At 42.4% G+C, this 1,153,433-nt stretch overlaps 2 protein-coding genes, 1 long non-coding RNA gene and 1 other non-coding gene across 8 annotated transcripts; 3 read left to right on the forward strand and 1 right to left on the reverse strand.

Moving 5' to 3' along the window:
* Nucleotides 1–157,270: 157,270 nt before the first annotated feature.
* LOC124616690 (UBX domain-containing protein 6) lies at nt 157,271–220,866 on the forward strand. Its single transcript, XM_047145028.1, has 9 exons — nt 157,271–157,407; nt 160,907–160,974; nt 176,809–177,136; nt 184,307–184,488; nt 188,748–188,875; nt 189,041–189,286; nt 205,522–205,679; nt 212,604–212,733; nt 220,438–220,866. Exons 3-9 carry the CDS (start codon nt 176,904–176,906, stop codon nt 220,705–220,707), a joined length of 1,347 nt encoding a protein of 448 aa, XP_047000984.1. The 5' UTR covers nt 157,271–157,407; nt 160,907–160,974; nt 176,809–176,903; the 3' UTR covers nt 220,708–220,866.
* On the reverse strand, nt 208,342–233,653 carry LOC124616691. Of its 2 annotated transcripts, XR_006979864.1 has the most exons (3): nt 233,331–233,653; nt 226,377–226,584; nt 208,342–208,555 (listed from the first exon to the last, which is right to left on the reverse strand). It is a non-coding gene; the product is annotated as an uncharacterized LOC124616691 (long non-coding RNA). The 2 variants fall into 2 exon arrangements; XR_006979865.1 differs by lacking the exon at nt 226,377–226,584.
* On the forward strand, nt 233,630–729,029 carry LOC124616689 (membralin). Of its 4 annotated transcripts, none has more exons than XM_047145027.1 (14): nt 233,630–233,911; nt 235,190–235,467; nt 298,797–299,035; nt 303,251–303,435; nt 315,411–315,469; nt 323,243–323,360; nt 345,388–345,631; nt 385,785–385,829; nt 396,435–396,525; nt 420,571–420,628; nt 464,343–464,426; nt 554,163–554,295; nt 668,821–668,920; nt 727,262–729,029. In XM_047145027.1, exons 2-14 carry the CDS (start codon nt 235,222–235,224, stop codon nt 727,940–727,942), a joined length of 2,283 nt encoding a protein of 760 aa, XP_047000983.1. In that variant the 5' UTR covers nt 233,630–233,911; nt 235,190–235,221; the 3' UTR covers nt 727,943–729,029. The 4 variants fall into 4 exon arrangements, with proteins under 4 accessions (XP_047000983.1, XP_047000981.1, XP_047000980.1 ...); XM_047145025.1 differs by having other exon boundaries at nt 233,631–233,915; XM_047145024.1 differs by lacking the exon at nt 233,630–233,911 and adding an exon at nt 234,164–234,219 and having other exon boundaries at nt 235,158–235,467.
* Trnas-uga lies at nt 634,690–634,764 on the forward strand. Its single transcript has one exon. It is a non-coding gene; the product is annotated as a tRNA-Ser (tRNA).
* Nucleotides 729,030–1,153,433: the final 424,404 nt, after the last annotated feature.

Consider the following 1,153,433-nt stretch of genomic DNA (forward strand, 5'->3'; position numbering starts at 1 on the left):
TATCACAGTAATTCACGAGCCACTAGGGACTCTCACAGCGATATCCCTGTCAGCTCGAGGGCTTTGTCCAGATTACTTTACAGCCATTAACAACTACAAATCAGTTTAGTAAAGATGTAATGCACTGTTATGTCGCGAGTGGCCAATTATCTGACAATTGAGGTAAATTTAACGGTTGAAATGTTGGAGCGATATGCTGTGGTGCCGTAAGGGGCAAGCAGCTCACAGTTTTTGCCACAAATTTAAATCCTGCTGTTAAATTATGGTGGCAAAGATCAGTTCGCTACATTCGAAAGACTGACACTCGAGAGCAAGACGTCTAAATAAGCAATTTGTTGTAAAGGAAACAGAAACTTTTCCTTGAAAGAGAGTGTTGTGTTAGATAAATATATGATATTCCCCATAAACCTTCCAAAAGACTCATTACTTTTGAGGAAATAAAGAAAGAAGTAAAAATTACTCTCCTGCTACAGAATTTTCCTCACTGCCATTACTGCAGAGCTCAAAGTCAAAGTTAAAATATTAAAAATCATAGGAGAAACTGTACGTTATAAGAAGCGACGTCCGCAATGTAAGCAGTAATGGTCACGCATGCTCTGTGAGTTGTGCATAGATCTTACAGCTGAGCTTACATTCGTAGCATCAAATGGTTCAAATGGCTCCAAGCACTATCGGACTTGAAACATCTGAGGTCATCAGTCCCCTAGACTCAGAACTACTTAAACTTAACTAACCCAAGGAAGTCACACACAGCCATGTCCGAGGCAGGATTCGAACCTGCAACCCAAGCAGCAGCGCGGTTCCGGACTGAAGCGCCTAGAACCGCTCGGTCACATCGGCCGGCTCGTAGCATGATTTGCTTTGTTTACTTATGGTTGCATCGATATGCTAACCAATTATTATTCTCACAACGGAGTACAATGAAGTGTAGCAACAGTTTAATTACACTAAAAGTGCTGTAGCTTATGTTTCCTACTATCAAAGACACTCGTCATGCTTCTGTTATGACCAGTTGCTAAGTGTGTCAACGCACCTTGTATTTCGCACCAATATAGTTTTGCAGGTACGAGTAAAGGTAGTCATTAATGAATAAAAACTAACCGAGTGCCATAAATACTGTATACTGACGAGTCAGATGTTCATTACCATTTAGTTGATGCAGAGATCTTTTAGCCACGCTACTCGTTTAAGTATTATCATTAGTGTCAATGATTTTGCGGTTGAACTTACTTAGTAAATTTTGAAAGGCTAGTTCTATGGGCTCTAAATGCTTGCATTGGTGTACCAATAGCACAATAGTTTTTTAAATATAGCTCAAATGCCGGCCGCGGTGGTCTAGCGGTTCTAGGCGCGCAGTCCGGAACCGCGCGGCTGCTACGGTCGCAGGTTCGAATCCTGCCTCGGGCATGGATGTGTGTGATGTCCTTAGGTTAGTTAGGTTTAAGTAGTTCTAAGTTCTAGGGGACTGATGACCACAGATGTTAAGTCCCATAGTGCTCAGAGCCATAGCTCAAATGAATTTCTTACTCAAATAAAAAAGATGTAAGAATTATTCGGGCATAACGTCCATCGAAGGAGAGGTAGTGACCGACGGAGCTGACATTGGGGAGAAAACAGTACGAGTCTTATTACGAAGGAACCCTACTTGCTGTTACCTTAATCTATTTAGAGAGACCACCGAAACCCTAGATGTTTATGAACTGTAATATCTCTTTATATTCGATGAATTATTCAGATACAATTCTAGCCTTGAATGACGTTTACTAATTTTCTATCTTCATACTCGCAGAATCCATGCGAAAAGTAGTTCATACAATAGCTATGCCATGAGCGCATAAGTAATCTTTGTAGTACTCTCTCTGGTGATTGTTAGAAAAAAAAAAAAAAAAAAAAGAGAGGGAGCTTCCGAGATTGTCTTCCTGCCGATTAGCCTGAGCTTGGTTTGGAAGAACTGTAATCCGATTATTGAGATTTATCACAGAAGATAACTGATACGAACTGTACGATTAAAAGGAAATATAGATTGCTCCTTCAAATAAAACGTGTGTATTTGAAATTTGAGAATTAATGATATTTATCGATATACTGCGTAGTTGTTAATCAGAAGGGAACTTCCGAAAGACTGGATACGAACCTGCATTTAATAATCCAAGAGCTCCATTACTTCTTCGGAAGGTTAAACTTCATCAAAGCCAAATATCCGCTTGATATGAGGTTTCCCGACTGATTATACAACGCTCCCAAAATTACGAGGCATTTTATTTGTACAGATTAGCAGACTGCCGCAAAGCACGAGCCTGCAGAGAAGAAGAACCATCGCCTGATTTCATTCTAACAAGTAAAATTTCAGAATCATTTTGAGTGACTGAGCTATGACTGTGTTTCCTATCATGAATGATTGATTGCTCCAACGAATTGAGAGCTACAGAATTAGGTAGATAGGAGGAAAAATTACAGGACGAATAGGGACTTCTACCACTGTCAGACTAAATGCGAGGTCCGTGTGTTACCGCAATGCCACCTCAGTAGAACTAAAATAAATAACGAGACCATGTTATCCCATTAAGCCGAAGCTTTATTGAATCGGCAGCTGTGGTTTGAGGTGTTAGTAGTCGCGGTGTCCCCGTCGAACAGTTTAGCAGCCAGACGGCCTTCTGCAGACGCCGAGTTGATGGCGACGCCCGCAACATGCAGCGTAGGATTTGGTGACTAAGAAGAGCTGCATGGTGTGGAGTATGGAGCCTCATGGTTGGCGGAGAGGCCGCTGCAGTGACCTGCCGACAAATTTAAATTTCATAATTAAAAACGTGATCACATTATGGTGGGTTGATACGACTTAATATGTAAAGAAAACTGCTAAATTATCGTAGGACCGAAGCATATACATACCGTCGATTTCTGAATCTATATTGTTCAGACTGCAAAATAGACACGAAGCACAGTTACTAGTTTATAGCTATTGGGACAAGTGTAACGCGCTTCGTAGGTAAGGGCCAATAAAATAGTGCAATGACAGTATTTTTATAAATTATTCTGCACCTTAGATGCAGGTTCAGTGAAGGATGTTCCTGTCGCCCCTACTCATCAACCCTAGGATACAAAGTATCGGTAATATAAATTTGAATCTGAAAACCACTAGCAACGTCTAATTGCCCCTATCCTCCTCCCTGAGTATAATTCCTTCTGATGAAATGGACTACGAAATCTTTATATCATGATGGAAGTAGTAGTTATAAGTATCAGGATATTTCTGCCATTGTACTGTCTATTATACTGACCGTTATGTTAAGTTCTACGCATAAAGCAACCGAAAGAACTGACTATTGGTATATGCAATTATGCCAGAATCGTAGGGCTTCTTACAAGAAGTTCTGCAAATGTTGAATTGAATTTCAGAGGGTGTCATGGATAAGTGTATGACAGAAAAATAAACGTTGATGTAGTATAAAATAACGGAACCAAAGACCAAGTAAAGGCAGCGTGGGATGCTCAAGGTGAAGGTGCACTGAGAACTTGATAACTGTTTCATATGCGGGAGGAGACACAGGAGCATGTTTTCTGAAAAGCTCTCCTTGCTGTGAAAGGGTAGGCAACCGTACTGTACCGTTGATTCTTGAGTTTAAGTAGAACTTAAGGAAGGAGCGAAAAAATATACTGTCGCAAAAGGACTAGGTAGCTGCTCACAGTTCAAAACTGTTATTGAAGAACAATATTGTAAGCATCGTGATAATCACCCACAGTTCAATGTAACAAAATTTACAATCAACTATAGAACTTTGTGTTTTGTGGGCTTGTCGATTTACCTAAGCTGACAGCATTTCAGTGACACTGAAAACGTACAATTGTAGAGTCGGAAAAATAACGCAAACGCAGGTTATCGTTTTGAAGGGAGTTAACGATGTGGCCATGAAACGAGAAATACACTTAGCAACCAAAATATACTGTTCTCTATAAAGATCGGAGTTTCACTCACCGTAGCAGTGTGGCTTTCTTCTTCTCACTGCAGTCGTCTCTGCAGTAGCTCCTCAAAAAAACGCGTCAAGCGTAAACTGACGCACCTGTTGGAAAAGAGCTTACTAGTTTTCTGATGTCCAACATGTGGAGTAATATATGAAATGTGCTAGTTCCTAAAATGTCAGACTGTTACGAAGTGTTACATTTATCACGACTTTTGCGAGCTACATTTATTGACATTATATATGCAGTGACTGATATTAATATTCAAGTAACATCACTACTCTGTCCATGTCTGACCAACTAGTAATACTAACAAAGTACTAATATCTCTTCATCTCCAAGTTCTCCTCTGCGCGACTGGTTATTGAACTTCCTCTGGGAATTATGCCGAATTGTCGTTTATGTTGTATGCACAATATCTCAACGACTGACCATGCCATCTTCTTCACGTCGTGTGACGTTTCCCGACTGTTTGGTGTGCAGGCAGTGAGTACACGTAACAGCAAAACTCTCTGCACCCGAGGAAGGCGGCTGGGACGATCATCAAAGAATTGTGCACAAAATGCAAACAACAACTCGGCAAAATACCTGGAACTAAAGCATTATCTTCTATCGCGTTCGTGAGTGAGTGATCATGTGAACATGAAACAAAAAATTCACGTTGAAACTAAATGCTATTACAATGCCGTATACAGATCTAATTTACACTCACCGGAGCAGCACGGATTTCTTCTTCTTCGTGCACCCGCTTCTGCAGCAGCTCCACAAAAAAAGCGTCAAGTGTAAATTGACGCTCCTGTTGGAAAAGAAATTATTAGTTTTATGATATAGAGCATGTTTATAAATCGAAGATAGAACTAGTTGTTAATATCTACAGGTCTTACGAAGTGTTACATTTGTTAAGAATTTGTGGGCCTGTAGATAGCGATAGAAAGTATATATTGATTGCCTGTAATAGCCAAGTTACACCTCTGTTCTTCTCACGTTCCCTACCACTATTCTACGAACGAAGTGTTAAGCTGGAACGACAGAGGGCTACAGAGGAACTACTCGAGGTACAGCGTCGCCATGATCTTTGTATTCTGTGTTCCAGCGGGTTCTTTCTCTGGAAAGGAATGTGAGACTGTGACAATTATTACTAACAGTTCCAGTTTCTCTATGCTCTGAGTCCTCCGAACACAACATTAGGCTTGGAAGTCTGAAGTTCAAGAATACAATTCCTTTGGTCATTAGATATTAACCCCGATTAACAGGGAACTCGTAGAGCAGCCATATGGTTTACAATGTCGTCTTCAACCAGTCACTTGTTTTGGACGTTTATTAAGTGAGGCTCCGCTCTTACAAGACAATTCAGCATAATTCTCTACAGCTTGACAGGGTCTTTTCCATCGTCAAGCCTCATCAGCATCGTAGTCCAGGCACTCTTTAACTAATGCCGTACACAACTTCTTGGTATATTAATTATCTTGGTACTATAAACACACTATGTTTTAGGTAAGTGCTAAATTTAATGGCCCTCAATAGAGTTGCTGCAACCATTTAATCAGCTTTCGGCTAGACTATCAATTTTATCTTATCTAATGCCAGAAGTGTGGATATAATGTGCTAATAACATGGAGGGGGAGAAGCTGGGGCCTGTGGGATCTGGGGAAAAGAGCAAGCGTATCATGCAGCCAAGGGACACAACGTACCATTATCCTGCAGGTGAGAAAGACATGCGACTGTCGGAAAAGGTGTGACTGGCCAATCATCGGACCAAGTCCGACCTCATACATATCAATCACTTTCTCACACTGAAATTACCCTGACTCCTATCCGAATAGGATACACTTCGGATGTCTTCATAATCTGGCGAGAAGACAACTAAATCTGTAATGGCTGTGGCGTAAATATTCTTATACGCCATATTTTCTGTGCACGTTATCTTTTCATGAGAATGCAGAAGTGAATTTAAGTGGAGACCAGCCATTTATTTTACTTGAAGTAAATTTTGTGTGTCTCTGGAGACTAGGTTGAAGGCTTTAGTGTGTCGTTGATTGACCAGCAAATGCCACTTCGCTCCAGTGATGAACAAATCCATCCATTCGCCAGTGACATTCATCTGTGGCGGTATTTTAGATCCAGTCACGAAAACTGAAACGATCCCTCCCCAATGAGGCCTATCTGTTGAGTATGAAGCGTCGGTCGGTCGGTACCGTTGGGCCTTCCGAGGCTTGTTCTCACGTAATAAGTTGGTTGGTATTTTAGATCATTCTACTAAACTAGTGAAACGCAGTCATATCACCAGGTATCGAAAGTTTTTAAATATAATTTTAGTAATTATGTGTCTGTGTGTCTGTGCGCGGGTGTGTGTGCAGTAAGGTTTTTAGAGATTGTTTCCATTTTGATTTTTTATTGAATTTTTACTGTTTTAGCACAATGAACCTCACTTTTCTCATAAACGTACTGCTTTCTTACACGGAAACTAACACACAATCGTCTTAGTCAATACTATAGTAGAGATTCCTGTCTAAGATTTGTTATTTTTAATGACTTGTCACATGGGATGTTTATAGTGAAACGCAGATTCATTTACAGTAAATCGTGAGAGTCTATAATACGTGTTGACCATCCTATGTGCAATGTAGTAGCTCTAAAACTTCACTGCTTTGAGTACTATATCAGTAATGCAACATGACTGGGCTCAGCTCAAAAGTAAATCGATCAGCGACCAAGTTCTTGTCCAATCGCAGACCTTCCTCTTTCTCCCCTCCCACACACCGGGAGAAAAAGTCTTGATTTTTCGTGTTATGGTTTTAGGGCGCAAAACTGCTACGGTCATTAGCGAAACGTCTTGATGCGTTGGAACATTGCTGCAACTATAACGGGCAGCACGTTAGATATCGCCAGACCGTCTTCACGAGTAGATCTTATTGCGATGTCTCACAACTGCATATCGCATGGAAAAACTTGGGAGGTGATGTCATGTCTTTAAATGTAATTATTGTAATAATAAGAACTGTCAGTGTTACAAACGATCTATAATATCCAGATCGATTAAATATCAATGATTTACTTGAAGTTTATCCATTTACGGATGGTCAGGAATTCATTATTTTAATTCCTTCTTACTAATACCTAATAGATGAATTAAAATAACACTAGTTCTTCGATGACAGCCAAAGGTGTGTTCATTACGTGGTACATTTATTCTGCAATGAATAATTCTGTTTTAATGGCAGTTATTTAAAGCTATCATTATTAGACAGACAGACAGTACTATTAGTAAGACAGTACAACGCTACACTAGTTTCAGAGATACACCAAGTTCAGTTATTTAAACTTCGTATTTGGCCAGACACTACGCCGCAGTTTGGTTACTACCCTATGGACCTTCAATATGGTACCGTGATACAGGATCGGTAATTTGTCTACACGTAAGGGAACGCCTTGTTGGTGATATGAAGTTACTGGTTTTTCTATGCAACAGTGTGTTGGTTTAATTCCCAAATCTCTCCGCAGTGTCTGACGAGATTACGATTTTTACAGCTACCCGCTGTCTGAGTCAGTGTATTCTCACCGGGCTGCACCTTTCCTCCTTTGTGGCAGAGTCAACAACAACCTAGGTTCAACACTAAACCTAGAAGCACTCTTCAGCGTCATATGAACTAAACAACAACACGCACGAGGTAACAGCCATATTTGCGATTGAAAATTACTCAGCGATATCTGAATGAAGAAAACACAAGTACAGCTTATAAACTCCCAAAGGAATTAACATTTAAAGATGCTCCACGATATTAATTTAATTTCCTTGACTAACAGATAGAGAAGATACATGTCAATTCATTATGACCTTACGCAGCTGGAACTTGTTTACGTCTTGTATTCTTCTTCACACACGGTTGGATATAACAGATTTTGTCACACTGAGAGGTAGGTGACGCCGTTCTGTTGTGAAACTCAATAATAAATTTGAGAATAGACGATTCCAGCAATTGAACATTGCCAAAACCTCAGCAAAGATATATGAAAACTGCACCTGATTCTTTATGGTAGCCGGCCGAAGTGGCCGTGCGGTTAAAGGCGCTGCAGTCTGGAACCGCAAGACTGCTACGGTCGCAGGTTCGAATCCTGCCTCGGGCATGGATGTTTGTGATGTCCTTAGGTTGGTTAGGTTTAACTAGTTCTAAGTTCTAGGGGACTAATGACCTCAGCAGTTGAGTCCCATAGGGCTCAGAGCCATTTTCTTTATGGTAAATAAACAGGAGACAGGAGTGGCTCATACCTCTTGCCGATACAATCAACTTCCAATGGATTTAACAGCTAACGACATTCAAAGGTATTAATTCAATTTCTTTAAGCAACAGGAGAAGAAGACTCTTTTGTTACAGAGCCAGCTCTACTCATCGTTACTCTATGCAGTTGTCACCCGTTTCCAGAGTGTCTTCTTCTTCACAGAGGAAAGTAAGTTCCATCACCACAACTGTGCAATGATCGCAGGTAGGATGTACGTACAACTGATTGGTAACACATTTATCATTGTGAAACTAAGTAATAAATTTGTGAAGGTGACGTGAAGGTGTGTGACGTGAACTACGTCAAAAACTCAGTAAAGTGGTTTGTGTCTAAAAGTCAGGCAATCGATCTTTGAATCTGTACGAAAAATTAAGACAAAGCAATTTTCACATGTTGCACTGTACTAGTTACACGTTACGAAGTCACAACACGGTCCCTCCTAAAAGTTCAACTTGCCAGTACTTCCCCACTAAACTCGTAGTCATTTAAATGTTTGAACCATATCTGCAGATCATTCTGCATGGTAAATTAATAAGTGACACGTAAGTCAATGCCTCATACCTCTTGCGGGCACAATGCACCTTGCTTCTGAAGGTGGTCGTTGGCTTCGCTCGAAGCTTCTAAAGCTATCCAAGAACGTGAAAATGTTTCGCTAATTGTGGTTGAACCAAACAATTCAACGCTACAACACTTGAATCAAAGTTGAAGCCTTTTTTACGCTATAACTCACACAAATAATTCGTATAGACACCTCTAGTACTCGAGGGAATACGGAAGTAATTGCTAGGCAACGATCCTCGGTTTAGATGACACAGCATTGTTGTTATCATACCCTCTGATCGACATTAAACAGTAACCATAGAAACAACAGAGCACACCATTGCAAAGGAACGTCGATATCAATAGGTAAACATACACCGCAAGAAAATTTTAAGTAATTTAAATCTATGGAAGACGAAATAATCGTGCCCTCCAATTGAAACATATGCAGCAGTGACTAAGTGATGAAAACACCCGAATAGCTAATAAACTCCCAGTGAATTTATCAGTCAAAAATACTCCAAGCTCTTAATTCGATTTCCTTAACCAACAAGAGAGGGATACTCATTTGTTACGGTGAAACACAACTCGGTATGACACCACACAGTTAACACAAATTTCCAAAATGTGTTCGTCTTCACAGACGGAAGAAAATTCTAGCAGCATGACCCTGTTACAATCACAGATAGTTTGTATTTGTTATTGAAAATCGAGACCGCTATAATTGTGAAACTATGCATTTAAAGGGAATAGAGCAAGCTCCAAATCTACGCGTCTGCTTTGACTCAGGACGTCATATTTACAGTAAAGTGGATAGTTTACGCGACGATCACAGATAACATTTAATAAGAGTCCGACGTCGTTCTTCAAGACGGCGAGCGCAATACAGACTATTACGATCGAAAACAAACGTAAAACATTTTTTGGAGGTGGTGTTTTTTACACAGCTTTAATGAATGTTGAGAACTGCCTTGTGCAGTACACAGCGGTAACGGAATATTTTATTAGAGACGATCGATTTCGGTCTAGAGTCAGATAATCAGCGGGAACAAAAGACGTCTCAGCTATGCGTTTGCGTAACTGAAATAGCAGTTAGCGAGTGTACGTAGCTCCAGCTTTCATATTATCTGTATACATCTAATATTGGGAAAAAAACGTCTACAAGGTTAAATGGACGGCTGTTGGGTATGTACAGCTAATATCATTGATGGAACCATGTACATTCGATAACTGCGGTTCCAGTTTCTCAGATGGAAGGCTGAGGTGGTTTTTGGACCCTAGACCGAAATCGATCGTTTTTAATAAAATATACCGTTACAGCTGTGTATTGCATAATGCAGTTCTTAACAAACAAAAAAGCATGCGAAGTATTTGAATCAGCAAATGAAATGAAAGTACCGGGACAATAGCGCGAATGGGAGAGTTTTGGGTGGGGACAAACTGAAAATGCTTAATAAACCTATGATCATTCCAGACTTTCTCTAGAATAAACCGAACTAAATATACAGTAGACACAAAATTAGATTCGAATGACTCGCTTGACCTATACAGATGTAACAAAGACAAGAGTACTATACACACCTCCACAAACAACAACATAATCGGAAAATAAAACACACACATTCTTCCGGAATGAATCAAACGAAGCCGCGCGGAGTGGCCGCGCGGCTTGAGGCGTCATGTCACGGATTGCGCAGCCCCTCTCGCCGGGGACTCGAGTCCTCCCTCGGGCTTGGGTGAGTGTATTGTTCTTAGCATACGTTAGTTTAAGTAATGTGTAAGTCTAGGGACCGATGACCTCAGCAGTTTAGTCCATTAGGAATTCACACATATTTGAACATTTGAAGCAAACGATAATACATATAAAAAAAGTAATCGCAGCATGCGCTGTACCTATATAGCTCTAACAAAGACAGCGATACAAAACCCCTAAAATGAGTCTAACATAAACAGAAAAAATGCAAAAACGGCAGAACTGGAAGCGAATTCTTCGCTTGACCTGTATACCTCAAAGGAAGACAGCGATATCAGACAGTCCCACAAAATGACCTAATAAGTAAATAACATACAGAAACTGTCCCGTAATAAACCTAAAAAATATTAAAAATAACACAAAAATGGTGTCGCAATGTATACTGGCCCTATACACCTCAGCCGAAAACAATAATACCAAACTGATTCCCCTCCAAACACACACACACACACACACACACACACACACACACACACCAATAACATAACGTAAAAATGACGCAAACGAGTTTCTGCAAAATAAATCGAACAAAAGAAACAAAAAGACACACCCACCCACAACTGAAAACATAGATTTCGAGTGAGCTCTATTGCTAAAACGAGGAAATAGATACGAAACAATACCCTACAACACATCGACTTAATCGAAAAGTAACACAAATTTCTTTACAATAAACCAAAAGAAAATACACACAAAAAACTGGAATCACCCTACAAACGAAAATTAACAGCTCATAAACCGGAAACAAAAAGTGACCATTAAATAACAAATACATGTTCCATTCAACTAAACCAGTAGTACGAACCACAGCACAAAAACAATTATGTACCGCGTGAGTGAAGCATGGTAAAAACAAATTGAGCCTCTTAGGAACAATCGATTTCATATGCGTGGCGCCTCAGAGAGAAACATTCGAAAAGCGGCCAGATTTGTAAATTAAAAAATTGTAAATAAAATTACCACTCGTTTCACTCACAACGATTTGAGCATGTACTTTGGTTACTGAAGAACTCCCACTCGACAAACTTCTCACATTTCAAAGACAGCTAAATAACAGTAAGAATCAACATGATTATCATGATCACTAAACGTTTCACTCACAAAAAATTAACTTGTGCTCTGAAGTTTCTGTCTGCCTTTACCCTGAGAAATCGTGCGAAATACAGAAAGAAATTGACAAATATTTGTCAGAAAACACAATAAAAATATAATCGCTACTAGTTTACACACAACAGTTTAAGCTTTGGTCTCAGGTTCCACCCAGACCAAACCCTCGTATGTCACAGCGTAGTTGGAATAACGGCATAGTTTACAGACGTCAGAGATTACACTGGTAATTAACACAACCACAGGTTAACGTTTAATAACAACCCGCTTACATCCTTCGCAGTATAAAGTCGTGGGTCAAACCAGACAGGTGGAAACGGACTGTGCACTTGACCACGTTTGCCACTGTGGAACTAAGAAATTAGTTTGAAAATACAAGATGAAAGCACATGAACATCGCCAAAAAGTAAGAACAGAGGTCTTCCTGAATAAGGAAGCACTTAATATTTGAATCTCCACGAAAAATTAAAACGAAGTGCTATTTCAAGTTATATCCTGTTAATAGCTTCAGGTTCTGTAATCACATCACACTCCACCACACTCTTGAATTTGGTGGCATTTCTCCAGTAAATACATTTAAAAGCTTGCACGATAATCTAAACGCAGATGATTCTGCATGGTAAATAAATAGGTGACAGTTAAGTGAATGGTACGTACCTCTTGCGGGTACAATGCTCCTCACTTCTGAAGCTGGGCGTTCGCTTCGCTCAAAGCTTCTAAAGCTCCCCAGGAACTATAAAATGTTTCGATAGTTGTTTTCGGAACACAAAATTCAACACTATAACTCTTGAATCAAAGCTGAAGCTTCCTTTACTCAATAATTCGCACAACGAATTCGTATAGGCACTTCTAGTACTCGAGAGAATACCTAAGTAATTGCTAGGCAACGGTCCTCAACGGTTTAGGTGACACAGCATTGTTGTTAGCATAGCATGTGACCAACATCAAACCGTGACCGTAGAGACAACAGAGCACATCACTGTATTGGAACGTCGACAGCAATGATTGAACGACCACGGAAATTTTTTTAAAAATAAGTTAAACGTGTGTTGCAGCTTTTCAGAGTATGGCATCGCTTCGAAGCGACGTCGCACGCTCGTGTCCTCGATCCCGCATTCACGTAATATGTTTGTTTTCACAAAACTGATTCCCTCAGCGCAGCGAACTGCCACCTTCGTTCTATGTCCGTTTGTGTAATACCACTAACACTTTTTCTGGTGTATTAACTTGCTATATATTTCAGTGAATCTCTTCGTCATGAAAACGGAAGATTTGGCAGCAAGAGGCGCCACTATCAGAATGCAAATCATGTTTGCTTCAAGTAAACACTGCAAACGTCGTGAGGCTACCTTTGAGATTGAACGAGGTAAGAATCCCAAAGAAAGCAGGTGCTGACAGACGTGAAAATTACCGAACGATCAGTTTAATAAGCCACGGCTGCAAAATACTAACACGAATTCTTTACAGACGAATGGAAAAACTGGTAGAAGCCGATATCGGAGATCAGTTTGGATTCCGTAGAAATACTGGAACACGTGAGGCAATACTGACCCTACGACTTATCTTAGGAAATAGATTAAGGAAAGGCAAACCTACGTTTCTAGCATTTGTAGACTTAGAGGAAGCTTTTGACAATGTTGACTGGCACACTCTCTTTTAAAATATGAATGTGGCAGGGGTAAAATACAGGGACCGAAAGGCTATTTACAATTTGTACAGAAACCAGATGGCAGTTATAAGAGTCGAGGGGCATGAAAGGGAAGCAGTGGTTGGGAAGGGAGTGAGACAGGGTTGTAGCCTATCCCCGATGTTATTCAATCTGTATATTGAGCAAGCAGTAAAGGAAACAAAAGAAAAATTCGGAGTAGGAATTAAAATCCATGGAGAAGAAATAAAAACTTTGAGGTTCGACGATGACATTGAAATTCTGTCAGACACAGCAAAGGACCTGGAAGAGCTGCTGAACTGAATGGACAGTGTCTTGAAAGGAAGATATAAGATGGACATTAACAAAAGCAGCCGGCCGTTGTGGCCGTGCGGTTCTATGCGCTTCAGTCAGGAACCGCGCAACTGCTACGGTCGCAGGTTCGAATCCTGATTCGGGCATGGATGTGTGTGATGTCCTTAGGTTAGTTAGGTTTAAGTAGTTCTAAGTTCTAGGGGACTGATGACCTCAGATGTTAAGTCCCATAGTGCTCAGAGCCATTAGAACCATTTTTTGAACAAAAGCAAAACGAGGATAATAGAATGTAGTCGAATTAAATCGGTTGATGCTGAGGGAATTAGATTAGGAAATGAGACGCTAAAAGTAGTAAACGAGTTTTGCTAATTGAGGAGCAAAATAACTGATGATAGTCGAAGTAGAGAGGGTATAAAATGTAGACTGGCAATGGCAAGGGAAGCGTTTCTGAAGAAGAGAAATTTGTTAACATCGAGTATAGATTTAAGTGTCAGGAAGTTGTTTCTGAAAGTATTTGCATGGAGTGTGGCCATGTATGGAAGTGAAACGTGGAAGATAAATAGTTTGGACGAGAAGAGAATAGAAGCTTTCGAAACGTGGTGCTACAGAAGAGTGCTGAAGATTGGATGGGTAGATCACGTAACTAATGAGGAGGTATTAAATAGAACTGGGGAGAAGAGGAATTTGTGGCACATCTTGACTAGAAGAAGAGATCGGTTGGTAGGACGTGTTCTGAAGCATCAAGGGATCACCAATTTAGTATTGGAGGGCAGCGTGGAGGGTAAAAATCGTAAAGGGAGACCAAGAAATGAATACACTAAACAGATTCAGAAGGATGTAGGTTGCAGTAGGTACTGGGAGATGAAGAAGCTTGCACAGGATAGAGTAGCATGGAGAGCTGCATCAAACCAGTCTCTGGACTGAAGACCACAACAAAAACAAGAAGTTGATATTAGTCACGAGACATTAACAGCTCCACACTGAATTTGAATGAGATAGTGTAGTAGGGTTACGAGAAGCTGGATGTTCGTTCTGCGATATTGCGGTCTGGGGTGCTACTCCGTATGACAGCACGAGCACTCTCGTGGTTATCCCACGCACCTTGACTGCAAATCTGTACGTCAGTCTGGTAATTCGACCTGTTGTGCTGCCAGTCATGAACAGCATTCCAAGGTATGTTATTCAACAGGATAGCGCTGTTGTAACCCAAAATTGTGCACAGGATGTAGGCACGTTGCTTTGACCAGCTCGATCACCAGATCTGTCTCCAGTCGAGCCCACATGGGACATCATAAAGACGACAATTTCAGCGTCATCCATAACCAGCATAGAGCGACTCTTTATTGACCGATCAAGTGCAACTCCGTCCCAGAAACTGACATCCGCCACTTGTGCAGCGCAATGCATGCACGATTGCACGCTTGCAATCAACATTCTGGCGGTTACACATGTTATTGATGTACCAGTATTTTACATTTGCAATCGCTTATCTAGCGCTTACATTAACCGGTGCTCTTGCATTGTTAATCACTTAAATTGTTAACTAGACAAATGTATTCGTTAATCTACACTACTGGCCATTAAAACTGCTACACCAAGAAGAAATGCAAATGATAAACTGGTATTCGTTGGACAAATATATTATACCAGAACTGACATGTGATTACATTTTCACACAATTTGTGTGCATAGATCCTGAGAAATCAGTACCCAGAACAACCACCTCTGGCCTTAGTAACAACCTTGATACGCCTGGGCATTGAGTCAAACAGAGCTTGGAGGGCGTGTACAGCTACAGCTGCCCATGCAGCTTCAACACGATACCACAGTTCATCAACAATGGTGATTGGCGTATTGTGACGAGCCAGTTGCTCGGCCACCATTAACACAGACGTTTTCAATTGGTGTGAGATCTGGAGAATGTGCTGGCCAGGGTAGCAGTCGTACATTTTCTGTATCCAGAAAGGCCCGTACAGGACCTGCAACATGCGGTCGTACATTATCCTGCTGGAATGTAGGGTTTCGCAGGGATCGAATGAAGGGTAGAGCCACGGGTCGTAACACATCTGAAATGTAACGTCCACTGTTCAATGTGCCGACAATGCGAACAAGAGGTGACCGAGACGTGTAACCAATGGCACCCCATACCATCACGCCGTATGGCGATGACGAATACACGCTCCCAATGTGCGTTCACCGCGATGTCGCCAAACGCGGATGCGACCATCAAGATGTTGTAAACAGAACCTTGATTCATCCCAAAAAAATGACATTTTGCCATTAGTGCACCCAGGTTCGTCGTTGAGTAAACCGTTGCAGGCGCTCCTGTCTGTGATGCAGCGTCAAGGGTAACCACAGCCATGTTCTTCGAGCTGATAGTCCATGCTGCTGCAAACGTCGTCGAACTGTTCCTGCAGGTGGTTATTGTCTTGCAAACGTCCCCATCTGTTGACTCAGGGATCGAGATGTGGCTGCACGATCTGTTACAGCCATGTGGATAAGATGCCTGTCATCTCGACTGCTTGTGATACGAGGCCGTTGGGATCCAGCATGGCGTTCCGTATTACCCTCCTGAACCCTTCGATTCCATATTCTGCGAACAGTCATTGGATCTCGACCAACGCGAGCAGCAATGTCGCGATGCAATAAACCGCAATCGCGATAGGCTACAATCCGACTTGTATCAAAGTCGGAAACGTGATGGTACGCATTTCTCCTCCTCACACGAGGCATCACCACAACGTTTCACCAGGCAATGCCGGTCAACTGCTGTTTGTGTATGAGAAATCGGTTCGAAACTTTCCTCATGTCAGCACGTTGTAGGTGTCGCCACCGGCGCCAACCTTGTGTGAATGCTCTGAAAAGCTAATCGTTTGCATATCACAGCATCTTCTTCCTGTCGGTTAAATTTCGCGTCTGTAGCACGTCATGTTCGAGGTGTAGCAATTTTAATGGCCAGTAGTGTACACTAATTATGTTTTGGTGTTGCCATGTTCATTTCGTCAGTGTATTTTAAAACTTTATTAATACATGTAACGTATAAAATTAAAAGATGATTCCTTTTATAGATTTCAATTGGTAATCTCCTGAAAAGATTTTAGAGAACAAACTTTCAATTTCTGACTAAGCTGGGCTGGCTTAGAGAACAAAGTCCCAATATTTCGTTTTCAAAGAGAGTCTTGCATCATGGAACTTTTCCCTGAGTTCCCATGCGGAGGAATATTGGCAAGAAAGATGCTGCGTAAATTCTCTGTCAGGCCATTCCCTGCGATGTCGAGGTCTCGCTGTATATTGTATTGGCACGTGAGGGATTCCATGAAGGTAGTACTATCGATACGTCATTAACTTAAGATAAATACGGTGCAGAAAGCAACGTAAACTGCAAAAAGTTTCAAGTACACAATATGAGCCATCACCCACACACCAGGAGCAGAGAACGAACTAGTCGGTCGAGGCAGGAAGTCCCGATGTCACGGTGCCCTGTCTTCTCTCTCGCCGTCCCACGTCACAAGTTTCAGGTGAGGCTTTGGTCTGATCACAGCTGGAGCCAGTTGCAACAGCCGAAGTCATACTAAACACGGAAAACTGCTTTTTGAGCATGTTTTCCTTACGTAATAATTTTTCGTAGTAGCAAGACAGCTGAGTAGCTAGGGTCAAGTGTGCCGAAACGTGTGTTTGCCAAATCTGGGACATTTTTCTTGAAGTGAGTTTCATCTTAATCAACGCGACAGCCATTGAGTGAGAGTATACGATGATGAAAGTGAGAAAACGGTCACCTCTAAAATCATGGTGCCTTGAGCGCCCTTTTCACTAAACTTTATGCCTGTAATTGAAAGTCAAGACTGACGGTTTTGAACCGAATAGTGTACTTAAATCGCCACAAACTGAGAAATGTAACACTTACACTTTTAAGAAATATTAGTAATTTGATACAATGTGTCGTTCTGTGACAGTTTTTCCCCCGGCCGGGGTGGTCGATCGGTTCTTTTTTGGCGCTACAGTCTGTTAGGTTTAAGTAGTTCTAAGTTCTAGGGGACTGATGACCTCAGAAGTTAAGTCCCATAGTGCTCAGAGCCATTTGAACCATTTGTGACAGTTTTCCGCTCTTTGTAATAACTCATTTGACTAGCAACTACGAACAAAGAGACCCAACCGCCAAAACGTTCTTCCGTCGGTGCCTGCTGAGTGGAGAAGAATATGACGAGAGCAGTGTCGACACGCAGTTAAGATAATGTTGCATCTCTTCCAGCTTATGTAACGCAGCATCACTGCCACAGAATTCCTGAACGCTTAACAGGGATATGTTACCTAGTGAGAGCATCACACAAATATTTACGACTGCTGCAGCAAACAGTACGCAACTGCTAAATGAAGACAGTATGTACATGGACGTATACAGCTTTCCAACTGCAATGAAATGCTTGGCAAATATAACGAAATAATCGGGAAAAGCGAATTAAAAAAAATAAGAATGTGTTTTCATCTTAAACATTCTGTGCAGAGAATATTAACTCTAAAGCAAATTCAGTTAAGAAAGGAAATGTGGAAATAACTTAATGTAAGATCCCATTCTAGAGAAGTCTAAAATGTGAAAAATAGATCATTAGTAACTTTCATCATGTAACGACGAATTTTGAACCTTTCAGACTAAGAAATTTTTGAAAACTGAAATTCGCCACGCAGCCGATGCAAACCGTAACTGTAGTTGGAGAAGAATAGAAAATCCTACGTCCCAGCCAGAGCGGTATACTGAAAAATGCTACGGGTTGTCAAGCCCTAATTCTCCCGCTCCCTCTCCATTGGCACCCTACAACTACCATCCCATCTCCAACTTATTCTTTCAAATGAAATATTCTACAATCAAATTCCTGCAGTGAAATGCCTCACTCTCGTCTTAATAGTACCGTTAATATTTCATTTTAAAAAACCATCAAGAGTTTTATCTTTATTAATGTACGACGGTCTGTTTCAATAACTAATAAAAGTGTAAATATTACCATTTCAAATTTGCTCTGCGGTTCAGTGGGTAAGCGTCAGATTACAAATCACAATGGTCCAAGGCCCAGCCCGAGATTGGCCCAAATACTTTTATTTCACTTATCGGTTCTTTAACGTTCGACAATGATTTGTTAATGTGAGTAATGCGAGGCCGAACCATGGCTCGTGTTCCGTGTTAGACTGCAGAGCCGCCTACAACAGACTGGTTAAGTGAGTTACGAGGCAGGAGGAAGCAACGAGACCTTGGTTAGAAAATGACTGTGGTGTTCGAACCACCGTTGGGGTTGATGACAACTTTATCGTTACGTGTATACATTGCACAGATTTCCCTTTTACTTTGGAGTGATCAACGAAATATATACTCCTACCAACCAACCATTTCTCCTCAGAACAAAGGAATAAAATTACACTAAATAAAATTAATTTATTTTTATGAAAATAACGATAAAATGACAGAAAGGGATTGTGCATTGGACAATACGCTAGAAAACATATGAAAAGTCAACTCCGTATCCTCTTTTTCCCAAACTAGTAAATCTGCCATATAAGATATGTTGTTGTTGTGGTCTTCATTCCGAAGACTGGTTTGATGCAGCTCTGCCCGCTAATCTGACCTGACTGTCGCTACGTAAGGATTTCAGTCGATGATGAGAAGACACTGCTCTATGTAGTCATGTCTTTGCCCTCGTCTACAGCTGTTTCCCGCCCTAACACCTGTTCCCATTACGATTCCTTCATGTCTCAGGATGGGTCCTACTAGCCAGCACAAGATACTATTGTATCCCGACACAAGATATAAAGTTAATGTTTTGGTTGCTACGAGAGGTCAGAGTTCGTCAACGCAATAGGTACATCAGTTCCTTCACATTAAAAATTCAAGATATTAAGTATATTATACGCTAATAACGAAAGAGGTGGAAAATTCTTCGGTGTAATCCATTCAATTAGGTTCGTTTCCACTAGCGTCGCAATATGAGCATGTGTAAATGAAACACACACTATCTGAGGATCTATTAGAGGACAGTAGTATGGAGCGGGCCCACCCTTCGCCGTTATTACTACTTGAACTCTGCTGAGATCACTTTCAGTGATGTACCTGAATGTCTGTGTAGGAACGGATGTCCACTCTTCGTCAAGAGCCTAAACCAGATAAGGTGAGATCTGAAGCGAAGTCGACGTTCCAGCTCATACAAAAAAGTGTTCTGTTGGGTTCACGTCGGGGCTGGGGGCAGTCAGTCCATTTGAATAGTCTTACTGTCCCTAAGCCATTGCCCCACAAACGCTGATTTATGACACATTGCACCGTCAAGCTGAAACAAACGGTCGTGGACTCCGAGGTGTTCCTGTGTTGTAAGCAATATACAGTGCTGTAGAATGTGTTCAGATCCTCCCAAAATTAGCGTTTTATTGAGGGGAGGTTTACTATCTTTTGGTTCAAAAAATCCATTTTTGGATCAATAAAAGTGTTTAGGATGCACCCCTGAAACGGTTTTTCCGAATACGGAACGGAAATGTTTGTTATTCGCGGTTGAACAAAAAAATGCACCTGCCTGAAACAGGCCTTTTTGACGAACCAGTTTTTTTTCTTTCGGAGGACGAGTTATTGTACCGGTGCTTGGGAGAAAACACACAAATTTCAAATGAAAGTTTGAACGCGTGTGTTTGGAAGTTAGCCCCCAAGCATTTGCATTATGGTGCGAAGACTGTGGAGATTGCGACTTTCCTGGCAGTGAGCAGCTTCAACGAAGGTTATTCAGCAATTCTGAGGACCATGACACCGATGGACGTCACCCTGGGACTCTATTCGACGCAGTTCGCCGAGCATTCGGACGACCACCGGATTCAAGCGGCCGAAAACGCTTGTCACCGGCCTTACGAGCGGCTCTGGAGCAGCGCAGGATGGCCCAGATCGAGCAGAACGCCGTCTATGAGGAAGAAGAAGGACTAGTTTATGGACCCGGAATAGCACATTGAACATACGTTGCATAATATTGCATTTATATGTAGTCAAAACTTAGAATGCGTTTTCCTCGAAATGACGTTTTTTTTATCGCGCGGTATGGTAACTTCAGATCTACTGAACTGATTGGCATAACTCTTTGTTTCCGACGAAGCTAACTAAATTGTCTAGAATTTGTACCACTTTTATTCCGATCCATCAACTGTAAATATGTCGAAAAATCGATGAAAAAACCCTATTTATTTTTCAAATGGCCGCCATTTTGTTTCCTAATTTCAGACGAGACGGCTGACCTATGATATCACGCGCGTGAAGGTCTACATCGAAATTTTGTTTCGTTCCGACGGCACTTCCGCCTTTGCTCTTCAACATTTCCAGTCGAAAAAAATTCCAGTTTGTACAGGAAATATTAATAAACACTTTGACCAAATTTGACATTGATATCTATAACACATCCCGAGAAAACAATTCTCAAAGAAAGTGCTTTTTTCGGGCCAAAGATAGTAAACCTTCCCTGGAGTACAACCGCTAACCAGAGAAAATACTCCCATATCGTGACACAATCTCATATGTAATTCAGTGTTGGCAAGTAACGTTCTCCTGACAATAGCACTCCCCAAACACATCCGTCGTACTGCCACAGGGTATAGCGTGATTCATCAATTACTCGTTTCTAGTCCACCACTGCGCAGCGGTGTACTCAGGCATCGCTATAGAGACGTGCAGCTTGCGAGTAGCAGTTGGACGGCTGCACACCACCCTTGTAACTGCCTACACAGTCGTAGTGTCATCTGGGCTGCCAGTAGCATTTTGGAACTCAAGAGCGATTCCTTTAGCTTATTTCATGCTATTTTTTGTAACCATTCTACGCAGTGCGCGATGGTCCCTGCCCGTCAGTACGTAAGGTCTGTCTGGCTTTGTTTTGCTGTGGTTGTTTCTTCGTGTTTCCATATCGAAATCACATCACCAACAGTCGATTTTTGCGGCTTTAGTCGGATTGGTAATTTCTACAATCATCTGTTACTCAGCTGACTCACAATGACGAGCACACTTTCCAGTCACTGTGTTCTCGTGACCGTCCAATTTTACTGTAATTGCTTCTCTTCTGGCAACAGAAGAAGCCATCTTTTGTTCTGGAGGTCCGTTTCCCGTGACATCTAGGGGTCAGTTCCACATTAAGTATTGTGCCCTGATACTTCATAACGTAAAGAGCTAGCGTTATAGAGTTCATTCATTTCTCAGCACCCATCACTGCACACACTGTCAGCTAATATCAACAGCGCTGAAAGGTGTCATTCAATATCTCTTTCATATAATTTCGTGGTGTTATCCAGTTCTGTGGAACGTCTTTTCTCTGCCTGTGTCTTCTCATATTTCTCCACGCCAGGGGAGAAGATCGCCGGCCGCAGTGGTCGAGCGGTTCTAGGTGCTACAGTTTGGAACCGCGCGACCGCTACGGTCGCAGGTTCGAAGCCTGCCTCGGGTATGGATGTGTGTGGTGTCCTTAGGTTAGTTAGGTTTAAGTAGTTCTAAGTTCTAGGGGACTGATGACCTCAGATGTTAAGTCCCATAGTGCTCAGAGCCATTTGAACCATTTGGGAGAAGATCACGCTGAGAACCGTGTGTTTTAGATCTGATATTCAACACACTTGTAACCACATTTCCTAAACACAGATGATCGGTAGATTGAATGAATGAGGGTGTAATTGCAAAAACATCCAACTTGTGGATTTATGGCGGATTTTCTTGCTTCAGCTTCGCAACAGAGGTCTGGGAATGGCAGTTGAGTTCAACTTGGGGAGCCACGTAGGCTGAGCGTCGGAGCGTTATCTGCGCAGGTTTTCGTTAACGAGCGCCCTCGTGGTCAGCTACTTCAGATCCATGCATGAGGATCACCTTTGTTCAAATTGTACACTTTGGACCGGCGGAACATTTTGTGGACGTGTAAACGGGCATCGTCTCTACTGCCTTCTGATTGGAGGAGGTGTCTGAAACCACTGAAAACTTTGTCATGCTGATTGGTCACTTGGCCCCTTAAAGTTTTTTGATGATTGTGCAAGGATATAGGCTATGCAATCGTGAAAGAGACGCTGAACTGGTCTGTGATGAGTATCATGTGCCACACCTGAGCGCATTTGAGACAGCCGATTTGGATGTGAGTTAGCTCAGATTTTTTAGAGTAATGAACTTTCTGTCATTTGTCAGGCGTTATGGTGTTCTCAAGAATGTTAATTTTGCAATCAGTGAACGAAATTCGGATGGGATCACGATTCGTTTCATGCACTGCGTTTGCGATGAGTCTTGTATCTTTTTCCACTGCGAGGGACAAGCCAGTTGTATACACTCAACTTCTACTAAAAATGCTGAACCTTACGTTCGGTTATTCTTTGAATTTTTCAGTCTCTCTGTGTGAGCATGTGTGTGCATCCATATTGCGTTCATGACCCAGCCTGATCCTCGCTGATTAATGAAAATCAACACAGTTTGCTGATAAGTAACTGTGGTGTTAAGATTTTATAGAAGTTACATGTTTAATGAAGTTCCGGAGTAGGTTCCACTCTGTGAATAAATGTTTTCCATCAGTTTATTTAGTTAAAATCGCCTCCAATATGCATATGAGCACGTTATCTGCACTCCTCTGGGAAGCATTTAGTAAAGTTCAATCCCCCATCCACCAATGAAAGCCTGTGCAGAGACATCTTTAAACTGAGGGACCATTCGTTAGAAACATGCATTCCCAATACCAAGCTTAAGAAGAGTCTCTCAGATCCTTTCCACTCCAGGACCAATGGGTCTCCCTCAGCCCCGGTCACGCCCTCCAACCCAGACGGATTCATACAAAGCATGCTAAGACCATCAGCCAAACACTGCGTTCAACAATTCCCTTCTTGCAGTCAGTGACTGATTCATCACTGGAGCCATCAGTGCCACTACCAGCGTGCTAAGTGCACCTCCTGTGGGTAGTCTAGATATAGGGTTGAAACGTGCCAAGGAATACTCAAAATGAATGTCAACTGTGCATACATGGACAACTCGGATGCAGGGGTAGACGACAGGCTGACTTGTTATCAGATGTATCTTACATCAAATAAGTGCTTCCCCACACAAAGGAACCTCTGTCGTTTACGGTAGCCAGCAACAAAAGGCCTATCGAGCTGCAAGTAAGCAGGGCGTCCTTTGCGACACTTATCTTCGCAGCTGATATATCGGTCAATGGGCTGGAGACCTTCCCTTCACATCTGATTGACGGTGTGGAGGGTCCAACCGTCACACAGTGTAACTACAGTCAGACAAAAAAGAAGCCCTAGCAATCTTATTTGGCCTAAAAAAGCTTCATGACTGTGTCTATGGCCTCTGTTTACGAAAGTTTTTCAAAGTACAGACTTCCGGCCAAAACGTCGTGCCGCCTTCAGCCAGTGGGCACTGTTTCTTTCAAATTACACTCCTGGAAATTGAAATAAGAACACCGTGAATTCATTGTCCCAGGAAGGGGAAACTTTATTGACACATTCCTGGGGTCAGATACATCACATGATCACACTGACAGAACCACAGGCACATAGACACAGGCAACAGAGCATGCACAATGTCGGCACTAGTACAGTGTATATCCACCTTTCGCAGCAATGCAGGCTGCTATTCTCCCATGGAGACGATCGTAGAGATGCTGGATGTAGTCCTGTGGAACGGCTTGCCATGCCATTTCCACCTGGCGCCTCAGTTGGACCAGCGTTCGTGCTGGACGTGCAGACCGCGTGAGACGACGCTTCATCCAGTCCCAAACATGCTCAATGGGGGACAGATCCGGAGATCTTGCTGGCCAGGGTAGTTGACTTACACCTTCTAGAGCACGTTGGGTGGCACGGGATACATGCGGACGTGCATTGTCCCGTTGGAACAGCAAGTTCCCTTGCCGGTCTAGGAATGGTAGAACGATGGGTTCGATGACGGTTTGGATGTACCGTGCACTATTCGGTGTCCCCTCGACGATCACCAGTGGTGTACGGCCAGTGTAGGAGATCGCTCCCCACACCATGATGCCGGGTGTTGACCCTGTGTGCCTCGGTCGTATGCAGTCCTGATTGTGGCGCTCACCTGCACGGCGCCAAACACGCATACGACCATCATTGGCACCAAGGCAGAAGCGACTCTCATCGCTGAAGACGACACGTCTCCATTCGTCCCTCCATTCACGCCTGTCGCGACACCACTGGGGGCGGGCTGCACGATGTTGGGGCGTGAGCGGAAGACGGCCTAACGGTGTGCGGGACCGTAGCCCAGCTTCATGGAGACGGTTGCGAATGGTCCTCGCCGAAAGCCCAGGAGCAACAGTGTCCCTACTTTGCTGGGAAGTGGCGGTGCGGTCCCCTACGGCACTGCGTAGGATCCTACGGTCTTGGCGTGCATCCGTGCGTCGCTGCGGTCCGGTCCCAGGTCGACGGGCACGTGCACCTTCCGCCGACCACTTCGATGTACTGTGGAGACCTCACGCCCCACGTGTTGAGCAATTCGGCGGTACGTCCACCCGGCCTCCCGCATGCCCATTATACGCCCTCGCTCAAAGTCCGTCAACTGCACATACGGTTCACGTCCACGCTGTCGCGGCATGCTACCAGTGTTAAAGACTGCGATGGAGCTCCGTATGCCATGGCAAACTGGCTGACACTGACGGCGGCGGTGCACAAATGCTGCGCAGCTAGCGCCATTCGACGGCCAACACCGCGGTTCCTGGTGTGTCCGCTGTGCCGTGCGTGTGATCATTGCTTGTACAGCCCTCTCGCAGTGTCCGGAGCAAGTATGGTGGGTCTGACACACCGGTGTCAATGTGTTCTTTTTTCCATTTCCAGGAGTGTATAATTGTGACATTTAGTACCATTCACCAACCTGAAATGCTAATGCTAATCTCCTCCTGCTGACTTCCTCTTGCCTCTGCCCCTGGGCTACGAGCCAGCCTTGAACATGGGTCCTAAAGTCCGTTTCCACCTGCACGTTGTTGTCCAGGTAGCAATGGCCAACATTCCGTTGCCAGCCAAACTCGTCGCACGCCACACCACCAATGGCCCAATGCTCCATAAGGTACTCTGTCTGGTACAACCAGCTATGATACTTGAAGTCCAGACCTACTGGTATCTATGGGACCAGGTGTCCTCCCTCAATGAGTGCTACTGCTCCAGGTGGACAGTGAGATTCCGTCGGCACTCCAGCATCGTGTCTTCTCTCTCGGGGCATTGAGCTCACCTAGCATTTGGCCTGTCAACATGTCTGCTGGCATGGCATAGTAGCGGTAATACCCCACGTGGTTACTTATTGACTCACTGCCAGAGCAAACAGAACACCCCTCTATGTGGTTTTTTCCCTTGTCGACACGCTTCTGCCTTTGGTCCTGGATACAGCTGCATTTTGTGGGTCCTTTCCCTGGGTACTCCTTGTTAATCATCATAGACTCCAGCAGTGACTTACTTCCCTTTTGTCTCATACATGTCTACCATGCCCACACAGCAGACCATTCACAATCAATCACACATTTTTTCAATTGAAAGGCTCCCTGGACCTACTATCATGTACATGCTCAACCCTCCTCTCAACAGTCCAACTGTTACCATGTCTCTCTCCAAGATCCCTCCCAGCAATGGTTACCTGCCGTCGTTTCCAACATTCTGGGCTGATTCATGACAGGTGGCACATCAAGACTGACAGTGTTCCCCAAGCACCTAACCAAAATTGGCTTTACCATGATTTTCTTCCTGGGTCCAGTAGATAACTGTTATCTTTTTTCCAGAGGTGGAGTCCTCCACAATGCCCACTCTGGATATCACTTGTCCATCTCAGCTCCAGCCTGCAGACAGCTCTCTGGAGAGGTCCTCAGCTGCTCCACACGCCACACCCGCAATAATGCCGATGGACATCAGCCTCAGCTCCCCAGCTGCGCCAGCCGCCAGTGGGGACCCCGCCCCTTCTTAGGATGGCTAGATGTGCTGCCACTTCTCCTCCACTTGGGGGATGCGGAGCAATCGTAAGTCGAGGCCTTATGTCTACTCAACCAGCAACCAAAAGCACACATGGATTAGGAAGGTACAGACTGTGCAGTGAATAGCTCTTTAGATGACAGACAAGGCATTGTGCACTCCATCCAGCTACCAGACGTCAACCGAAGCACTGCCAGAGGCCTCTGGCCCTGCGAACCCTTTCTCCCCAGTGGCCCATGTAGTTGAAAGTGATGCCTGCAGTACCCTAGCGCCCGGGCAGTATTTAGGCCAACGCCGTGGGTACAGTTGAGCAATTTGCTCTGAGTGAGTTTCCTGGGCTGGGCACCGATTGCGAAACATTCCGACAATTAGGACAACAGCTACGACAACACCACCGTCTACATCAAAATTCACATCCTGGAACTGCTGGCTGTAGATCTACTCCATTTGTGGCCTCTATATGAAATAGACATGACCTCCGACGCTATGACCAGCAACTGGACATGCTTTTGTTTTTCATTGGCAATACATAGACTTACAATTTTATGCATTCCTATGGGAATTTAACTTTCGCTCGTCCCCTTGGGACTTTAATTTTTGCATGTCCCTTCCAGCATATGATTCTGCCATGCTCAGTATTTGGAATTTGGAACATTCGATTTATTGCGACATTTTCATGGCATTAACCTTCAGATATTTTCAAGAAGTGATTGATTTTAAATTATTGTCTTTCACGTTATCTCCCGTCAGAGAAGATTGTTTATATGTATCCCAATAGACTTGATATTCAATATACACACGGGTATTTTTCCTGCGCCACCTTCGGCTGACACATCACGCACCTTTTACCATGACAATGACTGTTAGTTTCCATTTCGTTCACCGCAACTCCCTATTCTCTGATGATGAAATTCTTCTACACACACGAAAGGAATCATATCCCTTTAGCCTAGTGGTTTCGCTGCGGGATGCCGAGACTACAGACCGCTGGAATTCTGTCCATGCTCGCAGCTAGCGGCTCTCTTCCTCTACATTGTGGGAATCCACCAACAAAAATTCGTAATTCTTATTTCAAAGAAGGCTCCAGAGCTATCGTACAGCCACCTTAATAGCTCGTGCATTCAAGATGCTGACAAGTGCAATATACAGAAGAATGGGAAAGAAAATCGAGTGTCTCTTGGATGATAATCAGTTTTGCTTTAGGTAAGGTAAAGGCACCAGAGAGGTATTTCTGATGTTGCGCCTGATGACGGAAGGAAGATCTAAGAAAAAATCAAGACGCCTAGGAAAAGCACTGGACATTGCAAAATGATGCAATATGTTCGAATTACTTAACAAAATAGAAGTAAGGTACAGGGAAATACGGGTAATACATAATATGAACAAGAAACAAAAGCCAACAATAAGAGCGGTAGACCAAGAACGAAGCGATCCGTTTAAAAAGTGTGTAAGGCAGGGTATAATCTTTCGCCTAAACTGTTTAATCTCTGCGTCAAATGAGCAATGTCGGAAATTAACAAAAATTCAGTTTGGTATTAAAATATAGGGCGAAAGGAATTCAGTGACAAGATTCGTTCGTGGTCGTGCGGTAGCGTTCTCGCTTCCCACGCCCGGGTTCCCGGGTTCGATTCCCGGCGGGGTCAGGGATTTTCTCTGCCTCGTGATGGCTGGGTGTTGTGTGATGTCCTTAGGTTAGTTAGGTTTAAGTAGTTCTAAGTTCTAGGGGACTGATGACCATAGATGTTAAGTCCCATAGTGCTCAGAGCCATTTGAACCATTTGAACAAGATTCGTTGATGATATTGCTATCCTTAGTGATAGCGAAAAAGATTTACAGGTCCTGTTGAATGGAATAGACAGATACATGAGAACAGAATCTGGGTTGGTAACGTTCACAAATCGAAAAAAGAAGAAAGTGATGAGCAGCAGAAATGAGATTTTATAGAGACTTAACATAAAAACTGATGACCACGAATAGACGAAGTTAAGCATTTCTTTTATTTTAGAAGCAAATTAACAGATGGCGTTCGAAGCAAGGAGCATCTAAAAATCAAACTAGCAAAGGCCAAGAGAGCGCTCCTAGCCAAAAGATATCTACTAGTATCTAACATTGGCCTTAACTTGAGAAAAAAATTTCTGAGAAGATACGTTTGGAGCACAGTATTCTACGGTAGTGACTCACGGACCTTGGGGAAACTGGACTAGTAGACAACCGAAGCGTTTGATATGTGGTGCTACACAACAGCGTTGAATATTGTGTCGGCTGATACCATAAGGAATGAGAAGACTCTCCGCAGACCTGACAAAGAAGGGAACGTATGGAAAACACTGACAAAAGAAGGGACAGGATGATAGGACGTGCGCTGCGACATAGGGGAATAATTTCCATGATACTAGAGAGAGCTGTAGAGGGCACAAATTGTAATGGAAGACAGAGACTTGAACATACCAAATAAATAATTGATTACGTACGGTACAAAACAGAAATTCGTAGCGGGCCTCATCAAACCAGTTAGGTCACAGATGACAATAAATAAATACACTACTGGCCATTAAAATTGCTACACCACGAAGATGACGTGCTACAGACGCGAAATGTAACCGACAGGAAGAAGATGCTGTGATATGCAAATGATTAGCTTTTCAGAGCATTCACACAAGGTTGGCGCCGGTGGCGACACCTACAACGTGCTGTCATGAAGAAAGTTTCCAACTGATATCTCATACACTGTAACCTCCCCACAGAAATGTTAAATGAAAAACAAGAAAATGGAGCCAAGTGTAACCTCTCCACACGTAAATTTAATTAAATGAAAATTTGAAATGGAAATGGAGCCAAGCGTAAACTCCCAGCAAAAATATGTTAAATAAAAAATGTGAAATGGAACCATGCGTGAATTCCCCACAAAATTGATAAATGGAAATGATAATTGACCACAAACCTCACAATAATATTGATTAAATAATGAACCATGAACGAAATGTAACCTCCTAACAGAAATAATAATATCTGGTAAATTTTATAAGGACAGCAGCGCTGACCTTCGGCCCTGTATTCTGAATAACAAAAGCAAAATTCTTACCTCAATAAAAACTGCAACTATATATCTGCTCTTATTTATCGACACAGCTTCGTGCAATGCTGGCGTATATATATGTATTTTTTTTTGACTCTTGGAAGGAATGCATAGGAAATATTCTTTAAATTGAAATGAATGCTTTTTCTTCAAAAGAGTGGAAAAATTCTTTAAATTGAAGTGAATACTTTTCTTTAAAAGAGTTACTTTATAAAAAAATTATTATTGGGGCATTTTTTTCTGAACAAATTAAATTACAATTAACATACATTATTAAATATGCGCAAGGCTGCTTCTTTACCTTCTACAACAATACTCATCCTCCAGAGTCCTGACCAGAGTCGCGACCAGAGCACACAGCCGACGCATGCCGACTCCCTACTACCGTATCCGACTGACTACTACTGCAGACTCGCGCAGACAAGCGCAGACTAACTTCTACTGTCGATTCGCGCAGACTAGCCAAGCAACAACTAACGATAAACTACTCTCTGGTCAGAGATTCTGTCATGCCTCGCCCATCGCCGGCGAAGCATACACCTTGCATAACCCTCCACTGGAGGGGCAAAAATTTGGCAGCGATGGTGTGTCAATTGGACTTGCCATGAGCAACAAATTTTTCTTAATTAATTAACTTTACAATCACAGAATATATACATGTATATATGTGTAGAATATGAAATAAAATATAGTGCACATGCACTGAGTACATAACATATCAGGCAATGACAAAATGTATACACAATGAGTACAAAACATATTAACAAATGGCAAAAGTGCACACGCACTGTAATAGTGAACATATCAGGAAAACACAAATGTATAGGCAACGAGTACAAATCATATTGAGAAATGACAAAAGTGCACACGCACTCTAGTTCAGAACATATCAAGTAAAGACAAAATGTATACACAATGAGTACAAAACATATTAACAAATGGCAAAAGTGCACACATACTGTAGTACAGAAGTTATCCGGAAATCACAAAATGAGTACAAATCATATTAATAAATGACAAAAGTGCACACGCACTGTAAAACTCTCTAGTATTTTTTTACAACAAATAAACGTATCAAGGAGTGAAATAAAGTGCACATGCACTATAGAAGTCTTTAGTATTTTCAGGACAACTGATCTTATTAACAAATGAAAGGAAGTGCACACGCACAGTATATGTCTTTATCATAAGGAATGGGAAGGATTGCGCCATGGTTGTAGCACTTTAGGTTACACGCAGCTGCACTGAAAGTCCATATCTTTCTACAGAAGCACAACACCAAGTGAGACAATCTGAAGCTCTTTTCCTTGAAGTATTAATCAGTGTAGCCAAGACACTGAAATGTCGTAATAATATTCCATGCTATCATTTTGGTAGTACACTAGGTACACCAAACAGTGGGACCATAATAACATCTCCATCGCTCAAGGTGGTGGACAGCGTGTCGTGTCAACGCCATGTTCTTGTAAAGTAGACCAACGTAGAATTAGTGCAAAAACCAAATATAGTGCTCCATGATCATGAGGATAGACAGGACAAATGGATATTGCAGTAATTTCTGGTAATTAGGTCAGAAGGTGAAGGACATTAAGTCACATAGTAGTCTTCATTGAGAATTACACTAGTCTAACAACTGATTTGAGTAACTGGTGGCACTCATCGCCCAGTTACTGAACATTTCTGTACCATGTATGTAGTATTACAGAATAATGTTCATAAAATTAACTGAATATAGTAATTATTGGCACTCATTGCCCAGTTACAAACCATCAGAAGTCATCATTCAAAACAGAAGCTAATGAATGGCATAGTATTAACATAATTCACTTAATTATAGTAATCATTGGCATCATAGGTAATCTTATTACAATAAACAGTGGCATTCATTGGCCAGCTACAAAGCATTTTTTTGTATTATTCATAAGTCATTACTCAAAATTAGTTAATTATTGGCATAGCATTTATACATAATTAGTCTAATTATAGTAATCATTGGCATCATAGGTAATCTTATTACAATAAACAGTGGCATTCATTGGCCAGTTACAAAGCATTTTCTTTTTTGTGTATTATTCAGAAGTCATTATTGAAGTGACATACTATTCAGAGCTGATCAGTATTATTCAGAACTCTCTTAAACTAGTAGCATTATTTGGGACTGGTAATTACTTTGTTTGCTTTTGAGTTATTGCTGCAAATGAAGATGTGTAACGTCATTCGTCATGAGTCAGCTGTAGCAAGGTTATGAAACAAGTAGAGTATATGTGATCACATTCATAAATGATAGACACAACTGGGTAAAAAAATGCAAGTACTAGCACAGGTTTAATAAGTAACAGGTTTAGTAAGTATCATGAAAAGCTTCTACTGGAAAAAATACAAAATGGATTATTGAGCTGAAAGAAGAAACGCATATTATGCTGAAAAGTAATGAACTTCGAATTAACAGGTAGTGAAATGTGTATAAAAATACGTGTTCTCTAGCTGTCCTTTCCAAAACCTTCAGTCATCATACCATACGATATAAAACATACTGTCAAAACGAACTGCAACAAATACTTAAATAACTACATAGCATCTCTTAACTAACAGCAAATATATAAACTTCATAATTATTTTCATCTGCAAAGAAAAACTTCATTATCCATATCACCATAGCTGCATTATTATCATCACCTGTAAAGAAAAACTTCATTATCCATAGTAGCATATTCTTCATCATTATTCATCACCATTCATTATCATCTGCAAAAGAGCCACTTCATTATTCATTATACAACTATTCCTTATTTCTAGCATATTTCATCACTAAAACTAAGATGTGTAGTTCTGTCTGACAGCCTGTATCAATCGCCTCGTATTCTGAAAGAAAAAATTAGTTAAGACTGCTATTCTACGATGTGTATAGTATATTCTTGTTAATGCTTGTTAATTCTGATCCATTTACTCTTCATCACGAGGTATTGCATCCTCTTTCGTTCATTCCGAAGGTGAAATTCCCATTTCTGTTTAATTTATTTCGTTTACACGTTATTTCTTTCTGAAAATGATGAACAAAGATTAATGTCTTGCATTTAATTCATATACCCATTAGATAAAAACTGGTTTATAGTAACATAATTGTGCATACAGCATAGCATGACAGAAAACATAATATGTCAAAAACATCGACAGTGTTCAGAAGCAAAAATGTACACAGTGTATCACAATGTAGCAGCAAAAAAAAAAAAAAAAAGTAAAGTACTCACGATGTTTAGCTATCATAAGGCAAAATGTTAAAGTCAACTGGTGTTTGTTATATCTTAAATAGTTCATAGTACATACAAACAAAACAGTAAAACAATCATACATACATAAAAAATGGAAAATATGCACGGTCTGATGTGTAACGACAAGAAGAGCGACCTGGTAACCTTACCTTGCCGGGCACTTGCCAAGAAAAAATACGACAATCATCAGTAAGTAGTCACATAAATATAATTGCATAAGTGGTCATAAAATGTGTAAGTTCATCTGGAAAAATATGCACGGTCTGGTGTGTAACGACAAGAAAAGCGATCTGCTAACCTTACCTTGCCGGGCACTTGCCAAGAAAAAATACGACAATCATCAATAAGTAGTCACATAAATATAATTGCATAAGTGGTCAAAAAATGTTAGGGAATGGCATTACTGTGCGATAAATCATAAAGTATCTTCATTCAATAAAAGGTTTGACGTTCGACATGTGGTGGTTCCCTTTGGTTTTTCTGGTTCTCAAAGTTTCGACGTGTACTACATTGAGGTGAGGAATGCTGCGAATCCGATATGGACCTTCTAGCGTTAAAAGGTTTCTTTGCTTTTCGTATTTAACGAAATATAACATTGATGATGATAATTTACGGCAATGTTTGCCGACAAGATAAAGAATGCAACCTTTAACACTAGATTGCGTACTCACGGCAGTTCTCCTTGGCCGTTTTTTGGTACGACTTGGAAAGAGAGAAAAATTAATGAATGATCGACGATGCGTCGGTTCTCGATTGTGTTCGGGAGACGTACAGATTGATTGCGTGAAAATAGTTTATCAAATGACTTTTTAACCCGGATTGCTTTCACGCAATCAGACTCTTCAATGAAATTACCTAAGGGACCTATTTGAATAATAAAAAAAATGCAAAACAGTGAAATTTTGTAAAAAAAAGTTGTCAGATCGGAAACTGAACACATTAATGGTCCCCCAAATACAATCAAGACACCGCGATAAAGAGCGAACCTGTAACAAAGTTCATTTAAACATAAACATTATTTGTGATTAATTTAAAGAAAAGAATAAGCATAGATTTTCTGTACAGTGAAGCATCAATATATTCTCAAAGAACAAAGGCGTTAAACTACAAACATTAACAAATTTACAATGAATACAAAACTTACATTTTTATGTTTTTCTCATACATGGAGCAGTCCAACAATCGCTGCTTTTGTATGTGTGATATTTTGTAAAAATTAAATGTCCTGGCGTGCGCGTAAGTATTTTTTATCGTCACAAAGTTTACAAAAGCGTTTTTGTTTTCTTGGTGATAACGTGGTTTTTCACACCAAAAGAAATATAACTTGTAGCGGTGCTACACAACACGTCTTAACAAGTCGGCAACCCAACATCAAAGGTAATGAAGTACATGTTAACATATCGGCGACCAGAAGTACAACTAACTATAAAGACTCTAGAATTTTCCTAACAAATGATAAATTGTTCTTTCTTCTGTTTCGCAGCTTCTTGCTATCAAGCGCTGCGGCAATGATTTTAAATATCTGCGCCCAGCGAGTCATAGTGTACCTTTTAAACGCTGGCCGCGCGTCTTGGTATAGGCGCACGTTATAAACAGATTTCATTTCTTTACTCTCGCGTTGTCATGCTTAGTATCATTACAAACTACAGCTCGGTGGCTATCCTTTTCTCATATGCAAAATGTCTGAAATCCAATAATATCACATTGCTTCCCGCGTGAGGAGCGATGACTCCGTCAGGATCATCGCGACTCACGCGTAGTCGTGATATTATTGCTTTCGTGAAACAAGTTAGTAATACTTGCAAAAATTCTTTACAATAGATTTTACACATTACATCAGGCAAAGTGGTTAACATACAGAGTATCAGGTAAGTATATTCGTACGACTGAAATTGATAGTAAATTGTCCATAGGGTAACTACATGACAATTGAACTGTGCTCTTTCTAATTTATTGTACAAGGATAACAAATGTTCATTTCTCGGTAAAAGATAATGAAATTAAGATAAAGATACACATACATAGATACATTATACATGGTATAATAAATATTAAAAAATGACAAAGAGATAAATTACTTGACTTCGCAGGAAGTCTGGGTGCTCTGTGCACTCGTGGAAAAAATATGTTACAAAAAATTGACATTCTTGTTTTACAACGACATATTACAGGAATATTTTTGTCGTTGTTTCGTCGAAGATTTCTTGCAGTAAATACGTAGCACTTTACTTATTTGTGGCTTTCATGACCTGCAAAAAAAAATATTTCACTAACTTGGGTAGGTATGAGTTGCACTGGGTGTGGTAGAACTTCGGGTATAAATGATAGCACTACACTTGAGTAGGGAAATTGATTACACTTTCACAGTGGATGAAAAGTAGGGCATCACTTTCACTGTGGAAGGTGGAGTAGTTGTCGGGGTGTGATGTTGCGTTGTAAATACGTCGTGGGTCAGGAACTGGAAGATTGGTTGTGCAACATGTTGAGCCGTATGGTGGCGGTCTCTATTTCACTTGACACATGTCCGTGCTTCCATTTATGTTTTCGTACATGAAAAATACAGAAAAAAAATCTGTATTAGAATCTGCTTACTTACTAATAACTTAGTCTATAAGAAAATTGGATTAGGTAAGGATAACAATTGTTTATGAACATAAGGTCTCATTTTCTTAGGAATGCTTAATTCTCACATTTATCTATTTTTCTGGTTTTATTTGGTTCGACACGTTTTCGTCATTACTCGGCCTGGTCAGTAAATTCGGTAGCAGTTATCAAATTTGAGCTTAAGACTTCCGATTAGTGTCTTTATAATTTCACAAGGTACATGAGTGCTTAATTCATTGCTATATCATACTTTATTTTGAATGCACTTCAAACACATTTGGCATCCGCGCTCGTTGTGCAAAGAAAAATTGATTGTTGAGCGCTCAGCGTACACAGTGTTACGTCCGTTGGTCACAATCACGTGATAATAACTTGACAGTTCCACAACGCTAGCAGCAGTATTCTGCGAGAAGCAGAGCGTTTGGTGTCTACTAGCCGTGGTGTCAGTTTTTACACAGTTTTTCATCGACTCTGGATTACGGAAGCAGCCAGATGCGGCGACTCCCGCAGCTGTTTCAAAGAATGTGTCCGTGGAAAGGCGTATAGTACCGTTTGTGGTAAGTACAACACTTATTCACTTTCACTCTTCGGCTTTCTACATCGTGGTTTCGTGGTACAAGTACTTATAACATTACTTCACACGCAGTATTTCACACGTGTCCTTGGAGTTATCACCTTTTCAGTTCACACGTTATTATTAATTCGTGTTCACATTTATTTGGTCGTCATGTTACGGTTCACACGCACCACTTTTATACGTGTCCATTAATTACTTGTCTATAGTCGGTTCACACGCAGCAGCATATACGTGTCCATTATTACTACAAAGTACAGTTAACATTTAGTATACATATCATGTCTAAAAATTATTTACAAAGAAATATTTAGTCTGTGACTACGAGGCCTGACGAAAAGCGTGTCTCTTGCTCGTAGTTTGTGTTCCAAGGCACTTTAGATTTACACTTTGTTCGAAATCTTGTTATTCTTTTCTTTTTACAGTAGTTATTCTTTTCTCAAGTTCAGCTCTTTTATTTTCTCTCTATTACGTCGTTAGTTTGAAGACATAGTCAATGTGGCTTCGTTTACGTGATGAACAGTTCGTGTTCAAACTACCATTAGGGAAATTGGGAAGCTTGGTGTTCCCTGTCGTGCAATTGCACATAACAAATCTTAATTGAAGTCGCAATTTGCGGAGAATAAGCATAGCCCGTCGACAATCAATGTGTCACGACTATCCATTCGTGTAGCCTGTATGTACCAATCATGCAACCAGCCTGTAAAATTCACTTCTCTACTGGATAAGGTAGGATGGTAAGGATACTGGTTAGAGGAAAACACAAAAGACTTTTATGGAGTGAAGAGATTTGAAGACACAGTGTTAATGAAGTATGATATGATGAGCTTAACATAAATTATTATCACCTTAGTTTTTCATGACAAATAGTATAATTAAATCGATACAGTAGTTTCCTTGTCGTCTGATCCGGCTCTCTAAACAATTTTCTATGCATATCTAAAATTACTTAAACCATGCATTAGCAGTGAACTGTGTCTGTTAACTATCTTCTGTTCCATGTATCGTAAAATTGGTTATCTAAAAAAAAATCGTCATACCTCGAGGACCTGAAATAGATATTTCTAGTACTAAATTAGTTTATTTATAAATGATCTTTGTAAGTATTTCAGCTGCACTGTGTCGTAAAATTCTTATGTGCGTATACGGTTTTCTCCGTATTATAATAAAATAATTGAGTTGCGCACTTCTTTCCTGCTACCTGGATCGTTATTGACTTACTTGATTCTTATATGCTAAGCTGCTGCTTTTTGCCTGCTGCGTTTCATAGGTGGTCTCATAAAATTTGTTGTCACACACTCCTTATGCATAAGATGACATTTACCTCATTAGAGTAAGCGACCTTAATCATTTTTTTTTAATCTACGAGCAATCATTCTGGTCTGAATGATCATTTTAATTTATTTCATTCAAGAGGAGAGAGCTTTGCTATACTTAAAACTAGTGATAGCAGGTGGCACTTAGCACGTCCCTACTATAATATTTATTTGTCAGCTCGTTCGGCTGTGGCCGTTCATGGCTCAATTAACTTAAAACTAACTTACATCTAAGGCAAATCTTTCTCTCCTACAATAAATGAGTTTTACTTAAGGTGCTCATATAAATTACTTATCTTATTGTGGCAGGTCGACAGGGTGTTAGTCCTGTGCATTAGTCTTACATACGTTGGTACTTCACACATAGTATGACAACTTATAGTGTGTGTATATTTTATTTTAGCAGCTTAACAGATATTTTCAATGGTTGACTCGGTATTTCTTCAAGTCTGCGTGATGAAACAACCCTTTTATTCGTCCAGATACAGGGTCAGCTAGTAGATAGCAACCAATGTGCGGCTTTCTTAATATAATATATGGTCCTTCATACAAGTGCTGCCACTTGCGATTCTTATGATGAATCAAAGATGGTTTGAAGTGGGTCTTTAATAGCACTCGTTCATTTATACGATACGATAAGACTTTGCTAATGTGTTTGTCATGTCCCTTTTTTCTTAGGTTGGCATGAGTGGTTAAAGATATGAGAGCTTGTCTTAACTTTTCGTCTAATGTTACTTCAGGCTGTTGTAATTTTGGGATAGGGTCTACCCATTCATTTCTTTCTAGTTGTTTAGAGACTAGTTCTGATGGTGTGAAACCAGTTGATGTGTGAGGTACATTATTAACAATCTCTTCGAAGGGTGTGACGAAATCAATCCACCGTGTCTGCTGGTTTGGAATATACGTTCGTATGAAACGATTGAACTCTTTGAATACTCTTGCTGTGGGATTACTCTGCGGTCGATACCGGGATATCAAAATTTGTCTGATGTTGTTGGTTACAAGGAAATTCCTCCATCGTTTCCCCACGAAAGTTGATGCGTTATCAGATAACATAGCTTCAGGCTTGCCAAAGCGAGGAAAATAGTCTTTCTCAATACGTCTAATTAGTGGAAGTATATTAGATGACTTCATTGCATAGAGTCTCACGTGTTTGGTAAAAAGATCTAACAATACGACCAGATACTTCACACCTCCTCTTCCCTGAGGAAGTGGACCTGCATAATCCAAATTGACGATTTTGTTTGGTCTTTTTGTGCGTATCGGGTTTAAAGGTAAGGCATTTGACAAGTTGAAAGGTTTCGCCTTTTGGCAAATGGAACAATTTCTTAATAATTGGTGCACCTTCTTGTGAAGATTAGGTACATAACAGTATGTTGAAATCTTGCGTTTGCATTTTTCTGGACCATAGTGACCCCAGGAGAGGTGAGTGTACCAAATGAGATGTTCAACATAATCTTTAGGAATACAGACACACCACCTTCCTGTCAACAGAGAAGTTCGGTGAAACAAAACTCCATTGTGTACTTTATAAAATATTGACAACGAGTGATCAGGGTTGTTTTGAAGAAGCTGTTTAATTTCTAGCCAATTGCGATCTGTGTCTTGAAGAGTATTCATTTGACGGCAAAGACGCAGAAAGTAACTCCGATGTAGAGGATCTTTCATAAGAAGAATTTTGTGATTAGAAATCTGTTCTATTAATTCAGTAGGCTCCGGTAATCCTTCCGGCATACGTGACAATGCATCAGCAATGATGTTATTCTTGCCCTTTGCGTAAATAATTTCAGAATCATACTCTTGTAGAAATAAACACCATCGAGTAAGCCGAGGATGATACAGTTTGCAAGAGAGTAAGAAGCTCAGTGCTTGATGATCTGAGTATACTCTGATTTTATGACCATAAATATAGTAATTAAAGCGGCGAAAAGCCCACACAACGGCTAATCCCTCTAATTCGGTTACCGAATATGATCTCTCACATTCGGTTAAGACCCGACTGGCAAAACTGATTATTTTAACTTCCTCCTGCCCATCAGTTTTGTCTATTTGAAATAAACATGCACCTAATCCTTGAAACGATGCATCGCAAGAAATGGAGAAATCTAAACTCATATTTGGATGACTTAAAATGTTACTCTTTAGAAGAGCTTCTTTGATCTTGTCAAAGGCTTTTTGGCATTCAGAAGTCCACATCCAGTGGACGTTTTTCTTGAGCAAATTTAACAATGCGGGATTGTTCATTGATTGATTCGGAATGAAGCGACGGAAGAATGAAGCTAATCCAATGAAACCTTTTAGTTGCCTTTTAGTGCAAGGCACAGGGAAATTTTCTATTGCTGCTAACTTGCTGGATATCTGGTGAGATTCCTTCCGAAGAAATTATATGTCCTAAAAACTTGACTTCTTTCTTGGCAAATTTGGATTTTTGTAAATTTGCAGTAACACCAAAATCAGAGAATCTTTGAAAGATCTTTTGTAGGAGAGTTAAATGTTCTTCCCAGGAAGTCGTTGCTATCAGTAAATCATCAACATAGACGGTGACTTGGTCAAGTAACTCTGGTCCTAGCACATGATCAAGTGCTGCAATGAAAACACCAGAACTAATGTTGAGACCGAAAGGTACTACACGAAAATGATAGGATCTGCCGGCAAAGATAAAGGCTGTGTACTTCCTCGATGATGATGATAGTTTCACCTGCCAATAGCTACTTCGGAGGCCTATTGAGGATAAGAACCTCACACTATGGAATTTTTGTAGTTGTTCCTCCAGTGGTTCTGGTCTTGTGCATACTGGAATGATGATTTTATTAATATTCCTTGCGTCCAAGACAAGTCTGACGCTTCCATCGTTTTTGAAAACGGGTAACAACGGGCTACTGTAGGGAGAGTCGGACGGTTCTATGATTTTCCACTTAAGCATTTTACGTATTTCTTGTTTAACGGCTTCTTTACGGGACTGCGGAACTGAATAGGTTGTTTTGCAAAAAGTATCATGGGGTTTCACTCTCATGTTAAATTCATAGTCTGCTATGATACCTGGTTTTCTGGAAAAAATGTTCACAAATGTTGCTAATAGGTCGTGTAGTTCATACTTCTGTCTGTCGTCGAGTCCGTCTGTTTCCACAATTTTTATGCGTAACTCGTCTGCAGTTGGTAATAAGTCAGGGTCATTGTTGACGTCACTGAACTCGTAAACCGCTCGGTGGTAGTGTTGCCTGTCAGAAAGTCTACGTATTTTCACTTTACGTTCCAGGTTGGTTATCCTGACTTTGGTTCTCATTAGATGAATGACCAGTGTCCTATCATCTAGTCTTAACGTGCACTTACCTTCAGCTAAATCAATGATGGCACGATTTCTTCGTAGAAAGTCCATTCCTAACAAGCATGGCACTGACAGGTTCTTTACTACTAAAAATGTGCAAGGTATACAGTCGGATTTAAATTGTATTGTTGCTTGTACTTGCAAGCTAACCTTCTGTACTAGGGAGCCTACTGCTCCGGATACGGTACATCCTTGTACAGGAAGTGAAGGAATTTTTGTTACAGAGCATACCTTTTTATATACACACATAGACATAGCATTAATATTTGCACCTTTGTCGATGATGGCAATGATTGGTATATCATAAATGTGAATCAGAGTTGACGCTTGTACTTGGTTTTCCCAAAGGTCGTTGTTTTCGTAGGTGTTCTTTTCGTCTAATAGTTCGTCCCGTAAGTCTCTGTCGTCTTCGTATCTAATTACGTTGATATGTCTTTTAATGAAGTTGCCCCCCATTGGTTCCGCAGCTTCCCCGTGGAGGCCTAAAGAAGCTGCTAATGGTTTTCCGACTGGGGTGGAGCTGAAATGTCAGTTATTTTTACTTGACTAGTATTTTGCGACATACCAGGTCGAAAATTTGCGTTCGTATCCCATACGACTTGTGCATCTACTGATTGCCTGTTATTTGACATCGCGTTTGGTGCTTGGTTCGCCTGTGTGTAGAAAATGGTCGGATTTCCTTGGCTATTATGACCGGCGGTGTCAGGAAAAGCATGCGACGAATTGTCCTGACTATTGTTCCTGAATTGTTGGTTGGGTTGGTGAGAAAATGTCGCATTTTTCGGCTGTGAAAAATTCATTTGGTGAGAGGGAGTGAAGTGACTCGGCTGACTGTACTGTTGTGGTCCGTTATAATTGTTCCATTTCTTTCCCTTGTGACGATTTCCATTATTCGTCTTGTTGTTCTGGTACTGGTAATTACCGTTGTGATTTATCGGTGAATTACCGTATTGCTGCTGTGTGTTTTGTCAAATCGGATTGTATCTATTCTGCTGTGGATATTTGTTATATTGTTTTCCATTACGGCCGTTGAAACTGTTATGATTAGCGTAAGGCTGAGCGTTTGGTTGTCCCGTGTTATGTTGGTACGACATTCCATTGACGCAATTTGTTATGTGCTGCTGCGGAGCGGGCGGTCCATTATTATAATTATTCCGCGCGCTAGCACGCACATCCTCATAGATCATATCCAAATTGTCAAGAACAGAAAGAAAGGCTTCTAAGTCTTCTTCACTCACATTAACTAGTTTTTCTCTTATTGACACAGGAAGTTTTGCCTTTAAGATCATGATTACATCTTTGGTTGAAATGGGCGTGTCCCAATACTGAATTTTACGTAGATATTTTTCAAAATAACGTCTCAAACCTCCTCGTTTGGTGTTGAAAGGTTCGGCGTTGTAAACCTCCTTTCGGAGTCTTTGTTGTATACCTGAACTCCAGAATTTATTCAAAAAATGCTTTTCAAAATCTGCATAGGTGTGACATTTGTTTATTATTTCTGTACCCCAAATTGATCCTTCACCGTGTACATAGCCTAAGATGAACTGTATCCGCTGCCTGTCGTTCCATGATTCTGGAAAAGCGCCTGTGAATGATTTTAGAAATACCATCGGATGTATGTTTCGTTTTTCAGGTATAAAAGGCTGAAAAACTCTGTGTTTTAGCACACACTCGTCTCGCATTAGTTCAACGAGTGTTAGTTGATCGGCATGACTATGTGACGTAGAAGTTTCGCCACGCGTGTTATTTACTGTTGGTGAGAATTGTACCTGACACTCGGGATATTGACGATTATCGTGTTCTGGCGGTAGCGAATACTCACTTTGATTGTCACCTTGCAATTCCGTAACTTGTCGTTTCAGTTGATCTGTATCATTGCTTAGCTGACGTTTCCATTCCGGAAGATCGTGGCTAAATGCTCGTCTGATTTCACCTAATTCACTGGTTAAAGTGTCACCAGAAGTACCGGGAGCGGTTAAGATTTCTGCTGTAGCAGACTTAACCGTACCCTTTAGTTCAGCGTGTACCTTGCTGACCATGTACTGTTCTTTGGATTGCATCCACTCTTCAAATTCCCTATTAAGTGTATTGCTTATACCGGTGTTGACATCTGCGATCTTTTTGTCAATATTGACATCGGATATTTGCTGAGCAAGGCCTTCGACTCGTTCGCCAACGTGGTTGACACTTTCTGTCAATTGGCTTACTCTCTTTGAAACATCACTGTAATGTTTCAAAGAGTCACTCGCAGTTGATTTACACACATCTATTTGGGCCTGCATATCTATGAACTTGCTACCAATATTGGTCTCGGCGGATTCCACCATCGAAAGAACACTATCAATTTTTGCGTGTACGCTTGCGTTTAGCTCGCTTGCGTAAGCAGTGGTAATGGCTTTAATTTTTTCCTCCATGGTGTCATTCGAATTTTTGATTTGTGCTTGGATGTCCTCTGTCCTTGATTCTAAACTGCTGAACTTGCTGTCACTTTGATTTGCTAACTGACTGATTTGCGCTCCAAGATTGTCACTTTGGTTTGTTAACTGACTGATTTGCGTTCCAAGAGTACCCATGTTTGCTTCAAAACTGGTTTTCATATCAGCAAACAATTTTAGTATATCTGACAGCGAGCATTCACGTGACTGCGACGCGGTCTGTGGCGCCGACAGCTCACGTGTCGCTTCGTCCTCTGTTGTTCCCTCACTACCAGATTCAGGTTTGTTTACACTCGCGCGCGGTCTAAGTTGCCTTGGTTGCTCGTCAGCCATCGTAAATTTAAAGTAGTTACACTGCACGAGCTAGAAAAGATAATTTTTTTTAGATTATGATTTTCACTTGTCAGGTGCGCCAAGGATTTCGCGTCCTGATTTCTCAGATATTGCTTGCGCGTTATAAACAATTGAAACTCTGACACACGAAAATGCCAATATGGCAACGGGAGTGATAAAATAAATGAAAAACACTTATAGAGCACTGAAACTGGCACAGATAGCGGCCATTGTGATTCACTAAAATACACAACAATGGAAATTCTTGCTAACTATTTCTAAATATTATAAGCGAAATGATGTGATAGAGGCGGATCTAATAGCAAAAGGAAACAGAAATTTGGAAATTAAATTGCTTGAGGAAAAGGGAAAAAAACGTAGAGAGTGAATGTCACGAGCCGACTGAATGCTCGGTACGCAAAGCTTCAAACGTAATGAAAAATCGTACTCACATTAGTTGTCTTGCACGCTGCTATTTATTGCTGTTGTGGATTCTTACTGCGATTTTCTGCATATGCGTCCTTTTTTTTTAATCACTGGTTTTGGCTTCCAATTTTCTCCAGATGGTAGCATGAAAATACACTCCTGGAAATGGAAAAAAGAACACATTGACACCGGTGTGTCAGACCCACCATACTTGCTCCGGACACTGCGAGAGGGCTGTACAAGCAATGATCATACGCATGGCACAGCGGACACACCAGGAACCGCGGTGTTGGCCGTCGAATGGCGCTAGCTGCGCAGCATTTGTGCACCGCCGCCGTCAGTGTCAGCCAGTTTGCCGTGGCATACGGAGCTCCATCGCAGTCTTTAACACTGGTAGCATGCCGCGACAGCGTGGACGTGAACCGTATGTGCAGTTGACGGACTTTGAGCGAGGGCGTATAGTGGGCATGCGGGAGGCCGGGTGGACGTGGGGCGTGGGGCGTGAGGTCTCCACAGTACATCGATGTTGTCGCCAGTGGTCGGTGGAAGGTGCACGTGCCCGTCGACCTGGGACCGGACCGCAGCGACGCACGGATGCACGCCAAGACCGTAGGATCCTACGCAGTGCCGTAGGGGACCGCACCGCCACTTCCCAGCAAATTAGGGACACTGTTGCTCCTGGGGTATGGGCGAGGACCATTCGCAACCGTCTCCATGAAGCTGGGCTACGGTCCCGCACACCGTTAGGCCGTCTTCCGCTCACGCCCCAACATCGTGCAGCCCGCCTCCAGTGGTGTCGCGACAGGCGTGAATGGAGGGACGAATGGAGACGTGTCGTCTTCAGCGATGAGAGTCGCTTCTGCCTTGGTGCCAATGATGGTCGTGTGCGTGTTTGGCGCCGTGCAGGTGAGCGCCACAATCAGGACTGCATACGACCGAGGCACACAGGGCCAACACCCGGCATCATGGTGTGGGGAGCTATCTCCTACACTGGCCGTACACCACTGGTGATCGTCGAGGGGACACTGAATAGTGCACGGTACATCCAAACCGTCATCGACCCCATCGTTCTACCATTCCTAGACCGGCAAGGGAACTTGCTGTTCCAACAGGACAGTGCACGTCCGCATGTATCCCGTGCCACCCAACGTGCTCTAGAAGGTGTAAGTCAACTACCCTGGCCAGCAAGATCTCCGGATCTGTCCCCCATTGAGCATGTTTGGGACTGGATGAAGCGTCGTCTCACGCGGTCTGCACGTCCAGCACGAACGCTGGTCCAACTGAGGCGCCAGGTGGAAATGGCATGGCAAGCCGTTCCACAGGACTACATCCAGCATCTCTACGATCGTCTCCATGGGAGAATAGCAGCCTGCATTGCTGCGAAAGGTGGATATACACTGTACTAGTGCCGACATTGTGCATGCTGTGTTGCCTGTGTCTATGTGCCTGTGGTTCTGTCAGTGTGATCATGTGATGTATCTGACCCCAGGAATGTGTCAATAAAGTTTCCCCTTCCTGGGACAATGAATTCACGATGTTCTTATTTCAATTTCCAGGAGTGTAGAAAGAACAAATTAGTTTTTTTAGTCAAGTCCCTGTTCGGGCGCCACATCTAGCGTTAAAAGGTTTTTTTGCTTTTCGTATTTAACCAAATATAACATTGATGATGATAATTTACGGCAATGTTTGCCGACAAGATACAGAATGCAACCTTTAACACTAGATTGCGTACTCATGGCAGTTCTCCTTGGCCGTTTTTTGGTACGACTTGGAAAGAGAGAAAAATTAATGAATGATCGACGATGCGTCGGTTCTCGATTGTGTTCAGGAGACGTACAGAATGATTGCGTAAAAATAGTTTCTCAAATGACCTTTTAACCCGGATTGCTTTCACGCAATCAGACTCTTCAATGAAATTACCTAAGGGACCTATTTGAATAATAAAAAAAATGCAAAACAGTGAAATTTTGTAAAAAAAAGTTGTCAGATCGGAAACTGAACACATTAATGGTCCCCCAAATACAATCGGGACACCGCGATAAAGAGCGAACCTGTAACAAAGTTCATTTAAACATAAACATTATTTGTGATTAATTTAAAGAAAAGAATAAGCATAGATTTTCTGTACAGTGAAGCATCAATATATTCTCAAAGAACAAAGGCGTTAAACTACAAACATTAACAAATTTACAATGAATACAAAACTTACATTTTTATGTTTTTCTCATATATGGAGCAGTCCAACAATCGCTGCTTTTGTATGTGTGATATTATGTAAAAATTAAATGTCCTGGCGTGCGCGTAAGTATTTTTTATCGTCACAAAGTTTACAAAAGCGTTTTTGTTTTCTTGGTGATAACGTGGTTTTTCACACCAAAAGAAATATAACTTGTAGCGGTGCTACACAACACGTCTTAACAAGTCGGCAACCCAACATCAAAGGTAATGAAGTACATGTTAACATATCGGCGACCAGAAGTACAACTAACTATAAAGACTCTAGAATTTTCCTAACAAATGATAAATTGTTCTTTCTTCTGTTTCGCAGCTTCTTGCTACCAAGCGCTGCGGCAATGATTTTAAATATCTGCGCCCAGCGAGTCATAGTGTACCTTTTAAACGCTGGCCGCGCGTCTTGGTATAGGCGCACGTTATAAACAGATTTCATTTCTTTACTCTCGCGTTGTCATGCTTAGTATCATTACAAACTACAGCTCGGTGGCTATCCTTTTCTCATATGCAAAATGTCTGAAATCCAATAATATCACAACCTGCGTATAGAGGTTCAAATTTACTGCACCTACTCTTTCCTTTGTTGGATAAATAGTGTGTACGTACTAATATCTTCTGTCCGATGTGAAAGTCACGGCGTGTACAAACCTGTTTTTGCTGTCTACTCCGGCGCTCTGCGGCACGTTTGATGTTGTTCAGCGCAATGTCAATTATTTCATGGTGTCGTAGTCGACGAGATGTAGGAAATGTTACTAATTCTTTAATTTTGTTAGGTGGTTCAACGTTTTTCAGTATAACAGACGGAGAGAGCATGGTAGATTCATTCGGTATGGAATTAATTACATCTTGGAATGAGAGTATGTGTGTGTCCCAATCAATATGTTTTTTATGGCAGTAAATTCTACATAGTTTACCAATTTCTTTCATTAATCGTTCACAAGGGTTCGAAGAAGCATGGTACCTGGATATATATATATCGGAGAAATGTTTCTAGCTCGTAACACACGCGTCCATATAGCAGATCGAAACTGTGGTCCATTGTCGGAAATTACTTTCAACACATGCTCTACATGAAATAGAAATTGTTTTACAAATGCTTTCGATACAGTTTTAGCAGTAGCTTTGAGTAACGGAGTGAAGGTAACAAATTTTGAAGTGAGTTCAACAGTGACAAAGATGTAGCAAAAACCTCTATTAGTTCTAGGAATCGGACCAAAAATATCTACAGCGGCCATGTGTCTTAATTTAACAGGAACAATGGAATGTAATGGACCAATATCTGAAGTCGTATCTGATTTAGCTTTCTGGCAGATTTTACATGACGCTAAAACTCGTCGAATACGTTTCTCCATGTTGGTAAAATAACGGTTCTGTCTCAGTACAAGAAAACATTTTCTGGCTCCGTAATGTGCATAACTTAAATGAGTATACCAGATTAATTCGTTAACAAGTTCGTCAGGAATGCATAATAACCAATTGTTGCTGTCAGGATGAGAGCGGCGAAACAGAATGTCATTGCGTACAGTGTAATGGTTTCCAATGGTAACATTGTTCCTATCTTGCCAAAGGTGTTTAATCTCTTTCCATACGTTGTCTTTATTCTGCTCTTGTGCTATGTCTTGTAATGACGACGAAATGAAATTTTCAAATGCAACTTGTCGAATGTACGTGACACTGAAATTTGCTTTGCAGAAGTTGGTTGCGATGTCTTGCTGATTGTTGCTGAGAGAACGAGATAGTGCGTCTGTTACAATATTTTGTGTGCCGGGAATGTGAACAATTGTAAAATTAAATTCCTGTAAATAAAGTTTCCATCTACTTAATCTGTCGTGTGTAAATTTAGCCGAAAGTAAAAATTGTATCGCTCTATGGTCTGTATAAACGGTAGTGTGTCTTCCATAAAGAAAATGCCTAAATCTGGTAAAAGCCCATACAACACGTAATGTTTCAAGTTCAGTAACAGAATAATTGCGCTCAGCAGCTGACAGAATGCGACTCGCAAAGGCTATGTTTTTAATTACTGTACAACCTTCTTCTTCAATTTCCTGAAAAATATGTACGCCTAAAGCGGTGTTAGAACTGTCGGTGGCAATGGAAAAATTTCTGGTAAGATCTGGGTGCGATAAAAGTGGTGCATTCAACAAAGCATGTTTCAAATAACATTCTCGTGAACAAGATTCTGCGTGTCAAAAGTATTGCTTGCGTTACTGGAAGATGCAACCTGTACTGTATCTAGTCAAATTCTATCTGACGTGTTATTATTTTCGGGAGGATGTTGTGGCAGTTCCACTATTTGTACTGTTCTGTCATTTCTTCCTGACGTCTTATATTCTGGATGATATCTACTGTCTGGTTCATTCATGATTATTTGTTGTTGCTGATGTTCTTGCTGCTGATAAGATAGACTGTTATTAAATGTACGCTGAAAATTGTGCTCATTATTTTTACGTCTGTCATGATAGTCATTTCTATACGGTGCATTGCGATTCGAATTGAAATAGTGAGTTTTCTGTACATACTGATTTCCTTGTTACTGTGTGTTACTATTTGTTGGAGCTGAGACTATACGTGCACGCGGCGAAACATTAAAGCTCGGTGGACCTTGTACATTACATTGTTGGTTAGGTATGCTAACCGGCTGGCTTTGTTGCTATTGCGGAGAAAAACCTCTATTGCTACCAAAATGTGTTCGCTATTGCTGATAATTTTTTTACATATACCTACTGATGATTAAAATTTTCTCTGATATTAAAGTTCTCGTGGTTGTCATTTCTTGAGCGTCTAATAAAAAATTGTCACTTTCGGTAAAAACTTGTCGTATCGGGTTTTCTTTACACTTTTCTTAATCCTAGGTAGAGCAATAGTTGAAGAGCTGTTTTGATAGATATAAAGGATAGTAGAAGAGAAGGCAGAAGTGTAGAAAACTAAAGATGAAACAGCACTACTACGGTTCGGGGCCCTGTGCACGCTACGGCACATACTCATTAAAGCGTAATGAATCCCCTGAGGTCAATTACGCGCTGCAAATACATTTTAGCTTTTGCGTTACAGGCAATGCCGGTGGAAATTCAAAAGCAAATTGCTGTATCCATGCTAATTGTAGTTTCTGCATTACAGGTAATGGCGGTGAAAGTACAAAAATAAATCGACGTATCCAGTTCAATCCGTGTACCTGTGCTCTGTCATTATTAAATTCCTTAGATTTTCTTACGGATAAAAATTGATTATAATCAACGTTATCGTCTCTGAATGTGTGAACAGGTTCAGGATTGTATGAGAATCTATTTGTCTGTGACTGTTCGGAATCTCAGTCACGTACTCTCTGTAAATTACCCAAATTATACTGGCTGTGTGATAGTGAGAAGTGTTCGGAATGTGTCGTATGCTGTGACGTGTTATTAACTGAAACATTTTTCATCTCTGTCACTTCTTGCTGTAAAGTTGACAATTTTCTACGTAATGTATTATTAGACGAATCTATCTCACTGATCGTTTGCTGTAAATTTTGGAATTCAGGTGTTTGATTAAACGAAATCAGTGAAGTATCGTCTGATTTGCTGTCATTATTACTTTCAATAACGTCTATACGACTGGCCAGTTCATCATATTTTTCAGTCAGTATTTTTACCTGATCATCGTTTTTAGTGTCAGAAGCATTAATTTGTTTTTGTATTTTACGTGTGGTTTCGTTCAATTTTTTAACGTCAGCTTTGATGACATCGGGATCCTGTGTTAGTTCTAATTGTTCGAGTCTGTCGGTCACTGTTTGAAAGTCTACTGTGTGTGTATCTGTTTTTGATTTAAGATCGGAAATTTCATAACGCAATTCGGTGTTCAACTGTTTGATGGTATTAATTTCCTCCGATATTGTAGCAATATTGTTGTCTACGTATGTTTTTGCTTTCGTAAGCAATTTACGTTTATCTTCCTGTCTCAGTGCGGTAATTGTTTCCATGACTTGTCGTTTTACTTTATTTTGTTCCTGTATAAATTTACGGAAACGCGTTTCACTGTTTTGTAGGTGATGATTAAAACGTTCGTCAATTTGACTGTTCTGTTGGTCGAATTTCGCGTCTACTTTTGCATCCAGTGTGCGCGAAAGTTCTGCTGTCATTAATTTAAACTCGTCGCGTAATTGTGTTGCTTTTTCAGAGCATTGTTTACCGACTGCACTAATTTCGTCCCTAAGTGATTCTGTTGTAGCTGTTTGCATATCCCTTAATTCTTGAGCAACAGATCTAATTTCTTCACTACTTTTCCTAGCACAAATCTCAATTTCCTCACGTAATTGTTCTTTAGTATCATGACATTGCGCGGCAACGGCTGTAATCTGTTCACTAAGCTGTCTGGAATTGTTGTCTAGTTTTTCATTCAACTGTTTGGAATTGTTGTCTAATTTTTCATTAAGGTTGTCATATTTTTCATTAAGTTGTCTGGAATTGTTGTCTAATTTTTCATTAAAGTGTTGTTTGAAATTTTCATTATTTTCATTAAGTTGTTTGAAATTTTCATTCTTACACTGTAGCAATACTGCCATAATTTGATCCAAGCCAATATTACCGGCTCTATTCTCTGTGCTGTTTGATGACGTATCTGCAATTGTCACGTTTTGTGTATCCATTTGGATATTCTGTGATTCTTGAAAATGTTTGCTAATCGGATGTGTACTGTTAGTCACTACCTCGGAATTAAATAAATCTGTCGTACTCTGATTACACTGTTCATTTTCATTAGAAAAATTTGTCTGTTCATTAAATAAATTTTGCAAACCGGGTGTTTCAAGCTGGGCAGCGTTCATTGTAACAGAACGTCCCGCGTCATCAATTGTCGTCAAATTAACAGAGGACACAATTGAATTCATTTGTTCATCATTAGGATCAAAATCAACGTTAGTGGTCGGTACACACTGATTGTCTGTAATTGAAGGATTGCCATCATTACACTGCGTGTCGCAAGTACTGTCGGTCACATTATTTAAGTCGGCTATTTCACTCATTATACATCGCGATGTACTGTTAACAGTTTTTCGCGACATTTTTTACAAATCAAAAAATCAAAATTACTCACAAATGAAACAAACACAATGCAAAAAATGCAACAAACACAATTATAACAAAGAGAAACAAATTGCCGATGATCTGTGGAAGAAAGAGTGACAAATTAGTAAATGCGTTGCGCCAAATGCTAATTACATTTAAGTAATTAAGAGCAGATATATGACTACTTCTCAGAAGATTCACAAAGAAATACGATCCTGGCCGGATGTCGCCAAGTGTAACTTCCCCACAGAAATGTTAAATGAAAAACAAGAAAATGGAGCCAAGTGTAACCTCTCCACACGTAAATTTAATTAAATGAAAATTTGAAATGGAAATGGAGCCAAGCGTAAACTCCCAGCAAAAATATGTTAAATAAAAAATGTGAAATGGAACCATGCGTGAACTCCCCACAAAATTGATAAATGGAAATGATAATTGACCATAAACCTCACAATAATATTGATTAAATAATGAACCATGAACGAAATGTAACCTCCTAACAGAAATAATAATATCTGGTAAATTTTATAAGGACAGCAGCGCTGACCTTCGGCCCTGTATTCTGAATAACAAAAGCAAAATTCTTACCTCAATAAAGACTGCAACTATATATCTGCTCTTATTTATCGACACAGCTTCGTGCAATGCTGGCGTATATATATATATATATATATATATATATATATATATATATATATATATATATTTACTCTTGGAAGGAATGCATAGGAAATATTCTTTAAATTGAAATGAATGCTTTTTCTTCAAAAGAGTGGAAAAATTCTTTAAATTGAAATGAATACTTTTCTTTAAAAGAGTTACTTTGTAAAAAAAATATTATTGGGGCATTTTTTTCTGAACAAATTAAATTACAATTAACATACATTATTAAATATGCGCAAGGCTGCTTCTTTACCTTCTACAACAATACTCATCCTCCAGAGTCCTGACCAGAGTCGCGACCAGAGCACACAGCCGACGCATGCCGACTCCCTACTACCGTATCCGACTGACTACTACTGCAGACTCGCGCAGATAAGCGCAGACTAACTTCTACTGTCGATTCGCGCAGACTAGCCAAGCAACAACTAACGATAAACTACTCTCTGGTCAGAGATTCTGTCATGCCTCGCCCATCGCCGGCGAAGCATACACCTTACAACACAAACAGCGGTTGACCGGCGTTGCCCGGTGAAACGTTGTTGTGATGCATCGTGTAAGGAGGACAAATGGCTACCATCACGTTTCCGACTTTGATAAAGGTCGGATTGTAGCCTATCGCGATTGCGGTTTGTCGTATCGCGACATTGCTGCTCGCGTTGGTCGAGATCCAATGACTGTTAGCAGAATATGGAATCGGTGGGTTCAGGAGGGTAATACGGAACGTCACGTCTCGATCCCTGAGTCAACAGATGGGGACGTTTGCAAAACAACAACCATCTGCACGAACAGTTCGACGACATTTGCAGCAGCATGGACTATCAGCTCGGAGACCATGGCTTAGGTTACCCCTGACGCTGCATCACAGACAGGAGCGCCTGCGACGAACCTGGGTGCACGAATGGCAAAACGTCATTTTTTCGGATGAATCCAGGTTCTGTTTACAGCATCATGATGGTCGCATCCGTGTTTGGCGACATCGCGGTGAATGCACATTGGAAGCGTGTATTCGTCATCGCCATACTGGCGTATCACCTGGCGTGATGGTATGGGGTGCTATTGGTTACACGTCTCGGTCACCTCTTGTTCGCATTGACGGCACTTTGAACAGTGGACGTTACATCTCGGATGTGTTACGACCCGTGGCTCTACCCTTCATTCGATCCCTGCGAAACCCTACATTTCAGCAGGATAATGCACGACCGCGTGTTGCAGGTCCTGTACGGGCCTTTCTGGATACAGAAAATGTTCGACTGCTGCCCTGGCCAGCACATTCTCCAGATCTCTCACCAACTGAAATCGTCTGGTCAGTGGTGGCCGAGCAACTGGCTCGTCACAATACACCAGTCAGTACTGTTGATGAACTGTGGTATCGTGTTGAAGCTGCATGGGCAGCTGTACCTGTACACGGCATCCAAGCTCTGTTTGACTCAATGCCCAGGCGTATCAAGGCCGTTATTGCGGCCAGAGGTGGTTGTTCTGGGTACTGATTTCTCAGGATCTATGAACCCAAATTGCGTGAAAATGTAATCACATGTCAGTTCTAGTATATTATATTTGTCCAATGAATACCCGTTTATCATCTGCATTTCTTCTTGGTGTAGTAATTTTAATGGCCAGTAGTATAAATTTAAAAATGTCAGAAGTGTAAGCTTAAGATTCCACGAGTATTTTCAGTTCTAGTAAAAACAGATGCGCGAATTAAATTATAGATAACAAGATGGTGTACGAAGTTTAACCCTTGAAGTGGATTTGGCGGTTTTCTCAGTCCATCCGTTGCTCGTTCAGAAGGTTCCACGAATACATCTGCCCTCATCTTTCTGCAGCGTGTGACCAGTGGGAATGGCGAATTTTAAGCTGGCAGGCGTCGTGTTGCTATTAGGAAATTCTTCATCGATTAGACAGTACCTACCGTCGGTCGATATAATCTGTTCTCGGCTAGTGTTAACGTCTTACATCGTTTATTCTGGTGAGGATGCAAATTGCGACATTCAGCATCCTGAAGAGATAAAAAGTAGAATTATTTTGAAGATTGCTCTTGAGCTGGTCGGAAGGGGCTACTGCGCTTACATCGACGACGGGTAGGATAGCCCAGATTTGGTTGACAACTAACGAGGAGGAACACCGGCGTTGTCGGTGCTATGGAGCAAAAAGGCGATAAGTGTTATTCTGATTACAGAGCTTCTTTCATTGCCGTCACTTTTGGCCATATGAATAGGTATCGCTTTAGGTTTTTTGTATTGTTTTCTAGCTTTTAAGTTGTATTTTTGAGTCTTCAGTGCAAACCATCGAATCGTGTTCTTCTGGTTGTTTTGGTTTGTATATTTTAGTACTTTCGTGATTTTTATTTGAGAATTTTATTTCTCTTTGCCCAAAACTCCCATTTTGCCTCGGTTCCCCCGTTAGGTCAATATTTATTATTCTGATTTTGTAGGATTTTATAATCGTTTTTTATATTTTGGGCCAGGAGAAAGGGTGAACATCGCGTCCTGGTCGCCGTTTTTAAATCAAATTTGTGTTACATTTTGGAGCTTGTAATGACGTCATTAGCCAAAGTGGACGGGTAATTTAGAAGGCTCTGACTTATCCCAATAATTCAGAAGCCTCTATGAGTGCTTGCTCAGTCGAGGTCCCTTCAGTCTCAGCAATTTCATGAAGTTTTGTCTGCGGTCTTGCATTATCGTGTCATGGAATTTGTCAATCGTTTTCTTTGTGGTGACCTTAATTGGACGGCCGGTGCGCGATTAGACTTCGATGCGAGTCTAGCCTTGTTTAAATTTATTAATCCAAAAGTAAATGGTCTGATGTAGTGTGCAGGGTCCGCGTAAACACCATACGCATCTGTTTTACTTTGTGCGGCAGTCGAACCCTACAAATGTAAATGTTTAATAACAGCACGAAACTCGGTTTCCTCTATTTTCAATCGCAGTCGGCACACTGACCATTTCAGACGGCTGTCACAAAAGACTGTACACTGCACATTGTTGAAATTCTTGGTACGATACATGGAATAATCAAGCTTACCAACCATAAAGGTACAACAGAAATTTTGCATTCTTTCATGGATATTTACCAGTCTTATCAAATCACCATTTTGCCTGGCAGACGAAAATCACAGGAACAAAGATCAGGCGTTCGAGGTAGCCACGAGATTGTTCTGCCTCTGCTGATTGTACTCTCCTCACCAAACACCCCATGCATAAATGACACGCCACGGCAACACAAGGCTGTGAAGGCTATGCATGTCGCCGGCCGGGGTGGCCGAGCGGTTCTAGGCGCTTCAGTCTGGAACCGTGCGACCGCTACTGTCGCAGGTTCGAATCCTGCCTCGGGCATGGATGTGTGTGATGTCCTTAGGTTAGTTAGGTTCAAGTAGTTCTAAGTTCTAGGGGACTGATGACCTCAGATGTTAAGTCCCATAGTGCTCAGAGCCATTTGCACCATTTTTTTGCTATGCATGTCGTTGTTCCGTCTTGTTGAATGTGACCATATAGCCTTGTACCCTCTATGAACTGATCTACAAATGGGATGAACACTTTCAGGACATATCGGTGAGCATTAATAGTTTTATGAAAGAATCGTATTATTACACAGACACGACAATGCACACCTACCAACAATCTTGAGATTATGCAACGATTTTGGAGGGCACTCGGGTAGTTTCTGATGCTTGATGGGGTGTGTTCTGTAAGTTCACGTACACTGACATGTTGAACTAGGCATCATCTGAAGAAACGAAAAATGAGATCCAAAAAACCTTATTCCTATTCTCTCAGAAACCACCTGCAATTCTCAACACGTGAAAGACTTCTGGACGCTTAAACTAATGCAGAGCAGTAAATTTTTAAGAATACAGGCGCAGGTCACTTTAGACGATGTTTCGACTCAACCATCTCTTACTGTCCACTTGCTTTCCATCACTCCACTAATCTCTTGTATTGTTCCAACTCTTTTCGGATATATACTCCTGTTAATCGCTATGGAGGTAATTTCACGTCGTTTTGCTACTAGGTTTTTCAGTGTAGACTTTGTTGGAGGTTTTGCCGAAGTATTTTCAGCCTTAAGGTCTTCAGAAAGCAGCTCCGCACGGGTTTTCCACGAATTGTGCTTTGTGTAACACTCGCAAATGAACACTGTCTGTTTTATCGTGATCATTATTTGATGATACATTCAAATACTGGTATGTTTCTTATTTGGATTTCCCAACTGGTCACACTGGTAAAAGCTAGAACGTTTTATTTCACTTTTAACTTGAGCATAGCTGCTCTAAATTACGACTACTGCTTTTTAGAAATGTAATTTTACGATTTATCATAAGACACCCCAAGTAGGTGTCGAAACCTAGGTCAATGTACTTACCAGTTATGTGCAACCAGTTGGCTGTGTAATAGTATGTTGATACCGAGAAATGCTAACCGCCAGCCTGACGTATTGAACATACCAGTATTAAAAAATTTACGGTTCGATCTTCGACTGAGAACTATTAACAATCTTTCTTTTGGACCATAGACCGGTAATTGGCAAAATAACCGCCTAGATCCAAAATGAGGAGAATTTCCAATTGGGATCAGTTTGATACTAAACTGCAGAATAGCATTAGACCCACACTGACAAAAGAGGAGATAGATTCTGCGATCGATATATTGACTGGCGCCACCAAAACGGCGTACTGCCTACCAACTGTGACAACTGAATTCAATACGCCTTACGTTCAGGAATGTTCACTGATGCTAGAGGACTTAAAAACAGTCAAGAACAGAGTTCGAAAACGGTGGCGACGATACAGGAACCCGGTTAACAGAAGAGGGCTCCATCAGATATCCAGGATCTTCACCGAAGCGCTCTGGAGTGGCGTGCAGAGTTGTGGGAACGCAGGATGCAACGACTTCTCTTCCATGACAAAGGGGACTGGCAACTAGTTCGAAACTTAAGGGAACCGAAACTGCCAAAACCGGTACTTCAGGGACCTCAGGGACTCGTAAGAGACCCCTTACACAAGCCAGAGCTGTTCGCAGTTACTTATGAATTACACAACACACTTGGCAAACAATACTTTGATGGAATAGTGAACGAGAACCAGTAAGACATGTGGTAGTCCAAATACGTGAAGCAGCTACACAAACTCAATCTAGACTGACCTCGGCCTCGGAAATGAGAGAAATAATACGAAACACGGGGTGTAACTTATCAGCTGGCCCAGCTAAGACCAGCTGCAAAAACTTCCGCGAAAGCCGATCGTATTATTAACGCTAATATTTAACAGCTGCTTGCTCCATGAATATTTTTCTAACAAACGGAAAATCTGACGAGTAGTCCCGATTCCTAGACCTGATAAGGATCCAAAACAGGCTGCCAATCACCGACCTGTAAGGTTACTTCCTACATTGTCCAAGATCCTAGAAAGATTATTCCTAACTAGAATTCGACAACTGCCAATACAGAATGACATTATGAGACCAGACCAGTTTGCGTTCCAGGCCACATTATCAGCAGAACTACAACTTTTGCGAATATCTGAATGTATTGTATATAATATAAATACATCAAATTACACTGCAGCGGTATTCCTAGACATTGAAAAAGCATACGGAAGGTTTGGAAAAATGAATTGATCACTAAACTGCAATCTATCGGGGTAATTCCTTATTGGCTTGTGAAAACCTTGGATAATTTCCTTACGAACTGGAAATTTTTTGTGAGGATTCACAACAAACGGTAATCAAAGCACTGAGCGAAGGCATTCCTCGGCCCTCTTCATACTATATGTCAACGGCTTACCAACACTCCCGCAAGTCGTGATAGCACAGTTCACTGATGACACTGCCCTATTAACCAGTTGTAGAAGGATAAACGCAACAATCCAAAGACTACAGGCAGATGATCTAAGGACAATATCATTAAGATAGACGAGACAAAGACGCAAGCAACATTAATCACATGAAAAAGAGCGGATTTGCGAGATAATTTACAGCTTCACGGAAGATACATCCCATGAATGAATCAAGTCCGTTACCCTGGAGTCTTACTCGCCAGTAAATTGTCATTCAAGACACATATATTTTCCAAGTGTGAAAAGTGATAAAGTTCATACACAAACTGTAGCCCCTCCTCACCAGTTCGAACACGAACGTACAAATTAAACTTCACTCTACAAATCAACACTTCTATCTGTTGTGGTGTATGGATGTTTCACTTACAACTCAAACGTCACACTATTGCAAACAGTTCAGAATGGGTGCTTTCGAATAATCTTGAAAGTAGCCAGCTGCGCCCGTACTGGATACCTTCACAAGAAACTTAATATGCCTATGCTGAAAGAGATCTTAACAAATAGCACTCGGAAACTTCTGTAAAATGTTGACACCTTAAGGCCACATACAAGACACTTGGAATATACCGGCTCATTGCAACCTGAGGGATGGCATATGGGGCAAGTACCTAAATCTATAATGGGAGAACCCATATAGATGGCCGGCCAGAGTGGCCGAGCGGTTCTAGGCGTTTCAGTCTGGCACCGTGCGACCGCTACGATCGCAGGTTCGAATCCTGTCTCGAGCGCGGATGTGTGTGATGTCCTTAGGTTAGTTAGGTTTAAGTAGTTCTAAGTTCTAGGGGACTGATGGCCTCAGATGTTGAGTCCCATAGTGCTCAGAGCCATTTGAACCAACCCATATAGACGAATACACCCATCAAAAAAATTCTTGAAATGAGATAGATGACTTGAACTGTACAGAATAATACGTGAAAGAGAACTACACTATATATTCTCTTTGAACCGATTATGAAATGAAAAAGGAACATTATTTGAAAAAACAAAGAAGTTGCAATTCCCCAAAACATCAAAAAACATTAAATGGTGTGTTCAGTGCACTGTTCAAAAACGTGCAGATCCTCCACGAACCCTCAGGCACTCTTGAATGCGACGGGGCACGCTCAGTACCAACTAGTTGCGGGCCTCTTGAGACATTTGTCCCACTCCTCAATGAGAGCTCCAAACGTTAATGAATGCTGTTGACGACTAGAAATCGCTGTTTTGAGCAAGCTCCATGAGTGCTCTATGCAATTCATATCCGGTGAGCACGCTGGCCAACCCTTTCTTCGGAACCCACGTCCTATCAGATACCGACACACACTGCGATGAGATCGGGCGTTATCATCCTGGAGAGTGAACCCTTCCCCTACAGTCTCTGCGAAACCACTGAATATGGGACGGAGAATATAGTTTTCATGTACTGCAGCTGTCATGTTGCCTTCAATTGGAACGAGTGTTGTGTGGCGGCCGTACATGATACCTGTCCGGAATACGACTGAGCTACCACATCGTTGGTGACGGTCCACAGACATTGAGGGATGATTGCGTTCCCCTGTTCGCCTCCATACGCGAACAGATTTGTCGTCAGGGTGCAAGCCTATTCCTAGTTCGTCTGTGAACAGCGGTTTGGTCCATTGGTCTCGTATCCAATGTTCATGTGCTCTGGCCCATCTTGCATGAGCACCTCTGTGATGTAGACGGAGTGGTGGAGTCTTTAGAGGTCTTCGGCTGTACATGAAGTCTTTTGCACGCAGCTTGGGTACTTACGGTAGCCCTTGTGGCTTCTCGACGCTCATGGAGCAGAGTAGTCGCTGTCTTTGTAGGGTGTCTCCGTGGAGATATCTTTGCGTATCGGTCCTGAGCTGCCGTCGTTTTGCGTGGACGGCCTTCGCATTGTCGATCCGCTATTGAAAGGCGTTCCCTGGAACTTTTCCTACAGTCTGGAGACAACACTTTGATTAACGTGAACAATATTAGCAACTTCAACTTGTCTCATGTTTTGTCCCATCAATGTGACGATTCTGATACGTCTGTTCCGAGGCATTGTGCTGCACTACGAGGCACATAGACAACTGTATATTTACAACTACTCAGCTCCGGTGTACAGCGTTTGTTTACAAGCCGTGGGTGCACGGCCCCTGATGGGGCAGAGTGGCGGCGATGAACGAGTTCGCGTTATTTACACAAGCACCTTCCTACGTAATAGTAAAAGGAACGTCCTTAGGAGTACTGGTGGGAGGTTTGGAAATATGCTTAATGTTTTTTGATGAGTGTAATTACTTCTTAAATAACAGAACCCAGTATGTCGTCCTCGACGGCGAGTGTTCATCGGGATAGGGGTAACATCAGGAGTGCCCCAGAGAAGTGTGATAGTTCTATGTATATAAATGATCTGGCAGACAGGGTGAGTAGCCATCTACTGTTGTTCCCTGATGCTGTGGTGTACAGAAAGGTGTCGAAGAAAGTGACTGTAGGTTGATACAAGATGACCTAGACAAAATTTCTATTCGGTGTGATGAGTGGCATCTGGCTCTTAATGTAGAAAAAATGTAAGTTAATGAGGATGAGTTGGAAAACAAACCCGTAATGATGTGAAACGGCATTAGTAGTATCCTGCTTGACACAGTCCCGTCGTTTAAATATCTCTGCCTAACGCTGCGAGGCGATATGAAATGGAACGAGCATGTGAGGGTTGTGGTACGGAAGGCCAATGGTCGACTTCGGTTTATTGGGAGAATTCTGGGAAAGTGAAGTTCATCTGTAAAGGACACCGCCTACAGGACGCTGCCGCGGCCTGTTCTTGAGTATTGCTGGAGTTCTTGGGATCCGCACCAGGTCGGATCGAAAGAAGACATCGTAGCAATTCAGAGGCGAGCTGGGAGATTTCTTTCCAGTAGGTTTAATCAACATACAGGTGTTACGGATATGCTTCGGGAGCTCAAGGGAGAATCCCTGGAGGGAAGAAGACATTTATTTGGAAGACGGCTATTGAAAAATCTTAAGAATAGGCATTTTAAGCTGACTGCAGAACGATCCTACTGTCACCAACATACACTTCGTTTAGGGACCACGAAGAAATTAGGGCTCTACGGAGACATATAGATAGTCGTCTTTCCCTCGCTCTATCTGCGAGTGGAACACGGAAGGAAACGACTAGTTGTGGTACTGGGTACCCTCCGCCACGCACCGTACTGTGGCTCGCGGAATATTGATGTAGATGTAGATAGATAAACAGTGACCATAGTAGCGTATAAGGACCATAGTCTAGTGCTATTAAAGTGTAAATGAAAAGCCAAGTAATCACACCACCTGAAAGAAGAAAGTCCAGCCGTCGAAGATGGTAGCACTTCTAGAAAACATTACATGTTTTTTAAAAAAGAGAGAAAAGCAGACACAACTGAGATCTGTCGCTGCTTTGTCAATGTAGTTCCGAGGAATGCTTAAGAGCAATGACTGTAAGATGCATAGTTCAAACGAGCATCAGTGTGGAACACCACATGTTGTTCGCCTTGAAGTACAAAAGACTGTGAATCAGGCTAAGAAGCGATCACAAGAGGAAGAGACTTAGGTTTCTAAAATATAAGCCACAGAGTTAGGTGACTTGCACAATGACGGTATGACTGTGTTACTGAAATACTAGAACAGCTTGCACCGAAGAGGACATTATAAACAACCGGACCAAGTTACACTGTGATCATAAAGAACCAGATACGTGACAAGAAGTTGAAACACGTATGTTGTGTGGCGGCGATGGCGAGGCATTGTAGAGTCTCTGACCAGAGAGCCATTTATCGTGGCTAGTCTGCGCTTGACCGCGCGAGAGTTGCGAGCGGTACTCTGTCAGTAGTAGTCGTGCAGTACAGTTGCGAGCAGTAGTCAGTGGGCAGTCTGTCAGTAGTGTGTGAGGAGTCGGCGGGCGTCGACATGGCACTCTGGTCAAGATTCAGGATGAGGTATATTATTTTTAAATGCGCTCAGCTAATAATGTAAATTAACTGTAACTAATTTGTGCAACAATCGCCCCAATAATAATTTTGGTTTTCAAAGCAATTTTTAACAAAGAATCCTTTAATAAAAAAAAAAGGATTCCCTTGATATTCCTTAAAGAAAAGTTTCCCTTAAATTCAAAATTTTTGCAATCAATTTCCTCCAAGCTATGGAAAAATTAAATAAGAGCAGATGCGGCTTTACTAAGGTAAGAATTTCAGTTTAATTAATGAACAGGGCCTAAGATCGACATTTCGATCTGTTTGTGTTTTCATTGTCACTGAGATTTTATTATCACTGAATTGTTTTTCATTATTTTCGTGAGAGCTTACACCTTGAGTCAGATTGCGATTCTCATTTTTATTGTCATTAAATTTATTTGCTGGGAGCTTACGTTAGGTTGTATCCTTGTTAACATTCAAAACACATAGCTCAATGAGCATTAACATTTAAAATAATATCAATAAATTTTTTGTGGGGAGGTTACACTTGGCGACACCCAGTACAGGATCGTATTTCGTTGAGAATCTTTTGAAAAACAGTCAGATATCTGCTCTTATTTGCTTAGATATAATTAGGATTTGGTGCAACGCTTTTACTAATCTTGTGACTTTCTTTCTACAGATCAACGGCAATTCGTTGCTCTGTTGTATTTGTGTGTTGCTTTTGCATTGTGCTTATTTATTTTGTGAATAATTGTGACTATTGCAAAAATGCCGCGAAAGACTGTGAATAGTGTTTCGCGAGGTATTATGAACGAAATTACCGACTTAAACAACGTGACCGATAGTAATTGTGACAATCCTGCGCTCACTGACAATCAGTGCATTCCATCCACTAATGATGATTTTTGTCTTAATGATGAACAAACGAACTCGGTTATGTCCTCTGTTGATTTGACGACAATTGATGGCGCGGGGCGCTCCATTGTAATGAGCGCTGCCCAGCATAACACACCCGATTTGGAAAATTCAAGCAACGTACAGACAAATTTGTGTAATGAAAATGAACGGGATACACAAAGTACGACGGATTTATTTAATTGCGAAATAGTGAGTGACAGTGTACGTCCGACTGATAATCCTTTTTGTAAATTACAGAATGACCAAATGGTCACACAAAACGAAACAATTCCAGTTCCACCATTAATTAGCACAGAGAATAGAAGTGCTAATTTTGGCTCAGATCAAATTATGGCACTATTGCTGCAACGAGTTAACCAAATTAATGAAAAACTAGACAATAATGATGTAAATTCCAAACAACAGAGTGAAGATCTCAAACAACTTAGTGAACAGGTGAAACAAGATAACGAAAAACTCAAACAACACTTAAATGAAAAATTAGACGACAATTCCAGACACTTAAATGAAAAATTAGAAGACAATTCCAGACAGTTAAATGAAAAATTAGACGACAATTCCAGACAGTTAAATGAAAAATTAGACGACAATTCCAGACAGCTCAGTGAACAAATTAGAGCCGTTGCCGCGCAGTGCCATGACACTAAGGAACAGTTGCGCGTGGAAATCGTGGCTTGTTCAAGAAAAAGTAGCGAAGAAATTAAGTCTGTTGCTCAGGAATTAAGGGAATTGCAAACAGCTGCAACAGAAACACTCAGAGACGAAATTATCGGAGTCGCTAAACAATGCTCTGAAAAAGCTACACAATTACGGGACGAGTTTAAAGCAATGACGGTAGAACTTTCGCGCACAATGGACGCAAAGATAGACGCGAAATTCGAACAGCAGAACACTCAGATTGACGAACGCTTTAATCTTCACATACAAAACAGTGATACGCGTTTCCGCAAATTTATTCAGGATCAAAATAAAGTCAGACGTCAAGTAATGGAAACAATCACTGCTCAGAGACAAGAAGACAAACGTAAATTGTTCGCGAAAGCGAAGACATATGTAGACAACAATATTGCTACAGTGTCCGACGAAATTAATTCCATCAAACAGTCGAACACAGAATTACGTGACGAAATTTCTGACCTTAAATCGAAAACAGACACATACACAACCGATATTCAAACAGTGACAGACAGATTCGAACAATTAGAACTAACACAGGATTGCAATGTCATCAAAGCTGATGTTAAAAAACTGAGCGAAACTACTCGTAAGTTGCAAAAACAGATTAATGCGTCCGATTCTAAAACCGATGATCAGGCAAAAATACTGACTGAAAAATATGATGAATTAGCCAGTCGTATTGATGCTATTGAAAGTAGTAATGATAATAAATCAGACGATACTTCACTGATTTCGTTTAATCAAATACCTGAATTCCAAAATTTACAGCAAACGATCAGTGAGATAGATTCGTCTAATAATACATTACGTAGAAAATTGTCAACTTTACAGCAAGAAGTAACAGAGATGAAAAATATTTCAGTTAATAACACATCACAGCAGACGCCACTTTTCGAACATTTGCCAGACTCACGGAGCGCGTATAATTTGGGTAATCTACAGAGAGTACGGGACTTTGATTCCGAACAACCACAGTTCAACAGATTCTCTTACAATCATGAACCTGTTCCATCACACAGAGACGATAGTTTTGATTACAAACATTTTCTATCGGTGAGGAAATTTAGAGTGTTTAGGAATGACAGAACACAGATTCATCCGCTTGATTGGATACAACAGTTTAGTTTTGCTTTTCCACCGACTTGGCCTGTAACGCATAAACTTGAATTTATTTGCAGTTTTTTGGAAGGCGAACCGGCAACTCGTATGAGACCGATCGCGTGACAGTGCTATTCGGTAGAAGAATTTCAGAATGCCTTTCTGTCAGCGTATTGGTCGAAAACGACACAGCGCGGAATTAAAAATCAGTTAATTAGTTTGCCGAATTACGAGAACTCAAATTTTCCCAGTGTGACGCAATTTTTTGAGCACATGGTGCAACAAAACCAATACCTGAGTGAACCGTACAGTGAATCTGCACTTATACAATTATGCATTTGCAAATTACCACGGTCATTACGAGTGTCACTTCTAACGGGTCAACAAAAAGAAAACATTTCAGCATTCAGAGATCTGTTACAGCTCTTGGAAGTACAACAATCTGATTATTCTTTTATAAACAAAAATTTTTCATATAATAACCATGGCCAACAAACTTACAGTAATTACGATCAGTCACGTAATTTCAATAGGAAAAGTAACAGTCGCTTTAGGAACGACAACTACCAAAACTCTAATAACAGCCAAAATTCTAATTATCAATGTCGTCAAAATTTTCAGTAACAGGAACCACACTTTAGTAACAATAGAGGTGTTTCACAACAACAACATCAAAACCAGCCGGTTAGCATACCTAACCAACAATGGAATGCACAAGGTCAACCAGGCTTTAATATTCCGCCGCGTGCACGTATAGTCCCAGATCCAACAAATAGTAACGCACGGCAGCAAGGAAACAACTACGTACAGAGAAGACAGTATTTCAATTCCTATCGCAATACACCGTATAGGAATGACTATTACGACAGACGTAAAAATAATGAGAACAATTTTCAGCGTACATCTAACAACAGTCGGACATACCAACAGCAAAATTATACACAAGAACCTATTCTCATGAATGAACCCGACAGTAGGTATCATCCAGAGCGTAATACGTCTGGAAGAAGTAATAGAACTGTTCAAATAGTAGAAATGCCACAGCATCCTCCTGATAATAATAACACGTCAGATAGAATTTGACTAGATACTGTACAGGACGCATCTTCCAATAATACAAGCACTACTTTAGACACGCAAAATGTTGTTCACGAAAATGTAATTACTTTTGACGATATCAGAGACACTCTTTTACAGGAAAGACCTGTTGTTCAGAAAACCATTTCACATCCTGTTATCGAAATTAAAATTGGTTCATCGAAATTCTCAGCAGTAATTGATTCCGGCTCACCTATATCAGTAATAAATGAAGAAACTTTTAACGAGTGTAACAAAGAGAATACCTATCCGACATTACCTTTAGGCAAAACAAAAGTGGAAGGAGCAGTATCGAGTAAAGGAGTAGACGTTAAATTACAGACGCATTTATCATTTTGTATTGGAGGTCATACTTTCCACTCAAATTTTTGGATTGTTCCTTTATTGACAACAGGCATTATTTTAGGTACGAATTTTCTGGTACAACACGACGCAGTCATTGCTTTTCAGAATTCTTATTTAATGTTAAAGGATGAAAATGTACAATTGGCTTTAGAATTTCAGCACTCTTTATCTGCAGAAGAGCAAACAATTAACCGCACAGAGGTCATTTCCGTATCTCGTAACATAGACTGTAATCCCACACTGTTCACGAATACGTACGTACACAACTATAATACTCCAGACGAAACTGACTACGACGTAATACAGATGATTTCTGATAAGGTTAAAGAGAGCAGTGCAAATACAGACGACGAACGCACGCAACTACGCAAAATTCTTTTACAGCAAGCTCCAGTTTTCGACAACATTCCTGGTACGATGTCCGGCTTTATGTATGAATTTCAAGTGAAACAGCACGACACATTTAAAGCAAAGCATTATCCCATTCCATATATCCACAGAGAACAGGTTAAAAAAGAGTTGCAGGATATGCTTGACCAAGGAATTATAGAACCGGCAGTTAGTCCGTACATAAACCCGTTACATGTTGTTAAGAAAAAAGATGGCTCACTTCACCTTGTACTTGATTCACGTCACATTAATGACATTATTATTAATGAAACAGATCGACCACAGACTTTAGAGGAACTTCTACAGAAATTTCACGGTACAGCTATTTATTCCACATTTGAAATCGGGATTTTGGCAAATTCAACTTCATCCGAACTGCAGAAAATACACAGCTTTTCTCTGTTTTGGCGACTGTTATCAATTTTGCAAATTACCATTCGGATTAACTATTTCTTCTGCAGCTTTTATTCGCGGTTTGAACACAATACTTCCGACAGAACTTAAGAACAGAATTACGACGTATGTAGACGACATTCTTATCGCAGAAGCTAACTGGTCTGAACACAATATGATTCTTGAACAACTGTTGCAAACTTTTCATGCTCAAGGACTCACAGTTAATCTCAGTAAATCGCACTTTGGCAAAACTTCCATAAAATTTCTTGGACACGTAATTTCAGCAGAAGGCATTGCGCCTGATCCGGAAAAACTTCAAGCTCTACGTGACATTCCTATTCCTACAACGAAAAAGCAACTACGCAGTTTTTTGGGCTTAATTAACTTTTTTCGTAAATTTATTCATCACTCCGCCTTAGATACGCCTAGATTATGCCAGTTAACAGGTAAAAACAGTATTTGGTCTTGGGATAAGCAAGCACATTCTGAATTTGTGAACCTGTAACATGCTTTGTTGAATGCTCCACTTTTGTCGCACCCAGATCTTACTAGAAATTTTTCCATTGCCACTGACAGTTCCAACACCGCTTTAGGCGTACATATTTTCCAGGAAATTGAAGAAGATGGTTCAATAGTAATTAAAAACATCGCATTTGCAAGTCGCATTTTGTCACCTGCTGAACGAAATTATTCCGTTACAGAACTGGAAACATTATGTGTTGTATGGGCTTTCACGAGATTTAGGCACTTTCTTTATGGCAGACATACCACCATCTACACAGACCACAGAGCGATACAATTTTTACTTTCGGCTAAATTCACACACGATAGATTAAGTAGATGGAAACTTTATTTACAGGAATTTAATTTTACAATAGTTCACATTCCCGGCACACAAAATGTTATAGCAGACGCACTATCGCGTTCTCTAAGCAACAATCAGCAAGACGTAGCAACCAACTTCTGCAAAGCAAATTACAGTGTCATGTACATTCAACAAGTTGCATTTGAAAATTTTATTTCGTCGTCATTACAGGACATAGCACTAGAACAAAATAAAGACAACGTGTGGAAAGAAATTGAACACCTTTCGCAAGATAGGAATAATGTTACGATTAGAAACCATTACACTGTACGCAATGACATTCTGTTTCGCCGCTCTCATCCTGACAGCAACAACTGGTTATTATGCATTCCTGACGAACTGGTTAACAAATTAATCTGGTACACTCATTTAAGTTACGCACATTACGGAGCACGAAAATGTTTTCTTATACTGAGACAGAACTGTTATTTTACCAACATGGAGAAACGTATACGACGAGTTTTAGCGTCTTGTAAAATTTGCCAGAAAGCTAAGTCAGACACCACTTCACATATTCCTCCTTTATATCCCATTGTACCTGTTAAATTAAGACATATGGCCGCAGTAGACATTTTTGGTCCGATTCCGAGAACTAACAGAGGTTTTTGCTACATATTTGTCGCTGTTGAGCTCACTACAAAATTTGTTACTTTCACTCCGTTACGCAAAGCTACTGCTAAAACTGTTTCGAAAGCATTTGTAAAACATTTTCTATTTCATGTAGGGCATGTGATGAAAGTAATTTCTGACAATGGATCACAATTTCGTTCTGCTACATGGACACGTATGTTACGAGCTAGAAACATTTCTCCGATCTATATATCCAAGTACCATGCTTCTTCGAACCGCTGTGGACGATTAATGAAAGAAATTGGTAAACTGTGTAGAATATACTGCCACAAAAGACACATTGATTGGGACACACACATATTCTCATTCCAAGATGTAATTAATTCCATTCCAAATGAATCCACTATGCTATCTCCGTCTGTTATACTGAAAAACGTTGAACCACCAAACAAAATTAAAGAGTTAGTAAACTTCCCTACCTGTCGTCGACTAAGACACCACGAAATAATTGACATTGCGCTGAACAACATCAAACGTGCCGCAGAGCGCCGGAGAAGACAGCAAAAACAGGTTTGTAGACGCCGAGACTTTCACATTGGACAGAAGATATTAGTACGTACACACTATTTATCCAGCAAATTAAAAGGTAAGTGCAGTAAATTTTAACTTCTATACGCAGGACCATATCGGATTCGCAGCATTCCTCATCCCAATGTGGTACACGTCGAAACTTTGAGAACCAGAAAATCGAAAGGCAACCACCATTGGTCAAATATTAAACCCTTTATTGAATGAAGACACTTTATGATTCAACACACTATGATGCCATTTATTAATTTTTATGAACATTTCTGGAATTATATTCACATGACTAATTACTGATGATTATCGTATTTTTTCTTGGCAAGTGCCCGGCAAGGTAAGGTTAGCAGGTCGCTCTTCTTGTCGTTACACATCAGACCGTGCACATTTTCCATTTTTTTTTGTGTGTATGATTGTATTCCAGTTTTGTTTGTATGCACTGTGAAATAGTTAAGATGTAACACACACCAGTTGACTTTGACATTTTTGTTGCCCTATGACATCTCAAGATCGTGACTGTTTTACATTTTTTGCTGCTGCATTGTGATATTCTCTGTACATTTTTGGCTTTGAACACTGTCAATGTCTTTGACATATTACGTTTTCTGTCATGTTATGCTGTATGGTTAATTGTGTCACTATTAACCAGTCATTATTTAATGATGCAAGGCATTAATCTTTGTTCATCAATTTCAGAAAGAAATGATGCGTGTAAGAAATAAATTCAACAGAAATGGGAATTTCACCTACGGAATAAACGAAAGAAGATGCAATAACTTTATGAGGAAGAGTAAATGGATCAGGATTAACAAGCATTAACAAGAATATACTATACTCATCGTAGAATAGCAGTCTTAACTATTTTTTTTCTTTCAGAATACAAGGTGATTGATGCAGGCTGTCAGACAGAACTACACATCTTAGTTTTAGTGATGAAATATGCTAGAGATAAGGAATAGTTGTGTAATGAGTAATGAAGTGATTTTTTGCAGATGATAATGAATGCTGATGAATAATGATGAAGAATATGCTGCTATGAATAATGAAGTTTTTTCTTTACAGGTGATGATGATAATGGAGTTTTTGATGATATGGATAATGAAGTTTTCTTTGCAGATGAGGATAATGTTGAAGTTATATTTAGGCTATGTAGTTATTTAAGTATTTGTTGCAGTTCGTTTTGACAGCAGGTGTTATATTGCATAGTATAATGACTGAAGGTTTTGGAAAGGACAGCTATGGAACACATTTTTTACACACATTTCACTACCTGTTAATTCGAAGTTCACTACTTTTCAGCATAAAATGCATTTCTCTTTTCAGCTTAATAATCCATTTTTATATATTTTTTGCAGGAGAAATTATTTATGAGATTAATGTGCTATAAGCATTTGTTCATTAAATCTATGAATGTGGTTACATATACTCTACTTGTTTCATAATCTTGCCACAGCTGACTTATAACGGATGATGTTACACATTTTCATTAATACCAACAACCCAGAAGCAATTCTTCTCTCTTGCTTTGCCCTATAATTACCCTAAGCAATGCATTGCTAACAAAAAAATGTATTACCAGTCCCAAATAATGTTACTAATTTAAGAGAATTCTGAATAATACTGATCGGCTCTGAATAGTATGTCACTTCAGTAATGACTTCTTAATGATACAAAAAAAAATATATATAAAATAATGCTTTGTAACGGGCAAATAACTGCCACTGTTTATTGTAATGAGATTACTTATAATGCCCATGATTATTAATGCTATGACTGTAATTAACTGATTTTTAATCATGACTTCTTAATGGTGTGTGTCACCAGTTTCAAATAATGCTACTCATTTAAGAAAGTTCTGAATAATACTGAATGATGAACAATGTTTTATACTATTCAATACTTACTGGCCACTGAGTGCCAATAATTAATGTCACTAAATGAATTTTGTTATTAATTATGCTATTAATTAGCTCTTGTTTTCAATGTTGACTTTTCATGTTTTGGTAAATGGCCAATGAGTGCCAATAATTTGTATCACTCAATGTATTACGTTAATGCTAGGCCAATAATTGACTCTCCTTTTCAATTAAGACTTCTGATGAACATTATTCTGTCATACTAAATATGCTTTGTAACTGGCCAAGGACTGCCACTGTTTATTGTAATACGATTACCCATGATGCCAATAATTTAATTTTATGAACATTATTCTGTAATACTACATACTTGGTACAGAAATGTTCAATAACTGGGCTATGAATGCCGCAAACTACTACTGTAATTCTCAATGAAGCCTATTATGTGACTTAATGTCCTTCCACTACTGACCTAACTACCCTGGATTACTGCAATATCCATTTTGTCCTGTCTATCCTAGTGATCATGGAGCACTATATTTGGTTTTTGCACTAATTCTACGTTGGTGTGCCTTGTAAGAGCGTGGTGTTGACACGACATGCTGTCCACCACCGTGAGCGATGAAGACGTTATTATGGTCCCACTGTTTGGTGTACCTGATGTACTTCTAAAATGATAACAGGAAATATTACTACGACAGTTCAGTGTCTTGCCTACGCTGATAAATTCTGATGGGAAAAGAACTTCAAATTGTGTCACTTGGTGTTGTACTTCTGTGGAAAGATATGGACTTTCAGAGCAGCTGTGTGCAGCCTAAAGTGCTACAACCATGATGCAATCCTTCCCTTTCCTATCCCAATTCTTGTCACATAGTGAAGATCATTTTTTGCTAACATCATTTATGTTCATGGGATATACATTTTTTTCGATTTGCTGAACTCCAGTGCGAGTACACTTATGTCACTTATCGACATGATTTTTTTGCCATTATGTTTATTTGTTGTGAAAATGCTAAAGAAATTTTTTCGATTTGTTCTGAAGTACAGTATATGTGCACTCTTGTCTTTTATATTGTATATACATTTTTATTTTGATGATATGCTCTGAACTACAGTGCATGTGCACTTATGTTATGTGTTAATGTTTTCTACTGAACTTCAGTGCCTGTGCACTTTTCTCATTTTTCAATATGATTTGTACTCATTCTGTATGTTCAATACTTCAGTGTGTATGCACTTATGTCATTTGTTACTCATTGTATATACATTTCGTCATTTGCTGATGTGTTCTCAACTGCAGTGCATATGCACTTATGTCACTTGTCAACATGATTTTTTGCCATTCTGTTTATTTGTTCTGAAAATGCTAAAGAATTTTTTCAGTGCGTGTGCACTTTGTTATCTGTCAAATAATTTGTATATACAGTTTTCTGATTTGCTACTATGTTTTGTACTCATATCTTGTCTTTGTCTGAAATGTTTTGTACTCGGTGCATGTGCACAACATTTAATTCATGTACTACATCTAAATATTCTGTAAATTGTAAAAGTTCATTAATTAAAGAAAAAATTTTGCCGCGCTTGGCAAGTCCAAATGACTCACCATCGCTGCCAAATTTTTGCCCCCCCAGTGGAGGGTTATGAAACACGTATGTTGCGTGGCGGCGATGGCGAGGCATTGTAGAGTCTCTGACCAGAGAGCCATTTATCGTGGCTAGTCTGCGCTTGACCGCGCGAGAGTTGCGAGCGGTACTCTGTCAGTAGTAGTCGTGCAGTACAGTTGCGAGCAGTAGTCAGTGGGCAGTCTGTCAGTAGTGTGTGAGGAGTCGGCGGGCGTCGACATGGCACTCTGGTCAAGATTCAGGATGAGGTATATTATTTTTAAATGCGCTCAGCTAATAATGTAAATTAACTGTAACGAATTTGTGCAACAATCGCCCCAATAATAATTTTGGTTTTCAAAGCAATTTTTAACAAAGAATCCTTTAATAAAAAAAAAGACTCCCTTGATATTCCTTAAAGAAAAGTTTCCCTTAAATTCAAAATTTTTGCAATCAATTTCCTCCAAGCTATGGAAAAATTAAATAAGAGCAGATGCAGCTTTACTAAGGTAAGAATTTCAGTTTAATTAATGAACAGGGCCTAAGATCGACATTTCGATCCGTTTGTGTTTTCATTGTCACTGAGATTTTATTATCACTGAATTGTTTTTCATTATTTTCGTGAGAGCTTACACCTTGACTCAGATTGCGATTCTCATTTTTATTGTCATTAAATTTATTTGCTGGGAGCTTACGTTAGGTTGTATTCTTGTTAACATTCAAAACACATAGCTCAATGAGCATTAACATTTAAAATAATATCAATAAATTTTTTGTGGGGAGGTTACAAAGTTGATCTTCAAGCAGAGGTACTGTGAATGACAGCATAACAATTTTGGAGACAGAACGATATTTTTTAGTGGAATAGCAGGAAGAGAGAGGTTCTAAAGAATAAACAAAACTTTTACGTGTATGAGACCTTCAAAATGCTGTAGCAAGCAGTTTTCTCATATGTACCCTGTTCTCGAAGAGTTCAAATGGTTCAAATGGCTCTGAGCACTATGGGACTTAACTTCTGAGGTCATCAGTACCTTAGAACTACTTAAACCTAAGTAACCTAAGGACATCACACACATACATGCCCGAGGCAGGATTCCTGCCCGAGGCAGGACCGTAGCGGTCGCGCGGTTCCAGACTGTAGCGCCTAGAACCGCTCGGCCACTCCGGCCGGCCTCTCGAAGAGTCTGAACGTTCGACGTATGCAACAAACATCCGTCCGGCGGGCTTTTCATTCTTGGCAAACAAAAGAAAAGAGAAATATATTCGTCTTTTACGCATGGTTAACGACAATGTACTAGAATAGGATTGAAAAAAGTCACCCTTTATTGCGATTCAGCTGGGATTTCTGCTCTAAAGTTGTGCTCTCATGGCTACCATTTTCACACGAAGAATTCTCCCTGGAGGAAAGTGCAAGATTTGGGATGTGCTTGTGAATACAGAGAAAATGAAGAAGCAATGCTGTAAATTCCCCAGTGCGCTGCTCGGTCGTTGCCTCGACGTGAATATGTCTGCGATTTTTGATTCGAGATACATTCACAAGAACCGGGCATCGCCAAGGTTTCTCAGTCTTTCGATTGTTTTATAGACAGATAGTTGGAAAATGACGAATCTTCGAGCAGTCTTTTGGAGCTGCTACAGACGGCGCCATCGTATCACTAACGCCGTAGAACGCTGGCTCAACAAAATTAATAATTTGCTCGGAAAATAGAATCCTAAAATTAAAGACGTAATCGAGTGTAAGGAGACAGATGCAGAGAATTCTGTGTACGCATTAGAGGTCAGTGTTAGGCATGGAAGGCAAACGAAAAGAAATAGCCAACATGAAATTTGATGAAAGGTTGGAAAAAATAGTAAAAAAGGTACAAATAGGGTGGTGGCAGCAGGACCTATTTGAAAACAATCTCCTACTTTCAAAAATTGGATAAATTTATTGGGCTAGTGTTAGATGATGTATGTAAAACGTGCAAAGTATAAATAGACACTTACAAATTTAAAAAAATTAATATAGTGATATGTTTTCAATCTGATTTTAAGTATGCCTAAATGGTAATTTACTTTTGGTATTTAGTTGGTCCAAAGCCTGACTAAAGTGTGAATCAGTGAACGACATTTGATGTATGTCAGAGCAGTACTTGCACGCAACGGCCTCAAGTATTTCTTGGATATACTCGTATTCCAGTTTGTCTCCTTTTCCTACAAGTTTTTGCAGTCTGCAAGTATCCTGGAAGCTATCCCCCGACACCCGTCCTACTATCCTGTCCCGTCTTCCTGTCAGTGTTTTCCACATGCTCCTCTCACCGACGATTTTGCGGAGAACCTCCTCATTCTTTATCTCATCAGCGCATCTTATTTTCAACATCCATCTGTAGCACCAAGTCTGAAACCCTTCGATTCTCTGCTCTTCCGCTTTTCTCACAGACCACAGTCCCTAACTGCACTCGTGAGCTGCATCCACACCTTTCGATAAACATTCGCTGGCTGTTTATCAGTTTCGTACACAAACATTCAAACTCATATTACTGTAAAAATCAAAAGAGAAGGAGCCAACTGTGATCTTCTCTGGCGTTTTCTCTCATCGATACATGAGGCAAAAATTCGTTACGAAACTTTAGATCAAAATGACACAAGTGAGAAACAAATACGGAGCGTCTTAAATGCTATTCCCAGCGAAGCAATTTCAAAACTTCACGCTACTGACCTTAATATTTTTTTACGAGTTTGGGATCGTTGCCATATTTCAGCTGAACTATACATGTGTAAGCTACCAAGATTTCATGAGCTCATATCGCAATAATAGGTGTGAATATTACCGAAGTACCAGTTTAATAAGTCACGGTTGCAAAATACTAACACTAATTCTTTACTCAAGACTGGAAAAACTATTAGAAAGGCGACCTCGGGGAAAATGTGTTTGGATTCCAGAGAAATGTAGGAAAACATGACCTATCTTAGAAGGTAGGTAAGGAAATGCAAATCAATGTTTATAGCATTTGTAGACTTCTAGAAAACTTTTGACAATGTGGACTGTAATCCCCTCTTAGAAATTATGAAAATAGCAGGGGTGAAACACAGGGAACGAAAAACTATTTAGAACTTGTACAGAAACCAGATAGCCCGCCGGTGTGGACGAGCGGTTCTAGGCACTTCAGTCTGGAACCGCGCGACCGCTACGGTCGCAGGTTCGAATCCTGCCTCGGGCATGGATGTGTGTGATGTCCTTAGGTTACTTCGGTTTAAGTAGTTCTAAGTTCTAGGGGACTGATGACCTCAGAAGTTAAGTCCCACAGTGCTCAGAACCATTTGAACCTCAGATGTTAAGTCCCATAGTGCTCAGAACTATTTGAACCATTTGAAGAAACCAGACGGCATTTATAAGAGTCTAGGGGCTTAGAGAATCAGTGGTTGAGAACGTAGTAAGACAGGCTTGAAGCCTGTCGTCGACGTTATACAATCTTTACATTGAGCAAGCAGTAAAGGGAACCATAGAAAAATTTGCAGTATGAATTAAATTCCAGCGAGAAGAAATGAAAACCTTGAGGTTTACCTCTGACTATGTAGTTCTGTCAGAGACTGCAAAGGACTTGGAAGAGCGGTTGATCGGAATGGACAGTGTTTTGAAAGAAGGTTATAAGATGAACATCAACATAATCAAACCAAGGGTAATGGAATGTAGCCAAATCAAATCAGGTGATGCTGAGGGAATTAGATTAGGAAATGAGACACTTTAAGTAGTAGATGTGTTTTGCTATTTGGCCAGCAAAATAACTGATGATGGACGAAGCAGTAGACTGCCAATGGCAAGAAAAGCGTTTCTGAAGAAGAGAAATTTGTTAAAATTGAGTACATATTTAAGGGTCAGGAAGTTTTTTTTCTAAAAGTGTTTGTATGTAGTGTAGCCATGTATGGAAGTGAAATATTTAAGATAAACAGTTTAGACAAGAAGAGAATAGAAGCTTGTAAAATATGGTGCTACGGAAGAATGTTGAAGATTAGATGGGAAGATCACGTAACTTGTGACGAGGTATTGGTTAGAATAGGGGAGAAAAGAAATATGTGGCATAACCTGACTAGATGAAGGTTGACAACACATTCCCAGACGTCAAGTGTTCACTAATTTATCATAGGAGGGAAGCGTGGGAGGTAGAAATCGTAGAGGGTGACCAAGAGGTAAATGGAAATGAGCGTTTGGCGTCATTGGCCTTGAGGCCCCTTATGGGGCGGGTCCGGCCGCCTTGGTGCAGGTCTTATTATATACGACACCTCATTGGGCGACCTGCGCGCCGGATGGGGATGAAATGACGATGAAGACAACACAACACCCAGTCCTTGAGCGGAGAAAATCCCCGACCCAGCCGGGAATCGAACCCGGGCCCCTTAGGATGGCAGTCCATCACGCTGACCATTCAGCTATCTTTTTATTTTTTTAATTTCATTTTGTTCGTTTTCGTTCCTTGCATATGATCGGGGCGGACGGTGTAAGACACCCTTTTAAGTTCGTTGTTGATCTATTAACTCAGTTCTTTTTATTACAGAGGGCAGCTAACCCTCTGACCGAACACGCTGAGCTACCAAGCCGGCAGACGTTGAGTGTGGATATTGTATCACAGACACAGTCCCTTTGGCTGTTCAGAGACGTCATTAAAACCGCCTAAAGATGTAAACAACAATGCATGAGCAGGGCCTATTAGACGGAGGGGGTCCGACAGTCGATCAGTTCCAGTCATTCCACCAGGAAGGAGGTACACGGCTAGTGTTGTCTGTAATTCAACCATGCTTAGACGGTCAATACCGAGGTTCGATCGCGTCCACATTGTTACTTTGTGCCAGGAAGAGCTCTCAACAAGGTAAGTGTCCGATGTCAACAAGGACCAGGCGTCTCAGAATGAACCAAAACGATGGTGTTCGGATATGGAGAAGATACAGAGAGACAGGAACTGTCGATGATATGTCTCGCTCCGGCCGCCCAGGGGCGACTACTGCAGTGGATGACCGCTACCTACGGATTATAGCTCGGAGGAACCCTGACAGCAAACGCCACCATGTTGAACAATGCTTTTTGTGTAGCCATGGGACTTCGTGTTACGACTAAAACTGTGCGCAATGGGCTGCATGATGCGCAACTTCACTCCCGACGTCCATGGCGAGGTCCATCTTTGCAACCACGGCATCATGTAGCGTGAGCCCAACAATATGCCGAATGGACCGCTCAGGATTGGCATCACGTTGTCTTCACCGATGTGTGTCGCATATGTCTTCAACTAGACAATCGTCGGAGGCGTGCTTGGAGGCAGTCCGGTCAAGCTGAACGCCTTAGTCCCACCGTCCAGCGAGAGCAGCAGGGTGGAGGTTCCCTGATGTTTTGGGGTGGCATTATGTGGGGCCGATGTACGCCGCTGGTGGTTATGGAAGGCGGCGTACCGGCTGTACGATACGTGAGTGCCATCCTCCGATCGATAGTGCAACCATGTCTGCAGCATATTGGCGAGGCATTCGTCTTCATGGACGACAATTCGGCGTCCATCGTGCACATCTTGTGAATGACTTCCTTTAGGAAAACGATTGCTCTACTAGAGTGCCCACCATGTTCTCCAGACATGAACCCTATCGAACATGCCTGGGATAGACTGAAAAGGGCTGTTTATGGACGACGTGACCCACCAAACACTCTGAGGAATCTACGCCGAATCACCGTTGGAGAGTGGGACAATCTGGATCAATAGTGCTTTTATGAACTTGTGAACAGTATGCCACGACGAATACAGGCATGCATCAATGCAAGAGGACGTGCTATTGGGTATTAGGGGTACCGGTGTGTACAGAAATCTGGATGACCACCTCTGAAGGTCTCGCTGTATGGTGATGCAACATGCAGTGTGTGGTTTTCATGAGCAATAAAAAGGGCGGAAATGATGTTTATGTTAATGTCTATTCAGATTTTCTGTATAAGTTCCGGAACTCTCGGAACCGAGGTAACGCAAAACCTTTTTGGTGTGTGTAGGTTCAGAAGGAAGTAGGTCGCAGTAGTTGTTCGGAGACGAAGAGGCCTCCACAAGATAGAGTAGCATGGGGAGATGCATGAAACCAGTCTTCGGACTGACCACAACAAATATCTTTTGTTTTGCGGTTTCTAGTTGCTATAATAGCGAATCATATATTTTTCATTGCTTATGGAATAAAATGAAACGATGAATGATAAAAGGTTTGACCATGTTGGTTATATTTATTGACGTGCCAGTAATAGAAACAGATTTACTGATGGCAAGGTCGATTTCTGTTGTTGTTAACGACACTGTATCATCGGAATCATCACGATAGAGATCAAAGCTATGTTTCCTGTATTTCAGAACTTCAGGGAATGAAGCATAGGTAATCGTCACTAACTAATAAAAAAAATGGTTCAAATGGCTCTGACCACTATGGGACTTAACTTCTGAGGTCATCAGTCCCCTAGAACTTAGAACTACTTAAACCGAAGTAACCTAAGGACATCACACACATCCATGCCCGAGGCAGGATTCAAACCTGCAGCCGTAGCGGTCGCGTGGTTCCAGACTGAAGTGCCTAGAACCGCTCGGCCACACCGGCCGGCTGTCTGGTTCCTGTACAAGTTCTAAATAGTTTTTCGTTCCCTGTGTTTCACCCCTGCTATTTTCATAATTTCTAAGAGGGGATTACAGTCCACATTGTCAAAAGTTTTCTAGAAGTCTACAAATGCTATAAACATTGATTTGCCTTTCCTTACCTACCTTCTAAGATAGGTCATGTTTTCCTACATTTCTCTGGAATCCAAACAGATTTTCCCCGAGGTCGCCTTTCTAATAGTTTTTCCAGTGTTTTGTAAAGAATTAGTGTTAGTATTTTGCAACCGTGACTAGTTAAACCTAACTAACCTAAGGAAATAACACACATCCATGCCCGAGGCAGGATTCGAACCTGCGACCGTAGCAGTCCCGCGGTTCCTGACTCATCGCCTAGAACCGCACGGCCACCGCGGCCGGCTCTAATAAAAAATAAAACACGAATTAGTTAGTAGAAAATCCGCCTGAATGGCTCCAAAGTGGTTTCTCTCTCTGGGGTTATCAACGCAGACTTTTAAGATCTTGGCTGTAATTACATCGTCTCACGCATACGCTATATGCTGCTGTAGCTTACGACAAAATCTCTTTCTCGTCATTTCTGTGCACCCATGACCCCACAGTGCGTGCTGCCTTCTGGATAAAGTCGTGGAGGATATTTAAAATGTTCCGCCCGACGAGAGATAAGCATGTACACACAGATAACAAAACAAGCCGTTTGACATTCGTCCGATGGAAGCTTTCTTCGCAGGATGCATTCTCCCTTCAGGAGTACGTCATCACTGGAGCCCCGATTTCCACGGAAATTCATGTTGCATGCATGTTTGCATGTTTTGGATGCTTGAGGATTAAATTCATACTTTCAAGACTTTTTCGTTATAATAGCATGATTTTAAACATTTATAATACTGATAGCATTTTTCAGTACGTATAATTTGCATTATATTTATGAATTGCACCAAAAGTGTAGAACATGAGTAAACTCCCGAATTTTGTGACAGTAAATTTCACAGTAAGCACAAGTGGCCGAGTGCAGCTCGGTAGATACCGGTAGAAGTCAAAATACTTCAAGCTATTGCTCACCGCTGTCAGTCCTTGCTATCTACAACGAGTGGTGCGAATTACGACACTTGAGCTAAGCGAAACAAAAAGTCTATTGCCAGTATTTCATGAGATAATTCCCTCCTATAACGTTAAACGGTCTTCCTCACTAAGAAAATCTTGTCGAAATTACGCTTTACTTGTTGCCTCTCTAGTGGATGACATTATCGCTCAGTTCCTTGCCAGTATTAGCGCCATATTAAGATTCGTTCAATGTATGCAGCTAGTTGGTCCAGATAAAAAATCAGAGTTTAAACACATACGTCGCTTTATTCCATTTCGAGTCCACATCTACACTCCAGCAGCACCCAACGGAAAACACCCTGAACAACATGTGTCTGGCCGTCTCACCACTTGCTCTGCTACCGCCAAAATCCCGACGTACAAAAACCTCTCCTCCAACTTCACAATAATTTTCTCAAGTTTCGCACATTCTGACATTTTAAGATATTGTTAAATGCTAAATTTCATAGCCCTTAATGAAAAATAATTATTTTGTTTTATCGCTACGGAAAATTCTCCATGACTCGTGGCGCATTGATACAATTACGCCTATGTTTCCGTGTGGCGCATGAATGCCTTACCTAAGAGTAGAGATTACGGTGAAACTAACTGACACGTGCAAATAAAATACGAGTTATTTTCGAAGAGTCTTTAGGACGCCATCTACCACTAGCCAACGACGTTGTAACGTTACACTACGCACTGCTATTCTCCTCACTTCCTACCTTCACACCGAAGTCGCCCTGAGAAGGTCTCAAGATAGTATTTCCAGACTGTTTAACAATTATTATTTCAGAAGTAAGAAATTTAAGCACTTGTGAACAGGGTGTTCCTTCGTAGAACTGCGAATAAAATACGGCGACAGCACGGCCCTAAACCATTTCCGTCCTACGTTCGTATTACGAACTGATCGACAGTGAAACTCTTTTCACTGTCGTTGGCAAAGGAAAGCGGCCCACGATCTAATGAACACAGGTACCTGACATATTTGTATCGAATTATAAAGTTTAGTTATGGCTACTGCTAGAATTGCTAGAAGAGGCCTTATGTCACAACTGATCGAGGGAAGGGGCAAAGAAATCTTTCTGTTGCGAAATGCAAAAAGTCTTTCAACTTGATGTGGTTTCTTCTTTTAAGTATGCACTTGCCACTCTTTGTGACGTAAAAAGGTAATTTTCTGTGTACAAAAATGTTCAGTCAGATAAATGAATGAGACTAAGTGAAGAAAATTAGGAGAAGTTAGTTGTTGTGTTCTATTTCTGAAAATAACAGAAATAAATATAAAACTGAGTTTTTATATAGCATGTTTTTAACGTTTTGCTGCCTCTCTGTGTATGTTTAGTGATACGATACTGTACGACTGCATGCATATCTAATGATTTGACAGTGCATGAAAATGCGGGCTGTTGGGACACCATCTTTGTACGGGTGCACCCAGATGAGAGGGTTGCCATGTTATAACGAGTTATATTGTGTTAATTTGTACAACTATAATAAAACTAGTCACGATTACAACTGCATATACTCCACAATCTCCCGTACAGTGTGTCGAAGGAACTACTTTCTGTACCACCATTTTTTGTCTCTATCTTCCCATTCCACGGGTAAGAGAAGAACTGCAGTCTATATCTGCATCTACTTCTGTGTCTATGTCTGCATCTATACTCCGCAAGCCACCTACGAAGCTTGGCGGTGAGCACTTCTAGTACTTATCATTTCCCTCTTAACCGTATTGCTCTTTCCCTGTGGGATTACATTTTGAATGTTGATCGTAAAGGATAAAGTAAGCAAATTGAGAAAGTGGTGGGAGCTGCAATGCTATTGGCGTAACTAGTAATTGTTGGTTTCTCATTAATAAGAGGATGCGCGACCGCGAGAAAAAGTTAAAAAAAAAATTACCGTCTATCTTGGTTTTCTAATAAAAGGAGTCTACAAAAATGACATCGGACTTCGTAACGTAAATTTAAAGTGAAGCCAGCTTCTTGCATTGATCATGCGATATGTATTTAAGGCGACGTGATTCAAGCTCTCCGACAAATGCATCTCACTAAGACTTTAATTACACTAAGACTTTAATTACCGTAAGACATACAATAAAAAAATGAGACTACCTTCTGCCTAATGTGCAGTCAGTAAGAGCGTCAGGGGAAGAAACACGACAGCGCTTGCTGCGGCGTCAGCATTTGTTTCTTAAAGAAAATATAGCTGAAAAGCGAACATAGAGTACTTTTTCACGACATACGTATATGTATTTAATCATTTTATCTCCGGTTTGGGAAGCTGTCTTTGTGGGCAGAGCACTGCAGGTAAACTTCTGTATGACTTCTTATTCCTCTGATTTTTTCGCGAGACCTATCCAGGAGGAAGTAATACGCTGCCCTTCTCTTCTTGGAACTTGCGCTCTCTGCATTTGACGAGTGTTGCGCAATTCCTCTTTCGTGGTGTCAACCACAGAAGTTGACTGTGTATCTCCGCAACACTTTCGTGCTTACTAAACTATCCTGTGATGAAATGCGCTACTCGTCTTCTCTCTATCTACAGCCTGGTGAAGGTCAAGAATCGATCGGACGGGTGTTTTGTAAGCCACTTCTTTCGTAGATGGATTACTTTTCCTTAAGATTCTTTCAATGAATCTCAGATTGGCATGTTTTTCCTATAATTTTTTATGTGACTGTTACACTTTGGCTGCTCCGGACGGTTAGTCCGAGATACATTAGAGTGATTCGCCGCCAGTAGCGTAATTGAACGGCAATGGATCTTTCGCCATATTTATGCGAAATACTTTACGTTTGCGTGGATTCAGTGGCAACTGCCGGACCCTGTACCGATCATCAACCCTCTGCAGGTCTTCCTGCTTTTCGCTGCAGTCATCTGTCGTTACAACGATCCTAAAATGCGAAAGGTGTTCAATAAGTATAAGGGGCGTTCAAAAAGAAACGAGCCGGAGGCATAATTACAGAAACCAGTACCTGTTTGCTAGAAGTATTGACCCTGGCTGTTGAGACACTTGTGTCACTGTGACACAAGGTGGTGACTGGCTGTCTCATAAAATTCCCGGGGCTGTGATGTTAACCAGTTCCACACGCGTGATGAGTGGGTGTTGTGTTATGTTCTTAAGTTAGTTAGGTTTAAGTAGTTATAAGTTCTAGGGGACTGATGACCATAGCTGTTAAGTCCCATAGTGCTCAGAGCCATTTGAACCAGTTCCGCACGTACAGCTGGACGTCGTCGTGCGAGGTGAATCGTTTGCCCCTCAGAGCCTTTTTAAGGGGACGAAAAATGGCGTAATTACAGGGAGAGAGGTCCGGACCGTATGGAGGGTGGCCGAGAACCTCCCATTTGAATTTCTGCAGGAGTACCCCGACTGTGTTGACCATATGAGGGCTTGCATTGTCATGGAACAGAATGACCCCACGGATGAGTTTGCCTGGTCGTTTTGATTTGATCGCTTGGCGAAGGGTGGTCAAGGTTTTGCGAGTAACGCTGGGCATTCACTGTTGTCCCGTGCTGCAGGAAGTGAATCAGAAGGGAGCCATCTTGGTCAAAGAAGAACGTCAGCATAACCTCTCCTGCACTCGTGTGGACGACGTCCAGCTGCAGGTGCGGAACTGGTTAACATCGCAGCCTCGGGAATTTTATGAGACAGCCATTCACGGCCTTGTGTCACAGTGGGACAAGTGTCTCAACAGCCAGGGTCAATACTTCTAACGTACAGGTACTGGTTTCTGTAATTATGCCTCTGGCTCCTTTCTTTTTGAACGCCACTTATAATGCAACACATTTTTTCCTCACTTAATTTTGAATCGAAATTATTGTCCTTTTGTCTACGGCATCGTTAAACAGTCCCGCGTTGTCTCATATTTCCAGCGACTCCCCGCAGATGATGGCACTACAGCCAGTCTTCAAAGCGGAGTCTGCAGTTGAGGTGTGTTTCAAGCAAAGTACCGATAAATATGTTGTTCTTAATGTTTTTAATAAAATCGGCTTTGAAGATTTACGAGTGATTGTATTTTACACAGGTCAGATAGAAATGCGAACTGGAATCATATTGGAATCGGTAGCGTTGTAGATTGATGTTCTGGTGCAGTTGATGGATGGCTGGTTCAAGTCTCGCCTAAGTCACCATTTTTTCTCGTTCAATTTGGAATACCTGCATCTCGCAACTGTGAAATTCATAATCATTTTTATGGATAATGAATGTCTTCTTGTTTCTAATTACACACTGCACGCGAAATTCCTGTTTTCATTTCAAATATAAGTTCTTAATTATCGATTTTTTATGAAAAACTGTTAATAAAGCTTACTTAAATTAAGAAAACAAAACAACTTAATTTTTAGGACAGAAATGAAAAACCAAATACTCTTTGTTTGGACTATGTCCATTGTTTTGCACCATAGATGTAGTCTCACACGAACCAGAGTGATAAGTGTCGTAGAAACACGAAAAACAATCATTTTCACAGCATCAAGCACACCATGCAAATGCTGCATTTTAACATTTCCCACTGTACAATTACAATATGAGCCCAACAGATCTGATCTGGACGTACTGGAACTAAGCTCGCAGCTTTTGCACATGTCACTGGCGAACGATGGCGGGATATAGAACGGCGCGTCATAAAAGAAGGGAGAGAATGAGGCTCCTGGATGGCTTCGTGGATTCTGTTGTTGATCGACTCGATATCAACGTAGTAAATGACAGTTCCAGAACTGAAATGTTGGGTTGGGTTGACTCGGGGGAGGAGACCAAAGAGTGAGGTCATCGGTCTCATCGGATTAGGGAAGGATGCGGAAGGAAGTCGGCGGTGCCCTCTCGAAGGAACCATCCCGGCATTTGCCTGAAGCGATTTAGGGAAATCACGGAAAACCTAAATCAGGATGGCCGGACGCGGGATTGAATCGCCGTCCTCTCGAATGCGAGTCCAGAGTGCTAACCACTGCGCCACCTCGCTCGGTACTGAAATGTATTTCCCCGATTCGGATAAGGAAGGAGCTAAGAGATTACTAGACGACTGACTATAATTAATACCTTCAGTGGCTTCAGTATTCAACAATATGGTGAAATCCCAGCAGTATGCTTTTGCATGACACATAGCTCGCTCGGAAAAATTACTCTGTGTTTAAAGGAATTTTCACCACTCTTTTTTGTAATTAGAATACTATGTTAAGTGAAAACTAGAGCATGTTATGCTTTCCGTCACGTCACCTAAGGAGCGTGCAGTGGTGCTGGAGTTTTGCCAAATGTTATTTCATTCTCTCTAAAAATTAAATGACATTCGAAGCTCTATTGTTTCTCTGCTTGTCTCGTTTTACGTCTGAACTGTAACTGCCCACATTATTGCAGATTAGTTGGACCAGCTGACTGACCACTGCTATCCAAGTTCAATGCGTCGGGAAACCTGTTGTCCGGCATTACTGCTCAGTCTATGTGCGTGTAACACAACATAAAACGTATCCTTATGATCGTGCTTGACAGTACTGGACACAATTTGGCTTCCGCTCCACGTGAAAAGAAATCAAATGAGATTCAAGCAAACGAGGAAGAATATATGGTGTGATGTTTACAACTTGACTAGAAGAAGGGGTCGGTTGGTAGGACACATTCTGAGGCATCAAGGGATGACCAATTTAGTACTGCAGTGAAGCATGAAGGGTAAAAATCATAGAGGGAGACCAAGGCATGATTACAGTAAGCAGATTCAGGAGGATGTAGGGTGCAGTAGTTATTCGGATATGAAGAGGTTTGCACAGGATAGAGTAGCATGGAGAGCTGCATCAATCCAGTCTCTCAACTGAAAACCACAACAGTAACAACATTGCTTACATCAGGTTTATTCTTGTGATGAACACAGTATTTGCTCAGACGTGCCTCACGCAGCTGTGACTCCTGCAAGTTTGTTACGTGCTGACACTGTTACCCGAGGTGATTCACGAATAGCAGTCAAGCAAGTCAGTACTAAGCTTGAGACCTCTATTGGTAGTGCTGACACATTCTTCCACAGTTAGCATAGGCCTACAGTATTCAAAGGTTTGTGCCCACTGGGTCCCTCGAAACCCAACTGAAGAGCATAAAGAGGAAAGAAGGAGCATCTGAGTCGAACTGTTTTTTCGTTTTGAGGTTGATGGTGAACTCTGTTGTCAAACACTGCCACAGGTGATGAAATATGCATTCACCACTCTGAGCATGAAACAAATTGACAATCCGTGGAGTGGTACCACACAAAGTCTCCTTCGAAAAAGAAGTTCGAAACAGTACCATCAACTCGTAAAGTTATGGCTGGTCTTCTGACACTCTGAAGTGGTTATTCCGTTCGATCTCCTCCTTCGTGGTCAAGCTATCATCTGCGAGATCTGTTGTGAATCTTTAGGAAATGAAGAAACAGTTACAACCTGTTCCTGGCCACAAAAGTATTTTTTTTTCAGCTGTCGGATTTGACCAGGTAGATCAAATGGGAATCCATGGAAGGAAGACGATGTTCTTTTCAAGTAACACTATTGAGAAACAACATTTGAAGCTGACCACAAAGGGATTCTACAGCCCACAACATACATTTCGCGTAAAGACAGCGCTATAAAAACACGAACATAACGCTTATGTTACCGTCACCCTGCATACAGTCACACATGGGTCGCTGATAGCATTACGATTTCTGGTAGAAATTCTGTCTGCAATTTGGAATCAACTCTATCCATTCAGTCACATACTTGCATTGGATCCTGTAGAGACGTCTTTTAATGATAACAGCACGGGCGAAACATATTCGTGCCACACTCATATCTGGAAACGAGTCACCCTTTTCGAACCTATCTGCTAAGGATCCCATGCAGCAAAAACTCCAGCGCTGTTCTTTTGATTGTCCCTCTGCTTCTTGTAACTGCTCCTCAGTCTCTACCCCACCCTCGCTGCAGCTTCGTCCATGTGATCGTCCCAATTTAAGTCGGGCCTGAACAGAAGTCGAAGAGCGCTATATCTAAGACCTTCTGGATCCTCTGTAGAAACAGGACGAGCTAAGTTAATGCGACAGGATCGCGTTTTGAACACTCGGTAGAAATGGGAACTTGTCGTTGTAGCTCCGTCGACCGTGTAGACTGTGTAAGTCCAGCGCCGAACGAAGCTTTCCCCTGCAACATGAGGTAGTAGAAAAGTTAGTATGAGCAGTTGCGATGGTGTTTCTTGCTGTGAAAATTAGGAAGACTCCACATCATACAAGGCATGGAGGAACGGCAAGGAATTTGCTACTGCATTGCGACACATCTCCAAACGACGTACAGGTACTGCAGTTCAAAGGAGATCTGCGTCTCTCAGGTTGCATTCGTGGGTATCACCCAAACATTCTCTCCCACTTCGGTATTTTGTACTATCCAACAGAGGAAACCTACAAACTATAAAAACTCCACTAGCGTCATCCGTTAGAGAACTCGGTAAGACAAATGGCTAAATGACTCTGAGCACTATGCGACTTAACTTCTGAGGTCATCAGTCGCCTAGAACTAATAACTAATTAAACCTAACTAACCTAAGGACAAAACACACATCCATGCCCGAGGCAGGATTCGAACCTGCGACCGTAGCGGTCGCTCGGTTCCAGACTGTAGCGCCTAGAATCCGCACGACCACTCCGACCGGCTCGCTAAGACATTACCACGTCTCTGTCTTCTGATATATCTGAAACAAATACAGTCTGCTTTCCAGCATTGATTATATGTGGCAATCCTGTTATACATGCAGATATTGGTTCATTGGAGCAGGTGGCTCGTGATCGAAGTCGCTTCGACAGACTAGTGTTAAGTTCCATCACCTATACTGTAGGAGGATCATATCCAACGAGATCATATCACACGAGAGGGTTTCTGTATTGTTCCTTCATAAGCAATTTAATACACTACTGGTCATTAATTTTGCTACACCACGAAGATGACGTGCTATAGACGCGAAATTTAAGCGACAGGAAGAATATGCTGTGATATGCAAATGATTAGCTTTTCAGAGCATTGTCACCTACAATGTTCTGTCATGAGGAAAGTTTCCAACCGATTTCTCATACATAAACAGCAGCTGACCGGCGTTGCCTAGTGAAACGTTACTGTGATGCCTCGTGTAAGGAGGAGAAATGCGTACCACCACGTTTCCGACTTCGATAAAGATCGGAATGTAGCCTATCGCGATTGCGGTTTATCGCATTGTGACATTGCTGTACGAGTTGATCGAGATCCAATGACTGTTAGCAGAATATGGATCGGTGGGTTCAGAAGGGTAATACGGAACGCCGTGCTGGATCCCAACGGCCTCGTATCACTAGCAGTCGAGATAACAGGCATCTCATCCGCATGGCTGTAACGGATCGTGCAGCCACGTCTCGATCCCTGAGTCAACAGATGGGGACGTTTGCAAGACAACAACCATCTCCACGAACAGTGCGACGACGTTTGCAGCAGCATCGACTATCAGCTCGGAGACCATGGCTGCGGTTACCCTTGACGCTGTATCACAGACAAGAGCGCCTGCGATGGTGTAATCAACGACGAACCTGGGTGCACGAATGGCAAAACTTCATTTTTCCGGATGAATCCAGATTCTGTTTACAGCGTCATGATGGTCGCATCCGTGTTTGGCGACATCGCAGTAAACGCACATTAGAAGTGTGTATTCGTCATCGCCATACTGGCGTATCACCCGGCTTGATGGTATGGGTTGCCATTGGTTACACCTCTCGGTCACCTCATGTTCGCACTGACGGCACTTTGAACAGTGGACGTTACATTTCAGATGTGTTACGACCCGTGGCTCTACACTTCATTCGATCCCTACGAAACCCTACATTTCATCAGCATAATGCACTACCGCATGTTGCTGGTACTTAGGGGTCTTTCTGGATACTGAAAATGTTCGACTGCTGCCCTGGCCAGCACATTCTCCAAATCTCTCACCAATTGAAAACGTCTGGTCAGTGGTGGCCGAGCAACTGGCTCGTCACAATACGCCAGTCACTACTCTTGATGAACTGTGGTATCGTATTGAAGCTGCATGGACATCTGTACCTCTACACACCATCCAAGCTCTGTTTGACTCAATGCCCAGGCGTATCAAGGTCGTTATTACGGCCAGAGGTGGTTGTTCTGGGTACTGATTTCTCAGGATCTATGCACCGAAATTGGGTGAAAATGTAATCACATGTCAGTTCTAGTATAATATATTTGTCCAACGAATACCCGTTTATCATCTGCATTTCTTCTTGGTGTAGCCATTTTAATGGCCAGTAGTGTATACTGTTTTTTTCGGTTGAAACACATCCTATAAGTGTACACCATCAAACAATTTGTTTTTTCTACCATGACTTAGAGGTCTGTGTAGGCTGTTACTAAACCGCTCTCACAGAAAGGTGAACATCGCACAGCTACAACAAACAGGCTGGTAGAAATAAAACACAGAATCGATGTTTCTTATTGACAAAAATGTGGAAGACATCACAACATATGGAAACTGGAAGAGTCTGTGGGCTTGTAGAGCACTTCCAACAGCTATTCGAAGGTGATGGCCTGTAGGGTTAATCTCCTCTTCCCCATCGACAAGGTAGCGGATGTATCGATGCTTCACTTCGAAAAGCGTTGTTCCTTCATTTTGCAGTCATGTAAGAGATTACTGTTCCAATGCTGACCATTACCGGAAGGTGCTGTTCACAACACACGCGAGATAGTACAAATAAAAAGAGGTATTGTTATCTTATTAGTGAAAAAAATAAAAAAGTAAAAATAAAAACTTGTGGAGGGCATCTCAGCATATGGAAATAGGATGAGTTTTCAACATTGAGGAACGCTTTCAAACCACTGTATGAAGGTGATGACCTCTACAGTTAATCAGATTCTCCACAGCGACAAGTAGCAGATATCCAGTGTTCCGCCAATACTCGCTCCATCTCAACCGAGCGATGTAATTCAATCATTATGCGGTAATTAGCAGCGTTCCCAATGGACGGTGGTGATAGTAGAGCCACCGTTGATATGGGACGATGTACTGTAATAAATACCACAGTTGATAGCGAGATCAGTTTTATCAATTTTACTTGTTGTTCCGTTATTTCAATGCCAGTCAGTGACGCGGTAGAGCGCTTCCCATTTTCTACATCATAGCTAAATCACCACTCCACTACTTTGCAAGTACCAATACTAGATTGCGTCTGCAGCTAGATGACTGTGCAGTACATCCAGCCGACCATATACACCAAAGTATACCTATACAGATGCAAAGAGGTCATCTACATATTTGCAGCACATCGAACATAGTGCAGAACTTACGATTACTACTGACCACTTTCCCTGTGTGGATGGACACCACAGAGTATTGTCGCATTCGTAGGATAAAGTCGGAGATTGACAGATCCCTCCCACACTGGCCGTGACCAATCCTTCCTGCAATACTAGTCTTACCCACGGCACCCGTCCAGAAGCTCAAGACCTCCCTGGATGCATACATGTCAAGGAGGATCACACCTGTTATCGGTGTATAGCAGACATGAAAGCGTTGCGTTGCTATAACAGACGGTTTATACATGATCGAGGCCCACACGTATGGAGTTTGAAACATTTCACATAAATCAACTGTGTAATCAATTCTGAAGCATTAGTCCACTATCTGCAGTCAGTACCAGGAAGATACTGACATGAGAGAAGTGATCATAGAGTATAAACGCACATTCCTATGATTACACGGTTCCGCACCTAAAAGTGCTATACTGTTAAAGTCATATGGTTACTGATGCATTAGTCATGCGGAATGCAATGCTCTTAATAATCCAATGGAGGATATATTTGTCCAACAGCAGACACACAGCCACCCCACAAGTATGTTACCCCATCCACTACGGTGACAAATTTTAAAATGATAAAACTACTTCCTTCTACGCTATTCCGGTATCCTAGGAAGGTATCATCAGTGTGTATCAACAGCTCAAGCTGCATATAAACCAACTATAATGAATTCTGGAGACTTGTTCTGTGTCTTAGGAAATTAGTGGATTTTATCATCTTTTTAAGTCGGAAACATATGTACCCTCAATTACACTTCCCATGTCAGTCGTGCATATCACTAGTAATAGTAGTAGTATTGGTTTTCGTAGATGCTCCTATGTTTCACTAGGAAACAGAGTGAAGAAAAAGCGACTTGAATATTTTTGACAGCTGATACATTGAGGTACCACACGTAGTGCTGCAGGAAAATGCACAAGAAGAAGCAGCAACTTTTTACGCGGGAGTAAGCACCACTATGAGTATACAAAGGAGATGTAACAGTCTTATTGCTGTTTACAGTAGCATCATATACGTAAGAAAAGGGGGTCACCATGCTTTCAAACCGGCCGGAGTGGGCTGGCGGTTCTAGGCGCTACAGTCTTGAACCGAGCGACCGCTACGGTCGCAGGTTCGAATCCTGCCTCGGGCATGGATATGTGTGATGTCCTTAGATTAGTTAGGTTTAAGTAGTTCTAAGTTCTAGGGGACTGATGACCACAGCAGTTAAGTCCCATAGTGCTCAGAGCCATTTGAACCATGCTTTCAACTACCTAGTTTCAACTATTTTTCAAGGTCATCCAATCACCCTCTTTCTCCATCCGAAATACGGATGACCTTGAAAAGTAGTTGCACTAAGTAGCTGAAAGCGTAGCCACCCCCTTTTCTTACCTCTATGAAAAAGCGTTCTGGAGCGTTCTCCGGAATTTCGTTGTTGTCCCAGAGGATCCAGTCTTTCCGAGAAATACGTTTAACAGATTGCAAGGAGTTATGTTGACGGTAAATAAGTGTGTTCTCCATCGCAGAATTACTGGCCTATTGGAGGCGTTGGTAGCGTGCCTAGTCTGTGGGTGGTCGCCCCCTGGATACACATCTGTCACCAATGTATCGTTTAGTCTTAATGCTGTTTGTTCCTCTTCATGTCTGGTTCTACCAGTCTCCTCCTTCACTATATCCCATATTGTCTTTATTTTGTTATGTGATATGACTATCTTTTCCCTGTAATATATTTGCTTTGACATCCGTATTACAGTCTTTAATATTTTGCAGTATTTCTTATAATGTGCTATAGCATCAACATTGGAAATGTTTCGGATTGACTGATACAGTTTTCTTTTTGTTTTACAAGATACCCCTATTCCTCGGGTAATCCATGACTTCTGGAGAATACTGTTTATTAATTTTTTTGGTGTAATGCAGAATTTGTTATCTGTAAACTCTTAATACATCCAGAACTGAAATCAAATAAAAATATGTAAAAACAAATTCATGGTCAATGTTGTTAGTGAAAGAGAAAACCCTTACAGAAGTCGTTCACACTTCATTTGCAGAAAATAAAAATTTAGTTATGACCTGGCGTGATAGCCTTATAACTGATTCTGTAGGTAAAGCAGCTTGTATTTGTCATAGAAGAAAATACAGATCAAAAATTAGATTAGCCAAATGTAGGGCAAATGATGACTACATTGCAAACTCTAAAAAGAAATAAAAAAGACTGCTGGCAATTTCATTAACGCAGAATTAGGTAAAAGCAAAACTATAAAAAAGCAACAAATGAAGTTAATGTTACTACAGATGAACTGAACGTTTTCTTCTTAATGCTTCAAAGATCAGTTTCAAAACTTCTGGTAATCCGAAGCCCAAACCTGATTCTAATTCTGCTCAAGTTATCCAGTTTTTTGAGGTACAGAATTCAAATGATGTAAATTCGGGGTTTTTCCAGTAGACATCAAAGATGCGAAATTTTGTACTTCTATCATCTGTAGATAAGCGAAAGTGTCTACAACTAATTTCATTATAATTTATATGTTATTTAACTTACAGAAAGATGTAATTTCTATGTATATGCTATTCTGTATTAGTTAAAATATTTGTTTTGTTTTTATTATTTGTTTGAGTTAATCCTAGGGTGGCATACAGTGGTTGAAGTTCATCAGCAGACATCCTTGCATCATGCCAGGAGCTATCAACACCAGACATAGTGCCTGGGGACACACCTCGCAACACGGCACCTGTAGGGATTTCTTTGTCTTTCATACCATGGAACTTTTTCACGTAGTGGCCATGTTCAGAAACGAATCTGTAGTGAAGAAAAGGAGAAGATACTTATTGAGATGAAACAAAAATTCAAAAAGAAGAAAATATTTATTAAAGAATGGTGTAATTACGACTCCGCTTCCCACCATTTAAGAATATTTCACCACTTTCAAATGAAGTGTGTGGCAGCTGATTCAATCAGCTGGAGTTGAATGGATTCAGATGACAGTGTTAGGCATGTAACCACTGCAACACAGTGATGAAGGCTGGTCAACTGTAAAACATAAAAGGAAGAGAAGACTTAATAATTACAATGAATGAAACATAAAAGTGAGGACTGGATTTAATATTTCATGTATAAAGTGAATTATCAGATTGTTTTGAAGTTATGCCGATGTACTGCGATTAAGTGGCGTAAATTTATGATGGAGAATTGGCATTGACTGGACGTCAGATAAATGCATATTTAATGTGTCAAGATATTGTCAAATTGTGCATAATTTGAATTTCAAACACTTTTAAAGTAGTTAGTATACACTGAAAGGATGTATAAGATTTAATTTTTCTTGGCAACAGTAATAGGCCTACTCAAGACGTTATCAAGAAATTCAGCAACCAGAGCAAACATTAATAACTATTATTCCATGTCATTTAGCAGCGAATATCACACGCAAAGAAGATTTCCTAGAAACTGAATTTAATTTTAAGTGATCGTGAAGAACGAAGAGTGAAAACCTGAACTTGAAAGATAAACGATGGAATAAGCATGTGAGTTGTGTGAAGATCAAACTAAATGCGCTAAAAATATGGTATGCAAAGTGTTTTCTGCAATTAAGACAACATTTAGCCGGTCATACACTGGTGCATAATTAGGTTCTGTCGAGGCTGGTCTAGTCAGAGGATTTGTGAGCACAGAAAGTATCTACACCCCTGTGAGCGGATGTACGATTATGGGAGCACTTAGCCCTAAATCTATGCCCATAAAAAAGTCCCAGTTGCAAATCAGATTGGGGAAAATGATGTTTTATCACGCATTCCTCGACGCAGGAGATGTGACAAATGATTGCACTATTTTCTAAGCTAGAGGAGTGCAGTTGTTGATCTCACTGATAGCAATTTATATGTTGTGATTGGTTATCGTGGCGTTACTGTTGATTTCATTAGCGTGATACAGGGCCACGGCAAATTTTGTCAGTGATTTCAAATGAGGTTTGTGAGAGAGTTCAACGATACTACCCAGTCAGATAACAACAACAACAGAATGAATATATTGTCTGCCATAAGCAAGATAATTAATAAATCAGATTGTCTCCACACTATTCAGATTGTTGTACTACAGCGAGTACTAATATATTATGATACAGTCTTTGAAAAGTGTCCTAAAATTACCCATAAGTGGAAATGTAAATTAGATGTGTATCCTAAGGACAACTGCTCCTACAGTGTTCATTGGGCCAAACGACCAGCGGTAACTAAAGAGCTAGACTGGGTGATAACTGAAATTTCAAAAAGTCCGTATCACAGACCATTAGTTGCTGTCTCCGAGCAAGGTGGTAGTGTACGTCCAGTGCTTGAGTGAGGAAGACAAACAGAACCAGGCCAGAAAATATTTAAAAAATTCCAGGTTCCATGGGGTAAACTATCTGTCCAATATTGACTTACAAGCTTCGTCTGGCAGATCCCAGTTGCCAAAGAGTCACACAAATACACTACTTTCATTCTTGCTGGTAAAAGCTACCAGTTTACAGTATTGCCGTTTGTCTTTAATGTAAACTCTGGCATATTTACACTGAGGTGACAAATTAAGGCGATAGGATACGAACAGATACAGATGGCGGTAGTATCGCATACAGAAGATATAAAAGGGCAGTGCGTTGGCAGAGCTGTCATTTGTACTCCATTGATTCACATGAAAAGGTTTCTGGCATGATTATGCCAGCACGACATGTATGGTAGTTGGAGCTAGACTCATGATAAATTCCATTTCGGAAATCGCCTGGGAATTCAACATTCCGAGATCTCTCACCACAGATAGCGCAGTGGCCGGCACCCTTCACCTAATGGCTGACAGCAGCTGCGTTATCACAGAGTTGCCAGTGCTAACAGACAAGCAACACTGTGAAATAACTGCAGAAATTAATGTGGGACGTACGACGAATGTATTCGTTAACACAGTGCTGTGAAATCTGGCGTTAATGAGCCATGGTAGCAGACGACCAATGTGAGTGCCTTTGCTAAAAGCCCTTCAGTGCCCTCTCCTGAGCTCGTGACCATATCGGTTAGATCCTAGACGTCCACATAACTGTGGCATGTTCAAATGAGTCCCAATTTCAGTTCGTTAGAGCTGAGTGTCGGGTTGGCGTGTGGTGCAGATTCCACGAAGCAATGATATGGACCAAGGTTGGCAACACTGCACTGCCCAAGACGGTGGTGGCTCCTTGATGGTGTGGGCTGTGTTTACATGGAATGTACTGAGTCCTCTGGCCCAATTGAACCGATCTACAACTGGAAATAGTTACTTTCGGCTAGTTGGAGACCATTTGCAGCCATTCAAGGACTTCATGAGAGTGTGCCACGTCACTGGGCCACAGTTGTTCGCGACTGGTTTGAAGAAAATTCTTGACAATTCGAGCGAATGGTTTGGCCGCTCAGATCGTCCGATATGAATCACATCGGACATTTATGGGATATAATCGAGAGATAAGTTCCTGCACAAAATCCTAACACTTTCGCAGTTATTCACAGCTATAGACGCAGTATTGTACAATATTTCTGCAGGGGACTTCTAACAACTTGTTGAGTCCATGCCACGCCGAGCTGCAGCATTACGCCCATTAAAAGGAGGTAGGACACGATGTTAGGAGGTATCCCATGACTTTCGTTACCCCAGTGTATATCTGATCTTGACGCAGCAGTAGGAAGGTGGGAGGTATAGGGGGCTCTACTTGTCGATTTCTTGCCAAGACGCGAAGGAGTCAACTCTGAATAATACTAAAAAAAATGGCTCTGAGCACTATGGGACTTAACATCGGTGGTCATCAGTCCCCTAGAACTTAGAACTACTTAAACCTAACTAACCTAGGGACACCACACACATCCATGCCCGAGGCAAGATTCGAACCTGCGACTGTAGCGATCACGCGGTTCCGGACTGAAGCGCCTAGAACCGCATGGACACACCGGCCGGCTGAATAATACTGAGTCCCTCAAGGAACTCCATAGAGCCATACAGAACACTGTGGAATGCTAAGGAAGGGAGTCTGCCTCGTTTATGACAAAGCAGGCCGTGTTCCTCTCAAACAATACAATTTTCTTTTTTACTAACCCTCTCACAGTTCCAATCTTGCAGTTAGCGACTGTCATTAATTTCCTAAATTCAAGGAACACGTCAATGGAAAACACTTTTCTGATGATGAGGAGGTGAAAAATGAAAGTGGAAGAAATGGTTTAAGGAGTTGGCAGGAGATACCTATGATGAAGGTTTTAAAAAATTCACCCCTTGGCCGATGATATGCACTGAAGTAAATGGTAGTTATGGGGCAAAATGACGTAATAGTTATGCTACAGGTCCTGAACACTTCATTGAAATATATGCATTTCTGTTTGTGTAAAGAATCTTGTAACCTTATTTTCTGGATGTTCCTTGTACTAGAGAGAGCAATGTTGTTTGTTAATGACTTACTGACAACTACACACACTTCATCTAAACATTTTGAATTACTGGGCAAAGTCCTATAAAAATCTAAAGAGGCTGAAGTCAAAGCGAATCTACAAAAATTAAAGTTTGAACAAGATAACATAGAATTCTTGGACATATTATTGCTCTTTGAGAATCTGGACCTGACGACATCAAATTAAGTGCTGTCAAGAATTTTCCAATCTTCAGATCTAGGAAACAACTGAAATCTTTCTTTGAACTTGTATACTTTAATGGCAGGTTCTTTCCAAACCAGTTATTAAACAGTGAAGCTTTGTCTAAACTTCTCAAAGGGCATGCTCAGTGATACTTATCCTGGGAATGGCAACAAGCTTTTGAAAAGGTCAGACAAGCTCTTTGCAGTTCATAATAACTGTACGATCAAGACATGAATGAACACTTCTACCTCTCAATGGATGCATCAGAATTGGTCTGGGGGCGTGTTTGTTCCAGATGCGACGAATAAATTGCAAATTAATCGCTTATACTATAAGTTATGTAAGCAGGATTTTCACAAATTGTGGAAGATCTTACACTGCTGTAGAGCTGGAAGCATTAACTGTGATGTGGACCTTCAAAATATCGCACTGTTGACTGTCAGGTCACAATAAAAATGTTTATTGTGACCACCAGATTTCTGTTAAATGTAAATTACAGCTTGAAAGACTTGCAAGTTGGTCAATAGACTTGCAGGAATAGCGTTTAAAGGGTGCACATGTCAGGGACCAAGATAATGTGTGGCAGATACCTTACTGATGGTATGTGAAGGACTGTAAAATATACCATATTATTTTAATGACCAGGAATGTGATATAAAGGTGTATTTAATTAAGGGTTATATCAACAGGAAGAATATCTTGGGGTCTGTTCAGAAATATGGCTCAGATGCAAGAGACAGATCTCAATTGGCTAAAAGTTGATATCAACTTCAAAATAATCCCTCTGAAAAGTTAAGTTCTCTCGTTATAAAATCTATAATGAAGTGTTACTTCATGGGAGACATCTTGAATATAGCGCTTGGTGTGTCTCTACACCTGCTGAGGCAGAAGGTAAACTCATATGGTACAGACACTATGTGTGGGAACACTTTGGAGTAGTTAAGTGTGCCAAAAAGATTGGGGAATACTGCTGTTTCAATAATTTGAGACAGGAGGTTCAAAAAATGGTTCAAATGGCTCTGAGCACTATGGGACGTAACATCTGTGGTCATCAGTCCCCTAGAACTTAGAACTACTTAAACCTAACTAACCTAAGGACATCACACACATCCATGCCCAAGGCAGGATTCGAACCTGCGACCATAGCAGTCGCACGGTTCCGGACTGAGCGCCTAGAACCGCTAGACCACCGCGGCCAGCTGAGACAGGAGGTATAGCAGTTATTAAAAACTTGTCTTCTCTGCCATAAGGCAAAACCTTCAAATGTATGCAGGAAGAGTGAGCTAATCTTCAAATGTATGCAGGAAGAGTGAGCTATTTTGCATGCTACCTACCAAACCATTACATGTAGTAGCTGTTAACATCTGTGACCCACTCTCCAGTTGCATGACAAGAGTGAAGATCGTAGAATTTTTGTATATTTTTTTCTGAACATGTACAGTTGTGTGTGGCATGTACTGTTACCAGTGAACTAATCACAGAAAAGATTAAAAACGGTTATATACCTAGATTCGGTCATTCTAAAGCAATTCTTTCAGACAATGGCAGTGTTTTCACTAGTAATTAGTGAAAGGACATTCTGCTACCAAAACAGATTAAGAAAATATTAATATCTAAATATTATCCTGAAGCAAACCTCACAGTAAGGACATTTATGGAATTAAATCGGTTTATCATAGCTTACATTCACCATAAACAGAATACATGATTTTAGCATTTAGGTCAGTTTGAACAATTAACGAGTGATTTACCTCATACTTCCACAAACTGCTCACCAAGAGAACTTATGCTCGACAAACCAGAAAGAAATGAACGGTATTTGCTGATTGTCAGACTTCTTCAAAACTTAATGAAAAAGCAAGGCAGTGTAAGCAGTATTTTTGATAGTTAACACAGGCATACATATGTCTGCCTTGTGATAAAGGGCTCATGCTGCTTAACCCTAAATCATCTTGGCTAAATAAACACAATAAAAATGGCAGCTGATGTATTGGCCTCTATTTATTGTCACCAGAATTCCGAATTCTGTACACTGTTTACTAGTATATCCAAATTTTGGTAAGATTACCAAAATATCAAGGACTTCCTGAGATAGTTTGTGAACTAATACAACTGCACATACACTTCAAAATAAAGTACAAAAATATAATTTACAAGTTTTTTTATTATATGTAACATTTTTGTTAGTATGTATGGATCTAGTATGTGTGTTCATAGGATATATATGCATATACATTCGAGTATGTGTTAGTTGTATGGACATTCTGTTCAGTGTGATTTGTTGACTTAAAAGATGAAGATTATTGCACAGTTTGTTGAAACAAGTGCTGAGGATTAAGACATATTCATAGATGATATTTCACATATCCTTTAGGGTGGACAGATAGATCAGTAATTTTGTTTTTGGGAGATTTATTTACTTTTTGTGGAAAGTAGATGCTTTGAAATAAGTGTATGCGAGTCACTCTCCTGTTACAAATGTCATGAAAGTTTTTGTACTTCAGTACATATGTGTTCTGATAAATATATACTCACTTCTGCAGAAATTACAACGACTGATGAGAGGAAAAATATGAATGCTGACTAAGTGATCCAACAAACGTGTTGATATCTGTGTGTAAGTTCATTTAGCCATGGTGGGGCCACTAATAGTTCCATTTAATAGCCTTTTATTTAGACAGAAATATGGATTTCTTTGTGGGTCACTTAATTAGTCTCAGGATTGATTCTTCTTTTATTTATTTTATCTCAACTAAGGTTAGTTATTAATGGGGAGAAGCAATTTCTTCACACATAATATTTGGTGGAAAATTGTATGCAAAACTAATGTATAGTAATGCGAGGTTGGAGACAGTTTTACTCTAGACAGTGTACTGCATCTAGTGATGTGTAGACAGTGGAAAAAGTGCTTGGACTGCAACTAGTGATGTGTAGACAGTGAACAAAAGTGCTTAGACTAATGCACACTAGAGAATGTTACTGTGTCATATAAAAGAGAATAGACAGCGCTCAAATGTTACACATTGGGAAGAAATTTGTGTGACACCAATGTTCACATTTTTATGCAAGATAAACACTCTTATACCTGAGATGTCACACAGTTTCAATTGAAGAAACAACTCTGTGCATCATATTAAATGATGAGAAATACCAACAGTTACACTGTAGCAAAATCATTGAGGTTTGAAATTTACACACACTGCCAGCATCATCTTAACAAGTTGACAGTATGGGAACTATTAATATTTATTGCAGTCCAGAAAAATGCTGTCATGGTAGTCTCAACCAGGAACGAAAAATATAAATAGTACAAATTGTAAAAAGAAAATACCAAACCCCAGGTGATGAGTGAATACTGATAATTACTTAAGCAGACACACTTTCAGTTAACGCCATATTCCTTTCTCTGAATGTTGAGAAAATTAAAATGAACTGATTAGGATAGATCTGTGTACATGAATTACGTGTTTTCTTTTTTATGTGCCTCTGCCCCCACATGCAGTGTTGAGATGGTCAGATAGTTTTCCTATGCTAATGGTAGTTTCCTTTCCAGATATGATAGTACGTTTGATGAATCTGATTCTTGTTGCACAGTTTCATTTCTTCTATGAACTACATTTTCCTGAAACAGTGCCCTAAAGTTATGCCACAATCCAGCCACCCACTACACGGGTGATAAACTTCGATGCTTTTGTTCTAGACGCACTCCCTTGCTTTTGTTCCTAGTTCTTCAATGAAATGAATACCAAATTGCGAGGCATAGATGATGAAATACCCGACTGGAACGTCCTACCAAACAGTTTTCTGTGAGCCATGGAGAAATGTCAGAATGAGAGCCAACATAGCAGGGTTAGGAGAGTGCAAAGACAACAGTCATTTGAGAGAGAATGTTATTTAAATTTCAAGGAAATCTTCTTTCAAATTTGTAATCAAAGTCTTGAATGATGTAACGATAATTCAAATACATATTATAAAAATTAGAAATATTTTAGCTCTTTGGGTGAATTTTACTGTACAAATAACTCTTGTCCACGTAGGATGTTTCACAGAAACCAAAGCAGCTGACATTTAAAGATTTCGATAGGCTGAACATGAATACCGCAATTAAAATCATCTCCTAGCTTAGGGTACAAGTAATTTGCGACTTTACGTTTCGCTTATATTGCTGCCATAATCAATAGGATATAATACTGAACTTACCTAATTTATTCGCGCCATTTCTTTGCCTTCCTCTTGTGGGTAATGTCTGTAGAATCTCTGTGTAGCATCCTGCAGAAATCAGCCAACATAACAGTAGTGCACCATCCTATGTACTGCTGTTCTATGAGAGAAATGTCCTTGTGGAACTGCTCGCCATGCTCATCACCAAATGCATTACAGTGCTCTGGGAACACATCGAGGTGGCAGTAAAGGAGGTGCACCTTCAGGCTCATGTTGCAGCCAACGACTTTATAAGCATGAGTGAGTTCGTCCCAGATGTCCTGCAATTTTCGGTTCTCTCGTTTCCCAAGAACAATGTCGCCACATTAAAAAAAAATGCCATGGCTGCGGGTAATGAGGGGTCAGAGTAGACTCTGAGCGTGTGTCCTCTGGCAGCTGGCGTATCAGTGGACAAACGAAAATCTTCTTGGTGATCTTCTCTGTGCTGGGTTGTGGAAACTTCTTAAACAGATGCTGCAATGTTGCCTCATTCCTGTGCACAGTCTTAACAAATGCTGCCATGAGACACAACGTAATGTGCGATGGTGTGAGAACAATTTTGTTAGATTACTTTAGAGGTTCTGCGCTGTGGTGGCTAGCAAGTACACATTCGGGATGTTCAAAGATTTTTAAATTCAGATAAATACGAGAGTGTGAAATTAATGGTATCTGCTGTGTAGCAGTTATGCTTATCAACTTATTTGTACAACTTCAGCCGCTATCAATAATAATAATAATAATAAGGATAACATTGTCTGAAGAAGAAAGAATTATTTTTGTTGCATTTCGTTGTTTTGTACATAATTACATCCAGTGTATGGAAAGAAAGAAATAAGGTTATCAATACTCTCCGTTTCGCGTTTTTGTGTAAGTAGGAGTTTTCGCGCTTTTTAATTTTTTTGGACAAATGTACAATATCCCTAATATATCTATTAGTTAACGAATTAATTTCCAGGTTGAAAATCAGATATTCTTACGTTGCACCCACACAAAGACTTGCGCTCAGTATACACTTCTTTGTTAAACTTTCGGTTCTATCACCCTAATTTGATTTCGTCACTTTCTCAGAAAATGGATCTGGTCGGGGAGGCCCTAGTTCCTTTGCGGGTACTTTTTCCTGTTAACTTTCTTTTCTGTATGCTTATAAAAGAGATTTAACAGGAAAGCTGATAACTGCACACGAAACAACCAACTCCCAACACAAACCACCATTTGCAGAAAAGATTAAGTAATACTATCTACCTACAAGGTCACTTAACCGGAATACAAATGAGGTGCTGAGAACCGTAAGGGGCAAAAGTACACCGTCTTCGATCTCACATTTAAGGGAATATCAGAGAAGCCAGCGAGACAGCGTTTCATGAATGTTCATATATATATATATATATATATATATATATATATATATATATATACACAATGTGAGCATACAATACAGATAAACCTGACCCACTGTAAGATCAACAGATGTCAAAAACATGAATAAATGCTACAGTCTCACATTCAATGATGATGTGCTTCATGGTTCCCAGCACCTCAAATCCAAAACTTAATATATACTGTATCTCATTCAGAATTCCACAAAATTGTTTTTTTATCGGTATAACTATAATATATACTGTCGTTCAGTCTAATTTTAATATATAGTGAGTGACTCGGCATATCTGAGCAATGTACTACCGTCTAGCGGGATTTATGCCAAGCGAAGACTGCTGCAGTGTGCTACCACATGGTGGCAGTGACGTAAGCTTGTATTTCCGTAGTAAGGGTTAGCTGTGCACGCCGCGAATCGTGCACATTGTTTATCAAATCCGTATGTATATGGCCCATAAGGCAATTACGTCACACAAGTCGCGCATGCGCGAAGTCTCCTTAAAATATCGCCGGCCTGAGTGGCCGAGCGGTTCTAGGTGCTACAGTCTGGATCCGCGCGACCGCTATGGTCGCAGGTTCGAATCGTGCCTCGGGCATGGATGTGTGTGATGTCCCTAGGTTAGTTAGGTTTAAGTAGTTCTAAGTTCTAGGCGACTGATGACCTCTATAGTTAAGTCCCATAGCGCTCAGAGCCATTTGAACCATTTTTGAGCCTTAAAATATCAAGAAGTGAAGGTGTGCTCGCAACACTGATTCCATGTTTCACTGAGTCTAGAGGAGCAATGTAGCATAGTGCGGTAGATTTAGTGCCATGCATTTCAGATTACAGCATCGACTTTACGTTTAACAGCAATAAATTCGTAAGGTGTCAAAGGTTAGGGTGCTCGTGCCCTTCTCTGCTCTTACACCACAACTGCCACTGGTTCTGCAGCAATATGTTTTTACCCAGCCTCCAGACTGTTCATATAGAGCATTCCCTATGTGTGTAGTATTTTTCTCTTGCACAGCTGTCCCACTTACACTGGGAGCAGCAAAACTCAATGTGACCTACTTGCAAACCTAATAGTATCGCAATGACCTTAAAATCTCCACATACCAGCCACTCATGCTTATTGTAAGTAATACGGTTTACAACGGATTTCAACGTGGAATAGCTTTCCTTGGTTAAGGCAGCATATGCGACAGAGATGGATAGCTTTGCATTACAGTTATGTAACAGTACTTACCTCAGTCTTGTTTTCGAGCCATTTACAAAGAGTCTTCGGACGTCTGGTTGCTATGTAATATTCAGGTCTTCCAACAAACTGCCAATGTCACTGCAGAATGTAATGTCGCCTTCAGTACTGAAATGACACTGATGTTTTCTTCTGACACTCCTGAAACACAGACACAAATACTGTGTCAGCATGGAGATTCCAGCGTGCATTCATGAGGCCAAAAGTTCAACTTTACATTTTGCAAGATCAAAGACACTAAACAAGTCACTGAGTTCACACTGTGTGACTTTGTGCAGTTCTCTAGAAGTTGATGTAAATGTAGCGTCAGTGTCACTGGCAGATCACTGCATGTTTTCGGCTAAAACTGCTTGATGGTGGTACATGTGGGGGAAACATGAACTGGCAGTCATTCGCCGTGAGTCACAGGGTGAATGATAGTTGGTATATGAGGGTATTGAATATTCCTCTTCCTCTTGGTATTGACTCTTTTCCTCAAGGGAAGTAGAATACAAAACCTGTAATCTGATGCATGACTTGCAGTTTCATATCAAACAGCAAATACGCCAAACTTCATGGAGATGCTTTTACCATGCACCCAAGTATTCAATGTTGACAAACAAGAAGTGAACCACTTGTGGAGCCCACAATTTATTTTGGTCTCCAACTCGACACCCAAAATAAAAGGGGTGTTCTCGTTTCACTGCTTTAGTTACTGATCGCATTCTTGAACCACAAATAACATCTACACACAAGTAATAAAAGTTATCAGGTTTGTTATTGTAGGTGCAGGGAATTCTGGTGAAATCATACACATGAACAATAACACACGTCTTCAAATTCAAAACATCACTTCACATTCATTCATTGCAAAATACCACGACGCTCACTACAGTAACAAGTGAACAAATGTAACACAAGAGCACGCAGCTGTGACAAACGACAATTAAAATCGCATCTGGTTTCTACATTCGAAAATGTCCACGTGACTGGATAATGCGCACGAGAATTATGATGTAAATCAGTGTTGCCAAATTATACTGGAAGCGTCGATCCATTGATCTCAATAAAAACAGGATACACAACTGCTGTGCTTTGGACCCTTGGAAATAGTGACGATCAATTTTTTTTAGGTTGGCAACACCGTACGTATAGGTTGTGCTGTTTTGTGCTTTCTGTTATTTGATAATCATTCATTTGTGAGCTATTTATTAAGTTTGTGGAGCTATAATGGTGAAATATTGTGTAGCTTATGGTGGTAAAGAACTCCAGAGGAATGGCAGTGGAGTTCAGTTTCATAGGTAGGTTATATTGTTGTTCAGAACTAGTGTTTCTACCGCACTGTATTTCATGTATAAATTGCACTACTGCAGACGATATTTCTTGGATTCAATTCTGTATTTGCCTCTCGTTTATGCAGGTTTCCATTGTCTCGTCCGCAAATTCTGAAATTATGGGTGCAAGCAATTCATAGAGACAAGTGGTCACCTTCTGCGTACAGCACGATATGCAGCAGACACTTTACCGAAAATTGGTAGCAAGTGAGGCCAGGAGCATCATTAAGACTGTTAAAAGAAGATTCCATCACATCCATCTTTGATTTTCCGGAACATACGCAGTAAAAGATGACTGCAAGGCGACAGTTGGTTCGTAAAGAACCTGCTAGTACTCAAGTAAGTGGAATATATTACAAGCTTTGAATATAACTGTATAAGCCTAAACAAAATAAACCTCAGTAGGCCTGTATTTATAATTATTGTTTTAAGCTTGCTTATGAAGGTTTTATAATTTTGAACTGTTGTGATGTGTGCAAAACTACAATGACCTGCTTTCTTGCAGGATGTACATCATGCAGGTGTATAACTGGAAAAGTCTGCTGAAGCAGTTGCTGAAAATAAAGGAATGCAGGCAATCCTCCATTTACCAACAAAAACAAATTTAAGAAAGAAGATAAGAAGATTGCAAATGGCTGTAGGCCAACGAAACAAAAAGATTTCGACAATGGCACAGATTATCAATGAACCTCAAAAAAAGGGCACCTGAACAGTGATGTAGAGAATCATTTAAAATTTAATTTTAGTGGTTTTTTCCTTTGCACTTCATCGTTAACGAACTGAAAAACTCTATGTGTGACAAACAAGCTAGAAGATACTCAGATATTATAAAACAGTTCTCTCTGACACATTTTTATTCACCTAAAGCATATAGATATGTTAGATCATTTTTTAGTTTGCCCCATCCAAACTGCATCAGATCGTGGATCCCATCTGTCAACTGTGTTTCATCAGTGAGGCGTTCAGTTTCTTAAAAGAAAATGTAGAGAAAAAACCCTGCTTAAGAGAATGTGCTTTAATTTTTGACAGTATGATGATTCACAAACAATTGTAGAAACGTTAACAGTGGTTTCGTAAATATTGATGGCTTTAAGCCAGTAGATTCAAATGAACTAGCTAGAGAAGATTAGTATTCCAAATTGTTTCCTATAGGAAAAAATTTAAATGTCCAGTTGCATAGTTTTTGTAAATAGTAGTTAAGCTGAACTTTTAGCTGAATTAATCCATACATGCCTCCTAAAATTACATGAAGTTGGTGTAGTTGTACGGTCCATTACTTGTGATGGACGAGTTGTAAACATACAAGATTTGAAAAACATGGGTTGCAGCTATGAACCTGATAATATTATTTCTTATTTTAAGCACCCTTCAGCTGAATGCAATGTTTATGTAGTTTTGGACCCTTGCCAGATGCTTAAATTAACAAGAAATACTTTGGCTGACAAACAGATTTTGCAGACAGTTGATGACGAAGTACAGTGGAGCTACATAGTTAATTTAAATGAACTACAGGAGAGTGAAGGCTTGCAGTTTGCTAATTCAGCCACCAACCGTCATATTAAGTTCCACAATAAGAAGATGAATGTCTCTCTTGCTGCTCAAACCCTGAGTTCAAGTGTAGCAGATGCCATTGAATTTCTTGAGTCACAACAACATACAGATGATAGTAACAACCAAATTACAGAATTGCTGTGTCTTCAAGGAAGTTTTGCAATACAGTTTTTCAGCTGATAATGTGAAGAAGATATTTTTAAACAGTAGGATATGGTTCTTTATTTTCTGTAGGTATTGAATGCTTCCTGTTCAAATAATTGCCAGACTGAGCAATCAGGAATTTCAAAAATACAAAATTCAGATAAAATGCGATGTTTTGTGTCCATAATAATGGCAAAATAAAAGTTTACTCGTCTTTTTGCGGAACAGCTGTATACTGACAGTTGGATAGAGAGAGATAGATATACATTTAGCAACATGGTGGCCAAAGATGTCGAGCGTCAGTGCTGCCTCCAGATTATCTACTGTGGGCGCACTGCGTTCACCTCACTCTCTTATGGCAGAGGATCCCTTCTCAGAAGGCCTTTGCGTGTAGTTTTGATAATTTCCCATAAGTTTCACTGCGAAACTTAAACACCTTATTCACTTGTAATCCTGAGACAGAAGATAATTTTAACCTTGATATTCGTCTTTAGCGCATCTAAATTATAAAGCACAGTTACTTTCGTTTCTGCAAAACTTAAAAATTTAAATTTGTGGACCAGTGTAATTTTTTTGTTAAGAAATGACGTTTGTTAATTTAGTTTTCATATATACCTACGCTATTGGTATGTTGACAACGTATGAATGAAACAGGATAGCTTTTGAGCAATCTATTCAGCTAACAGGCATTTGCACACATATCGTTTATTTCTGGTGTAAAGCCACAAACGGAGAGAGTCATTCAGTGCATTTGCAGAATGAGATTTTCACTCTGCAGTGGTGTGTGCGCTGATATGAAACTTCCTGGCAGATTAATACTGTGTACTGGACCGAGACTCGAACTCGGGACCTTTGCCTTTAGCAGGCAAGTGCTTTACAATCTGAGCTACCCAAACACAACTCACGCCCCGTCCCCGCAACTTTACTTTCGCCAGTACCTCGTCAACTACTTTACAAACTTCACAGAAGCTCTCGTGCGAACCTTGCAGTATTAGCACTCCTGGGAGAAAGGATATTACGGAGACATGGCTTAGCCATGCCAGGAAGTTTCAATGTTCATGTTACTTCACTTCTTTCTCTCGTGGATGTTAGTTAACTGCAAGCGTACAAACATCCGACTATGATTCCTGCCCTTACTGCTGTGTTCATTCTAGACTGGCTTCCGTCAGTGATGGGCCAACAGTGCAGCAAGTTACGTATTTAGGTTTTTGTATGTTTTTTCGTAGTTTGGTTCTTAAATTCTGTGTATATTTTTTATTTAATAAGAGTGCAGTCTGCATCACTGTTGTCATTTCTTTTGACCTGCCTACTATACATCTCAATAAGGCACCTACCTCCATTGATGACAGGTCAGGAAGGTAGCACATTACATATTTAGCTTTCTGTGTGTGGTTTTATAGTTAATGTTTAAGTTAATAGTACTGGGATGCATAGAATGTGTGTTTGCTCAGTGCCGACACAACAGGGGCTGGCCACTGTTCGTGAACAGCTGAAGACGCTTTTGGCAACAGTCAGTCAGCCATTTTCAGACTGCTGCCTCATGGTGTAGTGGTGTCGGAGAATCTGGCGCATCACATGGGACGCCACAGGTGTCGCTTATTTCGCCCATGGGCCCTGCTGCCAAGGCACACTGGAGTGTACCTGACGCAGTGGATCTGCCCTCTCCTCAGGGTGAGTGGCTGGCGGTAATGCATTCACAGCGCATGAGGTGAAGAGTCGATGTGGAGGATGACCGTCTGGCCTTGTCTATTCACCATGTGAGTGGACAGGTGGTCATTCCTTCAGCAGGATCCGAGCAGGCACACACAGTAAGGAGTTTGGTAGTTGTTGTTATCTCCAATGAGGGACACATTATGGAGCTCCTTAGGGAAATAGCATCCAATGCCAGAAAGAAATCCAATGTCCATTCAGTACGTCTGGACAGGGCCTCGTCCGAGATGTGCAGAGGGCCATACCTGCAGCTGTCGAGAGTGCACGGTGCACTTGTCTGCAAGTTGTAATGACATTTGTCGTTTGAGTTCTGAAACCATCCTCACCTCATCCAGACGACTGGCAAAAGTGGTGAGGACTGCTAGCCTCACACACGGTGTAAGCTGAACTCACAATTTGTGGCCTTGTTTCAGAATTCATCAGGATCCTTTGGTTTGGAGCTTAGTGGGAGGTCTCAACCAAAGGCTCTGTCGATTCTGTAATCGTAGTGGCTGCAGATTTCTAGACCTGCGTTGGGAGTGGAGAGTTGTAGGACACCCATGATAGGTCCGGCGTGCACTACGCACAGGAAGCAACTGCTTTGATAGCAGAGTACTTGGGGAGCGCACAAGGTGATTTTTTATACTAGACGGTAGTTTGAGGACATCTGACGTGCAGTCACCTGTCAATATGCAGAGACTGAAATAAAGTGGTGTACAAAGTAAAGACACTGCGACTGTAAAAATTTTAACAATAAATTGTGGAAGTGTTCATAATAAAGTTTCTGTACTTACCACCTTCCAGAAAAGTTGTCATTCTCAAATTATTCTCGAAACCGAGAATGGGCTGAAACGCGAAATCAAGATGTCTGAAATATTTAGCAAGGTATGAAAGATATACCGAGAAAACAGGTCAGACACTGTAGTTAGGGAGATGTTCATTGCAGGTGACAAAAATATGTTTCTATCGAGGTCGAAATTGAGTCTGACATGTGGAGTTGTGTGAAAGCCTATAAGAGGTCTAGGTGAACTTAAATTAATTACTAGATTTTTTACTGGCCACTCGATGCCACCACTGCAGTTTTAGAAGCATTAAAAGAAAGTCTACACACAGCAGTGCGAAAATATCCCAATCATGCAATATAAAAAATGGTTCAAATGGCTCTAAGCAGTATGGGACTTAACATCAGTCCCTGAGACTTAGAACTACTTAAACCTAACTAACCTAAGGACATCACACAAATCCATGCCTGAGGCAGGATTCGAACCTGCGACCGTAGCAGCAGCATGGTTCCGGACGGAAGTGCCTAGAACAGCTCGGTCACAGTGGCCGGCCATGCAATGTTAGTTGGAGGTAACTTTAACCTATGGATTCAATCCATGTGGTATGTACAGGCAATCTTGTGAAGTACTTTTGAACACGTTTGCCGAAAACTGTCTTGAGCAACTAGTTCGACAGGCCAAACGCAATGGGAGTATTTTAGACCCTGTAGTTTTAACCAGGCCTGACCTTATCGATGGTGTCGATACAGAGACAGGGATTAGTGATCGTGATGTCATCATAGCGGCAAGGGTTTCTAAAGATAATAAATCCATCAGAAAGGCTAGGAGAGTATTTTTGCTAGAAACAGCAGATAAGCATCTAACTTAGAAAATAAATGGATGTCACTTAGTTCCCATATGATGGACATAGAGAATTATGGGCAAAGTTTAAACGGATTGCAAGTCACATCCTGTAGAAGTATGTGCCAAATAAGTAGATTAAGGGTGGAAAAGCTCAACATGGATTACTAACAAAATTCACAAATTCCTGAGGAATCATGAAATATTGCATTCTCATTTCAAAAAAGAACAGGCAAATAAGGACAAGTAAAAGGTAGTAGAAATTAGTGAGTCCGTAAAAGGATCTATGCTAGAAATATAGAACAACTACCACCGTCACAGCATAGCAAAAGATCTTGCAAAAGCCAGAGAAGATTCTGATCCCACCTAAATTATATAAGTGGCCTCTATCCAGCCACTTGTTGACCGGTTTGGTGTGGTAACAGAATACAGCAGTAGAAAAACCGAAGTTTTAAATCTTGCATTTAAGAAATCATTCATGGAGGAGGAGCATACAAGCATACTATCGTTTGACCATAATATTTGACTCCCATGTGGAGGACATAGTAGTAATAGTCATCCCTGGCGTATTACAAAGCAACTGAAAGAGTTCAAAACAATGCGTCAATGCGTCACAATGAAATTTCAGTTCAGTTTTACAGACAGTACTCTACATCACTAGTTCCTTACTTAGTTTGCATTTACCGCTAATATCTCGCCCAGCGCGAAGTTCCAAGCGACTGGAAAGAAGTGAGGATGTCTCTTCTATATAAGAAGGATAAAAGAATGGACCAATAAAATCACAGATCAATATACTTAACAATGGTCTGATGCAGAGTTCTTGAACGTATTCTCAGTTTGAATACACTGAATTTTGGGTTCAGATAGAAGAGCTACTGACCACAAATCAGCATGTATTTACAAAACATCGCTCATGCAAAATTCAGCTTGCCCATTTTTCACATGATATCTTATGACCCGTGGTTGAAAGGCGACAGGCAGGTTCCAATTTCTAGATTTCCTAGATTTCTAGAAAGCAGTGCACCACAGCAGAAGGTACTAACGTATGCAATAGATTCCCAGGTAGGTGAGTGGATCGAAGACTCGATGGTGAGTGTTTGTCAGGAGTGCCTCAGGGAAGTGTGATAAGACCACTCTTACTATCTGTATGTAAGCATTCTGATGGACAAGGTGAGCAGCAATCTATGGCTGTTTGCTGATAATGCTGTGGTGTATGGGAAGGTGTCATCTTTGAGTGACTGTAGGAGGATACAAGATAACTTACAGGAAACTTCTAATTGGTGTGATGAATGGCAGCTTGGCAGATGAGTTGGAAAAACAATCCCATAATATTCAAATACAGTATTAGTAGCGTACTTATCGACAGAGTCACTTTGATTAAACATCTAGGTTTAACATTGGAAAACGATATGAAATGGGACAAGCACTTAAGGACAGTAGTAGGTAGGGAAGGCCATTGGCTGACTTAGTTTGTTGGGAGAATTTTAGGTAATTGTAGTCTATCTGTAAAGGAGACTTTGATTAAACATCTAGGTTTAACATTGGAAAACGATATGAAATGGGACAAGCACTTAAGGACAGTAGTAGGTAGGGAAGGCCATTGGCTGACTTAGTTTGTTGGGAGAATTTTAGGTAATTGTAGTCTATCTGTAAAGGAGACTTTTTATAGAACACTAGTGGGACCCACATTCTTGAATGTTTGGCATCCCAGCAGATTGGATTAAACGAAGACAGAAGCAGTTCAGAGGGGGGTTGCTAGGTTTGTTGCAGTAAGTTTGATCGACACCTGAGTATTCATAAACTCATGTGGAATCTCTGGAAGCAAGAATACATTTTTCTTGGCTGTCGCCAATGTACATTTTGCATAACTACCATGAAGATAATAGAAATTAGGGCTTATATGGAAGCACATTAATAGTCGTTTTCCCTCATTCTGTTTGCGAGTGGAACAGGAAAGGAAATGATTAGTAGTGGTAAAAGTTACCCTCCGACATGTACTACACACTGGTTTGCAGAGTATGTGTGTAGATGTTGATTTTTGTGATTCAAATTATGGTTGTGCATTGAGTGTAAAGTGACTGCATTAATTTTCCTTGGAACGATTCCTGTCGCCACTGGGGTGGTGGTGTAATAACCGTTTTGACATAAATTTATGTAACTTTCCCTTATTCTCTCCTTTCTGTTCTCATGAGTGTAATACTTATCGATGAAGATATTAAATCTCTGTTGCAAATATGTCTCCTAGCACTTGTTTTATCATTGGATTTTGTTAAGTAACACTGTTTTCTCTGGACATCCAGTAGATAATGTTGGCTGCCCTCGTGATTGACATATTTTACTATAATATTGGTTGGACTATAGACTCGGGGCTTGTTATTTGTAACCACTAATCTACAGAAAATTATTATTAATTTTTGAGGTATGTTAATGAATCTTCACTCACAACTATTGCTGCTGATCCATTTTCTGTTTAAGTGTTTGAAACAGAGTTTTTGTCGTGTCCAACATCTTGGACAACCTTTGCTGCCATAAGAAAGGTGCTGTATCACTACGCTGCCACAATAGAGGTGTATACCACTATCTTCTCATGTCAGCAGTGATAAAATAAAAAGAGACCTGCCACTTATTCATTGCAACAACAATTTACTGGTTGTCCTACAGTCAGTGGGCACAAATAAAAATACGATTCTTGTTATTTAAGAACAATAAGATAAAAGGTAAATAATATTAGGGTAACACACTCAAATCAAAGACACACGTACACTGAGGTGACAAAAGTCATGGAATACCTCCTAATACCACGTCGGAACTGCTTTTGCCTGGCATTTTGCAGCACCTCGACATGGCACATACTCAACAAGATGTTGGAAGTCCACTGCAGAAATACTGGACTGTGCTGCCTTTATAGCCATCCATAATTGAAAAAGTGTTGCCGGTGCAGGATGTATTACACGAGCTGACCTCTCGACTATATCCCATAAATATCCTATGGGATTCGTCTTGGAAGGTCTGGGTGGGCAAATCATTTACTGGAATTGTCCAGAATGTTCTTCAAACCAGTCATGAACAACTGTGGCTCATTGACATGGTGCTGCATTAGGAAGTTCATGAATGGCTCGAGATGGCTTCCAAGTACCTGAACATAACCATTTCCAATCGATAATCGATTCAGTTGGACCAGAGAACCCAATCAGTTCCATGTAAACTCAGCCTACACCATAGGAGGCCTTGCACAGTGTCTTGTTGACAACCTGGGTCCATAGGTATGAGGGGTCTACGCCACTCTCGAATCCTACTTTCAGCTCTTACCAATTGAAATTGGGGCTCATTTGACCAAGCCACAGTTTTTCAATCGTCTAGGGTCCAACCATCCCTGGGAGAGGCTCTGCAGGTGATGTTGTGCTGTTAGAGAAGGCACTCACGTCGATCGTCTGCTGCCATAACCCATTAACGCCAAATTTTGCCGCACTGTACTATTGGATACATTCGTCGTATGTCCTGCATAGACTTCTGCGGTTGTTTCACACAATGCTCCTTGTCTGTTAGCACTGACAACTATGCACAAACGCCACTGCTCACAGTTGTTAAGAGAAGGCTGTCGCCACTAGATTGTCCATTGTGAGTGGCAATGCCTGAAATTTGGTATTCTCAGCACCTTTTGACACTTTGGTCTCGGAATATTGAACTCTCTAACGATTTCCGAAATGGAATGTCCTGTGTGTCTAGCTCCAACTACCATTCCACGTTTAAAGTCTGTTAATTCCCATTGTGTGGGCATAACCACGTCAGAAATTTTTCAAATGGATCACATGAGTAGAAATGACAGCACCGCCAATGCACTGCCTTCTATATCTTGTGTACGCAATACTACAGCCTTTATATATGCATATTTCGCTGTCTTATAACTTGTGTCACCTCAATGTGTATTGCTTACTATTAGGAAATGCTTCATTACTGTCAGTACCACTTCTGTGACTTTGAATTATTATTTATGAGAAGATTAACGAACATGATTTTCATTGTAAAAAGGGAGACCTTCGAAAAAAATGTGCAGGAGATCTCCAAAATAAATGACAGGCTGCTTAAAATAGATGAAAAATTTTCGCAAATATTTGAAAGAGTCTGACAAATATATGACAGGTATTTACAATGGAAGGAGGAGTAATTAGCATAGATGATAAAGATATACCTGATTTAGATGATCATTTATACTAAAAAGGAGAAAACTTAGTTATATTGTTATTATGAATAACAGCTAGCTACACTGGTCTTTAAATGGTTTTTATTTTATAAATCACCCACAATGAGCCCATTTCGGCATATTGCTATCATCAAGTGGCTGTAAATTCATAAGTAAATGATGATCTTAATGTAATTCTCTGTAACTAAGATCATAAAAGTTATAATACGGTCATGTGGCGTTTTTACCTTACATGTAATATCGTTGCTTTTCTTTTCTCTTTTTTTTCGAATTGTAAGTTTCTCCTTTGACATATTGGAGACATATCTCAATACATGGCACTACAGAAATTTTACAACTAACAAAGCTTGTCTTTCACCTGAATTACTTCGAGTTTGGTAATAAAATATATACACAAAATGATAGAGTCGTGATGAGATGTAGCATTGCTCGAACCACAACTGAAATATTCCGTAACAGCTTGAAAGAAAAATTCTTCAGAACAGAAAACGTAACTAATCAAAAAATCATATACTACTACAGATACATGAACAATACGTTAATGGTTATAGAAGGTAACCTTGCTGACATATATGAAACACATAAAACACAGAATCAATTACATTCCAAAGTGAAATTTACCTCAGAACAGGAAACCAACAAAGCGGTTAACTTTATCAACTTAACTATTAAGAACACTAACAACAAACATTGCTTCGAAATTTACAGAAAGCCTACCACAACAAACTGTATTACCAATGGATAATCACATCAACCCACAGCCTACAAACTCGCATTATTCTGCACAATGCTTAAAGATTAATAAATTTGCCACTAGAAGACAAAGCAATTCTGAAGGAAATAAAAATCTTAGAATACATAACACAGCAAAAAGATTACGAGCCAAAAGCTGGAGCACAATTATACTCCAGTGGGACACAACCTCAAAGGCCCAATATACATAAAGAGATAACACTAAACATACACATAACATAAAAGAAGAAAACAATATGTGTAACCACAATTTATCTAGGAAACATATTAACAAAATTAACAGATTATTCAACAAAATCGACATCGCATTTGCATATGAAAACACACACAGTCTCAAACACAAAATCCACAAAGGGAGTTCGAAAATTTCTACACACAACAACACTAAAATTTACAAAATTTCGTGAAACACATGCCACAAATTCTATATGGGAAAAAGCGGTAGAAACTTCAACATTAAATACAAAGAGAACACCAAGGAAACAGAAAACAACTCATCGACATTTTTTCAACAGGGACAAAGTGGTAGAAACTTCATTAGATATAAAGAGAACACCAGGGAAAGTGAAAACAACTCATCCACGTTTTTCCAACACCTACAAACAGAAAAACACTATGTAAGACCCTTAAACGAAGCACTAGACATCCCCCTGATGACGCAAAAGGGAGCAATCATGAACATACTTTGAGAAACAGAGATATATTCACGTGCATACAGCAACACCACGAATTTACTGAATGAACAAACCGACCTAAAGCACAAAAAGTACGTAGAAAATTTTATTCACATAACAAACCAAGAAAACGGGTAAAGTAACAAAACAGAGACAATAAACAGCACATATCCATAGTAACAGAGATAACAACATGAGGGGTACACAACAAAGACATAACACCAAGAAATCATCACAAATCATGGACAGAATTTATTATGAAAAAATGAAAATATAACACAAAAATCTAGACTAAAATAAAATCCCAGGCAAAAACATAACTAGTATCAAACCTATAAAAATATTTAAAAAACGAATTTCCACATATCATTTATGATAGTAAACATATAGTAACCATGTACAAACGCTGATCCACTGTCATCTACACTGACAAGGGAAAAATAGCATATATAAAAACCGACTAAAGGCATACACATGTGTCCAATGTACATCTAATGTGAAACTAATAGTTCTAAAAAAAGAAAACAAAAAAAAGATTGGACTTGCAGCAACAATATTACATTTAAAGTAAAAACATCAAATGAATGTTTATAACTTTTATGATCATAGTTACAGACCATTCTGTGAATGCCACCATCACTTATGTGTTTTTTAGAGTGCCTGAATATGGCAACATGTCTAAATGGGCTTATTGTGAGTGATTTACAAAATAAAATTCATTTGAAGAGCAGTGTAACTGAGTGATATTCATGATAATTATGTCATTAGAGGACATTTTTGCACTGCTGTTTGCAAAAAGTTAGGAATGTTGAGTTTTTTGTATAATTAGTTCACTATAAAATAATCTTGTGAAGAAAGTACATATGTTGCAGAAGAGTTAATAGAAGTAAAGAATAATTTAAAATAAGTTACAGCTAAGAAAGAAAAATCACCCATTAAATGGAATCACAATTAGGAAACTTAGAAACTAACATGTAAAATTCACCTCATGGATGAAGTGACCATAATAGGGATATAAGCTGCTGCATTCTATTGCTACTGATAAATTACTATTGTGTGTTATTACTGATAAGCACCTATCTTTTGTTAGTGCTGTAAAACCTGCAGTAGGAACTACATTGAAAAACGTTGAGGTTAGAGATCTACTACACAGTGAAGACATAGCAGTAATTACTTATTTTTCATTGTGTTAATATATGTGAATCATACGATTAGATGATATGTACTTTGGACACAGAAAGTGTATACTGGACATGAAGAAACATTATTACTTTAACAAAATATTTATCTTTTCAAAAATTATTATGAACCAACAGTACAGTTTACAAAGTAAAATTAGCAGGTGCATATAATATTTTATATTTAATAATACCAGAAATCCTGTGGCATTTTGTGGCATAGTGGTCCACAACTTCAAGGCTGGGGAGGAATTGCGTATGTTCCCACTAGAATCATATATTTTCTAGCCGACACACAGATACTGACAACAAATATCACTAAATATGGCATACAACTACAGACAACAAATAGTACAGAGTGTGATGCAAAAATTAACGAATGTTTAAGAGGGATCCCTGTGCTTAATTTTAATTGTTTTGATATTGTAACAATGTGACGATATATTTTTGATGAAGTCTTAGAGGAAATCACATTTATTTTCTCTATTAACTACAGGGGTTTGCTAGAAAAAAAACTGATAGTTTAAACATATCATGGAGAGCAGGAAGGCTGACTAGCTGAGAGTGATGTGGAAATTTAGTTAAATACATATTGTACTTGTAAAGTAATGCATAAATTACAATTTCATATTTTATTATATATGTACTGTAATGATATCAGTGTTGCTTCGTTATTTCTTGGGTGAGATGCTGTTGTTATTCTTATGTTGCCATGTGTATCATGTCAATATATAACAGAAATAAATTTCTTTTAACAGCATGTTAGGTATTTTATTTCTGAGATGGTAGCAGATGTGTGTGGTTCTGCTAAGCTATTGAGATTCATAATGTAATAAAGTTATCTAAAAACGATGAATTCAGTCAGGCAGCTTGTGATGTTATACCACATTATTCTGGAAAGCTTACAAAGTCATTCGATGTGTTTGAAAAAATTTAAAACAATACAGAAAAGAGCAAGAGTACTCAGTTGACACCTGTGGAGAAGAAGAAATATCATGACTGAAGAGAAACAACAGACTGAAAAATTAACTGATGAAGAGAACTGGGCAATATGATGTTATACTGTCAGAAACATTGTTTTAGGATGTGATGAACTTTATGATGTGATAAGTGGTATTTTCACCAAACCAGAAGTAAATGTTGAAGACTGCATTGAAACATTAGCTACTTGGACAAACCGAACTCTAAGCCAAAGGAACATCTCATTTGACACTACACATAAAACTACTACTTCGCGTTGCCACATGTGAATCTGCAAAAGATGCATGGGAACAGTTACACCAGAGTTACTATAGTGAGTCTACAGAAAATATTGACATGTTGCAGCATAAGTTTCATAGTACTAAATGGAAATGGTCAGGTGTTATGGAAGGTCATTTAGCAAAATTTGATGAAGTTCAAACAAAGATGTCTATGCTAAATAATCCTTGAAATGAAGCTGCTTTGTGTTCACGTTTACTTCAGACATTGCCAAAAGAATTTGATCACATTCATGTGACTTAGCACACCACAAGAACAGAAAACGTGGCATAAATTACAGAAAAGAATCTCAGTTGCGAGTTGCAAATACAAAGAGATGAAAAAAATGTAGCATTGCAATCCAAGGGAAGGGTATTAACAGGGCAATGGGGTAAAAGTCAAATGCTTAGTATACAAAAATGGCAAAATTAGATCAAACACGATGTGAAGACGTATTTTTCCTGTTGCAAAAACTGACATGTGTCAGGAGAATGAAAAAACAAGTTTAGTGTACTTTAAATGTAGAGGTAAAAGTAATTTATCCAGCAGCTGCTCTATCTGTGGTGATTCTGCAACGCAATGCAATCATTCTGATTCTGTAAGTCGTCAAGATTTTGTACGAGGAATCTAATTTACCTAAAAATGTAGGTGTATCGGTTTGTTATGAACGGTCACTGAGAGTGGTGACAGCAGTGAGCTTGTTGTATCGAGTTTTTTTAGTGGCTTCATTTTTGGTTTTCATAGTGCGAGTGTGCCAGATATTTATGTTCATTCTGTGTGCAGCCAGGTTCCATGTCACTATAAAATTATAGCTTTTTTTCTTATGGTTACGGTATAAGTTTTGGTTGTAATAAAGAAAGGAGCGATAAGTTATTTTTACTCCAAAATACCGTATTTCGCTCTGTTATTTTCTGCCAAACATAGTTAAAGACATCAGGTTATCGGACCAGGCAAACGCATACATACGGTATCTGTTTCTGCTTTGTAAATTCATTGCTAATAATCGGAGTTTTATTCGCGTGAACCGTGACAATCAAGTTCTGGAACCGTCGTATTTCGCTGGTCTATCGTGGAAAATCTTTGTTTTCGTTTTGAACTGACTATTGTAAGTTTGACTTACATTCAAGCTACACGAAGATGTATAAATTGAAAACGTACAGTATCCAGAAATTTGAAGGTAAAAATATCGATTGTGAAAATATCAGTTGCAAAACTATTTTTCGTGCTGAAAACCTGCTCGATGTTGTCGAGAGGAAACCGAGGCCAAATGAAGCTGGTGAGAGTCAAACCGCTTGGAACGACTTAAATGCAAAGTCAATGCTGATTCTATCAATAGCAATGGAATTTCACCGATTGCAGAATGTCGCCAACAGACACAATGGCACAACACATCAATCAAGTTAGGTACATGAAGCATTAGCTGATATTGGGGAACCTGTCACAGAAGTTGACAAAATGGCTAAAATTTTGGGAAGCAAAGTTTGCAATTTTTTCAACTGCCTGGCACTCGTGTGCTGAAGATCAACAAACGTTCGATAATTTGATTTTAAGGTTACTGAAAGAAGAACAAAAACTTTTACAATGTGACGAAAACCCAACAGCCTTCGCAGCAGTTAATGTGAACAAAACACGCAAGTTCAGTTCAAATATCGGTAACAACAGTGCGTCTAACACGGTCAGTAGAAAAGACAGTGAATGTTATTACTGTTACGAAAAGGGACATTATAAATCTGAGTGCAGAAAACTTCTAGCAAAACATAATATGAAACTGATATGTCTGAGAACCAAGCTTTGAGTGCAGAAAATGCTTATGTTTCTGCTCCAGATTGTGAAAACATTTGGTTAGCTGACATTGCTGCATAAAACATATGAGATCACACATTTAAGCCAATTCAGTTTTATGACTCGTTTGTTCAAATTGGAGACAACTCGATAGTCAAAGCAGAAGGCATTGGATCAACTGAAGTATTAGTTGAGGGCAACTGGCAACCTCGCACTTTGGAAAACACATTATATATTCCTAAGCTATATAAAAATTTATTGTCAGTGGGAGCAGTCACAAAAAGAGGAATGAAAGTTATTTTTGATGACAAGAGAATGGAAGGTCTAATTGGAGCAGGAATTAAGATGGACAATCAGTGTTATCAAATGTTGTTTAAATGTCCAGATGTACTACAGGCAAATCCTGCTTCCCTGAATTCCACCATGATCTGGCATGAGAGACTTGGGCACATTCATTTCAGAGGTCTCAAGAATATGAATGATCTCAACCTAATACCTAGTTTCAATATGAACAATGTTGAAAATCATCATTGTGAAACTTGTCAGTATGGCAAGATGAAAAGAAAATCTTTTAATTCAAATTTGGAATCAAGATCGAAAGTTCATGGCGTATTTATTCATGTAGGTTTGAGTGGATGAATGAGAAAAGGTCTCTTGGAGGTGCACAATTGTATGTAATTTTCAATAATGATTGCACTTCTTATAGGTTCGTGTATTTTTTTAAAAGTAAGTATTATACTTTCCCTACGTTTTTGGAATTTCAGAGACTGATTGAAAAACAAACTGGAAACAAAATAAAAGTTCTGAGAAGTGAAAATGGAATCGAATTCATAAATAAGCAATTTGAAGATTATTTCAAGCAAAATGGTATCATTACTGAGTGTGCACCCACTATGTTATTAAGTACTGACTTGTCTCACGAATTGTGGACAGAGGCAGTAAATTGTGCTGCATATATCTTAAATCCCCGATCATGTAAAGCAAACGATAATGTTATGCCATATGAAAAATGGTTTGGAAAATCTCATGAGGAAGTTTGTGTCAGCAGCATATGTACACGTTCCTGATAAATTTAGATCAAAATGGGATAGTAAATCGAAGAAATTGATCATGATTGGATATGATGAGTATAAAATCAATTATCGCATCTAAAATCCTGAGACAAAGAAAATTACAATCTCCTGCAATGTCTCTTTTTCAATGAAGAACAAATCCATGGCCTAAACATAGAACAAAAATATACTGAATTTTACCTTGGAGACCATGCGACAGAAAATGTCCAAGAGGAACCTGAAGAGGATGATACCAGTGAACAAATGACAGAAAATCAAAAAGATGTTCGAGAGAAATCTGAAGAGGATGATACTGGTGAACAAATGAAAGAAAATCAAAGGATTAATCTGAGAGATTGGTCTAATCTGCGAGTACCTGCTCGTTTTTGGGACCAAGATATAGCTTGTTCTGCCATTATCTTTGAACCTCAGACTTTTGAAGATGCTATGGCACCGAAAGGATCATCAAAGTGGAAACAAGCAATGGAAGAGAAAATGACATCCTTGAAGAAGAACAAAACTTGGGATCTAGTACCATTACCACACAACCGCAAGGCAGTTGGATGTAAGTGGGTCTATCATGTGAAGCAGAATTCTGAAGGAAAATTGACTGCTTTAAAAATAGATTATGTGCAAAAGGATATTCACAACAAGACGGCGCTGATTAAGAAGAGAAATTCACTCCTGTGGCCCCATAAGATTCAGTCAGAGTTTTATTAGCCATAACAGCTTCATGAGATATGAAAATTAGGCAGTTTGATGATAAGACTGCATTCTTGAATGGGGATTTGAAAGAATAAATGTGCATGCGTAACCAAAGGGGATATGGATAATGGCTTGCTTACTTCTAAGCCCCCAAAAATACTGGAAAATGTCTTGACAGCTCTGGCGTCAATGTCTGAAATTACTCTTGGCAGTGAAAAATACTTCTGTGGATTGGAAACTGAACAAAGCCCTTCTACAAAGGAAATCTATATAGGCCAGGAAAGATGCATCAGTTGTTTACTTCAGAAGTTCATCATAGATGAATCAAAACTGAACTCTACTCCTTTTGATGTTGGAATCATGTTGCACAGTGGGCAGTCTCCTGCAAACCAACATGAGGTAAAGGAGATGGAAAGCAAACTTTATCGACGGACAGTTGGCAGATTAATGGTTGCAGCATCTGTCTCATGGCCAGACATCATGTTTGCTGTGAGCATGGTGAGTAGGTTTTTACATAATCTGGGTCTTGATCATTGGTATGCTGTTAAAATGATTGTGAAGTATCTACAGGGGACTAGGGACCTAGCCACAAGATACAAAGCTGACTCTACTGGACTGGTGGTCTACTCAGATCACTACTTTGCTGATGACTGTGACACGCATCATTCAACAGTCTATGTGAGCTTGTTTGCAGGTGGTCCTCTGACCTGGTGTTCACATCGGCAGCAATGTGTAAGCAGATCAACAATGGAGGCCAAATACATAGCAGCTTCAGATGATGCTAGTCAAGTTTTTTGTTTGTGTGGTTTTCTCTGTGAACTTGGTTTTCTGTTAGACAAACCAACAACACTCCATGTTAACAATTTAAGTGCTATTTGCCTGATTAAAAACACAGAATATCATAGACATACCAAGCACATTGACATTAAATACCATTATTATATACATGAACTTTTTGAAAATAATGAGATTCGACTCTATTATGTTTATTCTGATAAAAAGTTGGCAGACCTATTTACAAAACCTTTAACCAGAGATAAATTCTTATATTGCAGAAAGGCTTTGTCAATGATCTCAAAACAATCTCAATAAAACAAGAATGGGAGTGTTGACACCAGTGAGCTTGTTATACTGATTTTTTTTTAGTGGCTTCATTTTCAGTTTTCGTGATGTGAGTGCACCAGATATTTATGTTCATTCTGTGTGCGGCCATGTTCCGTGACATTATAAAATTATATCAATGTTTTTTTTGTGTTGCTGTTACAGTTATGGTACAAATTTTGGTCGCAATAAAGAAAGGAGCAATAAGTTATTTTTACTCCAATATACCGTATTTTGCTCTGTGATTTTCTGCCATACATAATTAAAGACTCTTTATACATGTCTTGTAACAAATTGTTGCGGTTGGTATCTTTCATATAATCCTTTGGTATACCAAAGCAAATGACTAGCGCTAAGAATAATGTACACATTAAAGCATTTTTATTTATTTGCTTATCCTTTTGTCACTGTTTAGAACGATATTGTATATGTCATTCTACATTAACAATTTCAGCTAATGTGCAAGTTACAATTTGAGCACATATATTATTACCTTACAGTAGAGTTACACATATGTGTCAAATAATTAACGAAAACATAGGCAAAATAAATTTTTAATATTAATTTAGTTTAAAACATATAGGCAACCAGTTTCAGTTTCTGGTCCAATGGATGAGACACAAAAACTATTTTCAAGTTTGCTTTTCATTAACACTGTGTCTTCTTTTAGACTGGTCTAAAAATATTCTTTGATACTGTACAAACATGCTGTTTTTAAGTACTCTCTTAGTTTTACTTTGAACAATGACAGTTTTTTTGGTAATCTACTGTACAATACGCACCCAGCTTTAGGAGTGTCTTTATAGGGCAGTTGTAGTTGGGCACTGTTGATGTGACAGTCGTATTTCAAGTTATACATGATGGGTACAGTCATAATTTTATATTATTTGAACTTGATTTTACAGGGCTCCCTTTGTCTCTTTGTGATAGTTTTCCAATACATCTCATTGTTTTTGTTTTATTTTATTATATTTTTTGCATTTTCATCACTCTGTTTGTTTGTACACACATTTGCTGCCATATCTCATTTTATTACACAGTATGGATGAATTAGTCCATAGTACATCTTTAGCAGTGCATTTACACCAAATATGTGGCACATTCTCTTCATTAAAAATTCACTGATGTTTATTTTTGAGCTCATAATTTCTTTGCGTTTTTCCCAAGTAATAAGGCTGTCTATTGTCAATCCCAGGAACTTTCAACTGGCAACTTCTGTTAGCAGTCTACCCCTAGGTCTTATATTTAGTTTCTCTTCAATTATTGTTTCCTTTGCAAGTACTTTCATGTAGGTTGTTCTCTTTACATTTACAAATAGATTGTTTTCAGTTAAATAGTCATTTACTTCTATTATGACTATGACAGTTCTTGTTGCTAAATAATTTATTAAGCTACTACTTACATTGAGGGATGTATCATCTGCGGACACGATTACATTTTCTTTTACTGATGCTGTCGTGTCATTTACATGTAATATAAACATTAATGGATCAAGTATTGAGCCTTGTGCCACCCCATACTTCACCACTTGAATATCAGAGTAAAAGGTCTCCATCTTATTGCTTATAGCATATCTTAATTCTACGCTTTGTCCCCTGTGTTCTAGAGAGATCAAGAAATACGCTAAAAATTTCCTTTTGTTCTTCCAAAGCTCTTCAAACTTGCCGCCGCTGTTTCGTAGACTTCCCTTTCCTAAATCCATCCTGTGCTTGATGCAGGATATTTCACTTTTCTGTGAATTTTATAAACCTGTTTATAATTTCTATTTCTACAATTTTTATAAGATGCATAAAACTGCTATAGGTCTGTATTTCCCAGGGTCCTCCTTTTCGCCACCTTTGTATGGTGGCACTACTTTACTCTTTTTCAGGTGTGTAGGGAACAGTCCCTTCTCCCTTACCAAGCTTAGGCTTAACTAGATACTATGAGCAGCAATAGATTACTTTTGCAGATATTCCATCTCTGCCTTCTGTGTCTTTGTTTTTCAGTGATCTGATTATATCTGTAACTTCTATTGGAAACAGAATATACAGTTTGTTATTTCTGTTGGAAATATACTCTTCTTAGTTAGTGTTTAATTTAATTTTGTTTCATTAGGTTCTGAACTACATGTACATAACACTGATTTAAGGCAGGACACTGTTCATATGGGTCAGTCAGTTCTTTCCCTTGTGATGTAAGTACCATATTCATACTTTCTGTCTTATTTGATTCATTCTTGGTTGTATTTATTTGTGACCAGACTGTCTTAGAAATATTTGATGAAGTTCCTATTTGATGTTTATAATAGATCGATTTTGCTTGCTGTATCATATTGTTATATCCTCTCTCTTCTTATGTCTGTACATTTCAGTCTGCTTGACTATTACATTTCCTGTATCTTTCATATGAAACCTTTAAATATTTTCTCGCAGTTTTGATATCTCTGGTGATCCATTTCTTATTGTGTATAACATTTCCTTCTGCTGGCATTTGGACAAGCCATGTTTATTTGGTGACTAAAGAGTGAAACTAAAGTTTTCCAGTTTTCTTCCACATCACTGCCTGTGGTGTGTGTACTGTAAGGCCTTCGGTACACACACCATCAGATTATTTGACTTGTCGCTTTAACGAAGTAGGCGAGTGTCAGCAATATGTCTCATGATCTTATCATGGCGTGTTTATCTTCCGCCGTTAGGTCAGATGATAGAAATGCCACTTGCGCACTTACAGTAGCCGATTGACGGTGACCAACTTTAAACAGAACTTGATTAATTTTCACACACATTTATTAAAATAATAAGCATAAAAATTACTTAACTTGCTTTTGGATGCTATTTACAATTGACAGTCTGAAGTTCCTTTGGTATTGGTATGTTAATCTTATTCTCACATATATCTCTGATACTTGACAAAAGTGTCTATACATTTATCTTCATGGCTATGTACAGGAATATGGTAATCTTATTAGGTGCAGACTGAAACTTGACTATAGACTGGTACAGACAAATGTAGACTGGTACAGACTGGTGCAGACAAATGCAGACTGACTAATCGGAGGTCTGTACACTCGTTATAGTACCGCGCATGTTCATGTATTACTGCGTGATTGTGATCCGCGAGGAGAAAAGGTTCTACGTTAGCAGCAATTTCATTGGCTGCATTACATATTAATACGTGGATCGGCAGAAGCGAGATTGTGATCCGCGAGGAGAAAAGGTTCTACGTTAGCAGCAATTTCATTGGCTGCATTACATATTAATACGTGGATCGGCAGAAGCAGAATTTGGTCCGTCTCTATGGCAGCGCCATATAGTTCGGAGACGGACGAGCGCTGTGCCTGCGCTGTTGTGCTTAGTGGGGCGCGCTCTAGTGGTAAAGTCGTGTACGCGCTGACTACGCGAAACTACGTACACAACACTGCCATACACAGCCTTCTAGTCTTCTGATCTGACAATGAGTAACATTTCTACTTCGTTGTGATTTCCTGCTTTTGTCAACCTATGGTCTAACACTACATTTCCAGTTTCAGTTTTCTTATCCTGTAGTGCAAGTAACTGACCATGGTGGTCTGTAATTACTGTTAATTATGTGTACTTTTAGATTATTTAAAGCTGCATTCGCGAAAAAACGTAATCTAATATTGTGTCTGATGACTCAGTGTCACTTGTTGGCCTATTTACATGCAGCTTCATATCATATGATTTACTACATCATGAAAACACTTTGTACAGCTACTCTCTTTCAGTGTATTTATATTTAGCTTACCAGGTACTATTAAGTATGGGAATTCTTTAACAGGTTTATCAAGTAGTACTCCAAGCTCTGTTAGCTTGGAGATCGATATGTACCTAACACTAGACATTTATCCTTTTGAAAATTTTTCGAATTGCTGCTGCTTCAAAACACATTTCTATACAGTTTCTAAGTCGCTGTTGAACACACTTACACTGCTAACTACATACAATGCTACCTCAATACTTTCATTTTCGATTCTGCAAAATTGTGAGACTGTAATGTAACCCTATAAATTGTCAATTTTTATTTCATTTTCAGTCAGTCCAAGCTCAGTAATTATGAAGATATTTGGTACCTCTGCAGCAAATAAAGTTTCTATCTCCTCTGCTTTTTTTAAGCATACTGGACGTTTTGGTGAAATATTCTTTCATTGTTTAGGAAGTATGGTACTCAGGATAGTAGTTACATATAATAACAACTAAGAGATTGTTCTATGAGGTATAAAGCATGTTGTCATAAACATCGATCAGAGCTGACTAACTGTAGGTCCAGAGAGGTTAGTTGAGCTACCTCAGGGCAGTGATTTTTTTTTTGGGCGCCTCCACAGAGTTACATCCCCACAGAAACCTCCCCTCCCCCTCCCCAATAGTATGGAGCACATTGGAGAAAGCTGTGTGCTCTGGTAGGGTGTCAGTGCAATGGAATCCACAGAGGCCGTTAATCGCTGAAATGTCGCAATCAGCGATGTGCGCCGGAGGGCTCAGAGTGCGGCCAAAGCACGAATTGGGAGTAGCCACTGGAGGGGGAGGAAAGGGGGTTGGCGAAACAGTGTGGGTGGTATGATGGTTCGCGCCTTGCGAGACAGCAGAAGATGTGACGTCATCATTGGCTAGTGAGGAAGGAGGCAGCGTGCCCGGCCTGATGATCAGGGGCTGGTAAAGTCGTGGTAGAAGCGGCATCATCCCTGGCGTTGGTGGCAGGAGCAATGTATACAAGGGAAGTGCCGATGATGGCACCATCGGACATGAAGGGTGATGCAAACCCTGCTCTGTCGACAAAGCACAGCAGGCTCATGGCATCTTTGATTGACCTGGAGACTACACTGGGACCTGCCTGCCTATTTGTGAAACTGGCAGTGATGACTAACAATGAGTCACGTATGGTGACATCAATATCTTCTGGCACAAAGTCATTTGTACTTTGAAGTGACTGTTGCCTGTGAAGGCGCAATGCCACAAGGGAGTCAGCTAAAGTCCATGCAGGCTTCAGTCTGCTTAAGGACACCACAGTGGTCTGTCCTGAGATGATAATGTCAAATGTCTTGGTGTCCCACTTGACTACGTGGTATGAACCACTGTGGGGATTGTGCAAAGCCAGCTTGACAGCATCTGTGTGCAGCATAATGAGGGAACAGCGATTTAAGTCCTTGTGAACAAATATCGTAGGCTTTGCATGATGGGTAGATTGTGGCACACAGCTATTCAGTATACGCTCATGCAGTAGTTCCAACAGGTCATGGTCCGGTGTATCTACACCTTGAGTGACAAATTCTGCAAGGAGATGAAGTGGCTCACAATATAGGGCCCCAACAAGCGAGGCATTCAAATCTTCTTTATGAGCAGTCCTAATTCCGAGAAGCACCCAGGACAGTACATTGGTCCACGACTGCAAGTGGCAGATTAACTGCAAGTGGCAGTGACATTTGATGGGGGTAATAAGCAGACATGTGGAAATGATGGTACCTGCAAAGTCGGCACAGTTCATTGAAAAAGGCATAATCAAATTACCGGCCTTGACCTCTCATCAGTGATTTAGGACAGTCGAACATGGCAATACAGTTGCAAGCAAAGGTGTTGGCAAAGGTGTTGGGTGATATATCCGAAAATGGGGTGGCCACAGCCCAGTGCATCGTATGGTCAATCATGGATAAGATGTACTTTGAACCCTAAGGCTCAGGGAGTGGCCCGACAAAATCAATATGAACATGTAGAAATCGCCCCATTAGGATAGGGAATTTCCCTAAGGGGAGCTGAGCATTGCATCCTACCTTTGCCTGTCGACAAGGGACGCAGCCCTTTGTCCATGCAGCACAATCCGACTTGACATTGTGCCAGACGAAGCATTCTGTGACTAACTTAGGTGTGACACGTACACTGGGATGTGCAAGACTGTGCAGCAAGTCGAGCACAATTTTACGATACGATTGTGGGATGACTGGTCGTATTCTCTCACAAGACACATCACATCAAACAGGTTTGGTGGTTTCTGCCAGTGTGCACTCTTGTAATTATAGTCCAAGGTCTTGTCCAGTGAGTAGCTGTTGTAGGTAAGGGTCTGTGGCCTGTGCATCAGTGAGTAGATCGAAGTCCAGCTGAGTAGACATGCCTACCAAGCGAGACAGGTAGTCCACGACTCTATTCTCTGCACCTTGGATGTGACTGACATCGGTGCTAAATTGCGAGACCAGGTCGCGATGGCGAAAGCGCCTTGGCGTGTTGTTAACAGAACGGTTTTTGATCGCGTCTGCAAGAGGTTTGTGGTTTGTGTAAATGGTTACAGGGCACCCTTCAATGTGATAGTGGAAACAGCGGTCTGCCTCATATATAGTCAAGAGCTCTCTGTCGAAAGTCGACGACTTCTTCTGAGTATTGGTCAAATTTCGAGAGAAGAAATGCAGCAGCTATGTTATGCCAGCGATCTCTTGTCGCATTACTGTGCCAATCGCATGGTCGCTGGCGTCTTTGGTGATTACGACGCGTGTGTCTGGTGACAGACGGGCGAGGGTAACAGCCTGTGTGATGTCGGATTTAATCTGGTTGAAAGCTGTTAGGATTTCAGGCGTCCACGTCAGGAGTTCTATGCCTGGGGCGTTCTTGCCGCACAGTGCCTCAGTCACAAGCAGGGGATTTTCAGCAGCATGTTGCAGACGACACCTGTAAAATCTGATGACTCCAAGGCAACGTCTTAGTTCTTAATAGTCCAAGGGGGTTATAGGAGGCGGATTTGTTCCCTTTTCTCTGGCGTGGAGTATATTCCTCAAGCATCAATCAAATTTCCAACAAGAATGACACAGGATTGCCATAGTTGGCATTTATTGATATTAATTACTACGCCATGTGCCACTATCTTGTCTAAAACATTGATTAATTGAATCTCATGTACATTGGGAGACTGTAAGAAAATTATTGTATCATCTTCATCAGAATAACAGGCCATGTTAAAAAGGAAGAGATCAATAAACCTCTGCCAGGTCTGGGATGCGTTTTACAATCCATATGGCATAAATAAAAGCTCGAACAGACGGAATGGAGTGATTATCGCCTTTTTGGCATGTCCTCGTCAATCATAAGTATCTGTAAATAGACCCTTTTACAATGAACAGCATTCAATATATTGGTGAAGTCTTTTAAGATTAATACATGGTAGCTGTCTATTAAAGTTTGGACGTTGAGGTACCAATAATCACCACACAGTCACCAAGTATTACCTTTTTTGAGGAGAGCTTGGTAGGAGAAGCCCAGGCCCTGTCAGGTGGCAGTAGTATATTTATGAGAATTCTGGACCAAAGAGTATATTATTTCAAAATTTCTCTACTAAAAAATAAGATTTTAGTTTTGTCATATCACACAATCCTAAATCTATCTATTCCAACAAACAAATTTTTTATTTTAAAAATAAAAATTTTGATAAATTTTTCCCTATATAAATTCTGCAAGATCGAGTTTATCCATATGACCAACTGAAATTTTCAAAAGGTACATTTCGACCATAAATGCTTTAATTTTTAAAAATCAAATTTTTTTATAGATATAAAAGCAAATCAGAATGTACTCCAGAACTGAGCTATTCCAAAACTTAGAAAACTATTCCAAAGCCATCCTGATTTAGGTTTTCCGTGATTTCCCTAAATCGCTTCAGGCAAATGCCGGGATGGTTCCTTTGAAAGGGCACGGCCGATTTCCTTCCCAATCCTTCCCTAACCCGAGCATGAGCTCCGTCTCTAATGACCTCGTTGTCGACGGGACGTTAAACACTAACCACCACCACCACCACCACTATTCCAAAGAAACATGTGGTTAAGTTATGCTGATTTAGAAAATTATGGATATTCAATTGTAACTAGATTAGATCCCTTGGAATTTATTGATTATTTTAATATGAAAGAAACAAAGAAGAGAGAACTAAGATATGAAAACACTAAAGAACTTCGATTAAACAAAAAATTTAAAATTACTATTTCAAACTTAATATAGAAAATTAATCGATCTTATCCTAAATCCTGTTGACAGTATCAATAATAATGTCAGCTAATTGAATAAAAGATCTTCAAAAGGACTACATGAAATCTTTAAGATGAAAAAATTAGAAAATTGTCATAAGCCTAATAATAAACAACAATTTATGACCTTTATCGAAATATCTGAGAATAATAATAGTAATGAAAATAAGAAATTGAATTAAAAAATCTTTAGAAGATCTTTGTAAAACCTGTAAAACGAAAAATTTTCAAAATTATTCTAAACTTAATAAACAAGTATTAATGGATCTTATCAATACAACTGAATGTAATATTAATAATCTCAATAATGAGAATCATTCTCAGAAATTCTAGTAGAAAAGAATCAAGAAATTAATCAAAAATCTAACTGAAAAATTGCTCAGGTTACAATTTTCTAGATGATTTTTAAATCATCTAAATGAATGAATAGAAAAGCTGCTGCTTTTAAATCTAGAATAATAACTAACGAAATTAATAATCTCGATAATATTGTATAACCATAAGATTTTTTTAATTGAATTGAAGAGTAAGTAATCACTAAATTTAAGAATATTTTAATTCAAAGTAGAGCACATAAATCTAATATGAAATTTTACTGTATGTTTCGAAGACATGACGAAATACAAGAGATCCATTTTTAAAAAAGTAAATAATTTTCATTAAGAACAACTAATTTAGAAGACTATTATCAAAAATCAATGAATAAACTATTAACTGAGATAGAGAAAGTGCAAAGGAATAAAAGATTTTCTTCATTTTATATAAATATTCTAGGATTAAGTATTAATAGACACAAAACAATTTCCAGTTTTTCTTACACCAATTTACCTGAAGAAATTAAAGATAAAAAGCTGTAATTAAATTAAATAACACAGATCAAAATGTTTTCTCCTTTCAATAAAATCAGCTTTGTATACTGTAGATTAAAGAATTAATACACTTAAAAAATACTGGATTAAAATTAGATGAAATTCTTGAAAAAGAAAAAATAATTTCCTGTTCAATTAACAGATACTTCTATATTTGAACAAAAATCTAATATTTTCATTAATGCTTAAGCAAATGAATACAAATATAAAGGAGAAAAATTTGTTATGTATTCTCTTTACCATAGAAAAATAAATAAGACAACATGTTAACCTTCTTTTGATTCAAGACAAAAATAATTCACATTATTGTTCGCTAAATATATACCTAAATTAATTAGTTCGCAAACAAGTGAATACAATGGAAAAATTTATCCTTATGATAGGTGTTTAAGACATTTTCTTTCACAAGAAAAATTAAATACTCACAAAAACGATTGGTAAGTAACATAAAGAAGTACAAATAGATGCACCTGTAGACGATGAAAAAATTGAATTTCAATGTTATAAACATTCATTAAGCATAGCTTTTGTAATTTATGCAGATTTTAAACTTTTTTAAAAGATGTTAACACTGCCAACTGGTTCTGGAAGAAGTGTATATTAATGAATATCAAATACATATTCCATTTTCACTTAGATATTATGTTAAATATTATATTGGTGATTATAAAATCCAGTAACATATACTGGTAAAAATGAAGCAAAAAATTTGTTGAAATTGAATCTAGAGAAATTGTTGACATCTTTGAATGAAGTATTCCAATGATAATGACAAATGAAGATAAAATAAACTTTAAGAATTTAAAAAAGTTGTAAGAGATCTCTGTCATTTAACATATCGAAAAAGTGCTCCATGGAGACTGTAATCTTAATTATAAAAATCCTACTTTTATTCCAGTTTTTATTCATAATTTAACAAATTACAATGTTCATTTGTTTATCAAAAAATTAGCAATCGGTAATTCAGATATTAATACGATTCCAAATAATGAACAAAAGCATATTTATTTCAGTAAATTGGTCTGAGATGGATTAACACAGAGATTTTTAAATACATTTAAATTTATGGCTTTAAGTACTGATAAATTATCTTCTTTTCTTATGAAAGAACAATTCAGAGAAAGGCCAGAATATTTTCAAGGTGAATGATTAGATTTAACGATTAAAAATGGAGTGTAGCCTTATGACTACATGAATTCTGAAGAAAAATTTAAAAAACGAAATTACCTAAAAAGGAATACTTTTCGTCTTGATTTGAAAAAAAAACATTCCTGAAGAAGATTATAATCATCAAAAATTTGTATGGAAAAATTCAATATTAAAAATTTAGATGAATATACAAAACTATGTAATAAATCAGATGTAATACTAGCAGATGTTTTGAAATTTTTAGAGACACATATATTTAATCTTATAAACTCGATCCATCTTGGTATTTTACAGCACCTGGTTTATCTTGGCATTCTATGTTAAAAATGACAATAGTGGAATTACATTTATTTAACGATTATGGTATAATTTCATTCCTTGAAAAGGGAATTTGAGGTGGAAATTGAAATAATAAATACATGCAAAATTTTGAGGCAGAAAAAGAATCAAATTATGTAGCATATTCAGATGTAAATAATTTATATGGTTGGGCATTATCTCAATTTTTACCACTTAAAAATTTGGAATGGTTAGATACAAAATATTTTTATTCTGAAAAAATACTTAAAATATCAGATGATAATAAGTATGCTAAAATTTTATATGTCGATTTAGAGTGTCCCAAAAAATTACATTTACACAAAGATTTACCATCAGCACCAGAAAGAGAAAGTTAGTAAAATATATTTACATGGTAGGATTTTAAACAATGTTTTAATCTTGGTTTAAAGTTAACAAAAAATCATAGAATCTTATCATTTGAACAGTCAGACTGGTTGAAAAAATATGTTGGTTTTAATACAGAAATGAGAATAAAATCAAAATTTTTAAAATTGTTTTGTAAACTTTACATTTGACTTTTTCCTCTCTTGGTTTATTAAACATATTTGCATCAAATTTAAATTCATCTCACAAATTAGTCACTATTTGTTCTAGTTTATGAGAAAACTTTTAATACTTTTTATATTTTCAAAGTAATGAATTCGTTTGTTTGAAATAGATAAATTTTTGATTGTGGACTATAACAAAACGAAAATCTTATTTTTAAGTCGAGAAATTTTTAAAAAATACGGTCTTTGGTACAGAATACTCATAAATATACTACTGATGGTCACCGAGTGGGATAGGTGTGGAAGCAGAATTGCCTCGATAGACTTGTACTTGTTTGTTTGTGTGTGTACATGAAGCAGAAAGTCACTAATGAGGTCAGTGTAAACAACGAGGTGGCTGAGAAGTACTACAAATTTGTCACTATCCTCACTGATGCCCATGGACTGCATTATGCACTCTCTATGTGCGAACCACAGCACAGGTGAATCCACGTTCAATGGAAAGGAGTTCTGGCCAAGGAGTTTCGGAATGGTAAAAGCCATGGTTATGTGAGGCTGCACCATCATGAGGTGGGCGTTACCCAGTGCGGTAGATGCGGCGGGAGTAATCCATTGCTAACTGGCATATCGTGAAGTGGCAAAGAGATACAAAGCACGGTAGTAGTGATAGGTGCAGAAGCATCGAGGAGCAGCGCATCATAAAGTGGTGTAGAGAAACGCAGCACAGCAAGTGCAGCAGGCACAGAAGCTTTGTGGCAGAGAACGTTGTGGTGACACGGAGGTATGTGCAATGTGTTACATGCAACCTGAGCATGAAGGTAAGCGTGACCGGTGGTATGTGATACTTAGTGCAGCTCCACAGGAACTACCTGATGCTGTGAATACGTGGTACGCTCATGAGGTAATGAATCTACTGAGGCAGTTGTGCTGAATCTGAGCATTACGCATGTGTGGAGGAGCTGAAGTGTGTGTGCCTCGTGCATAGCAGTGGCAGCTGCAACTGAACGCACGGTGGGTGGCGGAGATGAGACATCGCACAGATGATGCAGTGATGGCTACGATGCAGATAACGTCAACGAACGCTGCATGACGACATAGTCGCCGATTCAATACTCGCTATCGAATCGGACACTTCAGGTTTTCGCGATTGTGCCAAACTGAGGCATGAAGAATTCTTGGAATTCACAAGCGTTAACGAAAAAGGGGAGATTGACGTTCCTTGGAGCTGCAGCATTGTAGGAAAAGGGACCGGCAAGGGAGATTTTACATTTTAAATGCAACGCAGATGAAATTTCGGTGTCACCACTGTAGGAGGTATTGCACTCGGGATAATAGTTATGTATAATAACATCAAACAGGTTGTATGATTCCATACAAATATATTTTATTGTCCTACAAGGTACACAGCATATTATCACAAACATTGATCAGGGTGAAGTAACTTCAGCTCGACAGAGGTTAGTTGAGCTACCTCAGGGCTGCCACATTGTTCTGGCCGACTCCACAGAGTTACATCCCCACACTGCTTACACTTTAATTGTGTGGATTTGTGTCATTGTCTTGCTCACGAACTTCTGTTTTCTGTTTTGTAGAATCACTTTCCACACTTTACACACTGTTTTCACGGATTTCTTCATTTCGTTTTTGAAGTGCTTAGATGGCTGGACAAATATTTCTCTAATATTGAATCTGAATGGAGAACTATGTCTAGCTCTGTATTTATTGCTGAGTTGTAGTTTGGTAGTTCACTTGTTATCTGTAAGCTACTTTGTACTAAACCCAATAAGCTGACGCATTTGTTAACACAGTTTTGTATTTTTTAGGTTCTAAAAAGTTCGCAAGCTTTACAATGAAACTTCATGCTCACTTTTGAACATATCACAGTATGAGCTTCACTGTTACTGCGGCCTACATGGTTATAACCATGCTTTACCTTTTTTTGCACTTTACACGTGAATTACATCACTCACTGCCATCTTGGCATGAACAGAAATGGCCATACTGGTGTTGAAGCTTTTGATGGAAAACACAATGGACTACACAATATTTTGAAGATGTGTGTTACCCTCTAGATGGTCATTGTCATTTATTTTCTGTTGGAAAGTCTGGAGAAAAATGTATAGATCAAAGCGACAAAAAAGTATTTGTTGTACAGAAACAACATACCAATTACTGTTGCCTTATATAAAAGAAAGAATGAACTCTATTGTTTGGCACTGCAAAAAAAGTCTTTTGATGTAAAGGAAACTCATCAAAAGGTGGCGTGAAAGATTTGGACATCAGAGTAAACAGCATATACAATCATTCTAGACAACACATGGCATCGATAATGATGATTAATTTTGTGAGGGTAGTATGCTAGGTAAAGATCACTGGCTGGTTTTTGGTGGCTGAGTCGATAAATCAACTGTCCCAGGAGAATTAGTCTCTGCTGATGTCTGTGGTCCAATAGAAGAAAAGGATTTAGCTGGCTATCGATATCTTGTTGTTTTTAAGGACGATTTTTCTGGTTACAGAGTGACAAATCTTTTACAGCAAAAAGATGAAGTTAAACAGAAGTTGCCACTATTTATTGAGATGATGAAAAAACAAGCTGAACTTAATGTTAAAGAACTCCCAACTCTTTTAGACAAGGAGTTTGATAACTGTGATATAAAAAGATATGTTGGGTCAATTAAGCTGAAACATCTCTCAATGTGCTATATACACCACAGCAAAATGGAGTTGTTGAACGTGAGAACAGGATTATCTATCAGATGGTATGTGTGTGGTTTCAGTCAGCAAAGCATAGTCGAAAAACATTGTGGAGTGAAGTTGTATTTGCTGCAACTCACCCTCTGAATAGAACTGGGCCAACAAGAATTAAAGGAAAAATACCAATTTAATTACTTTTTAAGAAAGAGGGGTCATTTTGATCAACTGAAAGTATTTGGGACAAAATATTTTGTCTGCTTTCCAACACAGAAAGGGAAGAAATTCGGTGCTAAATGTTTCAAAGGTTATATAATTGTCAATGGCAAAAGTGGCTATTGTGTGTTCTGTATGCATTGTAAAGGTACTTTGGTGGGCTGCAGCTGTTATTGTGAGAATACGCTTTCGTGCAATGAATGCTTTTTCTCTTAATGATGAATTACCCCAAAATATTTTGCCATATGAAAGCTGTGAATGGAAATAGGCATTGTGGGCTAATTTACTGGCATGTTTATCACAAAAATTCGCAAAAACTCTAATAGCGTAAGTAGCTGAACCTAATCATTTCAGAAGATCATCAATGTATTCCTTCAATTTCTCATCAATACACACACCCAGAAATTTTGTGTATTTTGCCTTATCAGCAGACTTCTGTTCAAGGTCCATATTTACCAATGGTGTTATGCTATTTACTGTACAGAATTGTAAGTACTGTGTTTTCTCTAAATTTAGTGAGAGCCCAATTGCAGATAACTACTTAATAATTTTCTGAAAGACATTATTTACAATTTCCTTAGCTGATTCTTGTTTGTTGAGTGTGCATTACTATACTTGTATCACCAGCAAAAGGAAGTTGTTTTGCGTATTCATGTATATAGAGTGGCAAGTCTTTAATATGTAATAAGAACAATAAAAAGCCCAAGATTGAACCCTGTGGGACACCATTCTCGATATCTGCCCAGTTAGAAGACTCTGCTGATTTTTGCAGACTATCTGTATTTCTAATTTCAACCTTCTGAATTCGTCCAGTTGGATATGAATTAAACTATTTGTGCACTGTCCCACTCATACCACAATTCTTAAGCTTATCTAGAAGAATTTCATGAGTCACACTGTAAAAAGCCTTTGAGGGATCACAAAATATCCCAGTGAGTGTCATTTGGTTACTCAGAGCATTTAATATTTGATCAGTGAAAGCCTTTCTGAAAACCAAACTGATATTTTGTTAGTACTTCATTTTTACAAATATGTGATGCTACCCTTGAATACAAGAATTTTTCACGATTTTTGGATAAAGCTGTAAGAAGTGAGACTGGGCAGTAGTTGTTAACATCAGACCTATCCACTTTTGTATGCAATGGTTTAACAATATCGCATTTACGTCTATCTGCAAAGATGGCCTGCTTTAGTGAGCTACTACATATGTGGCTGATAATCCTATTTATCTGTAGGAAACAAGCTTTTAGTACTCTGTTAGAAATGCCATCAATTCAATGTGAGCTTTTATTTTGAGTGAATTTATTATTTTCCTAATTTAAGTAGGAGATGTGGGTTGAACTTCACTTTTATCAAACTGCATAAGTATTACCTCTTCCAAGTACTGCATTGCATTTTATAATAAGTAGCTGGATCCTATCTTCTCTACACCACTTAAAAATGTTTAGTAAAAACTTTTTCTACTTCTGACATGTTGTTAACAAAAATTTTCATTGAGGTTGATTCTTGCTGTGCTCTCGGTTGCCCTGTTCCCCTTTTAGCAATATTCCAAACTTTTAATTTTATTATCAGAGGCGCTAATCTCAGACATAATGCACATATTTCTGGACTTTTTGAAATATCAGTGCATGCCTCAGGTTAAAAGAATAACTAAAACATTGTGGGAAGCTGAAATGCAGTCATCACAAGTCATTTCTTACTTCACAAAAGTTCAACAACATTTTATTGCACAGAAAAATCTTATAATTCAGCTGCCTAACAAAACACATTCCTACTGAATCTTACCACCATAAATATAGAGCATTTTCATACATATGTTAAAAACAGAACTCTTCAATTCAGATTTATGGGTAAACAGAACAATAGATTCAATATAACTAAATTATTTGTAACACTGGCCAGTACTAACTCACTGTTCTGAAAACATTTGATCAGTCACAGAATACTACCTAAGAAACACATTTCTTATGAATTCTTTTAGTCTAGCTTACCACCATAAATATAGAGCATTTCTCTGAAATTCAATTCAGATTTCCACATTAGCAACACACAATAAATAAAAAATATAAATTTCTTGTAACCCTGGCCAAAGTGAATCACTTTATTTGAGAACATTCACTAAATCAGAGAAAGCTCCTTGGCACATTCAAAATACTGGGGTGGAATAATAATAAAATACCATTTAACAGCTGAGTAGTAAATCAACATTAAAACTATTATGTTAAAAAATCAAACTTCAAACAGGGAAACCATGGCAGGGGCAGCTGCAGCAGGCCAGGTCTGAATAAAGTGAAAAACATAATGGGTACAACCGGGTAAATTAACGCCCGGGAGCTATGAGATAGAAATTCAACTGATAAAGGATGTCATAGCATACCAGGAGGCCATAACGTCTCAGAGGTAATGGTGAGACAGGAACTGGAATGCCACCCATGTGCATGTACACAGCCGACACAGACAGGCTACACCTGGTGGACCAGTGGATAACAGATAAGACCCTGTATAGCACTTCCAAATTCTATGAACAGCTTGGAAGGCCGACACAGATCAAACATATAAATCATACATAATAATCATGGAATATATGAAAATGCGCAGACCAAGACCAAAACTCAATGTGAGCATGGCTCTAAACCCTGACCAAACCTTATGTTAACAATCGGAATTTTACCAAGAATTATTACTGACTAACCAGTTAATCTTACAATAAGATATAATAACAATTTGATGTAATAATCACACACAACTCTCGGTCAAATTAACTTAACTGACTTAGAAGGAAACAGACAAATCTTGAGTGCTAGCACTCAAACATCTATGATCGTAATCATAGTGTTTACTTACCACAGCTGTAGGCAATTTTCTAGACACTAAATCAGTCAGGGAAGCAACAACTTCCATTACAAATCAGACTCAATTTCGACCTCTGTGTTCACTAACACACGTGGCGTAAGACAATTAATTTCAGATGCAGCTGACAGATAAGCAAACATTGAACAAATTGTAATTAAAGGAAATTTTAAAACATACAAATGTAGCGCTCAAATAATGTCAATGTCAAATAGAGGCACCAAAAGGTTAATTCCGTTCTTCAAATAGATTGATGGAGAAATACAGGCAATCCTGTGTAGTTGGAGCAACTTCAACATGGGAGTACACGTGGCAGTCAAGTAATGAGTACCTTATCTGCAAGGACAGACAAGATGGCGTTAGAAATCGACAGCACTCCAACCCTTATAAGCAAACTATGCCTCCTTCTCCTTAATGCAGGTAAATCGGCTGTGTCTGACTCCAATATCGTCAACAAGCTGCCCAAGGAAACACAACCTAGGACTCTATTACGGGGCCACCAAGGCACCACCTTGTAACTAGGGAGAGGTGCACTGCATCAGTAGGCAAGGATGTAAACACAGAATGAGTCAACGTGACTCACTTTTTAATATGTTTTCTTAATACAATTCAGTAGTTTTTATAAAGTGCCCCTGTTTCTGGCTCATTACCTCTCCTAGCTATAAGATAAATTTTCCTTTTCTGTTTACAACATATTTTTATCCTGTAGTAAGCCATCGTTTTTAGACGGTTTCTCACAATTATAGTTCATTGTTTTTTAGAGAAACTGTTTTCAAATATACTCACAAAGGCATCATGAAATAGATTAAATTTTAAATTAGCATCTGGTTCCTTTATACCTCATTCCAGTTTAACTGTCGCAAGTTTTCCCTAAAACTGAATGCACTAATTTGGAGGACTGTTTTTCATTACTGAGTGGAGCTATGTTATATACTGTAACTAGCTATGCATCATGATCAGACAGATCATTCTTAACTGGAAAAGTTTTTATTTGATTAAATTTATCTTGGTTTATAAAAAAATTATCTCCCAGTGTGCAGCTTTCCTCTACCACCTGATTAGGAACATCAATAACTGACATCAAATTGAAAGAACCAAGTAATCCTTTAAGGTTAAGCTTTCTATCGAACTCTTTCAGAAAATCCTCACTGACATCCCCACAAACAATAATTTGCTTCGCTCTCTCACACAGGAAGAACAATAAAGAATCTAAGTTTTTCAAAAATAGCTGAAAATTTCCCAATGTGACCCATACATAGCTATAATTATAAAAGTTCCATTATTTAGTTTAAGGTCACATGCATATGCTTCTATATGTTGCTGTACACAACGTATTTTAGTTTCTAAATTTTTCACACTATGATACATTTTAGCATATATGGCAACTCCTCTCTCCATAGTGTCTCTTCTTACATGTGCTGAAAGCTTATGTCCACCTACATTTACCTTTTCCACATCTGTGACCATTATGTTCAGACAGGCATAGTACATATATTCCACCCTCAGTTTCCAAATTTTCTAAACAAACAAAAAGCTCATCTACTTTGTTTCTAAATCCCCTGATATTCTGATGAAATATACTAACATTATTTTTCACCATGCTTTTATGACAATCTTGTGACATATGAATATTGTTTTCCACTGTACTTTTATGAGAATCTTGTGATTTTTTTAACATCTCTAGACCTGCCTGTCTGAGCTTCTCATTAAGCTTAATTTCATTCGACTTTGAATCATTGGACACTGATCTTAGCATAAAAAATAGGCACACCCATTTAGACCTGCCTTTAGATTTCGAACAATGAGAGCCCCTTTGCATGCTGCTGATCTTCAAAACTCGAAGACTAAACAACTTGATCTCAAAATGCCATTCCTGAATGGTATGTTGGATGAAGAAATTTACATGCAACAGCCACAAGTTTATGGTGATGGTACACATCATGTGTCAACTCCTTTGAAGCTTGTGTGGATTGAAGCTATCAGGAAACTTTTTGTTGTTATTGTCACATGCGTAAAAATGCAATGTATCTATCTTGCATTATTTTCTTGTACTTAATGATATTTGCCCAAGTTTCTATTATTATCATCGTTATTATTATTGCATTAATTTTGATGGCACCAAATACATAGAAGATTCTCAAAGGAGAAATAAAACATTTGTATTTGACAGAGTTTCCTTACTGAATTCCTCTTCTTGCTCAAAAATGTTGATATGGTCGCTTGAAAGAGTGAGTACTGCTGATTCATGGGTGTATTTTAACGAGAATTTAATTCTTTTGTTTTGTGTGGATGATGTATTGATAATGGGATTAGATGAAATGATTCATACCTGCCAGAACAATTACAAGAGGAGCTTGATTTTATGTTAAGTGGATAGCTATCTGGGTCTTCAAAGATTTGAAAATTATATAAAGATTAAGCAGAGTGCATAAGCAAAAAGAGTGTTGACAAAATATTGTATGACTGGGGCAAAACCAGTATCATCAGCGACTGAACCTGGATGGGTACCTAGGGATTCACCACGAATTAGTGATACTGAGACACATTTAAAATGGGAAACACATCCAGCTACAACATATGCTACTTATATAAATACTGATTCAAGATCACAAGCTTCACCTACTGAAGCCCACTGTAAATAGGTTAAACGAATTCACCAATATCTAAGAACTGCAATTGAATATGGAATCAGGTTTACAAAATTAATGAGTTCTGTTGTAGAAGCTTATAGTAATGCCAGTTGTACAGATGAAAAATTGACTAGACATTCAACAAGTGGAGTTTTACTGAAGTACTGTGGTGGACCAGTGATGTGCAAAAGTAAACTTTAAAAATGTGTTGCACAGCCCTCAATTGAAACTGAATTTGTTACTGCAAGTGAGACAAGTAAGTCATTAGTGTGGGTGGATCATTTATTGACAGCTCAAAGAGTCTGGGAACATAACCCCTTTTTAAATGTTGCCATGCAACAATGAAGAGTGCTCCCAAAAATACTTATGGACTGTTCTGAGGTATCAATCCAAACAATCAAACTATGTCATTGGGCTATTCTAACTCCCACAATCACCTGTTTCTAGTTATCCAGCACTCATTAACTCTTTTGTGTTATAGGTGGCTAGAATGGCTATTGGAAACAACAGCAGTGTAGGAGGAAAATTAGTGAAGTGTGCATTAAATGTAGTGACTGTAGCAGTATCTGCACCAATAGTGATAGTTCCACTACTATTTGAAAGATGTGAATGTCTATGTGGGACCATTTAGAATATTAGGTGGTGGACAGTAATTTAAAATATAGAAATAAGTCAAATGTCTGTACAATTTTTGCATATCTTTTTAAACAGAATTTTTATATATGGTATCACACTCTCATGCACTTTAGTAGAACAAACTGAGAAAAAAGGACATCTCTTGGATAGATTTTAATGCGCTGTAGTGCTGAAACTGTTTATTCGTGAAATAAGCAAGTACAAATACGACGTCCATCAGCTATAGCTTCAGAAACTGTGGAATCGAGATTGCACTCGTACTATCTGATAAGCTTTTGTTACACGACCTGGATACAGGACACTTGATCTGCTCAGCCAATGAGGACACAGAATGTGAGCACATTACACATTATGTAATCACTAATCATATAGTCAGTGTTGTGTACATAGTTCCGCGTAGTCAGCGCGTACACAACTTTCCCAATAGAGCGCGCCCCGCTAAGCACAAAAGCGCAGGCGCAGCGCTCGTCCATCTCCACACTATGAGATGGCGCTGTCTTAGAGATGGACCAAATTCTGCTTCCGCCGATCCGCGTATTAATATGTAACGCAGCCAATGAGATTGCTGCTAACATAACCTTTTCTCCTCACGGATCACACTCGCGCAGTAATACCTGAACTCGCGAGGTATTGTAACGAGTGTACAGACCTCCGATTAGTCAGTCTGCATCAGCCTGCATCAGTCTGCATTAGTCTGCATTAGTCTATAGTCAAGTTTCAGTCTGCGCCTAATAAGATTATCATATTCCTGAACATAGCCATGAAGAGAAATGTATAAACACTTTGTCAAGTATCAGAGATATGTGAGAATAAGATTAACGTACCAAGACCAAAGGAATTTCAGATTGTCAATTGTAAATAGCATCCAGAACCAAGTTAAGTAATTTTTATGCTGGTTATTATTTTAATAAATGTGTGTGAAAATTAATCAAGTTCTGTTTAAAGTGGGTCACCGTCAATCTGCTACTCTAAGCGTGTAAGTGGCATTTCTATCATCTGATGTAACGGAAGAAGATAAACACATCATGATAAGACCACGAGACATATTGCTGACACTCGCCTACTTCATTAGAGCGACAAGTCAAATAATCTGATGGTGTGTGTACCGAAGGTCTTACAGTACGCACACCACAGTCACATTTTCAATATGTGAACAAACAAACAATGAATAACCCTTGGAAACTAAAATTATTAAAGTTCAGTTCCTACATTACACATTAAAAATGAAGGTAGATTAATTAAGTATAAGGTACAGTATTCTATGAACTTTCTAAACTTATTGAAACACTTATCAGCAGTCAGTCAGTGAGAAAATCAGTTTAGAACATGTTTCAGTAAGAGATCAAACAGCAGACATTTCTACTAATGGTCTATCAATGAAGATGTTATCAAGAATGAAAACTTTGACTGGAATGACTGAGTTAAATCTTTGATTCAATAAAAAATATGAACATTTTGGGAGATGTAATGGAATACATAAATTACAGCTTCATATTTTATTATATATGTAATGATATCTGTGTTACTGTGTAAGTTCGTAGGTGAGCTGCTGTTGTTCTTGTTATGTTGCCATGAGTGACATGTTGATAAACAACACTCACTAAATCTTTGTTTATGCAGTGTATTAGGTTTTTATTCCTAACAGTGTGTATATGTATGAATATAAATATGTTGTGGTCAGAGGATCATTTGTGCCCTTAGTATGGGCCACACCTGCAGTGGTGTATATTGAAGTAGCATTTACCTATAACTACTGTAGACCTAGTACCCTTTGTCCTCTGTGCAAGGAAGAGCCTTTTCTTATCCAACCACAAGAAAGTATCGATTGATTGGTAATAAATACTGTGGTCTTTGTACGTTTTGTGCTCTGTACAGGGAGGCAATTTCTATTTTTCTTCCTACAGGGATGTAGCGACTTTTCTGGTCGGATGTTTTCTCATATAGGAGAGTCTGCCAGTAATGGTAAAGCTAGTATTTACAGTGCTGGAGGAAAGAGAACGCCAATCTTACACTATGAAAGACACACTCTAGTTTACTGCTTGTGTCAGTCACCTGACTAGTTTCTAGATTAAGGTTACTACTCCAGATTAATAAATGTGTCAGTCCAATGATGAGTTTCTAGATTAAGGTCACTGGTATATAATTTTATTTTATCTGTATAGTGCGATTTTGTAGCTTTAATTTATTACAGTGTGACAACTGGTATGTGTTTTTACTATTTCCTACAGGGTGATGGCTTTAGTATGATTTCAGTTTTGATCAAAGGGAATTTCTACTATTTGGAGTTTACTAAATTAAAACATGGTTTGGTTTTTTTATAATTTACTAAGGGTAGTTAACTTAATTATTGTATCTGTAGTCAAGTTTAATGTTATTTTGCCGTGCCTAAAGAATTCTTGAATGGTATAATTTTGTGGGTAATTTGAAACAGTGTCCAAACAGCTCGTAGTAAGAATATTTCATGGTTTTGCACAAAAAAGTGCACAAAGTTTTCTGAATACTAAATATAAACTAAATATCTTAGGTGAATCTGTAAAACAAATACATAAGTACATTATGGTACGTTCGCTGAAATGCCAATACAACCCTTTGTTGTAATATTTGGAAAACTGTGATATGTCACGTGTGACAGGTCCCATAAAACAGAACCTATTTCCATATAGTACCACTTAAACTTCATTTATGATAGAAAGATGAAGCTAAATGATAATACAGAAGTATTATGAAATTAGCAGAACCAGTCTCATTAAAGTTCATGTGATCCTTTGACTCGGAAAGAAAATAAGAATAATAATAACGAAAATATTTACCCACTAGGTTAGCAGAGAGTGCTAATGCACTGCCTCTGGACTTGGGTAGACGTGATGGCCCCGGGTCGCATCCGCCCGGCGGCTTAACGACGTGGGCTGGTGTGCTGACTGTCCTGGATGTGGTTTTTAGGCGGTTTTCCTAGGTGAATACTGTGCTAATTCCAACATCCCGCCTCAGTTACATGACTCGCAGACATTTGAAACACGGTTTACACTAGACACAGATAGCTGGGGTACTCTGATTCCTTGCTGGGGGGGTGTGGAGTGGCAGTAGGAAGGGTATCTAGCCACCCCTTTAAATTAACCATGACAAATCCGATTGTCACAATGCCGACCCAGCGGCAACTGCGCGACGAGACACAAGTCAAAGAAAGAATACGAAAAATATTTATACAAAAATATTTTTCTACTTAGCTGATATAATTCATAAATAGTAGCTTTCGAAAGCAAACTGGAAATGGTGTGAATGTTCTGAGTTGGTTAATGAATAATTTACATAAAAGAATAGCAAACATGATTATGTCCCAGTATTTGTTGCATACTGGAAAAAATATAGTTCTTCTTGTAAAACTTAACATTTTAATTAGATTATTTGAGAAATGAAACACATTTACTGATTTATATCAGGCAACATATGTGAGGTTACAGAAGTCAGCCAAATTAAATTAAGGGTTTTTCCCATAAGCAATAGACGTTGAAAAGTTTCTACTCTCTGTAAATGAGCTAAGATGTCTACAATGAATTTTGTTATAATGTCTCTGATTACAAGAAGACATCATATCTATGTATATGACATTCTGTATTAGTTGATATGTTTTTATTATTTGATGAGGTATTCCTTGGAGTTGGAGTTCATCAGCAGACAGATCTACATCACAGCAGGTGCAGAAATGGAGCTACGAACACTGTATGGAATGCCAAGGAGCACCTCAGAGCACACTACCTCTTGAACTGCTGTAGGATTATTGTACTAGAGGACCAATGCTTTCCATAATGTAACGTAGGATGAAAAAGGAATGAAAATAAATTGTAAAAAACAGTTGGTTGAACGCCACTAGGTGATGAAGAACATGTTTATTTCGAATATGTAAAAAGCTTCATCGTTAAGTGAAACTTATGAAAGTCGTTTCAAAGAATAATGTAAGAGGAATACTTATTACTCACTAACAGTGAGGGACCCATACCAGAAATTTATGTTCAATTGACAGGAATGGGGGAAAGAAATACAGTAGAAGAAGAATGGGTAGCTTTGAGGGATGAAGTAGCGAAGGCAGCAGAGGATATAGTAGGTAAAAAGACGAGGGCTAGTAGAAATCCATGGGTAACAGAAGAAATATTGAATTTAATTGATGAAAGGAGAAAATATAAAAATGCAGTAAGTGAAACAGGCAAAAAGGAATACAAACGTCTCAAAAATGAGATCGACAGGAAGTGCAAAATGGCTAAGCAGGGATGGCTAGAGGACAAATGTAAGGATGTAGAGGCCTATCTCACTAGGGGTAAGATAGATACCGCCTACAGGAAAATTAAAGAGACCTTTGGAGAAAAGAGAACCACTTGTATGAATATCAAGAGCTCAGATGGAAACCCAGTTCTAAGCAAAGAAGGGAAAGTAGAAAGGTGGAAGGAGTATATAGAGGGTCTATACAAGGGCGATGTACTTGAGGACAATATTATGGAAATGGAAGAGGATGTAGATGAAGATGAAATGGGAGATATGATACTGCGTGAAGAGTTTGACAGAGCACTGAAAGACCTGAGTCGAAACAAGGCCCCCGGAGTAGACAATATTCCATTGGAACTACTGACGACCGTGGGAGAGCCAGTCCTGACAAAACTCTACCATCTGGTGAGCAAGATGTATGAAACAGGCGAAATACCCTCAGACTTCAAGAAGTATATAATAATTCCAATCCCAAAGAAAGCAGGTGTTGACAGATGTGAAAATTACCGAACTATCAGCTTAATAAGTCACAGCAGCAAAATACTAACACGAATTCTTTACAGACGAATGGAAAAACTAGTAGAAGCCAACCTCGGGGAAGATCAGTTTGGATTCCGTAGAAACACTGGAACACGTGAGGCAATACTGACCTTACGACTTATCTTAGAAGAAAGATTAAGGAAAGGCAAACCTACGTTTCTAGCATTTGTAGACTTAGAGAAAGCTTTTGACAATGTTGACTGGAATACTCTCTTTCAAATTCTAAAGGTGGCAGGGGTAAAATATAGGGAGCGAAAGGCTATTTACAATTTGTACAGAAACCAGATGGCAGTTATAAGAGTCGAGGGACATGAAAGGGAAGCAGTGGTTGGGAAGGGAGTAAGACAGGGTTGTAACCTCTCCCCGATGTTGTTCAATCTGTATATTGAGCAAGCAGTAAAGGAAACAAAAGAAAAATTAGGAGTAGGTATTAAAATTCATGGAGAAGAAATAAAAACTTTGAGGTTCGCCGATGACATTGTAATTCTGTCAGAGACAGCAAAGGACTTGCAAGAGCAGTTGAATGGAATGGACAGTGTCTTGAAAGGAGGATATAAGATGAACATCAACAAAAGCAAAACAAGGATAATGGAATGTAGTCTAATTAAGTCGGGTGATGCTGAGGGAATTAGATTAGGAAATGAGGCACTTAAAGTAGTAAAGGAGTTTTGCTATTTGGGGAGCAAAATAACTGATGATGGTCGAAGTAGAGAGGATATAAAATGTAGGCTGGCAATGGCAAGGAAAGCGTTTCTGAAGAAGAGAAATTTGTTAACATCCAGTATTGATTTAAGTGTCAGGAAGTCATTTCTGAAAGTATTCGTATGGAGTGTAGCCATGTATGGAAGTGAAACATGGACGATAAATAGTTTGGACAAGAAGAGAATAGAAGCTTTCGAAATGTGGTGCTACAGAAGAATGCTGAAGATTAGATGGGTAGATCACATAACTAATGAGGAAGCATTGAATAGGATTGGGGAGAAGAGAAGTTTGTGGCACAACTTGACCAGAAGAAGGGATCGGTTGGTAGGACATGTTCTGAGGCATCAAAGGATCACCAATTTAGTATTGGAGGGCAGCGTGGAGGGTAAAAATCGTAGAGGGAGACCAAGAGATGAATACACTAAGCAGATTCAGAAGGATGTAGGTTGCAGTGGGTACTGGGAGATGAAAAAGCTTGCACAGGATAGAGTAGCATGGAGAGCTGCATCAAACCAGTCTCAGGACTGAAGACCACAACAACAACAACCTAACTCCTTTCAGTTTCTACTAAACTTCGCAAATACAGCGACAACTTTTGTCTGGAAACAATTAGTTATATTAATTATAATATTAATTATATCATTAAATAAATGACAAAATTGATCTGTTCTATATGTGAACACTTTTTTGGTCATGAGTCTTCTGATTGGTTTGATGTGGTCTGCCATGAATTCCTTTCCTTAAAGGAAAACATTTTGTCCAATCAAACTTTGTGATTAAAAACATAATTGAGTTGATATGTTCTCAGCGTGTTTTAATAAACTGTACCTTTGTTAGTGGTCTTTTCCAGAATGTCTAAAAAAGACAGAAATTTTTCCCCTATACGAAAGGATGACAGATCCTTTAGTAATAATTATCATCTATCATTATCATCTATCATTATCATTATCATCTATCATTATCATCTCTCATCTAATCTCTATGATTCCTATATTTTCTATAACAATTGAATGTGTATATCCATGACACTATGTTCTAGACACAATATGTTAAAATGAAGTAAGTGTACAAACTTCAACAAATATGGTCGATACTACATGTAGAAGTGACTGTATCGTGTAAAAATGACGATAATTATTTCATTATTTCTGTAATAATTTAATTTCTGTGTGAATTAAAGCTATAATCAGAGAACTACATTCATAGACAATGACAATTATTATCTTTTCTGTTATCTGTATTAAGTGTGGTTTACTTGTTCTTCCTGCGCTAACCGATGAACTGTTCGGACATGAGACATGTGAGGTCTGTAAAGAGAAAGCCCGTAACTATATTGTTAATTATTATTTGAAAAATAGAGCTGCTATTGTCTAGACGTGGATTTGTATTTATTTCAATTGTAATCCAATATAATTAATGTTTTTAAGTGTTAATTTTCAGCTCTGCAATTAGGAGCGCAGCCATTAGCGCTAGTAACTTACAGCGGAGTTTACTACTAGCTGGTATAAAAAACATGAAGTATATTTCATTGAGAATAATTTTAAATGTTAAAGAATAGAGAGCAAAAGGCTTAAAGACTTTTACCTAAGTATATTAACTTGATATAAAAGGAATCAGGAATAACAATAGACAAATTGACTATCGTCTGTCTGCCGCCATCTTAGCAAAAATATCTCTGTGGCAGTTTTGAACCGAGAATTTTAACAAACATAAATGTTGTTCGATATAAATGAATGGAAGTAAATGTGCACTGGTGGTCCCGAATCTAGTTTAAAAGACAGAATTCAACTCAGATTGAATCTTTAAAAATAGTCCTCACAGCACATTACGTAATATCAATTTCTTATTTGCTGATGTATGAAGCCTAATTATTTCTGACGATTTACATGAAATATTTTAATAGGAGACATACGTCAGTGTTGTGCATGGGTAGTATTTTGTGACTAAATGTTCCTTTTGCTGAGAAAAGTGCTTCCATCTTAAGTATAAGTTGTGTAAAATCTGATAAATGATATGCAATTTAGTGCCACTCACACTACTTTACAGACAACAAGGGCAGATTTCTTTAGCAGAGTGAAAAATATTAGCCAGGATAATCAGTTTCGAGATCAAACGAATTGTTATGCTGACAATAGGTAATTGGTTATATTTTTTTATCTACCTGAAATATCATTTATAAGTAATTAAAGTCACGAAATACTATAAACTGGTACCGCCACAAATGTTGCACACAACTGCAAATGAGTATGCATTAATTTACTAATAATAACTGGATTGCATCTCAGTAGGATTTCAGTCCCCTCTTGTTGATATCTAAAAGTGATGAAGAGGTCATTTCTTTTGTGCAAATATGTTTTGACTCAAAATTATCTGCTGAAGCCACACTAGTTGATCTGGCAAATACATTTAATTCTGTAAACCGTTAAATATTACTGGAGATTCTGTAGTGTTACTGCTTTAGATGTTTTGAACTCTCTCTAGCTGAATCCTATTTCAGTAATGGAAAACAAATTGGGAACTATGAGAATGAAAAATCATACCTCGTGAATATTACTCAAGGGATTCCCCAAGGATCGTTGTTTGGGTAACAACAATTTCTAATATATGGAAATGAGCTGCCAGTAACATGAAACTAAATCTGTGCTTTATGCAGATGACATAACATTCATAAATCCCAGGAAAGTTGTGAACAAATTAATACTACACAATGAAAAGTATCTTAAGTTAACAAATATCTAGTTAAAAGTTAATGAATTATCTATTAATTATGAAAAGAATATGAACATTTTTGCAGTTTATCCCATGTTGCCATCGAATGTTCATTTGCTATAATCCTTAGTACATATCTGAATTAAGTATTAACTTGGAACAACCACACATACTGTTTTAGATTAGATTAGATTTACTTTCATTCCAATTGATCCGTAGTGATGAGGTCCTCCAGGATGTGGAACATGTCAGAAAAACAACAATACATGACAAATATTTACAATTAAAACAAATAAGCTAATGTACCATTCCACACGTCCCAAGTGGAACGATCGTCATTTTTTAATGAACAACTAGGAGTCATTTTACAAGTACTAATGCACTGAAATTAAAATAAAAAAGATTTTTATTTATTTATAAGGTAATAAACATGTAATACAACTACTGTAATACTTATTTACAATGAACACATTACTGCACTGAAATGGTGCAGAAGTTAGATTATACTTACACACGCACACACACACATACACACACACACACACACACACACACACACACACACACACACACACACACACACACACACACACAAATTTTCAATGAACACATTACTGCACTGAAATTGTGCAGAAGTTATGTTGTACTTATATGCAAATCAGTTGGTTTTACTAAGAAATTCATCAATGGAGTAGAAGGAGTTGGCCACCAATAAATCCTTTAGGCTTCTCTTAAACTGAATTTCATTGGTTGTTAAGCTTTTTATGGCTGCTGGCAAGTTATTGAAAATGTGTGTTCCTGAATAATGCACACCTTTTTGTACAAGACTAAGTGACTTTAAATCCTTGTGAAGATTATTCTTATTTCTAGTATTGATTCCATGAATTGAGCTGTTGGTTTGAAAAAGTGATATATTTTTAATGACAAATTTCATTAAGGAATAAATATATTGGGAAGCAGTAGTTAGTATCCCTAGTTCCCTAAACAGGCTTCTGCAGGATGTTCTTGAGTTCACACCACATATAACTCTTACTGCACGTTTTTGTGCCCGGAAAACTTTAGCTTGGCTTGATGAATTACCCCAAAAAATAATCCCATATGACATTATGGAATGAAAGAAAGAATAGTATGCCAGCTTTTTCATTTTTATATCCCCTATGTCTAACAAAATTCGCATTGCAAACAGAGATTTGTTAAGACGCTTCAGCAGTTCTGTGGTGTGCTCCTCCCAGTTGAATTTATTATCAAGCTGTAATCCCAAGAATTTAACACTGCCCACTTCTTCTATATTCTTGTCATCGTATGTTAGACATATACTCTTGGGACACCCCTTACAAGTTCTGAACTGCATGTAGTGTGTTTTTTCAAAGTTTAGTGACAAAGAATTGGCTAGGAACCAGTGATTAATGTCCACAAATATTTTATTGGCTGATCTTTCTAAGACTACACTTGATTTGCTATTTATTGCAATGTTTGTATCATTGGCAAACAAAACAAACTTGGCAGCAGGTAATGTTACTGATGAAAGGTCATTGATATATACAAGAAAAAGTAAGGGCCCCAAAATGGAACCTTGTGGGACCCCACATGTAATTAGTTCCCAGTTGGACGATGCCTGATAGCTTGATACATGTCTCTTTCCTAATAACACCCTTTGTTTTCTGCCAGAGATATAAGATTTGAACCATTTTGCAGCATTTCCTGTTACACTATAATATTCTAGTTTACTTAAAAGGATATTGTGATTTACACAGTCAAATGCCTTTGACAGATCACAAAATATACCAGTTGCCTGCAATTTTTTGTCTAATGAATTAAGCACATTTTCACTGTAAGTGTAGATAGCCTTCTCAATATCAGAACCTTTTAGAAATCCAAACTGTGACTTTGACAGTATGTTATTTGAGATAAGATGGTTATAAAGACGACTGTACATTACTTTTTCGAAAATTTTTGAGAATACTGGCAACAGTGAAATTGGACGGAAAATTGATGCTATTTCCTTATCTCCCTTCTTAAACAGTGGCTTAACTTCAGCATATTTCAGCCATTTAGGAAATATTACACTGATAAACGACTGGTTACACAGATAGCTTAATATGTTACTTAGCTCAGAATCACATTCTTTAATTAACTTTGTTGATATTTCATCATACCCACTAGATGTTTTTGATTTTTAAGATTTTATGATGGACATTATTTCTGTTGGGGTAGTGAGGGTCAAATTCATATTATAGAAGTTACTTGAAATGTCTGGTCTAAGGTAATCCATAGCAGCATCTGCCGAACCTGACAACCCCATCTTTTCAGTAACAGTTATAAAATATTTGTTAAAAAGTTCTGCAACACTATACACATCTGTCACCAATGTATCATTTACTCTTAATGCTATTTGCTCCTCTTCATGTCTGGTTCTACCAGTCTCCTCGTTCACTATATCCCATATTGTCTTTATTTCGTTATCTGATATGACTATCTTTTCCTTGTAATATATTTGCTTTGACATCCGTATTACAGTCTTTAATATTTTGCAGTATTTCTTATAATGTGCTATAGCATCAACATTGGAAATGTTTCGTATTGACTGATACAGTTTTCTTTTTGTTTTACGAGATACCTCTATTCCTCGAGTGATCCATGGCTTCTTTGTAGACTTTGCTCTAACCTTGGTAAGTTTTGGGGGAAAGCAGTGTTCGAATAAGGTAAGCACTTTATTAGCAAAAATGTTATATTTTTCATTCATGCCATGAGCACTGTAGACATCAGTCCAGTGAATGTCTCTGAGGAGTGTCCTAAAATAATCAATTTTTGGCTTACTGATTACCCTCTTGAGCTCAGATTTAGCAGATTTTATATTCTGTTCAGTATTAACATTTAACAGAAGGAACTGCATGTCATGGTCTGAGAGGCCATTGACTATTGGTTTTGTAATATAATTTTGTTTGTTGGACTTTTCTATAAAGATATTATCAATGGCTGTTTGTGAGCAAGTGGCTATCCTAGTGGGGAACTTTACAGCAGGAATTAAGTTGAATGATAGTGTTACTAACTCAAATAAGTTCTTATTGGGAGAGTCTTTAAGGAAATCTACATTGAAATCACCAGCAACCACTATTTCTTTGGTTTTGGTTGTTAAATAGGCCAGTTCAGCTTCAAGGTGGTTTACAAACAGATTAAAGTTGCCTGCAGGTGCTCGATATATACTTAATATTATGAAGGATTTTTTGTGAAATTCTAATTCTGTTGCACATGCTTCCATATGCTGTTCTAGGCAAAATTTATGAATGTCTATGTTCTTAAATTTATGACAGTTCCTGATGAATGTGGCAACTGTATTTGTAAACAGCTGTCATTCATTATTTATCTGCTGTGTGAAGTAACTAACATGTTTCTCAGGAGCTTTTGCATAGTTCCTATTATGCTCTCTTTCACTGCCAACAGATTTGCTACATTCTTTTGCGAGATAATTCTACTGATTATAGAATTTTTTATCTGGCATGTGGAGGTCAACATGTGCATGTCTGGAAAATCCAAAACTAGAATATATTGTTATTTTTGCTTTCAACAGTTAGGTGCTATCAGCTCCAGTCTCTCTTTAAGGTCAAATCACACTAAACATTAAAGGTCAATTCACATTGGCTCTCACATCATGTAACATCACATCACAGCACCAACAAGTTTTCTTGGAAAGAAGGTTCTGACAACTGATGACATCGATCCTTTTTGATCACATGACCCCAAGCTCACTTCCTCCCAATTCACAGCCATGTGCACAGCTCTGTATTTCGTTTTGTCGCAGTTTTTGTGATTAATCTCAGTTGTCTGTTATTTTTACTATTTGTTATTAATTTTTTGTTTTATTATTTCCTTTGTTAAATTTTCTAATTTTGTAATAAATGATGAAAGATTAATTAAAACAGTGAGGCAGCAGTCTGAACACTATATCCTGAGTGTGCTAAATTACTTGTCATCTACTACATTTATTAACCGGATTTTTATATATACTGGTACAATATGTACAATGATACAGACTGCAAAAATGCTGCAGGTAGAAGTGAAAAAATTACTATGTATAGAATCAGATTGATTAGTGAGTGGAATTTATTTGTATGTTGTCAGGCAACTATAATGTTTCATAAAGAAATGGACTGAAACCTCCAGACACTGAAAGAGTGGTAAAATGGTTTTTTTAGTATACAGCAGGCAAAGCATGTTGGTGGCAGGCTTGCTTTTTGTTAAGTAGCGTTCTAGACTGTGTGTGAAAAAGTTTTGCAAGCATCAGTGGTAAGTGTTTATGAGGATTTACTAGCTAACCCCAGTACAAAAAAGGCACTTGAACTATTAAAAGCCAAATTCAAGATACAAAGAAAACTTATAAATCTGGAAGGGAAAGATACTGAGTGAGGTATGACTTGCCAAAAATCTGCACTAGACTGGCAACTAACCTCAATCTTAAACAAACCAATTTTTCATGGGACATGACGGCAGCTCATAACACTGTGTTCCTTTTAGTTATTCTGGGTGCAATTTGACGTAACAAATGAAAAACTTGTTCTTTGATCTTCTAAAATACTTATAAAATGCAGATTATCCTTCCTCGAGTTCCTTTTATAGTGGGTGAAGTTCCCTTCTGTTCCACATAATAACGTTTTCGGATACACACTCTTTTTTGCGGTGTTTTTTCACTTCTGTCTTCTCTAAATACAACATATCCCTGCAACCTGCATACAATTTGAGTCCAATAAATGTCATTTTCGTACAAATGTGGACTTCAGCATCGCTGTATATAAGCTACTGCATTGTTTATGTGCACTTCACGAGTAAAACAGTTGACAGTCATCTGTGTCATGATAGCAATATCAGTGAAAACAAACACTTGAGGGTAGCCATAGGTTTTGAGATCAAGTGACTTGAACTGACTTCGCGTTCCAAGATGTGATTGCCATCCAATAGTTTTCGCCTGGATCATTGCAAAAACTTGCCTGCAACATTTGTGGCAAATGCAATGTCTAGTCTGGAAGTCTGTGCTATTTACAGAAGATTTCCTACAACGTCCAAATAGGGTACACTTTCCTTACATTCCCTGTCCTTAACAGCTAATAACAGTTTTGCATTATTTTCCACTGGGGTAGAAATAGGCTTATAGTTTTCCATACTGAACTTTTATAAGATTTTCTTTCCATACAGAGATCGATCAACCATAATTCTTCTCTGTTGGCACTTCTTAGAATCTTGATAACTAAGTGTTGATTAATTTCCCCTAAGTCATGCATATTAAATTTTTATCGTAACTGATTATTAAATAGGTCCATTTTTTGTCACTATAGATCAAAAAATCTTCTACCTATATGGCCATGATTGTGATTTCTTTCTTTCTTCTTTTATAACAATAATTTGGATCTCCTTTTGACTGCGACTTGCCCAGTTTTATCAAAGTTTTATGTAAACATTTATTTCAGCGATAATCACTCTGCTTTAATCCATACATGCCTTTCTTCGAATATCAAATTTCCCTTTCCCTTGAAAATGTCTTTTAACTTCATCACACATATATTTCCTCTCCAGCTTTCAATTCAGAGCTATTTTCACATCCATTTGATGAATTAATAGGTCTTCCCTTACTGCAAAAGATAAAAGCTATCTTAATGGTGAATATTTCACCACTGGTGAGAAAGTCTCGTTATAATCTGTTACTTCTTTCTGGCAATATCCTGTTCTACCAATCTGCCCTTAAATTTTGGTGTTTCAGTCTCAGGATTTTTAATATTGAATACTCATCTTGTTCTTAGCAGCAGGTATAGCCTGAGGAAGTTTGTACATCGAGATAATAATCATCAAGCATTAAAGATAGATAATCCTACAATTAGACTTAAGGAAAAACAGTCTAGTTATGTATTTTCACGTATAAAGCTATTTAATGCGTTATTTTCACAGGTACATAACTTTGGCCTAGAGGTGTATAAAAGTAAAGAACACTAACTGCTGAAAGAAAAATATTCTTATGTGCTCAAAGATTTTGAAAACTAATCTAAAAGTAATCTGAATTACTGAATACTTCATACGGCTAATTGCACCTTTATTCAATAAATTTGGCTTTTGCTTTTGTATATCGATCTTTTATATTTATGCTTGCATCTGTTCATTAAGTTTGTATCATTGAAACGTATTTCCTTTGAAGTTAACTGCTCTCGGGTTTTTGTACAACGTCCTCTTCTCCAGAATTAACTTTCGATATAGGGACAGCAAAAGTAAAATTTGTATCACAGAACTTTAAATGCTCTACCGTGCCTTGTCAACTGGTCGCAGCTCAGATAGTACTGCCTGTTCAGTTTCTGAGTAACGAAAATCGTGTGTTACATAGGTTCATAAAGGTACAAAACTAATGTCAAAATAAATTAGTAATCGTTTCAAGCGCAACTTAACGGGTTATTGGAAATCTGATTTCGGCACAATTTCACAGTCGCAAAGTACGGACGCAAGTGAAGTCTTTGATAAGTAGAACCATTGGGCCGCACTTATACTTTGACAGTTTGCCTGAGGTAATTGTCATTTGTCTTTCCAGCTTCAAATCTTTGGTAATGTTATTGCGAATGTGGTGTAAGCTAATAGGGTTGGAAGGGCGTGTGTTTTGTATTCTGTTATGGGAGTCACTAACGTTTATTGTGAATATTAAATACAGACAATTACATATGTGATGACATTCGTAGATGACTATTTTAGCTACTTCTCTTTTTTGAACGTTATACAGCATCATGTTGGCCAATTGTTTAATGAAATTTTTAGTGCATTTAACATAACCTCCACTACACCTTTGACGGCTAATTTGTCGTCGAGGTATGCAACGGATATTCTTGACAGTTTGATTAACTGGCTAGCATTTGATGAATTTCAGATAAAGTTATTAAATGGTTTCTTGTTCATACTTGTGGCAAATTTGGTACTCATTTTCTTGTCTTGGAGGGTGTACGGAGAACAAATATCAGAGCGATTTTTGAAACCAGGTTAGTAGGGTTGACGGCAGTTGTAAGATTTTTATGACTGTGTCACTAGTGTTGTCATGGTATCAATGTTCTGATCTGCACAAGAAGGGCCAGCGGTGTCGTCCTCTAGAATATTTTTAAAACAATGAAATTGAATTTTTTAGTATATAACACTAACTTACGGAAATTACAGCATGAGCATATTAGCCCCTTTTCAGTAATGTTTTTCCGTGTGTATTGTGATTATCGTGATGTTTGCTATAATACTTAGTACTATATAGTCCTATCTTGCTTAACCAGGCACCAGAAGTTGCTGTTGCCTAATGCGATTTTTAGACATAGAACTAATGATAGGATTCTAAAATGTTATTTCACAGAACTACAAATGGGTATATACATTTTTTCTTTTTATTTATTTTTAACATACAATTGCAGTTAGCCTAATTAAAATTTTTAAGAAAATTCAGAATTTAAAAAAATGAAATTCACCTAGGTAGAGACTTGGCCTCCTTACTTACCATGAACGACATAACCAGTGCCATTCAAAAACAAACAATTTTTGTGCCATTCAGAAACAAATAACATTTTATTTTTTCTGATTTTCTTCCGTAACCTAAGTGTTATTGATACGGTCTTTCTCTCTGTCATCCTCACTGAAAACAAACAATTTGGCTCCTTTGATATGCACTGTATCTTGAAAAGTTAGTCTTTCTTTCCTGTTTTTGATGCTGTCCAATCACTGATTACTCATCATAGGCTGATTGCATTTTTTTTACACTCACATTTACTCCTTGAGCTTTGAAGCCATACAGCCATATATATGATTTTGAACCCAGAAGCTTGCCTTTTGTGGACTTTGTTCTTACCAACTTAGCTATCCAGGCAAAACTCATAACCTGTCCTCAGTTTCACTTCTACTATTTCTCTCCTATGCTTAGAAACAACTGTGTTGCAGAGAAATGGTTTTGCCACATACTATTGGTTTGTTTTGAGAATTAATGCTGTGTTATTGAAGTCTGGAAAGTAGCATAGAGGTCCTAGAAGAAGTGAAGTTGTGAGGACAGTTGTAAGGGATGCATAGATGGCTTAGTCAATAAAAACATTGCACGTAAAAGACAAGGTGTGAGTCCCATTCAGTTTGGCACAGTCTTAATTTGTCAAGAAGTTTCACAACAGCACACGTGCTGCAGACTGGTGAAAAACCCACTCGGAAAAGTTGATGGCTGATTGGACATAGTACAAAGTGATTATAACAAAATTGATCATTTTCTTCTATCATCATTATTTAATTTTTATTTCAGCACCGACATGATGTATGGATTATGAGAAAGCATTGTGGCATGCCCGTGTAATCCTTTTTTTTTTATTGAATTGGCTTTTGCCTGTCAAGTACATCGTAACTGCCTTCTTCAGATGTAAATGGTGGAGATTTATTTTTAAAATGGGTTGTAGTGTAATTATAAGGCCATTGCAGACAGGCACTATGAAAAGAATGGTTCACACACACACACACACACACACACACACACACACACACACACACACACACACAAAAGAGATATTGCACAAAGTTACATATTGGACCTCCTTGAAATCTTGGTTGTGGTGACAGACTGATCTGCAGGACAGCCTGAGGTCTAGTTTAGCTTGGAAGGTGACAATTTGGTTGTGAGTTGGTGCAGCCAACAAATTTGAAAGTAGAAAATCTGATCCTGGTAACAAATTGACTGGTAGTGAAGCCTAATGTTTATGTCCATGCTGTATTGAAAATTGTTCGAAAATTGAGATAATTCTAGTTCTTGTTTCATGTGCCTGTCTGTGATTCAACACCTCCTTTATGTGTTGAGCAGCAATCTTTCCTTTCCACATTGCTTTTATTCCATCCTGGACTTTACATTGTTTTCAGTTGTTTACTTTTTGTAGGAAGTATATCTCACAGTTTCTTGCAAGATCTGTTCTTTTGTTTAGGTCCTGATTTTACAACTTTTCATTCATCATTAAGATTTAATTCCATTGTAGCCTCGAGAATAGCAGCTGAACTATTTAGCTTGATCAAATTAGGCCTATATAAATTTTTGCATGCATCAACCATTTTGAACATCTTTTACCCTAGGCAAGAAATGTGATAGTCATGAACAGATTGCATGAAGTGTACATCTACATACATTGTCTGCAAGCCACTGTATGTTGTGTGATGGAGGGTACCCTGTACCACTACTAGTCTATATACCTGTTGAGCTTATCTTCATGGTCCTTACGCAAAATTTATGTTAGCGTCCATAGAAACGCTCTGCAGTCAGCATCAAATGCCGATTCTGTAAATTTTCTCAGTAGTGATCCTCAAAAAGAGCGACATCTTCCTTCTAGTGATTCTCGTTTGAGTTCCTGAAACATGTCCGTAATACTTGCATGTTGTTCGAACCTTCCTGTAGCAAATCTAGCAGCCTGCCTCTGAATTGCTTCAATGTCTTCCTCTAATCCAACCTGATGCAGATCCCAAAACTTGAACAGTACTGAGCAGTGCGTCCCATTTGTCTCCTGTATTTGGTCTTCTTTGAAGACGAGCCACCCTTTCGCAGGATTCTCCCTGTGAACCTAAGTCGACCATTTGCCTCCCCCTGTACAGTTCTTACGTGCTCATTCCATTTCATACTGCTTTGCAGTATTATGCCTAGATTTTTAACCGGCGTGACTGTGTCAAGCAGCAGACTATTAATACTGTATTTGAACATTATGGGTTTGGTTTTCATACTCGCCTGCTTTAACTTAAATTTTTCTTCATGTAGAATTAGCTGTCATTTATTGCATCAATTAGAAATATTGTCTGTCATCTTATACCCTCCTACAATCACCCAACAACGACATTTTCCCATACACCACTGCGTCATCAGCAAACAGCCACAGACTGCTGTGTGTATTGTCCTTCATATTATTTGTGTATATAAAATCTATAAGATGAATGTTTCCTAACAGATTTTTCATTGCTGGTGATTAAATAACTTCCTTATCAAATTAAAAAAAGGGGAAGGTAACTAACAATTAAAATTACAGCTTTATTCTGCAAAAAGTTGTTTGATGTCTCCTCTAGCCCAGTGATCATTGTAAGACTACTATTTGGATCCAGCTGTCTGAAACAATAATTTCTAGCAGAGAGTTGACTTAATGAGTGTTACTTGGAACAGTCTGGACACAACAGCAATCAATATGTTCGAAAGTGAAAACATAGAAAAAATAGTTTACTAGTAGATTATGGCACTGAGGTTACAGGCAACATCAATGAAAGGTAGGCCTACATGAGGCATTTCTGTATATAGTGGCCTTTTTACACATCACTGTGGTCTGTGATGATACTAACTTTTATGTAATTTTATATTCATACATAATTACCACAATTTTGTTTCTCAGGGAATAGCTCATACATGACTTTACAGCTTCTGTAAAAGGAATAAACCCACTGTAGATAGCTTGGTTCTTTGCTGTTTATTTCTAGATACTATTATAATTTTTGCTCCTATTCCAGGATTTCAACCACCTGCCTTCAAATAAAACTGGTTCTGGAGAAAATAGAGGACAGAGCAATAAATGCAGGTGTTTTGCTGTTCTATTAAATAATAAAAGTTCTCAAGTATACTATCAGTAGTTTATCTACCTACTTATGATTCCCAAAATGTTGTGATTATAAAAACCACTTCTATATGCCTAGTATTGCTTTTCACCTTACATACCTTTTGATCTTCAGTATATGTTGGGTTTATGGCTTATCATGTAGTACTGAACATCATGATGAGCTGAGATTTCTAAAGTAAATGCATTACATCATATTTGTTATTGGTTAGTTGCACCTCTTTTAACATTTTGAAATTACTGACATATTGTGTTTTTCTAAGATGTTATTTCCATTAGATTGTAATTTTGTTCCATATTGTCCTTCTGAAAGCATAAACATTTTGTGTCAAAGTAATTTTCTGTTTTAAATTTAGTAAAATTGTCCCTGGTTTATCCAATAATCTGATTATGAATGTTATTTGAAGAGTCTGACCTCATGTTTGAAGGGAAAGTTACTGCATCCTTGAATGTATCAGTTTAAAAATTAGTGGTAAACGTAGATGGTTAAAGATTCATGTATTTTTTATTTGGTTCATCTCACACATAAAATTTGCTTAGTTGCTCTCAAAATATTACCATTTGTGAATTACTAACTTGTATAGTGGCTTAAATTTAATAAAAGTTGTCTTAGCATTCTTTGGCAGTACCCATGCTACGAGTAAATCATACAGTACTTAAAATTAACAACAAAAGTCATATATACTGCATATGCAAATAGTTTTAATGAAAAATTAGACTATAAAACAGAAGGAACTGCCTAGGTGCAACCTCATGACTAGCTCTCTCTCATAATAACTGCATTACGGACAAAATAAGTGGTAACTGTGATGTACACTTTGTTGGGAGGGTATGACTGCCTCTGGTGGTTACGATATTGTTAGCAGCTGAGGAAAGTGAATTGCACTCAAGCACTGTACAACTGGCTGAAGAACTATAGCCAGGACTGAGACTGAGGATCCTCTAGGAAGTTACATTTAGCCAAAGGACTAACAAAAGCTGTTCACAACGATACATCTCTGGTCATGTGTTCTGGGATATGGTGTTAGATCACTCCAAATGAATGTGGCTGATGAGAGTGATAGCAAAGGCATTCCCATTTACAGTTGCTCCCATTGGTCACCATGCCAAGTGTCAACTTGGCTTGTGTGGATGGTCATGAAGCAGTCAAAGGTCTCATGGTGTGCAATTTATTTGCTCTTGGTGAAGATAAGCTCAAACAGTCTGGGAACATAACGTATTTTTAAGTGTTGCCGGATGTAATAATGAAGAGTGCCTATAAAAACACTTATGGCCTTTGCATATACAGATATGAGTTATCAATGCGAACAGTGAAACTATGTCATGGGGCTATTATAACTCCCACAATTACCTGTGTCTAGTTAGCCAGTACTTAGTAACTCTTTTGTGTTAGAAATGGACAGTACTGGCTAGTGGAAACAACAGCAGGGGGGATGGGGAAGTAGTAAAGTGTGCATTAAATGTAGTAACTGTAGCAGTATTTTCACCAATGGTGATAGTTTCACTATTATTTAAAAGATGTGAATGTTGATATAGGACCATGTAGAATACTAGATAGTGGGCTGTAATTTAAAATATAAGTCAATTTTCTGTATAATTTTTGCATAGTTTTTGAGGTAGAATTTTTATATATCGCTATTGCACTTTCAGGCACTGTAGCAGAACAAACTGAGAAAAAGAAAGGGCATCTCGTGGATAGATCTTTAATGCATTGTAGCATTGAAACTGTATATTTCTGGAATAAGCGAATATAAATACAGAATCCACTAAATACACCTCGCAATAACCCTGGGTTCGGTATGAGGTGGCGGTGAGGTGGGTGGACTGCTGTGGCCTGTTATGGGGTTGTGAACTACTGAGGGCTACGGCGGGACCTCTCCATCGTTTCTAGGTCCCTGGTTCAATATGCAATACACACAAATACACCTCAATAGCTTCAGAAATTATGGAATTGAGATTGCACTGTATGTTGTGATTTTGTTACACATCCTGGGCACAGGACGCATGATCTCCTCAGCCTGTCAGAATACAGAATGAGTGCACATTACACGTCATGTAATCAGCCAATCGCATCATCACAATTTCAATGTGTAAACACACAAACAATGAAAACATTTTAAGAATGAAACGCAAATAAAGTATATACTCCAATGTAATGTACAAAATATTCAGTACCAAGCATAGCAATGCTGCTGTTGTGGTTTTCAGGCCAGAGACTGATTTGATGCAGCTCTCCACGCTACTCTATCCTGTGCAAGGTTCATCATCTCCCAGTACCTACTGCAATCTACATCCTCTGAATCTGTTTAATGTATTCATCTGTTGGTCTCCCCCTACTATTTTTACCCTCCACGCTGCCCTCCAATACTAAATTGGTGATCCCTTGATGCCTCAGAATATGCCCTACCAACTGGTCGCTGTAACATACCTGTAATGTTGAAGAAATTGAAGGCGCCACTTTCTCCAGAAGGCAAAGAATTGTAGTCACTAGTCGTGCTTGCATCATTCTTCGAAAGAGTTATTGATTTACATTCCTGCTGGGCAGGTGAAATTAACCTGCCTAAAAAAAAGTTATTTAATATTTCTTTATGATGATGTGTTTCACATTCAGCTAATTAACTTGTGAAATTTTTTTTTCCCCGTATTGTGTAATGGTACCTCTTATGTACTGCCATATTCTGTCCACATTCTGTGTGTGAACAGAAAGATCATTTGCATCTACGAAGTTCAGACTGGTTCACTTTAAGGTGCTGAAAACCTTTGGTATCTTGAGTGTTGTATGAACTGAAGGAGTCTCTGATAATCATTGTCACAGGGAGGATCTTTTATTTTATTTTTGTGAACAACACTTCCTTGGTTCGAAATTCAGTGGGAAGCATTTTTCGACCCTCTTGAATTTCACCAATCACCCAATTTTGTAGAATTTCCCTGAATTTCTTTGTTTTATTTTCCTAAATTTCACTTTGCCAACTCACTGCCAAACTCTGAAAATACAGCCAAAAGCAACTTAACCACATTCCTGGAAATCATGACCTATTCATAGAATAATTCTCTGTAATAACAAAGAATATAAAAGTCACTTCATTCTGAGCAATTTTACCCTAGATCACTAAACTCTCCTCGAATTTACAATTGCAGTTGATACCAATTCATGATTATTGTCAGTATAGGGTGCAAGATAGGACTTTTGTACATGACATACCACTGGAGATCTTGTAATTAAATAGTACATAAACTATAAATTATGGCATCCTTGATATAAAATATGGAGTAGTAAAATTTACAGTGGTGTAATAACGACGTCGCAATGCCCCCCCCCCCCCCCCCCCCAAACCCTCTTTAATGTTCTCAGATTAAGTTCTGTTACACCCAAGCAGTACCATACCTTGGAAATAATGATATGGAAACCACAACATATTCAGAATAAAATAGCCTACGTTTGCTCAAAAAGAGTAGTAGTGTCATTGCTTCATTCCCATGAATTTAAGATGTCACGTCACATCCCAGCCTAACCATACCTCTGATGAAAAAAGGAAAAGAAAAAGCAAAACCAAAATTATATATGATGCCATAGCTCTACTTATTTCTATACTATATATATTTTAATTTGGGTGTGTGCGTAACGAAATAGTCACGTTGTCATTGGCTGAATAGATCATGTCCGCTGTGCTCACTGTAATTGCCTAACTAGATAACATGTCCTGTGCTCATCCCCCTGCGGGTCCAGGGCTTAGAATAGGCCCCAGGTATTCCTGCCTGTTGTAAGAGGCGGCTAAAAGGAGTCTCAAATTTTGGCCTTTGTGATGGTCCCCTGTAGGGTTTGACCTCCATTTTTCAAAATTTTCTCCGAAGAGTGAGCCAATTGGGGAAGGGCGCCTTACATGGTGCATCGTGTCCATCATGCTCTGAGACCTATCGCATCCTTCGTTGATGTGGATCTGCACTTCTGCTCATTCTCCAAGTGTTGGGTGAGGTCACACTCCTGGGTGTGTATTTTTCCATCAACTGTGCACTATCGTTTTCTACGCTGACGATGATAATTGACTTGTTTGTTTGGTTGCACCTGATATCCAACACGGTAGCCAGTCCGTTGTGGTGGGGCCGCCATGTACCGTGTTGGTTGTAGCCCCCTGACCACACAGGGACCACTCTGCTGATGCTTGCGCCATTAACTCCCCACGTATGCCAAGGGGTAGATGCCCATCCCCCTGGGGCATCGGGACCTCTGCAATGGCCATCCTGCCAGGTGGCCTTTGCCGCGGCTGGGTGGCGCTCGTGGGGCCCTGTTTGGAGTGGGTGGCCTCTGGGTGGATGACACGCGATGAAGTGTAATACATCATCTCTTGCTGGTGGTCAAACATCAGCAGTCTCTAAGCGTTCATGGGCTCAATTCAGTGCACAGAAGTATGACTCCAAATTGTTCCCCCTCTCTGGCCACTCCGTGGGAGGAATGTCAGACTAAGGATGGCAGCGGCTCTTATTCGCCCCGGTACCTTGTATGTTCAAGAGCTGATGATGAAGCCTCAGTTCTTGGTTGAGCATTTATAGGACAAGTTTGGGGAGGTGGAAGGCTTGTCCAAAATGATATCTGGATCAGTCTTGATCGAAACAGCATTCTCTGCCCAGTCATGGGTGTTACGTGCTTGCAGCACTTTAAATGTTGGAAGTTTGGTCATATGTCTTCCCACTGTACTTCCAGTGTCACGTCGAGATTGCGGATGCCCATTACATCCCAATACTCCGTATGCCCCACCTCCCATCTGTGTCAACTGTAAAGAGTACCATCTGCCTTGCTCGCCAGACTGCAGGATTCTACAGAAAGAAAGGAAAATCATGGAGTACAAGACCCTGAACCAACTGACCTACACTGAGCCTAAGAGGAAATTTTAATGCTTACATCCTCTACGCATGACATCATCTTACGCTGCCGCTACAACAGTTCTAGCCCCATCAGCTCTGCCAACCCCATTCACCTCTCATAGCCAAAACACTACACCTGTCCCCTTGATGGTGGGAGGCACTTCCCTCCCTGTTGCTCCTGCACCACCTACTTCAGGAGCAACACCCTCCCAACCATCAGGGACGCCCATCCCTACTTCTAAGCCGGAGAAGTGCACAACTTCTTAGGCTGCCTTTGCTAGGAAGTGGTCCCTTGGGTCACTCCCTTCCCAGATTTGTGCTAGTGGGAAAGATGACACCTGCCAGTGGCTGAAGAGCCCAAAAGCAGCTGATCGCAGAACTTCATGTTCATCCTCAGTCCTGGAGACTGAATCAGTGAAGTCCTCCCAGCCAGGGAAACCAAAGGAACAGCGAGAGAAATCCAAAAAGAAGGTCCCCAAGACCAAGGGATTGTGGTGGCATCCATACCACTGCTACATCCAAGCTCTGTGTCTGCAGATGAAGTGGAGATCCTGGCGTCCACTGAGGACCTAGATCTTGCTGGACCCTCAGGCACAATGGATATAGACTGCTCGGGCAAAAAGTCAGTGGCAACAGGTGACCCTGAGGCATAAAGTGCCTCATTGAGTGTTCCATGCCTTCCCAGTGTCACGATGACGTCATCCTCCAGTGAAATTGGGGTGGCTTTTTCCACCTCCTGGCTGAGCTATGGCAACTGTCAAGCTTTACAACTGCTTTCTGCACTGCCCTTCAGGAACCTGGTTCCTGGCAATGCGGAATCCTGCACTCTGGGGCTATAAGGGATTCTACAGGAACCGTAGCGATTGTAATAGAGTTCAGGAGTAGTTTGTGTTTATGTCCTAAACTCAGTCTGTAGTGAACCTGTCCCCCTTCAAACCGCTCTTTAAGCTGTGGCTGTCAGAATAAGGACAATGCAGGAATTAACGGTCTGCAGTGTATATCTTCCTCCAGATGGTGTAATATCCCTGAATGCATTAACTGCACTGATTGATCAACTCCCTAAACCTTTCCTACTTTTGGGAGATTTTAACGCCCATAACCCCTTGTGGGGTGGCACCGTGCTTACTGGCTGCAGCAGAGATGTCGAAACTTTACTGTCTCAGTTCAACCTCTGCCTCTTAAATACTGAGGCCACCACACATTTCAGTGTGGCTCAAGGTAATTACTTGGCCATTGATTTATCAATTTGCAGCCCAGGACTTACCCCACCTGTCCACTGGAGAGCAGATGACGACCTGTGTGGTAGTGACCACTTCCCCATCTTCCTGTCACTGCCCCGGCGTCAAGCCCACGGACGCCTGCCCAGATGGGCTCTAAACAAGGCAAACTGGAAAACTTTCACCTGTGCGGTCACCGTTGAATCTCCCACACACGGGAACATCGATGTGATGGTTGAGCAGATGACTACAACAATCGTTTCTGTGGCAGAAAACACGATCCCTCACTCTTTAGGAAGCCCCCGGCCAAAGACAGTCCCTTGGTGGCCGTCGGAAGTCGCTGAAGCAATGAAGGAGCATCTGCGAGCTCTACAGCGGCATAAGCAGCACTCTTCCCTGGAGCACCTCATACCCTTTAAACAGCTCCTTGCTTGCTTTTGCCAGCTTATCAAACGACAGAAGCAGGAGTGTTGGGAGAGAGATGTCTCGACCATTGGGTGCCATACGTCAGCTTCCCAAGCCTGGGCAAAGATCAAACATGTTTACGGGTACCAGACCCCAAGAGGTGTTACCGGTGTTAACATAAATGGTGTGTTATCTACCGACGCAAACGCAACTGCCGAGCACTTTACCAAGCACTATGCTCGAGCCTGTGCATCGGAGAATTACCCCCAAGCCTTTTGCATTCTCAAACAGTGGCTGGAAGGGAAGTCCTCTCATTCACTACACACCACAGTGAATCCTATAACACCCTATTTACAGAGTGGGAGCTCCTCAGTGCCCTACCAGATTGCTCCGACACAGCTCCTGGACCAGATCGGATCCACAGTGAGATGATTAAACATGTCTCATCTGACTGCAAGCGAAATCACCTCCTCACCTTCAACCAGATTGGGTGCGATGGCGTCATTCCATCGCAGTGGCGGGAGAGCACTGTCATTCCGGTACTCAAACCCGATAAAAACCCACTTGATGTGGATAGCTATCGGCCCATCAGCCTCACCAACTTTCTTTGTAAGCTGCTGGAACGTATGGTGTGTCGGCTGTTGGATTGGGTACTGGAGTCATGTGGCCTTCTGGCTCCATGTGCGGGCGGCTTCCACCATGGTCACTCTACAACTGATAATTTTGTGTCCCTAGAGTCTGCCATCTGAACAGCCTTTCCAGATGCCAACACCTGGTTGCCGTCTTTTTTGATTTGTGAAAAGTGTATGACATGACCTGGTGACATCTTATCCTTGCCACATGATATGAGTGGGGTCTCGGAGGCCCACTCCCGATTTTTATCCAGAATTCCCTGTTGCTTCATACTTTCTGTGTCCAAGTTTGTGCCTCCCATAGTTCCCCCATATCCAGGAGAATGGGGTCCCGCGCGTCTCTGTATTGTCTCTTTATTTTTAGGGGCCATTAATGGTCTAGCAGCAGCTGTAGGGCCATCCGTGTCACCTCTGCATGCAGACAACTTCTGCATTTCATACTACACCACCGTACTGGTGTTGCTGAGCGGCACCTATAGGGAGCCATCCACAAGGTGCAGTCATGGGCTCCAGCCCACGGTTTCCAGTTTTCGGCCACAAAGTCATGTGTCATCTTCTGTCAGCGTCTCACCATTCATACAGAACCGGAACTTTACCTTAATGACGATCCACTCACTGTAGTGGAGACATACCGCTTCTTAGGACTGGTTTTCAATGCCTGATTGACTTGGCTTCCTCACCTCTGTCAGCTTAAGCGGAAGTGCTGGAAGCACCTCAATACCCTCTGCTGCGACGGATTCTTCAGTTACCATTAATTTTAGCTGACAACGCCTCATCGGATAATTTAGTTTTACGTTTTATATGCGATGGTTCGTTCTATCATTCTGTATAAGTTTTATTGCATGTCGTTTGTCCCTAATGCTTTTAGGATGGATGTTTTAATGTGTCGCGTAGTGGCTGGCTTTTCCTTTTTATTCTCGTGGTTGGCCAGCTACAGTCATCTGCTCTCTTGTTTTTACCCCTTCTACCTGTTTCGTGCTTCTCTCTATGGTTTTCTTTTTATGTTTTTGTCCATAGTAGTGTTGGTTGTCTTTCTGCCATTCTACTGGTTCTTCCTTTCTCTTGTTATTGTGCTGTACGTCTCCTTTCTTTTCTTCTTTCCACTGTGTAATTATTTTACTGCTGACAAGGGACCGGAGATGTCGCAGTTGGGTCCCCCCCCCCCCCCCTCCCCTTTTAAACCAACCAACCAATCCTGTGCTCAGATTGCGTGATGAAAGCATTTTGTACAATGCAATCTCGATTTCACAGTTTCCAAAGCTTTTGTGCCATATTTGGTGGATTTTGTATTTACCCTTGCTCATTCCACAAGTATGCAGGTTCAGTGCTACAGCACATTAGAGATCTATCCAAGAGAATTCCTTATCTTCTTGATTTGTTGTGCTACTGTGCCTGAAAGTGCGATACAGATGTATAAAAATGTAACCCTTGACTTTCAATATGTAGGCCCACTGATTGAGGTTCAGTGTATGATTTTATCTAAATTGCTTTATAACTAATGCAGTCAAACTATGTTTCAGTTTCACTTTGTTTTTATGCAAGGCCACACATTCCAGTTATTGAGGAAAGGGAGGGATTGTGGGAGATGATTTCTGCATTTGTACTCTTTTTTTTGTGTTATACATGCCCTCTTGGAGGTACATATGGTAAGTATGGTCTCTGTCTGAATGTTGGATAATGCTTGTGGTGGGAATGTAGATTCTCCCAGAAGGACCCTATAACTGCCATACATGTTGTCAAAGAATCAATTTCCTGTTCAACAGTGCTGTGTAGCATGAGGTGATTTATGTAGATTATGCTACTGTGCATTCTTGCATTTATTATAGTAGTTATTCATTTCTGTATTCTGTATAGTGCTAACACATTTAGTGGAAAACAGGTATTACACCTGTGACACACTGTGTCATCGCTGATTTGAAAAGTGTGCTGCAGAAGGATTGGTATAGCTTTGAAAACAGACAGTAGATGCTTTTTGTGATATAGCAGGGTAGACTTGGGGTTCGCCAGCTTGCTCGTCAGTTTGCAGGTAGGCTACACATCTGGAGATGCGTTTCAAGAGATGGTGTCTTGGTAGTGTTACCAATTGTCTTGTTATCACAAGCTGTGGGGGTGTTTCAGAGGCTCACTGGTCTCAATACAGGAACATTGTGTATTTCATATAACAAGGTTCCAGATTTAGTTGCGAATTTGAAGGTGGTGCAAACCACTGATATAAATAATAAGAATAATAATTATAATCTGTAATCACAAATTGAACAGTTGGCGGTGGTTATTGAGAAGAGTTCTTATGCTATTTTGTACAGTAGTAATATCCAGCCTAACAGGAATTTTCCTTTGTGTATTGTAAAGATTTGTTGCTACTCTTGTCACCAACATGATGTCTAACAACAAAAAACCCAGTAGTTGGATGAGGCAGTCATAGAACTCAGCACCTTTTGGCCCAGAGCAGTATTTCTGTGTATACTATTTAGATGACAGTTTATTGCATTGTATAATAAGTTGTACTTCCATTGTTGCTTTATTCCCTCAGGACTGAAATACACCAGAAACAATATGGTTATGTAATAGATAATATATTATTAGACTTATTGAGCTTGTGGTTTATTAAATGAATTAGTTTCTCTCTCTTCTCTGTCACAAGTCAGAGTCAACTGTGCGAAATATATCAGTAAGTCTCTTGCATGTGGCAGATGGTGTATTTATGACTTGGTTTTCAGAGTTCGTAAACGTAATGTGGATGATATATTACAATTTTTGTAGCTTGGGTGTCCGTTCATATTATGTCTATAACATCTTTTAATGTTTTTTACTATTGTGTGGGTTAACTGTAGTCCGATACTGCACTACCAACTCACAACCAGTCAGTCACCATCCAACATAACTTATACCCTGGGCTACAGTACAGATCATTCTGTCACCACAACCTACATTCCAAAAAATAATATAGACCCAAAAAAATATTGTCAGTGTTCTGTTCTTTTCCATAAGACATTACGTGCCACAAATTCATTATGTTACAGTATGAAGCTGACATCCAAAATCAGTAGTTTGAGTCGACCATGCAGTTATTGTGTGTCACTGATTCAGTTCCACTTACATTTGGGTCTTGGGAGTTATGAAGGTACCAAATTTCCTTTAGTATTGTTTAGGTAGGAAACCCAAATGTGTAGCATTTCATTTCCTTCTGCAATAGTGTTAGTATATGACCTTAAGTATCTACTTCGAAATATAAATTACATAATATTGAAAGCTGTTTGTTAAGTTTAATTCTGTGTAGACCTATGAAATGGTATGAGTTATCAACAGTACTGGAGGTTTTCCACCTCAGTCTTATAACCAACATCTCTGTCACTTTTTGAATGAAGGAAGTCACATTTGCCACAGTCTTGATGACAGCAATAAAATGGAATGGTTGTTCAAGAAATTGTCAGGAAATAACAGGTAACACACCCTCGAAGCACTGGATGAATTTGAAATCAATATCTGCTGATAGTATTACTCTGTATCTTGAGACATGTTACCGGTAGAGACTGAAGGAATGAAATGCTCTGTTTAACAGCGCAAAGAAAAACTGGTGTTATTGATTTTCAAGATCATCTATAGATGGAAAAGTCATCTTTAACAAAAAAGAAAAACCTAAGTACAAATAAGAGGCAGTTCTCACTGTTAGAAGTATGAATAAATGCTAACTGGGCCAGTGAAAAACTGAGGTGCTATCAATACTGACCACTTTTTGACGTTCTAGCATCTGAGATTGATGCCATTATTTTATTGTTAAGCAGTTGATTTGGAAGTTACTAGAACGCGGCAAAAGCAAAAATGCCTACTAGAAAGTTTGTTTGTGCATGAGAACTGACAGCTAGTTGACAATTTCTTGTCAAACTAAGGGAAATAATTTATCATTTGACACCAAGCATTACATAACTGTGGGGCGAAAAACTGACCTGGAAGTCTATTCTATGTTAATATAAATTTTCTGCTGACCAATTACATGATTTTTTTTTTACTTTGCATTTTGCTAGGTACTGTGTGGGTACATAACTGCTGAAGGACAGGAGAGATGCAACAAATGAACCAAAGAGCTCTAAAGCTCAAACAGTGGTTGTTATTTTATCATGTAGTAAAGTCCATAAACAATATTGAAAATTGTTAATGACTTCCAGAGACTGTAGAAAACATTTTAATCCAGCATTCTGAGACATATCTAACTTAAAGAGATAGACCATTTTAGATAAACACAGTGTCTCTGTTCTGGACAAAATGTTGTTACAGTTCAGCACGTTGGCTATTTTGTAGACTTCATTTCTAACTTGTGTTATGGGGTGATAGTGTAAGCCATTACTTCATAATTTTAGCAAACAGCATTGAAGAACCAGTGTTGACAGTAGTGTATTTTTAAATAACCGACGGCAGTGCTCACCACATCAGCTGCATTTAGCAGGTGCCCCCTCAGGAAACTCAGTTGTTGAGGGCTGAGTTTGGAGTTAATTAGCTTGAGTGTGGAGACTGGTGCAGGCTGCCAGTCCTCTATAACAGAAGAGTGTGAACATGCTTATGTGACCACTTTGTAATGTGATTGTGGAACGTTATAGATTCACTACAAGGAGTGAGCATCTTGACTTAACCAACTACAGTGTATGGATAGTAAAAACATATTAATAAAAACTAAAATCTTAAAGTTGTCAAGTGCTAGTAAGATGAATGGTTGTTGAGATATCCACTAAAAGTGTTAAGAGAACCATGAACTATAACATTGTGTTAATTGTATCTGCAAATTTTTTTTTTTTTGTGGAAAGAGAAGATAGACGATTACTTGAAAAGATCTGTGTATACTGTATCATATTTCGTTTTAATATATTATTGGATCATTTAAAACCATAAAAAGTTTGGAATGTTCCAGTACTGATACAAGCATATACCATTTTTGCTAGTTAAGCGGATACTAAATGGAATCAATGGGCAGTGCTCTTCTCATAGAGCAAATAGGAGCCTTTAGCATAGGTAGTAAATAGTTATATACAACACCGGTGGGTTCGTCTCATCCTTGAGTCTGAGTGATCCGCCCTTCCTTTTTACCTTTCCTGAATCTGTCCCTCTTTCCTCCCTGAGAAAGGAACTAATAGTTTCAAAAGCTGGGATAGTTCCCTGTATATTGACATTACTCTTGCTAATACTAAGTTTTTAACCCCATGAAATTAAGTACTGGGCACCAATTCTGTCACATAATTTTATACTATTCTCAAGCGAATTTTTCTTTTGACATAGTTAGGGAAGGGGGTGGTTGTCATTTCAGCCCTGTAATAAGTTAAGAAAGAAATGCCTGGTGCTTCATTCTTCATCTTTGTAATAATTACTACCGCCGGCCGAAGTGGCCGTGCGGTTAAAGGCGCTGCAGTCTGGAACCGCAAGACCGCTACGGTCGCAGGTTCGAATCCTGCCTCGGGCATGGATGTTTGTGATGTCCTTAGGTTAGTTAGGTTAACTAGTTCTAAGTTCTAGGGGACTAATGACCTCAGCAGTTGAGTCCCATAGTGCTCAGAGCCATTGTGCAAAAAGTATAGAAACAAAAAAGTTTTGTGTAGAGAAACATATAGAAGCATGTGCCTGTGAGCTTAAATTAAATAAAGGCACATTTATAATTGTAACTGTATATAGGTCCCCATCAGGAAATTTTCATCTATTTCTGAAAAATTTGGACTCCTTGTTGTGCTATCTGTCAGACAGGGGGAAGCAAATTATTATTTGTGGGGACTTCAATGTAGATTCTCTGAAAGAGGGTAATAGGAAAAATGACCTTGAAGTATTACTCGGTTCTTTCAATTTGACACCCGTTATTGATTTTCCTACTCGGGTGGTAAAGGATAGCAGCTCACTGATAGACAACTTCTTTATAGACCAAGATAAGTTTAACCAGATAAATGCTCAGCCTGTTGAGAATGGTCTTTCTGATCATGGTGCACAGCTAGTTACAATATATGACATAGCTCCATTCAGCAATACTAAACAGTCCTCCAAAGTAGTACGTTCAGTCAACGATTTAACAATTGCAAATTTCAGGGAAAGCCTACAGCAGTTAGACTGGGATGAGGTGTACCGTGAACCTGATGCCAATTTAAAATATAATTTATTTCATGACATTTTTGTAAATGCATTTGAAAACTGCTTCCCCAAGAAAATAGTTAAATATACTCGTAAGAAACCTTGTAACAAACCATGGCTTACTAAGGGTAAAAAATATCTTGTAACCGGAAAAGGGAAATGTATCTGACAGCAAGAAAGAGTAGTGACCCAGAAACTATCAAAAATTATAAAAACTACTGTGTTATATTAAGAAAAGTTATTAAAAAATCCAGGAGTATGTGTATCATGTCTGAAATCAACAACTCTGATAATAAAATTAAAACAATTTGGAATATTATTAAAAGAGAAACAGGTCAACCAAGAGCAGAGGAAGACAGTATTACCATCAAATTGAATGAAAACTTTACGAACAAAAAGTCAGAAGTTGAAAATATTTTTAATAATCATTTTCTAAATGTTGTGGATATAGTAGGATCCAGGTGTTCATTAGAAGATGCTAGGCTGTTAATGGAAGAGGCCATACCTATGCAATTTGATACAATTGAAATCTCACCCACTTCTCCCTCTGAAATTAGGAAAATAATAAACTTGCTTAAAAGCAAAAACTCACATGGAATTGATGGCATTTCCAGCAAAATACTAAAAGCTTGTTCTCAACAGATAAGTAAGATTCTCAGCCACCTGTGTAATAGCTCTCTGGAACAGGGCATTTTCCCTGATAGACTGAAATATGCTATTGTTATACCTTTGCATAAAAAGGGGGATAGATCTGATGTCAACAATTACCGTCCGATCTCCCTTCTAACAGCTTTATCCAAAATTTTTGAGAAAGTAATGTATTCAAGAGTAGCTTCACATATCTGTAAAAATGAAGTACTAACAAAATGTCAGTTTGGTTTCCAGAAAGGTTTTTCCACAGAAAATGCCATATATGCTTTCACCAGTCAAATTTTGAATGATCTGAATAACCGAACACCTCCCATTGGGATTTTTTGTGATCTCTCAAAGGCTTTTGATTGTGTAAATCATGAAATTCTGCTAGACAAGCTCAAGTATTGTGGCATGAGTGGGACAGTGCACAAATGGTTTAATTCATACCTAACTGGAAGAGTGCAGAAAGTTGAAATAAGTAGTTCTCGTAACATGCAAAGCTCAGCACATTCCTCAAACTGGGGAACTATCAAGAATGGGGTTCCACAAGGGTCAGTTTTGGGTCCTTTGTTGTTCTTATTATATATTAATGACTTGCCATTCTATATTCATGAAAAGGCAAAGTTAGTTCTCTTTGCTGATGATACAAGTATAGTAATCACACCTGAGAAACAAGAATTAACTGATGAAATTGTCAATACTGTCTTTCAGAAAATTACTAAGTGGTTCCTTGTAAACGGACTCTCACTGAATTTTGATAAGACACAGTACATACAGTTCCGTACAGTGAATGGTATGACGCCATTAATAAATATAGACCTTAATCAGAAGCATATAGCTAAGGTAGAATATTCCAAATTTTTAGGTATGTCCATTGATGAGAGATTAAATTGGAAGAAACACATTGATGATCTGCTGAAACGTTTGAGTTCAGCTACTTATGCAATAAGGGTCATTGCAAATTTTGGTGATAAAAATCTTAGTAAATTAGCTTACTACGCCTATTTTCACTCATTGCTTTCATATGGCATCATATTTTGGGGTAATTCATCACTGAGGAATAAAGTATTTATTGCACAGAAGCGTGTAATCAGAATAATAGCTGGAGTCCACCCAAGATCATCCTGCAGACATTTATTTAAGGATCTAGGGATATTCACAGTAGCTTCTCAGTATATATACTCTCTTATGAAATTTGTTATTAACAACCAAACCCAATTCAAAAGTAATAGCACTGTGCATAACTACAATACTAGGAGAAAGGACGATCTTCACTATTCAAGATTAAATCTAGCTTTGGCACAGGAAGGGGTGAATTATACTGGCACTAAAGTCTTTGGTCACTTACCAAATAGTATCAAAAGTCTGACAGATAACCAACAAGTATTTAAGAAGAAATTTAAAGAATTTCTGACTGACAACTCCTTCTACTCCATAGAGGAATTTTTAGATATAAATTAAGAAAAAAAACATTTAAAAAAATAAAAAAAAAAATAAAAAAATAAAAATAAAAAAACACAAAAAAATATAGTAGTTATATTAACTTAAGTATGTTGTTAAATTAACCTAATTATGTCATGTATTGGAAAATTCGACTCGTTCCACATCATTACGAAATATCGTATTCATGATCCATGGAACTAGTATTAATCTAATCTAATCTAATAATTACTACCACCACTTGGCCATCTCAATTAGATTGTTCACTTATGAACATTTTGTGGGAAGCCTAGCTTTTTTTCATCTGTTTTGTGTCAACTGTTTATTAGTTAACAAGTACTGCCTCATTGTTTTTGTTGTTCTCCTCCTCGTGTATTTGTGCTTTGATTTCTTGCACTCCAAAGCCTGGTTTATGTGTGTTTTTCTGTATTCTAATGCCTTATTGTTTTCTTTTTGGCCTTGAATGTATGAACTTTCAACAACTTTGAATATCATAATTTTAATTTTTGCAGCTACCTCCAAGACAATAGAAGAGCTGAAGAAGAGTGTGTCACTGTTGAAATTGCCCAAGGAGCATTCGCCAAGAGTTTGAGTTGGCAAAATCAAGATGGCTGATAAGATTAAGCAATTTTTCCAAAAGAAAAAAGTAGATGCAAAGTTCAAGAGAGCAGGGAAGGGATACAAACTAACCGATGAGCAACCAAGGTCAAATACAGTGACACCGAAGAGCAGTGTGCCGACGACATCACGATCTGCCCTTTCAGCGGAAGCAAGCCAAGCAGCTGCTGCTGCAATGGCTAGACTTGGTGGGCAGAAGCTAGACAGTGCAACAGCCTTCACGTAAGAGAGATATTTGTTTGAACCTTTGATTGTTATCCTCAGGTATTGCGGCCTTAGCCATTGTAGTGTCAGTGAGTGCAGTCATTGAGTTCTGTAACCTCATTTAATAAATAATGTTGGAATTGACTACGGCTCCAAAATGATGACATATAGAATGGGACATGCAAATGAACGAATTGCTTATTTAAGTGGCAGACATGAATGAGCAATCTTTCAACTTATCCGTTCATGAAAGATCTCACACGAGTGTTTCAGAAAATGAAACGTAGCTGAAAATAATAGACATATTTAATATTTTAGTAGTATTAATAAGATGATTTTTTATCCTTTTGAATAGAAATGAGTATTAGAATTATCAACAAATATTTTGATGGGACTCATCTTCCAACAGGGTTGATAATCGTTCATACCTCCATGCTTGCTCGGTTTCCTCTCATATCTGGTTTAACATAAATTGCCATTGTAGAAGACACAGACACAGACACACACACACACACACACACACACACACACACACACGCACATGCAAACGCGCGCGACTGCAGTCTCTGGGTGTTGAGGCCAGACTGTGAGCAGCAGTGCATGATGGGGGAAGCAGTCTGGGTGGTTGGGGTAAGGAGGAGGGTGGAATGGGGAGGCGGTGGGATACCACAGTAGAGGTTGGGGTGGTAGAGTGCTGCTTGTGGGAGCATAGGGATGAGTTGGAGAGAAGGTAGGGCAGCTAGATGCAGCTGGGAGGTTAGACGGAGGTGGCAGGGGTGGGGAAGCAGAAAAGGAGAGAAATGAAAAGACTGTAGGTGCATTGGTGGAACAGAGTGCTGTTTAGTGTTGGAGTGGGAACAGGGAAGGGGAGATAGGTGGGTGTAGGCAATGGATAACAAAGGTTGAGGCCAGGAGGGTTATGGAAATGTAAGAGATATTGCATGGAGAGTTCCCACCTGCACAGTTCAGAAAAGCTATTGTTGGTAGGAAGGATCCAGATGGCACAGGCTTTGAAGCAATCATTAAAATGAAGAACACTGTGTTGGGCAGTGTGCTCAGCAGCTGTGTGGTCCAACTGTTTCTTGGCCCCAGTTTGTTGGTGGCCATTCATGCAGCCAGACAGCTTGTTGTTTGTCAAGCCCTCGTAGAATGCAGCTTTGTTTGTAGATCACATGATTGGTTTCACAGGTAGCTATGCCTTTGGTGGGATAGGGGATGCCTGTGACTGGACTGGAGTAGGTGGTGATGGGAGTCCCAGACCTGTCTCATACATCTTCAAACCACCACCACTTACTCCGGTCCAGTCTCAACCGTCACCTGTCCCATCAAAGGGAAATCAGTCATGTGATCTACAAGCTAAGTTGTAACCACTGTGCCCATTCTACATGGGCATTACAACCAGTAATCTGATATGAAACTTCCTGGCAGATTAAAACTGTGCCGGATTGAGACTCGAACTCGGGACCTTTGTCTTTCGTTGGCAAGTGCTCTACCATCTGAGCTATGCAAGCATGATTCACGACCCCTCTTCACAGATTTAATTTCGCCAGTACCTCATCTCCTACTTTCCAAACTTCACAGAAGCTCTCCTGCAAACCTTGCAGAACTGGCACTCTTGGAATAAAGGATATTGTGGAGACGTGGCTTAGCCACAGCCTGAGGGATGTTTCCAGAATGAAATTTTCATGCTGCAGTGGAGTGTGCTCGGATATGAAACTTCTGGCACTCCGCTGCAGACTGAAAATTTCATTCTGGAAACATCCCTTAGACTGTGGCCAAGTCATGTCTCTGCAATATTCTTTCATCCAGAAGTGCTAGTTCTGCAACATCTGCAGGAGAGCTTCTGTGAAGCTTGGAAAGTAGGCGACAAGGTACTGGCAGAATTAAAGCTGTGAGGTTGGATAATTAAAGCTGTGGCGGTTGGATAGCTCAAATGGTAGAGTACTTGCCCACGAAAGATAAAGGCCCAGAGTTCAAATCTCGGTGCGACAGACATTATTAATCTGCCAGGAAGTTTCATATCAGCACACACTTCTTTGCAGAGTAAAAATTTCATTCAGGAACCAATCTGTCTGTCTGCGTGATGGCTGCCAACAGACTGAGGCCGAGAAACAGCTGGGCCACCCATTTGCTGAGTGCACTGTGCAGCACAATGATCTTCATTTTAATGACTGCTTCACAGCCTTTGCCATCTGTTTCCTTCCAACCAACAACAGCTCTTTTGATTTGTACAGGTTGCAACTCTCCCTGCAGTATATTCTATGTACCTGTAATCCTCCTGGCATCAACCTTCATTAGTAATTGTCCTGCACCCACCTATCTCCTTTGCCTGCTCCCACTCCAGCACTACACAGCCCTCTATTCCACCAACACACCCAAAGTCTTATTACTTCTAACCTATTTCACTGCCCTGACTGCCTCCCGACTGCACTTAGCTGCACTACCTCCTCTCCACCTCATTCTTGCATGCTCCCACAAGCAACACTTTACTGTCCCCAACCCCTACACCACCCAGATTGCTTCTCCCTTCATGCACTGCTGCTCGCAGTCTGTCTTGGCAACCAGAGACTTTGGTCATGTACACATGGCACTCACATACTTGTTATCTTCTGATGAAGATCTTTTTTGCTGAAAGGTTATTTGTTCAGCAATCTTTTTGTTGTGCCTATCTGCGACTCAATATTTCCACTATGTGGTGAGTAGCAATCTTTCCTTTTCATAATGTTCTCATTATTTCATCCTGGATTTTCCACTATTTTATTCAATATTATTTTTGCTATTTTTTGAATGTAGTTAATGGTAGAGCCCAATTTGTTGTACATCCCGAGTTCTAGGTTGTGTTGAAAGGTAATAAGTTGATTGTGAGGTGGTGAAACCAATGAACTTGATTCCATCAGATGTTATCAATAGTACTGTTGTGTAGCATTATTTAAATTCTTCCTTTTGTTGTATGTGATGTTCAAGTTTGCATGTTCATGATTGGTTGACAGAAGTTATCCAAGCAGACACCATGTTGATTTATGTATTTCAAAACTGAAGTGCTATATTTGGCAATTTTCTTATTTATACTTGTGTACTATGAATGTATGCAATTTACTTGATGCATCACATTAAAGGTATTTACAGGGTGTGTCTTTTTTATATGATTTGCTACGCAAAAGTTGAGAAATGTGACATTGACAAAGCTGTTACTGGATGGAGTCGTCGTAAGCATAGTATTTTTGTTCGACATCACATCATAGTTTGCTACGGGGGAAATTAACTGTCATTTTAAGATCATACATGAACCTCAGCCATGAAGAAAAAAGAAATTAAAAGACAATTTCAGATTCAATAACTATCAGTTACAACTAGTAGAAGACTACCATACTGAGACCTTCATTATTTTTGTATGGGAAAATTACAAATTACAAGATTTGCATAAAAAGCCACTAATAATACATTATTTTTTTGCATTATGGTTTTCGTGAAATTTTTCTGCAATTACGCATAACTGCTTCATTATTTAGTTCCACTCCTGCATTTACAGCAAATTATTTGTAAATTTATCAGCACAAGTCGACTAAACAGGTGATACATCATTCAGATGTTAAAAACATTGCTATGTATGGAGCAATGTTGAAAACATTGCTGCGTATGCAGCAGAAATGTGGGTAATAAACAAGCATCAGAGAAACAAGGTTTGCATTGGAGATGGACTTTTGGAGGTGAAGTTGTGACATCCAAGCTGCACAATGTACCAAATACCAACATTAGAGAGGCTAAGGTTGTCGATGAATCAGTAATAGACACCATAGAGATAAAATGTCAAAAATTGTATAGACATGTAGACAGAATGGACAGTAAGCAATGGCCAAAGAAAGAGTGGCATTATACCACAGTGGAAAGAAGAAAGCGTCGAGGATTTAGCAGCAGCTGAAGTCGAGAGGTCTGGAACATGACGGATACCAGCGGACTAAAGAGAGAGACTCGTACGATCAGAGGAAATGGAATGTGGGAAACGAGATGATGATGATGCTACATTGTTAATTCACTATCTTATGGATTTAAATACTAGAATAATCATTTCAGTACCATGTGCTGTCAAAAAGAGTTGCAAGAAAATTTTTCTTATGCTCTCACATACCGCTCATCATCAAGGTTTTGTAGGCACTCATTTTAAACACACACACACACACACACACACACACACACACACACACAAAGCGAACAACAAGATATTTGTCTTCATATTCTGTGGAGAGCGTAGTATTCGGTGGTGTTGACTATTTCTTTGTTAGATGCAGTAGCATCAGTGGTTGTGGATCTGTCTGGCAGGTTCCTGCAGACAAGCAAATGCTGATAGTCCTGACAAATTTCATCATCACTGCTGAAACACAATTTCCCTGGTAGACTTTGCATTGTGATGCCCCAGTTCTCAGTCTGTTCAGCATCATCCAGGTCACATAAGGCAGGTTTGAGCCTGTGGCTGGTTCGTCTTTGACATTTGTTCAGTGCGACTTAGGGAAATAATCTCAACAAAGTTCCAGGAGATGAAGGAATTGCTGTAGTATAAGTTTAAGGTGGAGGAGGGAGAAAGGAAAGGGAAGGAACCAATGTTGTCAGCTGCATCGTGGCTTTATTCGAAATCGGCAGTGACGGGTGAAAATATCTATCGGACCAGGACCCAAACCTGCGATCTGCTTACTAGGCAGTTACATTCATCACTGTGCCATCCGGACACAGCGTTTATAGTAAATGCTGGGACTATTTCAGCATGCTCCCTGGCTGACCGACACACCCACCTGGCGCCACCTATCCGCAGTAATTGGCAAGATCTCGTTGAGTTGTGTAAAATGTGTTTGCAGAGGTAATTGATGTGAAAGACACGATACTTAATCCAGCACTGTTCCTTTTCACCTTTTTCTTTCCTTTTTAACTCTAATGTACAGAATGTTAGCAGATAACTTACATATTCCATTTATTCTTCCTGCATTCCATTTCTCTCATTAAGAATTTTTTGTGATCTGATTCTGATATTACACACTGTAATTCAACATATTTTGGAAGAAGTTTTTTGAGCACAAAATCATTCAGTTGCACAGTTTGTACAGCTGACTAGTATTAATTGGTCCAGCAGATTAATTGAAGGTTCAGAATCACTTTAGTTTTTCTCTAAGTTAAGTTTCAACTTTCCAGTTTACATGAATGATAATTGTTGTCCTTGGAAAGATAACCGTTCTTGTGAGAGAAATCTTCTAACTGGGAAGCATTCTTTGGGAATTCTTGACTTTTTGAGATACTACAGTCATGTCTATGAACTGTATTACTGTAATTTCATTATTCGTATGTGTTTGCAAGCATTTGAACACGCAAAAGATGCATACAGCAGAGTATGCCAACTGAAGCAGACTGAACAGAGTGTTAAAAATATTTGGAAAACTGAAATTTGCTTCAGATGAGCTGTATCTGAGGAATTACTTTGTCCGATAGTTGAGTCTAAATTTAAATGTGCCTGTGTGCCTCTCAGTCCCTCCTGTTGTGATGTGTAGCAATCTATCCTATTTTGTTGTTATTCCACCCCAAATTTCCTATTGTTTGAAAAACATTGAATAATGAAACTTCCTGGCAGATTAAAACTGTGTGCCCGACCGAGACTCGAACTCGGGACCTTTGCCTTTCGCGGGCAAGTGCTCTACCATCTGAGCTACCGAAGCACGACTCACGCCCGGTACTCACAGCTTTACTTCTGCCAGTATCTCGTCTCCTACCTACCTAAAGCTGTGAGTACCGGCCATGAGTCGTGCTTCGGTAGCTCAGATAGTGGAGCACTTGCCTGCGAAAGGCAAAGGTCCTGAGTTCGAGTCTCGATCGGGCACACAGTTTTAATCTGCCAGGAAGTTTCATATCAGCGCACACTCTGCTGCAGAGTGAAAATCTCATTCTGGATTGAATAATGAACTTCTGCAACACTCCCCTTGCCAAATGGTGAAAAGGGTCACAGTGATGACCAGTCGACCAAAAGAGTTATTTTTATGGTTTCCTAACCAGATTGATATGGAATGTTTCCAAGTACCCTATCAGCACAGAAAAAAATTATCAGACTTGTTGGACACAGCAATATGTATTAAAGGAAAATTGTACTCTTGCAAGTTATAAATGTACAACATGTGTATCTAACTAAAAAGAGTGGAAATGAAAATTGTGGCACACGCTTTTAAGATTTAATGCGAAAATGTAGTGAATATTATTAGCTTGGCCTTTGACCAAGAAATATAAAAAAAAATTCACTGGAATATACATTTGGTGAAGCAATATTTTTACATTTGTGCTGCTTCCTCCACATTCTGTAATTTGTGTTAGTGAATTCTCTCTTCCTGTTGGTGAAGTTTCTCCTGCCTTATTTGGGTTTATTTGAAAGTAGCAAGACTAAGAAGAATACTTGTGAGGGGACTCAACTTAAACCATTGGTTATGCAGGTAACAATATACAAATAATTAGTTTCAGAATTTTATATGATATCCCTCTGCAGCATATGAGAGCTGTGCCATACTAGTATGAGGAAATTTTTCAGTCTCTGATTTTAGAGCATGATGAAAAAGATTCGTAAAAATGACAGAGGACCCAGCAATTGATTCTTGCCTAGAGTATTGTTGACGTAGAAGGAAATGATTTTTTTGGGGGGGGGGGGGAGGGAGGGGGGGGGGGTAGGAAGGATAAGCATCAGTGTTCAGCACCTGTTGGTTATATGTAGGTGTGTGGTTGCTGCTCTTATTTTTTGTCTGTTGATAATTTTTTATTGAAATACACAAGTGTCAATAAAATTCTTCTGTATGAGTGACCACATCATGAGAGATGAACTACCAATATTTTGGCTGACTGTATCTCGTGTGACACAGTCATACACCTGGAGGGATATCATTGAAACAGACTCAGTAAAAGATGTTTTGTCATAGGTAAGATTTTAAATTCAGCACTATTAGTACTTTACCCTCTGAGTGCCGACACCATTTTCCTCATCACTCTCACTAGTCATCACAAATGTTCTTACTCTTAACTATATATTTCACTATCTTGTGTTCTGATGAATACTTGTGAAGGACAGTTCATATCATACTGCACATACATTTATGCAGTTTTAAACAGACTATATAGATTCAGAAGAAATGCTATTTATAAGGTATGTGATAATTACTATTCTCTGTTTAGTTCATTAGCTGCAATCCAGGCACAAGTACGCAAAGAACTAGAGGCAGAAAAGAAAGCAGCGTCTGCAGCAGCAAAAGAAGAAGAAGAAGAAGTAGTTATAGCTCAGCAGAAGCTATCATCAGAAGTTGAAGCTTCACCGCACTTGGCGGTGAATGGAGTGTATTTCAAATGTCCTCTTATAAGTGAGTATTTAAAATTTATTTAAATAGGTTGTAGTAGCATAAATCTGCTGCATTCACTCACCTATAAGAGATAGTTTGAAATTGCTTTATTTTCTGCTTATAAATACTAAAGATGTGTCAGATTTTTGGTTACTGGTGTTACACATCATCTGGCAAAGCCCAGTTGAAAAGGTAATGTGCATAAGGATGTACTTGCAAAATAAAAAAGTGCATGAACGCAACAACATATCAGTGTGTTCCATGCTCTTGTGCCATTCCAGTACTGTGGTTTCTATAAGATACACACCACATAATGCAATGTAATAATCAACTGTGGGACATGGCATCTTACAACAAAAAAATGCGTACATTTGTCTGCTAGCTGAAGTTCAGAAGTTGGTATAATGTGGACGCTTTCAACAAAGCAGTTGTAGGGGATAGGTATTTAGAAATGTGGTTTCATCAAGTACCTGCAGATGTTGGCCTTAATTACCTCATTTTTGACACTGTGAACCCCAGCAACCCATTGTGCAAGTAGCCTTTGCTCAGTGCTTTGTATTGTGCATGCTCGCTATTTCTTTTTGTGTTTTGAAGTGCTGCTTTGTGAAAGGGAATCAGGGCTTGCTCCCTCACTGCTCCTCCCCTTTTGCTAGTAAAAACTCTAGATTGTTCTGTGATTATCAAATTAGGAGTGAAAAGAAAAAAATGCCAAGAAACATCTTAAATCAGAACAGCACGCAGCTCACCTGCAGGAAAATGCTGCTGCTTCTCTACAGAAACGATCATTTGTTGAAAGCTAAAATAGAGCCAAAAAAAGAAAACAGGCAAAGACAGTTTTAGAAAAAGGAAACTGTTGAAGTTCTTACAAAGGTAAACTTTCCGGATAAAAATCAACCCAACCACCACTTTTTTTTTTTTTTTTTAACAGTCAGTTTCAAAGCACATGCCTTTAGGCATGTAGCATGACAACCTTTTAAATTTGTACATCTAATCACTAACAAACAGAAAATGTGATTGCAACAAAAATAGACGTAAATTTTACCCAAAAATGTTTTCAGGTCCCTATGGTCTTCACTTAAAAGACAAACTGTCCTGAGAAGGTTCTGGTATACTTAGTTCTTCCTGAAACTTATCCCTTGGCAGTATCAAACAATGGAAAATTTGGAGATGCTGAGTCGCACACAGACACAACAAAAAGACTGTCACAAAATGAGATTTCAGCGAACGAGGCCATTGTCGAAAAAAGACCACACACGCATGCGTGCACGCCCGCACACAAACACACACACACACACACACACACACACGACCACTTCAACAGAGGCCTTGTTGACTGAAAGCTCATTTTGTTAACAGTCTTTTTGTTGTACCTGTGTGTGACTAGCATCTGTGCCAAGTATAACTTTTAAAGAACAATGTTCCTTTCTTCAGAGTAAGTATAAATGACAGAAAGGTGCAAAATAGGAAAATGTTTAGCATAAACTGAGACTGAGGAAAGAGACTTGCCACATACTAGAACGAGATGGGAAATTGACAACAGAAATGAAAAGAAAACAAAAAATTAAAGAAGTGCTGGATGACAAAAGTATGTCACATGGGTGTTGCAATGATTGACTTGATTAAAGAAACCTGAGATGAAATTGTGGCCAAAAGGGCAAAATAAAATGCCGCAAACAACTTATCCTTTTCTCTAAGGGAAGGGAATGAAAAGTCTAATAACAAATGGGGAAGGTGTAGAATGAATAGTGGAGATACCGAGTTGCAGACAGGCACAACAAAAAGAATGCTAATAAGTTTAAGCTTTCAGCCAAAGGTCTTCTTCTACACACACACACACACACACACACACACACACACACACACACACACTCATGCAAACGCAACTCACACTCGTGTGTGTGTGTGTGTGTGTGTGTGTGTGTGTGTGTGTGTGTGCGTGTGTGTGTGTAAGTAATGCAGAAGAAGGCCTTTTGGGCAAAAGCTAAACTTGTTAGCAGTCTTTTTGTTGTACCTGTCAGCGACTCGGCATCTCTGCTATATGATGAGTAGCAGTCTATCCTTTTCATAATATTGTCATTATACCGTCTTGGATTTTCCATTGTTTGAATAGCAAATCATGTTTACTGGTTAGTAGCTGGATATTCAAATGTATTTATTCCAGTAGCTTAGTTTCCTCAGAGTTTTTTCTAGTTCTTGCTGTTTCGATGGCGTGTCACATTTCTTAACATGAACTACCCTTTATGGGAGATTATTATTAGCGCACATATAGTGAGGTGTTAGGATTGTTGTTGATTGTGATGAGAGATGGGTTTAGGTAAAACCCAGCACCAATATACAGGGTGATTCAAAAAGAATACCACTTTAAAAATGTGTATTTAATGAAAGAAACATAATATAACCTTCTGTTATACATCATTACAAAGAGTATTTAAAAAGGTTTTTTTTTTTCACTCAAAAACAAGTTCAGAGATGTTCAATATGGCCCCCTCCAGACACGAGCAATATCAACCCGATACTCCAACTCGTTCCACACTCTCTGTAGCATATCAGGCGTAACAGTTTGGATAGCTGCTGTTATTTCTCATTTCAAATCATCAATGGTGGCTGGGAGAGGTGGCCGAAACACCATATCCTTAACATACCCCCATAAGAAAAAATCGCAGGGGGTAAGATCAGGGCTTCTTGGAGGCCAGTGATGAAGTGCTCTGTCACGGGCTGCCTGGCGGCCGATCCATCGCCTCGGGTCGTTGACGTTCAGGTAGTTACGGACGGATAAGTGCCAATGTGGTGGCGCTCCATCCTGCTGAAATATGAATTGTTGTGCTTCTTGTTCGAGCTGAGGGAACAGCCAATTCTCTAACATCTCCAGATACTGTAGTCCAGTTACAGTAGCACCTTCGAAGAAAAAGGGACCAAAAACTTTCTTGGCTGAAATGGCACAGAAAACGTTCACCTTAGGCGAGTCATGTTCATACTGAGTTGTTTCCCGTGGATTCTCAGTGCCCCATATACAGACATTGTGACGGTTGACTTTCCCGTTAGTGTGGAAAGTTGCTTCATCACTAAACACAAGCTTTGAAACGAAAGATTCATCTGTTTCCACTTGAGCAAGGATAAAATCACAGAAATTGATTCTTTTAATCTTATCAGCTGCAGACAGTGCTTGAACCAATTTCAGACGATAAGGTTTCATAACTAATCTTTTTCGTAGGACTCTCCATACAGTTAATTGTGGAATTTGCACCTCTCTGCTAGCTCTGCGAGTCGATTTTCCTGGGCTGCGAACAAATGCTTGCTGGATGCGTGCTACATTTTCATAACTCGTTCTCGGCCGTCCAGAACTTCCCTTTGCACAAACACCCATTCTCTGTAAACTGTTTATACCAACGTTTAATACACCACCTATCAGGAGGTTTAACACCATACTTCGTTCGAAATGCACGCTGAACAACTGTCGTCGATTCACTTCTGCCGTACTCAATAACACAAAAAGCTTTCTGTTGAGCGGTCGCCATCTTAGCATCAACTGACGCTGACACCTAGTCAACAGCGCCTCAAGCGAACAAATGTACAACTAAATGAAACTTTATAGCTCCCTTAATTCGCCGACAGATAGTGCTTAGCTCTGCCTTTTGTCGTTGCAGTGTTTTAAATTCCTAAAGTTGTGGTATTCTTTTTGAATCACCCTGTATAGTCTATTCCTCACAAATGGCATGAAGGGGGATCACTGAGTGTATGTCACCAACTGAAAGAAGAATCATTGACTCCCTCTTTCCATGAGAGACTGCAGAAATATGCAAAATTTAATTCTAGACATACACACAAAGTGTCATATGATTTGGAATTTTGTGCCAGTACCTCTCATATGGCTAAATGCTCAAGAGGAAAAATCTAAATAAATTTGATATGATAAAGGTCAAAAAGCTGCTCGAGGAAGTTTCAGAAACCATAAGTAAAAAAGTTCACTGTAGAGTTTGCACTCGATGAGAACTTTTAACTAACAGATGCTGCTGTGTGTCTATGAGGAGATTAACATCAGTTGTAGCATTTGTCACCGTTGCTAATTGTTTAAATGCCTGCATTTAAGTTAATTTCTGTTTAAATGTTTGCATTTAATATAATTTTAAGCATAACTGCACTACGAGGAAAGTTTTGACTGTCCCACTTGCAGCACAATGTACATTGGTATAGTTATAGAGGAAATATAATCTGCTGTAAATTGCTATTGACTTCATTTTTCAAGTATCTGGTTGTGATTTATCTTGTTTCTACCACAACAGGTGATGAAATACTTTCAAAAGAAGAGTGGACCGTAAAAATTAAAGAATTCTTATACTCTCAGTTAGAAGAAGAACGTGGATTAACATCTTGTCTTATCATTCACTCCTGCAACAAGAACAGGGAAAAAGTAAGTATGGTATTCTTTCACTGCTTTTTGTTTGCCCAAAACCTATTCCACCAACCCCCCCACCTTGCCCCTGCCAAATTAAATGTGACATGTAATATCTGCAATTGCAGCAACAGTTATTACAACCTTTTGAATAATTACATCTCTGTGTTATATTTGTTACAGATAGCTCAGTGTGTGGAGACACTTTGTAAGTATTTAGAGAACATAGTGCAAAATCCAACGGAAGATAAGTACAAAAAGATTCGAATGTCAAACAGAATATTTCAGGAACGTGTTGCACCCATTGAAGGAATTCAAGATTTCCTAATGGCAGCTGGATTTGAAATTAAAAAGGAAGAATTTCAAGGTAGTGAAGAGGACTACCTTGTATTTTCTGAACAGAATGTTGAAAGCTTAGAATATTTATCAGTAAGTAAAACTTAGTTATAATAAACATTTATTTTAGTAACTGTGTTGCTAAAAGTTTCTTCGACTCCTGTAACAATTCTCATGTCATATAGTTTACATGTGACACTGTAAATTAAGGGAATAGAGTGAGGTTTCATGTAAGCAGTTTCTTTCTTTTTCTTTTTTTAAATGAAACTAATGTAAACCTAAATACAAAATTGTTTAAAAGACCTGCTGCGGAGCATTTGCAACAATACTATCTACATGTACATTAATAAACTGCAAACCACTGTGAAGTGCATGGCAGAAGGTACTTCCCATTGTGCCAGTTATCGGAGCTTTTTAACGTTCATTTTACATACAGAGCACAGGAAGAATGACTGTTTAAATGCCTCTGTATGCATTGTAATTGATTTAATCTTGTCTTCGCAATCCCTGTGGGAATGGTATGGAAGAGGTTTTAATATATCCCTGGATTATTCATTTAAAGCTGTTTCCTGAAACTTTGTAAGGAGGCTTTCTGGAGATAGTTCGCATCTCTCTTCAAGTGTCTATCAGTTCAGTTTCTTCAGAATGTCCATTACTCTCTCCCTTAAATCAAACAAAATTGTGACCTTCTCTGTCTATATTACAGAAGCGTCCGATTCCACTCGTCTGCTTTGACCTATGGCGGCGCCTATGATGTCATTACATAAACATGACAACAAACACAAAAATACGTACAGGAAACCAACAAACATATCTCACTCCAAAAATATAATGAAACTAATGGGACCAGCGCGGGAAATTGGAGGTTTTGGGGTGGGGACACACACACACACACACACACACACACACACACACACACACACACACACACACAATGATCCCAAACCACACAAAATGACAACATAAAAACAACACAAAATTCCCAAATTCCACTACACATACAATATCCACACTTCCCTTCACCTACATAGCTCATCCGCAATTGTCGATACCACAAAATAAAAACCAACACTCCAAAAATTATAATCACACTGCAACTATCAACACCACAAAACCAACACCTGAAACAACAAAAATTGGAATTGGACACTTCCCTTTACCTATATATGTCAACTACAACCGATGATACCAAAACACATTTAACTACGACACATTGCTATTGGACAACAGACGATACCAAAACACACACAGCTATGACAATGCATTGGAAACTGACACTTCCCTTGACCTATAGAGGTTAACTACAACTGATGATACCAAAACACACACAGCTACGATGACATTGGAATCGGTCACTCCCTTGGACCTATATAGGTTTAACTACAACTGACGATACAGAAACACACGTAGCTACAACAAATCGGACACTTCCCTTGACCTATATAGGTAAAATACAACTGACAATACCAAAAAAATTGGAATCAGGTACTTCCCCTAAGTTACAAAAATCAATCACAAGAGATGATACCAAAACATAAAACACCTACACCTACAGTAAACAACACCAATCCAACAACACCTGAAAAACCCCACCAAACATCACAACACATGAACAATAGACCCAAAAAAATGACTACTTACCACAAAAAAGTTCCGGCGCTACACACTAGGCCAGCCACCCCAATCACACTCAGCCCCCCCCCCCCCCACACACACACAAACAAAAAACACAACCAAAACAAACTCCCAAACCACCCACAACCTACCAACCCCCCCCCCCCCCCCCCCCCCCCCCGAAAAAAAGAAAACCTTTCACCTTCGCCCTCCCCCCTCCCAAAAAAAAAAAAATAAAAAAATAAATAAATAAAAAAAATATATATATAATTTGCCAACAAGTAAAAATCAGAAAAAAAACTCGATCGCACACACAACTCAAAAACAACTGCAGCAAAGCAGATCCTCCACAACATAATCATAAAACAAATCCCACCCACCGAACCCACAAAAATCCACAAACCTTACCAACAACCCTCTTCCCCCTGAGCCACAATCACCCCCCCCCCCCCCCTGTACAGAACAACCTTAACTAACCACCCTTGGCCTATATATTTTACTAATAGCCCTAAAAAAACCCGAAAAATGCAATGCTCCCCAGGGACGCTTTTCCGCCAGCAATACTCATCTAAATGGGATTACAGGTTAGAAGAGCACATCGTCCCCCTCCCAATGACTGACTTAACTGCTCCCCAAAACCCCTCTATTGTATTAGTACATGCCCCTCTCTCGTAATTCTTGAACTCTAAATTATGATTGACAACTAAATGATCATAACCCCTCTTGCCCAAACTCCTATAAGATGAAAAAGCATCAGAAACTACCGTAATCCCCTCCTTTATATACTCCTCAGTTAACCCCACTAATTCCCTCTTCTTCCCCCCTGCGGGTTCGGGGGTTAGAATAGGCCCGCGGTATTCCTGCCTGTCGTAAGAGGCGACTAAAAGGAGTCTCAAACGTTTCGGCCTTATGTGATGGTCCCCTGTCGGGTTTGACCTCCATATCTCAAAATTTTTCCGAAGAGCGAGCCGATTGGGGAAGGGCGCCTTACTTGGTGCATTGTGTCCGTGTTGTGTTGAGAACTTTCGCCATCTTATTCGTCGTTGCATTGCAGTCTTGCCCGCTCTCCATCTCTTGGGCATCGATGCGCCCCTGCGTGCACTTTCTGCCAAGCACTGTGCAGGGCCATTTTCTGCACTGACGACGCCCATGGACCACATGTCACCTAACATCCAGCACGGTAGCCAGTCCGTTGTGGTGGGGCCGCCATGTACCCTCTTGGTTGTAGCCCCCTGACAACACAGGGATCGCTCTACTGATGCCTGCGCCGTTCACTCCCCACGTATGCCAAGGAGTAGATGCCCATCTCCCTGGGGCATCAGGACTCCCGGCAATGGCCATCCTGCCAGGTGGCTATTGCTGTGGCTGGGTGGCGCCCGTGGGGAGGGCCCTTGGTCGGAGTAGGTGGCATCAGGGCGGATGACCTGCAATGAAGCGTGGTACATCATCTCTCGCTGGCGGCCAGCCGCCAGCAGTCTCTAAGCGTTCTCGGGCTCAATTTAATGCTCAGAAGTACGATCCGAAAACGTTCCCCTCCCTGGCCACGCCGTGGGAAGAGTGTAAGTCTCAGGATGGAGGTAACAGTTATTCGCCCCGATTCTTAGTTTGCACGAGAGCTGATGGGGAGTCTTTTCTCTCCACAAAGCCTCAGTTCTTCGTCGAGCATTTAGAGGACAAGTTTGGGGAGGTGGAGGGCTTGTCTAAAATGCGCTCTGGGTCAGTACTGATACAAACGGCATCCTCCGCCCAGTCCCGCAGGTTACTTGCTTGTGACAAGTTGGGGGATGTTAACGTTTCTATTACACCACATAAGAGTTTAAATATGGTCCAGGGTGTTATTTTCCATAGGGATCTCCTTTTGCAGTCGGATGACGAGCTGCGCGCCAACTTAGAACGTAGAGGTGTTCATTTCGTCCGGCGCGTTCATCGGGGTCCGAGGGACAATCAGGTTGCTACCGGTGCCTTCATCTTGGCCTTCGAGGGTGATACGTTACCGGAAAAGGTCAAGGTGATGGTCTACCGATGTGACGTCAAGCCCTATATCCCTCCCCCGATGCGGTGCTTCAAGTGCTGGAAGTTCGGCCATATGTCTTCCCGCGCGATTGCGGACGCCCATCTCATCCCGATACTCCATGTGCCCCGCCTCCCATCTGCGTCAACTGCGGGGAGCACCATTCACCTTGCTCGCCTGACTGCAAAGTCTTTCAGAAAGAGCGCAAAATCATGGAATATAAGACCCTGGACCGGCTGACCTATACTGAGGCCAAACGGAAATATGACAGACTCCATCCTGTGAGAATGACATCTACTTATGCAGCTGCTACAACAACTGTGCTAGCTCCATCAGTTTCGAGACTTCCAGCCAGCTCGATAAGCAGTAAGACTCCTCCTGCCCCCTTGCCCGTGGGGGGCTCTACCCAACCGGTTGCTCCTGCACCACCTACCTCAGGAGCAACCTCCTCCCACCCGTCGGGGACGTCCGTCCCCGCTTCTCAGCCGGAGAAGCGTCTAACTTCTTCGGCTACTCTTGCCCGTAAGAGTTCCCTTGGGACCCTCCCTTCCCAGGGTTCCACCAGCGGGAAGGATGACTGCCACCAGTATCATAAGTCCTCACCAGCGGCCGGGCGTAGGGCTTCATGATCCTCCTCTGTCCCGGAGACTGAATCGGTGAAGCCTTCCCAGCCAGTGAAACCCAAGGTTCAGCGAGAGAAGTCCAAGAGAAAGACCTCTAAGGCCAAAGAACTTGCGGTGGCACCAACCCCACCGCACCTTTCACGCTCTGCGTCTGAGGATGAAGTCGAGATTCTAGCGTCCGCTGAGGACCTTGATCTCGCTGGTCCCTCAGACGCCCTGGATGCCTCTCGTACGGGTACTGAATCGGTGGCAGTGAGTGAACAAGCGGCGTAAATTGCCTTCCCAGTCCTTTCACGCCTTTCTCAGCCATGGACAATACCATCCTCCAGTGGAACTGCGGCGGTTTTTTCCACCATTTAGCTGAGCTCCGCCAACTTCTCAGCCTTCGCCCTTTCTTCTGCATTGCTCTCCAGGAAACTTGGTTTCCAGCGATGCGAACCCCCGCCCTCCGTGGCTATCGGGGTTATTACAAGAACCGAGCAGCTTATGAAAGGGTGTCTGGTGGCGTCTGCATATATGTCCTTCACACTCTGCACAGCGAGTCTGTCCCTCTCCAGACGCCTTTAGAGGCTGTCGCTGTACGCGTATGGACGCCACAGGCTGTTACCGTCTGCAGTCTTTACATTCCACCGGATGGTGATGTCTCGCAGCATGTCCTGGCTGCCCTGGTCGCCCAATTGCCGCCACCTTTCTTGCTATTGGGCAACTTCAACGCCCATAACCCTCTGTGGGGTGGGTCAGTGGCCACAGGTCGAGGCGCCATCGTTGAACATTTGTTGTCGCAGCTCGATCTCTCGTTGTTAAATGATGGCGCCTTCACACACTTCAGTGTGGCGCATGGCACCTACTCCGCCATTGACCTTTCCATCTGTAGCCATAGCCTCTTACCGTCTGTCCAATGGAGTGTGCATGACGAACTGTGTGGTAGTGACCACTTTCCGCTCTTTTTGTCACTACCACAGCGTCACTCTTCTGGGCGCCCTAGCAGATGGGCTATGAATAAGGCTGACTGGGATTTGTTCTCCTCCACTGCCGCTTTTGAGCCTCTCTCTACTGATGACATTGATGCGGTGGTTCAATCTGTCACCACCGGCATCGTTACTGCCGCCGAATCTGCCATTCCCCGTTCTTCTGGGTCCGCTCGGCGGAAGGCTGTGCCTTGGTGGTCGCCTGAGATCGCTGAAGCGATTAAAGATCGCCAGCGGGCGCTCCAGCGTCACAAGCGACATCCCTCCTTAGCCCACCTTATCGCCTTCAAACGGCTGCATGCGCGGGCCCGCCTCCTTATCCGCCAAGGCAAGAAGGAGTGCTGGGAGCGGTATGTGTCCACCATTGGCCTCCATGTCACTCCCTCGCAGGTCTGGGCCAAGATTCGACGCGTCTACGGCTATCGGACCCCTGCCAGCGTCCCTGCGCTCTCACTGAATGGAGCCGTTTGTACCGACTCCGACGTCGTTGCAAATCGCTTAGCAGAGCATTTTGCTACGAGTTCCGCTTCTGCGAATTACCCCCAGGCCTTCCGCTCCATTAAAGAGCGGCTGGAACGTCGGAGCCTTTCGTTTCGCACCACTCACCCGGAATCTTACAATGCTCCATTCAGTGAGTGGGAATTTCGCAGTGCCCTAGCTGCTTGCCCTGATACCGCTCCTGGGCCAGATGGCATCCACTGTCAGATGCTGAAACACCTTTCAGCGGACTGCCAGCGGCGCCTTCTCGATCTTTACAACCGTCTTTGGGTCGAGGGGGAGTTTCCGTCGCAATGGCGGGAAGGCGTTGTCATCCCCGTTTTGAAACCTGGGAAGACCCCTCTGGAGGTGGACAGCTACCGTCCCATTAGCCTCACCAACGTTCTTTGTAAGTTGCTTGAACGGATGGTGAGCCGGCGCTTGCATTGGGTACTGGAGTCTCGGGGCCTTCTGGCTCCGTCTCAGGGTGGGTTCCGTAAAGGCCGCTCCGCCACCGACAATCTGGTGAGTCTGGAGTCGGCCATCCGTACTGCTTTTGCCCGCCGTCAGCACCTGGTCGCTGTCTTTTTCGACATGCGGAAGGCGTACGATACGACATGGCGTCATCACATTCTTTCTACGCTTCATGGATGGGGTCTTCGGGGTCCTCTGCCGATTTTTATCCGCAATTTTCTGTCGTGTCGTACCTTCTGCGTGCAAGTCGCGGCCTCGTATAGTTCCTCCCACGTCCAGGAGAACAGTGTGCCACAGGGCTCTGTTTTAAGTGTCTGTCTGTTTTTAATAGCCATTAACGGGCTTGCTGCGGCCGTGGGAAATTCTGTCTCCGCTTCCCTGTATGCTGACGACTTCTGCCTTTATTACAGCTCTACTGGCATTGCAGCTGTTGAACGTCAGCTACAGGGCGCTATCCGTAAGGCGCAGTCTTGGGCTGTAGCGCATGGGTTTCAGTTTTCGGCAGCCAAGACCTGCGTTATGCATTTCTGCCGGCGCCGAACAGTCCATCCTGAGCCGCGGCTTTATCTTGCCGACGAACTCCTTGCTGTGGTGGACACCCACAGGTTTTTGGGGGTGGTTTTCGATGCCCGGTTGACTTGGCTGCCTCATATCCGGCAGCTGAAACAGACGTGTTGGCGGCATCTAAACGCTCTGAGATGCTTGAGCAGCACCCGCTGGGGCGCCGACCGCTCTACACTGTTGCGGCTCTACCAGGCGTTAATCCAGTCCCGTCTGGATTATGGGAGCCTGGCTTATGGCTCAGCATCCCCATCTGCGTTACGGGTGCTGGACCCGATTCTCCACAGCGGGATACGCCTTGCCACTGGTGCTTTCCGCACCAGCCCTGTGGACAGCGTACTGGTGGAGGCAGGTGTACCTCCACTGCGGTTCCGACGCCAACGTTTGCTGGCCGCTTATGCTGCCCATGTTCTAAGCTCGCCCGGGCATCCGAACTATCGCCTCCTGTTCCCGCGGTCGGTCGTCCGTATGCCAGAACGTCGGCCTCGGTCTGGTTGTACAATAGCGGTCCGCGTCAAAGAGCTTCTCTCTGGGCTCCAGGGTTTCACTGTTCCACCTCCTTTCCGGGCTACTTTGCATACACCCCCATGGTGTGTTCGTCGCCCTAGCCTTCGGCTCGACTTGGCACAGGGCCCTAAGGACTCAGTCCCTCCAGAGGCCTTCCGCCGCCGCTTTTATTCCATCCTGGCCACGTATCAGGGCTCTGGTGTTGTTTACACTGACGGTTCGATGGTTGCTGGTCGTGTCGGATATGCGCTCACTCTAGGGGACCTTTCCGAACAACGTTCCTTGCCGGATGGCTGCAGCGTTTACACTGCTGAACTTGTCGCCATCTTTCGTGCCCTAGAGTATATCCGCTCCTGCTCAGGTGAGTCCTTCGTTATCTGTAGCGATTCCCTGAGCGGTTTACGAGCTCTCGACCAGTGTTTCCCTCGTTCTCATCTGGTGATGGCTATCCACGAGTCTCTGCATACTCTCGCCTGTTGCGGCCGCTCTGTGGTCTTTGTGTGGACCCCCGGTCATGTCGGTATCCCGGGTAACGAACATGTTGACCGCCTGGCGAAAGAGGCCACCAGTCAGCCATCTCTGGACGTTGGCCTCCCAGAGACTGATTTGCGGGCAGTCCTCCGCCGCAAAATCTTGGCGCTATGGGACGATGAATGGCGCGAACTGACAATGCGCAATAAACTCCGTGCTGTCAAGGATACGACGGCTGTGTGGCGGTCATCCCTGCGAGCCACTCGCAGGGACTCAGTAGTTCTTAGCCGGCTCCGCATTGGCCACTCCCGGCTGACACACAGTTATTTACTGCGCCGGGAGGACCCTCCTCTATGTCGCTGTGGGGCAGCTTTGACAGTGGCCCACATTTTGCTGGCCTGCCCCCTTTTAGCTGTGGTCCGGCAGACATTTGCGCTGCCTGCTACGCTCCCTGCCCTTTTAACAGACGACTCCACTATGGCTGACTTAGTTTTACGTTTTATTCGGGCAGGGGGATTTTATCATTTACTCTGAGTGTTTCTGTTTTATTTTATTGTTTTGTGTTGATTCTGGCCTTTGGCCTATGCTTTTACACTGATTTTTAATGTGTTTCTAAGTGGTTGGCCTTTCCTTTTTTATGTCTATGGTCGGCCAACCACCGTCACACTCTGTGTGGTTTTAGTTTGTTTTGTCTTGTCTTTGTCTCAGTATCTCTTGTTCTGTATCGTCTGTGATCTCTTCTGTTCCTTGTTTTTATTCTCTGTGGGTGTTCTTTGTTTTTGGAAAAAGGGACCGATGACCATAGTAGTCTGGTCCCTTTAATCCCCCCAACCAACCATCCAACCAATTCCCTCTTCTTATGCCCCTCCAAAATCCTGAAAACACATTCTGAATACTTCCCCCCCCCCCTCTCCCCGCCCCCCCCCCCCACCCGAAACAACGGTTCCCCACACCCATAAACCAACTGGAGACTTACCCGTCCCATATTTCGTCTTCCCAAACTGCGACTCGTCTACCTCAACCACCACCCCAGGCCCGCACAACTTACCTCTGTACTTAATACATTCAGTACAAACTTCACTACAAAACGAAAACCAGTCTAACACCATCCTCTGTCTCACACATCTCATGCGCACAAAAACTGATGGACGATCTATAACAAAAATAAGACGTCATCAAAACTCACTCTCTCTCATGGCCAACATAGACCTCTCGAACCAGGTACCGTGCCCTATGGAGCGCCAAAGGTTATCCCTTTGGCACCGCCACATGTAACAGTCCCTGGTCCGAGACACTGGAACTCTGGCCAATCGTATGTTCTCTTTGCAGAAGCTGCATTTCACTATTTCCACCAAAAGTCCAAACAGTTACAAAAACTTAATGACGGCAACATGTCGTCCCCCTTCTCAGCCCGCAGACGCGCACTTTTAAATTTAGAAGTCATATCCATACCTAACAAAAGTAGCCACAAATTAAATTAAATGCCTTACTACATGACAAACAGCAAACCAGTAACAACAATCGACACTGAAACACAAAAGAAAATTAATTCTTAACTCACTGAAACCAATTTCTGTTCTTTAATAACAGTCAAGACCGATAAATTCACACTTGAACCACCGACACACAAATGAACGCAATACACCACATAACACGCGGACCATACACACACCACCAGAGGACACCACCAACTGCAGCAAAATGACATCTGCAAACACAACAAACTCATAAACTAAACTCCGGGCCATTATGACGTCACACTCCACAACATTCACCTTCACCCCATTCTGTCATAGTACATTGATGAAGTTGTCTCTAACGTGATCACCCATGCCTCTGGAACTGCTATTCCCCTTTCTAGAGGTCCTCTCTACAGCTTGCCAATGCCCTGGTGGACCCAAGACATTGGAATAGCAGTTTGGAATCGCCAAAGAGCCCTGCAACATTTTAGGTGACATCCTTTGCAGATGGACCTTACCACTTTTAATCAACTTCATGCAAAGGCTCACTATCTAATTAAACACAGTAAGAAGGAATGCTGGGAGTGTTAAGTCTCCTCTGTGGGAATATATGCCTCATCATCACAGGTGAGGACCAAGCTCCATGGTCTTCTGGGCTTCCAACAATAAACAACTGTTCTGGGTCCTATCCTTGCCTCGGATGCAATGGTATTGGATGCTAGCACTCAACTGGTGGCAGCAGGTGATGCTGAGGCCTGATTTGCCTTCTTGGTCACTTCATACGTTCCCAGATGACAGAAAATGTCTTTCTCCAGTGGAATCTTGGTTTACTTCAATGCGGATCCCTGCTCTCTGTGGCTATCGGGGGTACTACAAAAACCGCATTGCCTGTGGCTGACCGTCAGGTGGAGATTGTGTCTTTGTCCTTACTTCTGTCTGTAGTGAACCTGTGCCTCTTCGAACACCTTTAGATGCCGTGGCTGTCAGGGTGAGGACAATGCAAGAAATTACCATCTGTGACATCTACACTATGTGATCAAAAGTATCCGGACACCCCCCCAAAACATACATTTTTCATATTACGTGCATTGTGCTGCCACCTACTGTCAGGTATTCTATATCAGCGACCTCAGTAGTCATTAGACATTGTGAGAGAGCAGAATGGGGTGCTCCGCGAAACTCGCGGACATGGTCAGGTGATTGGGTGTCACTTTTGTCATATGTCTGTGCGTGAGATTTCCACACTCCTAAACATCACTAGGTCCAGTGTTTCCAATGTTATGGTGAAGTGGAAACGTACAGCACAAAAGTGTACAGGCCGACCTCGTCTGTTGACTGACAGAGACTACCGATAGTTGAAGAGGGTCGTAATGTGTAATAGGCAGATATCTATCCAGACCATCACACAAGAATTCCAAACTGCATCAGGGTCCACTGTAAGTACTACGACAGTTAGGCAGGAGGTGAGAAAATTTGGATATCATGGTTGAGCAGCAGCTCATATGCCACACATCACGCCGGTAAATGCCAAATGACACCTCACTTGGTGTAAGGAGCATAAACATTCGACAATTAAACACTGGAAAAATGTGATGCGGAGTGACGAACCATGGTACACAATGTGGTGATCCGATGGCAGGGTGTGGGTATGGCGAATGCCCAGTGAACATCACCTGCCAGCGTATGTAGTGCCAACAGTGGTGGTGTTATGATGTGGTTGTGTTTATCATGGAGGGGGCTTGCACACCTTGTTATTTTGTGTGGCACTATCACAGCACAGACCTACATTGATGTTTTAAGCACCTTCTTGCTTCCCACTGTTGAAGAGCAATTCGGGGATGGCAATTGCATCCTTTAACATGATCAAGCACCTGTTCATAGTGCACGGCCTGTGGCGGAGTGGTTACAAGACAATAACATCCATGTAATGGACTGGCCTGCACAGAGTCCTGACCTGAATCCTATAGAACACCTTTGGGATGTTTTGGAATGCCGACTTCGTGCCACGGGCTGCCATTCCCCAAGAAACCTTCCAGCACCTGATTGAACGTATGCCTGCGAGAGTGGAAGCTGTCATCAAGGCTAAGGATGGGCCAACACCATACTGAATTCCACCATTACCGATGGAGGGTACCAGGAACTTGTAAATCATTTTCAGCCATGTATCCAGATACTTTTTGATTACATAGTATACCTCCTTCCAGATGGTGATGCTCCTCACGTATTAGCTGCACTGATTTCCAAATTCCTCCACCTTTTTTACTTCTGGGTGGTCTTAACACCTATAACTCTTTGTAGGATGGAACCAAGGTTACTGGCCGCGATAAAAGATGTCAAGAACGTACCAACTCAACTCGACCTTTGCCTCCTAAACACAGATGCCCCCACACATTTCAGTGTGGCGCATGGCACATCCTGGGCCATTGATCTCTTGGTGTGCAGTCCTGGCCTTCTCCTGTCTGTCCACCAGAGAGCTCATGATGACTTGGTGGTAGTGACCACTTTCCACTCTTCCTGTCTCTACCCTAGTGTCCCTCTTCTCAATGCTTGCCCATATGGCCTCTTCCCAAGACTGACTGGGGCTCTTTGACCTCCGCTACCACCATTGAAACTCCGTTGCATGCCATCATCAATGAGGTGATCCACACCATCACTTCTACCATTATTACTGCAGCTGAATCGGCAATCCCTAGTTCTTCCAGCTACCCCCAGCGGACGTCAGTGCCTTGGTGGTTGCCACAAATCGCTGCGGCCATTAGAAACGATAGGCTGGCCCTGTAATGTCATAAGCACCACCCAGGCCTGGAGAACCTCATTGCCTTCGAACAGCTCCGAGCCCAGGTCCACACACTCTTCAGACGATGGAAACCGGAGTGTTGGGAGTGATATGGCTTCACCATTGGTACACAAACCTCTCCTTTCTGGGTTGGTTTGATGATTTTACTGCTATCAGACCCTTGCAGGTGTATGTGGAATTACCACACATGGAGGTGTATCTGCCGATCAGACATAATTGCAGACCATCTTGCCGAGTATTATGCTTTCACCTCTGCGTCTGAAAATTACCACCCCATTTTTTGTTTCCTCAAACAGTGGGTGGAATGACATCAGCTCTCTTTTGGTCCATGCCACCCTGAGTTATATAATGCTCTCTTGAGTGAATGGGAATTTCTCAGGGCCCTTGCCGATTGTCCAAACACATCCCCTGGCCCAGATCGCATCCATTCCCAAATGCTTAAACATCTGTCAGTGGATTCCCAGCACCACCACCTTGCATTCATCAACCACATCTGTAGTGATGACGAATTCCCGTTGCAATGGTGGGAAAGTATCATCGTCCCACTGCTAAAGCCTGGTAAAAACCCACTAGATGTTGATAGCTATCATCCTATCAGCCTCACCAACGTTCTGTGCAAGTTGCTCAAATGTATGGTGAGCCGGCAGTTGTGTTGACTCCTCGGGGCCTTCTGGTTCCATCCCAGGGCAGGCTTCGCCAAGGGCACTCCACCATCGACAACTTGGTGCACCTGAAGTCCTTCATTTGATCGGACTTTTCCCGGCGACGACACCTTATTGCCATCTTTTTCAACCTGATGAAGTCCTATGATACCACTTGGCAACACCACATCCTCGCTACTCTGCATGAGTGGGGTTTCTGGGGCCCACAACCCATTTTTTGTACAGACTTTTTGTCGATTTATTTCTGCCGCTCTTCTGTTGTGGCTGAACACCGGCTGCAGGGATCTATATGGAAGGTGCAATTGTGGGCCCTCACTCATGGCTTTCAGTTTTTGATATCTTGCACTTCTGTCATCGTACTGTCCATCCCCATCCAGAACTTTACCTCGATGACCGGCTACTTGATGTAGTGGAGACTTGCCGCTTTTTGGGACTGGTCTTCGATGCCTGCTTAACTTTGCTTCCCCATCTTCATCAGATTAAGGACAAGTGTTGGGGGAATCTTAATATTATTCAATGCCTGAGGTCTGCTGGACCCTAACCACCACAGTGGAGTTCGGCTCACGACGGGAGCCTTCCAAACAAGCCCAATGAACAGCCTCCTTGTGGAAGCTGGTGTTCCTCCATTGCGGCTCCGGCAGCAACTACTGCTTGCAAATTATACCATCCACATTCATAGTTCGCCTTTGTCATCCAAATTACCATCTCCTTTTCCCTAACACGGAAATCCATCTCCCACAACAGCAATGAAGAACTGGGAATCCCCTTAATAACCATGTCCGATCACTTCTTAATGAACTCGATGCTTCCCTGCTACCACCTTTCCTGTGGGTCCACTTACGTACACCTCTGGCTGAACCTATTGCGAGGCCCAAAAGGCTCTGTTCCACCTGAGGCCCTCCGCTGGCAATTTCTCTCTCTTCTCAGCGAGTTTAAGGGCTCAGAAATAGTCTACACTGATGGATCAATGGTCAGCGGCCTTGTTGGCTTCGCTTACACTCATGTTGCCCATACTGAACAGTGCTCTTTGCCGGATGGCTGCAGTGTTTTCACTGCAGAGTTGGTAGCCATCTATCGTGCTCGTGAGCATATCCGCTCCTGTGCCGGTGAGTCCATCGTCATCTGTAGTGACTTCTTAAGCAGCCTACAAGCTCTTGACCAGTGCTTCCTTCAACATCCTTTGGTAATGACTATCCAGGAGTCGCTTTATGCCCTTGGGAACTGTGGACATTCAGTGGCCTTTATTTGGACCCCAGGACATGTTGGGATTTTGGACAGTGAACTTGCTGACAGTCTGGCCAAACAGGATAGCGGTACACCAACTCTGTAGATCGGCCTGCTGGAGACTGATCTCTGATTGGTCTTCTGTCACAAAGTTTTCATGATCTGGGATACTGAACGGTGAACCCTCAGTACCGCAAACAAACTCCTGTTATCAAGGAGATAACGAATGTGTGGCAGTAGTCCATGCGAGCCACTTGCAGGGTCACTGGTGTCCTTTATCAGCTCTGCGTCGACCCACCTTGATGTTGCTGTGGCTCCTATATAACTGTCGTTCACCTCTTGTTGGACTCCTCAATTTTAGCTGCTCAACAGTGGACTTTCAGCCTTCGCTGCACCGTACCTAGGCAATGCCTCAATGGCCCATTTGGTTTTACATTTTATTTGGTGGGGGGGGGGGGGGTTATTGCACATCTAAGGTTGGGCGTGTGGGCTCCTCTCCCAGACCTCCATCCGCCCTCCCTTTTACTTCTTCGTCACTCTTTCTTTGCATCTTGTTTTCCTTGGTGTTTGTCTTTTCCGTATGTGTGTTCATCTCCCTTTGTCTTTTACGCTAGACATTTTAGTGTGTTGCAGAGTGGCTGGCTCATCTTTTTTAACCTTGTGATCAGTCAGCCCTTAAATGTACATTCCCCCCTTTGGTTTGCTTCTTCTGTTTTCTCCTATGGTGTGATTCTGCGTTACTTTTACATGCTTTTATGTACTGCAACTCCTTTGTTTCTAATTGTTTTATCTTGAGACTTGGTTGCTTGAGGAAAAAGGGACTGATGACCCTGTAATGTGGTCCTTTTGTATCCCAAACCCTCCACCTCCTCCCAGAAGGAATTGACCACCCTATGCTGCCTCCACGTTGCTCATACCAGGCTAACCCATAGTTTTATTTTACTTACCAAGCCATGTCCACATTGTAGTTGTGGAGCCTTACAGTAGTAGTTAATATCCTGGTGGAATTCTCTCTCCTCCTGGCCCTCCATGCTAAGCACGTCCTTCCAAATACCTTGCCTCAAATACAAACAGACAATTCACAGATAGTTGAGCTGGTTCTCCTTTTTCTCCGTGAAGGTGGTTTTTATTTTCAGATATAAGGTCTTAAGCGGTCTCCAGGGTGTGAGTGGGATGGCTGGGGTTGTGGAGCATGTTCCTCTGGATGTTGAGTCTGGGGGTCTCGTGATCCTAGCTGACTGATCAGCTCACTATCTCACTCTGATTTCATTGCTTTTTGATGTGGTTTGTATCCTTTTATACTGCATTCTATTGTCTGTTGTAGAGTTAGCAATGTATTAAGTAGTGGGTGCTTTTTCAAATCTTGCCTATACTGGAGCAGGGATGGGGATGGCTGCAGGTGGGGCTACTCCTGTCATATGCAGAACCTCAGGGGGGGGGGGGGGTGCCCACGTGCTGCTTTACCTATTTCTCTCTTGTTGTTTTTATTATTACATTTTTAGCCTTCTCACTTTTACTGTTCTGAATGTACCAACTTGGAGGTATTCTTTGCTCTGTGACTGGCTTTGCCCATCATTGGGCTTGCAGGGGTCAGATGCAGGGTGGGGATTTTCTTGCCATTGGATGAGCTGTGGGAGATCCCTTGTATGCTCTGACTTACGTACCATCCCAATCCATACACTTCTCCATAAATTCTTTCTGGGCTCTGGCATCAGTATTGCCTTCAATGCATCAGTCTTACTGCTCCTACATACTTTCATCAGCAGACCACATATTTTGCAGACATCACTAATACTGGATGAACCACCTCTGGATCGGGAACTGATGACCTTCCTTGACTGATGGCCCCCAACCAGCCATCCATCCAGTTGTGACTTGTTGATATTGTAGTCATAGAGAATATGACATACTAATGTCCTTGTAATTTTGCAATTGATTTTTTGCTTATTAAGCTTTGGAAAAAATTATGAGAAGTTTATAATATAGCAAATGACTGTGAAATGGTATCCCTCTTGGTTCAAAGTGCTACTTCTTGTCAGGGGACCACTTTCTTGCTCATCTTTAATCTGGTCCAGTATCCCATAGTAGTGGAAAAATGTAACACCCTTAATTTCAGTTATCTTTCTGTAAGCTGCAGTAATATAATGGGTATAGGCAAAGCAGAATTACAAAAGGAATGGGAAGTAGGGGGAGTAACAGAATAATACATGTAGTGAAAAAGTCAACAGCGGAACGCAAAAAGTGCAGTTTTCATTTTAATGCATATTTCACCACTCTTGGATAATGTAGATTGTGGGGGCTAGAGAGAGAGAGAGAGAGAGAGAGAGAGAGAGAGAGAGAGTTAGATCCCATTGGCTCAAAGTCTTCTTGTTGGCCTAATGCTCTTTTTTTTAAAAAAAAATTAAAAATTAATAAAATTTGTGTATTTGGAACATAAAAAGAAAGTGTCCAAAACCATTTAATTTTGTTTGTGTTTCAGACATTATGTGATGCCCTGAGATCTGCAGAACCAATTTCACTGGAATTAGATCGTAATTTGCAAGTGCTGCTTCCTTCACAAGCAACCCATCGGACAGATTTGCCACCAGTTTTTTATACAATGACACCAGAGGAACTGAAGAAAGAGCAACAGTTAAGGTATTTTTTTTTAAGGAATTTTGGTGAATACAAGTATCTTGCATCAAAATCCATTTTTAGTGGTACATTAATAAATAAAATAGTTGACAAAGTCATATGTATCAGCGATAACATATGCTAAGCATAAAAAGAATTGATGATAAATTAATAAAAAATATGTACTGGGAACAGATATGGAAGGAAGAAAGTAGCTGGGAATAGATGCCACAGAAAAAGGAAACTGAGATTGGATAGTGATTAAGAGAAGAGATTGGTTGTTGAATAGGCGGTTTAGGAGGAGTGTGGATACTACTAATGTAAAGGGGGCTCAAAAAACTAAATAGACCAGTGAAACTATAACCTTGTTTTGTTGTACATTATACAAAATAATGTTTTTGTATTATTTACTTGATATTATACCTCAGTTTAAGATAATGATTTCACAAGCTGCAACATAGTTGTGAGTAGAACAGTGATCCCGAAAGTATAGAATAAATTTCTTTATTTTAGACTACCGGTTTTGATCAGCAATGACCATCTTCATATCTGCAGCAAAACATGGGATAAACACAAATACAAATGTTGGATTGTTTACGTGTGGAAAGCATGCACTTTAAATACATGGCATACCTATTTTAAAACATGTCCTAATTTAATGAAGCCATAGTGGCATCATCAAAAGATAAACTCAAAATCACAAGACAGACTTAAACAATTATCGTACAGTTTCCTTTTTCCAAAACGTGTAAAAAAGTAATGTACTTGAGAGTAGTAGCACACTTACATGGAAACAATTTACTTATCACAGTTTGGATTCCTGAAAGGTTGCTTGAATGAGAATGCTATTTGTATATTCACTCATCAAATAATACATGCCTTAAATAATAACATAATACCAGTTGGTATTTTTTGTGGGGTCTCCAATGCCTTTGATTGTGTAGATCATGATGATCTCTTATAAAAACTCAGGTTTTGTGGAGTTGATGGTATTACACACAGCTGGTTTGAATCATACTTAACAAACAGGGTGCAAAGGGTCATGCTGAATAGTTTAGACAATGTTGGAAAGGTAGAAAAGTTTAATGCCTGGGGCAAAATTAGAAAGGGAGCCCCACAGGGTTCAAGTTTGGAAAACACCCCATGGAATGTTGTTAATGAATACCAGCACAACAGGTTGAATCACTGGATTGACGTACAAATTTGCAGTCAGGGTGCACGAGATGATCATGGGAGTGCTCCTGCAGTCCTATGAAATTGCACTCAAGACCATAACTCCAGTTGTAGGTCCAGTGTGTCTAGCAGGCAGATAGGTAGGTTGCAGGCTCTCAGCTGGCCTCCTCCTAACCAACACACAGCCGTTAGGGGCACCAAGGTAGAACCAGCTTTTATCAGAAAACACAACAGACGTTCACCCTGCCCTCCAATTATACCACTGAAGTCAAGGAGGTCGTTTGGGGTCAGTGGAATGCACGCTACAAGGGCATCTGGCTCGGAGCTGCCCGTGAAGTAACCAATTTGTAACAGTTTGTTGTGTCACTGTGGTGCCAGCTACTGCTCAAATTCCTGTTGCAGAGACAGGCTGATGTGCCAGAGCCATGCGCCAAACATGATGGCCTTCCCTCTCGGTAGTGCCAAATGGCCGTCTGGCGTCCAGTCTTCTTGTGACCATATATTGATGTGACCAGTGCTACCAGCTGTCATGTACAGTGGCTACATTCCTGCCAAGTCACTCTGCAATATTGCAGAAGGAACATTCAGTTTCTCGTAGCTCTATTACACAACCTCGCTCAAACCCAGTGATGCATTGATAATGGCATCGGCATCTTTGTCGTCTTTAAAGCATTCTTGACTAACATCAGCTCACCACATCCAGTCTCAAAGGTAACTAACGCTCATGACCGTTACACCCCATTTTTAAAGCAGATTTGTTTACATCCGCATAGTGGTGTTATTAGTGCCACTCGTATGCCACTGGCTTGAAATTTAAATAGACACCCTCTTTCAGATGAAGAAACGCACCTGCCAACTTTAGTTTGGGATGCACAACTCCTTAGTATGTGTATGTGAATGACCTTCCACTCAATATTCAACAAGCAGAATTGGTACTTGTTGCAGACGATACTAGTGTTATAATAAATCCCATTAGATAGAAAGCAACAGAAGAGTTAGTAAATGATATTTTCAAAGAATTATTAAGTGGTTCTCTGAAAATGGACTGGCCCTAAATTTTGAAAGAAAAAAAGAAAAAAAAAAAAAAAACCTCTACATTCAGTTCTGCAGAACAAAGTCATACTAGCAATTGACGTAGCACATGAGCAGGTGTCAGTAAGTAGGGTAGAATGCTACAAATTTTTGGGCATACATATTGATTAAAACTAGAGCTAGAAGAAGCATTTACTGTGCCTCTCAAACAATTAAGTTCAGCTACTAATGCTCTTCATGCAATTGCTTATCTTGGAAACAAATGTATCAATCTCCTGGCATATTTACATATTTCCACTCAATAATGCCATACGGGATGATGTTCAGGGGTAACTCATCACATAGAAAGAAAATATTGGTCACACAAAAGTGAGCGGTAAGGATAATGTGTCGTGTAGATACTTCTTCAAGTAGGCATTTTAACTGTGCCGTCACTGTTCATATTTTCGCTAATGAAATTCATAGTAAATAATCCATCAAAATTTGAGAACACTAGCGGAGAAAAGATCTTTATTACCCATTGTTAAAGCTGTCAATGGGAGAGAGAGGGATTGAGTATGCAGGAAAAAAATGTTTTGATCATTTGCTCAGTAACATAAAATGTCAGACAGGTAGCAAAGCAAGTTGTCACTCTGATTTAAAATCATTTCTCCCGTACAGCTCTTTTATTCCATTGAGGAATTTCAACTGGTAGCCTGAAAAAAGAAAAACATTTCTTTTTAAGTTTAGTTGCATAAGTAGGAATAAAATAATAATGTGTTCATTAATGTTAGCATTGATCATGGTATGCATATTCTATAAACTGACTGTTATCACATCATTTCTTTAAAAAAAATCATTCAAATGATCTATGGAACATGTAACCAACTGACTAACTTAGCATCATCACACACACTTGAGATACGGCATATACTAGGCTACAGTGTCAGGTGAGTTACCTTTTTAACAGCACTGTTGTTCATAACAGTAGCCACAAAATGTTAATGTCATAAGCTCTTTAGCTGTTGCTACTGTAGGTGTACGTGTATTCATCAATTATATAATTGTACAATATTGACTAAAAAGAATACAGTAGATAATGTCTATAGTGGGCTTACCAGATGTATAAGTTATGACAGTAATAAAATGCAATAAATTAAAAACATGGCTAAAGTTAGATTGTGAAGAAGGAAATAGGTATGTGACAATAATTGTAATATCCTCTTGTGCCAAATTTTAGATTAAAATATAATGACATTCTTAAGAACAAGTTTACAGAGCTAACAGAATAATATAAAAATGATAAAATTAAGCAGGGAAAGGAGTCAAATGGATCAAACAACAGACTGTAGTAAGTAATGAGCGCCATCGCTTGGTGCGACCATCAAAATGCTGCGTAAGTGAGAAATTGTCTAAGGAACTGTACCAGTCAGTTAATATGATCAACTAGTTAATGATATATATTGTATAAATCGAGAAGGGACAAGTAAATACATGAGTGATGTGTTCAGCATAAGAAAACAAAGCAAATATGTAAAGCACTTTACACTATGTAAAGACAAAGGCAATAAATATCCAATAGAGGTGTTCAATGATTAAAGTAGAACACTGTCAAACAAAGCAAAGCATTGGGCACAAAATCATGCTGTCAACTAACAGTGTTGCTGGCCCTTGTTTCTTTTTTCTTTATAAATTTGAAGTTCATCTAAAAAGTTGCGACCACAGCCTTTTTGCACCCTGTGGAGAAAACACACTTTATTCTCAACGCTCCCTACAGTATTGTCACTTTCTGATGAGTGCAATCCTAAAGCAGTTTTGTTACGCAGTTGTGAATGCTCCGTAAACCTCAAGTTAAAAGACTGGCCAATTTGGCCGATATAATGTTTATCACAGTTACTACAATCAATCCTGTATACTCCAGAGGCATCAAATGTGTCATGTTTTACTCACAATTTATGGTGGTAACTTGAAAGCCACATCGAACATAAGATTTTCTGAAACATTTCTCTACTTGCTGGAACATTTTGTTGTGAAATTTCATTGAAACAGTTTTGATTCATTCTTTATTGGCTCTATTTTCTGGGTGAGTGTGCATCTGCTGCTGTGCAAATGCATGCTCACCAAGAAAATAGAACCCAGTAAAGAATGAACAAAAACCATTCCAGTGAAATCTTATGGAAAAAGGTCATAGCAAATAGAGAAATGATTCAGAAAATCTAATTAAACAAAGGAAGGCCGTCACAGTCAGGCACTATCCCCTGGATGTAGCAAACAGATTTCCTTTGCTGTCATCCCCCCCCCCTCCCCCCATAGCTTCCATCACCCCCAAGAGCCAGCTAAAATACACAATACCAGCCTGGACTGGAACAGCTGGACCATATCCTTCGTCAGGGCTTTGGTTATCCATCATCATGCACTGGAATGAGGGATGTCCTATCCAAGGTCCTTTCCATTCCTCCTAAAATGGTGTTCTATTGCTCACCTAACGTTCACAACATCCTAGTCCATCCCTATGCCAATCCAAGTCCATGCCGTAGGAATCATATCCTTGTGGAAGACCCAGTTGCAAGTCCTGCCCAATCTACCCATCCTGCAGTTCCTATTGCAGTCCTGTCACAGGTTTATCTTATCCCATTAAAGCACGGGCCATCTACATCTACAGGGTTACTCTGCTATTCACAATAAAGTGCCTGGCAGAGGGTTCAATGAGCCACCTTCAAGCTGTCTCTCTACCGTTCCACTCTCGAACGGCACACGGGAAAAACGAGCACTTAAATTTTTCTGTGCGAACCCTGATTTCTCTTGTTTCATTGTGATAATCATTTCTCCCTATGTAGGTGGGTGGCAACAGAATGTTTTCGCTGTCGGAGGAGAAAACTGGTAATCAAAATTTCATGAGAAGAATTGAAATTTCATGAGAAGAACCCATCACAATGAAAAACGCCTTTGTTTTAATGATTGCCACTCCAGTTCACGTATCAGGTCTGTGACACTATCTTCCCTATTTCACGATAATACAAAACGAGCTGCCCTTCTTTGTACTTTTTCGATGTCATCCGTCAGTCCCACCTGATGCGGATCCCACACCACGCAGCAATACTCCAGAATAGGGCAGACAAGCATGGTGTAAGCAGTATCTTTAGTAGACCTGTTGCACACTTTTAAGTGTTCAGCCATTGAATTGCAGTCTTTGGGTTGCTCTATCAACAATATTATCTATGTGATCATTCCAATTTAGGTTATTTGTAATTGTAATCCCTAAGTATTTAGTGGAATTTACAGCCTTCAGAGTTGTGTGACTTATCGCGTAATCAAAATTTGGCTGATTTCTTTTAGTTCTCATGTGAATAACTTCACACTTTTCCTTATTCAGGGTCAATTGCCACTTTTCGCACCATACAGATATCTAATCTAAATCATTTTACAAGTTGTTTTGATCATCTGATGATTTTACAAGACGGTAAATGACAGCACCATCTGCAAAAAATCTAAGACGGCTACTCAGATTGCCTCCTATGTTGTTAATATAGATTAGAAATAATAGAGGGCCTATAACACTTGCTTGGGGAACACCGGATATTACTTCTGTTTTACTCGATGACTTTCCACCTACTACTACCTTTCTGACAGGAAACCACAAATCCAGTCGCACAACTGAGGCGATACTCCGTAGGCACGCAGTTTGGTTAGAAGACGCTTGTGAGGAACGGTGTCGAAAGCCTTCTGGAAATCTAAAAATATGGAATCAATTTGACATCCCCTGTCGATGGCACTTATTACTTCACTAGTATAAAGAGCTAGTTGTGTTTCACAAGAATGATATTTTCTGAAACAATGCAGACTGTGTGTCAATAAATCGTTTTCTTCGAGGTATTTCGTAATGTTCGAATACAGTATATGTTTCCAAAACCCTACTGCAAATCAACGTTAGTGATAAAGGCCTGTAATTCAGCGGATTACTACTACTTCCCTTTTTGGGTATTGGTGTGACTTGAGCAATTTTCCAGTCTTTAGGTACGGATATTTCTGTGAGCGAGTGGTTGTATATAATTGCTAAATATGGAGCTATTTTATCAGCATACTCTGAGAGGACCCTGACAGGTATACAATCTGGCCCGGTGGCCTTGCCTTTATTAAGTGATTTAAGCTGCCCTTCATTACTTCTCAAAAGATACAACTGTTTGGTTATTTTACTGGTAGAAATGTGGAAATACTCTGCACTCAGTTGTTGGAAGCTTTAGAACTATTAGAAAATCCTATTATGCCATACCACCTTTCATTCAGAGTAGTGCCTATATTCTTGAAAACTGGTTAAAAAAGTAATTGGTTTCTTTCAATAATGAGCATGGGTATTTATGTGAGTGATTCTTCCTTCACTGGTAGCTGCTTTGCCTACCACAGCAGCTTAGGATATTTGTTTCTAGTGAGTGCCCAGGTTATGGATATTGAGCTCTCTTGGAGAAACATGGTGGATTCCAACCTTGCTTAAAAGCAATTATGGAAGAGTACACTTGTGGCTCACTAGAGATATCTAGGTTAAGTTTAATGATTTTAAGCTAGAAATTATGGTATGAGATGGGGGACAAAAATGACACAGTGAAAGAAATATGTTTGTGAGAAGATTAGTTTTTCATTCTCTCTTTTTTCTTTCTTCCCCATTTCTTCAAAAATTCCCTTTCTTTTCTGTGTCATTGATTAATGTGTCTGGATTTCATTAGTATGACTACACAATTAATAGATGCTACATTTTGCTTTTATTTTCAGAGCTGAAACAATCGAAAAGAGCATGATGCTCAGAACAAAAGCTATGAGAGAGAAAGACGAACTCAGAGAAATGAAGAAATACAGATATGCCTTAATCAGGGTTCGCTTTCCAGATGGAATACTCTTGCAGGTATGTCATATGAAACAATGGTAATTGTATGAGGATGTATACAAAAGAAAGATAGATTAACCGAAAATTTACCTAGTCCAGGCAACATAGTTGCTCTTGTGCATGAAGGGGTTCTGGAGAGAGGGAGCGGGATAAAAGTAGACTGTCAAGAAAATCATGTGGAGGAAAGGACATTGGGATTGTGTGAAAGTATGCAGTTAGTTTGAGGAAAGAGGGAATAATGATAGGAGGGAACTGGGGCAAGGACAATTATTGGCATGGAAACAGTGGAAATCAAGGTCAGAATGATTGCAAGACCAACTGATGCTTTGAAGGAATAGTATTCATCTCAGCAGTTTCAAGAAGTTGCTGTTGGAGGATATGCGAAGAATCCATAAGCCACAGATTTTAAAGGAGTAATTGAAGTTGACCATATTGTGCTGACAAGTGTCCCTTGCAACTGTTTTTTCAGATTGCCTTTGGTCGTAGATTGGACTTTGGCATTTGTGTGGGTAGAAAGCTGTTATAAGCATGGGATATGCTGTTCATTGTGGATGGAAATGGAAGATACAATAGGTGTTAGTTGCACTTAATTCTCACCAGGTATAGTATATTAACAATGTGTACGTATGAAAGTTGGGTTGAACGTGTTCTGTAAGCATTTTTTTAAAAGATTTATTTCATACTAAAACAACTAATCTCACTCACTTTACTTTCCACATTATGATGCTCCATTCAGTCTTCAGTTTTATTGCAGTACCTTATTTATATGCAATATCTATTATCTTTTGTGTTGTGTGAATTTACTTATGTAATCTTCATAGAACACTGAGTTCATTTTTTATTCAGACAAAACTGAATATAAATTTGTGAATTTGTCAGGTTCTAAGTGTAGGGGCAGAAAAGATTTATCTCCATATATTCATTCTACAAAACTGCCTTCAGAATTGTGGAACGGCTTTGTTGTTGTCCAGGTTCAATTTCATTGTTCTGTCAGGGACTTTCAGCATACAGAGCATCTGAATATTACACATGTGCAGTGAAAATTTTCATTTGCTGATTACATCCCTGAATTCGTAACATATCTGTTACAATCAAGTGTTATGAAAAGCTGTACTTATTCAATCTTAGGCTAAACAGTGAGTGTTAAATGTCTTCTTTCTGTAGCGAAGTTATAATGTTCAAGTACTTTGTTCATCACCATCTATTGTGGTGGTAGCAGTTCTCTTCACTCACACCATTGTCTTCTATTTAGATGTTTCTCATACTTGTCAGTGTCAGAATTTCATACCAAATAATGTCTAAAATGAAACTACATTCAACTTTTTCATTAAAATTGCATCAAATAATAATTATGTTGTATATGTATTACAATTGTAAAAGAGATTTAAATATTAGAAACACTGTGAAGTAGTCCTAAAAACATAACCACCAGGAACTAGTGACAATAACACTCCTTTTTACCAAGTTAATGATCAATTTTGATTCCTTATGAGGAGAACACTCTGTGTTGCTTATATGTTCAATCATTGTTGAGGACATCAAACTTGAATTCCGATTCATGCAGCAACCTCTTGAGCTAGAAAGCCAGTATGTACTCGAGCACTGCACATGTGTGCATTGGTGGGAACCTGGCCACGTACTGACAATTGCGGTTCCACATTAAAAATGTATTACTCTGCCATCTCTTGATGATACGCAATACTACCCAAGATCCTTGTCTGGAAGTGAGATAGTTGAAGAGATCAAACTACAAATTGCCTTGTGGAAAGAAACAAATTATAAAATGGTATGTGAAAATATTCAGAAGGCTGCTATAATTTTTAGTGCACAGTGCATTCACTGTTTATTAAGCCGTTTGTGAGTGGCTAACATTTTATAAATAGTGTGATATGTTCCAATGAATCTAGCTTCACTCATGAAGGTTTTTCAATCTCCATTATTGGTCAGAACACAACTGACATGTCATTGTGAACACGGCTTTCAGGCACACAGTGGCATAAACCTGTGGGCTGCAAATGAGGGAAGAGTGCTTTTGGGACTTACCTATTGCTGGACGTGTTGAATGTGCCCCAGTATTGTTAATTTCTTTTCAATACTTTGCCTAATTCATTAGAAAATATTCCGCTTGTTCTTCGGCGACAGCTAGGGTTTCAACATGATAGTGCACTGCACACTTTGGAATGAATGTGCATAACTATTTAAATGAAGCATTTCCAGAGAAATGGGTTGGTTGTGGAGGTCCAGTTTTCTGACCTCCATATTCCCCAGACCTTAATCAGCTATAGTTTTATGTCTGGGGACACTTAAAGGAAGAGGGTTATAGTACTCTACCCATGGATGTACATTCACATTCATGCCATTTCGGCAACGGTGGATGCAGGTGTGTTGTGAAGGGTCCAGCAGAGTATGATCCAGTGAGTGGCAAAGTGTTTGCAAATGCAGGATGGTCACTTTGAACATCATCTCGAAAGTGAACATTGCTAGTACGTGTATGTACCGGCTCTATGAAACTAAGGCTGGATGTCAGACGTACAGAATGGAATTATTGTGTGTAACATGATTTGCAGTCTAGTGTAGTGTACCTAATGTTGTTTGTACCTTATTGGATACAGACAGTGTTATCCACTATTATTTGGTAGTGGCATTATTTGTACCGTGGACAAAACAGAGTGGTTGTTTACACCTGTAAGATGTTTATGTTATGTCTTAATACTTACATGAAGGTAACAATAGCAGGAAGAAATACACAAGATACTGCGTTGTGGAGGTGTAAATTGGATGCAGTTTGATGCTTCAAGGGTCATTCCAAATGGAATCAACCAATAAAAAAATAAATTTCAACCCTGGTGGTTTAGAATTTTGTAATTTTTATCAGTTTATTCTATTTATCAGAATAAGATAAAATCCAAAACTAAATTTTTTTTGAACTTCTAGTTTTGGAATTATTAATTTTTAAAGCTCCCGAAACTGTGATTTTTGCCATGTTTGGAAACTTTAAAATGGCAATATCTCAAAAGGTATTTGATACACAGACATAAAATTTATACCATTTTATTCAGTTTATTGTAGTCTTTAAAACTGTGGGCTGCTTGACCAATTAATTAAAATCCTTTTTTCATTCCCAAACAAAAATGTTTAAAAATGTTAGTTTTACACTGATAATGTGTGTACCGAATTTCATAGTGGTATTCTAAAGTTAACATATGGGAATAAATTTTATTTTACTGCTGTTTGTATTCCGACTTATAACACTATTGGCAGTGCGTGCTACTTGTTTCCTAATAACTGAACTCTTATTCCTGTCGCAGGAAAGCCAAGTGTAACGCTACCGCGGAATGTTAAATGCCAAATATGACATAAACCTACAGTATAGCGTTACCCTCCGGGAGGAATTTTGAAATTGACCATGTGTTAACCTAATGGATAGAGGGTATCGAACATGAATTTCATACTATGGCAATTAGTAGAAAGCAGAAAGACTTTAATTTTGTAAGAAATGAAGGAAATAAAGTTCCCTCAAATGAAATAATGAACGGTCACCAACCTAATTAGACATAATAATGTGAAAACATTATTTTCAGTGGATTTAAATATACCCTTGCAAAAGGGACTTTCATAAATTCTTACTTAGTAAAGTGCAAAGAACACACACAACTACCAGGTGAAATGCACAGTGGATAGCAGTAGCTATTAATAGCATAGGTTAGCAATCACAGAAATGTAAAAGAGACTTTACTCTTGTTAACTATAATTACTACTTCAACCATTAATTAATTCAGCACAATATGTTCTCAATGAGATTAAGTGGCACCTAACAAGAGTTCAAGTTTGACTAACACATACACATCAGAAATGCAATATTTTAACTCTGTACTAAGATATTTCATTTTCACTCTACTGTGGAAATGTTCCAGATTTCAATAGCAAATACCGAATTGAAATTAACCTTTTCCTACTAGCAAAGATTAAAGTGGGGGCCCTTAAACTGTCCCTCCCTTTATAAGCAACTATGCACACACTTCAGAAACAACTTGCATCACATAAATGCAGAACTACAACCCCACTTAAGATTATTTAGCCCTTGGTGCTTTATAATAATTTACACTAGCAATATTTTTATTTAGCTTCGGAAATAAATTCAAGTTAAAGTAAAGTTTCAAATAGGTTTAGCATTATGTGCCTTTTTCATTACTTGAGAAGCAAGTGATTTTAATTATCAACATTTATTCGCTTTAGCACTAAACTTTGGCACAATCATAGTAGTAGCAGTTCAAAGCAAAATAAAGCTTTTTAACAAGTTTAAAATAATGTGCCTCTCTCTTTACCTATGAAACAAATGATTTAACTAGCAACTTTTGTATGCTTTAAAACTGAAACTTAGGCACATTTAAATAGAAACAAATTTGCATTTCTTCATGAACAGGATACTCTGTCTTTAGCACTTGAGTTCAAACTCAAATTTTGCAACACTTGAATTATTATTGCAAAAGCACACGCAAGCACACTGGTTCATACTGGCTACATATTTGTTTTCCAAAGTAGGTTGAGCAGTGGCGCAATAGAGACGGCAAGCACGTGGTGGCTATCAGGTCTCCTTCTGGCAGTTTTAAGCTATCTTTAATTCTTCCTGGTGACGTATTAATCATCTTTAGAGCCTTTCCACATGTGAGAGCACCATTTTTCAGCTGGAACCACATCCGAGGCCATACCATCATAGATTTGGTTTCAGAATGCCCCACTTGGCACCTGCGGTGTTGACTATGCCACTGACTGCCTAACGTTCTCTCTCTCTTGCCGCCCAGATTGACCGCCACTTGCACCTTTTCTCATACGCCAAGCCCCTTCCATAATGGAGGGGGTTCTCTATGTCTTATCTATTTGACATATAACAATTAACATAAATAATGTATGGGATAGTATGCATTTTCTATTTTATATAACTTTTAATTTACAGTAGTTGTTGTACATATTGGTAGAACAACAGTGTGTGTGTGTGTGTGTGTGTGTGTGTGTGTGTGTGTGTGTGTGTGTGTGTGTGTGTGCACGTACACACAGTCACTTCTGTTGACAGTAATTCACTTCAGTAGAGATGAATTGTTGAGATGAAATCAGCAAAGTAGTGGTGAAGGAATGAGGACCAGAGTGCTTTATGCATGTATAACGTTTTAAACACATGAGCTCAGGGGATATTAAGTGACTGAAAACTGCTGCATCATGATTTAAAATGCTTAATCATCCAATAAAATGTTGAAAGGCGCGTTGGAAAACAAACATGAAGTGGAATATTGTACTTGTCGTATTCAGGCATGAGTGGTTCAACATTTTATTGGGAAATGAAGCAGTTTAAATCATGACAAAGGCACATTTGTCAATTGAGGATGTTCAGTCAAAATGGTTCTCTTAATACTTCTATTAATCGGTTGTCGAAGCAGAGTGTGATCAAATATTAGCTTCATTCCAGTTGTTTGAATGGGGTAAAGTGTGCATAGTGTTCCAAAACAACTATTTCAAATTAATACAGGAGGTAAGGAACATCAAAACACACATATTTAGTTATGGTACATATGGGCCCTGATGGTAATTTCTGATGTTGGGGATGATTGAGATAGACCATTTGTTCAGCATTCTAATTACAGCAGTTCCATTCACAGGTAATGCTCAAATGTGTGACTGTTGGCCTTCATGCACGCAGTATATCGTCAGATCATTGTCGTGTCCATTCCAAATTTCCTGTCATGTCGACAGTGGTACCAGCAGCGACGGCAATTATAGTGATGAGGTCTCCTTCTGTTTCCACAATTGTTTCATACACCAACTGCTTCATATGCCTTCGGAGGAAGCAATCCAAACACTTGGTCAGGTGACCTGAGTGGCCAGGCCATAGGGCCACCTCAGCTGGTCCTTCAGTTCGCAAAAGTGGCTCACGGATGATTTCTCATAGCAATGTTGAAATAAGATGGTGCCCCATTGTGTTGAAAGAACATCCTTTGTCTAACATTCAGAGGTATGTCCTCCAGTAGTCCTGGCAACAAGTTCCATGAAGACATGGTATCACTATCTGTTGAGGCCGAATGGAAGAAGTGTGGTCCAACCAACCGATCACCATAGTTGACACAATGCAGTGATGCTTGCAAATGAGTTGGTGTGTTTCCAAACAGACCTCAGAGCCAGCCATCCGTGGAAAGAGCAGTTTTGAATGTCAGTACATGTTCCCAATCAGCAACACCGACACGACAGCTTCCATAGCACCCCTAACAAAATGTTCCCTAACATTACAAGTTGACTTCAGAGACCATATGTTCCTTATCTGAATATATTTGTTCTCTGTCTCTTATATTAAAGCGAAGAAATAGTTTCAGAGCACCTGTATGAGCCACCAGTCACTAATATGTGACAAATGATGAGCATGCAGTCTAAAAAAGGAGCTTGGCAAAAAGTTTTTATAGCCATAGCTGTCACTGGGAGACAGAAACATCATGCATTTATTCCTATGACCAAAGCTAAACGTAAAGCAAAGTAGATGACTTTTGTGCTATCCAGAGATGAAAAAGTAGAAGTAAACCTTTTATTTACACACCATTGTGGATCAACTCTTTATTTTTCATAACCAAGAAGACCAAATAAATTGACTCCAATAAAAGAAATTTCATACTTTGTACAGTAAATCTCTCAGCTGCCATTGGAAAAATTTACAGATTATCAGATGAGGAGCTGCAGAAAGCCTCAGATTGTATTGCAGAAGAATGTGTTGTTACGTCAGTTGTGTCATTATTGGATGAGAGAATTATGTTATATCATTTAAAAGAATACATAATTTTATACACTAAGAAGATTGTTAGTGGATCACTAACTTCTTCTTATCTTCTTATTGAAGAGGAGTAACAAATTTCACTTTGTAAGGCACTCAAATAATGCATTACTAAATAACAGCTACATCATTGTTTAATTAATATGATTGAAGGAGCTTGGCAGCAACTTGACTTGGAACAATGGTAGGTCTGCATATTATCCGTTCCCCATGTCATTGCCTTGTCTCACCCAGCTAATGACACAGCTCCGGCACATACAGAGTTCATGCTGCATGTTGTTGGCCATGCTGCGCGTAGTTACCGCAGCGTCAGAGCCTCGTTTTTAAATCTCATTTCTGTTAAACCTGTTGGTGAGACTAGGTTTTTCTAGATACACTTGACTTGGGATGAGGAATCTCATGCTAACCACCATATATTTTATAAACAATGTTACTCTCTGTATTACATCATCTCCTCAAACCTTGAGCATCTCTCACTATGTGTAATGCTTGCCTACAGCTTTTGTTTTCCTGAGATCTGCTGTGACTCTTTTAACTACTCCTTTTGTGATATTTGGGCCAATTCCATCCCTGTAACATTTCTCTAGTTGTAATTCACTCAACTAAACCACTTAATTTTGAATCTTGTAATTCTACATGAGGAGAACAATTTTTTTCCTAGTTTCAGCTCTTGATATTAGTTATAACTTGTTATTTATAATCAGTAATTATTATTGAATTTGCCTGCTTTTGTCCATCTGATTGGTACCTTTAACAGTAGTTAAATGTTACTTCATCTGTACTGTATGTTAAGTCACCTATGATACAGTGCTTGGAAGAAAGTCTTGTCTCCTCTTAAGCTCTGTGACAATCTTTTAATTCATTGTGAAACTGTTAAATTATGTATATGAAGTGAATGATTTTTATATTTTCAGGGGACATTCCATGTCTACGAAAAATTTGACGCTGTTCTTAACTTTGTTACTGAGAATTTGGTTCAAGATGACCAACCATTTATTCTCATAATGGCAAATGGTTGTCGTTTGAGCCATGAGGAAGCAAATCAGACATTAGTTGATCTGCGCCTTGTACCAGCTTCAGTTCTTATATTTTCTTGGGACACACAGGAAACAGAAGAAAAATCAGTTGACCAACAAGCAATGTATCTCAAACCTGAAGTCATGCTACTTGTACAAGCTGTATAATGATAGTTATGCTTCACAAATTTTTGTGAATCTGTTAAGTTTCATCCTTTGGTTGTGCATTGCTGCATTATTGCTGTCTCTTGTATAAATATTTATTATTTATTGCACTGATGGACTGTATATCTGAATATAACTGTGTATATAAATTTATAAACAAAATACGATAATTCTGTTAACAGCCTTCACCGATTACAAGAAATGGTATTTGCACTAGTGGTAACTTTTGCTTTCTTCTTGGAAAGGGAAACTTCAAGCTGTTCAGCTGCAGAGGGACGGCTGATATTAAAGGTTGAGAATGATCTGCAGTTAAGGCCTTCCTGAAGCAGGAAATGTTGAGTGTCTCGAACCTTGCGACCAAGTAAACGCTGTTGAAGCTCTTGGGCACTTAATTGTATGATGTTACTAATATGGTTGGGTAGTAAAACAAAACAAACAGCGAGGAGGTAACTAAAGTGACATTTTTATGGTGAATTGGGGCTGTTAATCAACACCACACAAGACTCTTGTTGCATTCCATACTGTTTTGTAAAGGAATCTTAGAGCACATGCCATATTAAAGCCAGTGTTTTGATTTCATATACTATGTACACAGAGTGTAACGTTGAATTATACATAAATTTTGTAAGCTGTCTGGCAAGCTATTTGAATGTGTACTCGCAATGGAATGGAAATAAAAGAGTAATGCTTGTTCTGCTGGAGGGAGACGACAATTTAAAATATTCAAACGATAAATCGAATGAATAATTACTTCAAAATTTGTTGGATCATATATTAGAGTATAAAACTGCAGTCACTGTTGCTTTATTGCAAATGCTCTAGTAGTGTAAGTTATAAAGTGAGAGGTGGATCTGGAGACAAAATAAAATATGGCTACTAGGAAATAAATTTTATGGGAGTGTGAGATGAGCTATATTTAAATGGACCTGGCAGCAGAGACCTGCCTTTTGTTTTGGGTCCTCAAAACATGAGTAGTTGTTCTACTATTACAGACAAATGATACAGTTGCTTTTGTAGGAGAGAATATTTCATTGTTTCATGAGGCAGGTATTAGGTGATTCTACTGTGGAATAAAATTCCAACTCGATACACAATTATAAGAATTTTCATTAAATGCAGGAACTTTCCGAACAACAGTGTCAATATCCACATTGTTAAACTGATATTTAAAAGTATTTTCTGAAATTAATACACAGCTAAGTTTGCACTGTTGGAAAATATAACCGGGTAGATTGAAAAAATCTGCTCACCACATGGCAAGAGAAACCCGATATAAAAGATATGGAAATGTGCAAGCTTTGGGGGGCCAGTGGGCTCCTCCTCCTGGCATAAGGGTTGAAAGGAAAGAAAGAGAGATTAAGGAAAAGGATTGCTCAGTGATAGATGGAAGATTTAGAACAGAGGTAGGATGAGTTACTTTTGAATATACCAGTAAAGTTCAAAGCAACAAAAATCAGTATCCACACAGCAGATTTAATTTAGCAGCATTAGGTATGCTGTCGAGAGCAGGCAATTAAAATTAAAAAGCCCCTACAGCCCAATCACATGAGCAATGTGTTTGTCGTTATGATAGGGTCATCAGTAAATACTAGTTTGTGGGGCATGTGCTATCTCAGTGTAACTTGTGAGCTGCACTGAAAATTTGATGCTCTAGAAATACTTAGTGCATGGCTAGTATTTCCATCCCAAGTACAATGTAGCCATATTGGCACTAAAGATCCTCCACTACATATGTAGTAGTATGGTGAAGAGTGAGATGATAAAACTGCTTTATAAAGCTCATGCTCATACTAGTGATTATTTATCACAGAACGCTGAGGGGTGCTGTATTTGTACAGCAGCCCAGAGGTACACTCAAACCTTCAACTGTGATAAGAGTTCATTCTGTTTTCTTGTTCCAAAGACCATCTACTAAGCGGCTAACAATCTATGAAATAGTCCAGGACTGCCATTAAAAATATTTTCTTAAAAAAACTGTCATGGTTACAAATTAGCCATTGAAATAGCCTGCTAACTTAGTCCTGGAGTAATGCACCAAAAGTATTCAATTCTGCCTCATTGCTGCATACAGAAAACTATGGCAAAAGGTGGGCACACACAACTGTACCTCCCATAAGGACACCTATACATGCCAATATCTCCTTGACCATAAATCCCATGGATTAAAATTACATAAGGTCTACTGACTGTAATGTCCAGTAGGACACAAATAAAATTTCTCATTTAGGGAGACAGACGTTAGTTGACAGTCTTTTTTTTTTCCTATTTGAGTTAATCATCTGTACAAGTGTTTGTCAAACTGCAGCCAGTGGGCGTCTTGTGGCCTGAGTCAAATATCTGAGTGGCCCGCAGTTCTGAGCCACATTTTGTAATATGCATCTAGCAAGTAACGCCAAATTCAAAACTGACAACTAATGTTTAGAACGTACAAGCATAGTTTTCTTCCTCATTCTCTGTAATAAAAATACTTAGAGATAGTAATATTTTAAGAAGTGCTTAATTTTAATTTGCGTTGTTGAGTTCAAGCCAGAGCTAAGTAAAGTTGGCAGCTTACCTCATGCGAGAGGGATAAGTAGCACAGCACTGTGGAGTTAAACGATTTGATGGGAATATTTGTGTGTGTGTGTGTGTGTGTGTGTGTGTGTGTGTGTGTGTTTTGTCTTCCAGTTCTGACTACTGATGGTCGTGTGCGACTTGACCTATCAGCTGCTACGGTATAAATTTTGATGTGGAGGAAACACGGATTTGTGAATGTTTGCATTAGAGAAACGGTTATTTTCAAATGTGGTATATATTTGTAGCAAGGAATATGAAATTAAATTAAGGCTGTTCTAGAACAACACAATGAGTAGAAGAAAAACAACATTTGAAACTTTTAGCAAACATACATGATTGTGTCTCATAATTGCATAATGCATTTAAATGTATAAGGGTGATCAAAACGTTTCCATTCAAGAGCCATACAGTCCAGAATCGGTACACCGAATCATCCCAACACTCCAGGTTGAAGAGACCCCATTTGGTAAAATGCTGTTTTCTGTTGCAAGAGGAAGTTTGTAATTGCCTGCTGCACATCTTCATCTGACAGGAATTGTTGACTCTTCTAGGCACATACTATCAACTCAGATGCAGACCGGGAATACACATTTTGTGCTGAGGGTGTGAATAAGAGACTGATGGCCTTAAAAAGTTTTGAAGAGACTAAACATATCAGCAGCAGCATCTAGTGGAGATTCTCTCATAAAATGTTCTGGAACTGGCTTCTTCCACTCTGTAAATATCCAAATGTTCACGGACACAGACATTTTTGCTTAAGACAGGTACATAGAATATAAAAACATTTTGTTTTCAATATACAGTTTCAAATTCTAGCAGTGGTAAGACAGACTCAAGAACATTTTATAGACATGTGATTGCTAAAATCTATGAACAGTGGTGGTAGCAATGCTTGCTGTTCTACAGGTAGGAAACGGCACAAATGGCATATTCTCGTCATCTTCACTTCCTCTCAACGCATATGCAGGTAACCATTGTGGGATAAAGAGGATCATTTAATATAAGTTGTTAGTTTTTGGCTAAGACATAGGAGACATGACAAATGGCGTAAACAACTGTGCATCCCCAATGAGTTGGGCACACTTCTGATTCAGGTGAACAATTGTAATGCAGGATGATTACAAATGATTAATGGGGTTTTGAGTGAATGTAACCTATTTCACAAACTATAACAAAAATCAATGACACACAATGAAACAGCAATTTTTGAAGTGTTCTGTGTCCACCTCTTTCAGCTACATGACAAACGTCTCTGATATTGGACTTTGACCCATACACTTTTGAGCATGTCCCCGTCACTGTTCATCAGCGCATCAATGATGCAACCCAGTGTTGTCGGTTAAGGTGGTACATAAACATTGTCTTCACTCATTCCCAAAGAAAAAAAAATCAAAAACTCAGGAGACTTGATGGGGTCACATGATGAGTTCCCAACCCACTAGTTAAGAAGTTCCTTATTCAGATGGTGATGCACTACTATACGCCAATGAACTGGAGCTTGGTCTTGTTGATATATGAAGTTTGGAATATCAATTTAGGAAGCAATCAAGTGTGCAACATGTGTAAACCCATTGCACTCATCACAAGTACCTCTGAGAAAAAAAGTTGAACTTACACATTTGGGTACTTGAAACAGCACAGAAGAATCTATCTCAATCTTACTGTAACATTAACTAATTCCGACCTGGTGTTTCCACTGTAACAATGTGAATATCACTTGATGTTTTATGTGGAAAGTTGCCTTATCACTGAACGTAAATTGGTGGGTAAATTTGTACTATTACATTGCTTCTTGGAACAGTTCATGAAATTCATATCTGACGGTGTGGTCACTTGGCTGTAACTGTGGTAGCAGCTCTATACTATATGGTTTCTGAAATTGGTTGCACAGATTCTTCCACAGGGTTGTGTACTGTCCACTTCATGACTTGTACACTGTGCAGATTTCTTTGGGCTAAGAAAGAATGCCTCTCAGACACACTCCATTGTTTCAACTGCAACATGTGATCCCCCGAAGGTGTATCCTTTACAGAGGCAACTTTGGTCCTAGAACCATTGATTCCACAGCAGGATGGGTTAGTGGCTGTATTGTATAAGGAACATAAGCTGCATGGCAGTCATGGATTTAGTGTTTCCATAATGCAATACACAAAATGCTTTTTGTTGATTAGTTGCCATTTTGCAAACTGGCCACCTGTAGAACCATAATGAAACCTGCAGTGACACAAACAAAGCTTTAAAATATTTTTTTTGTTCATTAGTCCAACGGGTGGGAATTATATATATGAAGCTTAGAGGTGTAAAATGCCTGGGCAGAAGTTGGGGAAAATGCCTAGGATAATTTCCTTTATGCATTTTAAAGAATAACTGATAAGCGACACTTATAAAAAAATTCAAGCTGATATTTTGTTTTGGAAAAAGTCTCTTGCAACACCGCTTCTTTAGTGATTGGGCAATCAAACTGAAAAAGTTGCTTGACAGTTAGGGGAGAGTTATTAGGGGAAATAAATTGGACAGTAAACATAATTTTTACATCTTCAATGTGGCCAATTCTTGTAGTAGTGCATAATAAAAAAGAAAACAATACTTATACTTAAAAGTAATTTTTGAAGGTAAATATAGTTTATATTAAGTAGCTAGCCTGTAGGTAGTATTTTTACTTATACTACACTAAAAAAAAAAAAAAAAAAAAAAAAAAAAAAAAAAAAAAACTCTGTTCTCCATCAGTTTCTTTATCTTCACAAGTTGAACAAGAATCATGAAGTTCCGACTATGCCTCAGATTCCCCTGAATCTGATTCCTGGGTTTCTTCCCAATTTGTGTTTGCTTGGACTGTTCAGTATTGGTTTTTCCTTGGGATCAACATGCTTACGTTTTGTTCCTGCTCCACTCATCAACCTCCAGTTGTAAGTAGCTTAGTTTTGCAGCTCTCTTTAATCTGAATTAGTTGGTTTTTTTTTTTTTTTTTTTTTTCTGTGGATCCACCCAAAAGTGCTGAAAGGACACACTATAGCAGCAGATGTAACTGATGTGCCCAGAATTTTTACAGCAACATCTGCCAGTTCACAAGTTCCTCTTAAACATCACCACCACAAAGAATTTACACAATGACTTACCTTCCCGAGGGTGAGGAGGTAAGGACTCACTCCTTCCCACACAAATTGTAGGGGCCAAATTCCTTGTTTTTCCCTATAATCAGCCAAGTTTTCTCTAACCTGAATAAAATTTAGTCCAGTGTTCTCTGCTGTGTCACAAAGCTTATTGCAACAAGCATCTCGATAGACTTCTATTTACTACCTCGTACTGCTGAATCAAAAAGATTACCTGCAAGGTGGGCATCGACACTTTATTATTAAATCCTTTTTATATTACTATTCTCATTTTAGATAAATAAAGGAACAGAATAAAAAACTGTAGTCTGTGTAAAATGTCGCTTCATTTGACAATCAAGAATTTTTCTTCCCCTCCTCCCCTCCCTCCTGCTCCCCCGAAAAAAGTAGTCTAACATTTAAGAATAACTTCATCAAGAAAAACATGCCAGCTGTTTAATACGTTCAGCAATAATGTTGCTACCAATAATCATTCTTCAATAAAATATTCAGAGATTTGACAGAAATCATAAAGTGTGTTAGAATTTTTTTTAAATACTGGCTTATCACTAAACAGCTGTCCAAGTGTGTGTGTGTGTGTGTGTGTGTGTGTGTGTGTGTGTGTGTAGAAATGGCAACATTATAAATGATTAGCTGCTGTCAGCAACAACATGTGTCGTTCCTTGGTACAAGTTGGAATGCCAGGTGAGAAAAAAAGGCTTCTCTCCTCTTTCCTTTTGTTCTTAGTAATAAAGCCAATGGATGACATATATGTAGATTTAAGTGTAAACATTCACTAATTTTATTCCATCCGTTATTTTAATTGATAAATTACACATTCTAGCAGTAAAAACTATAAAAAGTACTTTTTTATAAATACTCAGATTTTGGTCATTTAAAACTGTTTTGGGCAAATTCCTGAAAAATACCCATTTATAAATGTCCTGCCCACTGGGCATTTGCCCGACCCACGTCACTACGGAATTTATAAGATGTCAAAAAGTAATGAATCATTTTTAATAACCCTGAATTCTTTACCACTGTAGAGAAATCTAGCAGACTTTCACAGCAATACCACTTCTCACTCTACCTTGCAATAATACTAAAGCCATACAATGCCTACATGAACTTGTAATCATTTGATTTTTCACAATATGAGAGAAGGAAAGTTGCTACTCACCATATAGCGGAGATGCTGAGTCGCAATAGGCACAATAAAAGATTCACACAATCATAGCTTTCGGCCATTGAGGCCTTTGCAGCAGTACACACACACACACACGTGCAACTTGCACACACATCTGCAGTCTCAGAGAGCTGAAACTACACTGCGAGCAGCAGCACCAGTGCATGATGGGAGTGGCGACTGGGTGTGAGTAAGGAGGTGGCTGGCGCAGGGAGGGATAGTATGGTGGGAGTGGCAGACAGTGAAGTGTTGCAGTTTAGACGGAGGGTAGGAGAAAAGGTGCGGAGGGGGGAGAGGATAAGTCGCGGAAAGGAGATAAACGTAAAAGAAATTAACAGACTGGGTGTGGCGGTGGAATTACAGCTGTCTAGTGCTGGAATGGGAACCGGGAGGGGGCTGGATGGGTGAGGCCAGTGACTAACGAAGGTTGAGGCAAGGAGGGTTACGGGAATGTAGGATGTATTGCAGGGAAAGTTCCCACCTGCATAATTCAGAAAAGCTGATGTTGGTGGGAAGGATCCATATGGCACAGGCTGTGAAGCAGTCATTGAGATGAGGGGTACCATGTTTGGCAGCATGTTCAGCTACAGGATGGTCCACTTGTTTTTTGGTCACAATTTGTCAATGGCCATTCATGTGGATAGACAGCTTGTTGGTTGTCATGTCTACATAGAATGCAGCGCAGTGGTTGCAACTTACGTTGTAGATCACATGACTGGTTTCACATGTTGCCCTGCCTTTGATGTGATAGGTAATGTTAGTGACCGGACTGGAGTAGGTGGTGGTAGGAGGATGTATGGGACAGGTCTTGCATCTAGGCCTATTACAGGGGTATGAGCTATGAGGTAAGGGATTGGGAGCAGGGGTTGTGCAAGGATGGACAACTATATTGTGTAGGTTTGATGGATGGCAGAATACCACGGTAGGAGGGGTGGGAAGGACAGTGGGTAGGACATTTCTCATTTCAGGGCACGACGAGAGGTAATAATTATCCTCCCATCCTTGTACAAAAACAAATCTCCCGTGGCTTATCTTTCCACTCTCCCACCACCTCCCAAAGTCTCTCAGTTCGGCCACAGAGGAGCATTCCCCTCATAACTCAGTACCATCTGGGACTGGAGCAACTGAATTACATTCTCCACCAGGGTTTCGATTACCTCTCGTCGTGCCCTGAAATGAGAAATGTCCTACCCACTATCCTTCCCACCCCTCCAACCGCGGTATTCTGCCGTCCACCGAACCTACACAATATAGTTGTCCATCCTTACACAACCTCTGCTCCCAATCCCTTACCTCATGGCTCATACCCCTGTAATAGGCCTAGATGCAAGACCTGTCCCTTACATCCTCCTACCACCACCTACTCCAGTCCGGTCACTTAACATTACCTATCACATCAAAGGCAGGGCTACATGTCATGTGATCTACAAGGTAAGCTGCAACCACTGTGCTGCATTCTATGTAGGCATGACAAGCAACAAGCTGTCTGTCCGCATGAATGGCCACCGACAAACTGTGGCCAAAAAACAAGTGGACCATCCTGCAGCTGAACATGCTGCCAAACATGATACCCCTCATCCCAATGACTGCTTCACAGCCTGTGCCATATGGATCCTTCCCACCAACACCAGCTTTTGTGAATTGCGCAGGTGGGAACTCTCCCTGCAATACATCCTACATTCTTGTAACCCTCCTGGCCTCACCCATCCAGTCCCCTCCCTGTTCCCATTCCAGCACTACACAGCCGTCATTTCACCGTCACACCCAGTCTGTTAATTTCTTTTATATCTATTTTTATTTCTCTCCTTTCCGCTACTTACCCCCTGCCCCCTCCACACTTTCTCTCCTACCCTCCGTCTAAACTATAACACTTCACTGTCTGCCACTCCCACCATGCTATCCCTCCCCCTCCCCGTCCCAGCCTCCTCCTTACCCACACCCAGTCGCCACTCCCATCATGCACTGGTGCTGCTGCTTGCAGTGTAGTTTCAGCTCTCTGAGACTGCAGATGTGTGTGCAAGTTGTGCTTTGTGTGTGTGTGTGTGTGTGTGTGAATGAATCTTTTTATTGTGCCTATCACGACTCAGCACCTCCGCTATATGGTGAGTAGCAATTTTCCTTCTCTCGTATTGTTACATTCCATCCTGGATTTTCCATTGTTTGATTTTTCACAAATAGTTTTAAGTATAGCATGAAGTTGATGCCACAAGGAATAGAAACCACAAGATAAGACATGAAATCTATCTTGAGCACATGCCACAAGGTAACCTATGAGTAAAGCCACTGTTTGTCTGCATGAACTTGATCTACACAAAATAAACCTGCTATTTCTCTCAAACCTATGAACAAAATAAAAAGTTAAAAAATACTAAGTGGCAACAAAGTTGGGAAAATGAATATTCAGATTGAGTACGCAAACTTTTTTTTTTTTTTTAACCGTAAGTTGAAAAGAAGCTTTGATACTTTTGTGGCAATAATTTACTTAATACACCTTGTACTACATATACTTATTTTCCTCTCTTTTCTCCCTTCAGTATTTGTCCTGCATGTCTGCAGGGTCCGCTAAATGGGTCCGTTGTCTCCATTTTGCTCTATCGTGGGCTGCATCTGGGTGGATGTTGAAGCATTTAAGATCTTTCTGAGTCGTATCAGCCCAGTGTTGCTTAGGTAGTCCTTGGGGTCTACTGCCGACAACCTCAAGTGTGTAACCCGCCTTGGCAATATAGAGTCATCACATGCCCCAATCATTGAAACTGACTCTCCCGCATCTTGTCTTGGATCGGAGCAACACCAAGCTGTTTCCTAATGCTGTCATTAGAAACATGATCTAACTTAGTGAGGCCCGCTGTCCACCTTAGCATCTTCGTTTCCATTACACTTAGGTGGCATTCTGTCTCAACTGTAGTCTGTCAGCACACACAACCATACAAGGCAATTGGTCGGATGACTGTGTGATAGATTTTTGATTTCATCCTGTGGTCGCAAGTGACTCCGGTTGTTGTTCACCACTTCAACCAGGCCGCCTGAGTGCTGGTGTTGACCTCTTCGGTGAGTCTGCCAACGGTGATCGTGGAAGCAAGGTTCTTAAACTTACTCACACGAGTCAGATCTTCACCATTAATTATGATGGGTCCCATTTCATGTCTGTCTGATGTCATGTACTCGGTTTTCTTCAAATTAAGACGCAAACCGTGTTGAACCAACCGGTCGCTCCATTCTTGAGTTAGGCTCTGCAGATCAAGCTAGTTTTCTGCTGTCAGCATCATCTCGTCAGCAAAAAGTAGGATCCATGGTAATGGCCGGTGCAGGTCAGCTGTCACAGTGTCCATTGCGAGAATGCGCAATAGTGGTGATAATGCAGAACCTTGAGATTAGATTCAGTTTTTGTTCCATAGACCCAAAACATGAGATGATTCTCAAGGGTGTGGAACATGTCGAAAGTATGGCATAAAAACATAAAACATTTGAATAGAATACTTACTACCATGATCATTTGTCAGGAGATAGTCGAAAATAAGCTAATACAATGTATTAAACTGAGACAGCTAATATTTACAGAATTAACACACTGTTAGAATGAAACACTGTTATCCACTATTAATGAATTTAGGTAAATACCTAATCTTGACTGTTGTGATGATGTGTTGTCAAAACTGAAATCAAACAGATATTTTTACTTAAGCTGACTTAACAGTCCCTGTTAAGATATTCATCTATGGAGTAGAAGGAGTTGCCTATCAAAAAGTCTTTCAAACTCTGTTTAAACCGTGCTTTATCTGAAACCAAGTTTGATGGACGCTGACTGTGATGGGGAAGTCCTTGGATAGTTCTGAGGTTGTACAGACATAACTTCATGGCTGTGCATTAAGTAACTGCGCGCAGTTAATAAGCTGCTCTGGTACATTCTGCTGTCAAACTGCTAGCCAGATGAGACTGTGTGGCACCCGGTCAAAGGCCTTTTCAAGATCCAGGAATGTACTACACATACTCATAGTACATAATCAATTATTCATAATATAATAGAGATAGATAAAAAATCTATTCACCAAGTGGTGGCAGGTGCGTGCGTGCGCAAAGGATTGAACTATTACAAGCTTTCGGAGCCTTTGGTAGTTCTGAGGTTGTACAGACATAACTTCATGGCTGTGCATTAAGTAACTGCACGCAGTTAATAAGCTGCTCTGGTACATTCTGCTGTCAAAGTGCTAGCCAGATGAGACTGTGTGGCACCCGGTCAAAGGCCTTTTCAAGATCCAGGAATGTACTACACATACTCATATTACATAATCAATTATTCATAATATAATAGAGATAGATAAAAAATCTATTCACCAAGTGGTGGCAGGCGCGTGCGTGCGCACTCACACACACACACACACACACACACACACACACACACACACACACACACACACACACACAAACAAACAAAAACAAAGGATTGAACTATTACAAGCTTTCGGAGCCTTTGGTTGCTCCTCCACCTGGCAGAAAAGTTGAAGGGAAAGGAAGAGGGGTGAAGGAAAGGACTAGAGAGGTTAAGAGTAAGGAATACAGTTTAGAAAAGTCACCCAGAACCCCAGGCCAGGATAGACTTACCGGATGAGTAAGTCTCCCCTGACCTGGGGTTCTGGGTGACTTGTCCTTTTCCTTCAACCCTCTTCCTTCCCCATCAACTCTCCTGCCTTGAGAAGGAGCCACTGGCTCCAAAAGCTCGTAATCGTCAAATCCTGTTGTGTTCGTGTTCCCTGCTGCCACTTGGTGACTAGACTTTCTTTTCTCTGTTTATATTATATACTCATAGTAAGGTAGGCAAGTAGGTGCTATTTGGTGTGTACGTACTACATAACTACAGTCACATTACTTTCTTGCAATATAAAGTCTCTGTGCTTCATATGATGATTTACAGTCTCACATCAGATGTTTAAGATCTTTTTTGGTAATCTGGTTCACTCCCTGACCGCTTTACCTACAAATGAATAGCAACCACTGAATTTCAAAGTGTAGTACTTATGTGAATGATTTAGCTTAGTGTTGCCTGGATATTATGTCAACCTTCAAAGACATTTTGTTGTACTGCACCAGACAACTGACCTCACAAATTACTAAAACTAGCTACATTCTGAACACATCTTTATGTGTGAAAGTTCCATGTTGGGGTATGGTCAGTTGAGAGTGTACCCAGTAGCTTCCCTCAAACATTATTTTGCTTTGCCATATGAAATGCGGAATTGCCAGAAGATGATGGCTTTGGGCTAATATCTGTTACATGATCAATATCTTGAAGACTTTGCTCTGGCAATATGTTTATTTATACTCTCGTGGATTACAAACATTATTTAATGGTTATAACAACGAACGTAAAAAGAATTTCATGAAAATGTTTAAAAAAATGCTACAAGTCTGTAGCATGGGAAGCTTAGTCCCTGCAAATTGCAAACAACTTCGTATATACGCTGCAATGTTTGCTTATGGGAAAATTAATGCCAAAGAGAAAACAGATGATACTCATATTTTTATAGCAAACTGTCAATTTCTACTGAACGTTTGCCTACTGCCTTGAACTGCGATAATCTGACAGTGGTGGCTCGTGTTTTCTAGCCCTAAAAAAGGATAACCCCTTATGCGTGTTTGTTTTTCAACGTGGGTGATAATCAATTCTTGAAAAAGATAAAATGCAGCTTTCGATATGAATTAATATAGCGTTTCTCCCATCCAAATCTGATATGTACCGACTCATAAGTTGACATAACGAGAACCACATGTGCCCTACTGAACTCTACCGACAGTCTTACCAGGGATGTAAACGGGGTATCACAAGGCCGAAAATCATAGTGTGACACGACATCCAGTTTTACAGCACAGAAATGACATAACGTCGAATATTGTGAAAGTTAGCTACCATCGCAGATGTTTAGAAATGTGTAATGCAGGACTTCGAGCCAAAGATAATTTATGAAAATCGTTCATACGAAATGCGGTCGTCGAAGTTTCTAAATCTTAAAGACTCGTTAAATTGTGTATGTGAAACTACAAAATGAAACCCTCTGAAAAGCTCCCTGCAACTGAAATGTCATAATGAAACCGCAACTATCACAATACACAATGACGACACATAATGCCGTTCTGCTAATAACATAACAATAGCGCTATACCGAATAACGCGCAGGTTTGCCAATGTTGTAATAGTGTTGTGTGTGAACCATGTAACCAGCATCATATCTGTCCAAAAACATTGTAGGAATCGTCATGTAATTTGAAATTGACCCGGTAACCAAGAGCAAAGTCTGCGGAGGATTTCAGAGTGCATTCTAAAGCAGCTATGCAAAATAATGGATTTGTTTATCAGTGGACAGCAGACACCGTACGGAGTGTAGTGGGTATAGTAACATTTGTTGCCAATTTCCCAAACACTTAAAAATTAAATGATGTCAACTGTTGCAATGACTAATAAAGCAGTGCACGAACGATACTTGTCGCAGTATTTTCGGCTGGAGTCATTCGCACTGTTTTTATTATAAACGTAGTACCCTGCCGTTAATATCGTTTATTATTGTTGAAGGTTAACTGTAAACTTATTTTTCCGTACGAGACTGGAGGAAATAAACTGGTAGTGTTGTGCTGATCCAGATATGTCTGTCGCATGTTTCCAGATATATTACTAACACTCACTCACGTTGACAGGTCATACTTCGCTCTCACCTTTGTGCTACATCTGACACTGGAACTTTTCGCATTCATCCGTTAAATTTCGTATTCTTCCTTAATGATCATAAATTTCAGTTCCTTATGTGTTGCCAGTAACATACTTAAATGCCTCGTTCATGCTTCTCCTATTCAGTTTTGGTAATGTTGGAAGTGTATTGCAACAGTGGAGGATTTAGAGTGATTAATTTGATATGAGTAAATAAAATTTATTTTTGTCATTAAATATTACATGGATGAGGTTAATATCATGATAGGTATCATCTAACTCTTTGTGTTTGATGTTACATTTCTAAAGCATAAAGTACTACCATTTGATTACCTTGCAGAACTATTAGATAATTTATGGTGAACTCTACTATAGGACTTTAGAAGATTTGCATGTAAAGCCAGCTTAGTATTCTTTTTAGTACTTGCTACAAGCCATCTCTTCTCTTGTTGTTTTACCCTCAAAGGAATGCATATAAACTTGGTAATTGTCTTGATGCTTTGTGCCTTTTATCATCCGAAAAATCTGTACATGGATTCACTATAGTTTTTTCTTCCGTGATATTGATCATTTCTTGCCAGTTTTTTTATTTAATTTAGTTTACCGACTGTCCTACATACGTGAACCGTCAGCAGCTGTAGTTAGGATTTGGAAACCTTTACTTTTTCATGGAAGGTCATGTTTAGGATGTTTGGAGGTTAATGGAGATTTCTTTTAAATGCTGGGATTATGTATAATTAATATATTGTTGCACATGGATCTGAACAGTATTTGAAGTACTCCACTTTTAAATTTGAAATTAGTGGTGCTTCTGTGGATTAGAAGTTAATGTGAATCTTATTGGGAAGTTCCTAAATACCTTCAACGAGAGTTTATTCATTAACAATTTATAGATACAGTAAGCATTGAAATGACATTTCTCTTGCAGAGCTGAGTTCATAAGGCAATGGGTTCTTTCAGAATTATTTGCAAATTTCATACCAATTGAAGCAATGCCACGAGAGGAGCTGGTGGGAGCAGAAGGAGTGCGGCCAGATCCAGGACCAGCTCCAGATGCGAATATAAATCCTGAAAATGGGAACAACAACAACAGAGCTCGAAACAACAACAATCAGAATCCCTTAATCAATGTGAGAGACAGACTGTTCCATGCACTTTTCTTTAAAGCTGCTTTGGCATATGCACGGACATTTCCAAGACCTGTTAGGAGGGTGTTGGAATTTGTTGTACTACTCAAGGTAAATTGGGAAATAACACATGTTAATAATATTAAAAAAATGTATTTAAGCAATGCAGGACTATGACAAGATGTTGTGTGGGTAAAAGTTATGTATTGGACCCCTGTTGTATTTTCCTTTATGGTGCGGATGTAAACATGCTTTGCTGCCAGTCAGTTTAAAACCACAACCAGATTTTCAGCATTCACATTCATTGACTTCGCCAATAAGCAACCAAATTGACACCTTCCAGCCCAACCTAGACTTCGGGCTGTGTTACAGATGAGTCTGTTGCTACAGTGAAGGTTGCATGGGGTGGGGGTCCAATATGTGACATTAGCCACTCATGTTGATAAATCTGCCTGTCAAAGTTTTCATGGTGTAATAATTTAATTATTTATTTATTTATTGTTCTGTGTCTAGCTGCTAATTCTATCAATATGTCTTTATTTTAACTATATTTAGAATCCATAGTAATTACATTTCTCAACAACTGTAGAGTTTTGTGACTACTTCAAACTTTGCACGTGCCTCAATACATGCCCAGTAACAATCTTCAACTCACCCACCCCCTCCTTCATATCTATTAAAAAAATATTTTTTTTGCTGTGTTAAACTTATATTCATGTGTTCAGAAACATATGCTACATTCAGATAAGTAGGCCTGCACTGAAGGATGTAACTAGAATATAAAATGATTGTATATTATTGCTAGCTCTTAATTTTTGTGAACTTATTGCCAGTGTGAATATTAATGCTGACATATATTTCTTCAGTTTAGTGGTCGTAACAGGTATGTTTGTGATTCACCATTCTTGTGCCATATTGTGTCTGAAAGATTTAATATTATTTATTTTTCTTTTATCATAGCTTAAGTGTGGCAATGGTCTTTGGCATGCTGTATTTTAGGTGATGTTTGTTGCTGCTGGTTAAGTAGCTTTATTCATCTCTCTCTTTCTCCAGAGGCCACACCATTAGCAAATCGTTAAACTCTACCATCATTCCATTTTTCCTTGGTCCAAGTTTTTTTGTTTTCTTTTTTTGAATCAGAACACTCCTCGAAGACCTTTCAGAATTTGTTTTCACTATTTCCTTGTTTTTCAAGCAAAATGACTTAATACACTGATGGGGTTGGGAGGGGGGGGGGGGGGGGGGTGGCAGAATGCAGCACCAAGGAGGAGTTGGGTGACAAAAATGAAACTTAGTAGGCATGTTTCTACACCTGGAAGATGATATCTGTTAGAATTTTGAGCCCATCACATAAGAGTGGTGGTAGTAGCACCACTATGACGATGCAAATCAGGTTTGCTGTTGTGAGTGATAGTTGACTTTGAGATTGGATTTGGAGAGTAGATGTTAGACAAGAATGCTTTTAAGGTGACAGAGACACCATTATCAGAACCTCACTGAATGTGAATGAGGCCGTGTAATAGGGCTACAAAAGATGGGTGTTCCTTATGCTATACTGCAGAAAGATTTGGCAGGAATGTAGCCTCTGTATATGATTGCTGGCAGCAGTGGTCACGAGAATGTACGGTCAGAAGAAGAATGCCATTCACACAGCCATTTGGCACTACCGAGAGGGAAGACCATTGTGTGTGCCATATGGCTCTGGCACATCGTACAGCATCTGAAACAGCAATTTGAGCAGCAGTTGGCACAACAGTGACACAATGAACTGTTACAAATCAGTTACTTCAAGGCAGCTCCGAGCCAGACACACTGTAGCGTGCATCCCACTGACCCCAATCCACTGCCATTTGCAACTTCAGCGGTGACAAGCGAGGGCTCATTGGAGGATGCCTGTTATGTTTTCTGATGAAAGCTGGTTCTGCCACGGTGCTGGTGAAGGCTGTTATTGGTTAGGACTAGCCCAGTTGGGTCCCTGCAGCCATCCTGTCTGCATGCTGGACGGACTGGACTTATACCTGGAGTTATGCTCTGGGTTGTGATTTTTGTATGACAGCAGGAGCACTCTTATGAGTGTCCCATGCTCTCTGACTGCAAATTTGTATGTCAGTCTGGTGATTCGATCAGTTGCGCTTCCATTCACAAAAAGCATTCCAAGGAGTGTTTTCCAACTGGCTAATGCTTGTTTACATAGTGATGCTGTAATCCAATGTTGCATTGGCCTGCTCCGTCACTAGATCTGTCTGCAGTCAAGCAAGTATGGGACATCATCGTCCGACCACTCCAGCATCATCCACAGCCAGCATTAACTGTCCCTGTATTGAAAGACAAGTGCAACAAGCATAGAACTCCATCCCACAAACTGACGTCTGGCATCTGTGCAACACGAAGCAAGCAAGTTTGCATGCTTGCATTCAACATTCTGGAAGTTACCCCAGTTATTAAAGTGTCAGCATTTCACATTTGCAATGGATTATCTTGTACTTACATTAACCTGGGATCTTTATAATGTTAATCACTTAAATATGTTACTTAGACAAATGTATTCCTGAAATTTAATTACTTTGCATTAATTACTTTTTGGTGTTGGGATTTTTTCCCTGTGGCATATTTGTAGAATTTCTTGGCTACCCTTTTTTCCTGCTCAGACGTCTCCCAATAAGAAAAGTGAAAAGTCCTTGCCAGGTTTGAATGGGTATCTGTTATTTGTTTCCTATACAAAGTAACCCACTTAAAGTTAGAAATATTACTTTTCTGGGTAATTTCTAAGAATGTTTGCCTATCGAAGTCGCTGGGTCCAAATGAAACATATCGAATGTGCGATTGTAAATCGATCGTGTGACTCTGGCGGGCGTTGTGAGTATGTTTATGTTGGTCACTACAGCAACGACAAAAGAAGAGTGTTACAAAAATACCTTTAATTGCAAAGGAGACGACTTACCGTACTCGATGTCGGTGTTGTCGTCATGTGAAAGTCCATTACCGTGATCTGGATGGATAATTTGGAAAAGTCGAACCATGTATTCTTTCTGATACTTGTTCGTTTTCCGCACTGTCTGCAATGAAATTGTAATGGTATTTCAGCATTGAAACTGTTCTTATGGAGTTTTACACACTTCGCACCACCACAGTCTACACAGTCCCTTCTTTCCTTGTCTGGTAGTACTCCAAATTTGCTACAAAAAGTTGAACAATTTTCTACGCTGCATAAAAATGCAATTAGATTCTTCCATGTGAGATAATCTTGACGAAGAAACGTCAAGAACACCAGACATCCCACTCAGTAACGACATAAATCATCTGGGTTTCCCTAGCAACCCACAAATAATTCGTGGAGGTATGCAATTTAGAGCAAGTAAGGGAATGACGGAAAACAGATAAAAATGATGATCACAAATAATTGATCCTAACGCCCGCCACTGGGGTTGCATGATCGATTTACGATCGCACATTCAATATGTTTCATTTGTACCCTGTGACTTTGATAGACAATCATTCCTGGAAATTACCCTTTTCTGATATTGCGTCCATTTATATACACAATTTGCCTCTATGGAAACTACAATATTTTTCTCTTTCGTAATGTACAAACCATTTTAATCATGATTCTCATTAGTTTTGGGTATCATCTCCCACACCCCTCTGCCCATCACCCCTCCACACTCTCCAAATCTCAGTGAGCTCTGGGTCTGAAGGAGAAGATTTTGTTTTGGAATTGAGAAAGGACAGAGTTGAAAGAAAGTTCTCATCCACTTAGTGTATCTGCATGTAGGATGTATCCAATTAATCAGTTAAGTGGATTATTATCTAATATTTTTCCATCATTATTTATAACTGTAGAGGTACAGAGTTTCACTTGCTAGCACTCTATGAGAACTGCTAAAATACAATGATTAATTGGTAACCTTCTGCCCTCTTTGGCTGCTCTTACATTGAAATGAGTTGAAGACATTGACACTGAATATTTTCATTTGTAAATTTTGTAGTGAATAAATTTGGAAAAAAAATTATGCAATATGTACAACTTCGCTTCTGCTGTTTACCGATAGGTGGTGACAACGGTAAGTAGCAGTCAAAAGAAACAGATCGCAGACGTCAGGTGGTTAGCTTGGACCTCGGTCAACATAACCTCATTCAAACATTAGTCGATTTGTGTCTGCATCATAAAGTTGTTCTTGATTGAAAATGTCAGTTTACGAGCCTAATTCTTGTCATTTGTGGGAGGTGTTACTGTTTTGTTTCAGTATGATGAAAACAGTGGCTGAGTCTCATCGAATACTCTCAAGTACCTATGGTAAGGATGCTAATTAGTGAAAGAACGTGTTGTGAGTGGTTTCAACACTTCAAGAATGGTGATTTTTAACGTCTTAGACCAGCATAGTGGTGGAAGAGAGAATGTTTTCGAAGATGCAGAATCGAGACATTGCTGAGTGAAGATTCGTATCAAACTCAAGAAGAATTGGCACGATTAGTGGGAATGACACAGCAAGCCATTTCAAAATCTCAAGGCTATGGGCATGATTCAGAAAGAAGGAACTTGGGTCTCGTGTGAGCTGAAAGTAAGAGAAATTGAATGGCATTTGTGAGTTTGTGAACAGTTGCTTCAGAGGCAAAAACAGGAGGGATTTCTACATCGCATTGTGACTGGGGACGAAAAATAGGTTCATTATGATAACCAATAAACGTAAAAAATCATGGGGATATCCCGGCCATGCTTCCATGTCAACGGCCAAATTGAATATTCATGGCTCCAAGATCATGTTTGCAATTGGTGGGACCAGCTCAGCGTCGTGTACTATGAGGCGTTAAAACCAAGTGAAACAATCACAGGTGTTCGTTATCGAATGCAGTTAATGTGTTTGAGGAGAGTATTAAAAGACAAACGGCTGCAATACAGCGAGAGGCACTATAAAGTGATTTTGTTGCACGAAAGCGCTCGAGCCCACATTGCAAAAGAGGTCAAAACGTACATGGAAACATTAAAATGGGAAGTCCTACTCCACCTGCCGTATTCTCTAGACATTGCTGCCTCTGACTATCACTTGTTTAGGTCAATGGCCTGGCTGACCAACACTTCTGATCTCATGAAAAAGTCACAAATTGGATCGATTCGCGGATCACTTCAAAAGATGAACAATTTTATCAATGGGGGATTCGTACACTGCCTGAAAGAGGGAAGAAAGTAGTGGCCAGCGATGGAAAATACTTTGAATGATACATGTGTAACTAATTTGTTTCATTAAAGCCTCAAATGATGGAGAAAAAAAAAAAAAAAAAAAAGAAAAAAAAAAAAAAAAAAAACGGCAGGAGCAAAGTTGTACACCGTGTAGTAGCCAAGAAATCATAAAGGACAATTCTGTGTACCTAGTAAAGGCAGTGGACTTTGATGGTAAAACATGATGAATGACTGCATTTTGCTTGCCCATGTTTTATCACTAATACTGTTGACTGCACTCACTGGAGATTCTGCACAGACACATGTATATACTTTGTTTTTAGCAATAACATTCTTTAAGTGACCACTTTTACACATTATATGGGTGAATTATTGGTAGCAGATTTATCTTTTGAAATGTGTCTACACACATCTTTACCAATGTGCATGATCTGCAAACCACTGTAAAATGCATGGCATAGGGTACTTAATGGGGCACCACATGTTATAGTTTCTTCCTGTTCCAATCACATGTTCAGCTCAATAATAATGACTGCTTAAATACCTCAGTGTATGCTGAAATTAGACCCTATGGGAGAATTATATATAGGGGAATGCAGACTATCTCTATATTCTTCATAAATTCTGCTTCTTGAAACTTTGTAAGCAGGATGTCATAGGAAAATTATTGTCTGTATTCAAACATCTCTCACTTTAGGTTTTTCAGTATTTCTCTAATGCAATCATGTGATGTCATTTGTGCTGCTGTTCATGTAAATGTTCAGTATTGTTCAATGCTTGCAGCAGAGCTGGTATATGACATGGCTGCTTTCACAGGTAGTCCAGCCTCTGATGGGGTAAGATAAGCATGAGACAGGACTGGAGCAGGAAGTGCTGAATGGATGAATCCTGCAGGCCTTTTACCTGGGTCTTCCACAGGGATATGACTCGTGTGACAAGGGGGTGGTGTGGTCTTGAGTGTGATTGAGGGATGGACTAAGATGTTATGCATGTTGGGTAAGTGATGGAATACCACTTTAGGGGGCTGGGAAAGATCTTGGGTAGGATGTGTTTCAGGGTATGATGATAGCTAATCAAAGCCCTGATGAAAGATGTGGTACAATTGTTCCAAAACTGGGGTGGTATTGGGTGACGAAGAGGGCACTCCTTTGTAGCTGGTTCTTTTGCGGTGGTGGGAGGATTGAGAATGTGTGGGGATATGGCATTGGAAATCTGTTTGTGGATTAGGTCTGAGAGACAGTGCCTGCCTGTGAAGGTCTTTCTTAGACTTTCAGCATACTGGGTGTGGGTGTTCTCGTCACTGCAGATATGCCATTTTGGGTGTCCAGGCTGTATGGAAGGGATTTTTGTTGGGAAAGGCATGGGAGCCATCAAAATGCAGGTACTGTTGATGGGTTTAATGTGAACAGGGGTGTGGATGGGACTATCAGAGGTAAGGTGGTCAATGTCCAAGAAGTGGCATGCTGTGTTGTGCAGAACCGGGTGAAACTGATGAGAGAGAAGGTGTTGAGATTGTGAAGGAACGAGGGTAGGGTGTCTTGGCCCCGAGTTCAGATCATAAAGATATCATCAGTGTACCTGAACCAGACATGAGGAATGGTGTTTTAGAAGACTAGGAAGGCTTCATCTAGATGGCTCATAAACAAATTGGAGGATGGAATGTGGGTGACCATGACTGTGCTGCAGATTTGTATGTATACAAACAAACACCTTCCCTTCAATGCAGAAATAAATTGATGAATTAGGATAAAGTTAGTAAGGTTTATAAGGAATGAGGTAGTGGGTTTGGAGTGTGTAGGATGTTGGGAGAGGTAGTATTCAATAGCAGCAATACTATGGGCATGAGGGATGTTGGTGTATAGGGAAGTGGTATCAACATTGACGAAAAGGGATTCAGAAATTAAAGGGGTTGGGATCGTGGAGAGTCAGTGAAGGAAGTGGTTGGTATCTTTGATGCAATTGGTTAGAGGTGTTGGTTAGTGGGATTTTAAATTATTGTCAGTGGGAGCACAGTAACCAGATCCTGATTTGTTGTGTTTGTGGGTTTTAGGGAGCATGTAGAAGATTGGTGTTTGATGTGTTATAGGGGGTGAGGAGGGTAATGGATTCAGATAAGTGGTTCTGGGATGAGCCTAAGACTTCAAGCAGGGATCGGAGATTATATTGAACTTCCGGGATGGGATCAGTGTGACAGAGTTTATAGGTGGAGGAGTCAGATCATTGTCAGAGGCTTTCCACTAGGTAGTCACTGCGATTCATAACAACAGTGGTGGAACCTTTGCCTGCAAGTAGAATTGCTGAGGCAGTATATGACTGTCCTTTCTTCTACTGTTGTTGTTGTTGTGGTCTTCAGTCCTGAGACTGGTTTGATGCAGCTCTCCATGCTACTCTATCCTGTGCAAGCTTCTTCATCTCCCATGCAACCTACATCCTTCTGAATCTATACTAAATTGGTGATCCCTTGATGCCTCAGAACATGTCCTCTACTGATGGGTTGGTATTCTGAGAAAGCAACCTGGGGAAGGATGTGAGGCCAAGTTTGAGGTAAGGAATTCTTGGACGGTGATCAGGAAGTGGTTAGGTGGGAGAGGGGGTGGGTCGAGGTTGAATGGTGGTATGAACTGGGAGAGGCAGGGTTCAAAGTTCGAATTAGGTTGGCTTTGGTTGGAGGGGTTAGTGGCAAACAAGTGTTTAATTGCAGGGATTGGGAGGAGAGTAGCTATTTGATGAGGCAACATGGTTAAATTTTGTGTAGGACTGAAGCTGAATCGTTTGGCTAAGACTGGAACTTCTGTGGGGGTTGAGGATTTAGATGGAAATGTTAACAACAGTGTTCAGGGATTGTTCCAGCTCTGGATTTTGCGGAGTATTGGTTGAGAGTTTAGGGGAAAGTGGCATGTTGAAAAGCCATCCCTTGTCACATGGATCACATCCATGTGAAAGACACGGTTGCGAAATTTTCCTGCTCACGGCACTTCCTATCCCAGTCCTGTCACAGGCTTATGCTACCCCATCGGAGGCCAGACCGCCTATAAAGCAGCCATGTCACATACCTGCTCTGCTGCAAGCATTGCACAGCTTTTGATGTTGGTATGACTAGGTAGATGCTACTTCTAGGGTAGTAACATAAACTTTTTGGAAAAAGAGAAGCACCTGTATTAATACCAAGAGCTCAGATGGCAAGCAATTAATGAGTAAAGAAGGGAAGGCTGAAAGATGAAAGAAATATGTTGAAGGACTTCAGAGAGGCAACACTCTTGAAGACAACATTATGAAAAGGAAAGAGGATGTAAATGAAGGTGAGGTGGGAGATATGGTACTATGAGAAGAATGTGACAGAACACTGTAGAATCTAACCCTGGAGAAGTTCACAACCCCCAGAATTATTGATGATACTTAGGAAAGCCAGCCATGACAAAATTGTTCCAACTGGCGTGCAAGATGTATAAGACAGGAAAAATACCCTCAAACTTAAAGAAGAATGTAATACCATATTTAAGTGAATAGATGTCACACCACAACAGTTGATGTGAGATTATATGAGGCTCATTTCAAAATTTCTGCACACTGTAAGACAGAATTGAAGAATGTAATTTATCTTACAAAATATCTTTACAGGCCTTCAGTATCATTTCCCTTCTTGCTTCTTGCTTATGACAGCTTCACAACATGAAGACAACTTCTGTATTCTGGATAGGGCACCTTCATTATTGAGCTGTCTGATTACTTGAGACACCTCACTGGAAGCTTCATGAATTGTATTAAAACATTTTCCACTGAGTTGTTTCTTCAATTTGGTAAACAAATCAAAGTCTTGTGTGCTCATAAGAGGCCTGTATAGCGTGTGGGGGAAAGTATACACCATCGATATTTGTCAAGTGTTTCTCTCACTACCAACGCAATATTCGATCTTGCATTGTTGTGCAAAATGAGGACTCCAGCTGCAATCATGTCAGGCCTTCTTTGATGAATTTTCGGATGCAAAAATTTTTGCAGAAACAGCTTGTAGTGTATGCAACTGTTACAGATGACCCTTGGTACTTTGTTTGTAGGTATGACATTGTTCATGTCATACGCAAAGATCATCATAAGTTTCATCTTTTGAGTGTTGGTAGCATAATTTTTTTGGGCATGGTGAATCTGAACCTTTCCATTGTGATGACTGAAATTTCAATTCTGCCTCAAAATCTTGGATCTAAATTTCATGAAGTGCAACAATCTTTTTCAGAAACTGTCCTCCTGTCTGATAACATGGAAGCAATTCTTCTCCGATTCTTTTGTGACCTGCTTTCTGCTCTTCACTCAGATCATGCCAGAACCCATCTGTCGCCAACTTTTCTCATGTTTAATGTTTGTTATTCTGTAAAATGAAGTGACAGACATTCGGGCCTCATATGCAATTTCCTCACATTTTTCTTCAATCCTAACTCAAATTGTCATAACAATAACGTAAGAGGTGTAGTGTGTTGCAGTTGATGACCTCCATTTCTTGTTTGTCGTCAGTGCTTACCCAACTCTCACAGAAACAAACAGATCACCTCGATACTGTGTTATGATCCACTACACTATCCCCACACATTTCACCCATGTGCCTGACATGTAACAAGTAAATGGGTAATGCCAGGCCCAGGTTGACAGGTAGGGTTTGCACATACCGCCTGGTGCAGGCGAGGGCCAGGGAGGTGTGATTGCCTGAGCTTCCCAAATTGCTTGTTGGTCCTTTTGTCAGGCATTCGGGAGGTCTGACCTGAGGTTTGGACAGTCACCTAAGGTGGGTGTGCCCTCTTCTGAGGGGGGCCCCCAGTTGGAAGGAGCATGCCATCAGAGATGCTGGCAATCATGGGGCATTTTATCGCAATGAGCCGATCATCATCTTCACAGTCAACATCTACTAAACATAAACAGAATGAGGCTAGCAATTGAAAGACCCTTCCAGTTGCACCACAATTCATCATGGTTTCACTTACTGAAGATGGTCAGTCCTTTTCTATGGTAAATACGTTGATTATTCAGAAAGGTGTTGACACATTTGCTGCTCCTGTGAAATCCTGCTCTCGTTTATGCAATGGTGCTTTGCTTATGGAGACTACTTCTGATTCTAAAGCACAACAACTGCTTGCAGTGTCAATCCTCCATGGCTATGATATTGGTGTCAAGGCCCATCGAACGCTAAATTCTATCTGTGTTGTTATTTACATTAGGCTGCTCAATGGTCTGACTGAGGCAGAAATCCAAACATATCTCTCTGATCAGGTTGTCATTGCAGGCCATCGGGTGATGAAAAAGGTAGATTCACTCTTAGTGGCCACACACACTCTTTTTATCACTTTTGATAGTGTGTTGCTTCCGTCAAAGATCAAAGCGGGTAATGAAGTTATCACAGTCTGACCATACGTTCCGAACCCAATGTGCTGCTACCAATGTCGTCATTACAACCACATTTGAATGTCCTGTCAACACCTGACCAAATGTGTAACCTGTGTTAGGGATGTTTACGAAGACGACTGTCCGCCTCCTCCTCCCTGCAGGGAGGCGACTATGCTGCCTCCTCCTGAAATTATCCCATGTATCTTGATGAGTGGGCTGTTCAGGAGATCCAGGTGAAGGAAGAAGTGCCTTACCCGGACGCTCGCAAGTTGTTGGCTAGTCGGAAACCCTGCATTCTACCATCCTCCACTTACAGTACTGTTCTTGCTACATCTTGCTCCACGAAGGACGTGGCCAAGCAGACATGCGGTCTCAAATTCAGCACTGTGGTTGTGAAATCACCCAGTGTCATGATAGCATCCCTGTCCTCTCCTCCAGCTGTGCAACAAGCCACTAAACTTTCACCTCAAAGGCAAAGCCTCCTGCTACACAATTGGCAGGCCGGAAAGGAAAGAAGGAATACTCCCGCGAAGACTTCCTGTGTCCCTCCAGCCAACAAACATCTGAGTCTTCCTCTGCCAACTGGAAAGGCTCCAAGAAGTCAAACAAAAGCAAACGGTCTTCTGCTTTGCCGACTTGGAGAGTCTCCTCAACAGTGTCACGAAATGATACCCTCGCCTGACCGACGTCTGTGTCACTGGTGCGCACTGCCAACCATTTTTCCATCCTGGACTCTGCAGACCGACAGAAGGAGAATGCTGACACCTCTGTAGATCTCGTGGAGCAGGATCCTGCAGCCTCTGTGCCCTGTAGCAGTGAGTTTTTGAAGGCTGGCACTTGGCAGCCACCGAGATGACACACCCCTTCATTTTTTCTCTCCTCCCCTTTCCTTGTCATGACTCTCCTCCAATGGAATGTTCGCGACCCTCAGTTGAACAAAACAGACTTAGTGCTGCTCTTAGAATCACAGCGTCTGGTTGTTCTCTGCTTCCAGGAAACAAAATTGCGTCTTCATTACCGCTTTGAACTCTCTCATTTCTTCCCAGCCCGCTTTGACCTTCCCCCCATGGATGGAATTCCAACTCGCGGGGAGTCGTGCTGCTCATCCAGGATGATGATCATAGCAAGTCCATCTGCCTGACTACCTGGCTTCAAGCTGTTGCAGTCCACATTTTTCTTCCTCACTTGACAGTTTCCCTTTATATCGTTCACATCCCTCCTTCATTCTGTGTCACCAGGACAGACTTTCTCCAGCTTATTGGGCAACTCCCTTACCCCACTCTGCTCTTGGTCACTTTAATGTGCACCAACCCCTTTGCAGTTTTCCCAGAACCTGTCAGAGAGGTGCCCTATTAGCTGTACCTTCTCAATCAACTTAACCTCGTCTGCCTTAACACAGGAGCACCCAGTTCCTTTCAGACTCCATTCACACATTTTCTCATTTGGATCTCTCCTTCTGCAATGCCCAGCTTACCCATTCTGTCGAGTGGTTTGTTGTCTCTGACATGTACTCAAGTGACCATTTCCTGTGTGCTATCCGATTGCTGACTCCTACTCAACCTATGTGCATGCCCAAATGGCAGCTTTCTAAGGCCGACTGGGGGCTTTACTCCTCCCTGGTGGCCATTGATGAACAACATTTTCCCAGTTGCGATGACCAGATAGAATATCTTACAAATGTTATCCTTACTGCAGCAGAATGTTCCATTCCTCGCACTTCCTATTTACTGCACCGTGTCCTGGTCCCTTGGTGGACTGAGGTGTGCCGCAACGCAATTTGTACACGGAGATGTGCTCTCCACGTTTTTAACCATCATCCTACAATGGCAAACTGCATTCGTTACAGTCAGTTGGATGCACATTGTCGTTGCATTCTTCAGGATAGCAGAAAAGCTAGCTGGATTTCCTTTACTATTTCTTTTAACAGTTCCACTCCCTCTTCCATCGTGTGGGCCAACCTTCGATGGCTCTCTGGGACTAAGGCCCATTCCCCAATTTCCGGTCTGACCATAGCAGATGATGTCATAGTGGACCCTTCTGCTACCTCCAGTACCTTGGGCCACTATTTTGTGAAGATTTCTAGCTCCTCCCATATCGTCCTGCCTTCCTCCATTGGAAACGAGTGGAGGAGGCACAGGCAATACCTCTCTCTTCTCAGAATTGTGTGTGCTATGATGCTGCCTTTACTATGAGGGAGGTAGAGCATGCTCTCACTTCAGCCTGATCCTGTGCCCAAAGCTGGATGATGTTCACATTAAGATGTTGCAGAACCTTTCTTTTGCGGGCAAGCACTTTCTCCTTCATACATAAAGTCGCATCTGGACAGAGGACACGTTTCCCAGATGCTGGCGTGAAGCCATTGTCATACCTGTACCAAAGTCTGGCAAGAACAAGCTTCTTCCTTCTAGTTATCACTCCATTTCCCTCACCAGCTGTATTTGCAAAGTGAAGGAATGTATGACTCATGCCCCCCTGGTATGGTGGCTTGATTTTTGCAATTTAATAACCACAGCCCATTGTGAATTTCGAGCACACTGCTCTGCGGTTGACCATCTCATCATGTTGTCAATCCATGTCATGAATGGTTTTCTGTGGAAATACCAGACTGTGGCCATGTTTTTCGATATGGAGGAAGTCTCCGACACCTGCTGGAGGACTGGTATCCTCTGTATTCTATACAAGTGGGGCTTCTGTGGCCTTGTGCCCGTTTCCTTCAGGGATTTTTAAAAGACGAAGTTTTCAAGGCTCATGTGGGTTCTGGCTTGTCGGACACCTTTATCCAGGAAAACGGTGTGCCTCAGGGTTCCATCCTGAGCATTGTCCTCTTTGCTGTCCCCATTAACCCTACAATGACCTGTCTTCCACCGGGCATCTCCGGCTCACTTTTCATTGATGATTTTGCGATCTATTGAAGTTCTCCACGAACTTGTCTCCTTGAGCCGTGTGTTCAGTGATGTCTCGATCGTCTTTACTCATGGAGCATCTGCAGTGGCTTTCGCATTCCCACAGAAAATTCATTTGTATGAATTTCTGGCAGCACAATTGGTATCTTCCACCATCTTTACATCGTGGGCCTGTTGCTCTTCCGTTCATTGAAAGTGTGAAATTCCTGGAGCTCATACTCGATAGAAAACTTTCTTAGTCCTCCCACATGTCTTACTTGGCTGCTTGCTATATGTGGTTTCTCAATGTCCTGTGTGTTTCTCAATGTCCTGTGTGTCCCCAATGGTACTTCCTAGGGAGCGGATCGGGCCACTCTCCTCCATTTGTATCAGTCCATTTTCTGTTCGAAACTAGATTATGGGTGTTTCGTTTATGCATCTGCGCGTCCATCCCTCTTTCACTGTCGCAATACTATCCACCATCGTGGCATCCGTCTGGCCACTGGTGCCTTGTACCCTAGCCCCATTGAGAGTCTGTATGCCGAAGCTGTCGAACTACCGCTGTCATACCACCGTGACTTTCTCCTCAGCAGATACGCGTGCCATTTGTCTGCCATGCCTGTCCACTCATCATACGCCTCCTTCTTCAATGACTCCTTTGATTGTCAGTAAGGGGGGGGGGGGGGGCATCCCTCTTCTCCGTTAAATCGTGGAATTCGCTTTCAGCTCTTGATCCAGCAGCTTAATTTCACACTACCTGCCACTTTCCCGATGGGAGTGAACTCTTTATCACCTTGACTTTGTGCAGTGGCCTGTGTTCACCTCGGCCTTCATTCACTTCGTAAAGACACTACTCGAGCCTTGCTCTATCGCTGTAAGTTTCATGACCTGCGCACAGAACTTCAAAATAGTACCTTTGTGTACACTGATAGCCGTCGGACTGACCGTGGTGTCAGGTGTGCCGTCATCATTGGCACTGATGATGCGCGGTATTGGCTTCTGAAACACTGCTCAGTATTTACAGAAGAACTCTTCGCCCTGTATCAGGCCACGCAGTACATCCGGTGACACAGGCTTTTCCATTGCGTCATCTGCTCTGACTCTCTCAGTGCCCTTCAGAGCCTGTGTGTGTTGTACACAGTCCATCCCTTAGTGCAACGAGTCCAGGAAAGCTGTCATTTGCACACTCTTGATGGAGCCACTGTGATGTTTATGTGGGTTCCTGGTCAGGTCAGTCTGATGGGAAACAAGGCCGCTGACACTGCTGCTGAGGCTGCAGCCCTCATACATCGGCCCAATAGTTCTTCCATTCCCTCTGATGATGTCTGTGTTGCCTTCTGTCAGCAGGTGGTGTCACTTTGGTGTTAGCACTGGTCCTCCCTTCATGGGAACAAGCTCTGTGGAATTAAGCCTCTCCCAGCAGCTTGGACAACCTCCTCTCGGCCCTCTCACCACTAGGAGATCATTTTAGATAGGTTGTGTATTGGACACTGTCTTTTTAGCTATCGCCATTTGTTAAGTGGTTCTCCCCCACCTCTTTCTGCTCATTGCCCTCAGCCTCTGACAGTTCACCATTTCCTGATGGAATGCCCTTTTTTTTTAAACAACTTACGTTCTCATTTTTGTTTGCCATTTGAGCTATTGGCAATTTTAGCGAATGATGCGTGGGCTGCCGACCACATTTTGCTTTTTGGCTGTCATAGCAATATGGCGAAGGACATTTAATCTTTAGTTCAGGACCTCTGTTTCTCTAGGGCACATTTTGTGGACCATTCTCCAAGTACCTGTTTTTAGCTGTCTGTCCTTCCATCGATTAAGCTTAACATGTAGTCTTTTCTAACTCATTTTTTTTTCTTCGTGTTCTACATTTCTGACGTGCGCATATGACCCTAGTTGTTTTTGCACCCTAAAACAAAACAAAGCAAAACCCACACACGTATCTCGAAGCATTGTAAAGTTCCATTGATGTCTTTCCACATAGAGATTCAATTTCGACGTAGGGATGCTGTAATCCAACCTAACTAGGTTTCAGCTTCCATTTTGAAACTGAATTACCCATGATGTAGTCATGTGAACTAGACTATCACAACTAAAGGCTCACTGACAACTGACATGAATTTCAACTTGATCACACCACTGTAATGGTCACGCATTTGCAGTGTGCAGAACTTTTGAAATTACCCTCATAGTAAAAAGTAAATCTTCAACATAGGTTGCACGACTAAATTTATGAGCAAGTTCAGTTAGGAATACTTTGAGTTGCATCTCTCTCCCTCCCCATCTTCAACTCCTGCATAACTGAGGGTGACTCATCACCAGTAGGACAAGTTTCAGTATGAAGTTCAAGTAGAAAAAGAATCAAGGCACTGAGGACCTTAAGGACCCAAAGCACAGACGTGAAGCTGTTACTACAGGTTATCTGTCTTCAGCTGACTGAACATTTGCTGCTGCAGAAGATGGCCACGCAAACAAACGTATCACAGACACAAAGTTCTGAGAAAAACAGATGTCTGTGAAAATCATATTTATTGACATAATAACGGTCTCATAGGTCTGACTTTTTTTTTAACTTAGCGTCAACTTTCTATATTTACTATGAAAAAATAATCAATAGTAAGAATTATATTTATTATTAATGTTAATTCACAATATTTCCATATATAGTCTGGTGACAATAGTGTGTTTTGACAATAGTAATGTTCGTAATTAATGAGAAACTGGAGTCAGAAATTGAAGAACAGACACGAAATGTACCACACACACAATTCTGTCTTGTTCTAACACTTCGTGGTCCTCATGATAATCATTTTCATGAAGAACATTCTGTTGCTCGAGGTTCAGGTAACGCTGCCAGTAAGCCTCTGATTAATAAGTACTACAACTATGTAGATGATGGAGACACTAAACTATGTTGGCAATCCTACATAATAATTGAGCAGTGCAGAGCAACAATATTATACTTTGTGCTTTTGACCCATATGGAAGTGAATACCAGTGAAATTGGTGAGACAGATTTTGTTATGGGCCAACAGTATAGACAAAGCTAGTTCTTTGTAAGATTCATAGATATTGGAAGCACGCACACATGATACATTCAAAAAGTTGATAATGGTGTGCTTTAGGCCCTTAAGGTCCTCAGGATCTCAGTCTTTCTCCTTCCCCTCCACTTCTTCAATTACTTGATAACGAAGGACTACTCCTGGCAGTATGACAAGTGTTTTTGAGTCTTTGGATGTGTGTATCAATTACACATTTACAGCTGGTGCAAGACAACATTTAGGAAAAAAATGTGCAGTCTATATTCAAACAAATACGGTAGTGCAGTCTATATTCAAACAAATAGGGTAATTCTAATTCCAAAGGAGGCAGGATGACAGATGTGAATATTACAGAATAATCAGATTAAGCTGTGGTCACAAAATACTGGCTAAAATTATTTACATAGGAATGGGTAAACTGGCCGAAGATGACCCCAGGTCAGGTCATTTTGGGTTCCAGAGATACGCAGAAATATTTAAGACAATGCTGTCCCTATAACTTACCTTAGAAGGTAGCTTGTAGATAAGAAAACCTACAGTTATAGCATTTGTAGATTTTGAGAAAGTGTTTGGCAATGTATACTGGTATACACTCTTTGAAATTATGAAGGTAGTGGGTACAAAACCTAGAAAGTGAAAAGCTATTTATATCTTGTATAGCAATCAGACTGTGTGTATAAAAGTCAAAGAACATGAAAAGGAAGTGGTAGTTGAGAAGGCAGTGAAATACGATCATAGCCTGTACCTGATGTTGTTCAGTCTATAAATGGAATTAAAATTCATGAGGAAGAAATAAAAGATTCGATGATTTTGTAATTCGAACAATGGAAAGTCAAGGTTGGAATATCAACAATATCAGAAAAGGATAGATTGCTGCTTACTGTAAAGATGACACACTGAGTTGTAGACATGCACAATGAGAAGATTGTTGCATATAAACTCTTGGCCAAAGCCTTCTTCAGAAAAGAGAAACACACGCACATTTATGCAAGCAAGCACTCCTCACACAAATGTGACCGTTACCTCCGGCCAGACTGCAACAGAAATGTGCTGAATGGGAGCAACAATCCGGTGCATGGTGTGGAAGGGGAAGGGAAACAGGGTATGGATGGGGGAAGAGAAATCAGTGCTGCCTGGCAGAGCACACATGGACTGGAGGTGGCAGGACGGGGCTGAAAGGCGCAGCATTGGGAGACTGTGGGGGAGGGGGAGGAGGGGGGAAAAAGGGGAGCAGAAAGGAAGAGAGCAGAGAAGGAGGAAAGGCCGGTGGATACGCTGGCGGAGAGCAGTGCACAATGAGGGTGAGGATAGATGAATTGTGAGGAGGTGAGAGGACAGAGACGGCGGAAAACTGTTGGGTGGAGGATGTGGGGAGAGTAGGTTACCATAGGTTGAGGCTAGAATGATTTCATGAGCAGAGAATGTGTTGTAAGGATACTGCCTGTCTGTACAATCCAGAAAAACTGGTGGTGGAGGGACGATCCAGATGGTCCGGGTTGTGAAGAAGTCATTGAAATCAAGTATGTTATAGGCAGCTGCTTGTATTGCCGCAATGTGGTCCACTTTGCTCTCAGCCACATTCGGCTGTAGCCATTCATATTGGTGGACGGCTAGGTGGTAGTTATACCATTATAAAAAACCTGAACGATGATGGCAGCAGAGCTGATATACAATGTGACTGCTTTCACAAATGGCCTGCCCATTATGGGGTAGGATAGTCCTGTGACAGGACTGGAATATGAAGTACTGGGGTAGGGGTGGGGATGGATTGGCAAGTCTTACACTTTGATCTGTCGCAGGAATATGATCCCTGTGACAAGGGGTTAGGATTGGTAGTGGCGTAGGGATGGACTAGGACGTTAGGAGGTTGGATGGACACCATATCTTCATTTCTTCGCAACCTCAACACCTTCTCTCCCATCCCCTTCACTTGGTCCTCCTCAACCCCTTGTGCCACCTTCCTCAAAACTGACGTCCTCCTCTGTGACAACTCCATCCATACCACGGTTCATATTAAACCAACCAACAGTACCTGCATTCCTTCCACACCAAATATCCCTTCCATACAGTCCATCCACCTGGGCCAGTGTGTCTGCAGTGACAAGAACCCCCTTGTCCAGTACGCTGAAGTTCTAAAACAGGCCTTCACTTACAGACACTAATCCCCAGACCTAGTCCGCAAACAGATTTTCTGTACCGTATCCCCACATAGCCTCTGTCCTCCTACCATCCCCAAGAATCAGCTACAAAGTAGTTCCCCCTTCATCATCAAATACCAGCCCAGACTGGAACAGCTGAAGCACATCCTTCCTCAGGGCTTTGATTATCTATCATCATGCCCTGAAATTAGGGGCATCCTACCAAAGATCCTTCCCACCCCTCTTTTAAAATGGCATTCCGTCGCCCACTCGACCTTGACAACATCCTAGTCCATCTCTATGCCACTTGCAATCCCAACTCCCGGTCATAGGGTTCATATACCTGCGCAAGACCGAGGTGCGAAACCTGCTCAATCCACCCATCCAGTATTTCCTATTCCATTCCTGTTACAGGCTTCTTCTACCCCATCAGAGGCTGGGCCACCTGTGAAAGGAACCATTTTATATATCATAGTTCAGCTTTTTATATTGTTTAATTGGACAGATAAAAAAAATCTACTCACCAGGCAGCAGCAGAACACATACATAAAAGCCTGTTGTGATTGTCAAGCTTTCAGAGCCAGTGGCTCCTTCTTCAGGAAGAAGGGTTGAAGGGGAAGGAAGAAGATACAGTAAGTCTCCCCTGACCCACTGTTTTGGGTGGCTTTCGCAAAGTCTACCCCGTTTCCTAGACTCTCCAGTTCTTTTTCTTCACCCTTCTTCCTACCCCTTCAACTCTCTGCCTGAAGAAGGAGCCACTGGCTCCGAAAGTTTGCCAGTCACAACAGTCTTTTATGTGTGTGTTCTGCCGCTGCTTGGCGAGTAGATTTTTTATCTATCTGATTAAATAATTTCATAAATAATTGATTTTTTTGTTATAGCTTTTTATATTGGTGTGACCAACATCCAGCTGTCCGCCAGGATGACTGGCCACTGTCAAACTGTGGCCAAGAGCAGAGTGGATCACCTGTTGGCACGACATGCAGCTGAACATAATGCACTTGATTTCAATGGCTGCTTCACAACTCGGGCTATCTGGATCGTCCCCGCCACCACCAGCTTTTCTGAACTGCACAAATGGGAGCTATCTTTACAACACATTCTCTGCTCCTGAAATCATCCTGGTGTCAACCTATGGTAACCTACTGTCCCCACACCTGCCACTCAGCTGTTTCCAACCCTCTGTTCTATCATCATGTCACAATTCGCCTCTCTCACACTCCTTATGCACTAATCTCTGTTGGCCCATCCACCACTCTTTTCTCCATCTCTGCTCTTCTCCTTTTCATTCCCCCTCCCCGCCCCTCTCTGCTCCCTCCCCCCTGCCTCCTCCCCCCCCCCCCTCCCCCAGCTTCTCAGTGTTGCGCCTGTCAGCCCTGTCCTGCCATTTGTAGTCTCTGTATGCTCCAACAGGCAGTGCTGATGCTGAGTCCTCTTTCCCCACCCATACCCTGCTATTCCTACCACTTCCCTGTCACACTCAGGAAAGTTGCTCCAGTTCAACGCCGGTGTGCTTGCTTGCATGAATGTTTGTTCATTTCTCTTTTCTGAAAAGGCTTTGGCTGAGAGCTTATATGTAACAGTCTTCTCATCATGCCCGTCTGTAACTCGTGTCATCTTTGCGTTGGGTATCAATTTATCCTTTTCTAATATTCTCGATTTTGTAATTCTATCAGAGATGAAAACGGTCGTAGCAAAGCAGCTGAAAAGAATGGGTAAAGTCTTGAAATGAGTTTATAAGATGAATATAAAAAAAGTAAAACTATGTTAATGGAATGTAATCACATTAATTCAAGTGTTGCAGTGGGAATTTGATTCTGAAATGAGACGCTAAAAGTTATAGATAAGTTTCGATATTATGGCAACAAAGTAATTGGTAATGGCAAAAGTAGAGAGGATATAAAATGCAAACTGATAAAATCAAGGAAGTCCATTCTGAAAAAAGAGATGATTTTTAACATGGAATATTAACTTAAGTGTTAGAAATTAATTTTTTTGACATGTATGAAAAAGTGAAATGTGGGTGATAACAGGACAGACAAAAAGAAAATAACCATTTTGGAAAGGTCATTTTACAGAAGAATGCTGAAACTTAGGTTGGTAGATGGGATAACTAATGAGGATTGTCAGTATAGAGACAGGGATTAGTGATCATGTCATCATAGTGACGACAGTTACTGAAATCAATAAATCCATTGAGAAGGCTAGGAAAGTATTTTTTCTAGATAGAACAGATAAGTAGTTGTTAGCATTGTGCTTAGAAAATGAATTGATGTTATATAGTTCCAGTATGATGGAATTAGGAGCAAAGCTTAAATGGACTGCAGATCGTGCTCTGGAGAAGTATTTGCTGAGTAAGTGTGTTAAAGACAGGAAAGACCTGCCATTAAAGACAGGAAAGACCTGCCATGGCCTAACAAAATTTGGAAATTACTGAGATAGCTGAGATGTTGCACTCTTGGTTTGAAACAGGATGTGCAAATGACAGGCAAAAGTTAGTAAAAGTGCGTGCATCTGTAAAAAGATCTATGCGCAAAGCATGCAACGACTACCACCATTGACTCTTAGCAAATTACTTTTCCGAGAATTCGAGAAAATCAGATTGCATTCTTCACACACGATATACTACACACTATGGATGGAAGGCAACAGGCAAATTCCATATTATTAGAGTTCTGAAAAGTGTTTGACATGGTGGCCCACCTCAGACAGTTAATGAAGGTATGAGCATGCAGAACAGATTGCCCAATACTGGAGTGGCTCAAAGACTTCTTAAGTAATAGAACCGAGTATATTGTCCTCAACAGTGGGTGTTTGTCAGAGAGAGGGAGTATCATGTTGATTGCCCCAAAAAAGTGTGATAGGATCAAAATTATTTTCTGTATATATATAAATGAGCTTCTAGATGGGGTGAGCAGCAGTCTGCAGCTATTGGGAGAATTTTAGAAAAGTGTGGTTCATCTGTAAAGAAGACCGCATGCTGAACACTAGTGCGACCTATTCTTGCATCTCAAGTGCTGGGGTAGAACCAAAAGTAATTCAGAGGCAGGCTGCTAGATTTGTTATAGGTAGGTTCAGACAACACACAATTGCTAAGGAGAAGCTTCAGGAACTCAAATGGGAATCCCTTGATGGAAGGTGATGTTCTTTTTTAAGCACACTATTGAGAAAATTTAGAGAACTGGTATTTGAAGCTGACTGCAGAATGATTCTACTACTGCCAGTATACATTTTGCATAAGTACCAAGAAGATAAGACAAATGGGGCTCATATGGAGGCACACAGTCATTTTTCCCTCACCCTGTGAACAAGTGGAACAGGAAAGTAAACGACTAGTCGTGGTGGAAGGTATGCCCCACCACACATCATATGGTGGTTTGTGGAGTGTGTATGTAGATGGAAATATACAGAAAGTGATTTGGGAGAAAATAAATTTGTAGCACAACTTAACTAAAGGAAGGAATCATATGGTAGGAAACATCCTATAGGTTCAAGGAGTAGACAGTTGGTAATGGAGGGAAGTGAAGGGGTAAAAATTGTAGAGGGAGACAAAGGCGTGACTGCTGTGGATAGGTTCAAATGGATGTTGTTGTAAGCACAGATTTTATTAAACACAAATTATGTACAAATAAAACACAGAAATGAATAGTTACTGACTCTTCTGGAAATACACACAACCAATGCTTCAGGAAGTGGGTACCTCTTAGCTGGTACAGTAGTTGGGAAGTTTGTTTACTAACTCACAGAATAGTGCAGTGGAACACTATTGCTAGATTTGATTGGGAAATACCCGAGCACTAGTAATGCCATCAGTGCACCCATATGTTGTTGATGCATTACTGAAAACTCAACTATCATTTTAGTAGTGAATAAAGACAGTACTGCATTAGGTAGACAGGCAAGTCAGTGTGCTAGCTAAACGTAGATGGCAGATAACAACAAATCGTCAGTAGATTCACCACAGAGCTCACTGTAAATATTGTCTTTTTGACAAAGAGAGGCTGTCGCAGTCCACAGCAGCTCTTAAATTGCGACAGGTGTCTTGCCTCATGACCTGGCAGGATGAGATGTCCTTCTGTGCCACACCTAGTGAACTCTCCAGGTGTATGCATAATTGTATTGTTTGAGCCAGTGATGGGCCTGATGAAATTGGAAGAGAGGTTTTTTCCAGTTTCATATAAATTTGAATAAAAATGCTACTATACTTTTTTCCAGGCACGTACTAGGTATTATTTTTGTATCTATGACTTTTAATCTAGTGAAATACACCAACTGTCACAGAGTTTTTAATCAAGTCAAATGTTGATAGATATCCCATGTGAATGTACATTCTTCAGTATGAGCAATGCAAACAATAGAGGTGGACACTCACTTGATACGAGAGATGTTGAGCAGCCCAGCAGGGCAGTCCATTCAGTCTCCAGCATCAGGATGACATTACCGGGTCCTCACTTTTGTCCATTGCTTGTGTTCCACCCAGGATTTCCTATACTAGAAGCTGGTGTAACATCATGTCAGTAGCTCTTTGAGACTATCACACTTAATCCATGTGACTTCCTACCACTCAACCTCCAGAATGTCCTGCTCCATTCTAATGAAACTCTTGCTCATGAAACCTTGAGACCTGAGTTACATCTGTAGAAAGACACAAGTGCAAGACCTGTCCCATGCCTCCAACTAGCACATTCACCCGAGTTGTGAAAGCAGCTTTATCACTTAATCATTATTGATGCAAGCAATGAACTTCTATTTATATTGAGACTAGTGACCTGTCCTGGCTTCAAATATGTAGCATCACGTTTGTTTAACTTAAATGATTTAGGCTGTGGATGCAAGGAAAATTGTTAGGAAGCACAAATGTTATCTATTCCAAATTTAACTGACATTTGGCATGACATCCTGTGGCAATGATGAAATTTACCGTGTCGCCAAATCTGCCTACACGCAACACAGCTTTGGTGTCAGCCCAGCACAGTCCACACAATCACAGTGGAGCTTGGGACGAGCTACAGCTAGTTGCCGGCTGCCGTACTGCAGCACCAGTCCAGCATGAGCTACTTTATTGGTGTGCCAGCCGGGGTGGCCGAGCGGTTCTAGGCGCTACAGTCTGGAACCGCATGACAGCTACGGTCGCAGGTTCGAATCCTGCCTCGGGCATGGATGTGTGTGACGTCCTTAGGTTAGTTAGGTTTAAGTAGTTCTAAGTTCTAGGGGACTGATGACCTCAGCAGTTAAGTCCCATTGTGCTCAGAGCCATTTGAACCATTTTATCAGTGTGACCTTTTCCCGTAATTACTTCACACCCCTTTGAACATTAACTCTGTACAAGAAATCTTTTCTTATCAGCTTAATATCTGATGCTCCTGCATTGCAAATTGTTTAAGAAGTCAGCAGTAGCTTGTGTTGGCCTTGCAGTAAGGACAGCTTGCGCTGCCCTGGGGCTGATTCACCCCCAGACAACTTTAATTATTAGTTCAGCCAGTTTGCATGAAATGTTTGTAAATTATATGAAAAACATGTTTCTCATTAGTCAGTCTGACTATTAGAGAAAACTGCATCAAAATCCCCACAGTAGTCCCTAAAATTATCCTGAACGTACAGACAGAAGACGTGGCAGGGGACTTCAGATAGAAGATGATTACCACTAATGAACATCCACCCTCCAACTGTTCTTAATCTCCAGATCAGTGGCTCCTTCAAGTTTGCAACATCTGGAGTCCTTGCCTTAATATGTCTTTAAGTATGGATATGTACAGCAGTAAAGAGCCATTAAAGATGCTAAAAGAAATTAAAAGGATTTTAAAAGAAATTAAAACAGTTTTATTTTAGGCTGCACATTGTGTTATTTTATATTAAGAATGTATTTAGCATAAAATATCTTGTTAAGAACAAACAGTTATTTACAGTTGGAAGAAACTACAGTAATGTATTTAAATCAGTGATAAATTATTTACAGTGTTCTGAAAGAACGGCTCTTCAGTTGAAGTGAATCATTGCTAGGTTTTTTCAGGTAGTAAGTTTCGTATAACTGTAGGAAATTAAAATTTGGTTCTATTTTTCAAAAAAAACAAAATCGATGTATCAGTTGGAGAATTGACAGCACTTAACATGTAACCTCTGTACAAAAAGAAGTTAAAAAAAAGGCAGCTGTTTGCTGGTGTATCCAAGAAATGTCTCTCTCTGCAGGCTAATGGTTAGTGTTCCTCTCTGACTAAGGTTTCTATACACATGCTTCGTAGCAATTCATTAACTCTTTTTGGTGACATCTGCAGTATTTACAAAACTTTATGGAACTGTAGAATAAAGACTGGATCTCGGTACTACTGAGACAACTTATCTGAATTTTTGACATTTCACAAAAAGACATGCCACTTCTCATGGGAGATTATGTTAGTGATATTTTGCATAGTGGCATGCAGCAACAGCAAGTGGTCAGAATATGTTATTTACTTCATGTGAAATCACCTTTGTCCACCTACTTTGTTATGGGCAGATCTGAGTATTCACACAGAGTAGACTGCAGGTCATCTGGATAATAAAAGGTTCTGATAATTCAGAAAGTCAGAAAAAATAGAATAATACAGATTTAATAATATAAACATACATATTATTTCTACATGAAGGCACAAATTTCACACTGTTTTCACATAAATGTTGACCCCAGTAGTTTCACCAAGTTGTTTCTGCTTAATGCTCCAAGTAAGCCATCATTTTGCCTAGCAGGATTGTTGCCTCTGTATGTGTCCTAAAATCTTCAGATTGAGTGCCAGTGTCATCAGCTAATCCATCATCACTATCTCCATTTTCAGAAAGCAAACAAACTGATAATTTATCATCAGAAATTTTGCTACAGCTAGTGTCTTTTGTCATTTTGAAACCAGTCGTTTATGTCCTATAACAACTATGTGTGAGCACCCTGGGATTTTTGCAAATGTTTCAACAATAAATTCAATACCAGTTTTTTTCCCAACAGTTCTCCTTTATCCATCATGCACAGTGTCTTATCTGTAGATACTACAACCTTCTTTCTCTTTGATTTTATTTTACACTTGTGTAATGGGGTGTCTAGTATTGCGTGGTGTGGGTTCTGATTCTGTACAGGAGATAGATATGGATGTAGCAGAAGATGCATGGATGCAAGATGCAAGAAACCGTTCAGTGCTGTTTATTTATGTTCATTCAGTCTTTGATGCTCCTAATGTTGATCTCTGGTGAGAGCAGCAAATACACTGACATGGTGTCACGCAGTGTGTTAATCTCCCAGAGCGTGCCTAGTCAGTGGTAGCGAGTGCCTACTGTGCCCCCTCCCCCCTCATAGCTGCGTTGGTGGAAGCTGGCTGCAGGGTTGGTTGCTGTCATAGAGAATACAGCAAGTAACAAAGTAACATATTGCCCCAGTGGCACAGGGTACAAGAGTTGCAGTTTGAGCCCTGAACACATGAAGACAGCAGAAACCTGATGGCAAAGACTCGCAGAAGCAGCAGATTGCAGAGTTGCAAGTGCCCGGTGGTCAGGCAATTGTCAAAGATTCAAGGTGCAGTGGCAGTAGTGGTGGTTGTGTCATTGGTATAGAGTTGACTGGCACGTACTGGACATCACGGCATCGTCCAGCTGTTCGATGACAACAGGCTGGGCACCAGGGGTATAAATACTGCGGTAGAGGGCTGACCATTCAGAAGAAGCCATGTTTCTATGTCATGTGGAAGCATCTCGAATGAGGGTCAGTGTTCTAGGCCTGGTGGTTGTTACACAGCGGTGCATTGAAGCAGCCTGCTTTTGCTGAGGATGCTGCATCAGCAGGTCATTGACTGAAGCTGCTGCAGCAGGTGATGCCCTAGATATGACAATGGGCTCTGGCTGAGGCCTGTGTTGTTACACTCGTGCCAGACAGACAGACAGACAGATATATATGTTTATATATATATATAGAGAGAGAGATCTGAATGAACCAGAGATCTTGATTAATGAGGGTTGGATAAACAAGATTCCACTATATCTTGTGGATATGCAAGCCTTGATAACAGAAATAACCAATTTTCGAAAATATAATGTTATTGCATAGATAAAAAATCTGGTCACCAAGAGGTGAGAGGAAAAAACAGACATAAAGGTACTAAAATTTGCAAGCTTTTGGGCCCAGTAACTCCTCCTCATCCCATCCAGTAAGCCCCTCATGACCTGGAGTTCTGGGCAACTTTTCTGACTGCTCCCTCCCCATTTGCTAAACTTCACCATACACCTATATATATGTTTTCTCCTGCAACCACTTTGTGAGCAGATTTTAGAAATGTCATATATAATGTCCGTCAGTTGTTGAAATGTTTTTTAATAGCCAACTGGGATTTACTAGAACTCTTCATGTTCTTTCACAGAATACTCACAAGGGAACCTCCCCATTGCACCCCCCTCAGATTTAGTTATAAGTTGGTACAGTGGATAGGCCTTGAAAAACTAAACACATATCAATCGAGAAAACAGGAAGAAGTTGTGTGGAACTATGAAAAAAATAAGCAAAATATACAAACCGAGTAGTCCATGTGCAAGATAGGCAACATCAGGGACTGTATAGGCTCAGGAGTGCCGTGGTCCCGTGGTTAGCGTGAGCAGTTCCGGAACGAGAGGACCTTGGTTCAAGTCTTCCCTCGAGTAAAAATTTTAAATTTTTTACTTTCAGACTATTATCTGTTCGTGATCGTGTGTCAATTATCGAAGTTCAGGCACTCACACATAATCAACTTCGCTCTCCTAAATTCCAGGACATGTTCAGATTTGCTTGGACATATGCAGGATTTGACGATCTACACACGGAAAAATTTGAATACGTTAAAACATATGTTTTGACAGAGCACAGGGAAAACCGTGCGACTGTGAAACTGTTGCATTCATTTGTTGCAGTTTATGTGACAAACTCTTATGTTTTCATCACTTATTTGGGAGTGATTATCACATCCACAAGAGAACCTAAATCGGGCAAGGTAGAAGAATCTTCCTACCCATTCGCCAAGGTGGGTCGACAACATATTCCTGTCATGTGACACACATGCCGTCACCAGTGTCGTATAGAATATATCAGACGTGTTTTCCCCTGGAGGAATCAGTTGACCTATGACCTTGCGATCAAATGTTTTCGGTTCCCATTGGAGAGGCACATCCTTTCATCTACTAATCGCACGGTTTTGCGGTGCGGTCGCAAAACAGACACTAAACGTATTGCAGTGAACAGAGACGTCAATGAATGAACGGACAGATCATAACTTCGTGAAAATAAAGAAAGTAAAATTTTCACTTGAGGGAAAACTTGAACCGAGGACCTCCTGATCCGCAGCTGCTCACGCTAACCACGGGACCACGGCGCTCCTGAGCTTACTATGTCCTCAGATGTTGCCTATCTTGCCATTGGACTACTCAGTTTGTACATTTTGCTTATTTTTTTCATAGTTCCACACAACTTCTTCCTGTTTTCTCGATTGATCTGTGTTCAGTTTTTCAAGGCCTATCCACTGTGCCAACTTATAACTAAATCTGAGGGGGCTGCGATGGGGAGGTTCCCTTGTCAGTATAAGCTGAGCAGTTAAAGTAGCTGTTCTGTTTATGTTGAAGTAGGCTGTTTTGTAGCTGTGTGTTGAACCTGCTCTCATTAAGTGCTTTGTATAATACAACAATACTAACTTCTGTGGCAGAAGAGTGTGTTTGTGGAATGTTTTCAGCATGGAAAAATGTTCTGTTTATAGTTATAATAATGTCATAATGAAACTTCTAACTTAGGATTTAAAGGTTATAATAATGTCATATTGAAACTTCTAACTTAGGATTTAAAGATAAACTGTTGTCATGATCAGTGGTGAATATAAGTCTTATTTAGAAATAGATTTCTTTACATAAATTTGTCCTTGTGTGAGTATCAAAGAATCGTTAATAGTAGTTTCTGCAGCAATAAAAAAATCTGGGGAAGAAACTTAAAAAATTCCGGTTAGTCATTATTTCATTTGTCAGTGGTGATAACCACAATCCTAATAGATAAATCATAGTGGCAGTGTATGCTTCAAAACATATTTTTCTGTAGTAGTGTGACAAATAGCAAATCACTGGTGGCATTAACAATGATTATCTTATTAATTATCGTTGATGAGACTGCACATTCCTTGCCGTAATTGTTAGTAGTATCCTTATGTACTGTACTTTTGTTTCTTTGTTGTAAATAACCAGTTAAGACTTACCATGAAGTACTACAAAGTCAAACAGAGCACAAGTAAAAACATAGTAAGTGTGAATGTATATGTTTCCAGTGTATACTATTGATGAAAAGCTCTCAGGTTTCCAGGTGGTCGGCAGTTTTAAAATGCTGTGACATTTTGAAGTGTGTCATACTTATCAATTTGTAGTGAGGTGTAAAGATCTAGTGGATGCCGCACTATTTACTGTAGTGTGTCCCCCCCTCCACCTAACTGTGGGCGGCAGGGTGCTGCCTGACTTGTGGGTGAGAGGCGATGAGACTTGAGTGGTGGGGGTAATGGATGTGCCAGAGACTGCATTCACATCTCTTTCTGAGCATTTTGGATGCCCCTTGTGTGTTGCTCAGTGCTGGGTGTGCACTCATCATTTTGCTGCTCAGGAGTCCTCGCCGCACTAAGTTGGTATCATTAATCCCTATTAACCAAATTCTCATTAATTTTTATTTCTATGGATTTCTTTGTAATATTGTCCCAATAGCTGGCTGCTCGGCGTAGCATCTTGGGGGTCTAAAAGACGAAGGTGCGGTCTTCCTTGAGGTTATACTCAGCTGTTGCTGATTTCTTCTATGTCCCAGTGGTATGCGCCTGATGTGCTTCTTGCAGCATTTCAAAATACAGCGCTGCATTTGCCCAATGTGTTGTTGACCAAATTCACCAGCAGTGCTATGTATCATAGGTGCATTCAGCTTTAGTGGGTATCTCGGAGAGCCAAGATACTCTTTCCTCTTAGGAGGAGGTTGGGTAAAAGACGGGTTTTACGTTGGATTTTTCAAGTAGGCTTGCAGTTTTGGCTGAGAGTGGACCCTGGTACAGCACGAGAGCAGTTCTCCTGTCTTCCTCTTCATGGTCTGCTCCATCTTTTCTCATCTTCGTATTCCCTACCAATCTGTGCTTCATGGTACCCAGTTTTGCGGAACACTTCTTTCAGATGGGAGCCTTTTTTTTTTTTTTATCACAGATGACACACACTCTATATACAATGGTGATTAGTGCTAACTGCCCTTGCGCTGGATGGTGGCAGCTATTTCCATAATGAAAGTGGTGTTTTGATGGAGCTCTCAGGGGCTCAGCGTTCATTTGCTGAGTACGGGCTTGGCGACCCTGGGATTCTTGAGCTGGAGCTTGGTAAGCACCACCAGTCTCCTGTTCCCATAAGCTCTGGGCATGTGTCAGTGACCACTTTATGGTGCAGTAGTGGAATTTTGTGGGTTGCAGGGAATGGGGATCTTGGCTTGACCACTCAGATTGTGAGGATGGTAAAAACCTCTATAAAAAAATCTCAATCTCAAGGTGTGCTGTGCATTGATGAGGTGCATTGCTGTTGAGGTGGAACAGTCATTCGCAGGCAACCAACGGGGAACCTGCTGCACCTCAGTTGTATAAGGCTTACTCAGGCACACAGGGCTATGTCTGAATGAACCCTTGTTTCCCTAGCTGCTCGTGGGACTGAGATGGAACTCTCAAATTCTTCTCCTCCTCCTCCTCCTCCCAGTGGGAAGGGTGTACCGCCCTGGGAGTGTTCATACCCAATCCTCCAAACGAATGGGGGAGGCTAGCCCTCCTGGTAATCTGCATCAGTTGAATTACAGTAACAGGGCTCGAGTCATAAATCAAAATGTGTTTTTGGTCCTTAAGAGCAAGGAGGTGACATTTGATAAAGTGTCCCCCTTCTACATCCATAAAGGCTTGGAAGGATTTGCTGGAAGCCTGAAGTCTATTAAGCAACTGTGGAATGGTTCTCTGCTGGTCGAGGCAACAGGGCAAAGCAGGTGGAACTACTTACGAAGACTGAAAAATTGGGTGAACATGATGTAACTGTTGAACTGCATAACTCCCTTAACTCTACCAAGGGTATGGTCACATGCCGTGACATGGATATCAACATAACCGAACTTAAACAAGAATGGGCATGACTGGAGATAGTGGATGTAGAGCAAAGGATGCGTAGGAATAATGGAGAAATTGAGAAAACCGCCAAATTTATTGTTACCTTTAATTCTACTACACTGCCTGACCACAACATGGCAGGTTTCCTCCGACTTGGGGGTTTGGCCTTATGTACCTAACCCTGTGCGGTGCTACAAATACCAGCATTTTGGTCACACAACGCTGAGTTGTGAGGGTGAAGTGACCTGTGGGAAGTGTGGAAAGTCAGCCCATGAAGCTGGGATTGACTGTCCATCTCCAGCAGTCTGCGTTAACTGCTCTTGGAGCCACCCAGTCTGGAGCTGAGACTGCCCTGTTTTTGCAGAGAAATGAAAAATTCAAGAACTAAGTCACCATTCAGATCCCCTATGCTGAAGCCAAAAAGGAATATAAGGTGACAAATCGTCCTATCTTTACCACTTCTTATGCTTCCATGTTGCAGAAACCTGCCCCGAAGGTTGGTGCCTTGATGTAGACTTGTCCAGTGTACAACTCTTCACAACTAAGCAACTGTACTTGCATGTGTACATGCCGAGGCAAAACAAGTAAGGATAAAGCAATCCCAGCAGCTGCCAAAGAAATGACCAGCAACAGTCCTGTAGTGAGTGTCGAGAAGGCACATGATAAGTTGAGTGTCTCTCAAGGCCTCTTTTCCCCTCATCCTCGAAGGGATGGTTGCAGGGAAGCTTCACGATGCTTGGGTCAAAAGCTGTCCCAAGTGCCATCAGACGTCATTCTTTCATATCTGTCTGATGAGGAGGACATCATGGAGTTAGATCCCTTGGATCCACGCAGCTCCTCTACTCCTCCTTGCCCTACAAGTGCCTCACCTCCATGGTGCAAAGATAGGGGTAAATTAAACCACACCGATGAAATGGCTCCCATCCTATATGTACTCTACAAAAAGGACCTGAGTGGAGAGATAGTGACAGGAGGCATAGGTATTTTCCTCAGTACTGACTACCGCTCCTCGCCTCTCTCACTTACAATGACTTTCCAAGCAGTTGGCTGTATCTGTGCACGTGCATCATCCGTTGACAATATGTTCCCTGTACTTGCACCCACGTGATGCACTCGATGAAGAGGCCCTAACCAACCTTATTACACAACTCCCCCACCCCTTAATCCTATGTGGTGATTTTAATGCACACAGTGTGCTTTGGGCCTCTGCAACTACGTGCCCCAGGGGCAGAGCAATTGAGAGGTTTCTCATGTCATCATGTGCATACGTGCTAAGTGCAGGACAGAGCACTCACATGTGCACAGCAACTGGGTCGTTCTCTGCCATTGATCTCTCACTTTGCTCTCCAGCTCTTGCTCACTGGGGCATTCACAGGGGGTATTGCTCCACCTTTGATAACCTTGCCCACCTGGCGGTGGCTATACAACAGGCTTTCCTATGCTGGCATCACCTTCTAGGTATATTTTTTGACACCAAGAAGGCCTACGACACTACTTGGAGGCATCTTATCCTGGAGCAGCTTCATGAGTGGGGCTTTTGTGGTTGCCTTCCCATTTTTTTTATTCAGTTCTTCATCTCACCATGATAGTTTAGATACAGAGTTGGTGACATCCTGCCTGACCACTTTGAGCAGGAGAACGGTGTCCATAAGGTAGCGTTTTAAGTGTGACTATCATCGCCAAAGCTATTAATAGCATTATATCCATTAAGAAAAGTCCTGTCCAGTGTTCCTTGTTTGTGGATGACTTCTCTGTGTTTTGCTCTTTTTCAAGCTGCGCAATGACAACACGTCAGGTGCAACTAACTCCCGATGTTTGGATGAAGGAGTGCAGAAGAGTGGCTTTAAGTTTTCCACCGAGAAGTCTGTGTGTGTCCTTTTTAACTGTTCTCGTTCCATTTTAAACTTTCCTGAGTTGAGGATGAGAGACACTGTCATTACTTTTAAAGAGACAGTGATGTTTCTGGGTCTGATATTTGACTCTAAGCTTATGTAGTTACCACATCTTAAGGACCTGAAAGAATGGTCACTTAAGGCTTTAAGTATTTTAAAATGTCTTAGCCGCAGTACGTGGGGAGCAGACAGGACTTTTCTGCTCCAGTTTTACAGGGCATTTGTGCAATCTCGGCTCGATTATGGGTGCACAGTGTATGGGTCTTTGAGACCCTCTTATTTAAAGATGTTGGACATGGTTCACCATGAAGGGATTCGGTCGGCCACTGGGGCATTCAGAACAAGTCCCATACCAAGCATCTGTGCAGAGGTTGGTGAACCGCCACTTCATATCAGGCCACAGTTACTTACGGTGCGCCAGGCGTATAAAACACTGTCCACACCTTACACACCCACCTACCATACCATTGCTCAGCCTCCACTGGAAAGGCTCTTTTATAACCGGCAACAAGCAATGAGGCCCTATGGGATTCGTGCACAGGATTGCCTTGTAGAGATCGGTGTGAATGGTCTTAATGTTCTACATAGTGGTGGGAGCAGATTTCCAACTTGGCTTCCCTCGAGGCACAGACTTATTTTAGACTTGACAAATTTTAAGAAAGATTGTACATCATATTTTACATTTCAATATCTGTTTTTTTAACATTTTAGATGTGCATGATGGGTTCACAGTAGTGTACACTGATAGCTCCAAACAAAGGAATTCCCTTGCTGCTGTGTAATGTTCCCCGACCATGTCACCAGGATTAGCCTTCCTGACGAGTATACTGTTTTCTCAGTGATCCAGAAGGCACTGGAGCAGATGTGTTGTATTCGGGGCAAACAGTTTCTCATTTGCTCCGATTCCCTGGCTGATATATAACCAACTGTACTTGCTCCAACGGCAGGTAAGCACATGTCATTCTGCTGTGTGCCAGGTCATGTAGGGATATGGGGAAATGAGCAGGCTGATTGGGCTGCCAAGGAGGCCTGCAGAGAACAGGATATGCCACAGTGTTCTGTTCTGTCGCAGGCTGTCGTTTCTGCTCTACAGAGGAAGTGCATGCAATTGTGGGATGAGGAATAGCTGGTGGTGACAGCAAATAAGCTGCGGTTGGTGAAGTCAACAACCTGGCCGTGGCGTTCCTCCTACCAGTTGTTCACCCCCCAGGGGGTCCACAACTCTTTTGTGGATACGTGCGTGGCGAGCACGGGGCCCCGAGCCATTGCAGCCTTCTTTCTCTCCCGGGCTGCATTTCCTTTCCCTTCCCCTCCTTTCCCCTCCATACCCCTTTACCCTCGCCCTCTCCTCTCCCTCTATTGGTGTCCTTGCTTATGTTGGCCCCCGCTATCCTCCTGGTTCTGTTGGTTTTACACTCCGGCTTTGTTGCGTAATCATCTCCTCCTTTCGGCATTCCTTGGTCCCCTCTGGGGTTTGACCTCCATTCCAAAATTTCTCTTCCGTAGTGTGAGCCATTTGGGGAAGAGCACCTTACCTAGTGTCTCCGACGTGTGCCCTCCTAGTATATTCCACCTTTTCTTCTACGTCGTTGTCTGATGCTAGGGTGCATAGCCAGCACGGTAGCCAGCCCGTGTGGTGGGGTCGCTATGTACCCTTTTGGTTGAGCCCCCTGAACACACAGGGATCACACTTCTGATACCTGAGCTGTGACCTCCTCATGCATGCCTTGGAGTGGTTGCTCGTCATCCTGGAGCATCGGAACTCCCGGCAATGGCCGCCGTGCCAGACGGCCCTTGCTGTGGCTGGGTGGCGCCCGTGAAGAGAGCCCCTGATCGGAGTGGGTGGTATCAGGGCGGACGCTATGCAGATGAAACGCATAAGGGTCCAAACCTCTGGCCGCTCTTCTGCGGCCGTCTCTCTGCGTGGTACTGATTCCTCAAGTGCTGCTTCTCTTGCCCCTTCGGCCTTCCCTTCCGTGGCTACCCCCTGGGAGGAGGGTCAGGCCCGTCATCTAGGGGCAAAGCCTTTCCCCCGTTATCTAGTTTGCACCAGGACTGATGGAGATACTTTCACCAGTGTCAAACCTTTATTCTTTGTGGAACACATTGAAGACAAGTTCGGCGAAGTGGACTCCCTGAGCAAGATGCGGTCGGGTTCGTTACTGATAAAAACTGCTTCGGCTGCCCAATCTGCGGCCCTTCGTGCCTGTACCCATCTTGGCACAATTCCCGTGTCCATTACCCCTCACCAGTCTCTAAATATGGTACAAGGTGTGATTTTTCACAGAGACCTCATCCTTCAAACTGATGAGGAACTTCGGGACAATCTCGGACGGCGGGGTGTTCACTTTGTTCGGCGTGTTCAGAAGGGTCCTAAAGATAATCGTATTGATACTGGTGCCTTTATCCTGGCCTTTGAAGGGGATACCCTTCCTGAGAAAGTTAAGATTATGGTCTATCGCTGTGATGTGAAGCCGTACATCCCACCTCCTATGCGGTGTTTTAAGTGCTTGCGTTTTGGCCACATGTCTTCTCGCTGTACCCAGGACCCTCTCTGTGGTGACTGTGGACGTCCACTCCATGAGGGGAGTCCCTGTGTTCCCCCTCCTGTATGTGTAAATTGTCATGGTAGTCATTCTCCACGTTCAGCAGATTGCCCAGTCTATAAGAAAGAAAAAAAGATACAGGAGTATAAGTCTCTTGATCGTTTAAGCTACACAGAGGCCCGTAAGAAATATGCACGATTGCACCCTGTGTCCATGACATCTAGTTACGCCTTGGTTACATCTTCATCCCTTCCTCCCCCTTCCTTACCCCCGTCCCGGACCCCTCTCCTTCCCCCCTCCCCTGCGGCTCCCACACCTTCTCCTCTGGGCGCCGCTCCCCCTCCCCAGCCGGAGAAGTGTCCCACTCCTTCGGCGTCTGCCGGTCAAGGGCGCCTCTCCCGGGATGCCCCTTCCCGGCACCTTCCAGGTCAAAGGTCTGCTGCAGCGCGGCGACCGCGAGAGCCGCGGTCTATCGGCCCCCAGGTCGCCCGGTCTCTTTCTGTTCCTGATCTTGCTGCAGCTGGCTCCATTATGCCACACAGCCCTCCTCGATCTCAGCCTGAAAAGAAGAAGAAACATAAGTCCCGGGACAAAGAGCCTCTGGTGTCACCGGAGGTCCCTTCCCCGGCTTCACAACCGGATTCTGACCTGTCGTTTATGGATGTCGCCCCCTCCTTGTCGGTGACGGGTGGGGACCCGGCGGTATGACTGGATTTAGCGTGTTCAGCCCTCATTTAAACCATCGTTCTGTGGTTCTCCAATGGAATTGTAATGGCTACTATCGTCACCTTCCGGAATTGAAATCCCTTCTTTCGTCCTACTCAGCAGCTTGTGTGGTTCTCCAGGAATCTCATTTTACTGATGCTCACTCACCGACCCTCCGTGGGTTCCGTGTTTTCTGTCGAAATCGGGTCGGACCCTTGCGGGCTTCTGGTGGCGTTTGTACGTTGGTCCGTACAGACATTGCTAGCACGTGGATTCCTCTCCAAACTACATTGGAAGCAGTTGCTGTTAGGGTCCACTTAGACTCTGCAGTCACAGTATGCAATCTTTATCTCCCTCCTGACAGGACTCTTACACCTGCTGCCTTAACCACCCTTCTTCAGCAACTTCCTCCTCCCTTCCTCCTCCTTGGGGATTTTAATGCTCATCATCCTTTGTGGGGCAGTGCCTTTCCATCTAGACGAGGTCTTCTTATCGACCAATTTATTGCAGACCACGACCTGTGCCTTCTTAATGATGGCTCCCCTACTCATTTCAGTGCTGGTCATGGTACCTTTTCTGCCATTGATCTTTCTCTTTCTTCTCCCTCTCTCCTCCCTTCATTACACTGGTCGCCACACGACGACCTTTGTGATAGTGACCATTTCCCGTTGCTTATCACGCTCCCTTCCCGCTCCCCGATGGAGAGGTTACCTCGTTGGTCTTTCCACCGCGCCGATTGGCCTCTATATACTGCACAGGTCGAGTTTTCTCCCTCTTTGTCGGGTTGTATTGATGACGTCCTACGTGACGTGTCTGACGCGATTGTTCGCGCTGCTAACCTTGCTGTCCCGCGCTCATCTGGACAATTTCGTCGTCGGCAAGTCCCGTGGTGGAGTACGGCCATTGCCATTGCCATCCGTGATCGCCGTCGAGCTTTGCAACACTTTAAGAGGCACCCATCTGTAGCCAGCCTTTCTACCTTTAAGCGCCTTCGCGCTAAAGCCCGTTATTTAATCAAACAGAGCAAGCGGATATGTTGGGAACGATTCGTTTCTTCCCTTGGTTCCACTGTCCCTCTGTCACGGGTATGGGCTACACTTCGCTCTCTCCAAGGTTGCCATCGGCAGTCCACCCTCCCAGGCCTTCACCTCCCAGATGGCATTTGTACGGACCCATTAGTTCTCGCAGAACATCTTGCGACCCATTTTGCAGTGGCATCAGCGTCGGCCTCCTATCCAGCTGCTTTCCTTCATCAAAAACAGCAGGCTGAAGCTGTCACCTTATGTTTCACCACTTGTGAGTCAGAATCTTACAACGAACCTTTCACTGAATGGGAATTTCTTTCTGCTCTATCTGCTTCTCATGATACGGCTCCTGGCCCAGATTCCATTCATAACCAGCTGCTTCAACATCTCAGTGCTCCACAACGGCACCATCTTCTTCGGGTGTTTAACCGTATCTGGCTCCAGGGTGACTTCCCTTCTCAGTGGAGGGATAGCATTGTGGTTCCTGTCCTTAAGCCTGGTCAGAACCCCCTATCTGTTGATAGCTATCGGCCAATTAGTTTGACCAATGTTGGTTGTAAGTTACTTGAACGGCTGGTAGCCCGTCGGCTCACTTGGGTCCTCGAATCTCGGGATCTATTGTCCCCTTACCAGTGTGGCTTTCGAGAGGGACGATCTCCAATCGATCATTTGCTTCGCTTGGAATCCGCAGTTCGGCAGGCTTTTTCCCAGCGCCGTCATTTGGTTGCAGTGTTTTTTGACCTTCGCAAGGCCTATGACACGGCCTGGCGCCATCACATCTTACTAACCCTTCATCAGTGGGGTCTTCGGGGCCCACTCCCGATTTTTATCCGCCAGTTCCTGATCCATCGGTCATTCAGAGTTCGAGTTGGTACTGCTTTTAGTTCTCCACGGACCCAGGAGACGGGCATCCCACAGGGTTCTGTCTTGAGTGTCCTTCTTTTCCTCATTGCTATCGATGGACTTGTGGCCTCTGTCGGTCCCTTGGTCGCCCCTGCCCTGTATGTGGATGATTTCTGCATTTGGGTTAGTTCCTCCTCGATGCCATCTGCAGAACGGCAGCTCCAGGTGGCTATACGGCGTGCCTCTGCATGGACCCTCTCCCACGGGTTTCAATTCTCTCCTTTAAAATCGCGGGTGGTCCACTTCTGTCGCCATACTACGGTCCACCCTGATCCAGAGCTCTATCTCGCTGCACAAAGATTGCCTGTGGTTCCACAGTTTCGTTTCCTAGGTCTTCTTTTCGACAACAAGCTCACTTGGCTGCCCCATATCAGACTCCTGAAGGTAGGATGTTTCCGTAAACTCAATGTCCTTCGCTTCCTTGCCCACTCCTCCTGGGGTGCGGACCGTTCCCTCCTCCTCCGTCTTTATCGTGCTCTAGTTCTGTCACGTTTGGACTATGGTTGTCAAGTTTATGGTTCAGCTGCTCCTTCCACGCTGCACGTGCTGGATCCAGTCCACCATCGTGGTATCCGTTTGGCCACCGGTGCCTTCCCTACTAGCCCTGTTGATAGTCTCCTGGTTGAAGCTGGGATCCCCCCCCTTTCTGTTCGGCGGTCACAGCTTCTGGTGTCTTATGCCCTTACTATCCGTTCTTCTCCCGCTCATCCTTCCTATTCTATCCTATTCCCAGACCATGGACGTCGCCCGCCTGACTCCCGCCCTCGGGCGGGTTTACCGGTTGGGCTGCGCCTTGCGTCTCTTACCCGTGATTTTCGGCTTCCTTCTTTGTCCTGTCTTCCTCGCTCCCTCCCCTCCACCCCTCCTTGGTTAGTTCCTCGGCCTCGAATTCGGATGGATCTCCGCCGCGGTCCGAAAGATTCCATCCCCCCGGTGGTGTTCCGTTCCTTTTTCCGCCAAATTTTATGGGAGTTTCGGGATGCTGTTGTTTTTTACACTGATGGCTCTAAATCTGCTGATCATGTTGGGTATGCCTTCACGTCCTTTGTTGGAACGGAAAATCATCTATTGCCACCCTCATGTGGGGTGTTTACTGCGGAATTGATGGCAATTTCCCGGGCCCTTACCTTTATTAAACAATCCCAACACAACCGCGTTTTGTTATGTACGGACTCGATGAGTGGCCTTCTTGCTATTGACCGGTGTTTTTCGCGCCATCCCTTGGTCTCTGCCATCCATGACCATCTCGCTGATCTTCACCGTGCTGCTTGTTCCATTGACTTCCTATGGGTCCCGGGCCATGTGGGTATCCCGGGTAATGAGCTCGCTGATCGTTTGGCTGGGGGAGCAGTTACTTACCCCCCGTTTTCTGTAACCCCTCCTGCAGCGGATTTACGGCTTCACATCAAATCCCACTTTGCACAGTCATGGGCCAATTCTTGGGAGGCTACTCCACTGTCTAATAAACTTCGTGCCATTAAGGTGAATACAGGCCCATGGCGTTCTTCCTTTAGCCTCTCCCGCAAGGACTCGACCACACTGTGTCGTCTCCGCATTGGCCATACCAGGCTGACCCATGGTTTCCTTTTGCGTGATGAGCCACCCCCGCTATGTGGTTGTGGAGCCTTCCAGTCAGTGGCCCACATTTTGGTTGAATGCCCCCTTCTTTTGGCTCTGCGTGCTAAGTACAGACTCCCCCACACTTTACCTTTGATGTTGGCTGACGATTCCCGGATGGTCTCTCTGGTTCTAGATTTCCTCCGGGAGAGTGGTTTTTATTCTCAGTTTTAAAGTTTTTAATCTCCCTCTGGTGTTGGGGCAGGGCGGTGAGTGTTTGGGTGTCTCCCACTGTAGGCAGTGTTCAGAGATTCCCGATTCACCTCCCTGACCGGAATTCTCTTTTCTTTCCCTTTTACTCTGTTTTTACCCCTTCTTTTTAAGGATTGGTTAGTTTTTCTATTCCCATACGTACTTTCTGCATTATAGCAGTTGTACCTTTTAAGTCACAGGTGGTCTTGCCTATGCTGTTTCAGCATAGTGTTGGGTTCGTTCTCTTGCCAACTTCCCTCATTTGTTTTTACTAATGACAACGTGACTGCCCTTTTACGTTTCCCCTTTATCCGTTTTATTTTTCTGACTATACTGAGATGTCCCGTTAGCAGAATGGAGTCTATTTGAAACAAGGGACTGATGACCTTGCTGTTTGGTCCCTTTAATCTCAAACAACCAACCAACCAACCAACCAGTTGTTCAGGTGGAATGAACTGACCATCACATGTCTTAGAATTGGGCACTGCTCTCTCACACATAGCTTTTTACTATGGCGAGAGGCTCCCCCATTTTGTGATGTTTGTGGCGTGCACATCTCTACTTGCCATATTTTAACAGAGTGCATTTTAAATGGTGATGAGAGGGCAGAAACAAATATTGGTAGGGATCTGCCCTCGATTTTAGCTGATGAAATGAGTGTGACTAAGGTTTTAAAGTTTTGTGGTGTGTCCTGATGCTAGTCTAAACTTTTAGGCTGCAGGTTTTAGTGTGTTGCAGAGTGGCTGCCTTATCCTTTTTTATTCTTGTGGTCAGCCAGCCATTTACATCTGCTATATTGTTTTGCCTCCTTATACCACTTTTTTCCTGTGTCGTTAATGTTTTACTGTTGACACAATACTTCATTCCGTGGTTCTGTGCAGGTACACACAGTTTTCCAACTTTTGTAACTTGTGTTTTATGTGCTATTTTATCTTCCTGTTTTGCGTATTTTACTGACACTCATCTCGTGTTTTGATGGATGTTGTTAAGGTGGTCCAGAACCTCATCCAGTGCCTGGCTGCCACGCTCTCCCACTACAGAAGTATTGTTTATGTAATGGAAGACATACTTGGGTTTATGCCAAGCAGTTTGAAGGGCTTTGTCGTCAGTATGTTCCATGTAGAGATTTGTGAGCCTGGGAGTCATTGGCGACCCCATGGTCAGTCCATCCGTCTGTTCATAATACTACCTATTGCACTTGAAGTAGATGATCATCAGTGTGTGTTCAGAAAGTTTAAATGTTTGCAGCTCAAAATGTTTGAGTCAGGAGCACCAAGGAATCCTGAAGAGGTACCCTTGTGAATAACAATGTAATGTTGAAGCTCATGAGCAGGTCACCCCTATGTAGTCACATGTCTATAAGTGCTTTCACGAAATTGGCCGAGTCTTCACATGGTGACTACAATGTCCTACAAGTGGTTTTAAAAGCATCACGGGTTTTTTGACCAATCCTCAGTTGTGTGAGTTAATGGTGTTGATTATTTCCACATAGTCACCCCTTCCTTGTTGATTTTTGGCAGTCCGTACAGGCTTCGCATGGCTGTTGCCTGGAATACAGCCTCTAATAGATCTGAACTCTACAACCGAGCCAAGAAGTCCCTGGTGGAGGATGCTTTAAAAATACAACCAAAAACTGTCTTCTGACCTCGTCGTAAGGTGAAAGAGTACCTTGGCTCTGTGTCAGAGCCACTAAAACTGAACATACCCAGGATATTCAGCATTGCCTGTGAATGTGGCCAACAATACTTCGGGCATATGCAGCACTGTGTTTGGAAATGATGCAAGGAGGACATATAAGTGGGATACACACAAAAATCAGTACTAGCAGAGCATAGCTTCAAGGAAGGTCACACCTTTGGCTTTCAGAACACCAAGGTGCTATGCCGAGTAGCTGACTATTGGGACAGTATTATAAAGGAATCTATAGAAGTAAGGATTCATAAGGACCTGGCTAACTGGAACAGAGGTGCAGGCACTGTATCCTGAATTAGCCGCAATACGATAAGAGCTTACCCAGCACCGTCCAACATCCAAGACACATCTGGAATATCCAGACAAAGATGGAAGAGCAACCTCATCCCCCCCCCTTGCACCGGATGAACAGCACTCAGACACCTGCAGCCAGGTGGAGTGAGGCCCTCTGTTAGTACAAATAACACAGTAACTGAAAAATGTAGGACACTTGACAAGATATGACAGGTATGATACTCTTCAAAACGTCATGGTATTTTCACACTGCTACTCAGTTGGAAATTTCGAAAGCTTTTCATCAATAGTACACACCAGCAAAGCGAAACTGCTCAGCACATTGGCTTTCCTTCAATGGTGTTGACATAAGAAGATCCAAACTTGATTTGTGGAACTACAACACCAAGTGCAATTGAAAAGATGACTGGTTGTACGATGAGCTGCCGTGGCTACTGAGAGGGAGCATATTTGCTCTACATGGAAAGAGCTGAGGAAGAATGTGCATACCTGCTTGTGTGCCACCTTCGTATGCACTATCAGCACACACTTGGTAGCAGCCAGACTGCAGCTCTTACACTGACAGCGAGGTACAGAAATAGTTGCTGCCGTGCCTTGGTAATTTTGACAGACTGTTGAGAGTTTAGGTGTTTAACAAGGACCTGAATAACAACAGAGCTATTGTGAGTTTCACAAAGAAAGTACGGTACATCAGGCAGGACTTCTGAAAACGAACATGACTGCAGTGGAATGGGAGATGACTGCAGTGGAATGGGAGACTCTTTGATCACTGACACACGATGGTGATGCTATGTTTCTTCCAGCAAACAAAGGAACTACAATGATGCTGCTGTGCACCGACGACTATCGATGGAAAATAAGTGTGCTGCTACAGGATCCAGCCTACAATAAGCTCAAGAAGGATCCAGGTTTGACTACGACCTGGAAAATGGTAGCTGTGTTGGGTTGCTTGGATCTGTCAGATGCAGTGAAGAAGTGACACCAGGCCTGTATGGACAGCCCAGAATGATCAAGGAAGGGGTGCCTCTGTGACCAATACTCTTCACCATTAATTCACACAATTGAGGACCGGCTAAAAAGTCTGTGATACTTGTGAAACCACTTGTGAGACCTTGTAGTAACTGTGCGAAGACCTGTACAGTTCCGTGAAATGCTTAAGGACATGTGATTGCAAAGTGATGACCTGCTCATGGGTTTTGACGTTACATTGCTTTTATACATAGGGTAAACACTGAGCTAAATTTCAAAGTGGTGTGAGGATTACATCATGAATAGTTTGGATCTCTTAGAGAAATTAGCGATAGCAGAGGATAGCCTCAAGGAAGGCCACACATTTGACTTGAACAGAACAGTGAGGTGCTGTACCAAGCAACTGGCTATTGGGACAGTATTATAAAGGTATCCATGGAAATAAGGATTCATGAGAATTTGGTCAGTAGGGATGAACAATGCCATCTTAATGCTGTATGGAATCCCCCATTATTGGAAGAGTGAAGAGAGTGCACCCAGCACTGCCCAACACACAAGATGCATCCGGAAGCCCAGACAGGTATGGGAGCACAGCATCTGGCACACCTGCTACCCCTACTACAGCAGCCTCACCCTCCATCCTGTCCACTGGCCAGACAGCACCCAGCTGCTTGCAGTTCGGTGGAGTATTGGGGGCACAGTGATTGTATAAATAGTACATGATGTGCAAGATCTTTACATTTCGTTAGATGATGATGAATATGACACTCTTCGAAATGTCACAGTATTTTAACACACCGCCCAGCTGAAAACTCAAGAGCTTTTCATCAATAGGGGGTGTCAAGGTATTTTCTGATAGTTGGGGAGAGCAAGAAAACCCATTCTAATCTGAGACAGCTTTCAACAAAACCATTAAGCAAATAATATGTGTTCGATTGTGGGCGAAGGTCTTAGGCAGCCAGTACTACATTGTTGTACAAAGAGAAAAAGCTCATTAATTTTAGAAGTTGTGAATATGGACCCAATTTTAACATCCTGCTTCTTGGAAACAATTTCGTTCCTTTAATTTTCAAAAAGACATTGGTTTACTCTTCTCTGAGATCAGTTACCAGCAGTAGTTCAAATTTACTGAAAAATAAATAAGAATTGGCCATCGATAAACCTCTTTACTACTACTACTACTACTACTACTAGAACAACAACAACAACAACAACAACAACAACAACCACCACCACTCCCACTGATGTTGTAAAATCCCTGTGATAATTTATTTGAAACAGAAGAGGGCATTTATTTTTAGACTCAAAAAATTTTACAAACAATTCCGGAACATAGCTTTTTATAGTTCGAGAAACAAATGTTTCATGACATCTGTGAAATTAATATTCCCAGCTATCTTGACAAACAAGGAGGAGGAGTTGATGGATTAGTCTCAACTATTTTAAATTGTGTCAAGCTACTGAATGACATGTCAGAGGACGTTGACACTATTGGAATAGTCATAATCAGAATAATTTGGCGAATAACTTCCTGAAACAGTTCTTTAACTCTGACGTAATCTGCAGTAAGTTGTCCTCAGAATAGAGAATGCATGGTTGGTTTGTTAATCAGTTGTAATGATTCACAGCATTTTGTGCTGTGCATGCAGCTGTCCAGGTTAAAGTGTGTTGTGTGTACTCCAGGCAACTCTTCCAAGAGTAGTGGAGTATCTGTTTGGGAGGACGTACCAAGTATCTCTTCAAGACTGCATAGTCACTTTAGATCCTCTTGATTGAGCTTATAAATCCGTTTCAGAAAGAGATCACGAATATTAAACATATCTTTCTTGAATCTTTGTTCAAACAAGCTTTCAGAAACTGGTGATTTTGCTGTGTGTTTCAGTCTTGCGGTATTTTTCTTGTCTGAGAGATGGTTGGGTCTCTCAGATTTAGTTTCTGAGACGCTAACAGCATATCAAACTTATGATGTAAAATTTGTGAATGGCTGCGGTAAAAGCTATGGGTAACTATATATAACTTGAGTATGCTTTGAACACCATTTTAGATTGGCGCCTCTTACCTCAAATGTCTCTTCTTGGTGAGTTATTGTCTTATTACTTCATTTTGGTGGTCCAGATTCACCATGTCACTGTTGAGCTTGAATGTTCAGCTTTTCTGGACTTTGTTCCATCTTGCAGGGAATGCTAAATGAAAGATCACAACTTCTAGTCCGAGCTGTGAAATGACTTTGAATGAACTATCATTTGAACTCTTGCATATTTTAAAGTTCATTACTTCTCATTAACGTATACACTGATGAGCCAAAATGTTATGGCCACAGCCCACTGTGATGTTGGATGTCACCTGGTGGTGTTGTGGCCATGTGATGTGGTAACAAAAGTATGAAACTGGAGCAGACTTGGACGGCGAATCACTCTGGTGAAGATAAGGCTGCAAATGGGGGAATCCATTGAGATAAGAGACTTTGATGAAAGCCAGGTTATTATTATTATGCAGAGCCTATGAAAGAGTATCTTGAAAACAGTGAAGCTGATCGAATGTTCATGTGCTGCAGTCGTGAGCATCTATGGAAACTACCACTAGGTGCTAAATGGTTGGACATCTATGACCCTTCACAGAACGTGGGGTTCAAAGGCTTGTCTGCTCTGTAAAGTAGGATAGATGGTGATATTTGGCATCTTTGGCAGAAGAGCAAATTAGTGCTGCACGCACAAGTGTTTCAGAACACACTGTTCATCATACATTGTTGAATGTGGAGCTCCGCAGGAGACCACCCCTATGTGTTCATATGTTGACGCAATGACATCATTTACAATTGCAGTGGGCATGGGACCATTGGCATTCGACCATCAAGCAGTGGAAAAGTTTTGGCTCTTCAGGCGAATCACATTTTTGTTACATTAGGTCAATAGTCGTCTCCACAAATGCCATCATCAAAGTGAATGACTGCTCAAAACATGCAGTGTGCCACAGATGCAGGCTGGTGGGAGCAGTATTATGCTGTGGGAGACATTCTCCTATGCTTGCATGGGACACGTGGTAGTAATCGAAGACACGCTGACTGCTGTGAACCACCTGCATTTTTTCATGCTTGATGTCTTCCCCGATGGTGCAGTCATCTTTTAACAGTATAATTGTCCATGAGTTGGAATCAGAACCAAGCTACAGTAGTTTGTAGATCATTATATTTAACTCACATTAATGTCTCGGTGACCAAATTCACCTGATGTAAATGCTATGACACTCACCTGGGTCACTATTGGGTGCCATCGCTTTGTACGCAAATCAGCAGCCAATTGTTTACTTGTATTACATGACCTGTGCATAGCTGGCCAATGCCACATACCTCCACAAAACTACCAACAAACTGTCAGATTCCTGATACGCAGAGTCAATGATGTACTTTGTTCCAAAGATGGACAGACAAGCTATTACACAGGGGTCATCAGTGTATTAAAGTAGCTAAAATGGCCTACATCAATGATAAGATACATCACTTGTTAAAATACATCTGCCTTCAAAGATGTACAGGCGGTCGATGGTATATTCAACCCATGACACCTTCAGCTGAAAGCATCTTGGTCTAAACATGTGCACCCAGCTGGTAGATGCTGTGCGTTCACCACCAACATACCTCAGCTCTCCCATTGCATCTGTGCCAGAATAAAGTGTCATGGACAGTGTACCTATTTCCTCTACCGCGATCATCTTTTACTGGGACAATTCTTCATTGTGGAACAGGATACTTGCTAAAACATCGTGATAAACTACAAACTCTTCTTCAGTCCGTTGGTTTGCAATATTTCCTTTTAGAACATCTACAGAACACTTTGCCTAATTGAATTAAAATCTGGATTCTGTAGAGATCTGGTCAATGCATAATTTAAACACATCAGCAGACAGTCTCAAACATTTTGAAATGCTTTATATAGCCCCATAGGAGACTGTCTTTTTTATTTAACTGTGCTTTGTGCGTTCAGTACTTTTGTCACTGTTTTCTTGACCCAGCCATAGCTTTATCTCAATTGTTTCAAAGATTTTACCCTTACAGCTCAATGGAGGGTAGACACTTTGGGATCAGCCATTGAACTTTGGATTTGAATTCAACTTGTTGACACCATATGGTAGTGCAACATCTGCCTACATATTTTTCCGTTCCGTGGATACCAGAATTACGTTTCATGCCTACCAAGACCTCACAGCTTCTTGGAACTTCCTTTAGTGCAAGATACATACAATGGTTACTGCAAGGGCAGGGACTGTTGAAACTAAGTTTTGAAAATACTCACAAGTTGCACTTAGAGTCCTTTATTTACTGGTTTTGCTCTTCAAATGAACAAGTGCATCATCAGAATATACTCTGTAAAAGCTACAATTTGAGATACACTATACTATGGATGTAACATATACTATTTACAGTCAATTTAATTTTTAGTGACATTAGTGACATCAGTGTCATCATTTGCTACTGTACTTTAAACATACACTACTGGCCATTAAAATTGCTACACCAAGAAGAAATGCAGATGATAAACAGGTATTCATTGGACAAATATATTATACTAGTACTGACATATGATTACATTTTCACCCAATTTGGGTGCATAGATCCTGAGAAATCAGTACCCAGAACAACCACCTCTGGCTGTAATAACGGCCTTGATACGCCTGGGCATTGAGTCAAACAGAGCTTGGATGGCGTGTACAGGTACAGCTGCCCATGCAGCTTCAACACAATACCACAGTTCATCAAGAGAAGTGACTGGCGTATTGTGACGAGCCAGTTGCTCGGCCACCATTGACCAGACGTTTTCAATTGGTGAGAGATCTGGAGAATGTGCTGGCCAGGGCAGTAGTTGAAAATTTTCTGTATCCAGAAAGGTCCGTACAGGACCTGCAACATGCGGTCGTGCATTATCCTGCTGAAATGTAGGCTTTCGCAGGGATCGAATGAAAGTTAGAGCCATGGATTCTAGCACATCTGAAATGTAATGTCCACTGTTCAAAGTGCCGTCAGTGCGAACAAGAGGTGACCGAGACGTGTAACCAATGGCACCCCATACCATCACACCAGGTGATACGCCAGTATGGCGATGATGAATACACGCTTCCAATGTGCCTTCACCACGATTTCGCCAAACACAGATGCAACCATCATGATGCTGTAAACAGAACCTGGATTCATCCTAAAGAATGACTTTTTGCCATTCGTGCACCCAGGTTTGTCGTTGAGTAAACGATCGCAGGCACTCCTGTCTGTGATGCAGCGTCAAGGGTAACCGCAGCCATGGTCTCTGAGCTGATAGTCCATGCTGCTGCAAACGTCCTCAAACTGTTCGTGCAGATGGTTGTTGTCTTGCAAACGTCCCCATCTGTTGACTCAGGGATCGATACATGGCTGCATGATCCGTTACAGCCATGCGGATAAGATGCCTGTCATCTCGACTGCTAGTGATATGAGGCCGTTGGGATCCAGCACGGCATTCAGTATTACCCTCCTGAACCCACCGATTCCATGTTCTGCTAACAGTCATTGGATCTCGACCAACGCGAGCAGCAATGTTGCAATACGATAAATCGCAATCGCAATAGGCTACAATCTGACCTTTATTAAAGTGAGAAACGTGATAGTACGCATTTCTCCTCCTTACACGAGGCATCACAACAACTTTACACCAGTCAACGCCGGTCAACTGCTGTTTGTGTATGAGAAATTGGTTGGAAACTTTCCTCATGTCAGCGCGTTGTAGGTGTCGCCACCGGTGCCAACCTTGTGTGAATGCTCTGAAAAGCTGATCATTTGCATATCACAGCATCTTCTTCCTGTCGGTTAAATTTTGCGTCTGTAGTACATCATCTTCCTGGTGTAGCAATTTTAATGGCCAGTAGTGTAGTTCAAACATAAGTTTAAGTACTTAGTACAACCAATTTAATCTTTAGTGCTATTGGTCAACTTTAAATACAATCTTTAGTGCTGTCAACCAACTTTAAATGCAAGTCACCATTCTGGAAATAGAATACGATGTGGAATCCAAAATTTTCGGGACTGGTGTTGCCCATCTGGAAAGTAGGAGTAGTAGATCTTTGCACCGCTAGGTGGCGAGAGCTGCATATCTGAGGAGTCAGTGTGTGGAGTAGCTTTCAGCTGGGAGGATGAGTTGCGTGTCCACAGTGATTCTCATAATACTCTGTGTTTGGTGTGTGGTGATTTTACAATGGATCCACGAACAGAACAGCTTGTGTGTATCAAATTCTATGCGAATCTCGGGAAAAGTGCTATGGAGACCCTTGGAATGATTCAACAAGTGTTTGGGGGACAGAGCATGGGCTGTACGCATGTGTTTGAGTGGCATGCTCGGTTCACAGCCGGCTGTACAGATGTCGAAGATGACGCACACACTGGAAGGCCCGTTAGCCACACAATGCCAGACATTGTTGCCAAACTTCAACAATTGGTTTGTGCGGATCGACATTGAACCATTCAAGACCTTGCAAATGAAGTGGTTATTGGTTACGGGACATGTCGATGAATGTTGACTGATGAATTGGGAGTGCATCGTGTCGCCACAAAATTTGTGCCAAGGATCTTGACTGCCAATCAGAAAGCACAGCATGTTGAAGTGTGCACGGACCTTTGTCAGACTGCATCTGATGATCCAACCTTCTTGTCACGGGTTATCACCGGCGACGAGAGGTGGATGTACGGGTATGACCAAGAGACAAAGCAACAGTCGTCCCAGTGGAAGAGCCCAGGTTCTTAAAGACCCAAAAAAATGAGACAGGTGAAGAGCAAAGTGAAGAGCATGATCAACGTTTTCATTGATACCAAGGGAATTGTGCACAAAGAATTCATCCCACCCAACCAAACAGTGAATTCCGTATGCTACTGTGATGTTTTGCGATGGCTTCGTGGAAATGTACGGCGATGACGGCCTGAACTTTGGCATCAAGGGAACTGGGTGCTCCATCATGACAATGCACCCTGTCACATGTCCTTGCTCACCAGGACCTTTTTAGCAAAAAACAACATGGCGCTTTTACCCCACCCACCGTACTCATCAGATTTGGCACCTTGTGACTGTCAGTTCAACACTCTAGAGAGGGTTCAAGAAGCATCGCTGGCGGTGATAAACACCCTCAAAGAACAGGACTTCCAGAAAAGTTTGACCAGTGGCAGAAGTGCTGGGACCGGTGTGTACATGCGGATGGGAACTACTTTGAGGATGGGAACTACTTTGAGGGAGATGGTGACTATTAGTGCAAAGGTAAGGTTTTGAACAGATGGCAGCAACAGTCCTGAAAATTTTGGATATCACCTCTTATGTCCTTTACATAACATAGTATAAGTTTTCTGTATTATCACAATTTATGTCTTTTACATTGTATGTTCATATGATGCTCTTGTTCATTTGAAGAGTGAAACTGGTAAATAAAAAATACTAAGTGCAGGTTGCGGCTTCATGTTAACACCTTTTCGCTCAGTTGTGGACCAACTCTTGGCAGCCAGTGACCACCTCCATCTATTAAACTTCATATGATTAAGGGGACTGCCGCCATGTGGTGGTCTTCCCTCCAACTCTTCCGACAGGAATCTACCATCCTCTGCTGCCTTTGTATCAGCGCCATACCAGGTTGACCCATGGGTTTTTGCTCCATAATGACCCCTGCTCCCTTTGTAGTTGCTGGTGCAGCCCCCGCCCCCCCCCCCCCCCCCCCCCCCTCAATGGTGATCTATATTTTGCTGGACTACCCCCACCTTTTGTCCTTTCACACTAAAAATGCTCTCCCACTCTCCTTGTCACAGGTGTTAGCAATGACCCTTTCATGGTTACATCTGTGTTCAGCTTTTTCGTGACTGTGTTTTGTCCACCCAGATTTAAGTACCTAAATTCCCTTCACATATTGGAGCCCTTCAGTTAGCGATGGCTTTGGTTTGGGAGGCCTTTGGCTGTGCCTCCATACCATCCAGGTTCCCCCTACACCCTTTTCCCTACATTTTGTTTGTTCTTTTGTGTCATTTTGTTTCCCTTTTCCTTGCGCTTTCTTCCCCTGGTGTTCTCTCCATTGTCCTGGTCATAGTATGGAATGGGGATCTGGATGGGTCGGTGGCAGTGCCAGCGCCCCAGCACGCGTAGCATCACTGGGGCACTTCCTGCTCTTGCCCTTTACACCCTCCCTCGCCCACCTGTTCTTTACCCTTCCTGCTTAATAATTTTTTGTTTGCTGTAAAGTCATGTCAAACAACACCTGAATCTGTTGTACCTTATCCTCTTCTACCTTTTTTGTTTCGATGTTCCACCATGTTTTCTTCTATACATTGTTTTAAATGTCTTCCTGTCTACTTATAATGTCTTTCGGCTGAAGAGCAGCACCAATGCTGCTGCCAGCCCGCCCCAGATGGAGAATAGGAAATACAGTGTTGTTGTTGTTGCTGTTGTGGTCTTCAGTCCTGAGACTGGTTTGATGCAGCTCTCCATGCTACTCTATCCTGTGCAAGCTTCTTCATCTCCCAGTACCTGCTGCAGCCTACATCCTTCTGAATCTGCTTAATGTATTCATCTCTTGGTCTCCCTCTACGATTTTTACCCTCCACGCTGCCCTCCAATACTAAATTGGTGATCCCTTGATGCCTCAGAATATGCCCTACCAACCGGTCCCTTCTTCTAGTCAAGTTGTGCCACAAATTTCTCTTCTCTCCAATTCTATTCAATACTTTCTCATTAGTTATATGATCTACCCGTCTAATCTTCAGCATTCTTCTGTAGCAACACATTTCGAAAGCTTCTATTCTCTTCTTGTCTAAACTATTTATCGTCCACGTTTCACTTCCATACATGGCTACACTCCATACAAATACTTTAAGAAACGACTTCCTGACATTTAAATCTATACTCGATGTTAACAAATTTTTCCTCTTCAGAAACGCTTTACTTGCCATTGCCAGTCTACATTTTATATCTTCTCTATTTCGACCATCATCAGTTATTTTGCTCCCCAAATAGCAAAACTTCTTTACTACTTTAAGTGTCTCATTTCCTAATCTAATTCCCTCAGCATCATCTGACTTAATTTGACTGCATTCCATTATCCTCGTTTTGCTTTTATTGATGTTCATCTTATACCCTCCTTTCAAGACACTCTCCATTCCGTTCAACTGCTCTGCCAGGTCGTTTGCTGTCTCTGACAGAGTTACAATGTCATTGGCAAACCTCAAAGTTTTTATTTCTTCTCCATGGATTTTAATACCTACTCCGAATTTTTCTTTTGTTTCCTTTACTGCTTGCACAATATACAGATTGAATAACATCGGGGGTAGGCTACAACCCTGTCTCACTCCCTTCCCAACCCCTGCTTCCCTTTAATACCCCTAGACTGTTATAACTGCCATCTGGTTTCTGTACAAATTGTAAATAGCCTTTCGCTCCCTGTAGTTTACCCCTGCCACCTACAGAATTTGAGAGAGAGTATTCCAGTCAACATTGTCAAAAGCTTTCTCTAAGTCTACAAATGCTGGAAACGTAGGTTTGCCTTTCCTTAATCTTTCTTCTAAGATAAGTCGTAGGGTCAGTATTGCCTCACGTGTTCCAACATTTCTCCGGAATGCAAACTGATCTTCCTCGAGGTCAGCTTCTATCGGTTTTTCCATTCGTCTGTAAAGAATTCGCATTAGTACTTTGCAGCTGTGACTTATTAAACTGACAGTTCGGTAATTTTCACATCTGTCAACACCTTCTTTCTTTGGGATTGGAATTATTATATTCTTCTTGAAGTCTGAGGGTATTTCGCCTGTCTCGTACATCTTGCTCACCAGGTGGGAGAGTTTCGTCAGGACTGGCTCTCCCACGGCCGTCAGTAGTTCCAATGGAATATTGTCTACTCCGGGGGCCTTGTTTCGACTCAGGTCTTTCAGTGCTCTGTCAAACTCTTCACGCAGTATCATATCTCCCATTTCATCTTCATCTACATCCTCTTCCATTTCCATAATATTGTCCGCAAGTACATCGCCCTTGTATAGACCCTCTATATACTCCTTCCACCTTTCTGCTTTCCCTTCTTTGCTTAGAACTGGGTTTCCATCAAAGCTCTTGATATTCATGCAAGTGGTTCTCCTTTCTCCAAAGGTCTCTCTAATTTTCATGTAGGCAGTATCTATCTTACCCCAAGTGAGATAAGCCTCTACATCCTTACATTTGTCCTCTAGCCATCCCTGTTTAGCCATTTTACACTTCCTGTCGATCTCGTTTTTGAGATGTTTGTACTCCTTTTTGCCTGCCTCATTTACTGCATTTTTATATTTTCTCCTTTCATCAATTAAATTCAATATTTCTTCTGTTACCCAAGGGTTTCTACTAGCCCTCATCTTTTTACCTATTTGATCCTCTGCTGCCTTCACTATTTCATCCCTCAAAGCTACCCATTCTTCTTCTACTGTATTTCCTTCCCCCATTCCTGTCAATTGTTCCCTTATGCTCTCCCTGAAACCCTGTACAACCTCTGGTTCTTTCAGTTTATCCAGATCCCATCTCCTTAAATTCCCACCTTTTTGCAGTTTCTTCAGTTTTAATCTACAGTTCATAACCAGTAGATTGTGGTGAGAGTCCACATCTGCCCCTGGAAATGTCTTACAATTTAAAACCTGGTTCCTAAATCTCTGTCTTAGCATTATATAATCTATCTGATACCTTTTAGTATCTCCAGGGTTCGTTCATGTATACAACCTTCTTTCATGATTCTTGAACCAAGTGTTAGCTATGATTAAGTTATGCTCTGCGCAAAATTCTACCAGGCGCCTTCCTCTATCATTTCTTAGCCCCAATCCATATTCACCTACTACATTTTCTTCTCTCCCTTTCCCTTTTCTCAAATTCCAGTCACCCATGACTATTAAATTTTTGTCTCCCTTCACTACCTGAATAATTTCTTTTATCTCATCATACATTTCATCAATTTCTTCATCATCTGCAGAGCTAGTTAGCATATAAACTTGTACTACTGTAGTAGGCATGGGCTTCGTGTCTATCTTGGCCACAATAATACGTTCACTATGCTGTTTGTAGTAGCTTACCTGCACTCCTATTTTTTTTATTCATTATTAAACCTACTCCTGCATTACACCTATTTGATTTTGTGTTTATAACCCTGTATTCACCTGACCAAAAGTCTTGTTCCTCCTGCCACTGAACTTCACTAATTCCCACTATATCTAACTTTAACCTATCCATTTCCCTTTTTAAATTTTCTGACCTACCTGCCCGATTAAGGGATCTGACATTCCATACTCTGATCCGTAGAATACCAGTTTTCTTTCTTCCTATAATGACGTCCTTTTGAGCAGTCCCCACCTGGAGATCTTAATGGGGGACTATTTTACCTCTGGAGTATTTTACCCAAGAGGACAGCATCATCATACAATAAAGCTGCATGCCCTCGGGAAAAATTACGGCTGTAGTTTCCCCTTGCTTTCAGCCGTTTGCACTGCCAGAACAGCAAGGCCATTTTGGTTAGAGTTACAAGGCCAGATCAGTCAATCATCCAGACTGTTGCCCCTGCAACTACTGAAAAGGCTGCTGCCCCTCTTCAGGAACCACACGTGTGTCTGGCCTCTCAACAGATACCCCTCCATTGTGGTTGCACCTACGGTACAGCTATCTGTATCGTTGAGGCACGCGAGCCTCCCCACTAATGGCAAGTTCCATGGTTCATGGGGGGCTTCTTGGAAATACAATACAGAAAAAAAACCTAATCCTCATGATATCTGTGTGATATGTATGGTGAAGGCAGTAGAATTGTAGCACATTCACCTTCAAATACTGGGTATCTGAATTTATGCAAGAGAATTTCATGAGAACAATGCTGCCTTGTTCCTTGAGCATATCTGCCACACTCTTTTACTTGCTATACTGCTCTGTTGCAGTCTTAGCAGTATGTCACTGAATTGAATTGGTTTGATGTTCAAGAATGGAGAAGAGAAGCTTAGTGACTGGGATAAATTCCATGCCAAATGAAGAAAATGTTTGGCAACAATCAGCAGCAAATCAGCTTGGCAGAACAACAGGGTCCATCATCGTGAGAAAAGAACACAGCCCTACATACACAATATTTTGGCCCTATGTCACATTGTGAATCCAAATAAGACAAAAGTGACAAAATCTTACTCTCTATGAAATGAGTTGCAGAAAACATGTACTGGGCCCTTCTGCTAAAGGATGCCACAACAACAAAGGAGTTCATTAAGTGGTGTCAGCGCATTGAGGGACTGCAACAGAAAAGACTGGGTGAAAGAAATAAGACCAACTTTAGAATGTGGTCTCTATGGCAGCCATGACCTTGCCTCTCTCATATGCCAGGAAGTGAGAGATGTATAGCATTGTATGGCAACCAGAACTGTCAGACTGAGTAAGGAGGAGATAGCAACCACAAAAGTCAGTCTGATATGTCAGGAGGTAATAGAGGATGTTGATGAAGAGGCGTATCAGTCTTTAGCACATTATCCTCACTAGGCTAACTTGCCAGGAAGAATGAACTTGGCCGACTTGGAGTTGTGCTGCGGCCATCAAACAACAAAAACACAGATACAACCAACTCCTATGCCAAGTTTAACACCCCATAGAACAACATACATTTGGATGACACGGGACAACATGCCGGTGTTTCTACTGTGGACATCTGTGCCCATTATATACTGTTGGAGACAAAGAAGCCACTACGCTGCCAGACATTGACATTCGCAAGCCTTCTATTCATGCCAGTCAACTGCAGATGATCTGTGAGATGAAATGTATTGCCGTACCTTGGATGAGGTCACTCCCCGACATAGTCTAAATGTTCTCCATTGCTGTACCCAAGTACCATCTACTTGCCTAATTTCTGGCTTCAGGAAAACTAAGTGAGATGATGACCATCTATGGAGATAAGGCTGCCAAAGATGCAAATCCTCCAATGATGACAGACAGTCTCCAAGTTGTCTGGAAATCTCATTGTCGTCATCACTGATAGCCAATCTGTGTGGCTGCTAGTCATCTCAGGGGCTTTCTTTTCTGTAATATTGGATGCTTATCGTTGCCATCTATAGAAGACTATGTTCTGTAATATGAAAGTGATCATTCTAAAGATCACAAATGGGAAATATATCCAGCCAATAAGAATGTGTATTGCAAGAATGACTGTCAATGACAGAACACAGCCCTTCGAATTTGTTGTTTTAACCGAATGTAGCCACAGTGTTAACCTCGGATAGGACTTCTTGCAGTAACCACAGCCATTCATAGACTGTGGAAAATCAGAACTCCAGATCGATGAAGCTATTCCAGCAAACTCGCACAACAAAGATTGCTTTGGGCAGTTGTTTGCCATTGAAGTCATTGTTATCCCACCATCGTCATAATCAAGATGAGTTCCAGTTGCTGGTTGAGATGCTCAGCTAAAATGTGAAGCTGTTATCAATTGCAAAAAAAAACTACTCAGGCTGACGAGACACATGCTAATGATGATTGTAAGCATTTAGGTGGCCAAGGAGAACTTTGGATAATTAATTGGCACGAGCAGCTGTATCTCATCCCTAAAGGCAAGCTTTTAGAGGCAGTTGAACCAATCATGCTCTGCTGCCACTGCAGACTACACAGGAGGGAAAGCTACTGTTGTCCTACCAATAGTATTTGGCCGAACAGAGGAGCAACATTGGTGAATGATAGCCGTTCTAGGTCAATTTTTGGATGCTTTCAAGTCAGGAGAGGGGAAAAAGACAGATCAAGCAATCGTCCAACAACTAACCAATGCTTATATACTGTAGTGTGTTGTCAGCTGAATGATGGATAATCCAGGTGGAAGTGGAGATGGCACTGCGTGATGAGGTCATTGAACCTTCAGAAATCGTTGGTCCTCTCATGTAGTCCTTGTAAAGAAGGAGAATGGCACTCGACATTACTGTGTTGACTATCTACAACTGAACAAAATAATGAAGAAAAATGTCTACCAGTTGCTTTGCACTGATGGCACCATAGATTGCTTGTGAAAGGAACACAGTAGTTCTCCACTATGGATATGAAGTAAGGCTATGGGCAAATAGAGGTTGATGAGGCTGACTAGGAAAAGGATGCCTTCATAGCTTCCGATGGCATCTACGAGATCAAAGTAATGCCATTTAGATGTGTAATGTTCCAGTCACTTTCAAACATATTATGGACAGCTTGCCTTGACACCTGAAATGGATATGTCATTGCCATCTGGATGACACTGTTATTTTTTGGAGACATATGCTTTGGGCTGACTTGACCATATATGATGTGTTAGTGGTCCAAGAACTTTTAGCTTTGTACTCTTTAAAGATGTAAAAGCCAAAATCTAGATAGTACAGAAGAAAAATGCAGTAATATATAGTCAGATGGTGGTTTGTTCTTTCAAAACATACTGTATGATTGACTGTGGCTCAGCACCATGGAAAATGTATGAAGAACACCTGAGCTGCCTGGCAGCCATGTTGAAGTGTGTTCAGACTTGTAGGCCCCTTCCTAAATCCGAAAAAGTACCTCTTCACCACCCAAGAAGTAAAAGTCTTGGAGCATCTAGTGAATGGTGGTATGGTCTGTCCTGATCCAGAGAAAATAAGAGCAGTTGCAGATTTTCCAATTCATTCGCACATTCATAATGTGAGAAGTTTTCTTGGAATGTGCTCATACTACTGGCAATTCACAAAGGACTCTGTACCAAGGCATATCCCTTGCAAGAACTACTGCAGGGACATGCCAATTTTCGTGGAATGAGGTGCAAGAAAGATCTTTCCCTGTCCTTAAGGAGGTGCAAATGTCTTCTCCAGCTCAAGCATTGTATGATGAAAAAGACAAGGCAGAACATCACACTAATGCTTGCAGTCATAGGATAGATGTACTTGTAGTGCAAATTCAGGAAGATGCTGAAAAGGTGATAACTTTTGTTTCCAGAGTACTCTCCAAGTGCAAGATGAACTACTCTACAACTGAGAAAGAATGTCATGCAGTCATTTGAGCCATCGGCAAGTTCTGACCACATTTAATTAGCAAACTATTCACCACTGTGACAAACTACCATTATCTGTGGTGGCTTATTAGCCTACAGGATCCACCAGGTTGAGTAGCAAGATGGAAACTGAGGTTTCAGGAGTACAACATCACAGTAGTTATAGAAAAGCAGATGCAAACACAAGACTGCCGACTGCATTTCATTGAATTCTGTGACAGAACACAGTAGTGTGGATGAAATTTTAGTCACTTTGCAGTAAATGACATTGCTGTTGAACAGAGGGAGATCCATTGTTGCTGAAAACCTTGAGAGCCCTGCATGATGAGGAACCAACAAAAGGAGAACTCTAGTCAATTAATGAAGCACTGTGTAAGAGGAGCTGTGATCAATGGGTTAGAAATGGCAAGGTGTAAGCTATTATAAGGAATGCAAACTATGGAAATACATGCTACAGTTACCTTCAATACATCTGGTATCAATTCCACCTACAGCAGCGTCATTTCACCAAATTTGAAATTGATATCTTGGGGAGGTTCTGTTTGTTTACTGGTCTCTAATTGTGGAAAAGTTTTCCATTCAAAACTAGTATCAGAGATAATTTCATGTCCTGACATCACCCACACCATGATAACTGTCTATCATCCAGAAATGAATGGCCCCACAGAACACTATAATAAAACATTGACAGATATGCTCTTGATGTACATTGATGTTGAACAAAGAGATTGAACTACAGTACTGCCTGCCATGACATTCACATACAACTAAGAGAAGCAAGATATCGTAGACTTCACACTGTTCCTTCTCCTCCATTGTCACAAGGCTGAAACAACAGTGAGTACACTGTTTCCATTTCAACTGAATTATATGCAGGATGACTGCATGAAATGCCTCATGACCAGGACCAAAGAAGTAAGATAGCTAGCTCACGTATGGACCTGGATGCCCAAGAAAAAGACTGAGAGCTCTGTAACGGTAAGCACTGGTCAGTGGGTATGGATATTTACACCTGTGCAGAAAGTGGGACTATCGGAAAAGTTACCGAAGCTCTGCTTTTAGCCATATTGCATCCTTCCTTGCTTTCTGATAACCTGCAACTTCTGTTTTAAAAATATTGTGTTTGAATGAAGACAAAGCTTTTTTCATGTGCGTGATTTTGCCTGAACCTGTGCTGTTTCTTTGAGAGTAGCCCATTCTCACCCAGAAAAATTCGAAAGTTAGAGCCAAGAATATCCTCTGGTGTCCAGCAGCAGACTAGAATATCATTGGCATTTAATTTTACAGTGTTACTTTTCTTCTTTCATCTGATGTGTGTCCTTTTATACTGTAAAAGCCTGATTTCCTCCATTTGAATTATTTGTATATATATCTGGAGTTAAGTTTTTTTCTGAAATTATAGCTCTGCATGTAAAGATCCCATACTGTTTGACATATCACTGATATATATTAAAACAGTATCAATTCTAATTTGCTTGTCTTTGGAAATGTTGTGCTAATGGTTCAATAACTCCAGTAAAATACTAATTTTCGTCAAGATGTGTATTTCCTTTACCCCTTGTGTCATGTTTTTGAAGTACGATTGCAACTGATTGTGTATTCCTGGTATTCCCAGCGATTCTAACTTTTTGAATGGAATTTTATCATTAGTTGAGCCAGATACTTTCAGTGGATGTATGAATATCATTGCAATTCAGTTATCTTTTTGATGTCTAATTCCATTGGGAACCATGTACACCACGACCATATTATTGTCAATATATTTTGGATAAATGGCAGCATCAGTCATAAAGATTGAAATCCTGTATTTTACAGATTACTTTCTGTCACTGTGTGACCATCTTCTGTGCTAAAAGTATGTAAGAACCATTAGACATGAGGATCTTAATACAAACATGGCCCTATTTAGAACCACCATAAAAAAAAATACAGAAACAGGAAAACATATACAAATATACAAACTCTTGTAGGCCTATATCGTAATAATACAACATATTCCATAATGTGTACATGTACTGTGACAATTACTTCAAACAGATGCCTTCACTTTTACTTCATACAGTAGTTTTGAAATTACAGAAGAACCTATCTTGTGACCTTCATAGTTACCGGTCCAACATACAGTGAAATTGTAGCTTACACAGCCAACTATATAAGCTCAGTACAGCAAAACAACCATCATAGTGCCCTCTACATTCTGAAGCACTCACCATGTAGACGTAAAATGCAACAAAATACCAATAACAGAAAAACCAAAGCTTACATAAAAATAACCTTTAAAATCAATGACAATTTTTCTGTCAGTAGTCTTAGCAAACTTTAAAAACGCATTACAGGCATAATAAAAATACAATAAATTATGGCTTCTCACATAATATACAAGATAAAATTTTTTATGGGAATATGCCTAACGTAAAAGCACATAGTAATTTCTTAAAACCAAATACAGAAATGTTAACATCAGAAACATTCTTTTTACATTCCCAAAAACATCAGCTGCATGTAAGAACATTAATCCTTTACAGTGGGTTGTTGTGCCCTCTCTTATCATAATTGAAGACTTGACCAACCTTATGATTGACATTATCATTGCAAATTATTAACATGCATTTACGAAAGGTAATCATAAGACATTAACAAAAATACAATACAATGCTCTCCCATATTATGTATTGCCCCTGCAATACTGCTATTTTTCATGTGCAAAACTGATGTTAAATGCCAATAATGATGAAGTGGGTGTTGTGTGATACATTTGATTAATCTGGGCCATGCTCCTCCGACTTGACATCACGACTTAAATTGCTGCACAGGGTGGGAAAAAAAGGCAGATATCTTGATCTCCCTGAGGAGATGGAGATTTTCTGTAGTTTGAAATCTTGAAATTGCATGTTGCTTAACAAGCAGCCTGGTGTGTGGCAAGTAGGCCGTCCTCATGGCCAGCAACGAGATGGAAGATTAGCTGGTATGACACTTCTATGCAGTGCAACATGCTGATTCATGCTACGAGCGTAAACTTGGTAATTTTTTGCTGTATGTATTTATAAATGGTTTCATAACAGCAAATGGTGGGTATTACTTTTATTTTTGAGCCCTATTTGCAATTTATATTTAGTATGTGCCTGTTTATTCATTGAAGTTACCACAATTGCACCCTTTGTCATTATTGAATTTTAACATTAATTTCTCACATTAAATATAGCAGTATTACAGGTCCAGTATGTGTGGGAGATCATTGTATTTTGTTATTACTTTTTGTAAATGCCTGTTAAGAATGTGATCTGATAATGTCAATATTGGATTGCTCAAGTCTTCGAGTATCATAAGAGAGGGTGCAATGTCCTGTTGTAAAGGTTTATGTTTTACATCTAATCAATGATTTTGAAAATGTAAAAAGGCTGTTTCTGAGGTTAACTTTACTGTATTTGATTTTAAGAGATTACTAGGTATATTTTTATAAATTTTTCTTGTACTTTATGTCAGAGGGCATAATTTTTTGTATTTTTATTATGCACTGCGTTTTTAAAGTTTGCTAAGACTTCCGACAGTAAAATTGTCATGTGATTTTAAAGGTTATTTTTATGGAAGCTTTGGTTGTTTCTATTATTGTTATTTTGCAGTATTTTATGTCTGTGTGGTGTATGCTTTAGAAACAGAGTGCACTATGATGGTTGTTTTGCTGTACGTAGCTTATCTATTTGGCTGTGTAAGCTACAAGCTCACTATATGTTGGACCGGAATCTATGAAGGTCAGAAGATAGGTTCTTTTGTAATTTCAGAACTATTGTATGAAGTAAAAGTGAAGATAGCTGTTGGAAGTAATTATCACCTTATATGTTACACCTTACAGAATATTTTGTGTTGTTATGACAAGGGCCTTACAAGGTGTGAAGAGTCTGGTACATACGAGAATGTGTATATTTGTATGTGTTTTCCTGATTCAGTATTTTTTGATGGTGGTTCTAAATAGGGCCACATTTGTGCTAAGATCCTCAGGCCTGTTGGTTCTTATGTATTTTTAGCACTGAAGATGGTCACACAGTGACTGAAATCAATCTGTAAAATAAAAGATTTCTATCTTTACGGCCAATGCTGCCATTTATCCAAAATACATTGACAGTTATCTTTGTCAAGTGTATCATTTGCAACTTCTGTAAATTCCATGTGACTTATCCTGTAGCACTCTACAAACGAATCTGTGTATTATTGTTTTTCAAACTGATGACAGCAGGAAACTTGTCTGTAATTTTACATATCTTGATTATATTTCCTTACTAACGACACTAACCTTGTCTGCTTATTTAATTTAGGAAACATCTGAACTCAATGACTAATTTTATTATGTTTATTATGTTCACACTTCAAGCTCTGGTGAGCATTTATTCATTCATTCAGCAGCAGCATTACTTGATATATATTTAAGTGTGTCACCTATCTCAGGAATATATGATTGTAATTTCTATCTAGTACTTGGAAATAGTCTCTTTCAGAAGTCGATAATTTTTTTGGATGATCTATTAATCATACCCCTTCGTCCCTCTCCATCTGCGACTCTTTCTTTATCTGATTGTTGATCTTTGTTATGCAATGCTTCACTTCACTTCACTTTAATTTTTTATGGTACACTTCTCCCCAGCTTTGATTGGCAAGTAACCTTGGAGAATTAGTGTTTTGGATTTTAAAACGTATACTTTTGCATTTCAGTTGATTTCTTCCAAACCTGCTTTAGTAATTGGCAGAATTGCCAATTTTCAGGTGGGTTGCAGTATTGTCTATTTGTTGCCCTTCTGTACTGTTGACTATTTATCAAATGACAAAACTTTACAGAATTTTAACTGTGTGTTCTTGATTTAAAGTGTATTTTTGGACATTTGTACAGTGTCTGGAACTTCAGTTAACATGTAAATAAAAACATGTCTATATTTCACTATGAGGTCGGTACAAAAAACAGAATGATTAAATTATCATAAAATTCAGTTCCTGTTGATTCAGTATTTGACAATTCATACTTTATCATTGCGAAGACTGGTGATGTCTGATTTAACAGCATGATTCTTCAACCCTTATGAAATTTGTTGGTAACAGCATATCCTTTCACACAACGACAATATACATGTTAGACATCTGTGTATATGCACTGTTATTTAGTAATAGGTGCTGCCAAACTTTGAATTGTTGTGTTGTATTTCCAATTCCCGACAAGTTTTGAGGAGGCAATATCTTAAACTGAGTGAGGTTGTGGAATGGTTAGCATACTGGACATTCACTCAGGAGGACAACAGTTCAAATTCACATTAAGCTATCATGATTTAGGTTTTTCCATGATTTCCCAAAATTGCACTAGGCATGTGCCCAGATGGTTCCTTTGAAAGGATCCAGCCAATTTCCTTTCTCCTCCTTTAAACAGTCATAGCTTGTTGTCCATCTCTGATGACCTCAATGTCGATGGGACATAAAACCCTAGTCTTCTTTCCTTCCTTTTGCAGTACCTTAATCTTTAATGTTTGTTTGTTTGTTTGTTTGTTTTTTGTGCACTTTTAGGGTTCTTGTATGTATGATTCTATTTAACATCTGGGAATCATCCAGCTATTCACTTTCCTCAAAGATTGTAGAGTATTAGCATCTGCATTTTTATCAGAGTTATTTGATTTGCTCTTTTCACTGTATTTATTTTTTACCTTAAATATTTTTGGAACAGCTCTTGCCTAGCTACCATTAAGTTAATCACTGTGCCAAAGGTTCATTATGGAGGATACATGTCAGAAATGCAACTGTAATGTATTTTGATTTGAAAATGCTATTGTTTCTCATTATGGGCTGTCTTATGTTGTTAGCTAGTCCTTTCTGCTATTATATTAAACTGATGACTAATAAACCATGCCTTTCAATTCCAGGCCATTACAGCATTTTTTGTTTTGGCGTACATCCATGTTGTTTTTTCTCGGACACCAACAAACTGTTTAGAAAAAATAAAAGATGACTGGCCTCGAGAAGGAATCTTAAGAGTAGAAATATTAAGAAATGGAGGAGAGGATTATAACATAGAAAAATCTTATGCTAAAGAAGAAAAACTCAGGCAGGAAAACTCAGCAGCTGATCTGAGCACCGTAATAGGAATGCTTACAAGAGATGGGTAAGATAACATTCTACTTACAATAGCTGTATGCGCTCAGTTACATATCAGCTGAAGGATAGGCTGTAATTGAGATATATTAGTATTTTTGACCAGTGAATGTACTCTCTTGTGCAATACTAAGCAGTGGTTTGGCCACTTTTACCAGTGCTCTTTTGATGACGATGATGATGATGATGATGATGATGATGATGCTCTGTCGCTCTGAAAGCCACTTGAAAGTGCTGTACACATTGGTCCATATAGCAAAATGTTTCAGAAAAGTTTTGCTGATGCTTTGTTCAATTTTTATTTGTTTGTTATTTTACATCTACATCTACTACATCTACACTGATACTCCGCAAGCCACCCAACGGTGTGTGGCGGAGGGCACTTTACGTGCCACTGTCATTACCTCCCTTTCCTGTTCCAGTCGCGTATGGTTCGCGGGAAGAACGACTGTCTGAAAGCCTCCGTGCGCGCTCTAATCTCTCTAATTTTACATTCGTGATCTCCTCGGGAGGTATAAGTAGGGGGAAGCAATATATTCGATACCTCATCCAGAAACGCCCCCTCTCGAAACCTGGCGAGCAAGCTACACCGCGATGCAGAGCGCCTCTCTTGCAGAGTCTGCCACTTGAGTTTATTAAACATCTCCGTAACGCTATCACGACTACCAAATAACCCTGTGACGAAACGCGCCGCTCTTCTTTGGATCTTCTCTATCTCCTCCGTCAGACCGATCTGGTACGGATCCCACACTGATGAGCAATACTCAAGTATAGGTCGAACGAGTGTTTTGTAAGCCACCTCCTTTGTTGATGGACTACATTTTCTAAGCACTCTCCCAATGAATCTCAACCTGGTACCCGCCTTACCAACAATTAATTTTATATGATCATTCCACTTCAAATCGTTCCGCACGCATACTCACAGATATTTTACAGAAGTAACTGCTACCAGTGTTTGTTCCGCTATCATATAATCATACAATAAAGGATCCTTCTTTCTATGTATTCGCAATACATTACATTTGTCTATGTTAAGGGTCAGTTGCCACTCCCTGCACCAAGTGCCTATCCGCTGCAGATCTTCCTGCATTTCGCTACAATTTTCTAATGCTGCAACTTCTCTGTATACTACAGCATCATCCGCGAAAAGCCGCATGGAACTTCCGACACTATCTACTAAGTCATTTATATATATTGTGAAAAGCAATGGTCCCATAACACTCCCCTGTGGCACGCCAGAGGTTACTTTAACGTCTGTAGACGTCTCTCCATTGATAACAACATGCTGTGTTCTGTTTGCTAAAAACTCTTCAATCCAGCCACACAGCTGGTCTGATATTCCGTAGGCTCTTACTTTGTTTATCAGGCGATGGTGCAAATCGTGCCAGAAGGTTTGGATATCAGGTACAAAAATGACTTAAATGCCAAAAAATGGGTATTATTATTAGATAGTAAGTCTAAGTAATAAGTGTAAGTAATAAGTAAGATTGGAATGACTGGAAAAGGGGAATTCAAACCTATCCATTCCAGGAAAGATAATTATAATGTGGCACATTAGAAATCAATATGAGTGCAAAAGGTGTCTTCTATTTTAATGTGCACATTAAAACAAATGTCCTTCAGTTGTCCCCATATAGCCAGTCCAAGTATACAACTTCTTTGAAAGGTTAAAACCTTCTGTTACAAAGTGAATAACACAAAAGACCAAATTTTTCATATCACAGAATAATAATGTATGGAAAGTTCTGGTTGAGAATTCTGAATTAGTTAAGAATAAAGGAGAGCCCTATACAGTCTAAAAATGGATCCTAACCTGATCATCCACCCAGCAGACTAAGGTTCCACCAATGTTGTGATGAACTGGAGTGAATTCCTTGCAGAAGCCCCCTGCCAGTTGTCAGACACCTTGACCTACGAGCTCTGCTGAAGTGACCCAATCCCAGAAATCCAACATAACCTCCAATCCCTGAAGAAATCCTTAGGACCTTCCCAGAATCTCTCCCCTGAATCTGTCTCCCTACTCACCTGAGCAACAGCCCACACACCCACCTTCTACATGCTCCCCAAAATCCACAAACCTAACAGTCCTGGGTGCCCCATTGTGGTTGGTTATAGCCCCCCCCCCCCCCTCCCACCCCATCCGAAATAATCTCGGCCCTTGTTGGTCAGCATCTGCGACCAACTGCCCAAAACCTAGCCTGCCACATTAAAGATACCAACTACTTCCTGCACCGGCTCTCCACCCTCCCCAAAACCTTAACTCCCAGGTCCCTACTCATCACTGTTGATGCAACCTCTTTATATACCAACATCCCTTATGCCCAAGACCTTGCCGTGATGGAACACTACTTCTTCCAAGTCTCTGCAGATTGCAGACCCTCCACTTTGTTTCTCATACACCAAACCAACTACATCCTAATCCATAACTGCTTCACTTTGAAGGGAAAGTATACAAACAAATTCGTGGCGCAACTGTGGTTACCCACATGACACTGTTATATGCCACTTTCTTCATGGGCCACCTAGAGGAAACTTTCCTAGCCTCCCTAAACCCCAAACCCCTGGTCTGGTTCAGGTTCATTGATGACATCTTCATAATCTGTACCCGAGGCCAGGACACCTTATCCTCATTCTCCACCACTTCCCTAGATGTTGCTCTCCTCCTCTCAGATGGCTCCATCCTTACCTCGATCTAAATCATACCCACCATACCCGTCATACCCAAAAGTACGCGGAGTTTAACAGTTGCCACCCCTTCCAAAAAAAAAAAAAAAAAAAAAAAAAAACGCCCTCCCATACATTCATTAGTAGATGCATCTGTAGTTATGAGAACTCCCTCACCCAGTATACTGAGAAAGGAAACTGGAGGAGGAAAGAGAACATGGTTTGGTTTGATGGAGATGTGATAAACACTGTCTGTCATGAAAATTTTATCTCAAATGCTAAATAATGCATTGTGAGTATAGCTGTACCCATTTTCAAAGTAGAGTAGAATGTGTTGGTGATTTTTAAATGAAGTTTGTTTCATAGTGAGAGAGTGAGTTTGGTTTGTAATTGCACTAATCCTTATTAGCTGTAAGCAGAAATATGAGAGCATAGATGTTTGTTACTCAGTTGGAAGACATGTTACCTATTACGTTGTGTAGATACTTGAATAAAGCTTTATAGTTTCAAAATTCAAGAGAGTGGAAATGGATGTCCTGTTGGAAACTGCCAGCTTTCATCAAATGATTAAACAAATGCTGTGGTCATATAGGTTGTCTGATTTCATATTGAAATGGATCCTGAAATGATGTTACCCTAATAAATCTGTTTGAGTTTGTATTTTGGGATAGGTCCCTAGATTATATTGACAAAAATTGAACCAAATCAGGTTGGTGCTTCTAGTCCACAGTGAAATACATTTCAGCTCCTGTTTTAGATTTGGGACCAAAGAGTGCTACTGCCCCTGATTATTCAGTACTATAAATTCTGTAGATGCTTAACTACTGATACTGTTTTTTATTTCTTAAGCTTCTGAGTCACGTTGATGTGTAATAAGGTAAAAATTGTTTTCTACCTTGTGTGTTAGGTTATTGCAGTTTGAGACATTTTCTTCTCCAAAAACATTATGTGCATCATTCATTTTGCAATCATTTATTGAATATTTATTATAGACAACAGAAGGCTCTCCCGTATTTATTTCTGGATTTGCAGTCAAGGAAGTATGGGTATGGCAAAGAATGGTGTATCCACAGCCAAAGGGTTGCTTCCAAAATGAATTTTACTCTCTTCAAGGGAATGTCCCTGCTAATAAAATGTCCTGATAGATTAGAGGATTAAATTTGTGTGCCACCAAGGGAAAATGGAGAGCTCTGCATTGCGAGCTGCACATTTAAAATCCATTTATAAGTTTGTGTTGTGAGTTGCTGACATTCATTGGAAGACTGGTTACAGTAATGACTGGGCAATAAGCTGTGTAAATAATGCAACCAATGTTTGTGTACTTTTGTATCATGATACTATGAGTGTCTGATAGTTTCATGTTCTAGAGCAAGCATGTTTTTTATTTATTATTTTAAGTGTATGTTTAAATGAAGCTATAAAATTACAAAAAATTACGATGTGACTCTTGTGCACGAATCAGGAAGATCATTGCAAAGACAGAATCTTAGAGATTGACACTTAAGTATTATGTAGAGGTATTACAGTGGTACTACCAGAAGTTATAATTATGTTGTTCCAGCTTTGTTAATATTGAACCATCATCAGTTGAGGAAGTGACCCAAGATCCAAGTGGCCTTTCTGAAACTGATGTGGAGAACAAGACTTTAGATGGAAAAATTGTGAGCACTGAAATTGAGAATGTCATAAACACGTTTGGCAATACAGCAAGCAAGACAGAAACCACAAATGATACAGGCGAGAAAGGTATGTTAGAATGTTTTACCAAATTTTTGTAGCAAGTTGTTCAGCTTATTAGCAAGTGTGGTTGCATGATTTCCTTAATTGTGAATAATAAACTGCATTGCGTGAGACACATCCATATTAAAAAGAAATTAGTTGGGTGAGAGATTGTTTTAAGAAATATGCAAAACTTAACGTTATTTCTGTATCAGTAACTTTGGCACAATGAACGATGGCAGCACACCCTTGTCTTAAAGTGCCAGTAAGTGGTTATAACTTTTTCCTGCATATATCTTAGAATAGGTGGCAAAATATCACCTGAATTGTGAACACTTATGATCCATTTTTGGCACACTGTACACCAAAACACAAATGCAAACATCACTTGACAATTTTTCCCTAGAGGCTTAAACTGGAGGTGATCAATGCAGATGACATTTGTACCAGCTAACTTAACTGCTGGCATGTCCAGTAGAAGCAGTGTATTTGAAAGGAGGATTTACTACACAAAATGGTGTAATAACAATTTACAGTCTCGTGAAAATTGGGCCTGGTGATCTGATGATATAACATATGCCTTGAAACTGAACATTAAAAAGTCCCTGTCTCAATTCCAAATATCATAACTAGTAATATACACAGACTGTAAAGGATTTGTTTCAGATCCATCAAAAACTTGTTTTTTAAAATTAATCTGTTTACTGAAAGCATAACAGTCCATTTTTGCTCAACTGTTTATTTCTTTTCTTATCCATCCATCAGCTGTCCTAAATAATAATAAATAAATAAATTTGAAAATAAATAAAATAAATCAAATAAAATTGACAACTGGTTCCATGGTTCATTGTTAATTTATACTGTTTCCTTTTTCATTTGTTGATTACATATTTTTTAGTCCTATAGTAATAGATGTTCATGCCATACTTTTACATTTGCTCTTTCTTTTTATCCACTGTTGATATCCAAGAGGGGGGATTGTAAAATTTTAATTTGCATCTCAAAAAATCAAGGTGTGGCAATGAAACTTGTTGATGGTGTTACGCCTTTTCTGCATTTTCATCTTTCACTGTGACACATTTTTTCTCAACAGTGAATGCCTTGGAAATCTGCATTTTGGCTGTTCGTGAAACATTCCAACTGAAAAATTACCTGGAAATGCCTGCCACACAATGGTTTCTTCATCCGAGGAAAGAAGCAGGAGTCACTGGGTGCAATGTCAATAGAGAATGGTGGGGTGGAGGGCAGGGGGTGGGGGGGGGGGGGGGGGGGGGGAGGCAAGGCAGTATTTGATAGCCCAGAGAAGCAGCATGTGTGACTATGTTCTGTGCGGAATGAGCTGGGGTGTTGTTGTGGAGCAAAAACAAATCATTGGACAGCTTCGCATGGTGCTTCATCTTGACAGCCTCTCGTAAGCTTGTCAGGTTTCCTCTTATGAGCGTAATCTGTTAGCATCAACCTAGTACAATCCCAAAAAGACTTTGTTTCACCATGCCTGATGATAATTGGGTCTTTGCCTTTTTTTGGCAGTGGTGATATGCATTTCCTTTTCTTGCTTTGATCCTTTGTCTTTGGGTCATAGTGACACACCCAGCACCTGTCCTCGGTAATAAGGCGGCTAAAAAAGTCGTCTGAACTGACAGGACAGTTGCAGTGTTATTCTGCCACTTTGGTTCAGTGGACATTTTGCAGTGGTGCGAATAGTCATGGCAACCAGTGGGTTGTGAGCTTCATCATGTTCAAAATGTTATGCAAGAATTTGAAAACTAATCCACCATTCAGTTTGATTTTTTTCCTCTATCACCCCCATTATGAGTGTCTAATGGTCGAGCACTGGGGCCTCCACTTATCTTGTGATCCATAGTTCTTCATAGAGAGATGATCTGTCAGTTTGTCCTTCAACACTGGTTGACAACACTGGGAGTGTCTGTGCCATCTTACTATGCGTGTGATGATGGTATATTGTTCCTTTACACTCCCAGTAACTCAGCATGGATTGCTGCAGCAGTGTTCCTCTTCAAAAGCAGAAAATTAATTGCCACACGATACTCCACTTCATCAACAGACTGCACCATTTTACTGTGGCTCCTCCAGCAGCATGTTATGCTACTGGGGTGTGGCAGTTTCAACACGTACCTGGGCTGCACACATGTCCTTGCAAATAAACAAATATTTAAGTATATAACTTTTTTTGTGGTATGATTAAAACTTTGGCTACTTTTTATACATTAGATGCAAACAGTACAGTGTCTTCAGCATAATGAAGATTGCTGAGATATACTTCATTAACATATATTTTTTCCTCATTTGTCCAGTTTAGGGATATGAATGCTTTCAAGACTAATAATGGGGGATAAAAAAGTGACTGTTGCAGAAAATGTATGAAGCTATGTAAATTGCGTGGAAAACTTATTATGTATCCACCGCCCTCTTTTCATTCAAATATTAACCCATTTGTCATTCTGTCGCACATTATTATACATTACCCACTGCGCTTTTGGGGGCTAGAATAGACCTGCAGCCCTTCTTTGCTCATCGTAAGAGTCTATTTTATTGGGTCAAGTTTTTTACCTTGGTCTTGTGACTGTTCTTCAGACTTTTGACAGTTTTTGCTCTTTTTCACTTTTTTGAATGCTTTTTCCCCTCACTTTTTTTCGAGTTTTAAATTCTGGTCCCCTTTTTGGGCTTGACGTCTACTTTCCAAATTTTATTGAAGTACGGGCCATTTGGGGAAGGATTTTGTACTGTGGTGCATTAACTCTTCACTGTGTGCTGTTATCTTTTGCACCTGCCAGTCAAGTGGACCTACCTCTGCACCCGAAATCCAGTGCAGTAGACAGTCCGTCATGGTGAGGTTGTCATGTACTCTCTCAGTGGTAGCCCCCTGACAATGCAGGTATTGCACTGCCGATGCCTAAGCTGTGATCTCCCCGTGTCAGCCAAAGAGTAAGTGCCTATCTGCTTTGGGGTACTAGGACTCCGGGCAATGTCTACTGCACCAGGTGGCCTTTGCCTTGGTGGAGTGGTGCTCACAGCAAGAGCCTCTGATTGGAGTGAGTGGCATCGGGGTGAATGATCTACAGTGAAAAGGATTAAACTTAATGGTGGCCATGTCAACAAGGCAGTTTCATCAGTCAGGAACAGTGATTTTAATATAGAAGTTTACAGTCCTACGGCATTTCTGTGATTGACCATGCCTCAAGACGAGAGCCAGGCAAGGAGAAATGGAAGTGAACAGTTTGCCGAGTTCTTGATTTGTTCCCACGCTGACGGTGGTTCTTTCACTACAGCATAGTCAGTTTTTTTTTATTGAAAATATTGAAGATAGGTTTGGGGAGGTTGCAGCACTAGAGAAGATGGTAAATTGATCTTCGATGATAAAAACATCACACACCAACTAATCACTGGCAGTTAAGGCCTGTGCCAAGCTAGGAGATATGCCAGTCACCTCTTCTTCTCATAACAAGCTCAATAGAACTCAAGGTATTCTCTTCCATCAGGATCTAACACTACAGACTTATAAAGAGATGTGTGCTAATTTGGCACTATGTGGAGAACATTTTGTTTGCCGCATCCAGAAGGGACCAAAGGAGAATAGAGTGGACACTGGAGCTTTTATCGTAGCCTTCAACAGCAACATTTTACCTGAGAAGGTTAAGATCTTTGACGTTGGGACACATGTCCTCATGCTGCTCTAATGAGGCTATCTGTAGGGCATTTGGATGGGTGTCCCACGAGGGCAGCCCTTGTGACCAACCCACTCAATGTGTCAACTGTTCAGAACCACATCCTCCTCATGCATCACAATTCTCATTGTTCAACAGGAAGTTGAAAATTCAGGAGTGTAAAATGCTTGACAGCCTATCTTACAAAGAGGCAAGGAAAAAGTTGGAAAGACTTCATATGGCTGATATGGTCTCCAGTTTAGCAACTGTCATGTCACAGTCCATGCCTCACACGATGACAAGGTCTCGCATGACACCACCTGGCCCTGGTCATATTCCAGAGCCTGCACAATGGTTGGGGGAGGGAACATCAGCTCCTTCATCCTCTACACCTGTAGCACCAGTGGTTCCTGTACCATCAGTGTGGTCAGAGACACCTGTCAAAGTGCCCCCCTCTCAAGACAAGGACCAGTGGCCACAGGCTGCATGCCGGAGAACAGTCAGGTGCTCTTCTCTCCCAGAAGATAAAATGGGGAAATCTTCACAGAAATTGAAGTCTCAGAAGGATAAGAAGGATAATCAGGAAGGTAAACTGCTTTCTGAGGCCTCAGCCTTGAAACATTCAAGCCTATACAGGTCACCACTACCTGGTAGCAAACTAATCACACCCATATTTTCCATTTGCCACTTTCTCAGACCTCACTCCAACACTCCTTCAATGGAACTATAACAACTACTATCGCCATTCGACCAAACTAAGTCGTTTAATGGCTACTCACTCCATAATTGGTATAGCGCTTCAGGGAACACGGTTTATGGTAGCACACCTCTCTGCTCTGAAAAACTACAAACCCTATGGTACCAATTGCATTAATGTTCTGAGAGCATAAGTTGGAGTCTGTACCCTCATATGCTCTGGTATTTTCAATGAGCAGGTGCCTGTTACTACTCCACAAGAGGCCACAGCTGTTAGTGTCAACCTGTCAGTTTGGATGGCAGTATGTAATTTGCCTTTCCATTATCACAAGCTGTTAGAGTTAGTGGCACAGCTCCCAGTCCCCTTCCTCTTATTGGGGGATTTTAAAGCCCATAATCCTCTGTGGGATGGCGACACTACGTCTCACAGAGGCAGAGTAGTAGAACACCTCCTTTCAGAATTGGACATTGCCTGCTCAATGCTGGAGCTGCAACCCACAGAATGTTTTCAGGTATTGACCTTGCAATTTTCAGCCCGAGTATCATGCACCTGATTTAGTGGTGCGTCCATGGTGATCTTTTGTGACAGTGACTAGTTTCCTATTGTTCTCTCCCTCTCCACTCACAGACATATAGAACGTGCTCTACGTTGGTCACTTCAGAAAATTGATTGGCAGGCTTTCTCCTCTACAACTACTTTTGCAGCCAGTCATGTGATGCACAACTTGGAACAGGACACTACTGATACTATTACTCATGCTGTAGCAGCAATATCATCTTACTCCTCCAGCTCATCCTGATGATCATAGGTCCCATGGTCGTCTGAAGACACAGCCGTAGCTATCAGGGGACACTTCAGGGTGATTCCACGGCAGAAGCACTGTCCTTGTATGGATAATTTAATAGCAATCAAGAGCCTCTGGGCAAAGGCGCAGTTTGTAATAAAGGAAAGGGAGCAGGAGTTTTGGGAGCAATATGTCTCAACTGTGTGATCTCACTGCTCATTGTCAGAAGTATGGACTAAACTCCACTGCATTTGCAGCCATACACCGCCCATAGCAGTTCCTGGCATCCTTGTCAATGGTAACATCTGCTCTGATCTCGTGGTATTTGCCGAATGTTTTGCGGCACACTTCACTGAAATGTCCACTTGCAGTAATTACCATCCTCATTTTCTGACCCAGAAGCAGCTTATTGAGCACCGCCCACTGTCACTCCATGCATACAGATATCTATCATATAATGTCCCTTTTAGTGAATGAGAGCTTTGCAGTGTGTCAAGATATGGCCGCTGGACCCGACAAAATCCACAACCAAATGCTCAAGCTTCTTTGTGCCGACAACATGCAACGTATCCTTGGGCATTTTAATTGGATTTGGCGGGAGGGAGTATTTTCCTCTCGATGGTGGGAAGGTACTATTATTCCTGTTCTGAAACCGGGAGAGAACCCACATATTTTAACTAATTACCGAATGGGCTGTGTAAGCTATTCAAATGAATGGTCAACTGCTGTCTTTGTTGGTGCCTTGAAGCTGGAGGGCATATATCAAGACTCGAAATCGTCTTTCGAGCTTTTTGTCCACCAAAGATCATCTGGCTCATTTGAAATCCACGGTGTGCAATGCTTTTGCACATCACCAACATTGATTGGTGTGTTCTTTGATCTAAGGCGTAATAGACCATCTGATGACATCACATCCTACCTATACTGCACGAGTGAAGTTTCCAGAACAGTTTACTTATTTTTATCGATAATTTCCTATCTCTCAGTGTTTTTTTTGTCCAGATAGGTTCGAATTTCAGCAACCAGTATGTACAGGAAACTGGAGCATAACTCTGTTCACTATCGCCATTAATGGTATCGTAAATGCAGTGGGCACCACAGTCTCTCTGTCACTGTACACAGATGATCTTTGCCTGTACTGTGCCTCTACGTCACTGCGCATCACTGAGCACCAACTTCAGGGCGCTGTCTGGAAAGTCTATGACTGGACCCTAAAACACGGCTATCAATTTTCTCCTGCAAAATCATGAGTTAACACATTTTTGTCACTTTCAGACTGTGCACTTGCACCCAGACATACATCTTGGTGACCAGTTACTTGAAGTCACTGAGACTTGGCAATTCTTAGGTATTTTATTTGACAACAAGCTAACTTGGCTGCCGCATGTCCACCAGCTAAAGGCAAATTGCATGAAGAAGCTGAATGCGCTCTGTTTTCTTAGTTGCTCCTTGTGGGGTGCGCACTGCACAGTTGTTCTGAGAGGGTTTTTTGTTGAAAATATTGAAGATAGGTTTGGGGAGGTTGCAGCACTAGAGAAGATGAGAAATTGGTCTTTGCTGATAAAAACATCACACACCAACTAATCACTGGCAGTTAAGCCCTGTGCCAAGTTAAGAGATATGCCAGTCACCACTTCTTCTCATAACAAGCTCAATAGAATTCAAGGTATTCTCTTCCAGCAGGACCTAACACTACAGACTTATAAAGAGTTGCCTACGGGTCAGCAGAATCGTCTGCTCCGAGCTTGCTGGATCCTGTTCACCACACTTGTGTGCAGTTGACAACGGGGGCCTTCTGTATGAGCCCTGTTGACAGCCCCCAGGTGAAAGCCTGAGTCCCACCACTGCCGGTTAGTTGACAGCAGCTTCTGGCAAGTTACGTAGTCGCAGGCTGTCAGATGCCTACCCACCCATGTCACTCAACTCTGTTCCACAACCAACAATTCAGACTGTTTGTGCATCACTTGAAATTGGGTAGATCAGATGGGTTCCGACTCAATATTCTATTGTAGGACTTCCAGCAGCCTCTGTTAGTCTGTGTCCCTAGAGCTCCCTCTCGACATCGTCTCCTGTGAGCCCGAGAAGGATGCTGATCCTACTCTTCTCTGACACATGTTCCTTTCAATCCTCCACAATTATTCTAAATTGGTATACATCTACACAGACAGGGCAAAAGCCAACGACAGGGTTAGTTATGCTTTTACACCTGTAAGGAGACACGAGAAGCACTCTCTCCTGAGTGCCTGCAGTGTGTACACTGCAGAGTTGGTTGCAATACCTCGGGCTTTGGAGTACATCAAATCCCATGCCACAACAAACTTTCTGGTCTGTAGCGATTCCACAAGTTACTTAAAAGTTATAACCCTGTGGTATCCCAAAAATCTTTTGGTCACCAGCATCCAGCACCTACTGGCTGACCTCTACAGCTCTGGAAAGACAGTGACCTTCATCTGGACACACAGCCACATAGGCATTCAGAGAAATGAACTCACCGACCGCATAGCTAAAGACGCAGCTACATGAGATCAACTTGACAATGGGATGCTGAGCAAGAACTTAATGATTACAGCTTCAACACAATATGCAAAACAAGTTGAGAATGATCAAAGGGTGTTCTAAGGTGCAGCATACATCTTTTCAGTCCTCTTGGAAAGATGCCATTTTGTTGTGCCGACTATGTGTCTGCCACATGAGACTTGCCCACAAGAGACTCAACCATAAGTTCCTTCTGTATCAGGAGGATCCTAGTCACTGCAGCTGTGGTGGTGGGCTACTGATAATTGCGTATGTTGTGTGCGCCCTGCTGGTCGATCTGCGGCACACTCTCAGCTAGCCTATCTCACTACCTCAGATATTTGTGGATGGTGAGATGGCTACTACCAAAATTTTGCATTTTCTGAGGGAGAGAGGATTTTACACTAACCTATAATACTCCTCCACATCCAGTTGCAGGGGTGATTGTGGGGAGGAGAGCCTCCCCCAGTGGCGGATACTCCCAAAGTGACTGCAGGTTACTTTCTTACTCCTCACTTTGTTGTGCCTTTAGATCCTCTTGTGCAAGATGCTGCCTGGGTTATCTCTATTTTCTTTTACCTGTCGTGCTACAACTATTGTCATGCCATTTTAAACTCTTTGACTTGCTTATACAGTTTGAGCAATCAAGTCCCTTTTTTTCACTTTTTGGTTTTTACTTTTTTACGTGTTTCTCTTGTGCTAAGGAGGAACTGATGACAAAGTAGTTTAGTCCCTTTACAAACATAATCGTTGCCATCATCATACATTAATATGTGTCTGCCCAGTCCACTGACACAAAACACTAATGGTTCAGCTGGTACAGAGGATACATGCGCATTTGGTTCCTGTATGAAGTTTTAGGTACTATTAGTGAGTGTTTATTTGTACTGTTTCATGTAACTGTCTTGGTCTCTTTCTTTGAATTAATTGATAGTTTGCTAACTATAGGCTCACAATTGTTCATAGATTTAACTTTCATAAAATGTTTTGCGATAGGTCAGGTGAGCTCAAAGATGCTGCTAGAAAATGCTAAATGTAATTAATTTTCTGTAACAATTAGATGCGCTGCAAAGACTTAAACAAAATTTATAGCTTGATGAAGTTTAACCTTGACATTTCAAATTGCTTCCTGCCCTGCGAATAAGACTCCCCAACTATCTTTGCCTATCCTTATTGTAAATAAAAAGTGAGATTTTAAGCTGGTAGTCAAGAGTCTCCATTCTCAACTGAGTGCAGAGTTTTTCTGTGTGAAAGACTCTGGAAAATTACTAAACAGTCACCAGTGTCTTGTGATGTCACATACTTAGTAATCTCATGAGGTTAACCACACACAACCAGACTTTGTCCATGAAGCAAATGCAAAATTAAATAATTAAAATAAACAGTATGGCTGCCAGATACCAGCATTGTTGTAATGTGAGACACAAACAATAGTTTGATGGGCTGGCAGCATGTGTTGGGATGTCAGATCCCAGAGGAGGGGCAACAACCACAAGGAGGGCGGGTCTCCCCCGCAGTGAGGCCTGGACAGGTACTGACAAAGGAGGAGAAGATGTCGGCAGACCCACAGCTCTCGCCATAGAGTGAGGATGCAGCTGATCATGGTGATGGGGGTGGCCACGGCAGGTGTGGACTGTGGCTGGGATGCACTTCGGTTGGTGGCTGCATCCTCGAGCACAGACCATGCAGCCCAGAGTGAACTGTGATAAGTAGAGACTGTAGTATAGAATGGTACAGTTTGGTGGTGGCCATTAATCTTGGTGGACAGCTGGTTGGTGATAATGTCATCATGAAAATATCATCAGTGAACCTGAACCAGACAAGGGGTTTTGGGACACTAGGAAGGTTTTCTCCCGCCAGCTCATAAACAGATTGATGTAGGAGGGTGCCATGTTAGTGCCCATGATTGTGCCACAGGTTTGTTTATCTATCTTTTCTCCAAAGAAGGAGTACTTATGTGTGAGTATGCAATTGATTAGATGTATAAGGATTAAGTATCTTAGAAGAAAGATTAAGGAAAGGCAAACCTACATTTGTAGCATATGTAGACTTAGAGAAAGCTTTTGACAATGTTGATTGAAATACTCTCTTCCAAATTCTGAAGGTGGCAGGGGCAAAGTACAGAGAGCGAAAGGCTATTTACAATTTGTACAGAAACCAGATGGCAGTTACAAGAGTCGAGGGGTATGAAAGGGAAGCAGTGGTTGGGAAGCGAGCGAGACAGGGTTGTAGCCTATCCCCGATGTTATTCAATCTGTATATTGAGCAAGCAGTAAAGGAAACAAAAGAAAAGTTTGGAGTAGGTATTAAAATCCATGGAGAAGAAATAAAAACTTTGAGGTTCGCCGATGACATTGTAATTCTGTCAGACAGTGAAGGACTTGGAAGAGCAATTGAACGGAATGGACAGTGTCTTGAAAGGAGGGTATAAGATGAACATCAACAAAAGCAAAATGAGGATAATGGAATGTAGTCGGGTGATGCTGAGGGAATTAGATTAGGAAATGAGACACTTAAAGTAGTAAAGGAGTTTTGCTATTTGTGGAGCAAAATAACTAATGATGGTCGAAGTAGAAAGGGTATAAAATGTAGACTGGCAATGGCAAGGAAAGCGTTTCTGAAGAAGAGAAAATTGTTAACATAGAGTATAGGTTTAAGTGTCAGGAAGTAGTTCCTGAGAGTATTCGTATGGAGTGTAGCCATGTATGGAAGTGAAACGTGGACGATAAATAGTTTGGACAAGAAGAGAATAGAAGCTTTTAAAATGTGGTGCTACAGAAGAATGCTGAAGAATAGATCGGTAGATCACATAACTAATGATGAGGTATTGAATAGAATTGGGGAGAAGAGGAGCTTGTGGCACAACTTGACTAGAAGAAGAGACCGGTTGGTAGGACATTTTCTGAGACATCGAGGGATCATCAATTTAATATTGGAGGGCAGCGTGGAGGGTAAAAATCGTAGAAGGAGACCAATAGATGAATAAACTAAGCAGATTCAGAAGGATGTAGGCTGCAGTAGGTACTGGGAGATGAAGAAACTTGCACAGGATAGAGTAGCATGGAGAGCTGCATCAAACCAGTCTCAGGACTGAAGACCACAACAACAACAACAATAAGGAATGAGGTAATGGGTCATTTCCCTGTGGAAAACTCAGGTGTAAGACCTGCTCAAGTCGGCCACTGAGCACATTCTACTCCAGCCATGTTGAAGGCATTCCTTTCCCAACAGAGGCAGGTTCCATTTGTGAAAGCAACCATGTTACATATCAGCTCTGCTGCAATTTTTACGTAGCATTTTATGTGGACATGGCCGCAAACCAGCTGTCTATTAGAAGAAATGGCCAACTTCCATCTGTGGCCAAGAGAAACATTGCGCTGCTGAGCACAGCATGCTCAGTTTCAATGTCTGCTTCACAACTCATGCCATCTGGATCCTTCCCCCCTCGCAGCAAAGCGTTCCTGAACTATGTACAGGGGATTTATCCATGCAGCACATCCTGTGTTCCTGAGATCTTCCTGGTCTCAGTCTTCACTAACTTTCTGCACCAATAGTCTTTTCCACACTGTCTCCCCTCCCTCTGTTCTGTCACCCTCTCCCAATCCACTCCCTCACGTTGTCAGCATTGCACGCTGCACAAATGCACCAGCTCTGGTGCCTTTGTCATATATCTATACCATGCAACTGCTGCTTCTCCCTCCCACTTTCCTATCTTGCGTACCTGCTACCTCCTTCCCAGCTGTTAGCTACCCTTCCCAAACCCTTCCTGCCACTCCCTGCCTCTTTCCTCTCTCACCTGCCCCACATGAGCCAACATATCAGTCCAGTCTACCTGACAAATTGCCATCCCCACATTGTGCATTCAGCCACTGCGTGGAATGGCCACGTGGTTTGAGGCATCATGTCACAGACTGCACAGCCACTCCCGCTGGGGGTTCGTGTCCTCCCTCGGGCATGGGTGTGTGTGTGTGTTGTTGTTAGCGTAAGTTAGTTTAAGTGTGTGTGAGTCTAGGGATCAATGACCTAAGCAATTGGGTCCCTTAGGAGTTCACACATATTTTAACATTTTTGATTTGCATTCAGCCAGCACAATATAGCTGTCCATAGTCAAACAATTCATGTAAACTTACTAAAGTCTCCCATCTTGTTAGTTTGATATTAACATTTGAAAATTGAAATTTTGCCTTTGGGAACCATTTTTTTAGGGGGGGGGGAGGGAGGGAGGGAGGGAGGGAGGGAGGGGGGGGGGGGAGAGAGAGAGAGAGAGAGAGAGAGAGAGAGAGAGAGAGAGTGTGTGTGTGTTTAAATATATAATTCATCATATATTTTCATTTGTTCTCAGGGAGTGACGTAGCTATTTCAGCTACAGCTTGGGATGGCAACCTTTCTGACACTAATAAGGTAAATTAATTTTCAAACAGTCTTACTGTAAATAACAATAATGTTAGCAATGGTACAGCATTTGTTATCTCCTATTTACTAAGCAGCTCTCTTCAGTAACACACCTATTTAATCTTCAGTATAATCTGTTGATGAGCCACTGTTTGTTCAAGTGAATGATTATGCTTACATTTATTGGACTTGAAAGTTATTGTTGTTATTGTAACTGGATTGTCACTGTTATTATTTCTTTTAATCATTTCGTGTGTCATAATTCTTTCTCCTCATAATTTTGAAATTTGGCAAAAAATACTCATCATCATTTACAATGATTCTCAGTGAAAATGTGACTGAACTAACTTGTTTTAGGAGTTCCAAAATGTGCTTTTTCCAGTTTAAATTCTTACCACTTTGGACACATGAAGATCTTGAAATTTCTACCACATTTATTATTTTCGTACCGTGTGCTATACTTATCATTGATTTAGTGCCTCTAGATGTGCATAACTGCGTCTTTTTAAAATTGAGGGTGAAACAATTCGCAGAAAACCAGCCAACAATACTTACAAGAACATTGTTTACCATATATTATGTATCAGTATATATGGTTGGATTACAATACTAATTTCATCTGCCGAAAGATCTAATTCTGCATGTTGTATATTATGAGAAGATGGTTTAAATGGACCTAAGATTTGCCCCAGTTGGAATTTTGTCCCTGGCCTATACTGGTTGAATTATTAAGTGCCATGACGTTATCCATTGGTTGGCTATACTATCAGTCCCATAAAATTTCTATTTATCGTGGAGAATACTATGATTCACACGGTCAAATGCCATAGATGGATCACAAAAAATACCAACCAGTGTGGTATTTACTGCTTGTGAAATCTGGTGAGTGAACATGTAAATGGCATTCTCAGTAGAGAAACTCTTCTGAAACCCAAACTCTGATTTGCTGAGGATATTATTGTTACTAAGGTGAGTTACTCTTACAGAATTCATCACATTCTCAAAAGTCTTGGAAATGATGTCACTTCGTTAAAACCGTGTGTAACATAACACATTTTGACTTTTTTCCCATCCTGCCACAGTTACAAAACAATGCTCACAATGCCCTGAAATGTTACTAAGAACTGTATGGTCTAATGATAACGTAAAACGGATAATGGGGAAAATAAAATTCACCCTCAATTTTTAAAAGATGCAGTTAAGCACATCTCGAGGCACTAAATCAGTGATAAGTATAGCACACAGTACGAAAATAATAAATGTGGTAGAAATTTCAAGATCTTCATGTGTCCACAGTGATAAGAATTTAAACTGGAAAAAGCACATTTTGGAACTCCTAAAACAAGTTAGTTCAGTCACCTTTTCACTAAGAATCATTGTAAATGATGATGAGTATTTTTTGCCAATATTCAAAATTGTGAGGAGAAAGAATTATGACACACAAAATGATTAAAAGAAATAATAACAGTGACAATCCAGTTACAATAATAACACTAACTTTCAAGTCCAGTAAGTATAAGCATAATCATTCACTTGAACAAACAGTGACTCATCAATAGATTATACCGAAGATTAAATAGGTGTGTTACTAGTTGCAATCATTTCAGAAACCATAGTAAAATTTTGAGTAAGCAATCTCTGTAAGATGATTTTCTACTTACTTTGAATCTCTTGCGGATAATTTAATACTAGGTTCAAGCAGCAGGATACAGTTATAAAATAAAACTAAATTTAATTGTGTTAGAGGAGAAATTAATGAGCTTTTATCTTCTAATTTCATGTTACTTGTTTCTCAGATAGTAAGAGAAGGCAGATCTAGGGATTTATTCTGTCTTTTAGTCATGTGTAGCACATTCTCACATACAAACACTCTTTTACTTCTTACAACATGTAGATTTTTCATACTCGTGAAGAAGGTGTGCGTTAAATTCATACTGTTATCATCAACTATAGGCTTCAACTTATTTCTGCTCTTTTAAAATTTTTGAGAACAGTATGCCTTGTCATCATTCAGAAAAATCGTTCTCTGATTTCAGTGTATAATTATATCAGAAACAGCTTACTTTTTAAAAATTTCAGATGTTTACAAAACTGTATTTTTGAAAATTTTTGTAAATTGTAGATAATCTACTTAATAGCAAATTAGAATTTGTGATTCACAGTTACTACCAGAGGATAGATCACTCCAAATTTCAGTATCAATGCAAATAAACATACATTTTTGAGGATTTTCAGAAGTTGGCACTGTCCTGTGCATAATCTAATTTGTAGTAAATTGGCATTTGTGATTTGGTTACTGTAGCAGATATTGCTACTAAAATACTGTATTACAGCTAGTTTTCCCTTAAAGACAACTGTATGTTATCTAAATTTATTGTAAATTAATTCTATTTTTGAATATATTAACGACTACAATAACCTCAAAAAGTTTTAAGAAACTGAGAAATTTTACCACACGTATTTCTGTTGCCTTGATAGAAACCTCATTTTGTATATTTGCTTCTATTCTTATAGGAATTAGTAAGTTTTTAACTCAAGAGATTAACAGATAATTGGCAGGCTTAGTTTTAAATTGTTGATCACAGTCCTGTAAGAGCTGTTCAAAAGGTATCTGACTTTTATTTATAAAATCAGTCTTTATTTAGGTACAATTATTTGACACTAGTTACCTTCAAAGTCATCCACGTCTCATCTTGTACACAGTTCTCTCAACACTGCTGCCACTGCTGGAATCGTCACTGGAAAATCTCATATGATATGGTTCAGAGCTGCTCCAGTCAGTTCTGGAGAATGCCTTTTCTTTTCTGAAATCTGGTTCCTTTGAATCTTTTTCAGTTTAGGGAAATGGAAATGAGCGTTTGGCGTCATTGGCCGGGAGGCCCCTCGCGGGGCAGGTCCGGCCGCCATATCGCAGGTCTTATTACAGTCGGCGCCACATTGGGCGACCTGCACGCCGGATGGGGATGAAATGCTGATGAACACAACACAACACCCAGTCCCCGAGCGGAGAAAATCTCCGACCCAGCCGGGAATCGAACCCGGGCCCAGAGGACGGCAATCCGTCACGCTGACCACTCAGCTACTGGGGCGGACAGTTTAGGGAAAAGCCAGAAGTGACTCATTGATAGGTCAGGGGAATAGGGAGGCTGACAAACCACAGCCATGTTGTGTTTGTCCAAAAAAAACCTGAATTAATTGAGAATGATGAGCAGGGTGTTGTTATGGTGAAGGTGCCAGCTGCCTGCTGACCACAAGTCTGGCTTTTTGCATCTCACAGCTTCATGAAGGTGACACAGGATCTCTTGGTAGTACTCATTATTGACATTAGTTCCTTCTGGGGCATACTCATGATGGACCACACCACCGGAGTAAAAAAATATAGTCTGCATGACTTTCAAATTACTGCATACTTGCCTCATATTTTTGGGTCTCAGCAATGATGAGGGCTCCCATTGCGATGACTGGAAGTTTGCTTCTGGCTTGTACCCATAAATACAGGACTAATCACAAGTGATCACTGTGTTAACAAAGTTGGGGTTGCTGTTCATAGTATCCAGCTTGTTCTGTTCAATCCCTGAATGAAGTTGCTTCTGCTCAGTTTTTAGCAACTTTGGTGCAAATTTTACTGAGGTCCTCCTGAGGTTCAAATGTTCCATTAAAATGAGTTGAATAGATCTAGTACTATTTTTAACCTTGACAGTAAGTTATCTGATCGTGATTCATCTATCCTGAATCATCAGGGTGCTTATGTGATCAGTAAAAACCTCATTTGTGGATGTTGAGGGCCAACCAAACTTAAAATTTGATGCAATAACGTTGTTCCATTTTTCCTGTCATATTGCCCACAAACCAAAATCTAGCAAATACCACTTACACATGTTCACTTGTCAATTGATAGGTAGTGACTGGTTGTTTCCACAGTCATAAAAAAAATTCGGCATGCATACTACGTATGCCAACAAACATAGAGAACTCATACAGCATGATTCCATTATTGGTTTCAACAATAAAAAATAATGTTGGATACTTTTCAAACGGGCTTCATATGTGCCACCAGCCACAATGCAGCCCCAATGTGAATGAATGCTGTTCCCAAACATGGGATGAGTCGGTTGATGTTCGTAAGCAGTTGAAAATCGCCCTGACTATTGTCAGACAATTGGCAGTGGCTGTGTATTGCTGTGTTGGAAGAGCTCTTGAGAGTCATGTACCTGTGGTACAGGTACCAAAGATATCTCCAGTACTATGTTCTCCTGTGGATCCTGTCTCCTCTGCAGAAGGTACAGAACCTGTCATTACTCATCCACTTGGCTGCATGTGGCGTTTCAGTGGTAGGTCTAGGAATCCTCTACAGGGTAGGTGGGGACCAGGGAGGACTAGAGGTGTTATACTGATCCTCCTAACCAACAAGTTTTAGGTGCTGTCTTTCACTGAAACTGATACTGAGCCAGTGGGACTCACTTCGCTTGTTTTGAGGAAACCTTTTTCATCCTGTGTTAGGAGGAGGCAAACACAAAAGGGGAACGGTCTACTAATCATCAGCAGTTCAAATGTATGGCAGATGTTGCAACCACGTGGGGAAATGGGAGCAAGGGACAGGAAAGGACACCAGGTGCACTCAGTGTGTATGCTGGGAGTTTCATTCAACATATTTGAAAGGCTATTGTGGCAGCCATTGAGGGAAGAGAGTGTAACCAACTGCAGATTGTGTCACATGTTGTAACAGACATAGCCAGTCACCTGGGCTCCAAGGTCATACTTGGATCATTCCAGTGACTGGCATATAAGGTTGAGAACACCTGAAAGAAGCTCACAATCTGCAGTATAGGCCCCAGAACACACAATTCACAGCATTGGCCTCAAAACTGACTGTGGCCCCTGGTTCTGAGTTGAGAGTGAGGACTGAATCAAAGATTTTGAAGGTATTGTGACAAAATAGGCCACTTCCTGGACGTCCACCATAGGGTTGAGAACTGTAGGGTCCCCCTAAATGGATCAGGTGTGCACTACACATCAGAGACTGCTGTCCAGGTAGCAAACTATGTGTGGGTTGCACACAAGGGTTTTCAGATTAGGAGACCTCCATCCAATCAAGATAACAATAGCTGTAGGAAACACAGAAGTATCACTGTAAGAAGGAAACCTGGAAGTATAAGTGACAATTGAAAGAAATGCCTCTCACAGGTGAGAGTATTATGATCCTAGTGGTTAACAGGCGAAGCATTTACAGCAGAGTGCCAGAGACTGAAGTGCTCCTGAAAAGGAGTGGAGCTCATGTACAATTAGTTACAGAAAGCTGGTTGAAACCTGAAATTGATAGCAGTGAGACTTTTTGCAAAGATTTAAGTGTGTATCAAGAGGATAGGCTAATGAGAAATGGAGGTGGTGTATTTGTCGCAGTAGACAAGGAACTCAAATCCAGTGAGATAGAAGTTGAAGCCACGTACGAGATTGTTTGGGCAAGAGTCAGTATCAGGGGGTGGTCATAAAATGGTAACTGGATCTTTTTTTCACCTACCAGACTCATCTCTTGATGTAATTGAAATCTTTAGAGAAGATCTCAGTTCCCTTGTACGTGAATTACCCAATCATACTGTAATCATTGGTGAAGACATTGTCTCCCAACAGTCAGTTGGGGAAAATGAGTGTTGTTAGTGGTGAGAATGATAAATGTCCTGTGAAACATCAGTAAATGCCTTCTCTGAAAACTAACCAGAGTAGATAGTTTAGAAGCCTACTCATGATGGAAATATATTAAATCTAATAACAATAAATAAACCTGACCTCTTTGAGGATGTCCACATTTTACCCAACTTGCACTTTTCTCACATGACATCATGACAGCCATGGATCAAGGCAGTGTGCAAGATAAAGTATTCTTCAGTTTAAAAAAATTTGACTCAGTGTCACATCAAAGTTTATCATCTAAAGACAATATTGTGAAAAGGATAGATTGCTACTCACCATATAGCGGAGATGTTGAGTCGCAGATTGGCCCAAAAAAAAGGCTGCTAAGACCAGACTGTGAGCAGCTGCGCATAATGGGAGAAGCAGTCTGGTTGGCGGGGGTGGGGAGGGATTGACAGGCGTTATGAAATTATAATGAAATCCAGACCTTTAGCTGCTTGCAGGCATTGATAAATATCAACGGAGACAGTTGAAAATGTGTGCCCCAACCGGGACTCGAACCCAGGATCTCCTGCTTACGTGGCAGACACTCTATACGCTCTATCCTACAGAGCCACCGAGGACAAGGAGGATAGTGCGACTGCAGGGACTTATCTGTGGCACATTCCCAGCTTACTGTACACACACTACATTTGTAGCACCCCTGCCCACTATGCGCATTCTTGTGGCAGTCAACTACCAATTCCTGTAAGTTTGAGCAATGTGAGTGCATCCGCACTGAAGAAGATCATTGGCCGGTAAGCCTCATCTATATGAAGATGGTATCTGTATTTTCAGACATGTCTGAAAGAACAGATACCATCTTCATAATGACAGGAGTAAAGTTGGACATGAGACGCTGCACTAACAATCAGTGTGGAATTGCAGTTGTATGTTGTGCATGGATAAGATGGTTGATACAGTGTTACTCGTAAGAAAGAGTGTGCAGTGCATTTTGGAAGGCAACCGGTGAAACAGAGGTAAGAAGAGAGATATTGGCAGACCCTGAGTATAGTAATGTGTTAGAAAGTAGTAACAGAGGAAAACAGTGCTGGATTACGGGATGGAAGGAAAGGTGTTAGGTAAAATCAAACAATGGAAAATCCATAATGGAAGTACAAGAGTCATTGACAGGTAGTGTCCTTGGTTTACTCCAGGGAAGTGTATTGCATCCCTTGCGATTCATATTATTATTTTTGTGGGCAATATTAATAGTAACCTCAGAATGTTTGCAGGTGATGAAGCTATCTATAATGAAATACAGTGTGGGAAAAAACTGCACAAACATCAAGTCAGATCTTGAAAATATATCAAAGTGGTGCAAAGTTGGGCAAATCACTTTAAATTTTAGGAAATGTAAAACTTTACACTTGAAAACAAAAAAACGTAGTATCCTACGACTATTTGGAATGGACCAACTCGTACGAATACCTGGGTGTAACACTTTGTAGGGATTTGAAATGATCACATAAGCCAGTTGTGGGTAAAGTAGGTGGTAGACTTCAGTTTATTGCTAGAATACTGGGTAAGAGCAATCAATCTACAATGGGGATTGCTTGCAAATCACTCCTGTGACTCTTTCCAGAACATTGCTCTAGTGTGTGGGATCCATACCAGATAGAACGAACAGGGGATACTGTACATATACAGAGAATGGCAGCAAAAGTGGTCACAGGTTTGTTTGACCCATGGGATAATGTCACAGAGCTGCTAAAGAAACTGAACTGGCATACTCTTGAAGATAGCCGTAAACTATCCCGAGAAAGTCTACTTCCAAAGTTTAAAGAACTGGCTTTAAATGATGACTCTAGGAATGTACTACAACCCCCTACGTATTGGTCACATAGAGGTTGGGAGGACAAGATTAGATTAATTACAGGGTGCACAGAGGCATTCAATCAATCATTGTTGCCGAGTGAATGGAACGGGAAGAAATGTAATAACTGGTACAATGGGAAGTATCATCTGCCATGCACTTCACATTGGTTTGCAGAGTATTAATGTAAATGTAGATGATATCTCTTTATTTTTGCTATTTGGTATGTAATTTACATGGTTGTGGTTCAATACAAATTCAGAATATTATTCAACATGTGACATGTCTCTTTCTTGCAGTATATTCCAAGTGCTAATGAAACCATAAAGGAAGATGCCGACAGTCCATTGGCGAGTGATAAAATTATTGCGCCATTGAAAGAATCTGTGTCAGAGGTTGAGAAGCTTGTGCGAGCAGGTAAGAGATCATTTATTCTGTTGTTGAATAAATTTTCATCTACAATGGAGTGTGCGCTGATTTGAAATTTCCTGACAGATTAAAACTGTGTGCTGGTTCCTATTGAGGATTATTTATTTTTAAATGTGGATAAATAGGTTGGATTTTTACTTCCTTCTCATATTTAAAGAAAAAATTGTATGCTATTTCACAGATTTTGTTAACTTTAATCTGAAACTACAATGTAACATTTGGATAATGTTTGCTCTTTTTCACCAGGTGAGCATGGTTTTCCAGTGGTTAAACCATAGATACAGTGAACAGCATAGTGAATGCGTTACCATAGACAAGAGAGACTCTCTGTAGCACATGTTTATATGCAGGGTGTCCCATTTATCTTGACCACTTGACCACCCTAAATAACTGTTTGTCCAGATGCAAATTACAAAATGTTTCAAGCAAATTGTTCTTTAGCCATCAGGGGAACATCAATCAGCATGATTGCCTTCATTGTAGCTTTAAATGATTAATGGAAAATCTCATATAAAGATGTGAAATAAATGCTAACAAAGAGATAGAGGAGCCTGCCAGTACTTACCTCAGCTCAGTACAGCCTCCATCCTTGCTACCCTCCCTGTTTACCTTTTCCTGTTGCTTCATAACCTGAGTTGTGAGTAACTAAATCCACTTTCCCTTCTTCCCTTTTTTCCCCTCTCTGCTCCCTGATGAAGGAACAAAGTTCCGAAAGCTAGGAATGTAAATTTTCTGATCTATCGGCTGTACTGAGCTGAGATAAGTACTGGCCAGCCCCTCTATCTCTTTGTTAGTATTTGTTTCATTGTAGCTTTGTTTTTTGCAAAGATATGAACTGTGGTATGTCTTTTTTAAATGGCACCCCGTATTTTTAATTCGGTAATTCATTTCCTCTCCTAAAGACCTATTAAAAAATCAGTGTACCATTCACTGAAACACAATTTTATTGGCTGTGAGCCTGGGATCACAAACTCATCCACTTGCTGGAGTTGTCAGAAAACAAATGAAAACCAAGTAAAAACATAACACAAAATTGACTTTGACTTTTCTGTACCATTTCCCAGGAGTAGAACTTTCAAAGGTGCTCAGAGTGGTGACCCTGGACACCGATACACTGGTGCACTCGTTGAATGAAAGAATTATTTACTGCTTGGAGTGTTACCTGCTGAAGAGAATTACAAGCAAGCACAATATGTTCTTGCATGTCCTCTGGAGTAGTTGTAGTACCGCGATAGACGTCTTTAATGCATCCCCAAAGAAAAAAGTCCAGAGGATTTAAATCAGGAGACGTAGCAGGCTAAGTAACTGTTCCTTCGTGACCAATCCATCTGGCAGTATACCTTCGGTTCAGAACACTATGTGCAGGCAAGGCATTACATGCTGGACATCCATTGTGTTGATAGCACATAAGCATTCTGGCTCTTAGTGGTTCTTCATCCAGAAGAGGAGGGAGAATTCATCTGAGGAGGTTGGCATATGCTGTGCTGTTTAGACTACCATTGATGAAATAAGGGCCAATAATTGTAGTTCCAAGCATCCCACACCAGAAGTTAACTCTCCACTGACGCTGTTGTTCCACCTGTGTAAGCCATTGTGCATTGTCGCTGGACCAATAATGCATGATCCTTGTATTTACCTGTCCTTTGTTTGAGAACGAACATTCACCAGTAAATAGAACATTGGAGAAGAAGTTAGGTTTGACAAGGATTTGCTGCTGTCCCCATGACAGAAATGTACACGATTCTGGAAATCATTCCCATGCAATTCTTGATGTAGGTGTATATGGTAAGAATGGAACCGGTGATGTGTAAGAATACAATGTACACTGGTTTCAGGAATGCCAAACTTGTGTTCAAGCTGTCGTGTGCTCACATGTGGATTCATAGCGATGGAAGCGAGAACAGTAACTTTGGCAGCTTCGTCTGTGTGAGTGCTATGATGATTGCGTTGTCATGGGTTGAAACTTCCCATTTCTTGAAGCATTGCAACAAGGTGAGAAAACATCCATCGGGAAGGTGGGTTCTTGTCTGGATATTGCTATCTGTACAGTCCCGCTGCCTGCATAGCATTTCACCTACCTTCAACAACAATAATAAAAGAAATGTTATGTCTATGCAGTTTGTAGGAAGGACAGCCTTTACTGTATGCCTACTCTACACAACAGTATTTAAAAGGACTAAACTACTGTACTAAATGTATCCGTACATAAGAAAACAGTATTGCAATTACTGTCCTGGTAACTTACATTCCCCATAGATGAGTAGCATTTCTACCTTCTCTTCGTTGGTGTACATTCTACTCGCACAGCTCTTCAACAACAATGGTTGATGGAATGATGGGTGTGCATTCTACTTATGTTTACATTTGTCCTCTGTCAACGTCAGCACGTGGATGTGTTCCCTTAACCCTAGTACCTGCACTAAGTGCTGGGAGCGTCAACGTCAAAGTTGTGTTATGTAATTAATAACTTTGTATTTCAGTGAGTGGTACACTGTGATACATTTTTGAATAGGTCTTTAGGAGAGGGAATGAATTACCAAATAAAAAATACAGGGTGCCACCCTGACGGCTAAAAAAATTTGCTTGAAACATTTTGTAATTTGCATCTGGACAAACAGTTATTTAGGGTGGTCAAGATAAATGGGACACCCTGTATATAGTAGCTCCACACATGATAAAGATATCGAAACAATGTCTGTAGTGATAAAAGAAATTATTCATGTGGGTTAAAGAAACAAAAATTTAATTGTGGTGAGGGCCTGAAACTTGATTCTAGGTAAAGGGAGAGAAGGGAAATGATAGGAGAACATGGGAAAAAACACACACTTTGAATAGTCCCAAGAAAAGCTTTCCTAATCAAATTACACTCAGGAGAGAGAACTGGATGTAACCCAAAGTAGAAAGCTCTGAAATATGAGGAGTATCCAAAAGGAAAGGTACAAAACAATGCTGTGGGTACAATTGAAGTATTTATTCAAAAGTAATCCCCAGAGGCCTGAGCATAACCATCACATTGTTTGATGAGCTGAGGGATTTGCTGTTCCCAGAGTTCCTGTGGCTTGGCAGTGAGAGGAGCCAGTCCTCCTCTGTGTCCTCCAGTTCCTCATCCGAGTAGGAGTGCTTCTCTTTGAGGTGTTCTTTTTGTGGACCGAACACACAGGGTGACATGTCCGGTTGCAAGGCGATTGCTCAAGCTGTTCCCACTTGAACTTCGTAAGACCTTGGAGACTGGATTGTTATGACATTTCATACCTTTTCATTTGACCACTCCTTGTACTTAATGAGGCATGGAATGAATATTGTTGGTAAATAGGGTGGGCATCGTAGGAGGGGGAGTGTTCATTGCAGTCTACAAAAACATTACATCTATTGTGGTTGAAACTGATTCTGACTGCAAATTTATCTGGAGGTGAGTATCAGTGTAGGGGCCTCCCTCCATGGGAGTATGAGGGCAGCAATCACATTTGCCCTTAGGTAAGTCTGACATTTCTTCCATTTACTTGTGTCAGACTTATGTTTTCTTTTCTGTCTCCCTCTCTTGGCCAACTTTTGCTTTCTTGATCTCAACAATATTTGGTTACAAGGCTGTTGGGGTGTCCTACATTTTCATTTTATAGTCTTTTCATAGGGAAGGGAGGTGTCTTCAGGCATAGTGAAGTGAACACTACCAGGAAAGTAAACCTCGATGTCAAATTGTAGTCCTCTAGGTTGGGAGTTGGGTGAGTGGGGGAGCACCCCATTATATGTAAAAACTTTCTAAGGTTCAGGACTCCAAAGTAAACCCTCAACACTTGAATGGAATAACATTATGACAGTTATTGGCAGGGAGAAGAACTCTTGGAGTTGATACATGGAATGCTCACAACATTGCAAATAAATGCACTGAATTAGAGAATGAAGTGAATCAACTGAATGTGCACATAATTGTTTTGTCCGAAACTAAGAAAAAGAGACAAAGAAATGAGAAATTTGAGAATTTCATCAATTTTTGGTCTGGAGTTGTTAGACATAAATGGACAAAAGCAGGTGTTTTCCTTCCAATTAACGAATCTATGAGCTCTTACATAAAGGATTACACATTTTTATATGATAGAATTGTCACCCTCACCATTACTTAACCAAGTTAAAAACCACCAAGAAATAATATGTTGTGTCCTGGCACAGGTCCCGGATACCAATATAGCGTTGGTCGAGCCTGCGTGGCGCAATCGGGACATTGACGACAATTATGGGTTTGTGGTTCCCTTTAACTAACCTTTATTATGGAGGTGAGAGGGAGTAGAATCTCCTGGACTGTCTAAGGGCGTGTAGGAGATGTAGATACATTAGACAATGCTTTCAATAGGTAGCGGGTACAAGGGGGGAATTGGCAGCACTGAACTGTCAAAAAAGTAAGGTGAGATTTCTCCTTTAACACAATTTATTGAACTAATATCACAAAGGACATGTGAGGTGTCAGACCCTTCCCCTTACTCTGTACACTTCTATAGATTTAGCCAGAATCTCCACTTCTCACTCTGTCGGAAACGACTACTCATGAGAACTACCAACTTTGAATTCACTCTTCATTTAAATAATGGACTCTTGTCCTATCTCACAGGAGAGAAGCACCAGCCAGTGGCTTGTTCCTTCTATTGCTGAAACTAACTGTAGAGTCTACTTGAGACAGAGACAAACTGTCCCTGTTCAAAACTATTCCAATGCAAAACTTCTACTTAACTGACAGTTGTAGTTGCATCCACCAGAGCATCACTGTCTTCTCGTAGTTGCAGTTCCTATAGACTCATCAGTAGCGGCTGCTACCTTCTCTGTGCTGCCAGGCCTCGTCTGCTTGTGTCCTCTTCAACTTCTGTGGCGACTCTGCTTCTTGCTGCTCGTGGATGCCCTTAAATACGCGTTTTGAAGGTCTGTCCTGCTCGGATGCAGCCTTCACATCTGCTTTCTCTAACTTATTTTTCGGTCTCCCCGGACATTTTGTCGCTGTGGACCTATATTGGTTTGGATTTGTCCGGCAGAGTCCTGGGGCGGAAAGTTCCTTCTCGCCCTCCAAGGCCCGAGAGACGCGCTGTTCATATCCTCGACGTGTTTACTAGCTCGGGCTATTTGTACTGTGTAACACTTTCCCTTCCGTGTCTGCGGAACTTCGGGTTTCACTGCGCGGCGTCCGTGTAAGAAATACTCGCTGAACCTTTACATTATGAATAGCTATGTCATTTTGTTAATTAAATCCTCTGGGGACGTGACAAATAATAGCAAATGACTTTAATGCGAGAGTAGGCTCACAAGAAATGATGTCATAGTACGAAGATATGTAGATAACGTTTTTAATAGTTCTGGAGAAAATCTTGTAGAATTCTGTAACGAGCATAATTTAAAAATTCTGAACACACATTATTCGCGTAAATATACTCACAGATATATGTGGGAACCACCCTCATTACAACAGAAATTGTTAATCACTTGCATCATAACTGTGGTTTGGTTCTAAAAGGGCCAATGTCAAGAATCTTAGTTTTAAGTTATAAGCTTTTGAATATTTTCTAACATTTTCTGACAACTACTAACAATATATTTGGCGCTATTGTTACTAACACTATAGTAAACCAACTTAACTAAAGCTTGTTTTTAAATAATAAATTTCTAGAATTTTCAGCTTTAAAATTAAAGGACTTAAGAGGACATTGCCCCTTTTTAACATCATGAACTCTCTTAAATTATTTGACATTGGCACTTGGGACATCAGTGTCAGGTAGAATGAACAACCAGAAACAGGTAATTTTAAGAAAACAATTTCCTTGTACTCATTAATTAAATCACTTTATTCATTCCTCAAGAATTTAATAACTGATAGCAACTGTTACATGTTCCAAAAATTACGTTTTATCACTCTTTGGTCTCATAATTGGGGGGGGGGGGGGGGGGGGAGACTGTTTATTCACATTTCTTAATATCATACAAATAATTTATGTACACTATGGTTGATATTGTAAAAGGGGAGAGAAAAAAATATATCAGTCATTTCCATCATCACCATCACCATCCTCATCCTCCCCTTCATAAGATATCTGTTTATCTCTTTCATCTGTGTATTGGCTCTCAGGTGATTGATGAACTGCATGTAGAACGGACAACTGCTTACATTAATGTGTGTAAGGAGATCCCTTAAGTCCTTTAATTTCTTTTCTGAGCTGGGTATGATAAAATCAGAAATAAGTGCAAGTTTTGACATCGACAAGCATTGAATTTTCTTTCTGTTCAGATCTATCATCTTGAATGGTTCTTCTGAGGAGTAGCTGTGTTTCTAGGAGACAATTCCTGACATACCTGAGTGATACTTCATCCATTTTATCTTATTCCAAACAATAGGATTCCTTTCCGTTTTAATTTTCTTGTACAGATAATGACTTCTCATCAAGTCTTTAAAGTTGTATAAGTCCTTTTGTTCCAGCTCTGTTGCAGTTATGGGTGGCTTTCAGGGAACCATGCATATAAATTTGGTCCAGTCTCTTGGCAGTTACACTTCAACAGTTGTTGTTTTCTTTGTATTCTCAAAGGCTGCGTGAATTGGGTCAGCTTCCAAGTGAGTATGTCCAACTTTAAGAAACTTGTGGTTGATTTACAGACGTCTTCCCTGAATCATGAATTCTTCCACTACTCTCAGAAACATGATGGCAATAAAAATATTTGTTTGTCCCGTACGCGAATCACTGTACGGGTGTACCCCAAAATTTTTGTCAGCCAGTATCATCAAATAATCATATAGACAAGAAGCTATTTCTTTGCCACCTCATCCCGCCACTGTTTCATTTCAAATGTAACATACTGGTGAACATTCTATATGTGTCTTTACATAGGTGATCAAGTTGCAGGTCCAAAGTTATTATTTGTAAAATGTCACACCACAGTGTAGAAAAGGAGTGGGTAGACATTTCTACAAATCAAAGGCCAGGGTCACTATATTGGAATTCTACACAGCTTTCTTTTTATCATGTCTTTCTGATCGTAAGCAGCCTGGGCTAAATCCAAATGCTGCTGTTGTTCCACTTCAACTTTACAACGCTGAGCATCATCAGTACAATTCTTGAGTAATGTGAAGTATTTGTCACATTTTGCACAAGTGTCAGTCTTCGGTTTGTGGAAGCTAAGATTGAAACAGATCACAAAAGCTCTTCAATAACACGCTTCACTTCTTGGCTTCATATCTTTGGTTTGGCAAAATTCTTGATAGAGCCAGTACATTGCTGAAATAATCAAGTCTGGAGGTAAATATTTTTTAGAAGAATGAGATAAAGAATAATGGCTCTCACAGGAAGGAAACATGTTACTGTGTTCCTTCATTAAATCCGTGTCATCAGATGGAACTTTCGGATGATTAGATTGTGTACCACGTCCATCTTCGAACACACCCCTCCTTCAGAGCCCCATCTTTTCTCCACAATTATTCTTATCTTCTTTTGTGTTAAGGAAAATGTACTAAGGAACATATTCTGACATACTTCTATCTTAGTCTGCAAAGAAAGACCGTAAACAAAGTACTTCCTGGAATATTTACAGCTGCTTGCAGTTCCCTCAGGTTTGTTCCTTAAACGCTCCACATGTTTCTTTTCCTCAAACACATGATTAGCTATGAACTGATTTTGACCTTCTGGGGACAATTTGTAATATTCTATGAACATTTTTTCTCTCTCATAGTCATTTAATTTTCCTCCACAATTTTTGCTGCACTTGCACAATGATTTCAGAACTGTAGCAGGTATAACTTTTCCTTTTGACGTCACACATTCCTTTCCTGCAGTTTTCAATTCTTTCCTCTGATTTTTCTCCCATAATTTTTCATTTTGCTTTCTTTTTCTGGCTGAACCCGTGGATCACATTTCTTGCACCCCCTTCCTCCCCCTTTTTGTTTCATTGCCAAGCTGCTGTTGAATTAGATAAATTTCTTCAATCCTTGAAGATCTTTTAACTGTCTTTCGTACAGCTATATTCCCTCCATCACTGCTTTCATCACTACTTTCACCACTATTTGGAACATATTCATCAGAATCTTCAAATACATCTTCATCAGAACTTGAAGTCACACCTGCCAATAATGATGAACATGCATTTCCTTCTGTACTAGTACTGGAATGACCTTAAAGAAATTAAAAATGAAATAAATTTAATAGGCGGTTGATAATGTTTTAGATTGGCATTAAGTAAGTAGAGATACCAGTCAATTTATAGTCATGTTTTGGAAACATTAGGGATAAATGCTCCTGATATCAGTTTACTTTAGTAAACTTATGTTCAAGGCAAAGTGACCACGTCAGTGGTGATATTTCAGGTGCAGTTTGTTCCTCAAGCTCTTCCTTATCGCCTCTGTGAAACATGATGTTTGTGCCCACCAAGACTGTCTAGACTCCTCACTAACACTGCACCGATTGGTTAGGGGAATTGTTAAAAAACAACTCTTATTATTGTGTATTCCCCCCAGATTTAAGTCCAATGTCACAGCACTATTTCAGTTGTTGAAACCATCTGCCAGCAAAAAAGGCCAATGTCGACATTGGCCCTTCTTACAACAAATGTAAAATAAGAGGGATGGCCAATGTCAAGATTGGCCCTTTTATGATGATTAGGAACTTGATAAAACAATTTGAGGCTTACATCTTAAAACCCCAGTATCTCTTGTCCTATGTGGCTTAGACATTGGCCATTTTAACATTATGAAGAGCACATAAAACTATATGGCGTAGACCAATGAAACCAGTTTTGACAACTATTGACATTGGCCCTTTTGGAACCAAGCCACAGCATTATTAAGCAAAGATGAAAAGTGGTAGTTCAAAACTGTAGAGTCTTGCTGGGAGCCAACTGAGGATCTGACCACTACTTAATTTTACAAAAGATGATGTGTCCGTTTAAGAGAGAACCATCAGCAGCTGATTAGCCAGAACAATGAGAGAAACTACAGCAGACATGGTACAAGCTCTTTCTCCTGAAGCAGGCCAGCATTATAGATTCATTGCAACAGAGACTAGTGTGTGGTTGTTCTAGAGGTACAGGGGACTGAGAGTGGGAGTGCAGACAAACAGATCCTCCAAGGATGTTAGGTGATCATAAGAAGTTTATTTAGGAAAAGAAGAGTTTATATAAAAACTAATTATCAGCTAAGTTACCTCAAGATAGACAAAATTACCAGACATTCAATCAGGAGTTAAGAAAAGGAATGAAACCAGAAAAGAACAGGGTATGGGAAAAGGGATGCATTCAAATTGAGAGTTTAATATGAGGATCACAGATGATGGAGGCATGGAGGACAATTACTGGTATGAAGAGAACACCAGTAAAACAAAGCAGTAGACATCTTAATTCCTTTAAGAGAAAGGGAAAAAGCATTGTACAGATCTTCTAATTGAAGATAGGCTGAAGTACACAAAAGAGGAAGAAGGTAAGACTGAAGAAACTCTTCGAAATAGGACCATTACAATAGATGAAGTAAACTGTGCATTAGCTAAAATGAAGAATGGCTGATTACCTGGTCCTGAAAATATTCCTGTGGAATTATTGAAAGCTGGAGGACACCGTTTGAAGAAAAGAGTAATGCATGTCACGAACAAGTGTTGCCAGTGGATTAAAATTCCATTGTATTAAAATTTCATTGTGTGGAAATGATGTATGGTTTCCGTTTTCAGAAAGATGAGTAGAAGAGACACTACCTGCTACAGAGGAATGCATGATGAGCTGCTTATATGGCAAAATTATGTATGAGAAGATACAACAAGGTGTTGACCGACATATTGGGGAAGGTTCAGATACACATAACAGATCCTACAGATAACCTCTTTATTTTACAAGAAGCCAACAGAAAAAATTTAAAAGCCGTAGGGAAGGAGCTACGCATTGCCTTTGTAGATTTAGCAAAAGCTCATGTCATGGTTTCCAGAGCAAACTGTGGGAAGTTACTGAAGGTAATAGATGTGGATGACCATCTTTTGCAGATTATTATTGAAATTCACAGAGGTAAAAAGGTACAGGTTAAAAGAGGGTCAAATTATCAGAACCTATTAATATCACAAAGGTGGGATAAGGTTGCAGTATGTCATCCATCTTGTTCAATTTATATGTAGAACGGGCTCTAAGAAGATGGAAGAATGAGAATCGTTGTTAATGAAGTACAGTTATTTTCATAAGTTTTGCTGATGACTGGGCTATTCTAGCACACGATGAATATGATCTCGAGTTCATGGTACAACTTTTGTATCAGGAATGTAACAGGTGGGGACTACATGTGAGTCTAACAAAAACCGAATATCTGGTAGTGAATAGTGACAAAAGATTTGAAGTACATGTCACTGGCAGCACAGTTATGAGACAGGGAGAGGAATTTAAATATCTGGGAACATGTACTGAAAAAACTGGCTTACTATTGTAGAGCAAAAAAAATAACAGAATACAACGAAGCAAAAAAGTATGAGGGTGTATGAATTCTTTTTGGTGGTACAAGAACATTGCTAACAGTAGTAAGAAAAGAGTGGGTAGGCTAATGGTTGAATCTGTCCTGTGCTATGGACTAGAACTATGGGTTTTAAATGGTGAACTCAGAATGTGGTCAATGGCTATGGAAATGGATTACTTATGAAGGAACACCAGAATATTAAGAATCAAAGAAAAAAACTGATGATGGTGAAATAAGAGTTAGTATGAGGGCAAATGAAACAGTGTTTGATGGAATTGAAAGAAAATAAACTGATATCGGAATTTGTTGAGAACGCCAGATTATTGGTGGCCAAAGAAGACGTTTCAATGGAAACCACCTGGCACATGTAAATGTGTCTGAGCATGATGCTCTTGGAAAGATCGCATCAACAAATTAATTGAGCACTGTGGTCTATGCAAGGATGATGCTCTGATTAGTGAAGCTTGGTAGAATATTACAGGAGTACAGAAAAATGTTGGTATTAATTGATCTTTGTATTAATTAATCTTGTAATAATAATCACAGCAATAATAATAATAATAATAATAATAATTACTGTTATTATTATTATTGTTATTATTATAGTATGCCTGTGAATGGAAAAGTGCAGACAAGTGGCATGGGTGACACCCACAACATATATGGGGAGACCCGCAGATGGAAGTGTTTATCTCTGAGAGACAAGTAAGCCAGCTGAGACAGTTTTAACGCTGAGTTTAACCACTGCTGACGTCGACATGCACCTCTTGCAGTTTCTGTGTGCTCTGTCGTCACCGAGCGAGGTGGCACAGTGGTTAGCACACTGGACTCGCATTCGGGAGGACGACGGTTCAATCCCGTCTCCAGCCATCCTGATTTAGGTTTTCCGTGATTTCCCTAAATCGTTTCAGGCAAATGCCGAGATGGTTCCTTTGAAAGGGCACGGCCGGTTTCCTTCCCCATCCTTCCCTAACCCGAGCTTGCGCTCCGTCTCTAATGACCTCGTTGTCGACGGGACGTTAAACAACACTAACCTAACCTAACAACCTCTGTCGTCAGCTGCTTGCAGATGCCATGTGTTGTACTCATCCCCGTGCATGTGTCTGCGATTTTGGAGTTTCTGATTCCCTGTAGGGTGACTTGCTTGGTGAGTTTTCATTTCCTTCTGTGAGGTTCTGGGGTTCTGTTCCCAGGCTTGTTGTTGACCCACTGTTCACCCATACAGTATCTTGTCCCGGTAGTGTTGTTTAGCAGCATTGTCATACTAATACAGAGGCTAAAGTGATGACAGAGGACATTCTTTTGCTTGTGACGCTTCTATTTTTTTCCCTTCCTTTCATTGTTAATTTTGGAACACCATGGACCTGGAATTTCTGCATTGCTGGCAGGGACAGTTTATACCTACAGGAGCAACAGCCTGGATAACTAAACCAGAATATGGAATTGCTTCGTGCCTATGCCACACAGGTGGCAGGCCATGCACCTGCTGTGCAATTTTCTTCCTCACCCCTCATTTTCTGGTTTCATTTAGTCTATAGAAATTTGGGAAAATTGCATGCACTGGTTCTTGCTGCGCTGTTGGGTAAGGTATACCGTAGAGCCAGTTGATAAAGCCACCTTCTTGTTGTCCAGCAGTTTGTGATTATGAGACGTTGTGCAAAATTTTGAGTCCTCCTCTGAGCCCAAGAAACTTCACTTTGATGAAATCTGTTGGTTGCTTTCACAGTATTTCAGACATTAAACCCACATGGTAACAGCATGATTGCAGTCTCAGCAGCACCACCACAAGTGCCCTGGGCAGTCATGTACGGCTTTGATTTCTGATTTGCAGGGTCTCTCACAGAAGTGTTGTTTTGAGTGTCCAAAATGTGTCACCTCGTACACAGACTTGCCGATTCTGAATGTGATAGTCTGGTTAGCACCTGATCCTGAGGTCCAAATTAGGGCATTGACCTTGCCCGAACAGTCTTTAGCCAACATTGCCAATATTGTGGAACAGCATGACCTTACGGTGGTGGCGAGAGACATCCTTTCCAACAGTTGGCAGGTGTAAATGATAAACCATCCCTGATGCCTGTAGGGTTTCCCAGGTGGCCTTCCCTCTCACCAAGTTGCTGCTTGTCGATGATTTCAGTTCATTGGTGCTGTGGTGCAGCCGGTCTTCACCTGTTTCAAGCTCGGTGGTTTTTCATTGATCGTAGTATCATAATTCTCATCCACAACAATTTTTGGTCTCCGGCATCACTCTCCTACCACTCATTGGGTGAGCCAGTGGTCCTGCCCCAGTTGTCTGCCCATGTTCAATAAGATTGCTCAGATACCCATGTTAACAAGATTGCTCAGATGTGGAAGCCACGTATGGTTTATGCTGTCAAGTAGGCCGCTTAGCAATGAGAGAGTGCTTCACGGGAAGAGTCTGACAACATTTTACTTTGTCCCACACACATCTCGCAGAATGATCACGACAACAAAATTTGAGCAATTAGAGCCAGTACAGAGGCAAAACGACAATCATTCTTCCGACACACCTTTTGTGAGTGGAAACGGGGTACCAGTTAGTGGTACCAGAAGTACGCTCTGCCATACACGATCAGTGGCAGAGTATTGGATGGGTGATCAGTTGAATTTCAGGTAGCCATGGGAGCAATGGCCAGCCCTATTAGCTTCAATACGTACAAGCTCTTGGGCTGCTTAGCGTTGCAATGGCCGCTACATCAAGTTGTCATATAATAAGCTATGTATTCCTTTTAGGGTTCAGTTCTCAGTCTCTGCACACTACAAGAAAGTGGAACAGCAACTGATGTTGTTAGAGGCAATTCCCTGCAGGCACAAAATGTTTTTGGATTAAACACTTTTTCTGTTTTTGGTTTTCTTATAGCAGATGTAGTCTGTTTAGTGCCTAAGTCATTCTTTTTGTATTATTTTCATAACAAGCTATTTGAGAATACCTTGGGTTGGACAGAAAATTTCTTGGGATACATTTCTCTTAAGCCATCGGTAATTCCTAAAGTTTATCACCCTCCCCATCCCCAATTCTCTTCCCCAAGTGCGACCGTGTAAAGGCAGAGTTGCAGTGCTGGCAGGATCAGGGTGTTGTTTCTAATGTTTTGTCAAATCAGTGGGCCACCCCATCGGTGGCAATTCAGATGCCCGATGGTTCAGTGCACCTTTGAGGTAATTTTAAACAGACAATAAGTCACAGTGTGTCGTGGATTCTTGTCTAGTTCCACAACCGGAGGAGTTGTACGGGCTCTACATGAGAGGAGCATTTACAAGACCTATGTATGATTTTCCAACGTCTGTGGGAGAACAGCTTTCATTGCAGGCTAGAAAAGTGTTTTTTTCTCCTTAAAAGTGCATTTTTTGGGACATGTGCTAAGCAAAGATGTAGTTCCTATGTGAATTGCATCAAAACCATTGCCCACTTACAAGTGCCTGAGAACCTAAAGGAGCTTTAGTGTTGTTTTCTTTTTTCTTTAAGTTAAAAAAAAAAAAAAATGCTGCCATTCCAAGTTAGCAGATAGTAATGCCCACCAGTTGCAGAGATAGACTCACTTTCTCAGTAATTATTGCTATGACATTCGTTATTGCTTGACCGCTCAGCATGCAAATGATGATATCTATTACAGCTGCTGGTGGGGCTTGATCTGGAGTTTGATTGGCCAGAGGCTTTTGTGTTTGCATTGGAAGGTACCTTGTAGCAAACCTTGTTGGAGTTTCTGTTGCTGGCATAATAGGTCATAAACACCACGACCGCTGACCCGCTTATCCGGAAAGTCATTTTAGCTGTCCAAGTGGATTGACCAAAGTGTGTTTGCATTGCATGAGCGCAGATCTGGTGGGGTGTACAGTTTTTTCTCCTCCATGATCGACTCAACATTGTCCAGGGTGTGCTCTTGCTTGCCATGGAGGAACAAAGCTGTTGGTTGTTGCATCCTTGCATACTCTAGCTGCTGCATGTGTTGCACTAAAGTATGATTCATATGAAGGCATTATGTCATGTCTACTGGCTGGTGATGAATTGTTACATCAAACATCTGGTGCTGATTCTAGAATTAATAGAAGTATTTGTCCAATAATTAGCAATGAGATTAAGTTTATTGCTATGGATGGCCCTGTATTAAGGTGCCACCGCACCAGGTTTCTTCTTGTCCAGTTCCAGAGCACCCTGGTACAGGGTGCACATTGATTTTGCAGCTTTGTTTTTGGGCAGTGTGTGGTTGTTGATGATCGATGCCTTGTCATGTTTCCCAAAAACAGCCAAGTTGTTCTCTGCATCACTGACTGCCACTGTTCACGTGTTGTCAACCATTTTTTCAAGGAGTCCCCCAGGATCCTCATGATTCACAACAGTCAGCAATTTGTGGCTCAGGAATTTGAAGACTTTCGCCCATGCGACAGTATTCTGTATCTGACTACCTCCCCATTTCAACCAGCTTCTAACTCAGAGGTGATGCTCTTTGTGCATATGTTCAGGACCCAAATGAAGTCAGTGTCTTCTCTTCCTGTGAAGGTGCATTGTTGAGTCTCCTGGCTATCTATTTGGTGATGCCAGTCAGTGGGTGCAGTCCGATGGAACATTTGCATGGACGCTAGCCACGAGATCTTTGCGATTTGTTGCACACTGAAGCTCATGCCCCAGATCACCATGGCCTACCATATTTTGGTCAGCAGAAGGGGCAACAGGGTTGACTGTGACGTTGTTCCAGTGGTGTTCTTCACCATTTATGCTCCCTTCGCTTACAGCCATCCTTCCTTTGCTTCAGCCTTGGGCCCCAGCGAGGTTCCCTCCTGTGCCTGCTGATGAAGAGCTCATGGATTTTGAGTCCTCCACCACCTGCTCTCTCCTCTCCTCTCACAGGTGAATGTGTCCTCACCAACACCACTGCCAGTGGAATAACTGTTGTATCAGCCTCGACATCCTTCTGCCCCACTGGTGGAAACAGTGGAATTGACCTTTACTCCTTTGGTGGTGTGTCTGCTGCCCAGGTCTCTGGCATTCTCTCCAAGTCTGCACCGGAGGTTGCAGGCCAAACTAGGCCATTTTCGACCCTTCTGGGCCTTTCCAGGGGGAAGGTATGTATTATGCTTGTCTGTGGACATTGTGATTGAGGCATTTGAGCTGGGGTGAGTTGCACAGATGACTGTTGCAGGCAGCTGGCATCGAGAGCACACATGATGCGTTGTATGGGCAGACCTGCTTACGAAAGTGTTTACCTGCATTCAAAAGTAAGGTGGGTGGGGTAATTCTGACATTGAGTTCAACGCTCATGGTCTTCGTCTTGCACCTTGTGCTGCTTCTGTGTGCTCATTCATCAGCACCCGCATGCTTTGTGTTGTGTTCAGCCTAGTTTATGTTTTGGTGCAGTTTTGGACTTTCTACTTTGCGGTAGATTGACTCTTGCACAATGAGTTTTCATTTACTTGTACAGTGTTCTGTTCCTTGGCTTGTTGTTGTGCCACCGCCAACGTGTACAATATCTGTTGCCAGCAGCGTTGTTTAGTGGCATTGTCACATTGCACAGATACTATAATACTAGTAATAATAACGACAATAATAACAATAGGAGACGAGGTACAGGCAGAAGTAAAGCTGTGAGGATGGGGCGTGAGTCTTGCTTGAGTAGCTCAGATGGTAGAGCACTTGCCCACGAAAGACAAAGGTCCCCAGTTTGAGTCTTGGTCCGGCTCGCAGTTTTAGTCTGCCAGGAAGTTTCAATAATAATAATAATAATAATAATAATAATAATAATAATAATATTTGTACCAATCACTTAATTTCACTGTAACAGTTGTAAAATTGTCCAGACAATGTTTGTGCTCAGTACCACCAAAGATCCCAGTGATGCAGTATTATTTGTAGGTGTAACCTACCAAGTGTAGACTGGGATGTCTGTGTAATGCATTTGTTTTATGCCTCCCCCTACAACTAAAAGTTCAAAATACCCCTGGAAGTTCCAGCATACTAGAAACTTGAGATATCATCAACCATAACGAGGAAGCCTACAGCTCACCTGAGGAACATGCGAAACCTACACTCCGAGGTACCAGCACCTCGTTGTTTCTGTTGTTTTCCAACAGTACATAATAATGGAATACATCTATCAGCAATTATGAATACTATCATTTTGGACAGTGCATTGTGCAAGCACTTGCAGAACTGTTGAAATCATTTGTTGGGCACGGTGTTTATTGTTTAACTTGTTAGAGACATAGAAGACAGATACCTCAATAGGTAAGATTAATTAGCAAGCTTTAATGTAAATTTAATATTTACTCATGTGCCGCTAAGAAATTAAATGTCATTACCAGCGCATTTCAGTTCACAGATTGTATGGTGAGACTTCAATAAGGGCTCTCAGACTACCTACTTGCACTAAAACAGACAATATTCTTGAGAAGTCAGTGAGTTTTCCATACAGTATGTGATGTCACCAGAAGTAATTACCAATTTCTATGTATGAATGTTTTGCAGAAATAACAGATGGAATCGTGTTTCTAAAGCTTGATTTTTTTCAGGCTGATTCAGTGAAAAACCTTATAGTGTGACAAAATATCAGGGAGGCCCAGGATGAATTTTCATTAGTGTAAATGCCATCCACAAGGCCATAAAATTCCTCATGGAAATTGAGAAAGTTGATTGACATCTCCTCCTATGACAACCCCCCCCCCCCCCCCCCCACACACACACACACATACACATACACATACACATACACATACACATATCTTATTGATGGCCCAATAGTCTGCCCCAGCTCACTGTATTGACCACAAAACTTAGGCCACAAGGGATTAGAAGCACCTTCCAACTGAAGTGTAGCGACTGACAACTCCCTTCAGCGAGAATACCAGTAGTGAGACATGCATGAAGAATTTATTGTGGAAAAATGTAATTGGATAGACAAAAAAAATCTACTTAGCAAGCAGTGGAAGGATAACACACACACACACATACACTCCTGGAAATGGAAAAAAGAACACATTGACACCGGTGTGTCAGACCCACCATACTTGCTCCAGACATTGCGAGAGGGCTGTACAAGCAATGATCCCACGCACGGCACAGCGGACACACCAGGAACCGCGGTATTGGCCGTCGAATGGCGCTAGCTGCGCAGCATTTGTGCACCGCCGCCGTCAGTGTCAGCCAGTTTGCCGTGGCATACGGAGCTCCATCGCAGTCTTTAACATTGGTAGCATGCCGCGACAGCGTGGACGTGAACCGTATGTGCAGTTGACGGACTTTGAGCGAGGGCGTATAGTGGGCATGCGGGAGGCCGGGTGGACGTACCGCCGAATTGCTCAACACGTGGGGCGTGAGGTCTCCACAGTACATCGATGTTGTCGCCAGTGGTCGGCGGAAGGTGCACGTGCCCGTCGACCTGGGACCGGACCGCAGCGACGCACGGATGCACGCCAAGACCGTAGGATCCTACGCAGTGCCGTAGGGGACCGCACCGCCACTTCCCAGCAAATTAGGGACACTGTTGCTCCTGGGGTATCGGCGAGGACCATTCGCAACCGTCTCCATGAAGCTGGGCTACGGTCCCGCACACCGTTAGGCCGTCTTCCGCTCACGCCCCAACATCGTGCAGCCCGCCTCCAGTGGTGTCGCGACAGGCGTGAATGGAGGGACGAATGGAGACGTGTCGTCTTCAACGATGAGAGTCGCTTCTGCCTTGGTGCCAATGATGGTCGTATGCGTGTTTGGTGCCGTGCAGGTGAGCGCCACAATCAGGACTGCATACGACCGAGGCACACAGGGCCAACACCAGGCATCATGGTGTGGGGAGCGATCTCCCACACTGGCCGTACACCACTTGTGATCGTCGAGGGGACACTGAATAGTGCACGGTACATCCAAACCGTCATCGAACCCATCGTTCTACCATTCCTAGACCGGCAAGGGAACTTGCTGTTCCAACAGGACAGTGCACGTCCGCATGTATCCCGTGCCACCCAACGTGCTCTAGAAGGTGTAAGTCAACTACCCTGGCCAGCAAGATCTCCGGATCTGTCCCCCATTGAGCATGTTTGGGACTGGATGAAGCGTCGTCTCACGCGGTCTGCACGTCCAGCACGAACGCTGGTCCAACTGAGGCGCCAGGTGGAAATGGCATGGCAAGCCGTTCCACAGGACTACATCCAGCATCTCTACGATCGTCTCCATGGGAGAATAGCAGCCTGCATTGCTGCGAAAGGTGGATATACACTGTACTAGTGCCGACATTGTGCATGCTCTGTTGCCTGTGTCTATGTGCCTGTGGTTCTGTCAGTGTGATCATGTGATGTATCTGACCCCAGGAATGTGTCAATAAAGTTTCCCCTTCCTGGGACAATGAATTCACGGTGTTCTTATTTCAATTTCCAGGAGTGTATTTATAAAAGATTTCACTTATGTAAGCTTTCGGAGCCAGTGGTTCCTTCTTGTGACAGAAGGGTTGAAAGACAAGGAAGAGGGGTGAAGGAAAATGACTGGAGAGGATTAGGAAAAGGGATAGACTTTGTAAAAAGTCACCCAGAGCACTGGGTCAGCAGAGACTTACCACATGGGATGAGAAGGAAGAAGATGAAAGAGTCTTTCCTTCTCGTCCTATCTGGTAAGTCTCCCCTGCCCGTGGCTTCTAGGTGACTTTTCCAAATTTTACCCCTTTTCCTAAATCTGTCAACCCTTCATCACTCTTCCTTTCCTTTCAACCCTTCAGCCAAAAGGAGGAGCCTCTTGTTCTGAAAGCCTGCACACACAAAATATTTTATTATATGTGTTCTCCTGCTGCTGCTTAGAGTAGGATAAGTGTCTGGAATTCCTTCCCTATGGGGACATCTCAAGGGAACTACAAACACATTATATCAATCCTTTAACCACCATAAAAGATTAAAGAAATAATTTGTTAGAAGAGAGATTTTATAGATGCATGGCATTTGCTATTCCATAATAATGCTAACAACAGAGCTGGTTTTAGATACCTCACTAGTACTGTTGTCATGTTCAATTCCATAGGAATAATTTTACTCCATGATTGCTTTGTAATCCAGGACAGAAAGAGTGTCAGCATTTGTTGTAATATCATCTGCCAGTTTTATTGCAGATATAGATTTTGGCTAACAGTACAGCTGTGGATGTTCATGTAGACTTGACGTACTTATAACAACACATGTTCCAAAATAAGATAGACAGGTACAAGCATTATTCCAACTCTAAATGTGGACTAAAGCTTGCACATGCCTAAGTTATATTTGAACATGCGTTGTAATTATATTGAGTCTACATGACGACCTATAACACACTGATGATAGCTGCACTGTTAGCTGAAATATAGATTTGCAATATGATATGGCAATTGATGCTGACCTGCTTTCTGTCCTGGTACTATTGTGTTGTCCTTGGAGGGGATAGAGTATCTGAAAATTTCAAAATGCTAAATGGTAGCTTCTCAAATAGGAAGTTGATAGTGACTGATGATTTATGAAACAGTTTGGTTGTCATTTAAGGAACTACTTAAATAAAATAAATCATTGTTGATCTCGCTCCAAATTGTACTTTCTTAATCACTTTTGAGATTTCAATGATAGATAAATAGCAGCAATCCTCTTTTCTGCATCAGCTATGGGGAGTTCTTTATTCCATATAGGCAACATGATCATCCCCTTTACTGTGCAATGGTCAGTTACTACAGGGCTGGCTGCTGAAATAACATTCTTTACCTGGTTCCCACATCAGACTGTTTTTGAAACACTATTTCATCAAACTAGCTCTCAAGTGTGTTAACCTTTTGTGTGATTAGATATTGAGAGAAACTAATTACATGATTATAAAACTTCCTGGCAGATTAAAACTGTGTGCCTTACCGAGACTCAAACTCGGGACCTTTGCCTTTCTCAGGCAAGTGCTGTACCATCTGAGCTACCCAAGCACAACTCACGCCCCATCCTCACAGCTTCACTTCTGCCAGGACTTCATCTCCTACTGTCCGAACTTCACAGAAGCTCTCCATCGAACATTGCAGAACTAGCACTCCTGGAAGAAAGGATATTGCGGAGACATGGCTTTGCCACAGCCTGGGGATTGTTTCTGGAATTTTCACTCTGCAGCGAAGTGTGCACTGATATGAAACTTCCTGGCTGATTAAAACTGTGTGCTGGGCTGAGACTTCTGTGAAGTTTGGAAGGCAGAAGATGAGGTAATGGTAGAAGTGATGCTGTGAGGATGGGATGTGAGTCATGCTTGAGTAGCTCAGATGGTAGAGCACATGCCCGCGAAAGGCAAAGGTCCGGAGTTCGAGTCATGGCTCGGCACACTGTTTTAATCTGCCAAAAGTTTCATATCTGCGCACACTCCGCTACAGAGTGAAAATTTCATTCTGGTTATATGATTGTACTTCCAAAAGAATTTGAATAGAGGGTTGTGCAGGATCTTCAGTTGGGGAGGGGGGAGGGGGGAGGAGGGGGGGATAAATTTTATGTAACTTGGTGAAATTACTGAAGGTGGCCAATATTGTCTCCACCTTATGATGTAGCCTATGCTTGGCTGGCATGGCTAGATGGTGCTCACTCAGGTGTGCTCGTTTGCACATAGGTTGTGAAGTGAGAGAATGTATGTGTGATGGCTCTCTTTACTCGGGTCACCACACATCACTCCTTCGTTGTGAAGTAGCTATCCACTGTGTTTCCACAGCTGCGGGAGGCCATGCACCATTTAGGTTGCAGTTGGCAAATTGTGGAGAATAGGGCTGGTTCATGTGGCTTTGCCATGTGGATTGCAGTACTGGAGAGTCTAAAGATAGCAGTGTTTATGAATTTTGGCCATTAAATGGCTAAAACACCACTATTAATATGCTGTAGAGAGAACTGATGTCCTCTGCAGAGTGAGCGCATCTGAGCCAGAGTAATAACTGAAGCCACTGAAATTGGAATTAATGATAGTTTTGTAAAACAAAATGGGAGCTGTCAAATTAATTCTTCATGGCATCTCATACTAATCACAAGCATGTTCTATCAAGATGCTCGTTATAAGGTACAAGGTTAAACCTGACTGATCATAACAGGATGCTCTAACATTTCTGTCCAACCAACTTGGGGTATTCAGTGGCGCGAGGGGGGAAACGTTTTCTCTATCAGGACCTATAAAGGGAATCATATGGTTAATTGACACTGTATCACCAGTGTATGTTGACAGGAAAAATTTTGTTGTAACACTACACTTCATCAAATAACTTTTCCAATTGGAAGCAAAGAAATTTTATATTGCCAACTGAAGCATTGTCTTGTATTGGAAATTTATGAACATGTGTACCTTAAGAATCTGTTGCCCAGAACAAATGTCATTTAACCATTGTATAGTGTTCGTTGTTGATTTCAGATCTAACTCCCTTGATTACTGTAACTCTGTTCCTTCTGACCTAAATGTTGTGGACTTTATTAAAATCCAAGAACCTCTCACTTATTGCAACTCTGGTACTGTACGTTTTTTGCCTGTGATGGTTGAAAATTTTCACTGTACATTTTCATATTAGGTAGAGATGCTTACTTAAAAAACTTCTCTTATTTTTCATTGTATTTTTTTATCCTCTTTAGTGTTCCCTGAGGATGAATACATAGTGGAATATTCTCTAGAGTATGGTTTTCTGCGACTTTCTCCTGGAACAAGGCAAAGACTAAATATACCAGTCAAAATTGTGACACTAGATCCAAACAAAGATTCCTGTTTTGGAGATGCATTCAGCCGTTTCATCTTAGATGAATTTTTGGGTTATGATGATTTGCTAATGGCAAGCATCAAGACACTGGCTGAGCAGGAAGACAATAAAGGGTATCTCAGGTATGATATTAACTTAATGTTGCATAAATATCTTCAGTTGTAGGTATCTTTTAATGTAAATAAACTTTTTGTAATAGTTGTCTAGAACCATTTTATCCATCTCCAATTTACATTTCACAGAACTGTGATTTGAAGTTTTATTGGCACATAGAAAAATCATGTATACATATGCAGTAATGGAACAGTGTGCTGGATCCAATCTTGATAATATTGTTTTTGTGCTTGTATTGCTGTGCATGTCAGATCAGTCTTAACTATAGTGCAAAGAAACAAGTTGCTAATACAAGAGCAGGTTTATGTTTCTTTTTCTGTATATGTATGGTTATTGGGAATCACATTGTGATATGAAAAATAATTATTTGACAGCACGAAAGACAGAAGCAGTCTCGCACTAACTGTGGAAAATTCTCTAGCTTGAGGAGCAGGAATATCATCACAGTAGAAGAGGGGTAAGAAGAGCAAAGTGTAATGGGGCAGGGTGCTATAGTTGCTATGGAGGGGTGGAATAGCTGCTCTTCTCATTGTCAAGGACTGTAAAAATCTCGATTTACGGCTGAGTTGAAAAGTAAAAAGTAGGCTTTTAACACCTAGTAAGAAAGAGAAGAAAGGATGCTGGAAATTTGAAAATTAGATCTAAAAGTTACATTTTTTAAGTATAAAATGCAAATGTTATTTTAGAGCAGAATGTTAGTGGAGTGCAAAATACGATCAATTTTCGAAGGGCAAAACAATTGAAAACGTACCATAATTGGTGTGAACAGTGAAGGGAATTTTCAAAGAAGTAAAAACTGAACTTTAATCGTGACTCTTGCATTAATAATATATACTTTCAGAGAACTGCTAATGACGGAGAGAATTTTCAGGGTGTGTTTAAAAAGTAGCGTAACAGGCAAATCAAATGAAAGCATACAATGACACTTCAAACACAGTCATATCAACAAAAAAGTGAAACATAGATCAGTTATATTTTTTGTTATCGTAATTTTCTCTCCATCATTTAACCCTTTGATTGCTGGGGACGTGTAAACTTGTCATGCCTCGCCGTTCCTCTGGCACGCCTGACGTGTATACTTGTGGCCTTGGGTCTTCCCTACAGCGCTAAGGATGTGTTTACGCTTCCTGCGCCACCAGCCTGCCCACTGCTAGGGAAGAGTTTAGGTGCTCTGAGTCACAGCTCCCTGAGCGCTACAGACGTGTATACACGCAGAGCTGTCTTTCTGCTCTTCTCTTCCAGTAGCTGTTCAGTAGTCTGACTGTATAGTTCGAGAGTGCATGTATCTTTGTTTGATGTGTTTCCGCTATGCAGAATTCAACTTAGGTTCCTGTATTTTGCATCAGTTTTCTTGTTTTCTATGTGAGAAATGTCACGTTGCAGTGCTTGCAAAAATAAAGAAATCCTACTTATGCTCACTAAGAGCGACAGTGAGTGTGAATTATCTGACATTGCTAACAGTGATGAGTCTTGAATGGAATTTCGAAGCTGTAGTCCTCAGCCCTTTACGTTAGAGGGGAGAGCAAGAATTACAGTCAGCAGTTCTTCTGAATCCGAGGAATCAGAAAGTGCCAGTGAAATGGTTCGGAAAAGAGCGCGCTTAAGTGACACATTTGACTAGAAAGAAACAGATTTCCAACCGTTAAACCATTACTTCGATGACTCGAGTTCAGGACACAAATGTCAATTAGATACTAACCAAAGCATTCTTTCAATTTTTGTGATATTTGTGTCTCAAGAACTGTTGCAATTTATTGCAGGTGAGACAAATCGTTTTTATGTTTACACCAGAGAAAATACTACAGAATCTATGAATTTTCGACTGTCAAAAGTGGAAAGACACTGGATTTGAGGAAATGTATTGTTTTGTTGCTGTTTGCCCTAATGGCCCAAGTTAAGAAGTAAAAATTGAGTGATTATTGGTCCAGAGATACACTTTTGAACACACCAGTTGTCAACGAAATTATGTCCTGAGACCATTTTTGTCTACTTCTGGGAATCTTACACTTCGGTGATAACTCTGCGAGCACTGGAGGCGACAGTCTATTTAAAATTAGGACGATTGTTGACAAAGTTTGTAGGATGTTTCGTAATTCATTCTGCCCACATCACAAGCTTTGTATAGATGAAAGTCTCTTGCTGTTCAAAGCACGATTATCTTTTAAGCAGTTTATTCCAACCAACCGAAGTAGATCCGGAATAAAGACATTTGTACTGTGTGACTGTCAGAGTGGGTATATTTTAGATTTTATTGTATATGCAGGTGCAACAACAGAAATTGGGTTCCACAATTTGGGAAAGAGTGGCGACGTAGTGGCAACTCTTATGGGACCACATTTAGAACGGAGTCATATTCTATGTGTCAATAATTGGTACTTCAGCCTGGACATGTTCCTCTGGCTTCACAACCATGGAACAGCCGCATGTGGCACTGTGAGACCTTAACTTTTCCCGGCGAATTGAATGTTCAAATAACTTACGGGTTTGCTGCCGGGTGACGTCGTCGACCACTGCCAATATTTCGACAGGAGCACGCCCTGCCATTCTCAAGGCACAACTGCAAGGAGGAAGCAATGTGCAAGGGAATTTAATACCTCGGTTCACAGAGGAAAAACAAGGAAGATACCACACACAGAACAAGTAACCGCAGAGTCAACACACAACCAAAGATAACCAACATCAGAAATATCGATAGTGACTATTAATCAACAGGTGAGGTAGCACTAATTCTGTCCCTCTGTTTTTTGATGAGAAACAGAGCTGAATTCCAAGCAGCATTTAAACAAAATCCAAAATAGTTTGATTTAAACAGCTTCCTTAATAACTCTATCCCAATAGCTGTACGTGCAAGCCAGAATCTCCACGTTGTTGTTTTCCGTAGGATGACCGATGTCAAGGCAATGTTCTGCAATAGCGGATTTGCTCATCTGTTGTAATCGTGTGTGACGCTTATGTTCAATACATCCGTCTTCCACAGTCCTGATTGTCTGACCAATATATGACGTGCCACAACTGCAAGGAATACCATAGACACCAGCCTTATGCAAACCAAGATCATCTTTTACGGACGCCAACAGGGCCTTAATCTTAGAAGGTGGTCGAAAAACACATTTCACATCACATTTCTGCAAAATATGGCCAATTCTGTTGGAAATGCTTCCTACGTAAGGCAAAAAGGCCGTAGACTTAGATGCCACTTCGTTGCTATTGTGTGGTTCCAACGTTTGCATGTTGACCCAACACAAACAGTGGAAACAGAGAAGGAGACTGACAGAAATACTGGTGGAGGGGGGGGGGGGGGAGGGGGTTTGTAATGGGGGGGGGGGGACGTTATATATTGTAGATTACATTTCGAGTATGGGTGCAGTTGACTGTTGTGACATGTTACTGAGCTCAGTTGGTTCAGTGCATAAGACTGTGAAATGGTATAAGAAATATTTTTTTCACATTTTGTATTTATGCATTCCAAATGCTCACGCTCTCCACCAGTCGGTAACAAGGCAAAAAATGGCACTCACAGAGTTTCACCTTTCTCTCATAAAGGAGATTGTAGAAAAATATGCTACAGAACGGAGAAAAGCTGGTAGGGGAAGGTGCTACGATGACGAGAATCGTCTGTGATTCACAGGGAGGCATTTTCCAGCTGTTATCATGAGTGAATATTCGCAGAAAAGTACACTAATGCACAGATGCGTGGTTTGCACAAAACAGAAAGTGCACCGGGAAACTAGATACCAATGCAAAACTTGCGGCGTTCCATTATGTGTTGTACCCCACTTTGAGACTTATCGTACAAAGACGCATTACTAATCATTGGGAACTAAATCTGAGAAAATCTATTGACGCTTCTAAATGAATAACAAAAAAGGGCAAAAATTTAAAAAATATAAAAAATCTATTTTTAACTTCCCCAGTGCCGGTCCAAAGCCCGGATGGAATAGAAGGATGGCAAATGGATGCAACAGGTGTAAAATTATTCAAACGAAGCCTGACTTCTTCATATGTAGCAGTTTACTGGCAAATGAACGGACTTGGTGATTGAGGTGGCGCAATATCTGTACTGTGGCAGATGTGATTACACCGAGTACATTGCACCAGTATAACAAAAACCATATATTTAATCTGTGTATGATACATTTAAATTATTAGCACATAACATGAACAGTTATATTCATTTATCCTTAGTAGTACAAATGTAGATCACATTCGGTCAACTTGTACAAAACATGTTTTCCATAACTGATTTAAACGCCTTTGATCAACGAGAAACAACATGCCAAAGTTAAAACTCTTTTCTCAGTGCGCTTTTGCTTGCTACTTTGCCTATGTTGTTAGTGAATATTGAATATTAAACTCATTGTTCTGGGGAGGGTGGGGAGCTTAAAATTTGTTGTTCGAATGAGACTGGCTTTGAAGCATTAATAGAAAATGGTATTTGAAAAATAAGTATCGAATATACCCTGCTTTCGTCTTTTCAAAAATCAACATCTTTTTAACTAATTTGTAGATAATTGGAAAATAGTAGGGGAATAAAATTTTTTATTCCTTATCGTTGTGCAGTCAATCTATCTCACTCTAAATTTCATTTTCATCATGCATTCACACTACTAGATATGCTAACCCGAAGTTTACATTGTTTTCGGGCCTGATTTTCACGCCCAACTTTCATTCCAGTTGTACAGCTTGGTATGTTTTACAGAGCGTAGTTTTTTTTAGCAAAATCGGAATGAAAATACCAAATTTTTGACGTTTTTACAAAATCTTCAATTTTGCACTTAATTCATTTGGTATTGAGAAGTGCTATGAAATTAAACTTTATGTTTAAGAACCTTGTGTTATGAGGTTACTACATGCCAAGTGTCACGTTCGTCATAGCATTAGCTCAGGAGATGCAAGAAGCCAAACTTCGATATTTTTTCGGGCGCCTCTCTCTCTCTCTCTCTCTCTCTCTCTCTCTCTCTCTCTCTCTCTCTCTTTTCCCCTCCTACAATTTTCTGGCTCAGTATGGCTTGTAAAATTTTTTTCATTCTTATTCTTAAGAGAACATACAAAGTTGTACAAGATGGCTAAATTTTATTTCTTTACAAAAACTATTGCCTGAGATATTAAAGCTCAAAGTCACCAAAAATTCATGCTGGCTCTGCACGAGCCATACTCGGCCGAGAAATGTTCAGCACAGGGCGGGTTGGGCAGCCTGGGCCTATCTGGTCCGGGCAGTGGCTCCGAGGGACAGGCACGCAGCGCAGGTAGACGTATTACGCCGCAGGCCATGGCGCCTCAGCGCACCAAGCAGGTGGCGCACCTCCAGCAGTCAAAGGGTTAAACAAAAGACTTGAATAACACACTTACAGACCACCTTCTTTTGCATACTCTTCTTCCAGGGGTGCTTCTCTTCCAGAACTGCCTTGACTGCTGAAGTGAGGTGTGCCTAAGTAGATTTCTTTGCTGCTTTCAACTGAGCTTCTGAAAATTTTCTCTCATATCAGTCTGTCTGCAGACTGCTGTTTCATTTCTTCTACTGTTAATGCACTTGAAGTATCTGTGTTCATGTTTGGTCTAAGCTCAGTTTCATTTTTCTCACTCATACTAATTACTCTTTCTGTTGGAGCATTGCTTTTTGGAACCAGTAAAACTGTCAGTGTGAGTTTTGAAAGAAAAGGATAGTTTTTTACTCCTTACATATCTCAAATATCCGAAATGTTGTACCAAAATTTGTCGGTCTTATCACTTTCACACGATTCAAAATTGCCCAACTGGTATTTAGAAAATTCTTATTCGATAGACCCAGATTCTTTTGAACTTAAGATATGTGGGGATTTGGTTAACATATACTGAAGACAAGAAAAAGTTTGAGACTTCATAGCGCTAACTTCAGCTTTGTTTAAAAATTCATTAACAATGGGAATTTTTTCTTTTACATATTTGCAGCTACTTATATAGCATTCTCTAACATCCAAGTAAAACTTTGATATAGGTATGTTCTCTCCAATAACAAGGTCTTGGTTGTCCTTTTGATTTTTTCAATCATTAGATTTTAAGCTTGATACGGAACAGCCAGGAATGAGGAATTTTCTGTGAAGCTTATGAGTAACTGGTTGCTCATGCTGCAGAAACACATTCACACAAACAAAACCTGGAAGCAGACTACTCAAAAAAAGTAGATAAGAGTTTGGTAACAGGATTTTGAACACAAAATACTGCTCTTTGAAACAGAGCAATTTTTTCCTTCTCACTGGTTTCACTGAATAATTTTTTAATGTTTCCCACTGTTCAATGACATGGTTAACAGCATTAAGAAGAGAGAGGCATCTGGTACACATATACTTCAAGATCTTTTGAGGTTTATCCCATACAGTAATTGACATAGTATGAAGGCTGCCTGCCTTTTAGAAATTTTTTTGTGCGGATTGGTATATGTCTATTACAAATTTTTCAGTATTGTGGATGGAATTCATTCCCTGTTTTGCCGCTAAATGTATCAAATGACATGCACAGCTCTGAACATATAACAACGGCTGCTCTGTCTTAATAAAAGATATGACTCTTTTGAAATAGCCAGCATCGTCTAAGCATTGGTACCTGAGAAGGCAATGCAGTTCTTTCAAGGAATGTTCATTTCTCGTAATTATGTATTTAATAAATTAAAAATACCTTCATCTACGTTTACTGTAGACTCTTTCACAGATAACATCACTGTGCTTGTTTTCTAATTTCTGCATTGAAAAAAGACACAACAGTTGAACAGAGTTATGTATCATTCATATTGGTACTACCACCAGTAGCTAAAGCAAATGGGCTATTTGTGATGACACTTGCAATTTCACTTTGTGTTGATGCAGTCAGACGTCACAGCATTACTCAGTTTTCATTCTGGCACATTCATATTACACTGCTAGTGCTTAATCTGAAAACATTTTATGAAAGAGACCTTCAGGATCAGAACATGCTAGTGGTTGGTTATGTTCTATTGGAAATGCAGTAAAGAGTAATTCAGCACTACATATAAAGTTTCTATCATTCACAGAGGTTATAAATACTTCTATTGAAGCCTTACCTTTGTGATATGGAGCTGGCTATTTGTATGACATCGACAGTCATCTCGGACATCTCTTGCATGAACAAGTATTGCAGAATACATGATGCATAGACTTTTGTGATTGTAAGAGGCAAGGGAATTCTTTCATATAGTCTAGTCTGCACTTTTGAATCATGCAAATATTCTCCCCTTCCCCCACCCTCCATCCCACCCCATTCCCCCCACACTGTGGCATTTTCACCATTATAGATCTCTGAATTACTACAGTCAACTTTTAAATCCAAACTTACTAAAAATCTCTTATTTTTTTAATTACTGAATGCAAAGAACAGTGTGTAAAAAATAGATACCGTATATTTTACCTTTATTTCTCTAAAACAAAACTTTCTCTTAAAGCAGCAGGACTAACCACATAACACAATAAAACTAACTACATAAAACAATTGAAAATGTTATTAAAGAAAAAATAGTGACTATTTATTTACCCACTAACAACTAAATATACTTGTAAAGGACAAAAAGTGTGACACTCTGCAAACACAGAACAGAGCAGTGAATATGTTGCTAGTCACTTGTGAACTGTGGTTTTAGTTGCTAATGATGTGTTCAAAAGAATTGTGATGTAATTGTGAAGACACGAGAAAGACACCTGGAGGAGGGGGGGGGGACCACATTAAGCTTCACATTTGGTTACCTACACCTGGAAAAAAAAGAAAAAAAAGTGAGAGTTAATTTAAATGCTACTCAGTAGCTTTATACTCAGCTGTGGTGTCACAGCATGAACATCATTGCACCAAATCGCAACATAACTACAAGTTTATGCACCCACAGTAGCGAAGTTGGTGAGGCGCTGTAGTAGAAAAGTGTTTGTGTGTATATGAAGCAGTCTCTGCTAAACAGATGATAAAAGGTTATTGCCTTACTTCTGAAATATACTGCTTCACCAAATGAGGCAGTGAAAAATAATGTATTGCCAAACTACTACAATAAATCAAATAGCAAATTCTTTACTTTTAGCAGGGGGTTGGGTAAGACTGTAATTTTAGCCTAGAAAATACGGTAATCAAGGACAAATTGTAATATCATATTTACCCAAATGTAAGGCGACCCTTAATATAAGATGGCCCTCTTTTTTAAGAGGTTCCCTGAGAAAAATTTATTTGGCATATTATGACTAATCAAAATTACAGACATTCATTGTTGTAAGATATGTGCCTAAAAAGTTAACAATGCATCTATTCTAAACTTATGCCATTTTTTCACTGTCTACATATTGATAATAGAAGGAGAAATAAAATAAACGCAAAGAAATGGTTTACATTATCTTCACTCCCATTTTTTTACAGTCATCTGTGGTGTGTCACTGTTTTTAATCATCATTGCCAACATTCTAACATAACAGCTGTGAATCTTATATCTTCGTCGTCACAAATATATGGCTATTTTTTCTGAATGTGTTGCTATTTCTGAGGTTATGGTTATGGTGGGATCTGAGAACGTAGCTTTTTTTTTTTTTTTTTTTTTTTTTCTGAACACACAGCGGATTTCACTTCTATACTGACGTGAAAAGGTTGCAATGTCCCTTGCTTCCAAGCATATCTTCTGCCCACCACTCTTGCATTGACTGTGTAGAACAAGCAGCCGACCCCCCCCCCCCCCCCCCCCCTTCCCTATTATTACTGTCATACCTCACAGTGAGCATTAACAACACTGTTGCATGAAATAAGGACGTACGCCACTGGAGTCAATCAAGATTATTTGTTTTGGAAATTACAATTAAATGAATACCCCTAGCTGTATACAGGTGTTGATATAAGTCAACGGGGACAGTTGAAAATGTGTGCCCCAAATGGGACTTGAACCCAGGATCGCATGCTTACACGGCAGACACTGTATCTAACTGAGCCTCCGAGGACACAGAGGATAGTGCGACTGCAGGAACTTATCTCTGGCACGCCTCCCGTGAGATCCACATTTGCAGCTTATTGTCGCGCACTATATTCATAGTACCCCTGCTCATTATACTCATTACTCGCGGCTTTACTGCTGATTCTCGTAAGAGTTTGTGCACTTATTTGTTTCTCCTGCAGAAATATATGCTGTTGTTGACTATTTGCCAAATTATAAAGTCAGTTCGATCCTGAATACAAATGGGTTCAGACAAACTGAAGTTTAAACATAGTAGATGCTCATAAAAAGTTAAAGTACATAGTATATAAAGTACGCAGTATAGAAGAGTACCATGGTTGGCAGCATGACGAAATTTGTTGCCTGCTCGCCACTCCCTTCCCCTCACAATAGTAGTTTTCAGCCAAGCTGGTGTCATTGTTCCCCCTCCAACCCTTCTTTAGTGCTGTGCTTGAACAGTAGTGAAACATGCTTGGCAATATCTTCTAGAGTGCAGGTCATATGCAACAATAGCAACTAGTACATAAAAAAAGGTCTCAATGTGAGATATTCAATTATGGATTAATTTTATTTCTCATTTCATCTGAATGTCACAATCTTATTCTAAAGCTGATTAAAAGCTGATGATATTTTTCCCCAGTACTGTAATACATGAGCAGTGACAGTATTTCTCATTTGCAACCCACCTTGTAAATCATTAGTTTCTCATAACCCAATAAAATACTGACTTGTGTTCAGAACCAAGTTACAGTTTTTGAAGAGCAAGATTTTCACCTTTGAATGGCCTTTACTTAAAAACCAGCATAAATGTATATATATGGTAACCTGTTAGAGTATAACAAAAGTTTGTAAGTTGATAGAATTTAATGCTATTTGATCCTATGTTTCACAAAATTGTAAATTTTTTTAAGCAGACCAGTAGGTTGTAGTGGTGGCTAGCTCATTCTCACATATCTCTTGCACTAGTGCTGCTAGTGAGATGTCACATGATTGTTCGAGTGAGGTCAATACTGTATCAAGCGCTTCGGCATATTAGAAAATCTTGAGCCTATTCGAATGAAAGTATTGTTTGCTAAGCCCTACCCTTCGGTATTGTTATTAATAAATTTGCATTTAACTCGGTAAATATGTTGACCTCAGCAGCAGTAGTTTAATCTGTGAATTTAAGATGAACCCATATTTTTTAAATGACAAATTTGGGCAAAAACTTATTCTTATAATAGGATAAGTATGGTACTTGGCATGTTTCCTCTGATATGGCTGATAGCAGCATGTGTCATGGCCCAGCATCCCAGTGATGTGACAGATGACGTTGTTGTCCAAGGGATGAACCCAGGCTTGTTGGCTGCGGTGCTGCGTCAGTTGGTGTCGAACCCCACCTGCATCTTAGACCATGAATTGGTGCCTGGGATCATGGGAGCTGGTCTCATGGATACGGTGGCAGTTGTTGGTTGCCTGATGGCTACTCCCTCAGAAAGCAGTCTGCAGTTCGCAGCCAGGCTGCGAAGATGGTAGATGTGTCAGTATGACTGCATCAACGCCATAGTGGAGCCTGACACATGATGGGCATTGTGCATGGCTCTGCCATGCCAATGACCTGCTGGGCTAGTCCGGGGGTTTATACATGGCCAAAGTGGGCTCTTCAATGTGGAAGACAAGTGCTGCCGCATATTTTCAGTGTTGTCGAATTCCCTTGCTGATGTAAAAGGTGAGTACTGCTATATACTTCATTGCCGTTGACAATCCCTGAAGGCTAGTCACTGCCTATAGAATTGAGTCGCAGTTGAGGAAGTGACTGGTATGTTGAAATGCTAACACACTGGTTTGCTTAAAGCAGAAAAGCAATCAAAACCTAGATGCAGGATGAAGTGAATCATAATAATGAAGCAACTGATGAGATTAAAAAGCCAGGGGAGAAACAATGGTGTATTGTATTTAAAATATAGTGTAAATCACATTTTACATAAACAGTAACAGTCTTAAATTTCATTAAATCATCCTCAGACTTCCTCTCATGAAAAAGATTGTGGTACGTGAAGAAGAAGATAACATTATTAAATACTATGGTAATGGAAAATTCTATTTGTAATGCAGACGGAGGAGTGAGTAACAGTCACCACTTACTGCAGTGGAGTCACTGGAAATAGACAGGCACATACAGGGTGTTTCAAAAATGACCGGTATATTTGAAACAGCAAAAAAAACTAAACGAGCAGCGATAGAAATACACCGTTTGTTGCAATATGCTTGGGAAATAGACAGGCACATAAATGAGGACTGGAAGATTGTATCTCAGCTTACATGTATTGTTTCTCCACTGAACTACTTATCTTGGTATTGCAGCCTGACTGAGATTCAACTATGTTGTAACATATTATATTTTGTGATGTCGGCTTTTTTTTATTTCAGTCAAGTTAATGAGAGAGCCTATGTCAGGGTGAAAAAATAAACCACAAAGAAATATTGATGAAAATGGAACACAATGATTTATTGAGTGAGTGCCAGATATAATTGTCTCAATTGATAAAGTTTGAAATGAACAATCTTCAATAAACACATTGTAACGGAGTGACAGATTTACAAGTTAATTTGCCCAGTCTGAATCTATGCACATTCAGGGCCATTATGAGGGCAGGGTGTGACTATAAGAGGCAGTAAGTTAAGGTTACCAAGCAGTGTCTGACAAACCTTGACATTGTTTCACCTCTGGCGATACTAGCACATTGCCTCCTTACAGAACATGCTGCCCAGCCAACCATTCTATCCATAATTTTAAAGTATACAACAAAATGGCTAATGAAAAATGCTTCAACAATAGAAAATCTAAAAGGAAAGTAATGCTCAACATATCTGTGGTGCTTGATGCACCAGCTTGCACATCATCATCTACATCTACATCATACTCCGCAAGCCACCTAATGGTGTGTCAAGGGGGTTACTTTTGGTACCACTATCTAATCCCTCCAACCCTGTTCCACTCGCGAATAGTGTGTGTAAAGAACGTGTGGTGTCACCTCCAGACACCACACTTGCTAGGTGGTAGCCTTTAAATCGGCCGCGGTCCGTTAGTATACGTCGGACCCACGTGTCGCCACTGTCAGTGATTGCAGATCGAGCGCCACCACACGGCAGGTCTAGAGAGACTTACTAGCACTCGCCCCAGTTGTACAGCCGACTTAGCCAGAGGTGGATCACTGACAACTACGCTCTCATTTGCCGAGATGATAGTTAGCATAGCCTTCAGCTACGTCATTTGCTACGACCTAGCAAGGCGCCATAGCATTTGATATTGAGATTATAACATGTACTGTCAAGAGCGATGTACACCAATTGTGGATTAAAGTTAAGTATTATATCAACTATGTATTTTATTTGCTACTATTAATTCCCTTAACTGTTCCAGACCTCGCGCCAGTCAGCGTGTAATTAAACACGTGCATTTCGGCCTCCTCTAGCAACACAGTGTTGGCTCTTCTGCCAACACTTCAGAATGATTGTTGGTAAGCCTCTGTATTGGCTCTAATTTCTTGAATTTTCTCCTTGTGGTCAATATGCGAGACGTATGTGGGGGAAAGTAATGTGTTGTTTGACTACTACTGAAAAGTGCTGTCCCAAAATTTCAGTGGTAAATCTCTCCATGATGCACGACGTGTCTCTTGTAATGTCTGCCAGTGGAGTTTGTTTAGCATCTCCGTAACGCTCTCTCGCCAGCTAAGTGACCCCATGGTGAAACGTGCCGCTCGTCATTGAATCTTCTATATCTCCTCTATCAGTCCTTCCTGATATGGATCCCAGATAGATAAACAGTACTGAAGAATCGAGCAAACAAGCTCCTTATAAGCCACTTCTTTCGTGGATGAGTTACATTTTCTTAAGATTCTTCTGATGAATCTGAATCTTGTGTCTGCTTTTCCCACTGTCTGTTTTATATGGTCATTCCACTTAAGATCGCTCTGGATAGTTACACCTAGATATTTTATGGCAGATGCTGTCTCCAGCTTTTTGTTATCAATAGTGCAGCTGTACAGTAGTGGATTTCTTTTCCTATGCATGCGTAATAAGTTACATTTATTTACATTTAGTGTCAACTGCTAGAGTCTGCACCATTCATAAATTCTCTGCAGGTCATTCTGCAATTTCTTACTATCTTCTGGCGTTGCTACTATGATGTAAACAACTGCATCATCTGCGAATAGCCTTAAAGAGCATCCAATACTTTCTATTAGATCATTTATATATCCTGTGAACAGCAACAGTCCTATAACACTTCCCTGTGGTACTCCGGAGATATTACTTTTACATCTGTCGATTTAGTTCCATTAAGAGCGACATGTTGAGTTCTGTCTGCAAGAAAGTCTTGAATCGAATCGCAGGTCTGCTCCGATACTCTGTAAGCTCGTATTTTTTTCATTAAACTACAATGCAGAATGGTGTCAAATGCTTTACTGAAATCAAGGAACACCGCATCAGCCTGAGCGCCATTGTACACTGCACTGTGAATCTCGTGGAGGAACAGAGCGAGTTGAGTTTTGCAGGATCTCTGTTTGCAGAATCATGTTGATTTTTATAGAGGAGCTGTTCATTTTCCAAGAACATCATAATTCTTGAGCATAAAACATGTTCCATAATTCTACAACAGGTTGATGTCAACAATATAGGCCTATAATTGTGTGGATCTGTCTTACGGCCTTTCTTAAAAACGGGAATGACCTGTGCTTTTTTCCAGTCGTTAGGTACCTTTTGTTGCTCAAGCGATCTATGATAAATTACTGCTAGAAGAGGAGCAAATTCTTTCGTATAATCTTTATAGAATCTGGTCCTGAAGCCTTTTCACTAATAAGCAATTGTAGCTGCTTTTCAGTTCTGCAATCGGTTATCTCAATATCTGCCATTTCGACACTCGCACGACGATTGAAAGGAGGGACAGTATTACGATCTTCCGCGGTGAAACAACTTCGGAAGACCGAATTCAGTATTTAGGCCTTCTCTCTGTTATCTTCTGGTTCGGTGCCAGTGTGGTCACTGAGAGAATGGATACATGATTTTGACCCACTTACTGTTTTTACATACGACCAAACTCTCTTTGGGTTTTTACTCAGGTCGGTTGACAATGTCTTACTTTTGAAATCATTGAATGCTTCTCTCAGTGCTCTCCTTACACTCATTTTCTCTTCATTCAGCTTTTGTTTGTTAGCTGTGTTTTTACTTCTCTTGAATCTGAGATGAAGTGCTCTTTGTTTACGTAGCACTTTTCTAACATGGCTATTAAACCATGGTGGATCTTTCCCATCCCTTAAAACCTTACTCGGAACATACTTGTCTAGGGCATATTGTATGATGCCTTCGAATTTTTTCCATTTGTTCTCCACATCTTCATCCTCATCACTGAATATTTTATGCTGACTGCTGAGATATTCTGAAATTTGTATCCTGTCACCCTTGTTGAGCAAATATATCTTCCTACCTTTCTTAACATTCCTTGTAGGACCCATCGTCATAGAAGCTGTCACAGCCTTATGATCACTGGTAGCTTCCTCTACGTTAACTGATTTGATAAGTTCAGGTCTGTTTGTTGCCAGGAGGTCTAAGACATTACCCTCATGAGTTGGTCCTTTAACTGTCTGCTCAAGGTAATTTTTGGACAAGACATCCAGAACAATGCCACACGATTACCTGTCTCTGGCACCAGTTTCGATGGCGTAACACTCCCAATCTATACCTGGCAAGTTAAAGTTACCCCCTATTACAATGGCATGATCAGGATAATTACTAATGATATTCTGCAAGCTGTCTGAAGTGCTCTACAAGTACAGATCCTGCCCTAGATGGTCTACAAAAGCATCTAATCACCATTTTTGACCGTTCTTTGATACTCAATTTTGCCCAGATTAATTCACATTCGGAATCCGTGACAACCTCGCTAGATTTTATCAAATTTTTTACTGAAATAAATATGCCACCAAGATTGGCGACTAACCTACCCTTATGATAAATGTTCCAGTCTAAACTTAGGACTTCATTGTCATTGACTTCTGGCTTCAACGAGCTTTCTGTTCCCAATACTGTGTGTGCATTATAACCTTCAGTAAGTGATACTAATTCTGGGACCTTTCCTTGGATGTTCCTAAAATCATATTAATCTTTTCTATCTCTGATGTGAGGACGCTGTGGCTGATTTAACAAGCAAATTTCTGCACCCAATAGCAGAGGTTGAGAAATTCGCATCCGATACTGTCGCAGAGCTGTCTGTGCCTCTGGTTTAGACCTTCCACTCTGCTTCAAACCAGAGGACCACGATCAACCCTGGGTACGATGTTACAAATAGACAGTTTAGCCTGCACCCCGCGTGCATTGCTAGTTGCCTTCACCAGATCAGCCAGCCGCCGAAAGGAGCCAAGGATGGCCTCAGAACCCAAGCAGCAGGCATCATTCATGCCAACATGTACCACTTCATGCAGCCGGTTGCACCCAGTGCACTCGATAGCCGCCAGCAGGGCCTCCTCCACATCACGGATGAGACCTCCTAGCAAACATACCGAATGCACACTGGAATTCTTTCTCACCTTGCCTGCTATCTTCCCGAGGGACTCCATCGCCTGCCTAACATTGGAGCTCCCAATGACTAGCATACCCACCCTCTGTACTTGTCCGGACTGGGCAGGAAAATCGACCGCTGGCCCAACGGGAGAGGCATTCCGTGCTGGCTCAGAGTTGTCATCAACACTGGGAAGTACTTCATACCTGTTGCTAAGACATAGGGTGCTAGCCGCACAGCCTGCTCCCTCTTTTGCCTTCCGCCCAATGGCACACGAACCCACCGCTGTCTGTCATCCACTCTGGAGTGAGGATGGACTGGTCAGAAGTTGTGTATCGGAAGCCGCAGTGAAGTCCGGGCCACCAGGGGATTTCAGTGACACCAAAGATGTCGCAGGTCTCATCACTGGCATCCCAACGTCACCGCAACTGTGAGCATTAGCTAGAAGCTTGTCGACGGTAGCCAACCCAGCTTCCAGCTGTTTACGGGCAGCAGCCAACTCTCCTTGTGTCTGCTCACAGCAAGCACAGTCCCTAGCCGTATCATACTGTGTATAAAATAGATATAAGGTCTCAAATGGCGCTACTGTGTTTGAAACTATACCAAAGGAGAAGAAAGTAACACTAAAAGTTGGTGTGGAGATTTCTCGCTGAACTCTGAGATCACAAGCTATCAAACAGAAATAAATTTCTCTACACGGAAAATTTACACTAGGGAGCCGCCCTTCACAAGACTTACGCAAAAACAAAAACTATGATTAATTTTCTAGCCACTAGTCAACACAGTAAAATACACATGTGCAGTTAACTTCTTTGCAGAAGCATGTGGGGGGGAAAAAAAAACAACTAAATTCTTTACAGTTTATCACGCAAGTGCTGCTGCTGCACGTCCTCTTGGCTTGGTGGCTGCTGCTACCAAATGGCGAGCAACTTGGAGAACTCGTTCAGTCTTTTCTCTGTATCAGTTTTGTGAACCCATGTATCCTAACAGCCAATACTGCTCGACTTTGCCAGTTTTCCATAACCTTGACATCTGGGAATGCTTTAGTGGCCACCATTAGGTATGATAGTAGGACATTACACTGAGATGACAAAAGTCATGGGATACCTCTCAATACCGTGTTTGACCTCCGTTTGTCTGGCAGAAGCCAGCAGCTCGATGTAGCATGTACTTAACAAGTCATTAATCCACTGCAGAAATACTAAGCCATGTTGCCTCTATAGCTATTTATAATTGTGATGTTGCCAGTGCAGGATTTTGTGCACAAACTGATCTCTTGTTAATGTTCCACAAATAAATGAAGGGATTCATGTGGGTAATCTAGGTGGCCAAACCATTTGCTCGAATTGCCCAGAATGTTCTTCAAACAAATCGTGAACAATTGTGCCCTGGTGACACAGTGCACTGTCGTCCATAAAAATTCCATCGTTGTTTGAATACATGAAGTCCATGAATGGCTGCAAATGGCCTCCAAGTAGCCGAACATACCCATTTCCAGTCTATAATTGGTCCATTTATACCAGAGGACCCAGTCCACTCCATGTTAACATAACCCACCCCATTATGGTGCCACCACCAGCTTGCACAGTATCTCATTGACAACTTGGGTCTGTGGCTTCATGAGGTGTGCATCACACTTCAACCCGACGATTAGCTCTTACCAACTGAAATTGGGACTCATCTGACCAGGCCACAGCTTTTCAATCACTTAGGGTCCATCCTGTATGGTCATGAGCCCAGGACAGGCACTGCAGGTGATATTGTGCTGTTCGCAAAGGCACTCGCATCTGTTGTCTGCTGCCTTAGCCCATTAATGCCAGATTTTGCTGCATTATCGTAATGGCTACGTTCGTCATGCATCCCACATTGATTTCTGCAGTTGCTTCACGCAGTGTTGTTTTCTTTTAGCACTGACAACTCTACCAAACTACTGTTGCTCTGTCATTAAGCGGAGGCCATTGGCGACTGTGTTGTCTGTGGTGAGAGGTAATGCGTGAAATTTTGTATTCTTAACACACTTTTGACACTGCAGATCACTGAATATTGAATTCCATAACGATTTCTGAAACGGACTGTCCTGTGCATATAGCTCCAACTACCATTCCGTGTTCAGAGTCTATGAATTCATGTTGTGTGGCTGTAATCACTTGGTAAACTTTTTCACATGAATCGCTTGAGTACAAATGATGGCTTCACCAATGCCCTGCCTTCTTATACTTTTTGTACATGATACTACTGCCATCTGTATACGCACTTATCACTATCCTGAGACTCTCGTCATCTCAGTGTGTGTGTCACAGTACAAGGGCACTTAGTTTAAGTGCCCAAATTGTGCGCATGATAAAACCGTAATGGAAAAAAAAATCTTTAATCTCAAGGTCAAATTTCTGTTGATGGAATGAATGGCTGATGATGTGAAACAGTCATCGATGGGGAACCTCTGGACTTCAACCATACCTCATTAGGCTAATTCAGTTATGCATGACTTTGCCTGACTGGTGTTGTATACCCCAAACTACTAGGAGGTTTCTACAGAACCCAAAAATCAACGTCAAACACCCCCTGTGTTTTGTGTGGTTTGCTAGGAAGTTGAAATATTGACTATCAGCAGAGAGGGTGAGACAAAAGCCCCCCCTGATAAGTCTTAAATAAAATAGAAGCAAAGATTAGTAAGAGTGTGTTGCTCTGTCAAAACCATTTATATTGAGATAGAATTTTGAGTAATAGCAGCTACCCTAAAAATTGTGAAATAGCTGTGAAATACCACCCTTCTGATGAAGACTTCTACAGCCCAGTGGGCAACAAAATTACTAATAACATAGAAGATGGATGCCTATCCCAAAATATGTGAACTGTACGATAAGTGCAATAAGTTGTTGCCATGATAAACAACAGTATTCATCTCAGCTTTTAACACACACACACACACACACACACACACACACACACACACACACCTTAAAGATCAACCTCGCATGCCAAATCTCATGAGCTGTTTCCAGTGCCAGAGATTTGGGTATGTGACTGTTGCATGTAATAGTGAATACACTTGTGGTAAATGTGGTTCAGTAGCATATCTCCATCTGCATCTCCAGTGAAATGTATTAACAGTAAATGTCATTCCGTATGGAGCAGAGAAATGCTGTGTTTGAGGTCTCTGATAGACCATAAGTGTTTTTGTCTTCAATCAAAGAATGGTTGATGAAGCTCTCTATAGTAGTCTGTCCTATGTAAGTCTCTTCATATCTACACAACTGCTACTGCCTACATCCATTTCTATTTTCTTACCATATTTAAGCCATCCTCTCCTTGTACAATGTTTAGCCCTCACACTTCCCTCTGTTATCAGACTGATGATTCCTTGAGGCCTAAATGTGTGTCCTATCAACTGATCAGTTCTTTCAGTCCGATTGTGCCATAAATTTTTCTCCTTGACTGGATTTGGTATATCTCGTTGGTAAGTTACTCAATTTGCCCACCCAATTCTCAGCATTCTTCTATAGTACCACATTTCAAAAGTTTCTATTTCTTTCTTGTCTGAACTGTTTATCATCCAAGTTTCAATTCTGTACAAAGCTAAACTCTGACAAATAACCTTCAGAACAGACCTTCTAATGTTTAAATGTATGTTTGATGTTATAAGAGTTGTCCGAAGAATGCGTTACTTGCAATCGCCAGTCTACATTTTATATCCTGTCTACTTTGGCTGGCATCAGCTATTTTGATGTCCAAATAGCACAACTAATCTACTACTTTTACTGTCTCATTTCATAATCTAATGGCCTCAGCATTGCTTGATCTGACTACATACCATTACCTTAATTTTACTTTTCTAGATGTTCATCTTACTACCTCTTCTCAAGACACTGTCCATTTCTTTCAACCAAAATCTTAAATCTACATCTTTGCTTACTTCTCCATGCAGTCACCCCTCAGATCTATGTATTTGTCACATCTCTTAATTAGTTTATTAATCATCTCTGTATAAATTCAGTTAAGCTAGCACCTGAATGGGTGACCATACAGTGTGCCGAGCGCTGTTGGCAAACGGGGTGAACTGAGTCCTTGTGAGGAAAACTGAGGAGCTACTTGATTGAGAAGTAGCGGATCTGGTCTTGTAAACTGACATAATGGCTGGGAGAGTGGTGTGCTTACCACATGCCGCTCTGTATTCACATCTAGTGATGCCTGTGGGCTGAGGATGACATGGGAGCTGGCCGGTACCATTAGGCATTAATGGCCTGTTAGGGCAGAGTTTAGTTTTTTAGACACTGTAGTCAGCCCATGACACATCTTGAAGTGGGCCAAAGCCTTTTTTTCATATGCAGTGGGAAATGGCTGGCCTGCAAAAACACAACACTAATAGTCAACAGATTGTATTGCTTGTTTTGAATGACTTCTCAGTTTTCTAAATGTCCCAAAGTAGGCTTTAGAACTGACTGTCTTCCATGTTCCGCAAAATTCAAAAACAAAAACAAGATCCCTTCAATGTCCCAAGCAACAGTATCTGTAACCTTTTTGACTGACTGTGTTTAACATGCTATTTTAGTTTGCTGAGTGAGGCAACAGGGTCCCACACCATTCACTAAATTGCAATAACATCTCCATGAGTTTTCTTGCTGTGTTAGTCCGCTTTGTGTCTACGTCATTTTGAAAATCATGTGGTCTCCTTTTGTCTTCTGGTGATGATTGACAAATGAGGAACAATATGATTTAAACTTAATGTGTGTCAATGTGCAAAAAATGAAAGAAAAGGGAAGATGTAATGGACATGAAGAATATTTTGAAAAAAAAAAAGATGAGCTGAAGAAGACAAGAGTCGAATGTCAATATGAATACAGCTGACACTACCTGAACATACAATGGTAGGGTTTATCAGTCTTAAAGAGAGACCATATGACCCAAAACTTACTAGTGCCAACCTTAACGGCCTGATACCGTGTCCTATAGTGGGCATGCTACTTAGGAAATGCAGTCAGACAGCATATTTGGATGGAACTCTGTGTATTGTGGAACTATTCAGTGTAAAATGCTAAGCAAATAGGTCAACATATTCAAGATATTATAGTATTTTTAGACGAGAAGAAAAATACAGGAGATTGAGACAGCAAATATTCTGTTCCAAAGCAAAACAGATTTAAAGTGCACGGGAATCATGCGTTTTTGTCTCTTCATTTGGAGTAGCAATGAAACCAGCCCATTAGAAAAGTATTAATCTACACAGATTGTAGAGTTAAAAGCCATCATGAACACTTCCACTGAATGCACGTGTGCAAAAGATGGACTTAGGACAACTCCATTCGTCTCCTTCATACTACCAACAAAATTTGTAACTGGGTCTGTAATGGAGACTGTAAGCCCCATTGAGCCCAAAAAAATATCAAATGGTTTATCCCTAGGCAATGCGATTTCTGTTGAATTAGAAAAGAGTGATTTTAAAAAAAACTTATAAAAGAAAAATGTTGAAGCCCTTAGATTGTGCTTCACTGGTCCTGTGTGGTGAACTGGATGGAGACCCAAATGTAGTTTACATAGATACTGAAGTCTGCCGAAGACACACAACAAACCTCCCATATACCTCTGCAAAACAAGATTGTATCCTAATATTTACAGAAAGAAGGGGGAGTGATACAATAAAACTTCGTCAACAGATGGCTTCAACAGATGGCTTGATAGTGCAATGTTAAATAACTCCAGAGCGCATCAGGAATAGTTCAAATTTTTAGCATGAGTTAGACCTTTGTGCCTTTGTTTACAAGGAACATGTTGTAAATTAGGTCTCACCCTTACGCTAAAACGTTGTAGCCTTCAAGGAAAAGATGATCTCAGTGGGTAGATAGATAAAGGAGGGGTGGGCATCTTTTTAGATATGTTTTTCCTGTGCGGGCACCACCTATCATGTATTTTCTTTGAGTTTTGGTAGGCTTGTAATACTGTTGGAGAAATAATATCCTCAAACAGATCTATGCACGGAGCATCCAGGTTTGTCCTCCTGCCTTCATACGGTCCTTCCTCTTCCTGTATTATTTAGATACTGAGTCGGTAATGTCTTTACACAAGACAGAGATATTTTTTGGGATAGTGTTTCTAATGTTACTTCCTTTTATAACAACATCCTAAGTAAGAGGCCTACTGAGCACTTCTTATTCATGAACAATTTTTCAATTTTCAATTCTGTCTTCCCATTACTGCACCATGTGGACTGAGTTAAAATTACTGGAATGAAGTGGAGTCTTTGGGATGAAATCAGCAAAGATACATTTACTTTTAATGATATCAGTGAAAATTGGACAAAAAAGCTAAACTTGAAATGTAATGAATATTTTGAGACCGTTATACCAGAACAGGACTTAAACAGAATCTTGTTTTCCTTAACCAGTAGTACATTATATCTGATGTTCACCTTCACCCCTCTGGGTACATGGAAATAACAGCTCTGCAGGAGTGGATTTGGTGGAGGACCATAGTTTACACTGCCAGAAAGGATATATATTAATTAAATTAATGTTATATATAGTTTTTTTTTTCTTTTTGGGAGGGGGGGATTGGGGGGGGAACAGTGGAGAGAGAGAGAGAGAGAGAGAGAGAGAGAGAGAGAGAGAGAGAGAGAGAGAGAGAGAGAGAGAGATAGTTGTTTAGCAGTTGTCATTTGTGCAAGCATTGTAACTCAGATTAGCAAATAATACTGCTACTACTGGAACTACACTACTAGAAAAAAAATCACCACCGTCAAAGACAAGGTCATTTTATTGACTGGTGTTGTTACAGTTAGTTAAAAGTGTAGGATTATATGATAACAAATTCAGACCAAATGAAACACACATCTCGCAGTAAAGGATGCCCAAATGGTCACATCGTTACACAGCATACCCCCTCTGACAGTAATGAAGGCTTGTATTGTCACACGCAGATGATTGTAAAGATGCAGAATGGCAATGTGTGGTAGATTGTCCAAAGCATCTTGCACCTTTTTCAGCAATTTGGCAATGGTTGTTGCAGGCTCTAGAGAACAAGTAAATTTAAGCTTCACCATGTCCCTACATGTTCTGCTGGTGAGAGATACGGAGATCTTGCTTGCCTGGGGTATTGTTGTACACCAGGAAGAACATGTTTTGTTCCAGCAACCATATGTGGAACTAGAATGAGATTTTCACTCTGCAGCAGAGTGTGCGCTGATATGAAACTTCCTGGCAGATTAAAACTGTGTGCTGGACCGAGACTCAAACTTGGGACCTTTACCTTTTGCGGGCAAGTGCTCTACTACTGAGATACCCAAGCACGATTTACGCCCCGTCCTCACAGCTTTACTTGTGCCAGTACCTCGTCTTCTACCTTCCAAACTTAACAGAAGCTCTCCTGCAATCCTGGTAGAGCACTTGCCCGTGAAAGGCAAAGGTGCCGAGTTCAAGTCTCAGTCAGACACACAGTTTTAATCTGCCAGGAAATTTCATATGTGGAACTGAATTGTCCTGCCGAAAAAGCACATCACCATCCTGTTGAAGAAATGGCAGTAGTGGGGATAACAACTTCTGCACTGTAGTGAGCACTGGTTATTTTACTGTGCAGAAATACCAAATGTGACTATGAGCTGTGACTGATGACCTCCCAACACTGTGAAGCCTGGGATGGGAACTGTGTGTCATAGGTTAATCCACTCAATAATAGGCCACTCACCAGGTCTAAGCCACACCCATGTACATCCTTCACTCACATACTCTCATCACTGAAGACAACATAGTGCCATTCCACTCTCCAGTTGACTCTTTCATGAAAACAGAATAGCTGTTTTTGGCAGTGTCCGTGATAGCCTGGCCAGATACGCATGTGATCTTCGTCCTGCAAGCAAATGTTTCCCAATGGTCCTTGGTGACACAGCATGTGCAACATGTGTCTGATTTCTTTCCTGGATGATGATCAGTCGGCCACTGCTGCTCACACAATGTGTTGACCTTGACATGTGTCTGTACTGTGTAGATGTCCAGAGTATGGTCAACAGGTGTGGGAATTTTCCACAGACCACTATCAAATGCAGTGATACACCATCGATAAATTGTGCTCAACATATGCGGCAACCTATTGATATAATCATCCAGCTTCCTGCTGGCCGACAATTGTGACCCATTCAAATGACTGAAGTTGTTCAACAGGAGTATGTACTCATTGCCAGGATGTGGTAGTACCCAAGAATGGATATTGCAAACACTGTTCACTCCTACCCCCAGTACAGTTTCTGCCTGCAGAATCAAATCAGAAGCAGCTCAGGTGTAGGCCTCCTGAATGCTATCTGATTGGTGATGACCTTGACATTGAACCACTAACACTATAGTGCCCCCCTGTGCATGTATTATATCCAGGTACCATGTAACACAGATTTTGTTGGTGTTGTACACTGATGAGCCCAAACATTATGACCACTGCCCACCACAAAGTTGTATGCTGCCTAGTGGTGTTGTGGGCATGTGATGCGGTAAGAGAGGTATAGTAGTGGAGCAGAGATGAATGAGGGACTTATTCTAGTGATGATAATAGTCACAAATGCAGAAATCCGGTGACTTAAATGACTTTGACAAAAGCCAGATTGTTGTGGCCCAGTGCCTGGTAGAGAGCATGGAAACAGTGAAGCTGGTCAGCTATTTTCTTGCTACTATCGTGATCAGCAATGGAAAGTGGTTAAAGAATGCTGAAACAATGAGTAGGTGACAAGAAGTTGGACTTGCATATTTCATGACAAAACTAAGGGATTGGAGCCTTGCCCACACAAAAGCAGGATAGGTGGTGATCTGGTGACAGAGTACAGTGCTGGCACAGGTACAAGTGTTTTGGAGTGCGCTGTTCAGCACATAGTGTTGAACAAGGTGTTCTGCAGCAGAGGATCCCTACGTGTTCCCATGTTGACCCAACATCATCATCAACTATGATTGCAATGGCCATGAGATCATTGAGATTGGATTGTGAATCAGTGGAATTGTGTCACCTAGTCAGATGAATCACGTTTATTGTTACACCAAGTTCATGGTCATCCAAGTGAATGGCTGCTCGAAACATGCACTGTGCCACAGTCAGGCTGGTGGGAGCAGTATTATGTAATCGAAGGCAGCATAGCTGCTGTGGAGTACGTGAACATTACTATGGACCATCTGTAACCCCTTATGCTTGATGTCTTCCCAAAAGTGATGACATCTTCCAACATGATAACTGTCCATGTCACAAGGCCATAATTATGCTGCAATGGTTTGAGGAGCATGATATTGAACTCCCATTGATGTCTTGGCCATCAAATTTGGCTTATCTGAATTCAATGAAACTCAGCTGGGACGCTATCGGGCACTAGCTCTGTGCCCACAAACTACATTCCGGAGGTGGACCAACATGCTTTTAAGTAGATGGTCATAATGCTTTGGCTCATCAGTATATTACTACTGACTGACAGATGTGACTTGGATCCAATGTGCACATCTGCCTACAAGTATAATTGGTATTTAAATTATACACTTAAATATTTATTTATTTTTCCCCCAGCTGTCTCATGGCTGTTCTGTGAGTTCATGCTAGGTGCACATGGGACCCTCAGCTGCTGTGGGCCTTTCATCCTTCCGAAGCTTCAGTCCCTTCCCATTGCTCCTCCCTCCCTGTCCCTTCTCCTTCCCCCTTTCCCCTTCCCCTCTCTCAGAGTCCTTGCTTACATTGGCCCAGATATCCTCCTGGTTTCTGGTATTTCTTCTGGTTTTTATTCCTCTTACTGTTCCATTTTCACCTTTCCTCTTTGGCATTTTTGCTCCCTGTTTGAGGTTGAGGTTTGACCTCCCTTTCTAAATTTTCTCTCTGTAGTGAGAGACAATGTGGGTAGAACAAGATACAGTGAAACCCCACTTTTACACTTTTCAAGGGACTTCACAAAAGTTGTGTAAAATGCAGGAAAATGTAGAATTTGGGAAATAACGTTTTAAGCTGTAAGAGTTATGTATAAGATACCCCATTGCATTTTCACACTTTATACATGTGCATATAATAAGCATCGAAATATTCATGTCAGGGACTTTTTATTATCTAATAAAAACCACTGATATAATGGGAACTGATAACTGGGAAGCAGAAATGTTTGACTAAATTTCATACGTCATTATAGATGGTTTTTAGAATGCCTGCAGCTGTCATTCATTATTTAAATAATGAAACACTGCATCAGTTACATATTTTTTCATGCTTAGCACAGTGGGTTTCAAGAATTTTTTCTCAATATCAAGTGCAAATATTTACATAAGTATTTTGTGTGGTGTTTGCATATATGTTATTCTGCGTCTCTTGAACTGTAGTCGTCTTTTTCATATTATTTGGTACTGTGCCTCCTCAGTTATGTAGAAAACCACACACATACAACCTATCACTCATATTGTTTTTTTGTGTGACGTCACAAAAAATACGTATGTAAATATTGCTCTTAACAATGAGAATAAATCCTTGAAACACGTTTGGCTCAGCATGAGAATATACGTAATTCGCGCTGTGTTTAAACCAAACACATCCGAGTAATGCAAACCGAATGAAGGTGTCAACTAACGCTACAAGCGGCCAAAAGACGAAACACACTAAATATGGTTTGATAGAGGTGTGACAATGATTACAATAATCACACAACTGTGCATGTGCTGTAGAGGCAGTTTGGAAATGGTTAGATTGGTCATGATACCTGCATTCTTATGAACACTTTTTATAAAGTGTAAATTGCACGAAAATTATAAATATGTTGATGCAAAATCGGTTGTGAATTAACATTGTGGACATAGAAATTTGATGGGAGCAATAAAAAATATCATAAACAGTGGGAAAACGTTACTTCTGGGAACGTAAAAGTGGGGTAATACTGTACTTAGCATCTTTGGCGTGTGGCCTTACCACCTCTCTACCTTTTCCTTGATGCTGTTGTCTTTTAAAGCTAGATAATCAGCATGGTAGCCAGTCCATGTGGTGGAGTTGTTATGTACCCTTTTGGTTGAACCCCCTGACAACACAGGCATTGCTTATCTGACACCTGCCTGTGTATTCCTAGGAGTAGTTGCTAGTTATTCTGGCGCATCAAAACTCAAGCAACAGCTGCCGTGCCAGACCATCCTTTCTGTGGCTGCACGGTGCCCACGGGGAGAGCCCCCGATCGGAGTGGGTGGTATCAGGGTGGATGCTGTGCATATATAACACATTAACTTTCAAGCTAACCATTCTTCTATGGTTATCTACATACTTGGCAATGGATATTTTATTGCTGCTTCTTATAACTCTGCACTTTCCCTTGTCTGGTGCCATCCTGGGAAGGAGGGCTACGCTCAGCGGCTTGAGGTGAAATCCTTTCCCCCTACTTGGTCTACACCAGGGCTAAAGGGGGCACTTTCACCTCCACCAAGCTGTTATTTTTTGTGGAAACTATTGAAAGTTTGATGAAGTGGACTCTGAGTAATATTCAGTCGGGTTTGCTGTCAATCAAAACTACTTCTGCTGCACAGTCTGTGGCCCTTAGTGCCTGTGACCATCTTGGTGACATCCTGGTGTCCACTACGCCTCCCAGTCTTTGAATTTGGTTCAGAGAGTCATTTTTATTAGAGACCTCATTCTTTAAACTGATGAGGATCTCTGGGCCAGTCCGGATCGGTGGTGCGTTCACTTTGTTTGGCATGTTCAGGAAGGCCGTAAGAACAATCACATTGATACCGCACCTTTATTCTGGCATGTGAGGAGGCTACCCTCCCAGAGAAGGTCAAGGTTGTGTGTTATCAGTGTGATGTAAAGCCGTACATGCCACTACCCATGAGGTGTTTCCAGTGTTTGCTTTTTGAGCACATGTCTTCCCGCTGTACAGCAGACTCTCTATGCAGTGAATGTGGACATTCACTCAATGAGGGGTGCCCCTGTGTCCCGTCACCTGTATGCATTAATTGTCATGACCCATCACTCTTCACACTCACTGAATTGCCCAGTTATAAGAATGAAATATATATATATATATATTCAGGAGTATAAGTCCCTTGATCATTTATCCTACACTGAACCTCATCAAAAACATGACCATCTTCACCCTGTGTCTGTGACATCTAAGCTTGCCTCTGTTATGTCCTTCGCCCCCCCCCCCTTCCTCCTCCTTACCCCAGTCCCAAATCCCTCTCCTTTGGGGCTCCCACACCCTCCTCTCCGGGTGCCGCTCCCCCTACCTGACTGGAGAACTGTCCCCCTCCAATAGCATCTCCTAGGATAGAGGCCTGCTGCCAGAATGTGGCCGTGGTACCCACAGCCCTTGTGCCCCGAAGGCTGCCTGCTTCTTTCAGTTCCAGGTCTTGCTGAAGCCTGCTGTCTCCGGGCCCTGCCCTCCTCGATCAAAGAAAGAGGAGGAGGAGGAGGAGGAGGAGGAGGAGGAGAAGAAGAAGAAGAAGAAGAAGAAGAAGAAGAAGAAGAAGAAAAAGGAAAAGGAAAAGGAAAACAAGAAGAAGTCCCAGGACAAGGCCCCTCTGATGCCTGCAGAGGTGCCAACTCCCTCCTCACAACCTGAGACAGTTGCCTTGTTTATGAAACTTGATGGCAGATGAAGACTGTATGCTAGGCCGAGACTCAAACTCGGGACCTTTGGCTTTTGTGGGCAAGTACTCTACCATCTGAGCTACCCGAGCACGACTCATGCCCCATCCTTGCAGCTTTAATTCCACCAGTACCTCATCTCCTACCTTCTAAACTTCACAGAAACTCTCCTGCAAAACTTGCAGAACTAGCACTCCTGGAAGAACGGATATTGTGGAGACATGGCTTTGGAAGATAAGAGACGAGGTACTGGCAGAATTAAAGCTGTGAGGACGGGTGTGAGTTGTGCTTGGGTAGCTCAGATGGTAGAGCACTCGCCCGCGAAAGGCAAAGGTCCTGAGTTCAAGCCTTGGCCTTGCACACAGTTTTAATCTGCCAGGAATTTCATATCAGTACACACTCCACTGCAGAGTGAAAATCTCACCGTCATTTATGAATGTCACCCTGTCCTTGTTGGTGGTGGATGGTGACACGGCTGCATGGCCAGTTTTGTCCTGTTCACCTCATGTTTGGATCCCCATTCTGTGCTTTTTCATTGGAATTGTAACAGATACTACCAACACCTTCCGGACTTGGAATCCCTTATTCCCTTTTACTCCACAGCTTCTATCATTCTCCAGGAATACTGACTCTTTGTGGGTGCTATGCTTTCTGTTGCATCTGGTCCATTGAGGGCTTCCAGATTGTTGGTCTTTATGGATGTTGGAACTCCTGGCAGATTAAAACAGTGTGTCGGACCGAGACTCGGACTCGGGACTGTTGCCTTTCGGGCGGCAAGTACTCAACCAACTGTGCTACCCAAGCAGAACTCACAACACATCCTCACACCTTTACTTCTGCCAGTATCTCATCTCCTACCTTCCAAACTGCACAGAAGCTCTCCTGTGAACCTTGCATAAATAGGCTTCCTGGAAGAAAGGAGATTGTGGAGACATGGCTGTGAGGATGGGTTGTGAGTCATGCTTGGTAGCTCAGTTGGTAGATCACTTGCTCACGAAAGGCAAAGTTCCTGAGTTTGAATCTCAGTTCGGCACACAGTTTTAATCTGCCAGGAAGTTTCATAACAGCACACATGTTGTTAGTTCATGGATTCCCCTTCATACTGAATTGGACATCTGAGTCCACTTGGACTCTGCAGTCATGGTTTACAATCTCTATCTTCACACTGATAGGCCAGCTACGCCTGCTGCCCTAACTTCTCTCCTTAGCAAGTACCCCTTCCCTTCCTCCTCTGACCATGATCTGTGCCTTCTTTGTGATGGTTCCCCTTCCTGTTTCAGTGCCTTACGGATTTTTTCTGCCATAGATCTTTTGTTCACTTTCCCTCCCTTTCTCCCTTCATTGCGCTGGTCGCCACGCGATGACCTCTGTGATAGGGACAACTTCTCGTTGACTCTCATTCCTTTCCCACCACCCGATGGCCAGGTTACTTTGCTGGGCTTCCCATGATGCTGATTGGCTTTATACATCTCTGTTTGTGTTTACCCCTCTTTGTCAGGTAGTATTGATTAAGTCATCCATGACATGTCCGCTGCATGGGGAACAGTATGTTGCTACCATTGGACCATGTATCCCTCCTTTGCAGCTTTTGGTGAAGATTTGACACCTGTGTGGACAACAGTACCCCATTGTGTACCTGGTATCTCTGTGAATGGTGATGTGTACACACACCCGGACTCTGTTGCCGACCATTTTGCTTTTCATTATGCTCGATCCTCTGCATCTGAAAATTATCAGTCTGCATTTTGTGTTCTCAAACAGTAGGTAGGACGATTTCCTTTATTATTTACTACATGTCATTTCGAACCTTATAAACTTCGTGCAGTGAGTGTGAATTCTGTTGCCTTGACAGAGCTCCAGGGCCAGACCGAATCCACTGCCAAATGCTCAAACACTTATCAGTGGATTGCCAATGTCACATTCCTGCCATTTTGAACTATATCTGGAGCAAGGGTGAGTTTCTGTCTCAGTGGCAAAGCATGATCGCCATTGTACTGAACCTGGGTGGATCCTTTCACTGTCTCACTAACACCAGCTGGGGTGCAGACTGCTCTATACTGCTGTGGCTCTAAAAAGCTCTTATATTGTCAGTTCTTGATTATGGGAGCCTGGCGTACGACTCAGCATCCCTTTCAGAATTGCAGGTGTTGGACCCAATAAACCGTTGTGGGGTCCAACTTGCAATAGGCACCTTTCAGACCAGCTGTGTGAACAGCACACTTGTGAAAGCTGGCATCCTTCCCCTACAGATTTGGTGCCAACAGTCCGCTGAGCTTCTGAACTGCCATGTCCTCTTTCCTGGTAGGGAGATCTACCTCCCACAACAGAGATTAATGTCTGGAGTCAAGATCGCAATTTGCATACAGATTCTCAGCTCTAAACTCCATCTTTACCCACTGTCACCTCTGGTTTGGGGAAAATTACATGTGCCCCATGGTACACGGAAGAGCCAAAGAAACTGGTACACCTGTCCTATACAGTTTAGGGCCCCCACAAGTATGCAGAAGTGCCGCAACACACTGTGGCATGGACTCGACTAATGTCTGAAGTAGTTGTGGAGGAAATCCTGCAAGGCTGTCCGTAAATCAATAAGAGTACGAGGGGCTGGTGATCTCTTATAAATAGCAGGTTGCAAGGCATCCCAGATGTGCTCAATAATGCTCATGTCTAGGGAGTTTGGTGGCCAGCGGAAATGTTTAAACTCAGAAGAGTGTTCCTGGAGCCACTCTGTAGCATTTCTGGGCTTGTGGGGTGTCACATTGTCCTGCTGGAATTGCCCAAGTCCATTGGAATGCACTATGAACAGGAATGGATGCAGGTGATCAGACAGGATGCTTAGGTAGGAGTCACCTGTCAGAGTTGTTTCTAGACATATCAGGGGTCCCCATCCCTCCAACTGCATATGCCTCACACCATTACAGAGCCTCCACCAGCTTGAACAGTCCCCTGCTGACATGCAGGATCCATGGATTCATGAGGTTGTCTCCATACCCGTACATATCCATGCACTTGGTACAATTTGAAACGAGACTCATCTGACCAGGTTAAATGTGTCCAGTCATCTGCAGTCCATTGTCAGTGTTGACAGACCCAGGCGAGGCATAAAGCTTGTCATGCAGTCATCAAGGGTACACAAGTGTCTCTTTGGCTCCCAAAGCCCATATCAATGATTTTTCTTTGAATGGTTCGCACACTGACATTTGTTGATGGCCCGGCATTGAAATCTGCAGCATTTGCGGAAGGGTTGCACTTCTGTCACGTTGAACGACTTTCTTCATTCCACACTGGTCCCGTTCTTGCAGGATCTTTTTCCGGCTGCAGCGATGTTGGAGATTTGATGTTTTACTGGATTCCCGATGTTCATGGTACACTTGTGAAATGGTCGTGTGGGGAAAATCCCCACTCCACCACTAGCTTGGAGATTCTGTGTCCCATTGCTCGTGCGCCGACTATAATAACACGTTCGAACTCACTTAAATCTTAATAACCCGCCATTTTAGCAGCAGTAATCAATCTAATAACCTCGCCAAACACTTGTTGTCTTATAAAGGCATTGCCGACAGCAACACTGTATTCTGCCTGTTTACCTATCTCTGTATTTGAATATGCATGCGTGTACCACTTTCTTTGGTACTTCAGTGTGTGTACTCTGTCCTTGGATCTGCCTTGACCTCTCCTTTGGACCAAAAGACTTAGCAGGCCATATGGTTTTTCACCACCGTTTTCTCCCCCCTGCGGGTCCGGGGTAAGAATAGGCCCGAGGTATTCCTGCCTGTCGTAAGAGGCGACTAGAAGGAGTTTCAACCATTTCGGCCTTCAATGTGATGGTCCCCATTGGGGTTTGACCTCCATTTGGGCCTAAACACCTGATGGGTTGCTCAAGTTACGCCCATAGTGCGTCCCCATCTGCACCTATGATCATGATGGACTTTCCATGGCACGTGAAATCCAGGACGGTAGCCAGCTTGTTGTGGTGGGGTCGTCATGTACCCTGACAACACAGGGATCGTACTGCCGATGCCTGAGCTGCACCCTCCCCACGTCAGCCAAGGAGTAGATGCCTGTCTACCTGGGGCATCAGGACTCCCGGCAACGGTCATCCTGCCAGGTGGCCCTTGCTAAGGCTGGGTGGCACCTGTGGGGAGAACCCCGGTTGGAGTGGGTGGTATCAGGACGGACGTTTCGCAGATGACGTCAACATGCATCAGGTCACTCTGCAGCCGCATCTTCTAAGAGGAAAGGTTCTGTCGATTCTGGTTCTGGTACTTCTGCCATTCCCCCCTTGGCCACTCCCTGGGAGGAAGGACAGGCCCGCCGGCTTGGGGCGAAATACTTCTCCCACTATTTAGTCTGTTCTCGGACCGATGGGGGACGTTCGCCTCCTCCAAGCCCATGTTCTTTGTACAGCAATTCGAGGATATCTTCGGAGAAATTGAGGCTCTTAGTAAAATGCGTTCGGGGTCCATTCTCATAAAGACCACCTCTGCTACACAGTCGGCGGCGCTCCAGGCATGCGACCGACTAGGGGACATCCCAGTGTCCATTGTCCCACATCTGGCACTCTATAGGATGCAGGGGATTATTTTCCATTGGGACCTCCTGCTGCAATCTGATGAGTAGCTCAGGGCCAACCTGGAGCGCTGTGGTGTGCATTTCGTCCAGCGAGTCCAGTGCGGCCCCAAAGACCGTCGCATCGACACTGGGGCCTTTATCCTCGCCTTCGAGGGGGATGTTCTCCCAGAGAAGGTACAGGTGATGTGCTACCGGTGTGATGTGCAACCTTACGTCCTGCATCCTATGCGATGCTTTCGATGTTTGCGCTTCGGGCACATGTCATCACGGTGTGAAGCTGAACCCCTTTGTGGCGATTGTGGACGTCCTCTTCGTGAGGGACATACATGCACCCCACCACCTTGGTGCGTCAATTGTCCTGGCCTCCACTCGCCTAGATCTTTCGACTGCCCTACATATCAGAAGGAGAAGAAGATACAAGAATTGAAAACCTTGGACCATCTGTCTTATACTGAGGCCAGGAAGAAATATGACCGCCTCCATCCTGTGATGTTGACAACGTCGTTTGGTTCGGTCATGTCCACTCCTTCCGCAGTATCCTCACCCCTATCCTGTCCCCCCTCCACCTCCTCACCCCACCCGGGGTCTATGCCTCCGCCTCCCAACTCCCTCCCTTCCAAATCCTCCTCCTTCACGGCCCCTGCCCCGTCTGCCCCAGGGGCCACCCTTCCTCCTCCTGCTCCTCCTCCTCCTCTGCCTGAGAAGCGATCCTCTTCTCAGGCGTCCATCGGGAAAACGTTACGGACCCCGGCTTACGAGGTCCGGCGTTCCAAAAAGGATCCCGAGCGTGAGGACTTGATTCGGGTCCAGCCCCCACAGCCCACCATCCCTGTAAGTCATCGGTCTTCCAAGAAGGCCTCAGAGAAGAAGTCTTTATCCCCCTCTCCACCCCGGCCCGTTTCGTCTGATGCTCCATCCGACAGTCGCTGCTCCCGGCCATCCTCAGTTTCGCCGGGACGCTCTGCTGCCAGGCGCTCAGCTGGCCTGTCGTCGGCGGGCGATGCTGCCCCTCCTGCGCAACCCAGGAATGTGGCTGCAGCTGGTGACGACTCTGTGGAACAGGATCCGCCTCCCGACGGTTGTAGCGATGTTCCCTCGAAACCTGGCCCTCCGCAGCCGTCGAGGTGAATAGTTCTTCACCCGTTTCGTTCCCCCTTTCTCTGATTCGCGATGGCGCTGTTACATTGGAACATAAGAGGTATTCGATCTAATTGGGAGGAATTACAACTGCTCCTCCGCCTGCACTGTCTGCTTGTCTTTGGTCTCCAGGAAACAAAGTTACGCCCAACTGACCATATTGCTTTTACCTACTATACCTCCGACCGATCTGACCTAACCCTTGTGGACGGTATTCCAGCTCACGGTGGGATCATGTTGCTTGTTTGGGACGATGTCTATTACCACCCCATCCCATTGACCACCCTGCTCCAAGCAATAGCTGTCTGTATTACACTTTCTGCCTTTACTTTTTCTGTTTGTACTGTCTACACCCCATCGTCATCCGCAGTTAGTCGGGCTGACATGGTGCACCTGGTTGCTCAGCTTCCTCCGCCGTTTTTATTGTTTGGTGACTTCAATGCCCATCATCCCCTTTGCGGTTCTCCTGCATCCTGTCAGAGAGGCTCCCTCTTGGTGGATGTTTTCAACCATCTCAATCTTGTCTGCCTCAATACTGGCGCCCCGACTTTTGTCTCGGACTCTACTCATACCTACTCCCACTTGGACCTCTCGATCTGTTCTACCACTCTTGCCTGTTGGTTTGAGTGGTATGTCCTTTCTGACACCTATTCGGGCGACCATTTCCCCTGTGTCGTTCGTCTCCTGCACCATACCCCATCCCCACGTCCCTCAAGCTGGAACATACCGAAAGCTGATTGGGTGCTTTACTCCTCCCTGGCGACCTTTCCGGACCAAGATTTTCTCAACTGTGACAGTCAAGTCGAATACCTCGTGGCTGTTATCATCAATGCTGTCGAACGTTCCATTCCTCGTACTACCTCTTCTTCACATCGCGTTTCAGTCCCCTGGTGGAATGAGGCTTGCAGAGACGCTATCTGTGCTCGACGACGTGCTTTACGCACCTTTTGCCGCCATCCTACGCTGGCGAATTGTATTGATTACAAACGACTCTAAGCGCAGTGTCGTCGAGTCATCAAAGACAGCAAAAAAGCTTGTTGGGCCTCTTTCACCAGCTCCTTTAACAGTTTTACTCCCTCTTCTGTCATCTGGGGTGGCCTGCGCCGGCTGTCGGGCATTAAGGCCCACTCCTCGATATCTGGCCTGACTTCAGGTAATGAGGTACTTGTGGACCCTGTGGATGTCTCCAACGCCTTCGGCCACTTTTTGGCGGAGGTTTCAAGCTCTGCCCATTACCACCCTGCCTTCCTTCCCAGAAAAGAGGCAGAAGAGGCTCGGCGACCTTCCTTCCACTCGCTGAATCTGGGAGATTATAATGCCGCCTTTACCATGCGGGAACTCGGACGTGCACTTGCACTGTCCCGGTCCTCTGCTCCGGGGCCAGATGCCATTCACGTTCAGATGCTGACACACCTTTCTCCGGCAGGCAAATGCTTTCTTCTTCGTACCTATAATCATGTCTGGACCGAAGGTCAGGTCCCGATGCGTTGACATGAGGCCGTCGTCATTCCCATACCCAACCCCGGGAAGGATAGACACCTTCCTTCTAGTTACTGCCCCATTTCTCTTACAAGCTGTGTCTGTAAGGTGATGGTGCACATGTTTAACGCTCGGTTGGTTTGGATTCTTGAATCTCGACGGCTACTTACCGATGTTCAATGCGGCTTTCGTCGACGCCACTCCGGTGTTGACCACCTTGTGACCTTGTCGACATTCATCATGAACAACTTTTTGCGAAAGCGTCAAACGGTAGCTGTTTTCTTCAATTTGGAGAAGGCTTACAATACCTGTTGGAGAGGAGGTATCCTCTGCACTATGCACAGGTGGAGCCTACGTGGTCACCTGCCCCTTTTTATTGATTCATTTTTAACAGATCGAATGTTTAGGGTACGTGTGGGTTCGTATTGTCCAACGTCTTCCTCCAGGAGAACGGAGTGCCTCAGGACTCCGTTTTGAGCGTAGCCCTTTTTGCCATAGCGATCAATCCAATTATGGATTGCGTTCCACCTAACGTCTCAGGCTCTCTTTTCGTCGATGACTTCGCGATCTACTGCAGTGCCCAGAGAACATGCCTCCTGGAGTGCTGCCTTCAGCGTTGTCTTGACAGCCTATACTCATGGAGTGTGGCTAATGGCTTCTGGTTCTCTGAAGAGCAGACGATTTGCATCAACTTTTGGCGATATAAAGCATTCCTTCCACCATCCTTACATCTCGGTCCTGTTGTTCTCCCATTCGTGGAGACTTCACACCCATTCGTGGAGACAACGGAGTTTTTTGGGCTCACACTGGACAGGAAACTTTCTTGGTCTCCGCATGTCTCTTATTTGGCTGCCCGTTGTACACGTTCCCTTAATGTCCTCAGTGTTCTTAGTGGTTCATCTTAGGGAGCGGATCACACTGTCCTGCTTCGCTTATATCGGTCCATAGTCCGATCAAAGCTGGATTATGGGAGCCTAGTCTGCTCGGCCATCCCTCTTACGCCGTCTCAACTCCATCCATCATCGGGGGTTACGTCTTGCGACCGGAACATTCTATACTAGTCCCTTCGAGAGTCTTTATGCTGAAGCTGCGGAATTACCATTGACCTACCGGCGCGACATATTGCTTTGTCGGTATGCCTGCCGGCTGATGTCAATGCCCTACCACCCCTCTTATCAGTCCTTCTTTGCCGATTCTCTCGACCGTCAGTATGGGTTGTATGTGTCTGCCCTGCTGCCCCCTTCAGTCCACTTTCGTCACCTGCTTCGACAATTGGATTTTGCCCTCCCTACCACCTTCAGAGAGGGTGAGAGCCCGACACCACCTTGGCTCCAGGCTCCGGTTCACATTCATCTTGGCCTCAGCTCGCTCCCGAAGGAGGGTACTCCGGATGCAGTGTATTGCTCACAGTTTGTGGAACTTTGTGCACGACTCGCCAGTAACACCTTTATTTACACTGATGGCTCCAAAACTGACGATAGTGTCAGCTGTGCCTTTGTCGTCGGGGACGTCACCTTTAAATACCGGCTTCTTGACCGGTGTTCCAGCTTTACGGCCGAGCTTTTTGCTCTCTATCAGGCCGTTCAGTATGTCCGCCGCCACCGCCATTCTCCATGTGTCCTCTGCTCTGATTCACTCAGTGCTCTTCAGAGCCTTGGAGCTCCATATCCGGTCCATCCCTTGGTGCAACGGATCCAGCAATCCCTCCATTCTTTTGCTGATGATGGCTCTCCTGTTAGCTTTATGTGGGTTCTAGGCCATGTAGGAGTGCCTGGGAATGAGGCTGCTGATGCTGTGGCCAAGGCTGCAGTCCTCCTGCCTCGGCTGGCTTCCCTTTGTGTCCCATTGTCTGACATTAGTGGGGTTGTTTGTAAGAGGCTTGTGTCATTATGGTGGGATACTTGGTCGTCACTTCAAGAAAATAAACTCCGGGCCATAGAACCGTTCCCAACAGCTTGGAAATTCTCCTCCCAACCATCTCAGCGAGAGGAGGTCCTTCTGACCAGGTTACAGATTGGGCATTGCCTGTTTAGCCACTGCTACCTGCTATCCGGTGACCCTGCCCCGCAGTGCCCTTGTGGTCATGCATTGACAGTGCGCCACGTTTTATTGTCGTGTCCCCGTTTTAATCAATCTCGTGTTGTCCTGTCTCTGCCATCTACTTTACAGGAAATTTTAGCTGAAGACGCTCGAGCAGCTGCTCGTGTTCTTCGTTTTATTACTTTGACAGACTTGTCCAAAGACAGCTAACTCTTTTAATTATTTTATCTGCGTCTTTGTAAGAACTTTCTGGTCATCCACCCCCCCCCCCCTCCCCCCCTGGAGTTTTACCAGATTATATGTGCACTTAGATTTGTGACTGGGCGCTAATGACCTCAGTAATTGAGCGCCCTAACCCCCCCCCAAAAAAAAAAAAAAAAAAAAAAAAAAAAAAAAACGCCATTTTCTGGATGTCCTTGATGTATTTCCGGGTTGAGGTGTGGTATACCCCGATGGCTGTAGGGGTTATAGACGATCTGCACAAATGCAAGATGCAGTGAACTACACTCCATGCCAAACGGATGCAGTGCATTCACGGCTCAGCTGCCTTCATTCTCGCACTGACGAGTTGTTCTTATTCAGCAGTGACTCCTTGAGCAGTCTTCAGGCTATAAACCAGTGCTAGCCTTCAAACCCTTTGGTTTTGACTATTCAGGATCTCCTGTGTAATCTCCACCACATTGGATGATTGGTCTTCTTTGTATGGACTCCTGGTCACGTTGTGATCCAAGGGAATTAAAGTGCTGACCATTTGGCCAAGTTGACTATCGAGATGCCAACTTAGGAGATGGGGGTACCGGAACTGGACCTTTGGTCCACTGTATGCTGACAATTGCTCGAGGCTTGGAATGTGGATTGGTGTGCACTGGTTTCTCTGAATAAACTGCGAACAATAAAGGAGATGACGATCGTGTGGTAATCTTCCGTTCATGCTTCTCACAGGGAGTCTAGTGTTCACTGTCTGCTTCGCATTGCCCAAACTTGGTGGACCCAATGCCACATCCTCCAGCATGAGGATTCATCACCATTGGCAGAATGATGCATGTTTCACAGTGACAGACATCCTACTGGGCTGCCCAAATGTGGCCACCTTACGGAGAAACTTTAAACTTGCTGACAAAGCCAAAGAGGCTGATTTTGTTTTATTTTTTACCCGTGAAAATCGTTTTTACTCCTCCTGTGATGTAGGGCACATCAGCCTTGTCGGCCACTAGAGGGATTGGGCAGGGTACCATGGTGTCTCCTCCGACCCAATGGGTTGCTCGATGGTCCAGCTTGGTTCCTGCTCTTCCCACCTCTTTAATATTTCTTATCCTTTCACATCTGTTGTTGGGGAGCATACTAGTTATTGTTGTTCTCTGTCCTGAGATTTTATCTTATTTGTGTAGCTAGTTGTGTTGTGGTAGTGGAGAGTGTGGAAGCACTGTTCAGATGCAGAATGTGTAACTCTGGTTGCGTAATGATGGCGTCCGGCTGCTTTGTGAATGGGACAGCTCTCCCACCTTCATCCGTTTACCCCTCTGTCACTTGCACTTGTTTCTCTCCCTTGGTTTTTTGGATTCTCTGATACAGTTGAGTCTACTGGGCTTTGTCTTTTGTGACTTCCCACTCTGGGGACTGTTCCTGGCTTGACACACAAAGGATTAAGGGAACTGACCTCATAGTTTTAACCCCATCAATAACTCTGTCCAGCTATTCATTTTCTGCTGCTGTTCATATTACCCTGTATTTATTTTACCAGAAATTCTTATCTTCTTTCCATTATACTTCACTGACTAATTCTCAGAATGAGCCTTTGCAATGTCCATTTCATATTTTACAGGTTTGCTACCATGCTCAACTCCTGACATTCTGTGCTCAGACTCGTGGAATATTACTCTTTCATTGGTTATGCTATCTTTTTCTCATTGTCACCTCCCCTTTGGCATTCCCTCCCAGAGAGGAGAATGGGAGGCTAATCCAGAATCTTTAGCCAAAGGAGAGATGATCATGACACTTTCTCACTTACAGACCATTTGTCCTATGGATACACCTTGTGTGTCATTGCTGCATTGGTTTCCATTGCCTTCTACATCCTTATGTCATTGGTCATTGCTGATTCTTCTGTCTTTTAGAGGAAGTTTGCCACCCTAAGGGCAATAGAGTGTTCTGGACCTCTCTGCATTCCTCCAACCTCTTTGATAAGACTGTTGGCAGAACGAGAGTGATTTACGTGGGAAGTCTTCACCAACCATTGCTGATGATATTGATTCAAAATTTAAGCAGTGTCTAGGTTTGAACACGAGACCCCGGTACATTTTGATTACTAGTCAAAGATGTGACCACTAGACCACAGGTCTATGGGTAAGTTACTCATTGGAAATCTGTTCGTGGAATTTTGTAGGTATGATTCTGGATGTTACCTAGGCAGAAATAAAAAGTTTGACATTTGGCAAGCACTCACTGTTTACTCACTTGTGAGTAAAATTAAAACATATGGTGTCAAACTTTATCTGTGATGGCTGTGGTTATGTTAAAATAAAGAGGAGGGGAGAGGGGAAGAATACCAAGGAAGAAATGGACACTTAGCTAAATTCTTGAAGATGGGGAGACTTCTGTGAGATCACAAACATTCTTTTCCCATGGTTGTGTTAGTTTATATTATTAATTTTCTGTTGAAGTCCCACATTAATGGGATAAAACCAGTATTGACCATGTTGTTTGTTTAAATGTGCCACAAATTGTTTCTTAGGGGTGTAACCTTTTGGTCAAAAATAAAGCTCAGAAATATTTTCAAACTTTTCCTGTGCTGGTGATTAATAACTTCCTAGTGTTTTATCAGAGAAATAAAATCTTCTATCTCTTCTGTTATTTGAAGTGAAGCAAGCTTACATGCTCATTTATTTTTGTCTTTCAGATATTTTAGTAGCAAGATTGGGTCCAGTCACAACAGTGAATTACAGTATGTTCCACTTTAACACATTTTAAATAAATCTGTTGTTAATGTAAGCCACAAATTTAAAAGCAGATCCATTTTCCCATTGTAGTAATTAATTGTAAATATACACTGTGAGGTGACAAAAGCAATGGGATAGCAATTTGCACATATACAGATGACGAGTGTATCGTGTACACAAGTTATAAAGGAGCAGTGCATTGGGAGATCTACCAGGTGTACTGGGGTGATTATGTGAAAACGTTTCTGATGTGATTATGGCCGCACAATGGAAATTAACAGACTTTGAACACTGAACAGTAGTTGGAGTTATACACTCCATTTCGGAAATCATTAGGGAATTTAATATTCAGAGATCAGCATGTCAAGAGTGTGCCAAGAATACCAAATTTCAGACATTATCTTTCAATCAGACAATGGAGTGACTAACTTCCTTCACTTAACGACCGAGAGCAGCGGCATTTGCTTAGAGTTGTTAGTGCTAGCAGACAAGCAACACAGCATGAAAAAAACACAAGAATCAATGTGGAATGTATGACAAACTTATCTGTTAGGACAGTGCAGCAAAATTTTGGTATTGATGGGCTATGGCAGCACACGATCGATGAGAGTGCCTTTGCTAACATCACAGCATCACGTCCAGTGCCTCGTCTGGAGTCATGACCATATCGGTTGGTCCCTAAATGACTGGAAAACCATGGACTAGTCAGGTGAGTCCTGATTTCAGTTGGTAAGAGCTGACCATAGATTTTGAGTGTCGTGCAGACATTATGAAGCCATGGACCCAAGTTCTCAATGAGGTACTGTGGAAGCTGGTGGTGGCTCCATAATGGTGTGGACTATGTTTACATGGAATGGACTGTGTCCTCTGGTATAAATGTACTGACCATTGACTGGAAATGGTTATGTTCATCTACTTGGAGACCATTTACTTTCATGGACTTCATGTCCCAGAACAAAGATGGAATTTTTATGGGTGACAGTGTGCCATTTCGCCGGGCCACAGTTGTTTGCAGTTGGTTTGGAGAATATTCTGGACTGTTTGACTGAACAATTTGGCTACACAGATTGCCTGGCGTCAATGCCATTGAACATTTATGGAAAGTAATTGTGAGGTCAGTTCGTGCACAAAATCCTGCACTGGCAACACTTTCGCAGTTACAGACAGCTGTAGAGGCATCTGTTTCTGCAGGGGCCTCCACCAACGTGTTGCAATCATGACACATAGAGCTGCTACATTATGTTGGGCAAAAGGAGATCTGACGCAATATTAGGAGGTATCCCTCACTTTTGTCACCTCAGTGTATTTAGAGGCTCCAAAAAAAAACTTTCTTAAAATTAATATTAAATACAGATAATAAGCTATAGGACTCCTTTCACATTTTTTGAAATCCATATGTTGATGCCACATAAGTGAGAATAGTTAGTTAAATTGTATCTGCCAAGAAAGTGTGAAACCTGTTGTTGATCAGCCTCTAGATATGGTGTATAACTGGAGTTCGTTTTGGTTTTCTTGGTGCATAACAAGCTAACATGTGAAGCCAGTTCATAAACCAAGGGTGAAAGAACATAGAACTTGGCTACATACATTTACTTAAAGCTTTTGTACTGTGTGCAGTGGTACCAACTATTGGTTGCCTTGATAAAGCCATACACTAAGCTAGTATTTTTTCATATAGCTGTTAAGTTACATAATTTGAGTGAAAATCTCTGGAAGTCAGAACTGAATAATAATAAAAATACAGAATAAAGAATAAAGATGTGATGCTGAAACTGATGAAAGAATCCTTGGCGGTACTGGGAATTGAATCTGGGTTCCCTACGTGGCTGTCAGGCATGCTGACTGCTAAGGTATGGAAGTGGGACAAATCTGGTAGTAGAAATGTACAAAAGTGGAAGTGATGACATCATAGCTTTCAACAGTGTTGGCATTATCCTAGCTTTCAGAACTATTAGATCCTTCCTTTGGGATGGCAAAGGGATAGTTTGAAGATGGGGAGGTCAGTCACACCCGAGATGAGAAGAGCATGTCTGTTATGAGGAAGAGGTAGCAAATATCACAGAAAAGATATTTATTTATTGGGTTCCATTGGACCATGAGAGGTAAGGCTACTTGGTCATTGTCAGTACACAGTTTACAGAATGCTGACTAGAAAATTTATGAACAAAAGAGTTAATAAAACACAAAAAAATTGAGAGGGGGCATACAAATGAACAACGTATAAGAGAGAAAATTTCTCAGCTACTGCATGTACAGAGCAAACCTTCACCTTGGATTTGAATACTTGGTGTTTCTTACTCTATTTTTTTTTTTCCTGCTCTGCTGAAAGCCTATTGAAAATGAAACATGCTGAATAGTGCACATCTTTCTGTACAGTGCTTAAGAAAGTGTTACCCTAGTGCATATCATTTTAATGTCTAGTGTTCACTGAGTGAATGTTAAAGTTTCTTCTGAATGAGCCAGTATTGTCAACAACAAATCCACTGATGGAATATATGAAAAGGGACGACTGAGTTTGAATTCCCGAGGCACCTGATCTATGGCATACACGAAGTTCATAAAATGACACCACAGATCAGCTGACAGCCCTTTTCTGGGGTAAAAATAGTCTTGGTGAGTGTACAGAGTTGCTTCAAGATATACCACCATACGAGATACTAGAGGGAAAGTAAGCAAAGTAATCAAGCCCTTCATGTTTTAATGTCGGTAACTGTGGAGGTCATGCTCATAATTCTTCTTCAGTTTCTACATGGGATACTTCATGTACTCTCAGTCTTCGGAATTTAAAATGGCTGATTTTACCAATTCTATGATAACCTTGGTACAGTAAAATTTCTGAAAAATTGAATGGATTGAGTTTTGTTGCAATTAAGTTTTAATGTGTTCTCTGTTAGCCATGTGCTGATGTTTTTAACTACCCTATAACTACAGAAAACATAGTCATTAACTGTATTGAGAAGATTGCTGGAAAACAGACCAGATGCGAGGTAATAGGGGAATATAGTTAAATAAAGATAAGTAGCAGCCAAATAATAAAAGCAGGGAAAAAGATTACCGTACAAAGAAGTAAAAAGTTCACATAATAATGGAGAAATGCAACCAAAGTGGGAGCATCACTAAACAACTCTTTGGAAATGAAAAAATACTGAAGATTTAAAAAAAGGTCACCAAATGATAAAATAAGATTTACAGTTCCTGTACACAGTGTTTGCAGAAAGAATGTACAGAAAATAATAAAATTGAAAACACTGTAGATACTAATTGCACTGTTAATGCTGAAAAGCAAATAAGACTGCAAGAAAAGGGGAGAAAATTGCTAAATGTAGAAACACAGTAGCTAAAGAAGAAAAAATGGGTCCATGAAAGAGGCAGCACTGTCACAGAACAACTTGGCAACTTAGTTCACTCTTCAGGTGGGTCCCTCTCATCATGAGGTCTGAATGACCTGCTCTTCCTCTTTAACCTTTCCCAAAATATCACTTTTCCCTCCCAGTGAAGCAAAAAAATAATTTTGAAAGCTAAATTTTGCATCCTGAGAGTGAGTACTGGCAGACGTATCTGTTCGTATTTATTCACTCTCTAGTCAACAAGGACAATGAAACGGAGAATAGGTCTTATACTATCCAAATACCTGTTGTCCAGTGGATTACTGAAGCTATACCACTTCTGGTGTTGAGCTACAGTTTCTGTAAATGCACTGTCAACTTGAATCCTTTTTTCTTGTTGGACCACATTGGATCAGCAACTGGGAATTAAAGCAGTGCCAGTGATAGAAAATGGAGAGAAGTCTAATAGCAGTTACAAGCATTTAATCATAATAATGGATACAATAGCTGTCCTCAAACATTAACCTTATGACAGTGAAATTATGTGACTTGGATATGAAGAATATTTCATCAGTTGGGCGATTTCATCTCAAATCATACAGGTCAAGAATGAATGTGGCACATCACTATTTCAAAATTTGCTGAAAAGAAATTATGTTGAAGTTACACATGACACCTCTCCAAAACTACAATATTTTGATTTTCAGAGGATTTGTTAAAACACCACAGACCTCTCTAAATGAGAGTATTTGTGAAAATGTCGTAATGAAAGGGAAAACTGAAAAATTGTAATAAATAACCCAAAAGTGATAAGAGATCTGAATTTATTTACAATAAATACTTTGAAACTTCCTGGCAGACTAAAACTGTGTGCCCGACCGAGACTTGAACTCGGGACCTTTGCCTTTCGCGGGCAAGTGCTCTACCATCTGAGCTACCGAAGCACGACTCACACCTGGTACTCACAGCTTTACTTCTGCCAGTATCTCGTCTCTTACCTTCCAAACTTTACAGAAGCTCTCCTGCGAACCTAGCAGAACTAGCACTCCTGAAAGAAAAGAGCCACAGCCTGGGGGATGTTTCTGGAAACATCCCCCAGGCTGTGGCTAAGCCATGTCTCCGCAATATCCTTTCTTTCAGGAGTGCTAGTTCTGCTAGGTTCACAGGAGAGCTTCTGTAAAGTTTGGAAGGTAGGAGACGAGATACTGGCAAAAGTAAAGCTGTGAGTACCAGGCGTGAGTCGTGCTTCGGCAGCTCAGATGGTAGAGCACTTGCCCGCGAAAGGCAGCAAAGGTCCCGAGTTCGAGTCTCGGTCGGGCACACAGTTTTAATCTGCCAGGAAGTTTCATATCGGCGCACACTCTGCTGCAGAGTGAAAATCTCTATGAGACATGGTTAATACATACATACACACTTCTTAGCTTGCCTCCTCTTTATTTTTTTTTAAAAATGAACTATGATAATTTTTAACTTTTTGCAAATGAAACTATAAATAGTCACAGTATATTAACTGTCTTGGGAAATGACAAAGTGGAAGGACTACTGACTGTCAGCTAGGACATTAATGCATGAAATTCTTAAACTGTCAAAATATATGTACACAAAGATAAAAGAATCCCAAATTTTTTGCTTATTTAGAAACTATTTTCTCCAAAACCTCCATCCTGAATGTTCTAAAAATTTCATGGTACGTTAGTAGCTCATTGTACGTAGGGAATGTACAATCAGAGTGGGCAATACTTGTCAGTACAAAATGTGATAAATTTTTGAGCCCTACTCTCAATGTCAAAAAAATCATGGACACTTAAATATTTAATTGATTGCTGATTTTAAATAAATGTCATGTAATATTAGTATTTATGAATCAGAAAATTACTTTACAACATTATGAGTGAGTGGGGAACAATTCATAATTTTGTTTGAAAGCATTTTATAACAAAAATGAGACAGAGAATATTTATACTCCTTTTTCTTCGTATGATTGTTATTCACAAAGTTTTGTTGTCTTCTGTCATGATTTCACTTCTTCACAACTTTCCATGAATTAAAATTGCCTACAGTGTAACAATCAACACTGCACTGTTGAAAAGAGTTCGTTAGTTTTTGTAGTCTGCTTCTCAAAAAGAATGGCTCTGAGCACTATGCGACTTAACTTCTGAGGTCATCAGTCGCCTAGAACTTAGAACTAATTAAACCTAAGTAACCTAAGGACAGCACACACATCCATGCCCGAGGCAGGATTGGAACCTGCGACCGTAGCAGTCGCTCGGCTCCAGACTGTAGCGCCTAGAACCGCACGGCCACTCCGGCCGGCCAGTCTGCTCCTCATTGAACTTGTATAGCTGAGCTGCATTTGCCCACGGACAAGGATGCTCCTCATTGAACTTGTATAGCTGAGCTGCATTTGCCCACGGACAAGGATGCTCCAACAAGAACAGTACTTGGGAAATGGGAACTGCACACAGATCTTTTGATGATGACCATTTGAAAGCATTAACAGGACCATGACATGTCATAAAGGAGATGGTTATATCGTGCAACTCATGAGAGACACTTATTATCTGTCCCACCAATCACTGATTGTCATATACACAAGAAATGAAGTGAGTCAGTACAAAGTCTTCCAACGTATGCTGTGGTCTCTGCATTTCACACACAGTAACAGGCTGCATTTTGTGGAGAACCATTCTTGCAATGTATGTGCCACTCCTGGATGCAACCCAGTAGTGACTTGATTGAATTCCTACCACAGGCTTCATAGCAGACCACTCTTCTCTCTTTTTTAAATGGAATTCCCTTAATGTACTTTCATTAAGGATTAAGATTTTCATGTGTGTTACTAATGTTGATATGATGAGTACAAATCCAATAACATCTCTTATAGCACCAACAGCTTTATACTGGCGATTAAATCATGTTGCAAAATGTTTACAGAGACTTCCTACCCATCACATGCACTTTTTCTGTGATGTGTTTCTGAAAATATCCATTTTTTGTCTTGATTCCTGTACTACAGTGTTGAGCAAGCTCATGAAGCTGAAAGTGGTTTTTAAAATGAGGTGCTGCACTATCTTTCACATAGACATGTATAGGAAACACTTGGCCTCCAGATGCTGTGTCACCAATAATCATGCTGACAGTGTAGTATGCAGGTGCACTTTCATGAATGAGATCATCACTGACAGTAACAAAACAGTATGATGTTCCAAGGAAGTGAGCAACGTATGTGAATATTGATGCCTGTGATGTGTGCCATTGGTAACTGAGTTTCATTCTGCAAAGTAACAGATCAGTTGTCAGTTGAAATGAAGAACTAATGTGTCAGTATTCTGGGATGTGGCTGATTTTACTTTTGCTATGGCCTGTCTTTGAATCCTCCGGATATGAGGTGAGCTATTCCTTTCATGACCCAATGCCTAATATCTGTAACAAACTTCTCTGGCTCTACAGTCTTCTTCACCAACTCTCCTCCCTCCCACAATGCATAGGTTATGTCTCTGTCAGTGTCCTGAAGGTGTAATGCTTCAACAGTCATCACTTGAGCACCAGGACACATTGCATACTCCTGCAACCAACATTTATCTTGCCACTCTTGATGTATACACAAAATCATCAGGTCCATTTTTGTGTGTTTCTCCTGTGACACTGCTTATGGTGAAACAAGCAAGTTTCAAATTAATACAGTAAATAAATGTGCATACTTCATTCAATGGCTGGCATTTTATCTATTTTGGTCCTAAGGAAAGGAATTTTGTCAGACCAGTTTTTAAATTCAGGTTCTCCTTTTTCAATAGGAGATATGCTTCTCTTAATGATCTTGTCATCCTTCTCTTATTGATCTTGTCATATATCTTTTTACCTTTTTAACTTTTTCGCCATTTTCACTAACAGAGAAAACATCAGCCTGGTTAGGACTTTGCCTACTGCAATCTTTGTCATCACTTGGGTAGTATTCCAGAGCAGCAGCAAGCGTATCATCTTGCAGTGGATGCCCACAGTAAGAATCTGGGCATGCCCAAATACCATTTTCATTCTTTATTTGATGAGCTTTTGAAATCAAATAATGTGAGGAAGTGGGTATGTATTTCTGTATCTGCTGCTAAGAGTAGCAGGTATCAGTCTCAGGTAGCTGTACCTTCTCAGTATAGGTGGCTGCTGAGATACCGCTATTTAAGTTTTGTGCGCATATCACTATCTTCAGGTTCTGCACAAAGCACATGTACATTGTACACTTCACAAGATTTGAAGATGTTGCTTGTGTAAAACTTGTTTAAATTTCTTCCACATTTATTTTTACGTACTGTTTTCTTCTTGTGCTTCTTACCTTTCCTGGACGTTTAAGGGGCTGCAGCAGAAATGCTAGCATACAGTACATCAGCAGCATCACACCCAAGTATATAAACATCTGCACTGTATTCTTGAGTTTTATATGTGGGTAATGGTGATCATTCAGGTGGGTTGTCAGTAAATTTCTTCTGGTAGTGAGTTTAGCAATTCCTGGACAATGTATGTGGTGCTAATACCATTACCTGAAGACCAAGAAATTTCTGCAATATCTGTAACAGATTTTTGACAACTGTGAAGTGTTTTTTACTTTTCTTAAACACCACCTTTTTGTGTCTTTTTTCATAGTCCACAAACCTCACCCTTTCACAACTGTATTTCCTCACTGACATTGTATCTAACAAACAGTTCAAACCAAAAACACAAAAATCAGTGCAGAATGGTTTATGTGCAAGTTATCACTTGTTATAAACAGATGAGTGCTGGAAACAGTGATGCCAAGATGCATATTTTACACTAGAAATTAAGTGATGAGAAATATGCAGAATGTTAAAAATTTTTTTATCACTTCACACACAAAAATATTGCCCACTGTGTTTGCACTGACTACTAACACATCAACACATTAGTTCTCAAAAGTTTTCGGATGGGGGTTTTTGAGTAAATAATTTGTGAAAACTCATAAAAATACATTTTTTAGATTTTTACTAATAAATATTTACGTAATACGGATAACTGGAGCAGAGAACGTACTGTTTATAATTACATCATTAGTATCTGGTAATATGATACCAGTTAGTGCTCTCTGACTTTCCAGATTAGGGTGGTGGTGGGGGGATGGGGGGGGGGGGAGGGGGGAATTAAGTGGAAAAATTAACTTAAACTTCGAATGTTTGTCTTAAATTTGTAAGTTAAAAGAAGCCCATAAATGTGCGGGTCTCAAACAAAATTTCAAGACCCTAAGAGGGAGCTTTAATGCAAAACATCTGCCAGATCTCCTGTACTTTTGGTTTATTAGTTATATTTTTTTTGTTCTCTACTGTTTTAAGAGTTATTTACAAAATATAAATTTTTCAAAGGGCCGTATCATTTACAAAAACTAAGACAAAATGAAAATACTATATTTCTTAACACCTATGATATAGAGGTCTAATGTATATTTTTTCCAAAGAAATTCATGATCAGGAGTTGACATGACCTGTATGATTTGAGATCAAATCACCCAGTTATGTCACATTTTATCATTTTGTTTCATTCTAAAGGTTTCATTCATCTTTATTTACATGTTTAGATTTGATAACTTGCATGGGTGTTAAAAATTAAGTAGGGTGCCCATAATTAAAGTTCCAGTTTGAAAACACTGTAAAAAGAGAACCACTGCTCAGAATGATGTCAAATTTGGATATCATATTATTGACACAGAATGAAATGCCATGGAACAAAAAAAGTTTAAAAAAATTTTGCTAATAAAGTGTCTTAATACAAGTGGAGTTGGCTACAAATGACAGATGAATCACAATGCAATAACTATGGTTTGAGCTGCACATTACACCAACCATACTGTTCATTGTGCACGACTGCTAAAGTTCGGCAGTCAACAGTTTTGGACTGTTAGTCAGGTAAGCCCATCCACCACGGCAAGCTCATACCACACAGGATGGAAAAAGTCAGTTTTTAATTGTTCTGTGTCCAAAAACTAATTACCTTGGGGTCAAAAACTGCATAAAAAGCAAAATGACATTGTTTATAATTGTCATGGGACTGGCGCAAGACGTACTCAGTATGTTGTCTGCCATTTTCTGCCACAAGTGGAAATCTAGAAATGACATGTTCCACAACAGATCGGAGTTTATTAGAGGTCACATTCAGAATGTCTTGCTTAATTCAGCTATATTCTTAATTGAGGCACACAACACATCTTTCAGATAACCCACAACCAGAATTCACACGGATTAAGATCAAGTGATCTGGATGGCCAGGCTGTAGAGAAATACTGCTGATAAATCTAGCGTATCTGTAATGCCTCTGCAGCAGCCCCTTCACTGGCTGTGCAGTCTGTGGATGAATGCCATCTTGCATAAAAATTTCCTAACCACTCATACACATTGTTGAAGGTTTAGAATGGCATTGATATACAGAAGACTCTCATAGTGTTTACCAGTGATGGTACATGTAACAGGACCTGCAGGACTCATCTACTTGCAAAAATACAGCCCAATGATAACAGATGCTGTCAACCCTTACCACATAGTTACCTTTGCAGAATGAAGTAGTACTGGTGATGTGCATGCATCTTTTACATTGTCCATATTGTACAGTTCTGCATATTGACCTATCTGTGGAGATGTAAATGGGCTTTGTCTGTCCACAGAATGTTTCATGGCCATTCATTGTCCCTTCCATGTCAGCAAGAAATTCTGAGCGAATGTTTGTCTTGCTGGCAGTCGAGCATGAAGCAACTCCTGAAAATGAGTGATTTTCTGTGGATAGCAATACAGGTAATTTCGTAAAATTTTATCTTCGACAGATGCCGCATCAACTGCTTACTTCCGTCTGCCTCATTGCATTTCAAAAGAACCTATTTTTTCGAATTTTGTTATCATTTTCTGCAGACCCTTAGCAGATATCAGACCAACGCATTTTTTCATATCCTTGGGTGCCTGGAGCTTCTGCAGGGCTACTGGTGCATAGTCACTGTTGTTGTAAAAGAGCTTTACCGGCAGGATGCAATCCTTCATGGAGACATTCATATTAGGCATCTCAGACAGAAACTGAGGTACAATGTGCCACACATCTGTTGTTGGTATGCATACCCTGATGCTTACAGGGCCATCTTTTGCTCAAATTTATGTTTTTATTTATTTGTTTATTTTTTCAAATTTGGCATCATTCTGATCAGAGGTTCTCTTTCTACAGCATTTTGGAAGTGGAACTTTAATTATGGGCAACCTGTATATTGATAAATATATATTTATGTGAATCTTTTTTCCATCTGTTCAGGAATGTCATCACTGGTGAACATTATCGATTTGTTAGCATGTGGATGGCTAGGACATCGTATCTTGCAGCCTTCTTCATCATGTTAGTTTTTGTAAGTAGTCTCTTTCATTAAAGTTAAAACAGTGCTCTGTAAATGCCAGTGAAATTATGTTTGATATTGGTAAAGCAGTGTGAAATGCATAACAGCTTCGAGGTTAAATTTCAGTATTCTGTAGTAAATTGTGGCATAATTTTGTCTGTTGTTATGTTACTTGCTAAGATACTTAACTTTGTACTGAGTTTCAGATTTTGTTGCATTAAAAATACATAACTTTGTTGGTTAATAATTGTGGAAATGGCCATTGCAAAAGGCCATTTAAGTCCACTATTTAATATTACTAAAAAAATTTGGTTGAAAACTTATTGGGGTTAGGTAGACATTTAAAAAATTAAAATTACAAGCTTTTGTTCTGTTCTGTGTATTTAGATTATGAGAATAGAGTTCTTCGTGTCTGATCAGATATGTAGCAGAATATAAGAGCGTACATGAAAAACTTTTGTATTATCTAGTGGGCTGTATAAAGAGGAGGTAGATGTACATTAGAACATGCAGATAATCTTCAGAATGGCAAACACTGTGTAAATATGCGCTCTATTCTCAGTAGTTTAGAAAATAAGATAATTAAAAACTCGGAGCATTTGGCAAGTTAACCCTATGGATATGCATATGACTGCTTGCAAGAGGATGGACTTCTTGCATATTCCTTATATGTCCAGTGTACTCTTACACACAACAACATTATCTGAAACAGATTATAAATTTCCTTTTAGTGGAAGTGTACTACTTTAGTGGAAGTATACTACTTTAGTGGTAGCCATTGTTCATTCCTTGAGGCTGGACAAGATTCCTGTCTCCTGGAGTCTAGATCATACATAGATCATGCCAGCAACTGGTGCAGAAGGTTGAGAAGACCAGCCTTACTCAGGGAGTTTCAGTGAAGCTCATAAGCTGCAGCATTGTCCACAGAACTGATCAGGGCCTAATTCTGACCTGATTAGAAGGCTTGAACCAGAGACTACGAAGGTTCTGTGACAATTTATGCTGTGACTTCCTGTGAGAATTACAGGCCCTCCTAAGTGGGCCAGGGATGAACTACACATCAGAGACACAGGTGGCTGACAATTTGTGGAGCGCATGTAAGGTGTAAGTGACTCTCCATCCATATTGTATAGTGATGGGTGTTAAGAGATCAAAAAGTATTAAAATTGTAGTGCTCAACTGTCAAAGTGTATGCAATGAAGTTTCAGACTTTGAAGCATTCCTACAAAGCTGTGGAGCTCACTTAATACACGCCACAAAATCTAACAGTGAGATTTTTGGTGTGAATCCTAGTGTTCATCAAAAGGATAGGCTAATGGGAAATGAAGTTGTTACAGTAGACAAGAAACTCAAATCTATCAATATAGAAATGGAAGCTACATGGGAGATTGTTTGGACAAGACACAGTATCAAGGGGGGGGGGGGGGGGGGAGACATAAATTTGTGATTGGATCTTTCTGTTGACTATCAGACTCACTACCAGATGTAACCAAAAACATTAGAGATAACTTCATTTCACTAGTACGAATGTTCCCCGGACATACTGTCATAATTGGAGGAGACTTTAATCATCCAACAGTGAACTGGAATAATTAGAGCAAGGGATGAGGACGGGAAGAAATCCTGCAAAACATTGTTGGATGTACACTCCTGGAAATGGAAAAAAGAACACATTGACACCGGTGTGTCAGACCCACCATACTTGCTCCGGACACTGCGAGAGGGCTGTACAAGCAATGATCACACGCACGGCACAGCGGACACACCAGGAACCGCGGTGTTGGCCGTCGAATGGCGCTAGCTGCGCAGCATTTGTGCACCGCCGCCGCCAGTGTCAGCCAGTTTGCCGTGGCATACGGAGCTCCATCGCAGTCTTTAACACTGGTAGCATGCCGCGACAGCGTGGACGTGAACCGTATGTGCAGTTGACGGACTTTGAGCGAGGGCGTATAGTGGGCATGCGGGAGGCCGGGTGGACGTACCACCGAATTGCTCAACACGTGGGGCGTGAGGTCTCCACAGTACGTCGATGTTGTCGCCAGTGGTCGGCGGAAGGTGCACGTGCCCGTCGACCTGGGACCGGACCGCAGCGACGCACGGATGCACGCCAAGACCGTAGGATCCTACGCAGTGCCGTAGGGGACCGCACCGCCACTTCCCAGCAAATTAGGGACACTGTTGCTCCTGGGGTATCGGCGAGGACCATTCGCAACCGTCTCCATGAAGCTGGGCTACGGTCCCGCACACCGTTAGGCCGTCTTCCGCTCACGCCCCAACATCGTGCAGCCCGCCTCCAGTGGTGTCGCGACAGGCGTGAATGGAGGGACGAATGGAGACGTGTCGTCTTCAGCGATGAGAGTCGCTTCTGCCTTGGTGCCAATGATGGTCGTATGCGTGTTTGGCGCCGTGCAGGTGAGCGCCACAATCAGGACTGCATACGACCGAGGCACACAGGGCCAACACCCGGCATCATGGTGTGGGGAGCGATCTCCTACACTGGCCGTACACCACTGGTGATCGTCGAGGGGACACTGAATAGTGCACGGTACATCCAAACCGTCATCAAACCCATCGTTCTACCATTCCTAGACCGGCAAGGGAACTTGCTGTTCCAACAGGACAGTGCACGTCCGCATGTATCCCGTGCCACCCAACGTGCTCTAGAAGGTGTAAGTCAACTACCCTGGCCAGCAAGATCTCCGGATCTGTCCCCCATTGAGCATGTTTGGGACTGGATGAAGCGTCGTCTCACGCGGTCTGCACGTCCAGCACGAACGCTGGTCCAACTGAGGCGCCAGGTGGAAATGGCATGGCAAGCCGTTCCACAGGACTACATCCAGCATCTCTACGATCATCTCCATGGGAGAATAGCAGCCTGCATTGCTGCGAAAGGTGGATATACACTGTACTAGTGCCGACATTGTGCATGCTCTGTTGCCTGTGTCTATGTGCCTGTGGTTCTGTCAGTGTGATCATGTGATGTATCTGACCCCAGGAATGTGTCAATAAAGTTTCCCCTTCCTGGGACAATGAATTCACGGTGTTCTTATTTCAATTTCCAGGAGTGTATTTTCTGAAAACTACCTAGAATACCGAGTTTGAGGGCCCACTCATGATGAAAATATGTTAGACCTAATGGCAACAAATAGATCTGACCTGTTAGATGATGTCCGTGTTGAAACTGGTATAGTGCCAATGAGGCAGTTTTGCACCTGTAATTACAACAGTACAGAGGGTAGCTAAAATAGTTTCGATGATTTACATGTTCAGTAAACTATATAAAGAGGCAGATATTTGTTACCTAGAAGATAAATTCAAAATATTTACCTCTGGGAAGGAGCATTTAGCAGAACTGTGGCTCAAGCTTAAAAGAATGCTTCAGCATGTACTGTATGGAAACCTGTAAGGATGGGAGGAACCCTCCCTGGTTCTGTCACTGTAAGGAAACTTCTAAAGAAACAGTGACTACTGCATATTAGGTGTAAAACAAAGCCTAGGGCCATAGAGAGATGCTGAATGAAACACATTTTGGTTGGTAAGAGAGCAGAGCATGTTCAGTGACTGGCATAGCAGAATCTTATCAAAAGATCCCTCACAAAACACAAAGAAGGTCTGGTCATTTGTGAAAGGTGTCAGTTACATCAAACACAGCATCCAGATGTTCATGGACAGTATAGGAACTGAAATTAAGGTTAACAGAGCAAAAGACAAAATGCTGAACTCCGTTTTCAAATGTTCCTTTATTAAGGAAGATACAGAATGCTGCTATCTTCTTCTCATCACTGCAAAGATTGACAATATAGATATTAGTCTTAAATTTATCCATATTATATGGCATTTAATTTTTACTAACATTTATTAGCATGACATGTTTCAGCAGCCTGCTATCATCATCAGGTGTATTACAGTTACACGTTCATTAATCTGAAGTGTGGTCAGGATTATTTGCTGGATGTGCCAATGAGGTTACATACTGAAGATTTTTTAATTAATTATTTTCACTAATATAACAACTCACTCCACTTTCTGCCACAAACGGGCCAATCAACACCAACCAACCACCATGTCATCCTCTGCCGATGCTGTTGTAAAGCACCAACCTCATTTTTGTAGCCTCTATTGCCTCTTAGTAGCACATCTGTCTGTTGACTTGGAGCTGAAGATATTACTCTGTATTCGATGGTATTTGCTATAAAAAAAAGGTACTCTACACTATAGCTTGTACTTTTTTTACTAAAGGTATACTGTTTAGATGATGACCAGGTTTCCTAAGTATTTCATGAAGTTACTGGCACCTACTATCAGGATGGTACCCACAAATAACTAAAAGCTACAGTGGCAGAAGTATTTATACAAATTTCAAACAAACTTAAATGAATCCCTATTCAGTAATCAAAGAGAGCTCCAACAAGTCACTGAACAAAGTAATTAAGTGTGGCAGAAAACACTTTCCATATTTACACAAAATGTCACAGTTCACAGGCAGTATTGTGTCGCAGAAAACTATTGGGTGAAATTACATGCAATGGTTTACTTTAGTTCACTGGTTGAGAGTAACAGTATTCAGCAATACCTCATTCACACGACAAAGATAATCTATGCCTCCTACCAATCGTGACACAATTCAGGCAAAATATTCATTAACTTGAATTAGGAAAATCACTTGAAAGTTATTACGCATCAACAGTACTTACTTTTTGGGGGTGCAGGTGTACATATTTCCTTGGACAAATTGAACATGGCTGTAACATAAACAAAAGCTGGCAGCTTAAGTGTTGTTACATGCTTGTTAAGCTGACAGGGACTGGGCTCATGCTGCATGACTGTGAATGACATTTGACAAAAACTGCTGTATGAACAAATTGTTACTTCAGAAATTACAATCATTTAAGAAACAGCTAACTAAAATATTGTTATTCAGGATGGGCTGTAAAAGTACAGAACCTATCAAATACAAAGGCAAAATTGGCAATAGAAATTATGATGGTATGGATTTTCCAATGGTAATTATCTCATAAGTTAATTAGTTCCATGCAAAATAAAATGATGCTTTGTAGTTGGAATGGGTTTGCTACTTTTACAAATGCGTACTAGCTCACATGATGATGACAAATTCGTATGTAAGATGTTCAATCAACAACATTTTCTGATTTATAAATCTTAAGTGAAAACTAATTATAGTGTTGGGCTCAGCACAATGAAAGTAAAGTACTGAGCAATAAATTCAGTTGGAGCAAAGTCTAATTCCGCTTTTCAAGAATTTAGTTATCATATGTAAGGTACACATAACAGTTTGATACTTAGCATAATTACTGGGAAGAAAAGTATTACTCATCAGAGGTGCAATCATTGCAAGCTTGCTATGTTATCATACTGATCTCCCAGCAATTGTTGCCTTCTTGATCTTGGATCCACTACTGATGGCTCAAGTAACTCCTCAGTTGGTATCTCAAAACTGAGTGCACCCTGTTCTAGTTGTGGCAGTACTGGGAATCAAACTTGGGTCCTTGGCATAGCAACCAAATACACTTGCCACTGAACTATGGAGATGGACTTTACTACCACGAAGAGATAACTAAAAAAAATATTGTCTGAACATTCTTGAATAACCAGGGAATACCAAATAATTGTTAATATTTAATATGTGGCATGACATAAATACGCTTCTATAAAAAAGATTATATCTTAGCAATTGAAATAAATTTTTAGCACTTAATAGCCTTTCAAATGAAAACATTTGAATGTGAATGTCTTAAGTGATGTTGTGTTTATTACTCTCCTCTATGTGCCAGGAAAATAAATTTCCATAAAAAATATATGTAATGAATTCAGTTAAACAGCTCAAACATACAAATTTACTTAAGGTATATGTTGAAGTATGTTGGTCTTCTTGTACATGGTTAGTTTTGGTACATAATCCTACTGGCACACCCACCAAACAATTCTCATCACACTCCAGATTAATGTACACGTAAATGTAATGCACTCGATAATTGTAGCATACTGCCAAAACATTTCATGCTAATAAATACTAATAAAAAGTAGTGAGTGAAGCAGTAAAAATTATTTCATAAATAGATAATAGTGTCAGTGACACTGACAACAGCTTGCTCAAATTAAACAAGGCTCCAGGGCCAGTGAGATCCTTGTCACATTTTATACAAAATTTGTAGCCTTGGTAGTTCCTGTTTGTATCACAATCTGCCTTAGATACATCGAACAAAAAACTGTGCCCAGTAATTGGAAAAAAGGATGATTCACATGTCTACACATGAGATCCACAAAACAACCATCCAATCTCATTGTTATCCATGTGTTGAATCTTAGAACACATCATGAGCTCAAAGATAATGATAAGGGATAAGATAACAAGAGAATGACCGCCTCCATGCTTTTCGCACATGACATCCTGAAAGGCATGGATGTAGGTGGTCAGGTGGGTGCAGCGTTTTTCAACTTCTGGGACAGCATTTCACTTGGTACCACACCAGCATTTATTAATAAGAGTACAGCTGTATGTGGTATTAAACAAAACTTGTGATTGGGTTGAGGATTTCTTGATAGGCAGTAAATAGAGTGTTATCTTGGATGGAGAGTCATTGATAGTTGTAAAAGGAATGCCAAGTGTAGCTCAGGGAAGTGTGCTGGGGTCACTATAGTTCATGTTGTGTATTAACGACATGACAAGCAATGTTAATAGCAACTTTGAAAAATGTCATGATTACTGCCTTGAGCTGCTGATAAAATATTCATTTAAACAGCCAGTTTCAGTTGACTGATCATCAAGAAATTCTTTAAAGCATTTACATAATCATAATAGGCAAATATAAAATCATTGAAGTCAGATAATAAAACTGTTAATCTGTCACTGTCAGACAGTGTTAACACAGGTTGCTGATGTAACGTGAAAGAGTACACTGCCTAGCACAATATATCTTGATGATGTAATTTCTATTAAGACGTGACAACAGTGACAAATTCATGATTTTATTATCTGATGCTGTAAATGATTTTAAGAACATGACGATGGTCAGCTGGCCAAAACTGGCTCAAAGCTGTAATCACGAAATTTTCGGAATATATGAGATTCTGGACACAGCTTCCTGAAAATATATTAATAGTAACCTCAGACTTTTTGCAGGGAATGCAGTTATCTTTAATGATGTACCGTATGAAAAAAGTTGTAGAATGTTACATCATATTTTTGAGAAGATTTGAAAGTGTTGCAGTGATTGGCAACGTGCTTTAAATGCAAAGAAATGCAAAATTATTCACTCCACCAAAAGAGAGAAAAGTACTATCCTATGACTACAATATCTGCGATTTACAATTAGAACCAGTCATTTCATACAAGTATAGCATATAACATTTTGTAGGGATACAAAGTCTGGGTACAAAGGTGACTAGTTTTGAATCACTCATGCATCCAATTTGTGGGACTCAAACTAAGTAGAACTAATGGGGCTATCAAATTTATATAAAGAAGGGCAGCATGAGTAGCCACAGGTTTGTTTGTCTCATGGGAGAGCTTCACGGAAGTCTTGAAGAAACCTGGGTTGGCAGATACTTGAAAACAAACACACTAATTAACCCACAGAACTCTACTTACAAAAGTTTCAAGAATCAACAGTATGTGAAGAATCTATAGACAGGTTCTTCAGCCTCTTATATATTGTTCCTGTAGGGACCGTGAAGACAAAATCACACTAATTATATTTTGCACAGAGGCACTTAAGCCCTCCTTCTTCACAAGTTCCATACTTGATTGAAACATCCCATATGGTACCATGATAAGTATCTTCTGCCATGCACTTCACAGCAGTTTGCAGAGTATTTATGAAGATCTAGATGTAGTATATCATTGGAATGTTGTGAGCATTTTCAAGGCATTCTCATACTAACCAAATGAATCTGTTAAAGTGCACAGCCCTTCTTTTGATCTTTTTTATCTCCTCTAATAGTCCTATCTGTTAAGCATGTCAGACTAAAGGACAGTATTCAGTAATTGGCTGAATGAGGGTATTGTGAGTTACCATCTTCATGGATGAATTATAGTTCTATAAGATCCTTCCAGTGAATCTTCAGCCTTTTCTACAACATGTTTTATGTGGATGTTCAACATAAGCTCGATCTGGACTAGGGATAACTGATTAATTACAGTTGATTATTTGTAACTGTTCTGGCAGTTGATTATTTATATATTGTTGTTTGTTTCACATAAGTTACTTTTACATAATTGATTATCTTTACACCGAGCGAGGTGGCACAGTGGTTAGCACACTGGACTCGCATTCGGGAGGACGACGGTTCAATCCCGTCTCCGGCCATCCTGATTTAGGTTTTCCGTGATTTCCCTAAATCGTTTCAGGCAAATGCCGGGATGGTTCCTTTGAAAGGGCACGGCCGATTTCCTTCCCAATCCTTCCCTAACCCGAGCTTGCGCTCCGTCTCTAATGACCTCGTTGTCGACGGGACGTTAAACACTAACCACCACCACCACCACCATTATCTTTACAGTTATTTCCATTTTTCCTTTTAAAGCCTGTTGAGCATTGACTTTCTGTTTACGGAAGAAATATGACTGCCCCCAAGTTCTCATCATGTAACATAGGGTCCATGTTAACCAAAACAAAGCAATATTAATTATATTTTGTCAGATAACAACATATCTTAAGTGCAATGGCTCGTATGTAACACATACTAATTCCTTGCAAGCAGGCTCAGATCCCAGGGTTTGCGTCTGGTGATGAGGGTTGCAGTTTGTCACTTACTGTCTCTAGTCCCTTTCCCCCAACCCCCAAATATAATCTTCTGTCACCTCCACTTTTAAAGTGCCTTAAATGTGTACAGTTTTATAACAACAACAACAACAATATTGATGATAATAATTATCATCTTGCTGTTTGGCCACCTCACCCAAAATCAATCACTAATAAGTTCTTTTGTGATTCTTCAGTTTACCCTGATGTATTACTTGATGGAACGGTCATGGGCATACTGCCAGTTCATAGTGGCCAGTAAGAATATTTTGGTTATCAGATATGCTGACGTCACCAGGTGTGCTGTTGAACCACGCCCCTGATGGTGGCGACGTGCCTCATTGCTGAAATAGTCCTCCTGGACACTATTAACTCATAATACACCTGTGAACTGTGATAAATTGTTTAATTACCATCAAATGGTTTAATGTAATAATAATAACTTGTTTATGCCAGTGAATAGTTCCTTCTTTAGTATAACATCCAAGAAATTGCAATTCAGAAAAATACAGCCTTTGAAAAGTGTAAACCCAAAAATTTGAGAGGTAAATGTGTCATGCAGTTAATTTAAGAACTGTGATAAGAACAAGCTCTCACACCTTTGATAATGTCGTAATATACAGAACATAAATCAAGGTGTGCTCTCATAATTATCAATATTTCACTAAGCATGCAGTTTTGAATACTTGTCTGCAAACTGCTGAAATATGAGCGTGTTATCGAGGCCAATGCTGTTTGTTTCAGCCATTTCTGCTGACGTTTGGGAAGTCAGTTTTCTGTTATTTCTTTCTGTTAGTGGAGGGTCTTCCACTTTCTGTCTTTCCTTATTCTATTTTCTGTGGATTACAGGTCTTGCATATGGATTCATGAAACGCCTCAGATTTGTTGTTGACATTACATGGGGCTAGCCTGTGAAAGTGCTGACCGGTCAGGCCATTGTTTTTTCTAGATGTGCAGGCCAGCACACCACCAGTTGAAAAGTGTCCTGTGTAAAACATAGCTTGTAAGTCCTAGAATTCCTTGCAATTTTCAGGACTTAGTTTTCTTGCACTGTAATCTCAATACATACAGGGTGTATCACCTAAAACTTGCACCGTAAATATTGAGGAAATGGAAAGTGCTATACAAGTTCAATTTTCACAGAATGGATTGGTAGTTAGGGTTTCGTATTGTTAGCCAATAAACAGATTGTAATAATACTAAGGAAGTGTATTTTTCTTGCAAAAATACACTTTTTAAATAGAGAAAAACTCATTCACATTAATGAACTAAAAGTAGAGGAAATTTTGAAGGTCAGCGCTGTTTTTTGCAGTATCTAGTGTGAGTCGTTTATGAGGTATCGTATTTGGGACAGTTCCCACACCCAGTATTTTTTTTGTGTCATTCAACCTGCATAGTGGCTAGGTACAGTGTTGTTACGTTTGCTTACAGTGTGCCTGTGTGTCCCTCGAGTGCATTGCGACCTGCTGGTCAGTTAGTGTGTGACAGTCGAAGCAGTTGGTAGTGAGTGGACTATGGGATTTACCAGTGCAGTAAAAGCAGACATACTTGTGGTGTGTGGAGAGAGTGGGAGGAATGCAGTTAATTATTGTATGGTGTATGTGGCAAGATAAGCCAAATAGATGTCAACCATCCCGGGAATTACTTATCTACCTCTTCAACCAGTTATGTCAAAGTGGTAGGGTAACACTAGACAATGTAACAGGAGGAGACAAGTGACAACAGAAGAAGCAGAAATTGATTTTCTTGCTGCTGTTGCAGTTGATACACACATTAGCTCCTGTGAAATTGCACAAAGAAATGGTATGAGTTGGGCAACTGTGCTACGCATTCTCCATCGACGTAAGTTTGATCCCTATCACATCTCTCTCTATGAAGAGCTGCCTGCAAACAATAATGAGAATATGTGTTCTTTCGTATATGGCATTAAACAGAATATTCCTGATGTATCTTTTTAGTGATGAAGCCACTATTGTCAGTCTTGGCCAGGTAAACTGACGAAACATCCACTATTGTTGTGTTGACAACCCGTGTTGGCTTCATCAGGTGGAACATCAGAGTCCAGGGAGTGTAGACATATGGTGTGGGATAGTGAACCATCAGCTCATAGGTCCGTTTCTCGCAGATGGAACACTCAAGGCACTGAAGTATTGCAGCCTCCTAACAGACCACATTCCATGGATGCTGTGGTGAAAGCTGAAAGAGACTGTCTACAAAGATGTACCAACTGCACCTGATGATATCCAATGACATATTACTGCAACCTGCTCGGACCTCTCTGCTGAAGTGCTAGCAAGTGTGCAGCAGTTGTTATACCAGGCTGGAAGTCTGTATTACTGCTGCCAGTGGTCCTTCTGAACACAACCTGTGATGGTGAGTTGCCTTGTTCCTGGTCAGAATCCACATAACTTGTGTATGCACTTGTGTGTTGTTCCTTAGTGTGTGCTACCACAGGTGTCGCACAAGTGTCGGTGTGGGTTATCGTGTAAACGACTTGTGCTAGAGTCCTGAAATAAATATTATTGACATTCTAATTTACCCAACTTGTAGTTTGTTAATCTCAAAAGGCATTGTTCCATTTAAAAAAGTGTATGTTTGCACAAAAATACACTTTCTATGTATTATCACAATCTGTTGATTGGCTAACAGTATAAATCCCTGACTTCCAATCCATTCTGTGGAAACTGCACATCAGTAGTACTGTCCATATCCACAATATCTACGGTGCAAGTTTTAGGTGATTCACCCTTTGTGTGCGGCTTTTTTATGACGGTTGTCATATTCGGCTTATCAGCTTATGTAGTTTCCTATCTGTCCATTCTTCTTCCTAAAGGTCCCTAGAATTTATCACATGTTTGACATCTTGCATCCATCTTCTAGGCGGTCTTCCACATTTTCTTGTTTTCTTCACGAAGCTGGTGTCTGTTCACAGAATCTATTGGGCCTTCACTTATCATCCATTCATTGGAGCTGGATGCATGAAGTTAATAGTTTGCCACCTATGGCATCGAGAACAGTGCCTTTTTTCGCCTATAATTTCCCATATTCTGTCACTTCTGAAGTTTCCCAGTCTGGAGGCGTGACAACTTCGTTTCCAGAAATCCACCTTGAAGGGTATCAGTTTATTTTTCTCCTGTTTGGTTAACTCCCATATTTCAGTGCTGTGTGTGGTGACAGTCCCTACAATTGGCTTCTACAACAATACTTTTGCTCTCTTTGTCATTTCATCACTCCATAACAAGGACTTAAGTCGGCCAATTATTCTTTTTCATTGCCCAATTTTATTTAATTTTGTGTGTGCTGCTTCCATTTGTTGTAAAAATGCTGCCCTAGTATTTTAAGATACAGACAATACTAAAGTTTCAGAATCCTCAGTCACCTTCACCCATTACCACATACTTCATCTTTTTGTGTTTTTCAGGCAGCATTTTAAGTATTCTCTACGCAGTTTCCTGGACTTGTAAGTGCAGTTGTCTTTGTCTCCCTCTATCAGGACCTTTTCATTGGCAGATAGTAAAGTGCACAGTTTTTTTCCAATTTTGCAAAACTTCTTCTAAGTGTACTTTAAATAATATCAGTCCTAATGAGCACCCGGATGGGGCCTCCCGGCCAACGATGCTATACGCTCATTTCATTGTTCATTGCGAAGTGTAATGCAGAAAACATTACATGGGATCTTTTCACAAACACGATAAATAAGTGAACAATGGTAACGAGACACACACTCTTCTGTTGTTCGTCTTTTCACATCAGCCATCTCAGCTCCCTTCTTGCATTCAACAGTTGTAAATAATGCAGCAAATGAAAGAGCAATTCAGTTCTGCTCGTAAACCCGTGCGCATTCCTGTGTCTTCCGTTAGAAAGCGCTAGTAGCAAATATGGCGACTGAATCTGTTCTCACAGAGCATCGTCCGTTCAGCATTAATTTCCATTGTAATCCTCCAAGTGATAATGCGTAGGTGGAATCATCAGTTGAAGATACGAGCTTTGCTTGCAAAGGAAAGAATACGGGACGAGCAAGAGTGAAGAATGTGTTGAACGAGTGAGTGCGTTTTCACACGCTCTGATGGCTAGTCGTGAATTAGCAATTCCAGTGACTGTGTGGAGATGTTGAAGAAGACACCTACAACTACGCTTCATTGTCTGCAGTTGTTGCAAGCTCTTAAGCCCGCAGACAAAGGTTTGCAACGAAATGTTGCTTCATGACGACAAAGATTTTCAGAATCGTTTCGTCTTCAGTGATGAATTGACATTTCAGCGAAGTGGGAATATGAACACACATGAGCGTTTAAGGGTCAGCAAATGCCTACGAGATGGTACAGTTGCAACGAGACTCCCCTAAATTGAATGTTTTTCCTGTGCCATATGCCGGCAGAAAGCTTATGGACCATTCTTTCTCTCGAAGTAACTGTAACTGACGTTTCTCATGTTGATACGCTAGAAATGTGGCTCTTTTCTTAGTAGGAAGAAGCTGAACGACAGAACTTTATTTGGCAGCAAAATGGTGCACCTCCTATATGGCATAACTGATCTGCCTGATTAGAGAAACCGAGGCAGTTGTTAATTACTCCAGGCACACTGATCAGAGTTTGGGAAGAGCTCGCCTATCAACTCGATGTGTGCTGTGTGACGAATGGTGCTCACACTGAACACTTGTGAGAAAAACTGTTAGGGTTGCTTTTTCATTTGATGTATTACTTACAATTGTTAAGTTGAAAACCATGATATTCATTTTGAAAAGCCCCGGTATAACAAGTGTCTGGAATAAAATTTTTGGCCATATGACATTCTGTTGTCATAATATAGCACTTTACATCTCTCAGTATTGCTGAGCTGACGGGAACTGCAACTACGTTGTGCCAGAGGCATTGTCAAACAGGCTGCCGTCGACGTCATAGCAGAGCTGCGCAGCAGGTGTGTAGCTGGCAGCGGCCGCTCGGGAAGCCGTGGGCGCGGCGGTCGGGCAGGGAGTCGTGTTGTGCACAATTACGTCCCCGGGGAACCCCCGGCTGCGGCCATGCGAGCCTGACGGATTGCCGGCCCCGCGCGTGGCGTCGCGTCGCGTCGCGCCGGCGCCGGCGCCACAGTCAATAGGCGCCTGATGACGTTGGTTCCGACCCCGGCGCCGGCTCCGACTGACGTGTGATTACCATCCGCAGACTCCTATAATCACAATTTTGATACATTGTGCCGGCGGCGTGAGCGGTACAGTAGTTGATACGGCGCCTGCCGCAGTCGGTGTACAGTGTCTGCCTTCCCCTCCCTCTTTTTCCCTTTCCTCCTCTGCTCCAACCCAGCGCAGCCGGAGTTAATTAGGCCATCAGCTGCGCAGTGCCCGCCCCGCATACGAGCAAGATGAATACGCCGCTGATGCCGAGCCTTCGTTCTCCACCTCTCTCCCCTCCACCCCCCGCCCCCCCCCCCCTCTACCCTCCCTCCTCCTCGCTCCCATACTTAGGCCACTCACAGTGCTCCATCGCCCTCCCCTGCTCGCTTTTCCACCCTACCCCTCTCGCTCTTACCCTGTACAACCGCCACACCTCCTCCGACGTGTGCACGTTTACGGCGTCTGTTTATTTTTGGCAACATATGACGTCATAAAGGCAGTCTGGGAGAGTGGGAGCCGGAGCCGTGTAATCTAGCTTGCACCACTCATACCCTATCCACTCGCGCTCTAGATCGGCACTCCCCCACCCCGCAGCGGACGATAGACGCGTTGATGAATTTGGCAGTAAATGTTTGATTTCACAAGCGTTGCCGCGCAACCCAGCGATTCAGTATGTTGACCGGGGGGATAGGCATTCGTGCTCGATCGATCCTAACACATAAAGAGTTATCTTGGGTTTTTTATTTGTTTATTTATTTCTTTTTTTTTTAGGCAAGGCCTGTCCGTGAAGTTCATGAACATCAGTGAAATGTACAAATCGTTGAACTGCCCGTATCTGTTCCGTTGCACTTGCCACTACACGGTTCGGAAGATTACGTCCCATCATCAGGTGTATTTATGTCAATTAATAGGGCGCGAAAGTATTGTAATGTGCGACTTTTGAGTAACCTGCGTACTGCCAGAGCGAGCTCAAAGTTATGTAGATGTTTTGACCACATAGTGTCAGTGCTCACAGTTTGCGGCACTCTTATTTAAATCAAATGCTGCAAATTAAACTACCCAAAGCTGCCGTATTAGAAGCTAATACCTAAAGCGTATGCCCTTTGTACTAAAATAGTTTCTTCTGCTGCCAAAGAACGCAAGTTACATAACACTTGTACATACAGCAATCCCACTCCACCTGATGATAAAGGTATACTCCTCTGAAACACGCAGGGGAAAGTGTAATGTGATAAATGTGACTGGTTACGATAATTTGTACTTTCAGTAGAAATAGGTAGCTTGCGGTTACCAGGAAGTCACTTCTGTGCCAACGGCGGGACCTTAGTTCATTTAAAATTTTCCAGCGTTTGGGATTAAACATTAGCTAGATTTTCATATTCTGTTCTGTAACACAAGAATCGAAATGCTAGTGTTGAATATGGATTTCGGACTAAAAATCAGGTTTCTGAAGTCATACGTATGAAAAGACTATGCAAGAAACGGGGAGTGAATACAGCGATTAACTGAATTCGACACAATAACTGATATTGGAAGTGTAGGAGTAGTAGACAAAGGATGTAGTTTGTCGTATAATCATATCAGAATGGGGAAGAGTGAAGGAGCAAAGGAGAGGACATTCACGTAGTTTTCGTGGACATCCCACGAAGGTACCTTTACTTGTGAATTTCCGCACACTTCTGAATAGACTTATCATGATGACGTCATGGAATAGGTCTTAGACGTGTTCCACCAAGTGAAATCTCTGTCTCCCCACTTAGTTTCTCTAAGGTTTCTAGATCATTAAGTTCTATGCAAATCTGTAATTTTTCATACATCTCAATGTAACAAACATTTTCTCTATAATTCATTATGTCATTAAATGCAGTTGTATGGAGTTGTCTTCTGATATCTTCATTTGTGCCAGCCGTGTCGTATTATACCCAGAACTCTCCTTACGAATCCCATCTCGAATGTGTATCTTGTTTCTTCTTTTTCTTTGTCGTCTTGGCGTCGTCTGGCGTATTACAGTGCCTGCTTGATTACTGTTTTGCAGAATTTCATAATTGTTTCAGTGCTTACTTTTTTTAAATTTCTGACGATACGCCACGTACTTGATACCTCCAAAATTTGTTTTTACGTCTCAGATTTAGAAAATAGGAGACCTCACAAACTGAAGTTAATAAAATGCGGGTACGAATTTTGATCGAACTGGTTCCTTGACAGGGAATGCCATTGCGTTTGTTTTCGCTCTAGAAAAAGTGAGGTCTTAATCTTTTGCAATAACGGAGAATTTCTGCGCTACGTCTGGAGCCTTTATTTCATTTTGCGTAGGAGGGTCTGACGATGGTGCCCAGAGTTAGCGATTAAAATATCGAAATAAAATTTTATAAAAATAAGAAATAATGGAAAAACTGGAGGCTACAGAGTTAGTCAACAGACACATAAAATTGTCAAGCTTACTCAATGGTTCTTGGGATCTTGCCATTCTGTCTGTATCGGAAGAATCGTTTGGCCTTCGATTTGATTTCAAAGCATGTCTAATCAGGTTTTTCGAATAATAATTTGTCATATATTGATACAATGACAGAAAAAAGTCACAACATCAAGAAGGAGCTGCGCTACATAAACGAAAGTCGGTAATCGTGTTTGTGCATCTGAAGGATGATGTCTGTTCAGATTTAACCCCAGTCGCACAAGAGTGGCGCTAGTAGCGCCACTATGAGTATGCAAATCAGGTTTGCTTTAAATACACGTTGTGGCGGTCGTGAACGTTAGTTATGTTGGGCACGGTGAGTTGACGTTTGTCAAGAATACCTCTAAAGCGACAAAGACACGGTTATCAACACTCCGCTGAGTTTGAACGAGGTCTTGTATTAGACCTACGAGAAGCTGGATGTTCCTTCTGCGATATTCCAGAAAGACTTGGCCAAGAATGTAGCCACTGTACATGATTGCTGGCAGCTATGGTCACCAGAATGTACAGTCGAAAGAAGACCAGGCTACCAGCTCCGGATCTACGATATTTCGGAATCGGGGCAAGAACTTGATAGTGGCGTCCTCCACCCCCGTCTGGCGTTTGAGACAGGACGTCAAAATTAAAACAAAAAATTTTCAAAAATATGTTCATTTTGTAGCGCACACTTTCCTGAATAGTTTGCTGTATGAAACATACATGTTCGAGGAAACTTAAGTTACTTGGCCTTGAGTGTACCCAAATTGCAGTGCCACGCATCTTCTCACAGCATTTTTCCATCGCATGTCACTGTATTTCGCTCTGTGGAATTCAAACGTGGATATTTTGTAATGGAAACCATCAAACCTACATTCAGTACAGTGGAAATTAAAATGTGCTGTGGGGCCTCTCCTTCTCCCAGTCGGCCGGTTTCACACCCTCCCCCCTTTAAAAAAACTCACAGTAAATAATGGGTGGAATTATTTGTGACCGGGAGAATAAGAACTCTTCAGGGAATTTGCTGCCTATTAGCCAATAACTCTTCCTTTTGTGTGACAAAAAATTAAATATAGGAAACAAAACCTGTAAAGACAAGAGACAAGTTATATTAAGTTTTCGTACAATGCTTTTTCCGCGTTATTCCGAGACTAGAACTTAAGCTGCTATTAACAAGGGACAGTACAACAAGTGTAGCGATCTGGCAAAAATTTTCCCTCAAAATTTTATTTTCTTGGATACACCGAGAAGATAATGTAATGTTTCGCACATGTTATTCCTGCTAGTCGTTTATTTCCACTCTGGTGGTCTGAATCTATGAATTTCGCTAATGATTATTACAACGCCGATCATTCGCACACTCGATCAACTACATAAACAAACACCGATTGGCATTCACTTGTTCGGGTTGATTCGGCTGCGGGAAATTTGTTTATTTCTAGATGCAACGTGGATTTCCGTGGCAGAGACATCACCTACATTATGCACGCATCAGATATCATCTTACGATTCGCTCAAATTGGCTCAGATGGCTCTGAGCACTATGGGACTTAACATCTGTGGTCATCAGTCCCCTAGAACTTAGAACTACTTAAACCTAACTAACCTAAGGATATCACACACATCCATGACCGAAGCAGGATTCGAACCTGCGACCGTAGCGGTCATGCGGTTCCAGATTGAAGCGCCTAGAACCGCGCGGCCACATCGGCCAGCTATGATTCGCTCAGAAGTCAACTTAGAACGTGTTCAAAAGTGTTCAAAAACCAACAGAGATGCGTTTGAAAATAATATGAGTAGTCGATTGATCAATGCTGGATGCTAGGCGCTTTGTTAAACAATGTTTTTTTTTCCTTCAAGAATATGAATTTGCCCCCCCCCCCTCAAATTGCCGCCTGGGTCAGATACCTCTGTTTGCCCCCCCCTCCTTCCCCTCCAACCGAGCGAGGTGGCGCAGTGGTTAGACACTGGACTCGCATTCGGGAGGACGACGGTTCAATCCCGCGTCCGGCCATCCTGATTTAGGTTTTCCGTGATTTCCCTAAATCACTCCAGGCAAATGCCGGGATGGTTCCTCTGAAAGGGCACGGCCGAATTCCTTCCCCATCCTTCCCTAATCCGATGGGACCGATGACCTCGCTGTCTGGTCTCCTTCCCCGAAACCAACCAACCAACCAACCTTCCCCTCCCCACACCTCCCCACCCCTCCGCCTCCCTAGACCCGGCGGGCTCCTGACGCCCACGTGGCGCTACCGAGAGGGAAGACTGATGTGTTCGGTGTATGGCTCCGGCACGTCATAATGCATTTGCAGCACCAATTTCAGCACCAGCTGACACCATAATGAGACAACGAACTGTTACAAAACCGTTTCTTTAAGGACAGCTCAGACCCAGACGCCTCGTAGCGTGCATTCCACTGACCCTAAGTAAGTGGTGTTAAACGAAGGCTCATTGAAGGGCAGGGCGGAGGTCTTTTGTGTTTCCTTATGAAAGCTGGCTCTGCCTCAATGGCAGTGATGGCCGTGTGTTGGTTAGAATCAGGTTGGTCGAGGACCCGCAACCAACCTGTTCGCGTGCTGGACCCCTGGACCTACACCTCTAGTTATGGTCTGGGGCGTGATTTCTTATGACAGCAGGAGCACTGTCGTGGTTATCCCACGCACCCTGGTTGCAAATTCGTACGTCAGTCTGGTGATTCGACCTGTTGTGCTGCCACTCATAAACAGCATCCCAGGGGGTGCTTTCCAACAGGATAACGCTCGTCCCTAAACCGCTGTTGTAACCCTGCATGCTCAACAATGTCTTGACGTGTTGCCTTGACCTACTCAGTGCCCAGATCTGCCTCCAGTCGAGCACATATGAGACATCGTCGGACAACAACTCTAGCTTCAGCCTCAAAGAACTTTAACTGCACCTATACTTACAAAGTGCAACAGGCACGGAACTCCATCCCACGAACTCGCACCCGGTGCCTGTACACCACAATGCATGCACGTTTGTATACATGCGTTCAGCACTCTGGCGGTTACACCGATTATTAATGCACCAGGATTTCACATTTACAACGGCTATCTCGTGCTTACATTAACCTCTGACCCGGCAGTGCTAATCACTTAAATATGTTACCTAGACAAATGTACTCCGTAAATTTTATTACTCTACATTATTTTCTGATGTTGCGATTTTTTCCATCAGCTTATTCTTTATGCTTATGGTGTCATTGTTGATTTTTGTACCAAATTTAATATGGACTCTTGGGTAGCTGTAGTACCTTTTTGCTCTCATTGAATTGAAAGATTATTTATTTGCCTTTCACTTGTATTGATTTCCCCACAGATACTTTCTTGAAATTCGCATGATAAGCTAGCAGAGTTTTCGCCTCTAATGGCTCTCGGTTGTTAACTTGATACCTCACCCATACAAACGTCTTATAATTTTCGTGTGTCAACTTTGAAAGAAATCTCTTCCTCTGAATTAATAATCAGATGTACAAAGTTGTTGAGGTTTTCGTGTTCACTTCTTGCCGTATTGCCTGTTGGCTTCCGTCTCGGGCTCTTCGGTGAACTTTTGTTTAACAGCTTTCCTAACGTTTCACAGTGCCGAGTGGCTGGCAATGTCAAAGGTCAACCCTCCATTGCTGATGGCAGGCTGGAGATTATAATGTACCTGTCTAGCCAGCGTCTGAGGGCTTTTACCTGACGTAATCAACGCTGTATTTCTCTCCATGCTACCTGCGGTAGCGTCCGCGTGAACAGACGTATAGAAAATATTGTATATGTGAAATAACTTTTGGATTGAAATTATTAAATAAATGAGTGAAATATCATTTGATCTTCTGACTTTGTGTTTCCGTGTAAAAGAACGATCATTAGTCCTTCATATCAATTCTTACTAAACAGATACTGAAATAAGTTACTACTTTCACTGATGATGCATGATTCTCTTTATACACGTGGCTGTGCCGACATAAATATTAGATAACGTTAATTTTTTAAATGTCTATCTCCCACAGCGTTGTTATATGCGGACTGTCACAATCATAAGTACATAGGATATCGTTCTTCAACGTAGGAAATTAAAAATAATGTTAAGTGTATTCGTTTCACATCTAACTACCAAATGAATTACAAAATGTCTTTTTCACGTTGTTTTTTTTTAGTGACTTCTTTCCGTTGGTGCTGTAGTGATAAAATTTTTATATAAATGCCTGTCTTCCTGACCTAACAGACAATGAAATAGGCGTGTAATATTAAGGCAGGACAATGGCTGAAAGCGTGTCATTCGCTCGGAAGCCTGCGCCAAAAGGAAGGTGAAGACAGAGGACGAACAATCTGAACATCGAGTAAAACCGTACGAGGAACGAAATCCTAGGAGCGACCAGCTAAAAAGTGTCTTTCTCTCCTCTACAGTTCAAAGATGTTTTTCTGGACGGTAATAAAATCAGTATCCCATAAAAATAATTAATGGTACTGTTCTGATATTAAACTGCAACGGAAGTTTGCTGCAACACGGGAATATAGGATCCATTTACTTCGAGGCTTTATTTTTTGTTGTTGAAACTATGTTCATGTTTGTGAAATTTTATGACTTCTTTGAACAAGCGGGCGTGGTAGCTCTTCTCGACAGCGAGAGCCTGCTTGTTGGCGAAGTTCAAAAATGGTTCAAATGGCTCTGAGCACTGTGGGACTCAACTGCTGAGGTCATTAGTCCCCTAGAACTTAGAACTAGTTAAACCTAACTAACCTAAGGACATCACACACATCCATGCCCGAGGCAGGATTCGAACCTGCGACCGTAGCGGTCTCGCGGTTCCAGACTGCAGCGTTGGCGAAGTTCATGTGGTTCTTCTTACACAGCGAGTGCTCCGCCACGCCCGATTTCTCCAGCTGTCCCAACATGCAGTATCGTTTGTTCGGTAAACTTGGTGTCGATGGATCGTCCAGTCATTTCAAAATAGACTTTTCCACGTATACATGGTAGACGGTATATTTTCGACGTTTCGAGTGGATATCTTTTGTCCTTTGCTAGTGTGACACCTCCTTTGATCTTCTTAATCGGTTTCTAAAATAGTCTTTAGGCCGTATTTGCGAAGCATACAGCCGATTCTGCTCATCACCCTGGGGTTGTATGTCGTTAGACTGTACCCGACATGTCACTTTGCCGAGTGTTAGATTTCGTGACACTTCTTATGCACCGGATTGAGTACCCCTTGCTCCTCAGAACGCATTCCAGGTGTTGCATATCGCACCAGAGATATAGCGTCTCACATATTCGTCTTGCACGAGTTACAAGCGCATTAATCATTCCTATTTTTTTGCTCGAGTGATGATTTGAAAGTTTGTGCAAGTATCGGTCTGTGTGTGCGGTTGTCAGTAGATGCTATCGCTCAGGTTTTCCACCATTCCTGGTAACCAACGCAACTAGGAGGGATAGCTGTTAGTTCTTTTGCACCTCCGCAGTGAGTTTTTATGTTGGAGCGGAAGCTGTTCATATGTCGTTAGAAGGAACCGAGATGAAACTTCTTGACAGATTAAAACTGTGTGCCGGACCGAGACTCGAACTTGGGACCTTTGCCTTTCGCGGGCAAGTGCTCTACCAACTGAACTACTCCAGCACAACTCACGTCCGTCCTCACAGCTTTAATTCCGCCAGTACCTCGTCTCGTACCTTCCAAACTTCACAGAAGCTCTTCTACGAACCTTGCAGAACTAGTACTCCTGGAAGAAAGGATACTGCGGAGACATATACTTAAATGGATATGTCTGTTCTTTCGGACATGTCCGAAAGAACAGACACACACACACATGATATGCTGCCGCCTAGAGTGAAATTAGAATTATATTAACACTTCCAGCTGCTGATGGGCGTTGATACATATCAACTGGGACAGGTGAAAATGTGTGCCCCGACCGTGATTCGAACCCGGGATCTCCTGCTTACATGGCAGACGCTCTATCCATCTGAGCTACGGAGGGCACAGAGGATAGCGCGACTGCCGGGACTATCTCGCGCACGCCTCCCGCGAGACCCACATTCTTAACTTGTATGTCCACACACTACATTCGTAGTGTCCCACCCCCAACACACTCATTACTCGTGGAAGACATTCTTCCCAAGTCCCGTAAGAGTTCGGGGAATGTGTGTGCATCCGCACAGGGTATTGCCAGAACTATATACTTATATGGATATGTCTCCGCAATATCCTTTCTCCCAGGAGTGCTAGTTCTGCTAGTTTCGCAGGAGACATTCTGTGAAGCTTGGAAGGTAGGAGAGGAGGTACTGGCGAAATTAAAGATGCGAGGACGGGGCGTGAGTCGTGCTTGGTTAGCTCAGATGGTAGAGCACTTGCCTGCGAAAGGCAAAGGTCCCGAGTTCGAATCTTCGTCCGGTACACAGTTCTAATCTGCCAGGAAGTTTCATATCACTGCACGCTCCGCTGCAGAGTGAAAATTTCATTGTGGAAGCACCGTGTTTGATTGTGGTAACCATATTGGACTGTATATTAGGTAATAAATTATGGGGATAAGGTTTCTAAATAAACACACTTATCTGTCTCCAAACAACTGGATAACAGCCGGCCATTTATACGTAAGGCAATTGTCCTCCATGGGAAGGGGTAAGGAGAGCTATAAATCATCATCGTCCCTCATGACGCAAGTGTAGATAGGGTGAAAACTGTGTCTGAATTGACTCAGTCACATTATTGACGATTCTGTAGTTTCATGTTTTTCATATATACAATTCGTTACCAGAGGGAGAAAGCTATAGAGAAAATCCTGCAACAAACTGAGTTATTCATGCTGCACCTTTGGATTTGTAGCCCGGCACTTTACTTTTTCTTGTTGTTATTTTAAGGCCACGATAGTTGCCTTTTTTGTCCATCCTTTAGCTCATCACGAAACCTCTTCTGGTACTCTTTACCATTATATTAAATACAAATTTTATGTTTGTTTTCTACATGCTGAATTCCAGTGAAGGTCGAAATTGGCTCCCCTTCAAAAATTTGAATTGAAAATGTTCTTCCTGAGATAACAAAAATTTTTGAGACTGATACAGCAAAAAATTTTCTTGTGCTGTCTTCGGACAGTATATGTTGAGCAAACTAAAGTGGCTTATTCTCATTAGCCAGATTTCCGTTGTATGCGTAAAACTAATAAAAGTAAAGTTGGACCAGTATGAATGCTAAAAAAAAGGAAAAAATACTCTGAATGGTAAACTTCGGACAAGTAGTTATGCGAAATGTAATTTGGTGAACATATATGAAGTTATATTGTGGGTAATATCAAATGTAGAGAAAAGAAGCGCTTCTTGTAGCTTAACGTGAATCTCGTCTGGAGCTACAAGTGTTTCCCTCGAGGTTAAACTATTGTAGAGTAGGATGCTTGGCAGTAAGTATATCATTTTACACATGTCTGGGCTTACGCGATAGACGTCATGTGCAAAGGTGGGCATAATAATGAGATGCGATAGTGAGTCTATAAATATCGTTTTCATTCATAGAGCTATCACTTTTAGTGATATTACTACTTTTTTGCATCTGATGGACAAATATTTTCAAATGCGGGAAGTACGCGCCCATTAACTGTATCCAGAATCTGAATTGGGAGCAGACGATAGGAAGTAGCTGTTGGAAAAAGCCTTTGCAGTTTGTTGGACTGGTAAACGACGGCAATGCTTGTGTGAAACGTTTTCTAATTTATATTTGTAAACATAGAAATTGCACGTTCTGTGTCGAACTAACGCTACTGTTTCGTTTTCAGACTGTGTCCATTTCCATGCTGCTGCGGTACTCCCACCACCAGATATTTGTTTTCATAGGTGAGTACAGAACTACGTTTGATTTTATACTTCAGCAGTAGTTTGTTTGATTATGACATACATATTTTAAAATAAAATAAAACCTTGCTATGTATCTCCGTGCTTTCAAAGAGAAAAATAGTTGGTTAAAGGAAAGCTAAAATCAGTGACGACTCATGTTTTACTGGGGTACATTTTTTTTTTTTTTTGTTCCCGGGGTGCTTGTATGCTTAGGCCCATCTCCGTCCATTATCTTGATCAAAATATCAGTATATCTGGCATTCGTAAATTAGTTCATCGGCTTTTTTCAAATACTGCTTGATCATAGGTCTACGTTCTCCTCATCTTTCTACAGTTACTGCAACATCTGCATATTGCACTTTAATTCAGTGCAGGTTATTTAAACTGATCGATGAAACCCTATTATTTTGGTCAAAGTTGTTCGAACCCAGTTACTAAGTTAGGTTTACATTTCTTTTTACTTCATTGTATCTAATGCATGTCAATTATGTGTAAAAACTTAACATGGTGTCAGGAAGAAGCGCAACGCGATCCGCCATTACTTACTGCATACCGTTTATTAATAGCCTTTATCACAAATACACTATGTGATCAAAAGTATCAGGACACCCCCAAAAACATACGGTTTTCGTACTAGGTGCATTGTGTTGCCACCTAGTGCCAGGTACTCCATATCAGCGGCTTCAGTAGTCAATAGACATCGTGAGAGAGCAGAATGGGGTGCGTCGCGGAACTCACGGACATCGAACGTAGTCAGGTGATGGGTGTCACTTTTGCCATACGTCTGTACGCGAGATTTCAACATTCCTAATCATCCCCAGGTCCACTGTTTCCGATGTGATAGTGAAGTGGAAACGTACAGCACAAAACATACAGGCCGACCTCGTCTGTTGACTGACGGAGAGCGTCGACCGTTGAAGAGGGTCGTAATGTGTAATAGGTTGACATCTATCCAGACCGTCACACAGGAATTCCAAACTGCATCAGGATCCACAGCAAGTGCTATGACAGCTAGGCGAGAGGTGAGAAACTTGGATTTCATGGTCGAGCTGCTGCTCATAAACCACACATCACGCCGGTAAATGCCAGACGACGCCTCGCTTGGTGTAAGGAGAGTAAACATTGGACGATTGAATAGTGAAAAACGTTGTGTGGAGTGACGAATCACGGTACACAATGTGGCGGTCCGATGGCAGGGTGCGGGTATGGCGAATGCCTGGTGAATATCAGCTGCCAGCATGTGTAATATGGTGTGGTCATGTTTTTCATGGAGGGAGCTTGCACCCCTTGTTGTTTTGCGTGGCACTATCACAGCAAAGGCCTACATTGATGTTTTAAGCACATTCTTGCATTCCACTGTTGAAGAGCAATTGGAGGTGGCGATTGCATCTTTTAACACGATCGACCACCTGTTCGTAATGCACGGCCTTCGGCGGTGTGGTTACACGACGATAACATCCCTGAAATGGACTGGCCTGCACAGAGTCCTAACCTGAATCCTACAGAACACCTTTGGGATGTTTTGGAACGCCGACTTCGTGCCAGGCCTCACCGACTGACATAGATACCTCTCCTCAGTGCAGAACTCCGTGAAGAAAGGGCTGCCATTCCTCAGGAAACCTTCCAGCACCTTATTGAACGTATTCCTGCGAGAGTGGAAGCTGTCATCAAGGCTAAGGGTTAACCAGCACCATATTGAATTCCAGCGTTACCGTTGGAGGGCGCCACGAACTTGTAAGTCATTTTCAGCCAGGTGTCCGGAAACTTTTGATCACATAGTGTATACAGTCAGTGACCGGTAGCCAAACTGATTCTTAACTGCTGGCTTGCGTTCAAAGTTCATATTTTTGAATATTGAATCTCCGTGGCATACTAACACTGTGCTGGGACTTGAACCTGGGAACTTTGCCTTCACGAACAATTGCTCTGCTGACTGAGCTGCCCAGGCAAGACGATTACTTATGTACATACCGCTATCAGAGAATCATCTGATGCAGTCTGTGAAACAACACAAACAGGAGACTTGCGTAATGTGAGTGTCCTGACTGACTGGAGACTGTTTTCGTAATGGGACTAGAGCTTGGAGAGTATGAGATGGATTCAGTGACACTGTTCACTGAAAGTGCTGTTATATGTAGGGAAGTATCGTCGTTGGATGGTCGTAAAGAACTGCATGAAGACTTGGACAAAATTTCCACTTGGTATAATGAATGACAGTTCTCATTAAATGTGAATAAATGTAAGCTAAAGCCTATAAAATCTGGTTTACAGCGGAGCAAAGAAAGCGAACAAGCAGCTGCGAAGGAGAAATTCTCTACGGTGTAACTGACAGGCGAGTACCAGCGAACAGCGATTGGTCGTGTTCCGTTCTCATTCGCTGGTGCTCTCTCGTGTTCTGCTGGTTGTCGGTCTTTCATCAAACCTTCTAAGGAAGTTTGCACTCTTCCCGATTCAGCGCTAACAGCACGGAGAGCATTCGTATGATGCTTTGCGCACGAACTGTTTCTTCTGGTTTCTTCTGTTGATACGAGATGCATGAGGGCTGGAGTGGGCTGAACAAAATGTAATCGTGCTGATACGAGATTCACTCGTCGATATCGTCGGTGCTTAAGGGTCCAAGAGATCCACAAAGCAAGTACAGAAGTAAGAGAAATCTGATTGGAAGAAAATTGTTGAGACACTCAAAGGCGTAACTGGGGACATGAGAAAGGCGATAAATACCATAAGATGGGAACGGAACTCAAGCTTTGCATTTCGTTTTATTAAAAAGAAACGTCACAACAAATTTCCGTGAAAGTAAACGACAACGATTCCGTACCTATCACGCCGATTAAAACTGGAAATGAGTAAGTGACCTGATCATTTGCGTTGTTTGCATTAATGCTGGCAGGTGATAACTGTCATTTTAGAGGTTTCTAGTGTAACAACTAAGTAGATAAAAATAGTTTTCCAGCGATCACACTCTTTTCCCCCTAGCAAAGTATACAGCGTATTTTTCAAGTAGTCTGTGTGACAGATTGTATGTATATTTCACATTTCGTTTATCAGACTTTATTCAAGTTACCTCCTTTGTACATAGCTCAGCAAAATCGTTGAAGTGCTTCGTATACGTCACAGTAAAGGTTTTGGCATATTGCAGCTGTTGAAATGCAGAACAGTTGCAAACCTAAATGTCTGAGGTTGCTAATAATCAGAGTGTAAATGTTAGCCCTTTTTCAGGTTATGTCGGTAATTAGCGTTTCCCTTTCAAATTTCCTCCTCGATTGTGATGTATAGCGATCGAAACGCGTGAACTGAAATATGTACGTAATGATAAGAAAAGCTGGAACTGCAGTTCAGTGTTGAGGGCACTGCCTCCACACATTTCACGCTTGCGTGTACAAATTCAGACACACACATTCTCCTTTCCCTACGACGTTCCACTTCCTTAATCAAAATCAGCGCGCTCGCCATGAAAGTAAACCTATCTGAATATCAGAGTTTGGCATCGTTGTTATAACTAGTGTTGCTATCGAGTGACATGCTAAGCTTGACCTCTCGTGTTCTCTTTCGTTCCCTCCAGTGCAAACGGGTAAAACCGAATGACCGTGAACTCTGGCGAATTGTTTTCGAATACTCGTTCGCTTCTGTCAATAACTACGATGCAAGCGAAACTAAAGAACGAGAAAGAACGGTATCGAATCTGATTCCATGATTAGTGCAGAACGTCTTGAAGACGTCAGACAGTATAAACTGCAGCGGTTGTATAGGGCTTCGTAGTAGGTACGGTACACTTTAATGTGTTATAGCGTCCGAACTAATTAAGATATACACACTATGTTTGTCATATGTGAAACACTATCTCTCAAAGTCTTGATGCCATTCAGTCAATTTCGACATGTGCCCGTTTGGTGGCACGGACAACATCCAGTCTGTGTTCAAGCGCTGTGTCCTTGACATACTCCAATAGAAAGAAGTCCATCGGTGTAAAGGCAGGAGATATAGGTGGTCAGGGAAGTGGGCCACCCGTGTCAATCCAGCGATCTGGAAACACCCGGTCTAGAACATGTCGCACGGTCTGAGCCCAATGTCGCGGTGCACTGTCTGGTTGGGAAACGGCTGTTTCTTGGCGGTCAGCCAGGAGCGGTAACGCAGACAACTCCTGCATATGAAGGTAATTGTTAGAATTAAATGTTTTTTTTTTTCCTTGTGAAAAAGGGCGTCACAAAGGGATCAACGATCAAGCACCACCATACATTCACTTGTGGTAGGTTATTCAGAAAAATTGCCATCCTTCTCTGGACGGTGAAGAACGTCCACAGCGAACTGCTTACGTTGTGGCTTGTCGTCTAGCTTCAATGCCTACAACAGTTGCAGTCTGTACAGACATGCGTGCCCGTAAGAACGTTGCATCGTACTTCTTAACAACACAGGCACTTAATATCGTACTTATCCGCCGATTCCAGGCAGCAACTTTCAATTACAATGCCCCCATCTGTACGGGAATTACATAACTTTTACGGGTGCAGATTGTGGCGCATGGAGGACAACATACGTAAGTTTGTGTATGGCCGTCAGTCGTGCACGGATAGCCAAAAAGACTAGGGCGACCGCTCGCCTAATAGGCGAAACGCAGGTTCAAACCCCGGTCACGAGGCACCCCCGCCATCCCACCCCCACACAAACACGAACACACAAACTCACTGTTCAATATAAATAAAAATCGCTGCAATTATAGTTTCTCCTCCCAATCTCAACTCCGACTACCAGTGTTGCTCTGTCGACCTACTGAAGTACCTGGCAATCTGCATGGCTTTCATGTATTTTGTCGGCGATCTTGAACGGCGAATATCTTTGGAACTGTTCACAGAGTATTTAAAGATGTGACCTCCTACCTCATTGGTGGAAAATGAAATGACAATTCCAAGAAGACATTAGGTCAGGGGAATAAATTTCAAGATCAGCAATTTCGTAGTAACCCATTTATTTAATTCAAGTTTCCACGTCACAGGTTGCAGTATGTGCAAGAAGAAAAGTGAAATAGTGATACTTTAAAAACCTATGTAGTCGCCTCGATTTTGAATGGCAGGCATGCGGACCTGCATGCATCTCGTCATATGGGTGCCGATGTAATTTTTAGGGTTCTGTACCTCAATCGGTAAAAACGAAACCTTTATGAATCAGTTTGTTGTCTGTCTGTCCGATTGTTAAAAACTCTTTTTGTCAGGTACAGGTAGACGCATCAAGTTGAAATTTATGCCACCTAGTAAGGTCTACTTTCCCTTTGTGGTGTAAAGAAATGTAAGCTTCTAAGTCAAAGTAGTGAAAAAAATACAGTCATTTATGTCACATATGTTGATACAGTCACTCACCAAAACCAGCAGGGTACTTCTCTTTGTCCTAGACTTATGAAATGTGGCAGGAAGCAAGTACAAGTAAATAAAAAATATGGAAATAGTTGATCTATAATTATATCACACAGAAATATTGTCGTTTGTTATTAGATTTCAGGCTTAAAATTAAAACTTTCTCGCAAGTCTTGGGGTTCCCGGGATCGCCAACAACAGGGAAATGTCGCCGAGATTCTCGATTCCAGGGATTAATCAGTTGTCTGCACACATAGTTAAGTTTGAACTGAATCGTCAGAGCTTGAGTCGCAACTGGCTAGTCCTTTGTGTGTGTGTGTGTGTGGGGGGGGGGGGGGGGGGGTTACTCGCCTGTTACATTTGGGGAGTCAAATCAGCAAAGATTAATGTTGGTACTGGGTGACGTTGGGTTTGCCGTCCGGCACGTGCTCAGTGGGACAAAGGTCTGGTGACGTCTCAGGCCAAGGCAATTTGTCGACACTAAGGAAACACCACCTTGCGAGCACATCCGGTTCAGTCGCCTGTCTGATGAAAAAATTTGCTGCCAAGATGCTTGGAACAGTGACGAGAGAACTCCTGCTGGCATAGGAAATCCCTTCCCAGACCATAGTTTTTTGATATATATGGGTCCAGTGTTTCTTCGTTGCAGACAGCCTGATTACAAACGCTTATTTGGCGTCCTTCTTACCATCATACGATCATAAATGGTATCAAGACAAAAACTATTCTCATCTGATCTCCGTTCTAGTTTGACAAAACTGAAGTCCAGAGAAAGAAACATTAAGTGATTTTAAACGTAGTTTAATATAGTTTTCCAGGGGTTTCACCACCAGATCCAGGACCGACCGAGCTGTCGCAATGGTTAGCACGCTGGACTCGCATTCTGGACGACGACAGTTCAAAATCACGTCCGGTCATCCAGCTTAAGGTTTTCTGTGATTTCCCTAAATCGCTTCAGGTAAATGCCAGGATGGTTCCTTTGAAAGGGCACGGCCGACTTCCTTCCCCATCCTTCCCCAATCCGGTGGAACCGATGACCTCGCTGTTCAGTTCCCTCCTCCCACATCGACCAACCAAGCAACCAGATCCTGGAAAAGTGTGGGATGGTGACAGATTTCGATGCAGTGGATGCCTTAAACTGGGATAACTGCCCTTTATTACAGGAATTGGAGTCTCACCAGAGGCACAAAGTCACCCCACTCTTTTTTTACCGCATTACGGCACTTGAATACTCTCACCCTCATCAACAATCTGCCTCCATGCATATGTTTTCTGAAGTTCTCTTCTACCCTCTGATGTCTTTCTCCACAAGGTTATCCGACACATTGTCCGTCCGCCTGTATTTTGATCGTCCTATCCTTCCGTGGGAATAGGGTTTTCCTTTCATTTTTCTTTTTGACGTTCCCTCACCAGCCACACGCCTCCATATGTATTAACCAATATAGTCTTCGTGGTGTGATATATTTTTTTATACTTTTGCCTAGGTTGAATACCTCTAATTTATGGCAGTGCGTTATTCTTCACTCCTTTGCACTCGTGCATCTATAGCGTTTTCGTTGGGTCTTTAATTCAAAGCATCAACCTATTTCTTCCTGAATGTTACTCCTTGCGTTTCACCCGCATTTTTGCTTGGGCGGACGTGCAGATACCATTTCTGATTGTTTCGCGATTTTAAGCTACACTACTCGCCAATAGCAAGGCTTGATTCAGTTGGATTCTGGTGTTAAGTTTTCAATTGGAAAGGAGGATTCTTTCACATCATTCAGAGGGAAAATTTGCCTTAACTAGAAGTCTTAACTCAAGTCTGCAAAATAGCACTTGGAGTTACACATACTGAAGGTAATTTTCCTTTCGATTCAATGCTGATAATATTCTTTATAGTTTATAGCAGTATATGTTGTACTGCTATTGTTTCGACAGGACAGCCAAACGAACTAAGAAAAACTTGAGAGGCAGTGCTAGTTTTAGCGCCAATCTTTTGTTTAAAAAATATTATTTCTCTTTAATAAAAGACATTTAACAATTCTTGGTATAACGATTCAGTAATAGGTCGTATGAAATAGGGGTTTTCCGGAACGCTGTTCTCTTCCCATTTCTTTGTTTATTGCACGTACGTACTCCTGCGCTGCCTCCCTCCGCGATCTGTATTAGTCCTCTATTCTGTTTTTATCTTTTTTCTTATACTTCAGTGTAAACAGCTTCCTGGGCATTATATTTTGTCTCTGTGAATTAGAGTTACACTGTCTCGCAGGGGCCGTAAAACAGAAACGTAGCTGGGTTAAATGGGAGACCCTTCGGAGGGGCCTCTTGTCGGTAATGAATGCCGTTCTGGTCTGACTGCTTTATAACAACTGTCGCAGTGGAGAAGAATTTCTTTTTGCTTGTTTCCGTCGTCGAACAACTGCTGTATTGCTGTGAAATTAAATTCGTAGTATCGGATCGTTATGTTCCGATAACCAACAGAAAATTAACAAAAACGTTGTGCGACGCCATACACTTGTTTGCATAGGTCAAGAGACAGGGAGAAAGGTCAAACAAAACATGTTGTTGTGGTCTTCAGTCCTGAGACTGCTTTGATGCAGCTCGCCATGTTACTCTATCCTGTGCAAGCTTCATCATCTCCCAGTACCTACTGCAACCTACATCCTTCTGAATCTGCTTAGTGTATTGATCTCTTGGTCTCCCTCTACGATTTTTACCCTCCACGCTGCCCTCCAATGCTAAATTTGTGATCCCTTGATGCCTCAAAACATGTCCTACCAACCGATCCCTTCTTCTAGTCAAGTTGTGCCACAAACTTCTCTTCTCCCCAATCCTATTCAATACCTCCTCATTAGTTACGTGATCTACCCACCTTATCTTCAGCATTCTTCTGTAGCACCACATTTCGAAAGCTTCTATTCTCTTCTTGTCCAAACTACTTATCGTCCATGTTTCACTTCCATACATGGCTACACTCCATACAAATACTTTCAGAAACGACTTCCTGACACTTAAATCTATACTCGATGTTAACAAATTTCTCTTCTTCAGAAACGATTTCCTTGCCATTGCCAGTCTTCTCTACTTCGACCATCATCAGTTATTTTACTCCCTAAATAGCAAAACTCCTTTACTACTTTAAGTGTCTCATTTCCTAATCTAATTCCCTCAGCATCACCCGATTTAATTTGGCTACATTCCATTATCCTTGTTTTGCTTTTGTTGATGTTTATCTTATATCCTCCTTTCAAGACACTGTTCATTCCGTTCAACTGCTCTTCCAAGTCCTTTGCTGTCTCTGACAGAATTACAATGTCATCGGCGAACCTCAAAGTTTTTATTTCTTCTCCATGAATTTTAATACCTACTCCGAATTTTTCTTTTGTTTCCTTAACTGCTTGCTCAATATACAGATTGAATAACATCGGGGACAGGCTACAACCCTGTCTCACTCCTTTCCCAACCACTGCTTCCCTTTCATGCCCCTCGACTCTTATAACTGCCATCTGGTTTCTGTACAAATTGTAAACATAGAGAAATGAAATATAACGACACAAACACGAAGAAAAATTACCGGCAAAGAATTAATCTTCGAGATTTCAACAGGTTTGAAATATAGAAACTGAGAACATGGGAAAGGATCCTCCTGTAGTTCTCACAAACTAGTGCACGAGGGCAAGGAGGAAAAGTCTCTCCCTGGTACAGAGATGCGATGACGCCAATGAAACGTTTTAAAACGGTTGATGTATGTGACGCGCAAGCGCAAATGAAGTTTGAAGGTCACTTTCAAATAGTTTCGCTACACTGCGTTTTAAAATATTGGTGCTTGTTTCTTAGAAATGGTTATATTGAAATACAGAGCCGACGTAAAGTTCTTTGTGTTGGACGGTTTATCGATAACGGAAATTAATCCGAAGTTGGCGAAGGTTCATAAGGAGTTTTTTCTTCCTTAGTTTTAAACAGTAGCTGATAACAACGTGACCATATTTCTCTTGAAGATTACCCGTGTGAAAGACGCCGTAAAACCGCAGACACAAAAGAGATCATCGTGACGGAATGCACATAATGTTGTTGGACAATACGAGAATGCAGCTCTATGAAATAACTATCGCCACAGTTAAGTCACAAGAAAGAGTACAGTACGTTTTACTTGAAACATTCACTGTGAAAAAGATTCGTGTAAGAGTGCTGCATTTGTTGAATGCTGACCAAACTTATAAGCGAAAACGGATTCCTGTGTGTGTTCGTACAGTTTTAAAAAATCCGTAAGTAGCCCTTACACGGCTTAGAATAGGACATTGTCCATTGACACATGGTTTTCTGTTACGTCGTGAGGAGCCACCAACGTGTCAGACATGTGGGACACAGTTGTCGATACGGCATATTTTAACTGAGTGTGTTTTATATGCGGGTTTGAGGGAAGATTTCAGTTTCCCACCAGACCTACCCTCTCTTTTAACTAATAATGAGGCGAGTGTCGCTAGAGTTTTACGTTTTTGTGTGATGTCTGGCCTTCTTCCCAAAATATTGGGATTGAAGTCTTAATGTGCTGTCCAGTGGTTTGGTCACCCATTATTTGTAAGTGGTCACTCAGCCACCGTTACTTATTTTTCCCTGTTTGTACTGCTATTTTATTTTTAGTTTTATCTCCCTGTTTTGATGTGCTGTGTCCAATCTTGCAATTTGCACAATACCAATTCTCTCACGATTCGGCTCTGAATTGAACTTTTGGGAACGGGCGCTGATAACCTCGCTGTTGTGCGCCCTAAAACACTAATCATCATCATCTTAAAAAATCCGTATGATTCGGAGTTTCCAGAATCCAAACTGATCTTGCCCCAAGGTCGGCTTCTACGAGCTTTTCCATTCCTCTATAGATAAATCGTATTGATATTTTACAACCATGACGTAGTAAACTGTTCGATGATATTCACACCTCTCAACAACTGTTTTCTTTGGAATTGGAATTAATACATTCTTTTTGAAGTTTGTGGGTATTTCGTCTGTCTCATTTCTCAAGCATACGAGATGGAGTAGTTTTGTTATACCTGGCTTTCCCTTTTCCCATCGTTATCAGTATGTCTGAGGGAATCTCGTCTACTCCAGGGGTCTTGTTTCGGCGTAGACCTTTCAGAGCTCTGTCAATTCTTCTCGCAGTATCACATCTCCGATGTCATGTTCATCTGCGTCCTTTTTTATTTCTGTAATATCGCATTCGTGTTCATCTCCTTTGTACGGACATGACATCTAAATACGACTCCAACCATTCAGCTTCCCCTTTTTTTGCGTAGTGCTGGTTTTCCAACGGAGCTCTTGATATTCATACAGCTGCTTGTCCTTTCTCCAAAGGCCTCTTTAATTTTCTATCGGCGGTATCTTTTTCCTAGTTCTGTTTGCTTCTATATTCATATATTTGTCGTCTAGCCACTTCTGCTTAGCCATTTTGCACTTCCTGTCGGTCTCAATTTTTAGACGTTTATTTTCCCTTTCGCCTGCTTCATTACCGCATTTTTATATTTTCTCGTTTCGTAAATTAAATTCGATACATCCCGTTATATCCAAGGATTCCTGGTAAGATTTGTCCTCTTTACTTAGTTGATCCCTCGCTGCCGTCACTATTTCATCTCTCAAAGTTATCACTTCGTCTTCTACTGTATTTCTTTCCCCTTTTTGTTTTGTTTTAGGGCGCAAAAACAACTGAGGTCATACGCGCCTATTTTGTTTCCCATGTTTGTCAGTCGTTGCCTAATGCTTCCTTTGAAATTCTCACAACCTCTGGTTCGTTCAACTTATCCAGGTTCCATCTCCTTAATTTCCTGTGTTTTTGCATATTCCTTCAGTTTTAATCTGCAGCTCATAGCAATAAACTGTGGCCAGAGTCCACATATGCCACTGAAAATGTCTTACCAATTAAAATCTGGTTCCGAATTCTCTGTCATACCATTATATAATCAAACTGAAACCATCCGGTGTCTCCATGTCTCTTCTATGTATACAGCCTAGTGTCGTGATTCTCAAACCAAGTGTTAGCTATAATTAAATTAACCTCCCTACAAAATTCTATCCGGCGTCTTCCTATTTCATTTCTCTCTCCCAGTCCATAGCCCCCTACAATTGTTCCTTCTCTTCTTCGTCGTGCTGCCGAATTTCAATCACCCAGCACAATTAAGTTTTCCTCCACCTTATCTATCTGAATAATTCCTTTTATCCGATCATACATTCTTTCAGTCTCTTCGTCATCACCGGATCTAGTTTGCTATAAACTTGTACTTCTGTGGTGGGTGTTGGCACTGTGTCTGTCTAAGCTAAGAGAATTTTTCTTGTTGCTTGGCTTGCAAAGAGCAAAACAATATCTAACGAATACTTAGGAAATCTTCTGCATTAACAGAATGAAAGAAAACGAGCTGAGGCTATTTTGGGAAAGAAAAGTCGTAGTTGCAGTTTGGCCGGTAAATGATATTTCGATGCAATTCGACCAGGTAGAGTATCCCAGATGTGTCTATTTTGTTCTACCTGCTAGTGTCTTACACTCTCACATGAAGGCTTTTGTAGAAATGGCGGAGTGAGTTGTAGCCTACGTGGTTTACATATTGTAGTTCTGTGCACCACTGTTGTTGAAACAACATGCCAAGATTTCGTGTTCACAATTTTTTTTGGTCTTCCTCTAATTTATGGTAAACAGTATATTTTGAGACACTATCTTCAGGTTGCCCGTTGAGTGCAATCACTAAAAGACTAATCACCGAACGACTTCACTCGCATGTCATCGTGGCTTCTACTTCAAAATCAGTATTTGTGATCATTTTTAGCTCGGTAGCAAATTGTATAAAATTGGAAACTAGCTGTTTGGTAGTCAGAATAGACGACAGAATTAAATTTTTAGTTTGCTAAAGTGTTAAATTTTACTTAGCAGTTACAGCATCCCTTTCTACCCATCGCCCCACTTTCTTCGAACTGTCAAAAATTTACGAACAGATCGTACAGTGCACGAGAATAAAGACTACGTAAAAGAACTCCTTCACGCCAGCCTCTTTCCAAAAGTTCACTTAATGCTCAGACGATGTACGGAAGTACTCACCAGGAATAGCGCTCAGTAATTCTGGAAAACTTAACTCAAGTATAGACTTGTTAAATTACAGTACTTTTTATTGTATGTGCACGAAGTGATGATACCCAAGATATAATAGACTGCGTAGCTCAATTTATGTCATTAGCAGAAAATTAGTATGGTTTCACAGCAGATGCTATTCGTGCAGTAAGTCTAGCGGTGGAAAGCAACCAAAATCTTTGGTTTTTCACTATAGACATCGAAACAAGTTTTTGATGAGTACCAAGGACACAATAATATGGAAAGCTCTATGTGCACATCTTACCATGAATGTGGATAACAGTGACGGAAGTTGCATCAAAAGTCCTCGAGGAATATGAAGCAGCTTTGACGTTAATGCAAGTGTTCATCAGGGACGCACCTTAAGTAGTTATTGTTTAATTTTGTAATGGGTTGTCTGAGATACAGAAACCAACAACGTGGAATCATTTATGTGCTGACGATGGAGCTGTTGTACGTAATAATGATCATTAAACTCAAGAGAATCTGTTGGAGTGTAGGATACGCTTGAAACAAAGGACTTGCGCACCAATAGAACGTGGAACTTCAGCGCAGATGCTACACTATCAACATCTAGCATGATAACATCGCACGTCCAAGAGTTAAAAGTTTTGAGACGAATCATTTGAAGCAGACGTAACCCATAGTGCAACGCACGAGTGGAACAAGTGGCTTATGTTTTCAGTAGTTCCGTGCGACACGAAAATGTCCATAAAAACAAGAGGCGAAATTTTTAAAACGGCTGTAAGGCCCTTCGATATTACGCGGCACCGAAGTCTTAGCATGAGAAAGATACACGAACGTGAGCTTCAAACAACGGAAATTGCGTATGTTACGGTGGCTGGGAGGTGTTACATTGAAAGACAAAGTGCACTTTGATTTCAAAAGAGGCAGCTTAAAGTCGTTCTCATAAATGAAAAGCTCTCAGAACCCAGGCTGAGACTGTACGGTCACATATTACGAAGACCTAATGACCATGCCGTGAGAAAGTGCCTTTCCATAGCTGCAATAATGAGAGGGAGAGGAAGACCTCGAACTGGTTGACTGATGAATAACCAAAGGGACGTGGAGAAGCTAAAGCTTAGTAACTATGTCGCGCACCAGCGGGGTAGATGAAGCCGCATGATTAGAGAAGCCAGTCACGAGTAACGGGGAAAAAACGAGGACAAAACGAATATTCTGTAACGATAATGCCTGTATCCAGTAATGATTGCAAGCAAGACTCTAATATGATTTGGTTGAATATTGTACCTCGAATAAAATCATAACGTTCTGGAAGCAGGATACATCTCGTATGTTTCTGCCAAATGCGCCATTCCGCAACCAAACAAGAGGTCACAAAATATTCAAGTGCGAGTAGGTTTTCACCGTTATAAATGTCAAAAGAAAATTCTCAGTTGGCAATATCTTCGCACCCGAAGTGAAGCGAGTGCGGCTGTGACTCATCGGTTCAGAGGACAGTCAAGCTGTCTGCCAGCCAAACTGCGAAGAGTTTTATTTCTCCGGAAGCTTATTACTAGGGCAACTGGGAAGCTGCCGCGTCAGCGTTTCTACAATCAATGTCATACCACCAGTGTGATAGACAGCCATAACTACTTTACGTTTCTGTGCATCCTTCACTTGTATGAACGGATCTGTTTACAATTTCATTTTTCCAAGTTCACTAGCTACGGTTCAGCTGCAAAACAGAAGCAGTGAATTAAAGGTGACTCATTTAATATCAGTTTCCCTTCTGTAAAATTCTCTTCCATAACTAAATGTTAGTAATACTAATGCCATCTTTTTATAAGTTAATATGCAGTCTGGCTTCTGCTCGATATAATTCCTTGCGTATGGACAAGCAGTCCTTAAATGCGAAACGAGCATATTCTAGATCAGGGCCCGCCAAGGCGTGCCAAACTTCACATGTGGATGGTGTGTGGGCCAAGGCCCGGCCTATCACTCGACTTTGCTCGGTTATTCTCGGAAGTACTCGGTATAGCGCGACATACCACTCAGAATTGCGGCGGGGCATTTTCCGTCGGCTCAACTTCAGGCAGAATCGTGGTCTGCGCTGTTTACTCTTTTCTATTTGTCATTGGTATGAAGGATGTTCACACCTCTAGTGGCTGTTTGCACAAAGAGAGGCAGTCTAGCGATCTATCAAACCGTTTAAAATGAATGGGAATGACAGAAGATAGGAATGAGAATTGTCAGTTCGCATAAGCGACGGGTACTGCACATTTGCTATGTAACGACATACAACGCCATGCAGAAATAATTTAGATTTAGCTGAAGATCAAAGAGTAAAAAATGACAACGATCGACAGACAGAAGATTCATTGTTCTGTACATCGAGAAACACTTTGCTAAACTTACACGCATGGAACACGTGAAGAAATTTGTGGTATGAATAGTAAAATCTCTGAAGCTGCACACATTTTCCAATGTCAGTTGCAACAGTTTTCAGTGGAACTGAACGAAGAGTATGGAGACTTAAATATTACTGCAGAGTACGTTCGTTATGTCAAGGGGCATGGCTGGAACGATTTTTCGATGTAAAACTCGCTATTGTTGAATTTATGAACGAAAAAAGGAGTCAGTAACGAAAATTCAAACATCTGTAATGAATTTCAGACTTCGTATTTATGTAGGACTTGAATGCACGCTGCTCACAGTAAGACATTGCAAGGTAACTTCTTCCTGATTTGATGGGGGTGCATTTCAAAAGAAAATCGCGTTATTGAAGGGACACATCCTGACAAAGACAGTCTAGCCCCTTAAGATCTTTGGCGTTAAAGAAAATTCGAGGTTTTAAGAAATCACTGTGACCTTGCAGGAATTACAAGTATAGTTTTACAAAGGTTTTGAGGACACTGTCAATCTTACATCCGTTTTCGAGACCGTTTACCGTTTCAGTTGAAAGTGCCACTGTGCATGTGCAGATGTAACTGATTGACCTATAAGGTAATTCCAGTTATAAGGATAAATATTCATATGTTAAAACTTTCCAGAAGGTCTACACTGCTTTCCTCAGGCAGAGTTTGTAAGTCACCATAATGAAGTGTCCAAAGTACCACAACATTTCGATCGACATATTTGTGAGAAAGACCTTTTTTACATTGTGTAGCTAAGTAAGTCACGAATATGTATGAAACTCTGTGGAATTGTCTGCGTCTGTCAGTTCGCCGATAGTTTGTACCAGATAAAAATCATGTCTTCAGCGCGCCAAAAATAATTAAATAATACTAAAAATGTGTTTTGTTTGTTGATCTATGTTGTTGAGAAATATGAAATATAGAACCAAGTCGTATGCAGTGCGGCTGCACTGCCATTTAAACGCGGCGCGTTTGCAGTTTGCCTCCTCCCCCCCGCCCCCCCCCCCTTTTCCCCTCCTCCCGCTTGGCGGTCGGGGAAATATGCAGTGAGGCTGAGCACTTAGGCGCTTGTGCCCAGGCGCAGCACGCAAGCCGAAATCTTGGCCACCCCTGGTCTAGACTTACAGTCAGCAACTGGCAGACCTTGGTCCACATATGGACTGCGGAAGGTCAAAGACTACTGCCAAAATTTGTTTGAAATTATAAATTACTCAAGTAAATGATCTAAAAAATATCTCTCTGTAGTTAATAAGTTTGAGCGCCACTCTTATAACTGTTTATAGTATTCTACAAGGAATTGTTTAACTGATTTGAGTTCTTAATGGTTAATAGGTAGGTTAAATAAATAGTTGCTATGCTGTGCAGAGCAGGAGAATGAGGAAGGGAGCAAGCTGGCCGGCTGGTACCGCATGTTATTTGATCCACACAAAAGCTCTGCATACCTGAAGACAACACTAGAATCTTATTTAATTAAATAGGAGATTTTATAAATTGATCTCTGGCTCTGGCAACCTAAGAAGCTTCTTTTAATCGGAGCAATTAGTTATAACGCAGTTTTTGTGCTCGTTAATCGTAAGTGGCAACTTTAGCCGGCCACTGCGACCGAGCGGTTCTAGGCGCTTCAGTCTGGAACCGCGCGCCCGCTACTGGCAGATGTTCAAACCCTTTCTAGGTTTGGGTGTGTGTGGTGTCCTTAGTTAGGTTTAAGTAGTTCTAAGTTCTAGGGGACTGATGACCTCAGATGTTAAGTCCGATAGTGCTCAGAGCCATTTGAACCATTTTCGTAACCCCACTTTATGAAACTTGGATGTGAAATGACATTTTAATCTATCGGGTGGATGCACACGGCGGTATCGACCACATAAAAGTGGCTCCTTTGCTGTGCGTCTACTTGTGCTGAGCTGACAAAAGTCATGGGCTAGTGATATGCACATATACAGATGGGCGTATCGCGTACATACGGTATAAAAGAGCAGTGTATTGGGGGGGGGGGGGGAGATCTGTCATTTGCACTGAGGTGATTCATGTGGAAAGGTTTCCGATGTGATTATGGCCGCACAACGGGAATTAACAGACTTTGAACGCGGAATGGTAGTTAGAGCAAGATGCATGGGACCTTCTATTTCGGAAATCGAGAGTGTGCCGAGAATACCAAATTTCAGGCGTTACCTCTCGACACGGACAAAGCAGTGGACGACGGCCTTCACTTAACGACTGAGAGCAACGGCGTGAAATAACCGCAGGAATCAATGCGGGAAGTACGGCGAACGTATCTGTTAAGACAGTGCGGCGAAATTTGGTGTTGACGGACTATGGCAGCAGACGACCGATGCGAATGCCTTTGCTAACATCACGGCATCACCTCCAGTGCCTCTTCTGGGATCATGACCATATCGGTTGGACCCTAGGCAACTGGAAAACCGTGGCGTGGTCAGTGAGTCCAGATTTCACTTGGTAAGAGCCGACCATAGATTTCAAATGTGGCGCAGACCTCGAAGCCATGGACCCAAGTTGTCAACAAGATACTGTGAAAGCTGGTGGTGGCTCCATAGCGGTGTGGGCTATGTTTACATGGGGTGCCGCGTGCCCTCTATCAAACTGAATTAGCCGCGCGGGATTAGCCGAGCGGTCTAAGGGCGCTGCAGTCATGGACTATGCGGCTGGTCCAAGCAGAGTTTCGACTCCTCCCTCGGGCATGGGTGTGTGTGTTTGTCCTTAGGATAATTTAGGTTAAGTAGTGTGTAAGCTTTGGGACTGATGACCTTAGCAGGTAAGTCCCGTAAGATTTCAAACACATCCAACTGAATTGATCATTGACTAGAAACGGTTATGTTTGGCTACTTTGAAGCCATTTGCAGCCATTCAACAATGGAATTTTTTATGGATGACAGTGCGCCGTGTCACCGTGTCACCGTGTCACTATTGTTGTCGATTGGTTTGTAGAGCGTTCTGGACGTTCCGAGCGAATGATTTGGCCACCTATATCGCCCGACATGTGAATCCCATCGGACGTTTATGGGACATAATCGAGAGGTCAGATCGTAGGCAAAATCTCGCATCAGCAACACTTTCGCAGTTATGGTCGCCTACAGAGACAGCATAGCTCATTATTTCCACAGGGGACTTCCAACGACTTGTTGAGTGTATGCCACGTCGAGTTGCTGTAGTACGCTGGGCGAAAGAACATCCGGCACGATATTGGGAGGTACCGCGTGACTTCAGTCACCTCAGTTTACGCTTTGGCACGGAAGCAACCCATTTGGGGTGCGTCGGCACACGCCTTTTGTTGGGTAGACATATTTAAATAAACGACGAATCTAAATAAAGTTGACTAATTTTATCGTTACTTTGTCAGTAATTATTACGGAATCGTACGGAGATGATGTTAATTTGTTTTCTTATTGTCGAGGCTTATAACGTCGTCCAGTCGAGGGAATACCACTGGTAAATAATTTATAGAATATGTATTGATTTCTAATCACAGTAAATACAAACAATTCGGTGTATTAAGTAATTACACTATGAATTAAAAGATCTACGAAAAACATTTAATACAGGAAACGGCTCATAGAGGGTTCAGTATGAAGAAAAAAAACTGTATGCTATGCGGATCTTAAGGATTCTATTTGAACATTGAAAACATGGGTCGATTTTTTTTTCCTTCAGAACATCGAAATTTTTGTTTCTGCAACAATGCCCGTAAATGCTTGTATATAAACGCAATTGTAATGGGTCAGAAAGCTATGCCAATACGTAACGTGGCGCATTGAAAGGTCGAGATAGTTTTATGACATTTGAGTTGCGATCGAGATAGTTTTATGACATTTGAGTTGCGATAAATTCTCAGATTAGGAACTTCGAGGAGAAAATATATTTTGGTACTATTACTGGTCTCCTCCGCCCCCTTCCCATCCTTCTTCTTTTTTATGTTCCGACTTCTACATCGTTGTCTTTCCGAATTTTTGGACTACCAGTCACAAAGTAACGATTTTCTGCAAACTGGATATAGCAACTCTATTTCAGGTTCTGTACAGTATACTCACTAACACAAAATTGTGTATAAGAGTGCGAATGGCAGGTACGCCGACACAGATACCTTTATTTGAAAGCAGGTGCAAACTAAATTTCCTAGAGCCGGACTGAATATATTAGTTGACGCTCACTGGAAGACCTAGCTCGACGGTGTACGTGGTGATTATTACCTGTTGCTATTCTCTTTCATGTCCCTGTTTCTTCTCAATCACATCTTTTTCGTGCGCCAATTTCATTGCTTTGATACAGTTTAATAGTAAAACCTCAGATTATGGGGATATTCTTATTCAGACTTCTGCTGCTGGTGTATGATTGACAAATACCATGAGCCTCATGATGGATTCATGTCGCCCTAAGTTTACTCGTAACTATACACTCGAGTAGTTAAGCTTCCTGTAGATATTGATACGCGGTACTCTGCTGATGAGAAAATATGACTGGCAAAAGTCTCCCTTGCACAGACTCCTTGAACCCTGCTCTCCAAATGATTCCCGCAAACTGCTACTTGACTCCTGACTGCGGTTTTATTGCGATTATACAAGTGGATACGATATTTTAATACCCATCAAAAATGACTTCCTAGTATTTTGGTGTCTCATGCGTTTAACAGTTCCGATTTCCCGAAATCGTGGTTTTACCATTAGAGGTGTAATGGCTAAGGTACATGAAAGCGACAGACTTGACTGTAGCAGTATTGGGTTGATACGCCATGTTGTGAAGTATTCGTACACTTTGTGTTGATTCTTCGTGAATTCACCAAACCGATCTTGGAAGTTTCCGCTCTGATATATTGCAAGGTCGTAAGAATATTGAAACTTGAAACACGATAGCTCTGGAATATGTTCCTTGTGAAGATCGGTGCGGCAGACCCTGGAGGTAAGTAATTATTAAGACTCCGTTATAAACTTCTTTCTCTCTGTCATACACCAATGTGATGATTGGCAAACGTGAAGCCGAGAAAGCTACGTAACCGTTTTTAGGACTATTAGAATTCGGACTTATGAAATTTCTGGATTGGCAAAATGTAGTAGCATGATCAAATGATTGCATGCTGCCAGCTGTGAGGATTCGATGGCAGACTTGGCTCCTATACAGGTCACATTAGTTCAAGGGTCCTGATCCTCGAGAAGGTGCTATACATGCAGATGATGTTTACTAGAGAGCCCTTGTGTGTCTCTCTTTGGAGTGGGTAGGATGTGCCGTGCTATTTATGTAACTTCAAAACGCTGCACATACCGACAGGTTAATGGATGTTCTAATAGAAGAAGAATGTGCAGATTCGGCTTACGTGAAGTTGTATAGAAAATTAATGAGGAGCCTTTTTGAAACTACGTGGTAGGTCAAAAGTGTATTGCACAGAAGCTTGGCGTTGTCGGGCACTGCTGTAACCGATTGAGCTATCCAGACACGACTCACGCTCCAGCCTCACACTTCCACTTTTGCCGGTACCTGTCTTCAACGTTCCGAACTTCGTTGCCTGCGATAGGTAAGGTTCCAGGTCCGACAGGCAGCTATGAATGCGCCAGGAAGTTTCAGTACTGCGCATATTCTGCTGCAGAGTAAAAATTCAGTCTGAAGACAATCCGCTAGGCTGCGGTGCCATTGTCAACTTTTATTTTCTTCCGCAAGGTACGCAGGACAACGTATGTTGAAGTTTGGAAGGTAGGAGAGGAGTTACTGGCGGAGTAAAGCTGTGCGGGGCGGTCGTGAGTTGTTCCCAGATACATCAGTCGAGAGAGCACTTGCCTGCGAAAGGCAGTCACAGATTCGGGTCCTGGTTTGACACAGTTTTAACTTGCTCTGCGGTGTAAAATCCGCACACACTCCGCGGTAGAGTGAAGAAATTTAGTTGGATAATGAAGTGCCTCCTCACCACATTCGAACGATGTGTACCCTGTTGTGAATTTATGGGGCGTAGTGGGGACGTTTGCATTTTGTTCAAGGTTCGCACTCCTTATCAGTACTGGAGCAGTAAAAGAAAAGGCGTACTTAAGTTTACTCCAGAAGTATTCTGGCCATTTCAGTCTACAGAGTGCTGAATACCACCGTCGTTTTCATTGATAGGCCGACAGAATTTGGGGTTGGATATACCATATAGGCATGAGAAGCCCATGACTTGCACCAAGCATATTTTATGAATGACACTTTTTGACACGCACCTTTGATTTTTGTAACGATCGCAGGAAGCACACCTCATTCTTATTCTTCTTCTTCTTTCTGTGTATTTAGGCATTTGCCCGTTACGCCTTCTTGGTTGAAATTATTGGCCTTTCTACATTTTCGTCGGTCTTCCCAAAGACCCTGTGCCTTCTGGATGGTTAATGATGAATTATTAATTTTAGTATTCTGTTGTCTTCCATTCGGAAATATTTAAAAAGAGATACTCTTCAGATATGACTTATGGCGCAAATCACACGTGTTTCAACATAGATACGATTACCGGACCTGTCACCTGAGAGGATGCCAGGGAGTTAAGCGTAATGCAATCTTCATAAGATGATATTTCTCTCAGGTCCTCCAACAGTGTAGAAGCATTCTGCAATCCTCTCTGGAAATGTCTGACTTGGTTGTGAAAGTATACAACACAAGACTGACACAACACTGCCAACGATTCCATATTATGCCTCGATTATACCTTGCCATGAATGTACCACTGCAAATGTCATTATTGTTATTATTGTTCATTTCCGAAGAAATGGGATTCGTTGTAGCTTTGCTAGTGTCTGGTGAGAGATTAGAACAAAATGACGAAATGCGATCGTAGAATGGGGAGAGTGGTAGTCTGGCGCCTTACCGGGTTGCGCGTAAGGTCCAGTCTCATCAATTAGCCTGTAAAACATGTGGTTTTTATGATTTTTTAAACTAATGAAGCAATCGCCGTAAATTTTTTGCACATTATTTCTTTATTTCCTGGAGATCATACTTTTGATTTTCATAAAGAAATTGTCACCTTTAAGCTCCCAAAGGTTCAAATGGCTCTAAGCACTATGGGACTTAACATCTGAGGTCATCAGTCCCCTAGAACTTAGAACTACTTAAACCTAACTAACCTAAGGACATCACACGCATCCATGCCCGAGGCAGGATTCGAACCTGCGACCGTAGCGGTCACGCGGTTCCAGACTGAAGCGCCTTTAACCGCACGGCCACACCGGCCGGCTTAAGCTCCCAGCTTGAGGAGTTAAAGTTGCTCTGTCCAAAAGCAGGTGTGTCCTTGATGGAATTCGTGCAATCTGCCAAGCTTATTTGAGACCAAAAAAGTGGCCTATTAGTCCTTGGGGGCATACTCAAGGAGTAATTCAGTCAAATTTTAGAAATATGTCTTCATTAGTGTGATCGCAGTCCATTCAGTGAGGCTTATATGCAGTGTGTTTCAAGCTGACGGAATGAATTGCGGGCACACTAATGATGATATCTTCCTGAAATTTGGCTGAATTAGTCCTCGGGCATGTTCTCAAGGAGGAATAGGCTACTTTTTATTTTAATTAATTCATTAGTTATTACAAAAAAATTACCAGAAACATACGACAAAACTTCATCTTTGTCTCAAACGTCCGCTCTTTATTTTTTCAAATTTCAAAAAACCGTGCTATTAATCCATGTACGTTATCCTATTGATTAAGATTTTTTAAATATGTATTGCAAAGAAGATTCGCAGATTGCAGGACTTGGGGCGAAACAAGCGCTGTATCATTGGAGAAATACAGAAGCGAGCGAGTGTGCCGGGACTTACCCCAGTTCACTGCTAGTAGTGCCAAGTCAACACAACGCCTTTGTGCGTAGCACACAAGTATTGCACCGTAATTTAAGAATGGAATTAAAAGTTCCTTTCCCAAACTTTGTTAGCATGTGCTTTAGTATATTAATTCGTGAACTGTTTAATCTCAGAATGATCAGGTCTGTGTTTTTCCCTAAATACATCGTTTTAAGAAAAAAATAAGTGGTGCTAAATAATAAAGCTAGAAACCCAAAAATTGGCCATAATGTGCAGATGTATGTCAAAATTAACTGGTACAAGTCTCAACGTGATTAAAGAAATATTTTGGTTAGAATCCCTGTTTTTAAGAAAAACTGAAGGCGCTAAATATTAGACTTAGAAATACTAAAATTTGTGTGGCGCTTCAGTTCAACATAAAAACATTAATTATGTAACCTCAGTGAGCTTCCTTCAATTGTTTTCTAGTACTTTGCAGAAAACTAAATATGGAACTAAAATGCCCTTATTTGTAGTAGATTAAGTTTCTATTACATTAATGCTAGAAAGTTTTGGTTACAACACGCGATGAAGCCTGTTAAATAATTGAGCTATAATAAGTTTCAAGGCCTGGATGTAAATAATAACTAACACAAGGTCTCTTAAAGTTGTAGTTCAGAGGTCACGTTGTGCTGTCAGTTCCGTTCTGAAAATTCTAGACGGCAACGTTTAAATGCAGGCGAGCTAAAACTTTTTCTGTAATTTTAACCAACTTAACTACATGCATAAAAAAATTATGAAGATTCTAAATTAATACACAACAGTGTTATAAAATATTGTGTGTCTGAGAAAGCGCCCGTTTAGAGGCTGCTACCGTGGGTATAGGGCGGATGACAGCAGGTGGTCCCTTGCCCGTCCGCTGCGCCACATATATAAATACTGCCCGAGAGGCAAGACTAGGCTCGACTTCGCACCCAGCCTCTGTACAATGCGCGCCAGTCAAACGCCGGAGTGCGCGCTGCCTCAGATGACGTCAGAGACAGGCTGTTACTAAACGCTTATTTTCAGTAATAATGGAAAGTGAACTCACGAGGACTGTACACCGTCCTGGACCGCTTAGATTTCGCAGAAGTAACTGTTAGTGTGCCGCCCGAAATGTTAACAAATCTGCGTGGCAAGTGGTAACAATTATTTTCCACTTTTGTGGCGAGCAGTTATGTTGATTATCAGAAGTCAAGGCGAAAGACAATTTAATAGGAACTTACTGTAGAGGTCGCCTCTAAACTGTTCATAGTGCTCTTTAGGATAGAGAGATTTACTGTTAGTATCGACATAATAAAGATTACAATGTTGTGTTTGTGATACTTTTTGAAATATATCTATCAAATTAGAACTCAAACTCTTCATTTATACTCGTAATTATAGTCCTGATCCCGCTGAGCAGTTAGAGAGCAAAAACATTTATGTCAATGGACTGGGCAAGAATGTGGACTTGCAGAATGGGAACTATGGCCAGTATGAAACTTCCTGGCAGATTAAAACTGTGTGCCCGACTGAGACTCGAACTCGGGACCTTTGCCTTTCGCGGGCAAGTGCTCTACCATCTGAGCTACCGAAGCACGACTCACGCCCGGTACTCACAGCTTTACTTCTGCCAGTACCTCGTCTCCTACCTTCCAAACTTTACAGAAGCTCTCCTGCGAACCTTGCAGAACTAGCACTCCTGAAAGAAAGGTAGGAGACGAGGTACTGGCAGAAGTAAAGCTGTGAGTACCGGGCGTGAGTCGTGCTTCGGTAGCTCAGATGGTAGAGCACTTGCCCGCGAAAGGCAAAGGTCCCGAGTTCGAGTCTCAGTCGGGCACACAGTTTTAATCTGCCAGGAAGTTTCATATCAGCGCACACTCCGCTGCAGAGTGAAAATCTCATTCTGTATGGCCAGTATGTTCTCCATCGCTTTCTGGCTGACCACAGAAATAGTTCTCAGGGTCTCGTAGAAGACAGCGAATGACATTCCAATATTTCAAATCTTTCCTCCCATTTCTTATGGCTGATTATATTATTATTATTATTATTATTATTATTATTATTATTATTAACAACCCGCCGCCCCACAGACTCTCATCATGGACACACCTGATTTTGGACAGAGCAACTTTGACCCCTCGAGTCGCTTAAAGGTGACAATTTCTTTAAAAAATCAAAAATGTGCTCTCCAAGAATCAATAAACAATCTGCAAAAAGATTTACGTTGGTTGCTTCATTAGTTTAAAAACATAAAAATCACGTATTTTACTGGCTGACATGGGAGAAAGGACCGTTGACGTTGCTTGACGACTGGGGCTCTCCTGTAGAAATCGGCACAGTCGTTAAAGTTTAGACAAGTAGGCCACCATTGTATGAATAAAATATTGTCGACACATCAGTGGAAACAATATGCACTGTAAAATATCTGTATGTAATCCTACGACGAGACCGAAAGTGGAATGACCACATAAAAACAAATTGTAGAAAAAGCAGATGCCAGGCTGAGATTCATAGGAAGAATCTTAAGAAAATATAATTGATGCACGAAAGAAATGGATTACAAAATACTCGTTTGACTATTTCTTGAATATTACCCATCAGTCTGCGACCCTTACCAGATTAATTTGATATATATATATATATATATATATATAGAGAGAGAGAGAGAGAGAGAGAGAGACGCGCTACGAAAGCGGCGCGTTTCGTCACGAGACCGTTTAGTTGGCGGAAGAACAATACACAGATGCTTCAACTCCAGTGGTATATGCTTGAAGAGAGGCATTGTGCCTCACAGAGAGGTTTAAAATTGAAGTTAAGAGAAAGTAGGCTCCGAGAAGAGTCGGCCAATATACAGGGTGATTCCGTGATGAAGTTAAGTGAAAAACTATCAGGGGTGATGGGGAAGGGTAAATGTGCCTTTTTGAGGTAAGGGGCCGTGGTACAAAACCCTCGAGTAGAAAGCGAAAATCGTTCTGGTACCTCTGACAGCAGACTATACCTACAGTACTGTTGTTGCTAAGATCGTAGGGTAGGCAATTTTCGGAGGTGCTAATATGGACCAAAAATAGCAAAAAGTGTCTAATAAACATGGGCCTCAATATGCGTACCTTAAGAGCTTGAGTAGTTGTTTAGTAGAGGAGATGTGTTTCATATTTGTGGACATGAACAAATGCTAATAGCTCCTCAGATATGGATTTTAGGGTCGTTTTTACTAGACATTTGTTTCTAGTTTTGGTGCCTAACACCGCCTCTAAAAGTTGCCTAGCCTACAATCTGAGCAAAATCAGTACTGGTACATGTATTCCAACTGTCAGAGGTGTCAGAAGGATTTTCGCTTATCATTTACGACTCGGTCGTTCTCGGACTAGGTCCCGTACCTCAAACTAATACATTTATCCTACACCATCAACGCTGAAAATTTGCACCATCATCACGGAGTCATCCTGTATTACTTACACAAACGTCACGCGGAATGATCATAAGGAGAAAATCAGAGACATAAAGTGTCATAAGGAGGCTTATCGGCAGTCATTGTTCATACGAGGCGTTCGGAAATGAAACAGGGAAGGGCGGCAAAGTTAGTAGTACCAAAAGTTGCCTCCGCCATACTCTGTAAAGTGGTTTGCGGAGTGTAGATAGTGATTTAGATGAACATCAGATTTTATAAAATACTTGAGAATCGCATAGTATTAGAGCGCCATTTGGTTCATCTAAATACAGGATAACAAATAGTGAACTATAAGAAATACAATCGTCATAACTTCTACGGCTTGCATTAGGACGTTTAAAACTGCACGGTTGGCCGCAGTGCATGATGGGAATTATTTTGAATGGGTTCGTCAATAAGCAAAATTGGCACATTTGGGGGACTGAGAATTCACATTTCGCGATCGAGAAGTCTCTTCACCCTCAGGCCGGCCGGTGTGGCCGTGCGGTTAAAGGCGCTTCAGTCTGGAACCGCGTGACCGCTACGGTCGCTGGTTCGAATCCTGCCTCGGGCATGGATGTGTGTGATGTCCTTAGGTTAGTTAGGTTTAATTAGTTCTAAGTTCTAGGCGACTTATGACCTCAGAAGTTAAGTCGCATAGTGCTCAGAGCCATTTGAAACATTTTGATCTTCACCCTCAACGGGTGACTGTGTGGTGTGCAGTGTCCAATCACGGAATAATCTGTGCGATATTCCTTGACTACCGAACGGCACGTGAAGGTTTTGGAAGACGATTTCGCCCCAATTATCCAAAGTGACCCTCATTTCGACAAGATGTAGTTCATGCAAGACGGAGCTGGACCCCATTGAAGCAAGAGAGTGTTTGATGTCCTGGAGGAGCACTTTTGGGACTACATTCTGGTTCTGGGGTACCCAGAGGCATGGCCCTCAATTGGCCGCCATATTCTCCGGATCTGAACACATGCGACTCGTTTTTGTGGGGCTATTTTAAACATAAGGTGTGCAAGAATCACCCCAAAACAATTGCTGAGCTGAAAAAGCCTCTGCCAGGCACTTAAATGTTATTTGCAGAGTATCCATGTAGATGTAGATAGAAGCCATTGAGGTGGTCATCGACAGCATTGATGTTCCGACACGTCAGCGGGTCATGGAGAATTTCGCTATTCGTGTGCGCCACATCATCGGCAGTGATGGCAGGCGTATCCAACATGCCATAACTTAATATCTCTAGTGACGTTTACATGTTGAATATAATGTGTGCACGCCTTAGTTTGTAACTATTTTACGTTCGTTTCCCGTATAGTTCAATAAAATTGTCACCCTGTATGAACTACAGTGGTGCGAAAGATGAGCAAAATCAGTGTCCAGTTGGCTGTATGCTTCACGTGTCGGTGAATGGCGACGAGTATCCGCGAGCGACGAGGTGATTAACTGGTGGTTCTGGAGGGCCGGTCGCGGCGCCGCTCGCCTACGTGCGGAGGGACGGCGGGCAGGTGTTTGCGCTGCGGTTTCATTTCCGCCAATTCCGAGGTCCGTTGGTGCGCCGCGCTGCGCTGTGCGACCCGAGCCGGCCGAAGGCTGCGCCCTGATGGATTGCCCGCGCCGCGCCGCGCAACCGGAGCCGCGTCCGCAAATACTGCGGCCCAGGGGACGGTCGCGTTGCGGCCGCCGTCGGCGGGTGCACTGACTCCACTCCACTCAGCTCCACCACCTGCAGCGAGGCCGGCGCCTAGCCCACTGTGCCGTGCCACACTTGTTCCACTCTCGCCATGTTCTGAATGCGGACGGTATTCAGTGTTCGCGAATGTAGTCCAAGGCGGTGGGGAATTATTTCGTTACGCGTCGACAAGTGTCAGTAAAGGGCTCTGACCGTGTGCCTATTGCCAGTCACGTGGCCCTTTTTAGAAATTTTTGTATACAGCAAACTTCAGATTGTTTGTATACGACGTGTGTTCAAAAGGAAACCGAACCTTTGAAATAGCGCGCAAACCAGTAGAGAGAGAGAGAGAGAGAGAGAGAGAGAGAGAGAGAGAGAGAGAGAGCGCTGCGGCTACTGAGCGCACCTAGCGGCAGGTTTAGACAACGAACTTCCATTTGCCTTGTGTCGCTCGGACAATTAGCAAGCGAACCACAGCCGCTGAAGTACGCATGTGTGTACAGCGTGCTCGTCGGTTTAGTGCAAGGGAGGGGCTTGAAGAACAGCATACATGTGTGAAATTCTGCTACAAACTTGGCAAAACTTTCACAGAGACATTTCAGATGCTTAGCCAAGCGTACGGGGAGGACTGCACTGTGCTACGTGTGCTTTAAACGTTTTCAACAGGGCAGATTGTCGGTTTGTGACGATTACAAGTTTGGCGGTCCTTCCACATCAACAGATGATGGCAATGTGGGTAGCGCTCGTACTGTCATTCGCGGAAATTGTCGTTTAACTGCTCCGGAAGTTACTGAGAGGTGGGTATCAGTGTAGGATCATGTCATCAATTGAGATGCCTCCTATCGGGCAAAAATCGTACCGCGTTTTTGTGACTCAAGATCAGAAACAGACCCGTGTTGAAATGTGCGAGGAACTGCTTGCCGCTTTTAATGGCAATGAAAACGTTCTTAAGAACATCATAACAGGCGATGAGACGTGGGTGTACGGCTATGATGCTGAAACGAAAATGCAGTCGTTGTAGTGGGCGAGCAAAGGGTCACCTCGACCTAAAAAACATGCATGCGTCGGTCAAAGATAAAGGTGATGTTCGTCGTGTTCTTTGACTACAAAGGCATTATCCAACATGAATTTGTGCCACATGGTCAGATGGTAAACAAGGAAGTCCACCAGGGAACCCTAGTGTGCATGAGGGATGCTGGCGCAGGAAGAGGCCTGAAATGTGGGAAAACCAGAGTTGGATGTTGCATCACTTCAATGCACCAACTCCCTCGTCACTCCTTGTCTGCAGCTGTGTAGCAAAACACCACATTCCCGTTGCGCCCCGTCCACCGTATTCTTCAGACGTAGCCACAGCAGATTTTTTCCTATTATCCAAACTGAAAAACACGTTGAAAGGATGTCGTTTCCAAACCATAGAGAAGATACAAGACAATGCGACGAGAAACCTGCGCGCCATCCCACAAAATGTGTTCCAGGAGGCATTTCAAAACTGGCAGAAACGATGGGAACGGTGTACTGCGAGTAGAGGGGACTATGCCGGCCGTTGTGACACAGCGGTTCTAGGCGCTTCAGTCCGGAACCGCGCGACTGCTACGGTCGCAGGTTCGGATCCTGCCTCGGGCCCGGATGTGTGTGATGTCCTTAGGTTAGTTAGGTTTAAGCAGTTCTAAGTTCTAGGGGACTGATGACCTCAGATGTTAAGTCCCATAGTGCTCAGAGCCATTTGAACCATTTTGAGAGGGGACTATTTTCAAGGGGCAGTGCTTAAAATGTTGTACAATAAGCAGTAAAGCTGACACAGCAAAAGTTCGGTTTCGTTTTGAACATGCCTTGTATGTACATATATACTCGGCCGGCCACCGTGGAGTACGTCGCGCAGGGTACCCTGTACCACTAATAGTCGTTCCATTTTCTGTTCCACTCGACGGTAAAGCGAGGGGAAAGCGGTTGCCTTGTGGCTCCGTATGAGCCCCAGTTTCCTCCTATATTATCTTCTTGGTCCTTACGAGAAATATATGTTGGCGGCAGTAGGGTCGTTCTGCATAAAGCTTTAAATGCCGGTTCTCTAAATTTTCTTAGTAGTGTTCCTTGGAAAGAACGTCGCCTTACGTCCAAGGACTTCTACTCGAGCTCCCAAATATATCCATAACACTTACGTGTTGTTTGAGCCTCTGAATTGCTTCGATGTCTTCCTTTAATCCGGCCAGGTACCGATCTCAAACATTCGAGCAGTACTCAATAACAGGTCGTACAAGCGTCCTGTATGCGGTCTCCTTTACAAATGAACCGCACTTTTCTTCTCCCAATTAACCAAAGTCGACCATTCGCATTCCCTACTACCGTTCGTACGTGCTTGTTCCATTTTGTCTCATTTTCCAGTGTTACAGCCACATATTTCATCGGTTTGGTTGTGCAAGCAGTAATAAAGCATTTAATAAAAAAAAATAATTTTTGCGAATGACCCAGGGAGGAAAACCACACTTTGAGAAGCCACATTGATGGTTTTCCGAGCATTAGCTGAGTGGTCAGCGCGGCGGAATCCCACGCCAAGGGTCTCGGGTTCGATTCCCGGCTGAGGCAGGAGATTTTCTCCGCTCAGGGACTGGGTGTTGTGTTGTCCTCATCATCATTTCATCCGCATCTCCGACGCGCAAGTCGCCCAATGTGGCGTCGAATGCATTAAGTACTTGCCCTCGGCGGCCGAACTTCCCCGGAATGGGAGACTCCCGACCCACAATTCTGTACGCTCATTTCCATTTCTAGCGAGAAACAGGGACAGCAACAGAGGCCAGCGTGGCGCTGCTCCACAGCATTGCCCGTTACCAACAGATAGAGCTGGAAACGGGGTGGTGGTGGTGGTGGTGGTGGTGGTGGTGGTGGGGAGAGTGAGAGGGAACACACCGGCATCGCCGCAAAGTATTCTCTGTCTCCGTCTGCGCAGAAAGCATCGCGCACACGCCATCTTACTTGGGCACCGCTGCAGTAACCTGCCAGCTATTTTCTGATGTATTTTGGTATAGTATTCGGTCAGGCTTCATTCCGTGTACCTTTCCAACATTCGTGTCTATTCGTTCTTTGTAGGCGGAGTATGGCTAGTTGACTGTCATTCAAGCCTACAGCGTGATCGTGCCCACCCTTCCGCACGCCACATACTACAGCGTTTAAGCGATTGTTCACTCTCATTGAGTCTTACCGTATCGTAATTTTTACAGTCATTGCTGTCTTCTATCATTATTGGTAATAGAATTTTGGCTCAGTGCTGCCTTTATTCGCCTTCATGGTCTTGTATATATTACGCTCTAACGTTGGCCTTAGCTATTACTCTTTCTGCGTCCGTATTTCTCAATTTCGGCTATTTGCACCCACGCTTGTTTCTACGTAACCTGGTCTTTCCCTGGTCGTGTGTTACGTTGTACGTTTTGAGTTTCAAGGTTCTTTACAACAATATTTACTGAGTCGCCGTTGAGCGTACTTATGACTTCCATCATCTTCAGTCCCAAGCAGTTATGAGAAGTAGGGATGAGATATGTTGTGTCAGTTCCATTTTGTTAATGTGAGTTAACAATGAATGACCCTCAAAAATTTTTTTGAGACCGTAGTGAATTTTTTTTTATAGATGATACCGTGTATGATACGTAAGGACTTAAGCAGGAATACTATGCACATAACTTAAATCATATACCGCACACATATTCCTCATATTTGATATACGTTCAAAGATAGGTCAAAATACTCACTTGGTATCAAAATTTTCAACAATTGTGAGCAAACAACTGAAAATATTGGAACAAAATTGCTATAGAAAAATTTTTCAAAGTAATATTTGAAGACATACTTCAGAGCCCAGATCGCGTTTAATTATTTTATTTTATTTTTTTATTTTTTTAACTGACGACCGGTTTCAGCAGTACTTTGCTGTCGCCTTTGGACCTGCAGTACGACATACACACACACACACTGCATTTGTTTAACATATTTTCTATATCAGTAGGAACGAAAAACTTAAGTATAATATTTTACGTATAGGTGACATCCTAAGCTTTTTCAAAAATATACATATAAAGGATTACTCTAAATGATGGACCCATTTTCAAAAATTGTTTTGTATTCAAGTAATAAACCAAAATGAATAAGCTTTATACCAATGAAAAGTGGAAGTTTCAAAGTTTTTGGTGGGCGGTGGTGGGCAGGTGGTGATGGTTTCAGAAGCGGCCGGTAGGGCCGTCATTCCGTTTCACTGTCAGTTGTGCCGAGTGAGATCGCGGCTGTGGAGCACAAGGTTTTCTGCGTTCTTGAGTTCGCGAAAAGTGAGTCACAAATTGCAATGCAGCGGGCATTCCGTACCAAATTCGGCTTTCAACCAGCAATTCGCAAAAGTATTAGCTGTTGGTTTAAGCAATTTAAACAGACTCGGAGTGTGTGTAAAGGAAAAAGCACAGGCCGACCGCGTGTGTCAGAGGATGATGTCCGACGGATTCAAGAAAGTTATATGCGCTGTCCCAATGAGTCTACCAATAGAGCCAGTTGAGAACTAGTAATACCCAAACTAACTGTATGGAAAGTTCTGAGACGGCGTTTGCTGTACAAGCCCAACCGATTACAACTTGTGCAGACTCTCAACCCCAGTGACAAAGAGAAGCGTCTCGCATTTTGTGGTTATGTCCTAGCAAAGATGGAGGATGACGCATTTCTACAGCTTGTACGTTTTAGCGATGAAGCGACGTTCCACCTTAGTGGAAAAGTCAACAGACACAATGTTCGCATATGGGGTTTGGAAAATTCACATTCACTATTGCAACACGAAAGAATATCACCCAAGATCAACGTGTTCTGTGCCGTATTCCGTACAAAGGTTTATGGACCATTTTGTTTGCGGGAAGGACTGTATCTGGAATCACGTACCTGGACATATTGAAACAATGGCTGTTCCCTCAAGTTATGGGAGATTCCCAGGACTTTATTTTCCAACAGGATGGAGCTCCGCCCCATTGGCAGCGTGATGCACGAGGCTTTTGAATGACTCCCTTCGTCAGCGCTGGATCGGTCGCAGGGGACTTGAAGACCTGGCTCTGCACTTCTGGTCACGGAGATCTGATCTCACACCCTGCAACTATTTCTTATCCGGTTATGTGAAGGAAGCTGTTTACGTCCTGCCTCTGCCAACCACTCTGAACGATCTGCGGAACCGGATCACTGCTGCCGGTGCACCCAGTAACAGCAGATACGTTTTCGTGTGTGTGGGACGAGTTTGGCTACCGCGTCGTTGTTTTGCGTGCAGCCAATGGTCGCCACATTGAACATTTATAACATTTATCACATTTTTAATTATTAAATAATTATTAAAAACCAATTTATTACAAATAATTACAAATGATTAAATTGATATCAAACAATATAAAAAAAAGCTTTGAAACTTCCTCTTTTCATGGGCATAAAGCTTGTTGATTTTGTATTTGTACTTGAATAAATATGAAGTTTTAAAAATGGGTCTATATTTAGAATGACCCTGTTTTCTGACAGTCTTGAAAATGTAATTAATTGGAAATGCAAGCTGTAGCAGCAAGTAGATCACAACCAATCAGCACGTCGTTCATAAAAGTATTACTTACAATCATGTTGCCATGCAACTTTCACCGACTGCGTGCGACCACACACATGCTCGTCTGGAGATTTACTGAATCTGTGTGAAGCAAATTACCTCTTACGTCCGCTAGGTGGCAGCGTGGTGAGAGATGTTACTTTTTGCATTTACTTTAGATATTTAAATGCGATCTTGGTTTTGAAGCATTTCATCAAATATTACAGTTTGCGGATGCCCCTTGATCAGGATGTCTGCAATATTTTTCAAAGTATTGTAGCTTTTCTTCATGTTAGTACATGGATCAACATTAACAATATTTGCCCTGATTAAATTTTTGGGTTTGTGCAATGGCCGGCCGCTGTGGCCTAGCTGTTCTAGGGGCTTCAGTCTCGAACCGCGCGACCGCTACGGTCGCAGGTTCGAATCCTGCTTCGGGCATGGATGTGTGTGATGTTCTTAGGTTAGCTAGGTTTAATTAATTCTAGGAGACTGATGACCTCAGATGTTAAGTCCCATGGTGCTCAGGGTCATTTGTACCATTTTTCTGTGCAATGTGTTAAAGCAATTCCTGTCACTACTGGAGCAAAGGAACATTTTGCACTGCTCTCGTCGTACAAACCTAAGGCCTTTGCAGCCTTATGCCCTGCATTTTGAGCTGTTCTTTTGAAGATAGCAGTCACGACTGGGAATCAAGCGGAAAAAGCCACTTTAACTGACGTAAATAAAGTCGGCATCGAGTTGGGAGGTATCAGTCTGTGCACGTTTATTTCGCCAACGAATGTCGCGCAGTTTCAAAATCCGAAGTTCGCAATCAGTATTTCGACTTCTTGTCGCTCGGCAGAAGGACGAACAAGTAAGCTGTCGCAAGGACGATGTGTGTCGTACATGATACCACAGGCCAGATAAAGTTCAGCTGCGTGTGTGGACGTGAAAAAAAAAAAGAGGTGTCATTTATGATACCTCGGGGCTGAAGAGCGCGTGGTAGTGTCTGTGGATAATTTACGGCTCCGTCCTGACGTGCCGGTGATGGCGTCCTCCCTCGACGCACTGGCCACCGTAAATCGCCAGAGCCTGCTGTGACGCCGTGACGGACATTCTTAAAGTTCAGCCGCTGTGCACTCTTTCTCAAAGCCGAAAGTGGGCTGTAGACGCATTTCATGTCTCGAATTGACACAGTTTTCAAGACTATTGGACAGCGAAATTTGTTCGCGACTTCTGTCGAGATGCCTTTGCTAGGCAACTGCTTAACAGACACTGGTTCACACACGGTCCGTCAGGCGTCGCACTACACAGGACGCTCGTTCTGATCGTAATCACACGAGCACGTCGCTTCATACACGAAAGTGAAGTTGCGTTTTTCCAACAGATAGTGTATTTTTTTTCTTCCGTGTCTCATTGTAAGCCTGTTGAGACTAGTCAAGGATCTGATTTCACCACAACTCGAGACTCCGCGTGAAGTCCGAATTTGAAACTCCAGGAAAGATAATACGTACCGCAGAAAACCACTGCGCATTAATACAGTAATGTCTGTGTCCGACAATTTTTAGTATGGAGACAAAATATATACACTGATTTGTTAGTGACTTTGTCATCAGAAAGTCGCCCTCTCCCACGTCCTTACCGTTCAACTCTCGCGCAGCGGTGATCAAAGCAGCGTTTCTGAAACGTTCTGCCCATAGAACTTACCAAAACTGATCATTTCCTATTCTTCCTCAATGAAGTATGCGTCTCGTTACTTGATTTACTTAGAGACGTCTCATATAAAAAAAAGAAAAAAAAAGTTTCTTCTCCGCACAAATTATACCGCAGTAATTCTGAGAAAATAAGTGAAATTGAGGAAATACTCCTCAGTACTATTTTATTTCCCCTTATGGAATGTAGTTTTCTATTGGTCATTAGTGACAAAGGGAGACCACGACATTGGGATTACGGATTTACTTCAAACTTTGTGAACCTTTAGTAGGTCATTAAAACAACATAATGTGCAAGTAGTAAGTTGAACTATTCTGGTAATTCCGAGAAAATCGCAAGAGAACATTTACACGTCTATTATGTAACTGATGTACCTCTGCGTGGGTGCCGAACGTTAGCGCTAATGGTGGTGAAGCGGTTAGCGTTCGAGCTACGGGAGACGAAGGTGTATGAGGCGACGATTCGACTCCCTCTCAGACCTTCATTTTTGTAGCACAAGTGTAAATTCTGTGATATTCAAAAACTTTGCACCTACAGTATTCGTTATTGCTACATTTACGTCACATCGCTACGCAGGTTAACTGTCATATGGGGCCTGCCTCTACAACTCGAAGCGTCGAGATGCAAAGTAGTTTCGCGTAGCTTACCAGATTGCATGCGTAAGGGATTTCGCAAGTCACGACAGGTATGCATTTTCAGGAGAACGCTATGTGTTTCTTCATTTACTTGTCGATAGTTATAAATATGTTTGTTCTAATAAATAAATTTAATTAAAAGTGGTTAGTAATCAGATAACAGGAAATTCACTAAAACTTCATGCAAGTAGAGGAGTTTATTTTTAGTTACATTATCTCTCAAATATCGTGTAAATTAAACAATATGACCAGTGATGAAAAATATATAGATTAAAAATTAAGTTAGAGCGGGAGTCGAACCTTCGCCTCATACACGTTCGTCTTACGAACTCTAACATCAGGTACCTACGCACAGGCACATACGTTATACTCTTATAATAGACGCGTAAAAGTTCTCTTGCGATTTTGTCGGAAGTGCCAGAGTAGTGCACCTTACTACTTGCGCGTTATGTTGATTTAGTGGCCTACTAAAGATGTACAGAGTCTGAAGTAAATATGTGACCCCAAACGCCGAGGCCTCCCCTTGTGAGACTCACAGTAGTTGAGCACAAAACAATCTCCAGAAGCAAACTTCGTTGTCAAAAATAATAAAACAGCTTCAGGAATACTGACAACTTTCTTCATGAGTTGTATCTCTCCTTTCGCCTTGCCCGTGTACTGCGTAACAACGAATTGTAATTATTAAAAAAAAGTAAGAGGATGGGGAAAATCAAGAGGTTTCTTTCTTCTTTTCCTTCCTTTGCGTAAATTTAACTGCGTGTCGCGCAGCTGGCTGTATATTGGGTTTTCATATGCCATTAGCTTGGAGGTACTGGCATGACGTTCTCTATAATATGCGAAAATTAGCATGTGTTAGGTGCGTCATCTCAAACTTTTAATGGCTAATGCAGGCGCAAAACGTGGTTCTGCATCTTATTGCAGTAATATGCGCTGGACGTTACGCAGTACTACACAAATAACTCTGATTTTTTGGCTCCGTTAAACATATTTTGGCATGTATGTGTTAAACAAATCCCATCATCGATATCACTTGTTTGCTAACGTAAATAAGAGTCAACAAACTGCGACGTAAGTGACTCAGATAATCGTATCATTCTCCCTTTCTCTCTCCCCCTCCCCGTCCCCCTCCCCCCCTCTCTGACACACACACACACACACACACACACACACACACACACACACAACCTTGTGCGTCGTGTTCTGGTGCAAGACATGTTAAGTAACTTGTCCCAGTTAATGAAAATTACGCCGATATCGTCAATTATTTTCTTCGCAGTATTTTTATTGTGGTACGTTGAGCGCAAGAAATTGTTATTGCTGTTATCTGAGATAGAATAGTTTTTTAAAAAAGTATTGCAGTACTTCATGCTTCACATACTCTTAAATTGTACGTCGTAGCCATGTCTCTCACTCTCTCTCTCGCTTTTTCTTTTTTTCTTTTTCTTCAGAAGACAGATACGAACAACTGGAGAGTGTATACATTTTGATATGTCAAATGTAAAGGGATTTTGTTCAACCAATGAAAAAACTACGGTACCCCCGATTTTTGGAGCATGAGGACTGCATTCGATTGAAGAATCATCATAGTAGTAATCAGAGTAGTGTCCGTTGTATTGTATTACGGAATGTGAAAATATTTCTTCAGAAAACCTTGTACGTCAAACAAATGAGGGCAGTGAAGCATGTCAGCTGCGCAGGCACAACGGCGTGTTTCCAAAATGGAACTCCTGCTAGAGAATTCACAACACGATTCGTTGCATGTTTGGGTAGAACGTACAGGCAAAGAGCGTGATCTGGTTCTGTCAGTGTGGCCGTAGGTGATTTCTAGGCAATCGTATGGGTGTGAGCTGTAGAACTAACAACTAGCAGTTTTAGCGTTCGCTCTCTCATCTCATAATGTGTGACAGTGGGCGAGTACTTCGAGGAAATGTATCAAGTACCCGAAGTAGTTATTTATACCGCTCTGCCATATTAAGATGGTTCAGACAGTATCGGAAGGATTGGAAGACAACTGTACGCGCACGTGACTGATGTGTGCATCTTGCTACCAAACATAAGCCATCTTGAGTCTGCATGTATGTATATTTCACACTATTCTGAAAGAGCAGTCATCATAGATCTTGAGTGAACAGCGTGTATTATGTAGTATCTCGCACTACCAAGAAAATCCCCTATTCTCCACGCAAAAAAAAAAAAAAGTTACATGTGATACATATAAATGAACAGTGACGAAAGTCCAACAGTCTTCTGATCCAGTCGGAAAAGAAGGTATTTGATAATGAGAACCCACTTCTAGCAGACCAAAAATACCAACCTGTGATGGAGAAAATGTTGGTTTCTTTATTTACGCTAACGACGTCGTTGATGCTCGTTGCGAAACGATTGTTTCAAGGGAGTGGTACGCAGAAAACTGACACAGAGTAACGGTTCTGTAATCAAGTCACAGCGCTAGCCCACTCTTCAAAGTTGTGATGACTGTGTAAGATAGAACAGTCTGCAAAGATCTACTTCGTAACCTGTATAATGCATCAGTTCCACAGGTTAACTCTCGAATGGATAAATGCTGCATACGTTGCCGTCAGAATGCTACTGTTGGGAGATGGTCACCACAGGTGTGGTGCAGGGACCACAGACAGTATGCTGAAATGTGCTACGTCTGTTTCTTTAAAGTGATCTGCAGAGGGTACATTTTATTGTCCATTCATTCTTGACGGAAGGGAAGAATGAATGTCTATGTGCGTTATTGTACACGGTGACAGCTATTGAAGTACATGAAAATCACGTAAATAAATTACAAACCTACGGCGTGTACGCGCTTGATTCAACATATAAACATCACTACAGTTATTCCGATGTAGGTTATGACATGTTTGATATGCGTGCCATCATTGACGATGTGTGGCGCTGACGAATAGCGAAATTCTGCATGACCTGCTGAAGATTCGAAACATCGATGCTGTCGATGACCTGCTGAACGACTTTTTTCAGCTCAGCAGTGGTTTTGAGGGTTATTTCCGACCACCTTGTAAGTGCTCCTCCAGGACATCAAACACTCTCCTGCTTCGATGGGGTCGAGCTCCGTCTTGCATGAACCACATCTTGTCGAAATAAGGGTTAGTTTGGATAACTGGGATGTAATCATCTTCCAAAACCTGCATGTTCGGTGGTCATCGTGGCATCAAGGAATGTCGTACCGATTATTCCGTGATTCCACACTGCACACCACCCAAGTCACCCGTTGAGGATGAAGAGACTTCCCGATCTCGAAATGCGAATACTCAGTCTCCTAAATTTTGCTCACTCATGAAAGCATCCAAATGAGTGGGTTTCGTCGCTAAAGCAGACCATACTAATTCCCATCATGCCCCGCGGCCAACCGTGCAGTTTGAACGTCCTAACGCAAACCATTCAGAAGTTATGACGATTTTATTTCATATAGTTCAATAATTGTCACCCTGTATCATCACCGTCCCAACATGTCCGATATGTGGGAAATTTAGTAATTGTCGTACGTTGCGCTGTGATAGAACACTCTTGAAGTATGTTTTAATGAGATATCACCTAGTGTGTGTGTGTGTGTGTGTGTGTGTGTGTGTGTGTGTGCGCGCGCGCACAGATTTTGCAGCTTTTCTGCTACACCCTCCATCAGTCATGCAAGCACATGCTGTTCTTTATCTGATGTGCAATCGATATTGTCTGGTCGCTTAACTTGATCTCTCTCTCTCTCTCTCTCTCTCTCTCTCTCTCTCTCTCTCTCACACACACACACACACACACACACACACACACACACACACACACACACACACCTAAACAACTTGCAGTCTACGAATGTTTCATCACTGGATTACAGTCTGATGCCGTTGGCTTCGCCCAACAACAACAGTGCCAATGTAATTAGTCCACTTTGTATGTCCGTGCGTTGCTGTTCGGGAGGCATAGTTGTATTAGGTAAGTCTTGTAGTTATGACTTTTCCAGCAGTCACAGATGATTGATTTTTTTTTTTACTATTCGTGATGTAATCCTTCTTAAGAGACAATTGCTGGTCTTTCCTGTGGAATGATAATTTAATCTGCTGTCACTGGGTGCTGATATTTCTATTAAATACCGTATCCTGATCCGTATCCGTGTCATCCATTATGGCGTTAGTTTTATAACACTGCCTTATGTCAGAAATTTTGGGTGATTGTCATGAATGACGCACTGTCCGTGGAGATTAACTGACTGTTTATGTTCTTTAAAATTTTCTTACTGGTGAAGTAGGATCACGTAACTGCTTCAACTCCTCTTCTTTCCCTGTTGTTAGTTTCTATTTTTTCAGTGCTCCCTCATTTTCTCCCCACGTTTTCTTTTCCTTTATTCTGTCAATGTTGTTCCTGATTTCTTATTTCATCTGTTTTGAAGGCCTTCTAAATTTAGCACTTTTTTCCTTAAAAATGTTTCATTTTCTCTTTTTCCTGTTTTTTGACGTTATTTCTTTCTAGTTCTTTCTTTATTTCTGCAGTCCATGCTAATGTCGATTTATTCTTCTAGAAATAAAGGAACATTTGTTCCGGTAGCTTGTTGTCATTCATTCGGTACAGGTGTCCAAAAAAGATTAATATTCGGTTAGCCATTACTTCTGATATTTTCTGTATATATTTTGTAGATCTCCTCATTACCCAGCCATCTATAGTTTGTATTGCAGCCATTATTTTCTAATAATTTGTCTTAAAGGTACCTCTATTCTCTTTAGCTTATAGCTCACCTTTAGGCACCTGATCCATATAAACATTCTGGTTGTACCACTGTGATATGGTGTTTCGGTTTAGTTTTTATAGAAATGCGTTTCTTGTTGTAAATGTTCTTTGTCAAACCATTTGGTCTTTCCATTTTGTTAAGTCTTACATCTGTTGTAAATTTTTCTAGTCCACATTATGATCTTATATATTTTTTGTATTTTGTACGACAAAATCGCAACAGCATTTCACTATAGTGTAACCGGTTTCGTCCAGCTAGTGTTTATTTTCAGTATAGTTGACAATGTAGCGGGAACGTTATTAGTCGACCACAATATTATTGCACCTGAGATTGAGGACGCTTTGGTCGCCTTATCACGATTCAGCTCGTAATCTGTGTTGATAGTATAATGTACACTTTACCTGAAAGCATTGACAGTGCGATGCATTTTCCTTAGTCAAAACTTTACTTTTTTGCTGTAACATCATTGAATGTTTTCGATAACGGCGAAGTGTAGTAACTTCTTGTTTGAGTAGTATTAGTAGATCACGATATCATTGAACTTGTCCGTTATCGAAAATAGGCGATGATGATACAGTACACAAGTACAATCTTGACTAAGAAAAATTAATCGCGTTGTCAATGCTTTCAGATCAAGTATGCATTATACTGTCAACACCGATTACGAACTGAGTTGCGATAATGCAACCAAAGCGTTTTCAATCCCTGTTGCAATAATATTGTGGTCGACTAATACATTATAGTGCAGACACTATTACGTGACGGTCGGGCCCGAGCGCAAACAACCAAGACCTTAGATAGTCCCAGGGGTGAGAGAGCGTTACAGGTAACATGCCCCGCTTTCCTCTTACAAGGCTGGCGGTATACAACTGTGTTCTGCGCTTTTGCGAAAGCGGAACTGACATACGGCCGTAGGAAACACCGATCACTTCTGGTGTTGAGAAAGTCGTACACGAACCACATGATGTGTCAGGATTAGCCTCTTGACTCCTTTCAGAGTAAGAAAGGAAACCAACGAGCAACGCACAACCCAAAGCAACGCTGAGTCGCGTAACACTTGCTAACGGCAACTGCGCAATTGCTTGTTGAGGTTTCAAAATTCAAATGGCTCCAAGCACTATGGGACTTAAGATCTGAGGTCATCAGTCCCCTAGAACTTAGAACTACTTAAACCTAAGGACATCACACACATCCATGCCCGAGGCAGGATTCGAACCTGCGACCGTAGCAGCCGCGTGGTTCCCGATTGAAGCGCCTAGAACCGCTCGACCACAGTGGTCGGCCTGTTGAAGTTTACGGTGTCTTAAATGACGTAGTCCAGGCTCGATCCCTGCTGGTGTCTTACGCAACTGTAGTTCAAAATACTCCCATCTAAAACTGCCGCGTGAAGGTGTCCACGTAATACCAAGTGCACAATGTATCCACAGCCTGAGGTTGACCACCAGTTAAGGCGTTGTGAAATGTTCATGTGATTGTGTCATAAGAAGGAAAAAAAAAGAAAGGTGGTATTTGCTGCAGAAAGAGTCGAGATATGGCAGTGTAGTTCTGTAAGTCATTTCTACTGGTTTGTGTACGTGGATATGAATCGCGATCGTTTTCCAGTCACTGGAAACCTTTCTCAGCGAAAGCGATCTGCGATGAATTGTAATTAAGCGTGGGGCTAATTTACTAGGAAATTCCGTAGACACTGTCGCAGACTATGACAGTCCTGGAGCCTAAGCGTGCCCTGTCCCAAAAGATTGTTGCTCATGCTGGAGGCGATGCTCTCGACTTTCAGGAGGAAAGGGACGAATTGAGTGTGATAAGAGTGTGTTAATTCTGTGGACTGGGCGAGTGTGGGCCAGAAAAGGAAAGGCTGTACAGTGGCGCTTGTGGGAAACGTGTTGTGTGGGGGCGGCGGCGGCGGCAGGAGGAGTCGGGAGGCCAGCGTGGTGGCCTACGGCGCGCCGTCGCTATGAAATATTCATGGCCCCGGGGATGGCTTGGGCCGGACTATAAGGTGAGCGCCACCCCCTTAAGAACATGAGATGGGATTTCTGTTTCAGCTCTGCAGGCGCGCCGCGCTACGCCTTCTGCTCTCTCTCGCCGTCTCCCTCCCTCTCTCCTCCCCCCCCTCTCTCCTCCTCCTCCTCCTCCTCGTCCTCCTCCTCTCTCCTCCTTTCACGCAGCTTCTTGCGACGGAAATCTTTCCCGACACGCCTCACACGGAAATTTCACATTTCTTTTTTAAGACCGGCGATTTAATCCCCAGTGTAACATTAATCGTTTGATTTGACAGTGATGACCACAATAATTTCCAATACGAATTGAATGGTGGACTATTCTTGGTTTCCAAACTGTGTAGGCCATTATTGACAAAGCAATCAGGAGGCGATTTCGGGACAAAGAATTGGGTACATTGGTCATCCTGATGTAGGTTTTCCCTGGTTTTCATAATCCACTGCATGTGAATGCTGGAAAGGCAGCTTAGTCAATTTGTGGCTCTTTCCTCCCAAATCCTCACTGAACTGAGATAGTTTACCAACTGTAATGATGTCGACGAAATGTTGGAGTCTTCCTGCTGCCGTTCTGCCTGTAAAGTGCCCCATTTTACACGTGTATCTTGTCGATGCAGCTCCATCAGTAACCATTTCTCACTGTGACGTGGAAGCCCTACACCTGTCCGCGTATGATAGAAATAAAACCTTACTGTAATTCAACTAAAGTAAGAATGATTTAGGAATGAGAGGGAAAAACTATTGGATAGGAATCAGGGATGCTTACCCATAGCTATGCTTTCCAGGATAAACAGTAAAATGTAAGGTTCATAATTTCACGTGGCTCTCGTCTTTTTTTGCATTCTGGCCGATGACGGAAAGGAGAGAGACGTACATAATAAGAGATCGGCCTCCTGTTTTTCACGGATGTTCTGAAAAACACTTTGCACTCTATGACTACTTGACGTTTGTGATTGTGGAATGATTCCACTGCTCAGTATCTGTGCTAGAGCCTCGCCGCTTCCCACACAAACTTGGATCTATGGCGCTTCTTATGCTGAAAAATATTTTGTACTGTGAAGGTTTCTAGTATTCAGAGCTGTTTTTATTTATTTATTTGTTTATTTTTATTCTCGCTCTTGCTGATTGCCACGTAACATTCGGTAGAGTTTCCTTTCTGTAGTTTCGTTGGGAATTTTTCCACTTCCATACTCTTATTAACTACCCCGTTTGTTTACGCCTGTGTCCCACAATGCATTTTATTTCAGTTATTAGTCACATAAGATCCCTCAAGACTCGGATAGTGCCCTTCGCGTCCAGGGTTCTCTCGGCCGCCTCATTCTGGTTACGGAACTTGGCCCTTTCTTCCCCGCCATTTTTACTCTTTTTGCCTGTCATTTGGTTCCGCCCTCCGTGACGCCTGTTGACGCTGTCTGTTTCAGTGGACGTGCTGCAGATGCTGGAGTTCAACGTGACCATCACGTTCCCCGCCGCGCCGCTCCTCACCGTTATTCTCGCTCTCGTCGGTAAGTTCTTTCCGGGCTCTCCGTTCTCTTCGCTTCCGTTGACGCTGCGCGGGGTGACGGCTGCTTTCTTCTTCTCGCACTACTGGCGCTCGGCTACACTATTTTTTACCCTATTTGAGAGTAACGTGCGTATGTTTCTTGTAGCCTGTTTTCCAAGTTCTGAGATGATTTGTGGATACCTTGTTGTGATTCGTTTCAGCGACAACAGTGAGGCGTGCAACGTGAGCAACTTATTTTCTGTTTGGATCCACGGGATTCGTCGTACGGATTAAGCATGTGGCTGGTGGTGCAGACTCTGTGATCTCAGGTGGTTTTAATCGCTCGATTACAGTGATTGGATGGAGAGTCTTCTGCTGTCGGTTGCTTAGCCCAGGACATTTCGTATGTCCCATAACCTGTGTTTGCCCCTCTGTGAATCAGTCTTTATAGGACATAACGTAATCAGCTCCTCTTGGCCTTCAGTACTCCCCTTTAAAAAAAAAAAACAGACCATTTGCCTGAAAGTATATAAATCCTTAATTTAAAAGAAAATCCAATGAAATACAACACACAAAATTGTTAAGACTTTCGTGACCACTCGTTGACAAAACTGCCTGTTGGCTTCTGCCTCGGATTCTTCGGCCGAGGTTCGTCTGATGATTTTTCTGACGTTTCTCCAGCACGAGTGGCTGGCATCAAAGTTTCACCCTCCAATCCACCACTACCAATGGAGGTTGAAACTTTGATAATGACAGCCACTCGTGCTGGCGAAACGACAGAAAAATCATCAGGCGAACGTCGGCCGAAGAACCCTAGACAGAAGGCAATAAGCAGTTTGTAAAATGCAACATAGTTTGAAATTACTAACTCTAGCTACTCACGAAACCAGTAATCGTTAAAAAGTGAACTCTGTTTTGTTTGAAGTCTAAGATAGTAAATGAGATATCCAAGTTTTCTATATAATTTAACTAGCATTACATATTGTTTCCTCTCTCTTCTTCATAAACACACGTTTTTCGTAGCTACTCGAAATCGATTTGAGGGAATACCGGAATGACTGTTTAGTCCTCCGCCCCTATCTTCTACTACTACCCATATTGCGCTGCGCGAGATGAAGCATTTCAAACATACTTGACTTACTGGGTTCTGATACATCTAGTTTCACTGACGTTACTGTGCACAAATGTCGACTGCGCAATCGAAGTGATTCGGTTCCGACTGAGATGGCTCAGGAAAACTCCGTTGGTCGTACTGCACACACTCTCCGTTGTGTGAGAGGCTCTTCAGAATACGAACTGACTCTTAGGTATGACACACTGCACAACGAAGAGGCATGAAGTCGGTGCTTGGTATTCGCGATGAGATAATACAATATTACACGACCACCATTTAAATTGATCCTACTAATCTCTGTTTCAGTTTATCTTCACTAATACGCTCACCTAACATTGGGAAGAAGTGACAAATTTCGTGGAATTCACCTATTACTACTGTTTTTCTTGGCGAAACGTACTTGTTAAGGACATAAGGCATGAGAATTGTGTCACTCGTCTCCAATCTCTGACAGTATTCACTAATACGGTCGTCCACAATGATTCATTATTCACTTTTCGTGTTGAGTTGATAGTTATGTAGGATAGGAGACCGTTTAGGATTGTAGAACGAGCCGACATTTACATTAACAGAGGCAAAAGGCTGTGAGGAACTAGTTCTGTAACATCTATTAACAATTATCGTCGAACTACAGTATTCTGTATGTGCTTACACAAGTTGGTAGTGAACGCAATGAAAATCGGAATCTACAGTACTAAACCGCTGTCAGGGAATCCAGCACTACTTCCAGTATGACCATCTTAGCGGCCTCCTGTAGTAACGAAAATTTGATTTAGAATAATTCAAGTAACTATTGACCGTATTTAAAATGTTATCATAACGTACTCATTAGAAATAATCTTACGTATTACAGGTAGGAACGGGGCGTGTGTTTGTCTTAAGGCAACGTAACTGATGGCGCTCAAATCCAATATTTGAGAAACAGAGCACTTACCAACTTACAACAGATTTTAAGCAGAATTTCAAACCTTTCCAAAATGTTTTATTGCTTACGTGCTTAAAGACAAGTATTTAACACATTAACAGATTTGTAATCAGATTTTTGAAGCTGTTTTATACATAGGGGCTCGATTCTTTAAAAAGTTGGGGGTTTGTTGGTAAAGTCTTCATTTTAAAATAAACTTAGCTAAGATACAGTAGACAGTGCGGCCAGTTGTTTGAGCTGGTATTTTTAAGGTTCATAGCTGCCGAATTATGACGCTAAACTCATTTTTTTTATTAAGTGGAACTGTGGCATTTGAGAGTGTCTTCGAAGAGCACTTCCTGGACATAACTTGTTCGGAAGTTGAAAAAATAGTAACAAGAGTTTGAGTACAGAGGTATTTTTTTGTACCGAAGTAGGTTGAGAAATTGGCGGAGTGGTAAAAAAAAGGTCACGAACTATCGTCAGTATATTAACCCTGTTGAAATTTTTGCGTTAAATCAACGGATAAAATTCCGAAAGTGCAGGTTCGGTGAAGATTACTCGATGCAAATGCAAAGTAGACAGCAGATAGGTGGTGTATGAATACAACGCAACAAGATCGATGCGCGAAGCTACATCTGCTACCACTGTCATACCTTACCAGAAGATCTATCAGAGGACACCAGAAATTTCTGGTCCTACGTAAAACAACTAAGCGGGTCGAACGCTTCTGTCCAGTCACTAACTGACCCGTCTGGTGCGGCAATAGAAGTGAAGTTTTAAATTTTGCATTTAACAAATTATTCTTGCAGGAGAATCTTACAGACATATCGCCGTTGATCGTCGCACAGACTGTCGTAGGGAGGCACCCCTGCCGTAGAGAAGCAACTGAAAGGTTACGTTATGTTCATATGTACGGCGTCTGTTCTGTCGGACATGTTTGACTGAACATAGACTACACACTGGTATGATTTAGCGGCCGTGATTATCGACAGGGACACTGCATCAACATATGACGAGATCGGAATTTGGGTCAGTCGGGAATCGTGTCGTGATGGCCGAGATGGTTAAGACAACTGTTATAGAGAAGCGATGCATCCGGGATTGAATCCCGGTCCGGTACGGATTTTCAGTCGGAAATTTTCGTGAATATTAACAGATGAGAGTTGAAAACAGATGAGAGTTGAAAACAGATGAGAGTTGAAAACAGATGAGAGTTGAAAACAGATGAGAGTTGAAAACAGATGAGAGTTGAAAACAGATGAGAGTTGAAAACAGATGAGAGTTGAAAACAGATGAGAGTTGAAAACAGATGAGAGTTGAAAACAGATGAGAGTTGAAAACAGATGAGAGTTGAAAACAGATGAGAGTTGAAAACAGATGAGAGTTGAAAACAGATGTGTCGCCTCCGGATGGAACCCGAATTTGCTTTTACACAGAAAACTCTGGCCCCTTTCTTAGCTTGCATTTATCGCAATTCTCTCGCCCAGCGCAAAGTACCAAACGGCTGAAAAAAAGAGCAGGTGACTCAAAATGGCTCTGAGCACTATGGGACTCAACTGCTGAGGTCATTAGTCCCCTAGAACTTAGAACTAGTTAAACCTAACTAACCTAAGGACATCACACACATCCATGCCCGAGTCAGGATTCGAACCTGCGACCGTAGCGGTCTCGCGGTTCCAGACTGCAGCGCCAGAACCGCGCGGCCACTTCGGCCGGCAGGTGACTCCTGTGTGTAGGAAGGGTAAAAGAACGGATTTACAAAATTAGACCATTTCCTTAACATTGGCTTACTGCAGAACTTTTGAACCAGCTATGATTTCGAATGTAATAAAATTCCTCGAGACGGAAGAGCTTCTGTCCACCAATCAGGACGGATTTAGAAAGCATCGCTCGTCCAAAACTCAGCTCGTCTTTTTCCCACATGATGTCCTGCCAACCATGGATGAAGGGCAACAAGCAGATTCCATATCCCTAGATTTCCGAAAAGCGTTTGACGCGGTGCCCCACTGCAGACAGTTAGCGAAGGTACGAGCATATGGAGTGGGTTGCCAAATATGTGAGTGGCTCGAAGTCTTTTAATTAATAGAACCCAGTAGGTTGTTCTGGACGGCGAGTTTTTGTCAGACAAAAGGGTATCGTCAGGCGTGCCACAGGGAAGTGTCATAGGACCGCTCTTATTCTTCGTATATACATAAATGATTTGACACAGGATGAGCAGCAATTTGCGGCTGCTGATGACTCTGTGGTGTCGTCGTTGAGTGACTGTAGGAGGATAGAAGATGACTTGAAAAAATTTCTACTTGGTGTGATGAATGGCAGCTAGCTCTGATTGTAGAAAGTAGCTGTGCTGCTTGGCACAATCACGTGGAAAAAATATCTAGACGTAACGTAGCAAAGCGATGTGAAACGGAACTAGTACATAAGGACTGTAGTAGGGAAGGCGAGTGGTCAGTTTCGGTTTATTGGGAGAATACTAGGAAAATGAGATTGATCTGTGAACGAGACCTGTCGAGAATACTAAGGCGACCCATTTTTGAGTGCTGTTAGTGTGTTTGGGATCCCCACCAGGTCGTACTAAAGGAAGACATCGAAGCAGTTCAGAGGTGTGCTGCTAGATATGTTACTGGTAGGATCTATCAGCACGTGAGTATTACGGAGATGCTTCGTGAAGTTCAATGGGAATCCCTGGAACGAAGATGACATTCTTTTCGCGATGCACCTTTGAGAAAGTCTAGAGAACCGGGATTTGGGATTGACTGCACAACGAATTTGCTCCCACCAACGTACATTTCGCGTAAGGACCACGCAGACACGATAATAGAAATTAAGGCTCGTTTCTCTCGATCTGTCTGCGAGTGGAACTGGAAAGAAAAAACCAAATTGTGATATGAAGTAACCTCCTCGATGCACCACACACTGGCCTGCGGAGTATATATAAGGATGGATGGATGGAATGATGACTGCAATGAAAAGAAAACATTGATACCAGAAACATAGTTTTGGTGAACGGTAGAGAGTAATGAGAAAATAACAAGTATGGAGCAGCACAGATCATAAAGGGCACGATGATTTGCAAGTATTTAGAAATTGAAAGAAATTGAGATTTGTAGAGGTTGGTATCTGACCAGTTGAAACACCAACGACAAAAAAGGTAGATAAACCTCACACCGGCTTTTATAGACTTTCTGTAATTACAGACGAATGTTCGAATTACGGACGAATGTTCGTAAGGACGTTGACGAGTCCAGGACGGCTTGGCCTATGGCAAAGCGATAGGGTTCTCAAGGAAAGTGAGTGGAGAACGGCGTGGCCCCCGTGAGGAACATTCCTGGCGGGGATGCAATCGAGTGGCGGTCCCCAGGCGCTCGCCACAGCCGGTGCGGGGACGTTGCACGCGGCCTTTACTAATGCACCCAGCCGAGGCGCGCTAAATGTTGCAGCGCCCGCAGCCGCCGCCTTGAGGTGCTCGGATTAGGCCTGCTGAAATATTCAGACGGCTTCGCTCTGCGTACCCCACTACGTCCGCTGTCACCTTTGCTAAACAAAGAACAGCTCGTCTGCCGCACACGAGGCGCCGACGGAGCAAAGCACACGTCCCGTCGGCGCCTTTGGCCTTCGTCAGAACCTCCAAGATTTACGAGAGCAGTAGTCACAAAGTGTTAATTATCTCCTCGAAAAAATAAAGTTACGTAGTTAACGTTTCGTTCACTTCTGGGTTTGTCTCTGCTGTCCGAGATTATGTTGAAATCTCCACTTGTTTTTCAGGTGATAGGAAATACCCTGTTATCAAGATTTAAGTGAGTTTGAACGTGATGTTATAGTCGGCGCACGAGCGACGGATACAGCGTCTTCGAGGTAGCGAGGAAATGGGGATTTTCCCGTACGACCATTTGACGAGTGTACCGTGAATATCAGGAATCCGGTAAAACATCAAATCTCCGACAACGCTGCGGTCGGAAGAAGATTCTACAAGAAGGGGACCAACGACGACTGAATAGAATCGTTCAGCGTGATAGGAGTGCAACTCTTCCTCAAATTGCTACAGATTTCAATGCTGGGTCATCAACAAGTGTCAGCGTGCCAAGCATTCAAAGAAACATTATCGATATGGGCTTTCGGAGCCGAAGGCACAGTTTTCTACCTTTGATGATTGCACGACACAAAGCTTTACGCCTTGCCTGTGCTCGTCAACACCAGCATTGGACTGTTGATGTCTGGAAACATGTTGCTTGGTCACACGAGTCTCGTTTCAGATTGTATCGCGCGGATGGACTTTTGCGGGTATGGAGACAACTTCATGAATCCATGGTCCCTGCATATCAGCAGGGGACTATTCAAGCTGATGGAGGCTCTGTAATGGTGTGGGGCGTGTGCAGTTGGAATTATATGGGACCCCTGATACGTCTAGATACTACTCTGACAGCTGACACGTACGAAAGCATCCTGCCTAATTACCTGCATCCATTCCTGACCATTGTGCATTCCGAAGGACTTGGGCAATTCCAGCAGAACAGTGCGACACTCCACACGTCCAGAATTGAGAAGAGTGGCTCCAGGAACACTCTTCCGAGTTTAAACGCTTCCGTTGGCCACCAAACTCCCGAGACATGAACATTAGTGGGCATGTCTGGGATGCCTTGCAACGTGCTGTTCAGAAGAGATCTCCACCCCCTCGTCCTCTTACGGATTTACGGACAGCCCTACGGGATTCATGGTGTCAGTTCCCTTCAGCACTACTTCAGACTCTAGTCGAGTCCATGCCACGTTGGGTTGCGACACTTTTGCGTGATCGCGGGCGCCCTACACGATATTAGGCTGGTATACCAGTTACTCTGGCTCTTCAGTGTAGTACTCTGCACCCCTCCTCCCCGTTTCTCTCTTCCCCGCTGTCTCTCTCTTGTTAGTTTTTAAGTGTAGTGTACAAAACTAGAAATATTTCTATGTGAATTTATTCGTTCTTTTCGGGTTAAAAAATGTAAAAAGTTGAAATGATCCCTTTGTTAAACTCAGCAAAATTACGTACGATTTGACACTGCAGTACAGCAGTTTGTTATTTAACGTTCGGCGGAACAATACTAACGGGGGTATCTATAATATTGTGCAAGAACTGGTTGGGAACCAATTAACCTTTGCAACCTGACGAGAACAAGTGTTATTCTTCTGCACAACTAGTGTTCTGCGTATGTCCTCATCTGTGTTGCTACAGATTACGTGGGCATGTCCAAATTCCTACTTTGAAAGCAGAGCGTGCGAGGGGCCATACTATCGCATCAAGTTGCGACGAGCAAGAGTTCTAAATGTGCACCAAATTGGTGTCTTGATGATGATAACGATCATGATGATGATGATGATGATGATGATGATGATGATGATGTTGATGATGTCCCAGCGCAGAAACAGCACGTAGGTCGTAGTGAGTGGGTTAAAGCTACCAAACTGCTGAATAAGAAATCCAGTTTAAAGTTGAGGTACGTTAACGTTATGATTAACCGGAATAAATTAGACGACAAAACTGTAAACCGCTTACAACAGATAAAATAAATCTTCGACCTCAGTCACATTGTTGATACTGTTAACTATGCTGTTGCAGTCTCAAATTTGATATAAAGCACATTAAAATGTGCGCAGAGTCGCGGTACCTTAGTATGTACGTACGTTTACGTAAACTGAAGGGGCAGAGTTAGAGAGGAATGGAAAGGAAGGGGAAGCTACTAATGATATCAGCTGCATCGGGACTTTATGCGGAATCAGCGTTGACGAGTGAAAACACTGTGTACGGGTGGCTCTATGGTTAACGCAACTGCGTAGCAAGCAGGAGATCCCGGGTTCGAGTCCCGGTCCGGCACACATTTTCTCACGTCGCCGCTCCTTCCGCACAGTCCCGACGCAGCCGACATCACTAATCCTTTCGCTTTCTTTTCCTTTCTCCCTCATTCACGTTCCTTCTTCCCTCCTTCACCTTCAGTTTACCAGTTTATGTAACATCTCTCACAGCGGGGGTTTCATGTGGTGTCTGTTCTTTCGAACATGCCCGAAAGAGCACGACACCACGCGTTCATATAATTTACGTACTTGGTGAGCATGTACGACCTTACCCCGGCGACACTGTCTGCAGTGAATCGCATAGTCGCTGCTAAGCGCACACTTACCCGTTCATGTCCCGGACTCGACTAAAACTACCGCAGTCCGAAGAAGTTCGTCTGGTATTGTTGGTGCGCCGCAGGCCTACGAATTGCTTCGTCTGCATTGCATCACGTTAACGTTATGAAAAGAATGCAATGAAAGGGATTTGAGTATTGTGTTTGATCTCTTACTATTGAGGTTACCTGCTATAAATAGCAACTGAATCATCTTTCGAAGTTGTTTTTACCCTTCAGAGTAGTTAGCAGCATTGTGCATAGCCAGTTTCAGCCTTGTGAAAGTCGTAGGTCACCCTTAGCACCGCCAGTTCGAGAGGATCTGTCTACTGCCCGAGGAGTCTCTGTCACAGAGAAGGACGGTAAAACTCTGGAACATATATCTATTTTGTATAAGTTGCAAATAAATAGTTGCCACTATTAAAGTTGCATTCCTTGTAACTGGAACAGCACATTCGAAGACACAAACGGCTTACCAGGAAACCTAGAAACAACGCGTTGATCTTCTACAGTTGGTCTCCCAAAGAGAGAGAGAGCATGGGAGACCAGTGATGAGACGGGCTCATCTCACGGGAGAACTCGCGTGTTGGAGCGGCGGCGTCTATCGGGAAGGACTGAGAGCGACTGCGTAACTCCTGGTCTAACTACGAAACTCCGGCACTTCTATAGCTTCGCCTTTCAACTTTGTGAATTGAGTGGGTCTTCCACGACCTTGCTCAGGGTACCAACAACGAGGAGGAGTGGTCTGACGAAACCGGCCCTGACTGTTAACCTTGTACAAGCCAAGGTGAGATGCTTCCCACAGTTGGCAAGACGCGGCCACACAGCGCCTAGAGCAGCGGTCGTGGCTCGTGTGCTGTATCATTAGCGCCGAGCTGTTCCGAGTCCTCGTACCCCGCTGCTTAAAGTTGGCGCCAATTTCATCGCTATTTGACTTTCGAAGCAGCTTTCCTGCGCTTGTTTGCAACGTAATTGTTGATTTAAATGAACCTGGCATCGATGTTGCAGTTAATGGGATAGACGAAGAATTGGGTGACTCTTTAGTTAGGTGACTTAACTATTCTGACAATTTACAATTATTATGTTTAGCTGGCCGATTATAGTTTGGTACACCAGGATAAGCCATTTTTAATTAATTATTTCACATGAAGGAACACATTATACACCACCTTTAATTCCTCTAATTATGAATATGTTGCTAAATTGTGTATTTACGTTAGGCCGTTTTAGAGAGTGGTGGGCGGCGGTCTCTTGCTCTAGTTTTTGAAACCAAGCGCTTTAGTCCGTAAGAGGCACACGGGTCTCGTATTGCATCTCTCTTTTTTTTTTTTTTTTTTTAATTTATTTTTTTTTGGGGGTGGGGGAGGTGGTGTTGTGAAAGACACTGTCTGTGTGCCTCCCTTCTAACAACTTGCGATGAACAGCAACAATAGTGAATGCAGTAACTCGAGACATATGCTCGCAAAAGTAGGGGACGACTTTGGCTACCGACTGAAGTTTTTTTGTGCGTCCGATTGAGGGCGCATTCAACATTCGTGATGGATGAATGAAAACTTTGATCTAAAACGTAATTGTGAAAAGTACCCCCCAAGATTTTATTCGCACCGTTTTTAAATCGGACTGTTGTTTCGAAAATGAAATTTTTGTAGTCTTGTGTGTAAGTTAAAATTCACTCAGTTTTTATCTTGTTTCATGTAGAAGATATATCATCTTAAAACTGGCCCAATCTTTTTTTAAACATCCTGTATTACGTACCAAGTATCTGATTAAAAATTTATTCGCAGTCTTTAAGCTGGGTATATATGTGCGAGTTCTTCACTCTCAGATAGCTTTTGGGAGTAATACGTGCCGTGCAAAGAGCGCCGAGAGTCGTCTGGCCGGCAGTGTCGAGAGTGGGGCAAGACCCCATCCAGATAGTCGCTCTCTGCGAGTTCGGAGCTCTCGTGTAGATGGCAAACTCCTTCTCTCGAGAACTGCTCACCTTAGGTCTCAGACAAGAAAAACCGTACCGGTATTGTCGGTAGAGCTGACAATACAATTGCGCGTCGGAGCTGATGAATGATGTTGAGGACTACACAACACCTAGTCGAGGGGATGAAATCATCAACCCGGCCGGCAATTGAACACGGGCCCTCTGCCTGGTAGGCAAGCACGTTACCACTCAGCTAAGCAGGCGGACTAGTAGAGAGAATAAACATAGTTGATTGTAGAAATATTAGTGTCACAAGCAGTCTGTCTTTAACACTAATGGATTTACAGATATCTAGATTGTCAATTTTGAGTCCAATTATAAAGTGTATTTCTTCCATCTCCGTCGCTATCATTCTCATAAAATTTCGATATTGTTGTGGAAATTCCATTGCAAGCTATACGATTAGATCCTTGCCCGCCTTATCCACGAAAACAGTCATTTGCGATTTGCTTTTTTGAGGGTAAAAGTATTAAAAAAAGGCAACTGCAGCCCGACACTCTTCCATCGCAACCTCTTGGCAACTGCAGCCCGACACACTTCCATCGCAACCTCTTCCTGCATTTACAGAGCCACGACAGAAAAAAATTATCGCAAAGAGTGATCTCCAGCTATCTGACACTCCTACCCTGCCATGTATAAACGCTTCCGACAACTGCTCCCGCAAGACTTTCACACCCTTACCGAAGGTTCTCACAAGGATCTATCAGCAAGAATTCTCTGCTAATGTAAACAATTCTGCGGCTACTGTCTTGAGAGCAAAAATCTCTGACGTGAATCCGAGAGCGCTTATGCTGTGTGCCTCCTTCAAGACAGCAACCTGCAACGCACGCGCGTCCCACGGGTGGCCACGTTTCAGGCAGCCTCTGCCTCAGCAGGCCCTAGCGCCTGCGAGCCAATTAGCGATCCGCGCTTGTCCCACATCTTGGTAAATGTCCTGCTCGACAGTAGCATGCCGTTTTGTTGTCCACGGAGTCTCTGGCAGCCGCAACGAGAGGCGGGTGACTTTTTTCGTACGACATGTAGCCTACCCGTGCGCCGTGACAGTACTCCAGTGCGTCACTTAGCCACGTATCGGCAGTCCATCTCAGCTGTCGAACCAGTCATTACTTCGAGATTCCTGGGCCTGGCACCAAAGCATCCACAGCTCACCAGTTGGAGCTCTCGCTAGGATCCACGTGGGACAATCGCTGTGGAATGACTAACTTCTCATCTGTATCGTCCATAGGGCAGTAATTTTACTGCTCCAGACTTTGGCCTTGCGCCAACTAAGTACTGCGGTGTTATTAACTTCAGAACAATCCAAGTGATCCTGGACTTGAACCATTTGTTACTCACTGTGGCCTTCGACCACTTAGTCATTATTTGCTTTCCTTGTTGGATCCTAAGTAGCAACGAATTTTTCATTTGTAAATAACTTACTCCAAGAAGGAGCTTTTGTTTATGTAGTTATTAATGAACTTGTTCACATTGTTTACCTGGACACTGTTCTCATTATCCCTTCACCGGCTCAAGATACATCACTTCAATTCGAGATTAAGAATATTTACTTTACATTTTAAAAGACCTCTACAGTACGTACAGACTACGCTGCCTTCGCTGTCACTGCGCTCGCCTTTCTCCCCCTCCCCCGCACAGTCAGAGGTTGGTTTGTTCGCCAGTCTGTGACCAGTTGTGATTGAGACGAGTTATACCAAGAAACGACAATTATAAATGTTTATTCTGGTAACACATATACGGCGAGACTTACTAGTATTATCATAAAGCTAACGTTTTTAAAAAAAATATTCTTGTTTTTAACTTTGTTAGTATTTCATACTCCAGGGAGCCTGTTCCTTTATGCACAGTCAGCAACAGTGCTTTGTGTATCTGGCCCCTTTCTTTCGATAAGGGTCACAGCACGCCACCGTTTCGAAATTTTGTCGCGTCATGTCCCGTCACTCATTGTATCGCTGTTCAGGTTGAGATTTGACGTGGTCGCGTCGGTATTTCTAAATAAATGCTGCCTTCTTCAGCAAGGCGATGGGGGATCTTCTTTCATGTAGATGATATACGAGGGTTGTCCAGAAAGTAATGCACCGCATTTTTTTTCTCAGCCGAAAACAATGCTACGAATGCGAAACGTTACGTATGGATTGTTTGAAGCCTCCTGAGTGAGCGCGCCAACTTTCCGTCACTTCCGACAGATAGCGTAGCTGCGGGACGGTTTCAAAATGGCGTCTGTAGGTGATGTACGTTACAAGCAACGTGTAGTCATTGAACTTGTCACTGCAGAGAAAGAAACTGTGGGGAATATTCACAAACGCTTGTGCAAAGTCTACGAAGCATCTGCTGTCGACAGAAGTGCAGGTAGTCGCTGGGCAGGGAGGATGAGGTAATCAGAAGGCGGTTCGGCGGAGCTCCACGATTTGCAGCTGTTGGGAAGACAATCCACGGATGTCACACCTGATATGTTTCAGCGAGATGATGATGTCATTCGCGAGGACAGACGCATTACGACTCGGCAGTTGGCGCTGCATCTGTCAATCAGCAAAAGAAATGTGGATGCAATTAGCCGCACTCTTGGATATTCAAAAGTGTGTGTGTAACGACAGTGCATACACGCCCTTGTTTCGTGCTGAAGCAAGGCTATAGAACGGTATTTAAATTATGTGGAAAAATAGGGTGTGTAGATAAATACCATTCTTTCGTGTGTGTAATTCTCATTATGTTCAATGAAGAACTGTTGAAGGAAAAAAAAGCGGTGCATTACTTTCTGGGCAACCCTCGTACTTTTGTGAAACGTGATGAATGTTTTCGCAACACCATGTAGATCTGCAGATAGTAGCGCATACTACTAGTAAAACTGGCAGTCGCCCTGCTAATGTAACCCATCGAGGATAAATACCTGGTGAGTGTCTCTTGTTAGTCGACGGTAGGGCAGTAGCTTCAAAGAACCCTACACCACAACACTGTCAGATCTAATTACAGCCAATGCAGAGAAGTGTGCCCGTCGTGTGCCACAGAGAATACGATCAAAGTGCACGTTGTCAGCTCGCTCCGCGAATCGATGGAATATCGCCGCAAGCGGCTGACGCGTTCAGCGACCGACAACGCCGCAGTCACAGACCGAGTCTCGCAGTCGCTGACGGGTCTGTGGCGCCGCCTCGGCGCGGATCGCGTTGCGGTGTGGCGGGCAGAGTCTCGAGTGGAGCGGCTCTTTGAGCATTAGCGCCGAAATTAAGTAGGTGGACTATTGCTAATTAGCGTGTAGCTTCCTGTTAATTAAGTTCTTTGTGGCGGAGCGGCGCGCGCGTGCCGCCGCTGGCGCCTGGGACCGCGGGCGCGCGCAGAGCCGCCTTCCACTTCATTGATTGCCGCTCGCGACCTACCGGGCGACCCGCAAGTCTGCGCACCCGTCGCGCCGGGATCCGCCCCCGCACCGGCCTCTCGTCGCACTTGACTTTCGCCCGCCGCCCCGGCCCTTGACACTCGTTGTTGCACAAAGTGACCTGTACGTTCGGTTCTTTTCCCCCGCTCGTTTTCTGACGAGTCCTCGGAGGTCCCTCGTCTGCTCCGCCGCCCGACCCGTATGCTTTTACCTCACTTCTCTTTAAATAGTTTCTCAGTTGTGGCATCTGTATTTCTTTCAAGGCCTCGATTTACCACTACCACATACTTTCTTGATTCACTCATATTTCTAGCTGAGGTCTCTAACTCAAGACGAACTATCGCTTCACCGAGGGACTGATGGCCTCTCTGTTTAGTCCCTTAACCCCAGCCAACCAACGAATCAACCTCTTCTCGTGCTCGTGTCGTAGCCATTAGTTCCAACACTGGTTTGATGCAGCTCTCGATACTAGTGTGTACTGTCTAAGCCTGTTCATTTTTGCATAACTATTATGGCGCACATCTAGGGCTGCCACCACTACTTAATGATAAAATATTGTACGTTATTTCGGGAAGTTGTTCTATGAGAGCAATAAAGTACGTGAAAATACTTTATTCCACATAGTTTGATTTTTTTCTAGGAACCATTTTACGTAATTCATTAACAGACCACAAAAATTGTTCGCGATTTGGCATGTAACAGATGGTCTAGTAACTGAACAGTGAACGGATTACTCGTTTCCGCAGCCTAACGACAAATCTGAATATTGCCAATGTCAAAGTTTCAATTGGGGAAAAATGAGAACCCGTTAATTCGATATTTTTTGCAACTAGTAAGTACTGCATATGAGTCTGTAGACTCTGTGAGTTAAGCAAACATCTCTCTGCGGATTATTTGTTTCAGGAAGATTTAGCTGAAGGCCTCGAAAGTACTGCCCCTCTCTGCATTATTTATTTCATGAATAGTTAGCAGACGGCCTCGAAAGTACTGCTCCTAACATAGCGGCACTCCTCGCAACGTTTCGTTTTCTTACGAGACGACCGCTGCCAGTCTCAGCGATCTAACAGTTATGGCACTATTGTAGCGTGCGAAAACCTTCAGTTGTTTCAATTTCTGTAATGTGAGGCGGATTGAGGGCAACAGTTTGGTTATTCGATTTTATAGCTTTATGTAACAGTGAATTATGGATAAAGGCAACTTCAGGATACTAACTGTTCTGGTGTAGCCACAAGCGCCGGAACGAAGAGGAGGAATGCAAGACCAGAGAAAGCGGTGCGGCGACGTCAGCCAATAGCCCGCTGGCAGGGACCGCGCGACAGCAGGAGCGACATCTGCGAGAAGTGAATATAAGCGCCGCTGCTGCCAGCCTAGGCTGGACGTTAGTGCAGCATTAGCACGGCGTAGCAGTCCATATCCATTGCTTGTTTGGACTTTTTCTATAGCGAAGACTATTACTTTTTGCATTTCACTTTGCGACACCGATGTAACTCCAAAGTTAAGTATTGTCAATCTGCTTTATAGAAATAAAACTACTAATGTTATTTGCTTGAATTGTAGTATACCATTCAGAGAACGCAGCATCCCTGTACGAGACGAGTGGGCAAGACCCAAAATTAACCCCTCCTTGTACACCTACAAAAAGAAAGAAAAAAAATCTCTCAGTTTTGTCTTGAGTGAAGACTGCAGAGACGCTGTGAAGGTGTTTAGCGGTGACAGTTATTTGTTAAATATTGCTAAAAGCAGTAAATAATGTATTGTTAAACAAAATAAGTAAGCATAATAAGTCATAATTCATTCTGATACAATGCACTTTCATTCACACCTCTAACAACCATTATACTTTATAGGCTTAAAAATAACTGTGCCAATCCTACCTACATTGATTTGAATCTCATTACAGTATTCTATGTTGTCTCCCCCTTTACAATTTCTACCTCCCACTTCCTTCCATTATCAAACCGTATATTACTTGATGCCTCAGAATATTTTCTATCAGCTTACGAGGTGCGGCTAGAAAAAAACCGGACTGATGCTAGAAAAAACATTTACAATTATTTACAATTTCATGTTATCTCCTTCAATGTACTCTCCTCCTCGGTCTCTACACCGCTCCATACGAATTTTCCACTGTTCATAGCAATGCTGCAGATCATTTTCGGTAAGTCCATACATTACTTCCGTCGCTTTTTCTTTTACTGCTTCAACAGTCTCAAATCTAGTTCCTTTCAAAGCTGACTTGACTTTAGGGAAAAGAAAAGAGTCACAGGGGGCCAAATCAGGTGAGTAAGGTGGATGATCTAAGATGGGAATGTTGTGTTTTGCCAAAAACGTCTTCACTGACAACGCACTGTGAGCTGGGGCATTGTCTTGGTGAAGGATCCATGACTTGTTTTCTCCACAAATCGTTCCGTTTTCTCCGTACTCGCTCACGTAGGGTAGCCAGGACGCTAATGTAGTCATGCTGATTCACTGTTTGTCCCTCTGGTACCCAATCAATGTGCACAATCCCTTTGATCTCAAGAAAAACAATCATCATTGGCTTGAATTTCGATTTTGACATTCGTGCTTTTTTTTGTCGTGGAGATCCAGGAGTTTTCCAATGCATCGATTTTGTAAGAAGGTGGGATCACTTTCAATGTTTTCCAGGATGTCAGAACAAATCATTCTTCGGCGTTCCTTCTGTTCAATTGTGAGACACTTTGGAACCATTTTTGAACACACTTTGTTCATGTTGAAACTTTCATGAAGAATCTGCCTAACACTTTCCTTGTCAACTCTTGTTAACTCAGACACTGCTCTGATTGTTAAACGGCGATCTTGTCGAACAAGTTTACCGATTTTTTTCAATGTTTGCATCAGTTTTTGCTGACAATGGTTTGCCAGTGCGAGTGTCATCACTGGTGTCTTCGCGGCCATCTTTAAATCGTTTAAACCACTCAAACACTTGTGTTCGCGATAAACAATCATCGCCGTACACTTGTTGTAACATTACAAACGTTTCACTTGCAGATTTTCCTAGTTTGAAACAAAATTTGATGTTAACACGCTGTTCTTTCTGTACACTCAACATTTTCCGACGCACAGACAAAACGTCAACTACTTAAAACAGACGCCACGGGCAGACTGAGTGCAGGAGGCAGATGAAACTCGAGCAGTAGGCGGAGCGAGAGTCATGTGACAGGCCACGCGACTTTCAGCCTTATTGCATTCGTTTTATTGTTTCACCAGTACTAGTCCGGTTTTTTTCTAGCCACACCTCGTATACGTACTTTCAGTGAAGTTCACCAAAAAGTTTTTTTTATCCCAAATTCGATTCAGTACATAATCATAAGTTACTCGATCTATTCATATAACCTTCAACATTTTCCTGTTACCTTACGTTTCAAAAGCTTCTGTTCTTTTGTTTTCTGTAGTGTTTAACACCCAAATTTTTCTTCCGTATTAGGCTCCTTACTCACCAGAATAATACTTTACGAAAAGAATTCCTTGCTATTAAATTATATGTGGATGTTAACATTAGAAGTACTTTTTCTGCGTCAGGCTTTCTACATTTTATATTTTCACTACGTCTGACAGGGCTAGACTACACTGTCGAGACAAAACTGTGTGACTATTGCCTACCACGAGGTTGAATGCCGCCTGTTGGCATGTGATGGGGTAGGAAAAATATACAACTGTAGCAGAGGCGATTGGGACACATTTTTAGCGACGGTATGGGCCGCAAATGGAAAGTCCACTAACTTAGCGACTCTGACGAAGGGCGGATTGCTGCGGCTCGGCGGCTGGGAACGAGAAGATCGGAAACGGCGAAGCTGGTCGGTTGTCAGCGTGCCGCTGTGCTGAGCATTTCTGGGAAGAGAATGAAAGACCTTCAAACCACGTTTAGGCGACAAAGTATCGGATGTAGACGTCGAGGACTTGCTGCTCTGTAAAGCAGGGTAAGCGGCGTTCAGTGGCAGTACTGTCGACAACGGTGCAGGTGGGGTGCACATAACTTCGGAGCACACGGTTCAGTGCACACCGTCGAACACGGTTCAGTGCACACCGTCGAACACGGGGCTCCGTATCAGACGATCCCTATATGTTTCCAAGTTGGCCCAAAGGTATCGTCAGTTATGATTGCAGTGGACGACACGGGGTTACCGAGAATGGATGGATGGAATGGTGTCGTCTGGTTGGATGAACCACGTTTCTTGTTGCACGAAGTCGATCGTCGTGTCCGGGTACGTCGTCATCCAGACGAACGGCTGCTCGAAACGCGCATCTTGTCGCGGACGCACGCCGGTTGGGGCGGCATTATGTTGTGGGGGAGGGACATTCACCTGGGTTCCAAGAAACTTATAGTAGTCGAAGGCACTGATACTGCTGTGGACTGTGAGAACATTATTGCGAGCCAGCTGCTCCTTTCACGATAGATTCCGTCCTCAACACCGAGCGAGGTGGCGCAGTGGTTAGACACTGGACTCGCATTCGGGAGGACGACGGTTCAATCCCGCGTCCGGCCATCCTGATTTAGGTTTTCCGTGATTTCCCTAAATCGCTCCAGGCAAATGCCTGGATGGTTCTTTTCAAAGGGCACGGCCGACTTCCTTCCCCGTCCTTCCCTAATCCGATGAGACCGATGACCTCGCTGTCTGGTCTCCTTCCCCAAAACAACCAACCAACCAACCAACCTCAACGGCGATGGCATTTTGCAGCAGGATAACTGCCCGTGTCACAAGGTCAGAATCGTGCTACTGTGGTTTTAAGTGCACGATAGTGAACTCAAGGCGGTACCTTGGCCCTCAAATTCGCTGATCTGAATCCGGTGGAACACACCAGGAATGCTGCCGGTTCCGCCACCACAAACCGCAGGCCCGTCGTTTCGGGAATTGCGTGACCTGTGGGTACACATAAGGTGCCACGTACGTGCGTAAGTCTACCAGTGACTTGTCGAATCTATACCATGCAGAATCACTCCTGTATTGCGTTTCAAAGATGGGACAGTATTTTATTTAGCCGGAGGTCATAGTATTTCGGCTCAACAGTGCATTTTGCTGGCCAGATAGCCTAATTCTGCCAGCGTCACGTGATTCGATTACACTCCTTTACGCTTGATTTTCATAAAATGTCATCGCTAAACAAGTCTTCTGCCTGAATTTTAATTTCTGCTGCTTCTTTTCTGGTGCCATAGTTTATTCGGGTCTCTCGGCTGATAGCCTTTCGACAATATAGCACCTGCGGTTCGTCTATTTGTATTGTGGAGGCACACAAACCATCTCCTCCACCACCACCCCACCTCACTCTTTATGTAACAAGCGTCTAACATGCTGGTCACTCAGTGGCCATGTGTTTGTTGACAGATGGATTGTGGGATTGCTGAAGAAAGGAGGTTAGGTGGATCCCTGCACGTGAAGTGTCTCAAAACTATTTTGCCAGCGCATGAATAATCAGTAGACACGCCGTCAGCTTGTAAATCGCTAAGACCCACCTATCATATACCAGTAATCGCTCTAACTGAACAGTACACGCAGTCGGTAAAAATACAGTTAACCTTTTTGATTCGTGTTCCACCAGTTTCGCACATTCCACGGCGGTAAGTATTATCGTCGAGTTAGACGTACTCGTTGGGAACGGCGTCAGAGAGGTTGTTTGGAAACGGCGTCAGAGAAGTTGTTTGGTCGCCTGCAGCAGCGTCTGTGGTACTCTTGGCGCGACACAGCCACTTGGTACCTGCTACATGATTGATTCATCACCAGTTTGACAGGGAAACGGCAAAACATCAAGAGAGGAACTCTCCAGGATCAGTATAGGGAAACACGATACCCAAAACCATGGGGGACGCTGCCGCTGCATTTTACTCTCTCCTTCCAGTGAACGACCACAGGAAATTTAATACTTTGGAAGAAGCATGCACTCAACAATACCAATAACTACTTTTTCTGTCAGATAGTGAACAGGAGGCAAAATTATATTGTTGTATGATCATCACAGTGGTGTTACAGAAGCGGAGTAAGAGGAAACTGTTATCTGTGTTTTTACAAAGCCAGTTCGATGGACAAATCAATCGCTACATTCGGTATGCAGTCCTCGCGGAATGTGCTGCTACATATCGGTGAAAAACTCAACAGCAAGATGCATATTTCCTACGCGCATAAGGAACGACCCTATGCGAAAAGGAGTCTCGAACATCAGCTAACGGCAGAGGTGAAGCTTTTGACTGTGTCACAGAAACTTTATCATGTTGATTCTCTGCCTCCGTTCTAAGCATGGAAGTAATTTACATATCACTAGATTACAATCGACAACTATTTCGGAGTAAGTGCTGTCCTCTGCGAACCCAGGAATCAGTTACTGACAGTTTGTGGTGACGTGTGGACGTTACTTACTTATGATAATGGCGATCTGAGCAGAGATATTATCGTGATGTCTCCTAGTACACCAATCTGTTGTTCCTTTCCGATTACCCGGAACACTTTAGGCCGGGAAATTACGGTATACTATCCTCCTGTAACCGTACTACATTCTTCCAAGCTGATCATAGGAAGATGGTCCAGAGCAGTTAGTGGACGCAAACTTTATTCAGTATATGTGTGCTGATTGTGTCGAAAGATCCAGAGAGTTAACTAACTTCGTCTTGTTATAGTGCTATCTAACACTTGTCGCCCGCCGGTTCCGATGTCTTGAATAATACGGGAAGTCCCTAGCTAAGGCATTAGAGCTTTTTTTCCACACATTTCACGTCTTACTCAACCGTGCGTTACAGCAAGATTATTCTCTTGGGAAGAAGTTTGTACAAGATTTACGAAACTTACCGAAAATAATGCTCAAAGGGTTTTCTGTCTCTCTGTACAAAAGTTAGGCAGATACGACGTCTCGCTGGAGGCTCATACGCCACTGTTTATTTTATTTTTTATTATTTTTTTGTCTTGCAGCAAGTTCACGAACGCCCCTTGCGGTAATCAACCCGTAACGTTCTTCTACCTTAACGTAATTCTTCGCACCACCCGTGAATTGTTTCATTAAATTCACTTGAGTCTTAAAATTGGTATTTTCACTTTTACACGCACTCTTCCTGGAGTAATCAACCCATAAAAGTCGTAACTAAGATGCCACGGAAATATTTATAAAAAAACGTTTTTTTTGAAGACACCATCGTTGTGTCAGCTGAGATACCCACGCTTCGTGGGGCTGATTGACTGACACAACTTCCAATACCTGCTGTAGTTTCGTAATGAATAGTGTGGCGAACGTCATGGGATTTTGTATTTGTTAGCAGTAGTTTCAGCCGATTTTTCTTTCAGTGTGTAAATTAAGCGCAAAATCTGTGCGTGTGATATCCTAATTAAGAAACAACTGCATGGTTATGACTTATCTCAGTCCAGATTTTACAGATAGTCTTTTATTGGGTGACCCTGAAGCTTTCGTAGCACTGGAATTTTTTTTTAAAATTTAGCACCTCCCCAATGCGTACTCTCAGACTGTCTTAGACTGTAAGCAACAAGTGAACAGTGATAATATATTTTTAACTAGCTTTCGTGATACAGCAATGACTAGCAGAAAGAGCTTCAAGAAGGAAAACTGTGACAGCCCCCCTCATTTTTAAATTTTGACTGGAGGCACGTTGCAGGCTGGTAGAGATTATGAACGAACGGTTCTCCATACTGACAAGCCTCCATTGCGACATTACGTGATGCGACGTCATTTGTCGCTCCATAGACTTATTCACTATCCTAAACGTCTCGACAGCACAAACTCCAAGAGACAACTCCTGATATCCAAACACCACATGGTTTTCTAGTAGTTACAAGGCCATGAAAACCAGAGATGACACTCTTCTGCTTAACTATGCGAGTGCAGTGTGTTGCGTTTACAGACGATCGCGGCATCAGAAGATTTTCTGTTGTACCCCACTGTTTCAGCGCTCACTGCTGACGTGTCGTCCACGCGACACTTGTGTTTCACCCAATCACAGTACCATTCTGGTATTCTGTAAGATCTACAGAGTAGTTTCATCTGGTCTCTGTCTGTCTTTCTCCTAAGTTGTAGGTACCGTTCCTGCACCTCATTCGCCTTATTCGGGCCGTTTCTGATCTGTTAGTGCAAGCAGAAACAAAATTGTAACTCAGTGGTTTCCAGTCTGGGGGTAATTATCCCCTGAGGGGTGAAATGAAATATTCGGAGGGATAAAAACTAAACGATTCGATTTTGTTTCAGTTACGAAACTAAATGACTATAATCATCACTGTTGTCATAATTTTGTAAGATTCTAATATTGATTAAATAAGTTCACAATAATTACTTTTTCTGAGTTAATAGCATTAATGCGGTGGAGGTTAAAGGTTGCTCACATAGCCCACACATTACTCACATATGTTGTGCTTTGTTCCGTACACTGCTGTGATGTTAAAAGTGAGACATATGCGTAACATATGCTAAATATCTCAAGGTAATGTTTTCTGTAAGTTGTAGATATTGACAGCTCGACACAGCAGTAACTACATAAAGGCTACTATAGTACTGTACACAGTTTTTAATTCTTCTTCTTATTGTTATTAGAGTGGTTAGACACAAAGGATTAACAGACTGAAGTCTTCCAATTTCCATCATTTTAGAAGTAAGGAGTGCAGCAGTGAAGTGACTTAGGAACAGCAAATATGGTGCACACATCTGAACTTGTTTGATTTTAAGTGGGGTTGCAGTGTGCAGGTCAAACAAATGCCTCAGTGGAGAGGAATAAGATAAGTGTGTACCCTCTCTGTGTGTGGGTAGTTAGTTTTCTTTTCTGAGGAGGAGTTGTGGGTAGCATTTGCGATGCACCACGAATTCCTTCGTCATTCATTCTAACACAAACAAACTAAATATTATTTACTTTGCATCACTTTAAAAGTGCTCCAAGAAAAGTGTTTCATTCTACAGTTTAGTTTGGTGCTGAAGTTGGTGATAATGTGGTGGTGAAGGAGGGGGGGGGGGGTCGCGTTGGTACTAGCTATTGTCTGATTACACTCGGGGGTAATGGTCTAAGAACGGCTTCGGAACCACTGTTCTAACTCAAGTGATACTAAGTTTTATGCAATTTCTTACAGTTGTGTTAACTATCTACCGGTGCTTCAAATTCTAACTCGTTTACTTTAATTATTGAGACATCTAAACGGGTCACATTCAATGTTGCACTGTCAGCACCTAGTGGATGTGCTCTATTGTTCCCTTCTCATGCCTTGCTAAAACTATTAACAAACCTGAATTTTCAAACTTATGACTTTTCTGCCCTCTGACATTTCAAAACGTCGTTTCTTTATTTTTATATTTGGTCTAATAGATATTAATCCTATGATAGTCGGCGTTGTATCGTCTCATATTCCTTTACCTTCCTGCTGGCAGCTTTTATCAGTACGGTCTCATTTTTCTGCTCATCTCATAAAGAGCAGTTAACCGTGGCTTCTTAGGAATCTCATCTCCGAGTGTGGAATTCTGCGAGTGTTTTCTACCCTTATTGTTCTTACTACCGTTATTAGAAGTTGGAATGAAGTCATCGTTTTAGGTCTCCCTTCTTTATTACGTTTGACAAATTTTTCGTTCGGGCTACAGCGCGATCTTTCTTTTGCAGAGAAGTTTCATACTGAAGCTGCATGAAGCAACTTGATCCTGTTTTAAAGTTCTTTTGTGTGTTGGGACTGCAGAGTACGATTTTTTCAACTCAGTTCATTTGCTTGTGAACTATGAAGTCTCATTTTCTATACTGTAAGACTAAAAATCCAGATATGTCATTGGACTGCGTCCTTTCCAATCGAAATGAAAATTTAATGTTCGCTAGATAATTAGCTTCTTTTCTTTTAAGTCAAACTGTATGTGATAAATTAATTCTTATTATATTGAAAGTGTAGCACTTAAAAGCAGCTGCCATTATGACGTTACTTTGCAAGAAATAAGACTTAATCTTTTCGTTTGAATTTTACCGTGCTTCTGCTGAGTCCTGAGATATAGAACTAGTACAAACATATCAAGTGATTTTCGAATGGTTGTACGATATTTTCTAAGTTGTTAGCTGCTGTGCCGGCGTGACTGATGGAATATGACGTATACTCGACATGAGTCTTCTTAGTATTCGTATTTTTGTTTCTCTTGTATTTTCATTGTGTCTTCTCTCGTCCTTTCGAATATGTTTTCTACTGTTTTTGTTTAATGTAGCATATGCTATCATGTTTCTGTTCTCGTTTGCTTGAAACACTCTACTATTTAAATATTATCCCGTTCCTGCAGAGATTTTCTTCTCTCTTGCTTGCTTCGTACCTGCAACATCCGCTGCTGTTTGAATAAGTGCCTTAGTTAATTAATTGCCCCCTTTCGTCGTTATACATAAAATCTTAATTTTCTAAGAAGCGGGATGAGGGAAAATGGGGATGGACAATCCAGTATAGGGGGCGGTGTAATGGGGCGACCAGATACGGCTCCGTGCCCGACAAAATGCCTGTTTTATATAGTTATGTGGGAGTGGAAACATATCCTTGTGACTGGTCTTGGCACGACCAAAATACACGCAAGCAGTGAACTGGCGTTGTGGTTAAGGCACTTCATTTGCTAACTTGGATTTTTCCTTAACTCGATTAAGGTGAATGCCTATATGGAGAGTTTCGAAAAGGACACAGTTGGTTTCCTTAATCATAAGCAAACAGAACGAAAAATTAATCATTCCCAGGAGACATGATGCTAATACCGTGTGACACTCTTACACCCCCCACCCCTCTAGCCTTGATAATGAATACAGTTCGGCGAGCGTGTGTCCACAATTTCCTTCAGGTATGCCAAATCCAGCTGAAGCCGCTCATTCCGGATTAGTTCCCATAGAGCTTCCATATTGCTGGGAAGATAAGTTTCAATCCCAAATAGTCACAGATATACACAATGGGATTAAGTTTGAGTAACTTAGCTGGCCAATGGAGGCTCGGTAGAATGCCTGGGTGTTCGTCAAACCAGGAACGTATTCGAGTTGCCCTCGGAACACCGCTGTTGCCATCTTGGAAAATGGAAATGTCCACATCTTATTCGTCATGAAGGTGTAGAAGGAAGGACTACATTAAGTCGCCGAGAATTTTGAAGCAAACAGCCTGGTTCATATTAAAGGTAACCTCAATTAGTGGTGTTGAGTCATGGTAAGGGGAACACAACCAAAACGTCACCCAACAATCGGCAGCGTCAACTTCACCCTCCAGACACTGTGCACGTTGAACGACTCGTTGAGCTGCGGTTCGCTCGATGCCTCACATCATTTGGAAAGAGGCAGGATCGCGACTTGTCAGAGGGCTTTGTACACGTCTCCATCAGCTACTGACCACTTTCTGTGCCGCTGTGAGCAGTGGTCTTTCGCGAGGTACCCGACTCCGGATGTGCATTGCATGCTGTTCTCTTCGAAATATTGGCCGCGGTGGCCGTGCGGTTCTAGGCGCTGCAGTCCGGAACCGCGGGACTGCCACGGTCGCAGGTTCGAATCCTGCCTTGGGCATGGATGTGTGTGATGTCCTTAGATTAGTTAGGTTTAAGTAGTTCTAAGTTCTAGGGGACTGATGACCTAAGATGTTAAGTCCCATAGTGCTCAGAGCCATTTCTTCGAAATGTTCGCTGGGAATCTGCTTGAGACGAACAGCAGTTCGTGTCGGGCTTGAAACAGATTGCTGACAGGGCGTGTTACAAGTGTCCGGTCCCTATCGATTAAGATCTTCTTACGATCGCAGTCCCTACGCCTTCTTACGTGGGTACGAGTGGTACACCATTCCTTGTATCAGTTCTACACGGTCTACAGCACTCCAAAGAGACCGGTGTACTCTTTTCTAGGGGATACGATTTTTTGCCCAGTAAGTTTACTTGCTCAGTAGGGCCTAACCTCTCTCTCTCTCTCTCTCTCTCTCTCTCTCTCTCTCTCTCTCTTTCTCTTTCTGTCTCTCAAGTCTGTGGGATGATAAACTCCACTCAGGCTACATGATATAATTAAGTTACCAGCCGTTCATTATTGGTAGCCAAAAACGAGCTATGTCTTTACTAACTGACCCAAGTTTTGCTATGTTTAACTACTTCAATTGTTGAGACATCTGTGCTGGCGGATAACATTAGTTAAGTATACCACTTCGACTTCGTGGTAGTCGGTGAATTTAGATTGTGATGACGTTCCCGGCGTGCCTTTTGTTGCGATCGGATTTCGCTGCATTGTTAGTTGAGGTAAGGTTCCACTGCTCTATCCACTAAGACTTCGTAGGTTTTTCTTTTAGCCTGTGTTAAAACTTCGGTTGCGTGCCATCGAGAATCCTGTTAGCTTCCCAGGCTGATTTGGTTCTTTACTCCGACTTCTTTTTTCGGTACTTTTAAATCTTCGTTCATTTCCCTGCTCGGGCACGTCCGTTGGTTATATTGCGAGCCTCAGCAGCCGTATCCGAAAACGAAAACACCGACTGTGCGAAATCCTTGTTGGTCCACTCAGGGCCGAACAAGTACAGAAATAAAAGGAACCATACCCTGCGTCGGTCCCCTCTCCGGTTCGCAAGAAGACTCTCGCTTTTCTTACGGTGCCAAAACACTTCGCGTTTGCTGCTGTTAACGTTTGACGCATTACTTCTTATGTACGAAACAGCCAGTTCTCATTCTAAACGGAACCACTTTGCACTAGTGGCAGCGTAGCAACGCCTGAACAACAGTCGTGACTTCACAGAAGTAGTCAAGCCACACTTACATACGAAGAATCACATCTTCAAATTGGATTGTACACCACTGAAGTCGACCCAGGGAGTGATGGGTTACTTCCACGTAGAACTGGACGGCGGTGATGAGCTGTAGCCAGGATACAGGCCGGTAGCAACCCACTAAAACGATACCAGCAAGTCGTGAAGCTACGCTCGGAAGCTGCGATGTGGCGGCCACGCCCCTCGCGCGGCATTTGGCGAGGTAGGCGCGTGCGGCGCAGCGTAGGCTGACGACTAACCGGCAGGTCAGCTCCGGAATGCTGACGCCCGCAGGACTACTTTTTGAGCTCCCATCATGTCTAGTCTTTCTCTTTCACTGTATGAAGCAAGCGTATAGGTGGCACAAAGAAGTAATCCGATTGCACTGAGGGGTGTCCGTGTGAATGGAATAACAAGATTTCTGATGCGGAGAAACAGCACACCAGTTGCGTTAAAAACAATTTTTAGCGCAACTAGTGTCTATTTATTCACATCGGCTTTCTAAAAATAATTTCTGAAAAAGATAACCTTAGTCTAAATGACAAGATTGGTTTTTGCTCTGAGTGGTGACGTGTGTGAGGGGATTTGCTGACGTAATCGGCGCTCGGCGCAGCCAACAGAAACTGCAATGTTTAACTTCACTACGCAGTTTTGACACTACAACTATTAGGTCACTGGTATTAGCAGAAATGAAAAAAATACGAAAGTTGGCATGAAGAGTTACAGACAAATCCGATATGTGACGAAACCGAACGACGGACCCATCGGACACTTTTTAGCAAATTGGTTATCGCCAAGTGTGAACGTGCAACGTTTTCTTTCCAATTCTTGCTTTAAGAAGCTAGCTTGTTGTTGTACAGAATATCTAATAATAAGTCAATACTGAAGTATACAGATCTAAAACCCGTAGTATATTTACAATGTGCAGCCGATATTTTTATAGGTCGGTAGGTCGATGTTTTTCTCATCTGTGTATCGATTTTTTTTCGATATATCGTGGCCCGATAATGATACTTTCTAAGTATCGATGTAATGGGTTTCCGGTAATTTTAAAAAAATATCGACAGTTCTACCTCACACGATGTGTGATTGGCGCGGAAGCTAGCTAGCTGCCTGGACTCCGCGAACGGTAGGGAGCACGAGCCGGCGGAACTGTGATCTTTCTCAAACGATTGTGAAGAAACTATTTGGTGAAAAAATTTGATTCTCGCACATCTTACAATTTCATTTCTCAGCTTCGTAATGAACCGGCTGTAATTTCGTCAATGGTCATATTTATTGTGATATTTTACGATGAAGTAAAATACTGCAAGAATTTCAGGAAGTTTGCATTGAAAAAGAAGAGGTTACTATGAATTTGTGTTCGGTGCATGTTACGTCGTATGTTGCTGCATATGAATTGTAGCTAACATAGTGAATTTTTCTTTAAAATTTGATGCATATTGCTATCTATTACCAATCTCGAGAGAATGGATCGTATGTAAAGCGCTTCTTCCGGAGCTCGCGCGCCAGCGACAAAGAAATATTCACAAAACTCCTCGTTTCTCGTAAACGGTTTCAGGTACTTAAAAAAGATTTTAATAAATGGCAGTATGCAAAGAGAAGGGTATTTCGCCATACGATTAATATTCGAAACTTCCATATCTACGGCGATATGCAAGTGACTACAGATTCTTCCAATTAAATGATATAATAGTCAAGCGGCATCGATAGCTGGTGAAACGAGAATTACTGTGCGTTTCGAACAACATATGCGAGGCAATTTCACTTTATTTTTGTACCAAGAATGGGAATTTTCATAAACTATTGACTCGTATTTCCACCAGTTGCTGCCTTAAGATTCTGTCGCATTAGAATGTTACTGATATGAAGCAGATTTGAATGTGGCAACACGGGAACTTAACGTAATACTCAAAACTCGACAGCGATGACGTCTGTCTGAAAAAAAGTGAAGGGAATAATAAATCTTGCGAAAATAAATCGAAACTTTTGTTGAAACTTTAATGGAATCCTGTACCCCAGTGTGTGTGTGTGTGTGTGTGTGTGTGTGTGTGTGTGTGTGTTTGTTTGTTTGTTTAATAATGAATTTCCGGTGAAAAATTACAATATCTCACTCTGTATAGGGATAGAAAAGATAGCATGCTAGGTGCTATCAATTGTTTTCATATTTCTTAATTATTGAGTTATAGAAATACAATCTGTTGGCCAGTCTCGATACATATCAGTCGTTATTAAAAATACAATGGGATACAGGATTTCGCCGAAATTTCAACAGAAGTGGCGATTTATTTTCCCCAGACGTATCATCACCTTTATTTTTATTCAGAGGAACGATATCAGTGACGACTTTTGAGTAATACCTAAAACTTATTGTTGTCATATTAATCGGTTTCTTTCACCAAAATACAGCTGAGTTTATAAATATTCATCTCACAAACATTCAAATGCAGTTGAAATTGTGAAAGAACCACAAAACAGCACAGTTGTAAAGACATTTCAATAGTTTACAAAAATGCCTATTCTCGGTACAAAATTAAACTGTAATTTCTTCACATATATTGTTACAAACCTACAGTAAGTCTTACTTCACCACCTATCGTTAGCCGTTAGGTGTTACGTCGTTTCATTGAAAAACTCTGTAGTCACTTGAATATCGCAGTAGACAGGGAAGTTTCGAATATTAATTATATGGCAAAATGTTTTCCTCTCTTTGTACTATCATTTGCCAAAAATCTTGTTCAGATATCTGAAACGAGGATATCTGAACGAGATACGAGGAATTCTGTGAATATTTCATTTTAGTTTTTTCGATGGCGCGCGAGCTCATAACGAATACATACGATGCATTTTGTCGAGATTGGTTATAGATAGCAATATCCTTCAAAGTTTAAAGAAAAATTCACTGCGTGAGCTACAATTCATATGCAGCAACATATGACGTAACATGCACCGAACGCAAATTCATAGCAACCTCTTATTTTTCACTGCAAACTTCCCAAAATTCTTGCAGTTGTTTACTTAATCCTAAAATATCACAATAAATGTGTCCATTAACGAAATTATAAGCAGGTCATCATGAAGCTGAAGAATGAAGCTACAAGATGTGTGAGAATCAGTTTTTTAGCTAATATTTCTTTGCAATCATCTGAGAAAAATCACAGGTCGGCCGGCAGGCGCGTGACTGGAGTTGTCTCAAAGTTCCCGTTACGTATGCTGTGACGTCAGTCGCCAAGCAGGACTCCTCATTGGCCAGGACAGGTAGCATGCAGGGAACCGGACTAGGCCCCACAAGAAAAGTAGCACCGGATCTGTCACGGGAAACATGCTCAACAGCTCCCTGCAGGGCAGCCGGTTAGCAGACGACAGAGCCCTCAATGGAGCCGTCGTATGAGCCGGCAAGTAAGATGGTAGCGAATCTTACTCCGAGTGAGACGGTGTGCTGCGCTGTGGGAGTTGGCGACCGGAACCACCTGCACGGAGTGCCAGCCTCCCGGTGGGGAGTCCGGCCTTCACGAGTGGCGGCGTACCAGCGCTGGTGGGAGTTGAGGGCGGCTGCACCGTCCCGATCACGATGCAAGAGTCGAGCTGCTACAGGGGCGACCCGGGAGTGACCCACAGTTGGTGCCGCACCAAGTCCCGGAAGGTGGGCTTGGCGCTATTAGATGATGCCGCCGTGGTGTAGCTGGCCGGGTTCGTGGTTGCTGCTTCGTGATTCAGTATGGTGATGCCCATTGTAGGACCCACCTCATAGTCGGTTTATGGAGCTGTGAATATCTTTGCTAAAGAGTCACAGCTATTTGTAGGAGATAGCAGCTAATTTGTTGTGCCGATGCTCAACTCCTGGTCAGCTTTCTGACATCATTTCTGCGGCAAACCGGTGGCGAAATCCCTTGGCCCTGCTGTGCTGGCAGGTTCGTGGTGCTAGGCCTGACCCGTCTCACAGTGTATAAACAGCCGTGTTGCTGTAACTGGGATGTCGACATCATGCACCCACCGACTGCACTGCCATTCTTCCACTGAGTCGCCAGGAAAATAGTGGCGGCGCTACACTACTGTTAATGTCCGCCTGCTTAGCTGAGTGGTAATGTGCTTGCCTACCATGCCGCGGGCCCAGGTTCGGTTCCCGGTCGGGTTGGAGATTTTGTCCGCCCGTGGACTGGGTATTGTGTTATCATCATCATCATCATCATCATCATCATTACTGACGCGCAAGTCGCCCAGTGTGGCGTCATCTGAAATAAGACTTGCAACCCGACAGCCGAACTTCCCCAGACGGGCCTCCCAGCCAACAATGCCACACGATCATTTTATGTCAATTTTACTACTATTAATGCTAAGAGAAGACTAATGAGCTTAAGAACGGCTCCAGCAACAAGCCACACCACTAAGGGATCGCTGAAGTGAAGGAACATTACTAGAGTAACAGGTAAAGCTAGCGTCCACTCACTTTTGGGGATCAGCATGAGGAAGAGGAATTGGTATCATAATCGAAAGCTTAGAGGTGTCCCACTGTCAAGTGTGCTAGCGTTGAGAGCAAGTAGCACGCCAATAATAACTCCAAATGAATTTTTATTGCAAAGATAAGCTGAATGCTGATTGCATTGGTGGCGTGTTTATAGCAGTAAAAAAGTACGGTAATATCTGTTGAGATTAATACAGATTGAATATACAAAATAATTTGGGTGAAGTAACGTGTTGAAGGTGGATCAAACATGGTCGTTGGATGTGTTTATAGATCCCTGCCTCAGCAGAAGCAGTCTCGGAGCATCCGAGGGGAAACTTGGAGAATATTTCGCGTAAATTTCCTCTTCATGTTATAGTTCTAGATGGAGATATCATTTTCCCAGCTACCGACTGGGAGACTTAAGCGATTACTCTGGTAGTGAGGATAGAGGATCGTGTGAAATTGTTCTAAGTGCCTTATCCGAAAGTAACCTAGACTAGTTAATTAGGTAACGGACTCTTGAAGATAACGCCGACAAACAAAAACCAAACGAATCCAAAATGAGGGCAAAGAGGGCTACGTGTGAGTCATTAAATGAACTCGAAAGTAAAATCGTATCTACAGACTTGACAGAAAATCCTAAGAAGTTTTCGTGTTATGTTAAATCAGTAAATGGACTGAAGCCAGCTGACCAGGCACTCTGTGCCCATAATGGGATTGAACCAGACGACGACACAGAAAGGTACTAATCACATAAATGCGATAGGAAATGTTTCGTGCTGTAGAAGTAAACTTCATAGTTTCTGGAGATACTCGTAAGTTTTATTTGGTGTCCATCCGACTCTTGTTACTTTCTCGGACTTCAGAGAACGTTACAAGGAAACAGTTTGAAGTGTAAGTGTAGACTTTCCTCGGTGTACCGTTCGCAGCCCATTGGTCAAATTATGAGTCGATCTGGGGGCAGCCATGTCGTTACAGAAACTACTTGTGATTATTGAAATTTATGTCGCGCATAGACAAACGTCTTGTTGGTGCTTCATATCTGATTTTTGTTCTGTGCGCCGGTGAAGTTTCGAACCGTTCAGGTAGATGGCACAGCCGTAGTACGATTCACGTTACAAGCTGCGTGATGTTATTGAATTCTTGTGTGCAGAGAAAGAAACCGTGGTGAACATCTACAAACATTTGTGTGCAGTGTATGGCAGTGCTGCAGTTGATAGGAGTACAGTTGGGCGATGGGTAAAGTTTTCATTTTGAAAAGAACCATCGTATTTTATAGAAGTGTAAGTTTGAGATGCATGCTTGTACAATTTGGGGCCATTTTTGCAAGTACTTTTAGGATTAAAGTTTTCATTTACGCTTTACAAATGTTCAGTATGTCCTCCAATGGGTGCACGACAAATATCCAAATTATAGTCAAACTAACCCCATAGGTTCGTGAGCATTTCTCGAGTTTTACTACTGTTGCTGTGCGGCGTCGCGGTTTAACCAAAGCTGTTCGAAGAGGAGGCATATAGACGAAGCTAGTCACAAAAAAAGTCGTATTATACCGTGAGATCAGGCGACATTGGCGTTTAATGGTGCAGCTCAAGAACCATGAACCGCCTTGAGCTGTATCAGACCTCAAAATGTCTTGTCAGATGAGTTATACATACAGCGAGTAAGACTACGGACAACGACAAGGAAATTGGCAGGCATACCTGCAGGTGGTTACTCTAGAGCAGGGGTTCCCAACAAAATTTTCTCGAGGACCCCCTCATAGAGCATGATTGGTACCTTGTCATATGACAGTATAAAGTACCAAAAAAGCCAAATTAAGAGTCTTTTGATACTTTTTCTATTTTTGGTACTTAGAAAAAACATTGACATCTTCATTATTAAAAAAATATTGAGCTTAAAACTGCTCATGCAGGAAGCGGCCAAAACAAAAAATCTGTTATCATACGAAATATATTTAGGTGCTTTTAACTTTGTTCTGAAGGGGCGTGATGGGAAAGATTATCTTTTCGTGCGAATTTAAACATGCGTTCGCAATCAGCATTTGCGTAAAACAGTTTGTTTCTTGGTTCTCCTCGTGTTCCTAGCAGACAAACACTGCTTTATATGCACATATGTAGCATGTTCTAAAAAAATGCGAGTGTTTGAGTGGCGAACAGCATCTGTTTTCTTCGCTGTACGTTTCACAATGTAACGGCTTTATTGGAGGGAAAGTGAAGGTGTGGGTATCGGGTGCTCTAGCTCGGCAAAGACCGGACGATCGCTGCGAGGAGTACGTCTGCATTTGCACATTTACGTAGTAAGAGGGGACATTCGCCACCGGACCTTTGCCCGTTCGCCACACTTCGGGTTTTAGCGGGGAGGCCGCGAGCCCTCCAGCGGCCGAACACCTGTTCAAACGTTGTTTCTGGCGCGCTCTGTCCTCGCGATTTTATTTACAGCCCACTCGTGCCTCCCGCTGCCAGAGCCTGCATTATAATCAGATCAAACAGTGGCGGCGCGGGCCGCGCTGAAAGCTGTGTCAACACAGGGCGGCCCAGCGCGCGTCCACTCGCCCTGTACAGTAAGCGCCGTCCGGTCGCGCACGCAAGACGTCTGTGTGTGCCTGCCTCAAAGCGCACTCCTCGGTCCGGTCACTGGCGGTGTAGTTGCTCTCACATGCCTCAGCCGCCGTCGCGGGGGAGGAGGGTGACAGTTTTTCTAACTTGCTGGCGATTACGGAACATCAAATACTGATGCCTGTAACTTGGCCAAACACTCGACTGTCGCCTCGACGTAATTCAGTCAAGAGAAACGCAAGAAGCCGAAGCACGCCCTAATAGTCGACGATCTGAGTCTTAACAGAACCGACAACACCTAGCACTGGAGCACAAACGGAAAAACTCAAAAGCGTCGTTCAGTATGCCGTAGACAAGTATTTTCCAAGCCAGGTCTTACGGGACAGGAAAGACCCACCGTGGTTTAATACCCATGTTAGCAAACTGTACGTAAACAAAGAGAGCATCTCAGATTCAAGACAAGTCAAAACCTAACTGACAAACAAAAGATGAACGGCGCGAAAATGAGCGTAAGGAAAGAAACGAGAGAAGCGTTCAGTGACTGTAAGTAAAATTTCGTCAACCGATGTGAATAAAAACCATGGTTTCGGTCCTACGTAAAATCAAGTAAGCGGTTCAAAGTCATCTGTTAAGTCAATCAGTGACCTTAATGGAGCCGAAACGGAAATTGACAGAGAAGACCGAAATGCTGAATTCGGTGTTCCGACATTGTTTCGCCGCGGAAGATCGTAATACGGTCCCTCCATTCAATCATCGTGCGAACGTCGTAATGACAAATATTGAGATATGTGATCGCAGAATAGAAAAGCGGCCACAATCGATTAGCAGTGGAAAGGCATCAGGACAAGATGAGATACCTGTAAGATTTTACAGAGATTATGCGAAAGAACTTGCTCCCTTTCTAGCAGCAGCTTATCGTAGGCCGCTGGAACAACGAAAGGTACCTAACGACTGGAAAGTACCGCCGTTTTCAAAAAGGGTCACAGGACAGATGCACGTAATTGTAAGCCTATATCGTTGACGTCAAACTGGTGTAGAATTATGGAACATGTTTTGCGCTCAAGTATTATTACGTTTTTAGAGAACGAAAATATCCTCTATAGAAATCAACATGGATTCCTTAGGCAGAGACCTAGCGAAATTCGGCTCGCTCTGTTCTTCCATGAGATCGACAGCGATGTAAACAACGGCGCTCTGGTTGATGCCATGTTGCTTTACTGCTGGAAGGCGTTTGACATCGTCCCGCACTGCCGTTTAGTGAAACAAATACGAGCTTATCGGGTATCGGAGCAGATGTGCGACTGTATTCAAGATTTCCTTGCTGACAGAACTGGAACTCACGACGTGGGCTCTTAACGGAACAACATTGATTGATGTAAAGGTAATTTTCGGTGTATCCCAAGGAAGTGTGATAGGACCGTTAATGTTTACAGTGTACTTAAATGACCTAGTAGAAAGCATCGAATGCTCTTTAAGGATATTCGCAGATGGCGCGGTTTTTATAACAAGGTAGCAATGCCAGAAGACTGTAATGACCTCCAGAGAATTGATGTATGTTGCAGTCTCTGGCGGTTGACCCCGAACGTAAGTAAATGTAACATATTGCGCATAAATAGGAAAAGAATTCCGCTACTGTGCAGCTACACTACTGATGACAAAGCGCTGGAAACAGTATCTACGGTAAAATAGCTAGGAGTAACTATCCAGAGCGCCTTCAATGGAATGACCACATAGAACAAATAGTGGGAAAGCTGATGCCGAACTCAGATTCATAGGAAGAATCTTAAGGTCATGGAACTAATCCACGTAGGAAGTGGCTTATAAGGCGCTTATTCGACCCTTTTCTTGAGTGGTGTTCATCTATCTGGCATCTCTGCCAGTAGGACGATGGAAGAGAGAGAAGATCCAACGAAGAGCGGCGGTATTGTTTAGCCGGAACGGGAGCGTTGCAGAGATGCTCAATAAACTCCAGTGGCAGACGTTACAATAGGGGCGTTGTGGATCACCGAGTGGTTTACGATTGAAATTTCGAGAGAGCACTTTCCGGGGAGAGTCGGACAACATATTACGTCCTTCCACAAACGTCTCGCGATATGACAGTGACGATAAAATTAGAGAAATTGCAGCTTATACAGAGGCTAACCGACAATCATTCTCCCCACACACCATTTGGTAATGTAACAGGGAGGGGATGGGTGGGGGTGGGAAGGGGGGGGGGGGGGTTGGGGGTTAGATGGAGATCCGTTAGTGATACCGGAAGTACCCTTGTCACCACACACCCTCTGGTGGCTTGCGGAGTATTAATGTAGATGTTCTCAAACATAGCCGTGCCTTTTATTGCCATGGTGGATGTTGGCTGTGTCTGTGTGGGTTATAACAACTCGTTCACTGTGCTGTTCGTAGTAGCTTACCCACATTGCTATATTTCTATTTTCTTATTCAGAATTAGACCTATTCCTGCACTACACTGGTTTGACTATGTATTTATATACTGACCAGAAGTCCCGTTAGTCCTGTAAGCGAACTTCGCTAATCGTCACTATATCTAACTTCATCCTATGCATTTCACTTTTTAAATTTTCTGGCCGACACGCCCTATTGAGGGATCTAGCATTCCACGCTCCGACCCGTAGATTGCCAGTATTTTCTTTATTTTCCTGATGACCACATCATCCTGAGTACCCTCCGCTCGAAGAGCCGAATGAGGGACTACTATACCTCCGGAATTTTTTTTCCCAAGGGGATATCATTATCATTTAACAGTATAGTAGAGCTGCATGCCCTCGGCAAAGAATAAGGGCTGTGGTTTCCTCTTGCTTTCAGCCGTTCGCAGCATCAGCACAGGAAGGCCATGTTAGTTGATGTTACAAGTCCCGTTCAGTCAGCCATCCAGACTGCTGCCCTTGCAATTACTGGAAAGGCTGTTGCCCCTATTCAGGAATCACACGCTCGTCTGGCCTCTCAACAGATATCCCTCTGTTGTGGTTGCGCTACGGTATGGCTATCTGTATCGCTGAGGCAAGCAATCCACCGCACCACGGCTAGGTCCATGGTTCCTTTGTGTGTGTGGGGCGGGGGATGACGGGCGGCGGCAGAGAGCATACTGATATTGAATTAAATTTAAGTTCTATTGAAATCAAAGTCTCCGTTAATTTCGCAATATATAGACTCATTTCTTCTTTCTTCGATGTAAGACAATCACACTTTTGTCTCAGAAACGCTGCCCGCGGTGGCCGAGCGGTTCTAGGCGCTTCAGCCCGGAACCGCGCGACGGCTACGACTGCAGGCTTGAATCATGCCTCGGGCATGGATGTGTGTGATGTCCTTAGGTTAGTTAGGTTTAAGTAGTTCTACGTTCTAGGGGACTGATGACCTCTGATGTTAAGTCCCATAGTGCTCAGAGCCATTTGTCTCGCAAACTAATAACGATTAATTCGTGCACTGGTCAATCTTGGGATAACACCCTAATGACACCCGTGTTCATCATTGCAAACTATTGTGACCGGCGCGCCAGCCGCTTACACTACCGTAATATTCTTCTACGTAGCATTCACATAATCCCCTTTGTGTCTACTCTTAATTGAAACACACTTTCTAAATAGTTATTGTAGTTACAGACTGAACAAACTTAACTGATCCAACGCTCTCGGCGCTTCATCTTCCACCATCAACACCTACATTCACTCGCGACCTGTAACAATAAACAAGTACTGACGCTGAGGAAGTGACTGTGTATACCTTACACCGTCGTAATCGATATGGAATCATATCCTTCACACAGGATCATTCCACGATGATGATGATGATGATGATGATGATGATGATGATGATGATGATGATGATGATGATACAAACTTTCAGGGATGATTGAGAAGTGTAAATGTACCAATTTGAGGTAAGGAACCCTGATCCGGAAACGACGGAGTCAAATTTACAAGCGAAAATCTTTCTGACACATCTGACAGTGGAGTTTTTCTACTCCAGAATGCGAGTCCAGTTGCTAACTAATGCGCTACTCCGCTCGGATCTAGTTCGGTGGAGGCCCGTCCTCTTCAAAGATGTCAGTCTCGGAGTCAGGAGTCATTTGTGGCCTCAACCACAGCTGCCGCGTTCGATTCCTGGCCGGGTTGGGGATTTTCTCTGCCGGGGGACTGGGTCTCCTCATCATTTCATCATATCACCATCATTCGTTGACAGTGGCTGAATCGGACTTTGTGAAAATTGGGACTTTGTACGGGCGCTGATGACCGCGCAGTTGAGCGCCCCACAAATTAAACATCATCATCAACAACCACCATAGCTGCAAAAAGTCACCTGAACGCTCGTAACCGACTAATACTTCGCGTATTCTAGCGTACGAAAACTATTCTCCTAAATCGCCGCCATCCTGTAGAGTGCCGTCGCAGGCCTGCCGTATAACGTGCACGCGAGCCACGAGGAGAGCTTTTGTAAACTTGGTGACTATATCTATCTTTTCATGTGTCATCCGTCAGTGTGCGTCACATACTTTTCAATAAGCAGTGTTTTGAAACCTGGTGAGTCATGCAGGCGAACCGTGTATATGAGCGAAAAATCTCGCTGCAAACAGTGACGTGTTTTTCTTCGTATTTTTCTAATGCTGTTGAAGGAATTACAACTTTCTGTTAAAAAAAAATAAAAACAAAAAAAGCCGCTGCTGCTTCAGTTACGTCGGTAGGTAACAGTACAATAAAATACTTATCTCTGCGTGCACTCACTTGTTGAAGACCACCCTGTTTTGAGACGTCGAGCCATTTATGGGGAATTCGATGTGAGCATACTCGTATGGTGGACGATGAGTAATGGCTCTACCTGTTATTTGTCTGTGGACGACTCTCCGTTCGGATAAAGTCCTGTGTTCACCGAACATGAAGTCGTGAATCCATTCGCAATTCTGGTCAGATATCCCTTACAGGTATAAATGAAAGTAACTTAAGTAGGACTGGGAAGTTTCGTCACCTGTCAGAAGAGATTTGGGACATCACATTGAGATATTTCCGTTCCCTTAAACGCGCTCTTCATGGGGAGCCAATTTTTTTGGCACTTGCTTTCGGTAGCAGACGCGACTGTTAATAAGTCTGGAATAAGCCGTACGGAGAAGAGACTGCGCGCGATACTTTTAATTAAGGGTCCAGCGGAAGCGCGATCGAACGCACGCTCACGTCTGGACGTGGCGCACCTTGCTAACAGGCTCTGCTCGTCCGACGGTCTTCATTAAAGGCCCGTGGCTGCTGCATAGGGGTGGCCTATGCCCGCCGAGCAGCGTATGGGGCCAGGGAGGGGGAGATTGCAAACCTGCTGGCCGCAAAGTCAGAATGGCTAATAACGTGTGTTTGCTTGGCGCGCCGCGGCGTGGCGCGTCGGTCGCCCCCTATATTGCGTCCGGCGATAATACCGCTGCGGCCCTACTTCGCCTCGCCCGCCATATTATCTACCTTAATGCCGACCGGCTTCTGCTGCTGTAATAATATTAGTGCTTTCTTGTGGACATGCTGGCCCACAGTAGCACGCCTCCGCGGCGCGGCGCTTCTGATTTTCCTGGAATTCTTGTCGCAGCCCTCTTTGCCGTTCCGCTAGCCGATTTCTCAGAGACGTCCGCGTTTTAGATTAGATTCTACTGCACCCACCTATACAGCTGTGGTCGGAAAGAGAGAGGGTGTTTTTTTTTTTTTGGGGGGGGGGGCAGGAGGGGACAGTGGGATGCTAACACTTCCTTCATTCTTAGGGTATAGGGATGACACCTTCAGCTCTGCTTGTAGGTCTTATTTGATTCGCAGTCAGTTTCAGGTTCACATTACACCACCTTGATGCTGCTCTGTAATGCAAGGTGATCAAGTGGATACCGGCTAAGCATCAGTTTACATCTCACAGAGAATAGGAAAAGTCTGTGTCCACTATGGTGATACTTCTTTCGTACCTTCTTGCACTTGGAGACGGATAATGATGATTGTTTGGCATTCGCATTTTCATGTAGTGTCATAGAAATGCCTGAAGAGCACAGGAATAGGATTCAAATCAAATACAACCTATAAATCCAGCGAAAGGTACAATATACAGATCAAAGCCTATACAGCACCCCTTCGACGCTGCCCCCCCCCCCCCCAAATAATAGGAAATCATTGCCTCTTGGATTCATTTATTTATTTCATCCAGTGAACGTCTCACAATTATAGAGGAGTTGTCACTGTAATACAGTAAAATTCAATAGCTCAAGATACAGATATGCACAGAATACTTAGTATGGATGCTCTGTAAGGATGGGACAACCTGTGGCGTTGATGAAGGAAGCATCCTGGAATTTGCCAACAGTGATCTAGGACAACGACGGATAACCCAAATCAGGATGTCGGGACAGAACGAACCACATCCTCCCGAATAGCTCCACCGCCTTATTCGGCAGGTCCGTCTTATACAATGTTCTTTGATTTACACACAAATATCTTCTGATCACCAATAATATACAAACATGCACTAGTCAGCCAGAACGTTACAACCACCTGCCTGATAGACGGAATGTCCACATTTTGCATGAGTAACAACGGCGACGCGTCATAGCGTGGAAGCAGAGAGGCGTTGGTAGGTCGCTGTAAGGAGTTGGAACCAGATCTGCACACACAAGTCACCTAATTCCCGTAAGGTCTGGGGAGGGGGGAATGAGCCCTGACACCAAACTCAATCACATCCCAGATGTTTTGCATCGGGTTCAGATCTGGCGAGTTGTGGGATCAGCACATCAATTGGAACTCGCCACTGTGTTGTTCGAACCACTCCATTACACTCCTGGCCTTCTGACATGGCTTATTATCTTGCTGAAAAATATCACTGTCGTCGAGAACCATGACCCATGATGGGGTGTACGTGATCTGCAACCAGTGTACAGTACACCACTTGACCTATGTATGCCCACGTGTATGTTCCCCAGAGCATAGTGGAGGCGCCAGCTTGTCTCTGTCCCGCAGTACTGGTGTCAAGGAGCTTTTCCCTTGGAAGACGACGGATTCACGCCCTTCCGTCGGCATGATGAGGGAGGTATCGGGATTCGGACACACTTGTGCTCAGTCGAGCCTTTAAGTCCGATGTTAGTTGCGCCACAGTTCGCCGCCTGTCCTGTGTTACCAGTCTGCTCAGCGTACGACATGCGCCGTGCGTGTGTCTAGCAGTCACCCCTCGCCAGGTGACGCTGCTATCACCTGGATGGTTTTATATCGATAGTAGGTCGGTGGTCATAATGTTGTGGCTTATCGGTGTAGTTTTTCTCTTCACCGTCGCAGACATTAAGAACACCCACTGATAACTTCTGGGCCATGAAGATGCGGAGTTACCGACTAGGGTGCTCCGAACGGGCATTAGTAAATAAAAGTAGGGTATTAGTAAATAAAAGTAAAAATGGTCGCGCACGCTACACGAAAAAAGTGAACAGACGTTCACACTGTGTGTTGTGGTACACTACATGACACACAGAACCACCGTGTTGTCTGCCATGCAACAATGGTTGTAATTACTAAATGTAGAGGGTATCCCAGGAGGGATGGGCAATATTCAGGAATGTAACAGGGGACGATCATTTGAAGCAAAGAAGTGTAGTAAGCACGGGCTTTGAAATGCATACCTCAAGAACTATGAGCACTTTCTTAGTAGAAAAGATGTGTATTGCAGAAGCGAAGATGAACAAGTGGTCATAACGCTTAAGGTGAGCGTTTTAGAGCCCATGTTTACTAAATTTTTTGCTTCGAATGATGGTTCCTGTCACATCCCTGAATATTGACTATTCCTCCTGGGACATCCTGTATAATGTTGAGATAGATCGACGCAAGTGTTGTGATTTGGCGGTTTAGACGAACCTTTTTGTCACTTAGCGTTTATTTCGCATGTGGCAATGATTTTTTAATATGAAAGATGCCAGGTTACACAGTGGACTGGAGTGGACGTTGAACTGAATTAGTCAGCTCGAACGTCGGAAGGAGGCAAGCGAGGCAACAGGAACATATCTAGTAAAGCAAAGCAGAATTTAAACAAATGTTCAGGATGAGGGCAGCTTTAATTTTTTATGCCAAAACGAAGATCAGATGTGTATCAGTTCTTTTAGAAAGCGGAGAAACTAAAAGTATTTTTTTTTCTTCCTTTGTGCAAATGACGATTATTTCTGGGCTACTTTAATATCAGTAAAGTGTTTTCCTTAAATATGGGTCGTCAGAGCAAATATTTCGTTGTTACATAGAAAAAGTATGTATTTCATTATGCTTAATTTACGTTTCTTTCTTTGGACGTCAAAATTAACGATATTCCTTTTTACGATACCTGAAACAGTTTCGAACGATAGAATTCATTATGTTAATTTTCCCTGTCATCCTCAGTTTCGGTGCTAGAGCGATCACTGGCTAGGGAGATTCCTTTGACCCGTTTACTGATTTTACGTAAACTACAACTACTTAGAATTTTTCGTGAAATTTGTGTACATAATTTTACTTTATCTCTCACAGAATACATCTGCCTTTATTATCTTAACGCCATGGGTTCGTTTAGCTATTGTTTATCATCTCTCTCTCTCTCTCTCTCTCTCTCTCTCTCTCTCTCTCTCTCTCTCTCTCTCTCTCTCTCCATCTCCTCGAAACAGCTTTCTAATACGATTATTGAACCACGGGGTAGATCTTCCCATCCCCCATAATGTTGCTCGACATATTCATGTTTGAAGCATTTTGTACAATATTATCGAATTATAGCCACTGCTACGGGACATTTTCGGTGCTGGAAATGAATATGTAGTGTTGACTGCTCAGATAATATTTCCTGTTAAGTTTTCTAAGCAAATATATTTCCCTGAGTTTAACATTCCATTTCACGCCTATAGTCTTCGGTGCTATATCAGCTTTATGTTTCTTAATTTCCTCTTTAGGTTTACTAAATGTAGAAGCTATGAACTGTTTATAAGGAGCAGATGTGAGGACAAATTTTCTAAGTAACGTCCAACGTTAAATTACAGATAATACGCGTCGAAACCATTTCTCACGAATCCCTATCCCGAGCACCTGTCTTAATCACGTGACTCTCCCATTCTATAGCTGAAAAGTTGAAATCCTCATATTAGCAAACTTTAATCAGAAAATTTACCTATGACATTGCAGAATCTTTTTCAGAAGCATTCTGGCACTACACCTCGCTTGACTGGTCGTCTATAAAATCACACCGTTACCATGTTTGACTCACCTTGCAGAGTCGATTACGACAGTGCTCTGACGGTACGTATCTGCTAGCCAGAGACCCTGCATTCACCAGTATATCTGAATTTACACTGGTCAAAATAGTTGATAGATCAAGAAATTTTACATCTTATGGCAAGATAAACTGTTAATTCGCTCTGCTGTCATGCTTTCAAACTTTTGGATATGGAAACACTGGACACTACACTGATGTAGGAACCTTTTTGCACCAATGGAATTACTCAGAAGCAAGCGAAACAATTGTAAAAGCCCTCTTAATACCGCCGCAAACGGCCAACATTGTTTGTCTTATGTATCGCATGGGTTCAGTATGTTGTTTACGAATGGTAAGGAAACTTTTTCCACCTGTCAGGATTAGCAAACACCGCCTGTTGAATAACTCTATGTAGTGCTAGCTTGCGTAGTTACAATTACAAATTCCATTCATGTTTACATGATCACGTGAGTCCTACAAGCATATAGGTCAGAGCAGTAGAGTTGTATCGTCACCTCACATTGCCTGTCAAACAAGCTAAGTGAACAATTGTTACCATGACTGATACCGAAATTATGACTAGTTTAGATTAAAAGTTCATAGGTAAGAAAATACAGTTTGTGGCGGTAGGTGTTTGACAGTAGTTTATCGCCCTTGCTTGTCCATTTCCGGATTTGAAGTAATGTTAGCCTCGTACTTACCCATTACCGAACATCACGGCTCATCGGGCTAGGCGAAGGAGCAAACAGTTCAGAGAATTGGGACAGCTTTGTATTAATATGGCTTTCGTGAACCAAGAAACCGAAAAGGGGATCCTTGTACGTAGCCCGAACTTCGTTACCTTAGGCTCTGTGCCTAATACATCTACTATGTGTGGCAGGTAAGTGGCCCTAACGATTGGATACGATTGGACGTGAATGTATGCATTAACGGAGGAAGAAAACAACTACAGTTCCGTCCAACACTATGGAGCAACTGACCATGTAGCATACCGAATCTTGGAGCACATTTACACAATCTTAACTTCTGATAGAGTTGTTAGCAGAGGTCACTCTGGTTGCGGCCCCACCTGGTCACCAAGGTCCACTGATCTGTCAGTGTGCGATTACTTTGTATGGGGAGCCCGCAACAACCCCGATACTCTTCAAGACCTCCACCAGAACATTTCGCATGAGATTGCAGCAATTCCAGCAGTCCAGCCTCGATCCGCCTTCGGCCGCTTGCTGACCAGGGCTCAAAAGTGCCAAGAGATGAATGGTTGTCACATTCAACATCGGCTATAGTCAGGTTAGTATGTATTTACTTTCCTCTGTTGTGTTTCTTTGCACCCTGGAACTCTGTTCTCTGGACCCCTTTTATTTGCCCCGCCGTGCACTATTAAATCTTGTTTTGAGAGAATGACGATCCTGGCTTTGTTCCCTGGCTCGCTAAGAAACCAGAGGCGTCAGCAAAGTACACCTCGGTGTCAACGTGAACAGCCGTTCCATCTGATAAGTGAGTGTCGATCTGAACCATTCATTATCTTATAAAGTACGACACAACCGCTACTTGGAAGTTGTATTAGGTTTCTCTGGGTATGAAACATTTTATTTGGGTCCTCTTGTATTCGCAAAGCCGTTTACTACGCCAAGGTTCCAAGGTGGTACTCAAATATTACACCGTTGATACTCCCTGTTTCATCCTAACGGAAGTTAAAGAAGAGCCTCTGGTTGCCGTCGCTTTTTAGGGTTCCGTACCATAAAAACGGAACCCTTATAGGATCACATTACAAGTAAACTCGTATTTCCTAGCCAAGAAGTCAATTATAAATAAAATCTATCGAAATAAGCAAGCAATTTCTTTAAGTTTTTAATATACAAAGCGATATCAATAAAAACGTGTATCCTCACCAAGTAAAATTAGTGTCAGTTTGTAATCGTAAAGACGCTTAATTCTGTCACTGACGTAAACACTGGTTCTCTGGTGTACTACTTCATGATGGTCGTGTCACTAAGATAAACATCCGAACCACTAAGCTGAACACATCTCTAAAACTTTAAACTGCGAATTTTTTAATTTATTTCTTTATTCCGATTTGGAATGAACTAAAACCTGTGTCTTGCCCCGAGCTAAGCTCAAGTTGCCTATGAAATTCCCATGAAAATTCGTGCGTAGCGTGTTCAGACAGACAAACGACCGGTTTTACGGTTTTATTATGAGTGTGGAAGGTAGATTGTCAGAGAGGAACCGAATACAATGCACTGGAGAAACCTCGGAGGAGGACAGACAACTAAGAAACAAGCCACAAAATGTAATAGAGAGTAGAGTGGTCTTAGAATGTTTTCGATGTACATGATAGAGGTAATTTCATTAGTAAGATATTACAGTTCTGTAGTACTTCATAGGAGCTATAATGAATAGTGAACTAATATTCAAGAATGGCTGAGATTGCAATTATATGGCGGAAATAAATTTGTAAGAATGCAGTTCTAGGCGCGCAGTCCGGAACCGCGCGACTGCTACGGTCGCAGGTTCGAATCCTGCCTCGGGCATGGATGTGTGTGATGTCCTTCGGTTAGTTCGGTTTAAGTAGTTCTAAGTTCTAGGGGACTGATGACCACAGATGTTAAGTCCCATAGTGCTCAGAACCATTTGAACCATTTTTAAGAATGCAGTTAATGATTTTTGAAATGGTACATTTGAAATAAATGCCTTTTAAGTCTCTTAGCTATCTCAAGAAACCGCTATTCGTGCTGTAATCGTTACAGAACATTGGTAACAATTCGCGAAGCTGCTCCACACCGCGTGTTCCTGACTCCAGTTGAAAAGCTCGCTGTTATACGAGTTGTGCCAGCCCAGGCACAGTAGCTGCCGCTTCTTTCCGGCGACTGCTTTTCCGATGAGGGACTATTCCTCGCCTCGTCGTTATTTTCGTCGCTCTGCAGGACTCACGTAATTGCGTTAAGAGCTACACAGACACACCTCCTGCCCCCTCTCCCCGCGCCCCTCACTCTCTGCCCGCGGCAGTTTATGGGCGCGCCTGCATTTAGCGAGGCCAGTGCGTCCACCTCTCTGGCATAACAGTTAAACTGCTGCCATCCAAAGTTAATGGCGCGTTACGGACTGCCGCGCCAGTCGCCGACGCCAACTGTGCGGCCGTGATGGCCTTTGTGTTCCGCCCCTGCGAGACAGGCCGGCGCGCCGTCACGCGGAGTCGCTGTCGCCGCCGCTGTGGCCCACCGGCCGGACGAATTGCGGGAGCGGGAAAGGGGGGCGTTCTCAGCGACCTGCGAGCCGAGCCTGAGTAATGAGTGATACATGTGTGTCGCATCCTCTGTCGGGCAAACTCTGTGTTTTTCCAGTAGTATAGAAACAGCAGACAAACAATTTAAGCTCGAAAATTATCGACAAGTTCTGCGCCACCCCTCTAGCATTGTCTCGTCTTTCTACCTTCACGAGCGCTCCTTGAAGATTTTTTTCAGTATTCCCTAAAATGTTACTGCATTCAGCTACGCGGTCATCTTGACGTTTGGTTTGTCTCCTAACAGATGCAGTGTGTGTGTGTGTGTGTGTGTGTGTGTGTGTGTGTGTTGGTCTAGCGAGTCCCGTCTCTCGAATAACAACTCACGAATTGGGGTAGAGGCTCAGAAAACCCTCGATGGTAAGCATCCTCTTCTTGGCACTGAGTGCGAGCCGGGATGACTGAATCCCCTAAAGGTTCTTTAAACAACGACGTTGGACAACCACCACCTGATTATCCACCTGCACAGGTGGGTACTAGCGGCTCCACAGCAAACTGAAAAACCTGGAGGATCCTGACCCGCATAAGAACACGGGTGGCCCCCTCGGTGGAAGCAAACGTGATTAGTTGATGTAATGGTACCGTGGATGACAAATGCTATTTTGGTGCTGCGCACGACATGGAACAGTTCCTGGCCTGTCCACGTTGCCGCTACAGATGGCACCTCAACGATTTTGGCTGGGCAAGAAAGAATCTCTGGACGTGGCCCAATACTGGGCTGAAAGAGTGTCATTTGATTTCCGGACACTGAAAAGTAAAGTTGGTTGGTTGGGGGAGGGGACCAAACAGTGAGGTAATCGGTCCCATCGGATTAGGGAAGGATGGGAAAGGAAGTCGGCCGTGCCCTTTCAAAGTAACCATTTCGGCATTTGCCTGAAGCGATTTAGGGACATCACGGAAAACATAATGGCCGGACGTGGGTTTGAACCGTCGTCCTCCCGAATGCGAATCCAGCGTACTAACCACTGCAGCCCCTCCGTCGGTGAAAAACATAGTAAGTAACCGTAATTTTTGTTTTAGTCGGAGAATAGAATAATTACGGATAGAATAATTATCGAATCCAAGGTGCGGTGAATCGCGGCGGCGTCAGTCTGCATCCTGTATCTTCCTAATTCGTGCACTCAGATAGCACGGGGATCTGCCGAGAAGAGGTTAAAGTTGAAATTCGTCATTTTTTGCAACCCTTATGAAACAAAGAAGCAGCACGTCTTGTATATAGCCTTATCTCTGCGTCGGCCGTTGTGACCAAGCGGTTCTAGGCGCTTCAGTCTGGAACCGCGCGACCGCTACGGTAGCAGGTTCGAATCCAGCCTCGGGCATGGATGTGTGTGATGTCCTTAGGTTAGTTAGGTTTAAGTAGGTATAAATTCTAGGGGACTGATGACCTCAGATGTTAAGTCCCATAGTGCTCAGAGCCATTTGAACCATATCTCTGACTACGGACATGACTAGTTCTGTTTACATCTCTTTTCCATACAGCGAAGGGGCAGTGTATGTAAAATGGAACTGTTTTATAGGAAATACGTAGACAGTACCGTGCAATATTTGTCTCGTTGTTAGTGGCCTATCTGCTGCCCGTCTTACTGTATTCATGTAATAATGGTCTCTTCAATTCCAGCGTTTTTAGAAAGTGAAAGCTATAGATGTCTTCTTGTGGAGTAACAAAAACGGAGTTTTTCGCAATAATTTATTAAATGCGAATGAAATATTCAAAACCAATTGAAATCATCCCTGGAATATATTTATTCAATTTTTTTTTCTCAGAAGGAACAGTTAAAAAAACAACCTCACGATCACTAATCACGAACTGGATTTTGCGACGTGTACGCTGACAGGTAACAGAGAAAGGAGAAAAATACCTAAGTACAGGAACTATAATGTTGACCAGAAGAGTACATTTTAACTCGCATGTCGTCTGCCGAATGAGTATTTAATCCCGAAAGATTTAAATACGAGGGCGATTATTCGATCGCTTCATATAGTTTATCGCATTTCGGAATGGTGTCTGCTAGGTATTCCCAAATGTCGCAAGAAATTGCCAGTACACCGGAAAAAAGATGGGCGCACAACCGTCTGTGAGAACCAGAAAACAACTGGGTACCAAAATACATTTTGATAGAGTTCAAACAGTTTTCCTAACAACGTCAAAAAACGCAAGTAACTGTGTACGGACATAAACGGGAAATTAAAACACTAGCGATTGTGTACGTACATAAACAGGAAAATTGTTCTTAGTCACTGAATACACAAACAATGTAGCGATCGAAACTTCTTGACAGACGGAAACTGCGTGCCGGACGGTAGTTCGAATTTAATCTTGCCTTTAACTGTCGATGTTCCAGCCTACTGAGCTCTGCAGCCACAACCAGGGCGCAGCCTCACAACAGAGGAGCAGCGGAGTCTACGGACAGAATGGAAACTGTGTCTAATAGGATGTTGTAGGTCTTTCCCCGATAGTTCACTCTATAAGAGCATTGTCCGCGAAAGGCTACGTTCTTCGTTCTAGTACTGGTCCAACAAGGACTTTTAACGTTAGAAAGTTCCAGTCCATTGCACATTTCGCTGCAGGGTGAAAGACTCATTCTGGATATAGTGACCGCTGTTCGTTTTTAAGTTCGCTGGAAGGCATTCTTTCCCTAAGCTCTAGCACGTTTTCCACTATTGATGTAATTTCGTCAGGTTTTTCTGGGCCCACTTTTTAATGCTGTTCCTCTGCTATTGGATAGGTGTTTCTGGATCGCTTTGGTGATAGCATGACTCAAAGGATTCTCCAAGGCACCTATAAGGTGACGTTCATTTAAGACCTGTTCATGTTCGATTTATTGATATGGTAGCATTAGGCAGTCCATCTCCACGCGCGTTGTGGGTATTTCAGGATCATGTGGCGGCAGGCGCCGTCGTTCTCTAGAACTTTATCTTTAGATCTTTCCCGTGGCCACCTCTCTTACAACAGGACGACATTACGCGCTGCTTGTTGGTGCGTACCTTTCACTGTTGTTAGCGGCTCCAGCCTGAAGCGACTCGATGGTGCCATCTGCATCCCTAAACACTGCGGCGTTTGCTCACTTACCAAGATCATCGTCTGAATTTCTTCGTCGAAGGCATGTAACTGATTATTCCAGAACGGTTTGGCGAATTGTTTTTGGTACTGGGCGCGCATTCCGAAAAGTGAGATTAGAATCTCTGTCTTTCCATTGTAAGGCACCTGCTCTTATTGTTCCCGGCGAATGGATTTATGCAGATTTTAGCGTAACTGCAGTTCATACTAAAACAATTAATATATTGCAACGTATATAAAATTATTCAAGCGCAAGTAGTGAAATTTGTATTTTACGTACTTTTTTGAACGATTCTCTCAGCCATTGTTGGTCGTTTGTATTTTATTAATTGCATGGATTTTTGTGTTTTACGTACAGCTTGCGGAACTGATCGTATTTTTGAATTAATTTCCACATCTGACTTGGGTAATTCTTCGATTATTTACATTTTCTTGAACATGTGTGTTAGTTCTCGCAAGTACATCTTACCACTCTGGTTCCTTCTAAAACAGTTCTTAATGTACTAAAACGATCTCTTCCGACAAAACTCACTATATAACGTAAATTGTGAGGTGACAAAACCAATAATTTTCATTTGTAGTTTTTTTGTGTAATTTGAGTACCTAAAAATTTTGTAAATACAACATTTTTATTCTGTATTGGAATTAGAAAGTGTCAGTAAGAAATTGCTGATTGCTGGTTTCGGACACGGCAGTATCACAAGCACAATCGTTATTTATGTAATCCGTAATCCAAAAGACATTGTATAATGATTTGACTTAGTTTTGCGTACGTAATGGTAAACTGATTTTGCGGATACCGCGCCGTGGCACTAATTAAAGAGACCGATACTCGTTCAAACGATCTTCCGAACATTTAACGGTTTACTTCACAGAGATTTATGTTTTCTATTATTTTCTAAATTGCTTTAGGTGAATGCCGTGATGGTTCCTTTGAAGAGGTCACCATCTACTTCTCGTTTCTCATGCTTGTCTAATCCGAGATTGCACCCCTTCTATAATAACATCGCCGTCGACTTGACGTTGAACCCTAATGTTTCTCCGTCTCTCTCTCTTTTTTTTGAAAAAAACTTTGGCTACCATTCATTCCGCGGTTAGGACCTCAGTTTCAGGCATGAGAGTACGTCTTCAAATCAAATTTGCGCTTTTATTCTGGTAGATTTCGTGGCCACCATGCTTGTTTCCCGTTCATATATACGATGACATGTTTTAAAGTGTTATGATTGCTGTTACGGTGACAAAACTAGCCAGTGGTTTGCACGTTTCATTTTACGTATGAACTTTACATTTCTGATAGTCGTGCACATACCATACCTATTGTTGTTACGCTGAAATCTTCTTATGGATGTCATCGCATGATACTTGTTCCATACTGGTGTATGAGCGGTGTGATGCAGCTTGCTGATGCCCAAGTGGAGCGAAATTAGCTAATCGCTAATAATGAAGTTAAGTGTTTATTTAGGATAAAGAAAATAACCTACATTGGAAAATTACTTTTTTTTAAAAAAAAAAATTAATATTTCGTTTCTCGCTTACATGCCGGCTACTAAGTGCTACTAGGACGCAAAAGAAAGAACTTTATGATTGTGCAGTCACATGAACCTGTTGGATAGAATGTTCCATATATCTGGAGAAAAAAAAAATGAACTGAGATTTTGTGGCAGGTTAAAACTGTGTGGCGGACTGGGACAGACACATGGGACCTTTGACGGGCAAGACTCACGCCCCGTCCTCACAGCTTTACCTCTGCCAGTACCTCATCTACTACCATCCAAACTTTACAGAAGCTCTCCTGCATACCTTGCTGGAGTAGTAATCCTTGAAGAAAAGGTAGTGTGGAGACATAGCTTAGCCACGGAATGGGGGATTGTTGCCAGGTATCCAGGAGAACTTTAGTGAGGTTTGGGAGGTAGGCGGTGAGGTACTGGTGGGAAGTAAAGCTTTGAGGGCCGGTCGTGGGTCGTGCTTGCATTTCTCAGTATGTAGAGCACTTGTCCGCAAATGCAAAGATCCCAGGTTCGAATACCTGTGCGGCAAGCAGTTTTAATGTGTCAGGAACTTTAAAATCATCGCACACTCTGCTGCAAAGTGAAAATTGATGCTGGGAAGAAAAGAAAAGTTTCAGAACTAGTGCAAAATATGCAGACAGTTTTACTGTATCGTTTCAAAACTCCTTGTGAACCGTACAGCTATGGGATCATCAGAAAATGTATTCAGCTTTACTTCACCTACTCTCTGCTCTGTTGTGTAAAACAAGGAAGATTAGACACAGAAGGAATCGATAAATTAGGAAATATGTTATCTAAACGTTTAAGTGTGTGTAATTCGTAATATCAGATGCTGGAAAGAATGTACAAGCCTCTTTCACAAAGTTGACAATTTGCTCAGTTATGATACGGTAGATGATAAAAATTAAGAATGAATTAAGTGAATACCATTTATTATAAACTGATTTTAGAATGTGCAAGGACGCTTACCTCTCAGTCTAAAGCGATATATATTTTTACACATATGGTTGCTGAAGCAGTGCCTACCAGCACTTACGTTGCCAGCCAATATCATATTCACACGCACTGGAAATTCGACAAAATATTTTTCTCAACAGAGCATTCAGTACAGGCTGTCAGAAAGATACCTATGCGCCTCAATATGGCATGTGATCTGTTTAGACTATACAGAAATGTATGTACTAGGTAAAAGAAAACGCATTTCCGTAGTAAAGTTGCAAATACTTGTCAGTTTCCTGCAGGCTATACATAGTAAACAGATCATACATATTTCTGGAGCACATAAATCGGCAGGATCAAAACTAAAACAGGGATTGTAAAATTCGCAGGTCCTGTGAAAGAAGGAATTGTTTTTTGTTACGTCGTTGTCTTCTAATTTAGTATTGCAGTATTGTACTGATTTGTTAGTCGCCTGCTTTAGATATTGTTACGGTAAATGAAACGAGGGTCATAAGCAGAAGTAATCGGTCTGTAGTCACGCGCCGGCCGGTGTGGCCGAGCGGTTCTAGGCGCTTCAGTCTGGAACCTCGCGACCGCTGCGGTCGCAGGTTCGAATCCTGCCTCGGGCATGGATGTGTGTGATGTCCTTAGGTTAGCTAGGTTTAAGTAGTTCGAAGTTCTAGGGGACTGATGACCTCAAATGTTAAGTCCCATAGTGTTCAGAGCCATTTGAACCATTTTTTTGTAGTCACGCCCAGGCCGATGGGAACTTTTAGCGGACGATGTAGACAACAGAAATATTCAGGCATGCTAAGTTCACTGTTCAGAGATCAAGAGTGTCTTCCTCAGAGTAATATACAGATCACTGAGGTACTGCGTTGTATTGTAACTACTTTTGTCTCTGTTCGTCTTCACAGATCTTTAGATGCTGCAGGCTAGAGCTAGTAAGTGGCGGCTTCCCATGCGAAATTTGTGATTAATAGCTTGTCTTGAATCTATCACCTTGGCTGCACACTAACCACATCAGAAAGAGATGTCTGTACAAAACAAATGTGGTAATCAGCGAGAAAAGAACTGGACCAAGGGCACTACTTAACATGCAAAGCTACAAACAAACCAGCAGGTTGTAATATCGATTGTCCCCAACAGCTATTGTTTATTTTACTCGTGTCAGTTAAGAGTCTCCACTTGGAAGAAAATAGCGAACACCTCTCACCGTATCTGGAAATCGAAATTGACAGTATATAAGTGCATAATCTTTGAGCATGCTTTGCGTAGCCTTTCTGCAAAGGTACGCTGTTGTTTAGTTCTTCCGTCGATCATTTACTTTCGCCGTTCAACAAGGCTCTTCTCTTCTGAATATCTTAGGTATTTCTGAAAGGACAGTTGACGAAATGGTGGTAAATCTGCGCAGTTCAGTCAATGAGCAAAATTTATCGGTTCCACGTATGAAGTGCTGATCGAAATTTACCGTGCGCTACCTTATGCGTTTAGAAACGAACTTAATAACAGCCGCATTAAATCCTACTTCTCGGTCTTTTCTGGTAGCATCAGATGTATAATGTAACAGTGCTCGTAAAATTCCTCCATACACAATTATTACCAGTTACATGTCACAGAAAAAGATAAAAACAACAAAACATTAGTGATTTAAATGTGATAGATACGGAAAACAGAAATAAAATCGTTACTTTTTTCGGAAAATTTCTGTTTAGGCCTGTGTGACAGAGTATTCCATTCTATACATTTCCGTCCAATATGGAATTTAACTTTACATCGTTTTATTTCGTTACTGTTACAATGCAATGGACTCCCACTTAAATTTCCAACCGATCACGAACATTGTTGAATGTGGTTCACTATAAAAGAAATAATGCATATAGTATTCAGAAAATTTAAATCACTCCCTGGATATTCATCTCGGAGCTTTAGATGGGATGGCAATAATCTATATGATTTCTCGCAAGTTCAATTGTTTTAAGCTGAGGCGAGGGGGAGGGGGGGGGGGGGGAGAATTAACCTGTGGCAAGTTGAAAATCTGAAAATCGGTTTTTTCCTGCACTACATTTAGATTTGTTCATAACTTCCTGGATTCCTTTTGATATCCTTGTTGTTATTGACCGGTCGCTATAAAAGAGTTTAAAGAAATTCATTTCAGAGCATTTAATTCATTTCACATATACCAAATAGTGTATTCAATGAGGAAATCACAAACAACAAGGATCAATATACGAACGAAAACATTAATATTGCCAGCCATTCCTCCTCAGTTCCAATATCAATTATGTTCATCATGCAGTGAAGGAAAATTTGATCTTCTGCAGCTGAATGTTTATCTTGTTTCTAACAAAACATATTTTGCCTATATATACTAGGCATCATGAGGAGACTAAAATATAAAGAAAATTTTTTAATTGTATATGTTTTATTAGGAATCTTTTAATGTTTCTTGGCAGCACATTGAATTATCTAATTATTTACAAATATATGATTGATATTTAGTAACTGCTTTAATTTTTTTCTATTCTTCTCGTGCATCCACATGCAGTGCCTGCCCCACCATCGCTGTCCCTGCGTCCTCCTATTCCACTATTACCTTATTCAGCTTCCATGATCCCTTTGTCAACCGTATAACAAGTGAGCAGGACGATTTGCAGTGTGCAACAGAAAACGTTGCGAGTAGTGAAATGAACAAAAGTGGCCAACTACCGATTGGACAGGTGTACTGTGTGCATTAGCGTGTACGGAACAACCCGTGGATACATGAGAATAACAGAAAAATGAAAGTAAATTGTAAAAGAAAACCATTTATAAATAATTAGAAATTTAAATGTTCTGTGTAGGAACATTACAGATGTGCTAACAAAATATGTATAATTAAATAATGAACTCTTGTTATAGAAAATGGTTCAGATGGCTCTGAGCACTATGGGACTCAACTGCTGAGGTCATTAGTCCCCTAGAACTGAGAACTAGTTAAACCTAACTAACCTAAGGACATCACAAACATCCATGCCCGAGGCAGGATTCGAACCTGCGACCGTAGCGGTCTTGCGGTTCCAGACTGCAGCGCCTTTAACCGCACGGCCACTTCGGCCGGCTCTTATTATAGACAACTGACAAAGTCGTGTACGTGCACGCGCAAAATTTGTGATAGAAAAGAAAATACTCGGTTGCAAACAACTGAATTTACCTTATCTACATGATAAACACAACATGAATGAAACCTGAGACTCAAAAATGACTGTAATTGGCGCACCAACTTAAAACTTATTCATATTCGCCTAACGTTAACGTCACGTCATTGAACATCCAAACCAAAGTTGAACCGAAGTGCTCGTGACGTCAGCGTTACGATACGGCTTGTAGTGTTTAAGAGCGCTGAGTCTCTGAGCAAATGAAATCACCACAGTTTCATGTTACATGCGAAATTTTCCTTCCGTAATAATTTGCTTGGGTGTATGACGTGCGTTTTTGAATGAGAGGTTCCAATATTGCTGTTAGATGGGTTGTGGACGGATTATCCATTAGACTCACTTATGGATGACTATATCACATACGTAGCAGTTATGCCTATCTGTGCGTAGATATTTTATCGACGTAATTTAGTGTTAATTTTCAGACTCGAACCTGGCGCTTGTCTTTTTCGCGGACGGGGCTCTTACTTATTAGCTTTAGAGCTATTCGATACCGTGAAGATCCCCGTAAGAAGGGCTGCCTTGTTAATGGTGTTTTCCATTTTCTCCACGCCTCTTCTATAATAAAGTGTTTCGAAGAGCTCTTAAACAACTTGAAGCTGGCGCAAAATAATTAGTAACGCGCTCGGAATGAGGTGAGGAGGTGGCGGTGTAGGGGCGGCAGCGGCGCATTTCGGGCCGCATTTCCTGCGGAGCTATTACTCGATGAAGACGGCACAGTTCCCCCGTAATCGGTTGTAATTAGAACGGAAACTGTCTCTAATTAAAGTGATTATGAAGCTACATACTGTATTACCGAGAGTTCCGGGGGCGATTGAGCGCCGCGCGAGGCGCTGATGAGCAACAATAAACAGCCGAATGGCGCGCCGGCCCTCCCAATCCCGTAGGGCGCAGCGCGTGGGCGGCGGGAACGGCAGCTGGCGCCTGTTTACTGCACGGAGAGCTGCACTCGTTTCAGGTGTTTCCCTGTAACTGATGAAAAGGGCTGGGCACTTCACGTCTGAACGACAGAGAAACTGAAAAGAAAGGTTGTTCAAAATAAAGTGCATCTGTAAAGTACACTGATGTCCCAAATTAAAGCAACAAACCGCTATTTGGCCGTCCTGTGTCTAATTCTAGAGATAATAGTACAAACTATCAACATATGTCTGTAAAGTCGTGTTCTGCACCGAACATAGCATTCCGGTCAATGGACAACTACGTCAACGACGACGTCGGGCTACCTGTCAAACGTGGTAGTGTTTGCCGAGTAGTCCCTCATCCACAGTTGCTGTGTACACAGTGCCGGCCGGAGTGGCCGCGCGGTTCTAGGCGCTACAGTCTGGAACCGCAGGTTCGAATCCTGCCTCGGGCGTGGATGTGTGTGATGTCTTTAGGTTAGTTAGGTTTAATTAGTTCTAAGTTCTAGGCGACTGATGACCTCGGAAGTTAAGCCGCGTAGTGCTCAGAGCCATTTGAACCATTTGATTTTGTGTACACAGTTGCTGTGTACACAGTCACAGGCGGTGCAGTATGGCACAGAGAAGACGCCTGCCAGACTCTCTGCGGTGGAGGACCATAGGAGGAATGGTGACAGGACACTCTCAAACTGATGTGGCCCGATGGTTTAATGTGAGTCGTTTTGTTTCCAGAATGAGATTTTCATTCTGCAGCGGAGTGTGCGCTGATATGATACTTCCTGACAGATTAAGTTTCAATCTATGAGGACCTTTCAATAGTTTTGTTGTGTCTCGGATGTGGCGACAGTTTATAAGAGACTGAAATTGTATCCCGAAGACCAGCGCAGAGCCGGCAATGTGTTGACATCAGAAAGAGAGGACCGTTATTTGGCTGTAAGGGCACGACGGTACCGCCATAGTACTTCACGGCAGCTGGTATCTGACCTCACAGCATTCACTGGACGTGTTGTGGCGTGGAAAACGGTGTAAGGAAGGCTTCGGCAAAGTGGCCTTTACTGTCGGAGACCTGCTGTATATGTACCTCTGATGCGCCTTCACAGAAGGGAGCGTCTAGAGTGGAGTCGTCAACATGCCACCTGGACGGTCGAACAGTGGGCCAGTGTTCTTTTCACACATGAGCCCCCGTGTGATCTGGAGAGTGATTCTCGACGCATTCGAATCTGGAGGGAACGTGGAACTCTATTTCGCCACCCAAACACCGTGGAAAGGGACGGATATCGAGGAGGATCCGTAATTGTGTGGGCAGGGATTGTGTTAACCACTCGAACCCCTCTTCACGAAATTGTACGTGTGAATCGCCAAGGTTTAACTGCTGTCAGGTATTGTGACGAGATCTTGGGACGTCGTTTGCAGTTCTTGCGAGGTGCTGTGCGCCCAGACTCCTTATTGATGGATGACAATGCTCGACCTCATAGAGCACAGGTGGTTGACGTTATCTTGGAAACGGAAGATAATGCACGCATATAAACGCAACCTTGCAAAATTTCCGTTTGTTGCTTTAATTTTGGATACCAGTGTATATGAAACGAAAGTCCTTAACAGACGATGAGAGAAGGAACAGATACTTGGACATCCGAAAATGTTAAGGTGCTGTCAGATGAGAAAGGGGCTGATGGAGAGAAAAAAAAAAAAAGTCAAAGTGCAAGTAGGACTCACGCAGTGAGGGTTCCGTACAAACTTAATTATGAAGGTCTCATCCATCGTGGGAATCGAGAGTCTCAACGATTTTTGCGTCGTATCGATATCGATTCTGTCAAGGCCCGGAAATTCCAAGACCGTATCAAAAACTCTACAGTAGTTCTCATACTAGCCTAGACATACAATAAGAAACATACGCGGGACTTCGGTTTATATCTGTAGTCCATTATGCTTTCAACAGATCATGAACGCATTGTACACTACTGGCCATTAAAATTGCTACACCACGAAAATGGCGTGCTACAGACGCGAAATTTTAACCGACAGGAAGAAGATGCTGTGATATGCAAATGATTAGCTTTTCAGAGTATTCACACAAGGTTGGCGCCGGTGGCGACACCTACAACGTGCTGACATGAGGAAAGTTTCCAACCGATTTCTCATACACAAACAGCAGTTGACCGGCGTTACCTAGTGAAACGTTGTTGTGATGCCTCGTGTACGGAGGAGAACTGCGTACCACCACATTTCCGACTTTGATAAAGGTCGGATTGCAGCCTATCGCGATTGCGGTTTATCGTATCGCGACATTGCTGCTCGCATTGGTCGAGATCCAGTGACTGTTAGCAGAATATGGAATCGGTGGGTTCAGGAGGGTAATACGGAACGCCGTGCTGGAACCCAACGGCCTCGTATCACTAGCAGTCGAGATGACAGGCATCTTATCCGCATGGCTGTAACGGATCGTGCAGCCACGTCTCGATCCCTGAGTCAACAGATGGGGTCGTTTGCAAGACAACAACCATCTGCACGAACAGTGCGACGACGTTTGCAGCAGCATGGACTATCAGCTCGGAGACCATAGCTGCGGTTACCCTTGACGCTGCGATGGTGTACTCAACGACGAACCTGGGTGCACGAATGGCAAAACGTCATTTTTTCGGATGAATGCAGATTCTGTTTACAGCATCATGATGGTCGCATCCGTGTTTGGCGACATCGCAGTGAACGCACATTGGAATCGTGTATTCGTCATCGCCATACTGGCGTATCACCCGGCGTGGTGGTATGGGGTGCCATTGGTTACACGTCTCGGTCATCTCTTGTTCGCATTGACGGCACTTTGAACAGTGGACGTTACATTTCAGATGTATTACGACCTGTGGCTCTACCCTTTATTCGATCCCTGCGAAACCCTACATTTCAGCAGGATAATGCACGACCGCATGTTGCAGGTCCTGTACGGGCCTTTCTTAAACCGTCGAAGGGCCATAGACCTTAATATGTGGCATAAATTCGAACTTTATACGTGTATCCGTTCCTGAGAGAGAGAGAGAGAGAGAGAGAGAGAGAGAGAGAGAGAGAGAGAGAGAGAGAGAGAGAGAAGGGTTTTTAACAGTCGGACGGACGGACAGATAGAGACAACAGAACGATCTTGTAAGGGTTCCGTTTTAACAGAATGAGGCAAGAAACGCTAGACGTAAGTAAATTGTTTAGCACTACAAAAGGAATCGTCGTAACGATTAATATATGTCTCGTACTGTGAAACAAGGGGCTCAAGACTCCGATGGAAAAATTTTTGCGGCTGCCTACGGAACCATTATTGTACCCAGGCATGCACATCTTCGTCCGAAGCAAATCAACGGCCACGAATGTCTTTCTTCAGGGCTACAAATATATGGAAACTGCATGAGGAGAGATGGAGACTGTATTCAGTGATGTGTAAGGACTTCTCAGCGAAACTTCTGCAACGTAGTGGCAACTTATGGGCTGGCATTGTCCTACAACAGAATGATACCGTCCATCAAAATTTCTGGGCGCTTCAATTTTTACGGCACTACATATTACTTTGCGTTAATTGTAGCGCCATGTTTTCGAAGGACAGTGAGCATGACCTTCCCGGAGCTGGCGTGTACGGCTTTCGATTTTTTCGATAGTGGTGCTTCCATTGTTGCCTCCAACGTTCGCTCTTCGGCTGAAAATAGTTACCTTGTTCCATACGTTTCATATGTTTCATCGTCAGCGACAATACGGAACAGGAAACGTTATTCATCATCGTGATAGCGTACCAGGAGCTTCTCGTCCGTCAGGCTGTGGGAACCCACTGGGCACTGATTTTCCGGAACTTCAGATGCTCCATCATGACTGACGCCCAACTTGAGCTGAATGTCTTCCACCGTCCGCCGCCGGTCATTCCTGATGGCAGCAGCCAGCGCAGCAGTGGCAAAGGGCTAATGACACGATGAGCCTGTTCTGGCGGACTGATGTCTTTCGCTGACGCCCGAACTTCTCGTGGCAATACGCGCGTGCGTGACGTACTGTGATCGTTACACACAGCAGACATTCCGGCATGAATTTCACTTCCTGACACTTGTTCTGTAGTCAGAAATCCCACTATACCTCCCTGTTCCTCTTTCCCGGACTCCGTAATGAATTTGAACGTGCACACTACTCGCTGACATCACGGCTAACACATCTGACAGGTAGATGGCACAGCGGTGTACGTTCGTGCTGTTCCTTCCTGATTCCCAGTAGAGGGAACTTGTATACACACACCTATCTGCCCTACCGCATCATGCTCGTTTTATAATTTGTAGCGTTTTCATTTGACTGCTCCTGTCGCAGAAAGCAGAGAGACAACAGAAAATTGTATGTTGAGACTGAAATGTGAACTTGAAAAATAGACCTTAAAGTTTGTGGGGTGTAGCCATTTACTTATTAAATTGTTCGACTTTTAAAGTCTATTAAGTTTTGTTCAACAAACGGCTGTTATTTACTTACATTGATTTGGGTTTTACTGCTGCTGTTGTTGCAGTCCTCAGTCTGAAGACTGCTTCACACACACACACACACACACACACACCTTCTCTTACATCTTTTACCAAACTGACGATAAGTTGATGCCATCCTTTCTTTTAGTCAAGTTGTGCCACGTCTCTGGACTGATTATTGCCCACGTTTCACTGCAATGTTAGGCATAAGACACGTACTTCCAGAAAAGACTTTTTCATATTTAAATTTGTATTCGATTTTAACAAATTCATCTTTTTCTGAAATGCTTTTCTTTCTATTGCCTGTCTGCGTTTCTATATCTGGTATGTATTTCGACCGTCATCAGTTAATACTGCTGCCCACATAGCAAACCTCAACTTCTGATTATGGCTCATTTCCTGAGTTACTTTCTTCAGCAGCGCTTGATTTACGAGTAATTCGACTACATTCCATTACCCTTGTTTCATCTTACAGTCTTGTTTTCAAAACGCTTTTCATACCGTTTAACTATTACTCTGTCTCTGACAGAACTGCGATGCCATCAGCGAACCTTACGAATTTTTATTTCTGCAACCAGAGTTTTAACTGTTTTCCTGAACTGCTCTTTGGTATCCTTCGCAGCTTGCTGAATGTATAGATAAACTAACATTTGCTTCACCCCTGTCCCATTTGCTTGTCAACTATTGCTTTTCCGGTCATGTCCTTAGACTCTAATAAATGCAGACTGGTTTCTGAGGAAGTTATAAATAACCTTTTGCTTCCTGTATTTCATTTGTGCAACCTTCAGAATTTCAAATTGTGTATTCGATCCAATATTACCAAAGCTTTCTGTAAATGTACAAATGATATAAATGTAGGTTTGCCTTTGTTAACCTACGAGGGTTGGAACTTAAATAGTGGCAACTATTTATTCACAACCGATATAAAAGAGTTACATGTTTGCACCTGTTACTGTCCTTCAAAGTAGTCACCAGGGATGTGGAAGGCGTAGTTGTCAGCAGAGCCTGTTCTGTTGATGGTGCGAATGGAGCGAATTACTGCCTGTCGAATCTCTGCAACAGCTATGAAGCGAAGTGGTTGCTTCATCTCGGAATCAAATCAAAGTCACAAAGACAGAACAGTACTTCCCAGTACCATCTACCGAACAGAGCAGCCACAGCTTGCGCTGTATGCGCTCGCGCATTGTCGCGCAAAATGATGGGCGGGTTGCGCAGAAAGTGTCGCCGCTTCTTTCGCAAAGCTGGTCGCAAGTGATGCTCCAAAAACGAACAGTAATACTGTGCATTGACGGTCTGCCGTGGAGGAACGTAGTGCGTTACGATAACACCATCACAGTCGTACACTAGAATCACCATAACCTTAGAGCGCTCCATTCGCACCATCAACAGAACAGGCTCTGCTAACGGTATACTACGCCTTCCACAATGCTGGCAACGGGTTCTACACAATACTGGTGACTACTTTGAAGGACAGTAACAGTTGAGAACATATAACTCTTTTGTATCGGTTGTGAATAAATACTTGCCAGTATTTACGTTCCAACCCTCGTATCTTGTAAGATAGGTCTCAAGATCAGTATTGCTTTCGTATTCCTATAGTCCTCTGGAACCCAAACTGACCTTCCCCGAAGTCAAGTCTTTTCTAGTTTCATCCTTCTTCTGTAAATAATGTCAGTATTTTCAAACTGTGAATTATTAAATTGACAGTTCGGTAATACTGACAGCTGCCAGTATCCTCGTGTATTGGAACACTTACATTCTGCTTGAAATCTGAGGGTATTTTGCCCGTCTCATATACCTTGCAAACCTGGTGAAATAGTCTTATCAATGACGATTTTCCCAAAGATCTCAATAATTTTGAGGGGATGTCGCCTACTTCAGTGGCCTCGGTCGGTGTAAGTTCGTCAATGCTCCGTCATATTCTCCTGCGGTAATTTCTCTCTTATGTCATGTACGTTTACTGCCTCGTCCGTTTCTACGCTATTGCCTTTAAGTGCGTTTCCCTTGTATAACACTTGTACGTATTCCTTTTGCCTTTAAGATTTCCCTCCCTTGTTTAGTACTGGTTGCCATCTGAGCTCTTGATATTCGTATAGCTGTTTCTCTCTTTTGTGCTAAGGTCTCTTTAATTTATCTGTTGGCAGCATCTATCTTTCTCCTTGTTATGCATGCTTTCCGAACCTTGCATTTGTTCACTTGCTGTAGCAGTTTAACTATTTTGCAGTTTTTGTCACTAATTTTTAGGATTTCTCTATTCGCTTTAGCCAGATTCATTTGCAGAATCTTTATATTTTTAACGTTCGTCAGTGAAATGCAGTGTCTCATGTGTTATCCAAGAATTGCTGTTGGGCTTCGTCGTATTGCATTTCCATCCTCTGCTGCCTTGTCTATTTCATCTTTGAAAACTACTCATTCGCCTTCTATCGTATTCTGTGGTAGCACGTATCGACACAATCCTACGGGTGTCATAAAGTTGGCAACGGAATTGCAAGTTTCCATCAGATGCCGACAGTACCGCTCCGTACCGCGAGCGCCCTCTGTCGCTGCACTACACGACCCGACCCGCGGCAGCGACACGGCCCACACGCACTCTGGGCGACTTTGCTGAGTGACGCTACGCAGACGCCCACTACTCACGGCTCCGACACCTTAATTTGTCCTTGTTGACACTGAGAGCTGCACTCTATTTCTTACTACATTATTTATAATGAGTCGTTGTACGCTTGCGGAAATACAAGTTACGCAAATGTTCTGTTTCTGTGTTAACTTGTTCACTAATCGTTTCTGCTCCTCTCCAGCTTTCCTACGACAGTTGCTTCACCACTTCGTAGCCCACCCTTCCTTACCGTTACGTAAGAAGTCGTACACTGCATTTTCCATCTTTACCTAATGCTGCCTTTGAAACTCTCACCTACCTCTTCTGGCTCTCTCAACTTATTCATGTCTCATATCCTTTATTTCCTATCTTTCTGCAATTTCATTCCAGTTTTAATCTACAGTTCATGACGAACAAATTACGATCAGAGTCCACGACAGATCTTGGAAATAAAAAGACTCCGCCCGAACAGGCCATGAAGGCCCAGCGGTACCGACCGATCACCGTGTCATCCTATACTCACAAGCGTCAATGGGGCCGGATATGGAGGGGCACGTGGTCAGCACACCGTTCTCCCAGCTGTATGTCAGTTTACGAGAGCGGAGCCGCTACTTCTCAATCAAGTAGCTCCTCATGTTTTACAATTTAAAATCTGGTTTTAAAAGTACCTATTAATACCATTATATAATGTATCTGTAACTCTCCTTTGCCCTCAATTCTGTTCCACGTCTATAACCTCCTTTCATGATTCTTAAACCAAGTATTAGCAATGATGAAACTGTGGGACAGCTTATGCTCACAATATTCAGAAAAAAATATTCGGATACGACGACCACCGGTGTCAGACAAATCGCCGATTAACGTGTTCTTTACAGGAATGTATCGTGCTAAGGCAAGACTGGACGAGTTGTCAGTAATTGCACTTGGTGCCGTGTATGTGGATAAATGTAAGATAATGCCCACATAAACGAAATAGAAGCCCATAGCAACCGTTTACAAGATAAGTGGTCATCGTCTAGGGCGTCCCACATCATTTTAATATTTAGAGATAATTCCGCCATGTGATATGGAGTGAGATGGACACGTGAAACCAGCTATAGGGAAGCGAATGGTGTACTTGAATTTATTGCGTGAGTTCTGAGGAAGTGCTATGCATCTGTAAAGGAAAGTGCTTGCCAGGTTTCATTGCTATCTATTCTATGTAGAACAGTGCTCTAAAACATAGAGTTCATATGAAGTATACGTGACAGCGGCCGTCCGCTAACTCCGAGAGGCTCTGAGGTCGTTACAATTCAAATGAAAGTGTAAGATAAATGCCGTGGAACTTAAATTCGAATTTTGGAAGAAAGACGACATTTTTCTTGTGGGAGCTGTGTGGGTAAAGTTAGAGAACCAGTGTTAGAGCAATACCTTGCAACAATTCTGCTGCCCAAGCTGTACCTCGCGCGTTGGGAGTGCACATACCGCGATCTATAGATTGTCAGTTTTCCTCCCGCCAATGGAATAGTACAACTCCTAGCTAATATTGGCTCGAGGTACCCTTCGCCGTGGACTATAAAATGTCACGAAGTGTAAAAAGTCACGAAGAGTATGTTTGTCGATCTAGACGAGCGGACTTACGCGGTTAAGTACTTCGTGGTAAGATTTAATGGTCTGCGCGTTTACCGAAAAACAAACCGTGCCACACGCATATTGCTCCGTTGAGAGAGAATTCGTATGTGTGTAGGATGAATGATATTTGAGACCTGCTTCTCTCTATAAATAATAATGCTGTGATTTAACAATGAAACATTGCGCAGCGGAGCGTACACGTTGGTGTGCTCGCTCCGCCATATGAAAAGTTAAGAGCGGAGCTCACGTGATCGATCGCTTCGCATGCTTACTATAGACAGGGACCGAGCGAGGTGGCGCAGTGGTTAGCACACTGGATTCGCACTCGGGAGTACGACGGTTCAAACCCGCGGACATCCTGATTTAGTTTTTCCGTGATTTCCCTAAATCGCTTCAGGCAAAAGCCAGGATGGTTCCTTTGAAAGGGCACGACCGACTTCCTTCCACATCCTTCGCTAATCCGGCGGGACCGATGACCTTGTTGTTTGGTCGCCTCCCCCCTAATCAGCCAACTGTATCCAGGGCCATGGAGTGCACAGTACATCTGCGCCTATATTCTGCAAACCCCTGTGAAAACCCCTGTGAAATCTGTGGCTGACGGGTACTTCTCACAATCCCAGCTATTAGGGGACTTCCCTTTCCAGTCATGTACAGAGCACGTCAAGACTAACAGCTTAAACGCCACTGCGCTCGCCGCAATTAGTGTAAACTTTTCATGGCGATCGCTACGCTAGCGACACTTGGGGAGTTGCAGTATGAACCTAGAATCCTCACTTGAAACTGGTTTGTGAAGCTTTGCAAGTAAGCTTCACGGGAGAGTTTGCATCTGTCTTCAAGCGTATGCAAGTTCAATTTTTTTCACCATCTCCGTGATTCTCCCCATGGATCAAATAAAGTTCTGACAAGTTGTTACCAGTCTTTATACATGGAGGACAGAGCGCAAATTAAGGTGCTGCCCCTGTCTTGTTCCTTGCGTAATAGAGAAATAACTGACACGTGAGAACCCTCTAAATACTGAACCTCTGGGTATCATTTGTCGATAGGTAAATGTTTCCTCGCCTGGGCACCTCTCTCGTGAGCCCGACCTCCCTGTAGTCCACCAACTGCCACCCCTCGCAGTTCGTGCGGTGAATCAAGCCTCGACATCAATCCACAGAGTCGTCTGTCACTGCGATTTTCTCTCGTTCTCTTATTACTTTACTACCGTCGTTACCTTATTACAATTCACTTCTCTGATAATGCCACGAAAGCACGTCCTTGCCGCCGTCACGCGCTCCTGATTTTTGCGACGGTTGCGATACCGCCGTGCGACGTGATTGCACTGCAGCCGACACCGGAACTGTTAATCGGCGGGCCTGGGGCAGCTCTCCACTCCGCCGTTTGAACTAAATATACAGGTAGTGTTCGATAAAGACTCTAGCATCACGCTAAAAAGTCACGAATCGGAGGTAACTGATACTGCCCAGTAGCAGCGCATTTACGCATGCGTTGCCCTCGGATAAATTACAAAATTTTGCCAGTAAGAGGATATAAAATGCACATTTGGTATTAAAAGAAAAGATTTTCTGAAAATTATATATATTTTGAAATCTAATGTAAATTTGTTTGGAAGCCTTCTACGAAAGTAGTCGGTTAGTATAGGACACGTAAGCTTTTTCGAAATTATATATATTGCAACATTCTTCACATTAAACAATACTATGATGCTTTACTCACTAGAATTAAAAAAATCGATATTATAAGAATATACGTTCGTTCTTTTTTCGATTTTTTCCGCCCTTGGCATTTTGGTCTTTTAAATTTGTGGAATATTGTGTCGAATGTGAATCTGTGAAGTGTAAAAAAAAGTCATGTTTGCGCAAAAGTTGAACTTGTCCATCAGCTCACGTAGTTGATCAATCTATCAACTTGTTTCTAGCTGAAACCTTCTACTCGCTGGGAACTCCTGGACTGACTTGGGTGCTGCCTCATGTTTTTTTCATATAAAATCTTATTAAAAGTCTCCCCTCTTTCATTTTTGCTCTATTTAACGTAAATTATTTATTCTCTGCACATTTGTACCATAGATTTAAGAACTCAACATTGCTCAAACGCTTAAGCTGGCTATCTAAATTTTTAGTATGATCATATAATACTGCTTCCTGTTCTTCATTAAGCGTTCTCGAAAAAGAAAAAGGTCCACAACTTTACTTCTGCCATTTTCATGAAGGTCGAGGCTTTATTGTGAAAAACCTACAAAAAAATTTACGGTTCAAAGTACCACGCTCGCTAGCCACTCCTTTCCCCCATCTTTCGGGGTGCATACGAATCCCGCGGCGGAAGAATTAGTCATCTTTTGAGGAGAGCATGAATCGATCCAATGTGGCGTTTTTTCATATGTGCTGGTCAGCCAGGACTAGTGCCATTGATCGAAGAAGGTGGTAATCTGGGGGAGCAATATCTGGAAAATACGGCCGGTGGGGCAGGACTTCGTTTCCAAGTATGTTTTGACGGCTTTTGCGACATCGAGTCTAACACTGTCATGCTGCATAATCACGCGGTCACGTGCATCAGCTGCTTTTGATGGCCGTCTCCTGTGACTGTTTCGGTCGGTTTCCATAGCTTCGAAAACCTTCTCTCTTCCACCGCCATGCCGATCTTCGACGTCAGAATCACGGTTCTTTAAGTGTTGAATCCATTATCTGCACGTTCTTTGACTAATAGCGGCCATATTCAACATTGTATGAGGCTCACCATTAGATTTCTTCCTCTTAAAGCAGAAAATTAAAATATCTCGCAAAAGACGAGAGTCGGGCTCGTAAGTTGACGTATTCAGCTGAAAACAACTTTATAATGGAATCACAAATCCGCTAGTATCTTGATGACGCTACATTTAAAAATGCCTGAGCTTATTCTGTGGCACAACGACTTACCATCTGCGCCACCACATGCCACCATATGCCACTACTGCCATCTATTGCATAACAGCGGAAGCAAAGTTGTAGACGTAATGTTATTTCCTAGAACAGTTTTGAGGCTACTTCTTTATTTCCCATGAAGTCTTTTCGCACAAAGCTTTGTCTCTTACCTAATGTACTTTTTGGAACTAAATTTTTCTCACTAGCTTCTCATATTGCTATTTCAAGCTCTATGACTTCTTCTACGGATTCATTCATGTTATTTTCATCTCCATCGAAGTGTCTTACACAAGAAATCCGTAAAAATTTTAAAAAAATTGTCTTGTCCGTTACAGTAGGAAATTATTGGTTTGTCCGATACAATCAGATATGTACCACTGTGGTAGTGTAACATTCCTATTATTCATACTTGGACTAGACGTTGTCGGAGTCTACAGTGTAAATGAAAGAATGGTGTCAGTTCTACCTAAAGATACCTGCTTGCAAGGAAAATACAACAGTGCAAAATTAAGAATGTACACCGAAAAACTATGAAAAAACAACCTGTTGCTTCTCCGGAACGCACTATTGTTTTGATTCAAAGTCGTGATCTTGTTTTTATATATTTCACACTGTAATGGTGCGGCAGAGGCTGTCACTAGCGCCGAAGTTTGGAAACAGCTATTGTACGATACAATCCGCTGTTCAGTACTTACCCGACCTTCCCCTGTATGTGTCGATGTAGCATTAGATGACAGTGAAGTGTGGGCGAAAAACAATTCAGACAAGAAGAGAGTAGAAACTTTTTAAATGAGATACAGAAAAATACAGGAGATTAGAGCAGTATTTCGAATGACTGATGAGGAGGCACTGAATCGAAAAGGAAGTTCATCGCACAACTTTAGTAAAAGAAGAGATAGGCAGACAGGACACATCCTGAGGCATTAAGAAATACTTTTTTTGGTAATAAAAGTAAGCGTGGAGGGTAAAACTTGTAGAGGGGTATCAAAGCTTGATTACAGTAAGCTGGTGAAAATAAATGTGTGTTGGAGTAGTTGGGTAGTGATGGAAGAGGTTTGCACGAGGCAGACTAACATGGAGAACTGCATCAAACTAATCTTCGGGCCAAATACCACAACAACAATACACCGCGTATCTGGGAACATTGCTTCGTCTCGGATAAAATAACTTCGTGATTGACAGATTACAGTGCGGGGGGCACTGTTGCCGGCGTGCAGCTAGCCACTCGTCGCAAGACTATGCATGTAACCGTGTAACAGGCGACATACACTGTACGTGGCGCTCCAAAAACAGATGATGTGGGCTTGAGCACTGCCGCCTCATCCCCTCCCCCGCCCGCCCGATTCTCACCATACTACTCGATTCGTTGAAACATCTATCCAACTTCCAACTATCTCGAAGTTATTTCATTTCAGTTTAAGAGTCTCTGTTTAACCGTCGGCTGACTCTTTCTCATAATCGGTAATCTCACCAAATGAAATAGTTTAGAGATTTAGTTACAAGATTTGGATGCGGGATTGTGACATGTAAATTAAATATTCCGTTTCCCTGTAAAGAACACGGTCTATTTCCACTTTAATGACTACATCACTTCGACCAGTACTTCCTCCAAGGCACTATTAGCTCGCCAACGTAATACAACACTGCAACAAAGTAACTGCACGAACTTGAGCTAAATTTCTCTACGCCCAACTTACAAAGTCGCAACTCTTGGTCAACTATTACTGACGCGAAGCTCCTGTCGTAAATTAAGGTCGGCCTGCACTGAAATGATGAGATGGAATTACGAGACTCGTAAATGCCCGTAACACTCCACGTTGTGCTGCTGCGGGGGAGAGAAGACATCGTAAGGACGATCCCCGAAGGAATTGCCGACTTTAAAATGTCAGCACAACTCTCGAAATTTGTTAGCATTTAGGCTACGTAGGAAATCAGCGCTGTAGTTGCAGAATAATTGTTTGGTTCCTCGTTCACGGCAATTCCCAGTCGCTCAGCCCTCTCTACAGTACGAAATAATTATGGGGAAACTGGTGGTCAGAAGAGTTGGATTAATGTCACGAAGGGACACTCTAAATGCGGCATACAGTGAAAGCATTCCTGAGTGCCACGCTATGCTCGTATCTGAGGAAAATCCCCCTCCTCATCATCATTCTCATACTGCCCACAGAGGAAGAAGCCAGTCTCTCACGAAGTTGGAAACACTTGCCGAACAATCCAGTCACATTCGATCCGATGTCAGTGACTGTCGTCAGTAGCAAAGTCGTCATCTTGTACGGCTACTATGTGGAGTACCAGGGTTTGATACTCAGTACTGGCAGGGATGTTTCGTTTGCTGGGAGAATTGGGATGGAGTGCTCTCAGGCTCGTGATGCCAAATGAGGAAGTACCTGATTGGGAAACAGTGGCTACGAGATCAAGCCACGGCCAGGAGAGCAGCGTGCTGACCCTATGCCCTCCATACCCCTTCTGCATTATGCCACTGTCAGAGAATGACATGGTGGTCGGTCGGTCCCAATTGACCCGTCAAGGCCAGAACGCTGAAGTGCTTTTCTTCCTTTTATTTTTTTATTTTTTCATGTTTATGACTAAAGGATCTGTCCCACCACAAATAGTGTGTGTGAAATATTCTCAATATTGAAATCCAGGCAGAATAATTGCAATTAGGACATCCTATCCCTGTCAGTTTGGGAAAGAAAATTTGGTTGCTGTATACAGCTGACGCATGAGAACTGCAGCGTCACTGATTTGTCTGCTATAATTCAGTACTACTGTCGTGACAACATACTCAGTCCTTCCGTCAACTGGTTTCTGATTTCATCAGTTACTGCTTCTTTTTAGGAAACATACCGAACTTGTGGAATATAGCGTCTCCGATGGAGTATCAATTTCATCGCAAAACCTTAAATTTACTGTTTCTTTTTTCTCTGTGCACTTCAATTTTTTTTAAATTTCTCATTGGTTTCCTTAACTCGTTAATGTGTAAAGACTGAACAACATAGGGACTAGGCCACAGCTTTGAGTCACTCCCTCTTTAATTAGAGCCTCCACTTCATATCTTTGGACTTTTAGAGCTGCTGTCTGATTGCCAGCCAAGTTACGGATAACCTTCCAGTCCATGTATTTGATCCTCGATTACTTCGAAATTTTAAAGAGTGTATTCAGTAGACCTTGTCAAAATATTTTCTACGATTACAAATGCTGAGGACTTGGAAGCTCACTTGAATGTATTGGATAGTATGGCGAAGAGAGTTTATAAGGTGAACATCGACAAAAATAAGAAACGTGTTGTGGAGTGTAGTCCAGTTAAACCAGATTGTGCTGAGTGAATTGGATGGGGAAGTGAGACATAAAAATAGTAGAAGAGAATTACTATCTGGGCAACAAAATAAACGACGATGGAAGAAGGAAGAACTAAAGTGGATGTAAACTTCAAGTAGATTCCGTTTGAATTTTAACGTTGTATGGAAGTGAAACATGGACAATACAGAACAGCCAGGAACAGAATAAGACCTTCGGAATTATGGCGCTACATGATGATGCTAACAATTAGTGGATGTATAGGGTAACTAATGAAGAGGTATTCAATCACATTGGGGAGAAAGGAAGTGTATAGCACACGGATAGGAGAGCTAAGTTGACAGGACACATATTGAGGCAGCAAAGAATTATTGATTTGATAATAGAGGAAAGCGTGAGGGATAAAAATTCTAGAGGAAAACCGACAGTTACTACAGTAAGCAGGTTCCAAGTGGATGTGGGCTGCAATAATTATGTAGATATGAAAAGACATGCACAAGATATATTCGTACTAACGTGGAGAGCAGCATCAAGACAGTCTTTGGAATGAAGCTGCAACAACAGCGTTGCAATTGTGGTGGTGGTGGTGGTATTGGTATCCAAAAGTTCCTTAAATTTGCATGGAAATAGTGCTGATGGTGGTGGTATCCAAAAGTTATCAAAGTTTTATATTTTCATCGAAAGCTTACGAGCACTCTGAAAGAAAGCGGGTTATGCCGCCGTACATCCTTCCTGAATCAGTGTGGCAAGTGGCTACTTGTTGTGTGCTGATAAGCTTTGTTAATTGTTAATGAACGTACTTCCATTGTAATGTTTCCGTCAGGTTACTGCTTTGCAAAGTCTGGGCTGAAAGTGCAGCGTGTCCTATATAAATTTCTTTCTTAAAGTTCAGAAAGCTGAAGCAGAAACGCTCCAAATATTTAACCAAGCTTGTAGAGACATCGCATTAGGTAAGACGAAACTTGGGAGTGGAACATGCGTTTAAAAACTGGCGGATATAGACGATCGATCTTCAACTGGTATCACAACAGAAAATTCGAAGAAGGAAGGGATCTGATTCTGCAAGATTACAGATAGATCATACGAGACATGTGTAACACGTCGGGAATAAGATGTGCTACATGAGAACGTATTCTGTCAGAAGAATTGAACACGTGAAGGATTGCAGCGTAGTTTGCGCCACGACTGCTTACAGGTGATCAGTAGCAACATCTCGGTGAATTCTGCTGTAAGGAACTATTTCAAGACGATAACAACCTTTTTCTTTTTTCCAAAGGCTGTCACTGGCGGCGAACGCTGGGTTTATGGCTATGACTCTGAAATGAAACTAAGCAGCAACTGTCGCAGTAGAAGAATGCTTCATTTCGGCCGAAAAAATCTCTACAAGTTAAGAGTGAAATTAAGCTCTTTGTATGGTACTGTTCATGAAACATTCTTCCCTCCTGGTCAGTAAAGATTTCTGTCGCAATGTTCGAAGATGTTGGAGGGAGGACACAAGCAGGAAACGTCCACTGAAATTGAGGAGGAGAAGGAGGAAGAGTAGTGAAATTGCGTACTTATGGAATATCATCTCAATTATGTGACTGGATTAATGATTTCCTGTCAGACACATAGGAATGGACGGAAAGTCATCGAGTAAAACAAGTGATTTCCGGCGTTCCCCAAGGTAGAGTTATAGGCCCTTTGCTGTTCCTTATCTGTATCAATGATTTGGGAGACAATCTGAGCAGCCGTCTTACGTTATTTGCAGATGACGCTGTCGTTTAGTAAAGTCATCAGATGATCGAAACAAATTGCAAAACGATTTGGAAAAGATATCTGTATGGTGCAAAAATTGGCAATTGACCCTAAATAACGAAAAGTGAGAGATCATCCACATGAGCGCTAGAAGGAATCCGTTAAACTTAGGTTACACGATAAATCAGTCAAATCTAAAGGCCGTAAATTCGACTAAATACCTAGGAATTACAATTACGAACAACTTAAATTGGAAGGAACACACAGAAAATATTGTAGGGAAGGTTAACCGAAGACTGCATTTTACTGACAGCACACTTAAAAAATGTAACAGATCTACTAAGGGGACTGCCTACACTACGCTTGTTCGTTCTATTTTAGAGTACTGCTGCACGGTGAGGGATCCTTACCAGATAGGACTGACGGAGTACATTGAAAAAGTTCAAAGAAGGGCAGCACGTTTTGTATTATCGCGAAGTAGGAGATAGAGTGTCACTGAAATGATACAGGCTTTGGGATGGACATCATTAAAACAAAGGCGGGTTTCGTTGCGGAGGAATCTTTTCACGAAATTCCAATCACCAACTTTCTCCTCCAAATGTGAAAATATTTTGTTGACGCCGACGTACATTGGGAGAAACGATCACCATAATAAAATAAGGGAAATCAGAGCTCGTACGGAAAGGTATAGGTGTTGGTTTTTTCCGTGCACTGTACAAGATTGGAATAATAGAGAATTGTGAAGGTGGTTCGATGAACCCTCTGCCAGACACTTAAATGTGATTTGCAGAGTATCCATGTAGATGTAGAGGCGGAGGAGCAGGAGGAGGAGATGTGTTCAACATCCCGTCGGCGACGAGGCAACTGGAAAGGGAACGCAAGCTCGGATTAGGGGAGGGTAGCCAAGGAACTCGGGCGTGCCCTTTCAAAGGAACTATCCCAACATTCTCCTGAAGCGACTTTAAGGGATTGACGAAAAACTTAAATCATAATGGCTGGACCCGGGTTTGAACCGTCGTTTTCCCGAATGCGAGTCCATTGTGCTAACCACTGCACCACCTCCCTCGGTAGAAGTGGCTTACGAACTTCTGCGTACTCCACCGTGACAATTCCCGACTACATACGATACACAATATTCAGGATTTTTTGAGAATGCTTCTCTTCCCCAAGACGAAAATCAGGTTGTGAGACACATTCTTGTGTATTACACGAGTGTTGGGATTCTAACCCTGTCGGAATAAAGGAAGACATGATAGATTTGTTATCGGTAGGGTTGATCAGTACACGAGTATTACGAAAATGCTGCGTGAATTGAAATTGAGCGTTGCTCAGAGAATCGGCACTTGCGACTTATTGCTCAGCGTTTCTACTGCCACAAACGTACGTCTCGCCAAAGTACTACGAGAACACGATGAGAGAAATCAGGACTTGTATGGAAGCATGTAGACAGGCTTTTTCGCCTCGCCCTATTTTTGTACGATGTAATAGTTTTAACTGACGTATGACGGGAAACATCGGATAACAAGTCGTATTAGTTTGAGGACCAGAAGCAACCAACAAATCCAGAGTCTCGGTGTTAGGTAATTGCGCAGGGAGAAATTTAGTTGACGGGACGGGGGGCCAGTGTGAGGGTCCGGCACGGCTGGACACGCGCGGCGCTTTAGGGCACAGCGGAGGGATGCGGGCAGGCGTGCGGGACGACAGCGCGAGTGTAATTGCCCGCGCGGTACTAAGTCAGCAGATTACCGCCAGCTATTACCCGCGCGCGCGGCCACGCTAACTGGCTTTTAATTGCACCCGCCGGCGCCGTCACTCCGAAGAAACGGCCGCCCAGTGGGGCGCGCGCGCTGCAGGTAGCCGCACACGTCCGCGCGCAGGCGCCGGCAAATGCACTGTGCCGAGTGCGCGCACCCGTCTAAACCACTTGCTCCCTGTCGAGCGGCTGCGTTTAATGGAAGACAGTGTTACACATTTGTTGTCACTAGTCACGTATGTCTGTTTCAGCACACTCTACGTCTACGTACATACTCCGCAAGCCACCATATGGTGTGTGCTGGAGGATATCCTTTACCACTGCGATTCCATTTCCTGTCCCACCTGCAAGTGGAGCGTGGAAAAATAACTGTCTATTTGTTTCCATACGAGCCCTGATCTCTCTTATCGTGTTCTCGTACAACTTTGGCCAGACGTACGTTTGTGGCAGTAGAATCGTTCTGCAATAACTAGCAAATGTCGATTGTCTGAACTCCTTCAGAGACCACAGTTTGAATTCACGCAGCATTTCCCTAATACTTGTGTGTTGATCGAACATATCGGTAATACATCTAACAGAACGTCTCAGAATCACTTCGATATCTATCTTTAATCCGAAGTAATGTGGCTGCCAAACATTCGAACAATACTCAGCAAGTGTTCTGTACGTGGTCTCCTTTATGGATGAGCTACGTTTTCATAGAATCTTCCCTATAAACCGAGATGGACCAGTCGCCTTCCCTGTGGCCTGCGTTACGTTATCATTCCATTTCACGTCGATTTGGAGTGTGTTACGTCTGGACATTTAATCGACTCCATTATGTCAAGCAGCACACCATTGATGTCGTGGTCGAATATTGCAGGTTTGTTTTTCCTACTCATCTGCATCAACTTACTTGCTTTTACATTTAGAGGAAGGTGTCACTCGTCACACCAAATAGAAATTTTATCCGACTTATCCTATAACCTACTGCATTAATTCAAACACGACACTTTCCCCTAAGTTACAACGTCATCAGCAGACAATCGCAGATTGCTTTTCGCCGTATGCGTCGGATCTTTTATATGTAGAGAGAAGAAGATCGTTCCTATCACACTCTCCTGACGACAGCTTTGTCACTTGTCAATGTTTGTCGTCCAAGACAGACAACTGGGTCTTCTAGCCACACACATATCTGAGGACCTATTTCGTATCTTCAGACATTCGTTGATACTCTGGAGTGTCGGACTGTGCTAGTTTCCGAAAACTGTTGGAAATAAGCAATCTGCCTGTTACCCTTAATACACAGTTCGCATGATATTATGCGAGAAAAAGGGCAATCTGATTTTCCCTCGACCGATGCTTTCTAAATCGCTGTTGATTTACGGATGGAAGCTTTTGTGCCTCAAGGGAATGTATTATATTCTAACTTAGAATCTTGTCGAGAATTCTGCAACAAACCGACAAGGATATCGGTCTTTAACTTTGAAGGTCCATTATTTTACGCTTCTTATACAGTACACGGGAGTCACCCATGCTTTTATCCACTTGCTTGGGATTTCGCGCTGGGCGAGAGATTCACATTAGATGCAAGCTAAGTAAGGACCCAGTGTCAAAGTACAGCCGAATTGAGATTCCTTGTGGACGTAGCGAATTATTTCTTTTCCAATTTTTCACGTGCAGTTACGGTGGCTATGTCCGTACCAATGACTTTTTTACACGAATTTGAAAACTACTTCAACTTTCCTAACTTATCTCTTGGACACGCTCGTATTAGATTGATGTTAGAGGCATCTATGTTCGTGGTCCTGTACTTCATCTGATTGTCGTTTATAATGTACTAGCTTCCATACTGAAACTCCTAACATTTTGACGACGGAAAATACGAGGACGTGCTGAAAAGTATTGCCTCCGAATTTTTTATGTGAAAACACGTAAAGCTTTTTAAATAAAACAAATGTTATTGACATTCTCCATATGAGTTCTTCATGTATACGCATTTTAATTTTTCAACGTACACATTTCTCCCCGTGAGAGACCAGTTTGTTCATAGTATCACTATAGAATGTTTGACTTTGTTGACGGAGTCACTTCATCTCCAGCTGCAACGCCTCATCACTGTCAAAGTGAAGTATTCGAAGGTGTTCTTTTAAGTTTTGTAAACAGATGAAAGTCGTATGGGGCCATGTCGGAGACTGTATGGAGGATGATGGACGACAGTGAACCCAAGGCATCAGATTGCTGCAGATGTCGCAGAGCTCCTATGTGGTTTGGCATTGTCATGCTAAGGAAGGGCGCTCAATGTGTGGACAACCACTTCCGATTCGAAAATCGATTACAGCGCGCTATTCCTCACGCACCGTCATAGGTACGTTACACACCGCCATGTAACAATCTGTAATTCGAGACGCTCTAGCGGCAGAGGGCTACAAATGTGTAGGTATGAAGAATGAAGATGTAGAATGTTAGTAACGTCTGTTTTATTGAAAAAAGCCGTAAGAGTTTTCACATAAAAAATTCGGAGGTATTATTTTTCAGCACGCCCTCGCAAATTTGATTTATTCTCGTTTTATTTCTATATCCAGACAGCTGTGTTTATTGCATTACAGTTCAAGAGGAATCGATTTCGAAGCGACAAGGCTCCATGTTTAGGCACCTACATATTAATAGAAAGTCAATTACAAATCATATTCACATAGTTGTTAGGATACAGAGTGCTAATACGCTTGTTATATAAGTAGCCTAAGAGTGGTAATCAAAAAGTTTTGACTAATGTATCGAAAAAATAAAATCGTAATTAAGTACCATACCACAGGAGCAAAAACAAAATGGAGCCGTAGGCCATTGATAAAGTGAAATGTTGCAGCTGTGCCAGTAAGAGTGCACTGACTCTTCTCTGTATCTTCTTTTAATCGAACCTGGTAAGGGTCCCAGATGTGATGAGCAGTACTCAAGAATCGGTCGAACACGTGTTCAGTAAACCACTTCTCTGTGGATGTATTACATTTCCTTGAGATTGTCCCAGTGAATCTCAGCCTGGCGTCTGCTTTTCCTACAATTTGTTTTCATGTGGTAATTCCACTGACGCTCCTGACGGTTAGCTTACAAATTTTACGTTGGTTATTGTTTCCAGTGATTTGTTGCCAATGGCGTAACGAAAAAGCAGTGAATATCTTCGCTTATTTTTCTGCAGTACTTTACTGTTATTTACTTTCAGGATCAACTGTCAGTTTGTGCACCAATTGTCGATGCTCTGAAGGTCTTCCTTCATTTCGCAACTGTCTTATGCCGTTGCAGTCTCCCTGTAGACAGCAGCGTCGTCTGCGAAGAGCCTCAGTGAGTCTACAACATTATCAAAAAATGATTCAAATGGTTCTGAGCACTATGGGACTTAACATCTGAGGTCATCAGGTCCCTAGACCTTAGAACTACTTTAACCTAACTAACCTAAGGACATCACACACATCCATGCCCGAGGCAGGATGCGAACCTGCGACCGTAGCGGTCGCGCGGTTCCAGGCTGAAGCGCCAAGAACCGCTCGGCCACATCGGCCGGTTCCAACATTATCCACTCGACTATTAACTTAGTATATTCCAGTAAGGTTACACTGAAACATATTTTAGTTTTTGCTAAATTTGTGCTGCTAAAAAAGATTTTTAGCCTTTTCCTGTGAAATAATTTCCCATGTCTTGACTTGAATTAACATGACACAGCTGTTCCAGTCGTTCTGCCGTACGCTGAGCTCTCAGTTCAGGAGTTTGACATTTTTCTTTTTCTGTGTTTAGTTATTTCCTGAACTTTTAATAAGCATTGTTTTGGAGCCAGTAGAAGGGTGTTAGCAAAGCATCAGTTAAAGTAGTGCCAGACGCACTTGTGAATTTGAACAGGACATCCCCCTGTGCGTGTTTTAAGATTTGCTTGTTGTTTGCTGCGGACACAAGTTTGTATAACCAGATACTTGCTGCGTAATCAGTGGTTATGGAAATCTGTCGCATTTTCTCACAGTTAGCCGCGTTAACTTGTTGGGTGTGCTCCGCGGGCAGTTTTCTCGGTTTTGTTGCATTGGTTGTGTTGGTGGATTATGTAAAATTAAGCTTTTAATGCAACTGGATCTCAAACTAAGGCTTCATTGTGTTTGTTGATGGAAGTGTTTTCTATTTCGACTGTGGGATGTTTGCGTAGGAAGAGTTGTCGTTTTAAGAATATTGATTTAATTTTCTGTGGCCATAGCTGCTTCGTTGTCCATTGTGGAGAGGGTCCCCATTTGTGACTCTCTCTATTGTGGATGTTAAGTTCCTATATAACTACTCTGGACGTGGCCATCATCTCCCACATGACGTAGGAGAGGTTCGATTGACAAGTCCCAGTATAGAGGGCTATGAATCAATATGTTTTGTAGTTCTTTTGATTACCTTTCCAGTGGCATGTGTCTATTTCACAATCGGTAAGGTGTGTTGCGGCACGTTGTCTCAACGAGTATATATTAAAGACAGTACAAGTGAACACCACAGATATTTTGGAATTTTCATGGTATTGAAACTAGCGTGGGCGTTATTCTGTACTTCCGAAAGAATTGACCGACCCCTTCACTTCTAGCCATGATGATGCTCTGGCGACGGCACTTAATTGTTAGGGAACGCAACCTGAGACTATTGTATTTCAAGTTGGCCTGAGCAACGAACTTTTACGTAAGCAAGATGATCTTGGATGCCTTGCAACGTGCTGCTCAGAAGAGATCTCCACCCCCTCATACTCTTACGGATTTATGGACAGTCCTGCAGGATTCATGGCGTCAATTTCGTCCAGCACTACTTCAGTCATTAGTCGAGTCCTTGCCGCGTCGTGTTGTGGGACTTCTGCTTGCTCGCGGGGCCGTACACGATACTAGGCAGGTGTACCAGTTTTGTGGCTCTTCGGTGTAATTTTCCGACGAGGAGCGCAAATAATTGTAATTTTATGTGAAGTTTGACACTACGTTTGTCATAGCTCCGCAAAAAGCGCCATATGCGCTGAATCTATTTTTGTCCTGCGAAAACAGTTTATTGCACACTGGCATTTTGTATCTTCACCGTTGTCACTTAAATCACTGAAGTTTATATGGGAGCCATATTATAAGAACGGCCTGTATTGCAGGTAAAGTTGATGTAAAATATGTTCAACAGATCTAAGCTACAACAAAGAATGATGACTTCCTGTGATTAAAAAATTGGTTGTCTAATATTTATATGTCACAATGAAACACATTCTGTAACTAAAACATACCAAAAATTCACCTTTGGTCTGAAATAAAAATACAAGATTCAGGACTGTCACAGAGAATGCTTCTTGTTCAACGCACTCTGCTTGACTTACCAGTGCCGTCTGAAAAAGTTCATGCTAATACCGCACGAGTGCACGACTTGTTGGAGGGTTTGGTTGGGGTAGCGATATTTGGATAAGGGACCGTATTTGGATCCTTTTTTATGCATTGTAGAGCTCATGTTAACTAGATTCTTTGCTTAGAACGATCGTTCCTGTCATATCTCTGAATTGTTACCATCTATCTTCGGACACCCTGTATATTAGGGATGAATGCAACACCTTTTTTCGAATATATACTGAAGAGCCAAAGAAACTGATACACCGGCCCAATATCGTGCACGGCCCCCGCGAACACGCACAGGTGAAGCAACTCGACGTGGCAGTGACTCGAGTAACGTCTGAAGTAGTACTGGAGGGAACTGACCACATCAATCCTGCAGGCTGGATCCGTAAGAGTAGGAGCGGTTGGAGATCTCTTCTGAGCAGCACGCTGCAAGGTATCGCAGATATGCTGTGTGTTCATGTCTGCGGAGAGTGGTGGCCAGCGGAAGTGTTTAAACTCAGAAGAGTGTTCCTGGAGCCATTCTGTAGCAATTCTGGACGTGTGAGGTGTCGCATTGCCCTGCTGGAATTGCACAAGTTTGTCGGAATGCACAATGGACATGAATGGATGCAGGTGATCAGACAGAATGCTTACGTACGTGTCACCTGTCAGTCGTATCTAGACGTATCAGGGGTCCCATATCATTCCAACTGCACACGCCTCACACTATTACAGAGCCCCCACCAGCTTGAACAGTCCTCTGCTGATGTGCAGGGCCGACGGATGCATGAGGTTGTCTCCATACACATACAGGTCCATCCGCTCGATAAAATATGAAACGAGACTCGTCCGACCAGGCAACATCTTTCCAGTCATCAACAGTCCAATGTCGGTGTTGACGGGCCCAGGCGAGGCATAAAGCTTTGTGTCGTGCAGTCACCGTCAGTACACGAGTGGGCCCTCGACTCCGAAAGCCCATATCGATGCTGTTTCGTTGAAAGGTTTGCTCGTTGACACTTGTTGTGGCCGAGCATTGAAATCTACAGCAATTTGTGGAAGGATTGCACTTCTGTCACGTTGAACAATTCTCTTCAGTTGTCGCTGATCCAGTTCTTGCAGGATCTTTTTCCGGTCGCAACGATGTCGTAGATTTGATGTTTTCTCGGATTCTTGATATTCACGGTACACTCGTGAAATGGTGGTACGGGAAAATTCCCACTTCGTCGCTACATCGGAGATGCTGTGTCCCATCGCTCGTGCGCCAACTATAATACCACGTTCAAGCTAACTTAAATCTTGATAACCTGCCATTGTAGTTGCAGTAACCGATCTAACAACTGGTCCAGACACTTGTTGTCTTATATGGGTGTTGCCGACCGCAGCGCGCAAATCTACCTGTTTACATATCTCTGTATTTGAATACGCATGCCTATACCAGTTTGTTTGGCGCTTCAGAGTAGGTAAGGTGGCGATATTTAGATAAGGGGCCATATTTGGCTACTTTATCTGTTGCATTTTAGATTGTTTGCTTCGAATGATCGTTCCTGTCATATCCCTGAATATTCACCATTTATCTTCGAACGCCTTGTATATTGGAGGTGACCGAGCGAGGTGGCGCAGTGGTTAGCACACTGGACTCGCATTCGGGAGGACGACGGTTCAATCCCGCGTCCGGCCATCCTGATTTAGGTTTTCCGTGATTTCCCTAAATCTCTCCAGGCAAATGCCGGGACGGTTCCTTTGAAAGGGCACGGCCGACTTCCTTCCCCGTTCTTCCCTAATCCGATGAGACCGATGGCCTCGTAGTTTGGTCTCTTCCCCCAAATCAACCAACCTATTGGAGGTGAAGGCAACACGTTTTCTGGAATATCTTTTCATCGTGTTGGAGCGGTTAAATTTCGAATAAAAGAAACAGAGCCGTCTCTAGTACTGTGTTGCTTTGCTCGGTTGTGTGAAATATACGTTCATATTTTGCTATTCGCGAGACAGCGGCGTTGTTTTTTGCCGGCGCCCGACCTCGGCAGCGCCCGCGGCCGGCTGCGGTGGTGCTGTGCCCTGTGGGATAACAGGCTCGCGGCACCGCTGTGTGCCGGCGAGGCGGCTCCGGCCAGCGGCGCGCGTCGCTCGCGGGCGGCTGATTGGTCGCGTCGCGTGGCGGCGGGAGGCGGCTGCCAGGCGTCATTAAAAGTTGCGGCGCCTCTGCTCCGCCTCCGCCTGCGCCTGTGCGCCGGCCGGCCGCGGTAATTACTTGTCGCAGCCGTGAGCGGGACCGGCGCCGGCGCCCGCGCTGCATCCCTAATGACCGCTCGCCATAAATCTTCTCTCCCGGAACACCACCTCGATTAAAACTTACCCGCTCGCTGCCCTGTGGATCACACCCTCGTCTCCTCTCCTATCCTCCGTCTCCGAGCCACACATCGCTTCGATTCTTTCGCTTTCGATTGGTTCTGTGTTGGCGGTAGACCGCGTGTTGCAATGTCTGTCTCTTTGCACATCTACGTCAACAATACACAACAGTGCGAGGTGGCGCAATAATAAAGCGCAGTAGACTCGTGACCTAGGGTACGGATTTTAAATCCCCGTCCAGTTATCCAGGTTTAGATTTTCCGTGTTATCTGTATACTAAGGTGACAATACTCACGTGCAGCGAGAGGCACATATACAGATGGCAGTAGTATGATGTACTGAAGGTGTAAAACGGCAGTGGATTGGCGGAGATGTCATTTGACTCAGTTGATTCGTGTGAAACAGTTTCCTACCCTAATGTGGCCGCACGACGGGAATAAAGAGACTTTGAACGTGAAATAGTAGTTGGAGCTAGACGCATGGGACACTCCGTTTCGGAAACCTTTAGGAGTTCAGTATTCAGGGACCCATATTGTCAAGAGCAGGCCGAGAATACCACGTATGAGGCATCACATCTCACCATTGGCAATGCAGCGGCTGACAGCCTTCACTCAACGACAGAGAGTAGGGGCGTTTGCGTAGTGTTGTCAGTGATAACAGGCAAGCAACACTGCGTGAGATAACTGCAGAACTCCATGTGGGACGTAGGAAGAAATTATCCTTTAGGACAGTGCGGCGAGTGGGCTGTGCAAGTACCTTTGCCAGCCGCACGACATCGTGTGCAGCGCCTCTCCTGGGCTCGTGACGATATCGGTTTCACCCTGGACGACTGGAAAACCGTGGCCTGGTCAGATGAGTCCCGATTTCAGTTGGTAAGAGCTGATGGTAGGGTTTCAGTGTGACGCAGACCCCGTGAAGCCGTGGACCCAAGTTGTCAACAAAAGCACTGTGCAAGCTGGTGGTGGCTCCATAATGGTGTGGCCTTTATTTACATCAAATGTACTGGCTGCTCTGGTCCAACTGAACCGATCATTGACTGGAAATGGTTATGTCTGGGTAATTGTAGACCATTTGCAGCCATTCATGGACATCATTACGGATGAAAATGCGCCATGTCACAACGTTTGTTCGGTATTGCTTTTAAGAACATTATGGACAATTCGAACGAACGGTTTGGCCATCCAGATCACCAGACACGAATCCCATCGACGATTTATGAGACATAATCGACAGGTCAGTTAGTGCACAAAATCTTACAGCGGCAACACTTTCACTGTTATGGGCGGCTGTAGAGACAGCACGGCTCAATACTTCTGCAATAGACTTCCTGTGACTTGTTGAGTCCATGCCACGTCGAGTTGCTACACAACACGTGGCAAGGCGAGCTCCGACACGATATTAAGAAGTATCACAGTTTTGTCGCCTCCGTGTAAAGCATTGAGGGTGAATGCCAGGGTGATTCCTTTGAAAGTGTCCTGAGCTTGTGTTCCATCCTTAATGACCTCGTCGTCGATGGAACTTACAAACCCTGATATTCATTCGTCCATTCCTTCTGCAAACCACCTTAGGTCGCAAAACATATCACAGCTCTCTCTCTCTCTCTCTCTCTTTCTCAAATCAAAACCAAAGTCCCGCCACAACGGGGCTATGGAATGGTTGTATTAAAAAGTAATCACCACACGATTTAAGGCATTTATCCCACAAAGAGACGAGGCGATGAATTCGTTTTTCGTACAACGCTATCGGACACTGACTGCACCCAGTCTTCCACTTCCACGTCCGACTGAAACCGATGCCCATGCATGTCTTTCTTCTGGTCGCCAAAGATATGAAAACCAGGCGGTGCAAGATCCGGGCTGTACTGAGGATGTTGCAGTGTTTCCCAAATAAATTGCTGCAGCGTAGTCTGCGTCCGATTGGCACTGTGCGGGCGATCGTTATCGTCCAACTTACCGAAACTTGCGTGAGCAGCTTTGGATTTCTTTGGCGGTTGAGAAGTGGGATGTTTCCACTGTTATCTTTGGTGTTTGCCCTCGGTCTCTAAATCGTGGCACGAATTACGGTTTTTCGACTGCAGTCGCCCTCTGCAAGTCGAAATCCTCGAGCGCGGGACCTCAATCAGTGCGCCGCGACCGAGCGCGAGGAGTCGCAGTGGTTAACACACTGGACTCGCATTCGGGAGGACGACGATTCAAAGCCCGTATCAGGCCATCCTGATTTAGATTTTGCGTGGTTTCCCTAAATCGCTTCAGGCAAGTGCCGGGATTGATCCTTTGAAAGGATACGGCCGACTTCTTTGCCAATCCTTCCCTAATCCGATGGGACCGATGACCACTCTGTTTCGTGCGCTCCCTGGAATCAACCAACCAAAGTGCAGCGCTGTGGAGACACTTTGCAGAAACTGCGACGCGTCATAAATTAAAAACGCCCAACCCAGCGCATCCAATCGGACGACGGCTACGCTTCCCCAATGTACTTGGGACACACTGCAGCATCCTCCGTACAGACTGGATCTTTCGCTGTGTGATTCGCACATCTTTGGCGACCGGAAGAAAGACGTGCATGGGCGTAGGTTTCAGCAGGATGAGGATGAGCAAGATTGGGTGCGGTTGTACATCTGTCAGCGGTCGACTGCATTCTACGAAACAGGAATTGATCGTCTCCTCTCCCACTGGTGATTACTTTTGAACAGAAACATTCCATGATCTCGTTGTGGCTCCTGTTCTGTTTTCACTTGACTGCCCCTCATATAAATTTGACAGATAAATGCCTATTTGATGTATTTTGATGAAGTGTGTTGTCGCAACACATTCTCATTACTTACAGAAAATTTTAAGTACTTGTTCGTTGACTTTTGGAATACGTTATATTTCTTTGAAAATTTTATTCTTTAACGAAGCCGACAAGCAACTGCTAGGATGACGCGCAGCGCATGCCGTTCACAATTTGGCTCGATTCCAAACAACAAGCAACTAAATCTGCGCGCGATACCTGAGGGAGAAGCAAACCTACAGACGTGTAAACCACCACTTCTCTCTCCCCCTTTTCTGTTCCCTTTGCAGACGGTGCATGTATAGAACGATTGACGGCAAACGTTCTTTTTTCTTATTTTTTTTCAGTTCATTTTCCTACCCCCCCAAGAAAGTTAAAGAGACACTGCGCCCAGTAAAAGACAGCCGTGGTCTCGGTATCCCTAGAATTTATAAAATGAGTTATTGAGTGGTAGGAGTTTCACTGGCAGATAAACAAGAACAATACCAGAACGATGCACGGATCACCGACGCCACATTAAATATCAGCGATTTGAACAGATCTACTGCTACTGAACACTGTCTCATGAACATAAAAACGATTATGTTCGATAAAACAAAAGTATTATCTCATGCAACCACCTACTGGAATTCTGTCACCAAAGGAACCGTTGAGATCAGAATGTGCAACAGCCACTTTAACTGACATACTGGCTACACTCCTAATGGTGCAGGGAAACCGGCGCTTGATGCTGAAAGACAACATAGAATTCAATTGAATCCTCAGCCATTGAATCCAAAGCAACCAACACCCCTATCACTGCTCTGAAGTCATAGGCATCGACATAAAAACTCTTGTATCACATGTAGGATCCGTGAGTTCGTGACCTCTGCAAGACGTAATCGGCTAATTGAGATACCTAACGGCCTATTGAAATCTAATTTCCTGATGATGACGACGTAGGAAGTCGTCGAAAGCTCGAGATTGACGAGTCTCACGCGACAAGAATTCCGTGAAGCGTTTATTCAAGAACGTAGCCGCGAAAAACTACGCTCACACAACGAGTTTTTAACTTTTTCACATTTTGCGACATTCCAGGATTTGCTTCGGTGTTACTTTGTGCGTCAGACCTACAGTTTCCTTAAAATAATGACGAAGTTTGACACTAGTACACTTCTGTTGGTCAGTTATGCCTTCTTTGCAATGTAGTAATTTTGCCAATTTCATCGCTTATCTCATTTCTACTACTACTACTACTACTACTACTACTACAACTGATTGCTTTCGTCTTTCTTGGATCTACTGTCAGTCCGTATTGTGCACTGATTGCACTGTTCATTTACATTCAGTAGGTCCGACAATTCTTCAGTTTCACAGAGGATAGCAATGTCAACAGCGAACTTATCATTGATATCCTTTCACCATGATTTTTAATCTCACTCCTGAACCTTTGTTTTCGTCATTGCTTCTCCGACGTATAGATTAACAATGGGAGCGAAAATCCTCATCCTTTTCTTGCGCCCGTCCTTATCCGAGGACTTCGTTCTAGGTGTCCCATTCTTCCGTATGAGTTGTAGTTTCCCAGGTTATTTTCGTCGTAGTCACTTTGCAAGATGACTGTCACAGGAAGTAATAAGTTACTTGTGACTCTCTTTGGGAGTAAGCTCTCAGAATTTAGCAGCCCCCCCCCCCCCTCTCTCACTTAACTAGTCGAAAGAGTGTTTTGTAAGCCACTTGTTTTGTGGGTGGATTACTTAGCAGTCTTCTGATGAATCTGTCTGGAATCTACTATTCTACGATTAGTTTCATGAAATCCTTCAACTTAATTCGCTCTGTACGAAATCTCCTATATGGTCATGACTATTTTCAACGATTGATCGGTAGTCGTGTAATCAAGAAGAACTGTTCTTTCTTCCTATTTATGCACAGTAAGTCTATTTTTTGTACCCATATACACGTATTGTATACGTCAGGTTCATATTTCGTTAGAGGTGAATCACAACAGCAATGAAAGTGGTTCGGTGCAAGTACAAGCAACTTAGTTAACGCATGGTATTGCCGACGTGATCGAACCAGGAGTAGCTGTTTCAAATCCCGTTTGGGGAATTGTTTTCATTTCCATTGTTTGACCGGAAACTGGATGAGTGGTGCTGGCATAAAGTTCTCCCCATTACTCGGCTATATCCTGAAGTAAATTTCAAACACTCTGCAATGCAGCGCTGCGTGGCGGCTAGCCATTCGGCAAGATGTAGGGGATTTAACTACTGCTGCGGTGGAAATATGAAGAGGTCTTAGTCAGCTGCTAACCTCTGCTGATGTATTGTGTGCTTCGTCAGTCACCAACTAATCGTTCGTAGCAGGCTGCTAGAAGCTCCTGTGTCAATTGTAGTTGTTCTAGTACTCCGTAATATACAGAGAGAAGGCAATGCTGTGTCACAGTAAGCATCTATAATGTAAATTGCCCATGTAGTAATGATTAATACAATGTGAGTAATAGTATCCAGATAACAGGCTATATTCGCATTAGAAGTTTTTTTACTCTTCCTTTTCCTGTTGCATCGGTTGACTTGCTGAAGGTTTAATGTAGTATTCTAGCTATGTACCAGGCCATGATACAAGTTTAGCAGGTTTCCGTAACAAAAGGTTGGGATATTACGTGGAGGGTAATATGTGCTGTCTTGTTTTGTTGTTCGATTTGTACCTTGCATTGCATTTTCGAATGAGGCTCTAACGAGACAAATTTGTTTCTGAATTTCTTTCGGAAACTTCGCAGATTAAAGGAAAGCATGTTCTCTATATGAGGTGTTGAAGAGGCCGAGGATTAAAACATCACGTTTTAGCAAGAACGCCGTAAAATCACTGTTGAGACAGTTACGAATATTCAGTCACCTCGTCTTGTTATTGGGCAGTGGAATTGTGCAAATAGGCACTACAAACTTGTGCAAATAGGCACTACAAACTTGTTTCACAAACAGTCGTGGCGGGTAGTCTTTCTCGTACGTGTCTAATGAAATCGTACCTTATCTCGAAGAAAACTGTACTGTTCATCGGCGACATTAGACTGTGGCATTCATGAAGCTATGGGAAGACCGATGTCGTCCGTTTCTCAATAGTGAAATGTGCTGCCTGCTCCAGACCATTGACAGAAAGTAAAATATATCTGTGAATGGTATGATTCACAATTAAATGACGTTGTTAGAGCATTACGAGACGAGAGAAATTTTATTATTTGTCAGTTGGTTTTCGCAGGGCAACAGGAGTCATGCTAATGTGAATGTTGTTGCTCTACATTCTCGCGGTTGCTAATTCAAGTAACAACATTTCACCCTCCGACCTCACCGTATGGAATAAAAGACCTGATTGACACTACCTTTTGTCTTTTATTTACGTGCATCTACCAAGATCGATAGTCCAAAAATTTCCAAAGATATAGCACCATCTCTTCATCATCCTTCGAAGTAAAATATTACAGGTAATATTAAGTGCAGTTCCGTGATAAACATTGCGAAAAGCGGATAGAAAACGGTTCCAGCTGAAGTTGGATGCCCCTGTTGCTAACGCAGAGTACTAGAAATTTCACAATCGTAATAAAGCGATCGATTACAAAGCTACTTTTCTCTATATCGGATACACATCGTGCAGTTAGGTTGAGGAGTAGGTCGACACTCAGAAATTTTCTGTCGGTTGATAATACACTAAAGAAATTTTAGGGTTAATAACTTCAATAAGTTACTCAAGAAATGCACAAAATGTTGGACTGAGTTCAGTGCAGAACCAAAATCGCGAATAAGGCGGGCTGAAGTAGAGGCGACACGCTGCGTTTGACTCTCTGGTGCTATTATGAGAGTGCTTGGTGGTGTCTATTCTTTAGGACATATCCGCAAGAAGACACACCAAGCATTCATATAACCGAACACCTTGATGGGCTATGAATCCACCACCGTCAGTGCAGATGCACAAATCTAAAATTAGCAATCGCAGAGGACATTGACAGAGACTACACGTAAGTGGTAGTGCTAGGTGGGAATGTGAGTCGGCCGAGGAGCTTGCCGTAATAGTCCACGCATTTGCAGTCTGAGTGGCGCATTGGTTAGTGTGTCCACCTAGTAAGCTGGAGATCCTGGGTTGAAGTCCTTGTCTGGGACACATTTTCACTCATCGCTGCTAAATCCACATAAAGCCCCAATGGAGCTCCCTCCCCTCCCCTCCTTCCTCTCCCTTTCCCTTTACCCCACTCCCCACTCCCCTCCCCCTCTCCCCTCCTTCCCCTCCCTTCCCATTTCTCCCAATCCCCTTCCCCTCTCCCCTACCCTTCCCCCCTACCCCCTCCCCTCGACTATCCCCTCTCCCCTCCCCTCGCCCATCCTCTCTCATCTCACCCTCCCCTCCCCCCAGTCCCTCTCCCCATTCGCTCTCACCTCCCCATCCCCTCCCCTCTCCCCTCCCATCTCCCCTCCCCCTCCCCCCTCCTCATCTCCTCTCACCCCTCTCTCAAACCGTTCCCCTCTCTCCCCCTCCCTCTATCTCCTGCTCCCCTCCCCTCCTTTCTCTCTCTCCCCCTCCTTTCTCTCTCTCCCCCTCCTTTCTCTCTCTCCCCCTCCTTTCTCCCTCTCCCCCTCCTTTCTCACTCTCCCCCTCCTTTCTCACTCTCCCCCTCCTTTTCCTGCACCCCCTCCTTTCTCTTGCACCCCCTCCTTTCTCCCTCTCGCCATACCCTCTCCCCCTCCCACCTTCCCCTTCCCTGTCCCCCTCTCCCCTCATCCTTGCCTCCTTGCCCCCTTGCCCCCTTTATCCGCTTCCCCCCTTTGTCCCCTTGCCCCCCTTTGTTCCCCTTGCCCCCCCTTTGTCCCCCTTGCCCCCCCCTTTCCCTTGTTCCCCTTTCCCTGCTATCCACCTTCAGTTTACATAACATGTCTCAGTGTCGTCACATAGCTCACGTGATGTGAGATAGCCACAGGTTTACGTCTGATATTTGACAATATGCTACTGAAACACGCCAGAGATGCTCATATTCGCCACCTTTGTACTGACATGGATTTCTCACTGCTCAGCTATGCTCCAGTGTTGTGCTACTGATGAAGAAAGTTCAGTTTATGAGATGGACGCGATACTGGAGTATGATGCTTAGTCCTGGGTCGGTTGAGCTGTGTGGGAGCTGTCCTGCGAAGATTGGACGCTGGTCTTAACTCTGCTCTCCACATTTGCATATTATGTCGCTAGTTGGACATATTTGGAACTTTATTGATGTGCAACATTTGCCACGTAAAGTACTCACACCGAAGCAGCTGAGTTCTCGTTGCTGTAAGAATCGAGTGAGAAATTTTATGTTAGGTTCACATCGTTTTTGAGCGTTTGTTATTGTGCATTGGAATTGTATCGTAACAATTTTTTCAGCGACAAATTATTAAATATAATGTTGAACAATTAAGTGCACGATGTAAATATGTGTTATTACTGATTATTGCAGAATTTAATGAAGATTACCTTTTATAAACATTTATCAAACCGGGGGATTGGGAATACGGTCTTTTGATTTGAATAAAAAAAAATAGAGAGAGAGAGAGAGAGAGAGAGAGAGAGAGAGAGAGAGAGACTGGGTGAGGGTGGAGGTTAATGAACCATTAGTTCCTTTAGGTTGTACCTTTAATAGTTTTAACTGAACTTAAAGATGTACCATATATCCTCATGGTGTGTCTTATTTTAGGTATGGAGGCAATCATGTCGGAGTTCTTCAACGACACTACTACAGCCTTCTACATTATACTAATTGTGTGGATTGCGGACCAGTATGATGCCATCTGCTGTCACACGTCCATCACTAAGAGACACTGGCTGAGGTAAGTTATGAGGAGGAAGCGTAGCGCGCGATTAGTCACCCATAGAAACCACTCGCCCAATACTTCCTTCATTTCTTATGTAATGCAGGCCAGCTCCGACATGGAACATGGCTTTTTTTCATTTTGTTTTCAATATTGTGTTAGAGTTGGTGAAAGGCCAGTTACACAATATATGATTAGATCTTATGAAACGAAATACGAGTAGTCTTTGATACAGTGCTTAAGTTCAAGCCTTTGCTCTCCCCTTCATCTAACTGAAAACATTACTGCATTTTCTTTGCCACTGAAAGCTATTACTCCACACGTATTCTTCGGTCTTGAAGGTACTCTATTTTTGTTCTAGACTTAAATCAGCGCAACAATCATCGTTCGAACTACAATTCACAGAATCGCCCAAGTTATTTCCTCTTTCGTCTAATACTCGTATTACCACGATTTCTAACCAAATGCAGACATCATTCGAATGAATTCCAATAAATTAAATAATAAATAACACACACCCTTACGTAGGTCCTCAGGAGAAATAAGTGATTTCGATTTCGTACCACCGTCTTCTTTTTCTTCTTTTGCGTTGTTGAAAGCATTAATTGGATTTCACATCACTGTGAAACTGTGGTATCAGCGCTACAATAGATGGCATTAGGAACCACTGCTACTTGTTACGGATATTAAGTGAGTTACAGATTCGAGTGAATGGTAACTATGAACAACTGCGTCGGAGATACTTTCAACTGACACTGAAATGTGCTTTACAAATTACGATCGCATGTTTAACGATGTACCATCAACCAAGGGTATGTGCCTGCTGTGTTGCGCATGGGTATACATTTCTCCAGCGACCTTGCGAGCTATGAACTTGGCAATTTTGAACATTTTTGAAAATACTTGTAGTGTGTCTCAGCAACTTCTTTCTTTGTATCTCTACCGTATAAAAAATTTCAGGGCAGCTTTCGACATCTCGGGTTCGACCGTTCCCATGCCAGATATTGTAAGTGTACAGATTGTCCATTAGACAATTTACATAGTATGTCAACATTACATTTTAGTGCATCATATATTTTTATGTGCACATAATTATTTTTTTCGTTGAATACAAGAGAATAATTTATGAACTTTTCGTTAACGTTACAGAAAGAAACAAAACCGGTACAAAATATGCCATAGCCAGACACTAAATTACTCACATACGGCTCAAAAGTACTACATAATATCTGTTCTTGAATTCTGTATTCAACAGGAATTGATTTCTTACAACAACCTTTACCAGCGAGTACATTTGCGTTACAATATTCATAGTCTTTCCCCTAGTTACTTATGTCATTTTTAGATTCAACGGCTTCAGTGTTATCTAGTATCACTGCCTGACATCTCTTTCGCCAAATATTAGATAGTTCTTCAAAGAGCTATTAGAATGGACCGTCATCGGCTCCGCTTATTTCCTCGTGATATATGAAAAATGAACAGAAAATAGGACTGCGTCACTTTTTGTTCTGTTCTGCCTCTCCTCTACATTTAGAGTTCTTATGTCTGCTAAAAGAACAACTGATTTTCATGGTTTTGGTTATCGGACAGCTTTCAAAAAACGTAAGGAAGGCAGATGCCATCCACCAAACTGAAATATAACTTTACAATATATCCCTGGTTAAACCTAATCGTATTCGGCACATGACAGCGTGCAGAGAGGCTTACATAATTAAGCCATTAGATCAAAAATTTCCATACGATGAACTTTCACGAAGTAGAATTTCTGCCTATTTCTTTTAAGAGAGGTCTCCGTGATCCATGAATTTAAAAGGTAAGTACTTGTCGTTTTGTACTACTTGATTCCGGTTGATCATTTGTAACGATTTCGTGGCATTGCACGGACATGGCGTGTTTGCAACATTGCTGTCGTTCCTAACATCCTTGAGATAACTATCACGCCCCTTGGGGTGATGGCGGTGTGGGGGAGGGGAAGGGGAAGGGTAATGGAGAGCGGGCTCGGCAGCTGCAGGCAGTCGCGAAACTATGTCGGGGCTGGCGACATCTGTGTTTCGGCTTGCCTAATGGAGCGCTGCCAGGCGACGAATCGACTGTCTCTGCCGCCCCTGCCAGCGCATTGCCCGGATTCTTGTGTTATGAAGGCAGTTCTGACTGCCATTCACAGACTGGCTAAGGAAGGAAGCTCATACCTTTCTGTCTCGGCTGCAGATCACAAAAAGTACGGCTCGTTCGCTGGAGCTACGGACCATGGTACTTCATTCCACGACCGCAGATCGGTCGTTTAGGTCACTCACTGGCTATGGGTAGCTTTCGGTCGGCGGTTTTTCCTGACTTGGTGGCTACGTTAGATGCCCGAGCGTGCAGTCCGTCTCCAGGTTGTCACATGATGCAATCCCGTGTTTGTTCCCACAAGACTTCGTTTCAGTTATTATTGGTTGAGATCATTATGTTGACTCCAATTACAGATACGCATGAATGAGAGTGTGATTTTAAATGAAACAGAAAAAGTTAGGTTTTTTTCTTTTATACGTACACTGGTGCTTTCAAACTTAGTGATATCTTAAATTGAAAGAATTTCTATGAAAACAAAAAAAATTAATGATGATGGTTGTGTAGGAGGTTCTGCCCTATCTAATTGCTAATGTTGGAACTCGACTGAACATAGAAATTGTTGCAGCCGCTGTGCACATTATCCTGAGAAAACGTTCCCGATAAATCGCTGCAGAATTTGGACTTTCCGGACGATCTAGGAGGCATATGTTCAAAACTTCGTAAGTTTGTTAATTTAGACGGCATTTGTCATGTCAAAAGAACACAGGTCGTAACGTACATCGGAGAATGGTATCGCTTATGGAATGCAGGTCGAAACATGTTCTTTTCACAGTTTTAGATATTCATCTGAAATTTTGGCATTTAGGACTACCAAGGATTACACGAACGTGTAATGAAAATGTACACTGAACTCATTGTTATCAAAGCATATTGCGTAATACGTTTATTTTTAAACTTCTTGTTAAGTCGGAAGCACCTATTGATCTGAAACAGGAAATTTTTGTCGCTGGAGCTAGAAGGTTCCGTTGTTGCAGTCTCGGCCCCAAGCGTTCAGTTTGCTGTTTCGAAAGTTTTAGATCGCGAACCAGATCGTTCAGTTCCTTTTGATTAAAGAGCTGAGGCGAAATGTCATGATATTTAGGGCAATACTCTTCTATATGTTCAATACTTTCTGATTTACTTGACATGGTGTCTGATCCCGTGGCTTTCAAATTACAGACGGGAACAGGCAGCCCCTTATCATGGGGCACAGGCAAATGCACTGAAGATACATTTGGATGCTATATTTTATATCTAGTTTTGCTTCAATGTCCAGAAATATTTGTAAGACAGAAGTAACAATCTGAATAATGGTCATTAGGCTCACACCACATAATTGGAACAGCGAATGGCATGGCTCGACGTTTTCCTTTCAACCACTCTGTTAAGGTTGTAGTACAGGCTATGCAGGCAATACGAGGTGCAAAATTTTTATCTTGCTCACCAACAGAACAATGAAAATACAATTTATATGCCATTTTAACCAAATCAGTCATTGTTTTTCTTTGGGCTTTTGGAGTTAATTTCCCACAGACATAACAAAAGTTGTCGGGGTGGCTTGGACAGCAACGAGATTTACTAGTTGTCATTTTTCGTTGTGTAACTTTTAAATACAAACAGTTTGCACTATCTTTCACAGGAAACACTCACCGAGGATCTCTTTCACACCACTGGATTACCACACCAACCATTTACTGATGATTTGTAGATCTTCTTGCTGTCCTCTGCAAATCAAAAAAGCCGACCGGGGTGGCCGAGCGGTTCTAGGCGCTACAGTCTGGAACCGCGCGACCGCTACGGTCGCAGGTTCGAATCCTGCCTCGGGCATGGATGTGTGTGACGTCCTTAGGTTAGTTAGGTTTAAGTACTTCTAAGTTCTAGGGGACTGATGACCTCAGCAGTTAAGTCTCATAGTGCTCAAAGCCATTTGAACCATGCAAATCAAAAACAAACAATGAAACATCAAATCAGAAGAACAGAAAAAAGCGAAATACTGAATACGAAAAATAAAAAACCTTTAAAAACTCAAAAATGGTACGTTCTAGAACATTTTGAAAGGTATATTCGGATTCTACACACTAAAATGTATTACATCCCAGATGCAGAATGGCTGTTGACTAGTGAACGAGGTGTCCCTAATTCACTTGCTTACTTGTGTATACAGAGTGCGAAAATAGTTGGTAATGAAATAGTAACAGGATGGGGGACATCGAATAGTGAAGTAGAGAAAAAATTGCCAAATAACCAAAAAATGCACCGTTGTGGAAGTATCAACACAAATAGCCAGCCAGTCGGCGAGGAGCGCGTGGGAAGTCCCCTTTCCCCAGCTAATGCCTGTTACGGTAAAAAGCGTAGAAAAGAAGACGTTATGAACGAAATTGGCGTAGAAAAATTGAATGAGAGATCTGAGAAGAACAGGTTGAAATGGTTTTACGTGTAAAGAGAAAGGAAGGTGAAAGAATACCAAAGCGAGTGACGGTAGCCAAGTTTCAGGGGAGAAGGAAGGGTACAGCGATATGGATTGACTCAATACACAGCAGTTATTAAAAATTTTTAGTTCTTCTCTAATATCTTGTTTCCTTAATCTATCTTCAATTGTGCAAAGTTTAACTCCTCTCAGGAATTTCATTTTTTGTGTCTGAATACGGTGTTCTTCCTTTTTATCACCCGGCTCTCGCTTCTATAGAGCAGCGTGGGGACTGCAACAGGTTTGTATGATTTTAAAAAGGAAGTAAAAGCTTATGCAGTAACTACGGAGGAATAAGTTTGCTGGACTCAACACACACAACGGATCTTAAGATTTTAAACAAAGACTCAGAAATATAATGCAAGTACTACTGCATGAGGAACAAATGGTTCTTAGGAAAAGGCGTTCCACGATGGATGCAGTTTTTTATTTTACAGCAGATAACGCAAAAACATGGAGCATACGATAGATAAATACTCACATACACATTATTTTTATTGGTTTGAAAGAAAAAGCTCTTGACAGTGTCAATAGACAGAAACTTTGGAAGATAATTACGGATAGCGGATATCCGAACCCTCAGTGAACGCAATAAAAAGTTTACATCAGAGCACGACTATTACTCTAGGTCTTGACGGAAAATGCCTAATGAGATACCAGTCAACAAAGGAGTACGGCAAAGCTACTGTGTCTCTCCATCTTTGTTCAACAATTACATACGTGAAATAACGCATATATGGAAAATAGAATTTCAGGACGGTATATACCTAGTCGGAAGAATTCTTTTAAATAACGTAATCTGTGCTGACCATACAGTGTGCCGGCCGATGTAGCCGATTGTAGGCGCTTCAGTCTGGAACCGCGCGACCGTTAAGCTCACAGGTTCGAACCAGCCTCGGGCATGGATGTATGTGATGTCCTTAGGTTAGGTAGATTTAAATAGTTCTAAGTCTAGGGGACTGATGACCTCAGATGTTAAGTCCCATAGTGCTTAGAGCCATTTGAACCATTTGACGATACAGTGATCGTAACCGATAAAGATGATTACCTTCGGAAAAGAATTTACGTATTGACATAAATCAGTACCACGTTTGGCATAGCACAACAGAAAAAACTAAGACAATGATCTTCATGAGGTAAGAATACATTAGAACCAAAATAGCGGTAGTTCGGACGATTTTAGAATAAGTAAACCACTTCAGTTACTTACGTTGTGAGGTGACATATGGCGACAGCAAAGATGTAGAAATTAAGCTTAGTAAACTCAGCCGGGTCCGTGGAACAATGAGTAGAAATCTTAAAAAGAAAACTAAGTAAGATGCTCAAATTCTACAGAACTCTTGCAGTTCCCACACTGCTCTATGGAAGAGAGACCTCGGTGGTTACTAAAAAGCGAGAGCGTAGTTACTGGAGAAGTTAATTCATTATTTAAGTTAAACTGTCAATGCCAGGCAACTTAAAATTCCTATCCATAGTTGGTTTTGTTAGACGCGATCTTTCTGTACAGTTTACTGGGTGAAGACTCACAGATAAATCAACTAAGTTAGAAGTACATCAATTCGAGTAATTTGTTAATGTAGCGAACTACACAACAGAAACCGGACAGTGTAAAGAAATCAAAATGAGATACTGTTATGTGCTATGTTTTTTAACAGTGAAATCAAAAAGTAAATTTTAAAATGTTTGCTAATGTACGGAGAGCATGAACCAAATTTTCGTATAAGAGTTACATAAGAAGCTGTAAAATAAGGCATTGTTGAAAGCGGAAAAAATATTAAATTTTGAAACTTATCTTATGAAATACATAGGTTTTGGCAGTAAATTTTCAAAATTTTGTTCCAACGTTGATCCTCAAAGAAATGATTGGGACACCTTCTCTAAAATTTCCTACGTGTTTCGAATTATTGTAGTGGCGTCAATAATTTTTGTGACAGCTTTACACCTTTATTAACTTATTAACTTGTCGCTGCCTGGCTGGAGTTTTGTGGATGGCCTTTAGCTGCCAATGTTTTGTACACCGTTGTTTTTGTTGTTATTTTCTTTACTTCGAAGAGGTGTTTAATGCATCTCTCCAAGGTAGGCTATCATCTTCATCTCTCCATAAATGCTGCAGTCTGCATCCATTTGAACTTCCGCACTGTAGCCGAGCCTCGGTGTTTCTCTATAATCCCCCCCCTCTCTCTCTCCCCCCTCCCTCCCCCCCTCTCCCCTCTTTCCTCTCTCCTTCCCCTCTCCTGCCCCCTCCCCCCCTCACCACCTCACACTTGCCTCCAGTCACAAAGCAACGATAGTTGATGCCTCAGGATATGTTCTGCGAACTGATTTCTGTTGTCAAGTTGCGCTATAAATTTTATTTTTCTCATTTCGATTCAGTACCCTCTCATAAGGTATTCCACCTACCCATTTAATTTTAAATATGTAGCACCACATTTCTAAAGCTTCTGTGCTCTTCTTATCTTAACTACTTATCGTCCACGTTTCACTTCCTTACAACGCTACAGTCCAAACAAATACCTTCGGGAAAAACTTTTTAATTTTTAAATTTGTATTCGATGTCAACAAATTTATCTTTTTTAGGAATGCTTTACTGGATATTGCCAGTCTGCATATTGTTTCCTCTCTACTTCTGCCATAACCGGTTTTTTTGCTATCCAAATGACAAAACTCGCTTATTGCATTTAGTGTGTCATTTCCTAATCCAATTCTCTCAGCCGCATGTGATATCGCCTGATCGCATGATATAATGTGACTTCATTCCATTTCCCTTGTTTTATTTTTGCTGATGTTCATCTTACAACGCCTTTTTAAGATAATGCCTGTCATTAAAGGTAGGACAAAGGCGTTTTTTATTTATAAAACAAATAGGATAAATCTGTTTGCGCTTTCACGAGTATTACGAACACATTTTGGATTCTTTAACGGCTTAAGAGTAGTTAGGCGTGTAGATGAATAGGTTACTGGAGTCCTCCGAATTATAGGGGAAGAGTGAGACGAGGACTGGAATACGTTTGTTTCAGTGTGTATAATACAGTTATTTCGTACATGTCTTGTGTTTTTTATGTCTTAATCGTATCGCATGTATACTTGCATGGCGTAAATCGATAGCAGTCAACTATAGACATCTTCGCCTTTGTTACTGAGACGAGCTGTGTTTGCGTTAGAGTTTTCGGAATACCGGACAGTGTACAGCGGTATTTTTTATTTTCCATAAATCTCCGCTTGCACTCGCCTCTTGGTGGACTGAGAATTCAGTGACAGGTCCCTCGTGAGCCAAAAGGCATTTGCTTTCGTTTCTTTTGGCGCGAGTTTTCCGCCCCTTTACGTCTGAGTTTTGATATACATTGCGCTGTAAAGACAGGAGTTGCCGCAAAGTTTCCGTCCCCAGCGGCCTTTGTTCGGCCGACTCGTTGTTTCCCGTCCTCCCCTCCCCTCTCCTCCCCCCCCCCTCCCTTCAGGTGCCCCTGCAGCTCCAGTGCCACTGCACTGTGGTACTTGGCTCTCTGTGGATGGGGGAGGGGCTGTTGTTCCGTTCCCGGTTGCTATTTGTTCTCCATCGCCGTCGAAACCTCAAAGGGAATTCGTCGCCCGCTCGCCGCCCTACACAATGGATCGGCCAATCGACTGCACCGAAGTCGATTCAGTTTGCGCTTTTAGCAGCTGCTGTCGCGTTGGCTTCACGGCCACAACAGCCTTTCTCTCTCTCTCTCTCTCTCTCTCTTTCTTTCAAATTCCGTATTTCCCGAGTATTTTAATTTTGGTATTTGTCGTTTGCTTGGCAGTTCACATTTAAGTATCGTAGCAGTGATGTTTGCACAGTACATGAATTTTAATAAGTGTTGAGGAAGCCGATTCGAGAGTAGTTTTCAAAAGTATTTATTTGCCCTCATATCAAAGTTAATCGTCATCACGTAATTTACAGGATCTAGTTCACTTTAGTCTGAGCCATACTACGAAAAAAATACGGAAACGGTTTTGTATGCCACGTCTGGACTATTGAACTGTCTTGCTCGTCTTCAGTGTCGATGGGGGGCACATGGCTTCGCCTGGACCGTAGGATGATGTCTTTTGAGTTACCTTGCACGGTTACCAGAAGCGGCTCGTTTGGTAACTGCTTTTGGTAGGTTATTAATAAGCGTCTGTTAATTCTGATGTTATGTTAATGTCCACGGATATGAATGAAAAAGAAGTAAAGCTCCATGCATTAATTGGACGTGGTTGGTAGCTGTACTCGGCAATACCCTAAAACGAGACGACCACATAGTCGAAATAGTTTTCCACCGCTGAAATTAAAAACTGCTGATACCCGATGCTGCAGCACTGGAATTACAAATTCCATTGCAGAATTAGCTACTCACGAAGTTCAGTGTAATTTTAATTTGGATCGTTGCAGCATGGTAATAAGTGTCCAAGGAATAGAAAAGCAACTGGAATCACTCAACAGAGGAAAGTCCACTGGACCTGACGGGATACCAATTCGATTCTACACAGAGTACGCGAAAGAACTTGCCCCCCTTCTAACAGCCGCGTACCGCAAGTCTCTAGAGGAACGGAAGGTTCCAAATGATTGGAAAAGAGCACAGGTAGTCCCAGTCTTCAAGAAGGGTCGTCGAGCAGATGCGCAAAACTATAGACCTATATCTCTGACGTCTATCTGTTGTAGAATTTTAGAACATGTTTTTTGCTCTCGTATCATGTTGTTTTTGGAAACCCAGAATCTACTATGTAGGAATCAACATAGATTCCGGAAACAGCGATCGTGTGAGACCCAAATCGCTTTATTTGTTCATGATACCCAGAAAATATTAGATACAGGCTCCCAGGTAGATGCTATTTTCCTTGACTTCCGGAAGGCGTTCGATACAGTTCCGCACAGTCGCCTGATAAACAAAGTAAGAGCCTACGGAATATCAGACCAGCTGTGTGGCTGGATTGAAGAGTTTTTAGCAAACAGAACACAGCATGTTGTTATAAATGGGGAGACGTCTATAGACGTTAAAGTAACCTCTGGCGTGCAACAGGGGAGTGTTATGGGACCATTGCTTTTCACGATATATATAAATGACCTAGTAGATAGTGTCGGAAGTTCCATGCGGCTTTTCGCGGATGATGCTGTAGTATACAGAGAAGTTGCAGCATTAGAAAATTGCAGCGAAATGCAGGAAGATCTGCAGCGGATAGGCACTTGGTGCAGGGAGTGGCAGCTGACCCTTAACATAGACAAATGTAATGTATTGCGAATACATAGAAAGAAGGATCCTTTATTGTATGATTATATGATAGCGGAACAAACACTGGTAGCAGTTACTTCTGTAAAATATCTGGGAGTATGCGTGCGGAACGATTTGAAGTGGAATGATCATATAAAATTAATTGTTGGTAAGGCGGGTACCAGGTTGAGATTCATTGGGAGAGTCCTTAGAAAATGTAGTCCATCAACAAAGGAGGTGGCTTACAAAACACTCGTTCGACCTATACTTGAGTATTGCTCATCAGTGTGGGATCCGTACCAGATCGGGTTGACGGAGGAGATAGAGAAGATCCAAAGAAGAGCGGCGCGTTTCGTCACAGGGTTATTTGGTAACCGTGATAGCGTTACGGAGATGTTTAGCAAACTCAAGTGGCAGACTCTGCAAGAGAGGCGCTCTGCATCGCGGTGTAGCTTGCTCGCCAGGTTTCGAGAGGGTGCGTTTCTGGATGAGGTATCGAATATATTGCTTCCCCCTACTTATACCTCCCGAGGAAATCACGAATGTAAAATTAGAGAGATTCGAACGCGTACGGAGGCTTTCAGACAGTCGTTCTTCCCGCGAACCATACGCGACTGGAACAGAAAAGGGAGGTAATGACCGTGGCACGTAAAGTGCCCTCCGCCACACACCGTTGGTGGCTTGCGGAGTGTGAATGTAGATGTAGATGTAATACATCTTGCGTATGAAGCGACACAGTGCAGTCCCAAATTTCGAACACTCTCGACGGCTCTTTGCCAGATTATAAGAAAAGTTCGTAATCATCTGCAGTGAAGTCGACCGTTAGAGAATCCGCTGCATTTGTCGTGTAATGTAGGAATTTCAGTTCTGGACCGAGACGACCACATAGGCAACCTGCGATACATAGAGGCACAAAATTGTGGGCTACTTACCTGTAGCTTTTCAGGAGCTCAAGACTGATCGCACCTCTGCTTACATAAACACATACAATAGGTAAGACGATAAGACGGCATGACAATTATGATTTTAAATGATTAACCCGTGTTTATCATATTGTGGAATGATTATCTGGCCATCCCTGAGTAGAGCCTCTCTGCTGTAGATCTACGGTGAAGCACCAGTCCTAAATTCGAAACTTTGTACGTGGTCATGAAAATGCAGAATGAATGTTACATAATTACACAGCTGCTCTTGGCTTGACAAGGCTCTTACCGCCAGTACCAATATCTCAACGTAGAGGAGCCCAAACATGCTCTATGGGACTTAGGTCGTCGGACGAAACTGGGTTGTATCTGGTCGATGACGAAGACTAAGAAGTCCAGCATTGTCGCCTTGTAGAATGAAGCAATCATCATTCTATGAGGACTTCTCTAAGCATAGGGGATGTCGTTCTCCATTTATGTGGAGTCAAGTATACATTTTAATTGCTTTCATTTTGACATGGACGCCCACTTTAGGTCAGGGAGAAATTTATGGTAGTTCCTTTACAACTTAATGTAAAATCTTATACTGAAATGCTGATTTCAAAACAACTGTCATCTTTCAGGCACAAACCGAGATTTAAAGCAGTATTATGCCCATTATGTTAATGGCAATGTGAGAATCACCTTCTGTGGCATTGCGTATAAGTGACTTTGACAAAGGAGGCAATGGCCTGTGAACTTTTAGTGGTATGCTGTAGTGCATATCGTTACCAACTGGCAGTCTGGTTATTTGCGCTGCCAGCCACACCGTGGCTCCTCTACAGCACGTACAGTCGTGGGTGAAGGCTGACGCATGGCCAGAGTGGGCTAGGCATCTAACAGCAATGGCTCCAAATGATCCTAGGAGTACATCAAAAATCTCTCGTCTCCCTTGGGATTTGACTAAATTCACCTTAGGTGTTTCCATACTTGGTAGACCTATTCTCTAAATTGCAGGTGTTGATCACTGTTGATGATTTGTCAACCTGCCTATTTGAGTTCGAATTTTACTTAGCTGTCATCTGTCAGTGGCCCTTCAGTGCTGTTTGCGTGGTAAATTCGACCTCCTCGTCATCTGACCAACATTTGATTACCTCTGCTGACTTCTCACTTTTTTTTTTAGTCATCAGTCTTCTTTTTAAATTTATTAGCCTTTGGCACTAGCCATTTAGCCAGAAAAGTGAGTAACTACAGATTGAGTATACAGTATCATATATTATAAATTACATGAATTCCAGGTAAACTTGACTGGTTTCATGCGCCCTGCCACCAATTCCTCTCTTGTGTCAACCTTTTCATATCAGGGTAGCCCTTGTAACCTATCTCCTCAATCATTTGTTGGATGTATTCCAATGTCTGTCCTCCTGTACATTTTTTACCGTTTGCAGTTCCCTCTGCCATGGAAGTTACTCCCTGAATCCTTGCACATATCCTGTACTCCTGTCCCATCTCTTTGTCAGTGTTTTCCACGTATTCCATTCCTCGCCGATTCTAAGGAGAACCTCCTCATTCCTTACCTTATCAGTCCACCTAATTTTCAATAGCGCCACATCTCAGATGCTTTGATTCTGCTCTGTTCTGGTTTTTCCACAGTCCAGGTCGTACTCCCTTACAATGCTGGGCTCGATACGTACATTCTCATAAATTGTTTCCTCAAAATTAAGACTTACGTTTGATACTAGCAGACTTCTCTTGGCCACGAAAGCCCTTTTTGCCAGAGCTAGTTTATTCTTATGTCCTCCTTGGCCTGACCGTCACGGGTTATCTTGCTGCTTAGGTAGCAGACAGAATTCCTTAACTACTTCTACGTTGTTAACACCAATCCTGATGTTGAGTTTCACGCTGTTCTCATTTCTGTAATTTTGCATTACATTCGTCTTTCTTCGATTTGCTCTCAATTCATATTGTATACTCATTATGCTGTTTATTCCATTCAACCGATCATGTAATTCTTCACTTTCGCTTATGATAGCTGTTATCATCGGTGAATTTTCTCATTGATACTTTTCACAGTGAATTTTAATTCCACTCTTGAGCCTTTCCTTTATGTCCGTCATTGCTTGTCCGATGTATAGATTGAAAAGAATGGAAAAAGTGTACATCCCTGCCTGATACCCTTTTTAATCCGAGCAGTTCGTTTTTGGTCTTCCTCTCGTATTATCTCCTCTTGGTTCTTGTAGTTTTTTGTCTCTCTCTAAGACGACTAACTACCGCTTCCTCTCAATCATACAGATGGTTGCTATGTACAGATGATACAAACTTTGCTGTGGCAGATTTTTACATAACTACTATTATCGAAACATGTTGAACCGTCGTGCCGTTTCCTCCGTATTGCGGCATCCTTTATGCTTTTCATAATCCGATGCTTAGTTTTCACTGGCAAAAATAAAATAGTATGCGTTTGAACTACGTGAAGCTAAATCATAATTGCAGATAATGAGGAACATCTGAGAACTAAAAGATTTTATGCAGAAAGGGAGACAGCAAAAGGCACATGTTTCGTTTGTGATACAGCGTTTATTATCAATGAAATTGCGAATGGGGAAAATATTGAGCGGTCACTGAATAGGTTGCTGCCTATTCGTTGACATTAGTAGCAAATGGAACATTGAAGAACAAGAGCACACATGACGTAAGTGCCCCCCCCCCCCTCCCCACCACTTCACACACACACACACACACACACACACACACACACACACACACACACAGAGAGAGAGAGAGAGAGAGAGAGAGAGAGAGAGAGAGAGAGAGAGAGAGACGCTCATCTCTTGTGATCAAGCGACCGCGAATCGCGCTCAACGAAACGTAGAGTGAATGCTGCAGCTCGTATCTTTTCTTTTTTCGTAAAAAATTGAAAAGGAAACAAATAAAAGAGAAGCATTTTCTGTGCGTGTTTTCAATCTGCAGTGCAAACAAATGTAATTGAGAGAGCATTGCCATTGGCGCGTCCTGTGCACGGCTGCGCGCGGACCCCTGCTTCCCGCTTAGCGCGTGGCCTCACGCGTGCGTGTAGCGCGGGAGGCGCCGCTTATTTGGCCCTGCCGCCGATCAAAGACGAGAAGCGTCTGCGACCTAAAGCCGTGGCGCTGCGTGCCGGCCCAGCGAGCGAGCAGGCAGCCTACTCGATATGACTGCATAGCCACCGGCCAGTGTTCGCCTGCGGCGGCTTTCTCGCAAACGTTTCTCTGTACTTTGCCGAGCGTAGTAAACATAACAGTTCAGCAATCGCTTATATCGCCGAGCTTGTCAAGTTCTCGGATACATTTCCCTTAATTCAGAGGGTGAAGCACATCTATGTGCTAAATCGACAGCCATTATAAAATCTAATTATCGCTTGTGAAATTTATTTATACAGGGCTATTACAAATGATTGAAGCGATTTCATAAATTCACTGTAGCTCCATTCATTGACATATGGTCACGACACACTACAGATACGTAGAAAAACTCATAAAGTTTTGTTCGGCTGAAACCACACTTCAGGTTTCTGCCGCCAGAGCGCTCGGAAGCGCAGTGAGACAAAATGGCGACAGGAGCCGAGAAAGTGTATGTCGTGCTTGAAATGCACTCACATCAGTCAGTCATAACAATGCAACGACACTTCAGGACGAAGTTCAACAAAGATCCACCAACTGCTATCTCCATTCGGCGATGGTATGCGCAGTTTGAAGCTTCTGGATGCCTCTGTAAGGGGAAATCAACGGGTCGGCCTGCAGTGAGCGAAGAAACGGTTACCACGTGCGGGCAAGTTTCACGCGTAGCCGGCGGAAGTCGACGAATAAAGCAAGCAGGGAGCTAAACGTACCACAGCCGACGGTTTGGAAAATCTTACGGAAAAGGCTAAAGCAGAAGCCTTGCCGTTTACAATTGCTACAAGCCCTGACACCCGATGACAAAGTCAAACGCTTTGAGTTTTCGGCGCGGTTGCAACAGCTCATGGAAGAGGATGCGTTCAGTGCGAAACTTGTTTTCAGTGATGAAGCAACATTTTTCGTAATGTGCGAATCTGGGCGGTAGAGAATCCTCACGCATTCGTGCAGCAAATTCGCAATTCACCAAAAGTTAACGTGTTTTGTGCAATCTCACGGTTTAAAGTTTACGGCCCCTTTTTCTTCTGCGAAAAAAACGTTACAGGGCACATGTATCTGGACATGCTGGAAAATTGGCTCATGCCACAACTGGAGACCGACAGCGCCGACTTCATCTTTCAACAGGATGGTGCTCCACCGCACTTCCATCATGATGTTCGGCATTTCTTAAACAGGAGATTGGAAAACCGATGGATCGGTCGTGGTGGAGATCATGATCAGCAATTCATGTCATGGCCTCCACGCTCTCCCGACTTAACCCATTGCGATTTCTTTCTGTGGGGTTATGTGAAAGATTCAGTGTTTAAACCTCCTCTACCAAGAAACGTGCCAGAACTGCGAGCTCGCATCAACGATGCTTTCGAACTCATTGATGGGGTCATGCTGCGCCGAGTGTGGGAGGAACTTGATTATCGGCTTGATGTCTGCCGAATCACTAAAGGGGCACATATCGAACATTTGTGAATACCTAAAAAAACTTTTTGAGTTTTTGTATGTGTGTGCAAAGCATTGTGAAAATATCTCAAATAATAAAGTTATTGCAGAGCTGTGAAATCGCTTCAATCATTTGTAATAACCCCGTAGATCTTTTGTAAGTCTGTATGTGCGAACACGTTTCAGTAAAACAACAGTAACTGCCCTAGATGGTGGTAGTTGTGGTGTGGTGGTGGTGGTGGTGGTGGTGGTGGTGTAGCAAACTTCACAAGGAGTGGCGTGTTCACCAGGTTTTTTCCTTTACCATTACGTTGAGATTGTTACGGGAGGTTATCTGTAGAGATAGTGTACGATATGGACGTAACAAAATTTTCCCATTTAATTCTGTGTGCACTGTTTCTCATAAAACATTTGATTAATTCGTGCAAAATAATTCTTCCATTCAACTAAGGTGTCCAGGAGGTACTACGGTAAATTGTTTGTAAGGAAGGAAGCGCCACTACTTGTGCCTCTGATATTAATAGGCAGTGCATTTAATTTCTTACAAGTGTGTACCTGGCATACGCCGCCCGAACAGGCCATGAAGGCCCAACGGTACCGACCCGCCGCCGTGTCATCCTGAGCCCACAGGCGTCACTGGATGCGCTTATAGAGCGTCATGTGGTCAGCACACGCTCTTCCTGCCGTATGTCAGTTTCCGAGACCGGGGCCGCTACTTCTCAATCAAGTAGCTCCTCAGTTTGCCTCACAAGGGCTGAGTGCACCCAGCGTGCCAACAGCGCTCGGCAGACTGGATGGTCACCCATCCAAGTGCTACGTCAGCCCGACAGCTCTTAACTTCGGTGATCTGACCTCCCCGTGACGATAAGAGACAGGTGACAGTTCCACTCCACGTGCACTTAGAGTTTTGTAGAGTGATACAAAACGCGAAGTTACTCCAGCAAGAACGTTCATGGGCCAGACGTTGACCACTTGTACTAGACTCGATCTCGTTAGACGGATACTTAGTTGTGGATCTTCGTCTGACTTCCTCCATTTTTGATATCTCCTCTTACCGGAATGTTTGAAATAGACATACAGCGTTCGTGACATACAGCTGTCACGTCTCTTCTCCAACACAGCTAGCAGTCAATGTGCGTAATGCATGAACCATACACTTAAGTTGCTACTAATTCGGATGCTGAGAGCACACCCTCGACTTACCACTGACTTTAGGTCCGGCCTTGTCTCCTAGGACAACAGACAAGTTTCTTCGTGAGAACATTAATTATCCTCTACCTCCCGTCTTCGCTGTGCATTATTGTATACATGGCAAATCTGAACTCCACCGATAAAATTAAGGAGATTGTTTAGGGATATTTTTGGAATATTATTGGTTTACGTGACCCATGGTGTTTGCTGGCTTGTTAGAGAGTAATAAATTAATGGTGGTGTTCTCTGGAACGACGGACTGAAAACCAAACCAATCAGTAATTCTTACACATTACAGCATCACGTCATTTATTGTGACTGAAATTTAGTCCATTTACGAGAGTTCGAAATAAATAACAAAAAAAGACTTATTTAAAACGTTTGATGCTCTGTTTTCGATATCAATATATTTCAGTAAGTCTTTTCTCCAGAGAATGCCACGAGTATCTTTTATTCAGTTTGTTACCTGCAGTTACCTTTGTTTCTGCAAAAACGTACCTTGACAGCGGTGAAGAATCATGTAATGTGCAATCACCAGAAGGTACAAAAGAGAAGATAAAGTAATGTAACGGTTGCTTGGCTGGTATTTCAGTGCTCGTGCAAAGCGTCGATTGCGGGTGGAACGACTGTCAGCGATCGCGTGGAAGAGACACAGTCATCCAGACTTGGTGTTCTGCCATATATCAAACGACCAGTGTTTTCATTCTAATGTGGAAACATGTGCTCCTCATAGGTGCCTACGTACAGATTCAAAAGTAATGTGATGCGGTTTCAGCTTGGCATCATACACTCCTGGAAATGGAAAAAAGAACACATTGACACCGGTGTGTCAGACCCACCATACTTGCTCCGGACACTGCGAGAGGGCTGTACAAGCAATGATCACACGCACGGCACAGCGGACACACCAGGAACCGCGGTGTTGGCCGTCGAATGGCGCTAGCTGCGCAGCATTTGTGCACCGCCGCCGTCAGTGTCAGCCAGTTTGCCGTGGCATACGGAGCTCCATCGCAGTCTTTAACACTGGTAGCATGCCGCGACAGCGTGGACGTGAACCGTATGTGCAGTTGACGGACTTTGAGCGAGGGCGTATAGTGGGCATGCGGGAGGGCGGGTGGACGTACCGCCGAATTGCTCAACACGTGGGGCGTGAGGTCTCCACAGTACACCGATGTTGTCGCCAGTGGTCGGCGGAAGGTGCACGTGCCCGTCGACCAGGGACCGGACCGCAGCGACGCACGGATGCACGTCAAGACCGTAGGATCATACGCAGTGCCGTAGGGGACCGCACCGCCACTTCCCAGCAAATTAGGGACACTGTTGCTCCTGGGGTATCGGCGAGGACCATTCGCAACCGTCTCCATGAAGCTGGGCTACGGTCCCGCACACCGTTAGGCCGTCTTCCGCTCACGCGCCAACATCGTGCAGCCCGCCTCCAGTGGTGTCGCGACAGGCGTGAATGGAGGGACGAATGGAGACGTGTCGTCTTCAGCGATGAGAGTCGCTTCTGCCTTGGTGCCAGTGATGGTCGTATGCGTGTTTGGCGCCGTGCAGGTGAGCGCCACAATCAGGACTGCATACGACCGAGGCACACAGGGCCAACACCCGGCATCATGGTGTGGGGAGCGATCTCCTACACTGGCCGTACACCACTCGTGATCGTCGAGGGGACACTGAATAGTGCACGGTACATCCAAACCGTCATCGAACCCATCGTTCTACCATTCCTAGACCGGCAAGGGAACTTGCTGTTCCAACAGGACAATGCACGTCCGCATGTATCCCGTGCCATCCAACGTGCTCTAGAAGGTGTAAGTCAACTACCCTGGCCAGCAAGATCTCCGGATCTGTCCCCCATTGAGCATGTTTGGGACTGGATGAAGCGTCGTCTCACGCTGTCTGCACGTCCAGCACGAACGCTGGTCCAACTGAGGCGCCAGGTGGAAATGGCATGGCAAGCCGTTCCACAGGACTACATCCAGCATCTCTACGATCGTCTCCATGGGAGAATAGCAGCCTGCATTGCTGCGAAAGGTGGATATACACTGTACTAGTGCCGACATTGTGCATGCTCTGTTGCCTGTGTCTATGTGCCTGTGGTTCTGTCAGTGTGATCATGTGATGTATCTGACCCCAGGAATGTGTCAATAAAGTTTCCCCTTCCTGGGACAATGAATTCACGGTGTTCTTATTTCAATTTCCAGGAGTGTAGTACGGATCTTCCGTTGCATGTCACCTAGCTCACTACACCTGTTCATACTGCTACGCATCAGTGTTAACGTACAACTGGCACTGCCAGTAAAACAAATCCGAGCCAGAACAGAGCAGTACTCAGGTAATTCCGAGAAAATAGGTTATGTAACTGATATATCTGCGCGTAGGTTCCGGATACTGTAGTTCTTGGGTGTCAAGTGGTTAGCGTTCTAGCTACATAAGACGAATATGTGTAAGGTGACAGTTCTCCCGCTCAGACTTAATTTTAATCTATATTTTTTTCATCACTGATTATATTATTTAATTTATATGACATTTGAGAGTTAATATAATTGCGAGGGTTGCCAGGAAAGTTTTTTCAGCAATTCTTTATTGAACATAATGAGAATCACACACACGAAAGAATGTTTTTTTATCTACACACCCTATTTTTCTCCATCTTGTTCTGTGGCTTTCCTCGAGCGCGAAACAAAGGCGTGCGTGCCCTGTCGGTACCAATCCTAATCCTGGTGGCGGAGCCAGTGCTTCACTGTGTGAATCACCTCCTCATCGCCGTCAAATTGGCGTCCCTAAATTGGCGTCCCTTAATTGCCCAAACAAGTGGAAGTCCGAGGGGCTTGGTCAGCACTGTAGGGTAGATGGGGTAACATTGTCCAAACCTGTTTTGCGATGTGTTCAGCAGTCCTCAGACTTGTGTGGGACCGAGCGTTATCCTGTTACAGCAAAACATCTCGTGGGTTGCTGTGGCGACGAAGTCTCCGGAAGCGCGTCTTGAGTTTTGTTAATGTGTTGACATACGTTTCTGAATTGATGGTACCGCCTCTTGGTGTCACATCAATGAAAATCACACTTTCACAGTCGCAGAACACGGTGGTCATGACCTTACCGGTGGAAGCAGTTGCATTGAATTTTTTCTCCTGTGGGGAGTGGGAATGGCACCATTCCATTGGGATGTGGTTTTGTTTCGGGCTCAAAACGGTGAATCCAGGTTTCATCACCTGTCACAATCCGGAAGAAGAAGGCCTTCCCCTGAGCCTCAAAACGTTGGAACAAATCAAGACAAATGTTTTTTCAGTGCTATTTGTGATCCACCGTTAGACGCAGCGGGACCCATCTTGCACACACTTATGAATATCCAGGAGTGCGGATAATTGGATCCACACTTCTTTTGCCGATTGACAGATGCAGCGCCAATTGCCCAGTCGTAATGCGTCTATCCTCGCGAGTGACAAAATCAACTCGCTGCAACGTGTTAGGTGTGACAACCGTGGATGGTTTTCCCGACTGCTGCAAATCTTGGAGCTCCGCCGAACCGCCTTCTGATGACCCCACTCTCCGTGCCCAGCGACTAACTATACTTCTGTCGACGGCAGATGCTCCGTAGGCTTTTGCGCAAGCGTCTGCGAATATTCCCCAGTTTCTTTCTCTGCAGTGAGAAATTCAATGTCGGCGCATTGCTGTAACGTACATCACCTACAGACACCAATTTGAAACCGTCCTGCCGCCACGCTATCTGTCGGAAGTGACGTAATCTTGGCGCGCTCACTCAGAAGACTTCAAATAATACATAGGTAACGTTTCGCATTCGCAGCATTGTTTTCGGCTGAGCAAAAAAAATGCAGTGCATTACTTTCAGGTCAACCCTCGTAAAAAACCACGTGTATTTGCATGAAGTTTTAGTGAATATTATGTTATTTGACTACTTACGACTTTTAATTAAACTTAATTCTTAGAACAAACATGTTTATAACCATCGACAAGTAAATGAAGAAACGCATATAGTTCTCCTTAAAATGTGTGCTTGTCGTGACTTGCGAAATACCTTATACATGCAATATGGTAGGGTACCTGGATGTGCTTTGCACCTCGACCCTTCGAGCTGCAGACACAGAAGCAGGCCCCATTTGGTAGTTAACCTGCTTTGCGGTGAGACATTGTAAATGTAGCAAGAACGAATAGTGTAGGTGCAAATTTTTTGAATGTCACAGAATTTACACTTCTGCTACAAGTGTAAACCTGTCCAGTTCGCAGGAGAGCTTCTGTAAAGTTTGGAGGGTAGGAGACGAGGTACTGGCAGAATTAAAGCTGTGAGGACGGGGCGTGAGTCTTGCTTGGGTAGCTCAGTTGCTGGAGCACTTGCCCGCGAAAGGCAAAGGTCCTGAGTTCGAGTCTTGGTCCAGCACACAGTTTCAATCTTCCAGGAAGTTTGATATCAGCGCACGCTCCGCTGCAGAGTGAAAATCTTATTCTTCAACTGTTTGTACTTGTAATGACAACTGCTACTCAAGACTACCTGCGTAGCTAGTACTGTGCACTTGACTGAACTGATTAATTACTATCATTTAATTAAATAAATAATTGTCATATAAATATGTTGTAACGAGATCAGTTTAGAAATAAATGCTAGTAGTCACTTCACGTTCAATATAGTAACTACACTGATTTTCAGTGAAAAACTTTGTCATGACAACATGAAAAGCAATCCCTGTCTGAAGACACACTGACACACTGAACTATGGCCGTTACTAAACAGGCTGCTGCAGCCGGCCGAGACAGACACAGCAACAGAGAAGTAACCAATTTTGTGACTTTCACGAGTTCCTAACCATTTCATCTGTGTACTTTAATTGTTTAGTTCCTTGAGTTTCTGCATTTTAATTTAATATCTAATAGCCGCAGTTCTCGCGTTTTAGTTTGCGTTGGAAAGTAAACCGCTTTTGTGATTTTTAGAAGTTCATAATCGGAGGCAAATCATTTAGTTTCACCTGAGTGCTTCTATAGTTAGGTTTTTTGAATCTTTGCATATTAATCTAATTAATCAAACACAGTTGCTGCATTTTCATCAGTGTCTGCAGTACATTTCCGCAGCACGTCCGGATAGTCCGTTTATCTTGGTAGTTTGATTTTCCACGGTCTTTAGTATGGATAGGGATTGTGAGTGTTGTGTGCAGATGCGAGCCGATTTGGTGACACTTTGCTCTCAGCTCCAGGCTGTGATGGCTTCGGTTACACAGCTTGAGGCTGCAGTGGATGCACACCACTGTTGAGCTGGCCGTGGGGATCCAACGGACGTCTGGCAAGTTCGAGTCCTCCGATCGGTCCTCACTGGTGGTCAACCCCTCTTAGGTTGTTTGTAGATGACGCTGTAGTTTATCGACTAATAAAGGCATCAGAAGATCAATACAAATTGCAAAACGGTTTAGAAAAGATATCTGTATGGTGCAAAAATTTACAGTTGATCCTAAGTACCAGAAAGCGTGAGGTCATCCACATGAGTCCTGAAAGAAATCCTTTAAACTTCGGTTACGTGATAAATCGGTGAAATCTAATAAAGCCCGTAAATTCAACTAAATACCTAGGAATTACAATTACGAACGACCTGAATTGGAAGGAACACATAGAAAATGTTGTTGGGAAGGCTAACCAAAGACGGCGTTTTATTGGCGGGACACTTCGAATATGTTACAGACCTAATAAGGAGACTGCCTATACTGCGCTTGATACTGCTGCACGGTGTGGGGTCCTTACGAAATAGGATTGACGGAGTACATCAAGTTCGAAGTAGGGCAACACGTTTTGTATTATCGCGAATTAGGGGAGAGAGTGTCACTGAAATGATACAGGATTTGGGATGGACATCATTAAAACAAAGACGTTTTTCATTGCGGCGGAATCTTCTCAAGAAATTCCACAATCAACAACTTTTTCCTCCGAAAAATATTTTGTTGACACCGACCTACATGGGGAAAAACATTCAACATGATAAAATGAGGGAAATAAGAGCTCGTATGGAAAGATATAGGTGTTCATTCTTTCTTCGCGCTATACAAAATTGGAATAATAGAGAATTGTGAAGGTGGTTCCATGAACCCTCTGCTAGGCACTTAAATGTGATTTGCAGAGTATCCAGGTAGATGTAAATGTAGCTGTAGATGGAACGACGTCACATCTGGCCTGCTTATTATTTTCCAACATCAGCACAGTTTGTGGCAGTGCAGGACACGCAGCTGAGACAGAAGCTAGTGAAGCTAGTGCTTAATATTAGACAAGCCATGTGAAAATTTAAGGTTTTGAAGATATTGTGATAGCTTTGGACTGAAAATTTAACCCTGTCAGAATGTGAGTGCTGATTCTCTGCACTGCCTTTGGATTTGCAGAGCTATTCCATTCACTAACAAAGCTTAAAAGATTGTGTGAACGAAACTAAAGTGCTTACTCATACAATTGTACTCAAAACTTGAACCACATGAGCTTTGTGATGTAATCCAAAACAGTCTGTTATTAATAAAAATAAACTTATATTTAATTGAAAGAAGCTGTTTGAAATTAACTGAGTAATGAAGCTATAAGCATTTCGTTCGCTTATAATTCTAAATCTGTGTTCACTTTAGTACTGTACTGTTGTATCAACTTTAAGAAAGGAAATCATAATATTTCCATTGCTGCTAAGTCTGTGAATGTGTGCAATTTTAATTGTTCAATTACATGAGCATAAGAAAGCAAAATATGCATTTACTGTCAACTTTGAAGGTGTGTGCACTTTTAAGTTTGCATTAACTTCTAAAGAAATTGAAACTACAGTACTACATTTGCTACGAGTTCATTTAATTGAAGTTTAATTAAGTAAAAGTTTCTTCACCTCGTATCAACATAGGTCACAATCCTGCTGGCACCACGGCTTTCTACGTCAGCGGTTTTGATTAGATTATTAACACAGTGCACAACTTACGGTTATTTAACATTCAAATCTCTCGTAACAGCACGTTATGGTATAGCCTTTTTATGGTGCACACTTGCATTTGTACTGTAAAGCAGCACTAGTAATGGAAATATTAACGAAACCAAAATTCAAAGAGCTTTACTCGTACGTACAGATTTATTCTAAAGGATTGAAAAGTCAGGGGAGTCCTTAGTCGTTAGCACACATGTAGTTCGTAATTCGCTATACAGAGTGAAGAGAAAATACCGGACTTAGCAGTCAGCCATCTATTCCTCATCCTAATTCAAGACAAAAATGTATCTAGCAAACCTAATCCAGTCAGTGGGTTTAATAGAAATTCGATTTAAAAAATGAGCCTCTGGCAACGCTGTAACTACGTGCAGCGTGGATAACAAAGGTTGCATAAACTCTGCGCTGTGCCGGATGTTTCCTGTTAGCTCTTCGAGACGAAGCAATGGCGTGGAGAACGGATATACAGACTAGACGATGTTCGAGTAGCGTTCGTTTTTCAGTTAAAACACCAAATTTTCGTCTTAACTATGCGGTATCTTGTCTAGTTCTTTCCGCTGCTGTTACCTCTATTTAAACATCAAGACATAACATCAGCTTCTTACAGAAGCAAGCGACTACTTTGTTTCGTCCATGACACAAGTCAAGTCAATAGAAGGTAATAATGGATACAGTAACATCGTCTGTACTTAATGGCGGACAAAAAACGATAGGTAGCCTACACTAGATTGCACATTATGCTACGCGCAGTAATTCCATTTTGTACGCTTGACGTTCAGGCCTATCTTCACAGAGCCGGTACATCCACGTACGGTCAACGTTCATTTCCTAGAAGGTGGTCAAAGCGGCCACCTTGCATTTGCAAACACTTCGCCACTCGAAGCGGCATGCACACGAGCTATTAGGTCGTGTATATCCATCGGTGGAGTACTATAAACGTGTTCCTTTAAGCGACCCCGCAAATAAAAATCTAATGGATTAAAATCCGGGAACGTGGAGACCAGAGGACTAGACGTGCACGACAAATCCATTTCGCTGTAAACGCTTCATTGTAATAGTTACGCGCACACATTCCTGAGTGTGGTGGTGCACCATCATGCTGAAACCATAGCTGTCGTCTAATACCAAGTGGAATGTTTTCTAATTTGGCAGACAAAGTATTACAAAGAAACGCACGATACAAGAGCTCATTCAACTTGTACTGCAAATGGTAAGGGCCCAAAAGCACTTCCACGATTCCACCCGATAGGTTTATGCCAAAACGTACCTGAAAGCCTCATTCACTGGTAACATGTGGGTTGTGTTCCGACCAGTAACGACTGTTGTAGCAGTTGAAAATAAAGCCATTCACAAAACTGTACTCGTCGAATATGGTCTTCTGGCCGCAGGTGTTGAGTTAACTTATAATGATATGGATCCAGTTCTTCATTGTGCAACACTTCCACAACGTGTCTTCGAAATATGTGGAACTGCCTCACAATATCGGAGGTACCTCGCCGAGGTGATTTGTGAAAGCTTTCAAGATTCGCGTCCTCTGTTTGTAGAGTACGTCTAGTCCTCGGACGACGTCTGTCCTTGACTTGTGGACGAAGAGTAACGGTTTCCCGAAGGCTTTGCTACAAAATGGCTCTGAGCACTATGGGACTTAACTTCTGAGGTCATCAGTCCCCTAGAACTTAGAACTACTTAAACCTAACTAACCTAAGGACATCACACACATCCATGCCCGAGGCAGGATTCGAATCTGCGACCGTAGCGGTCGCGCGGTTCGAGATTGTAGCGCCTAGAACCGCTCGGCCACCCCGGCTCGCGGCGTTGCTACAGGCGGCGAAAAATTTTCTTATCGGGATGGCGTCTTTGAAAGTACCGTACAACACACGCAAGAACAACAGCAGCAGTTTAGTTATCGGATGCACCCAACTCCAGAATAATATCGACGTATTCATTGTTAGTGTAGTCCATCGGCAATCCTCCCTACAGGAACCTGATAGGACTAGTTATGGTTCTGCGTTACGTGCTCAGTAGACACATACACGTAATTTAATGAATACCACTGCCGTGTGACAAAACGATGTCTTACTTGTAAACGAGGAGGTCCAGCGAACGGACGTCTAAAAAATAAGAAGGCACCTCACAAGGATTCCAACCTTGGCTCCAAGGTGGACGTGGCTTTGATGTCCCAGCTCACTACTAAGTAAGGCAGTACAGTAGTGCGGGTCGGTACACGCTCCTCTGTACATTCCGATTCGCTGCACTATGTGATCGTGTTGCCAGCTCCTTGTTTTTATACATGTGTTTTAAAAATGCACCCGATCTGATTTTACTACATAAACTTTGTCTTAAATCTGGACGAGGAATCGCACGCCGACCTCCTAGTGCGGCATTTTTTCTTCACCCTTTATGTTGTTCAAAGTTTGTGAAGAAATATACACTATGTGATCAGAAGTACCCGGACACCCCAAAAAACATATGTTTTTCATATTAGGTGCATTGTGCTGCAACCTACTGCCAGGTACTCCATATTAGCGACCTCTGTAGTCAGTAGACATCGTAAGAGAACAGAATGGGGCGCTCCGCGGAACTCACGGACTTCGAACGTGGCCAGGTGATTGGGTGTCACTTGTGTCATACGTCTGTACGCGAGATTTCCACACTCCTAAACATCCCTACGTCCATTGTTTCCGGTGTGATAATGAAGTGGAAACGTGAAGGGACACGGACAGCACAAAAGCGTACAGGCGGACCTCGTCTGTTGACTTGACAGAGACCGCCGACAGTTGAAGAGGGTCTTAATGTGTAATAGGCAGACATTTATCTAGATCATCACACAGGAATTCCAAACTGCATTAGGATCCACTGCAAGTACTGTGACAGTTAGGCGGGAGGCGCGAAAACTTGGATTTCATGGTCGAGCGCCGGTAAATGCCAAACGACGCCTCACTTGGTGTAAGGAGCGTAAACATTGGACGATCGTACAGTGGAAAAACGTTGTGTGGAGTGACGAATCACGGTACACAATGTAGCGATCCGACGGCAGGGTGTTGGTATGGCGAATGCTCGGTGAACTTAATCTGCCAGCGTGTGTAGTGGCAACAGTAAATTCGGAGGTTGTGGTGTTACTGTGTGGTCGTGTTTTTCATAGAGGGGCTGGCACCCCTTGTTGTTTCGCGTGGCACTATCACAGCACACACCTACATTGATGTTTTAAGCACCTTCTTGCTTCCCGCTGTTGAAGAGCAATTCGGGGATGGCGATTGCATCTTTCTGCACGATCAAGCAGCTGCTCATAATGCACCGTCTGTGGCAGAGTCGTTATAGGTCAATAACATCCCTTAAATTGACTGGCCTGCACAGAGTCCTGACCTGAGTCCTATAGAACACCTTTGGGATATTTTGGAACGCCGACTTCGTGCCAGGCCTCACCAACCGACATCGATACCTCTCCTCAGTGCAGTACTCCGTGAAGAATGGGCTGCCATTCCCCAAGAAACCTTCCAGCACCTGACTGGACGTATGCCTGCGAGAGTGGAAGTTGTCATCAAGGCTAAGGGAGGGCCATCACTATATAGAATTCCAACAGTACCGATGGAGGGCGCCACGAACTTGTAAGTCATTTTCAGCCAGGTGTCCGGATACTTTTGATCACATAGTGTATACAATATTTAGGTGACGCCTTTATTCTTCGAAGCTGATGAATTTTATGTTCAGTTTGAAGATGCTCAGAGATATGACTCCAGTTATACAGATCACTTGGTTTCTGCACGTTCTTGTTCTCTGCTAAACTGTTTTGTGCAGTTAATATTGCGGCAGTTGTACGTGATATAAACCATCCCTTTGAGGTTGGTAAATGCAGTTTAAAGCAGGAAGTTTGCACATTTTATCTACTCTAATATTCTTTTCACTTCACAACTCGAAGTATCTACGTTGTTACTAGAGCGCCGAACACTACCCATTCGACCACTGCACTTACACGAAGTCTGTTACAGATCGAATACTGAGCAGTTGGTGCGCACGCACTAACCTGACACGCCCCTCTGTGTCAACGGTAATTCTCCATGTATATTAATCGTAGCCAGGCTGAGATTCCACATGATGTTTTACAATCATAAGTTCTTTGACATATTTCCAAACAGTTCTTGTAAATTTAAGTCAAAGAAAATACAATGAGAATACAACTTTGCGTTCATGACATGACTTGATAATTACATTTACTCATTGGTGTGACGCTAGAAGTGGGCATTACTATTGTTAACAGCAAATACCGAGTGGACGTTTGCGCAGTTGGGCAGATATTTTCAATGCAGTACGGGTACAAAGATAAATGGGGGAGGGGGGGGGGGGGTAAGAAATCAAACGAAAAGTATTTATTCTGAAGCGAACCATCGGAGATCACGAGTCCCTTGTACAAAAATTTACAGAAAATAATTCTTGAATTTTGTCGGCGGAGCTCGGGTCCACCTTGTAGTTAGCAGACAGTATTTATAAAAAATTCCGCGCGCTACCGGCTCAGTAAGTGGTAACCCAGTGTCGTGTAATTAATGTCGTAAGTCTTAACTACTGCTGCTGCTGCGTCGACAAGTTGTTGATCGTACGTTCTTGTTGTGATTTTGCCCAGTTATTAACACATCAGACTCCAGAGAGTATTCGTGTTGAGTTCGATAAGAATTCCGTTTCCGTCGCACGCGGGGATGTTGGATTGCCGTCCCCTTGTTTGTGCGGAAGTGTTTTTAGCGGGTGAGCGGGCGCTCTTAAGAGCGGCGGCCAGCGTTTACGCCACGCCGTGTTAGGGCCGTTTAAAGCCAGCCTGCCGGAAAATCGGCGCCGGTGTAACGAACGGTATACGCGGCCGGCCGGGGCGCAGATGACTGCGCTGTAATCGTAGGCTAGATGACTCGTTGCATATGAATGCAGCGGGGCAGACGCAATTATTTGCATATTTATAAAACGCGGGGCGGCCCCCACCCGCCATCCATATGCAGGCCGTCGCGCCGGATTACGCGCAGTTAATAGCCGTGGCGCCACCGGGGCGGCCGTCCCACACCCCGCGCCTACGCCCACGCGATCTGTGCACCCCTTCACCGTGTCGGAAGGCCAGTCGTGGAGCACTTCCGCTGTTTGCATGGGCCCCGAAAAGTGTCATACTCTATTGCCTACGGCGCGTCATCATCAGCGGCCAAGCATTATTCGGCGATATTACCTGTCGAACAAATTTGGACAGAATTGACCCGAACTGATATGTTACAGCAGTTTTAAACACTGCACTGTCTGGTGATATTATAAGCGGTTCCCACGAACTCAGCGACTTCTACCTGCTCGACATCCGGATTCGGGGGACTTTGATAAAAGTGGCCTTGGACCCAGCACCCGAACTCTGCAAACACCAGCAGACATGTAAGTTTTGTCTTGGCCAGTCCGCGCAACACACCATCAAGCCTTATTGTCAGAGTCCAGAAATTTTAAGTTGAAGAGTGCGCTATTAAATTTTTATTACAGAATTTACCAGCGTAAACCACATGGTATGAAAAACTTCAGGAAGAAAGGAACTTTCGCTAGATGTGTCACTGCCACTTAACATAGCTCGAGGAAACTTGGGCCATACGTGGAAAGAACGGTTACAACATAGTACAGAAGATAACTGAAAGAAATACGCAATGACACGAACGAAATGAAACTTCGTGAACACACGAGACTCGCTTTCGGGAGGACGACGCTTCAAAACCCGCGTCCGGCGATTCTGATTTAGGTTTTCCATGATTTCCCGTCATCGCTTAAGGTAAATGGCGGGATGGTAGCTTTGAAAATGGCACGGGCGACTTCCTTTCCCATCATTCCCTAATCCGATGGGACAGATGACCTCGGTGCTTGGTCCCTTCCCCCAAGTCAACCAGCCAACCAACAATAATTACATTGAAATCGCCGCGAGTTATGATGGTCCCCTGTACACTACAAAAGGCGGCACATAGTTCTGAATAGGATGTGTGTGATCACCACCGACGGCAACATCCTTTCATACTGGTCACAGAGTTGGTAAGGAGTTGTTGTGGTAGAGCGGTTGACAACTGGTGGATGGTGATTAGTGCATGTGGGCGTGCTGCAGTAGTATCCTCACCCCACCGCACCCCACCACACAAGTGCTCGATGGCGTGTAAGCCGGGGGAACGGGCAGGCCAGTCTACTCGCCGAGAATCCTCTCCTCCTAACACCTCCGCAGTTCGGCCGGCCGGTGTGGCCGAGCGGTTCTAGGCACTTCAGTCTGGAACCGCGCGACCGCTACGGTCGCAGGTTCGAGTCCTGCCTCGGGCATGGATGTGTGTGATGTCCTTAGTTTAGTTAGGTTTAAGTAGTTCTAAGTTCTAGTGAACTGATGACCTCAGATGTTAAGTCCCATAGTGCTCAGAGCCACTTTGAACCTCCGCAGTTCGATGCGATCGCACGTGGTCATTCATTTAAATGAAATAGGTGCCGAATGAACCCCAGAAAAGACGCACAAGGCGTAGGAGTACTGTGCCACAGAAGCGATGGCGGTTTTGTTCCAAGATTTGGAGGTCATTCGCCCATTCATTATACCGCCCCGCACCATAGCCAGTGGACCACCGAATGGGTCTCGTTCGACAATGCTAGACGTACCCACATGTGGCGAGAGCAGGAAAGACGCAGTACAACCAGGAACATTGTCGAACATTATCGTTTTAATGTCGCAGGCCTTATGGTATGGGGACGCATTTTGTTGTATGGGCATATTGATCTCCAAATATTTGAACGCGGTAAATCCGCTGCTCAACGCCGATGTGACACTGTACTCCTTCGCCATGACGTGCGACCGCATCGACCAGCTCAGGTAGAAGAGCTTTTGGAACGATAGTGTATTCGGTGAATGGACTGGCCTACCCGTTCCGCCGACTTAGATCCCATCGAAAAATGTGGGATGCAATGGGGAGACATGTGCAGCACGTCCACATACAGCAACGGCCGTCCAGCCGTTGTCAACCACGCTGTTGGACGAATGGAACGCCCTACCGTAAGAACTCCTTACCAACCTTGGGGCCAGCATGGGAACACGTTGCAGAGTATTCACTGCCGCCCGTGGTGATCACACACACTATTGAGATCCATACCATGCTTTTTGTATTGTCCAGAGGACCATAATAAATCTCTGTGACGTCAGTGTAATTATTGTCTCTGAATAAGAGTCTTATTTCTGCTCTTGTCATTGCGTATTTCTTTAAGTTATCTGCTGCACTACACTGTAACAGTTGTTTCCATGTATGGAACGATGTTAAGTAGCTGTGGCACGTCACGCGAAAGTTGCTTTCGGCCTGAAGTTCTGCATACAATGTGGTTTTTCGCTGGTAAATTCTGTAATAAAAATTTAATAGCGTGCTCTTTAACTTAAAATTTCGGGACTCGTACGATATGGCTTGCTCATGCGTTGCGGGTATTGGCCAAATCAAACGTATGCTGGTGACTGCAAATTTCCGGTGCTGGGGGAGGGGGGAGGGGGGGGGGGGGCGAGTCTACGAGGTGGGTGTCGAGCAGGCAAAAGCTGCAGAGTTCGTGTGAACCGCCTCTAATATCGCTAGACAGTGTCGTGTTTAAAACTGCTGTGTAAAACGTGTGGTCGAAGTTTCACCGAGCTGTGCTAAAGCAGTCACACATGGTGCGAGAGCTACTTTCGTGTTTTAAGTGTTCCACACCAGTGTGTAGTCGTAAATACCGTAATTGACAATAAGATGACGAAAAATAGTTTGAAGAAAATAAAGTGTATTATAAGAGCTTTAGTTGTCAGTACTTTTCTTCAGAAGATTGTTTTAATCTAACGGTAACATTTAAGCTTTGCACGAAAAACACTTCAAAAATATTCAGCGTCAACAAATTACATGAAATGCATGCTGCTACAGTAATCGATCACAGCTCGAAACCAGAGGTCTAAATAAAATTAAAAAAAAAATAAATCAATTCTTGTGGACCATTATTACGACAGTATGCAATTCACATACTTCAAAAATATTTTTGCCATTGCGCAACCTTGTTGTGGATGAACATTTTCCTTTTTTGGTTTTCTTGTATGTTTTTGGTACGGAACCAGGGCCGACACTATTTATCCGACTGTAAGAGCCTCTTTGTACTCTTATCAAATTACCTTACTCACAAAATGCTTATGTTTCGGTGAGTCGAATTGAACAGAGTTAAAACGATAATGAAAACGCTTGCACCCATTTGTTGTTCTCCAAAGAGCAGAGGACCCATCTGCCCAAATGCAAGTTGCGAATGACGCAGTTTCCTCGTCATAATAATTTTCTATATGGCAGTCAGCGAAGTATGCGAGAGAAGGATCTTCTGGCTTCATGTTCATGAAATCACAAAACAATCTCCTGCTTCTTCATTATTAAAATGAGTTAGAGAGAAGAAGTAATGGCAGCGCTGCCCATTTTCGCACTCAGTTTCTTTTCTGTTTTATTGCGTCTGTTACTGATTTCTTGCCTGTTCTTGTTCTGAAGATGCTTCATGAGTCTTATTTCCTGCCCCATCAGACAAAACATAATCACTTCCTATTGTTAAAGTATCGGCATTGTAGTTCTTTATGTTCCAGTATCTTCAACCCTTTTCACCATTTAATTCCACTTTCTTTTAATGTTCTAATGTAAATTTTTAATAAAATGACAGTGTCTTTGACTGTACATTACGTTCACACCGTTTCCCAACTCCAGTATCACTATCCTACATCTCTAACAGCACTTTTAAGTAACTTAATAGGGTCATCTCTTCTATGCTCGTTTCTGTCGCCAGCTATAATGTACCTGACCTTAAAGTGACTCCGGACACACTTGTTTTGCAGATCCACTGCCTGAAGGGTAAGGTGAGGAATCCCAGTTCAGCATTTAGTGTAAACTCTCACGACCTTTCGTGAATTACGGAGTGCCTGTCTGCCCAAGTTAAGTGATATGCTGCTGCGTTTCCCCCCAACATGGAATGAAAGACCTAGCCATTTGTAGTAAGAGGACGGGAACAACAGGTTAATAAGGAATTTAAAGCAAGGTGAAGTCAGGCATATGCGAAACGTTGTCAATCACGTGTATCAAGAAAATTGCGAGATAAAAAATAAACATTTGCCTCCTATTCTGGTTCGCAACCGCAGTGGATTTTCTGTAGGTTAAAACTATTTTGTCTTTTATAGGCTGTTTGATTTACTGGAACAAGTTGAACTTAGAAGCAAAAGTTTGTTTTGCGTTTCTAGTCATGGCGTTTCAGCCCATAGTGATTATCAAATACGGATGTACATCGATGAAATGTGTCTCATCACATTTAAAACTAATTCGCGTTACATGAGAACATGAATGTGTTGGCTTGTAAGTATTTTTAACACTTTTCCCACAACAGTACGTCCTTCCTTTCACACTGATGTTCACACTGTCTTTACAAATCACGATAACAGCTAGTCCGAGCTGGAGCGGCTACTAATACAAAATAAATGTTGAAGTAAAAGTTCAACTTCTTCGAAAACAATAAACAGCCTATTGTGGACTATCGTTTCGAGGTAAAAATATATTGTGAAGAATCTCTATTTGTCGGTCTAAGTGAATCAAGTCGATGTGGCGAGTGAGATATATTTATCAGACAGGCTGTTATGCCTACTCCCAAACGAAATACTGGTCCATATTTCCTATCAAAATAACTCGATCTCGCCGAGCCGTAGATTATAAAAGTTCTTTGGTCATGCCTGATCTGTGGATGACATAGCGAAACATCCATTTACAGAACACTCAATTCCAATAGGTTGCGAACACGTCGTTTGTGTGCTCGTCACCGCCAGATACGTTGATAACGTTGACGTGTGGCGAATGCAGTGACTAGAATTCGTATGCATGCTTCTCGAATTACTTGAGACACATTCCTGACCATGTTGCATGGATAGCTATCCTACTAGGAAGCAGTGCCCTATACGAATATCACTCGCCGCGACAGATATCAGTCGTTAGCATTATTACTGACGTGATATCCACCTTGGTGTAAACGTTGTGCAATAACTATCAATGTCGTAGAAGGGCCGAGTTCCCTGTCGTCGTAGCACAGTATGAAGACCTAGGCTGTCAACAGTAGTAATGGATAAACTGGTTATTTTGAGAAATTGCACAGTAAAATTTCAGTAAAATCTGACGGATAAGATATTTTAAGTACATCCATTATGATTTATTTATTGTAATGGGTCATTGTTTTCTAATATTTCTAGACGTACGGCAATTTTTAAAATAGTAAAGGCTGTCAAATATTTTATTCTTAAAAATAGTTTAGTGGGTACTTCACATTGTTTATTCGCAAATTGAGTGCACTTAACATGGGTTAGCAGTGACTTACCACTGCGACTTTTTGGGCGCGTTAACGAATCATTAACGTGAAACTTCTCAAGAATACAAATTTAAAATGTCCAAATTGTTTTTATAATACTGAGATTTGAATTACCAATTCTTGCAATAATGAACTATAACAACAAGGCGGCTGGTCCCGGCGGATGTTCGAGTCCTCCCTCGGGCATGGGTGTGTGTGTTTGTCCTTAGGATAATTTAGGTTAAGTAGTGTGTAAGTTTAGGGACTGATGACCTTAGCAGTTAAGTCCCATAAGATTTCACACACATTTTTATAACAACAAGAAAAATTAATCTGTGATCCAGGACAATATGAAATTCATTTTCTTGTCGCCTTACTACAGCACGTAAACAATGTCAAGGATGCCCCTTAACATTTCTGCTGTCACACTATCAGTTAAATTCACGTAATCGATGGTAAGGGACACAACAGTGTTTACTTGCTTAAATAATTATTCAGATTTACGTGACTAGCATTAACTTTTGAAGCGCATTTGCGTTCAGAAACACATTCAGGATCTGTACCTCCATCCTAGTATCCCACATCAACATGGGATTTGTTTAATTCTTCCCAGAAAAGCAGTTTCCTGCCAAGAGCACAGTACAGTTTACTATTACTGGAAGTCATATTTTTGGCAGCTACCAATGCTTTACATGCAAAAATCCTGACGAAGTTGCCATTAGTGAGAATCTAAAAATAGAGACAGAAAAGCCATTTCTCGGTTTGATGTTTATCTATCAACCATATGAACAAACCACATGACGTACCATGTGTTACATGCGATTAACTCTGTTTTTCATCGACATTCCCCTACCTTCGTTTAAAGCCTAGGTCTTCATATTGCCATAACCGGTATGGGAATGTTCCGTGTTATTTACGTAGCATACATTTTCATGAAGTATGATAATGCTCTGAAACGACAATGAATGTGTTGCAACAGAAAGCTTGTTCCATTCGGTCAAGTGATGTTTCCGTTGTTACACGGCTCAAAAGCGCTGTTTCCGCGACCATTGAAATTGTATCTCTCACCCATGACGGTCCAACGAGGTCCCATGTCTACTTTGCCTGCTGTGAAGCTATTTGCAATAACGTGCAATTAATGATGTGCGGTCACCCGGATTTTGTACGCATCTCCGTTATGCTACGGCATTTCCGTAATATATTCAGTTACTAAGTTCATAAATATTGACGGAGTATTGCCAATACCTGATCATAGGTAAAAAAGATGGGATTTTAATAAGAGAAAGTATGGAGCTGGCTTTAGAAGTAGACAGACCACAGTGGACAATCATCAAGTCGTGAAGGAGATCATGAAGCGGAGCACTACGTGTGAAATACGTGTGTGTCCGTGAGTCTCAGGTCTTGGGAAACTTTTTGACCCTGATCAGCGAAATCTGTATTAACAGCCATTGATAAATAAGATATAGCTTCTATCAGATTTCATTGGATGGAAGAAAAATACAGGATTGTAAGAGCCCGTCAAAAGCATTCTCAGTCGTCCTAGAGGAAGGTTTCTGACCCTTGAACTAGGGAAAACAAAGGAGTGTGTGTTAATGGAACATATCTGAACTGCGTTCATTTTCCTGACTGCTATTTATTGATTGCCTCCAGTGGGTATCAATTTCAGGAAAGAGTGGAACAACTTAATAGAGGAAGTTTCAGATTACGACTGAACATCAAAAATTACAAGACAAAAATGACACACAAGAAAGAAAATAGTAGAAATTAACCAGGAAGTCATGTAACCAGGCCAGTATTCGTACAATGGTGTGCAAAACTTATGGACGAAAATAACTTTCTTATGATGTCACTGCTAAGTAACGTAGATCGAACAAGCTTGGTCCAAACAAGAAAGACCTGCTACAGCATAGTACAGTACATTACAGTAATGAAAGTAACTGGAAGTAACAACCGCCGGCCGAAGTGGCCGTGCGGTTAAAGGCGCTGCAGTCTGGAACCGCAAGATCGCTACGGTCGCAGGTTCGAATCCTGCCTCGGGCGTGGATGTTTGTGATGTCCTTAGGTTAGTTAGGTTTAACTAGTTCCAAGTTCTAGGGGACTAATGACCTCAGCAGTTGAGTCTCATAGTGCTCAGAGCCAAGTAACAACCAATGAGACGAACGGAATTACTGTCTGTTCACAGACAGTAATTAATTACACTGACGCCACTGCGAATTTGCCATGGTCCCCTGGACGTTACAAAAGGTAGTGCATGCTCTGCAACATGTTCTCATGCTGGCCACAAGATTGTTCAGGAGTTCTTACGGTAGGGCGTTCGATTGCTCCACCAGAGCGGTTGACAGCTGGTGGAAGGACTTTGGCGCATGTGGACGTGCTGGAATACCTCTTCCCCAATGCATCCCCCACGTACTCGACGGGATTTGAGTTCGGGGGAAACAGGCAGACCAGCCCATCCGCCTAAAATCCTCTCGTTCGAAGAGCTCCTCACACCTGCGCTGTTCGACGGGGTCGCATATTCCCATCCATAAAAATGAAGTTAAAGCCGAAGGTACCCCTGAAAAGACTCACTTGGGGGAGGTGTATAGTATCACAGTAAGTTGGCCAGTGAGTACGCCGCACTCAGATTGTAGGAGATTAGTCCCGTTATGCAACATTATGCCTCCCCACACCTTAACACATGGACCTACAAAATGATCACGTTCGAGCATGTTCCTGGCTGCATAACATATTCCCAACTCTCGCTCTGTGAGGGCACGTCCAGCATGATCGATTTGATAGTCCAGGTGTTACAGTGTGGGGAGGCATAATGTTGCGTAGTGGGGCTAACATCCAAAACTTTGAACATGGTGCACTGACCTGTCAACATTATAGTGATACTGTACTTCTTCCCCCCAAGTGCGTCTTTTCAGCGGTGGATTTGGTCCTTACAGCCATCGTGGCGGTTCAAATGATTCAAATGGCTCTAAGCACTATGGGACTTAACTTCTGAGGTCATCAGTCCCCTAGACTTAGAACTACTTAAACCTAACAAACCTAAGAACATCACACACATCCATGCCCGAGGCAGGATTCGAACCTGCGCCTGCGACCGTAGCGGTCGCGCGGTTCCAGACGGAAGCGCCTAGAACCGCTCGGAATGGAAATTTTACATTGCGTTTCTGTCTGGTAGCATCTTCATGATTTTCAAAATATTTTGAAATAACCTGTCAGGACGGAAATCTACAACACAATGTTTGAAACGTTATTATTCCGAGAACGTTGTCGGCTTCTACTTAAACCTACCAAATTTTCCCCATGAAAATACCAGAACTTCTGAAAAGCTGTAATAAACTAATCAGCAGTTTCTTAAATACTGTAAAATGTGTGGGCCTCGGTATGTAAAACCCCACTCTACTTAAATTTCTTGTAGAAATTACGGGGAAATATCGAGTCAACTCTCCATTACTGTAATTAATGTGAAAGCTATGTGGTCTTCAGTATCTGAACTTTGATTTAATGGAACCCGTTCAACAAAACATGTTGATACTGGGAATGTTTCGCATTTTTAAACACGTTTATATGAAATGAACATAAGAAGAACATCTAATAATGTGTGAAATACACTTCACAACAGTTTAAAAATTTTATTTATTTATTTACTTACTTTTTTTGGCGAAAACAAAAGAAGCAAGCAACTTTCATTTGTCTCATTTATTGTGCTGCAGCTTGCACGATATGAAAGTTCCCATTCTGTGCAATCGAATAGTACGTGGCGTTGCAAATTTTATATTAAACTTCTAAGCTTTTTTTCTTCGAAGAAAGGTTATTTTTATTTTATGTTGGAACAAAAGGTGCATTTGCATGTAGACATAACAGCAGTGGTCACACAAATGACAACACACATCAACTGCCAACAAGACTACTTAAACTTTGTAGTCTGTCTTATTGCCCACAGAAACCGCTAAAAAGTTATAAGAATAAGTGGGACAAGAGTCGATCCACCACACCTCACTGCATGAATAGTAAAAATTATTTGCTTTTTAAATTAGTGAGACTGTGACAGAAATATTCAGAACATATTTACGTCCCAGCTAAAATTCCGGTGACGCGGGAAACAGAAGCCAAAAACCGGCTGTCCCGTTCTTTTCACGAGACGAAATCCAGCCGGCAGGTGTGCTTCTACGGTTCACTGACAACAGAGAAACAGGCGACAATGAAATTAAATTATTCTGCATTGTCTTTCTTTCATAGCACAGTTACGTCGAGTAATCCGAGTTGGTCAGTTCATCGCTCCGTGTTTAAAGGAAAAATCTTTGTGCCCGTGTGCCGTGTTTAAAGTAAAAAGCTTTGTGCTCATGTGCGGTGTGGTAAGATTCTTTCCTTTTACAAATTTTTTTCTTTTGTTTTGACTGTTGGTTGACAATTTTGTAAGTGCCTTCTACATCTACATCTATACTCCGCGAGTTACCTTACGGTGTGTGGCGGAGGGTACTTATTGTACCACTATCTGATCCCCCCTTCCCTGTTCCATTCACGAATTGTGCGTGGGAAGAACGACTGCTTGTAAGTCTCCGTATTTGCTCTAATTTCTCGGATCTTTTCGTTGTGATCATTACGCGAGATATATGTGGGCGGTAGTAATATGTTGCCCATCTCTTCCCGGAATGTGCTCTCTCGTAATTTCGATAATAAACCTCTCCGTATTGCGTAACGCCTTTCTTGAAGTGTCCGCCACTGGAGCTTGTTCAGCATCTCCGTAACGCTCTCGCGCTGACTAAATGTCCCCATGACGAATCGCGCTGCTTTTCGCTGGATCATGTCTATCTCTTCTATTAATCCAACCTGGTAAGGGTCCCATACTGATGAGCAATACTCAAGAATCGGACGAACAAGCGTTTTGTAAGCTACTTCTTTCGTCGATGAGTCACATTTTCTTAGAATTCTTCCTATGAATCTCAACCTGGCGCCTGCTTTTCCCACTATTTGTTTTATGTGATCATTCCACTTCAGATCGCTCCGGATAGTAACTCCTAAGTAGTTTACGGTCGTTACCGCTTCCAATGATTTACCACCTGTGGCATAATCGTACTGGAATGGATTTCTGCCCCTATGTATGCGCATTATATTACATTTATCTACGTTTAGGGAAAGCTGCCAGCTGTCGCACCATGCATTAATCCTCTGCAGGTCCTCCTGGAGTACGTACGAGTCTTCTGATGTTGCTACTTTCTTGTAGACAACCGTGTCATCTGCAAATAGCCTCACGGAGCTACCGATGTTGTCAACTAAGTCATTTATGTATATTGTAAACAATAAAGGTCCTATCACGCTTCCCTGCGGTACTCCCGAAATTACCTCTACATCTGCAGATTTTGAACCGTTAAGAATGACATGTTGTGTTCTTTCTTCTAGGAAATCCTGAATCCAATCACAAACCTGGTCCGATATTCCGTAAGCTCGTATTTTTTTCACTAAACGTAAGTGCGGAACCGTATCAAATGCCTTCCTGAAGTCCAGGAATACGGCATCAATCTGCTCGCCAGTGTCTACGGCACTGTGAATTTCTTGGGCAAATAGGGCGAGCTGAGTTTCACATGATCTCTGTTTGCGGAATCCATGTTGGTTATGATGAAGGAGATTTGTATTATCTAAGAACGTCATAATACGAGAACACAAAACATGTTCCATTATTCTACAACAAATTGACGTAAGCGAAATAGGCCTATAATTATTCGCATCTGATTTATGACCCTTCTTGAAAATGGGAACGACCTGCGCTTTCTTCCAGTCGCTAGGTACTTTACGTTCTTCCAGCGATCTACGATAAATTGCTGATAGAAATTAACATGAATAACAGTGAAAAAAGCAAAGGTGCAAGATTAAGTGGGGCTGCATTTGGGAAATTATCGAAGGGAAGGCGAGAAGGAGAAGCCATTGTTCTAAAAACACTTGGCAGAGTAGATAAATTTTTCGCAAAAAATGTTGCTGGTTCGACTTCCAGTTCAAGTAGTACAGATGATATTTCTGGCACTGCAGCTGTTGTAAAAGAACTGAATACAGACGAAACAAAAGTTAAAGAGGAAGAAAATCAAATTGTTCCGGAATTCGAGTTTCACGAAAAAGTAAGTGTCGAGTCAGACATTACAATGACAAATAACCTCGTTAGTGATGATCCTGCATAATGCTGTGTCAGTGAATCAACAATCGCCATTCTCTTACAACATGGCTTTAATCAAATTGTAACGGTGATTTTTCTAAGTCAAAGAGATCAGTAGGCGATAAAACCATATATTTGAACAAAAATGTATTTTACCGCAAACTTTTAAGTGGTGAATCAACTGTGCGTGATTTTCTAGTATACTCCTGTAGCACCGGTGCTGTTTGTTGTACACCATGTAAATTGTTCGGAGATAAGGCTGCGATTGCTACTAATGATATTGCAGACTGGAAAAATATTTCTAATATTTTATCTCATCATGAGAATTCACTTGAACACTAAAATTCTGATTTATCACTCTTAACAAGAAAAAGTCACTTGGAACAATAGTTAACCATTTCGAGTCATATGTTGAGACACAAAAAATGTACTGGCGCAGTGTGTTGAAAAGGGTGTTTGCAGTAGTGACGAAGCTAACAGGTCGATGACTTCCCCTACGTGGACACGTTGAAAGATTCCATTGATTGCGTAATGGTCAATTTGTGATGTCTCTTGAACTTATAGCCGAGTTTGATCCTTTTCTTGCAGAGCACATTGAACGATATGGAAATCCAGGGCAGGTACATACATGTTATCTTTCTTCAACAATCTGTCATGAAATAATAGAGATTCTTTCTGAACTAATAAGAAGAATTATCATAAGTGAAATAAAACAGGCCTAATATTTCTCTGTAATAGTAGATTCTACTGCGGACATTTCACATATTGATCAATTATTTTTCATATTAAGATATGTGAACGAGAATGGTGAACCTGTTGAGCATTTACTTCTGTTTGTACCAAACCCGGGACACAAGTCCGAAAACTTAGCTGAGGCCGTACTAAAAGTCCTGTCGACAAATTCCATTGATATTACTGACTGTAGAAGCCAGTCATATGACAACGCAAGCAATGTGTCAGGAACCTACACTGGTTTGCAGGCACGCATTAAAGAACGAAATCCAAAAGCGTATTTTGTGCCTTGTGCAGCACATTCTTTGCTGTTGTCGGGAAAGCGGTCTAAGGCGCGGCAGTCATGGACTGTGCGGCTGGTCCCGGCGGAGGTTCGAGTCCTCCCTCGGGCATGGGTGTGTGTGTTTGTCCTTAGGAATAATTTAGGTTAAGTAGTGTGTAAGCTTAGGGACTAATGACCTTAGCAGTTAAGTCCCATAAGATTTCACACACATTTGAACATTTTTTTGCTGTCGGGAAGCATGTTCATTTTTCAATGTAGTGCAAAACCTTCATAATTTTTTCTCTGCTTCTACACTGCACTGGGATAAACTTCTTTCTTTCATGAAACTAGGAAGCAGAACGGTAAAAGGTTTATGCAAAACACGTTAGTTTGCAAGAGAGGAAGCGTGTTTAAGTCTCTATGAAAACTGGGAGGGCGTTATCAATGCCCTCACACATATTGCTGATAATATATTTTAAAAACCACTTGTGCGAAATGAGGCTTCAGCGTTATTGAATCAACTCAGCAGACTAGAATCAGTATTCATGATGACAGTTTGAAAGGACATACTCCAGAGATTTAATAGTGTAAATATGAAATTGCAAATACTAAAACAGTGTATGAATTGTATGAATCACTTGTAGGATTTATTGTGTCTATTCGTATCATGTTCGACTATATGAAAATAAAGCCATGGAGGTTGTGACTGATATAGACTATGAATGCACCTATAAAAGATCACGAAAACTCAAACTTCATGATGACGAAGAAGGAGACTCTGGAGAAGTTTTTCTTACTGGAAGGGAAAAATTTAGAGTTCAAACATTTCTCCCGGTGCTCGACAACTTGTATGCCGAATTAGTGAGGAGGAAGGAAAGCTATAGAACACTGTTGGACTCCTTCACAGTTTTCAGTAACCTTAAGAAGAGTTCACCTGACGATATTGCTAAATGTGCAGCAACACTCGAAGCGTCATACCACCCAGATTTAGAGCCTTCCGTCCCTAGTGAATGTGTATATTTCGCGGAACTTTTGAAATCTTCTGAGATTAGTGATATACCAGTCGAAGTGAGTAAATTTTTACGGAAAGAGAGGTTACAGTCTGTGTTTCCGAATGTTGACATTACTTTTACAATATTCCTATGTATGGCACTTGCAGAATTGTTCAGCATAACGCTCGTTTTTGGCTCTTAAAAGGCTGAAATCGTACCTACGTTGTACGTTGTCGAGAATAGATTGAACGCCTTGTCAATTCTTCGCATCGAAGCCGACTTCCTAACTGGTATCCGTCTGAACTACGAAGATACGATCAACGAGTTTTCTGCCGTCAAAGTCAGACGCAAACTTTGCTGACTGATGAGTTTGTTTATTCATATTAGTTTTAAAAATTTAAGATTATAATGTGATTTTTATTATAATTTAGAGCACATTCATTGGATTTACAAACTACGTATTACCTGTTTCCATTTGCCGATGGCAGAACGCGGAACTAAACCTCGTTTACGTGCAGACGTGACCGAAGACGCCCAACCGTACGAAACAATACCCGAGTGACACAGGCCGCTCGGCGCTGTACCGTCAATTCATACTGATACTGTAGTATATTACAACTGATGCGTATTCTTGGCGTCTGCTGAAATGTATAGTTATCGCGAAAATGTACGTTATCGGAGAGTACACTCAGATGAAAAAGTGTTAATAAATAACGTAGTTCGTTCTGTCGGTAAATACGTAAAAGCTTTGCTAATAGCATTAGAAAGAGTTATGGTGAGAGTAGTAGCTGCAGTACAAAATTCTTCAGCCCTTACGTGGATTAAAGGTATTGTGTACACTTATTATGCAGCATCTCGCTACATAGGCCCTAATGCTTTACAAGTTAACTATTAGATTATAAAACAGATTTGATTTTTCCACACTAGTCTGTAAAATTATGCAAGAGCAAATCCAGTAATGTGTTTGTTCGCCTGTATTTAGTTATTAGTTCGTGCACCGAAATCTCTATTTCATTTTCATTTCTTACGCTTTCCTACAGATTCACGTGTTAATACCGAATGTGGTTTTTTTATCTGCTGCACATTCAAGTTATTAAGGCGTAAAACGACAGTTTAATTTTAATTTTGAACGCTTCTCCGTGAAAGTACGTATTGATTTCTAATGTACGACATGTTCGCTTTAATTTTAAGATCGTAATACAACTTTTTGGTTTTCATTTTCAACGGTTTCGTGTAAAAGAACGTATTAAAAATGAATGTATAAAAAATCCGTTGTCTCCTACACTCTCTGCTGAAATTTTAAGCCATTCCTTGTGTTAGTTGCTGTTGTCTTTCGACAGAAGAATGTGTTAACAGAATGCAGTTTTAAGTTTGTTTCTTCCGCTGGCGAACACCAAGTTCAATTCAGGAACCATATTACAGCCGGCTGGTGTGGCCGAGCGGTTCTAGGCGCTTCAGTCTTGAACCTCGCGACTGCTACGATCGCGGGTTCGAATCCTGCCTCGGGCATGGATGTGTGTGATGTCCTTAGGTTAGTTAGGTTTAAGTAGTTCTAAGTTCTAGGGGACTGATGACCTCAGATGTTACGTCCCATAGTGCTCAGAGCCATTTGAACCATATTACATTTTGATTGAGCGCGACCAGACCACTGACGCGTCCTTCAGAACAACAAATAGCAGAGTACGGAAACAGCTAACAGCGGTCCCACAAAAAACGGCAAGTGTGAAGTGATCAGTAATACCTATTATTTAAAACATGTTTTTTTGGGGGCGCATATAATATGGTGTGCCTAGGGGCGCAAAATTATTAAATCTGACACTGCTTACATCATCGAACTGCGTAGGTGGATGAGCTGTTGGAACGAGAGGATATACGGCTAACGGACTGACGTGCTCGTTCCCCCGTGTTGAATCACACCGAACAGTTGTGGGATGTGATTGGGAGGTGTATTGGAGCAGGTCCACATGCACTAGCGACCATCCAGCAGCTGTCACCCTGACTGGTGGAGGGCTGGAGCGCCACACCACAAAAACTCCTTATCAACCTTGCGGGCAGCATGAGAGCACGTTGCAGAACGCGCATTGCTGTCCGTGCTGATCTCACACACCCTAGTACGAATCATGTCCCATGTTTTGCAACGGCCAGGGAACCATCATAAATGGTGGCGGTGTCTTCAGTGCAATTATTGTCTTCAAATAATAGTGTAATTTCCGTTTGTCTCATTGCGTATTTCTTTCAATTACCTTCTGTACTGTACTGTAGCAGTTATTTCTATGCATGATGCAAGTTCGATCGAGCTGTGGTACTTCACAGTGCACATCAGGCGTTAAGTTGCTTTCGTCTTTTTAAGTCTCGCATACCAGTATATTTAGAGAAGTTGAAGACAGTGACTGGACGCAGATTAGACGAAATAAATGGAAGAGGAAAAATGGCTTGAAGTATTTTATTAATGTTCTGATTTACTTGAAAAGCAAAGCGTACAGTGGTTGTCTGTTACCAATTTAGAAGTCTGTAATTGAAATATAGACTTTAAATTACGAAAATTATACAGAACATAGAGTTCTATGCCTGCAGGATTGAGGTTTATGTTGGCAACTATTAGAAAAAGAAACAGATTGGAGTGTATGGCGTAATTATGACCGTAATGAAAATGAAGGGTAGGTCAGTGGGACATGTAGCGACATGAGTAGATGCTAGATCCAACAAGAAATTTCTTTGTCGTATTGTAAGGGATAAGAAATGATAGAGACGACGACCTGATTGAAGACTGATGGATGAGATTAGAAAACATACAGCTCCAACATGGATGCATGTAGCTCTTTGGGAGAGTCTAGAGGAGGCGTTTATCCAGCGGTGAATATGAAATAGAGATACTGGTATCGAATAACACGAGCACCACGACTACGAAGTGGCTGTCTTATCTAAATTAGTAGCATTTTCAATAGAAAGAGTATCTATTTATATGCAGATATTAAAAATCACCGCGGGTAATGAAAGTTGGCACTTGTGGGACACTATTGTTCATAATAAAACTCGTGTCGAAATTACTGTTGTCAGCTGTGTTAAGAGAACAATAGATTCCGATGTCTTCGATGAGGAAGAAGAAGAAGAAGAAGAAGAAGAAGATGATGATGATGGCGACCGGCATCGAAATTTTTCTGGCTGCAGTGAGCATCCATCTGATGCCAAATTATGTCGACATAGAAAACAGAAGGCTCCAAGCACGATTACACCCAACCACGAACAGTGTCGTCTGGAGAAGCTGGACTTGAAATATTAATACGAAGTTTTTGGCGAAAAGGCATGATTACACTTTGAACGCTTACGTGATTGTTTTTGGGCTTCTTTTGGAACTGTTTCAAGAGTATGGATTTCTGAAACGTTGCAGTAGTTTTGTTAATACTGAATGAACGTAAGATGCGTCTTATTTACCTCACGGCCGTGAGGTTATTAGATTAGATTAGTACTTGTTCCATAGATCATGAATACGACACTTCGTAATGATGTGGAACGTGTCAGGTCAATAAAAGGTGTGTATACAAGATATTACATTAGACAAAATATTACATGACACTCTTTTTTTAAGGTTGGGAAATTACCCACTTACTATATCCAAAAATTCATCTAATGAGTAGAAGGAGTTGCCATTAAGAAATTCTTTTAATTTCCTTTTAAATGCTATATGGCTATCTGTCAGACTTTTGATGCTATTAGGTAAGTGACCAAAGACTTTTGTGGCAGCATAATTTACCCCCTTCTGAGCCAAAGTTAGATTTAACCTTGAGTAGTGAAGATCATCCTTTCTCCTAGTGTTGTAGGCATGTACATTGCTATTACTTTTGAATTCGTTCGGATTGTTAATAACAAAATTCATAAGAGAATATATATATTGTGAGGCAACAGTGAAGATTTCTAGCTCTTTAAATAAGTGTCTGCAGGATGATCTTGGATGAGCTCCAGCAATTATTCTGATTACACGCTTTTGTGCAATGAACACTCTTTTTACACAATGATGAGTTACCCCAGAATATGATGCCATACGAAAGCAGAGAATGAAAATATGCGTGGTAAGCTAATTTACTCAGATGGATATCGCCAAAATTTGCAATGACCCTAATAGCATAAGTAGCTGAAATCAAACGTTTCAGCAGATCCTCAGTGTGTTTTTTCCAGTTCAACCCCTCATCAACGCATACACCTAGAAATTTTGAATATTCTACCTTAGCTACCGATTTCTGATCGAAGTCTATATTTATTAATGGGGTCGTTCCATTTACTGTGTGGAACTGTATATACTGTGTTTTGTCAAAGTTTAACGAGAGTCCATTTGCAGAGAACCACTTGATGATTTTCTGAAAAACATCGTTTACAATTTCACCAGTTAATTATTGTCTGTTGGATGTGATAGCTATACTGGTATCATCGGCAAAAAGTACCAGCTTTGCATCTTCGTGAATATAGACTGGCAAGTCATTAATATATATTAAGAACAGTAGAGGACCCAAGACCTAACCTTGCGGCACCCCAATCTAGATTGTTCCCCAGTTTGAGAAATCACCAGTTTTTTGCATATTATGTGAACTGTTTGTTTCAAATGGTTACAATTTTATGAATCTATCGGGTGTGTTTATTTCGTAGTAACTGAACGTCTCCCTCCCCTCCGCCCAGCTTGAAGCCGGACGTCTGGGTGTTAATTGCAAACGCACTCAAATAGGGAGGCGGGATTACCGCACTGGGGCGTTTGCGTCGCGACACAGGTAAACAAAGGCGGCCAGAGTTACGAACGCGCAGAGAGCGGCGTGACGCGCGGCAGAGTTGCGCTAGGTGTGTACAGGATCAGGCGAGGCGCGCCGCCGCCTGCCGCCTGCTGCCGTGTCCAGCGGGCGCGCGCGCGGCCGGACTAATCCCGGCGTGGGCTAATCTGCCGCGTGCCGGCGCACACGATGCGAAGACTCGAGGCGGCGGCCTGCATTCGCGAACACGCGGCCACCAGCTGGCCGGCGCGGGAAGTCGCCGGCGCCTCGCCGCCAAACTGTGTGTCCGGCGTAAGGGGGTCAACTCATTTGGAGCACTGCTTGCCAAATGCGCTGAGTTGACAAAAGTGATAGGGTAGCGATATACATGTATCCAGATGGCGGTAGTATCTTCTACACAAGGTATGGGACGCCAGTGCATTGGTTGAGCTATCATTTGTCTCAGGTGATTCATGCGAAAAGGTTTCCGACGTGATTATGGCCGCACGACGGGAATTAACAGACTTTGGACGCGAAATAGTAGCCGGCGCTAGACGCATGGGCATTCCATTTCGGAAATCGTTAGGGAATCCAATATTGCGAGATCCACAGTGTCAAGAGTTCGTCGAGAGTACCAGATTTCAGGCATTACCGTTCGCCATGGACAACGCAGTGACCGACGGTCTTCACTTAACGACCGAGATTAGCGGGTTTGCTACGAGTTGTCCGTATTAACAGTTTAGAAAATTTGCTTAAAATGACCGCAGAAATCAATGGGGAACGTAAGACGAACGTATCCGTTAGGACAAAGTGGTGAAATGTGACGTTACTGGCCTGTGGCAGCAGACGACCGACGAGAGTGCCTTCGCTAACAGCACAACATGGGCTCTTGATCGTATCGGTTGGACGATAGAAGACTGGAAAACCATGGGTTGGTCAGATGAGTCTAGATTTCAGCTGGTAAGAGCTGATGATAGGATTCGAGTGTGGTGCAGACCCCACGAAATCATGGACGCAAGTTGTCAACAAGGCACTCTGCAAGTTGGTGGTGGCTCTGTAATGGTGTGGGTGGTGTTTGCATGGTATGTCTGGGTCCTCTGGTCCAACTGAACCGATCATTGACTGGAAGTGATTGTGTTTGATTACTTGGAGACCATTTGCAGCCATTCATGGAGTTCATGTTCACAAACTACGACAGAGTTTTTAATCCGCCATGTCACCGGGCCACAGTTATTCGCAATTGATTTGAAGAACGTTCCGAACATTTGGAGCGAATGATTTGGCCACCCATATCGCTCGAGATGAATCCCATCGAACATTTATGGAACATAATCGAGAGGTCAGTTAATGTACAAAATCCTGCACCACCAACAGTTCCGTATTTATGGACGGCTATGAGGCAACACGACTCGATATTTCTTCAGGGGACTTGTGACGACTCGTTGAGTCCATGCCACGAGGAGTTGCTGCACTACGCCGGGCAAGCCCTTCGAATCTTATAACTGCAGTCTGGTTTCAGCACTAGCATCTCGCTCCGTTTATTTTATCCGTGCTACCTTAAGATTTTCAGAGACTTTTACAATATTTTTATGTATGGCACTTGCAGAATTGTTCAGCATAACGCTCGTTTTCGGCTCTTAAAAGGCTGAAATCGTACCTACGTTATACGTTGTCGAGAATAGATTGAACGCCTTGTCCATTCTTCGCATCGAAGCCGACTTCCTAACTGGTATCCGTCTGAACTACTAAGATACGATCAACGAGTTTTCTGCCGTCAATGTCAGACGCAAACTTTGCTGACTGATGAGTTTGTTTATTCATATTAGTTTTAAAAATTTAAGATTATAATGTGATTTTTATTATAATTTAGAGCACATTCATTGGATTTACAAACTACGTATTACCTGTTTCCATTTGCCGATGGCAGAACGCGGAACTAAACCTCGTTTACGTGCAGACGTGACCGAAGACGCCCAACCCTACGAAACAATACCCGAGTGACACAGGCCGCTCGGCGCTGTACGGTCAATTCATACTGATACTGTAGTATATTATAACTGATGCGTATTCTTGGCGTCTGCTGAAATGTATAGTTATCGCGAAAATGTACGTTATCGGAGAGTACACTCAGATGAGAAAGTGTTAATAAATAACGTAGTTCGTTCTGTCGGTAAATACGTAAAAGCTTTGCTAATAGCATTAGAAAGAGTTATGGTGAGAGTAGTAGCTGCAGTACAAAATTCTTCAGCCCTTACGTGGATTAAAGGTATTGTGTACACTTATTATGCAGCATCTCGCTACATAGGCCCTAATGCTTTACAGGTTAACTATTAGATTATAAAACAGATTTGATTTTTCCACACTAGTCTGTAAAATTATGCAATAGCAAATCCAGTAATGTGTTTGTTCGCCTGTATTTAGTTATTAGTTCGTGCACCGAAATCTCTATTTCATTTTCATTTCTTACGCTTTCCTACAGATTCACGTGTTAATACCGAATATGGTTTTTTTTATCTGCTACACATTCAAGTTATTAAGGCGTAAGACGACAGTTTAATTTTAATTTTGAACGCTTCTCCGTGAAAGTACGTATTGATTTCTAATGTACGACATGTTCGCTTTAATTTTAAGATCGCAATACAACTTTTTGGTTTTCTTTTTCAACGGTTTCGTGTAAAAGAACGTATTAAAAATGAATGTATAAAAAATCCGTTGTCTCCTACACTCTCTGCTGAAATTTTAAGCCATTCCTTGTGTTAGTTTCTGTTGTCTTTCGACAGAAGAATGTGTTAACAGAATGCAGTTTTAAGTTTGTTTCTTCCGCTGGCGAACACCAAGTACCATTCAGGAACCATATTACAGCCGGCCGGTGTGGGCGAGCGGTTCTAGGCGCTTCAGTCTTGAACCTCGCGACTGCTACGATCGCGGGTTCGAATCCTGCCTCGGGCATGGATGTGTGTGATGTCCTTAGGTTAGTTAGGTTTAAGTAGTTCTAAGTTCTAGGGGACTGATGACCTCAGATGGTACGTCCCATAGTGCTCAGAGCCATTTGAACCATATTACATTTTGATTGAGCGCGACCAGACCACTGACGCGTCCTTCAGAACAACATAGTCCGGCCGGTGTGGCCGAGAGGTTCTAGGCGCTTCAGTCTGGAACCTCGCGACCGCTACGGTCGCAGGTTCGAATCCTGCCTCGGGTATGGCTGTGTGTGTTGCCCTTAGGTTAGTTAGGTTTAAGTAGTGACCATTGTCAAAATCTGTCTGCAGATCAACAAATGCGATAACCGAAAGTTTGCTATTTTCAGCTTATTTTCGAAGATGTACCAGTTTTTTCGATCTTGTGTAAAATAATTCATGTCAGTACATTGGAACCATGACTTACTAAACTAATGCTTTGCTACTATATACGCAGCTATTCATAGAAAAAGACCGTCTTCCTCTTTGCAGCTTTCTAGTTATCCCCAGTCTGCAAGAACTGTGTTCAGTGTTTACCATGCTTTAATCCTCTTGGCACCCGGTGATGATTTTAGAAGCATACGCCGAAACTCAACGCTGCAACATGTTTGTGGGCAAGAACTTGGCGTACAGCGACAACACTTTGGCGTTTGAGTAACGACTGCGCGTGTGGAACGCAGATTATTCACTGTGAGATTTCTTTTCGCTCACTGTGTAACCTATAGGGATACTGACACGCGTTGTAATTGCAGGTGTCAGTGTTAGGTGCTGAATGGAAGACACCCACGCTTTCGCCAGACTATGAAAGACCCGCGGTGGTTTTGTGGTGCATTTCGCCCTCTGATTTGTCAATTAGAGTGTGTGTGTGTGTGTGGGGGGGTGGGGGGGGGGGGGACCGGTTGTGCTTGGCCCGTCGCTCCGCGTCGCCCGCAGTATTATTGATGATGCGCGCGGTGTCCAAACTTTGGGTTCACGGTCGGGCAGTCGGCGGGCGCTGTTTCCGTGCGTCGCGGCGATTAACGTAGCGTGACGCGGCGCGGCGCGTCCCGGCCCGTCCAGACGAGACGAGAGCTGTTATTGCTGCGGCGAGGCGTGCTGTCCCGCCCGCACCCTGCGACCTATTGTCACGCGCCGGGGGGCGGCGCCGGCGCCGACGGCGCTCTAAGTGAAATTTAATTAAAACGCGCCGGTGCGCGTCCGTGTGCGTCGCGGCGCTGCGCTGCGCGCGAGCGGCGGAGGCGGCGCGGCCGCCCGCCTGCTGTTGTTTTTGTGGCGTCGCGGCGCCCGCCTGCCGCACCGACGCGCGTTTGCGGCGCCGTTCGCCGGTTCGACACTCCGGCGCCTGCCCTGCCGCTCGTCGAGCGTCGCCCTGGACATACCGGCTTCCCTGCCCAAGAGCTGTGTAATCCTCAGGGAAGATTGGAGCAACTGTCCTATTTTTCGCGTGCGCTGTTCAAAATCTTAGTTTCGGAGTACTTTCCTCTCGCGAAGCTCACATTTAAGTAAGAACGATGTTAGGCACACCAGAAAAAAAAAAATATTCGTACCAAAAAGGTATCACGCTAATAGCTGCAGCACCGCCTCTGGTCTTGGTAATGACCGCGTATCGACGGAAAAATAGAGCCCAAACGTTTCTTCATTTAGGCCATATCCAACTGAAGCCATTAGTTGGTAATTAGATCATGTAGAGCTGGCAGATTGCAAGGACGTTGATTGCTGCGTTTCACCCTCTCTCTCCAGATAGCCTTAGACATTTTCCTCGAGTTTAAGACAGTGATTCAGCGAGTCAATCGAGCAGCGATAGGGTGCCGCAGTGTTTGTCAAATGAGAAACTCATCCGAGGCATCCCTGGGAATACGACGGTTGTCATCTTCTAAGAAGGGAGTGTTCACAGCATACTCATCAAGATGATGATCAAGAAAACCGTGACATCTGGTCACCGAGAATGTGGAGATAAATGACCTGATTGATGTTTTCGGCAACTTGTATAAGTTGGCCGTAGTCACGAAACGAACCCCCCCCCCCCCCCCCCCTTCCTAGAACGTCACAGAAGCACCTTCGACCTGGAATACTGCCTGCACAAACTGCCGATTAAACTCATCGTTGCACCGTCGCTGAACCCCTCGCCTTGCATCGGGGAGGGAGGAATCAGGGCACGCTGCACGCCTCCAACCTGCTACTTTCAAGTTCATATATTATTCGGCCCAATGAAGACATGAAGCTTTACGGTCCGCTGTGAAGAATGGCCTTTTAGCAGGTACCCGAATTCAAATGCCCGTTGCCTGCAGTTCTCTTCGCAGCGTTCGCTCGGAAACAGCTTAAGATGGATGTACTTTCACTGATTACAGCAATTCCTTCCGGATTTGAAACCTATTGTCGTTGACAAGGCGTGACACTCGACTCCGTTCCTTATCTCTCAGGGTAGTTTTACGGCTATGACCACTGCTTTTACGGCATGTTAAACGGCTGCCAGTGGTACGTGCAGTCCGCGTTGATGCACCAACAAAGTGGACAACTTTATTCACAGTGTTGTTGTGTCCACGTCAAGACTTGATCGTTGCTTTGTGTTTTCTCCAAGTCGACATATCCTCTCCCCCCCCCCCCCCCCCCCCCCACACACACACACACTACTTAGGCCTATATCATTATATCAGCGGGGGTCTGTCACGTGACGGCCTGGTACCAATTCTGCACTGTTTGCAGCGCCCCAAAGCGACCACTGTGTCTATTCGTGTGTCATGTTATTTTCGTTGAATTTATGGATGATGAACAATGTAATTGAGTATCATACTAGGAGGAGCAAGCCGAGTGAACGAGATGTAATCGGCAAGCCCGTGTTGTCTAAAAGTGGGAACGGATTGGTTCCAGCAAACAAATGGTGTGAAACAGGGCAGTGCATTGTCACCTCATCTCTTCGTTGTGAGACAGTGACTAAGGTGGCAGAAGAAACTGGAGAAGACAAGATGATAGCAATGGTGTTGCTGGATGGTTTGATGATTTAGAGCGACAGGAAAGAGGAGATGCAGGAACAACTGGATGCTCGGAAAGATACCTTGAGGTAGTATGGAACGAAATTTAATGTAAACAAATATGCGATCCTAGTCATAACTAGAAGATAGTCCGGCCGGTGTGGCCGAGCGGTTCTAGGCGCTTCAGTCTGGAACCTCGCGACCGCTACGGTCGCAGGTTCGAATCCTGCCCGGGTATGGCTGTGTGTGATGCCCTTAGGTTAGGTTTAAGTAGTTCTAAGTTCTAGGGGTCTGATGGCCTCAGATGTTAAGTCCCATAGTGCTCAGAACCATTTGAACCATTTGAAAGAAAGATATACCAACTAGCGGAATAAGGATTCGCGATGAGCGGTGGAAGGAAGCTGAGAGCGTCAAAAACTTGGGAAGTGTGAGACAGCAAAATTGGAAGAAATGAGAAAGGCATCAGTAAACGTAGCAGACAGGAAGAAGCATTCCTGCTAGGTGTTAGGACCTACTTTGGAACAAAGATATCCCACAAAACGATAATACACACATCAAAAAACTTTTGCATCATCCCGGTTCCCAGAACCCCTGTGGGTATTGTACCACAGACACAGTCCATTTGACTGTTCGGAGATGTCACTAAACACGCCCAAAGATGTAAACGACCATGCGTGAGTAGCGCGTATTAGACGAAGGGGGTCCGACAGACGATCAGTTCCAGTCATTCCACAAGGAAGGAGGTACGCGGCTCGTGTTGTCTGTAGTTCAGCAAAGCCTAGACGGCCAACACCGCGGTTCCGATGGCATCGCATTGTTACATTGTGCCAGGAAGGACTCTCCAAAAGGGAAGTGCCCAGGCGTCTTGGAGTGAACCAAAGCGATGTTGTTCGGATATGGAGGAGATACAGAGAGACAGCAACTGTTAATGACATGCCTCGTTTAGGCCGCCCAAGGGCCAGTACTGCAGTGGATGACCGCTACCTACGGATTATCGCTCTGAGGAACCTTGGCAGCAACGCCACCATGTTGAATAATGTTTTCCGTGCAACCACAGGACGTCGTGTTGTAACTCAATCTGGGCGCAACTTCACTCCCAACGTCCATGGCGGGGTCCATCTTTGCAATCACGACACCATGCAGAACGGTACAGATTGGCATCACGTTCTCTTCACTAATGAGTGTCGCATATGTCTTCAACCAGACAATCGTCGGAGACGTGTTTGGAGGCAACCTGTTCAGGCTAAACGCCCTAGACGCACTGTCCAGCGAGTGCAGCAAGGTGGAGGTTCCCTGTTGTTTTGGGGTGGCATTATGTGTGGCTGACGTACGCCGCTGGTGGTCATGGAAGGCGCCGTAACGGCTGTACGATACGTACATGCCATCCTCCGACCAATAGCGCAACCATATCGGCAGTATATCCGCGAGGCATTCATCTACTAGAGTGGCCAGCATGTTATCCAGACATGAACACTATCGAACATGCCTGGGATAGATTGAAAAAGGCTGTTTATGGACGACTTGACCCACCAACCACTCTGTGGGATCTATGCCGAATCGCCGCTGAGGAGTGGGACAGTCTGAACCAGCAGTGCATTGATGAACTTGTGGATAGTGTGCCGCGACGAATACAAGCATGCATTTGTGCAAGAGGACGTGCTACTGGGTATTAGAGGTACCGGTGTGTATAGCAGTATGGACCACTTACTCTGAAGGCCTCGTTGTATGGTGGTACAATATGTAATGTGTGGTTTTCATGAGCAACAAAAAGGCAGAAATGAAGTTTATGTTGATCTCTATTCCAATTTTCTGCACAGGTTCCGGAACTCTCGGAATCGAGGTGATGCAAAACTTTTTTTTATGCGTGTTTATTTAAGTTACTACATGCCAGTATTAACCTATGCATCCGAAACGTGGGTAATGAAAAACAGAGATTTAAGCTGATTACTCAGAAGTAGGCTAGGAATAAGGAGGAGACAGAGGATGAAGAGTGAAAACGTAAGGAAACTAATGAAAGAGGAACCCTTGCAGAGTAGAATAGGAAAATCAAGACTAAGATGGTATAGACACTTAAAGAGAACGATAAACAAAAGGATGTCCCATAAGAGAAAAGAAATAGAGATGCGAGGGAATCTACCAAGAGGAAGACCAATAGAAAGATGGCTGGAAGGTGTGACGCAATGTGTTGAAAAAAGGGGCGAGGACTGGACCAAAGTGAATATAGGAAGATGATGGGAAAACAGGATTAAATGGCGAGGCTTATGTTCCGCACATACCTAGTCTGGGTTGGAAACTGTTCAAAATGATGATGATGATGATGATGATGATGATGATAATGACTAGCAGAAGGCAAGATAACTAACCAGTGTATTTGGGAGGCTGTACAAAAAAAAACAATAAGTCCTCCATCACACGTGTATACGCGAACCAAACTATCGTTAAATTGCTAAAATTGCAGTAACCGTCTGTGATGGGTAGCTCACAAAATCGGACTGAACAGGTGCCCGGTAATGTGTTAGAATGTCCCTGAATTTCTGCGCACAGGAATATTTACAAGATACAGAAATCTTCGTCCAAGCAATCGGATTATTCAAACGGTGGTGATAAAAATCGAAGATTTCGTTCATATTATACCGTGTACTTACATTTTTCCACTTGGCCCGTTGTCCAAACAGAACGGGGTAGCGTAGTGGGTAGCAAACTGGACTCTAATCTCGGGAAGACGACGGTTGAAAACCGCGTCCGGTCTTCTTGATTTAGACTTTCTGTGATTTCCTTAAAGTGCTTAAAGCAAATGACGGGATGGATCCCTCGAAAGGGTACGACCGCTTTCCCTCTCCACCTTCCCTAATCCGAGCTTGTGTTCCGTATCTAATGCCCTCGTTGTCAACGTGACGTTAAATACTAATCTCTTTCTTCTCCTCCTCCTCATCCACAGACGACGATTCCCTGCCGTACAATGGTGTGCACCAAACTTTCATTGTCAGAAGTTTCTTCCTCAAATTAAGACCGATATTTCTGCTGCTCCTCGTTACTTTTGTCTGTCTTCGGTTTACTATCCGTCCATGTTCTGTGCCCTGTGCATTATTTATTCTGTTCAGTATATCGGGTGATTCTTTCTCGCTGTAACCGATGATAGCAATGTCATCAATGAATCTTATCGCTGAAATTATTTCGTCCTGAATTTCAGTTCCACTCTTTTATTGATTGATCAGTAGGCGAGAGAGACTGCATCCCTGTCTTACACCTTTTTTTATCCGAACACTTCCTTCTTGGTCTTCCATTTTTATTGTTCCCTCTTGTTCTCGTACATATTTTACAGTACCCCTCTTTCCCTATAGTTTACTCATATTTTTCTCAGAATTTCGAACATCTTCTGCCATTTAACATTGCCGAATGGCTTTTCTATGCCCTCAACTCTTATGAGCGTGTCATGATTTTTCTTAAGTCTTGCTTCCATTATCAGTCGCTACGTCAGAACAGCCTTTTTGGTGCCTTTACCTTTCCTAAAGCCAAAGTGATCGATTTTATTTTCAGTTCGTCTGTATATTATTCTCGTCAGCAATTGGATGCATGAGCCCTTAAGTGGATTGTGCGATAGTTCTCGCATTGACTTGTCCATGCTGTCTTCAGGATTGTACGGATGATAACTTTTCGAATGTCTTTGATAAGCCTCCAGTGTCGTTCATCCTACATAGCAATTTGAAGAGCCGTTTAGTTTCCACTTCCACCAATGATTTTAGAAATTCTGAAGGAGTGTTATCAATCCTTTCGCCTTACTTGATCACAAATCTTCCAAAGTTCTGCCAAACGCTGACTGTAAAATTGGTTTCCTTCCACATCGAATTCCTTTTCTTCTATCGCGTGTGCAAACATTACCTCGTCATTTAATAGGCCTCGAATGCGTTATTTCGATCTATGTACTCATTCCTATACGTTCAGCAGTGAATTCCTCGTGCAATCTTAATGTGGACACCTTTTCTTTTAATTTTACAAATTTTGTTTTAAATTCTTGAACCTGATGTTCACGGTCATGTAATATTTTGTAAATGATGACATGGTTGCCTTTTGAATGATCTGTACAATCTACTACTGCAATTTCGGGCATGTGGCCATTATCAAGTGGAAATATGTGTGCCTTAGCTCACATCAGAACCTAAAAATCATCCAATACATATGCATGTCATCTTCACATCCGTAAGGGGTCTCTCTAACTGTACGAGGTGCATTCAAGTTCTAAGGCCTCCGATTTTTTTTTCTAATTAACTACTCACCCGAAATCGATGAAACTGGCGTTACTTCTCGACGTAATCGGCCTGCAGACGTACACATTTTTCACAACGCTGACGCCATGATTCCATGGCAGCGGCGAAGGCTTCTTTAGGAGTCTGTTTTGACCACTGGAAAATCGCTGAGGCAATAGCAGCACGGCTGGTGAATGTGCGGCCACGGAGAGTGTCTTTCATTGTTGGAAAAAGCCAAAAGTCAATAGGAGCCAGGTCAGGTGAGTAGGGAGCATGAGGAATCACTTCAAAGTTGTTATCACGAAGAAACAGTTGCGTAACGTTAGCTCGATGTGTGGGTGCGTTGTCTTGGTGAAGCAGCACACGCGCAGCCCTTCCCGGACGTTTTTGTTGCAGTGCAGGAAGGAATTTGTTCTTCAAAACATTTTCGTAGGATGCACCTGTTACCGTAGTACCCTTTGGAACGCAATGGGTAAGGATTACGCCCTCGCTGCCCCAGAACATGGACACCATCATTTTTTCAGCACTGGCGGTTACCTGAAATTTTTTTGGTGGCGGTGAATCTGTGTGCTTCCATTGAGCTGACTGGCGCTTTGTTTCTGGATTGAAAAATGGCATCCATGTCTCATCCATTGTCACAACCGACCAAAAGAAAGTCCCATTCATGCTGTCGTTGTGCGTCAACATTGCTTGGCAACATACCACATGGGCAGCCATGTGGTCGTCCGTCAGCATTCGTGGCACCCACCTGGATGACACTTTTCGCATTTTCAGGTCGTCATGCAGGATTGTGTGCACAGAACCCACAGAAATGCCAACCCTGGAGGCGATCTGTTCAACAGTCATTCGGCGATCCCCCAAAACAATTCTCTCCACTTTCTCGATCATGTCGTCAGACCAGCTTGTGCGAGCCCGAGGTTGTTTCGGTTTGTTGTCACACGATGTTCTGCCTTCATTAAACTGTCGCACCCACGAATGCACTTTCGACACATCCATAACTCCATCACCACATGTCTCCTTCAACTGTCGATGAATTTCAATTGGTTTCACACCACGCAAATTCAGAAAACGAATGATTGCACGCTGTTCAAGTAAGGAAAACGTCCCCATTTTAAGTATTTAAAACAGTTCTCATTCTCGCCACTGGTGGTAAAATTCCATCTGTCGTACGGTGCTGCCATCTCTGGGACGTATTGACAATGAACGCGGCTTCATTTTAAAACAATGCGCATGATTCTATCTCTTTCCAGTCCGGAGAAAAAAAATCGGAGGCCTTAGAACTTGAATGCACCTCGTAAAAATACGTCTACAATGAGAGATAGCGAAGCTATGTACATCATGGAGATCGCGTAAATTATTCATACATTTACATTATTAACATCCTTTTTTACAGTCCAAAGGGACTACGATGTAAGGTTGTTTTGACTTTTCTGTATTCTAAATCAGTTCTTGCGACAGCTATTTCTTTTTCGTTTTCTTCACATTTTTGCTGCAACCATTTCGTCTTTATTTCCATGCACTTTCTATTAGTTTCGTTCCTAAGTGACTTCAATTGTTGTGTTTCTGTCTTTCCCTCAACATTTTTGTACTTCCTTCTTCCATCGATTAATTTAAATATTCCTTTTGTCGCCCAAGGTTTCTTCTCAGTTTTCTTCCCCAGGTCTTGTGATTCCATTTTTAGAGGTGTCCATTCCTTTTCAACTGAACTGCCTTCTCAAGTATTCATTATCACAGTTTCTACAGCCTTACATATCTTCAACGCGTCGCATCATTGCTCTGTACTTCAGTATACCACTTTTTTTGCCCATTAATTCTTCTTTACTAGTCCCTTAAACTTCGGCCTACTTTTCATCACTGCTAAATTGTGATCCGAGTCTATATCTGCTTCTGGTTACATCTTACAATCCAGTATGTAATTTTCGAATCTCTGTCTGACCATGATGTGATCTAACTGGAATTTTCCCGTATCTCGCAACCCTTGTCAAGTATGCGTTCTCGTCTTGTGATTCTTTAACAGAGAATTCGCTATTATTAGCTGAAATTTATTGCAGAACTAAATTAGTCTTTTCCTATCTCATACCTGCTAACAAGCCCATATTCTTTTCTAACCCTTCCTTCTACTCCTTCCCCTACAACCGCGTTCCAGTCTCCCACGTATATTATGTTATCATCTCTCTTTAGATACAGAATTACCCGGCCAGAATTCTTGTATACTTTCTGTATCGTTACATCTTCTTCTTGCGACGTCGGCATATTCATCGGTATTATTCTTGTTGTCGTTGATTTGCTGTCGATTCTAATAACAACTCAAGTTCAGAACTGTTCACAGTAACTCAGTCGCTGCCCTACCTTCTTATTCACAAATAGTCGTTTTTCGTTATACCATTTTGTGCTGCTGTTGATGTTATCTTGTATTCGTGTGACCATAAATCCTTACCTGCTCCTATTTCACTTCACTGACCCCTACTATGTCCAGATGAGCGTGTGCTTTTCCTTCTGCAGATGATCTAGCTGCGCTACTACGTTCAAAGATCGGACATTCCGCAGTGTACTATCTGCGTAATAACTGGGGAAACTTTGAATGTTTTAGTCACAACGGGGTCCGTCGCAACCACAGATTGTCCCACCCAGTCTGCTACACTGGTTGTCACTGGGCAGATTTTAAATATCCTTTGTTTCTTCAATACTGCATAGTTTGTGTTACAAAGCTATTTCCAAATGTTTGTGAAGGATACTCCATAAAAATAGATATTTTATACTCACAAGCATCAAGTCGAATAATGGTGAAGAAGTTGGTTGTTGGTAAGACTTGAGAATTCAATATATGAAACGAAACGTATGTGGAACAACAGTGATGCGTAGCTTTTGACGTTATTGATTCTGTATATAGCAGGTAGAAAATAGAGGTTAGCAAAGGCTCTCTACAATTACGGCACAAAGAATGGAAACTTTATTGAGTAATGTGAAGCCTACGCACATTCGTTACGGCTAGTGGTTTAGTAGCTCAATGACAGATACTTGGATGGATCGCGACACTGAGCTGACTAATATTATCAATGACGGCGGTCCGAGACCTAAGTTAACAGATAAGAAAGGTTAACAAGGGAGGAGCTACTTTCCCGTATTTTAAGTTGATTTGCGAACGATAAAAAAATAACTACGCAACAAAGTATTTGCCTGTTTGTGAATCATGGTTTATTGACAACCTTGTTTCGATATCTTCGTTCGTTCATAGAATTTTGGGTTTTGGTACTGTGGAGGGCACCTTTCATATAAAATTCGATGAAGTCTGATTGGAATGTATCGCAAGGCATCTTTGTCACTTGAGCCCGTTTAAAGAGACATGCAGGAAAGTGATGACAAAACTACGTAAACACTTAGATCTGTGCAGATTATATCTTGCAAATTTATAGCGGCCAATAATTATTTCAGTACAACATTTTTGAATGAAAAAAGTTTTGATTATCTTCTGTTTGATTACTTTATGGTTTCCATGTGAGATTTATCCTCCGTTTTGCGTGTAGTTGAATGCAGTTTTTCAACAAGAGTGCTTCTAAAAGTAAGGTAGTAAACCATCGTATGGCTAGCGATTTTTTCGACTGCGTGAATGCTACATTAGGAATGCAATAGATCACCACAGTAGCCACATGACCCGCCTGGTACTTCCATTATCCGTTGAAAGACGCATGGCCTGACGTTGAAGCACATTGTGTTATTCGGTCTTTTGCCTAAAGTACATCTCATCAAAATAATTTCGTCGCTATTTTTTTTTTAAGAATGTACAAGAACAGCCACGGTTTCTGCTACTGTAGAATAAATGTGTGTCCTAAAGGAGGACATGGTCTGGGAATTACGTCCTTCACGGGCAACGGTGTGTGCGCGCCATGTTTATCTCATTCAGTACTACGATCTTCGCACTAATTATGCTCATGTAATCATTTAATTAAAACTTTTGATTATCTTTTGAAAAAATCAGCTACGAAAAGACGCGTCTCCGCTTAGTGTCAAAGTGAGTCACACGCGGTCACTTAAGCTCTGGGCGTGAACGGATGAAGTAACGGTACCTTGATGATTGAATCATTAGAGATGGAGCACAAAATCGGATTAAATAGGGATGGAGATTGAAAATTCAAATTGCTCTGAGCACTGTGGGACTTAACATCTGTGGTCATCAGTCCCCTAGAACTTAACACTACTTAAACCTAACTAACCTAAGGACATCACACACATCCATGCCCGAGGCAGGATTCGAACCTGCGACCGTAGTGGTCACACGGTTCCAGACTGAAGCGCCTAGAACCGCACGGCCTGGAGATTGAAACTAGCATGTCCTTTCCAAAGTAACCGTTCCAGATTAGGCTTAATCGATATAGAGAAATCTCGGAAAACCTAAATCTGGATATACAGAGCTGATTTATGTCTTGAACTTACCAAATAAGAGTCCAGTTTACCAAATGAAAGTCCAGTGTTTTAACCGGTGGGCCATTTCTCTTAGTTTGCTATACGTCGCAGAGTCACGTGCACGCTATTCCGCTTCATGAAGGGTTGTTGGTCCTTCATCGTCTATTTAATAAGACTAAAACATGAGACTTGTAGACTTCACCGATGACAAGAGAAGCATCTCTGGTGTGGAAAATCGCACAACCACCACCACCACCACCACCACCACCACCACCCACCACTATCACCACAAAAAAAAAACAAAAAAAAAACAGGTAAACGCAGAGACTTGACGTAGATAGTTTTCTGTACCACCGTCGGTGTTTAAGTGAAATAACGGATGAAATGTTTGGTGAAATATAATGATTGTTTAACTGCAGTGAATACAGGAGCCGTAGGAGGGTGTGCCATTGTAACTGTGCGTGGATTAAGGTATGGCTATGAGGGATCCTGCAGTCGCATCTTCAGAGTAACAAGCGTATCATTGCATCATCTTTCGCATTTTACTAACGGAAGACACTAAGGGCAACTCACTCCTAGGGTACAACAGTATGTGCTCTGCAAACATTTTATCGATGAATTGTTAAACTGTAGGTTTATTTTGAACATACTGTACTTGGTGTTTCAAAAATCGCATTATTTGTAATTCGTCGCTAGAAATGCGTAAAACGCTGCTGTTTTTGTGCTGTGAGTGTGTCAAGTGAGACTTGTTGGTTTGTGTTTACTTCCACTGTTCATTTTTCCAGTTTGCCTGTAATCCCTTTTACGGGATGTATTTTTCAGAAATGATTTGCTATGCCATACAAATAAACACCTTAAAGACACATCACATAACGACACACGGTGATTCAGATGATTTTCTTTATGATGGAACGTCGTATACTAAGCATATATTTTCGCAAGATTGCTCTTTAGTACGAGGAAGAATCGGAAAGTAACGCACAATAATTTTCTTCTCTCCTGGTATTGCAGCAGGAATGTTGAAATTTCACGAAGATGTAGTTTGAAGTTTGCGCTACTGAGGGTATTTTATTTTGGTGTGCAGCTGTAGCTAGAGAAGCTTGAACTACGAAACAAACATGGCAACGCATGTTACTGTCGTCAGCTTGTGAAAAGCAGCGAAGTGTAGTTTGACATTTGTGGGCCAAAGGTAATAAACCGAGTGAAGTTCAGAGAGACACGCGTGGCTTGTATGGGAATGACTGTATGATCCGTAGCAATGTCTCCAGGTTATGTGCATTCTCCCAAGAAGGCAGTGTGAACCTTGTGATTCGCCACGCTCCGGGCTGTCGGTAACAGCTGCAATCCTGCAGAATGTCGGAGTCATTGAGGCAGCAGCTTCGAAGGACCTGCGTGTGCAAATGTGAACCTTATCGCAACAGTTCAACATTTCTGATGGCTCAGTGTATGATATTGTTCATGACACATTAAAATATCGTAAAGTTAGTGCTCGCTGGGTGCCTAAGAACTTGACAGACAGCCATAAGGGCCAGCGAATGATGACAAGCTTGGATCAGAAGGCCGCAGAAGGGCATGACTTTCTGAAAGGAATCGTCACTGGTGAGGAGTCATGTGTGTACCAATACACGCTCGAAACCAAACAGACCTCTATGGAGTGGAAACCTGCTGGTTCCCATGTACGAAAAATATCCAGAGTGACTCAGTCTGCAAGGAAAGTACTTGTGTCCGTGTTCTGGGGAATGCAGGATGTGATGTTGGTAGAGACCACTGTGAATGCTACAACCTACGTGCTCGCAGCATGCACCTTATAGTCTGGACCTTGCACCGTCTGCTCCCATGAAGAAATTCCTGACTGGCCAATGCTTTGTGACATATGCGGAAGTAAAATCAGCAATCTGAATATGACTGTAGTCCAACCAAACGAACTTCTACAAACAGGACATATTTAAACGGTACAACGGCGGGAGGAATGTGTTGACAACATTGGTAACTATGAAGAAAATAAGGTAAAATATGTCAGTTCACTTTTGATTTTTTCCTTTTCGTTAACTATTAAACTTTTTGTGCTAATAAAATTATTGTGTGTTAGTTTCCAATCTTCCCTCGTATATTGTTGTTGTTGTTGTTGTGGTCTTCAGTCCAGAGTGATTTGATGCAGCTCTCCATGCTACTCTATCCTGTGCAAGCTTCTTCATCTCCGAGTAACTACTGCAACCTACATCCTTCTGAATCTGCTTAGTGTATTCATCTCTTGGTCTCCCTCTACGATTTTTACCCTCCACACTTCCCTCCAATACTAAATTGGTGATCCCTTGGTGCCTCAGAAAGTGTTCTACCAATGCGATCCCTTCTTTTAGCCAGGTTGTGCCACAAATTCCCCTTCTCCCCAATTCTATTCAGCACCTCCTCATTAGTTACATGAGCTACCCATCTAATCTTCAGCATTCTTCTGTGGCACTACATTTCGAAAGCTTCTATTCTCTTCTTGTCAAAACTATTTATCGTCCATGTTTGCTTCCAAACATGGCCACACTCCATACAAATACTTTCAGAAAAGACGTCCTGACACTTAAATCTATACTCAAAATTAACAAATTTCTCTTCTTCAGAACCGCTTTCCTTGCCATCACCAGTCTACATTTTATATCCTCTCTACTTTGACTATCATCAGATATTTTGCTTCTCAGATAGCAAAACCCATCTGCTATCTTAAGAGTCTCATTTCCTAATCTAATTTCCTCAGTATCATCTGATTTAATTCGACTACATTCCATTATCCTCGTTTTGCTTTTATTGATGTTCATCTTATATCCTCTCAAGACACTGTCCGTTCGGTTCAACTGTTCTTCCAGGTCCTTTGCCGTCTCTGACAGAATTACAATGTCATCGGCAAACCTCAAAGTTTTAATTTCTTCTCCATGCATTTGAATTCCTACTCCAAATTTTCTTTTGTTTCCTTTATTGCTTGCTCAATGTATAGATTGAATAACACCGGTAATAGGCTTGAACCCTGTCTCACTACCTTTTGAATCGCTGCTTCTCTTTCATGTCCCTCGACTCTTATAACTGCCACCTGGTTTCTGTAAAATTATGAGTAGCGTCTCACTTCCTGTATTTTACCCCTGTCACTTCAGAATTTGAAAGAGAGCATTCCATTTAATATTGTCAAAAGCTTTCTCTAAGTCTAAAAATGCTAGAAACGTAGGTTTGCCTTTCCTTAATCTATTTTCTAAGATAAGTCGTAGCGGCAGTATTGCCTCGTGTGTTCCAACATTTCTACGGAATGCAAACTGATCTTCCCCGAGGTCGGCTTCTACCAGTTTTCCCATTCGCCTGTAAAGAAATCGTGTTAGTATTTTGCAGCCATGACTTATTGAACTGATAGTTCGGTAATTTTCACACCTGTCGACACCTGCTTTCTGTGGGATTGAAATTATTATATTCTTCTTGAAATATGGGGGTATTTCACCTGTCTCTTACATCTTGCTTGCCAGTTGGTAGAGTTTTGTCATGGCTGTCTCTTGCAAGGCTACTAGTAGTTCTAATGGAATGTTGTCAGCTCCTGGGGCCTTTTTTTGACTGAGATGTTTCAGTGCTGTGGAAAATTCTTCACGCAGTATCATATCTCCCATCTCGACTTCATATATATGTCCTCTTCCATTTCCATAATATTGTCTCAAGTAAATCGTATATTATGGTTTCGACATCTGCAACTTGTAAATTGTTTCACTCCATTAAGGTAATTCTCTCTCTCTCTCTCTCTCTCTCTCTCTCTCTCTCTCTCTCTCTCTCTCTCCCTCCCTCCCTCCCTCCCTCCCTCCCCCCCTCCCCCCCCCCCCTTTCTCTCTCTCTCCCCCACCTCCGTAGGTAGGCAACCATTGCGGTACGAGTCCTATGGCAGAGTTGCAGGAGCAGTGTCCCAACCGCGAGCTCCACTTGTCAGTCCACTTAAGATAATTGGTAGCGACCGCGGCCGCTGCCATTGCAGGGTTTCAGTGCCCCAGTCTCTCATCCAGCCCCACCCCCACCACCACCCCGACCCCCTAGTTGCTGGAACTGTGGCTGGACAGTGTTCCCGCGCGACGGCTCCATTCCGATTCTGTACAGCTTCATTTCATTAGCAGACCGTCCACCCGCTTCCTCTCCACTCTTGTTTGTGTTCTGTCTCGTTCTCAGTTCGGATCTGTCTGAAGCCTGAAGTTTTCGCGCATGCGGGGACTAGTTGGTGCAAGGGGTAGTTTCATTACAAAATGTCAATACGTCCCACATTTTCGCTGTCGACGCCTGAATACAAGAATTAATGCCGCTAATACAATGATCGTAGAGCTATGAAGAACAACCCGTTGACAGGAGGAAGCATTTTGTTTCACGGCTGTAAAAATAGAAATTTTCCTGTATCGCTGGAATGAGATCAGTACCAACACGAATGCTACTGTCATTAGATTATCATTACTACCTTGTAACAAAATCAGATGATGGATTTAAGGCTTATCCAGAGATAAGTATAGACTCGGAGCACAATTTGGTAATGATGAAGAGTAGACCGAAGTTTAAGAGACTAGTCAGGAAGAATCAGTGTGCAAGGGAGTGGAATATGGAAGTACTAAGAAATGAAGAGATAAGCTTGAAGTTCTCTGAGGCTATAGATAATGCATCAATGAATGCCTCAGTAGGCAGTTAGTTACAATTGCCATGGATAATTTTGCACGATACATCGTATTGATCTGGTAGGAGTTATTATACTTTCATATCGCATATTAATTTGTACATATGATTACATTCTGAACATTTCTTAGGGCTATTTTAACAAAGTGAATAGTTTATTTGAAGGAGAATGGACATCTCTGAAAAGGGCAATCACAGAAGTTGGAGGCAAAACCATAGGTGCAACGAAGGTGGCTGGGAAGAAACAGTGGGTAACAGAAGACATACTTCAGCTGATAGACGAAAGAAGGAAATACGGAGTATTCAGGGAACTTAATGAATAGGGAAATACAAGTCACTTAGAAATGGAATTAATTAGTAACTGAAGGGAAACTAAGACGAAATGACTACATCAAAAAGTCAAGAAATCGAAAAATAAATATTTGTCGAAAAAGCTCACACAGCCTATAGAAGTGTTAAAACAACCGTCGGTGAAATTTCAAGCAAAGTCGGTAAGATTAAGGGTGCAGTGGGAATTGCGAGGGAGCTTATAGGTGGAAAGACTACGTTGAAGGCCTTCATGAAGTGGGGACTTACATGATGACGTGATAGGAGGAGGAACAGGAGTAGGGAAGAGATAGTAGGATCCAGTATTAGAATCAGGATTTAGAAGAGCTTTGGAAGACTTAAAATCGAATAAGGCGGAAGGAGTATATAACATTCCATCGGAATTTCTAAAATCATTGAGGGAAGTGTAAAGAAAACTGTTATTCACTTTGGTGTGTAGAAGGTATGAGAAACATGGACTTTCGGAAAAACATCGTCCGCACAATTCCGAAGACTGCAAGAACCGACAAGTTCGAGAACTATCGCAGAATCAGCTTAAGATCTTATGCATCCAAGTTGCTGACAAGAATAACATATAGAAGAATGGACGTTGCGGTTGGAAGCAAGACCGAAGAAAAATCAAGACAGATTCATAGGAATTATTGACCTAAAAAAAGCATTCGACAGTGTAAACTACTTCAAGATGTTCGAAATTCTTAGAAAAATAGGGATAAGCTACAGGAAAGGACGGGTAATGTACAGTATGAACAAGAGCTAAGAGGTTATAATAAGAGTGGACGACCAAGAACGAAGTGCACGGATTACGAAGGGTTAAGACACGGATGAAGTCTTTCGGCCCTGCGGTTCAGTCTGTACTTCGAAGATCCAGTGACGGAAGTAAAAGGAAGGTTCAAGAATGGGTTTAAATTCAAGTAGTCTAATGAATACGCAATATGGTTTTAGAGTAAATCGAAGGAAGACGAAAGTAATGAGAAGTAGCAGAAATCAGAACAGCGAGAAACTGGACATCGGAATTGTTGATCACGAAGTAGATGATGCTAAGGATTTCTGCTACCCATATAGCAAAATAACACACGACCATTGGCAAAAAGGACATTCCTGGCTGATAGAAGTCTATTAATATCAAACATAGGTCTTACTTTGAGGAAGAAATTTCTAAGAATGTTCTGCGAGGTAACATAGCAAACATGTTCGGGCTCACATGCGATTCCTCTTCGTCTAAATGACTGAAAGTCGTCTAGGGGTTGAACCGCACGTGACGCATTACAAAATGGTTCAAATGGCTCTGAGCACTACGCGACTTAACATCTGAGGTCATCAGTCGCCTAGAACTTAGAACTAATTAAACCTAACTAACCTAAGGACAGCACACACATCCATGCCCGAGGCAGGATTCGAACCTGCGACCGTAGCGGTCGCTCGGCTCCAGACTGTAGCGCCTAGAACCGCACGGCCACTCCGGCCGGCGTGACGCATTACAAGCCCTAAAGCAGACACTTGTGACCCTTTGGTTAAATTGTCTGGCTGATGGCAAGTTTGCAAAATGCCAAGTTAATATAAATGCAATAACAGTAATAATAATATCGGGAACTAAATTAACGACCCATAAATAATGTAGACCACACAGTTGCTATTTGCTTAGGATAATGTTTATTCAGAAAGCAAACTAATAGCGAAAGTGGTCGTATTTAGAGTTACTGTTACACTCGAGCGCGTATTCATTTGATACAGTTCGATCATTCACAATCTCATCGCGAAACACAAGTCCAATACCCCGCCTCCTTAACTAGGCGAAACGTGAAGAGCTCACAACAGGCGCTCGGCTGCTCCCGCGATACCACACAACGCGAAATTTTCTAAGTCGTTTCACTCCTCCAGCCGAACTGTCCACTTTCGCGTCTGCATCAGCACTGACTCCCTGGCCGTCCCCGGCCGCGTTTCTCGCTCGCCGAACATACTCGCTCAACTGACTAGGGTGAAGGCTGCAGGGTGTGATCCCTTAGACCTTAACCTAAATCACCACATAAAGTGTTTCAAAAAGTCGATCCCATCGCTGGGGACCACTCCTTGTTAGCGTCCTTTAGCTAGTAGGAAAAACATACAGGCAGTGCTAATTTCTGTATAAGGATTAACAAAAAGCATCCGTTGCCCATCTTCCTCACAGTAATCGATACGGTTATAGAGCTCTCTGTGTTGAGAAACTGTAACTGATTCCGGTAAGATGATTACTATTTTCACTACCATCGTTGTCATACTGCTATTGTAGCTGTTCATCTTCGTGGTGTAGGGCGTCCGTTAGCGAAAGCCCGCAGGGTCGAAGCAGTGAAGGTGGTAGGAAATGCTCTTTCAAGCAGACGTGAAAAGATTAACAATTCGCCATGGCTGAGGAGTAACTAATTAACTGCAGCTCTCCAACTTGTCCAGGTGGGTTTCTTGTTGGAGCTCTAGCTTCTCCCCCCCCACCCCCCCACACACACACATGAAACTATATAATTATACGTTTGAAACTCCTTCTGTATCCTCAGAAGATACGTGTGCGTTCCCTTGTTACGAAAACAAATGATTCAGAATGTACATTTTTTCCTTGATATTGATGAAACAACAATGTCTCTTCTGTAAAAGTTAGTGAACGTAATTTTGCAGTGCCTGTCTTGCGTCTAATCGTATCGTCCTAACTTAAAGGCCGATGACGGGTCTTAATTTACACTCCTGGAAATTGAAATAAGAACACCGTGAATTCATTGTCCCAGGAAGGGGAAACTTTATTGACACATTCCTGGGGTCAGATACATCACATGATCACACTGACAGAAACACAGGCACATAGATACAGGCAACAGAGCATACACAATGTCGGCACTAGTACAGTGTATATCCACCTTTCGCAGCAATGCAGGCTGCTATTCTCCCATGGAGACGATCGTAGAGATGCTGGATGTAGTCCTGTGGAACGGCTTGCCATGCCATTTCCACCTGGCGCCTCAGTTGGACCAGCGTCCGTGCTGGACGTGCAGACCACGTGAGGCGACGCTTCATCCAGTCCCAAACATGCTAAAGGGGGGACAGATCCGGAGATCTTGCTGGCCAGGGTAGTTGACTTACACCTTCTAGAGCACGTTGGGTGGCACGGGATACATGCGGACGTGCATTGTCCTGTTGGAACAGCAAGCTCCCTTGCCGGTCTAGGAATGGTAGAACGATGGGTTCGATGACGGTTTGGATGTACCGTGCACTATTCAGTGTCCCCTCGACGATCGCCAGTGGTGTACGGCCAGTGTAGGAGATCGCTCCCCACACCATGATGCCGGGTGTTGGCCCTGTGTGCCTCGGTCGTATGCAGTCCTGATTGTGGCGCTCACCTGCACGGCGCCAAACACGCATACGACCATCATTGGCACCAAGGCAGAAGCGACTCTCATCGCTGAAGACGACACGTCTCCATTCGTCCCTCCATTCACGCCTGTCGCGACACCACTGGAGGCGGGCTGCACGATGTTGGGGCGTGAGCGGAAGACGGCCTAACGGTGTGCGGGACCGTAGCCCAGCTGCATGGAGGCGGTTGCGAATGGTCCTCGCCGATACCCCAGGAGCAACAGTGTCCCTAATTTGCTGGGAAGTGGCGGTGCGGTCCCCTACGGCACTGCGTAGGATCCTACGGTCTTGGCGTGCAGCCGTGCGTCGCTGCGGTCCGGTCCCAGGTCGACGGGCACGTGCACCTTCCGCCGACCACTGGCGACAACATCGATGTACTGTGGAGACCTCACGCCCCACATGTTGAGCAATTCGGCGGTACGTCCACCCGGCCTCCCGCATGCCCACTATACGCCCTCGCTCAAAGTCCGTCAACTGCACATACGGTTCACGTCCACGCTGTCGCGGCATGCTACCAGTGTTAAAGACTGCGATGGAGCTCCGTATGCCACGGCAAACTGGCTGACACTGACGGCGGCGGTGCACAAATGCTGCGCAGCTAGCGCCATTCGACGGCCAACACCGCGGTTCCTGGTGTGTCCGCTGTGCCGTGCGTGTGATCATTGCTTGTACAGCCCTCTCGCAGTGTCCGGAGCAAGTATGGTGGGTCTGACACACCGGTGTCAATGTGTTCTTTTTTCCATTTCCAGGAGTGTAGTTCAAGTTCCCAGGCCATTAAGTGTAAGCGTCATCACTACAATAATTGTTGAAAAAATGGAGTCTCTAGCATGGAAGGCACGCTGACGCTCATCACTTGGAGACTGTGGTGCAACTCGCTTTAAAAGCTGAAGGCCGATTATGGGCTGTCTACTCAGTAGGAGGTATGAAAGCAGAATGTTCAAAATTCTTCGTAGTGTTGCAGAGGACTGTTGAGACAAGTAGGTGGATTAGGGTATATGTAGTTACAAACATCTGGTAACTCCTAAAACAATTGGTCTCTTGTTATTTATTTCCTGTTGGGAGACAAATTCTAAACACGCGAACTGTGCTGACAAGTGTAAAATACGTATGTGGTGTTCTTGTTCGACACCTACAGTAGGTAATTTATTGTGACCGTATATGAGACAATAATGTAATACATTGATTACACTTCGCACTAAGTTATAACTAGCTGCGATGTTCAGTCTACATTTATGCTGTTACTAGCCACAGTGCCCGGCGTTCGGCGGGATGTTGGAGATCTGCCACAAAACGTGATTGGCTCTGTGCCTATTAGCATTTTTAATTCACTTTTTCAAGGCATTTTCCCGAACTCCATGTTTTCCCCTACATGAAAAGATGATTAAATGCGCCATCTGTTCTTACATTTTGCTGGTAACTACCTCATTGTGCGTTTGGAGAATTCGTTTTCTCTTGTTTCATTTCAGTTTGCATGGTTTCAAGTATAACTGTGTTTGAGCACTACTCGAACTGTTCGAACAGTTCACGTCACAGTTAGGGAAATCTCAGGTTCTGTTCGATTTTTTGATCGGTCCGCTATCTAGTGACTTTGGTTCGTAGTATATTCAAGACCTGCCTTAGCATTTGTATGGCACAGTGGATTTTAATCATAAAAGTAAGTGTAAAACACGGAGTAAAATATCGTCCATGGCATACTTCATATGTAACAGCGATTTTTCGTTAATATTTTTCAATGTTTCATCTGAATGTAGACATTTGAAGCAAATATGCCAAGGAATTTGCAGTAAATCGGTCAAGTACTTTTCGCTATATTGGGTAACAACGTGTACATAAAAAATATAAGACGTCTTAAGTCTGCTCGAAGTAAATCGGCCAAGAACTTCTATAGAGATGTTTGGTAACAACTTTTCCCCTTTATACACTGAGGTGACAAGAGTCATGGGATAGCGATATGCACATGTACAGGTGGCAGTATTATCGCGTACACATGGTATAAAACGAGATGTAAAAGGGCAGTGCGTTGGCGAATCTGTCATATGTGCTCAGGTGATTTATGTGGAAAGCTTTCCAACGTGAATTAACTTACTTTGCACGCAGAATGGTGGTTGGAGCTAGATCCATGGGACGTTCAGTATCTGAAATCGCTAGGGAATTCAATATTCCGAGATCCACAGTGTCAAGAATGTGCCGGGAATACCAAATTTTAGGCAGTACCTCTCACCGCGGACTTAACGATCGAGAGCAGCGGCCTTTGCATTGAGTTGTCAGTGCTAACAAACAAACAACACTGCGTGAAACAACCGCAGATATCAGTGTGGAACGTACGATGAACGTATTTTAGGATAGTGCGGCGACATTTGGCGTTAATGGGCTATAGTAACAAACGACCGACGGGGTTACCATAGCTAGCAACATGATGTAGCCTGCAGCGCCTCTCGTGGACTCGTGATCCTATCGGTTGGACCCTAGACGAGTGGAAAACCGTGGTCTCGTCATATGAGTCCAGATTTCAGTTGGGAAGAACTGATAGAAGGGTTCGAGTGTGACGCAGACCCCACGAACCACTGACTCAAGTTATCAACAAGACACCGTCAAGTTGCTGGTCGCTGCATAATGATGATAGCTGTGTTTCCATGAAATGGACTGAGTCCTCTGGTCCATCTGAAGTGATCATTGCCCGAAAGTGGTTATGTTCGGCTACGGCTACATGGAAACCATTTGCAGCCATTTATGGAATTTATGTCCCCAAATAACGATGGAATTTTTATGATGGCAATGCGCCATGATCCTGGGCCACAATTTTTTCCGATTGGTTTGAAGAAAATTCTAGACAAATCGAGTAAACTATTTGGCCACCCAAATCGTCCGACTTGAATCCCGTCGAACGTGTATGGAACATAATCTAGAGGTCATTTAGTGTACAAAACCCTGCACCGGCGGCACTGCTATGGACGCAGCATGTCTTAATATTTCTGCAGGGGGCTTCCAACTACTTCTTGAGTCCATGTCTCGTCGAGTTGCTACACTACGCCGGGCAAAAGGGGGTCCGATACGATATTAGGAGGTATCCCATGACTTTTGTCATCTCACTGTATATTACATACAGATTACAAAACGTTATGTTCAGCGATCTTCCCCTTGTCTTGTAACTAGGAGTGCGAGAAATTTCATCAAAATCGGAATAAAACTGTAGATTTGTATGAATTACAAGCAAACAAACACCGTTCTTTATGGATTTTACGCAATCGTAGGGGGGCCAAACCTTAAAATGTTAATTCAGATTAAGTTGAAGTTTTCAGTACCCTTCTATTAAGGCGGAGGATTTCGTTGTAATGTTATGGAAGAAACTATGTCATGTAAGCTTTAGATCGGATTGGATTTTCCGAAAAAGAAAGAAAAAAAGAAAAGATGTCATTTCCTGGTTGTTAATTTTGAGAAGTTTTTCCACTTATTTCGATATTACGTTTCCTCTGTCTTTTGTGTGTGTATCCTGTGACGTTACGAAGGGCTATAAACATTGATTTGTTTGACGTTGACATTGAGGCAGGTCCTGCGGGACAGAAAAGGAAAGTGGGAAGGAAATCAGAAATATTGAACCTGCCGATACCACTCACCGGAATCTAAAATGTGCCAAGTACACGCCTTATTCTCATAACAAGACATTCGTTGGTTTCGCCAACTCACAACAAAACTGCTCTTATAGCTCGCACTGTACTCCAGAGAATTGTGTCACCACGACCTATATTTAAAAAAATATATAAATAAATAAGTCCGATATCGACAGATTCAGCCCACCTAGAAACTGTTAATGTATGCAAACAAAAACCGATTAAAGAGGGACAAGTATTTAGGCGAGGATGATAAGATTTGGAGGTTCCGAAATATGTTGCCTCAAGTATGTAACAGGGCTCACTTTCAGTGACCTTGCAGAATCTGAAATAAAAATTCAGAGAGGAGGGAAGGAATACAACGAAAACAAAGGAGATTTTCTTTTGCTTTTCCCCTCTTGTGTATGTGGTATGTCGGAGCCAACTACAGTTGCTTACATTTTACGAGATCCCTGCGGATTGAAGCGCCAATATCCACGTGCAGCTGGTTTAGAGTGGAAGTATTTTGCCCGCTCCACAATCGGAAGCCAATTATAAGTTTCTGAAGTCCCTTGGCGTCTGGCTTTCATTATTAGTTGGTCTTGTCGGTAGCAGGGCTGACGCTTCCTGGCGATCGGTCGGCACACCTCCTCGCACTTCTAAACTAGTGTCATTTGCGAGTTTTCGGAAGCTGTCTCGCGCCATGTTGCAAGAGGATTTCGTGTCGCATCTGGCGATGCTAAGGCAACATCTAATCTCATCTCGTGACTTAACTTTTTTTTTTGCCATCGCTACAAGCCCTTTGAAGACGTGGCGAAACCGGGAGAACAGGAACTTGTTTTAACGTGGAATTTGTATTAAACTCGTCAATCCAATGTCGTTTTTATAACAACATGAGAGATGCCGACAGACGGTGGAGGTGCGGTTGTGACACATTGTACTCGTAAACGGGAGGAGCAGGGGTTCAAATCTCCCTTTCGCCGTTCTGTCTAAAGTTTCCTGTGGTTTTCTTAAATCATTTGCAGCAAATGCTGCACTAGTTCCTTAGAACACACACTCTTTGCGATTTGATGAGATGTTAAACCGTAACGTTTTTTCCTCTCTTCATACAAACGAACAGGCAGCCTAAATAAGCATTATTTTTTTCTTTCATGTGAGTGTACTATGCCACCGTCACTTTGTGGGCGATGTCTGGGCAAGTTCTATAACTTACTCCTAAGATGACAGTATCAGAGCGAAAGAAACAGCTGTGTACAACTTGTATAGATCGCTAAGGGTAACACCAAGATAGGTGATTGGGAAATAATAATATTTCGGAATGATGGGAAAACGATGAGCTCGGAGTGAGGCTAGTGTGATGTTGCCAGTAATAATTTGAGTATTCTGCCTTAGGTTGTCTGAATCGCTTATCATGTTACTTCGGTGAACTATTTTTGCCCTACCTGTTCCTTAACGTTGCTTGGTAGTGTGATTAACATGTTGAGTTTTATCTCATCTACGTAATGATTGCACAGATTTTGTCGTCAATGAGAGTATGTTACTAAATGGTAGACAGGTAAACTCCTTTGACAATTATGGCCTTTAACGAGTGCTGTGTTCGAAATGTAATATCAGTTAAAATTAGTCAGAACTTCCAGCTGCGTAATATTGTCGGGATATAATCACTTGTACCCATCGATGTTGTTCCAGAGAATGAAGTGATTCGCACAACAGGGCGTGTGATAGGGATGGAAGAAACCGATCGGCTGGAACAGATACCGGTATTTTAGTTCTGAATAACCGATATTTTTCGGTATTCGTTTGGTGTCCCTTATAACAGGTGTTTTTCATTTTTTACTGATAACTGGGTAAAAAACTCGAATACCAATTAGCCATTATGGCAGTGCTAAAATTTTTGGCATTTAAGTAAAACATTTTTTAAAAACGAGTAATTATTATTCGTAAAATTTCCATCTTCGTTATTATAGAAAATGGGAAAAAGAGTCCAGTGCTATGTAATAACAATGCCGACAGAAACAGGCGACAAACATTTGCATATGAATTGGTTCAGAATAAGAATTGGTACAGAATTGCTCACTCAATAATGTACCTGTTACGCTGTGGCGCGGCCTATTGGATTGTACGCGTGAACATACAGTGGCTTGCACCATCTGCTCTGTAAGTAGTTTCTCGCAGTTGTCGGACATCAATTGTATTACAAAATGACACCATCCCTCGTCTCGAAGTAATTTACAGTGCGCGGTATCACTGAAGTACAACGCCAAATTTGTTTCACAAGATTAAGAACGGCTGGAGCCACAACGAACGTGCGTCACCAGAGGCCTACTAAGAGAAAACTTAACAGTTTATTCAAAGTTTACAGTAAAAATAGAAAATAGTTGATCTGTTACCTGTATCTACATAATATGCCTTTATCTGACTGTTGCTTTCAAATACGGACAAATTAACTCGAAAAGCAGAATAGTTAATCTGTTTTCACCCTTTAGCACTGAGTATTCGTAATCTCCAAATAGTGGTGTGACCCATGATTACAACAGTTTTGAGCAGAGCTTCAAAAAAGTAGAATCAGCACGAGAATAGTGGTGATTTATAGTAGTGTTCTACCACTAATCTCTTTTCGAGAAAAGCAGCGAACGGTTGACAGATGGTTTTCTTTTATTTGCCTATTTAATTTAATATTTTGATTTTGTTTATCTTGAAACTGAGGGAGTCAAGATTTTTTAGTCGTTGTTTAATATCTGCGTATATTACAGGAAATAATAGGAATTAAAAAATCCGAAAATCGGTTATTTCAGAAACCGTTAATTTTGAGAGATTTAAATACTCAGGTACATATGTTGTGCAAGTGTGGATGTGGAAACTTTTCAAAATACGGCATCTCTTAAACGACTCGTACCAGAAATCTGCAACAAACGCCACTGACATAGTTTACCCGACTTTGTAAATGTCGATAGGCATTGTTCAGTTTAAAAAATGTATGTTTGCACAAAAAATAAACTTTTTAAGTATTATTGCAATCTGTTTATTGACTAACAATACGAGCCCCAGACTACAAATCCATTCTGTGAAAATCACACATCAATAGCACTTTCGATTCCCACAATATTTGGGGTGCAAGTTTTAGGTGAGCTTCTTCGACGATTCCTATGTTAATCAATCTTTTTGCATGACCAGCCCAAATAACTGATTAATCTTGCTACCCCCACCAATGCTGTCACTCTATTACTGCCCTTCCTACGTTACAAGTAGGATCGGAACAATGTCATTTGTTGCAGAGCATTTCTATTAATGTGAGTGGTTGCTCTTTCAGGAGACTCGTTGAGTAACATTAATGTGGCGACCCCATTTTGTTCAATTATTTCAGCTAGCCATACAGGCGCATTTGGTGCCACGACTGATTAATTAATTTCAGGCGGATGTCGTCAGAGGTGTACTACCACAGGGGCCTTCATTGTTCGAAGCTGTTACTTTCTAAGTTACAAGAGGTGAAGTGTCGATTCTTTCCTGGAGATTGCAGCTGTAAAATGACTGCACGCTTAATAAAATGTGGTCGTGTCCTGACAAACGCTACTTCAAAATTTGCCAATGGCTACTTGTGTAACGCCACCGACAGATGTGATGTGTCTGATGTGTCTGTAAATAATGATGGTGTAATGTTATTACCTGGAGAATCAGTGAACCAAACTCACGAATTGACAAAACTGATGGTGAAGGCACGTTATTGTGATGAAGGGATCATGAATGTTCGTGTGACATGTTACATATTTTTGCACAGTTTCTTGCGCGAACATTTCCAAGCGCTCGCATAAGAATGCTTTATGCGAAAATGAGTGCGCGACCAGTATATTACCGCCGTCGTACACCACGCAGAGGGATCAGGAGAAAAAGATACGAGAGATCAGGGCACGAACAGAGGCATATGAACAGTCATTTTTGTCCCGTTCAGTATGCTAATTGAATGTGACAGAAAATCGATAATACTGGTACGATATACGGTCTGCGATGCACGGAACACTGACTTGTGGAGTATATGTTATGTAGGTGTAGATAGTAATAACTGTCGACCGACTGATATCTGTTCACTGACTTACCTTCGGGGTAAAGATTGACATACACAGTTGCATTCAAATCGAGGAAAACCGTTAACACCTCTTCGACATTGAATTTAGATTGTGTTTCTCGGTGGTGGTGGTGGGGGGGGGGGGGGGGGGGGGCGTATTCTGTGTCAGCTCTGTTCGGTCACTGAACTTGTGTCTTTGTGTCGTAGCCATAAGCCTAACATTCCCACCTACGACATATATTTCTAGTTACCTTGTTCAAGGAGTTCCTAGCAAGCGAAGTCTCGATGTTTCTTGTACTGTCTGGTGAACAAGATACCAACGAATTTTCCGTTAAAATGCAAGTTCTGTGGTATACGATGGCTGGTACGCATCATATCCTTGAATTTTTGACTATGAGCGCCACCATTTGAAGTTTGGTACGTCCTGTTCAGGTGACATATTCAGTTTACTGACGACCACTTGCGAAGTGCGTTCAACTTATTTGTCGGAACTGGGGTTACAACTATTTTAACATTTTGTAGAACAATGTCATTTACGTCGTATACAATACGAAAAAATATAGTGTTTATGTTTTGTGTATGTATATTATCTGTGTTACTGTATGCAGAGCGCCGTCCTGCTTCAGAACCTCAAACGTTTCCGTTTTTCTTCCCCAATGAACTCTAAACTAACTTAAATGAGACTTTACAAAAATCTCCATGAGCACTGTAGTGCCTTTCATTCAAATAACATTTAGTCGAAAACTAAACGAGATACGAATGCACTAGAAATTCAAATGCCTCTAAGCACTATGGGACTTCACATCTGTGGTCATCAGTCCCCTAGACTTAGAACAACTTAAACCTAACTAACCTAAGGACATCACACACATCCATGCCCGAGGCAGGATTCGAACCTGCGACCGTAGCAGCAGCGCGGTTCCGGACTGAAGCGCCAAGAACCATTCAGCTACAGCGGCTGGCGAAGGCACTAGAGAAATGTGACACGAACAGAGTCCAGCCACCGACATGTCGCCAAGAAGCTTAGTTTTCGCATAAAAAAGAAGCAAACAAAGAAATAAAGGCAGAGACCTTGGATGCTCGAGCACTCTGAAACGCTCTCTAATAGCCATTCTGTTCTCCAGACTGTGCGCCGTTGCCCTGGGTTAAATTCCAATCACGTGAGGAGTGTCTTACGTATTAAAGCCACGTGTGCCAACTGGGGTACTTACAGGCGTTGGACAAAAATTTGAAAACACCGCGAGGACTGCACGCTTGAACGTAAATGCTTATGCTAGTCAAGTCTGCAGGTTGCCCTGTCGTATTTGGCCACGAATAGCATGTGAGCAATGTCCTCAATACGTTGCAAATGTGAGTCGTGGTCAGAACACTCTTCTGTGCACCTGTGAGCTAAGCAGTCGCAGCCAATTGCATTCCAGAGTCGGAAAATTGTTGAGGCTCGTATAATGTGCGCTTCTATAACCAAGGTGGCCGAAATGTTTGGTCTTTCAAGAGGCACCGTGTCGAAGATTTATATCGCATACAGGGAAAGCGGAAAAACATCATCCGCTAAGGCCCAAGCGGACGAAAGAGTATGTTATGTTATCTTGATGGGCAGACACAGAGAATTGTGAGGAAAAATAGGACGACGACAATTGAAAAGTGACTGCAGAACTGAATGTCGCACTCGCGAAGTCTGTTAGCACCAAAACAACAGGAAAGGAGTTCTTGAGCAGGGAATTCCAAAATAGTATAACATTGTTGCAAATACCTGTAACAGGGAAATGTGGTGCCGAAGCCATAAAGCCTCTAGTATGGATTGTTGCAAATACCTGTAACTGGGAAATGTGGTGCCGAAGCCATAAAGCCTCTAGTATGGAGCAATGGAAGAAAGCTATTTGGTCGGACGAGGTTTCGTTAGACATTGTTTCAAACATCTGGCTGAGTTTATATCCCAAAAGTGAAACACGAGCAGGGTTCGGCGATGATCTGGACAGGCATATCGTGATGTTTCATGTGTCTGATGGGTACTCTGCAAGGTCACACTACTGCTAAGGATTATGTGATTAGGTGCTTTCATGATGCAATGTGTGTTCCGAGACGACATGAACTCTGCCCACACAAGCTCACCATCCGTTACTGGTTTTCTGACAACGAGGACGAACTGTCGCATCTCTCCTGGACACTAGTCACTAGAGCTCAGAATCATTGAGCGTTTATGGTCTACGTTGGAGAGAAGGCTGCGTAATTGCCATGCATCTCCACCAGCGTTACGTGAACTTGCCAGTGTTTTGCAGGAAGAACGGTGTAAGACAGCCTTGAAAACCATACAGGACCTGTATTTTTCCGTGCCGTGACGCCTAGTATTTGTTTTGAATGGCAAAGGTTTTCGTACATCGCATTAGCTGTGGTTATGCGCTGTGATTTTGGTGCTTGTATATATTTGTCCACCCACTGTAGAACTGCTGTGCCCCAGCGGCTGGCGAAGCGCTCTCGGTACGTCGCGCCACGTGGCGCCGCCACCACCACCACGTCGCGACGCAGCCGCCGCCGCCGCCGTCGCCGCCGCCACTCGCGTCCTACACGGCTATCCCATTAGCTGTTCACTGCTAGCATGGCTGTTTTCTGCCGGCGACGACTTTCTGTTCGTTCCGAAACGGCCAAGTGCCCACTCTCTAGCCTCCGTCTGCAACAACACGCCTCAGGGTGTCAAAGAATCACCTCCGATGCGACCGCCATTTCGACAGTCACGGCTGCCTGTCGTGGCGTTTCGTAGGGGATTTGCTACTTGTCTTTATTGTGCTGCGGCGCGGGATCGTTCTGTCTGTCTGAGCTTTTACACACTTAGCTTAGTGAGCTCTGAAGTGACATAAAATGTGGTTCACCCTGGAAAAAGCTGTGTAAAAGACGGGCTGCACTATACATGCGTGTTGGCAGGATGGATAAAACGTTTTGTTTCCTGCTGTAAAGTGGCTTCATTGTACGAGGGCTGTTTGAGGCCACTACATAAAAAAAGTTCTTGTCGAAAATGTGTGTGCCGTATTCTCAGACTAACGAGACACATGCTGCTAATAATTTCGCCCTTACACGCAGTTATCGATGTAAAAACATATACGTATTCATAGCTTGTGCTTCCAGAATGAGAATTTCACTCTGCAGCGGAGTGTGCGCTGATATGAAACTTCCTGGCAGATTAAAACTGTGCGCAGGAGAGCTTCTGTAAAGTTTGGAAGGTAGGAGGCGAGGTACTGGCAGAAGTGAAGCTGTGAGGACGGGGCGTGAGTCGTGCTTGGGTAGCTCAGTTGGTAGAGCACTTGCCCGTGAAAGGCAAAGGTCCCGAGTTCGAGTCTCGGTCCGGCACACAGTTTTAATCTGCCAGGAAGTTTCATAGCTTGTGCTGTTTAGTTATAGAATTCGCGACCTGCTTTTCCAAAGAGCAGCAGTTGTTTACCAGTTGGAAATTTCACGCGATGGTTATCAGTTTTGTATGCTCGCTCAAACTATACTGGGAGATTCAGCTGCTCTTACCTATGGGTTTTATGCAACCCGCAACGCCTTGATGTACCGCGACCAAGATTTTCGTTCTCTCTCTCTCTCTCTCTCTCTCTCTCTCTCTCCAAGCAAACTATCGCTCCTACAGAAAAACGAGCAGGACCTTTTTGTAGGAAATTCAGTGTAGTTGCGTTTTATACTGGGTACGGCATCGCTAGAGCTCGTAGTTATCGAATTATTTCAGAAAGTATGTCAATTTAAAACGCGTTTTGCTTGAATAACTCGGAAATCGTGGCCTCCAGCGAAAACGTATCCCAATACTAAATTTAACTACATTGACTATCCTAGAAAATGGTCCAGTTCATTTTTTTCTGTAGGACTAATACTTTGCGCGTAACGAGCGAGAGAATATGAAAACGTTGTGCGTGGTTTTTATAGGAGTTGCGGCTTGCATAAAACCCTTAGTTAGGAGCAGCTGAATAACCGTGTTTAGTCACCATTGTGCTGTAATAAGAACTACGACTGCATAGTATGAACTACGATTGCATAGCCATTCGTCTCACGGATTCCTTAGCCTATCGAGAAAAAGTCACAGAATTATCTAAAAATCTCAAAACTTTCAGAAATGTTGTTTACACCTAATCTTATGATTTTTCCAAACCCTTCAGTTTTTCAACAAGAGCAGATTACAACATTTTTACAAAATTAGTACATAAGTCCTCACACTACTAAACCTTTCCACGACTCCTCGACACTAGCGCGCGTGAGTCTATTTCCTTTCCGAACACGTGATTGTTCCCTTCTCTGATTGGCTGGAACATATTGTAGCCAATCAGCTTCATAGCATTCCGGAGACAGCATGATAATTTTCCTCCTTGACGAATCCTCAACTTGGAATCACATTACGTCAACCATTTTTTTTAAAATTTAGTGTTTTCAGAAGAGGAGGCAAATTGTTTCCAACCCAATATTTACTTGGTTTAAGGACAAAAGTATGTTGGAGGCACAGATTTGTGTTGATTTATTCTTCAAACAAAACGGTGTTATCTAGCATCAGTATCCGCTCTTTACTAATGAGCTATGATGTTATATGAGAGTATTAAGAATGAGAATTGGTAAGCGTGTCCGAATACACGAATAGTTGCCGTGATTGGTTTAGTGTAATTTAGTGATACTGAACTTATTCATTAAGAAACATTGCCCACTATACTATACATGTCCTCATGGCTATTCAATATTATACGTTTAGAATTTTAAGCCTTCTTTGGAGGTTAATCAGTGGGAAAAACGCACGAACTTAGATATATTTAAGTTGTTTTAATGTAGGATTTTTGTGCTTTGGTATGCAAGTGAACACAGCGTCCTTGGTGGTGGTGGTGGTGGTGGTGGTGGTGGTGGAAGTCTTGGGAGATTAGTGTAGATTTTCGGTTGTGTGGAGGAGACTACTTCTAGGCTTGAATTGTTCGCAGGCAGATTGAAAGCCACACAATAGCGTATTTGACTGTTTTATGGAAACTGTCTTAAATGATTAATATGTCATTTTACGCTCGCAAAATGCTTTTTTTCCTCTTGAACGTCAGTATTCTTTTATAAAAACGGAAATGAAATTTAAATAATCCGAACGCCTGCAAAAAATGCAACATTAGAGTCATGTGATGCCTGTGACGTCACCGGCTAGCTCGCTGCCCCTACTGTCATAATGCTAATTCACATTGATGTCTTGTTTTGGAATTTACGTTTCGGGAAATGGGTTACAAATGGTGTGTAGTAACTTCCCGTAGGAATACATCTATAAAAACTCCTGAAAAAGTTGCGTGTGAGTGTTCCAGAGAATGAGAAGATGCGTAAAATGTGGTTGCACTGTACTGGCAAATTGCCACCACGTCGACACACAAGTTCTAACTTAATTAAAAGTGTGTTGCAAAGTGAAGTTAACATAACTTATCTCCGAGATATGCTCTCCCACAGTTACAACGAAGGATAGCGTCATTCAACGAAATTAAACACCTAGTGAAAATTGTCTTTTACCTGCCTACACCTCAATTATTCGGTGGCTCAGTTGTTAGAACGGTAAACCGTCGAATTTTATAAGACGATGTCCTTAGATCACTGGTTCGGATTTAACCCTAAAGAAAATTTTAACTTATTTGTAAAACGACTCTTCAGTCCTCTCATGTGAAAGCAGTATCACAATTACAAAGCTTCAGCACTCCGATCACAAACAGAATATTATTGCGTTTTCTATGCTATTTACATGCGCTTACATTTGCAGTCTCTGTTCTTAAACGCCCGTTCAGAAAGATATTTTCTAGTTAATGTGACCAAACACTTTTCAGTTGTTAGAAACAATGTTTCCTTTTTCATATTCGCACTGTCAAGCTAGGATCCTTATTGTTTAACTTTTGCAGTTTTATCATCTTACATAAAGATGAAGTAAGACTGCATCAGACGCTAACATTAATTCACATTCACAGACATCGTTTGTGTCACCTGTATGTTGTACATGCTTTATATCTCTCTGTATAACCTCATAGTCCTACACCTCATTGTTCTGTGAATGTATGGTAATCTTTTCACTACTAGAAATGCTTTACAAATAAAGTGAATTGTTTGCTCGCAAAATAAATGCAATTATCTTCTGCTTTCCGTTTCTCAGAGTAAGACTAATGTGAAGCTATGTATAACACATGCCACACTCGAAACAACAGCTACAATTTGTTAAAAATATATGAGCTTTCCCGGAGTCGAACATGTGACCTCTTGCACTGCAGTCGAATGCGCTATAAGTTGCGCTATGGAATGCCCAACAGGTGCAGTATCTGTGCTGAATGCCTTTCACGCAGGAAGTTTTGCCAAGAGTAATTTTGTTGCGCTTTGGGTCGCAGCTCATACTGACAGTCGACAATCTAGTTATAATATACGAACCCATTTGCAAAAATTGTGCAATTCCTTTGTATCGTTACGTAAAAGCTGGAGTTGCGATTTTCCATCACTAAACAGCTAAACTGTTTGCAGTAAAAGTACGTATAAGGATAATAACTTCGGCTAACGCCCCTATAGCACAAGTATAGCTTCGTCTTACTCCTAGCCTGCGATGTCACCAGAGTATCAGTCAATAACAGAGCCTTTTCCATTACATGACCAGATCTTGATATTTAATGATTTTTAAGCTTTTATTACATAAAAATAGCAGATATTGTGTGAGAATATTGACCATAATTGCTATTTAAATATAATAAATCACAACGACAATCTGAATCATGAAACTTCCTGGCTGATTAAAACTGTATGCCGGACCGAGACTCGAACTCGGGACCGAGTTTGAGTCTCGGTCCTGCACACGGTTTTAATCTGTTAGTAAATTTCATATTAGCGCACACTCCGCTGCAGAGTGAAAATTTCATTCTGGAATCTGAACCATATTTTTAACATAGGAAAACAGCCTATTAGCTTGCGCGAGTGTCAAGTGCTTTATACCAGTCGTTCATCGATGCAACTTCTAATGTCTGGTGGGGAGATTGTCAAACAATGAACTTTATGACGTGGTCTTGATCTCAGGCAACCAGTGATGAGTCGACATGTTTCTTTTAAAGATGTGTGAACTTGCTTAGCGTGACTGGATCTGCAGCAAACAGGGCAAGCATACTGTGTGGCAGAGTAGTGTAGAGCCAGGGCTCTTGTTGTGTGCTACCTTATGGGGGCAGATACCAAACAGTTGAATATGTTTGCTTAGACCCTTATGACTAAACCCAGGTGATGGCAATGTACTGTTAGTATTGTAAGAGGGCCATAGTTGCTACTAACAATCTCACCAAACGCATATAAGGAACTGCTGCATTACATTATTAGTTATTTTTATCCAACAACTATTTGACTACAGTCAATAAAATTTTTCTGGGTTTGTGACCGCATTCTCAATATGTAAAACTACCACCATTTCGGTCACTGTTGCAAGTTACCTTCTTCGGGGTGTTTTTGTTTACTTTTGAATGAGAAAATCTTTTTTCTTATTGACTGTTATCTAATTCTGATAGGTTGTTAAAGATGAAGGGGTAAGTGCTTATATTATCCTTAACAGCCTACCAGAATTAGATAAGAGCCACGTCTGCAGGTATATAAAAGTGCGGGCCGTATGGGGAAGGGTGCCTTATGTGGTGCACGAGTGCCCTTAGATTCGATCACCTGAAACTCTTGTCATGGCTTCGCATCTCCGCCTGCGATTCAACTATTTGGGCGAGGACACTTTCCGGGGTATGCCGTCTTCTTCTGTTGTCTCCTGTCCTCTTTCGCCCCCCATGACAATATTGGATTTCTTTGCGCCCAATATCTAGCATGGTAGCCAGACCATTGCGGTGGGGCCGTCATGTACCCTTTTGGTTGTAGCCCCATGACAACACAGGGATCGCACTGCTGAAGCCTGAGCTGTAAACTCCGCACGTATGCCAAGGAGTAGATGCCTGTCTTCCTGGGGCATAAGGACTCCCGGCAATGACCACCATGCCAGTTGGCCTTTGCTGTGGCTGGGTGGCGCTCATGGGGAGAGCCCCTGATCGGTGTGGGTAGCACCAGGGCAGACGACGAGCAATGAAGCGGACTAAGTTATCTCTTGCTGGTGACCGTACCTCTAAGAAGGGCAAGATAGAATATAATGCCAACCGGTATGACCCTAAATCGTTTCCCTCCCTCGCTACACCATGGGAGGAACGTAGAGCTACAGAACGGAGAGAGCCATATTCGCCTCGGTTTTTAGTCTGTAGCAGCATCGATGGGGACTCTTTTCTACCTACGAAGCCTCAGTTTTTCGTTGAACACCTTGAGGATAAGTTTGGAGAAGTGACAGCGCTGTCCAGGATGCGAAACGGCGCGGTGTTGATTCAGACAGCATCCCCAACCAATCCCAAGCGTTACTCGCCTGTGAGAAGTTGGGTGATATTCCTGTTCCCGCCACTCCACATAACAGCCTCCACATGGTCCAGGGGATTATTTTCCATAGTGACCACCTCTTGCAGTCTGACGACGCGCTCCGCGCCAATTTAGAACGGTGCATTTACAAGGGAACCAAAGACAACAGGGTTGCTACAGGTGCCTTCATCTTGGCTTTCAGGGGGATTCATTGCGTGAAAAGGTCAAGGTGATGGTTTACCACTGTGACGTTAAGCCATATGTCACTCCCCCTATGCAGTGCTTTAAGTGCTGGATGTTTGGGCACATGTCTTCCCGCTGCACTTCCAGCGCCACATGTTGAGACTGCGGACGTCCACTGCACCCAGAAACTCCATGTGCGCCACCTCCCACTTGCATCAGCTGTGAAGAGCACCACTCCCCCTGCTCGCCAGACTGCCCAGTACTCCAGATGGAGCGGAAAATCATGGAGTACAAGACCCTGGACCGGTTGACGTACACAGAGGCTACACATTAATTCGAAAGATTGCATCACATTCAGTTGACATCGACATATGCTGCAGCTACATCACGATCGTTGTCCCAAGTTGCAGTGGTTCCTCCCTCTGTACCACGAATAGTGGGCCACTAGAATACATCCACCCCCTTTGTGATAGGGGGGCAAATGTTCCTCCATTGCTCCCAAAGCACCTACTTCGGGAGCAAGGCCCCCCCCCCCCCCCAATCTCAGGGGACATCGGTCCCCTCCCCCCTGCCAGAGCCGCAACAGCCTCCTCTGGCTCCTTTCGTGCAGAAGGGGTCCGTTGGGGCCGTCACTCCCGAGGTCTCCACTAATGCCATGGCGGACACTCGCCACTGGCTCAAGGAGCCAAAAGCTGCTGGATGAAGAGGTTCATGGTCTTCTTCCATGCCTGAAGCTGCTTCAGACAAATCTTCCCAGCAAGCCCCGAAAGAGAAGCGAGGGAGCAAGCAAACTAAGACGTGGTTTGCTAAGAAACAGGACCCTCTGGTGGCCGCAGCAGCACCACTCCCTATCTATTCTGCTTCTGAGGATGAAGTGGAGATCTTAGCGTCCCCTGTGTCCCTGGATGTCACTGATGCCTCATCCACCATAGAAATGGCTATAAGTACTCAGTCTGAGGCAGCATGTGACCCTGAGGCATAACCTGCCACCTTGCGTGCTTCATGATAACGCCATCCTCCAGTGGAATTGCGGCGGCTTTTTCCCACCACCTGGCTGAGCTATGGCGACGGTTAAGGTTTACACCTGATTTCTGCATTGCACTCTAGGAAACCTGGTTCCCAGCAGTGGGGACCCCTGCCCTCCGTGGCTATAAGGGTCATGGACATTACAGGGACCGTAGCAACTATAATCGAGTGTCAGGTGGAGTTACGCCTATGTCCTGAACTCAGTATGCAGTGAACCTGTGCTCCTTCAAACCCCCTCTTGAAGCTGCGGCTGTCAGGATAAGGACGACACAGGTTCAAAAATGACTCTGAGCATTATGGGACTTAACTGCTGAGGTCATAAACCTAACTGACCTAAGGACATCAACACATCCATGCCCGAGTCAGGATTCGAACCTGCGACCGTAGCGATCGCGCGGTTCCAGACTGTAGCGCCTAGAACCGCACGGCCACGAAGACACAGGAAATAACTGTCTGCAACGTATATATTCCTCCAGATGGTGCAGTACTTCTGAAGGCATTGACTGCACTGATTGATCAACTTCCTAAACCTTTCCTACTTTTGGGAGATTTTAACGCTCTTAACCCCTTGTGGGGTGGCACAGTTCTTACTGGCCGAGGCAGAGATGTCGAAAATTTACTGTCACAACTCGATCTCTGCCTCTTTAATACTGGGGCCGCCACACATTTAATTGTGGCACAGGCACATATTCAGCCATTGATCTCTCGATTTGCAGTCCTGTCCTTCTCCCATCTATCCACTGGAGAGCACATGATGGCCTGTGTGGTACTGACCACTTCCCCACCTTCCTGTCATTGCCCCGGCGTCAGGCCTACGGACGCCTGCCCAGATGGGCTTTAAACAAGGCAGACTGGGAAGCCTTCACTTCTGCTGTCACCGTTGAATCTCCCCCACAAGGTAACATCGATGTGGTGGTTGAGCAGGTAACTACAACGATCGTTTCTGCAGCGGAAAACGCGATCCCTCGTTCTTTAGGGTGCTCGCGGCGAAAGATAGTCCCTTGGTGGTCGCCGGACGTCCCTGAGGCAATTACGGAGCGTCGACGAGCTCTGCAGCGACATAAGCGGCACCCTTCCCTGGAGCACCACATAGCCTTTAAACGGCTCCGTGCCCGCGTTCGTCAGCTTACCAAAAGTCGGTAACAGGAGTGTTGGGAGAGGTACGTGTCGACCATTGGGTGCCATACGCCATCTACCCAAGTGTGGGCGAAGAACAAACAAGTTTTTGGGTACCAGACCCCAACAGGTGTTAACATAAATGCGTCGAAGAATTATCCCCCAAACGGCGGATGGAAGGGAAATTCCTCTCGTTCACTACACGCTACAGTGAACCCTATAACGCCGCATTTACAGAGAGGGAGCTCCTCAGTGCCCTTGCACGTTGCTCCGACACAGCTCCTGGGCCTGATTGCACGACAGTCAGATGATTAAATATCTTCCGTCTGATCGTGATCTTCAACCGGATCTGGTGCGATGGCGTCTTTCCCTCGCACTGGCGGGAGAGCACCGTCATACCAGTGCTGAAACCCGGCGAAACCCGCTTGATGTGGATAGTAATCGGCTCATCAGCCTCATCAACGTTCTTTGTAAGCGGCTGGAACGTGTGGTGTGTCGGCGATTGGGTTGGGTCCTGGAATCACGTGGCCTACTGGCTCTGTGCCAGCGCGGCTTCCGCCTGGGTCGCTCTACCACTGATAATCTTGTGTCCCTCGAATCTGCCATCCGAACAGCCTTTTCCAGACGCCAACACCTTGTTGCCGTCTTTTTTGGTTTATGAAAAGCGGTTATACACCACCGGGCAACATCATATCGTTGGCACATTATACGAGTGGGGCATGCGAGGCCCGCTCCAGATTTTTATCCATAATTTCCTGTCGCTTCGTTCTTTCCTTGTCCAAGTTTGTACCTCCCATAGTTCCCTTCATATCCAGGAGAACGGGGTCCCGCAGAGCTCTGTATTGAGTGTATCTCTTTTTAGTGGCCATTAACGGTCTAGCAGCAGCTATAGGGCCGTCTGCCCCACCCTCTCTGTATGCGGACGACTTCTGCATTTCGTACTGCTCCACCAGTACTGGTGTTGCTGAGCGGCGGCTACAGGGAGGCATCCACAATGCGTAGTCTTGGGCTCTAGCCCACAGCTTTCAGTTTTCTTCCGCAAAGTCGTGTGCTATTCTCTTCTGTCAGCGTCGTATCTTTCATCCGGAACCAGAACTTTACCTTACTGACGATCCCCTCACTGTAGTGGAGACGTATCGATTTTTAGGACTGGTTTTCGTCGCCCGATTGACTTGGCTTCCACATCTTCATCAGCTTAAGCGGAAGTGCTGGCAGCACCTCAATGCCCTCCGCTGCCTGAGCAACACCAACTGGGCTGTAGACCGCTCTATGCTGCTGCAGCTATGCAGAGCCCTTGTTCAATCCCATCTTGACTATGGTAGTCTGGTTTACGGTTCGGCGGCGCCCGCAGCTATGCGTTTACTCGACCCAGTGCACCACTGTGGCGTTGGAATAGTGACGGGAGTTTTTAGGACGAGTCCGGTGACCAGCGTCCTTGCGGAGGCTGGAGTCAGGCGTGCACAACTGCTCGCCACTTACGTTTCACACGTTCGTAGTTGTGCAGCGCCTCCGAATTACCGTCTCCTTTTCCCACCCACGGCGGTTCATCTCCCGCATCGGCGGCCGAGGTCAGGGCTTACAATTGCAGTTCGCGTCCGATCCCTTCTATCTGAACTGGAGTCCTTGCCTTTACCACCTATACTCGAGGTCCAATCGCATACGTCTCCATGGTGTACACCTAGGCCGCGGCTTCGCCTGTACCTTCCACGTGGCCTAAAGGACTCAGTTCATCCCGTGGCTCTCCGCTGTCACTTCATCTCGATTCTTGACATGTATCGAGTCTATGAAGTGGTTTACACTGACGGCTCGAAGGCTGATGGTTGCGTTGGCTTCGCGTATGTCCATGGAGGACGTACTGAACAGCATTCCTTACCCGATGGCTGCAGTGTTTTCACTGCAGAGGCGGTGGCTATATCTCATGCTCTTGAGCACATCCGTTCTTGCCCTGGGGAGTCGTTTCTTCTGTGTACTGACTCCTTGAGTAGCCTATAACACTACCGTGTATTAATCATTACCAAATTTGGTTTAAACTTGCAGTAAATGTTACCCTCTGGGAGGATTTTTAAAAGTTTGACCGTGTGTTACCTAGCAGACAGAGGGAATCGAACATGAAGTTCGTAATAGTAGCAGTTGGTGGACAACAGAGAGACTAAAATTTTGTAAGAAATTACAGTAACAGAGTTCCTGTATATGAAATATAAAACGGTCGCCAGCCTAATTAGGCATAATAAAGTGGAAACATTAATGAATCTGTTTTTACTCTCGCAAAAGAAAGTTTCATAAATCCTTTCTTAATCAAGTGAATGAACACCTACAATAACCAGATACACAGTGGGTAGCAGTAGTTGTCAACAGTATAGTTAAGCAATCACAGAAATGGAAGAGAGAAGAGAGTCTTTATCCCTGTTAACCACAATCTTCACTTCTACCTTTCACTAATTTCGCATATGAATTGTTCCCTAGGGCATTCACAAGACGGAAGCGGCATGTAGTAAGAATTAAGGTTTGACTAACACATGTATATACATCACAAATGCAATAAGGTAACACTGTACATACACCTTTTATATATACTCTTTTAAATAATCACTTCTAGTTTCTTTAGCTAGAAAACAACTATTCAGTTCGGTTTCTTCCTGACATAAAAGAATGACATCGGGTCGCACAAACCATCCCTTCTTTATATTAGCAAACTGTACACACTTTTCAGAAATATTTTGATTTATGAAAAGAGCTGAATTACTGCCCCACTTAAGATCATTTGTCTTGGAAAGTTTTAACATTATTTGCACTGACAATACTCTCTACAACTTCAGAAATGACTTCAAGTAAAAATTCATCTTCAAATAGCATCAAAACCATATGCTTTATAACACCACTGGGGGAGCAAATGATTTTCATTGAGAACTTTTGTACCATTGAACATTAAGTCACTGATATTTGTAAGATAGAAGCAAATAAAAACACATTGGAGATTTTTATAAATTCACCAGTAACTGTCTCCTTTGATTTCAATGAAACCATTAATCTGACTATCCACATTTATATATTTTTGCATTCAGGAATTAGGCATAAGCAAATAACACAGATTATTATCAGTTTTCATACACAGGCTACTCGGTGTTTAGTAATTTTGAGGAGAGGACCCTGTTAGGTACCATGAACGGAGTAAATTCATGGTTTAAATACCAGTTTTTGCAATACTTGGATTATTATTGAAAAATTGGACACGCGGAAACACACTGGTTCATACTGATATACAGTTCTAACCTCCTGAAGTTGTTGGAGCAGTGGCGCAATAGCTGTGACGAGCACGCGGCAGCTACCTGGTCTCTCTATTTCATTTCTTCTTGGCGACGTAAATATTAATGTTAGAGCCATTCCCAATGCGAAAGTACCCTTTTATAGCAGTAACCCCATCCGAGGCCGTTCCATCAGAGATGAGGATACCGAACGCTTCACTCCGTACCTGCGGTGTTGACTCCACAACTACTGACCATTGACTGCCTATTGTCTCTCTCGCTTGCCGCCCAGATTCAGCGCCAATTCCACCTTTTAGCTCACGCCTCACCACTCCGCAGCAGAGGGGAATCACTATGTCTTTTATATAATACAATGCAAATCCCTAAGTATGAACCAGTTTTTTTACATTGCAGATTTTCATACATAAACAATCATACTTAATAAAATTCCATCATTTAAGCACACGGTTATAATTCTACAAACATATTTCGCCAAACTCCACTTCCTTACAGTAATGCAAAGACATTAAGCAGTAAAGAGTAAACACTTTATACTTCACATAATAAATTACGCTGTATAAACTACTCACTATCGATTATGGTGTTACAAGCCTACAAGCTATCGACCAGTGCTACCCTCGTCATCCTTTGGTAGCGACCATCCAGGATTCCACCTATGCCCTGGAACGGTCCGGTCGTTCAATGGTGTTTGTGTGGACCCCAGGACACGTCGGAATCCCTGGCAACAAACTTGCTGACAGGCTGGCCAAACAGGCTACACGAAACCGCTTATGGAGATCGGCATTCCAATAACTGACCTGCATTCGTTTTTACGTCGCCAGATTTTTCGGCTTTGGGAGACGAAATGGCATAGTGTCAGTTCGCACAACAAACCGCGTGCCATTAAGGAGACTACGAATGTGTGGCAGTCCTCCATGCGGGCCTCTCCCAGGAACTCTGTGGTTCTCTGCCGGCTACGCGTTGGGCACGCTTGGGCGACCCACGGCTACCTAAAAAAAAAAAAAAAAAAAAAAAAAAGAAGAAGAAGTTATATTGTGTGTGAAATCTTATGGGACTTACCTGCTAAGGTCATCAGTCCCTAAGCTTACACACTACTTAACCTAAATTATCCTAAGGACAAACACACACACCCATGCCCGAGGGAGGACTCGAACCTCCGCAGGGACCAGCCGTGCAGTCCACGACTGCAGCGCCTTAGACTATTTTTTCCTTTATTAGAACAACCATGTATGTACATAAGCACAAAAACTAAAGAATGAAGTGCTGGCTTAGACTAATCCTGCGCGGCCCACGGCTACCTCCTGCGCCGCGAAGACCCGCCTCAGTGTCGATGCGGCGCCCGGTTGACAGTGGCCCATATCCTGGTGCACTGTCCCACTTTGACTGCCCTGCGACGAAATCTTCGGTTACCGGACTCGTTGCCGCTAATTTTATCTGACAACACCTCATCGGCTGATTTAGTTTTACGTTTTATTCGTGAGGGTGGGTTTTATCATTTGATCTAAATTTTAGCGCATGTCCTTTGTCCCTGTGTCCTCCACAGGTGGAGGTTTTAATGTGTTGCAGAGTGTCTGGCTTCTCCTTTTTATTTTCATGGTCAGCCAGCCATGGAAATCCGTTTTGTCGTTTTAATCTCTTCTACCTGTTCTTGCATTTCTGTTGTTTTCTTCTCCCCTTCTCCCCTTTTTCCATTTAACTGTTTGTTGCTCTTCCGTCGTTCTTGTGGTTTTTCCTTTGTCTCCATTTTGTGTTGTCAGTCTTGGTTGTTTTATCCTCACCCTTGTGGCATTGTTTTATTCGGAACAAGGGACCTAGCAGTTTGGTCCCTTCCTCTCTCTTTTAAATCAACCAACCAATCAACGAGAAAAAGTTTCGTAAAGGGTTGAAATTGTGTATAAAGTTTTCTGCAAGTTTGTAGGTGCTCATATTCTCAGATATTGGATTAATGAATTCTAGGAATCCACGCGTTAGAAGCTAAGCTTCTTCTTCACCTCCATCCGTTTGATAGGTTGGTGGTTCTTACCTCCACAGTGACTGTCGAATGACTGTAAGGTATGTGTGTACCATGTTTAGCTGAAATCGGTTCAGTGGTTAGGACGAGACGTGGAACACACACACACCATCTTTGTTTTTTTGTCTTCTTTTAATTTTGAGATATTTTATTATGCTTCCAGCATTAATATAAAAATTATCTAAAAGTCTAAAATTAAGTACGTTATGCAGTTCTTAGTTAACTTTGAAACCACACGAAGTACTTGCCCATTTTTTGTAGCCTGTATTGCCGACGTCGTTTCTTCCATATTAATATCACCTTGTCCTTTTGCTTCCTGTATTTTTGTGTATTTTTCCTTCAGACTGTCACACATTTTTATAATGTTTTACCTAGTTTGTTTCGTGATGTTTAATTGTGCTTCCTCTTTTGGACTTTGCTAACGCTTTGAGAGCTATAAAACCTGTAATTTAGCTTTGATGAATTTATATTTTTGTGTATGAAGAGGTTATAATCTGTACGGTTTTAGGATTATTTTTTAAACTCATATGTTGAATAGTGACATAATTAAAACACAAGCAAGCATACTGGAACTTTAGTTTGCCTACCCGTCTTCGTCTTTCTTAGAATGTCAGAACAGTTACATACATTCTCACTTTTTTCACAATCACATATTTCATCAACTAGTTCTTCAGGCAGTGTTAAAATCTTTTCAAAAGTCGCGGTAGACGGTCTTAACATGGGTAATTACTGGTGCAATCTGATTTAAAGTAGCTGTCATTCGACAGCGAGCGGCCTGGACTACTTTCGCCAACAATACATCACCTGTATCGTGGAATTGCGGAGTCCCACCGTAGTGCCAAGGGAAGCTGGGCAAAGCATTGTGCTTGCTGCCGGTTCTCAAGTATGAAACTTAGCCAGAAGCGAAAAAATCGACTATTTGAAAGAAAAGGCATAACTCTGGCCCTAGTTAAAATTAAGAATAGATTTTTTACGTGCTTGAGGGTACTACAGAAATCTGCATTGATATGCAAAAACATTATGACCACGTACTAAATAGCAGTGTTGGCCCACTATCGGAAGGCAGCACGGCCGTGATTCTATGAGGCATGGATTCGTCAAGTGCTTGTTAGGTTTTCGGGAGGTATGATGCACCAGATATCTGAGCACAAATCACGCGATTCTCTTAAACTACGGGCATGAGGTTTGTGGGCGCGAATCTGGCGCCCGAGTGTGCCCTAGAGGATTTCCTTCGCGTTCAGGTCAGCTCGATTCTGGTCTTGTGACATGGACAGTTATTCAGCTGGAGGATGCCATCGCCGACTAAGAGTACGTAGAATGTGAAAGGTTGCGGGTGCAGGGTGACAATTATTGAAGTATATGAAAAAAAACCTAAATTAGTTACAAACTACGGCGTTCACCCACTTTATTCAACATGTAAACCTCACTACAGATATTCGGATTTACGTTATGACACGTTCGATTTGCCTGCCACCATTGGCGATGATGAGGCGCTAAAGATAGCGAAATTCTGCATGACCCGCTGAAGTGTCGGAACATCGATTCTGTCGATGACCTCCTGAATGTCTGTTTTCAGCTCAGCAACGGTTGTGGGTTATTGCTGTACACCTAGTCTATAATACATCCCCACAAAAAGGTGTCACATGTGTTCAGAGCCGGAGAATATGGCGGCCAGTCGAGGCCTCTGGGTACCTCAAAAGTCAGAATGCTGTCCCCAAAGTGCTTCTCCAAGATATCAAACACTCTCCTACTTCGATAGGGTCGATCTGCGTCTTGTATGAACCACATCTTGTTGAAATCAGGATAGCTTTGGATAATTGGGATGAAATCATCTTTCAAAACCGTCACGTACAATTCGGTAGTCACCGTGCCGTCAAGAAATGTTGCACCGATTATTCTGCGACTGGATTTTGCACAGCACATAGTCAAGCGTTGAAGGTGAAGGGTCTTCTCGAGCGCGGAATGCGGACTCTGTCACCCATATGCGCCAATTTTGCTTATTGACGAACCCATCCAAACGAAAGTGGGCTGCGTCACTAAACCAAACCATAAAATTCCGATCATGCCCCACGGCGAACTGTGCAGTATGAACGTCTTAACGCAAACCGTTTCAGAAGTTATGATGATTTTATTTCATATGATTCAATTATTGTCACCTTGACGTTCACGTAGTACTCCACTATCGTGGTGCCTTGTGCCATAGTATTGCCACCGATTCCGTGTAATCCCACGTGAATGTGTCACGTGGCTTAATACTGCTCTGCGCTAGCCAGAGTCTGTTGCGCTGTGCACGTTTCGAGCGGACGTTGGTCCGGGTAACTGCGTATCCGGGTGCGATCCTCGACCTGCTGTAACAAGAAACGTGATTCATCTGATCAGGCGACACGTTTCGCTTGTCCCACAGTGGAGTCTCGATGATCGCGTGCCCTCTGTAGTTTTAGTTGACCATGTCGTTGGCTCAACGTAGGGAGTTTTGAAGGGGTCGTATGCTGCAGAGCTGAAGGCTCAGCAATGTGCGCCGAACGGCGTGCTCCCTAATACATGCGCCTAAAGCATCATTATACTCTCCTGCCAGAACTACACAGATATGGCCGCCTGTCCTGCTTTACAGAGATGTCCCCCCTTCGACCTCGAAAGTTAGGAGTCGCGGACGTCCAATAGTTTGTCGCGTACTTTGTGTAGTAGGTACTGACGACAGCCGACTTGCTTCGCCGTTGCAGATAAGCGAATTTCCCGTAACGAATTACCATTTGCGAGATTTGCTTATGTCAATGTATTTGCCCCATTTGCGGCCCTTATCGACGAACAACTGATTTCCCATTCGCTTCTGTTCCGCTTATTTAAATTCGTTAACGGGTCACGAGCCCGCAGCGTCACTAGGCACCATTCAGTCCCGCGATGGGCAGTGTCAATTTCAGAAATTTTACGTGATTTTTTTTAGGTGATAGGTACTGTAATGAGATTTTCTGACGCAGCGGTGAGCAGAATACTATGACAGCTGCCTGTACACACTACTTACGATACAACCTTGGTTCTTTAATGTCGAAGACCAGCTAATATAAATCATGTATATATGTGGACTGAAGCGCCGAATGAAAATTGGCACTGAGCCTAGGATTCGAAGCCGGGTCTGTAGCTTTCTAGGCAATGCGCTAACCACTACGCAACCGTGCCACAGTGACTTTGCGCAATTGCACGGACTACCCTAGCACGCCTCCTTCCTCAATCCAAATTCCCATAGATGCCTCAGGCCCTCTAGTATTCACCCTAAACTCGAACAGTATCTACAGAGGTTCTCCAAGTTTACTGGATTAGCATCTCAGCATCGAACGAAACTGGGGATCCCTCCTCAAACCAGGCAGAGGTGCTTTAATCAGATGAAACTATATGGTTCCAGAGATCTTTTCAACTCTCAAACATATGTGATGTGTATATGCAGACTGAACAGACGACTGAAAATTTATACCAAGGTCGGTATTCGAACCTGGATCTCCCGCTCAGTTTCGTGATAATACCAGTGAACTGAAGCGTGAATGGAAATTGACTGAGGGAGGGAGGCGTGCTAGTATAGGGTTAGTCCGTGCAGTTGCGCAAAGGCCACTGTGGCAGGGTGGCGTAGTGGATTGTGCATCTGCCTAGCACGCAGGAGACTTGGGTTTGAATCTCAGCCTAGATACTAATTTTATTCGTCGCTTCAGTGTGGATATATACTCCATCGATGTTTGAGACTTGAGGTGGTCTATAGGACTATATAGTTTCATATAACGTAAATCAGACTATAGGCCACGCTAACCGTGAGAACAACCAGTTTCCGTACAGCCGCTGCCTAGGTTTTAGCTGAAATATAAATTAGTTTTTCTACTTGGGAAAAAGAAAAAAGACCATCGTTATTGTAAATCTGCTTGTAACACAATAATTGGAAGTGACGACCGTCTCGGTCGCATCTGGCATTAGGTTTCCGATCAGCAGAATATTTCATAGAAATCGCTGTACATCCGGTTACAGGCGCGAGCTCCTTCACGCAGAAATATGGTATTTTGGTCGGGCGGGGAGATTCATTACGTGATGGATGAGCGTGCGTGCGGCTGGGCGCGGCGCGCGCAAAATTTCAGGGCAGGTAAATTGGCGGCGGGATCGGGTGTCGGGTGTCGGCGGCTGCGGCCGCCCCCGGCGCCATCCGTCATTCGCCCGCTGCCGGCCAGCGGCGACCCGACCCCGCCGCTCGTACTCGTTACCTCTGCGTCCGCGATTGATGACCACAATCAGTCGTCTGCACCGCAGCGCGCCCCGCCTCTCCGCGGGCTTTCGTACGCACCGCCGGCCGTACGCGGGGTTTCATCTTTCCGTGGCGTACCACACTGGGTTTTTGGGTAAAGTAGTCGAAAAGAAGTAAACCGGTGTTCCGTGTTCGGCAGCGCAGCCGGATGGCGTAGTCAGTTTGCCACAAGATTTCAGTGGAGAACCATTCAGCCAATTCAATTCTTTTTCTTCCAAAAAAATTGTCGCAGTGGCGCATACGACGCGGTGCTGTCCTTCACTTTGCACTGAAATGACAAAAGTCGTGGGGTTCCTCCTAATATGGCGTCGCACCTCCCTGTACCCGTTATAGTGCAGCAACTCGACGTGCCGTGGGCTCAACAAGTCGTTGGAAGTCGCCTGCAGATATATTTAGCCATGTTTTCTCTCTAGCTGTCCATAATTGCGAAAGTATTTCCAGTCTAGGACAATGTTCTTGCCGGCCGGTGTGCTCGTGCGGTTCTAGGCGCTTCAGTCTGGAACCGCAGGACCGCTACAGTCGCAGGTTCGAATCCTGCCTCGGGCATGGATGTGTGTGATGTCCTTAGGTTAGTTATGTTTAAGTAGTTCTAAGTTCTAGGGGTCTGATGACCACAGATGTTAAGTCCCATAGTGCTCAGAGCCATTTGAACCACAATGTTCTTCAGACCAATCGTGAACAGTTCTGGAGCAGTGACGTAGCCTATTGTCATCCATAAAACTTCCTTCGTTGTTTGGTCTCCAAGTAACAGAACATAACCATTTCCGGTCAATATTCGCTTCATTTGAACACGAGGACCTATTCCATACTATTATGGAGCCAACACCAGCTTGCACGATGACTTGTTAATTACTTTGGTCCATGGTTTCGCAGGGTCTGCGTCACACTCGATCGCTACCGTCAGCTGTTACCAACTGAAATCAGGACTCTTGTGATAAGGCCATGGTTTTCCAGTCGTCTATGGTCCAACCAATTTCGTCACGAGCCCAGAAGGGGCGCTGCTATTAGCACTGGTTCAAAATGGCTCTGAGCACTATGGGACTTAACATCTGAGGTCATCAGTCCCCTAGAACGTAGAACTACTTAAACGTAACCAAGCGAAGGACGTCACACACATCCATGCCCGAGGCAATATTCGAACCTGCGACCGTAGTGTTCGCGCGGTTCCAGACTGAAGCGCCTAGAACCGCTCGGCCACACCGGCCGGCTATTAGCACAGGCACTCGCGTAGGTCGTCTGTTGCCACAGCCCATTAACGTCACATTTCTCTGCACTGTCCTAATGGATACGTTCATCGTACTTCACACATTGATTTTCGCTGTTATTTCACACAGTGTTGCTTGTCTGTTAACACTGATAACTCTATGCACACGCAGCTGCTCTCGGTCGTTAAGTGAAGGCCGTCGACCACTGCGTTGTCCGTGGTGAGAGCTAGCACACTAAATTTAATATTCTCGGCACGCTCTTGACACTGTGTATCTTGGAATTTTGAATTCCGTAACAATTTACGAAATGGTATATCCCTTGCGTCTAGCTCCAACTACCATTCCGCGTTCAAAGTCTTTTAATTCCCATCTTGGGCCATAATTACATCGGACACCTTTTCATATGAATCACCTGAGTACAGATGACAGGTCCGCCAATACGCTGTCTTCTTACGCGATCCTATCGTCACCTTTATATGTGCGTATCACTATCCCATGACGTGGTGTCACCTCACTGTAAAAAGAAAAAAATGACGTTATGGGCTATAAAAAATGTATTTACTCAACATAGTCCTCGTTGAGTTTTATGGCACCTTCGTCCCAGACTCTTTAACTCATTAAAAAAAAAAAAATTCCATTGTGCTGCAAACTTTTCATTCGCAGTCGTTCTGGCTTCCTCATTGTTCAGAAATTGTTAGCCTAGAGATGTTTCTTGAAGTTTGCGAACACACGATAGTCTTGGGAGGGGGTGGGGGCAGCAATTCAGGTGAATAGATTGGATGTTTGAGGATTTCAGAGTGAAGATTGGCAATTTTTGGTGCGCGATGGCCGCCTTGTTTTGCAGAAACAAGATTGCTTTTCTCAGCTTTCTTCGACGTTTGGACACAGTCGTTATTTCAGTTTGTGGAGAAATTCAACAAAGTACGTTTCCGTGGTGCTTTTACCATGTTGTAAGGAGTCAGCAAGCAGGATTCCGTCTTTGTCTCAAAAGACGAATGCGAGCAGTGTGCATGCTGATCTTTGTGTTTTGAACTACTGTGACCGTTGATAACAACTATGTCTCCATTGTCTGGACACTGGATCATAAATGGATATCCGTGTTTCATCAGTGGTGACGATCCAAAAACCCCACACGATCCCGGCGAAAGTGGACGAAAATGGAACGTGAAGCAACCACTCATTTGGGTTTTGGTTTTGCGTTGAGCAATTTGCGAAGCCATTTGGCTGGGATCTTTCTTATGTCCAAAATCTCACGAATGATGTGTCCCACACATTCTCGGTATATGCCCAGGGTCTCTGCTGTCGTTTTAGCAGGTATCCTCGAATCATCCAGGGTCAGTGAATGAACAGTCTCCATGATTTTTGGGAACTGTGACATGAGCTGGCCTTCGGACGTTAATTTTCAGTCCTGAAATGACCAATTTTAAACGCAGCAACTGAATTCTTGATACTGGAGTAGCAAAGGCAGTTACCATCAAATGTTCCAGATATACCATCGTAGATTTGTTCGTGTCTGCTTTAAAAAATAGTTTATCACAGCACGACTGTCTTTCACTATTATATCTCTATTTTCTGGCGCCATCTACGCTTCAAATGTGTACTGAAAAATAATTGCCATTGTTACTGTTACCCAATTACCGGCACATATAACGTAAAGAAGAAGGTTTATGCCATAACAACAGAATTAATCTACATAATTTTAAGTAGGAAAAGCCAAGGACTTATTATCAGCCTTTCATGCGCGTAAGTTTCTCTTTCATGACCGGCCCTGTCTTGAATTTAGCGCCCTCTGTCAAATGTTGTTGTATCTGAGGCGCACAGGGACACGTGTGACGGTGACAATCCATGCACACCCTCTGTCCAATCGCTGGCCACCGGAGTTCAACTCAGTGGCCAGAGAAGTAGTAGTAGTAATTGTCACTAGACTCGACATTTAGCGGGGTGTTCCTCTCATGTGGGGCAACATTTCATTTAAATTTGGCCAAATCTCATAGAAACAATATGTTTAAGTAATCGTCCGATCATGATCAGAGACTTTGTTCCTCTCGACTGAATAAATAATGATGAGAGTTAGCGAAGGGTTAGAGCGTACAGATTACCATGCCAATGTGACAAAGCTTAAAGGCACAGTTCATAAAAGGTGCGTTGAACATGGTCGCGACACACTTCTTTTGCAGCCCAGGAAGTCTGCTGAGCGTTGTATTTCCACAGGACACTCTATGGATTAAGTTGGTTAGTTTGGCCACTGAATTTTAACTCTGCGGGCATGCAGTTCGAAAGCGGAAGTGCGTGGAATATTACTGTTCCGCATATGCTTGCGCGCCTCAGATGGGATAATATTGGAAAAAGGGCGATCAGGCAGTGAAAACGTATTCACAACTTGCTGTTTCTATTGTCCCAATAATTATAACTCGTCCTTCCCACAAAGACCCGCAAGTCGCTAAGTGGCTTCAGACAGAAACAATTGTACCATACGTGAGTTTGATCTAGAATGGATGAAATTGAACTCCGTGGTTGTTCCTTTATAGGGTGAAAAATAATAACCGCTACCAGTCACAATAGAAGGCGATTTCATTTAACGCGATTGGTTTCGGGCTTGTGCCCATCTTCAGGTGGTTTTACATACAATTGTTTCGCTGCTCACTATTGGAGATCACTGTTTAAATTAAATGCAAATAATGTGATGATGACTACTTAGATCCAGTAGCGCTTCAAAAGGCAGAACATACAGTAGTGTACCAAAATGCGTAAAATGGAAGTACCAATATTTTCCGTGGTGTATATAAAGTTAATGTGTAATCGAGATTTTCTGTCAACAATGCGATAAATGTAATATGGCAAAGTAATGGATATGCGAGATATATTTAAATACTATAATTTTTATAACACATGTCGCTTAGTAACTACAAAGTGTTTCAGTTCGATGTGTTTAGTCTTCATCACATTATTTGCTTTTAATTTAAACAGTGATCTCCAACAATTAACCTTGACTCATGTAATCGAGTGTAAAACTATCTAAAGATCAGCATAAGCCCGATACCGGTCGTGAATTCAATAACATCACCTTCTATTCTGACAGGCAGCGGTTGTTATTTACACCCTACCTGTGTCGTACGCTCATTTCATTTTACCCCGCCAGTTGTTAGTATAAAGTCAGCGACATGCACCAGCAATCTCCATTGTAGGACTAACCAGAAGATGGCTGAAAGGCTGTTAGGGTCGGCCGGTGTGGCCGTGCGGTTCTAAGCGCGTCAGTTTGGAACCGCGTGGCCGCTACGGTCGCAGGTTCGAATCCTGCCTCGGGCATGGATGTGTGTGATGTCCTTAGGTTAGTTAGGTTTAAGTAGTTCTAAGTTCTAGGGGACTGATGACCTCAGTAGTTAAGTCCCATAGTGCTCAGAGCCAGCCAAAGGCTGTTAACCTAAATATCGTTACAAGATGTTGACGTAATCCATCTGCATTTTCGAAACCTCATGGAATATTAGTTACGCCTAGAAAACTTCAAAAATAACATCCGAAGTAACCAACATTACAGCGACCAGACTATAAATGCGTCCCTTTGTGAATTATCGTTTCCAAACCAGCAGGATTGAAACGAACTTTTACGTTTGTCCTCGGACGTATCGTGGCAACGCACGAAGTCCCACTCGCGGCTGTGGTCAGAATGAACACAGAACTTGCGTTGTCGGCGCACCGGACTAATTGCGCCACGATATAGCTGCACACATTAACTCTGAAACCTTTATTGGAGTACCCGGGTTAATTCTCTGCGGTGTTAGACTGTTAAATCAGTCTAAATAAGTGTTGGCAGCTTCGCTTTGACCCGGGGTACAAGATTAAATTGCCTGTAGTCCTATTAATCGATGGCTTTTACAAATCTAACTGCGTTAATAGACACTAGGTTACGACCAACAAGATTGGGAAGTGCAGACCGCGAACAGTCAATAAACCGTCTCCAGCTAGGTTCCAGCTACTCCGCCGATACTCTCATCCATAAATAAAACCGGTTGAGTTGGGATAGGGGACCAAACAGCGAGGTCATCTGTCCCATCGGATTAGGGAGGATGGGAAAGCGATTTAGTGAAATCACGAAAAACCTAAATCAGGATGGCCGGACGCGGGTTTCAACCATCGTCCTCCCGAATGCGAATCCAGTGTCCTAACCTCGCTCGGTAAACAAAACACTTGAACTTTCCATCGGAAAAAGGAATTTTTTCTTGTATTAGACCTCATATAGTCCGCCTCGTTCGGTTAAACACCACCTCCAGCTAGGTAATGGTTCCATGATCTACTATGCGGCATCTCCCTATGGATATTCGCCCATTAAATTGCGACACTCGTCTAGGAAACCGGCAAATGTCTAGGCCTCTTCCCACCCCTGCACATATAAATGTACTTGCAAATTCTTTCGGAGCTTTTCGCACAGAACTTCGTCGATCAATAAGGTTTACCCACTCCCAACTTGATACACTAAACACACTTTTAAAAACATCAGATCCGTTCGCGACTCACCTGCTATCCTCGTGACGTCTACCAACCGTTCCACGAAATTATTTTGCATCCAATACTGCTTGAAATTTCCACGTTAATTGAAAAAAAAACGTTAAGTTTTGGGCTCTTTGTCGATGAAAACCCAGTGAAAAGCTTTTGTCGAATGATTTTACAGCATGATGAAAGTTGTATGAACCGCGGATATTCTGATAAAGGCGTAGAACAGATGAAGAAACATCGAACCTCAGTGAATGACGATCAACGTCCTGGCCAGCCAGTTGAAGTGTCAACTCCTTCGCTTGATTAAACACATAGGAAAACAGTTGCGGTAAGTGTTGGTAGAGTCCATAACGTTATCAGTAACAAGCTCACGTACAGTGAAACAAGTGTATGGTGGGCGAAAGACGACTCAAAATGTTTACAGACTTGAACGAAAGCTTTGGAACGGAAGATGACCAGTTTCTAAACAAGATTTTAACGCGTGATGAAACTTGGGTTCGCTATTTTTAACCTGAACCCTAAAGACAAAGCGTGGAAAGGAAGAATTTGTGGAACGTAGCTCAAACAACAAGACAAAGACCTTTTTGCACCAGGTATAAAGGAACTAGTTCTTCATTCGGACAAGTTTATTAATATTGGTGGGGATTATGGTGAAAGGCAGTGAAAGTTCCATTTTGTAAAAATACACAACTTTTTTCCCTACATGATTTTGTACCTCGTATATTCTGACCTTTTGTGTTAGAGGTGGTATGTCATATCCTCACTTTCACCGTTCGTTGCTGGGTTAAGCCAAGTGACGTTGTGGTGACGTTTCGCCTGGTGTGAACGCACCATAATTTCACGGTGACGGTGGCGTAGACTACTGTTCCGTTCCGTTTCGTTGAGGTCTAGTGTGAATCGGTCTTTACTCCTGGACTCATGATCCACTTCACGGTTTTTCCTTTGTCACTTGAGACTAAGGCTGAATTGTCGAATGTCGTTCCCGAGTGTTGTGTGCGGCGGTACTGTCGAGTGGAGTCGAGCGCCTGGCCGACCCCAAGACGCGGAGCTCGCGAAGCGCCCCCGCGTGTGTGTCGGCCGGGACGGAAGTTTCTTACGAGAAAGCTTCGCCCGTGTGGGCCACTCCTTTGCAAAGGCATTAGCAGAAGGCGTCGCGCCGGCAGGTTTCTCCCGGGGCGGAGCGAGGCGCAGACAAAGCCACGGGGCGACCTTTGTGTGTGACGGATGTTCGGGGGTAATCCCGGCAACGTGACCGCCACTCTCCTTTCTGTCTACCGGCCCCGCCCGGCCGTCGTATAGCCTTACCAGCGCGGCCTTTGTGTGTCCTCCATATGTCTTAGCGCCGGCGCCACAATAGCGCCGAGAGCGCCAGAGGAAGCAGATATGCGTCGCCTCTCCACACCAACGCCTAAGCCGGCCACGACGGCGCCGAATGCCGACGCCTCGACGTGGACGTGCTAATTCTCCCGCCTCCCCTCAGAAGTGTTCTATCCTACAATGTACGTTTCGTGTAGTACTAATCCCCTGATATCCACAAATTTATGCAACGTGGTTTGGAAATAATTTTACGAATTTTGGGGACAAATTTCTTACACCAAACCAAGGAATAAAGTTCACATAAACATTCGAGAGTCGTTCAATAAATAATGTGTACTCCCACCACGTGTTTTACGGCTTCGAATATACACTGCTTCACAAAAAAATGTGAAGCTCCCAGAATGGGAGCTGGAAACGAAACGAAACTTCACGAGTTTTTGTTTTTTTAAGTCATCGGTCTTTTGACTGATTTGATGCGGCCCACCACGAATTTCTCTCCTGTGCTAGCCTCTTCATCTCAGAGTAGCACTTGCAACCTATGTCCTCAATTATTTGGTGGATGTATTCCAATATCTGTCTCCCTCTGTAGTTTTTGCTCTTTACAGCTCCCTTTAGTACCATGGAAATCATTCCCTTACGTACCGACCGAGGTGGCGCAGTGGTTAGCACCCTGGACTCGCATTCGGGAGGACGACGGTTCAATCCCGTCTCCGGCCATCCTGATTTAGGTTTTCCGTGATTTCCCTAAATCGTTTCAGGCAAATGCCAGGATGGTTCCTTTGAAAGGGCACGGCCGATTTCCTTCCCAATCCTTCCCTAACCCGAGCTTGCGCTCCGTCTCTAATGACCTCGTTGTCGACGGGACGTTAAACACTAACCACCACCACCACCACCATTCCCTTACGTGTTAACAATAGTCCTATCATCCTGTCCCTTTTCCTTGTCAAGTGCTTTCTACATATTCCTTTTCTCTCTAATTTCGCGCAGTACCTCCACATTCCTTACCTTATCAGTCCACCTGATTTTCAACATTCGTCTGTAACACCATATCTCAAATATTTCGATTCTCCTCTGTTCCGGTTTTCCCACAGTCCGTGTTTCACTACCATGCAACACTGTGCTCCAAACGTACATTCTCAGAAATTTCTTCGTCAGTCAATTGGAGGCCACATGCCCTGTCGATACACGTTATGTTTCTTTAATGCAGTGGTTTCCATTGCATTCTGCATCCTCATGCCGTTGATCATTGCTGATTCTTCCGCCTTTAGGGCAGTTTCCCACGCAATTTTCGTGTCAAATTCACAAAGAACTTGGGAGTGTGAACCCACTTTCCAGTGTGATGTTCAGCCCTGGTTCGGTGGGGGAAGGTATCATAAATCCAGTGTAGCCTCACCCCTGGCAAGCTAGCCTACAACTGGTTCCGACTAGTCCTTGATATCCTCGATACAGGCTCTGGGACATATTGGCTCCGAGCTGGTGCCGCACTTGTTCTATCAGGAAACTGGACTCGCATTCGGGAGGAAGACGGTTCAAACCAACATCCAGCCATCGTGATTTAGGTTTTCCGTGAGTTCCCTAAATGGCTTAAAGCAAACGCCAGGATATATCCTTCAAAAGGACACGGCCACTCTCCTTCATCATCCTTCCCTAATACCTGCTTCGTCTCTAATTACCTCTTTGTCAACAGGACGTTAAACACTAATCTCCTCCTCCTCCTCCAGACCTCCTTCCTGGCCACGGGATTATTTTAACATCAAACAGTTAGTTCTGTGGACGAGCATTGTAGAAAAATGGCGACATAATAATGATGCATGAGAGGTAACACATGAGGACATAGGATGTCCTTGACGTCATCAGAATTCACGCCGTCACTAACAGCTGTGACCTGCAGTTACATTCAATCGCTCCCCACACCATGACGCTTGGAGTAACAGTGCTGTACCTCTCCTAAACATTAGAAGGATGGGACCTCTCACCAGGTCGCCTACCCAGAGTAGTACAGAACCGCGTTTCATCAATGAACACAATGCGACGCCGAACACCAGCAATCCATGCTTCATAGTCGCAGCGCCACTCCAAACGATGCCGTTTCTGTTGTGGTATTAACGGCAACTTACCGCATGGTACAGTGATTCCCTAATCCTGCTGCTGCTAGCCTCTGACCAATAGTGTGGTATGACACAGAATGTTGCAGTTCTCGGATGTCAGGCGCAAACAGGAAGGGGCTTTGATGTGCGTGGTGTACTATAAGGCGATCCTCCCTTGAGGTGATCAGACATAGCTGACTGGAACCTCGATGAAGTGTATACCTGACTTCAAATTCCCATGCTGGTCAGACGTTGGAGCACTGTCAATTCTGCACACCCCACAAATTGGGATATAGCATGATTTGACGAAAGGCCAAACTGAGAAAAGCAATGAGGTCCCTTACAAACTCTTGTCACCTGCTGATAATGCTGTCTCATATGAGTATACGGCGTCACTGTGTCCTCTACAGTCAACATCTGACACTGTTCATATCCGCGTATGTACACCAACAGCCCTCGTTAACATCCTTAAACGTGAACAGCGCAAATGCACTCTAGTAGATGTACTGCCATTCAAAGAGAATTGCAGTTCTAATCAATTACAACCTGCAGATCATATAGTAGTAGGGTAACCTTCATACTACCCAACATTGCATTGTTGCCAAATTTATTCAAGATGGGGGATCCAAGATGGCAGCGATAGATATGGCAATGTCGCAGTGACGTCACAGCATGATGTTCAGATTTTGGCGGGAAAATAGGTCAATTAGGCTACCTCCACTAACGTAACCCCCTCCCCACCCACACCACCACCTTCCCCTCCCACAGAAAATGGCGGGAAGTTCAAATCCCAGCAGGACAATGCAATGCAGCACGGCTACCCCCACTAACCTAAGAAAATGGCAAAAAGGGTAACTTGGGCCATCTCCACTAACCTAAGTTGTCCAACCGCCACGTCTTCCTAGGAAATGGTGGGCAAATGACTTAGCCTGTGCTGGGCTGCTGGATAGGATGGACATAAGTCTTTATTTTATATGCAGTGTTTAAATAAACAATTTGAGGCAGTAGCTCCAACCAGTGGTCTGGAGTCCAACTGACACAATACTGCCACCAGAGGGCGCTATCATCCCTTCCATGACATAATGCGAGATGGCAGTCTGGGGGAAAATGACGGGAAAAGGACTCGGCCTGTGCTGGGCAGCTGGAGAGAGGAAGGAGTGTACTGTATTTTTTTTGAACAATTTATTTAGGAATGGATTTCATGTAGTTCATTTATTACACTGATACAAAACGCTCTCCCTGACGTGCTTGGGGTCACGCTACATAGCCAACAGACATACAAATTACTCGTAAATTATCGAAATAATGCAGTACACAGCATATAGACCTGCAAAATACTCGTAAATTACTGAACTAATGCATAGCACAGCATACAGACCTGCTCGCAAAATAATGCGACAGACACGCAAACTACTCGTAAATTTTCAAAAAAATAATGCGCGAAAAGGCTCTGTAAACACAATCACAACGCTTAAACAGCCGAAAATAATACAGCACACAAACACTAAGTTCATGTAAAAAACACTTTCGAACTTCGTCAGTCGTGACGTATCAGCGAGCTGTTCCAACACACGCATGCGCTGACACCACCATGAAGCACCGCCGGTCAGACAAATGCAGGGGTGCGAGCTATTGCTCTCACCCTGCCTCCACATACATCCAATAGGTGAAAGTTGCATCTATTTTCAGGTATACAGTTAGAATTCCTCGTGTGTTACACTGACATTACAGGTCTATGTAAATAAGAGCCAAGTCACCCTCTGGAAGCGCATGTGTTTACCATTGCTGGTGTGATGCCACTCTACCTGCGGTATAGCAAAGACTTAATAGCCCAGCTACTCTCTCTTGCAGATGCAGCTAAAAGGTTCTCAACATTACACTGACATCACATGGCTATGTGAAATCGTAAAGTGTGGCAGAAATAGCTAACAATCGCTTTTGTAGGAGCTGTTTTGATGTCTCAGCTTTTTTGCATGGAAATTCTTGTTCTAACAGAACCTGTTTACGAAAATAGCCCAGAATAACACCGAATTCATTACTCCTGATGGTCCAAATGTGGCACCCCATCCATCATGTGTTACCCTTCCTGAAAATCATTTAGTCCTGCTTTCAACAAACATCTCCGAAATGCAAATGTTCTCACCGCTATGTAGAGGCTTATATGTCCCAGCACAAAGGATGTCTTGTAAATGAATGGAGCATTATGATCGGCTTGTACTGAATTTACCTGCCAAATTACTGATGCTGCCAGTGTGGAAGCACTGGCTGCCTTTTTCTTTTTGCAGACGAGACTTGCAGCAGCAAAACTATTTTGTACAGATCACCATATTGCATTCACAGTTAAACTATTCAAAGTGGCCTACAGATTGTCATATACAGAAAGACTCTTAATCAATTATACTGCTCTGCCACCGAGGACAGAAGCTTGAATATTAGAGTGTGAAACTAATCTCCAACCCGACAGTATATCACCACATACCGTGTTGATGTAGTAAACATACAAGTCGTATTCTGCGCCGTACAAAATCGCCCCTTTCGCATCATTCATTAAGCTATTGACCGCCAGGCACTGGTACATATACCATGAAGACAGGCAGCACCGTATATACTCCTCAAAGCACTAGTTATTTCCCACAAGGTCAGGAGGTCGCAAGTCATCCACTCCCGACGTGACCAGAACGCCCTCAGCGGCCCGAAGCTACTCTCCAAACTGTTGTACAAAGACGGGCTCATTTCCATTCAGCACAAAGGCATTACTGTTTTTGACCCTGATGTTCCATCTTTTGCTTTTTACACCATCTACAGACTCTGGGATTACAAGAACATATGTAATTTCATTCTATTTGCCAGAATATCGTACCAATTACGTGACACTTCTCGATATGAAGCACACAGCAATATTGCGTGCATAGCAGTAGTATCGCTCGCACAGTATAATTCCGAAGATATAGACTGGATATTATTTCTCTAGAAACCCGAAACTTTAGCGAGGTGTAGCGTGCTGTAAACCACTGAGTAACTAGAAACTTATCCTGTCTGAGAAGACCTTTATGTGAGAACTCGAAAAAAAATAGAGGAAACAGATATACCCACTTGCGAATACTGATGTCGGTGATGTAACAGGTTCCAAAGCATTCTTATAATTTACAAAGTCAACTAAGGTATTTCTCATGCCTAGAGAGCCAGCAAACATGTCTTCCGCCTGTTACATGTGCACACCAAAATCGATGTTCTCTGAACTAAACAAAAGGCGCGAAATGTGCAGAAGCAGTCAGTTGGACAATTTACATGGGAGGGAATAATGGTCCAGTGCACACACACTTCCATATTGAATCGTCTCAAATTTCCATCGATCACCAAAGCTGTCCAACGCATACTATGTATCAGTTCGCTATTCAGCCATCTAGAAGAAGACAACATTAAGTCAGCTATATTTCTGCATCCCAACAGGCCTCTCAACTCATACAGTTCCTACCGTTAGCCGGAAACTTGACTAATTCCGGGCACAGGTAACGAGCGGTGCACGGCAAGCATACATAGACAAAATCATGCTAGGAAACCTGTCACATATATATTTTATCACTGAACTTACAGCTAAATATTACAATCGCGGTCTCAATTAGTCGACATTTGACAATGAGCGAAGTATCGGAAATACAGCCTGCTGACGGTTGTGGCTCTGGAAATAGAAATATCAAGGTGAACCTATCACACATCCCCTACTACTAAGTGTAACACTTCGCCAATAAAATTGCTGGCGATACGAAATAGTACTGAGGGACAATCAGAGATTGGGTGGGCATGTCTCATAAGTTTTCCATGCGAGTGGTACCACTGTGTCTTAGAAAGAGAGGAGTAATCGCCTTACAAACAGCCAGGTGTTAAAAAAACGCGATCGCAACGACCATATTACTATCACAATCGGTCTTGGTTCTGCAGGTGCATACAAGTATCCGTGTTAAAAGTTATACCGGCTTTAGAAAGCGAGGTACGGCATTACCTCCGAATGAAGTGGTTTTTCTGGACAAATACCGCTACACCGAATATAGACAGTGATCACTGGAGTGTATATTATCAGACCAACAGTTCGGTTACATGTCGCCGATGGTGCAACATCATGATAAAATCATCGAATTTAGAAAGGATTTGGCTAAGGAACATGGTATGAACCCGGTATTTGCAACTCCCTCACGTCGCCGCTAGATAATTCTCCAGTAATTGTAATGCATTCTGTGCGATGCCATGTCAGTGTTTCGGTGATATATCGACTGGGCATTGGTTGATTGAGAAGGATCACAAACAGTAGACGGTGTGCTGATTTAGGTCGTTAGAAATGGACACTGGCTTTTCACATGTCTAGTGCTATGCTTTCCAGTAGAAATGATGTCTATGATTTGGAAACAAGTCTTTCCATTCAACCACATACCTGTGTTGTATCCGATGGAGAAGTCCTTTGATGATTACAGCCACTAGTGAATCATATTTCTGGCACTCTCATATCTCGAAACTAGTCACCTTTTTCGAACCTATCTGCTACAGTAAAATTTGATGTAGTCCCTATGCCTCTTGCAACTGCTACCATATCTGCAAGTTTGCACATATGATCATTCCAATTTAAGTCGGAACTGAGCACAAGTCGGAGAGAGCTATATCCACCACCTTCTGCAACCAGTGTAGGAACAGAGTGACCTGAGTTAGTGCGACAGGACCGCGTTCTGACCATTCGGTAGAAATGGGAACAAGTTGTCATAGCTCCGCCAGAGTTTATGACATGTATAGTCAGCGCCAAATGAAGCCTGCTCCTGCAACACGAGGTAGTATAAAAGAAAGTATGGGAATTGAGAGGAGGACAGGATTTTACTTCTGCATTGTGGTGCATCCCCAAACTACATACAGATACTGCAGTCCGAAGCAGATCCGCATCCCTCAGGGCCCATTCACGTCTATCACCCCAACGTGCTATCATCATCATTCTGTACCATCAAAGAGAGAAAAATTACGAACTCTAAAAGCTCCACTAACTTCGTCCGATGGAGAATTCAATCAGATTTTTACTGCATCGCTCTCCTCCCATGTCTCGAAAACAAATACTGTCTGCGTGCAGGTATTGAGCACATGTGATGATCATATTAAATATACAGGTATCGATCCATTGCACAGACCAGTGTAAAGTTGCATCGCCTGTACTGTAGGAGGATGACCGTATCCCACAAACTATACTGTAAGTTTCAAGAGACACTCCCAGGTGACCCTGTGTCATTGTTTGAAACATTGTTTTTTTCTGCTGTAACGCACTTTGTACACTGCCATACATTTATTCCTCACCACGACTTCGAGGTCTGTGTCAGGTTCTAAAGTGACATTAACAGATTCTGATCCATTGCTTCTCACAGAAAACTAGAGGTTGCATGGAGTAAATCATGTTGTTACTGCTGCTGCCATAACACATTACACACACTGGATGATTTTAAATAAAAGACAGTTACAACATAAGGAAACAGGAAGAGTTTTGCGTTGTTGGAGTTTGAAGCATTTTACCTAAATCAACTACGCTATCAATTTTAAAGTGTGGTTCTAGTGTCTTTGATCAGTACCAGGAGGGTATTGGTAAGAGAGAACATAAACACACGCACTCCTAAGGCTACACTGTTCTACACTTAAAACAGGCTATAATATTAGATCGCTTGAGTTTTTAACTGTTAATAATCCAGCGTAAGAAATATATTTCCAGCGAATGACATGCATCTTTCTTGCAGTTTTCTCTACGATGAACTAATGTAACAAACTGTAAAATGAAAAATATACTTCCATAAAACATTGGCTCTGTGAGATACATGCACAATATAACTTTCCAGAGATGTATAGCATCCACTGTTCACATCTGATCATGGTTCAGAAATTATACTATGCCCATATCAGTCCTATATAAAATGATCATTAGTAACGGAGAATACCTCTTACAAGGAAACAGATAAGCGTTTGGCAGCAGTGTCCGACGTGTGAAATTACAAGTCGTGCCACCACTAACTCTGTAAACAGCACATTTGTCATGCAGATGTATACATGGGGATTGCAGTGTCTCACAGACACCTGTCGCTAACTTAGAATCATCTTAGTTATGAAGCTAAAGTCTCGATTTTACACCCAAGATGCGACAAGGGGATGGAGTACATTTCATAAATCTTCGTTCGTTTAGGGGATTGTGTCGAAACAGGATGGTCACGTTTCATGACATATGTGAAGACTGAGAGGTTTGCCATTAATGTTCGCAAGTAGACAGTGCTCTCAACAACATACAGAACACGTGGTTGTATATGAGTCGAAAGCAGGCTATGTAATGTGACTGATGCATCCTGACAGAACAGTGGAAAAAATGGTCAAATGACCTGCAACAACATCTCTCTCTCTAGAATGCATCATCAGTCTGCCATTAAATCGTTCCTCTTTACATCTCCATCTCAATCGATCACCCCATCCACACTGTTATCCTTTAATGCTTATGCATGTAAGTCTAGAGACAGATGGTTCTCTGTCTTCATGAAAAGCGTGAAATACAGTAGTCAACCCACATGTATCACTATTATCTCAATAGACATACGGTAGAATACTGCTTCAACGAAAAAAAGTGACTGTTTCCCTGGTTTCCTCCGCTTCCATGTCGGCGTTTTCTCGGATTCCTCTTGCTGCTGCATACTTGTTCCCATGTGCAAATTGTTCTGCGCTAACCAGAAGACACGCAAGCTCATCCTCGAAAGCATTTTGGTGTGTATTCCCTCAATTTATACTTATTCTCTCATCATTTTTCGCAATTCTATCGATTTTATGTCAGTTCTTCCCATGCGATCATGATATAACCTCTCGTTCCGTGTTCTAAAATTACTTGTAAGTGTAGTACAGCTGCCAACACCTCGCACGGATTCACTGTTTTTCTGATCGCGAGGCATAGTATAGCACTGTACTGGATTGCATTCACCCCACGTATTCCACATTTGCAAAGCGTTTTCTCTGTTTTCTGCATGTTTGTGTATGTGCATGTGTTGCGGATGGCTCCCAGGACCCACAGTAGACCTGAGTTAGCATTCGAGTGTGGATCCACCGCGCGTTGTATCCGGAACGATGTTGGTTTGCAGATCCACAGTATGCCACGTGTGGGATAGGGTTTCAAGGTGGATCTGCCACGCACAATGTACAGAGCGATGTTGGGATGCAGATCCACAATATGCCACATCCAAGTTAGCGTTTGAGCTTGGGTCTGCCATGCACTATATATGCAGACCGATGCTCAGAGGCGTCTTGAAGGTAGGAATTACATCTTTATTAGGGAACTTCACTGCGCTTGCAAGCCCAAGTTTCTCGCATGCCAACTCACCACAGCTTCGATGGCTGGCTATGCGAGGCATTGCATGTTGGAGGGATCTGCTATGCAACACTTGCTGCAAGCACCACTGTTATTTGGTGGTCAGGGGAAAGGAACCTCGGCAGGACCAAGCGCCCTGTGGATACCAGACACCACGGCACAAGAGGGCTGGGTTCCATTATAAATGGTTTCTCAATATAACAGGATTGTAGCTTTATGTTATGCTTTTTCCCAGGAATTAAACACTAACTAATGAATAAAAAGCAGCACAATACACAGCCTCTAATTGATTTTACAAGCCCCCAAAACGATCAGATATCCCATTGTGGAGACATCTGTCCGGTTCATATATTTGTCACCTAGAAATTATAACGAATTGTAAGTATTTATTTATATACCAAAGCTTAAGGTTTCTATTTAGATGTGGAACCTCCATATTTTCGAAAGTTGCCATGTTGAGCTGTTGGAGCTCACAGCTGGTAAAAATCTCATGTATGAAGCTAAGTGCCTAGCACCTTATTTTATAAACCAGCATGTCATCAGAAGTGCTTTTTTGGCTCTTATTCATTGTGTATATGCTGTTATAGTTTCATCAATATGACAATGGATTTGATTTGGCATGTTTGGTGTATTTCATGATAACTTCAAATTGGTTTGCACTCTACAGTTACTGTTTTCTATTTGCTTTCAGGTTCTTTTATCTTTACCACTTCTCGTTCTACGCATACCACTACCGATTCAACGGGCAATACAGCAGGTTGGCTCTCGTCACGTCGTGGCTATTCATACAGGTTGGTGCTGCAATTTACGTATAGTTTTGTCTTTGACATTAACTGATTGGTTTTTGGTCATGTTGCCAATCTTAGTTTCAATTAATTTTCTTTTTTGTGTTATTTGGATATGCTATCATAAACTGGAGTGATTTATAGCTTTCATAATTTCAGACCTTTTTGAGATACTCCAGTGAGCACGTTATAGCACAGAACCTCGTGTGGTAATACATCGCATAACTTCTTGTCTCATAGTCATGGGCGAGTGCTGTACAGAACTGATAAGTGGGAGGGAGAGAGAGAGAGAGAGAGAGAGAGAGAGAGAGAGAGAGAGAGAGAGAGAGAGAGAGAGAAATAATTTCGTCACTTCATCAAAATTCGATTCCCATAATTATTCTGTGTGAAGCAGTCAGATGTATCAGGTACAACTCATCGGTTTTAAAGAACATGATAGATTCGTGAATATAAAACAAGAAAATTTTCACAATTTTATCAAGTTTGTTTGCTTGGCCATCCTCAGCAATAAGCACTGAAATATTTGATTTGTTAATAAAAAAAAAGCCTTCTCTTCCTGCGCTATATTTTATTTCTCTCAGGTACGTTTCGTCTTTTTTCACTTTAGGGCATTATCAGTACTCTCTAGAATGATAAAATTTTGTTTTGGTATGTATTATGTGTAGATTATAAAACAGTTCACGTTTCGTTTTTTATGTAAATAAGTGATTACTTACAGTTCTTCGCTTTTTAGTTGGCACCTGCGTTTACTCTTCTGGTCACGTGCCGGATTTCGCCTTGAAACTCTATTTACGAAAGATAAGCATGTTTTTATGTTCCGAACTTTTTCTTCCCACTTTTCATCTTTTTTACCCCTGTTGTTGTGATGCACTATTAGTCTTTTGTCATTAATTATTATAGATATTTGATCGAAAACAGTGATTTCAAGATGTAACTACTTTGAATTCACTACGTGTCTCATCCTGTTTAGTTTGTTTACGTTTTTGTGAGGAACATTATACCATCTAATTTACATGTGAGCTATTCATAGTTTTGCTCACATTTTCAATTTTCTCAACTACAAGTAATCTCTTTGTAGACGCTAAAGGGCCTCGCTGAAATTTCTTGCTTTACTTAGCATGCATGGTAGAAGAAGACTGCTGTGAATCGTTATGTCATAGAGGTTGATACTATAATGAAACCTTCCATTGTGTGACAAGTTTCGAGCTAAAATAAATCTTTCATGCATCTGTAGCATCGTTATATGTGGACATGGGGTGTGGGGAGCTAGTGATACGTAAGCATACTTTTACAACGCCTGGTTGGGAGAGGGGGGGAGGGACTTGGACAGTCATTATACTCCTAGTGAGGAGAGCGGTGCGTAGAGGTAAGGGCGGGGAGGAGGGGGGGGGGGTTACCTGTAAACATAAGCATGGAGAAGTTAATTGGTGTTTGGTCCAAGCAAAGTTGAGGCCCCAAAGAGCAGCTCCCTTTATCATGTGAACGGCTACGTATTTCGCATGTTTCTAGGGACCCCTCAGTTAATGTGTATGCAGTTCATTGAGTCACAAGGGCGAGGAACTGTCTTTACAACTGTGGAAAGAATGGAAAAGTTGAAATTTACGGCAGAGTAATAGTGTGTACCAGAGCGGAACTCGAACCGAGAATCTTAGCCTTTGCCAAATGCTCTGCCACAAGAACAGTCCAGACAAGACTAATGACCTGCCCTCACGTCTTTACTTCTACTAACATCCCTTTCCTACATTCTAAGCGTTCCGGGTTCGAGTCCCTGGCCGACATACACCTTTAATCTGCCAGGAAGTTTCAAATCAGCGCTGCAGGCCGGTAATTCATTTTGGTAGCTGAAACTGATAATCGATGCGACTGTATAATGTGATAGATGATACGCGACTACGGACGACACCCCGCAGAACTACTTGAGCATTACGAAACTTCCTAGCAGATTAAAACTGTGTGCCGGACCGAGACTCTAACTCGGGACCTTTGCCTTTCGCGGGCAAGTGCTCTACCAACTGAGCTACCCAAGCACGACTCACGCCCCGTCCTCACAGCTTTACATCTGCCAGTACCTCGCCTTTTACCTTCCAAACTTTACAGGAGCTCTCCTGCGAATCCTGCAGAACTAGCACGCCTGAAAGAAAAGATATTGCGGAGACATGGCTTAGCCACAGCCGGGGGGATGTTTGCAGAATGAGATTTTCACTCTGCAGCGGAGTGTGCGCTGATACGAAACTTCCTGGCAGATTAAAACTGTGTGCCGGACCGAGACTCGAACTCGGGACCTTTGCCTTTCGCGGGAAGTGCTCTACCACTCAGTTGGTAGAGCTCTTGCCCGCGAAAGGCAAAGGTCCCGAGTTCGCGTCTCGGTCCGGCACACAGTTTTAATCTGCCAGGAAGTTTCGTATCAGCGCACACTCCGCTGCAGAGTGAAAATCTCATTCTGGATACTTGAACATTGTTTCTTACGTTGGTATACAAGAATAATGTATCCGTTTAAAATGCAGTGGTTATAACGTATGTGACTACAAGACATCGCCACGATCCCGGCGTTCATATAGTTCTAAATACCCACCGTCTGATGGTGACCCTGCATTGGGTCGAGAGCTGGCGTATGATCGGATAAAAGCTTCAAAATCATTATAAAGCGATTGGACGCCGAAATTCATAGAAATCATCGCCTACAAAACCTCTCTCTTCCGGATCGTAAGATTGACTGCTATGAACGGCCGATGCCTAAAAGCACGGAAGCTTAGTTTCGCCGGTGATATGACCTCAAAGAGGATCTTGAATGCTACTTTGCCATTTTATATGACGTAAGAGCCATATACAAGACAAATTTCCGTGGTGTAATTCTGCAGTACTGCTCCTACGGACGTCAATGCGGAAACGATGTTCCTGGAATATGATAATGCCTACACTGGCAGGAGCGGTTCGAAAACTAAGTTCTGTAGGCGGTCACGATTGGTACTGTGTTTAAGCCCCCCCGTTATAACTTGCGCCATCGTCACTTTTAACGGACAGTAGAATGTGTTGATACACTAATAATAATAATGATGTTAATTTATCTATGCTGCATCTCGTGAACCCCATGGCCTTTAACGATTGTTGGTGAACAATGCAAGCAGCCACCAATACTTTTGCAATGTTTTACTTCATGCCACAACCTGTTTCGCGCTATCTTTCCGATCTTCAGATGACTATTATTTCCGATTACATTGTTTTGGTCAGCACGCGTGTTGTCCACCCCTGCAATATGTTCCGTTGGACGGCGTTTTGTCTTGTAATTGTCCATAATATTTTCCAAGACACTGTGTAAGCCGATGCAGTGGAAATAGCGTGCAATTTCGAAATAAATCACTGTGGCACACTTCATAATATTGTTCGTGTGAGTTTCAGCTTCGCACCTGTGCTTTGCATTCGATGTTTTTGTTTACAATAAACTAAAGCATTTTAAAAGTATATGTGGCTGGTTGCGTTATTCACCAACAGTAAAATCATAATCTGCATGTAGATCTGTATCGATATTCCGAAATCCACCTTATGGCGCGTGGCGGAGGGTACCCTGTACCACTACTAGTCATTTCCTTTCTTGTTCACTCGCATATAGAAAGAGCAACAAAACAACTCTCTGTATGTCTCCGTATGAGCAGTTTAAATTTTCTGAGTAGTTTTCCTCGGAAAGAACGTTGCCTTTCCATCAGGGATTCCCATTTGTTCAAACCTTCCAGTAAGAAATCTAGCCGCCCACCTCTGAATTTTTTCGATGTCCTCCCTCAGTCCGAAGTGGTAGTATCTCAAACATTCCCAAGAATAGGTCGCACTACCGTCCTATATGCGCTCTCTTTTACAGATGAAGCACAATTTCTTAGAATTCTCCCCAATAAACGGAATTCGACCATTTCCCTTACCTACCACTAACTTCACACGCTCGCTCCACTTCATACCACTTTGCAACGTTACGCTCAGATATTTAAATGACGTGACTGTGTCAAGTAGGTCACTGCTAATGCTGTATCCCAAAATTATGGATTTGTTTTTCCTGCCTATCAGCATTATCTTACATTTTTCTACATTTAGTGCTAGCTGCCATTCATCACACCAACTGGTAATTTTGTGTAAGTCATCTGGTATCCTCCAGATTCAGCAGCAGATCGATGTTAGGGAAATCGGTCCGTAGTTTTGCGGATCCGTTCTTTTACCCTTCTTCTATACAGGCGTCACCTGCGCTTTGTCACAGTCGCTTGGGACTTTGTTTGGGCGAGAGATTCTGGGTAAATGCAAGCTAAGAAAGGGGCTAATGCCGTAGTGTATTTTTTGAAAAACCAAATTGGAATTCCATCAGGATCCGGTGACTCTCTTATTTTCAATTCCATAACTTGTTTCTCTACGCCAGGGATGCGTATTATTATGTCATCCACACAAGAGTCTCTTCGATGGTCAGACGACGGTGTGTTTTTACGAGTCATCTGCGTGAGCGATTTCTTGAATATGAAATTTAAAACTTCGGCGTTCGTTTTACTCTGTTCAACTGCCACACCAGACTGGTTACAAGTGACTAGGTGGAAGCCTTAGACCCACCTAGCGATTTTACATTGGACCAGAATTTTCTAGGATTAATGCACTGTGACTAACGTTAATATTCGGGCAGTATGAGATTTTTACTTTGTGGCATCATAACTTTACGAGGGGCGTTTGCAAAGTCCGTGCAAAGTCAGAGAGATGGCACCACCGGCACATATCGAGGTCATGTTTAGTTAGTAGGATCCCTGGAAAGAACGCACACCAAGATTCAGCCATATTGGTCTATTTCTTTGTGTTTGGCATTCTTGTGAATCAAGGAAGTCGAGTGATTTCCCAAAAATGGACGAAAAATATTTTCCTGTGGTGATTAAACATTACTTTATGAAAGGCAAAACGTCTCACGAGACTAAAGAGAAGCTTGATAAACATTACGGTGGCTGTGCGCCTTCGATTACAACAGTTTTTAAGCGATTTCGAAATTTTTGGAGTGGCCATGTGGGCACAAGTGATGCTGAACGTTCTGGTTGCCCTGTGGAGGTTACGACTCCAGATATCATTGATAAAAGCCATTATATGGTGATGGATGATAGAAGAGTTAAGGGGCGTGAGATTGCTAGTGCTGTGGGCATCTCTAATGAATGGGTACATAATATTTTGCATAAACATTTGGACACGAGAAAGCTATCCACAAGATGGGTTCCGCGATTGTTCACGTTTCACCAAAAACGGAATCGTGTGTAGTGTTGCAAGGATTGTTTGCAGCTGTTCAGGAAGAGTCCGCAGGACTTTAAGCGTCGTTTCGTCACTGTGGATGAAACATGGATACATTACTATACTCCTGAGCCCAAACAACAATCTAAACAATGGGTTACCAAGGGAGAATCTGCACCAAAAAAAGGCGAAGACCAATCCTTCGGCCGGAAAGGTTATGGAGACTGTCTTTTGACAATGGCAAGGGATAATCCTCATCGACTATCTGGAAAAGGGTAAAACTATTACAGGTGCATATTATTCATTGTTATTGGACCGTTTGAAAACAAGGCTACAAGAAAAACGCCGGCGATTGGACCGCAAAAGTGTCCTTTTCCATCACGAAGATGCACCAGCACGCACCTCAGCAGTTGTGGTCGCAAAATTAATGGAAAAACGATTCCAACTCGTTTCACATCCCCCCCTATTCTCCAGACTTGGCTCCCTCGGATTACTGTTTGTTTCCCAATTTGACGAAATGGTTGGCGGGATAAAGATTTTATTCAAACGAGATGAGTGCAGCAACTAATAGCTATTTTGTAGACTTGGACAGTTCCTTTTATTCGGAAGGAATCAACAAATTAGAACAGCTTTGGACGAAGTCTAAAAGGAGACTATGTCGAAAAATAAAAAAGATTTACCTCAAACATGTAAGTAGTTTTTATTTTTGCACGGTTTTCAAACGCCCTCGTATTCTTAACAAAACGAACGTAAAATATAACCAAGTACGTATATTAAGTTACGTATCTTGTAAATAATAGCATAAATTGTATTAATATAACTTACAAAGGTCTTTTAATAATACAATTTCAGTAAAACTCGACACTATTTTCACGCTACTTTAATATTCGGGTACTTTCAGAACTAATTATTTCAAGACAAATTTTTGTGAAAGATGTATGTTCCAGTTTCTTGTCGGGTAGCCATTCCGTTGAACCACTTCTTTCAAATGCTGCGGCATACTGTTGGTCATCTGTTTTAACTATCAGTATGTACACCGTGCTATTCGTCTTTTAATCGACTCGTCAAAGTTTCGTTGGAATGTATTGGTATTTATCTAATACGTTGCTCTAGTTCGCCTCACACATTCTCGTTAGATTTGAGGTTTAGTGATTGATGTGGTGGTTGTAAGACTTTCGACCAATTGTACGACAAATATTCCTGCACAGTGCGAGCCTTTCGCGTCCGTTATCCTGGTGAACGTGAACGTGAACGTGAACGTGTTTGGTATCCCATTTTTTCAGCATATTTCCGTAAGTTGCTTTTAATATGTTCAGATAGACACGTCAGTCAATAATACTGCCGATGAACAGTATTTCACCCGGTCCAAATGTGTTTATACAGCCTCAGACAAGAACACTGCCACGTTCTACGGAAATCACGGAAAACGTAAATCAGGATAGCCTGTCGCTGGTTTGAACTGTCGTTCTCACGAATGCGAGTCCAGTGTGCTAACCACTGCGCCACCTTGATCAGTAATCGCATAGTGTCCGAATATTACTGTACATCGGTACTTAGTACACCACTGTAGCATAATGGCCAAGAAATTGAAAATAACAGTAATATTGGATTCGATAAAGAATTCGTCCAAAAATTTGCGAAGTAAATACGTCATGCAACTGATTTACGAACTATAACAGTAACACACTCTGTTACAGTTATGATAGCATCATAACTTACTCAATATAAAATAAAATTTTTGGACGCACCTTCATCAGAAATCAGCTAAATCTCGATTACGCGATAAGTCACACAAATCTGAGGGCTGTAAATTCAACTAAATACTTAAGGATTACAATTTCAAATAACCTAAATTGGAACGATTACATAGATAATATTGTGGGTAGAGCAAACCAAAGACTGCGATTCATTGTCATAGCACTTAGAAGGTGCAACAGGTCTACCTAAGAGACTGCTTACACTACGCTTGTCCGCCCGATTCTGGAGTACTGCTGTGCGGTGTGGGATCCGCATCAGGTGGGATTGGCGGATGACATCGAAAAAGTACAAAGAAGGGCAGCTCGTTTTGTGTTATCGCGATATAAGGGAGATAGTGTCACAGAAATGATACGTGAATTGGAGTGGCAATCATTAAAACAAAGGCATTTTTCGTTGCGACGGGATATTCTCATGAAATTTCAATCACGTTTTCTCCTCCGATTGCGAAAACATTCTGTTGGCACCCATCTACATAGGGAGAAATGGTCATCACGATAAAATAAGAGATATCAGGGCTCGCACGGAAAAATTTAAGTGCTCGTTTTTCCCGCGTGCCGTTCGAGAGTGGAACAGTAGAGAGACTGCATGAAGGTGGTTCATTGAACCCTCTGCCAGGCACTTTATTGTGAATAGCAGAGTAATCACGTAGATGAGATATAGATGAATTTAACGAAGCAGTTCGTTGTGGACACAGTACTGAACACTATGGTTTTGCTAGCGTGGTAAGCAAAGGAATTGGTTTTCGCCTCTGCCTAACTTCGAGAGGTATCTTTTTCCCTGAGGAGGGTCGTCCTCTTCGTGACGCAGTGTTGCGGAATTTCTAGAATTCATTACCATTTTCGACGCTCTTAGTTTAGTACTAATTTGTGCTCTGATACTTTGCCGTTAACTTGTAAACTGATGTATGTTAAAGAATAAATGCATCTACTGGGCTGGAGCCGCGGCTGTTGCTGTACAGGTAGTGGGTTTGATGCGCGGGTTGTAAGGAGACGCAGGGGCGCGCTGCGGTGCCGCTGTGCTGGCGCCGTCTGGCCCCTGGTAGGCCGGCCGGCCCGCCTGCCTTTGTCCCGGCGCTCTTGTTTGCGACCGGCCACCAGTCCGTGGCGCCTCGCCTCGCCTCGGCCACGCCCCCGCCGCCTGTCTCGTTTGTTCTTGCGGCGGGCTGGCCGGCCAGCAGCCTGGCCTGCGCAAATGAACTGCCCGCCCGCGACACCTCGCTTCATTGTTTACCGCGCCCCAGGCTGCTTGTTTGCCCTCCCAGCCTGCTGCTATTTGCGTTCAGGCTGTATTTACAGCTGTCGTGACCCTGGCGGCTGCTGCAACGCAGACTGACGAGATCGCCGGCCCGAAGTCTTCCACTTGCTGCAAAAGATAGTGGTCAAAACTTGAGATTTGAATTCACGTTACTTCGCTAATGATGCGTTCGGCAATTTCATGATTTTATCATACCATCGTATCGCCTCGGAAGAGATTTATAGAAGATTCCAGAATAGACCCCAACAGATCATTTTTATCATTCTTCATGGGCTCAGATGCCTCTTTTTTTCTGGCTCTTCTCTTACATCGAACTCGGCATTTTTCATGTTTCACATTAGATTTATCGTGATACATATTTCGGAACAGATTTTAACGTTCAATATAAAATTCAGTACTTAGTTATTGTATAAATACTGAAAACAGAATTAGCTACTTCTTCTTCTTCTTACATATTCTTAGCGGCAGTTGGCCATGTGTTTTGTCTTCAGCCTTCCTCTTGAGACCGGTATTGGTTGGTGCAGCTGGTATCTTCCATGATCTGGTTCATGTATTCTAGTCTCGGTCTGCTCCCTTGTATTTTTCCCTTCTTCTGTCCCTTCAATGACACTTTTAATGACCGTAGATGTTAAGTCCCATAGTGCTCAGAGCCATTGACACTTTTAATGATACCATGGTGTCTCAGCAGATGGCCGGCCGATGTGTCCCTTCTGTGTTAGATTACCTTCGGGAGACACGGCTTCTCTTCCTCTACTCTGTGGAGTACGTCTTCAAATGGTTCAAATGGCAATGAGCACTACGGGACTTAACATCAGGGAACTTAGAACTACTCAAACCTAACTAACCTAGGGACATCACACACATCCATGCCCGAGGCAGGATTCGAACCTGCGACCGTAGCAGTCGCGGGGTTTCGGGCAGATGCGCCTTGAACAGCTCGACCACCGCGGCCGGCAGTATGTCTTCGTTTGATATCTTGTCTACGCAGGAAATCTTGAGCATTCGGCTGTATCACCAAACATCTGGAAGGCTACAGGACAACATTAACATTTTTGCAAAAGTGGAATAATATGGATAAATTTCAGACATATAGGTTGACTGTGGGCTGCGCGGCAGTAATGGATATGGGAGTAGTGTTCAGAGAGGAAGAGAAAGGAGATATTTCCTAGAACATTTGTGAGAAAAGGCAACGAAAAAAAAGCACTGCTGACTGAAGGAGAAAACAACCGTAACTGGGAGAAGTATTGAGATTTTGCTTCTCTTACTGAGGAAGAGAAATAGGTAAACACACAATTTAAAAAAAAAATACGTTTCTTCTCTAGCTCCTAGCTGTGTAGCTAACTATATTGTTATTTTATGTATTGACCAATTACGTAATTATTTTATGTGTTTCTCTAGAACTTCGATGTACCGCTATCTCATTCTTAATTGCATGTTGTCACTCCAAATAATAGAAACATCTCTCTGTCTTTCGTTAACATGTGACATCACAGTATTGTGCTGAACGTATTAGTAACTGCCGATCGTTAGTACTCGTAGCAATTTTTATGTGAGTTCATCATTCAATATCTGTATTACTAAACGGCTGAAAGTGTCACCCATACCCAGTTACATGTTGTCTATTGCCGACTTCAAGGGGGCAACAAAAATGTCATTTTCAGTACTTTATGTAATTATTGACGCAGTTTAAAATGCTGTCATAATCTCCTCATTAAGGCATATACTTCTACGTTAAAGATTTAACACAGTAGGATCAGTATTAGTGTTGGAAACTATGTGTACGTCTTGAGGCAGCGCAACTCGTGGTGCGCAAAATATCCAGGCTGTATCCATCCAGAGAGAGAGAATGAATGAATGAATGAATGATTACTCTACGCACTGCTTTAGGGAACTGATATCTGGGCACTGACCTTCAGATCCAGTCGGTGAAGTCCCTTATCCATTCCTGTGCGCCGTAGCTGAGGATTGTAGAGGCCAAATTCGACTGCTGTCAACTGCTGAAGTTTGCGTTGGGTAAAAATGCAAAGATAAACCGAAATGTAAATGATACGGAAATGAGTATCAGACTGCCAACGTGACTACATGTGTGCCACGGCGTACATTCATTCAGGTCTCCTGCATTTACGCGGAATTGCACACAAATATGTAGTGAAGTATCATCCGCATATTACGTCTTCCACGTAAATACTAATTGAATCCTGTTCTGCAACGAGCCCGTCGTTTGCAGGATTGTGGCGGTGGTGGTGGGTTGTGTAGCGGAGTACGGGTGCCCGGTCTATTTTGTGCGTCCTCGGACAGAAAAAGAATCGCCAGCCGTAACAAATAGCTCGGCGACGTAAGGTCTGCTAATTAGCCGGCACAGTGGGCGCCACGCGAGGACGTCTCTGCAGGGGCGGCGGGCCGCGCGCTCCGTTCCAATTACGAGACGGGGGCCGACCGAGCGGCACGGCGCTTGTTATAAGTAGCCGCTGCCACGCCGCCCCGCTCGTTAGCTGTTTCCGGGGGCAGGTGCACCGGAAGTGAGCAACGCCGGTCCTCGCCTGTTATCCGGAAGAGCCGAATGCAGCAAGCGCGTCATGTTGAGATATCAGAAGGTGATTCGGGTTTCCAGCCCACCGTATGTCTCAAGTTAATAGGTCTTCTGAACTGAAGCTGCAACAAGTGTTCACGATATCACGAATCCTTCATAGTGCAGTGCAACGCCGTTCGCGATATATACTGAGCACTGGGTGAGACGACATAGTCAGAGATTCAACTATCGATTTCTTTTGATAAGACTAGTAATCAAGAACTGCGTTTTTTAATTACATTAGATGTGCTTCACAGTGAATACAACTGTATTCATGGTGTAGAACCGTAACCATGCCGTAGCATAAAAGCGTTAGCTACGAAGTACGGTTTTTCAAAATACGAGAAGCGCCCACTAAGTAGTGCAACACATTTATTTTCTCGACCTATTTCGGTTGAAAACATGTAGATTTTGTTGTGAGACGTTGTGAAATATTACCGCATCAGCTCTTACAGTTTCATTAAGTTCCGATAGGTGGCGGCGCTATACGTACTCTTCAAAATGTCGTCCGTAACGGAGGTGCATTTTCCAAGCAGAGGGATGTCAATGATTTTCTCCTGGCGAAAAATCGGACCATCGCAGATATTCACGGACACCTGCAGAACGTGTATGGAGACCTGGCAGTGAACAAAAGCGCGGTTGGTCGTTTGGCGAGGCATCTGTCACCATCGTCGCGCAAACCTGTACGATCTCGAGCGTGCCGGCCGGCCACACACAGCTGTGACTCCTCCAATGTTGGAACCTGCGGACACTTTCGTTCGAGGTGACCGACAGATCACAAACAAACACCTCGCTGTTCAACGTCTCTGTTGGTAGTGCTGACATACTCGGCCACCGGCTGGGGTAATCACAGGTGTGTGCCCGCCGGTTACCTCGCCGCCTATCGGAAGATTATGAAGAGCAGCGAGCTGTGCGGAATTCCGTGCCCATTACGAGGCTAATCATGACAGTTCTTTGTCGAATATCGTCACAGGCGATGAAACATGGGTTCATCTGTTCGAACGGAAACAAACCGGGAATCCATCGAGTGGCGCCACACCACTTCTCCTTCAAAGAAAAAGGTTCAAAGCTGTACCCTCAGCCGGTAAAGTGACGGCGACGGTCTTCTGGGACTCTGAAAGGGTTATTCAGTTCGATAACCTCCCTCACGATGAAACTATTAACTCTGAAGTATATTGTACTAGCGTCAGGAAGTTGAAGAAACGACTTCAGCGTGCCGGCCGCTGTGGCCGAGCGGTTGTAGGTGCATGAGTCCGGAACCGCGCTGCTGCTACGGTCGCAGGTTCGAATCCTGCCTCGGGCATGGATGTGTGTGATCATGTGTGTAATGTCCTTAGGTTAGTTAGGTTTAAGTAGTTCTAAGTCTAGAGGACTGATGACCTCAGATAGTGCTTAGAGCCATTTGAACCATTTGACTTCAGTGTATTTGTCGCCATAAAAATGCAAACGAACTTCTCCTTCCTCATGACAACGCAAGGCCTCACGCAAGTCTGCGCACCCGAGAGGAGCTCAGAAAAACTTCATTGGACTGTTACTCAGGCACTCTACAGCCCGTATCTGCCCCCTTCCACGGCTTACATCTGTTTGGCCCAATGAAGGATGCGCCCCGCGGGAAGCCGTACTTGGATGATGGGGACGATATTCCTTTGGACATGTCCGAAAGAACAGACATCACGCTTTCATATAATTGGTTCGCCTAGATGGGTAACGAATCCACCTCCCTATGCTTCCGATTACACAAATCTTCTTTTTGAGGTCCAGGCGGAAAAGTGTTTCTGTGTAAACTTTCAGTGAGGACTCTTGAATATTGAAAAGTGTGTAGATGTTCAGACAGTGTTACGCCAGAGACCTTCATGGAGACCAAATTTCTTTTATATCACCTGCTAGGATTCAAGTTGTAAGAGATTTTTTGGAGTTAAGGGCTAAAACTTGGCCTTGGTTAAGTTGCTAGAAATTTAATTGGATACCCCACAGTTTGTGTTCACTGTGACAATCAAACAAATGAACGTTGCCATTCTCGGTGACTTCCTCCTGATCGTTGTCCGGGATGAAAATCGTCAAGTACCACTGTTAGCAATTAAAGCTGCAACACCAGGAAGGATAGCAGACATCTACATTCTCCTTAATGTACTTATAACAGTATAGTAGCGAGAATACACGACTAAAATTGTGTATTAGGGATACACAGGGTGCGAAATTCGTTACACAGAGCTGCCGCCTCTGTTAGCGACAACGCCCTTAAACCGGCTGGACAACTCTTGGAACTGAGCTGCGACACTGATAGAGGCACGCCAGCCCATGATGTTTGAACAGTGCCACAGTTCATAAATGGAGTGGCTGGTAAGTGGTGGCATATCAGTCTCTCGGGAAGCCATGGCCAGGCGTTTCCAGCGGGCAACTGATCTGGAAAAGTTGCTGGCTGGACAACCAGCCGAACAGCCTCCGTTTCGAGGAAGCTCAGGGCAGCACAGCCAAGATACCGTCTTGTAACATCTCGTTGAAAGACAATGTCACGGAAAACTCGAAGGTAGATCAGAACACCGGCCTTTAGGTGTCAGAAATGGAGTGGGTGCAATCTACATGAGCAGCTACAAGAACCAGAGGTGACCATGTTGCGTACCCAATGGCACCGCATACTATCATGCCCGTATAACGATGACTGTTGCAATACGGCAACGTTCGTTCTGCTTGGGGCCGCTACAAACGGATACGTCTGTGGTGACACTGCACGCAGACTCTGATGTGGTACAAATCCGGTATGTAGTGCTTTTGTTGGGTGCTCCACTAAGGGCGCGTCTTTCTCGGCTGCCACGTCAATGGAAACCGCAGTAATCATCACCATACTGACAGCCTATAGTGCTCTACTCGTCGCCGCACTCTGTGTGGTTACTTGTCTTGGTGCTGAGAAACAGATTTCCCAACTCAAAGTACTTGATTTGACTTACAAGTCCTGAGCACCCGTGCGAAAAAGCCTTGCTCTCAGGCCTTAGTCGCTTGGATCCGTTGAGTTCTATCATGGCGTCGAGATAACCATCCTGAACCTATGGACCGTATATTAGTTTGACAGTAATGTGGATTCCGACCAATGTGAACAACAGTATCGTAAGAAGATAAACTGCAGTCTCTATGGACCACGGTTCTGCAAAAGTCGAATTCCAACACGTACTGGTAAAGGTATTAGAGAATAAATGTTCTCAAGGATAGACGAAACGAGTGCTGCACTACGCTGCAAAAGTTACCGAGTCTGTTCAGCGCATAATTATGCCGAAATGTTAGAGCTTAACAGAATATAGCAATATGTGAGAAACGACATTTGAGGGTTGGGGCAAAAGTCATTGCAACTTTTTTTCCGTTGTAGATAGCAGCCCGCTTGGAAAATGCGACTTATATAGGTGAAAGGACGGGTTAGAAACTACCTCTGTGGACATTGAAGACTACGCGAATATTGTGTCTCATTTATTTATTATGCTAGTGTACAGGACAGCGCGAACGGCATTGCCACAGTGGTAGTACCGGACCCGTAAGATCACCGAAGTTAAGCGCTGTCGGACTTGGCTAGCACTTGGATGGGTGGCTGCCTGTACCGAGCGCTGTTGGCAAGCGGTGTGCATTCAGAGAGCGGTGTGGTGACTACATACCACACTCCGCATCCTATCAGCAGAGGATGACATGGCGGTCAGTCGGTACCTTGAGCCTGTTCGGACGTAGTTTTACTTTTTTGTGTACAGCACAATAGTGGTTTCATGGTGCAAAATGATTACAGCACAGCACCACATACAGTTGACATCTCAAGACTGGGTAATCCCCTGTAACGTTCACCTCACGCTGCCAACGATGTGGGAGGCACTGGATACCATATCTATCACCATTTGACGCATCATTTCTGAATCGCGACATCTGTTGTCGTGCAGCATTGACAATGTCCTCTCGTGCCACAAACGGCTTACCACGTACGGTAGAGGTTCCTGTTCGTTTCGTTTGAGATCAGATTTAGTGGCGAAAGGTCAGTAGAGTTCGGTGAGTGTTTCGATTCTTCCCATTTTTAGCGTCGCATTTGCCACCTTACACATTCTGCTTTACATAGTTTTGGGTTGTCAAGCAGTATGAATGTGCTGTCCACAAGATTCGGATGTTTCTCCCGACTACCGCGTTATACCAGGATGTCCCTGTAGCACTCTGCGCACACTGCTCTGTCACGTGGCACGAAGTGGCGTACAGTGACACACATGATATCATACGTGGCGATCACCATCAATTTCACGGGGTAAGGATTCTGACAGAACTTCTGCCGCCTCAGTGATCCGACATGTCGCCATTCCGCGGGCTAACATTTGAGTTCCGCTTCGTATGCCCTGACCCAAAATTCATCGACAGCCATTATTCGTGACAGGAAGTGGTCGCCGTCCAGTTGCCAGCGTGCTAGGTGCTCGGAGAGTATTGCGTATCATATCCACCATCGAACTTCCGTCAGTTCGTGCGGTGTCCATCGCGATGAAATTTTGCGCATATCTGTGTCCTGCGAATTGTGTGTTTCTCGGTGCCACTTGCCCTAATTCCAGTAGCGTCCATCGTCTGTCTTCCTCCTGGAGCTGCTCGATGACGGCACGTGCCACGTCCGACCGCACCACTGACACGTCATTCCGAGCGTTCCCAATCGCCGGTTGCCACATGTCCTTGCTGAAACTTTACTGCCCACCGTGTTACTGTACGCTGTACTTCCTGCAATCACAGAGCCATCTGTTGTTGTGACCGCAATTTTTTTCTGCGCTTACTTTTTACTTACTGTGCAAGGTCTCCTTCGAAATACTCTCCTCCACAATTGATATACCGCACACAGCGCCGTTTCCACTTCCGGAAGCAGTATTGATACGCCTCTTGCTGCATCGCGTGAAACGCCAAGTGCAGATTTTCTTTTATATCGTCTATAATTGCAAATCTTCGTCTTTTCAACGAGGTTTTCAACTTTGGAAATAAAAAAAGTCTCATTACCATTTATGATTGTCTTAAGGAACATCTCGTTCTCAATTTCGCGATCCAAAAGCTCTACACAGGTTGCGAGGCGAAGGTCTTTCTGGTCTTGACTAATGAGCCGTTGGACGAACATGGCGACAACTTTATGCGTTCCAAGATGCTGTGTCAGGATTTCATGACATGATCCAACTGAAGTGTTACATTTTTCTGCAATCTCTGTCAGTCAGTCTTCGATTGTGACACACAATTTCGTTGAGTTTCTGACATGAGCGTCGTCGGTAGACATCGAAGGGCACCCTGAACGAGGGTCATCTTTAACTTCCGTACGACCGTTTCTAAACTCTGTGAACCTTTCGTAAAACCGAGTACGGCTTAAGCACTCGTCACGGTAAGCTTCCTGCTTCATTTAGTATGTCTGTGTTAAAGTTTTTTTGAGTTTCACGCAAAATTTAATGCAGACGCGTTGCTTTTCTAACTCCTTCCATCTCGAAATTCGCAAACTGCACGACATAACGTTCTACTCAATACAGCACTGTACAATAACTAACAGACATACAGCAACGAAACTTCCAGCAGCTAGACATTAAACACAGGCGTATTCTGGGATGCCAACCGCGTTTCGCTCCAACATACCATTGGCGCGGAATTACGAATGTTCCTCTTTTTTGAACAGACGACGTACACACTGCCTATATAGCTTCCACGCGACGTATAGCTGTTTGTGATCCGCTCGCTTGTGTGCAGGGTGGGGGGGGGGGGGGGGGAGGGGGAAGTTGCAATGACTTTCGTTCCATCTCTCGTTCACCCGATAAAGAGACTTAACTGCTAAAAATAAAGAACTACGGTAATTAATGCGTACAGAAAGATAATTTACGCCACTGGTGAATGATATACTACCCTGATGCTTTTGTATCAACAGAAAAGAGAGAGAGGTGTTTTCTGACAAATTTACCTAACACAGGAGAATGTGCGATGGGAAGAGATGAGTTCTTTTCGACAGTATTTACGAAATAATTGAACAATTAAGGTTCTGACAATGGTGAAATTAATTACCATTTTGAAAATACATTTATCTCTATAACAAGCTCAAATATGTGTTAAAAGAATAAAATACTCAGTAGCGTGCATTTGGTCCCGTATTTAAGATATTGTTATATTTGAATGCGCACTTACAATGAGTAGGCAGGCGTGTCCTCCACGCCCTACAGAGTAACAGCATTACAGTTAGGTAACGAGGAACGAACACGATTCTTTGTAAAAGCGATCTCCAGTTGGGACTGAAGTGTGATCTCGTAGAACAGTGAACAAAGCTAAAAGTAACTAACGGAAGTACGGAGACTGTTGTGGATTGCATGTAGTGTCGTTCAGCGAACAACTTAATTTTTCCGTATCATATGAAGCTTTGTCCGTAACTATAACTGCTTGAGAGACGTGAACCGCGCGGCTGTGGGTCCCGACATCCGGACCATCAAGGCGATTGCTGCTCCGTGCTCGCTGAAGGGTGCCGCGGGATTTGATGGCAGCGCTGGTCTCGAGCGCCGTATCGCCCAATCGCCGAAATTGGCTTCTGCTGCTGGAGTGGGTCATCCCCGGGCAGGTAGCAGCTCGAGTGTTCCCGGGGACGCTGTTGCGCGATTAATTGCGTTCGCTAGCGCCTCTCGGCAGGGCCGGCCGGGATCGGATCGGACCGAACCTCGCCGTCCGTTAAGTTTTTTGTCAGCTACTGGTTTGCGCCTGACTGGCTTCCCAGTGCTATCCTTGCACAAGTGTGGACTAGCGTTATGACACTCGTGGCAAAATGTCACTGATCGTGATCATAGTTTAATTTTTCTTGTTTACTGAGAAGCAGTCAATAAATTTTCTCGCTGTGTTGTCCTTCAAGGTGTTAGAGGTTATTAGTGCAGTTTATTGTCTGCATTGTTTGATGCTTTATTAGTCTGGTGTGGACTGGTCTGACGCCGTAAAAGGTAAATACGTCATTAATCCAAGAGTTTGTTGACAAGTACATTTAGTTTCGACAACATATGGCGAAAAGATGTTTTGAACTAATGGTGACCATAATGATACTTTGTTAACGTGCAGCGACTTCTTTTAAATATTGTCCGGTATTCGCCCTAGTGGCGTCGTCCAGTTTTCAAAATAATCATACGCCATGAAAGCCTAGAACTACACTGCTTCCCGAGCGGGAAGGCGTGCCAGTCACAGGCACAAATCCACGCGGCGGATTAGTGTCGAGGTCCGGTGTGCCAGCCAGCCTGTGGATGGTTTTTAAGGCGGTTTTCCATTTGCCTCGGCGAATTCGGGTTGGTTCCCCTTATTTCGCCTTAGTTACACTATGTCGGCAATTGCTGCGCAAACACTGTCTCCACGTACGCGTACACCATAATTACTCTACCACGCAAACATTGGGGTACACTCGTTCTGGAATGAGACGTTCTCTGGGGTCGAACCGCACAATCACCTTGGGTTCGGTGTGGGGCGGCGGTGGGGTGAGTGGACTGCTGTAGCCTGTTGTGGGATTGTGTACCAATGAGGGCTACGGCGGGGACGAAGCCTCTCCGTCGTTTATAGGTCCCCAGTTCAAAACGTACATATATACATACACACATACAAGCGAGGGTTTATAGTTCTACCGGTGCGTCGCTTTTAGTAATTTTCCTAGCCAGACCCTAGTGTGTAGTCGAATCGACGAAGATATAGTTATGGAAGGGCTCGAAATTGGTGTAGGATTCTAGGGTTAAGCAAGTTTGGCACGATACTTGAAGGCACATGAAATATGATACAGGGTTAAGCAAGTTTGGCACGATACTTGAAGACACATGAAATATGATACAGGAGATGGGGACTGTCGTGCTATTAGAATCACACATTACGCATGGCAGAACTTTGCCTCTCTGTCTGCCGCTCGAGATCTAGTGGCTAGCGTTGCTGCCTCTGGATCACGGGGTCACGGGTTCGATTCACGGCCGGGACGTGGATTTTCTCCGCCCAGGAAAACCGGCGCGTTTTTCATCATCATTCGGGAAAAGTGGCGCGAGTGGACTGAAAAATTGGTAATTCTTACTGGCGCTGATAACAGCGCAGTTGACCGCTGCACAAACCAAATATCATCATCATCATCATCATCATCGTCTCTCTCTCTGTCTTTTGTTTCCAGCATCTTCATCTACATTATACTCCGCAAGCCAGCTAATGCTGTGTGGCGGAGGGTAATTTTTGGACCACTTATTGAGCACTCCAACCCTGTTCCCCTCGCGAATACAATAATTGTCGATAAGCCTCTGTATTGGCTCCAACTTATCGAACTTTCTCCTCGTGGTCATTACGCGAGATGTATATAGGGCGAGGGGGAGTAATATGTTTTCCGACTCTTCCAGGAAAGTGCTCTCTCGGAACTTCAGTAGTAGATCGCTCCGTGATGCACAGATCCTCTCTTGTAATGTCTGCCAGTGGAGTTTTTTGAGCATCTCCGTAACGCTCTCGCGCCGGCTAAGCGATGCTTCTAGCGGTCAGTCTGGAACCGCGCGACCGCTACGGTCGCAGGTTCGAATCCTGCCTCGGGCATGTATGTGTGTGATGTCCTTAGGTTAGTTAGGTTTAAGTCGTTATAAGTTCTATGGGACTGATGACCTCAGCAGTCAAGTCCCATAGTGCTCAGAGCCATTTGAACCATCTTCTATCGGTCGTACCTGGTTGGGATCCCAGATGATGAACAATAATCTAGAATCGGTCGAACGAGTGCCTTGTAAGCCACTTCTTTCGTGAATGAGTTACATTTCCTTAAAAGTCTTCCTACGAATTCGAGTCTGTCATCTGCTTTTCCCACTATTTGGCTCTGAGCACTATGGGACTCAACTGCTGTGGTCATAAGTCCCCTAGAACTTAGAACTACTTAAACCTAACTAACCTAAGGACGTCACACACATCCATGCCCGAGGCAGGATTCGAACCTGCGACCGTAGCGGTCGTGCGGTTCCAGACTGTAGCGCCTTTAACCGCTCGGCCACTCCGGCCGGCCCCACTATTTGTTTTGGATAGTTATTCCTAGATATTTTACGGTAGATACTGTTTCCAGCGGTTTGTCATCAGTAGTGTAGCTGGACAGTAGTGGATTTCTTTCCCTATGTGTGCCCAATATGTTACGTTTATTTACGTTCGCGGTCAACTGCCAGAGTCTGCACCACTCATCGTTTCTCTGGGGGTCATTCTGCAAATCGTTACTATCTTCTAGCGTTGCTGCTTTGGTATAGACAAGCGCATCATCTGCAAAGAGCCTTAGACAGCATACGGCTCTTTCTACTAGATCATTTATATCTGCTGTAAACAGCAACTGTCCTAACACCCTTCCTTGTGGTACTTCGGAAATTTACATCTGTCGATATTGTTCCCTAATAGCGACATGTTGAGTTATGTCTGGAAAAAAGTTTTGAATCCAGTTGCAGATCTGCTCTGATACTCTATAAGATCGTATTCTTTCCACTAAGCGGCAGTGCGGGACGATGTCAAATGCCTTCCTGAAGTCAAGGAACGCGGTATCAACCTGAGCGCCTTGTCTACGGCGCTGTGAATCTCCCGGAGGAATAGAGGGGGCTGCGTTTCGCAGGATTTCTGTTTAGCGATCTCGTGTTGATTTTTATAGAGAAAATTTCCACTCTCCAAAAACGCTATAATTCTTGAACACAAAACATGTTCCATAATTCTACAACAGATTGACTTCAACGATATAGGTCTATAATTGTCTGCATCTGTCTTACGGCCCTTCTTAAAAACGGGAATGACCTGCGGCGCTCTTCCAGTCGCAAGATACCCTTCGTTGCTAAAGCAACGTACTATAAATTACTGCTAGAAGGGGAGCAAGTTCTTTCGCATATCTTTGTAGAATCGTATAGGTATCTCTTCTGGTTCTGACGCCTTTCCACTACTTAGCGATTGTAGTTGTTTTTCTATTCCGCCGTCGGTTATCTCAATATCTGCCATTTTGACGTTCGTACACCGATTGAAAGGAGGGATCGTGCAACGATCTTCCGCGGTGAAACTATGTCAGAAGACCGAATTCAGTATTTCGGCCTTTGGTCTGTTATCTTTCCTTTCGTTGCCAGTATGTTCACTGAGTGAATGAATAGATGATTTTGATTTACTTACTGATTTTACATACAACCAAAACCTCTTGGGGTTTTTACTCAGATCAGTTGACAAAATTCTACTTCGAAAGATATTAACGCTTCTCTCATTGCTCTCCTTACGCTCATTTTCGCTTCTTTCAGCTTTTTTTTGTCACCTAGGTTTGTACTTCTCTTGAATCTGAGATGAAGTTCTCTTTGTTTACGTAGCAGTTTTCTAACACAGCTATTAAACCACGGTGGGTTTTTCCCATCATGACCATACTCGGAACATACTTGTCAAGGGCATATTGCACGATGCCTTTGAATTTTTTTCCATTTGTTCTCCACGTCGTCGTCCTCATCACCGAATGTCTGATGCTGACTGCTCAGATATTCTGAAATTTGTATCCTGTCGCGTTTGGTAAGCAAAAACATCTTCTAATTTGTCTTAACATTCTTTGACCCTTTGTCATACATACTGTCTCAGCTTTATGATCACTGATACCTTCCTATACATTAACTTAGTCGATAAGTTCAGGTCTTTCTCTTACCAGGAGGTCTAAGACGTTACCTTCACGAGTTGGTTCCCTAACTGTCAGCTCAAAGTAATTTTTCGAACAAGAAATCCAGAACAGTGTCACACGAATGCCTTTCTCTGGCACCAGTTTCGATAGCATGACACTCCCAATGTGTACCTGGCTGGTTGAAGTCACCCCTATTTCAACGTCATGATCGGGAAAATTGCTAACGATATTCTGCGATTTCTCTCTGCAGCGCCTGACCCAGGCACTCTATAAAACCATCTGATTACCATCATCTTGATGTTGAAGCTCTTTTGTCCGTATTTGCTTTAACAATAACATATGTTTTTGAGTGGGGTCCGCCTTTAGCAAAACACTATTTTGTTTTTGTCCCAGACATGTTTCACTGCAGTTGCAGCATCATCAGTGGTTTTTTTTATTGTTAAGGCTGTTAAACAGTTTTTCACCTGCAACTATATACAGCTTAATGTAGGCAAAACGTTTACGCAAAATTACACTTTCTAAACTGTTGTGGCTGTGTCTGAGATTAATAATTTATATGTTTCACTTACTCACTCAAAAAAATCACATGATTACCATTTGTGACCGATCTTTGGTACATAACTTCACCCAAATTAATTCAAAACCGGAATCCGTGTTAACATCTCTAGATTTTGTCGATCTCTTTATTGCAATAAACACGCGTCCATCGTTGGCCACTAACGTATCCTTACGATAAATATTCCAATCTGAACTTAGGATTTCGTTGTCATTACCGTTCGGTTTCAACCAGCTTTCTGTTCGTGATACTACACTGAAGAGCCAAAGAAACTGGTACACCTACCTAACATCGTCTAGGGCTCCCGCAAGCACGCAGAAGTGGCGCTACACGACGTGCCATGGACTCGACTAATGTCTAGAATGCTGGAGGGAATTGACACCATGAATCCTGCATGGCTGTCCATAAATCCGTTAGAGTATGAGGGGATGGAGATGTCTTCTGAACAACATTTTGCAAGGCAACCCAGATATGCTCAATAATGTTCATGTCTGGTGAGTTTAGTGGCCACCGGGAGTTTTTAAACTCAGAAGAGTGTTCCTAGAGGCACTCTGTAGAAATTCTGGACGTCTGAGGTATCGCATTGTCCAGCAGGAATTACCCAAGTCCGTCGGAATGCACAATGGACATGGATGGATGTAGGTGATCAGGCAGGGTGCTTACGTACGTATCTGTCAAAGTCGTATCTCGATGTATCAGGAGGCCCGTATCACTCCAACTACACACGCCCCAAACTATTACATAGTCGTCCCCGACTTGAACAGTCCCGTGCTGACATGCAGGGTCCATGAATTGATGAGGTTCTCTCCATACCCGTACACTTCCATCCGGTCGATACAATTTGAAACGCGACTCCTCCGACGAGGCAACATGTATCCAGTCATCAACAGTCCAATGTCGGTGTTGACGGGCCCAGGTGAGGCGTAAAGTTTTGTGTAGTGCAGGCATCGAGCGTACACGAGTGAGCCTTAGGCTCCGAAATCCATATCGACGATGTTCCGTTGAATGGTTCGCACGCTGATATTTGTTGATGACCCAGCATTGAAATCTGTAGCAATTTGCGGAACACTTGCACTCGTGTCACGCTGAACGATTCTCTTTCGTCGTCGTTGGTCCAGTTCTTGCAGGATCTTTTTGCGGCCACAGCGATGTCGGAGATGTTTCACCGAAATTGCTGATATTCACGGTATATTCGTGATGGCCGTGCGGATTAGCCGTGCGGTCTGAGGCGCCTTGCCTCGGCTCGTGCGGCTCCCCGCGTCGGAGGTTCGAGTCCTCCTTCGGGCATGTATGTGTGTGTTGTCCTTAGCGTAAGTTAGTTTAAGTTAGATTAAGTGGTATGTAAACGTAGGGACCATGACCTCAGCCATTTGGTCCCATAGTAACTTACCATCACATTCGTGATATAGTCGTACGGGAGAATCTTCGCTTCATCGCTACGTCGGAGATACTGTGACCCATCGCTCGTGCACCGACTATAACACCATATTCAGACTCATTTAAATCTTAGTAACTTGCCATTGTAGCAGCAGTAACCGATCTAACAACTGCGCCAGACACTTGTTGTCTTATATAGGCTTTGCTGACTGCAGCGCAGTATTCTGCCTGTTCACATATCTATGTATTTGGATACGCACGCCTATATCAGCTTCTTTGGTGGTTCAGTGTATCTGTGCATTGTAACCTTCAGTAAGCGATATTAATTCTGGAACCTTTCCTTGGATGCTCTTGCAATTCACTAAAATCATATTAATCTTTTCTACTTTGATCTGCGACGACGAATATTCTCTGAGGTTATTGGGGCTAATTTATCAGGTAAATCATCTTTGATCTCAAGGGAGGGTTTCTCTAACCGTAAGAAGCCCCATGAACTCGCCTCACGTACCCCTTTACCCTAATAGCCGCTTCCTTCGTGAATTGCACGCGTGGCCTGTTCTGCACCCGATAGCGGATGTCGAGTAATTCATATCCGATATGGTCGCGGAGTCGTCTAAGGCTCTGATTTAGACTTTCCACTCTGCTCCAAACCAGAGAACCGCGATCATCTCTGGGTAAAGTGCCTAGCCTGCAGCCTGCGTGCGATGCTAGTTGGCTTCACCAAATGAGCCATCCGCCGAAAGAAGCCGAGGATGCCCTCAGAACCCAAGCGACAGGCTTCATTCGTGCCGACATGTGCCACTATATGCTGCCGGTTGCCCCCAGTGCCCTCGATAGCCGCTGGCGGGGCCTCCTCCACATCACAGTCGAGACCCCCTGGCCCCCCCTGGCAAACATACCGAGTGCACAATAGTATTCATTCCCGCCTTGCCTGCTATTTCCCTGAGGGCTCCATCACCCGCCTAACGTTAGAGCTCCCAATGACAACCATACCCACCCTCCATATTTGTCCGGACTGGACAGGAAACTCGGCCGCTGGCCCAACAGGAGAGGCATCCTGTGCTTGCTGAGTTACCATCAACACTGGGTAGCACCTCGTACCTGTAGCTAAGGCTTAGGGAGTCAGCCGCGAGAACTATTCCTTCTTTCACCTTCCGCCTAGCACTATATTCCACCCACGCTAGAGTGAGGACAGACCGGTCAGGCGTTGCGTGTCAGGAGCCGCAACGACGTCCGGGTCACCAGGAGATTCCAGTGGCACCAAAGGTGTTGCAGGTCTCGTCACTGGCGCCCCGACGTCACCGCAACTTTGAACATTAGCTGGAAGCATTTCGACAGCAGCCAACGCTGCTTCCGTCTGTTTACGGACAGCAGCCAATTCTCCTTCCGTCCGCTCACAACAAGCACAGTTTCTAGCCATATCGGAATGTGTAGTAAGCAGATACAAGATCTCAAATGGAGCTACTGAGTTTGGAATGTACGCAAAATGTAACGAGGAGAATAAAGAAACCCTGAAAACTGCTCTTTAGACTTCTCACTATACCCTGAGACGGCTCTACTGAAGTGGTTGTCTCTTCAGTTACCTGTTACTAGAAACGAAAAGCTTCTGAACAAGATAAGTATGCAAACTACAATCCACTACTCTAAAACTACATACTGTGAACTAGCACGAGAATTAAAATTCGTGACGTGACGTGGGGCTTCTGCTAGCGGGAAAATTACACTAGTAAGTCGCCTTACTTAAGGATGTGCACCAAGATTTAAGCAAAAACAAAAACTTATGATAATTTGCTAATCACTAGTCTACACAGTAGAATACGCAGGTATAGTTCACTTGTTTGCAGAAGCAAGTGGAAAAAAAACCACACTAAACTAAATTATTGTGTATCGGACAACGCTGTGCTATTACCGCTTGTAGCGCGTCCGCTCGGATCGGCGTCTGCCGGTACACTGACCATATTGGCTCAATTTTGTTCAGATATTATGTTTTGTCTAACAGCGTGAGATACACTCCTGGAAATTGAAATAAGAACACCGTGAATTCATTGTCCCAGGAAGGGGAAACTTTATTGACACATTCCTGGGGTCAGATACATCACATGATCACACTGACAGAACCACAGGCACATAGACACAGGCAACAGAGCATGCACAATGTCGGCACTAGTACAGTGTATATCCACCTTTCGCAGCAATGCAGGCTGCTATTCTCCCATGGAGACGATCGTAGAGATGCTGGATGTAGTCCTGTGGAACGGCTTGCCATGCCATTTCCACCTGGCGCCTCAGTTGGACCAGCGTTCGTGCTGGACGTGCAGACCGCGTGCGACGACGCTTCATCCAGTCCCAAACATGCTCAATGGGGGAGAGATCCGGAGATCTTGCTGGCCAGGGTAGTTGACTTACACCTTCTAGAGCACGTTGGGTGGCACGGGATACATGCGGACGTGCATTGTCCTGTTGGAACAGCAAGTTCCCTTGCCGGTCTAGGAATGGTAGAACGATGGGTTCGATGACGGTTTGGATGTACCGTGCACTATTCAGTGTCCCCTCGACGATCACCAGTGGTGTACGGCCAGTGTAGGAGATCGCTCCCCACACCATGATGCCGGGTGTTGGCCCTGTGTGCCTCGGTCGTAGGCAGTCCTGATTGTGGTGCTCACCTGCACGGCGCCAAACACGCATACGACCATCATTGGCACCAAGGCAGAAGCGACTCTCATCGCTGAAGACGACAAGTCTCCATTCGTCCCTCCATTCACGCCTGTCGCGACACCACTGGAGGCGGGCTGCACGATGTTGGGGCGTGAGCGGAAGACGGACTAAAGGTGTGCGGGACCGTAGCCCAGCTTCATGGAGACGGTTGCGAATGGTCCTCGCCGATACCCCGGGAGCAACAGTGTCCCTAATTTGCTGGGAAGTGGCGGTGCGGTCCCCTACGGCACTGCGTAGGATCCTACGGTCTTGGCGTGCATCCGTGCGTCGCTGCGGTCCGGACCCAGGTCGACGGGCACGTGCACCTTCCGCCGACCACTGGCGACAACATCGATGTACTGTGGAGACCTCACGCCCCACGTGTTGAGCAATTCGGCGGTACGTCCACCCGGCCTCCCGCATGCTCACTATACGCCCTCGCTCAAAGTCCCTCAACTGCACATACGGTTCACGTCCACGCTGTCGCGGCATGCTACCAGTGTTAAAGACTGCGATGGAGCTCCGTATGCCACGGCAAACTGGCTGACACTGACGGTGGCGGTGCACAAATGCTGCGCAGATAGCGCCATTCGACGGCCAACACCGCGGTTCCTGGTGTGTCCGCTGTGCCGTGCGTGTGATCATTGCTTGTACAGCCCTCTTGCAGTGTCCGGAGCAAGTATGGTGGGTCTGACACACCGGTGTCAATGTGTTCTTTTTTCCATTTCCAGGAGTGTATATGTATTCCTAACTCACATTAAATATAATCTCGAGAAAATCGGAAGACTTTTGCACTGATAACAGTAAATTTAACGGACCAGAAAGTATGTGTTATAACAAGCATTTTTCCTTTTTCTGGCGTCCAGCGTTAGCCTTGGTATTGGCCATCTCCCTTCTTCTGGAGAGAGCTATACTCAAGTATTTACACTGAGGCGACAGAAGTCATGGACACAAGATATAAAATAGCAGAGCATTGGCGGAGTTGTCATTTCCACTCAGATTATTCATACGAAAATGTTTCCCACGTGATTGTGGACACAGGGCAAGAATTAACAGACTTTGAAGACGGAATGGTAGTTGGAGTTAGAGAATATAAAATTTCAGGCATTACCAGATCTCACAACCAACAACGCAGTGGCCGAAGGTCTTCACTTAACGACCAAGAGCAGTGGGGTGTTTGTAGAGTCTTCACTGATAACAGACAAGCAACACTGCGTGAAATAACAACAGAAATGAAATGTGCGACGGACGCCGAACATACTCTTTAGGACAGTGCGATGAAATGTGGCGTTAATGGTCTATGACAGCAGACGACCAATGTGACTGCCTTTGCTAGTAGCAAGACATCGCCTGCAGGGCCTCTCTAGAGTTCGTGACCATATCGGTTGCATCCTGTACGACTGGAATACAGATTGGTCAGATGAGTACCGATTGCAGTTGGTAACAGCTGAAAGTAGGGTTCGGGAGTATCACAGTCCCCACAAAGCTATTGACTCAAGTTATCAACAAGGCACCGCCAAGCGGATGGTGGCTCGATAATGGTGTGGGCTGTGTTTACATGAAAAGAATGGGTCTTCTTTTCCTACTGAATCGATCATTGACTGGAAATGTTTATGTTGAGCTACTTGGAGACCATTTGCAGCCTTTCGTTGACTAAATGTGCCCAAGCGACTAAGCAATTTTTATGGTTGATAATGCACCATTTCACCGGTGCATGATTGTTCGCGATTGGTTTGAAGAACATTCTGGACAATTGCATGATCTCTCCACCCACATCGCCTGACATGAGATCACACCATACATTTATGGGACATAATCAAGAAGTCAATCCGTGCAAAAAATCCAGCACAAGAACACTTTCGCAATTATGGTCGGCTGTAGAGGTAGCATGGCTCAGCATTTCTGCAGGGGACGTCCAACGACTTTTCGAGTCCATGCCGCTTCGAGTTGCTGCACTATACCGGCAAAAGGAGGTCCGACACGGTATTAGGAGATATCTCATGATTTTTGTGATCTCATTGTAAAAACCAAAGGGGGGGGGAGGGGAAGGGGAGATCTGCTGGCCGCTTCCCTAGAATAAAAAATCTCCGCCACACGGATTCGCATCCCGCACCACCAGACAATGTCAGTTGTATGTAAATGAGAACGCGTACTGGGTACTGACTACTAGCAAGTGCGACTGGTACCATTACGCACGCAGTATCAAAACTATTCCAACATTCACCCTAAAACTAACATGAACTGCAATTTATAACGGGGCTGTCGGGATTTGCTACGAAACATTTTAATTTTTTGAAAATATAACCGGAAATATTGTCCGACGCAGAGTTATAACTAAATTTCAGTACCCTGTGAATATTATTCCACGTTTATGTTCACTTACTGACAATTGGTAATCAGCATGAAACATTAGCTATGATAGGTTGATGTAGAGCAGCTAATGACGTTTTACACTGCACCGCTGGGTCACATTATAACCTAGTAAAGTAATGACTACATTAGTAATTCGCATCGTCATGCACGCACGTTATTATACTATTTATGGACTAATCAGTACAAGTATTTCATGTATGTAATACGGTACACTTACTAAACTGAATAATTTTTTGCAATGGCGGAAGCAGTACGCTCGTAGTGAAGCTTTTGAGTTCCAGAGTAATTTATAATGAGTAGTTAATAAAAGAAATCAGTGGTTTACACTGTATTTACTCGTTCAGTATCAGAACATAAACAGCTAGTGAGAAAGAAAAATTCAAATGGCTCTGAGCACTATGGGACTTAACTACTGTGGTCATCAGTCCCCTAGAACTTAGAACTACTTAAACCTAACTAACCTAAGGACATCACACACATCCATGCCCCAGGCAGGATTCGAACCTAGTGAGAAAGTTCACTTTACAAATAAATATCAGTTAGCTAGACAGTTGCTGTGATGTCGCTGTTCAGTGGGCGATAAATAATTTCATTATTTGTCCTTATTCCTTTTACTGTCGTGTTACTTTAATTATTACTTAGTGGCACTTTTCTTAGTCTAGTACCTCCAGATGCAGCCACGCTATAAATATTCCTTCACACGTATTTCATCGATCACCACAGAATACTCACAGTTGCACACACAGCACGCGACATCGCCACGACGAACTACTGCTTCCAAAGTTGTCACGATAAAAAAAGTCCCTGGCTAACTACTGCGGCTCTCGTACAAGAACAATAAATATTTTACATACTTCGTTTCCTCCTAGCACACATCCTACTTTACAATATAGTTTAACTTTTGAAATAATTGATTACACAAATAATGTTGTTTAGAAATACTAAAGTGCTCAGACCGAAATGACAGTATTTATGCAAACAGTTTCTTATGCTGCGTTAATGGTTACGATTACAGAACAGTGGCGTATACTTTGAAATATTTCGTATCGTATTGCGAATTGAAATTAATAAACTCACGAATGAAAATTATGCTATGTGTTTATGTTTCGCAAGTGAGTGACTTTGAGAATATGTTATTGCCTTGGCATAACTGTCATTACAACCCCCCCCCCCCCCTCCTCCCCCAACCCTTGGTGTGCTCAAAACCAGATGACATTCCTTTATAATGCCTTAATCTATATGATTTCCTTAACTTAGAACGAGTACTTACAGAAAGCGATCATACACGCAACGCTATCTTTGCTTGGGGTGGGTGACAATCTTTTGACAAGTAATACCACAGCGGTTATTCCGTAAGACATCTAAATAATCGTGAACTGTGGAGGATAGGACTAAAATATTCGTTGTCTGACGCTCTTTTACTTATCGGGGAAAGGAAAAATGATGGAGGGAAAGCAGTGTTTCCGTTTGTCCCGTCTGTCTTCCACCCGCTAAAACTTCGCAACAGCTTAAGGCTGTTTGTAAAGAAAATCCCCAAGCGATGTAATAGAAGCTACTATCTTACCAGCAAAAGGAGACTAATTATTCTACGGATACAACTTTCGACTGATCTTCATTTTAACTTTGAGAGCAGCTTCCAATGAGACGAGCTTTCTAGATCTGGAACAAGAAGTGGCAGGGGCAGTCTGTTAAGTACTGCGGAGCGAATTTGAGATTGCTGTGACTCCAAAGAGAACTTGTTTTTGCTTGTGCTACGATTGAATCGTCTGCAAATGTACTTACGATACTCTCGGGGGTGATACGTACAAATATATTTGTAATCGAGATTTGTAGCTTGCGTTGTATAGTTATAATTTAAAAAAATGCAAAAAAGATTACTTTGAATTTAGATACGTTCCATTACTAACGGGTAGGCTGCTGGGGCAAATAAGTTATCGGGTACATGGGTAATCATCTGGTGAAGAAATAAGGAAGAAAATAATGCTTGGGTGACACAGCGCTAATCTTCGTCACTGTAGACTTTCCAGACGTATGCTGCTGATGGAAAAACTGCCGGGTTTCCAGTCACTTGGCAGTGTCGACATACCACGACGTTTCGGCGAGTGTCATGCCAACCATCTTCGGGAAGAGCTTATTCTTTTTTTACCTCGCTGCGTGCAACTTCTTCATTTCTGTGAAGCGAAACCATTGTATTCTCCCAACTTTTTTCATGCGAGAAACGCTCAGCAGTGAACGTTACTTGCAGTTTCGGACAATGTACCGGCACGCAACTAGCGTTGGAGGATTGACCAAGCACCGAGTGGTTGATGCAAGATGGGGGCAGACTACATTACATCGAACAGATGTTTCGCTTTCTTGATGAATAGTTGGAGAGTAGAGTCATTACGCTGGAGCAGGGATATTTTGACCTCCATATTGGCTCCTTGTGACTACGTTTTTTGGGACACATTGAAAGACACTGCCTACCGTATCCATCCCACACGACCTTGAATCGGCGATCCTTGTTGCATCCCAATCCATTTCCGTTGAGGCGCTGCAGAATGTGATGGTAGATTTCATTGTTCGTTTGCGCCACTTCCGTACTATGAGTGGTGGACATTTCGAAAGACTGTGATGTGATTGCAAAGACTACTCGCATAGGACGAGTTTAATTATGCACGCCGAGCTGCAAAGAGTACAGAGCTATCTGTTAGCAGCTTTTCAAACTATTTCTAAACTTCTCTATAAAATTCTTATAGCGTTCATAATAAATATGTCTTTTATAGCTGTCGCCTGTTGATTTTAATTTTTGACATATTTAATTTTGAAATCAGGGACCCCTTCGCCGGACTTCCTGTACCTTCAAAGCGATTTCGCGCACTTAAATTTCTGTTATTTCCCCCCACAAATGCTTTCGAGCTGCTGTTGCTCAAATAACAAAACTCGTTGACTACTTTTAGTGTCTCATTGTGTAATATAATTCCCGCATCTGCAAGTGATTTAGTTCCGCTACATTCCAGGACTCTCGTGCAAATGATCTTTATATCCTTCATAGAATATTTTTTCAAGACACTAGTGATTCCCTTCAGCTGCTCTTGAAAGTCCTTATGCCATCACTGACAGAATTACAAGGTCATCGACAAACTTAAAAAGTTTTTATTTCGTCTCCCTGAACTACAGCTCCCTTTCCATACTTCTCCTTGGTTTTCTTTAATGATTTCTCAGTGTACAGATTGATTAACGGCGGCGAAGAATCTACAAGCGTATCTTACTTCCTTCTCAACTACTGCTTCACTTTCATCCCTTCGACTCTTAGAACGGCATTGTGGTTCCTCTACAAGTCATAGATAACCTCTCGCTCCAAGCTTTCTTCAAAGTTTCAAGTAGTGTGTCGCTGGTCAAAACCTTTCTCTTAACTGTGCAAATTTTATAAACCATGATATGACAATATCCTACCTAAGGATTTGTACTGTTGCTGAAACCCCTACAGCCAAATTCCGGTATGGAACCCTTAGTAAGACAACAGCTGGTTCCTCCCGCCAACCTCTACAGCTGAGCGTGTTCGCCGTCTATAATGACCGCGACCAAGTGAGTGAGTTTAATGATTATTATTGTTGCTAGACCCGCATTCGGGAGGAGAAGGATACAAACCCTCGTCAGCCCATCCATGTTCATGTGTACAGGCTTTAATAAATCACGTGAGGCGATTGGTGGAAAGGTTCCTCAGAAGGAGCCACGGGTGATATTCTGTCCCCTCCTAGTCCGACCCTAGTTTGTTGCCGCTATCGACGACGGGAGATGTTGACCCACAATGTTGTTTGCGTCTGATAACATAGTCGTCGACTGTACGTTAAACATCACGTGACACAATGCCTAAAATACCGTCTTTACGGGAGGGAGGGAGGGGGGGATGGGTTGAGTGGGGCAGTAAGGCCGGAGTTGTGGGCGCCTCCTCTCGGCGGAAATCAGCGTTTTCCGCCGCACTCCCGGAACTTATGTTTGTCTAATGAACAGCCGCCGGCCGACTGATCGCCCGCCCGCCATCTCATCCTCCTCCTCGTCGTCCTCCTCCCACTCCTTAGCCCCCACCCCCACCCCCTCCCCACCCCGAACCCCCAGAGATCCAGCCCACCGCCGGCGACACATTTCCATATAGATTCGACGGCGCAGGAAGACGGCGTGCCGCTGTGGCGCTCCTTATAAGCACGGCCGTCTGGCCCCGGGACGTCCATACTGTGCTCTCCGCCCCTTCTTTGTTGGGGACCTCGATTATCACCTGTCAAGTTTCCGACTGCCTTAAGCCGAGCCGTCCGTTCTTCAGAACTCAGAAGACGTCGAACGCATCGTTGTGTGTGTGTGTGTGTGTGTGTGTGTGTGTGTGTGTGTGTATTGTTCATTTTAGCTGAAGACATTGAAATATTTCGAAAACTAGACATCGGATCAAAAAAAGTAAAACTCGAATTTCTTTGTCTAGGAGGGGGACACCCAACGATACCACAATCGACCGCCTCCCCACCCCGTGCGTGGGTGGCGGGAGGCAACTTTGAAATCTTCAGTGGGAACCCCCGTTTTCCATTGCAGATTACGATTCTACGGCAAAATCTACTTATTTTTTGTCTGAAGCATTTTCTTTGTTTCGCCACAGATGGCGCTGTAATCGGAGTAATAGAAATGGGTACATAATCGTAATTTACGACATGATATTCAGTGTCCCTTGCATATCCAATGGCATGTGGGACCCGACATTCATGCTGCGAGGGCAGGACAGACCAGTATTTCATAGCTTCTAATTGGAAATCCCATTCTCATATGGAACAAGGGGCTACTCGACGCGCCAGCGTGACCGAAAACAAATATCGAGCGTTTTTGGAGCAGCAATTACCTGTACTACTGCAAGATGCTGCCCTGGACCTTCGATAACGAATTTGGTTTTAGCATGACGGTAGCCCAGCGCATCACGCAGTTGAATCAGGGAGGTATTAGACAATGTTTACAGTGGTCGGTGGATCGGCAGAGGCGGCCCTATTAATTGGCCCATTGGGTCGCCGGATTTCTTTCTGTGGGGATTTTTAAAAGATACAGTGTACCAGAAAGTGCCAACAGGCCATGAAGGCATGGTCGACCGCATCAGAAAGGCTTGTGCTGACATTCCCGCAGATATGCTTCTGTCCTGTGTACGCCCATTTGAAAAGCGGATCACAAAGTGTATTGAAGTTGGCGGTACTTCGTTTGAACGCTTACTGTAATTGGAAAAGTGGAGTAGCGTTCGCCTCGAGATACGGCTGCAGTGGCGCATCGAGTAGTCGCCTGTTCGATATGTCGGAGGAATACAGCGTTGTGGGTGGGACCTACAATTAGAAATTATGAAACACTGGCCTGTCTTACCCTCGCAGCATGGATGTGGGGGTCCCACGTGTCATTGGATTCTCAAGGGCCATTGGGTAACATGTCGTAAATTACGATGGTGTACCCATTTGCCGGCCGGAGTGGCCGTGCGGTTCTAGGCGCTACAGTCTGGAGCCGAGCGACCGCTCCGGTCGCAGGTTCGAATCCTGCCTCGGGCATGGATGTGTGTGATGTCCTTAGGTTAGTTAGCTTTAATTAGTTCTAAGTTCTAGGCGACTGATGACCTCAGAAGTTAAGTCGCATAGTGCTCAGAGCCATTTTGTACCCATTTCTGTTCCTACGATTACAGCGCTATCTGTGGCGAAACGAAGAAAATGCTTCGGACGAAACGTGTGTACATTTTGCCGTAGGGTCGTAATCTGCAATAAGAAACGGAGGTTTCCGTTGAAGTTCTCCAAGTTGCCCCCCTGCCAACCACGCTCAGGTTGGGGTGGGGGCTCGAGTGTGGTACCATTGGCTGTCCCCCTCGAAGACAAAAAATTGGAATTATAGGAAAATACAGATTGCTATTTACTGTAAAGAAGACGCGTCAAGTTACAGACAGACACAGTTGTCTGTCTGCAACTTGACGTGACTTCTTTACGGTTTGAAATTGGAATTATAACTTTTTTTGATCCAGTGAGTAGTTTTCTAGATATTTCAATGTCTTCAGTTAAAGTGAACGCCCTGTATATATGGGGCAGTCAAATGAAAATCGGATACCCTCCACAAAGGGACAGTGGAATGATTTCATTCAAAAATAATCACCACACGTTTGAAGACATGTATCCCACTGATTGGGGGGTCATCTGTCGCTTGGTCTTTGTGTTAGGGCAGTTGTTTGGTTTTCATTTGACTGCCCCTTTATATATAGGCTCCTCAGAAGGAATGGTCAGTATCCAGCTCTATGAGAGCACAAGCGTGTAGTAAACATGGGCTTTAAAGTGCATACCTTAAGAGCTATCAGCACTTTTTCATATTCGATGCTGTGAAACAAATGTCTTCAAGCCCTTTGCTTTCTGTATCTACTTTGAGTGGAAGTAGAATGGCAAAAAAACAAGAAAAGGTTTCTAGTAAACATGGGCTCTAAAATTTAAACCTTAACAGGTATGAGTACTCACTCAGTAGAAGAGATGTGTTTCACAGTATCGAAGATGAACGAGTGCTCGTAACTCTTACGGTATTCGTTTTGGACGTCGAATTGTCGTTTCTTTTATACCCCTGATAACTAACAGACATTAACACGTCAAGCGCGCCATCACTGCCCTCTGACTGACAATGTACATTTCGTTTGGACAAAGTGAATCCGTTTGGGCTGACAGTGCATTTTTCGTTTGGACAACTTTTGTTCATTGGAATGGCAGTAACAAATGTTGCAATTGTAATGTAGTAAAACGTTCAGTACAAAGATGGGGTTTAGATTTGGACTATTACAAAAGGTAAAAACCTGTTTAGCTAATTTTCTAGCTGCTTAGCGCCTAAAAGTTGTTTGTTTGTTTTGTAACATTCAGAACAATATCTACGCACTTTTATTTCCTTTTTGTCCAGTCAGTGCTTGCTTCTTCGTGTATCAACGTCGACTGGAGTTTCTTCGTGTGAATGCTGTGTGAGCGGATCTGCCATGTGTTTCCGAAATAACCAGCATGATTGTGTTTGTTGTAACTTTGTCCTTTGCCAAGACACTCGCAGCAATTTCTTTTTTGAATTTCACCTTATATTTTTTATTCGGTACTCCTCTCCTCAAGACGTGTTCGGATACATAACAGTGTACCATTCCTGTAAACATGACTTTTTTAAAAAACGTAACTCAAAATTGACAAAACGGAAATACAAGGAAAATGCACACTGACCGTTCAGTCAGGTGAAGATTGTTTCGTCACGCAAACAAAGGATGGAAAACTCTGAGAAAGATTCCTGGCCGAAAAAGGAGGATTTTGACTATAGACTAAAAAGTAGGAAACAAAGAAAAAGTGTGCAACTTATCGGCAGACATCCGAAGAAGAAGAAGAAGAAGAAGAAGAAGAAGAAGATTAAAATGTTATGGACACACTTACAGACTCCCAGCAACTAGACTTGTCCACAAAATTTTAACGTAAACGACAGGGAGAATAATCCAGAAAGAGCTTAAATAAATTCCATTGACGTTGTGGTCATAATAAAAAAATACATGAGAAGTGCAGTCGGAGAATGAAACTACGATAAAAACAGAAACTAAATGGGTTGGAGAAATAAAGGAAAGTAACGGAGAAAAAATGAGAGCTGCGTTGAAACTTAAAAAATTCTGTCATAAAGTTTTGCGTGATTCAGTAGGGCCGTATCACGCCCATTAATAAACCAAGAATCAATAGCGAAAAGCTATATTCCAGTGCCTGACTGACTGCCTTCGGACTATAGCATTACATGAGCAGTTTTCGGAGAAGTCTGAAGACGAATGAGATGAAGAAAAAACCTGGTCTTGGCTTAACAGTGGACCCCTGAAGAAGGAAGCTAAAGAACTAATTTTTGATGCACGCGGAAACACGTCATCAGAACTGACGCCATGAATCCAGAAAACAGTGAAAGATCCAAAGTGCAGACACTGCAGAGAAGCTGGCTAAACAATTGACCATATCTGTAGCTGTTGCAGAAATATCGTTCAGACTGATAACGCGCAGAGTCTGAAACACTCCCTTATTAACCACCCTTTATTGGCTGGTAGATTACAGTTTAACAGTTCAGAAAAGTTTGACCTTGTGCAACTGATAAAGGCTGATCGGTTAATATTTGCACGAGAGTTGCTTCGTATCAGATCCAACAAAGCTAATTAGGATGTTAGGTAGCAATGATCGGGAAATGCCTTGTTAAGGTTCTTTATATATTGTCAAACCAGCACGAATGAGGCAGTTACTCCCTTTGTCTGACAAAATAATAACGGCTAACTGATCATAGGTCGCCTATTAATATCGTCACTAGCCAATATTCCTCATATAGCACTGAAAGCACAATCCTCACTGCAATCCAAATCGTGGGTGCCCGGTGCGGTTGTCGCGTAATCACGGCACACAAGTGAACACTTAAACACATCAACAACTCACTCAATTATAATGCCATTTCCGTATATGCTGAAAGTCAGGCCCACGGCGGTGGGTGACGCACACAGCGGTCGGCCGTCCTGCCGAAATCCGCCCTGCTTCTTAGCAGCCAACAGCTTACTTGTCCGGAGTCTCAACACTGACCCTTTCGCGCATCGGGCGCTTAACTATCGATAGTACCTACTGCGACCTGCGTGAGGCAAAGATATACAGTATTCAATACGTAAGGGGCGTTTGACCCCCTACAAGGCAATGGTGTTAGCGCTAATGATCCACTGGAAGTTATGTCAAAATTACCACCTGCCGTTTCGAGGAACTGTTGGGACCGCAAACCAGAAAAAGTTGTCAGAAACGAACATGCCAATTACTGTGGGACTTTCTACTTCAGATAGATGGCTCGCAGGTGATAGCAGTACCGACGAGGGTCAACTTGAAAAACTTGACAGGTAAGGGAACTTGAAAATCGAACTACAGCGACTCTAGCGTAAACAAGCGAAGGTGGTCCAAGTGTTTTTCTACACACTGGGAGCAGTGCCGAAAGATGTTAGAGAGCGCTAAAGGATACAGGGTACTTCATTTCTGTTACAGAAACCAGTATTATTTCGAAAAGAACTGTGAACTTTGTTTCCATCGATTATACGTAAGATTCATTGTATATCTTAGTAACAGTGCAGGTTTCTAGTGTCTGTAAATGATTATCTTTTCTAGTATTGTTTCGCTGAAGCAGTACTGAATGTTTGTTGCCCAAGTGCTACATATATTTGTGAAAGTACACATCCGTTAGTGTGCAATAGATACGAACTATGCCACGCAACAAGAAATTCAATAAAAGGAAATTCCGTGGAAACCAGTTCACAAACAAAGCAAGCCACACTGAAAGTAACATATGTATCAGTTCTTCAGGGAAGAAATTGCCACATGGCACGCCTCCTGGTGATTCAAATTTTTGTGTTAACAATGACTCTGTTTGTAGTGGATTTGTTGTTGTTGATGTCAGCATCTTATCATCTTTGATAAAGGAAGTGGCGAAATGTAATCAATGTGATGATGTAGGCTGTCTGGAAATAACTGAACAAGAGAGTACCAGGAAGGGTTTAGCTTCAAAATTAGTTGTTCTGTGTAGATCCTGCAATAAATCTACCTCGAAAATGACTTCGAACATTGTGCATAATTCATGTGATGTGAATTTGAAGTTACTGTATGCAATGTGTGCAGTATGAAAAGGAAAAAAAGGCTGCTCAAACTTTTATGGTTTGATGGACCTTCCTCCTTCTCCCAGTATGTTCAGCAAGTACATAAAAATACTACTTTCAGGTGCCTTGACGGTTGTGTCTAAAGCATCTATGGAACTTGCAGTAGAAGAAACTGTAAATATTAGTGGAAACAGGGAAATTGCTGTTGCATTTGATGGACGCGGCAACGTCGAGGACATAGTTCCTTAAATAGTGTTATAAGTGCTACTTCTCTGGAGAATAGAAAAATTGTTGATTTTGAGTGCTTGTCCAAGTACTGCCACACCTACCATGGTAACACTGAAGGACATACTGAACATCTGTGTTCTAAGAATTATTATGGTTACAGTGGAGGTATGGAGTGTGATGGAGCTCTAAAAATATTTCAGAGGTCGGTGCCCGTTTGTAACGTTAGATATACGAAGCAGCTAGGCGATGGGGACTCTAAAGCTTTCAATAAAATTAATGAATTCAATGTTTATGGTGATACCTTGGTAAAAAACTGTAGTGTTGTGGACATGTGCAAAAGAGGATGGGTGCTAGATTGAGGAAGCTACGAAGAGATATGAAAGAAAAGTTGCTTATCTGATGGAAAATCGCCGTCTGATCGAGGCAGATTGACAGAAACTGAAATAGACCTCCTTCAGAGTTATTATGGACTGGCCATTAGACGTAGTGCACCACTGAATGATGTTGCAGAAATAAGAAAAGCTGTATGGGCCACCTACTTTCATAAGGTGTCCACAGATTCTTGGTGTGGTTACCAAAAAGCAAAAGAAAATGGCCAGATATACCATCATAAGCATTCTCTTCCTGAGCCTGTTATGAATGAAATAAAGCCAGTTTTTAGAGAGAATACAAATGAAAGTTTCAACCATTGCATATGGGAAAGATTACCCAAGAATGTTTTTGCAGGACTTTACATTAAAAGTTGGTGTACTAGATGCAGTGATATGTTTCAGTGATGGAGTGATAGGAAGGTTGGAAGGCCTGAGAAATTGGGGCATAAAGTGTGGCTTTAATATAGAAGATCAATTGCTTAGGCGTGACAGACAACGGGTGCATAAAGCTCAAAGATTCGCTCTTCAAGTTACCAAATAAGCAAGAAGTGCTAAAAGGAATGCCAAGAGGAAGCTGGAAGATGAAGAAATGCTGTACGATGAAGACTATGCTTCAGGAATGTTCTGAGGCACAGTTTAGTTGGACTCATATCTTCATTCGTAACTTCCCGCAAGTGGTATTTTTCAGAATTCAGGTACAAATATTTCCTAAAGTTTATAAAGCGTTGCTTTGATTTTTTTCTGTAACTTGAAATAGTCCATACTTATGTAGTAGACCTAAGCTTTATTGCAGTATCAACTGAATTATAGAAAAAATTACATTTTTATTAGGAAAAAATTATAAAAATTAAAATGTAAGATTTGATATTTTTTGTCCTTGTAATATACATAATAGGTCTAATTAAATAGGTGTAGTACCTCAGCCATCGTGTTGTGCATATCTGTTAAAAATTTGGTCTCCTTCAAATGTATAACATTGGATTAAATGGTACCTCAATTTGAGGAACCAGTTTGGGAAAAAAATGGCGTCAATTTCTCTGTAATTTTGTTAATAACCCTAAGCAGATGGAAAAATTCTCAAAATACTTCTAATTTGTTTAGAAAGTGTGCTGCAATATCTGGTACCAACAAAAAAAATTGTAAAACATATACATTATAACAGTGCCTGAAAGAAATAGGTGTTGATTTTTATATAATATTGAGCCGGAAAAGTACCCTGTATCCTTAAGAACCATTTGGATTGATAAAATATCAGTCCCCCAACTACGAAAGGCCACTTTACGTGGATCTGAACGAATTATCCACCGATACATTATGTAATCCTCGACGCTTGGGAAGTGTCCAACCAATGATAAAATTCGAAATCCACCATAGTGAACTCATTTACTGTGCGTACTATAATAAAATAACAATACCCTGGAAATTGAGAAGCAACGATGACATAAGTAGAAAAAGTAACGGGAGCAATAAGGAGAACAGATCAGTAGGTCTGGGAAACGAAATCAGTAATAATCCGGATTCAAAAACGTAAAAGTGTTACATGTGCACGGCATGAAACTAGAAGTTAAGCAACAGAAAGAGATTTTTCAGAAGGAAAGTGTTGAATTTTCAAAGATTTCAATGCATAGACAGTAAGAGAACAAAATGGTAACTAAGATCGACAGGCGTGGATATACATCAACGGGGACATTTGAAAATGTGTACCCCGACTCGAACCCTTGATCTTCTGTTTACATGGCAGACACACTATCCATCTGAGCCACCGATGGCACTGAAGGTAGAGCGACTGCAGGGACTTATCCGTTGCACGCTCCCCGTGAGACCCACATTCCCAACTTAATGTCCACACACTACATTCGTGGTGCCCCTGCCATTACACTTATTACTCGCGGCAGACAATCTTACTGAGTCCCGTAAGAGTTCGGGTCATGCGTGTGCATCCGCACAGGAGGAGGAGGAGGAGGAGGTCAATGGCTGATTAGCCTTACCTGTGTGAAAGAACAGATACCATCTTCATATAGTAAGAGAACAGGTGTGAAGTTCTCTGAAAAAAAAAAAATAGACGTGGTGAAAAGATTGAAGAATATTGGAGGCATACGAAAGAACAGATGAGAAGAGATGGAAATTATCACATGGTTCCTAGACGGCCATAACGGAAGGGGAAGGAATTACGCGCGTGGCTCTCGTTGTAGCCGCTAGGCTCATTTTGTTTTATGCTTCAATTTATTTCTGCAATTTTCTTTTGCCTTGTGTATGAGCAGTCAACCCCGACAAATGCTGTTCATCAAGTGTTTATGCAACGCCTATCATCGACCGAAATTGTCGCCTTATTTCTCGTTGCAACAAAATGTTTTGTAAGGGGGAATTGAATGCGCACAGTGGATAGAGCGAGCCTATATTATTCTGATGCAATGTTTCATTTGGCTTTATGTGGTAACAGGGACAGAATAACCAGTGCGCCATCTGCGATTGAGTAGCGCTGCTGCATGGCGGTAGCAGACACATTTGAGGTGCATTAAGTCACACGACTTGGTGCGAGTCCGGCGCGTTCAACACGTTTCCACAGATGTGTATTTAATTGATAACTGTGGTGGCTTGTGTTAGTACTGTGTCTGTAGGACTTGTTCCTGATCAGCAATACCGAAATATCGGCAAAGGTTTCTTGGTCATCATTACCTTGCACGCCCCTCCGCGTCGCGTGCATCACTACGCAGCGCGTTGTGTACCTGCTACCCCATGGATCAGGACCACTTAATCCCTGCAGGAGTCTTGGTTATTCTTCGAGATTTGCTGTTCCATACAGTTCCACTTTAAAATATATTTCATGTTTAAGAAGAATTAAACTAACGGTTCCCGTCAACACTGGGTGTCTCATTAGACGTGCTATGGGTTAATTCCATCTATTCAATGCAAAGTTGCATAGAACTAAATAGATAGCACACACACACACACACACACACACACACACACACACACAAAATATCTGACGGCTTTAAGGGGCGAGGCCTGGTATATTCAGAATGATTTCTCTGTGTACGGAAAGTCAAACGTCGCGCAGGTAGCCTTGAAATGAGTTACGAAGTTTTGTGTCATTTTTCGTGCGCTTCACTACTTTTTTTTTTGTTGCAACAATGAGTCGGAAGAATGGCTCTGAGCACTATGGGACTTAACATCTGAGGTCATCAGTCCCCTAGAACTTAGAACTACTTAAACCTAACTAACCTAAGGACATCACACACACCCATGCCCGAGGCAGGATTCGAACCTGCGACCGTAGCGGTCGCGCGGTTCCAGACTGACGCGCCTACAACCGCTCGGCCACACCGGCCGGCAGTTGGAAGAATCTTACGTAACATTATCACATTATAAATATTTGAAGAAACTACTTCGACTAAACGAAGTATGTTGCTCGAAAAATACCTAAAAAGTGTCAGTAGTGAAACCAAGCAAAAGGAAGTCGTAACTTCGGGAGCACCATATTCTCTGTGAGCTTGGCATGAAGCGCAACGCTACTTGGCGAATGACGTCTAGCAAATATGGCACGTTTCTCCTCTTACGTATCGGTCACGAGTTGTCAGCACGGACCAGGAAAACTGCCGAGTGGCTGCTTGTTCCGACACCTCCACATGGCTGTTTTCTATAAACAAAAAAAGTAAATTTTGTATGGAAATTATCTGTAATTCCGGGAGGCCAAGTTTCTGTAAGAACTGAAAAGTCATTTTATTATAGAAGTGTGGAGACATGTACAAGGGGTGTTCCTGCAGCATTTAAATATACATCTTGCCGCATCGTTGTGACTAGCTGAAACTATCCAGACTGTCACTTGCAAACACACAGAAAAGATAGAGGAGGTGAAAGCTCATAGTTGCTGGTAGGTCTCCACAGATGTTTGGAATCATATTAACTACCGTGTTTTACCCGGGTATTGGTGCATGTGTGATGAAAGATTTACACATTATTATCCAGGAAGTCTCACATAATCAGTCCACTAAGATAAATACCCGTGGAATTTGGAGACCAGGAAATAGCTTTGAAGGCTGTACTGGACCCTTACGGCCCTGAGCTGACAGTTTTAGCTGTGCTGCACAGCACTTTATGATGCGACCAGATCATGTCCACCCCAGAGATAACACTCATCTTAAGAACGTTAACTTGATATCTGGCCGGCCGTAGTGGCCGAGTGGTTCTAGGCGCTTCAGTCTGGAGCCGCGCGACCGCTACGGTCGCAGGTTCGAATCCTGCCTCGGTCATGGATGTGTGTAACGTCCGTAGGTTAGTTAGGTTTAAGTAGTTCTAAGTTCTAGGGGACTGATGACCTCAGAAGTTATGTCCCATAGTGCTCAGAGCCATTTGAACCATGATATCTGTGGATCAGGTTCGTAACCTGAGCGGCCAAGACTATCATTCAGAATGAACTTGCGTTCTGCAGCCGAGTATGTGGTGATACGAATCATCACAGCGGTTCAAAACTATGTACCGATCCGGGACTTGAACTTTGACCTTTGTTTTTCACGGGCAAGTGCTCTACCGACTAAGTTACCCAAGCACGACTTACGGCCCTTCCTCACAGCTTTAATTCCTCCAGTACATCATCTCCTACTGTACGCGCACACATTCCCGGAAGAGTGAAAATTCATTCTATAAAGATTCCCCATGACTTTGGCCAACCTATGTCTCCATAATCTCCTTTCTTCCAGGAGTGCTTGTGCCGGAACTTACGCAGCAGAAATTCTGTGAAGTTTGGAATGTCGTGCTTAGATATCTCAGTCGCTAGAGCACATGGGCGCGAAAGGTAAAGGTCCTAGGTTCGAGTTCTGGTCCGCCACACAGGTTTGATCTGCCGAGAGTTTCGGTATAATTCACATTTTCATTAATGGTCCTGGAATGTGTCACGAATATCTTCCCCAAATCACAACTGCTGCTCACACCATCTTGTGTTCTCCGTCGTTTCTCGTCTGACGTCCGTCCTTCCTGTGGAGCAGAAGGTTGTCCCTCGCCATCCATCTGCAGCTCTGCTCTGGATGTCGAGCAAATTCAATCGTTTTGTGTAGGTGCACCATTGTTTTCATTGTCACTGAGCGTCACACTAAGCAATGTCTTTGCTGAGCCGTTGCGACAAACGCAATTGTGGCTGCTTTCGTTCATTTAGACGGTGATCTGCCCCAGTTTAGCGTGTCTGGTGGACTTGAGTAGTTGTTGCCGACATAAACCTTGTACGTTATAGGCACTTGAAGCTGTGCAATCTCGACGAGATTTATTTACACTGGTGGCAATAACCCATAAACGGGAGACTTCCACTATCGACACACAAGAAACGGTACATGTACCCAGCTGCTATAAAGACAATGCCTCTTGGCCTCGCGGTCAGAGATTATCCCATTTAGGAACTCTGATGTATCACTTAGTTCGCTCGTGACAGAAGTAAACGAAAAGCACACAAATGCTCTTCAATATATTTCATTTCCCCATCGGTACCAGCAAGGATTGGTCTAAAAAACATTAGCTACTACTTTAGTGACGACAAGTTGAGAGTCAATAAATAGTTCTGAAATGATTCCAATATGGGAAGTCGTACATTTTTCACTCTTACTTACCTATACCAATTGTATCATCCTTTTTATGTCAGTTGCGTGAGCCATGTATATAGAGTTCCATGACGTTCTTTTAGTGAATTCTCGCCATTCTTTCTATGGTTTTCGAAAACGAAATGTGTGACCTCTGCTTTTGTCCATGTAAGTTTCAAATTTATTTATTTTTAGTGAATGAGAAGATATCGAGCTCCAAGCTAGCTCATTTTTCAGATGGAAGCATTCCATTGGATACTGATCGTTGCGTCGTTTTGTACTGTACATGTGACACCGATTTTGCGGTTGTTTGATATGTTGAGCAGCTTTAGGACAGAAGAGAATGAAATAAATATAATGAATAAGTATTACATTCAAAATAAATGTTTTCTTTCCCGTAGCTATGTAAGAGATCGCTTCGGATTACCGCCAAGGAAGGTCAAGTCCCCTGCAATCCGTTAATTTTGTTGCCGTTCGCCATACAGTAGCAGTCCGATAAAACGGTGTGACATTAAAATGTGCTTGAAACAAAGGAGTCTGACTGACTTACTCCATGCAAGAGAGTCTGCACCTACTGGCTATCTCCATCACTGACTGGAGCTGTAAGGGTCTAGCTGCACATGTCCAGGCCGTATCCGTACCGAGACACGTCTGAGTAGACTCTGTCACTCAGAGGGTGAAATAGGGTCCTGTCATACATGTCCAGGATGTGCCCGGGCCGAGGCATGTCTGAAAATCCGCCGTTACTCCGGTGGATAAAATAGGGTCCAGTCACACATGTCCGGACCGCGTCTGTGCCGCAAACGTCCGATTATGCGCCATCGCTCAGAGGATGAAATAGCATCTTGCCAAAAATGTCTGGGTTGTGTCCGTGTCGAGACACATTTGCGTATCCGCCGTCATTCGGAGGATGAAATAGGGTCTTGTCAAACTTGTCTGAGTGGAACACACCTCACAGTCTCCTCCACGTTTTTGAAATAGTGTGCTATAACTTTACATTTTTACTGAAACATGTAGAAAGATCCTTATTATATGAGAGCAGATTTTTCACCCACTCATATCCAGGCCAATTGTCTTCAAACCTCTCTTCAAATCTTCCACTTCGGCCCAAGTAGGACTTCACAATATTCGTAACATCACTGGTCGTAATTGGCTGACATCATTCTGCACATTTAAATAAACCACAGATTTCTAACATCAAGACATTTTGTCCACCTATTTTCAAAGGACTTTTTATTATTTAGCTTCCTTGAAAGCGGACTAACAGATATTCCGTATCTTTTTGATGGATTGCTGAGAAATATTTTACATGCCTTCGCTTCATTAACAGCTTTCTGGGAGCTTGTCTCGCTATATCTGTGACAGCCAGCTGGTCCAATCTTCCTTTTGTAGGCTCGAGGCATGTTTCAATTCACCTTGAAAAAAATGATTTTACGTATTAATGCCTGTAGCTAACGAATAACATAACCAAACATATCCTAACTTTACTTACATCATGACTGATAGTAGTCCTGCGCTTTCCAGTGTCAGGGAACCGTATTACTATTACCGGAGTAGGTGTACAATAGTTTGTTTGCAGAGTTTCGGAAAACAAGAAATTTTACAGTTTAGTGTGTGGTGGTATTATTATTATTATTATTATTACTATTATTATTCACGTTTGGGCCCAATAGGACCACGCGAGTACAAGCCATCAATGCCACTTTTGATACTTTGCCTTTCTTTGTGTCCAAATTTGTTTCATCCTTTCAGAATGAAGTCTCTTTCTTTCATGAGACCACGGTGTTCTACTCCGTTGTCTAACTTCCCTCTGACCAACTTTGCAATGAAATATCCTTTGTCTGAACGTTTTTCTGTCTGTAACGTCTGCCTGAGTTATACCGGCTACTTTAAGATCCTTCGTAAGCGCAGCGATCCATTTAATTGGCTCAGTTTTGGCGTTACTTCTGTTTTCGTAGAATTCTACTACTTGTTTTGTCAACCTAGTGGGTGGCATTCTTTTGATGTGCCCATAAAATTTAACTCTTCTTTTTCTCATGTCGCCATATATGTGTGTGTATCCTTCTATTTCCTTATTACTTCTGAGCCTATAAGTTTTCCATCAGTAATTTTGGGACCTAACATTTTCCTAATAATCTGTCTTTCAATCTTTTAAATTTCTTCGGTATCCATATTTCTATTTAAAATTAAAATTTCTGCTCCATAAAGACACTCAGTTTTGATTACAGTACTGTAATGTCTAAATTTACTGAATTTAGAAAATGGCTTTTTATTATAAATATTTTGTGTTGATTTGAATGCAGTTGCCATTTTTTGACAGCGATCTTCGTCTGTAGCTTTTTCCAGGCCGTTTACTTGTGGGATTTCCCCCCAAGTATTTAAACTGAGAAATACTTTTTATTTTTCCATATTTGGTGTTCAAAAACCTAGGTGTTTGTTGCATACCATATATTCCGTTTTTTCGAATGACATTTGTAGTCCTACTTTCCCCCCAACTTCTTTAACAATTTTAATTTGTTTTTGAGCTGTAGTAATATGCCTAGTTAAAATTGCCACATCATCTGCAAAGTCGAGGCAATCTACTGTAATATTACTTCTGCCTAACTTGATTGATTTATTTACGTTTTGACTCGACTTTTGTTCTCGCAATTCTGTAATCACCTTTTCCAAAACACAGTTAAAAAGTAATGGGAAGAGTCCATTTCCCTGTGTAAAACACACACACACACACACACACACACACACACACACACACACACACACACATTTATATGTATACAGGGTGTTACAAAAAGGTACGGCCAAACTTTCAGGAAACATTCCTCACACACAAAGAAAGAAAATATGTTATGTGGACATGTGTCCGGAAACGCTTACTTTCGATGTTAGAGCTCATTTTATTACTTCTCTTCAAATCAAATTAATCATGGAATGTAAAAACACAGCAACAGAACGTACCAGCGTGACTTCAAACACTTTGTTACAGGAAATGTTCAAAATGTCCTCCGTTAGCGAGGATACATGCATCCACCCTCCGTCGCATGGAATCCCTGATGCGCTAATGCAGCCCTGGAGAATAGCATATTGTATCACAGCCGTCCACATTACGAGCACGAAGAGTCTCTACATTTGGTACCGGGGTTGCGTAGACAAGAGCTTTCAAATGCCCCCATAAATGAAAGTCAAGAGGGTTGAGGTCAGGAGAGCATGGAGGCCATGGAATTGGTCCGCCTCTACCAATCCATCGGTCACCGAAACTGTTGCTGAGAAGCGTAGGAACACTTCGACTGAAATGTGCAGGAGCTCCATCGTGCATGAACCACATGTTGTGTCGTACTTGTAAAGGCACATGTTCTAGCAGCACAGTTAGAGTATTCCGTATGAAATCATGGCGGTGAATCGAGGAAGTACAGTACATACTGACCGAAACTAAAATGAGCTCTAACATGGAAATTAAGCGTTTCCGGACACATGTCCACATAACATCTTTTCTTTATTTGTGTGTGAGGAATGTTTCCTGAAAGTTTGACCGTACCTTTTTGTAACACCCTGTATAATCTTTGACACACACGTTTTTTGTATCACTGTAACACCCAGTAACTCTGGCCACTGTGAGGGACAATTTCCATTAGTTACACCGAAAGTGTCTCTCCTCAGAAAAGATGACTTGTTGAAAAGGACACGGTGTTCCAAAAAATTCGAATGGCTCTAACACTATGGGACTTAACATCTGAGGTCATCAGCCACCTAGACTTAGAACTACTTAAACCTAACTAACCTAACGACATCACACACATCCATGCCCGAGGCAGGATTCGTACCTGCGACCGTAGCAGCAGCGCGGTTCCGGACTGAAGCGCCTAGAACCGCTTGGCCACAGCGGCCGGAAACGGTGTTCCAATTCAGACCAGTAGTTCCAAATCACCCTAGATTTTGGAACGTTAAATTTCCCACAAGACGGTCATTTTCGTTTTTTTTTGTATAGGACTAGTTTGCACGTAGCGAGCGAGATGATATGAAAACCTCGCGCCTGTTTTATGAAATCCGGCTATATCACTGCGCTGTGCATAAAACGTCGGCGGCAAGGGCAGCCGAATCGCCCGGTATAGCGTATAGAACGTACGTAGATGGCGTTACACGTGCCTCCCTTTGCGGCAGCGCTGACGTGCTAATCATTTGCGTAACGAAGCGTAGAGCACTACAGTGCGTGTCGGTTTGACATTTGTTGCGTGACGCCTTCGAGGTGTCACTGTATTAACGGAGAGCAATGCCCTTGTTGGTTGAGTTAAGATGTCTTGGCACGTCCCCGTTCTACCGCTGGGAACAAAGACGTCGTGTGGCTGCGGCAGCGTGATTAACATATTGTTAACTGGAGCCTGAAGCAGCAGCAACTGCTGGCGGAGCGGGGTGGCGCTAGGGCTGCGGCGGCCGGCGTTATCTGCTGCCCGCGCTACGCCCTGCTCTGCATATGCATGGCGCACCCCAGGCCAGCGCCGCGGTCCTCGCGGTCACTTGCTTCTGGCTGCGGGGCGTGAAATGCGGGCCGTTCGGTCTCCTCCACTCCGCGCTCTTCACTCAGCCGTGCGACATCGGCAGCGTTTAACGTTGGTCGCCCATTACACGCAGCGCCTCGGGAGCTGTTTGGCTCGCTCCTAAATGGTCCGTTACATTCCAGCTGGCGCGCCGTACCTGATGGAAACTTGAACCGTTTCCGCATTACGTCTGTACGACACCTGCTACTGTTGTCATAGGCGGGTTGAATGTGTGTTTTCTGTAGGGCTGTCCAGCGGGTATCTGTTTTGCACGGCAGTGGGATATTATATAGCAGACGCTAAGATTGTACACTGCTGGATGTCCCGTGCCCTTCTTACGATGAAGGTATCATAACAATGTGTGTATGAAGCACGGGCCCTTCATACGATGAAGGTATCGTAACAATGTGTATGTTAAGCACGTTATACAGCAAGATGACAAAAATCATGGGATAGCGATATGCACGTATCCAGATTGCGGTAGTATCACGTACACAACGTGTAAGGGGGCGGTACATTGGCGGGTTTGTCATTTGTATTCAGGTGATTAATGTGGAAAGGTTTCCGACGTGATTATGGCCCACGATGAGAATTAACAGGCTTTGAACTCGGAATGGTAGTTGCAGCAAGACGCATTGGGCATTCCATTTCGAAAATCGTTAGGTAATTCAGTATCCCGAGATCCACAGTCTCAAGAGTGTGCCGGGAATATCATGCATTTCCTCTGAAGACGGGCAGCGCAGTAGCCGATGGTCTTCACTTAACGACCGAGAGCAGCGGCATTTGCATAGAGTTGAAACTTCCTGGCAGATTAAAACTGTGTGCCGGACCGAGACTCGAACTCGGGACTTTTGCCTTTCGCGGGCAAGTGCTCTACCAACTGAGCTACCCAAGCACGACTCACGCCCCGTCCTCACAGCGTTTACATAGAGTTGTCAGTACCAACAAACAACCAACACTGCATGAAATAAGTGCACAAATCAATGTGGGACTTACATCGAACGTATTCGTTACGACAGTGCATCGAAATTTGGCGTTAATTGTCTATGGCAGCAGACGAACCGACGCGAGTGACTTTGCTAACTGCACGACATCGCCTGTAGCGCCCCTCCTGAGATCGGTTGGACTCTAGTGAATTGGAAAGCAGTGGCCTGGTCAGGTGAGTTCCGACTTCAGTTGGTAAGAGCTATTGGTACGGTTAGAGTATGGCACAGGCTCCACGAAGCCACAGATCTAATTTGTCAACGAGGTACTGTGGAATCTGGTGATGGCTCTATAATGTTGTAGATTTTGTTTATGTGGAATGGACTGGGTAATCTGATCCAATTGAAGCGATCATTTACTGGAAATGGTTATGTTCAGCTACTTGGAGACCATTCGTGTACTTAATGTTCCCTAGCAAATATGGGATTTTTATGGATGACAATACTACGTGTCACTGTACTACAATTGTTCGCGATCTGAACAACGTTGTGGACAGTTAGAGCGAATGATTTGATCACCCAGGTCGCTCGACATGAATCCCATTGAACAATAATGGGACGTAATAGACAGCTCATTTCGTGCACAGCATCTTGCACCGCCAACACTTTCACAATTGTGGCCGGGTGTAGAGGCAGCATGACTCAGTATTTCTGCAGGGGACTTCCAACAACTTGCTGAGTCCATACCATATCGAGTTTCTACGCGGAACAAAAGTAGGTCCGACACAATATTGGGAGCTATACTATGACTTCTGTCACCTCAGTGTATGTTTTTGGATGCTGGTCGAAGGCCGGTTCATGCAGTCTGTTACCCTTAAGTGTAATTCACTCAAGCTGAAAAATCTATCCTGTTACTAATATCTTGTTTTGATCTTAATTGGTTGGTAACATCGTTTCGATTTTCTAAAGACGCAAGTCATATATAGATCGTTAAACCATAGCCATTATAGTTTCATTATTATTATTATTATTATTATTATTATTATTATTATTATATTATGTCGTCTTTGGCGACGTCTTCGTATAACGTAAGAGAATAGGGTTCTGCCTGTTCTGTCTTCACCAAGTCAATACATGTATTTATTTTTGCTATTTAAGTACGTTGGTAAGCAATTTTTCATACTGAAAGTTATCACTGCTATTAATCTAGCTGCCAGGTTCATGGAGCCTAAAATCAATAAATTACCAGTTTTGCTAAAACTGAGAGCAATATTGTATGTATGGTTGACGTGAGAACTACTACTGCAATGACTGGGATATTCTGTTGGATTGCGAGATAGCCGATCCGTACGATTTTTGTTAGCGATCCACCAGGCACCTACGTTTGTGCTACAATTTTGATTGATTTTTCGTTCCTGAGAGAAAATAGTTCCCTCGTCAGTTTCTTGTCTTTTGTGAGTAATGACATCTGACAACTGTAAGATTGCAAGTATATGAACTAATGCATGCAATGCAGAGATTGTGATTTTATGTTTATAAAGCTGTATCTTAAAGATTCTGCCCATGATTAAATGACAGATTTTTATTGGTATGGTAACTGATAGTCAAGAGGGGCGTAATCATGTGTCTAATTGCCCTCATAGGGCCATTGGTTTATGGGTTTATTTGACGATTGTCACCCTTTATTAATAGTTCACTGTTGCTGTCTGAGTTGACATATTGCAATTTTGTCATTCTGAGATAGTAAGTGAAGCTGTAAACGCTTTTTGAAAATGGAGTGCCAGGTGGAGAAATCGAAACATTTCCAAAATATTCTTGTTTCCGTTCAGTAGACGGTGACAGCAGCGGGGGCAACATAAACATTTGCGACCTGTATGGGGAAAATGCCGTTGGACAGAGCACGACAAGAAAATGGATTTCTTGTTTTAAGGGGAATCGTTTTGACATTAGTTACTTCCCACGATCAGGATGACCTTCGGAGTTTGATGAATATCGTTTAAATGCATTAATCCACTATTGCCCACGTCAGTCTACTCGAGAACTGGCAGATGTTATGTACAATGATCGTTCCATCATGAGGAAGATTAAAAAATGTGGTGTATGGCTACGGCATGCTCCAAGCCAAAATCACAAAAATCTGCGGGTGGGCCTGATGTGCATTTCTGCTTGCTCGTCATCAAATGACTCGTGGACAACGCCGGCCATTCCTATCCTGTAGTGTTACTGGTGTTGAGGAATGGTGTATTTATGCTAACATAAGGAAAGAGAAGGAAATGGTTGAGCGGAAACAAAGCAGCAACTCCCCTACCAAGACCTGAGCACATCCACAAAAGACAATGTTATGCATCTGGTGGAACGCCGATGGTATGGTGTAGTACAAATAGCTTCTCTGAGGTGCAAACATCACTGCTGACATTCAAGAACGACGGCAACCAGGAAGACTGCCTGAAGTGATTTTACTCCACTGTAACGCCCGCCCACCTGCTGCTAGACTGACAAAAAACAATATACATAAGTTGGGCTAGGAAGTCATTCCGCATCCACCTTCTTCACCAGATCTTGCGTCCTCAAGTACACCTTTTCCGCGCTCTATCGAGCAACCTCCAAACAGTTTCCTTTGTGGATGAAGATGCGTTCCGAACATGGCTCGACGAGTTGGTCGCCTCAAAACTACGTGATTTCTACAGTAACGGAATCGGAAAGACACCCCAACGTTGACAGACCGTTGTAAACAGTGAAGGAGAACATATTATTGATGTTCAAAGGTCTCTGTTATGTGTATCTGTTGTGTTTATTAAACTCGTGGAAAAACGGAACGAACTAATATGCCAACCCGATAGCTACAGACTTCGTGAACTCATTTATCAGATAAACTGTCTAAACATAAGATTCGAGCTACGAGTTGTGATTGTCATCTCGAAGAAACCTACTTTAAGACATGGGAGCATGGAGAGCTGAATCAATGTGCTGCTTCAAATGCAGGAAAGGAACTGCCTTCTGATATTCCTCTTTTGGTTACATCGTCTGGTTTTGTCTTTTGGCACTGTGGCGTGAGATTTCAGCTCGCCAGAAATACAGGTTGCAAAATAAATACTAATTTTTTGGAGGTGATAATTAAAACTTTGACTTCGCTTCGTACAGTGCCAGTGAGGCGTTTGGTTCACTCCATTGTTCATGTGAAGTGCTTGGGCTTCCTGTCAGAGTTGTTAATTTGTTGAGGAGTGTGACGCTGTTGGGATTAAGCGAAGAAACCGCCTCCCTCCCTGTAGCTTCCGCGGCCCGCGCGCTGTCGGACTGTTCTTCCGTCCTCTCCACTCCCCCCCCCCCCCTCTTCACCCCCCCCCCCCCTCTCACTCCCTTTACCCTCGGCACCAGACTCTGGTGGTAGACGCCCGCCTGACCGCCGCCGACGCAGCCTCCGCCGCTCATCTGCATATTGAGCAGCCACCAAGATTAAAATGCTTCACTATGCAAAATAATTCGTCGGCTTGTTGCCCGCGGCTGCCAGCCCACAACGGCGTTTTCTTGCACGGCTGCTGCGCTTGTAATCCTGTATGCTCGGTTATTCACTTCGAGGGAGATGTGATGCTCTCGCCTTGCGGGCGTTTCTTCCGATACGGCGCCTTTTCTGCAGCATACTCGATGGATTCGCTTAAATGGAACAGAATGTTTTGTGTTGCTGTTCGGTTGGTGGAGGAGTAAACGTTAGTAAAGAGTCTTCTGGTGTGTATTCCACCCCTATTCACTTGCAGTCCCTACCTGAAGCAAAATTAAAAATCGACCATCACGTACGTTAATTCTGAAGAGAGGTAGACTAATTGCTGTAATTAGTTTTCTTCAGCTCTAGAAATGTATTTCAAAGACAGGCCACGTCCATGCATGAAGGTTCTGGGGAATAACACAAAAGAATTGCCAGTTGCACACACTTCACGATTAATACTACGTCAAAGCTCCCAGTGTTGTCAGCTAGACAAACAACGAATGTCTTTATATTGTTTAACAACCGTTTTGCTCGTCACAAGTCCACATGCACGAGCCACTGAGCATTGTTCGTACCAGTTCCACTCACTTCCGAAATTTACGATCGAGCAGTGTGATGTGTTGATTAAGACGCTGCTCTCATAATGGGGAGGCACTGGGTTCATATCAGCGTACGGAAAAAGTTTTTCTTAGAAATTTCTCTCTGTCTTCCCGAGCATTATGGTGTAGTTCCGTTGAAAAAATTCTTTTCCTCCTCCTCTGACGAATACAGTCTACGATCTATATCTAGTAGCTATGCTGTGGACGAGACGTTAAATATCCCTTCGATTTACGATAAACAGATATAACCCTTCCATTACTAGTATCGTATCTGAAAGGTAAATAATATAAAAAATTTCGATAAAAATTCCAACGCCAGTTGGACTGAACTCCGAGGCTTGTATAAACACATTACAAAGGTGAAGTGGTTAGGCTGACAGACGGCGTAAACGTGTGACCACCAACGCCCTTTCATGTGTACCTAAAACAGGTTAGTGAATGAAAAACCTTAAACAAAGCGCAATTGTGATAGAAAGTCTCCTGACTCCAAAGGGTGGTACACTGAGGACCGCCTATTGTGACGTAACCAGTAAACAGAAGAATGTGGTACATGCAGTGACCATGCCCCTCTTGTACCCCCCTCCCCTACAGGCCCTCTCTGACCGCGTGGTGTGTGTGTGTGTGCGTGTGTGTGTGTGTGTGTGTGTGTGTGTGTCATATTCATGGTTGTTGTTATAAACACATCAACATCATAATAATTTATTGTTTTGTGTTCATCACTTGTGTGTAATAATTTTATTGTGCTGCGCTGAGCAACGAACTGCCAGCATCCGTCGTCAACAAAAATGGTCTCAAATAGCGGTGCGTGATCTATTTTAAACAGTTGATGATTTACATATTTTAAATACTTCGACAAATTATTTGACACAACAACAGTTTATCAATATCTTAAAACTACTAGTTTCCGTAAAACAGACTATCCTCAGGCGTGAAAGAAGACGTTAATTACAGTTCGTATCTATAATCATGCTCATTCCCATGTAGATCAACGGTGTGCATTATGCAATATGCGATATGCGATATGTTTGCGAGGGTACTCTGACCTTGTCCTACAGCCGGTCAACTTATTGCTCGACACGTTGACTGCCAGTCTAAAAGTTATTTCGTACCTGACGACCTCGCCGCTGCGCCCATTGCTAGTTGACTCGTAGCAAATATGTACGATTTACGGGTCTTGGGCGTCAGGGACAGGTATAGTAAATTTTCTGGCCGTGGTGGAACAGAATTTTTATTTTCACGCATGGGAAAAACTAACATAAAAATGTGTACAAAAGTTCATACAAATATTTTAGCTTTAGACGTAAAATATATACATGTGTCACTAATGGTAATGAAAATAAAGGTTTTTTTTTTTACGATAATATATGTTGAAGCTCTCTTCCACGCAAAGAACCTGATTTTCTTCATAAATGGGACAGAAATACCACGATTCAGGCGTTTGTTTTGTTTCGTGCGCGGCTTTGTTGACCGCACTTTTTTTCTCCAAATAATGAAAGCTGCCACCTGTCCTGGTTTTCTTCTGAGTGTCTGGAATCTTATCCCCAGTCAAAGCCTGAATAAATTTTTCTCTCAAAGCTAGAGACTCGATACTCCTTCCCTGCTGCTTGACTATAAAACTGATGGGCATTATGCAGATAAATTTCCATTATTTGTAGAGCAAGCTTTTTCGGCCATCTATGAGTTAGTAGCAGTGCTGAATAATACAACAGCGTTTGTTCTGACCGATTGACACCTGCCATTCCGTTGTTGTAGTTTCTATGTTTGGTTTCAAGGCAACCAATCGATAAGTCCACTGGCATCTAAATTTTGTTTGTCTAATTTCAATCCCATATCTGGTGCATCTTGAGGAATGTCACTCTACTCATCAGTGTTGTACGTAGTGCATGCTAATGGACCAACCTGCTTGTGTTCTCCATTACATTCACTGTTATCTGCATGTGAGTCCTCACTTGAATACTCAAGTGGAGATGCTTGGCAGAGTTTTCCACCATCCGAGAATTTGTCCATAAACTCGTCCCATTCCAATTCGTTCAATTTAGCTAGCTGTTCACTCAATTTCTTGTTACTAGCCAGTTTACGAGGAAAATTGAACGCAGGTAACGATACTGGTGTGAATCATCTACAACGAAGACTGAACAACTACTAATACAGTTACAACAAAGACATGTATCGTATTGTCGAACATCTTTCGAAATACGCAAGCTTGTGACTGATTGTGATAACGAGTTATCTCGTACTTGGCGTCCGAGCTGAACTCTCGACGCCAACTACGAGATAACATATAGGCTCCACTTTTCCATCAAGAATTTTTTAAAGTTTCGGTGGTATAGATGGACTACAAATGAGATGACGAATCAAACTGTCTGAAGCGCTTGACATGGCTTGCAGTTTACTCATTTTGACCATGGCACTCAAGGTGTAAATACATTCGAATATATCAGATTCTCTTCCGATTTTTACAGTGTTATTACAGTTAAAATGTAAAGTCGATATAATTATAAATGATGGTGATTGGTCGGAGCCGGCCGCGGTGGCCGAGCGGTTCTAGGCGCTTCAGTCCGGAACCGCGCGACTGCTACGGTCGCTGGTTCGAATCCTGCCTCGGACATGGATGTGTGTGATGTCCTTAGGTTAGTTAGGTTTAAGTAGGTTTAAGTTCTAGGGGACTGATGACCTCAGATCTTAAGTCCCATAGTGCTCAGAGTCATTTTAACCATTTTTGATTGGTCGCATGTCCTGAAATTAATGTTCCCCCTCCCATTTTTTTTTTTTATAGCTGAGGACGGTCGGTTTGACCGGATCTAGTAGTTCCGACGTGCAGCCATTGTGTCGAGTCATGATTTTTCAAAAATTTTCTTGGTACTGTGCAACAATTTTTATTGATTCCCGCACGTGAGCAGTTGTCACCTGAGGATGACTGACGAGCCGAAAACAGACGAGCTCTGAAATGAATGAAATTGTTGTGAGACCTGATTGTATAATAATTGTATTGGTGTATAATAACCAAGGAATGAAGCTAAAGCTGGTAGATGACAAAACTGTTCTGCGGAATAGATCTTTCATACGGTCAGAAGGAATAGTAGTCTCATTTTTACGGGCTGATTACTTGCTTACTGTTCCTTCAGCTTCATTTGTGATCCATATCGTTGATCTCTCTTTTTTTTTTTTTTTTTTTTTTTTGGTTGGGGTGGTGATCAGGCGTCACATGTCATCAGCAAAACTTGTGGAAATGCCTGAAATCTGGAAGACGTGAATTTATTCCTGTGGAGTATGTAATCATGACTCGTGCCAACAAATTTTGTCCTTAGATTGATTTGCCGCACAGTTTTTGGTGTTACGTTACAGCTTCTTTTTGTGCAAGGTGTAGTAGGATAACGTTTTAAAAATTTGGGAAATGTAGATGATCTGATTTAGACCTTCTTTATGTAAGTGACGTGCAGCCGGAAATGTGAAATAAAATTTATACACAGTATGCATTTTCTACGCTTTGGTAGTCCAAATGAAACACAACAATACTGTATTTTAGAAAACGTTTATTGATAATACAGTACAATCGAATACTGTAAACCGAACCTGTGCTGACGTAGAGTAAATGTTCAGTGTGATGACGAGCAGCGTCGTTGCATAATGTGCAACGACGAACAATGCCCCGTTTCATTCTCTTTACTATTTCGTGGTCTGGTCTGATGGTATCATACGCTGTAAAGATGCGCTCAGTTACCTCAGATGCTATTCCTACTGTGTTGAGTACACAAGGGACTTTACGTAACAACAACCACCCCCCCCCCCCTCCCCCCGAGGAAGAAGTCGGGTGAGGTCAGCGGAGTGCAAAGGCCAGGGGACTGGGAATCCCCTTTCGCCGGCCGGGGTGGCCGAGCGGTTCTAGGCGCCACAGTCTGGAACCGCGCGACCGCTACGGTCGCAGGTTCGAATCCTGCCACGGGCATGGGTGTGTGTGATGTCCTTAGGTTAGTTAACTTTAATTAGTTCTAAGTTCTAGGGGTTGATGACCTCAGAAGTTAAGTCTCATAGTGCTCAGAGCCATTTGAACCATTTGACCCAATCCGCTTTCAACTATTTTTTACCTGAAGTTGGTCGTGAGAGATGCCTTGGTCTGACAATCAAAGTGTGCTGGATGACCATCGTTCTAAACCACAGACTGGCGCACAGTTGCTAGGGAACATCCTCCACAACTTAACTGAAGGCATTCTCCAGAAACTTCAAATACCATGCACCATTCAAACGATATGAGGAGATGTGTGGTCCAGCAAAATGTTCTTGGAGAACTTCAGCCCAAACGTTCACTGAGAATCTCGCCTAGTAACCTTCTGTGCAGGTAGTGTGTGGATGTTCAATAGCCCAGCGGTGGCTGTGGGAACTTTATTTCACACTTCCGGCTACAGATTCCTTATAATAAAACGCTCAAAATTTCATCCTCTACAGTATCTCTAATTTTTAAAGCGTTACTCTCTTACACCCTGTGTGTCATTCACTTGTTTTTCTGCACACTTCTGTCAATATGTTTCGTACCCATAAACATGCACGCGAAGATTTTGTTAGTACATAACGTTGCTCCGTCATGATAACTTACTTTAATATGCTTTGTTTCAGCATTCGATGCTGTACTTCTTCCACCATTACGAGCTGCCAGTGATCCTCCAGCAGGCTCATATCCAACACCTGCTGTTGCGGACTCAGCAGCAACAGCAACAACAGCAGCAGCAACAGCAGCCGCCGCCTACGCCACCACCTTCACCGCAGCAAGAGGCCCCTCCCTCACTGCAGCAGGGTTCTCAGGCGTCGCTCCCGCCACCGTCGTCTGCTGCTCCGGAGGCGGAATCGTCGACAGCTGCCGAAGGTGAGCTGACAGGCGCCGCAGGAGGGAGCGCGTCTCCGGCATCACAGCAGCGAGAGCAGTCCGCGGGCTCCGAACAGCGCGGGCCGGCAGCTGACAGTCAAGAAGTTTTCCCGCCTCGCGTGCAGACAGTCTCACAGAGTCTACAAGAGGTTGAGGAGGATCTTACGCAGTCTTTACAGGCGAGTACGTCTTCATCTGACGCAACCGGATATCAAACCACCATCTCAGCCAGTGAACGTGAAGAATCCACACAGTCGCCGCTTAATTCCTCAAAGTCATTGCACCGAGATGTAGGGGTGGAACAGCAGTCGAGTCAGTCGGGTCAAGGAGATACGGGGCAGCCGGATGCTCATGTCTCGTCAACATCTCCTACCGGAGACGGATCAGAAAATGACCAACGGCAAGTAGCGACCGGGCAGGAGCAGGATCAGTGACGACAGATTCCCATTGTACCTCTAACATAGTTCCTGTGCTGAATACAAGCAGGTGCTCGTCGTGCTGAATCACTTCTCCAGAAGACGGAACTTTCGGCTATGGGCAACACGGGAACTGCGACACTCTTCTCACAACTGAGTTGCTGTAAATACTCTGATGCTATTTGCTACAGTGACTTACCACGTGATACGTGGGAGCGTTAAAAGCAGGATATTTTGATAAAATCTGTGTGTGCGTAAAATTGTGACGTGACGTGATGTGATGCCCATGTGTGTTATTATCTGTGAAGACCACATTGTTATATGTACAGGTCTGATGTGATTTTTTTTTTTTGTATTGTACATATTTGAGGACTATATTCTCTGGAGACCTGTCTTGTTCGTATGTATTGCCCACGATGAAATTTTGGATCCTCAATGCCTGAAGACTGGCCATGTGATGGCTAACTGTTGACATATGTAAAATCATTTTATGGTTTTACATATGCCTACCCTTTATTAATCGCAGCAGACAGTGCAGTTTAGATGGTCATAAATGTTAGCACATCCTATCGCGTTTTTGTTAACATTTGCTCTGTACTTTCTGAAGTATTTTAACACTGAAAGCTGTGCTTCGTTGAAGGCAAGATTATGACGGGTACTTCAGTCACAGATGTCGGTGAGATCGAGACCTCTTAGCACCTATTCTACCACTCTGCACTGCGACAGCTGCTTTGTGTTTCTTTTAAATTGAAAATGCTCTATCACTTTTGCTGATCAAAATGGCACTTCAGTTAATGGGTCACGTACTTCGAAAAAATTATTGTGTTTACATATTTTGTGGTTCTTTTCGTAGGAAATAAGTGACTGATTCATGATATTTTAGATCTCCATTAATATGTACGAATATCTGTATTGATCAGTCTACCTTTGGCAGTTGATTTACAAATACTGTACATTAAAGAGAAATTCGTTTCTGCCATCAGATGTGCATGAAACATTTCGTTTAAGTATGTTTCTAAAGTAAGGCGCATGTTGTGAAGTCTTCTTGTTACAAAGTGTTAATATGTTAAACGAGAAGAATAAATTAAAGCTTTAATAATTCCTATTTACTTTAATGGTTGTTTTATGACATCGAATCAAGTGATCAACTGTGACATTTTACAGATTTTCTTTACTATCTTTATTTTTCTTGATATGTGAGCAAAAAATTGATATCCCATTTCTTGACTGGAAAATCAGCTCATATTCAGCACTCTGTGCTATTGAATGAGTACTGAGCTACTCTAATCTACACCGTCACATGGAATTTATTTATTTTTCTAAGAAACTGTCCGTTTGAATGTTCAATTCGGTAAGTACTATTTCTCCTACTTTCCGACTTTTCTGCTCTGGCATTCATAATAACTTATTGTAATCGTCTCTTATCGGCCAGTTTTTATTTCATTTCTTCTTCACAAGTTTCTATTTTAATGGGCTAGCTTTCTGTCACTTTTCGCTCAATTACCTCTACTGCAAAGTCATCCGAGTGCTGTTTATAGTAAAAATTTCGTAACTGTAGAATGTATGTATCAGTGTGAAAAGGATACTTATCGCTTGGGTTACAACGTCTTTCCGTAACATGTTTTCCTACTTTCCCTTCTGCCAACCTCGATAACGTCATTTTGCGTAGCGACGGGTCTCATAGACACAACAATTTTCTCTATAGACTATGAACATTATGCACATTACTCCACTGCCCTTCAATTGTTCAGCAAGAAATACTTACAGTAAGTCTCCCACCTTCACGTTTTTGTATCGGGAGCGATAATCTGATTCGACTGAAACTAAATTCATTGTTATGAATTTAATGGGGAATACTCGAAATTACATTTGCAATAATTTTTATAGGCGTTAGACGTAATTACCATGTTTAATGTTCAATGACAGTGTTAAACCTGCCACTTGTATTTCTTGTCAGGAGCTTCCATTCTATTATTAAAGCAGCATGGCAGTATTGGAACTACCAAGCCATTAAATTCAAGTTTTTTCCTCTAGCTATATTTAACAACTGGTCGCCACTCACTTTATGTTGGTGTAGTGTTTAGTACTGTCAGCTGCTGTGGTGGTCGCTCCGGGTTTGAGTCGTTGTGACCAATGTCTGTAACCAAACCCATTAAGCCCCATGGGAGCAAATGAGAAGCTAGTTTAACCAACAAGGAACGACAGTGACAAGTAAGTCGCCGAAGTTAAAATATTACATCCACCCATGATCTGTAGAGCTTTATTTCTTTCTTTCTGTATGCAAAAGCTAGTCATCAAAAATAGACTTTTCAAACAAGAATTCATACCTGGAAAATAATTTCAGTATGCAAAGGCATAGCCAATGTACAGTACACAATTTACAGTCGCATGTTTTACTGTCTCTCGTTAAGTGATTCACATGTATTAGCTTCCATCAGTTAATATTAAAATTGAAATCGAAAGATAATAAAACAGCAAACTATGGAGCACTTGATTTATCAGTTGTGATTGCGATACACATACAAACACACACAAAAATCAGTTCAAGGAAATGGTAAAAATGTTGCAGTCATGATCACATAAGAAATATAGCCATCTTGAAAGACAGTAGAAGCTCTCGTGACTTGGTGTGTCGACAGTGGTCCTTCGCATTTGTCCTTGCAATTTTGCAAGGTTTGTTGAGAAAGAGCAAGAAGTGGTTTCCTGGGCGCCTTACGTTTTAGCAGTGTATGACTATTACTCTACCGTTTAGGTGACAGTGGTGAGTGCAAGTGAAGTGTGTCGTGATATTGTTTTGGTGTTGTTGGTGGTGTCGCTTATGAGCATCATTATAATCGTCATGATAGATAGCCTATTCCTGTAGAGCAACACAAAGAATGCCGACGAACATACGACCCATCCGTCCGATGGTTGGACATAAACAGTGCCACACCCCCTCACTCTAAGAGGACCTGCAGAGAGGTTTGGAATTAACTCCAGCACACTGGCCTCAGTCAGGGGACCTGAAATTCACTCCGCATCCTCTCATCATCTTGATGGTCAAATGCTGTGGGAGAAAATTTTTTCACGACCATGATTCCAACCAATTATGTCTGAGCAGAACTCCATTGGACAAATGTGCTCGAGTTACTCCAGCAATGGGGGCTGTTTTGCTAGGCAAGTGGGCGCCAAAGGGCCTACCACTTATGTGCAGCATAGTTCAGGCCCAAGTATTCTGTGCACACGCCAGTTTTACTATCCTCTGCTTCTCAGTCTTGGGAAATGACGTATATTCTATTGTGAGCCTATGGGGGCTGCTCAGTGTACCCTTATGATGCTAGTGAGACCCGTAACTGATGTCCTAATCAGTAAACAGATAGCCCCACCTATGGAATCATGTAAAATTAATTAATGAAAAGTCGAGCAGCGGAAGCTTCTGCAATTTGGGGCGACAATATGGGTTGCCCTATCAAACACGGCAAATGGGACCATAGCTCACGTAGATATATTAAAGAAGAGTTTCATCATGTTAAGGAATGAAACTAAAAGCTACACTTAAGCTAAATTTGCTACAAAAATGCAAAAGGTCGTTAATAAACATGGACTGAATCTACAACCAGCGTAGAATGCGCGGTGAACCAGTAAGATGTCAAGACCTTGGCATGAGTGGGTGGAAAGAGGATTGCGAATAAAATTATTAAGAGTCCCCACGTAACCCAATGACTGCCAATGTAACTAATCATTGGGTTTGAAGACCATACCAGAAATAAGACTCAAAGTTGTATGCAAGCACCAGTTCCCTCGTCTCAGTCAGGTTAGCTACCAGTGTGAGTTCAGTTAAGCCAAAACAATCTAGAAATAAGTAAATTCTAGGTCCCCTCGTCACGATGTGCGCAGCTGCTGTATTTTCTTACCACACGTACATGTCGTAGCGTGTGACTAGCGTGGCAGCCGTGGACTCTTAACGCTGCTCACCGCATTTGCATCCTTATTGCGAGTGTGTCCAAACTCTGCAAGACGCTGGGCTCCAAAGGCGAAGAGTTCTCGGTGTCCGCTTAAGATGAGGTGCTGTCTGTGCTTGCCCAAGAAGTGTGTCTACGCTCGCCATTATAGAAATTGTGCTGGTTCTGCCATCGTCGAAAACTCTCTAGGCAATTACGGAAAAGAATGCGAACACCAGGCAACAAAAACTTCGGAAATGTTACCAAAATTTCTTTCCTTACGTATTTCGATCTGATTAATCAATGATGTTAACTGTCTGTAAAGTGCGAGCAGAAGCTCGAAGTTCTTTCTCTCCAAAAGCGTATCATTCTATCCTCGCAAATGAGAGGAGAGGTTTGTACACAGAGGTGACGCCTTTCCTCCGGCCACCAAATGATTTTCTTGAGCTAATCAGCGTCTGGAGAGAACTGGGGCCTTCTTTCTTTTCACACAGCTTTCTTACATATAAAGCCACGGTGCGGACGGCTAAGAGAACGCCTGATCAAATCTGCTGTCCCGACTAGCTGCTGGGCTAGTAATGCACCACTTTAAGTTATCGAATAAATCATTGCTTCCTTTGCTGATGGCCGATGAAGCTCTCAATTTAAATGTGCAATCAGCACACAGGTAAGTAACCATAATAAAAGTCTGACGTGGCTACGTCAAATATTTTGGGCGAGATAATTAATTTAATTACACTACACGCAGTACACGAGCTCTGAACTTGCCCTTTGGAGATACGCTATCGATATAGTTTTATAGTTATTCAGTTGAAACTTCTCACATCTTTATGATTATTGCGGATCTCCCTTCTACTTAAATTTAAACATCCTAGCTTTATTTATTCGCCTACTTAATCTACACTCCTGGAAATTGAAATAAGAACACCGTGAATTCATTGTCCCAGGAAGGGGAAACTTTATTGACACATTCCTGGGGTCAGATACATCACATGATCACACTGACAGAACCACAGGCACATAGACACAGGCAACAGAGCATGCACAATGTCGGCACTAGTACAGTGTATATCCACCTTTCGCAGCAATGCAGGCTGCTATTCTCCCATGGAGACGATCGTAGAGATGCTGTATGTAGTCCTGTGGAACGGCTTGCCATGCCATTTCCACCTGGCGCCTCAGTTGGACCAGCGTTCGTGCTGGACGTGCAGACCGCGTGAGACGACGCTTCATCCAGTCCCAAACATGCTCAATGGGGGACAGATCCGGAGATCTTGCTGGCCAGGGTAGTTGACTTACACCTTCTAGAGCACGTTGGGTGGCACGGGATACATGCGGACGTGCATTGTCCTGTTGAAACAGCAAGTTCCCTTGCCGGTCTAGGAATGGTAGAACGATGGGTTCGATGACGGTTTGGATGTACCGTGCACTATTCAGTGTCCCCTCGACGATCACCATTGGTGTACGGCCAGTGTAGGAGATCGCTCCCCACACCATGATGCCGGGTGTTGGCCCTGTGTGCCTCGGTCGTATGCAGTCCTGATTGTGGCGCTCACCTGCACGGCGCCAAACACGCATACGACCATCATTGGCACCAAGGCAGAAGCGACTCTCATCGCTGAAGACGACACGTCTCCATTCGTCCCTCCATTCATGCCTGTCGCGACACCAGTGGAGGCGGGCTGCACGATGTTGGGGCGTGAGCGGAAGACGGCCTAACGGTGTGCGGGACCGTAGCCCAGCTTCATGGAGACGGTTGCGAATGGTCCTCGCCGATACCCCAGGAGCAACAGTGTGCCTAATTTGCTGGGAAGTGGCGGTGCGGTCCCCTACGGCACTGCGTAGGATCCTACGGTCTTGGCGTGCATCCGTGCGTCGCTGCGGTCCGGTCCCAGGTCGACGGGCACGTGCACCTTCCGCCGACCACTGGCGACAACATCGATGTACTGTGGAGACCTCACCCCACGTGTTGAGCAATTCGGCGGTACGTCCACCCGGCCTCCCGCATGCCCACTATACGCCCTCGCTCGAAGTCCGTCAACTGCACATACGGTTCACGTCCACGCTGTCGCGGCATGCTACCAGTGTTAAAGACTGCGATGGAGCTCCGTATGCCACGGCAAACTGGCTGACACTGACGGCGGCGGTGCACAAATGCTGCGCAGCTAGCGCCATTCGACGGCCAACACCGCGGTTCCTGGTGTGTCCGCTGTGCCGTGCGTGTGATCATTGCTTGTACAGCCCTCTCGCAGTGTCCGGAGCAAGTATGGTGGGTGTGACACACCGGTGTCAATGTGTTCTTTTTTCCATTTCCAGGAGTGTGTCTTGCTTCCTTAATTTTTAAGATAAAAACCAGAAAATCATGAATTTGAACTAAAATTTTAATTTGTGAGATCCAGAATACTGTTTCTACTAAATTATTATGCAAAAGGAATCTAAATATAAATTTTTAAGTTTCTAGCTCTTTTCTGTTGCGCCAATGATTTTTACAGAAAAACGTCCAAATTTCGAAAATGGTTAAAGTTATTGAACTGATATTCAACACACATTGATTTAGTATTACTCCTGACATGCTAGAAACGTTTCAGGTTATTTACTTGATTTTTAAAGTATTCCGCAACATTTATGACGTCAGAGCTAGTTACAGCGGACTAGGCTGACACACAATGGAAAGACTGATGTGAATTTTGTAAGGCTTGAGTATACTGCTTCCCTACAAATTAGAGGTAATTTAGAGTTTCAGAGGAAGCATTAGACAATGACTGAAAAGAAGAGTGGAAAGGAATACAGTAAAAGACCAATGGGTAACTTCGAGAGATGAAATAGTGAAGAACAGCAGAGGATCAAACAAGTAAAAAGACAAGTCCAAGTAGAAATCCTTAGATGACACAGTAAATATTGAATTTAATTGATGAAAGGAGGAAATATAAATATGCAGAAAATGAAGCAGTCGAAAGGCAATACAAACATCTATAAAATGAGATTTACAAGATCTGCTGAATGGCTAAGTAGGAGTGGCACGAGGACTAATGAAAGGATTTAAGTACCAGAGGAAAGATAGATACCATGTACAGGAAAACTGAAGATGACTTTTGAGAAAAGAGAAGCAGGTGTGTGAATATCAAGAGCTCAGACAGGGAACCTATCTGAAGCAAAGCTGAAGTCTGGAAACACTATATAGAGGGTCTATACAAAGGAGATGAACCTGCAGGCAATATTACAGAAACAGAAGAAGACATAGACAAAGATGAGATGGGAAAGACCGAAGTCGAAACAAGACCCTGGAAGTAGACGACAGGGTCAGAACTACTGACAGCTTTGGGAGAAGCAGCCATGACAAAACCCTTCCATCTGGTGTCCAAAATGTATGAGACAGGTGAAAGAAATACCTTCACGCTTCAAGGATAATGTAACAGTTCCAATTCCAAGGAAAGCAGGCACTGACAAGTGTGAATATTATCGAACTGTCAATTGAATAAGTCATGGTTGCGAAATGTTAATACGAATTATTTACAGAAGAATGGAAAGACTGGTAGAAGATGACCTTGGGGAAGATAAATTTGGATTCCAGAGAAATATAGGAACACTGAGGTGGCACTGACTCTACGGCTGATTTTAGAAGATACGTTAAGGAAGGGCAAACCTACGTTTATAGCTTTTGTAAGCTTAGAATATGCCTTTTACAATGTTAACTGGAATTCTCTCTTAAATGCTGGAGGTATCAGAAATAAAGGCAGCGAAAGGCTCTTTACAACTTATACAGTAACCAGACGGCGGTTATAAGGGTTGAGGGGCATGAAAGGGAAGCAGTGATTGAGAAGGTTTGTTGCCTATCCATGATGTTATCCAATCTGTACATTGGGCAAATAGTAAAGGAAACCAAGGAAAGATTTGGAGTAGGAATTGAACTCCAGGGTGAAGAAATAAAAGCTTTAAGGTTTGCTGACGACATTGTAATTATGTCAGAGACAGCTAAGGACTTGGAAGAGCAGTTGAACGGAATGGACAATGTCTTGAAAGGAGAATATAAGATGAACAGCAACAAAAGCAAACCAAGGATAATGGAATGTAGTAGAATTAATTCAGGTGAAGGAATTACATTAAGAAATGAGATGTTTAACGTACTAGATGAGTTTTGCTATTTGGGCAGCAAAATAAATGGTCCTGATGATGGCCGAAGAAGAGGGGGCATAAAATGTAGACTGGAAACGGCAAGAAAAGCGTTTTTGAAGAAGAAAATTTTGGTGAAATCGAGTATAGATTTAAGTGACAGGAAGTCTTTTCTGAAGCTATTTGTCTGGAATGTAGCTATGTATGGAAGCGAAACAAGGACGATCATCGATTTAGATAAAAAGAGAATAGAAGCTTTCGAAATGTGTTGCTGCAGAAGAATGCTGAATAAAATTGTGGTGAAAGACATATGTGGCACAACATGGCTAAAAGAAGGGGTAGGTTTACAGGATACACTCTGAGAAATTAAGGGATCATCAGTTTAATATTGGAGGGAAGTGCGTGGTTTAAAAATCGTTGAGGGAGACCAAGAGATGAGTACAGTAAGCAGATTCAGAAGATGTAGAATGCAGTAATTATGTGGAGATGAAGAGGCTTGTACAGAATAGAGTAGCGTGGAGAGCTGCATCAAGCTAGTCTTTGGACTGAAGACCAAACCAACAACAGTTTCGACCGGATGCCATCTGTTGTTACGTCCCGCGAACGACCCTGTACTTCAGCTAAGTGCAGCGGCGACCGCTTCTGCACTCAGCGCGTTCAGAAACGAACACATTTGCAAATCAGTATCCCAACCCAGCGCGGAAATGTTCCCCGGCAGCTCGCGTAACTTCCTAACAGAAAGAACAAGCGCCATTGTGTATAAGACTGAACAGAAACTAAAGGGATTCACAGTCACTATAATAACTCACACTTATGTGCATATCCAAGTGCACCACTCTTATTATGACTATACTGGGGTCTTCTGCTTTAAATAATGAGTGATAATTAGGCTACATGCCAGTTTGTCAAAAACTGACAGATAACCACAGTGAAGGCTGGTATGTTCCATGCAGGCTATTACTAACAGACTTTTTCCTTCTGCGGTTCACCAACATGACCTTAGGAGAAATAAATCTTTTGTATGTATCTGGCCATGATGCCTGGCAGTTGCATCTTCTCCAGAGGGACATCGCAGAAACAAGCACAAGCCTGCAGCTCCGTGTTGCTCCGATTCTGACATCTTAGATAGCTACGTTCTTTTCTCCCCAGGTAAGCATTTGTAGATAAAATAAATATGGACAAAATGTATGCTTCCATTTATGAATCATACGTATTATAAAAGAACCACTTACATATCAAAGGGATAGGGTTCAAATGGCTCTGAGCACTATGGGACGTGACATCTGAGGTCTTCAGTCCCCTAGAATTTAGAACTACTTAAACCTAACCAACCTAAAGACATCACACACATCCATGCCCGAGGCAGGATCGAACCTGCGACCGTAGCGGTCTCGCGGTTCCAGGCTGTAGCGCCTAGAACCGCTCAGCCACCTCGGCCGGCAAAGGGATAGGGGCGGGGTGAAAAAGATGTGTAGCCCACGACAAGCACATACCAGAATTTACTCACCTAATATTTGAGAATGCAGCAAACTTATAACACAATTTCGACACTTTACAACAGTTTTTCTCACTGGCATCCCATACGAAAGTTTATCACTCACTACATTTTCAATCTCCCCTGCAGCTAACCTGCCGCATCAGGCATGTACTGTCGCATCATGCACGATGATTTAATTTATTACTTCTTTACTATTGTTCGCGACACATTTTGCAGACATATTCACACATACCGCTGGATGTACCTGTTGTACGACACACAGTTCAGTACATAAGATGTCTTAAACATTGAGCCGTGTGAAAGTGAAACTGAAGGATAAAATTTAAACAGGTGAAATTTGTGCACAAATATGTGTGAAATACGTTAAATGTGTGTGAAATATAAGTGAAATAGGCATACACGGTTGAAACTGCAGGTGGAAAATGCTCCTAAATCCCAACAATTTGAACCATGTTACTTACTATCTGGAAAGAAGTACTATGGGGGTAAGAACCAGCAACTTCCTATTGAGGAGAGTGAGGAGACGAGAGGGATACGGGAAGGAGGGAATGGACGCGGATAGGTGGGAGGTGGAGGTGGACAGGGGGAGTGTGAGATGGACAGGGAGGGGGAGGAGGAGGAGATGGACTGAGAGGGTGGGGGGGGGGGGGGAGGAGATGGACAGAGGGAGAGGGAACGAGGAGATATACTAATAGAAGATTAGAATAAATACGTACGTGGGCAAAGCCAGGTAATCAGCTAGTCTAGATTTAGACTGAACATTGGCAGATACATCTGTTCTACAGTTAGTTCGTTGTTGCATATTTTTGATTTCGTGTTCTCATGCGGAAGGCCGCTAGTACAGATCACAAGAAGTTTTCTGTGATAAGCTATGTATTCTGAATTGACTGTCTCTCTTTTCTACTTACTACATGTAATCAAAAGACATATACTGAGTGTTCAAAGTGAATCTGTCTTTGCCTTATATTCATCATCTGCATCACTTGATGTCATGGATGAAAGAAATATTGGCCACTTGCGATGTCATGTGCTCCTAGTCAGGAACACACGATAAAAGCAAACAATAACTAAGAAATTGTGCATCGGTTGAAACTTAGATACTATAAATGCGTACTGTGAAGTGGTTGATTTTTATCTCTGAAGATTCCATGACTCTCAGTATGAGATGAAACTAGTAAAGAGAGTGGCGAAACAATGGATGGCAGGGGACAGATTTGTCATGATATGTAAGGAGATGAATCAGGCTATGAAGCTGAGGAAACTATATACATTTCGGATGATGAGGAAAATATAAATTGCAAAGTGGAGTAAAATGACAGAGATAAATGGTCAGAAACAAAGAATTATTTTAACTTCAAAATACGTTAGTTCACTCAAAACTAGGGAGAAATCAGAAAACAGCATGAACCAACGGAAAATTAAGCAAAATAAACGAAAACTTGCGATACAATTATGGCAGTAGGGCCAGACCAAAGATGAAACTCTTACCATTTGTACTGGAATGCAGGACATGAGGGGCCTGATGTACTCTGTTGCATCAAAGGAGAACACTGATATTATCTAGTCGTCCACCCATCTGATGTCTTCTACTGGTGTTCTTGTCCCTGCTCAGAAGTACCACTTATTCCATAATCCATTGTTCACACGATACCCAGTTCATGTATGTAACACTTACTATGATTCTGCAGTATGAATTACAAGGGCCATTCAATAAATACTGCAAAACATTTTTTTCTGAAAGCAGGTTGGTTTTATTCAGGATTCCAGTACACTATATCATTTGACACACTTTTGGCTAAAAAAAAACCTATTTTTAAACTGTCTCCGTTCAGTGCGATAGCCTGACGCCATCTTACTGACAAGTCCTGTATGCCTGCACAACACCATTCTACAGCCGATTTCAGAGCCAATGTTTTGTTGCATCAATAACCTTCCTGTCATCCATGCACTGGTCCCCAAGGAGTGCATCCTTCATTGGCCCAAATAGATGCAAGCCATGGAAGGTGCGAGGTCGGGGCTCTACGGCGGATGAGGAAGAACAAACCAATCAAGTTTCGTAAGTTCCTCTCGGATGCGCAGACTTGGTGAGGCGTTGTGTTATCATAAGGAAGGAGAAGATATTTTTACTTTTGTGGCGATGAACTCACTGAAGTTGTTTAATCGTGTGTGACGATATTCGTCAAAAAATTGTCATGTGCAGCCTCATAACGCACAGAAATTCTGCACAGACAGTCCTTCAGTGCTCTTTATGGTCTTCTGTTAGGCAGTGAGGAACCCAGCGGGCACGCGCCTTTGGGAACTGCAACTGGTGGATGTGTGTGTCAGCACTACCAACAGAGACGTCCAGGTATGTGGAGAGGTGTTTGATTGTGATCTGTCAATCACCTCGAATGACTGTGTCCGCACGTTCCAACATTGCAGGAGTGACAGCTGTGTGGAGCCGTCCAACACATGGGAGATCGGAGAGCTTTGCGCGACCTTGTTACAATGATGGTAGACGCCTCGCCCAGCGACTCACTATGCTTTTGTTTACTGCCAAGTTTCCATAGGCATTCTGCAAGCGTCTATGAATGTCTGCGATGCTCTGATTTCCTTCCAAAAGAAACTTAGCGACAGTACTCTGCTTGGAATGCACCCCCTTCACAGATGTCATTCTGAAGGCAATGCACAGCACCGCTAACTATTGGAACTTCATGAAACTATAGGGGCTGAAGTGGGAATATTCCACGATGTCCCACAACAAATTCTTCATTGTTTCAACGAAAATCGCCTGAGAAAAAAAGTGTTGCTTTACTTATTGCGCCCTTTAAACTGAACTGTACCATATGACCCCATGTTAGCAACTCGCTTGATCAGCACGAATCACTTCGCTCGGCGCGCATTTTTTGGCTGGAGCGGATGGTGCACGAAGTACTTCATCCGCTTTATCGTTATTCTAATTTGACTGAAAGCAGTTATTAAAATAAAATCTGATGTGAGTGGGTGATGGCTTACTATTGTGAGGATGATTAGATGATTGTCAATTAAATCTGAGTTATATTGTTAGAAAAATTACAATAAACGGAAATTAGATATTAGAGATGCTGGTCCAAGGGTAGCCCCTAAATCTTCTGTTGTGGTGGGGAGTCAGATTATCTGGTCGCTAAACTGGTGGAATTTCTCACAGAATTGGTAGCCACAGTGTCATCTGTTGCTTGAACCTCACTTCACTTCTTACATCACACATCTGCTAATGCAGTCTCAACTAAATTATGAAGTGGGGCTTGAAGTTTATTATGACTGTACCTAAAGCCATAAATAATGCACACCATTGTGAGAGGGATGAGACGATTAGCAATACCACTTTAGTCGAAAGGCGTCAAGATACTGTCTATGAACAGCTTGAATGAAATTTAACATTTTGAGAAGTGAGAAGGAGCAATCTGTTTTACTTGGTAAAAAGCTTTCTATAGCCAAAATCGCATCAATACTTAATTATTGTCGACAACCGTTTTAGATTGTTTTTGCTATCATTCTCTGGTCTTCAACAATTTTTGTCGCAAAATGTATTCATTAGGCACTGAAACCTCATGCCAAATTGTCTTACTAGTTCGTAATAGTAGCAAATTATGCAAAGATTTGTCAAAAATAAAAGGGTTAGAATCGAAAAGCAACTTGTGTACACTTTCATTACCACATATGTAGCACTCACAGATGATTGTTATGTCTTAAAATACACAATCTAAATGAAATGTACAAGAGCACATCTGTTCACACAATAGCACATTGAAGGACCAATAAATAAGACATGTCAAGCTGATGCAAAGAGATGTGTTATTGACAACATTCCATTGTATTTTATGTTGTTTAAGACCAGAAAAGTAGGCAAAATTAGGCAAAAACAAAGGAATGAAACTATACTTAATCATTATATCGTATCATAGCCCAGTGAGATTTTGTGCACTGGTATGCTTCGTAACCAACCCTTCTACACATACCACAGGCATCTGACACTATATGAATGCATGGCAAGTAAAGTCTAGGCAAACTACAGTAAGGACACCTCAATGGCTGCAAGTAAACTTCTCTAGCGTTCCCTTAGAACTGAGACAACTCTGTAGGTTCCTGTGGCCTGATCAGTGACACTTCTAACGTACTGTGGTGGTTCATGTGTCTCTACATGGACATTATAAAATACAGATCAAGAAAACAAACAAATATCAGTCACAACACTGTATTGTTACAAACTTCACCTCTGTAGAGGAATGTTGGACAAGGATGGAAGCTGTCAGGATGTGCTGTATTAAAACTTGTCCTAGTTTCGAAATGATTTATTATACGCAGCTACAGTGCCCCCTTGCTCTCAGTCTGCGTCACCAGGTCCTGCAATGCTGAGGACACCACTTTGCTGTCTGCAAAACGGCTTGGCACAGAATGGCTGCCTCAGCGACCCATGCAGCGCACTGCTGTGTGTCGGTCTTGTATGGCCATGGAGTTGTGACGACGTCAGGATGCGCCAGCATTTGACTCAGCAGTCTCCATCCCTGCTGCCTCAGCTGTGCCCACTGGGAGCTGCAAGGTGGCTCGCAGCGTGCTTCCTCGCCAGCATGGCTAAGATGGCGGTGACAACAAGCACCCGTGGTCCGGCATCAGAATCTGCTGCCCTCGGCTTGGGATGTCTCCGGCGTGTGTTGGGAGCCAACAAGGCTGTTTGCAGTAGCGAGCCGTGGCATGGCCTGCCGCTGGTGGCTGCGGACCCCACGTTGGCCTCAGAGGGTCGAACCAGCGACCTGCCGTGGACTGGAAGGCTGGCGCCCCATCTGCTGCTGCATGTAGCCAGTGGTGTGACACGCCCGTCCGTCCAGTAGAGCTGTCGGACTTGAATGCCTTGTTAGTGAACTGGCGCCTATTTATACACAGCTGTGGGCCTCTCTTTTGCTAACGCATCACTTCGAGTCATGTACTCATAACACCCAGGTTGGCCCAATGGGCCCCCTTGTGCCTGTAACTTGTGCCATGCAAACCGCTGCGTTTACTCTTTTCAGCAGGTCTATGGCACTATGGCCTCCATTCTACTTTGCAACAGCTGGTAGCGTAACTTACTGTCAACATGCCCACACCTGACTGTAACTTGTACGCTCCGAAATATTGCACCGAAGCTAACCTTTTCCTATCTTAAACGGTGGTGCCGCTACAATATTCCCCCCTTCAGAAAGACTCGGTCCTCTGGGTCGACCTCTAACTACTCTTTAACTTTTTGCGTACTTATGACATATTTACAACTATTATTAGAAAACTTAGATGTGGTGTAGTCCTCTTAAAACAGATGACATGAAACAAAACATGAAAATTCCTTACTAGATGACCACTCCACTTAATGTTCGATCAAGCCCTTACCTAACCATCTTATGCCCTCGGTATCCAATCTACTGGGACTTTGACTACTGTGGTACCCTCTTGGAATTGGCTCTCCACATGATCAGAATGAAAACAACATACAACAAAGTTAAGGCTGCAGTGGCACTTGGCACAGAGGTGCTCAAAACGATCGTTACTTGTCATTGCCTTTCCCTGTATTGAGTGACGTGCTGCAGAAGCTGTTCGGCTGATATGCGCCCCTCTTGCTCTGAAATGAACTGGTTTATGGATCTCAACAGACATGACTCAAGAGTTTGATTTAACAAGGTCAGATTCTGCCTCGGCAAAACTCTAAAGTTGATTCTGGCCAGTACAACTGTGGCTGTGTAACATTCAATTACGCGACTCCTGAAATTTCCACTGGCAGGTGGAAGGTTGGTCCTATTATGTTACATGAAGTTCTGTTGATTAAAATTCCACTCCACCCGAGCTCCATACGTTTTGCTTCTGCAGATACTCCATGCTCGAAACATCCTGCTACTACTATCAAATTTTCGTAGGTGGAGAAGATCCAATCCATCCCAATCCATTGCAAGCTCAATTTAGGCTCCATGATGTCCCTAAGACAGTCTATTTCTTTCCTCCTCGTTAACAATAACTGCACCATGCACTTGTCCAGATTGGTTCTTATCACCCTGGCTGGACATACCATTACGTTTGCTCTATGGCAGCTCCATGATTCCTCCCTTGTAATCTCAGCGTACTGGCTGTTAACTGCCGAGATCAGTAGTACCTCCTCAGTTTTTACTTCTACAAACTTGCTCAATGCTCCCCTTCTCAGCGACCTGAGAATGGGGCACCATCACCCTTCCTCCCTCTTCAAAAAGACTGCTGCCCCTAGCAGGCTTACAGTACTCGAAAACACATACAACATATGCAAAAACAATGCTTAATTAATCTACGCAAACCCCATGATACATAACAAAAGAACAAAAAGAACTAAAAATACTCCACTACTTTCTGGAAAGCATACAGTACATCATGCTGTACTCTATCTTCCTGGTTTTCTCTGCGCTGAACACCTCTGTTCACTCTCTCTTTCTTCCTCTTCCCTTCCTGTGACATGCCCGGAATCACATTCGGACAACTCTTGAAGGGCCACAACTGCCCCATGTGTACTATTCTTGTTCTAGTTGACAGCTGAAGCTTAACACTAACGGGGGATTTGGTTTCAACTACTTGGTGTGGCCCCTGATACCTCATGACGAACTTCTTCATTTCCCTTTTGACGTGTAGGGGCTGGATAGCGTTACCCGTTGCCCTACTCTATACTGTGGTGGACTTCCTTTCCGCTTCACTGCATCTTTCTGCCTTTCCAAAGCCTTCGTATTCGGCTTTTGTACCCATTTCCAAACATCTCGAATTGTTCTCGCAAATTGGCGTACAGATGCACCGGTCCTTTCTTTCTGTAGCTTCGCTAAATCAAACGGTGACGGCAGTTTTCGACCGTACACTACCTCATACGGAGACAAACCAGTATTGGTATGGACTTTTGCACTGTATGCGCATACAGTATGCTTCAAATACTCGTCCCACTGACGATCATGAGAATCCACATAAAAACTCAGCATCTTCCTGGTTATTCTATGTACCCATTCTGTCCTTGCATTCACCTGTGGATGCAGTGCACTCGTCCTCAGCTTCTTTATGTTCAACAAGTTACACAGTTCCTTCATTAAATCCGACATGAACTTGGTCGCTTGGTCAGTAATTATTGTCCCTGGGACACCAAACTTCAAAATCCAGTTATTTACTAATGCTTGCACGACCAATGCTGCCTGTTGATTTGGCATAGCCACCATCTCCACATACCTCGAAAAATGGTCTGTTATTGTCAGAACGAATCTGTTCCCCAATGGTGTTTGGCTGAAAGGTCCTAAGACATCAATCCCCAACATAGAGAATGGGCATGTTGCTTCCGGTAATCGTTGTAACTGTATCTGTTTCCAACTTAAATCTACTCTCTGCCTGCATGGTATACAATTCTTGACATACTAATCTACATCTACTTTCCTACCTCTCTACCAATACCTTTCTGCCACTATCCTATTCATCGCTCTACACCCTCTATGATCAGATAACATGTGATCATGTGCTTCCTTTAAAAACTCATCCCTCAGCTTCACTGGCACTATTACCCTTCGTCCTAACTTCATTTCCCTGCACAGAAGTGTGTCATACATATTAAATTTTGGCTGTGTCTGATACAATTTACACTCATTGTCAGCGCCCTGTAATTCTTATCACACTGTTACGTCATAACCTATGACTTCTACTTTTGCCACCTTTCTACTCAGTGCATCCACATTACTGTGCTTCTTCCTAGGCTTGTGCACCACCTCGTAGTTGAATTCACTAAGCCTCACAGCCCACCTAGCGAGCCTAGTGGATGGATCCTTCAACCCCAACAACCACCTCAACACAGCATGATCTGTCACTACCCTAAATCTTCTCCCATATTAATAACATTTAAAATATGTGATTCCATACATTGCACTAAGCATCTCCCTCTCTGTTGTTGAGTAATTCCCCTCTCCTGCATTCAACTGCCTAGACGCATAGCCTACAGGATGTTCTTTCTCATCAGTTCCCTGACTAAGAAAGCACCCTTTTACTTGATTCGATGCATCGCATGCTAGAATAAATTCCTTTTCAAAATCTGGAAACGCAAGAACCGAACTTGATATTAATGCTTCTTTCAGTTTGTCAAACGCTTTCTGACACTCTTCTGTCCACTCAAATTACACACCCTTCCGTAACAGTCGCGTCAATGGCTGTGCTAAATCTGCAAAACCCTTCACGAACTGTCAATAAAACAGCAAATTGCGACGAATGATTGCACTTCCTTAACGGTTTTCGGCTCACGAAAATCCCTTATAGCCTGTACCAACCTCGGTTCTGTTCACACCCTGTCCTTACTGATATGACCTAAATATTTCACTTCTTCCTATGCGAAATGAAGCGTTAAACGAGCTGCTCTTAACCTCATAAAGACTTCCCTTAACCACTGTATATGCTGCTCCATAGTACTTGAAGACACTATAATGTTATCCAAATAGACAAGACACTGCCGTGATTTCAAACCCCTCAACCCACTGTCTAGCAACCTCTGAAACATTGCTGGAGTGTTTTTCAAACGGAATGGCGTTCTGATGTAATGGTAATGGCCTCCTGGAGTAGAGAAAGCAGTTTTTGGACGATCCTCTGGAGCCATCTCTAACTGATAATAACCACTTGTCAAATCCATTGTAGAAAAGTACTGGCACTTTCTTAAGTGATCCAGAATCTCTGATACGTTTGGAATGGGTTATGCGTCTGTTACTGTGTCTTATTATTGAGGTATCAGAAGTCATAGCAGAACCTGTATTTCTTAGATCCATCCATAGATTTTTTAGGCACAACAACAATGCCCACTCCCCAGCAACTAATGCTGTGGTCAATAATACCGTCTGCAAGCTGCTGCTCAATGAAATCCTCCACAATTGGTTGCAAATAGCTTGGTATTCTGTATAGTTTATGGAAAACAGGTGCTTCGTTCCCTGTTGGTATCCTATGTTGAACTAATGGAGTTGCTGGTAACAGTCCTTGTGGAAAAAACAAATCCTTAAATTCCCACAATAATTCTTATATATGCTCTTTTTCTCCTCCTTTCAAATGCTTAACTTTGTTACGCAATGCCGTTCTATTGGCAGTTATTGGTTGATCACTACACCTACCTCTCGAACACCAGTCTTTGTCATCTGGCACATCGAAATTTGCTACTAATACTCCTTTTCTCAAATTAGCGTGTACAGCGCTAAACTTATCCATGTTCACAGGGACCACTCGCCCGTCATTTCCCTCTTGTACGTGTACAATGCTACATTTCACAAAACAACGTAATGGATCCAAAAATTCATTATCCTCCAATGATTCACTACCACATACCGCACCCATAGGTAGATTTGACTCTACACTCAGCCAAAGCGACTTCCCAGTGCCACTGGGCACACACTCATGTGATTTAAGCCTTAATGCTAATGTATGCTATTCAATTGGTTTGTTTATTATGAGGAATGCCTCTCGCGACAGCTGTGCATCGACAGCAATTTCGCCTAACTGAAATAACATTCCGCCAAGTTCCACAGTTCGTTGTCCAAGGTCAATTCTGACATGATGTTGATGCAAGAAATCTACTCCTAGGATCACGTCATAGCCCTCACGTACCCATGGTACTACCTCCATGCATGCATCAAATCGGACTTTCCCTATGCGAAAGTCAACTGTCACTGACCCCAAAGGTGTGACCTCCATATCCCCCACTCCACACAACCTATAACGTGGTGGGTCTAACTGCTTTTGTCCCATTAAACTCTTGGATCCTAACATTGAACACCTCTGCATACATATTTGTAGCATTGAAATTAAATGGGAGCTTCCTTAGGTGGGTATTTGGCCCCCCTCTGCCATTTAATGACTGTCCACCTCTATTAACTCCACTTCTCCATCCTCCACGCTACTGATTTCCACCCCTTTATTCCTCGGTGACTGGGTACATTGCCTCTGCATGTGTCCTGTACGACCACACTTATAACATTTCATACCTGCTGTAAACACTGTTTTTCTATCACGTACCCCCATTGCCACGTCTATTTCCTCATGTTGAATTGCCAGCTGAATGGCCAAATACAAATCTTTTGGAGTCTCTTCACACACTTTCCGCGACATATGCGCTGGTAACCCCCTAAAAAATACATCAAGTGCTCTTTGCTGTCTCAAAACAAAACATTTAAGTACTAGAATAACCTGTCTTCCTACAGCTCCGTATCATCATACTCATTATCATCATACACCAATACAAAAGTAATCAAATGCCCTGAAAAACATCTCATTGCCCCAAACACACTCATATTCTGACAAAAAAAATTGCCTACGCAAAACATCTAAAATGACCGTCCAGGAGCCATACTCAAAACACAAACAAAAAAGAAAGAAAGAAAGAAAACGTCCAACACAAAAAAAATTGTGAACACCTACCACATTTTGTGACTGTAATGCAGGTGGTGGGCTTGAACATTGTTGTGTACAGACGATGCCCGCTATTTTGACACCAAATGTAGAGGAATGTTGGACGAGGATGGGAACTGTCACGATGCGCTGTATTAAAACTTGTCCGAGTTTCCCAAATGATTTATTATTTCCAGCTAGAGTGCCCCGTTCCTCTCGGTCTGTGTCACCAGGTCCCGCAATGCTGAATACACCACTTCACTGTCTGCGAAACGGCTTGGTACGGAAAGGCTGCCTCAGAAACCCGTGCAGTGCACTGCTGTGTGCCGGCCTAGTACGGCCACAGAGTTGTGATGACCTCAGAATACGCCGGCAGTCGACTCAGTGGTCTCTGTCCCTGCCACCTCAGTGCCGCCCACTGGGAGCTGCAAAGCGGCCCGCAGTGTACTTCCTCGCCAGCGTGGTTAAGATCTACGTGAGAACAAGTGCCCGTGATCTGGCAACCGAATATGCGGCCATTGTCTCGGGATGCCTCTGGCGTGTGTTGGGAGCCAACAAGACTGCTCTCAGCAGCGAGCCGTGGCATGGCCCGCCGCTGGCTGGCTGCAGTCCCCGCGTTGGCCTCAGAGGGTGGAACCAGTGACCTGCCCTGGGCTGGAAGGCTGGTACCCCATCTGGTTGTGCCTATAGCAGGTGGTGTGACATGCCCCGCCATCCAGGAGATCTGTGACACTTGAATGCCTTGTTAGTGAAGCGGCACCTATGTGTATGCAGCTGTGCACCCCTGTTTTCCAAACGCGCTGCTCCGAGTCATGTACTCATAAGACCTGGGTTGGGCCAGTGGGCCCTTTCTGCCTGTAACTTGTGCCATGCAAACCACTGCATTTACTCTTTTCAGCGGGTCTACGGCCCTGTGTCCTCCATTCTACTTGTCAACCGCTTTTAGCGAAACTTACTGTCAACAGGCCCACGCCTGGCCGTAACTGGTTCACTCCGAAATATTGCACCAAAGCTAACCTTTTCCCATTTTAAACGGTGGTGCCGCTACACCTTATAGCTGCTGACCTCTCGTCAGAGCTGCATAGAAGATTGGCGGCTGTTGTCCTAGATGAGCAGTTGTGCCACTAGGTGTGGATGTCCCTGTCAATGGCAGACACTTTCTGACACCAGGTATAGGAGTCTGCTCCCAGACTCCTACAGTCATCAGGAGTTTAGCATAGAAATTCATGCTGAGAAATGTACCATTCTCCCACTGCAAGCAAAATATCAAGACACACATTGCTCTCCGATGCCTGCTTTTTTGCCATTTGGGTCCACTCACAAATACAGCTCGATGTGACGAGCCTCGACGTCAACAGTGATATGGTACCTCTGTACCACATTCTAGTACACACAGTCACCAATCCCTTGTCCTCGAGCACCTGCCACAGCCATAGCCTATGCTAGTAGGTTCCTCAGAAGCTGCAGGTGTCTCGTAAATCAAGATTTCATGTTACCACCCCTCCAACCCAGTGACCTAGATACACTTGATAGCGCCAAGGAAACGTAACTGACAATAATACATTTATTAGACAGTAATAGAAGATTGTCTTCCAAAGCACCAAGCCAAAGATGGGCCGGTGGAGCAGCACCTCGTCAGCAGAAAGAGGCTGGTGTGCACTCGTTTTGCTGTACAATCGGGTGGGTTGTGGTTTTTGCATCAGGAGGCAGACATCAACCAAAGGACTCTGGCAGCCTCCAGCTCTACATATTGATCTCCAAAGTGCACTCATTGACGTTGAAGATTTGCACTCAGGAGCCTTGCCCCAGATCCACCTGAAATACTCACTGTGTCACAGGGATCAGCTCTCAGCCCCCTTTTAGGAGATAGGAGTCAGCAGTAATAGTCTGTGCCACAGGAATTCCCATGAGCAGCAGCAATGCCCACCCTGTCAAAGGCGAATGACCTGCACGGTGATCGTTGCCTTTGTGCCCCATCAGTATTGCCTCAGAAGTTGTCAGCAGCAGCAGCTGCAGCACCCTCCACTCAGACTCGTAGTTCCATAGATGATCGAAGACAGCTAGGTGTGCTGAGAGTCGACCCCCAATGCCTCTCCTCTCACTGGATAGCTGTAGCTGACACACGGGCTGAGACTACACACTGGATAGTCAGTAATCAGCACTCAGTAACCAGCCGTTTGTTAAGAAAGGTATGATACTTATGTTGGCGCTTCCCGTGCGCTCTGCAGCGGTGGAAATGGCTATTACATCAAGCGTTCTGGTTTTCCCTCGCTGTCAGCTCTCCTAGTGACTTTAGACTTTCGAAACTTCACTTTTCAGAGGCTCTTTTCTGCTAACTTGGCACCTAAAATACTTATTGTTGTGTTGTACCAAGTCTTCCTTACGACACTCTGCTTTTCCACTAGCAGGACAATATCTCTCTGCTTTCGTGATGTCATTATGTTCCGCTTGCAGACTTGGATGATTGGTAATTCCCCATGCTGCGATAGCTTCCGTGTTTGCCGCAACTCTTTCAGAATTTACTCTTAGCCGACAGTATATAGGCAATTGAAACAGGCAGTTTGGGTTCAGGGAGCTGCCAAGGTAGAAGTGCGACGAATTTTTAGTGTTCGCCAGCCACATCCTGGGGTGTAACAGCAGATTTAACAATCATCTGTGAGCGCTACATATGCAGCATGGCAATGTGGACAAGGTGATCTTTGATTGTAAACTTTTTATTCCTGACAATTTTTTGTATAATGTGCTACATTTTTAGCAACTAATAAGGCAAGTTGGCGTGAGGTTCCAACTCACAATGAACGAATTTTGTAACAAACATTGTTGAATACTATAAGATGACAGCAAAGTCTGTCAAAACCAGCTGTCAAAAACAAATAAGTGTTTATGTGGTCTTGGCTATAGAAAGTTATTTTCAAACAAATTCTAATGGAGGAACATTGACATATTGGACGTGGCTCAAACTCAAGGATAGTTAAACCTCATTCCTCTTCTTTTAGCAACGCGACAACACGAAACTTTCCATCGCGACGGTTCTCCCTTATTATGAAATAATTTCCAAACCGAACGGTTTGCTTAGACTTGAATCATGTTTCGTGTAACAGCACTATATCAAGCTGAGTAACGAATAATTCTCTTTGGAAGCTTTCTTTTTTAGAGTTAGCTGATCTTTCGTTCCACTGCAGTACTTTCATAGGATTCACAATTTAGGCAGAAAGAGTATGAATGCCTATGCCAGTTGTCGGTATCGTTCATAACACAGATTTTATCGTATATATTGAATGAAAATGTCGATAACATTTAATAACCGATCAGTTTAGCGTGAACTGGAGGCTGTCGTTGACTTGGTACTTCGGAAGTTGCGAACCTGTGGGGACCAGTTTGATAGGGATTCTGACTCATAGGGCTGTCATCGTGTTGGGCGGGGTATAGCAGGCTACGGTACTGACAAGGAACCCCTGGAGTGCGAAGTCGCGAAGGCCAATGTTGTTTACGGCTTTGGATGCCCCACATATTGTCTACCACGCAACCACAATATTGGCTGCTAAGGGCAACAGGGAACTGGACTGGAGGTACCCAAAGGTGAGCACAGCATGAGGCTACGGAGCGTAGTCGAACTGCTTAGTCGACGAGTAACACAACAGTGCTAAAGTACCTAGTAGTGTTGATACAAATCAGAGCAATGCCAACGATAAACAAAGCAAACATTGCAGTATATCTACAACAACAGTTGTCGAAGTTGACATTTCGTCAGAAAGCAACCCAAGGAATTTATCAGAGCGAGGAAGAAGTGGCAGATGAAATACTAGCGTTTGTGCATGATGAGTCAGTGAAATGTGTGGAGCCGTATGCGCTCAACTGTGTGGACAATGTGCATGAGGAGTCCAATGATGGCGATACGTACTAAACAAGTGAAAGTGATACTGAAAAAGATGTCGATCCGTGTCGTTCATCATCCTTGTGGGGCACTAATCCTGTTTCCAGTGCAACTTAGTAAAGGAGAATCGTTGTTCAAGGAGCGGGACCGAGCGAGGTGGCGCAGTGGCTAGTACACTGGACTCGCATTCGGGAGGTCGACGGTTCAAACTCGCATCCGACCATCCTGATGGTTTTCCGTGATTTCCCTAAATCACTTCGAGCAAATGCTGGGATTGTTGACCTCGCTGTTTGGTCCCTTCTCCCAAATCAACAGACCACCCAAGGAGCGGGTACCAAACGTAATCACGTACATCGAAGATCATCCGCAGCATAGAAAAGAAAATTATGAACAGATTTCGTATAAGTCTGCAGCGATATGAGTGTGCAGTGCTTAAGAAAAACTACGGATATTCAAGGGAGGACAAGGCGTATGTGTTACAAAAACTGATGTTTGCGCATTTCAGAGATGCTCGATACAATTTAGAGGAGAAGCATGATAGCTCATGAAATTGCACTCGACATGGATTATGGTGATTTCAAGGGAAGCAGTGGATGGTTGCATAACTTCAATGTTACAGAATTGGAAGACATAAGATAACGAAATTTCAAACAAAGCGACAATTGACGATGCAAAGCAAACTGCGAAATTGGCCTGACAGTTTGTAGACGAGATAATCTAACTTACCCCATCGTTCAGTGAGGAATTTGATCTCAACTCCGACCAACCGGATTTGAAGAGAAAATTCGTATGAAAGGACTCTGGAAATTACAGGTATCAAGAGAGTTGTATTAAGATCAACTAACATCAATGCCTCCATGCATTCGTATACAATTATACCGACTATTAACCTGCATGGTAACTGACAGGAACGTTATTTTTGTACTGCGAGAAGTTGGAGGCGCTCTGCTCCTTATGATTTTACCTCGCGTGCCTGCTCTCGCGAGTGCAGTAGGGAATATCTGTGTCACAGCAAGTAAGAATGGCAAAGTGGGCGTAAGAAAAGTAGAACTACGTTATGAACACTGCTTTCGGCTAATAGCTCGTCAAGCTAACTTGCTTTTGCTTGATTATTGATCTGCATATAAAAATCATACTCCTTCATAGGAAACTGCCGGCCGGTGTGGCCGAGCGGTCCTAGGCGCTTCAATCCGGAGCCGCGCGACCGCTCCGGTCGCAGGTTCGAATCCTGCCTCGGGCATGGATGTGTGTGATGTTAGATTTAAGTAGTTCTAAGTCCTAGGCGACTGATGATCTCAGATGTTAAGTCCCATAGTCCTCAGAGCCATTTGAACCATATTTTCATAGGAAACTATCACTCCTGGAAAGTGTTTGACATTGAAATTCATACCACCAGGAACCACTGGGCAAATTCAGCCTCTGGATGTTTTTTTTCGTGCTGTAACCGCCCTGTTTAAATTGTTAAAAGCGTAATCAGCCGGTTTCGTAATTTTGAAATGTGAGTTAGTATGAATGTCGCGTAATAAATGTTCCGCGTGAAGCTTGCAACACAGGCACTGGTCAGTTGTGGAGACTAAGCCACTGGCTATTAAAAGTAACGTTATGAAGAAATTACACCCGACTGACTACACAAAATACGAGGGCACGTGTATTTGCGAGTTAGTGGTTCGAAATAAGAATTAATACTGTAAGGGAAATGGGTTATAAGTATGGTCACATCGGTACACACTCAGTCGTATGCGAACGTACGATTGGGGTAGAGGCACGTACGTTCTAAGTACTGTCATTCCCCGTGGCCTCTATTGTTGAGCAGCGCCGACGTGAAGATAGACGCGTCCATCTAAATTCTCCATACAAAACTAAAATAATAATAATCTTCCAGACTTACAGGAGCTGGGATTCATGGTATCATAAAAGAGAAAATCGTATTGTTTCAGAAGTTGCTTTCATTATTTAGCACAATTTCACTTGAATCTGACGAGCACTTCGTTTATACATCTTATCACCAGGACATGAGAACAACCAAAGGTAACTATTACTAAAACTAATACAGGAAGAGCGTAAATCTTCTTTTATCCGTCAGTGTTGAATACTTGTCAAATAGATCTTTGGTATGCGAGTCGAATAATTATCTATACATTTATCAACAAGAAAAAATTATTAAGTTTCTCTATATTGCCTATAAACCATATTGCCACATTATCTGCAGCTACGCCTTACGGGATAACCACTTTCACGATCAGCTCCACGACCAAACTGTTACGCATTCGACTGCATGCCATCACATTCCATCAGTTGTCATCACACCATTGTTGTTATTGTTGTTGTCGTTGTCTTCAGTCCTGAGACTGGTTTGATGCAGCTCTCCATGCTAATCTATCCTGCGCAAGCTTCTTCATCTCCCAGTACTTACTGCAACCTACAGCCTTCTGAATCTATTTAGTGTATTCATCTCTTGGTCTCCCTCTACGATTTTTACCCTCCACGCTGCCCCCCAAAGCTAAATTTGTGATCCCTTGATGCCTCAGAACATGTCCTACCAACCGGTCCCTTCTTCTTGTCAAGTTGTGCCACAAACTCCTCTTCTCCCCAATTCTATTCAATACCTCCTCATTAGTTATCTGATCTACCCATCTAATCTTCAGCATTCTTCCGTAGCACCACATTTCGAAAGCTTCTATTCTCTTCTTGTCCAAACTATTTATCGTCCATGTTTCACTTCCACACATGGCTACACTCCATACAAATACTTTCAGAAACGACTTCCTGACAAATTAATACTCGATGTTAACAAATTTCTCTTCTTCAGAAACGCTTTCCTTGCCATTGCCAGTCTACATTTTATATCCTCTCTACTTCGACCATCATCAGTTATTTTGCTCCCCAAACAGCAAAACTCCTTTACTACTTTAAGTGTCTCATTTCCTAATCTAATTCCCTCAGCATCACCTGACTTAATTCGACTACATTCCATTATCCTCGTTTTGCTTTTGTTGATGTTCATCTTATACCCTCCTTTCAAGACACTGTCCATTCCGTTTAACTGCTCTTCCAAGTCCTTTGCTGTCTCTGACAGAATTTCAATGTCATCGGCGAAGCTCAACGTTTTTATTTCTTCTCCGTGGACTTTAACACCTACTCCGAATTTTCCTATTGTTTCCTTTACTGCTTGCTCAATATACGGATTGAATAGCATCGGGGAGAGACTACAACCCTGTCTCACTCCCTTCCCAACCACTGCTTCCCTTTCATACCCCTCGACTCTTATAACTGCCATCTGGTTTCTGTACAAATTGTAAGTAGCCTTACGCTCCCTGTATTTTACCCCTGCCACCTTTAGAAATTGAAAGAGAGTATTCCAGTCAACATCGTAAAAAGCTTTCTCTAAGTCTACAAATGCTAGAAATGTAGGTTTGCCTTTCCTTAATCATTCTTCTAAGATAAGTCGTAAGGTGAGTATTGCCTCACGTGTTCAAACATTTCTACGGAATCCAAACTGATCTTCCCCGAGGTCGGTTTCTACCAGTTTTTCGATTCGTCTGTAAATAATTCGCGTTAGTATTTTGCAGCTGTGACTTATTAAACTGATAGTTCGGTAATTTTCACATCTGTCAACACCTGCTTTCTTTGGGATTGGAATTATTATATTCTTCTTCAAGTCTGAGGGTATTTCGCCATAATATTGTCCTCAAGTACATCGCCCTTGTATAGACCCTCTATATACTCCTTCCACCTTTCTGGTTTCCCTTCTTTGCTTAGACCTGAGTTTCAAAAAAATGGTTCAAATGGCTCTGAGCACTATGGGACTCAACTGCTGAGGTCATTAGTCCCCTAGAACTTAGAACTAGTTAAACCTAACTAACCTAAGGACATCACAAACATCCATGCCCGAGGCAGGATTCGAACCTGCGACCGTAGCGGTCTTGCGGTTCCAGACTGCAGCGCCTTTAACCGCACGGCCACTTCGGCCGGCTGAGACCTGAGTTTCCATCTGAGCTCTTGATATTCATACATGTGGCTCTCTTTTCTCCAAAGGTGTCTTTAGTTTTCCTGTAGGCAGTATCTATCTTACCCCTAGTGAGATAAGCCTCTACATCCTTACATTTGTCCTCCAGCCATGCCTGCTTAGCCATTTTGGACTTCCTGTCGATCTCATTTTTGAGACGTTTGTATTCCTTTTTGCCTGCTTCATTTACTGCATTTTTGTATTTTCTCCTTTCATCAATGAAATTCAATATTTCTTCAGTTACCCAAGAATTTCTACTAGACCTCGTCTTTTTACCTACTTGATCCTCTGCTTCCCTCACTACTTCATCTCTCAGAGCTACCCATTCTTCTTTACTGTATTTCTTTCCCCCATTCCTGTGAATTGTTCCCCTATACCTTCCCTGAAACTCTGTACAACCTCTGGTTTAGTCAGTTTATCCAGGTTCCATCTCCTTAAATTCCCACCTTTTTGCAATTTCTTCAGTTTTAATCGACATTTCATAACCAATAGATAGTGGTCAAAGTCCACATCTGCCCCTGGAAATGTCTTACAATTTAAAACCTGGTTCCTAAATCTCTGTCTTACCATTATATAATCTATCTGATACTTTCTAGTATCTCCAGGATTCTTCCATGTATACAACCTTCTTTTATGATTCTTGAACCAAGTGTTAGCTATGATTAAGTTATGCTCTGTGCAAAATTCTACCAGACGGCTTCCTCTTTCATTTCTCTCCCCCAATCCATATTCACCTACTATGTTTCCTTCTCTCCCTTTTCCTACTCTCGAATTCCAGTCACCCATGACTATTAAATTTTCATCTCCCTTCACTACCTGAATAATTTATATTATCTCATTATACATTTCATCAATTTCTTCATCATCTGCAGAGCTAGTTGGCATATAAACTTGCACTACTGTAGTAGGCAAGGGCTTCGTGTCTATCTTGGCCACAATAATGCGTTCACTATGCTGCTGGTAGTAGCTTCCCCGCACTCCTATGTTTTTATTCATTATGAAACCTACTCCTGCATTACCCCTATTTGATTTTGTATTTATAACCCTGTATTCAGCCGGCCGGAGTGGCCGAGCGGTTAAAGGCGCTACAGTCTGGAACCGCACGACCGCTACGGTCGCAGGTTCGAATCCTGCCTCGGGCATGGATGTGTGTGATGTCCTTAGGTTAGTTATGTTTAAGTAGTTCTAAGTTCTAGGGGACTGATGACCACAGCAATTATGTCCCATAGTGCTCAGAGCCATTTGAACCATTTGAACCCTGTATTCATCTGACCAAAAGTCTTATTCCTCCTGCCACCGAACTTCACTAATTCCCACTATATCTAACTTCAAACTATCCATTTCCCTTTTTAAATTTTCTAACCTACCTGTCCGATTACACCAATATAATTCTATATGAATTCTTTAAGAGTGGATGCCTAGCTGAACGTCTTGCAGAGTTTGTAGCTCCCAAAGAGCTCGCCTTCGATCTAGATGGTGCGAATCTTCGAGATAATTGTGGGGCACCGTTTTTCTTTCGTTGTTCATGGTGCAAGTTAATGGTTTGTTTTGAACTTTTCTTGAATGTAGACGATGCCCATTTTGTGAAGTGTAATACATATATCCGTAGCAGGTTTCTCTCTGCACTTTCCGCACACTTATTTTCTGTCGGCCCCCTGATACACATGGTGAGTCATTAGCAGCCAATATTTTTCTTGTCATAATTGTTAGCACAGCACTTTCAAATGAGCCGTACTACAGACTGAATTTGCGACATCGCACTCAAGGAGTTCCTTGACGGACTCCTTCACATCACGGTTAGAGTAATTCGGAAGCTGCCGCCATTTTGTGGTAAAAGTGAAGTCTCTTACTACCATGTGAGTGGCCTTGTGTTAGGGAGTCCGTATGGGTTAGCATGATTCACTTTCGGGAACGTGCAGCAGTCCCGTTGGTTGCTACCGCACCATTACACCGTTGTATCGCGTGGACCCTGTATCGTGACCTCACAAAACGTAATGAGGTAGGCTTTTTTCGTTCTACCGCTGCGGTTGGTTTCGTAATTCGGATCTCATGCCTAACATCATTCGCTCGTTCAACCATTGATTGCTCTCTCTAGGCACTAGACATATTATCGTTTATCACAAGGTGCTTTTTTATATGATTTCATATATTATTCCTTGTCCTACAGCAAGGTGACTTCACATATTAATCTGGACTACTCTGAGAATCCAGTAATCAATAACAGCAATTCAGAAAGCCTTCCCGAGCAATTAGCCAGGTGCTGCATGTATGCATACCGATAGCTCCAAACACAACGATTCCATCGGATGTGCCTAGGTAGGTAGGTAGGTATTAAAAATAAAATCAGTGAATTATTCCGCCTACCGGAAGAGGCACGAATTTACACGGCTTAACTCCTACCCAATGGATAGAGCATGAGGGTAGCAGCTGACCATATCGTAATTCTCATGGACACGTTTTCCGCCGTATAAACACTAGGATCAGTTGGCAAGGACAAAGGGGGTTGTTGTCTGTCACATCGAATAGCTGCTGCTATTGGATCAAGGGCCATGCTGGATTAGTAGGGAACCTAACCAATTGGCTAAGGACACAACGGTAGATGACCTACAAGAGAGATGTATTCCAGTGGATGGTGTCATTGCTGTAGTTAGAGACGTGGCCAAAAGCGAAAGGAACAAGGCGTGGGAGACCGAAGATCTGCTTAATGGTGACCGGTACAAATAGACCCACCCGCATTTGTCGAAGGCCCTGTGGTATGCTGACCAGTTGGCTCTGAAATGCAATTCAACTGCCATAGAGAACGAGCTAGTGTTTGTGTGGATCATTCTGCCACCGATAATATCTCTATAGACTCCACATCATACATCGCCATACTGCGACTATGGGGAGATCCACTCGTGAACCATATCTACTTTGGCTGCTCTCGATAAAGAAGGGAATCAGGCTGCCTACTTACGGAAGTGATACATAGAAATCAAGAAGTTCCTCCGCATGTGTCAACACTCTCGACTACAGTGAAAATAGACAATTATAAATTATTTGTGAAATTGTCCTTATTTCGATTTAGTAGAAATCTGTTTGTCGACCCATAAGACCAATGTATTTATTTACGCGTTCTTCATCACATCACCGAAATTTGTTTTATTTGTCAGAAATTGTAGCAACAATAGACTGATGCCTTCAGAGGATAGGCAGCATTGTAACTTTGGACTGGCTGTATGTGGGTACCCACGGCCAACAAATAAATAAAGGGGAAATCCTTGCTTGTCACTCACCCTCGATCCTGTTTCCAATTACGTAAGAAGCTAGCGCCTACCTCGCCGGCATCACGCAATGCTGGTTGGCGGTTGGCGTGTCCTCAGGACTGTCTCTTGAGATTAAGGACTGGCATGTCTCTGCGTACTGAAACCTCAACATGACCGCTGATACTGCAGAATTCCCTGACCGACAGAGGGCCATTGATGATGCTGTTGTGCACAGAGTATCCCAGTGGGATGGCGTCTATGTAATTGTGCCTGATATCTGGTCGTGATTTGTTGATTGTTAGTGACGTTACGTAGCAATAGTGCGGAACCCTGCAATGTAAGAAACTTTATCCCTAAGCGGTCTCTCCAGCTGAAAACAGCAATCGAACCAATCTCATTTTTAGGTACTGTGCATACTTAATGGTGTGGCGTAGTCACTTGGTGATTTACGTGCACTACCTTGCTAACGTTATGTTATAAACAAGCCGTTGATTATCTCCTCCGTATTCTTAAACTATACAGCTACATACTCATCGTTGATATTAATTTCTTCTTCCGGAAACTCTGAAATTAATTAATCCCACGTAAATACTACTAAAGCAGAACAGATCCTTCCTGCAAACCTTTTCGCATAATTCTGTGTGCTAATAATTAAAGGCTGTCAGTCACTTACTGATAGCACAGGAACTGAGATTGAGGCCAGCAAAGCAAAATTAGTAATGCTGAAATTCTTAAACGTTTCTTTACTATGGGCGATAAGGACTACGGCCACAATTTAATTCCGCCACCAATACGAAGGTGACTAAACTAGATAATAGCATCAGTCTCGTTAACAAACGGCTAAAATCGCTCACAGTAAACAAAGTTCCAGGACACGATGGAATCCCTGTTAGATTCTGCGCGGAATTGCTTACAGTTAACTACCATTTTAACCACAAAATACCACAGATACTTCTAACAGTAAAATGTGCCCTATGATTAGTGGACACCCGTCTACCAGAAATGTAGCCGGAGTGGTCAACAAAACTACAGCCTTATCTCATTGACGTGCATTTGTTGCTAAATCTAGGAACATTTTCTGAATTAAAACATAATGAGGTATCTCGAACAGAATAACTTTCTCCATGTTAATAAATAAGGATTTCGGAAACATCGAACATAGTGAAACCCACTTGCACTTTCCCCATATGACGTTCTGAAAGTCTTGACTCAAGGCAATCAGATGGCTGAAGGAATTCTTGACTTCCAAAAAGCATTTGACTTCATGTCACACCAACGTCTATTAACAAAAGTAGGATCATACGGGGTACTAAACAAATTTTCACAATGGAAAGGACATAACATGTTTTCTTGGATGAAGTGCCATCGACAAAAATAGAAGGCCGTATGTTGAACATCTTTTAGTTTTTGCTTTATAGTAATCACCTTGGAGACAATATTAATAACAACTTCAGAATTTTTTAAATAATGAAGTACCAGCTAAAGAAAGCTGCAAAAACAACCGGTCAAAACTTCATAAAATTTCAAAGTGATGCAAAGACTGGAAACTTCTTTCAAACGTTCAGAAATATTGAACTGTGTCGTTCACAGCCGTAGGAAAGTTATATCCTGTGATTGCAACATGAATAAATAATAACTGGAATCAGTCAACTCATACAATCCGAGTGTAACAATTTGTATGGACATGTTATCACATAGTTTCAGTCGTTGGCGAGGCAGGTGGCATACGGTTGGTTCATTGGCAGGATACGAGAAAATGCAGTCACTCTACAAAGTAGACTGATTAAAAATCATGTATATCCCACACTACAATAATGCGCAAGTGTATCGGACCCCTAGCATATAGGACAATCATTATACTGAATGTATGCTGGAAAGGGGGGCACGAAACCTCCACACCATATTCATCAAGAAGATGTAAAACACTACGTCACTGATTATGTTGAGATAAACGTCCTGTTTTCATGTTCACGGGGATCTGAAGCTGAGCTTAATTCATGGCACAAAAAACATCCTCAAAAGATCATATTGCCACATCTAGCCTAAACAGTATCCTCTACTTAGCGCTGGCTAAACACCTCATTGGGTCTTCGGAGCACTTGGCGCCTTGCATGTATTTTTAAAAAGAAGCGAAATCGCGATTCCCTGGACTACACTAGAAGCCTCCGGTCACCTATGGTCGAGCTTAATGTGTTGTCTGGCCTGTTGAAGACATGCAGCTTTATGTTTCGCCGCGAACAAAGGCCATTTGGAAGGTGCCCGACTTCAAATGACATTTGATGCAAGTCCCTTCTCAGTGTTCACTCAGAAGCTGGTTGGAATGGATCAGCATTCACTGACAAGAGGAATTCCTTTGGGGTTTGAGTAGACACGTTGGACAGCACGCGCTAATTCAACAAAAATAGGACAATTTCATTCACGCTGTGATCATAAGCACTTGCATGTGCACATGCACCTTTCTGCCATTCTGTCTCGTTTCCACACCAGCTAATCTTATTCTGCTGATTCTATACAAGTGACTGGAACATACACACTTAATTAGACAGAAACTAAATCAAATTATTATTAAATTCAAGACTTTTCTACAATTACATCATAATAGTGCCATAGAATTAGCTGAATTAATTAAAGATGTGGACACTGCTGTAAGAACTAAGTTTATTTCTTCCTATCTGACAAATTTTGTACACTAATGTGCACGTAAAAGAAACCATACACTATGGGTAGTCAACCTTTTTTACCTACCGCCTAATTTTGTATCACTGTTAATAGCAAAATTTTCTGATAAACCACCGGTTCCACAGTATGATGGTTTATGAAGTAGGGAAGTATTTTTCTCATAAAATTGACGAAACGGCGCTACAGCAAGTTAAAGCACCTAATAATAATTACTTACCAAATTATTTATGTCAAAATTTTATGAAACTTAATGGAAATGTTTTTAAAATCTCTACCGCCTACCGCGAAAGATTGAACGTCCGCTAGCGGGTAGTTTGGGCCAGATTGACTACCACTGCCGTAGACCTTGTCAGGAACAGCCTCGTGGAATACAGGAAACAGGGGCACCCTGAAGTTATTGAATTAACTGATCCTATTAAAGTACTGCCCAAAAATTACTTCTGTTTTAATGGTAACTATTACGATCAAGTAAATAGGTTTAATATGGGGTGTTGCCTTGCTGGAACTTTGGCCAACATTTTCGTGGATAGTAGCAGCAATTGGCTAACAATGTAATGTACTACAGAATATACGTTTATGGTACCATCATCTTAATTAATGGAACCGATCGTGAAATAGTTGAACTTCAAAATCAGTTTAATCATCTGCATCCTAATGTAAAGTTTAACATTGAAAGAGAAGTAAATGGAAAATTAAATTTCTAGGTTTGCTAATTTCTGCAACTGATGGGAAACACGTTTAATATTTTTAGTCAAACAACAATATCAAATGTTACCATTCATGGCACTTCGTTCCACCCATTCAAATATAAGCACGCATAATTCCATGTAATGATTGATAGGATCCTTAGGCTTCCCCTCAATGCAGAGAGTATTAACGACGAACTTAACACACTTTAGTACATTGCCAGCACACATGGATATAGCCTTTCATTTGTTGTTGATCTTTATAAGAAAATATAAAAGTAAAGGTATGGTCTAAAGAAATAATGCTTGAGACCATGAAGCAAAAAAAGAAAACTACGTTTTGTCAGGATGCAGTTTACTTATGTGAATTATTCTATGTGGACAGTTCATATTTTCTTTTATGGTAGAAAGAAACCTGCACAGTGTGTAAGCTTAAAACACTGATAACTCTGTAAATGTCTTCTTTTTTGTCTTGCAACATTCTCTTGTTATTTTGTTCGTTATATGTTCTAGTCCTAGCGTTTATCAGTATAGACTTATGTAATTACGTAATTTATTTAGTATAATAATAGGTACAATCAAATAGATATGTTGTATTGCACTCATTGGTTTTCTAACATCAATGCTACATTTCTAATAGCCCATCTTTTGGAAATGTCGGTGAGTTTGTTTCATGATCAGAATCAGCTGGCTTGAACGTGATCTATTTGGCCGCCAATGCGCCTGTCTCATTCAGATAACTACTAACTGTAATAATTATATAGAACCTGCTTGTTTATGTAAACACAAAGTCCTATCCACCAGTGTGAACAAGACTCGTGCACTTGAAATGTTTAAAATTCACACTTGCAAAATAATTAAGAAAGCTAACTACTTCTAAAGCACAATATTTCGTGTTTTTAACACTTGATCTCTGTAGTCAGTGTTTGAATTACGTTACACTGAAGATCGAGACCAGGTTAGTAACTGCAAAAAATATTATGACGTTGAATATGTAATTTTATTCATAGATATATTTATTTTAGGATTATCTACTTTTTTGTGTAACCATATTACATGAATGAAAATGCGTAGTCCAGATAAACGAGGGTGAAAGAGCAAAATCTTCGAAAATAATCAAGAAATAATTAAATAAAACAATAAAATACAAGACAAACACTGAACTGATTAAATACAAACAAAAAGGCAGTTGTTAAAATTGCGATATTATCGCCTACAACGAAACAAGCTAAGCCATTGTTTCACTCATTCCATAATGAAGATTAGTTGCATCTTCTGTACTGGTAGAATCCATTTATCTGAATCCTTTTTTTTAATAGAAAATTTGTGATTTACAGAATTTGTAATGCATATATAATTATTTTACATTTCAAAACAGCAACAATACGGCAGATGTTCACGTTAAGGCACGTGCAGTTTGCAGTAGTGATGTGCAATTGTTTTCAAAGAAATATTTTTCAACAGTAGCGTTATGTTGCACGCGAATACCATCTGTAACTTGTTTACGTATTCATACCAAAACAATCAGCAATAGCTTTGAGAAATTGTTGGGACGAGAAATAAACATACAGTGATGGGTCCGTTAGATGCAGAAAATATGTCAGATAAAATACTTCGTGTCTGTTGGTGTCCGTATCCAGACGCTTACAGTGCCATCTGTTGGTCAAATTATCGTTAACGTTTCTTTGTTCCTTAACGTTTCCCCCTGCGTCAATAATGAACTTTTCATATTTGACGCCATCTGAGCAATGTTTCTCTACAGCGTTTCAAAACTGAAACTTTAATTATTGACACCTTGTATATAATCAGTTTTTCAATACACGAAGTACTTTAACCTAGTTCTTTGCTGTGCAGATAATCTGAGCTGCTGTTCTTTGTAATTTGTCAGAGCAAACATTACCTATACCTGAAAGTAAATGTTTATTTTCTTTATTAGCAAATACTTGAGGACTTCGGTATTATATAAATCTTATAACAATGGCGGTTTAGACTAATAATTCCAGAGTTCACCAACATTGTTATCATTGTGCTAAACTAGCCACATTTTGTTGTTTTTATCTGTTTTTGTGAAATAAATTTTCAGTTAGTAGTAATATCTCAGGTTACCCAAGGTCTAGGTTTGTGAGCAGGTATAAATCCATATTGACAGTATGAGTAACTTACAGATATTCCTAAGTATGTAACTTCTTCAATTACCATGGTATAGAATGATAATGACGGGATTGTAGATAAAGAGAAGAAAGAGGGGGAGCGAAAAAATGTTTGAAGGTAGTATTTTGAAGTTGAAATAATTTTTGTATGTTTCAGTGTTACGAATTATTTTCCATTGTTTGATTTTGTGTGTTTCAAATATTTTTACAGATGACCTACATAGACTTTTATTGATGAATATCATATTCAATACTGTTACTGCTGTTTAGATTACACATAAAATTTGTTATGATTATCATGTACTCCAGTACACTAGAAGACAACTGTATGCTACTTTTATGACAGTTAGGTATTCTCATGAAGTGTAAACTTCTACAGAACCTAGTTACTCTAATGTAATGAAATTTTTAGTAATAAATGTTTTTCCAAACTGGATATTAAAATATTTTTATTGCACAGTGCTGTGTAACATAGGAAACAGATAATACGTATGGAGTATTTAATTACTGCAGGTTCCTCCAGTTCATCATCATCATAAGTCGTTGCACTCATTGCTGAGCGTCGTGACCCCATGAAACAAGCGTCTCCATCCCGGACGGTTGCCAGCTTGTCTTAGTGCCTGCTGAAGAGGTAGACTGGAGATCTTGATTTGATCTATCCATCTGCTCGCTGCTCTTCCTCTTGGTCTTGTACCCTCGATCTTATCTCGCAAGATTATTTTCTTTAGATTTTCACCATCTCTTCTCACAATATGGCCAAGGAACTGGAGAATTTTTTAGGTGACTCGAAGAGAAACGCGTCTGGAGATATCGAGTTGTTCAATAATGGATACATTTGTTCTTCTTTCGGTCCATTCTATGCGAAGCATCCTACGCCATCCCAAAGCTCAAACGCATCAATGCGCTGTTTGTCTCTGGCCTTGAGTGTCCATGTTTCGCAACCATGAAAGAAGACGGAAAACACACGTGTTTAGACAAGCCGGATGTTTGTGGTATTTGTTATTGCTCTGCTCTGCCAGATCTTCATGAGCTTCTTCATAGACACTCGCTCTAACATGATCCTTCTTCTTACCTGATCTTCACAACTTCCCGTGCTGCAAATGGTTGATCCGAGATAGATGAAGGAATGCACGACTTCCAGTTCCTTTAATCGACCAGTGAGCTGGATCTGTTCTTCTCGCTCAATTATAATTCTTCAGATGTTGAATCGCATTCCCTATTTCACTGCGTAAAATTGTACGTTCCAAAGTAAGTTGCTCAACTGCTTGATTGTCAGTACTGTTGTTAATTCCAGAGTACAGCTTTTCACAGTACTGTTTCCACCTCGCAAGAACGCCTTCCTTGTCTCCGATAGGGTTACCCTTCTCGTCATCTACCACCCACGTACGAGGATGAAATTCAACGGTAATGCTGCTGATTTTCTTGAAGAGATCATGTACCTGACTGCAATTATGATGCTGTTCCTCCAGTTAATGAACGAGAAAAACCTGAGGGTTTATTTAGTTTTGTATGCAGTAGTGGCGTACAATCTTGGGTAATGCAGCGTTTCATCACCACTTACAGAAGACATATTAACTTGAATGTTTATTCATTTCATCTTTACATACAGTAGGTATACCCACAACATGTAACTGTAGTCTGATGTTCTTTATAGAACACGTAATGTCTACTTCTTTCAATATCATAACTTTATCTTTGAACTGTATTATGAATTGTGTACTATATGCCTCTGGAGTAGTAGTTTCTTGTATAGATCTTGCTATGACTGAGCCTGTATCAATTATTTGATGTTTAGATTAAGTGTGTGCATGTTACCATACTTCGATTGTGTAGATCTACCACAGTGGAAATTCACTAAAACAATTATCGTGATAATTAGCCACATTTCATACACGATGCTGCCGTATTGAGCAGAGATGCACTTTTCATCAACTGATGTACATTATAGAAGTATTACGATGCTTCAAATGTTTTGTACCTACTGTCATGTTGTAAGATTGTAGGAAATTAGATAAGTGTATTATTCTTGTCATGTATCTTGCAGTACCTCCTTTGAAGATGGTAGCCAGTACCAAAACCGGTTGTTGTTGTTGTGGTCTTCAGTCCTGAGACCGGTTTGATGCAGCTCTCCATTATAATCTATCCTGTGCAAGCTCCTTCATCTCCCAGTACCTACTACAACCTACATCCTTCTGAATCTGCTTAGTGTATTCATCTCGTGGTCTCCCTCTACGATTTTTACCTTCCACGCTGCCCTCCAATGCTAAATTTGTGATCCCTTGATGCCTCGAGACATGTCCTACCAACCGATCCCTTCTTCTGGTCAAGTTGTGCCACAAACTTCTCTTCTCCGCAATGCTATTCAATGCCTCCTCATTAGTTATGTGATCTACCTACCTAATCTTCAACATTCTTCTGTAGCACCACATTTCGAAAGCTTCTATTCTCTTCTTCTCTAAACTATTTATTGTCCATGTTTCACTTCCATACATGGCTACACTCCATACAAATACTTCCAGAAACGACTTCCTGACACTTAAATCTACATTCGATGTTAACAAATTTCTCTTCTTCAGAAACGGTTTCCTTGCCATTGCCAGTCTCTATTTCGACCATCATCAGTTATTTTACTCCCCAAATAGCAAAACTCCTTTACTACTTTAAGTGTCTCATTTCCTAATCTAATTCCCTCAGCATCACCCGACTTAATTCGACTACATTCCATTATCCTCGTTTTGCTTTTGTTGATGTTCATCTTATATCGTCCTTTCAAGACACTGTCCATTCCGTTCAACTGCTCTTCCAAGTCCTTTGCTGTCTCTGACAGAATTACAGTGTCATCGGTGAACCTCAAAGTTTTTATTTTTTCTCCCTGGATTTTAATACCTACTCCATATTTTTTTTGGCTCATTTACTGCTTGCTCAATATACAGATTGAATAACATCGGGGAGAGGCTACAACCCTATCTCACTCCCTTCCCAACCACTGCTTCCCTTTCATGCCCCTCGACTCTTATAACTGCCATCTGGTTTCTGTACAAATTGTAAATAGCCTTTCGCTCCCTGTATTTTACCACTGCCACCTTCAGAATTTGAAAGAGAGTATTTCAGTCAACATTGTCAAAAGCTTTCTCTAAGTCTACAAATGTTAGAAACGTAGGTTTGCCTTTCCTTAATCATTCTTCTAAGATAAGTCGTAAGGTGAGTATTGCCTCACGTGTTCCAACATTTCTACGGAATCCAAACTGATCTTCCCCGAGGTCGGTTTCTACCAGTTTTTCGATTCGTTTGTAAGTAATTCGCGTTAGTATTTTGCAGGTGTGACTTATTAAACTGATAGTTCGGTAATTTTCACATCTGTCAACACCTGCTTTCTTTGGGATTGGAATTATTATATTCTTCTTCAAGTCTGAGGGTATTTCGCCTATCTCGTACATCTTGCTTACCAGATGGTAGAGTTTTGTCAAGACTTGCTCTCCCAAGGCCGTCAGTAGTTCTAATGGAATGTTGTCTAGTCCCGGGGCGTTGTTTCGACTCATGTATTTCAGTGCTGTGTCAAACTCTTCACGCAGTATCGTATCTCCCATTTCATCTTCATCTACATCCTCTTCCATTTCCACAATATTGTCTTCAAGTACATCGCCCTTGTATAGACCCCCTATACACTCCTTCCACCTTTCTGGTTTCCCTTCTTTGCTTAGACCTGGGTTTCCATCTGAGCTCTTGATATTCATACATGTGGCTCTCTTTTCTCCAAAGGTGTCTTTAATTTTCCTGTAGGCAGTATTTATCTTACCCCTAGTGAGATAAGCCTCTACATCCTTACACTTGTCCTCTAGCCATGCCTGCTTAGCCATTTTGGACTTCCTGTCGATCTCATTTTTGAGACGTTTGTATTCCTTTTTGCCTGCTTCATTTACTGCATTTTTATATTTTCTCCTTTCATCAATGAAATTCAATATTTCTTCTGTTACGCAAGGATTTCTACTAGCCCTCGTCTTTTTACCTACTTGATCCTCTGCTGCCTTCACTACTTCATCCTTCGTCTTTTACTGTATTTCTTTCCCCCATTCCTGTCAATTATTCCCTTATGCCTTCCCTGAAACTCTGTACAACCTCTGGTTTAGTCAGTTTATCCAGGTCCCATCTCCTTAAATTCCCACAATTTTGCAATTTCTTCAGTTTTAATCTACAGTTCATAGCCAATAGATTGTGGTCAGAGTCCACATCTGCCCATGTAAATTTCCTACAATTTAAAACCTGGTTCCTAAATCTCTGTCTTACCATTATATAATCTATCTGATACCTTTTAGCATCTCCAGGATTCTTCCATGTATATAACCTTCTTTTATGATTCTTGAACCAAGTGTTAGCTATGATTAAGTTATGCTCTGTGCAAAATTCTACCAGACGGCTTCCTCTTTCATTTCTTAGCCCCAATCCATATTCACCTACTATGTTTCCTTCTCTCCCTTTTCCTACTCTCGAATTCCAGTCACCCATCACTATTAAATTTTCGTCTCCCTTCACTACCTGAATAATTTCATTTATCTCATCATACATTTCTTCAATTTCTTCATCATCTGCAGAGCTAGTTGGCATATAAACTTGTACTACTCTACCAAAACCGGTAGAGGATAGGTAAAAAAATAGTTTTTTGCAAATATTCTTTATACTTCGTCATTGTATCATTAATATTAAAGAATTATGATTCAATGGTTATGTGAGCTTTGATAAGATATGGCTGCACTTTGGCGTGGTTTGGGTTCTCTTCATACCTAACAACATTTTTGACGATGTGTTCTGTCCTGAAGAGCGCATATGAATTCAGTTGTGTCTAATTTTTCGTCACGAATATTACAGGAAGTGATTTTTGCTTTTGTATTTCAGTTTTATGAATATTTTGGCGTATGTAATGACGATTTATAACGCTTACTACCTTTATCAAATCCTATTATGATGGAAAAAAAGTAGGTTCATGATCCTTTTTTGAAAGGGGTTTACGTTTTTCAAGAATATTTTCATTATGTTCAGACACCGGAAAATGCTCTGTGACCAACAGAAACTGGTTGCATAATAAATTTTGGGGTAATACAGCTGTGTGCGATAGTGAGTTTTGAACATTTCGTTAAAGTTGTAAATCATCGGCTCCTTAAAATAATATCTATAGAAGAGTGGAAAGATTTGTAAATATTGACTAGGTAGAAGATGTATTTTGGATATGGGAAATGTAACAATACACAAGAAAATACTCACTGTACATTTTATCGTAGAAAAATAAAAAAGTCTACGTTTATAGCAATTGTGGAATTAGAAAAAGCTTTTTTACGATGTTGACTGTAATGCGCTAACTGAAATTTTGAAGGTAAGAGGGATAGAATACAGGGAGCGAAAAGTTAATTACAACTTGTACAGATACCAAACTACACTTATAAGCTTCGAGGGGCATGAAAGGGAAACAGTAGTGGAGGAGGGGTCGTATCCTCTTCTCGATCTATTTGATCTGTACAATGAAGGAAACAAAGGAAATTTCGGAAAGAGGATTATTCAGACAGAAGAACTAAAAACTTTGCGGTTTGCTGACGAAATTGTAATTCTGTCAGACGCGGCAGAAGACTCGGAAAAATAGTTGAACTTCTTGAAAAAAAGGTTATAAGACGTATACCAACAAAAGTAAAATAATTGTTATGAAATGTAGTCGAATTAAATCAGGCAAAGTTGATGGAATTAGATTAGGAAATGAAATAATAAAAGTAATCCATGGGTTTGAATAGCAAAATAATTCTCAATGACCAAAGCAGAAAAATGTGAACTGGAAAATGAAAGAAAAGCTTTTCTAAAAAATCGAAATTTACTGACATCGAAACATAAATTTAAATGTTCAGAAGTCTTTCCGGGAATTATTTGTGTGGAGTCTAGCCTTGTACAAAGTGAAACGTGGGCGATAAATAATTCGGACAAGAAGAGAACAACAGCTTTGAATTGTGGTGCAATGAAAGAATGGTGAGAGCTAGAGACATTGCCCTACACAAGTTTAGAAACAGCTTAAGCAATACACAGATAAATGCAACTATTCAATCTTAGATTCCTCAAAACAGCCACCCTTTGCTTTAATCACTGCCCTGCACACTCTCGGCATGTGATGGGCCAATTTTGCCAGGGTTTCAGTTGGAATTAATATCAATTCTTGCTGCAGATCCTCCCACAAGTGTGTCCCATTCATGATTCCCCGTTTTCGGATCCTCCTGGCCAACTCATCCGATAGTTCTTCGAATGGGTTCCAATCAGGGGACTGACGAGGTCGTTCCATGTTTTTCAAAATTTTCCGGACTTATAGAGGCTCCTCGTAGTTCTGACACAAGCAGGGTGTATGTTTCGGGTCGTTGTCTTGCTGCAAGGCAAACCCTTTACCAGTCAGACGCAAACCAGATGTCTTGGCATGTGGCTGATGAGTGATCATTTTTCCATCTACTTCGACGAACTATACAACTGTATTGCCTTCAAAAGTTCCCGATACCATTACAGAACCCCCTCCGTGCTTCACAGTTAGAATTACGCAGTGAGGATTGAAGCTTTCATGGCGTAAACGGCACGTGAATTGACAGCGCTTTGTTCCACATATTTCAGACTCGGATTCATCAGTGAATACGTCTCTTTCCCAATCCCCTGGCGTCAAATGTTGATATGCCGTAGTACACTGAAGCCTTTTCTCCTTCTCAACAGGGCGCAACAATGGTTTCCTTGCTGCTGCGTAACACTGGAAGCTGTTTTCCGCCAGGAGCCGTTTCACTGTTGACTCACTCACTGGTGTATCCACAGTTGTGTTTATTTCGGCAATCAATTCACGGACAGTTTTGAATATAATACGTTTACTGCTCACTATCAAATAGTTTTCGTGGCGTTCTAATACGAGGGTTGGAACTTTAATAGTGGCAACTGTTTATTTACAGCTCGTACAAAATAGATGCGTGTTTCAAAGTTTTACTGACTTTCAGAGTAGTCACCAGCATTGTGTATAACCCGTTGCCGGCGATCTGGAAGTCGTAGGATACTCTTAGCAGTGCCAGTTGTGTTGACAGTTCGAGCGGTGCGGTCTATTGCCCGACGAAGTTGTAGCACTTCTGAAGCGAATGCGGTGAAGTGTTTCCTTCAGTTTAGAAATCGAGTTGAACTCACGATGGCTTAAGTCAGGGAGTGCAGTTGGTGGTGTAGCACTTTGCAGCCCCATCAGTCAAACAAATCAGTAACAGCTTGCACTGTACGTGCTTGAGCATTGTCCTGCAAAATGGTGGTCAGGTCCTGCAGAAAGTGTCATCACTTTTGTCTCTATGGTGTTCACAACCTACGACCAGCTTAGAGACAGAAGTGACGACAGCTTTTGCAGGAACTGACCATCATTTTGCAGGACAATGCTCAAGCCTGTACAATGCAAGCTGTTACAGATGAGGCTGCTAAGTGCTATACCACCTACTGCACTCCCCTGACTTATGTCTTCGTGAGTTCAACTCGATTTCTAAACTCAAGGAAACACTTCACGGCATTCGCTTCAGAACTGCTACAAATTCGTCGGGCAATAGACCACGCCGCTAGAACTGTCAACACAAATGGCACTGCTAAGAGTATCCTAGAACTTCCACATCGCTGGAATGCTGGTAACTACTTTGAAAGTCAGTAAAACTTTGAAACACGCATCTATTTTGTGCGAGCTGTAAATAAGTAGTTGCCATTATTAAAGTTCCATTCCTCGTATTTTCCTGGATGCTCCTGACCGAAGACTATCATCAGTTAAAGTAAGTTTATGTAATACTACACTGACGCGCCGAAGGAACTGGTCTAGGCATGCGTATTAAAAAAAATGGTTCAAATGGCTCTGAGCACTATGGGACTCAACTTCTGAGGTCATTAGTCCCCTAGAACTTAGAACTAGTTAAACCTAACCAACCTAAGGACATCACACACAACCATGCCCGAGGCAGGATTCGAACCTGCGACCGTAGCGGTCTCGCGGTTCCAGGCTGCAGCGCCTAGAACCGCACTGCCACTGCGGCCGGCCCATGCGTATTCAAATACAGAGATAAGTAAACGGGCAGAAGACGGCACTGCGGTCGGCAACGCCTATATGACAACAAGTGTCTGCCGCAGTTGTTAGATCGGTTACTGCTGCTAGAATGGCAGGTTATGAAGGTTAAAGTGAATTTGAACGTGGTGTTATAGTCGACGCACGAGCCATGGGACGGAGCATATTCGAGTTAGCGATGAAGTGGGGATTTCCCCATATGACCCTTTGACGAATGTACCGTGAATATTAGGAATCCGGTAAAACATCAGATCTCCTATATCGCTGTGGCTGGAAAAAGATCCTACAAGAACGGGATCAACGACGACTGAAAAGAATCATTCAACGTGACAGAAATGCAACCCTTCCACAAATTACTGCAGATTTCAAGTCTGGGTCATCAGCGTGCGAACCATTCAACGAAACATCATCGATATGGCCTTTCGGAGCCGAAGGTCCACTCGTGCACCTTTGATGACTGCACGACACAAAGCTACGTATCGATGGAATATTGATGGCATGGGAAGAGGAGAAAGGGAGGGATCATGCCTGCCAAACGTTTTTTTCAACGCGTATCGAGAAGACGCCGTTTTAAGCCGAAATACATCAACTTCATGCACTTACACATTCAACATTGTGCGTCAAAAGCGTGTAATTTTTCCTCATATCTATGTAATTATGTAGTTATGTAGTTCTCAATTTGTTCGAGCAATCAATCATTCATAATAGGAAACACAGTCATAACTCAGTCACTCAAAATGATTCAGAAATTTTACTTGTTAGAATGAAATCAGGCGATGATTCTTCTTCTCTGCAGGCTCGTGCTTTGCGGCAGTCTTCTAACCTGTACAAATGAAATGCCTCGTATTTTTGGGAGCGTTGTGTAATCAGTCGCCGGCCGAAGTGGCCGTGCGGTTAAAGGCGCTGCAGTCTGGAACCGCAAGACCGCTACGGTCGCAGGTTCGAATCCTGCCTCGGGCATGGATGTTTGTGATGTCCTTAGGTTAGTTAGGTTTAACTAGTTCTAAGTTCTAGGGGACTAATGACCTCAGCAGTTGAGTCCCATAGTGCTCAGAGCCATTTTTTTTTGTAATCAGTCGGGAAACTTCAGATCAAGCGGATATTTGCCTTTGATGAAGTTTAACCTTCCGAAGAAGTAATGGAGCTCTTGGATTATTAAATGCAGGTTCGTATCCAGTCTTTCGGTAGTTCCCTTCTGATTAACAACTACGCAATATATCGATGAATATCATTAATTCTCAAATGTCAAATAATGTAAATTGTTACACACCTTTTGTATGAAGGAGCAATATATATATATATATATATATATATATATATATATATATATATATATATATATATATATATATTCTTTCCAAAATCAAAAAGATAAACACTTTCTGTTATTTGGGATCCATTTTAGAAATCAAGGGAAAATCAGAGTCAGAAATCAATAAAAGAATTAGTAGCGGACGGAGGGTCATTGGGATGCTTAACTCAGTCTTATGGAGCAGGAATGTAATGAGCAGAACAAAAAAATTAATATACAAATCCATATTAGAGAGTGTGGTTCTGTATGGAACGGAGACCTGGACAATTAACATGAAGCACATTAAAAAATTACAAGCTCTAGAGATGGACTTTTGGAGAAGATCGGCAAGAATCTCCAGGAAAGAAAAGATAAGGAACACCGAAGTAATAAGGAGAATGGAAATAAAAGAAAGAATATATGACGTAATGGATAGGAAGAAATTACAGTGGTACGGGGATGTAGGACGAATGGAGGAAGCCAGAATACCAAAATTGATACTGGAGTGGGAACCGGAGGGGAGAAGAAGAAGAGGACGACCTGTGACCACCTGGCTCCAAAATGTACAGCACACAATGAGGAGAATGGGCGCAGAGGAAGAGGACACGCAAGATCGAAACACATGGAGAAATATTTTGAGAGTATAGTTTAAGAACGTTTATTGTTTGTATTGTCATTTCCAGGTAAATTATTATGTTGGAGATAAGCCTCTGTAATGAGGAAAAGCTCAAAATAATAATAAATAAATAAATATATATATATATATATATATATATATATATATATATATATATATATATATATTTCCCTTTTAATCGTACAATTTCGTATCAGTTATCTTTTGTCATAAATCTCAATATTCAGATTACAATTCTTCAAACAATGCTCAGGCTAATCGGCACGAAGACAATCTCGGAAGCTTTTTTCTAACAACAACTAGAGAGAGTACTACAAAGAATAGTTATCCGCTCATGGCATAGCTATTGTATGAAACTACTTTGTGCATAGATTCTGCGAGTATGAAGATAGAAAATTAGTAAACGTCATTCAAGGATAGAATTGTATCAGAATAATTCATCGAATATAAAGAGATATTACAATTACAATGAATAAACATAAGCAAATGAAGAATATTAAGAAATGGTGCTAAGGATTTTCTTTTTACGACTTGATTATTCCAATCTCGCTGAAGAATAACACAACTCCTTTAGTTTAACAGTGTCACCATTTCAGTCCAAAGAAAATAGCACATAAGAGAGAAGTTAATGTTTAAATGGTGCTACGCCACTTCTTTAATGATGCGTTCATTCGTTTCATTAATTTACAATGCATTTGTGAATAGCAACTTAGAAGTGTAGGATGCAAAGAGCTGTCTGGCATTAGCTACAAGTTGGAAACTGTACACTTAGACAGAATGAACCAAGCACTGTCACTTATCGGTTCACCGTAATTGTCAACACGCACCTCCTACTCTCTCCAATGCAGAGTACTTGGCGCTCAAGCATAAGGAGGCTGCAGTGGGGGAGAGCGAGAGACGAACAACAAGAATACGCAATGTTTAATATCTGCGTATTCAGAATTATGGCCCAAATTTTCGGGTGCGATCGACTGCTAGGGCTGACATCCTGCTAGTGTGCTATTTTCTCGTTGAAATATGAGTTCACGTTGGTGAAGTTCCGTTGTGAGTCCTTGGACTGAGCTAAGCTGCCGGGGATCGAAGTAGGGTCGAGCATGCTGGGCGCCTCTGCGGCGTCCGGACTGGCAATAAAGCGCGCCGAACGTATTAAGCGCCGGCGCGTGTTTGCTGAGACAATATTTTGCCGGACGCGCCGTGCAGCGCCGCCTCTCAACCCTGACCGTAACGTCCACACCTAGGGGAAGGGGAAGGAGGGGGGAGGGTGAGGCTAGCTGGTAGCCTATCCTCGCCTAGCCCCAGACCAGACCAAAGGCCGGACCACAGAGGCGGTATTTGTCGGCCGGCTGAGGCCGAGCACCCACAACGTGACGGCGCAGTCACTTCTTGAGGCCAGCCGTCGGCCTCAGCTGAGCCTGTCGCGTAATTGGGAGCACGGCGGCGGCCGCACTACAAGGTTATGATTATTACCAAAGCTCTCGGAGATTTCGTGAAGTTATCCAGTCGACAACTCTAAATACACACGGTGCTCGTTAAATTCTATCACGTAGTTGTTTTTGTTGATGTTGTGGTAGAATTATGGTCCAAATTTTCGCACGAGATCGATTGATGGGTTTGATAGTGTTGTGTATGACTTTGCACACAAAAGTAAGGAGAGGTTGGATACAGAGTGGTGCGGCAGCTGGCGTCGCGGGAAGGCTGGACAGGAGCAGAAATGATTAGCAAACAGATTTACTTAACTTGTATTTCTCTAAGCGTATGAAGACTCATCACAAATATTGCAGCAAGAAATAGTGTCCAGCTATAATAATGTCAACAGGGAAGAGTTTTGATGCATTAAGCACGAACAATGGTGTCGTAGCGAAGAGAATGGCGCTGGTCATCTTATATCACTGTGGCACACAGACGCTAATAGTCCAGAGCCACTGTAAGCGTGCCTCAGCAGGTGTGTAACACTGCTTCTGCCAGATCTCGCGCTATCGCTATCGGCGTCTTCCGGAAACTCGCAATTCCGGGGCCAGCCGGAGTGGCCGAGCAGTTCTAGACGCTACAGTCTGGAACCGCGCGACCGCTACGGTCGCACGTTCGAATTCTGCCTCGGGCATGGATGTGTGTGATGTCCTTAGGTTAGTTAGGTTTAATTAGTTCTAAGTTCTAGGCGACTGATGACCTCAGAAGTTAAGTCGCATAGTGCTCAGGGCCATTAAATTAAATATGTTAATATATTAAGTGTAAAACGCTGTAAGTATTAAACTATGGAAGGTATAACACAGTAAAATTATAAAAGTGAGCCGGCCGGAGGACCGAGCGGTTCTAGGCGCTACAGTCTGGAACCGCGCGACCGCTACGGTCGCAGGTTCGAATTCTGCCTCGGGCATGGATGTGTGTGATGTCCTTAGGTTAGTTAGGTTTAAGTAGTTCTAAGTTCTAGGGGACTGTTAACCACAGCAGATAAGTCCCATAGTGCTCAGAGCCATTTGAACCATTTTTTTAAAGTAAAATTGTGCTATTTTTAATGGGAGGGCCATGGAACGTATTGTGCACATATTTGTCAGTCAACATTGTTTAATGGCATAGATTGCAACACGAGCGGGTCTACTGGCGGAAGGCTTCCGACTTGTGATGACGGAGTTGTACGACCAGAACACGAGTGTTCGGAAACGAGCAGAAAAGTTGGGAGCAGCAGCACTTTCTCTGCTTGCCACCCCTGCACCGCTTCGTAGTGTATACCGTCCGTTCAGAAAGTTCTTCGCAATAAACGACGTCGGCGCAGTTTGTACTAATAACTGTAAGCAACAGATGTGCATTTCACCAGTCAGTTGACAGCAGGCAGTGTTACGTAGTAAACGAGTGGCTGCTACAGTCAACATCGTTATGTCCCAAATCTCTAAATGAATAGTGCAATACATTCTCCGGAATATTCTGTGAAAAGCGTGTGCGAAGTACACGTTGACTCCACAACAAAAACCGTGATGTGTGGAAGCATGCTGTGACTTATTGAAACGCAAAATGCGGACAATTCTTTTCGGTTGAAAAAATGCAGAATTTGTTGTGGGACATCGTGGAATATTCCCTCTTCGGCCCCTATAGTTTCATGAAGTTCCGATGGGTGCTGGCGCTATGCACAGCCTTCAAAATGGCTTCTGTAACGGAGGTGCATTCCAAGCAGAGAGCTGTCACTGACTTCCTTTTGGCGGAAAACCATAGCGTTGAATATATTCACAGGCGCTTGTGGATCATCTACGGAGACCTAGCAGTGAACAAAAGCACGGTGAGTTGTTGAGTGAGGCGCTGTAGTCATCGCGACAAGTTCGTGCAAACCTGTCTGATCTCGCGCGTACTGGCTGAGACGCCTGCAATGTTGCAACGTGCGGATACTCTCATTCGAGGTGATCGATGGATCGCAATCAAATACCTCGCTGCACAGCCGTAGTTCTCTGTTGGTAGAGCTGACACACTCGTCCTCCAGTAGGGATACTCAACGGTGTATCCCCGCTGAGTTCTTCGCCGCCTAGCGGAAGACATAAAGTGCAACGAATGACCGTTTGTGTGGAATGTCTTGCGCGTTACAGGGCTGTCAAACATCGTCACAGGCAATCAAACATTGGTTCGTCGCTTTGAACTCAAAACGGCATTCCGTGGAGTGGCGCTACACCATCTCTCCTCCGAAGAAAATGTTGAGTCGCACCATCAGCCGGTAATGTCTTCTGGAATTCTGAAGGGGTTATTCTGTTTGATGTTCCCCTCGCGGTGCAACGAGCAACTCTGAAGTGTACAGTGCTACCCTCAGGAAATTGAAAAAATCAAATGGCTCTGAGCACTATGGGACTTAACATCTATGGTCATCAGTCCCCTAGAACTTAGAACTACTTAAACCTAACTAACCTAAGGACATCACACAACACCCAGCCATCACGAGGCAGAGAAAATCCCTGACCCCGCCGGGAATCGAACCCGGGAACCCGGGCGTGGGAAGCGAGAACGCTACCGCACGACCACGAGATGCGGGCGGGAAATTGAAGAAACGACTTCAGCGTCTTGGTCGCCACAAAAATTCAGAGTCTTCTCCTTGTCCATGACAATGCAAGGCCTCACAGAAGTCTGCATACCCGAGAGGGGCTCACAAAAGTTCATTGGACTGTTGTTCCTCATCCAGCATACAGCCCTGGTCTCACACCTTCGGACTTCCATCTATTCGGGCCAATGAAGGATGCACTGCACGGGAAGCAGTACGTGGGTGGCGGTGAGGCCGTTGTTGCGGCAAGACGTAGGCGCCAACGTCGACCAGCAGAGTGGTACAAAAAAATCAAATGGCTCTGAGCACTATGGGACTTAACATCTGAGGTCATCAGTCCCCTATACTTAGAACTACTTAAACCTAACTAACATAAGGATATCACACACATCCATGGCCGAAGCAGGATTCGAACCTGCGACAGTAGCAGCAGCGCGGTTCCGGACTGAAGCGCCTAGAACCACTCGGTGACAGTGGCCGGCCATGCGGGCATACAGGCTCTCCCAATTAGGTGACGTACGGCAGTCGAACGGAACGGAGACTGGAAAATAGTGTTTTGTAGCCAAAAGTGAGGGGAATAAATTGGTGCCGGCCGTTGTGGCCATAGTGCTCAGAGCCATTTGAACCATTTTTGAATATATTGGTGTATTGGAATCCCAAATAAGACCAACCTACTTTCGGAAAAAAATGTGTTGCATTACTTATTGAATCCCCCTCGTATTTGGTTACACTGAAATGTTACGAGCGGTGTTTCTGCTGTTCGGGATATTATGAAACGGTGACTTTGGCTGAGCGTCGTCTGGCTGGCAAGTAGCGTGTTGGTTCAGGTACGTAAGCGGAGGCCACTCGGGATAGCCGCGCGATCTGGGGCGCTTTCTCACGGTCCGCGTCGGAGGTTCTAGTCCTCCCTCGGGCATGGATGTGTGTGTTGTTCTTAGCGTAAATTAGCTTAAGTTAGATTAAATAGTGCGTAAGCTTAGGGACCGATGACCACAGCAGTTTGGTCCCATAAGACCTTAGCACGAATTTCCAGTATGTAACCGGACGCTAAGCAGCGGTCCGAATCACTGAAGCGAACTGTGGTGGAGCAACTATCAGCTGGCCTGCTGTGCGTCCTTTACTTGGTATTTCCTGTGACAGTTCGTAAACTGTGTCGCCGCGTGCGTATGGAGGCTGAGAGTAAGGTCTGGGTCTGACTGCACTGAAGACTAAAGCTTCGAATGTTCACTAAAAACATAAAACCATTGCCAGATATGTTACAGGAAATCTAATGGCAGCGTAGAAACCATAATAAAGACACAAATTCACTAAAATTATTACTGTATTTATAAAGCAGTGAATATTAACAGATTTAGTAATATTTATACTTAAAGTTGTTTATAAAGTCAATTACAAACTTTCAAAAATGATTCTTATGCGTACTAAACTCAGCTGGGATGATACTAAACGCAGCAATAAAATGAAAATATTTTCAGTATTATTTAACAGATTTCTTAAAAATAAATTATTGAGCAGCTCAGAATATACTGAATAAACAAAGAGTTCCCCAAGGACACACCATAGATTCACATTAGCACGAACGATTTGCCCTATCATCCCAGTTTGTTTATGTTTATTTTCTGAGAATATACTAAATTTATGTTCGTAAGGGGACTATTTCCGTAACGTAATACTGCAGTGGCAAGCTGAATAGAGATTTGACTTTGACTAGCTTTTTGCCATTCTGTTTATGATGTATAAAGTCTAAATCAAAGTTGATCATTCTGCGACTTTTAGCATGTAGTACGTTATATCCGCTTGCAAATTATATAAAATTGTATATCATGTATGTTTGAAACAGGTGAAGATTGTTAATTACACAGGGTGTTCGGAAATTCTCGTTACAAACATCTAGGACTTGTAGAGGAGAGTGGGTAGTTAGAATTGGAACCGATGCCTGGAAAAATACCAACTGGAACCCATGTCTGGAAAAGTACCGTTTCCGTGCTACATTCATGTCTGTAACACTACCAATTTTACATGTAATTCATTAGGCGTGACCCATTATATCACCTTTTTTTACAGTTCCGCTCATTAACAACCAAAGAAATTGCTCGTCTATTCGTTTACGGGTTCTCCTCAACGTGATACAGTACTGTGTCTTTCAGTTCGGTTGTACAGCGTCTCCTTGGAACACCATAGTCAAGCCTGCCGACGGTGAAGGTAACCCTTCTCCAAGCCGTTGCGTAGTTATGGCGAAAAATATATGCTACAGCGACGGAACGTTCTTGATAAGGGCAACGAGCAACTCTTCCATTACTGTGAGCTCCGTCATTCAGAAGGATGATGGCGCTGTATTCTGCAAACATGCACTCAACCATGTTGCTCTAATATTCACAGACATCTGAATGAGACTCGAACCAGGTCAGAGAGAGAACAGATGTCGAATGACATCAACCGATCTGATGTAACCACACCTACCCCCCCCCCCCTCCCACCCTGCTGCGTACCTACCCAGCAAACATGTTTTCAAACGACTGTAGCAGGGGAAAGAAACGTTTCCGGACACGTACAAGTCAAGGTATTGTCTACTCAGTCCCCTCGACAAGTCCTAGAAGCTTGTAACGAGAATTTCCGAACGTCCTGTAAAATTTATAAAGCAGCTCTTGTTTGAAACATACGTTATATACAGTTTTATACACACACATCAAAAAAAGTTTTGCATCACCTTGGTTCCGAGAGTTTCGTAACCTGTACAGAAAATTGGAACAGAGATCAACATAAACATCATTTCCGCCCTTATTATTGTTCATGAAAACAACATTTTACATGTCGTACCACCACGCAGCGAGACCTTCAGATGGTCCAGATTGCTGTACACACTGGTACTTCTAATACCCGTAGCACGTCCTCTTGCATTGATAATGCTTGTGTTCGTCGTGGCACACTATCTACATGTTCATCAGGGCACTGTTGGTCCAGATTGTCCCACTCCTCAACGGCGATTCGGAGTAGATCCCTCAGGGTGGTTAGTGGGACACATCGTCCATAAACAGCCCTTTTCAATCTATCTCAGGCACGTGCGATGGGGTTCATGTCTGGAGTACATGCTGGCCACTCTAGTCGAGCGCTGTCGTTATCCAGAAGAAAGTCATTCACAAGATATGCACGATGGAAACGCGAATTGTCGTTGATTAAGACGAATGCCTCGCCAATATGCTGCCGATATGGTTGCACTATTGGTCGGAGGAGGGCATTCACGTATGTTACAGCCGTTACGGCGCCTTCCATGACCATCAGCGACGTACATCGGCCCCACTAAATGCCACCCCAAAACAACAGGGAGCCTTCACATTGCTGCACTCGTTGGATAGTGTGTGTAAGGCGTTCACCCTGACCGGGTTACTTCCATACACGTCTCCGACGATTGTCTGGTAGCAGGCATATGCGACACACATCGGTGAAGAGAACGTGGTGCCAATCGTGAGCGGTCCATTAGGCATGTTGTTGGGCCCATCTGTGCCGCGCTGTATGGTGTCGTCGTTGCGAAGATGGACGTCGCTATGGACGCCGGGAGTGAAGTTGCGTATTATGCAGCCTATTGCGCACAGTTTGAGTAGTAACACGGCGTCCTGTGGATGCACGATAAGCTTTATTCAACATGGTGGTGTTATGAAACTTTCTGGCAGATTAAAACTGTGTGCCAGACTGAGACTCGAACTCGGGACCTTTGCCGGCCGCGGTGGTCTAGCGGTTCTAGGCGCGCAGTCCGGAACCGCGTGACTGCTACGGTCGCAGGTTCGAATCCTGCCTCGGGCATGGATGTGTGTGATGTCCTTAGGTTAGTTAGGTTTAACTAGTTCTAAGTTCTAGGGGACTAATGACCTCAGCAGTTGAGTCCCATAGTGCTCAGAGCCATTCGGGACCTTTGCCTTTCGCGGGCAAGTGCTCTACCATCTGAGCTCCCCATGCACGACTCGTATCATTGCACACTCCACTGCAGAGTGAAAATCTCATTCTGGAAACATCCCCCAGGCTGTGGCTAAGCCATGTCTCCGCAATATCCTTTCTTTCAGGAGTGCTAGTTCTGCAAGGTTCGCAGGAGAGCTTCTGTAAAGTTTGGAAAGTACGAGACGAGGTACTGGCAGAAGTGAAGCTGTGAGGACGGGGCGTGAGTCGTGCTTGGGTAGCTCAGTTGGTAGAGCAGTTGCCCGCGAAAGGCAAACGTCCAAAGTTCGAGTCTCGGTCCGGCACACAGGAAGTTTCATATCAGCGCACACTCCGCTGCAGAGCGAAAATGTCGTTATGGTGGCGTTGCTGTCAGGGTTACCCCGTGCCATAACCCGTAGGTAGTGGCCATTACTGCAGTAGCAGCCCTTGGGCGGCTTGAGCGAGGCATGTCACCGACAATTCCTGTCCCTCTCTATCTCCTGCATGTCCGAACAACATCGCTTTGTTTCCTTCCGAGACGCCTGAAACTTCCCTTGTTGAGAGCCCTTCCTGGCACAAAATAACAATGCCGATACTATCGAACCACGGTATTGCCCGTCTGGGCATGGTTGAACAACAGACTACACTAGCCGTGTACCTCCTTCCTGGTGGAATGACTGGAACTGATCGGCTGTCGGACCCCCTCCGTCTAATAGGCGCTACTCATGCATGGTCGTTTACATCTTTGGTCAGGTTTAGTGACATCTCTGAACAGTCAAAGGGACTGTGTCTGTGATGCAATATCGACAGTCAACATCTATCTTCAGGAGTTCTGGGAACAGGGATGATGCAAAACTTTTTTTGATGTGTGTAATTTGCAGAAAGATATCACTTGTAACACGCTAGAATTCGCAGAATGATAAATTTTGATTTAGACTTTATACATCATAAACGGAATGGCAAAAAGTCATATCCCTATTCAGTTTGCCATTGCAGTATTACGTTAGTCAAATAGTCATCTTACAAACATTGCAAGATGCTCAGTTGACTTCAGTAGCTGAATAGTGTATGTCAGCATTAACCGACCAGCATAAATGATATTACACGCTTTTCGTCCTTTGTGGCGTAAATATTCCTTAATAAATCTGATTTTACTAGTAACTTAAATTAATGTTAATGTCTGGCACAGACTTCGTATCGGGAACGCTGGTTCGACCTTCGTTTAAAGGAAATGAGAATTAATGACCGTCAAAACTAAATATTAAAAGGCAGAATTACAATGCACAACTCACTATAAGGTTACTACCTCCTCTCTTTCGCAAGCCAGCAAAATAGTAATCATTACTTTCTTATTCTTATTAATGTGCTAAATATCAGGATCAGGTTATTTGAATTTTGTACGCTGACACACTAGACACAACAACTCACTTCCGTAACAACTGCAATGCTCATACTTTAACAAGTCAAGAACATTATAATCAGCAGTTCGCGAAATGATGGCATGGTCGAATGATCGAATGCAGGATGAACGAATGAAAGTGAATCTTTTCCATCATATGTGTTAATTCTTCACGTGGTCAGCGAGTGGGTACAGACATCGTTGAAGATACCTGAACATCATTTGTGAAATTTTGTTATTGATTTTCAAGGCAGAAACAAGGCAAATGCACAAAGTACGCGCACTACAATTGGTCACGTGACAAGGTTTTTTAGTAGGCGAGCAGACAGGTTTCGAGGTGTAGTGATGTTTGTATATGAGAGGGTAAGGTCGGTTGGTAAGATATCCGCGGCTGGTGGGCCTTATAAACTTTAAGTGTTGGCCGGAACGTAGAATTATTTCGATATACACCCGCTCTCTTGTGATTACGTAGGGACAAGCTGATCCTAACTGGCGATTACTTTCACATCATTTTAATAGGTACTAGCCTTCCTGAAGTTGCAGCATCTTCCACTCTACTTATTGACTTTTCCATTTGTTTGTTTTGCTGATTCTCCCAGTAACTCCTTTCAGGCATGTCTCGAACGATCAAAGAGCAACCCTCAGCTTGTGAACGGCTTCCGTAGATTAAGTCCATATCTGATTTCCACAAGCCAAGCTGACCATGTACGCTACTTTCGAACTATCAGTTCAGTAACATGAGAGTTTAGTAAAGAAAACAGTAGTATTCAGTTTACCATAATCAATTACTTGCCACAGAAGGGTTACGTTATGTATGAGGGTTGCCTAGAAAATAATGCACCGCATTTTTTTCCTTCAACACTTGTTTATCGAACATAATGAGAATTACACACAGGAAAAATGGTGTTTTATCTACATACCCTATTTTTCCACGTAATCTTAATCCCGTTCTTTGGTCTTCCTCTAGCGCGAAACAAGGACGTGTGAGGCTTTAGGGTGGATGGAGTGACACTGTCCAACCCTGTTTTGCGATGTGTTCAGCAGTCCTCAGACTTGTGTGGGGCCGAGCGTTATCGTGTTGCAGCGAAACATCTGCTGGGTTGCTGGGCGCCGAAGTCACTGGAAGTGCGTCTTGAGTTTTGTTAATGTGTTGACATTTGCTTCTGAATTAATGGTGGCATCTCTTGAAATCACATCAATGAGAATTACACCTTCACAGTCCCAGAACACGGTCATCATGACCTTACTAGCGGATGCAGTTGCTTTGAATTTTTTCCTCTGTGGCGAGTGGGATTGGCGCCATTCCATCGACTGTCGTTTTGTTTCGGGTTCAAAGTGGTGAACCAAGGTTTCGTCACGTGTCACAATACGGGACAAGAAGGCCACTCCATCAGCTTCAAAACGTTACAACAAATCAAGACAAATGTGCGATTTGTGATCCACCGTTAGACACTACGGGACTCATCTTGCACACACTTTTGAATATCCAAGAGTGCGGATAATTGCACCCACACTTCTTTTGCTGATTGACAGATGCAGCGCCAACTGCCGAGTCGTAATGCGTCTGTCCTCGCGAATGAGAACATCAGCTCGCTGCAACGTATCAGGTGTGACAGCCGTGGATGGTCTCCCCGACCGCTGCACATCGTGGAGCTCCGCCGAACCGCCTTCTGATGACCTCACGCTCCGTCCCCAGCGGCTAACTGTACTTCTGTCGACAGAAAATGCTCCACAGACTTTGCACTAGCGTTCGTGAATATTCCCCACAGTTTCTTTCCCTTCAGTGAGAAATTCAATGACGGCACGTTGCTTGTAACACCTACAGACGCCGTTTTGAAACTGTAATGCAGCTACGCTGTCTGTCGGTAGTGAAGGAAACTTGGCGCGTTCACTCAGGAGACAAAATTATACGTAGGTAAAGTTTTCCATTAGTATCATTGTTTTCGGCTGAGAAAAAAAATTCGGTGCATTACTTTATGGACAACCTTCGTACACAGTAACTAGAGGTATTTTTCCAACCGAAAATTGTTATATCTTTGAGCGAAGAGCTTTGTGGTATACATCAGCTGGATGGCGCGGGCTACAATTTTTTGTATTTATGGTGGCAGTTTTTATAGTGAATAATTCTGTTCCCGACAGGCAGTGAAAATCGAAGCTGCGAGGTGCAGATGAACAACAGTACCTCCAATAAGTAAAGCAACTCGCTTTTCGAGACAACTTGCAGTAATAACTAGCACTGTTATCTTCTTGTCACAAAGCCAGTACCCGGCATAACCTAGTAAATTCTACATGCCCTGTTAGAAGATAAGCCTGAAAAGGCCAAAAAAATAGTTTATGGAAATAAACAAGTAGCAGATGTCTGGTTACACAGTTATTTCTTACTTGAGTACAAAACTCCCTCAAATGATGCCACTTTAATTTGTCACTATAGAGTTAATAATGCTATTTTTTCCCTCCCCAAGTTTAGCACGCTAGACTTTGTTGCAGGTGTTGTTAAATGGAAAATGGCGAACCGCTGAAGTAAGCAGACCACTGTTTCCTCGTCATTATTTAGATCGTTACCTTAGTTCTGAACTTACAGATGAGTAGAAACTCCAAATAAAATTTTCAGAATACTTAAACTGTGTCAGTTTTGCGAAAGATAGGCCGGTTTCCTTTCTTATCCTTTGCCAATCAGAGCTTATCTTCCCACTCGTCAGCGACGGAGTGTTTGAATCCTTATGTTCTTTTCTTTGTTGAGGGTTATTTTCTGCCTGCATGGCTAAACATTTATCTAGGGCAAGAGACTCGTGGAGAAGTGGAATAGATAGAGCAGGATGGGGCAAAGATTGCAAATGGCAGAAGGGCTTTGTATAAAAATAAACGGCTTCTAACACAAAAAATACAAATCTTGACATCCGAAAAAAAATCACTAAAGCGATGTTTAGAGCTCACACCTGTGAACGTCCAAAACCTGTACAATGATGAAGGCAGAAATGACACGATTTGAAACTCTTGAAATAGGTTGTTACATGGGACTATTCCAGATCTGAAATATTGATCAAGTAAGGAATGAAGGTGTTCTGCGAGTCAAAATAATAATAATAATAATAATAATAATAATAATAATCCCCGTGGAGGCCCGGGAAAAGAATAGGCCTCCGGTATGTTCTGCCAGTCGTAAAAGGCGACGAAAAGAACAAACCACTAATAGGGCTAACCCCCCTTTTAGTGTGATTACTTGGTTCAGGACAGAACTAAAGAAGCCTCGGACAAGCGCCGTCTTGGTCGGGGACGACGCTTGAACCCTATGCCCGCCCACAATGGTAACGACACTGCTAGCCAACTGGAAAATGATTTAAATCCAAATAGAGTTGTTTTGCAGGATATGCTTCCTGCAACCACCCTAGAAGGAAAACAAAGACAGAGGATGAGATGGTCAGATGAAGTTAATCGACACCTCATGTTCTGTTATTACCAAGCAACAAACCTAGGAACCAACACAACTGGATACAGATTACAAGTACACACAACATTTATTACCAGATACCCGGAATTAAAATTTTTAACAGAACAACGACTAGCTGATCAGATCCGTGTAATAATAAAAAATAACAGGATACCCCAGTCAGAATTAGAAAACATCAAACAACAAGTACAACAAATACTGGAACAAAATAATGTGCAATCAGAAGAAGAAGAAAATACAGTAATGGACTCAAACATCCCAGAGCAAACAAAGAAAGAACAACACGCATCAATTAAACAATCAGAGGAAAACGAAATCTCAAGACAGCCACCAGAACAAGCACAAATAGAACACGAAGAGACACACGTGTTAGATATAGAAGAGAAATTTCAGCTGACATTTATAGAATACAAAGACACAAATACAGACATCAGACCATTCTTGCACAGACCGCCAAATAACCCACAAGTCGAAACAACAATAAAAACTATCAACACAATCATACATAACAAAATAAACGAAAATACAACTAGGAAGAGTTACAACTACTGGTTTATATAGGAGCACTCACTGCACTAAATATACACACTAGGCAGAGATCAGAACAAACCAACACACAGAAGAAACCCACAAAACCAGCATGGCAACACAGGCTACGGATAAGAATAGAAAAACTGAGAAAAGACATTGGACAGCTAACACAATTTATAAGAAATGAAATATCAGACAAAAAACGAAAAAGGTTAGGTAAAATCACACAACAAGAAGCAATCGAGCAATTAGATGAAAAGAAGCAGAAATTACAAGCATTGGCCAAACGACTTAGAAGATACAAAAAAAGTGAAAATAGAAGGAAACAAAACCAAACATTCAACACAAACCAAAAGAGATTTTACCAAACAATAGATAACACACACATTAAAATAGACAATCCACCAAACATAACAGACATGGAACACTTCTGGAGCAACATATGGTCAAACCCGGTACAACATAACAGGCATTCATGGTGGATACAAGCAGAAACAGACACATACAAGATGTTACCACAAATGCCTGAAGTGATAATTTTGCAACATGAAGTCACCCGAGCAATTAATTCTACACACAATTGGAAAGCCCCTGGAAATGATAAAATAGCAAATTACTGGCTAAAGAAGTTCACCTCAACACATTCACATCTAACTAAATTATTTAACAGTTACATTGCAGATCCATACACATTCCCTGATACACTTGCACATGGAATAACCTATCTGAAACCTAAAGATCAAGCAGACACAGCAAACCCAGCTAAATATCGCCCCATAACATGCCTACCAACAATCTACAAAATATTAACTTCAGTCATTACACATAAATTAATGGCACATACAACACAGAACAAAATTATAAATGAAGAACAAAAAGGCTGCTGCAAAGGAGCACGAGGATGTAAAGAGCAACTGATAATAGATACAGAGGTGACATATCAAGCTAAAACTAAACAAAGGTCGCTACACTACGCATACATTGATTACCAAAAAGCCTTTGATAGTGTACCCCACTCATGGTTACTACAGATATTGGAAATATACAAAGTAGATCCTAAATTGATACAGTTTCTAAACATAGTAATGAAAAACTGGAAAACAACACTTAATATCCAAACAAATTCAGATAACATCACATCACAGCCAATACAGATTAAGCGTGGAATATACCAAGGAGACTCATTAAGTCCTTTCTGGTTCTGTCTTGCTCTGAACCCACTATCCAACATGCTAAATAATACAAATTATGGATATAATATTACTGGAACATACCCACACAATATCACACATTTGCTATACATGGATGATCTAAAACTACTGGCAGCAACCAATCAACAACTCAACCAATTACTAAAGATAACAGAAGTATTCAGCAATGATATAAATATGGCTTTTGGAACAGACAAATGTAAGAAAAATAGCATAGTCAAGGGAAACCACACTAAACAAGAAGATTACATATTGAATAACCACAGTGACTCCATAGAAGCGATGGAAAAAACAGATGCCTATAAATATCTAGGATACAGACAAAAAATAGGAATAGATAATACAAATATTAAAGAAGAACTAAAAGAAAAATATAGACAAAGGCTAACAAAAATACTGAAAACAGAATTGACAGCAAGAAACAAGACAAAAGCTATAAATACTTATGCTATACCAATATTGACCTACTCATTTGGAGTAGTGAAATGGAGTAACACAGACCTAGAAGCACTCAATACACTTACACGTTCACAATGCCACAAATATAGAATACATCACATACATTCAGCAACAGAAAGATTCACATTAAGCAGAAAGGAAGGAGGAAGGGGATTCATCGACATAAAAAACCTACATTATGGACAGGTAGACAATTGAAGAAAATTCTTTCTAGAACGAGCAGAAACTAGCAAAATACACAAAGCAATCACTCATATAAATACATCGGCTACACCACTGCAATTTCATAACCACCTCTACAACCCTTTAGATCACGTAACATCAACAGATACGAAGAAAGTAAATTGGAAAAAGAAAACACTACATGGCAAGCACCCGTATCATCTAACACAGCCACACATCGATCAAGACGCATCCAACACATGGCTAAGAAAAGGCAATATATACAGTGAGACGGAAGGATTCATGATTGCAATACGGGATCAAACAATAAACACCAGATATTACAGCAAGCATATTATTAAAGATCCCAATACCACAACAGATAAATGCAGACTTTGCAAACAACAAATAGAAACAGTAGATCACATCACAAGTGGATGTACAATACTAGCAAATACAGAATACCCCAGAAGACATGACAATGTAGCAAAAATAATACATCAACAGCTTGCCTTACAACATAAACTTATAAAACAACACGTTTCCACATACAAGTGTGCACCACAAAATGTACTGGAGAATGATGAATACAAATTATACTGGAACAGAACCATTATAACAGATAAAACAACCCCACATAACAAACCTGACATCATACTCACCAATAAAAAGAAGAAATTAACACAACTAATCGAAATATCCATACCCAATACAACAAATATACAAAAGAAAACAGGAGAAAAAATTGAAAAATACATCCAACTGGCTGAGGAAGTCAAGGACATGTGGCATCAGGATAAAGTTGACATTATACCAATTATACTATCAACTACAGGAGTCATACCACACAATATCCACCAGTACATCAATACAATACAGCTACATCCAAACTTATATATACAATTACAGAAATCCGTAATTATTGATACATGTTCAATTACCCAAAAGTTCCTAAATGCAATATAACATATACCGTACGGTTAAAAGGAAGTGACGCTTGATCAAGGTCCGCGTCACGTCCCATTTTTTAACCAGACTTAACGTCTGAGAAAGTAAAGAAAGAAATAATAATAATAAATAATAAAAAAAATCACCAATAAAGATTTTAACGAATCAGTGAGGTAGAATACGCACATATGTTTAGAAATGCGTCGTTGCCGAAAATGAAAAGATAGTGGAAGGAAAGCATTTGAAGCATATTTTAAGATCGCTGCCATGCAGTATCAGTAGAATTATTGCTATGGCGGAACGCATAGGCGCACTAATTGTCAACTTTACCTGTGACTAGGCTTGCCAATTATAAGGATTTTTCAGTGTTATCTTTTCTGAAAGATTGTCATATTGAACTAGAAACCACTTATTGTTTGCAAGCTCTGTCTGCTTCATACTTAGATTCATATCTTTCCACTTCTACATATTCTTGCTGTGTGGTAATTTATTTGCAAGAAGATATTATTGCATATATTGCGCTAAATTGTTTTCAGCTTAACGAGCAGAGACAAACGTGCAGTGGTTTTCGGAGGCTATTACTTTCTACTCGCAGTAAGTTGCATAACGTGGTTCGGCGATCCATTCTACAAAGGCGTACTCAAAAGTAATGGCTTCGAATGTTTACGAGAAAAAATTATAGGTTTTTAAATAAAACAAATTTAACAACTTTCCCCATCTTTGTTTTTCACGTGTAGATATCTTCGGCCGTCTGCCGCTAGGGGGCTCCTAATTGTAGACTGTATCATGACGGTGTGTAACGTAACTGTGTCAGTGTGAGTTAGGAACAGTGTGCTGTAATCGAGTTGGTCCACACATGGAACACCCTCTCCTTCAAGATGACAACGTTTCGACATTTTGGTTTCACTGTCATCAGTCATCCTCCTACAGTTTCGACTTGGCCCCATTCGGTATTTACTTGTTTCTAAAACTTAAAGGAGATCTTCAAGGACTTCACTGTGATAGTTATGTTGTGGTGCAAGCAGAGGTGAGGTTGTTGCTCCGTCAACACAGTCAAAGATTCTACAGTGACGGCATCAACAAACTGGACTCTCGTTGGGAGAAATGTGTTCGTTGACAGGGTGAATATGTTGAGAAATAAATACATACATGAAGCACAAAGATGTAGAACGTTAATAACGTTTCATTTGAAAAGTTTTAAAGTTTCGTCACAAAAACTTCGGAGGCATTATTTTTCAACACGCCCTCGCATTAGCTGTTGGATAGTTCGTTTCACTCTGCTTTCAGCATCTCACTAAATAAATTCAGCATAAAACTACGGAATTATCTTTATTATACGACACAACGTGAGCAGTGTAAAAATGGATTCTAGATAGCTGTGTGCAACCCGAGTAGAATATATTCATTATATGAATTCCTAGCGGAATATGTTCGTGTATTTTGGTTAAAACCTAATGGCCACAATTAATAGTGATCAGTAACAAGATAAAATTTGGAAGCAGTTGAAAAGCATGTGTTTGAGGTTTTTATGCACGGTGCACGGCCATACACCAAATATTCCCTGAAAATGAATTTTATTGCAAACCTAGAGTTTCTAAACAAAGTAAAACAAGAAATAAATATATTGGCTTAATCACTCAGGTTTTTTTCACATTTTCCTACTTTATGGAGAGTGAATATAGTGGTGTACATAGACAAGGAATGGTGCGTGCTTGGAAATCCGAGTGAAGAAACTAAATACGGTGGTCATGATTGTAGTAAATTATGGAATGAATTAAATTATATTGTCACCGAAGAAGCTGAGTAGCACCGTGGTGTAGTGGTTCTGATGTTAAACTGTTGCACGGAGGGTCCTGAGTCCAAAACTCCCCTGGGCTATACAATTTTAATTTCTATATTCGGTTCGAGTACGTTCCAGAAGTATCCACTAATGGCAAGCAGCATTGTAATGGAATGTTCTGTAGCTGTATATATACTGTATGTGTTCTAGCCGGAGGCAGTTGGTTCCGCGCTCTTGTAGGTGCAAGTGCTGAATAAACCTTCGTTAACTGAAGTTAGTGTTCGTCATTCACCTACTTACACCTTCTTCTACGTTACAGTAGTATAGCAAGTGTTGGTACGCTGTATTTCCAAAATTTTATTCTTTTGTAAAAAGGCTTTTGATATTGCCACACTCAACAGCAACTGTTTAAGGATGTTTTTTTTCAGAAAAAGCTATACTGACTGACAGAAGGAACAGAATTTATATAGCTATTATTAATGGTATGTGAAATGCCAAAGAAAACACAAAGCCTGTTAAAACATAAAAATTGAGCCAAAATATACGGATTTGTTTTGCTTATATATGCGTGAAAATAATGGCTGGAATTGTACACGGATGTATAAAAAGTGCACGATAGTCGTAGAGAATGTATAATTATTACTGATCAGGAAATAAATGAAAATATGAATTGAAATTGTGTTTTAGGTAAGCATGTAAGGTTTCATCAGACCTGAAGTGCGATCTTTGTAGTTTACGCCTTCATTCGATTGTTATTCCATGTAGAAACAGAATTTTTAAAACTATACAGAGCGGAGAAAGTGCCTCACCTGGCTGCCAAAGTCTTGAAGATTTTTCTTTATTTTTGATCGCTTGGTATGATCTGTCAGTTCCCAGTTCAGTACCAAATAACTTCTTAAAGAAAAATAGCATTTAAAATCTACAGAATTTTTTCACAATCAAGTGGTTAATTTCCTCTACGTAAGGGGTTGCAGGCAAATGTGAAATCACAAAACAGCTGATAACTAACGGCTGAGCATAGCAGTTAGGTAGTACAATCGGTACGCGACCCAGCGTGAACTTGGAAAGTTCATATATATCCACAAGGCACTATTGTATTTTATTAGTAGTGAAGATTAATCTTTAGTGAGATATTAGCCCTAGTGCCGTCTTGTACAAAACTATAGAGAAGGAAGAGTCGCGAATGATGCGTAGTTTCTTTATGATTTGATGTTCTAGTCATCAGCCATATTGCGGACCGAACACCGTGGCTGGAATCCAGTAACTGGATTCATTAATACGACCTAGCGACTGAAGTACTGTTACACTGGCGTGGAAATTCAGTGCTCGTACAATGGCAGTCTATCCTCTCATGAATTCACAAAACCAATAATAGCGTGAAATGTGGGAATGCCAGGCTTGGCACACCAGCCATATCTAGTTGTACCACGTGATATGCTTAGGACGGGACAATGCTGGTGGAACAGTGTAAATGAATATGCGTCCACGTTTCGAGAATTAGTGACAATAATTTGCGGGTGCTTCCGTCCCTTTAACGGGTAGCCAGTTAGGACCTACAGATCTACATCCACATCTACATCTGCGTGATTACTCTGCTATTCACAATAAAGTGCCTGGCAGAGGGTTCAATGTACCACCTTCATGCTCTCTCCCCACTGTTCCACTCTCGTATGGCGCGCGGGAAAAACGAGCACTTAAATTTTTCTGTACGAGCCCTGATTTCTCTTATTTTATCGTGATGATCATTTATCCCTGTATAGATGGGTGCCAACAGAATGTTTTAGCAATCGGAGGAGAAATCGGGTGATTGAAATTTCATGAGAAGATCCCGTCGCAACGAAAAACGCCTTTGTTTTAATGATTGCCACTCCAATTCACCTATCATATCTGTGACACTATCTCCCCTATTTCGCGATAACACAAAACGAGCCACCCTTCTTTGAACTTTTTCGATGTCATCCGTCAGTCCCACCTGATGCGGATCCCACACCGCACAGCAATACTCCAGAATAGGGCGGACAAGCGTAGTGTAAGCGGTCTCTTTAGTAGACCTGTTGCACCTTCTAAGTGTTCTGCCAATGAATCGCAGTCTTTGATTTGCTCTACCCACAACATTATCGATGTGATCGTTCCAATTTAGATTATTTGTAAGTGTAATCCCTAAGTATTTAGTTGAATTTACAGGCATCAGATTTGTGTAACTTATCGCGTAATCGAAATTTACCGAATTTATTTTAGTACTCATGTGAATAACTTCACACTTTTCTTTATTCAGGGTCAATTGCCACTTTTCGCACCACACAGATATCTTATCTAAATCATTTTGCAATTCGTTTTGGTCATCTGACGACTTTACAAGACGGTAAATGACAGCTTCATCTGCAAATAATCTAAGAGGGCTAGTCAGATTATCTCCTATGTCGTTAATATAAACCAGGAACAATAGAGGGTCTATAACATTTGCTTGCTTAACGCCGGATATTACTTCTGTTTTACTCAATGACTTTCCGTCTATTACTACGAAATGTGACCTTTCTGACAGGAAATCACGAATCCAGTCGCACAACTGAGGCGATATTCCATAGGCACGCAGTTTGGTTAAAAGACGCATGTGAGGGACAGTGTCGAAAGCTTTCTGGAAATCTAAACATATGAAGTCAATTTGACATCCCCTGTCCATAGCACTCGTTACTTCATGAATATAAAGAGCTAGTTGTGTTCCGCTTGATCGATATTTTCTGAATCCGTGCTGACTATGTGTCAATAAATCGTTTTCTTCGAGGTACATCATAATGTTCGAATACAGGAATGTGTTTCAAAACCTTACTGCAAATCGACGTTAGTGATATGGGGCTGTAATTCAGCGGGTTACTCCTATTTCCCTTTTTGGGTATTGGTGTGACTTGAGAAATTTTCCAGTCTTTAGGTACAGATCTTTGTATGAGCGACCAGTTGTATATAATTGTTAAATATGGAGCTATTGCATCAGCATACTCTGAAAGGAATCTGACTAGTATACGATCTGGACCGGAGGCCTTGTCTTTATTAAGTGGTTGAATCTACTTTACTACACCGAGGATATCTACTTCTACATTTCTCATCTTGGCAGTTGTTCTTGATTGGAATTCGGGAATATTTTCTTCGTCTCCTTTGGTGAAGGAGCTTCGGAAAATTGTGTTTAAAAACTCAGCTTTAGTGGCACTGTCATCTGCGACTTCACCGTTGTTATCGCTCAGTGAAGGTATTGATTGCGTCTTGCCACTGGTGTGCTTTATATATGACCAGGAATCCCTTTGGGTTTTCTGCCAGATTCCGAGATAGAGTTTTGTCGTGGAAATTATTAAAAGCATCTCGCATTGAAGCACGCGCTATATTTCGAACTTCTGCAAAACTTTGCCAATCTTGGGGATTTTGCTTCTTTTAAATTCGGCATATTTTTTTCGTTGCTTCTGCAACAGCGATCACACCCGTTTTGTGTACCATAGGGGATCAGCACCATCACTTATTAATTTATGTGGTATAGTGTATATCTCTCAATTGCCGTCGATACTATCTCTTTGAAATCATTCCACATCTTTTCTTTACGTGATCAGATCGGAAGGAGTGGAGACTGTCTCTTAAAAAGACGTTAAGAGAATTTTTATCAGCTTTTTTAAATAGATGTGCTTTGCGTTTCTTTTTGATGGTTGTGGGTGTTACGGTATTCAGCCTAGCAGCAACTGCCTGCTTCAAACCAGTCAGAAGACTGATGACTCACATATACACTATGTGATGAAAAGTATCTGGACACCCCCAAAAACATACGTCTTTCATATTATGTCCACTGTGCTGCCAACTACTGCCAGGTACTGCATATCAGCGACCTCAGTAGTCATTAGAGCAGAATAGGGCGCTCTGCGGAACTCACGGAGTTCGAACGTGGTCATGTGATTGGGTGTCATTTGTGTCACACGTCTGTACGCTAGATTTACACACTCATAAACATCCCTAGGTTCACCATTTCCGATGTGATAGTAAAGTGGAAACGTGAAGGGACACGTACAGCACAAAAGCGTACAGGCCGACTTCGTCTGTTGACTGACAGAGGACGCCGACAGCTGAAGAGGGTCGTAATGTGTAATAGGCAGACATCTATCCAGACCATCACACAGGAATTCCAAACTGCATCAGGACCCACTGCAAGTATTATGACAGTTAGGTGGGAGGTGAGAAAACTTGGATTTCATGGTCGAGCGGCTGCTCATAAGCCCCACATCACGCCGGTAAATGCCAAAAGACGCCTCCCTTCGTGTAAGGAGCGTAAACTTTGGACGATTGAACAGTGGAAAAACGTTGTGTGGATTGACGAATCACGCTACACATTGTGGCAATTCGATGACAGGGTGTGGGCACGGCGAATGGCCGGTGAACGTCATCTGCCAGCGTGTGTAGTGCCATCAGTAAAATTCGGAGGCTGTGCTCTTATGGGGTGGTCGTGTTTTTCGTGGAGGGGGCTTACACCTGTGTTGTTTTGCGTGGCACTATCACAGCACATGCCTACATCGAAGTTTTAAGCAGCTTCTTGCTTCTCACTGTTGAAGGACAATTCGGGGATGGCGATTGCATCTTTCAAAACAATCGAGCACCTGTTCATAACACACGGCCTGTGGAGGAGTAGTTACACGACAATAACATCCCTGTAGTGGACTGGCCTGCACAGAGTCCTGACCTGAGTCTTGCATAACCCTTTTGGGATGTTTTGGAACGCCGACTTCGTGCCAGGCCTCATGGACCGACATCGATGCCTCTCCTCAGTACAGCACTCCGTGAAGAATGGGTTGCCATTCTCCAAGAAACCTTCCAGCACCTGATTGAAAGCATGCCTGCAAGAGTGGAAGCTGTCATCAAGGCTACGGGTGGGCCAACACCATACTGAATGCCATCATTACCGATGGAGGGCGCCACTAACTTGTAAGTCATTTTCAGCCAGGTGTCCTGATACTTTTGATCACATAGTGTAATTACGCGAAAGACAGGTATATGTGTAAACCGAGACGCACGATCAGAACTTTGCGTCAATCGACTGTCGATAAATGTCACGTTCGTTGTAGTAGACAAGCCTGGTTTACGAAATAGCAGTACCTTTGTTATTAAGAAGTACGATGCAATGCTGCTTCGCAAATCCATGCATGCAGTCTTAATAACACAGGCACTGATATTTCGTATTTGTGTGCCAATACACGCCCTCGACTCTCAATTAATACGTCCTTCCTGGTCGGGAATATACGTAACGTACAAGTATAAGTTGTGACAAAAGGATGGTGACATATGGAAATTTTGAGTATGGCCGGACAGCCGAAGCGGTTAATTCGGGTTCGAATCCCAGTCCGGCACAAATTTTCATTGTCGTTATTGTAATACGTAGCCGAAATATTGGCAACTGTGAATATATTTCCCGTACAGAAAATGACATACAGTTTCAGAGACTTTACCGGTTTCATATAGATCTGACTTCATGTGCATAAAATCAAGCGGTGAGGTAAAATTTGGGACAGCAATGTGAATTTGGATCGAGGATGGAGGCGTGCCAGGGTAATCCGTGCCGTTGTCTGAACTACTGTACCAAGTTGCCTAATGAGCCGGAGACATGGGTTCCATTCTCGGCCTTGGTACGAATTTTCACTCGCCACTTCAGTCTATATACCGGGTGATCAAAAAGTCAGTAAATTTGAAAACTTAATAAACCACGGAATAATTTAGATAGAGAGGTAAAAATTGACACACATGCTTGATTTGACATGGGGTTTTATTAGAACCACTCCATATTGCTAGACGCGCGAAAGATTTCTTGCGCGCGTCGTTTGGTGATGATCGTGTGCTCAGCCGCCACTTTCGTCATACTTGGCCTCCCAGGTCCCAAGACCTCAGTCCGTGCGATTATTGGCTTTGGGGTTACCTGAAGTCGCAAGTGTATCGTGATCGACCAACATCTCTAGGGATGCTGAGAGACAGCATCTGACGCGAATGCCTCACCATAACTCCGGACATGCTTTTCAGTGCTGTTCACAACATTATTCCTCGACTACAGCTATTGTTGAGGAATGATGGTGGACATATTGAGCATTCCCTGTAAAGAACATCATCTTTGCTTTGTCTTACTTTGTTATGTTAATTATTGCTATTCTGATCAGATGAAGCGCCATCTGTCGGACATTTTTTGAACTTTTGTATTTTTTGGTTCTGTTAAAACCCCATGTCATTCAAAGCATGTATGTCAATTTGTACCTCTCTATCTACATTATTCCGTGATTTATTCAGTTTTCAAATTTATACTGACTTTTTGATCACCAGATACATACAAAATTTCCTGTAGTTCCTACTCTTACCAGTACGGCAGTGCGAGAAAAAGTTAATTCACTCCAAATACGCTCGCTAGAAGACAAGAAGAACAGAGTAATCACATGCAGGCGCTAATCCAAGGTTCGGGTCTGCTGTTGCACATGCTAACACTACTCACGGGCTTGTTAAAAGGACCGTGTCTAACATTCTTTGCTGTTTCTTGATTTGGAAAGAACCGTGGGATTTCGTCTCAAAGAAGTAAAGTTATTCAAAAAATACAAGAATTATCGGCTGCTGAACCAACATTTCGAAGCCGCTGTTGTCTGCAGAGGCAGAAAGAGCTTGCTAGTACCCCTTGCAAAGAAGAACTGAGATGAGAGACAAAGGAGTTACAGAGACTGGCTGCGAATAGGCACTGATTTAAATTAACGGGGAAAGTTGAAAATTTGTGCCGGACCGGGATTCGCATCTGTGTCTCATGCTTACTACGCAGATGCTCTGACCACTGCGCCATCTGGACACATGGGTCTTCGCAGCTGCACGCACCACCCTGTCACACCTATCAGGGTATAAGTGTATATTTTTATTTTTATAATGATATAATGTGATAAACACAGCGCGCGACTCACCGCCTTCTAACAAATAGTTTACGTGAGCGCTGCTATTTAGAGAAGAAAATGTGGATATTCTTACCCATACGTAAGCATCCTGTCTAGTCACCTGCATCCATTCATGTCCATTGTGCATTCCGACGGACTTGGGAAATTGCAGTAGGACAATGCCACACCACACATCGACCAGAATTGCTACAGAGTGGCTTCGGCGACATTCTTCTGAGCTTAAACACCTCTGCTGGCCACCAAACTTCCTAGTCATGAACATTATTGATTATATCTCAGATGCCTTGCAACGTACTGTCCAGAAGAGATCTCCACCCTCTCATCCTCTTACAGATTTATGGACACCCCAACAGGATTCATGTGGGTCTCAGGGGCTACTGGTTATTTATGTACCAAATTACATAAAGGTTAACTGAGATATTGCGGAATGTAATGATTTTCAATATTTCTTATTCATTATTTGCAAGGCAAAACTGGAGAGAATCTCGTCTGCTGTTAGTCGGCCAAAATGAAACATACTGAACTCATTCAGTGCAGTGAATTTTGGTAACTGAAATTAATTTTAACTTCGAAATTAATGAAAGATCAAAACTGAGATAACTCTCGCATTTACATTTAATATTACGAAATGAAATTTTAATTAAATAATACAGTCAGCGTAATGGCCGACTAAATCCTGCTAGGGGAGATGAGCTCCCTGCACTACGAAGTTCTGTAAAAATTTTGTTAATTATAATTATTGGCTGCGATCATGCGAGGTGACAACTAAGTCAATAATACATACTTTCCAATAACAATTTCTACTGTATTTTTCAAAAATACAGGTAAAACTTACGTTGATTATCAGACAGCACTACAATGGCGGCCCACCGCTAGACGAAACAAAACAGGAGAGATCGTTCGATCAAAGCATTGTCTCTGATCTTCATGGCCTATGTTACACAGAGATTATACGAAAAAAACTGTGTTTTGTAAATTACGTCGATATTTGTGTTTTGATAATAATAACTTACGTTCTTTACTATTTGTTGTACACCGCGCACACATACACAGTCTTGAATTAATTTATAATTCACACGTCTCATAACAAAAACTTCCTTTCTCTTTCTCCAAATGTCCATTTATGTGACGTACCGTCACAACCCCCGTCAGACCCAACTTCTCAACGTATCCACACACTACTGATGCAGTGCCTCTTGCCCATTATCCTCATCTCGCCGATTCCCGTAAGAGTTCGAGCCTGGTGTGCCTCCGTACTAAAGACACCATTCGCCGTCCTTGCCTTAATTATATATATATATATATATATATATATATATATATATATATATATATATATATATATATAAAATGTCTGCTGTTTCGGACATGTCCAAAAGTACAGACACCACATATATACAAAACTTAGATTATTAACTCTAATCGAAGACGACGATTGTTAAAAGAGACGGGTTCTCTACAATGAAAGATGTTTAGGCATCAGATCAGAAACAGCAGTGGCAAATGTAAAAGGTAATCATTTAGTACGGAAGAATTTTTTGGAAAAAGAAGTTGCTAATTATATGACATAAATTCAGAAAGATATCTGTGCTAACATCATAGTACCTGTACGCCGAAGCATTATCCGTATTAGTAACGGATCTACACTGAAAAGCCAAAGAAACTGTTACACCTGCCTAATGTCGAGTAGGGCCCCCGCGAGCACGCAGAAGTGCCGCAACACGACGTGGCTGAACTCCACAAATGTCAGAAGTAGTGCTGGAGGGAATTGATGCCATGAATCCTGTTGGGGTGTCCATAAATCTGTAAGAGGACGAGAGGGTGGAGATCACTTCTGGACAGTACGTTGCAAGGCATCTGAGATATAATCAATAATGTTCATGACTAGGAAGTTTGGTGGCCAGCAGAGGTGTTTAAGCTCAGAAGAATGTCGCCGAAGCCACTCTGTAGCAATTCTGGACGATGTGTGGTGTGGCATTGTCCTGCTGCAATTTCCCAAGTCCGTCGGACTGCACAATGGACATGAATGGATGCAGGTGACTAGACAGGACGCTTACGCATGGGTCACCTGTCAGACTTATCGTGGGTCCCATACCATTTCAACTGCACACGCCCCACACCATTACAGAGCCTCCACCAGCTTGAACAGTTCCCATCTCACATGCAGGGTCCATGGAGTCATGAGGTTGTCTCCATACCCGTACACGTCCATCCGCTTAATACAGTTTGAAACGAGACTCGAGGCAACATGTGTCAAGTCATCAATAGACCAATGTCGATGTTGACGTGCCCAGGAGAGGCATAAATCTTTGTGTCGTGCAGTCATCAAGGGTACACGAGTGGCCCTTCGGCTCCGAAAGCCGATATTGATGATATTTCGTTGAATGATTCGCACGATGGCACTTGTTAATGGCTCTGCATTGAAATCTGCAGCAATTTGTGGAAGGTTTCACTTCTGTCACGTTGAACGATTCTGTTCAGTCGTCGTTGGTCCCGTTCTTGCAGGATATTTTGCCGGCCGCTGCGACGTCGGAGATTTGAAGGTTTACCCGATTCCTGATATTCACGGTACACTCGTGGAATGGTCGTGCAGGATAAGTCCCCACTTCATCGCTACCTCGGAGATGCTGTGTCCTATCGCTCGTGCGCCCACTATAACACCACGTTCAAACTGACTTAAATCTTGATAACCTGCCATTGTAGCAGCCGTAACCGATCTAACAACTGCGCCAGATACTTGTGTTATAAAGGTATTGCCGATCGCAGCGCTGTATTCTGTCTGTTTACATATCTCTCTAATTGAATACGCATGCCTATACCAGTTTCTTCGGCGCGTCAGTGTATATTTACTTCAGATTTCCTTTCAATCATTTGCTTGGATTTATGATATCGTTAAGTACATTGAAAATAGAATACGAATTATCCTGAGCCATTGGCCCAAAAACACCACCGAGCTTTATTCTACGTCTCCTTAAACGTCTATTCTGCCACTTGGTGGCAAGCAGAAATGAGTGCACTTTAATGACGCCAATGAAAGAAACAAGCACTCCTAAGTGTACTTGTCTTTTAACGTCACTAAAAGAAAGAGAAACCAGTGTTATTCGTTTCAGATTATACATTACGTGTATTCAACATTATTAAACTGACTGATGTTAATCGAGAGGGGAAACAGTAGGAGAAGGATGTAGTTGTCTCGCAGAGCAGACGTAGCAAGACGTGCTAATTGCCTTCGCTGGGAGAGAGACCTGTCTAGACTGCTGGTGCATTTCTTGATGAGAATTTCTCCTGCCGTCTGAGATCGCTATTCCTGGGCTGTAATTACTGAAAACGCCGGGCAGCAATAAAAACTGCAGCCTGCCGGACTTGTACGGCGCAACTGTTTCTCAATTTTCTCCTTTAAACAGTTCTCGCAATAAAATGAAAGCGCTCGAGGGATCGGTTAATTTTCTGCTGGCACTTGATTCGTTGGGGTCGACAACTTCTTTACGTGTCTCTGTTTGCGTGAATGAAAGGGAAGCCACATTTAGAAGCCAGCCCATAGAAATTTGCTTCGAGAAATGCTTTTTGTCGAAGGAAAAATCTAGTCGCTTGCATTTCTGATTGGTCTGTATGGAACTACTTTCGAAAGACTGCACAAATCAACGAAAAACATTGAGGAAGTCTCAAGGATTTATCAGAAAACCACAGAAATTATGCTGCATACAGCTAAAGGCACTTCAAACATAGGAAGAAAGACACAGACTATTTTGAAAGTTGCCAATAGCGGTGGTCGTGGTTTTATTTTTTTATTAGTAATGAAAAAAACGTCCTTAGATTAAACATTCATGTACAGGTCTACTTCAGTTTTGCAACTTGTAGTCTTTCCTGCAGTGTGTAATAGTTTCCGTTCTCTACGCACACATTACAGTGTGGTATTTTTGCATCGTTGTCCGCTTAACACACATTTACACTCTTCAGACGGTTCGAGGAATTTGTTGTTGGTAAACATTTTATGATGAAACCCCTACATACTGAAGCCTCTTTACATGTCTCTGTCTCCTATATTCTCTGATCTAGTTGTCATTCTGCGTGGCTGGTGTCTATCTCCTTCCTCTTTTTCTGATGAGTGGGTGTTAATCAGCTCCTGGAATGGTCCTTTTGCAACGAGCTAGTGTTATAATGTGATGTCCTCCGTGAAATAAATCTCTTTCATGGGTTCATATCCAAGTCATGATGGTGCTATCTTTCCCCAGTCCTGGCACCCGTTTCATGAACATTATCTTTACTTTTTCTTTTCTTTTCATATCGCTGATCTCAAGCTTTTCCCATATAATCTGTATTCCATGTCTTATGAATACGTTACTGCCGCTTTGGATAGTGCCATTGCTCTGCTTATCGATACACTGGCCATGTTCGGGATATTGGGTGGCCGCGCGGGATTAGCCGAGTGGTCTAAGGCGCTGCAGTCAAGGACTGTGCGGCTGGTCCCGGCGGAGGTTCGAGTCCTCCCTCGGGCATGGGTGTGTGTGTGTTTGCCCTTAGGACAATTTAGGTTAAGTAGTTTGTAAGCTTAGGGACTATTGACCTTAGCAGTTAAGTCCCATAAGATTTCACACACATTTGAACATTTTTTTGATGTTGAATGACTCCTGCTGCTGCCTCCTAAATATCCTTATCCAAAGATATTGCTGTTGCCTACAATGTAATTCCCAATTATTACAATTATTAATACGGGGGGTGGTTAAAAATATGGAAAAACCTAAAACACAAAACATGACTGTGCCTAATACAGTGTAGGAAGACCTTTAGCGAATAAAACAGCTTCCAGTCTTGTCGAAATGGATAAATACTGCTCTTGTAGGGTTTTCAAGGGATCTGATTCCATCCTTCTTGCAAAATAGTGGCAAGTTTAGGTAAAGGTGATGAGTGTGGACAGCGATCCCGCACCCTTCTCTCGAAATAAGACCACAAAGGCTCCATAATATTGAGACCTGGTGAGTGTGGTGGTCGCGGAAGTTGCGCCAGTTCTTCCTCGTGCCTACGAAACCAGTAGTGGGCGACCTGAGCTGTGTGAACAGGGGTCCCGTCGTTTTGGAATACAGTATCAGTTTTGGGGAACAGACATCGTACCACGGGATGGGCTTGATCAGCCCAAATGGCCGTATAGTCCTTGGCAGTGATTTGTCTTTGCAGAGTAACCACGGGGCCCATGCAATATCACGATATGGTGTCCAAATCAACACCGAAACCCCGCCATATATCACTGTTGGGACGTAAACTCGCCCTGAAGTAGGAAACAAGGGTAAAACAGATTCATCTGACTAAATAACTTTCTTATGTCCCTCGATAGCTAGGGTTTCATGGCTTCGGCATGACGTTTTCCTGTTACGGGCATTTGCACCTCTGATGAGTGGTTTTGTAATTCCAACTCACCTTGCAGTTCTCCGCTGATGGAGCTCCCTTCGTTTTGTTTGGTGCTGACATGGTTCGCGAGAGCAACATACAGTTCTGCAGTGACTTCTGCATATGGCGTCCTCTACTTTTCGTCACAATCCTCTTGAATAACGGCCTGTCGCGATCCCTCAGAACATACTTTCGTCCGTTTCACTCAGAACTACAGAGAACACTGTTCTGAACACGACTGACACTTGCATGGTATTTAGGACATTGAAAGGTGATCTTTGTGGTCAGATACAACAGCGCAAACTGCAGGCACGCGATTCGGGCGATGTTTCCGTAATTTTGTACATCTTCTGTATGTTAGAATGTGTGTGAATCCCTAAGGGACCAAACTGCTGAGGTCATCGGTCTATAGACTTACACACTACTTAAACTAACTAATGCTAAGAACATCACACACACCCATGCCCGAGGGAGGACTCGATACCTCCTGCAGGAGGGGCCACACAATCCGTGACATGGCGCCTCCAACCGCGCGGCCACTTCGCGTGGCTTTCTGTACGTCCCTACTATTTGTAGAGTTATACTGTCTCTTTGTAATATTTTTCTTTCCTTCCTGAGTGTCACGTTATTGACTTCGTGTTTCGTCCACAGGTGTAAACGCGATGCAGCACCCGATGAAGGGGAAGAGTGAAGGTTATTGCTACACTCACGTCCTGCACCGCAGTGGAGCGGTGATGCCAGCCGCGGTGGCCAAGCGGTTCTAGGCGCCCAGTCCGGAACCGCGCAACTGCTACGGTCGCAAGTTCGAATCCTGCCTCGGGCATGGATGTGTGTGATGTCCTTAGATTAGTTAGGTTTAAGTAGTTCTAAGTTCAAGGGGACTGATGACCACAGATGTTAAGTCCCATAGTGCTCAGAGCCATATTTTTGGAGCGGTGATATGTGGCTTACTGCCGAGTGATTATGTCATAAACAACTTTGCCTATATGTAATTTAGCAAAAGATTATAGAATGGTGTGGAATGTTACAAATATCAAACATTTTGTAGTACCCATCATGTGAGCACATCAGGCAAAAATGGTTCAAATGGCTCTGAGTACTATGCGACTTAACTTCTGAGGTCATCAGTCGCCTAGAACTTAGAACTAATTAAACCTAACTAACCTAAGGACATCACACACATCCATGCCCGAGGCAGGATTCGAACCTGCGACCGTAGCGATAGCTCGGTTCCAGACTGTAGCGCCTAGAACCGCACAGCCACTCCGGCCGGCCACATCAGGCACACCGAGTGGTTATTCCAGGAGACTCCCTGGTAATGAAAGGCATTATCAAGGTAAATTGAGCAGATATGGAGGATAAATCGCTGTATTTAGACTGCAGCGTCGGTTCAGAACGCCACACTACCCATTATGGTCTTGAGTTTACCTGAAGTGACAGTGAGCTGACTTTCATATCAAGTGACTCCTCACCTGAACTACTGAACTGGTCACGCCTGTGAGGCAGGGCCACATTTCCTCACAAACTATCTAGGTTGCACTAGAAAAATCTAAAACAAAAAATACCTGTATTTCAGTAGCATGATCCTGGACCTCATGCAACAGTAAAAGATGTAGACACAATCATATTTTTCCCCCAACTTGTCTGTGACAACAGCCCCAAGGCAGCCATAGTCATCTCAAATGGCAGGTATGCAGTCATGCTTGTTGCACTGTTATGCGCATGTAGAGTCTTGTACTGCAAGGAAGCAAGGGAGAGGATGTTGTTACAGGTGGCCGGGATCCTCTTTCTACAACACAAAAATGCACACGTGTATTAATACAATTCTTTATTTACTGTTACTGGATACTTAACTTGAATAGAGTCCATGTGTGGTACAAGCTCATCAATAATAGTCCTTTTGCAGCCTATATCAGAAATGCTGCTACAACCAGGACGCTATATACTGGCGTAGCCCGTGCTGAAGTATGCCGCTCCATGAATGAATGAGAGATACCAACCTGGAGTAGTGAGATGAGTCAGTTAGAAAGACTGAGGCCCTCCAGTCGGCGGTTGCGGCCTAAATACTTGCCGTCGAGATGGCGTTGGCGGTGTGTTGGTTGTCGGTGTGTCTCTGGCCTCTCTTGATAGGCACACTTGATTGAGTGCCTACCATCGATCTTTGCGCTACATCTTTGCCGACCAGTGTGCTATTGACAGCTTACGCTAGCACAGCACACAACATATCACTGCAGTAGAGGTCATAACTGATAGGGATACATGGGGGACTGCTTCCATCTATGATAAACACAGATAAGAATAGGCGACAAACAAAAGACTCTTAATAACAATAGATGTAAACGCCCTCTTGACATTATGGCAAGCTGACACAAAAGACGAAAGTGAACACACGGTTGAAGACACACTTCATGAATACAACTTTATAATAAACAGGGAGGGACAACTGCACACATTTTCAAATCGAGCGAGTTATCACAGCGAGATAGACATTAAGAGTAACAAATAACAGAGCGCTGGATTCTATACAACACTGGGATCACAATGCGTCCTTCATAGATTGGTTCTTACATGCAAATGCAGATGGCATTTAAAAGTGTTTCAATCTCTGCAAGGCAAATATGGAGAAGCTTCATGACATATTCTCCTTATCACTGGTTGAAGTGGAAGATGGTGTAGAGCACAAGACACATGTACTGACTGACTTGCTGACATGTGTGGAGAATGCTGACATTCCAGTCACTACAACCAGACCCAGAGACAGAAGACCACAGAATGGGGAAGTGGCTAGGCTGAGCAAGTTCTCAACAGACAGGATTTCGTGAAACGTCTCGAGAACTTCAGACTGAAAGACACGGATATCCTACTGAGCTTCGACGTGGTTTCACTATTCACCAGGGTGTCTCTACGAGAGTCAGTCGAGCTTATTGGGCAGAAATTTGACGAGAAGACCACCGAACTCTTTAGGCATGTCTTGACCTCAACGTATTTTCTTTTTAATGGGGAACACTATGAGCAAACGGATGGAGTCGCAATGGACAGCCCATTCTCGCCGGTGGTCGCGAATTTGTACATGGAGTACTTCGAGGAGGAAGCCTTGACGTCATCCAAGTGGAAACCTACTTGTTTCTTCCGTTATGTCGATGACACGTTCGTCATCTGGCTCCATGGTAGGGACAAGCTCCTGGATTTCAAAATGGTTCAAATGGCTCTGAGCACTATGGGACTTAACTTCTGACGTCTAACTAACCTAAGGACATCACACACACCCATGCCCAAGGCGACCGGAGCGGTCGCGCGGTTCCAGACTGTAGCGCCTAGAACCGCTCGGCCACCCCGGCCGGTCCTGGATTTCCTTACACACCTAAACTCCATACATCCAAACATCAAATTCACTATGGAGGCCGAAGCAAAGGAAGATTACCATTCTTGGACGTCATGGTCAAGAGAAGAGCTGATGGTACCCTGAGCCACGGTGTGTACAGGAAGAAAACGCACACTGACTTGTACCTGCATGCAGACAGCTGCCACCACCCTTCTCACAGGAATGGAGTACTAAAAACACTAGTACACAGGGCGCGCAGCATCTCAGACGCAGAGAACCTGCCCCAGGAGTTGGAACACCTCAAAACCGTGTTCCGAAAAAACAGGTACTCGGAATGGCAGATTAGAGGCGCTCTCTGTCCCACCACCACAGCACAACCTGTGGAGACGGATGAAATCACGGAAGAAGAGGTAGCCACTGCCTTTATTCCGTACAATGGCGCACTATCGGGGAAAATCGGGTGTATATTAAAGAAACACTGAGTTAAAACCGTCTTTTGCCTGCCCAATAAAACACGAGCATTACTGGGAAGTGTGAAAGATGACTTCGGTTTGAGGAAGGCCGGCATATACCAAATTCCCTGTGAGTGTGGGAAGACTTATATCGGACAAACAGCACGCACCATCGAAGATCGTTGCCGAGAACATCAAAGACACACTCGACTGAAATATCCAAATAAGTCGGCGGTAGCAGAGCACTGTTTGTTCGAGGAACACGAGATGGATTATGAGCGTACCAAGATCCTGGCTCAGACCTCTAAATATTGGGACAGCGTTGTAAGGGAGGCTATCGAAACTCGCACCAGGGAAGATCTTATCAACCGAGATTGCGGCTACAATCTCAGCAAGGCTTGGGACCCGGCATTGAATGTAATTAAGAATACTCTCAGCAAGAACTACGAACTGGCGACTAGGGCGGACGTAGCAAGCACATCGACGCTACAACAGATCCCGACGCCCACGTCTTCGCGACAGCCGGCGCGCGGGCGCGGACGGCGAAGAGAGCGGCCCGCGGGGGGAGGGGATTTAAGTCGGCCGCCCGCCCTCAGGAGCTCAGTTCGTCAGCGCACCTGACGATGGCGACATGTCTGATCGCCGGAATATTGTGCCCGTTGGACACTATGAACCGGCAGTATACCCGTGGACTGTTCGAGCAAAATAATTGTTATCGAGAAAAGTAAACAATTGATCTGTCGCACAACACAATGGTCGGTGTATTGTCAGCAGCTGACAATAATAAGCATGACATAAATGCAGAAGCCAGGCAGGTGCGTCTTGTGAGAGGAAGTGTTCTGGCTCTGAGCACTATGGGACTTAACTGCTGTGGTCATCAGTCCCCTAGAACTTAGAACTACTTAAACCTAACTAACCTAAGGACAGCACACAACACCTAGTCATCACGAAGAAAAGAAAATCCCTGACCCCGCCGGGAATCTAACCCGGGAACCCGGGCGTGGGAAGCGAGAACGCTACCGCACGACCACGAGCCGCGGACTGTCAGCAATACATATCAACCAATTAAATATATGAAATCACCACACTCTTTCAGGATACTCATATTTTCGGAATAATACCGACCACTTCTTCATTTGCGTAGCCTGTTGTATAATTAGTAATGCTGAAAGTTTGTATGCAACCACTGAAATGCTTTTTTCTCGTCAAGACGAACCAATTAAAGCTCTGCTATTGGTGAGGGCTTCTTGACTGTTTCTAGTTTGCAATGGAAATGCGGTGGCCACACGTACGTAGTATAATGTCTCTTATTACATTCATACCCAAGTGCCGCGCGGTATTAGCGGAGCGGTCTGGGGCGCTGCAGTCATGGAGGTTCCAGTCCTTCCTCGGGCATGGGTGTGTGTGTTTGTCCTTAGGATAATTTAGGTTAAGTAGTGTGTAAGCTTAGGGACTAATGACCTTAGCAGTTAAGTCCCATAAGATTTCACACACACACATACCCAAGTAATGATAGTGAAATTCATCACATCTTGGACGCTTTTTACTAGGAGCACAAAGGGGTCATATGTGTGGAAATTATGCCTTTTCGACTTTTTGTAAGAGATCGTAGAGATACGGCAGCATAACAGGCAGCATGTCCATAACCTTGTTTTACTTTCCTGCCTTGCTTCTAGATCACAAGATTTAACAATATTCCTCACTTCCTGTTCACTACCATCATGATGAATCGTCTGTCTCTTCTTACGATCTGAAAATATTGCAGAGGCAGAAGATATAATCCCAGTGACTAATGGCTCACCACTTAATGAACTGTGTATTGTTCTGGACAAAACAATAAGCAAAACAAAAAACTATATAAATATATGTAACTGCAAACCGTTATGTACTAACAAAAAGAGATGGACCGCTTAAACGGTGAAAAACGAAACACTACTCAGTGACAATAAAATTCGGTACACTGTAAGGCCGTACTTTTCGGATGGCCAATATGCGCCATGTCTGAGCGAGCATATGTCGCGCACAACTGCCTTCCCAGTCGCCGCCTCACCCCTCCGCAATACTCCCGTGGCGCGCGACGCGAGAAACTGTGCCACAACCACAACACCGCGCTACCTGGCGCAGGCGCGTGTCGCGTCCCTGTCGCGTCGCTTCCCAATTTGCGCGGTCCCATTTGAACCTGTGAAGTTACAAAAATGTTCGCTGCGCTGCACCGCGCTACACGTGCCTCAATTTACCTCTTGCATAGCGTACACTATAGTTCCAGGTGGAGCACGCGCACGGTCGCACATGGGACGAGCTAAGATTGTTAGGTGCCGCGCTTGCTGTGCTACATTATCAGTTAAGGAAGAAGAGACAAAACCTTCGTAACTGGGTCAGTCTTAAATAGTAGGGCATTGTACAGTGGAAATAATGAACGGCTTGCAGCCAACAGTGAACAACTAGAAAACTTTTATCGGATGTCTTTCGAAGACTTCGAACATCTGTTGAATCTGATCGAACCAGACATAATGGAGAAGAAGGACAAAAATTGTAGACATGAGATATTTAGCAAAGAGAGGCTGTGTAAGGTATCCCTTGTTTCCAGATAAGAGCGCATTTTACTTTATTTCCAGTTTTGTTATTTCACATACGTGATGTGAATGTATCATCACCGCAATGCGTACTGACAAGGGAACCTCCCCATCGCACCCCCCTGAGATTTAGTTATAAGTTGGCACAGTGGATAGGCCTTGTAAACTGAACATAGATCAATTGAGAAAACAGGAAGAAGTTGTGTGGAACTGTGAAAAAATAAGCAAAATATACAAACTGAGTAGCCCATGGGTCACATAGGCAACATCATGCACAATGTGAGCTCAGGAGCGCCGTGGTCCCGTGGTAGCGTGAGCAGCTGCTGAACGAGAGGTCCTTAGCTCAAGTCTTCCCTGAAGTGAAAATTTTACTTTATTTATTTTTGCATAGTTATTATCTGTCCGTTCGTTCATTGACGTCTCTGTTCACTGTAATAAGTTTAGTGTCTGTGTTTTGCGACCGCATCGCAAAACCGTGCGATTAGTAGACGAAAGGACGTGCCTCTCCAATGGGAACCGAAAACATTTGATCGCAAGGTCATAGGTCAACCTATTCCTCCACAGGAAAACACATCTGATATATTCTATACGACACTGGTGACGGCATGTGCACCACATGACAGGAATATGTTGTCGACCCACCTAACTTGTACACTTGGCGAATGGGTAAAAAGATTCTTCTACCTTGCCCGATTTAGGTTTTCTTGTGGATGTGATAATCACTCCCAAAAAAGTGATGAAAACATAAGAGTTTGTCACATAAACTGAAAATAAAAAATAAAAATTTTCACTCAATGGAAGATTTGAACCAAGGACCTTTCGTTCCGCAGCTGCCCACGTTACCACGAGACCATGGCGCTCCTACGATCCTATTGTCCTTGATGTTCTATATGTTACCATAAACTACTCAGTTTGTATATTTTGCTTATTTTTTCACAGTTCCACACAACTTCTTCCTGTTTTCTCAATTGATCTGTGTTCAGTTTTTCAAGGCCTACCCACTGTGCCAACTTATAACTAAATCTGAGGGGGGTGCGATGGGGAGGTTCCCTTGTGAGTAAGGAGTGAGTGGTAGGTTCACACGCTGGATAGCAGAAATGGTCGACTATCTGGCGCTTTCAGAACGAATGGGATGAATTGCCGATTTAGAAATCGCTTCTGACGTCAAAAAAGAGATATGTAGGGAAAGTACATTACTCTGGCGTGAATCAAGTAGTTGTTATTTATAAATATTTGCTTACAAAAGTTGCCTTTTGCCAAAAAAATGGTTCAAATGGCTCTGAGCACTATGGGACTTAACATCTGAGGTCATCAGTCCCCTAGAACTTAGAACTACTTAAACCTAACTAACCTAAGGACATCACACACATCCATGCCCGAGGCAGGATTCGAACCTGCGAGTCTTTTGCCACTTATACATTAGGAATAGCCTACGGGCCATAAATACCATCTTTCAGTAATTTTAATATGCCAGGAAACGTTGATATTAATAAATAAATAAATGAATAATGTTGGCATAACCAAGGATGACGATCTTATACAAACTGTGCCGATTGTACTCTCAAGTTACAGACTGTCCACCATAATCTGCAGTTGGAGCGCCTTTCGATCTAGTAATGCGGTAGACCATGCTCTCGTACCATTAATAATTAGTTTGCAGTCAGTGTGAAGAAGTTCATTTTACGGTGTTTCTTAAAAAAGGACGCCATAATGACACCCCGTGTAAATATTATTTGCACAAAAAAAAAAAAACTTCCTACAACTTCATGACGTGAAACGTAGAAACTAGTATTGCACTTTCAGGATCCGATGGCGATGCTATGGCTCTGCAAGGGGATATAAAACTACGAAAGCATCTCAGCATAACAGGTATGAAGAATTCATACTCCGGAGCTCACAAAGTTAGTTCAAGAACGGACTGGCTTAATTATCGCAAAACCCGGGTGGGAAAGAGTGCCCAGTTGTTATACCGTACGCCCCTTACACCATCATCTACGGGCTCACCGGCTAAACTCTGTCATTTCTGGATGTTCAGTCCGAGTGGGGGATTCTTGCAACTGGCTATAACTTTGTGCTTTCTGGCAACTGGCGATTTCTTTATGTGTTGAAAACATCCAAACGAAGCATATCAACGACTGTCATCGAAGCTTGCACCGCTCACAATGATGCATTGAAACCCTTTGCAAAGATAAGAAGTTATTATTCTTCATTGTCTTAAATGAAACAATGCTTTTTTAAAGGATTTTTAGTTACGTTATTTGCGTAAGGTTGTTACACGTCTGAATTCAAATGTGTCCCACGTGAAAGAGGTTGAAAGAATACTTCTGTATTCAGGCTGGCCGACAGCACGGATCAAGGACAGTTCTTTACAAACAGATATTTTTTGAATGTGATTTTGTTATTGGTTACAAGCTCATGCACGTAAATTTCCACATACAAATAAAAATGTTACTCCTACGTCAGGAACGTTACAGTCAACAGAATGTACTTAGGAATGAAAAGTATTTACGAAGGGCTACAAAAGAGAATTTGATGGAGGTTGTCGTAGAAGAGCTGGATGCAGGGTTGATTAGGAGCAGCTGTTTGATGTGGGAGGAACAGAGGTGACTGGGAGTGACTCGAGGAAGAGGTTGCGGAGTAGGACTGCTCTGCTCCCTAGTGCAGGACTCACTGGAGAGAATGGACGACAGAAGGAGAAAAACTATCTGATTTTAGATGCTGTGAATACAAATCAGTCTCCGCACCGAAGATCAAATTGTTTATCTTGTGTATTTGAACTGATCCCCTGTGGTTCTGAAAGTTGCGGAGCGTCATTGCAATATGCTCTCTAAAAGTAGAACACTCATCGGGGCGTACATCTCCCACACCCTCCAAAAAGTCGATAGCCTTCATTATCATCCGAACTCTTTTCTTCTTACGTTTACTGGCTGTTTTTTTTAGGCCTGGAAAACCTTTCCCTTTCACGTCATTCCTTCTTTTTTAATAGAAGCTGACTCGCCAAGACTCTGATGATAAGTGTCATGTTTAATGCTTCTTTCAAAACATTTGGAGTAGAATCGTGTAAGCATTCATCATCACCAGAGCTCTGAAGTGAAACATTTGGCTATATTGTGCTAATTTTGACAGCAAATGCCAGAGCGAGAATGCTCTTTCAGTGTGGTACAGTACTAAGTAATTTCTTTTCTTTAACTGTCTTAAACGGTGAAATCGATTCCACAAGTAGCATAATTTAATGACAAAAGCCAAATGGAAGTGAAATAAACAATTTTCAGGCGAACGCAGAATTCCCACTAGTGCGACAGGTACGGTTGAAAGTTGTGAACGACGGATGGAGTGTTATCGCACGTTTTCTGAAGGACGTCTGTAGGCCATTGACAGTTAACAAATTTTTATTATAGTGTCACAACTGCAGTTTCGGCCTTAATACATTGTCAAGTTGACTTCGTAATGCGGTGATTTATGTCACTGTAACTGGCATGTAGTTTTTCTGAGTATAAAATAGTGCAGAAATAATTTCGTAATGCACATGACTATGCATTTTGCATTGAATTTTCATTCCATATACGAAATTCATACCGTACTGTTTTATACCCAGAACAACTACATGCCGCCGGCCGGTGGGGCCGAGCGGTTTTAGGCGCTTCAGTCTGGAACCCCGCGACTGCTACGGTCGCAGGATCGAATCCTGCCTCGGGCATGGATGTGTGTGATGTCCTTAGGTTAGTTAGGTTTAAGTAGTTCTAAGTTCTAGGGGACTGATGACCTCAGATGTCCCATAGTGCTCAGAGCCATTTGAACTACATGCCAGTTTCAATGATATAAATTAAGGTATTACAAAATTCAACTTGAAAATGGTTTAAGGCCGAAACTGTAGTCGTGGCATTATCATAAAAATTTGTTAACAGTCAGTGGCATAATGATATCCTTCAGAAAATATTATATGATTGTGGGCCCCTCACAAGAGAAATTCCTTTGATATCGCATGCTTTCGTTCTAGCACTGCGCCAGTGTAGACGCTCATTTCAGTAGCACTTGACACATGTTCGAATTCTTAAGTTTTTTAGATAGGGCATGCTGTAACTTCTTTGAAACCCTTTCTTTTCTGTTGCCGAGCACTACAGGAGAATGGAAACGATGTTGGGAGGAATCTGATAAATCATGGGATTTCCCTCATTGACTGGCTGCTATGGACGGTAAACACGTAACGTTACAGGAACCAGTAAATACCGGCAGCAAGTGTTGTAAATACAAGAACTCTTTAGCTTCGTGTTATTTGCTCTAGTGAATGCAAAATACAATTTCTTGTATGCAGATATGGATTCACAAGGTCGTATATCTGATGATGGCGTATTCAAAAACAGTAAATTGTGGAATAAATTGCAAGACCACCCGAACCACTTCCTGCACCTGAGCAGATGACATCATATGCTGTTTCGGACGATGAAGCATTTGCTCTGCACGAGAACGTGATGAAACCATACACCAGCGCCTGTAAGAAAGGTTAAAAAGACGGAACGTTCAACTATTGACTTTCAAGAGCCCATCAAGTTGTCAAAAATTGTTTTGGAATCCTAGCATCAGTTTTTAGGGTCTTAAGAAAAATAATGCTTCTAGGCCCAGAAGAAGCCAGTGTTATTGTTGTGATAACTGTTTACTTGCTTAATTATTTTAGACAAAGTAAGAAACTTTCAGTTTGTATGCTCCGCGCGGCACACTGGATAGTGAGCTACCAGATGGTACTTCAGTGGAAGGAACCTGGTGTCGGGCAATACAACCAACGTCATTATGAAATTTAAAGGTAGTGCCAAGAAAATGTTCGTCAAATGCCCGAGCTGTTGGGTGACTATTTTGTCAAAAATTGGAGTGTACCTTGGCAAGATGAGGTAGCATGAATGCATGTATGTTCTTGTTATCACTACACGATCACACTACGCAACCACACTTTGGCCTAAGTATGTAGTGTGTTAAACTGCTAATTGAATCTGAATCGATATTACAGATAATTGTGTCATCACATGATGTACATGTACTTACATTTTCTGTGTCTATAGTACCAGTGAGAGTGTCTCCTACCTTCAGGAATTGAAATAATGGTAAAGCAAACCAGTTACTACTGTAAGTGTCTGCCAGCCCTGAAAAAACGATAGGGCGATGTTATAAGAAATGTAAATGGAATACACAACAAAAACTGTGTTTTTTGCAAACTTTTCCAGTACCCCTCGACTTCTTCATTTTCATTTTCTCTCTTCCGTAGGAAGACAACGTTTTTTTTTTTATTTTTTATTTTACAGTCGACGCCAGTAACGACTCACAGCCAAGCACCACATTTTTTTTTTGATGTGGTAATTATTGTCTTTTGGGCCCCACAGTTCTCGAATTTGTCTATACAGGTCTACGAGGTTTTCACTTTGCTTCTGGTCCCACTCCATAATGAGGACACCTCCTATCTGCAGAGCGAGGACAGACGATCTGTCAGAACTAGAATTCACGCACGCAGTATACTATTTCGTCCGCCAGCCGAAGCCCCGTCACAACTTGAAATGGACAGCCTGCTCCTGAATTGATTCAAAGAGCCAGATATTTCTAAAGAGTGAATGATGGATGATTAGGAAAAAATGAATGGGAGCTCATTTGTTGTCAGAATGCGTCTCTGGTGGCTGTAATCAGTGGGAAGAAAAATCTGCTCTATGCTGCTGCTACAGCACTCCACCCCACATTTTTAAGAAAACGTTTCCCAAGTCACAAAAAATGTATACACCATGTGCACATGTGGATTTGCATACCTTACTAGTACATAAAGCTTTTCTCTTCCATGAAAACAGAAAATTAAGAAAGCTCCGTTTTTCTTTCGATTTATTGGCTGGTGGGCAGTAGCCATTTAGCCATCTCAATAGTAATACAAATTATGATTATATGAAAATAGACGCCACACTTTACCCATTCTCTGAGTGGAAAAAAAAATCTTCAACCCAGCTGAGAATCGAACGTGGGCCCTTTCACTTCACAGTCCGCCGCGTTGACCATGCAGATACCGGGGCACACGAAACAAAAGTGCTTCAGTACAGTATGTTCAGGCAGAAAACACTTCTAGCGTCACGTTTCCGCTCTAAGTTCAAAAGAATATCTAAAATATCAGAAGTTCAATAAACGTTAAGATACTTCTGAATGAGTTGTTACTTCTTATCCTTTGATTTAGCATCACACTTGGAATGTGTTGCCAGCGATCATAAAAGCTGCGGTCTTCAGCCACTGTGCGGTAGGAGCTTGTCGCAAAGCAATCCAGGGATCACTCCACTCCCAAAAGCTCAGGATCCCCACCAGTCTCACAGACCAGACCCTAGGCAGTCTCACTAGCTCACTGCTCTCCCTACCACACTTAGGAATCACCTCCAAGATAGCTCTCTAGCTCACTACTCCCCAGCACTCTTTCGGGTCGGACTGCAAGTTAGCTCACTGCTCCCCATGAAGATAACTAGATCTCGTGGACGAGATAGCATGGAGCAGTAAGCTTGGTCATTTGGACTGCAACGCCGTCCTGTGCACCAAATGCTGAGCTGAAGGATTTTTCGACATTGTTGACAACTCAAGAAAGAATTTTTTTGCTACTACTATCATTTACCTGCGCAAAATAGTCAGCAGGTCTTTGTTTTATTTACGGTTCGATGAAGGTTATCGCTAAAGTCAAGTACTGGTTTAGTTCCTTGCTTAGGGCAATGGCATGAGCTCAGCTTCCACTTTGCCTACTCTTCCCTAGATCACACAAGCTTTTCCATAGAGTGTCTGGTCTTCATCTTTTTGATTGATGTTTTGGCACGTCTTAGTTATCGTTTCTCTCAGACTGATTGACTCTGTTTGATTTTTTGTTGTGATGAATTTTATTTTCAGGGGTAGAAGGTCGTTTGTAAGCCAGGTGTGCAGTGTCTCAGAGACATGAACTGTTTTCGCTCTTCCGTTGGCCAAGGTGCAGGTTCTCCCTTTAGGGTTTTGGTCTTTGGGGGAGCATATTTATTGTGTAATAGAGGTAGTTTTGTGGTAAATTTATAGAGTTGGTTTTCGAGTACAGGAATGGTATGGAAGTCGTCTCCCAAATAATCTCTTGTGCCTCCACTGCAAGTTGAGGCACACTGATGTATTTAAAAGTCTCTGTATGTTGGCACAGTTTATTCCCTGCATATTTTAGCGAGTAAGTCATCGATATTATGTTGTAAGCTGATATTTCAGCCGTGACCGGCCGGCTGGTGTGGCCGAGCGGTTTTAGGCGCTTCAGTCTGAAACCGCGCTACCGCTACGGTCGCAGGTTCGAATCCAGCCTCGGGCATGGATGTGTGTGATGTCCTTAGGTTAGTTAGGTTTAAGCAGTTCTAAGTTCTAGGGGACTGATGACCATAGCAGTTAAGTCCCATAGTGCTCAGAGCCATTTGAACTATTTGATCGTGACCGGGCAAAATATCTCACGAAATAAGCGTCAAACGAAAAAACTACAAAGAACGAAACTTGTCTAGGTTGAAGAGGGAAGCCAGATGGTGCTATGGTTGGCCCGCTAGACGGCGCTGCCATAGGTCAAACGGATATCAACTGCGTTTTTTTTAAATAGGAACCCCCATTTTTTTTACATATTCGTGTAGAACGTAAAGAAATATGAACGTTTCTGTTGGACCACTTTTTTCGCTTTGTGAGAGATGGCGCTGTAATAGTCACAAATATATGGCTCACAATTTTAGACGAACAGTTGGTAACAGGTAGCTTTTTAAATTAAAATACAGAACGTAGGAACGTTTGAACATTTTATTTCGGTTGTTCCAATGTGATACATGTACCTTTGTGAACTTATCATTTCTGAGAACGCATGCTGTTACAGCGTGATTACCTATAAATACCACATTAATCAAATAAATGCTTAAAATGATGTCCGTCAACCTCAATGTATTTGGCTATACGTGTAATGACATTCCTCTCAACAGCGAGTAGTTCGCCTTCCGTAATGTTCGCACATGCATTGACAATTCGCTGACGCATGTTGTCAGGCGTTGTCGGTGGAACACGATAGCAAATATCCTTCAACTTTCCACACAGAAAGAAATCCGGGACGTCAGATCCGGTGAACGTGCGGGCGATGGTATGGTGCTTCGATGACCAATGCACCTGTCATGAAATATGCTGTTCAATACCGCTTCAACCGCACGCGAGCTATGTGCCGGACATCCATCATGTTGGAAGTACATCGCCATTCTGTCATGCAGTGAAACATCTCGTAGTAATATCAATAGAACATTACGTAGGAAATCAGCATACATTGCACCATTTAGATTGCCATCGATAAAATGGGGGCCAATTATCGTTCCTCCCATAATGCCGCACCATACATTAACCCGCCAAGGTCGCTGATGTTCCACTTGTCGCAGCCATCGTGGATTTTCCGTTGCCCAGTAGTGCATATTATGCCGGTTTACGTTACCGCTGTTGGTGAATGACGCTTCGTCGCTAAATAGAACGCGTGCAAAAAATCTGTCATCGTCCAGTAATTTCTCTTGTGCCCAGTGGCAGAACTGTACACGACGTTCAAAGTCGTCGCCATGCAATTCCTGGTGCATAGAAATATGGTACGGGTGCAATCGATATTGATGTAGCATTCTCAACACCGACGTTTTTGAGATTCCCGATTATCGCGCAATTTGTCTGCTACTGATGTGCGGATCAGCCGCGACAGCAGCCAAAACACCTACTTGGGCATTATCATTTGTTGCAGGTCGTGGTTGACGTTTCACATGTGGCTGAACACTTCCTGTTTCCGTAGATAACGTAACTATCCGGCTAACGGCCGGACACTTGGATTATGTCGTCCAGGATACCGAGCAGCATATATAGCACATGCCCGTTGGGCATTTTGATCACAATAGCCATACATCAACACGATATCGACCATTTCCGCAATTGGTAAACGGTCCATTTTAACACGGGTAATGTATCACGAAGCAAATACCGTCCGTACTGGCGGAATGTTACGTGTTACCACGTACTTATACGTTTGTGACTATTACAGCGCCATCTATCACAAAGCGAAAAAAGTGGTCCAACTAAAACATTCATATTTCTTTACATACTACACGAATATGTAATAAAAATGTGGGTTCCTATTTAAAAATACGCAGTTGATATCCGTTTGCCCTTTGGCAGCGCCATCTATCGGGCCAACCATAGCGCCATCTGGTTTCCCCCTTCAAGCTATACGAGTTTCGTTCGTTGTAGGTTTTTGAGTTGAAAGCGATGGCCAACTATGTTCTACATAACAATACAGATACAGTGGTAGAAATAGTGGTTTGCACGAATAGACAAGTTCGGACTCCTAAAGCACAGGCTTTTAGAGTTCATTTGAATTGCTTTTTTCCAGCCTTTATATGCACCACTATCCTGCCATCTCTTGTTCACGCGTTATTTAGCCCACATTCGCAAATCATATATTAAAAATTGTTATCTTTCAGCAGTGAAATCCTCGCACATTATCAGGCTTGCCTTCGCGAGTTTCTTAATCTCTATAACTGTTTCAGATCTTTTCGTATATGATACAAACTTCACGATTGTCGGTCTAGGTTTTGCAGATCATAACTTTCTACGGCCTACTCTACAACTTCTGATTACAGAATGTGCTGCATGTACTCGTGTATTTGTTCTCACCCTAAGCTCTTAGAATTTAAAATGGGTATGTTAGCAGTAAATATTTTAATTTTATCAGTGTACTTTTCAGTGCTGCACAACAACATGTCGTCCATGTTGGCTTCGTCTAGAAGAATTACGAGAGATGTTCGGTACCTTATTAGCAAAATAGGAGAAAACCTCAGTGCGCAACAGACAACTCAAAAAACCGTTGACGAGGTCAAATGAGTTGTTACCTTTTCTAAGGAGAGACCCTTTGCTTTAAGAAAAGTTTCTGATGTGCAAGAAAATTAAACAAAAGAGAAGACCGACTGAAACTAAAACAAGCTGTCCCAACCATATGGAGCTCTACTTACGAAATGTTGCGAAGATTTACTTTAAATAAAGATCTCATAATTTATTGCCATCCTTTTTAGGTGGAAAATCGATTATTAGAGCTATAAGGTACAAAATGGGAGATAATACAACAGGCTTTAAGGATTCTGAAAGTTTTCGATGAGGTAATCAAATATGTGTCCTCAGAGGAAACAGTTTCACGTTTAAAAATGAAAATCTTGCCAGGATTAAAGGGACAGCAACTAAAACCTTCGAAACACAAGAAATAAAGAATATAAGAATATCTACAAGAAATAGCGTCATTGGTGGATAATTAGTTTAAAGCGTTATCAGAGTGGTTTAGGGTAGTCTTCAGCAACGAACTGATTAGTCAGGCAACGTTACTGAACACCTCCTTCCCCCCCCCCCCCCCCCCCCCCACCCCCACCCCCGTATTCAAGTATTCAAAGGCAGGGATTTTCAGAAGACAAATCACAAAACATCTCATGACTGGTACATGAAGGCTATTGCAGAAAACAAAGCATTTGGTTGAAACTTCCTGGCAGATTAAAAATGTGTGCCGGACCGAGACTCGAACTCAGGACCTTTGCCTTTCGCGGGCAATTGCTCTACCAACTGAGCTACCCAAGCAAGACTCACGCCCCGTCCTCACAGCTTTACTTCTGCCAGTACCTCGTCTCCTACCTTCCAAACTTTACAGAAGCTCTCCTTCAAACCTTGCAGAACTAGCAGTCCTGAAAGAAAGGATATAGCGGAGACATGGCTTAGCCACAGCCTGGGGGATGTTCCAGAATGAGATTTTCACTCTGCAGCGGAGTGTGCGCTGAGATGAAACTTCTTGGACGAGGTGCTGGCAGAAGTAAAGCTGTCGTGCTGGGGTAGCTCAGTTGGTAGAGCACTTGCCCGCGAAAGGGAAAGGTCCCGAGTTCGAGTCTCGGTCCGGCACACAGTTTTAATCTGCCAGGAATTTTCAAATCAGCGCACACTCCGCTGCAGAGTGAAAATCTCATTCTGAAAGCGTTTGGATGTTCAGCAAGGAAAAACAGAGCTCATTTCTCAACCAGTTACCACAGTGACACATGAGACTTGTTCATCTAGGAGGAGTCCAATGAAACTGTTAGTCAGCTTCAAGCAAGGCACGTCCCAGAAAGTGAGAAATTGTCGAACTGGACAAATATTTACTGGAGGGATACTTGCCTAGAAACGGCAGTCCCTTAAACTGGTGGGAAACAAATACATTTCTGTGTTCTAAAACTATTATGTCTTAGAGCAACATCAGTGGCCTGTGAACAGATATTTTCAAAAGCAGGACAAATGTGCACTTTAACTACCACAGTTCCTATCAAGCAACAGACAATTTACGGAGGGAATTATGATACGGGACAGTTGTGGTCAGTTTAAGAGTTGCGCTTTCGACGTAATTCTATTTATGATACTTTAATACCTGATCAGTCTTATCTGTGAAAGGGGTCTGCCAATAAAACCGAAATTCAGCTACTAAATAATGCAAAGATTTTGGTATCACAGAGTGATTCACTGCCAGACTACCAAAAGTATTACAAGACACAATTATTGAACTGAATGTAAATAAGAAAAATTAACTTGAGTAATGAGATAATGGATGAACTTGTATACCAAAGTGGGATCAGCTATCACATTATCGAGCCCTACCAACTTTGTAAATGGCAGTATGCTTTAACACGTTACCCCTGACTATTACGAACAATACTGATCGGAAATGAGAACCCATGATACAGATGGCACATGGAAGAAGTGGCTGTGTACGGCGACAAGGTGACAGCATAAGCTGGGAGAGGTCAACTTAAATAGACATGTCCCTACTGTGCTTTGGCTGCAAATACACTACCGTCTGCAAGACTGGCCGCGCACCAACAGCTCGGAACATAGGGGTGGTGTTGCAGCTGCTCTCAGTGGCGGTCCGCGCCCGTGGATAAAGACCGAACCAAAAGAGGGCGAGCGCGAAACGACAAACAAATCCGACTGTTGTCACAAAGTGCTAACAGACAGGCTCTGCCCGGACTACCGTGACAGTAATACTTCTGACTCTCGCCGTCACCTTCACTCTGGCTGAGCAGAAGTCAAGAACTCCAGCGTTCGCTCTGGCGGTCCAGAAGCGAAACACGATCGATCTCTCCGCCGTCCAGATGCGGATCTCCTGAACTCCTCACTGTGCCTTCACAACAAAAAATTAGCACCTTGTCCTCACTGCGCAGGAAAATCTCCATCGTGGGAGCACACAGAAACAGTTCTGTCATACTCTTAGATTATGCCACTCCATTCCTCTCCATAACATTGCAACAACATTTGCTCCTATTGAGGGTCGCCCCACCAAATTCAGAGCGTGCTCTTGCGTGTCAGCACACGTCTTACTGGTCCACCAATCAGATGGCGTTTTTCGGTCTATGGCCTTTGGATGGCTGTGGCATACGTGAGCGCCATACTTTCGTCCTTTCCCCTCCCCCGCACCCCCCTCCCCACACAGTGGACGCAGGCATTAATATTCCCCGAAACGACACAATGGTGTCGTCTGGTAGGCGACCAGAGGCCGCAGTGGTTAGTAAGGCGCCGGTCCTGACGCTGTCCGCGTCCCAGACACCCTTCCCGCCTTTCATCCTGCCCCTTCTCCTTGTCAGTGTTTTCCACATATTGCTTTCCTTTCCGATTCTGCACAGAACCTCCTCATTCCCTACTTTATCAGTTCACCTAATTTTCAACATTCGTCTGTAGCATCACATCTCAAATGCTTCAATTATCTTCTGCCCGGTTTTCCCACAGTCCATGTTTCACTTTAGTACAATCTCAGAAATTTCTTCCTCAAATTAAGGCCTATGTTTGATACTAGCAGACTTCCCTTGGCCAGGAAAGCCCTTTTTGTCACTGCTAGTCTGCTTCTGATGTCCATGGTTATTTTGCTTCCTAGAAGCAGAATTCCTTAACTTCATCTGATTTTAAGTTTCTCGCTGTTCTCATTTCTGCTACTTCTCATTACTTCCGTCGTTCTTCGATTTACTCTCAATCCATATTCTGTACTCATTAGACTCTTCATTCCACTCAGCGGATCATGCAATTCTTCTTCACTTTCACTCATCAGCGAATCGTACCATTGACATCCTTTCACCTTGAATTTTAATTCCACTCCGGAACCTTTCTTTTATTTCCACATTGGTTTTCTTACCCTGCTTGGCAGCCAAGTCCTCAAGGGGCCCCATAACGTACCTAACGTTGGAGCTCCCAACTACCAATAGTCCCACCCTCTGCGATTGCCCGGATCTTGCAGGCTGGGTGGTTTCCTCTGAAACAGGACAGGCGACAGCATCTGGCTCAGCGACAGTGTCAGCCACAGAAAGGACCTGGAACTTGTTTGTCAAACAAACTGGGGAGGCGTCACCGGGGAAGTCTTTCACCGCCTGCTTCGCCCTGGGGCGACCTCCCATTCGACCACAGGTGAGGAATCAGCCTCAGTGTGAGCAGTAACTGGGTTGGCCACCGGTGAGGACCGATCGGGGGACTCTGACGCGCTGGACGTCCGTTGGATACCCACGGCCGGCTCAAAACAGTGGTGCCCATCCACTGCAGCCTCAAGCTGTGTAACCGAAGCCATCACAGCCTGAAGCTGAGAGCGAAGTGTCACCAACTTGGCACGCATCTGCACACAACAATCACATACCAAAGACCGTGGAAAACTAAACTACGCAGATAAACGGACTATCGGCACGTGCTGCGCAACTCTAATGTAGACCCTGACGAAAACGCACGAACTGTGTCTAATAAATCAGATATTCAAGAACCTAACTACCGAAGCACTCTGGTGAAACTAAATAATTTGCCCCTGATAAGGAACTTGTAAATATGTCACAAAATCGGTTTACTTTCTGACGCAAACGAAAACGCGAGAACTGTGGCTATTAGATTTTAAATTTACACGGAGAAACTCAAGAAACTAATCTATTAAAGCACACAGATGAAGTAATAAAATTCTCTCGTGGTTAGGAACTCGTTAAAGTCACAAGAGCGTTCTTGGTCGTCCGCTCTTATTGTTCCCTCTTGGCTCTTGTACATATTGTGCACTATCCGCCTCTCCCTATAGCTTACCCACATTTTTCTCAGAATTTCGAACCTCTTGCACCATTTTACATTGTCGTATGCTAAACCCTAACTGATCATCATCTAACACATCCTCAGTTTTCTTTTCTTTCCTTGCCTAACTACAAACGGCAAAAACGCAGGACACCCCCTGTGGTGCGACGAGCGGGCTATAAACTACTCTTGTCGCTCAGGTAGCCTCGCTGCCACACATTGTCCCACAGATAAAATGCGCCAGCCCAGTTACTTACTTTCTATCTAAAGAAAATCAAAGCTCTTATTCCAGATTTCATTACTCCAACGATCTCGAGGAGAAAAAGTTGAAACAGGGCAAGGAATGGAAGAGGACAAGTCACGAGAGTTTGGCATCTTTCATTCTTTCCTGTTTCACTGGCAATTAGAGCGAGGGGCAACGACTATCTATATGCCTCCCCGTGAGTCCTAATTCCTCCTAATTTATCTTCGTGGTCCTTATGCACAATGTATGTTCAAGGTGTTAGGGTGTTCTGCAGCCAGCTTCAAACGTCGGTTCTCTAAATTTTCTCAATAGTGTTCCCCGAAAAGAGTGTCGCTTCTCTTCCAATGATACCTATTTGAGTTTCTGAAGCATGTCAATGGCACTTGCGTGTTATTCGAACCTACCGGTAACGAATATAGCATCACGCCTGTGAATTGCTTCAATGTCACCCTTTAATCCGACATTGTGCAGATCCCAAACACTCGAGTAGTGCTCAAGAGTAGGTCACACTAACTTCGTATACGTCACTGCGCATCACTGTGCATTGCATGAAAGACGTGATGAACAGTAATTATTTGGACTCGCTCCAACTACACAATACAAAAGCGAAATTGCAAATAACTGCTGTAAAATCAGAGAAAATTCGCCTAACAACTCTATGATACACACCCAGTAAACATATTTTACACAAAGTTTCATAAAAGTAGAACTTTCCATTGTGAAACTTATGTTTACTTCCTGTCGTAGACTTGCAGTTGCATCAAGATTTCTGGCCACTGGGAAATCATTCTAGTCGTTGGCCTTTGCATTGGCTACACATCCAGTTAGGCACAACTGGAGGAAGTCTGAGAGAGATAGAGAATGGACAGAGAGAGAGGGAGGCAGGAGGCGATCAACACATGAAGAGAGAGGAAGAGAGAGGAATAAAGGGAGATACAGAGAAAGGAGGAAGAGGAGAAGGGCAGATAAAGGATGGAGGAGAGGATGGACAGAGGGAGATGAAGGAAATGGGAAGAGGAGATGGACATAAGAATGGGATGCCGAGATGTACAGTGAGAGGGGGCAAAGATAGGGGAGAAAAGAACTGCCAGAAGGTGATAGATGAAAGGAGAGGGATAGATGGAGATGGACAGAGATATGGGGGAGGACAAATTGGGCTTAGAGGGAGGACAGGTGAAGATGGATAGGGAGAGAAGGAGTAAAAGATAGAAAAATAGAGGGGGAGGAGAAGATCGAAAGAGAAAGGGGAAGATGGGCAGAGATATGGGCGGAAAAGAGTGTGAATGATAAAGGGAGGTGGAAGAAATGGACAGAGGTTGAGGACTATATATATATATATATATATATATATATATATATATATGTGTGTGTGTGTGTGTGTATGTGTGTGTGTGTGTGTGTCCAGGATCCCCTCCCAAACTCCTGCATCGATTTCAATCAAATTTCTTACACAAACAGTAAACTACATTATGCTCAGCACTATGGAAGTTACAGCCTCCTAGCACCAATAGAGGCGCAGATTCATGCAAAATGGGCTTTTTCGGCCCTTGCTGTGTAGGCTGTCCTGCACGACAAATGTATTATGTTGGATTAGTGTCAGCCTGCTTTATCAACCTGTTTCTCAGGGGCTACAAATGCAGATGGGCATGGTTGGAGGAAAGTTGAGATGGATCGCAGAGGGGAAGAATAGAGAAAGAGGTGCAGGATGGTATGGACAGAGAAATGTGGTAGGGAGGTGGTGGATAGGGAGAGGGGACAGGAGGAGATGGACAGGGAGAGGGGGGCAGGAGGAGATGGAAAGTGAGATGAGGTAGGAGGAGACAGGCAGAGATGGCCAGATGGAAATGGAAAGAGAGGGGTATCTGTACATCGCAAGTACCACAAATTGGACGGTCTTCCTGATGGAGCAAGAAACTATGTGCCAGAGGACTGTGGCCTACGTGAAGATGAGTGAGGACGACCACATCCTGTCTTCATAGCTGAAAGGATGTGCACCACGACTGCGTAATGGGTTTTACTAGATGCAGCTTTGTGTCTGTCACTTCCAGACACTCTTCCTCCCATTGATGCGCCACTCTGTACCTCTACAGCGACGTGATGGCTTGCAGGGTGTGGGACTCTGAAATAACTGAGGATTGTTACATGCCTTCTTGGCTGCTAAATTGACTCTTTCATTCCCCTCAATACCCAAGTTCCCCAGTACCCAACACAAAGGCACTCCTTCCCCAACTGTTTTTGTTGGAGGAGGGCATCCTTGATGATCTGGTCTACTTTATCTGTTGAGTACAAGCGTTGAAGAGAGTGAAGGGCAAAGGGTGAACACTACAAAACACTGCAGATCCCTTTGGAGGCAAAAGGCTGCTATAATGCTATGAGAAACTCAACCAGAGGCAAACACCAAATGCAGCCCAATTTCACAACGTAGGTCATTAACAAAAAGTTAGCTGGTGTGTATTTGGTAAACACGAAGTTAGGACTTTGGGACTGAATTGTTGTCACTGTGAGGACAAATGTACTCCACTCTGGAGGGCCAGGATCGCGCTATGTGATGTGATGAGCAAAGGCACGTCTACAGCTCCCTGCTGTGCAATTTTAGCCTGCTGCGGGTATGTGGCGCCACCGGTCGTGGGAGCGAGTGGACTGTCTCGCTCTCCGAGTCGCTGGCTACAGCAAAAAGGACGTGGTCAGTTTCTCTATCCAATAATGATTTAACATCAGTGACCTCATCATCGACTGGATACTAACCCTAATATTGTTCTCTTACGAAAGCTACTCTGAACTTTGACCCCAGAGCTACAGACGTAGTTTTGGTTAGTAGTTTCGTTTTTCCTTCTCGTTTCGGTGAAAATGTACCGTCTGTAACTTCTCCAAAAGGCACGATGTTTCCACCATCTTCCGTAATACACTGTCGGAAAAAGATACAACACCTCAGAGACTAAGTCATTGTATTGGCAAGTGAGGCAACACGTAGTTCATAACGATATGTAGTTTGATACATAAATAACCAGTAGCCCATGAGACCCATATTAATAATTACAGTTTGCGTAAGAATACGCATATTTTCTTTTCTAAGTAGTAGTGCTCACGCAAACTATTTATTAGAAGACAGTGAGTCATGCGTTGTGTTTAAAAAATATTATATCGTACGTACTTCGGGGCAGCCGGTGTCCGTACGAGTGTTATTGCAGTGTAGTGGGTGCGTTCCACTAGGTGCCGTATTAAAACTCGGCCGAGCTTTTCAGATGATTTATTCGTTTCCACTACAGTGCTTCGTTGACCTCGGTCTGCATCACAGGCACCGAAATGCTGAGGCTACTGCCCCAGCGACCTGTGCAATGCAGCGCTCTGTCGTGCCGGCCTTGATCGCCAGCTGTAGAGTTCCGACTACGTCAGGGTGGCTACGCCAGCAGCCGACTCAGCGGCTGCCGTCCCCATAGACTCTGCTTCTTCCTCAGCTGGCGTAGCTGGGAACGCGGCGGCAACGACCGCCCGCGATCCGGCGTCGGAATCTGCGGCCCCTCGCCACGAAAGTCTCTGGTGTGTGTCGGGAGTTGAGACGACTGTCCGCGGTAGCGAGCCGAAGAGTGGCCCGCCCTGGCTGGCTGCAGACTCCGCGACAGCCTCAGAGGGTCGAACCAATGACCCGCCGTGGACTGGGACGCTGTCGCCCCATCTGTTGCTGCATGTAGCCCGGCGGTGGGGCCCGCGCCGCTGCCCGTGAGAGCTGCCACACTTGAATGCCCCACGTTGGCCTCAGAGGGTCGAACTAGTGACCCGCCATGGACTGGAATGCTGAAGCCCAATCTACTCAGCTTGTACCCGTTGGTGCGACACGACCCGCCGTCCAGAAGAGCTGTCGCACTTCCATCACTATCATTAGAAAACAACACCTATTTATACTCGGCTGTGCGCCTCTGTTTCGCTAATGCGTCACTTCACGTCACGTACGCACCACATCCCGGTTGCACCAGTGTGCCCCTTCTTCCTGTAACTTGCGACATGCAAACCGCGGCGTTACGCTTTTCAGCCGTTCGATGGCCCCTGTGGCGTCCATTCCGCTTCGCAACCGCTGGTCAGCGTAACTTACTGCAATCTGGCCCGCACCTGGCTGTAACTTGTGCTCAGAGTATCGCACAAAACTAACTTTCCCTATCCTAAACGATGGTGCCGCTACAGCAGTATAAGTTAATTAAAAAGTCTCATGCTAGCCCGCAATATTTAAAGCCACCCCTACCAAAATCATAAAATATAATTATAAAAATAAAAATATGTAATTGTCCCATGATTAAGTGGCCACGCACACACATGTACATGTATACCATGATAACATGCTCAGTTCACGAGAGATCTGATGATATTGCTGGCCAGGGCAGATGCTGTACACCACGAAGAGCACACTGCGTCACAGCAGCCATATGTGGACGTGCATTGTCCTGCTGAAAAAGCATATCATCTTACAGCTGAAAAAATGCATTAGCAAGAGGGTAACATACTGTGAATTGTAATGGGCATTGGTTACTTTACCCTGCAGAAACACTAAATGGGATTGTGGTTGTAACTGATGGCCCCGTCCTCACTATGAACCTTGTGATGGGACCCGTGTATCGTGGGTGAATGCACTCCAGAGCAGGCAGCTCACCAGTTCTACGCCATATACATACATGTCCACCACTCAGATACAGATAGAACCTAATCTTATCACTGAAGACAATACGGTGCCATACCATTCTCCAGTCGAATCTTTCACGGCACAAGAGTAGCCTTGCCTGGCGGTGTCGTGGTGTCAGGCACCTGCTGCTAGCAGACGTTTCCCGAAGGTCCCTGAATGCACAGCAGGTGCAACATGTGCCCGTATTTCGTACCTGGATGATGTTTGGTCGGCCACTGCTGTTGGCAGAATGCTTCGCTCTTCATAGATGTGCTCTACAGTTGCGGTAATGTTCTGCAGACCACTGTTGAAAGCAGCAACACACACTGATACATTGAGCCCAACACGTGCAGCAATCTGTCCATACGTCCATCCAACTTCGCGAGAACCCGCAATGCTATCCCACTGAGATGGCTAAAGCTGTTAACAGGAATACTCGTCGGTGGGGTATCACTGTACGCTAAAATGATTTTTGCAAATACTGTTCGCCTCTAAACTCAGCACAGTCACTGCTTACCGAGTCAAAACAAAGGGAGCGAAGACAGGACTCCTAAGCGCCATACGATCGGTATGACAGTGACCTCCGAGTACGTAGACATTACATCCTGGTGTCACTGAACACATTCATTAATGTTGTTATATTTTTTCCCCCGGCAGTGTAGATCATACTCATGTGGTACACAAGACATTGGCAGTGGAAAATGGCTGGGAGTTGTCGAACCATTAACGCAATTCGTATACACTCTACGGAAAATAGAAAACAATACACCAATAGTAGCACTGTGCAAAATAAAAGACAGCTGAAGGTTTTGACCAAGAATTTCAACAATTACCGAGTTTTTGAATGTCCTCCTGAGGGACACCGTGCCATGTTCTGTCCAGTTGGTGCTTTAGGTCGTCAAAATCCCGAGGTGGGTGGAAGGCCCTGCCCATAACGTTCCAGAGTTCTCAGTTGGGGAGAGATCGGGCGACCTTACTGGCTAGGGTAGGATTTAACAAGCAGTAGCAACTCTCGCCACGAACAGGATGACTTTTTTTGCTGTAATATAAGCCCAGACTGGCTATCCATGAATGGCGAGAAAACTGCACGTAGAATATAGCTGACACACCGCTCTCCTGTAAAGAAACTGCGGATGACAACCAAAGGGGGCCTGCTAAGAAACAGAATGGTACTCCATACTCCAGGTTGTTTGGCCATATGGCGGGCGATAGTCATGTTGGTACCCTCTGCTGTCCAGGGAGTCTCCAGACACGTCTTCGCCGGTCACCGGGGCTCAGTTCGAAGCAGGACTCGTCACTGAAGCCATTTCTACTCCAGTCAGTTAGATTCCAGGTCGAATATTCCTGAAACCACTGCAAAAGGGCTTGTTGACGTACTGAGGACACTGGTAGTCGGTGCAAGGACCTAAGTCCCCTTTCTGTGAGCAGCCTATTAACGGTCCTTGTAGTCACTGAAGCACCACTTGCACGTTGGATCGATGATCATGAAGCCGGGGCTCTGAGTGCCACTCTAAAGTCTGCTCGGATGTCACGTTCTGTCGTCTCTCTAGGTCGACCGCTTCCTTCTTGATGCTGTGCTCGGTCATGGTTCAGCCATTCTTACCAACATTGTTGAATGGAGATATTGCCACTGTTAAAATCTCGGGCAATTTGTCGGTTACTGCAACCAGCTTTTTTAAGGCCACTCTGCATCCTCTCTCAAATAGTGAAATTAGCGTATGCTGTTGACACGCGCGTCTGCGAGGCATAGTTACTGTCCAACTGAGTACACGTAATGAAATTCGCAAAGGCCTCATGTCTTGATACCGCCATGTCCGCTGTTTACTATCCCTGTGACGCTGTGAAATTACGCTGCCGCCTCACACAGTCATCCATCGGCCACCAAAGCGCACAATTTGTGAGCAGTTTGCATTACTCTTTCGATGTGCATCGATTTTTCCCTTTCGTAGTGTATTTCTGCGTACGGTATGAGCAAAGTGAATGCAGATGGTGTTCTGATACTTTTGTTTGATTTGTACCGTTTGGAATAAACAATGTATTTTGTTGTGGGCAAAGAGTATAATAGTGTTGTGGTAGTGTTAGTTATGATCAGCCGTTCAGGTGGAACGTTAGGCTGTGATAAGAATGTGCTAGTAGTGTATTTAATTGTCCGCATAGTGGTTCCTTTCTTGTTGTTTGTTAACATGTTTTTGTCAATAGCACAGGGGGCTACTCTGGAGGAAAGATTGCGAATTTTGTCAGCTGAAGTAGCGCAGTAGCAAGCATGCACAATGAATATGTTTAAGGAAGTACAAGTTCTGGAAGAGGAACAGGCACCTATCGCAGAGTAAAAGTACCGAAAAGAAAAGGAATCGAGATTGTCGTTTTGCTGTTCTAGAGAAAATGGAGAATGTGACGCTTAGTGCAAGGGAAACATGGATTATGTTAGCCCAGAAGTGAAAAGCGCCAGCCAGCCGGAGTGGCCGAGCGGTTCTAGGCGCTAAAAATGGTTCAAATGGCTCTGAGCACTATGGGACTCAACTGCTGAGGTCATTAGTCCCCTAGAACTTAGAACTAGTGAAACCTAACTAAGGACATCACACACATCCATTCCCGAGGCAGGATTCGAACCTGCGACCGTAGCGGTCTTGCGGTTCCAGACTGCAGCGCCTTTAACCGCACGGCCACTTCGGCCGGCTCTAGGCGCTACAGCCTGGAACCGCGCGACCGCTACGGTCGCAGGTTCGAATATTGCCTCGGACATAGATGTGTGTGATGTCCTTTGGTTAGTTAGGTTTAAGTATTTCTAAGTTTTAGGGGACTGAAGATCTCAGCAGTTGAGTTCAAAAATGGTTCAAATGGCTCTGAGCACTATGGGACTTAACATCTCAGGTCATCAGTCCCCTAGAACTTAGGTCCACATAAACCTAACTAACCTAAGGACATCAGACACATCCATGCCCGAGACAGGATTCGAACCTGCGACCGTAGCAGTCGCGCGGTTCCAGACTGAAGCGCCTAGAACCGCTCAGCCACACGGCTGGCTCAGCAGCTAAGTCCCATAGTGTTCAGAGCCATTTGAACCATTTAAAAAGCGCCAGGCCTATGGGGAAGCAAGGGGAATTATGGAGAAAAGGTGCTTGTATGGGAGTAGACAGTGAGTCAGGTTTCAAGAATCGAGGGTTGTGGAAGTTGCTGCAGTTTGTTTGATGCACTGAGTGCTGGCGTTGTGAAAGTTAGGGAGAGTATGGGAGAAGTATCGGTTCCAATATCTTGTGAAAATGCGGTGTCTGAAGTAAATGTGTTATCAGACGAAGTGAGTGAATGCTGAACTGAAATAAGTCAGTGTGAGGGTAGCAACACGGGTGACACTGACTTAGGTGCAGCAGTATCTACGCCATTGGGTTATAATGCTTGTTCTTTTGAAGCAGCGGAGCCTGAGCCGGATGTACAGGGAACTACATGTGCCACTGATTTTTGAGTCGTTCAGAGTGCAAATACAGACTGTGGTTGTATTGTTGATACTATGGAGAGTGCATATAAAGCTATTGGCGACGTTAGTTGTGTTGCGAATGTTGTGGATAATGGAGTAGTGCAGAAATATTTATTTCTGAAAGACGCCACTTGTGTGGTGCCGCATACTCCAAAGGGTTGGGGGAGGGGGTGGAGGGTAGGGAGGAAGAGAGGACAGAGAAAAGCCTGTTGGATTAGATTTGATTAATTATTCATTCCATAGACCCATAAAAGATGGAATCCTCCTGGGTGTGGAACATGTTGGATAAACACATTACAAAAATGTAATTAGAAAAACTTGAGTTTCATTAATTTTAATGATCCTCAGTCAATAAACAGTAAAATTATGTACATGAATTAAATTTAAACTTCTAATATTTACAGGTTTAATACTTACATCTGGTTTCATTAAATCCATCATTCAGACATTTGCTAGTTTCTTGGCTATTACAACCAAGTATTGTCAAAAATTAAAGTAAATTATTCATTTCAGTGATCCTCAGTTGAGAACAGTCAGATTAATTACAAGATTTAAAATTAAACTTCCACTATTTACAGACTTAAGACTTACATCTGTTTTCCATACAGCCATGATTCACACAGTAGGTGTATGACTGTTACAACCAAGTATTGTCAAAAATTAAAGTATAATAAATTTTCATTAAAATGGTCTACTGCACTTGTTGAGAAACTCATGGATAGAATAGAAGGAGTTGCCCACCAAATATTCTTTTAAATTATGTTTAAATTGTGCCTTGTCTGAAACTAAACTCTTAATGGTTGCTGGTAACTTATTGAAAATATGCGTTGCTGAATACTGGACTCCTTTCTGGGCAAGAGTTAGTGGTTTTTAATTTTTATTTGTATTGTTCCTATTCCTAGTATTTATACTGTATACTAAGCAGTTAATTGGAAAAAGAGATGTATTATTTACAACTAACTTCATTAAGGAATAAATATACTGAGAAGCTGTGGTTAATATGGCCAATTCTTTGAATAGGTTTTGACATGATGTTCTTGGATTCTGTTCAGCTAATGGTCGATGCAACAAGACTGAATCCTTTCAGTACTGTGTGCACGATGATGGGGGTAACATTGAAGATAGCTGCAATGTTATAGTAATGATGGTAAAAAGAAAAACCTTGCATAATTGTTCTCAAATACACAGTCAAAATCGGGGAGACATCGTTTCAGCCGAAGAAGACAGCGGCAGATGTTACAGCATCTCGATATTCATTAATCATGAAGGTAAAACCACCTACACTGCTTATGGTATCATTGATTCAATTTACACAGTAAAATGCCAAAGAGCAGTAATTGTTTGTAGAAAGGGAAGGTGTAAGGAAACATGGCGTTGCAAGACACAGTCACCCTGTAATTAGTTGTAAAGTTAAGGAAATAACTGAAACTAGCGACCAGTATGCTGAGTGTGGTAATACCACAAGTCGTTGTTGTGTAAGCATAATTATAATGATGGATCTTTTGAGAAAACGTAAGGGAGATTTTTGTTTCAAAGACAAAGTTCAAGATGATGTATCAATACAGCTGGTTAAGAAGTAACCTGATAGACAAAGGAAGATGCTGAACGTGAGAAATAACTAGTTGAACCGTTTACTGTGGAATGATTTGCTGAGGAGTAAGAGTTTTTATAATATTTTGTACTGGTTCTTTAGATATTCATTTAATTGGGTAATGTCTACGTGTGGAAACGAGAGAATTGGATAACCAGCAGCAAGAAAGGATAAGTTAAATTAGAGCTAGAATAAGTGAGTGAAATTATGAGTTATAGAGTGTTTGTGAATTGTGTTGCGAAAACTGATTGTGCTCGTTTATAAGTCATGGCTTAGAAGAAACGCTTTTCTGTGGGAATACAAGTTCACTACACTGAATGGGGGATGTAACGTTTTAGGATTAAGGGAATAGCTGATGAACGATGTGGGTCAAGCTTGAGTGAAGTATGAATGAAACCAAAGACACTGTACAGGGGACAGGTAAAATAATGTGAACAGCGGTAGTAATGGGATGATTTTAGTTTGACGGTCAATAAGGCACGTGCCGCGCTGGACTGTGCGTGTTCAGTCTGGACTAGTCATGAGTGCAGGTTGTTTACGAGTAGTGCACACTTCGTATTTGCATTTAGATGCCGAGGTCGACGAGCAATGAAAGACCTAACAGATTAAGAAACAGGGTAGATTATGGCGGCCCGATTGACCAAGACAGCCAACTTATTGAATGTTTCAAGAGCAACTGTTTCCACAGTTTTGACAGCCTACACAAAACATGGAAAGACATCATCGTGTAAACGTAATAGTGGGTGCAAATCAAACTGAATGATAGAGATCGTATGCTAACACAAATTGTGTCAAAACAACGCAAAACTGCGGCGGCTTACGTGACTGCAGAGCTTAATAGACATCTTCTAGACTCCGTATCTATCGACACTGTCCGTCTAGAACTCCATAAATCGAATATTCATGGACGAGCTGCTATACCGAAACCATTAGTGATGACAACCAGCGCAAAGAAGCGTAAAAAATGGTGTCAGGAGCATAAATTCTGGACGGCTAGTCAATGGAAACACGTCACATGGTCCGAAGAGTCAACGTTTTCGTTACTTCCAATATCTGGCCGGGTTTACGTCTGGAGAACGCCACAAGAAGCCTACCAATCAATCCTGATTGCTTGATGCAAACGGTTTAGCATGGAGATGGAGGTTGATGGTGTGGACAGCCATATCGTGGTATCCTGCTGGGCCTATCATTACTCTGAAAGATCGTGTTACAGCCAACGATTATGTGAACATTTTGGGTGATCAGGTGCACGCCATGCTTCAAATGTTGTCCCCCAACAATGATGCCATATTTCAGGACAATAATGCACCCATTCATGCAGCCAGGACAGTACAATCTGGTATGAGGAACATGCAACTGAACTGCCGCACCTTCCCTGGCCAGCACAGTATCCGGACTTGAACATTATCGAACCCTTGCGGGCGGTATTGGAGCGCAGACTCCTGAACAGATTTCCACCTCCCTCGTCACTACAGGAATTAGAAGAGGTTCTCATCGAGGAATGGCGTAACATTTCATTGGAGACTATACAATAATTATATGCCGGTTTCCCAAGAAAAATCGCTGCTGTATTACGGGCAAATGAGGGTCTAGTCCCTTATTAAGGGGAGGTTTACTATCTTTTGTTTAAAAAATCGATTTTTTAAATTGTATTTTTGGTTCCATAAAAGTGTTTAGAATCCACCCCTGAAACGGTTTTTCCGAATACGGAACGAAAATGTTTGTTATTCGCGGTTGAATAAAAAATGCACCTCCCTGAAATTGGCCTTTTTCACGCACAAGTTTTTTTTCTTTCGGAGGACGAGTTATTGTACCGGTGCTTGAGAGGAAACACACAAAATTCAAATGAAAGTTTGAACGCGTGCGTTTGGAAGTTAGCCCCAAGCATTTGCATTCTGGTGCGAAGACAGTGGAGATTGCGACTTTCCTGGCAGTAAGCAGCTTCAACGAAGGGTATTCAGCAACTCTGAAGACCACGACAACGGTCGACGTCACCCTGGGACTCTATTAGATGCAGTTCGCCAAGCATTCGGACGACCACCGGATTTAAGCCGCCGAAAACCGTTTGTCACCAGCCGTACGAGCAGCTCTGGAGCAGCGCAGGATGGCCCAGATCGAGCAGAATGGCCTCTATGAGGAAGAGGAAGGACTAGTTTATGGACCCGGAATAGCAGATTGAACGTAAGTTGCAAAATATTACATTTATATGTAGTCAAAACTTCAAACTCGTTTTTCTCGAAATGACTTATTTATTTTATGGCGCGGTATGGTAATTATCTAGGAGTTGTACCAATTTTATTCCGATCAATCAACTATAAATGTTTTTACTTGGCTGACGAAGTCGAAAGATCGATGAAAAAACCCTTTTCTTGTCAAATGGCCTCCATTTTGTTTCCTATGGTCCAAATAACTTAAGCGAGGTACAACTCCTATAGAATCGTATATACTTCGCTAACGTCAACTCAGTTTCGATTTCAGATGAGCCGACTGAGATGTGACGTACCGCGCGTGGAGGTCTACATCGAAATTTTGTTTCGTTCCGACGGCACTTCCGCTTTTGCTCTTCGACATTTCCGGTCGGTAAAATTCCAGTTTGTAGAGAAAGCATCAATAAACATTTTGGCCAAATTTGTCATTTATCTCTATAACACGTCCCGAGGAAAAAATTCTCAAATTACATGCTTTTTTCGGTCCAAAGATAGTAAACCTCCCCTTAATAAACCATTCCCAAATAAGTACAAGTGTTCACATTATTTTGCTATCCCCTGTATATAATTCTTTAGTTGTGTATGTATGACGAGACTTTTCCAGAAACACCTTAAACTAAAAAATGGTTCAAATGGCTATAAGCACTATGGGACTTAACTTGTAAGGTTCAAAATGGTTCAAATGGCTCTGAGCACTATGGGACTTAACATCTGAGGTCATCAGTCCCCTAGAACTTAGAACTAGTTAAACCTAACTAACCTAAAGACATCACACACATCCATGCCCGAGGCAGGATTCGAACCTGCGACCGTAGCGGTCGCGCAGTTCCAGTCTGTAGCACCTAGAACCGCTAAGACATTCCGGCCGGCCCTCAACTAAATCTGAGGCCATTCTTTTAAAGGAGAGGGAAGTGTTGCGCCGCGAAAAAATATATTGGTAAACATTCGGATACCTTTTCTGGCAGTGCAAGAAGCAGAGGAAAGCGGGCCAGTCATAGCAGATGGGCAGAGATCCAACAAGGATATTTCACATATCGTAGCCTTACTCTAAGCCAACTGCTACAAACGCATGTGCTGGGTGTTTTGACACGACAAATGCACCAAAATATCGTCGTAGGGAGAGAAGTGCCGTCATTCTGGTGACCGCACGGTATTAGGTTAAAATACTAAGAAGTACACTGTCGTTGCAAAATGCATCAGCCAGAGTGCGCTGAAACACAAATTTGGGACATCAAGGGGCATTCTCGAATCAGACGGGGAAAGCATGCCAAGTGATGCTACTGTTGCTTCATGGTAGTGTAACGCATGAGGGCCAGTCCCGTATAATTATTGTTCATTTCTGGTGGCAGTATATCGGGATAGGTGACCCATGTTTCCATTTGCCACCCCTGTGCGTGGAAATTTTTTTGTTGCCCGACTCGTTCGAATATAGGACGTCGCGTGACTAACTCCAACGATGTATTCACACAGTGCCGAGAATTTTTTCCAGTTTGCTTTCGTGCATTACATTTGCTCGCACGCTTCTTCGGACGGCGTTTTTATCTTCACGTGTAACGCCCTCGGATTCCGCTGAAATACGCTCTGGACAACAGAGGTCACGCCCCCTCAGCGTACGGAGCGGCTGCTCGTTTTAAAGGCGCAGCACCGCAGGCCGCTGCAGGTACGGCGTTACGCGTCACGGCTTCGGCGGAAAGCCGGCCGGTTGGCTGCCGCTGCCCGTGCTGCGACTCGACCGCACGGCCGCCGGAGACAATCGAGTTACGCCCCAGAGAGGCGGGCCGGCCGCGCCCCTGCCTTTGGCGGTGCGCTGCGGTTGCGGGGACCTGCGCCAGCGCGGCATTGTTGTCTTTTGGCAATAACCCCGGCCCGCCGGCAGGAGCATCTGCACTGAATTCCGGCAGCGAGGAATTCCATTTCCATCGGCCGTTCGACTGTCCCCTGTCCACCATTCCTCTCTGTCCCTTCGCCGTCGATGCAGTTTCCTCCCCCCGCACCCCGAACACTCCTGTCCCGCTTTATCCTTCCGCTACCCCTCACCTCACCACTCTTCACGTTGAAAAGGCACACACTTCTTCCCTCTGCAACGCCAAATTCCTTTGTCGTTACTCCGCCCCCTCGCCCCGTTCACGCTCCTGTGTGCTTTTATCGATGGATCGTCCCTTTAAAGGACGGAGCTCCCAGACAGTAACGACATATTGATGGAAGCGCTAATGCCAGGGCTTCCCAACCTGTGGTCCGCGGACCCCATAGGGGTCCGCCGGTTTTTTCTAGGGGGTCCGCGGCCACCTTTCACCAAATCATGTAAAATAATGAGTAAAACTATTGAATAAAAATGTGAAAATCAAATTCATCACTATTTTTTTTTCGTGTGAAAAACATGTGTGCTTTTATTTCAGGTCGTATTCCCAAGCAGCCTCTGCGGTTCCTAAGTGAGAGCTCATACACAGTTTAGTGCCGAAGAATGCGGCTTCTCTGATCGATACGAGAGTCGTTTGTGCTCCGGCTCACGGCGCTAGATGCACTGAAACCTTTTACGCATGCGCGGAGCGAGCTTTGTCGACCAATCACAGCGCTCGCTGGCACGTATGCGGCCCCAGGCATTTTTAATGTTTAACTTGCTTTGTCAGTGCACCATCTATTTCGTAAGTCAATTTTTGACCAGATTATTACTTATAACATGGATCGGTGGCTGAAGTCAGGATCATTGAAGAAGGATCCAGTTTTTCCATCTTCACAACAGGGGAAGTTTCCAGTTGAAATGAATGAGGAGGGAGGACGACCAAAGGAAGAACAATCACAATAAGCTCCACACCAGATTTATTATGTGAAAACGCTGCAAGTACTCCATTGGTTGCAATATCCTGTGGAAGTGGGATAAACAAGAAGCGTAAGTACGACGAAAGCTATTTAGAAATGGGCTTTATGGAGACAAAGGAGGGTAAAGCTCAGTGTGCAATTTGTGCGCCTGTCCTTCCGAACAGTCCAATGGTTCCAATTAAATTGCGCCGTCATTTTGAAGATACTCACCCGGGTTTCCGGGCTACAGACATCGATTTATTTAAAAGGAAGAGTGTTGAACTAGCTGCTTCTCAGCATTGCATGAAAACTCTTGCAAAAACAATTAATGAAAATTCATTAAAAGCTTCTTTCTTGATTAGTTATCGAGTGGCGAAAACAAGCAAAGCTCATACCATTGCAGAAAATCTCATAACTGGTTCGTTAATTTCAAGTTGTTTTCATTCATCTCTAAACCAGAGACTATTGATACTTCGGGGAAGGGGGGTGGGGGGTCATTCGGAACATGGCACTTGCATTAAGAAGCTTTCAGTTCCCATGGGTTTCGCTCTGAAATTTAAAGTTACTGCACTCTTGACTGACTAGGGGTCCGCCATGGATTTTCGACTGAAGGGGTCCGCCAGCTGGAAAGGTTGGGAAGCCCTGGCTTATGCTGAACTGGTGGGAACGAACCTGTTTACCGTTGCGAAAGGTGTCCTCTTACTTGTGCGCGGAACTATTTGTTCTTACCGTGCCCATTTAATAACCTGCTTCCGTAAGGGGCCGAACATTATGAGTACTGTAAACCTTAAGCTATCAATCTGAGGAGAGCGATCACTAGACAGCACTTTTATGCGATTTTTGTTGTGGTCTTATGACTATACTTCCACTAACGGTTAATTAGTTCAAAAATTATCACGTCGCGCACTCAAAGTCTGATCTTTTTATTGCGCAACTAAAAAGCCTTTAATGTGGCAGGTGTGACATTCTCTGGGTTATTCAGTGGTTTGGTATTTAACTAATTTGTAAATGGAAATGATAATCTTATTTTATTACATTGAGTAATTACTAAATAATTTTTCTCCCGGCTAAAGATTTGATCAAGTTGCTAAAGAACTCCAAGTTAACGTCGTGTTAAAGTGAAGTGTTGTCTGTATGTTGTGTGTCAGTAAATCACAGTTCATACAACAGATTCCTTACAACTATTGATTAAGATGGAAGCAGTTATGTTCAGCAAAATGATCGTTAAAACCACCGAATATCAGCAGCGTACAACACTGACGTATGTTACCTGAAACAATATTCTTCGCAACTCGTGCGTAATTAATTTCGGCTCCATACATCAGCTAGAAGAGTTTGTTATAACAATCGTGCTATGAGCACTGTTTTTAAAGAACCAATCTGATTCCAATCGTTTTCATTAAAATGAGTTCGGGACCACCGGTGCACATTTATTTTTACACATTTGTGTTACGATCGGCATTTATGTCTGCAGAGCTGCGTAATTTAAATTTGAATTTGCCGCTGAGATAATTGTTAAGATGGCGGCAGACAATTGACAGGGACTTTCTATTGTTAGAGCAAATAAGTAAATATTTGAAATGATTATTAAACTCTATAAACTATACTTTCATATTGTGCACTATTTAGACCTCATCAAGCAAACATTTGATTTGTTTCTAAGGAAAACACAGACAAAAACGCGATACAAATCGCTATCATCAATGGCTGCGCTCCTTGCAGCGGAAAGAAATAATTAACACAGATAATGCTTACTGAGAGAGGAATTAAAGTTACAAATAATTATTCACTTATATTTATAATAATAATGAACTCTATTTTCAAGTAATAATTAACAAATAATTACAATTTCTTAACAGACCTCAGTTCGATATGCGTCCGCAATCTACATAAGCCAACCAACAAAAGGTAAAAACAAAGGAAGACAAAAGCAGATCACAAAAGGAATTTACAATTATCATTGTCTTTGTATGATACACATCGATATGTCCAATTATATCATAGAATATTATACAAATAAATAATATTTATAAGTTTTCAGTGTTTTTTCATATGTCGAATAGATAATGTTTATAACTGTTGAGGCATAATATCCTCTCGTCGCACTGTAGCCAAAAATTTATCTCGTGGATGTTACACAGGTATTGCTACATCAATTGACTATAGTCACTGAAGAAAATTGACAGTAATATCACTTATCTTGTATTTGCAATCCAACGACGATCTCACTCTGGCTTTGGCTCGTAATTAAAATGTTGTCTAGGTAGCATGACTATCGCTGTTGGTGCGAAAGGCACTCGGATGTTAATTACGCCGACTTGAAGAACTTACGAATACAATCTTTCAGGATTAATTTGATGATTTATGTTTTTCATTGCAATGTGCTTTATACTTTTTTTAAACAATGGTCACTTGAAAATAATTCTTCACACTCACTTTTCACAGAAATTCACATTTATTAAACTTTTTATACTTTCACATGTTCAAAACATTACTTCATCATACTATTTCGCAGCCGTTTATAAAGGCACATTTGCATGTCGAGCGTGAGTTTCCTCGGAAACGCGAAATATTAATTAAATAAATAATCAGTGACAAATAAATAAAGCCTATGGCACACAACTGCAGCGCTGTGTCGCTGATAAAACAAAAGCACAATTACGTTACTCTTATGTTTGATTAAGAAAGAGAGAGCTCTGGTTGAAGTGGTGCGAGAAGCACGTATTTTATTTTATTGTCTGGCACACCGCCATATTTCATGTTATAGAAGAATACTGCGAGTTGCAACCACACTACAGCGACACAGCGCTGCAGTTGTGTGCCATAGGCTTTATTTATTTGTCACTGATTATTTATTTAATTAATATTTCGCGTTTCCGAGGAAACTCACGCTCGACATGCAAATGTGCCTTTATACGTTACTGCTCTTAATAAAACTCACAACATTTTCTGTTGTCCACAACTCAGACTCATCTTTTCGTTTCCAACACAAAGTCAACACTGTTCATATTCAACATAAAAACTTGACTACTCTGTACGCTTCCGCGCCAAAAGTCACTAGCCAGCCTCGAAGATAACAATAAGTACAAAGATATTAGAACTAGATATTATATCGATTTCAACATCTCAAAATATCGACGTACCTACATATAAAAATGAAACCAAATTTGAATAGAGTGAAAAATATGAGACATTACGTAGAAAAATATTCATTAATTCACTGTATCGAAAAATTGGGTTGGCGGGTGGTAATGGTTTCGCAAATAGAGAACCATTACAGTCTTCAAACCGACGACTGGTGTGATTCAGTTTTTGTACCCTTTTCTTCTCCGCACAACCTCTGCAATCTGCAGCCATTTGGACGTATTTACTGAGTCGAATCTAGTTCTCCCTCTAACAGTTTCAACCCTCTTCCCTCCCACTTCCTCCGTTATCTGATTTAAAACTCCTTTATGTCGCAGTTCGAGTCCTATCAACTGAACCACGTTGTACCATTAGTGTCTTTTTTTCCGTGGTTCATTTCCGTACCTCTTCTTTAACGTCTTGAAATACCCCTCTGATCTACAGTATTCTTCTGTAGCTCCACGTTTCAAAAGCTTCTATTCTCTTACTGCCACAAATTACCGCCCACGTTTGACATCAGTACAATTTGTCGGCAGTGTAGCACGCCGACAAATTGTAGAAAAGACTTCCTAACACTTAAATCTATATTCGAGGTTTTTTTCCTTGTTCTTGCCAGTTTGCATTTTAATTTTTCTGACCTACGGTAGTCGTCAATTATTTTACTGCCTAATTAACAAAATTGATTTACAGCTCTTAGTGTTTCATTTCCTAACCTAATTCCCCCAGTACCGTGTGATTCAATTCGACCACATTCACATACTCTTGTCCCCTTGTCTTTGATGTTTATCTCAATGAACCCTTGTCAAGACATTACCCATTCCGTTTAACAGACTTTCCGTTGCCATATCTGACAAAATTACATCATGGGCGAATGTAATCGTTTATCTTTTTCTTAAGTTCCCTTTCTAAATTTTTCCTTGGTTTCCTACACAGCTCGCTTAATGTAGAGACCGAATACACGTAAGCTTGTGAACACATACACACACACACACATACACAGACACACACACACACACACACACACACACACACACACACACACACACACATACACTCCTGGAAATGGAAAAAAGAACACATTGACACCGGTGTGTCAGACCCACCATACTTGCTCCGGACACTGCGAGAGGGCTGTACAAGCAATGATCACACGCACGGCACAGCGGACACACCAGGAACCGCGGTGTTGGCCGTCGAATGGCGCTAGCTGCGCAGCATTTGTGCACCGCCGCCGTCAGTGTCAGCCAGTTTGCCGTGGCATACGGAGCTCCATCGCAGTCTTTAACACTGGTAGCATGCCGCGACAGCGTGGACGTGAACCGTATGTGCAGTTGACGGACTTTGAGCGAGGGCGTATAGTGGGCATGCGGGAGGCCGGGTGGACGTACCGCCGAATTGCTCAACACGTGGGGCGTGAGGTCTCCACAGTACATCGATGTTGTCGCCAGTGGTCGGCGGAAGGTGCACGTGCCCGTCGACCTGGGACCGGACCGCAGCGACGCACGGATGCACGCCAAGACCGTTGGATCCTACGCAGTGCCGTAGGGGACCGCACCGCCACTTCCCAGCAAATTAGGGACACTGTTGCTCCTGGGGTATCGGCGAGGACCATTCGCAACCGTCTCCATGAAGCTGGGCTACGGGCCCCGCACGCCATTAGGCCGTCTTCCGCTCACGCCCCAACATCGTGCAGCCCGCCTCCAGTGGTGTCGCGACAGGCGTGAATGGAGGGACGAATGGAGACGTGTCGTCTTCAGCGATGAGAGTCGCTTCTGCCTTGGTACCAATGATGGTCGTATGCGTGTTTGGCGCCGTGCAGGTGAGCGCCACAATCAGGACTGCATACGACCGAGGCACACAGGGCCAACACCCTGCATCATGGCGTGGGGAGCGATCTCCTACACTGGCCGTACACCACTGGTGATCGTCGAGGGGACACTGAATAGTGCACGGTACATCCAAACCGTCATCGAACCCATCGTTCTACCATTCCTAGACCGGCAAGGGAACTTGCTGTTCCAACAGGACAATGCACGTCCGCATGTATCCCGTGCCACCCAACGTGCTCTAGAAGGTGTAAGTCAACTACCCTGGCCAGCAAGATCTCCGGATCTGTCCCCCATTGAGCATGTTTGGGACTGGATGAAGCGTCGTCTCACGCGGTCTGCACGTCCAGCACGAACGCTGGTCCAACTGAGGCGCCAGGTGGAAATGGCATGGCAAGCCGTTCCACAGGACTACATCCAGCATCTCTACGATCGTCTCCATGGGAGAATAGCAGCCTGCATTGCTGCGAAAGGTGGATATACACTGTACTAGTGCCGACATTGTGCATGCTCTGTTGCCTGTGTCTATGTGCCTGTGGTTCTGTCAGTGTGATCATGTGATGTATCTGACCCCAGGAATGTATCAATAAAGTTTCCCCTTCCTGGGACAATGAATTCACGGTGTTCTTATTTCAATTTCCAGGAGTATATATATATATATATATATATATATATATATATATATATATATATATATGTGTGTGTGTGTGTTCTCAAGCTTAGCGTATTCAGTCTCTACATTAAGCAAGCTGTGAAGGAAACCAAGGAAAAATTTAGAAAGTATGGAAACGTATCCTTGAACCGAAATGCCTGCTAATTGCAGTGTTGTACCATTAATAAGTTGCAAGTGTCAACTGTGGTCGTAGCAGTGTTCTGTGTAGTTGTGATTGCATTAATTCGGAGTTCAGTGAATACGAACGCGTGCAAATAGTTGGTATGGTTTGTGCTTCCGCAGCCAAGGCAGCCATAGGCAGCACTCTGCATAACCCCCTGCTGCTCTATAAAAACCAAGTTGTAGAGTACTGGACAAAATACGTAGCAGATTTTTTAAAATGAAAATTCAAATAATGCTTCCATTGTAAACATTTTCTCACGTGACTCATACTCTGTTCAAATAAAAAACAAATATAGAGATTAAAAAGTTATTTAAGTATTTGCTATATAGCGTATATACGTCAATATAAAGTGTAATGAAAGATTTTCAAAATACAAACTCTAAAAAATCAGGTGACTTCTCAACACAGGAAACTGAGATTACAGTGGACTCCTGGTAATCCGAGCGATCTTTAACAGCTTCGGAGGATTTCCAGCTATGCTTCACAAGCTGAAAAGTGAAATAGTGATACAGGGAACTGTTTTGATACATTGTTGTAATTTCATTAAACATTGCCGTTGATAATTATCATTTGTGGAAGCTCCAGTGGAAAATATTGGAACTTTGTTCTCGAAAACTTTCACACCGAAAAGCGAGTTCCAGCTAATCGGGACTTGTTGTTTTAAAATTAACATATAATTTTACTGAAGCGCCAAAGAAACTGGTAGAGGCACGCCTATTCAAATACAGAGATATGTAAACTGGCAGAATAGGGCGCTGTAGTCGGCAACGCCTACATAAGGCAACAAGTATCTGGCGCAGTTGTTAGATCGGTTACTGCTGCTACAATGGCAGGTTATCAAGAATTAAGTGAGTTACAGCGTGGTGTTACAGTCGGCGCACGAACGATGGGACACAGCATCTCCGAGGTAGGGATGAAGTTGGGATTTTCCCATACGGCCATTTTACGAGTGTACCGTGAATATCAGAAATCCAGTAAAACATCAAATCTCCGACATCGCTCCGACCGGAAAAAGATCCGCAAAGAACGGGACCAACGAAGACTGAAGAGAATCATTTAATGTGACAGATGTGCATGGCCTCCGAAATTTGGCAGCTTTCAATGGTAGGCCATCAACAAGTGTCAGCGTGCGAACCATTCAACGAAACATCATCGATATGAGCTTTCTGAGCCGAAGGCCCACTGATGTACCCTTGATGACTGCACGATACAAAACTTTACGCCTGACATTGCACTGTTGATGACTCGAAACATGTTGCCTGGTTTCAAATTGTATCGAACGGATGGACGTGCACGGGTACTGAGACAATCTCAATCATGTCAGCAGGGGCTGTTTAAGCTGGTGGAGGCTCTGTAATGGTGTGTGGCGTTTGCAATTGGAGTGATATGGAACCCCTAATACGTCTAGATACGGATCTGACAGATGACACGTACGTGAGCATCCTGTCTGACCACATGCATCCATTGTGCATTCCGACGGACTTGGGCAATTCCAGCGGACAGTGCGACACCCCAAATGTCTAGAATTGCTACAGACTGAATCCAGGAACATTGTTCTGAGTTTAAACATTTTCGCTGGCCACCAAACTCCGCAGACGTGAACGTTATTGAGCATATCTGGGATGCCTTGTAACGTGCTGTTCAGTAGATACCTCCATCCCCTCGTACTCTTACGGATTTACGGACAGCCCTGAAGGATTCATGGTGTCAGATTTTATGCACCATGTCGCCGGCATGTCCAACATTCGGGCAGTTCTCCATGCATTGCACGTTGCACACTCTAGCCACGCTTTAACGGCCTTAAGCCGTAATTTTAATAAAGAAAGAAACTTTAATTAGTTAACTGATATATTTAAGTATAAGTTACAAAAAACAAATACAAAATAATCCTAAGGGAGTAAAGGAGTAAGAATACTCTAGATCAAAATTCGTTTATTTGCATTAATTGTAAGTAACACAAACAATAATGTCAAGCTCTCACTATATTGAATTCTGTTCTGTACGAACCTCGTCCGTTAGCACTAATCACTTCGATGTAATATGTAATTGTGAATTGGATATTGAAACGATACATCAGTATTATTAAAACTGTGTTCGACCCGATTCATTCTTAAAAGTGAATACGCCGTATGGTCGACATTGATTCCAAAGAGCGCGAGTTTTCCCCAAACGTGATAAATCAGTTAAGAAAATAGAAAGCCTTATTTTCGGAGATAGTTTAAGAGACTGAAATTATTAACAGACAAAGAATATGGACAGAGAACAGGATTGAAGAGATAATACTTGATACTCGTTGTCTGGAATTTTAACTTAGCGAACATTACGCTAAGCGAGAGCCCATTGTTCAGTAATCGGCCAGTATTAACTATCAGCCTGGCATCTCTGTTCGCTGTAGAGAGCAAGCATTAAAATTATTTTTGCTACGAAGAAGTAATTAAAAATATAACCAAATTACATTTCAGTTTGCTAGGCCCAAGACTACAAAAGCCGATAATGAAAGACATTTCTTATCTGTGATTAATTTCAATCAGAGAAGTAAATCAACCACCCAGTTATAGTCTGGTATCTTCCTACGTCCCTGAGATACATCGATGTTTGCTTCATAATAAAATCTACTGCCGGAAATTAATAAGAAAGGAGCCATGTAAGCACATAGAACTGTTAATACAACCATAAATAAAAAATTAAACACATCACCACTCGAACCCTCCTACAATACTGTGGCCACATCTTCGATGGATGTCAGATCAGTGCTTTCCTCCGCCTGCCATATTGCACATCAAAACAACCTGTCTTTTCAAATTTTCTAATCATTTTCTCCAGACCCTTAAGCTGGCATCGGACCATAGCCTTTTTTCATATTCTTGAGTGTCCGGAACTTCTGTAGGACTCCTAGCGCACAGTCGCTGTTCTTGAGAAACAGCCGTGTGCCGCGCTCCCGTTGGTGTGCATATTCTGACGCTTACAGCGGCATCTACTGGTCAAATTTTCGCTAAATTTGCTTTTGTTCCATGAGTTTACCTGAATTTTAAATAATTGTAAATTTCTCGAGATTTAGTTACTATTTATTGAGTTTTATATTACAACTGGAACAAACTTTAAAATTTACGATTTCTTACTTAAGGGTGTAACTACCGCTTTCACCGTGGAGGGCGTTACCCTCTGCCGACGCGTTGTTGGCCGTTATTTAAGCTCATGCAGAGAACCAACTATGCATAGTTACAAACCGTGCACAGGCAGGGCGACGACCCCAACGAGGGACAAAATGGGTATAAAAATCTGTTTATTTATGTACCTTTGGCTAATTGCTTGTAGATTACGTTCATGATTACTTACTAATATTATAACTGCCTCGCGGGAGTAGCCGAGCGGTCTAAGGCGCTGCAGTCATGAACTGTGCGGCTGGCCTCGGCGGAGGTTCGAGTCCTCCCTCGGGCATGCGTGCGTGTGTTTGTCCTTAGGATAATTTAGGATAAGTAGTGTGTAAGCTTAGGGACTGATGACCTTAGCAGTTAAGTCCCATAAGATTTCACACGCATTCGAACATTTTTAATATTATAACTTTATAGTGTAAATTGCCCTGAAGATGACCTCATTGGGGGTTGAAACCGATTGGCGGCAAAATAAATAATGAGATTGTGACTGCCATTTTGAATAATTGATTATTTATTCCATGACGTTTCCCCCTGCGTCAGTAACATGCTGTTCAAATATGACGTCATTCCGAACAGGGGTTCTCTGTCTAAGGCGTTTGGACACTGGAATTTTAATTATGGACACCCTGTACATCCAGCTATGAAAAGGCGGAAGGAGAGCGAAACGGAATCCTTTCGCTCAGATGGCGCTACCACCGAGGACAACAACGACGTGTGCAGCAATTCTAATGACTCTACATCTCTTTGTATTGTGGGATTAGCAGTGGACGCACTACCGAAGTAACAACATGAAACCGATGGACGCTGAGGATAAGTTACAACACCTGGGAAGTAATGAATGATGGGTGGAGGCTGGAGGAGGTGTTTTCAGGACTGTATCTTAAACTCAGAGGGAACGGAATAGCAGAGGAGATCCAAGGGGAGTTCAGAGATTGTGTGTGGCTGCCACTATGTGGGGCTCCGGGCCGCTTGCGCCAAGTGACGGATTTAGGACCGCAGACATTGCTACGTCCAAAGAGGGGATGGCTGGACGCAGGTACGAAATTATTGAAGACAGTATTCGGAAAGGCTGAAACTGATGGTATCAGGGAATTAAGCAGCATGTTGGGGCAGGTGCGAGAAATAACAAACAACAAGGCAGCTATGGAGTGGCATACTACACAGATGACAAATGTAGAGCGAATCATATTGAACAATACTCAGGTGGTACGGAAATTAACTACCGAACTAACAGGATATATGAAGACCAAGATTTAGACGCAATACAAACCTGGCTAAATTCACTAGACGCGAGAACTGCCACAGCAAGACTTCTCTGTTCGCTACCGGAGAGCATAGGAGATGCAAGAGTGGAAATAACAGCATTATAGGAGGCAGTTCACAACGTCGTACATAGAAAATTGAGTTCTACACTGTTACCTCCAAGACAGTTGCTCACTGGCCTGCGAAGGATACGGGAAGAACTAACTGCAGCACTACAGCATATAGCGAAACCTACAGAACAGAGGTTATCATTATTTTTCCACATGTCAGCAATTGACAGAACCAGACGTCATATTTCCGTTCGATTTCCAGTACCTAGTATAGTTTCACGTTACTAGTGTTGTACGTTCCACCCTCATTTGGTAAAATGGGAAGGTAGGAGCAAGAATGTACAGGTCCCCATGGAGGAAGGAAGCTATGCATTCATGTAGATGGATGAGCTAAGGAGCATGAATTACCGGTCCAGACCGGTGTAAAATGCAGTTATTCTTAGATAAAACGGATGTACTTCCAATGGGTCGGAATGCGTTAGACGTACTATTTGTGCGCTCCAGAGAACTGATTTTTAATTGTTACGAACAAGGTTGGCCCAACGGAATGATGAGGCTGGAACTACAAAGTAGTGTGATATTATTTAATGGTACAACTTGAGGTATAAGGGGACTACATGCCCTCTTCCAGCTAATATTACTGCGACAACTGTAATGGAACTGGCGCAGCTCCAATTCTATTAAACAGAAAAACCAATATTAGATGTACTGTCAATTCAGAAACTAAGTTACTGAAATAACACTCTAAAACCAGATGTCCTGCATTCGGTGGATGAAGTGATAGCTCTATACACCCAGCAAATGTTCGAGCATGTGCAGCCGTACCGCAGCGAACAGCGCAATAGGTTTCTGACCATGAGTGTCTCTGTTTCCGGTACTGCTGTGGTTTTGACCTTCTTTGTGTGATCAATGTCTACTTCAACCAGAAAACCGCCTGAGCTGTTGATCTCCCAGTGCACCAGTTGCCATCGGACTGGGCAAATCACAGAAAGTAGTCTTCCGAATTAAGGAATAGCCAATGAACCATACGGTTTATGCTAAGATTAGAGTAAGAAAACAAGGAAATCTTTGTGTTTTATACCAATTTGAAAAACATACGTTAAGATATTTGTGTCCAGAAATGTACTTAAGTTCAAATCCGGAGACCAGCTTTACTCAAGGAGCGAGGAGTGTTGCACCAGACTCTGTTGAGTGCGGTGAACTGCTCTGACGATGCTCAGCAAAATTACGTCATATAGAGGGAAGTGAGTGTCAGCCTGAAAAGTAGACACCATTTGACAAGAAGGTGTATTCAGAAAGAAAGACGCAGACGACCATAAGAAGCAAGCCAGCATCACTGAAGGATGAAGTTGGGCAATGCTCATTCAGGAGCTTACTAAACATGAAAAGCGGAAGGAATTAAGTCATAGCCGCACAAGGGCGACGCCTGGCTACTACAGCCTCTTACCCTCTCTGGGGAAGGCTGTTGAACATTTACTAGCCAGCAGACTCTCATTAATGCCCTCCCACTGCCGCTTGCCGCACACTCACATGCTCTCTGTGTACGATCGTATCGAGGTGTGCACGTGATGCTGACCACTGGTGACTCCATCACCTGCTGAGTTCAAGGTCGAGGCCAGCTCCACATGAACTAACCTACCAAGGACTTTGTCTCCAGAAGCAGCAATCACCCTCAGAGCTGCGGACCATATTTCAGATGACTCGGCGCCTTCGAACCATTGGATCTCCTTTAGAGTGTCTGCCTGCTGCTAGGGACCACCTCCCTAGTGCTATGCTTGCTCGAGCCTAGCTTAGGGGAAGACCAGCTATACACCGCTTCCTGAGGGTCTGAATCATTGCTGTTCACCACCAAGTGTAGACACGCGCCTTCCACTTCAGCTACGCTGGATGTTACAGTTTAAACAGCATCTTTAGTGGTATGTGGAGACTATAAGTTAGTCAAGCTGCCAGAAACTGCGCCTGACACACTTCGATCGCAGCTTCGCAGACGCCACTGCCCCTCGCACCTACTGCGTGCTGTGATGGCTCCCTAGATGGCCGTTGCTGACAACAGGGCTCGGCGCGCTGGCAGCCACTGACCTCACTGAGGGGCAATAGCTGCTCGCCTACTGTAATTCCGTCTCCGTACTAAAATAGATGAAGGACAATTATAAATAGACATGCATCGTTAACAACTCTATAAGTGGTTCCAGCTGCCATCACCACTACATCACACAGGGTGTTTCACTATTCATGTGGCGCACTTCTGGAGCTTGCGGAGGGGATTTAGTTTTACATAGGAACCCATGTCTGGAAACGTCATCCTACGCTGGCGCCCGTAAATATATGTATACAGGGTGTAAATGGGATAAGATGTCGAAAAAAGATCTGTTAGTAAAACACAAGTAACTGATTTGTCCATTTCCTACGGTTGTCCCAGAAAAAGCGGTTCACCTCAGGAGAACGTTTTTGGAAAAGTAGACATTACCGTTGAACATATTGACACGGCGAGCGTGAGTCGCAAACACGTAGGGCACAACGAGCCGCGTGGTTGAGTCACAGTAATACGCTGACCGTCGGCAGTCGCCGAGTTACCTGTGCAGATGTTGTTGCAACTCCGTTTAACTTTAGGAACTATGCGATTTAATTTAATTTATGACGGGCAAAAGGTTTGCCACTGCAGCCGTACGAATTTATCGAGAACGCTTGCTACAGCGAACACCTCCTGCACGATCGTCATTTGTCTCTGTTCACCAAAGTTATCTTTAATTCTGTATGCGAAACGTATTGTCTGTTGTGATACACTTTAGTTTTATTATTAAGTAGATCACAACAGAATACAGCTTACGAGTACGTATTTAATTGCATGAATAGAGAGATAATAGCTCTTTAGTATCCCGGTTGAAAGGCAGAGACCCACAACCCGAAGAACGTACGTTGGAAGCTGAGGAACAAATTCTGGACCGCTGTTGATATGGTTGCTGTACAGTTCAAAGAAAACTTGAGTCTCATTTCAAATAGGTACCCCACTCATACAATTATAGTCGGTGGAGACATCAATCTACCGTCGATATGCTGGAAAAAATTATACGTTTAAAGCCGGCGGAAGGCTTAAAACGTCATCCTAAATTTTACTGAATGCTTTCTTAGAAAATTATTTTGGCCTATTAGTTCATGAGCCCACTCGAAGCTTAAATGGTTGCGAAAGCATACTTGACCTCTTAGCAACAAATATTCCTGGACAAATAGGGAGTATCGTGACGGTTACAGGGATTAGCGATCACAAGGCAACTGCTACTAGGCTGAATACCGTAACACTTACAATCATCAAAAAGAAACGCAAAGTATATCTATTTAAAAAAGCTGATAAAAATTCTCTTAACGCCTTTTTAAGAGACAGTCTCCACTCCTTCCGATCTGATCATGTAAGCGTAGGAAAGTTATGGAATGACTTCAGAGAGATAGTATCGACGGCAATTGAGAGATACTACATAAATTAATAAGTGATTCCCCATGGTACACAAAACGGGTCAGATCGCCGTTGAGGAAGCAACGAAAAAAGCATGCAAAAATAAAGAATGCAAAATCCCCAAGAGTGGCAGCTCTGCAGAATTTCGAAATATAGCGCGTACTTCAACGCGAGATGCTTTTAATAATTTCCACAACGAAACCCTGTCTCGGAATCTCGCAGAAAACCCAAAGAGATTCTGGTCATATATAAAGCACACCAGTTGCAAGACGCAACCAATATCTTCACTGCGCTATAACAACGGTGAAGACACTGATGGCAGTGCCACTAAAGCAGAGTTATTAAACAAGGTTTTCTGAAATTCCTTCACTAAAGAATAAGAAGTAAATATTCCTGAATCCTAGTCAAGAACAACTGCCGAGATGAGAAACGTAGAATTAGATATCCTCGATATAGCAAAGCAGCTTAAATCACTTAATAAAAGCAAGGCCTCCGGTCCACATTGTATACCAGTCAGGTTCCTTTCAGAGTATGCTGATACAATAGCTCCATATTTAGCAATTATATACAACTGGTCCCCCATAGAAAGATCTGTACCTAAAGACTGGAAAATTTCTAAAGCCACACCAATACCCATAAAGAGAAACAGGAGTAATCCGCTGAAGAACAGCCCCATATCACTAACGTCGATTTGAAGTAGAGTTTTTAAACATATACTGTATTCGAACATTGTGATGTACCTCGAAGAAAACGATTTATTGACACATAGTCAGGCCGTATTCAGAAAATATCGTTCTTGCGAAACACAACTAGCTCTTAATACTCTTGAAGTTATGAGTGCTATCGACAGGGCATGTCAAATTGATTCCATATTTTTAAAGTTCCAGAAGGCTTTCGACACTGTTTCTCACAAGCGTCTTCTAACCAAACTGCGTGCCTACGGAATATCGCCTTAGTTGTGCGATTGGATTCGTGATTTCCTCTCAGAAAGGTCACATTTCGTAGTAATAGACGGAAAGTCATCGAGTAAATCAGAAGTAATATCCGGCGTTCCCCAAGGAAGTGTTATAGGCCCTCTGTTGTTCCTGTTCTATATTATCGACATAAGAGACAATCTGAGTAGCCCTCTTAGATAGTTTGCAGATGATGCTGTCATTTACCGTCTTGTACAGTCATCAGGTGACCAAAACGAATTACAAAATGATTTAGATACGATATCTGTATGGTGCAAAAATTGGCATTTGACCCTGAATAAAGCAAAGTGTGAAGTTATTGACATGAGTACTAAAAGAAAGCCGCTAAATTTCGATTACGCGTTAAGCCACACAAATCTGAAGGTTGTAAATTCAACTAAATACATAGGGTTTACAATTACAAATAACCTAAATTGGAACGATCACATAGATAACATTGTGGGTAGAGCAAACCAAAGACTGCGATTGATTGGCAGAACACTTAGAGGGTGGAACAGGTCTACTAAAGAGACTGTTTACACCACGCTTGTCCGCCCTATTCTGGAGTACTGCTGTGAGGTGTGGGATCCGCGTCAGGTAAGACTGACGGATGACATCGAAAAAGTACAAAGAAGGACAGCTCGTTTTGTCATATCGCGAAATAGGAGAGATAATGCCACAGGCATGATAAGTGAATCGAAGTGGCAATAATTAAAATGAAGGTGTGTTTCGTTGCGACGGGATATTCTCATGAAATTTCAATCACCAGTTTTCTCCTTCGATTGCGAAAACATTCTGTTGGCACCCACCTACATACGGAGAAATGATCATCACGATAAAATAAGAGGAATCAGGGCTCGTACAGAAAAATTTAATTGCTCGTTTCTCCCGCGTGCCATTCGAGAGTGGAACGGTAGAGACAGCTGAAGGTAGTTCATTGAACCCTCTGCCAAGCACTTTATTGTGAATAGCAGAGTAATCACGTAGATGCGGATGGAGGTGTAGAGGTCATAGTCTGCAGGGCATCGACGCAAAATTCTTTTGATACTTCTTAAGTTATTACCCTTTTCCGGTTAGGAAAAGTCTGACACATTTTTTAAAATGTTTTTATAACAAGGAAGCCGTTGAAAATTCTCTTGACCGGTGGGCTTCAGTTCTGCGAAGGAGTTCTCTTAATTAAGCACAACACACTCTGAATAAATTGGAGTGTACAGTTTCCTGAAACATTCCAGGAATATAGAGGTTCGAGGAACAGATGACTTCTCGGAAGGATTCTAAGGAAATTTAGTTCCTCAGTAGAGAAGACAGTAAGATTGTGTTTCTTCCTGCAATATGTCATAAACTTAGCGATGGTGTGGAGAGTTCATACGTAAAAGTAACGCACGAGACGTGTGCCAGAGGAATAATGACATCCGTAGCTGACAAAATGGTGGAATTTTTTTCATCTCTTTCATATCCGACACTGAGTGGAAAGAGTAGTGTCATGAATTTCATTTTGCTCATGCCTTCCTTCTGTAGAACTATTAGTTTTTTGTCTTTTTACGAGACGTTATTTAGTTCCAGGCTCGCGCATATTGAAATTTCTGAGATTCGTTTGTTTGCATTTTGTTGTATTTGCAGTGAGAATAATACAAGCACCCACTAATAATATTAAATCAAACATCCACAACTACAGTCGATATGCTTATCTAGTGATCAACGGTTGCCTAGGCTTCGGATGCAAGCGACTGGCAACATGCGCCGGTGATTCCTGTATATGAGAAATGTAAAAGAACGGACCCGCATAATTATAGGCCAATATCTTCAACACCAGTTTGCTGCAGAGCTCTTGAACACATTCTGACTTCGAACATAATAAATTTCTTTGAGACAGAAAAGTTTCTGTTCACGAATAGACACGGATTTAGAAAGCATCGCTCGTGCGAAACTCAGTTTCTCCTTTTCTCATATGGCGTCCTACGACTATGGATGAAGGGCAAGAGGCTGATTCCACATTCCTAGATTTCTGGAGAGCGTTTGCCACGGTGTCCCATTGCAGACTTTGATGAAGTTCTAAGCACACGGGTTAGGTTCCCAGATATGTGAGTAACTCGAAGCGTTCTACAGTAATAGAACCCAACACGCTGTACTAGACGGCGAGTGTTCATGAGAAACAATGGTATATTCAGGAGTGCCCAAGAGAAGTGTGATACGATTGCTATTACTGTCTATACACATAAGTGATCTGACGGACAAGGTGCGCAACAATTTGCGCTGTTTCCAAATGACGCTGTGGACTACAGAAAGACTTCGTCGTTGAGTGGCTATAGGGGCACACAAGACGACTTAGAATTTCTAGTTGGTCTGATGAATAACAGCTGGCTCTAGATGTAGAAAAATGTAAGTTAATTCGGATGAGTAGGATAAACAATCCTGTAACGTTTGAGTACAGAATCCTCATAAGTTCATATCAGAGAAAGACATTGAAGCAATTCAGAGGCGTACTGCTAGATTTGTTACTGGTAGGTTCGAGCAACATGCAAGTGCTACAGACGTTCTTCCGTGAACTCAAATGGATGTAACTGGAGAGAAGGCCAAGTTCTTTTCCCCATGCACTAAGGAGGAAATTTAGAGAACCGGCATCTGAGACCGACTCCAGAACGATTCCACCGCCTCCAATGCACATTTTGTGTAAGGACCATGAAGATAAGATGAGAGAAGCTAAGGCTCGTACGTAGGTTTACAGAAGATGTTTTCCCTTGCTGTATTTTGTAATGACACAAGTACGTCACACGAGGTAGGAATTCTTCCATTTCATTTCTTAGAAGTGTTTTCGTTTTTCTTTGTCATAACTTAAAAAAATATGATCAGTAGCAGGGCAGTTGAAAAAAACTGTGTAAAGCAAGCAGCGAGATGATACAGTATTGAGGGCTCTTAAGCCATCAAACGGCAGCAGAATGAAGTAAGACAGATTGCCGCTAAGGTGCTGCCACCAGCCTGCAAAGTACGCAACCAACAATCTGTACCTGTGTTTTAAAAGTATGGCTGTAAATAACGTTTTTTGTATTACTCTCTATATGTTTTAAGTAGATCTTAGATTTAAAAGTATTATGAAACTTTGCAATTAAAGCTGTAATGAGTCATGGCTTTAGGCTTAAATGAAAATCTAAAGGGATTTCCCCGCTGAAGGCTAAGGAGAACAGTCTTCGTTGTGAGTCGGAAGGGCTGTGAAGTATCCTGTGGTGCAATGCCTACTTACTGTATTGTGTGGGTAAAGTGAGCACAATCATTGTTAAACGGCCTCGGTGGACGGGAAACTTTTGCTACACATTATTGAACAATATTAAGCAGCTATCTCTCGACAAAGCAGAATTGGCGATATTATTACGAGGGCCAGTGGGAAGTCGTTGTTTCCTGTGAAGGAGGCATACATGATGTAGAAGCGTTACCCACTGTACTGGCCAGATATTACAATGGGAATTACGACTTGGACACCCCTGTGTAAAAGGTTCTAAAGAATCCACTGATAGCAAAATCTCGTCAGAGGCAGCGATGCGTTGCTCAACACCACAAAGGGACTAAAGTATTTATTTCTATGATGAAGTTTATTATATTGTATTTTTCATAGTGACGAACATATTGTAAAAGTTAGGATTCGTCGTCCTCATGTACAAGTTAATACAAGGTAAGTGTTTAAAAGCAAAAAGCTTTATCACAGCTTTGTTGTTTCAATAGAATTTTAGTGAGTCCTTTTCACATACTCTGTTATTTCACCAGCAACATTTACAGATATATGTTGGTATATATAAAGTGCTTAAAATTATTATTGCCATATTAAGCAAAGCATCAGATTGTGTACAAAGTACCCGCTATTTTATTACAGTAACAAGCATATTTAAAGAAGCTGCAGCAGAAAACAAAAGATACTGTGCACATTTTCATTACTACAAAACAGGCTGTTATTGTGGTGTCCAGAACATACGATTTTACTGATTCATTGTGGGTGACAAACCAAAGTTATGTTTCAAGAAAAGTGCAAGAAAGTGTTTTTGTTATGTTACATTGAAGTACTACCAGTTCAAAAATTCTTCACGTCTAAAATTACCAGGAAACATCAGTGTAAAAATTCAATTTCGGTCAGTGGTCAGTTCTGTGTAAAGATAATGTTAAAGAAAGATCATGTTAACGGAATCTTCCGTCGGTTCTTGGTAGAACAACAATATAATAAAGGAAAAGCACTAGTTTGCTTTGTTCTACAGTATCACTTTTATTGTGTTAACTAGTTTTCGGCTTCAAGGCCATCTTGAGACATTTACTGAGTATTATCACCAAAGAAGGTACAATGTTTGTAAACAGCATTGGATGAGAAGTTACACGTATAAATTGAAGCAGAAACAGTCAATGGATTTATTTGCAGCGGCAGATGCTCCTGTTGTCTTTATGGAGACGTATTTTAGCGTAATTTTGCGTTAACACTGTTTGTTAAACCAAATGTGTTTTGTTGACTTTGCTTTTTGTCTCAGTAATCTACTAACAAAGCCATTGACTCTATGTTTCTGCTTCAATCTAGACGTGTAGCTTCTCTTTCAATGTTGTTTACAAACATTGTAACTTCTTTGGTGACAATACTCAGTAAATGTCTGAAGATGGCCTTGTAAGCAAAAAACCGGTTAACACAATAAAAGTAATACTGTAGAACAAAAGCAAGCTAATGCTTTTCATTTATTAAAGAGAGATGCTTATTAATCACAGAAACTACAAATAACGCCACCACAATAGTTGTGCATCTTTAATGGTTTAGAAGGATATTTTCACTCAACATTTCAGTTTTGTTTTACAGAAAAGTGTCCCAAGTTTAAATTAGATTTATTCTGTACTGATGAAAGTGCATTTTGCTGCGATAACGAAATTAATACATGTGTAGGATCCATATTGTCCATATGCAGTGAATGTTGCTATTTCAAAGTGACTTATACTGGGCGCTCTCCTCCCCCTTGTTTGGTTGTCAAGCTACTATATCGGTTGCAATTATTCAAAAATAAAGATCGTGTGGTAAGAGCTTAGCTCTGCACTGCTTAGAACGGTTAGTGAAATCAGCACTGAGGTCTTACTGCACACGAGTATCCGCCCATTATAATTACGAGTCCGATCGCCAACCACAGTCATTTATAAGCAAAAACTGATCCATATAAGGATAGAATTGGGTGGGGAATCGCAACTTGCAAGTGGAACAGGAAGAGAAATGAACTGCAGTGGTACAGGCTGTGTGGCAGCCTCCGCCTTGCACCGTACAGTGACTTTCGGAGAGTGTATGTGGATGTAGATTTTGTGTTTGACAATTAGTAAAAACCAAACAGTGTGTAATGTTTCTTTATTAATGCTCAGCGCAAAAACAGTTACACAAGAATGACGCACTGAAATATCTCGCAGCACCATGTTGCCACCTTCACGCTAGGCAAGAACAGTAAATCGTAGTCTCCGAAAATATGCACACCAGTGGTCGTCAAAGCGTCCGCTCGCTGCACCCGTAGATATCGTGCCAACACTCTACACAGCTACTGTTCACGTTCAGCTGAGGAAGCTATTCTTTTCTCTGGTGGCTCGTGACGACATTCCTGTGGCATCACACAAGCCATACGATTCATTGTGGGCCGCTCCGAATTTCTCTCCTGTGCCAACCTTCAATCTTTTAGTCTCAGCCGGCCGGAGTGTCCGTGCGGTTCTAGGCGCTGCAGTCTGGAGCCGACGGTCGCAGGTTCGAATCCTGCCTCGGGCATGGATGTGTGTGATGTCCTTAGGTTAGTTAGGTTTAATTAGTTCTAAGTTCTAAGTTAAGTCGCATAGTGCATAGAGCCATTTTTTTTTCGTCTCAGAGTAGCACTTGCAACCTACGTCCTCAATTATTTGCTGGATGTATTCCAGTCTCTGCCTTACTCTACATTTCTTAGCCTCTACAGCTCCCTATGGTATCATGGTAGTTATTCCCTGATGTCATAACAGATGGCCTATCATCCTGTCCCTTCTTTTATCCGTATATTTCTTTCCTCTCCCCTCTGCGCAGAACCTCCACACTCCTTACCTTATCAATCCACATAATTTTCAACATACCTCTTGAAGCATCACATCTCAAATGCTCTGATTCTTTGCTCTGGTCCATCCGTGGCCAATGATTCATTTCCATACAACGCTGTGCTCTGAACGAAAATTCTCAGAAATTTCTTCCTCAAATTAAGGCCAATGTTTGATACTAGTAGACTTCTCTTGGCCAGGAATGCCCTTTTTACCAGTAATAGTCTGCCTTCTATCTCCGCCTTACTCTGTCAGCTTCTGTCTCCTCCTCGCTTCCTAGTAACAGAATTCATTAACTTTGTGTACTCTGTGATCCCCCATTCTGATATTAAGTTTCTTGCTGTTCTCATTAGTGCTACTTCTTATTGATTTCGTCTTTCTTTGATTTACTCTCAATCCATATTCTGTACTCATTAGGCTGTACAATCCATGCAACAGCTCCTGTAATTCTCTTCACTTTCACTGATGATAACAATATCATCAGATAGTCGTATAATTGACATAATTTAATCTTTAATTTTAATCGCACTCTTGAACCTATCTTTTATTTCCCTTATAGATTTATAGATTCAACAGTGGGGTGAAAGACTACATCCCTGTCTTACACTTTTTTTTGATCTGAGCACTTCGTTCTTGGTCTTCCACTCTTATTATTTCCCCCTGGTTCTTGTACTTTCGAACATCTTGCACCATTTGACGTTGTCGAACGCTTTTATCATGGCAATAGAACTTATAAACGTCTCTTGATTTTTCTTTAGTCTTGCTTCCATTATCAACGGCAAGGTCAGAACTGCTTCCCTGGTGCCTTTACCTCTCATAAAGCCAAAGTGATCCTCAATTATTTTTTCATTCATCTGTATATTATTCTTGTCAGCAACTTATATGCATGAGCTGTTAGGCTGATTGTGCGATAAGTCTCATTTTTTCGGCTCTTTCAGTTTTCGGAATTGTGTGGATGATGTTCTTCCAAACGTCGCCGGCCGGAGTGGCCGAGCGGTTCTAGGCGCTACAGTCTGGAACCGCGCGACCGCTACGGTCGCAGGTTCGAATCCTGCCTCGGGCATGGATGTGTGTGATGTCCTTAGGTTAGTTACGTTTAAGTAGTTCTAAGTTCTAGGGGACTGATGACCTCAGAAGTTAAGTCCCATAGTGCTCAGAGCCATTTGAACCCACATTCTACACACCAACATGAATAGTAGTTTTGTTGTCACTTCCCCCCATTGCTTTATTTGATCTCAAGTCATTCAAAGCTCTCTTAAATTCTGGTTCTAATACTCTATCTCCTATCTCATCCTTGCCAACAACCGTTGCTTCTTCTGTCATGTCATCAGACAAGTCCCCCCCTCCTAGAGGGCTTCAGTGTACTCTTTCCACCCATCCACTCTCTCTTCTGCATATAGGAATGGAATTACCATTGCATTATTAATGTTACCGCACATGTTTTTAATTTCACCGAAGGTTGTTTTGACTTTACTATGTACTGAGTCAGTGCTTCTGACAATCATTTCTTTTTCGATTTCTTTACGTTTTCCATGCAGCCATTTCGCCTTAGCTTCTCTGCACATCTTGTTTATTTCAATCCCAAGGGGCCTGTATTTCTGTATTCCTGAATTTCCCTGAACGTTTTTGTATTTCCTTCTTTCGTTGGTGAACTGAAGTATTGCTCTATTGCCCAAGGTTTCTTCGCAATTACCTTCCTTATACCTACGTTTTCTTTCCAACATCTGTGATTGCGCTTTTTAGAGATGTCCATTCATCTTCAACTGAACTGCCTCGAATGTGTCATGGTTTCATGGTATTTTGAGTTACGCTTATGACCAGTTATATGGGTAATTCAGTGCAACGGCATTTGGAGTCTGCACAGTGTGCTACATGTGTTCGCATGGAAATTGTATTTATAATATGTCAACTGAAGAGGACTGAATGTGGGTGGAAGGGCTAAAAACATACAAAAATAAAGATGTGTGTGAAATCTTATGGGACTTAACTGCTAAGGTCATCAGTCCCTAAGCTTACACTCTACTTAACCTAAATTATCCAAAGGACAAACACACACACCCATGCCCGAGGGAGGACTCGAACCTCCGCCGGGACCAACCCCACAGTCCATGACTGCAGCGCCTTAGACCGCTCGGCTAATCCCGCGCCGCTTACAAAAATAAAAATCACAAAGAAAACGCCAAAGTAAAAATCAAAGAACGTTATTGTAAGGTACATCAAACGGTTTCGTTTGATGAGAAGACTACGAATATGAAATTCGATTTTGTCTCTGCAATGTATTACGAAAGTTGTTGTTGTTCCTTTTTAGACGTTTCAGTTAATTAACAGTATTTAAAACATAGACTTGCAGGTAAAACCGTCAAAATTAAAATGAGCAGTGTTCTCATATGAAACCTTGAAGGATTAATTCATAGAAGCTATGCCGCATAAAACCTCTTATGAGTCTGCGATAAGACGTGGTTCTGATGTCCAGCACATGTTAGTAAAGCCGAGGATAATTTCTAAAAGAGAAACCAAATACGAAAACTTGAACCACATGAGCAATAAAGCAGATAAAAGTAAATAGACTGGTATGGAAGCAATTTCATACAGTGGCTAAAAGTAGCTGTTATATTATTGTGCATCAGAACATTGTAGACTATACTTTACAAAGAAATTTTCATCTGAAGCAATCGACTGGATGTAGGTAAAGAGATTACATCTAACCTTATACTGACACAAACCACTGGAATTCAATAGAGTTGTATCACATTCATTTTTGAGAAACTATATTTGATTGCCATAGCGGCAGGGCAGATATCTTTGCGATTAAGCCATCGAAGTACGCCTCATGAACCACCCAAAAGACTTCAGCGCAATGCAGTTTCTCTGGTAGAAGTAGTATCAGAAATAATTTTTCTTATGGCGGTATGTCATGAGGAAATAAGTAAGGAGAGTGGTTCAGGTATTGTTCTGCAAGCTTTATTCTAACATAAATAACATGTATATAAATGGATAGACCCACGCAGAATGGAGGCTAAACTTTAAAAAAAACTTATTATGAAGAACGTTGAAAGGTAATACATTGTCGTTAGTTTTCTTACGAAACACACACATTATTTTATCAGACAAACAAGTTTCACTTGCTGAGACTTCTACCGTTATATGTAGTTCATTCTCATGGGTAATAGCTGCCACTAAGGTCGACATCGAGTGTATATGAAACGAGTGCATATTTCGCTACGTACGAATACATTCCACTAATATAGTGAGACACAAACAATGTTTACTAAACCGCAAAGGTTAATTGCCACTTATTTCGTGTCGAGCGTTTCCATTGGCTGAAGATAACTTCCATTCTCATTGGCTGACTGCACCGTAGAGTTTTCATCTTCTGCAAGGTATGTACTTTTACACAGCGAAATAAAAACTCGTGTTTATCATCAGTATACGAACTTTTTCAACTTTACTGTTAAAAAATAACTGTTGTGATGCAAATATCTTCATAAGTATGCAGATGTACATTTTGTAAACGTGCTTTTCCTATTTTTATACGTTACATTTTCTGTCGTTATCATCTGTAATAATTCATAACACTTAGTGGTTCTAGAGGTAGATGTATTAATAAGCAGTGCGGACACTGCCAGAGATTGGTTTATCTTTACCATATCTTTGGAAGACATACGAAGCTAGCAACACAGCCATCTCTCGGTCTCTATAGTAATAAAAAGGACAAATGCACGTAGTGTCAAGTGAGCAATATTTGTTGCTGAGAGTAATGAGATCTCTTGGCCTCCATATTATTTATTTCGGCAGAGAAGGTGGAATAGCACAAAGAACTGAACCAATGACTCGTTCTCCACAATTGCTTATGAATCTCCGCCAGTGATAGGGTAGTATCTCAATTCCATGTCTGAATTTTACTTTTTTGCGATGTAGAAGTCGTGAAGTTCGGAAAGAATCTTCGTTTACTGACGGAATTCTCGTGTGAGATGGAAAAAACGTGAGTCTCAAGTTCGATGAAAGCTTTCTGATTGGATACTGCCTGATGAGGAAAGGAAGTACCCAGAAGACATGGTCGGATATCAGTGTAACTTTGTACTCGTACACATAGTCTGCGGGCATATAAATGATTAGAGTTACAGTTCTCTGTTATAGGTAGAATCGCAATCAGATTGCTTTAGCGTTGTTCATGTTTAGTGTGGTTACTAAGTCTGTTAGGACACAAACAGCATCATATGGTGACTGATTACTGTGAAGAACAGGGAGATGCCGTGTACTCGTGTGAGACATCGTTATCAACACGTTTCTTGTAGTGGCCATTTTCGCAGCAGCTGTATATAAATTACAGTTGTTCAAAAGAAAATGCTTTTCTGCATGCTGCACATCGAATTTTTTATTTTTATTTATGCACCCAGACGCGTTTCGCCTTTTTTTTTTTTTTACAAGGCATCTTCAGTGGGTGTCCTGAAATATTACTTGATTTGGACTTTTTTACACATAGGTTATGGTTTCACATCAAGGTTATAGATTAAAAACAGTTCCTTAACGTTTTTTTTTTTATGAAATGGAAATGTACTTACAGGTAACTTCTAATTCACTGCGTCTAAGCAAACTGCTTTTTCTCATCTGGCAACCAGGTGGAAATCTTACAGTTCAATTTCAGTTCACTGTTTTACGTTACACATCACTGTAACTGCCATCTTTTTAATACAGAGATCCATTTGTTTTTCTAAGTGTTACCAACATTCTCAGTTTTCTCGTTATCAACACCTGATGGAGTTTGATAGGTGCCTCACTGGGGCTCCCCTTTTGGCCGTTTGGTCTAATCGTGCAGCATCCAGAGTTGTAGAGAATACGGATGTGACAGTGGCCAGATGTTGGATCGCGTGGAACGTGGGATCACAAGGGAGGATCGCCATATTTACATCAAGCACATCTGCAGCGTTTCCTTCTAGCTTTTTGTTTAATTTCTCCTCATTTAACTGATGTTCAGATAACACGTGATAAGAGAAAGGTAATTTTGTTCACAGAAAACCCTGCATTACTCGTCGAAGAACCAAAGAACTCTTTTTTTAACCGTGTAAATACATCGAAACTTCCAGAGGATGTAAGTGTGATCGTAGCCTCGCTGAAATAAAAAAGAGAGGCCTGTTCATCTGTTATCTGCTGCCGGGTTACCTTCCTTTCTTGGAATTTCGTGCTGAGCAGTGTAAGTTAGGTGACCTTGTAACATTTCTGGCTAAATAGTTACCTATTTCGCTATATTTTGTCGAGTGCATTATTTGATGAGAATAACCATCCTGTCTCCTTACTACATACATAATATTAATTCAAATTTTAATATCTTCCAGCAATCAGTTAAAAGAGGTTATAAGTGGACCGTTCGGATGCCAACGTTCGAGCACTATCCGTGATCCGTGTTCATTCGACAACTGCCTCACTTTCCGAAGCGAGAATCCTCCAGATATATTTTATGCAATCATTTTCCTTGCCGTACGTAACGTTTCACTGTGACAACTGTGTGGATCTGATCGATTTCCGCTTCCGAACAATGACGCCTCCCAACCTACTAAAAGGCCTCTTACAGGCAATATTGTAGAAAAAAAAAAAAAAGAAAGGTAAATGATGATAGACTCCCACAGGTAATGTGCGTATCCCTGCATAGGAATTGAGTAAACTGCGCCATACGACACTCGAATAAAACCGAACGTCGCCGGCCGTGGTGGCCGAGCGTTTCTGGGCGCTTCAGTCCGGAACCGCGCGACTGCTACGGTCGGGCATGGATGTGTGTGATGTCCTTAGGTTAGTTAGGTTTAAGTAGTTTAAGTTCTAGGGGACTGATGACCTGAGATGTTAAGTCCCATAGTGCTCAGAGCCATTTGAACCATCTGAAAACCGAACGTTCATCGTCAATGTGGTTTCCCTCCATAGAGCGGCAATTCATTTACGTAAAGATAATTTATCATTTTCTTTTCAATGCGACATCTTATTAAACTTATCCATTATGGAAGTTTAAGAACCAGTGACTGTATATTCAGTGTAAATACTTAAAAGTGGAACCAGTCACTTTTTTGAAATAGTTATTCATTACATGAACTAGTTTTCGAACCTTTTATAGGCATTATCTGCAGAGGGAATACAGGAAGTTATATAGCTATTTCAAGTATAATGCTGGATGCTGGTGTGTTCCACCTTCTTGTCACAGATCCAGAACCCAGCACAATGCTTCAAATACTCGTAGCTATGTCACTTGCTGTACACCATTTGAAGATGAGCCTGAAATGGTTCGAAAACCAGTTCATCGAATGAATAAATATGTCAAAAAGTGACTGGTTGCAGTTTTATGTAATTATAATGCCACATCTTCAGGTAAATTCATTTGAGCGATCTCATTGGTAGACAGGAAGGAAACGGCACGCTTCGTAACCTCTCCACATGTGCATACACCATCCGAGAACAAGACATAGAACACTCCCTCCAACATTCTTTGTCATCCCGCATCATTCATCGGAAACTACGAGCAGCAGCAGTAGCGGCAGCAGGCCTGGGGAATCACCATCCCGACCATGTGCTGCTTCTAACACCGCAACACACACGACTGCCTCTGGAATGTTGCCATGACCAGCAAGCATGGTCTGATGATGAATTGCGTCACGCTGTGTTGTGTTGTCGACTGGAGGCATCCAATTTGATGAAAATCTCGCTGCCGCTGAAAAAGACTAATAAAGGTGTCCTGGTAGGACGGAAGCGTGGGTTCTAGGGCAGCACGCACACATAATAATAAATGACAAAATATCTAACTTAGCTTTGGTTGCGCTGGTTACAGTAATTGTAGAGTGCAGGTTTGGCCTATTTGTCCTGCATTGACCACAGTTCCATGAACACAAATTAAATAATGTTCTCTGAACTTAAGTCGGAAGAAAACTATCTTCTGTCTCGACGTACTATTCGAAGAACAGTTCCACACTAACAGTACTCAGTTAAATCTCTAGGCAGACGGTCCCTCTCCACACGCGATAATTATTGTCACTGTTGTGTTTCCACTGGATACTAACCATTTTATATCTATCGGCGGCCGTTTCTATCTCACTTCACGACCTGAAGACTTGAAGACATGACGAGCGTTCTGCCGAAACTCCCTAGCAAGACTCGGATTAACTTACCACTTGCAATTGACAAATTATGCTTGTGCACGGTTATTTAAGGGGAGGTTTACTATCCTTGGCCCGAAAAAAGTATGTTCTTTGAGAATTTTTTTCTCGGTATGTGTTATAGATATCCATCTTAAATGTAGTCAAAATGTTTATTGATATTTCCTCTACAAACTGGAATTTTTTCGACCGGGAATGTCGAAGAGCAAAGGAGGAAGTGCCGTCGGAACGAAACAAAATTTCGATGTAGACCTCCACGTGCGGTATGTCACAGGTCAGCCGCCTCGTCTGAAAACAAAATTGAGTTGACGTTAGCGAAGTATGTAAGATTATTTAGGAGTTGTACCACGCTTGAGTCATTTGGACCATAGAAAACAAAATGGCGGCCATGTGAGAAAAATAGGGTTTTTCTCATCGATTTTGCGACTTCGTCAGCCAAGTAAAAATATTTATAGTTGACAGATCGTAATAAAAGTGGTACAACTCCTAGACAATTTTGTTAGCTTCGTTGGAAACAAAGAATCATGCCAATCGGTTCAGTGGATTTGAAGTTATCATAACGCGCGTTAAAAAAAAAAAAAAAAAAACAAAAAAAAAAACCGTCATTTCGAGAAAAACGCGTTTGAAGTTTTGACTACATATAAATGCAATATTATGCGACGTACAATCAATCTGCTATTCCAGGTCCATAAACTAAACCTTCCTCTTCCTCATAGAGGACGTTCTTCTCGATCTGGGCCATCCTGTGCTGCTCCAGAACCGCTCGTACGGCCGGTAACAAGCGGTTTTCGGCCGCCTGCATCCAGTGGTCGTCCGAATGCTTGACGAACTGCGTTGAATAGAGGCCCAGGGTGACGTCTATCGTTGTCATGGTCTTCAGAGTTGCTGAATACCCTTCAATGAAGCTGCTCACTGCCAGTAAAGTCGCAATCTCCACAGTCTTTGCACCAGAATGCAAATGCTTGAGGGCTAACTTCCAAACATACGCGTTCAAACTTTCATTTGAATTTTGTGTGTTTCCTCCCAAGCACCGATACAATTACTCGTCCTCCGAAAGAAGAACACTGGTGCGTGAAAAAGGCCGATTTTAGGCAGGTGCATTTTTTTGCTCAACCGCGAATAACAAACATTTCCGTTCCGTATTCGGAAAAACCGTTTCAGAGGTGGATTCTAAACAGTTTTATGGATCCTACAATGCGATTTGAAAAAAATCGATTTTTTGAACCAAAAGATGGTAAACCTCTCCTTAAGAACGCGTCTCTGTTTCTGATGCCGCTGACTCTCCAGTGGGCGTGATTCGCGCGGGCAGCGTGACTGGTTTGCGCTCAGCGATGTTCCTGCTGCCGACTGACGCCTACGATACTTCTGGTACTACTGACTGTTACAAAACCTCCTTGTGGTATCTCACTAGGGAAACTCCCAATCGCAACCCCTCTTCCTCCCAGATTTACTGGTAACGGATAGTCCATGGAAAAAACACAAATCAAGCATGAAAACAGGGAGAAGATGTACTGAAGTGTGCAAAAAGAAGCAAAAAGAGAGAGTGAACTGTCCAAGCTCAAGATGTGCAACGTCGAGAGAATTGCAGGAACTACGGTGTCATGGTTGTGGTGTTACGGTGTTGGACTACAAAGCAGCAGACCCGTGTTCAACTCTCCCTCGTTTCCCATTTTTTTTTCCACAAAATACAAACTTTCCATCCGGTCATTGACGTGTCTGTTCTCCTTCTGTAGTCTTCGTAATTGCCATAAATTGGCTATAGACTATGAGCATGTGGTAAGAATACATTACCGTCGCAAATAAATTTGATGAATAGTGAGAGCAGACGAGAAGCCACATCTACATCTACATCTACATGATTACTCTGCAATTCACATTTAAGTGCTTGGCAGAGGGTTCATCGAACCACAATCATACTATCTCTCTACCATTCCACTCCCGAACAGCGCGCGGGAAAAACGAACACCTAAACCTTTCTGTTCGAGCTCTGATTTCTCTTATTTTATTTTGATGATCATTCCTACCTATGTAGGTTGGGCTCAACAAAATATTTTCGCATTCGGAAGAGAAAGTTGTTGACTGAATTTCGTAAATAGATCTCGCCGCGACGAGAAACGTTTTTGTTTTAATGGTTTCCATCACAACTCGCGTATCATATCTGCCACACTCTCTCCCCTATTACGTGATAATACAAAACGAGCTGCCCTTTTTTGCACCCTTTCGATGTCCTCCGTCAATCCCACCTGGTAAGGATCCCACACCACGCAGCAATATTCTAGCAGAGGACGAACGAGTGTAGTGTAAGCTGTTTCTTTAGTGGACTTGTTGCATCTTTTAAGTGTCTTGCTAATGGAACGCAACCTTTGGCGCGCCTTCCCCACAATGTTATCTATGTGGTCTTTCCAACTGAATTTGTTCGTAATTTTAACACCCAGGTACTTAGTTGAATTGACAGACTTGAGAATTGTACTATTTATCGAGTAATCGAATTCCAACGGATTTCTTTTGGAACTCATTTGGATCACCTCACACTTTTCGTTATTTAGCGTCAACTGCCACCTGCCAAACCATACAGCAATGTTTTCTAAATCGCTTTGCAACTGATACTAGTCTTCGGATGACGTTACTAGACGGTAAATTACAGCATCATCTGATAACAAGCTAAGAGAACTGCCGAGATTGTCACCCAGGTCATTTATATAGATCAGGAACAGCAGAGGTCCCAGGACGCTTCCCTGGGGAACACCTGGATCTTCAATTTTACTCGGTGATTTGCCGTCTATTACTACGAACTGCGACCTTCCTGACAGGAAATCACGAATCTAGTCGCACAACTGAGACGATACCCCATAGGCCCGCAGCTTGATTAGAAGTCGTTTGTGAGGAACGGCGTCATATCCCTCTCAGAGAAATGAAAACAACCAATAAACTGGTGTGAACTATGTTGCAACAAAGGAATGGAAGAGGCAAGACTCCCAAAACGAAACGCAAGAGTTATACACGTGGTACTCGCCTAGAACAAATGGAAGGTACGTTCGTCTACAGGTTCCTTCCTTACACCTCGCTGTTGCAAACGGGTGTTACACCACGACACAGAAACTAATTTGAATACAGCGAACAGACACGTGAGTGACCGGACGGACAGTTCATAATTTTGTGAAAAAAAAGGAAGGGGACGAGGGAGATTTGAAGAGTCCAACACGGCATAACCACGACACAGCAGTTATTCATATTCGCTAAATATCGGATATCTTGAGCTTGGCACGTTCGCTATTTCCATTTTACTTCTTTTTTCGCAGTTCAGTACGAGTACTTGCTGATTCCACGCTTGATCTGTGGTCATTTTTTGTCGTGCTATCCACTGGGCCATTCTAGCATTCAGTCTGGGGGAGGGGGGGAGAGGTGGTTCAATAGAGAGTTTCCCTTGTCAGTACACCACGTACTGAGCCATGAATCATGGCTACTGCTGTGACCAGGGAGAGACATCCCATTCTTCTAATGTTTTAGAGAGACATAGCGCAGTTGCTCCAGACGACATCGTGTGAGGAGCCATCGAGTATGTCACGGCTGGTAATACTTGAGGGTATTCTGACACCATAACGGCACTCCACGGGTATTCTGCGTCCTCATGTGCTTCGTATCATGCGACAGTATCGTGGTGCCATTTTGCAGTAGGGCAACGCTCGTCCAGATGTGAGACGGGACTCTATACAGAGTCTGCGTGATGTCGCGATGCTTTCGTCACCACCAAGACACCCATATCCGTCCCAGATAGAAGACGTGTGGAGCCAGCTCTGTCCCAGTACCAGTATCCAGTATATGGAAGGCCAGTTACAGCAGTTGTGGTCTACCATATCGCATCTGAGGATACAAAAGCTTTAGTACACTCTTACCAACCGAATCAGTGTGTGCACCAGGCCAGCGAGAGTGCAAAGGTATACTGACAAATGAATTCATACCACAAAGTTCTTCGAAAATTTGTCTCAGTTTTATAATCACTGAGGTAATGTCATATACCGTCTCATACTGCGAAGTTCGATTTCGTTTCCTCTTCCATTCCTGGGTGATTCACTTTTTTGTCGGACAGTGTACGTCTTCGTCGTGATATTGGGATGTGGATGCGCGATATCGCATTGTACACTCCTGGAAATTGAAATAAGAACATCGTGAATTCATTGTCCCAGGAAGGGGAAACCTTATTGACACATTCCTGGGGTCAGATACATCACATGATCACACTGACAGAACCACAGGCACATAGACACAGGCAACAGAGCATGCACAATGTCGGCACTAGTACAGTGTATATCCACCTTTCGCAGCAATGCAGGCTGCTATTCTCCCATGGAGACGATCGTAGAGATGCTGGATGTAGTCCTGTGGAACGGCTTGCCATGCCATTTCCACCTGGCGCCTCAGTTGGACCAGCGTTCGTGCTGGACGTGCAGACCGCGTGAGACGACGCTTCATCCAGTCCCAAACATGCTCAATGGGGGACAGATCCGGAGATCTTGCTGGCCAGGGTAGTTGACTTACACCTTCTAGAGCACGTTGGGTGGCACGGGATACATGCGGACGTGCATTGTCCTGTTGGAACAGCAAGTTCCCTTGCCGGTCTAGGAATGGTAGAACGATGGGTTCGATGACGGTTTGGATGTACCGTGCACTATTCAGTGTCCCCTCGACGATCACCAGTGGTGTACGGCCAGTGTAGGAGATCGCTCCCCACACCATGATGCCGGGTGTTGGCCCTGTGTGCCTCGGTCGTATGCAGTCCTGATTGTGGCGCTTACCTGCACGGCGCCAAACACGCATACGACCATCATTGGTACCAAGGCAGAAGCGACTCTCATTGCTGAAGACGACACGTCTCCATTCGTCCCTCCATTCGCGCCTGTCGTGACACCACTGGAGGCGGGCTGCACGATGTTGGGGCGTGAGCGGAAGACGGCCTAACGGTGTGCGGGACCGTAGCCCAGCTTCATGGAGACGGTTGCGAATGGTCCTCGCCGAAACCCCAGGAGCAACAGTGTCCCTAATTTGCTGGGAAGTGACGGTGCGGTCCCCTACGGCACTGCGTAGGATCCAACGGTCTTGGCGTGCATCCGTGCGTCGCTGCGGTCCGGTCCCAGGTCGACGGGCACGTGCACCTTCCGCCGACCACTGGCGACAACATCGATGTACTGTGGAGACCTCACGCCCCACGTGTTGAGCAATTCGGCGGTACGTCCACCCGGCCTCCCGCATGCCCACTATACGCCCTCGCTCAAAGTCCGTCAACTGCACATACGGTTCACGTCCACGCTGTCGCGGCATGCTACCAGCGTTAAAGACTGCGATGGAGCTCCGTATGCCACGGCAAACTGGCTGACACTGACGGCGGCGGTGCACAAATGCTGCGCAGCTAGCGCCATTCGACGGCCAACACCGCGGTTCCTGGTGTGTCCGCTGTGCCGTGCGTGTGATCATTGCTTGTACAGCCCTCTCGCAGTGTCCGGAGCAAGTATGGTGGGTCTGACACACCGGTGTCAATGTGTTCTTTTTTCCATTTCCAGGAGTGTATATTTGCAGCTACTTTTACTTCTATACTTAACATGACACCCGGACGGTATGCAGAGAAGGGGAGACAGTGTATTGGGAACAGTATCCCCCATCGCATAATTACCCGCCTTCTACCTCCGTTCCCGTTGAATTCACGAATGGTATGTGGAAAAAAAGATTGTTGCACCTTCTATATATTTCCGAAACTCTCTAATTTTTCGTTTACGTTCATTGCGCCAGGTTGCATTTTGAGTGCAAAGATTGTGAATTCCCGTTCTCCAATTGGCTATTTTTGGGTATTTGTATGATGCTCTCGCGCTCACTACCCAAACGCATGAAAAGTGCGCAACGATTCCAGTCTACCTCTGCATTCGTGACTATGCATGCAAGTCTACCTGATGCTTGCAGTTCTACGTCTCTGTTTCTTCCGTAACGCAGTTTGGTGAGCATGTGACAATGGCGAAATATTTAAGTCGAATCGAAGGAGAGTTTTTTTCGAAGCAACTTCTTAAGAATTCTTCCGATAACTCTAATTTTGCGTCTACCTTCACCGCTGCTAGATTTATGGTACCTTCACATCTCAAACCGCCCCAGACGGTTATTCTCATATTCTTGACAGTTGGGCCTCACTACAGTGACTGATCGTTGATTGTGTAATCAGACGAAGATGGATATTTCTAAACCATGACACTATGCCGCGATCAGAAAGTATATCGTGATATGGTTAGCTTATAGAAATGTTTATTCCACCGACAAATCATACAGTTATTATTGTACTGTGCGGCTAATTTTTGTTATCACAGCAACCACCTATAAGTTACACCACTGGCATGGTAGTATACAGGGTTGGACAAGAAAGTGGAATCAACGCAACAAATGCAAGCTTGAACACAAATGTAGATGCTAGCCAAGCCTGCAGTTCGTGCTGTTGTACGAGGGCTGTTCAGAAAGTAGGGAACGATAGGTCGCGAAATGGAAACCACAGTGAAAATCAAAACTGTTTTATTTGCAACAGTTAGCTACAACTTCCAGCTACTTATCTCCATAGTCGCAAATCCGGCTTAGACGTTTGTCGTTACGTTGTACCAACTTTTCAATGCCCTAGTTATAGAAGGCAGCTACCAGACTTTGCGCTAATTCTCTACGCTGACCAACAGCTCGTTGTCTGTGCCAAAATGTTGTCTTCATAGCCATCGGTTCATGTGAGCAGAGATGAAAGTCAGAGGGAGACAATTACGGGCTGTATTGTGGGTAATCAAACATTTCCAATTGAAAATGATGCAGGAGCATCTTCATTGCCCCTGCACAATGCGGCTGAGAATTGTCTTGAAGAAGAAAACACACGACAGTTATGTAATGTTGGCTGCATAGTTTCAGGCTAAATTTCTCGCCAGGCCCTCGTACTTGGCGGGAGATACTGTTGTTCTAGGTATCTTTATGTGCTCCCTGTGTGCTCAGAACTAAAAAGAAGGAGGTAATGAGCGACGGGCATACTAGAGACACTGCCCAACACACCTGTGCAAAACTTCATCGGATTTTCACTGTGGTTTCCATTTCGCGTCCGATCGTTCCTTATTTACCGAATAGCCCTCGTATTTGACCACGAACGGCACCTGTACACTTTCCTAAAAACGCTGCAAGTGTCAATCGTGGTCAGAAGTCGTGAGTGCGTTATGTCGGAGCTCAGTGAATTCGAACATGGGCAAGTTATCGTACCCATATGGTGGGTATTTCCGGAACCAATTGTTTCAAGAGGCAACGTATCGATGGTTTACACTGCATCCAGTGAAATCGAAAGAAAATCATCCGCTAAGTCACAACGTTGACAAAAGTGTGTGTCGAGTGACCATGACAGCCGATCATGGGAGAGGAATGTGAGGAAAAGTAAGAGGACGACAGCTGCAAAAGTCTCTGCAGAGCTGAATGTTGCATTCGCGAACCCTTTCAGAACAGGAAGACGGGAGCTCCGTAGGCACGGAATTGCATGATGAGCTGGAATTCCAAGAACACGTATAAGTGATGCAAATGCCCGTAACGGGACAACGTCATGCCGATGCCATAAAACCTGGACTCTGGAAGAGTGAAAGAAAGTAATTTGATAGGATGAGTCTCATTCCACACAGTTTCCAACTTCTGGCCGAGTTTACGTTCCAAGAGTGTAACACGGTGGGAGTTCGGTGATGATTTTGGCAGCCATATCGCGGTAATCCATGGGCTTCAAGAATACTCTGCATGGCCGAAATACTACCAAGTTTTGGCTGATCAAGCCCATCCCATGGTACAGTGTTTGTTCGCCGACGGTGATGTATCCCAAGACAACAGGAACCCCGTTCACACAGCTCGCATCGTCCAGGACGGGTTTTGTGAGCACGAAGCTGAACTGTCGTATCTCCCCTCGCTGCCACAATGATAACATCTCACAGACTGGAGTAGAATTGTCTGCTGTGATGAGCCCCACTTCGAACTGAGCCCCGATGACCAACGAAGACGTGCGTGGAGACGCCCCAGACGTCGGTAGTTTACCTTCCTGACTGTCGCCTGCCACGCGGCCAGAAAACCAGGAGTGACAGTCTTGGGTTCCAGTTCTTACAGCAGGACCCTTCGGTTGTCACCCGCGGCACTCCTACAGCACATCGGTACGTCGATTATGTTCTGCGCCCCGTTTTGCTGCCGTTCATGGCAAGCCATTCTGGACTTACATTTCAGCAAGACAAACCACGCCCACACACAGCGTGAGTTTCTATTGTTTGCTTTCGCGCTTACCAAACCATACCTCGGCCAGCAAGGTCGTCTGATCTCAGCTGAGACCGTTAGGAGCATCATGGGCGCAGCCCTCGGAATTATAAAGAGCTAACGCGTCAGTTGGACAGAATTTGTCATGATATTCCTTAGGAGGACATCAAACAACTCCATCAACCAATATCACGCCGAATAACTGCTTGCACAAGGGCCAAAGATAGACCAACGCATTATTGACTTGCTCAGTTCGTGAAGCTTTCTCTCTTGATTAAATCATCCAATTTTTCTGAAACTATAATCATTTGTTTGTCTGTAGATGTAGGTCCCATTTGGATAATTCCTTCGTGGTCCGTCGTATTTTTATCTTAAGAGTGTATGTACTGCTGTGCAAGACTTAAAGACGAAAGTAAATTTCGCGTGGTGTGTCGCCGACATGGGACATAGCTCGATGAGACTTGGACCATGAATACTACACTACTGGCCATTAAAATTGCTACACCACGAAGATGAAGTGCTACATACGCGAAATATAATCGGCAGGACGAAGATGCTGTGATATGCAAGTGATTAGCTTTTCAGAGCATTCACACAAGGCTGGCACCGGTGGCAACACCTACAACGTGCTGACATGAGGAAAGTTTCCAACCGATTTCCATACACAAACGGCAGTTGACTGGCGTTGCCTGGTGAAACGTTGTTGTGATGCCTCGTGTAAGGAGGAGAAATGCGTACCATTACGTTTCCGACTTTGATAAAGGTCGGATTGTAGCCTATCGCGATTGCGATTTATCGTATCGCGACATTGCTGCTCGCGTTGGTCAAGATCCAATGACAGTTAGCAGAATATGGAATCGGTGGATTCAGGAGGGTAATGCGGAACACCGTGCTGGATCCCAACGGCCTCGTATCACTAGCAGTCGAGATGACAGGCGTCTTATCCGCATGGCTGTAACGGATCGTGCAGTCACGTCTCGATCCCTGAGTCAACGTATGGGGACGTTTGCAAGACGAAAACCATCTGCACGAACAGTTCGACGACATTTGCAGCAGCATGGATTATCAGCTCGGAGACCATGGCTGCAATTACCCTTGACACTGCATCACAGACAGGAGAGCCTGCGATGGTGTACTCAACGACGAACCTGGGTGCACGAATGGCAAAACGTCAATTTTTTCGGATGAATCCAGGTTCTGTTTACAGCATCATGATCGTCGCACCCGTGTTTGGCGACATCGCAGTGAACGCACATTGGAAGCTTGTATTCGTCATCGCCATACTGGCGTATCACTCGACGTGATGGTATGGGGTGACATTGGTTACACGTCTCGGTTACCTCTTGTTCGCATTGACGGCACTTTGAACAGTGGACATTACATGTAAGATGTGTTACGACTCGTGGCTCTACCCTTCATTCGATCCCTGCGAAACCCTACATTTCAGCAGGATAATGCACGACCGCATGTTGCAGGTCCTGTACGGGCCTTTCTGGATACTGTAGGTGTTGGACTTCTGCCCTGGGCAGCACATTCTCCACATCTCTCACCAATTGAAAACGTCTGGTCAATGGTGGCCGAGCAACTGGCTGGTCACAATACGCCAGTCACTACTTTTGATGAACTGTAGTATCGTGTTGAAGCTGCATGGACAGCTGTACCTGTACACGCCATCCAAGCTCTGTTTGACTCAATGCCCAGGCGTATCAAAGCCGTTAGTACGGCCAGAGGTGGTTGGTCTGGGTACTGATTTCTCGGGATCTATGCACCCAAACTGCGTGAAAATGTAATCACATGTCAGTTCTAGTAAAATTTATTTGTCCAATGAATACCCGTTTATCATCTGCATTTCTTCTTGGTGTAGCAATTTTAATGGCCAATAGTGTACTAAGGTAACGGAAAGAAATACGCTACGAGGCGAACAGAAACGACACTTTTGTTCAAAAACAGTAATTACACTGAAGCTCCTTTGACCTTACAAAAGCCGGGACAATGTTCATAATAGGCTGCACGATCACCACAGACAGTGATGCATGCTCCGTCACGTGCTCCTATAGTGCCGTTAAGTTTGGTAAGGAGTTCTTGTGGTAGGTCGTTCGATTCCTTCACCAGCGCGGTTGATAACTGCTGGATGGTCGATGATCCATGTGGACATGCTGCAGTAGCTCTCCCCAATGCATCCCACACGTGCTCGATGGGATTTAAGTGGTGGAACGGATAGGCCAGTCCATTCCCCTCGATCCAGTGCATCCTCCACCAGCGCTTTTGGGTGTGGCCGCGCTCTGCCATCCAAACAATGAAGACAGGGCGAAAAAGACGCACATGGGGAAGGATTACGGTACCACGATAACGTTGACCGGTCAGTGTACCATAATCAAAGATTTTTAGGCCAGTACGTCCATGCAACATTACGCCTCACCACACCATAACATCTGGACCACCAAAACGACCATGTCTGATGAAGTTCTTGGGTATTTTACGTGCTCCCACCTCTTGCATATGATGATACGTCCAGAATCACTACTCAGACTGAATGTGCTCTCATCCAAGAAGAGCACGCGACTCCACTGGTCGTTGTTCCAGTTCCTATGCTCTTAGTACTGTCGCACAGGGCACCGCTGATATGCGAGTGTCGACGAAACACAACGTCCTTGTCACCGGGAAAAGAGACTACCCCCATGGAGTCCCAGTGTCATCGTGGAGCGTGAGATTGCATGCCATGCGACGTCGTTAAATTCAGTTGCAGTCGCACCCGGTGATTGGCGTGGGTCCCTTCCTGCCTGTTCCCCAATATAGAGGTCTCCTGCTGCTGTGGTTGACCGTAGTCGACGACCTCCTTTCTTTCGGGCAGCAGTGCCTGTGCTCTGAATCACTTTCCACGCACACGAAACCGTTTTCTGAACAATACCAAACTCCTGGGCTTCAATCGTCACACTTCGTCCTTTTCCAGTTTCCCGATGATTCTTATCCGTGTAAACTTATTCAAACGTTGCCTTCAGGTCATGTTACAGTGAAAAACACCACCAAAATGTACCAAAACTGCTCTTTGATGGACACACACTGTCTTTCCCCGTCCCTCTAACTGCCTCGTATTGTGGGGCCAGCGTTATTTGGTGCTGTAGTCTCCCTGATCTCACACCATGTGACGTCCGATTTTTGGTTTACGACTGGGCAACATGCTCCTGCAGCTTCATTCATTTCCAGCGAGAAGGTAGTGTATTATGTTACTTTATCTACACTGAAGAGCTAAAGAATCTGGTACATCTACCTAATATCGTGTAGGGCCGCCGTGAGCAAGCAGAAGTGAGGCAATACGACGTTCCATGGACTCGACTAATGTCTGAAGTAGTGCTGGAGGGAACCGACACCATGAATACTGCTGTCCATAAATCAGTAAGAGTACGAGGGGATGGAGATCTCTTCTGAACAGCACGTTGCAAGGCATCCCAGATATGCTCAGTAGCCGGCCGCAGTGGACGAGCGGTTCTAGGCGCTTCAGTCTGGAACCGCGCGACCGCTACGGCCCCAGGTTCGAATCGTACCTCGGGCATAGATGCGTGTGATGTCCTTAGGTTAGTTAGGTTTAAGTATTTCTAAGTTCTAGGGGACTGATGACCTCAGATGTGAAGTCCCATATTGCTCACAGCCATTTGAATTATGTGCTCAATAATGTTCATGTCTAAGAAGATTGGTGGCCAGCGGAAGTGTTTAAACTCAGAAGAGTGTTCCTGGAGTCACTATGTAGCAATTCTGGACGTGTGTGCTGTCGCATTGTCCTGCTGGAATTGCCCAAGGCAGTCGGAATGCACAACGGGATGGATGCAGGTGATCAGACAGGATGAAAGTGTACGTGTCACCTGTCAAATTCGTATCTTGATATGTCAGGGGTCCCATATCGCTCCAATTGCACAAGCCCCACGCCATTAGAGAGTCTCCACCAGCTTTAACAGTCCCCAGCTGACATGTTGGGACCATGGATTCATGAGGTTGTCTCCATACCTGCACAAGTCCATCCGCTCAATACAATTTGAAACGGGACTCGTCCGACCAGGAAACATGTTTTCAGTCCACTGTTGATGATGCCCGCATCTCGTGGTCGTGCGGTAGCGTTCTCGCTTCCCACGCCCGGGTTCCCGGGTTCGATTCCCGGCGGGGTCAGGGATTTTCTCTGCCTCGTGATGGCTGGGTATTGTGTGCTGTCCTTAGGTTAGTTAGGTTTAAGTAGTTCTAAGTTCTAGGGGACTCATGGCCATAGATGTTAAGTCCCATAGTGCTCAGAGCCATTTGAACCACTGTTGATGACAATGTTGACAGGGATAGGTGAGCCGTGCAGTCATCAAGAGTATACGAGTGGGCATTCGGTTCCGAAAGCCCATATCGATGATGTTTCGTTGAATGGTTCGCACGCTGACACTTGTTGATCGCCCAGCACTGAAATCTGCAGCAATCTGCGCAAGGGTTGCACTTCTGTCACGTTGAACGATTCTCTTCAATCGTCGTTGGTCCCTTTCTGGTAGGATCTTTTCCGGCCGCAGCGATGTCGGAGATTTGATGTTTTGCCTGATCCCTGATATTCACGGTACACTCGTGAAATGGTCGTACGGGAAAGTCCCCACTTCATCTCTGCCTCGGAGGTACTTTGTCCCAAAGCTCGTGAGCCGACTGCGTTCAAACGCACTTGAATCTTGATGACCTGCCATTGTAGCACCAAAAACCGATCTAACAACTGCGCCATTACTTGTTGCCGTATATAGGCGGTGCCGACCGCAGCGCCGTATTCTGCCTGTTTACGTATCTGTATTTGAATACGCATACCTATACCAGTTTCTTTGATGCTTCGATGTATTTCATTCGCAAGTGCAGCAGTCCTGCCGAAGAACGAAGTACATATCTTGCTTAGCGGGCAATGGTGCGGAGCTGTAACGAATGATTACCTGAATTCAAGAAATTCGGCATCAACCTGGGCTCTCATCTACATCTATGTGATTACTCTGCTATTCACAAGAAAGTGCCTGGCAGAGGGTTCAATAAACCACCTTCAAACTGTGTCTCTACCGCTCCACTCTCGAACGGCACGCGGGAAAAACGAGCACTTAAATTTTTCTGTGAGAGCCCTGATTTCTCTTATTTTATCGTGATGATCATTTCTCCCTATGTAGATAGGTGGCAACAGAATGTTTTCGCAATCGGAGGAGAAAACTGGTGATTGAAATTTCATGAGAAGATCCCGTCGCAACGAAAAACGCCTTTGTTTTAATGATTGCCTCTCCAATTCACGTATCAAGTCTGTGACATTATCTCCCACATTTCGCGATAATACAGAACGAGCTGCTCTTCTTTGTACTTTTTCGAAGTCATCCGTCAGTATCACGTGATGCGGATCCCACACCGCACAGCAATATTCCAGAATAGGGCGGACAAGCGTAGTGTAAGCAGTCTCTTTAGTAGACCTGTTGCACCTTCTAAGTGTTCTGCCAATGAATCGCAGTCTTTGGTTTGCTCTACCCACAATATTAGCTATGTGATCGTTCCAATTTAGGTTATTTGTAATTGTAGTCCCTAAGTATTTAGTTGAATTTACAGCCTTTAGATTTGTGTGACTTATTGCTTAATCGAAATTTGGCTGATTCCTTTTAGTACTCATGTGAACAGGTTCACTCTTTTCCTTATTCAGAGTCAATTGCCACTTTTCGCACCACACAGATATCTTATCTACATCACTTTGCAAGTCGTTTTGATCATCTGATGACTTTACAACCCAGTAAATGACAGCGTCATCTGCAAACAATGTAAGACGCCTACTCAGATTGTCTCCTATGTCGTTAATATAGATCAGGAACAACAGAGGGCCTATAACACTTCTTTCTATTACTACGAACTGTGACCTTTCTGACAGGAATTCATGAGTCCAGTCGCACAACTGGTACTCCGTAGGCACGCAGTTTGGTTAGAAGAAGCTTGCGAGGAACGGTGTCGAAAGCCTTCTGGAAATCTAAAAATATGGAATCAATTTGACATGCCATGTAGATAGCACTTATTACTTCATGAGTATAAAGGAGCTAGTTGTGCTTCACAAGAAGGATATTTTCTAAATTCGTGCTGACTATGTGTCAATAAATTGTTTTCATCACTTCATAACGTACGAACACAGTATATGTAACAAAACCCTACTGAAATCGAAGTTGAAGATATGGGCCTGTAATTCAGCGGATTGCTCCTGTTTCCCTTTTTGGGTATTGGTGTGACTTGAGAAATTTTCCAGTCTTTAGGTACGGATCTTTCTATGAGCTACCAGTTGTATATAATTGCTAAATATGGAGCTATTGTATCAGAATTCTCTGAAAGGAACTTGACTGGTATACAGTCTGTACCGGAGGTCTTGCCTTTACTAAGTAATTTATGCTGCTTTGCTACACCGAGGATATCTACTTCTACGTTTCTCATTTTGGCAGTTGTTCGTGATTGGAATTCAGGAATATTTACTTCGTCTTCTTTAGCGAAGGAGTTTCGGAAAACCGTGTTTAATAACTCTGCTTTAGTGGCACTGTCATCAGTGACTTCACCGTTGTTATCGCGCAGTGAAGGTATTGATTGGGTCTTGCCACTGGTGTGCTTTATGTATGACCAGAAACTCTTTGGGTTTTCTGCCAGATTTCTGGACAGAATTTCGTTGAGGAAATTATTAAAAGCATCTCGCATGGAAGTACGCGCCATATTTCGAACTTCTGTAAAACTTCGCCAATCTTGGGGATTTTGCGTTCTTTTAAATTTCGCATGCTTTTTTCGTTGCTTCTGCAATAACGATCTGACCCGTTTTATGTACCATGGGGAATCAGTACCATCACTTATTAATTTATGTGGTATATATCTCTCAATTGCTGTCGATACTATCTCTCTGAAAACATTCCACAACTTTTCTACACTTACATGATCAGATCGGATGAAGCGAAGACTGTCGCTAATCCCTGTATTCGTTAGAGTACTCACTATTTGTCCAGGATTGCTAAAAGGGTAAGTATGCTTTCGCAACCATTTTCGTTTCGAGTGGGCTCATGACCTAATTGTTCAAAATAATTTTCTGATAAAGCATTCAGTACAATTTCGGACGACGTTTTATGCCTGCCGCCGACTTTAAACGTATAATTTTTCCAGCATATTGAGGGTAGATTGAAGTCACCACCGACTATAATTGTATGAGCGGGGTACTTATTTGAAATGAGACTCAAGTTTTCTTTGAACTGTTCAGCAGCTATATCTTCTGAGTCGGGGGGTCGGTAAAACGATCCAGTTAATACTTTAGTCCTATTGTCAGGTATAACCTGTACTCATACTGTTTCACACGAACTATCTACTTCAATTTCGCTTCAAGGCAAACTACCTCTGACAGCAATAAAACTCCAACACCAACTGTATGAAATCTATCCTTTCTAAACAGTATTAGAGCGTTTGAAAAAATTTCGGCTGAACTTATTTCTGGCATTAGCCAGTTCTCTTTACCTACAACTAATTGAGGTTCAGTGCTTTCTATTAGATCTTGGAGCTCTTGTTTTTTCCCAACACAGCTACGACAATTTACAACTATAATACCAATCGTCTCTACGATGTGTTTTACCTGCCCACTTTTAGACGGACGTCCCTTCAGTGATTCCTTGAGATCCTCTAACCTAAAAAGCCACCCAGTCGCTTCCACACAGCCCCCGCTACCCGTGTAACCGCCTCCTGCGTTAGTGGACTCCTGACCTATTAAGTGGAACCCGGAAACCCACCAATCGATGGCACAAGTCAAGGAACGTGCAGCCTACACAGTCACAGAACCGCCTGAGCCTCTGATTCAGACCCTCCACTCGGCTCTGCACCAAAGGCCCACAGTCGGTTCTATCGACGTTGCTGCAGATGGTGAGTTCCACCTTAATCTCGGAAGCAAGACTGACAGCTGCCCGAAACCAGACAGAATCTGCTCCGGTCCAAAGTGACACACGTCATTGGTACCGACATGAGCCACCACCTGCAGTTGGCTGCAACCTGTACTCATCATGGCATCCGGAAGCACCCTTTACATATCAGGAATGACTCCCACCGGAATGCGCACGGAGTGCACACTGGCTTCCTTCTGCACCTTGGCAGCTATGTTCCTCAGGGGCCCCATTACGCGTCTAACGTTGGTGTTCCCAACTACCAGCAAACCCACCCTCTGTGAATCCCAGATCTTGCAGGCCGAGACGCTTCCTCTGGAACAGGGTGGACGACTGCAACCGGCTCAGAAACATCGTCAGCCACAGATACCGCCCGGAACCCGTTCGTCAAAAAAAAAAAATGGCTCTGAGCACTATGGGACTTAACTTCTGAGGTCATCAGTCCCCTAGAACTTAGAACGACTTAAACCTAACTAACCTAAGCACATCACACACATCCATGCCCGAGGCAGGATTCGAACCTGCGACCGTAGCAGTCGCGCGTTTCCAGGCTGGAGCGCCTAGAACAGATCGGCCACACCGGCCGGCCCCGTTCGTCAAATTAACTGGGGAGGCCATATGATCTGCCCCTCGGAAAGTTTTTTGCTGCCTGCCAGACTTTGGAATGATTTCCCACTCGACCACGGGTGAAGGGTCAACCTCAGTGCAGCGAGTACCCGGGGCGGACACAGCAGTGGACCGATCGGAGAACATGTGGGACGTGCTCGGCGTCCCTCGCATCCCCGCATTCGAACGTCCACAGTGACGCCCCTTGGCAGCAACCTCAAGCTGTGTGACGGAAGCCAAAGCAGCCTGGAGCTATGAGCAAAGGGTCGCCAACTCACCTTGCATCTGTACACAACAATCACAGTTCCTATCCATTGCTGCGGTCACTCCTGTTTGAACCTCGTAAAAATATGCAACAAACGAACGGTGTACTCGCCTTATTAGTAGCAGGAACTAGCAGTACGCTCTCGCTAACGGTCTAACTGACACTGAACTGTTCTAACCAAACACACAAAAGCCTGTACGATACGGCGGTCGATACAACGGTCGATAGCAATGGCGGTTCTGTCATCTACACTGTCATTCAAATAAAAGGTTGTGCCTAGTAAGCACTCAAACACGCTATAAATTACAAAAATGAACTACTAACTACCCAGATAACTGAAAATAGGTCGCTCCTGTTTGAAGCTCGTAAAATTATGTAAAAAGCGAACCGTGTACTCGCCTTATTGGTAGCAGGAACTAGCGGTGCGCTCTCGCTGACGGCCTAACCGAAACTGAGCTGTTCTAACCAAGCATAAATAAACTAGTAACTATCCAGATAACTGAAAATAAGTCGCTCCTGTTTGAAGCTCATAAAAATATGTAACAAGCGAACGGTGTACTCGCCTTATTACTAGCAGGAACTAGCGGTACGCCCTCGCTGACGGTCTAACCGACACTCTGCTGCATACAACATTCTTGTAGCAGCATTCGCTGTAGTTTTTACTCTAGTTCTTCCGTAATGCCACCTGCATGGCATCTGATTTTACCTCAGTAGTTAATGGTCCGTTAGCTCGGAAGCACTGCCCATTCTTTTCCCCCACAACATTAGTGATATAATCTTCTATGAGTGAAAGGAAACTTTTCTGTAGAATATTTTTATAACTCTGCCATTTCTTTCTTTATGTTGGTATTTATTGGTAACACTAAGGACTGCAGTCAATTTTTTTTTTTACGATTAACACAGCGCGAGGAGGAAAATATTCACAAACGATCACCTAGCGATTTTTCTGATTTCCGTTGAAAGTGTGTGATGCCAATACAATGATTGTTTATTCTAGGCTAAGGTCAAAGCTTACTGTATCTGGTAAAGTTCAGAGTGACAGCCGTGATTTATTAATGATTCAAATCAGAAAATCTTGAGGAAAGTTTGATGCTGTCTAGTGATTCGCTTACATCGAAATGGCGTTACTTCAAGCGGCAAAAGCTTCCATCAATATTAGTATTATTATTATAGTTTCAAACATGGCTGTTACTCAGCACTGTACATAAGTTTCAAACATCGGAATTATACATGCAACTGGTTGCAAATAACTGTTTGGTACAATGCCGTAGGTTCGACACCTACTGAGAGTGTCCTCACCAGTATAAAATTTTGAGAAACCGTAAAATTACACTGCGAGAAATGGCCAGAATTTGGAGCTGCTATGCTGATGTTCCTAGCTAGGCATACGTCCCACACGCTGGATCGTGTTTTATTTTGTTTTTGACTTGAGCATAGCTGCTCTAAATTCTGACCATTGCTTCTCGCAATGGAATTTTACTGTTTCTCAAAGTTTCATTCTGACGAAGACACTCTTAGTTGGTGTTGAAACCTAGGTCAATGTACCAAACAGTTATTTGCAACCGGTTGACAGTTTAATGCCTATGTTTGAAGATTATTATTATTACACAGATTAAGTATAATGATCAACTAATAACATTTAGCTGTATTTCTTGTATCCTCTACGAAGCCTTCTTTCTATGTAGGGCACTCTTCATGCATGCACTGCTGTGCTCCACTATTTCGTTGATGTGGTCTTGATGTACTCATTCCAAGTGGAAAAAGAACTCGTAAAACAACGTAGTTCAGCCACATTTGCACTTAGAATCGCTGGAACTCTTGGGGAGAGACAAACCAGGAACAAAGTAACACGGACTTTGGTTGCGAGTGGGTTCTGATTTAAATCAAAGAGGAAAATTGAAAATGTGTGCTGGACCGGGGTTCGAAGTGTGGTCTCCAGCTTAGTAAGCAGATGCTCTGACCACAGTGGCCATCGTAATTGCACGGACTACTCTGGTACGCCTCCCGTCGGACCCAAATTCTCAACTTGTCCCCACACTACCACTGTGGTGCCCCTTGCCCACTGTATTAGCAGTGTGCGGATAAGTTGAGAATATGAGTCTCGCAAGAACCGTGATAGGGCAATCCGTGCATGCGATGGCCACTGTCTCCAGATGGTGCAGTGATCAGAGCACCTGCCATAGTAAGCAGAGGACCGCACTGCGAAACCTGGTCTGGCACAAATTTTCAATTTTCCTCATTGATTTGAAACAATGCCTGCCCTCAGCCTATGTCTGTAATTACTTTGTGTCTTAATTCATAACGGTTGCTGGATCAAGAAAGTGTCTTATGTAATAAAATGGAATACCTACAGCCGTCCTTAAATGTTATTTATAATATGGTTACTAATTTCGGTGCTTCAGTGCACCATCTTCACGAGTTAGCTGACGCAGAGGGGCTTAACTCAAATCGTATACACGATTTCATGAGTGGCCAACATCTACTAAATGGTTTTCGCAAACTACCTGTAAGAACGATGTCTGCGAAAACCAATTCTTAGATGTAGGCCACTGACGGAATCGTGCGTGCTATTTGAGTTAATCTCCTCAGCTTCAGTTAAAGTCTGAATATGGTGTACTGAAGCACCCAAATTGTTAGCCGTATAATAAACAACACCATTCGGACGGCTACAGGTGTTCCATTTTATTACATAAGTGAATGGTCTGAGTCCCTCGAAAGCCCAATCAGAAGGATGGGCATACAAAAGAAAGTGTTCGTTCTCTCGGACATGTCTAAAAGGACAGAAAACACATACACACAAATCAATAAGATGAAATATTTTCCACATTTTTATTCAGTAATGTCATATGAAATAATTTTCTGGGGTAACTCATCTTTAAGAAAGAAAGTCTTCATCACTGCAAAACGCGCCGTAAGAATAATATGTGGTGCTCATCCATGAACTGCTGCGTGAGAGTTAATATTTTCCTTCTATTGTCTTCTAAAAAACCTATGTCATCAGCTTAAACGAATTCGGAATTTTACTTTTTGAAATTGTGCCCAACGAAATGAATCTTATGAGTAGATTATTGAGAGAGAACAGAAGAGGCATTGTTTGAAAGGATTCGAGAAGAGACTAGGGAGAAGAAAGCAATCAGCGTGGTGGTTCAAGAGTATCAATTGAAGTGGTATAGACATGTTTACTGAATGGGAGAGAAAAGAGACCAAACAAGTATGTGAAATGCGTGTGCACGTAGCAGCTCGACGGGGAAGGCCTCGCATCATTTCCAACCAGAGGGTCGAGAAAAACAATCGTGGAGGAGAAGGGATTGAGCGAGCATGTAGTGGAATGAAAGAAATTGATAGAGCGAGGTTCTCAATCCTTGAAACATAAGGTAATTGAAAAAAAAGGAAGAAATTCACGCCCTCGTATAGATGTCATATGTATCGGATAACTGCTTCTTCTGCCCAGCTGAAGATAGCTAGTCATAGTCTCTCTGACATCGGCGTGGACACTGAAGCCAAGTGTAATCTAATTTTAATTTGGATTCTGTAAGGATCATTTTTTGTTCATAATTTGAATAAGTTTAGATTATATCAGCGTCTGCTACAAATAGTTACTAGTTACACTGTCAAAGGCATTTTTAAGTCAACAAACAGTACAAGGATTTCTTATTCGTAATCATATTTTTTCTGAAAGAGAATTCTTTGTGTAACCCTGTGACCCACCATATATCAGTTCCTTAGAAAACCTACATATGCATGCTGGATTGCTTCTTCAGTGTAGGTTCCGGGTCTTGATAATATGACATTAGTTGGCATTCTGTATCCTACGAGGAGAGGAAAGGGATATGTGAAAACACTGATAATGAGAGGGGACAGGGTGACAGGACATCTGTTAAGACATGATAGAAAGACTTACATGGTACTAGAGGGAGCTGTAGAGGGCAAAAACTGTAGAGGAAGACAGAGACTGAAGTACATCCAGCAAATTATTGAGGTTGGCACAGGAGAGGAATTCGTGGCGGGCCGCATCAAACCAGTCAGAAGACTGATCCCCCCCCCCCCCCCCCCCACACACACACAAAAAAAGAAAATCGTACGAGGGGCGATGAATTACTTACGCAACACGTTTCTCTTTCTGAAAGCTGGTTGGTTTTAATCAGTATTCCAATAAACCATATTATTCCCCTCTCGTTTGGCTACAAATCCCTAGTTTTCAACTAAATCTCCGTTCAATGCGACGACCTTACGCCCTCTTACTAGGAAGGTCCGTATGCCCGCATGGTACCACTCTACTGGTCGATGTTGGAGCAAATTCATGGCTACACCAATAAAGTCTCTAACATCCACGTACTGCTTCCAGTGGAGTACATCCTTCAGTTGGGCAAGCAAATAGAAGCCAGAAGGTGCGAGATGTGGGCTGTAGGGTGGATGAAGAAGAACAGTCCAATGAAGTTCTGTGAGCTCCTCTCGGGTGAACAGAATAGTGTGAGGCCTTGCAATATCGTGGATGAGGAGAAGTTCGTTTGCATTTTTCTGGCGACGAACGCTGCAGTAGTTTCTTTAATTTCATGAGGGTAGCACAATACACTTCAGAGTTGATTGTTGCACCACGAGGGAGGACGTCAAACAGAATAACCCTTTCAGATAATAGAATGACGGTTTTCACGAACAGATGATATTGCTGTTGGTTGCTGCTGGTAAACCTTCCGTGGCATAAAGTCGTGGTCCACGAAACTCTTCTGTTCCTAACGTTTCGACCAGAACTACGTTGGAGATCTTCAGGGCCTTTGTTCGTCCGTTAAGACTTGCCAGCAAGACTCAACGGAGGAGCAACGTCTCTGAAGAGGTCCAGCGCAGTTCTGGACGAAACGTTAGGAAAAGAGGAGTTTCGTGGACCATGACCTTATATCCCGAAAGGTTTACCAGCAGCAAGCCCTTCGGAGATCGTCGCCATGACATTACCAGTTGAGGATGGAGCTTTGAACTTTCTCTGCGGAGGAGAAGTGGTGTGGCTCGACACTATGGATTTCCGCTTCGTTTCCGGTTCGAAGTGATGAACCCACGTTTCATCGTCAGTGACGATATTTGACAAAAAATTGTCATCATCGTAATGCGCAAGCATTTCCACACTGGTGGTTCGTCATTGCTCTTTACGGCCTTCCGCCAGGCTGCGAGGAACTCAGAAGCCACACACTTTTGAGTACCCCAACTGGTGGAGGAGTGTGTCAGTACTACCAACAGAGACGTCCAACTGAGCAACAATTGATCCGTCGATCACCTCGAACGAAAGAGTGCGCACGTTTCAACATTGCAGCAATCACGGCTGTGTGCGGGCGACCGGCACGCGGGGATGGGACAGGTTTGCGCGACGTTGTCCACGCCCAACGACTCACCGTGCTTTTGCACTCTGCCAGGTCTCCATAGACATTCTGCAAGCGTCTAAGAATATCTGCAATGCTCTGGTTTTCCGCCAAAAGAAATATATGTTCTTTTTTGCCTGCCTTCCATTTCGTGACTCTCTGATATAAACACACTACACAATAACAGGCCAAAACTAATGCAAAAAAGTTGTGAAGTAAAATTAAATTATGTTGCCGACGAACGACGGATTCAAGTTTATACTCGAATGTAATGCGACATCGAGTCTTTTAAGCACTCCAGTTTTGCTGGGGACGTACCTCCGTTGCAGACGCAATTATGACGTTGCAGACGCAGACGCAGTTATGACAAATCAGTGGAAGAACAAAAACACCAAAAAGTAGAAGTTTTTAATTTCTATGAAAACCTTAATGCGCTTTCTTGAAAATGAGTAATAAATTAACGTTCAATTGTGGTAATGGATACGGTCTGCATGGATGTGAATGTAAAACCGGAAAGAAAATGTCTCTTTGACATTCTTAGTCGGTATGTTCTCAGAATCGTCATACGAAATTACATTCGAGGCTGCGCAGCCCAGTAATCGCTTGTTGACCGTTTAATTTCCGTGATTAATTTGGGAACGAGACTCCACCTCTTTGGCAAGGAATCTGGTGATGGCGGCCACTTCGTGTAATTTCAGTAAGACTGCGCCGCGGGGCCATCTAGCTAATTGCTTGCAGTAGAAATGTAGAGGTATTAGACGGGGCCCGAGCTCCTCTGCTCTCCCAGGCTCCTGGGGAAACACTTCGGACCACAAGGCTCGCTCAGCGCGTCTACTGCTTCTCTGTGAGGCGAAAACTGCGATCCTGCGAAAATTTTGCGCGCCGTCTGCGCTCACAAACGGCCTACGATCTTTCTGCTGAGGTTGTGAGCTCGCTCTTTTCAGTTTCATTTGTACTTTGGTGAAAAGGGAACCACCTGCATGAATATCAAGAACTCAGATGGAAAACCCGTCCGAAGCAAAGAAGTGATAAAATAAAAACACCTACAGCCGTCCTTATGATTTTGATTTGTCGCTACTAGTTTCAACGCTTCATTGCGTCATCTTCAGATTGTTTTTGATGCGGCACAGGTTGATATAATCCCCATACATAACACAGCAGTTGCCAGCATTACTGGATGCGCAGATAATGTGTCAGCCCTCCAACCATGGTTGGACATACATTGTCAGAAATTTCTTCCTCAGATTAAGGCCGATATTTGATACTAGTAGAAATGTCTTGGCCAGGAATGCCCTTTTTGCCAGTGCTAGTCTCCTTTTGATGTCCTCCTTGCTCCGTCCGTCAATGGTTATTTTACTGCCTAGGTAGCAGAATTCCTTAACTTTACCTACTTTGTGACCATCAATCCCGATCTTAAGCTTTTCGCTCTTCTTATTTCTGCTACTTCTTATTACTTTAGTCTTTCTTAAATTTGCTCTCGATCCATTTTCTGTACTCATTAAATTGTTCTTTTCATTCAGCAGATCATGTACGTCTTCTTCACTTTCACACAGGATGGCAATTTCATCAACGAATTGTATCATTGATATCCTTTTACCTTGTATTTTAATTCCACTCCTGATCCTTTCTTCTATTTACAGAATTGCTTCTTCGATGTACAGATTGAACAGCAGGGGAGAAAAATTTCATCCCTGTCATATACCCTTTTTAATCCGAGGATTTCGTTCTTGGTCGTCCACTCTTATTATTCCCTCTTGGCTCTGGTACATATTGTATGTTACCCGTCTCTCCCTATAGCTTACCCATGTCTTTCTCAGAATTTCGAACATCTTGCACCATTTTACACTGTGGGACGCTATTTCCAGGTCGTCAAGTCCTATGAACGTGCCTTGATTTCTCTTTAGCCTTGCTTCCAGTATCAACCGCAACGTCAGAATTGCTTCTCTAATGCTTTTACCTTCCCTAAAGTCATCTAACAGATCCTCAATTTTCTTCCTCATTTTTCTGTATATTATTCTTGTCAGTATCTTGGATGCATGAGTTGTTAAGCTGATTGTGCGATTATTCTCGCACCTGTCGGCTCTTGCAATCTTCGGAACTGTGTGGATGATGTTTTTCCGGAAGTCAGATGGTATGTCGCCAGACTCTACATTCTACTCACCAACGTGAATAGTCATTTTGTTGCCACTTCTACCAGTGCTTTTAGAAATTATGATGGAATGTTATCGATCCCTTCTGCCTTATGTGATCCTAAGCCCTTCAAAGCTCTCTTAAATTCTGATTCTCGTTCTGGATCCCCTATCTCTTCAAAATCAACTCCTGTTTCTTCTTCTATCACATCAGACTCTTTAATATATATTCTTTTACTGTGTGTTGAACTTACGATCTTGAACTAAGAAATGGAGCGGTTCATATAAAGGATAACTCACTAAACTAAAAAATATTGCTACACGAAAGTTAACTCTTGTTTCAATTATTGCAATTATTCAGTTTGTCACTATAACTCTGTCTTAACAGAAAAACTCTGAACATTCCTGTAGCAGGAATAGGATCCTATCAAGGTGAGTGACTTGGCATAGATCAAGTTTTTCCACACAAGGTTACTGTTAATCACCTATAATGTGAACACTTCAGTAAAACTGAACCATGCATGCATATACAAAACTAAGCATTACTTTTCCGCAAAGTCGAGGCGGAGGCGAACTTTTGTGGCTCTAGAACAATTTTGTATGGTGCAATCATAGCTCCGAATATTTCTTCTTGGCGTCAGAATTTCAGATATTAGAGCCCTCCATCAACTGCCATGACACCACGACTAATAACAGTTGGCATCTGGGGCAATTTTTAATCCACTTTCCCACAAATCCTTGCCTCACTAAGCACTCGGGATGTTGACTCTTCGAAGGCTGTATGCAATAGACTACATACCACGATGTGTCGCTTTTTGCGCCTATCGACCTTTTACATTTCCACCTAAACATTTTCGTTGTAGTGAGACTTCCCCCAGCTTTTGTATGCCAAAGACTACTACAAACTCGTATGAACCAGTTACATATATTATTACTTAGTATATAGATAACATAAAATAACCTAACGTTAGAAAACATATCTTCAAAGATTTTCTGATTTCATAAAGTTACAGAATTGAGAAAAATTACTTATATGTACACTCTAAGACCAAATAAATAAATAAATAAAAATAAAATAGACGTACCACGAAAGAACCATCCTAATAGGAAACGGTAGGTGTGATGGACATGTACTATAATACCCCAAATATCTAGAGCCCCGGATGACATCCCTTTGGTAGCAAAAGATATAAAAAAAATTAGTTATTCTGACCTTGACGGGAGCTACCGGCAACAAAATACTAACACTATTGAACGTTTGACTAACATAAATACTATGTAATTAACAACGTTTATTACAAGGAAAGAACTAAATGAAATACTATCAGATGATACGAAGCATGAAACTCTAAATTAATGATTCAAAATATATGCCTTACTAAGATTAACACCCAGACAAGATAAAGTGATCAGAGATAACATTTGTCCAAGAAAAGAGTTGTAGCCGCATCGAGCTGTGAGTTCGCTGGGACTACAATGTAGAACTTCAATGGAGATTGTAATTCGCTGCCCGCATCTCGTGGTCGTGCGGTAGCGTTCTCGCTTCCCACGCCCGGGTTCCCGGGTTCGATTCCCGGCGGGGTCAGGGATTTTCTCTGCCTCGTGATGGCTGGGTGTTGTGTGCTGTCCTTATGTTAGTTAGGTTTAAGTAGTTCTAAGTCCTAGGGGACTTGTGACCACAGCAGTTGAGTCCCATAGTGCTCAGAGCCATTTGAACCATTTTTTTTGTTAATTCGCTCTCGTGTAAACTTTGCGATAACAGTACGCCTATTGACCGCTACTAGATTGTTTCAGACCGATCTGGAGTTTTAAAGCTTTTCCAGTATCGTCTTGACGTACTAGTCAGAATTCTGAACCGTTTAGTCAGACAACGGAACAGTTATTATACGTGAAGGAAAACTAAGTCGTGTTATACTTAATCAATTCTGGGACTTAATCATCGTGATCTGTGATAGTCATGAACATTGTAGTATACAGTAACACGAGAACCGTCGACATAAATTCTGCAAATAGCCAAAGTAGGAAACGTCTACACGAGATCATGAAGAATTCACAGGTACGCCATGTTGTCGGAAGCTGTAGTTAGTGTCAGAATTGCTGATGCAAATAGCTTCAGTTCCCTGAATGAGAGATCGGAGTGCTTTCCAGTGCAGTGGTTAAATAATTCAGAAGTTCAATAAACTCAGATATAACTTTAATGCTTCGTGTCGGCTACATCGTTTAATGGAACTTTACTGTATTACTGTGAAATAATTATTTCTTGAGAGAACGCTAAAGTTAAAGGGGATTTAGTGACATTATTAACAGGGAACAGTAAGTTTACATCGAAATAAGACGCCTTCTGTACGTTGCTCAGAGAATACCTTATCTCTGGATTTACGACGTAGGAGTTGTTGAATTAACACCGTAGCGTCCCATTAACGACGCTATAATACTTCACAAATCATCCTCTCAAGACTATAATGTGGCATCGGCTTGATTGGTGGAACTTATAATTCGAGATATCATATTATCTACGTTTGAACATTAATTTGCAGTTATAAGCGAGGGCTGCTTATACATTCCGGCGTGCTGCTCCACCGATACGCCGATATCTGTTAAAGAGAGATAGTATCTGAAGCAAACCAAACAAAGAGAGGAGTTTGTTCCAACAGTTACAGATCTGAGTTGTCACGATCGACGCTCGCCGACCTGTGTCAACCAGACTTGAAACACCATCCCCATCGAGCCGACACAGACACAGACACAAACACACACACATATATATATATATATATATATATATATATATATATATATATATATGCACGGAAGTATGTTTTTTAACACAAACCTACGTTTTGTTAAATGGAACCCCGTTAGTTTTGTTAGCACATCTGAACATACAAAGAAATACGTAATCAGTGCCGTTTGTTTCATTGTAAAATGTTAATTACATCCGGAGATATTGTAACCTAAAGCTGACGGTTGAGTACCACTCCTCCGCTGTTCGATCGTGTATATCGGAGAGCACCGAATTACGTAGGGGTCCAAAGGGAACGGTGATGGACCTTAGGTACAGAAGAGACTGGAACAGCACATTACGTCCACATGCTAACACCTTTTTATTGGTCTTTTTCACTGACGCACATGTACATTACCATGAGGGGTGAGGTACACGTACACACGTGGTTTCCGTTTTCAATTACGGAGTGGAATAGAGTGTGTCCCGACATGTCAGGCCAATAGATGTTCAATGTGGTGGCCATCATTTGCTGCACACAACTGCAATCTCTGGCGTAATGAACGTCATACACGCCGCAGTACATCTGGTGTAATGTCGCCGCAGGCTGCCACAATACGTTGTTTCATATCCTCTGGGGTTGTAGGCACATCACGGTACACATTCTCCTTTAACGTACCCCACAGAAAGAAGTCCAGAGGTATAAGACCAGGAGAACGGGCTGGCCAATTTATGCGTCCTCCACGTCATATGAAACGCCCGTCGACCATCCTGTCAAGGGTCAGCCTAGTGTTAATTGCGGAATGTGCAGGTGCACCATCATGCTGATACCAGATACGTCGACGCGTTTCCAGTGGGACATATTCGAGCAACGTTGGCAGATCATTCTGTAGATAAGCGATGTATGTTGCAGTGCTCTCGGATACACACGATCGAACAGCGGAGGAGTGGTACTCAAGCGTCAACTTTAGGTTACAATATCTCCGGATGTAATTAACATTTTACAGTGCAACAAACGGCACTGATTACGTATTTGTTTATATGTTCAGATGTGCTAACAAAACTAACGGGGTTCCATTTAAAAAAACGTAGGTTTGTGTTAAAAAACATACTTCCGTGCATTTTTGTATGGTTTGTATTAAGCAATTACACTAGCCCCTCTCCTCACGTTCGGTCTGTGGAATCGGTTCGTCAGTATTTGATGTGGTTTACGAAATATATCCAGCTGTAACGTTAGGTGACTCACCCTATATATATAGGGTGAACCGCTACGGTCACAGGTTCGAATCCTGTCTCGAGCATGGATGCATGGATGTGTGTGATGTCCTTAGGTTAGTTAGTTTTACGTAGTTCTAAGTTCTAGGGGACCGATGACCTCAGATGTTAAGTCCCATACTGCTCGGAGCCATTTGGACTTGTGAAGAAATGACTGGATATATATATATATATATATGTATATATATATATATATATATATATATATAGCGACAGTCCTGTTGGTATCTCTCCCTCCACTATTCGTGGCGTTTCCAGATACGTCTTCGGCCTCAAACCTCATTGACTGGAGTAGAATTGTCTTCAGTAATGAGATCCGCTTCGAACTGGGCGCTGATGACTTGTGAACAGCCGGCCGGTGTGGCCGAGCGGTTCTAGGCGCTTCGGTCTGGAACCGCGCGACCGCTACGGTCGCAGGTTCGAATCCTGCCTCGAGCATGGATGTGTGTGATGTCCTTAGGTTAGTTAGATTTACGTAGTTCTAAGTTCTAGGGGACCGATGACCTCAGATGTTAAGTCCCATACTGCTCGGAGCCATTTGAACTTGTGAAGAAATGTTTGGAGAACGCCGCAGGCAGGGGCAGGATACCGATGTGACTGTCGCCGACCATGTGGCTCGACAGCTGGGAGTGACGACATGGGGTGCCATTTCGTTTCGTAGCAGGACACCTTTGGTTGTTATCCGCAGCGCCCTTACGGTACAGAGAAATACAACGTATGAAGAAAAATAATATGGGTTATAACAGGTCAGTACATTACAATCATCAGCAACAATTTATTTCTGAGGAGCAAAAGTTTCTGTGCTGATCTACATCACGAAGACAAAATTAAAATTCCTAGGAATATTCGGAATTATCTTTGAAACCACATTAATTTTCACCACATTAATTTCTCAGTTTTACGTTTCTGCCCAGAAGACTTATGTAAACTCCATTGGCTTTTATAAAAATACGAAACACTTTAAATTCTCTCTGCTTCACGTTTCCGTCCACATGATTTATGCACAATTAATATAATTTAAAAAAATGACTAGACGCTATTTTTGACTTTCGTTATTGTTATGGTTCCTTCGTTCAGACATTCATTACATCAAGAAACACACAATAACATCGAAAATTGTTGATTACAGCTTAATAAGTAATTCAGCTGCGATGAGCATATCACACAACTGCCGTCACTTCGTTTGTACACGTCTGTTTACATTTAACTTTCACGTTACGGAGCAACCACTGTGGTACAACTGCAAAGATCGATATACGTACTCATGAAGTCGATTTAGGTTTATTTACGTCACGATGACGTAACGTTACGTCACTATGACGTAGGGCTCGCCTTACCTAGCGTGAGATGAATGCTACCCCAGTGGTAACACCGGTTCCCGTCGGAGCACCGAAGTTAAGCGCTGTCGGGCTGGCCTAGCACGTGGATGGGTGACCATCTGGTCTGCCGAGCTATGTTGGCAAGCGGGATGCACTCAACCCTTGTAATGCAAACTGAGCAGCTCCTTGATTTAGAAGTAGCGGCTTCGGTCTCGTAAACAGACATACGGCCGGGAGAGCGGTGTGCTGACCAAATGCCCTTCCATATCCGCATCCAGTGACGCCTGTGGGCTGAGGATAACATGGCGGCCGGTCGGTACCGTCGGGTCATCCGAGGCCTGTTCGAACGGAGCTTTTATATGGCACGGAATTTATTAAAGGCGAATCCAAAACTTGTGGCATGATGTGCAGTTGGCATGCGTGGTCTTATTGGACCCTGAATTTTTGAGGATGATTCCATACGTGCAGCAACAGTGAATGCCGATCGCAATTGCAAAATGTTGCAGAATTTCCTTATTCTGGAGTTTCCCCAAAGAGGGTTGCTGAATAACATTTGTTTTGGACTGGATGCTGCAACGGCTCACAAAACGCCCTAAAGTGTGACTATTCTCCGACAAACTTTCCTTAACCGTGTGGTATTCCGGTTTGACGTTATTAACTGGCCGTCCTGTTCCATAGAATTAACAGCTATCGAATAGTTCCTCTAGGGTTATACGAAAGACAGGGTATTCACCAGTCGCTTGTCGACAGTTGACGGCAAGACTGCCATTCACTATGATGTAAGAGCCATTCCGCAGGATATGTTAACGCATATTGGGGAAGTCTCTCCGGCTAACATTTGGTGGAAGTTATTTTCGAGGTGTAGTGAGGGCTGCAGGTTACATACTCAGGTACACTGTAGAGTCACATTAATCTGACAACATGTGAATATGTGAGTCTGCAGGCTTTCGTGGCCGTGGTCACTGATGGCTTTGCTATGGGTCGCGAGTTGCGGCTGACGTTTTTATGTAATATTTTGAGCAACAGGCAATAAGTAGTGCTCCTTTGAAGCTTTCTTGCTGGCTCCGCTATGTGGACGATACATTTGTTATATGGCCACACAGCGAAGAAGAACTTCGTGCATTCCACAATTTCTTAAATGGAATTCATCCCAAAATCCAATTTACCTTGGAGGTTGAGAGTGATTTCGGTCTCCCGTTCCTAGATGTGTTGGTATACACAAGACCTGATAACACTCTAGGTCACAGAGTGTACAGAAAGCCGACTAACACAAACATGTATTTAGATGCCACTTCGCACCACCGCCCAGCCCAAAAGCAAGCAGTACTCTGTCTTCACGTGCCTTCCATATAAGTGATGACGACAACTTGGAATAGGAGTTGAATTTTTTCTACCCAATGACGAAGGTCTGCCAACGGTATCCACAGGAGATTAGCCAACAACGCCACTTCTTCTGATCAGAGCGGGAATATTAGCCTCTGACTATCGCCCACCAATGGTAGCCATATGAATTTTAACCAATACTATCGCTTCTCCAGCACGAACGCGTGAAAATTCCCCCTTTATAAGAGGACGCGACCCTCGTCTCTAACAGTGTTCTAGCAGTAGTGGACACCAGAAGATCCTGAGGAAGATCCCAGCAGAGAGGTCGAAACGTCGATCATTTTAGTAGAAACATGATGCGGCCTAATAACCTAGAAGATTTTAACTTCAACATGTGAAAAGCCTGAATAACCTTTTCGGTCCGGAAAGCTGTGAAACCTGCAGGAATAGAGTCAGTGAGGTTCTGAAAGGTAATGACTGGAATGTGGAGTAGTACCGATTCCAGTGCCGCGTCCAGCTGCGATAGGTTTCTCGATTGATGATCCATGGCACGAACAGCCCGCTCGACGTGGTCCACAGGTTCTCGATCGGGTTTAAATCCGGGGAGTTTGGGGAGCCAAGGGAGAAAGGTAAATTCAGCCTGGTGCTCTTCGAACCAAACAAGTGCACTGCAGGTGTATGACACATTCCATTGTCCTATTTATAGATGCCATTGTGCCTAGGAAAAAAATACATGTAACGGTGAATATGATCCCCAAGCATAGATGAATACGCATGTTGATCCATTGCGCCTTCCAGAATGACTATATCACCCAGGGTGTGCTATGAAAACATTTCCCTGACCATAACGCTCACTCCTCCGGCCTGGAACCTCCCGACGATTGATGTGTTTGATTTCAGATGTTTCATGACGTACACCCCAACGACCATGTATTCGATGGAGCATAAAACGTGATTCATCTGAAAAGACCAACTGTTGCCACTTAGTGGACGTCCATTTGGGGTATTGGGGTGCAAATTCCGGCCTTCGTGGCCGATGAGCGGCTGTCAGCACTGGCACATGAATTAGTCGCTTGCTGCGGAGGTCTGCCGGCCGCTGTGGCCGAGTCGTTCTAGGCATTTCACTCCGGAACCGCGCGACTGCTGCGGTCGCAGGTTCGAATCCTGCCTCGGTCATGGAGGTGTGTGATGTCGTTAGGTTGGTTAGTTTTCAGTAGTTCTAAGTTATAGGGGACTGATGACCTCAGATGTTAAGTCCCATAGTGCTCCAAGCCATTTGAACAATTTTTTTTTTTTTTTTTTTTTTTTTTTTTTGTTCGGAGGTCCGTACGCAGCAATGTTCGCTGAATGGTGGTTGAACAGGCGCTGTTGGTAGCCCCTTGGTTCATCTGGGCGGTCAGTTGCTCAACAGTTGCACGCCCATTCGCCCGTATACATCTCCTCCGCCATCGTTCATGCCTGTCATCTATGGCCTATGGTCCACCACAGGAGCCTCGATGCCGGTTTTGGACAGAGCCACTTGGCCACACACGGCATACTTTAACCACGGAGATACGCGAACAGTTTACAGACTTAGCCGTTTCGGAAATGCTATCAGCCTTGTCTCTAAAGCCAAAGGTCATGCCCTTTTGGACTTATCATAAATCGCTCCGTTTACGCGTCACAACTACGACCGCACTGTTTTCCGTGTCCCCACTACATACTTCATACAGCCTCCAATGCTTGTGCTACCACTTGCCGTCTGTGAGTGGTAGTTGCATGGTGACGTCGAACAAAGGCGGTGGTCACATCAATGTGACAGGGCCGTGTGACAGCCATTTTGTGTACCTGTACTTCATAATTATATTAACCCGGCAACGACGTGGCCTGGTATTCTTACGCTACAGCTGTGTCGGGTGCTGTTCACCCAATGTTTTTTTTTGTGTATTCTGAATATTTTAACAGTGAAATTAGTGGTTTCATGTACTGTAAGTTATTACTATGGGCTAACGTTATTATATATTATTAACATACGGTTACAACAATAAAATGGAATTTTCTTTATTAATTATTATTACAATAACGAAATTAATATTTTGTGTCCAAAGAAACTCTATTGAAGTAACTGAGGCTACATTCAGCAAAATATGTTTCATGTATAGACAGCATCACAACATCCGTATTGTGCAAAAAGACATTTTCAAGATTCATCATCTAATTTCTCCTTACTTGCACAATTAGACTACTGGCCAACAAAATTACTACACCAAGAAGAAATGCAGATGATAAACGGGTATTCATTGGACAAATATATTATACTAGAACTGACATGTGATTACATTTTCACGCAATTTGGGTGCAAAGATCCTGAGAAATCAGTACCCAGAACAAACACCTCTGGCCGTAATAACGGCCTTGATACGCCTGGGCATTGAGTCAAACAGAGCTTGGATAGCGTGTACAGGTGCAGCTGCCCATGCATCTTCAACACGATACCACAGTTCATCAAGAGTGGTGACTGACGTATTGTGACGAGACAGTTGCTCGGCCACCATTGACCAGACGTTTTCAGTTGGTGAGAGATCTGGAGAATGTGCTGGCCAGGGCAGCAGTCGAACATTTTCTGTATCCAGAAAGGCTCATACAGGATCTGCAACATGCGGTCGTGCATTATGTGGTGTCACCGCCAGACACCACACTTGCTAGGTGGTAGTTTTAAATCGGCCGCGGTCCATTAGTACATGTCGGACCCGCGTGTCGCCACTGTGTGATCGCAGACCGAGCGCCACCACAAGGCAGGTCTCGAGATACGGGATAGCACTCGCCCCAGTTGTACGGACGACTTTGCTAGCGACTACACTGACGAAGCCTCGCTCCTTTGCCGAGCAGATAGTTGGAATAGCCTTCAGCTAAGTCCATGGCTACGACCTAGCAAGGCGCCATTAGCCTTACATAGCAATTGATACTTATCGTATAAAGCATGTCTCATCAAGAACGATGTATACAACAAGGATGGATTAAAGTTAAGTATTCCAAAAGCTACGTACTTTTCTTTATAGCATTCATTACGTATCCTGTTTCAGACCTCACGCCATCCTTCGTGTGTTTATAGCGTGCATTGCGGTCCCCTCAAATCACACTGTGTCGGCACTTCTGTCGACACAGCACATTATCCTGCTGAAATGTAGGGTTTCGCAGGGGTTGAATGAAGGGTAGAGCCACCGGTCTAAACACATCTGAAATGTAACGCCCACTAAAAATAGAGATGGGGCCCCTCCACGCCCGCACCAACGTGGTGACCAAACCAAAAGTTCTACTGTCACCTCCGTAAACATGTTAGTTGTCTAGTAAGTGGATCACAGGATGCTGGCTGTGATGTTGTCCGTGCGTCTGGGTAAGACTACGCATTAGCACGGTCCATCAGGTGATAGATAGTGGACGAAACGCGAGTGAGGGTAGCGATTTGAAGAGCAGAGGAAAAAAAGTGCCATGGCTCGTGCCGTGGGAAAAAAACCTCTGCGACAGTGGGATGGGTAGTAAGAGCAGTAGTGGCTTACTAGCTGCGATAGTTCATGCAAGGTTGGATTTGTTAGTATAGGTATCATGCATCATTACCATGACAGGCGATGGCGATGTGTCCCAGTTGCTGCTGCTGCTGCATTCCTGGAACAATCAAGATCGTTATACAGTAGTGGGAGATCGGCCATAGATCATCTCACTGTGTGGGGGATGTGTAGAGCTTGTTTGCATGCAGTGTACGGTACGGCTCCCCTGTGTGGTGCCAGTTATTCGGCAGTGTATTCCAGCTGGATATCCAGTAATGGCATCTGATTAACAGGGGCTCGCCTGTGCCGTTATGTTTGCGTATGCTTGGCCATAGATGTTATGTCCTTACAAGTATGTCTTTTGGTCTTTTATGTTTCCATGTATGGTTGTGGTCGTAGTTCCCCAGATTCAGAATAAACGGGTTCTGCGAATGTCTGGAGTTTCTGTATAGTCTTGTGGTGAGTTTGTGGATTACCTCCGTGAGAGTCTCAAGTCGGTATTCCCGGTGAAGGTCCGCGATGCGTGTGTATCGTGGAACATTGCTTATGATTTTGAGTACTTTGTTTTGTATGAGCTGCAGACGGCGCAGGCGTGTAGGCGCAGCGTATCCCCAGACAGGAGCTGCGTACGTCATCAGGGGTCGGATAAGTGTCATGTACATGGACCTCGACACCCTTCTGTTCAGTGTGCTACGCCTGTTGAGCATAGGATGGAGCTGTTTGAGCCTCGCGCTAGCTCGGTTGGTCATGTGTTGTATGTGGTCCCCCCAGAGTAATTTCCGGTCCAGCCAGACACTGAGGTATCTGACTTTCTCACGGAAACGTACTGGACGTGCATGTAGAGTTATTGGTCTGCAGTAACGGTGTTTGCGCAGTTGCTTCGGTCTTCTAGTGAACAGAACGGCTTCGCACTTGTCGACGTTTACTCTAACACGCCATTTCTCCAACCAAGGCTCGGCCACTCTGAGTGCAGTCTGTAGGCGTGACGTAATGTTTGATGGTTTCCAATCTTGCGCAAGGATGGCTGTGTCATCCGCGTAGATTGCCATCATTGTGTTGTGTGTGGTTGGGAGATCGTTTATGTAGAGGTTAAACAGTAGGGGCCCTAGGATGCTTCCCTGGGGTACTCCTGCGTGTATACCGTGTTGTGTTGATTGTTTTCCCTGCACGTCAGTGTTGAAACTCCTGTCTGTGAGGTATGAGTGTATTAGACGCAGCAGCCCGTCAGGGAATCCCGCGTCGCTGAGTTTGCGGATGAGGCCGTTGTGCCATAGACGGTCGAAAGCCTTTTCGATGTCCAGGAACACTGCCCCTGTAGCTTTGTTTATGTTGAAGCCATGTGTTATATGTTCAACGACCAGTAGGAGTTGTTGTGTTGTGGAGTGGTGATTCCTGAAGCCGAATTGCTCCAGTCTCAGGATGTCATTTGTTATGCAGTGCCTAGTGATGCGTTTGAGAATCACCTTCTCAACAATCTTACTGAGCGAATTCAGAAGGCTGATGGGTCGGTAATTTTGTGGGAGGCTGTGGTCTTTCCCCGGCGTCCTGAACATCAGGACCTTGGCCGTCTTCCAAAAGGCGGGGAAGTGTTGGTGTTTTAGTATGGTTTCGTTATGTGTGTTAAGTACTCAGTTGCTTTATCCGTGAACTCCTGGAGGACACGGTTTTGAATGCCATCATGACCAGGGGCTTTCCTAGCAGCGGAATGCATTATAGCCCAGGAGACTTCGGCTGTGCTAGCATGTCGAATGTCGTCGCGCGATGGTTGGGCTAGAATGCGTGTAACCTCTTGGTCAGTAGCAAGTGTGAACACTGGATCTGATGGTACCAGGTTCGGTGTGAATGACGCTGCGAGTGTTCGAGCCATTAGTTCTGCTTTCTCTTCCGCTGAGTATGCAGGTCCATCAGGCCCTTGAAGCGTTGGGGTGTATATTCTCTCCCTGGTGAAGCGTCGGGCTAGCTGCCACACGCCAGGTCGTGCGGTGTCTAGCCCTTCGAGTTTTTGATTCCACTGTTGTGTTCTATGTGTTTGTATTTTATCGTATATGATGCCCTGTAGTCTGTTAATGTGCCGTTTGAAGTACGGACGCCTGGTGCGCTGCCATTGTCTCCTGAGGCGATTCCTCATTGAGATTAGGCCCAGGATTTCCTGGGGCAGGGCCGCATTGCGTTGTTGTGAGGTGCGATCAGGTATGGTGCCTGCCATTGCGTCCCGGACGGCGTTAGTGAGGGTTTCTACTGCCTCGTCAATTTGTCCTGTTTCGTTAATTTCGTGTATAGGTGGGATGTGGCTATCAAGCGATTGCTTGAACAATGTCCAATTCGCACGCCCGTAGTCCAACATCTTGCGTTGTTCCGTGTGCTGCAGTGTTTCCTCAATGCATAGTATTACAGGTTGGTGGTTTGAGGGCAGATCTTTTTCAACGGCAACGTTGAGTGTCGCTGTAATGCCCTTGATGAGGGCCATGTCTATCACGTCTGGCCTGTGTCCCCTCTGATAGGGAATGTGCGTCGGGTCAGTCGGCGCTAGTATAATGTAGTTTCTACCTAGCGAATGTTCGTACAGTTTTTTGCCGTTGGGATTTCGTATGCGTGAATTCCATTCTGGGTGTTTTGCGTTCAGATCTCCAGCGACTATTACTCGCGGTGAAATGTTGAATAATGTGCTGATATCGCGTGTTGAGATGCCTACAGGGCTGTTGTATACCGATATCAGTGTGGTGTAGGCTCCGTTGAACTTGACTCTGACGGCCGTAGCCTCGATTTTTTCCAGTTCAGGGAGCTCTATGTTTGTGTGCTCAATGTCTTTGTGTATGACGATTGCTGTTCCACCTGCCACGGCGTCGCCCGGTCGGTCGGTACGATAGACACAATAGCCAGGAAAGTTTAATTGTTTGTGCGGTTTAAGTTTAGTCTCGCTCAGTAGCGCGACAAGGATTCCCTTGCGCTCCATGAACGCGGCAAATTCTGCCCTTTTGTTGTGGATCGAGTCCGCATTCCAGAACAGGATCCGTGATAGTGTATGCGGGTCTGCGTTATGGGCCGGGTGTGGTATATTATTCATGTAAGAGTGTGAAAGAGTGTTGTGATGGCAGTGTGTATGACAGCCCAGTATAGCCCGGGTTCGGAACTCATGAGCTGGGTGATGAGTGTAGTGACGGCCGTCAGCACCTTGGTAAGGATTTGAACGGTCGTGTGTCGGGGGAATAGTGTTTCCAGTATTCCCCCAGATGGTGTGTTGGTGTTGGGTGTGGCAGCCTGAGGTGCTGTTGTGGAGTTAGCGGCCGCTTGTGCGGGTATTGGTGTATTGTTAGGAGCGGCATTTGTGCTTTGTGGCAGAGGTTGTGGCGCCTGTGTTACTTCTGTGGGAGGGGGATGGTAGTGTGAGTTACAGTCTCGGTGTCTTGTTGACTGTTTTCCTGTGTGTTGCTGTTCCGTTGTTGTTGTGTGGCCTGTTGTGGTGATTTCGTGTTCCCCGCCCTGTGTTTGCGTGTACGTCTATTCCTCCTCTGGGCTTGGGGTTCGGGGGGTTCTTGTGTGGGTGTGTTTTCTTGTATATGGTGCGTTTCTTCGCAGCACGTGATTTCCGGGAGTGGGGTCGTGTTGTTTGGGGGCATAGGTGTTGGTACCGAGGCTTGCTGGGTTTCAGGTGTTGCCTGTGGTTGTTGTGTGGCTGATGCAGCGGTTGTTTCACGTGTGTGTGTAGGGCGCTGAGGTTCCACAGCCTGTGCCGTTCCGCCAGGGCGTGCAACCGTGGCAAACGTTACGCCGTTCCTTGCTGGGTTCGGCGCTGGCCTTGGACGTGGTATGTCGTACAGTACCCTACTTTTGTTTTGTTTTCGCTTCAGCGCCTGTTTGTATGAGTTGCACTGTCTGTAGTGTGCCGCATGGGGCCCACAGCAGTTGGCACAGCGTCGCTGGTTTGGTTGTGTTTGTGTGCAAGTGTTGGATCTGTGGTTGCCAGCGCATCCGCGGAAGCGAGTTGCCAGGCCGCAGCGGAGGGCCGAGTGGCCGAACCGCTGGCAGTTGTTGCATTGTTGGGGGACGTTGGGTGGTTCGTAAAGTTCTACACGTACGTCCATCCGCAGAAAGCTCTTTATCTGCAGGATGGCGCGGGAATCAGCCGAGTCGGCTAACTCAACCATGTAGTGTGGTAACGGTGCGTGTGTACGGAACCCTGTCATCCGGGAGGCACTTTTACAGTCGAATCCCAGATAACAAAGGGCCGCATGTACTGACTCGTTGGGGGTGCTGGGGTCCACTCCCTTGATCACGTACTGCTGGGTTCTCTCGTCCAGCGTTCTGTGCGTGTAATGTTCGATCTTCCGATCTTTGAGGAAGGTCAGAAGATCTTTATATTCGTTGTCTGTGGCAACGTACAGTGAGGCCCTATCCCCCGAGTACTTTGCATGTAATGTGCTGTTTATGTGCCTTTCCGCGAATGCAGTGTTAAGGGCACTAAGGTTCCCATAGTTTTGTATAACAACTGGGGGGAAACCAGTCTTGTGTTGTGTGGGCACTGCTGTGGCTTTGTGTGCTTTGTTGTTGTTCGCCACAGCTGTGTTTGCGTTTTGTTTTGTGTGAATGTTGCTAGCCTGAGATGAGTTAGTGGGTGTAGGCAACAGCGCCTTTCGGTTGGCTAGCGAGTTTGGTTGCTCGCTTGTTTGTGCTGGTGTTTTTTTGGGTCTGCGTTTTGGGCCCTCCACCTGCCAGGGCTCTGTGTAGTGGTTTTCTGTATCCACATCCGCCGTCACTGCCTCGGTCTCTTGAGGCTGCGGCGCCGGTGGGAGAATGGTACAGGACTGTCCAGTGACAGGTGAGTGTAACGTGATGTTGAGTGTAGTTGTCTTGGTGGGAGAGACGTCCGCCCCGAAAAGTTCGGTGATTAGCCGGCGCGACTCGAGCTGCTTTTGCGCTTTCGCGTCAAGCTGTCGAGCGTCGCCAGCCGTTCCCTTGCCTTCGGTAGCGGGCGGGGCGCGAGTTTCGGCGGGTGCAGTCGATCCTCGCGCCTCTTGTGTTGCAGTCTTGCTGCGGGTGATAGCAGGGGAAGTGCCAGTAACGTCCGCCATCTCGCACTTAGGATTATTTATTTATTGGGTGGGAAGGGGAAACGATAATTTTACTTTTCTCGAAAGGCGAGAGAAGTGTTACTTGTTCCCTATGGAAGTGGGTGGTCCCTACTTTACGCTAACATGCGCTGTTAGTGCAAGCGCGGCACCTAAAGGAGGTCACTGTTCAAAGTGCCGTCAATGCGAACAAGAAGTGACCGAGACGTGTAACCAATGGCACCCCATACCATCACGCCGGGTGGTACGCCAGTATGGCGATTACGAATACACGCTTCCAATGTGCGTTCACCGCGATGTCGCCAAACACAGATGCGAGCATCATGATGCTGTAAACACAACCTGAATTCATCCGAAAAAATGACGTTTTGCCATTCGTGCACCCAGGTTCGTCGTTGAATACACCATCGCAGGCACTCCTGTCAGTGATGCAGCGTCAAGGGTAATCGCAGCCATGGTCTCAGAACTGATAGTCCATGCTGCTGCAAACGTCGTCGAACTGTTCGTGCAGGTGGTTGTTGTCTTGCAAACGTCCCCATCTGTTGACTCAGGGATCGAGACGTGGCTGCACGATCCGTTACAGCCGTGCTGATAAGATGCCTGTCATCTCGACTGCTAGTGATACGAGGCCGTTGGGATCCAGCACGGCGTTCCCTATTACCCTCCTGAAATCACCGATTCCATATTCTGTTAACAGTCATTGGATCTCGACCAACGCGAGCAGCAATGTCGCGATACGATAAACCGCAATCGCGATAGGCTACAATCCGAACTTTATTAAAGTCGGAAACGTGACGGTACGCATTTCTCCTCATTACACATCACAACAACGTTTCACCAGGCAACGCCGGTCAGCTGCTGTTTGTGTATGAGAAATCGGTTGGAAACTTTCCTCATGTCAGCACGTTGTAGGTGTCGCCACCGGCGCCAACCTTGTGTGAATGCTCTGAAAAGCTAATCATTTGCATATCACAGCATCTTCTTCCTGTCGGTTAAATTTCGCGTCTGTAGCACGTCATCTTCGTGGTGTAGCAATTTTAATGGCCAGTGTGTACAAGGCAACCATCACCAAATGCTCATGGTACTGCAGCAGGTGTTCGGTTTGGGGCTTTGGAGGACTGAGAGTACTTTCCACGTTCGTACTCCTGCTTCTCTGCCGCGTGAGTCGGTGTTAGAGTGGTAGTGTGAGCTTTCGGTATTGGCCGGCTCACAGTGGACGGCCGATTTTGCCCGACACGTTTCGGGCGGCCGGAAAACGCACGCGCACACCCGGCCAGTCGCCTCCCCCGCAACCGGAGGGACACTCGCAGCCGGGGTAAAGGGACAATTAATTCGGCCGCGCATCGGGCTGCGCCGCTCTGCGGGGTTTTAGTAGTCGATTGCGGAACCCCCGCAAGCACGCCGGAAATTTGTTCATTTGGCCCGACCGGTCGGGCTTCGGCCCGGCTCGCTGACAATTGCACGTTAACTCTAATCAAGTGCTAATGAAAACGAATGCTAGCGGCGCCTGAGCGGCAGGGTGCCGGCGGCGGTGGCGGCGAGGGCGGCGGGGGCGGCGGGGGTGGCGATCCCGACATGCAGCCTCACCGCGTCGAGAGAAGCGAACTGAGGGGACAGCAGGACTGCAGCTGCCCGCTTCCCCAAAGCCGCACCACACTACACACACAGACCTGTCATTTGATTACGCTGTAACACTATCACCGCAGACAGGGCAATGAATGTTCGAAATATCGTCTGGCACAATACGTACACTGGGACGCAAAGTAGTGAATGAGACAGGAATTGAAACTGAGGGTTGCAAAGCAAAAGCTGAAATGCGTTACTTCGTCTTCAAATGTTTCTTTACAACGGAAAACTTACCACTGAAAAGACTAGTCAGAGTGGTGTCCAGAAACAGTTGAAATTGTTAAAAGTAAACAAAGCTTCAGGGCCCGATGGAATCCTTATCAGATTCTCTACTGAATTCGTGGGTGAGTTAGTCCATATTCCAACTATAATCTATCGAAAACCCCTCCCATAAGAAACCGTGCACAGTTCTTGGAAAAAGACACAGGTCACACTCGTCTACAAGAAGGGTAGTAGAAGTGATTCACAAAACTACCGTCGAATATCCTTGACATCGATTTGTTGTAGATTCTTAGATCATATTCTGAGCTCAAGCATAATGAGGTATATCGGACAGAAAGATCTTCTTAATGCCAGCCAGCATGGATTTCGAAAACATCGATTACGTGAAACCCAAGTCGCACTTTCCTCACATGACATACTGAAAGCATTGGATCAAGGCAGTCAGGTAGATACAGTATTTCTCGATTTCCGAAAAGAATTTGACTCAGCCAAACCTCAGGCTTTTTGTAGTTGATGCAGTAACCTATTTTGAAATACAGACTGAGCGAAGCTGCATAGATATTCAGACAATCTTGATAAGATTTCAAAGTGTTGCAAAAATTGCCAATTTGCGTTAAACGTTCAAAAATGTAAAATTGTGCATTTCACAAAACGAAAAAAAAAATTGTATCCTACAACTATAATATCAGTGAGTGTTTTGGAATCGGCCAACTAATACAAATGCCTGGGTGTAACACTTTGTAGGGATCTACATCTACATCTACATACATACTCCGCAATCCACCATACGGTGCGTGGTGGAGGGTACCTCGTACCACAACTAGCATCTTCTCTCCGTGTTCCACTCCCAAACAGAACGAGGGAAGAATGACAGCCTATATGCCTCTGTATGGGCCCTAATCTCTCTTATCTTATCTTTGTGGTCTTTCCGCGAAATATAAGTTGGCGGCAGTAAAATTGTACTGCAGTCAGCCTCAAATGCTGGCTCTCTAAATTTCCTCTGTAGCGATTCACGAAAAGAACGCCTTCTTTCCTCCAGAGACTCCCACCCGAGTCCCTGAAGCATTTTCGTAACACTCGCGTGATGATCAAACCTACCAGTAACAAATGTAGCAGCCCGCCTCTGTATTGCCTCTATGTCCTCCCTCAATCCGACCTGATAGGGATTCCAAACGCTTGGGCAGTACTCAGCAATAGGTCGTATTACTGTTTTATAGGCGGTCTCCTTTACAGAGACCAGTCTTCAATGTACCCCCATCTTGTCGTTTTTTAGGGCCTTAGATACTCACACTGCAAAACAAAATCTAGTTTTTCGTGATTTAGAACATAACTTAATAAAAACGATTTAAAAATTTTGAGGAGACTTGTTTGTAAAAAGTGGGCCGAAAGTAACCATTTCTGGCATTTTTAGAAAAATCGTCAACTTTACCCTTAATTTGTAAATTAATGAAATGGAGTAGGAGAATGAAATTTTATATTCTAAGGCCTTGTATTGGTAAGTTATTACATGCATGCATCCAGGTTTATCCCATAATTACTTCTGGAGATATAAAAAGCTAAACTTGATATTTTTTTGAGTGCCTATTTTTTGGCAGACTTTGTTTTCAAAATTTGCATATTAAAATTGTTCAGGAAAACTTTTTTCATTATTTCAATTAACAGAGCATAAAAAGTGGTACAAGATGGCCTAGTTTTGTTTCTTCCAAGATATATTATGTCTCAAAGTTGACGAAAACTCATGGGTGCACTCATGATAGCTGCACCATGCGACCTAAAAATTACTATATCTCTGGAAGTATTAAACCGGTGATTGTGAAACTTTACCAATATTTATTGGGAACATATGTGAATGTCCACACAAAATCTGTGATAGTGATGCGAGAACCTCTACAGCACTTGGTGTGGAATGACCCATGCTGCTCATGGGACTGAGATGAAATTCAAACTTATCAACTTCGAGCATGATAGGTGTATTGTCTGGGAGTACCCACACTCACTCATCCAAAGAAATGACGCAGTCTAGTCCTCTTAATAACCAAACTGTACTTACTAATTGGGTTTAAGGAGTTGTAAATCAGAATGTGTTTGTTGTGATCAAGAGGAAGGAGGAGGACATCTGAATTAGGGCTTAATTCATTAATGCTTTGAAGGGTTTGCTGATACATTAAAGTCTGTTAAGCAGTTACTAATTGTCCTTTATCGGTTGATACTAATAGGGCAGAACAGGTAGAACTTTTTAATGGTTCAAATGGCTCTGAGCACTATGGGACTTAACATCTGTGGTCATCAGTACCCTAGAACTTAGAACTACTTAAACCTAACTAACCTAAGGACATCACACACATCCACGCCCGAGGCAGGATTCGAACCAGCGACCGTAGCGGTCACGCGGTTCCAGACTGATGCGCCTAGAACCGCACGGCCACAGCGGCCGGCTAGAACTTTTTAGGAAGCCACAAAAAATTGTGTGACTTATGACATAATTATTGAGTTCCTTAACTCCCTCAGCTCAAGTAAGAGTTGGTCACATGCTGTGATGATATGGAAATTGACATTGTAGGACTTAAACAAGAATGGGCATCACAGGAGATAGTGGATAGGATGTGAAGGTATAATGGAGAAATTGAGAAGTCTGAAGTGTGGAAAGGCAGCCCATGAAGCTGGGACCAATTACCCATTTCTAGCAATCTGCATCAAATGCTCTGGTTGACACATCAAATGCTCTGGCAGTCACCCAGTCTGGAGCCGAGACTGTCCTGTTCCTGCTGAGGAATGCGAAATGCAGGAAATGAAAGTGACCAAGCGGATCCCACAAGCAGGGTGCCAAAAATGAATATAAGGCAACAAAACACTTGTCTTTGCCATTCTTAGCTTCCTTGGTGCAGAAATTAAATGGAATGATCACCTAGGCTCGGTTGTGGATCAAGCAGGTGGTAGACTTCAGTCAGTACAGAGACCGGACTTAGCGATCATGATGTCATTATAGCAACTATGATTACTAAAGTTAATAAATCAGTCAAGAAAACTACGAGAGTGGCTCTGCTAGATAGAACAGATAAGCAGTTAATAAGATCTCACTTAGACGGTGAACTGGCATCACTTAGTTCCAGTAAGATTGATGTAGAGGAATGATGGGCAAAGCTTAAGCAGATTGTAAATTGTAGTCTGGAGAGTTATGTGCCTAGTAAGTGGATAAAGAATGGAAAAGATCCACCATGGTTTAATAACGAAATTCGTCTGTTGCTGAGGAAGCAGAGGCTGTTGCTCTCTCGGTTCAAAAGGAGACGCACAAATGACGACAAGCGAAGGTTAGTAGAGATTTGTGCGTTTGTGAAAAGAGCTATACGCGAAGCATACAACAACTACCACCGTCACACCTTACCAAAAGATTTGGCAGAGAACTCGAGAAAATTCTGGTCGCATGTGAAATCGCCCAGTGGGTCTAAGGCTTCCATTCAGTCTCTAGTTGACCAGTCTGTTGTGCACTTGAAGATAACAAAACGTAAGCCAAAGTTTTATATTTCACGTTCAAGAAACCGTTCACACAGGAGAAGCGTTCGAACATACCGTCGTTTGACCATCGGACAGACTACCGCATGGACGACATGCTCGTAAGCGTACCCGGCGTAGAGAAACAACTGAAAGATTTGAAAGCAAATAAGTCACTAGGTCCGGATGGAATCCCAGTGCGATTTATCAAAGAGTGCTCTACGGCATTGGCGCCCTACCTACGTTGCATTTATCGTGAATCTCTCGCCCAGCACAAAGTCCCAAGCGACTGGAAAAAGGCGCCATTGATTCTATTGTATAAGAAGGGCAAAAGAAAATTACAGACCAATATCCCTACCTTCTGTTTACTGCAGAATCCTTAAACATATTCTCAGGCGAATATAATAAACTTTCTTGAGATTGGGAAGATTATGTCCACGAATCAGCATGGTTTTGCAATGCCTCGCTCGTGCGAAACTAAGCTTGCCCTTTTCTCACACGATATACTGAGAACTATGGATGAAGGGCGACAGAGAGATTGCATATTTCTAGATTTCCAGAAAGCACTTCACACAGTGTCCCATCGCGGGCTGTTATCGAAGGTACGAGCACATGGAATAGGTTCACAGATGTGTGAGTGGCTCGAAGACTTCTTAAATAGTAGAACCCAGTATGTTGTCCTCGACGGAGAGTGTTCATTAGGGACATCGTGAGGCGTATCGCAGGGAACTGTGATTGGACTGCTGTTGTTCTCTATATAAATAAATGATTTGGCGGATAGGGAGGGCAGCAATCTTGGTTGTTTGCTGTTGATGCCGAGGTGTACGGTAAGGTGTTGAAGTTGAGTGACTGTAGGAAGATACAAGATGACTTAGACAAAATTTCCACTTGTTGCGATGAATGGCAGCTAGCCCTAAATGTGGAAAAGTTAATGCGAATGAATAGAAAGAACAAACTTGTAATTTTCAGATACAGTATTTCTAGTGTCCCTGCTTGACACTGTCAAGTCGTTTAAATATCTGGACTCAGCGTTTCAAAGCGATATGAGGTGGAAAGAGCGTGTGAGAACTGTGATAGGGAAGACGAATGGTCGACTTCGGTTTATTGGGAGAATTTTAGAAAAGAGTGGTTCACCTGTAAAGGAGACCGCATACAGGACGTTGGTGCGACCTATTCTTGAATACTGCTCGAGTGTTTGGGATCCGTACTAGGTCGGATTGAAGGAAGCCATCTAAGCAATTCATAGGCAGGCTGCTAGATTTGTTACCGGCCGGTTCGAACAACACACAAGTGTTACGGAGATGGTACGGGAACTCAAATGGGAGTCCGCGGAGGGTAGGCGACGTTCTTTTCGAGAAACACTGTTGAGAAAATTCAGAGAAGCGGCATTTGAAGTGACTGCCAAACGATTCTACTGCCACCAACATACACTGCGCGTAAGGGACACGCAGATAAGGTACGAGAAATTAGGGCTCATACGGAGGCATATAAATGGTCGTTTTTCCCTCGCTCTATTTGCGAGCGGAACAGGAAGGGAAATGAAACTTGCTGGCAGATTAAATCTGTATGCCGGATCGAGACTCGAACTCGCGTCCTTTGCCTTTCGTGGGCAAGTGCTCTACCACCTGAGCTACCCAAGCAAGACTCAAGACTCAGGTTCGTAGGAGAGCTTCTGTGAAGTTTGGAAGGTAGGAGACGAGGTACTGGCAGAACTAAAGCTGTGAGGACGGGTCGTGAGTCGTGCTTGGGTTGCTCAGATGGTTGAGCACTTTCCCGCGAAAGGCAAAGGTCCCGAGTTCGAGTCTCGGTCCGGCACACAGTTTTAATCTGCCAGTAAGTTTCATATCAGCGCACACTCCGCTGCAGAGTGAAAATCTCATTCAGAAAGGGAAATGATTAGTAGTGGTACAGGATACCCTCCGCCACGCAGCGTACAGTGGCTTGCAGAGTATCTATGTAGACGTAAATGTAATTGTAGATAATAATGTAGCAAGTAAGTAGGTTTAAATGCTAAGCATGAAGGGAATCGTAAATGGTTAGGATGCCAACTATATTAGTTTTATTTGTCCAAACGCAAAATTAGTAAAATGATTTCTAGAGCCAGTCTATCGTTAATATTCATGACAAGATTTCCGGTCAGTAGTCACTAGTTCCCGCGCGCTGCAAAAGTCACTAAATGCTTCAAACGATCTTAGAATCCACAAGAGATGGCACAAATATGTTTTCCGAGTCAGCTTTAACAATTAATTCCCTCTTCACGCGGAGCTGCACTCTACACACCAGTTCGCATATTGCCACCTCGAAAACTCATAGCCGGCCGCTGTGGTCGAGCAGTTCTAGGCGCTTCAGTCCGAAAGCACGCAGCTGCTACGGTCGCAGGTTCGAATCCTGCCTCGGGCATGGATGTGTGTTATGTCCTTAGGTTAGTTAGGTTTAATTAGTTCTACGTCTAGAGGACTGATGACCTCAGATTTAAGTCCCATAGTGCTTAGAGCCATTTGAACTATTTGAGGAATAAGATGAAAGAGTCTTAGAAAAACTAGTATCTGTGTTTCCACATCATCCAGCTTTTTGAAATTCTCTATAGTTTTTGTTGCAAAATTTTTCATTTCACATGTATACACTTGTACGCACTTTAGTTACAAAGGTATTGGGTCTGGAACATTCCTGTGTCCTCTCTGGTTATACTCTAATGCACTAGTGTTTATGACGTTTCATAACATCCATAGCATGCTGCCATGCTTGGATATGTGTATTGTGTGACTAACTTATGTTGCGTTTCCATTGTCCCATCCAGTCCAGACCCATAACGAATATGAGTCTAGCCATGCTTACGGTCGTACCCTTCAATCCCTTATTTCTTGTTCTGTTATCTGTGTTAAAGGACTATTCAACTAACTAAATACCATGAGACGTTAAGACTGAATTACTATATTTCTGTGAAGGCTATACATCTTTTCGTGATGCCCAGTGCTATTCCAAATTACATCCACTTTCTCCAATGACGTGATTTGCATATTAACATTTTAGAACAGGATGGAAATTTATTTGTAATAATCAACCTGTAACCTTTCCCTTCCTAACAGCCTACTCTATTGCGATATAACTGACCGTGATCGCATATGCCTAGTGAAATTTTAAGTGAATGAGGCTATCTTTACCGAAGGAAAATAACTCCGGTTAGTTAAAGGAAAGTGTAGGCTACAACAGACTCTCCTGAAGGAAGTACCTATTCCAAATATAAGCTAAATTTAGATGATAATTTTCAATGGATGGAATATAGTGCAATCGCTCACGAACCGCACAGCGGGAAAAAGGGTACCACGTAATATTTACTACAAAAATCACTAACATAAAGAAAGCTAAAAAAGGAATAATTGAACGGTCGCCAGCCCTCTAGGGCAATGAATCTCCAGGGATGTTGAGAAAGGTAACGGCAAAGAAATTGAAGCAAATAATCACTGACGTGGCAGCAGAGGGTTTTCACTCTTTTCCACAGCACAACAGTTCACGAGAAAATACATGGATCAGAAAGCACTGAAGTTTGCAGTTACTCATTCTGAAATACTAAATTTTGAAAGTAACGTTAAATGAAATTACTGGTTAAATAAATGAGTGGCTTAACTTGAACTTTGTTACATAAAAAAATAACTTTCAGTAACCTCAGTGTAACGTAATGCAAAATTTCGGAAACGGCAAGCAATTTACTATTGATTACTGAAAGACTGAATTGAATTTACTTTAAACAAACTATCAATTGATTTTATTTTTAAAATAACAACAATACGATCCATACCAAGCCAACAGAAGTCACTTGCCAAGCTAAATAGTGAATAAATGAAATCGCACACTCTTAATTTGTGCTGCATCTTTGGTTATTAGTTTTCCCAGTGAAATTTTACTTTAATTTAAGTAGCCTCTGTTTACAATAGAAGAACGAACAGTCACTGAAGCAGAAAATGTAGACTGAAACTAGTCAGTACCAAACACAACAAACTGGCAGTAAATATTTAATCAGTTTTCATGTTATTACGACATTCGGTGAGTGCATGGAAAGGAAAGGGACCCTGCTTGGTAATAATGTCTGAGCTCAATGACAACACAGGTGGCCTACAAGTTTTAACTACTGCGAAATACCCTCAGACTTCAAGAAGAATATAATAATTCCAATCCCAAAGAAAGCAGGTGTTGACAGATGTGAAAACTACAGAACTATCAGTTTAATAAGTCAAAGCTGCAAAATACTAACGCGAATTCTTTACAGACGAATGAAAAAAAAACTGTAGAAGTCGACCTCGGGGAAGATCAGTTTGGATTCCGTAGAAATGCTGGAACACGTGAGGCCATACTGACCTTACGACTTATCTTAGAATAAAGATTAAGGAAAGGCAAACCTACGTTTCTAGCATTTGTAAAGCTTTTGACAATGTTGACTGGAATACTCTCTTTCAAATTCTAAAGGTGGCAGGGGTAATACATGGAGCGAAAGGCTATTTACAATTTGTACAGAAACCAGATGGCAGTTATAAGAGTCGAGGGGCATGAAAGGGAAGCAGTGGTTGGGAAGGGAGTGAGACAGGGTTGTAGTCTCTCCCCGATGTTATTCAATCTGTATATTGAGCAAGCAGTAAAGAAAAGAAAGAAAAATTCGGAGTAGGTATTAAAATCCATGGAGAAGAAATAAAAACTTTGAGGTTCGCCGATGACATTGTAATTCTGTCAGAGACAGTAAAGGACTTGGAAGAGCAGTTGAACGGAATGGACAGTGTCTTGGAAGGAGGATATAAGATGAACATCAACAAAAGCAAAACGAGGATAATGGAATGTAGTCGAGTTAACTCGGGTGATGCTGAGGGAATTAGATTAGGAAATGAGTAGTAAAGGAGTTTTGCTATTTGGGGAGCAAAATAACTGATGATGGTCGAAGTAGAGAGGATATAAAATGTAGACTGGCAATGGCAAGGAAAGCGTTTCTCAAGAAGAGAAATTTGTTAACATCGAGTATAGATTTAAGTGTCAGGAAGTCGTTTCTGAAAGTATTTGTATGGAGTGTAGCCATGTATGGAAGTGAAACATGGACGGTAAATAGTTTGGACAAGAAGAGAATAGAAGCTCTTGAAATGTGGTGCTATAGAAGAATGCTGAAGATTAGATGGGTAGATCACGTAACTAATGAGGAGGTATTGAATAGAATAGGGGAGAAGAGGAGTTTGTGGCACAACTTGACAAGAAGAAGGGACCGGTTGGGAGGGCATGTTCTGAGGCATCAGGGTATCACCAATTTAGCATTGGAGGGCAGCGTGGAGGGTAAAAATCGTAGAGGGAGACCAAGAGATGAATACACTAAGCAGATTCAGAAGGATGTAGTTTGTAGTAAGTACTGGGAGATGAAGCTTGCGTAGCATGGAGAGCTGCATCAAACCAGTCTCTGGACTGAAGACCACAAAAACAACAACAAGTTTTTATTCAAGTTATTCATACTTTGTGAAATAAATTTTGCTGGGTAAGGCTCTACATTACTATGATTATCAGTTAGCAGTCTTACGAAGCTGTAGCTGTGCGGACGACGAAGAATGTAGCCACCGACAATGCTGAGCTGCCGTTGTTGTTGCTGATGCTCGCTGAGAAGAACCCCGAGTCATCTCCAGAGCCACGGATAATTATGGAACAGGCAATAGTTGGAACTGAAGCTTCCTCCGCCTGCCCGCTCCAACCATGCTCTCTATACTCGCAGGTTAACGAATCAGGCGCGTCTTCACTGGCGCGAGCAAAGCTGCACTGCGTCGGCGGGAGCGGCCAACAAACACTTCGGCACTCTTTCATATCTTAAGTTGCTCTGCCTGCTCTCTGCTCGCAACGCGAAAGGAACTCTCCACACCCGAAGATGAACAACGGCACAGCTACTACCATTTCGTCGTGGCTATTGATACATTTCAATAAAGTTCCCTTGGCTATTACCCCGGAATTTACAATATTTTCATTATAATGACAATCAGTTATATACAGTCAACATTAAATTTACTAGTGCATCGATTACGTATTAAATATAGTTAGTACAGCTTACGGCTTGAGAATCAGAAGTACAATGCATGTTATGAATGAATATCAAACGGCGAAAATTTTGGATGGTGCAGAAGGTATTTTATCTCCATTTTGGGTGTTACAACTGGTCCAACTTTTCCATCAATTAGCACTAACTAAAATTTGTAATTAGTATTTTCTGATGAACTGAGTGATAGTAAAATTATTTTTAACAAGTTATCGGTGCAAGTAACGTCATCAGCACGGCTGGAGCTGTATATTAATAAACAGTAAACATAAGTAATAAAAGATTCGCTTCTTGGCTCCCTGCGTTTTAGGTGATTCCGCACAGTCTCTCTCTCTCTCTCTATCTATCTGCGCCAGTGCGATACGGCTCTTGGTCGCCCGGCCGTCTGACGCTTAGTTCGATTCTGCCTTGTTATACTACTTACTTGCTAGCATACCGCAACAAAATCTTCCTATACTGTGCGCTAAAACATAGCAATAGAAATGTAATAAACGTGGGCAGCGGTGTGGCATAAACGTCACAACATGATGGCAGCACTACAGTCAATTTACTATATAGTAAAAACACAGGGTGTACGGAAAGCCCACCCACAAGTAATGATAGCTTCGCAAAAGTTACAGTCACCATTCCAAGCAGAAAAGAGGTGCGATCAGAACATTGCTGGATCGGGATAAAGGAATTTGTGAGCTTCAGTATTTGACGGAGAGCTCGATCATTTACGAATTACTTTCAGAAGGAATGGCTAGTCTGGGGAAAAGATTAACAGACCACTGCATCCGAAAACATCTCGAGCTTCTGCTAAGGAGAACTGATTAAAAGGAAAGTTTTCCTTCCATTCGTAAAAAAACAGTCACAGATTGTACCAATAGAATACTAATGAGACACGGAATTTACACAGTGTTTAAATCAACAAAAATGTGTCTATTTTAACACTGCAAAAAGGACATAGGCCGAAGCTTCCCACAGTAGGGACATTCAAAATCCTTTACAGCTATTCATCTGGCCAAGTGTGCATAGGAATGATCAAAAGAAGCAGTAACACCCGGCTTAAAGAACACAACATAACGCGCTTAAATTGGAGGTACGGTTGTGCACTGGCACCACGGAATCGCCGAGTTTGTTTATCCCATACTACGGTTTGATTAAGATCCAGTCATTACTGTATTAAGATCAACAGAGAGGCCACAGAAACAAGAAAAAGGATTTAAAAGAATAAAAGGACGGTAAAACTCGAGAAGTAGTGGGCCTCAGTGGTAAATAAAGCAAATAGCGTTAACTCTTCCACACCAGAAGATCCCTAACACACTTCGGCTCGACTCCGCGATATTAGGCAAAGGTCTGGTGTTGACTTCACTACCAGACCGTTGTGTAGGAACGTATAAACAGTTCTGCATGCTGAGTTTGAGAATGTAACTGCTCTCTGAGTCGTTATAGCCTCTGATCATGTCTCCAATATTATGCTTCTTCTGTCATGTATTAGGCCTTGCTCGGTCTGTTGCACCTGTATTTGGTCCTTCCATATTATTACCTGTCATCCAACACATATTTTATCTTACAGAATGTGTTGCCAAAAATGGAGTGGTAATGTTGCCTCTTCCATTCGTAACAGATATCTGTTTTGCACAATTTCTTCAGCCTATGCATTTATGTCAAATACATTCATTCCTTTCTGATATCCAATTTCTCTTATAATCTAACTTGGTGTATCCTGCTATGTTCCTGAGGAAATTAATTTCATTCCCTGTTATCTTATTTTAATGTTTTCCCTTCATTACCCAAGATTGAATCGTATACAGAAATACTGGTACCGACATAGCTTTATAAAAATTAAGATAATTTTCTGATTTTGCTTTATTTTGAAGATGTCTTCCAATGGAAACGTTTGGGTTGTTAATTTCTTAATTTTGTCGTTTTGATCTAGGTCTCCTCCGCACGTTAAAATGGTCCCTTAAAATTAAAAACTACCTTCTTGCTCTGTAATCTTGTTTTCTATTTTTATTTTTGTACTTACTGGCTTTTTCCCACTGAACACGATTGTATTTGTTTTTTGTATTGATATTGACATGTTATATATCTGACATATCTTGTGTACAAACAATCCTGTTAGAAGAACATCCGCGACTGAGCATTATAGCAGAGGTTGAAAATACCGGTTTAGTTGTAAATTACTTTATTTTCACACGACCGCTTTATGACTGTTATAAGCCCATCCTCAGGTGTCGTAGATGACCTGAGGATAGGCTTATAACAGTCCTAAACCTGTCGTATGAAAATAAAATAATTTACAACTGAATCGGTATTTTCAACCTCTGCTGTATCTTGTGTAGTTCATTGACAGCCCATCATCACTGTCCGATATCAGAACTCGATCATATATAGTGTTGTTCGTTGAAGTTGTATGTGTAATTCTGTAGTTACATTTTCCTTTGCCATATAATTTAGTTAGTGTATACATAAGAGCAATGGCGAAAGGTTGCAGCCTTGTCGAGCTCCTAAGTTAGTATCCTCTGTTCTTTTTTCTTTATCCCCAGTTATTTGGATTAATGTATTGTTAAAGAGCTTCTGAATTACACTCCAAGGAAAAAAAACTACGCACCACGAAGGAATTATTCAAATAGGACGGAAACTGGTGGAAGTGTTGTACATGTACAGACAAATAAATTGTTACAGTTTCAGAAAAATTGGATAAGTTATTCAACAGAACGATCTTCAGAAATTGAGCAAGTCAATAACACATTGGTCCACCGCTGGCCTTTATGCAAGCAGTTATTCAGCTTGGCATTGAATGACAGAGTTGTTGAGGGATATCGTGCCAGAGTCTGTCCAATCGAAGGCTCCGATCATTAAAATATCGACCACGTTGGAGGGCATTGCCCATAATGCTCCAAAAATTCTCAGTTGGGGAGAGATCAGGCGACCTTGATGCCCAAGGTCATGTTTGACAAGCACCAAGACAACCAGCGGAAACTCTCGCTGTGTAAGGACGGGCATTATCTTGTTAAAATGCAAGCCCAGGATGGCTGGAATGGCAACAAAACGGGACGCAGAATATTGTCGACATACCGCTATACTGTGAGGGTGTGGTGGATGACAACGAAAGGGGTCCTACTATGGCATGAAGTGGCATCCCTGACCAATACTCCTGATAGTCGGGCGGTATGGCGGGCGACAGTCAGGGTGGCATCCCATAGATGTCTCCAGACACGTCTTTGAGCAGAGAGAGGTGTCGTAGTGGTTAGCACACTGGACTCGCATTCGGGAGGACGACTGTTCAAACCTGCATCCGGCCAACCTGATTAAGATTTCACGTGATTTCCCTTAATATCTTCATGCGAATGCTGGGATGGTTCCTTTGAAAGGGCATGGTCGACTTCCTTCCCAAATCCGATGGGACCGATGATCTCGCTGTTTGGTCCCTTTCCCAAATACACCAACCAGCCAACACGTCTTCGAACTGGAATCTCGCTGGATAAGCTGAAATTGTCTTCAGTGATGAGTCCTGCTTCGAACAGAGCCCAAATGAGCAGCCAAGACGTGTCTGGAGGCGTCCTGGACAGCTGCATTGTACCACCCTGTCGCCCAACATATGACCTGACTATCAGGACTGATAGTCTGGGGAGCCATTTCTTTTCATAACAGGACCCCTTGGATGCCATCCTCAGCATCCTTGCAACTTAGAGGTACGTCTATGATTTTCTGCGGTGTGTTTTGTTATCTTTCATGGCAAACGACTCTACGCTTACATTTCAGGAAGGCAATGTGTCGTACAGAACAAGAGCAGTGGTGAAAGGTTGCAACCATGTAACTCCTTAATTAATAAGATCCATTTGATGTCAAAAATGGTTCAAATGGCTCTGAGCATTATGGGACATAACATCTGAGGTCATCAGTCCCCTAGAACTTAGAACTACTTAAACCTAACTAACCTAAGGACATCACACACATCCATTCCCGAGGCAGGATTCGAACCTGCGACCGCAGCAGCAGCGTGGTTCCGGACTGTAGCGCCTAGAACCGCACGGCCACAGCGGCCGGCAGTTTCCCTGTAATTTGTTGTAGTATTAGATTGATGCAGACGTTCACATCGTTTTTGTTTTGCATGCTGATATTATGGTTGCTATGGGATTATTTATCAAATGTCATTTTTATTTGTAGTTCACTGTTGCTCTCTGAGTTTACATATTGTCATTATGTCATTTGGAGCCTGTGAGTGAAGTTGTGGAAGCTAGAAAATTGAGTGCCAAATGGAGAAATAAGAACATTTCCGACATGTTCTTCTGTTTGAATTCAATAGAAGGGTGACAGCAGTGGAGGCAGCCAGAAATATTTACTCCGTATACGGGAATAATGCCACTGGACAGAGTACGGCAACAAAATGGTTTCCTCATTTGAAGGAGGATCGTTTTGACATTAGTGACTCCCTGCGTTCATGAAGACCTTCTGTATTTGATGAAGATCGTTTAAACGCATTAATGCCCAACGATCCACATCAGTGTACTCAAGAACTAGCAAATATGATTAACTGTTTTCCTTCCCCCATCGCGCGACATTTGAATGAAATGGGGAAGGTTGTGTATGGCTGTGAGCTAAATTCACAAAAATCAGCGTGTGGCAATATCTGCATCGTTATCTAGCTCGTTATCAATTGGCTCACGAACAACACCTACTATTCCTATCATGTATCGGTACTGGTGACGAGAAATAGTGTCTGTATGCTAACACGAGGTTCAAATGGTTCAAATGGCTCTGAGTACTATGGGACTTAACATCTGTGGTCATCAGTCCCCTAGAACTTAGAACTACTTAAACCTAACTAACCTAAGAACATCACACACATCCATTCCCGAGGCAGGATTCGAACCTGCTACCGTAACGGTCACGCGGTTCCAGACTGAAGCGCGTAGAACAGCACGGCCACACCGGCCGGCTCTAACACGAGGAAAATAAAGGAATGGTTGAGCCCAAACAAAGCTGCAACTCCCTGTACAAAGACCTGCTCACATCCACAAAAGACTTTTAGCCGCGGGGTAGCCGCGCGGTCTCAGGCGTCTTGTCACGGTCCGCGCGGCTCCCCCCCCCCCCTCCCCCCCCCCCCCCCGGTCGGAGGTTCGAGTCCTCCCTCGAGCATGGCTGTGAATGTTGTCCATAGCGTAATTTAGTTTACGTTAGATTAAGTATTGTGTAAGCTTAGGGACCGATGACCTACGCACTTTGGTCCCATAAGATTAAATTTTTTTAAAATTGTTTTATCCGTATGGTTTACATGCAGTGTAAAAATACAGATATGTAACATTAATATTTGTATGCAAAAAGAGTACAGAAAGACAAAATTACATATAAAAGTACTTAAATGTCAATATCTAAGTTCTTCATACATGTAAGACATTTATCATCAGCTTGCATGAGGTTGCTACAACTACCCTGACAGGAACGCAAGGGGCATTCGTCTCTAATGTGCTTGATAGCTGGTTCGGAGCCGCGCAGTAAAATACCAGAGACCCTGTAGCATTCCATTTGTAAAGTGAGTCTGTGCATCGGCCATGCCCAGTCCGAGCTCTGCTCTGTTTGACCCACAGTTTCGTGTCGAGTTCTGTGCCAGCAGTATCACAGTTATACTTTCGGAACCACTCACGCTCTTCAGGATTTTCAATAAGTTGACAGCTCTGATCCCACAGGTCTCTCACCTCGATATTACTGGCATCTAGCTGTTCTGCTTGCCATACCGGTTGGTTTCTTGAACGTAGTCTATTTTGTCGTCGACTTGGTATGCCTTACTGTATGGGTAATTTCATGTTTTCCCGTAACTTGCGGTATTTCCTAAGCAAGGCCTCGCTTCTACGAATTGCGGGTGAGTAGGTGTTGCTCAGCATAGGAAGCCAATAAATGGGTCTTGGCCAGATTGTCCCAGTTATTAACCGCAAAGTGCGGTTCAACTGGACGTCGATGAGTTGGTGTGGCCGCTGTTTGGCTACACAGGAGTACAATTCTCTGCACGGATGGTCCTTCTTTACTGTTTATGGTCTTCTGTTAGGCTGCGAGGAACCTAACGGGCCCAAACCTTTGAGTATCCCAAACGGTGGACGAATGTATCAGTTCTACCAACAGTGACGTTCAGTTGTGCAGCGAGGTGTTTGATTGTGATCTATCGATCACCTCCAATGAATGTGTCCTCAAGTTCCAACATTGCAGGAGTTACAGATGTGTACGGCCGACCACACGTTTGCGTAGCCTTGTTATGACAGACGAGCAACGACTCACAGTGGTTCTATTGACTGACAGGTTCCCGTAGGCATTCTGCGAGCGCCTGTGAATATCTGCGATGCTCTGTTTTTCCGCCAAAAGAAACTCAATGACAGCCCTCTGCTTGGAATGCACTTCCGTTGCAGACGCCATTTTGAAGTGGGAATATTCCACCGTCTCCAGCAACAAATTCCGCATTTATTCAACCAAAATAGGTCGAGAAAATAAGTGTTGAATTACTTATTGAACACCCTTCGTACATACGTGGACCAGTTATTTGCTCTGTATGCAGATAATAATCAATTTTAGTTCATCTTGGTGCCGAAAACCTTGGCCTACTCCTTTTTCATGTTACCTAGACGGGAACCATTTCCTATTGACACTATATATCCAAGTGTCGTAATTTTATTTGACTACAGAGTCTTTTTTGCTCGAATAGCGCTCATTAACTTTTGTGTAGTAGTAAATTTCTTAAGTGGTCAGTCATGTCTGGAATACTCCATGTAAATTCTCATGAGTGAGTAGTTATAGTTTTGCAATGGTGTGGATCCAAAGAAAAGCACTAATTAATTTTCTTAAAACCCATTCTTGCCAAAATCTAAGGTCAGTAGTAAAAGTAACGGAATAAAACAGTGATCGTAGTAAATACACTCACGCTCATAAATGAAGGATTATGCTGATGCATGGTGAAACAACGGTCTGGTGGGCGGTTTGCGGGTTTAAATCACCTGGGGGTATGACCATGCGGTGCATTTGACCTGCGGTCGTCGCACGGTGGCGCTGGCAGCAGTCCACATATGCAGAGGTGTGTTGGTGCATGAAAGAGTACGGTGCAGCGAGTAAGTGTGCAGACGTTTTCAAACGTGCTAATGGTGACTGTGTGTTGAAAATGGCTCAAAGAACACATATTGATGACGGTATGAGGGGTAGAATACTAGGGCGACTGGAGGCTGGTCAAACACACCAGGTCGTAGCACAGGCCTTCCGTGTGCCACAAAGTGTGATCTCAAGATTATGGAAACGATTACAGCAGGCAGGAAACGTGTCCAGGCGCTACAGTACGGGACGTCCACAGTGTACAACACCACAAGACGACCGATATCTCACCATCAGTGCCCGCAGGCGGCCACGGAGTACTGCAGGTAGCCTTGCTCGGGACCTCACCGCAGCCACTGGAACAGTTGTCTCCAGACACACAGTCTACAGACTACTGAACAGACATGGTTTATTCACCCGGAGAACTGCAGCGTGCATTCCACTACCCCTAGTCACAGGAGAGCCCGTAAAGCCTGGTGTCAAGAACACAGTACAAGGTCTTTGGAACAGTGGTCCCAGGTTATGTTCACGCACGAGTCTAGGTATAGTCTGAACAGTGATTCTCGCCGGGTATTCATATGGCGTGAAGCAGTGAAGCAGGAACCGGATACCAACCACTTAATGTTCTTGAAAGGGACCTGTGTGGAGGTCGAGGTCGTGGTTTGATGGTGTGGGGTGGGATTATCATTGGTGCACGTACACCCCTGCATGTCTTTGACAGAGGAACTGCAACAGGTCAGGTGTATCGGGACGTCGTTTTGCACCAGAATGTCAACCTTTTCAGGGGTGCAGTGGGTCCCACCTTCCTCATGATGGATGATAATGCACGGCCCCACCGAGCTGCCATCGTGGAGGAATACCTTGAAACAGAAGATATCAGCCGAATGGAGTGGCTTGCCTGTTCTTTAGACCTAAACCGCGTCGAGCACGTCAGGGATGAACCGGTCTACGTATCGCTGCTCGTCTTCAAACCCCTACGACACTTCAGGAGCTCCGACAGGCACTGGGGCAAGAATGGGAGGCTATACTCTAGCAGCTGCTCGACCACCTGCAGCTGCTCGGCCTGTGTACGTGTGGATGGTGATCATATCCCATACTGATGTCGGGGTACATGCGCAGGAAACAATGGTGTTTTCTAGCACATGTATTTCGAGACGGTTTTCTCAACTTATCACCAATACCGTGGACGTACAGATCTGTGTCGTGTGTGTTCCCTATGTGCCTATGCCATTAGCACCAGTTTTATGTAGAGCCATGTTGTGTGGCACCACATCCTGCAATTATCCTTAATTTATGAGCATGAGTGTAGTTATTGGCCATTGCAGTTTAAGGACCAACATAATGAATACCTTCTGCACAATAAAAGTATTTATATTCTTGTATTTATGTTTAAGAGCTTTTCCTCATTTTGTCAAACAAAAAGTGTTCGGTTCTGAGCTCAGTCAAATGAAAGGACAGTTGCTGGTTCCCCTAGCTGAAGGTGGAGCCTGTATAATAACTGCTATTACAGTAAAATTGCAAACGAAGTAGCTGCATCTGTCTGAATAACATTTGTGTTCTTTAAAAGTTAACTGGCTATAACTGTTCAGACCATAACAGATTCAGGGCCCTGTGCTTCATTTATGATTTTCTTAATGCAAAGAAGTAAACGCTGCCTTAGAGAATAAATAGTAATCAGATCAGTTAATTTAACCATTTAAAGATCATTGCTGTGTCAATGTTTTTAAATAACCAAAGGGTAAAAAGCTCCTTGTCTCCATATTAATTGTGTTCCGTCCTCAGTAATTGAATTCTTGTAATGAATATTAGCTTTGTTATTTGAATAAAGACAGTGGGTTTTACTGGGAGCTAATTTAATGCTTAAACAGTCTAAGAATCCGTCTGTGTTGCTCATGGTAAATTACTGTTCCAGGAACTGCTAGTCTCTGTTACTCTTTTGTGTCTTATTTGTAAAACAGAGTTTAGTAACAAGTGAAGCCGTACACACTAGTTAATTTTCTTAGCGAAAAGTGTAAGTTCTACGTATCAGTTTGCCTAATTAGCTATAGTTTACGTTACAACCGCTAGAAACCTGGTTCAATTTCCATTAGTTCAGCTCCTTCACCGTATCAAAAACAATCTTTTGAATGGTGAACTGTACACTGATACCTTAACCATTAGCACACATTCACGGTCAAAGCTAAATTGCATAGAAAGAAGAAACATTATCAGTGAACTGCTATAATTGTAACAGTAGCTGGTAGTGTTAAAAGTTGTTCAATCATCTATAGAGGTTTTGCTGAGACATTTTCAAAGATATGTTTTCATTAAACTGAGTAATATTATCTTGCAAAAATTCTATTTCTGTGAACTACTAGCTTAGAGAGCCAGTTGAGGTCAAAAGGTAATCCATCATTATTTTCGTCGCGTTATTTACTAAAATCCCACCGTATAAATGCGATATACCTATCGCATACCGGCATGTGGTTTTAGTTCGTTTTTTACCCACTATTTTAAAATCACATTTGTGGATGCTTGAAATGTGTACTTGGAGAGAAAGCTTCATGCCATCCTAGTCCGGCAGGTGGGTCCTGGTACAGTCTCAGCTCTCCTTTGTCATTGGAAGGCAGCCTGTGGATCTCATTAGGTCTAGCACGCCTCCCTGCGGTGTTGACCAACTTTCACAGAAGCCATCCTGCGGTCCGCTGTGACGCCGCTGTGTGAACACAGCCGGCGTCGCTCCATGTTCTGGACAGTGAACACTGCACACACGTTGCCACCCTCTGGAGATAATCAGCATGACACGTTTGCTTTTGCGTCCTACTTCAAAGTCCCAGACACCGGGGTGCTGATCGCCTAGTGTGGAAGCGTCGATTGAGTTTCACTCCAAATATTTGGTTTATCCAATGAGACTGTTCCGACGCACCTACCATACATCACACACGGACCCACCAGTCAAAGTCACTCTGCTTCAGTCCAGCCACGTGATTGGTAAAATGTGGATCTCGTATTCAGTAAGTGGGATGTTTGCTGTTCTTACCGCGGTTCTTCGTAAGTTTGTTACATTTCCCGAGTGTCACATTGGCAATAACTTGGAATCGTCCCCTCCACATTGAATTTGGGAGAGGTGGGAAGTGGGATAGGAGGAAGGATCTTTTTGGGCATTGGGGGTCGAATGGTCGAGCAGTGAGGAGTGATCCGGGGATGGAGCTTCGGAGGAGACGGGAACCGACGCCCATCTGGCACACTTTGCTGATCTTTCGCAGATGTAAGTTCTCGCTATCGCAATTTTAGGATCTTGTAATGGAAGTCAAATCTAATTTTTTACCAAAATTTATTTACTTTAAATTGCCACAGAGGGTAATCAGAAGTTATCATGATTAACTGAATTATGATTTAGATTGACAAAAAGTGACACTATCGCCATAAGAGATAAAAAATGAAAGGAAGACTGCATTAAGAATGAAGAACCAAGATATCTTTATCTATGAAGCTCGCGGATATGCGTTTATCGAACCACAATCAAATAAAAATTAAATCAGAAACACGGGATACATACCAAAAACATAAGAGAAGTGAGGTGATCAAATTACAGATCATGCTATCGCATGTTTATGTAAAGTAGGAGCAATTTTCATGGTGAAAATACTTTTGATTTTTCACGCATTTTGAGTCTATACAATATTCAATACAGTTCTTGGCGTCCTAAGTTTCTCACTTCCATATTTTTCTCAAAGGTAAGAGTTTGAGTAACAGTAGCTAAAATATTGCTAATGGTATTTACATAATTCATTCTAAACAGGAATATAGCACGTCATTTGTTCACTAGTTCAAACTTTCAATCCGATTCACAACAAAACAACAATACTAGCACCACACACTCGCAAGAAAAGTTCCAGAAGACAGTATCATTTTGCAGAATGACCTGCAGAGAAATAATAAATGGTGCTGTCTCGGGCAGTTGACTCCGACGCAAATAAATATAACATATTGCACATATATATGAAAAGGAAGTCACTACTGCACAACTACGCTATTGATAAGAAGGTGCTGGAAACTGTATCTACCGTAAAATATCTAGGAGTAACTATACATAGCAACCTTAACTGAAATGACCACACAAAACAAATAATAGGAAAAGCAGATGCCAGACTGAAATTCATTGGAAGAATTTAAGGGAATATAAACTGAAGTGCCAAAGAAACTGAACAAAACTCAAGAATCGATCAACAAGCGCCTTCGTTGGTGGATGAGCTACGGTGAAGAGCCAATGAAACTGGTACACCTGCCTAATAACGTGTAGGGCCCCACGAGCTCGCAGAAGTGCCTCAACGCGACTTGGCAAGGACTCGACTAGTGCTGCAGGGAACTGACACCATGAATCCTGCAGGGCTGTCCATGAATCCGAAAGAGTACGAGGGGGTGGAGATCTCTTCCGAACAGCACATTGCAAGGCATCCCCGATATGCTCAATAATGTTCATGTCTGGGGAGTTTGGTAGCCATCGGAAGTGTTTAAATTCTAAAGAGTGTCCATGCAGCCACTCTGTAGCAATTATCGACGTGTGGGGTATCGCATTGTTCTGCTGGAATTGCCCAAGTCCGTCGGAATGCACAATGGACATGAATGGATGCAGGTGTTCAAACAGGATGCTTACGTACCTGTCACCTGACAGAGTCGCATCTAGACGTATCAGGGGTCCCATATCACACCAGCTTTACGTGCCCCACATCATTACAGAGCCTACACCAGCTTGAACAGTCCCCTGCTGACATGAGGGGTCCATGGTTTCTTGAGGTTGTCGCCATACCCGTAACGTCCGTTCTCTCGATACAATTTGAAACGAGACTCGTCCGACGAGGCAACATGGTTCCAGTTATCAACAGTCCAATGTCGTTGTTGTCGGGTCCAGGCGAGGCGTAAAACTTTGTGCCGTAGAGTCATCAAGAACACGAGTGGGCGTTCGGCTCGAAAAGTCCCTACCGATGATATTCCATTCAATGGTTCGTACGATGACATGCTGATGGCCCAGCATTGAAATCTGCAGTAATTTGCGGAAGGGTAGCACTTCTGTCACGTTGAACGATTCTCTTCAGTCGTTGTCTTATACAGGCATTTCTGACCGCAGCGCCGTATTCTGGCTTTTTACATATCTCTGTATATGAATGCGCATGCCTATGCGTTTCTTTTGGAGCTTCAATGTAAAAACATTGCGCAGTCGCTTAAATGCGCTGTTGGTATACGAAAATTAAACGAGTCGATTTGTGATTTGTACATATTGCAAGCTTTCCCGTAACTGGGAGTACGCCGCCGCAGTGTCTTCAAGGAATACCCGTCACTGGTCACTGTCCACAGCACCGGTACGTCACGTATTTACCCCTAAAGGATAACCTATTATTATGCAGGATCCTGGCCGCGGTAGCGCCGATGTCAGGCGGTGATTCTACAAACTTTTGAAATTGCTCTCGTCCTATGTGGCGCTGGTATCGGGCGCTGCAAGTGGTCGCTAACCAACTGCCAATGAGCAGAAACAACCAACCGCCTCTAACTGTGCTGCAGGAGCCGTGGAGAACCAGTTCTCACCTGCCACAAATCTTGAGAGTTGCCACGCTGTGATTACGGGGTTATAGATTGAAATTCGGACTTGCTTTAATAACCGTTGACGCTCTTGCTTGTTACAGTGTGTTCTCGACTGAACAGTGTCATTCGCCAAGCAGGGCTCGATTACTGTGCCTGTATCGAGTACAATAGAGTTAGACTTGGTCAACGTACTTGAACACGCAGCAGGTGGAAGAGGCAGTTTCGGGGGAGGGGTGGGTGGGTCAGAGGGACTGGTATAGATCGTGCCCTCCTCCACTCAGCACATAGTGACAGATACAGATGAAGATGCAGCTAATTGGACAGAGCAGCCCATACCACACATGTACATTGTCCATGGCATGTCACAGGACACGGATTGGCAATGGGCGCGACACAGTAACACCAGTCTTCTCTGCTAAAATAGACTCACGTGCTGAATCGTCTTTGTGCCTCGTCTTCATTTCTGCGCAGTAAGGACACGCTATTGCCGCAACGAATCTTTTGGGGATACTTTTGCAGATGACCTTCCCTTATTGGTCACAATTGAAGATGACGTACAGATGACGTTCCACTATGAAAGACATCTGCTTCAGAATGCGCGTCTTTCATGATTGCACCATGTGTACGTTAAGTCACTTTGCCAATTCAAAGATCGAAGTGACCAAGTAAAGCACCTTCGCCAAAATTATGTTGTGTCCCATCAGGAAGGTGCGTGGGTTTCCGAGGCAGAAATCAAAAGAATAAAAGAATGAGAGAACAGAATCACTCGTCGAGAACTTTATCCTAGTTCTTATCCAGTGCCGAGACAAGACAAACACCTGAACAGCTCACAGTTCCCGCCTGGCTAATAGTTTACAAAATTCACCTATTTCTACGTACGTACTGCGCAAGCCAGTGTATGGGGCATGCGGAGGTTACCCTACACTGCTAGTCGTTTGCTTTCCTGTTCCTCTCGCAAACAGAGTTAGCGAGATACAACTATCTATACGCCTCTGAACGAGGCCTAATCTCTCTACTCTTCTCTTTATCGTCCTTACGCGAAATGTACGTTGGTGGCAGTACAATCATTCTGCAGTCAGCCTCAAATAACGATTTTCTAAATTTTCACAATGACAGTCCTCGAAAAGAACGTCGCCTTCCCTTCAGTTTTGCCCCTTTGAGTTCCCAAAGCATCTCCATAATACTTGCGCACCTCTAAACTCCTTCGATGCCTTCCTTTAATCCGACCTCTTGCGAACCCAAATACTGGAACAGTACTCAACAACAGGTCGCACTAGTGTCGTAAATGCTATCTCCTTTAAAGATGACACCGAAGTCCATCATTCGCCTTCCCTACTACGAGCCTTGCATGCTCATTCCATTTCATTTCTCTTTGCAATGTTACGTCCAGATATTTAAATGACGTAACAGTAGTAGGGAGTTGGGGGTCACGAGCACAATTTTTATACCAAATTGACATGCATATTAATTGATCAATTAACTACCCCCGCCCACGCTCCTGGCCACCCCGGCCCCTGGCCACCCGAAACCCAACCACGCCCACCCCCACCCCCCTGGATGACGTCACGTGTTTTTCTCAGCCTGCAGATGTGCCCAGGCCCCTCCCCCCACTCCAGCCTCCCCCTCCACCAACTAACCCTATTGACAGGAATTTCGAATTTTGGCGGGAATTTTTTTGTCCCAGGGCCGTGCTGGCATCCCACCCCCCACGTGGGAATTGGCGGTAAATTAAAAATGGCGATGCCGTTTCTGGGACCCGAACCTTGGTCCTCCTTGATGGATAGGCAAAGAGCATCCCTCTAACACAATTATACCACCAGAGGCGCTCGGAATTGAATGGACAATTAAAAATGGTGGGACCGTTTCTGGGATTCGAACCCTGATTCTACTGGATGGAAAGCGGAAGTGCACCACCCAACACATGGAAACTGTCCAGATGCAGGAGAGGAATGTTAGGTTAGTGTAGTTATTTCGGACACGAAACTGATGCAAAGATCAGTCCTAATTACGTAATTAATCAGAAGGGTTGGGCCAAATTGTACAAGCACTTGAATAGCGCTACACAAGGACGGCATAAAATTGCAATACAACTCATAAACTGATGATGCCATACAACGGGTGATATCCTGCTGGGAAGAAGTTTTCGCAATACCACTCGAAACTAGTGACAGACACACTCAGACTTTACCCTACACCTACAAGCTGGCAGGAAAAACGCAAGGGCGTAAGGTCTGTCTTTATCCTTCTTAGAGGGAAATACATTCACCTGACAAGATGCTAGTTTGGACAGAGAGGAGTGTATTACTTGTAAGCATACAGTATCTGTGGGGTCCTGCCCAATAGTTGTGTATATGATGCCTAAGGGATGCTGCGTTCTCAGAATGCTATACAACAATTCAAGCAAATGAAATTAGTAGTTTTACTTCAAAAAAGAAGATCGACAATACTAAATTTGTGTTTACAATAAGTGCTGCAAGCGATGGGAGACATGCAGACAGTAAAGTTCTTCTCTATAGGTAATGTCCAAAAAACAATGGATATGGATCACTAATAACTGTTCTCGTAGCATACTGTGCTAGGCCATGCTAATACTCTGCGAGTACTGTCCAGTATTGTGCGGCCGGGGCTGGCAGGAGTGGCGCTTATGTTCGCTTTGGAGAGATGCTGCTCCTATCGTGGTGACGCCCTGGTCAGCGCGCTGTCCGCTGACACCGTCTCATCGCCTTCCTGACCTTGCGTTCTTTGTCTTCATTGTGGCGCTTGGGGTTACACCAGAAAAGTATCTATCGTTGTTTGACGTCAGAGTTCGCTACAGATGCCTATTCAAAAACCACCCTACAAAGGGTTCAAATAGCTCTGAGAACTATGGTACGTAACTTCTGAGGCCATCAGTCCCCTAGAACTTAGAACTACTTAAACATAACTAACCTAAGGACATCAAACACATCCATGCCCGAGGCAGAATTCGAACCTGTTACCGTAGCAGTCGTGCGGTTCCGGACTAAAACCACCCTACAGCTCAGGTAATCGAAGCCAATACACACTATCAAAACGAATGGAAAAAATGCGTCACAACTCTAATTACACTTCGAAAACGTCGTGAAAAAAAACAACACTCATAATGAATGGGTCATAATGCAACAAATGTAGTGGAAAAATCGTCATCCAAAAAAGGCTGCAAAGGGGGTGGTAGTTGAACATGTGTTCTCCTCGATGTACACTCATAAATTACCAAAAACTGAGGCCCTCTCACCTCCCCTCACGCCTCCACCTCCCCCTGCCTCCCTCCATCCACCTATGGGGAGGACACATGCCTCTCAAAGTGCCAGATGCACTGCAGAGCGTCTCGCACCCCCCGCTATCACCCTCTACGACCGCTGGCCTCAACAGGCGTTCCGATACCCTCCACGGACGCTTGAGACATGTGGGTGGCATGCCTTGAGGCGACGGTCATAGAGAGCACAAAAGGGAAATTTAGTAGCACTACCCTGCCCGTCCGAAGAATGCTCCAGAGGGCTTTTTCAAAAGTCGACTCCTTGTGAAACAGGTAGTCCTTGCCGCCTAAAGCGCGTGCAGCCTCACACTGCAATGCCAGTACAAAGCGGGATGCCAGCACACCTCATAACGAAACTGTGATAAATGACTGCCATCCCGACAGAGAGTTGTTTGTCTAAAGGGAGAGATGTGGTCTCTCAGGGAACACGCGTGCAGGAGCCCGCCGTTCTGTGCTAGACTATTGAACATAAACACGGCTCCAATAATAAAGCAACTATTAAAAAAGGAAAACATAATCGTAACGATAATAAATGTTCTCTTTCCACGAAAATAGGCAACCATTTTCTTTTAGTTTTATGAGCAAAATCGATATAGTTTTTACGTTCGACTGCAGGGTACAGTTTGCATCTGATAATTTTGTGACGTCCAAGGAGGTGCACTTCCACATATCACAAACAATCAGCAGAGACATATCCACCATGTGTAAAATCAGGAAAAAAGTTTCAACTATTTTTCTGCGGTTACCATAGAATGTCCATCGAAGCAGGAGAGTGATGTCCTGTAGAAGCACTTCAGGGACCGTATTGTGGATGTCGGGCACCCAGTGGCCAATGGCATGGCCCTCGATTTGCCACAATATTCTCCGGATCTGAACACATGCGACTCATTTTTGTGGGTCTATATTAAAGACAAGACGTACAGCAATAGCCCCAAAACCACTGCAGACCTGAGAACAGCCATTCAGGAGGTCATCGACGTTCCGACACTTCAGCGGGTCATGAAGAATTTCGCTATCAGTCTGCGCCACATCTTCACCAATGATGGCAAACATGCCGATCATGGTTTTAAGATAAATCCGAATATCTATGTGACATTTAAATGTTGAATAAGGTGTGCGCACGACATTAGTTAATTTACTTTTTTTCATATGCTTCAGTTCAATAATTGTCACACTGTATCTGGGAAGCTGTTCGATAGGCTCGTTAACAGTCACGGGTATGACATCGTGACAAACGCTTTACGGATATCTAGTGACATAAGTTAAGTCTTGAGGCCACTTCTAGGTAAAGTCGTGACTGCAGCTACGACGATACTCAAGTGCTGGTACGCTGGAGCTCCTCAGCTGGGCAGAGCTGTTGCCTGCGGCCTCTTATACACGCGACCCGTGGTGCCGTTGGCACCTGAACTCAGGAGGCGTGGCAGTCGTGGGACCGGTAGAGAGCCTGTATAGGGAGAGAGTGGCCAACCGGACGATACGGCGGCCATTCTTCTGCCAAACTGCGGGCGGGACTTCTGAATGGCCAGTAGTGGAGTACACACTCACCGAATCAAAAGCACAAGACAATAGGGCGAAATCATTCGATAAATGCCTTTCTTTACAGCTATAATATACTCATAGTATGCTACTACGTACAGCAAAGAAAAATTTGATACAGTGGCTGTAAAAAATACTCGTTACTTGCATTTATCTCCTTTAAAGGTCGTTTACTAGGCATATTGCAATGAAAGTAACGTAAATAAAAAAATATAGTGTATAGCATTTGTTTTGTATCGGAAGTGCATAACGCTAAAGATTTAATGTACCTGTATTACGTCAGATGAAAGAAAGTCGTAAGCAGTTGTTTACTTGTGACACGCAAAAAGTGTGAGACGTATTAGAACTTCTTGTCACGTCTTCAAACTTTTTGCATGTCACAAGTAAACAACTGCTTACGACTTTCTTTCATATATATACTGAATACGTCTCGTAGATAACAAACGAAAAAGATTACAAAAATCAGGTAATGTTACATGTTGTTGTTGTTGTTATTGTGGTCTTCAGTCCTGAGACTGGTTTGATGCAGCTCTCCGTGCTAATCTATCCTGTGCAAGCTCCTTCATCTCCCAGTACCTACTGCAACCTACATCCTTCTGAATCTGCTTAGTGTATTCATCTCTTGGTCTCCCTCTACGATTTTTACCCTCCACGCTGCCCTCCAATGCCAAATTTGTGATCCCTTGATGCCTCAGGACATGTCCTACCAGCCGATCCCTTCTTCTAGTCAAGTTGTGCCACAAACTTCTCTTCTCCCCAATCCTATTCAATACCTCCTCATTAGTTACGTGATCTACCCACTAACCTTCAACATTCTTCTGTAGCACCACATTTCGAAAGCTTCTGTTCTCTTCTTGTCCAAACTATTTATTGTCCATGTTTCACTTCCATATATGGCTACACTCCATACAAATACTTTCAGAAACGACTTCCTGACACTTAAATCTATACTCGATGTTAACAAATTTCTCTTCTTGAGAAACGCTTTCCTTGCCATTGCCAGTCTACATTTTATATCCTCTCTACTTCTACCATCATCAGTTATTTTGCTCCCAAAATAGCAAAACTACTTTACTACTTTAAGTGTCTCATTTCCTAATCTGATTCCCTCAGCATCACCCGACTTAATTCGACTACATTCCATTATCCTTGTTTTGCTTTTGTTGATGTTCATCTTATATCCTTCTTTCAAGACACTGTCCATTCCATTCAGCTGCTCTTCCAACTCCTTTGCTGTCTCTGACAGAATTACAATGTCATCGGTGAAACCCAAAGTTTTTATTTCTTCTCCATGGATTTTAATACCTACTCCGAATTTTTCTTTTGTTTCCTTTGCTGCTTGCTCAATATACAGATTGAATAACATCGGGGAGAGTCTACAACCCTGTCTCACTCCCTTCCCAACCAGTGCTTCCATTTCATGCCCCTCGACTCTTATAACTGCCATCTGGTTTCTGTACAAATTGTAAATAGCCTTTCGCTCCCTGTATTTTACCCCTGCCACCTTTAGAATTTGAAAGAGAGTATTCCAGTATGTTAAATGTAGGCTACTGTAATAACGACCAAATATAACAAGAAAACTACCGTATCCCTTGGACCCCACAGTAAGTAGGCCTATTAAAAACTGTCTTCATGAGTACCTACAATTATTTACTACGAATAATGTTTCAGAAACCACGACAAAATGAAGACAGAAAGGCCGGCCAGAGTGGACGTGCGGTTCTAGGCGCTACAGTCTGGAGCCGAGCGACCGCTACTGTTGCAGGTTCGAATCCTGCCTCGGGCATGGATGTGTGTGATGTCCTTAGGTTAGTTAGGTTTAATTAGTTCTAACTTCTAGGCGACTGATGACCTCAGAAGTTAAGTCGCATAGTGCTCAGAGCCATTTGAAGACAGAAATTTGGAAAACTTCCTGCCCTAACAGCATTAATGAAATAGTTATAAAACCACAATCAGATTATCTCGAATTACTAACAGTGGCCTAGAAATCAAATGACACTCGTGGAAATCTTCAAAACAGTACTGTTATTTTCAAATTTAACTATGTATATTGCAAGTTGGTTTATATGTAGTAAAAAGCAAAAACAACTTCCTGCGCATAGATAAGAGTACTTAGTTGGTTTCCACAAGGCTCCTGTTTGATTTATGTCAGCCCTGTTGACTGCGACTGCCCACTGCTTTCGTTTTTCTTCATTGCGTGGAAATGTTAACATGCGAAATCCACCTTCGTCTCCATTGGAACAACCAAATGCAGCAAAAACTCGAATCGTTTACGAACGTCTGCAGAACGAATTACAGATGTCTAAAACAATACTGTACAACTACAAACGTGTTTACTTCAAACATGTAGGCCTACCAACTTCATCACAAAACGCTTCATTATTTCAACTCGTATTTAAGATCGCAAACGCTAATTACGTACTAAAAACGATATACAACTAAATCGAACATGCATGCACAACGCATAACTAGTCTCTCATTAATTCAAATACCTTTTAATGGTTTCCAAAAACTCAAAAGCACGGCGAACATAGGAAGCGCGAGAGACGTTTGGCGCCATTTTTCTGCCAAAGCTAATCAATCAATCACGGGCAGCTTCACCTATGGCCACTCTCTCTGTATACAGGCTCTCTAGGGACCGGCGGTAGGGCGGCGCCGTCGGACAGCAGTGGAACCTCTAGCGACAACCTCTGTACAAGGAATGATTGCCCCTGTGTGATATCGACTGGCTACGATTCCACAAAGACGATTCAACACTAGCCGACTCTACTAGCGAGGGATATAAGGAGAACCCACCATAGGTCGCTGTCTGATATAGTCGATACTTGGCAGGGTGATAGAAGGAAGAAAATAATTTTTTCTTGGGTGCCAACACGCAATAGCTTCTGAGAAAATGATCGAAGTTTCGACGCGACTTAATTAGGCTACTCGCAAGGCAACCAGAGGCGTTGGTAGCGCAGTGGCTAAGACCACTGTTTCGAAATTTTGCGTTCCGTGTTCAAATCCACTCTTATGATTTTTGTTGTTGTTGTCACGGAAGTAAGTGAACTCAATATTCTTTTTATGACATCGTGAAACACAGTATAATTCGTGGATGTGTGTTCCGTCTATGCAACTAATTGAAGGCAGTTTGTTTATTGTCATACGGTTTTCGCTTCTTTTATTTGTGAAGCACCTTCAGAGGCCTGCAATATATGTTTCTTTTATACATATAATAAACCTCTTATATGACGGTTACAATATATAACTATTTTACATTTTGTTGTGTTTTTCTCTTTTTTTAGGTTAGAATCAACTTTTGTGGCACAAATTTCGTGATGTTAAGTTATCGTTCGGTGTCACTTACGATTTCCAGTAGAATTAATGGCAGACGATATGAGGACATTAAATCTTATTAAAATGGATTTAGCATCACAATTGGCACAGATTAACAGTTTTCAGAAAATTGCTGCTGCTGTTTGTCTCCACGAAGTTAGCGACAAATTTACTCCAAGAAGACGTAAACCAATAAGTGGAACAGCATCAGAATGTGCACTCAGCAGCAACAGAATTTGAAAAGCTCACAAAAGAAATGTAACACCAGCTTCTGCACAAAGTTTTCCTACCATTTGTAAAAATGGAGCCGTTTCTGCACATTACTGCCTTGTGGGTGGGCAAAGCGATCTCTCGTTATACGACGGACTGTTTGTCGATGAAATGAGAAGACCGATTTGTTCATGCCTTTATGTAAACCCTGCCACCTATACTTCTACTGACAGGTAAATTATGTTCACCGACTGCAGAAGTGCCCTGCTCTCATCGCACAGCAAAGGGAAATCAGAAACAGAAGATGCGATGCAATTAAAATACACATCTTGATCTATAATCAGCAGCAGGCTACAACTCTTGAGAAAATGCTCCGATATGCATTTACTATGAAATATAACTTTGGTACCTGTTTGTGTGCCTTCGCACGTTTCTAGTTGCGTCCCGAATTTTTAAGCTTAGAATATTTTCTTTGCTGTGCCCCGTTGAAATGCGGTGGGGTTCTATGGCAGAAAATATAGATTGGAAAACACTTGCCTAGTAAAATTTTAATATACACTGAAGAGAGGGAACTGGTACAACTGCCTAATATCGTGTAGGGCCCTCGCGAGCACGCAGAAGTGCCGCAACACGACGTGGCATGGACTCGACTAATGTCTGAAGTAGTGCTGGAGGGAATTGACACTATGAATCCTGTAGGACTGTCCATAAATCCATAAGAGTAAGAGAGGGTGGAGATCTCTTCTGAACAGCACATTGCAAGGCATCCCAGATATGCTCAAAAATGTTCATGTCTGGGGAGTTTGGTGGCTATCGGAAGTGTTTACACTTAGAAGACTGATCCTGGAGCCACTCACTAGGAATTCTGAAAGCGTGGGGTATCAAACTGTCCTGCTGATATTTCCCAAGTCCGTCGGAATGCACAAGGGACATGAATTAATGCAGATGATCAGACAGGATGCTTACGTACATGTCACCTGTCAGAGTCTTATCTAGACTGTAAGTACACGCACCCCACACCATTACAGAGCCTCCATCGGCTTTAACAGTCCCCTGCTGACATGCAAGGTCCATGGATTCATGAGGTTGTCTCCATAACCGTACACTTCCATCCATTCCATACAATTTGAAATGAGACTCGTCCGACCTGGAAACATGTTTCCAGTCATTATCAGTCCAATGTCGGTGTTGACAGGTCGAAGCGAGGCATCAAGGATACACGAGTGGGCCCTCGGCTCCGAAAGCCCATGTCGATGATGTTTCGTTGAGTGGTTAGTACGCTGACATTCTGATGGCTAACATTGAAATCTGCGGCAGTTTGCAGAAGGTTTGCACTTCTTTCACGTTGAACGATTCTATTTAGTCGTCGTTGGTCCCATTCTTATACGACCCTTTTCCGGCATCAGCGATGTCGTATATTTCATGTTTACCGGATTCCTGATATTCACGGTACACTAGTGAAACGGTCGTACGGCATAATCTCCACTTCACCGCTACCTCGGAGGTGCTGTGTCCCGTCGCTCGTGCGCCGACTGTACCACGTTCAAACTCACTTAAGTCTTGGTAACCTTCGATTGTAGCAGCACTAACCGATCTAACAACTGGTGCAGTTGTTAGATCGGTTACTGCTGCCACAATGGCAGGCAGACACTTGTTGTCTCATATAAGCGTTTCCGACCGCAGCGCCGTATTCTGCCTGTTTAAATATCTCTGTATTTGAATACGCATACCTATGCCAGTTTTTTTTGTCGCTTCAGTGTAATTGTACACTTAGCTTGGTACAATGATTCTATTGAATGCCCTGATATAAATCCAGATAGTAGCTTGAAGTACGTAGCTTGAAGTACGTACAGGTACTGGTGCCAACAAGAAGTCCTGCTTGATCTTTAATCACTGTCTGACAACAAGCAGAGGCCCGAGCCATTACGCTTGTACTCGCACGTCTGTCTCAACTAAGCTGACTTGAAATGTAGATCGGAGGCTGAAGACCCTGAACACTCGAATACAGTAGAATGAACACTGGGACCCGGGAACTGACTAGAGTCTCCTTGCTGCAGCCTCTTACAGGTGTGGTGCATGGCGCTGGGACCGAAGGAGGAGTGTCCCTCAGGTAGCCGACGGTTGGAGCAAGCGGTAGCTCGTGGCGAATGCCGGACATTTGCCACACTTGCCCCTTCGCCAGGTAGCTTGAGTAGCGATCCCTCAGGTAAGGGACGCCCTTCCCCGCACTACCTCTGTCCGCTTTCAAACCGGCGTCTCCACATCTTACTCGATACAACCAGTACGTAAGGGACGTTCTTCTTCGACATCTTGGCCACATACAGAGCTTCTTTTCCGAAATCGAAATATTTATAACTTTTGGGAAACGAAAGCAATACCGACGATTATGTCAGTATGTAATTAGTCTGCCAAGTATAAATATAGATTCCTCTGTCTGTACGGTAGCTTCCTTTCACGCTTACTGATTGCGATAGAAACAGTCCATCGGCATGGGAGCAACAAGAAAGGAACGATGAAACGAGAATGCAAATGTACGCTAATCATTTCTTTTTTATCACTGCATTTATTCCTACTTTAATTACTACAACTGCATACCCAAAAGACAATAGGGAAAGAATAAATGGGTTTGTGAATGTTTGAAAGGAAGAACGACATACTCCATATTAGTTTACTCTCTACAAACATTTGTTAATAAAATGTAGCGGGACAATGTTCAAAACAACTGAAAACACGTTCAATAAATAGAGATAAGAACATCTATGATTGACATGTCATCTAAAGTCGGCTTACAATTTTAAAATGTTAGAAATAAGGAAATGAAGTAATACAGAATGCTACGCTTGTAACGTACGTTGTTGAAGTTTTACTGAGGCTCGAAGTTTGGTGCGGATTTCAATGCGACATGCAATCAATAGACTCCACAATGAAACTCGCTCTAGAAATGTGGCGGAAAATCCAAAGAGATACTGGTCCCATGTTAAGTAAACCAGCAGAAAGGCTCAGTAAGTACATTTACTGCGCGACAGCGACGGTAATGTTACTGATGACAGTGCCATTAAAGTGGAGTTAGTAAATGCATTTTCCTAAATTCCTCCACCAAAGAAGACGAAGTAAATATTCCAGAATTCGAAATGAGAACAGCTGCAAACATAATTCAGAAGTAGATATCCCTGGTGTTGCAAAGCAACTGAAATTACACTGTCAGTGACGGAGGAAATGATCAAATATCTTTTCAAAAAGTCTCTAATCTATAAGAAAAGTAGGTCTAATACATTTGTTTCTGATGTTCTTTAGTAACAATTAATTTTCAGTAGTAAGCTCCTTGCTTTTACTGACCTGTTTAAAGATAATCAACATTTTTGTAAGAAATTTTAATTTTTAAAGGACTGTATCTAAATGTACTTAAGTAGATTTACATCTACTATAAATGTTTGCAGCTAAACTTATATAAAAAATATTTGAGGTGCCAAAATTGTCTACCTTCGCATCAGATTAGTTTTGGTATGTCAATTTTAGGTGCAATTCAAAGGTTCAGTTCCCGTTTCCTTTTAGGAAAGCTTATACTGTCAGTTTAACAAACCATGATATTTTAGGTGATAGTTGCGATCCTGAAGCTTCAGAAAATTATTTTAGGACTCACAATTATTTAATAGTATGGCCATAATATTGGAAGGCAGAAAAAAGTTATCTTAACGTGACAACAATAGAGATACTTTTGTGAGGCTTGAAACACGTTTTAATTTTTACATTAAAGGCCGATTCGCATCACACTTTGCACAGGCTTTGGACCGTGAAAATGATAAATGACCATCTACCATTCTGGCGTGTGTAAAATCAGCCTAAACACGCTAACTAATGTACACTCTATTTACAATTACAACTTAATATTAGCTCCGATAATGCTGCTTCAATGTTTTGATAATTTTATGTCAGTAACCTGATAGGACTCGGTGGTCTTCATAGTTTTTAGTACATTATTTTTAACGTATTTTAGTCCAGTTTCTGAATATGGGCAAGGGCTTTCAAGCAAGGCTTAATGTTGCCAGTCTCTTCATAATTCTTTATGATTCTCTCTATCCTGTCGTCCAGCTTCAAGTACTTCTTCTTCCTCTTCTTACCTTCAAGATTCATTTCCAATTTCATGTACATGCAGTTTGTGCGCTCTGCTTCCTTTTTCAAGCACTCCACCAAATAGTTGATTTTAGGGTGAGGGTTTCCAATAATACTATTTATTTTGCTGTGCCACCCTTCAACAGCATTCGTCGTTCGGTGCCTTTTTCCGTAACAGTCCCACATTTCTATTGCGATATCCTCATTCTATAGCCAGTTATCCACAAAGTACTCAAAAAATTGAGAGAACCTTCCGTTATCAGTAGCTTCTGCATGAATCTCAATCCATCCATTGCTTACGTCGTCCGGTTTTACAACTGTCAGTGGTGCACACATGCTGACGTGAAGTCTTAAATCCTCGTTCTAGCGGTACTCCGCAGTTAGAGCGAGAACTCGAGTTCTTCTCCATAAACTCTTCTTCATATGGAAATAGAATCCATTTATTTCAGTTGTGGGAAAAACTTGACGAATGGCCGATATCGCAGCTGCCTCAAAGTCCATCTTTACTTGTTTAAGACACAACTCAGACACTACTTGTTTTATCAGACGAAACAGACGAACATATGTGTCTTTCTTCTTGTTAGGGAGCAGTGCAAATACAGTAGGAACAATGTTCGTTTCTTTAATCGGGCCTCCTAAGTCTACGTGTATGGTGTACATCTGTGCAAACTGCTTGCTGCATCTCTTAAATGTTCCATCCATAAAAAAATGGGAACATGTTTTTAAACTTTCTTTTCCTTTGCTTCCACTAAAAATCATCATTCTCACCTCTAATCTATCGTCTTCCAGAAGAAAACTACTACCATCTCCCATTTTTAATAGATCTTCATGAAGATCAATTTCATATGAGTTTTTAGGCTCTTGTTGGTTCCCCCACTCTTGACTCCATCGACGACGCATGGTTCTCTTCATAGATTCTGAATTAGGCATCACTGTAACAAAGTCATAAACTTTATTATGTAGATTTCCCGTTTCATCTGCGTATATCTCCGATAACTGTGAAGTTTCTTCTCGAGACCTTCTCTTCGCTCTTTCCACTTGCTTTCTCACTTTCAGAGCTGCATCGTCAGGTGGTCCACAGAGATGTTCTAATACGCTCAACATTTCTCCGTTCATCGAAAGCAGCTTTCCCTTGCAATGATCCACTTTTCGGCGTAAGCACACCCATGTAACAACACCTTCATTAGATTCCCTCTGTTTAAGATACGCGTAACCTTTGTAATGAGCAGGAGGCTTGCCCTTGTTCGTTGTAATAACTTCCATACTGATGGTCACGTTAGGAACTTCGAAAGCAAACTGGGTGGGTGGGTGAGCAGGAGGAGGAGGAGGAGGGGGAGGGGAGACAAGGACAGAACCCTTCGGAGCAGGTAAAACCGTGGCAAATGTCCGGCGTGGCAAGTGTCCGGTGTGGCAAATGTCCGGACATCGCTCGTGGCTGCCTCTCGCGGTAACCAGTATAACCACACTCCCCAACTTTTTACAGTGGAATAATGCCCCTTGTTTGGTATTAGTTGCAGATAATACAAAATTTTGAAGCATAAGAGTAAAATACAAAGAATAACTTACTAGAATTTTTGTATTTTTTAATTTTCAAATACTGTTAATTTAATTTGGATGGGTGACCGACCATCCAGGTCGCCGTGCGTTGTTGCCATTTTTCGGGGTGCACTCAGTCTCGTGATGCCAATTGAGGAGCTACTCGAGCGCCTACTAGCGGCTTCGGTCAAGAATACCATCATAAGGACCGGTCATTTTCACGAAAACTGTTGAGTGTTGGCATACTATTGAATATTGGCATGCAAGTCGGGATAGATCTCCCTTTATTCTCAACCTGCCAGGTTTCAGCTGCTTCAGAAAGTGGTCTAATGGGCGTTCCCCTCGTTAGTACGAAGCGCAAGTTTTGACCAGTGTCAGCCAATGACAACACTGGCCGCGGAAATTTCATGCAGCTATGTAGTAAGCACGAGTTTCTGGCAGTTCATCGAATGGGTGCAAATCAGACACTTGATCCTCCTGTCCGGGTCTGTATTACCGGAAATTTTTATAAATTTCATTTCTTATTATTCAAATATCAAAATAACTTTATGAAATTTATTGACTTTGTCTAAAAATGGAAGGCAATATGTGTTTAAAGAGATTTTAAAATATATTAAGTCATCTGGTCATAAACTTTAAGAGTCACATATGAAATGTTCGGGTTAATGTGACCCGACATTGACGGCCGGGGTGGCCTAGCGGTTCTAGGCGCTACAGTCTGGAACCACGTGACCGCTACGGTCGCAGGTTCGAATCCTGCCTCGGGCATGGATGTGTGTGACGTCCTTAAGTTAGTTAGGTTTAAGTAGTTCTAAGTTCTAGGGGACTGATGACCTCGAAAATTAAGTCCCATAGTGCTTAGAGCCATATGAACCATTTTTTGACCCAACATTCTAAAGTCAAATACTTTCTGGTTGTCTCATATTTTCATACTTACTCTCAACATTCAACAAATCAACAAAAGCGCTGCGTTCACAACAATGAACTTGCCATTACGACAGGCCAACTGTTCGAATTATCCATTGTATCTGCTCAATTTGTGTTCTCTATCGTTTGTGATCAGTCTGAATTGTGACATCATGGTCATTACATCAATGACTGACGTTCAGTTGGAAGAATTAGTAAATAGTTCAACAGTCGAAGGATAACTTTCTGAGCTCGAAGATCATGTCAGTAATGCATTTGAAAGCTAGTGTTCTGATGACACTAATGACAGTCCACAGCCTGTTCAAAGTTGTGTACAGACTTCTATTTCCAGAAACGGGAACACAGAATGGCAGTCGCAACCAGTAGCAAAACACGGAGGCCTATCTGCTTCGATCGTCATCAGGAGTACCCCGGGAGTTACCAGGTTTGCAAGCAGCAGAATAAGTGATGTAAAAAGTTCTTTTGAAGTGTTATTTTCGACGGCACTTCAGAATGAAATAATAATGTCAAATATTGAGGGACAACGAGTTTATGGTAAACAATGGACAAACATTGATGATTCTCTTTTTCATGCCTACTTAGGACTCCTATTCCTCGAGGGTGTATGTCACCCACATGGGGAATCTACAAAAAGTTTGTTGGACAAGTATACTGGGCGGAACATATTTCGAGCAACCATGTTTCAAAAAGATTCTATAAAATATCTTGCGATTTGGTAAGCAATCCGCAAGAGAGAAAACACGACGTACTGATAAACTCGCTGCAGTTCGCAGTATCTGGGAGAAGTGGTTAGTAGTCCTTCCTATACTGTATAATCTAGGGGAAAATGTGATCATCGACGAGGGCGAGGAGCTGGTAGCATTTAGAGGCCGCTGTCCATTCAAGCAGTCCATCCAAAGCAAACAGGTAAAATATGGGATCAAGATATGGACTCTATGTGAAAGTGGATCTTCATATATACTGAAAGCCCAAATTTATACAGGATAGGAGAACAGAGTGACATCAGAAAAAAATCATGGAATGAGAGCAGTTGCTTATCTTACCTCTGATTTGCGTGGTCAGAATGTAACATGTGATAATTTTGTTACGTCATACAATTTGGGACAGCTGCTGCTGAAAAGGAAACTGACAATGTTAGGAACCATACGTAAAAATAAGCCAGAGCTTACACAAAATATGACCAACAAGGAGATCCATAGCTCTTAATTCTACTAAGAATATTGCTCTATTGAGCACTCTCCACCTTGGAGGCGAAATAAGCGACAGGGCTGATAAGAAACCAAAAATGATTTTATATTAAAATTCAACCAAAGTGGCTGTAGGCTCACTTGATGAACTAACAGGTACATATACATGCAAACGAAAAACCAACAGATCACCCACGATAGTTTTGTACAATATTCTTGATGCTACTGCTTATAGTGCATACGTTTTGTGGACTTCGGTTGACCCTAAGTGGACGGCAAGAAAATTGTGTAGAAGAAGAATATTTATGGACGAACTTGGAAAGTCACTGGTTGCAGAGCACATTGCATCAGGAGCATCCAAGACCCTGAAGGAGTAGCAGTTGTGGCTAAATCAGTAACAACAGGACACTGTACTAAACGTGCACGCTGTAAGTTAAGTCCTTCAAGCAATGACGATAAAGCAAACATGTTTGGAAAGTGTAATAAACATGAATGCGAAACACAAGGCACCTACTTGTGTTCAAAGTGCAGTGCGTAAGAAGGAATGAAAGTGATACGGCCAGACGGACAGACCGTTGTTGGGAATGACTTTTTGGTGAAAATATCTGTTGTTCCTTATATACTCTGCACAAATATTAAATTAATAAATTTTCTTTAGGGAAGTTCTGTGTATTATTATTATTATTTCTTTCTTGTCTCAGACGTTATGTCTGGTTAAAAATGGAAGGTGACGCGGACCTTGATCAAGCGTGACTTCCTTTTAACTGTACGGTATATGTTACAATGCATTTAGGAACTTTCGGGTAATTGAACAAGTGTCAATAATTACAGATTTCTGTAGTTGTATATATAAGATTATTATTATTATCATCACTTTTATTATTATTATCGCTATGATCATTAACAACATACTGTAACATAACAACAATGTCGATGCCTTGTAACTGTACAAAAAATACGTGTAAGTAGAAGTTTTCTTAGCATTTTATTATGTCGGGATATATTGACTCGAACAGTACATTTGTATAGTAAAAGTGAACAGAGCAGCACAGCTAAGGTGGGCGCGTTTAATTTACATCAGTGTGGAATACGGTGAGATCACAGCAAGGGACGTGGGTTCGGGTTGTATCCATGCCATTGGAATTTACTCGTGATTTAAAGTTTTACAGAATTGTGTTCCTTTTCGCGTAACTAGTCTTGGGGATCGTTAGTCCTTTGCTTTCTTTTTTGATATCATCAGTACACATGGTGGTAAGTATTAACTTACAAATGAAGCATATGTTAATTCAAGTGACCTGTTATTTCCTTTCACTCATAAAGTCATGTTTCAGAAGCTTGTCACTGTTTTTAATTTTGTTAGTGCTATGGTGTCCGGTAGGGGTGTTAAATGGTTCGATCTGATACTTAATATTTATTCATATCGGATAACCTTTTGTAGCTTGGGTTCTTCAGACATTATATTCCATTTTTCGTACGCCAGGCTTTCACAAAATGTTTATCTAACGAAGCTTCCTTTATTCAAGAGTTCCACCACGTGTCCTAAATGTCTGCATGTGTCTACTTAAGATATGCTTCGTAAAAAGTGCTCCATTCCCTACCTTGGTATGTAACTCAGAAGTAACGCATAGCTTGCAGTTATATTGCATAAGAATGTTACGGCACCACACGTGAAGACTATGTAACGTAAACGCAGTGACTGCGTCATCGGAACCTATTTCTTTCACAACACAAGCTCATAGATGTACGGATTCCTAAACAGCATAATTTACAAATGACAAATACATTCGTCGTGCAGAAGTCGAGGTCTACAAGGTAAAGCTTATTAAACTCTGAAACAGTACATTACTGCGTTCTAGTCAATGTTCTAATTAAATTTCGTCTCTTTTACTTCCAACTAATATCTCTTTTCCGTGGGACTTTGAAAAAGTTTTTCCATCTCCGAAACCTCACCAATATAGTCAGATTGCTTTATTAAGAGAGTATATTTCACGACAGAGATCGAATTCATAATCTTATATGAACACATACGTTCAGTTTCAAAGGGATCGCCAGACTTTCAACGAAGAAAAATGCGAAATGAAGCGAAACAAATTTCATGAAGTGCACAAGAGATGCGAACAAAACGCATTTGTAAGCCTTGAAGGAAAAATGGTGGTTCTAGTGACTACCTTTAGGTAGTATCACAGCAGACGATAGAATTACAAGGGATGTTGCATCTCTCAGGTGAGTTAATTATTTCTCCAGAAAACAGCACTCCTGAAGTCAAAGAATGTGTCCTTCACTACAAGGAAACGGTTATTGAGGAGTTACGACAGCGTGCTGAGAAGTAATACAGTACTCCGAAATTCTTGTGTGAAAAGACGTAAAGCTTTTTAAATAAAACAAACGTTATTAACGTTTTTCTTCTTTGTTCTTCATGTCTGAAAATCTACAACCGTCACTAGAGGGCGCCCAATTGTAGCGCATAACATGGCGATGTGTAACGTAAATATATCGAATCGTGAGAAGGAGAATGCTGTAACAGGGCTGCGACTATGAAGAGTTCGTCCACACAATGCAGACCACACACGAGCGCTGCGACATGTACAACTATCTGGCGCTATGGGTTCACTGTAGTCGACCATCCTTCATACATTACCGACTTGGCCCCATCCGATTTTCATGTATATCCAAAACTTAAAGAACGTCTTCGAGTACATCACTTTGATAGTGATGAAGCAGTGCGATCAGAGGTGATGTTGTAGCTCCTTCAACAAAGTCAAGCATTCTAGAGTGACGTATCAACAAACCACTCATTGGGAGAAATGTGTTCGTCGTCGGGCTGACTATGTTAAGAGTTAAATATGTGGACATGAAGAATAAGCATGTAGAATGTGAACAACGTTTGTTTCATTTCAACAGCCTCAAGAGTTTTCACATAAAAAATTCGGAGGAAAAACTTTTCCGCACGTCCTCGTACATTTGAAGCGCATGCTTGGACACTGAGGAAGACGGAAAATACTACAGGCTTTCGAGATGTGGTGTTGGAGGTAAATGTGAAGATCCCAAGGACTAACAGAGCCTCAAATGAATCAGTACTCAGAACAGCACAAGAGACAAGGAGCCTATTCAAAACAGTCACTCCTAGGAGAAACCACATGGTCGGCTGCTTCCTCGTCCATTCTTTCCAGGTAACTACTCTGGGAATAAGAGAGACCAACCGAGGCTGGAAATTAAAGTTGACAGAAGATAGGATAGTATTAAGACTAGCAGCAACAAGGGAGGAATATGAGCGAGTCCGCCAGTTTTCAGGCTGGGGAGGAAAAGATATAAATCTGAAGGTTCTAAATGTAACAAATTATGCTGTACATCGGTACAAGTGGGAGAAGGATACACATACATCAGAAACTCAGTCTCGCAGGTGGACAACACAAGAGGTAACAACGCGCTAGGCATCCCAGCAAGGCAGTGTGTGGAGGTATTTTCATACAAACATGTGTAAGAAAGGATAGAATTACATCTCGATACGTCTGCAAGCGGCCGGTGAAGAGAACATGAGGCCACTGTCCAATAATCTGCATCCGCCAGTTCGCCTAGAGAAGGCTGTAGGCAACATTTTGCGTTTATAATACACAGGAGCGCCAGAGAAACTGATATAGGCATGCGTATTCAAATACAGAGATATGTAAACAGGCATAATACGGCGTTGCGGTCGGCAACGCCTGTATAAGACAAGTGTCTGGCACAGTTGTTAGATCGGATGCTGCTGTTATCAACATTTAAGTGAATTTGAAACTGGTGCTACAGAAGGGGCACGAGCGATGGGACACAACTTCTCCGCGGTAGCCATGAAGTGGGGATTTTCCACTGCGATCATTTCACGAGTGTACCGTGAATATCAGGAATTCGGTGAAACATCAAATCTCCGATCCTGCAAACCTGGGACCAACGACGACTGAAGAGAATCGTTCAACGTGTCAGAAGTGCAACCCTTCCGCAAATTGCTGCAGATTTCAATGATGGGGCGTCAAAAAGCGTCAGCGTGAGAACCATTCAACGAAACATCATCGATATGGGCTTTCGGGGCTGAAGCCCCACTCGTGTACCTTTCATGACTGCACGGCACAAAGCTTCACGCGTTGCCTGGGCCCGTCAACACCGACATTTGACTTTTGATTACTGGAAACGTGTTGCCTGGTTGGACGAGTTTCGTTTCAACTTGTATCGAGCGGACGACGTATACGTGTATGGAGATAACCTCGTGAATCCATGGAACCTGCTTGTCAGCAGGGAACTGTTCTAGCTGGTCGAGGCTCTGTAATGGGGTGGGGCATGTGGAGCTTGAGTGATGTGGAACCCCTGACACGTCTTGACACGACTCTGACAGTTGACACGTACGTAAGCATCTTGACTGATCACCTGCATCCATTCATATTCATTGTGCATTCCGAAGAACTTTTGCAATTCCGGTAGGACAATGCGACACCCCAGTCGTCCAGAATTTCTACAGAGTGGTTTCAGGAATACTCTTCTGAGTTTAAACACTGGCCACAAAACCCTCCAGGCACGAACATTATTGAACATATCAGGGATGCCTTGCAATGTGCTGTTGAGAAGATATCTTCAGCCCCTTGTACTCTTACGGATTTGTGGACAGCCCTGCATGATTCATGGTGTCAGTTCCCTCCAGCACTACTTCAGACATTAGTCGAGTCCATGCCACGTGAGCCGGCCGAAGTGGCCGTGCGGTTAAAGGCGCTGCAGTCTGGAACCGCAAGACCGCTACGGTCGCAGGTTCGAATCCTGCCTCGGGCATGGATGTTTGTGATGTCCTTAGGTTAGTTAGGTTTAACTAGTTCTAAGTTCTAGGGGACTAATGACCTCAGAAGTTGAGTCCCATAGTGCTCAGAGCCATTTTTGAACCATGCCACGTGTTTGAGGCACTTCTGTGTTTTCGCTGGGTCCCTACACGATTTTAGGCTGGTGTACTAGTTTCTTTATCTCTTGAGTGTAGGTGACAGGAAGTACGGTGTTATCAGTAGAGAAGCAATAACAGCAGAATGGGTCGGTCAGAAGGGCTGAGTGAGTTTGAACTTGTACTTGCCATCGCATGACACCTGAATAAGAAAACCATGAGGGACACATCAACCCTTCTAAATCTACAAATAACAGTTTTATGGACTTCGAAGTACATCGTTTTTTGCGAAAAAATAGTTTCATATTAAACAGCTTTATTATGTGATCGGACGCAACTTTACAATAATATTTTATACATTGACGTAATTTCACCACAAATAATGGTTTATTAACTTCCAAGTGCCATTGCTAGTTTGTAAAGCAGATCTGTATTGCGAATACGGAATAGCTTTTCACAGGAAAATTACAGAAAAAATTATACTGGCGCCACATCAGAAGACATCAATCTGGTTGTCTTTGACAGATGCGATCGACCTCAGTCATTATGGTAACACATGGCGTCCATGATATGCATCTCTGAAATTTGCCTACCATCTTACAACGACGTCTCCATGACAACGGCGTCCTTAGATAGCAAGTTCAAGCCAGAACAGTGCGCCAATGTTCTACTAAACTTCGTATTATTCAGAACACTGTGTAATTACTGTATAACACCGTAGATCATAATTATTTTGTGAGGGCTGTTCGCACAGTAAAATGTGGCCGGCGCGAAATGAAAACCGCAGGGAAAATCAGAAATTTTTTATTCGGAAGGGTTAGCCTCACCTTCCAGCTACATCTCTAAATAGTCGCCACTCCGACTTACACGTTTGTCGTGGCGTTGCACAAAGTTTCCAGTATCCTCGTCACAGAAAGAAGCCGTCTCTGCTTTCCGCTACGCTGGTCTGCCTTTCGTTGTTTGTGCCAAAATATTGTCTTCGTGGTTCATGTGAGCAGAGATGAACATCGAAGGAAGCCAATTAAGGGCTGTATCGTGGGTTATCGAACACTTCCCATCGAAAACGCTGCAGGAGTGTTTTCATTGCCCCTGCAGAATGCGGCTCAAAATTGAGACGTGAGGCGATCGACAGGTACACTAAGGACACTGCCCAATACATCTGTGCGAAGTTCCATCGGATTTTCACAGTCGTTTCCATTTCGCGCTTAATCGGACCATGCTTTCCGCGTACGCCTCGTACGTAAATCGAATTTGTTTATTCTATACATACATTATACTGATTGAATAGTCGATGCTATGCTTATACCGGCTGATCAAAAAGTCCGTACAAGTTTGAAAACTGAATAAATCACGGAATAATGTAGATAGAGAGGTACAAATTGACACACATGCTTGGAATGACATGGGGTTTTATTAGAACCGAAAAAATACAAAAGTTAAAAAAATGTCCGATAGATGGCGCTTCATCTGATCAGAATAGCAATAATTAGCATAACAAAGTAAGACAAAGCAAAGATGATGTTTTTTACAGGAAATGCTCAATATGTCCGCCATCATTCCTCAACAATAGCTGTAGTCGAGGAATGATGTTGTGAACAGCACTGTAAAGCATGTCCGGAGTTATGGTGAGGCATTGGCGTCGATGTTGTCTTTCAGCATCCCTAGAGATGTCGGTCGATCACGATACGCCGGCCGAAGTGGCCGTGCGGTTAAAGGCACTGCAGTCTGGAACCGCAAGACCGCTACGGTCGCAGGTTCGAATCCTGCCTCGGGCATGGATGTTTGTGATGTCCTTAGGTTAGTTAGGTTTAACTAGTTCTAAGTTCTAGGGGACTAATGACCTCAGCAGTTGAGTCCCATAGTGCTCAGAGCCATTTGAACCATTTTTTTTTTTTTTATCACGATACACTTGCGACTTCAGGTAACCCCAAAGCCAATAATCGCACGGACTGAGGTCTGGGGACCTGGGAGGCCAAGCATGACGAAAGTGGCGGCTGAGCACACGAACATCACCAAACGACGCGCGCAAGAGATCTTTCACGCGTCTAGCAATATGGGGTGGAGCGCCATCCTGCATAAACATCGTACGTTCCAGCAGGTGTTTATCAGCCAGGCTGGGGATGATGCGATTCTGTAACATATCGGCGTACCTCTCACCCGTCACAGTAGCAGTTGCGCCATCTGTCGGACATTTTGTGAAGTTTTTTTTTTGTTCTAATGAAACCCCATGTCATTCCAAGCATGTGTGTCAATTTTTACCTCTGTATCTACATTATTCCGTGGTTTATTAAGTTTTCAAATTTATACTGACTTTTTGATCATCCGGTATTATACAGGTTAAATAAATTGTTTGCGCCAGATGTTACTACAAGAAATAAGAGAAATAATTTTTAAACAATCTTATTACAGTTACTCAATAATTTTGACGGTCTTTTTTGTCGTATAGAGACTACCTTTTTATAATTATGCACATTTAGATAAACCGTATTTTCAAATGATACGGAATTTATGCAAATCGTTTCTTATTGGCTGACACTGACGTCATACAGCACAAACACGTCCTCTGCAGGTCTATGTAACGCAATGCTGCGTAGCCAACAGCAGCAGTTTCTGTGACTGAGGTCTACTGACTGTCCTGGTCATCGATAACTTCAGCTGATGGGTAACGACTTTTTGATTATAATAAGTATAAATTTCTTTAAGTCACTGACTTCTTTAGGTAACTAGCACTAGTTGTGCTTCTCTGAAGATGGCCTAATACTAGATCCAAACCAGCCATTTTAAATAAAATAATCATTACGACATAGACTGTTTTTCATTAATTTTATACCTTTTAAAGTTGCCGAAGTCGACTGTTATTGATGCGATTGTGAAGTGGAAACGCGAAGGAAGAACCGCAATTAAACCAAGACCTGGAAGACCTCATGTATCGATGGACAGGACCCTCCAGCATTGCGGAGGGTGGTTGTAAAAACCACATGATGTCAGCGGAAGTAATCACTCGTGAGTTCCAAAGTTCTGCCAGCAGGAGGCTAGCTAGCACACTAACAGTGTGTAGGGAGCTAAAAGAGTGGGGTGCAAAGTTGGAGCAGCTCCTCGTAAGCCGTACAGTTCTTTCGTCACTGCAAAGAGGCACTTGAAGTGGTGTAAAGGGCAACGCCACTGCTCAATGGATGACTGAGTGATTTGGAGTGATGAATCACGCTGTACAGCGTAGGAGTCCGATAGAGGGGCTTGGGTTTGGCAAATGTCTGAAGACGGCACGGTGCCACAAAGGAAAAATGATAACTGCGCCAAGCAAGTCCACATACTTGCTACTAAAAGGACAACTTATTACGAATCTATCTGTTAGGATAAACGGCTCGCCAGTTCTTCGGCGCCTTGAGGCCCGATAGGTGTAGTCGTCGACCAGAGGTGGAAATACGCATCACATATTGACACCGTAACACAGTGATCACTAGAAACGCTAAATAGCCTGATTGAAATTGGCCACAAACGCTTCCACTCCCACCCGACCTAATTAATTTATACAGCAACAGCATCCTAACCTCAATTGTGGGATACGGGTCAGGAGTCTGGGCACACAGGCTCACGAGGTTTATGCCTGCTATGGCCGTGAGAAGGGTGCAGCGAAATATGCTTCTGCGCTCGGTAGGGGCATACAGAACAACTCCTGGGGGGGAGGGGGGGGGGCACTGCTAGTGCTAATGGGGCTCTGTTCCATTGACATAAAAATCAGAGGACAGGCCGCCTGGTACTGGGTGAAGAAGGAGAGGATGGACAAGATATTGGAATATTGGAAATTATGGGGGTATACGTTGGGGAATTGTGGCAAGAACAGTGGGATAACGGTGAAACGGGGCGAAGAACGTATGAGTTGCTGCCACACATTGAGGAGCGATTACAGCTTACATATCTCAGACCAACCAGAGGACTGCTGCACTTCCTTACTGGTCATGGACCCTCCCCAAAATACCTATGTCGGTTCGGGAACCAGGCTACACCAGCGTGTGACTGTGGTGCCGTGCAAGGCACTCCAGACCACGTGGTGTATGGTTGCCCACTCTTCGACAACGTTGCAGAGGAACTTAGACAACAACTTCCTAACCACGACACGCACCATCTGCTCAGGCATGAGAACACCTTACACGTCCTGAATAATCTTTCAGATGCAATTTACAGTAAATCTATAATATTTCATACCGAAATTTGACTCCGTGCACCTATCCTGTTCCGCTGGGACATGGACTTGGCCAGCCGCTTCACGGCTGGAATCCACCATGTCTGGAAATAAGGGGGGGGGGGGGGGGAGGTGCACACCTTTCACCGAACATGACACGCACCGACAAACACAATATAGATAAGAAATAGGTTAGTTGTAGGATACGCTAGAGAAACTCCTTACGATATTACTGCAGCGATTAACGCCCATTGGGGATAGCTCGGTTGGAAAGGCCAACGACAACATAGGTTTGTTAAACTCTGGCACATCTGTATCGCTGCTGGTAGTGTAGATTAGCTAGTTATAGACAGAAGCATATACATCAACATTAACAACTGTAGAGAAATAATACTACGAGTAGAATCTGCATACCTGTAGCATTAACAATTAAGCTGCAGTAGTTGTAATACGATTGTAATATTAGGACCCACTAATGTAGTAAGGTGGTGGGTTAATATGTATCCTTGTAACGAATTTGAATAAAGAATTTTTTTAAAAATGCGTCTGAAGAGCGTTATGTGCCAACAGCGAAGTCTGGAGGAGATTAAGTTACGGAATGACCGTGTTTTTCCATAGTTAGGGTATCGTCCCCATACTACACTTAAGGAAACACTAAATGCGGATGACTATGATTTTACAATGTTGTCTACCGCGTACTGTTCAGAAACAGTTTGGAGGCGATGATTGATTGTGTCAGCATGACAATGCCCCCTGTCATGAAGCGACATCAGTGACGTAACGGTTCGTGGACAACGAAATTCTTGTGATGGAGTCGCCTTCACACCTAGCCCGAACCCAATGGATATCCTTTGGGAAGCCACGCTCCAAAATCTAGTATCCAAAGTCAGTGCCTTCTCTGGTTTCCGCTCTAGAGGAATAATTGGCTGCCATTTCTCCATTCAGAAACTTCATTTAAAGTGTCCGCAGCAAAACTATGGCAGGGAAGGCGAATGGTTTATTGGTAGAATTTTGGAAAAGAGTGGTTCACCTGTAACGGAGACCGCATTCGCTGCGACCTATTCTTAAGTACTGCTCGAGTGTCTTAGATCCGTAATAAGTCGGACCGAAGGAAGACATCGAAGCAATTCAGAGGCGGGTTGCTAAATTTCTTACCGGTAGATTCGACCAACACGTAAGTATTACGAAGATGCTTTGCGAACTCAAATGGGAATGCCTGGAGCGAAGACGACTCTCTTTTCGAGAAACACTGTCGAGAAAATTTAGAGAACTGGCATTTGAAGCCGACTGCCAAACGATTCTACTGCCGCCAGCATACACTGCGCGTAGGGACCACGAAGATGAGATACGAGAAATTAGGTCTCATATGTAAATTTCAGCTAGTAATACAGAATACTCTGTTCATGAATTACAAGACGAGGAGGTATACTTGGAAAAAGCGGATGATACGGGAACATTTCAGTTGCGTTACATCATGGTCAGGCAGAGATTCAGAAATCAGACATTACGGTGCAAGGCAGATATAAACTTAATTCGCAATGTAGTAGTGATGAAGAGTGGGCTGAAGTTTAAGAGATTAGTGAGGAAGAATCAATATGCAAAGAAATGCGATACAGAAGTACTAAGGAATGACGAGATACGCTTGATGTTCTATGAGTTTATAGATACTGCAATAAGGAACAGCTCACTAGGCAGTACAGTTGAAGAGGAATGGACATCTCTAAAAAGAGCAATCACAGAAGTTGAAAAGAAAAACATCGGCGCAAAGTGTAAAGAAGGTAACCGTGAAGAAACCATGGGTAGCGGAAGAAATACTTGAGTTGATCGACGAAAGAAGAAAGTAGAAAAGTGTCCAGGGACATTGAGGAATACAGAAGGCACTGAGGAATGAAATAGATAGGAAGTGCAGCTAAGACGAAATGGCTGTATAAAAATGCGAAGAAATCGAAAAAAAAATTGATTGTTGGGAGGAATGACAGTTTATAAGAAGGTCAAAACAACCTTCAGTCAAATTAAAAGCAAGGGTGGTAACATGAAGGGCGCAACGGGAATTCAGATGTTAAATACAGAGGAGAGAGCAGATACGTAGAAGGAGTACAGCGAAGGGCTCTATGGGGGGAAAGATTTATCTGATGTGATAGAAGAAGAAACAGGAGTCGATTTAGATGAGATAAGGGATCCAGTATTAGAGTCAGAATTTAAAAGAGTTTTGAAGAACTTAAGATCAAATGAGGCAGAACGGATAAATAACGTTTCAACAGAATTTTCTGAAATTTCACGTTGATGTATAGAATGTACGAGTTTGGCGACGCACTATCTGACTTTCGGAAAAATATCATCCACACATTTCCGAAGACTGCAAGAGCCGACAAGTGCGAGAACAATCGCATCAGCTTAACAGCTCATGCATCCAAGTTACTGATAAGAATAATAAACAGAAGAATGGGAAAGAAAATTGAGGATGTGTTTGGCTTTATAAATGGAAAAGGTACAAGAGAGACAATTCTGACGTTGCGTTTGATAATGGAAGCAAAATTTTTCAAGACACGTTCATAGGACTTGTCGACCTGGAAAGCGTGTTTGACAATGTAAAATGGTGCAAGACGTTCGAAATTCTGAAGGTTAGTTAGGTTTAAGTAGTTCTAAGTTCTAGGGGACTGATGACCTCGAAAATTAAGTCCCATAGTGCTTAGAGCCATATGAACCATTTTTTGACCCAACATTCTAAAGTCAAATACTTTCTGGTTGTCTCATATTTTCATACTTACTCTCAACATTCAACAAATCAACAAAAGCGCTGCGTTCACAACAATGAACTTGCCATTACGACAGGCCAACTGTTCGAATTATCCATTGTATCTGCTCAATTTGTGTTCTCTATCGTTTGTGATCAGTCTGAATTGTGACATCATGGTCATTACATCAATGACTGACGTTCAGTTGGAAGAATTAGTAAATAGTTCAACAGTCGAAGGATAACTTTCTGAGCTCGAAGATCATGTCAGTAATGCATTTGAAAGCTAGTGTTCTGATGACACTAATGACAGTCCACAGCCTGTTCAAAGTTGTGTACAGACTTCTATTTCCAGAAACGGGAACACAGAATGGCAGTCGCAACCAGTAGCAAAACACGGAGGCCTATCTGCTTCGATCGTCATCAGGAGTACCCCGGGAGTTACCAGGTTTGCAAGCAGCAGAATAAGTGATGTAAAAAGTTCTTTTGAAGTGTTATTTTCGACGGCACTTCAGAATGAAATAATAATGTCAAATATTGAGGGACAACGAGTTTATGGTAAACAATGGACAAACATTGATGATTCTCTTTTTCATGCCTACTTAGGACTCCTATTCCTCGAGGGTGTATGTCACCCACATGGGGAATCTACAAAAAGTTTGTTGGACAAGTATACTGGGCGGAACATATTTCGAGCAACCATGTTTCAAAAAGATTCTATAAAATATCTTGCGATTTGGTAAGCAATCCGCAAGAGAGAAAACACGACGTACTGATAAACTCGCTGCAGTTCGCAGTATCTGGGAGAAGTGGTTAGTAGTCCTTCCTATACTGTATAATCTAGGGGAAAATGTGATCATCGACGAGGGCGAGGAGCTGGTAGCATTTAGAGGCCGCTGTCCATTCAAGCAGTCCATCCAAAGCAAACAGGTAAAATATGGGATCAAGATATGGACTCTATGTGAAAGTGGATCTTCATATATACTGAAAGCCCAAATTTATACAGGATAGGAGAACAGAGTGACATCAGAAAAAAATCATGGAATGAGAGCAGTTGCTTATCTTACCTCTGATTTGCGTGGTCAGAATGTAACATGTGATAATTTTGTTACGTCATACAATTTGGGACAGCTGCTGCTGAAAAGGAAACTGACAATGTTAGGAACCATACGTAAAAATAAGCCAGAGCTTACACAAAATATGACCAACAAGGAGATCCATAGCTCTTAATTCTACTAAGAATATTGCTCTATTGAGCACTCTCCACCTTGGAGGCGAAATAAGCGACAGGGCTGATAAGAAACCAAAAATGATTTTATATTAAAATTCAACCAAAGTGGCTGTAGGCTCACTTGATGAACTAACAGGTACATATACATGCAAACGAAAAACCAACAGATCACCCACGATAGTTTTGTACAATATTCTTGATGCTACTGCTTATAGTGCATACGTTTTGTGGACTTCGGTTGACCCTAAGTGGACGGCAAGAAAATTGTGTAGAAGAAGAATATTTATGGACGAACTTGGAAAGTCACTGGTTGCAGAGCACATTGCATCAGGAGCATCCAAGACCCTGAAGGAGTAGCAGTTGTGGCTAAATCAGTAACAACAGGACACTGTACTAAACGTGCACGCTGTAAGTTAAGTCCTTCAAGCAATGACGATAAAGCAAACATGTTTGGAAAGTGTAATAAACATGAATGCGAAACACAAGGCACCTACTTGTGTTCAAAGTGCAGTGCGTAAGAAGGAATGAAAGTGATACGGCCAGACGGACAGACCGTTGTTGGGAATGACTTTTTGGTGAAAATATCTGTTGTTCCTTATATACTCTGCACAAATATTAAATTAATAAATTTTCTTTAGGGAAGTTCTGTGTATTATTATTATTATTTCTTTCTTGTCTCAGACGTTATGTCTGGTTAAAAATGGAAGGTGACGCGGACCTTGATCAAGCGTGACTTCCTTTTAACTGTACGGTATATGTTACAATGCATTTAGGAACTTTCGGGTAATTGAACAAGTGTCAATAATTACAGATTTCTGTAGTTGTATATATAAGATTATTATTATTATCATCACTTTTATTATTATTATCGCTATGATCATTAACAACATACTGTAACATAACAACAATGTCGATGCCTTGTAACTGTACAAAAAATACGTGTAAGTAGAAGTTTTCTTAGCATTTTATTATGTCGGGATATATTGACTCGAACAGTACATTTGTATAGTAAAAGTGAACAGAGCAGCACAGCTAAGGTGGGCGCGTTTAATTTACATCAGTGTGGAATACGGTGAGATCACAGCAAGGGACGTGGGTTCGGGTTGTATCCATGCCATTGGAATTTACTCGTGATTTAAAGTTTTACAGAATTGTGTTCCTTTTCGCGTAACTAGTCTTGGGGATCGTTAGTCCTTTGCTTTCTTTTTTGATATCATCAGTACACATGGTGGTAAGTATTAACTTACAAATGAAGCATATGTTAATTCAAGTGACCTGTTATTTCCTTTCACTCATAAAGTCATGTTTCAGAAGCTTGTCACTGTTTTTAATTTTGTTAGTGCTATGGTGTCCGGTAGGGGTGTTAAATGGTTCGATCTGATACTTAATATTTATTCATATCGGATAACCTTTTGTAGCTTGGGTTCTTCAGACATTATATTCCATTTTTCGTACGCCAGGCTTTCACAAAATGTTTATCTAACGAAGCTTCCTTTATTCAAGAGTTCCACCACGTGTCCTAAATGTCTGCATGTGTCTACTTAAGATATGCTTCGTAAAAAGTGCTCCATTCCCTACCTTGGTATGTAACTCAGAAGTAACGCATAGCTTGCAGTTATATTGCATAAGAATGTTACGGCACCACACGTGAAGACTATGTAACGTAAACGCAGTGACTGCGTCATCGGAACCTATTTCTTTCACAACACAAGCTCATAGATGTACGGATTCCTAAACAGCATAATTTACAAATGACAAATACATTCGTCGTGCAGAAGTCGAGGCCTACAAGGTAAAGCTTATTAAACTCTGAAACAGTACATTACTGCGTTCTAGTCAATGTTCTAATTAAATTTCGTCTCTTTTACTTCCAACTAATATCTCTTTTCCGTGGGACTTTGAAAAAGTTTTTCCATCTCCGAAACCTCACCAATATAGTCAGATTGCTTTATTAAGAGAGTATATTTCACGACAGAGATCGAATTCATAATCTTATATGAACACATACGTTCAGTTTCAAAGGGATCGCCAGACTTTCAACGAAGAAAAATGCGAAATGAAGCGAAACAAATTTCATGAAGTGCACAAGAGATGCGAACAAAACGCATTTGTAAGCCTTGAAGGAAAAATGGTGGTTCTAGTGACTACCTTTAGGTAGTATCACAGCAGACGATAGAATTACAAGGGATGTTGCATCTCTCAGGTGAGTTAATTATTTCTCCAGAAAACAGCACTCCTGAAGTCAAAGAATGTGTCCTTCACTACAAGGAAACGGTTATTGAGGAGTTACGACAGCGTGCTGAGAAGTAATACAGTACTCCGAAATTCTTGTGTGAAAAGACGTAAAGCTTTTTAAATAAAACAAACGTTATTAACGTTTTTCTTCTTTGTTCTTCATGTCTGAAAATCTACAACCGTCACTAGAGGGCGCCCAATTGTAGCGCATAACATGGCGATGTGTAACGTAAATATATCGAATCGTGAGAAGGAGAATGCTGTAACAGGGCTGCGACTATGAAGAGTTCGTCCACACAATGCAGACCACACACGAGCGCTGCGACATGTACAACTATCTGGCGCTATGGGTTCACTGTAGTCGACCATCCTTCATACATTACCGACTTGGCCCCATCCGATTTTCATGTATATCCAAAACTTAAAGAACGTCTTCGAGTACATCACTTTGATAGTGATGAAGCAGTGCGATCAGAGGTGATGTTGTAGCTCCTTCAACAAAGTCAAGCATTCTAGAGTGACGTATCAACAAACCACTCATTGGGAGAAATGTGTTCGTCGTCGGGCTGACTATGTTAAGAGTTAAATATGTGGACATGAAGAATAAGCATGTAGAATGTGAACAACGTTTGTTTCATTTCAACAGCCTCAAGAGTTTTCACATAAAAAATTCGGAGGAAAAACTTTTCCGCACGTCCTCGTACATTTGAAGCGCATGCTTGGACACTGAGGAAGACGGAAAATACTACAGGCTTTCGAGATGTGGTGTTGGAGGTAAATGTGAAGATCCCAAGGACTAACAGAGCCTCAAATGAATCAGTACTCAGAACAGCACAAGAGACAAGGAGCCTATTCAAAACAGTCACTCCTAGGAGAAACCACATGGTCGGCTGCTTCCTCGTCCATTCTTTCCAGGTAACTACTCTGGGAATAAGAGAGACCAACCGAGGCTGGAAATTAAAGTTGACAGAAGATAAGATAGTATTAAGACTAGCAGCAACAAGGGAGGAATATGAGCGAGTCCGCCAGTTTTCAGGCTGGGGAGGAAAAGATATAAATCTGAAGGTTCTAAATGTAACAAATTATGCTGTACATCGGTACAAGTGGGAGAAGGATACACATACATCAGAAACTCAGTCTCGCAGGTGGACAACACAAGAGGTAACAACGCGCTAGGCATCCCAGCAAGGCAGTGTGTGGAGGTATTTTCATACAAACATGTGTAAGAAAGGATAGAATTACATCTCGATACGTCTGCAAGCGGCCGGTGAAGAGAACATGAGGCCACTGTCCAATAATCTGCATCCGCCAGTTCGCCTAGAGAAGGCTGTAGGCAACATTTTGCGTTTATAATACACAGGAGCGCCAGAGAAACTGATATAGGCATGCGTATTCAAATACAGAGATATGTAAACAGGCATAATACGGCGTTGCGGTCGGCAACGCCTGTATAAGACAAGTGTCTGGCACAGTTGTTAGATCGGATGCTGCTGTTATCAACATTTAAGTGAATTTGAAACTGGAGCTACAGAAGGGGCACGAGCGATGGGACACAACTTCTCCGCGGTAGCCATGAAGTGGGGATTTTCCACTGCGATCATTTCACGAGTGTACCGTGAATATCAGGAATTCGGTGAAACATCAAATCTCCGATCCTGCAAACCTGGGACCAACGACGACTGAAGAGAATCGTTCAACGTGTCAGAAGTGCAACCCTTCCGCAAATTGCTGCAGATTTCAATGATGGGGCGTCAAAAAGCGTCAGCGTGAGAACCATTCAACGAAACATCATCGATATGGGCTTTCGGGGCTGAAGCCCCACTCGTGTACCTTTCATGACTGCACGGCACAAAGCTTCACGCGTTGCCTGGGCCCGTCAACACCGACATTTGACTTTTGATTACTGGAAACGTGTTGCCTGGTTGGACGAGTTTCGTTTCAACTTGTATCGAGCGGACGACGTATACGTGTATGGAGATAACCTCGTGAATCCATGGAACCTGCTTGTCAGCAGGGAACTGTTCTAGCTGGTCGAGGCTCTGTAATGGGGTGGGGCATGTGGAGCTTGAGTGATGTGGAACCCCTGACACGTCTTGACACGACTCTGACAGTTGACACGTACGTAAGCATCTTGACTGATCACCTGCATCCATTCATATTCATTGTGCATTCCGAAGAACTTTTGCAATTCCGGTAGGACAATGCGACACCCCAGTCGTCCAGAACTTCTACAGAGTGGTTTCAGGAATACTCTTCTGAGTTTAAACACTGGCCACAAAACCCTCCAGGCACGAACATTATTGAACATATCAGGGATGCCTTGCAATGTGCTGTTGAGAAGATATCTTCAGCCCCTTGTACTCTTACGGATTTGTGGACAGCCCTGCATGATTCATGGTGTCAGTTCCCTCCAGCACTACTTCAGACATTAGTCGAGTCCATGCCACGTGTTTGAGGCACTTCTGTGTTTTCGCTGGGTCCCTACACGATTTTAGGCTGGTGTACTAGTTTCTTTATCTCTTGAGTGTAGGTGACAGGAAGTACGGTGTTATCAGTAGAGAAGCAATAACAGCAGAATGGGTCGGTCAGAAGGGCTGAGTGAGTTTGAACTTGCACTTGCCATTGCATGACACCTGAGTAAGAAAACCATGAGGGACACATCAACCCTTCTAAATCTACAAATAACAGTTTTATGGACTTCGAAGTACATCGTTTTTTGCGAAAAAATAGTTCCATATTAAACAGCTTTATTATGTGATCGGACGCAACTTTACAATAATATTTTATACATTGACGTAATTTCACCACAAATAATGGTTTATTGACTTCCAAGTGCCATTGCTAGTTTGTAAAGCAGATCTGTATTGCGAATACGGAATAGCTTTTCACAGGAAAATTACAGAAAAAATTATACTGGCGCCACATCAGAAGACATCAATCTGGTTGTCTTTGACAGATGCGATCGACCTCAGTCATTATGGTAACACATGGCGTCCATGATATGCATCTCTGAAATTTGCCTACCATCTTACAACGACGTCTCCATGACAACGGCGTCCTTAGATAGCAAGTTCAAGCCAGAACAGTGCGCCAATGTTCTACTAAACTTCGTATTATTCAGAACACTGTGTAATTACTGTATAACACCGTAGATCATAATTATTTTGTGAGGGCTGTTCGCACAGTAAAATGTGGCCGGCGCGAAATGAAAACCGCAGGGAAAATCAGAAATTTTTTATTCGGAAGGGTTAGCCTCACCTTCCAGCTACATCTCTAAATAGTCGCCACTCCGACTTACACGTTTGTCGTGGCGTTGCACAAAGTTTCCAGTATCCTCGTCACAGAAAGAAGCCGTCTCTGCTTTCCGCTACGCTGGTCTGCCTTTCGTTGTTTGTGCCAAAATATTGTCTTCGTGGTTCATGTGAGCAGAGATGAACATCGAAGGAAGCCAATTAAGGGCTGTATCGTGGGTTATCGAACACTTCCCATCGAAAACGCTGCAGGAGTGTTTTCATTGCCCCTGCAGAATGCGGTTCAAAATTGAGACGTGAGGCGATCGACAGGTACACTAAGGACACTGCCCAACACATCTGTGCGAAGTTCCATCGGATTTTCACAGTCGTTTCCATTTCGCGCTTAATCGGACCATGCTTTCCGCGTACGCCTCGTACGTAAATCGAATTTGTTTATTCTATACATACATTATACTGATTGAATAGTCGATGCTATGCTTATACCGGCTGATCAAAAAGTCCGTACAAGTTTGAAAACTGAATAAATCACGGAATAATGTAGATAGAGAGGTACAAATTGACACACATGCTTGGAATGACATGGGGTTTTATTAGAACCAAAAAAGTACAAACGTTAAAAAAATGTCCGATAGATGGCGCTTCATCTGATCAGAATAGCAATAATTAGCATAACAAAGTAAGACAAAGCAAAGATGATGTTTTTTACAGGAAATGCTCAATATGTCCGCCATCATTCCTCAACAATAGCTGTAGTCGAGGAATGATGTTGTGAACAGCACTGTAAAGCATGTCCGGAGTTATGGTGAGGCATTGGCGTCGATGTTGTCTTTCAGCATCCCTAGAGATGTCGGTCGATCACGATACGCCGGCCGAAGTGGCCGTGCGGTTAAAGGCGCTGCAGTCTGGAACCGCAAGACCGCTACTGTCGCAGGTTCGAATCCTGCCTCGGGCATGGATGTTTGTGATGTCCTTAGGTTAGTTAGGTTTAACTAGTTCTAAGTTCTAGGGGACTAATGACCTCAGCAGTTGAGTCCCATAGTGCTCAGAGCCATTTGAACCATTTTTTTTTTTTTTTATCACGACACACTTGCGACTTCAGGTAACCCCAAAGCCAATAATCGCACGGACTGAGGTCTGGGGACCTGGGAGGCCAAGCATGACGAAAGTGGCGGCTGAGCACACGAACATCACCAAACGACGCGCGCAAGAGATCTTTCACGCGTCTAGCAATATGGGGTGGAGCGCCATCCTGCATAAACATCGTACGCTCCAGCAGGTGTTTATCAGCCAGGCTGGGGATGATGCGATTCTGTAACATATCGGCGTACGTCTCACCCGTCACAGTAGCAGTTGCGCCATCTGTTGGACATTTTGTGAACTTTTTTTTTGTTCTAATGAAACCCCATGTCATTTCAAGCATGTGTGTCAATTTTTACCTCTGTATCTACATTATTCCGTGGTTTATTAAGTTTTCAAATTTATACTGACTTTTTGATCATCCGGTATTATACAGGTTAAATAAATTGTTTGCGCTAGATGTTACTACAAGAAATAAGAGAAATAATTTTTAAACAATCTTATTACAGTTACTCAATAATTTTGACGGTCTTTTTTGTCGTATAGAGACTACCTTTTTATAATTATGCACATTTAGATAAACCGTATTTTCAAATGATACGGAATTTATGCAAATCGTTTCTTATTGGCTGACACTGACGTCATACAGCACAAACACGTCCTCTGCAGGTCTATGTAACGCAATGCTGCGTAGCCAACAGCAGCAGTTTCTGTGACTGAGGTCTACTGACTGTCCTGGTCATCGATAACTTCAGCTGATGGGTAACGACTTTTTGATTATAATAAGTATAAATTTCTTTAAGTCACTGACTTCTTTAGGTAACTAGCACTAGTTGTGCTTCTCTGAAGATGGCCTAATACTAGATCCAAACCAGCCATTTTAAATAAAATAATCATTACGACATAGACTGTTTTTCATTAATTTTATACCTTTTAAAGTTGCCGAAGTCGACTGTTATTGATGCGATTGTGAAGTGGAAACGCGAAGGAAGAACCGCAATTAAACCAAGACCGGGAAGACCTCATGTATCGATGGACAGGACCCTCCAGCATTGCGGAGGGTGGTTGTAAAAACCACATGATGTCAGCGGAAGTAATCACTCGTGAGTTCCAAAGTTCTGCCAGCAGGAGGCTAGCTAGCACACTAACAGTGTGTAGGGAGCTAAAAGAGTGGGGTGCAAAGTTGGAGCAGCTCCTCGTAAGCCGTACAGTTCTTTCGTCACTGCAAAGAGGCACTTGAAGTGGTGTAAAGGGCAACGCCACTGCTCAATGGATGACTGAGTGATTTGGAGTGATGAATCACGCTGTATAGCGTAGGAGTCCGATAGAGGGGCTTGGGTTTGGCAAATGTCTGAAGACGGCACGGTGCCACAAAGGAAAAATGATAACTGCGCCAAGCAAGTCCACATACTTGCTACTAAAAGGACAACTTATTACGAATCTATCTGTTAGGATAAACGGCTGACCAGTTCTTCGGCGCCTTGAGGCCCGATAGGTGTAGTCGTCGACCAGAGGTGGAAATACGCATCACATATTGACACCGTAACACAATGATCATTAGAAACGCTAAATAGCCTGATTGAAATTGGCCACAAACGCTTCCACTCCCACCCGACCTAATTAATTTATACAGCAACAGCATCCTAACCTCAATTGTGGGATACGGGTCAGGAGTCTGGGCACACAGGCTCACGAGGTTTATGCCTGCTATGGCCGTGAGAAGGGTGCAGCGAAATATGCTTCTGCGCTCGGTAGGGGCATACAGAACAACTCCTGGGGGGGAGGGGGGGGGGCACTGCTAGTGCTAATGGGGCTCTGTTCAAATGGTTCAAATGGCTCTGAGCACTATGCGACTCAACTGCTGAGGTCATCAGTCGCCTAGAACTTAGAACTAATTAAACCTAACTAACCTAAGGACAACACACAACACCCAGCCATCACGAGGCAGAGAAAATCCCTGACCCCGCCGGGAATCGAACCCGGGAGCCCGGGTGTGGGAAGCGAGAACGCTACCGCACGACCACGAGATGCGGGCGGGGCTCTGTTCCATTGACATAAAAATCAGAGGACAGGCCGCCTGGTACTGGGTGAAGAAGGAGAGGAGGGACAAGATATTGGAATATTGGAAATTATGGGGGTACACGTTGGGGAATTGTGGCAAGAACAGTGGGATAACAGTGAAACGGGGCGAAGAACGTATGAGTTGCTGCCACACATTGAGGAGCGATTACAGCTTACATATCTCAGACCAACCAGAGGACTGCTGCACTTCCTTACTGGACATGGACCCTCCCCAAAATACCTATGTCTGTTCGGGAACCAGGCTACACCAGCGTGTGACTGTGGTGCCGTGCAAGGCACTCCAGACCACGTGGTGTATGGTTGCCCACTCTTCGACAACGTTGCAGAGGAACTTAGACAACAACTTCCTAACCACGACACGCACCATCTGCTCAGGCATGAGAACACCTTACACGTCCTGAATAATCTTTCAGATGCAATTTACAGTAAATCTATAATATTTCATACCGAAATTTGACTCCGTGCACCTATCCTGTTCCGCTGGGACATGGACTTGGCCAGCCGCTTCACGGCTGGAATCCACCATGTCTGGAAATAAGGGGGGGGGGGGGGGGGGGAGGTGCACACCTTTCACCGAACATGACACGCACCGACAAACACAATATAGATAAGAAATAGGTTAGTTGTAGGATACGCTAGAGAAACTCCTTACGATATTACTGCAGCGATTAACGCCCATTGGGGATAGCTCGGTTGGAAAGGCCAACGACAACATAGGTTTGTTAAACTCTGGCACATCTGTATCGCTGCTGGTAGTGTAGATTAGCTAGTTATAGACAGAAGCATATACATCAACAATAACAACTGTAGAGAAATAATACTACGAGTAGAATCTGCATACCTGTAGCATTAACAATTAAGCTGCAGTAGTTGTAATACGATTGTAATATTAGGACCCACTAATGTAGTAAGGTGGTGGTTTAATATGTATCCTTGTAACGAATTTGAATAAAGAATTTTTTAAAAAATGCGTCTGAAGAGCGTTATGTGCCAACAGCGAAGTCTGGAGGAGATTAAGTTACGGAATGACCGTGTTTTTCCATAGTTAGGGTATCGTCCCCATACTACACTTAAGGAAACACTAAATGCGGATGACTATGATTTTACAATGTTGTCTACCGCGTACTGTTCAGAAACAGTTTGGAGGCGATGATTGATTGTGTCAGCATGACAATGCCCCCTGTCATGAAGCGACATCAGTGACGTAACGGTTTGTGGACAACGAAATTCTTGTGATGGAGTCGCCTTCACACCTAGCCCGAACCCAATGGATATCCTTTGGGAAGCCACGCTCCAAAATCTAGTATCCAAAGTCAGTGCCTTCTCTGGTTTCCGCTCTAGAGGAATAATTGGCTGCCATTTCTCCATTCAGACACTTCATTTAAAGTGTCCGCAACAAAACTATGGCAGGGAAGGCGAATGGTTTATTGGTAGAATTTTGGAAAAGAGTGGTTCACCTGTAACGGAGACCGCATTCGCTGCGACCTATTCTTAAGTACTGCTCGAGTGTCTTAGATCCGTAATAAGTCGGACCGAAGGAAGACATCGAAGCAATTCAGAGGCGGGTTGCTAAATTTCTTACCGGTAGATTCGACCAACACGTAAGTATTACGAAGATGCTTTGCGAACTCAAATGGGAATGCCTGGAGCGAAGACGACTCTCTTTTCGAGAAACACTGTCGAGAAAATTTAGAGAACTGGCATTTGAAGCCGACTGTCAAACGATTCTACTGCCGCCAGCATACACTGCGCGTAGGGACCACGAAGATGAGATACGAGAAATTAGGTCTCATATGTAAATTTCAGCTAGTAATACAGAATACTCTGTTCATGAATTACAAGACGAGGAGGTATACTTGGAAAAAGCGGATGATACGGGAACATTTCAGTTGCGTTACATCATGGTCAGACAGAGATTCAGAAATCAGACATTACGGTGCAAGGCAGATATAAACTTAATTCGCAATGTAGTAGTGATGAAGAGTGGGCTGAAGTTTAAGAGATTAGTGAGGAAGAATCAATATGCAAAGAAATGCGATACAGAAGTACTAAGGAATGACGAGATACGCTTGATGTTCTATGAGTTTATAGATACTGCAATAAGGAACAGCTCACTAGGCAGTACAGTTGAAGAGGATTGGACATCTCTAAAAAGAGCAATCACAGAAGTTGAAAAGAAAAACATCGGCGCAAAGTGTAAAGAAGGTAACCGTGAAGAAACCATGGGTAGCAGAAGAAATACTTGAGTTGATCGACGAAAGAAGAAAGTAGAAAACTGTCCAGGGACATTGAGGAATACAGAAGGCACTGAGGAATGAAATAGATAGGAAGTGCAGCTAAGACGAAATGGCTGTATAAAAATGCGAAGAAATCGAAAAAAAAATTGATTGTTGGGAGGAATGACAGTTTATAAGAAAGTCAAAACAACCTTCAGTCAAATTAAAAGCAAGGGTGGTAACATGAAGGGCGCAACGGGAATTCAGATGTTAAATACAGAGGAGAGAGCAGATACGTAGAAGGAGTACAGCGAAGGGCTCTATGGGGGGAAAGATTTATCTGATGTGATAGAAGAAGAAACAGGAGTCGATTTAGATGAGATAGGGGATCCAGTATTAGAGTCAGAATTTAAAAGAGTTTTGAAGAACTTAAGATCAAATGAGGCAGAACGGATAAATAACGTTTCAACTGAATTTTCTGAAATTTCACGTTGATGTATAGAATGTATGAGTTTGGCGACGCACTATCTGACTTTCGGAAAAATATCATCCACACATTTCCGAAGACTGCAAGAGCCGACAAGTGCGAGAACAATCGCATCAGCTTAACAGCTCATGCATCCAAGGTACTGATACGAATAATAAACAGAAGAATGGGAAAGAAAATTGAGGATGTGTTTGGCTTTATAAATGGAAAAGGTACAAGAGAGACAATTCTGACGTTGCGTTTGATAATGGAAGCAAAATTTTTCAAGACACGTTCATAGGACTTGTCGACCTGGAAAGCGTGTTTGACAATGTAAAATGGTGCAAGATGTTCGAAATTCTGAAGGAGTAAGCTGAAGGAGAGATGGGTAATATAAAGCGTGTACAAGGGCCAAGAGGGAATAGTAAGAGTGGTCGACCAAGAACGAAGTGCTCGGATGAAAAAGGGTGTAGTCTTGCACCCCTACTGTTCAGTCTTGTTCAACCTGTGCATCGAAGAAGCGGTAATGGAAGTAAAAGAAAGGTTCAGGAGTGGGACTCAAATTCATGGTCAAAGTATATCAATGATAAGATTCGTTGATGACAGTGCTATCCTGAGTGAAAGAGAAGAATTACATGATCTGCTGAATGGAATGGGCAGTCTAATGAGTATAGAATATGGCTTGAGAGTAAATCGAAGAAAGACTAAGAGAATGAGAATGTAGCAGAATTGATATCAGCAAAATAATCATTGATGGACGTAGCAAGGAGAACATCAAAAGCGGACGACCACTGGCAATAGGGGCATTCCTGACCAAGAGAAGTCTGCTAGTATCAAACATAAGACTTAATTTGAGGAAGAAATTTTGGAGAATGTACATTTGGAGAACAGAATTGTGTGGTACTAAACATGGACTGTAGGAAAACCAGAACTGAAGAGAATCGAAGCATTTGCGATGTGGTGCTACAGACGAATGTTGAAAATTAGGTGGAATGAGAAGGTAACGAATGCGGATGTTCTGTGCAGAATGGGAGAGGAAAGTAATATGCGTAAAAGACTGACAAGGAGAAAGGACAGGGTGATAGGAGATCTGCTAAGGCATCAGGGAATGACTTCCACGGAACTAGAGGGAGCTGTAGAGGGCAATACTTAGAGAAAGACAGAGATTGGAATACATCCACTAAATACTTGAGGACGTAGATTGCAAGTGCTACAGTAAAATAAAGAGGCTGGCAGAGGATAGGAATTTGTGGCGGGCCGCACCAAACAATCAGAAGACAACTGACAAAAAAAAAAAATAGGCCAGAGGCATACAGGCAATCGTTTTTTCCTCGCTCCATTTGCGAGTGGAACAGGAAAGGAAATGACAAGTGGTGGTATAGTGGCGCAGGGTACCCGCCGCCACGTACACTACGCACTCTTGAAATGCATCTCAGAAGTTTCCTTTACTTAATTTTTCTTATATTTTCGATTTAATGCACTATCGTGCTAGGCAAGGTTGTGAGAGGGACCTGTATGAACCCACGCAGCAGGTTATCGACCGTTGTTAAACTACACCGACCAGCCTGGACGTTGATTTATGGATGTTCTCCCCCCTTGTTTGGTCATGTGCTAGGTGGTTCTCAACCACGGTCTCCGAAAATAAGACAAGCAATTAGTTAAAATACGACAACATACAGAACGAAGTACACACAATTTACAGACAAATGGCGTGCGTGGCTGCCCTCCCTTAGGTTCACGACTGTGCCGACAGGAAGGGGAACATGCCACAAAATAAATGTTTCCAAATCAAGAATACAGCTGATCCCGAATGACGGGATGAATGTTAGGGAAGGGAAATTAGATTATGTTCACTCTACAACTTTCTCTTCGATGCGTAGCTGTTCATCAACTGTATCAAAACAGGCTTGGGAAGATTATCATCCATTCCTTACTTGTGCGAAATGAACGAAGTGGACTGTTGTTTATCCCTTTCACTACCAATTATTTTTCGGTGTGAAAGTCATTACTGTACAGTTATTTTAATTAACTTCATGGTCAAAATAATAATAATATGAAAAAATATTTCCCACCATCTCATTTTCCAACATGCGGAGGGTGGACATACAGGGATATTTATCAATACCTCTGGGGTTAAACTTGGAGATTAACTTGGAGATATGCTCTGTCCACTGAAACGTGTCTGTTTTCTGTGATTGTTGCAGTTTTTGTACAGTCGTTTTCTGAAACCCCAGAGGTATTGATAAATATCCCTGTATGTCCACCCTCCGCATGTTGGAAAATGAGATGGTGGGAAATATTTTTTCATATTATTATTATTTTGACCATGAAGTTAATTAAAATAACTGTACAGTAATGACTTTCACACCGAAAAATAATTGGTAGTGAAAGGGATAAACAACAGTCCACTTCGTTCATTTCGCACAAGTAAGGAATGGATGATAATCTTCCCAAGCCTGTTTTGATACAGTTGATGAACAGCTACGCATCGAAGAGAAAGTTGTAGAGTGAACATAATCTAATTTCCCTTCCCTAACATTCATCCCGTCATTCGGGATCAGCTGTATTCTTGATTTGGAAACATTTATTTTGTGGCATGTTCCCCTTCCTGTCGGCACAGTCGTGAACCTAAGGGAGGGCAGCCACGCACGCCATTTGTCTGTAAATTGTGTGTACTTCGTTCTGTATGTTGTCGTATTTTAACTAATTGCTTGTCTTATTTTCGGAGACCGTGGTTGAGAACCACCTAGCACATGACCAAACAAGGGGGGAGAACATCCATAAGTCAACGTCCAGGCTGGTCGGTATAGTTTAACAACGGTCGATAACCTGATGCGTGGGTTCATACAGGTCCCTCTCACAACCTTGCCTAGCACGATAGTGCATTAAATCGAAAATATAAGAAAAATTAAGTAAAGGAAACTTCTGAGATGCATTTCAAGAGTGCGTAGTGTACGTGGCTGCGGGTACCCTGCACCACTATACCACCACTTGTCGTTTCCTTTCCTGTTCCACTCGCAAATGGAGCGAGGAAAAAACGATTGCCTGTATGCCAGGTAAATTCTTGGAAGAATCAGTGCCCATCATCAGAGAACTGTCTGAGCGCAAATTCGGGCTAAGCTACCTACCTCCGATATGGAATTAGTATGAGTCACCTTACGAACCAGTACAACTACACATCACTGCAAATGTGATTAGGTTTTTATATGATTTTGTATTTCACTGTGATTTGTCTTCCCTTATAGGACACTGTAGGAAGGTCTGAATTTGCAGTTCTTTAAGGCAAGGGAAGATCTTCTTGACAATCGATAGCCTGTCATGCAGCACAGTTCGGTTGCTGAAACAGTTCCTTAATTTCGTTCCTTAACACGAGTTATTCACATGTGAACCTGCCGAGAACAGCGTTAGATGAAGCAATACTCTACTTTTCCAAAAAGCAAAAGGTGAACCAATGTAATCTTGTTCATATTGACAAAGAAGCTGCTGGAACGATTGTAAAAATATGCAACAGCATGTTATGGGTATGAGCGTGTGAGCAAAAATTCTGTCGGCAAGAAGGGAGGAATCTCTTGTGCTAGAGGCTGAAGCATATTGATCGTGGAGTGACGTTGCGTCTCCAGTAATAAGATAAAACCCTAGAGAGGAGAAAAGGAGGCGTATTTTAAGCTTCCTTCTCAGAACTAGGATTATGCACAGCTCACTCTTTCTTCTGCTTTTCAAGAAGAGAGTTTCTTAAAACACACATAATTTCAGTTATTTAGTGCAGAAAAGAATAGTTTACATCCAGTAATTTTCATTAAATCTATGAAAAGGTGTGTTACCAAAAACACTTTCTGACAAACAAAACATACAATTTATCACACGATTTGTACATATTGAGGCCGCCATTTGGGCAACCGAAACTGCAGAATATTGTCTACATATAAACAGTTTCAGAGTGCTTTTTTGGTGAAGTATTCGTGGAAATGTTCACTGGAGAAAGTGCGTAAGAAATCTTTTAATCCTGGACCTTACAATGAAATACAAGGGAACATAAAAAAATAAAAATATTTTGAGATAGTTTAAAATAAATTTCGTATCTTGGACGAACTGTCTCAAAGATATGTGTTACGCATGCTTAAAGGAAAACTACCGATCGATAACAGAGAAAAACTGGTTAAAGTCCCCGACGTGAATTTGGAATGTTTTCTATCTGTTCGATTACTTTGATAAATGAGGATGTAAGAGCTAACGGTAATATAGTCATCGAAGTGGTAGTAACAGGAGCCAGGCAACCCCATACCATCAGTATAATAACAATCATGAGCAATCAGCTGATTCTCGCTCTGGCTTTGTTCAAAAAATGGTTCAAATGACTCTGAGCACTATGGGACTTAAATTCTGAGGTCATCAGTCCCCTAGAACTTAGAACTGCTTAAACCGAACTAACCTAAGGACATCACACACATCCATACCCGAGGCAGTATCGAACCTGCGACCGTAGTGGTCGCACGGTTCCAGCTGTAGCACCTAGAACCGCTCGGTCACAGCGGCCGGCTCTGGCTTTTCTGTTTTGTCGCTGGCTCCTCAGATGTCAGGTGGTGCACCGTCAAATGGTAGTTGTGTGGACTGTAAAATAAGGAGAAGAACTGGTAACAAATATCATTCCGGCAGTCAAAATAACGGAGCACGTCTATGGAACAATGATAGTGGCAATAACTAGTGAAATTCCAGTCCACAGAATCAGCCACAGTTTAAGGTAAATTACGATAATTCAGGTAACTGGCGGCACACCAATCAAAGAAATAAGCCAAATTTTAATGTGAACATTATTTACCAACAACAAAATTCACAATCGAATTATAAAGTTGGACCGTAGTGGAGAAATCAAACTCGCACGGTCATTTGTGTTGAGGTCACAGAGGAGGTACGACCAATGAGCGTAAATTCGACAGACAACATTTGGCCTTATTAAGCCGCGCAATAATGGCCATCGAATGGTCTGGAGACAGTTTGAATCCAAAAAGTAACCTGCTGCGATATAACGAAGATATCGATATTTAAAATGAACTGGCAATTAGTTATCATGAATGTTCGGGGAGATTACAAGAGGTTGCACTAGTTTGTAAACATGGTGTTGTGGGAATTATTCCGACTGTTATTTCACTTGATACTGGATCTGTGGTTAATGTTCATTGGTCTCTTCCCGATGAGGCAATTTATCTTTTAGCATATCCGCCAAGTAAGCAAATCAAAGGACTGTATTCCAACAGGGGTACTGAAACATACTTTCGTTAGCATATGCAAGTAGTTAATGGAGGTGGAAGGAGGACACACGTCTCAGTAATATAGACGCTGATCTCGGCAGGTTGACATGTGAATAATTCGTGTTAAGGAACGAAATTAAAAAAGATATGGAGATGACTACCTGTACAACTGGGTACCAATGAGTATCTTAAGATAATGACTAGAGTAAAATAAAAGAAAAGCAAATAACCGAAACTCTGCTTTCTTGGAATAAGTGATATTCTGTCTTATATCCGAGGTGCTATAATGCAGTCTTTCTTTGTGAATGTTATTATTTTGTAGGTAACTGGTATACATCAGTAACTAGTTGGTGTGCGTTAACAGAAATGCACTTGTTATGGCGAGTGAAGAGAAATATTACGACCCCTGTAATTTTAAATTAAATTTATTTAAGGGGATCTGATTCGGTTGGCAGGATCGTAGTAATGAATTAAGTGCAATCTTATTGCTAGTATCGAAATAAGGAAGGAACAACTAAGTTAACTTTCTGTAAGGCATGGTTCTTTAATAATGGATAAGTAAACAGGTATATAAAATATTTTAAGATTTGTACTTAATATGGCAGATGCTGTCTCATATGAAATTAAGTAATATTTCCACCTTAATTAAAAACTAAGTATTAGCGTCATCAGAATTATGATTGGGTAAGTAGTGTTGTAATGAATACTGATGGAAGTGGAAGCTTTTAACTGTATTAAGTATTGAAATAAGTATATGTGCTTTGGCTTGTAGCTTTGGATATAGAACCTTGAAGTGCCGTTAATTTAGACCCTTAATACAAAAGTGATCCTCTAATGCAGGTGTAGGCGAATACCGGACCGCGGGCCGCATGCGCCAAGCTAGTGGCCCGGACGTCAAAGTTTTTATGAAACAATCTATACCTTTTCTGATATGCAAATTTAACTAGCGCATGTAATCATTTTAAAAGGTGCAGCCCTCTGCTAACCTCTGCTTCCACAAAGTGAGCCCCGAGTCAAAACTATTGCCCACCCGCGCTCTAATGCGATGTGGAGTAATCTTCCCATCTAGTAATCGTAAATTAATAAATACGTCTAGTGGAAATGCTCGACTAGGGGCCTATAACCTGATGAAATATCTGGTAATTTCGGTTTAATACAGAGGTGACCATATCACAGAAGAAGAATTAAGCAGCGGAGGTACCTGTAATGAGTGTTACTCGGTATATTATCTTACAGCTTAACTGGTCATACCATAACTGTGCTGGCCTTAGTCGAATCTTAATGGAGGATGTAGTATAATAAGAATATGGCAAGAAATTTGATCTTTGTAGTCACTGAAAATAAATCATCTTTTTCTTAGTAGAGCCGATACTATATTTGTAACGACCTGATAGAGTAATAACCTCAGATCTAACATATAAGACTGTAAGTAGTAGTTACTAAAGATTTTATTTCATTAATGTTAATTAGCAAGTGTCAGCATTATCTTTAATGAGTTTGGGACATTCCACTAGCTAGAATTATTCGAAACTGACGTGATAAACCAGGTCTTGATGTTACTGATTTAAAAAGGTTGAGGAAAAGTACAAAATTTAGTGAAGCACCTGACATATTATTGTCTCTTGAATCACCTAAAACTTCCGGCGCAAATATTATGAAAATGGAAAGAGATATGGATGAGCTGGTTTCACAAAGTGTACTGTTAGCCAATAAAAATTGTAGTAATACTTAGAAAGTGTATTTTTTTAATAATATACCTTTTCAAAATGGAACGATCCCTGTTGATACTAACAAACTGAAAGTAGGTTAAATTAGAATGTCAGTGGTGTTTGTTGCAGGATTCTAGTGCGAGTCTTTTACGAGATCTTGTATTTCGGAAAGTTCCCTCACCGCCGCTTGTACAATACCTATAGTAGCAAACACTGAAAAACAACATAAGTACATGCAATAGTTATGTGGATTCTGACCAGAAACGAGACAACTTATCATCACAGGTTGTGCTCAAAATGCCCACCAGCGACGGTGCTACACACTTCCAGTCTGGTATGGAACGACTGCTGCACACATGCTAGCATTTCAACTCGGATGTCCTAGCAGGCTGCTGTAATACGTCGTTGCATCCATCGGGTGTCGTTGGTAAGTCCTTGTAGACAGCGTCTTTCAGCTTTCCCCACAAAAAAAAGGCCTGTAGGCGTCAAATCCGAGGAACGGGACGGCCAATGTACAACTCCTCCGCGTCCAGTCAAGGATCTGGAAACAATTCGTGAAGAAATGCTGTGGTACTTCGTGGACTAGGGGTTGGACAGCCATCATGTTGGTACCACAGGATCCTCCTAGTCCGCAGAGGAACGTCTTCTAGCATCCGTGAAAGACGGTATGTTGAGGTGAGGTTACGATTCTTGTGTGTGTCCAGTATTCCGTCTGTGAAAAACGGACTTATGAACTAATGGTTCACTATTCAACATCACGCCTTTGCGCTCCATGGACGCTGACGTTCCACCTGGCGAAGCCAATAGGAATTGTCAACAGACCAACAGTGGATGTTTCGGTGGTCTACTTGACCATGATGGGTATACGTGGCTTGATCACTAATCAAGATATATGATACACCTGGAGTATCCTACGCCGGCCGGTGTGGCCGAGCGCTTCTAGGCGCTACTGTCTGGAACCGCGCGACCGCTACGGTCGCAGGTTCGAATTCTGCCTCGGGCATGGATGTGTGTGATGTCCTTAGGTTAGTTAGGTTTAAGTAGTTCTAAGTTCTAGGGGACTGATGACCGCACAGTTAAGTCCCATAGTGCTCAGAGCCATTTGAACCATTTTGAGTATCCTACCTTAATGATCTTGTACAGAAGTAAACACAATTCTCATAATCGTTTCCATCCAGCTGTTGATGGAGAGAGATGTGACAGGGATGGAACCTATATCGATGAAGAATGCATAGGACAGTTGCCTGTCTCATGCCATTTCCTCGTGCAATTGAGCGAAAGCTAACGTGCGGATCAACTGCAACAGAATCAAGAACATCGACTTACCCTCTTCTGTTTCACTTGTTTCCTTCTGTTGCGATGTCTTGTTGTTACACTACCACTTTCACGTAACGGGTTGAAGTGGTTGATAAATGGCTGCCAAGATGGTTGATGTCCATTCGGATGTCGTGCCGCATACATCGTACAACAACGAACTTTATATTAAGCTGATCGAGTCATTTGTAATAAAGGAGAAATTATAATCTACTTACCCAGTAAATATTCGTAATGTATGAAAACTGTAATTTGGTGAACAGTATTTTTAACTGATTTCAGCTCTCTAATGCGACCATTCACGTGCCTCAATAAAGGGGGCAGTGATGCGTTACTGTTTAACTTATCTTACATGGAAAGTGACGTTTTATTGAACAAAGAACAATACTTTTATGACAGGAAAAGATCTCGCATTTCAGTCGTAATAACGCTGATTTAATTTTTATGTTAATCAGAGCAAGGGAGAATCTCTGTAATTTTTTGTCATTTGTTTTATTCCTCTATTGTTAGATGTTCTTATCATCCCCTTCTCCCTTGTATCTATATGGACATAATGTCCATGGAAGTCTTGTTGAGTAATAAGTAACGATAAATGAAATTCTTTGTGCTGTGCTTCTTCATTTTAATGCCAAAATTACGCCTTAATAGCTCATGTGACGAATCAAGCGATCAGTTTTTGTGATCAGAATTAACCGGCTTGATCACGATCTGTTAGCCGCCATTATGGATATCTCATAGAGATAATTACTGGTTATATTTATTACATAGAACCTGTTTGCTTTATCTTGACAAAGTCTGATTTGACACAGCGAACAGAAAATGACTCGTTTATAATTTTAAATTTCGCTGGCATAGAACCTTTAACAAATCCAGTTAATTCCAAAGGTAATACTTCGTGTTCTTATTACTAGTTACACCACGAGAGAAAGACATTTTATCGTAAAACATTTATTATAGAAAACTTAGTTTTCTCTCTCACCACTATGACAGACGATATTCGATGGCTAATCGGAAAGTAAGGAACGATAGGTCGTGAATTGGAAACCACAGTGAAAATCAAAACTATTTTATTTACAACAGTTATCTACAACTTCCAGCTACTTATCTCCATAGTCGCCTATACGACGTTTGTCGTACCGTTGTACCAACTTTCCTCGTTATAGAAGACAGCTGCCAGTGCTCTCCGCCAATTCTCTACGCTGGCCTACAGCTCGTCTGTGCCAAAATGTTATCTTCATAGTCAGAGGTTCATGTGAGCGGAGATGAAACTCAGAGGGAGACAATTAGGGGCTGTATTGTGGGTAATCATACATTTCCATTTTGAAACGATACAGGAGCATTTTCATTGCCCCTGCAGAATGCGGCTGAGAGTTGTCTTGAAGAAGAAAACGCACCACAGTTACGTAATGTTAGCTGCGTAGCTTCAGGCGAAATTTCTCACCAGGCCATTGTTCTAGGTATGATTACGTGCTCTCTGTGTGCTCAGAACTGAAAATAACGACGTAACGCGTTCGACGGACATACTAGAAACACTGCCGAACACACCTGTGCAAAACTTCATCGGATTTTATCTGTGGTTTCCATTTCGCGACCGATCGTTCCTTACTTTCCGAATAACCCTCATATATCATCTGAAGACACGATTCGTTAACGAACCAATTTGATTTTGGACATTATTTAATCTGAAAGGTTTTTCGTATTTCCCTCTCAACTCAGATCTCATGTGACGGATGTTATAGTCTCCGTAGCAAGGTCTGAATTTGTAGTCCGTCAAAGTAGGGGGAGAGCTTTTTTGACAGTCGATAAACTGTCAATCAGCACCGTCCAGCTACTGAAACCGATATTTAATTTCTTTCCTTAACATGAACTATTCATATGTGTAGCTGGCGAGAACAGAGTTAGAAGGGGACTGATGACCTCAGATGTTAAGTCCCATAGTGCTCAGAGCCATTTGAACAGAGTTAGACGAACCAGGACTTTACTGTCCTATAAGGAAAAGGTGAAACCGACGTAATCTTGTTCATATCGTCAAAGAAGTTGGAGGAAGAATTGGTAATGAAGTACAATGGTAGATGAGGGGCACGAACGCGCCAGCAAAAATTCTGTCTCCAATGAAGGGGTGATATCTTGTGCTAGAGGCTGAAGCATCTTTGTCGTGGGGCGGCGCTGGGTCTCCGATAACAAGATAAAACTCTAGAGAGGAGAAAAGGAAAGGTATTTTAAGCTTCCTTCTCAGAAGTCTTACGAGATATTCCGTCTATCTGTATTTTACAATAATATCGGTGACACCTTTCGACTATCTCCCTGAGCGGTGAAATCTGTATTTACGGTGTATGAAGTAAGGTCATAAATAACTAAACGCAGAACAACAAAACTGCACTTACTTGTCTTACTTTTTATACCCTTTTCATCAGCAGAGCGTTCATTGAAAGAATTGAATAAAGCTATTTTTTAATCAAATGAAACTATACGGTTCCAGTACTCTTCAAGTCTCTAACATGTGTGATGTATACATGCAGACTGAAGCGACGAATGAAGATTTGTACCAAGGCCGGATTCGAACCCGGGAGTGCTCAGTAGGCAGATGTGGTAACCATTACGCCCCTCTGGCACAGTGGCTTTGTGCAACTTCACGGACTACCCTAGCACGCCTCCCTCCTCAGTCAAAATTATCATTCACGCCTCACCCATTGGTATTCTCCCTAAACTCGAACGGCATTAAAGAGGTTCTCCGACTATATTGGAATAGCAACACATCATCTATCGAAACGGATTCCTGCCTGAAACCCAGGCGCAGATGCTTTTAATCAAATGAAACTATATGATTGCAGAAACCTCTTCAACCTTCACATGCACACATCAGAGACGTTCGAGACTTGAAAAGGTTTCTGGAACCATAGAGCTTCATTTGATTAAAATTAGCTATGCCTGGGTTTCAGGCAGGATCCCCCGAGAAGTCCTGTAATGAAACGTTGAGGACGTATTATTACAGGGCGCAAATTCAGTTGGGAAACGATTATTTTACGAGAATCGAATTAGAAACTGAAACTTGCTGCCGGGGCTCGAACATAAACCTTAGACAGGTTCGACAGGAAATAATGAAGATTTGGATTTGACTTCCCGTCGACGGAGAGGTGATTGCAGGCAAGAGCAAACGCTCGAAAATTGGGGAAGAATGAGGAAGGGAATCGGAAATGTCCTTTTCCGTGGAACAGTCGTGGCATTTTAATCGAGAGTCATGGAAATTACGGAGGCACAAAATCCGGATGACTAGGCAGGGATAAGAAAATCTGTCCTCTCGAAATGAGTTTCGAGACTTAGCACTGCGTTATCTGGTTCGATAAGTCACTAGCAAGAATTACGAGGGAATATGTGAAATTATTATTGGCTGGTCGCATCTTATCGGACATCCGCTCGTTGCAGTCTGTCATTTTGTGTTCTGAGAGTGTTTCGTTCTGGCGTATGTAAAGATGGCGTGTCATGCCGTGTGTTTGTTGTGGTTATCGAAGGTTTCGTGACAACTTTGGGCGACGTGAACATCAGTGCGGACTACTTGCGTCTCTCCATGGTCGATTTCTTCTACGAAAGCAATGACATCTTTCAGTGAGATACACTTTGTCGTCAAAGTATCCGGACATACGGCTGAAAATGACTTACAAGTTCGTGGCGCCCTCCATCGATAATGCTGGAATTCCGTATGGTGTTGGCCCACCCTTAACCTTGATGACAACTTCCACTCTCGCAGGCACAAGTTCAATCAGGTGCTGGAAGATTTCTTGGGGAATGCCAGTCGATTCATTACGGAGTGATGCACCGAGGAGAAGTATCGATGTCGGTCGGTGAGGCCTGGTACGAAGTCGGCGTTTCACAACATCCCAAACGTGTTCTATAGTATTCAGGTCAGGACTCTGTGCACGCCAGTCAATTACAGGGATGTTATTGTCGTGTAACCACTACGCCACAGGCCGTGCATTATGAACAGGTGCTCGATCGTGCTGAAACATGCAGTCGCCATACCCGAATTACGCTTCAGCAGCGGGAAGCAGAAAGGTGCTTAAAACATCAATGTAGGCCTGTGCTGTGATAGTGCCACGGAAAACAAGAAGGGGTGCAGCCTCCCTCCATGAAAACAAGACCACATGATAACACCACCGCTTCCGAATTTTACTTTTGGCACTACAAACGCTGGCAGACGACATTCACTGGGTATCCGCCATACACACACCCTCCCATCGGATCGCCACATTGTATAGCGTGATTCGTCACTCCACACAACGTTTTTCCACTGTTCGATCGTCCATTGTTTACGCTCCTTACACCCTGCAAGGCGTCGTTTGGCATTTACCGGCGTAATGTGTGGCTTATGAGCCAAGTTTTGTCACCTCCCGCCTAAGTCATTATACTTACAGTGGATCCTGATGCAGTTTGGAATTCCTCTGTGATGGTCTGGATAGATATCTGCCTGTTACACATTATGACCCTCTTCAACTGTCGGCGGTCTCTGACGTCAGGAGACGAGGTCGACCTGTACGCTTTTGTGCTGTACGTGTCCCTTTACGTTTCCACTTCATTATCACATCGGAAACAGTGGACCTGGAGATGTTTAGGAATGTGGAAATCTCGCGTACAGACGTATGACACAAGTGATACCCAATCACCTGAACACGTTCTAAGTCCATGAGTTCCGCGGAGCGTCCCATTCTGCTCTCTCACGATGTCTAATGACTACTGAGGTCGCTGATAAGAAGTACCTGGCAGCAGGTCCAGCACAATGCGCCTAATATGAAAAAAGTATGTTTTCGGGGGTGTCCGGATACTTTTGATCACATAGTGTAACTGCCTGTGCACGAGGTCAGGATCATGCTAGAGTGATATGATGGACATGGCAGGGAACTCACGTTGATGTGTCGGCTACTAACCTGGCTTGATCTGAACCTGACGGAACGCATCTAACACGGAATTTGGTGTTAGCTCTGCACCCGCAAATTACCGTGTCGTAACGGTAACTACGAGACATTGCGTAAACATGTGATGCCAAGTACCTATAAAAACCAACCAAGGACCTGATGAATCCACATCAAGCAAAGTCGCTGTGCATTGCTTTCCAAGGATGAACGTACGCGCTATTAAACCTGTGGTCAAAATGTTTTCACTGACTAGTGTTGTTTGTATAAATCCTTGTTGAATCTCGAGGTGCGGTAGTGTTCTCGCTTCCCGCGCCCGGGTTCCCGGGTTCGATTCCCGGCGGGGTCAGGGATTTTCTCTGCCTCGTGATGACTGGGTGTTGTGTGATGTCCTTAGGTTAGTTAGGTTTAAGTAGTTCTAAGTTCTAGCGGACTGATGACCAAAGCTGTTATGTCCCATAGTGCGCAGAGCCATTTGAACCAATTTTTTTTTTGAATCTCGAGGATTTTTAGCACAGATTTTGCGAAAATAGATTCATAAACTTCCTTAACATTTTTAAATTCTACTCAAAGTGGTACTTTATACTTATTGCTTTATCGGTTTATCAAGCTTAAAACATTGTCGCGAATAGCAGATAAACAAGCTAAATTGAATAGTACACTAGCCAGAGCAGTAGAGCCACGGACGTGACCGGACGCAGCCACTATTTACTATTTGTTCTGCCAACAAGGGCGGACTCTGTAGCATCACGAGGCTCGGCGTAAGCGAGGAAAAGTGACCTTTGAACACAGTCAGTGTGGAAATATCACACGTGTACGCCATGCGGGTGTCACGCGCTCCCGTGTGATCCTCCCCGCCCGTATAGAAAGGATAGAAACTTCCAGAAGGATGAGGCTGTGTGTAAAGACGCCTATAGAAGGGCTACACACCCTACTGGAAGGGTCGTTGTTGTACAGTCATCGAGAGGAGGTTAGCTAGCGTCACTGCGTGACAGCGGCTGTACTTAGAAGAATTCGATGTAGTCGACACTTAGGCCGGCACGCTCGCCTCTACACCACGAGACTTAGGCTCAGGGAAGATGAGGAAATCTTGTAACCAAACGAAGACACTTTATAGATAGACTTGTACATAGGGAGTGTGCCAGGATTTGCTTCCAGTAATAGTAATCCTACCTCCCGCTTTGTGATATCCTCCCGGGATCACCGATATTCCTGCCGAGTTCCGTACTCTAACCCATTCAGCAGCCTACTTTTTAGCCTAGCAAGTGCAGAACAGGCGGACTACTAGCAGAAGTTATTCTCGACGTCCCTTGTCGGTGAGTTCCATGACGCGCTTTCGTGCAATCCTTCCTACTCCTCTCAGGACTCTACAGTGGGATGCGACAATGGCATAATACGTACCGTCTCATTATTATCACATCGAAGAAACGTGCAATCCTATTGAGCCATGTCGCCTTGTTTTCCAACCTGTTATATCTTTGCTTACTACCGCAATCCGTTTTCCTGTCACGCCACCGGATGGTCCTTCGGTCTTCTTGTAGTTGGCTCTTTGGTTAGAGGAAGTTGGATGCAGCTTGTTGACGGACGGTGGGCAGTCAGAAAGAGGAATTTGTGACGAACGGTGAGCATGCCATTACGGTGCCTGAGCGGCGGTCGCTCGTCCAAGTGGGTGGATCCTTGTACGGGGCAGTGCCGGTGTGGACGGTTGGGCTCTAAGCTGTTGCAACCGATTGACCATCAAGTTTTGGGAGTGACCGTCTGCTGACGTGGGCGTCGTAATATCGTTGATTTCCTCTGGTAACCGTCCGCCCTACCTGATTCTTTGGTAAGGTTTTTCTGGTTATGGACTTTGGCACTTATACTAAGGTGCTGGACTTACTCCCGTTAGGCTGGTATGCCCGCTGATCTCCATCACTCCGTAGTCAAGTTACTAAATTCGCCCCCCTTCCTGTGTAAACTCCCTTTATGTATAATATACACTGAAGCGCCAAAGGAACTGCTATAGACATGCGTATCCAGATACAAAGATATAGCCGCGCGGGATTAGCCGAGCGGTCTTAGGCGCTGCAGGCTGGACCCGGCGGAGGTTCGAGTCCTCCCTCAAGCATTGGTGTGTGTGTTTGTCCTTAGGATAATTTAGGTTAAGTAGTGTGTAAGCTTAGGGACTGATGACCTTATACGGTCGCAGGTTCGAATCTTGCCTCGGGCATGGATGTGTGTGATGTCCTTAGGTTAGTTAGGTTTAAGTAGTTCTAAGTTATAGGGGACTCATGACCTGAGCAGTTAAGTCCCATAGTGCTCAGAGCCATTTGAACCATTTTGAACTGATGACCTTAACAGTTAAGTCCCATAAGATTTCACACACATTTTTGAACAAAGACAGATAAAGAGACAGAATACGGTACTGCGGTCGCCAACACCTATGTAAGACAAGTGTCTGGCACAGTTGTTAGAGCGGTTACTGCTGCTACAATGGCAGGTTATCGAGATTTAAGTGAGTTTGAAAGTCTTGTTGTAGTTGGTGCACGACCGACGGGACACAACATCTCCGAGGTAGCGATGAAATAGGGATTTTCCCGTACAATCATTTCACGAGTGTAGCGTGAATATCAGGAATCCAGTAAAACATCAAATCTCAATATCGCTGGAATCAGAAAAAGATCCTGCAAGAACGGGACCAATGACGACTGAAGAGAATCGTTCAACGTGGCAGAAGTGCAACCCTTCCGCAAATTGCTGCAGATTTCAATGCTGGGGCGTCGAAAAGTGTCAGCGTGAGAACCATTCAACGAAACATCATCGATATGGGCTTTCGGAGCTGAAGGCCCACTCGTGTACCCTTGATAACTGCACGACATAAAGCTTTACGCCTCACCTAGCCCATCAACACAGACATTGGACTGTTGACGACTGGAAACATGTTGCCTGTCTCGTGTCAAATTGTATCGAGCGGATGGACATGTAACATGAAACGATCTCGTGAATCCATGAAATCTGTATGTCAGCAGGAGACTGCTCAAGCTGATGGAGGCTCTGTAATGGTGTGGATCGTGCGCTGTTGGAGTCATATGAGACCCCTGATACGTCTAGATACGACTCTGAAAAGTGACACATACTTAAGCATCCTGTCGGATCGCCTGCATCCATTCATGTCCATTGTGCATTCCGATGGACTTGTGCAATTCCACTCGTGCAAAATTGCTACAGAGTGGCTCCAGGAGCACTCTTCTGATTTTTAACACTTCCGCAGGCCACCGAACTCCCGAGAGATGGACATTGCTGAGCATATCTGGGATCCGTTGCAACGTGCTGTTGAGAAGAGATTTTCACCCCCTCGTACTCTTAAGGATTTATGGACATCCCTGCAGGATTCACGGTGTCCGTTCCCTCCAGTGCTACTTCAGACAATAGTCCATGACACGTGGTCCTGCGGCACTTCTGCGTGCTGGCGGGGGCTCTAGACGATGTTTGGCAGGTGTACCAATTTGTTTGGCTCTGCAGTATATTTAAGTATATTTAAACTGTGTTTTCCTTTTTGTTGCAATTTGTTGAGCATTTCGGTGATCTTTGTCATTATTGTTTGGGTGTGAAATTAATTTGGTTGTAATATGTTCTAGGGCATCACATATGTTGGCGACCACTGAGGTCGAATATCGAGTCTGACCTTTAAGATGGCAAATTCTCGCTTGCGCGGCTTGCAGGTATTGTAACATCGGGAAACATCGTAAACAAATGCCAGAGGCCAGATGAATTTTGTTTCGTTTTCTGTGCACACGTTGGAAGGCCTTGGTGAGATCCAGTACATCTCTTAAAAGAAGGAATTTATTATTCACTGTTTTATGTTTTACTACTACCGTGGTCTCGTGCTTAGGTATTAGCACTCAAGGAATTTTTTGTACTTCTTAAGATTATTTAAGTAAAATTATTTTTTGGGGAGCTTGTTAACATTTGGGTGCTTAATCAAATTAACTGGTATGTTTGGTCATTACTGTTAAAGGATTAGCCAGTTAAATACCTTTGTTTTTATCTTACACTCATTGTAACACTTAGATTTCACTGGCTATCTGGGAGGGGGATTGCATTTTTATTCTTATGTCGGAACTAGAGAATTTAGTTATTTTTGACCGAGCGAGGTGGCGCAGTGGTTAGACACTGGACTCACATTCGGGAGGACGACGGTTCAATCCCACGTCCGGCCATCCTGATTTAGGTTTTCCGTGATTTCCCTAAATCACTCCAGGCAAATGCCGGGATAGTTCCTCTGAAAGGACACGGCCGACTTCCTTCTCTAATCCGATGAGACCGATGACCACGCTGTCTGGTCTCCTTCCCCAAACAACCAACCAACCAACCAACTTATTTTTGTTGCTCAGTCTTACATGAATGGTGTGTCTGTTTCTTTGCCCTGGCTACCCGAGTTGTTGCCACTGGCCCCGGCGTTTCATCCGCTACCTGCCGATACACCGTGCGTGGATAGTCCATGTCGGCTGTGTACCTGTGTGCGGCGTGCTGTTCCTGCTTCCGTCTTGCGATAGCGACTGATGCGGCGAGACCTCCTCGCTTGCTTTGGTATCTGCAGATACGTTAAGTTCTTAATGTTACGGCATTCGGACTTAAGTTTGAATCAAAGTGTCCGCTGTCCTAACCCATCCTAGCCAAGCATTGCCTCCGCCAGCCCGGCCTTGTCTTGTTACCTCTGCCTTAAAATTTGCTTTGCTTCGAAGATCTTTCAATCTTTTAATTGTGGCTTCCTGAACCTGAAATTTTAAAATCGTTGTTGCCTTTCTGTTCCAAAATTTTTTAGTGCCCAAATGGCGCTCCGAATCTTTTATCGTAACTCTGGACCTGCAAATTTTAAAATATTGTTGCTTTTCCTCTCTGAAAAACTGCTTATGCCATCTTAAAAATTTTGTTACCGTTTCTGTTTGAGTAAATGCTATATCCTAAGGGCTTCAGGCTGTCAAATGGTGAACTTGTAAAATTTGGAATATTGTTACCTTCCTGTTTGAAAATTCGTTAATACCAGAGAGTTTCTCCAGTTTTGTGAAATGCTGAACCCGTGAATTAAAAAAAAAAAAACCGATTATCCTTCGGTTTCTAAATCGCTATCGCCAAAAGCGCCCTCAAATTATTTGAATCGTAATCCTGAACTTGTAAAATTTTTCTAAGTAAGGGACACCTTCCTTGTTTGAAGTTTACTATCAAATGAGTGCTTCTCAAATTGAAATGGTAATGCTCTTTGTGTAATTGTAGAGAAGTCACATTTGCCTCGTTGAACTTTTACGAGTGCCTAAAGGGCTGTCGAGTTATATTATTACGAATGTTATTTTAAAGAGGAATTACTTGTCCTATATATAGATACAGGGTGAAGCAGCTTAGTCACAACACCCCTTTTATGTCCATAAGCGTAATAGATACAAAGATGCCGTTTGGATAGTGAATTACAGGGATAGGGGCTACTTGAATACATCACATTTCATGTTTGTGCTATTTTTTATTACAGAGATACAAGGCCATCTTCGTTTTTTTTTAAATGGAACGCTATGGTAAATTTTAGCGTAACACGATGGGCTTAAAAAGACGGTTTCAACTATGTGTATATCATAATATTTAGGCGAATAGTTTTTGAGACTTAGAAATGTTCTCGTATCGTGTTCGTACTTCGAAGCGGAGTTGTCCACTGCGACCTTTCCTGTTGTGTAGAGTACATGGTAAACGTCGCGAGTCAGTCCTTATACAAACACGCCCATTTACCCGACATTAGTAATATATACGGCGATATTTTGCGTAAAAATTAACTGATGATGTCGTGCAAATTTTATTCAGTTATAGTAGAAAACTTACAGTATTAAAATACTTCAAGACGTTAATACATTTTAAGTAACAGAAATGCAAATGTAAATGAGGAGTCCCTTATTGGTCACAATTATTTCTTACGTATTTGTTTTTTATTTGAAAACATTTACTATTGATCGCAACACGAAGGAAATACGTACAATGATTCAAAATACATACTGCACACGATATAAAACTTTACTGAAGCATGTGCTCAAAATGCTTCCCCTCTGCTGCAGTGCACATTTGTAGCCACCGTTCGAATGATTTGCGAACGGCTACGAGGGTGTCACGTGAGATATCAGCGCACGCCTCGATGGTACATTGCTTCATATCGTCTGACGTAGTTGGTATTTGAGCATAAACTTTATGTTTGATTGCTCCCCACAGAAAAAAATCAAGAGGGGTCAAATCAGGAAACCGGGCTGGCCACTTCACTTCAGCACGTCGTCCTATCCTACACTCCGGGAACTTTTCATTTAACAGCTCTGTAGCCACACGGGAAGATTGAGCAGGACAGCCGTCATATTGGAACCACATGCGCTGACGCTGCTCTTCCAGCAAATTGGGCAGAATGTTTCGCAGGAACTGTGCATAGTTATTGCCATTTAGTATACCCGGAATGACGTACGGCCCCACAATGACATTTCTGACGATGCCGCACCACACGTTAACACTCCACGGTTGCTGATGCTGTACCTGTCGAAGCCAATGAGGGTTCTCTATTGACGAGTAATGCATATTATGCAAATTCACATTACCGTGGTTGGTGAAAGTCGCTTCATCAGTAAAAAGCACCCGTTGAAGAAACGTTGGATCATCTTGTAGGCGCTGCAGAGCAAACCGGCAAAATTCCTGGCGCCGTTCGAAATCCACACTGGAGAGTGCTTGATGTAATGAAAGGTGTACGGATGGAATCTATGCCGGTGCAATATGCGTAGAACACTTCTCTGACTTATACCACATTCCGAGGCGATACGTCGCGACGAAACAGCAGGATCGTTATGCTCCAGCGCTAGAACGCCCTCTTCATGTACCTTGCCAGTTGCAGTTTTTTTCCTTGTCCTCTGTACGTCGTTCCATGATCCCGATTCAAGTAGTTTCTTGCAAATACGTGCAAGAAGCTGGCGCGTAGGACGCCCATGATCAGTATACAGCTCTCCATATCGCTTTATTGCTCTAACAGCATTTCTTCTGCTTTCATCATACAGTAGAAGCATATCTAACTTTCCTTCGTTGGTGTACATGTCTGCTCCAAGAAATTGTGACGGAAATGCGATGTGTCATTGCCCCAGCAGCACATTTATACCCTTCTCTCCAGCTACCTTGTGCATCTCCTTGCGGCGTTATCGAGAAGCAGGAAAACAACGCCTTCCCTGTTAAGTTCCTCAGTGGTCAACAGGAAAGGTCGCATTGGACAACGTTGCTTCGAAGGACAAATACGATAGGCGAAGATATCTGAGTCTCAAAAACTGTTTGCATAAATATTAGGATATACACATAGTTGAAACAGTCTTTTTAAGCTCATCATGTTACGCTAAAACTTCATATAGGGTTTCATTTAAAAAACCACAGATGACCTCATATCTTTGCAATAAAAATAGCACAAACATGAAATGTGACGTATTCAAGTAACCCCTGTCCCTGCAATCCACTGTCCAACAAAGGGTTACCAGCTACTGTGAAGTAACAAATAGCTTTTCCTAAACTCAGCCCGCACCTTCCTCCCGCTCCTTAAGTTGCTGTCGTATCCTGGGGCGTCCACTGAGATCTCACCTAGAGCGCTGACTTTCCTGTTGTGCATTTAACTGGTCAATCGGTCAATGTCCTCTGGAGGAAGAATGGACCGATTTGTTCATATATTCAGTGGTACACGTTCTTTCCGATCCTCGAGTTTACCTTCAGTGGTTCTCAATACATAAACATTTATTTATTTATTGCTTATTTAGCCTGACCAGAATATTGCCTTAAGGGCTTCTCTTACATCTTTTCCGGGAACAACATATACCAAACATGTTACAAAACTTTCTATATAATAATAATAATAATAATACAAGGTGCGTAGAATAAGTAAAACGACACATTTTTTTCTCGTCCGATTTCGGATGATAAAATACAGAATTTGTTGTGGAAGATCGTAGAATATTCCCCTGTATAGCTAACAAGCTATAGTATTCTCCACTGTCTCACATGTAAAGTTCTGGGTACAACGAGTACCTAATTACAATGTGAAATATGAACCAGCTTCTATTTTGTTTTATGAATTATTTGAGGCTCTCGGTCACGATTGTGTGAACTTAGTATCGACTTTACCCGCACCTCCTCTCTCTATTAACTGAATTAATCCACCAACATAGGTGACAAAGAAGTTTTTGAGAAGACTTCAGCTTAGTCTTGCGTTTGTTTCTTTGTGATGAGCGCGTCCTCCTTTGTCCATCGCCACCCCATGTGGTCATCGCTTCACAGCTAGCATCCCTCCATTATGTAGCACATTGGAGTTTGTATATAGCAATTAACTGGTTGCTGTTCACATTGTACTTTGGTAACCATTTTCTGGCGTTTTTGAAACCTTGTAGAAATGGATGTATTTTCACTCACTATTGAGTATGTTCGTCTTTTTGCTCAGTTGGCCTACTATAGCTAGTAGCCTATATGGTTGCCAACCGTTTTGTTAAATGCGTGAATATAAGCGTGATTTTTGCATTCGAATCCGTCACTGACCAGTCGTGTTGATCAGTGTGTACATCCTGTGTACCTAGGTAAACCAATTGTGAAACAAATAATTCTAATTCGGTTTTTGAAATGCCTGTATTTGATACGACTGTTTTATACGTGCTTCAAATTGTTCCCGTCAAATACTCAGCCATAAGAAAATGATGCGTCGGTTACAAATGAAATAGAAACGCTGCTGGTCACGCAAATGTTTTCCCGTCAGCTAAACCATTGCTAGTCCCGTTCAAATCAATTTCCTCACGAGAGGTCGATGCGCTTATACTGTTGAGAGTGAAGATTTACAAAGTACTGAGTGGAAATAGTAAAGAACTGCATAGGAAAACGTAGAGTTGCTTACGAGACGTTCGCTTCCTTGATTGCTCTCATCCACTAGCATTACCCGTTGTGCTATTTATTACTGTTCCAATAAATATTGTGCTAATAGATGTGGCACCATCAAATGTTATACTACGAAAAGTATAAATTCGATTATCGGGCCAAATCTATACATAGTATGAAAAAGAATGTACATATGTATTTATGTATGTATGTATGTTCCACGGTTCCTCCTAAACCGATGGATCGATTTCAACTAAAGAATCTGGAACCGTCTGGAAAGAATCGCCGTCGAGGTGAGAACACCTACCTACCAAATGTGTGTAAATGAAAACGTAAGGAAGCCGAGACGCGTGATTTACCAGATTTTATGCGTCCTGTGCTTGATAATGAGAGTATTTAGTGATTAGCAACAAAATTTGTACGCAATTTGAAACCTTTACGAAACTTTTTCTCGCTGACAGCCCCCAGAAAATGATGAAAGAAAAAAAAGTTTATCGCTTACTACATTCTCACTGTTGTGCAGTACAACTTACGCATCAGGTATGACGTTTTTAATTTATTACTTCTTTACTACTGACTCTATTCGCAAAACATTTTGCAGACGTTATTCGCATATAGCGCTGAATTTCCTTGAAAAATTATACCATTGTACAACACACTCCAGGAAACAAGACGTCACAAACACTGAGATGGGTGAAAAATTGTTGCATCATCCATGACGTTTAAATTTATTACTTCTTTTCTACTAGATTAATTAGTGAGACATTTCGCAGACAGTGTCTACATATCATTCAGAATCCACCTACCAAATTATATCATTGTACGACACATAGTTAAGGAGGTATGACATCATCAACATCGTAAATTATATATATATATATATATATATATATATATATATATATATATATATGTTGAATATATGTGAGATATATGTGATATGTGGGTACGTGAGCTCAAGCTCCTGATTCGATTTCAGCCAAACTTAGTACACTTACTACCGGGACGTAATATCTAGAAAGAAATACTGTAGGGGTAAGAACCGGTAACCTCCTATTGGGGTAGCGGTGGTAACGTGGAGTGTGAAGAGGGTAGAAGCAGATGGGTGCAGAGAAGGGGAAAGCGGTGATGGACGGAGAGACGGGTAAGGAGGAAATGGACGTGGAGGGGTGAGGAGGAGATAGAGGAGGAGAAGGAGATGGTCAGAGGAGAATGCAGCAGATGGGCACAGAAAGGAAAGAGGAAAGGGGAGGAAGAAATGGACACAGAGAGAAGGGAGAGATGGACAGAGAGAGGGGAAGGGGGAAATGGATGGGGAATGGGAAGAGGGAGAAGCGTACAGTGAGAAGGGGGAGAAGTAGATGGACAGAGAAAGGAAAGGGGAGCAGATTGACAAAAAATGGGAAGAGAAGGAGATGAACAAAAAAAAAGGAAAGAGAAGATGGACAGAGAGAGGAGGAAGAGATGATCGGAGACAGACGTAGGACAAGATAGAAAGAGGGGCAAGGAGAAGATGGATGGGGGAGGGGAGAACAAGAGATAGAGAGGGGGGAAGGAGGAGGACCAACATACGAGGAAGGAAACGATGGACTAACAGGAGACTGGAATAAATAAACACCTGGGTAACGCTGGCTACTTAACTAGTCATTATTACATTATAATGAGTTTTTAATCAGACTGTTACGTCTTTGGAAGCACGTTCCAACTTGCATCTTCGCTTAGAAAGATATTACCAAAAGGGAAGTAATATTGTAATACATCCCCGTTTCAAGCGCAAGAGTTTTCAGTGGTCGACTGTGCTTTATCCATTTTGGAACTTGCCTGTTCATTTGAAAATTTCATTTCTTCTCACTATATTTGCTTTCAATAGAGCACGAAACTTATTTTTCAGCACTCTGAGGTTTTCTGCTATACTCAGCTTTATACCTCTTTGCATGATTACTGAAGCGATTTTGCATCGTCGGGGAGTCAGTTTTTCATTTAACCAATGAGAAGCCTTCGCGGTTTACAAGCCACGAGGCCATTTTTGTTTCAAATACACACATCAACGGAAGTTTTGCATCATTCCTTTATTTTAAAATTCAAGGTACACAAAACAATAACTGCCTCTGAGGGATGCGTATATATTTATTTGTGATGTCCCCAGGTAATCGAATCTAAAACAAAAAAAATTTCTACTTCCTATGGGGCTTTTTAAAGCACTAGTGAGCAAGGTCGGAACGCGTTGGAATGTCCCTTTGGTCAGATGCAGACTTGAATTCGTCATGACACGTCATCGATGAGATCATCAAGCCAACCTTGGTCCGAACTGTCCTACTCATCAATGATGATTCTGTACACGTCTCGCAGACTACTTGGTCGTTGGCGACGTCTGGAAACAGCACGTTTCAGTCGATCCCACACATGTTCGATTGGGTCCTCGTCTGGGTGACAGGCAAGGGACTCCATTCTGGAGATCCTAGCACGCTGAACGAACGTGTTCTTGAGAACAGTACGACGAGCACGCGAGTTATATTGGTAATACGATTGCCACTACTGGTCGGAGAATCTCGTCCGTGTACCGTAGAGCGGTGAGGTTGCCCTCAACAAGCACGGCAAGTATACAGTGGTCCCATGTAATGCCATCCAATAACTTCACTCCACCACCATCGTGTTGCACACGTGAGGCACAGTCTCGGAGGCCCTCAACATTACCATGATGTCTCCAAACACGTTTTCTATAATTTTCAGGGCACAACAAAATCCGAGTTTCGTCCATAAACAACGTCTGATGCCAGTCACACGGCGTCCATTCTGCATCCCTTCTTACCCATCGGTAACAGAGTTCATTGTGTTGAGGTGTACGACGTGGTGATCACTATGGTCGTCTGGAATGGAGATTCGCATCATGCAATCGTGTCTTAACAGTTTGATGCCATTCATGACATCCTGTAGCTTCATCGAAACACCAAATTTACGTCTGGAGTACCCAGCCACGCTTCCTTTGATTCAAAAGTCGTAGATATCGATCATCTTATGCACCTGTAGAAAGTGGGCGGCTTGTGCGGTATACGTCCTCAACGGCACCTCTCAATTGGAAACTATTCCATGTCCGCACCAAATCACTTTTACTCTGTAGCAACCGTCGAGCGATCTCCGTGATTGACAAACGTTCTGCGCGTATCGTGATGATGTGGACCCGATCATTGGTTGCGATTGTACCAGGTGACATGATTTATGTTCACTCTGTTACCCAGGCGTCTCTAGTACGTCGCTATTGGTGCTTCACTTTCAACTGAAATGCTGCAGTCCATTCCAGCGCAGTGTTACACCGGTAGGTACCCTTGGAGATTGGAAATTTGTGCTAAGCACTATGGGACCAAACTGCTGAGGTCATCGATCCCTATACCCTTAAATGTCAGAATTTTCAAAATGGTATACTACACTTTATTTTCAATTTCTTGACTCCTTATATATTTAAATAATGCATACAAGTTGTTATTTGACCTTTCTCTGTCTTAGTGTGTCTATAATAATAGCTGCGTATTTTAAATTTTTTCTGTGACACTGAAATTCAATTACAGACACTGTTATTAACTAGATTTCAATACAAATAAGGCAAAACACAAAAAAAATAATTCTTATAAAACAATTTGTAACAACAAACACAAATTGATTTGCAATAATTTGATTATGTGACATTCCTGGTATACTTCAAAACATTGTGGACACAATCCTTTTGTGCAAAGTGCTGATGACTTCCCTTTGCGCTACAAACCTACAAGTCCTCTCTCTTTGTCAATCTTCTTAATGTAGTGTTTTGTAGCATTGTATCTCATTTCACTTGGGATACACAATTAGATATCACTGGCAGAAGCCCTGCCTGCTCCTTTTACAGGATTCACATGCCTCTTTAAGTAAACTTGTACATTTTCTCCCGTGAGTTCAAGCTGATTAGTCCTAGCTCCCGTTCCGTTCTTCACTGCCAAGCATTGTTTACATATTATGTATATATGTCAATCAGGCAAGAAAGTAAAGCCCACAACTATTTCTTGTTTCGAATATTTATTCTGTATATGGCAATATTCTTATCCATCCTATCCGCTCCCTCCATGTGTCTATGATAAGCTGAAATAATTTGAGGACGTTTTACATGACTCACTTTCTTCTCTTTCGCGGAGCATCTTTTTACAGATGATACAGGTTCCACTCCTTCACTCATTGACAGGTGGATAATACAGCAACCACTGAATAGTCCAGCCAATTTGTAACAATAACCCCATAATCCTTGCAAAGTGAAGATTCAAAATGTGTTCTTTCCTTCCAACTACCTCTCAGTTTGAAGGAATGGGGGAAGAATTGGGAACTCTGTTTGCTCTAGTAATGCTTTTTCAGCAGTAACCATCATGTCTTAGGATAGACAGAACAGCAGATTCTGTAAATATGTACTCAAAGAAGACATGGGGTGACAATTGGTTTACTTCCATTGTTAAGTAATGTATCATATTTATGAGTGGAACAATAGACTCACCAAACTGTTCTTCATACCGTGTATTTGTATTTGGTGGTTTTCCTTGATAAAAGGAAAAATTTACAAGATATCCATGTTTTACATCCAAACCGTATTGGCTTCCCCCTGATAAATTGGTTCCAAGAGTGTCTCCCAAAATTTGTCACTGATTCATCATAAGACGATATTACTGAGGAACAAAAAGCTTACTACATTTGTCTGTAACTCATTCAGTAAAGGGACTAATTTCCACAGCTTCTTCTTTTCATGGATTTGGTTATCGTTATTACACTGCAGACCTATGAGAATTTGTTCAAAATGATTTCTTCTCATGGCATTACGTACAAACTCGTTTCTGATGTCAAAATTTCAATCTCGGTACAACCTATTACTGGGGAGAGGGTTATGACTATTTAGAACGAGGATGCCAAGGAAACATCTCATTTCTGCATAGATTATGTTAGGATTCGGGAAGTTCTTAAAAAGTGCATAGTTCTCTGACTCGTCAAATAGAAATTTTATAAGATTATCATCGAAGAATAAGTCGAAATTTCCTCAGCAGAATTATCAACACATGTGCAAAAGCTCAAATCAGGAAACTGTTTGAAAATTGTAGTTTTTGCGCCATGAACCCATGTTTTATATTTATTTCTTTTTCTGTAATCTGAAGTTCTGAAATTTGTTTCTATTTTCATATCTGTTAATCTTATATCAGCTTCGACCGAGAGTTGATGGGTGTTTAAATTATCTCATATTTCCCTTCACCCTCACGCCGGAATCATCATCAGTGAAAATTAATAGCTCAGGGGGCGGCATGTAAATTCCATCAGCTTGAGAAGCGTTTGTTTCCTCGAACAGGTTCTCTAAGACATCCTGCATACTCAAACCTGGTTTTAAAGATTCCACGAGGCTTCTGATATGAAATAAAAGAGGAAAAGAAACGGAATCATTTTCGACCCTGTAACTACGCAGTGTGTCCATATAGCCACAGCTGAAGTACTCAATTCAGAAATAGAAAATCAATCGATGGATAACAATTTCTCTAAAACGAATCTCTCAATGAACATATTTAGATTTATTGCAAACAATTTCACTTGTAAAAAGAAAGAAGTTCTTAGAATAAAATTTTCACTATGCAGCAGAGTGTACGCTGATATGAAACTTCCTTAAAACTGTGTGCCGGATGGAGACTCGAACTTGGGACTTTTGCCTTTCACGGGGAAGTGCTCTACCAACTGCCAAAAAGTTACATATCAGGGCACACTCCGCTGCAGAGTGAAAATTCATTCTGGAAACACTCCCTCAGGCTGTGGCTAAGCTCACAATGAAGAAAGAACAAAACTATTCAACTACTGTGTACACTTAGACACTCTGGGATTATTATAAGGGTATTCTGATGTATCAGAGCTTCATACCGAACTGCAGCCGCAAAACATTAGTAATAAATAGTTTCTCTTTGGATGGTAACATGTCACAGTTGCAGATAAGGTAGGTCACCAAGTGCTCTTTCGATTATGTGTTTCGGATTGATCTCGCACGTTACTGTGATGCTAGGGCGGCCTTGCAGTCAAAGAAGAAGGCCATCATGTCTTTCCCGGAGGTGGCACTCTTTGACTAGGGAATTCTTTCGTATCCTCCATACAGTACCAATCTCTCCTCATGCGATTTTCACATTTTTGGAGAACTGAAGAAAGACATTCGTGCCCTTCGATTTGCCTCCGACGACGAGGTGAATGCCGGGGTAAAATCATGATTCCATAATGAATGAGTCTTGTCTCCTCAGAACCTTAGTGCTTCAATTGAAATATTCCGTTCCGTATAAATTTCGTCCAAACTTGAGTTAATATTTATACTTCAATTATATATTCCACATCTGAAAATATTTTTGTACATATTTGATCATCGAAACACTATTTTTCTGATAAATATGTTTTTTTCGTATTAATGCGCTTAGCAACATCGATCTTGAAGCATGAAACTTAGTAATCACAATTGTTAACTTATATTAGTCAAAAACCAGTTTACACTGAAACTATTATTTTTACGCTTTAGTTTTCACGTAAACAAAATGTCTGTTTTCATTTTCAAATTATCTAATTTAACTATCTATAATTAATCAACAATTACGCAAAGACAGTGAGCTGGTAGCTTATATATTATCAAAATTAGCAGTCTCCATTATTAATTATTTGGAGCACAATTTTTATATAAATATTTCCAGTAAATATAATTTAAATTATACCAGAAAAGTAATTTTAATTAAGATGCTCATAATAATAATAATAATTTGACTGTACCCTGTTCCAGGAGGTACTTATTTTTTTGTTTTTTTGTTTTACGCATCTAGTTCCGTAGAACCAAATTAAGGAGACAATCTCAAAGGTCATGGAACATGTTAGTACATGAAATTACGACCTAAATGTAACAACAGATAAAATAAAATGTTTATGAATGCAATAAAGGACAAGCCATAAGTTTAAGTAAACACAATCAACAATGTAACATAACAATCACTTAAATTTTCCAAGGAACCCCTCGACAGAATAAAAGAAGTGACCCATGAGAAAACTCTTCAGTTTCTATTTCAAAGTGCGTGGATTTCTGCTAAGATTTCGAATTCTATTGGTAACTTATTGAAAATGGATGCAGCAGTATACTGCATACCTTTCTGCACAAGAGTCAAGGAAGTGCAATCCAAATGCAGATTTTATTTCTGCATAGTATCAACTGAGTGAAAGCTGCTTATTCTCGGGAATACGTTTGTATTGTTAACAAGAAACGACAGTAAAGGGTATGTATATTGAGAGGCCAACGTCAGAATACCCAGAGTAGTGAACAGGGGTCGACAAGGGTTTCGCGAACTTACACCACTTATTTCCGAACTACCATTATCTGAGCCAGTAATATCCTTTTAGAATGGAAAGAGTTACCCCAAAATATGATACCATACAACATAAGCGAATGAAAATACGCAAACTAGACTACTTTTCGTGACGAATGATCACTTGTTTCAGATACCGTTCGAATAGTAAAAACGCCAGCATTAAGTCTTTGAACAAGATGTTGAACGTGGGCTTTCCACGACAGTTTACTATCTATCTGAACATCTATAAATTTTAAATGTTCTGTTTCACTAATCATATGCCCATTCTGTGAGATTAAAACATCGGGTTTTGTTCGGTTGTGTGTTAGAAACTGTAAAAACTGAGTCTTACTGTGATTTAGCCTTAGTTTATTTTCTACAAGCCATTAAATTACCTGTAATATTAGAGGGCATATCATTTATATAAATAAGAAAGAGGAGTGGCCCCAACACTGACCCTGGGGCACCCCCCCATTCGGCTGTGCCCCACTCAGACCCTACATCACAGCCAGTCTCAACACTGAATAATGACATTTTGCTGTCTGTTGTTAAAGCGAGAGAAGTCATGTTCGTAATACGTAATGTAATTTTGGCAGCAATCGCGTCATATAGCCTCAAATAGCCTTCAATAGCGTTAAATAACCTTAGATGTTGTAATAATAATTTCAGTTGTCGTGATTGATTAATGTAACTATCAAGCTCTTTGTGTTGAGTTGAAATGTTGCACAATGCAGTTACTTAAAAAGTCCTGTTGTAGAAAGTGTCTAGAACTTGCGAATAAATATTATGTCAAAGAGCAACAATATTCCAGTGAATTTTAATGAAACAAAAGACCCTGGACCTATTAACTGGAATGCATGTACTGGGACCAACATCCTAACAATGAGATTGTCATAGGAAGATAAATAGCATTTATTTGCTAATGTAATGATTCTGCCCTTACAAAACTATACAAACGTTGATAACACTAGGTAATTAGTTCAACATACGATATTTGCTTTCTGTACATCTACTAACATTTTGATAGTAAGGGATATGTAACATTATAGTAGGCAACCTCAAACCAATTTTCCATGAACGCCTTGACCATCTTTTCATATGGCGGAATAAATGCATTAACAGTTTGGGGATTACTTTTGAAACAACAATCTTTTTCCTTCCATTTTTCCATCGTCATTTTTGTTTTGACTGCTGCTTATGTATATAATAAAGTTATAGATATAGTTCATTTGTCAAATGTACTTTAATTCATTATTATATTAAATCATGTTAACATATTAAGCGGTGCAGTGTGTTCTGGTAAACACGTCTAAGAGAAATATTGATGTTTTCACTGATTTTATACTGTCAATTGTTGACGTTGTCCGTGAAAGACAACAGGAGTCAAAATATGGAGCTATGGTTCTGAACGATGGAGTTTCCTATCATAGCCTTCAAGTCTCTTTGTGGCATCTTTCGGTTACTGCATGAGCGGCTGCTGCTATTGCCAACGAAATAGCAATGAGTCAGCTATAAGGTGATTGCTGGTGCGTCGGAATTAGGATCTACGTACTCATTTGCGGAAACGTAGGAAGAAAGGCATGTGGCCACATTTAGCATTTGTAGATCATAGCGACGCATCTATCTACTCTCACCATGACACATTCTAGCCAACATAATGGCACTCCATCCAGAATGTGTAATAGTGAGTTGAAATCATAACAATTACTACTATCGATTATATATATATGTGGCGAACGTCATAATATTAACTCCGACCTTAAACTTTTTACCAAGAAGTAATAAATGTTATGGCAATCAGCATATATCCCCACGTAGATCGTTATAGCCCTTTCTGTCCGAACCCAAATGATCGTGTATGTTCGGTTTTTATTTTTTTCTGGGGTACAGAGTCTCTTGCCTTGCTTCTAACCGACCTGTAACGACTGTGCACGTCATGAGCTACGGATTTCTCATGATTATGCTGCCACTCGTATATGTAATTGAGTTTTGTTAAGACGACAGTACTGGTGGCTCGTAGTTACGTTAAACTGAGTTGTTTCGGTGATCTGATGGGAATGGATGTTTGTACATGAATACATAAAACTATACTATCGACAATAATTAGCAATCTCGTGTCCATGCATAATAATTCTGCTTTAAATTTTTACTAGCACGATCGTGCGAATTAGGCGTTTACTGCATAGCTTCAGCTTTGAATGTACACGGTTGTGTGTTCGCTCAGTCACCATATGGAGATGTAACAGAATATGAGATTCGTTATCTGTTAGAGGATTTTGTATTGAGCGCCGTTTTGACAGTGTTTACTGAACTTCGTAGATATTCGGGTTATCAACTGCCAGTTTCTTTACAGAGAGCACTGCTGTGGAAACCGAATGGTGAGGGAGAACATTATGGAGCTTCTTAAATTTAGGTCTCCTCTGTCAGAGACTCTTTTGGATTACCCAGACGGGAACTGGAGGGTGGAAGAGTGGAGGCACTGTTAAATGAATCAGCACATTAAGGAATTTGTAAGGTTTTTTTTTTTTTTAATAACGAAGTTATACCCATATATATAAAGATGAGTGCACTTTTGTTTGTTTGTAATTCATATACCGGTACATCAATAGTTCCATACCAATACTGATGAAATTTTGCACCCTTTACGTTCCATACAAGAGGAAGACCTCTGTCGACATAAGATTTACTAATCTAACATGAAACATGAATGTATGTATGTAACGTATAAACTGGAAAAGTTGTTACCAAAAAGTCTCTAAAAGTTCTGGGCCGATTTACTTCAAATTTGTACACGGTCCCCTAACGAACATTTGGGTGGAAACAGGCTATATATATTTTTAATACACACAATAAATAAATATTTACATAAAATATATAAAGGAGAAACGTTGTTACTGAACATCTTGAAAATTGCTTGATCGTTTTACTTCAGAGTTCTTGGCCGATTTACTTCAAATGTGTACATTCACATGAAACAATGAAGAAAATTAACGAAGAATTAAATACCTAACGAACGAAAGATTTCGTGGGAAACTGACTGTAATTCATATCGCGAGAATAAATTACAGCGGCAATATCCTTCTTGGAGACAGTAACATGAGACCGCCATAGATAGCGGGAAGAGCGAAATCTCGAGAAGTTGACAGAAACACGATTGCAAACTCTTATTTATTGATTAGTTGCCGTTGCGACATGTGCCATAGAAGATATTTTAGTCCGTGTTTAACAGTTATTCTTATTACTAAGATCCACAATGCCATACAAACTAACGCAGGTCATGGGTATGGTACTAACAAAAGACACTATGTCGCGCGCCGATCAAAATGTCGAACAAAACCCCACATTAACCTAAGTGTGGCGTAAAATCTTCGAACAGTTAGAGTCCTGTTCAAATACGGTCCTTCTTGAAACAGATGAAACTGAGCTGCAGCAATGGAAAACGATTTCCTCAAAAAACACGCAGTTAGATACTTATCGCAAAATGTAGCAAAGGATGGCGCAATTTGTCATCTTTTCATACAGGTAAAGACGTATTCATTCGTTGCATTTAGTTAACACCAAGGGATTCAAATATGCCTTTCCACATAACACGACTGAAGTTTCAATGCAGCTTGCATTCGCTATCTACATCTACATGGCTACTCCGTAAATCACACTTAAGTGACTGGCAGAGGGTTCATGGAACCAGCTTCACAATAATTCTCTACTGTCCCACATTCAAACAGCGAACGGAAATAACCAACACCTATATCCTTCCGTGCATCCTCTGATTTTTCTTATTTTATTATGTTGATCGTTTCTCCCTATGTACGTTGGCTTCAACAAAATATTTTCACTTTCAGAGGATAAAGTTGAAATTTAATTAGAAGATCCCGCCGCAACGAAAAACACCTTTGTTTTAAAGATGTCCCCGCAAATCCTGTGTTATGTTAGTGACTCTGTCTTCCATATTTCACGTTAGTAAAAAACTTCTGCCGTTCTTTGAGGTTCCTCGAAGTTTTCCGTTACTCATACCTACTAAGGTTCCATACCGCGTAACAGTACTCCATAAGAGGACAGATAATCGTAGTGCAGGCAGTCTCTTCAGTAGAACTGTTGTGTCTTCTAAGTCTTTGTTTACCTTTCCCCACAACATTTTCTATGTATTCTTTCCGATATAAGTTGTTTGTGATTATAATTCGTAGGTATTTACTATTTACTTGAATTTACGAGCTTTAGATTTGATTGATTTATCGTGTAACCGAAGTTCATGGATAGAACTCATATGGATGACCTCATACCTTTCATTATTTACAGTCAATTGCCAATTTTCGCATCATACAGATATTTTATCTAAATCGTTTTCAAATTTGTTTTGATCTTCTGGTGACAGCATCATCTGCAAACAACCTAAGACGGCTGCTCAGATTGGCTCCTAAATCCTTTATATACTAAATAAGGAACAGCATATGGCATATAAAATTACCTTGGGGAACACCAGAAATCAGTTCTGTTTTACTGGATGACTTCCCGTCAGTTGCTGTGTGAGCTGTGACCTTTTTGACAGGAAATCACGAATCCAGTCACATAACTGCAAGATGATTGTGTGGTACAGTGTCAAAAGTCTTCTGGAAATCTAGAAATACGGAATCAATTTGAAATCTCTTGCCGATACACTCAACACTTCATATGAGAAAAGAGCGAGTTGTGCTTCAAAACAACGATTTTTCTAAATCCGCGTTGACTGAGTGTCAATATACCGTCCTCTTCTTGGTAGTTCATAATGTTCGAACACAATATATGTTATGATATGAGCCTGTAGTGTAGTGGGTCACTCCTGCTGTCTTTCTTGACTATTGGTGTGATCTGTGAAACTTTCCAGGTTTGATCTGTGAAACTTTCCAGTCTTTAGGTACGGGTCTTTCGTCGATGGAGCGGTTATATATGATTGTTAAGCATGGAGCTACTGCATCAGCATACTCTGAAAGGAACCTAATTGATATACAATCTGCGCCAGAAGAATTGCTTTTATTGAATTATTTAAGTTGCTTCACTACTCCGAGGATATCTACTTCTAAGTAACTTATGTTGGCAGCTGTTCTTGATTCGAATTCGGGAGTATTTACTTCCAGATGGTGAAGGAATATTGGAAGGCTGTGTTTAGTAACTCTGTCGTCGATTGTGTTTCCATTGCTATTGCGCAGAGAAGGCATTGATTGTGTCTTGCCGCTAGAATACATGCCGTTGTGACTTTCAATAAGGCACAGGGTCAGTCATTTTGTGTGGCAGATAGTAAACATCCCGGGAAACGTCGGGCGTTACAGCTAGTAAAATAATAAAATATGTATTTCTTTTAGAACTAGCAGATAGCTGGGGATTTGTCATTACGTTGTTAGTAGTAGCTACAGTTACGCTATATACGTTACTAGGTAGCCTCCAGCGTTATGTTATTTATTTTTTGTATCTGTTTACGTAAAATGCTACCCATTTTACTCTACTTGGCTGAATAACGAATAGCATTACATAACAGATATGTAGGCCTTTACGATTATTCTTGTGTCCCAGTTAACTTACAAACAACAGAGTTTTTCTATGTCTACTGGCAACCACCTAGACGTTCTCACTAAATTGTAACATCTCTGACAGTTATTAACATACTGCACATTATTAAGTAATCAGCAGCGTCTTGCATACGAATGAGGGTCACCCCAAAAGAGATGCACACTATTTTTTTTTAGATCCATGTTTTATTCTACATGTTTGAAAGTTTTGCAGTGTTTAGATATATCCTTTAGGTACAATATTTTCATTTCTCCACATAATTTCCATCCCTCTCAACTGCCTTACGCCATCTTGGAACCAGCGCCTGTATACCCGCACGGTAAAATTCTGGAACAAACTTTTGGAGCCACTGTTTGGCAGCGTGCACAAGGGAGTCATCATCTTCAAACCTTGTTTCACGAAGAGAGTCTTTCAGTTTCCCAAAGAGATGATAGTCACATGGAGCCACGTCAGGACTGTAAGGCGGGTGCTTCAGTGTTGTCCATCCGAGTTTTGTGATCGCTTCCATGGTTTTTTCACTGACATGTGGCCGTGCATTGTCCTGCAACAGCAAAACATCCTGCTTTTGCCGATGTGGTCGAACACGACTCAGTCGAGCTTGAAGTTTCTTCAGTGTCGTCACATATGCATTAGAATTTATGGTGGTTCTACTTGGTATGATGTCCACAAACAAGAGCCCTTCGGAATCGAAAAACATCGTAGCCATAACTTCTCCTGCAGAAGATGTGGTTTTGAATTTTTTTTCTTGGGTCAATTTGCGTGATGCCGCTCCATTGATAGCCTCTTCGTCTCTGCTGAAAAATGATGAAGCCATGTTTCATCGCCTGTCACAGTTCTTCCAAGAAATTCATCTCCATCATTCTTGTACTGTTCCAAAAGTTCGCTGCATACGGTTTTTCTTGTTTCTTTGTGAGCCGCTGTCAACATCCTGGGAACCCACCTGGCACAAACCTTTTTCAACGCCAAGACTTTCAGTATTCTGCCAACACTTCCTTTCCCTATCCCAATGTAGCGTGACAATTGGTTCACTGTGATGCATCTGTCAGCAATCACCAATTCGTTAACTCTCTGCACAGTGTCTGGAGTGTGTGCAGTACAAGGCCTGCCGCTGCGAGGACAATCCTCAATATTGCCGTGCCCGCTTTCATCACGTAACCTGCTTGCCCACCGACTAAATGTACTGCGATCGACAGCAACATCTCCATAATCCTTTTTCAACCTCTTGTGGATGTTTCCCACTGTCTCGTTTTCACAGCACAGGAATTCTAAGACAGCACGTTGCTTCTGACGAACGTCAAGTGTAGCAGCCATCTTGAAGACATGCTGTCACGGCGCCACTCACGGGAACAGCTTGAACTAAGTTTGAAAACAAGTGGGAAGGATGTATCTACACACTGTTAAACTTTCACACATGCAGAATGAAAACCGTATTTTTACAAAAATAATGTGCATTTCTTTTGGAGTGACCTTCGTATATAAGTTCTCCCAGGGCAGTGTTAACAGCGATGTTACTGGCTCACATTTAATGTTGGTCCACTTTTTATTACATTATATTGCACAGTGTAAAAACAAGCAACTCAGTAGCATTACGTAACAGCTAAATATGTTTCACAATTATTTCTGTGTGTTAGTTAACTTGTAAGCAATACTTCAGAGCAACAACCTGGACATGTTTCGTTACATCGTAACATCTTTTATCGATATGTTGCACGTTTCTAAGTAGCCAACAGCATGCTGCACACGCAGGTGGTCCTGTAGATCGCAGTGCAGTAGCAATGGGTTTTACACTGTAAACAGAAAATAAGCAACTTCAAGCGGATTATAATTAGATACCAAAAGCATGCTATTTTATGTTCTAATTCTTTTCTTCACAAATATAATGTTGGTTAATCTTACAGCTGATACTATAGATATCTGCAGTTAGTAACCAAAGTTCTACGTCATGTATTCAATAAGCGTTCATTCTTTTGGTTACGAATGACATGTGGAGAGGATTAGGGGGTGGAGCTTCCGCTATTGAACACAACACATCGTTATTTCTCCAGCATTTGACGGCATCTGGAGACTTCTGCAGTTCCTTCTCCGTGGATCCATCTCCACAAATCATCTTTATTTATAATACTGTTTTACTTTTATTATATTGCTTATACTTTATTTCACCTGTACGTCTATCTGCGTTTATACTATTCTGTACTTCACACTACGGTCTGGGCTGAAACCGTTTACCAATAAATGTGATTAGTGCCACCTAGACTGTTTTTTATAAATAAACCTTTAAAAAGGTAAAAATATACAAACCTCACCCAAAAATAGGTCAAACGATACGATAGGTGTAATTACTGGCCACAGTGGGTGATATTTTATCACCACGAACATGCCATGTGAGCAGTGTAATAGCAGAACTAAATCCAACCAGAACCTCTGTCTTGTAAATGAAACTGGTTGGTTCAAACTATTTCTCAAAACGCTAACCGACCTCTACCATGTCTTTGTATTAAAAACTTTATACATATGTTATGTTTATTACGTTTTTATGCCATAAAATTTGAATAGCGAACTGGATACCATTTCGCGAACACTTCTATCAAATAAAAGAAAAGTAAAAACATGCTTTTATTCATTACTATTCCTTACAATATTAAATATGTTGCAGTAAGAGGACAACTGAGCTGAAATAAAACCTGAGCCACAGATTAGTGCTAGAGCATTTCTCATTAATTTTTTAGTGTACTTTCTTTTTGCTATTTTTTCATCGGCTAATATGCCAGTGTTTTCAGATAATTCAAATTAATTCACCAGTTTCTTCTCTTTTTTTAAGTGTTCAGAGAGATCGAAGGGGAGAGAATACAAAAAGTGTGTCCGTGTGGAAGTAGGTAGCAGAAGGAATGGTGTGCACTAATGCATCTGTGCTGTTAAAGGCCAAGTGAGCTTCAGATTCGAGTCACGTGCAGACAGAGAAAGAGAGGGAGTGAGGGGACAGAGAGGTAGAGAGACAGAGGGAGGGGGACAGACAGACAGCGAGAGAGAGAGAGAGAGAGAGAGAGAGAGAGAGAGAGAGAGAGAAGAGAGGTGGTTAGGATATTACACTTTCAGAAAAAAATTAAAATAAAGGGAATCACTGTCTAGCGCAGACATGCTGGATGGCCGATGCGCTTTTGGCGACGAACCGTGAACAATTTACGCCGGTATAACGCCGCACTGCGTTCGCTTCGCCCCGCCACGAGGGTGGCGCGCGGCGACAGTAGCGCCGCCGGTGGCGGCCGCGCAAAGCTAATTCGGCGCGGTGAGCCGCCCCGCCCTTTGTGGGAGAGCCGCTGTCTCTGATATTACCTGTCCCCGTCCTTTGAACGCGAAATCAAAGAGCCGACCTCGGATTTGCCTGCCATCGACTTTATCATAGGGGTAACTCGTTTTAATGCCTCTCATCCTTCCGGAAACGAAATATTCGTCCACTTGCGCCGTCTTCTGTAGCAAAAAGGCCGGTATTAGCCCTCAGTGCCATCGGTACATGTCTCTCCAGCTGATCACCTTGTCGTTTTCGATCAATGAAATATCCCCAAGTATCATAAAGAAATAAAGTAAAATGGAACCACGTGTAAAATGAATTTAACTTGGGGATGAATAGAAGAAATCGACTAATATGAAGGGAAATAGTCGCAGTTTGACGATTCGTCGATATCGAAGCCTTTAAAGACATAATTACTGGGATAGTAGCCCTCGTCTCAAGATTATGATAGCTAAGCTTTTGGTTGTTCTTCGAGTCCTTCGATGCACAGAGAAATACTTGAGATCTGAGTTCACTATCCTTTCTGATTCCATATCACCGCTGGAACTATTAGGACAACTGCACAGCGGTAGATCCCACCACCCAATAACATGTCAAATCATGATTCTGATATCACAGATCTGAACTTGGAATCACGAAGTTACCATGTGCTGATTAAAACCACACTGTGGAACAGAAGTCAGCCAAAGCAGCTGTCTATGACAGGGTGAGGGGACTCCTGGAATTACCAGCTACAGATCTTTTAAACGTTATTAGCAGAACAATTAGTGAGGAGTGGAACACAGAATGGCAGGACACCTCCAAATAGAAAGGCAAAAATCAGACCAAAGTGAAAAATCAACGCTCCAAAAAGACTCACCACCTCGCATTCAACCACGGTTTTTACAGGAAGCATTTAGATGATATTCGCACGGACGAATCACCATTGTGCGAATGTGATGACCAAGAGGATGTCATTCACATTTTTTTTGTTATTGCGCGAATGGATAAAAAGTTACAAGCCATCCCCTACGACGTCTTTTCACCATCACTTGCTGTTTTTCGACGTATGTCAGGGCACTGCGCTGTTTGAAACATTTGAGACTGTATCGCCTTTCATATGCCTTTTTTTGGAAGAGCACATCATTAGACTGTACCAATCTGAGTAATCCCTTTGATATATGTTATTTTGGTTTAGCCATTAACTATATGCCATTTAATAAGTAAAGGAACATTGTACGAGGGAAAGATGCCATATAAACATGCCCGTGCTAAAAAAAGATATGTAAGAGAAGAAAGATGAACACACACTGAAGAGCCAAAGAAACTGGTTTTGGGCCCCTGCGAGCACGCAAAACTGCCGCGCGACGACGTGGCCTGGACTCGACAAATGTCTGAAGTAGTACTGGAGGGAACTGACACCATAAATCCTGCAGGGCTGTCCATAAATCAGTAAGAGTGCGAGGGGGTGGAGATCTCGTCTGAAAAGTACGTTGCAAGGCATCCCACACATTTTCAATAATGTCCATGTCTGGGGAGTTTGGTGGTCAGTCGAAGTGTTTAAACTCAGAATAGTATTCCTGGAGCCACTCTGTAGCAAATTTGGACGTGTGGGGTGGCGCATTGTCCTGCTGGAATTGCACAAGTCCATCGGAATGTACAATGGACATGAATGGATGCAGGTGATCAAACAGGGAGCTCAAGTATGTGTCATATTTCAGAGTCATATCTAGACGTATCAGGAGTCCGATATCACTCCAACTGCACACGCCCCACACCATTACAGAGCCTCCGTCAGCTTGAACAGTCCCCTGCTGACAAGCAGGTTCCATGGATTCACGAGGTTGTCTCCATACCCGTACACGTTCATCCGCTTGATACAATTTGAAACAAGTTTCCAGTCATCAGCAGTCCAATGCCGATGTTGACGGACCCAGGCGTGGCGTGAAGCTTAATGACGCCCCGGCATTGAAATCTGCAGCAATTTGCGAGAGGTAGCACCTCTGACAAGTTGAACGATTCTTTCCAGTCGTCGTTGGTCCCAATCTTGCAGGATCTTTTTCCGGCCGCAGTGATGCCGGAGATTTGACGTTTTATCGGATTCCTGAACTTCATGGTAGGCTCGTGAAATGGTCGTACGGGAAAATCCCGACTTCATCGCTACCTCGGAGATGCTGTGTCCCACCGTTCGTGCGCCGACTATAACACCACGTTCAAACTCACTTAAATCTTGATAAACTGTTATTGTAGCAACAGTAACCGATTTAACAACTGCGGCAGACACTTGTCTTATATAGTCGTCGCCGACCGCAGCGTCGTATTCTGCCTGTTTACATATCTCTGTATTTGAATACGCGCGCCTGTATTAGTTTCTTTGGCGCTTCGATGTATATCTACATTCTAATATTTCCTTAAGCTGTGATTCTGGGTGGACACCACGCGTGTATGTCAGACAGTAATATATATTTGTGTAACAGTATTTTCGGAAAGTAATGTCTGCCGGTCGCGAAATGGAAACCCCAGTGAAAACCAAATCTTTTATTCCCAAACGTTAGCCACACCTACCAGCTACCTCTCTACACAGTCGCCTTTCCGAATTAGCATTTGTCGTGTTGCTGTACGAACTTCTTAGTACCCTCGTCACAGAAAGCAGCCGCCTTTGCTTTCCGCCAGTTCCCTACGCGGTCTGCCTTTCGTTGTTTGTACAAAAATGTTGTCTTCCTAGCCAGCGGTTCATGTAAGCAGAGATGAACATTGGAGGGAGCCAATTAAGAGCTGTATTGTGGGTGATGAAACACGTCCCCTCGAAAAAAGCTGCAGCAGCGTTATCGTTGCCCCAGCAGAATGTGGCTGAGAATTGGCTTGAAGAAAGGAACGCACGTCATTTATCTTATGTGGGTTGCATTGCTTCAGGCGAAATCTCTCAGCAGATCCACGTACTTGGCGGGAGATACTGTTGTGTTAGGAATTTCCACGTGATCACTTTGCGCTCTGAATTGAAAAGAGCGACGTAAAGCGATCGACAGGCACACTAAAGACACTGCCCAACACATCCGTGCACAGTTCCATCGGACTTTCGCAGTAGTTTCCATGTCGCGTCAAATCGGACGTTGCTTTCCGATTACGCCTCGTATATCTTCTGGAAAGGGAGGCAGATTCTTTCATTTCTAAATTGCTCATTCTGAAAATGATACCTCTCTACACCGTAGCCTGAAAACTTCATAAATCACGCTGACATTAATAATGATTGTATAAAATTGCATTCTTTATCACGGAACTGGACGGTGCATCCGATTCTTCATGAAACAAGAGCTACATATCACTCTGTTAAAAAGGAGAGTTATTATATCAATAAATTGTAGTGGCAATCGAAGCGAGGGACTGCGGAGGTGCGAACTTAGACGAGTGAATTGCAGCTAGGAAAAGCATTCACACAAACCACACACAATGAAATAATCCACATTATTCGTATCTCCTTACGGCGCCAGTAGTTAAACACCAGCATAACGCCTGACGCGATTGTGTAAGCTAGAGTAGACGTAAATCAGCATGATCGAAATGGAATCTGAACGATGAGAACTTTGAATACATATCCATTATTTTTGGCACTGCTATAACTTGCTCTGTGAGATTTCCAGCAGAACTGTATCAGACACTTACATTACACCATTGCAGCATCTCTTCCTTAGTAAACAATTACGTTACCCTCTTCTATCATGGACTTCACATTCAGAAAGGGGCTTTTTTCTGATGGTATTGTAGACAAATGCATCGTCTGGGAAAAGTCTGAGGTTACTATCCATATTTTCTGCAAGGTCATAAATAAACAACATGAATAGAAATGGTGCCGCCACACTTCCTTATGACACATGCGGCGTTCGGTGTGTTATTCAGCCGGCCAGTGTGGCCACGCGGTTAAAGGCGCTTCAGTCTGGAACCGCGCGACCGCTGCGGTCGCAGGTTCGAATCCTGCCTCGAGCATGGATGTGTGTGATGTCCTTAGGTTAGTTAGGTTTAAGTAGTTCTAAGTTCTAGGGGACTGATGACCTCAGATGTTAAGTCCCATAGTGCTCAGAGCCATTTGAGCCATTTTTGTGTTATTCAGTGGTTTGGTATTTAACTAATTTGTAAATGAAAATGATAATCTTATTTTATTACATTGAGTAATTACTAAATAATTTTTCTCCCGGCTAAAGATTTGGTCAAGTTGCTAAAGAACTCCAAGTTACCGTCGTGTTTAAGTGTTGTCTGTAAGTTGTGTAAGTGTCACTAAATCACAGTTCATACAACAGATTCTATACAACTATTGATTATGATGGAAGCGGTTATCTTCAGCAAAATGATCATTAAAACCACCGAATATCAGCCACGCACAACACTGACGTATGTTACCTGAAACCATATTCTTCGCGACTCGTGCGTAATTAATTTCGGCTCCATACATCAGCTAGAAAAGTTTGTTATAAGGATCGTGCTACGAGCACTGTTATTAAAGAACCAATCTGATTCGAATTATTTTCATTAAAATGAGTTCGGGACCACCGGTGCACATTTATTTTTACACATTTTCATTACCTTCGGCATTTATGTATGCAGAGTTGCGTAATTTGAATTTGCCGCTGAGATAATTGTTAAGATGGCGGCAGACAATTGATAGAGGCTTTCTATTGTTAGAGCAAATAGGATAAGTATTTGAAATGCTTATTAAACTTTACTTTCGTATTGTGCACTATTTAGACTTCATCAAGCAAACATTTGATTTGTTTCTAAGGAAAACACAGACAAAAACGCGATACAAATCGCTATCATCAATGGCTGCGCTCCTTGCAGCGGAAAGAAATAATTAACACAGATAATGCTTACTGAGAGAGGAATTAAAGCTACAAATAATTATTCACTCATATTTATAATAATAATGAACTCTATTCTCAAGTAACAATTAACAAATAATTACAATTTCTTAAGAGACCTCAGTTTGATATACGTCCGCAATCTACAAAAGCCAACCAACAAAAGGTAAAAAACAAAGGAAGACAAACGCAGATCATAAAAAGAATTTACAATTATCATTGTCTTTGTATGATACACATCGATATGTCCAATTACATCATAGAATATTATATAAATAATTAATATTTATCATCTTTTTCACTATTTTTTCATATGTCGAATAGATAATGTTTATAGGTGTTACAGGCATAATTTACTATCGTCGCACTGTAGCTAAAATTTATCTCATGGATGTTACACACACAAGTAGTTACTTCTACATCTGTCGATTGTTCAGTATCTAAAATGCAACTTCTTCAACAAGAAATTCTCAATCCAGTCACAAATACTGCCGCGCGAGGTAGCCGCGCGTTCTAAGGCCTCTTGCCACGGTCCGGGCGGCTGCCCCCGTCGGAGGTTCGAGTCCTCTCTCGGGTATGTGTGTGTGTGTTGTCCTTAGCGTAAGTTAGCTTCAGTTAGGTTAGGCACTGAGTAGGCTTAGGGACCGATGACCTCAGCAGTTTGGTCCGTTAAGAATTCACACACATTTGAACTTTTTTAACACAAATATTACCTGACACTCCGTATTATCGCATTTTCGATACTAAGCGTATGTGTGATGTTGAGTCAAATGCCTTTCGAACGTCGAGACTGATCCGTGGTGTTATGCCAGATGAAAGTACACTCGCCGACACAACAGGGAGTTCTTTGGTTTGCTCCGGAAGGAGGCGGAGTCGAGCCGTACCATGTAAAACATTAGTTCACTTTATTACAATGAATACTGCTCAACAAAAGTTTGGAACAGTATTGTAAAATGTAGTCTACGACACTATAGAACTCGCTGACCTAGGCGCTTCGTGCATTATCCAGTTACAGTCCATATACTGGACGGTGTTTACTACTGTCATGCTTTGAGGCCGTTTCCGAGTCATGTAAACATACCGCTGCCGCAGCGGCACACCGCGAACAGTCCAGTATCAACAACAGCTTCATTCAGTTTGTGTACAGCACTGCAGTAACATTCCACGTAGAGGAATACCACACTTTGATAGAGTCAGAATAGTGGCTTTACTTTCAGCAGGTCATACACGGCAAAATGTTACCGATCGGTTACATGTCACTCAAAGTGTGTAAGGTGTGGAGAATGCACAGAGAGACGGGAAATGTGGACGATAGCCCTCGAAGTGGTCGTCCTCATATGACAACGTCCATGGAGGATCGTTTCCTCCAACTTCGGCTAGCAGGCACCTAACATCAACTGCCAGAAATATTGAAAATGAATTTTCCCGGGCAACAGGGATTCGTGTCTCAGATCTAACAGTGCATAGAATATTGTATCAGATTGACCTTAATTCCAGAAGCCAAATGAGGAGCTTTGCAGTGAACCAATGGAACCGAGGCAATCGGCGGACCTGGCCTCTTGCTCATCAACATTGGAACATTGCACAATGGAGTAATGTCATATTTGCTGCCGAGACCAGGATTGGTTTGCGACCGGACACTAGACATGATTGGGTTTGGAGAAGCGCTAGGCAAAGCCAGGAACGCCGATATTTCCATCCATTTGCAGATGGAAGTATAATGTTCTGCGCGACAGTTCCCATCTTCAGCAATTGGACGGAAGGGGACCACTCTTTTTTTTTTTTTTTTTTTTTTTTTTTTTTTTTTTTTTTTTTTTTTTTGAGTCCTCGTTCTTCCGACTGGCTTGATGATGCAGCCCCTCATGAATTCCTCTCCTGTGCCAACCACTCCATTCCAGACTAGCACTTGCAACCTACGTTCTCAATTATTTGCTGGATGTATTCCAGTCTCCGTTTTCTTCTAGAGTTTTTGCACTCTACAGCTCCCTCTAGTACCATGCAAGTCATTCCCTGACCTCTTAACAGGTGCCCTATCATCCTGTCCGCTCCCCTTGTCAGTGTTTTCCACATTATTTTCCTTTCCTCTCCGATTCTGCGCAGAGCCTCCTCATTACTTACCCTATCAGTCCACGTAATTTCCAACATTCGTCTGTCGGCCTGTACCACCTCATACCCCGAGGTGAAATTGTTGGTCTCATCCAATGCATACTACGCAGAGCCAGAGCATGTCTCGCAGAGCGGAAGACGTCATCCATATGGGGAGGACCTACTTAATACTAAAGACTGATAATCATCATCATGAGATAAAGATTTTCACCGTTTTGTTTTCAAAATGAACTCTCTGGAGAGGGCCTGCTTTGTTTTGTAATGATTTTTTGCAACGAAGCAAAATCGTTATAGTTTTCAGAAGCTATAATGCTTATATTGTTAATAAGGTGTTGGAAAGGACTTAGTGGGTGCACTGTGACGAATCACTGTAGTAAATTTTATGGTAGTCCAACCTGTTGTTGAGGTGTGTAGATATGAAGATTTATGTAACTTGGTATAATCGATTTCTACAGGAATGTTCTGAATATTTACAGCTGTCTCTGAATACCAAAGTATCACTTCATACAAACTGGATAACTGACATAATGTTCCCATAATATTCTGCATAAGACATTTAGAACACTGGTGGTCCATGTAAGACAAAGCTGTCGTTTCGACCATTGACCGCGAACTGGACCGAGCGTTCGTCTGCTCAGCCATAAGCTGACCATCGATTGCGGTGGCGTGGCGAATCTCTAGCGAACGTGGTTATGCAGGCGTTGCTCATTCGTCGGTGTGGCATGCAGCGACTATGCTTTTCTGTGGTTTTGGTGTAAGGTGTCGTCGTGTAGGACAGGGGTGGGTGGTAGGGGGTGGGATAGGGAGGGGGAGGACTGTATGCGGACGCAGATGAAGATAGAGGGAGTTTACCCGTAGCCGATGACAGCTCTGCCCGCATCCCAACATCCATCTTGCAAGTGTACGCAAAACCATCCGATGAAACGTCACAGGATGCTCACCTGCTTCCAGAGACGCTGACGCTGTGGTCGGATGGACAGCAAAGCGATCTTCTGGGGTGGTGTGATGACCTTCCGTGGGCGGCGCGTCCACGAACATTGGTCCAGGCTGCGGAACGGGCTATGGCAGGGGCGACGTGCTGGTCCCGTGGACAAACACTCGGTGGCAGAGTCACTGACATACCCAGAAGCACGCCACAGCTGGTCTTGCTGGCGCCGCTGCAGGCCTCCAGAAACTTGGATGGCGTAAAAAGCAGGTTCGATGGCTTTGGTGATGACTCTGCACTCCCAACACTGTTTATTTCCGAAAACTTTGTAGAAAACTTCATCTTGCGTCTAGATGCAACAGGGTACGGTGTCTACAATCATGTAATAATTCCGCCAGCGATTTCCCCTCACGTGGCAGGGAGTGGCAGGAGGACAGAAAACTTTTCAATGCCTACTCCCGTATGTGGAAGGAACGGAGTTCCTCCATTTGGATGTTCGAACGAACCTTTCAGTCTCACCGTTAGACTGTGGGTGAAAAGGTGCAGTTGTCACATGAAGTATGCCGTTAGCTGCACAAAACAGCTGGAAATTACCTGACATGAACTGTGGTCCATTGTGAGAGACAATGAGCTGTGGAAGATATTCAAGACACAGAACAGGAGACAAAGTGGATACTGTACTTGTAGTAGTGGTGAACGCCAAGGGGGCAACAAAAGCAAACTTACTGCAAGGGTCAACTACTATGATCTGTTCATCATAACAATAAACCTGATGTAAGCAGTACGCCATGTATGCTTCCTCGTTTGCTTGAATCTCATTGGATTTCAGTTCATGTGGAGCAGAAGCCAAGTTGTGACCAGTAAAGCCAAGTACGATCATAGGGATAGGTTTTATGCTGTGTTACACGCACATAGATTGAGCGATAATGTGCGTGACAACAGCTTTACCGGTGCATTTAACTTTGACAGCTCTGGCCAACCAGAGGTCCAACTAGCATGCAATGATGTGAGTGAGATGTTGCAGTTCAGACGTAAAAAGAGACGGGCAAAAAAACAATATAGCTTCGAATGCCATTTAATGTTTAAAGAGAATGAAATAATTTTCGGCGAAACTTCACCACTACAGCGCGCTTCTTAGGTGACCAGACGGAAAGCATAAAAGGATCTCGTTCTCAGTATTCTAATTATAAACAAGACAGATGAAAATTCCTGACTTAAACACAGGGTAATTTTTCTGAGCGCGTTATGTGTGATGAAAAAGCATACTGCAGGGATTTCATCGTACTGTTGAATACTAAAGCCATTGAAAGTAATACACTACTGGCCATTAACATTGCTACACCAAGAAGAAAAGCAGATGATAGACGGATATTCATTGGACAAATATTTATACTAGAACTGACATGTTATTACATTTTCAGGCAATTTGGGTGCTTAGATCCTAAGAAATCAGTACCCAGAACAACCATCTCTGGCCGTAATAACGGCCTTCATACGCCTGGGCATTGAGTCAAACAGAGCTTGAATGGCGTGTACAGGTACAGCTGCCCATGCAGCTTCAACACGATACGACAGTTCATGAAGAGTAGTGACTGGCGTATTGTGACGAGCCAGTTGCTCGGCCACCATTGACCAGACGTTTTCAGTTGGTGAGAGATCTGGAAATTGTGCTGGCCAGGGCAGCAGTCGAACATTTTCTGTATCCAGAAAGGCCCGTACAGGACCTGCAATATGCGGTCGTGCATTGTCCTGCTAAAATGTAGGGTTTCGCAGGGATCGAATGAAGGGTAGAGCCACGGGTCGTAACACATCTGAAATGAAGCGTCCACTGTTCAAAGTGCCGTCAATGCGAACAAGATGTGACTGAGACGTGCAACCGATGGCATCCCATACCATCACTCCGGGTGATACGCCAGTATGGCGATGACGAATACACGCTTCCAATGTGCATTCACCGCGATGTCGCCAAACACGGATCCGACCATATAGATGCCCTAGACAGAAACTGGATTCATCCGAAAAAATGACCTTTTGCCATTCGTGCACCCTGGTTCGTCGTTGAGTACACCATCACAGGCGCTCCTGTCTGTGATGCAGCGTCAAGGGTAACCGCAGCCATGGTCTCCGAGCTGATAGTCCATGCTGCTGCAAACGTCGTCGAACTGTTCGTGCAGATGGTTGTTGTCTTGCAAACGTACCCATCTTTTGACTCAGGGATCGAGACATGGCTGCGTAATCGCGATAGCATACAATCCGACCTTTATCAAAGTCGGAAACGTGATGGTACGCATTTCTCCTCCTTACACGAGGCGTCCCAACAACGTTTCACCAAGCGACGCCGGTCAGCTGCTGTTTGTGTATGAGAAATCGGTTGGAAACTTTCCTCATGTCAGCATGTTGTAGGTGTCGCCACCGGGGCCAACCTTGTGTGAATCCTCTGAAAAGATAATCATTTGCATATCGCAGCATCTTCTTTCTGTCGGTTAAATTTCGCGTCTGTAACACGTCATCTTCGTGGTGTAGCAATTTTAATGGCCAGTAGTGTAATTACAGTCACTCGTCTGATAATCTCTTACCTCCTTCCTTATCCGAATCCGAGAACGCATTTCAATACTGGAACTGTCATCTGATACGTTGATGACGAGTCGATCAACAACAGAGTCCACGAAGCCACCTGGCCGCCGCATTTTTTCCTTTTATAACTTGCGATTCAATATAATGCCAACGTTCGGCAGTGCATGTGAAAAAGCTGCGTGCGTTAGTTCCAGTACGTCTGGCAGCTTAGTAGCCTTGTTATTTCTCGGGCCAATTCACTTAACATGGCTCCAGATCAGTTCTGTTGGTTTCATATTGCAATGGTACAGTGGCGCCGGCCGGTGTGGCCGTGCGGTTGAAGGCGCTTCAGTCTGGAACCGCGTGACCGCTACGGTCGCAGGTTCGAATCCTGCCTCGGGCATGGATGTGTGTGATGTCCCTAGGTTAGTTAGGTTTAATTAGTTCTAAGTTCTAGGCGACTGATGACCTCAGAAGTTAAGTCGCATAGTGCTCAGAGCCATTTGGTACAGTGGCAAATGTAAAAATCTAGCATTTGTATGGTGTGCTCGATGCTGTGAAAATGATTGTTTTTCATGTTTCTATGAAACATATCTACATCCGTGATATAAAACAATGGGCATAGTCCAAATAAAGGGTATTTAGTTTTTTTTTTTTTTTTTTGCCTTGAAATTAAGTTGTTACGTTTTCTTCATTTAAGCAACCTTTATTAGCAGTCTTTCATAAAATATCGATAGTTGAGAATTTATATTTGAAATGAAAACCGGAATTTCGCCTGCAATATGTAACTGAAAACAAGAAGACGTGTGTTGTTCATAAAAAATGATGGTGAATTTTACAATTACGGGATGTAGGTAAATCATATTGAATGAGATAAGAATTGATGCGGGCGAGACTTGAACCAGCGAATCATTTACTGTAGTGAATTAGCAAGTTAGTACGCTACCGCAAGTTAGTACGCTAGCAAGTTAGTACGCTTTATCTGCATCTGATACAGATCCTTGGGAAACTTCAACGCCGATTATCTCTGTAAATTTACGACAAACATTAAGAACAACCTATTTCTCGGCACTTTTTAACCGTGTTCCACAAGCGTGTTTCAATACTGAACAGGGAGCAGCCTCAGCCATTTTCATACTGCGAATTAAGAGCGCTACAATCAGGGCACAACAGTGCAGAGACTGTGATTATACGTGATTTTTAAATAAAAACTATATAAAAAATGGTTCAAATGGCTCTGAGCGCTATGGGACTTAACATCTATGGTCATCAGTCCCCTAGAACTTAGAACTACTTAAACCTAACTAACCTAAGGACAGCACACAACACCCAGCCATCACGAGGCAGAGAAAATCCCTGACCCCGCCGGGAATCGAACCCGGGAACCCGGGCGTGGGAAGCGAGAACGCTACCGCACGACCACGAGATGCGGGCAAAAAAAAAAAAAAAAAAAAAAACAAAAAAAACTCTATAACTACAGTGTACTTATGAGAAATAGGTTTTTCGTAATGGTTGTCATAAATTTTCAGAGATAATCGGCGTTGAAGTTCATGGTGGCTGACACATTTTAATATCTTAAAGTTTCAATTACCATAACTTAGTGCGCTGGTGTTATTGCGCTCATGGACCTACGTCCATGAGCGCAACAACACCAGCGTACCGGTGTGGACTAGCAGTTCTAGGCGCTTCAGTCTGGAACCGCGCGACCGCTATGGCCGCAGGTTCGAATCCTGCCTCGGGCATGGATGCGTGTGATGTCCTTAGGTTAGTTAGGTTTAAGTAGTACTAAGTTCTAGGGGACTGATGACCTCAGATGTTAAGTCCCATAGTGCTCAGAGCCATTTCGAACACCAGTGTACGTGTGCTACGGCTACTGACCAGTCATCGGGTTTGTGTTTGTTTATATCAGGTTTATTCTTATGATGAACGGAGTATAGCAATCATCACATTTACAGAACGAATCCGCGATATCACTGTGAATGCGTGGCCACGTTGCCACTCAAAAAGCGTTGCGGTGGGGCTGACTGATGTTTCGCACAAACTTCGCAACAAGATCTCATTTGCTCAATGTGAGTATCCATTCAATGCCAAGTATAAAGACGTTTGGAGGGTTGCTTTGTGCTAACTATGCCATAGTGACCTTAGCAATTAGGAAAAAGCTTTGCTGCTGAAGGGAGAGAGGAACAACAACACACGGACCGTCGTTCTCTGTATGTAACAGTAGAAAATCTATCGCGCGGACAGCGTGCGGCAATGGTAAAAGTAACGACGTACCGCTTGGTGGGGGATTTCCATCAATCTGCATGGCCACACATGGCGCACGTATTGCAAAGCAACCTGAAGAGCTAATCAGAGGCACATACTGCGGCAACACGCCGCATTAGAGGGAACAATTTTGGAGACATTCAAAATCCTCAGAATAGACCTGAAAACACGATTCCTCGAAAGAATCAAACGTTTTAGCCGTACCGAGCGCTAACCAGGCCAGCGAGTCAGCGTTCAAACGTTGGGCAGTGGGCATGTGCATTAACTCGTACCAATAATTACGCGCTATCAGAGCCCAACGTTGCAATTTTTGAGCTGTCTGACGTAGGACACGCTTGGCAGGATTGAACAAGACCGTGAAAAGCTGATGATATGTCAGAAAACAGAGGTTCCAACCATACAAACATTGGTGGAACTTTGCGCCACCACAGATAATGGAGAGTGTCTCTTTCTCGAGCTGACTCTAGCTACATTGTGCTTTGTTAAGAGTTTCCAAAACAAAAGCAACATATCTATCAGAAGAACCACTTTTATGGGAGAGGACTGCCCCGAAATCATACGAAGATGCATCCACGGTAACTGACAGTCCTACCTGCGTCAAGGCAAATCAAATCATACATCGACGACTTAACTAAATTGCTGAAATGTTTTGGTATTCATTGGACCACACAAATGGAACATTTTTCCGGTGCAGCCAGCTGAGCACTGCAACAATTTGTGCAGCGTTGTGAAAAAATCTTATGTAATTTGTGAGCTTCCCCAGGATTGATTGGAGCTCCTTAATGTTACAGGGCGCTGGAAGATCTCTAATTGCAACCAAATGCGATGTAGTAAGATGAATACCCTGTGCAATAATTATTTGACCCAAGTAGTCCAGTTCTTTGGAAGAAGGAGTACATTTCCTTGTTGCAATCTAGGCAAGCTACAGATAAAACTTGAAACAAGCAGTCTAAATTTTGTAAATGTTCAACATGTGTACAAATCACGACTGCAGTATCGTCCAAATAGCTTTTACAAGAAGAGACTTCTGCCATTAACTGTTCCACGACCCGTTAGAAAATGGCAGAAGCTGACGCAATTCCAAACCACAGTCTTTCAAATCGAAACATTCGAAGGTGAGTGTCTATCACAAAATATTGCTTGGGCTGCACGTCCAGTGGCAACTGTATGTATAATACGCATAAATTAATCCTTGAAAAGAATTTTCTCTGTCCCAGTCTACCTATTAATTCCTCGGGTCGTTTACTTTTATTGAGTTGTTTTATTTGTCTTGTTTCACCCAGTGAACGTTCTTTCTCTTCCCTTCTGTGATTTTCATTCCCTTCCAAATCGCAAATTCTACGACATCGGAGCCACGCTGTATCAAAAGTCCCGTGCCTGCACAACACACAGATACGAACCGCGCTGATTGTTGGGGACATGTTGTTGTTGTTGTGGTCTTCAGTCCTGAGACTGGTTTGATGCAGCTCTCCATGCTACTCTATCCTGTGCAAGCTTCTTCATCTCCCAGTACCTACTGCAACCTACATTCTTCTGAATCTGCTTAGTGTATTCATCTCTTGGTCTCCCCCTACGATTTTTACCCTCCACGCTGCCCTACAATACTAAACTGGTGATCCCTTGATGCCTCAGAACATGTCCTACCAACCGATCCCATCTTCTGGTCAAGTTGTGCCACAAACTTCTCTTCTCCCCAATCCTATTCAATACTTCCTCATTAGTTATGTGATCTACCCATCTAAACTTCAGCATTCTTCTGTAGCACCACATTTCGAAAGCTTCTATTCTCTTCTTGTCCAAACTATTTACCGTCCATGTTTCACTTCCATACAGGGCTACACTCCATACAAATACTTTCAGAAATGACTTCCTGACACTTAAATCTATACTCGATGTTAACAAATTTTTCTTCTTCAGAAACGCTTTCCTTGCCATTGCCAGTCTACATTTAATATCCTCTCTACTTCGACCATCATCAGTTTTTTTGCTCCCCAAATAGCAGAACTTCTATACTACTTTAAGTGTCTTATTTCCTAATCCAATACCCTCAACATCACCCGACTTAATTCGACTACATTCCATTATCCTCGTTTTGTTTTTGTTAATGTTCATCTTATATCCTCCCTTCAAGACACCATCCATTCTGTTCAACTACTCTTCCAAGTCCTTTGCTGTCTCTGACAGAATTACAAGGTCATCGGCGAACCTCAAAGTTTTTATTTCTTCTCCATGGATTTTAATACCTACTCCGAACTTTTCTTTTGTTTCCTTTACTGCTTGCTCAATATACAGATTGAATAACATCGGGGAGAGGCTATAATCCTTACTCCCTTCCCAAGCACTGCTTCCCTTTCATGTCCCTCGACTCTTATAACTGCCATCTGGTTTCTGCACAAATTGTAAATAGCCTTTCGCTCCCTGTATTTTACCCCTGCCACCTTTAGAATTTGAGAGAGAGTATTCCAGTCAACATTGTCAAAAGCTTTCTCTAAGTCTACAAATGCTAGAAACGTAGGTTTGCCTTTCCTAAATCTTTCTTCTAAGATAAGTCGTAAGGTCAGTATTGCCTCACGTGTTCCAGTATTTCTACGGAATCCAAACTAATCTTCCCCGAGGGCGGCTACTACTAGTTTTTCCATTCGTCTGTAAAGAATTCGTGTTATTATTTTGCAGCTGTGGCTTATTAAACTGATTTTTCGGTAATTTTCACATCTGTCAACACCTGTTTTCTTTGGGATTGGGATTATTATATTCTTCTTGAAGTCCGAGGGTATTTCGCCTGTTTCATACATCTTGCTCACCAGATGGTAGAGTTTTGTCAGGACTGGCTCTCCCAAGGCCGTCAGTAGTTCCAATGAAATGTTGTCTACTCCGGGGGCCTTGTTTCGACTCAGGTCTTTCAGTGCTCTGTCAAACTCTTCACGCAGTATCGTATCTCCCATTTCATCTTCATCTACATGCTCTTCCATTTCCATAATATTGTTCTCAAGTGCATCGTTCTTGTATAGACCCTCTATATACTCCTTCCACCTTTCTGCTTTCCCTTCTTTGCTTAGAACTGGGTTTCCATCTGAGCTCTAGATGTTCATACAAGTGGTTATCTTATCTCCAAAGGTCTCTTTAATTTTCCTGTAGGCAGTATCTATCTTACCCCTACATCCTTACATTTGTCCTCTAGCCATCCCTGCTTAGCCATTTTGCACTTCCTGTCGATCTCATTTTTGAGACGTTTGTATTCCTTTTTGCCTGCTTCATTTACTGCATTTTTATATTTTCTCCTTTCATCAATTAAATTCAATATTTCTTCTGTTACCCAAGGATTTCTACTAGCCCTCGTCTTTTTACCTACTTGATCCTCTGCTGCCTTCACTACTTCATCCCTCAAAGCTATCCATTCTTCTTTTACTGTATTTCTTTCCCCCATTCCTGTCAATTGTTCCCTTATGCTCTCCCTGAAACTCTGTACAACCTCTGGTTGTTTCAGTTTATCCAGGTCCCATCTCCTTAAATTCCCACCTTTTTGCAGTTTCTTCAGTTTTAATCTACAGGTCGTAACCAATAGATTGTGGTCAGAGTCCACATCTGCCCCTGGAAATGTCTTACAATTTAATACCTGGTTCCTAAATCTCTCTGTCTTACCATTATATAATCCATCTGATACCTTTTTAGTGTCTCCAGGGTTCTTCCATGTATACAATTTTCTATCATGATTCATAAACCAAGTGTTAGCTATGATTAAGTTGTGCTCTGAGCAAAATTCTACCAGGTGGCTTCCTCTTTCATTTCTTAGCCCCAATCCATATTCACCTACTACGTTTCCTTCTCTCCCTTTTCCTACACTCGTATTCCAGTCACCCATGACTATTAAATTTTCGTCTCCCGTCACTATCTGAATAATTTCTTTTATTTCATCATACATTTCTTCAATTTCTTCGTCATCTGCAGAGCTAGTTGGCATATAAACTTGTACTACTGTAGTAGGTGTGGGCTTCGTATCTATCTTGGCCACAATAATGCGTTCACTATGCTGTTTGTAGTAGCTTACCTGCATTCCTATTTTCCTATTCATTATTAAACCTACTCCTGCATTACCCCTATTTGATTTTGTGTTTATAACCCTGTAGTCACCTGACCAGAAATCTTGTTCCTCCTGCCACCGAACTTCACTAATTCCCACTATATCTAACTTTAACCTATCCATTTCCCTTTTTAAATTTTCTAACCCACCTGCCCGATTAAGGGATCTGACATTCCACGCTCCGTTCCGTAGAACGCCAGTTTTCTTTCTCCTGATAACGACATCTTCTTGAGTAGTCCCCGCCCAGAGATCCGAATGGATGACTATTTTACCTCCGGAATATTTTACCCAAGAGGACGCCATCATCATTTAATCACACAGTAAAGCTGCATGCCGATAATTATTCATTGTTCACATTTGCTCCCCATTCAGAAAAGATTCTGGCTAGAACAGCCGGAGATAGCGATCATGAGTGTATGAGTTTAGTGTGTATGATTGTATGAATGTTTATGTGTGCCTTGCTTCATTTTCGAAGGAGACTTTGGCTGATAACTTATCTTTCATTTGCCTGCCTACTGCTCGGCATGCGACTAGCAATCTATAAGTTTCGCAGTGTAGCTATTCCCTCATGAAGTTCGTTGTAAATATTCCACAGCACTTTAACGGGAACAATGATTGACGTAATTACAATACCAGAAGAAAAAAATGTCATTAGTTACGCCACTGTAAGGTTGCACGTAGCACAAACAGGGGTTCACAACGCTGCAACCAAAAGTTTGATCACTTACCTACTGGTATAAAACGCCTGACAGAAAGGAAAGTAAAATTTGAGACTAAATTGAAAAGTCTCTCTTTGATAACTCCTCTCATTATGTAGACGATTATTTATTATTAAATGTGTAAATGGTGATGGGTAGGAACTACTGACTAACATCTTTCTGTCTTTAAGTAAAAAAAAAAAAAAAACGAAAACAACTAATCAGAGTTCAGCTTGGAAGTAAATTTACAAAACCAATAGATGTTAATATAGTATAATGTCTCGGTTCACATCATTACGTTTTATCGCGCAAATGATACATGGAACATGAAACTAAGTAGCTAACTAACTACTGATATATCATAACGCATGGTATAGGCTTTTATACTTCGAAAACCCCAAAAGAAAACTCAAAAATAAAATCAAGCAGATGATCAAAACAGACGTACCTTGCAGTTGTGCTATGTTTGGTTATTTCTGAAAAACTGACAGAGTTACTGGCGAGAAATATTCCGGGAAAGGAAGCAAATAGGCTACTGTTGGAAAGGTAGGCTTACATCTCACGTAGATTAGGCTATCATTACTAAAAAATTTACTTAAATATATGTTAAAGCAAAATATCCATTTTACAGTATCTTAAGCGCTTGAGACCACACCCTTAATCATACTTCTAGCATTCTACAATGCTGGAAGATACATGAAAAATACACTCCTGGAAATGGAAAAAAGAACACATTGACACCGGTGTGTCAGACCCACCATACTTGCTCCGGACACTGCGAGAGGGCTGTACAAGCAATGATCACACGCACGGCACAGCGGACACACCAGGAACCGCGGTGTTGGCCGTCGAATGGCGCTAGCTGCGCAGCATTTGTGCACCGCCGCCGTCAGTGTCAGCCAGTTTGCCGTGGCATACGGAGCTCCATCGCAGTCTTTAACACTGGCAGCATGCCGCGACAGCGTGGACGTGAACCGTATGTGCAGTTGATGGACTTTGAGCGAGGGCGTATAGTGGGCATGCGGGAGGCCGGGTGGACGTACCGCCGAATTGCTCAACACGTGGGGCGTGAGGTCTCCACAGTACACCGATGTTGTCGCCAGTGGTCGGCGGAAGGTGCACGTGCCCGTCGACCTGGGACCGGACCGCAGCGACGCACGGATGCACGCCAAGACCGTAGGATCCTACGCAGTGCCGCAGGGGACCGCACCGCCACTTCCCAGCAAATTAGGGACACTGTTGCTCCTGCGGTATCGGCGAGGACCATTCGCAACCGTCTCCATGAAGCTGGGCTACGGTCCTGCACACCGTTAGGCCGTCTTCCGCTCACGCCCCAACATCGTGCAGCCCGCCTCCAGTGGTGTCGCGACGGGCGTGAATGGAGGGACGAATGGAGACGTGTCGTCTTCAGCGATGAGAGTCGCTTCTGCCTTGGTGCCAATGATGGTCGTATGCGTGTTTGGCGCCGTGCAGGTGAGCGCCACAATCAGGACTGCATACGACCGAAGCACACAGGGCCAACACCCGGCATCATGGTGTGGGGAGCGATCTCCTACACTGGCCGTACACCACTGGTGATCGTCGAGGGGACACTGAATAGTGCACGGTACATCCAAACCGTCATCGAACCCATCGTTCTACCATTCCTAGACCGGCAAGGGAACTTGCTGTTCCAACAGGACAATGCACGTCCGCATGTATCCCGTGCCACCCAACGTGCTCTAGAAGGTGTAAGTCAACTACCCTGGCCAGCAAGATCTCCGGATCTGTCCCCCATTGAGCGTGTTTGGGACTGGATGAAGCGTCGTCTCACGCGGTCTGCACGTCCAGCACGAACGCTGGTCCAACTGAGGCGCCAGGTGGAAATGGCATGGCAAGCCGTTCCACAGGACTGCATCCAGCATCTCTACGATCGTCTCCATGGGAGAATAGCAGCCTGCATTGCTGCGAAAGGTGGATATACACTGTACTAGTGCCGACATTGTGCATGCTCTGTTGCCTGTGTCTATGTGCTTGTGGTTCTGTCAGTGTGATCATGTGATGTATCTGACCCCAGGAATGTGTCAATAAAGTTTCCCCTTCCTGGGACATTGAATTCACGGTGTTCTTATTTCAATTTCCAGGAGTGTATATCCGTCTTTTTTACACTGTAAATTTCTATTACTGTCCAAACAATGAATTGCACATCATAGGTAAGATTGTAAAGTGAGAAGATGTGTAAACTACAGTGAGACTAAAGCACTGACAATCTAATAAAACAAGAGCTTTATTCTGCATGTTGGTATACCTCTATGCAATTCTGTTTCGTTGACATTTCAATAATCGATCACTTTGTCGACGAGCAGAAGATACTAGTGCGTGCCTTGCTTCTCTCTCCATGCACACGTTTATGGGTTAGCAAAGAACACGTAGCTAAGTTTTCTGCAAACGTGAACATTAAAAAAATTGTGCATGCGAGTTGAAAGCTGAAAATGTTCCAAAAACGCGATACCACTAAGCAATCAAGCATTGGTTTCGGAGTTCCAGCTTCATTCGCTATCGATACAAATGTATTAAACATCTACATTTTCATCTACATGGATACTCTGCAAATCACATTTAAGTGCCTGGCAGAGGGTTCATCGAACCACCTTCACAATTCTCTATTATTTCAGTCTCATATAGCGCGCGGGAAGAACGAACACCTATATCTTTGCGTACGAGCTCTGATTTCCCTCATTTTATTTTGGTGATCGTTTCTCCCTATGTAGGTCGATGTCAACAATATATTTTCGCATTCGAAGGAGAAAGTTGGTGATTGGAATTTCGTGAAAAGATTCCGTCGCAACTAAAAACGCCTTTCATTTAATGATGTCCAGCCCAAATCCTGTATCATTTCCGTGATACTCTCGCCCATGAAGTGGAATAAAATGCATTACGAAAGCAGCCTTTTCACATTACATCCTTCACTTCTTTGTTGTTCGAAGTATGTCAACAAGGAATGAGTTACATTAACGACGCCATATGAGTCCTATTATTAAAGCAAACACGCTTTTACGAAAACAAAAACGTTCGAAGTTGCCTTCCTGATGTTACGTTATTCTCGTAAGCTCTGTCATTTATAGTATTTAAAACAGTTGTTGCACGCACGTGACAGAAATAATGAGCAAGCAGTCTGCTAATGTTTTGGGCTACTTAAAATGGCGACAGGCCCCGCCCACTCTGGCTTCAAAACAAAATACAGCGTAAATCTATAGTGACATCTGCCTTCTTTTCTTACCTCCTTGGTCGCGGCTGTATGTATTAGATTGTGGTTACACGGAATTGTTGCGTGAGGCCAATAGGGTGCTTCTGCCTGTCGCAGCTAAGAGAGTCTATGACTTTACAATGGAGCCCCCCGTAATTACCATATTATGTATGTTTGAAAATTCGGTATTGTTTTCTTAGTGTAAATGCAGGTATTTTATATTTTTAAAGTCAATGGTGATTAATAGAAGGGATTTAATGTGTATTTATGAGAAACCATTTGAAATAAAGATTGTAAAGAGATGTAGTAGACACGTTGGTAAGTCAGGCATTATGTGTAATCCAAAGACGTCATTGAGACATGAGCACACGCAGACAGAAAGAGTTGTTGCAAGCTGACCCTGATTGAAGACGCATGTAAGTAGCTGTGCTAGCGTGCACAGCGTATTGTAGATAAGGTATGCAAAATGTGATAGGTTATTGTGAATTTAGGAACGGGCGTCTACATGGTCCACAAAACACTGTTTAATCAAAAGGACTTGGTAAAATATATTATTGAAAGAAGAGTACTGGTTGCGGCCGAAGCTAATACACAGTGCTCGTCGTTGGAAGAAAAGCCTGTTGCCATTATTGTTGCTACAGAATCATAATGTCTCGCCAACTGCAACTTCACCACAAGGTGAGGTTGTTCCATTTAACACTGAAGTACCTATTGAAAAAGCCTTACCATGGTCGTAGAATCAGTTTCTGCTGTCTGGTCAACATTCAGTATTAATGATTTTTCTCAAGTCATCCACAAACAGTAGCAGCATTTTCCTATCGTTATTATTACCGAGTGGCACAATAATAAAACACATATCTTTTAAAATAAAAGAGTTTGAATGCACTAGCCAGTAATACTTCAATTTTGCTTCTTCGTGGAAAGAGAACCAACAGTAAGTAACTGAAATAATTAATTGGTAGTAGTACATTAACTATATTTTGTAAGTATTTGAAAAAAGTAGTCCAGTGCAAATTAAAAGTGATTCCAACATACTGATATAGTGAAGTGATTATTATGATTAACAACCGTTATTGTAATTCTTCATTTGTGTGGCCACAGTGTCCATAGTTGCTTTATAATTCTTGAGGTTATCCTTGTTCTGTCGTTGCAACTACAAAAATGTGTGATTTTTTCCACGAGACACGTTTCGCTTTATTGAGGTAAAGCATCATCAGTGGTCTGAATTAAGTTATTTACATTTTGATTTGCTTTTAGATGCAAAAATAGTTCGTTAAGAATGAGTTTATTTGTACTTACGGTGATTTTCGACTGATTTCTCGCTTACATCGGGAAGTGCCGTCTGCTAGCACATCCTGTTTCCGCGTTAGATGCTGATAATTTGGTCTAATTTTTAGTTTTTCTGCAGCACTAAGCATTTTTTTATGTTTTTCACAACATACTTTTACGCACACCATTGCATTCGGTTTGTTTTTGTACTGCTAACTATGTGTTGTGGTTTGTGTTTTGTATTGTTGCCAATATAACATTTCCACTACTTTGCTTGACCTACAACGTTTTTCATTTTTTGTTAGGTTATTGTATATGTGTAATTCTATTTGATTATGTTTCTGCGTATTTATGTACTGTCTAATGGTAGGGAAGGAATAATGATGGAGGTTTTTTTGTGGAGGGAGAAATCATGATGAGTGGACGTAAGTGTATAATTTTCTTGGAAAGCAACAATGAAAACGATATGAATATCATAAAAATCAGTAAAGACAGACACCTCCTCCCTTTCCAAGAAAATTTCCACATACAAAAATCATTAACAGAAAATAAACAGTTGCTCAATGACCAAATAAATATTGGGAACCAGACCCTATACAAAATGATTCATGAAATGACTTTGAAAAGGAAAGAGCCTTTTTATATCCTTCACCCCTTCCCACTCTCCCACAGCCCCCTCCCCTAATTTAATTCCACTTCTCGCTCCTCACTTTCTCCTCTAACTCACACTCCATCACACTGCTATACACTTATGTCCACTCATCATGGTTTCTCCCTATTCCTTCCATACTCTTACACAGTACACAAATACACAGAAACATAATTAAATAGAATAATGCACGTACAATAATCTAATAAAAAATAAAAAAAAGTTATAGGTCAAAGACAAAGTAGTGGAAAGGTTGGCAACACTACTAAACACAATCCACAACACATAGTTAGAATAACATAAACAAATAGAATACGGTGGTGTGCATAAAAATGTGCTGTGAAAAAGATAAGAAATGCACAGTCCTGCAGAAAAATTAAAAATTAGGCTAAATTTATCAGTGTCTAACGCAGAAACACAAGAATGTGCTAGCAGTCGGCATTTCCCGATATAAGATCTAAAGAAATCAAAATGTAAATAACTTAATTGCAGACCACCGATGATGCTCTACCTCAATAAAGCGATACGCGTCTGATGGAAAAAATCATGCGTTTTTGTATTTGCAACGATAGAACAAAAATACCCTCAACAGTTATTGTAGTTTATGTGTTCTGTATGTACGTTGTGTGATTCTTGGCTCTCATAATTTCGGTGTTCCCTAAACTGTTTGATACTATTTTCTAAAACCATGCTGAGCTTAGCTGTTATAAAATCTGGGATGGAATATTGATTAATGTTGGTATTGCATCGCAAAACCTGACGGCATTCAACGTTTTGGGATAACGTAGCTCACTCTATACCGTATCACGTACTGTTAGTAGCTAATCGTTAAAGGTTTCACTGCTTCTGCCATGTCCAACACAGTGAGAGTTAACTTTGTCTTATGGCATTTTCATTTGAGTTTCCACGTAAGTATTTACAGTTGCTTGCTAAACGCATGTCACTAATTGTAATGTAACATCAGTTTCAAACCAATGTACAAAAATTCATAACTTTTGCTCGGACTCGAGCAGGCGAGCATACATTGCCATTCAATAATTAATATTTCACTCAATTTCATTTACGCAATTAATTATAAGCTTGGCTAACTACATATATTTAATTAATTAATGCCTTTCCTGAAAGTTACAGTACATTAGGTTACTCGTGTCATTAAAATACAGCAGGTTGCTGGTCGTGTTATAAGTCTACTTACAAAAGCGGAACAGTGGAGAAACGTTTAATTTAAGACTGGTAATAATGGCACTCGGCTACGAGTGGTTGGACTGAAACATCAATCGGAGGGAAAAGGATGTTGAATCGAAGGATAAATTAGTAGCGAACTACGATAACAATTATGCACTTGTATCTGCCTCGAAAGAAAGTTGCACATCAAAAATTAAATGGAGTAGTAAAACGGGAACATGAGGTATAAAGACTGATAAATAATAACTTCGCATCATTTCAGTGTCAAGATGCACACTTACACAAAATTTCTCCAGCAACAGCCACAAAGTGAATAACAAAAGAACGTAGTCATAAAAAGTTCCATATAATTCCACTTACGTCACCAAGTGTTAGAAATACCCACCGTGTACTGCAATATATATTTGTAGCCGCTGGTAAGAGAACTTCTGGGCAGACTGAAGAGATTCCTTCGATATCATTTTACCTGCTTTAAAGATGCGTTGTTTTAAATTCTCTTGGGATGTCGTAACTTGTTCATAGGCTTCATGTTTGAGTTTACCACAGACAAAAAATTCCAGTGAAATCAGGTCAGGCGAATGTCCTGGCCAACTGACAACGCTTTCACGTCCATCCAGCTGAGTGAATTCTTTCCTGGACACAAGCGAGTAGTGAGCAGGGCTCCTATTGAGCTGATAGCACACATGTGCATGAAGTTCATATCAGGTTTCATTGTGAGTTTTATTGTGGAGTAAATTCATCCCCTTGTCGGTTTTTGCTGCTGAGCAATGAGAGGGAATGAATTACCGAATAAAAAATAAAGGGTGCCATTTAAAAAAGTCATACCGCTGTCCATATCTCTGTAAAAAACAAAGCTAAAACGAAGGAAATCATGCTGACTGATGTCCCCCTGTCGGCTAAAGAACATTTGCTTGAAACATTTTGCAATTTGCATCTGGACAAACAATTATTTAGGGTGATCAAGATAAATGGGACACCCTGTACAAACATTTTGTTTATTTATTCCTTCAAAAATCGCTTTGCAATTTTGTGTAGAGTTTTTATTCTGTAAGATTTTGTGTGTTAGAATTGAAAATCAAGCACTGTGACGTCACGCATTATAGCTCTGTTCACTGCACCACGTAATACAGAATTTCACGGGACAGCTTACTTAACATACAGTTTTACGTTTTATGAAATTTTGGTGATGGTTAATTCAAATACAATTATACGGTGTCAGAGAGCTCAGTGAATGTTTTAGTTCACAACATCAAAACAAAAATTTTTTTTAGAAACAAGTTACTACCTTTGGCTCAAATGGTTCACATGGCTCTGAGCACTATGCGACTTAACTCCGGAGGTCATCAGTCGCCTAGAACGTAGAACTAATTAAACCTAACTAACCTAAGGACATCACACACACCCATGCCCGAGGCAGGATTCGAACCTGCGACCGTAGCGGTCACTCGGTTCCAGACTGTAGCGCCTAGAACAGCACGGCCACTTCGGCCGGCCAGTTACTACCTTCGTGAAACATTCTGCAGGCTGCGGGATATAAATTAACCGTTTTAGGATAATCAGTTTCTGTGAGTCATTGGCTGTGACTAGGAAACTTGTCGTCAAATTACAAAACCGGGGGCCTGGGATTCGATAAACAGTCGTTACCAGTTACTTTTTTACTGCTATTTATCTTTTCTTCCATCTCAGACAACAGTTTGTTGACATGGCAAATGCTGAGTTGAGCCATATTCCACATTCCACGTAAAATTGTAGGTTCCTCTATAACAAGGGCGCTCATAGGCAAGTTTGTAGAAGGGTAGGGGGGAAGAGGGGGGGGGGGGGGAGAGCAAGACCTGTAGGTGTGGAGTATTTCTAATATTTAGAAAGACGAATAGCGACTTGTAAGCAGCCATAAAAAAGTTCCAGGCCAGACGCTGTTAAAAACCTGCGTAATGCCGACTTGTAAACGATTTTCATGAGGGAAAATGACCACTGCGCCACCTCGCTCGGTATTGCTTTTGCCTAAAAAACAGTTAACAAAGCGCAGTTCAATTACAGTCAGCTTGAGAAAGAGGCGCTCGCCATTATGTATTGTGTTACAAAGTTGCACAATATTTGTAAAGGCAGAAGTTGTATGTGGTAGCACATCATCGGCCTTTAACGGCCCTGTTCAATCTTTACAATCTTGTCCCGACTCGTACAGCGTAAAAAATGGAACGTTGGGCTCTGATATTGTCCAGTTATCAGTAGGAGGTGTACAGACCCACAGACCACTATTAGAATGCTTGCACGTTGTCTTTGTTACCGGTCGGTACTGACACAGTGTTTGATTCTTCTGAGGGAATTATGTTTTCAAACCGATACTCGGGAGTTTGAAAAGTCTTCAGAATTTTCGTCTTGATTTTCGGCGTGTTGCTGCAGCAACTGCTTCTAACTCAGCTCTTCAGGCTGTTTTGCAATATGTTCCTCATGGGTGGCCGCATGGTTTGAATGATACTCGCACTCCACATCTAGCAGTGCGTCGCTATTTCTAGCGTTGTTATGCACTATTCGTGCAGTCAGGTGTTGTTCTGTAACATATAGAGAATGATTATGCGCATGTTGTGATTAGTTCAAATGGCTGTGAGCACTATGGGACTTAACTTCTGAGGTCATCAGTTTCCTAGAACTTAGAACTACTTAAACCTAACTAACCTAAGGACATCACACACATCCATGCCCGAGGCAGGATTGAATCCTGCGACCGTAGAGGCATGTTGTGATTTCACATTTCGTACAGCAGGAAGTTTTGTGATTGTTATTGCACCGAGGTCACTAGGGCGTAGTTCACACGAAGTAACTCGCCCGACGACGTTGTACTTGGCAGCTCATGGCTGTTCTGATTGAGCAAATGATATCTTGTTGCAATGTTAGAGCAGAGCCTCAATCAACGCTTTTCGAGTGGACATGTCCGTCTGGATCATGGTTACGAGTCGATATTGATTTCGCGAGTTCGTTTTGGAAAACGTGGTGTTCGTTGGTGGTAAACGCATATAGTAAATTTACTTTTGTTGGCCTCATGACATCCACAACAATCGCGTTATTTGCTTCATCTTTTATTTTTTGTCTTGAAGGTCTTCCTGAGGTCATTGTCTTGGACTGTTTACCACAATTGGCGTCATGAGATTTTCAGCAGTTTTGCGCTGCCGACGGCATTCGCACTGTCACTACTGCACCGTTCCGCCCTCAGTCTCTTTCGAACGTTCGAACGTCACATGGAGAAACTCTGTCTCTCCTACACACGGAGATAGCCTCAAAAGTTTTCTATCCTGCTAGCGCTCCTTACTAAGTGACAGGAAGCCACTGGCAGAGTTATTACATGGACGCAGAAGCCGAACCGTACTGCATCTTCTGTGGCCACCGCAGGAGCATTTCGTTCCACCTGGTAAGACAAAGTTTCAGCTTCAGGCTGAAGTTTTCTTTAGGTGTTTGGCCAGAAACAGCGTTGGGAGGACGGTGTCATTACAAAAGCAACTGGACATTGTTCGTACATCGTACTGGTCTGTTTCCAAGTATGCCAGCGATTCTGGCACAGAGCTTTTGTCGTGCGACTGCTACGGTCGCAGGTTCGAATCCTGCCTCGGGCATGGATGTGTGTGATGCCCTTAGGTCAGGTAGGTTTAAGTAGTTCTAAGTTCTAGGGGACTGATGACCACAGATGTTAAGTCCCATAGTGCTCAGAGCCATTTGAACAGAGCTTTTGTACACAGACACAGCTCGCTGCTGGGGTTAAAACTAGCAGTCGCCAGCACCTCTCAGTGAATCGCGACCGGCAGCATCCAGTCTTGGTGTCCGTGGGCACCGACCCCCCCCCCCCCCCCCACACGTGTTGCTGTCGCCGTGACCCATGTCACCGCCGTCAGCGCCCGTCCTCCAGCGTAAACCAATGTCAGTGGACACGCCGCCCCTGGATGGTCATCGCATCACCCCAGACGATTCCCTTGCTGTTCTCCCAACCACAGCGTCCGCGTCTCTGGATGCGGGCGTGCGCCCTGTGAGCAGTTATTTGGCCGGCGTTCCTGAACAATCGCAAGGTGGATACTGGGGTGAAGGCAGGAAGCTGCCCTGTCCGCTCATATGTGTCTGCATTCAGTGTCGTCATGTGCCACCGCCCTACATGACGACAGTGTGGCACCCGGTCTATATCTGCATCTACTTAGATACTCCGCAGGCCAACTTACGGTGCGTGGTGGAGGGTATCCTGTACCACTCCTAGTCATTTCCCTTCCTGTTCCTCTCGCAAATAGAGTGAGGGAAAAACGACCATCTGTATGCCTCCGTATGAGTCATAATTTCTCGTATCTTATCTTCGTGGTCCTTAAGCGCAATGTGTGTTTGCTGGCAGTAGAATCGTTCGGCAGTCCCTTCAGATGCCGCTTCTCTGAATTTCTCAATAGCGTTTCTCGAAAAGAACGTCGCCTTCTCTCCAAGAATCCCCATATGAGTTCCCGAAGCATTTCCGTAACACTTATGTGTTGTTCGAATACCGGTAACAAATATAGCAGCCTCCCTCTGCACTGATTCGATGTCTTTCTTCAATCCGACCTGGTACGGATCCCAAACACTCGAGCAGTACTCAACAGTAGGTCGCACCAGCGTCCCATAAGCGGTTTCCTTTACAGGTGAACGACTCTTTCCTAAAGTTCTCACAATAAACCGAAGTCAGCCATTTGCCTTCCCTGCCACAGTCCTCACATCCTAGTTCCACCTCGTATCACTTTGTAGCGTTAAGCCCAGATATCTAAAGCGAGACACTAGTAACACCGTATCAGAACGTTAATGGTTTGATCTTCCTATTCTTCCGCATTAACTTGCATTTTTCCAAATTCATCACAACAACCGGAAACTTTGTCTAACAAGGGGACTCTCCGTACTGTAAATCACGGATTTTGATGTGCTTCAAATATTTTGCAGAGTCACTTACCCTGAGTACCTGGATATCCGGTTTTTTAGCAACGGGCCTTGGTTCTTGAGAAAATCGATTTTGAAGTTCATTGCGCTCTTTGTGTACCCATAAAGTTACAAATATTCCAAGTAAGTCACAGTAGCGCAGCGGTAAAGGTTAACTGCTACCGCGCAGGAGGTACTAAAGTTCGAATCCTACTTCCATATGTTTTTTATGCATTCCAGAACCGTCAGGAAAATTTGCTCCTAACGTTCAAAAACGAGTAGACGAATTAAATGGGAAATACAGAAATGGGCCGGCCGGGGTGGCCGAGCGGTTCTAGGCGCTACAGTCTGGAACCGCGCGACCGCTACGGTCGCAGGTTCGAATCCTGCCTCGGGCATGCATGTGTGTGATGTCCTTAGGTTAGGTTAAAGTAGTTCTAAGTTCTAGGGGACTGATGACTCCAGCAGTTAAGTCCCATAGTGCTCAGAGCCATTTTGTGAATACAGAAATGTAGTAGTGTGCTGCACGAAATTCTGGAGTTCACGAAACTGGTGTACCAAGAATTTTTGCGTTCTGTAATTCTTCCGTACGTGGGACAGATAATTTTTTTTCTGCATTATCGATTTGTGGGGAGGGCAATCCGATTAAACTCCATACGATCATCTATTCAGTGATGAAAGGAAAGGTAGCACCTGCACCCTAAAAGTGGTCCCACCAAAGTGCACTCCTCATTGGCAGCCCTGCGATGTTTATTTTTACCGACAGGTGAAAATCTTCACGAAAATTATTCAGAATGCCCCCGACTTGATGAAAGACAATACAGAGATCGCTTCTAGGGAAGATTCAATAAAATTACATTCGCTAATCCTACATCAATTCAGGAGCACCTAATTTTGAAAGCATGATTAAATACGCATGATTCGCATCGAAATTAGCGGATGAAAGAGAAATCTTTTTGAATGCAAAAGAATTATGTTTTCCGGTATCGCTCATGAAGAAACCGTGCGCCTGCAACATGGATACTTTCAAAAAATGCGCGAGGTGCTGCGAAAATTTGTGCTTCGGTTGTTTCTATGGTAAGTATCACTCACAATATTGTTCAGACACATAAAGCAATGTGGACGATGAAAAATAAGATTTTGTAGTATTGTATGACAAAAAATTAATAGCTGAATACATCTTTATAATTTCGCACACCTTTCACTGTTTGTTGATATTCCCCGAAAAAAAAATAAAAAAAATTCGGTCGATTTTGAAAAAAAAAAAAAATCATAAGCACACGCGTAGGATTTGTACACGGTACCTCCAGCTCGGTATCCGTGAACCTTTACCGCTGCGCTACGCTGACTTGCTCGTAATGTAAATAATGTTACCGGTATACAAAGCACGCAATGAACTTCAAAATCGATTTTCTCAAAAACCAAGGCCCATAGCTAAAAAAACCGGATAGCCAGGTACTCAGGGTATGTGCCTCTACAACATATTTAAAGCACATCAAAATCCGTGATTTACAGTATGGAGAGTCCCTTGTAAGTCGTCTTGTATCTTACTTACAGTCACTCAACTTCGACACCTCACCGTACACCACGGTGTCATCAGGAAACAACCGCAGATTGCAGCCAATCCCGTCCGCCAAATAATTTATGTATATAGAGAACAACAGTGGTCCTATCACGCTTCCCTGGTGCGTTTCTGACGATACCCTTGTCTCTGATTAACACTCTGTCGTCGAGGACAACATACTGGTTTCTACTGTTTAAGAAGTCTTCGAGCCACTCAAATATCCGTGAATTTATTCCATATGCTCGCACCTTCGTTAACAGCCTCCAGTGGGGCACCGTGTCAAACGCTTTTCGGAAATCTAGAGATATGGAATCTGCCTACTGTCCTTCATCCATAGTTCTGACTATATCATGTGAGAAAAGGGCAAGATGAGTTTCGCACGAGCAATGCTTTCTAAAACCACACTGATTCACAAAAAAGCTTCTCAGTCTCCAGAATATGTATTGTATTCGAACTGAGAATATGTTGAAGGGTACTGCAGCAAACAGAAGCTAGGGACATTCGTCTGTAATTTTACGGATCCGTTCTTTTACCCTTCTCATATAATGGAGTCGCCTGCACTTTTTCCAATCGCTTGGAAGTTTGTGCTAGGCGAGAGATTCACATTAAATAAGAGGTACCAAAGCGAGGTTGATACCTCGCAACAGATCCACAAGAAAAGATAGCTGCTGCAGACTGCATCGACGAATTAGACACATCAATACAGCCATGCTCACAAACGGTTAGCTGTGCGGTCGCAGCGGATCTTCTACTTATGGCCGAGCACACAAACTCTCAGCAGAGTCTGCCATCATCGAGTAAGATGACAACTTCTTCTAACAGGCCAGCGTGTGATCAGTGTAATAGGCAGAACACTATGTACAAGCTATTGTTAAGTGAGCTCTCAGTGAGAGACTGGTGATTTGTCTGTATGGTACGTTAATTTTCAGAGGCAGTTGCAAATACTCAAGACGTTTCAGAGGAAATGGATTGTACAAAATTAGGTAAATTCTTTTTGTCTTTGTTGTAATAAAGTGAACTAATATGTTATGTGTTACAGTAGCCTCTCGGTCTTCTCCCAGAGCAAAGCAAAGAAACAACTGTTGAGGTGAGTTTATTGTTTTGCGGTACAACAGCCACAAGTTACAACATGTGTTCAATATGGTCTTACGACTCAGTAAGATGCTGAATCCGTAACACGGCATGCTCGACAGTTGTTCGCAGCATATCTGTTGTAATCAATGTGATATGTCATCGTATGCTTCCTTCAGACCAGGATGAATTCGGACACATCCTTGATATACACGACCTTCCAGATATCCCCGCAACGAGAAGTCACATGGGTTTAGGTAGGCGGTTGTGGAAGGTAACGCACCGTGAAATTGCCTGGCAATGATGCGGTCGTTTTTGAACGTTTCTCGAATTAAGTCCTTCACCTAGCAAGCGGAAGGTGGTCTCGCCCCATCTTGTATGAAGATAGTGGTGTGACTACAAATGTGTTCTTGCAAAGCTGGAATCACGTGTTGCACAAGTAGATCCTCGTAACATGCGGGTGTCACCGTACACCTAACAGGCCCAGGGGGTGTTATCATCGTGAAGAAAAACGGATTGAGAGTGAAACAACTTGTGAAACCATGCCACACAAAGCTGAGTGCAGTGGATGCTCCTGCACAACATGTGGCCGAGTAGAGACCCATTTGCGACAGTTCTGTGAATTCACGGCCCGTTCAGAGTAAAATGTGCCTCGTCCATCCAAAGAATATTCCTTTGTCACGTGTTATCCATTTCCATGCACGCAAATTCTGAATATTGTAGTGATACCAGTGTAGAATGCACCGTAGAAACTTTTTAACTATTGTCCAGCTCCAATTTAAAAAGATGCAATCACAGCTAACATAACAGTCATAGCTGTATCCAAATGAATCAAACATCGACGGCTTAGTAACGCTTGCTTTAATTACTGAGATAAAACATTGGGCCCACACAAAAGAAACATTCTTCTAGCGCAGAAATTTGGGCAGTGTTTTTAATGAATTGGATATAACAGGTAAGGTTCGTCATGACGCAGCTCAAGCATTGGTTGCAGATTCTGAAGCATGTGCTGCACGGTGGGCCACAGCTTCAGCAACTTCATAAATAGATGCCATGGGAATGGGCCGCCTCCCCGTCTCTATTGAACCACCTAATTCACCTGTTTCTTCATAATATTCTTTAGCCCATTTATTGACACGGGCTTCTCCACAGCTGTTTCTGTCGTCGGTATTCCCACAATGCGGCGCCACTTTTGGTATCGTTCTGATAAAACAACTTTACCAGCAGTGCTCAGTCTTGTTCTCAATAACCGTTGGATTTCATACAGAAAACATCACCGTTACTAACCTTTTATAAAAATGGTCGAAATGGCTCTGAGCACTATGTGACATAACAGCTGAGGTCATCAATCCTCTAGAACTTAGAACTGCTTAAACCTAAGTAACCTAAGCACATCACACACATCCATGCCCGAGGCAGGATTCGAACCTGCGACCGCAGCGGTCGCGCGGTTCCAGACTGTAGCGCCTAGAACCGCTCAGCCACCGCGGCCGGCTAACCTTTTATACCAACAGTCACTTCACAAAAGAAATCAACACGTGTCGCCAAGCGACGAACAGCACACTGACGTCCAAACAGGAAACATTTCACGTTCCGACTGCTTACAGCGCCGTATTTTCACCTGGTGGTAGGAAGTGAAATATTATTTCTTCAATATACTCCGCGAGATCTCCGATTAATGAACGTATCTACTATGTTTCAGCACCCTGCGATGTATACAAGCCGCACTGCAGCACTCGGAACTCTGTCAGTTTAATTATAGCCACCCGGTACTTGTGTTAAACGTTGGCGAAACTGCAGGCCTAAGCAGTTAGCCCAGTTGACTATGGAATGGTCGTTGCGGAAGGGAAGCCGTTGCTAGGCGGTCGGCGATGCGGCGAGCGCAGCCTGGTATGGTGGGGTGGGGGGGGGGGGGGGGGAGTAGCGGACTAAGACGGATGAAGCGGAGCGGCCGCTGGCGCCAGCAGGGGCGGTGCTGGCGGGCCAGCCGTCCGCACTGGCGCCAGCTCCGCTGCCCGGCGGGGCACAATAAATATTTAACTGGTCATGACAGTTCATTTTCCAGGCGGCTGCGTGCTTGCCGGAGTGGGCACGCGCGCCAAGACGGCGCTGCTGAATGTGCATGAGGCCGCCGCCACAACAGCGCGGCAGCCGCCTGCCCCCTTTGTACACCTTGCCGCAAACTGCTCCGCCGCAGTGATCGAGCAAATTTCACGCGAGTATGTGCTGGACGTGACAGCAGCTAGCCGTACCACCGTCTCATAGTATCGTACGCTCGTCGAAATAGAACTGCTACAGCGACACAACATAAACACACTCTGGAAGCCACCTTATGGCGTTGAGGGTACTTTGGGTACCATTCTTACTTTTACCCTTTCCTAGTCCTGTCACCAATAGTTTTTTAGCGAGAAATCTGTAGGAGGGAGCAGTAAATTGGATGCCTCTGTACAAGCTCGTTGCAGCTATTGGACTAGAGCACCTGAAAAGCATTACGACGTTGCGGTGCGGTACCTCGGGTCGCATACGTGCCGATCTTATTATTAACTGGTAACCTACATAAATTAGTACGTCATGAGCCCCCACTATACTAGCTATAGGTAAGAGTGCGATAGGTTGCACGCCTCCCGTAAGTACTGATCGTTAAAACTCGGCACCATTCGGAACACTTCGTGTCGGCTGTTTTCTGTTTCACATTGCTGCTACCCTCGGCGACTCCATAGCTCTGATACTGTAACTGCCTGACGAAGTGTGTTGACATATCTGTGTGAGCGGCGATTAATTGATCCATAACAGTGACTTTTTCTTACCTTTATAGGAATTACGCCATTTGAGACACAATGACAAATGTTTACTAAATGTTTTGAATGTCATTTTTTTCCACTTATTGCGTTTTAGCTGATCAGCCAAAGGCACATACGGCGATTACCCCTCTGCCCCTGAGATAAGCGTTTAATTGTACTTATCTCAGGCCGGATTCATCAGTGTCTATCAAAATTAGGTACATCTTAAAATATTACTGTGTCTGAAAGTATTTTTTTCGTTCTTGAACAGGAAAGCTACACTCTTAAGACGCTGCTAACGTTTTTCGTTCGGATGTTAATTGCTGGATGGATACTACTATAAAATATGGCTGAGAACCGGGGTGGCCGAGCGGTTCTAGGCGCTACAGTATGGAACCGCGCGACCGCTACGGTCGCAGGTTCGAATCCTGCCTCGGGCATGGATGTGTGTGATGTCCTTAGGTTAGTTAGGTTTAAGTAGTTCTAAGTTCTAGGGGACTGATGACCTCAGAAGTTAAGTCCCATAGTGATCAGAGCCATTTGAACCATTTTTGAACTAATTGCACTTGGCCGTGTGCCTAATATAAACCCGCGTCTCTTATTCTTAAGTCAGTTATAAAATGAAAAAGTCACTTTGAAAACACAACAGAAAAACCACATTACTTCGTTTTATTGACATTCAAGTGCGGGGCACGCTCCATAATATTTGCACTCATCCACAATCATATTAACAGTTGTGATTATTCGACTTCCATGCTGAAGTAACCATTTCTGCATTGCGTATTTACAGTCATAAGCCAAAAAAATTACGACCACTGCCGACCGCGAGGTTGGATGTGGCCTGGTGGCGTTAAGGGAATGTGACACGTTAAGAAAAGTGTATAAGTGGATCAAAGACGCATAAGGAACTATTCTAGCGATGACACGGACCACAAACGGGGAAGTCTACTGATATAACGTGTGACGGGCAAACATCTATTAGGCGCACTGCGTATGCAGTGGTGCGGACATATTAGGAATGTGGGTCTCACGGGGAGCGTGCAAGGGTTAAGTCCCTGAAGGCGCACTATCATCTGTGCCTTCAGTGGCTCAGATGGGCGCCGGCACGGTAGCTCAGCGTGTTCGGTCAGAGGGTTTAGCTACCCTCTGTAATGAAAAACTGAGTGAACGAATCAACGAACAACCTGAACGGGTGTCGTCTGATGCCCGCTACGAATAAATTCAACGAACAATGTAGAACAAAATGAGATAAAAAAAAGATGGATAAAGCGTCTGCCATGTAAGCAGGAGATCCTGGGTTCGAGTCCCGGTCGGAGCACACATTTTCAACATGTCCCCAGTTATGTATATCAACCCCTGTTTGCAGCTAGGGTGGCGATTTAATTATCATTTCGTTCTAGAGAAGCTGCATGGTCATCAACGATATCTGTTCTTTCGGGAACAGATACAACCTTCATATATTGATATAAGTTTCTTTGACGAAGGTGATATTATTAGTACCTAGAGCCTGTGATCGAGAGTATCGAAAACGGCGTAGTCGGGCGAATGTTTACGTGCTACTGTAGTGAGGATCTACAGAAAGAGGTAGAAGGACAGTGAAACCCCTTCTGGGAGATAAGTGGTTGGACGTTCACGATTTTTCACAGAACGTGGGATTTTGGTGCTTGCCTGCTCTGTAAAGCAGGATAGATGGCTATCTGTGTGACATTTGTCGAATGAGCACAATATTGGAGCGCGCAAAAATGTCTCGGAGCACACCGTTCATCGTGCTTTGTTGGACATGGGGTTTTGCAGTGGACGACCCCTACGTGTTCACATGTTGGGCCAATGAAATCGTAAATTACAATTGCAGTGTTCACAGGATCGTCGACATTGGACCGTGGATGCATGTTAACACGTCACCTCGTCGGACGAATCACGCTTTTGCAATACCCGGTCGATGGTCGTCTTTACAGATGCCGACATGCAATGAACGCCGGTTCGAAAAGTGCACTGCGCTAAACACGCAGGCTGGTGGATGCAGTATTATGTTATGAGAGACAATCTGCTGCACTCGCATGGGACCTGGCGCAGTAAGCTAAGACGGCTACGCTGGCAGCTGTGGACCGCCTGCACCCCTTCATGCTTGATGTCTGTTCCACCAGCGATGTTATCTTCCAGCAGGATAATTGTCTGTGTTCCTTAAGCTAGAACCATGTTACAGTAGTTTGAGGAGAATTATAGTCTACTCACTTTGATGTCTTGGCCACGAAGTTCGCTTGATGTGAATCCAACGGAACCCATCTGGTTTGCTATCAGGCGCCGTACCTACCTATACAAATCGGCGGCCTGGTGTCTAAGGAAACTACATGACTTGTGTTTGGACATCCGGTGCGAGGTACCTCCAAAAACCCGTCAACAAACTGTGGAATCCATGATATGCAGAATCGGTGACGTTTTGGGTTCCAAAGATGGACCAACAAGTTATGAACCGGGTGCTCATATTATTTTGGCTCGTCGGTGTGTATTAATTTATCCAGTTATCCCTTCCCAGGGAAGTCTTTTGATTTACGTTCAGATATCAATACGAGCCGCTAGCGGAAGTTACTGATCAGTGACGAGAATTCTGTCTCCTCCTCAAATTCCATTAAAAATTCTGCACGCCTTTCCGAGAATGAACAGACTCGTAAATTACGCTACGATTTGGTGTAATCCTTTCTAACTCAAAGTAAGTTATTCGCCAGATTCTTCAGACAGTTTACGTGCTATACGGCTGCACGAGGCCAGTCCTTACGAAACCCAAACAAAGCCTCCCCACAATTATACACTGAATTGACAAAGAAACTGGTGTAGATATAGGTTGACTCTTATACAGAATATTACAGGAACCAGCCACTTTTTACAATGCTACTTATTTATTTAACAGCGCCATTACCGGTTTCGAACCGATAGGTTCATCTTCAGCGGATAGTTCACTATTTACATTACATTTCGTGTTTTGTTTCCCCACCTGACGAAACGTACTTGGGGTGGCGATGCCCTACAACCAAACCAAGATGTCAGACAACGTGTTTTTAATTGTAATTGTGCCTCACGACAATTTTAAGTGATTTAAACAAATTATTATTATTAGATAAAAGATGTAAGTAACCGAAAAATCTTCCATTTAATAATAATTATTTGTTTACATCACTTAAAATCGACCAGTAATTTAGTGGATTATTCCTACTACCTTTCTTGTATGTTGATGTGCAAATTTCCAGCCTTTGTGTATGTATCTTTCGTCGAGCGAACGGTTGTATATGATTGTTAAGTATGGAGGCAATGCATCAGCATGCTAACTGATATACAGTCTGGACGAGAAGACTTGCCTTTATTAAATGATTTAAGTTGCTTCACTACTCCGAGGATATTTACTTTTACGTTACTCATGTTGGCAGCTGTTCTTCGTTTGAATTCTGGAATATCTATCTCGTCTTCTTTTGTGAAGGCATTTCGGAAGGCTGTGTTTAGTAACGCTACTTTGGCAGCATTGTCTTCGACAGTATGTCCATTGTTATCGCGCAGGAAGACATTGATGGTTTCTTGCCGCTGACATACTTCACATACGACCAGAATCTCTTTGGATTTTCTGCCAGGTTTCGTGGTGGAAACTGTTATAAATATCTCGCATTGAAGTCCGTGTTAAACATCGAACTTCTGTAAAAGATCGCCAATCTTGGGGATTTTGCATGTCTTTAAATTTGGCATGTTTGTTTAGTTGTTTCTGCAATAGTGTTCTGACCAGTTTTGTGTACCAAGGAGGATCAACTCCGTCATTTGTTATTTTATTTGGTATAAATCTCTCAATCGCTGTCGATACTATTTCTTTGAATTCAAGCCACATCTGGTCTACACTTATATTATTAATTTAGAAGGAGTGGAGATTGTCTCTCAGGTAGGCGTCAAGTGAATTTTCATCTGCTTTTTTGAATAGGTATATTTTTCGATTATTTTTGGAGGATTTAAGGATTACAATATTCATTCTCGCTACGACAACTAATCCCTGAATCAGTTTTGATGCTCGTTATTAACTCAGGGTTATTTTGTTGCTAAGAGGTCAAGTGTGTGTTCACAACCGTTTACTATTCGCGTGGGCTCATGAACTAACTGCTCGAAATAATTTTCAGAGAATGCGTTTAGCACAATTTAGGATGATGTTTTATGCGTACCTCCGGGATTAAACATCGGTTTTCGCCAACATATCGAGGGTAAATTAAAGTCGCCACCAACTATGATTGTACGAGTCGGTTACGTGTTTGAAATCTAACACAAGTTTTCATTGAACCTTTCAGTAACTGTATCATCTGAATTGGGAGGTCGGTAAAAGGATCCAATTATTATTTTATCCCGGTTGCCAATAATGACCTCAGCCCATAGTAACTCACAGGAACTATCTACTTCAATTTCATGACAAGATAAAGTACTTCTGACAGCAAAAACCACGCCACCGCCAACCGTGATTAGTCTAACGTTTCAGAACACCGTTAGGTTCTCCGCAAAAGTTTCGGCTGAGCTTATATCCGGCTTTAGCCAGCTTTCAGTGCCTATAACGATTTGAGCATTAGTGCTTTCTATTAGAGCTTGGCGCTCTGGTTCATACCCAACCCAGCTAATTTACAACTGTTATACTGATGGTTCCTGTATCTACGTTCTTCCTGTGTTCGCCCTGCACTCTTTGTGACTGATGCCCTTATTGTGTTTTCCCGAGACCCTCAAACCCAAAAGGCCGACCAGTCCACCCCACACAGCCCCTGCTACCCGTGTAGCCGCCTCCTGCGTGTAGTGGACGCCTGACCCAGTCAGCGGAACCCGAAACCCAATCACCCTTTGGCGTAAGTCGAGGAATCTGCAGCCTACACGGTCGCAGAACCGTCTGAGCGTCTGATTCAAACAGTCCAGTGGGCTCCATACCACAGATCCGCAATCGTTCCTGTCTGCTATGCTGCAAATGGTCAGCTCTGCTTTCATCTTGCAAGCGAGACTGGCAGCCTTTACCACTTCTGTTAGCCGTTCGAAACAGAGAGGATTGGTACCGACATGAGCAATCACCTGCAGTTGGCTGCACCATGTGCTCTTCATAGCATCGGGAGGACTCGTTCCACATCTGGAATGAATCTACCTGGTATGCACATAGAGTGCACATTAGTTTTCTTTCCCTTCTTGTCAGCCATGTCCCTAAGAGGCCCCGCAACGCGCCTAACGTTGGAGCTCCTAACTATCAATATTCCCACCCTCTGTGATTATCCGGATCTTGCAAGCTGAGAGGTTTCCTCAGAAATAGGAGAGGTGAACAGCATCTGGCTCAGCGACAATGTCAGCCACAGACAGCACCTGGAACCTGTTTGTCAGACAAACCGGGGAGGCATCACGTGCGGCCGCCTGGGATGTCTTTCGCCACCTGCTACGCCCCAGGGCCACCTCCCACTCGACAACATGTGAAGGGTCAGCCTCAGTGAGAGCAGTGACTGGGCTGGCCTCCATTGAGGATCGTTAGGAGGACTCGGGCGTGGAACCCCACGGCCGCCCACAACAGTGGTGCGCATCCACTGTAGCCTCAAGCTGTGTAACCGAAGCCATCACAGCCTGAAGCTGAGAGCGAAGTGTCACCAACTCGGCTCGCATCCGCACACAACAATCACAGTCCCTGTCCATTCTAAAGACCGCGGAAAACTAAACTGTGTAGATAAACGGACTATCGCCATGTACTGCGCAACTCTACTGTAGACCCTGACGAAAACGCAGGAACTGTGTGTAATTAATTAGATATTCAAAAAACCTAACTACAGAAGCACTCAGGTGAAACTAAATGATTTGCCTCTGATTAGGAACTTATAAAATTTCACAATGAGGGTTTACTTTTCGATGCAAACGAAAACGCGAGAACTGCGGCTATTAGATATTAAATTAACATGCAGAAACTCAAAAAACTAAACTATTAAAGCATGCAGATGATACTATAAAATTCTCTCCTGATTAGGAACTCGTAAAAGTCACAGTATCCGTTACTTCCCTGTTGCTGCTTGTGGCTTGGCCGGTGACTGTATATTTTTAGAATAAAATTATAGTTCACATTAAAGGAAGTGATTCCACTTACTACTATAAATTTTCCTGTTCACATAAAAGACTGACTTTTGGGGATGGGAGGGGGGGGGGTTAGATGTAGGGTGAAGGCATGGGGAGTGCTAATGTTTATGTATTCGATAAGCCATGTTGAAAATATGGAGATACTTTTCTGATTTCCTTTCTTTAATTCAGTCTCTTGAGAACTTGTATTTCTATTTTAATTATGGAAATTTTAGAGAAGATTTCATTTACCCAATTTTGAAATTTAACTTTGCGAAAGCAGTGTGGTTTATCAGAAATGCGGTAATAAAACGAAAAACAAATATTGCAACCCACTCTCTTTTCACAGAGTTTCTGAAACAGTTTCATGTATGAGGGTAATTTTGTATTATGTTAGTTACTGAGGAGGTAATTTTATGATGCACGCTTTCATCACAGTTGAAAGATTAGACAGAAGCAAATTTTTCCTTGCGATTTTGACCTTCATTTCTGGAGGCTTTATTTTTCCAGTGTATGACATCCTTTCCCTAAAAATCACTCCGTCTTCAGGCCACAAGTGGTCCATCGGGACCATCCGACCGCCGTGTCGTCCTCAGATGAGGATGCAGATAGGAGGGGTGTGTGCTCAGCACACCACTTTCCTGGTCGTTATGATGGTTTTCTCTGACTGGAATCGCTACTATTCGGTTGAGTAGCTCCTCAGGTGGCATCACGAGGCTGAGTGCACCCTGAAGAATGGTAACAGCGCATGGCGGTGGTGTATCGACTGAGGCAAGGCCGTTGCCTCCTTTTACTAAGATCTAAAATAATTAAACTCATGGCCATTGATGTAAGCGCAATATACTGGTAATGTATTTTACAAAAAAACTCACATAAGGTTATGAAATCAGCTATACTTTTGAGTTCTCAATTTTAACTTATGTTTTCAGGAATATGCACATAGAATATAAACTATCATTAACGTACATATCATACACAGTCAAAATTACATTAGCCTTAAATTGTATTAAATGGATTCTCAGATGTTATGTGTTTTGTTATAATGATTTGAAACTTGAATACCAGAATAAATTAAAAACAAGTATTAATCCCGTGTTTAGAAATTCGTTCGTTGCACGTGAAATATCATGTAAAGTTTTGAAATACCTCTGCATGCACTGTAAACAGTTTTCTGAGGACATTTTAATATGATGGAAAGTTAAAATTACATGCTTACTTCCTTAAACCACAAGAAATTTGGAAAAGAGGTTCAGTTTTGCATGTCACTGACACATTGCATTTAATCATTCGTGATCGACAATCTTCACGTAAACAGTGACAACAGAACAGCATGGCTATTGCTAGGATATTTTCAGTAACTACAGGGGTCACTGAAAATTTGATTGCACATGCAGAAAAAATGATTCAAGTTATAAGAAACCGGAAACATTCAGAGACCTATCGTCTCTCATGGTAGTGCTGTACTGAACTTTTGTTATCGCTTCCCTTCCCCATATCCACCTCTGACACAGGGTTTCACGATAAGCAACAGTACCAGTCCATCGAAAATTCCTTAGAAAGGCGTCCTTTTTCAGAATTCGTTGAAAGAGAACATGTTTTAACTTTAAGTTAGCCAGAGGTTCGAGAAGTTTTATAACAAGCTCGAGAGAAGAGCGTTAAAAATTCTTTATGTGTCACAACGAAACGACCGTCCGTGTAACATCACGCTAAAAGACGCGGAAACGCGCAATAAAATGTGAACGAAGCTTCTTAGTGGACCGGAATAAATTCTTTGCGAGAATTATTTTTCAGAAATGCTTTCTACGTCTAACAAACCTCTTCTCCAATACTTTGATTATAATTCGGCAACTTTCGATATGAAACGAACCGAATAATTGTAGCTCCTGACGTGTTTTCGAGAGTCCTGTATCTCTCGGAACCTTCAATTTTAGAACTGATTTTATTATGTTATCGAATATTCTCCAGAATTCTTGCGTTTAAATGAGAGTTACAGTGTTTTAATAATGAGAGTAGAGTGTTATTCCTGTCTTAATTCGCGAAGGGGAACACTAGTTGCAAGGAAAACCTAAATTATTCGAACTGTGTGTAGTACCGTTTCAAACTGAAAAGTTAGTATGAGATACTAAGCCTTGCAGTACAGGGTCCTAGAGTAACGACAAAGTGGTGGTCCATTCTGCAGTTAGTGTTTAATTTCGCCTACATGTATCTCTCAGCATTAGAATCCATGTTACTAAAAGTGCTCCATGTTCTGGCAGACAACCATCTTAGCTTCAAGTGCTGCCGTTCCATGCTGACAATTGAAATGTCATTTAAAATTTAAATCCAAGTATTTCGTAATGTTGTACAGCACTGAAAGACCCAGTGAGGGTTGTTCGGGTAAATATTGTGCGTTTCTACTTCTAATGACTTCAAACCGTACAAGAATATCAACATTTATAGCTGCGGCAGAACCTTAACATTACATGTTGTTTGAGATTGCTGTTCACATATTCACATCTGCTATCACTGCATTGACCCATAGTGATGAAGACAGATGAAGAACATTCCACCTCGCTACGTCACTGTAAAAGGTTGCATTTCAATTATTTAATGTAAAAACATACGCCATTGTCTTAACGTCTGGAAATACCATATTAGAGGATATTTGAAATCGTTAACTAAAACGGCAAGTCTTCTGTTGAGGTATTTTTCGAGCTAAATTATTTCGATCACTAATTAGTTACCTGTATGTCAACGTCAACTTTTTATTTTTATTCAAGCACCCAGTTAGGGGGGCCGATCGGAAATCTTCGTAAGGCGTCTCCCCCCCTCCCCCCCCCCCCCCAGCGCCCACACCCTAAACGAGTTATTCATGGTGTTCATCGCTGCAGTAGCTAACACCCCATATAAAAGTCTTGTTGTTGTTGTTGTGGTCTTCAGTCCTGGGACTAGTTTAATGCAGCTCTCCATATTACTCTATCCTGTGCAAGCTGCTTCATCTCCCAGTACGTACTGCAAGCTACATCCTTCTGAATTTGCTAAGTGTAATCATCTCTTGGTCTCCCCCTACGATTTTTACCCTCCACGCTACCCTCCAATGATAAATTGGTGATGCCTTGATGCCTCAGAACATGTCCTACCAACAGATCACTTCTTCTACTCAAGTTGTGCCACAAACTCCTCTTCTTCCCAATTCTGTTCAATGCCTCCTCATAAGTTATGTGATCTACCCATCTAATCTTCAGCATTCTTCTGTAGCACCACATTTCTAAAACTTCTATTCTCTTCTTGTCCAAACTATTTATCGTCCATGTGTTACTTCCACACATGGCTACACTCCATACAAATACTTTCAGAAACTGCTTCCTGACGCTTAAATCTGTACTCGATGTTAACAAATTTCTCTTCTTCAAAAACACTTTCCTTGCCATTGCCAGTCTACATTTTATATCCTCTCTACTTCGACCATCATCAGATATTTTGCTCCCCAAATAGCAAAACTCCTTTACTACTTTGTCTCATTTCCTAATCTAATTTCCTCAGCATCACCCGAGTTAACTCGACTACATTCCATTATCCTCGTTTTTCTTTTGTTGATGTTCATCTTATATACTCCTTTTAAGAGACTGTACAGTCACGCTCAAAAGTATCCGAACGACCTGAACTGCATTTCGCCTGATTCGCGTGCAACCGGCATAACGCGGCTATCTAGCAGGTCCTCTAATCGCTCTTTGGCACAGTCGTTTGACTATTGAAAATGGTATCTGTACACAAGCGTGCCTCTGTCGACACGAATTAGTAAAATACTACTCTCTTAGATTTAGATTGGGTCAAGAGGTATGCAAATTTGGCATTTCATAAATATAGTTATGCATTTATAGAAACCCAAAATTTGCTTGTCAGCAGCGGAAAGAGGCGTTACCTGTTGTGCAGCATTGTAAGTTTTCACCAATGCACTATGAGCCGAAAGTATTTTCTTGTGATTTCCTTATTGATGTTTGATCTGACTGCTTGTAGCTCTTTCACAGAAGGGATAAAAACGTTGCAGTCAGTGCGACTGGAACTGCGAACCATAACAGGAGCTTTTTCACAGATCAGCACGTTACCACAGAGCTGGCGAAGAGGTATGCCTCTTACGTTCCTTTTACGAGGCCACTAGGGGCTAGAACGCATAAACCGATATTTAAAGGACGAGATTAGTTGCGATTTTCACCTGCAACGATTTTCCTGGGCTGATAACCGTAAGTTTACAATATCTTGTTACACCTCATGCGATAATAACTCAGATTATTGAATGGAAAGGACCGGTAAAATCAAGTGAACTTTGAAGCTTAATTCCGTGCACACCAGGAAGTAACTCGTCGATCACAGAGTTGCCAACCGTACGTTGCCTTGTTGCCAAATCTCAGTTACAGTGCCAGCAGGAAGAAGACGAACCGATGTGATCTTACAGCGGGCTGGGAAGTGGCCATAGCTGGTGTCTCCAAGTCGCAGCTGCTACGGCCTGGAATACGTAATGCGTCTGACTCGCATTTCTGTAACTAGGTTTAGGGACTGGAGCGTAGTTACTAACAATACTCAGAACTGACTGCAAACTAAGCATCATAAATCAGTAAGTCTCATAGTTGTTTATATATTTCTTTCGTTAGTGTACTCAAAGCTAAGAAACTCATTCACAGGCATTTTCGTGCCTTGCCGATAGTTGAGCACAACAAACAAATAAAAATAAAAATAGAATGTGTGTGTGTGTGTGTGTGTGTGTGTGTGTGTGTGTATGTGTGTGTGTGTGTGTGTGTGGCAGAGAGAGAGAGAGAGAGAGACAGAGAGAGAAATAAAAAAGAATGAGGGAGAGAGTGTGTGTAAAAAATTTTTGTAAAGAAATTGAATCATGGTATGTAAATAAATCTATCATTTAAAATGACACGTTCCACATCATTACAAAATGTCGTATTCATGATCTATGGAAAAAGAATTAATCTAATCTAATCTAATCTAATTTCATCATATTGGTGACTAGACACGAAGAGTCATGAATTACCGAAATTTTTGCCAATACCAGTAACCAAATCTAAACTTGAAAATAAAAGACGACGATTTTTGTAATAAACCGGGACTCCTATCAAGACCCTTTCGTCCCTGTTAGCTAACCACGAAAGATGTCTGATATACCTCCATTCTGAAGTAGCAAAGTGTGCATGCATTTAAAGATGAAGAGCATGATGTGAAGTTCTGTGACGGAGATACGAACCCAACACGTAATCGGATTGTTAACTAAGAAAAATCAAATGTTACGTATCGGTTTATCTAACGAGCTGCTAGGTGTTTGAATCTAAAATAAGGACACAAACTTTTGTTTCTAAGCGACAATCGAACTGCACACCTACCGTGCATCCACGAATATAGCTTAAGTATCAGTTGCTTTCTCACCAACAGTAAGATGTGTGCGTGTTTGACCAGAAATAACGACACCTATTGCGATCGTTGGCAATACGTGAATAGACATTAAAAATGTGCGTTTATTATCACCAGCAGGTGGGTGTGCACTTGGTAGGGCTTGAAATGAAATTATGAATATTTTTGTGCTGGATCCTTTGGAGGAGACCTAGAGAAGATTGACGTTTTGGGAAAAGGAACGAAATGATTGAACTATACTGTTCCGAGAGGTTCAGATCCTCGAAAGAGGAGATACGAATTCGAATCACAGTCCAGCACCAAGTTTTTCAACGTCCCTAGTTCAATCAAGAACAAGTAAAATAAGGCCCTGTTCCTTTAAATGGCTATCGGTTCATCAAATAAAATAAATTTTTCTGACGTAAGTAAGTTTACTGGCGACTGTATTTCTGTTTGCCATGACTTCCGCTTTGTCATTTCCCAACGTAAACCGGCTCTGCCCAGTTGGTAATGAGGGAACGTGATGTTTAATGCGGATTATGGATTATAACGTCTTTCTCTTGAGGTTACCAAAGGTAAAATAAATCTGTTGTGCCTCTTAAAAGTAAATGCCTGAACCCGCGCATTGCACCTGTGATAATTCGTTCCACCAGACCATTGTGGCCACATTTTCCAGCCTCAAGAGTGTGCTGAAACGGATGATGCGCTTAGCTTACAAAATTAATCGCGGTGGAAAAAATGCGAGTCTATGAAATGGTTAAGTAGAAGCAAGCTACTAACACGGAGATTATGCTATTCTCATGTCAGCAGGATGTAAAGGCTCTTCTAGGCATCATAGGCACGTGTCATTTTAAATGAAAGATTTATTTACATACCATGATCCAATTTCTTTACAAAAATTTTTTACGCACACTCTCTCCCTCATTCTTTTTTATTTCTCTCTCTCTCTCTCTCTCTGTCTCTGTCACACACACACACACACACACACACACACGACACACACACACACACACACACACACACACACATTCTATTTTTTTATTTGTTTGTTGTGCTCAACTATCGGCAAGGCACGAAAGTGCCTGTGAATGAGTTTCTTAGCTTTGAGTACACTAGCGAAAGAAATATAAAAACAACTATGAGAGTTACTGATTTATGATGCTTAGTTTGCAGTCAGTTCTGAGTATTGTTAGTAACTACGCTCCAGTCCCTAAACCTAGTTACAGAAATGCGAGTCAGACGCATTACGTATTCCAGGCCGTAGCAGCTGCGACTTGGAGACACCAGCTATGGTCACTTCCCAGCCCGCTGTAAGATCACATCGGTTCGTCTTCTTCCTGCTGGCACTGTAACTGAGATTTGGCAACAAGGCAACGTATGTCTGGTAACTCTGTGATCGACGAGTTACTTCCTGGTGTGCACGGAATTAAGCCTCAAAGTTCACTTGATTTTACCTGCCATTTCCATTCAATAATCTGAGTTATTATCGCATGAGGTGTAACAAAATATTGTAAACTTACGGTTTTCAGCCCAGGAAAATCGTTGCAGGTGAAAATCGCAACTAATCTCGTCCTTTAAATATCGGTTTATGCGTTCTAGCCCCTATTGGCCTCGTAAAAGGAACGTAAGAGGCATACCTCTTCGCCAGCTCTGTGGTAACGTGCTGATCTGTGAAAAAGCTCCTGTTATGGTTCGCAGTTCCAGTCGCACTGACTGCAACGTTTTTATCCCTTCTGTGAAAGAGCTACAAGCAGTCAGATCAAACATCAATAAGGAAATCGCAAGAAAATACTTTCGGCTCATAGTGCAATGGTGATAAACTTACAATGCTGCACAACAGGTAACGCCTCTTTCCGCTGCTGACAAGTAAATTTTGGGGCTCTAGAAATGCATAACTACGTATATTTATGAAATGCCACCTTTGCATACCTCTTGAGTATGACACAGCATATCAATTAAACACAGACCCAATCAAAATCTAAATGGGTAGTATTTTACTTATTCGTGTCGACAGAGGCATGCTTGTGTACAGATACTCAGTTTTATTGAAACAGACTTTCGTCGTAAGGTTTATCGTGCGTAATTTTATTTCATTTCTTATAATACAGTACACAATTCGTATGGTTTCCTTTAATGTTGTTGAAACAATAGTCAACATGAGAGCGAAATTAATCATCAACGATATATGCGAATTCTCTGATGTTATCTATAACAGTCTGACAATGCACATGCAGTTTATTGCTTACATGCATGTAGAAAACTTGTTCTGTTTTAAAGCTGTCAAACAATGTTTGAAGAAAAATAAAATGCCACTACCACACGACAGCTAACGTAGAAAATACGTTTCCGACGTATTTGGGCACGATGCGCTCTCACCATACATAATACAAAAGCTTCGAGATGCATCTGCTGCCTGGCTGTCTATTAAACCTGAAAAGAACAATATGTCACAGAAGTTCCACAAGCGACAATTTATGATTGAGAAGTGAAGGGAATTATGTTCAAAGTTCCATTAGACTGGTAACTTCAGCAGGCAGCAAAATTGCGTTAAAAAAAAAATTAGCAGTGAATGTAATCGCAGTCGCGACATCTTATATATTGTACACGACACTTACCATTACGCTACTAGCTGACACATACCTACAAGCACTCCAGAGCTGAACAACAATTCCTCCAAAACTTCTGCATACCACAGCGCTGCAAGATAATGCAAATAGCCGGGTCTAGACTTCTGACAGAAACAGTTACGGCTTTTCTTTTGCGCTGCATGACGTTTTCTACAAACAAATAGCGCAATAGAATAGCTCAAGTGGAAAGGAACACTTCCTATTTAAATTTCTGCGTCCTACACTGTTGGCAGTTCTGTGTAGGTGGCAGTTACGTGATTTTATTTCCGTGATTACAAAATAGAGTCAAAGGTATGCACTGAGTAGCCGAGGCAGCTAGTTCATGGTGATTCGGTCATCCAAGTAAATGAATTTACTGAACATGCTGCAATTTACTACAGGGAGCCTGTGTGTCAGAATTTTCATCAAGTGTGGCGCAACGGTGTTATGGTAGAAAAATGAGTGAGGGAAATGAGGATTTGCTGGTCTGTTGGACTGATGATAGGTTCTTATACCTGTGGTCTGGGTTCGATTCCCACTTCTATCAGTCATTTTAGATGGGGAGAGAAAGATTGCAGTCTCTTCTGGCTACACCAAGTGAAGAAGATCTAATGGCAGTGTGGTCTGAAATTCACATTAAAGATGATATTTCATTGCTGCCAAGTAGACGTTAGGTTGAACCACAATAAAGTCTGGAGTGGAGACATGTAGAAACTATCACAAGTAACCTTTCTTATACTAGTTATTTATTTCTAGTGACGAAAGAAATGCTATGTAGGGTCACAGGGCACTTATTCCATCTTTTATCTGAGCTTCTGTATGTCGATAAAATTGGTTCTAAACTGAGAATGCAACTCAGACCGCCCTTAACGCGGAATTTGATCCCTTCGTGACAATACAGCTTGGCTACAATTTGTTGTTTGTTCAAAACTGCAGATTCCTCAACATCTCCAAATATTACGCGTGAATGGGTTCGAATCCTGGCCCGGCACTAAAGATTTCATTATGTATTATCAAGCTCTAGCATGAGAACACCTATCTGCTGGTGGATAATAATTTTGATTTTAATGTATTTTCATTCGTTGTCAACACTAACGATATCTGACGTTTTTGACTCCCAGTGGGACACAGAACTATTTGCGAGATCACTGTAAGTTCAAGATGTTATTCCGAGCTGCTGGTGGATAAAAATTCGGTAGCTGACGCCTTTTTGTGTGTAGTCAACAACGATATGTGTGGGGCTCTATTCCCTGTGAGCACTGAACTCTTCGTCATATTATTTCTAGTTCAAACATGCTCACATGTCACTGCTGGTGCAAAAAATCCATATTTGACGTTCGTTTTCTCTAGACTATAACAGAGATAGGTGCCAGGTTGGAGTCTTGGGAAGAAAAAAAATTAATGTTTCGTCTCGTCATTTCAGTTAAAACATCTAGTTACTGCCGAGAAAATCCGATATGTCACAGTTGGTTGTGCTTCTATATCAATCCTATTAGGTTCTGGGTTCGAATCCCTGTCCAACACAGGGCTTTACCCCACGGAATTTCAAGCAAGTTACTTGTGAAGAAGCAATATTTAACATCTCTCGTAGTTCGTTAACAGGGACAGGAGATGGTGGGTAGTAATTCGCGTCCGTTAAAAATGTTTGTGTTGTGTAACTTAAAGTTGATATTTGCTGTGTAAGTAGGCTGTTTAGGTTCTTATATTGGTAACGCCACGTAGCGCCCTGTATGAAAATCACTGGCTGTGCTGTGAGCAGTCTGTGGCTAGTTTGCATTGTTGTCTGCCATTGTAGTGTTGGGTAGCGGCAGCTGGCTGTTAACAGCGCGTAGCGTTGCGCAGTTGGAGGTGAGCCGCCAGCAGTGATGGATGTGCGGAAAGAGATGGCGGAGTTTTGAAATTTGTAACAGGGATATCATGAACTGCTATATACATTATGACTTTTGAACACTATTGAGGTAAATACATTGTTTGTTCTCTATCAAAATCTTTCATTTGCTAACTATGCCTATCAGTAGTTAGTGCCTTCCGTAGTTTGAATCTTTTATTTAGCTGGCAGTAGTGGCGCTCGCTGTATTGTAGTAGTTCGAGTAACGAAGATTTTTGTGAGGTAAGTGATTTGTGAAAGATATAGGTTAATGTTAGTCAGGGCCATCTTTTTGTAGGGATTATTGAAAGTCAGATTGCGTTGCGCCAAAAAAATATTGTGTGTCAGTAATTTTTCTAAGGGGACGTTCCAACTGATACTGTCTAAAATCGAGGTATATCACTCTTTGTATGCCTAATCAGGAATGACTGTTAGTTTGCGTCAGTGACGAAATCTTTGCTTAAACTGCCTGACCTGGGTTTGAATCCATATGCAAAACGAGACGGTTTGTCGTGTCATTTGAAGTTCATACATATTCTCAACTAGCTGCTCGTGGATAACTTAAATTTTTAATGTCATTTAGTGTTAAATAATAAGAACTGTATGTTACTTCGAAGAGGAAATCATGAATACGAAGAACTTACTACGTGCATTACCTATCTGACGTAATAATAAGAGTGGTAACATTTCAGGTATGTCATTTATTGTAATAAATGTGAGCTTACAAGCCTTAAGGACAGTCTTATCTGTGATAATGTGTTCCCTGATATTTGTAGCATCGTGGTATTACTTTACATCTTGAGTTACTGTGATGCAGAGCAGTGTTTTCTAGTGGTGACTTGTTGGAACCATTTTCAGTAGTCAAACAACTGTACCAAGGAGCGATTAGAGGACCTGCCAGACAGCCGCGTTATGCCGGTTGCATGCGAATCAGGCAAAATGCAATTCAGGTCGTTCGGATACTTTTGAGTACGACTGTACATTCAGTTCAATTCCTCTTCCAAGTCCTTTGCTGTCTCTGACAGAATTACAATGTCATCGGCGAACCTGAAAATTTTAATTTCTTCTCCATGGATTTTAATACCTACTCCGAATTTTTCTTTATTTCCTTTACTGCTTGCTCAATATAGAGATTGATTAACAGCGGGGAGAGGCTAGAACTCTGTCTCACTCCCTTCCCAACCACTGCTTCTCTTTCATGTCCCTCGACTCTTGTCAGTATTGACAAAAGCTTTCACTAAGTCTACAAATTCTAGAAATGTAGGTTTGCCTTTTCTTAATCTAGCTTTTAAGATAACCCGTAAGGTCAGTATTGCCTCACTTGTTCCCACATTTCAACAGAGTCCAAACTGATCTTCCCCGAGGTCGGCTTCTACCAGTTTCTGCACTCGTCTGTAAAGAATTCGCGTTAGTATTTTGTAGCCGTGACTAATTAAACTGATAGTTCGGTAATTTTCACATCTGTCAACACCTGCTTTCTTCGGGATTGGAATTATTACATTCTTCTTGAAATCTGAGGGTATTTCGCCTGTATCATATATTTTGCTCACCAGATGGTAGAGTTTTGTCACGACTGGCTCTCCCAAGGCTGTCAGTAATTGTAGTGAAAGTCAATAACCGTTGGGTTATTCAGATTACAAATACCGCTTTGCGATGAGCTTCACGCTGTAATGAAACCGCCTGACCGACTAGAACGGTGATTCCCTCACTTGAGCTCCAACGGACTGTGGTTGCTGTTGTTGTGGTCTTCAGTCCAGAGACTGGTTTGATGCAACTACTCAATCCTGTGTAAACTTCTTCATCTCAGAGTAACTGCTGCAATCTACATCTTTCTGAATCTGCTTAGTGTACTCATGTCTTGGTCTGCCTCTACGATTTTTACCTTCCACGCTTCCCTCCAATACTACATAAATTGGTGCCGGCCGCTGTGGCCAAGCGATTCTAGGCGCTTCAGTCTGGAACCGCGCTGCTGCTATGTTCGCAGGTTCGAATCCTGCCTCGGGCATGGATGTGTGTGATGTCCTTAGGTTAGTTAGATTTAAGTAATTGTAAGTCTAGGCTTAGAGCCATTTGAACCATTCGAACTAAATTGATGATCCCTTGATAACTCAGAATGTATACTACCGGCTGACCCCTTCTTTCAGTCAGGTTGCACCACAATTCCTTTTTTCCCTGTTCTATTCCGTACCTCCTCATTAGTTACCGCGATCTACCCATTTAATCTCCATCGTTCTTCTGTAGCACCACATTTCGAAAGCTTCTATTCTCTTCTGGTCTAAACCGTTTATCGGCTGTGTTTCACTTCCATACGTGGCTACATTACATACAAACACTTTAAGAAAAGGCCTCCTGACACTTAAGTCTATACTAAATATTAACAATTTTCTCTTTTTCAGAAACGCTTTCCTCGCCATAGCCAGTCTATATTTTATATCCCCTCTACTTCGACCAACATCAGTTATTTTGCTCCTAATCTAATTCCCTCAGCATCATCTGATTTCGTTCGACTACATTCCACTATCCTCGTTTTCCTTTCAAGACACTGTCCAGGTCCTTCTCTGTCTGACAGATTTACTATGTCATCGGCAAACCTTAATGTTTTTATTTCTTCTCTATGGGTTTTAACTCCTGCTCCAACGGACTGATGTCTCTTAATGGAGACTAGCAATTCTAGTTAGGAGTAACCTGAAAATTTTAGACATTAAGGTAACCATACAGTACCTTAATGTCTAAAATTCTCCGGCAATTGGACTTTCAGTGTTACTTGCTTGGAAACTATGCAACTGCGATATTATCCCGCTCGTATATTTAATATTGTACTTTTTCACATTACTGATGTATGAAAAGCTACATGCAGTTAGCTTTCTCTTCACTTGTTGATTGATGTGGCGTTTGCTGACAACGGTGGCTTCAGGCTGTTCTTTTAAATACACTGGTTTGCAAAACTTACAGACTTTGGCTTGATGTTTCACTGCCAAGGAACGAAGCTCCTTGAAACTTGGATCATACTTAGGAAGAACTGCTACAATAAATTACATAAGGTAATTGAAAGAAATACGCAAGGAGACGAACAGAGATCACACATTTTATTGAAAGACAATAATTACTCTGATGACACCGCGATTGTTGATGATCCCCTACACATTACAAAAGCAGGTTCTTAATAAGGTGTATGATTACAGACAGCGGTGCATGCTGTGCAAAGTGCTCCGATGCTAGCCACAAGGTTGTGAAGGAGTCCTTGTGGTACTGTGTTCCATTCTTACAGCAGCACGTTTGACAACTGACGGATGGTCGTTTGCACACGGGAACGTGCTGCAATACGTGCCCCCAACGCCCCTCACACGTGACAGGTGGAATTGAAGTCCGGAGAACGGGAAGGCCAGTCCATTCGCCGAATATCCTCTCGTTCTAATGGCTCCTTCACCTGCACAGTTGAACGCGGTCGCGCATTGTCGTGCATAAAAATGAAGTCAGGGCCGAATGTACCCCTGAAAAGACGCACATCGGCAAGGAGTACAGAGTCACAATAACGTTGACCGGTCAGTGTACCGTGTTCAGAGATTTGGAGTACAGTACGCCCATACAACCTTGTGCCTCCCCACACAGTAACACCAAAACGATTATTTTCAGCAATGTTCCTGGGTGTGTTACATGTGCCCACCTTTCGCCATACGAGAGTAAATCCCATCGAGGGGGTCTGGGGTGCGTTGGTGAGAAATTTTGCACACGGCCTTATGCTCCAACGACCATCCAGCAATTCTCAACCAAGCTAGTGGAGGAATTTATTTTTGTTTTTTATTTTACACGTCTAGTTCCGTAGGACCAAATTGAGGTTCATATCTCCAAGGTCATGGAACGTGACAGTCCATGAAATCACAACACATTAGTAATAACAGACAAAAATAAAATGTTTATCAATCCGAAAAAAACGTCAAGCTATAAGTTTAAGTAAACGCAGTCAACAGTATAACAAGGTAATCAGCTTAATTTTCCAAGGAACTCCTCGACAGAATAGAAGGAGTGACCTATGCGGAAACCCTTCACCTTCCATTTGAAAGTGATTGGTTTGTTCCTAAGATTTTTGAGTTCTTGTGGTAGCTTACTGAAAATGGATGCAGCACTATACTGTACAACTTTCTGCACAAGAGCCAAGGAAAAGCAAACAAAATACAGGTTTCATTTCTGCCGAGAATTAACTAAATGAAAGCTGCTTATTCTTGGGAATAAGCTGATATTGTTAACAAGCAATGACAGTATGGAACATGTATATTAAGAGGCCAACGTCAGAATACCCAGAGTAGTGAACAAGGGTCGACAAGAGTTTCGCGAACTTAGACGGCTTATTACCCGAACCACCCGTTTCTGAGCCAAAAATACGGTTTGAGGATGGTAGAAGTTACCTCAAAATATAATAAAATACGTCACAAGCGAATGAAAATAAGCAAAGTAGGTTACTTTTCGTGTCTAACTATCGCTTACCATTCGAATTGTAAAAATGGCAGCATTAAGTCTTTGAGCAAGATCGTGAACATGGGCTTCACACGACAGTTTACTATTTATCTGAACACCAAGAAATTTGAACCGTTCAGTTGCACTAATCATATGCCCATTCTGTAAAATTAAACCCACTTATTTTATTGATTTGTGTGTTAGAAAATGTAAAACCTGAGTCTTACTGTGATTTAGCGTTGATTTATTTTCTACAAGCCATGAACTTATATCATGAACTGCACTATTTGAAACAGTGTCACTGCTGCTCATAACATCGTTTATTACTAAGCTACTGTCATCAACAAACAGAAATATTTTAGAATCACCTGTAATACTAGAGGGCGTATCATTTATATAAATAAGGAACAGGAGTGGCCGCAGCACCGATCCGTGGGGCACCCCCCCCCCCCCCCCATTTAACTGTGCCCCACTCGGAACCCATATCATAACCATGTTCAACATTGTGGATAGTGACCTGTTTCTGTCTGTTATTAAAGTAAGAGGTGAACCAACTTTAAACTACTCTACTTCTGGAGCAATATTTTGTGGTGAACACAATAAAACACCTAAGTTAAATAAAAAAAGATGTCTGGCGTTCTTAACCTTTTGTTAATTCATCCACTACCTCAAAGAGAAAAGAGAATATAGCGTTTTCAATTGTTAAACAGCTTCTCAAACCGAACTTTACATTTGGTACCAAATTATGTGAAATAAAAATTATTAATTATCTTCACAACAACAGCCTTTTCAATAACTTTAAGAAACGCTAATGGCATAGAAATCGGTTTAAAATTGTCTACATTATCTCTTTCTACCATTTTATAAAGCGGCTTAAGTACTAGTACTTTAATCGTTCAGGAAACTGACCATTCTTAAACCAAAAATTGCAGATATGGGTAAGTACACGGCTAAAACGTGCAGCACAGTAGCATTCTGCTAGGTACTGCATCATATCCATGAGAGTCTTTAGTCTTCAGTGATTTAATTATTGACTCGATCTCCCCCTGTCAGTATCACTAATGAGTATTTCAGATATCAGTCTCAGAAAGGCATTTCCTAAGAGATTTACATGATTCCCTGTAGAAACTAAGTTTTCATTTAATTCACCAGCAACTCTCAGAAAGTGATTTTTAAAATACTGTACATATTTCTGACTTATCAGTAACAGAAATATTTTTACTTCGAACTGACTTTATGTCGTCGACTTTGTGCTGCTGATCAGACATTTCCTTTGCGACTGACCAAGTGGTTTTAACTTTATCCCGTGAATGAGCTATTACATTTGCCTTCCTAACAATATTTTTAAACACCTTACAACACTGTTCGTATTGGCTTCTCTAACTCGATTATGACTACTTCTAACATTTTGATATAATTTGCACTTCGTTCTACGTGATATCCTTATCCCACTAGACAGCCACCCAGGCTACCTTTTACTGCTAGTATCTTGTTTAGAACGTTCTAATGTGAAGCAACTTTCAAAAAGCATGGGTAATGTGTTAAGGAAAGCATTATATTTGTCATCTATGTTGTCAGCACTGTAAACATGGTGCCACTCCTGTTCCTTAACGAGGTTTAAAATTCTCTCTATTGCCGTTGGATTAGCTTTCTACATAGTTTGTAATTATAAACAACGGTTGTTTGAGTACAAAAGGCTTTTAGTGTTAAAATTTGCGCATCGTGGTGTGAAATGCCATTCATTCTTTTTATTGTTATTATTTATTTTATGGCCTTCATTGGACCACTCTAGTCAAAAATACAAAGTTCTAAACAAGTTGTTACACATGGATACAATTTGGTTCGACAATAACTTAATATATTTAGGTAATATAATTATTAGAGGCTATTCTTATATGAAAGGTGTTTTGCTCTTCTGTCTGCCCAATATTTCTTCATTCTTTCAGATATTTTCTTTCTTTATTCATCTGAGACAACTCTTCCTGTACTCCTTTTATTGATTTTCATTTGTAGTCTGGTTTGCGGGTCTTGCAGTATTCTGGTTTTCTCTGTCTTGTTTGTTAGGTCATCTACTGTAATTTGAAGTTCTTTTATATCTTCCTTAATTTCTGTGATCCATTTAATGTCGCTCTTGCTATTCCACAATTTTTGTATTATTTTTTTACTAATTCTGTTTTCTGGAGTTCTCATCAGATGTCCAAAGAATGAGATGCGTTTCTTCCTGATCGTGCTCATGACTGGTTCTATTTTCTTATATACTGTTTCATTTGATGCTATTCTCCAATGTCCATTTATTTTATACTGTTTATTTATACATGTCCTAATTATTCTTCTTTCTATTTTTAGTATTCTGTCAATTTCTGCTGTGTTAGTTGTTTTGAAGATAGTTTCAGCTGCATACGTTATTTCTGGTTGCGTAACTGTTTTATAGTGTTTTAATTTTGCATCTATAGATAGGCTTTTTTTGTTGTATGTAGTTTTGGTAATGTAATTTGCATAGTTCAGTTTTTTTTATTCTATTTTGCCATGATGGCTTCTGATTTAGATTGTATGTTATTATTTCGCCTAAATATTTAAATTTATCAACAATTTTGATTTCCTGTTCTCCTATTGTAATTTTGTATGCAGGTGGTGGATCAGTTAGCATAATCTCCGTTTTTTCAAGTGATATTCTAAGGCCTACTTTCTCTGCTATTTCTTGTAGTGATTTCACTTGTTGCCTGGCTTCTTGAACGGTGTTGGCTAGGAGAGCAAGATCATCAGCGAATCCCAAGCAGTTTAAGCTAATATCTTTTGCACTTCCAATTCTTATCCTCTTTGGATTGTCCTTGTACCATTCTCTCATTATGTATTCCAGTGCACAGTGGAAAAGTAATGGTGATAGGCAGTCACCTTGTCTTAAGCCTGTTTTTATGAGGAATGGTTCCGAAACTTCTCCTCTAAACTTCACTTTTGATTTGGTGTTAGTTAGAGTGAGTTGTATTATTTTAATTAGTTTTGGATGGAGTCCTAGATTTCTTAAAATTTTTAATACTGAAGGTCTGTGGAGACAGTCATATGCCTTCTTAAAATCTACAAATGTTATTGCCAGAGGTTTGTTCCGTTTCTTGTAGTATGCCATAGTCAATTTTAAACTAATTATCTGCTCTGCACAGCTTCTCCATTGTCTGAAACCTCCCTGATATTCCCCTAACTCCTGTTCTAATTGCTCCTTGATTCTTTCATATAGGATCTTGGATAGAATTTTATATGTGCAATCTAGGAGAGAGATTCCTCTGTAGTTTTCTGGGTTGCTCTTATCTCCCTTTTTGTGTAGTGGGTGGATGATAGCTGTGGTCCAATGTTCGGGAAATTGTTCTGTTACCCAAATTTTTGTTAGAGCCATGTGTAAGGAGGTCTTGACTGTGTCACTTGCATATTTCCACATTTCAACAAAAACCTGATCTTCTCCACATGCCTTATAATTTTTTTGTTCTTTAGGAATTTCTTCTACTTCTTGGAAAGTTGGAGGGTCTAGTTTGTTAGGTTTGGTTTTTATTGGGGTATTTATGTTGATTTGCAAGGGTTCTTTGGGTTCATCGCAATTCAGAAGTTTGTAAAATGCTTTTTCCATGATTTCTGCATTTTCCTTGTTACTGTGTGTCATTCTTCCATCTTCATCTTTCAGTATTAGTGTAGAGGCCTCATATTGTTGTAGTTGTTTCCCAAAGATTTTGTAGTAGTTCCTGGAGTTGGTTTTATGATAATTACCTTCTATAGACTTTATAATATCTTTATGAAATCCTCTCTTGATTCTTCTAATATTTTGAGTGAATTTTTTTCTTTCAATTTTTAGGTTGATGGCATTTTCTTCAGTTTTATGTGTTTGAAACTTTAACCATGATTGGTGTCTATCTTCATGGAATTTGTCACATTCTGATGTCCACCATGCATGTTTCATTCGTGGGTTCAAGGGAGCTAGATTCTCTGCTTCTTTTTTAAGATTAGGCACTAGTTGTTCTAGATCATCTGTTAATTTGATGGTTTGTGTTATTTGTTGGTACTTATTATTTTTAATTAGCTGATGTGGGTCAAACCTCCTTTTTATTTTATTAGTTTTTCCGGTCCTCTTCTTTAATGGTGTGAATTTGATTTTAATTTTAACCATATAATGGTCTGAGCCTGTGTCTACTGCTCTCAGTACTTTAACATTGTGGATCTCCTTATGAAAATTTTTGTCCATACAGACATGGTCTAGCTGCCACTCGCCCTTCCTCCAGTCTGGATGTTTCCATGTTTTAAGTTTACTTGGCTTCCTCTTAAAGTATGTTGATTTAGATATAAGGTTGTGTTCTCTGCAGAGTTCTACAAGTCTTTGACCGTTTTTGTTTGTAAATTTATGTGGACTCCATTTTCCAATTATATCTTTATATTTCCTTTCTTTTCCCAACTGAGCATTGAAATCTCCCAATAAGATTTTTACATTCTTTTTATTTATTCTGTTCACAGTTTGTTCTAGAAGGTCCCAAAATTTATCTACCTCTTCCTTTGTTTTTGTTAGACAATTTTTTTCATTTGTTGGGGCATGAGCATTTATTATTGTATAGGTTTTATTCATTGTTTTAAAGCTTAGAGTCGCAATTCTTGGTGATACTGCTTGGAAATCCGTTACTGAATCTATTATTTTTATGTTTCATTGCCCTCGGTCCTGGTTTCCCATTATAAAATCTGTATCCTTGTGATTCGAATGGGGCCTCTGTGGTGTTTCTCATTTCTTGGATCCCTGTTATTAAAATATTTTGTTTATTTAGTTCATCTGTGAGCTCCTTGAGTTTTCCGGTCTGAAGTAGTGAGTTTATCTTGTGTGTTGCTATATAATTTATTTGCTCATGTTTAATCTTCTTTTTGTGTTTTAGTGTGCATTTGGATGGTTGCAAACGCTCCAATTCGTTGCTGTCTTCTAGTTGACTACCCACCGAATCCGATGTAGCCTTTTCCTGCCTTTTTGAGCACGACGGTGGAATTTTTTTCCTAAAAGACTTTTCCATTTTTGACTGTCGAAGGTTGTCAACCTTAGTTGGAGCAAACTCCGATTTACAACTCCGGTTGTTAACCGCAGAGGGTGTGTTTGGTCCGCGAGAGCTATTTTATTTCACTGAAGTCCGCCAGTAAACCGGTGAGGACTTCCCTATCCGCCACCTGGGACGCGCCACGTAGGAGTATCACCTCTCTTCCTACTATGACAGCATAGTAGGTTCGTGGCGTTCATCCTTTTACTAACAATATGCCCATATAGTAATGAAGAATGATTAAAAATATTGTCTATTGCTGTGCTACTCACAGAAACTCCAACACTATCCACTAGATAATTAATTTCGTGGGTTGAAGGGCATTTTGACGTTCTTTCAGTGATTACAGAGTCGAGCCAAATTTGCAGCTTAGTTTGCCCGATGTAAGAGAGAATCAAGAGAAAATAACCGTAAGTACTAACCAAAATATTGTTAACGAACTGTTTTTGAATCTTAAAGCAAATGAAAATATAAATAAATTAGTTATAGACCACTGATGATGCTTTACCTCAATAAAGGAAAACGGGTCTGGTGAAAAAAAAAAAAACATGCATTTTTTTGGTTGCAACGACAGAACAAAAATACCCTCAAATGCTGATATCTGTCTGCAAGGTAATACTGAGTCCACTCACGAACCTGGTCTTATTCTCGTTGAGATCGTTCCTTGTTCACTAAACGGCAGTCCGGGACGGTGTCAAATGTCTTCCTGAACGTTAGGAACGAGACTTCAGCCTGGGCTCTGGACCTCATAGACGAACAGAACGAGCTGTTTCGCAAGGTCTCTGTTTGTGGAATTCATGTTGATTTTTGTAGAGGATTTCTAAGCTGTCCGAGAACGTCATAATGCGTGATCATAAAACATGACCTATGATTCTAGAATAGATTGACTGCAGTGATACAGGCCTACAACTACGCGCATCTGTTCGACGGCCTTGCTCGAAAACAGGAATGGCTTACGCTTTTTTCCAGGTACCCCTCGATGTTGCAATACATTATGTATGGCTTAAAAAAAGTTTTGCTATGAGTTACTGCTCGTAAGTCATATATGGTGTTTTTAATTCGTTACAGATATTAATCAAATGAATCTTACACAAGGACGCTTTGGACAAGGAAAAGGTTTTATCACACAGCTTAGGTCACGATCATGGACTTGGTCTTGTGCAAATTATCTGATTACAGTATTGCATGGGATCAATAAGGGCATTAATATTTGTTACAATGAAAATAGGTAACTCTGATCTATTGACACACAAGTTCAGTAGTAAGTGGCAACACAACGTTTATCCTAGGGTTGATTATTATTAAAAAATTTCCTCTCTGTTCTAAGCTGTTAACATGCAAATCAGCTCAGTGGAGTAGGTGGATCATATGCGAGCGGATGTAATTTGGAATCGTGTCGAGTAGCACGAAAAAAGTGGTTCATATTTAAAAAGATTGAAAGGTTGAAACTGCTATGGCTATTCACAAGAAAGGAATACAGAGCTCCTAACATAAGCATACGATTCACAAAAGTGGTAATTTAATCTTAACGTCTCATGGTATTTAGTTAGTTGAATGGTCCTTTAACACAGATAACAGAACAAGAAAGAATGGACTGAAGGGTACGACAGTAAGCTTGGCTAGTCTCATGTCCGTTAAGGTTGAGGATTGGATGAGCTAATGAAAACGCAACATAAGTTACTCACACAATACACGTAGCCAAGCATGGCAGAATGCTATGGATGTTATGAAACTCATAAAGCACTAAAATTAAGTCCATTGAAGTATAAACAAAGAGGACATGAAGGTTTCATACCCAATAAATTTGTAGCTAAGGTGCGTAAAAGTATATACATCTAACATGAAAAATTTTGTCACAGAAACTATAAGGAATTTAAAAAATCTGGACGATGTGGCCTCACTACGCGTTTCGGACTCTGCCCTTCTTCAGATGACTTGATAAAAATACAGTACAAAATATATAGTTACCTGGTGTACACAAAACACAGGTGTCTCAAATAAGCACTGTAGTTTCAACGTATTTGTTCAACAATTATTTTTGATAGACGAATACATATCGTTTTATAAGCGTTAAATATAACTTAAACAAGTACTTAAAAATCGTCAGGGAATATCATGAAGTTAAATAAAACAGTAGCAGCAACTAGATGACCTAACATGGACGAAACTTACAGTACCACGATAGGAACGGCCTCTGGCGCCTGCTAGGTAAACAGTTTATCAATAGTTGGTATGACTATAGTGGTGCCGCTTTACAACATCGTTCCATCATTATCATTAGTTACATCTTTGTCCGTAATGAAAGCTAGTCTTAAAAATGATATATGAAATAAAATATGTATTCATACATTTTAAGAGCTATTCATGTCAACCTACAAGGTAAAAAAGATACATAGAAGGGAATAAAGCCGTGTAAATAAAAAAGTAATTTTTAATATAAAATGGGTAATAGAAGAAAACTACACATTATGTGAGCCGCTCATGTCAACCTATTAGGGAAAAAACGGTACACTTTTTCATTTACACAGCTTAATTTTTTTAAGCAAAACGAATAACAGAAGAAAACTACACATTATGTGATTAACATAAAATAATACAAAATAGTAAAATGGGTAAGTCAGGTAGATATTTTTTTTTGGAAAAGGAAGACATGAAGAATTAGTGCAGCAGATGGTCAATAACGCAGCTTATTTGTCTATTTTTTAATTCCCGAACATTTCGTCAAATATACGAAAAATTACTTGGGACTGCAGAAGGTTGGCTCATTAATTGTAAACTTGGGAGTTACCGGACTGTTGATAAAGATGACAAGTTTCTTGACAATATCTAAAATTTTGCCCTTTTGTTCAGAACGTAATACGGAAAGTCTATTTTTAGTTGCTGTGAGTAGGTGGTTCTGCTCTTTCAAATGACAACCCAACACACTTCTCTTACTCACATAGACGTGATCTCTTAATCTTATCTTAAGCTCTGTCCCAGTTTGCCCAATGCAGGAATTATTTCATACATAATTTTTAACACTAACTTCTGTTATCAAGAAGTATGTAACTAATGATAACTATGAAATGATCTTGTAAAACAGCGACGCTATTGTTTACCTAGAACGCATTCCTACGGTCCAACTGAAAGTTTTCTCCGTGTTAGGTCATTGTACCTAGCTACTGCTACTGTTTTGTTGAATTTCATGGTTTTCCTAACGATTTTGACGTACTTGTCAGAATTATGTTTATATGGTATGTATTCATCTATCAAAAATAACTGTTGTACAGATTTGTTGCAACTAAACTGGTTATCCAAGATACCTGTGTTTTATGTATACCATGTAACTCTATATTTGTTACTGTATCTATATTAAGTCATCTGTAGATGGGCAGAACTCGAAACGCATGATGAGGAGCGTAATAACCGGGAATGAATAACGTATAGTACCTGTATCTTCACACGATCGTCCTGTTTTTTAAATATCTTATAGTTTTTGTGATTATAATGGTTGCATATCCCTTCAGACAAATTTAGAATACGAAAAGTTTTGTATTTTTGTATTCGTGACTGACTGGGCTGACAAGCTAATAGAAATGAACCCAGGTTGCCGGAACATTGGATTTCATTGAGTCAAACATAACAATAGTCTCTTGGTATATAATTCGATGCACAATGAACAAACATAACAGTAGTCTCTAGGCGTGTAACATACTACAGACTTAGAGTCCGCCATTGTACACTGCAATACCCTTGAAATGGTAGTGGGTGATGTGGCGAAACAAGCGCTGTATAATTGTATAAGAGGTAAAGAGGCGAGCAAGTGTGCTGGCACTTACCCCAGCGACACGCCATCTTAACGCGCCTGCGCGCAGCATACAAACGATTGCACCATAATTTAAGAGTGCAATTGAAAATTAAAATAACTTTTCCAGGCTTCATCAGTGTATGGTTCAGTATATTAATGTTAACATTTTTGATGTAATGAATATGTTTCGCTAAATATATAATTTTAAGGAAAAAATAAGTGGCGCTAAATAATGACGCTAGAACGCCAAAAACTGTTCAGAATAGGCAAAGATATGTCACAATCAACAGATACAAGTCTCAAATTGATCAGAGGAATATTTTGGTCAAAATCGACGGTTTTACGAAAAATTGAAGGATCTAAATATTAGACTCAGAAAGATGTAAATTCGTATGTAGCCACAGTTTCATATGAAAACATTAAATTTGGAACCAAAACGTCCTCGTTCGCAAAGATGAAGTATCATTTGTATTTTCTTTAGAAAGTTCTAATTATAGCACTCGATTGCACTGATGAAATAATACAGCTGTACTAAGTTTAAAGTCTTTAGTACAAATAATAATGATTACAAGAAATCTTAAAGAAACAGTTGAGAGGTCAATGTTCTATGTGTTCTATTTAATAAAATAAATAAATAAATATTACTAAATATTATTAAATATGCACATGAAAACAATTTTTAAATTGATGTGACACGATTGCGTTATCAGAAATCCACTGTAGGCTATCGGATTTCGTTTTCTAATTCTTCAATTGTAGCTGCAGGCAGCGGACTCCAAATATATCGGCGATTGCCATAATTAAGAAAATCCTTCCTACTTGGTTTCACTTGAATAAGAACTACTTAATAATGGTATAAAATTTCTTTCTTATTTCAAGCATGTGTGATACAAAATACTCGTAGTCCATGATCCTCCGAACGGCACTACTTGACAGAACTTCTACATAAAGAGAGTGTGGGATAAAAACGTGTACAAAAAACTGAACGAATGTTTTTTTTTTATTTGTCTGCGCCTTACCGCGCATTCATAATTAATGTCTTATACAGTTGCCCCCACTCTATGCGTTGACATTGTCTGGAGACGTACAGTGCTTTTTCTGTTTTTTTTTTTTTTTCATTTGGCGATATAGGTCGATGCCCTTCATTTGTCGCCTTCCCTTTTATTTAATGGAATGGATATGTCAGCTTATCCTTTGTATGCTAGATTTCTACAAGAAATTAAAAGATCATGTACGTAATATGATAGTCCATTACGTATTTGAATTTAACGCGCTGGCAATAATGTTCTATTTGCTTCATTCTCGCTGCCGGGTTTCGCGCTGGCGCACTGGTCGATTTGGCGGCTAAGAGCTAGACGCTAACGGTCAAGATGCTAGATGCTACCGTCGCACGCGCGCGCACTCGTTTTCTCAGTGTTGATTTCACATTGAGTGTCACACGTACACTAGAATGTCACATATCGAAGGATTGCCGTGGAGTTTGTCTTCATTCTGGGTGCAGTGCGTGTGCGCTTATTGTTCAAAATCCGACGCTGTGGCAGAACACGGTCCGGGCCTCATTTTTAACTGTCGTACTCACATTTTCACCCAAGAGAACCCAGACAAACAGTATCCGTCGATGAGGTAAACACCTGCTCGAACAACTGTAGTTCACTTGTTAAAGTGTCAAGCTCTGTGAGCCACGATACTCAGAAATTATTTCGTTGCACACACATGTTCATGTCACCACACTTACCCATCCACTTGTTGAAAGCCGTCCAAAACATAGTATAAATTGCTTCTCCTTAAAGTTCATTTTTTCTAGTGGAGTTTTGTTTCCAATAAAAATTCATATACGTATTGAGGGAATTTAAGGAGATGGGACCTGGATAAACTGACTAAACCAGAGGTTGTACAGAGTTTCAGGGACAGGATAAGGGAACAATTGACAGGAATGGGGGAAAGAAATACAGTAGAAGAAGAATAGGTAGCCCTGAGGGATGAAGTAGTGAAGGCAGCAGAGCATCAAGTAGATAAAAAGACGAGGGCTAGTAGAACTCCTTGGGTAGCAGAAGAAATATTGAATTTAATTGATGAAAGGAGAAAATATAAAAATGCAGTAAATGAAGCAGGCAAAAAGGAATACAAACGTCTCAAAAATGAAATCGACAGGAAGTGCAAAATGGCTAAGCAGGGATGGCTAGAGGACAAATGTAAGGATGTAGAGGCTTATCTCACTAGGTGTAAGATAGATACTGCCTACAGGAAAATTAAAGAGACCTTTGGAGAAAAGAGAACCAGTTGTATAAATATCAAGAGCTCAGATGGAAACCCAGTTCTAAGCAAAGAAGGGAAAGTAGATAGGCGGAAGGAGTATATTGAGGGTCTATACAAGGGCGATGTACTTGAGGAAAATATTGTGGAAATGAAAGAGAATGTAGATGAATATGAAATGGGAGATGCAATACTGCGTGAAGAGTTTCACAGAGCACTGAAAGACCTGAGTCGAAACAAGGCCCCGGGAGTAAACAACGTTCCATTAGAACTACTGACGGCCTTGGGAGAGCCAGTCCTGACAAACCTCTACCACCTGGTGAGCAAGATGTATGAGACAGGCGTAATACCCCTAGACGTCAAAAAGAATATAATAATTCCAATCCCAAAGAAAGCAGGTGTTGACAGATGTAAAAATCACCGAATTATCAGTTTAATAAGTCACAGCTGCAAAATACGAACACGAATTCTGAACAGACGAATGGAAAAACTGGTAGATGCCGACCTCGGGGAAGATCAGTTAGGATTCCGTAGAAATATTGGAACACGTGAGGCAATACTGACCTTACGACTTATCTTAGAAGAAAGATTAAGGAAAGGCAAACCTACGTTTCTAGCATTTGAAGACTTAGAGAAAGCTTTTGACAATATTGACTGGAATACTCTCTTTCAAATTCTAAAGGTGGCAGGGGTAAAATACAACGAGCGAAAGACTATTTACAATTTGTACAGAAACCAGATGGCAGTTATAAGAGTCGAGGGGCATGAAAGGGAAGCAGTGGTTGGGAAGGGAGTGAGACAGGGTTGTAGCCTCTCCCCGATGTTATTCATTCTGTATATTGAGCAAGCAGTAAAGGAAAAAAAAAGATTCGGAGTAGGTATTAAAATCCATGGAGAAGAAATAAAAACTTTGAGGTTCGCCGATGACAAAGTAATTCTGTCTGAGACAGCAAAGGACTTGGAAAAGCAGTTGAACGGAATGGACAGCGTCTTTAAAGGAGGATATAAGATGAACATCAACAAAAGCAAAACGAGGATAATGGAATGTAGTCGAAGTAAGTCAGGTGATGCTGAGGGAATTAGATTAGGAAATGAGACACTTAAAGTAGTAAAGGAGTTTTGCTATTTGGGGAGCAAAATAACTGATGCAATGGCAAGGAAAGCGTCTCTGCAGAAGAGAAATTTTTTAATATCAAGTATAGACTTCAGTGTCAGGAAGCCGTTTCATAAAGTGTTTGTATGTAGTGTAGCCATGTATGGAAGTGAAACATAGACGATAAATAGTTTAGACAAGAAGAGAATAGAAGCTTTCGAAATGTGGTGCTACAGAAGAATGCTGAAGATTATATGGGTGGATCACATAACTAATGAGGAGGTATTGAATAGTATTGGGGAGAAGAGGAGTTTGTGGCACAACTTGACAAGAAACAGGGACCGGTTGGTAGAATATATTCTGAGGCATCAAGGGCTCGCAAATTTAGCATTGGAGGGCAGCGTTAATGGTAAAAATCGTAGAGGGAGACCAAGAGATGAATACACTTAGCAGATATAGAAGGATGTAGGTTGCAGTAAGTACTGGGAGATGAAGAAGCTTGCACAGGATAGGGTAGCATGGAGAGCTGCATCGAACCAGTCTCAGGACTGAAGATCACAACAGCAACATTGAGCTACAACGATACACATAACGTGATAGCTTTTACTTATGGTTGATGTTCCATCCATCGCTTAAACTACGAACATAAATTTCTTAAGTTTTCGACGTCACAAAATTTCCATTAACTCTCTTCTCTCACTACAGTTTCTTTGTTAGTTTCAACTTCTCTTCGTTCACATCACATGTACAAATTAAGAACATATCACATTATTATGATACAATACAAGTATATGACACATTTAGGCTTCATTTTGTAGGTAGACTTTTATCACTTAAGGGAGCTCATTTCTTACTTAGGTAGAGGAGGGAGAAAGACATTGGAAAGAGGACTAAAACATCGAGCATTGCTGGCCTAACTACGCTTGGCGCCGCCTCCTTGTTTGGGAGGGAAGCAAGGAAATACTCATCTACTGATTCAAGGGTTTATGTGGAAATGTTGGTCCTACAATGATGGAATAGTTGCCCAGGACCTTTTGTTTCATTGAATTAATGTGTACTGACTAATCATTCATGTAGTACCATGTTGTTTCTTCATGTGTTAGTGCTGTTTACTTCAATTCACGTGTAACTTAGTGTGCAACACGACGTTTTAACCATCGTCGACTTATTTTCTTGAATACGTTGAATGTTATTATTCAAGCTTTCATGTGACACGATAAAACTAATTGATTTTTGTAAAATCACACGCATATTGTTTGTGTGTACTCTGCAGAGAATAGACACTGATAATTGTCACGGAGATAACTGCGACGATGCGCATTTCATTTTTCATTTTCCTTATGACCTTTGTATAATTACCCTTATAATTACATTGTGTACTCGAGGTGCGGCCTGTTTCTTCATTTCGTATCTGCTACTCTCGACGTAATTATCTTCTTCTGCGCCGATGGACAATGCACTGCTTGCTGAAAGAAGAAACTTAAAACTAATTGCATTTCGTAGCTCGGTGGCTACTCATATGTTTGGTCATTGCATACGTCCGCAGATATTTCCATACTTTGTGTAAATTCATAGACATTCTTTTATTCAGTTACGCATATAATCATTTACTCTGCAAAGAAAATTATTTGATATTTCTCATGGTATTTTGTCGTTAGTCCTTAGCTTACACGCCTCGTATAGTTTTTTATAATGCTTCCTTTTGCTTGTGAATACGTTGTATATAGCTTAGTATTTAATTAAATCTCTGTGTACATATAACAATAGGTTCCTTAGCTCTTAGATAGTGGATGTAATTTCGTAGTGTTTCCGTTTACTTTGTGTTTAAGTTAAGTAATTGTATATATCGCATTCCTATTTGGTTGCGCCTTCTGTCAGCCTGTCGCGCATGCGCACAGGTCAATGACTCCTCTCCTACTACTGACGTCAGCGCATATTTTTGAGCGCGGACAGCTGAGCCATAAGCTAATTTCGCTTGTACTTTCACTTCGCGTGGAAAGATGTGTTACTTCTCATTGCTGTTTATTTTATTCCTCCATGTACAAATCAGAAGAGTTACTTATGCCTATACACATTAGTTTATCTTAAAATGCTCTCCAGAAGAAAAATTAGACAGGGTGACAGAAAGAAAAAAATGCTACCTAGTTTCGTTATTCTATAAAAGCTTTGATGTCTTTGTGGGAATGGAGACAATTGTCGCTTCCTGTTTTCTCATAAACTGACCTGTACGTCCCAGGATATGGTATTTTGGAAATTACATACGGTCCTGAACAGAGTAATTGCCACTTCTTATTCAGTTTGCCAACTTTTGTCGATTTAGGATGCGTCCGTAAGAGGACTCGTTGCCCTTCAAAAAATTGTGTAACACGTTTCAGTTTCCTATTACAAATTTTCTTACTATACGCGGCCCTGTTTTCTAATGTAACCATGGCTTGTTTGATTTTGTCTTGTAGTGTCATTTCTATAGTGGCTACCTTTGATATGGGCCACTCCCACTCATTCGTTTGTTTTGTCAGGAACATCAATTCATTATGTGTGAATCCTGCTGAAGAATGTGGAAGGTTATTGACAACTTGCATGAAGGGAGTTACGTACTCTACCCATCGAGTGTGTTTGTTAGGGGTGTACGTCCTAATAAACCGGTTAAATTCTTTGAAGACTCATTCTACTGGGCTTGCTTCTGGGTGAAAAAGGCTTACTAATATATGCTTTATGCGTGGTGAGATCATAAATTGCATCCACTTTTGCCCAACGAAAAATGAAGCATTATCGGTTAGTAGTAACTTTGGTTTACCTACTCTCCTCAAATAGTCTCCCTCGATTCTTTTTCTGATATTTGTGGCTGTTGCATTTTTAATGGTATACATTTTGATATGTTCCGAGAAAATATCATATAGTGCTACTACGTATCTTACTCCTCCTTTACTTCTTGGATATGGACCAGCTATGTACAGGGATACTCTATCTAGAGGGCTTTTTGTGGGAATTGAGTGGAGCTCAATATATTTTGACACATTGGACTGTTTTGACTTTTGACATATTGCACACTTTCTTCATGCCTGTAGGACCCGCCTTCTCAAATTTGGAAAATAAAAAAGCCTTGCAATTTTTGCAGTACATTTGCCCACTCCGTAATGCCCCCATGCTTCATGTGTATGTATTATAAATGCGTCGATAAAATTTTCAGAAATACACACACACCATTGATCAGATTTTTCAAGTTTTCTATGAAACAAAGCGCCCTTGTACTCCTGATACCATTTACTTGCCTTTCCATCTTCATCCTGCTTAGGATTTTCCATGACTTCCTCAATCTGCGATCTTGCTGTTGTATAATTTTCATTTGGTTACAACACTTATGGTAATCAGACTTTTGTGTCGTACCTTGCATTAATAACGTTTTGATTTCTGCATCTTGCTTTATTAATTCATCAAATTCCTCTAAACCTTGTGGTAAACTAGACACAACATCTGGAATAACATTTTGACATCTTCAATATAAATGATTTCTAAATTGAATTCTTGTAAATATAGACATCACCTAGCTAATCTACGGTGCAATAGTTTACATGTTAAAAGAAATAACAGTGACTGATGGTCACAGTAAATGGTTCAAATGGCTCTGAGCATCTGTGGTCATCAGTCCCCTAGAACTTAGAACTACTTAAACCTAACTAACTTAAGGACATCACACACGTCCATGCCCGAGGCAGGATTCGAACCTGCGACCGTAGCAGTCTCGCGGTTCCGGACTGAGCGCCTAGAAACACGAGACCACCGCGCTCGGCGATGGTCGCAGTAAACTTTGGTATTCTTGCCCCATAAAAAATATTCAGACTTGTTAAATGGCCATATTACCGCTAAACAATCCAGTTCTGACACAGAGTAAGATTTTCTGCTTCTCGTAACGTGCGACTAGCAAACCTCATGACCTTGGGTACTTCCTTCCCTTCTTCCTCTCGCATCTGGAACAAGCATGCCCCCAGCCCTTGAGATGCATACACAAAAATCCTTGGACACGTCAGGGTGGCTAAGAATGTTCCCATTGACTAATGTCTGCTTAATGTTATTAAAGTCCTCTTGACAGTTATCATCCCATAACCAAAGCCTATTTTTTCACAACAAGTTGAGTAATGCATCACTGTTCATCAGTTGCCGTAGTACGAATTTACAAAAAGAAAGATACTAGTCCTAAAAAAGTTTTTAGTTGTTTTTTATTCCTTGGAGCTGGACAGTTGCGTATGGCATCAAGTTTTTTCGGATCAGGTAATATATCTTGTTCTGACACATCATGTCCTAAAAATTTGACTTGCTCCTTTCCAAAACTAGACTTTTTTAATTGGCTATTACTCCGTAATCTTAAAATCGTTGAAACACCTATTCAATGAACCTGCTATGTTGTAACCAAGTGGGTGTGGATATTGGCATGTTGTCTACATAAACAGTGACTTTGCTAAGCAATTCTGGTCACAAAACCTTGTCCAGTGCAGATATAAACGCTCCTGCGGTAATGTGCATTCCAAAAGGTAGATCGCGGATTTCGTAAATTCTGCCACCACAAACAAATGCTGTATATTTTCGACTTTCTTCATGGAGCTTTATTTGCCAGTAGGACACCTTGACATCGAGTGTATTGTATTGTAAACTTTAGAAGCTGTTCGTCCAAGTTGCCTGGTTTTATGCGTAGTGGCACTGTAATCTTATTGATACCTGTAGCATCGAGAACTATTCTTAGAGAATCCTGTGGTTTACTTACTAGTAATATTGGACTACAACAGGGTGCAAATGAAGGTTGTATAATTCCCCATATTATCAGATGATTGATCTCTTACCTTACTGCCTCTCGTTTTGTCCATGAAATAGGAATGACATTACACAAAATGTCTCATGTGGACAAATTTATACCCATAGTCTCTGACTACTCCTGGCTCCTTACTGATAACATTTGGATGCTTAAATAACAAGTTAGAAAGTTCTTGTCGTTGCATATCATTTAATACCTGTGATTCACTTAGTTTCTACTGTACCATTTCGTAGCTAACCTCAGCGTTTGCTCCTCGTTCAGTAGCAGATTTGTTTGTGAAATACACAGCTGGAAAGGAATATTGTACTAATACTTTTGACTCTGGTTTGTTTTTGTTGCTTTCATCAGGTGTTTTGACTAAATCGATAGAAAAAACCTGACCCTTTACTTAAGAGTAGCATTTACCATGACCTACGTCAATCTGTTTTTTGTATGTTCTAAAGGTGTCCATGCCAATAAGACAATTGACTATAAGTTTGTCAATTATAAGAAAGTTGCACTTCACTGTAAAATGTTAAATTTTGTAATGGAATAAGTACCTGATGCTTAACCAATTTAGTCTTACTGCCTTTAGCAGTTTGCACCTTGCAATTTTGTACAGGAAATGTTGGGAATCTGCCTCTCTTCTTCAATTCACAAAAAAATGCATTTAACATTAGGATGGTAATTGAACCTGTATCTAAAATTAAATGTGTGTCAATATCAAATATTTTCACCTAAATGATTGCTTGTATTTGTTCTTCCCAGACTTTATCTACTATATCTAACTCATGCTGACACGAATCATCGTTGATGTCATCTTGTTTGTCAAACCTTATGAAATATGTTTGTAGTTTTTTTGGTCCCACTCCCTGAAAGGGCTGTAGCCTGGGCTTAACTACGACCGGCTTGTATTTTCCGACGGCGCAGTGTGACTGAATTCTTTACTTGGAGTAATTTCAGTTAGTTGCACTGTGTGCGTACTTCGCCAGTTTGTGTCGTTAGCTGCTGTGCAGTTATTTTGCTGCCCAAAAGTCGGCTGCGGTACAGCGTAAGGCATGGCACTGTTGCCGCGCGTTGACCACCGCTGCGGCTGACTGTTTCTATCCATGTTAGGCACAGGGGCTTTTGATGGTGAATTGTAATTCGCTCGTACGCTGAAATTACACCTGTTATTTTGAAAACTTCTTTTAAATCGTTTGTTTTTTTCGTTCCCATTGCCGTAATCGTTACCTCTGGCTATGTAACTTTGCTGTTGTGTGTACCATCCTTGCTGTGTGTTTAGATCACGTTTTACTGACTGATATACATAACTATGTTGTTATTGTGCCTTATTTTCTGTTACTATATTGGGTGCACGTCTTTCCTCGTAGATTAAGTCGACCAGAAAATATTCAGTGTCGTACTCTGACATTGTGACTAATTTTTCTCTAATGTACTATTGTAAACAACTTTTCAAAATTTTTAACACGTCTACCTGTGATACTGGCTTCGTCCAGTAGCGTGTTTTGTTCACGTATTTTTCAAAATATCCGCGTAAGCTACCGTTTTCGCCATTGAAAGGTGGGGGGTTCAAGGTCTCGCGTCTGAGTCTTTCTTGGACATCCTCAGACCCGTGTTTGTCGAGGAAAGCTCGTTCAAATTGGATACAAGTGCTGCAACGTTCGGCCACTTCAGTTGCCCATAAAAGAACGTCACCTTGCGTATATCCCACTACAAATCTGCTTTTCTGTGCTTCCGTCCAGTTGCATGGAAATACGTGACGAAAAGCACCGATAAATACTACGGTGTTCATTATTTTACCTTCGGTAGTGAATGTAGGAAACTGTCGATATCTCAGCAAACCTTCGTCTGCAAAAATTGTTGATAGACACATGGCATTTTCGGTCGTATTTGTGTGGTTATTGTAGTTACCTGTAATTCCGGTTGGTAATTGCTCAGGTATTGGAGTTGTGGGTACGTTTAAATTTTGCACTCTACAACTGTCACTGGTACCTGCTGTGGTACTCTTGACAATTTGTGAATGAATACCAAAAGGATGTGTTTTTTTTTCACTTTAGCCTTTGTATTAATTATATGCATATTTCGAGATTCGGTAATATTTTCTTCTAAAAGACTGCGGATCCTATTTTCCGCGGATTGTAGATTAATGTTTACCTTGTTCACTATTTCATTTTCCCTTTTATGAATAGCCTTTTCTACTACATCTGTGTGTAACTTGCATTCGGTTACTAACTTCTCTGCAATGGTATTACCCTTACGTAACGTACCTGCTTCAACCCGACCAATAATATCACTCAGATTTTCATTGATCTTCTCTCTCCTTCTTACCTCATGCTGAGTCAACTCCTAATATTGCTACCCTTAAAGTAAGCTCTTTGTAGTTAGAGGTCCACCTTCATAGTCTCTGTTTAGTTTGTTAACGACAGTGGTTACCTTTTTGACCGTCGAAACCGACTGGTTTTGTGTGGCTTCGATGTTTGTATTTGCGTCTATGATTTTCTTTATCTGTTCATCTACTCGATTTTGATGGTCGTTAAAAGAATCCACCTTCTGTTTTAACTCCGTAATGTTACTGTTAACTTCACAAAGTATTTCATGATTTACGCGTTTTTTCATATCATTAAATTTTTCGTCGATTCCTGTGCGAAAATATTTGGCTAAGTCATCCTATTTTTGTGAGACTGTGTCTTCCAAATCCTTGAATACTTGTTTTTGTTCTTGCTTCATTGTATTTAGATCTTGCGTAACAGTGTTTTGTTGCTGTTTTACCGGTTCATACATTGTGTGTCGGGGTTCAGATTCTGTGTCAAATTATCAATTTTGGTATTCATATCTTGTTTCAAATCACTGAAATTGGCCTTTATATTGTTTCATATCTCAAACTTCACGTTTGTGTTAAGTAATAACTGCCACAGTAGTGCGTCAGCTGTACTACTATAGTTGCCGTCGGCTGTACTTTCTAAGTTAATATTTGTGTTGTGAACAAGTGGTGTTTGTAACGTGTTGTAAAAATTCATATTGGAATCGTTCTCCAATGATTCATTCATGAGCGTTATGTCGCTCTGGGAAATGCGTGACATTGTCTCGTTAACTGTAAACATTGTGTCCCCAAGGTTATTCTGCTGTGGAGCGTCGCTTTCATTTGTCACACCTGCGACACTCATCTCTGATCTACTTAAACTTTCTTCAGTAGGCATGCATCGCGCCTGAACTTCGGTTATTCGATCACGCAATTCTATGGCATCGTGGCTAACTGCGTTTTCGCTATCGCTGTCAACAATGGGCATATATTTTTCGGCCATGTTATATGAATATTCAAAAAATAAAATTTTCACAAAAACGTTAAAATTTCATACGCTAATTATTACCCTCGATAAATGTAATTTACTTAATGTCAAAGCCTGTTTTACGTCTATTACGATGTGCGAACTATTGTTCTGCAATTCGTTATGTTTTCTGACAACATGTATCACACTGAAAAATTCCAGGAAATTTCTCGCAAATAAAATTCAAGGAAAGGAATAACGGGGAAAAGGTTTCTGTCTACATAAAAAAGGCGCTACCAAGCGTAACCATGCAAGCAACTTACGTAGCCGTCCTGCCTTTGCTGCGTTGAACAAAATAGCTTACTACAGACAATTTTAAGTGACCTTGGTCCAATTCTTATTCCTTTCAAAAATAACTGTGACCGGAACGGTCGCGGGGTTGCCGAGAACTAAGCGCGGCGGGACCAAACAAGAGCAGCCCGCGAACAAACGAACGAACGGGAATGAGCGGACACGAACAACGATGGACGACCTAGCAAGCCCTTACGAACAAGAACACGCAAGATGCAACGTTGTCACAAGAGACAACCGAACGAATCCACAACGTCCACTCGTACACGGAAACAATGTAAACACTCTGTAGCCGAGATGTCGGTAGACACGCGAATGTCAGACTGTGTAGCTGAGCGAAAGGCAGGCACTAAAATACAGGATAGGGTAAGTCGCTTTTGGCTACTGGGACCATGTGCTCCACCGTGGCGCCCTCACGTTATACGCGGGCCAGCAACGCGCGCAGCCACAGCATACGGCGCGACGGCTGTAGAAACCTCTAGTGGTAGTGGAAGTCCATGCTGTCTGGCCTGGATTCGAAACCATGGGCGCTTGATACCAGACAGACAATTAGTTTTTATGATCAATAACGTCTTGTTATGCCTTGTTAATGTCTTAGAAACTTCTTAGTCCAGCAGTAATTAAGAAACCCTACTCACAACCGGTGCCCTGAAGTCCTGGCACACAGATCGACAGTTATGTTGTATTTCATAAAAATCAATAAATAAATAAATATCATAAATATTATTAAATACGTATATGAAAACACTTTTTAAATTGATATAACACGATTGCGTAATTAGAAATGTTCTGTAGGCTATCGGACTTCGTTTCCTACCTCTTGAATTGCAGCTGCAGGTAGCAGACTCCAAGTACACTGGCGCTTATCATAATTAAGAAAATCCTGCTTACTTGGTTTCACTTGAATAAGAAATGCTTAGTACTGTTATCAAATTCTTTCTTATTTCAAACATGTGTGATACAAAATACTCGTAGCCCGTGGTCCTCCGCACGGAACTACATAACAGAACTCCTACATACACGAGAGTGTGAAAAAAAGTACAAAAAGCTGAACAAATGTTATTTTTTTCATTTGTCTGCACCTTACTGCGCATTCATAATTAACGTATTTGCCAACGCTTGTGATCGATCGGGTGTTTCAATTTTTTGATTTTTAATAAATCTTCACTTTACGATATGCTGGAGGTCTTTTATCATGTACTCATACACCTATTGTCAATTCCTTTCAACAAATTCTAGCTGGCACAGTTGAAATGCAGTCTAGCTGAAACTTTTTCAGTGACTAAGCCAACTTAACCTCATTCATATAAAAATTAAGAAGATTGTGAGTCATTAAACGACAGAGATATTAATTAAAATGTGTCCCAGAAAGGGACCATTTGGATTTTGCTATCTGTGAATAGAGCTGTTGATAGCAGATATTCCGTTCGGCGGTCCGCTTCGCCCATATATAAATACAGTCAGTAGGGAAGTAAGGAGAGACTCTTTGCATAGAGATATCAACCTGTCTACGTTAGGCAAACGCCTTCATACGCTGTGCCTCGGATGATGTCTCACCTGGATGGCTACCAAAAGTGTTTTCGGTAAAAGTAGGAGGTGAATTCATGGGGACTGTACACCATCCTGGATCGCTTAGATTTCGGGGAAGTAACTGTTTGTGAGCGACAATTATTTCCATTTATAAGGCCAGCAATTACGTTTGATGAGTAGAAGAGGAGATGTTAGACTATTTGGAGCAAGACTCGATCTCTGGACCTTACTTGAGTATTGCTCATCAGTGTGGGACCCGTACCAGGTCGGGTTGACGGAGGAGATAGAGAAGATCCAAAGAAGAGCAGCGCGTTTCGTCACAGGGTTATTTGGTAAGCGTGATAGCGTTACGGAGATGTTTAGCAAACTCAAGTGGCAGACTCTGCAAGAGAGGCGCTCTGCATCGCGGTGTAGCTTGCTGTCCAGGTTTCGAGAGGGTGCGTTTCTGAATGAGGTATCAAATATATTGCTTCCCCCTACTTATACCTCCCGAGGAGATCACGAATGTAAAATTAGAGAGATTCGAGTTCGCACGGAGGCTTTCCGGCAGTCGTTCCTCCCACGAACCAAACGCGAGTGGAACGGGAAAGGGAGGTAATGACAGAGGCACGTAAAGTGCCCTCCGCCACACACCGTTGGGTGGCTTGCGGAGTATGAATGGTAGATGCAGATGTAGAAGCTTGTCTCATTTGAGTTTGAAAATTGCTGTTAACATTCTCTTTCTTAAATTGCGTGCTTACGTATTTAATGCCGTTATTTTGTTGTTTGTAAGGCTATTTGTTAATTATGATATACAACCCTATTTTCAGAATCGTTAACATAGTTCTTATGACAGTGTCGTTGTGCGACTGTATGAGATTTGTACTGATGATATTTAGTACGCTAGGAAGGGTAAGTGTGGTCGATAGTAATCACTTTGCCCTGTAATGTGATACGTGCAAAACTACATCCACTAAGGCAAGGATAAATAAACACCTTTTATTTTGGGGGATAGTTTGCTAATCGCTCTCAGCACTTTCTTTTGACTTTGTTGGCTTTATCTATTTGATATTCAAATAACAATGCGCGCAACGAAATATCTTTATGTCAGTGTGACTGTTTGAATACGCCCTTTTTAATACTGATATGTTACTTAATTTTCAAGGTTGCATATTGTTACAAACTTGTTGTTGACTTTCTGTAGCGTAATTAACTTCCTTTCCACTGATTATCAAAGTTAAATTAGCGCCGTGCTTTCCGATGAGCACGAGGGATTCACAGAAATAAATTTCTTTCGTAAAAATCCATAAATAATTTGAAACTCAGATTCTTATGTCACGTTTCAGTTGGAACACGAACATAATTGAAATTTATCCACCCAGGAAACACGTTAACTTATGATGAGTCCGTAAAACAACGTGACATGAGATATGATGCACTGTCAGCAGTGAATTGATAAACAGGAAATTTATTTGCATGTTGTGTAGCATTTCAAAATTCATGTTTCCGTACAAACTTTGTTAGAAATGGTTTGTGACAATAAATTATGTTGGACTAGTGAAGAGAGGCATTCGCGGCTATCTGCGAGTACGACCATGAAAGAGTGTCTCCTACGACAAAGCACTAATATCTATGAAGTTAGCATAGTTTATTGTGCACGTAGCCAGTATCGAACTGCGATTTATGTGACTTTTGTACAATGATATTTACTTACATTTTGCAGTAAGACTGAAATTAACATTACGCATACATGCCCTCCTTTTCTACATTTATTTATTAGTAACAGATTGGTAATACCAATGGTGTATAATTATCACTCTTACGAAAGTAAATAGAAATACGTCAAAGGAAGAAAAGTTGCTTTTCATACGTAAGGGCTAAATATTTTATTGTGATTATCATACTAGTAAGAGACTATTTTATGTGCATAAAAATATTTAGAGATAGATATAATAAAGAATTACATGATAGTACACAAGAACGAATCACAGATCTACTGCATGAAGCAGCAAAAGTAGGATTACAAAAAACAATATCACGTTAAAAAAATGTTCATGACAAACATCATATAATATCTCAAAATCTTGAAATAAATAACAACATAATATCTAAATTAGAGTAAGCATAGTGTTTTAAACTTCTAGGAGAATGGATATCTAACAACATGAAGGAAGTGGAGCAACAGAGACTAGAATACAAAATTGTTAAGGCTTTTGTGGCCAGTTGTTGATAAACTGCCCATTTGCTTCTTTCTCGGGTTCTTCGGCCGACGTTCGTCTTATGATTTTACTGACGTTTCGCCAGCACGAGTGGCTGGCATTGTCAAAGCTTCACCCTCCATTGCCGGTGGTAAACTGGAGCCGAGCTCGCGGCCGCAGACTATATGTACCTGGCGCGCCGAATGCCGGACATTTGCCACACCGGACATTTGCCACACTCGTCCCTTCGCCAGGTAGCTTGAGTAGCGATCCCTCAGGTAAGGGACGCCCTTCCCCGCGCTACCTGTGTCCGCTTTCAAACCGCCGTCCCCACGTCCTACTCGATACGACCAGTAAGGGACCTTCTTCTTCGACATCTTGGCCAAATACAGAGCTTCTTTTCCGAAATCGAAATATTTATAACTTTTGGGAAACGAAAGCAATACCGACGATTATGTCAGTATGTAATTGGTTCTGCCAAGTATAAATATTTATTCCTCTGTCTGTACGGTAGCTTCCTTTCACGGTTACTGATTGCGATAGAAACAGTCCATCGGCATGGGAGCAACAAGAAAGGAACGATGAAACGAGAATGCAAATGTACGCTAATCATTTCTTTTTATCGCTGCATTTGTGCCTACTTTAATTACTGCAACTGCATACCCAAAAGAGAATAGGGAAAGAATAAATGGGTTTGTGGATGTTTGAAAAGAAGAACAACATACTCCATATTAATTTACTCTCTAAAAACATTAGTTGATAAAGTGTAGCGGGACAATGTTCAAAACATTACTGAAAACACGTTCGCTAAATAGAGATAAGAACATCTATGACTGCCATGTCATCTAAAGTCGACTTACAATTTGAAAATGTTAGAATTAAGGAAATGAAGTAATACAGAATACTACGATTGTAACGTACGTCATTGTTCTACATTGTTTACCTCTGGTATTTACAGGGTCACAGAGAAAGCGTCTTAGGTTCTGGAAGGAAAAGCCGTAATTGTAATTATCTGCACTACAACAGAAACAAGAAGGACAACTTAAGGAAAAATAATGTAAGCTCACAATCGACTTTGAAGCAGATAGTTCCTGTGACTTAGTATGGGCAGAGGTTATATTCTACAACCGGAATAAATCAATAACTGGATCCTTTTACCGACCCACTGTCTCAGATGAAACAGTTGCTGAACGGTTCAAAGAAAAGAAAACTTGAGTCTCATCACAAATAAGTACCCTAATCATACAATTATAGTTGGCAGTTACTTCAATCTACCTTCCGCATGTTGACAAAAATACATTTTCATACCCTACTGTAAACAGAAAACAACTTCCGTAATTGTTCTAAATGCTTTTTTAAAATTATTTTTTACAATTAGTTGACGAGGTCATTCAAATTGTAAATGGTTATGAAAACACACTTGACCTCTTAGCCACTAATAATCCTGAGCATCACGACGGATACAGGGATTAGTGAACACGCAGTCGTAGACAGGCTCACTTCCGTAACGAAGAAATTCACCAAAACTAAACGCGAAATATATCTATTTACAAAAGCAGCTAAAAATTCGGGTGACGTCTTTCTAAGAGATAGTCTCCAATCCTTCCAAACTATGTAAACGAAGACCATATGTGGCTTAAGTTCAAAGAAATAGTATGAACAGCACTCGAGATATTCATACCAAATAAATTAATAAAAGACGGAACTGATCCCCCAGGGTACACAAAACACGACAGAAAGCTGTTGCAGGAGCACCGCAAAAGGCACGTATAATTTAGACGAACGCAAAATCTCCAAGATTGGTGAAGTTTTACTGAGGCTCGAAATTTCGTGCGGATTTCAATGCGAGATGCATTTAATAGTTTCCACAACGAAACTCGCTCTAGAAATGTGGCGGAAAATCCAAAGAGATACTGGTCCCATGAAGTAAACCAGCGGAAAGGCTCAGTAAGTACCTTTACTGCGCGACAGCGACGGTAATGTTACTGATGACAGTGCCACTAAAGTGGAGTTAGTAAATGCATTTTCCGAAATTCCTCCACCAAAGAAGACGAAGTAAATATTCCAGAATTCGAAATGAGAACAGCTGCAAACATAATTTAGAAGTAGATATCCCTGGTGTTGCAAAGCAACTGAAATTATACTGCCAGTGACAGAGGAAATGATCAAATTTGTTTTCAAAAAATCTCTAATGTATAAGAAAAGTAGGTCTAACACATTTGTTTCTGATGTTCTTTAGTAACAATTAATTTTCAGTAGTAAGCTCCTTGCTTTTACTGACCTGTTTAAAGATAATCAACAATTTAGTAAGAAATTTTAATTTTTAAAGGACTGTATCTAAATCTACTGAAGTAGATTTAAATCTACTATAAATGTTTGCAGCTAAACTTAAATAAAAAATATTTGAGCTGCCAAAATTGTCAACCTTAGCATCAGATCAGTTTTGGGATGTAAATTTTAGGTGCAATTCAAAGGTTCAGTTCCCAATTTCTTTTACGAAAGCGTATACTATCAGTTTAACAAACAATGATATTTTAGGTGATAGTTGCGATTCTGAAGCTTCAGAAAATTATTTTAGAACTCACAATTATTTAATAGTATAACCAAAATATTGGATGGTAGAAAAATGTTATCTTAACGTGACAACAATAGGAATACTTTTGTGAGGCTTGAAACACTTTTTAATTTTTACATTGAAGGCTGATTCGTATCACACTTTGCACAGGCTTCGGACCGTGAAAATTATAAATGACCATCTACCATTCTGGAGTGTGTAAAATTAGCCTAAACACGCTGAACTAATGTACACTCTATTCACAATTACAACTTAATTTTAGCTCCGATAATGCTGCTTCAACGTTTTAATAATTTTATCTCAGTAACTTGCGAGGATTCAGTGGTCTTCATAGTTTTTAATACGTTATTTTTAACGTATTTTAGTCCAGTTTCTGAATATGGGCAATGGCTTTCAAGCAAGGCTTAATGTTGCCAGTCTCTTCATAATTCTTTACGATTCTCTCTTTCCTGTCGTCCAGCTTCAAGTACTTCTTCTACCTCTTCTTACCTTCAAGATTCATTTCCAATTTCATGTACATGCAGTTTGTGAGCTCTGCTTCCTTTTTCAAGCACTCCACCAAATAGTTGATTTTAGGGTGAGGGTTTCCAATAATACTATTTATTTTGTTGTGCCACCCTTCAACAGCATTCGTCGTTCGGTACTTTTTTCCGTAACAGTCCCACATTTCTACTTGATACCCTCATTCTCTAGCCAGTTATCCACAAAGTAGTCAAAAAATTGAGAGAACCTTCCGTTATCAGTAGCTTCTGCATGAATCTCAATCCAGCCATTGCTTTCGTCCTCCAGTTTTGCAACTGCCAGCGGTGCACACATGCTGACGTGAAGTATTAAATCCTCGTTTTAGCGGTACTCCTCAGTTAGACCGAGAACTCGAATTCTTCTCTATAAACTCTTGTTCATATGGAAATAGAATCCATTTATTTCAGTTGTGGGAAAAACTTGACGAATGGCCGATATCGCAGCTGCCTCAAAGTCCACCTTTACTTGTTTAGGACACCACTCAGAGACTGCCTGTTATATTAGATGAAACGGACGAACATAAGTGTCTTTCTTCTTATTAGGGAGCAGTGCAAATACAGTAGGAAGAATGTTTGTTTCTTTAATTGGGCCTCCTAAGTCTACGTGTATAGTGCAGATCTGTGTAAACTGCTTCCTGCATCTCTTAAATGTTCCATCCATAAAAAATGGGAACATGTTTTTAAACTTTCTTTTCCTTTGCTTCCACTAAAAATCATTATTCTCACCACTAATTTATCGTCTTCCAGAAGAAAACTACTGCCATCTCCCATTTTTAATAGATCTTCATGATGATCAATTTCATAAGAGTTCTTAGGCTCTTGTTGGTTCCCCCACTCTTGACTTCATCAATGACGGATGGTTCTCTTCATAGATTCTGAATTAGGTATCACTGTAACAAAGTCATAAACTTTATTATGTAGATTTCCCATTACATCTGCGTATATCTCCGATAACTGTGTAGTTTCTTCTCGGGACTTTCTCTTCGCTCTTTCCACTTGCTTTCTCACTTTCAGAGCTGCATCGTCAGGTGGTCCACAGAGATGTTCTAATATGCTCAACACCTCTCCGTTCCTCGAAAGCAGCTTTCCCTTGCAATGATCCGCTTTTCGGCGTAAGCGCATCCATGTAACAACACCTTCTTTAGATTCCCTCTGCTTAAGATACGCGTAACCTTTGTAATGAGCAGAAGGCCTGCCCTTGTTCGTTGTAATAACTTCCATACTGATGGTCACGTTAGGAACTTCGAAAGCAAACTGGGTGGGTGGGTGAGCAGGAGGAGGAGGAGGAGGGGGAGGGGAGACAAGGGACCCAACCCTTCGGAGCAGGTAAAACCGTGGCAAATGTCCGGCGTGGCAAATGTCCGGCGTGGCAAATGTCCGGACACCGGCGCGCAAACGTCCGAGGGCTTCTCCGCGGTCATTTCCGGTGCGGTTCTCCTCTTGCTACCTGCGACGGTCGTTCGCTGCAGTACGGGAAGCCAAGATCCGTTTACCTTAAGGCTTTCCTCTTTCTTGTTGAAGCTATTCCCGTGTTTGTGTATTGCTACTGCTTCTCTAAACAAACTGGCGTGATAGTGCTTCTCTACAGCCAGAACTTCCGTGTCGGAGAATTTTATTACATGGTCACTCTCACTCAGTGCGTGCTCTGCCACGGCCGATTTCTCCACCTGCCCCAACCTGCAATGTCGCTTATGGTTTTTGGTCCTACTTCCATCGCAAATTTGTATGTGTAACAGAGCCAAACACTCGGCGAAGTAAGAAATCAGAAAAAAGAAATGTCGGGTACGGACTTTCTGCCTTACATTCCCAGAGTGACGGACAGTATCCGTTGTATATTGCACAAACACGGCGTAAAGGCAATTTTCAAACCGACAAGGAAGATCAAAGAGTGTCTTAGATCGGCAAAGGATAAAAGGGACACACTTGCAATGTCGGGAATATACCGCTTACCATGCACATGCGGAAAAGTTTACGTCGTAATGGCTGATCGATCAATCAACACCAGGATCAAAGAACATAAGCGACATTGCTGGTTGGGGCAGGTGGAGAAATCGGCCGTGGCAGAGCACGCACTGCGTGAGACCGACCACGTAATAAAATTCTCCGACACGGAAGTTCTGACTGTAGAGAAGCACTATCATGCGCGCTTGTTCAGAGAAGCTGTAGAAATACAAAAACACGCGAACAGTTTCAACAAGAAAGAGGAAAGCCTTAAGGTAAAGCGATCCTGGGTTCCCGTACTGCAGCGAACGACCGTCGCAGGCAGCAAGAGGAGAACCGCACCGGAAATGACCGCGGAGAAGCCCTTGGACGTTGGCGCGCCAGGTACATATAATCTGCGGCCGCGAGCTCGGCTCCAGTTCACCACCGGCAATGGAGGGTGAAGCTTTGATAATGCCAGCCACTCGTGCTGGTGAAACGTCAGTAAAATCATCAGACGAACGTCGGACGAAAAACCCGAGAAAGAAGCAAATAGGCAGTTTGTCAGAGACTAGAATGCATAAAACAGAGGGCCTTTCAGTTACAAGAAACATATATGCAACAAAACGTTTATCCTATAACACAAAACGGATCACTATGAAACAATGTCTAGACCAGTAATACTCAGTGCAGCATTAACTCTTAATGTGGCTACGAAGGAAGAGTTTGAAAAATTAGAAAATACTTAAAGTTGCATCGTGAGGGAAATACTAGGGCGACGAGACGTGCAGCTCTCGAACACCTGACCACTCAGATGAACCAAGGGGCTACCAACAGTGTCTCCACAGCGACCGTCCAGCGAACGTTGTCACGCATGAGGTTCCGCGGCAGGCGCGTGGTTCATGCACCCATGCTGACTGCTGTTCATGGGCGACGAAGGCTGTAATTTACACGCCAGTACCACAACTGGACGTCAACCGAATGACGACTGAGACGCTCGCTAAACCCGCTGGGCAGAACAGGTGATTAGGATTGTGGAAAGGGCCAAATAAGGTGGTGTAGTAATTTATTGAAATTTAATAACATATTTAATCCAAAACGGCACATAGCCAAACCTTTACAACTACCAGTTTCAAAATCGAATTTTTTCACGGCTAAAGGCCTCCAAAGAAGAAATCTTAAAATTAACAGGATAAATTTTAAGTGGCTGAAGACACGCAGTTAAAATTGCAAATATATATATCACACCTAGGCTGAAAGCCTCAAGGCAAAGGTAGATAGAACAAACACAAACAAGGTGCAATACAAACGGCTAAAGGCCACAATTAAATTTCAAAATTTTAAATATATTACCATAATCTTTGAAGGCAGAAGGCCGCAATGTTTTTACTTAATAGAAAATTTTAAGAATAAGGCTTTAAGCGGCTGACGGCCCACAACTGATTTTCCAAAAATTCAAAAATACCTTAAACCTTTAAGTGGCTGACAGTGCACTAAATGAAAAGACAGCACAACAGTAACTTTCAGCAAAATATCCACTTGCCAGATTTCAAACTTACTTATACCGGCTGAAGGCCCTTGATTTACGTAAAACACAATAAAAAATTTTTCTTTTAAAGCATTGGCTATAATAGATTACCAACAGACCATTAAACACCCATGAAAAGGAAAGTATAGACAATGGCATTCAGACGACTCCAGAGGGGGGGGGGGGGGGGGGGAGGGGGGGCTGCCCTCGGAACATTAACATTCACTAAGGTGAGACAGGTGATGGGCCCAACTACACTTCAACTACACTTGATCCGTTGGTAACCCAATCAAGAGACAGTCACGGACTGACCGACTGAACGACTTGCTAGCCACAAATTGGCACATGAAAGCTCAAAGACCAAACTGTTACCAACGTGATTATCCACAATGAAATATGTATTAAGCTGTCAAAACTACACACCATGTTGGACAGCGACAACAGATGAGGAAAGGATACTGCCTGAAATTACGTCAGTGGCCAGGGTAGAAAACCAGAACACTAACGGCCACAAGGCAGAAAATTTCGCTGATGCTCTTGAATTGTAGTCAACCAATATAGTTAATTCCACCGTATGGTGGCTCGATTTCACCACTACAACCACTCGGTGTTGCTCACAGGAAAAGCTCCCCAACAGCGAAACACCGGAACGAACGACACAACATGAACGGACGTGGCTTGGGTACTTAAGACACCCCTCAACTTTGATGTCCTGGTTCGGTGAGCCACGAAGCTCGTAGCGATCGGACAGCTCCACACATGCTCCGACACTGTGCAGGGACCGCCAGCGGACCAAGCCGACTGCGCCGCACAGAGATATCCTTCCTGGTCCGCACCAACCGACCGACTAGCCTCAGAATGCCGACAACAGCTAAAATAGTCGTCCGTGGAAATAACGCCAACTACACACACAACCTGACAAACACTTGCACGAAGACCTGAACGATACCCAACAGTAACTCAGCACCCTCGAAGACAAAAATTTGGAGTCGATGCACACACACACACACACACACACACACACACACACACACACACACACACACACACACACACAGCCGACTCATGAACGATCGGCGAGCCAAAACGCGTCGTCCCGTAGGACGACCGACCGACGACCCACCAAGACCGTGGCCCGGCTCAAGTGATGCGTGGCGGCAATGGTCGGGTGAGCCATGTCAAACACAGATCTCACAGCTCCAACCCGACTGCACTAGTGCCGCATTGCAACTCCCCGACTGGTAGGTCCGGACTGTGCCCCAGACGTGTTCCAACTGACTGGCAGCCTGAACTCGCGACCCGAACTCTCTTATGACAGACAACGACCGGGAAATAATAACAGTCATGCAAAGATACTGCGGGAGGGGATATATTGATACACACTGCTAGCGTCGCTCACGGTCAGGCAAAGCAGCAACTCAGTGACACCAGTAATTTAAATTAGCGTAGTGATGTGGAAGTACGTTAAAAACAGGGTTTAAAATACATGGTGGCGGGAACACGAGTCACGCATAGCTCAACGACATGGGGCTATTTCAGATGAATCGCGTTTTATGCTCAATCGGACAGATGGCCGTTGGTGTGTTTTGGCTCGCAGCTTCTGAAAGCAAACAACCTGCAACAATATTCAGAAAGGTTCAGGCCGGAGGAGGGAATGTTTTAGTCTGGGGAATATTTTCGTGGCATTCCATGGGTGACGTCGTCATTTTAAAGGACCAACACAAGTATGCATCTACCTTTGGGGACCATGTCGACCCATGCTGTCAGTTTGCTTTTCCAGCAGGACAATGCAACGTGTCACACAACTCACAGTGTACGTACGTGGTTCAAAGAGCACCAGGATGAGTTTGCTGCACTCTCTTTGCCCACGAACCACACCAGATTTAAACCTAACCGAGAATCTGTCACCTTGTGACGGTAACACTGGTCGTCTTAAACTATAATCGTTGCTAACGTTATACCTGTGCTAGGAATTTTTGAGAAGGTGTGACAGAACAATCAAACTGGGAATCGTTTCCAGAAAACTCCAACAGAGTATAACTAATTGCAAATTAGTGGGTCAGGGAAAGGACGATCTCCAAGCACTAAAGCATGTTGTAACATTACTTATTAATATCGATCAGCAGCCTAATTGGGCATTCTTATGTCCAGCAATACAATAAAGCAGAAGGCAGTGCTAAGGCTAACTTAACCTTCCTTGACATACACACTAAACTCTTTCTTTATACCCATTCACACTACAACTCAGTAACCTCACTTTGCAGGTAAATGTACTAAAAAATAGTTCAATGAGCACTATGCGACTTAAATTCTGAGGTCATCAGTCGCCTAGAGCTTAGAACTAATTAAACCTAACTAACCTAAGGACATCACACACATCCATTCCCGAGGCAGGATTCGAACCTGCGACCGTAGCGGTCGCTCGGCTCCAGACTGTAGCGCCTAGAAACGCACGGCCACTCCGGCCGGCTAAATGTACTACTAACTTGAAAATCAGACAAACAAATGGCCAATGAGATACCAAAAAGTAACATATCCCTATCAGCAACACGTACCTTAAATGAACTAGATGCAGCAGTTTAGGGAACCGTCACCAACACACATGAAACTAGTAGCAATACTGAACAGGGAAGAGCATGAAATGATTCTTATTTAAATCAGGGGTCTGTTAATGAACATACTCGATAAAATCATTGATTACTATTGGGACTTTACGCCTGTACATTCACTTGCATTAGAATAGCACAGAGCCGGCCTCTGGTTGCCGAGTGGTTCTAGGCGCTTCAGTCTGGAACCGGGCGACCCCTACGGCCGCAGGTTCGAATCCTGAACCGGGCATGGTTGTGTGTGATGTCCTTAGGTTAGTTAGGTTTAAGTAGTTCTAAGTTCTAGCGGACTGATGACATGAGATGTTAAGTCCCATAGTGCTCAGAGCCATTTTTTTTAGAATAGCAAATACGATAAATATTTCTTTCTTAAACTCGGTTGGTGACAATTAAACAGAATGCAAATCTAACTACACTGGCTCTGAAGGAGCCTTTGCTTTGCTTCATTAACTAACTAGCCTAGTATATGAGACCTTTAAACTTTCATGGTTTGAAGAACCATGGTCACTACCAAAACTATACAAGTATGCATGAAACAGGGTAAATACCCTTATCAATAAATCTTAATTAAGTAAAGCACAACAAACTATAACTCTTTAAAAAACAAATATGCTTTGACAAGCAATGTTTTAACATACCAAAATATATTTGGGTTTGAAAATGCCAACAAAACATTAAATTTAAGTTCAAACACTTTCTCATAAAATGAACGCCGATAAAACTTCGTAGTTCGGATCAAAGTGCATAAATGCAACAACGCTCTACAGATTAAGAAACCAGAACGACGAGGAACACACAAACTATACGCAGAAGAGAGGAAAATCTACAAAAGCTAACAGAAGAGAAGCAAAAAGAATACATAGAAAGAGAGGCAAGAAGAGAAGCGGATGAAGCAGCCAAAGACCCATACATAGCAGCAAGACCAAGAAGATTGACTCTTACACCAAATGTAGAAATGAATGAATGGAAAGACTACTTCAGTAAGATACTGAACAAACGAGGTATCCAAACACCGCAAAGAAAGAGAAACAACATGAAAGAAAGAAAAAAGACAATGTATTGGAACCTATAAATGAAGAAGATGTATATACAAGATGCGAAACAGGCTCTCCAACACGTATGGATCAAACTATTCAACAAATGCCTGGAACTTGGAAGAATTCCGACCCAATGGAGTCCCTCGATAATAAAAGTTCGCTACAAAGGGAGAGGAGACCCAATAGACACAAACAAGTACAGAGGCATAGCCATAGAAAATACTCAGTTCAAGATGTTTTCAAAGATAATTACACAAAAAATCTAAGCCTCTGTGGACAGTCATCTCCCAGAACGACAAATGGGTTTCAGATCTGGAAGATCAACACTTACGGCAGTCAGGCTTCTTCTAAACAACATCGACGAAGTGCTACAAAAGAAACAAATGTTCTACACAGTTTCCATAGACTTTACCAAAGCCTTTGACCTACTGGAAAGAGATCTCATAGTCGGAAAACTGGAAAACACAATGGGATAAGATGGCGTACGGACAAGTATAATCAAGTCAATCCTCGAATACCACTTAATCACAATATCAGACAACCTCTCTTTTTCGAACCTCATTTTGCAATCGAACGGAGTCTTACAGGGTGACCCAATGAGCCCTTTGCTGTACATTCTTGCCACTGAAGAAGTACTGCGAATTGGAGAAAATGAAGAAGATGTATACATACATGCATACGCTGACATAGCCGTAGGATCAACAGAAGCTGCAGAAAATCATCGAGAAAATGATTGACATACTAAAGCAAAAATGTCATTTACCCGAAGGGACGACATATTTCCATTGATCAACAGTCTAATCCCGATGGTCTCGCACCCACTACAATCGTAATTGGCGATGTCCTTATGTCAACATGTGATCACGTAGAACTGGTTTGCTGCGGAGCTCCATGTTTAACAACGTACGATGAGCAGTTTGCTTGAAAACACTTGCGAGTGTACCAGAATTGTGCTCTCTCGGCAGAGATGCCACAGATCACCATCTATCCTACTGTACAGAGCAGAAAAGCCTCGGAACCCCGCGTTCTGTGAAGAGCCGTGGATCTCCAACCATTTAGCGCCTCGTGATAGTTTCACTGTCATTCTACCTCTTTCCGTAGATGCTCAAAAGAATAGCACATGAACATTCGGCCAGCTTCGCCGTTTCCGAGATACTCGTTCACAGGCTCTGCGTAATAATAATCTGACCTTTGTCAAAGTCACTTATATCAATGGATTTCCCCATTCTCAGTCCATATAAAAAGGGTGGAAGGTTTATCTGTTTAGCAAGAGTAATAGGAGGCAGATTTCAGACTACCTAACAGATCAAATCGAAAATTTCTGTTCCGACAATGACAATGTTGAGTGCTTACGGAAAAAGTTCAAGGCAATCGTAAAATGCGTTTTAGACAGGTACGCGCGAACTAAAACTGTGAGGGACGGGAAAAACCTACCGTGGTTCAACAACAAAGTTAGGAAACTACTGCGAAAGAAAAGAGAGCTTCACTGCAAGTTTAAATGCAGCCAAAACCTCTCAGACAAACAGAAGCTAAACGATGTCAAGGTCAGCGTAAGGAGGGCTATGCGTGAAGCGTTCAGTGAATTCGAAAGTAAAATTCTATGTACCGACTTGACAGAAAATCCTAGGAAGTTCTGGTCTTACGTTAAATCAGTAAGTTTCTCGAACCAGCATATCCAGACAATCTGGGATGATGATGGCATTGAAACAGAGGATGACATGTGTAAAGCTGAAATACTAAACACTATTTTCCAACGCTGTTTCACAGAGGAAGACCGCACTGCAGTTCCTTCTCTAAATACTCGCACGAACAAAAAAATGGCTGACATCGATATAAGTGTCCAAGGAATAGAAAAGCAACTGAAATCACTCAACAGAGGAAAGTCCACTGGACCTGATGGGATACTAATTCGATTCTACACAAAGAACGGGAAAGAACTTGCCCCCCTTCTAACAGCCGTGTACCGCAAGTCTCCAGAGGAGCGGAAGGTTCCAAATGATTGGAAAAGAGCACAGGTAGTTCCAGTTTTCAAGAAGGGTCGTCGAGCAGATGCGCGAAACTGTACGCCTATATCTCTGGTATCGATCTGTTGTAGAATTTTAGAACATGTTGTTTGCTCGCGTATCGTCTCATTTCTAGAAATCCAGAATCTACTCTATGGGAATCAACATGGATTCCGGAAACAGCGATCGTGTGAGACCCAACTCGCTTTATTTGTTCATGAGACCCAGAAAATATTAGATACAGGCTCCCAGGTTGATGCTAGTTTCCCTGACTTCCGGAAGGCGTTCGATACAGTTCCCCACTGTCGCCTGATAAACAAAGTAAGAGCCTGCGGAATATGAGACCAGCTGTGTGGCTGGATTGAGGAGTTTTTAGCAAACAGAACACAGCATGTTGTTATCAATGGAGAGACGTCTACAGACGTTAATGTAACCTCTGGCGTGCCACAGGGGAGTGTTACGGGACCATTGCTTTTCAAAATATATACAGGGTGTTACAAAAAGGTACGGCCAAACTTTCAGGAAACATTCCTCACACACAAAGAAAGAAAATATGTTATGTGGACATGTGTCCGGAAACGCTTACTTTCCATGTTAGAGCACATTTTATTACTTCTCTACAAACCACATTAATCATGGATTGGAAACACACAGCAACAGAACGCACCAGCGTGACTTCAAACACTTTGTTACAGGAAATGTTCAAAATGTCCTCCGTTAGCGAGGATACATGCATCCACTCTCCGTCGCATGGAATCCCTGATGCGCTGATGCAGCCCTGGAGAATGGCGTATTGTATCACAGCCGTCCACAATACGAGCACGAAGTCTCTCTACATTTGGTACCGGGGTTGCGTAGACAAGAGCTTTCAAATGCCCCCATAAATGAAAGTCAAGAGGGTTGAGGTCAAGAGAGCGTGGAGGCCTTGGAATTGGTCCGCCTCTACCAATCCATCGGTCACCGAATCTGTTGTTGAGAAGCGTACGAACACTTCGGCTGAAATGTGCAGGAGCTCCATCGTGCATGAACCATATGTTGTGTAGTACTTGTAAAGGCACATGTTCTAGCAGCACAGGTAGAGTATCCCGTCTGAAATCATGATAACGTGCTGCATTGAGCATAGGTGGAAGAACATGGGGCCCAATCAAGACATCACCAACAATGCCTGCCCAAACGTTCACAGAAAATCTGTGTTGATGACGTGATTGCACAATTGCGTGCAGATTCTCGTCAGCCCACACATGTTGATTGTGAAAAGTTACAATTTGATCACGTTGAAATGAAGCCTCACCCGTAAAGAGAACATTTGCACTGAAATGAGGATTGATACATTGTTGGATGAACCATTCGCAGAAGTGTACCCGTGGAGGCCAATCAGCTGCTGATAGTGCCTGCACACGCTGTACATGGTACGGAAACAACTGGTTCTCCCATAGCACTCTCCATACAGTGACGTGGTAAACGTTACCTTGTACAGCAGCAACTTCTCTGACGCTGACATTGGGATTATCGTCAACTGCACGAAGAGTTGCCTCGTCCAATGCAGGTGTCCTCGTCGTTCTAGGTCTTCCCCAGTCGCGAGTCATAGGTTGGAATGTTCCGTGCTCCGTAAGACGCCGATCAATTGCTTCGAACGTCTTCCTGTCGGGACACCTTCGTTTTGGAAATCTGTCTCGATACAAACGTACCGCGCCACGGCTATTGTCCCGTGCTGATCCACACATCAAATGGGCATCTGCCAACTCCGCATTTGTAAACATTGCACTGACTGCAAAACCACGTTCGTGATGCTACGTACTGATGTGCTTGATGCTAGTACTGTGGAGCAATGAGTCGCATGTCAACACAAGCACCGAAGTCAACATTACCTTCCTTCAATTGGGCCAACTAGCGGTGAATCGAGGAAGTACAGTACATACTGACGAAACTAAAATGAGAGCTAACATGGGAATTAAGCGTTTCCGGACACATGTCGACATAACATCTTTCCTTTATTTGTGTGTGAGGAATGTTTCCTGAAAGTTTGGCCGTACCTATTTGTAACACCCTGTATAAATGACCTAGTAGATAGTGTCGGAAGTTCCATGCGGCTTTTCGCGGATGATGCTGTAGTATACAGAGAAGTTGCAGCATTAGAAAATTGCAGCGAAATGCGGGAGGGTCTGCAGCGGATAGGCACTTGGTGCAGAGATTGGCAACTGACCTTTGACACAGACAAATGTAATGTATTGCGAATACATAGAAAGAAGGATCCTTTATTGTACGATTATATGAAAGCGGAACAAACACTTGAAACAGTTAGTTCTTCCCGCGAACCATACGCGACTGGAACAGGAAAGGGAGGTAATGACAGTGGCACGTAAAGTGCTCTCCGCCACACTCCGTTGGGTGGCTTGCGGAGTATAAATGTAGATGTAGATGTCTTCGCTAGGGTGATCCCCCGTTCGTGTCTGCTCCGCTTACATACTTCTGTTACAGCGCCACGTGCCCTCAACGCCACCAGGCGGCATACAAGGTCACGGTGGGCAGTGGTCATAATGTTTCGGCTTATCAGAGTACAGCCAAGGCGGAATTAGTCACGCTTTTTTCTATGACAAAGACGTATCAGGTGCCTAGTTTACAGTATGTTATAAATCTTTCGTGTTGTTGCCCAACAAACCTCCGTTGCGTCTTGCACGGGTTGTCTGATCGTCGATGCAGTACCTCTCTTCATATTTACGAGTATCTGCTAATCTGCTTAGCGTGACGTATGGAGGTACGTTTCAGTGAGGATGCTTTGTCACTGCACTTTGTTTTTAAAGGCTCTAGACCGTTTCTAGTCTCCAGCATGTAATAACTATTATATCTCTTTTTTTTTTTTTTTTTTTTTTTTTTTTTGTAACTGTAACTGCGTCACAGCTATTTGTATTAATCGCGCAAAGCAGTTTAGTTCAGATATTTTATCGTACGTTTGCAATTATCACATAGGAAACCTTTATTTCATTGTGCGTCAACACGTCATTCCCAGAACATTATTTGCGAGAACGATCTGTACACGTTAAAAATAACCAGAGCTATTCGAGCGTGAGGCTAGGCTGTCGCCTGCAGGTGGAGCTAATACGTATGAATGGCAGGAAAAACGTGACTCTAATGCGTACAGGCTTTAGTAGACCGCCTCAACGAACGTAAACTGCGTTTCGGCATTTGACTTTGCAACAAATTATGTACTCTATAAATCTCAGTAAATTTCTCAAACACACGTTTTAAAGAATGAAACGGAATAATTCATTTTTGCTCTCGCTTATCTGTGTCTGACCTTGCAAACGCTTTGGATTACTCTGCTCTCTTTGTTTCCGCAACTTAGTTTCTTTTCTTCATTGGTGCTTCGGCACACTCGTAGAATATCGGCAGCTGGGAAGAGGGTCGAGGGAGAGGTCGATACAAGCGATTTAAAATCACTACATATGCGTGAAATACCATTCACAAGTTAAAATACCATTCACAAGTTAAAATATCAGACTGCAAAGAAAGAAAGAGCCTGCTCGATAATCGGGAGCACCTCAGAAACGCTGGCTCATGGCAGCAGCTAATCTTTCTAAAACTAAGAAACATGTTAATATGAAGTCGAGTAAGCCGAAGACAAATAAACGTATAAACCAAAACAGTCCTCTTAAAAGCCCTTGACGATATCAATTCATATTAAGAGACTGTATAATAACTGGGGAATTTTAGTACCTGACAGGTGCAAGAAATACAAATCCGATATGGTCCTAGTACTGGGGAACCACAGGGGACCTACGAAACACCGATCCAATGTCGTAGGCATAGAGGTCATCCCAGAGTGACGACGCGACCTTTACCGTTAGCATGGTCTCGGCATCATCTCGGTCTGCTGATAAGAGTGACCACACGGGTGTTCTTATAGTGGCACACCATAGTACTGTGTCACCCCGTGTACAGGCCACCAGAGAAGGTAACATGAAAATTTCTTCTCCTAGTTAGATTTTAACTCGACATTACAGTAAGTATTATGCAACGTAACAGCCTGCCACTGATTAATTCGGGAAGAGACAAACCAATTACAAGCCCCGGCGCTTGGTAACTGTGTGCTTATTTCATATATAAATTATTCGTCAACTGGAATAATTTGCTGGCACTGTCCCACCGAATGGCAATTTTATCATAAAAATTTTTCACGGCTCGTTTACACGAACTGAGTTTCCGCTGTGCGCTGTTGTATTGTATTCTACGAAAACATCTGACAATTGTCTGAGAGGCCTAAACAAAGAGACAGTGAATGATATATATGGAACACATACATAAGTGTAAATGAAAAGGGCAACAAAAGTTACGATTGCTCAAGATATTAATATAAGTTAAGTACATTATTAGACTCCACTATAAATTTTTCCACAGAAGATACAAATTTACTTTGAATGGTGGTCTTGCGCAGGGTGATATTATGCACATCGCTATACATGACATCAGAAATAGCTGTCCTGGCTGAGCAAGCAGAGGGTTTGCACGCAGTGACTATTGGGAGGGTAAGTCATTAAGTACCTGTAATTAAATTTTTGTAATTTATTACAACAAGGGTACACAAATTTTACTGACTTCATTTTTTGACGTAATTACCCGGCTTTCAGGGCACTTGGTGGTGCCGAAGCAGAAGCTGGTGATTGACACATCACAACGGTTATACATATATAATACACTGCCAGGGAAAAATTAGTACAACTGAAAGGATAACCTCGACTGTGATCCGATGGCGGTATATGCCACCTGGGGGATAGTAGATGTAATAATAATAGTTTCATCGTCGTCCGCCAACAAATACACTACTGGCCATTAAAATTGCTACACCACGAAGATGACGTGCTACAAACGCGAAATTTAACCGACAGGAAAAAGATGCTGTGATATGCAAATGATTAATTTTTCAGAGAATTCACACAAGGTTGGCGCCGGTGGCGACACCTAAAACGTGCTGTCATGGGGAAAGTTTCCAACAGATTTCTCATACACAAACAGCAGTTGACCAGCGTTGCCTGATGAAACGTTGTTGTGATGCCTCGTGTAAGGAGGAACATTGCGTTCCATCACGTTTTCGACTTTGCTAAAGGTCGGATTGTAGCTTATCGCGATTGCGGTTTATCGTAATCGAGACATTGCTGCTCGCGTTGGTCGAGATCCAATGACTGTTAGCATAATATGGAATCGGTGGGTACAGGAGGGTAATACGGAACGCTGTGCTCGGTCCCAACGGCCTCGTGTCACTAGCAGTCGAGATAACAGGCATCTTATCCGCATGGCTGTAACGGATCGTGCAGCCACGTCTCGATCCCTGAGTCAGCCGATGGGGACGTTTGCAAGTCAACAACCATCTCCACGAACAGTTCGACGACGTTTGCAGCAACATGGACTATCAGCTCGAAGACCATGGCTGCGGTTACCCTTGACGCTGCACCACAGACAGGAGCGTCTGAGATGGTGTACTCATCGACGAACCTGGGTGCACGAATGACAAAACGTCGTTTTTTCGGATGAATCCAGGTTCTGTTTACAGCATCATGATGGTTGCATCCGTGTTTGGCGACATCGCGGTGAACGCACATTGGAAGCGTGTATTCGTCATCGTCATACTGGCGTATCACCCGGCGTGATGGTATGGGGTGCCATTGGTTACACGTCTCGGTCACCTCTTGTTCGGATTGACGGCACTTTGAACAGTGGACGTTACATTTCAAATGTGTTACGCCCCGTGGCTCTACCCTTCATTCGATCCCTGCCAAACCCTACATTTCAGCAGGATAATGCACGACAGCATGCTGTAGGTCCTGTACGGGCCTTTCTGGATACATAAAATGTTCAACTGCTGCCCTGGGCGGGACATTCTCCAGATCTCTCACCAACTGAAAACGTCTGGTCAATGGTGGCCGAGCACTGGCTCTTCACAATACGCCAGTCACTACTCTTGATGAACTGTGGTATCGTGTTGAAGCTGCATGGGCAGCTGTACCTGTACACACTATCCAAGCTGTGGGACTCAATGCCCAGGCGTATCAAGACCGTTATTACGGCCAGATATGGTTGTTCTGGGTACTGATTTCTCAGGATCTATGCACCCAAATTTATTGAAAATGTAGTCACATGTCAGTTCTAGTATAATATCTTTGTCCAATAAATACACTTTTATCATCTGCATTTATTCTTGATGTAGCAATTTCAATGACCAGTAGTGTACTTTCAATTGTGGTCTTGCGTAGGGTGATATTATGCACAGCGCTATAAATGACATCAGAAATAGCTGTCTTGGCAGAGTAAGCAGAGAGTTCGCACGCAGTGACTATTGGGAGGGTAACTCATTAAGTACCTGCAAATTAATTTTTTATAATGTATTACAACAAGGGTACACAATTTTTACCGACATCATTTTTTGACGTAGTCACTCGGTTTTTGAGTGCACTTTGTGGTGCCGAAGCAGAAGCTGGTGATTGACACATCACAACTGTTATACAGATATAATACACATAATAATTAGTACAACAGGAAGGATAACGTCGATTTTGATCCGATGACGGCATATGCCACCTGGTGGATAGTAGATGTAATGATAATGGTTTTAATGTCGTCTTCCACCAAATAGCTTAGTGGCGTCGCTACCAGAACGCTGTCTGTGTCTACCCTTTAATAGGGAATGTTCACTGTCAGAAGGCTAGGTGGGGTGTAAACGTGTGAAGCAAGCAGGCGGCCATGCCACGGAGTTGCTTGCACTGGTTCTTCTTACAGCCAACTGAGCGAGTTAGAAAGGGGTCATATGGCGACTTTCCGAGTATCGGGTTTTCCTTTTGGAGAATCGCAACGCAAGTCGCACGTGCTGGGTCAGTTGTGCAAGATGCTGGTATCGGTGGTCACTTGAATATTCTCACAACCGCAGACGAGGTTCTGGATGTCCACGCCGCCAGGAGCGTCTTATTGTAAGGGCAACAGTGGCAGATCGTACAGTTACCACATCACAGATAACAGGGCTTGTGAGCCCACATGTATCAACACGAACTGTTCCGAGCCGGTTATTAGCTGTGTAACTACGGGCACACACAATTCAAGCCCATCTTCCACTCATGCCAGGGCATCGACGTGCAATGCTCGACTGGTGCAGTCAGAGGATCACTTGGAAGATGGAATGGTGTGCCGTGGTCTTCAGTGATGAAAGCATATTCTACATGCACTCAAGTCGTTTGCACGTACGATGTAGAGCTGGTGGAAGCTGTCTTGTAGAGTGTATTTTTTCCGAGACACACTGAGCCCACCCCAGGTCTTATGATCTGAGGCGCGATAAGCTACAATATTCGTTCACTTTTCGTGTTTCTACAGCAAATGCTAACCAGCGCTTAGTTCGTGCATAACGTTGTTAGACATACTTTTTGCCATACCTGTAACAGGAAGGTGATTAGTTGTTCCAACAGGATAATGCTCGCCCACACATGACCAGTGAAACTTAGCGTGCTTCCCTTGCCAGCACAATCTCCAGACTTGGCTACAGTCGAGCACGTGTGGGATATGATGAGATGAAAAGTGACTCGTGCAATTCGTCAACCAAGAACTCTTATAGAACAATGTGAGCAGGTCGAGCAGGCGTGGAGTAACGTATCCCAGGACAGTATTTGTCATCTGTACGATCGACTGGATGTCATAGCCGGAACCTGCATTGCTGCGTGTGGAGGCTACTGCATGTACTCATATCGGTGCTTCCGGATGGGTCGATACCTGATGTCTCAGAAAAAAGTGGCTCTAAGCACTAAGGGACTTAACATCTGAGGTCATCAGTTCCCTAGACTTAGAACTACTTAAACCTAACTAACCTAAGAATATCACACACATACATGTCCGAGGGAGGATTGGAACCTGCGACCGTAGCAGCAGCGCGGTTCCGGACTGAAACGCCTAGAACCGCTCGGTTATAGCGGCCGGCGATGCCTCAGAACCGCCGGTATTATTGACCTGTAAATGTCATTATTTCATGTGCTCCGTATGCACTGTTGCAAACAATAAATGTCGGGTGAACTGGAAACCTCTAATAGGTTATTCTAATTTTTATTGAGCAGTGTAGGTTGCCTCTTGGAGTTTCTTTAGCCCCAGCAATATTTCAACGATATCTTGAAGAAGTCACGAAGAAGGTTCTCTGCTGTAGCAACTACTTGGACGACATTATTGTGTCTGGTATGGATCAACGGGACCACTTTGCCAATCTTCAGAAATTGTTTCAGTTGTTGGAAGACTTAAGTTTCTGCTGCAACCGTCGTGAGTGCCAGTTCTTCCAGCCGTAAATCGAATGCTTTGACAATGTCATCGACGGTTATTGCAGTTCAACAAGTATCTTCAAGCAATTGGAGATCTACCAATCTTCAAGAACTTAAAAGAACTTCAGACTTTCTTGGGTTTGTTCCTAACGCAGCACAAATTGCTACATCTCCTAACAAATTGCAGTGTAAAGATCAAAAACCCGTCTGGACACAGCAGTGCACCTGTGGTTAGGCTAGACCGAGGGAAGTGCTCCTGCAATGACTTTGCTTGACTCACAGCTAGTATTAGTGTCAGATGGCTTCCAGTATGAAGCTGGTGCCGTCTTGTAGCACGAGGTCGACAATTATGATAAGCTGATAACGTTCAGCTACAAGACATTGATCGCAGTCCAGATCAAATACAGTCAGCTGGAAAAGAGCCCTAGCTATCCTGTTTGCAGTCTGCCGTTTTTATCAGTATGTTTACGGCTGCAGGTTCACCCTCATTACTGACCATAAACCGCTAGTTACAATTTTTGGACCTTACCGAACGACATGAGAAATAACGGCGCACAAATCGTAACCATGGGGCTTAAACGAGTATGACTATGACATCATGCATCATCCATAGGAGTAGAACTCCAAGACGTACGCGTTATGGTGATTAACTGTGGGACGTGACTACAAGTTTGACCTCATTGAGTTCGAATATCTTCAAACTGACAACCAAGTATACCATCACTTGGATGATTTTCCACTGGAAGCTTTGTAAGTGGCCCTGGAGACACGTACTGTAGAGATGCTTCGGAATGTCCACTGTTTTGTTTGACAGAGTGGTTAGCTGCCATTCTGGTCGCGAATGGCAGAAGATACTTCGCTTGTCAAAATTCTTTATCGATTCACGATAGAGTGCTTCTGTTGCACACTTCACACAAAATTTCTCACTTATTCATCCCTGCCTCGCTGCAACGCTGAGTTTTAGAACGGCTTCACTCGTCCCACTGGGATGTGGTAAGCACTAAGCAGCTAGCAAGAAGGACTTGTTCGTGGGTGGGTATTGCCCTTCAGACTCAAGGACTGACGACGAACTGTCGTTTATGTCAACAGACTCAGACTATGCTGTAGCAGCAGGTCTTTCCATGCAGGTCTTTTCTACGTGTTGGACAAAGGTTCGCAATTTATGCCTCAGGAATTTTCTGAGTTTTGCAGCCTCAGTGGCATTTCCCATGTGCATTCCGCACCCTTCCATCCTCAGTCGAATGGCGAGGTAGAGCGATTCACCTGCAAGTTCAGTCAGCGAATGGTCAAGCTTAAGGAACGCCACACTAAAGAAGATGACTCCTTGATTTTTCTAAGTTAATACAGTTCCGTGCCGGTTGGGCAGGATTCACCAACTGAATTATTGCACAGTCAGCGCGCCAGACATTGCTTCTTCTCTTGCAACCTTCATCTGGCAAAGAATCCTGTTAACCAGTCTGAAGTTTACATTTGGCCAACAAGTACTGTTTCACGATTTCCGTACAGAGAAGTGGGACATTATAGTGGAGTAAGCCTTTCTGCTGGGCGCTGCAGCACCAGAATCAAATCCGTAGGTCTTCCTCTCGTTCTGATAGTGCCGCCTGCAGGATCAAATCGCCAAGGCCCAGCTGTCGCAGTGTAGTTGGGTTTCTGGTCTGCACCTGCTCGTGCCATCAAGCAGCTGCCGATGACGATGCCGCCGCCGCCAGCTGCACAGCCGCCCACTTCACTGCCATAACAGACACAACCGCCACTACCAACCAGCCACCACACCCAGTGTCTCAGTGGCATCACAGGTCGGGGCCACACGACTACATATGATGGCGTCACCACCACAGTATCCGTCAGAGTGGTACCCTCAGTCGCATTTCAGGACCATCACTGCACCTGATGCCCCCTTGGAATTGCCATCTACATCTCTGCCAGCAGCGCAGCCTCTGTCATAGCCATCACGGTCCACCGTGTCGTGGGTATTATATATGTCCGATGTCGTGATGGGCTCCCCGCCCAAGGCCAAGACACTGGCCCAACACCAGGTGACCTTCTTTGAATCGCTGTTTTCTGACAGTGCAATTGCGTCTCTTGCGGCTGGCGTTGACGTCCCTGGATGCGTCCGTTTTGTCAGATTTCCTGGCGTACCTGAGGCAGATGCCTCCAAGTGGGCTTGACCTGTGCTGGACGAGGACTCTCTTCCCTCATGGTCGGCCTCATCAGTTGAGCTTCGTCGGCATGTCAGCAGGCAGTCTATACGGCTGAGCTCTCTTCCTTATTCGGCACAGGGGAAGGGGATTTGGTGTCGAATCCTCTCGCCTGATTTTCTGCCTCCAAATCAGGCCGCATACTCGTATAGCGCGAGCAGCCGTTGCCATGGATAGAGAGTGGACAACAGTCGTAATGCAGACCAGCGTGCGTCCACAGCGCACACAGTCACGTGCGCTTAGCGTCATTTCAACCGGAATCTAAACACGACACGTTTGGTCTTCCATGACTTAGCGCCGAGACAGTAGCACAAGTGCTCTACGCATTATCCGCTAAAACGAACATTTGCAAACGTTATTTGGTTCTGTCTCTGTTTCATCGATTGGATTGTCTGTGCTCGAATGTTATACGACGTGGTCTGTCTATTGGTCAGGACTGTTATTTATATTTCTGCGTATGGAGTTGTTGTTGTTGTGGTCTTCAGTCCCAAGACTGGTTTGATGCAGCTCTCCATGCTACTCTATCCTGTGCAAGCTTCTTCATCTCCCACTACCTACTGCAGCCTACATCCTTCTGAATCTGCTTAGTGTATTGATCTCTTGGTCTCCCTCTACGATTTTTACCTTCCACGCTGCCCTCCAATACTAAACTGGTGATCTCTTGATGCCTCAGAACATGTCCTACCAACCGATCCCTTCTTCTAGTCAAGTTGTGCCACAAACTTATCCCCAATCCTATTCAATACTTCCTCATTAGTTATGTGATCTACCCATATAATCTTCAGCATTCTACTGTAGGACCACATTTCGAAAGCTTCTATTCTCTTCTTGTCCAAACTATTTCTCTTCCCCAAGGTCGGCTTCTACCAGTTTTTCCATTCGTCTGTAAAGAATTCGTGTTAGTATTTTGCAGCCGTGACTTATTAAACTGATAGTTCGGTAATTTTCACATCTGTCAACACCTGCTTTCTTTGGGATTGGAATTATTAAATTTCCTTGAAGTCTGAGGGTATTTCGACTGTCTCATACATCTTGCTCACCAGATGGTAGAGTTTGGTCAGGACTGGCACTCCCAAGGCTGTCAGTAGTTCTAATGGAATGTTGTCTACTCCCGTAGCTTTGTTTCGACACAGGTCTTTCAGTGCTCTGTCAAACTCTTCACGCAGTATCATATTTCCCATTTCATCTTCATCTACATCCTCTTCCATGTCCATAATATTGTCCTCAAGTACATCGCCCTTGTATAGACCCTCTATATACTCCTTCCACCTTTCTGCTTTCCCTTCTTTGCTTAGAACTGGGTTTCCATCTGAGCTCTTGACATTCATGCAAGTGGTTCTCTTTTCTCCAAAGGTCTCTTTAATTTTCCTGTAGGCAGTATCTATCCTACCCCTAGTGAGATAAGCCTCTACATCCTTACATTTGCCCTCTAGGCATCCCTGCTTAACCATTTTGCACTTCCTGTCGATCTCATTTTTGAGACGTTTGTATTCCTTTTTGCCTGCTTCATTTACTGCATTTTTATATTTTCTCCTTTCATCAATGAAATTCAATATTTCTTCTGTTACCCAAGGATTTCTACTAGCCCTCTTGTTTTTACCTACTTGATCCTCTGCTGCCTTCACCACTTCATCCCTCAAAGCTACCCATTCTTCTTCTACTGTATTTCTTTCCCCCATTCTTGCCAATTGTTCCCTTATGCTCTCCCTGAAACTCTGTACAACCTCTGGATTAGTCAGTTTATCCAGGTCCCATCTCCTTAAATTCCCACCTTTTTGCAGTTTCTTCAGTTTTAATCTACAGTTCATAACCAATAGATTGTGGTCAGAGTCCACGTCTGCCCCTGGAAATGTCTTACAATTTAAAACTTGGTTCCTAAATCTCTGTCTTACAATTATATAATCTATCTGAAACCTGTCAGTATCTCCAGGCTTCTTCCATGTATACAATCTTCTTTTATGATTCTTGAACCAAGTGTTAGCTATAATTAGGTTGTGCTCTGTGCAAAATTCCACCAGGCGGCTTCCTCTTTCGTTTCTTACCCCCAATCCATATTCACGTACTATGTTTCCTTCTCTCCCTTTTCCTACTGACGAATTCCAGTCACCCATGACTATTAAATTTTCATCTCCCTTCACTTTTATTTCATCATACATTTCTTCAATTTCTTCGTCATCTGCAGAGCTAGTAGGCATATAAACTTGTACTACTGTGGTAGATGTGGGCTTCGTATCTATCTTGGCCACAATAATGCGTTCACTATGATGTTTGTAGTAGCTTACCCGCATTCCTCTTTTCCTATTCATTATTAAACCTACTCCTGCATTACCCCTATTTGATTTTGTGTTTATAACCCTGTAGTCACCTGACCAGAAGTCTTGTTCCTTCTGCCACCAAACTTCACTAATTCCCACTATATCTAACTTTAACCTATCCATTTCCCTTTTTAAATTTTCTAACCTACCTGCCCGATTAAGGAATCTGACATTCCACGCTCCGATCCGTAGAACGCCAGTTTTCTTTCTCCTGATAACGACATCCTCTTGAGTGGTCCCCGCCCGGAGATCCGAATGGGGGAATATTTTACCTTCGGAATGTTTTACCCAAGAGGACGCCATCATCATTTAACCATACAGTAAAGCTGCATGCTCTCGGGAAAAATTACGGCTGTAGTTTCCCCTTGCTTTCAGCCGTTCACAGTACCAGCACAGCAAGAATGTTTTGGTTAGTATTACAAGGCCAGATCAGTCAATCATCCAGACTGTTGCCCCTGGAACTACTGAAAATGCTGCTGCCCCTCTTCAGGAACCACACGTTTGTCTGGCCTCTCAACAGATACCCCTCCGTTGTGGTTGCACCTACGGTACGGCTATCTGTATCGCTGAGGCACGCAAGCCTCCCCACCAACGGCAAGGTCCATGGTTCATGGAGTTACGTGTGTGAAATATACCTGGTTCACTGTGCCTGCGTCCTTTTGCAAAGCCGGTCGGGGTGGCCGAGCGGTTCTAGGCCCTACAGTCTGGAACCGCACAACCACTACGGTCACAGGTTCGAATCCTGCCTCGGGCATGGAAGTGTGTGACGTCCTTAGGTTAGTTAGGTTTAAGTATTTCCGCGGACTGATGACCCTAGAAGTTAAGTCCCATAGTGCTCAGAGCCATTTGACCATTTTTGACCTTTTGCAAATACTGACTCTACGATTCCTTGTGAAAATGTATTGGTATACTTCACACTTGGTCCATCGCTGGAGAAGCTCTCCGATACTATCTGACAAAAAGGTTTTTAATGGCGTATCAAGCCACGCACGCTCCACACACTTCATCTGTTGTTTGGAGCTGAATAGATGGGCTGTTCAAGAATCTTTCAACGGATCAAACAGATGGTAATCCGACAAAGAGAGGTGGAGACTGTGTGCAGGTCGCTCCAATACCTCGAAAGGCCGCGGCTGAAGAGTCTGAGGACTGCGGACGGCGGTTTATGGACTATTCAAGAGTAAGAGACGGAGGGTGTACATGGACGCTCGGCACTTTCCTCGTCCATCACGCTCGTTCGACCAGTTTTGTACCGTTTAATCCACTGAGAAACATTTCACTTTGAGAAAATATTCTCACCTTATTGTTACTAAAGTATTTACGGATTGCTGCTCCTGATACACCCCAGACCACAAAAAACAGATCATGGAACTCTTCTATGGTGCAATCAGTGAGAGAAGCGTCCGTATTTGTGTCGCAACAGTGCAAAGCAGACTCTAGAGATAACGCTGAAAACTACCACAAGAGAAGACAACGGTGGCAGCTGGAAGCTGGTGGGCACACAAAGGCGTAAAGCCAACACAATGACAATTAGAGTAAAACTGGAGATACTTATTGACTTACCCTCGTATAAGCCAGGGGGTGTTGTGCATTTCGACTAGACTGTATAAATTTCTAACGCTCAACAAATTCAGCCAAGGTCCAGTTCAATGTTTAATGTGCCATAGCGAAAGTCAGTCACTGTTAGCTTTACTAGCATGCACTGTTTAAAAAATCTCTAAACGGCAAACTGATATACTGAGGAGTACGTATATTCCTAACATCGAATATCCTTGTACACATACTGCATTTTGTCGCTCAGTTCTTACCAATAACGTTATTCAACCAGCTACGAACATCACAGACACCTACATACCACATACGTTTGTTCCTTCTTCAATTGTATCACGTGACGACTACTATTAAATTCACGTCAGCTCTTATGTTTTAGACCATCATTCGAGCATATTTACAAATTTTTAACATACTCCAGTTTAAACAAGTAAGATATGTCTCTACAATTCCATTTACTACACAGATAAATTTTATACACAACTATAATCATGTTTTTTTACATAATTATTTTACGCTACAACCTAGTCAACTTCACACCTTTATTCTTCACGTCCCTGTATTTCCATTACAATCGACTGACCTTATAATCAACTAATCAGCTGCCAACATATTACCAGATTTTCATATTAAATACGTACAAATAAACTGAGATAGTGAGGTAAATTTTTCATGCTGCAGCTAATCTTTTCCGTTAATGTACAGAATTCGTTGTTTTGGCACTTGCACAAAAATTATTCAACGACTTATTTCTAATAATTCCTTAGTCTGATCTGTATTGCAAGAAATACAGCGTGTAACGGGTATGAGTGCAGATGTTTTATGTGTGGAGCCTTAATGTGAGCCGGCCGCTGTAGCCGAGCGGTTCTAGGCGCTACAGTCTGGAACCGCGCCACCGCTACGGTCGCAGATTCGAAAACTGCCTCGGGCATGGGTGTGTGTGATGTCCTTAGGTTAGTTAGGTTTAAGTAGTTCTAAGTTCTAGGGGACTGATGACCTCAGAAGATTAGTCCCAAAGTGCTCAGAGCCATTTTTGAACCTTAATGTGAAAACAAAAAACAAAAAAATGGTTCAAATGGTTCTGAGCACTATGGGACTCAACTGCTGAGGTCATTAGTCCCATAGAGCTTAGAACTAGTTAAACCTAACTAACCTAAGGACATCACAAACATCCATGCCCGAGGCAGGATTCGAACCTGCGACCGTAGCGGTCTTGCGGTTCCAGACTGCAGCGCCTTTAACCACACGGCCACTTCGGCCGGCAATGTGAAAACACATCAGTGTGTTGGTTGCTTTTTATCTGCGACAAAGACTCTTCCCACAAACACGTCACAAAGTTTATGACCTGATGTCTTCTGCATGGCCATACTGCACCATTAACTAGACTACGCCTGTCAATCTAGGCGCTGCAGTCTGGAGCTGCGCGACCGTTACGGTCGCAGGTTCGAATCCTGCCTCGGGCATGGGTGTGTGTGATGTCCTTAGGTTAGTTAGGTTTAAGTCGTTCTAAGTTCTAGGGGACTGATGACCTCAGAAGTTAAGTCCAATAGTGCTCAGAGCCATTGTCAGTCTAGACTAATCGTTTTGCACCCACGTGTCCGTACTGCTGCACCTGACCTGCTACCCAGAGGAAAATAAGCATTAATGACTTGCTCTTGCCATATGTACTTGGAGAAACCAATCAACCTAAGAAATTATGTTTCGCAATGGCTACAACTATTAATCTGCAAATGACGTGACCACTGACGTAATGTTGTTCCAGTATAAATATTTGTGCTTATACCTGTTTATCCTGAATACTCGTTTTGTAGCTGATTTCAAGCGCTATCGGATAGTGAGTCCTATTTAACTGTAACATGTCTGTAGCTTTCTTTACTGCGGTCATAAACAATTTCACACATAAATATTAATGACTTTCTTGATACTTGCTGTACAAACATGGTGATGATTTTAGTCAACTCGTCTCGTTATTGCGATTTCAGTGCTGCATTTAGATCTTCTGTGGCTCTTTTGCACGTGATTACAGTATTCGGTAAATATACAGGTTCAGCTTTTGACGCAGTCAGAATCTCACCTTGTTGCTCAGCGACCATATCCACCGCAATGGCTCAGTTTTACCATTTTCCGCCTAGGGGAATTCCAGGGAACTTCTACTCACTGGCTTGTCTGGTAAGTGCTCACCTCCATCTCCCGCTCAGCTTTCTGCGGTCCCTCGGACCGCGCTACGGCCCTTGGTTACCTTTCTGGTCCGGCCAGTATACTGCAACTTGCCAGCCTCGTGTCGTTTAATTAAGCCTCCGTTCTTTGACCACTTTATGGATAAGACGTACTGCTTCTAACGTTTCAGCTATCAGATGACCGCCGGCAGTGAATCAACGCTTGGAGCATGAGCGGACGTTGGTCTGCGGTTGCAAACCATGAACCTCTTTCAAATGTGGCGGGTGGAGAAGAGGATGCAATAGTGACACAATGCCAGAAGTGAATGTCTTGCCCAGAGAATTTCATACAGCTGTGAAAAGTTATTCTAACTTAATAAGTAATGTATATTTCCAGACAGGTTAAAATATGCAGTTGTTAAACCTTAAATAATTGTCGTCCAGTTTCCTTACTGATGTTGAAAGTTTTGTGTGTGTGTGTGTGTGTGTGTGTGTGTGTGTGTGTTAGAAATAAAGCTCAGAACACTCTTATATGTAGTGATGAGCAAGCCCTGGTGATTTAGTGGTATGCACATTGAAGTGTGTAATGCGCAAATGAAAAGTTTCTAACATTATCTGACTCGAGAAACTTCTATAAGCTAATCATACAGTACACACTTTCATAAGTTCTGCTTAATGGAAAGAGAAAAGGGGTCTAAAAACCTTAAAGCAATACCTCAACGCATGAATGAACAGTTTCGTGAAAACAACAGGTTGTCCGAGTATGTGTTAGCGTTTCGCTTGTAGCGTCAGATGCTGCAATGGCAGAGTTTCCGCGGTTGTGTACATAAGTTCAAAATCTAGAAAATTGTTAACTAGCTAAAAGGTCATTAATCAGAATCCTGAAATTCTTGCGGTTGTAGTTCAGTGAAGCACTGCTACAACACGTTTCATATCAGTGTGCAGCAGCAGTTAGTTATCATGCAAAGAGATTGGAAAGGGGTCGACAGAATCATGGGAACAGCAAAACCACAACACATTACTTCGTCTAATACAGTGTAGGAAATCCGTTAGCCTGCAAAGGAGCTTATAGTAGCCTTGGTATGTACAAAAACAGGTCCTAATAATAGTGATAAGTTCAGGTAACGAGAAGGTGGATGCCGATCACGCGTCCTCCTCTCCAAATTAGACCACAAAGGCGCAGAATATTGTGAGTGTGGTCGCCAGGGGAGTTACGACAATTCATTCTCCTGCTTACAAAACTACTCCTGGTCGATGTGAGCTGTGTGAACGGGACGCTACCGTCTTCCAACACAGCATAACCGTTGGGGAACGAACATTAAACCATGGTGTGCAAATGATCAGCCAAAATGGTCACATATCCTAGGCAGTAGTGCGACCTCAGTGAGGCCCATGAAATACCACAACATTACAGCCCAAACCACCGCTGAACCCACGCCAACCTCCGATTGTAATCTCGCCCAGAAGTCCGAAATAATGTGAAAGAAGACTTATCCTACCAAATGACTTTCTTCCATTGCTCCATTGCTCCATTGCATCACTGATGAGTGGTTTCGGAATTCGTACTTTCCCTGTAGTTCGCTCCTTATGGACCTCGCTAAGTGTTGTTTTGATGCTTACAGGGTTCGCGAGTGCGACATTCAGCTTTACCGTGACTTCTGTAGCTGTAGCTCTCTTATTTTTCGTCACTATGCTGTTCAGAGTTCGTCTGTTACGATCACGCAACGCACAGTTCGGTCCGCCTTGTGACTAGCGGATGATGTATACTTGGGAACAGTATTGGTGGGAACAGTGAATATGTAACGTCAAGATATCACTTGTATGATTTAGTGTGTGGATGTGTAAATAGCATTATCACTAGAGCAATGATTCTAGAATCTAAACTGATGCTTCACGACATTACTTTTTCGTCTACTCTGGAATAAAAAAACAAGTGGAGAAGGAGCAGACAAAAATATACGACATAAAACACATATAAATCGATAATGCATCCTACCACATCCTTCACATGAGCACAAGCTTCGTCTGACATGAAATTATTCATGAATGATCAGAGCTCGTTGACTATGCAGCTAACATCATGTGGGTGATTGGAAGTACATGGCAGAATTGTATACTCACTGAATCGTTCTTAGATTAATAACAAAACTGCACATGGATCAAACGCAAATCCTATCGTTAAATAACTTAGGAAACATATGGTCCTTTCTTCGTGCGACTGTGGACTGGTGGGAGCATCGAGACAAAGACCAAGCAATCAAAAATGAATAAAATCAAGCAACTTCATACACAAGAATACTTAAATAATGCATACCATTCACTCCATTATAAACCTAAGCTGAGACAAATTATGAAAATGCCAGCTCTTTGTTATAACGGTGGCGATCACATGATCGCCTGATACACACACAAAGAAAAAGTAGCAAATACTCTGTAATATGTTACTGAAGATTAATAATAGTGACTTAAGTGTAATATCAAGTCACCACACGCCGAATTTTCTGAAGGTGCCATAGGATTAACTTTATACCGCTGGAATGTAATAAATACCAAGTGCGCGTTACAAAACTAGGACCTAACCCGTGAATTTACTTGAAAAATATTTACATAAGGTGGTAGCAACATAGCCCTGGCTATGATGGTACTGAAAAGGAACGGATTATTTATCTTAATTAGAATATACCTCATCCTCTGAACTTACCATCCAGCCTGATGGAGGCATGCTCAGTCCTTCCATCCTCTCAGCCACCCGGAAACCGAATGCTGAAAAATAGCGGAGCGCCGACTAACGGTGACTTTGCTCGTCCCTGAGGTGGAGGAGAGGAAGCTTCTGCCAACTCCGGAGATTTCACCGCCAGAGGTGCATCTCTGACTGTTCAACCGTAAGTATTGGGTTGACACCAAAGACTAAGTAAAATATGTTTCTCTGCACTAAGGCTGCTCTACTCACGAAATCGCAACCAAAACACTCACTCATTTCGTAAGTGACAGCAACGTATTACGGATGGGACAGTGCATTACGAAATATATAAATAAACACAGTCGTGTCTGTCCCTTCTCTGGAGGCTCTGGATACCTGAACAAAAATATGAAGGTGACCAACGTGTCATTAATAATAAAAATCACAGGTTACCTTGAGGGAAAGTAATTGGATGGAACAGCCAGTTCCATCTCAACATAATCCGGAAACATCTGAGCGACAGGAACCTTATACTCCATGAACGCTTTACACTGACGAATTTAAGATTATGCAGAATGAAATTAAGTTATGAATCTAGCAGTAACCAGCCTCCAAGGACTTAATAATTCGCAACCCGCCTGAACCTACTCCACGGCACGTAATCAGGCGGAATGATACCAACGTATTCAATAATACAAATAAACAACTCTAGATGATCTCACATGGTAAATTATACTTCGGCAAAGAATATAAATTGGATTTGATATTACGAGAAATCTTGCAACTAGTAACGATTGTTCAATAGCATTGCCCTCCTTCCGACAAAGGCGACTACATCAGAAATTTTCACATCCTTAAATGGTTTCGATCCGATCACGCATTTCCTTCAAAGTACTGTATAGCAGTGGCAAATAAGGAAATAGAATACTGGTTATTATCCTTCGAACAAGGAATCCACATCTCCTGCCAACAACCAACAAATACTATTGGCTGATGGCCAAATGGCTATCTAAAAACTTGCTACCAGTTCAGCAGTCAGCAAAGAGTTTCCGAAAGTATCTGAATCGATATACGGAAAATGATTATTGCAAGTTGTCAAAGACAGTAGTGAAAAACGTATTACAAATCAGGAAAAAGTAGTAAAATGTGTTGTGAGGACACGAAGGAGCCAACTATCAAGAGCCTTTCAACATTTTTATTCCAGGGTATCCGAAAAAGTAATGTGCTCAAGCATAGACACACATTTCAGCAGAAACAATTTACTTAGCACGTGACTGTTTGGATTCTAGAAGCGTTGCTCTGGTTGGGTTGGGTTGTTATGGGGAAGGAGACCAGACAGCGTGGTCATCGGTCTCATCGGATTAGGGAAGGACGGGAAAGGAAGTCGGCCGTGCCCTTTGAAAGGAACCATCCCGGCATTTGCCTGAAGCGATTTAGGGAAATCACGGAAAACCTAAATCAGGATGGCTGGACGCAGGATTGAACCGTCGTCCTTCCGAATGTTGCTCTGGTGATGATGCCATTTATATATTCACACATCAGATCATACAAGGTTTAAATAATAACGTATCAACCAGTTGGCATTTATCCTGATATTTCCACTGAGTTTGACTGCGTAAACCAAGCTGTTCTCTTAGAAAAACTGAAATATTCTGGAACTGGTGGTTTTACAGTCATCTCTTTTGAATTATGCTTGAGAAACAAAATGCATAAAGTTGTGCTAAATAATTCAAACAGTGTTGAAAGGAGATAAAATGTTAGTGACTGGTAAGAAATCAAAAAGAGAGTCCCATATGGTTCAATTTTGGATCCATTCCTATTCTTTATACAGCGTGTCTAGGAGGGATGATCAGCATTCAGGGATATCACAGGAACAATCACTCGAAGCAAAAATCTCTAGTTTAGATGTGCGCTAAAATGCATACTTTAAGAGTTTTGAGCACTTCTTATCTTCGATACTGTGAAACAAATCTCCTCTACTGCAAGCTTTTTGCTTTCCATATTTTGAGAGGTATGGACGAAAAAAAATTAAAAAAGTCCAATTAACATGGTATTTTTAGGTTCACACTTTAAAGGCTATGAGCGCTTGTTCAGTAAAAGATATGTGCTTCACACCAGCGAAGATTAACAAGTGCTTATAGCTTTTGAGGTGTGCTCTTTAGAGATCTTGATTATTGGACTTTTTTTGTTTTGGTCCATACTACCTCCTTCCAATTTATGGAATGCAAAGTGTTGAAGTGATCAAAGCTCCTAAAGTATGCATTATAGACATTTTTGCTTCGAATGTCCGTTCCTGTTGTATTCCTGAATACTGGCCGTTCTTCCTGTGCTACTCTCTGTATGTGGATTGACTTTTTACTTAATGATGATCAAGAAGAATTGGCACTTCTGCAGACAATGTTAACGAATCTCATGAGACAGAAAGCAACAGTTAATGGTATTTTTCAAATAATTATTAAGTGGTTATCTGAAACTGGACTCTGTCTCAATTTTGAGAAAACCCACTATATTTAGTTCTGCACTACAGAGTCATATCAACAATTTATGTAGCACATCGAGTCAATAAACAGAATATATTTGCGTAAAGAGAGTGATGATGATTTGAATCTGAAGAAACAGGCCACTGACGTGCTGAAAAATTTAATTCAGCCACTTTTTCTCTTCGTGTAATTGCTGATCTTGGAAACAAACGAATTAATCTCCTGACATATTTTGCACATTTCTATTGAATAATACCTTACGGAATAATTTTCTGTGGAAACTCATAACTTAGAAAGAAAGAGTTGATTCCACAGAAGCGATCAATAACAATAATATGTGTTGTTCATCAACGGTCATCATGTAGGAACTCTTGAAGGAGTTACGCGTTTGAACAGCACCAACACAACACATTCACTGAAGAGCAAAGAAACTGTCACACCTGCCTAATACCGGGCCGGCCGGAGTGGCCGTGCGGTTCTACGCGCTACAGTCTGGAATCGGGCGACCGCTACTGTCGCAGGTTCGAATCCTGCCTCGGGCATGGATGTGTGTGATGTCCTTAGGTTAGTTTGGTTTAATTAGTTCTAAGTGCTAGGCGACTGGTGACCTCAGAAGTTAAGTCGCATAGTGCTCAGAGCCATTTGAACCTAATACCGTGTAGGGCCCCCGCAAGCACGCGGAAGTGCTGCAACACGACGTGGCATGGACTCGACTGATGTCTGAAGGAATGTTGGAGGGAATTTACACCATGAATCCTCCAGGGCATTCCATAAATCCAAAAGAGTACGAGGAGATGGCGATCTCTTCTGAACAGCACGTCGCAAGCTATCCCAGATATGCTCAATAGTGCTCATGTCTGGAGAGTTTGATGGCCATCCGAAGTGTTTACACTCAGAAGAATGTTCCTGGAGTCATTCTGTAGCAATTCTGGACGTGTGTGACGTCTCATTGTCGTGATGGAATTGCCAAAGCCCGTCGGAATGCACAATGCGCATGAATGGATGAAGGTGATCAGTCAAGATGCTTACGCCCGTGTCATCTGTCAGAGTCGTATCTAGACGTACCAGGGGTCCCATATCACTCCAACTGCACACGCCGTACACCATTACAGAGCCTCCACCAGCCTGAGCAGTCACCTGCTGACGTGAGGTTGTCTCCATACCCGTACGCGTCCATCTGCTCGAAACAATTTGAAACGAGACTCATACGAAGAGGCAACATGTTTCCAGTCATCAACAGTTCAATTTCGGTGTTGATGAGCCCAGGCAAGGCATAGAGCTTTGTGTCGTGCAGTCATCAAGGGTAGACGAGTGGGCCTTCGGCTCTGAAAGCCCATATCGATGGTGTTTCGTTGAATGGTTCGCACTCTGACACATGTTGTTGGCCCAACATTGGAATGTGCAGCAGTTTGCGGGAGGCTTGCACTCCTGTTTCGTTGAACGATTCTCTTCAGTCGTCGTTGGTGCTGTTTTTGCAGAATCTTTTTCCGTCCGCGGCGTTGTTGGAGTTTTGATGTTTTATCAGATTCCTGATATTCAAGGTACATTCTTGAAATGGTCGTACGGGAAAATCGCCTCTTCATCGCTACCCCGGAGGTGCTGTGTCCCATCTCTCGTGCGCCGACTATAACACTACGTTCAAATTCTCTTAAATCTTGATAAACTGCTATTGTAGCAGCAGTAACTTGTACAACAACTGCACCAGACACTTGTCTTATATAGGTGTTGTCGACCGTAGCGCCGTATTATCCCTGTTTAAATATATCTGTATTTGAATAAGCATGCCTACACCAGTTTCTTTGGTGCTTCAGTGTATATTCGTTAAAGAAATACGTGATAAATAACCCATCACAATTTGAGAAGAATAGTGATATCCATACCTATAATAGCAGAGGAAAAAATGACCTTTACTACCCATTATTAAATCTGTCAGTAGCTCAGATAGGAACTTAATACTCAGCAACAAAAATTTTTGATTACTTGCCAGTAACATAATAACTGACAGGCAGAAAGTCACGTTTTAAATCTAACCTACATTCATGTCTACTGGGCAACTCCTTCTATTCCATGGATGAGTTTTCCTTTAAAAACTAATAACCCATAAAAAACCTTATTTTTTAAGTATAATTGGGTGAGTAGGAAAGAAAAATGCAGTGTTCATCAATTGTAACACTAATCATGTGTACATATCTTGTAAACTGACTCGTTCCGCATCATTCCGATAACAGTATCGTTCAAGTGATCTATGGAAGACGTAACTAACTAAATAACGAAATTTATCCCTGCGATCGCAGCCCAATGTCAAAAACGCTTGGGTGAATCGATCCCTTATACTCAGGAAAGTACAGACGTATCATTCACGTGGCCAGTGCTGTGGTGATGCCAAGGTATACACTAATGGAGACGATGCTCAGTTATTTTCTAATTTTTATTTACTTAATTCTTTTAAACTGAAACCTTCATTGACCTACTCAAACTAGTTTGCAGTATATGGATACCATATGTGAAGGATAGAATATATTACAACATTTATTTATTTATTGCATATTTGGCCTGACCAGATTAGAGGCTTTAGACTTCTCTTACATCTGACCAGGAGTAACACATACCAAACATCTTATGAAACTTTCACATCATTAAAGAATAATAATATTAATAATGAGAATAAGAGTAATTGACATGAATAGTTATAATAATATTAATAATGTGCAGAAAAGAAAGATTGCAAATCTCGTTCGAGAAAACTGAATTCTTATGTTGAAATACAGAAATCGTGATCCTGAAAGTACGGTAAAATCAACAGGGTCCCGCACTTTACGTACCTCGGAGAAATCATCAAACCAACAGACCTTGAAAAAATCTCACAGTAAAATCGCCTACAAACTGTCAAAAAATCGCTAGTGTTAATCCAAGACTTCTACAACAATAAATCAATGTCAGGACAGACCAAAATTCGCCACTCTAAAACAGTCGTAAAACCAACAGTTTCCTAAGTAGGTAAACAGTGACACTTAACAGAAAAAATGAGTTTGAAAAAATCAAGAAAAAGAGAGAAAGATCAATAAGAAAATTTTAGGAGCAAGCTACAATCAATGAAAACAATAGCAAAGTTTTCAAAACATCGAAATTGACGCTAACAAAAAGCGAGTAAAGTTATTAGGTCATCTCAGCAGGCTACCAGAAAAACGATTGACAAAAAGGATGCAGACTACTGTACGCATCATCACTTGGCTGAACGAAATTCGAAAGGATCTCAAAAACGCAAACGTAAGAGGAACCTACATTTTAAACAGAGACACCCTCAGGCATAATGCATAAAAATGGGAGTTACATAAAAAACACAACACCTAAAGAAAAGTTGAGTTATTTGCTTACGTCTTACATTTATTGGGAGTTTTCACTCATAACTATAATAGTAATAATAATAAGTGCCATTAAAATAGTGTTGATTGGTTTAGGACACTTGAAGACGTGTTTAGTATTACCAGTAAACGAAAAGAATAATAAAGTGATTGTGCAAGAGTTGATGATAAATAAGAGGGAGTACAATGATTGAGAGGACGATTGAGAAAATACAGACTACGATTGTCTCTGCCCTTCAGCGTGTCAACACGCCTTCATGTCAACATGAAGCTATGAGAACAGTTGGAGGCATGAGTGGTATGGGCGAAGCAACGTACGTCACAAATGTATCGTACATCGCTGGTTTCAGCCGGCGTGAGCTCTCATTCGAATGACGTTGGAGAACAGGACCACCACAGTCAAATACATGGAATATAAGTGACTTCTTTTTAACCTCGAGAGGGAATACTGTGATACTGCCAAATCTCTGCTAGAGAACTACCAAGACCTTCCTCAGAGAAACCATCACTGAAGAGAGATGAAACGATGTGAATCATTGCTGAAAGCCGAAAGCAAAGAGGAGCAGCTCAGCCTGTTTGAAAGTTATAGATATGAGTGGACCGCTCATATCAATAATTCTATGGGTGTGACGGTCGTTTGATGAAAACGTTTTAGTGCAGATGCACAACCAACGTCTGGACTCCTAAGGGAATCAGTTATCTGCCAGCAGGGAAATGGGGAATTTGAGTGTGACGGAAAGCGTGTGGCCGATACAGTTAATACAACCTTTCTAAAGTAGCGGAGCATTCGAATTCGAATCCTGGTCCGGTACGAACTTTTAATCCTCGCCGTCGCATTGCCGTCTGTGCCTTGTGCGGCTGGAAGTCATTGTTTGCTTCCTATCTCACGCCCATCACGTTTCCTTTCCACTTCTTTCACTCCAGTTGGTCCTGGCTGCTCTTTACGGGTAAAAGACTTACAACATGATTAACGTTAGTATTATTCAACCAAAATTACGTCACTATTTGCGCTTAGATCTCGTATGTGGTTATAGGCTGTGTGGATTACACGGTTCACAACGACGAATGTTATGAACCCAATCGATTCTGTAACCGATTTGGCTTTCAAGAGTTTCTTGATAGTAGCCCGGATAGCCGTTCGCGTTAGCACGCCGCTTTTGGAATTCGGGGAGGCGACGAGGGTCGGAGTGCCGGCCATCCTGGATGTGGCTTTTTGGCGGTTTTCCACACCCAACTAGGGGAATACCGGACGGTTACCCACTTCTCGCCCGACGAGGTGATTGTACGTACTTTCCCTCACCGGCTTGATTCATATACACAGGATGTGTAGGGCACGTATATTACTTCAATGTATGTGAACAGTACGACGAAACTCGAAACTCGAGACATTTCACGAGAAAATTGTGTTTAAAAAGTTTAAGCATGTTTATGTTTTGTGTGGTCGCTAGTTCTCAAGAAGTCCGCATCCGAGCTTAACAAGCGGTTACTTGCAGGAGTGCGAGGTCCACCGATCGAATATCCTTTCCTGCACTTTTTTTTCTTCCCACTTAATTATTATAATTGCACAAACTGTCACGTTTGAATGATTCATTTATTGGTGTCATAATCTTTATGCTGAATTAAGGAGAAAAACATATTCGTAATGAAATTGGAAAAAAATGGGTGCACAAGGACTTTCAAATGGTTCAAATGGCTCTGAGCACTATGGGACTTAACATCTGTGGTCATCAGTCCCCTACAACTTAGAACTACTTAAACCTAACTAACCTAAGGACATCACACACATCCATGCCCGAGGAAGGATTCGAACCTGCGACCGTAGCGGTCACGCGATTCCAGACTGAAGCGTCTAGAACAAGAACTTTCAATCAAATCAGTATTTTATATTTTGTGTGGCAAGTATACAGAGCTATTACAAATGATTGAAGCGATTTCATAAATTCACTGTAGCTCCATTCATTGACATATGGTCACGACACACTACAGATACGTAGAAAAACTCATAAAGTTTTGTTCGGCTGAAGCCGTACTTCAGGTTTCTGCCGCCAGAGCGCTCGAGAGCGCAGTGAGACAAAATGGCGACAGGGGCCCAGAAAGCGTATGTCGTGCTTGAAATGCACTCACATCAGTCAGTCATAACAGTGCAACGACACTTCAGGACGAAGTTCAACAAAGATCGACCAACTGCTAACTCCATTCGGCGATGGTATGCGCAGTTTAAAGCTTCTGGATGCCTCTGTAAGGGGAAATCAGCGGGTCGGCCTGCAGTGAGCAAAGAAACGGTTGAACGCGTGCGGGCAAGTTTCACGCGTAGCCCGCGGAAGTCGACGAATAAAGCAAGCAGGGAGCTAAACGTACCACAGCCGACGGTTTGGAAAATCTTACGGAAAAGGCTAAAGCAGAAGCCTCACCGTTTACAATTGCTACAAGCCCTGACACCCGATGACAAAGTCAAACGCTTTGAATTTTCGGCGCGGTTGCAACAGCTCATGGAAGAGGATGCGTTCAGTGCGAAACTTGTTTTCAGTGAGGAAGCAACATTTTTTCTTAATGCTGAAGTGAACAGACACAATGTGCGAATCTGGGCGGTAGAGGATCCTCACGCATTCGTGCAGCAAATTCGCAATTCACCAAAAGTTAACGTGTTTTGTGCAATCTCACGGTTTAAAGTTTACGGCCCCTTTTTCTTCTGTGAAAAAAACGTTACAGGACACGTATATCTGGACATGCTGGAAAATTGGCTCATGCCACAACTGGAGACCTACAGCGCCGACTTCATCTTTCAACAGGATGGTGCTCCACCGCACTTCCATCATGATGATCGGCATTTCTTAAACAAGAGATTGGAAAACCGATGGATCGGTCGTGGTGGAGATCATGATCAGCAATTCATGTCATGGCCTCCACGCTCTCCCGACTTAACCCCATGCGATTTCTTTCTGTGGGGTTATGTGAAAGATTCAGTGTTTAAACCTCCTCTACCAAGAAACGTGCCAGAACTCATTGATGGGGACATGCTGCGCCGAGTGTGGGAGGAACTTGATTATCGGCTTGATGTCTGCCGAATCACTAAAGGGGCACATATCGAAAATTTGTGAATGCCTAAAAAAACTTTTTGAGTTTTTGTATGTGTGTGCAAAGCATTGTGAAAATACCTCAAATAATAAAGTTATTGTAGAGCTGTGAAATCGCTTCAATCATTTGTAATAACCCTGTAATGTGTAAACTATGGAGCACTGAACGAATCAGGATGAACCTGATCGTAAAAACATGGGAAACAATAAACACTGCGACACACAGCACTTGTAATGTACGTCGAATCTTCGCATGTGCCCGGTTTTTTCAGTGTGGCTATTGCAAAACAAACTTGGGTTAGGTTCGTAAGCGGTCCTCGGCCATCACAGAGTTTCGCGGCTTTCCACGCATGTCTGTTGTTAGAATTACGTGGGGATGAAATAAATACCAAGTACAGGAATCGAGATTCAATCCACAGACCTCGAGTATGCGAACCTAAGCGCGTACTCGCTTGGCTGTGGAATCCTCGGTTACTAGCTCCACATAGCTTGTCAGTATGAATCAAATCGGGGATAAGAAGTTCGTGCGGTCCCCTTGCGACTTAGACGATTCGCAGACATACAGAAAAACGTTCACACACTTTCACACACAGGGTGACAATTAGTGAACTATATGAAATTAAATCCTCACAACTTCTCAACGCTTTGCTTTAGGACGTTCAAACTGCACGATTGGCCGTGGATCATTATGGGAAATAGTATGCGCATGCAGGGTTTGGTTCAGTGTCGAAGTCCACTTTGATTTGAGCGGGTTCGCCAATAAGCAAAAGTGCCGCATTTGGGGGAGTAATAATCCGCATTTGGCGATCTAGAAGTCTCTTCACCTTCAATGTGTGGTGTGCAATGTCCAGTCACGGAACAATCGGTGACTACCGAACGATATGTGAAGGTCTTGGAAGAAGATTTCATCCCTGTTATCCATAGTGACCCTGATTCCGACAAGATATAGTTCATGCAATACGGTGCTAGACCACATTCAAGAAAGAGAGTGTTTTATGACCCGAAGGAATACTTTGGGGACCGCATTCTCACTCTGGGGAACCCAGAGGGTGGCCAAGCGGTTCTAGGCGCTACAGGCTGGAACCACGCGACCGCGACGGTCGCAGCTTCGAATCCTGCCTCGGGCATGGATGTGTGTGATGTCCTTAGGTTAGTTAGGTTTAAGTAGTTCTAAGTTCTAGGGGACTGATGACCTCAGAAGTTAAGTCCCATAGTGCTCGCTCAGAGCCATTTGAACCAGCCAGAACCCAGAGGTCACTGGCATGGGCCGAAATATTCTCCGGATGTGAACGCATGCGCTCGTTTTTGTGGGGCTATATTAAAGACAAAGTGTATAGAAATAACCGTAAAACCATTGCTGAGCTGAAAATAGCCACAGCATCGATGTTCCGACACTTTGGCGGGTCACGCAAAATTTCGCTATTAGTCTGCATCATATCATCGACAATGATTGCAGACGTATCCAATATGTCATAATGTAAATGTGAATATATGATGTTGAATAATGTGTGTGCACGCCGTAGTTTGTAATTAATTTACGTTTGTTTTCATATAGTTCAATAATTGTCAGCTTGTTCGATAACATTAGATGGAGACAGATGGAGTTTTAGAAATTGCAACCGTGTTCAGGGGAGTGGGGCGACAGACAGGGCATCCGGCAACTCTCTGCCACTAAAATTACTAAATCCGGAATAACAGGTCGGTTGGGGTTGGGTTGTTTGGGGTAAGAGACCAGACAGCGAGGACATCTGTCTCATCCGATTAGGGAGGGACGGGGAAGGAAGTCGGTCGTGCCCTTTCAAAGAAAGTATCCCAGCATTTGCCTGGAGCGATTTAGGGAAATCACAGAAAACCTACATCAGGATGGACGGACGCGGGATTGAACCGTCGTCCTCCCGAATGCGAGTCCAGTGTGCTTGCTAGCCACTGCGCCACCTCGCCCGATAATTTCATGTCGAACCCACAAGGTATGGTGTCGAACCCAATAAGATATGACCATGGAAAACCAGAGATGAGAATATTTGCATGACGCCATTTGATTGCATAAGATCGCTGTTTCGTCCGTTGTTATGATCGTTCGCATTCCACACGATGGTCAGCTGTGTCGCTACCAAGCGGGTGGAATTTTCCGGGCCTTTTTCGGTCCTACACTCGAGACTAGTTATCACTTTCTATATCTGCGACTGTGTTGCTTTCACGATTTATTTTCTAAGGAAACCCAAACTCTCAGGCAGTTGGTGGGAACAGCTAACCAAATAATTGTTTGGTTGTCAAAACAAATTAGCTGTCGCAATTTTTGGAGCAATACTGGAACCGTATACTTCATTCTGCTCGCTTTCGCCGTAAACGTGGTAATGCCTACAGCAGCAACGCCGAAAGATAATATCCATAGCCAAATTACTGGAAGTGTTTTCAATTAGAAAGGAGGAGGGTCTTACAAGTGTTCTAATAAATATTCATTTCAAGTTTTAATTCAGTGAATACAGATAAAAGGGAACATTCTCACAGCACGGGGTTTGGCAACGCACTGTATAACCTCTGGAAAGGTTCTTGATGAATGATCGTCTACTGTTTGGTGGGTGGTATGGGGGAAGGGACCATCCCATCGGATTAGGGAAGGATGGGGAAGGTAGTAGGCCGTGCCATTTTAAATGAACCATCCCGGCACTTGCCTGAGAGATTTAGGGGAATGACGGAAAATTTAAATCAGAATGGCCGGACGTCGGTTTGAACCGTCGTCCTCCCGAATACGCGCCCAATGTGCTAACCACTGCACCACGTTGCTCGCTCAACTGTTTGATGTTACAATATCTAGCAATACAAAATAAATTTTCGCTGCGCTCGGATTAGGTAAGTGAGTGTGTGTGACTATTTTGTTAAACAGTCGTGTTCAGATAGCTTTTCCAGTTTATTTTCTGGAGCATAAATATTCATATAAGAGCTGAAAACCCGACATTGCCCGGGCAATCATTTTGCCAGTTTTGTGTTAGAAAAGAAACAAAAAATGAACAGAGTTTGTAGTGCAATGCCCGGACAGTTTCTCCACGATGTGCGCAACTGCCTCGCGTGTCTGCAACGTGATTTTGTAAATGTCTCTATGGCAAGGTCTCTTCATAGCTCTGTAGATGGCGACAGTTGTTGCGTACAGCCGTTAGCCGTTCGCAGTTGAAAGCTGTGAAAAGTGCTGCCTGGTGTCAGGGATTTCTTTAACTTGACTAGCCTGCAGCAGTGTCTTAGTAATAAAGAATAAACATATTAAAACTTTATGGATGGTGCGGAATTTTTTCACGTATCTAAGTGTTCGTGAGGTCACATGTTTGGAAATTTGCGGTAAGTTCCTAAGGGACCAAGCTGCTGAACTCTTCAGTCCCTAGACCAATACAATACAAATTAAACTAACGTACGCTAAGGACGACACAGACACCCGTGCCCGAGGGAGGACTCGAAGCTCCGACGGGGGAAGCCGCGCGAACCATGGCAAGGCGCCCGAGACCGCACGGCTACGGCACGTCATAGTCTTGAACAATATGTCGTACAGTGTAGGTACATTCAGCGTTACGTGTAGATACCGTCTGCAAAATGTGTTTTTGGAATATAGTTAGCAGCAAAGGAGAAATAAATTTAAACGTCACGTACAATTCGGCAGTTTTTCACGCTTCTCAGTGTTTTTGATGTAATTTCTCCTAAACTGTATGTGGCACCACATTATAATTTTGTAGGTGCGTTTAGCTGCATAGGTGGTTACTGTCTGCGAAAAGGATTGCAAATAGAGAAGTAATAAACTTAATTGCAATACATGATGCTTTAGTTTTCCACGCATCTAATTGTTTTTGACGTAATTTCCCCTCAACAATGTAACCCGACAGCGATTGTTGCGACGGGAAGGAATATGTGTACCAAACGGTTGGAACCAGTCCAGTGGCTTACGAGGAAATGTGGAACACTCACACACACACACACACACACACACACACACACACATACATACATACACATATACACACAAATACATGTCTACATTTTTATAAGTACGTATTACAGCATAACTTAATAGTTTTAGAGGTTTACTTAACAGCTCAAGGTAGTAGTTCTACATTTACATCCGCCGGCCGGGATGACCGAGCGGCTCTAGAAGCTACAGTCTGGAACCGCGACACCGCTACGGTCGCAGGTTCAAATCCTGCTTCGGGCATGGATGTATGTGATGTCCTTAGGTTGGTTAGGTTTAAGTAGTTCTAAGTTCTAGGGGACTGATGACCTCAGAAGTTAAGTCCCATAGTGCTCCGAGGCATACATTTATATCCACACCTACTTATATACTCGGCAAACCACTGTTTGGTGCATCGTAGTGGGTGTCCTGCACCACTACTTCTCCGTTCCACTCACAAATACAGCGAGGGAGAGACGAGTGTCTATATACCTCCGTACGAGCCCTAAGCTCTCTAAATTTGTCTGCACGGTCCTTAGTTGGCGGCAATAGAAGTGCTCTGCAGTCAGCCTCAAATGCCGGTTCTCCAAATTTTCTCAGTTGTGTCACTCGAAGAGAACGTGAGCCTCCCTCTGGTGCTTCCCGTTTGAGTTCCCGAAGAATCTCTGTGAATACTTGCGTGTTTTTCGAAGCTACCGTTAACAAATCTAACAGTCCGCCTCTGAACTGCTTCGATGTCTTACTTTATTCTGGCTTGGTGCGGATCCCAAACACTCGAACAGTACTCAACAACGGGTCGCACTAGTGAACTATATGCGGTCTCCTGTACAGATGAATCACACCTTCCCAAAATTCTCCCACATAGCCATTCGCCGTCCCTACTACAGTCCTTACAACACCGCTTTGCAACCTTACGACTACGTATTTAATCAACGTGATTGTGTCTAGTGGCACACTACTAATACAGTATTCAAACATTATGGGTTTGCTTTAACTACTCATCTGAATTAACAGGCAGTTTTCTACAATAAGAGCTGTCTGCCATTCATTACATCACTAGAAATTTTACCTAAGTCATCTTGTATCCTCCTACAGTCACTCAACGTCGACATCTTCCCATACATCACAGTATTATTAGGAAACAACCTCAGACTGCTGTTTCCCCTCGTCCACCAGATCATTTATGTACACAGAAAATAACAGCAGTCCTATTACATATCCGTGGGACACAAGTACAGGGTTCTGTTACTTAAGATGTCTTCGAACCACACACATACTTGGCAACCTACTCTGTATGCTTGTACCTTCGTTAACAATCGGCAGTAGTTCATTTTCGTTACACAACACACAACTTACACTCTCTTTTGAAAGTTTTACGCGACGTCAAGAAACATTATATTATCTCTCTTTCCACTCGATTTCGAAATAGAAAAAACAGAGCTGAATTTCGTACGAAGTCGGAGTTCACAAAATACGAAGTAATCATGTTGTTCGATACTTGTACTAAAACATCTCGCAGACTCGCCGCTTGCTGTACCAGGACCTACGGTGAAGGATACACTGCAGGCAGACGGCACCGGCGAGATGTGCTTCTCCGCACCTCATATTTCTCGCCATCACCCCATCCCCGTCCTCTCCTCCCCGCCACTTCCACACCATCCCCATCTGACGTCTCCACCCCCCCCCCCCCCTCCCCGTCCTCCCCTATCCCCATCCGACGACAGCTCCTGCGAGCGCTGCTGCTTCCTGCTGAATTCTGCGCAGCGAAATATTCGGTGCGCTTTTGGCTCGGCTCCATAATTAAAAGTGATTTCACGTTCTTAATAATGAGAGCCGCCGCTCTGCTGGAGTGGGCCTGGTGCCTGGAGCTGGAACGGAGCACAGCTGCCGGCCTTATCTTTCTAATTACCTCTCGAGGTGTCTACCGGAGGTGCCGGCGTATTTCACGGCCCCGCCAGCGCCGGCAACCCGGAGTACAGCGTACCGGCGCATCGTGCGGGCAGCCGATTTCTGACCTTCCTGCCAATCGCTGCTCCGCTCTCTGAGTGGTGGGAGAGGCACCACTCAGAGCAAGAAGTCAGTTCTTAGAAACGTGGCTGGTGTTTTCTCGAAGTAGTGTCTTCTTGCTCGCCTCTCTAGTAGTCAGGCTCAAATTAAACCACGAATGCTTCCGTAAACATCTTCAAGGCTGCACACCGTAGAGACAATTTTCTGCTCTTGTGATGGGACATTCTTCCACTATCATCTTTCCTATCTTTTGTTTTTATTCTTCCTAAAAATATGGTTATGGTTTATAATTAGATTTTCCAAAACTTTGTTAATTTCATAAATGTTTAGTATCTTTTATCTATCCATTCTGAATGTAAGAATCTTGTTTATTTTAGAAAAAAGTCCGAATTCATAATATGTCTGACAGTTATAATATGTCATAACGTCTTCTCTGTCTTCATAAATTCCTATCTTGCATTCATACAGGGTGTCCAGAAAAAGACTCCCTGATTTCAAAATTAAATATCTCGAAAAGCTGTAAGAAGTTTATACAGCAGTTTGAAATAATAGTTACAAAAGCAGCTAACAGATGGCGCTGTAATCGCCATACGTAATGCCTAGTACAAATTGTGATCCGAAGCCCAGAGCGATCAGTTCCACTATTGAAACGTGAAAGGAGGTTAGCATACCGAAGGAAGAGATTAAAACTATGTACTCCGTTGAACAACGCGTTTTTCTGGCGCGAGTGTACCACAGGTTAGAAGAGAGTCCTACGGCAACAAGGCGAAGTTTTCAAGCACGATTTCATGTTCCAAAAGGACCCGATGCGAAAACCATTCGTACGCTCTTCGCAAAATTTCAACGAACAGGCAGCGTAACTGATGATCTATTGGGGCATGTTGGCCGCAAGCAAACCACAGCTACGCCTGAAAATATCGCCACAGTTTCTGGAGTTATTCAGCGAAATCCAATGTCATCCGTCCGTAGAATTGCATCTGAGACTGGTGTGAAGCGTTCCAGCAGGCAGAAAATACTGAGAAAGAGCCTACACATGTCGCCATTCAAAATTCAAACGCACCAGGCCATTCCCGTACGAGCTGTGAAACAAAGGGTTGCCTTTGCTAATCAGATGCTTACAATGACTGATAGTGAAGGATTTGATGTTGGCTGCATCTGGTTTACAGATGAAGCACACTTCCACCTGAATGGATACGTGAATAAGCTGAACTGGCGATTTTGGGGTTCCGAAAAGCCATATTGGTGTGAAGCGAAACCCCTGTATTCTCCTAAAGTTACTGTGTGGGCTGCAGTATGCAGCAGAGGCATTATTGGTCCTTTTTTCATTCGAGAAACGGTGACTGGTGCACGTTACGTTGCAATTTTGGAAAAATTTGTCGCCACACAGCAAGCGTTAAAGGATCGACCAGGTACTGAATGGTTTACGCAAGATGGAGCCCGACCACATCGGACCGAACAAGTGTTTCGCTTTCTTGAGGAATACTTCGGGAATCGAGTCATTGCTGTGGAATATCCCAAATTTACTGGTGCAGGCATGGATTGGCCTCCATATTCGCCGGATTTGACTCCCTTTGACTTTTTTTTTTGTGGGGCACACTGAAAGACATGGTCTACCCGATGCATCCCGCCACGCAGGACGAACTTGAATCGGCGATCTCTGTGGCATGTGAATCCATTTCGGTTGAGACACTACGAAATGTGATGGCGAATTTCATTCTTCGTTTGCGCCACCTCTGTAGTGACAATGGTGAACATTTTGAAAACATTGTGATGTGATTGTTTGCAAAGATTGTTTTCATACGATTATTTCACTTATGTATGCTGATATGAGCTGTACAGCTTACAGCGCCATCTGTTAGCAGCTTTTGTAACTATTATTTCAAACTGCTGTATAAACTTCTTACAGCTTTCACAATAAACATACCGTTTACTACATTCCTCTATCGATCTTTGTTTTCGAGATATTTAATTTTGAAGTCAGGGAGTCCTTTTATGGACACCCTGTAAATCGTTAATTTTAAGATTTTCGTTTCTTTAAAGCTGCAATATTATTAACCCTTAAAAAAAAGAAATAACAAGTAAGTATTGTATACTGTACATGTATAATTTACTATTGTGAAAGTATAACCTGATTCCCCCGTCCAATCCTACCGCTGCCAACGCTGTCTCACCTACAACGACCACGTTACCTCTGCCTGCAGGAACCCCCCTACTTGTCCCCACTGCAAAGCTTCCCACTTCCTCAAGCATTGCCCCAACCTCACCTCTCCCCCGTCCTGCAACACTTGCAACGAACCACGTCCTACCTACTCCTCGAAGTGTAAAGCGAAACCTCCACCAGTTACCCCTGAGCTCACCGTGCCTGTCCGTCCTGTTGATGACCCCATCCACCCCAACAACTCGCTCCGCCCTCCCCCTACTGCTGACGACATCATCCGTTTCACCACCATTGTGCTCCAAAACATCCACCCCTTCCAGCGCTCACACACTCTTTCCCAAATCGCCCTCGCTGCCCGTTCCATCTTCCATCTTACCACCTATGCCACATACTCCCACAACCAGGCCCACTTCACCTTCATCCCCCTCACCACCCTTGTCTAACTCTCCACTCTCATGGCACAACAACCATACCGTATCCTGTACCACAACATTCGCTCCCTGCCCACCCACAAACTCCTCTTCCTCCACACCCTACGTCAGCACCGCGTGGATGCCTTCGTCCTAAATGAAACCTTCCTTCAACCCCGTCTCTCTGTCTCCACAGCTCCTTACACTCTACACCGCACCGATAACCCGTACCCTCTCGCGCGTGGCGGAGTTGCTATTGGCCACCTCAAGCACCTCCCTGTCCGGCCCCAACCTCTCCTTAACAATCCTGCCGAGCATCTCACCCTCAGCCTCTTCTTCCCCACCCTTACCATCACCTGTGCCACCATTTATGTCCGCCCTCGCACCCCCATCCCGTACGATTTCCTGGCCCACATTGACCGCACCTTCTCCACCTACGTGATTGCCGCTGACCTCAATATCCACAGCCGTGATCCTGCCGACCTCCGGCGGTGGCATCAGTTTCTCACCACTCTCCAGGGAGACCTGGTTCCCCTGCCTCAGCACACCCGGCCCGAATCCAACACCACTCCTGATGTGGTCCTTGCCTCTCCAAACCTCCTTGGGCGCATCACCGCGGATGTCCTTGACCTCATTGGCAGTGACCATGCTCCTGTCCTCCTCACTATCTCTAACGGTCGCATCCCCGCCACGCTCCTCGCCCTGACGTCCCTCCTAAACTTGTCCATGATTACTCCCGTGCCAACTGGGATGCCTACCGGGATTCCATTCACACCCAGGTTGACGGCCACGACCTTACCCTCCAGTCTCCTGATGACATCGCTCGCGCTGCTGCCTTCCTGCACCAGACATTGTCTGACGCCGTCGCCACCCATATCCCCACCAAAGCCATCCACCCTCACCACCCCGCCCTGCCTCCACAGGCCGTCCTTCTCCTTCGAGAGTCCCGCCGCCTCTACCGCTCTTTTCTCCGCACTCGTGACCGGGATACACTTACCCGCCACCGGCAATTACAGCGACACATCCGCAACCTGCTTGTTGCGAAGAAACGCCGAGCCTGGCGCCAGACATGTACACGACTCAACACCACACTCCCCATCAACTCTTCCAAGTATTGGTCTGCCTTCCACCGCCTTACTGGGAACCGCCCCACCCCCCAGTACCCTCTCCTCCTTAATGACCGTCCCATTCCTGACAACCTCAGTAAGGCCAACCACTTTGCCTCCCACCTCTCTGATGTTTTTTCCATCCCAGATGATCCCCACTTTGATTATTCCCTCTTCCCTGATGTCATGGACCGTACGAATACCTCTGTTCCTCCCCTTGCTCCTAGCTTCCAGTACTTGGGCCACACCCCACCTTCTGCACTTAACACTCCCATCACTACACAGGACATCAGCCTCACACTCCGCACTAAACGCAACACTGCTCCCGGCCACGACTGCGTTACCTACCGCCACCTCAAACACTGCCCTCCCTCCTTCCTTTCCCTCCTTGCCACCCTCTACAATGTCATCCTTGCCACTGGCTTCTATCCCGACCTGTGGAAAACCTCCCTTATCCTGATGTTCTCCAAACCCAATAAGCCTCCATCTGATGCCTCTTCCTATCGTCCTATCTGTCTCACGTCGGTGTTCAGCAAGCTCTTGGAATCCATCCTTTCCCGGCGCATCCATCTCCACCTCCACCAAAACCACCTCCTCCCAAACACCCAATGTGGCTTTCGACCTTCCTTCTCTGCTGATGACCAACTCCTCCACCTCACTCATCTCCTCTCCCTCCAGATTAACTCCCGTCACTCCGCCATTTTTGTCTCACTTGACCTCGAAAAGGCCTACGACCGTGTCTGGCATCCCGGTCTCCTGTTTAAACTCCAAACCTACGCCCTTCCTATCAACTACATCCGTCTGGTGGCCTCCTTCCTCTCCCACCGCCCCTCCTATGTTACCATCCATCATGCCACTTCCCACACCTTCTACCCCTCTGCCGGTGTGCCCCAGGGCTCTGTCCTCTCCCCTCTCCTCTACCTCCTGTACACGGCAGATATGCCCCAACCCCCCCCCCCCCTCCAGTACACCTCTTGCAATATGCTGATGACACCGCATTCCTCGCCCTCGCTCCTACCCTCCAACGGTCCCAACGCCTTCTCCAGAATCACCTTGACCTTTTTGCTGCATGGTGTAACCAATGGCTCCTGAAACTCAATCCTTCCAAGACCCAGGCAATCATCGTAGGTCGTACCACTCGCTCCTTCCGGCTCCTGGATTTCTCCCTTACTGTCTGTGCACGTCCTGTCCGCCTCACCCCCACCCTCACCTACCTTGGCCTCACCATTGACCGTCACCTCACCTGGCTACCTCATCTCCGCTCCATCCAATCCAAAGCCCACAACCGTCTCCGACTCCTCAAACTCCTCTCTGGCCGGACATGGGGGTTGCACCCCTCTACCATCCTCCACACATACAAATCCTTCATCCGTCCCATCCTCTGTTATGCCAGTCCTGCCTGGATATCTGCCCCCCCCCAAATTCTATCAGTCCCTCCAGATCCTTGAGCGTCATGCACTCCGCCTGGCCTTCCGTATCCGCCTCCCGTCCCCCACGCGGATCCTCTATGATCTCATTCCTTTCCCCCATCTGCTCCTATTCCTCGAACATATCCGCATCCTCTACACCTCCCGCCGTCTTGAACCCCCTCACCCCCTGGTTGCTCCTCTCCTCTCCCATCCCCGCCCCCTGCCACGTCTTCACCGTTGTGTCCCCCCTACCCTCCATCTCTCCACCCTCCATCTCCTCCCCCAAGGTGGCTTCCGTCAACTCCCCCTCCCGGATGATGCCCTCTCTCCCTCCATTTATCCTTCCTATCAACTCTGATCCTCAATCCCCCTCCTTTCCTCTGTCCTTTCCCTGGGCTCCCTCTTCCCCCCTCCCTTCCGTCCTGTTTTCTCCCCACTCAACCTCTCCCTACCTCCCTTCTCCCCCCCAGTCCTTTTGTATTCCCCTCCTCTGCCTACCCCTGTCGCGTCTGCCCCCCACCCCTCTTATGGGTCCTCATCCTCCTTCAGCTCCTTTCCCGGCTCCCCCCTTCGCTTTTCCTCTCCTTTCCCCCCTTTTTTGTTTTCCCCTCTTCTGTCCAGTTTCCCCCCACCTGCTCTCGACTGTGGTGTCACATTTGCCCACTTTTTAGTGCAGTGTTCCAGTGACTATTCAGTGTTGTTTGTCTTTCTCGTGTTGCGAACAGAAACCATGCTGTCGCTAGGTGTGAATTTTATGTCCTTTGCGAACAGAATCCAGACTGTCGCCGTGTTTTTTAATTGTCTATTGTTTTCCCTGTCTGCTTCGTATGTATTTTTCTTAGCATCATCATCCCTCTGTTGTTGTTTTAAGTTCCACGATTTCTTTTCGCCTTGTTACTCTCTAAGTCTCCGATTTTATCGCCTTTTTTTTTTTTTTTTTTTTTTTTTTTTTTTTTTTTTTTATTATTTGTTCTCTTGATCTTTGTCACAAAATCTGTCGGCTGAAGAGCGGCATACTAAGCTGCTGCCAGCGCGCCCCCTTCGGGGGGAGTTGAAATTCAATAAATGAAAAAAAAAAAAGTATAACCTGACTTAGTAAGAAGGTGGCAGGTCATTTGTAAATTGCAGCAAATAAATAAATAATAAATCTTGCGGAAGAGGACGCAGATAACCTATTCTTTGTGTGCCCTAGACTACACGGAAGCACTAAGACCACTTTACAAGTACTTTTGAAGTCTGGTCGTCTGTTAGCAGCCTGCGTGGTGGCTTTAATATACAGGGTGAACTGTAATCAGAGTGGCCGAGCGGTTCTAGGCGCTTCAGTCTGAAACCTGCCTCGAGCATGGATGTGTGTGATGTCCTTAGGTTAGTTAGATTTAAGTAGTTCTATGTTCTAGGGGACTGATGACCTCAGAAGTTAAGTCCCATAGTGCTCAGAGCCATTTTTTTGAACTGTAATAAAACCGACAAAGTGCAGGGACGGATTCGTAACTGGAGATGGAGGAAAAAAAGTCCTATGAACATGTGTCCAGAAATGCATCGTTGCCACGGTAGATGGCACTGATAAATATAACTTCCTTTGACCATGTGCCGTATGTTACTTGTGCGTGTTGCAGGCTGTGTGATTGACGCAGAGTACTGTAAACAGCAGAATGGTCCGGTGCTCACGTCGGGAACAAGCCGACATAGTGTTTTGTACGGCCAAACAGACTGAAACGGCCGAGAGGCAAGACGGCTGTACCGGAACAAGTACCCTCACAGACACCAACCGCATCACATGACATTACATTTCAAGCCCTTTTTATGCGTTTGTGTGACCAAAGGATCTAAATCACGGGGTTCTACAGAATGTGCTGCCTCTCTACCGGTTCCATCTGCCTAACTGTACACAAACAGAATTTCGGCTTGTTCCCGACTCGAGTACTGGACCATTCTGCTGCTTGCAGTACGCTGCGTTAATCACGCAGCCTGCAACAGACAGGGAACACAGCGCACGTGGTCAGAGGAACTTTCATTGGTCAACGTTATCTACCGTGGCAACGATGCGTTTCTGGAAACATATTCATAGAAACTTTTTCTTTCATTTTCAGTCAGGAATCCGTCCTTGCATTTTGTTGATTTTATTAATGTTCGTCCTGTCTTTGCTTATTCCATTTTCAAATGATAGTTTTAACTTTTAATGTGCTCCAGTATTTTTCTGAAAAAAAAAATAAATTAGAAAACTCCAAAAACTCCGAATGTGAAAAAATGTTCTGAGGTACAACATGGTGATGTACCTAGGAACAAATAATTCTGTTTGTGGTATCACATATTCATACCAACCAATGAAAGTCCAAGTTGGCAACGGTGTTCCACGTTTCGGTCAGAAACCAACAGCAGTCGTGTAGGATCCGGCAGAACCAATGGTGCGCACTCGCTGAGCCACGCCTTTCAGCAGCTCCTTACCATGAACGTCCCCTGCCAGCACGATATCCACTGAGGCGCCAAGCAAGCCGGTATAGTCATGCTAATTCAAATACTGAGATATGTGAACAGGCAGAATACGGCGCTGCAGTCGGCAACGCCTATATAACACCACAAGTGTCTGGTGCAGTTGATAGATCGGTTACTGCTGCTACAGTGGCAGGTTATCAAGATTTAAGTCTGCGCACGAGCGATGGGACACAGCATCTCCGAGGTAGCGATGAAGTGCGGATTTCCCGTAAGCCATTTCACGAGTGTACATTGAATATCAGGAATCCGATAAAAACTGGGACATCGCCGTGGACGGAAAAAGATCCTCCAAGAACAGGACCAACGAAGACTGAGGAGAATCGTTCAAGTGCAATCCTCCCTCAAATTAGTGCAGATTTCAATGCTGGGCCATCAACAAATGTCGGCGCACGAACCATTCAACGAAACATCATCGATACGGGCTTTCGGAGCCTGTACCCTCGATGACTGCACAACACAAAGCTTTGCCCCTTGCCTGGGCCCATCAACACCGACATTGGACTGTTTATGACTGGAAATATGTTGCCCGGCCGGACGAGTCTCGTTTCAAATTGTATCGTGTAGGGTATGGAGACAACGTCATGTATCCATGGACCCTGCAGGTCAGCGGGGGACTGTTCAAGCTGGTAGGCTGGTAGGCTGGGGCGTGTGCAGTTGGACTGATAAGGGTTCTCTAATACGTCTACAAACGACTCTCACAGGTGGCACGCGCGTAAGCATCCTCTCTGATCATCTGTATCCATTCATGTCCATTGTGCATTCCAACGGACTTGGGTAGTTCCAACAGGACAGTGCGACACCACACACATCCAGAATTGCTCAGAGTGGCTCCAGGAACTCTCTTCTCAGTGTAAACACTTCCACCGGCTGACAAATTCCCCAGACATGAACATTACTGAGCATATTTGGGATGCCTTACAAGGTGCTGTTGAGAAGAGATCTCTATCCCCTTCGTACACTTACGGATTTATGGACAGCCATGGACGATTCATGGTGTTAGTTCCCTCCAGCATTTCTTCAGAAATTGGCCGAGTCCTTTCCACGTCGTGTTACGGCACTTCTGCCTGCTCGTGGGGGCCCTACACGATATTACGCAGGTGTACCAGTTTTCTTTGGCTCTTCAGTGTAGGACAGCCGACAGCAGCCACACGGCCCACTCGCACTGGGAGGCGCTGAGCTACATGAAGCTATGCAGACGCAGCCTAGTCACGGCACCCCCGTATCTAATTTTTTATCAGTTGATGATCTGAGTTCTTTTACTCCCTTGTCTGATATTTCACTCGTTTTCTTGTTTTCGTCTTTCATTGCTGGTCTCAAAAGCTCCATTATTTGCTTCAAATCTGGAGTCATTCTGAAGCGAAGTGTTACTAAATTTTGTCACTGAAGTTTTTTGTTACTAAAATCCCATTATAGCCATTATCTGTACTTGCCTCTAAAATTCCCAGTTTACCACTTTGGATGTGGTTACGCTTCTCACGCGTGTCATTTGGTGTGTGGTCAGATTTCACATAAATTCTTACCTCATGTTGTTCTCCAAGGAGAATTCTGTTGAGTTATGGATTGGATACTCCTCCTAATCCGACGCGTTTTCCTCTCTAATTTCACTTCTTGATAACAATTTTTCCCTACATTCCATTGAGTATTGCTCTCATCTGACGCACTCCCCTGTTGGACCTTACCTACTGCTAATGTTGGTTGCATTTTCACTATTGTAACCTTACTATTATTTCTCCTGAATATTATACTTCCTTTTTACAGCACTTAAAATTGACGAAAACCACTTTTCGTCATGTACAAGTCAGAGTACTTATAACCTGTTACAGTAACTTGCACTGGTCGCATACTGCGGCACTGTTAAACTACAGAAGTGAATTTAGTCAATGGCCAACAGCAAACTGCGACACTTACATTCGCTATTTTCTTGCTGCTGTGTGCTGTAATATGCCAGATGCTTGATCCACTGTCTCGTCACGTGGTCCATGTTCTTCTCCTCTTTTCTGTGACGGTCACTCCTCTTGTCAGGAGGTCAGTGGGCATCGAGCTCGGTCAGGTGAGGCGGTGAAATTACAAGTGTCAGAGGCCAAGCTCTGAGGGCTGTCGAGTGTTTCAATTTTATGCGCGAAGGTGTCAATGAAACAGCGGTAACTGTGAGAACATTTTATTAACGTGACCAGGAAGTGGTCTGGATCGTTCGCTCCAGCGTCGGCGGAGAATATTAGACACAGAACTCCGCAGCTGACATAGGTTGCGGCAAATCAGGCACACTGGCTGACAGCGAGGCAGCACAGGATGCGGTAGTCGGTGCCATCGAGGCGGCTTACGGACATGCCTCTGTGGATACGACTGGTCTCGGCCCTATCGAAGACGAATGCTCTCTTAGGCCTTTACCGTCCGGATGGTGGTTTTCGTGAAGGCGGAAGCCTGTGGTCTTCTCAGCAGACACAGTGTACAGCCAGGAAGGCACTATATACAGGGTGTTTCAAAAATGACCGGTATATTTGAAACGGCAATACAAACTAAACGAGCAGCGATAGAAATACACCGTTTGTTGCAATATGCTTGGGACAACAGTACATTTTCAGGCGGACAAACTTTCGAAATTACAGTTGTAGTGACGTAACAAGACTGTTACGCCACACGGTAGTAGCCGAAAGAAAGGCACGCGTACACACACGCCGACGGGCGTCAAGTCTGGAACAGGATAACTATTGAATGGTAGCAAGAAAAGTACGTAGCTGCTTTATACTTAACTTTAATGTCTGGGACTTGTGATACATCTCTCTTGACTATACAAATGCGACTCGTAAGATACATGCACTGTTACAATTGGCGCCTTGCTAGGTCGTAGCCATGGACTTAGCAGAAGGCTGTTCTAACTGTCTCTCGGCAAATGAGAGGAAGGCTTCGTCCGTAGTGTCGCTAGCAATGTCGTCCGTACAACTGGGGCGAGTGCTCTATCTCGTATCGAGACCTGCCTTGTGGTGGCGCTAGGTCTGCAATCACACAGTGGCGACACGCGGGTCCGACATGTACTAAATGGACCGCGGCCGATTTAAGCTACCACCTAGCGAGTGTGGTGTCTGGCGGTGACACCACAACAGTAGTTACAATTGTCAACAGCAGATGGCGCTGCGGTCTGGGAAACTCTATAGTACGATATTTTCCACATATCCACCATGCGTAGCAATAATATGGGGTAGTCTCTGAATGAAATTACCCGAAACCTTTGACAACGTGTCTGGCGAAATGGCTTCACATGCAGAGATGTACTGCTTCAGCTGTTCAATTGTTTCTGGATTCTGGCGGTACACCTGGTCTTTCACGTGTCCCCACAGAAAGAAGTCACAGGGGTTCACGTCTGGCGATTAGGGAGGCCAATCCACGCCGCCTCCTGTATGTTTCGGATAGCCCAAAGCAATCACACGATCATCGAAATATTCATTCAGGAAATTAAAGACGTCGGCCGTGCGATGTGACCGGGCACCATCTTGCATAAACCACGAGGTGTTCGCAGTGTCGTCTAAGGCAGTTTGTACCGCCACAAATTCACGAAGAATGTCCAGATAGCGAGATGCAGTAATCGTTTCGGATCTGAAAAATGGGCCAATGATTCCTTTGGAAGAAATGGCGGCCCAGACCAGTACTTTTTGAGGATGCAGGGACGATGGGACTGCAACATGGGGCTTTTCGGTTCCCCATATGCGCCAGTTCTGTTTATTGACGAAGCCGTCCAGGTAAAAATAAGCTTCGTCAGTAAACCAAATGCTGCCCACACGCATATCGCCGTCATCAATCCTGTGCACTATAATGTTAGCGAATGTCTCTCGTGCAGCAATGGTAGCGGCGCTGAGGGGTTGCCACGTTTGAATTTTGTATGGATAGAGGCGTAAACTCTGGCGCATGAGACGATACGTGGACGTTGGCGTCATTTGGACCGCAGCTGCAACACGGCGAACGGAAACCCGAGGCCGCTGTTGGATCACCTGCTGCACTAGCTGCACGTTGCTCTCTGTGGTTGCCGTACGCGGTCGCCCTACCTTTCCAGCACGTTCATCCGTCACGTTCCCAGTCCGTTGAAACTTTTCAAACAGATCCTTTATTGTATCGATTTTCGGTCCTTTTGTTACATTAAACCTCCATTGAAAACTTCGTCTTGTTGCAACAACACTGTGTTCTAGGCGGTGGAATTCCAACACCAGAAAAATCTTCTGTTCTAAGGAATAAACCATGTTGTCCACAGCATACTTGCACGTTGTGAACAGCACACGCTTACAGCAGAAAGACGACGTACAGAATGGCGCACCCACAGACTGCGTTGTCTTCTATATCTTTCACATCACTTGCAGCGCCATCTGTTGTTGAAAATTGTAACTACTGTAATTTCGAAAGTTTGTCCGCCTGAAAATGTACTGTTGTCCCAAGCATATTGCAACAAACGGTGTATTTCTATCGCTGCTCGTTTAGTTTTTATTGCCGTTTCAAATATACCGGTCATTTTTGAAACATCCTGTATCTGGGAAACGGCACTCAGGTGTGCACCCACCGTGAAGAATATGGCAGTTCACAGTGTGTCGGTTTGGCCGTTCACAAGAGGAGGAATCAGTGGGTCCGCATCTTCTATCGGTCACGGGCTGTCACCTGTCAGAAGTGACATTGTCCGCTTGCGACGTCGGTATGATGATTTGTCGTCGAATCTGACGAGGACAACCCTATCACTGAACCGTTCACAACAGCTCATCTCTGCCCTACTTGCCTATTCATAACGAATCCACCTGCCGTTATTCAATTTTATGCTGCTGTTGATATTATCCTATATTGATCTGATCGGAAATCCTTATCTTCTTTCCATCTGAATCCACTGACCCTCAATCTAGAGTGAGTCTTTGCATTTCTATTGTCAGAATTTCTAGCTTTACTACTACATTTACATATCTTATCACCCATGTTCCGACTCGTAGAATGTAATTCCGTCGTTGGATATTCCACCTTGGTAGTCCCTTACCGGAGATCCAATTGGGTAACTAATTTAGAATATTTTGCCTATGCAAAGATCGTATGACACTTTTTCAGTTACAAATCACATGTCTTATGTATGAATATTACGTGTCTTTAATGTAGTGATTTTCATTGCCTTCTGCATCCTCAAGGCGTTGATCATTGATGATTCTTCTATCTTTTGGGGGCAGAGAGTGCCCTGAACATATGTTCACTCCTATGCCCTCTTTGACAAGGCCATTGGCAGAAACAGGATGACTGCTTATGCCAGAAGTCTTAGACCACTGTTGTTGATGGTTTTTGTTAAAAAATTAATCAGTGACGGGGTTCGATCTGGGGAGCCAACACGTTTTAATTGGTAGTCGGAGACGATACTCCTAGACATGCGTGTGCCTAACGCTTTCATAATCCATCAAAAGATGTTGAACACTGTTAACACTGATTTAACAAGCACTCGATTTATTATACTCTAGACACATTATGTGCCTATGTGTCTATTCTCAGTCGTTCTACAGCCACAGACATTCAGTAAACAACGTTTGGTTTGGGCTAGCCATTGATCTTCCGTAATTTATGGTCGACGTTGAATTATACAGGGTGATTCAAAAAGAATACCACAACTTTAGGAATTTAAAATTCTGCAACGACAAAAGGCAGAGCTAAGCAATATCTGTCGGCGAATTAAGGGAGCTATAAAGTTTCATTTAGTTGTACATTTGTTCGCCATTTCAGCCAATAAAGTTTTTGGTCCCTTTTTCTTCGAAGGTGCTACTATAACTGGACTACAGTATCTGGAGATGTCAGAGAATTGGCTGTTCCCTCAGCTCGAACAAGAAGCACAACAATTCATATTTCAGCAGGATGGAGCGCCACCACATTGGCACTTATCTGTCCGTAACTACCTGAACGTCAACTACCCGAGGCGATGGATCGGCCGCCAGGCAGCCCGTGACAGAGCACTTCATCACTGGCCTCCAAGAAGCCCTGATCTTACCCCCTGCGATTTTTTCTTATGGGGGTATGTTAAGGATATGGTGTTTCGGCCACCTCTCCCAGCCACCATTGATGATTTGAAACGAGAAATAACAGCAGCTATCCAAACTGTTACGCCTGATATGCTACAGAGAGTGTGGAACGAGTTGGAGTATCGGGTTGATATTGCTCGTGTGTCTGGAGGGGGCCATATTGAACATCTCCGAACTTGTTTTTGAAAAAAAAAACCTTTTTAAATACTCTTTGTAATGATGTATAACAGAAGGTTATATTATGTTTCTTTCATTAAATACACATTTTTAAAGTTGTGGTATTCTTTTTGAATCACCCTGTATGTTGTTTATTGAGTAATGAAATGCAATTAGTTTTGCAAATTATGAAAATTTTCCGAGCGACCCGCTACGTGTGGCTGTTCATTACGGACTGCTCATTCCCCCACCTGAAGATCTGTGGGCGCCAAAGCCGGGCGCTGTCCGTATAATAGGGCTTCCCCACCAGCTATGTTACCTCGCTGGAGCAAAGACGCGTAAGGTGGATTCGATCCGTCAGGGATAGGATCGGTATCTGTTCCCGTGCACATTTGATTAGACCGTGTAGGTCAGCAGTTACGAACAAAATCTCCACATACTATTGCAATTAAAGAACCCCTCACTATCATATGAGCCGCGCGGGATTAGCCGAGCGGTCTAAGGTGCTGCAGTCATGGACTGTACGGCTGGTCCCGGCGGAGGTTCGAGTCCTTCCTCGGGCATGGGTGTGTGTGTTTGTCCTTAGGATAATTTAGGTTAAGTAGTGTGTAAGCTTAGGTACTGATGCCCTTAGCAGTTAAGCCCCATAAGATTTCATAAACATTTGAACTATCATACGATTCACAGAACATCTCACTAACGTATGATAAATATTCAAAAGAGAATGTACGAAACAATACTGTGGGTTTAATTGAGGTCTTTATTCGGGAGTAACCACCAGAGGCCTGAGCACAACTGCCCCACTGTTTCACGAGCGGAAGGATTTCCCGTTACTGGAATTCCTGTGGCTACGACGGGAGTCAGAGCTCCACTGTTGGTCGTTTGAGCTGAGGCACTTTCCTCTGAGACTTTTCTTTTTGTTTTTTAGCGGGTCAAACACATGAAAGTCGCAGGACGACATGTCCAGGCTGTAGGGCGGATACTCAAGCTGGCCATTGCACTTGTGTGATCGTGCAGACGTGGGACGCACGTTAACCGTCCTCTCCGTGAGCCGTCCAGGCCGCTTGCTCTCGATCGACTTGCGTAGTCTGCGTAATGTCTCACAGTATACATAAACGTTAATGGCTTTTTGTGCTCGAGGGGTTCGATGAGTATCGAATATCGGACTTCAAAGAAGAGTGAGCTTCACCTTTCTTGCAGAGGGCACATCTTTGAATTTTTGGTGGGCGATGACGCCACTACATGCGTGTTCCTATGTGTTTCACTGCGTTATCCCAAAGCGGAATACCGAAATTGAACCTGTTTGGTTCTTTCAACGTTTAGTGCCTTTTCATTTGAACACCCTTTATACCAGAACTCTTTGTGCTGTATTCAGAAATCATTAGTCTTACAGAGCAGCATCCTTTGACATAGCTTCCTCCACCTGCAATTTTAATCCACGCAAGGAAAAGAAAGTTTATTGCTAAAGGCATGCAGTTTTGGCATATGATTAATTCAGTTAACTGTTCATGTCATATCTGAGCATAGATGAGGTGAGGGCTGCGGCAACAAGTGTGAACTAGATGGTGTCACGGTAGACTGTAGTTGTGTTGCGTGTTGTCCTAAAACAATTCAAGTCATTCACAAAGCCCACAATAGTTCTCAGTGTAGATGAGAGAATATACGTTTCCTCGAACAGTGTAACGAAGTTACATATTCTCAATACATTACATTTAGCAAGTCAGTAAATCATTTATAATGTAGGACAGGAAAATAAGTCTGATTCTACAAGAAAGATATTAGTCGATCCAGTAATAAACTTCTATTTCATGTAAAGTGTACAAACTACGAACCTTCGTTTCACCATGCAAAAAGATACCATTGCAACTTCTGTAATCAGAATGACCGAACGACAAATATACAAATTTTGAGAATGCTCGACTGAAATAACCCGTGTGTTCCCTATTAGATACCACGCCATGTAATTGGGAAGATTGTAGAAACTTGAAACCAGGTCTCGTCGATACCAGACAAAGCAAGAAACAGACAACTAGGACCAGAAACCTTACACAGAATGGCGAAAACTTCTTCGACACTACAAAGCCTTGTGGTTCCACGCCTGCGAACGTTTCCCACTGGCTGATGGTAGCAAAGGGTCTCAAAACGATACGAAATAGTTCACAGAAGGCAGAAAGATATCTCTCAAAGAGCTTGTTTCGACTAACCGAAAGAGGTTACAATACAAGCATGCAGAGCACTGCAAAGATAAACTCGCGATTTGAGGAAATCGAAAATATTCCCTGTAAGAAATGAAATTACAAATGAAGAGGCAACTTTCAATATTGGTATCAGATGGTACTGAATGCTTGAGAGACAGCAAAGCTGAATTTGAAGTTATCATAAATAAGTTCCTTGATGACTAAAATGTTTGTATTTAGTACCTTGAAAAATCTGTATTTATATGTTTTCCTGACAAACATTTAGCTTGAAAGACGCTATGGCAAAACGCCAAATTGACTGTTCATTTTAGAATGAAACAGGCTGCATGCCATACAGACTTTCAGGCACTTTCTAAGTTATGTAGAGCAGTATTTCAAGAAGATTCTTCCGATTTCATAACACTACATCGTGTACACTCGTATAAATGAGGATGGAAACTTAGTGTGAATATAAAATTACGCAACACAGCAAAAAGTTTACCTTATGGCCATTTTCAGCTTTGCAGTGCTGGGTACTAGCTCCCTCACTCGTTCGCTCTTCGAGATGGCGATAATACAGCAACAAACGGCGATATGCGTTCTCTGTTCCAACACATTCAGATCAATCACTACCATTAGGCGTGATTTTTGTCCAGTGTATGGCTCTGAGCACTATGGGACTTAACAGCTGTGGTCATCAGTCCCCTAGAACTTAGAACTACTTAAACCTAACTAATCTAAGGACATCACACACATCCATGCCCGAGGCAGGATTCGAACCTGCGACCGTAGCAGTCGCGCGGTTCCGGACTGCGCGCCTAGAACCGCGAGACCACCGCGGCCGGCTTTGTCCAATGTACAACACTGTATTTTTTACAGCTCAAGGCACTCGACGATTGCACGAAAGCTTCAGAGATAGAATCATCTAGATGTTTGTCGTATCTGCAGTGGGGAGCGCATAGAGAATTTGAGGCAAAAAAAAAAAAAAAAAAAAAAAAAAAAAGAAACGAAAACTTTGATAGTAAATGTAATAGTAAAATGTATCCCAAGGTTGCAAACAGATGCATGTAGAAGATGTACCTTTCGAAACTGGACAGTCCTTTTTATCATACCAACGTTATAGTAATATTCGAAAGTTAAAATTCATCCCAAGATTTTATCTTCATTCGTGTTGAAGCTACTGATTGTTGAAATCAGATGAATTTTTTTGAAACAATATCTACTTATATATGTTTAAAAATTTATAAATGGCTTTTGGGCATTACCCATACCAGTCAGCCGCAGATCCACTAAAAATAACAATTATCTGTAACGTCTATTTAAACTGAACTTAAGTCAATAATATAGGAAAAGTAACATATTTACTATATTAGAATGTGTTGCACTGCAGAAAGGAATTCTGTACGTATGGGTCTCAGAGAAGATAGGCATCAGGCAAGGAAAGAAAAGCAATGGAGTAAATAGCAAGCCACAAACTCGAGCAGAGAGCGCAGAGTGCGTGTGCAGCAGAGTCACCGCATCATAGCGTCACTCTGACAACACTGCAAGGTCTGTAACAACACGCAAATCGTGCACAGGGACGGCTTTCAGCACTCTGACGTGACAGAAACGCCAGCTGAAGAACTGAAAGCCACAGTTGATACACCCCAGTACAGTGTAAAGGGCTGAAAATTTAGAAAACTGGATTATTAGGCTCGAGATGCTAGAGCTCGCGATCGTGTGTGGGTGAGGTGTGCTTGCTTGTGTCTGTGAATGGTGTTTATCTTTCTTTTACTAATGAAGGCTGTGGCCGAAAGCTTTATACACTTAAGTGCCAAAGAAACTGGTACACCTGCCTAGTATCGCGTAGTAAACCCACGGGCATCCAGAAATGGCGCAACATGACGTGGCATGGACTCGACGAACGTCTGAAGAACTGCTCGAAGCAACTGATACCATGAATCTTGCAGGACTGTCCATAAACCCGTAAGAGTACGAGGGGGTGGAGATGTCTTCTGAACAGCACGTTGCAAAGCATCCCATATACGCTTAACAATGTTCATGTTTGGGAGTTTGGTGGACAGTGAAAAGGTTTGAACTCGCAAGAGCGTTCCTGGCGCCACCCTGTAGCTATTCTGGACGTGTGGGGTGTCGCGTCGTCCTGCTGGTGAATGCAGGTGATAA

Source organism: Schistocerca americana, chromosome 5, assembly GCF_021461395.2.
Source record: "Schistocerca americana isolate TAMUIC-IGC-003095 chromosome 5, iqSchAmer2.1, whole genome shotgun sequence".
In the NCBI taxonomy this organism is placed as follows: Eukaryota; Metazoa; Arthropoda; class Insecta; order Orthoptera; family Acrididae; genus Schistocerca; species Schistocerca americana.

Coding starts and splice junctions, on each gene's coding strand:
- LOC124616690 (XM_047145028.1), top strand. CDS start 176,904: ATGGCTGATAAGATTAAGCAATTTTTCCAAAAGAAAAAAGTAGATGCA. Junction 205,680..212,603: donor AAGAAAGAGCAACAGTTAAG/GTATTTTTTTTT, acceptor TTTTATTTTCAG/AGCTGAAACAATCGAAAAGA. Junction 212,734..220,437: donor CAGATGGAATACTCTTGCAG/GTATGTCATATG, acceptor TTATATTTTCAG/GGGACATTCCATGTCTACGA.
- LOC124616689 (XM_047145024.1), top strand. CDS start 234,179: ATGTTTCCAGATATATTACTAACACTCACTCACGTTGACAG. Junction 323,361..345,387: donor TGAGAAGCTTGTGCGAGCAG/GTAAGAGATCAT, acceptor TATCCTCTTTAG/TGTTCCCTGAGGATGAATAC. Junction 554,296..668,820: donor ACTAAGAGACACTGGCTGAG/GTAAGTTATGAG, acceptor ATTTGCTTTCAG/GTTCTTTTATCTTTACCACT.